Source organism: Nyctereutes procyonoides, unplaced genomic scaffold (genome assembly GCF_905146905.1).
Source record: "Nyctereutes procyonoides isolate TBG_1078 unplaced genomic scaffold, NYPRO_anot_genome, whole genome shotgun sequence".
Lineage (NCBI taxonomy): Eukaryota > Metazoa > Chordata > Mammalia > Carnivora > Canidae > Nyctereutes > Nyctereutes procyonoides.
The window spans coordinates 33877703-35031135 of record NW_026575046.1 but is presented as its reverse complement, the minus strand read 5'-3'; the positions used below and the strand labels follow the sequence as shown (position 1 = coordinate 35031135).

The window sequence follows — 1153433 nt, the reverse complement described above, 5'->3', positions numbered from 1 at the left end:
GGAGATTTCTGAAATATTTGCCTCTTCTGATAGCCAATAGTCTTCTTTCTTGTTATCAGCTTATCCCTTTAATGAGCCAAAATATTAATTAATTAATTAATTAATTCACTCACTCAACAAGAAATAGTTATCTGTTGGAAGCCTGACATGGGGCCATCTGCAGAGTATGAGTACATATGGTCCCTTGTCCTGGAAAAGTGCTCTGTTAAAAAAGATATTTGCTTGGAAGGGCTTCCCTTCCCAAATGAAAGTCAAGGATTAATGATGTGAAAGCCACCAGGACTCTCCTTTCCCCTTATCAAAGATGAATTTGATGTTTGAAAGTACATCAGCCCTCCTATGACCATGTTGTAACAAACCAACATGGGCCTGAGTCCTTGATGATATTTTTAAATCCCTGGGTTACCTATATCCAGACTTCTTGTTATGAAAGGGGGAAAAAAACCCTTAAATGTTTAGGCTTCTGTGAATTGGATTTTCTGTCACCCACAGTTGAAAGGATTCCCAAGTGATTCAACCAATGAACTATTCTGGTGACCGACTCATACACAAATTCTTATTTGTATTAGAGTTCTTAGTTCTTGCCTGCCTACCCCAGCCACTTCTGAGGGACTGTACCTCATCCATAGCTCCCATTTCTGAAATGGCAAATGGAATGATTGAGTTCTGTATAGGATCTTTCTCCCCATGGACAAGGCTGCTCCTAGGGTAGCCATCTACAGATCTGCCAATGAACTACAGCCTTGGGCCTTCCGTGGAAAATGACAACTGGAGGGATTGGAGTTCTTTTTCAGAAATCTGGAATTTAAAATAGAATGAGTCAGTGAGCTCAGAGAGCTGAGTTGAGTGAGGGTCGCAGAGAGGGTTTGGGGCTGGAATGTATGATATAGACCATGTGCAAGTTGAAATCATGAGAAATCTGGTCATGGGGAGAGGTTCAGAGAGAGGCAGAAATACTCAAGAGAAGCGCAGAGTAAGTGATACCTTGGAGATTCCTGATGGGGTACTGATTCCATAATGCCCTGTCATAAAGTCATCTCTTTTTTGGCAATATTAGTGGACCTCTGTTCTTATCCTCAATAAGCTCTAACATACTAGACAATAAGAACTATATTTTGAGTTAAATTTTAAATATCTTATAATCCCTCTTTCCTTATATGTGTAGTGCAAAAGATATATGTGTGTAAATATATATATTTACAATACATTGGGATTATATGTGAACAACACCTAGCACAGAGCTTAGCACATAGCCACAATTTTCTGAATATTAATTCCTTTCTATTTCCTAACAACTAGGGCTATACAGAAGTAGAACGGACTACTTGGAAGGAAGTATACAAGTAGAAATGTGACCACATATATTAAGCTTTGGATTGATGGGTAAATTAGTGATCCTTTACTTGCTTTTTTTCCCCCAAGATTTCTTGGTTCTCCATGCCTCTGATTGAACCAGCTTCTCCAAGTAAACCAGTCTATTTTCTTTGTCTTGTCTCAAGAGAGAATGGGTTAAAAATGAATGGTTATACCTAAGGCATATGCCCACCCTACTCTATGCCAGACTGGATCCATATAGGTTGAAAAACTATTGGTTCCACAGAGGAAGAGACGGAGAGCAGGCAGCAACAGGATATGTCCACTTCAATAGGTCATTTTGTCTTTTGTGTTTTTCTAACTCTCCCTGAACAATAACTAGTTGAATAATAACTAATATTTGTTAGGGGTTCACTATTTGCATGGCACTCTGCTAAATGCTTTCCATAGACCACCTCATTTAATGCTCACAGCAATCCAAGATGTAGGTACCCTTCCATTTTACAGAAGGGTAATTAAGCACAGAGACATTGCATAATTTGCTTATAGTCACGCAGCTGGTATGTAGTCAAGATGGAACACCAGTAGTGTGATTTCTCATCCCACAGGAAACCACAGAAAATAAAGAAGCTGATGCAGGGGTCATAGAGTTAGAAAAATCTTTCTGATTAGACTTCCATGGTTGACTATAATAAGCAAGAGAGGCTACCTTTCTACCCCCAGTAAAATAACTCAAAAAATAGCTCCTTTCTCAGGTTGAATCATTTCCTGATCTAAGAGAATACATAGTCATAACCTGCCAAAGCTGGAGGAGATTTAGAGAGCTTACAACTAATTAGTTCTAGACACATTTTGATGGAAATGCTCCCAATTGTGGAATTCTTTCTTTTATAGGTGTTACTCTCAAGCTCAGTAATCATCCACAAAAGATGGATTCCTCCTTACCCTCAGATAGTTTTCTCTTTCATGTGGCCTATCAGGCCCTTCATGATCTGCTTCTGGCCTATGTTCCAGTCTTCTCATTTGGCACTTCCATCTCTTCCCTCCTGATTTGAGGTCTGGCCATAGAGAAATCTACACACACACACACACATATACACACTAATCATAATTCTCAGATCACTACATCATATCAGTATTGGCCTATGCATAACCTTGTTTTATTCTGTTGCTTCATTTGTGCCTTTTTTTTTTTGTGGTGAGAAAATTTAGTTTCTACATTTACTTTTTAATTCTTTTTTTTAAACAGGGCGAGCAGGAGTGGGAGGGGCAAGGGACAAGAGAGGGAGAGAATCTTAAGCAGGCTTCACGCCCAGTATGGAGCCCAATGTGTGACTCAATCTCACAACCCAGAGATCATGACTTGAGCTGAAGTCAAGAGTCAGACACTCAATTGACCGAGGGGCTCAGATGCCCTAGTTCCACATCTACTTTTAAATACTGTAATAAAGACCTGTGGAGCTGAAATTCTTTGATTACTCTAAAATATGTTGTTGTTTATTATTACCACAGAGCTTTTACATTCTCTTTACTCTGCCTGAAATTCTTTCCATGACACCACAGTGCTCTCCAATGTCCTTGAGATCTATATTTAAAAAGTGTCCTTGATTCTCTTCTTCCATCTTCAAGACTGGGGTAGGACTCTTCTCTCAACACTCCCATACTGTTCTGTCCTTTCCCTATAACAATGTGCTATATTGTCTGTTAACTTGTTTATCTCCCACTAGGAGGTACTAGCCTGTGAGCTTATTGAGGAAAAGAATGGCTGGTCTAATATTCCCATCTTAGTGTTTAGCATAGTGCATGGCACATAGCATGAACTCAATATATAGTTCAAAAGTTATTGAACTTTTTCTGTTAAGACCAGATAGTAAATATCTTTGACTTTGTGGGCCATGCAGTGTCTGTTGGATTTATTCAACTCTGCCATTGTACTATGAAAGCAGCCATAGACAATATGGAAACATATGGGCACAGCTGTATTGCAATAAAACTTTATTTACAAAATGAGTGATGGGCTGGACCTGGGCCATAGGCCATAGTTTGCTGACCTCTGCTATAACTGATGAAGAAATGAATGAATAAAAATGAATGAGTGGGACTGAATTTAATCTCACTCATCAGAAAGGAAGTTTCTTTCTTTTGTTTATCACAAAGAACTCTTTATTAGAAAACCTGGATTCTATTTCCTTCATATTACTTAATAGTCTTTTATCTTCTCTGGCCTCCCACAGCCTTATCTTTAAATAATAAGCTAAATAATACCTCCTTTGCTTAAAATTTGAAAATGTCAGGACCTTAAGGGTAGGATCTATGCCTTATTTGTCTTTATCCCCAGAGGTAGGCAGAATTCCTACATGCCTAAAGTTGAATAGGTTGATGAGCCACTTGCTGAATGATTGAAAGGTCAGGGTGAAACAGGTGTTAGGTGACCTAACCAGCAGAAACTGGACCAGATAATTGAGTAAACTGTTAAGATTGAAAAAAAAAAAAAAGAAACTTTAGAGATCCAGATGAACTATCACTACATAGAAGTTCTTTTAGGTTTAAGAACATGGGATCTTTTGATTCCAAATGACTGAAGACCTCACACAAATTGGCTGAAGCTCAAAAAGAAATTTATTGACACATTGATGTGTCTTGTTTCAGGGGTTTGAACTTCATAGAGGGCCTAGGGTTCTCTATTTCTCTACTTACCTTCTGCCTGATTGGTTTTCTCATCAGGCAGGCTTCACCCATTGGTGGCATACTGAATATATTTGGATTCAAGCTCATAGCCTCACAGCTGAAAAAGCAGTGGAAAATAGGGAGTGTTACTATCTCTCAAAAGTTCCAGGAAATGTGTTAAGGTTGTATATCCCTGGCTTTATTTGGATCAATTGTTCATCCTTGATCCAAACACCATGGCCATGAATGATACCAATGCCATCTAAAATGCACTGACTGGGAATGAGGGAGGACTGGCTCTCTAGATGCACATGTGGAGGAAGGTGGCAAAGACATGAATTATCCAAAACTGCTATGGTCCTCTCTCAAGAATATGCTCCAATATGGTAATACAAATTGAGCATCCAATATTAGGATGTTTGTGAATTCCCTGAAGACTGTCCAGGGACCCTAACATAGGAAGAGAAGATAATTAAGCTTAGTCTCAGTCTCTCTTTCCAGTGTATGACCTTTTCCAGATACTAAATTATTATTAACATTTGCATTTCTAAGATGAAAGAATATGTGCATTAAGAAAATCTTTGTTTTAGAATAGCTTTAGATTTAAAGAAAAATGATGAAGATAGAACAGAGTTCCTATACACCCCACACTCAGTTCCCCCTATTGTTAACGTCTTACATTGTGGTAATGGTATATCTATAACAATTAATAAATCAATATCAATACATTGTTATTAACCAAAGTCCAAAATTTCCTTAGTTTTCACCTACTGGCCCTTTTTCCCTTCCAGAAGCCTATCTAGGATACAACATTACATTTGATTATTACATCTCCTTATGTTCCTCTGGGCTGTTAACATTTTTCAGGCTTTTCTTGTGTTTTATGACCTTGACAGTTTTGAGCAGTATTTGGCAAATATTTTGTAGGATGTGACTCAGTGTGGCTGTGTTTGATGTTTTTCTCATGATTAGAGTAGGATTATATTTCTTGGGAAGAAGACCTTACCTCAGAGGTAAAGCACCATTTACACCACATCACATCACATCAAGGGTGCAGACCATCGAGGTGACTTATTATCTCTGCTGATGCTGACCTTGATCACCTGCCTGAGGTCATGTTTGCCAGATCTCTCCTCTCTAAAGGCAGTCTTTGTTCTCACTGTCTTTATTGGATGCTTTGGAAGAAAGTCAGTATGTCTAGCCCACACTTAAGGAGTGGGAGTTATGCTCCTTCTCCACATAAATTATTTGGAATTCTTTGGGGCAGAAGATTTGTCTCTCCTCCCTCACTTATTTATTGATTTGATCACTGTATCAGTGTAAATGTTTATTTTATGCTTTAAATTATAACCCAGTACTAGTTCATTTTGTTGCTCAAGTTATTCCAGCTTTGGTTATTAGGAGCTCTTTCCATTGTCTCTTGTGTCCTTTTAATGATTGTACCATTGTGAGTTTGTTTATTCATTTATTTATTTATTTACTTAGTGAGCACTTTCGTGCTTTCTAGTACAAGATGTTCCAGATTCATTTAAGTATTTGCTGTCCCGGTCCTAGAAACACCCATTTCTCCAAGGAGCCCTGGTTTCTTCTATTGGAGAGTGGTATTTAGAAACTAATATTGGGTGCTAGGTGTGCTCAGTATGTACATTTTTAAAAGTAAAATTATTCTAAAAAGCAAATAACTAAAAAACCAGTTGATTTCTCTCATAGTCCTTCCCATTAAACGTAAAGCCTTCTAAATTGTTTCTTCTGTTTTTCCCCCTTCCATATTACTAATAATGTGTTTATACTGGTATTGTTTGATTGATCACTCTGATCACCCCCTATTGATCTCCTATAAGGGTGAATTGGGTTTGGCTTTCTTGCACCTCCACTCCCCTTCCTCTCTGCCCATCTTCTCAATGTATTCATATCACAATTTTGTGTTTATTTTTTTAAAAAAGATTTCTATTTATTTATTCATGAGAGACACACACACACAGAGAGGAAAAGACGTTAGCAGAGGGAGAAGCAGGCTCCATGCAGCACTTTTCTCCTAGCCACTAGCATATGTGTAAATGTGTGCATGGATAGTCAGGTTGCACCTATATTCTTTTGTCCATGTGTATTGAGGGGTTTCCCACCTACGTGTTAGCATCCATGCATGTGCTTCTGTATGTGAGCATGTGTGAGCTGTGCATGAGCTACAGTCCTCCTGGCTACTGTGCAGCTTATAGTAAAATGCAATTAACTCTCCTCATTGGCAGCTATTCAAACACAGGCTCCTCATTGGGCCGAAGGAAAGCTAGACTACAATTGGGCTCTGCAACCTTTACCTGATTCACTTGGTTCTCCATCACTCAGAACTTTGTTCCCTTTACCCTGATCATGGAGAAAGAAAAGCAGAACTGCAACCATCACATCAACCATCACACAGGCCAATCAACCATCACATAGGCCAAAATCATCATTAGAGTTTACTAGACAAGGAAAGAAGAACTCAATAGAAGAAGCATACTGTGGCCATGACAGGATGGGCTCAGGTAACAAGGAAACCCATGATCAGGAACCAATTCTACCACTTTGTAAGTGAGGCCACTTGATGGGGAAGAGCATAAAAGATAATTCATGAACCAGGTTACAAGGCTGGACTCTATAGATTCAATAATCTATCCAAGAACCAGTTAGAGGATGAATCAAATCAACTAGGTGCGTTTTCTAAAATAGACTTAGGGGCATCCGAGTGGCTCAGTCAATTGGGCATCCAATTCAGGTCTTAATCTCAGGGTTTTAAGTTCAAGCCTCATGTTGGACTCCATGCTGAACATGGAACCTACTTAAAAATTAATTAATTGATTAATTAAATAAAATGGACTTAGATCATCATCATTGGTTACTGAATGCTTAGCTATATACCACACACTCTGCTACATGATACAGATGTATTACTTAATTCTCACAACCCTAAGAAATAGATAATATTTTTCCCATTTAACACATTAGAAAACTGAGGGAGCTACATAAATTACACTGAAAGTTAAGAAGGTGTGAAAAAAAAAAAAAGACTCAAGCCCAAGTTTCTCTGATCCCAAAACCCATGCCCCTAATCACTACACCCTTCTTTGACCTGTGATCCTTAGGGTAATACAGCCATGAGACCACCCATACCCGTGACCAGCCAAGTGCCACCCAGCCCCATAGAGGAAATTTAAGAATGCACAAATGCTCTAGATTTAAAAAATAGTTCTCATTTGATTGTAACCAGTCAAATGAGTCTCAGACATTCAACATTGTGCAGAGTAAAAGTTTTGGTGAAAATACAAATATTGGATGAGGCTCTGGACTCAGAGAAGCTAGAAAAACAAAAGGAAGGAATGAAAATAGAGAGACTCAGAGAAAACCTTCCCATTGAACTATGGAATCCCCTTCCTTGGAAACCGGGGGATTTAATCTCTGGATAAACTGAATGACCCCAATAAAACACAAACATTGATATTTAGGTGTCCCCCAACAATATGAACAATTCACTGTCAATAACGTAACCAGCGCATGAGCCTCAGTCATGCATGCAACACTCCTGATGCCCAATTGACTGAGCCACTCGGATGCCCCTAAGTCTATTTTAGAAAACGCACCTAGTTGATTTGATTCATCCTCTAACTGGTTCTTGGATAGATTATTGAATCTATAGAGTCCAGCCTTGTAACCTGGTTCATGAATTATCTTTTATGCTCTTCCCCATCAAGTGGCCTCACTTACAAAGTGGTAGAATTGGTTCCTGATCATGGGTTTCCTTGTTACCTGAGCCCATCCTGTCATGGCCACAGTATGCTTCTTCTATTGAGTTCTTCTTTCCTTGTCTAGTAAACTCTAATGATGATTTTGGCCTATGTGATGGTTGATTGGCCTGTGTGATGGTTGATGTGATGGTTGCAGTTCTGCTTTTCTTTCTCCATGATCAGGGTAAAGGGAACAAAGTTCTGAGTGATGGAGAACCAAGTGAATCAGGTAAAGGTTGCAGAGCCCAATTGTAGTCTAGCTTTCCTTCGGCCCAATGAGGAGCCTGTGTTTGAATAGCTGCCAATGAGGAGAGTTAATTGCATTTTACTATAAGCTGCACAGTAGCCAGGAGGACTGTAGCTCATGCACAGCTCACACATGCTCACATACAGAAGCACATGCATGGATGCTAACACGTAGGTGGGAAACCCCTCAATACACATGGACAAAAGAATATAGGTGCAACCTGACTATCCATGCACACATTTACACATATGCTAGTGGCTAGGAGAAAAGTGCTCAGCACATTTTATCATACATCCCAGATTGAGGGAGACCATTCAGGAGGGGGGAAAAGGAAGATTATGAGGCAAAAAGAGAAATGAAACTAAATGATCCTGCCCCGTCAGCATTCACTGGAGTATAAGAAATGGACTTGGAACAGACAGACAGACTCCTGGGCCCTGCCAACAGTCAAAATGTCCAAAGGGCCTCTTATTCTCTGGCTGCTGATTGAGCTCGGGCGGCTTTTTCTGAGTAAGTGTTCTGAATCCTTCCATGCAGGAGTCTCTGGAGAGCTTGGCATCCCCTGATGGGTTTCCATGGCTGATTGGGCCTTGGTAGAGCAGTTGCCTGCTTCCCTCATGCTTCCCTCCAGGCTTCCTTCTTTGGAGGGTCTCTCCCCTTCCCTGTTACACAGGGTTTTATCCTGACACCAGTTTTGGAGTTTTAGGATGGGATAATCTGTGTTCAAATCAGAAATGACCATTTAAGAAGAAACACAAAATAAGGGGTCAGATGAGATGGGGAAAAGAAATTTCCTCTGCAGATGTTATTAGCACAGTCAGAGCCAGGGGAATTTGTTCTGTAGGAGCTCTTTATGATAATTCTTATTTTCCTCTTTATTTTCAGGAGTTGTAGTTTGCTTTCTGTTTGTTTTACTTTGCTGGGGATGAGGCTTCAAGGTGAAGTTTCTTTTCTGCACATTTTTTTTCCAGTTTTGAATGATGCAGAGGTCTGCACCCATTTTGGGCCACCTTAGACTTCTATGCCCTGGCAGCATAGGGCAAAATGCTCTGCATTGAGCTGCGGTTGTGTCTCAGTCACTAATCGTTAATGCTGGGAACATGTGGAAATTGCTCTGGCTCTTCTGTGTATGAAATGAGAGACTCAGATAAGACAAGTTTGAACAATCCATGACCCTAGAACTAAACAGTATCTAATGTCCCTAGCACTTTTTTTTTAGCACTTTTAAAAGTTCATAGTTATTTGCACGTGATCTTTCAAATGTGCTGCGTGAGAAAACACCAACATTCCAAGGAAAACAAATGTGTTCTTTCTATCCTTCAAACCTTTGCCATGCTGTTATTTTCTGCCTTTCTTTCCTCTGTAACTGCATGCATTCTCAGGTCTCCACCCAAGTAAGGCTTTTCCTGAGCATCCAGAGCCTCTGGAAGGTTTAGAGTTTAGGTGTTTCTGCTCTGAGTTCCTCTCTCCCATGGAGTCACCCATCAGAGATCTTGTCGCCCTGTAGTAACAAACTTGTCACCCTGTAGTAACTGATCACTTAACTGCCTCTCTCCCCCAGATACTCTGTAGGAGTTAACAGAATGAAGGCAGCCCCTGTCACTTTCTTTATTAGTGTCTTCACTGGTCTTTATCTTGTCCCGAGTAAGTTGAGGTGTGGTTTTATTATGCTAAAGTTTGTTGGAGACTATGTCCACGTTCCCTGCTACTGGTCAGACACTGATTGTGTGGGCTTCTCCAATCCTGCCTGAAGGAAGCAGCACCTTCAGAGAGAATGGTGTGTTGTTCATTTTTCATTTGTGCCTTTGCTAAAATGACCAATGTAGAAGAGACCGCTCAGAATCACCAAGGATCAATCAGGGCTGGATGTGCTCTTAAAAGATGTAGAAGGAGGGGCGCCTGGGTAGCTCAGTTGATATAAATGTCTGCCTTCACCTCAGGTCGTGATCCCAGAGTCCTGGGATCAAGCCCGATGTCAGGGTCCCTGCTCAGTGGGAATCTGCTTCTCCCTCTTCCTTTGCCACTCTTCCCCTTGCTTGTGCTCTCTCTCTCTCTCAAATAAATAATAAATAAAAATCTTAAAAAAAAAAGATGTGGAATGAAACACTTTATAAATAGTGAAACTGAGACCCAGGTTGGTAAAGGGTCTTTCTAGAGGTCACCAGCTGGAGAAGGAAAACAGCTGACACCAGAATCTTGGTTGTACCTACCATCCTGGGCAATTTCTTTTTTTTTAATTTAAGATTTTATTTATTTATTCATGAGAGACACACAGAGAGAGGCAAAGACACAGGCAGAGGGAGAAGCAGTTTCCTGCCCAATGTGGGATTTGATCCTTCCCAGGATCACGCCCTGAGCCAAAGGCAGACGCTTAACCACTGAGTCACCCTGATGCCCCTCCTGGGTAATTTCCAAAGATGGGCATTGATTTGATGCCACTGATCCCTCTGCTCCAAAATGCTTTTGTAATGGCAAGCAACAGCTTCTTGTCCTATTTCTAAATTCTGAAATGCCTGGTTACTTGTACTAATACTTTGTTAATTTCATGTGGCATTTGATACTTCATTGCATGTGAACCTCCGAACTATTTCTGAAGCAAATATTATATATCCCCTTTGTCTTTCGATGATAATGAGGTCAGGATTATTGTGGCTTTCCTCCAAGAACACAACAGCAGTATCTGGCAGAATGAGGTTTACAATGTAAGCTCAATGAGTGTTTTTCTGCCACACCAAATTGCCCACTTCCTTTTTTTAATATTATTTTTTAATCAGATCAGTAATATAGAAATACCCTTAATGAAAAATATAATAGCCATTATAAAGCTAAAATTCCTTTGACTACTACCTCCAGCCCCACTTCCTTTCCTCTGACCACAGAGGTGACTGGTACAATGAGTTGAGTGTATATCCCACCAGACACACTCTTCTTTTCTTTATTTTTTAAAGATTTTATTTATTTTATTCATGAGACACACACACACACACACACACACACACACACACAGGTAGAGGGAGAAGCAGGCTCCATGCAGGGAGCCCCATGTGGGACTCGATCCCAGGTCTCCAGGATCACACCCTGGCTGAAGGTGGGGCTAAACCGATGAGCCACTGGGGCTGCCCTCTTCTTTTCTTTAAATTCAATTTGCCACATATAGTATAACACCCAGTGCTTATCACATCATGTGTCACCAGACACTTTTCTATGCATTTACCTTCATACGTCTGTGCCCACAAAAAAATGCAAATTGTTTTATTTGTGTAATCAGATGTTTTTTATATTTTATGTGTTGTTTTGAATTTGCCCTTTTCATGCATTAAAAAGGTTTGGAGTTTTCATGTCAACCGATATAGATCTCTCTACTTCCACTAACCTTGGAGTGATTACAGGGAATGAATGATTCATTCACGATTCCTTGGGATGCGTATGCCAGTTTTGCCATTCCCCACGCATACGTTGTTCATTTCCTTCACATATATGTGAAAGCTGTAGCAAACATTTGCAAACAGGTTTCCTTGTGCAGGCGTGTTTTTCCAGGGTAGATAACAAAACACAAAATCGCTAAGGCTTACCTCGGATATGTGCATGTTTAGTATTAATGGAAACTGCCAGGCTGCCCCACAGTGTGGCTATACCAATTAACCTCCCAATTCATTCCAGTATACTCTAGTAGCCTATGTCATTTCCTAGATCCCTGTCTGGCCAACCTTGATATTATTGGCATTCTAAATTTTTGCTAGTCTTAGAGGGGAAATTCCTGGCTGCACACATTTTCTCATCTATGCCTATTCTGTCTGCTGTCAATTTTTCTAACTGGTCTTTTCTTACTGAGTAGTAGGATGCCTCCTTCCGTACAGTTATACTGGAAAAATAAACTGTCCAATTTCTAGCAGAAACAATTCCTGAATGTATTTGCTATTAATTTTCCAAATATTCATTGGAACAAGCTCATATTATGGGAGTTGTTAGTGTTGGGAGCATATGTTCTGTGTTGCTAATATAGCTGAAGGTGATGACAATGAATTTCTCATTTATTTTTTTCCTTGTTTCATGGTGGGCAAAAGGCACTTCCAGAGCATTTATGACCATTGAAACATTTCTACTTTAATGAAGTGAAGAAACTGTGGTTTCAGGGAATTCTCCAGGCTGGTCTGAGTTTGGTGACTCTTAGGGTTTGTGCTCATCTTCTTCTAGAGAGGGATATATGAGCATCCCTGACACCTGGGTCAGGGGAAGAACCTGGTAGTGCTCGCCATGTCTTATACAACTTAGCCAAATGGATCCACAAAATTAGTGAATGGAGAGTCTCACAGGAAGATTCCTCGGGGAAAACAATAAGCAGGACCTAGGTGCTTCAGAGGGAGCAGGATGGAGTCCTGATGAGCTTCAGCCTGCCTTCCATAGCATTTTTGGGGGGTGAGGGGATTAGAACAATTGCTGATGCTCAGGTAAACCAGTGGACTTAATATTTGCCACAGCAAAAATGTTTCACAGATTCTCAGACATGGAAGCCACGTTAGAAGAGCTTGTCTAGTGGTCCTCAAGCACTGGGTGAGTAGCAAGCTACATCAGAATGACTTGGAGAATTTGGTTATTTATAATTTCCATAGGTGTTGGCCTCAGATATTCTGATTCAGGATTGGGCAATAAAATTTGCATTTTTTTAGCAAGCTCCCTGGGTCATGCTGATGAGCAGCCAAAGCTGGGAAAGATAACTACTTCATTTTAGAAATAGTGATACCTTTCATCTCACACAGCTAATTTGGTAAGACTTAGCTGCCAGCATTTCTGTATGTCACAGCTGCCATTCTATCTAATTCCTGTGGTCCCTTCCAGTTTTAACATTAAAAAGTTTTCATGCTTCACCTAACTATATTCTTTTTTTTTCTTCTTTGAGGATTTATTTTTTAATAAATTAATTTTTTATTGGTGTTCAATTTACCAACATACAGAATAACACCCAGTGCTCATCCCGTCAAGTGTCCCCCTCAGTGCCCGTCACCCATTCACCCCCACCCGCCGCCCTCCTCCCCTTCCACCACCCCTAGTTCTTTTCCCAGAGTTAGGAGTCTTTATGTTCTGTCTCCCTTTCTGATATTTCCCACACATTTCTTCTCCCTTCCCTTCTATTCCCTTTCACTATTATTCATATTCCCCAAATGAATGAGAACATACACTGTTTGTCCTTCTCCGATTGACTTACTTCACTCAGCATAATACCCTCCAGTTCCATCCACGTTGAAGCAAATGGTGGGTATTTGTCGTTTCTAATGGCTGAGTAATATTCCATTGTATACATAGACCACATCTTCTTTATCCATTCATCTTTCGATGGGCACCGAGGCTCCTTCCACAGTTTGGCTATTGTGGACATGGCTGCTAGAAACATCGGGGTGCAGGTGTCCCGGCGTTTCATTGCATCTGAATCTTCGGGGTAAATCCCCAACAGTGCAATTTCTGGGTCGTAGGGCAGGTCTATTTTTAACTCTTTGAGGAACCTCCACACAGTTTTCCAGAGTGGCTGCACCAGTTCACATTCCCACCAACAGTGCAGGAGGGTTCCCTTTTCTCCGCATCCTCTCCAACATTTGTGGTTTCCTGCCTTGTTAATTTTCCCCATTCTCACAGGTGTGAGGTGGTATCTCATTGTGGTTTTGATTTGTATTTCCCTGATGGCAAGTGATGCAGAGCATTTTCTCACGTGCATGTTGGCCATGTCTATGTCTTCCTCTGTGAGATTTCTCTTCATGTCTTTTGCCCATTTCATGATTGGATTGTTTGTTTCTTTGGTGTTGAGTTTAATAAGTTCTTTATAGATTTTGGAAACTAGCCCTTTATCTGATATGTCATTTTCAAGTATCTTCTCCCATTCTGTAGGTTGCCTTTGAGTTTTGTTGACTGTATCCTTTGCTGTGCAAAAGCTTCTTATCTTGATGAAGTCCCAATAGTTCATTTTTGCTTTTGTTTCTTTTGCCTTCGTGGATGTATCTTGCAAGAAGTTACTGTGGCCGAGTTCAAAAAGGGTGTTGCCTGTGTTCTCCTCTAGGATTTTGATGGAATCTTGTCTCACATTTAGATCTTTCATCCATTTTGAGTTTATCTCTGTGTATGGTGCAAGAGAGTGGTCTAGTTTCATTCTTCTGCATGTGGATGTCCAATTTTCCCAGCACCATCTATTGAAGAGACTGTCTCTCTTCCAGTGGATAGTCTTTCCTCCTTTATCGAATATTAGTTGACCATAAAGTTCAGGGTCCACTTCTGGGTTCTCTATTCTGTTCCATTGATCTATGTGTCTGTTTTTGTGCCAGTACCGCACTGTCTTGATGACCACAGCTTTGTAGTACAACCTGAAATCTGGCATTGTGATGCCCCCAGCTATGGTTTTCTTTTTTCTTTTTTTTCTTTTTATTTTTTTATTATTTATTTATGATAGTCACAGAGAGAGAGAGAGAGAGAGAGGCAGAGACACAGGCAGAGGGAGAAGCAGGCTCCATGCACCAGGAGCCCGATATGGGATTCGATCCCGGGTCTCCAGGATCGCGCCCTGGGCCAAAGGCAGGCGCCAAACCACTGCGCCACCCAGGGATCCCCTGGTTTTCTTTTTTAAAATTCCCCTGGCTATTCGGGGTCTTTTCTGATTCCACACAAATCTTAAAATAATTTGTTCTAACTCTCTGAAGAAAGTCCATGGTATTTTGATAGGGATTGCATTAAACGTGTAAATTGCCCTGGGTAGCATAGACATTTTCACAATATTAATTCTTCCAATCCATGAGCATGGAATATTTTTCCATCTCTTTGTGTCTTCCTCAATTTCTTTCAGAAGTGTTCTATAGTTTTTAGGGTATAGATCCTTTACCTCTTTGGTTAGGTTTATTCCTAGGTATCTTATGCTTTTGGGTGCCATTGTAAATGCGACTGACTCCTTAATTTCTCTTTCTTCAGTCTCATTGTTAGTATATAGAAATGCCACTGATTTCTGGGCATTGATTTTGTATCCTGCCACGCTACCAAATTGCTGTATGAGTTCTAGCAATCTTGGGGTGGAGGCTTTTGGGTTTTCTATGTAGAATATCATGTCATCGGCGAAGAGGGAGAGTTTGACTTTTTCTTTGCCAATTTGAATGCCTTTAATGTCTTTTTGTTGTCTGATTGCTGAGGCTAGGACTTCCAATACTATGTTGAATAGCAGTGGTGAGAGTGGACATCCCTGTCTTGTTCCTGATCTTAGGGGAAAGGCTCCCAGTGCTTCCCCATTGAGAATGATATTTGCTGTGGGCTTTTCATAGATGGCTTTTAAGATGTCGAGGAAAGTTCCCTCTATCCCTACACTCTGAAGAGTTTTGATCAGCAATGGATGCTGTATTTTGTCAAATTCTTTCTCTGCATCTAATGAGAGGATCATATGGTTCTTGGTTTTTCTCTTGCTGATATGATGAATCACATTGATTGTTTTACGAGTGTTGAACCAGCCTTGTGTCCCGGGGATAAATCCTACTTGGTCATGGTGAATAATTTTCTTAATGTGTTGTTGGATCCTATTGGCTAGTATCTTGTTGAGAATTTTTGCATCCATGTTCATCAGGGATATTGGTCTGTAATTCTCCTTTTTGGTGGGGTCTTTGTCTGGTTTTGGAATTAAGGTGATGCTGGCCTCATAGAATGAGTTTGGAAGTACTCCATCTCTTTCTATCTTTCCAAACAGCTTTAGTAGAATAGGTATGGTTTCTTCTTTAAACGTTTGATAGAATTCCCCTGGGAAGCCATCTGGCCCTGGACTCTTGTGTCATGGGAGGTTTTTGATGACTGCTTCAATTTCCTCTCTGGTTATTGGCCTGTTCAAGTTTTCTATTTCTTCCTGCTCCAGTTTTGGTAGTTTGTGGCTTTCCAGGAATGCGTCCATTTCTTCTAGATTGCCTAATTTATTGGCGTGTAGCTGTTCATAATATGTTTTTAAAATCGTTTGTATTTCCTTGGTGCTGGTAGTGATCTCTCCTTTCTCATTCATGATTTTATTAATTTGAGTCTTCTCTCTCTTCTTTTTAATAAGGTTGGCTAATGGTTTATCTATCTTATTAATTCTTTCAAAGAACCAACTCCTGGTTCTGTTGATCTGTCCCACAGTTCTTCTGGTCTCGATTTCGTTGAGTTCTGCTCGAATCTTTATTAACTCTCTTCTTCTCCTGGGTGTAGGGTCCATCTGCTGTTTTTTCTCTAGCTCCTTTATGTGTAAGGTTAGCTTTTGTATTTGAGTTCTTTCCAGTTTTTGAATGGATGCTTGTATTGCGATGTATTTCTCCCTCAGGACGGCTTTTGCTGCAACCCAAAGATTTTGAACGGTTGTATCTTCATTCTCATTAGTTTCCATGAATCTTTTTAATTCTTCCTTAATTTCCTGATTGACCCTTTCATCTTTTAGCAGGATGGTCCTTAACCTCCACGTGTTTGAGGTCCTTCCAAACTTCTTGTTGTGATTTAGTTCTAATTTCAAGGCATTACGGTCTGAGAATATGCAGGGGACGATCCCAATCTTTTGGTATCGGTTCAGACCCGATTTGTGACCCAGTATGTGGTCTATTCTGGAGAAAGTTCCATGTGCACTTGAGAAGAATGTGTATTCAGTTGAGTTTGGATGTAAAGTTCTGTAGATATCTGTGAAATCCATCTGGTCCAGTGTATCATTTAAAGCTCTCATTTCTTTGGAGATGTTGTGCTTAGAAGACCTATCGAGGGTAGAAAGAGCTAGATTGAAGTCACAGAGTATAAGTGTATTATTATCTAAGTATTTCTTCACTTTGGTTATCAATTGGTTTAAATATTTGGCAGCTCCCACATTCGGGGCATATATATTGAGGATTGTTAAGTCCTCTTGCTGGATAGATCCTTTAAGTATGATATAGTGTCCCTCTTCATCTCTCACTGTAGTCTTCGGGGTAAATTTTAGTTTATCTGATATAAGGATGGCTACCCCTCCTTTCTTTTGAGAACCATTTGAGTGGTAAATGGTTCTCCAACCTTTTATTTTCAGGTTGTAGGTGTCCTTCTGTCTAAAGTGAGTCTCTTGTAGACAGCAATAGATGGGTCCTGCTTTTTTATCCAGTCGAAACCCTGCGCCTTTTGATGGGGTCATTAAGCCCGTTCACGTTCAGAGTTACTATTGACAGATATGAGTTTAGTGTCATCATGATATCTATTCAGTCCTTATTTTTGTGGATTGTTCCACTGAACTTCTTCTTAAAGGGGAATTTTAAGAGTCCCCCTTAAAATTTCTTGCAGAGCTGGTTTGGAGGTCACATATTCTTTCAGTTCCTGCCTGTCTTGGAAACTCTTTATCTCTCCTTCCATTTTGAATGAGAGCCTTGCTGGATAGAGTATTCTTGGTTGCATGTTCTTCTCATTTAGGACCCTGAATATATCCTGCCAGCCCTTTCTGGCCTGCCAGGTCTCTGTGGAGAGGTCTGCTGTTACCCTAATATTCCTCCCCATAAAAGCTAGGGATTTTTTTGTCTCTTGCTGCTTTAAGGATCTTCTCTTTATCTTTAGAATTTGCAAGCTTCACTATTAAGTGTCGAGGTGTTGAACGTTTTTTATTGATTTTAGGGGGGGATCTCTCTATTTCCTGGATCTGAATGCCTGTTTCCCTTCCCAGATTAGGAAAGTTTTCAGCTAGGATTTGTTCAAATACATATTCTGGCCCTCTGTCCCTTTCGGCGCCCTCGGGAACCCCAATTAAACGTAGGTTTTTCTTCCTCAGGCTGTCATTTATTTCCCTTAATCTGTCTTCATGGTCTTTTAGTTGTCTGTCTCTTTTTTCCTCAGTTTCTCTCTTTGCCATCAACTTGTCTTCTATGTCACTCACTCGTTCTTCCACCTCGTTAACCCTCGTCGTTAGGACTTCTAGTTTGGATTGCATCTCATTCAATTGATTTTTAATTTCTGCCTGATTGGATCTAAATTCTGCAGTCATGAAGTCTCTTGAGTCCTTTAGGCTTTTTTCTAGAGCCACCAGTAGCTGTAGAATAGTGCTTCTGAATTGGCTTTCTGACATCGAAATGTAATCCAGATTTTGTAACTCTGTGGGAGAGAGGGCTGTTTCTGATTCTTTCTTTTGAGGTGAGGTTTTCCTTCTAGTCATTTTGCTCAGTGCAGAGTGGCCAAAAACAAGTTGTATTGGGAAAAGGAGAAAAAGAGAGAGAGAGAAGGAAAGAAAAGAGAAAAAGAAAAAAGAAAAAAGGAAGAAAAAAAGGAAAAAGAAAGAAAGGTGAAAAAAAGGGGTGGGGGAAGCAATCAGAAATCAAAAAGAAAAAACAAAAAAAAAACCACGGGGAGTATCTTCTGATTCTGTAGACTTTAAGTCCCTTGACTTCCCCTGGAACTGGTCCGTCCAGCTGGTCTTCTGGGGGAGGGGCCTGCTGTGCTGATTCTCAGGTGTTAGCACTTGGGGGAGCTGCTCTGCCCCTGCCTGGTGCAGGGCTCAGCGGGGGTTGTTTACCCCGTGAGGCCCCAGGAGGAACAGCCCCAGTGGCTGTGGCAGCTCTGGAAGCCTGGATTCAGCCTCCGCAGTAACTATGGGGCTCTCCGTCCGCAGGGCCTGGAGGCTCCGGGGCGGGGCCGCTGATCTGCTCAGCTCGGGGCAGGAGCGTCCTCGCTGTCCTGGGCCCTCCCGGCCTCTGCCTGTCCCGGGGGAGGCCGGATCCTGGGCTGTGTCCCGGCGCCCTGTGCTCCGGGGCCTGCGCTGTGGGATTCGCGCTCCCACCCCGCAGCCCCCTCCGTGGAGCCGCTCCCGAGCCCCTCCGAGCTGCTCTGGTCGGTCCCCGCCGTGCGCGCTGCAGCCCTTAGGGAGCTCGGAGCACTCTCCCGGGGCGCAGGTGTCTGTTAGTGTCCCCGGGAGCCCGAGGGCATCCCCGCCCTCCTGGGTCCTGCTCCAACTCCCTGCGAGCCCCTTTCCGCCCGCCCGGGAAGGTTGGTGCAGCTCCTGCTTCTCCGGGACGGGGCTCTCCTGTCCTGGGGACACTCGCCCCGGCCTCAGCCCGGCTCCTCGCGGGGCCCCTCCCCCTCGGAGGCCTTTTGTTTCTTTATTTCTTTTTCCCCGTCTTCCTACCTTGATGGAAGCGCGAACTCTTCTCACTGTAGCATTCCAGCTGGTCTCTCTTTACATCTCAGGCCGAATTCGTAGATTTTCAGGATGATTTGAAGGTTATCTAGGTAATTTGTTGGGGACAGGTGACCTGGGGACCCTACTCTTCCGCCGTCTTGCTCCTCCTCTCCTAACTTTATATTCTTTAACAACAAATCAATAGTCCAGAGCAATTAATTTCTGTATCTAGTACCGAAAGAGGAGATGGACAGCAGAATGTAGTTCAACAGCTTACTTTACTGCCACAGCATTCTCCAGGTAGAGGGTGGAGGGAGTCCCATTTGTTCAGTAGCACATACTCACCGCTTCTTGAGATACAGTGGGTAGAATGCTGGTTTTGGATCTGCTCATATGAGTTAGTGGAATTGGATTAGCTTTTTCATTGTAGAATTTTTTGGTTTATTGAATAGTACTCAAGATCAAAATTTTTAAATCAGGAAAAAGATCTTGTTGTAGAGAGAGTTCAGAGACTCAGCAGCAGCTAAGGGCACATCTAAATTCCGATGGAATTTAGGCTAAAAAATATATACACTACGACTCTTTTCATCTTTCTGGAAGCATCTATCTATACAAACAGCATGTAGCATATTTGAAAGATTTTAGTACCACACAACCTACTTTTCTCATCTTTCCTCACAGCTCCAGCTGCATCAGAGACTGTGAGAGCATTTTTGGGTCAGTCAGTGATTTTGCCCTGTACCTACTCATCCTGGTCTCAAAAGAGCAACAGCATGTGCTGGGGCAAGGGTGAGTGTCCCAAATCCAAATGCAATGATGAGCTTCTCCACACCAATGGGAGGAAGGTGCTGTCCAGGAAGTCATCAAAATATGAACTTCGGGGCAGTATCTGGAGAGGTGATGTCTCCTTGACCATCTTCAACACCAATGAAGGTGACAGCGGTGTGTACTGTTGCCGCGTAGAGGTGCCTGGCTGGTTCAACGATGTGAAGAAGAACATTCACCTGCAGCTGAGTAGAGGTGTGTGCACAAAGTGGGTTGTGTTTGTGGGAGGACAGATCCAACAGTTAATGAGGAATGGATTCAGTGGGTGGTGCGGCTGTAGGTGCTTACATGTGAGTGGGCAGATTAAATCTAAGACACGTCACTATGGCTGGAGCAGCCACAGTATGGAGCAAATGCCCATGGCAGCTAAGAAGACCACAGAAATTAATGAGTGGAGAGTGCAGGGGAAGACAGTCAGTGAATTGCAGGGTCAATATGCAGAGGGCATCTGCTTCTTGTCTAGGAGATTGTCACTTCACCGAAATCTGTGTACATGTTCTCAGATCTCCCAGTTTTTATGTGCACAGCATAAAAATATGCATGTTGGCAAAGGTCAAAAAATAACTACCATGTAAACTAAATAAAATGGGTCCATGGGTCAACTTCAGCCCATCAGCCAATAATTTGTGACTTCCAGCAGTGGGAAAAGGGCGTGAGATTTGGAGACAGTCACAACAGTTTTCAGGTGGCCCTTCCTTCTGTTCCTATTATTTGCTTTTGATGAATTTGGAATATGTTGGAACTCTTAAAGATTGGAGCTGCATGGAAGGCAGCCTATGGTTGAATTGTGCTAACGGTAATCACCTTTCCTGCTTGCCTGCAATGGAGCCTCTCGGGGTAAGCTCTGTGTTCAACCTGCATCAAAGATAGAAGGTTCTTGTGCTCTGTTCCTAACTGGGTAGGCATCTTGGAAGGCAGAGTCATACAGTTATAGCCATATACTTAACAACATTCTCAGGTGACTCCAATGCACTCTAAATTTTGTGAACAACTTATACGGTTGCTTCTCATTAGACGACTTTCATACACATTAGTATATTTTTTTTCTAAAGGCGACTTTGTGATACAGAAGTTATTTTTCTGATTTATGAATTTTTTTTGAAGTTAAATGATGCTAATCCAAGCCTTCTCTTTTCCAGCCTGGTATAACCAGCTATTATTTTATAAAATACTTGTCGAACTCAATATCTATGGGTCATTTCTAAGGTGACTGGAATCTGTTAGAGTTAATTGAAATCTTGCATATTCAAGAGAGGGAAGCATATATAGAATAACTATGGCTGATGAACCGAAATTCAAATGTTAGGGGTGAGTGGTGTTGGCATAAACTTTTCTTTAGTATCTGAAAGAGATTACATTCTTACCCTATGCTGCATATTTTAGGCTCACTTTTTTTTAGATTTTAATTTTATTTTATTGTGGAAAGAACATCTAAGATAAGTTCTACTAACTTAACAATTTTTCTTTCTTTTTTTTTATTTTTATTTATTTATGATAGTCACACAGAGAGAGAGAGAGAGAGAGAGGCAGAGACACAGGCAGAGGAAGAAGCAGGCTCCACGCACCGGGAGCCCGACGTGGGATTCGATCCCGGGTCTCCAGGATCGCGCCCTGGGCCAAAGGCAGGCGCTAAACCGCTGCACCACCCAGGGATCCCCAACTTAACAATTTTTCAAGTGTACATTATTGTTAACTGCAAGTACGATGCTGTACAGCAGAATTCTGGTGTTTCTTTATCTTGCTTGACTGAAATTTTATGTTTGGGTTTTTAAAAAAGATTTATTTATTCATGAGACACACACACACACACACACACACACACACACACACACACACAGAGACATAGGCAGAGGGAGAAGCAGGCTCCCTACAGGGAGCCTGATGTGGGACTTGATCCCAGATCCCACCACAATCATGCCCTGAGCTGAAGGCAGACACTCAACCGCTGAGCCACCCAGCCGTCCCTTGGATTCACTTTTGATGCAATTGTTCATTTGCTCATTGATGCAATGTTTTTGGAACACCTACTATGTACCCAACCCCGTGGTTGGTATTAGATTTGTTGCAGAAAACAAAATAAACCTCAGATTTCCCCTCATGGAGCTTACAAATCCAGTGGGAGAAGCAGGTGTTAAACCACAATCATTAGATAAAATCTGCAGTTATGTAATTCAGCAAATGCTGTGAAGGTAAAGTATGAGAGCACAAAACCCAGAAACCTAGTTATGATGGCAGAAAATGGGTGACCTCCCATAGCAGTGTCCTTTTAGCTGTAACAAGAGGGTTCAGTAGGAGCCAGCCTAATGAAGGGAGAGGCTAGGAAGCCATCAGCACAAAGTCCCTCCTGTGTGAGGTCATTGTTCAGAGAGATGAAGAAGGGGGAGTGGGCTGGGGAAAAGCAAGAAGAGTAGAGCAGAGACCTGAGATTGGAAAGAAAGAGCCAGATCACGTGGAGTTTTAGGGGCCACGTTTGGGTTGGGTCCGTTATCTGAAGAGCACGAGGAACCAGTAAAAAGTTCTAAGCAAGGGATTAACATAATTATTTGTCATTTAAAAAGATTATTTTAACTAATGTGTGAAGAACAGATTAGAAAGTCAAATCTAGAGGCAAGAAACCCAACTTTCATGGGCATATGGACCATGGACCAGTGGACCAGATAAGGGCAGCAGGAATGGAGAGAAGTGGACAGATCCCACATGTATTTGTATGGTTTCCCTTTTCTTCCATCTTCTATTGGTTACAGCCCCGACAACCACACAATCAACAACACATCTCCCAAAAGCCACCTCTGCTGTGAGGACAGCCACAACTGCGCTTCCAACAACGGCTGTGAATATACCTGAGCTCACAACCAGAACACCACTCCAGACAAGAACCACCACTGCTCTCACAACAGTGGCAACTACATGCCCTCCAACAACGAGAACCCTACTTCCTGAAGCAACTACAGTTCTTCCAACAGCTGAGTTTTCCACAGAAGGGCCTATCCTCACTGCAGGTACATGGTACATTTGGCCATTGTCTCCCTTCTGCCAGTAAGATGTATCTTGGGTCCCTTAAAACAGGGTTCTTTTTACTGAATGGGGCAGTTCAGAGACTTGCTCTTGGGTCTGTGTGTGTATATGTGTGTATATTGGTTTGCTAGGGCTATCATAACAAACCACAGACTACAGGACTTGATTTATTTTATTTTCTCAGATTTATTTTCTCATAGTACTGGAGACTAGAAGTCTGAGATAACAGAGTCAGTAGGGTTGATTTCTTCTGGGGCCTCTTTCCTTGGCTTCAGATGGCAGCCTTCTCCCTGTGTTTTCACATGGTCTTCCCCTCTGTGAATGTGTGTGTCCTAAACTTATCTTCTTATAAGAACATGGCTCCTATTGAATTAGGGCCCATCCATATAACCTCATTTTACCTAAATAGCCTCTTTCTCCGGGTATAGGGGGTATAGGAAAGGTATAGGGGTTAGGAGCTCAACATATGAATTTTTTAGCTTATAGCTATGGGTGTGTATGTGTGTTTGTGTTTGTGGGTGTCAGTGAGATTGTGGTTTCACTAACCTGTTCCTTTTCTTTGCTTTATGGTTTCCTTTTTTCTCCTATTCCTCCTCCCCACCTTTTTATGAAAGTTTTATTTATTTATTTATTTATTTATTTTTTTTTCTTTTGTTTTGTTTTGTTTTGTTCTCCAGTTGACCTTCCAGGAAGCTTAGAGATACTTATTAAAGAACCAGGAAATGTCACCCAGGGGTCAGACTCCAGTTTCATTCTTCCAGGGGTTAAGTCTCCACCTGGGTGTTAGAGAATGGTTGAAGAAAGGCCTCCACATGCCTTAAAATAAACTTTATGATGAACTAGTTCTACCTTTGTCTCTTCCTTCCATTTTTCTTCCATTCCTCCCTGCCATTTTGATCCTTTTCCCCCTTCTCCCTCCCCTCAGTCCTTTTGGATTCTGCATCTTGGACCCTCATTGATTTACTAGGTCCATTACTTATAGGGCTTATCAAAGTTCCCACCATGTTTCAACCTCTAATTCCGATGTAAGAATATTGGAAAACCATTAAGAGATAGCATGAAGGTTTCTTAGGTGTCTCAGCTGCCTCAGTAAGGCCTGGATAATTTAAAAAGCTTTACAATATTGAACTGGCTAATTCTGTTATACTGTGAGTAGTCCCCTAAAGTCCATGAATCATAAACCAGTCAATTTTTGTACATATTTTTTATTCTTTCGGACTTTACAATAATCAAGTTGAAATATAACATTTGTAGTTTTCTCCCCTTGATCCTAAAAATTACTTGCAGTCCTTGAAGAAAACCTGAAATGTATCAAAAAAAAAAAAAAAACCACACAAAAACAGCTATAAAAATAGCCCTGAATCCCACCACTCAGCACAAACACTTTTTTTTGTTGTTGTTCTGTTTAATTGAACTTTTTTTCTCTTCCAGCGTCAGAAACTTTCTTTCTCTCTAGTGACTCTGAGAGAAGCACTGAAGTGCTTTCTGGAAACATTGCCTTATTTACATCCCAAGGTAGGTGAACACTTGCTTGCTTTTTCTTTTCCTTATTTTTTGCACCGAGGAGAATCAAATGTTTAATCAGATGATTAGAGATGATTTTTGGGTCCTGAATGCCATGAACCCCACCAAAGGCAAATTAGACAGCATTTGTGGTTCATTCATTCTTGTGGCTTTGAGAGAGAAAGGGGGGGGGGCGGCGAGAGAGAGAGAGAGAGAGAGAGAGAGAAAGAGAGAGAGAGAGAGAAAGAGATTGGGACAGATCTTGATTTGTTTCAGTAATTCTTCTTGGTAGCATATCTCTGAGGTATTTGCCATTCCATTCTAGGTAAGGTAGCACTTAGCTTTCTCATCCTAATTCCAAGCACCATGATCTTCGTAGATCTCCTTGAGGGATGTCCTCACTTGACTCACTGGCTTTCTGTAGTAGAGGAGGAATTCCTTCATTCCTGACCTTTCATCCATCCATCAAGGTTCTTTATGTATTTACTAGGGCCCAAAGGCAGAGAACACCTTAAAAGTAAGGCATGATTCACATCTCTGGGGCGGGGGGATAGAACTTTCCAACCTTGGCTCCCTATTCTACCACTTTTTGCCAGGAGTCTCTGGCCTTGATTTATTCCCGGGTTAGTTGGAGAGTTATGTAACTTTATGCATATAATGGCCGAAGGCAAGTGGCTGGCGTGTTAGTAAGTGCTCAAGTGGTAGGTATTACTTAATGGGGCTTATAGCCAAGTAGAAGAAAGCAGGTATCTATAGAGTAAATAAATAAATCCAGTCTTGTGTTAGTACAATATAAAGAGGTAGTATGGTAGGTAGGGTGGTTCTTGTGTGTGCTCTGGCATCAGACTACCCGGGTACTACTTCTGCTTCCCATCTGCTAGGTGACTCTGGGAAAGTTGTTTTATCTCTCTGGGCCTTGGCTTCCTTATTGGTAAAATGAGAATAATAATAATACCTATCCTGTGTCTCTTATTGAGGATTAAATGAGAAGATGCATGGAGATGACTTAGAACAGTGTTGGCATGTACTAAATTCTTAGTAAACATTAGCTCTTCTTCTTCTTCTTCTTTTTTAAGATTTTATTTATTTATTCATGAGAGACACACACACACACAGAGGCAGAGACACAGGCAGAGGGAGAAGCAAGCTCTGCGCAGGGAGCCTGACATGGGACTCAATCCTGTGTCTCCAGGATCACACCCTGGGCTGAAGGTGGCGCTAAACCACTGAGCCACCCAAGCTGCCCTCTTTTTTTTTTTTTTTTTTTTTTTTTTTTTAATAACAGAAGTTACTTTAGGGGACAGTGAGGCACTAAAAATAAAAAAGACAGGTGTTTACCTAAGTTTGTTTTCTCTTTTCCTTTTTTATTTTTTTCAGAATCTGAAGATTGGGTTCTCCAGTCAACATCCCAGGTGTCCAAGTGGGAAATGAGTGACTCAGTGACTTTTCCTCAAACAGGAGGTAAGGGGCTGTGCTCCTGAGAGTGGTTTTGTCTGGGGCCATGGGAACAATCTGATCTGTCATTTGCCTGCTTGTCTTGGGATTCGGCTATTTTGGTTCCATTGTGGTTACACCCTACATCATCCCACAAGCTAGGATGAAAGTGAAACCTGCTAACAGCATCCATGCTGGCTTCTTCCCTCCTCTGCCTCATTTCTGAAACTTCTTGTTGGGATTCCCCCTCTTTCTTGGCTGCTTCTATCCTGAAGCTAGAAATGCCAGAAAATCATCCATTTATTTAAAAAAATATTAGTAAGCAATTGATGGTAGGTTGCACAAATATTGCACTAATGTACTTTTGTTAGGGATGCATAAAAACAATAGATAAAAATTCTTGTTGACTGCCTGTCTTGAATCCTAGCCCTTCCTCTGTGATAATCACTGCTATTAGTTGAAGATGAACATTCTTCAGACCCGTTTCTATTTGCTTATGTGTATGTATAGATAGATATAGGAAAATGCGGTTTTGTTTTGTGTGTGGATTAAAAAAAATCTGACATAGTGTATGCAGCCTTCTGCATCTTGTTTTAGTCACCTAATGTTATATATTGGGCCACTTCCTTCTCCAGGCCAGGTAGATCTGCATCATTGTGTTAAATTGCTGTATAGTATTTTATACCATGGATACTTGTAGTATCTATCACCCACTAAGGGACATTGAGGTTGTTCTAATATTTCATGACCATAAATAGTTTGCAGGGATCATCCTTGTATGTGGGTGCCTTCTAAGTGTCTATGCTGGTGTTTCCCTCACTAGAGGATTGACCAAAAGGAAAAATGGTAGGCTGAAAGTGATGTGCACTTAAATATAACAGCCATTACAAAATTGCCTTCTGGAAGGGCTTTGCCAATTTATTTTCCCATCCACAGAGTGTCTGCTTTCCTACGTCCTCCCTACCTTTGATAGGACCATCTACTTAAATTTTTTCAATTTCCTGAGGGGAAAAAGTCATCTTATGCTTTTGTTGTTCTGATTAACAAAAAGAGTTTGAGTGTCTTTTTATATGTGCATTAGCCAGAAAGTGATAGTTCTTCAATTCTGTGAGGGAGGCAATGTAATATCACTCACCAAAGGCTCAGAAGACAAAATTGGAGGGGACAGGCAAGAGTGAGTGGAAGGGGGATATGTTTTGAAGGAAGGCTATAAATCAAGATGAAATGCAAGTGTGATCTAAAGTTGAAAAGCTTTGACATGCACTATCTCATCCAGCAGGAAGACAGAAAATCTGAACTAGTAGTTGTTAACTGAAGGGAAGCTAGATGCCCAAGATCCAAACTTTTTTCTGTGACATTGGGTAAGGGGGCGGGGGCTATTTTCTGGCTGAAGAGAAGGGAGCAACTAGAAAAATGATGGCAGGTGGGCAAGGAGTTTTCAAAATGTTATCATTCATTCCATTTAAATCTTGGACTATTTTACATTAAATTGAAAGGGAACAAGAGGTCATCTTGAGGTTTTACCCTCTTCTGTAATGTCTCTGGAAATTTCATTTCCCTCTTCCTTGATAAATCACTCTCTGGAGGAGAGGGAATACTTGTAGCAACTAAAGGCTGCACTGCTGAAGAGGACCTTGTTATAAGAAGGTCTCTCTCTGTGTAACCTTTATTTATTGTGGAAGAAACCAGGATTTATTGAACATGTATTATGTGCTGGTGCAGAGCCAAGCTGTTCTCATGTTGCTACTTCGTTCAATTCCTCTTTGGCAGATGTTCATATCCTTATTTTGTGCAACTTTCCTGAGGCCATGCTACTATCAGGTGCCAGAAGCAGGAAGTCTAGCCCTGAGTCCATGCTCTTAGATATTATTTTAATTTGCTTTGCCTTCCATTCTGAAATAAAAGTTTATGTTTATTTCATTTACTGTTCTCACATCCCATTGGTTTTTGAAATGAAACCTTTGTAATAATAATTGTGCTTCCCATCGGCCGAGGACTTAATTATGTGTCAGGTGCTGTATTAACAGTGTTTAATGTACATTTTCTGATTTAAGTCTCACAGTGACCTTCTGATCAGGTCAGATATTAATCCCCATTTTTCAGACAAAGAAATGGAGGGTCAGAGAGTTTAGTAGAGATGCTGACACCTATTGAAGTCTCTCTTTGTTTTTTAACACTGTGCATGTTGAGTGCATTACTTCATTTGACTTTTCACAAAATCCTAGGAGATAGATACCATTATTACCTCCATTTCAGAGTCTGTGAAGGTTGTCTAACTTATCTAATAACTGATGGCCTGGGTTTAATTGTATCTGTTCAACTGTGATGCCACTCTGACACTGTGCTGTGCTGTTTCCCTCCCCACCACGCCCCAGTCTCCTCTCTGGGACAACTTATAGAGTAAGTCAGAATTAGTCCTACTTCTCTATTCCTGTGAAAATGGTTTCAACTCATTTCAGAGGGCCCATATGCCTCTGTGGGATTTCCCCCCTACCCTGGGTAAATATCCCCAATTCCTTCCTCATTTCTTCATGTAATTTTGCATGGCAAGCCTTCAATTGATGAGAGCTGGTTTAAATCCTTCAAGAAGATCTGATCAAAAATTGTTATTCCCTAAAATTAGAGTGACAACTCTTTACCCTCACTCTGTGGCTCCCTTGACTGCAATTCAGAGATGTGGAGGGACTTGCCCAAGATCACATAGCTGAGCAGAGGGAAAGTTGGGACTAAAACCTAGACCTTAGAGATTTTAAACTTTTTCCTGGGTGGAGTTGTCTGTGGATGGGCTGGAGGGTGGTATGAATCCCCTGAAATTACATATATAATTGTGTATATATATGTGCACCCACATCTTTTGGAGGGAAAAGTCCAGAAGATTTCTTGAGATTCTCTAAGCATTCTGCAAAACTCTAAATGGTTTAGAACCATAATTCAAACACAAACAAACAACAACAATAAAAACTCTCACAGGTTTCTACCCCCAGCTAACAAGAATCCAAGGAATTGGATTCCAAGGAATACAAACTCTGATCCCTCAAAGTGATTAGATACTCAAATCATTCCGTCCAGCCCAAGGGTTAATTTCATTTCTTCCTTGGCAGCAGGAATGTATGAAATGGTCCTAAACTCTCTCCTGGGGAGGGACCCTGCAGCCCTAATCACAGGGTTTGGGATTAAGTCTTCCATTGATTATACCTCTGGTCCTTCTACAGCCTCCATAACATCTCAGATCCTTTCTTTCCAGTCTTTTCTCCTTATCGTCTCCCAAGTAGCATTGAGGGAGGGTTGAAAGAGCTCTACTGTGGGGTCTGAAGGCTCAGGCTTATATTTAAGTTCTGCCATTTTGCGTGTGTGTGTGTGTGTGTGTGTGTGCTGTTTTGGGGGTTTTTGTTTTTTTGTTTTTTTTTCCAGAACCTCGGGTGAGTTACTTGTTTTATTCTTTTCTAAATCTCAGTTTCCTCAAAATGTACAGTGAAGATAATAGTAGTATTTATTTCATAGGACTATTCAGTGAGGAAGTGCATGAGACAGATGTCTAGGCCTTAACTAGGGGCTAGTAAATGATAGTCATCATGCTAGATTCTTATTTGCTCTCGTCTTTACACCTCTGCTGCTATTCCTACTCACACATCACACATTCCTACTTTCATCTGTAGGCCAGTCCAGCAGCGTGACAAGAGGCTATGTCTACCAGCTCCCAGTTGACTTGCTGTTCCTTATAAGTATACAGACACTTTTTGGTTTTAGAATTTTTATTAACTGCTACTCACATCAGGGATACAGCCAATGAGTGACAAAATTGCAAACTTGGGAAAGTTACAAAAGCTCTTAAAATCTCACAGTAGTAATTCTCTACTTGCTATCGGAGTAAATCTGAGATTCTGAAAGTTCTTCACTAAATTCCTTTTAGATAGCTCTACAGATTTCTCAATTACTGCTTTTATTCCTACTTCTGTACACCTTTATCTTCTGCCTCTTGTTTTGTCCCCCTCACAGTGCTCAGTCTAGGGAGGCTCCACTCTATAATGTAGGCTTGGAAATCAAGTCATAGTAGAAAAAGAGCTGTGGTTGAGTGTGTCACAGGAGAGCTTCCAGATTCATGTTATTTCTTTTATAAGACAACTCCAAGTATGTATCTCCTGCTTCAGTGTTCTCTCCACTTTTAAGGCATCTGCTGCAGACATCATTTGAAGAAGCCCTACCCAGGCTGGCAAATCCTTACCTCCACTCTAAGGCTGCCTAGAAATGGAGCTCAGAGATGTGGAGTGACTTTCCCAAGAAGGAAAGCTGAGACTAACACACAGGTTTCAAGGGGTTTAAACTTGTGTTCATGAACTCCTAGGGAGGGGTCTTCTCTGAAGAAAACTGGGAAACCAAGAAGATGGGAAACTGAGACCCAGAACAGGATTGTGAGTTGAGAGCCCTTGCAGTGACTTGGGAAGCAAACTGAGAGCAGAGGCCAGGTCTCCTGATCCCATGTATAGTTGGCCTTTGTTCTAGGACTGGCAGCCACTGTCTCTCAACATGGCTTCCCTGAGGGAAGATTTCATATTTGCTCCTAAAGTATTAGGATTCACTTTTTCTCAGTTCCCAGATGGATCATTATACTCATCACCAGCATAAAGTCAAAGCTGTAGAACAATTGCAAATTTAAGTCACCTATATATGCACGGGGACTTTGCCGTCAATCCAGTAATATTAGCAAGAAATGTACATGCTTTGATAATAATATTTCCCTTTTCTTAAGATTTTTACAGTAACTTTTTCTTGGTCCCAGAGTAGGATGGTAAAAGAAAGGGGGGAGGGAACACTTTTAGAAAGATCTGCTCTATTACTGTATCTTTCTGTTTTACAAAGTCATCCCAAGCTTCATGGTCCAGAGCAAATTGACCTATCCATGGAGTCAAAGGAACAAAATGGTTGGAGATGGGATTTTCTGCCTTTATCTTGGCATTTGATTTGGATACATGGAAATAGGTAACATGATTTTTGGTAAGAGTCTTTCAAATCTGTCATTCATTAAACTTGGCTGATTGAGTTGCCTCTCTATACATGGCACAGGAATGAATAAGGTGTGACCTCCACTCTAAAAGGGGTCACAGTTTAGTGGGATGGACAGGCTGTACATAGCAAACAATCATCTGGTGGGTTTTATTTTGGGATAAGAGTAGGGATAGATATCCTCCTTGGATGAGAACATTTAATTGTGTAGGAAAGAGCATGAAATCTTTGGAGACTAATAGTATAGTTTAAGCTAATGGAGACAGGAGGCAGAGAATGGTCTAGGTTCTTAGAGGACTTGATTGATGGGCTGAAGAATTTAGATTTTATTCCAGGGTCATAGGGAGCAATTCGTGTTTTCTGGGTAGGGAATGACATTTCCAATTCAGTTTTAAGAGACCTGCTCTGGTAGGAGTGTGGAAGATGTATGAGAGAGAGCAAGCCTGGGGGCAGAGAGGCTACCTAGGAGGCTCTCACAATAATTCAGGCTGAGGATGAGCGTCTAGACTAGAATGATGGCAGCAGTAACTACAGAGAGGGGACAGAATCAGAGCCACTTTGGAGTTAAGATCTAGAGGACTTGGTAACCGGAGTAAGAATGAAGGATGACAAATTCTCTGTACTTTGGGAAATTAGATCATTGTGACAGGTTAACTAGTTGGGAACCCCAAGAGGAAGAATGAAATCTGGAAGAGCTGGAGTTCAAAGGGCCCCTGGGGAATGTCCAATAGGCAGTTGGAAATGTGAGGCTGGTTTAATTTATGGATGCCTGGATGGGAATGGGTGTTTTTGACGATTGGTACCTACCTCTGATCAAATAATAATTCCTGTGATTCACATTATAATTGCCGAACAGGGAATTGCTACTAAAACAATACTTTAATACATATTATCTCATAAGGGAGAGTTCAGGACTGTAGATACAATTGGAGGAATCACTGATAATAATCCACGCTCATCGAGGAGTCTGCCCCTCACTCTCCCCTCTGCCCCTCTTCTCCCACTCCCCTCTCAAAAAAATAAATAAATCTTAAAAAAGAAAGAACATAAGAAATTTGCCAGAGTTTGAACTCTGAGTCTCTTGGCTCTTGAAACTGAGCTCTTAAGCACTTTATTATATTGTTACATCAGCACAGAGGTAATTGAAACTCCTGTGGAATCACCTAAAGATATCATGTGGGACGAAGAGGGAGATGAAGAGGTGTGAGCCCATAAAGGAACAACTACATTGGGAGAGGAGGCAGAGAGGGAGACAATAAAAGTAGGAAAGGATCCAGGAGTTTAGGAGTGCAGAGAGGGCTGGGCTAACAAAAGTTATGGAGGGTGTAGTTAGGTGTTAGGAAATTCAGAACGCTGGTCAAGTAGGATGGGGCCCTTAGGTGTCTGTGAACTGTGACAGGAAGACTGGTGAACCGCGTTAGCTCTGTGGGTGGATGCACTGAAGTCCAAGATGAGCAATTGTTAAAAAATGAGTGGTAGGTTTCTTTTAAGAAGCTTGAGAATGGGTATTTAGAGAAGGAGATAGTGAATGGAGCAAGGTTGGTCCTGGTGTAGAAGAAGGGAACCCGTCAAAAATCAGGGAGATAGGGTTTGGTCTAGAGATGGAGGTAAGAGCAAAGGGAGTGAGGATAGTGAGGATAGATAAATGAAGGTGTGAAACAATCTGATCTCATGTTAACATCCCAGGGAGACAGGAGAACACTGAGGAACCAAGACCTTGAACTTCAAGGTCATCCAGTCTATGTATAGCAAGACCTGGCCATGGGCTGGAAACACAGGGTACTTAGTAAAAATACAGATTGCTCTAATCTACCCAAGACTTGTAGAATTAGAGTCTCTGGAAGTGCATCCAAGAAATTGTTGCTTAACAAACTTCCTCAGGAGATTCGTTTGAAGCCAGCCCATCCCTGACTCCAAGAAGGCATTTAGGATTTGCTGGTGTAGCGCACGCTCTTGTTCTACATAGAAGGAGACTGAGGCACAGAGCCTTAAAAAAAGTTCAGAGAGAAGTGGGAACGGGGCCCCAGGTAAGACCCTCTCCCGGCTCTCAAATCAGAGCTCAATCCCCCACACTGCACTAGTCTATTAAAAACAAAATTGAGGGATCTCTGGGTGGCGCAGCAGTTTAGCGCCTACCTTTGGCCCAGGGCGCGATCCTGGGGACCTGGGATCGAATCCCACGTCGGGCTCCCTGCATGGAGCCTGCTTCTCCCTCTGCCTATGTCTCTGCCTCTCTCTCTCTCTCTCTCTGTGACTATCATAAATAAATAAAAATTAAAAAAAAAATAAAAACAAAATTGAGCCATGTCAGAACTTGACACTTTTCTGGGTCCTCAGTTGATCAAGGACATAAAGCAGTTGTAGGGGGAATTATCATTTTCAGTACAAGTTCAGCAGAAGGAACAGAAGAAGGCAGGGGAATGAAGCAAAGCTCATTTTCACTCACAAATGCGGTTGTTAGGAGGAAAGAAATTGGATGCAGCTGATTTCAAAGTCAACATTTTTCGTGAGGCCTTAGCCGATTTGTTTTCTCTCTCACGGCCACGCTGTTCACGGGCTCGAATCAGTGGGTAGGCCGGCGGTCTGAGGATAAAGGCAGAGGACAGAAAATGGATTCTCATGATTCTTCTCACAATAGCACTCTATTCTACCAACCGTACAAATGATATTTTTTCATTAATAAAGTTGGGGATTGAATCTGTGTAATTCTAACATCTAACAGCTCACCTTCAGAAAGGTCAACCAAATAAGAACAAAGAGGGCTGCCAAGCTTCGAGAGAGTTCCGACCGTGGTAAAGCAAACAGTGAGAAAGAAGTAAGGTGCCAGCCACTGAAATGGAACATGGAGCCAGTCCTAAGATGCATCCTCGTTAATGGATAAGCAAGCGAGCTGGGTGACCGGGCTGCAGACCGAAATGTTCCTCTGACACTGAGCTAGGCACTGGAGAGATCTCTGGTCTCACAGAGGGTAGGATAAATGGCACGCCTCAGCAAGTTCTGTGAGAAGATGAAGCATCCTTTCTCCCACCGGGAACAAGTCATTGACTAAAGGTAGCACAACCCTTTGGAAAGAGCCCCCCTGCACTTGTAGTCTGTTGAACCCTGGGATCCTTAGCAGCACAGCAGGGGCGGGGGGCAGACATGGATCGTGGAATCAGATGTCATTGGGAAAAGTTTTCAGTCAACAATAATTATGCCTCAGACAAACCTCACTGGTTCTAATACTGCCACTGAGCAAAGCTTTACTGTTTACTAGTGATCATTACTAGCTATGCAGTCTTGGGCAAGATATGGGATCTCCGAGTTTCATTTTCCTCCTTTTTCAATAATTCTGCCCAAGTTTACTTTACCTCAGTAGGTTTATTTTGAAGTTCAAAAGTGATCATGAATGTGGAAGTGTTTTATGCACTTTCAGCTGCTTACATTGTGCTTATAGTCATCATCATCAATAATCATAGTTAAGAGTCTCCTTTCTAGAAATCGCACCCATCAGAGCAGCCAAAGGTTAGGGTTCCATTCCAAATGGATCTCTTCGTATTGTGCCATGAAATAGCGAGATCATTCACTCTCCACCACTGATTTTTCCATAGCAAGTGTATGTGAGCCCTTGCCACATTTTGCAAAGGCTGTAGAGCTCAGAGGAGAAGAGCTTGGGCTCTGCAGGTAGGTAATCCTGGCTCTGAGATTTGCTCTCTCCTCTCCTAGCTATGTGACTCGAGCAAGGCGTCTGACCATCTCTAGACCACAGGATTCTCACTGTGCAATGAGAACAATAACAGAATCTACTGCAGAGCATTTTCTGAGATCAAACATGAAAGTACTTGGCATTGTGCCTGGCATGTAGTACAGCTAAGTGCTTGGTATATATACGTAATAATATATTTATTATTATTGTTCTTGTTGTCTTTGATATTTCTGAGGTTTCTTGGTAAAATGAGGACTTTGCCACCTCTCTGAATCAATATTGATCAGCTGGGTGTAGGAAGAGCAGTGCCCTTCAGAGAAGAGTCCAGGTGGGGAAGGATTCTGGCTCTTATTTCTCCCTCACTGAGACCCTCAGATATTGATTGGCACATGAGAGCAGCAGCTTGAGGTGATAACCCTCTCAAAATGATGATGACATTTTTGTTGATGGGGCATCCTTGGAGGCAGTGAAAACTTGGGGCAAAGTTTGGAATTCAGTGAGTCTTAAATAATGGTGTTCTGTAGTCCCTGGTTTCCTTCTGCTATCTCATCTGCATGGAATGTAAAGTCATTTTATCATTCCTTCTGCTTTAGGAATGCAACCACAGTGGGTGCCAACACAATTTGTTCTCTGTTCCCTTCCAAATTAAAAAAAAAAAAATGGTCCTCACCCAATTTTGCCCCTGGTGCTAAGGAACACCTGACTCATGTATGTAATGGTTGATGTATTTAAATATATAGTACTCTTTTTGATCATTGCACATATTACAAACATTCAGTGGTCTCCAAAATTTAAAGGAAGTCTGTGAACTCAACGTGCATTTCTATTTTCAAAAGTCTTTTTGAAATTCCAGATCTGCATGAGTGCTTCCTGGCAAGTTCAGAAAACATGGGTTCTAGTTATTTTGCTTGTTACTTATTGCTGTGAAACCTTGAGTAAGTGAAACTGTCTCTAGATTTTTAGTTTTTCTCTTTCCTTTGGATTTTTTAAGACCATACCACCAGTTGTCCAAAAGGGGGCAGCATAAGCCAGATGCTGCCATGAAAGAACTGCTGTCACTTTTAAAAATTCTATGATTGTGTTAAGATTGTATCATTGAGTTGACTTACATCAGAACTAAATTTGTTTTAAAAGTAGAGACAGATGAATCCTTGTGTCTCTGAATTTAATGATGAGTCAAAATATGTAGTATCAGTTTTAAAATATACCAACTGAGAAGATAAAGTGCTTTTATTTCTAGTTGATTCCTGGCATGAAGCCCACTGGCTAGAGTGTTTATATTTTCAAATAGGATTTTAATATATTCTTTTTCTTTTCTCTCAGAGTGGTTATAGTCATGATTTTTTGAGTCATTCAGAGTTGGGTTCAAATTTCCTTTTATTATCTTTGTTATCCTGGGTGAGTGATTTAAACATTTTGAGCTTCAGTTCAATCTGTAGAATGGATTGTATAAACATTAAATCAGATCATTTATATGAAGTGCTTATCACTGTGCCAAATAATTTTGAAGTATATTTATGCCCAGTGGGATGGGAACAGGGGTGATATTCAAAATGGATTTTAAAAGATTTTCTTACCTAAAAATTCAGTGCCATTCCAGATCGGCACATAGCACATAGTTTTATTTCAGGGAGTAGGTTTGAGTCCTACTACCTTAGGCATAGCCACCTTGAAGGGGATGTCTCATCATCCTAGGACCTGAAGTTCTAAAGGTTTTAAGATTAAAATTATGCTCTGATAACTACACCAGAAGTCAGTAAACTTTTCCTGTAAAGGGCCAGATGTACCTATTTTAGGCCTTACCAGCCATGTTATTGGTCTCAACTACTCAGCTTGGCTCTTGTAGTGCAAATGCAGCCAGAGGTAACACATGAACAAATGGGTACCACCAGGTTCCAATAAAAGTTTATTGATGGATATGGAAATATGAATTGCCCATAGTTTACATGTGCTATGAGTTATTCTTTTTTTTGGTTTTTCTTCAACCATTAAAAAACATAAAAATTATTATTAGCTCTTAGGATGTACAAAAACAGGCAGCAGAGTGGATTTGACCCTCAGGCTGTAGTTTGCCAACCTTTAATCTATATCATTCAGATATAGGACACATTCTTTAGAAAGAGCAGATGTGAGTCTATTTCAACAGGGCTCTTCCAGCATAGGCACTGAATATTGCTTCCTGCTCTACTAGATTGTAAGTCCTTTAGAGGTAAAGGTAGTGTTATTATGTTATCATTTTAATATTTAAACTTTATTCTTTATGTTATAAAATAAATATGTCTTATAAAGGAAAATAGTTAAACAATATAAAGTGAAATTTCCTTGCATTCCAAATATTGTCTCTAACCCTTCACCCCAAATGATCAAGAGGAAGAAATAATTACTGCAACAGTTTGGTCTATATCCTTTCAGATCTTTTTCTTTTTAAAAAATATTTATTTATTTTTAGAGGAAGAGTGAGCGAGTGAGCAAGCGAGCAAGCAGGGGAGAGGCAGAAAAAGAGGGAGAGAGAGAATCCCAAGCATTCTCCATGCACAGTGTGGAGCCCAATGTGGTGCTCGACACCAGGACCCTGAGAGCTTAACCTGACCTGAAATCAAGAGTCCAATGCTTAACCAACGGAGCCACTCAAGCACCCCAGATTATTTTCTTTTTTTAATGATATAGTAACATCTATCATTATTTTTTTACAAACATTTAAAAAATTTTACAATCTTTTTAAACCTGCCTTAACATTTATTCAACAATTTTTTTCAACAAATCTTTATTGCAAAGCCAGTGTGTAACATGCATGCATACATTAGATTGAACCATATGAAATGCTGACACTTAAACCACTTTTTAAAAAATTTTTATTTTGAGGCAATTTTAGATTCAACACAAATGTGCAAAAACAGTGTAGAGAAATGTATATATTCCTCCAGCTTCCCTCAAACATTTCACATGATTATAGCACATGGTCAAAGTAGGAAATTGACATTGGCATAATACAATTAACAAGTCTACAAACTCTACTTGATTTTACTGGTTTTTGCATGCACTCATTATTTAAAAACAAGCAAACAAAAAGCCCATTTTTGATCTACAAAGAAGTGTATATATGTCCTGAACTTTGCTGTATGCCAGTACTCATATCTAGGGGTGTGTCTTTCACTAATAGCATCACTCAGCTCTTCTTTAGCTATGACTTCACGGGTTTCTAACAGCGATCTTCAAAGTTTCACCTAGAAGGTCACTGTGGCATTGCTTCAGAGAAATGATATACTCTCTGAGAGTTTGCTCCTGACTCAGGCGTCTTGTGGAGTTTCTGGTGATTAATATGTCATATATATTTTACAATTAAAATTTTCTCATTTGAGAAAATTTAGAAAGTATACAAAGTACTAATAAAATTTTAATTGCCTATAGTATTTCCACTCAAAGTCAGATGTATTTAGTCTTGCAGTATTTTTTAGTTTTCTTTGTGGAGCAAGAGGTATGCATGTGTTTGCGTGCTCTTAAGTATTTACATACTCATTTTCCTATACTTTGCATCCTTTTTTAAAAAAAATATGGTGAAATGATCATTTTCTCGGGTCATTCAAAGTCTTTGTAAATAGGCATCGAGAAATATAAAGGTTAAAAAGGCATTGGTGCAGTTTCAGCATTTTCAGATGAATAAACTGTGGCTCAGAGAGAGGAAATGTCATGCCCAAGGTCACGCATCCAGGAAATGTGGAATAGATTGTTACTCAATGACAGTGAAGTATGGAGGAGGCCTAGATGCACTGTTGCAGCACTCCAAGATCTGGGGTTAAATTTTGCAGGAATTCCATTTCACCAGAGTACTCAAGAACTCAAGAGTCTAAAATTAAGCCAGCAAGCCAATTCACTAATTTACAGTGATAACTCTGCCAAGAGGGTCCATATTTAGTTTTTTTTTTATTTTTATTTATTTATGATAGTCACAGAGAGAGAGAGAGAGAGAGAGAGAGAGAGAGAGAGAGGCAGAGACATAGGCAGAGGGAGAAGCAGGCTCCATGCAGGGAGCCCGACGTGGGATTCGATCCAGGGTCTCCAGGATCGCGCCCTGGGCCAAAGGCAGGCGCTAAACCGCTGCGCCACCCAGGGATCCCCATATTTAGGTATTTTTTTAATGTAAATATATTCTCACTCTGTAGGCAAATCTAGTGTTAATCAGAAGTATCGGTGAGTCCATAGACCTGGGAAAAGTGTAATTAAGTTGAAGATTCTTTTATTACTATTACATATTAATTAATTTCTCTGAGATACATAACATATATATATATATATGGTGAAGGTACAAAGTGTACAAAAAAATTTTTAAATGAAAGGCAAATCTTCCTTTCATCCCTTGCTCATCACCAGGGCTTCTGTTCTCATGGAAGATCTTAATGACCACTGTGTCTCTGTATTAATTTTCCAGGGATGCTGTAAAAGTTTACCGGAAATGTAGTGGTATGAAACAACAAATTTATTATCTTATAGTTTTGGAAGTCAAAAGTCCTGAAATTGAAGTGTCACCTGGCCATACTCTCTCTAAAGTCTCTAAGAGAAGATCTTTCCTTGCCTCTTCCAGCTTCTGATACCCCCAGGATTCCCTGGCTTGAGGCCACCTCCCTTCAATCTCTGCCCATCTTTACAGGTCTTCATGTATGTCTCTCTGTGTCTTCTCTCTCTTTATAAGGACATCCGCCATTGGATTTAGGGCCTATCTTAAATCTAGGATGGTTTCATCTTAATATCCTTAAATTAATTACATCTGCAAAGATGCCCTATTTCTAAAAGGTGACAGTCTGAGGTTCTGAATGAACATACCCTTGAAGAGGACACATTCAACCAATCACAGTTCCCCACTCACAGAATTGCTTTTCTTACAAGTTTGGGGCAGGGGGGGCACCTCCTTTCCCTCCTTTCCCTGAATGTGCTTGTTTCAGAGTTCAGGGTCTTGAGAGTGTAAGGGCCAAGACAGCACAGAAGACACAGAAATAAGTAGTCTTCACTTGTCTACCTCCTCCCCTAGCTGTTAGCATTGCTATGTTTCACAAGGAAAAAAAAATCACCATACACCTGTGTTTCTTGTCCCTATTCAGTGTTTAACAGTGTCTAACACTGTGGCTTCAAAGTGCTTCCCATTGGGGCTTTTGGCATTTTCAGAAGAAAGAAGAAGAAAGAAGAAAGAAAAAAGAAGAAAGAAGAAGAAGAAGGAGAAAGAGAAGGAGAAAGAGAGAAGGAAGAGGAAAATGAGGGGGAGGAGCAAGAGAAGGAGGAGGAAGAAGAGGAAAAGGAGGATGGAAAGGAGGAAAAGATGGAGGAAAAAGAAGAGCAGAAGGAAGAGGAAGAGACAGAGGGAAAGGAGGAGGAGGAGGAGGAAAAAGAGGAAGAGAAGGAAGAGGAGGAGGAGGAAAAGCAGGAGGAGGAGGAGGAGGAAGTAGTGCTTAGTATCACTCAGCAGTGTTTATGTTTGCAAAATGTCTCTCCCATTAGACAATTCCAGTTTAAAATACAGATTAGCTCTGACAAAACTGACCTAGGCTGACTTTGCTCTTTGATGGTTTCAATTTCGGTTTTATCTATCACAAATGATTGTAATACTATAGGATTTTGACAGATCAAGGGTAGGAGTTTTGAATTCTTACCTGCAATTTCCAGCTCTAGGGAATAACAGCAGAGAGAAAAACAACAGTAACTGCGTTGTTGGATATGAAAACATACTGAATTTTCCCCTCAGAGTCTTATGCTCGCAGGCATTCAACAAGTTACTTTCCCTGTTGAACAAATAAGCTCTCTTGTACCAAATTATGAGCCTCTGAAAACCTATGGCATTTTTTTTTTCTTATGCCTCAAGTGCAAGGAAGCTTGGGAGAAGAAACATTGATCAATTTCAGTAATTATTTGCCTTGATTTGTATTATACTCAGGCCTTGTCTATGCTTGGCTTTACGTTCTGGGTCTATCAGCAGGTTTTATTGCATATATGATTTTATGTCCTTTCCAGGCGTTTTCTCCTGCCCTGGGCTCCATGACACTGTTCTCACTTTCTGCTCTCTGCTATTTGTTTCTTCTGCTTCCTTCTCCTTTGCCTTCTCTGCCCACCTTTTAAGTGCTGGGGTTTTTTAGGATTCCTGTTCTTCTCTTTCTGGACATGTGGCCCTTGTATTTCTTATACTCTCAGAGGATCTTAAGTGCTTCATGGAGACTGATGGCTCCCACATCAGTATCTGCCACTCCAACTTTTCTCTAAGTTTGGTTTAGACTTGAATCCATCAGTTGCTCATGAGGTGAGTGGGGTTTTCGTGTCTCTCTTGGGCGCCTTACCCAAGGACTACAAATTTGAGCTTGGCACATTTCTCCTCCAGACCGATCCTTCTGCTCTGCTTCTGCGTGACCAGCCTTGGCCAACAGTTGGGCCGTGGCCCAGAGTCTCAAGAAGGAATCTACAAGTCATCTAAGATTTGTTTCTTTTTCACTACCACGTTCAATGTCCATATCCTCTTGATTTCCCTGCTAAGTATTTCTGGAATCTGCCTCTCCCTTCATTTCTGTTAGCTCTGATTTTCAGACCTGGGATCAAATGATAATTGATCATCTCATCTTGGCTATTTCCTTATCCTTTTCACAGGACTATAGCATATTTAAAATGTTTGTGGTTTCCCACTGTGGACAGAATTAAATGGAGACTTATCAGCATGAAACAAAGGCCTTCCCTGATTGGTTCCTACTCATCTCTGTGGTCATCCCCTGCCACTCCCCACCCCTCATTTTCTGCCTTCATGGCTGCCTGTCATTCCACATGGAACCACTACCCTTGGCCTTTGAGGCCAAAATGACCTTCTGATCTTCCTTCTCTAATGCCCTGTGAATTTCAGGACGGTGGGGTCATGCTGTATTCATCTTAATATTCTTGTGCTTGGAACAGTGCTTAGCCCAGTATGTCTCTCATGTTGAATTCAACTATCAATTATAAATAAATGAGTCCTTGTCTCATCCTAAACTCCATATTCTTAGGGACACTCACCCTTGATCCTCCAGAACAGGTCAGCCATCCTCATGATATGTCCCTATATCTTGTGATATTTATTCCGAGAGTCTTGAAGAATTATAACATTATTTTTTCAATTATTCACCTTATTTGTTTAAATTTGCCTTCCTGCACTAAGTTGTAAATTTTGTCAACAAGGTAGATGGTACAGTTAGCAGAGTACCTGGCCTATAATAAATGCTCATTTTGTTAACTGATAGACTGACATGTTTTCTTGCTGGATACAAATCTTGAACGCATTGCTGGCACCTCCAGAAAATTTAGATCAAATTGCCTGCTGGCCTAATGCCCCATTCTACCCATCTAGAAAATGGAGGTGTTCCTGTGGGATAATGTTGGATAGCAGATGAGCTTCAGATAAAACCATCTCAAAACAAATGTGTTGTAAATAAATTATACAAATAAGGAAAGATGGGATTAAAAGATTAAACACATCAACTAAAAATTTCAGATGAGCTTTGAAATGCCTATTTCAGGATGTGGTATTTTATTCTCCCACAGAAAATGTAAACATTTCTTCCCCTTTTTCCTTCCCAGAGATGGAGACAGAAATGCCTGTGCAAAACAAGGTTGAATCAGAACAGGTAAAATGTTGGTGAAGTATTGGAAGCATGAGTTAGATTTTAAAAGTCCACAATAGAGGTTTGCAGAAATGAACTGGGGAGGCAGATATATCTGAGCGGCAACTGTGGAGAAATAACTAAGCAATTTGTAGACTCGTGCTTTGTGCTCTTGGCAGAAATAATGTTTATATCGTTACCTCTATATGTGCAGATGCTTTGCAAAACAAAAAGAAAAAAAAAGTACAAAAGCGTGGAAAAATCATTATGTGTGCCTTCTGCATGTCTCAGGATTAGTGACGTCCTGCAGGATCAACACTTGGCACCGGCACCCTTCTTATTGTGGAGTGTACCCTTCATTAACTTTTATTATCACAAATTGATTCAAGTTGCTTTAAATAAAAACTGCAGGCAACATCGACACCTATAAGGGAAAAGCGAAGGTCCCCCATCCCTTCTTTCTTTCTTCTCTTCTCCCTCCTCAGAGGCAGGTGTGCCCTCCTTGTTGCTGTGTTGGAGACAGGGCCAGGAAGATGAGGAAGTGGAGCCTGGCCTGGGTAGCGGTGGTGGCATAGTCCCCACCAGAACTAGGTGCTGCCTGCAGAGCAGCACTCCTCCAATGATTTGGCATCAGGACCCCTTGATACTCACAAAAATCAAAACAGAAGTTAAAAACAATGTTTATTAATTCATTTAAAAGCAAGAATAACAAGCAAACCCATTTCATGTTGACATAAATAACATTTAATGAAAAACACCTGTATTTTCCTGGATGAAAAATATTAGTGAGAAAAATGGCATGAGTGGCATTGCTTTATAATGTCTGGCTACCTGGGAGACAGAAAGACATCAGCACATCATTTGTCATACAACCTCGGGGAAACCCCACTGTCCATCTCATGAGAGAATGATGGTGAAACTGGCAAATAATGTCTCGTGAAAATAATTTTGATCTCATGGGTCCCCTGGCTACACTTTGAGAACCAGTGCTACAGAACATTTGAAACTGAGTTCCATTTTCAGGCCCTGAAACCCACAGCCCAAATGCCTGGTATTGAAGACAGGAAAATGTGGGGGTCTGGGTAAATGTTCCAAGTTTTCAGAGATTTTTTAAGAATTCTGATTTGTAAGGCTGCTTTGCCTTGATCTTGAGCCAGATTGGGCAAAATGGGGTGAGAAGGAGGGAAGCTGCTGGCGAGTGGAAGGTATGATTAGGACGGGAAAGTTGTGTGGGGGTGATGTTCAGAAACGACTGGCCCAATTGCTTTTCCCTGTGTCTCATCAGGTAAAAATGGTCATCAACTCTGACCTGCTAATGATCATCGCTCCCTCCCTGGGATTTGTGCTGTTGGCGTTGCTTGTGGCATTTTTCCTTCGAGGTAAGCAGGGCGGCCAGGTGGGATGGTGGCCGTCAGAGCTGTGGAGGCTCCAGGAGGATCTGGGAATGGACTGATTCTGCTTCCTGCCCCTGTCTCCATGCCCCAGAGTCCCATTTCCATCCATCTATCATCTTCCTGATGAAGTTTATATTTTGGAAAAGAAAAACAAGAACACCATCATTTACTGGACACTATCTGTGACAGTCCTGCTGCTCTATTCTTGTGTGTCTAACTCATTTCATCCTCATTACTGCCTTAAGTGAAAAGTGCTGATTATTACCATTGTCTCGGAGTGGAGAAAACCCTGGCCCAGCCTCCTCCCCTGGCTAGGACTGCCCTAGGAAGAAAGCCATGAATGATCTTGGGCTTCTTATCCCCTTAAAGCAAGCTTTCCTTCCTGGGCCTCCCCAGATGGACCTCAGGGAAAGTGAATCCCTTGAAATTCTGTGCAAAAGTTCTTGCATATTCATATCTGCATTTCTCTGGGGCAGGGTCCATAGTTATTATTAGATTCCCCAGCTGGTCTGTGACCTTGCGCCTCCCTACCACCACCCCTCATCTTTAAAAAAAAAAAAAAATTAAAACACTGCAAAAAGGAGTCATGGAACAGAGTTTACAGTTGTCATGCAAAGTATAGGCATGTGACATCTGGTCCTACTGTAAAATGGGGGAAAATTGTTCTGTAGTTATTAACAGAAACTGTTTTGAGGTGGTAAATGAGGAAGTAAGACTGCAAACCATCCTGTTTGAGCAGCAGTAGTGAAACTTGCACATTTCAATACCTGTCCCTAGTGAACTCTGATGAAGGAAATTTGGAATTCAGCAGGAGCCTATCATTAGCCTTCATACAAAGTCCTCATAAGGGCAGAAGCCACTGGTCCTCATACAGTTTTGGAGTTTCTGAGTATGTCTCATAAGGAAGTGTTTTACAACTCAAGTGAGTGCTTCAGTTCTGGGTGGGCAAGTGACAAGAATGAAGCAGCTTAACACTATTGTCCACAACGTGGAAACAGCTGTGTAATGATGGGTACTGCCTTGGGGCCCAAAGAAGCAATCACTTGATCTGGGAAAAGGAAGCTTTCCCTGCCAAAACCAGTCCCTAAATTCTCACCTTTGGTCCAACTCTGCTTTTGGTAAAACAACTTTAGGTTTTCCCCATGTTTCACATGTTCTAGCACAGCTACTCTGCTTATACCATGGCCTTGTCTTTTCAGGGAAAGTCATGAAATCCAGTTGGTTCCCGAAACACACACGGTAATTCATCTTGCATGACTGATTGTTGTAATGATTGTACAAGCTGTTACAAATGATTAGATACTACTCAGTAGTTTAATGATTTGTGCTCGTGTTCTGATTAAATGCAGGGTTGGAGAAGTGTGGCATTAGAGGTGAAAAAGACGTAGGATTTAGCTCACAGTAAGCTCTGTATTTGTTAACAATGTGTTGTTTGTCCAAAATATAAATACAAAGGTAGGTTGCATTAATAGAAGCATGGCATGCAAAAGAAAGAAGGTGATATGTCTCTGTCGTCTTGCTCAGAATTCTTTGTTCAACTCTGGGCAATTCATTTTAAAAGAATATTGCTGGGCAGCCCGGGTGGCTCAGCAGTTTAGCGCTGCCTTCAGCCCCAGGGTGTGATCCTGAGGACCTGGGATCGAGTCCCATGTCAGGCTCCCTGCATGGAGCCTGCTTCTCCCTCTGCTTGTGTCTCTGCCTCTCTCTCTCTCTCTCTCTCTCTGTGTGTGTCTCATGAATAAATAAATAAAACCTTTTTTTTTTTTTTAAAAAAAGGACATTGTTAAAAAGAAGTTCACAGAGAAGAGAGTTGGCAGTATGGGGAATGAAAAACATGTAGAATATCATTCCTGGGATTTGGTTTCTCTGCCCAATATTAGACCATCGGAGCAGGGGTTTTTTGTTTTGTTTTGTTTCAAATTGTTTGAAGAGTCTCTGCAAAGAGATTTTGGTTATCTGTCCTGTTCTATAGCTTTTTGGGAAAGAAATGAAAAGATTTGGTAAACTGTGAGGAAGACCGTGCCTTCACTTAATTGTATCGATACCAAAATATCTATTAACAAATAAACATTAACAAGTAGGGAAACTGAGACTCAGCAAGGTAACTTTCCAAGGTCATAAACACGTTTCAATCTTGATTTTGTAATCTGCTAATATAGAAACATTTAATTCCCTTATTAGGCTAGATTGGCAAAAGCCCTTTATCTTCTTTTTTTAAAATTTTTTTTATTTATTTATGATAGTCACACATAGAGAGAGAGAGAGAGAGGCAGAGACATAGGCAGAGGGAGAAGCAGGCTCCATGCACCGGGAGCCCGACGTGGGATTTGATCCAGGGTCTCCAGGATCGCGCCCTGGGCCAAAGGCAGGCGCTAATTCGCTGCGCCACCCAGGGATCCCAGCCCTTTATCTTCTGCAGCGTCAGTTTTCTATCTGTGAATGGAAAGGCTTGGACCCGATGGAGTCTGAGCCCTTTTCACTCTAATAGCCGTTGTTAGTTGCCTTGTGATTTAGCCATATCTGGTTCTTTCTGGTCCTGGTGCTTCCCATTCTCAGCCTCTATTTTCTTGTTACAGGCTGGACAATGTTGAAGGATATAAAAACAACTTCGATGACATGCAGCATGGAAGAGAAGACGAAGATGGTCTTTTCACACTCTAATGTGCCACTTTTTCTCAGGATTGAGGATGGGGGCATGATGCGGGAATTGTCAAAATAAGTCTTAGAATGTATTGTTTTGTTTTAAAAGCCCCATCTATTATTCCATTGGTGTCATTGATCCAGTCTTGTTTTAATTTCACAAGTGAAAGGTACTTTAGAGACCTTTAGCACCTTCGCTGCCAGGCGCTTTAATCTCCTGGGTAGCATCCTGGTCAGTGATCTTCCAGAATGTGCTTGAATAATCTTGGTGATGGTGAACTCACTAGCACATCTAAAGGAGATCATTCAATCTCAGGGCAGTTCTGAGACTTCGAAATATTTAAAATGAAGTCTGTCTCCATATAGCATCTGCTTATACATCCTAGTTGAATTCATTGTGTTTACACAGAACATGTGTAATCTCTCTTCTCTCTGGCAGCGCTCCAGATACTGCAAGGAGAGCCTTGTCTGTACAAATTGCCTTGCTTCTGAGATGTGTTTTCTGGTCCCTTTTCTACCTAGTTGACTTTGCCTCGTGTGTATTTGGGTCTCTCTGTTTATGCCCAACTTTCAGAGGTTAGTGCCCCACTCCAGGTAAGGTAGGAGCAGCCCTGGGTCTGAACCTCATCAATAATGCAGGAAGCGATGTAGAGAAGTATCCTGATTTTGGCTCACATTTCCTTTTTTGAGAAAAGAATCTCCCTTAACTAGGGCTCTGTGGGGGCAGGTGTATTGGCACAGAATCAGGAGTTTCCTGCGGCAGGAGGCAAAGGTCCAGGTGGAGGTGGTTGTCAGAGATTGCATTTAAGGAGGCATTTGCCTGGACGCCCATCGCAGCTTCTAAGGTGCACACCTCGTCTGCAGTCCTTCCCTTCTCCGATCTGTTCTCCATGCTGTGGCAGAGATCCTTTTCTAAATGCAGATCAGAAGGTCCTGTCTACCCATGGTGTTGGTGTTGAAGAAGTGCTTAGGCTCTGCCTGAGGCCGGGTGGCTGTCACAGATGAGTGAGGCATGGGGAAGTGCAGGGGCTATTCAAAATGGAATGTTTGTGTCCACTTGAAGGCCTTAACATTCCAGCTTTGTTAGAATAATGCCCTGGGCAAGCAACACAGGACCATGGGCTGGAACAAGGTAATCGGTCTAAGACTCCGAAGTCCAGGAGGCATGATATGGGTTTTACCAAATGATGAGTTAATAAATATATAATTCTTAGGATGAGACTCCCTGGTCAGAGAAGATTGTTGGTCTAGTTATTCCTCTTTTTCCCTCTCTGTGCAATCAGGATGAATTGGTAGCCACCTGCAAATAACTTCCTAATATCTAGGGCCCAGGAGAGGGGATCACTTTCCTTAGAGAGCTTAAAAACCTAAATGAGACGAAACATGCATGGGAAATGCAACAGAATAGAATCAGTGTTGACTTTCCATTTGCACAAGCAAGGACTTTGATGGAGATGTGGTTCTTACAGCTGATGTTTACATGGTGGTTCCACAATCAAACTTTGAGGGTTTAGAACAACCTAATTCTTCAACCTTGACCCTGACCTTTCTAGGCTCAATCAGAGCTAATATCCAATCCTGAGAAAGCATTTGATATGGTCTAGGTACTCTACTAAGTGTTTCAAGCAAGTATATTACTGTTGCTTTTGGAGTTGAGCAAACAGAAGCAGAGGCCAAGGAACATGCCCAAGGTCACATGGACCAACCCCCTGTGACAGAGCAGGGCCTTGAACCAGGCTGGAAGGACTCCACACACTTAACCACTACCCTATACCTCAGAGCAAGGGCCTTAATTTAACATTTCATGCATACAGAACTGCACTATTGGCCTGCGTTGGTCCCAGATGGATTTTAGTTTGTTCAAATCCAGGTCGACCTGAGTGCTTTGATGGTTCTCCAATCCCAACCCCTTTATAGCTCAATCTTCCCTTGTCCCCATATTATTTACTCAGAATCTTATTTGCATTTGCAGAGGAAGCTGCAAGTGGAGAACCTGGCAGGAACCTTAATGAAGCCAGGTGGGACACATTTAAATGAGAATGTGTTGAACTAACTCATGAAGAGCTAGAGCCAGCTGTCAGCAGGCTTAATGAAAGGTTAACAGGAAGCCGGCAATGGGTGGCTGGGGAGACTCTTTGTCTCTCTAAAGAAAACAAAAAGTTGAGAAGTGAGCTCCCTGGGTGAAGGCAAGATCAGGAGGAGGAAGCCACTTATAATCAAAAGGCTGGGTCTCAAAATAGAATCATTTGGATTTGTAAACATGTTATAGTCATTACAAAAAAAAAAAAAGAGACATTGAGTTCTCAGCTCTCTGAACATCAAAAGACAGTGAAGAGAAGTGTGTTGAAGTAAGATGAATGCTGATGTTGTTATCAGGGTCTTGGGCGTGATGGAGATAGCTCATGAAATGGAAGATGGGTTTACTCTCCATCTGAGCTGGGAGAGTGCTGTTCTTTGTATATTTTATCCGCGCTGCATATGGAGTGGGGGTGGGGAGGGTGTGTGCAGGAAGGATCCTGATACAACAAGCAGTTCAACTCCCATGTTTTATCTGATGAAACTGAGGCCCAGACAGGGGGACTGAGTGATCCCAGGCTACACAGTAAACCAGTGCCAGAGCACAGGCCTAAACCATGTCTCCTGGACTTCTCTGTGGCCATGTCATAAACCTGTTCCTGGATTTTTCTAGGTCCACCTGGATCTGCTTGATTATTTACCATTTGGAGGTCACATTAAGTTCCTGATGTGAGCAACTCAGTATTTCTTTCCCTTGAACCATCTTACCCTGCACACCCTTGACCTTGTGCTGGACGGATGTTCCCAGAAAGAGGAATGAGAATGTAGAAGTGCAAAGCTAGGTTGTTCTGTTGCTTTTTGAAGAACACCACCATTACTAGGGTGACCAATTCATTCTGTTTTGAAACTCAAAGTCTCGCATTGCTGGGACCTCCTTCAGGATGACTATAATGACTATAACATATTTGCAAGTCCAGGCAAACTGGGATGATTGGCCTACCTAAGTCCATAACTAAACTAGAGATGGAAACAACTTCCTTCTGAGTTCTTGACTCTCTTGAAGTGATCATTTTTTTCATTGCAAGTACCCAAGTGGAATTTGTTTAGATCCAGTCTTTTTTTTTTTTTTTTAAAGATTTTATTCATTCATTCATGATAGTCACACAGAGAGAGACAGAGAGGCAGAGACACAGGCAGAGGGAGAAGCAGGCTCCATGTAGGGAGCCCGACGTGGGATTCGATCCCGGGTCTCCAGGATTGCGCCCCAGTCCAAAGGCAGGCGCCAAACCGCTGCACCACCCAGGGATCCCTAGATCCAGTCTTAAAATAGACCACTAGATTTAGGTTCTAGACCTTTGTTAACCAAAATGTAGGGCTCAGACCATGCGTAGTCATCACCTGGGAGCTTGTTAGCAGTGCAGAATGTCGGTCCCCACACTAGAGCACGGAATCAGAACCTGCATTTTAACAAGGGTTTCCATGTTATCCATATGCACGTTAAAGATTGAGAGGTACTGGCCTAAAGTATTGATTTTCAACGTTGACTGCATGTGGAAATCATATGGGGATTTCAATAATAAAAAATACTGATGTTCGACTTCCCTCTGAGGTCCTGACTTTAATGGGCATGGGGGAGACCTGGCTTTCAGAAGTTTTTAGGCCACCTTGGATAACGCTAATATGCAGCAATGACTGTAAGCCACTATTCTAAAGGGAGGGCAGCTCTGTGCCAGAAGGAAATGTTGCTAATTAATCAGGACAACTTTTGGCCTAAGTTATGAGTTTATGTGGGTCTAGTACCCCCACATGATTTTGCTCAAAGAAATGATCAATAAAATTGTTCAAGAAGATCTGAGGAGACACGATAATGACCTAAATGTCCCAATTACTATGGATGAGGCCCATTAAAGTAATTAAAAATCAAGATATAATATTTGGTCTGTGGAAAGTGATAATGAGAAAACAGAAAAGATAAACGGAGAAAGAATGTCTGGGGGTCAAGGTGGTGCTATTAATCTTTCAGAGACATCAGAGGGATAATGAGATGATGCTAAGATTATAAGAGAAACATGGGAGATTGGTTAAGTGGAAATCTTTGTTGCAGAATAAAGAATTTAGTAAAAAGGCAACTATTTGCCCTCTTGTCCCTAAAAATAATGGGAGACCCTCCTCAGGGCAAAGTCATACATTGTCTTAATAAGACTGTATTCAGCTGCAAGTAAGAGAATACTAAAAAGCAGTGACTTAAAGACTTTTAATTATTTCACATAACTAGAAATTTGGATTTAGACTGTTTGAGAGTTGGTTCAGCAGCTTCACTGAAATGAGATATGAGTCTCTGGCTTCTTGTGGCTTGTCCCTCATGGTTGCAAGATGGCTGCCATGGCTCTAATGTGCCTTCACACAAAAGGATCTCAAGCAGGAAGGAAGGATGTGGAAGGGAATGAGACTTTCCCCTAATATGATCCTTACCCTTGATCAAAAAGGGAAATCTGCCATAGAGGTTACCAGAAGAACTTCCCATATATTTCATTGTCCATATACTTCACTTGATCACATGCCCATCCTTTGGCAAAGGGAAATGAAATATCCAGGACTAATTTACACCAATCATTACTCAGCCCCCAGGATATACACAGGGCCATTTAACCAAAACTTACAGTCAATCAGCACAGGAGAAACTGGGAATGGGTGTTGGGTCAACAACCTTGATTCCTGACACACTCACTCATCCATTGAAAGTGTCTTGGGTGTCTTCTATGTGCCAAAAGGCTCTGTTGGGTGCTGGGGTATAGTAATGAACTGAACAGACCTACTCCCTCTTCCCAGACAGCTTATAATCTACAGAGCCACTTTCATCTGTATTATGCATTTCATGATTCCAAATATTTGGATCGTCTTTAATGTACCTGAGAGGCAAAAAGAATCAAGGGATTTCAAAAAGATAAAAGTTTAGAAATTCTGTATACATACCTTCTTGAAGCTGGGGAACTGAATCTTTCATGCAGGTGTCAGGAGTCAATAGAGGAATGAGGCAGAAACTTTCAGCCCTAGTAGGTGACAGCAAATTACAACAAAAATTCTTAGCTACAGTGAAACTTTGTAAGTATGGCAGAGAGTAGACAGCTTGGGGTAAAACTCCAATGGTAGAATAAAGGAAATAGCCTCTTCTGTATTTCTATGCTATTTCCTACTTTTGTAAGAATTTCCAAACCCATAGTACTCTGGGTCAGAGAAAGAGCATATCTTCTTTTGATAGGGGAGAAGAATGGAAGCACAGAGAGGTAAAGTCACCTCCTGTGTTCCCACCATAGTGAGCGAGACAGGACTAGAATCAAATGTTCTGATTCCTCCTCAATCCAATGGATAAATATTTTTATAAGGTGCCTACTAGGTGCACCTAGCATTGTGCTTGAACCTAATAGCAACACTAGAAGTCATCACTAATATTATTTCTGTATGTCAGGCACTATCCTAAGCACTTTGCATGCATTATTTTATATGATTGTAATAATACAGTTTTATCCCTGTTTGACAGGTGAGGAAATGGAAGTTCAGATTCATAAAGAAGGTAGTCTGCAGTTGAGCTGGTATTCAAACTCTGAAGCAGCTTCAGAGCCCATGTCCTCAACCCCTGCACTCTGGCCCTTCCAGGCATACAAAGTGCCTTAGTGATCTCTTCATGACTGTGACTCCCATGTAAAGTGGACAGGATTGCACTGGGGGGTTTTAGGTCTCTAAGTCTGTCTGATTGGACCAACCTGGAAATGGATAGGGAAGGGTGAAGGGCACAAAGCCAGAGGGTCTCACATTCTGGAAGAGACAGTTTAGCTTTACCTTCAAATGGGACTATCTATTCAGGCTCAGAGATTGAATAATAGGAATTTGGCACTTAACCTATTCTATGACTTTGGCTCCCTCTCCCTTTAAGAATATACCCTGAGAAAGGAGACAACAAAGGGCCTGGGTCCTACTCTCCTGCAGAGTCCCTGGTCCTATCTTCCTCTTCCCTGCCTCACCCTCATGCTGCCTCTTATCTCTTCTCTCTACCCTGTTTATCTCCGTTCCCTCCTCAGCTTCTTCCTTCCCTTCTGGTCCCCCAGCGATGCGTCTTATCTTCCTTCAGCAGCTCCATCAACAAAGTCCTATCAGTTTTTCTCCTGCTTCAGGATGCCTCAGCATCATTTTAATCTGTTCCTCTGAGCTTTGCTTTTCAATCTCTTCCCAAACTTAATCTCAGACCCTTCTTCACTTAGATGAAGAAAAGGCTGGAGCAAGATTACATTACCTGACAATACCTTCTGGCTCAGGGATCAAGATGATTAGAAAAGACAGCAGAGTCTTATTTCACCACTATGCCCTGGGTATGCTACGGTGAGAAAAGTTTTTTAATTAACCTAAGACTCCCCATCAATTAATGCTATGACCTCCGCCACCAGCCCCCTGCTCCCCTGCCTTTAAAAACCAGAACAAAACAAAAACTGTTGAAAAATGTTGCAGCATGCTGGTGTATGGAAAGAACACAGGTCTCGGAGTCAAACTGGCCTAGAACCTGAAGTTACTCTTACTTAGCTGGGTGACCCAGGACAAGTTGCTTGGCTTCTCTTAGTCTCAGCTTTATCGTTTGTAAATATGGAATAGTATTGGGACCCTCATAAGTAAGCACTAAATGGAGTAATGCCAGTAAAGCATCAAATAGAGCAGTACCAGTTGGCACAAGATTTGGCACAGGATCGGTCCTCTATAACTAGTAGGCACTGTCCTTAGTTTATGCCGCAGCCCTAGTGCCTTGGCACAGGGTAGGTGCTCTACAACTAGTAGGCACTGTCCTTAGTTCACTCTGCAGCCCCAGTTTTAAGTCTCTGTTAATTGGAAGTTGCTGGCAGGACTTGCAAAGTCCCTCACTGAGGATACATACAGTGTGCTTGCAGAACTGGAATGTTGAGCCTGTGGGATTTTGGTCTATCTCAGGAGCTGCACATATGTCCTCTGATCTGGAGGTCTCATACATTAGCCTAAGAATCATCTGAGGGCATGTTAAGATGCAAATACCTGGGTCCACCCCCTAGAGATACTGATTCAGTGAGTTGGAATTGGGCCCTACCACCTGAATTTTTTATGATCTCAGTGGAGTTCTGAAAGCAGAGAGCTATGGAGCCTCTGAGAGTGTGTCTCAGAGTCTCACATTCAAACAGTACTCATGGTAGCTAGACTGATTCCTAACTGCTCTGCCCTGCTACAATTTCCTGGATTCTGACCCTGATTTTCCTTCGTCTGTCTTTGGACTCTGTGCTCAGCTCTGGTATTGCTCTTTCTTCGTTCACCATGATCAACCGCAGAACATTCTTACCCTCTGCCTCTATCCTCAGCTTCCCCTACATGCCCAAGGGTTGGCTTTGGCTTAATCTTGTCTATAGGTCATCTTTCAATTTCTTGATAATGCCCTTTGGACCAAGGTTTTTAATTTTAATCAAGTCCATTTTGTATAATTTTCTTTAGTTGCTTGTTATCTTAGTGTGACATCTAAGAGTCTATTTCTAAATCCAAAGTCATGAAAATATAGTTCTGTTTTCTTCTAAGCATGTTTTGGTATGATCTTATATTTTGATCATTGGTTCACTTTGATTTGTATATAGTGTAAGGTAGGGAGTCCAATTTTATTTTTTTGAATGTGGAATCCAGTTGTGCTAGCACCATCTATTAAAGGGATGCAACTTTTCTACATTGAATGGACTTGGAACTCAAATTTAATTTTATGTCTTTGAGAATACTAAGCATGCTTGTCTGATGATTCCACTCTTTGGGGTGTGTTGGGCTCTGTTTCTGCTGTCCTTTGTCTCCTCATATTCTTATCATGGCATCTTATTTTTCTGTGTGCCTGGTCATCTTGATTGTATAAAGATTATTGCATTTGAAAATTGTTTGTAGGACTAATTTGAGTTCCAGGATACTGTGATCTTCTCCAGAAAGAACTTGCATTTGCTTCTGTCAGGCACTTTTGTGTGTCATCAGTCTTGGTCCACCATAACTCAGGTTTACTGCTTAAAGTTCCATGGATTACTTAGATGACTTGAAGCCAGATTGTAAATTCATGAGAGACCAGAGTGACTGCTGGTTCATCCTTATCCTGAGGGAATAGCCCTTTTTGACCTAGCTAATACTGAGTATGGGTTATCAAAGTCCTTAACTTTGAGGAGTTCTGCACCTTGACATTTTTCATCTAACCACAGGCAGCCAAAACTACAAGTCAATTTTGCAGATATTTCTTCCAGATTAGAAAGACTTCCAAAACAAAGGCAGCTTTGAGTTCTAGACTTTACATTCTGATTTAGCATATACATTGGTTTTAGGCCTAGTGATTTTTCATTATATTGTTAGCTCTTCGATATTTTAAAGGACATTGAAAAGTATTTTGTTCAGGCTTTTTGTGTCTTTGATGGTTACTCTAAATTACCTAATGAACATCCTCAGAACTCATTGATCTTAAAAATGTGTATTTCCCCAATAGCCTTGCCAATGCTGATCATTATCAAATTTATTAATAAAATCATTTTCTTTGAAACAAGAATGAACAGAACAAAACCATATTTAGTTCCACAATAAGATTCTAGTGTCTACTTAATAGTATGCATTGATTTATTTCCAATACCAGAAGTCTACTTCCTGGTATGTTGGTACATGTAGCCTGGAGGAGAATAGACCAAGGGAGATTTGATGTCTGTTTACAAACAGTTGAAGAACTGCCACTGGAAAGAGGAAGTAGTCTTGTTCTATGTAATCACAAAGCAAAAATATTTCAGAAGGCAAATTTAGGACTGAGAATTTTAAATTCCAAAAATCAATTTCTATCTAGCCAAAGGAATGCTTTACCAGAATAACTTCGAATACTATGTTGAGTAGGCTTTTGGTTATTTAGCATTCGTTTGTTCTTCTTTTCCATCTGGACTGATTTCTTTGAAACTTCCCTTCTGCCCTTTCATTATTTGTAGTTCCCTTGCACCTGACTTATCCTCTATCCAACCACAACACGTAAGCTGAACCTGGGGAATCAGACCACTGTATAACCCTACCCTACTCTCTGCACTAATGAGTGGGTCAGGGATGGACACAAGACTCAAGCTAGGCCAATTAGAGCCCCAAAGACCCAATTCTAAGCCTTTTGTTTCAGTTACACAGGATGTTGATCTTTTCCCACTGACTGTGAAGGAAAGAATGGGAGGCTGCCACTGTCACTGTGCCATCACAATGGGAGACCGTTTAAGAGGAAGTGGAAGTCAGATAGGGGAATAAGAAACAAACCCTGATGACATTGGTTGAGCCTAGGTCATGCCAAGACCGAAAGTACAATTTTAGGCTGTTCATGCTATAGGATATGAGGAAATAAATTGCCATTTTGCTTAAGCTAGTCTGAGTTCGGTTTTCTGCTATTTTAAATGTAAGGAGTTTTAACTAAAATGGCTGGTAAACTTATCCATTCACAGTAGTATTCACATAGAAGGGGATGACCAGCGTTCAGAGTAGTTATGGGGGGGACACCCAGGCTATGTGAAAGGTTGACTTTGAGGACTTTCAACTCTAAATTCTCAGCTTCTCCATAACTCTCCTTTACTTGGCTTTTGTTCTGCCCGGCAGACCTGGGAGCTTCAAGAGGCTCCAAGAACACTGGGTTGGCCATCCTTCTGGGCCAAGCAGTACAGAAGTTAATACTTGTCCAGGCCTGGGATGCATATATAATGGAGAAATCCATAATGTTTAATCCCAGAATGAATGATTTAGACTTGGATTATTCACTTTGCACTAAATTAAGTTGTCTTATTTAGCCAAAACAAGGCTTCTTGACAGGATTTTCGTCATCGCCTTGGCTGAGTAATGAGTTTCTTTGGCAGGATGAATTATTGATTAGACCTTTGTATCATCTGCCTGGCAGATGAAGGAAAACTTTAATTTTAAAGATGTTCGTATTCAGATGTATATTCAGAAAAGAAGCTTTGAATACTGTACTTTAACACTCTATCACTTAATCTTCCTATGATTATTTATGGAACAGGATCCAAGTTATATGGCAGTTTTGCGTTATTTTTAGGCCCAAATAAGTAATATTCTCCATCTGTGGATGTAAATGTTTTCTCTCCTTTTGTTGTTATAATTCTGTATGTTTAGATCCAGATGTTTAATTTATTTTAAGAAATGGGGAAATTTCTTTTCAAGTCAACTGAAATACCAAGTACTTAATAATGATGACTTACATTTTTATGATGTGTTTAATTTTGTCAAATGTTTTCATGTCAACTTCCTCAATGTATAATAGTTAATTAGCACTTAGAATGTATTATCCCCATCTTATAGATAAAGAAATTGAAATGTTGGCAGGGTAACAGACTCACACAGAACCAGGGTTTAAACCCAGATGTTCTGGCTCTAGAGCTCAAGGTTTTAAACCATAGCCTAAGCAATATATCCACTGCTTATTGAAAATTTAATATGACCAGGTGCATGGGATGCCACCTCTCTTAAGCACCATACTGGCAAAGGTCTCCACTACCTTGAGGATTACCTCCACCCCTTTTTCACTCTTGCATCTCTTCTTTTTTTCTTTTGCTTCAACCATTCTGCTTCAAGGGTTATCCCATCTCTCTGCTCTTCCTGCCACCCCACAAGTCTGTCAAGGAGTATAAGATCCTGGAAAACAAGAGTCAAGAATATTCTGAGAGCAACTTCTGCTCTTAATTTTGCAAAGCAAACCTCCCCAAAAGTATGGGAATACAAAGGTCCTGTGACTGGGTCAAAGTAAGGAGAACAGAACATAAACTGTATCTCAATAAATCACCCTGCACCATCATGCCTTCCTTTTACTTCCTTTCTGAAAAAGAGAGCCAGCAAAACAGCCACAGAACAGAGAAGTTCTGCTCTCTTCCATGTCCAGAATACAGAATTCAAGTCCAGGTGCTGCTCCTTAAAGACCACATGAACCTACCGAAGAGATTTGGAACAATGTCTTAGGAGGAGTTGGGATGTTTAATTAGAGAACAGTAGCTGGAAGGCTGCCCCGAGGAAGAGGAGCTGAATGGGTTTATGAGGAACAAATGCTCCAACAGTCAGAGTGACCAGAAGTCAGATCTACAACTCAGAACCTTCATTGCATTCTTTCTATTCCTTCCACCCCTTGGCACAGGGTGAAGTAGGGATGCCATGCTTCTCTGCAGGAGTATCTTTCCAAAGCATCAGTGCCATCCCAAAATTTGAGAAAATAATACATTTTGAACATTTTGCAAGTCTAGGCTGAAAAGGGAGGGCTTCCCCCCACCCCGCACCTCTGGCTGCTTTGTATTCAATGCAGCAAGTATTTCTCATGACTGCTACTTAACCTTAGTGCAACTCAAATTGTATATGAATAACCTGGGGATCTTGTTAAAATGCAGATTCTGAAGGTATGGGGTAGGGCCCATGATTCTGCATTTTTGACAAGCTCTCAGGGGCTGCTATGGCTTTTACTTGGCTTACTGGTATAGTAAGTAATCAGAGCGCCAACTCAGCTTTCAGCCACTCCTAGGACTGGCTGTACTACCTTCTACTCTCAATGACTTGCAACTGGTGGACTCACCTGAGGGCCTCACAGATTCCGCTGCCCCTGCCCACCTTCCATGAACTCAGTATAAGGGATAATGAGGCAGGGCAGGCATTTCCAGACTGATTCTCTTTCTGTGCAGGGAAAGCTGCTGAGGTCAGAGTTTGGCGACACATCCTATTTTGGTGGAAATTCGAAACAGGCTCTTCCGAAGGTAATTCAATAGCAGGCACCATTGCAATTGGTTCCTATTGCATTTAATTCTAAAATCTTCCAGACACTGTGGCTTCATGTTTGTTGAGTGGAATTAGAGTAAATTCTCAGAGGCTCTGGGCCTTTTTTACTGTTCTCCAAAATCAAATTGAGTACATCAGACCTTCACACTATTAATACTTGCCTTTCCTTTCTTTGCCCCCTTCCACCCTCCCAAGAAAACCTATTTGGAGCTTACAGAAGTTCATTCTGAGAATTTCATTACCATTGTGCCATTCGTAATTCATTATTTAACCTCCGTGAATGGCAGGAAGTGCGATTTTGAATAGTCCCGCTGGAATAAAATCACAGGGTTAATAATCTCTGCTCTTTGTGAGTAATTGGAAAAATGGTATCCTGGTAACAAGACATTAACAGAAAACTTGTTTTTACCAATTTCCATAGGATAGAAGTCAAGTAGTGACTAGAATCTTTCATTTCCTTGTAAGTTTTGTTTTCCTCCAACTCACCCACTACTGGGACAAACTTATGGGACATACCTACTGGGAATGTCCCAAACCTACTGGGATAAACCTCAGACTATGTTCTGAGATTGACTGCTTGTAACTCAAAAAGAGTGTTCTCCCAGAGTTATTTGATACAAGTACACAGAGCCCCTTTCCTGGCTCACATGGTGGTAAAGCACATTATTTGCTTTTTTCTTCATTTAACTGAGAATGGGGGGATTGTTCCATATTTGCATAAGCAGGTAAGCTTTGTTGAAATTTCAAGTGTCAATGGTGCTTGACTGCATGGAGGATCCATAATTTATTAACCAATCACAATGTTGCTGGGCACTTAGGATGGTTTCATTATTTTTAACTTGAAGTTTTACTAAGTAGAGAGTAGGACAAAGGGAGGAAAGCTCATGGTTGCCTAAACCAGATGAGTGAGTGAAATGAAATAAGCCTGAGGGTTGTAGTCTGAGTCTTTTAGAAATCTTGACTGAGAGGAAGACCTTTCTTCCAGCTTGGGGGCTGTGAAGATGGGGGAGAAGATAGGGGAGGGGCTATTATCAAGGCAGAGGAATGACTGACTAGGAGATGGGCTGAAGGGAAGCAGCGGAATACAACCTTCTCAGGGTCAGGGCAAGCTGACCCTTGGGCCCAGCTGCAGCATTTATGAGCTAACAATACCCTCACCCAGGAAAGAGGTGCTAGGTTATTGGATTAACCTAGCCACCAGCCAGACACTGCCACCGAGGAAGCCAAGTACATGGGGCAAGAGTTTTCCAAGTGAGGGAGACATACATGAAGCCATTTCCAGGCTTGGCTGACTGAGTAGGGATGCTCCTAAGATCTGTTTGGGATTTTTGGTTCTTGCAACGGGTAGCATATGTTTAATTGTATTGATGAATTTTCTGTTTCGATACTTCATATATAGTTAAAGGGGCCTGGTGCCTGGCAGGAGCTCAGTGAATCTTGGCTAGGTCTGATTCTTTGGTTCTTTATTTCCAATAACTTGTTACTCATTTTCACTGTCACACCCCATTGTTCAAACAGTTCTGGTCCAAATGCCATTCATGGAAGACAGTGTGTTCCAAACCAAGCCTATTGTCTTGCTTCTCCTTCTAGGGCTTTCTGGGATCCATCCTCTCACCTGCCTGCTGCCTTGTCTGGTTCAGGCCCTGAGTTCCTGCTATCTGCACTATCCCAGTAGCCTCCTAACTGTGTTCTCTGTCTATTATGTTTTCCCTCTGTCAATTCATCAAAGACCAGCTCTTCCAGAGAGCTTTCTAAATCCCAACCCCAATCAAGACCTTCCCTTTCTTCAAAGTCTTTGGCTTACCTTGCCCAGGAGATGGTCCATTCTGCCCCTCACCCCCCTTTCCAAGTATAGCTCCTACCATTTCCTGTGAGTGCCCTGTGTTCTGCCAAAATTGTCAGAATAGAGGCTAGAATCCAAATGCTCATCACTGCCTTTCTAGTTGATGTCACTGCTTTTTATCCTATAAGACAATTTCAAGCTCCACATCTTTAATAAACCAGAATGCATGGGGATTGGCATTTTCTGGGTTGAACTGCATTTCCTACATCATTAAAAATTTCCTTTTTCCTTGACTCATTTTCAAATCACAGATAACTCCCCTGGATTTTGTTGTTAAAACTATTTCCAAATGTTTATTTCTACTCTTAGTAGCTGCTAAGATGATGAAGAGAAAGATTTATTAGGGTAACATTCTGAACCTCACTGATGAGTGAAAAATTAGTGGAATTTTTCTAGGTTGGAAAAAAATTTGAAGCAACTAGGCTCAAAGTGACCTGACCACCTTGACAGTATCTTTTAGATCAGTTACTTGGGATAGTATTCCCCTCCCCTCCCCCAGTTTGGTTCCCTCTCTGAATAAAGAAGAGCCACTTTTAAGACTTGGAGCATAGGAACCATAGGAAACCCTGAATTTATGTAGCCATCACCCCCTTCTGTGGAAGAGACAGAGTTAGGATTTTTGAGCTAATATTTGAAAACAAAAAGAAAAGGCACACTTACATTCATGCCTCTTTTGAACATTAAAGGTCATTTGATGCAAAAAAAAAAAAAAAAAAGAACAACAACAACAAAAAAAGAAGGTGCTCACATACATGTAATCCACTGCAGAGATGCCTTTCTATAGAAGCTTTTTTAAATTGTTGCACTTCTGTTTTTGTTTTTTTTTTTTTTTTTTTTTGTCAAGACAAACCAGAGCTAAACAGTAGTGAAAGTAATAAAAACAGATTTACTCAGGAACTACGGCAATAGGGGACCAAGACCTCAGTACAGAACTGTCAATTCCAAATAGAACACAAACCAGTGGGGATTCAGAGCAAAAGAGCAGGTGTGGTGGGGGAGGGGCGTGGTGTGGTCAGTGGATGGGAAATTAACTAACAGGAAATTCCTGGCTAAGTCAATGTCACGCGAGTTTTGCTGAAGGTGGGCCAGAGTGACCAGGTATCACCTGGGGATAAGGAGGAATGAGGAATTTGATCAGATGATCAGCTCCCCTACAATGGTAAGGGGTTCTTGAACTTGAAAACAAGGCCCAAGGATGAGGCCTAATGAAAAAGGGCTTTAAGAAGTCTGACATTTGGTTAGGGAGAGAATCTTTGTTAGGTCTTGCCTTTTTCATCTGCAACATTTCTGATAACCACTCTTCCAAAACATCTTCTACTCTGCCCTTGAGATTTACTGAACAATCATCCCGCTTGTGTGTACACTTGTGTGTGTATATATTTAAGCATGTGTTGTATATTTATATTTATATAGAAAAATTTTGGTCCTCAGGCACAAGGTATGCTTTGCCTGGGCATCTCTACTCACAAACATTTGTCTCCTGGGAATACAAAAAGGGTTTAATATTGCTTGAGGAATTTTGACTATCTAGGGTCAGAGGACTTTTTCTTTATTGGCCAAAAATATTGGCACCAAAATGATCAAGTTGATTCATTTTACTTGGAAATCTTGACAAAATGTGGACAGAGTTTTCAAAAATAACATCTTCTTTATCATCTGTAGTTTGTGACAAGGCAACACCCTTCTCTCTGAATATTTTCAGATTGGGACCTCTTGAGATAAAGATGGGGTCCTGGGAGGAGAAGAAGAGTGGCAAGGAGCAATGTGCAATGTTATGTTTAAGCAGACCAAATCTATGCCAGTAGAGTATTTACCAATACCGTGTCCTGAGAGCTCCTCATCCCCGGAGGACAAATAATTGAGTTGAAGGTCAGTCTTAGTGGTTGTTGTCTGATTCTGTTATTTTGATTTGCTTCCAAGTTATTTGCCCCCACCCTCCATCACAAAGTTTTACTTTGCAGTTTTACTCCTGCTTCATAGGCAAGAGTTGAAGGTAAGTTGGGAGTGTGTGTGTGTGTGTGGGGGGGGGATAGTTAGGCATTTCTGTACTGCATAACTTTACCAACTATAATGTCAGATTTATAACTCCATCATTTCTAGCATTTTTAGGGTCTTTCCCCCCGCCTCACAAATGTGGGGTTTCTTTCTTGCTCAAAGTATTTCTGTATGCCTTTTCTTTGTTTGCAACAAATATTTGTTGAAGAATGGATTTGGCTAAATACTTTGGATAACTCTCAGTTTTACAAAGGGAGGGGAGATTAAGAGGGCATCCTTGTGTTTAGCCACCAGCATTTTTATAGGACTCAGCTAGTTTCTCTGGTTTCCCTGGAAGATAAATGTCAAAAATAAAAAAGGGACATCTGGAACTTGTATTTCAAAATTGACCCTCTTTTGGTGGTGGCAGTGGCGGGATGGGAGGAGCAAAATTTTAGTTTTAAATGGCCTATGTGATATGCAGGAACATTTGGACAGTAAAACCATAATTGGATATTGTAGAGAAATTAAATGGTAATTGACTCCTAATGAGTTTCTAATAACACTAAGAACGAAAAAGAAAACTCTCTGCCACTACTACATTTTTTTTGAGGTTTGCGTGCACATACACCCACATTTATTTTTCATTTCCCGTCAGTGGTTATTATCTATAAATTGGCATTCCTATGACATTATATTTACTGCTTTAAATGCTTTTGGGTAAAAAGTATACAAACTTGGGACCTTAGCATTGTTCTTGAGTTAAACTTTGGAGTCAATCTATTTTTTGTTTTCAAATTTCTTCTGTAGAAAAAAAAGGACTCTGGATTGTAAGAGAGATGCTATTAAAATGCAACTCCAGACCTGTTGGTCTACCGAACTCTGAAAAAGTGACCGGGCATCGCTCGATCATTGATCATATGAGCTTGTCTGAAGCACATCTTGGAGGAGGCAAATGCATTAAAAGAGGCTCATGAATTGCTCTGAAAATACCATGAGAACATAGAGTCCTGAGGCACTGTCCTTTTTCACCTTCCTATAATATTGATGGATCTGGCGTGCATGAGCGTGAGGAGGCATCTAAGACCAATGATATCAAGCAGGGTTTTCCATCCTTGTTGGCAGCAACTCTATTGTAGCAAGACAGTGCAGTGCAAACACCAGTTACTGTAAAAATGTAACATCTTTCTTACCTGTTTAACTCCTCTGGCACTTAGTAAGAGGGTGGGATTTGGGGATGTATAATGGACAGGGGAAGAGCAGATTTCACCCTAATACCTGATTACTGCTAGAAACTTAGACTCATCCCCCTCTATTTATTCTAGACCATTTATGGAATCACTCAGTAGGAGCAACTCAGGAGAAGACCTTAGCATTGACCAAATGGTGCTCCAAATGTCAGAAATACTAGAATTTCATGGACAAAGTAGCTTCTTCAGTTCCTGAATCTTTTGATCACTGCCTTCTGGGTGAATGCCCAAGAGTTCCTTTCTCTGCTCCTTGGGGGCCAGCCAATGAGCAAGAATTAGAAGGCTGCTTTTGGATTCTGATAGGCTATTTCTTGTCTACTAACAAATGCAAGTATGATGAGCTGCATATGGTAATGAAGACCCTCATGAATATGATAAAACTTGCTGAACTATAGTTTAGAATGTATCAATTGCAATCAAAGTATAATTGGAAGGTAATGATTGGTGTTGGTATTAATATTAATAGCTTGGTTGTAAGTTTTATAATAGCATCAGCTATAAATTGAAACCCACAGCTATCTGAGATGGGTTTAGATAGTATAAAGATCATTGGGATTAGATATCAAAATATGTGACTTCAGATTCTTCTTTCAGTCCTATCTCACATGTGTGATCTTGGAAAATCCTGTCACATCTTTGGTCCCCAGTTGATTTGTTTGTAAAATAAGAGCTTGATAGGAGGTAGCACCTACCCCCTTCAGGTTATTAGAAATGAATAAGAGTCTTTTCAGACTGTGTGTCACGATGATAGGGGACTGTACTACTGGCATTTAGCTGGGAGAGTAAAAGTCTTGCCATGCAGGAGACCTTGAAGCACAAAGAAAAATTTCATTTAAAATGTTAATGGTGCCCTAGTTGAGAGACACTGTGATGATCTTGACCTATATTACAGCTAGGCTAGTCCATGACTAACAGAGATCATGAGAAATGTGGTTAAGGACAAAAATAAGAAACCATTGCCAGAGATCATCTTGATCTTTTTTTTATAAGGTACCCCTAAAAAAATAAATAAGGTGCCCCTATAGGAAAAAACAAGAAAACAACATTTTCAGCCAGCATTTGAATTCATCATAGGTCATGCTGGCCTCTTAAGATATTTGTAAATCTTTTCATACTTTTTGATACATTTTTCAAGAAGCTATTAAGGTATTTCATGAGACACATGATGTAACTACAGTAAAAAAACAAAGTGTTGGGATCCCTGGGTGGCGCAGCGGTTTGGCGCCTGTCTTTGGCCCAGGGCGCGATCCTGGAGACCCAGGATCGAATCCCACATCAGGCTCCCGGTGCATGGAGCCTGCTTCTCCCTCTGCCTGTGTCTCTGCCCTCTCTCTCTCTCTCTCTCTCTCTCTCTCTCTCTGTGACTATCATAAATAAATAAAAATTTAAAAAAAATTAAAAAAAAAAAAAAAAACAAAGTGTTCCCATTTTCTTTAGCCTGTCCCTGCCTGGTGTGTGGAGGCTGCCCAATCTGGGTGGAACAAGAAGTCCAATGTAAATAGCAGACTCCTGCTTCTACATGTGGCTTGGAGATTAAATTTTGAAGAACAAAATCAAATAATGCTCCGTGAAAAGTCACCTTTGTCCCAAAGTGATGGGATAGAAACGCACATTTTCCTGGAGGAATCAGACAGACCTGAACTCAAGAGTCAGCCTGGAGATGGTTGTTTAGGAAGGCCAGTTTCTTTATTTTATAGGTGGAAAAATTTGAGGATATCAAGGACTTACCTAAGATCCCATAGCAAGTTCATAGCCAAGCCAGCGCCAGAGATAATGAAAGGTAGAGTATCCTGGTTTTGTATTAGAACTTCCCTAGATTTACTCTTAGCAAAGTCTAATTGTAGGTGAAGCCTTCACAGCCAGGATCAAAGTGTAAAAGGTCTATGTGCCCACCAACCAGCCAGCTTTTAGTGTACTAGCAATTTGCATTTCTCTGGTACCAGGAGGAGGGTTCTAGAATGGCCAAATGGCCCTGACTTGATCATCTTTTGGCAGAGTTGATGAAGGCAGAAATAGCCTTCGGTATTTCTGTCATTTATGGCAGAAACTCAATCAACTTAAACAGTAAGGATTTATTGGCTTGTGTCATTAGTAAGGATGAGAGGTGCTGTGAGATGCAGGGCTCAGGGGAAATCATCAGACTCCCATCTGCTTCGCTCACCATTACCTCTCCCCTTACTGAAGGTGGGCAAAGTGGGTGTTACCCGAATGTGCACGTTTGGCAGGGGTGTTGGCAATCCTAGGCTTAGAGACTCTCAGTACCATCACTGAAAAGAAAAGAGATGATAATTTTCACTAATTCTGGCAGATGCCCCTGGAGGAAAGGTTCTGTTAGGGTCATGTTCTATCCCTGAACCAACTGCTGTCCCCTTGAAACTAGAGTTTTCTCAATGGAGGAGAGTCTTGAGTGGTACCTCAGAGGTTAGGGGACCACGAGTGGATATTTCGTGTTTTCAAAACCATGGGAAAGATGTTTTGGTCATCTAAAACCATCAGTATATACAGCATAATCAGGGGCTAAGTATATAACATAGGAGATACTTATGGCTGCAGTTTGAAAATATGGAGTATGGTTTAAGTCAGGGAAAGCTTTATGGACAGTCTAGGACTTGAACCAAACTTGAAGCTTCAGAAAGGAATGGTGTCGGCCTATGGAAGGGTAAGTGAGGGGATGGATCTGATGAGATGAACAGTTCTCAAAGAAGACATCTGGTCTTGCACAGTATTTGTTTCCAGGGTCCTGTCTTTCCCCTCAGCACACAGGAGATGTTCAATAATTCTTGCTGGAAAAAGCTGATTGGCCATTATCATATAGTTTTGGGGCTAGTGCCACAAATTTCAAACTCAGGGGAAAACATATCATTCCTGTAAAGGGCCAGATAGTCAATATTTTGGGGTTTGTGGGCCGTAGAGCCTCTGCCTCAGCCCTTGAACTCTGCTGTTGTAGTGCAAGAGCAGCCATAGACTACACAGAAACAAACGAGTGTGTAGCGTTGCAATAAAACTTTATGTACAAAAAAGGCAGTGCCACCCACCATATTTGGCTGCAATTAGATGATCCCCATTCTCCTTCATTTTCCTGCCTCCACTCTTACCAATCTCCAAGTCAATAATTCACATTAGTAGCCAGAGAGATCTTTTTCAAGGTACATTCAGAACATGCTAGTCCTTTGTGACTAAGATGTGTAGTGGCTGCCGTATTTGTTTTGGAAAAAAGGCCAGATCCTTCCCTCGTATCCAGAACGATGCGTCTGACTATTTCTTGAACCACATCTCTGTTCCTCACCCTCCCAAAGGATGTACGCCAGCCACTGTGGTGTTCTGGCCCTGGGACTTAAACAACAAATCCTGCTTCAGGGCATGTATATATCTGGTGACCTCACTATGGATTGTTCTCTTGTTCTTTTTCCTTTGATTCATAGCTAAATAGATTCATAGCTAAATAAGTCATTCCTCATAGAGGTCATCTGTAATCACCTTGTCTAAGATGGGCAAAGCCCCCCCCATCATTGTCTAACTCAACACTATATACTTACTTGTCATAACAAGTGATACACTTCTCACAGTGTATAACTATTCACTCATTTGTTTACTTCTTGACTAGCCATCCCCTAGACTAGAAGCTCAGAGTTCAGGACTGCATCTATTCTGTTCAACCTTATGTCCTCAATGCCAAGAAAAGTCCTAAGTGTACAGTAGAGCTCTATAAATGTCTTTGGATGATTTAATTGTCAGTCTCCTGATTGTTCAGAGTTTTGTTCCTTACCTTAATCTCACTCGACTTCAGATTCAAATTATGAGCTGTTTATATCCCCAAAGCCAGGCTGTCCAGAGCTTCTAATTCTCATGCCAGCTGGTCTCCTCTCTCAGCAATTTGAGTTTATTTTCAAAAGTCTGATATATTTCAAATGCACAGAAAAAGAGCCATGTGCCTACCACCCAGATGCTAATAATTTCCATGCTTATTTCAGATTCTTCCTGTATTATCAACATTTTAAGTTAATTTAAACATTTTTAAACACTTTTAAATTAAATACAAAATTTTTAAAAAACAACTTTTTTTTCTCAGACTTTGTTTCCTGGAGTGGGGATTGTTTCTGAGAAAATCCAGGGTGAGCCAGGACCCCATCTTTTTAGCACATTTCCTGGGCCAATGTGTACTCTCTTCTATCTTAGCATAATAATTTATTACTTTCTGCCCACTTCCCCAAAAAGAATATAAAGCCAGTTCATAACCAGGCACAGTTACCTCATTTTTGATAGTTTTGGATTTTATTGTCAGGGGAAAGCTGCTTGCCAAAATTCTAAGTTAAGGAAATAGATTGAAATCAAACATAAAATTTAACTGAGTCTTCTTATAGGCAAGGGAGGAAAAAAACCGGGCTGTCTTTCAATGGTCTCATGACAACACAACAACTCTTCAGAAGACAAACTGTTACCTTCCTTAGTGTAAAAGACAACATCAATTTGTCTCCCATGTTTATCCAGCGTTCTCTTTATCCTCTGCACCCCCAGCTCTCTGTCTCCCCATTTCTCTCCTTCCTTCTCTTCTTGACCCTGACCTCCGTGGTGACTGTCTGGGGCAAGCCCTCAGATCAGCTTCTGCTCCTTCATCAGCTCTGGGCGAGAGAAAGCAAAAAAGCCTGATGTTGCAGGAGGGTTACTATAAGGTGCTCGAGGTTACTGCAAAAGGTACTTTTCAGACATTAAATTCTTAAAACTTACAAAGCCTGCCTAATCCACGAGAGGTCAATACTTAATATTCTCCTCATTGTAACAGATGGCAGAGTAAACTGCAGTGCAGCAGTGACTCCCACTCCTTCAGAGTTGCCATCAGAGATTTTGATAAACCTCAGGCTGTCAGTCTTGAGGTGGCTGCCTGTGAATAAACCCTCTTTTGCATGGCGGGGGTGGGGGGAGAAAACCCTCCCAACCCCAGAAGTCTTACAGAGGACCTCTGGATAGCACAGTAGCGATGAGCTCTGTTCGAATCCCACCACTGCCAGTTACTAGCTGTGTGACTCTGGGCAAATTACTTAACCTCTCTGTGCTTTAGCTTCCTCTCCTACATAATAGGAACATTAAGAGCATCCGCAGTGGAGTTGCTATAAGAACTAAGTAGATGGAAATGCTCAGCACATTGCCTGATGTATATAAGTCCTTGGTAAATATAAGCTGTAACTTGACACCCATGGAAGAGAAGCTGCAGGGCTAGGAGGCTTGCCTGCTATTACTCCCCACTTGTATCCCTGAGATATTGTCACAGAATGCCTAGGACTTTGCAGAGCACATTGTGAACACATTGGACTGGCCAGTTTTCCCCTGGCGTTTTTCGATTTTTTGGTCTGCTGCAGACTAACAGGCTTGTCCTTCTACAGTAAAATTTAAGATGAAATTAATGAAGCAGCTGCCCCACGGTTCTCAGGAGTTACTAGCTGTGGCTCCAGAACAAAGCCAAGTCTCCCTAGTGGCCCTTGAGTGCAGCCCTTCCTTCCTGGGTGAATGGGGAGGAACTGGCCCACAACTCTACCTTGTCTTCTGTTCAGGTCCTAGAGAGACAGCTCTTGTCTTCTAGAGCACTGCCTTGGAGTCTCCAGGGTTTGCTAGATGGTGGGGGCCCTGAGCTGGTTCGACCTGGGTTATAGACGAGGTCCCAGCAGAGAGCCTCCTTTCCTGGGAGGTGATAAGGAGGTGATAAGAGTTCTTTTTGCAAACTCATCATTGTTAGGACATCAGATTGCCCAGATCTTCTCACAGGTGTCCTTGGAGGCTATTTAAAAAACTCATCCACCACCTCACCCCCTTTGTTTCTCCTCACTCTTCATGCAGGTCCATACTCCTTGCCGCATATCCCCTGGCATGTTGACAGCACCATCTAACTTCTTGCTTCTCTCTCCTGGTTTACTGTCTGTTTTTGACATTGTGGCTTCAATCACAGGCAGCCTCAGAGGGGCCTATCCATCACGCTTGCACCACTGGCCTGGTGATTCGTGGCAGCACAGGGCTATTCAGTTTCTACCTTACCTGCCAGGTTGACCTTTTTATCAAAGTTTTTCCCCTGCCCCCTGCTGCTCTGCCCTTCATCACCTGATGCCCTGTCCCCTTGGTTTGTTGACATTCCTCCTGCATGCACCCTTTAAGGAAGCTAAGGTATCCCAAGGTTTATGAAAGTCGATTTTCATGAGCAGGCACAATGAGGATGCCAAACTATAGGTTAATAGTCCTAATAACTATGCAAAATACAGATCTCTGCTTCCAGTTCCTAGCATAGCGCTCCCTAAACTCCTGTAAGTGGGGGCACTAGGAGAATCGTATGTACTAATATTTAGTTTCTGACCCCAGTTCCTATAGTCTTGCTGAAACCCTTACAATTTCCTAAATGAGAAGAGCACTAGAGTATCATTTGTTCTAATGTTTGATCTTCGATCCTGGTTTCCATCCTAGGGCTCCTAATTCTTTGGAACTTCCTGGTTGGTAGTAGAGTCTTCTAATGAGGTGACTGTGTTCCCAAATGGGGCTGGGATGGGGGGCAGTTTACCAGAAAGATCAAGCCATAATTAGAAGCTTGGAATTTTTCAGCCTTGCTCCCCACTCTTCAGAGAGAAGAGAGGGGTTTAGAATGGAGCTGATAATTTGATCATACCTCCATGTGAAAGCCTTAATAAAAAAAAATCCCAATGGTTTTGGTTCAGGGAACTTCTAGTTTGATAAACACATTTATATGCTGGAGGGCAGCACACCCAATCCCACAGGGACTCGGACTCTTCTGGACCTTGCCCTAGGTAGTTCTTCATCTTGGAGCTCATCTTAACCTTTATCATATCCTTTACTACTTAATAAACTGGTAGATGTAGGTAAGTTTTTCCTGAGTTTTGTGATTTGTTCTAGCAAATAATGGAATCCACAGTGGGGGAGTAGTCATGGGAACCTCTGATTTGTATCCAAGTTAGACAAAAGTTGTGGGCAATCTTGAGCGTTTTACTTGGGATCGGCATCTGAAGTGGGAGGCAGCGTCTCTCAGGACTGAGCCCTTGACCTTGGAGTTTTGTGTTAACTCCAGTTGGTGTAAGAATTGAATCAAATTATTGGACACCCAGCTGGTGTCATAGAGAATTGCGGAATGTGTGAAATGCCCACCCATATGGTGTTAGAAGTATTGTGAGTATGGTAGTAGTGGGAGAGTAAGGGAGACAAACAGGAGTGTTTGCCTTACACAGACTTTCTGTATTTCTGAAATTCTTTCAGCCTGGTTTGACAGATGGAGTTATTTCTTCTGAATTTAACACATTATCTGATAGTAGAGAGTAGGTCCTAAGAATTCTGAAATTTATATCCCTTATTCTTATAGTTCATGGAGAAGAAAACCTTACTCTTGGGAGATACTTGACAACTCCTCTTGGTACATGAGTCTGTATCTCAAATTATAATTTGTCCCCAGGCTGGGTTGAAGAATAAGGCCCTCATTCAAAGGTCAGTGTATAGTTTAAGATGTACTATTTACTCAACAGGTTACTCCATGAAAATCTTGGTCTTTTTCCTTCCCTAGGCCTCATTTCATCCTTGGAAAGAGAATTACTGAAACTAATAGAGACTTGTGAGGATTGAATATGATGGTGTACTCAGCGCAGTGTCTGGTATTTAGTAGAAACTCAACAAACATTAGTTTTTCAACTGTCTGCATTTAAAGAGATGATTGAATATGATTGTTTTTAGGTAAGACATCTGAGTTTCATTTAGTGATGGATTAATTCAGCATTAGTTTTGGAGGTGAAAAAGTTTAAAGAGTAACATCAAAAACTCTTTTCTCATCAAACAGAATGAACATAATTGTTTTGATGGTTGGCATCTCAACATCCATTCTGCCTGAAATTCTACCTGTCTTATTGTCTAAGACAATAATGCTGACCTCAAAACCGTTGCCAATATTTGATTCAGGAATGAGTATATCTGACTTGGGAATTGAGTGAGTGATGCAACTGGGACCATGAAGACACGAGAGTAAATGTTTTAGGGGATTTTTAGAAAGGTTTTCTAACAGAGGAAGAAAAAAAATAACATAGGAAGACATTACTGAATCTTGCCATGATGCCTGGAGCTGTGGCAGCCATCTGTGGCTATACGGGATACTAGCCCAAGGGGTAAAGCCACCACACTGAGGATAACAGAACAGAAAGATAGAAGAAACCGGGTTTTTGTTTGTTTTCTTTTTTTTTTTTATGATGCTGTCAAACCACAAAGTTAATCAACCCTAAAAGTAACTCTGCTTTTGGATTTCCTATTAAATCACTTAAGCCATTTGAGTTAGTTTCCCCCATTATTTGCAGCCCCAAACATCTATTTGTTACAGTAATTACTGACATTTGCTCTATCTATCCCTGCACCAAACTATACATTTTGTTAATTAATATGGCTTAATTGTAAGTCCCAATACATGGTAGGGCTAGTCCTTTTATTCTTTTGGTTATACTTGGTTCATTGCTCCTTCACATAAATTTAAGATTCAGCTTGTCCATTTATATATGCACATACACACACACACACACACACACACACACAAACATTTTTAAAAATCAACAATAACAACTAGAATATTAACAACCCTGTCTGGACAATTTGGAGGAGGACTGATATCTTTATAATATAATATAACATGTTTATAGTATTTGTATAAATGAATATATGTATACATATCAAAATATATGTAATAGGAATATATGTATATTACATGTAATGTGTATATTAAATGTAGATCTTTAATGTTCTATAGCTTAAGTTTTTGTTTTAAATTCATAAATACACAATACCTGTCCTGTGAATGTTTTTGGTTATTCTTACTCAGCAGTCTTTATACTATATAGAGTATATAGAGGATACATGCCTAGAAACATATAACCTACCAAGATTAAAGTGTGAGGAAATAGAAAATCTTAGTAGACCAATAAATTAGTAAGGAGATTAAATGAGAAATCAAGGGATGCCTGGGTAGCTCAGTGGTTGAGCATCTGCCTTCGGCTCAGGTCATGATCCTGGGGTGATGGGATTGAGTCCCACATTAGGCTCCCTGTGGGGAGCCTGCTTCTCCCTCTGCCTGTCTCTGCCCCTCTCTCTGTGTCTCTCATGAATAAATAAATAAAATCTCATTTAAAAATTTTTTTATTTTTTTAATCAAAAACCTCTCAAAAACAAACAAACAAACAAAAAACCCAGGGCCACATGGTTTCATGGGTGAATTCTACCAAATGTTTAAAGAAGAATTAATGCCTGTTCTTCCAAAACTCTTCCAAAAATTTGGAGAGCTCTCAAATTCATTTTAGGAGGCCAGCATTATCCTGATTCCAAAGCAATTTAAAACATTACAAAAAAAAGTACAGTCCAATATCCCTGATGAATATAGATGCAAAAATTCTTAACAAAATACTAGCAAACAAAATTCAATAGCCCATTAAAAGAATTATACACAGTGATCAAATGGTATTTATCCTGGGATGCAAGGATGGTTCAACATATGCAAATCAATAAATGTGATATATTAATAGAATGAAAGATGAAAATCCTATGACGGTTTTGATAGATGAAGAAAAAGCATTAAACTAAATTCAACATCCTTTCATGATAAAAAAAACTCTTGACAAATTGGATATGGAAGGAATGTACCTCAACCTATTTCAGTCCACATATGAAAAACCCACAGGTAGCATCATATTCAATGGTGAAAACTTGAAAGCATTTCACCTAACATCAGAAATAAGGCAAGGATGCCCCTCACTATTCCTGTTCAACATAATACTAAAAGTCCTAGCCAGAGCAAGTAGGCAAGAAAAAAAAATTCAAAACACATCCAAACAAAAAGGAAGAAGTAACACTAGCTCTGTTTGCTGATAACATGATCTTGTAGATATAAAATTTCTAGAGACTTCACTCAAACCTGCTAGAAGTAATAAGTGAATTCAGTAAAGTTCCAGGATACAAAATAAAAATACAAAAATTAGGTGCACTTTTATATGCTAATAATGAACTATTTCAAAAACTGAAAAATTCCATTTACAGTAGTATCAAAAACAATAAACCATTTAGAAATAAATTTAACCAAGGAAGTGAAAGGTCTACAGACTAAGACATCAGTGAAAGGAATGGATGACACAGTTAAATGGAAAGATATCCCATGTTTATGGATCAGAAGAGTTAATATTAAACGTTCATGCTGTCTATGATCTGCAGAGTCAATGTAGTTCCTGTCAACATTCCAATGGCATTTGTATAGAATTAGAAAAAGACACTAAAATTCTTATGAAACAAAAAGACCCAAAAAGCCAAAGCAACCTTGTGAAAGAACAAAACTGGAGCATTAGGCTCCCTGATTTCAAATCTCACTACAAAGCTATAGTGACCAAATGATATGGTGTTGGCATAAAACAGACTGATGGGACAGAATGGCTATCCCAGAAAGAAACCCACACATATATAGTCAACTAATTTCCCACAAAGGAGGTGAGAATTTACAATGGGGAAAGGACAATCTCTTCAATAAATGGTTGTGGGGGAAACTGGATATTCACATGAAAGAGAATAAAATTGAACCCCTATGTTACATCATTAACAAAAGTTAACTTAAAACAGATTAAATACCGGGTCACCTGGGTGGCTCAGTGGTTGAGCATCTGCCTTTGGCTCAGGTTGTGATCCTAGGCTCCTGGGATCCAGTTTCGCATCAGGCTCCCCACAAGGAGCCTGCTTCTCCCTTTGCCTATATCTCTGCCTCTCATGAATGAATAAATAAAACCTTTAAAAAAAAAAAACAATGGATTAAAGACTTGAACAGAAGACCTGAAACCATAAGAATCCTAGAAGAAAATAGGAAAAGACTCCTTGACCTCATCTTGACAACACTTTTCAGATAAAATATCAAAAGCACAATTGACAAAGATGAAAATCAAACAAGATGGTCTCAACCTAAAAACTTGTACATAGCAAAAAAAAGAAAAAGGAGGAAGGAAGGATCAACAAAAGTGAAAAGGAAACCTAGGAAATGGGAGAAAATATTTGCAAACCACATATTTAATAAAGAGTTAATATTCAAAATATATAAGGAATTCATATAGCAAAAAATGAATAATCTAATTTGAAAATGGGTAAAGCACTTGAATAGACATTTTTCCAAAGAAGACCCACAGATGACCAAGTACATGAAAAGTTGCTCAACATCAGTAATCCTCATTTGCAGGAAAATGCAAATCAAAACTACAATAGACTATCACCCCACACTGTTAAAATGACTATCATCAAAAAGTTGAGGTAAATGCTGGTAGGATGTGGAGAAAAACAAATCCTCATGCACTTTTGGTGGCAATGTAAACTGGTTTCTCAAAAAATTAAAAATAGAACTATCATGTGATTCAGCAATCTCACTTCTGGATACGTATCTAAAGGAAATGAAACCGCTATCTAAAGGAGTATATGCAAAGCTCTAATAAGATATCACCTCACACCTGTCAGAATGGCTAAAATCAACAACATAAGAAACAACAGATGCTGGCAAGGATGTGGAGAAAGAGGAATTCTCCTACACTGCAGAATGCATGCACTGCACTGCATTTTGCATTGGTGGAAATGCAAAATGGTGCAGCCACTGTGGAAAACAGTTTGGAGGTTCCTCAAAAAGTTAAAATAGAGCTACCCTACAATCCAACAATGGCACTTTTTGGTACTTACCCAAAGGATACAAAAATGCTAACTCAAAGGGATACAAGTACTCTAATGTTTATAGCAACATTGTCTTCAATAGCCAAGTTATGGAAACCACTCAAGTGTCCATCAGCTGATAAAGAAGAAGTATCCTTAAAGATACCAAAGGAATATTGGTGTGTATGTATCCATATGTACACACACGATAGAATATTCAGTCATAAAAAAGAAGGAAAGCTTGCCATTTATGACAAGATGGATCTTTTTTTGTATAAATATTTTATGTATTTATTCATGAGACACACACACACACACACAGAGGCAGAGACACAGGCAGAGGGAGAAGCAGGCTCTCTGCAAGGAGCCCAATATAGGACTCGATCCTGATCCCAGCATCATGCCCTGAGCCAAAGGCAGACGCTCAACTGCTGAGCTTCCCAGGTGTCCCTGATACGATGGATCTTGAAAGTGTTGTGCTCAGTTAAATAAGCTAGACAGAAAAGGATAGCATGCTATTACTTCTATGTGGAGTCTGAAACCATTGAATTCCATAGAAGTAGATTGGTTCTTAGCCAGGGACGGGAGGGTATGTATGATGTTAGTCAAAGTGTACAAACTTACAGGTGAATTCCAGGGAATCTACTGTATAACATGACTAAGTTACCAATACAGTATCATATATTTGAAAATTGCTATGAGTTAGCCTTAAACCTTCTCACTATAACAACAAAAAAGATGCCCAACAGACACATGAAAAAAATGCTCAACATCAGTCAACATCAGGGAAATACAAATCAAAAAACCACAATGAGATACCTCCTCACCCCACTCAGAATGGCTAAAATTAACAAGTCAGGAAACAACAAATGTTGGTGAGGATACACAGAAAGGGGAACTTTCTTAAACTCCTAATGGGAATGCAAGCTTGTATAGCACTCTGGAAAACAGTATGGAGGTTTCTCAAGAAGTTAACAATAGAGCTATCCTATGTCCCAGCAATTGTACTACTAGGTATTTACTCAAAGGATATAAACATTGTGATCTGAAGGGGCACCTGCAACCCAATGTTTACACCACCAATAGCTAAACTATGGAAAGAGTCCCCATGTCCTTTGACAGATGAATGGATAAAGAAGATTTCATATATATATACATATATATATATATATATATACCTATGGAATAGGTAATATAATAATGGTAATGGAATATTACTCAGCCATCAGAAGGATGACATCTTACCATTTACATCAGTGTGGATGGAACTGGAGGATATTATGCTGAGCAAAATAAGTCAGAGGAAGACAATCATTATATGGTTTCACTGATTTGTAGAATTTAAGAAACAAAACAGAGAGGGGTGCCTGGGTGGCTCAGTTGGTTAAGCATCTGCTTTCGGCTCAGGTCATGATCGAGCCCCATGTCAGGGCTCCCTTCTCTGTGGGCAGCCCACTTCTCCCTCTCCTTCTGCTACTCCCCCTGCTCATGTTCTCTCTCTTTCATAAATAAATAAATAAATAAATAAATAAATAAATAAATAAATAAAATATTTTTAAAAATGTATGCCATTTTCTGAGAGATAAGAGAGTGTTGATTATTCATTGGACGATTCCTGAGTATAAGTTAATGAGTCGGGATCAGGGCTGGCCAGTCCACAAATAGCAATCATGTGATTAGATGGGGCTTTTGAGTCAGGTAACATCAGCCTGACTTCTGGGGAAGGGAAGGAGGCTGGAGATTGAATCTTTGGCCACATGATTGACCTCAATCAATCCTATCAATGTACTTAAGTCCCAATAAAGTCTCTGACTCAGGAGAACCTCCCTGATTGTAATTATAAATTCATACTAGCACGGTGACATGTTCTAAGGACATGGAACTTCACATTTGATGCACTCTCAGGCCTCTTCCTATGCATCTCTTCATTTGGCTGGTCCTAATTTGCATCCTTTATGATAAAATTGCAGTTATAAGTATGGAGTTTTCCTGAGTTCTGTGAGTTGTTTTGGCAAATTATCAAACCTGAAGGGATAGTGGGAATTTCTGAATTTACAGGCAGTTGTGCAGAAGTGTAGTTGGCTGGGGACCTGAGAGTTTATGGATGCTATCTGAACTGAGGGCAGTCTTGTGGAGGACTGTACTGTTAATTCTGGGTAGTTAATATCAGAATTACAGTTCAATATCTGTTACTCAGATTCATCTATTGTTAACATCTTACCCTATTTACTTTATCATTTGTGTGCTCCTGCCATTCTCCCTAAATACTTCAGTGATATTTCTGAAGAAAACATATATTATCTTACCTGATTATAATATAATTATCAACATCCATGAATTTAACATTGGTACCATACTTTAAAACTCTTATTCCAATTTTTGTCATTTAACCCAATATCTTTTAGAGCAATTTTATACTATCAGTGCATGATATGGTATAGGGTCAGGTATTATATTTAGTTGTCTATTCTCCTAAGCTTTTTGTTTTTGTTCTTTAAAAACTGAAACCTAGGGATGCCTGGGTGGCTCAGTGGTTGAGCAACTGCCTCCAGCTCAGGTTGATTGAGATCCTGGGGTAACGGGATTGAGTCCTACACCAGGAGACTCAAAAAATTTTTCGGGTTTTTAAAAAGATTTTATTTATTTATTTATTTATGAGAGAGACACACACAGAGAGAGAAAGAGAGAGAGAGAGAGAGAGAGAGAGAGAGAGAGAGAGAGAGGCAGAGACACAGGCAGAGGGGAGCCTGATGTGGGACTCGATCCCAGGTCTCCAGGATCACACCCTGGGCCTATGCAGGCGCTAAACTGCTGAGCCACCCAGGGATCCCCGAATAAATAAATAAAATCTTTTAAAAAACCCAAAATTCCCCCTAATGTTAATATCTCCCATAACTATGGTACATTTGTCAAAAATGAAAAATTAACATTGGTGTGGTATTGTTAACTACAGATTTTATTCAGATTCACCAGTTTTTCCACTCCTAGTTTTTTTTCTAAATTTCAATCCAGGATACCACATTGCATTTCGGTTCTTTTCCCCTGGTGCCCCCCCCTACTTTCTACCCACTCATACATTTTTAAGAGCATATTTCTCAGTGTGCCTTGCCTAATGTTTCCGTGTGATTGCATTTGGGTTACACACCCTTGGCCAGAACACTTCATAAGCGATGTATCTTTCTGAAGCTATGAAATCTGGCAATGTCTAATACTCATCTGCCCTTCCTTGGTGATGTTAATTTTGATGACTCAATTAAGGTGCTGATTTATCCATAATACTATTAGTTATGTTTTTCTCTTGCAACTAATAATAAAGACCATGTAAATATGCTGTTCCTCACCAGAATTCCCCTATGGATTTAACATTTATTAATACTTCTTGCCTGATCCAATCTTTATTAGGATAGTTGCAAATGCTAATTTTCTAACTCCAGCATGTCTTCCATATTCACCAGTCAGCTCCTTTATATTTTACTGTAATAATTCTAGTTTATTTATCTATGTACTTTTTATAGGAATGAACTCATGAATCCTTATATTTTTCTCTCAGTGGTTTATAATTCATTACTGCCTAAATATTTTTGATGTCTAAAGCTGGCTCCTGTGTCCTTATAACTTGCCCTCATCATTTTTTTAAAAGATTTTATGTATTTGAGAGAGAGAAAGCCCACAAGTGAAAGGAGCAGAGGGAGAGAGAGAAGAGGAATTCCTGCTGAGCAGGGAGCCAGACACAGGGCTTTACCCCAGAACCCTAAGATTGAGCCAAAGGCAAATGCTTAAAGTAACTGAGCTACCCAGGCACCACCCCCTCACCCCACCCCGTCACTTTTAGTGTGAATCATAACTATCTGGAATATTCCAGGATATCTCAAGTTCATCTTGTCACAAAACGGGCTAAACTTTGGATTCTTGAAATCTGTTACTTCTCTTAGGAACCTGGGTTATTCAATGGAGAATAGCATTTAGAGACCAATATCTGTTAGGTATGCCCATTGCTAGTGAGAGGTCTTTGCTTCATGATCCTGTCAATAGATCGAATAGACCTTTGATTTTAATTTTTGTCTTGCTTTTCCAGCTACAATTTCCAGCTTAATTTTAAAAATAGAAGCAATGATGAATTTTACACTTTAAAGCAAATGTCCCATCCTTTCTCTGCTGCATTCTGAGTGATTTCTTTATATCTATCTTCCCAACAAATTTTCTCATTAGGGATTCTTATTCTCTATTGATATTATCTCCATCAATAACAATATGTAGTAAATATATACTATTTATAAATATGTATTATAATAAATACTTTTATTTCTAGGAGTTATTTGGTTCATTTTGAAAACTACCAGTTCATTTTTGGCAGTCTTCTCATTCCACTTCTTATTTTTAAAACAATTTTGTAAGCTGATATTTTTAATTCTTAATTTGATTCTAGTATCTCTAGTCCATGGGGAAAGAAGAGTCTAAATCTGTTGATTCATTTCTGCTATCTCTTATGGTGGTTCATTTCCTTGTATGTCGGGTAATCTTTGGTTAAAAGAACATATGAGGCTAATTTTCATTTGAAGATAATCTCATCCAGAGATGACCTGCAATTATTTTGCTTCTGCTATGAAATGGAGCACTACCAGTACGGGGACCACTTTAGTTCATTTCCGACTCCTTAGCTTATTTTATGAAATTCAGATTTATCCTCCACCCCAAATTGCTATTAAGTGTAATCTTACAAATAAAACACTTCACCCTTAGCATAACCATTTTGTTCCTTTGTGCTTCCTGCTAATGCCTCTAGTTCAAGCTCAGTTTTTTTTTTTGGGGGGGGGGTTACACATGTGTGTTATCTTCTCTTTGTGAATTAATCTCTCCTCTGTGCATTCAGCGATGAAATGAAACATATGTTTTATGTAGAATCTAGTTATTTTGAGAGGATGAGCCTTTCAGAATCTATCCATAACACTACTGGAAACTGAAGATTGTAATTCTTCTTAAATCTGTTTTGCTGACTTACCAAAAAAATTCCTCTCCATCTGAGGTTATCAGTGACGAAAGAAGGAGTATCGGGATAATTTTAATTATTATTCCCATTTTGACTGGAAAAGAATGGGAGTTACACAGCTGTCACTGGTTTGGAGGAATTCCAAAGCCCCCTGGCCTCACCTGCACTTATTGTTGGATGTTCCTTGATGAGGCTTCCATTCTGTTTCTTGGTAATATTTCTCTTATAAATTATCCTTCCTGGCTTCTGGCTCTGCTCTTTGGGATAATCTCCTATTTACCTTATTCTCCTTGGCCAGCAATATTGTGGGCATAGATGGCATATACCTTATATGGGACCTGGCTCAGCTTTCTTGACAAGTGATGTTTGGGGTTTTAAGTCTTAAATAGTCATTTATTTTTAGTCCAGGATCTTGACAATACAATGCTCTTAAAACCTTAGCTACCGGATTCCACCCAGTTCCATGGCCCAGTAGCCACTCTCAACTTTTTAATGTCCTTCATAAGAACATTATTATCTAACACTTGGGTAAAGAGATTTTAGAGGTTGGGCTCTAGAGCCAGACTGATTCAGGCCAGTATCTCTTCTCTGCCACTTACTTGCTTTGTTATCCTGAAGACGTTATTTAATTTTTTGTTGTTTCAAAATGGTGATAATAATAACAATAGCTTATTTTTTTGTGGCTCATAGTGAGGAGTTAGTAGGAAAAAGGATGTAAAACAACTGGTGTGTGGTAAGCACTCAGTAATTGACAACCATCACTGTTAGTAAGCATTTCAATGATCATACCTGATGAGTTCTTTAATTCCTTAAACACATCTATAAGCCCTTGTTCATGCTCTGTACCCTGGCCTATAGATCTCTGCCCATCAAAATTCTGTTTATTTTTCAAGGCTCAGATGAGTTACCACGTCTGCTATTAAATGTTTCCTCTTCTCTTAGTCTACTGTTGGTTTTCACCTGTTTCCACAGCAATTGCTTATACTTCTATTATTATTTAGCTTAGGCTTTTATTAGGGTGGATCATGGGACCATGTGTTTTACCCACAAGAGGGCTAACCTGTACTTATTTGTCATTATTTTCTTTCCTGCCTTAATTTGTGCTAGAAGATCCTCTCCTAGTACTTGCATTGAATTGAACTCATATAGGAGATTTCACAAAAGGACAGGTGTATGTCCCTTGGGATTGTGTTTGGCTATTTGTTTCAGAAACCCACCCAAACTACTGAACTGAGGGTTTATTTTCCTCACATAAGAAGTCATGAGGTGCAGCTGGTATTGCTGTTTGAGGATGTCTTTAGGAATACAGTCTCTCTCTATTCCAGTCCTGCCATCCTCAGTGTGTGGCTCCCACCCTCAGGATGGTGGGTCTTATTGCTCAGCATCACATCTGCTTTCTAGCGGAGAAAGTGAGCACAAAGAATGAAAGATAAGTCACCAGCATGACATCACTTTTGAGGAGGTTCTCAGGAGGCTTCACCAGTGATTTCCACTGGTTTCACTGGCCAATACTGGGTCACATGACTACCTGGAGCTGCAATGAAGGATGAAAGATAGAGTATTTAAGTGGATATATTGTTATGCCAAACAAAATCAGGATTATGTTAGTAAAGGAAATGGGAAATTGATGTTGGGCAGGCAACAAGTAGAGGCACGTTGTTCCTGTTGTTTTGTTCTTGAAAACAATGGGGATTGACTCTGGGCAGCCTGCAGAAAAAGGACAGTGACCTGGCTCAAAGAATGGAAGAAATATGACTCAAGCCTGAAGAAGGATGGATGCCAGGGGAGCTCTGGGAACCTCAGTCACAGGAATCATGAACTTTTCTGGTGTGCTGCTACTCATCTGACTCAGTAATAAAGCAGGCTCTTGGGCACTTGATTCTAAACTACAGATACTTGAGACAGAAAATGTGATTGGCCAGCTGAGACTTCTGGTCTCCCTGGACTCACTGTGCTACATTGGGGTGACAGGACTGTGGAGCATAGAGATAGCCTTTGGGCTCTGGCCTAACCCTGGGTATTAGAATTTGTTACCCACCAAAAAAGCATTTCTTGAGGCTAGACAGCACTTATGATTGGTCTTGGCATAGAAAAATTAACACAAGGGCTGGAATGAAGTTTTGCCAGATTCTAGCACTGCAGATTTCAGAACTCATCTGGGAATCTTTACTTCTTCCCAATGAGTAGGCAGTGTTAGAAGGCTGTTTATGTATCTGGATGTAGATACGTAGGTTTATTTGACACTCTGTGCTGTCAAACAAACGGGATTTATTTACTTTTTTTTAAAAAAACTGGGTGGAATTTAGTTGAGGCCAGTAAAGAAAACACCAACTCTCAAGAGTCGCCAGAAGGTAAGAATTCTAGCCTAATGGGTTTTGTGCCTAAAACTCCTATAAGTGACAAAATGTTCTCAATGTTGATGAATTCTAGTGTCCTTTTCGATTATCCTGGGGAGGGGAAGACAAAGCTAAATATTCTTCTACCATACCAGCCTTTTCCCTTCAAGGACTTAAAGATGAATATGCCATTCTTTTGTAAAATTCCATTATTTCCTCTGTTTATTTTTACACCTGGTTGTTTGGGAAGTGGTAAGTAGGAAATGTTTTGCCATTTGTTTTCTTGCTACTTTTCTCCTTTAAGCATCATCAAATGGCATATAGCATCATGATGAACAGCATGAGCTTTGAAGTCTGACAGGTCTGAGTTTGAGTTCTGGCTTTGGTATTCGCTGGCCGTATAATCATGGGCTAATATAACAAAGCCAATGAACTTTGGCCACACAGGATATGATAGATATTTTCCAGGGTTAGTCTTTACTAGCACATTTTTCTTATGTGTGTGGGTATGTACATATAATAACTGTAATACCTTTGTTCCTCACCATTATATCTTGAAAGTCCTTTCTTATCAGCCCAAGTAAGTTGGCTTCAATCTTTTTAATGGGGACACAGTATTACAATATGATTGTGCTGTCCTTTGTTTAGCTCATTCCTCAGCAGAAAATGTTTAGATTTCCAAATTTTTACTTTACAAATTGTACTGCAGCCTTAGATATTCCTTTTTTACACATATATGAGAACATATTTATTAGGATAAATTTCTTGAAGTATAATTGCAAAGTCAAAGGGCATGTGTGTTTTAAATCATTACGGATGTTGGCAAGTCATCCTCCAAAGAAATTATACGAGTTTCCATTTCCACCAAATTGCATAGCAAAGGCTATTTCTTACAGCCTCCCCAACACTTTTGCTTTCAAACACTTTAGTATTTAATAGAATAAAATGTTATTTAATGGTTTTAAATTTAATTTTGATTGTGCATTTACATGTACATTTAAGAGCCATTTGCATTTTTCTTCCTGCCAAGTGCCTACCCACATTATTTGTACTTGTAGGGGAGTAGGAGATAGTTTTTAATATTGATTTGTTAAAACTTTATATGGATGGAGGAATTTACCTGTTGCATTATGTTGCATTTTCCTAGCATATCTGTCTTTTTGCCGTTTTATGATTTTCAAATTTTAATGTAGTAATACTTATGAATCTTTCCTTTTGAGGCTTTGGGTTATATATCTTGCTTTAGCTTTCTCCACTTGAATATTATTTTTTAAAATTGCAATGTTTTCTTTGACAACTCTTACAATATTATTTTTTTACCTTTTGATATACTAGAATCTATTTTGGTGTAAATAGTGATGATAAATCTGTATGCTCACCTTGCCCCCTGTCCCCCACGACCCGTTGTCTGGCCAGTTGTCTCATCATCATTAATTGAACAATCTACATTGTCCCATTGCTTATAAATACTACCTTTTATCTTGTAAGAAATTCTTTGTGTATGTGAGGAGAGAGGGGGCGTTGGTGTACCTTGGGCTTTAACTTCTTTTCCTGCAAAAGCCACAGTTTGAAAGTTACATGTACTGGCTAATAATCTTGATCCCACACTTGCACTTTAATTTTGTTGATAGTCTGAATCTAATAAAAGATATTAAGGTTGCTTATTATTTTTGTTAGCCTCTGGTTGTTTTGTATCAAATCAGTAAGTAATGGGCTTATGCGACTGATTTAATGTTTGACCTGGCAGATGACATAGAGTGGATAAAAAGGGAAAAAATAATAATTTTACTTCCAAGTAACCATTAACTGTTATATACTAATAAATTACCTTGGAGCTTTGATTTTTAAAAAATGACAGGGCATATAGACAGGGGATTTATGAAGATCAGTGGAGTGTTAAGGACTCAAAGCAGTTCTTCATCATTCACAGTGTGCCTTGCTTGCACAGATCAAGGCCTGTTTTCACTCTCTGTGTGATACCTTCTTAGAGACTGCTTTGTTGGCATTGTCATTCCTCAGGGCCTTTGCACGTATGGTTTACTGCTATCTATACTGCTCTTTTCTGAGAGAGCTGCACCCTCATGTTCTTCAGGCTTCTGCCCAGATAGCTCCTATCACAGCAGTCTTTCCTGACCAATCCAGCTAAAAGGTACTCTTACCTTGTGTTATTTTTTTTTAATTTATTTATGATAGTCACAGAGAGAGAGAGAGGCAGAGACACAGGCAGAGGGAGAAGCAGGCTCCACGCACCGGGAGCCTGATGTGGGATTCGATCCCGGGTCTCCAGGATCGCGCCCTGGGCCAAAGGCAGGCACCAAACTGCTGCGCCACCCAGGGATCCCCACCTTGCGTTATTTTTTATCAAAGAACTCATTACCCCCTGGCATATACTTATTCTGACCTCTCTAGAGCTCCACCTACTTAGGCCTAATACACAGACTCTTAAATATTTGTTGGATGAATAGACACATTCTCATCTCTTTATCTTCACTGCCTTTTTTTTTACCAATGCACAACTTAGAAGTTGCTGAAATGGAAGGGGGTTTAAAATTTCTTCATTTTAAACCAAAAACCAAATTTCATTCATTCATCATTCATTCATTCATTCATTCATTTTTCTTTCCTCTGTCTTAGGAAAGTGTGACCAGACACTAAATCCCAAGAAAGTAAACTAGGCTTTGGTGGGTGTTTATATCTGTCTAAGAGATGTTATTTCCAGAGTAGAAGGAGTGCTGGACTAAAAAGCACAGAAGGCAGGATACCTACCAGAAGCTGAAAAGCCAGCAGGTGACAGACAGCTCTCAGTTGTCATGAATGCATGCCTGAAACAATGGATACAGAAACTGGCACATTTTTCTTAATTCTTAAAGAACCTCATATCACAAGTCTCTCCTTGTCTAAACATACAACCATTTGTTATTCTTCCATCAGTATGGTATAGAAAGATGAGAAATAAAAAGCAAGTTTCTTGGATAATACTTTGAGATTGCTTTTTAAAGACCCCAAATTTCTGTAATCATGGAAACTTCTATGTAGGAAGGATTTGGGGTAAAAATTTATTTGTAAGTGAAGGTTAGGAGATTTCTTGAGGTTTTGCAAAGCAAGATTGAAAATTAATTTAGGCGTGATGGCTAATAAAAATTTTATCATCTCTAAGCCACATTTTACCTCTGGACCTCCAACTAGGAATGATGGATGAGGAGTCACAAAATAGGAGGTCTCAAGGTTTAAAGCACCATGGCTCATGGAGTCTGGTCCCCGGTGAATTCCTATTTCATATGAAGTTTTCTGAACTCTCTGAGTTCTTAGATTCTTTTTTTTTTAAATTTATTTATGATAGTCACACACAGAGAGAGAGAGAGAGAGGCAGAGACACAGACAGAGGAAGAAGCAGGCTCCATGCACCGGGAGCCCGACGTGGGACTCGATCCCGGGTCTCCAGGATCACGCCCTGGGCCAAAGGCAGGCGCTAAACCGCTGCGCCACCCAGGGATCCCTCTCTGAGTTCTTAGATGGTATCTCCTCTGGCCTCCTGATTTCACTTCGCATGTTCTTCTGTGATATGTGCCTTAGCTATAGCTTTCTTGGCTGTCCACACTGGTTTAAGAAAGAAAGAAATTTTATGAGCAGCTTCAGGGTTGTCTCATGGAACTTAGGGGGCAGTGGCCTGTGAGTGTGCTTTACAAAGTACCAAAAGTACCAAAAACAAAAATGCAAGGGTGTGAATAGAAATCAGGTAGATCTCTTTAGATCTTTGGGGGCTTCATTGACTCTCATTTTTACTTCTCTCTGCATGACCCCCATCCTTTCTCTTTTAGCAGATAAGCTTTGCTTCTCAGCTGTACATGGTGGAAAAGAGCATCTCCATAGTTCCTGGGTTTGCATGTCCTTCCAGATCCAGCACTAGCAAAAACAGATATTAATCTAATTCTAAACTTGTGGGAGAGTCTGATGAGAACATCCTGGGTACAGGTGTTCATCCTAGTCCAGTTAGTCATGGTTATTGGTTTGCAATCAAATAGAAGTACACACCTGGGATTGTACCCCTGTGTGAAGTGCCCTCAGGGAAAGAGACCTCCTGTAGTTGCCTGTTACAACCAACATTGCAAATAATACCCTAACATGTTAGGTATCTGAACATTGACTCTCTCAGAGGTATTAAAAGGAGAGAGACTGAATTTTTATCATTATTACATCCCAGAACCTAGTAAAATATTGATTTCAATTTTAAAAATTAGATATTTCTCAGTAGCATAAGAGTTGACTGCACAGAGCAACAAGATAAAGGTAGGGGCTTAATGTTTCTGTTTGAGTTGTAAAGGCCAGAGCAAACATACATGCTTGTTTTGTGTTCCAACACACATATCATTTTATACAACACTGAGTTCACTTCTGCCTTTCTTGGGTCATTACTTCCTCAGCTTGTGTCATTTTATTTTTGACGGTATTGCCATTTCTTCACTTCCAGAAAGTGAAATTCTCTAATCTCTACTACCAACATCTTTTTCTATTCTGCAGACTTACAGCAAGTTCCTTGTCTATCTGGCCAGAAATCTAACACATGTCCAATTGGATTTATCTGTGTAACTTACTTTTCTCCACATAATGATATTGCTTGCTCATCTTTCTGTGTCAACATATACATCTATCTCACTTTTCCCCACAGTTCAATATGAAAAGATTCAAGCATGTAGAAAGGTTAAAGAAATTTCACCATTAACATTTTGCTCTGCTTGCATGATCACATTCACTTCGCTATCCATTTTCTCTTTCCATCTTATATTTCTGAGGCAAAGTAAGTTGCAGATACTGGTACACATTCCCTTAAATACTTCCTATTCATATCCTTAACTAGGGTTCAGGGTTTGCTTACATTTTTTCCTCTTGGGAGATAAATTTTACATACAACGAAATTAACAAACCTTAAGTGTAACATTTGCAGACTTTTCATAAATGCATCCACCTGTGTAACTCAAATCTCTGTCAAGAAACAGAAAATTATCTTAGCCTCAGAAAGGACATACTCTTTTGCATAAGGCTTCTTTTAGTTCATATGACATTTTTCAGATTTATCCATGTTGAGGATAATATGTTCCTTTATTATTACTGATTGGTATTATATTGTATGAATATACTATAGTCTGTTTATCAATTTTTCTATTCATAGGCACCCAGGCTGTTACCAGTTTTTGGCAATTGTGAGAATCTTCCATAAACATATGTGTATAAGTCTTTTAGTGGGCCTATTTTATTTCTCTTGTGAAGATACACAAAATCGGAAGTACTGAGTCACAGGGTACGCAGCTTTTTAAAAGAGGTACCAGTTGCCTTATATAAATAAATTCTAATCATTTCCTGTTGATGGACATTTAGATTATTATTTTTTGTAATTGTATGCTTGTTATAGCAAGTCTCTTTATAGGTATATTTTTGCTTTCTTGAGAAAGTGAATCTGCAGGTAAATGACTTGTCAGAGTTGGACTTCACTTTATTTTTTTTATTTACAGATTTTTATTTATTTATTCATGGGGGACACAGAGAGAGAGGCAGAGACACAGGCAGAGGGTGAAGCAGGCTCCCTGTGGAGATCCCGATGTGAGACCCTGACCCAGACCCTGGGATCACACGCTGAGCCTAAGGCAGACACTCAACCACTGAGCCTCCCAGGAGTCCCTAGACTTCGCTTTAAATTACGGCCTGTTGGGAAGTTGCTCCAAGGCCTTGCAACTCAAAATGTGGACCTTGGATCAGCAGCAGCATTACCTGGGAGCTTATTAAAAATGCAAACTCTTAAGCCCCACTCCAGACATAATGAATCAGAATTTTTCATTTTAATAAGATTCTTATGCCCCCTTAGAGACAATAAAATTGGAGGTAGGAGAGCTTTATTTTTACTCAAAACACTTTATTAGCTTTCTAGTAACTTTTCCTGGAAGGTATAGAATTTCAAATGTTTGAGGCTGGCTCCTATATAAAGGCAAACAATTGACTTATGATCAAATTTTATGATGAACCAAGAAGCATAAAACTGTGATGCTCAGGATGGGATGAGACCTTCAGATTGATTTATTTTAGTGATTTTCTGAATTTCTCATGAAGCCTTATCCCCAGAGTGTCCTGTTGCCAGACTGAGGGCTGAGTGTGCAGGGCTCTCTACTATCATGTAGTCATTTAAAAAAATTCTATTTATATATGTTTATATTATAAATATTATATTTGTATACTTAAAAATTCTCTTTATATACATTTCTAGCAATATTCATCCTAAAAATGTAAACTTTTAGTTTGAAGAATCAAAAACTTACAGAAGAGTTGACAATCTTAATTTATACAATGACATTTTAAATTATATAATTTATATAGATTAATAAAATGAACATATACCTTTTGTGTATATTTATAAATTATTATTATGTTGCCACCTTGCTCTCTTTCCATAAACACACACACATGCGCACGCACGCACACACACGATACACTCAGCCATACGCTTGTTTATGGGTATGTTTGATTATATTTTTTTGTTGAACTACTTGAAAGTGAATGACAAATAACATTCCATTTTACCCCTAAATACTTTAGTGCAGATCTCCTAAGAACTGCCACTTTCTTATATAGCCCCAACAATATAAGAATTACCTCAAAGAAATTTCACATTAATACTACGTATTTATATTTCTCTAATTGGCCAAGCAATGTTTTTTGTATCTGTGTTTCTTCCTTTCTAGGTCCAAATAAGACTTACAATTATATTTATTCATTCATTATCTATTGCTGTGTAACATCTTACCACAAAATTTAGTGGCTTAGCCCAATATTTGTTATCTCACAGTGTCTGTGGGGCAGGAAATCTGGTCATGGCTTGGCTGGATCTTCTGGTTCAGGGTCTCATACAGGCCACAATCAAGATTTTGAGTGGGGCTCTAGTTATCTCGAGGTTCAGGTCATTTAAATGGTTGTTGGCAGGATTCAGCTCCTTGTCTAGAGGCTGCTGGTGGTAGACAGAATTCTAAGAGGAGAGCAATGAGTCACATCCTTGTACAATCACTCTCATTTAATACAGGTGGGACCTGTGACTTGCCTCTAGCCAATTAAATATGGCAAGTGTGATGGGATAGCCATGCCCTCTTTTAGGCTTTGGTACATAAGACTATCTTAGCAGATTGGATCCAGAGATTCTTCTGGCTTTGAAGAAGTAAGCTGCATTTTGGGGGAGGCAAAGAACTGCAATCGCATCTAGGAGCTAAGAGTGAGGACCTCATTCCTACAACTCTAAGAAACTGAATTTTGCCAACACCTACCTCTGCTTGGAAGAGGACCCTGAACTTCAGAAAGGAATACAGCCTGGCTGATTCCTGGGGAATCAGCTCTTTGTGAGACCCAGAGCAAAGGACCCCACTAACCATACCTGGGTTTCTGATACTTAGAACCTGTGAAATCATAAATGTGCTGTGTGCTTTCTTTTTTTTAAGTCACTAAGTTTGTGGTAGTCTTTTACCTGGTGATAGGAAACTATTATATCACTCTAAGTTACAGTGATAGATATTGCAAATGTTTTCTCCTAGCATGTTATTTGCTTTTTACTTTCATTATCATAATTTTTGCTCTTCAACAATTTTTATTTGTATGGAATTGAGTTTAACAATATTTTCTCGCTTTGCATCTGAATTTTTCCCACAGCCAGATTATAAAGGAATTCACCAGGTTTTTTCCTAATATTTGTACAGTTACATTATTTTGATCTATTTTGGTATATTTGTGAGAAGTGGACTCAAAATTTTCCCTCCCAAATAGATATCTCACATCATCTATTAAAAACACCTGTTTATCTTTTCTTCATGATTTGAGATAGTAGATGTCCATATCTGTTTGAGTCTTATCTGTTTTTCTTTTTATTCTATACCATTATCTTGCTATTTATTCAGGTTCTCAAACCATATTCTTTTAATTATAGACATTTAATAATAGTTTTCATATCTGAGAGGGCTAATCTCCTTTTTTTACCCAATTAAAAAATTTTTGCATGATTATTTTTTCCATATGAACATTAAAGCTAAAATCAGCCTATGTGGCTCCAGAAACAAACTTGCTGGTTTAAAATCGGGCTCACATTTGCATTCATAAAATTAAGTTAGATAACTGACATCAAAATTTATGAATTTGGTTAATATTATCCTATAACAGGATATGTCTTTCCATTTGTTCAAGTCTACTTTTGCATTTTTCAAAGATATATTAAAATTTTCCTCATATAAGTTTCCTGCATTTATTTTAAGGTAGTTTGTAAGTATTTTATCCACCTGATGCTATTATAAAAGGGGTTTTCTTTTTTCCCCAAAATGTTTTTTACTGTAATAAAATATGCATAAAATTTATCTTTATCTTTACCATTTTTAAATGTACAGTTTAGATATATTAAATACAATCATGCCATTATCCTTCTCCCTGGCTCTTATACACTGAAACTCCTTATGTATTTAACAATAACTTTCCATTTCTCCCTCTCCTCAACCCCTGGCAATCACTATTCTACTTTCCATCTCTATAATTTTGACTACCCTAAATAGCTCATATAAGTGGAATCATACAGTTTTTGTCCTTTTTGTGACTAGCTTCTTTCACTTAGTGTAATGTCCTTAGGGCTCATCTATGTTGTAGAATATGTGAGAATTTTCTTCTTTTTGAAGGCTAATATTCCATTGTATGCATATATCACATTTTGTTTCTCCATTAGTGGACCTTTGAGTTGCTTCCATGTTTTCACTATTGTGAACAATACGACTATGACCATGGGTGTGTAAGTATTTCTTCAAGATCCTGTTTTCAGTTCTTTTGGGTATATCAGAGGTACAGTTGCTGGATCTTATGGCAATTCCTTTTGTAATCATTTAAGGAACTACCGTTTTTCATAGAGACTCTACCATTTTATATTCCCACCAGCAGTGCACAAGGGTTCTAGCTTCTCCACATTCTCATGGACACTTTTGCTATTTTCTGTTTTCCTTTGATAGGAGCTATCTTACTGGGTATGAAGTAGAATTTCATTGTAGTTTTGATTTGCATTTCCCTATTGTTTCTGATGTTGAACATCTTTCCATAAGGTTAAGCCATTTGTATATTTTCTTTGAAGAAATGTCTCATTCAATTCCTTTGCCGATTTTTAAATTGGATTTTGTTATTGTTGAGTTTTAGGAGCTGTACATATTCTAAAGATTAATCTATTATGAAATATTTTTTTCTCCCATTCTGTGAGTTGCTTTTTCATTCTGATTTTTTTCTTGATATTGTCTTATCATGCACAAAATTCTAAAATTTCATGAAGTCCAATTTGTCTGGGTTTCTGTTGTTGCCTGTGCCTTTGGTTTCATACCTAAGAAATCATTGTTGAATATAATGTCATGAAGCATTTGCCCTGTGTTTTATTTTAAGAGCTTTATGGGTTTAGTTAATAGGTCTTGCATTTAGGTTTTGATCCATTTTGAGTTAATTTTTGTATGTTGTGTTAGATAAGGGTCTAACTTCATTCTTGTGCCAGTATGTGACACTTTTCCCAGGACCACTTATTGAAAAGATTGTCCCTGCCCCATTAAGTGGCCCTTACATCTTTGTCAAAAATTGTTTTACCATATATGAGAGGGTTTTTTTTTCTGGGCTATTTTATTTCATTGGTATATATATTTATCTTTATGCCAGTACCACACTGTTTTGATTGCTATGGCTTTGTAGCAAGTTTTGAAGGCAGAAAGTGGAAATCCTCTAGCTTTGTTCTTTTTCAAGATTGTTTTGACTATCAAATGTTCTTAGAGATTACAATTGTATTTTAGGATGAGTTTTTCTTTTTTTGAGAGAAACATTGGGATTTCCACAGGGATTGCATTAAATCTATAAATTACTTTGGGCAGTATTGGCATCTTAATAGTATTAAGTCTTCCAATCCATGAACAAGGTTCATGTTTTTGTATTTTCATTAATTTCTTTCATCAATGTTTTGTAATTTTCAGTGTACAAGCCTATTACCTCCTTAGTTGAGTTCATTCCCAAGTATTTTTTAAAATGAAATTGTAAACAGAATTGTTTTCATAATTTCCTCTATGATTGCTCGTTGTTAGTGCACAGAAATGCAACTTATTTTGTGTGTTGACTTTGTATCATGCTATTTTTCTGAAACCATTTATTAGCTATAATAGTTTTTGTGGAATGTCTAAAGTTGATATGTAAGATCATATTGTCTGTGAACAAACACAATTTTACATCTTCCTTTCCACTTTGGAGTCCTTTTGTATCTATTTCTTGCCCAATTGCTCTTGCTAGAACTTGCAGTACAGTGTAAAATAGAATGGCAAAAAGGGGCATTCTTGTCTCATTCCTAATACTAGAGGAAAAGCTTTTGGTCTTTCATCATTGAGTATAAGGTTTGCTGTGAGTTTTTCATATGTTTTTTATTATGTTGAAACAATTTCCTTCTATTTCTAGTTTTTTTAAGTGTTTTTTATCATGAAAGATTGTTGAAGTTTATCAATTTTTCTCCATCTCTTGAGATAATCATGTGGGGTTTTTTCTTTGTTAATGTGGTATATTATATTACTCAATTTTTATATATTGAAACATTCTTGCATTCCAGGAATAATTCCCATTGGCCATGGTGTATAATATTTTTAATATGCTGCTGAATTTGGTTTGCTAGTATTTTGTTGAGTTTTGCATCAGTGTTCATAAGGGATATTGGCTGTAGTTTTTTGTAGTGTCTTTGTCTGGTTGGGTATCAGGGTAATGCTGGTCTCATAGAATGTGTTAGGAAATATCCACTGCTGTTCAATAGTTTGGAGAAGTTTGAGAAGGATTGGAATTAGTTCTTCTTTAAATGTTTGGTAAAATTCACCAGTGAAGTCATCAGGTTCAGGGCTTTTCCTCATCAGGAAATTTCTGATTGATTATTCAATCTCTTTACTGGTGATAAGTCTATTTAGATTTTCTATTTCCTAATGATTTAGTCTTTATAGGTTTTATGTTTCTAGAAATAGGTTATCCAAGTTATCCAATTTGTTGGTGTATAATTGTTCAGAATACTCTTATATTCTTGGTATTATAGGATCAATAATGTCCCCACTTTTATTTATGATTTTAGTATTTTGAGTTTTACCTTTTCTTTTTCTTTAGTCCATTTAGCTATTTATCGATTTTTAAAATCTTTTCAAAAAACTTTTGGTTTTATTAATTTCTGTGTTTTTCTCTAGTTTCTAATTTGTTTATCTCTGATCTATTCTCTATTATTTCCTTTCTTTTGCCAGTTTTGGGTTTAGTTTATTCATTTTTTTTTTAGTTCCTTGAGCTGAAAGTTAGATTAATTTGAGTTCTTTGTTTTTTAATGTAAGCATTAATGGCTATAAATTTCCCCCTTAACACTGTTTTCATAGTTTCTCATAAGTTTTGATATGTATGTTTTCATTTTAATTCTTAAGTATTTTCTGATTTCCTTTATGATTCCTCTTTTGTCTCATTGGTTGTTAGAAAGTGTCCTGTTTAATTTCCACAAGTTTATGAATTTCTCCGATTTATTTGGTTGATTTTTAACTTTATCCCATTGTCTTTGGAGAAAATAATTTGTATTATATCTAACTTTTAAAATCAATTGAGACTTAATTTGTAGCCTAGCATATGGTCTGCCCTGAAACATGTCTCCTGTGTAGTTGGAAAGAATGCACATACTGTTATTCTGTAGAATCTACTGTATATGCCTGCTGGGGCTAGTTGGTTTTTGCTGTGTTAAGTCCTCTATTTTCTCATCTTCTGTTTGTTCTTACCATATTGAGAGTAGGGTATTGAAGTCTCCAATTGTGACTTCAGAACTGTCTGTTTCTCCCTTAAATTGTGTTAGTTTTTGCATCATATAGTTTGATTGCTGGTCATTAAGTATGTAAAAATTTATAATTGTTATATCTTCTTGCTGTGTTGAACTTTTTATTAATATGTAATATACTTTATCTCTTGTAACCTTGTTATTCGAGTTTATTTTGTGATATTAGGACAGTTAGCATTAGTTACTATTTGCGTGAAATGTATTTTTCCATATTTTCACTTTCAATTGAGTTGTGTCTTTAAATCTAAAGTGAGTCTCTTGTAGACAGTGTATAGTTGGATATTGTGTTTGTATTCACTCTGCAAATTTCTATCTCTTTCTCTGAAAGCTTAATCCATCTACAATTGAAGTAACTATTGATAAGGAGGATGTTACTTCTGTCATTTTGGCATTATTTTCTATAGCCTTTGCAGGTTATTTTTGTCCCTCTATTGCTGCATTAGTGCTGCCTTTTGTGGTAAATTTTCTGTAGTAAAATTTTCTCATTTTTTGGGTATATATCCTGTAGCTATTTCATTGTGATTAATGTGGAGATCATATTTATCACATTTAACATCCTCAAGTTATAACACTGTAATTTGAATTTATGCCAGTTTAACTTCAAGAACAAACAAAGACTGTACTGCTTTACATCTCCATCTCTACCCCTTTTGGTTATTGATGTCACAAAATTATTTCTTTATATATCTGTGCCCCCAAACATAAGCTAATAAATCTTTTAAATGCATTCATGTCTTAAGCTATGTAGAGAACAACATTTGGAGTTACAAACCATTGGTACAATAATATTGGCTTTTAGATTAACTGTTTCTTTAAGATGTGTTAGCCTCTTAAATCATATAGAAAACAATGTAGTTACAAGCAATTGTTATAATACCGCCTATTATTATTGCCTATGTATTTGCCTTTATTGAAATCTTTATTTCTTCATACAGCTTCATGTTATCTCTAGAGTCCTTTTATTTCACCCCATAGGACTCCTTTGAGCACATCTTGCAGGAGGGGTTAAGTGGTAACAAAGTCTCTCAGCTTTTACTTTTTTGGGAATTTCTTATTTTCTTCCTCATATTGGAAAAACAGTTCAATGAGATAGGATACTTGGCTGACAGTTTTCTTCTTTTAGTAGTTTGAATATATGGGTCTATTGTCCTCTGATCTCCAAATTTTCTAAGGGGAAATCTGGTAGTATTATTGAGACTATCTTGCATGTCATGAGTCACTTTTCTCTCCTGCTTTTAAGATCCTCTCTTTGTCTTTTGACAATTTGATTATAATGTGTCTCAGTGTGAGTCTCTTTGAGTTCACTTTAGTTGGAGTTCTTTGAGATTCTTGCATATTTGTGTTTATGCCTCAGATCAAATATGAGAATTCTTCAGCTGGTATTTCTTTAAATATTCTCTGCCCCATTCTTTCTCCAGTTTTTCTTCTGGAACTTCCACAGTGCTTATGTTGGTTCACTTAATGGTGTCCCATAGATACTTTATTTTGTTTGCTTTTCTTAAATCTTTTTTTTTTTCTTTCTGTTCCTCAGCTCCAATAATTTCAGTTGTCCTATCTTCAAGTTCATTGACTTTCTTCTGTCCATTCAAATCTGCCTTTGAATATTTCTAGTGAATTTTTCATTTCAATTATTGTACTTTTCGGCTCCAAGTTCTCTTTTTGGTTTCTTCTTAGGTTTTCTATCTTTTTGTTGATGTTTTCATTTTGTTCACACATTATTTTCATGACTTTGTCTATATCTTTCTTTAGTTCTTTGAGTGATTTCAGACAATTTTTAAAAGGTCTTTATCTAGTATATCTGTCATTAGATATCTTTTCAAGGATAGTTTCTGTTGATTATTTTTTTCCTTTAAATGGAGCATTTCCATTAATTGTATTTTTTTGTATATTCTTTTTATTGGAGTTCAATTTGGCAACATACAGCGTAACACCCAGTGCTCATCCCACAAGTGCCCCCCCTCAGTGCCTGTCACCCAGTCACCCCAACCCCCCACCTGCCTCCCTTTCCACCACCCCTTGTTCATTTCCCAGAGTTAGGTGTCTCTCATGTTCTGTCACCCTCACTGATATTTCCCACTCATTTTCTCTCCTTTCCCCTTAATTGTATGTCTAGTGATTTTTTGTTTTTGTTGTTGTTGTTGAAGCTGGGCTTTTGAATTTATTACATGGTAACTCTGAAATCAGAGTCCCCCTGTTTCCCAGGGTTTTCTGTTTTGTGTTACTGTTTTTGCTTCTTGGTGGTAGTGGTGGGAGGGGGGTTGATTGTTGTAGGCTGTTTCTGTGCCAAGGATCAGCCTGAGGTATAAACTTAAGGTCTTCTTGGGTCTTTTCTGAGTTTTCCTCTGGACATGTGCCGTGACTTTCTAGTTCTCCCCCTATATGCAGTTGTTTTTGAATGTCTTAGTCTTTAAAGTCTAGCTTCCAAAAGGAGGGAAAGAGTTAAATGAATGGGGTTGGAGGAAGGGTGCTAGCTTCTTAAATACCTTGGAAGTCCATTTCAGCTGGAGGGAGAGGGCCTTGCAACAGTGGAGGAAGTGCAAAATGAAGGGATGCCTGCCTCTTGGTCTGTACTTCCGTGGTCAGAAGCCACAATAGGTAATCAGCACAGATTGCAAATATTTTGAGGACAAAGTCCTTTTTGCCTACCTTGGCTCATGTAAGCTGCTAATAACTGAAATTGCCAGAAATTTGGCACAATTTACAATCCAAGCTTTCCTCTGGAAGTTGCAATCCTTCACTAAACTCCAGAATTCCAGAATAGCTATATCAGATTCTCCTTCTGCAATGGTCTAAGTGAAGATATTCTGACATCTTCCCTTTCCTTATTTGATCTAATTGGATGTCATTTGCAAATATGAAGCTACTGGTCTTTGATGACAATTTTATATCCTACTATGTTACTGTATTATCTTATTGCTTGTGTTAAATTTATCTTTTAGTCTTTTGGTCTTTCCATTTGTAATATCATATGATGTCATCTGTGAATTGGAGTAAATTATACTTCTTACCCATTTCTTATGCTTTTCATTACTTTCTTTTGCTTGTTGTGTTGACTCATACCCCTAAATTAATAGTATTGAAGACATTGAGCATTCCTGCCTTGTTCTTGATTTTGCTATGAATACTTCTAATATTTCCCCCATTAAGTAAGGTCATGGTTTATGACAGAGCTGTGTGTATGCATATGGCTGTATGCTCTGGTGTCTATTATGTTAAGGAAGTATATATAATTTTCTATTCTAGTTGAATGATTATTTTGAAATTCAATAGTCAGTTTATATTATTTTCCTTCTTAACTCTATTAATATGGCAAATAATTAATAGATTAACTAATATTACAATAACCTTCCACTCCTGGAAGATTTTTATTAAGAGTGTTGAAATTCTTTTTGCTAATGTTTTATTTTGTGTAAGTGAAATTGGATTGTGAGATTTGTAGTACCTTTATGATGTATTTATCAGATTTTGCTTTATTAAAAAAGAAGTGGAAGAGTTATTTTTTTTTAATTTCTGAAATGATTTGTGTGACAATGAGACTCTCTGGTTGTAGAAGTTCTGATAAAATTCCCCTGTGAAAACATCTGAGTTTGTTTTTTTCCCATCTTCTTTTCTTCTTAAAAAAAAAAAGTATATAACATCTTACTTTCAGGTATACTTTCTCAATATTTGCATACATTACAGAGTGATGAGCACAATAAGCCCACTTACAATCCATTGCCATAAAATTGACCTCCTTCACCTTTTTAGCCTCTCCCCCAATCCTTTTTCTCTCTGATGACCACTAATCTCTTTTCTGTATCTGAGTTGAGAGCACAAAAATCCCTCACAAGGAGTATCTCAGGTCGTTCCTAGCCCTCTAGGCCCCTGTATATAAGCACTGTTGATTTCCAAAGCCATACATTTTGGGGACTTGATTTTACTAGTTTGCATTCCAAGGATTGGGTGATTGATATAGGCCACAAATAAACCCCTCCCCACTTAGAAAGAGGCTTTGAACTTCTTGGATTCCTCCCTATTGTATGTTGATGCACTAGGGGTAGAGTTTTTGGCAGGACCCAGTCTCTGCCCCTCCTACCCACCTTGATGTGGCTGTTTTAACCCTTGTTCCAGAGGGAGCTGTTCAGCTAGTTTTTAGTTTATATTTTCAGTGGGAGTTATTCTACATGTAGTTGTAGATTTGGTATGTCTGTGGGAGGAGGTGAGTTCAGAGTCTTCTTACACTGCCATCTTGGGCTACACACTTCCCCTGGTTTTTGAAAGGTAGGACGTTGATAATTTTTCAATTTCCTCTATGAAAATTTGAGTATTTTTAACTTAACTGGTTCAATTTTGGCAAATCATATTTTCCTTGGAAATTATCCATTTTTATATATTCTAAGTAAGAAAACTCACTTTAAGTGGAATAATAACTTTAACATTTCACAATTAAAGTGAAATTTTGCCACTAAATACATTTGGTGAGCTTTTTGGATTTCAGAATTATGAATAAAGGATTGTGGATAGAAGTATAGTTCCTCCTTGTTTATATGCTTTCGTTTTTCTGTAAAGTTGTGTGAATAACTTTTGAAGATCTTTTTAAGATTTCTTCTATTTCAGGGCTTACTATCCTCCTTGTGATTTATTAGTTATATTTGTTTTCTTCCTCTCTTACTTTTTATTTCTTGATTGAGAAGCTAGTAGTTTGTCTATTTTGTTGATATTTTCAGTGAGCTAGCATTTTGAGATTTCAACTTCATTGATTTATACTTTATTTTTTCCTTTTTTTTTCTGATTTCTTCTGTTTCCTTTATTGTACTTGTCTTTTATATTGGGAATTAAATTCATCCGCTTTTGTTGGTCATTCTTTGTCAATTTTCACATATAGAGAATTGGCCTTTTTAATATGTAAATTCAGGTCTAGTTTAACATTTGGGAAGTTTTTAGTAACTCAGAGTTTTAAACTTAGTTCCATTTCACATTTCACACCTATTTCACATCCATAATATGGTTGTTTGGTCTTCAAGGATTCCAATAACGTTTTTATGTCTTAGCTTTTCTTCTGTGCCTATTACTTTTTCTTTGATTCATTGTACCTCTATTTTATTTTTCATTCTTTGGGTATTTCCTATGCACCAAGTCATCTCCACCACATGCCCTCCCGCTGCCCCCCCCTGCCCCCCACAGACACAAGATTTGTCTTCCAGATTTGCCACCTGTGTTCCTGAGCAACTTTAGACTTTTTCCTTTCTATTCTCCAGTGTTATGATGCACCAGATCTCCAACCTGTTTTAGGGACTTTGCCACTCAGTGTGGGGCTTTCTTTCTATAGAAGAAATTTTGTTGATGTTTCACTTGTTAGTGTCCCTCTGTGATCTCTCATTTCCCACTTAGTCTGTGTATGATTCTGCTCTGACACAAGATCTCACTTTGTACTGTTGGCTTCAGAATGTTTATTTCCCTACATAAATATAGCTTGACATTTAAAGCATTATCTCTTTCCTAGTAAAACAAACAACACAAGGATTTTGTTTCTGCTTTGTTGATTGGAATGGCTTTTGAAGGATAGGTGGAAAGATTCTGATTTCTGTAGCGTCTACCATTTCTATGGAATACTTAGAAATCAAGATTTCATTTTCAGTAATGGTTTCTGCTGCTAAGACCTACAAAGAAAGCTTGAAATTACTTATTTAACAACCCATGTTTGAGGGACCAGTAAAACACCTCAATGGCTTATATTTAACTATCTCTAGTAAATTAAGTTCATTAACTACTGCTTTAACCCATTATAAAGTTATTTTTGTTGTTGTTGGTAATACAGTTCTAACTTGTCTTTGTTTTTATTGAGTATAATTGACCTATAATATCCTCTTAGTTTCAGGTGTACATCATAGTGATTTGGTATTTTTATATTTTATATCTAATATATATTTTATATCTAGTGTATAAAATATATTTTATATATCATGAAATGATCCCCATAAGTCTAGTTACCATCTGTCACCATACAAGATTATCAGAATGTTATTTCTTATTAAGTACATTATCTTCCTATGACTTATTTATTTAATTAAAAAATGATTTATTTATTTATTCATGAGAGACACAGAGGCAGAAACAGGCAGAGGGAGAAGCAGGCCCCCTGTGGGGAGCCTGATGTGAGACTTGATCCCAGGACCCCAGGATCACAACCTGAGCCATAGGTAGACACTCAACCACTGAGCTACCCAGGTGTCCTGATTTATTTATTTTATAACTGAAAGTTTCTACCTCTTAGTTCTTTTTACCTATTTCACCCATTCACCCAAACTCCTCCCCTCTCTGGCAACCAACAATTTATTTCTGGTATCTGTGAGTCTGTTTCAGCTTTGTTGTTTTTTTTTGTTGTTGTTGTTGTTGTTTGTTTGTTTTTGTTTTTTCATTTATTTTATTTTTTAGATTCCACATACAGGTGAACTTATATGGTATTTGTCTTTCTGTGTCTGGCTTATTTCTACTTAGTGTAATGTCTTCTAAGTCCATCTATGCTGTCTCAAATAGAAATATTTTGTTCTTTTTTATGGCTGAGTAATATTCCATTGGTTTTATACTATATTTTCTTTATCCATTCATCCAAAAGTAACACTCAGATTTCCTCCATATCCTAGATTTTGTAAATAATGCTGCAATGAACATAGGGCTGCATATATCTCTTTGAACTGGTGTTTTCATTTTCTTTGGATAAAAACTCCAAAGTGGGCTTGCTTGTTATAAAGTAGTTTTATTTTTAAATTTTTGAGGAACCCCTATAATGTTTTCTGTAGTGGATATACCAATTTACATCCCTCCACAATGTACAAGGTTTCCCCTTTTCCACATCCTTGACAACACTTGTTATTTCTTGTCTTTTGATAATGGCCATTCTGACAGGTGTCATATTATATATCCAGTGGTCTGAATTTCTGGTTTTTGGAAGTTTTTAAATTACTGTTTCGATTTTATTACTTGTAATTGGTCTATTCAGGCTTTCTATTTCTTTGTGATTCAATCTTGGAAGGCTATTTAATTACTTTTTCTAGATTTACCAATTTGTTGACAAATGATTTTTCAAATAGCTTCTTGTGATCCTTTGTGTGTCTATGGTGTCAGTTGTAACATCTCTTTAATTTTATAGTTTTATTTGGGACTCCTCTCTTTTTTCTTGATGAATCTGGCTAGAGGTTTACTGACTTTATGTTTTCAACAAACCAGGTTGAGATTCATTGATCTTCTCTAATGTTTCTTTTAATCTCTATTTTATTTATTTCCACTGATCTTTATTATTTCCCTTCTACTAACTTTGGAATTTGTTCTTTTTATAGTTCCTATAGGTCTAAAGTAAGATAGTTTATTTGGGATTTATCTTGTTTCTTGAAGGAAGCTCATGTCACTATGAACTTGCCTCTTAGAACTGCTTTGGCTATATCCCTAGATTTTGGAAAGTTGTGTTTCCATTTGTATTTCTTCCCAGGTATTTTTTTATTTCCTCTTTGATTTCTTCAACCCATTGGTTGTTTAGTAGGATGTTGTTTATTTTCCCTATGTTTGTTATCCTAGTTTTCTTTTTGTGATTGATTTCCAGTTTCATATTGTTGTGGTCACAGAAGATGCTTGATAAGACTCCTATCTTGAATTTATTGAGACTTCTTTTGTGGACTAACATGTGATCTCTCCTAGAAAATGTTTCATGTACACTTGAAAAGAAAGTGTATTGCAGTTTGGGGATGAAATGTTCTGTATATGTCTCTTAAATCCATCTGGCCTAATGTCTCTTAAGGCCAATATTTCATTATTGTTTTTCTGTCTGGATAATCTCTCCATTGATGTAAGTGTAGCATTAAAGTCTCTTACTATTATATATTACTATCAATGTCTCCCTCTATGTCTGATAATATTTGCTTTATATATTTAGATGCTCCTATGTAGGGTGCATAAGTATTTATGAATGTTTTATCCTATTCTTGGATTGATCCTTTTACTATTATGTAAGCCCTTCTATGTCTTTTGTTACAGTCTTCTTTTAAAGTCTCTTTTGTCTTAAATGAGAATTTCTACTCCAGCTTTCTTTCTATTTCCATTCACATGGAATATCTTTCTCTATCCTTTTACTTTCTTTTTTTTAAAAAAAGATTTTATTTATTTATTCATGAGAGACACAGTGAGAAAGGCAGAGACATAGGCAGAGGGAGAAGCAGGCTCCATGCAGGGGACCTGATATGGGACTCGATCCTGGCACCACAGGATCATGCCCTGAGCCAAAGGCAAGTGCTCAACTGCTGAGCCACCCACCCAGGCATCCTGTCATCCTTTTAGTATGTGTGTTTAGATCTGAAGTGAATCTCTTGTAGGCAGCATATAAATAGGTCTTGTAGGCAATATAAAAATAGGTCTTGGGATCCCTGGGTGGCGCAGCGGTTTGGTGCCTGCCTTTGGCCCAGGGCGCGATCCTGGAGACCCGGGATCGAATCCCACGTCGGGCTCTTGGTGCATGGAGCCTGCTTCTCCCTCTGCCTATGTCTCTGCCTCTCTTTCTCTCTCTCACTGTGTGCCTATCATAAATAAATAAAATTAAAAAAAAAGATTTAAAAAAATAGGTCTTGTATTTTTATCCATTCAGCCACACTAAATCTTATCATTGGAAAACTTAGTCCATTTACAGGTAAAGTAATTCTTTTAAAAAAGATTTCATTTATTTATTCATGAGAGGCACACACAGAGAGAGGAAGAGACACAAGCAGAAGGAGAAGCAGGCTCTGTGCAGGGAGCCCGATGTGGGACTCCATCCTGGATACTGGGATCATGCCCTGAGCTGAAGGCAGATGATCAACCTCTGAGCCACCCAGGCGTCCCAGTAAAGTAATTATTGATAGGTATGTACTTATTGCCATTTTGTTAATTTTTTTTTCTGGCTCTTTTTATAATTTTCTTTGTCTTTTGTTTTTTGTTTTGTTTTTGTCTGTTTTTTTTTTTTTTTGTTCTTTTTATCTCTAGTGGTTTGATGGTTTTCTTTATTGTTTGGGTTCCCTTCTCTTTATTTTTCTTATATCTATTAAAGGTTTTTGGTTTTTAGTTACCATGAGGTTCATATATATTGACCTCTATATTTAGCAGTCTGTTTTAAGTTGATAGTTGATTAAGTTCAAATGCATTCTAAAAACACTTCTATCTCCACCCCCTGCCCCAATCACCATATTTTGTTTTAAGATCACATTTCATACTTTTTTATTATGTGTATCTATTAACTACTTATTGTAGTTATGGTTGATTTTACTATCTTCCAACTAGCTTTTTAAGGGCTAATCTACTACCTGTACTATTTGCCTTTACCAGTGAGACTTTTTTCCTTAATATATTTTCTGATTTCTAGTTAAGGTTTTTCCTGCTTAAAGAAGACCAACCTTTAACGTTTCTTGTAAGACCAATTTACTGGTGATGAGCTGCATTAGTTTTTGCTTTTCTGGGAAACTCTTTATTTCTCCTTCAATCCCAAATGATAACCTTTCCACATAGAGTATTCTTGATTGTAAGTTTTTCCTTTTTAATACTTTAAATATATCCTGTCACTCTCTTCTGGTCTGCAAAATTTCTTTTGAAAAATCAGCTGATAGACTTATGAGGTTTCCATTGTAAATGATTCTTTTTCTCTTGCTGCCTTTAGATTCTCTCTTTAAATTTTGCCATTTTCGTTATAGTGTGTCATGATGTGGATCTTTTTGAGTTCATATTATTTATTTCCTGGACCTGTATGTCTGTTAGGGAGATTTTCAGCCATTATTTCTTCATAGAGATTTTTTATTTCTTTCTTCTTCTGGGACCTTTGTAATAGGAATATTAGCACCCCCCTGTTGCCCAGAGATTCTTTAATCTATCTTTATTTAAAAACATCTTTGTTTTCTTCTTCTGATTGGGTGATTTCCACTCTTCTATCTGCCACATAGCTGATCTGTCCTGAATCATCTAATGTGCTATTGATTCATTCTAGTATATTTTTCATTTTTGTTACTGTGTTCTTTAGTTCTGATAGTTTTTCTCTTATATTTTCTAACTATGTTGAAATTCTCACTCTGTTCTTCCATTCTTCTCCTGAGTTTGGTGAGATTTCTATGATGATTAATTTTAACTCTTCATCAGGTAAACTACTTTTCTCCATTCATTAGTTGTCTTTTTCTCCATGGATTTTATCTTGTTCTTTTCTTTGGAATATATTTCTCTGTCTCATTTTGTTTGACTTTTTCTGTGTTTGTTTCTATAAATTAGGTGGGAGAGCTATCTCTTTTGGTCTTGGAAGAGAAGTTTTCCCGGTGTACACTGCATGTACCTGGATGCTTTGGCAGAAAGCTGGAGCTGGTACAGATAGGGGCTGGTGGGGTTCCAGGGCATTCCACATGCAGACTGCCTTGGCAAGATGGCTGAGGCTGGAGTGGTTACTGACCAGCATTTTTAGGGCATGCGTGCTAGGACCATTTTGATAGGAGAGCTGGAGTGGATGTGGGCCAGAAAGTCCAGTGGTGTCCTATACCAGGGCCACCATGGTAGAACAGTTAGAGAAGGCTTGGGCTGGGGAATCTCAGAGAATTGTACTGGGGCTGCCTTCATGGGATGGCTGGGTCAGGTGCAAGCAGGAGAGTCTTGCAACTTGCTATGTTGGAGCTTCCTTGGTGGGACATCCAGATTGGGGCAGATGAGGGGCCCAGAGCATGCCAGGGTGGCCCTGACAGGCCAGCTAGAACATCCAGACCCTACTGTTGCCTACATTATTGAGGTGGAGAGAAAATGTAAAATATTATGCTGGTTGGGGCCTCTGACCTGGAGAGTTCCAGCAGTTCTCAACCCATTTTGGCAGGCATTCTAAGGTTGGTAAATAGATCTTCTTCACTTATAGTCTAGTTGCTTTTTAAACCAATATTGTTTTCACTGTGCCCCAGGGTGGGTGAGTCTGTGCATGAGCTCAGTGATATCCTTCCCTACTTCAGGCCCCTGCATGAGGGATGGGTTTCCTATTATTACCATGTCTTTGTCCCTCTTACCCTTCTCTATGTAGCCCCTCTGGCATTTGTTGTGCAGAAGTTGTTCGATCAATGCTCAGTTGTTCTTCAGGAGGACTTGTGCTATTTCTAGGTGTAGATTTGGTATTTCTGGGGAGGAGGTGAGTTCAGGCTCTTCCTACACTTGGATCCTCACTTGTCTTTGGACAAAATATTTCTCTCTAGAGTGTTTGGTGATAATATCTAAACTCAAACCTTTGGGGTTGCATAAAGCAAGTGTAAACTTTCTAGCCACTGGGTTTTACAGCATTTGATGATTAAAAACCATGATCACAAGTGTTCCCTTTTTTTAGAGTAAATGATTTTAATTCAACCTTTTTGTTGCTGCTAGGTATAGAAATGCAGTTTAATATATGATCACATTATAGGAGTGAGTCTGTGCTTATTTTATTAGTTATATTTAACTAGACTGTTATCTCCTGAAAGAGCATTCTATATATCCTGTCTTAATTTGGAGATGCCTATTTTCTTTATCCAACAAAATTTAAACATATTTTTTATAAAACTGAAGTTTGGTTTTTAGAACTCTCATTATTTACATGTATGGTATAATTCCAAGGACTAGAAAACCCACAACCTTACAAGTTAAAATCTGAATAGTTGTGCCTCTTTATCTTTAAAAAATGTTCATTTTGAGCATTTTACTGGAAGATTCCAACTAAGAAGTTACTAGTAGATATAAAAACAGTGCAATAATAATGACTTATAATCAAAAGAAGACCAATAAACATGTTAGTTTTTTATATTTACTGTTAAGATCAATGGAGAACTAGAGCCGATACTTGTTTTAACTTCATCTGGCTTTCTTACCTCAGCTTTTTATGAGTTTCTCAATCACTTTACTTGTCTGCAGTAGGGGACTTTTATTTGCTGATAAGGATTGTTAACCAGTTTCAAAGTTGGAGGAATGAAGTTACCATTACACACAAGGAGGTGTGTCATACTGGGCTAAACTGATCCTGTCTTTAATAAAACTAGTAACAAAAGGACAAGACTAAGACAAAGCTAAGACTAACAAAAGGACAAAGCCAAGACCATCCTACAGGGCAAGTCCCACAGAGGGGTAGAATAGAGAACTAAGCAAAGGGAAATGTTTTTATAACAAATGAAAGTGTTGACTTTCTTGTATCACTTGCTTGTTTTCAGAGTAAAGCCTCAAAAACACTAATTAAAAGATAATTTGTAGGAAATGCAAACATTAAAACTTATCCCAAGCTAGTCTTTTAATTTGCTGACCCTAGAGTTACCAAGGAAGTTAATAGCTTTTATATAACATGCTACCCTACTTTGCTTCACTGCTGAAAATTAGTTCTCAGAGAGCCTGCATCTTTTTTTCTATTTACTCAGAAGTAAGTCTTGAGGGTCTGTCACACTGTCCTCCCTCAACAGCTACATTTCTGGCTGTAATGCAGGTAGCCCTCAAGGTATCATTGTTCTACTGGGTCTACTTCATCTACCAGTGACTGCTTACTGCTATCACTGCTCATGCTCAAGAGAGGGGCTACTGCTCTTCTGCTTTAACTCTGGGCTTAGACCCTCTAACCCCACCCCCCAGTGCAATCAAGGCAGATTTTTACCCAATGTTTAGCAGTAACTGACAGAATTTGGAAAACAGAGTAACAATGAATCAGTCTAGCATTAGCCAGCATGTGTCCTTGACTTGTTCTTGGCTCAAGTCCATGTGGCCAGAACAAGTTTGTTTCCCATGATTAAAAACTATGGCTTTGTGCTTCAAGAGTAAAGGCCAAATTGATATCCTATTCCTCCTTTTTTTTAATTCTCTTATACTCTAAAGAGAAAAGAATTTTCTCTTATTTTCTAAAGAGAGAAGAATTTTCTCTTAAATTTTCTTAATTTCTGCCCTATAATTAGTATTTTTACAGGATAAATGACAGAATGAACATTCATTCTCTTCCAGGTTGTAAGTACCTTACCTTTCACACATCTGGGCTATTCAGTCTTAAAGAGCACCTGTGAGCCCTAGGAGGGGCAATACCAACTCAGTCCAGGTTTTTTGCAGTCTCATCAAAGATTCAAATCTCATCTTGGTAGCTTTCTAGAATGGTGAGTACATGAAGAAGGAAATGAGAGAAGAGACTCCATCAGGCTGGAATGATAGAATTTATTGAAAGATGGTCTCCTATACAAATTGCCTCCTAAACATGTGTCTGTTATTAATAATTGCTCAATCTTTCTTTACTTTTATCCTTATTTCTAATTTATCTTTTCTTTTATTCACATTACCTATCCTTTCCTTTTTGTTTATAAATCATAATCCTTTTTCATTTTCTCCTATCAAATTATACTTTAGACATGAAGGTAATATAAGTGATCTATTTGTCTATTCTTCCCTTTGGGCAATAATAACTGTAATTTAAAAGTAAAAAAATGTCACTCTTCCCTTTAATAATTTTATTTTGCCATCACCTCAAACCGAGTTTATCTCTTCCATTTATAACTCCCTCAAGTCATGCTGTAGATATAATAATCTTCTGCCTTAAAATGTATAAATGGGAAATTATTTAATATATATCTCAATGGGCATAATTTAAAATTATTATATGAGCAGTTAATTATATTAAGGAAATTACCAAAAATTTCACTAACAAATAAAACCAAAATAAAACAAAACAAGGCATGAATTTTTCTTCTGTTTAAGTTTTTGTTGTCAAAATTTATTACAATCCTGAAGAATTTACAATGTTGAAAGTATTTGGAAATACTATTTCCATGAATATATAAAAAGTAACAATAGCTAAATCTATACACACAGTACAAGGAAAATGCAGATGTATTTTATGTATTTATGTATTTTATGGCAGACACTACTATTTTAAATAAATCTGTTTGATAATGAAAACTTTTTTTAACCTTTGGGGAACATCATAATATTTTCATAATAATATTAAAATTCTAGGGGTGCCTTGGTGGCTCAGTCAGTTAAGTGTCTGCCTTCAGCTCAGATCATGATACCAGAGTCCTGGAATGGAGCCCACCCCAGGTTACTTGCTTAGTGGGGAGTCTGCTTCTCCACACCCCCCTTACTCCTCCCTCCCACTAGTGTTATGTCTTTCTCTCTAATAAATAAATAAAATATTCAAAAAATAATACTAAGATGCTGGACATCTGGGTGGCTCAGTGGTTGAGCATCTGCCTTTGGCTCAAGGCATGATCCCAGGGTCCTGAGATAGAGTCCTGCATCAGGCTCCCCACAGGTGACCCTGCTTCTCCCTCTGCCCATGTCTCTGCCTATCTCACTGTGTCTCTCATAAATAAATAAATAAAATGTTTAAAAATAATAGTACTAAGATGATATTTTGTACAGCATTTGACTTCTGTACTGGTGGTACAAAAATAATAAAAAAACTGCTGATGCCTTAGAACAAATCAAGGCAGTGGCACAGATCCTATTAGTAATCATAATTCTAATGTAATTCTTTACAAATACACATGTACCATGCATAATATATATCACATATACACACACATATACATCTATGCATATGTATATATGGTTCATGCTTATTATTTGCCCCAATTATATTCTATTAAGTATTGTAAGTTATTATGAAGATGAGTTAGTGAATACTGTGCCATTGCTCTTAGTGGAAATATAATGTTAGGTTCCTGCAAGTCTCTCAACACAACATTTTTGCCAACCATCAATATATAACTTTGTTTTATGTGTGTGTCTGTTTAAAGACACCTTATTTAATATGTTATTCACTTATTAACATTGAACTCATGGACAACAGAATTATAACTCATACTTGAAGGAAGCTTGTCTAATACACATATTTTAGACAACACATATCAGCTTTCTTGTACCAAGGGACACTAGAGAGCCTTTTTGTCTTATGCTTGAGGCCATTTTAAACCACAAAATCATCACCAACAAAAAGCATGAAAATGCAGAAACACAGTAAATAGACTGTGAAAAGTACACTTGCTTACACTATGAGAACTGAAACAAGAAGAAAAGCTTATCTTGCCTTGTTCCAGCTTATGTAGCAATGTGTACATCAGATGGCTCAAATTTTCACCACAGTGTACATGTCTGTGAATGACCATGAATGTATCACAAGTATTGACTTTGGAGTTACAAGTAAGTTTTAGTGAGTAGACAAGTTCACAAATAAAGATCCGTGAATGAGGATTGATAATATATATTTATGTAAATACATGTGTGTATAACAATTTCACTTAAGAATGTGATGAAGCATTAAAATGTTAATTAAGTTTTAATCTCCTATAAAATATCTTTTTAATATGCTGGGTGACGAAATGGGAACTCTGCATAAAACAGTTTTGCTGGATACCAAAAACACGTGTGATTGGTCTTCAAGCTCAACTGGCCACTGATTGCATGGAACACCATAATTACTTGAGAGAATATCTTATGGCAATTGTTTTTCAGTCTTCATTATTTGGTAAATATTATCCTGAAAATGAAAAAAGTGAGCCTGTTACTAAAACAAATTGACAGTATTTGTCGCCATTGATGAAATTCAAGTTTTAGCAAGCACATTTCTGCCACTATGATTTTGATAGCCTCTCAATAGTTAGACTTCTAGCAAGAGAATGACGGTGATATTAATGAATGTGGGTTTTTTTTAAACATTATATAATGAACTAAAAAAAAACATTATATAATGAACTATTTCAACTATTTAATTGAAATGGTGTGTATATTGGTCAGCCAATACTTTCCAAATGACCAGTGCATAATGTTACAAATATTTCAAGAGTAAAAAAAATAGCTCCCTGAAATTAAATGTGACAAAGTAAAAAATGTTCATTGATACAGTTTTGGATTTTACATTGCAACTAATATTTAAGAAACTGTTTCTCTTTTGAGTTTAGGTGTGGTACCAAAGGAGGAAATCCACAATTATATGAAAAGACTATTAAAACACTCTTCCATTTTTTATCTACGTATTCTGCATGAGGCTAGATTTTCTTCATATATTTCAACCAAAACAATATATGGCAATAAGATTGAATGCAGAATCAGATGACAGAAAATCCAGCTCTACTCTATTAAGATAGACATTAAAGAGATTTGCAAAAATGTAAAATAGTGCTACTCTTCTACCAGTTTTTGCTATAATCTCGAGGAATTTACAATGTGGAAAGCATTTGGAAATACTATGTCAATGAATGTATATATATGTGTGTGTGTGTGTATATATATATATATATCTCCAATGTGTGTGTGTATATATATATATATACCCAAGCATAATATCCGTCTCTAGAGTGAGTGGAATAGTTTGTAGTAAACCATTTCTCATGCCTAGAACAACTAGAAAACTCAACAAAATACAAAAACAGTAACATGTTTGAAAGAATCAGAGAGCTACCAAGTCAACTAGGAATTGAGGTGCCAGGATTCAAGAAAGGAAACACATGGAGTGGGTTTTGACATTCTATGATGCTTTATTCCTCACAGCATCTGCTGTTTCATAGTTGGCATGGGTAGAGAGGCTGAGAAACTGAGTAGAGTTTTTAACAATCTTAGGGGCATGGCGAGACAAAATTGGATTTTGAGCCTGGTAAGTCAGCTATGAGTTGAGAGGTTAAGATCTCAGAGAAATAGGAAAAATATCATGAATCCAATATTCTGTACCAGTTTTCTCCTTGGAGCATTCTCCAACTTGCAAGGTGTAGCTGCAAAGAAACCAAAAAGCAAGCAGACTTGTCAGCATTCTCTTTATGTTGGAAAGAATAAAAATTGTAGTTCAGGACCTGCCAAGGTAAAGGTGCTTTGGTAGTAAACACTCAGGACTTTCAGTTAGGATCCCTGAAGGACTATTCCTCAGGAATAAAGATGAAGCAGAAATAGATCAGCTCCACAAAGACTGAAATCCAGCCTTGATTTTCTTAGTTCTTGATTGGGTGAAGGTGGGAAATTTCTGCTTTAATTACATGCCAGGGACTTAAAATTTTTTTCCCTGAAGAATTAAAACATTATTTAGTGCTTCAAGTAAGAAAATAGACAATAGATTGGTGATCTAAATACTGGGATTATCAGGTGCAAACTTTAAAATAATGGAAAAATTAACCATAAATTTGGAATTTATTCATTTTTGTGTTATATAGAAATACTAGGAAGTTACAATAATTGAAATTAAGAACACAACTGGTAGGTTGAATACCAGATTAGACATAGCTCATCTGGAAAATATTAAAAAACATATCCACACTCAGGTACATGAGAACCATGTGTACAAAGATTGAATAAAAGGTTAGTGAAAGATAAAATGTTTCATGTTTATGTGACATATGGGAATGTAATATTTCTATTCTATCTTTTGTAGTTGAGAGTTTTGCTTTTCCTAAATATTATTAGGGTTAAAGATTTATATCAAAGAGGTATTTCTTGATTTGACATTCCCTGAAATTTCATGTGTTATATTTGTTTACTTAGCCTTTTTTATTATGGAGGATTTCAAACAAATACAAAAATAGAAATAATGATCTTGAATTACAATTGTTAGTACAAGGCTAATTTTGTCTTAACTGTATCCTCATCTGTGGGTTATTTTGCACAGCTACTAGGTATCATGTGATCTTATATTTATCTTAGGATATATCACAAAATATAAGAACCACTTTAAAATAGTCCTAATACTATTACCATGTCTTAAAAAACAAACACCAAATTCTTCAGTAAATTATGGAGAATGGTTGCTAATGGGTACAGAGTTTCTCTGTAGATTGATAAAAATATTCTGGAATTATAGAGTGGTTGATGGTTGCACAACTTTGGCAATCTATTTAAAACCACTGAATTGTAAGCAAAAAAGGGTAAACTTTTATATGTGGATTATATCTCAATTAGAACAAAAAATAATTCCATTTTAATATCAGATATGGAATTTTAAGTTAGATGTTTCAATTATCCCTAATATTGTTGTCCTTTATGGAGTTTATTTAGAGAATGTCTAGGATCCATTGATGAGGTTACCTCTAAGAAAACCATATTTCATTAAAAAATAATTTTTTATGTAGGCTTTTGGGAAGGGTGTTATTTTTTTTTATACATAGATACAAACTCATAAAATGAATTTCAACACGAAACACCTAAACGTTGATGTAAATCTAGTTTTCAGGAATGCTAAGACCTATTAGGTCTTAATTCTTTTATTTTCCAGTTTATCAAACAATACTGGCTATGGATTTAGAATCCTCAGCCATACTACAAATGAAGTCATCCACAACTGAAATTGGTTTCCAGGAGTCTGTAACTCTGTATTTTGCAGTTTTTGCAATATAATGGCGATGACAACAGCTACTATTACTAGCTAATATTTGATAACTTATATAAGAGGTATAAAGTGCAAAATGCTCTCTACATTTTTATTTACTTAATTTTAATTACTAAAATAGAGCTGATGTGCAATATTATATTAGTTTCAGGTATATAGCAGTGATTCAGCAATTCTATACATTACACAGTGGTCACTGTGGTAAGTATAGTTACCATCTGTTACCGTGCAATGTTATTGAAATCATATTGACTATATTCCCTATGCTGTACTGTTCATCCCTATGACTTCTTTATTTTCTACTGGACTTTTATACTTCTTAATCACCTTTACCTGTTCTGTTCATCTCCCTCTTCTCTTTGGGAATCACCAGTCTGTATTTATGAGTCTGTTTCTGGTTTTTATTTTTTATATTCTACATGAAAGTGAATTCATATGATATATTTTTCTCTGTCTGACTTATTTCACTTAGTACCCTGTGCTAATGCTTTAAATTCATCATCTTATGGAGTCCTCGTGACTACTTTATAGGAGTGTAAAGATATTAAAATAATCTTATTGCCTTTTAAGGCTAGTAGTTGGCCAATTCTAGCATTCAAAAGCTGAGGTGTTCAGCTAAACCTGGCTGGTAACCACTCTAGTACATTTCTACAATTAACACAGCCTTCTGGTTTCCCAACTTTAGTGAGAAACCCTTTGGGCCTTTTGTCATGAGTTAGTCATAGAATAAGGGAATGCAATTCATGGAAGTTCTGGTTAATACCATGTGTTATATCCAGTAGAAGCATTGAGTCAATTAAGAATATTAGGAGCTTAGGTTTTGTTTATTTTTTTATTTTTTTAAAAGATTTTATTTATTTATTCATGGGAGACAGAGAGAGAGAGAGAGATAGAGGCAGAGAGGCAGAGACACAGGCAGAGGGAGAAGCAGGCTCCATGCAGGGAGCCTGACGTGGGACTCGATCTTGGGTCTCCAGGATCCCGCCCTGGGCTGAAGGCATTGCTAAACTGCTGAGCCACCAGGGCTGCCCTTAGGTTTTGTTTATAAGTATTTTAGTGTATGGCATATAAGCACCGTTTTATAAAATGCTTTCAGTTCCTTAAACAAGTCCTGACAAAAAGCCATTTCTATGCATTTTACCCTAAAAAGTATAAAATACTAGTTAGACATCCTTTATTATTCTTCTAATCCATTATTCAGTTTCTAAAGCAATTAGAGATACATAATAAAATATAACTCTACATTTGAATGATTGTATTCTGTGAGAAGTTCTGAGTTTAACTCTTAGGCTTGTCTTCCCTGACTTGCTGTGCAAATCTTGGGTTCAGTTAGGTATCTTATGTAGATGATAGCCTTGGAAGTCTATTTTATGCTTGGCGTGAGGTACGCTGGTCACCACATCAGCAATGACATGAAAATCCAGTGAAAGTCTAATTTAGCCTTATGCCCAATATAAAAAACTCTGCCACTGCCCCCAGAGAAATGCAAGCTTCTGTATAGGGCTATGTGGAATAGAACTTTACTACAGAACTTCACAATGCAAGTGGTTTATTCCTACTTGCCCTCCCACACTCAATTTCTTCCATAATTTGTTGAACAACTTGTAGTAGGGTTATATCGAGAATAAATGTATTATTGTTTGAGAGCTTACACTGTATTAGACTGTTTTAAAGATTTTATTTATTTATTTTAGAGAGTGCGCAAGTAGGGGTAGGGTTAAAAGAAGAGCCAGATTCCCAAGCAGACTCCATACTGAGTGAGGAGGCCGATCTGGGGCTGGACCTCACAACCCTGAGATCACGACCTGAACCAAAATCAAAAGTCAGCTGGCTCAACCAACTGAGCCATTCAGGTGCCTCTGTTTTGAATAGATTGCATGTACCAGCAGTCTGCAAACTTCTGTAAAGAGCCAGATAGTAATTTAGAATTAGCATTCCACATGGTATCTGCTGCAATGACTCAACTCTGCAATTGCAACTGTAAAGCAACAAACAGTACTTAAATGAATGTGGTTGTTTTTACAATAAAACTGTATTTATAAAAGCAGACATTTGACTGTGGCTGTGTTTTGCCAAACTTTAGCATGTAATTTATTTTCAAAATTGAGGGATAATTGATCTAAAATATTATATTAGTTTCAAGTGCACATGATTTGATGCTTATGTATATTGTGAAATAATCACCAAAATGAGTCTAGTTAACATCTCTCACTAAACATAGTCACAAAATGTTTTCTTGTGATGAGAACTTTTAAGATCTACTGTCTTAGCAACTTTCAGTTATGCAGTACAGTATTAACCATAGTCACCAGGTCCCCATGACTTATTTTGCAAGTGGAAGTTTGTACCTTTTGACCACTTTTACCCATTAACCTACCCTCCATTGCCTAGCTCTGGCATCCATCAATCTGCTCTCTGTACCTATGAGCTCAGTTTATGTGTTCTTATTTTTAGATTCTACATATAAGTGAGATCATATGGTATTTGTCTTTGTCTGACTTACTTCATTTGGCATCATGCCCTCAAGGTCCATCTTTCCTGTGCAAATGGCAAGATTTCATTCTTTTTATGGCTGAGTAATATTCCATTGTGTGTATGTATTATTCATCTTATTCACTCTTCCATAGACTGATACTTAGGTTGTTTCCTTGTCTTAGCCCCTGTAAAGCTGTAATGAGCAGAAGGGTGTAGGTATCTTTTCAAGTTAGTGTTTTCATTTTCTGGCATACACTCTTAATGCTCACAACAGCTTAATAAGGCAGGTACTGTTATTATCTTCATTTTACAGATATGGATACTGGAGCATAGAATAGCTAAGAAATTTGCTCAAGATCATGTGACTAGGTAGTAGATCTTGGTTCCGAACTCTGGCAGTCAACCTGCGGAATCTATATACTTAAGCAGTGTTGTATCATATTGCCTCTTCAGTATAAAAGGTAGCAAAAAAAAAGTAGTAGTTTTAAGCTTTACTATACATAATCTCACTTAATCCTTACAACCACCTTGTGAGGAAGATATTATTTTCCCTTTTCCAATAAAAAAATTGAATCAAAGCTTGAGTTTGCCTGAGGTCAGACAGTAGATAGAGGAGTCTAAATTAGAACATGGGTCAGATTCATAGGTCCACATCCCTTTCATGAATGTCAAGGGGAAGGCAGTAGAGAGTACTGATTAAGAAACTTTCTAGACTTCCATCACCTAATAGAAGCAGTGACCATAACTAGGTATACTCATGGGAGTGAATAGCTAAATCTGATGGGTGAATATACAAAATGGAGAGAAGTAGACCATGGAACTAAGGCAGTTAAGAGCTACATAATTCATTCAAATTCATATTAAAATTGCATGAGCTAAGGTGGGAATCATAATGAATAAAATGACAGTGATCCAGGAACTGAAAGCGATGGGGAATTTAGGAAAGTGATATGGGGTTTGTTTGATGACAGCATCAAGGAGAGATAATATGTGATATAATCTGATGACATGAAGTTCAAAACTCATTTTTTGTTTTATTTTGTTTTCAACAGAGGGGGGATGGAAAATTGTTTGGAAGGCACAATAAGAAGCAAAGAGAAAACCAGCCTTACCTCCATGCCCAGCAGGCAAGAAGCGTGGGAGAAAAAAAGAGCTACCATTTGAGAAGGCTACAATGGCATCTGTATTCTTAGGAAAGAGCCAGATATCATGGGTAGAGTAATAAGACAAATGGGATATTGAGGACAAAAAATGGGGTATCTGCAGAACCCCATGAAGATTAGAATATGGTAGAGGAGGGGTAATCTGGGCCAGTGATGGTCTAATGAACAGCATAGTGAGATTCAAGTTGGTGGATTCAAAGCTTAGAACATGGGCAAGGCTGTGTGTATCAGAGGGTTTGGAGCTCTCTCTTAACTCTTCCAATGCGGGTAGAGGATTTAGGGGATTTTAATCCACATGCACTGGTTTCTTAGTCCCTGCTAGGGAAAAGGCAAACGTTGAATGTGCACACTTGTCTTGACCTTACTGACTGACTTGTAATAACACCAGCTCCCCTAAAAGAGCAGAGGCCCATCATCAGCCTTAATCATGAGGATGAAGACCCAGGAGAGGTGTGATTTTTGTCCTAGTTCCAGGCTTTCTTTTCATCTGTCGGCCTGTCATTTACCCAGTCTTACTCCAGCCTATACCATTACAAATGGCTGTGCCCCTTTCTAATTTCCTATAACCTAAGTTTAATCCTAAGAATCCTAATTTCCTGTAACTCACTCTCTAACCACCATCTCCATCTTTCCACTCACTACCTGTACCTCTCAACCCTAAAAGTCCTTCAAACCCACTTGGACATTCAATTTATTAATCTTATTGCATTTCACTATACTTTATCACCAAAATGACCTCACTTTCCTTCCTAAATTCCAAGATCAGTCATTACCTTTCAGTCATTACCCTTGACCCACTTTCATTACCTCGTGCCTGCATCTGTACAGTAGAATGTGGTTTGAATAAAACACATAACTGGTCTGATTTGGTTCATTTTAAATTCATGACCATAAATTGTTAGGGTATTCTTGATGCTGTGGGCAAGCATACTATACAATCTCAGTCCATTCACTCTCCCATTTCTAAATAACCATTTTACATCTCATTTTCTTCTTTAAAATCTCCAATATCTCCCCCTCCTCCATCCTCATTTTCAATAATGATCTAGTTCCTATTTTGCTGAAAAAAAAATTGAAGAACAAAGATCTTCCATTCACTCCTCCATCATATCTACCCATTTGCCAGCATGACACCCATGTACTGTGCCTTCCCAACTATGACTAGGATAAAGTTCTCATGCCTCTTTCTAGTATTGGTTCTTTTACTTATACATGAGATCCAGTCACCTCTCATCTGCTCAAGGACATTGCTTATAATATTCTCTCTCACCCACATCATTAAATTTTATCTCTCTAATAGATCATTCCTATCAGAATGAAATAGGCTATTATTTCTCATATCTTACCAAAAGTTTTCTTGACCTCCCCCTTTTCCTGTCAGTTGATGCTCCATTTTTCTCCCTTTTACAAGAAAATTCTTTGATCCTGTTCTGATCATTCTTTCGCTTGTAACATTCTGTTCAGTCAGTGATCAATGACTGATGACTTCTCCCTGATAAATCTAATACTTGCTTTTGATTCCTTATTTTCTACCAATTTCTACCTACCTATATTAGCAGTATTTAACACAATTGATCACCACCACTTTTTAAAAACTTTTCACTCAGTATCTGAAAATCCTACCTCTCTACCACCTACAAGGGCTATTTTTCAGTCTTATTTGTTTCTTTCTTCTTAGGTCCTCAACCTCTAATTGCACATGTATCCAGTTCTTGGATCTCTCTTTTACTCTATCTATACCTATTCTCCCAGGATCTCATCTAAATCTCTAGATGTCATCCATATGTTGACTGCTCTAAGTTTACATTCCTAGTCCAGTCTTTACCCGACATGGTAGATTGATCCATATGGTTGTCAACTTGACCTCTCCCTCTGATGCCTAACAAGTATTTAAGTTAAACATTTCTAAAATTGAATTTCTCCTTCATACCCAATCTGCTTTTCCTACCTAGAATCTTTTCTTTCCCTGTTGATTTCCTTCTTACTATAAATGAGTGTTATGCAGCTATTTGTACAGATTTTTTTAATTTTTATTTATTTATTTATGATAGTCACAGAGAGAGAGAGAGAGAGGCAGAGACACAGGCAGAGGGAGAAGCAGGCTCCATGCACCGGGAGCCCGACGTGGGATTCGATCCTGGGTCTCCAGGATCACGCCCTGGGCCAAAGGCGGGCGCCAAACCGCTGCGCCACCCAGGGATCCCTATTTGTACAGATTTTGCACATAACTGGGCATCATATAAGGTATGCTGATGCTTATCTCATGGTATCTTCCCTCAGATTTTAAAATTTAATAGGAGAGTTGTGGCACAAGCCCACTTTTATCTTCCAGTAGCCATTCTCCTGTTTTCCTTTTAGCAATCCTGAGCTTTATCTGGACTCACGGATGCCTAATGGCAGATTAAGGATGGCAGGACAACGAGACAGGAGGTATATTATTCCAAGACACCATGGGACTACCACATCAGCCCTGGACTGCTTACACTGCTACATGAGAAAAAAATTAACTATCTTATTTAAATTCCTATTGTATTTTATAAGAGCTTATGTAAGTGAACCATAGAACTTTCCCAAAATATGAATGATGGCAAAGAGGTAGGGGCAATTCTGGGACTAGGCAGGAACTTAGTTGAATGAAGCAGGCTGGTATAAGACAAAAAAAGCTGAGGCGGCCAGGTGAATTGTAGACCTGCACCCTGCCTGGAGATACTAACATTTCAACCATATCTAGCCCTCAGAGAGTCTGCAGTCACCAAACCAGTGTTTCTAATTCTCACAAACTAATAGTTGCTTTAAAGTATTTTGTTGTTGTTAGCAACAACCCTCTTTCCTAACGAATCTCATGCAGAACTGGAGTATGTAGTACCCTAAAAGCAGATCTGCTCCTGGGTGAATGGAAGCTGTATTTTGTCTCCCCCTTCACCCCTGTGGGAGGACTTTGCTGTGAAACAGTTTTAAAATGACCTACCTAGTCAAATCTCTTACTTACCAGATGAGAAAAGTTAGGCTGAGAGGCATTTACTGTGAAACCAAAAGTATGTCATTTCACGAAACTGGGGTTTAAACCCTCATATTTGAAACATGATTGAACCAATGAGTCTTTGTATGCTCTTCTGGTGAGCAATGGAGGAAGCATGGACAGAAAGAAACTAACATTTATCGATCAGCTACTATGTGCTAGACTTTGTTTTGTGTTTGTATCAGATATGCCAGATACATTTGATTTCTTTATTCCAGCAATTATAAGATCAGACACAGAATGACACTGAGTTCGTAATGTACCTGAATCCACTCTTCCTAGCAATAGATATGGCAGGTAACTTTACATACACTCATTTTATTTACTTTGCTCTACTCCCCTGTGAAGTAGTCCGAGTAGACATTCCTATTCCCCTGTTACAGCTGAAGAAACTGATGGTAACTGCTTTGCCCACAGTCATAACTAGGAAATGACAGAACTAAGACTGAAATCCAGGTCTACTGTTCTTTATGACAAGTCTCCTTAAATTAGCAGACCTAATAATGTGAATGAATTCACCCTAGGCCTTATAAATATTTATGGCTCTGGTCAAAATTATTGCAAGGTGTTTTGTTTTCATTATTAATAGCAACTGGACATAGTTACTGTCTGTACCCAAAGGCAAAGGGTATTAGAAGGTGACGTGGTTGTTTCACCTGGGAGTGAGCTACTTGGCTTCTGAGACTCACTTCAGGAAGCACTAGAAAGATATTACTTTAAGCAAACAATTAAGTAAATAATTCTTATTTAAGGAGAATTTTGTAGGAGACAGTTAAATCCTATATTTTATCCAAATATTCAGACTTGTACTTGGAATATACACTCTTCTCAGTTGTCTTCATAACTCTGATATATTGGAGATGACCGGAAAAATTAATCTGTGGCCATTTCATTTGTCTCCTCTTATAAAGAAAGGCCATTGAACCTTAAACTATATTAAGCATTAAATTTTTATGGTCAAATTGAGATTCTGCAAAAATACAGTTAATTAAATTTGTAGATGATCTACTGTCTGGATTTATATGGGAGCCCTTGATTGAAAATGAGCTATAAAACACATGTTGAGTGAGCACACCCAGCCTCCACCTGCCAGGCAGTCGTTTCTGGAACAAATGGTCTCTGTGTCCTGTTTCATCGCGTAAGTGCATGTTAGTGGCTAAATGAGTTGAGCATAGAACTTGCTGGCTCCTTTCCTGTGATCTCTAATTGTTACCACCCTCCAACTGGGTTCAGCCCTCTACTTATGTCCTCTTTCTAAACTCACTCCCTATCTGATTGCTTATCTGATATCTAATGGAAAGTTCAATTAATATGTTTGAAACAAAACTTTTGATTTCCTAGCACTACAAAGTTCTTTTCCAGACTTCCCCCTCTCAGCAAGTGGGACAGCCCAGCATGATTCTCAAGCCCAAAAGCTAGGAGTCACTCCATATTTTTCACTTTCCACTTGACTCCAGTTGAATTCATCACCAAGTTCTGTTCAGGTTACCTTCTATGGTATTTTCTCCATTGAAGCTCTTCTTTCCAACCCTGGGCTATCCTGGTTCAGGGAGCTCCCCAAGCAGATAGATAAGTCAACTGCATATGTAGGGAAAAAGGTGTTCCCTTGGAATGGACAAACTGTCCAAAGAGTCTCTTTTCCAGACTGAATCAGCCCTTGCCTAACTAGACTCCAGGGTTTGTCAGTATGGGTGAGGACTAGATTTTTACTCCCATTTGTCCCTGGACTTCGACATATTTGTAGAAGGGTCTGTGTAGCAGCATATTATGGCCTACTGGTCCAAGCTCCCATTCCCTCTCAACTGATCTGTCCTCTCCTGATGCATCTCCCTGTCTCTAATCTTGTTTCTCTTCAATCCGTTTTATACACTATGGTAAAATTGACCTTTTCAAAGTACACATCAGATCATTGTACTTTGCTGCTTAAAATCTTTCTTTGCTTCACTATTTTATGTAGTAAAAAAAAAAAAAAAAAAAAACAAAACCCTGAATGTTTATAAGGCTCCACTACCTGTTCCCTGATTATCACTTTTTCCATTCTCACTCTTTCTGGACCCATTAGCCTCCTGACTAATCTTGAACATGTCAAGTTAGTCCTCCCTGGAACCTTTATACATCTTTGGATGGTCGCCCTATTCTCGGTTTAAATATTACCTCTTTATGAAGATCTTCCATGACCCAGTTCTCTAAAGTATATATACCAAATGTCCCACCACTGTCACTCTCCTTGCTATGCTATCATCCCATTTTATTTTTCTCCATAGCATTTAACACAGTCTGAAGTCAGCTTACTGTCAGCTACTCCTGGTTTAGAAACATCTTGGGGGCAAAGCAATTGTCGAGTTCTTCCTTGTTATACTCTCACTATCTTTAAGGGTGCTTGTCACACCTCACACAGTAGGCACTCAATAAATAGAACGAGAGAAGATGAAGTCAGAGTGCTAAGTTAAAGACCAGTGGGGAAGGATAATGATATGCAGCAAGCATAGTTGAGAAAGTTCTTTAAAAATACATATACTTAAAATAAACTTGAAAATAATTTAATCTCTGCTTCTCCCCATCCTCTACCACGGTCTTTCACTTTTGAGTCCAGAAAGTTGAATGGGTATTGTATGCATGTGCGCTGAGTCATTAGTTTCCAGGGAACTCTGACTGTTAAAGGGCCTTGAACACCTCCCTTAAGCAGAGAGCAAGACCTTGTTGCTGGGAGAACTTTCTGCAGAAGGACGCAGCCCAGCCTGGCGCCAGGGTTGAGCCTCTTGCTGTCATTTGCTTTCCGGGCACAGTAGAGTGAAGCAGCATTGTTTAACCTTTTGGAAGCTGTGTATGAAATTTACATTAGCAGGGTGTTGCTGTTCAGTTACAAACCGTTTATCCCATGAATATCAATGTGGCCGTTTGCTCTGAGAAATTATCTTCTTTCTGTTGAGAGGAGGTGAGGAATTCATAAAAATGTGCAGAAGATAGGAGAGAGAGTCTTGGTTCCTCTAAGCTTGCCGGGGTGAATGATTAAGGAGCAAGGTGACCTGTGCACCCAGAAAATAGCTTCCGGAAAATCCTATGAAAATCTATCTTTTCCCTCTCCCAGGGTGATTTTGAATGAACATTTTGGTTTATTTAAAAATATATGAGTACCTACCACAGAGCCTTGCATTTAATAAACATTTATCCAAATGAGTTGTTTGATATTTAAGAATTCATATTAAACAGAAAACTCATTGAGTAATAGAGAAATATAAACACGCAATTAAAATAATGACAACCTAAATCTGCAATTTATCTCTAAGGACTTCCTTCACAATTCTATTTGAGTAGACACTGGTGACCAGAAGAGGGATTTTTTAAAAAATTAATAGACCTCATTTTCCAGAGCAATTTTAGGCTTATAGAGAATTGAGCAGAAAATGCAAAGTTCCTATACACATCCCCTTTCCCCAACTCTTCTCAGTGCCCTCTGTTCGTGACATCTTGCCTCAGTCAGATATATTTTTTACGACTGAAGAACCAATATTGATACTTAATAATAAAGTCCATAGTTTATATTGGAGTTCACTCTTGCCCATCTATACTTTTGACAAATGTATAGTGACATGCATCCACCATTATCCTATCAAATAATTTCACTGACCTAAAAATCCTCTGTGCTTCACCTGTTCATTTCATACCTCTCCTAATGGACCTATGGGCGACCACTGATTTTTTTTGTCCTTTTTTTATTATGGTAAAATATATGCCACAAGCAACTTATCAGTTTAATCATCATTAAGTGTACAATTTAGTTGCACTAATTACATTCAACCACTGATCTTCTTACTGTTTTTGTACTTTTGCCTTTCTAGAATGTCATATAATTGGAATCCTACAAATATTTAGCCTTTCAGACTGGCTTCTTTCACTAAGCAATTATACATTTAAGGGAAACTGTAGTTTTGATTATTTTATCTGAAGTAGTATTGCTGCTAAAAACTTAAATCATTAGAACTTAAGTCATGGACCTGACGCCACGAGATCTGCTGTCCAAATGAGGCTGCTGCTGAGAGGGTATTCTCAAGAGACCAGGAAACTTAGATTTCAGCGGTGGTCCTTTAGCTGTATGGGGGCAGCTAAATTTAGAGTGGCAATAGATAGAGTACCTCACTAGTATTTCCATGTACAGCCTTGTGGTTGCTAGTGATTCTTTTTAAATAGCATACCATTATTTCTGTTTATTAAGTTTTAAACTTTATTTCATCTTTTGTATTTTAAAATGTATTTCTGTCTACAAGAAGGATTTCAAAGTGGAAATATAAAAAGAAAACTAAATGATTTATTACAAAATTATTTCATAGCACTTAACTTACTTAGTGAAGGACAAATATTGTTAGTTTCAGCAAATTTACAGATCAATCAAGAGATTGCTGACAGACTGAAAATAAAACCAGAAACTACCTGGGTCAGTCGGTTGTGTGTCCAACTCTTGGTTTTGGCTCAGGTGATGATCTCACGGGTTGTGGGAGGGAGCCTGTGTCAGGCTCTGCACTCAGTGAGGAGTCTGCTTGAAGATTTTCTTCCTCTGCCCTTCCCTTTACTTTCTCTCTGTCTCAAATAAATAAATATAAATCTTAAAAAAAAAAAAAACAAAAACCAGAAACTGAAAAGTTCATTTATTACACCAGTATTCGGATGTTCTGAAATTTGTAGTAGGTATAAGGAGTAGACAGTAGGATGGAAGAAAGGGGAGGCTCAATTGGAGGAGATGTTGAAGATGACATGGGTTGCAAATACCCACCTGGTAGTGATAATGAGGTAGGTATACAAACTGTGCATAAACAGGACCCATTAAATCGTCAAAATTGCTCTATGCCCAGCACTGTGGTGGATACCAGAGATGCAGTGATGAATAAAACACAGCCCCCACCTGTGAGCTGGCATTCTAACAGGGAATCCTATAATAAATAAGAAAATGAAAATAGATTTAGACTTAAGGTAGGGTGGTAGGAGAAATGCTATCAAGGAAAAGAATAAATGTTAGGTAATGGTATTGTATTTATTTTAGATAAAGTCATCAAAGCAGGCTTCTCTGGGGTGGCGATATTTGAGCAGAGATTTGTTAGCAATTAGGGAACCAACTATGTATAGATTTGGGAGGAGATCATTCTAGGTAAATGGAATGTGAGTACCAATGTCTGAAGACTGGATTTAGGTTGGCACATTCAAGGAACCAAAGAAGGTCAGCATGGTTAAGGTAAATAAGCAGAGAGGAATAAAAATGGAGTTTGAAGGAGCAGACAGGGACCAGGTTGTGAAAAAGGATGGTAGGCCAGGAAGGAAAGGAACTTGGATTTAATTCTAATGTGTTAGGAAGCCACCTGGAGAGTTGGGACAGGGGGATAATATGATCCAGCTTACATTTTTCAAAACCTTAGTCTGGCATCTGTGCTAGAAATTGACTGGGGGGAAGGAAGCACGCATTTAATAAGGAGCCAGCTGGAGGAAATTTTGTCCAGATGAAAGCTGAGTACAGCCTGCAGTAGGGTGGGACCAGGAGTCAGGGTTAAATGGTTTTCTATAGGATGTAATAGGAAAGGAGGTCTAAAAAGACTTGTCAATGGATTGGATACTGATGATAAATGGGATACACACATGCTTGGGATTTCAGAAGCAGAATCTTCTTGCTGGAGTTGAATGAAGTCTTTCTGGGAGAGATAGGGTTGAAGTGCTATTAAGAGGAGCTGGCAGGAGAGGACTTTCTAGGCAGGAACTACTATGAGCAAAGGCATGGAAGCAGAAAAGCAAATGTTCTACGTAGAGAAAGGTGAAGTTGGGGTCTGGGGTTCACATGAGAATAAAGGGTGAGATAAATATGCAAGAGGACTCTAGGGCTAGACTAGAAGGGTCTTATGGACCACATATAAATAAAAGTGGAGGAAAGAAAGCATATAAGGGTTCTGGTCACCAATTCTGATTCATGGCTAGGGAGTGGGTGGTTCCCATACCACCAAGCAGCTGGGTGTCCCACAGCTCAACCCAATTTCCACTACCTAGCGTGAGATAACATCAGACTGCACAGATTAAGAGCTCAGTCCCACATGACTCCTCAGCCTCCCATTTTGAATGCCAGTTGCAAGGACAGCTTGTCACCTGTTCTTCTGCCCAACTGGCTAGACTCGAAATTCCAACAACCTCCTCCTTGGGTTCCACTAACTTGGTAGAGTGGCTCACAGAACTCAGAAACATTTTATTTACTAGATAACTAGTTTATTAAATAAGTATATAACTCAGGAACAGCCAGATGGAAGGGATACATAGACAAGGTAGGGGAAGCAGTGCAGAGCCCCCATATTCTCTGGGCAAGCCACTCTCTGAATCTCCATGTGTTCAGCAACCCAGAATCTCTCTGAACCCTACCTTTTTTTAAAAAATAGAGGCTTCATTATAGAGGCATGATTAATTAAATCATAAGATATTGGCATCCATTCAACCTCCATCCCCTTTCCCCTCCCTGAAGGTCAGGGGAATGGGATTGAAAATTCCAACCCTCTAATACCTTGATTGGTTTTCCTGGCCACCAGCCCCCATCCTTAGGTATGGTCCTAAAGTTGTCATTAATAAAACAGAAGATTATATTAGAAACAGAAATTCCAATGGTTCCAAAAAACAGATAGATGAATACCAAATATACAGTTGTTAATATACATTGAAATATCACAGCATGAGTCAGGGATATTTTGGTAGATGGTAGGGAGTAAGTCATGGAGGGAGAGGAAGAGTTCTGTTCATAGTGAGACTAGAGAGAAAAGGGCAAAATAAAGGTGTAAAAGGTGTTGTTCGGCAACATATATTGGACTGCCCTTGATCCAATTAGGAAGTAGCTCCTGGTTTTAGAACTGTATCTCTCTGATTTCAGCCTTACCTTTTTCTTTAGATTTTCTTCAGTTGAGATTTTGTGGCAAGATTTGGCCATGGGATTTGCTTGGGTGTCTGACAGGTAGATATTTACAAAATTTTTTTTTCATCATCTAGGGTTTCTTTCATTTTATATATGTATACATGAATGTATATATTTATACTGACAATTTTCCATGTCAACAAATGTAGGTCTATATTATCTTTACCTGTTGGGTAGGATTTCTATTATATATATATATATATATATATATATATATATATATCCCATAATTTTTAAAAAATAAATTAATAATTAATGCATTGTTTTCAGTCTTGAATTGCCAAGGTAAGCCTCCTTATACATACGTCCAGTGATCTCTTGTGGATATACACTCAGATGTGGAATTACTAGGAGGGGTCATGCACATTTTTAAGGATGTTGATAGCCATTGCTAAAACATTTTCCACGATAGTTATACCAGTTCACTCTCCTGAAGAAATCCCTGTGTGCCCATTTCCTCACATCTCTGACATCAACTGCCAATCTTTTTCTTTCAAGTTTTAAGAGCTAAGAATTATTATAATCTGCACTTATTTGGTTGCCAGTAAGCCTCAGTGAATTTCCACATATCTGGTGCTATTTGTTTTAGATTTGTGTGTGAGAGTGAAACAGCAGATTTTGCCGTATACTCATGAGATCCCAAGATCTTGTATAGCATATGAGTTTTAACAAACTGGGCTGAAAATTGTAGGCTGCTGGGTAATTGCTGTTGTCTAGCCTTGAGATGAATTGGGGTATGCCCAAGGTATGATAATGGGAATAACAAAAAGACATGTATATCAGCTAGTTTAACAAGAGGTCATGAGGATTTGAATGCAGAGACAAGGGAGATGGGGAGAACATATCAGAGAAGATTAGAAGACTTCACATGTGAATTATTCAGAAAATAACTGAGCCAGAGGAGCCAGGGGAAGAGCAAATGTTTAGAGAAAGTTTGGCTATAGCTGTGGACACTTGCAGAGTAGGATACTATTTCCTGTCACATCTTTCTCCGTGTCATCCATTTCATTCATTTCAGCCAATCACAGGGTAGGCCTGTCCCCCAGGGAGGCAAGTTCTCATCTTCCTGCAGGATTTTGGCACTTAACTTTCCCAGCATAGAAAGCCTTTCCCTGCCTTGGACCTAATCACACTTTTAGGCTTAGCTTGGATGTCTCTTTCCATTAAGAAGTGTCTCATGAATACTCCTCTACTTCCTTCCTCAGATGTCTTTTCTGAGAGCTGCATCCATGGAGTGCTATGCTTACTCATATAGCACGGCTTACACTGTGAGGTGTTAGAAGAGGTTCCATTTGGAGTTCACTTCGCCTGGGTTCACGTTCGAGTTTTAATACCTGGGAGATGTTAAGTAAGCTTAATCTCTTTATATCTTGTTTTGTATTTCTTCCACTAAAACTGTATTTGCTAACTCTCGCAGTACTTGGCTATGTCCATCCATTTCCCCACACTTGCGAACAATCTGCATGATACTTATGGTATTATGCAGGTAATGATAACTAGGGCAGTTGGGAGTCCTTAATGAGGCAGCATTTGCAATTTGCTGTGTAATCTTGGATAAATTATTTAATTGCTCTGTGCCTCACCTTCTCATCATGTAAAATGAGGGTAATAATACAGATTTCTCACAGATTTATTGCATGGAAGATCATGCTAATGTAACAGCTAATAAGGTGTTCACATATCACAGTTACTATTTTTGTCAGATAATTACAAATTTGGAAGGCAGGAATCATGTCTTACTCATATGGGATTCCCTGGTATCTAGCACTGTGGCTCCCATGTAGATCTTTATGACTGTTTGTTGAATGGATGCTTTTGAGTTTCCAGCATCCCCTTGGAGCTGAGGAGAGCTATGGGGCTGGAAACAAAAGTTTGGGAGGCAATCAGATGTCATTCTCTATGTAGAGGGCAGGAGCTGTGGGAGTTCTCAGAATTGGTCAGTAGCTCCTCTCTGACTTTTCTCCTTCATTACTTCTTTTCTCTCTTGGTCAAAACCTGTATGTCAGCTTTTCAGAGAGATATCCATTGTCTCTTTCCTATTTTTGCATTATTAAAATAGTTGGGCAATTTTGCATACTTGATGAGGGATGAAAATGCTTTTATTCTTCTCATGTTGAGGAGGATTCAGGCAAGGAGAGTATATGGGGTCCACAGGGAAAAATGACCCAAATGATGCTATTGTTTTGCCAGCCTTACCTGCAGATGTTAGAATATTCCAGGTTTGGATCTGAGCTTTGTTCTTTGCATATAAGTTATTTTTCTTCTCCAAGTTTCATCTTCCTCATTGGTAAAATGTGACTCTGTTCTCTACCCCTGCTTCAATCTGAGAATTGCATTTTAATTGTTTTACTATGAGTAAAGGACTTTTACTGCTTTAAGAAATAAAAAGTCAAAAACAAAAACAACAACAACAAAAAAGAAATAAAAAGTAATTTGCATCTGTGAGATTAGATTAGGTGTAACTGAAATGCAAAATAATGGCTTAAATAAGACAGACATTTGTTTTTCTCTTTGTAAAGTTCAGATATAGACGGACCAGAGATGATGTGGTGGCTCCAGAATCATCTAGAGATCTATGTTTCTTCCAGCTTTCTGTTCCTGCCTCCTTACAAATCTCATGATGTAAAAGCCTCCAGTCATCACATTGAGACTCCAAGCAGTAGCAGGGGTTGGGAGTGGGGAGGTGGGGGGAGGAAACACACCCTTTCTCTTTAAGGTTCCTGTCCAGAAAGTGCCTCAAATGTACTTAAACTAATTGGGTTGTGGCATAGTCACATAGTCATCTTCAGTTACTAAAGAGCTGAGTATTCAAGTTCTCATTCTGTATGTACCCACTTAAAATCCAGGAATTCTCTAATAAAAGGAAGAATAAGGAAACTTATATGTGGACAATGAGGACCACCCCTCTGGTAAGAGATGCAGAACAACAGTCCTATGTGGGTGCCTAGGTGGCTCAGTTGGTTAAAGTGTCTGCCTTCAGCTTAGGTCATGATCTCTGGGTCCTGGGATGGAGCCCCGAGTCCAGCTCCCTGCTCCGTGGGGTGTCTGCTTCTCCTTCTCCCTTTGCATCTCCCTCTACTTGTGCTCTCTCTGTCATTTGCTCCTTCTCAAATAAATAAATGAGATTTTAAAAAAAAAAAGAAAAAAAAAGAGTAGCAGTCCTATGTCTAAGGTCACACAGTGTATTAAGGTTCTCCAGAGACACAGAACCAATAGAAGATATCTATATCCATACACAGAGACATAAATTGAGAGAGAGTGCACGAGAGAGATTAATTTATTACAGGAATTAGGTCCTGGGAAGCTGAGAAGTCCCATGATCTGTCCCTGCAAGCTGGAGCTCAGCAAACCCAGTGGACTAATTCAGGCTGAATAAAAACAGCTGAGAATTGAGGGGCCAAAGATATAAATCCTGATCTGAGTCCAAAAGTCTGAGAACCAGGAGTGCAGATATCTGAGAGCTCCAGAAGGCAGATGCCTCAGTTCAAGCAGAGAGAGCAAATGCATGCTTTGTCTATTTTTCTTTTACTCTATTCAGGCAAGCAACAAATCGGATGGTACTCACTTGCATTGGTGAGGGTGATCTTTACTTAGTCTACTGATTGAAATGCTAATCTGTTCCAGAGATATCCTGGTAGACATGCTCAGAAATAATATTATATCGGGTATGTGGGCATCCCCAGTGAAGCTGACACATAAAATTAACTATTGCACACAGCTAATTAACAGTTGAGCTGAAACTGGATTCCACTCCCCCAACCTTTTTTTTTCTTTCACACAAAAAAAACTACTAACTTGAATTTTACTAGAATTTAACAGGCAAAAAGAAATGAGAGTGAAATTGAAGTTAATAAGTTTTAGATAAATATTTCTTCCTCATAAAATGTATAATGAGGATAATAATGTAACTTTCTTGTAGCTCTGCTGCATGGAATCCATGACACATGTATAATGCAGCTTGACCAATGCCTATTTCATAAAAGGATATGAGCTACCTATGATGATGCCAGTGTAAAAACCTAACAAAGTGTGTAAATACTAGATTTATTATTTTTGTGACAAGAGTATCAATCTTGGAAGACAGGCAATCTTAGTCATAGTGGATTCCTGATGCCTAGTACAGTGGCTCCCATATAAATCTTTATGACCATTTGTTAAGAATGCTGAATATGAAGACAAAGGAGGTAAAACATTGAACATTTGGACTCTTTCAAACATCATATTTAAATTATAAGCAGTATTTATTCGTGTCCTCTCAAACTACTAGTGGTTACTTTTTATACATTTTATTATATAAACCAGTGGTGGTAAAACAAGAAAGGAATTTATTTCCATGAGCCATCACCAGGGAGAGAGTAGAATAGCATCTTAAAGACTGTCTCCAAAGTGCTGAAGATGTTTCCAGATTTATATAAGGAAAATGTGAGACAAAGGTGGGTGGGTACAGGCAGGTGGGCAGTAAAAGTCAGGTGATCACTGTCTTGGAAACAAACTTGGGCAGGGGCAGGGTGCTTGCTGGCTGAGGGTAGTCCTTACTGCTCCAGAGGATAGTTTCAGTTCCTATCACAGGATCTTTGCCCATGAGGTCTTTTGCCTGAGTTAAGAGGCAAGCTGAAAAGAAGAACTTAACCATTTAGAAAGCTTGAGGTCAAAATGGAGGTAGTAGGAGTTCTTTTTCACTAAGATTTACAATATTTTTATTCCATTTCTCAATCTTAGTTCCTAGTGTTATTTAAGATTTTTTATTTATTCATTTGCGAGAAGGAGGCAGAGAGACAACACTAACAGGGGGGAGAGGCAGAGACAGAGGGAGAAGGAGAAGCAGACTTCTGGCTAAACAGGGAGCCCAACAAGGGGCTGGATCCCAGGACCTTGAGATCATGACCTGAGCTGACGACAGACGCTTAACCCACTGAGCCACCCAGGTGTTCCCCACTAGTGTTGGTTTTATTAGTACTATATTTAAGTCAATTCAATGCTCACTCCAAGTTATTCTAAACTTCCATATAACTGAAGTCTCTATTTTGATTTCTGTCTCACTTGCCTAGATTTTATCATTTCATCAGAAATAATTTTTCTTCTTTCTGTCTTTGAGTTATTTTTCTGTTTTGAAGCTTGGAAAATTTTTTTATTCTTGAAAGCATAGTCATTTAACTGTGGTTGGCTTTGCGTCCATCAGCTGTTTCAGTGTGTCCTGAAACATGTTATATCCTGTCAATCTATAATTATCTTGTTTCTTAAATTTCATTAAAAATTTCCACTAATATTTTAAATGATTTGTTCTCTTGTTCTCTTTGTAGAACTTGATACTTATTTTCATTTTCTAATGCAGCTTTAACAAAGTACCACACAAACTGAGTAGCTTCAAACAACAGAAATGTATTCTCTTACAGTTCCAGAAGATACTAGTTCAAAATCAGGACTTCAGCAGTGTTGATTCTCCCTGAGAGCTGTGATGGAGAATCTGTCCTATGCCCCTCTCCTAGTTTCTGGTGAAGCCTTGCAATACTTGAAGTTCATTGATTTGTAGAAGCATCACTCAAATCTCTGCTTTGGTGTTCCCTTGGCTATCTTTCCCCATATGTTTCTGTGTCATCACATGATCTTCTCTTCTTAACATCTCTGTATTCTCTTATGAGGACACTAGTCATATGGGATTAGGGTCCACCTATTAGGTATGGCTTCATCTTAACTTCATTATATTTGCAAAGACGCAATTTACAAATAAGTTCACAATCATAGGGACTGGGAGTTAGGATGTCAATCTTTTTTGGGGAAGGGACACAGTACAACTCATAACACTACTTCAGAGATTTTCTGTTTTTAGAATACGATAACTTCCCGTTTTATATCTATTATTTGTTTCTCATTAGCTTTTTCCCCTTTCTAATCCACCGTGATTATCTTAAGTATTCTGTCCTGAATTTCATTTTCAATTATATTTATTCTCTTTCTTGCTGCTTCTAATTTATTCATTAGTTTTTAAATGGTATTATTTTAATTTGGTTCTTACTCACTTCCTTAGCTTTACCATATCTCTTTATATTTGATTTTGCAGTTTTATTGGCTAGACTTTGAGAGGTTTAATTTATTGTTTATTGCTTTTAAGTAATCTTATTAATGTATTCTATTGGATAAGGCACTTGGGAATGATCCTTGGGCCATGTTTTCTACGAAAGTAAGATATTAATCTTTTAAACTACATTTTCATGCTGCAATTTCTTGGGTATTTTCAGGTTAACACCTTGCTCCTTTTTGCATTACTCCTCCTTAAGAGCTGCTTGACTGCCAGTTGTAGAGAATTCTCCCCAGCCCTCCTGTTACCATTACCTGAGTCTTGTCTTACCCTGTAGCTACAGCTAGAAGGCCCAGGTGTTGCATTCCATCCCCTTCTCTCTAGCCTGTGGGCATGGTGGGGGAAGACAAAGCTCTGCTGGGGTTGTGTACAGTCTTTCTTAGAGGAACTGGTTTGTGTTCCTTTTTCTTAAATTTTGTTTTTGTCTTGTGCCTGGGACTGTTCCACTTCAGGAAGCATAGGATAATATCTTCTAGATGGTTCTCCCAATTCAGCCTGGAGTCCCATAGCCTATGTTTCTGCACAAGTAGGTCAATGTTACTGTTCACTTTTAATTTCTCCTCACTACCAGACTATTTCCTCAGTATTACCTTGAGCTCAAAAGAGACAAAAAGGATACCATTCTTGTATTCCTTGCTAATTTTGGGAGTATTAGGGGACATTCTCAGGACTTTTATTATCCTCTGGGAATATGGGAATAAGGTAGAAGCCAGTCTTCTTTTTTTTTTTTTTTTTTTTTTTTTTGCTTTTCAGAGATTATGACATTCGATTTCCTTGTTTGGTTGTGGCAGATTTTTTTTTTTTTCTGATGTATTTTCCCTTGATTTTGTTGTTCATGAGAAGAGGGGAAAATCTGTGAACTGGTTTACTCTATCTGTTCTTCAGTGTGCATCTTGAGTATTTCTGTTATGCCGTGACACCAGCTGGTGATTTTTCCACTAATAAAAAGACAAGATCCTCAGATATTTTTGTAACAGCATTAACTTTTCCCACACTTCCTGCCAGTGCTAATACTCTGAAGTCTAATTTAGAATATTGCATCGAGATGTCAGCTTACATTATGATTGGAAGGCCAGGTCGCTGGTCCTTTTTTTTTCCCCTCCAAAATCAAGGGCTTTAGATGTGAAATAATAATTAGTAAAATACATTTTTCACTTATTTTCTTTTGTTCAGCAGTCAAACTAAATGTCACCAAAGGTTACATTTTAGATCTTGCTGGTTTTAAAACTCTGGTAACTATTAGTCCATTGAAAGTGAAAGAAGGTCTCAAAATGTGTTTTCTCTGCCAATTCTGCCTCAGTCCTCACACTTGCAGTAACCTCATTATTATCCCAAATTGAAGTATTTGAGGTCATGCTGAGAGGTTCACAAACTAGTCAAAAAGAGTCCCTGTCCTCATCATCTCAGATATTTATCATTTACTTTTCAGGGCTCAGAAGACTAATTAATAAATCAAAGAAATCATTATAGAACAGTTCGGGGGTGTTTGGGCTTTTACCTCCTGGGAAATAAGTCTTGCATTTTCAAAAGCATATTTGTTTTCATTATGTAAGACAAATACTTTGTTGAATACAAATGCTTGTGATATAATGGATAGCCTGAAGCCAAACCAAGATTTAGCCAGATCCCCATTAGAATGGTTTAGAAAACAAGCCAGTACATGCCTTTTTTTTTTTTTTTCTCCTGTCATTGTCTTAAGATAGTCTTTAGTTTCCTATACCTCCAGCAGATGAAGAAGGTTCTAACTGAGCCTGAGTTTCCAAAACCATCCTTAGGAACTTTGGGGCATCAGATGGGAGCTGGTTAATGGACCACTGGGTGTCACTATTGTCTTTTCTTACCCTAGCAGAACCCAAATTGAGCTGTCTAGTCCTTATCAGATACTTTTTGACTTTGCTGGAATATAGGATGTTAGACTTTCTGTCCAGGCTGGGGAGGACCATCTAGTCCAACCAGCTTACTTCACAGATAGAAAGATAGAATCATGGAGAAGGGAAAGCTGGTTCTCTCACCCCAGGCTTCCCAAACTATCTCAAACATAAATGTCCATAGGGCCAAGCAGATGAAAGTGTCAAGTGGGTCCCATTTGTCTGAACAAATACTATGCTCTCTTCTTCCCCATAAAAATAAGCTCTTTTCCATTTGTCTTGACCAGTCCATTTGGTGTATCTCTTGTTTCACCAATACTGATACAGAGAAAATTTCTTCTGTTTTTAAACAACAGCAACTAGACCACAAAAGCATGATGAAAGTCCTTGGCTACATGTCAGGGAAACAATGAGAATGAATAGGGGCCAGCTGTATTACATGCCAGCAAGGTGATGGAGTTCTAGCATAGATGGATTTTTCAGATTCTTCAAGAGAAATGGGAAATCTGGGTTTTATGTGGATTCTTTCCATTTTCATAAAGTTGCTCAAACTTACAAACAAACCCTCATTTGTGAAATAGATATGGGATTTCTAACTTAATAAGCTATAAGCATGATACTAAACCTCGAAAGTTTTCTTCTCAGAGTTGTATTTTTTTTTTTTTTTTTGCCTGAATTTTCTAGTTTGGGTGAACTGATTGGCTCCAACATGATGAAGGAAGGTTCCTTAGGAGATATACAGGGCTTATGTGTATTTCTTTCACTCACATGTGGATTTTAAGAATTTGTCACTTTTTTATTCCAAGGAAAAGAAAATATTTTGTGTGGCTATTTGAGGGATGGTATAGATCAGAAAGGTTACATAGTTAGGCCTCACTTGATCTAAGAGAGGTTGGGGAAAATTGATCATTATTAAAATATCAGCACTCAGTAATTTTCTGTCATGAATGTGGTAGAGCCAGAGACTTGAGAGGGAAAGCATCTAGACATCTCTACAATCCTGGGAATTTGCTTCTTTTGTAGACAGGAGAGTTGAGAGGATGAGAGAGCAGTTCTCAGACTCATGGACAAGGTACATCAAGAAGGTGAAGCACAGATGGGACTGTGTCCTACCCAAGATCACTTGGCTGGTGGCAGAGTACTCCTGATTCCACCTCTCCTCAATCTTTTTTTTTTTTTAAGATTTTATTTATTTATTCATGAGAGACATAGAGAGAGAGAGAGACACACAGAGAGACACAGAGACACAGAGACACAGGCAGAGGGAGAAGCAGACTCCATGCAGGGATCCTGTGTGCACTCGATCCTGTGTCTCCAATATCACACCCTGGGCTGAAGGGAGCGCTAAACCACTGAGCCCCCCCACCCCCTGGGCTGCCCCACCTCTCCTCAATCTTAATCTGGGATTTCCACTGGGGGTTGATGAGAAAAAGCACATGTCCAAGCATTGGATAGTATAGTGTTACATGCAAATCATTCACAAGTATTCAGAAGGCAAAATAGAATGGTTTCTGCAAGAGAGAGCCTGTTTATATCTAGGTAGGATATTTATATCTAGAAAGGAATAGACTTGAACAAAGGCACAGGAAACTGAATTGTTCATGCTTTCCAAATTCAAACTTAAAAAAAAATTTGATTTTAGTGTTCACCACCTGTATTTCTGTGGCATCTTGTTTTTTAATAAGTTTTGCTGGAGTCAGCAAAAGAGAAAAACACTGCATTATAATCTGGAAAAATAAAGTGAATGATTAAAGAGAATGCAAGGATTATTCATGGACGTAATCTGCAGCAAGAAAGACTTAGGTTAGATGTACTGGAGAATTTGACAAGAAGAATTTTTTAAGATTAGAATGTATTCTTAGCAGAGATTATATAATCATTTAAAATCCTATTATTGTAGCTTATCAGTTCAAGTGAACGATCTCTACTATTAGAATTAGCTTTCTAAAGCATCTGTATGATCATCTTGATGATCTCTTTTAAAAACTTCTTACATTTTTATTGTCACTTCCTGAGTTTGATGCACAAGTCACTTCATAATGTGATTTAAGGTGATTTTTCTTATCTGGAGGTAATCTAATTTTTTTTTAATATTGAAAACATCAGAAAAGATGATCTTTATCAAGTAAGATTAGGAAGTGTGCAATGACATACCTTTCTTGTGAAGAATCACTAAGCACATATGAGAAATCCCAAAATTAAGAAAACTGTATAAATCACTCAATAGAACATGCTTGGAGAGACTTGAACAAGCTACTCCCCGATCACCTTACCTCCTGTCGGTTCATACAGGTTGTGTTCCAGCCCTATTGAGCTTTTCCTCAGAAAAATAACAATTGACCCTTGAACCACATGGGTTTGAATGATGCAGGTTCACTTACATGTGAATTTTTTTCTATAAATACAGTACAGTACTATATGACTTTCCTAACATTTTCTTTTTTCTAGCTCTATTATGAGAACACAGTATTTAATACAACATACAAACTATTTTTAGTTGAGTGTGAGTGGTAAGGCTTCTGGTAAAGAATAGGCTACTAGTAGTTATGTGACTATTTCCAAACAGTTGTGCATATCTTCAGGCTACACTTAAGAATGCAGTCAAGACTCTTCTACTTGCCTCTTTGACCTTCTACTAACATTGCTTTACTGGATCCATCCAAGCCATGCACTTCTGTCACCTGCATTAGTACTCTGGTGTCAACCCTTCTGTTCCTGAGCCACTCATTGTCCGCACAGTTTCCTACCATGCTCCCACTACTCTGGCCTCAGTTCTGGTCTTTGAGTGCTACACAATTTTTCCCATTGTTGCCTCTGCTGGGAGAGTGCCTTTTTCCCATTCCTTTCTGTCAGTTTTCCACTCAGATACCTCCTACTCAGAGGGGCCTGCTGTCTTAGCATGGGGTCCCTTCAGAGCACCCTGAGACAGGAAGCAAACAGCAGCAGGTCCAGGGATTACGGTTGGGAAAGTAGGGCAGTGACACAGGGAAGGGGAGGCAGCCAACGGAGGGCATCAGCTACCACATGAGCTGCCAAGCTTAACCCACAGGGAAGCTTCAGGAAAGCATGAAATGTGCCTCTCAGAGTTAGTGCCCTTGAGGAATCTGGACCCGCCCACTCCTCTCAGCCACAGTAAGGGACCACTGGGTAGGGAAAAGGCGCTTCCAGCTTGCTACTTGTTATACAGACTGAGCATGGAAATAGTGCAGTACTGGCATTTAGAAACAGTCCCGAAGAGTAGTTTTCACACTTTAGTGTGTGTGCAAACCTTGGGGATCTTGTTAGGATATGGATTGATTCAGGAGTTCTGTGAGGAGGCCCAAGATTCTGCCTGAGAAACTCTCAGGTGATGCCCCTGCTGATGTTCTGAGATGCTGTGGGCAGCAAACTCTGGAAGCGCATTGCAAGAACAAGTCAGAGGCAGAACAGGACTTGACTCAGTGGGCCACCTCTTCCTCTGTGCCCATCCTCACGGAGGTGGCCTCAGGTTCTCTCAATTTATTTCCTTTGAGTGGCAAAGCACAGGCTGAAAGAGCAGTATCCGTAGTTTGGGGGACTTGTTTGTCACTGGTGTTCCTCACTAGAATGTCAGCTCTGTGAGCACTTCATCTGTCTTAATGAGTTTCGTTTCCCCAGGGACCACAATGCTCCGTGCACAGATCAGTGCTTGGTAAATATTTATGGAACGATTCAATAATTTTTTACAGGTGATATTCTCAGAAGCCTATTCTGGGGATATATTTGTATGTAAAAAAGGGTAGGACCTCACCCCCTGAAAACATTTTCCATGATTAACACAAATGATGCAGCAAATTCCAAGTATCCTTTCTGCAGGTTTTCCTACCCCTTTGGGAAACTGTAAAATTTCATGACTGAGATGTTCATGGTGCTCTACTACCTGTGGCAAATGTGACTATTATCCCATCCGTCCCATACCTTTCTCCCAACAGTGGTCTCCCAGCCATGGGCACCCTAATCCTTCAACCTGGCCTCTTGCCCACTTAGTTGGCTTCCAGCCTTTTTTTTTTTTTTTTTTTTCCCCTGAGCTCCTGCTGCAGCAGGTGCTGTGCGACAGAAGTGGGTGGAAGAGACCTGCCTCCAGAGGCATGTAACAGAGGGAACATGCCTCCATGGAGATTTCTTCTTTCTACCTGGTCCTCACCATAAGGAACAGACTTCACTCTGCTCATATCTTATTTAGGTTGTTGCTCATGAAACTGGGATTCCCAGCATAGTATAGAACAATTATCTAGTACTTTTACTCCTTTTGTCATACCCTTACTAAATATGTATTGAGAGCCAGGTTCTCCTATATGTGCTGGATCACAAGAGTGAACAAGGCAGACTAGAGTCCATGTCCTAATGGATCTTTCTTTCTAGTGGGGAGAAACAAACAGTGATCAAGATAAGGATGTAAAATATAAACTATACCTGTTAGAGGTAAAGACTATGGAGAAAAAGCAGGAATGGGAGGCTGGTATGGCAGGAGGAGGAATTTTATCTGTGCAGAGGGCCATGGGGACTGGAGGTTGATCTGCAGGGCCTGAGGTCTCTACGGTGGACAGGGATAAAAGCTATAGCGAGAAGAGGCCTCACAGTCACCGAGTAGAGTAGAGAAAAGGCAGCAAGTATTGGGTGGAAGAAATGGTTGAGGATCCTAGAAAAAAACACCCAGAGTTTCTCTTAAGTGAGTATTTTTTTAATGGGCAAAACAATTCTATTGGGTCAACATTTAAAATATACAAAAGGATATCTAATTGTAAAATTAAAAGCCTCCCAGACTTATCCCCTAGGAATTTAGTTCCCCTTCTTAGAAGCAAACTTTTAAAAATAGTTTAATATATTCTTTCAAGGATATTTTACTCATATACATGCACATATATGTGTGTGTATCTGTATGCATATCTATACAGATATTCGTGTGTATATTATATATATATATACACATACACATAGGTGTGTATCTATGTATACATTATACATGTGTACCTGAATACTTACATCTATACATATATTGGGGAAAAAAGTTCAAGACTTTTCAGGGAGCTCTCACTTCATGAGAATTCTACTGGTCGTTAAGTATGTTTGTACACTTAGACAAATCAAATAAGGCTTTAGTAGTTTGCCTATATATTTCAATTTTAGAGATACCATGATCAATTAGGCCACACTAAAGATCTGTGCAGGGCAAACCATTCATGTAGATACTTTAGCTTGGCTTCTCATTATGGTAACTATGCTCATCTTGTGATTAAATGCAGACTGTGGAGACTGAAAAACCTAGAAGCAAATCCTAGTTGGGTATGTGTATTAGCTTCCTGCTGCTGCTGTAACAAATTACCACAAACGTAGTGACTTCAAACACAGTTTTGTTACCTTATAATTATGGAGATGAGGAATCTGAAATGGTTTTCAGTGGGCTGAAATCCAGGTGTCAGCAGGGCTGTGCTACCTCCAGAGGCTCTGAAGAAAAATCCATTTCCTTGTCTTCTCCACCTTCTAGAGATCACCTGCATTCCTTGGCTCGAGGCCACTTCCTTATCTTCAAAGCCCCCAATGCAGCATTTTCAAACCTCTTTCTCTGACCTTTTCTTCCATTATCACATCTCCTCTGTGATTCTGACCCTTCTCCATCCCTTTTATAAGGACCCTTGTTTTTTTTTTAAAGATTTACTTATTTATTATTTATTTATTTATTTATTTATTTATTTATTTATTTATGATAGACAGAGAGAGAGAGAGAGAGGCAGAGACACAGGCAGAGGGAGAAGCAGGCTCTATGCCGGGAGCCGGACGCGGGACTCGATCCCGGGACTCCAGGATCGCGCCCTGGGCCAAAGGTAGGCACTAAACCGCTGAGCCACCCAGGGATCCCCTATAAGGACCCTTGTGATTGCATTTGGTCCATTCAGATAATCCAGGATAATCACCCCATCTCAAAATCCTTAACACATCTCCAAGGTCCCTTTAGCTATGTAAGATAACATATCCACAGGTTCTGCGGATTAGGATGGAGACATCTTTGGGGGGAGGGTGTCACTATTTTGCTTATCACAGGTAGTTCTAGGAGTTAATTTCTGGGAGTATGTTCTCTTATCTAAAAAATTTTAATAAAAAAGAATATTTGGAGGAATCAAATAAAACAATATGTCTAATGCTTTGGCTCATAACCAGGACCAACAACATCTTATGTAGCTCTGGTTTATTAGCTGTGTGATCTTCGTGATGCCATTTACCTCTTGCAGCCCCAGTGTCCTCTTCTATAATGTAGGAAAAAGAATATCGACCATCAAGTTTTATTCATATGAATATCTGTTTAACCCAGTGTAGTTCATTAAAGGACCATCAATTTCTTTGAGTCACAGTGATGATATCTTTGTCATAAATCAAGTGGCCAAAACATGTGGGTCTCTTTAAGAATTCTCTTTTCTTTCTTTGATTTGTTTGTATATTCTTGTGCCAATTAAACATTGTTTTAATTACTAAAGTTGAAATAAATCTTGGTACCTTGTAGTGTAAGTTTTTCAACTTTGTTTTTTTTTTTCTTTGAGTTTAGCTTGGACTTTTGCATTTTCATATATATGTACATTATATATATGCACATTATATATATAATCTGTTCATATATAGAATAGAATCTGTTAGTCAATTTTCAAAAAAAATCGTTGGCATTTTGATAGGGATTGCATTTAATCTATAGATAAGTTTGGGGGGAAGTATCATCTTTACACATAAGCTTGCAATCTATGAACATGCTACATCCTCCTATTTACATCTTTTGAAGTTTTATAGTAATACAGTAGTATATATTACTTAGTAATATTTATAGTTTTCTCTGTAGAATATTTGCATATGTTCTTAAAGTTTCCTTCTAGAAAATGTTTTCTGATGTTTTTATAAATATACATATTTGTGTATAATTATGTATTTACATTTTTCTTGTTTTTTTTGCTTGTATGAAAAATACAATTGAATTTTGTATATGATTTTGTGTATTGACCTTGTATTCAGTGATCTTGCTAAATCCACTTCATAATTCAATTAGTGTATAGGTTCTTTGGTATTTCCCATATATACAGCTATGATGTTTGACATAATTTTAGTTCTCCACTTCTAAACCCTATGCTATTTATTCTTCTTTATGCCTTATTCCATTAGTCAGGACTCCTTTACAATATTTAGTACAAGTGGTGATAGCTAGTATCTTTGTACCTTTCTATACAGCATGGAGATTCTTTCAGAATTTTATCATTAATTAAGTTAGTAGATACAATACCAGATCAAGAAAGTTTCCTTTTACTCCTAGTTTGCTGAAGTTTTTTAAAAATTATAAATGGGTATTGAATTTTATCCAAAGCTTTGCTCAGCTACTGTGTTGGTTAGTTTTTTTTTTTTCTCTTAATGTGGCCATTATAACAATTGATTTTCAAATGTTAAACCAAAGTTACTTTCCTGGAATAAATATAACAGATATTATCTTCTATATCCTTCTATATGCCTATTGGTAAGTTTGATTTTGCTAATATTTGTTAAGATTTCTATGACTAAAAGCTTAAACATGAGATAGATTGGCCTTATGTTCTGGCATGACTTTATAAAACCACTTTAAAAATGTTTCCATTTTTCCATTTCCTGGTGCAATTTGTGTGGTATTATTTCTTCTTTAATGGTTATGAGAATTCCACCTGTGAGACTACCTGGGCTTGCAGTTTTATTTATCAGAGATATTACATGATGGATTAAATTTCTTTAATAGATATATGACTGTTCAATTTTTTAAGTGTGATTTTTAAGGGATATTTACATTTCAACTAAATTTTCAAATATATTGGCCAAAGTTTATTATAATATCCTTTTATCTCTTTTGAAATTAAATATAATTTAAAAGAAAGTAAAATGTGCAAGTCTTAAGTCTACAACTCAGCAAGTTTGATCTATGATTATATTTGTATGAGTCACTCAGATAAAGTTACAGATTACTTACTCCAGAAAGTTCCTTTATTATTTTTTTAAAGTATTTATTTTAGAGAGAGAGAGAGAGCAAGCACACAAGCAGGGGGAGAGGCGGAGGGTACGGGAGAGAATCTCTAGCAGACTTCCAGCTGAGTGTGGAGTCTGATGTGGGGCCCCATCTCACCACCCTGAGATCATGACCTGAGCCAAAATCAAGTTTTGGCTGCTTAACTGATTGAGCCACCCGGGTGCCCCTAGAAAGTTCCTTTATACTCCTTACCAATGTATACTCACATCCCCTACTCCCAAAGTAACCACTGTTCTGATATATTGCAATAGATTAGTTGCATCTATTCTTGGACTTCATATAAACAGAAACATACAGTATATATATTGTTTTTGGTTTCTTTTGCTAATTGTAACATTTTCAATAGTCGCCTGTGTTATGTTTGTCTGTGGTGTTTTATTTTTATCGCATTATGATATTCCATTATAGTAATTCACCACAATTTTTAATCCATTTTTGTGGTGATGGACAAATCATTTCTTATTTCAAGCTATGATGAGTAAAGTTACTACGATCCTGCTTATACAAGTATTTTTGTAGACATAGGCACTTATTTCTTTTTGGTATACATACAGGCATGGAATTGGTAGGCCATGGGGTAGGAAATATATGTAACATTATGAGAAACTACCAAGCAGTTTTCAAAAGTAGTTGAACCATTTTACATTCTACCAGTAGTAATACACAGTGGTTACAAGCTGCTGCACACTCCCTCCAGTGTTTGGTTTTGTCATAGCCTTTTTAATTTTAGTCTTACTAGTCAGTCTATAATGGTATCTCTTAGTTGTTTTGATTTGAATTTACCTGTTGAGTGACGCTGTTGGGACTCTTTCTTGTATTTTTTGGCTTTTGAATACCTTCTATTGAAAGGTGACTTTTTAAGTCATTTGCTCATTTCTAAAAAGCTGGGCTATTTACCTTTTCTGAGTGATTTATAAAAATTGTGGCACATTATTGATATGAATTTGTTATCATATCTATATATCTCTTTCTAATAGTTTTTTCCTAGTTTGTGGCTTTACACTTGGTTAAAGATACCTTTTGATGGGCAGAAGATTTAAGTTTTTTTCCTTTCCTTTTGTTTTCTTTATTTTTTGAAGTATAGATGGCATACAATGTTCTATTAGTTTCAGCTGTACAATATAGTGATTTGACAATCCTAGGCATCGTGCAATGCTCACCATAACAAGTGTAGTTACCATCTGTCACAACACAAAGTTATTGCAATATTATTGGCTGTATTCCCTATGCTCTACTTTTCATCCCGATGATTTACACATCTCATAACTGGAAGTTTGTACCTCTTAAATCCCCTTCATCTATATTGTTCATCCCTTCATTCTCCTCTGGCAACTGCCAGTTCATTCTCCCCATGTTTGAATATTAGTTGTTTGTTTGCTCATTTGTTTTGTTTTTTTAGATTCCACATATAAGTGAAATCATGGTATGTATCTTTCTCTCTCTGACTTATTTCTCATTGCATAATACCTCTAAGTCCAACCACTTTGTTGCAAATGGCAATATCTCATTCTTTTTTATGGCTGAGTAATATTCTATTGTATATACATATACCACATCTTCTTTATCCATTCATCTATCAGTAAACACTTAGATTGCTTCCATATATTGGCTATTATAAATACTGCTGCAGTAAACATAGGGTGCATATATTTTCAAATTAGTGGTTTTCTTTGGAAATAACCACTTGTGAAATTATTAGGTCATATGGTAATTCTATTTTTACACTTTGAGGAACCTCCATACTGTTTACCATAGTCACTACACCAATTTACATTCCTACCAACAGTGCATGAGGGTTCCTTTCTCTCCACATCCTCATCATTTATTTTTTGTCTTTTGGATACTAGCCATTGTGACAGATGCAAGATGATACCTCATTGTAGTTTCGATTTATATATCCTTGATGATTAGTGCATCTTTTCATGTGTCCATTGGCCATCCATATGTCTTCTTTGGAAAAATGTCTATTTAGGTCTTCTGCCTATTTTTCTTTCTTTCTTTCTTTTTTTAAAAATATTTTATTTATTGGAGAGAGAGAGCGGGAACAGCAGCAGAGGGAGAGGGAGAAGCAGGCTCCCCAGTGAGCAGGGAGGCCAATATCAGGCTAGATCCTAGGGTCCTGGGATCATGACCTGAGCTGAAGGCAGACATTTAATTGACTGAGTCACTCAGGTGCCCCTACTCTGCCCATTTTTAATCAGATTATTATTATTATTGTTTTTCTTTTCATGTTAAGCTGTAGGAGTTCTTTACATATTTCGGAATATTAATCCCTGTTTAGCTATGTCATTGGCAAGTGTTTTCTTGCATTTAGGAGGCTGTCTTTTCATTTTGTTGATGATTTCTTTTGCTGTCCAAAAGCTGTTTAGTTTGATATAATCTCAATATTTTTGTTTTTATTTCCCTTATCTGAGGAGACATATCCAGAAAAATGTTGCAAAGGCCAATGTCTAGGAGATTAGTGATTATGTTTCCTTATAGGAATTTTAAAGGATCTTAGTTTTAATGAAGTCACTTTTTTAAAACAAGATTATGACTTCTGTTCTTTGTGTCTTGTTTAAGAAATTTTCTTCAGTAATTAGAGACATTCAAAGGTTATTTTAGAACCTTTATAGGTGTCTTTAAATTCACAATCTACTTCAAATTAACTTTTTTGTACAGTATGGAGTAGAGATTGAGGTTCTTTTTTTTCCTCAGATGTTTTGTTTTGTTTTAAAGATTTTATTTATTTATTCATGAGAGACACACAGAGAGAGAGGAAGAAACACAGGCAGAGGGAGAAGCAAGCTCCATGCAGGGAGCCCAATGTGGGACTTGATCCCGGGTCTCCAGGATCAGGCCCTGGGCTGAAGGTGGCGCTAAACCGCTGAGCCACCCAGGTTACCCCAGATGTTTAACATCATTTATTGAATAGGCCTGCCTTTCTCAGCTGAATTGCTCTAGTAAAATAAAGCAACCGTTTGTGTATAACTCTACTTCCTGACTTTATAGTGTGTCCCATTGATCTAGTTGTCTATTCTTGTTTCCAACACCACACTGTCATACTTTCTTAATTGGTATATAGCATTATAGAAGGTGTTGAAATTTAGTAGTGTATGTTTACGTTTGTTTTTCCTTCAGGTTTTCATAGATAGGCTATGACCCAAATTTTAGTACTATCTTGTCAATTTCTACAAATAAATCGGTGGGGGCCTTTTTGGATTTTGGTAGGGATTACATTGAATTTATGGATTAACTTTGGGTACAAGGTAATTGATATTTTAATGAGTCTTCCAATTTATGAACATGGAGTATATTTTTATTCAATGGATTTTTGAAGGTTAAACTAACCTTGCATTTCTGGAATAAAGCCTGTTTGGTCATGATGTATTGTCGTTTTTCATATATTGCTCTATTTGACTTGCTGGCATGTTTTTATAAAAACTGTTGAATGTTGGTATCAAGATAACGTGGTCTCATAAAATGAATTGGGAATTGTTACTTTTGTCTCTTTTCTCTGAAAGACTTTGTGTAAGATTGATATTATTCGTGTATTTGAGTGTTCGGTAGAATTCACTACTGAAGCCATCTGGTCAATAATTTACTTTGTGGTAAGGTTTTAAATTACAGATTCTAATTATATAATATAGAAATATTTCATTTTTCTTTATTTTTTGTGTCAGTTTTGGGAGGATGTGTTTTCAAGCAATTTGTTTATTATCTCACTGGACAAATTTATTAATTTAAAATTGTTCCTAACATTCTCTTGTTATTTTTTAATATCTGAGATGATATTCCTTTTTCACTCCAGATAGTTATAGTTTATTTTTTTATTTTTTTTAGTTATAGTTTATGCATTTTTTCTTGATTAGTCTTGCTAAAAAGTTATTTGTTTTAGAAATTTCTCAACTAATTTTTTGCTTTGTTGATATTCTATTTCATTGATATCTGCTCATTTCCACTCTCCATTTTATTTTTAGTTTTTTGAAAAGGAAGCTTAAATAATTGATTTTAAACATTTTTCAATATATACACTTAAAGCTATAAAACTTTCGGTAAACTCTGCTTTAGTTCCATTTCACAAATTTTGACATATTGAAATATCACTGATTTTTCTTCAAATTATTTTCAAATTTTAAGTATTATTTCTTTAATTCATGGGGTGTTAGGAAATGTATTATGTAATTGTCAAGCATTTGGAGATTTTCTCATTGTTTTTATAATTGACATCTGGTTTAATTCAATTATGTGCAGATAACTTCTTTTTTTTAGTTTCACTGCCTTTAAAACTTTTGAGACCTAATTACCAAGTAGCTATTTTGGAGGATGTTCCATATGCACTTGAAAAGATGGTGTATTCTGCAGTGACTGTCATATTTAATATATATGAAGTAGGTCAAATTGGTTAAGGGGTTGTGTAAAATCTTCTTTGCAAATACCAAATACTACTGGATAATTTTGTTGATTACGCCGTTCTGTGATCTACTGAGAAATGTTGATGCCTCTAATTATAACTATAGATTTTTCTATAATCTATAGATTAGTTCTGTCAAATCTAACTTTAATTTTTGCTTCATGTATCCTGAAGTGATTCTGTTCATTGCATCACATTTGTAATAGTGTCCTCCATTAACTAACCATTTTATTATTATGAAATGCCCTTTTATTTCTTATAATATTTTTTGTTTCAATGTCTACTTTTCCTGATATTTATACAGCCACATAAACAACTTTATGGTTCAAGTATGTATGCCATATTTTTTCAAACTTTTTGCTTTCAATCTATTTGTGTACTTGTATGTGTGTGTCTCTTGTTAACCAAATATATTTGTGTTTATTTTTTTCTAGTCTGGAAAAATTGTGAGATTTTCTGACAAATCTGTCTTATTATGAACCACTTTATGCCAATAGATGGAGTATTTGTCTATAAAAAATCCAATGTAATCATGGATATATTTGCTTTTTTATCTAGTGGCTCATTATTTTTTATTTGTCTCATCTTTATTTTTCGTATACTTCCCTTCTTTCTGATTGATCATTTATTTTATTTTTTAAAAGATTTATTTATTTATTAGTGAGAGAGAGAGCGAGAGCGAGCGAGAGAGAGAGAGGCAGAGACACAGGCAGAGGAAGAAGCAGGCTCCATGCAGGGAGCCTGATGCGGGACTTGATCCCGAGTCTCCAGGACTACGCCCTGGACTGAAGGCAGCGCTAAACCGCTGAGCCACCCGGACTGCCTCATGTATTTTTTAATCATTCCAGGTTAAGTTATAACATCTCAGTTTGCTGTTGCTGTTTTTAGTGGTCACTTTAGTAAGCATTTAGAAACTTTGGCTTTCTCAGCCTCAGACTATTGACATTTGGGGACAGAGAAGTTTTTGTTGTGGGGGCTGCTCTATGCATCATAGGCTGCTGAGCAGCATCCCTGGTTTTTTCCCACTAGAGACAGTGGCAATCCCCACTCCCCATCCCCCTCATTCCCCACCCCTCCTCACCCCTGCAACCCTACCACCAACCTCCAGCCCCAGTTAAGGCAACCAATAAATTTTTCCCTTTGTGGGAAAAATTACCAAATGTGAGAATCATGGCTCTAGTGATTACTATATGCATCTTCAATTTATTACCCCAACTTATCAAGCTAATTGTATTAGCATTTTACTATCTCATGAGCAATGTAAAAACTTTCAAAGAACATAATTCCATTTATTCTCTCTAAAAATATCCTATATTCTATTTCTATATGTATTATGAACACTTCAATGTATTGTTCTTAGTGTGCTTTTTAATAGCTAATAATCTTCTTTAACTTTTAAAAATATTCTTTTAATTTATGCACATATTTGATGTTTTTGGTATTCATTTCTTCCTGTAGGGAAAAGCTGGTGGTATACTGTCTCAGGTTTTGTTTGTTTAAAAATGTCTTTAGATAGACTTCATTTTTTGAATTCTAAATTTTTTTAGCAATTTAAAAATATCAATTCTATTGTCTTTTATCTTCCACTGTTTTCTGATACAAAGTTAGCTATCATTTTTATCATTGTTTTCCTGACTATAATTTACTTATTTCCTTTGTCTTCATTCAAGAATTTATTTTATGTTTATATTTCTGTAAGTTGAAAGTTATTCCTTTTTTTGTTTGTTTGCTTGTTTTTGTTTTTAACCAGTTTGACATGATAACCTGGGTGAAATAATGGATAATCGGATAATTTTTTCTCTGCTGCATCCATTCTGCTCTTAGGTCCATTAAATAAATTCTTGATTTCATAGTTTGTATTTTATCAGTTTTAGAATTTCTACTTGGTACTATTTTAGAGATTTTCTTTTTCTCTTAAAATACTCATTCTTTGTATCCACTTTATCATTTCCTTCTAATGTATTTTAATAGTTATTTTAAGGTCTTTACTAATTCCAATATCTGAGCCATTTGTGAATCTGCTTTTACTGACATTTTTTTTTCTGTTAATTAGGAGTCCTCTCATACCATTTCTTCACTTGTCTCATAACTTTTTATTGCATATCAAAAATTGTGTAAAGAAAAAGTAGCCACTGGAGTAGATACTATCCTCTATAAGAGAGGGCAGGTACTTTCCTCTGTCAGTAAATTAGGGAGAGGGGTCATCTTTATATCCAATCAGGATTTGAACTGATTTGTGGCTAGGTTACAGCTTTAGTTAGGTTCACTACACCTGTGTTTTCAAATGTCTTTAGAATTAACTTGTTCTGTTCTTGTTTATACTACAAGCCACTCCCCCTAGTAGGAGTTTGGGATCTAAGCACTGGAAGACTACAGAATGTTCTCTCTGCTTTCCAATTCAGCTTCCATGCCACTTCCACACATTCAGCAACAGTTCCGTGGAGGAAATTTGGTAGGCAACACTAAACTGATATCTGCTCATCTAGAAAGACCTCATACTCCTCTTTAATTTCTGTAGACAACTGTGTGTCTGTAATTCTCTAATATCTTAAATATGATGGGAGGGGATGGGAATTCAGTTACCTTTCTAATTTATCTAATTTATATGATGAGAATAATCATACCTTAAGGACTTCTATATCTTATCTGAAAGCTAGAAGTTACTCTCTTATATATCTCTAAAATCTAGATGTCTGACATCTTTTTAAATTCTTCTATTTTTTTTTTGTAATCAGTCTTGCTAGATGTTTATTAATTTTGTTAATCTCTTCAGAAAAGCAAGTTTTTCTTTTTGTGTTTGCTATTTCATAAATGTTTCTGATTTTAATATTTGCTGTTGTTTTTCTAGCTTTTTAGGAGATAGTTATATAATTTTTCATTTCTTTCTAAAATGTTTGTTTGACTTCAAATTTCTCCGTAAGCATGACTTCAGCTGTGTTCCACGAATTCTGATATCTATGTTTTCATAATTAGTTGAGAATATTTTCTAATTTGCCTTTGTAATTTCTTTTCTGATTCATGAATTATCTAGAAAACACTTGCTTAACTAAAAAATCCTCAAATATTTATAAAGTATCTATTGGTTACTAATTTACAACCTAATTCCACTGTGGTCAGAAGTCACATTCTTGCTTTATGGCCTCGCCCCCCCTTTTAAGATAGACTTTTTTAAAAAAGATTTTATTTGAAAGAGAGAGAGAGAGAGCAAGCATGATCAAGAGGGAGGAGCAGAGGGAAAGGGAGAAGCAGGCTCCCTGCTGAGCAAGGAGCCCCACATGAACTCAATCCCAGGACCCTGCAATCATGACCTGAGCCAAAGGCAGACACTTAATTGACTGAGCCACCCAAGCACCCCTTATGGCCCATTTTGATAAAGATATAATGTATGTTTGAAAAGACTGTGTATTCTGTAGTTGTTTGTCATAGTGTTCTATATATAAGTCAATTGAGTCAAGTTAGTTTATTGGGTTGTTCAAAAATGTATGTTATTTTTTATTTTTCTGTTCTATCAATTACTTAGACATGTGAGTTGTTTTCAAGCTATAAATTTTTAAGATAGTTTTGTATATTTTGTATATTTTATATTTAGTAAATTTTTGTTTCTCCTTTTAGTTTGGTATGTTTGCGACTTATATATTTTGAACCTATATTGTTAGATGTATATATGTTTACATTCCAGTCAAATTGATCTTTTGTTATTACAATATATGCCTCTATTAATAGTACTTGTTTTCTTGAAATATTCTTAATTTTATATTAGTATACTTATACCAGTCTTATTTTGATTTTTTTTTTTTTTATTTACGATAGTCATACAGAGAGAGAGAGAGAGGCAGAGACACAGGCAGAGGGAGAAGCAGGCTCCACGCACCAGGAGCCTGACGTGGGATTCGATCCAGGGTCTCCAGGATCGCGCCCTGGGCCAAAGGCAGGCGCCAAACCGTTGCGCCACCCAGGGATCCCACCAGTCTTATTTTGATTAGTATTTGCAGTAGCCTTTTACTTTCATTCATTCTGTTTTTCATATTTCAGGTATTTCTCTTGGAAGCAATGTACGGTAGAGTTATATTCTTTATTTCCCAATTTAACCATGTTTATTTTTATTGAATATGTATGCCATTTATATTTCATGTAATTGATGATATATTTGGGTTTAAATCTATATTTTACTGTTTTTTTTTATGTGCCCCCACCTACTTTTTTTCTGCAATTGTTGCCTTCTTTTAAATTAGTAAATGTTTACATTATTCTCTTTTCCTTCTATTTTCTTACTAACTATAAATTCTTTATTTCATTTTGGATTTTATCTTAAATTTTACTTTTACCTCTTCTACAGTATATAAAAGCTTAAAAATATTAACTCCATTTACTATTCTCCTACCTTTTGTGTTATTATTGTTACATATTAAAATTAGGTATAAAAAACCTTCAAGAATACTTGTATATGTAAAATTTATTCCCACAAATTTTATTGAAAATTCAATATTCATTTAGATTTTTCCAAGTATTGCCCTTTCTTTTGCTAGTATTCTTCTACCAAGGATCATCTTCCCTCTGCCTAAAGAACTTCCTTTAGCATTTCTGTAATGGCACTGTGCAAATGACATACTCTTTCACTTTCAGAAAGGGTAATCTAGAAAAACTTTTATTTTCTTTTAAATGCTGGCTTTCTTGGCAACCCTATGTTAATTTACTTTGGTCTTCTCAACCCAGTGAGACAGAACCTCTTGATTCACATTTTCTGACTTACCTGTATTCTTTTCTTTAAAAATTGGCAAGGGTAATTTGGAGAGGGAAAAAGAAAAAACAAATATAAGGGTTTTTTCAATAGATTTTCTTTCTCAAGAATATCTTGATGAATTGAATCCTGCCTATTTTAATTGCTCTCTGATGAATATAAACAGTTGAGTTTTTTCCCTTTTTTACCTTTTATAGTTGTTTTAAATAAGAGGTTGAGTCTGAATCAAACTTCTTTGTCATAGAAGTAGAACCCGGAAGTTCTTGTTTGGTTTTTATTAAAATATACGGATTAAAAGGAAGTCTGTTCTCATGCATATGATGACATTTTAGATGTTTTCCGGCAGATCCTACAAAGCCTGCTGAGTCTCATTTCTATAGATTAAATGGCTAAAATTCTTCATCTCATAAAACTCTTTATTACATAATCTCCAGACCCCTCACCATTCTGGTTCCCCATTTTTAAATGGAAAGCTCAAAGATTTTGACTTCTGTTCTTAGAGTTAAAAAAGGTTACTTTCAAATCCTGGATCTGTTTCATTAATTGCTTGACTATGAACAAGTTAATTTGAGCCTTTGATATTTTATTTGCAAGATAGAGAATATTACCCAACTTGCAGAGTCCTTGTGAATGAAAAGAACACCTGGATTATAGTAGGCACTCAAAAAAAAAAAAAATAGCTGCTGCAATGCTTTCATACTGGTATACTTACTGTCTCCTTAAGAGAACATACATGTAGGATAAATTTCTTCATGTTTTCTTTTTTCTGAATTTGCTGAAAAGATTTGCTGAAATCTTCTGTGCACCTGTTTTTTTTTTTTTTTAACATGGGTCTGGTTTAGTTAGCCGATTCCATAAAAACTACATGATCATCTTCAAAGAAGGCATAAATATGAAGATATGTTGTGCCTCCTTCTTAGTACCTCCTTTATCTTGTCTGAACTGACACAAGTGGGGGCAAAGATGTTTCTGAAATAATTAATTTAACTGCAGGATACCATTTAAACAGTAAAATGTTCACCCCTCCTTTCCAGAATGATCCTTTATCAGGATTTCACTTGGCTTCCCTCTATTTTTCAAAGAAAATTAATAAATGCTTTGGATGCAATCTTAAGCCAAGGTCAGCAGCAGCTGCTGTGCACTTGTTTGAAATGTCTATTTTCTTCCACTCATTTCTGACCCTTCTGAATCCCGTTATCAGTGCCTGCACATTTTTGGTAACTGATTGTCATTACATTGTAAGGCTGCTGCTTGGATGATTGCTCCTCATCCAGAGATGTCAGCCAGCTGAAACATACCAAGAGAAAACAAAGGACATTCCTGACTTGGGGAAAAATGGAGCAGGACAAATTTACATGTGTTTGACATTTATATTCTTTTGAGTAGCTTTTCCTCTGAAAATTCCCTGAACTTACTACTTCAAGTAGAAGAATGGAATCTAAATGCAAGAGATTAAAGAAAGCCTACTTTGAAGATGGAGAATAGGATAAAGAATTAGAGGTCCTCAATTTCCTGGTTATGGAAAAGGATAGAATTATAAAATTAACAAGGTCACAGCAATGATAGTCTTTGATGTGCTGGGGAATAATTCTATAAAGTCACAATACATCTATAGGCTTATTATACCAGTGCTTTCTAAGAGCCTTTTTCTATGTCTTCTTTGCACCAGAATGCTAGCACAGGTGTTTTTTTGCATTATTGATCACATGTAAATGGAATGCCTTGAAGGAATGTTACTTTAAATATGGGGGTCTCTGTGTTGGAACAATAGCGGTTTATTTGTATGCTGAGCTTCTGATCTCAAATTGTAGGATTTCACATCAAGACTGTCTGATAAGACCAAGTGATTAAACTCCGGAGGCAGCACTGGTGCCCTGCCCTCAAACTTCGTTTTACTTTCTAACAAACACAAAGCTCATCAGTTGGTGCATGCCCTGGAGAGTGAGATGAGCAGAAACTAATTTTCTAATAAAGAGTTGGTCAAAGAAGATGATCATTTTATGTTAATGCATCGCACACAACTTTGAGGATCAGAGGTTATTTCTGTATATGTGAAACCACTGAGACCTTCTTCCATTACCTAAGACTCTCAATACTTAAGAATTCAATACTTGAATTGATGCTAAAGCACTTAGCTTCTAAGTTTTCAAGCAGTCAAAACCTTTTTTCATGTAAGTTTTCTTTGGGAGCCCAATACATAAAAAACAGTTTAAAAAATGAAATTCTGGTTGATGCAAGATATAACATGAAGTCTGTCCTTTGTCCTCCCCTTCACCATGATGAAGTCCCTGCTGCATTTCACCAGAAGCCCAGGTCCTGCAGGGGAAACAGTTTGCAAAAACGGTAAACAGACAAAGGAAACATTTGCATTATTAGAGGCGGATTGCATTGGCTAGACATGACCTCTAGAAGTCAATTTAAGTAACACCGTTATTAAGAGATAGGTTCTTTTCTGGTTTCTATCCTTTGACAAAATTTATTTTTTTTCCAGAAAGATTTGAACATTCTTGAATTTCTTATTATCATATCATGTAGCCCCAAAACATTTTAAGAGTGTGAAAGAGATTGCTATGGATCATGTGAACATTTTTCTATTTTCTTATCTCTCCAAATATCTTAGTGTGATTTCTCTCTTAATCTATCCACCCATATGCAGGCATCACTAAGGGGCATATTTGGCCCCTTACAAATTTCAGTGAATTTTAATCTGGGTTTCATGCAATACAAAAGATATAGCTGAGTATTATAAAATCTGTATTTACAAACTGAAGTGAAAACCTTTGTCTCTGCTAATAAAATATATGGCATATTGGTACAGGGCTGCAAGGAAGATGAGGATCCCTTGAGAACCACAAAATTATGCATGTATCTGGAATTTGAGAGAAATCTTTAGATGTGGGCCTAATGCATCCTAGTCAGGAGTTTTCAAGTTTGAAATGACTCAGACATTGGTGTAAGCGAAAGCAATGTTTTGATTCACGTAACTGAAAGGTCTGGGAGTAGGGCAGTCTTCAAGGTTCATGTAATATCATCCAGTTTCTGTCACCGTTACTTTCTGTGTGATTTTTCTCTGAGCTAGCCTCAATTTTTTCTTCTTCACATTGGGTTCCTTCAGACATCAGATACAGGGCAAGTTGTAGAGAAGCAATATTGCTGCAACGGTGTCAGGCTTAAACCAACCCCATTTAGCAACTGCAAGAAATAAGGAGACCATTTCTTTTACTAGCATCAGATTACAAAATCCCAGGGAAGATTTTCTTGGCCACTTTGGGTCACATTCCCATCTGTGGGCCCATCAGTGGTCAGAAAGCCTGACAGTATTATTTTTAGTTCTGTATCACAATCAGAATATTCTTAGCATTTACCTCAATGCCCCCAAGACTCTAGTTGGTTGAATCCATTCTGGCTGAATGGTACTTTATTATGTTACTTTTCTGAAATAATAGTTGCATTTTTGTGGAACACGCCATAGTTTTCACCCAAAGATTTTGACAATAAAGTCATCGTGGCTACTTGGGATGGATATGACTTTACCAGGTAGAATAGGAAGCAGAAATGAAGGCAAAACCAAATAAAGTCTGAATGGGATGAAACAACAAACAAAAGTCTTCTCAACTTGGACACTGCCTTTCTTGTGCTCATGACAGACATTAGTAATCAAGTGTACTCTATTTCTGGTAAGCTCAGATCTGGTCTCAGACTCCTCAAAAAAGCCCTCTAGGAACTCAATATTGAAATGCAAAATAAACTTGTTTAGCATCCACGACAGAACCTCAGTCTCCATACTTCATCGTTCTATTTTGGTTTTATTTATTTAAGTTACCTCTACACCCCATGTGGGACTTAAACTCATGACCCCAAAATCAGAGGCACATACTCTTCTGACTGAGGCAGCCAGGTGCTATCATTCTATTTTGTTCTCTAGCATTCAGAAACTTGAGGGCATATTGAAAGTTCTAAAAAGGTGAAATTAAATTTCCTACTGGGGTCTGTATGTTGGAATCAGAGGATAGTGCTCTGGTTGTTTTGTCTCATTTAAAAGAGGCAATTGATTATTGGAAGACATTTATGATGATAAGACAATAAAGAAAAACTCTGGGTGTTTTATTTCTGTTAGCCTTCATTTAACGCTTATCCCTACAGTACTGTTACTGGATGCCTGGCAGATTTTTATTGATGTTGAGAAATAAACCATCTACCCTTCTCGCTGTTTACTATCCACATTAACATGACTCTACTGTTATACTGTCTTCATCAATACAACTTTTTCAGAATATGCTTGCCCAAGAAGATACATATAGCAAATCATTTTATTTAAAAAATATTTTTATTTATTTATTTGACAAAGAGAGAGGGAGTACAAGCAGGGCGAGCGGCAGGCAGAGGAAGAGGGAGAAGCAGTCTCCCTGCTGAGCAGGGAGCCTGATGTGGGGCTCGATCCCAGACCCTGGGATCATGACCTGAGCCAAAGGCAGGCACTTAACCAGCTGAGCCACCCAGGCAACCCCACGAATAATTTTATGTTGCATTCTGAAGATCCATAACTCTCCAACAGAAAATCATATTAAACATGTTTCTACTCTAGGATCCTTTGAATATCCCTTCAAAATTCTCTCTATACTGTGTCTACCAGTCTCAAACTACTGATTACCCAATCCTAACCAAGCCCGCCACATCGAAAGATGTGCTTAAAAGTAGACTTCAAATAACATAAATGTTCCTACTTTGCTCTTCCCAATTTGTGAGGATATGAAGACTCTTTCAAGGAAGTGTTCTTTCTTCTCACAGAAGAAATTCAGTTTTGTCTGAGGTTGTTTGGGTGATATTTTGGGGAAGCCACTATACGACAGTGTCAGCAGCTACTGAACTATATAAATTTAAGTTCAGGTGAATACAACCAACACTTATTGGATGATTTGTATGTGTAATCACTTAGAACTTCAGTGGAGGGGGCTCAAAAGATGAGTAAGATTCATTTCCTGTCCTCTAAATCCTCACAAACTAATGGAGGCATATGAAGAAAATAAGTGTCATACTAAAGTAATATTTTCAGGATAGTTTTGAGAGAAAGAATTAACTAGGATATCTCAGAAAGCTTCTTGGAAGGTGGTATGTTTGAATTTTGTGACAAAACAAGGTTAGTATGTCAAAAGGGGAATGGATGTGAGGGGAACATCTACACTGAAGAAATAGCATGAGCCACGGGCAAAGACATGGAAAAGGTCCAAGAGTGTCCCCAAAACTCAAGTAGACACATGAAGCTGGTGTAAATAGTCAGAAATGAGACTGGAAAGTTGGATACAGATCAAAGCATTATGTACCTGGAATGCCAGCAAAGAGTTCCAGACTTTATTGTGTATACAACCAGTACACAGATGTTTGAGCTCACTCCACTTGCTCACCTTCCCCACCCTCTCCTTTCATGTCCATCTCTCAGGTTATCTGCCTCTGTACCTGTTCTCCCCTCTTCCTTCCCCTTCTTTCCACTGCTTACAACCCTTCCTCTATCTGACCACCTGTTTCCATTAGCTGTTCCCTTAGCTGAATCTCCTCTTATTAGCTCTCTCATCTTGCCACAGCTTGCTCTTGCGCAGCTTCTCTCATCTTACTCTTTAGGTGTGGCAAAGCTATCTGCTGTCTTACTCCCTGTTGTCCCCTGTCCCTTACTTCTTGCCTGAGACCCTTGTTGACCCCTGCCTCTCTTGCCCTCACTTATGGTTTCTCATAATCATTCCCCTTCTATATGTGTTTGTCTTTATTTTTTCCTATCTCAGGGCTAGGAAGATGGCGCCTTATTCCTGGACATATAACCCAAAGGCAAGACCTCTTTTTTTTTTCTTCTTCTTCTGCAGTTTGAAATTGAACAATCACATGGAAAGGCTCTGGTTGGCCCGTCTTGGCTTGTGTGTCTACTCATGTCTGCATCTATCATGTTGGCCAGGGGTATAGGCACTAATAGTAGCATGGCTTCCTTTCCATGTAGGAGCCTGTGGCTGGCAGCTTTTTCCCAACTCCAGAGAACTAGACACCATTGTTGGACAAAAGAGAAACAGTTGATGTTCACTTTGATTATTATAGTTCCATATTACACGTGAGGAAACTGAGACCCAAAATATTAAATAAGTTTCCTAGTCATAACCACCCTAATCTGAACTGACTTCAAACCCATTTCTTAATCTCTGTGATGCCTTCAGTTTCTTATCAATTTCAAGTGATAGGTTTGATGTACTCTCTATGCAAATATAACCAGGGACTCTGGAGAGCATTTTAATTGTGATAGTTAATCTAGTCTGCCTCCCTCCACCCCCTTCTTCCATTTACTTGCTTCCTTTCTTTTCCTATGTTCCTAGGAGGACAGCTGAAGAGAGGGAACACAACTCTTACCTAATTAGATTCTTCACTCTCTATTTTTTTTTTAAAGAATAACATTCAAACATTTATAAGTGCTAAATTTCTTAATACTGAAGTATCCACCTGCCAGGATGTCAGAGTCTAGCTGGGAAGTTTGGGGAGAGATTCTATGAAGATCAGACAAGAAAATGATTCTCTTTAATGGAATAGAGAGTGATGCCAGAGGCTGTGCATCCTAATGTCTAGGTAAATAAGCAGCATATCATATTTTTTATCAAGATTAAAACTTTAAGCAGACGCAGCATGTGTCAGAACAGAAGAGAAAATACCCAATTCATGTCTAAGACCTAGAGAAAAGCACCTTTGGTAAACTATAATTTCTTTTTATGTTAGAGAAGGGTATATTGCTATTCTTCATTTTAATATGTCTTTAATGGATTTATTTCTAAATATAAAAGGAGTAAATGCACATTTGAAAAAGTTTGGGAAAGTATAAAATGGTGAATTAGAAGGGAAAAACACTAAGCTTGAGGGATCATTCTAGGCCTTTTTTTTTTCCTATTGGTGTGTTTATATGGTTCAAAATATGCTACTGTTTTAATTTTTCATCTCTGTTTTTCAGTAAATTTTATATATAAAATTGTAAGATTTGCTACTGTATCATGTCATTCACATTCTTAGAAAACATAATTTTTATTTTTTTATGCACATCAGTTTTTATTTTTATTTTTTAATAAAATAGTTTTTTATTGGTGTTCAATTTACCAACATACAGAATAACACCCAGTGCTCATCCTGTCAAGTGTCCCCCTCAGTGCCCGTCACCTACTCAACCCCACCCCCCGCCCTCCTCCCCTTCCACCATCCCTAGTTCGTTTCCCAGAGTTAGGAGTCTTTATGTTCTGTCTCCCTTTCTGATATTTCCCACACATTTCTTCTCCCTTCCCTTATATTCCCTTTCACTATTGTTTATATTCCCCCAAATGAATGAGAATATACACTGTTTGTCCTTCTCCGATTGACTTACTTCACTCAGCATAATACCCTCCAGTTCCATCCACGTCGAAGCAAATGGTGGGTATTTGTCATTTCTAATGGCTGAGGAATATTCCATTGTATACATAGACCACATCTTCTTTATCCATTCATCTTTCGATGGGCACTGAGGCTCCTTCCACAGTTTGGCTATTGTGGCCATTGCTGCTAGAAACATCGGGGTGCAGGTGTCCCGGCGTTTCATTGCATCTGAATCTTTGGGGTAAATCCCCAGCAGTGCAATTGCTGGGTCGTAGGGCAGATCTATTTTTAACTTTTTGAGGAACCTCCACACAGTTTTCCAGAGTGGCTGCACCAGTTCACATTCCCACCGACAGTGCAGGAGGGTTCCCTTTTCTCCGCATCCTCTCCAACATTTGTTGTTTCCTGCCTTGTTAATTTTCCCCATTCTCACTGGTGTGAGGTGGTATCTCATTGTGGTTTTGATTTGTATTTCCCTGATGGCAAGTGATGCAGAGCATTTTCTCATGTGCATGTTGGCCATGTCTATGTCTTCCTCTGTGAGATTTCTCTTCATGTCTTTTGCCCATTTCATGATTGGATTGTTTGTTACTTTGGTGTTGATTTTAAGAAGTTCTTTATAGATCTTGGAAACTAGCCCTTTATCTGATATGTTATTTGCAAATATCTTCTCCCATTCTGTAGGTTGTCTTTTAGTTTTGTTGACTGTATCCTTTGCTGTGCAAAAGCTTCTTATCTTGATGAAGTCCCAATAGTTCATTTTTGCTTTTGTTTCTTTTGCCTTCGTGGATGAATCTTGCAAGAAGTTACTGTGGCCGAGTTCAAAAAGGGTGTTGCCTGTGTTCTCCTCTAGGATTTTGATGGATTCTTGTCTCACATTTAGATCTTTCATCCATTTTGAGTTTATCTTCGTGTCTGGTGCAAGAGAGTGGTCTAGTTTCATTCTTCTGCACGTGGCTGTCCAATTTTCCCAGCACCATTTATTGAAGAGACTGTCTTTCTTCCAGTGGATAGTCTTTCCTCCTTTATCGAATATTAGTTAACCATAAAGTTCAGGGTCCACTTCTGGGTTCTCTATTCTGTTCCATTGATCTATGTGTCTGTTTCTGTGCCAGTACCACACTGTCAGAAAACATAATTTTTAATTATTTTGTATTGTATTGTGGTTGTACCATGATAACTTAATTATTTCTTTGATACTGGACCTTGATGTGGTTTCTAACATTTTCCCAACATTTTAAGGACTAAATCTGGTGCATTTGCTCTTTGAGTTACTGTTCCCCAACCTCCCTGCTTCTATGATATGAATGTGCAATAGACACAAGCCTATAATGCAGCTCTATAAAGAATATATTTTTTCTGGCATTCTTTTTTTTTTAAATTTTATTTTTATTTATTTATGATAGTCACAGAGACAGAGAGACGCAGAGACACAGGCAGAGGGAGAAGCAGAGGGAGAAGCAGGCTCCATGCACCGGGAGCCTGATGTGGGATTTGATCCCGGGTCTCCAGGATCGCGCCCTGGGCCAAAGGCAGGCGCCAAACCGCTGCGCCACCCAGGGATCCCAAGAATATATTTTTAAATGTGACATCAATTTAGTTCAACTTCAGGGCCAAGTTCCTCTAAGGCTGACAGGAATGGGACAACTTGAGAATCAAGACATTCTTGACACAGGAAAATATTCATTAAAAAAAAAAAAACTTTTATGAAACATTGTGAACTTTTCTTTAAAGTTCAGGAGCTTATGTAACAAATACCCATTCAGATTTACCAAACCTTGGCATTTTCTTATATTTGCTTTAGCTTTTTGGTTTGTTTGTTTGTTTAAGAAGCCAAACCATGCAAATACAGTCTGAGGTAACTTTTTACCCCTTCACAGAAGTAACCACAATCCTAAAATTGGTAAGAATTCTTTGTATCCATCTTTTTTTTTTTTTTACTTTTTTTTGGATATGATAAATAGTGTTATTTATGCATACTTTTTATTGTCTTTTTTGCTTCAATCTGTGGCTTGTCTTTTTACTTTATACAATTATTTGTTGTATAGAAGTTTTAACTGTTAAAGTAATGAATTTTTTAAGTTTTCTCTTACTGTTAACCTTAAGAAATCCTTTTTATTCTGTTTAAAGGAAAGCATATTCCTATAATTTCTGCTAAGTATTTTAAGGTTTGCTGTTCCATTTAGATTTTTATCTATTGAAAGTATATTTCATAAGTTTTCTGAGGCATAGATTTAATTAAATTTAACACGTTAGTATAGGAAACAATGTTCCCAATATCATTTATTGACTACTAGACACCATCTTTTCCCACCACTTTGAAATGCCACTTCTGTCACACGTCAATTTTCCATGTACGTATGCATTTACTTATGCGCAAAACAAATTTCTGTGCCACTGGTCTATTTTTCTGTTTCTGCTTCCATAAAGCACTATTTTAATCACTGTAGCTTTATAGTAACTCGGTATCTGGTAGGTAGACTTCTCCTGCCTTATTATTCTTCAAAATTGTTTCAGATATTCTTGGCTCATTAATTTTCTATATATTTTAGTACCAGCTTGTCGAGTTCCATGAGAACTCCCGGATTTTTATCAAAATTGTATTAGGGAATAATAGATTACTTTGGGGGGAAATAGACATTTTTGTGATATTGAATCGGCCCATGTAAAGTCATAGAATATCTCTCCATTTATTCAAGATTCTTATGTTCTACAATAACATTTGGTGATTTTCTTTAGATAGAACTTATGTATTTTTGGTTAAGTTCATATTTAAGTGCTTCATAAATTTTGTTACCAGGTTAAATGGGATAGCTCATCCTATTATCTTCTCTAATAGTCTTTTACTAATGTACAAGGCACTATTCACAATCATCTTGTGTCCAGGAAGTTTGCTGTACTCTCTTATTAACTTTATCACAAAGGGCTATGGAGTTTTATTGATTTTTATATTTAAAGGTTTTATTTATTTATTCATGAGAGACACAGAGAGGCAGAGACATAGGCAGATGGAGAAGCAGGGTCCCTGTGGGGAGCCCAGGGCAGGACTCAATCCCAGGACCCTGGAATCATGACCTGAGAAAAAGACAGATGCTCAACCACTGAGCCACCCAGGTGTGGGCTGTGGAATTTTAAAATTATCTATAAATTACTTTTTTGAATCTATCAGATGATCAAATGTGTTTTCTTTCTTTTTCAGTTAGTGTGATGAGTTACAATGATATCTTTTTAAATGTGAAAACATTTTTGCATGCCTAGAATAAACTCTATTTGACCCTGATAAATTTGCTTTTTTATGTATCATTAGAATCAATTTGCATTTTGTTTACTGTGGTACAATTTATATAGTGTAGAATTCACCATTTTAACCATTTCAAAATTTAAAATTCAGCAGCACTTAATACACTCACAGTATTGTGCAACCATCTCCACTGTCTAGTTCCAGAACATTTTTATCACCATAAAAGGAAGCTCTATGTCCATTAAGTAAACACTTCCCATTCTCTCTTCTCTCTGGACCCTGGCAATGATTAGTCTACTTTCCATCTCTATGGATTTGTCTGTATGAACATTTCATATAAATGGAATCATAGAAAATGTGGTCCTTTGTATCTGGCTTCTTTCACTGAGCAAGATTCATTCACATTGCAGCACACGTAAGCAGTTTTTGACTGCATAATATTCCATCACATGCATATATCAAGTTCTGCTTCTCTGCACATCAATTGATAGATACTTGGGTTATTTCCATCTTTTGGCTATTGTGAATACTTTTGCTATGAATTTTTTGGGTACAAGTTCTATTTGAGCACCTGTTTAATTGTTTGGTGTATACCTAGGAGTATAATTATATGGTCATATAGTAATTATATATTTAAAGTATTGAGGGAAACACCAAATTGTTTTTCACAGTGGCTGGACCATTTTACATTCCTATGAGCAGTGTAAAAGCTTACAAATTTCTCCGTGTCTCAACACCTGTTATTTTCTATCTCTTTGGGTGGGCATAGCCATTCTAGTGGCTATGAAATGATAGCTCTTTGTGATTTTTATTTGCATATCCCTAATGACTGTGATGTTGAGCATCTTTTCATGTGCTTCTTGGCTATTTGATTATCTTCTTTGGAGAAATGTCTATTCAAGTGTTTACTCTTTTTGAAATTCAGTGGTTTGTTGTTTTTGAGCTGTGTTTTAAAAATATATATTCTAGATACTAGGCTTTTATTCGATACACAATTAAGAATTTTTTTTCTGATTTTGGGGGTTGTTATCACTTTTTTTTAAAGATTTATTTAAAATAAATAAATCTCTAAAATAGAGAGAGAGAGAGAGAGAGAGAGAGAGAGAGAGAGAGAGAGCATGAGCAGGGGGAGGGGCAGAAGGTGAGGGAGAGAAATCCTCAAGCTAACTTCCCGAAGAGTGCAAAGCCCGATGTGGGCCTTGATCCCAGGACCTCAAGATCATGACCTGAGCTGAAATCAAGAATCAGACACTTAACTGAGCCACCCAGGTGCCACATTATCACTTTCTTGATAGTGTCCTTTGTATAACTGTTTTTTATTTTGATGAGGTTGAATTTATCTATTTTTCTTTTGTTGCTTGTGCTTTTGGTGCCATAGAATTACAAATACTTTGCTAAGAGTTTTTGCATCTATCATCATGAGAGATGAAAATGTCTTGGAAATAAAGTTGTGCTGGAATCATAAAAAAGATAGCATGCTACCTTTACTATTTTCTAAAAATTTCCATGGAAGATTGGAATTATTTCTTCCTTAGACATTTAAAAGAATTCAGTGGTGAACACCTCTCGGCCTTAGGTTTTCTTGGTGGGAAGTTTTCAATAATAGATTCAATTTCTTTATGCAGCAGTGACTTATTAAGAATTTCTATTTCCTTTTGTCAACTTTGGTAAACTGCATTTTTGAAGCATTTTCTATTTCACCCAGATATTCAATTTATTGGCATAAAGTCACTCATAATTTCCTCTTGTTAATGTTTTCATCTGTGTAGATCCTGTAGTAGTGACCTCATTTGACTTTAAATATTTTTAATTTGTGTTTTCTTTTCCTCCTAATTTTGTAAATTAATTAATATGTTCATATTAATATGTTCATATTAATATTTCCATAAGAACAATTTTCATGATTTTTTGTATATATGTTTGTATTCTATTTCACTGGTTTCTGGTTTTATTTCTCATGTTTGATTTATTGTTCTAGCTTCTTGTGGTAGATGTTTAGGTGTTTAGATTTCAGGCTTTTCTTTTTCTAATATATTAACATAAAATTACAAATCTCCATATGAACACTGTCTTAGCTGCATCCAGGCACCCTCAAACTTTTAAAATAACAGCTTTATTGAGATAATTCATATACCATAGAATTCACTTTTTGAAGTGTACAATTTAGTAGTTTCGTATAGTCACAGAGTGTGCCACCATCACCACCATCTAATTCCAGAACATTTTCATTACCCCACAAAGAAACTCCCTATACATTAGCAGTCAATCTCCATTCTCCTCTTTTCCAGGCCCTGTCAATCACTAATCTACTTTCTGTTTCTATAGATTTGCCTGTTCTGGACCTTTTATAAAAATGGAATCATATGATATGTGATCTGCTGTGTCTAGCTTTTTTCATTTCACATAATTTTTTTGAGGTGCATCCATTTTGTAGCATACACACTAAAGCATTCCTTATTATTGCCAAATAATATTCCATTACAGTATATACCACATTAATTTTACCTGTTGACCAGTTGATGGACAATTGGTTTGGTTCTCCTTTTTGTCTATTAGAATAATGTTGCTGTGAACACTTGCATAACAATTTTTATGTGGTGTTTTTGTTTCTCTTGGGCATTCATTTCCCGGTACAAAGGGTAGGTCATATGATAACTGTGTTTAATATTTTGAGAAACTTCCAAAAGACTTTCCAAAGTGCAATCCCAGCAGCAATGCTATGAGGGTTCTAATTTCTCCACATCCTTACTAACATTCACTATTGTCTATCATAGCCATTCTATTGGGTACAAAATGGTATCTTGTTGTGATTTTGATTTATATTTCCCTAATGACTAATGATAGTGAACATCTTTCAAGTACTTGCTGGTTATTTTTATATCTTGTTTAGAAAAATATTTATTTGAAAACTGTAGTCATTTAGTAACTGGGTGCTCCATTCTTCCTTTTTTTCCTCCCTTTTTTTCTTGCCATCCTCCTAGGGTAACTTTTCTTTTTCTATGAGTTCATCATTTGGTAGTTTTCCCAGAAAGGTCTTCTAGAGGGTTTCCCATCTTCTTAGTCTTTGTGTATATAAAATTTTGTGTTAAAGTTTTTCCTGCCCTAATGGCAGTTTAACTTTGTAAACAATTTTATCTTGACAATTATGTTCAACAAGCACTGTGATACAAGTGATACAAGCTGATGATGTTTATCATTATTTTCTTATGCATTATAACACCTTTTTCACTTACCAGATAGTTTTATCTTTAGACATAATTCCTGCAGTTTTATTTAAATATGTCTACATATGAATTTATTTTTATTTTCCTCAGTACTCTGCATATTAAAGTGGAGAATTCTTATCTTTTATTCTAGAACATCTAGAGTGTATATCTTTTTGAATATTCCTTCTCCAGAATCCTCTTCTATTCTTCTGATGCTCCATTCAAACATTGGAATACCTCTGCCTCTAATGTCCATCTCTCGCTAGCACTTTAAGAATTGTTACTCTGTTTTCCTACTGCATTCTACCTGCATTCATTTATACTATTGTCTAATTTACTGACTGTTTTTGTCTGTGTTCATTCCAGAGTTTATCTTTTCCATTAACTGTTTACTTCATCATTATTTTTTATTTCCAAAGTTCTACCTAATAATTTCATATAGATAGATAACTTTTCTTTTTGCTTAATATGTTTTCCCATTTTAAGGATATTTTTATTTTAAAGATCTTATCATTACTTATTTTAAAGTCTCTTTCAGACTATTCTATAATATTAATTCATCAGCATTGAATTTTGTAAGTTGTTCACTTATTGCCTGCCTATTTTAAAATTCACTTCCTTCATATGTTTTAGATTCACCCCACTCCCACCCCCTTCTGATGAGATTTTTGTTTTGGTAATTTTCCCTGACTGAAATGATTTTTTTTAAATGATTTTTTTTTCTTTTTGAGTTTTCCTAAGAACTCTAAAAGTTTTTAGTCGAGAACTAGGTTTTATATTACCTGCTAAGGTTTCTCTCCTAGGGTAACATCAGGGAAATTCTGAATACTTCTATGTATTGGTAATGAGGTTGTATCTAATCTTTTTTATGCTGTAGGCAGGAAGCTTCTCATTACCTATTATGCAGACAGCAATCAACTGCAGGCTCTTCTCCTCTCCTTTATCCTTCTGTCCTTAGTTTGAAGCAGTGAGCATATTGCCCTTAGATAACCCTTGTCTGCTGGTCCTATTTCAGCAACTCCAAAGTGTTAACCTTACATGGTTTGCATTTCCACTAGTTTCTGCTTTACACTGTTTGCCTTGTTTTAGAGGCCATCTTAAAACTTTTTATATTTTTAATTTCTGTTTAATTTTGATATATGTTTAAATCAAACTGTGGGCCTTAAGATTATATTACATCACCTTGACTGGATGTCAAAGCATATGAATCTCTTCTAAGTGGGGATTCTTCTCCCTGTGGTGTGGACTCATTTGGAAATTCATGCTATGCCATATCTTGGCTTCTGAAACTTTGGCCCCTTTCGGGCATGGAGTAGTATGAAATGTGTGCTACTGCTAGTGACCTCTGACTTCTGTCCCTTTCCTATTAACCTTACAGGATCTCTATACTGTCCTTTCGTGTTAGCCTCAAAGATACTCCCTGTATCCTTTGGTTCTTTCATTATAGTCCTTGATGGTTGATTAAAAAAGCCATCTGAGCACCTAAAAAAGTGTACTCCTGGAGGACAGATTAATATTCACAACCTCCCAGCAGGTTAAAGGCAATAATTACATCCCATATGTCTAATTCACAGAAGAAAATGAAGAAGAACAAAGCAGTTGAGTGTTGAGCCTCCCTAAGTAATGAAACTAATGACATGCCACACTTTTCTAAGAACTCTGTTTCCTCTGCTGGCACACTTTTCTCTTTATGTGCCTGCCTTCTCATCGAATGTCTGCTCAGATGTCATGTCCTCAGGGAAGCAGTTAATTGAATGACTATACTTTTTAGTGTCTGGAAATTATCTTGATCCTTAAAATATTTTTGCATTGTCCCTTCCCACTAGATTGGAAGCTCCATAACAGTGAAAACATGGCTGCCTTGTTATTTCTTATAATTCCAAACACCTAAAAACATATCCAGCACTCATATGTTCATTAAATGTTTGGCCAATGAACTAGTCCATGATTCAGAACTGGTCATTTGGATGATAGTTTACAGAACACTGTGTAAAATCACCAGATGTGAGGGTTAGTGGAGATTATTCATCTGACACCTTTATTTCATAGAGGAAGGAGCTAAGGCTTAAGGTGTAACATAGTTACCTAATTAGTAGCCAGACAGGAAATGAAGTTGACTTTCTTTTATCTATGCTGTATGACAGATTTTGAAAGTAGGGTTGGAACCCCTGCTGCATGGCTGGTGCTCAAGAAAAATAGATGCCCTGAACAGATTCTAGATCTGCCTCTTGCTTTTATACCTGTAAATTTGGATAGTCACCAGTTTTCTGGGACTCAGTTTCCCTATCAGCAAGATGATATGTGTGTCTTATTTTATAGGGTTACTGTGACAGTTAAGTGGGATACTTTTAAAGGATTGTTTGGCAATCCTTGTGAAGATCCTGCTTGGCATTCACAGAAAGAAAAGCGTAAAAGGAGGTTACCACCCTTGTTCTAACTGGAGTTACTATAAAGACAAAGAAAGATTGATGTCCAAGTGCTGGAACAAGATAAACTGAGCTAAAGAAAGAGTTAGGAGGCAAGGAGAAAGTATGAAAAGAGACTGCTGTTATAAACTTATCATCATATCAGAAAGAGTCAGAGAGTGGGCCCCTTTTTCTCTGCAAAAATAATTTTGTAACTATCAGAATCATGATAGAGCTGTCAGAGGAATGACATTAGTAATGTAAAATATAAGGCCTATGTCAGAGATCTGAGATGCTATGAAATCACCGAATTTTCATCAAAATGGGGGGGGGGGACTAAGGAGTTCTGAGTTTAATTTATCTAATATTCATTGGTAACAGTTCATGTTTCCCTGAGTCATATGGATGTCATGCGGCTATCCAGGTATGTGAGTCAGGTGACGGTCTGGAAGGAAATGGGATGGGTCAGTGGATCCTGAGTAGGTCAACCACCACAGTCTTCTATAGTATGGATTTATGACTGAGTGGTGTCAAAATGGAGAAATAACTGCTGGAAAATGTTGATTTGACCACTGAGAAGTCAATGGCAGCTTTTTTAGAAAGCAGCATCATATTAAAGAAAGGGGCACAATTTAGATTGAAGGATATTTGTAAGTGTGCAAACTAAAGAAAAGAGTATAGACTGCTTTCACAAATATGAGTGGTGAATTTTCTTGAGGTGGGCAGAGTTGAGAGAACACTTTTGCGTCTTACAGGGAAGATTTGGCAAAATCTAGCAAGATCTAGTGGAAAAGAGAGGCTTAAAATTTTTTTTTTCTTCAAGGAAGAGAATCCTAAGGAAGACAGGGAAAAGCTGAGTGGGGATGGTTGAAGGTATCAGGAACTCAGTTTGTTCAGATCAGAATTTGTTGGCATTCTTTATGGGAACCTGGTTCTGGACAGTGGTCTAACTTACACACAGATCTAGGTGACACCAAAACCAATGTCCTTCCTCAATGTCTGCATCTGTCACTCTATGTTAAGTGCCTTTCCTATTAAGAAATACAATTTGGCTGTAGAATACTCATTTGGCCAGAGAGGGAAAGATGAGGAAGATAAATTAGTTGGACCAGATTATAGTGTATCTCAGAGATTTAGCTTTTAAAAAATAGAGAAAGAACTTTGTGGAAATTAGCCAAAGTACTGGAGAAGGGGTTAATTATTGGGTTCTGGAGACCTTGGTGGATTACCTTTTATAGAGTCTTTTGTAGAAAGGAGAAGGATTAGGCAGATGGTGGAGGAGAAATCATGAATTGCAGTATCATGTGAGCTAAGGGAAGTGGGTTATGATGCCTAGAAATCATGGGAGGGATGGTTTGTTGATATACCAAATCTATATGAAACTATTTGAAATTAGAGAATATAAGGTCTAACTTTACAAACAAATCTGGAATGTTGAGTTGAGGCAGGAAAGAATTATGGGAGTTTGAGGGATGAGAGTCAGTGATGGTAGTGATGATCAGAAATCTTCAAGAATGGACAGCATCAATTACTACTGTCATAAATTAACTATCCAACTCAAGTTGTAGCAAAAGTTTTCTTTGGTTTCCTTTTATGTGCCTTAAAAGGGGGAAGGGTTGGGCCCTTCCTCACCTGGTCCTTGCTTGAAATCCAGTAGGGGAGCCACATCTTTATAACCTTGGTGTCCAAATAGAGCTTAGATGTGTGGCCTGTTCTTTGATGTCAAATCTGTGGTAGAGCTTTGTAACCATCACAGAGACCTGAAGAACATTTTCAAAGATCTTGTTCTTCTGTGGAATGGAAGAAGAGGCCACCTTAAATCCCTAGCTATCCTCTGTGTTCAGAGGTCTTTTCAAATTTGACCACTGGTAGACTTGAATAAATGGACTGAAAATTGAAATTTAATTTTTTTGGCTAAGTTTAAAAATGATTTTTCTTTATCCATTTTGTAAAATTAATGGTTATAAAGTGACTTAAGAAAGTTTAGGAAAACAGATATGAATAGCCAAATTAATATTACCTGAACACCATAACTTTAAATTATCAGTGGTCCCTTGTTGCTTTTGATATAGCAGCAATTAGCTTTCATGTAACACTAGGTCTTTTTAACTCATTTGAAACATGTTACATTGTTCTATGGTTTCCAATGTTATTTTAATATGTATAATATTCCCTTGCCTGATGTGCCATGATTTATTTACCTATTATTGTCTCTATTGTTGGGGAAAAGGCAAATTCCAGATTTTTTTCTTTAAAAATAGTGCACGACAGTAAATAATTTTGAATCTATAAATTTTCCTTCTTGTAGACTGTGGGATCAAAGTATGTGATATTAATTCTATTTTATAGAAAAAGAGCAGATACTAGTCTTTTTTGAAAAAGTTTATTATACAAATATTATAAACACAAGAATGATAATACGAAAAATATACCTATAATACCATCATCCAAATAAATCATCTTCATTTTTCAGTTCTGGAAGTCTTGATTTATGTTTTACAATATTTTTATATATTTAACATTATCTTTTGCCATACCAAAACAAAATCCTATAACTTTTTTTAAAGGCAGCATGATATTTCATAAAGTTGAAATAACCATGAGCTAATTAGCCTTCCATTTCACCTGGTTAGGTAGTGTTGCAATTTTTTTCCATCTTTAAATTCAAATCTACAATGCTTATCACTGTTGCCAACAACTTTTTTTCTATTTAAATATTATTGCTTGGATAGATTTTGAAAGTGGATTACTGGGCCAAAGGTTATGAACATTTTTATAACCTTCTACTTCCTGAAAGTATACACCAATGTCTACTGCACCAGTGTGCAGATATGCATTTGTCTCAACCCCTTTTCATAATAAACGTAGGCAGCTTCATAAAATAGAAAGTATTTTAATTGAAGTTGAAACTCAGTGTCAACATTTGTTAGTAGAATTGCCATAGGTAAGTTACTTATTTCTTTGAACATTATTTCTGTAAAATGGAGATATCTACTTTATAGGGTTAAATATAGACTATAAAACACAGCCTTTTTACAGGGTCCTCAAAATGGTCACTATATATTTAATCCATCCTGTAGGTTAAAGAAAAAAATCTCATTGATTTAATTCTATTTTCTTTGCAAAGCCATGAGCATGTTTAACTACCTTTATTTGATAGATTTAACAATACTTTATTTAGTAGGATCTAAGTTGGACTTTTTAATATTTCTGAAAGATTGTATTTTGCAGTCAAGGTAAATATTTAATGTAGCAGGCATTCTTTTGTTCCCCTTGAAAAGTGGGTATTAATTCTTTGTTACCTCTTCCAGTGTTTTAGAATGAGAAGAGTGTATTTTTTGCTTGTGTGAATAGAGTGCTTATTATCTCTTTTGTTCATTTATTTAGTGATGTCTTGATGATTTTCTTATTAATTTGAACTTCTAAAAGCACAACATTTTAAAACTACTTCTTCTATTTCCTGCTATTACATTATTCTTTTTCTAAGAAAGTTCTCGTGGGTTTGGAGGTGGGCAGCAGAAGCAAGAACTACAGAACTGCATATGGTTCAATTCATTAATCCTATCTCCTCTTTGTAATTTCTTTTGTCATTCTGTTTCAGATCATGGGTAGGTTGTTACTCAATTTCCTGTTATTTTTTTCTTACATTTTTCACAGCTCTTCATACTACGCTGTAATTGGCCTTTTTAGATCTCTGTTCCCCCACCGCCCCCACACTAGACTCTGAGATATTCAAGGGCAAGGAGAGTGTGTTACTTATTTAGAAGAGAATAATATTTAATAGATGTTAGATGAACAAATATATTTAATGCTGGTCCACTGGAGGCAATTAAAGGAACTCTGAAGATCCCTCTCCGTACTCTCACACAAAAATTTACTAATCAGTTTTCCTAATAACAAATAATCGGTACATTTTTCACTGGTTTCTAATAGCATTCCAGCTACCTGCTTCCCTGGCACCATGTACACTCCATCATTGTTTATTTAATACCTGCAGCTGTTTGTTTCATTGTCAAGATTGCCCATTTGTGAGCTAAATGAGCAGATAAAGAAACAAGAAGGGTGTTTTCCTAACAAGGAAATAATACTAAATGCAATTGATCTGTGTTTCTGGTTTTGAAACATCAGTAGCTTCATTATTGCTGTTTTGTACCTTGAAATAGTCCTTCATTTTAGTGCCTTTTTGTAGAGAATATTCCTTAACTTTTTCTCCTATTTTATTTTGCCCAATAAACTTTAGATTTATTTTGTTCACTTCCCAGAAAATTTCTGTTGGGATTTTGATGAAATTTTGTTAAATGTGTAAATTAACTTGTAATGTGTAAATAAAATCTTTACCAATGTTATTCTGTTCAGCTAAGAGTTGGTCTCTTCATTTTAGATCTCTCTCTCTCAAAGTATTTTAAATTTTTTGCATAGGTTATAGTAGATCTCATGGTATTTTTCCTGTGTGGATAAATTTTCAAATATGTTTGCATATATATTACAAATATATGCAATAATTTGTTAATTAATATTAGAAAAGTTATATCTTAAAGAATTTCCTACACAAAATATTTCACTTGTGCTTAAGAAACCAGCACTAATTTCTTTTACTTTGTTAATATTGGCTATTTTTTAAAATTGTATATTTCATGGAATTATTCTATTTTTTATCATAGGGAAAAAACATGTTATAAAGTATGCTAGAACATATTTTAAATTTTACATGTGTATCTCAAACTTATTTTTATGTTTTCAATTTTTCCGATCAATTTTGTCTTAGATATTTATTTTCAATTTTTTTGAGAGGTAAGATTTAGAATTATTTGTCACCTTATATTTATTATTGATTTTCGTTCTTTTGTTGATTTTTCTGGCATCTTAGGCTGAATGCTTTGTTTATTCATTTTTTCATTTAAGTGCTTTTATCATGTCAGAAGTCTGCTTTGGCAAAATTTCATAATTTCTAGTGTTTTTAATTATTAATTCTTAAATGGGCTGGTGTCCTTTCTCAAATCACTGATTAGATTTTCAATTCATGGACGCCTGGGTGGCTCAGCAGACGAGTGTCTGCCTTTGGCTCAGGGCATGATCTTGGACCAGGGATCCAGTCTCACATTGGGCTCCCTGTGAGGAGACTGCTTCTCCCTCTGCCTGTGTCTCTGCCTCTCTCTCTCTCTATCATGAATAAATAAAATGTCTTGAAAAAGAAAAAAAGATTTTCAATTCAGAAATTCCTGAGAATTTTTGGTAATATAAATCATCTATTTCTATGTTCAGAAAACATAGCCTGAGAAGAAAGATTGCTTTAATTATTTTCACTTTGAGATTGTATTTATTTCTTTTATATGATCATAGACGGTCAAAGAGCAGTTGCTTTCTTTGGTGCCACGTGTAAGGGAATGTATATGTTCATTTATTTATGCTTTGCCAAATTGCAAGTTAGAAGATAACAAGTGGTACAAAATTCCCACTACATTTAAATTTGTTAATTTTCTTCTTATATTTTGAAGTTGTGGACTTCTGGTTTTTATTACTTGTCTGCTCATTATATAGGTTTAATCCTATATATCAGTAAGACTAATTTCATCATTACATATTGTTCATCTGAATCTCTCTTAATGTTTTATACCATAAACTCTAAAAAAAAAAGGATTTTCCTTTTGAGTTGTATGGGTTAATTTTTGCCCAACCTATTTTTAAATGCAACTCTTGACATGGTATAATAATAGATTAAAACAGACAATCTAGTATTATAGCTTCTACTTTTGATTATTTATTTCCTAAATTTTGCCACCTCAAAATTGTTACTTCCTATTAAAATATAATTTGGAAGATTCTATTCTCATGTTTTAGATATCCACTTTAAGTTCTAATGAGTTATCTTGAAATATCTCACAAGCATTCTATAATCATGTCTGATTACTTGTGCTAGGAAGTTCTGAAGGCTGATCTGCTGTCTGTCCACTGATAGGTCATGAGTCTTCCTTGGGGGCTGTAAATTAATCATCAACTATAAGTGTTTGATGTTATTGAGGGTAATTAAAATTTGTCATTCCCCAACTAAAATTAACCTGTCATCAGACTTAAGCTGATTCAAACGTTGTTCACAATGTGTTCATGTCTCTGCACTGTGATCCGTGTTCACTAGCTTTGGGTTCATTTCCTCTGACAAAGCAAGGCTGGGTTATTAAGTAGGTTATGGAATCTCACATCTTTTTTAAAGGAGTCAAGATTGGAGGAAATATAAAAGTTATCGATTGATATCTATTGTTCACTTAAAAATTGTTTCTTTCAAAGCAAAGGAATAAGGCTCTTTTTAGATTTCTGGTATTTCTTCTGCTAATTATGTGTAAACATTGATGTCAGTTAATTTGACTTAACAGTAACAGCCTATCCCTCTCATAGTGTTTCTTTATTATTTTAGGGACACTTCAACATTTTGTCCATCAATGCATCAGGTCTCTTGAATGGTGATTTCTCTGTTTCATTCTCTTTGATTTAGGTTTTTTTTCTGGTATAGTCAAGTCACACTGCCCCCTCCCCCGCCCCCAGATAAATTGCACCTTGCCTGGGAATGAAATTTTTATTATAGCTTTTTACCTTGAGGATTCTGTAATACTTCTTTAGTGTCATTTGTAATCAGAAGTTAAATTTGATGAGATGTAGCCTACCATGAAAATATGGTTGGGAATGGCCACTATTTCTATCATGTCCTGGATATGTAAAATTTATCTTAGATTTTCTAGATGATGAAATGACTTATAACATGAGGATCAATTTAGATGTCATTACTCTTTTACAAATTTTAAAAATGAACAGAAGTATTCTAGGGTCCCAGGTTGATAGGTAAATTGATAAACCATAGTACAATGTAGAATTATGGAAGAAATCAGAACAAATTAATAGGGAAATTGAGGAAGAATGATCAAGACCACTGAGACAAGGTGATAAGAGAATAGGATCCTGAAGAGGATGATATGCTGGCGTAGGGTGGTGCTAGATGGAAGGGTATTCTAGGTGGATGGAATAGTATGTGCAAAAACAGCAGTGTGGAAGGCCAGATGTGAGCTGCTCAACAAGGAGGATTGATTGTGATGGGTAGAATGGTTCTTCCATGATGCTTTCTTTCATAGATTGTTTCACTCATGACACCATGTAGGGCAGCAATGCTAGGTTATTCTTTGGATGACAATGAAAGCTGATTGGACCAAGAATGGCCCCTTGGCCCAAAGGTGGCTCATCTGTAGGCTGACCAGGAATGCTAAGGTAGCATGATTAAAAATATTTTACCTAAAATTGACCAGTCGGATAGGCATCTTCACTGATTCAGAGAGGGCTGTAGTAAAATGCAGCAAAAGGAACCTATGCAGGTCATTAGGAGAGCAGCAAAGGGTGGCTGTTTTCCTGACCTCCAAATACTGGGGACTCTTCCCAATTCTAGGCCATGTAGTACCTTAAAATAAGCTCTCTTTTATGAGGCAGCCTGTGTAAATCTCTTCCAGAGAGGCAAAAGTGGCTTAATCAATGTGCCACTGATCAAAGAAATTCAGAAGAGAAGTTAATCTGAAAATTTATTTCTGAGGTAGAGTCAGTAGGAGTGACTGACTTATTAACTGTGAAAGAGGAATTCCCTGAAGAAGTGGACAAGGGTGCTTTCCTTCTTACCAATCATTATTTTTATTAATATATTTTACAAGACTGCAATTGAAATAATATTAAATACAAATTTTTTTATACAGAAAGTGTAATAAAGTTAAAATAGTTCCTTGTAGTTCATAGCATTATTGCAATGCTTACAAAATTTTTGCATAGAGTGTGCAAGGATTGATGTTATTTAAAACAAAACAAAACTAAAAATCTCTTTCTCTTACATCACACCCAAACCCAGAGAAAAACAAAACAAACCCAAAAATAACCCAAAGGCTGAACTCAATTGCTTTATGGGAATGGGGTTCCTTTTACAAAATGTCCAAGCAAATGGGACTTCTATGACCTCATCTTTTCCGTTAAAAGCACCAGAATCTGGCTTCTCCAGAAGCATATCTAGCCAGCACAATGATGGATGTCCTCTACCTTTTCCTTTTAAAACATGCCCTCCTTAAGAGATGTGTTTCTCCTTCTTAGCGTCCTCCAAAAGGGAGAAACTTGACTGAGGATGTGGTTTTTTAAAATTTTTAAATTTTTTTATATACTTTGAGGATGTGGTTAATGCATAAAAACTCCATTCCCTTAGTAAAACACTAGATATGAATTAGGTTAATTTTGTGTCCACCCCAAATTTGGGTATGCCAGCTCTTCCCTTTATTTTGCTTACTTATCCCCTTCTTACCAGAGAACCTGATTTCTGGCTCTGGTGATATTAGTTCCATAAGGCTCATAAAGGGTACCCATTTCTGATTTGCCACTGGAACACAGACACCAGTAAACGAAAATTCCTGAATTATCCTAAAACAAGGTTTTGACATTTTTGAGCTTATCCCTTTACTGAGGTTTTATGGGGTGACTGAGTCAGAGAGCATTATAGGACCCTGGCTGGCACTGGGGCTGTATCTGTTGGGACCAGTGGGAAGCTCTGTCTATTAACTACCCAGTGGATCAGATATGTGCTGTTGCAAAAGCAAGAAAGCAGGATGAACCTCAGTCTCTTTGTGGCTGTGGTCTCTCAGCATTGGGTGGGGGTAGATGGACAGTAGGACCTTAACAGGGGCACACTGGTTTATAACCTGTTCAGTTGGTCCCTGGATGAGTTAATTCTTCAAAATGCTTTTAGGTCTTTTAACTCTTACATATCAAACCCTAGTCCCTTTGCTCAGAAGATGAAAGTGCTCCAAAGCCACCAAGTTGTAAGGAACTTCAGATGTACTCATCTTCTCCTTTAGTAGTTGGAAAGACACCAACCTCATTGCTGAATCTAGGACACCAGTTAAAATGTATAAGTTCAAGGTTAAAGGGAGCCACTGTTTGGACAAGAATTGGCAAATGGGTCCCATTTCCTACTCCAATCAATTGGTAGTAAGGGCCTGAATACTTTGGCAAGAATAATTCTGGTCATGGAGACGGGTATGGCCTATTAGTAATGATGGACAAGGTATGGGGTATGGGTCTCAAGCCATTATTAGAGCCAAAGTGGCCAGGTTGGGTACTGAATGCATAATGCTGAGTTCTTGCTATTCCTATCTTCTTAAAGGGATAATGGGGACAACAAAGATTGAGCTCCCTTCCATTTGATTCTTCCCTTACATTTTGCCACAAATAAAGTTTAGGAAATATGATAACCAAGACCTCACCTAAAATCAGTTATTTGTCCTTTAAGTGAAGAATAGGAGAAGGATGTGTATGTATGCAGAAATGCTGACTTGTTTAGCCCATGCCTATAGATCACTATTATAATTTTCTCTTAAATGTAAGGCTGACAACCTGGGAATCTTTCTATTTGTAAGGACAGGAAGTCTGACTTGATAAGAATCACACACAGAACAAGTGAATTATTTTTTTTGGGGGGGGGTCCAGATTCTATTTTTCAGACAAATCACTTATCTTTTTACCTAGGTATTTCTACTTTAGTACTAGATACTGTCATGGATGAGAGATTACAGAGGGAAGGGAGATGCAAATTTTATAGTCTTATCCACCCAAGAAAGTCTAGTCTAAAAGCCGATAGGAGTCACTTCTCAACAGCTTGAAACATAGTTTGACGTCTTGGTGACTTCATAGATAGTGGGCTGGAATTAGACCCACATTCTAGCTCTGCCATTGTCTAGTTAGTGGCTTTGGACAAGTTTCCTAATCTCTTTAAGCCTCAGTTTCCAAATCTGTAAATTGGAAACCAAAGTAGAAGTTAATTCAAAGGATTGTGTTGAGGGTGAAATAAGTGAATGCATATAAAATACTGAGCATGATGCTTAGCATATAGTGCTTAATGAATACCAGTTAATAAACATTATTAGAAAATGGAATACAGCTTTTGCCATATCTTAAAATGGGCTTCAAGTCCAAGAAAATTGCTTTGATTTTATGTAAAGTTTTGTGGGTGATTCTTTTTTGGGAGGAGGTTGAGCATTCAGATTCTCAAAAGAAGAACTCCTGAATTGGATGAATATGGGAACTAATGCACCAATGTCTTCCTTTTCAACAAATCGCATCTCCCTGCCTTAAGACACTCCTTTGCTCTACTGCTCCTATGTAACCTAACTGATCAGTTGGGAATTTTTCACATTATGGAGTCTGAGCTAACTCTGATTCCACCAACATAACCCAAGCATAGAAGTAGGCTGTGAAAACATTGGAAGCAGAGGGACAACTAGTCTCATATGTGAAGAGTAAACTTTAGGTAAAACAAATGTTTCCTTTGCCACATTTACTGTATTTATCTGACTTCAGCTAGCACTCAGTGATGAAGCCAAACCCCCTCATTCACTACTGAGGGGTCAAGATGCCCAATGAGGCATTTGGGGCTACTCTGGCTTCCCATTTATGTAGACAGGTGGATTTGGACTCTAAAAATACTTCTTGCCTACAGCAAGTTCTGTTTTATCCCAATTGTAAAACTCATGGATGTGGAACTGCTATTACCACTTGCTGGGCTGCAATGGAAGAAGAGCAGTTAGCATTGCTGTGGGACAGCTGAGACTATTTAGTGATGGATTTGATACCATCAACATTGTTAGGATATCACACCTTCTATTGCATCAAAGGGCCCCAGATTCTGCAATTGCTTTCTTTTCTCAAAAGAAGATGCTAATTTCTTACTCTGTCAGTATCTATAACAGGAAGTGTATGTGTATCTGTGTGTGTGTGTTGTGTGGGGGGGAGGAATATGGTTAAAACCAAAGCAAATAGCATATATGAGCATGGGTCACCCTAACTGGAGAATTTTTTCACATTTATGCTCTAACAATCAAAACAAGGACTTCCTGCAAATAATGATTTTTCCTTTGCCATTCAGACTTGCCTGAAGAAATTTCAAGGACTCCGTTATGAAGAAAGCTTTCAAGAACCATAGAAATCCCATTGCTTTTGAAAGGGCTAATGTGTGTGGTGTGGTGTGCTAGCTGAAGCAGCAGGCTTCAGACTGCTTTATCTCTTATCAGTGGTTTTAGCTTTGTGAATGAGAAATTCAGAGGCAACTGTATAATTTTAAATTCAGATTGCCACAAAGAAAGAGATGCATCTGACATCCCAATTCTGTAGTTTTGACTATTTTAATGGAAATACGTTAGAAGTGGGGGAACCTTCCCCTGAGGAGAAAGTGATGAAAGACCAAAAGAGAGACATTTTTATCTTTGAGATAAAAGGCCTGTTTTCTCAGATTGTTTCTTTTAACTTTTCCCCCCACCTGCTACTGGGGCACCATGCAAATGTATCATTCCAGGAACTGCTTCATTATCCTTTTTGTGCCTAAGATTTCCTGGTGCAGGGGAAAGAGAGCAAACGGTTTTGTTTACAACTTACTTAAATGAGATTCTCCTCTCACAGAGCCTTAAAAAACAAGGATCAGGTGCTTACATGGATTTTTTCACCTATTTGGTTCAAACATCATGCTACCTTTTGCCTAAAATAAACAAAAGCAAGATATTCTCATGTAGTTGCTTCTGTGGAGGGCAGTGTTGCCAATTTAATCCTCTTGGTTGAATCCAGATAAAATGCAAAAGGGCTCTTTAAGTGATGTTGATTAGGTTCTGGTAAGTGGTGGCTGTTTTTATTAAAAAAAAAAACCACAACTTTCTTTTCTGACATATGAACACTCATGCTTACAAAGACTGTCATTACTGATGCTGTTTTAATAATATTGAATAGAAGTATGGATTTAGCAGTAGGGATGTTGACTGTAAAGACAAATCTCTGGTAGGAACTTGCCATACTACACAGAGGCAGAGATACTGGAATTCAAAATAGATCTTTTTTTTTTTTTCACTCTTGCTACACCAAAGAACAAAGACCAAATTCTTGAAAACAAAATCAAACTGGCATTGATCTCATTTCCCCACTAAACACCTTCATGAAAGACGTTTATTATATTTTTTTCTTCCTACGTATTTTAAAATGCTGCTTCCAATATTTCTTTTTTCCCAGTATTTATTATTCTTCCAATATTATTTATTGGTCCCACCAACCCTTCAGGCCGGGGAGGGACATAGGAATGGCAAGTGCACTGGAGGTGTAAATAACTGAGTTGATTGATGTCAACAAGACCTGCTCGGTTAAAAATAGTCTCTGGAGGACCATGGAATGGGCATCTTTCTGGAATATGTGATGGTGAAGTAGAAAACCTGTGACATTGCAGAAACAGTCTCTTCAGGAGAAAGATTGTAAATATAAATCATAGCACTTCCATCTCTCTTCTGGTCCTATAAGATGGTGACCAGGGAACCACTTCTCTGTTAAGGGTCCTAAGGAAAAAAAAAACTCTTGGAGGATCACAGCTTTCCTTTTGCACTAAGTCTCCCCCTGATTCCATCCTCCCTTCTTGCAAGAATCCTGTGAACCTGCATTTCTCAGACAAGTGGATCACTTTTACATGTAACATAAGACTGACCTTTTCTTCTATAGGCAAGTATCTATATTCCTAAGCACACATATACATGTAGGGCTACTCCATGCTACTGTGGAGTTTACTTTCTTTCCAGCTGTGTCCAACACATAGCACAAATGACCTCTTTGTTGGGGCCAGCAAACTTTTCTGGAAAGGTCCAAATAGTATTTTATGCTTTGCAGGCCATGAGGTCTCTGGCACAGTTACCCGACCCTACTGTTAAAGAATGAAATCAGCCACAGACAACATGGAAATGAATGGATATGTCTGTGTTACAATAAAACTTTATTTACAAAGACTGGTGATGAGCCAGGTTTGGTCTAGGGACCACAGTTTGCTGACCCCTGCTCTAGAGTTAAACTTTAAGCAATCTTTGGTCTATGGTTGCTGGATATACAATGAAAATCATCCAAAGAAACTGACCTAAAGGAAGTTAAAGCCAATTCAAGTTGATAAGATCTATCCCTTGGGTAACAGAGCAATTAGAAAGCCTCATACCAAGTTTCCACCTACAGAGATGCCACCATAAGGGCTTTTGAAAACCTTAGTCATATGCTAGTAGTTTCTTAAGACTGAAATTTTATGACTTATTGAACAGATAACAAATAGTACTGAGTGCTAAACATATTTGGAGATCACTTTTTAATTTTTAAAAATCTGAAGAATATTAGCATACTAGAACTTCTATAATATTAAAGATTCACTTGAACTCTTTTTTACACCACCTGCTGCTTAATATACTGGAGTGTGATTGTCCAGAATATATTATATATAAAGATTAGAAAGAATCCCAGTTTTTAAAATTAAAGTTTATAGAATTTTAATGTAGATTTCTTTCCCGAGAATTAAAACCTTGTCTCATAACCACTGACCACAGACAAATATTCTAGTTGGAGGAAGTTGGGAGAACAAAACTTTGATTGCATTATACTGAATTCTATAGTCTGAACTGAAATATATAATTTAGACGATGCCAAGTTTCCTGCCTATTATGTGGTATATTACGTGGTCACTTAGCACAAATGAAAATCAGAAGTTTTGATCATGTCTGTCCTTCATAGATGCTTGATTTCTATTCTTGGTTTGCTATTATTATCTTATTTGTGATCTGATTACCTTTAGGATTAAATTCTGCAAGTGGGATCACCTCGCTTTTTTATGGGCATAAAATCACCAAGGTGCTGATCTCAGAATTTCATATGATGATTAGAACAAAATCAGAGGAAAGAGGTTCAGGGAACCTTGTTTTCTTATTATCCATTGATTATGTACTTGAGATGGCAAAATGCAAAGATGGTCTGTCTGCTTAAAAATACTGTGTTAAGGTATTTAGCCATGGAGAGCCTCATAGCTACTACTGTCTGAATGATATGGGGTAGGTGTTCCTTATAGCCAAGGGGGGGGGGCTCTCCTATTGGACAAAACCCTGTATGTAGAACATGCAAATTCTGGCAGTATGATCCTACAGGATATAAATAATACCAATCCAGAGCAACTTGCTATCTTCTTAGGGTTTTCCTTTTTAGACTCTAATGTTACAAACTAAGTAGTTTTGCCGTTGAACATCTCAATTATTCTACATAGGATACTGAGGAGGAGTGCCTGGAGAGAGTATGGGGTCTGGAAGCCAGCAGGGCTGCTGATCAGGCTAGGAAACCTCTTTTCTCTCCAGCGCTCACCCACTCACTCCTAAGTGACTAAGCAACACCCAGCTTGCCTTTATATCCTTTGTATGCAAACCTCAGCCTGATGCTTGAGTGTCCTCTCAAAACTACCAAATCTCTTATTCATTTCCTATGTCAAATCTTCCCCTGCTTGTGAAGTAAGAAAAATTAAAACCTTGAAGAAAAAACAAATGCCATTCAGGCCTACAAATATGACTTCATTTAGGATTGTGGGGCCAATGCTTGCCAAATGGCATCCAGGACCGTCTAAACCAGTTATCATTCCACTGGGCTCCTGAGAGTCCATGTCTGTTGGCCACTTGGTTTGTCTATGAGATTTTAAGATGCCCACTCATGACTAAACCATCCCCCTCCAATCACCCAAAATAAACTACAGGTAACAACAAGATAAATAGGATGTGCTTCTCCTTGCTGAGTGCATTGACTTAAGGCATAGGCACATTTCCCCCTCTTTGAACAGAGATGGTGTATCCCCTGTCCCAGCACAAGAGCTGGCCAGGGTGACCCTGGAGCACGATGATGAAGGTGAAGGGATGAGAGGTAGCTGATGGCGGGAACTAGGGAGCTGCTTCCACATATCAGGTAGTGGTGCTGCTGGGTCACGGGAACACAGCGAGTCTGAGAGAGATACATAACTCAGTTTATGTTACTTTCTAGTGACCATTTCTGGGGGCATGTATTTTAGATTTGTGATTCTTGGGTCACTATTCTTAGAGAAAACATAATGATTTAGGAAAATGAATATCCCAACGAAAAATATATAGAAGAAGATTGAAGCCAAAGTTTGTGCATGCCTTTAGAAATAAAAGGCATCTCTAAATTACCTGCAAATCCCAAGAAACATAAAAATTAATTAGGCTTTCCATGCTACTCTTAATTAGGTTTCCATCCCTAAATGTCTTCTCTTGGGATGGGGATTCCAGTCTTAAGGATTTTGATTGACCTGATCATTTGGGGCTACTGAATGAAGTCAAAAAAGAGGATGGAACAGATCTTGAGCCATTTTTTCCTTTAAACAGAGACCTATCACCCATTTATTCTTTGCCTGTCAGGCCAATGAGTAGCTTCCAGCCAACTGAGAAGCAGCTGTTAGCCTATTTTTGTGCTGATTTACAACTCCTATTTTGACTGTGGGATAATATGTGATTTTGAAGGAAGATAGCAGGCATTGGGTGAGCACTTCAAACTTCACTAATATTCATCCTCCACATTCATCCAACTAACAAAAGCCCCAATACATTTGGCTACGAAGAGAGAACAACCACTTTGAGTTCCTACAGCTGACTTCTATGGCACTGCCCCCATCCCTCACTTGAAGAGGGGAAAGTTGGCCAGCCTTCCTAAAGCTAAAAATGGAAATGAAATGTCTATTTCAATACGAGAGTCTCAGTGCTTGAGTGTGACTTGGAGATTCCCGCCATCACTGCCCTGTAAATGACACTAAAGTGCAAGATATGCAGCTACTCAAATATGTCGGTGAATATTCAGTAAATGTCTGACACACTGTGTGACTTTGAAGGGAATACTGGGCCTGAATCGGTGTTTTGATTTTATCATGTATGTGGTGGGGTTGACATGGAAATGACAGTGGATATCACAGGGTCACCCATGGTTCCTTTTGTACTGAAACCTCATTTTATACAGAGGATATATATATTTATTTATATATATTTATATATATTTATATCCACCCACACACATACACACACACGTGCACGCATGTGCATACACACACACACACACACACACACACACAAGGTCTTTGATAGGCTTTCTGTGTTCTAGTAAAAATAGCTGGCAACCAGTGTCTAAAGCCAAAAACGGCCTTTATGCTACCAGCAACGTCCACTATGGATGGTCTCTCAAAGGCAGACACTTGTGTTTATCTGACAAGTGGAACCAGTTCCTGCCTGGGACAGGAATAATCTCCCATTGGCGCAGACGCAGATCTCGAAGACCTTCTGCCTCGTTCCTGTAGGTGTGTAGGATCCGTGAGGCAGTCTAGGTAGTTGGATTTTCGCAGCATCTAACTTAATCTAAAGAAAGCGAATAGGAAAGAAAGACAGTTAGAACCTGCCATTTATTTTCTTGACATTCAGACAGTAGATGTGTGTTCAGCCTAAGTGAGCACCTACCATATGTTGAATATTCTGGGCACTGGGAATTCAGAGATGAACAGGACAGAGAGTCTCTACCCTGAGGCTTATAATCTACCAAGACAACATTGCACTGGTCTATATGAGCATTGTGCAAAAGTATATCATGTAAGATATGAATTGAGTCCTAGACTGAAGTGAATCTGGAAATGCTGGGTTAACCATTTCTTTACTATGGGCCTTCAGACCCCCATCTAGGTCTGAGTGCGTGGGATGACTTTAAGAATATGCAGTATTTTCCACTCTTACATGACTCTGAAGATTATAATCAATTTCTCCAGAGTCTGGATTCTGCAAGCTATAATCTGCATAGGTTATGTAGTCACTATTTCAAAATGTGTGTGATTTGTGGCTGTTTGAAGAGAGTGTTTTGATAAATGAATGCTTTATCTGACTAGCTCTTTTAAAACAAATATTGCAAATGCCAAACCAATCAAAAGGTGTGTATTTGGTGCACAGAAGCAGGTGGAGATGGATAATCTCTAAGCAGATATGAAAAGTGGAAAAGAGTTTTGCTTTTAAAAAATGACATTTTCCCCTCTATTTAAAAACTCTTAAATAGAAAAGTTCACTTATGAATGTGATGAAGACATTTTTAAAAGTTTGCAGTTTAATCTAACTTCCTTGGGGGTTTGGCTTACCTTGTCTACACAAATGCAAGCGACTATTCTATTCACTAAAGTGGGATTATGTCAGGTGGAAGAAGGAATATATGTGCAGTCCTCCATCCTCTTGTTGCCTGCTCTTAACCCTATTTAGGTTTTGTCTTGTTCTGATTTGGGATAACTGTTGGGTCCCACTCTCCATTCTCAAAGGAGAAACAAAAACATAAGCTTTAAAAATGACTACGAGTAAATTACGTTCAGCTTGCACCAGATGCATGTGACATATAGCTCAATTAAGCTGGCTACCTAAATCTTGCTTTTGGGTGATGAGAGAGAGAGAGAGAGAGAGAGAGAGAGAGAGAGAATGAATTCAGAAATAGCATTCATTTTCATAGCTGTTTGTATAATTCTGGGCTTGGAGTACATGCTATTACCTCAGCACTTTACAAATAGTGAGTCATAACTCATATATTGTGGGTTAGGCTTATAACTGTGCTGTTCAACATATTTGTTCTGGACATAAAACCTTCTGATTGGCTCCTCTTGTTAGAAATGTAGGATCAGATTCGATGCCAAGGGAGTCTGGGAAAGTTGTGGGAAAGGTTGTCTTATTGGAGCTGTAGCTCTCCGGACCTGTGTCCTTTGTACCCTTACCTCTCCATCTTTGGACTCCAGCCTCAGCTCTGTTCTGCAGGTAGCTTCCATGTTGCCAGCTTCTGCATTTATTTCTACTCCTTTTGGGGCCTCCATTACCAAAGACCGGGTTGGGGACTCCAACCTGAAATACATGTAAGATGAGGATTAAAAATCCCATTTTGCCTTTTTTCTTTTGCAAATTTGAGAGGAAGTTGCTGCTCAAAGCATTGACACAAAATGGCATTTCAGTATTCGATCAGGATTTTTTTTTAGTTTTGCTTTACAAACCTGTCAAGTTTATGAGGGAGGAAGTAACATATCTGGGCTCTATCTTCATTGCACATCGAAAAGATTGTAGGAAAGGTGTTCTAGGATCCTGGCTTCATTTTATCTTACACCTACTCAATTATTGCTTTATTGGTATAATTAACCAAATTCTTACATAAGTTTTGTTTTTTTTTAGAGTATAAGTTTTGTTTTTTTTTAGAGTAAGGCGATCCCAGGTCTCAACTGAGCTTTCTAAAATTGATAGATATCCCTTCTACTTTGTTAAAAGGAGCAGAATCAGATAGAGGTTATAAAAAGAGACCTAGGAGTTAGATAGACCTGACTCAAGCCCTGGGGCTGCCACTCTGTGACCCTGGCGAGACTCTTCTTCCCTCCTGTCTTCTTTGCTTTCCAAAATTTCCCGAATCCTCAGTTTTCTCAACTATAAAGTGTCACAAGTGGTGCTTGACACATTGAAAATCATTATATATATTAACTATTACTGGGATCCCTGGGTGGCGCAGACGGTTTGGCGCCTGCCTTTGGCCCAGGGCGTGATCCTGGAGACCCGGGATCGAGTCCCACATCAGGCTCCTGGTGCATGGAGCCTGCTTCTCCCTCTGCCTGTGTCTCTGCCTCTCTCTCTGTCTCTCTGTGACTATCATAAATAAATAAAAATTAAAAAAATTTTAAAAAACTATTACTATTACTGCTGTTACTGGTGTTATTATACCAGCAAATCATAAAGAAATCTTGGGCCCTCTTCAACCAGTTGTCAAAAGAAGAGAGAAACAGATCATTGGTTGTGGAGGGTTAGAGAGGGTAAGGGATTTGACTGTAAAGGAGCAGCATGGGAAGGGGATGTATAGGTGATAGAACTATTCTGGATCTTGATTGCAGTGGTGGTTACACAACCCTCTGTGTTTGTGAAAACTCACATAACTGTACCACCAAAGAGTAGATTTTATTGTATGTAATTAAGAAAGGGGAGAAGGTGAATCAGCTACACTCCATGTTAATTATGATGGCAAAACAGGATAATATTCCTTAGAAAGAACTTTGCTTAACTCATTTAATGTGAAAAATATTAACCACCCCCTGAATAGTCTAGATATTAACATTATCATCAAATAGCAGTGGATCAAGATCTTCTCTCTCTACAACAAGAATATCCTAACTTAGGAAGCACAGACCTCAGCATGGCTTTCAAACTGCTCTGACTCAGATGAGTTTCCTGAGCTTTATTTCTGTGTCCCCAGCTTCTAGACACTTAGAACATTAGGGACAACAGCCTCTCTGCCAACTTTTGGCTCCCTGTTCTGCTTCCACCACTTCTTGCAAACCCTTTTGGGTTTCAGTAAGTGGCAGGAACAATGAGCTGACCAGTAGGGACACCACCACCCAGAGATCCTAAGCCCCATCACAGATGCCAAGAGTCAGGTCTTTGACACTTCTTTATTGATGTCTGCATTCCCCCTAAAGTGACCCAACCAGAGTCACTACAGAGGAATGACAGGTCTATAGTCCTGGTGAGAGACAGGCTTGAGCTTCTGTTGAACTTATTCTCTCCTTTCTGACCCCATCCCTTGTGATGGCAAGAATCCCCCTCTCCTACTGGCTCCTCACAAGACCTTGACCACTTTGGTGCTGGGCTAGGGTGGTTCCACCTCTAATTATGACTTACTTAATTTGCATGTGGTTTCTCTCACTAAACAGAGCAATAGAGAGTGATGTCTATGTAGTGCAGTCTTGCCTAGAGCCTTCATCCAATCAGTTCAGCTCCTCCTGTGCTCTTGATTCTCTCACTTTTGAAATATGAGGATGCTTTTGTGCCATTTGGTTTCTCTCCTATAAAGTCTGGCTGGCTTACACAGTTATCCAGCATTTTCTAATGGCTTCGGTGTTTACTAGTGTTGATACTTTCCCCCTTACGGCATAAGTATCCCTTCTGGTAATATTTCTGCTCAACTCCAACTTTGTTCACCCCTTCTCAATGGCACTGCTGTCATCCACCCTCCTCAGGTGACAGTCTTCATGCCATCTTCTCCTTCCCCTTGTTCCTTCCGTCTTTTATTTGATCAGTTAACTCACAACTTCTCCCTTCTCAGTGTACTAATTCATCTCTAACCTGGACTATATGAGTGCCTCACAAGTTTTGTTTCTCATTCTTCCTTCTTCCCAGTGTACTTCACACATGAGTCTAGCTCCTGAAGTACATTTTGAATATATCACTTTTTTTTCTCAGTAGGTGATGGATACCACGCCAAGTGCTTTACATGTATTACTTCATTTAAACCTCATAAAAATCCTATGACTCTGGTACTCTTTAGTCTTGATTGTGCACACAAGGTCACAAAGGTGAGAGGCTTGCTCACGGTTGTACATCTAGTAAAAGGGCAGAGGCAAGATTTGAACCCAGGTTTAGCCAGTATATTGTCCAGTATATCTTATCACTTCCAGAAAAACTGGACTTCTTTCCTGTCTAACATATCTTCATGCCATTCTTTGTTGTTAAAGGCCACCTTTTCATGAAATTAGCACCTGTATTTCTGAAACCAGTATCTGTAAAAGAGGGTAGGATGATAGTACTGCATACGGCTCAGTGATGACAGTAGGCAATATTTCTCAAAACAATTGATGTCAGTGACATCAAATTCAGGATATGGTGAATGTGTTCGTATTTGTTATGTAGCATTTAAACTGAAGGATTCATACAAAAAGATAGCTGAGGTTAAAAAAAAAAAGCTTGACACACACAAAAAAAATGTCTGGACCTAGGAGAATGTTATCAGGTGAAGCACTTGCATTTCAGATGGACATTAGAATTCACTTTACTTGTATTCATTTCCTAAGGGCTCTGAGATCAGCAGGAGGGCTCCAAGGCTGGAGAAGTGGACACAGAATGACTGCCGTCTTTCCCCCCTCCTCAGCCTGGGAAGTAGTAGGGAGCCGAGAAAGGGAGCTATGCTGAAACTGTCTCCTATTGTGAAAAATGACAATTTCTTGGAAGCAGAGACAAAGGTAACTGCATTCTGTTTCCTAGTCTATCTTAACGTCTTTTGCTGTTAGGCAGACTTAGTAGTTAGTTAAGACAGATACTCTTTACTGTTAATATTAATCTTTCTATTGTGGAAAAAAAGCTCCTACAACAGCCCTGTCGGGATAAGGCAGGCAGAGCACTCCTATGGTGTCAATTTCTGACGCTAGAGAACCAGTCACAGCACAATGGCTAAAATGGCATTGATTGAGACAAAGTGGGAGGAGGCTCCCTTCAGATGTGGGGCAGCTGAGGGTCCTGCTGGCTCTTGGAAAGGACTACTGCTTCCGCTAGAAGAAAGTGCAGCCCTCCTATAGCAGTACTTAAAAGACTCAGAGTGGAAGGATGACCAGGCAGGAGGTCCAGGGCCTGGGCCAGGTCCTTAAGAACAAAAGTTCTCAAGGTGAGCTTCGGAATCCCTGGGAGGGCTTGCTAAAACACAGACTGCTGGCCTCCACCCCTAGGGTTTGGATACAGCAGGCCTAGGGTGGGACCTAAACAGTTGGCACTTATGGCAAGTTGAAGCTGCTGGTTCTGGGACCACACCTGAGAACCACTGCTCTAAAGAAAAGTCATAATCTCAAGTGCCCACGAAGACTAGATAGGTGCTGGAGGTTAGTGACCCAGAAGGAAGCTGCGAGGAAAACAACAGTCTCTGGACAACAGCACACGGCAAGTGATGGAAATGCTTTCTGCAGGGGGCAGCTTCTATTCTAATCTGGCTGATTACTGATGATCTTTGTCATGTCCTGAGCTCCTTTTTCTCTTTCCACCATTTCCTTTCCTCAAGAGTAACTACTATTATGAAATTTGTGTTGACTGTTTTCTTGCTTTTCTTTATAATATTACTGTAGGTTTGCCTCCTTATACGATATATTAGTTACCATTGCCGGTTTTTGAATTTGACGTATAGAACAATTCCACTTAAGTATTCTCCATTGACTTCCTCCCCTCAACATTCTATTCCTGAGATGCCTCCATGCTGTAGCACATAGCTGTCATTAATTCAGTCTCCCTGGTGTCCTCTATAGTGATTGGTTCATCCCTTTGTGAGACATGTGGGTTGCTTCCAGGTTTTTGTTTCTATAAACAGTGCATCTATGCACATACATGTGGTTCCTGGTGCACAAATGTAATTTTCTTTAGGACACATATATGAAGAGTGGAGTTGCTGGCTCCTGGGGTATGTGTAACTACAGCTTGATTAGATACCAGTAGGGCATAGTAGTGTACTGTATACAGTTCCCACTAGTAGGATCTAGAGTTCTGGTTATACTACTTTCTTGCTAGCATTTGATAATGTCTTAGTATGGAACAAGTGTGAAATGGGATGTTATTGTCTTTTAAATTTGCATTTCCCAGATTAGTAATGGAGTTAAGCATCTTTTCATTTGTTTGTAAAACATTTGGGATTCTCCTTCAGTGAAATGTCTTTTGTCCATTTTAATTGTTTTCTATTATTGTTATTTTATGTGTGTGAATTGTAGCAGTACTTTCTATTCTGCAAAATAATTATTTAGCAGGTCTATGTACTTAAAATTTCTTCTTTGAGTCTGTGGTTGTCTCTTTTCAGTCTGTGCTCAGTATCTTTTTAAGATCTTAACATTTCTTTTTAAGATTTTTACATTTTAATGGCAAAAAATTTATGATCTTTTCTTGAGGGTGTGAGCTTTCTGTGTCTTACCTGAGCAATCCTTTCCTACACTGATGTCATAAAGATCTCATATACTGTTTTCAAGACTTTCAAGTTTTGCTTTTTCATTAAGTTTCTAATTCATCAGGTATTACTTTTTGTGAATGGCCTGAGGTTGGGGTCGAAACATATGTTAAATTCGATAAGATCATCATACATTGAAAAGTCCTTACTTGGCTCTGTCATATGGCATTGCCATATACCTACGGGTCTCTTTGGGGGCTTTCCAGTCTGTTTCAATATTCTATTTATCTACTCCTGTGACAATAAATCATTTTAGCTTACTTGTTACACTTTAAAAAGACATTTAAAAAAATAAATAAAAAGACATTTAAAGTGTTTTATTTCATAAGGCATGTCCTCTTATCTTGGTCTTCATGAATGTCTTGGCTATTCTTGGTCTTCCACATACATTTAAGAATGGACTTAAATTTTACAAGGAAGTACTCAGCCATTAGAAACGACAAATACCCACTATTTGCTTCAATGTGGATGGAACTGGAGGGTATTATGCTGAGTGAAGTAAGTCAATCGGAGAAGGACAAACAGTGTATGTTCTCATTCATTTGGGGAATATAAATAATAGTGAAATGGAATATAAGGGAAGAGAGAAGAAATGTGTGGGAAATATCAGAAAGGGAGACAGAACATAAAGACTCCTAACTCTGGGAAACAAACTAGGGGTGGTGGAAGGGGAGGAGGGCGGGGGGTGGGGGTGAGTGGGTGACGGGCACTGAGGGGGACACTTGACAGGATGAGCACTGGGTGTTATTCTGTATGTTGGTAAATTGAACACCAATAAAAAATTAATTTATTAAAAAAAATTTTACAAGGAAGCCCTGTATAGAATTTGATTGAATTTATGTTCACTCCATTAACATTGCATCTGTCTCTAGTTACTTATGTTTTCTTCGATGTATTTCAATAAAGTTTAACAATATTCTCTATGTGGGTTTAGCATACTTTTGTGGCTATCCAATATTTTTTGTTGATCTTATAGTCAACATGTAGGTGTAGATTATATTGTTTTTCATATTTTGTGCTGCAGTTTTTCCAAGTTTTTTTCATAGGCACTAATTATTTTAATTTATGAAAGTTTTACATCTTTTGATTTCTTATACCTTTCCTTTTTCTTTTCATATTGTACTGTTTAGGACTACCCCTATACTGTTGACTAGAGTCAAAAAAGTCAAGTCGGTGTCCTGACTTTAAAGGGAAAACTTTGAACAATTTATGAATGATATTTTGTTCTGAGCTTTTTTAAAAAAAATACTTTTTATCAAGATAAGAGAGTTCCCTTTTATTCTTATTTTGCTAATCGTTTCTGTTGTTCATTAATACGCATTTTATCAAGTGATATTTCTCAATATATTAATGTGAATTATATTTTCTAATAATAATCCAGTTGTTTTTTGGCATTAACTGAACATCATTATTACAGAGCATCTTTTCTATTTCTGAAACTATTTAGTATTTTTTAGGCTTTTGTACCTGTGTTCATAAGTGAGTTCATCCTATCATTTTTCTTTTTTTCTTTTTTTGTTTGTTCATTTTTTGTTTTTAAGTAGGCTTCACACCTTGTGTGGACCCCAGTGCAGGGTTGGAACTCATGAGCCTGAGATCAACACCCAAACTGAGATCAAGAGTAAGATGCTTAACTGACTGAGCCACCCAGGAACCCGTTTTTCCTTCTTAAAATATCTTTGTCACGTTCCAATGCTTTTCTATATTCTAGAATTTCTTACAGACTAGAATGACTTGTCCCTTGTATATTTAAACTTATTGATAAACCTGAGCATAGAAAGACATATTTATTTATTTATTTATTTTAGAAAGACATCTTATTTTATTAAAAAAATTACAAGATTATCTAGGTTTTGTGTTTCTTTGCATATTGGCTTTGGCAAGTTATCTTATTGGTATTTTTCCATTTCATGTAAAGACTTAAATTGGTTGGCAAAACTTTTCATAATATCTTCAAGTGCCTTTACATTTGTAGTTATGTATCTCTCGTTCCAAATATTTTTTTCATGTCTTCTTTTCCCCTTAAACAGTACTGCCAATTATTACTCTTTTCAAAGAACTAACTTTTGGGTTTCTCTTTTTTTCTTTAATTTCTAGCTCTTGAACAAAACAAGGATAATTTTACAGTTTTCTAAATGTTTTGCCTTTCTTGATTTTTAATATATGTATATATGGTTATGCAGGGTTTTTTGGTGCAGTATCCTAGAAGAGTATTTATGATATGGGTGCAAATATTTTTTAATTTTAGTGAGTTTATCCTATCATTTTTCTTTTTTGTTGGTTTGTTTTTAAGTAGGCTTCACACCTTGTGTGGACCCTGTGGTTTATATGTTTTATAGAGGGGTTTTCCTTAATTTCTAAATATGTAAGATTTTCTTTTTTTTTTTTTTTTTTTTTATTTTTTATAAATTAATTTTTATTGGTGTTCAATTTACCAACATACAGAATAACACCCAGTGCTCATCCCGTCAAGTGTCCCCCTCCGTGCCCGTCACCCATTCACCCCCACCCCCCGCCCTCCTCCCCTTCCACCACCCCTAGTTCATTTCCCAGAGTTAGAAGTCTTTATGTTCTGTGTCCCTTTCTGATATCTCCCACACATTTCTTCTCCCTTCCCTTATATTCCCCTTCACTATTATTCATATTCCCCAAATGAGTGAGAACATACACTGTTTGTCCTTCTCCGATTGACTTACTTCACTCAGCATAATACCCTCCAGTTCCATCCACGTTGAAGCAAATGGTGGGTATTTGTTGTTTCTAATGGCTGAGTAATATTCCATTGTATACATAAACCACATCTTCTTTATCCATTCATCTTTCGATGGGCACCGAGGCTCCTTCCACAGTTTGGCTATTGTGGACATGGCTGCTAGAAACATCGGGGTGCAGGTGCCCCGGCGTTTCATTGCATCTGAATCTTCGGGGTAAATCCCTAACAGTGCAATTGCTGGGTCGTAGGGCAGGTCTATTTTTAATTCTTTGAGGAACCTCCACACAGTTTTCCAGAGTGGCTGCACCAGTTCACATTCCCACCAACAGTGTAAGAGGGTTCCCTTTTCTCCGCATCCTCTCCAACATTTGTTGTTTCCTGCCTTATTAATTTTCCCCATTCTCACTGGTGTGAGGTGGTATCTCATTGTGGTTTTGATTTGTATTTCCCTGATGGCAAGTGATGCAGAGCGTAGGGATAGAGGGAACTTTCCTCGATATCTTAAAAGCCATCTACGAAAAGCCCACAGCAAATATCATTCTCAATGGGGAAGCACTGGGAGCCTTTCCCCTAAGATCAGGAACCAGACAGGGATGTCCACTCTCACCACTGCTATTCAACATAGTATTGGAAGTCCTAGCCTCAGCAATCAGACAACAAAAAGACATTAAAGGCATTCAAATTGGCAAAGAAGAAGTCAAACTCTCCCTCTTCGCCGATGACATGATACTCTACATAGAAAACCCAAAAGCCTCCACCCCAAGATTGCTAGAACTCATACAGCAATTTGGTAGCGTGGCAGGATACAAAATCAATGCCCAGAAATCAATGGCATTCCTATACACTAACAATGAGACTGAAGAAAGAGAAATTAAGGAGTCAATCCCATTTACAATTGCACCCAAAAGCATAAGATACCTAGGAATAAACCTAACCAAAGAGGTAAAGGATCTATACCCTAAAAACTATAGAACACTTCTGAAAGAAATTGAGGAAGACACAAAGAGATGGAAAAATATTCCATGCTCATGGATTGGCAGAATTAATATTGTGAAAATGTCAATGCTACCCAGGGCAATTTACACGTTCAATGCAATCCCTATCAAAATACCATGGACTTTTTTCAGAGACTTAGAACAAATTATTTTAAGATTTGTGTGGAATCAGAAAAGACCCCGAATAGCCAGGGGAATTTTAAAAAAGAAAACCATAGCTGGGGGCATCACAATGCCAGATTTCAGGTTGTACTACAAAGCTGTGGTCATCAAGACAGTGTGGTACTGGCACAAAAACAGACACATAGACCAATGGAACAGAATAGAGAATCCAGAAATGGACCCTGAACTTTATGGTCAACTAATATTCGACAAAGGAGGAAAGACGATCCACTGGAAGAAAGACAGTCTCTTCAATAAATGGTGCTGGGAAAATTGGTCATCCACATGCAGAAGAATGAAACTAGACCACTCTCTTGCACCATACACAAAGATAAACTCAAAATGGATGAAAGATTTAAATGTAAGATTTTCTAAGATAAATTTCTGGTATATATTTTTTTCATTGGTTTTGAGCTGATAATCTTACAACAGAAAATATTTCCTTCATAAAATCAATTCTTTAAAAAATCAAGACTAGAAAAAAAAAAACAAGACTAGGTTTCTGGCCTAGTATGTGTCAATTCATATAAACATTCATGCCTGTCTGAAAAGAGTGTGTGTTATTATAGTTGTTGGTGTTATGTTTTATGTTCATGTCATGGTTATTAATTCAAGATATATATATATATTTATATTTGAGTAGAACAATTAAACACACATATACCTGTTTGATGTATTAATTACTAAAAGAGGTATATTATTAAATACATAGCAGAACTATTCTATTTTATTTTACTTATACCATGTAGTTGCCCTCATTTTGCCTATTAGTATAGTTGTTCTCACTCTGTTTCTATTAGTTTCAATCCTGTGCATATTTTTTTCATATTTTTATTTTTTTCATACTTTTAAATACCAACTATTCTTTATGGTTATGTTTTAGGTTTTCCCATATAACTGGATTATTATTTCTGATTTTTTTGAGGTAAAATTTACATATAGTGAAATGCACGGGTATTTTTATTTTATTGACAAATAAACATTACATATTTAAGGTGTACAGTGTGACTTAGAGGGCTCATGTGCTTTTTTATTAATTAAGGTATAATTAACACACTATGTTACAGTGGTTTCAGGTGTACAACACAGTGATGCCAAGCCTATGTCATGTTATACTTACAAATGTAGTTACCATCTGTCACCATACAACACTGTTAGAACACCACTGACTCTATTTCCTATTCTGTATCTTTCATCTCTGTGAACTATTCATTTCATAAGTACTGGATGCCTTTATCTCCTCCTCCCCTTGACCCATTCTATCCATCCTCCCACTCGTCTGCCCTCTGGCAGCCATCAGTTAGCTGTATTTATGGGTCTGATTTTGCTTTCTGTTTGTTCATTCGTTTTGTTTTTTAGATTCCTCATATACATGAAATCGCATATATGTCTTTCTCTGACTTAACTCACTTGGCATAATACCCTCTAAGTCCATTCATGTCAGAAATGGCAATGTCTCATCTTTTTTGGTGGCCAAGTCATATTCCACTGTGTATGTGTGTGTATGTATGTGTGCGTGTACCTGTGTATTACATCTTCTTTATCCATTTATCTATGGATAGATACTTGGGCTGCTTTTATATCTTGGTTATTGTAAATAATGCTGCAATAAACAAAGGGGTGCATTTTCAAATTGGTGTTTTCATTTTCTTTGCATAAATAACCAGTAGTGGAATTACTGGATCATACAGTATTCCTATTTTTAATTTTTTGAGGAACCTTCATACTGTTTTCCACAGGGGCTGAATTAATTTACATTCTTACCAATGGTACATGAGGGTTCCCTTTTCTCCACATCCGTGCCAACAGTTGTTATTTATTGTCATTTTGATAGGTGCAAGGCCATGTCTCATTGTGGTTTTGATTTGTATTTCCCTGATGATTAGCGATGTTGAGTATTTCTCACATGACCTTTGATCATCTGTATGTCTTTTTAAGAATAATGTTTATTCAGGTCCTTTGCTCACTTTTAAAATTGGATTTTTTTTGGCTTTTTTTGGTATCGAGTTGTGTAAAGTTATTTATATATTTTAGATATTAACCTCTTATCAGATATATCATTTGGAAATATTTCTCCCACTAAGTTGCCTTTTCATTTTGTTAATGGTTTCCTTTCCTGTACAAAAGCTTTTTAGTTTGATGTAGTCCCAACAGTTTATTTTGCTTTTGCTTCTTTTGCATTGAGGAGACATAGTTAGGAAAATGTTAGTAAAGGTGATTTCAAGAAAATTACTGCTTACGTTTTCTTCTAGGATTTTTATGGTTTCATGTCTCACATTTAGATCTTTAATCTATTTTGAGTTTATTTTTGTGTATGGTGTAAGAAAGTGGTTTAGTTCATTATTGTGCATGAAACTGTTCAGTATTCCCAGCACCATTTATTGAAGAAATTGCCTTTTATCCCATTGTATATTCTTGCCTCCTTTGTCATTGATCAACTGACCATGTAAACATGAATTTACTTTTGGGCTTTCTATTCTTTTCCATTGATCGAAATGTCTATTTTTGTGCCAGTACTATATTGTTTTGAATACTACAGCTTTGTAGTATACCTGAAATTTGGTGATGTAATACTTACAGCTTTGTTATTAAGATTGGTTTGGATATTTGGGGTCTTTTGTGGTTCCATACAAATTTTAGAATTATTTTAGTTCTGTGAAAAATGCTGTTGGTATTTTCATACAGATTGCATCAAATTTGTAGATTGCTTGGGGGCAGTATGGGCATTTTAACAATATTAATTCTTCCAACCCATAAACATAGTATGTCTTTCTCTTTGTGTCATCTTTTACTTTTTCAATTCATTCTTTTGTTTCTTCACTCAAACATATTTATTTTCTTTCTCTGATAATTCTTGTATTGAAAGCTTCCATGGATCTACATTGGCTGCCTTATTTGCCTGCTTGCTCTCCTGTACCTGGTGCCTGATTTGAGTGTTTCATATTTCTCAATTGTGGGTTTATGTTTTTCTTTATCTGAAAACATTACTTGAGACCTATATTTAGGGTGCCTTTTTATCCAGAGAAGATTTGCATTTGTTGCCATCAATCATTGGTGCTACCACCACCTTTGGCCCAATGCAAACTGATTTCTTTGCTTGAGCTTTTATAACCCCCTAGGTAATATACATTCAGGTTATAAATCAGAGTGAGGGCCAGTTTGGAGTTAACAAACTTTGGAAAAATGTTTTCTTTCTCTTCCTTTCAGTGCTGAGATTCAAAATATGTAACTTCCCTTGCAATCTTGTAAGTGGAAGGGTCAGGGTGGAGAAGATTACTTAGGTTGAATTCTATTTTGTCCTTACACTGAGGGTTTGGTACATTGGGATCCAAGTTTCATTGTGGGATCTCTAATTAGACTGCTTGCTTCAGGTGGGCCCTGACTTTGGTTTTGCTCCCATTAAACCTGTAGCTGAATTTCATCTAGTTTATCTAAATCTGTAAAGTTATGGTTGAACTTGCTGCTCAGATTACTTCTCTAAGCTCCCATGCTATTTTAGCTCTTAGACTCTGAAAAATACCAAATTTTAGCTCAAAACATTTAAAATATTTTAAAGATATTTTTACGTTGTAGTTTTAGTTGTTTTCAGTGGGTGAGCTAGTCAGGGTACTGAGACTACCATTCTATTGCATTAGAGGTCCAAGTTTCTAATTTTTCAAAAGAAGATGGGAATTGAAATTTTATAGTGAAATCACCTCAACTTTAAAACTTGGTAGCTTATTATTATTTGATACTATCAATGTGCCAACTCTTTAAGATCCAGATCTAGTCTAAGGGTTGCCAATTTGCTAGAAAACTGTCTAGAGGTTTATTGATCAATGTTCAATCAGAGAAAGAGAACCTCTATGAAATACACACACACACACACACACACACACACACACTCTCTCTCTCTCTCTCTCTCTCTATAGGACTTTTTAATGTGACTTTCTGTCTGATCCTGGGTCTGAAGTGAGCAGGACAGGCAGTCAGGAAGGGAGGATGCATGTGAGGTGCGGGGAGAGGAAGAGCTGGAACCCACAATGAAGAAGTGATAAGAGACTGTCACAGGTAGCAGTTCAAAGTCTCTGATTCAGTGGAGTAAAAGCTGCTGCTCTTCTTTATGAAGCAAACATGGACCTGGCATATGAGTTGGAGGGATTAAAGACTTGGCAGCTGCCCCACACGAAGAAGGTGAGCTGGCTGGTGATCTCCAACTGTGTCTAGTGCCCTCTACTGACCATCTAGAATAAAAGGAGTATGCATGCTATTTAGCTCCCACTCTCTAAGCCTCACGCAGCCAGGCTAATTCAGTGAAGGGAATTCCAGAAAACGTAGTTCTAACTTATCTGAATTGGTACGATACAAATCCACCCCACATCATCATGTTTTAATGGCTGGTTTGGCTTGAACATACTGTACTCAGTGAAATCAACTTCCAGTACAGAAACTGGTTGAAATAAAATAAGGACCTGTAAAAAGTGAGAAACATGGGCTTTTCTAATTATGTAGGATCTACTTTTAAGTTGAGTGAGTTACTTTGAATTCAAGTTCCTCATATCTGCGTTGGTATTTAAATTTTACCCAAGTGTTATGCTATATGTTGGCAAATTAAACTTCAATAAAATAAAAAAAATTATAAATTTTACCCATGAAGCTGCTGAATTTTTAGAGATTGCTCTGTCTTTAAATCCTAAATTGAAAGATCTAAGCAGAATATTCTAGGGTTCTGCTCTGAAGATTTAAGAAACGGATTGGATATTCTCATTTGAAGGCCATTTCTCTCAGAAAAGCAGTGATATTCTGTCCTCTAGAGCAAAACTATTTTGAAGTTTGCTTGTATAAAAGGCAAGCCAGACCATCACAAAACATTCTTTTGAATCAACCCTTCTTTTCCAGTGAAGAGCTTGTTGATATATTTAATAAACATTTATTACTCTAGGCCTAAGGGGACACAGTGAAGTGACCTGTATCCAAGACTGGTAGAGTCTGGGTTGGACTTGAAGGTCTATTAGGAATTGGCTCATTTATTTGGTTAACATTTATTGAATTCCCAGTATATGCAAAGTTCTGGGGTTACAGTTGCAAACAAGATAGCCCTAATCCTTGCCTAGTGGGTTTATGTACTATTAAAGATGAGAGACATTAAGCAACTTGTTTCTGGTGGTGAAGAGTCCTTGATGGAAAAGTTATAAGAACCTTATAACTGGGAACTGGGTCATGGAAGAGATGGAGCCTAGGAAGGCTTATGATGACATTTTGAAGGATGAGAAGGGGTTATCCTAGTGAAAGATGAGTGTGTCAAGCAGAGGGAACAGCATGCCTAAAGACTTCTAGGACAAAATAGGTTTTTTTTAGGTGAAAAGAAATTGTAAAAAGGCTGATAGAGAACAGGGTATTAATACGAAGAGGTAAATCAGGCAGAGACTTGCAGAATATTGTGAGATAATAAAGGATTTAAAATGGAGAGGTGGTGTGGGGGAGTAAAAAGATAACAGACAATATGACCAAATGTCCATGCTGCACAGATGATGGTGATGATTAATTTTACATGTCAACCTGACTGGGCTGTGGCATGCCCAGACAGTTGGACAAATATTATTCTGAATGAGCATGTAAAGGTGTTTCTGGATGAGTTCAATGTTTAAATCAGTAGACTGAATAGACTGGCCTCCCTAGTGTGGGTAGGCCTCATCCAATCAGCTGAGGACCTGAATGGAGCAAGAAGGCTAAGAGGGAACTTTTCTTGCCCTCAGACTGGAACTTACATCACTGACTCTCTTGAGTTTCCAGCTTGCTGAGTGCAGATCTTGGGACTCCTCAGCCTCCATAATCCTGTGAACCAATTCCTTATAATACATCAAATATAATATTGGATATATGTTTCCTCTTGATTCTGTTTATCTAGAGACCCTAATATATACATATATATAATTTGTATATATGGCTACAGAGTGGATGTAAGAGGGGCAAGAGGCCTGCAAAGAGAGTAGACAGGGGTTATCCAGGTGGGAGAAGATGGTGACTTGGATTTGATGATGGAGTGCCTCAAAGACATGTCAAATTGAATGAATTTGAGATGGAAATGTGGACATGCAGGGCTAGAGACAAAAAAGTTGGAGGTATGTTTGATCATCATCGTTGACAGTATATTTCTGTAGTGCTGAAATAATGGTACTGTGTATATACAACTCAAAATATATATTTGAAAACCGAGTCAGATTCTATGGACTTAACAGGTGAGACTAGGCAGGTGCACTCCAAGAAGTGGCCATCTCAGCCAAGTAATGATGGTGGCATCCTCTCACAGTGAACATTTCAGAGGGATGTTTTCTATAGCCAGAGACAAAGCAAAGTCTGGACCAGAGTTCCAAAGTGCCCAGACTCTGTTGCCCTTTGAGGTGGTTTCATAGCTCTTGTGTGGCCCAGGGAATATGACAGGGAGAAATGTGGTTGTGTCTCCCAGCTTTATAAAGCTCCAGAGAAATGTTTTCTTTATTGAACCATCATTTCCTGGCAGATTTCTGCATTCATTTGTAACCTTTCCTTCTCTACTCAAATTCCATTTGAAGTACCTGTAAAACATGGGGCCGTAACCATGTCCCTTTCTTCCTTGGTTACACTCAGAAGTGTCATGAATCAAAAAAACCCACAAAACTTTAAATGCTATCACAAGGTCTGTTTTTAAAACTCAGAGAATAATTTATTTGCTGTTGGCATTATCAGTTTGTTCTCTCCGTTTCAAGCTCATTTTTTGTTGAAATTGTTTTTGTGGAAACAGTGATTACTTATCCAGATTTCTCGTTTTCATTTCCTTCATCATAAGAATCTACATTAATCACTTCCAAACCTAGACAAGCTTTTAGATCATATTTTGTTCCCATCCTTAGAGAATGGAGACAATGGCTTTTGTTACTTTGGGGAGCGACCTTCAAAACATCATAAAAATCAAGTAATATATGTGGTAACTCAAACAGATGAGGGTTAATGCCAGCCTCTCCTAGGAAAGAACATATCCCCGCTAACATCAATACCTAGGATTACTGAGTGTGTTCTCAGTTTGAGGGGGAAAAAAGAAATAGAAACAGTTATGATTGAAAGGGACACAATTTAGAAAAAACTGGTGGGTGGGGTTTTGAAGTTGTTGGTGTTTTTGTTCATTATAGTGGCTGCTTTTGGGGAGTTCTTGAGGCCACGGCTGGGAAATTTCAATTCAGTCAGAATCACATGGGGAGTGTTCAATGCTTGAGTCACATCCCACACAAACTAAATAAAGTGCCAGGGCACCTATATATTTAAAAAAATTCTCGGGATCCCTGGGTGGCGCAGCGGTTTGGCACCTGCCTTTGGCCTAGGGCGTGATCCTGGAGACCCGGGATCCAATCCCACAACGGACTCCCGGTGCATGGAGCCTGCTTCTCTCTCTCTCTATCATAAATAAATAAAAATTTTAAAAAATTAAAAAAAAATTCTCTATGTGGTGATGGTTGAAAACTACTGGCTTAGATTGACTTAGCAGATCTCTGTGTGTGTTATAGGTATAGAAACTTTAATATGGAATACTATCATCCCACTGGTGGGAAGAGAATGATTATGGTATTGCTTCTGGTTGAAAAGTAACCCAAGCTGTGAGACAGCAGCTCAGTTAATATATTTGGTAAAATGAAGACCTGCAGTACATACTCTCAGTCTAATGTACTTCCCTGTCCAACTATATTTCTGTGTTGTGATGTGATGATACTGTGCATATAAAACTTTAGCAAATCAGTGGGATTATTTACTCAAGTATGTATATTTCTTGATCAATTTCTTCACTGATCTTAAGTTCACTGCTCTCTGAAATCTTCAAGAGCTCAAAGCCGAATACCTATTTCAAGAAAAGTTATTTAAAAATTGCTCTCATATTTTACTTGTGTATTTGATAAACACTAATAAACCAACAGCCACTCTGGTGAACTTGCCTTGTATCAGTATAGTGGGCCATTTAAAGTAATGTTGAGTGAGATTTTGATGCCAGACAACTTTTAGAGCATGGTACTGGTTACCATTATGTTTAGCACCAATGGCTCCTTCATTTTCAGCTTAAAAATGTGGGGCACCGGGGGAGGGCTCAGTTGGTTAAGAGTCTGACTTTAGCTCAAGTTGTGATCTTGGGGTCCTGGGATGGAGCCCCATGTGATCAAGCTCCTCAGTCAGCAGGAAGTCTGCTTTTCCCTTTCTTCTTGCCTCTTCCCCTTGCTTCTGCTAAGAGGAAAAAATGCATAGTGCTCCCTCAGACCTCATTCTCCTACACCCTTGTGATTCATCCTGTATTTGAGTTGAGCTTTTATTAGTGTGATTCAAAGGAACCTCAGAGATCTCAAGTGAAAGCCCCATGTCCTGTTCCAGGGACAGAGTTAGAATCACCTACCATTAGTAAATGTGTTATCATATGCTCTGCACATTGGGTGCTTTTCATTTTGTTCCACCTGGTATTCAGTACCAGCCCCACTGGTGAAAGAAAGCCATGGGGATTCAGAGAGGTTAAATGTCATGGTCTAGATCACATGCCTAAAGACTTGTATATCAAGTCCAAGCACCCTGATTCCTAGACAGTATGTTTTATAATATTCCATGGTTCTGATTGTTGAAAAGTAGTTCCCCATATTGGGTGGAAGTCTCATTCTCTAACCTGTTATGGGATCTGGAACTTTGATAGGTTATTATTCCAAATTTATAAAGGTAAGCACCCTAGTTATTTTGAGGTTTTCTTTATCTGGGCTAAAGAAAATCTTTAGCAGATGCTCCAGAGAGTGTACTGGTATAACCCTCCTGGTCATCCTGCCTGGAGCAGATGGTAGGTCCACCTGCTCCATCCTCTGATCTTTCTCTTGGTATGTCTGGTTTCATTTAAAACCACTTCTTTAGAGAGGCCTTCTCTGACCCCTTCTATCACTCAGTGACTTTCCTTCATGCCACTGAACACAGTTTGCAATAATTTGTCTGTTTACTTGATTTAATCTCTTCCTCTAGAATAAACTCTGTTAGGGCAGTAATTCCACTAGATTTATGTCTAGAATCAAGGATACTGCCTGTTGTTCAATAACTTTTTGTTGAATGGATGTCCCTCTTAGATTCTGTTACCTATCACTAAACACAGTGCTCCTGTTACATTCTGAGCAAGGTCCAGGACCAAAAGAATCAATCTCTCCCCTTACCTTCTTGGTGTGATACTGGACAAGTTAGTGCAGTATAATGGCATTACAATTTGTGGTCATGTTAGTGTTACTGCATACTGAGTTTGGAACAGAAAAAAAATGTGACTCGTTTTACTGGTAATCACCCCATTCTGTATTTGTGATTTTCAGGACATATTTTGCCCATTGTAATATGTTACTTTTTAGATTTTATATGAGGGGCACAGCCTCTCCCCCACCCCCCAAATATATTCATCTAGATCTTTTGGGAAAGAATATAGTATAGTGATTTATAGCTTAAGATCAGCATCAGGATTTAAGTCCAAGCACCGCCATCTGCTGGATGTTTGGTCCTGGAATGGGGGCAGAGGAGTTCAGTAGAGATAACAATTCATCTCTGAAAGGATTGTTACAAAACTGCAATGTGGAATATAGGTGATGCCTTAGTAAAGTATATGATACACAGAAAGTGGTGACAAGTGATAGTTTTATTACTTTAGTCATCCATATAAAAATTCTGTCGCACCTGCTCATTCCCTCTTACACTGGTTAGGATGGGTGATCACTTTCCTTCTCCATCTCTAATCACCTCTGGCGTTCTTAACGTTTTACCATTCACAAGGGGGCACCCTGGTTAACACAGTGGCAATATTACAGACTTCACAAAAAGCTTACATACCAAGGGTAATTTAAATACAAGATGTTCAGGGGCAGGTGGCCGAAGAAGTCTATTCTTTCTGCACAGTGTGTTTCTGTTACAAGATTTACTAAAATGCCAATAACTTGGAGAGAGGAAAATCTTGACAGATCCTATAGAATCCATCAATTACTTTTGCTAGGGGGAAAACTGATCACAAACACTGTGCCTTGGTAGCCTAGCAGGGGCTTCCAAACAGTGATTAGAAGCTTAGCTCTTGCAGGAAATCCCATTTCTCAGAACCTGGGGTTTCCAGTGTGACCACATATGAAACTACAGACATCATAACTGCAGGTTTCATGAGACTTCTCTCCCCAGTTCCTCCTGTGCCCATTCTTCAAACTTTCTCAAGTAAGATAGAAACTAAGTAATTGATTTGAATATCAAAGAAGTGATGTACATTTCCACACTCCCACTTCTCATTAATGACTTTCAACTCTTCCCAATGAGACCAAATGCTTTCAGAACATTTAATGACCCATGTAACTAACCTCACTCCATGTGTAACAGAATTAGGTTGTCAATTCTCTTAATATAAAAATTAAGTAATTAACAAATGTTATTTAGATTTCTCCATGAAATGGAATTTCTAGTTTTGAAGTCAGTTCAGCTCCAGAAGGATTACTGGACCAGTAAGGAGCCTAAATAGGTGAAATTTCTCACTCTAAGAGAGCTGAAAAGTGAAAATTAATGCCTCATATATGAATAATATTTCATTCAAGTTCAGTATTATAAAAGTTATTTGATAAAAATTATTGCATACTTGTACATACAAGGCACTGAGGTAATTAAAACAATTTTAGGAGGAAGTTGCAGAGTGGGTATTCTAATCACAGCTCTTACCAGAACCCATTCTTTTAAATGTTACCCTAAAACTGCTTCTATTTACCAAGAATGAGCAAATGTTAGAGTGATGAGAGTAGGTTTTAGGGCTCTAGAGGAAAAGTAAATTACAATACAACTTAAGGAGTACCTTATTTGTGCTAGAAGACACTTTGGATGACATGAATTGGAAAACGAATGTGTTCATTGAAAATGAAGGTAGATGGTATCCAAATTTCTATTTTGGGATGCCTAGGGTGTGAATCTACATAGACGCTCACAAAGTTGCAAAACTCTGACAATAAGTCTTGATTTGTTTTTACTCAGAGCCTGTAGTGCAGGGGATGGGGATTGGAAGTCTATTTCAGTAGTGACCATAGCTGGTAATGAGAATATTGCACTTTTTTTCCTCATGTGTTTGTCAGTTTTATCACAAAATAAATGAAAATGCAGACAAAAATGCTTTTATGCTTACTCCTGCTTTTACCATGAGATTTAAATAAAAGCTCACCCTAGAACTCAGAATCTTTCCTTAAAGGAGTTAGAGTGGGGAGATACTGTAGAGATGATAATTGTACTATTTATAATATTCACTGAGTGCTTCTTTATTCCAAGTATTGGCTTAAATCCTTTATGTGTTTCATCCCATTTAATGCTTGCTACAGCCCTAAGAGATTTGTCCTATCGTCATCTCCGTTTAGCCAAAGTGATGGACTTCGCAGCCCAGAATTGTTGTCTCTTAGGGCTTTGCTCCAAACATTTCTGTTTATACACGTAAGAGATTTTCATTTGAGAAATGTAGAATAAGCCAGAGTCTTGTTGCAAGGCAAATTATGAGGATAGTAAAGGCATGTGGCCATAAAGAGAAGGTCTTATTCTCAAAGGAAAGATCATAGTATAATAATGTGCTTTCCTTTACTCAGAGTCACAACAAAGTAAGTAAAAGCTTCTCAGAAAAATCCAAGAATGATATATAGTATATACCATATTTTGATGTAAAGAAAATTCTTTACATGGTGCAGATATCTCTGCTAACAAAGGTATTTATCAAGATTATTTATTACAAGGCATTAAAATAAATCTTTTTTTCAATTACTTTCTAATGAAATGTTCCAATTACCTTTTGAATGGTGACATATGGCTGTAATCTATTCCAGTGGGGATAAATCTTGCTTATACAAGGTTTCAAGGGCTCCCTCCTGAACTACATTAATTACTGATGTAAACAAAGATAGAGGATTATTATCATATTTATCGATAAATCCTGAACCTCATTGCAATATAGTTCTCTGGGTTAGATGACATTAATCATCAGGTAATTTCCAACAGTTATGGTGCAAGTCTGCTATAAAAGGGATGTTTCGGCAAGGCAGCTGATTTTGGAGCATATTTATTAATGCGGTTGAATTCTGAGGTACCCAGGGAAAGAAGTCCTACCCCCATTGTACACAGTGACATCGGCAAAATAATGCTTTTAAGCAACTGCTGGGCTATCTGTTGGTTAACAAATGAGTAACTACTACAGGAAAACGTCAACCAGTATTTCAAAGAGATTTATCTGGGGCTGATGCTGAATTAGGCTTGCTGATGAGGCCACTTTTTTCCCCATTCTGTAACACCATGTCACAATTGGCTTCAAAACCAGGATTTACCATGAAGTTGTTGAGACCACTTCCTTCCCAGTCTATAACACCATGTCACTGTTGGTTTCAAAACAGGGATTTCCCATGAAGTCATTCTTCCACATTTCTCTTCACATTTTAGTTTTTAAAAACTTCCCCAACTTTGGTTTACCCATCTGCTATGTGTGGATAATACTAGTCCTGATCTCATAGGATTTGGGGGAATTGAATGTAAGATACTTCAATGATGAAATAACTAACATCTTAGAACTATTGAAATGGGCTAGCCCTGGAGTCAAACAATTTAATATTCATGAGACAGAGAAAACTTGTACCTATACTTATTTCCTCAAACAAACTTCTATATTTTACACTGAAAGGGAACTTGTGTAGAAGATAGAAGGTGCTTTATCAATGGAAATACATTGATCACCTTGTCTGTTTACCATGGTGATGAGTAATTTATACACACACTTAGTCCATGGGTTATAATCTTAGTTTATTCCCATTTCGTGTGAAGAAATTGAGGCAGAGAAAAAAAAAGGTTATATTATGGAACACACAGAAGTAGCAGAGATGAATTTCAAACCTAAATCTAATTTCATAGTTTGTATTCCTTCCAGTGTGCTTAAGAATTTAGTTTCAATGGGATGCCTGGGTGGCTCAGCGGTTGAGCATCTGTCTTTGGCTCAGGACGTGATCCTGGAGTTCCAAGATCGAGTCCCGCATCAGGCTCCTGCATGGAGCCTGCTTCTCTTCCCTCTGCCTATGTCTCTGCCTCTCTCTCTGTGTGTCTCATGAGTAAATTAATAACATCTTTTAAAAAAAAGAATTTAGTTTTGAAGGGGGTGGCTCAGTTGGTTAAGCATCCAATTCTTGATTTCAGCTCAGGTCTCAGAGTTGTAAGATTGAGCCCGGTGTTGGGCTCTGCACAGAGTCTGTTTGAGATTCTTGCTCTCCCTCTGCCTCTCCTCATGTTTGCATGCTCTCCTTCTCTCTCTGAATAAAATCTAAAAAAATAAAAATATGCTGACATTCTTTTGTCAATCTCTGCTGAATGTTTACCAATAGTTTGAATTACTCTAAGAACTTGGGGTTCTTGAGTTCTTTGGTATTAAAGAATTGACCAGAAGGTAGTATGGGTCTATGTACATTCTATCACATTGACCTTTACCTGTATGACTCAAATGTTGAACGTTGACTGTCAGTTGTCTCTCCTCCTGGTATTTATTTAGGCCTTGCTATGCATGATGTATTATATTGAGAATATAGTAAGATACTTTTTAAGAGGTTTTATTACTCCTCTTTTGCATGAAGGAAACTGAAGCACAGAATGGTTAAGTAACTTGCCAACATCCACACAGCTAGGTAAGTAGCAAAACTTGGATTCGAACCTTGGCAATGTGGTTCTAAAGTTGGTGCTCACTATACTCGTCTCTTGAAGAAGACAAACCTGTATACTAACAATTGAAAAGCAGAAAGCATACACTGTAAGAGAAATGGAATGAAATGGGTGATATAAGCTGTGGGTAGAGGCACCTTAGAAAAATCCCCCAAGGAGACAGTCACAGGATATGGGAGGGAAGGGGACTTCTCCAGGTGGAGTGAACACAGGGACTTTATTACCCATGGAGAATAGGGTAGGGTAGGGATGGCGTAGAAGTGAAAGACCCTCAAAACCTTGTGGACCAAGAAAAGGAATGTGAAATGCATCCTCTAAAAGGGGTTAAATGGGAAGTGACATGGTAAGACTGTTTAGAGAGACTCTGATTTCAGGCCACAGAAAACACTGCAAGCGGTGACAGATAAGATGGGAAGTGGTCAGATAGGTTAGCGGTTAGTGTGGAGGGAGAGGACAGCCAGGCTTATGTCTGTCTTCATGTTGCCATAGACTAAGCATGAGAAGCAGAGATAAGAGATGGGTGGAGCTAAGGTGCTGGCCTGTGGTACTCTCAGGAAAGATGAAAAGTAAATGCTCATCTTAGTGGGCAGTTGTCTTAGGAGCTAGGTTTAGCACCCTCATACTTAACTGTGACAGGCAAGGTCTCTGAAAAAGAAATAAGGATGCAAATAGGTCTGAAATATTTCAGGGATTTTTCAGAACTTTTAAGCATAGCCATCTTCAAGATGCACTGCATGAAGATAACACTTAGAAAACAAAATCAAATGGATATAAATTTAATTGAGAAGCAGAAACTCTGGGGAGAGGACACAAATTTGAAAAGAAAATCTTCAGATCTGGTACTGGATTTTATTAGATGCCAAGTCAGTGACTGTTAGAAAACAGAGTAGACAGAAAGCCTAAGATTAATAATTAACCAAGGAGAGATATGGAAATGCAAATTAATAACCATCAAAATAATTAAGAGTTGATTATAAAGGAGAGTTTTTTTCTTCAAAGATTGGAAGATCATTAATTATACTGTGTTGCAGACATGTTAGTCCCTTGGTCAGGGCTGCCCATATCTGCTCCTACAATCTCTGCTGTGGGCCATGTGAAGACTCCCCGCAAGGAGGTATTTGGAGTGGGGGTGGGCCACTTTGTATCATCTACAGAGAAAGGGATAATTGCCTTATTTCCAGATTGAGCCCCAATTCCTATTCATGGACCCTATCAATCAAGCTAAAATGTCTTGATTCTGATACTCCTGTTTCTTTTTAATACATTTCCATAACCTGCCTAGAATAGACTTGTTTCTTTATAGCCAATTGATTCTATGCTAAGACAGCTTTAATTAGATGCCCCAGTGGTTCTAAAACCATCTATTAGTCTTAGTCCAGTCTTTCTTGGATAAATGGTTTTATAAGACCATGCTTCTAATATGCAGTACTTCTCAACCAAGCTTGACCCTTCCCTGAGATAGCCTATCATTCTTGGCAATACCATGCCAGACAATTCCTTAGAACTCCAGATTTAAGTTGTTTATCAGCACTTCCATTATTGTGCTTAATCTCAGACATCCAGACTCAACAAATCCCCAGTTTAGGCATGGTATTTCCTCCCCAAGTCTGGTTCTCTTACAGTGCTCCTTATCCCAGTGAGTGGCACCACTATTCTTAGTCACCAGCTAGGATCCATTCCTGACATTGCAGAAGTCCTGCAGAGTACCATGTGAAAGGCTTAGTAAAAATGAGCACCCTAGCATATGAATCTCAAAGAGGGTATAGTCTACTGTGATGTGCACAAAGGACACATCCTCAGGAAACCTCATGTGAGATCTCAAGCTGGAGGATGTTTAAGAAGAGAGACTTCTTAAGTTTCTCCAGATCACCCATAGAGGATAGGCTTGGGCTGGTAACTGTGGTTCTCTCTGTTCAGGGTGAGGTCCTACCTATAAGGAGGAAGAAAGCCCCAGATGGGAACTTAAATACTTATATCCTCTAAATATTATCACTCTAAAACTCCAGCACAATTAACTTGCCTATTTGAAGAGGGCTTTTAGAAAATCTTATCAACTAGATTAACATCCAGTTATCCTATTTTCCTATGCTACAGTTCCATCCTGCTCCTCATCCAGAAGTTACACAACAGTGGTAAAGCCTCCTAGATGAGTGTCACATTCAGTTCTGTACCAACGACCAGTGCCTGGGGTAAGCAGTTGGTTATCTTCCATGATAGATGACTGTTGGGGTAGGGGGGTACGTGGGCTAGGCCTGGTGAGGGATTACTGCAGCCATCTTATTCTCTCTTGACTTCTAAATTAAAATCACATGATACCCATTGGTTTTATTTTCTAAATCTCTTTAAATCTGATCTCTTGTTTCCATACCTATTGCTATTATCCTGATCAAAGTCACTAAAATCTTTCCTGTGGACCACTGTATAGTTTCCTAACTGTCTTCACGTTGGTCTCCTCCAGTCCATTCTCTACATTGCATGGAGAGTGATATCTTCTAAATAGAAACTAGATCATGTATATACATACATTCTTGGCTTGAAACACTGTCAGTGGATCCTCACTGCTTGTAGGTTAAAGATGGAAATTCTTAATATGCCCACTCATCTCTGCATTATCTGGATACTTCTTATCTCTCAAGTTTCACTTTTGACCTTGATCTTCCTTCCAGCTCTCACACTTGCCATGCTCCTTTTCCACAGACTGCTTACCAATGTGCTCCTCTGCCAGGGACCTTTCCAAAACATTTTGAGAGCCCAACTCAGCATTCTTTCCTCATGGTAGGCTTCTCTAATCATGGGACTAGCCTAGTTCCCTATTACATACTGATGTAGCTTCTTGAATCTTTTCTTCATGCTCTTTGTAACTTACTACAGTTTTATATATATTTGTGGAATTATGTTTTCACTCATTTACTAGAATATTAGGTGTAAAAGGGGATGGATTTTTGCCTGATTATTTATTCACTGCTATAATTCTTTGGGAAGATCTTGTATGCCTCAAATCAATATTTGTTGAATAGAAGTGAAGAGAGATGCTCATTGTTGAAACCCTAACACCCAGCTCATAGATTGGAATCTGAAAGGACTGGATAGATATGTGAAGGAAGAAAGACTGAGATTACTGTCTAGTGGGATGAATGTGGATGACTCCCTCCCTAATTTTTGCCTCTCAATTTCAGATAATCATGATGTGCCTTCCCTTTCATATCTTGTAGAAATCTGGGGAGATGGAACATTTAAAAACATGATTTCATCATGCTTTACTCTTTCTATTTGATTTGATTTGATAGTGCTGGCATTCAAGGAGCTTTAAATCCTAAATAAAGGCTACTTTGAACTCTATTATAGTAGGTATATTCTTTGTTTAATGTTTAATTTACTAGCAGGTAAGAACTATGCAAAAAGCTTTTACTCTGTGGATGTTATTTGTGATTCAGAAGCTGACTGGACATTTAGTGGGCAAGGTGGAAGGAACAGGATGGATTTCTGGTTCTCTGCCAAAAGGGGATAGAATGTGTTTGCTCTGTATAGCCCTGGAGGTTAGTCAGAGAATAAGGGTTAGAAGTAGAAGGAAGAGATTTAGTTTGTTGTAACATAAAACATTCCATAAATGGAATGGGCTGCCTTATGATGTGGTGAGGCCTACAGCTGAGGTTGTTTATAAAGTCCGAATGGCTAGTTGTCAGGAAAGTGACGAGAATAATTCCAGAACTGGATGTAACATTGGGTAACATGACCTCCACACTTCCTCTCTGAGATTCTATATTTGGTGTAAAGTACATGTTGCATTTTAAGCTTGGGAAGAGGTAGTAAAACAGAGTATGATAACGGGAGCTGAATAGCCACAGAATTTATTGTGGTGAATTCTGAGCTTGTAGCCCAGGTAAAAGAGTAAAACCCAAAGCCCAGAGTAGTGGCTATATAGATTTTATGACAATACTGTCATCAAGGCTTTGATTATAGTTGTGACAAGACAAAACTTATTAATGTGTGGAGTGTTCACAGCTTTCCTTCCTCCCCATGTCTTCCCAAAAATAAACTTGGCCTTACCTGCTTAGATTTTTCTCCTCCATCCTGTTCCCTTCCCTAACAGAATTCATCATAGCTAATAAAGACCAGACAGAGAGGGGTGGAGAAGGATCAACCACTGTGCAGACTGTTGGCAGAATGGGTTGGAAATAGGTGTGGATTAGTTGCCTCATGGGGTGACAACCTATGATGGTGTAGACCATGAGTGGGGTTCCCCATGTGGAATTCCTTCTCAATTACTCTTGCCTGTCCAACGTGATTCCATTCCAGGAATAAGCTATAGTGTATGTAAGGCTTATAAGGATCATACAGGCATTCTCAAAATAACAATTGTTTCTGTGATCAATCACTCCTATTTTTCAGATGCCTATTACTTTTGTGACTAGTGGCTCCTGTTCTTCAGAAATCCAGCATGGGAAATACTGGAATCAAAAGAGAGAATCTTCTTTTTCTTTGCTAATAACTTTGTTGTCTTATTTTTAGTGAAATAGGAAGCAATCAGAAGGCAACTTCTATATATTTTCACCCATTCAACTAACCTACATCTGTACTCACACTGTCTTTCCTGCTTTCACTGTGCCTGGACTCTCTATGCTCCCAGGGTTAACCTTGAACTTAATCTCTAGATCTCTCCCCTACTTAAGTAAATCATCTTGCTATTCTTTCTCTTCTATAGCATTACTTTTTCTTTCCCTCATGCATCATTTTCATTAGCATATGAACTTGCTGCTTAATCTCTCTTCCTTTGATATCAAAGCTCCTAAACTATTTGTTTATGCTTGCTCCATTTCCATCCTGAAGACAAAGTAAGTGGTCCACTACCTCTCAGCAGTGTCTGATGGTGGTCATCCCTCCCTCCTTCTCTAGTGTTCCAACACTTGGCTTCCAGGACATCTCTCTCTTTCTCAGTCTCTTAATTTTTATCTCACTGGAAGTTTCTCCTCCTCTCTCTGACCTCAAGACTCATTGCCCAGATGATTTGAACCAGTGTCTTGGCCTGGTTACCACCTGAGTGGATGACTCTCACATCAACATCTCCTGCCCAGGCCCCTACTCTGAACTTCAGACTTCTCTACCTGCCTACAGAATTTCTCCACCTGAATAGCCACAGACATCTCAAATATTAACACAACTGAAACTCTTTGTTCCTATCCCCCCTGCCCCCGCCCTGTTCCTGTGTTGTTCCCCTCTTGCTTCCCCATTTCTGTTAACTGACTGCAATCTCATTTTTCCAGTTATTCCAGCCTTAATCATTGGGGTTATTCACTAATTCCTTTCTAGGTCTTACTCTCATAAACTACTCTGTCGGGAAATGCGGCTTATCTCTGCTTTCAACATATATTCAGAATCCAAGCTCTCCTCAAAATACTTGGCGCTACCACTCTTGCCATGTCACCATCTTGTCTTCCCTGGATTTTGCAAGATCCTCTTCACCTAGTCTCCTTGCTTTCCTCCCTGTGCCCTTCACAGTCTTTTCACAGAAGCCAAAAATTTTTAAAGGTGGTGGCACATCTGGGCCAAAGCAATCCTTGGAATGCCAGCCTTATGAGCCAAAGGTACCTTTGAGTGAATTTAGAAAATAAACGAATCTTTCTTTAGGAGAATACAGCCCTCCGTTGGATTGCCTTCAATTCTTAGTAGCCCTCATTTCACTGAGTGGCTTGAAACCCCCAAGTGGTAAGCATGTGGGCCAAAGTAAAAGCTGCAGTCTTTATAACCATCCAGAATGCCTCTGAGCACCTGGCCCCTTGCTGCCTCTCTGTTAGCTACATCAGTTACCTGCTGTTTTTTAAACAAAGCATGCAAGCTTAATGGGCTTTGGACCCTGTAATGCAAGCTCAGTGGGCTTTTGGACCCTGTTTTCTGTGATTGGACCACATCTGCCCCCACCTCAATATATACTGGCTTATGTCTTTTATTTCATTCCTTCCAGTCCCTGCTCAAAATGCCAGGTGGACTAGAGGGCTCCCCCGACCACCACTCACAACAGAATTCTCCCTAGGTGCTCACCATCCTGCTTATCCTACTATTTTTTCCTACTACTTACCTGACATCTGTTTATTAGTTTCATGGTCTGTCGCTTCTACTTGGCACATAATGTTCAATAAATATTTGTCGAAGTAATGCTCAGTGGCTGTTCATTGAAAGGCTTTGAAAAAATTAATGGATACAAATGTGATATCTCAAAGTTCTGCCTCTCTTCATCCCCTCTCACAGAGAAGTTAGGCAGTGGAGCTTCTGGGATTACCAGAGTAGGGGCCAAGATATGTGGACTCAGTGTGGCTAGAGCTATAACATCTGAACCCCCTCTCTTGGAAAGTGTTTCTCTCTTAGGTAGGACTCTGGAAAAAAAGAATTCAAAGGGAACCCTGTAATTCAGAGGTAAATAAGGGATCTTGTGACCCAACTGTGATCCAATTATGCTTCTTAAAGTCTAATTTTGGGTTTGGAAACAAAAACTTACAGCTAGCAATAAAATGTTCCTTGTCCTGTGTGCCTAGGGACTATGCTAACAGGTCTCCTCACTGTATCTATCCCATCCATTCCCCACTCCCTACCTTCCTTAGAGACCTTATGGGGGAGAGCTGTAATAGTGTATGTTGTGAGAACTCTCCTCTAATTGTATGACACTTCTTTAAAATCCTGGGCCCTGGCTATCTCCTATCTATTTGTATCTTAACACTTCTAAAAGTTGTGGTTGTAATGAAGACTACCATCTAGGTAGTCTTGTGCATTTAGGTAGGGTACCTGGCAGACCCTATCTTCACTCCTACTTCAACAGGTAGTACTATTAGACTGAACCCTGCTCTCATATCTTTAGGTTAATATACTAGTAGACTCTAAGTAGATTACCCTTTATGAGTGGGCCTTATCTAATCATCAATGACCTTAATAGAAAAATACAGATCTCCCCAGAAGATGAGGGAATTTTGCCAGCAGACTGCCTTTGGACTTTAACTATAATTCCCCTGGGTCTCCTACCTTTTAGCCTACCCTGCAAATTTTGAAATTATCAAGCCTCCACAACCATGTGAACCAATAGCTAAAAATACCCCTCTCTCTATATTTGCATGCACATACATCCTGTTGGTTCTGTTTCTCTGGAGAACGTTGACTCATACACAGTCGGATAGGAAAGATATGTATTATTCAAAAGTTACAAATGTCAATGAAGAATTATGACAGCAAATACCACTAAGGAGAAGTACACGGGGAGATTTTCCCTAGTTAAGAAAGTCTGAGGTTTTCCCTAAAGGAGTGGCTTTTGAGTTGTGATGCCAAGGGTAAGGAGAGCTCACAATAACAGAAAACAACATTCTAGGCAGAAGTAAGAGTTTGTAAAAAGACTTGGGGACCTTTTCTTTTTAATCATTCTAGCACTTAAAGATAGATACTATTATTGTCCTTATTTTATAGATGAGAAAACCAAAGCATGTGGAGGTGAAATATACTGTACGAAGCCATGTAGCTAGGATGACAGGATTGGGATTGGGGGGTAGATTCTGGACACCACGCTTGTGCTGGTAGCCATCAATCTGCAGTGCCCCAATCATACAAGAGAACCCATCAGGGCAGTATGCATACTGAACTGTTTCCATACTCACCTGCTACTGATGGACTCAGATGCAAAGGCTGAGTTATTGGCAATTCAGCCACTTATTCCTTGTGTGTACTATACATAAAAATATCCTGGGCCTTTTGCTAAATGTTGGGAGTTGAGACAAATATGACATAGAATCTAGGAAAGCTCAGTCACATGAAGGAACAGACATGCTTGCCTGCATAGAAGTAACCTCATTTTCAAGGGGAAGGCATCCAAAAAAAGTGCCTTTTGAGCTGTGCTTTGAAAGATGCTGTCTTAATCAGGTATGGAGACATAGAAATGACAGTCATAAAGGAAGGGTTTGTTTTACTCACAGATCCCTAGAAACATGAGACATGCTATGCAGAGGGGCCATATGGGGAAGCATCAGGATCACCCTGGGGGCAAGAGCCTTTAGTGTGCTTTCCATGGAAAGGAATAGTCTAGGTGGGGTAGGCTTAGGTAGCTTGAATAACTAGAGCAGGCTATGGGGCATACACACTGTCCTTCGCTATCTGGTCCTGGCCCTGGAGTGATATGGCAGGGAAATAATGGTCCAGAGTGTGAAAGCCTAACAAAGGAGGTGGCAGGGAGTATGGACTCTGCATTAGTTGGTTTGCACATGACGGGTATGCCTGCAGGCAGGTGAGTTGTGTGCTGTCCTTAAGAATTAGCTATGTCGAGGTGGAAGAACGAGTGAGTGACATAGAAGACAAGTTAATGGCAAAGAGGGAAACTGAGGAAAAAAGAGATAAACAATTAAAGAACCATGAAGACAGATTAAGGCAAATAAATGACACTCTAAGGAAGAAAAACCTACGTTTAATTGGGGTTCCCGAGGGCGCCGAAAGGGACAGAGGGCCAGAATATGTATTTGAACAAATCCTAGCTGAAAACTTTCCCAATCTGGGAAGGGAAACAGGCATTCAGATCCAGGAAATAGAGAGATCCCCCCCTAAAATCAATAAAAACCGTTCAACACCTCGACATCTAATAGTGAAGCTTGCAAATTCCAAAGATAAAGAGAAGATCCTTAAAGCAGCAAGAGACAAGAAGTCCCTGACTTTCATGGGGAGGAATATTAGGGTAACAGCAGACCTCTCCACAGAGACCTGGCAGGCCAGAAAGGGCTGGCAGGATATATTCAGGGTCCTAAATGAGAAGAACATGCAACCAAGAATACTTTATCCAGCAAGGCTCTCATTCAAAATGGAAGGAGAGATAAAGAGCTTCCAAGACAGGCAGGAACTGAAAGAATATGTGACCTCCAAACCAGCTCTGCAAGAAATTTTAAGGGGGACTCTTAAAACTCCCCTTTAAGAAGAAGTTCAAGTAACTCTGAACGTGAATGGGCTTAATGACCCCATCAAAAGGCGCAGAGTTTCAGACTGGATAAAAAAACAGGACCCATCTATTTGCTGTCTACAAGAGACTCATTTTAGACAGAAGGACACCTACAACCTGAAAATAAAAGGTTGGAGAACCATTTACCATTCAAATGGTTCTCAAAATATACCCTAAAAACTACAGAACACTTCTGAAAGAAATTGAGGAAGACACAAAGAGATGGAAAAATATTCCATGCCCATGGATTGGCAGAATTAATATTGTGAAAATGTCAATGTTACCCAGGGCAATTTACACGTATAATGCAATCCCTATCAAAATACCATGGACTTTCTTCAGAGACTTAGAACAAATTATTTTAAGATTTGTGTGGAATCAGAAAAGACCCCAAACAGCCAGGGGAATTTTAAAAAAAGAAAACCATATCTGGGGGCATCACAATGCCAGATTTCAGGTTGTACTACAAAGCTGTGTTCATCAAGACAGTGTGGTACTGGCACAAAAACAGACATATAGATCAATGGAACAGAACAGAGAACCCAGAAGTGGACCCTGAACTTTATGCTCAACTAATATACGATAAAGGAGGAAAGACGATCCACTAGAAGAAAGACAGTCTCTTCAATAAATGGTGCTGGGAAAATTGGACATCCACATGCAGAAGAATGAAACTGGACCACTCTCTTGCACCATACACAAAGATAAACTCAAAATAGATGAAAGATCTAAATGTGAGACAAGATTCCATCAAAATCCCAGAGAAGAACTCAGGCAACACCCTTTTTTAACTTGGCCACAGTAACCGGAGAAGGACAAACAGTGTATGTTCTCATTCATTTGGGGAATATGAATAATAGCGAAAGCGAAAGGGAATATAAGGGAAGGGAGAAGAAGTGTGTGAGAAATATCAGAAAGGGAGACAGAACATAAAGACTCCTAACTCTGGGAAATGAACTAGGGGTGGTGGAGGGGGAGGAGGGTGGGGGGTGGGGGTGAATGGGTGACGGGCACTGAGGGGTACACTTGACGGGATGAGCACTGGGTGTTATTCTGTATGTTGGTAAATTGAACACCAATAAAAATTAATTTATAAAAAAAAAAAAAAAAGAATTAGCTATGTCTTGTGGGGCAGTCCCTCCTAGCAAGGCCTCTTGAGGTCAAAATATCAGGATACTGAAAAAGACAGGGTTAATATACACATAGCCATGTGTTTGAGGGAGAGGCATATATCAGGAAGAGATGGGATGGGACTATGTGGGAAAGGCCATACCATGGACAGAGCCACGGAGGCATAAGGGAGCCTGATGGTTTGGGGAATGACAGAGCTAGAGGACAGTCTGCATGAGGTTGGGGGGAGATGAAATTGGAGTTAAAATACCTTGAGGAGGAATTCTGATTTTACCTCTAAGCAGTGAAGCACCATCAAAGGTGGCATGATCCGAGGTACTGGTTAAGAGACAAAGGGCATGGCTTCGAGGCATCACACATACAGTGACCATTGAAAACCAGACTGGCTATTCCCAGCATTGCTTCAAGTGGGTCTGCCCTGACCCATACATTTGTTGGCAAGCTAAAGCCCAGGTAAAATGCTTTAGATGTTTTCCTTTTTAAAATATTCCATGTATTAATTTCACACATGAGGAGAAACCATATTCAATCTCACTACATAATTAGCTAAACCACAAATACATTTTCAGAAACAAAGATGACTCATGTCACTTCCTAATTAAACCTTGAAAGGTTTAATTAAAAAGCATAATTTGGAGAAAACTAGTTTAGGAGGAATTGGGGCTTGGCACCATGAATGTGTAGGCAGCAGGGCTGCCCTGTTCTCCCCACTGAGGTTGGAAGCAGCAACCACAGGAACGACAGGAACAGCCCTTCGCAGAGGGATGGGCCGTGCTCTCCTTGGGCATGTACGCTGTCTCAGAGACAACAAGGAAGCCAGTTAATGGTAAAGAGCAGCCTTTTAAGGAGACAAAATCCTACTACTTCAGCACACTAGAAGCCAAGAACACATTGGTGGATTGGCAACACAGCAAAACACGGAGAACGGCGGAAGATGCGCTGAATGCTTCATCTACATCGAGCACTGTGCTGGCCGCTTTGTAATAATACTGCAGCAGTCCCTCATGACAAGTCTGTGAAAAGGAGGCATTATTCCCATTTTTCAAACATGGAAACTGAGCCACGAAGGTGCAAGGCAGAGCTAAGACAGCTTCTCTGACTTTGGGGCCCTCTCTTCAAGTTGCCTCTGGAAGTCAATGAGAAGCCAGTGAGGCCTGGAGCCAAAACCCACGTGGCACCCCAGCTGTGGGATTTCAAGCCTCAGGTGCTCATCCATGTAAAGGGGGATAGTCTGACCTTGGAACATAGTAGTGAGGTTTGAATAGAAGAATGCATGCATGTGAGCCTGACACAGTGAGGCACGCTACAAACAGCAGCTCCATCTACTGGTACCTATGACAGTACTACCAGCATCACCATAGACAAGGTTAGTGGGTGCCAGTGGAATCTTACGATGGAGTATTTAGGAGCACTATGGAGGAGTAGCTCAGCGGCCAATCAGCACTGAAGGGGAATCACAACACTGAGGCTGTGGTGCAAATTTTTTCTGGTTAAAAAAAAGACCATGTATTGCAGAAATTATATTTAGAACATTGTTTTCTTCTAAACAATGTTGTCAGTGCCCTACTTAAAACCACGCAAAGGTTTCCTAAATGCACTTAAGAATTAAATTTAAAATCCTTACCTTGGCTACCTGTAAGGCCCTGTAAGAGTTGGCTCATCTACCTCATCTTGTAACACTCCTTCTTTGCTAAGGAGATCTTGGCATAGTGACCATCCTTCTGCTTCTTAGACAAGGACTCCATCTATGCCAGGCATTGTGCGAAGCTCCGATATGCGGATTAGCTCATTTAATCCTCAAAATAGCCTGATGAGGTGGGTAGTAGTGTTATCTCTGCTTTACAGTGGTGGAAAGTGAGGCCCTGACAGGTTAACTAACTGGCCTAAGACCATATAGTTGATGGATGGCAAAGCTATAATTCAGACCCAGCCACTCTTGCACCATGGTCCAAACACTGCAAATCTCCACTTTACCATATCCCCCAAGTTTGAACTGGCCTGGCTCTCCTATCCACTCCAAGGAAATGTTTGTTGAATGAGACCGGCTTGACGGTGATGCAGGAACATGGCTTAGTCACTGAGGATTGAGAGAAGCCAGCATGATGAACAAGCCCCATCTGGCCCACAAAGGAAACAGTTTGTGAATCCTAAATATGCCTATGTGATGTGTCTACCTTTCTCATCAGTTGTCCCCTCATATGGCCCTCAGTGATTTTGAAGTTTGACTGGAGCAATCAAATTGCTCTTTGCTAATGAGCTTCTATGAGCCTTAAAGGCTCTAATCTCTTGTCCTTTCCATTTAGTCTAGAGTCAGTCAATTTATAATAATTCTGTTGAATTTAATCTTCATTATTCATCTTATCTGTTCCTACCTTTCCCTTTCCATGATTGCTTCTTAATTAATTTTCAGTCAGTCCAAGACAAGTAACAGGCAACACGATGACTGACCAGACGTGTTAGAATGAATGTAACATGCTTTCGTGGCACTTCACTACCATGAAGGCTGAGTGGCTGTGTATCAAATGTCAACTGTCACAGCTCAGTGAGCCCTTTCCTGGGCCTGTCAACAGTGAACTCTAAGAAATACAAGCTCTTTTTCTCCAGTAAGCAGAACAGCTTAGATGTTCAGCCCCAAGTATTCATGGATGTATATATAGTTCTCACAAGCCTGACATCAATGATCTGAGATTAATTTATGACAAGCAGTAAAAAAAAAAAATGTGTTGAAAGGATGCACATTCTTCATCAAAGATTTGTGTTCTGAATGGCTTATTTTGAAAAAAAAATATGCTTCAAGTGAACCTCTTTCTATATGCCTATATATACTTATTGACTATATCATAAATGTGATATGATATATTCAATCAAACAGGTTTGAAAATCTCAAAGTCTCACTAAAACATGCAGTCTATTCTCATTATTCACAAGAGTTATGTTCTATAATGTCACTGTGAACACTGAAATAGTAAATACTGAACTGTCGCTTTTAGGGGAAATATAAGTTAGGTTCTTATGAGCCTCTGGTCCCACCATTTTTGTCAACTGATCATTTAAAGACATTTAATATGCATATTGTTGATTCGCTAACAGTGAACTCACAGAGAGCACCATAACTCATGTCTGATGAAGCTTATTAACACACATATTTTCTCCATAAAACATAGCACAGCCTTCTTTTGCTGAGGAATACCAGATAGCAGTTCAACACTATGCTTGCTTGCCATTTTAAAGGGCAAAAACCTAAAAATAAGTGTCAGTAAACAAGCCACAAGAAGGACACATGTTAATTGCATGAGTTGAAACACTAAGGCAGAGTTTCCCTGTTAAACATCAGATGGGAACATGCATACCTGAGTGCCTCAAATTTTCCATCTTTCTGCCCATGTCCATGAATGGCCAGAAAAACAACAAGTATTTATTTGTGGGTTACAAATTTCTTTGTACTCTTTGCATTTATTTTGTATTCATTTTTTTTTTTGGTATGGATCTGGAGAGACATATTTTTGAGGTACTTCTCTTTGGGAGCCTTCAGAAAGTCATTTCAGTGAGTAGGCAAGTTAACAAATACAGGATCTGTGAATAATGAAAATTGACTGTAAATGTTAATCTTGTGCTATTCGTTTGAGATTCCCATATATGTTGGAGCGAATAGGTAATTGGAACTTATTTATTTATTTATTTTTGACATGAGCTTGGACCCACACCCTCTTCCCCTGTGAATGGCATAATTATTTAGCTTCTTGAACTGAAGTTGGTTGGTACAGGGATTAGGATCAATTGGTGTGTGATCCCTGACCTCCTGCTTAATTGAGAAAATATTAGAAATTGGTTAAGGTAGCCAAGTGGTAGCTGACATTGTGGGGAGTCTCTTCTAGCCCACAATGGTCTCCTTTAACTACCTGGTCACCCTAACTGGGGCTAAGCCTATATTTATATATTAATTCAGCTGATGAAGATATAGTAGTAAACAAGCTACTCATGAAACTTATAGTCAAATTTCTGGGGTAGATCATTTTAGGTGCTATGAAAGAAACAATGAGAGGACAGAGACCAACTGGAAAACTAAGCTATTCCAGAAAAAAAAAATGTGGGGAAATACCTATCTGATGGAGCCCATGAAAGGGTGAACCCAAAGGAAGAAAATGTACAATGCAGAAAGAAGAGATAGTGCTCAGTGCCCATCACCAAGACATGGGCTCATTATGCCATGCAGACTGAGGATGTTGGTGGGGGGGAGAGTAGCGCAGATGGAGCAGAGCCCAGACCACCCTGGCCCTAGTTGTTTCCTAAGAGACTGGATGCTGGTTGGTGGATTCTATGAGGAAACCTAGGAAGTTTATAATATTTCCCCCCCATAACCTGAGTCTGTCTAGTTTGGTTTTTCCTTTTCTTTACTTTTCTCTTTAAGATTTTACTTGAGAGACAGAGCATGAGTAGGAGGAGTGGGGGAGGGGGGAGGAAGAGAGAGAGAGAGAGAGAGAGAAGCAGACTCTCCACTGAATAGGGAGCCCCATTCAGGGCTTGATCCCAGGACTCTGAGGCTATGACCTGAGCCAGTCAAATGCTTAACCAAATAATCTACCCAGGCAGCCCAAATCTGTCCAGTTTCTAAGAATTGCATCTGATGCTTCTTATCTAATAGGGAAGTTGGAATAGGTAAGTAAAAACATTACCTTGGCTGGAAAAATAAACTTTAACTTATCAAATATGAATTGATAAAATAATGACTATCTTATCTGATTTTCATAGCACACCTAATACCAGCAGCTCATCTTTAATATTTCTTAAAGATCTGCTAAGCCTGTGGTGTTACTCTCTTTTGCAACAACTGGCCAGACTATTAGGCTATCACACCTCTGCAGAGATACATATTTTTGATGTATTTGACTTTGGGGAGTTTCAGGAAGTCATTAAAATATAAAACCTGATAAAAAAAAAGTGCATGTACTGGATTAAAGCTAAAATAGTAGCTCCCAGGGATCTCTCACTAAGCAAAATCAGGTCAGGGCCTGGGGACAACCTTTCCCTGGAGTCACAGCAAGAAGTAAAGTTCAGCAATTACCACTCCTAACAGAGAGGGTCATCCTCTGGCAAAATGCAGTGGATTAAAAAGCACTTATGTTGATGCTGATGGCTGCCAGAGCTGCTTGCATCAAAATTCATTTTTTCCCCCCAGCTTCATTTTCCCTCTTATCTCTGACTTCTCTGTGAGGGAGATACTGGAAGATACATTTGCAGGAACTTAATGTTAACTTGGCAGGAAGCCATCCATACTGCCTTAGCTGTGTTTACTAAAGTAAGACATTCTATAATTCTACCTTTATGGGACAAATTCTGTAAAGCCTCTTAAAGTATTGCTCAGATTTTGGAAAGTAAAGGTATATTTTTATTTTTTTAGATTCATTTATTTATTTTAGAAAGAGAGAACACACACAGCAGGGGAAGAGGGAGGCAGAGAGAGAACCTCATGCAGACTCCACACTGAGCGCAGAGCCTGACATGGGGCTTGATCCCAGGACCCTGCTATCATTACCTGAGCCGAAACCAAGATGCTTAACCAACTGCAAAAGATGTGTCTTGTTTACATTCTGAAGCTTATTTTATCACTTTGCACTCTGGTTTGTAAGCTGAAGGGGGAGAACTAGCTTATACCAGGCTGTCTTTCACCTTTACCCATACCAGGATAAAACAAAACAAACTGGACTCTTTCAAAAAGTCCTTTTAGATCACTCAGCCAATGGTGCCAAAGTTTATTATGCACATTATACCCGCCCTCATATATACTTATTATTTTTTAATGAATACTTTTCTTACATTTTAAAAGGCTATTCCATTCTACTACTATTAATGGAAGTGAATATTCCTTGCCTCAAAGAAGATAACCAAAGAATTAATACAATAAAAAAACACAACGTTTTATCCAGAAACTAATACATACTAAAAAGTTCTGAATTTAAAGATCTCTTTGTTTAAAAAGTAGACATATACAAGGAATATTACTCAGCCATAAAAAGAATGAGCTCTTGCCATTTACAAAGATGGGTGGACCTAGAGAGTGTTATGCTAAGTGAAATAAGTCAGAGAAAGACAGATACCATATAGTTACATTTTTATGTGGAAGCTACAAAACAAAACAAAGTAGAAATAGACCCACAAATAGAGAACAAAATGTTGGTTGCCAGAAGTGAGGGAGGATGGATAAAATGGGTGAAGGGGAGTGGGAGGTATAGGTTTCCAGTTACAGAATGAATAAGGCATGGAGATAAAAGGCACAGCATAGGGAATAGAGCCAATGGTACTATAATGGCATTGTGTGGTAACAGATGTGAGCTACCTTGTGGTGAGCAGAGCAGAACATATAGACTTGTAGAATCACTATGTTGTTTATCTGAAACTAATCATATAATAACTGTAATTCAATTAAAAAAAGTAGAAGTTGGGCAGCCTAGGTGGCTCAGTGGTTTAGTGCTGCCTTTAGTCCAGGGTGTGATCCTGGAGGCCCGGGATCAAGTCCCATATCGGGTTTCCTGCATGGAGCCTGCTTCTCGCTCTGCCTGTGTCTCTGCCTCTCTCTCTCTGTGTCTCTCATGAATAAGTAAATAAAATATAAAAAAAAAAGTCTATTTCATATACCACCTACCATTATCTCCAATGACACCAGTGGTATGCTTTCTACACTTTGAGAAACACTGATAGTGCTATTCCTTCCTCTATTTTGGAAGAAAATAACAGCACAGAGAAGTTAAATGATTTGCTTATTAATGACAGAACCAAACTTAGAATCCCTTTTAGGCCCTTAATTAAGTGCTTTTTCAAGTACACAACAATTTTCATTTAGGAAAAAAAATGACAATTAAACATTATTTCTTGGTCTCCCTGTCACGATCATTTATCATATTGATTCAATCGACATCATTAATAAATAGCTTGTCCAATAATCTAGCTCAGAATTCTTCTCATGTTATGATCATCTCTAAAAGGTGAGGAACACTTGTGTATTTTCAAATACAAATATTCATAAACAAGGTACTAATTCACATTAACTTGATTGTGTTCATTTTGGTTTTGTTGTTTTGTGGTAGCTCAAGGGCCTGTTATCTAGAATAACCATGAAACTTTTATTTTTATTTTTATTTTTTTAATTTTTATTTATTTATGATAGTCACACAGAGAGAGAGAGAGAGAGAGAGAGGCAGAGACATAGGCAGAGAGAGAAGCAGGCTCCATGTACCGGGAGCCCGACGTGGGATTCGATCCCAGGTCTCCAGGATCGCACCCTGGGCCAAAGGCAGGCACCAAACCGCTGCGCCACCCAGGGATCCCTGAAACTTTTATTTTTAAAAGAAAAAAGGTAGGGCATGCTGTAAGATCTGATAATGCACTAAAATGTGTAAAATTTGATTAATTCAAATATTCTTTACTGAGAGTCATAATCACAATGAGTGAAGAGGATGTGGGTCTAAAGAAATAACTTTATTGAATAGGCATGAAACCAGACAACTGTTCCATGATGTGCTGATTGGTATAGGCTTATATTCTGAAACAGTCTGCAGATAGGAATAGATGGAAAGACAAGTGAAAACAAATACTAATTTTCATATAAAAATGTCTGGCCTTTGATCAAAAGATGCTCTACCAAGACCCTAAAATTTGTGTTTTGTTTATGACTATATCTATATCTATCTATATATATATCTGTGATATAATAATTTCTTAATATAATAATGGTAGTGCTTTTTTGGAACACATATTACTTACTGTTATTCTGTAGCTCTTCTCCCTATTCAGGTCACAGATATTGTATTCTATGCAAACTACTTCAAGTAAGAAATGATACAGCAGCATGCAGGTAATGAGACAGTCAAGTTCTTGGCTTTTGGATCTCAAAAGGGCTAGATCAGGGTATAAACAATGGGTTCTTAAAGACCAGTTAAAGAGTCAAAGCAACACATCATCAAACTTGACCAATACTCTCTCAGATGAAGAAAAGAAAGGGGTAAAAAAAAAAAAAAAAAAAAGAAAAGAAAGGGGTAAGTCACAAGAGAAGAAGAAAGTGTAGACAATGAAGAATTTCTGAGAATGGGCCCTAGTACCTATTTCATACCCCAGGAAAGTCTAAGTGCAGGAAGGGGAAGCCCACTGAAACCTCCAGTTAAGTGTGGAGACGTTGAGAGCATGTACCCTCATCCTTTCCCCATGAAATGCTAGTAAAGTGTCAAGAACCCAAGAAGAAATGGTTGGCTGATGGGTCCAAAAGACAGAGTAAGGGCATTTCAGTGTGCCTCTGAGCAGAGCACAGAAAGGAATAAAATTTTTTCCACCATGTAAGTGCAGTAGGAAAGTGACTTAGAGAATGGACAGAGTGTAGGGTCTTATTGTCAGGATTAGGGGGATGCAGTAAGATACAGCCAAAACGTAAAGATCAGGAGAAATAAAGCCTTCTTGGCAAATGTCAGTGCAACTGGAGAAGGACAAGGATTCAAGTGCCCCTACCCAGAAACCTCGTTATGACATTAGTACTCATACCAAAACTGAAACCTACAACCAGAGTGAGAAGGATGGAGGATAGTGGTATATTGAATTAAATAACAGATCTATGCTATCTAGAAAAATAGATGTTCTACTTTTAGAAAGTAGAACATTTGCATTTCTACTAAATGGAAAAAAAAGGCCCATTTGTTTTTTTATTCCAGGTTGGAGTTGCATCTGCTATGGATAGATATAATCTGAGATTTTACACCCATAAAATACATATTACATTATACTACTGGATCCTTCATAGAAATGGGAGAAAATATATCCTTCAAGTGACTTTTACTTTAGAATTTCTGACAAAATTGAATATTATCGTACCCAGCTTGATTGGAGTATTTTACTAAACATGTCTGAACTCACCCCGAATAAAATCAAGGTACAAAAAAATAGTGGTGAAGGTCAAGATCTAAGTCACATCACTATTAAAGGATTGGCCAAGACACAAAATCAAATACTAGAGTTCTTTAAAGGAAATTAATAAGGTACTATTCAATACCTGTGATCACGGAGTCATGACAAAGAAACTCATCTTCTTTGAGAGGTATGCAATGCCTAGGCAGAATCAATGCAAACTAGTCACACACAACTCAATGCCAGCACTCAAAATATTGAGTTCTTCCTAATTAGTACAGGCTATAGCTCTCTGACTTTCTGGTGGGAGGGGCTAAAAAGGCCCTTTTGATTTCTAGATCAAAATGGTAATCACGTTTAAGCTGATACAATATCCTTTTAAATCTTGCATTTGTTATCAATTGGTTTAAGTTAAGGTATGCCACAGTAACAAAGACCCACAATTTCAATGGCTTACAAAAACAATGCGCTAAGATCATGGCAGAGAGGAAGAGAGAGGGGTGCCTGGGTGGCTTAGTAGGTTGAGCATCAGACTCTTGGTCTCAGCTCAAGCCTTGATCTCTCAGGGTTGTCAGTGCGAGCCCCATGTTGGGTTCTGCACTGGGTGTGGAGCCTCCTAAAAGGAGAGAGAGAGAGATAATGGCAGAACCAATCAATGGCTCCTGAAGTTCATTCATGCTTCAGTGGTCAAAGCAAATCATGTGATTCCTGATATGGGCAGGGCACTGTAAATCTTCTCCAGGGAAAGTAAGAGATATTTTTTACAATAATATAATCTATCATAATATTCTTATTTCTATTATTACAAGTGAATTTTTAAACAACCTATTAAATTTTATTATAAGAAGAAGATGGCTTGATTTCTAAATTAGCATTTTAACTTGTGGGAAAAGAAATATCTACTTAATTAATTAATTAATTATTATTAAGGATGCCTATAACAGCATTTGATGTTATAAGTTTTTAGTAAAAGTTTGCTGAATCATTGCTATGCATGGGTTATTACAAATTAAGGATCTTTAAGGAAGGACTAAAATGTCATTTCTTTTCTTCCACTCTATCTCAAACTTTCACATCAGATTTGGTTCTTTGGGTTGATGTTAACAGAAAACACCTGTGTTGTGTTTTTGAGGGTAGCACCTCATATATATATTTTTTTAAACCTAGGTAAGCTATCACCAAATGGTGGTACCTGAAGGGCAACTACATAGACATCCTACAGGCATTGTTAGCTGCATTAAAAAAATGTGGGAAATGTACAGCCAGCTTTCACTATATTTGAATGATGTTATGCAATTTAGACCAACATTTAAAGCAAAATAAACTTGAAGACACTGTTCTTTATCATGTCAATCATTGTTTAACTGATACCTGCTTTACTAACAGACTCAAGTAACCTATTTTCCTATTATAACTACCTGGTGATTTCAAGACATGTTTAAAGTTTCTACATTTAAACATTTTTAATAAAAAAAAAAAGACCTTGAGGTAGACAATAGACATTTGTTGTTTCTGTTTGCCTCCATTCATCTAGTTACAGTGACCAGAATTTCTTTGGGTTTCTATCCCTCATGTATATTCAGGAAACATGATTTGGATGGCTATACCTTTCCTTTCAACCCAGGAAGAGTCATGTGAGCCATCTCTGGCCACTCAGTATGGTACTCTCTTGGCTACTCATTATTGGTTCAGAAATAAGTATGTGATCCAAGTCAGGCTAGTGGGGTTTATTAGAATGGTTGAGAAAAGATTCTTTTTTTCTTCTGGAGTGAATTGAAGGGTGAGATGGAAGCCTGGGAAGAATCTTGACAGAACTATAGGAGAGCCTTCCTAAGAATGGAACCCATAGAAGAGAAAATAGCTAAAAAATGGAAAGAGTAAAGTGGAGTTTTGGTTATTCATTTGGGTTCCTGGATCCAAAAATATGTCTGCAGCATATTACTCTCTCTACTTTTCAGTTCTGTGAGCCAGTCATTACTACTCTCCCCTCCTTACCATCCTTTTAAAAGTCTGTTTGAGGGATCCCTGGGTGGCGCAGCGGTTTGGCGCCTGCCTTTGGCCCAGGGCGCGATCCTGGAGACCCGGGATCGAATCCCACGTCGGGCTCCCGGTGCATGGAGCCTGCTTCTCCCTCTGCCTGTCTCTCTCTCTCTCTCATAAATAAATAAAAAAATTAAAAAAAATAAAAGTCTGTTTGAGTTAGGTGTTCTTCCACTTGCAACTATGGTTCTTAGTAATACACTTGTCCTGCTGGTAGACATGGTTCATTCCCCACTCTGTATAGGAAAATGATCCAAGAGGGGATGGTGGGTCAGAATCCCAGGGTACCTTATCATTTTATGTAAATCACAAAAGCAGTACAAAGCCATGGTTTCTGGAGACCTTGCTCCCTGTGAAATATTAATGGTGGAAGAATATAACAAAATCTATACTGGCATGGATATTGTCTCATCTTTACCACATTATATTGTATTAATTTATTCCTGTGCTTTATAGTAACAAAAATTTCCTATTTCTGTAGCCTCAAGATCTAACACTGTACCTGGCACAAATTAGGTATGTGATAAATGCTTGAGCAAAGGAATGCATGAATAGTCCTTATTAAAATTGATGCCTAGCATACCAAATACTGCTATTGAAGTTGAATTCTCTTATTTCAATAAGTTTTATAGCATGAGCCATTGACTTATTAAATGTATATTGAGTTGTAATCCTATTCACAAAACTTCCCAAATGCACCTGTTGAGTGATTTAGAAAATATGTAGAAGGCAGGAAATTCTAGGTAGAAGGGATAGCCTGAGTAAAATAAAGAAGCCTAGGCATGTCCCAGAATATAAAATTTTAAAGAGTATTTTTTCCTTTTTCAAACATTATTTAAAAGTGTCTTTCCCATATATGTCAATAACTACATGTCTGAGATTTCACCCCAATTTCAAACTAATAAGATAGCCTGCTTCAGTTTTATGGACGCTGGCAGAAGACATGAGATTCTTAGGTCAGAGACAAGGGACTCTCTTACTAATGGCACAAGCAGCATAAGCATCAACGTGCCACTGTCAGCTTTCCTTGCCCCAAATCCCATGTGTGTGGAGCAACAAAGATGGGCCCAGATGCATATCTACAAATGTAGTGGCTTACATTACAGGAGGGGTACTCTCAGCTTAGGGAGCCCAAACTTTTTTTTAATGAGCAATAATTTGCCTGTGTTTGCTTTGGAGAGAGATATGGTTATTATACTGGAGTGTAAGTATGGCTGCTCTCTGCTGTGGAGGAGATGCTATTTATTTCCTAAAGCTGTTCACCATATAAACTTCCCTGAGAAGAGAGTTTGAAATCAAAAGCTAAACACAAGACATGCAGTAACACAGGAGACCCATGAGAATTGCCTCTTGCCAATAATAAGAGAAATAACGGAAAATCTAAATTAAAATAGTAAAGTCTGACTCTATTAAACTTTGGATATTTAACTTCCCCTCAAATAGAACTCCTACCACCTCAGAAGGGGAAGCTATACAAAGCCAATTTGACTCTGAAGTGTCCAGAAGAATAAAAAGCAAACAACATATTGCTTTTTTTTTTTTTTATTGAGAATCATTTTCCAAAGAAAGTTAGATTCTTTTGGGTTTGTTTTCACTAGATTGAGTTTCAATACATTTCTTCCTGAGTTTGTTTGGGGAGGATTTTAGGGAGGGAAAATATCTACGTTTTTGCTGGGACATTAACTTGATGCCCAGGTGGAATTTATGATAAAAGGGTAAAAGAATTCATGGGGAAAAGGAGGTTGAGTTGAGAAATGAGTTAAGAGGACTAGAAATGCAGGTCTTTTCCTTTAGGAGGGGAACATTAATCTAAAGCAGAGGACCCATTGGCATGAATGATGTAAATTTTAGTTACCTAGCCCTTAAAACACAGTTTTAAACAGAGTTGAATTGTAAGTCAACATTTTACTACTAATAGTACTCTGTAACACCCAACACGAATGCTTCTAGAGCCAGAGAAGGATCAGGAGATTTTAACTGAGAGGAGCCTTACCCCAAAATGCCTTGTTCATAAGTAAGGCAAACAGAGGGCACAAGATCACTGGGGTTTTGAGACTCAAATCACAGACACAACCCTAATATAATTAAGGAAAAGGCTAAATTGCTTCTATGTATTTCAATTTATCTATGTGATTTTTTTTGTATGTTACCTTTTTGTAAAAGTACAAACAATTAGGAGAGAGTGAATCTATTTAACATCACATTATTTACAAAACAAACATAGGCAACACATACAAATACTATTGTTTTTAGCTTTCTTTGTAAACATAAATGACCACAGTAGTTACTGCATATCTTCACGTTTTCAAATTCTAGAGGGTACTAGAAATCCTGTTCTTCCAGGTCACTGTATTATCAAAACATCATTTTAAAATGAAAATCTGGGGTAAGTCACCTTTAAATCTCTTCAGAGACTTTCCATTTCACTGAAGATAAAAACCTTCCTCCTTAAAAGCATTTATGGGCCCTTCCACCAGCTGATCTTCCCTGGGTGCCCTGCCTCACCTTAATTAGATGATTTGGGGTAAATAAGGGATATGATTAGACTTTAAAATAGAGAATATACAAGATACACACTTGTAAAGCAGGAGGATGAGTTCCCAGGCTATTACAATAACCCAGGCAAGAGATGATGGCAGATGATGGGGCAGGAGAGCAGTGGTGGCAATGATGGGAGCTGGACATTATTTTTAAGAGAAGTGACAGGATTTTTCTGACAAAATCAATGTAAAGCATGAAAAAAAGAAAAGTTTTTATTTGTTTAGTTTTTTGTTGTTTTGTTTTGATTTTGGCTTGAGCAACTGGAAGAATGGAATTTCTACTTACTAAGACAAGAAAGATCATAGGAGTTCAGGCTGGTGTAAAAAATCAGGAGTTCAAAGTTAGTATCTGAGATAGCTCAACAGGGAAACAAGTAACTACTTAGGCATAAAATCTGGAATTTAGGGGAAAAGTCTGGGCTAGAGGTAAATAATTGAGAGTCATCAGCATAGAGATGGCATTTACAACCAAGAAATTGGATGAAACCATCAAGGGAATGAGTGGAGATAATGACCTGGGTTGAGTCCTGGGGAACATAAGAGGACAAAGAAATAAGGAGAAATAGCCTAAGACACTGAGGAGAGACCAGCAAAATAGGAGGGAAACCTAGGGAAGCAGCAGCTGCAGCAAGATAAACTTTAAGAATGAAGGAGCCATACCATGTCAAATGCTGCTGACAGATTAGTAAGAAAAGGACTAAAGACACTGACTATTAGATATGGCAACATAGCAGTGAGGGGGGGAATCCAGGTTTTGTGGGATCCAAAGCATATGCAATTTGGGGACTCTCATACTTACATATAGAGCCTTGTCTCTTGGGACCTAGGTATAGAGCTAGAAAGGGCTTGTGAAAATGAGGATCACTGAAGCATAAGCTTTATTAGTTTCATAGTAAAGCTGCCTGTGGTAATGGTCACTGATGCATGTAGTAAGTATGCTCTGCAGTGGTCAAGAGAACCTACTAGTGTGAAGCAAGAAAAATGGGAGGGGAAAAAATGAACACAGAGTAGAAACAATGTTTTCAAGGAGTTTTCTTACGGGGGAAACGAAAAGGTGGTAGTAGCCAGGAGTAATATGGAGGTTAAAGGAAGGTTTCTTTTTCTTTTGTTTTTCTTTGCTAGGAGATGAGAGCATAAAAGTTGAAGATTCAGGTGAGGAAGTGGTAGTCAGTTGTTGGACTAATATCCCTGAATTGGTGCAAGGGAAATGGGATCCATTGCAGGAGTGGAGAGGATGCACTAGAGAGAAGCATGTTGTCCTAGTAACTGGAGGAAGGTAAATGATAAACACACAGCTAGATGTGGTCAGAATGTGTGGAAGTTCTCTTTTTATTGTCTATTTTTATTTATCTATTTTTTTTCCAGGTAAAAGGAAACAAAGCCAGAATAGAAGGAGGCATAGAGAGGGATCTGTTAAAGGTTTAGAGAGAAAGACATATGAAGTAATTCTCTGGGGGACTATGACAGGGAATGGACTGCAGGCAGGTTGGAAAATTTCTGGACTGTACTTACAATCCACTTGAAGTTAGAGCTCATGACCTTGAAGAAAGACTGGTTACTATGACTGTATATTTATCGCTAGCTATTTTTTGCTGCCTCAGTGAAGACAGAAGGTAGGTAGATTGTTAGATTAACCAAAGATGAGGTTTAGTAAGGCACTAATGATAGGGTGGGAGAGGCAAGGGCAAGCCCACATTCAACATTCCAAACAGATTAGACTTCTTTCATTTCATCATGATATTTTCTCTAGATCTTCCTCTACTCCCCTACTAAACTCTGTCTCCCACTGTGTCTTGGCTAATTATTACTTATCTTAACACTACTTCCTTAAGTAAGTCTTTACTTTCATAGAACACTGTAGAGGGTTCTCTGCCACTCTGACTTCTTCCATAAAAGACACTCCTTATTCAATCTATGTTTTTCATAGATGACCAAGAATTTCCCAAGGCCAGAGATATGCCTGCCTCACCCACCCATCTTGTCTCCATGGCTGGCAAAGAGCATGGCTACACGTGGTCCAGTCACATGATTTGTGAATCCAACATAAACACTGTCATTGGAACCAAACTCCTAGTTCTTGGGTTCCAAGGTGCCAAGGCCCAGAATTAATAGTGGCAGCTAGGGAAGCCACTGTACCAATGACCAAGAAGTCAGTAGCTACCTTCTTTTCTATAATTTTCTGAAACAGTTTCAATCAAGTAAGATTTAAATTTAAGTTGAGCAAACATTTATTGAGCATTCACATACTATAGGACCTATGCTATGTGTTTTTATGATTATTATATCATTTAATTCCTAACTATCCTTATGTATTAGGACTATAGAGACTTAACATTAAAAAGAACCCCTCAGGTGAGCAGGAACATTATATTCAGTAACTGACTCACCTTTAGGAATTTAATAGTTACTTAAATGCTGAATAGTTTGGTTGCCTAGATCTGTGCATTTAGATAGCCTTTGTTCCTTCTTTTAACTCAGTGGATATCAAACATTTGAGTGCATTAGAATTATTGCACAGGTTTGAACATATAAAACCATGTACTACAGGTACAATTTGAGAGATTTGCAAGGGTAATTTTTTTTTTTTTTACTATAATTTGCTCTCTCAGTTCTGCTGACTTTGAAACCTCATTCCTTTATAATTTTTTATTCCTTAGGTATAATAACTCACTATGTGTTGAGTGAAAAAAAATACTTGAATTAGGTAGTTTGCTTTCTATCAGAAGTACTCAACAAATCCATTATTGGGAAATTATTAAAGGCCATGAATTTAAGGGTACAAAGGTGGAACTCATAGTCTCCTGGAAACAGGTGGACAAGCATGTTAGTTACAAGATAACAGTGCAGGCTACCTACAAAGGTACAGAACTAAGATGTTGGAGGAAGTACAGGAATGGATGGTGTTTCAGGGTAAGTAGGAGTTATCTTGATAAAGAGAATCAGGGAATGGGTAATGGGATCCAAAGGACAGGGTTAAGGAGAGATAAAACCAGTCATCACAATTGTTCTAGGAATCAGCTTTATTCATTGAAGAAAATAAACCCGGGTTTCCCTAAGGTTCTTCCATTTAAAAAGAAAAAAGAAAGAAAGAAAGAAAGAAAGAAAGAAAGAAAGAAAGAAAGAAAGAAAGAAAGAAAGAAAGAAAGAAAGAAAAGAACAGAAAAGGTTTCATCTTTTTCCTGAGCTTGAAAATGCCTCCATCTAAAACAATCAGACCCAAATGATTTTTTTTTTCAGTTGAATCCAGTGATGTAACAAAATGAAAAGTTGGTGACTAGAAAGTAATGACCTCATGGTCCTACAAAAAACATCAACCCCCTCACTCTTGGATTATTGGGAAACCCATTTCATGTCAACCTTATGTTCAGCCCACATGCACAAGACATACTTTAAATTAGATAAGTAACTCTGACTGAGATCTGGATCAGTGCCGCTGAGAGAAAGGCTGAGAAGTCCTTGGCCACTTAAGAAGTATTCTCACATATTTCTCTTTCCCCTATAGCACATAGTCACTTTGAGGAAACAGGTTTAGGTCCTAACTCATCTTTCATCAAAACCTTATTCCTTTCTTGGTTTGCTGAGTTGAGAGCTAGGCCCTAACCCTTGGCCCTTTTACTTGTAAGGATAACTCTTGACTGTAATGCAAGATAATTCAGAAAAATCATGAACAATGGTCTTTTGTTTGAGAAGAAGCAGCCAATTGCTTTTAGAAATTAGGCAGAAATTCCAATTATCACCCTGACAAGCTAGAAGTAGAAAAACAAAACAAAACAAAACAAAACAAAACCCCAAACCACAATTAAAGTCATCAAACTCTGCATGAAGGTACTGCTAATAAAGAAAGGTCTTTTCTTTCAAACAAATTGATCTGTGTGATTTTATGTCGTGTAGTGGTACTTACTATCTGGTACAGTAGGAACAGGGGCTTGGCAAGTAAGGTGACCAGGAGGCACAGATAGAACCTTTCAGAAGTTATCACCTTTTTTCTGTTACACTTTTTCTTAAGAAAAGGGTAGCCCATTCTATGTCATGATTCACATGCGTGCGTACACACACACACACACACACACTACCTACGTAACTATCAAATGAATTCCCATGTATCACTGTCTCTGCTTAGTAATTCCTCATTCCTAAATTTCCTTAATTCGGATGAGTTTAGGGTCCTTTATTTCAAATCCAGGTATAGTCATGAGATGGTATACATGTTAGAGTGAGATACTACCATGACAATCATGGTAGCTGTAGCTTATTCTGCTCTTCACCTTTATAAGCAACTATTAGTCTTAGAACCTTCTGAGAATATTTTTGTTTGTTTGATTTTTAAGCTACTACTTGCTGGATATTTCCCTATGTGCCAGGCAACACACTGAATGTTTTGTATATACTTTCTCATTTAATCATCATACTATAACAAGTTAAATATGATTGACCCCCTCCCCTTTACGTATAGTTAGAAAAATAAGGCTTATAGATATTAAGTAACTTGCCCAAGGACACCCAGCTAGTCAGGAGCAGTGCCACGACTCCAAGGCTTGTGTGTCTCCAGACTCACGTACTTTAAGGCTCTGTTCCACTGAAATGAACTTTCTATGCCATCATCCAACAGGGAAGTCAGTTGTCTCCCACAATAATGAGTAATCATTGCTAGAGATGCACAAAGAATAAAATGAATCCCACAGAACACTGTGGAAGGCACTCTCTTACATTAAGAAGCATTTTGTACTGCAGTATCTGAAATACTTTCCAACTGATATACTATGGTAAAAAGTTGGCATCTTTTTGAAGTTAGTTTTGGGATTCTGAGTTGGTCACCCTATTAGACCATTGCAGGTGTCATTAGGGAAGGAACAGATGGGAAGGAAAGAAGCAGTCACTAAGGGAACTCCTCAATTTTTCATCATGTTATCCATGCTTCTAGCCTGGTTAAAAATTGTCAGTCCTGCAAATAAGCTCTCATTCTGTTTGGTCCTGTCCTCATGAGTGATTTTATGTCTTGAAAGAAAATGTGGGGCACCCCCTTTGAGCTGCAATGACGTCTCTAAATGGTCCTAGACATCTTGCCACCTTACTTTCTGTGTGAGAATGCAGCTCCCCCACCAAGTTGAAAGATGTTCTCTAATTTATAAACAAGTAGGGAGAACAGCAGGACAGCAGAGCTAGGTCAATTATAATAGCAAATGTGGATGAGCCACTATCCCCAGAGAAAACCTTCATTACACACCACTCAAAAAATTTAAGATTCTGAAAAAACAAAATGACCGGTCTAAATACTAACATCCTCACCAATCTCTTTCTCCTCACTTAAGTGGGAAAACTATCTTCTTTGTAACTTCTGTCAGTTTTTATTCCATGAAAGTAAAATTCTAAACTGTCTATTAGTAGTTAGTTCATCCATCCCTCTCTCCATCCACCCATCTACCCACTCTGTATAATCTTGTAGGCACTGATCTGGGCCCTGAGGATATAATAGTGGGACATGATGAAAATGATTTCTATTCTTACAAAGATCACTTCTAAAGAGGAGGCAATTATAGTCAATAATGAAATAGGCTGTGGTAGGGATATGTCATGATATAAATACATGGCGGAGGCTCTTAACTCATATTTAGCTGATCAAATAAAACTTTATGGAAATAGCTAATGTCTAAATTGTTTCCCAATGAAACAATGAGCTGGAATTCTCTAGGCCAACTACATATGTATGAGATTTCAGGGCAAGGTTAGGGGGTGCCTAGCAAATTTTGTAGTATAGGAAACATGAGGAAGACAACAAAGCACAGGGTTCGGGGAACAGAACACCTCCTGGTAGTTTCTATGCATCTCTTCAGACACACAGTCAAGGGTCCCAGAGAACTAGGTCATTTCCTTCTCAAACTTTTTTTTAAACAGCTATATTGAGATATAATTCACATACCATATAATTCACTGATTTAAAGTGTACAATTCAATGACTTTTATTATATTTACAGAATTGTACAACCATCACCATAATCACTTTTAGAACATTTTGATCATTCCAAAAAGAAATCCTGTTCTCTTTAGCTGTCATTCCCTAAGGCAATCAGTTTTTAAACATGCAAGTGACCTTCAGAAGTAAAAAAAAAAAAAAAGCATAACTGTCAATTGCCATCTGTTGTCCAGAAAATAAGCAGCCAGAAACCCAACTTGTGGAATCAAGAATGGCTTTCTAAGTCTTCTGTGATGGTGAAGTCTGTGTGTGTATATGTGTGTGGTGAGTAAGGGGCAGGGGAGAGAAGAGATTTATAAGAGACCTGAGAATAATGAGTCAGATGCTCCATTTTTAGCACAAAATAGGCTCATGAAAAAAGAGGCATTTATTTTCTAGAGCTGATCCTTTGAGAAAGGGGTTTTGTCTTTTGTTTGTTGGTCTATATATTAAGCCAAAATCATGGAGTAGTTAAGAGGGAGTTTGGAAAGCCTGAATAAGGACAGTTTTCCTATTCAAAACAACAGAACAAATGGCTGTCAAAACAAGAAGTAGAAGGGAAACATATTCAAAGTTTAGAACTTGCCTATGGCTCAGGACTCCAGGATGCTGGGCCAAGGTGTGTAGGGTCAAGCTAACTAGAATTCCACATAGGTCTTGGAGAGGGTTCACCAAACAAAATTAACTATAGCTTGGTTTTACAGATGGTACTAGAGTAAGCTAAAGATATCAGTGAGAAATTCTAGGTCTTCCTGGTGTCTGAGTGGCAGTGACCAAACGGTCTAACTGTGGAAATAATTTCCCACCTTCCTGGCCACGCTACGACAGTTCCATAGAGTCTCAAGGAGAGGAGCATTCTAAAATTTCCCAAGTACCCCAAAGAGGGGATATATAGTGAATAATTGACTGATATTACTTGAGAGGTCTCTGGTTGAAGAAAATAGAAATATTTCCGGTTCTTGGGATGGGTACTGGTAACTAAAACTAATGGCTCATCTCAAGTGACTGGACACATACTGATGGCCATGGATCAGACATCTTCCTCTAAGATAGGAAGATACAGAATTCCTCCTCATAAATTATATGTCCCTGCCAACCGAATCCTATTAGTTCAGTCTTTGAAGACTGAACTTAACTACAATTTCTTTATGAAAGCTTTACCCTAATTCATGGTAATGTCTGCTTTCTACAAACTTGTAGCCCTTGACTATCCCACTTCTTTGCCACCAAGAGACTACTCTGTATTGCTCATTTTCCTTTGATACTCACAAACCAATTGTGACTCCTCAGATTGTAGTCCACTACAACAGAACGTCCTGTGTAAATACTGGATTAACATAACTCACTGGAGGTTTAGAATTCTGGCTTTGAAGTCAGGATGACCTTCTTTTCGATTCTTAGATCTACTGTATCAGCAAACAGTTCAGTTTTACTCAATTCTAGTTTTCTAGTTCTATAGAATAGGTATGGTTATTCACTTTACTTTGGGTGTTGTGAGGATTGAATGTGACAGGATAGTATTGTCAAACATTTCCCAGTGTTGGATATTTTCTTTCTCACTCCAGCCATTCCTCAAATCTAGGAACCAGGCCTGTTTTGCTCACTGCTTCAGAAAAGAGATACCATGAGAGAAAGCTGAGAAAACTAGAGTCTTCTGGTAACTTTTGAGTTTGAAAAGCTTAGTAGAGAGGGAATTGCGAATGACTCAAGAAAAGATCAGAAAAAGTGAGATTTTCTCATTTCTGAACCAGAAAAAAAGTTGATCACACTTGAAAAGGGAAGAAAGATAGGGGGTGACAAAGTAGGCATTGGCCAGTTCCTACACCCTGCTTCATGAACTGAGGCTAGAGAAGAGGGAAACAAAGATAGGGAAAAGTTTGTGATATCCATTGTATCACAATGTTGGAAAGATCCCAGGAGGGGCAAAACTCTGAGTAACATCAACTAACAAGTATATTCTGGTATGAAGACCACAAACTGTTTTAAGTTTTCTCTGCCTTCATGTAATGCAAGAATAGAACCATTATCAAGAGTGGTATGTAGACAAGGGGGAGGGGCAAGATGGCGGAAGAGCAGTGTCCTCACATCACCTGTCCCCACCAAATTACCTAGATAACCTTCAAACCATCCTGAAAATTTACGAATTCGGCCTGAGATGTAAAGAGAGACCAGCTGGAATGCTACAGTGAGAAGAGTTCGCGCTTCTATCCAGGTAGGAAGACGGGGAAAAAGAAATAAAGGAACAAAAGGCCTCCGAGGGGGAGGGGCCCCGCGAGGAGCCGGGCTGAGGCCGGGGCGAGTGTCCCCAGGACAGGAGAGCCCCGTCCCGGAGGAGCAGGAGCTGCACCAACCTTCCCGGGCGGGCGGAAAGGGGCTCGCAGGGAGTCGGAGCAGGACCCAGGAGGGCGGGGATGCCCTCGGGCTCCCGGGGACACTAACAGACACCTGCGCCCCTGGAGAGTGCGCCGAGCTCCCTAAGGGCTGCAGCGCGCACCGGAGCAGTTCGGAGGGGCTCGGGCGGCGGCTCCGCGGAGGGGGCTGCGGGGCGGGAGCGCGAATCCCACAGCGCAGGCCCCGGAGCACAGGGCGCCGGGACACAGCCCAGGATCCGGCCTCCCCCGGGACAGGCAGAGGCCGGGAGGGCCCAGGACAGCGAGGACGCTCCTGCCCGGAGCTGAGCACATCAGCGGCCCCGCCCCGGAGCCTCCAGGCCCTGCGGACAGAGAACCGAGAGCCCCGAGCCCCGTAGTTCCTGCGGAGGCTGAATCCAGGCTTCCAGAGTTGCCATAGCAACTGCGACTGTTCCTCCTGAGACCTCACGGGGTAAACAACCCCCGCTGAGCCCGGCAGCAGGCAGGGGCAGAGCAGCTCCCCCAAGTGCTGACACCTGAAAATCAGCACAGCAGGCCCCTCCCCCAGAAGACCAGCTGGACGGACCAGTGATACTCCCCCGTGTTCCAATACAACTTGTTTTTGGCCACTCTGCACTGAGCAAAATGACTAGAAGGAAAACCTCACTTCAAAAGAAAGAATCAGAAACAGCCCTCTCTCCCACAGAGTTACAAAATCTGGATTACACTTCAATGTCAGAAAGCCAATTCAGAAGCACCATTCTACAGCTACTGGTGGCTCTAGAAAAAAGCATTAAGGACTCACGAGACTTCATGACTGCAGAATTTAGATCCAATCAGGCAGAAATTAAAAATCAATTGAATGAGATGCAATCCAAACTAGAAGTCCTAACGACGAGGGTTAACGAGGTGGAAGAACGAGTGAGTGACATAGAAGACAAGTTAATGGCAAAGAGGGAAACTGAGGAAAAAAGAGACAATCAATTAAGGGACCATGAAGACAGATTAAGGCAAATAAATGACAATCTGAGGAAGAAAAACCTACGTTTAATTGGGGTTCCTGAGGGCGCCGAAAGGGACAGAGGGCCAGAATATGTATTTGAACAAATCCTAGCTGAAAACTTTCCCAATCTGGGAAGGGAAACAGGCATTCAGATCCAGGAAATAGAGAGATCCCCCCCTAAAATCAATAAAAACCGTTCAACACCTCGACATTTAATAGTGAAGCTTGCAAATTCCAAAGATAAAGAGAAGATCCTTAAAGCAGCAAGAGACAAGAAGTCCCTGACTTTCATGGGGAGGAATATTAGGGTAACAGCAGACCTCTCCACAGAGACCTGGCAGGCCAGAAAGGGCTGGCAGGATATATTCAGGGTCCTAAATGAGAAGAACATGCAACCAAGAATACTTTATCCAGCAAGGCTCTCATTCAAAATGGAAGGAGAGATAAAGAGCTTCCAAGACAGGCAGGAACTGAAAGAATATGTGACCTCCAAACCAGCTCTGCAAGAAATTTTAAGGGGGACTCTTAAAACTCCCCTGTAAGAAGAAGTTCAGTGGAACAATCCACAAAAACAAGGACTAAATAGATATCATGATGACACTAAACTCATATTTGTCAATAGTAACTCTGAACGTGAATGGGCTTAATGACCCCATCAAAAGGCGCAGAGTTTCAGACTGGATAAAAAAACAGGACCCATCTATTTGCTGTCTACAAGAGACTCATTTTAGACAGAAGGACACCTACAACCTGAAAATAAAAGGTTGGAGAACCATTTACCATTCAAATGGTTCTCAAAATATACCCTAAAAACTACAGAACACTTCTGAAAGAAATTGAGGAAGACACAAAGAGATGGAAAAATATTGCATGCTCATGGATTGGCAGAATTAATATTGTGAAAATGTCAATGTTACCCAGGGCAATTTACACGTATAATGCAATCCCTATCAAAATACCATGGACTTTCTTCAGAGACTTAGAACAAATTATTTTAAGATTTGTGTGGAATCAGAAAAGACCCCAAACAGCCAGGGGAATTTTAAAAAAAGAAAACCATATCTGGGGGCATCACAATGCCAGATTTCAGGTTATACCTCAAAGCTGTGTTCATCAAGACAGTGTAGTACTGGCACAAAAACAGACATATAGATCAATGGAACAGAACAGAGAACCCAGAAGTGGACCCTGAACTTTATGCTCAACTAATATACGATAAAGGAGGAAAGACGATCCACTGGAAGAAAGACAGTCTCTTCAATAAATGGTGCTGGGAAAATTGGACATCCACATGCAGAAGAATGAAACTGGACCACTCTCTTGCACCATACACAAAGATAAACTCAAAATAGATGAAAGATCTAAATGTGAGACAAGATTCCATCAAAATCCCAGAGGAGAACTCAGGCAACACCCTTTTTGAACTTGGCCACAGTAACCGGAGAAGGACAAACAGTGTATGTTCTCATTCATTTGGGGAATATGAATAATAGTGAAAGGGAATATAAGGGAAGGGAGAAGAAATGTGTGAGAAATATCAGAAAGGGAGACAGAACATAAAGACTTCTAACTCTGGGAAATGAACTAGGGGTGGTGGAGGGGGAGGAGGGTGGGGGGTGGGGGTGAATGGGTGACGGGCACTGAGGGGTACACTTGACGGGATGAGCACTGGGTGTTATTCTGTATGTTGGTAAATTGAACACCAATAAAAATTAATTTATAAAAAAAAAAAAAAAAAAAAAAAGAGTGGTATGTAGACAGCAGAAAGCATCTTTGGACATGAAAGAGCCTTGCAGTCCAGAACTCAGGATATCTCACTAGTGATCTGTGATGACCAGGAATCAGGAGATAATGGGCACCACAGTGGATATCAGTGAGACGAAGGTATCAAGTGCCACATGGACATATTCCCTTTGTATAGGGTAAACCCTGAGGAAATTATTCTGGCTGTCCCAGCTGGTAGTTTAAGTTCTGTCACTCTGTTCCACTCTGGTGGAATGAGAGCTAAAATTAGCTATTAAATTGTTGCACAAAAATAAGGATTCTATATCTTATATATTTGAGTTGTGGTTAAAATGTATACACATTACATGCCATAAAATGCTTGGGTATGTGATGAGTTCTCAATATTTTATTCATCAATCAATCACTGTTACAATGGTTACACAACACCTCTGGAGTGTAGACAGGAGGTCTGCAAGCTATGGCACATCAAATCTGTCTCACTCTCCATTTTTACAAACAACATTTTATTGAAACACAGTCATGCCCACTTTCTTTCACATTTTCTACAACTGCTTTTGAGCTACAACAGAGCTGAGTAGTTGTAACAGAGATCCTATGCCCCTCAAAACCGTTCGCCCCTTACAGAAAATGTTTGCCAACTCCTGGTTTAGAGTCTTAATTGCTCATACATGGGCAGCCCAGGTGGCTCAGCAGTTTAGCGCTGCCTTCAGCCCAGGACCTGATCCTGGAGATCTGGGATCGAATCCCATGTCAAGCTCCCTGTACAGAGCCTGCTTCTCCCTCTGTCTGTGTCTCTGCCTCTCTCTCTCTCTCTCTCATCTCTCATGAATGAATAAATAAATAAAAGTCTTAAAAAATTGCTCATACATGGAATATAAGAAATAGTGAAAGGGATCATAAGTGAAGGGGGAACTGAGTGGGAAAAATTAGAGAGGGAGACAAACCATGAGAGACTTCTAACTCTGGGAAACAAAGGGTTGTGGAAGGGGAGGTAGGCGGGGGGTTGGGGTGACTGGGTAACGGCACTGAGGAGAGCACTTGATGGGATGAGCACTGGGTGCTATACTATATGTTGGCAAATCGAACTTAAATAAAAACAAATGTAAAAAATTTAAAAAAATAAAAGAAAAAGGATTTTAAAAAATAGGGTCTTAATTGTTTTAGGATAGAACACACAGATATATACACACACACACAGTTTCATATACTGTATTAGTCATTAGGTTTCTTCAGAGAAAAGAACCAATAGGGTGTGTGTGTGTGTGTGTGTGAGAGAGAGAGAGAGAGAGAGAGAGAGAGACAGAGAGATTAAGGAACTGGGTCATAAGATTATGGAGGCTGGCAAGGTCAAACTCTGCAGGGTTGGCAGGAGAGGCAGTCTGTTGACAGGATTCTTTTTTTTTTTTTTTGAGGGGGGGCAGGTCATTCCTTTTCTCTTAAGGCCTTGGACTGATTAGATGAGGCCCACCCACATTATGGAAGATGAACTGCTTTATTCACAGTCTACTGATTTAAATGTTAATCTCATCTAAAATATATATCTTCATAGGAACATCTAGAATAATGTTTGACCAAATATCCAGGTACCATGGCCCAGCCGAGTTGACACTTAAAATTAACCAACATGGGTTAATGCATGCCTGTGTGCACATGAACACCCCCACCTCCAGAAGAGCCCTATGTAAACCAGAAAGAGGGCACTCCACCAACTGTATTCCTTCTGACGATCCCACTTAACTTCTTTTGGTTGGTTTGTAGTCAATCAGGAAAAGAGTACACGATCCTGCCTAGTACTCATTCCTCAGTGCTCTGACAAAGAATATATTTTTGCTACAAAAATTCAAATTTTCTTTAAGAGAATGAAATAAAGGTAAATGTTTCACATTTCACTCCCTGGTCTTTCTGTGTAGCACCAGCATGAAAGTTCTAAATCCAAACGGATTTTTATTTAAATCAGCTGGCATAAAAGATGATGCATTCCTTTTTTCTCTGTGGGAAAACCAGACGGGCCTAATTAATAAAATGTATCATATCAATCTTCAATTACATCTCAGTGGGGAAGGAGAAGAGTGCAGCCTGGAAGTCTTTAGGCCTTGGAGAATGATGTTTTAATTAAATAAATAACGTTTTTATTTTTGTATTTAGGAAACAGCTTTATAAACAATGTATCAGGGTCTGATTTTAAGGGACAAGGCCAAAATGTAAGAATCTTTTTAAAGAACATGCTATTTTCCTCTTAGGTTTGTAAAAATAGGTCCAGCCATACATGCCCTATTTCTCTCACAGGATTAGTATGAAAGGCAAACGATATCTCAGGGAAGTTTTTGAAAATGGTAAAAGCCTATACAGAGGATGATAAAGCAAGCGATCAGAACACTCCAGCTTGCTATAGTTTAGATTTGAATATTAGTACCCAAGAAGTTAAAAAAAATCTTCCATGAATGGCTGAATACCAAGGCAAAGCAAAAGCAGGGAGATGTAATTAAACAGAATGCAGAACCCTACCATGCTCACCTAACCTCTCAGATCCAGGAGTCAGCATTTCCTCTGAAAATTACAGTGACCTGGGTGAAAAGGTGAGTCCTGCAGTTTGGACACCAAAGCTCCCACTGCTGGAAAACTTTAATGAGACAACATATTGCAACCTTAGCTGATGGGGATGTTATATTTTACCAGAAAACCACAGAACCTCAGAGACCTTAGAGTTCATAAAGTCCAGGTTATAATTGCAAATGTCTCTGGGGATGAGGCAAGGAATGTGAGCAAAATATGTCAGAAGTCACGTAAGTGCAGGGATTCAGCCTCATTGTTGGGAAGACAGTAAGGAATGGTGGGGAATGGGGAGAGTAAGAAGCCACTCGTCCTCCCCCCCTCCCTCATCCTTTCTGAAGTCAGCAGCTCTATTTGGAGATTCTCAACTCTTGGCATGTTGAAATAAGGGTCCAGAAAAGATTTGGAACCTCCCCAATTTTCAAATACTGGCAGTTACTTTGAATTTTAAAAACCACAAACCTCCCCCCACATAATCCATGTTAAACCAAACATTGACAAGCTTCCAATTGCAATTTTTAAAAATAAATAAGTCACAGGGAAGTAATATACAACATAGTGACTATACTTAATAATACTGCACTGTATATTTAGAAGTTGCTAAGAGAGTAGATCTTCTTTTTTAAGATTTTATTTATTTGAGAGAGAGCATGTGTGAGACAGCATGAGCAGGGGGAGGGGCAGAGGGAGACAGAGAAGCAGACTCCCCCACTGAGGAGAGCCTGATGCCCTGGGGCGATCCCAGGACCATGTGACCATGACCTGAGCCAAAGACAAGACCCTTAACAGACTGAGCCACTGAGACGCCTCAGAAGAGTAGATCTTAAAAGTTCTTATCACAAGAAAAATAAGTTCTAGCTATGTAGGGTGACAGATGTTAACTAGACTTACTGTGGTGATTTTGTGATATATACACATACGGATCATTATGTTGTATGGTTGAAACTAATATAATGCTATATATAAATTATACCTCATTTAAAAATTGCAATTTCTGATAGTCTGTCCTTCTGATTTTCGTGACATGAAATAAGAGCAGAGACAAGTGACCAGGCAGGGGCAACCAGTCAGTCAGTGGCCAGGTGTTCCTACCTCTAAACCATTTCCTTGTCATCACTACACTGTGCTGGCAGATGCACTGATGTTCCCAACATTGTGATTATTCAATGTAGATGTATAACTGCCTCCAAACCTTCCTGAGGTTGAGAATATTTTTTCACTCTCATTTCCATCTTCCTACCCATTTCTCAAGATAGAAAGGAAACTATTGTGGAAGATCCTAAAGGTGATTTTGAGTTTAGATTCATGCACTTCTTTTTTTTTACTTTTTTGCCTTCAAAGAAAAGGTCTCACATATTTATTACGGAACCAACCTACTGATGCAGAAGCAAGGTAACAGAAAAACTACTTCCCCCAGTAAAATAAATCTATCGTTCAGGTAGTAGTAGTGTTTACAGAGTGATAGGATAGGAGTACGTGATCTTCATGCATTATAAATATGCAGGCCATCTCACGTGTGATCCCTTTTAGACCAGTTTGGTTCTTCTCCAATGCCTCCTCTTGGAGGTATATCTGATTTTATTACCAGTTTTCATCCAAATCCACTGGGGAAAGGGATGATTCTGCTTTTGTTTCTTGGCCAGGAATCGCTTGATCCTGAAAGTCTCATGAAGAGACATGGTGAGGAACAGTCAACCTCATACACCACAATGGCAGCGAAAAGGAAGAGAGATGCATACATTTCTTTGCTCAAGTCTGGGGATGTAGGATGCACCAGTCTCTTTTTCTCCAGGTTGTCAGAACATGTAACAAGATTTCCTGCCTTCCTTATTGCCATGGTCAGAAATACTAGCTCTGAACTTGCTTGTTCCCTCCGTATCTCTTTTCATGGATTTTGTCAGAAGAATCCAAATTTTATGTAGTAACTGGACTCAGGTTTCAAAAACAACTTGGGTAGAACAAGTAAAATCTCTGAAAGGGAGTATCAGAGTTATGGTGAATAAGGTAGATGAAGCTTAGGTCTACTGGAAGCCATGTTTCATTAAAACAGTAAATTATTCCTTTAATTGCTGCCCCCCACACCACCCGCCCACCTGGCTAACTGGCTATCACTACACACACTGGTGCCTCAGCCTGCCTTGTGACAACAACACCTCACCAAGATCTGGATGAAAGGAGGTGACTATGCTGAGCATGGTATCTGGCACGTGGTTAGCACTTGGTAACTGCTGGCTGAGCCTGAGGATACAGCATACTCAGAACTGCACATATTATAAATCATGTCTTTGGACATGTACATGCAAGCATGATAGGCTCAAGTTTCTTTTTAAATCAACCATTTTAACCCTTTCAAAAATATCTCCCTCTGATTTTGCCTTAACATCACACACTAAACAACACTGAGCAATTTAAAAGCATTTCTTGTATAACAGCAGAAGCAAACTAGGCAGGGTTAGAAATGGGTCCAAAGAAACTCTCAAATGCTATGATATCTGTGATTTGCTTCTAAATAACATGGGGATGGGAAAGTGAAGTAAGGATTGGCTACGAGTTGATAATTGTTGAAGTTGAGTGATAGGTACACAGAGGCTCATACCATTGTTTCTTAAAAGGCAAAAATATAGGCTCAAATATAATAGTCAAATCTTCAAATATTTAAAAATTTACTATTTTTCACCCTCTATGTCATGGTGTTCATATAAGAATGGCAAATACTTGTGCCACATATCCCCACTTGATCACCCATGGCAAACATTAACAGTCAATCATGACACTTCTCATCTTCTGACTCAGCAGCTACTATCAATTAGTGGAAGTTGGTAGAATAAAAGAAAACTCTTTACTACCAATGACTTAAAACAAGGAAGGTCATTAGTGTACTTAACTGAATTTATTTTTCTTTTTTGAGGATCTTGTTGAGTCTTGGCACAATTAGTGGTTAAGAGGGCAGATAATACTGATATTTCAGGAAATTGGGCTAAATAGGAGAATTTTCTTTTTTCCACATCAAACACCTAATTTGATTTCTATACAGCACCAGATCTAGTTAGTCACAAGCTGAAATTCCAGCATATTAATGTGAATGCCACACATCAAAATTTCCTTTTCATCATTATATATTAACAATCTCCCCTTTTATATTCTAACGCAGCTCATGCAATTTTGATGTGTGTTTTTATCTGACTTGCATTATCTACTTGGATGATGAGAAGTAGAGGAACTCAAGGCTGATGTGTACTTATTTTAATACTTTATTCTTGTCCAGCCAGTCTCACACACACAGATGCTCAGGCATGTGCTGCTTCTGTTTCTGAGACCCACAGACTAGAAGCTGGTAGACTGCAGCCCATTGGCTAAATTTGACCAGACATCTATGTTTGTATGGCACACAAGTGAAGAATGGAGTTTACATTTTTAAATGGTTAAAATGAAATTGAAAGGAGAGTAATATGTCATGACATAAAAATGAAATTCAGGTATTGCTGTCCAAAAATAAAGCTTTACTGCAACACAGTTACTCTCATTTGTTTGTGTATTTACTATACACAAGCTACAGTGGGAAAGTTGAGTAACTATGACACAGACAGCGTGGCCCACTGAGCCTAGAATATTTACTTATCTGACCCTTTACAGGAAAAAAGTTTCCTGACCCATATTTCAGTTCAAGTATTTATATTAGGACTTTGTGCAATGATGAAAATTGTATCTGTGTGGTCCAGTAGTCACATGTAGCTACTGAGCACCTGAAATGTGCTTCGTGTGCCTGAGGAGCTGAATTTTTAATTTTATTTCATTGTACTTATTTTAAAGTTAAGTAGCCACATGGACCTAGCGGACACTACAGTTCTTATCTATCCATAATGGCAATTTGGGTCTCATTTTGACCTACAAATATTATAGTATCCTGCCATCTCCTTAACCTTCTGACTTTATCACTAACCCTATTTCCCCCCCATACAACTGACCTTCAGTTACCAAATGCAGTGCACCATTCTTGATACTCCTTTTCCTTGGCATTTCTTCCACTTGAAACCAATTATTTTCTACTTCCTGTGCTTCTGAAATTTCTTCCTATCTCTACTTATTGTGGACTCTTCTTCTTCTTAAAAAGTAGGCATTCACTAACGGCTTGGCCATGTCTTCTATTTATAATTGTTTTACTGACAATAACTTCTACTCTTGAGGCACCAGCTGTAATGACTAAGCAGATGGCTTTCATATCTGAGTGGTGTTCCCACAAGTCTGCCTGCTGTGTGTCTCTATTTAAACAACTCACCAGCGCACAAGCTCAAGCTCATTTTTGGCTACCCCTTATCCATCTCCCTGAGCACACCATATTTTCTTGACTTTCCAGAAAGACTTCCAGTTGCAAGGCTTACATGCTTGGGGTCACCCTGTTGTACTCCCTCTTGCAGTTCCATCTTCCTTCAAGGAGTTGCCATACTCTATATATTCTCCTCCCATCCACTCCTCCTCTCTGCCCACTGTTGTTTGAGCATGATCTATTTCTTCTCATCACAACTTTTAAATTATCAAATGAAACAGTGTGTTAAGAGCAAGGACTCAAGCCAGGACAGCTGGGTTTGAATTTTAGCTCTACTCTTTTCTTTACTTGCTCTGTGACCTTAGGTAAGTTACTTAAACTCTCTGTTCGTTGGTTCCCTTACCTGCAGAATAGGGCTAATATGGTAGTTCCTTCATAAGGGCACACAGTATGAGGATCGAATGGCTACATATTTGCAAAACAATCTACCTATCTTGTAGGCTCTATGCCCAGCACATCGCCCAGTACAAGGGCTTGAACTCACAACCCAAGATCAAGACCTGAGCTGAGATCAAGAGTCAGATGCTTAACTGATTGAGCCAGGCAGGCGCTCTTCAAAATTCCCTATTTTTTTTACATGTAAGAATTATGTTTTGAGAATGATAACTGCTATTTGATACAATAAAAGGGGGGGTCATCTTTTGGCAATCTTTTACCAAGTTATCATAGATGACTACAAGCAATGAGCCAAATTCCACATCCAGTTTGCTTCTCTAAGCTGCCATAAATAACAGCAAATGTTTAGTGCCTCCTCCTCCAGATAGTTCTGGTTATTTGGATAAACAGACTTTCACTGATAACTATTTCTGTGCTTAAGACACAGAACTGATTTGAATTGTCTCTTGTGTTTTTTTTTTTTTTGTCTCTTGTGTTTTGAATCATTTTCCCACCCTCTTCCCTGCTTGCTGCTTCTCTATTCAGAATCTCTCCTACACATCAAGTTGGAATATGCTTTCCAGAAACAGCTCTGATGACATCATCTGACTGCCAACAGAGAGGAGGAAACTCCACATTTTCAGTCTGCATGGTCAGGTCTTCCATGTCCTATCTCATTCACTGTTTCAGTATCATTCTTTTCTTATGATCCAGAGACTAGGCTTCCTACTTCCATCTTCTTGGAGATCCAAATTCCACTCTTTTCCATAACCGACTCCAATGCCACCTTTGCCACAACTCTGTCCCCGAATTTTCTTGCCTTGTTTGAGCTTTCTAAATATATTATTGGTCCCTCCTATTCCTTTCTGGTATGGTGACTGCTTTTTCTGAACAATTTCTTTCTTTGGTACGGTGGCTGGGATTTCCATTTTGTGAATTCCACACTGCCTTGCATAGAGAAGGTGATAAATCCATAAACGTGTGTCACTTCATCCAAACAAGCCTGAGGAGAGCTATCACTCAATAAAGATTTGAATACCAAATATCTATTTGTGCCAGAACTGTGCTAACAATAGCAAACCTTTCAAAATAATTATCAACACAATTCAAGGCTGAAACATTCTGTAGTGAGGAGTTGAGTGTATGAGTGTGCGTGTGTGCATGCTGGGGGCACTGGGAACGGCTGGGAGGGGATGTCAGCAGAATTTTTCAAGCTTCCTATAGTGGCTGAATCACTCTCTTCTGGTCACTAATGTGCTGAAATGCACATCTGGGAATTAGTCTTGTAATGATGATGGCTATCACCTTTCTTCCCTCTGTTAGGCAGCAAAACGGTGATCAGGTTGGGATGGGTAGGACCCAAAGTCCCCAGCGCTAAGTGAATGACATGTTTCTCCTGTGCTGGACCAGCCTTGAGTTCGTATCAGCACAACCTGTCAGCAAATAGCGATTTATGACACACGCTGATGCAGAGGGGACGGAGGGTCACTGAATGGAAGTGTTATATATTCTCCTGGCTGGGGCTGCCTGTTTTACCAGATACATTATCTCTGTCTTCTTCAATGCGCAGCTTTGATAACAGTGACATTTTGGGTCCATTCTAAGTTGAGGGAAGAGAGAGCTATTCAGTTCAGTGAAATAATGCCAGCACAAGTTGGATTTTCTACCTCCAATAAACAGCCCACCACCCTCTCTTTGTTCTGTTTCATGATCATTGCTAAATGGTGTTTAAAGAGGAAAAGAAAACAACATGGAATGAAAAGATGGAAAGCAAGGAAAGTTTGTTCCTATGTCTTTTTAATTCTGACTTCCAGATTTCCTCAATCCAGATCTGAGGCCGTTCTGTAGTCCCTGAGACCCAATCCCACCTGCCCCACACCCTGGGGTACTCAAATATTAATTCTTCTTGCTAGGTAGGGGGATAAGGTGGGGGAACATGGCAAGGTGCCATAGCCACGTAAGGTGCTACATTGTGTGGGTTTCCTGAAATCTCATCTCTGTGTTCCTTGGCCTCTGGGCATCCCTGCCTTTCCTATTAATCTGCCTTCTCTCTTTGTCACAGGAACATGTTTCTCTAAATCCATTATTCCTCTGTGAGCCAGCTCCTAGGAAACTGTTGCATTGTCTGGGGAGGTGTGAGCACATCTGGAGCTGCTGATTGCTGGAGCAGGTATCTCTGATGGACGGTCCCTGCAAAGAGCTGCCTGGAGTGTGGGATATCTTTAAAAATGGGACTGCCCCCAGAAGGAAACAGACACGTTAATAAATCACAGCCACAGTTGTTAAATCCTGACAGAGGTTCACAATGAGAAGAAGAAATGGTCAGTTTTAAGGACTGGTCCTGGGAAGTCCTTCAGATCAAATTCCCTAAAGCATAGCTAAGCAGAGATTTAAGAAAAGCCATCCCCACTTACTCAGAGGAGTTAATTAAATTTGTTAATCTCGAAGCACCATGCTTATATCGCTCAGTGAATCTAAAGCAAATTGAGTGATCAGCTAGTGCTTTGTCCCCTGGACACTCATAAACCCGTTAGCAACTGGGTAAGCTTTGTGTCAAGAATGGTGGCTGCTGTGTGTTCAGCAGGGATGCTGTTTCAGGATGAAGACAGCTGAGGACCGCTGGTATTTAAGATACGAGCCTGAGTAGACAGACTATCAGCATTCTCCTGACAAATGAGGCAGTGTCCGTGCTAAATACACCAGCAACTCTGGCTTCTGTGAGGGCCGGCAGGCAAATGAGGACAAAGGTAGGAGTAAAGTTCCCTTGCAGATTATCATAATCCTGATTTTCTCTGGGTATATGCCTTATGGAGATGCTGAGAGAAGAGTTCATCACAGAAGGAGTAGTCAAGGGCAGCCCTCGTGGCTCAGGGGTTTAGCGCCGCCTTCAGCCCAGGGCGTGATCCTGGAGACCCGGGATCGAGTCCCACGTCGGGCTCCCTGCATGGAGCCTGCTTCTCCCTCTGCCTGTGTCTCTGCCTCTTTCTCTCTCTCCTCTCTGTGTTGCTTGAATAAATAAAATCTTAAAAAAAATTATTAAAAAAAAAGAGTAGTCAAGCCTAGTGGTCCTTGGACTCAGACAAGCCTGGGTCCAAATGGCAGCTGAGCCATTTACTTACAGCATGACCTTAAAAAGCTCCTTCAGCTCGCAGTTTTCTTATCAGTGAAATTGGGATACAAATGGTGCCTCTGAGAATTGTTTTAAAGATGCAGTGTTTTGTACGGTGCTTAGTGTAGAGTGGCCACTATTCTTAGCAATTTGTGGAAGAGTAATCTTCTTTCTAAAGTGTTTTTCAGGGGATCCCTGGGTGGCTCAGCAGTTTAGCACCCACTCCTGGCCCAGGGCGTGATCCTGGAGTCCTGGATCATCTTGCATCGGGCTCCCTGCATGGAGCCTGCTTCTCCCTCTGCCTATGTCTCTGCCTCTGTGTCTCTCTGTGTCTCTCATGAATAAATAAATAAAATCTTAAAAAAATAGTGTTTTTCATCCATGTGGAAGAAAAGATGTGCAAGTTAAGCCTCATGGCATAAAAGAACGTCAGCCCAGCTTGACTTCACTTTCGTGAGCATCCATTAAGTAGCTAATGTGGAAACTGGTTACTGCCAGACACTAAAGTCAATGACAATATCCCTGTTGTCTCCCCAGCTGTACTAGAAACTTCTTGACGAGGGACATATGCACCATGGAAACAAGAGGGTTCCGAGGCAGCACGCAAGCAGGCTGGCAGTTCAGTAGACATGGAAATACCAAAATTCCTAGGAGCTACACAACCAAGCACAAAGATATTCATAGGGAGTGCTAATGGCTTTTTTCTCTCCAACCATGCCACAGCATGCTTGGTCAAATGTTTGGGAAACCACAAATATGTTCTTTGTGACAACATACCCAACTCTGCTTCCCTGTAAGGAAGAAGCAGAAGAAACAGAGGATTCATGGACAGGAGAACACCAGTGACTTGCTAGCTCATACCTCCCACCCTTGGTGTCCTCTCTACTGTCTTCCATCTCTCCGTTTTCATTGCTGTTCACAGGTGGAGCTCTAACTTGTCTCTACTACAGTTGCCCTTGGCCGAGTAGCCCATTCCAGTTCTGATGCAGCCCTTCACCTCACTCCGGCGTGTTAGGGTGGTTGTCTCCACTGCAGCACCCACTTCCTGCAGCACATGGCCTTTGCTTTAATGGCTTTTTAAAATTCCACTTGCAGGGTTTGACCATGTCTACTCTTTTGAGAAACATTTTTTTCTTTTCTGGCTTCTGTAACTTAACTCCTCTGTCAGCTCCTTTTAAGTGTATGTATGTCTTTTTTCACCCTTTGTTCTTCTCCGGAGATGTCATCCACTGCAGCCCCGCCTTCTCTCTTCTGCCCTTCTGTTCTATTGCTTACTGAGTATTTTTATTCATCCGACCCTCTGTTCCTTCAAAGAAAACTAAAAACTGAAGTTATTCCACTTTAAGCCCCAACCATCCCCAATCTTCTTATTTCTCTTAGAACATTCTGATAATTCTTTTAGGCTTTACACCTTAGAATGATATTATTCATACGATATGATTACTAGGTCCCAGACACTGGTTGGTGTGAATGAGGCATGGACTGTCTCTGTCTCTCTCTGGCCCACTAGGAGGGAAAGGAACGTTTCAGTATGGATACACACACAGAAACATAATTGCAATGATTGTATTAAAGACTGGAACTAGTTTGAGGCTTCAGAGTAGCTGTACAGGAGGAAATGATGTCTAAATTCAGACTCAGGGGCATCTGGGTGGCTCAGTTGTTGAGCATCTACCTTTGGCTCAGGTTGTGAGTCTTAACTCAGGTGTGTATGAGCCCAAAGCTGATACTTGTGCAGGTGTTTTGGTGCTTCGTAAGTGGCTGGCTTTGTTCTTGTTAATTTTCAGGGAGTTGGCTTTTTTGGTTGAGTAAAGACATTTGGACCCACGTCAGGCATGATGAAATATGTTCTGAAGAGGTTCTATAATTTAGCAAAATATAATTCTGTCCATATGATTGCCTATCTCCTTTCTTAGGGTTAACTGCACCAGCTGGTTCTGATTAATTCTCCTTTGTTTATCTTGCATTCAACAAGTATTTAGTGAAAAACTATTATGTGTTAGGCACTGTGTTAGACACTCTTGGTAAAAAAGAAAGTAGGGCAGCCCCGGTGGCGCAGTGGTTTAGTGCCGCCTGCAGCCCGGGGTGTGATCCTGGAGACCCGGGATCGAGTCCTGCGTTGGGCTCCCTGCGTGGAGCCTGCTTCTCTCTCTGCCTCCTTCTCTCTCTGCCTGTGTCTCTGCCTCTCTTTCACTTCCTCTGAATGAATAAATAAATAAATAAATCTTAAAAAAAAAAAAAAAGAAAGTAGCCCTGCCTTTATGGTGCTTTTGGCTCACCAAAAGGGGGATACAAAGATGAGTAAAACATGCCTAAAAGTGAATGTGTAAGAGGAAATAGAAGTAAATGCTATGGAGGAGAAATGTAGGGGCTGTAAAAGTTTAAGACACAGGGTGGAGTATAAGGAGGGGATGCTTAAGCTCAGTACGGAATTTAGTTAGGCAAAAGGAAGGGAATCTTGAAGTGTTCAGTAGGAAGAACTGTGTCTGTTTCATGAGCTTACGTAGCTTATTGAGTCAATCAAACCTTACAGAATGAAGATATTCAGGTATTTCCTACAGTCCCCTGTGGTTCCTTTACTAGATGTAAACTTCTCTATATACTGGGCAGAAATGCTTTTGAGACTTGTGCTTAACTGTCATTCACTCAGATGCCCCCACTCCCTGCTATCAGGGAAACACAAATAGAATCGTGCCTTTTCTTTCTATATTTTATCACAGGCTTTGGCACTTACCTCCTGCACTGAAATGTGTCAATTGTTTTAATACCTTTTGACTTTTTGGGATTCTAAATTAAACCTATGTAAATGTGTGCTGTGAGGAGGATCCCCAGGGAAGGGAAGGACTTTAAACACCCATTAATCCACCACGTGCATGTGTACATTCTGTGTCAATGCTTTAGAGACACTTGGCATTGATAATGCACCCCAAGTCATTAAGTGTTGTCAAGAGTAAAACTAAGCTTCCCCCAGACCATGATCCCTGATAACTCAAAGCCACAGAGACCCCAGCCCGTGCTGGTCAAATGATGTCCTCTCTTTTCACAGTTGGACATGCTGGTTTCTTCCTTCATCTCCCATTAGTTTTTTGCCTAGTACTTTAACATTCCATGCCCATGTCTTGGTCACTGCGCCAAAACTCTAAAAAGTAGCTCTGGTATAGCCTGAAGATACTGCCTTTTTGGCAGAAGCTGAAAAGATTTCTGCATTTATGCAGATTGATTTTGGAGAACAGGGGTGAAACAAAAGTCAACAATTTTTTCTCGTTTACTATTCCAGCATAAGTGTTTGCTACAGAGTTCTTTGTTGCTACTGGCCCACACTTGAAGCTATTCAACATGTACACTTGTACAGATGCCTTCCAAAATTTTATTTTAGGAATTTCCATGGGCCCATTCCATGGGCCCATGGAAGCAGATAGAAGGAAGATAGAAATTCTCATAGAATTTCCTATGAGAAAACATAGCATTTTATTTCTCAATGGGAAGGGATCTACAAACTTACAACTTAAGTGTTTCGTGTCATTATAACTGTGGTGCTGCATCTGTTTCTGACACCTGTTTTTGACTGACATTTCACAATTATCTTTTCTTTTTTTTAAAATTACATATCCTTGAATAAATTGGCAACGTGTGTCATATTTGATCCTCAGTAAGTAAAGTCCTGGGAAATGTACCAGAGAGAAAATGCACCTAGCTTTTCACTCTTTTTATATATACTTTAAGCAGGTTTTCATTAAATCCAGTTGCAGGAAACATGTTATTTTAGCTACAGTGAACTCCTTCATTATGCAAGCCCTCAATTAAATAAAAGCCTGCTGAGATTATATTTTCACCCTCGTGACAGCATTTGCTTTGGCTACTTTATTTGAGGCAATCCATTTTCAGGTGGACAGCTTAGAACTAGAATATTTTTCATCAGTAATCCCAAATTGAGAAATAAATCAAGAACATGGATAACAGTCAAACATTAAAAACATCACTGCAATGATTAATATTGTAGTGCTTCCTTTATTTTATGATTCTGTTTGCTCTCCCCCATCATCTATAGGTTAAAATCCAAATTTATTACCATGGCATTCAATTCTTTGCATCATCCATTCCTAGCGTATCCCTCCAGCACAGTCTCTGATTGTTCCTTGTCCCAAATGCTCTGTTGACATTATCATCACACTTCTCTCATACCATCCAAGTACTTTCATGTCTCCAGGCTCTACCAAGTGCTGCTACCTCACCCTGTTGGATGGCTCTCACCTCTTTCTAGTGACTTCTTACTCATCTTTGAGACCCAGGACAGTCCATCTGTGTTGTTTTGGTACCTTTTAGATAGGCCTATTACAAAACTGGCTTTCACATTTAGTAGGTGATGTATTCATTGAGTTGGAGACTATTATTTATTCATCTTTGCATTCTGAATATCCACGCATATGTTGACTTGGTTGAGAGAATGAAGTACAGGACTCTAAAACACCAAAAGCCTTCTGAAACCCAAAGAGTGCATTTCAACCTGGATTTTCTTACTTAATGGTGTTAGCACACCCATTTTGCAAATGAGAAAACAGAAAGCCAGAGAGGGCAAATCCCTGGTCAAAGTGGCAGGCTCATGACTGTCTTAGTCTAATGTGAAGATTCTAATAGTTATAGCAGGCTGGCATGTGAGTAGAATATAAGGTATGGATTAAAAGTTTTAAGAGGTGGTCTAGTACCAAGAAGTATCCAGGCCTGGAAATCGGGATATTTCATTTCCAGTACTAAGCACTCCTCTTCGCTGTGGGACTTGAGGTAGGCCACTCTCTCTATCTGGGCCTGGACTTGCCTGTTCAAAACATGACAGGACTGGACCTGGTAGTTTCCATGGGCCACCTGCATCTTCAACTCATATGAATTCTCCTTCCTGAATGGTTCCTCCCTATTTATAGCCTACAGAATGTTTGTCAAGAAGAAACCGGCTTCACACTGAACAACTCCTAATTCCAGATTAAATATGTGTGGCAATACTAAAAACAAAAAATCTTAGCACTTGCTCTGTAATTTATCTTAGGGAAGGAATTTTCTTTGGGAAAATACTTTGATATGAAATCGAGGGAAAGACAAGACCTCAAGGGTGCAGGTCCATGGGAACTTGAGTTACCAAGAGTATAATTAAACTGATCAATAGGCATCAGTATTCAGAGAGTTGGGTGTGGGGAGTAGAGGGTAGAGAGAGCAGAAAGAAGGAAAGAGAGGGAGAAAGCAGATAGATAGAAGGAAGATAGAGACACCATGAGATGTGGTCTGGGGACTTTTGGGAAAAAGAATATTCACGTATTATTGAATTTTAGTGTGTTTTGCTTTCTTAAAATTTTGGTAAAATCTGTACATACCAGAGCCATGTATGAGTAGTATTTTTGGTGAAAATTAAATGAAAAATGCTGAGATCCAAATTTAAACCACACAGATTATGTGTGTTATGACACAGAAAACTTAAGCAGGATGGGGAGATGCCCTTTCAGAGTATGTGGTATGCAGGTCATGCATTGCTCAAGGGTGACAAATGTGCATGCATATGTGGAGGGGCAATTCAAATCCTAGGCATCTAAGTTTGTGCACTTAAAATTTTCCAATACATGGCAGTAAGTGTTTTGTCCTAAAAAAAAAAAAAAAATCACCATATTAGGGGCAGCCCAGGTGGCTCAGTGGTTTAGCGCCGCCTTCAGCCCAGGGTGTGATCCTGGAGGGCCAGGATCGAGTCCCACATCGGGTTCCCTGCATGGAGCCTGCTTCTCCCTCTGCTTGTGTCTCTGTCTCTGTCTCTCTCTCTGTGTCTCTCATGAATAAATAAATAAATACATCAAAAAATAACACTGTTAAAGAATCACCATATTATGACAATTTTCTGACAGATGAATGTGACATGAAGAAGGGGCACCTTTTTCTAATCTGCACAACACTGTATGGTCTATTGGTGGTACTCAGTCTTAAACCAAATATATTCATAGAACAGGAGTTCAAAATCAGAGGTGATCAGAGGTCATCAGGACACTTGGCAGGACCTTAGGATGGACATTACATTTTGCTTAGACCGTCAAAAGGAGTTTTTGCAATAATCGTTCTTAAGTAGATATTACAGCTATTACATTAATTTTAGCAAACCTCCAAGTAGCATATTGACAAAGCGGTACTAGGTACATCAACAGAAACTTTCTACACTGTTCTCTATTATACGTACATATTTGCTTCAACTTTTACATGAATAAGAGCTAGAAGAAAAATTGGTGTGTCCAACATGGCACTGGCATTCCACAGAATTATCCAGGGGTGTGATCAAGGCTGTAACATGGAAATTGTGGGTTGCCCAGGTGTGGAAGATACTTCAGTGTCTTTCTCCCATCCCCAATTAAAATGTGAATAGGGCATAACGGCTCCCTCTGTGCTTTTTCTGCATTTGGAGGACAGAGAAAGAATTCTCAATTGCTTGCATACATTTTCCTTTTACTGCTTGGTTTACAAGCAATCATATCACCCCACACAAACTATAATTTCCTCTTTGTTATCTTTGCTTCCTTCAGACAAACATGATTCACTGAAGAAATAATAATGAACCATTACCTTTGATGTAACGGCTGCCTGCACTGTCAAGATGGGAGTGTGCCAAGACTGGAGATTAATGCAGTATTAAGGAAGGCAATGTAAATTCCACTTCTGGATGATGTGAGCATCCTGCAGTCTACTGTTTACTTTTCATATACTTATCTAAAACCTTGGGCTATTCTTTGTTTTTTGGCACCGTAGTATATAGAAACCAAACTATTAGAAGGTCAGCTGTAAACTATTATCTAATAGTTAACTGTAAGAACTTCTTCAATTCCAGTAATTGTTATAATCATTAGTTTCTTTATTCATTCTCTCATTCACACCCATCCTTCCATCTCTCCACCTACTCACTTATTCAGCAAACATTTATTGATTATCCGCTAATGGGCAAGGCAATGTTTCAGTTTGTAATACTCAGAACATGCACAGCAATGAGGGCACATGATATAGGACCTGTCCTCTTGGAACTCAGTGCTCAACCTTGGCTACACTCTGGAATCATCAGGCATGTTCTAAACAAGACCAACATTTAAGTGGCACCTCTAGAGAATCTGATTTAATTTTTCTGGGATGGCAAATAGGAGTCAGGATTATTTTTTGAACTTCTCAGGTGGTTTTAATATGAAGCAAAGGCTGAAGATCACTGGTTTAGAGTTCACAACTCAGGCAGACAAAGAATAAATAAGTGAACCAAATAATAACAATTACATGAAACAAAAGGCCGTGAAGAGTGGTGCTTTATGCTTTCTGATTAGTTCTAACAAATCTCCATTCTGAGATAAAGGTCAAGGGTTGGTAGACTGTGACTGAAAAGTAAATTTTGTTGATCTGTGTCTTCTAACATTTTTTCCATGGTGGGGTTGTGTTTGTAATAGACATTTCCCTTGTGGTAGATTTTCAGTGAGGCAATGGACAGAAAGCTAAACCTTCAGCTTTTTTTTACTGTGTCAAGTTACTTTTCCTGATCAGAAAATCTGAAAGCCTTCTTAAATGAATCCAGTTGAAGACATGAGAAATAGAATATGGACATTGAAATTTCTTTTGTCCCCTGAGAGCAGATTCCTTTTAAAAAATTAATTAAGGGCAGCCCGGGTGGCCCAGCGGTTTAGCGCTGCCTTCAGCCCAGGGCCTGATCCTAGAGACGGGGGATGGAGTCCCACAATGGGCTCCCTGTGTGGAGCCTGCTTCTCCCTCTGCCTGTGTCTCTGTCTCTGTCTCTCTGTGTGTGTGTGTGTGTGTGTGTGTGTGATGAATAAATAAATAAAATCTTTACAAAAAATAAAAATAAAATAATTTGAGAGAGAGAGAGAGAGAGAGAGAGAGAGAGAGAGAGAGAGAAGGCAGAGGGTAAGAATCTTCAAGCAGACTCCCTGCTGAGTGGGGAGTCTGATGTGGGGCTCGATCTCACAACCCATAAGATCATTACCTGAGCCAAAACTGAGTCAGATGCTTAACCAACTAAGCCACCCAGGCATCCCAAGAGAGCAAATTCCTTTTGCATGGTAGTATGGTTTAGCAGGAAGAGTATAAAGTCAGGCAAAAGTGAGATTGTTTTTTCTGGCTCCCTGAACACCTTTGTATAAGACCCTTGCACTGCTGTGAGTTTCCAGTCCCTTATCCATAAACTGGGGATGATTACGGAGTTCCCTCTCAGAGGTGCTTCTGATGTGAAGACTAAATGAGATAAGACACACAAAGGAGCTAGGCTGGTTCTAGGCATAGGAATGTGCTCCAACAAAGCTGATCCCTTAGCTTGGGTATTCAAGGTTTCGCCTTATAGACAATAAGTTCTATGAGGGCAAAGATCATATCTGTCTTGGTCCTCATGATATCCCTAGCACCTATGTCCAATGCACAGCAGGCATTTGAATATTTGTAGAAGGAATAAATTCATGTGAGTTATAGTTATGTAGCCTAGTAGGTCCAGGTAGAAACCTAGATAGCGAAGTATCCAGATTCTAGTAGCAAATGTCATCTCAAAAACTCCTGAATGAGTTCAACTTGGGAAACAGCACCCTAAGCCTGCTTCCCATTGTCCTGTTTAAAGGTGGTATCCCCAGATCTTAGCAAGTTTTTCTGCTGGGACTTGGAAGTGTTGGCCAACCGAAGGATCAACATTGCTCAAGGCTAATGCCCTTCAACTCCCTGGAGTAGGGCTACTCCAGAGAACACACAGAAATAGCATTTCAACCCATGTGCTATTCACCTATTAGACCTCATTAGCAGTCTCTGGTCAGGTGATGCCAGCCCTTTGAAAAATACTGCTGAGGTTTGCTTTTCACAGCCACAGGGGTTTCTAACTATTATTACCAAAGAGAATTAATTCTACTAAAAAAAATCACAGCAACCACTCTGTCTTACAGGTTCATCAGGGCTGGAAATGGGTTGCTGGTAAGAGGCAAGTGTTCAATGACAGCAGCCTATGGTGATGAGATAAAAATCCACATAAGCCATGTGAAAAATAGGGACCCATTCTGGCTTTCAGCAAAAAGGAAACACTAGACCTTAAAAGAGCGCAATTTAATGGAAGAGCGAAACCTTTATGAATATAAAAAATAAGGGGCAAGGTCTAGTATGATACAAAAGAGTTAATGTGAAAAATTAAAAAAGAAACCTCATTAGGATTTCATGTGTCATTTCATTCTCCTGCTGGGGTTAGGAGTGAGCCATTGATTCCTAGTGGCATTCAACAACCATGATGAAAGGTAAGCAGATGAGGTTTCTTGTTTCTGGGGTTTTCTGTCTGGTGTGTCCTCCAGGGAAGCTGGTTAAACCTTTGTCTTTTTTCTAGAAATGACTGAAGAAGTTAGGAGGGGGTGTATTTTGATCAGTATAGTGTGAGAGTTAGTGGATTTTTTTTTTTTTTTTGAGAGAGAGAGAGAGTGTGAGTGTGTGAAGGGGGAGAGACAAAGGGAAGTGGACAGAATCTCAGACTCCCCACTGAGCACAGAGCCCCCTACATAGGGCAGGGGAGAGGGGGGGCCTCCATCTCAGTACCCAGATATAATGACCTGAGCCAAAACCAAGAGTCAGAAGCTTAACTGACTGAACCACCCAGGCGCCCCAAGAGTTAGTGGATTTTAAAACATGTTGATATGTAAGCACTAGTGTTTTTTGTTTTTAAAGAATGCTTCTACCCCTTTCCCTCACCATATTGCAACTAAATTCAGAAAAAGTTCAAAAGCTATTTGTGGTTTGAGTACTTAAAACATTCATCTTTTCACCCAAAACCACAACACTTACCACTTTATCAATGTCTATGTAGTGCAAAGTCTCAGTTTTCCCTTCTTTTTTTTTTAAAGACACACACACACACACACACACACAGAGAGAGAGAGAGAGAGAGAGAGAGAAACAGAGACAGAGACACAGGCAGAGACACAGGCAGAGACACAGGCAGAGACACAGGCAGAGGGAGGAGCAGGCTCCATGCAAGAAGCCTGACGTGGGACTTGATCCCAGGTCTCCAGGATCACGCCCTGGGCTGAAGGCAGGTGCTAAACCACTGAGCCATCCGGGCTGTCCACAGTTTTCCTTTCTTTAGGGTAAGGTTTGCCTCTCTCATGCCTTCATTAAATGGAAAGTGGCTTTGCTTTAAGAAAACTTCAAAAGATGGGTTAAGGTTCACTATTAATACTAGTGAAGGGATGCCTGGGTGGCTCAGTGTTTGAACATCTGCCTTTGGCTCAGGTTGTGATCCTGTGGTCCTGGGATCGAATCCTACATTCAGGGTCCCTGCTTCTCCCTTTGCCTATGTCTCTGCCTTTCTCTCTGTGCCTCTCATGAATAAATAAATAAAATCTTAAAAAAATACTGGTCAATTTGAATGCCTCACCCTTTTATTGTTTTGATTATATTGACTGGTACAGAATAAGCTATTAACCCACGGCTGACCAATATCTCTGGGAGGCAAAAGACACAGAAAAATTATCCCTTCACTGGGACAGATCTCTTGGCCATAATCAAGAATGGGTAATAATCTGTTGCTTTAACAACAAAGTCCCCCAAACTATCATCTGAGCCTTACCTTCTAGTTGTTGGTTGAAGTTGTTTATATATGTCATGCTATTTGGTTTTCACAAGTCCTTCTGAGGGTGGTGCTGTCCCTATCCCCCTGTTCGCTAATAAGGGAACTGAAATAGAGTTTTTTTTTTTTTTTATGATAGTCACAGAGAGAGAGAGAGAGAGAGAGAGAGAGAGAGGCAGAGACACAGGCAGAGGGAGAAGCAGGCTCCATGCACCGGGAGCCCGACGTGGGATTCGATCCGGGGTCTCCAGGATCGCGCCCTGGGCCAAAGGCAGGCGCCAAACTGCTGCGCCACCCAGGGATCCCCGAAATAGAGGTTTTAAACCTTTCCCAGAGGCATACCTTAGCAGGTGACAAAAGTGGGATCTAAGGTCCAACAGTCAGGCTCTAGAGTTCTGTCCCTAAACTTCACTCCATTACTGCTGCCAGTGTGAGAGATTATGCCCAGAGACTAAAACCTCAAAATCTCACTGAGCTCTAAAAAAAGGTAAGGTCTATTCATTATGCCAAACAGAGGGGTGGTGTATATTAACCCCCAGTCTCCTCATCTATACAACTCCACCTGCCCCACTTCAGGGAGTTTTAAGGGAGTATTTATGAAAATGCTTTGAAATTTACAAAGTACCACAAAGACTCTGAAGAATCTGAATTGTTCTCCAAACACCCATATTACAAGGGAAAACAAAAGGGATCCAATCAATGTTGGTCACAGACTCTGTCCTTCAAGGTTATATTCAAGGTCAGCTCACTGAGTACAGCTTTTAAACAGAATTTAATGTAATGAGAGGTCCCTGGTAAAATCACATCCATGAGCCATACTTTGAAGCCTGAGTCTTAGACTCTTGACATAAGAGCAGATCTGAAAGGGCATATAGTTAAAATCTTCCTTCTGATGGATGACACACCTCTTTAATAGGGTATGACAGTCCCCCTCACCTTGAGTCTCTCAGTGGTGAGGAGCTCATGACTATTAAGGAAGATAATTCACCACTTCAGACAATTAGAAAGAAACTTTCTTATATTGCACTATCTCACTTTGGGCTCTGCTGCCCTCACTCCTTAGGCATTCTAGGTCATCAGAATAAATTGCAAAAATCTCTTTTTGTAAGAATACCACATCTTGCACAAAGAGAGGAAGACTGTGCCTTTACTTGTTCACTTAATTTAGTCAGTGTATGACTCAAGCTATAATATTATTATGTGACAAGAGGCAAAATCTACCTTCCATGGATCCTTCTCGAAGAAATGACTTCTAGCTTGAGAATGAGCCACTGAAGTACTGAATGCACTGTAATAGCCCCTCAAGTGCCAAGAGGGGGATGTGTCCAACCCATTATTGTTGTGTCTCACAAATGGTCTTCAGTGCACAGCCCAGTCATTTGCAGGGGTGGGTAATCAGTGGCCTGATGCCCCCTGCTCTCCATTTTAATCCCACTTGTCAAGCACATTTTCTACAGACATTTGCTCTCAAAGGATGAAGGGTATTTTCCTCATTTCCCAAAGAGCCTTCCATGAGGACCACAGGGAGAACCAAAAACTAATAGACAGATGCATCTTGTTAAGAAGGGTGTCAACACTTTCCTTTAATCAGTACATAGTCAATATTCTCCATCATGAATAACTAATAAGTTTCTGAACTCCTTTCCTCAGATGTCACTGTGAAAATCTATCTGAGGAATGTCATCTGCACTTAATGAAGGGACAAGCATTATAATTAAGTTTTAAGCTATTTCTTCAGCATGAAGCTGCCACGAAGTGTGAAATGACTATAATTCACATTTTTAAGACCCTGAATTTATTAGCATCTATGTTCTATTCAAGGTTAGGGGTATGGTGCTTGGACTGTCAAAAGATGCAAATTGCTCTGTGCTGTTATTCTGGACTAAGTGTGCCTGAGCTCAGATGCCAGGCAAGGAAAATAATCATTCATGACTCAGGCTGTATTTTTGAAAAAAACTCAAAGACCTGGAAACTCATTTCCCTTTGTGAATAGGAAGTGACGATGACATGCATAACTGGGTGAAAGAAGACTTCACATTCTTCTATGAATTATAATAACCGTGGTTGAGAAAACGAATAGGAACTGCAGGCCAGGGGCTTCAAGTTAAGCACAGTTCTGCTGGCTTATGACTACAGTATAGCCTATGGGTGAAAAAGGAATCTAAAGTTTTGAAACTGCCTGTAAGAGAAAGAGGAATGAATTATTTTCTTTTGGAAATGACTTAGCCTGGCTAGAAGAAAGAAAGGCATGGGATAATAAGAGTCTTCTGAGACTTTGATGGCTCTCCTTGACAAACCAATGTGAAGGAAGCAATCACTCATGTGTTTGCTGGCTGAGCACATACTTTTGGAGAGAATAAATTTATAAGGATCCATCTAACCTAAACCTCTCTGTGGTTGTGGGCCATGGGCAAACGTGGAAGACCTCTCAGCCAGTAAATCCTAAAAGGAAGGAGCATAGGGTCTATGTGTGTTTGTAACAGTAAGCCATATGAACCAGAGGGCATACCCAAAAGAGTTTCTTTAGGAAGTGCAGTTTAAGCTGAGACTGGCAATGTGATTATGTGGAAAGAGAGTACAAAGAATGTTTCCAGACAGGGGAGCAATAAGGCTCTAAGTGAAGATTTCAAGGGACTCGGGAGGACACGAAGAAAAGGGAGAATGGAAGAAGCCTACAAATGGAGGAGACAGGACTTCTGACTGGACTCAACACACAGACTACCTATGTTTCTCCCTGAAATGCTAATGCGATGATGATGAAAGGACCTCAGAAAGGCACAGACCTGCATGAGGACAAAGAAAAAGAGAAGCCACGCAGGTAGAAGCAAGATGCTGACAAAGTTTTGGAAGTCGAAAAGCAAGCAACCAACAGTGACTTCATTAGCAGATGATAGAAAAGTGAAAGCTAAGAGCCCGTGGCTTTGGTGAAGACCAAACCAAAAGCAAACTCCAGCTGCATAATACTCACCAGGTGCAGGGACAGAAACAAGCTAGCGCTTCTGGGGCTCAGAAAGTCTGGTGTAACTGCAATCAGAAGACTGGTTGAGGTCTCCATGGGAAAGTGTGGATACTCCTAGGCTGCTTCTCCAGTGTATATACCCAGTGGCCAGGACACCCTTACTGTCATGGACTACATGTTTGTGTCCTCTTTTCTCTCCCTCCCACCCCCATTCACATGTTGAAATCCTAATCCTCAATGTGATGGTAATAGGAAGTGTGGCCTTTGGGAGGTGAGCAGGTGAAGCCCTCATGAATGACATAAATACTCTTATAAAAGAGATGCCACAGTTCCCTAGCTGCTTCTGTCATGTGAACACACAGCAAGAAGATGGCTGTCTACAAACAGGAAGCAGACCCTCAACAGGAACCTGCCGGCACCTTGATCTCGGATTTCCCAGCCTCTAGAAATGTGAAAAATAAATTTCTGTTGTTTATCAGTCATCCAGTCTATGATATTCTATTATAGCAGCACAAACAGACTAGGATGCTCACTAGGGAAGAACTGAATACTGCGCTCTGTGAGACAAAGACAGCTAAGGGTGGCAGTGTTAGCTTGAAAATAGGGAATTAAGTGAAAACCTACATATTAAAGAAGTCCTTATAGGCTCAGCCTGAACATACTGGCCTCCAGATTCATCCCTAATAAGGGATTAGGACACTAATCAGTATCCTGAGGAAACTGACTATTTCAACAGAAAGGGTATACAGATTCTCATATTTGGAGTCACCCACCTTAAAATTCCAGCCTGACCATCCTACCTTGAAGCCCGCCATTCAATAAGCCTCATTCATGCACACAAATGTGCCAAAAGATTCTAGGTACTTTACTCTTAAAAATAGACATCTCAGAATCACCAGCCATTTGAAAAAGTAGCAATCAAAAATCTAGAGACCTGAATTATAATTCAAAAACACAGAGAACAGAAGAAATTTCAATCACTAATATAATCAAAAAGTAGAGAGAAGATAACACATCTGTGAAATTAATACAGTGTGTTATAGAAGGGAACCACTATAGAATAAAGTATGTTTAAAAATTGAAATGTGAGAGCAGGGATTACAAGTTCAATGGGAGAAATGGCCAACAGAGAGGAGAAGAGCAGAGGGAGAAACAAAAATGAGAAAAGATTGGAAGGGGAGCAAGGGTGATGGGAAATGAGAAGTCGGGACATCACCCAGGACCACACCAATGATTGTAGGTTACTTGTGAGTGCTTTGGTTTGGGAATTTTATTCTCAAGCCAATGGGAGCCACCAATGTGACATTTGGCCCAAGGTCACCCATAGTCAATGGCCAGGAAATTCAGTGAGGGCCTAGCATTGTTTCTGAGATCTGATGGTCTCTATCTCATTTCTATTCTATTCTAACATACTGGAGTAAGAAAAAAATGATATACACTGGCTGATTTTTGTTTTTAAATTATGATTCACTTCTAGCTCTCAACTTATTTCAGGTAAAAACTGTTGTCATCTTGTTCCTTTCTACTCCCATTACTCTTTGTTTTGAAAAGGTTATAATTGGAATAAAACAAGGCTGGCTTCAAGCCAAAATCATGAAGGGTGTAATTAAGCAAGATTTTCTGTCTATGCATCCAGCAGGGCCATCCTACTGAGGGGGGAAAAATGAGAGATTCAAAAGCAATTGTGTGTTTTTCAAGAATAATAGAACAATCTACCCCACACACTTTACATAATAAATGGCAGCTGCTGACATTTTAATCAAGATAAAAACAATAATAAAGTCACAGTGCTCCTCCGGAGGCAGAAGGTAGTCCCAACTCAGGAATTTTGGCAAACATACCCACATGCCCATTTTGTTTTACAAGACTGAGAGGTTAGCGCATAATTTATGATATCATGCCTTCCCTGACAACATGGATAAAAACGCAATTTTATCCTCTCCCTCTCCATTATGAGTTTATATTTTGAATAATTTTTTTCACATTTGAGACCCTCTGTTAGAAATTAATTTAAAGGATATAAATTTAATTTTTAAGTAAAAGCTACTTGTCCTACATAATGTTAATGATGTGTCTGTCACCTTGCCTTTCTCCAGTTCAGATGAAAATGGGCCAGCCATGAGGGACGATCACTTAGGCACTAAGGTACCTCACTGCACATGGCTGATGGCTTTAGCTTTCAGAGATAGTCTAGCAATTATTTGGAGAGACATTTAAAATGTTTTGGTTATTAAGGAATTTCCTCCTATATTTTGTTGGTCTAAAATATTACAAATCTAGGAACACTTTTGGGATGTATGTTTAAAGCATCAGGTCTGGATTATACTTTCAATCAATGCTAGCTCAAGACGTACAGAGAAACTAAATCACTAATAGCAGTTGCCTGATGATAGATTCTGAAAGCACTTTTTTTTTTCCTTTTGATCATACTCAATGGTTCCTACAAGATGCAGAGGGCATGACTCACACAGCCTTTGAAGCCTGGCAGTCAGCTAAGATGTTGTGACTGGCATAACACCTTATGTTGCAGGCTGCACAATTTATAAATTGCATTCATCAGTGAAAGCAAATGGCATTTCCTTATTGTTCTTACCTGACTTAATTTTTCTCTCAAACTTATCCTTATGGATTGTTAGGAAAAACTAAATTTATTGTGGCATCCTCTCTGTGATCAAAAACTTTTAACTTTCTCATGAGGATAAACAATTACCTTCTCCCTCTTTATGATATCATAACAGACATGGGAGGGATGGGGGTTTTGTAACATCCTGGTGACAGGAACAAAGAAAGTTCCGATTCCAGGAAATGTTGTCTTGATTGTCATCAGGCTAGCAGCCCATACTTCTAAGTCCTCCATGGGTGAATTCTGGTTATTTCTCACTGTGCTCACTTAGCAGCCACTGAGTCCGGTCTGAATGCTGTTTGTGGCATCTGAGGTCTGGGTATGTTTCCCCCTGCACCCCCAAATTGGACCATCTGCTTTGCAGCCCTCAGCCCCACTGCAGGGAAGCTGCCCAGGAGCCTGCCAGCCTGCACCACCATCAGTTAACCATCTGCATTGCTCAACAGACACCACATGATTCTTTCCTGCATCCGCAGGAAAATCCCCCACAACCTGCCCTGCCCTGCCAGAGGCTGAGGAAGATTTGACAGTGCTGACCCAAGTCCCCTCTTCCTCTCTAGCCACATGACAGTTCACCCTGCAAGTTGGTTTCCTCCTAGAATCCCAAATGAAAATGCATGATGACTCTTTGCTTCCGACTTTCCTTGAAATCTGATTGGTTTCTCCACTCCGTGACTCAGATAATAAAGGTCATCAGGCTGTAAATTTTACCACTTGCTTTCCCTGAATTTTCTATCTTCTTCCTACAATTTACCAGAGACTAGAAGACATGGGTTTTTAACTTCCTCTCCCTATCCAAGTAGGACTTCCTCTATGTCCTGGACTCCTTGTCTCCCAGGACGTTATTCTCCATTTATCCCTCCCTGGCTTCTAATGGTAGAATTACACCATACAGAGGAGAGGCCTGTGGGACACAGAGGTTTGGTAGCTTTACAATATAATCTCTATCACATTTGTAAGATATGACCAAGGCCAAGGCAAAGCTGGAAATACCTCTAATACTGCAGTATTCCTTTTCCTTTACCCCCTTTTTTTTCCCTCCTGTATGCTAAGAGAACCACTTCTTTAAGCACTAGCCTGTGGCTTTCAGATATCTGTATTTTTTTCTGGGCTGGCAGTGCAGCGTGAGTGAAGGGTTATAGCACAGTCACTAGTGTCACTGGCAAAATGGGAAAATGGAGGAAACACAATGACCACTCAAGGCATGAAGCTTAGGCACTGTCTTCCAGTCTAAGGATAGAATATCCTGTTAGATAAAATATCATCATCTTTTTATATAAAATGTTAACGATAGATAGAGGTACACAACAGCTTTTTGGTTTTGCCCTTCACCCAAAAAAATTGTCGGTCACCAAACTTTTTATGGGCTAATGACGTTGAAAACTCTGGGAACTCCTGTCTGAGGACTGGAGCCCCATGAAAATGAGCTGCTTGTTCCTCCCATGAGCTAACATTTGTTGAGTTAATGTCCACTGAGCTTTCCCCATGTTCTAGGCACTGGGCAAGGAGAGCTTGGGCGACTTGCCCAAGTTCACAAGGCAAATAGGCTTTGGGACCAAATTCAAACCCAGTACAGGACACCTTCAAAGCATGGCTCTTGATCACTATGGGCATTGCTTCATGACTCTTTTATTTTGGAAGGCCCTTGAATATCTGTGATATTATCAGGCCACTATACATTTTCATTTTCCCTTTGAATCGCTTCAATATTCATGCTCTATGATCAAATAATTATGAGTCTCATACATGCAAAATAAACTAAAAACCTGAGTCTACGTGGCATTGGAGGTAGAAGAGAGGGGAGATAGTTATAGAACATGTCTGCAAAATACTGAAAAAGAGAAAATTTAAAGATTTCTTTCACAGTGGTATTGCCTCATATACCAAGCACCCACCCATAGCTAAGGAACACCTCTCTCCCCACTCTCTCTGTCTCTTTCAATCTCTCTGTATGTATATATACGTAAAATATGTGTGTATATATGTTTTAATATATGTGCATTATGCATGTGTACATATATGTAAAATATATTTGCATAAAATGATATAAATATACTTATATGATTAAAAAATTAACTGCCTCTTCAATATTTTTGCTATTGTGACTGTTAAGGGGGGCAAGGGAAAAGAGAAGTATTACCAAGCCTCTAACTGAACTGTGATGCTCTGACAGACTATTCTGGTAGCTTCAATTTATGAATCACTGAGAATCATGTAGTTAGTTGGCTGCAACCATTTAAAAATAAAACTAAAGAAATAAATTCATTTTTGTCAACTTGGAAGTGCTGTCTAATCCTTGTTTTCTTATGATATACACTGACTTTAAATCTCACACATTCTCAAAGGAGTTCAGATTAGTATCTATCCATTAAGAAAAAAATCCTATAGAATATTCAAGTGCATATTGGGAATACCAGCTACATCTTCAAATCTTTCTGCTTTATTATTAAAACTCTGGTAATGTTGTGGGCATAAACATCCCAAAGTATCAAAGAAATGCCTATTTATTTGAGGCTATAGAATGGGTTTGATATTAGTGACTCTTTAGGTTCTGAATTATGTACTGAACTTTGAAGCTTGTAACAATCAGTCTTGTGTGATCATATTTGAGATTCCTTTCACATAATTTATTAAAGGACACAATTGTCACAAGGAAATTACAGAACCTTATTTTTGTAAATGACATGGTAGTATTTTTGGGAGCTGTAGAAATACATTGGCCTATTTGTCTTTACATTAAGTGGACCTAGAGAATCATGCTTTTTTAATTTTAAGGCCCCCTTCTTTTAATTCTAAGAAAAAAAAAACTTACTGTTTTTTCTTTCATCTTGCAACTGAAATGTCCCTTCCTTTGGCCAGTCTTACCTAACCCTTATCATTTATTATATACCACCCTGTATTTTGGGGTGCCTATCTTCTTCTCCTTAACTATAAATTAGTTGAGTACTCATTCATTTATTTCTATATTCCAAGTATTTAGCACATGCCTCAACTCCTACCAAGTGTCAAAACAACAACAACAACAACAACAACAACAACAACCTGGCAAACAGTTTCTGAGCTGTGATTAAATGGAAATCAGGTCACAACCCTTGTCATAACTGTATGTAGAGGAAGAACATGTCTGCACATTAGCTGATGAAGAATTCTTTTATAAAGGCCATTTGGGTTCTTGCTCTTCTGTGGTTCCTTCCAAGATTTTAGTGATATCTAGAGGAACAGAGTTGGTTATCTGTGTTCAGTGGTCTATGTAACTTTCTCCCATTTTTTACATTTCCCATGGCATATGTCTGGGAAATAAGATTTCACAGTCTATTTCCTATTCTTGTAGGATCAGAATCTTACAGGGAAGCTTCACAGTTGAAAAGAATCCTTACAGCAAGGTAGGCATTCAGAAATAGCTTTTGTTCTTACAGAAAATACATATGCAAAACTAAATGGCCTATTTCCTGTCTCAGATCATGCACTGCCTCAGATCAGGGATTTTTCCATTTGTCTTTATATACAGACACCGGGAAAAAGAAATAATGAACAAGTGAACATTTAATATATTCAGATTGTGAATTTCAGATTGTGAATTTATTAAAATCCAGTTTCTATTCTAAAGTAGTTTTTCTTATTTCAAGAGATATTCATAGTGCCTGGTCGATGTTTTCAGTAGAGTCTTGAATCTAGAGCAACATGTCATTATTTCAGAATTGTCCTGCAGGGAGAGTCAACAAACTGCCCAAGTTGGATGTTGGGCTCAGACCTTGCTAAACACTCATTATTTGTCTAGAGAGAAGCAACTCTCTTTTGTGATTTTCAACTTAACCCTGGATTATTTACAAACATCTTAAGCAAACACTGTGAATACAGTAACTATAGTAACTCTGAAAAGGAAAGCAGTGAACCAAAACTCAAACTCTAGCAGAGAGGAAGCTACCACTCTTTGAGCTGAGGATTGAGATTTTCTAGGAAGATGTGTTGAAGGCCTAAAATTAGCTTCTCATTAACAAGCAAACAAAAAACTAGAGAACAAACAAAAGCCCTTTAATAGCCAAAACAGACATTGGAAGAAACAAGTTATCCCAACAGAGAAGGTCTCTGAAATAGATGTTATTTTCCATTTTCCATAGTTTGTTTTTTTGGGTAAGTGAAGGACATGGATGGATTTAAATTTTGCTCGTTCATTGCAGAAGATGGTTTATGTATAAATAACCTGTAGTCTTTTAACTCAATTTTGCTTCCTATTGAGAAGTAAGACCAAGAAAATCTGGGTATGGAACATTATTAAAAAAAAAAAAAAAACACCTCTTATTACAAACATTCCAACCTAACTGCATTGGGAGTTTTAAAGATCCATTAATTAATGTCTCAACCAACAACTTTTCTGTTAAACATCTTTTTTTTTAATACATATTTTCTAGATCTGTAAGGCATTCATGTGATTACACCCTTTTAAGCAGATCTTAGATAAAATATTTTAGGGCTATGATGTTAATTCTTTAGTTTTGACAAATATACCATGGCTATGTAAAATGTTACCATCAGAAATACCAGGTCAAGTGTATGGGGGAATAATTGGTATGATTGCAATTCTTCTTTTAATCTAAAATTATTTTAAAATAAAAGGTAAAATAATGTCAGGGGATTAGCTGTTTGGAGCCTCAAGTGACCTAGCTTTTTACTGACATCAGGGCTCCAGGATTAGCTTAAGGCCTCATGGTGTATTGGCTGTAGTCTTCTGTCTCCAAGCTCGATATTCTCCCACCTCTGTCTACTGCTAATGACGAGTGAACTACTTCTGCTTCACCTAAGCAGCTCATTCAGTGCTACCTGCTGGCACAAATCCAGGGATCTCCCTAAATTTATTCTACTTTCCTAAGACTAGAAGATACATGGGCACAAATGTGCTAGAACAGTAAAACTGATCTAACTGTAAAGCCAGAGGCTAGAAGACGTAGTCACCAGGTTCATTACCTATTTATTCAATATCCAAGGTCAATACCATTTAATTGCACAGAATAAAATGTGACACCATGAGTTGACAAATGTGAACCATCCACAGATGCACTGATCTGGGATAATGTATCAACTATGTTTGATTACCCTTCAATTGGTGGGAGATCCTCCACAAAGTGCCATTAAAATAAAAAAATCATAAGGATAAAGGGGCTAATTATCACAGTCTCAGTTCAGGCTATCAACCATCAACTTGCTAGGGGCAAAGACAAAGTCAGTTGTAGAATTATGTATTACAGTGTTTTTATGGTTCCTATAAGAAAATTTTATTTCTAGTTTCTATAGAAAATACCTACATCTTTAGAATAAACAATGGAAATGCAGCAATGACCAGTGGTCCTTATTTTGTTGCACTCAGACTTAGGAGATTCACTTGTAAATTTTGGAGATTCAGCTTTTTTAGGGCAAGGTCCTGGGGATTTCCATAGGGTCTACAGAGGAACATCATTATGGCTATAGAGTAATATGAGCAAATCATCTCTTCTTATTTTTTCATAATATGGATATCTAAAGTGGGCTGAGCGGATGCTTGGAGAGTTGTATTTTTGTTTGTTTGATGTGGGCTGGGTTTGGTTTTATACACAGATTTAGTTTTCTGTTTATTTTTTAAAAAGATTTTATTTATTTGACAGAGAGAAAAAAAGCACAAGCAGAGGGAGTGGGAGAGGGAGAAGCAGACTCCCTACTGAGCAGGGAGCCGATTTGGGACTTTATCCCAGGACCCTGGGATCATGACCTGAGCTGAAGGCAGATGCTTAACTAACTGAGCGACCTAGGGGCCTCTAGTTTTCTGTTTAAAGCAAAGTTATCCTAAATTCTTGACTCTTAAACTTTCCTGGTCTTCTAGGTAATGGAGAGCTTGCTCCATGGGGTGGGAGGTAACTGTATTATTTTTAGAGGTCAGTTTATTTCATTTTTAATTTATTGGTATTTTTTAAAATTTATTTTTAAAAATCATTTATTTTAGAGAGTGGGGAGGTGGAGGAACAGATGGAGAGGGACAAACAGACTCCTTGCTGAGTGCCCTCAATGTGGGGCTGGATTTCACCACTCCGGGATCATGACCTGAGTTCAAATCAAGCATTGGACGTTTAAACTACTGGGCCACCCAGGAGCCCCTAGGTCAGCTTCTTTTAGAGAGCATTTTTCTTTGGACTAATCAGGACTAACTACTGATTAGTTGTATTATAAAGAACCCTGCTCCCAAGGAGGTCTGTGAAAAGGAAGAGAACCAGGCCACATATTAGCTTGTCTCAAAAGGGCTCTCACATCATACATATGAGGATTCACCACAATCTCAGAGAATAAGCTTGCTCTTGGAATCCTAAAATACACGTTTCCTTTGGTGGAATTGCTGAAAAGATTCCAGCTTTAGTGCCTAATATGAAATAAAGGATCTAGCTGACAGAGTGGCAGGTAACTTCTGGCAGGTAGTAGCCCTGAGATGGAAGCAGCTGTTCTAGGGAAAAGTAAAGCTTTGCAATGTGGCATATAATGTGAAAACTATAGCCCACTGTATATGGGATTTTGATAAGAAAATGCTCTCTTTTTCCACCAATTATCATCTTCTTTTAGCCCTATTTATTTCCCTATATTTATAAAGACTTACAGGCTTAGCAAGAATGTCAGGGGCTTCGTAATGAGGTGATAATAGTCCCCACTTACTGAGCGTGTGCTTCTGTTTAGGGAAACACAAACTCCAACATAGCTGTTGCTGTTTTAGCAAGACACAGATCTCAGGGCCGCGTCTCAGAAGAGTAGATACAGCTTGTGTAATACAAACACATTTGCTAATGTTTGATGTCTGCTATTAAACATTCAATGTTATTTATGATGATTTATGATTGGTTTTAGTTAAAAGAACTACAAGAAATGAAGAAAGCCATTATTCACTGAGTTCTTCATGGCTCTGAGCGAGGTAGGGAAGCTAAAGGGACTCCATTATAGAGTGGCTCCATCTCTGCTAGGCCCCATTTCTGAATAAGTCAAAGCAGCTAACTTCTCACTTCAAGGGGGAAGCTAGAAAGTTAATCATTCTTTGAGTTTTGTCCTAGGTTCCAAACACCTAAGAACTCCTAAGAAGAGCCAGATCCCAAACATTTCCCAGGACATTAGCTTCCAACAAACCTCAGCTGACACTGGCATCAATGCTCCCTATATTGTGGAGTAACACCTGTTGTTTACCTGACACTTGCCTTTGATCAGAACCTGCTCTGGATTCCTGGAGGAACACATACCCTAGACCCCTTTCCAATATTAGCCCTCAACCCCAAGTCATGTCGAAACTCATTCTCTTTCCTTTCTGGGTCTCTCCCAGACACTCTGTTTGCTATTTTATGTTGCTCATGCTATTCAGTAAATTATGCTTTCCCTCTCCTGGCTTGCATTTGATTTCTATCCTGCATAAAGCCAAGGACCCTCTCAGCTGGTCTTGCAGGAGCCCCCACTGGGTCCCAGTCTGCCTGCATCATAAGTATATAGCAAAAAATAGTTATATTAGTGTCAACATACCATATTTTTAAATGTATCTCCTTTTTGGAACCAAGGATGGTCCTTTGGTGGCTGGAGTGGTTTTTAGGCCTGTTTGTCTGTATGTATCTATTGTTCTTTTTTGTTTTCCTTAGTTGTTGGTACTAAATATACAGCATCTCAGAGTCCTTTTCTGCTAAAGGCAGTACAATTATGGATATTTGAAGATTAACACCAGTACATGGAATATCCACAGAAAGTAGCTCTAATACCTTAATACTTCAACTGATAGAGAGCTTGTTATATACAAACAAAAATCTGTATAGTATTTAGACTTTAGTTTCTTGTTCGTACCACTTTTCTTTGGACTGATCAGTACCAATTACTAACTAGTTCTGTAACTGCTTAGGTTTTTGGTACCACAAAATACAGCAGGAAACAAACGCTGTGAATGAGTGAATCCCAAATCTCATAATTACAAGGCTGGCAATCTCCTCCTCCAGACCCCCAATCTTCTTAAGTTCTCTGAGAAAATTTTCTCTTGGATGTAGCTTATCTTCGAATTCTTTCTAATCTCTCCAAGTTTGTATATTCATGTTGTGATGCCTGTTACATTCCATACACTCAAAATGAATCATCAGTCAGTTGCTCAGACAAAGGAAATAGCCACTAATCAATGCAAACCATAGTCAGAAGTTTACCTTAGTTCCTTGAAGGGGTCTGCCCTGACATTAGGTGTCTCTATAGATTTAGGGAACACTGTGCCCTCCGCTCCTGTAAACAAAAGAAAAAAGTAAACAGAGGTTGGAGACTTTGGACATGTCACCTGGAGGCACAATCAACACAATGAAGGGAGCTAAATGTAGTGAATCCTTCATACAACCCAAAGCACGGATTTTGCCAGCGGCTTTAGCTCCATGATAGGGGAGCACTAAATCAACTCAGGCAAACAGCCTTTGAAAAAACAAGGAAATTCTTTTGAAAGTGTTCTTGATGAGATCAGAGTGAGGCCATGAGGCAAATACTATGTCGACTTCTTAAAAAAAAAAAATGAAAAAAAAAGAAAAGAAGATGCCTAAGAAATGGCACAGTTTAACTTGTGTCTCTCATCAACTATTAATAGTCATCCAACTGGAAATGTTTTTGAAAAACAGCAGCTGAAGCCTCTTATTGCAGCGCAGAGCACAAATCACAGAACACATCCAACATCTAGGTAGTGGGTGGATGGTGGAGAACACCGTCACACTGTGAGGTGTCCATCTAATGAAATTAAGCAAACAATTTTTCAGTAAATAAAATTCTACACTATTATCTTGAAAAGTTAAACAGAACACTATGAAAGATGATTTGAAGTTCACTGCTTTTACACTTTGAGTATTAACATTGATCCCCAGCCCAATCTAGACATTTAGCTCTTGACTTTGCAATAAGCTTTTATCTTTACAACTTGTCATCACCAGCTGAACCTTCCCAGCCATAAAGATGGTGATTATCTGATTTGTCTGCTCCCAGAGTGTTTTCAAATCATTTAAGCCTCAGTTTATCAAAGACAATTGCACTGGATATTAGTTTTTCAATTAAACTTAGCTAGGCAGTATCCTGTACTTTGAAGTAAAGGTGTTTATTTTTATACCTTATTTGGTGTATTTCTTTGATGCAACAAAAAGGGGCAGAGTAGTATCTTGTAATCAGGTTTAAATTTCTGGAATCCTCTTGCATTGTTAAAATGTCTAGAAATCCTCCATTAACCACTGTTATTCCAAATCCAGATTTATCCTAGCATACTGATGAGTCTAGTGAAATGAACCTGTATAGTAACTACAAAAGTATTTAATCTTTTGGGGGAAAGTATTTAATCTTTCTGATATGAGTAATAGACTACTGCAAATAAAATCAGAAAATAATGCCTCAACTTGACATTATATGTGGTCATTTAAAAGAATATCCTGGTGAATGATAACTATTCATCTAAGTTAACATTATCATTGATATCATTATGTCTACTTCATATGCACTAGCTCAATTATCCCTCGCAACAACCCTACAGACAGTTGCAGTATGCAGAGACATTTGGTGTAGGGACATTTAAGATCTTTATCTGCATGTAGGTACTTCTACCTTTCAAGACCCCAAACCACATCATTTCAAATGGATCAAAATGTATCCATAGTTTCCATTCAACACAACTTTTTGATGTAAATTTCCTAAGAATGTTGTTTCATTATACATAAATTATTTTGCCCTTGTGTTTTAAGCTTTATTGTCTTTTTATAAATGTGGTGGTTAATTTATGTGTCAGCTTCACTTGGATCATAAGGTACCCAGATATTGGGCTAAACATGATTTCTGGGTGTGTCTGTAGGGTGTTTCCAGATGAGAGAGAGGCACGTGAATCAGTGGATACAGCAGAGCAATCCATCCTCCCCAGTGCTGGTGGGCATTAGTCAATTCTGTTGAGGGCCTGAACAGAACAAAAAGGTGGAGGAAGGAATAATTAGGCCCTTTATGCCTAACTGCTTGAGCTGGGATATCAATCTTTTCCTGCCCTCAGCATACCTTTTTCTCAAGCCTGCAGACCCAGACTGGAATCTACACCATTGACTCCACTGGTTCTTAGTAAGCCTTAGGACTCACTCTGATGTCACCAGCCTTCCTGGGTCTCCACCTTACAGATAGCAGGTTATGGGACTTCTTAGCTTCTATAATGACATGAGCCAATTTCTTATAATGAATCTCTTCCTCCATGTATATCCATATTGGTTCTGTTTCTGAAGAACTCTGATACAATAACTGAATAAGATTGGGTTGGATTCTAGACTATAATGTAGCATTTGTTACCCATATATTAAATTTGGTTTGACAGAGCATGCATTCCACATCTCCAACATTTCTGTGATCCTTTGAGGAAGACCTAGATCAAAGTTACTGTGGAGGATGCCTAGTGGGTAAAACAGGCTGGTAGAAGTCACAGGATGATGAGCAACACATTGGGATGTGGTTCTAAAGTGTCTGTGACTCAAGAGCATGGACTAAGCTACCACATCTCAGTACTATCCCAAACCTGTTACTAAACAGCTCCCATTTGTCACTACTGCAGTTAACACAGGCTTCCTTTGAGATTCTTTTCCTTTCTATTTCTTAGAAATGCTTAGTTCTTACCCTTTGGAACCTGTCTTTTTTTTTTTTTTTTTTTTAATGATGAAAAGGAACACATATACCTGATTAAAGCTACAATGGTTATTTCTGTTTATTTACATTGTATACATTCTTGAGTCCCAGCTCATATCTCCCCTTCCTCTACTAAGAATTCTATGAAAACTGCAAGAGAAAGAGCATTATTACCTGTTATAAAATTAGCCTTAATTGTGTGACTTCCCCATATGACAATTAGTACTACTAATAGACAACCTTCATTATCTGAACCGGTATTAAAATGTTGTGAAGCTTTATGTTTTACTGATACCTCCTGCACCCTTCTATCATTTCATAAGGCCTCTGAAGCCAAAGAATACCTATTTCACAAATTTCGATTATGCAAAATATATACATACCTAAGGATATATGTTGCATTTATTCAGTCGAATTGTCCAAGAATGAGGAGTGGCATTTTTTTTTATGCAAAATGAACCTCAGAAGCCTGCACACCATTTTATTTATTCCATCCATACTTTTGCTGAGCCTGTTTTCCCCATTTGTCAGATACACTAACAAAACTTCACTTGCTAACATCTGGCTGCACTGAGCTCAAGAAGGAATCACCCTACTGCAGCTGGTGGTCCCTAGCCTGGCCATCCTTTTAAAGCAATTCCAAGATGGATAAAGGAAGGTTACATAAAGTCATCCAATACATTGCACTGTATGTTTGTGGAAGGACCATGGACTCTGAATAACTGAGCTTGGGTCCTCAGCTTTCTCAGATCTACAGTCCTATTTGCTGGGTGCCTTGGAGGAGTGTGTCTTGTTCTCTAACCTATCTCCATTGCCTAGCACAGTGTAGGTTCTCAATAAATATCTGTAATACAACTATAACACTAATGTAGCACTGAGCGCACACTACCTGGGATTTTTATTTACCTTACTGACATTTTCCCCATCTCTTCAATAAGACCCTAAGCTCTATGTGAGCAGAGGCAAGGTCACAGACAGAATACAAACATTGAATTTTAGGTTCTGAAGACTTCTACTAGACTCATTTCTAGTTGGTACTACCACTTCTATGGGATTGCTAATTTACTGTTATAAAATTCCTTATGTATTACATGACTAATTTAATAGATGTCCAAAATCCAACATATTTAACTGTACCTCTTAAAAGATCTATGTTAATAAAAGGATATTATTTGGGCTAAATACAAATATCTCTTTAAAGTAAAATGAGATCAAGCCTTGTAGTGTCTTCCCCAGACCAAGAAAACTAATCGACAAGACAAGTGGGGCTAAAAAAACATGTGGCTCATGGTCACATGACTGCTAGAGTTGAGATTCAGATGCAGGCACCTAACTCCAGGACCCATTTGCAGCCATCATACCCTAGTGCCTTATTTTCTGAATGCCCAGACAATGTGGCACCTGCAAAATGGCAAGCCAGCAAAACCAAGAGGACTGGGCTCTCATAGATAGAGGATGTAGGAATGGGACAGGTTCTGGATGTGTGATGAAAGTGAAGGGCAAGACACTCAGGCTCCCTTAGCTCCCACTGTCCAACCAGATGCCCTCTGGTTTTGTTTTTGATGGACTTTGCTACAGGGGCCCATATGTGCCAGCCATGCTAGAAAATAAACCCATAGATATGACTTCTCAGGGGAATGTACCACAATTTCTCATGATCTGAGTGTCCTTGGACATGAAAGCCAATCTCTAAGATGCTCAGTTTCCTTCTTAGAAAAGAAGGGGTATTAATAGTAACTTCATCTCCTTAGGGGTCTTGGGAGATTGAATGAGATCTCTGGCACATAGCAATCAGCAAATCATAGTCAATAAAAGACTTCTAGTAGTACTAAAATATTTGTGAATCCTATTCTTTACTCCTCTTACCTTTATGACTCTTAAAAAATAACATTTTTAAAGCACTTACTATGAAGTACAAACTATTGAAACTATTTTAAAGTTGATCATCAGAATACCCTTTGAGGTAGGGATGTGCATATCTGTTGTTATGGATGTGGAATCTGAGACTCAGGGAAGTCAGGAAATTTTCCTATGGTTGAGTGGTGGAGACAGGGAGTCAGAATTTGAACTCTCTGCTCTGGAACCAATGCCTGTGACCACTACTCTAGACCTCTTTCAGCAGATCAAATCACTCATTACTTGCTCATCTCTTTATGAAATATGAACAAATATCAATGTTTATACCCTCAAGTAACTTGCCAAATCTCCCATCACCTCTCTTTTAAAACCAATTCTCATGCACAATGAGAGGAGATATTAATACTTTCAAAAACACCATTTCTTTCCAAGTCCTATCAGGCTTCTGATTTTCACACCATTTTTCACTTTCTCAGAAGCTGCAGAGTGGACAAACATTCATCAGGATGAATTCTCCCATCCTATCCCCTATCCACTCTTAGATAATAAATTACTCTCAATTTTATTATTTCAAAAAGGTTTCTATTAAAGCCATACCTAGTGATTCCTTCTTTTGACACAATATAATTTACTGGCAATAAATGTTCATAAACAGTTTGAGTGAAAAATCCATAAAGCCATTTCAGCTTTATTTTAAGTTCCATTAATGTCCCTCAAAAATGATTTTGTCAATGTGTTTCCATTAGCTGGTTCTCTGCCCAATAACTTAATTCCACACAATCAATTAGGAACTTATAAAGCATGTGACAGGATCTATCTAAAGTGTTTTGAATCACCATAAAGATCAGCTCAATGGCTCTTTTTTCCTTGTAATACAGGTAGGGGGTAAACTTGTCAAAAAATTTCAAATGCACTCCATTGCCATGGTAACAAAAAGCCAGCTTCTCCTCTATGGAAAGTGTCCTCAACTTTGGTGACTTTCCCTTCAAAGTGTCCCGGGTGTCAAGACACCTAAGTTCTAGTCCTATCTCTATCATCTCATGCAAATCAGAATTCTTCTCTGACCCTTAACTTTCTCAACTGTAAAATAAGGGATAGGATGAGAAGAATCAGGGCTAACCTGTTTTCCTCTCACATCAAAAATTTCATCGGGTAACAATCTAAACAGTTGATTGTCTTTAGCCACCTCCTTTTCCTACCAGAAAAAAAGAGTAACCCTGAAATATATATTAAAATAAAGAAAAAAATCCTAAAAATTTTCTCAGTGTTTAAGGAAGAAACAAGTAAAAGCAAACACTTTTGTCCAATTCAAGCTGCATTTAATTGGAAGAACTATTCACCAGAAAATAAACCTTACAGATAAAATGGTCGACGGCAAAATTTATTATAAATGAAACTAATTGAAAAAACAAAAACCTGGTTCATAACTCTTGAAGACTTCAAAAATTGGGGAAAATCCAGTTTTATAAAAAATAAACGCTAAAGTGCCTATAGCTGTATATGTTAAATACAGCCATGAACCAAATCCTGAAAGGCAGATTCACATCTGTAAAATGTGCTACAAGAAAACTGGACTGAAAGAAGCATTAGACATAAAGGAAGAAATACTATGCTAGAAGTTATGAATAGTGGCTGGAGCCAGAAAAATTGATGATGAATAAAATCTTTGTTGTACATGGAGAACTGATTTTTCAGACGATAATTTCTAGAAAAACTTTCAAAAAGGTCAGAAATGGCTTAAGTGTGCTATTTAGAACATTGATTAAGGAATTAAGCTAGCTTAATGGAGTTTGCTCTGGAAAGTTCTCTCTTGATGTACATTCATTAACGTTAGCATAATTATGATTAATGCTTTGTATTAGTGAACACAGACTAAAACTCATCTTTGGGCTTAAATCTTGGGGCCAAAATATTCAACAAGTTCAAAATGCAGAGTTAAAATATCTAATCACCATTGTCTGAAGTCAAAACATTTTAAGTGTTCTAACTCCATGTTGCTTGGGTAGATATAACCTGAATGACAACCCTTAACAACAACCACATTTTACTTGGTAAGGATATATTTTAATACCAATATTAGATTAAAAAATAGACAAAGGATTTTAATCTAAAATGGTGATAAGACACTAAAGAATGATTTGATTTCTTTAAATATCAGAGAACTGAAAAACCAAAGACCTGATTTTTAGTGCTGATTTTCTATGAGCTTATTATGTGACCTTTGGCAATTTGCCCTCTGGTCTTATTTCTCCATTTGTTATACAAAATGGGGGTGAAGATTAAACAATCTATAAGGCTGCTGCCAGCCCTGCCATTTTACAATCCACCAGATAACCTGGTTGGATAAACCCCAGGGACTAGGACTAGGAGAAGAGCATGATAAGTTTGATAAACCCAACATTCAATTTATTTAATAAATATGTTTTGTGAAGGAGGCTCTAGAAGTGAGCTAGAGAGACATGGAGTCCATAGACTAGAAGAGTGTAGTGTACTCTAGTAGTGTATATTATTAGTTTAAATAACTAGTTATTAAATAATTTTGCAAATAAAAATACATAGTTATAGTGATAAAGACTTGAAAGGAAAATAAAAAAGGTCTTTGCAATACAACTTAGGGTCATATCCTGGCATGGCAAGTAAGTTTCCCTGAGAGAGTAAAGTTTTGTTGATATTTATTAAGCGATTAGGAATGAACTAGTTAAGAGAGGGAAGTGGCAGTAGACAAGATAATGTAAAGACATCAGGGTTGGGAAGTTAAAGTTAATAAAGATCAGTGTGGCTAGACCATATTTGCAAGGGGTGAGCAGCATAGGAGGAGGTTGGAGAGGTGAGTTAACCCAGGTAATTCAGAAACTTGTAGGTCATGGTGAAGGTTTTAAGCAGGAATGTGGCTTGATCAGAGTGGTCTTCTTTAAAGATCACTGTGGCAGCATGTTATGGTCTGCATGTTTGTATCCTCCTAAAATCATATGTTGAAAGTCTAATCATCATTGGAATGCCACCATGCTGGCACCTTGATCTCAGGCTCCCAGCCCCCAGAATAGTGAAAAATTCCTATTGATTAAGCCATCCAGTCTATGGTAGCCTGTTGTAAAAGCAGAAGCTGGCTGGAACGTTGTTATCATGGAAAAGACACTTGAGGAGGGCAAGGATAGAGGAGATGGGACAGTGAGAGGGATAGTGGTAGGCTGGACTAAAGAACTGGCAGTACAGATGAAGAAATGTGGATGGGTTTAGGAGATACTTAAGTGGAAAGCCAATGGGATCTGATGAGGTGCTGGATAAGAAGAACGATGGGTACCAGAGTGCTCATGGGAAGAGCTGAAATGGATGGTCAAAGCCAAGTGATTAATACTCAAAGTCAGTGGTACCCATGGCAACCTTATACATCTCCAGTGAAATCCAGCTTTTTTCATATTTGATATTTTAATTGCAATTGAAATTGCCTTTATTTAATAAAAACTGCTTCTCTGAATCCAACATTTTTCTTATGAGGGTATAGTGACAAAGAAACTTTAAATCTCCCCAAGTATTTATTAGCAAGAAATATTTTAAAATTTTTGAATAATGTAGTAATTTCTTGAATAATGAAGACTGTCCTCTGTGCAAGATAATTTTCTAGTGACTAAAGTTTTAGCTAAACACATATACATATATCCTTTTGTTATAAGCTTTCTAAGTACATGAGATACGGTTTTTGCCTAAGTCCAGGCTAGAGAACATAGTTACATGTTAATATTTAAATATCCTTTAATTTCTGAGGCCTATTTTCCTGAAACGCAATCTCTATAGCATGTTATCCATGGTATTATAAGAGTGTATCGTGGGAGCACTCATCACAAGAAATCCCTCAGAAACGGTGGTTTCTGTTTATTTCATAACACGAATTATTGGCTTTCTCCTAATTATAATGTACAGTGAAAAATTCTTAAGATTTTTATTTATTTATTCATGAGAGACACAGAGAAAAAGAGAGAGAGACAGAGACAGAGACAGAGACAGAGACACAGGCAGAGAGAGAAGCAGGCTCCATGCAGGGAACTCTATCCTGGGACTCCGGACCACCCCCTGTGCTGAAGGCAGGCACTCAACCATTGAGCCACCCAGCATCCCGAAAAATTCTTTTTAAGGAAGTGAGTTGGGTTGTATCTAATCTGGGATTTAAAATGAGCTGAGTAATCAGTGAGGTTGCAGAGTTTCCACAAATTTCAAGGTTACATATTTTGAAGGTAGCTATCAGCTTCTGAAAACCTTCCCAACATAAGCAACAGACATGTGAGACAGTAATTTTGAGTGGAAGGAATCACTTGAAGTAATTTAATCCCCTTGTGTTTCCCTGGCTGCTGGTGGCATTTAATAAATTCCTGATGCAAAAAATCTGTAGTCATTATAAGTCATTTCCAGGATACATAACAAATATTTTCTTTTTAGGAATTAGGGATCCTGATCTCCTGATCAAAAAAAGTACAGATAATTAATTCATTTAACCACTATTTATGGAGGGCCTACTGCATAAATGGTTTTGTGGGAAAAACAGATTCAGACTTTTTCTCTTTATGGACTCAGAAATAAAAATTTCAAAAAAATATATACAATATCTAGCCATTTTAAGTGTTGTAACATTCACTGTCTATAAACATTGAACAATTATCTACTATGTACCTGGCATGGTACTAAGGCAATACTGAGTATGAAGATCTGATCTCTGCTCTTACGTACTTTTAGTGGCTAGACAGACAGATGCTAGGGAACATATTTAAACTGATTTTTGTAATGACAATTACTGTAAATCATGTATTCTCAATGGGGGCGATGTAGCCCCCAAGTGTACAAAAATTGGTACTTAAAGGCACTAGAAATCTTTCTCTGAGTACAAAGCACAGACATACATGCAATACATATGATGATATACGGTGTATCTGTGATACTAAAGTTGCATGGCAGAAAAGGGATTAGAAAAAAACGAAGTCTGAAATGATTCCTTAAAAGAGTGATACTGAAAAAAATGGTTGAGAAACACTATTGTAAATGCTCTGAGTAGGAGAGAGAGCTGCTGGAGCTCTGAGCAGGCATCTTGCCCAAACATGGAGGACCCTGAGAACTTCTCTGGGGAAATGACAGGCAGTTGAGATTTGACAATGGAGCAGGGGTTAGTCCAGCAGTGATGGTTTGGATGGAGCCAGGTGGAGAGAGGGCGCCAGGGAGGAGGCATGTGAAAGCCCTGACACAAGAGCTGGCTTGCTGCTTTTAAAGAGGTGTGTGTAGCTGGAGTAGAAGGATCAAGACTGCATAAGATAAGGTTGGGGAGGTAGCTAGGGGAAAGGTCATGTAGGAATATACAAGCCATGGCAAAATTTGAGAATTTTATACTAATGGGAAAAAGAAATCATTGAAAGGATATAGACAGGAGAATGACTGTGCTCAGATATGTGTTTTTTAAAAATACTATGGTGGCAGATACCGTGGCTTGACTGCCCTAATTTTAAGCACAGTGCATCCTCCCTTGCATTTGCCTACCATAGAGGCTGGAAATCCAAACAGCTGAACTTCTCAGACTCCCTTTGCAGCATTAAGATACTGTGTGATACAGCCTTGGCCAGTGAAATCTAGGTACAAGTGTCTGGGGAGATATTTTCTTCACAAATAAGAAAAGCAAAGCCTAACAAGAAGGCTTTTTTTTTGTTCTTTACTATTCCTTTTCTGAAATACAGAAGCAATGCTTTGAGGCACAGCAGCCCTGTGTGACCACGAGAGCAAAAGCCATGTTGGTGAAGGTGTGCAAGGAAGAAGGTTGAAGGAATCTGATTCCTTCAGGACACTCTGCTCTATTGTGAGCCCTGGAGACCATGCCTCTGGAATTATTATCACATAATAAAAATAAACCCCTGACTTGTTTAAGACACTGTTTGTGGGTTTGTCTGTTATTTCCAACCAAATCTGATTCCCATAGTTAGAGGATTGGACTACACTCTGTAAAGTGCAGAACAGGGGATTGAGAGCAAATGCATGCAGATCAGAGGACTATCTCAGTAGCCAGGTAAGAAATTATGGTGCCCTAAACTAATTAATTTGTAATGTGAGAAATGGCAAGACTGAACATGAGAACTAGTGAGGAGGTAGAGTTGAAAGAAGTTAGTGGTAAGTATGGTATGAGGGGTGAGGGGGTAAGACATGTTCAGGTTTGGGGGCAGAGCATATATTCAATTTGGTCATGTTGGATTTAAGGTATCAATGGATTTAAGGTTCCAATGTTCATGTAGGCAACTGGATACACAAGTAAACAGTACTCAAGGCAGAATATATAGACTTTTTGGAATACAAATGATTATGGAAACCAGCAGAATGAATGATATGATCCAAGATATGGTGAAAGGGATATAGAAAGAGAGCCATAGTCAGAAAGAGAACCACAGTCCGAATTTTAAAGGATTCCAACATTTCAAGTTGGGCATGGGAACATCAACTATCAAGGAAAGGGAAACTGTAAAGAAATGGCTAGAGAGGTAGGAAGGAGACCAGGAATGGGGTAACACCAGAAGCCAAGGGAAAAAAGTCCTTCAGAAAAGTAGAAGGAGTAACCTATGTTCACTGGTGCCTAGGAGTAGGAGATGGGCTAAAATGCCCATGAAATGTAACAACACAGAGGTCACTTATACCATTCTTGGAGCCATTCTATGAAGAACTGGAGGCAGATTCTTGTGGGGAGGGGTAAGATGGAAGGGAAGAAATAGTTACATGCAAGAGCTACTACTTTTTCACAGAAGAACTACATAGTAAGACAGCTGAATATTAGATATTGGATATTAGATATCAGAGTTTAAAGATCTAGCTCTGGTTAGTAACCAAACTTTTACAGGAACATCATTCTGCTCTATGGCACAGGCTATGCAGAGGCACATGTGCTCAGTTACCTGGATGTAGGTACGCATAATGTGAATATTTGGGTTCATCTAGAGTGGGGACTTTAGTAGACATGTACACTGAATAAAGTGTACCAAGTTTAGGGTGTACAGGAAGACTGTGAAGAGGAATACGATGTTGGACAAATTATTTAGCTTTTTTCTAGCCTCAGTTTCCAGCTTTGTGGAATGGGGATAGTAACAGTACATTATTATGTATATATACCTATATAGTATGGAATGGGGATAATAGTACTACATATATACTATAATATATATGTTAATGTATATATTATATAACATAATATATATAGTGTTACGTGTGCCTCATACATCAAAATGCTCACTAAATAATAAATATTTATTACAATAGATGACATTGAGGACAACAAGAGAGGATAAGGCCAGAAAGACAGAAGAATACTATTAAATAATTTGAATGGTAACCATGGAGAAGAACAAAGTAAGGCGTGCTCCCTTTCAAATACTCTAACATTTTAACTGGCCATACCACCAAGGTGTACATTTTACATATTTTGGTAGAATGTGAAACTGCAGAGCAATTTAAACATGCACATAGGAAAATATTCTGGCAAGATATGAAGAGACAAGTAGTTTAATTAAACAAACTCTACTCTTGAAACCAATAGACCAGAACTCATGCTCGGTGTATCATTAAGCCCAAACTGTGAAAAAAAATAAAAGGAATCATCCAAGCAGCAAGCAACCTCATTTCAGTTTCTTATGACTACACTATTTTTGATAGTAAATAAAACCACACAGTAAAACAAATAACTTCAACTCATTGGGTTTGTGTCACAGAGATGGGATGTTGGAACAGGCAGCCTTTAAGTTAGGAAGGTATATGAACACTGGAGCACAAGCAACAAGCTGAGAAGGCTGCTCAGCAAGAATGAGGAGCTGGGCGTGAGAGAGATGCCGTGTTCCCAAAGATGACACACTGTGTGTGTCCCACGAATGAGATGAATGTGGCACCCCACTCACATTCCCTCCAGGTCTTTGTAGGACAGGTGGCCAGAATCAGGCCAACAGTGCAGGGAGATGGGGGATGGAGTGGATGTGAGCTGTGCAATGATGTGAATGTTAAGGACAGCACTGATTTTGCCTGGCCCTCCACCTGGGAGTGAGTATAAAATTGGAGCCCTGAATATCTTCCTTTCCTTAGGCAAGATCTCGACTTCCAAGTGTCTCTCCCAGTGTGAGAGCAATCAGGACTCTTAAGACTCCATGGACGCTGGTGAGATCTAAGAAAACAACACATACATGATTTTAAGGGCTTCCTGGTCATTGAAAAACAAGTGGAACACTCTGTTCCTGTAGCCAAGTAGATGGGGGGCGATGCTTTCCTATGGAGAAGGAAATTGAAACATTAATTGAAGACCATGGAGAAACATGGTCTAAAAAATAATTGGACAAACTTATAAAGTCATTTACAGGGGATGAAGATGATGAGGACTTGAAAAGTGACGGCCAGCATGTTGAAATCGTAATAAAAGAAGTGGATGTCTCAATGCTCTAAAACACTTGAATGCTTTAATTTCAGAATACAATCTTATTGTGAAAGCAAGCTTCAAAATAGGCATACTTTACAGGTGACTTAAAGGGTAATTTTGATTGAATGATTTTTATCTTATCCCTAGTATGGTCAGCATGTCATTTATCAACATCCGTTTTCCCCTGCCAACAAAATATCGTTACTTTCAGGGAAGCAAAGTACCCAGTTACATATTTACTTTCCCAGACTCCCTTGAAGCTAGGGGTGGCCTTTATGACATGGTTTTGTCTAATGACATGTACATAGAAGGCTACTGGGGAGGGGCATCCAGTGAGCTATCTTTGTTTTAATAGGAAGATATGGATGTCGTTGGTTCCATCCTTTTTCTAATTATCAGCATAATCTGGAGCTATGAGAGCCATCTTCCAACCATGAGACAAAGGCCAAGAGGACTTCAGATATGTTGACCCAGACACCACTAAACCACCAGCAATGGTTTATTACTGGACTTCTTCTTTTTATTTTTTAAAGATTTTATTTATTTGAGAGAGAGAGAGAGGGAATGAACAGCAGGGAGGGGCAGAGGGAGGAGGAGAAACAGGCTCCCCACTGAGCAGAGAGTCAGAAGCAAGGCTTGAATCCAGGACTCCAGGATCATGACCTGAGCTGATGACAGATGTTTAACTGATTGAGCCACCCAGGTGCCCCTCATTGGGTTATTCATTTGAGCCACCTTATGAGAATTCTGTTGCTCAGCCTTGCCTAAGGTATGATATCATTCCACCCAAGGTCTGGAAGAGATAAGTGAATTGACCCTTTACGATGGCCATAATCTTCACCTAGAACTTTTTTGCCATAAGCCAAATTTTTGAAAGTTGGAAACCACTCTTCCTGTACTTGTACCTTCCTATGATCCTGAAGTACTTTTTTTTTTTAAAGATTTTATATACTTATTTGAGAGAAAGAGAGAGAGAGAGAGAGAGCAGAGAGAGAGAGAGAGAGAGAGAAGACTCCCCACTGAGCAGGGAGCTGGATGTGGGGCTCAATCCCAGGACCCTGAGATCATGACCTGAACCAAATGCAATGCTTAACTGGCTGAGTCACCCAGGTGCCCCTGAAGAACCTTTTAATTGACTGCGAAATGGGGTTGGGTTTCCTGTTCCATCCTCTCAGCCAGAAAGTCCTTTTATTTTGCTTTTTAGTGCATCGAATTCTTTAAGGCCCAGCTCCAATGCCTCCTCCATAATGAAAATTTCCCTGGTTCTCTCTCAGTTATCGCTAATTGCTCCTTCTTTTGTGTTTCTGTAATGCACAGCTGATATGCTGGACGAGCCGTCATTCTATCTTGTGAGATGGTTCATTGAGTGTCTGTTACCTTCACCATAATGTAAGGACCATGTCATTGGAGCCTTTGTTCTTTTCTAGACAAGGAGCACAGACTTAGATGTTTTGAATTCAATTTCACTTAGGCAGGAAAAGCTGTGTAATGAAACCAAAACTTCCAGAGGGGAGAGGTTTTTAAATGGAGCTGGTCAGTATCAGCTAACACCACTGTGATAGGCTGTGATAGGCCATCTTTGTCCAGGAAAGTAAATGCTTAAGGCTCTGGCTCTGTGGTCTCAGTGGTAGAGTCTTCCTTCTTTCTAGCAGCTCTCTTGTAACCTCTCCAATTTATCCAGCCAGTGCAACTTCCCTAAACCCAAGTGTCCCAGGACTCCTGCCTGGTTTACAATCACTGATAAGTTCCTTTTTCCTACCATAAAAGCCCAACATTTTACCATGGCATGATCAGGCTTAGCCCGCCTCTTTATCTTTGTCTGTGCCTTGATAAATTTTTTAAATATTGATTTGTGTTTATTCTTCCCATATTTTTATCTCTCCTCCACTTGAAGCAGATAGCCAGGCCCTCTGCCTATCTCTGATGTTTGTTTGTTTCCATAAAGTAAAATGTACTATTTGTAGCACATAGTTCTGTAAGTTTTGATAAATAAATGCAGTCATGTATCTACCACCATAAGCAAACACAGCACAATTTTATCACTCTGGAACTTTGCTTCCCTTGTGCTGCTCTTCTGTAGTCAATCTCTCCCTCAAGTCTTTACTCTTGGCTCCCACTGTTTTCAGGCCCTACAATGGTGCTTTTTCCAGAATGTCATATAAATGGAGTCACTCAGTACAAAGTTCGGGGTTTGGCTTCTTTCACTTAGCAAAATGCATTTAAGTTGCATGATGGAAGGTTTTCAGTGGACCAAAAGCAGAGCTGCATTAAATCAACAGCTATTCCTGCCCTTGGCAAAGACCTATTCCTAGTGGAGAGTGTGCTGGCTACCCTCCCAGGGAGGGGAAAGAGAAGTGTGCTTTGGAGGGAAGCCAAAAGGAGGGGCAGATTTTGCCTCTGATTTAGAATAATTGCATGATGTAAGGTCTTTTGAGGACCAGAGTTTTCCTTAGGGAGGTGACAAACTCTCAGAGGGCACAGCTATGTCATGCCCCTGGAAGGCAGGACCCTTGGCACAGGAGTCTACAGCCTCAGCAGAGATTCCTGGGCCCTCTCCATGGCATGCAAGTTGAGAGCTGACATATTTTCAATGACCACATAGGCTGGAAAAGATAAGGATAGCAGAAATGATCTTAATGGACCAAGATCGGATAGGCTTGCTCATATTTTCTTGACATTAACTATATGTGCTTTCTGGATCTTGGGTAACCCACTCATGATGGAGACAGAATTTCCTACCAGACTATTGTGGGAGTTCCATGTCACATTGAGGGAATAAAAGTCATTTCATTAGCTGATATCTATTAAGTGCTTACTATTTGCCAGACATTTTTCTAAGTACCTCACATGGATTAACTCATTTAATTCTCGTCGAACCCATGTGAGGCATATGCTATTATTATTTCCCTGTTTTCAGACGACAAGACTGAAACACAGAAAGGTCTCAGAGAGTGATTGTGGAAACCAGGATTGGAACTTTGGCAAATCTAGCTGCAGAGTATGTCCTTAACTTCTTACTGAATGTGTCATTTCTTCTATCATGAGTTTGCGAACTGAGTCATATTCTCAAGATCTCTTCCTCCAGGAAAAAGACCACCAAGGAGTAGTGATGGTTGGATATAGCTAATTCTCTGCTGAGGGGTTGTTTAGGTGGTCCTGTTTGAACTGCCACCTGTCCACACAAGACCAAGCAGATTCTAGCTTGAAAATTGAAACCAAGCAGCCCAGAGGACAGTTGCAGCGAGTGACAGGTACTAACTGGCCACTAACAACTCACACTTAACTGACAATGATGCCATATGCTTTAACAGAGACAATCCTTCCGTTCCATCTTCGTGACAACTCTATGGTTGAGAAATATGAGGCTTAGGATGCTAAGTAATAAATTACCCACTGTTACAAAACTAATTGCTAATAGGACTGTGGAGAAACTAGACAAATTAGTCCCCTGGCTTCCATTTTTAACCTTCAAATAGAAATGTAGGGCTGGCAGCCATGTTGAAAGGTATGCAAGAAAGACCATCTCCATGTGAAAATGTGAGTGAGCAGAGCAGAGATAAAAGAAGTCACATGGCCTGTGAGGTGCAGGGGGGCAACACCTGCATTCTGGGAGCTTCCCTGACACAGATCTCAGAACACTTGACTGAATGCAGATCTGCAGCATGAAGTGAGGTCTGCCTCTTTGAAGAGAAAATACCACTCAGGAGGCAGTTCTTCATTTGTGAAAGGCGGCTCAGACATTCCAGTTCACCTACTTTGCTACATTAAATCCGAGCCACGGCATCTGTAACAATCTTACTGCCCTTTGGCTTCAATGGTTTGTAACAATGCTTGTACTCAAGCAGGGTTAGGCAATGGAGCTATGGAGAAAAGACAAGAGGAATAAAAAAAAAAAAAAAACGGAAGTTTCATTTTCATCTGTGCCCTTTGTCATTGCAGATCATTAAAACTTTAGCAAGAAATAAAGTCTAAAGGAAGAATTTCAAGAGATGTTGCACCTGCACATGAGTCTAGGGAAAAAGGTTGAACGGGGACAATGTCTTTGCCTATTTAACATTCCCTCATTCTCCTTTCAATAGTAGAATAATTATTTGTTTTGGGTCAATCTACCAGGGATGTGATCACATGTTCCTCCCTACACATCCCACAAACACACAGAAGGGAATGTGACCTAGGGTGGCCAATCAGACTATCTGATTCTCTAGAAAGAGTGCTTGCTCCAAGAATATGCTACCCAAGCAGGGATGATCACTTCTCTTCCCGCAGTGACATCCCTGGCTGGCTGGACAAGGTGTTCCCATCTCTTCCTTGCAATACTGTCTGCTAAGGAGCTGCCCGAAGAAACTCTGTGTCTGGAATGAGATATTAAAAGCACCAGAGCTGTCCCTATCTGGAATTTTCAATGATGTGAGTGAGCAAGTTCCCCTTTTCCCTTTTTTTTTCTTTAAAAAAAAAAAATACTTTCCTTAACCCTGATTAATTTTGCTTTCTGTCACATATAATTGGAAGCACCCTAAGTAATGCATTCTTTTCCTCTTGGGTGAAGAAGTCGATGTCATGACTTTCTATACCATGCCACATCACTAAAGCAAGGAGAACTGCTCTCTGGAGCCTACAAACAAGTCTGTCTTTTGCGAGAGATCATTATTCCTATATGACTTCACTTCAAACACCTGCTCAATATGAAATGGAAATCCACAGGGCAACAGAAGCCAGTCAATTTTCACTACCAGACAAGAGTTGTGAAAGCAAATGTGCTCAAGTGGCCTTCTGGGCTGAATTGGTGTAAGACAGCTTTGAGGGCATTTAGCATCTCTCTCTCTTTCTCTCTGTTTAACAATACAGGGGCAAGCACATTTTGTGAGCCTTTTGTAGTTTTTTCCTCTATTTCTGTAAACAGTGCCGTTGTCACACAGGAAAAACAACAACAATCGTGTCCGTGAGGTCTGAATTATTCAGTACCAAAGAGCATGTTCTTAAATGTTGAACTGATTATCTTTTAGAGAAAAGAAAAAAAGCAAGTGTCAAAACCAAAATCTGCAGAGCTTTATAGCTCGGTTTGGGTGTTTGCTAAGTGTATCTTGTGCTGCTTTGTCAATCCAAGTGACAGTTAATCAATACTAATCTGATGCCAGTTGATTCTTCCCTTTCCATAAACAGGATTAAGGTATACTACCTATGACTATATTTTATCCCTGGCTGTAAATCCATATGCTTTAGTGTAAATGCATTAGCATCTCTTTTTAAATGGAATGCACCGTGTATACAAGAAAATAAAGATGAATTACCAAGTTGTCCTGAAAAAATGCCTTTCTGATCCATTATGAAAATGTTTCGGCTTTCAAGGCAGTAGTAAGTAGATCAGGCATTTCCCATTATTTTATATTGTGATCTATATCCCTGTCTCTGGGGTTACCTATTAAGTTAACACTCAGAATATTTTATGGACATATTGTCCTTCCTGGGTTGGGCAAGAGGATTTTTTTTTCTTTTACTTATTTTTTTCCTCTGCTTGTTAGTTTGTTTAAGCCTTCACTCCTCCTTTACATCAATATTTATTTAGTGCCCACTGTGGGTCAGGTGATGCCCTAGGGACGAGAGATGAGATGCTCAACAATAATCTACAGACCTCCATCCCTAATTTGCCCTAATATTGTCTAATTCTTCCATGGCCAGCTGGAGCAGTACACACCTAGGGTCAAATACTCCTATGCTGGAGCACTTCAGTCTGTTTATGCACATCAGAGCTTGGTTAAGCAACGACTCAATCTTCTAATGTCACTTTACAGTTGATGGGGAGTTTCATACCTACTTTTAAATTCCAATAAACACCTATATGAAGGGAATGGAGACTCATTTAAGGGTGAGCATCTAACATCACTGGATGAGTGAGGAAAATATCTACCTCCTAGTTTGCTCTATAAGGCCTTGCTGCTCATGACTGAACACAGGTAAAACATTCTGCAAGGGCCTAGAACACAGAAAGAGTGCAATGAGTGTTAATGGTCATGATTCTATCCCTGTTTAGCAACAGACATAAACCACTGTCAATCTGTCCATCCACCTACCTCAACGTCCCTTGGAATTTTAGGAATAAAAGGTGAGGGCTTGCCTTATATGGGCCCATCAGCTTGCTTACATCTGATAAAGCCCTAAATGCAAAAAAAGTCCTTTATGATTTTGACACTACTGATTTTCCCAGGGGAAGTCTTTCTATTGCCCTCTATGGGCAGCTGGATAACCTTGTGAATATATTCTTCCAAAGCATGAACTCATTCTTCTGTGGTCCTACTACTCTCTTCCTACTTATTGTTTCCTTATGATGCCCCAAACGTTTCAGCAATCCTTAGCGTCCTTATGATCTCATGCTTGGCCCAACTTTTTCCCATTATGTGATCACTGGGAAAGGAAACACCATTCTTATGTTTCTTTGCTAGAATTCTTTTTTTTTTTTTTTTTACTAGTATTACTTCGGCTTTTATTACTCAAGTTTGTATGGGCTGATATATTGAGGAGTTAGAATTTCTTTTTTTGTAAATATTATTTTGCATGGGTATTTTAAATATTAACTGTTGGCTTACAGGAAATGTTAAAGATTCTAAGAGCAACAATAACATTACTTCAGGCACTTTGACTACATTATGCTATTTAATCACTGCAACAACAATGCAAGTTAGATACTATTATCAATCTTCATTTGCAGATGGGGAAACAGAGGTTTTGACAGGTAATTTATTTTCTAAATGATAAAAAACAGTTAATTTATTGAGATTAGTATATCTCAGGAACATGGTAAGCTGTACATGGATATTACTTAATTCTTACAGACATTATCTGGAAAAGCAGGACTGCCCACCCATTCCCATTGTGCACAAAAGGCTCACTGAGGTTGCTGACTTGCTTATGATCCTGCCTCAAGTAAGCAGGGGCACGAGGACTTGATAATGAGATCTGACTGAGATCTGGAAGGTGTGTTCTGAGAACTCCCATGGAAAGCCTATCCTGTGATAGATTCAAACATACCTATCTCCTCCCTTTTCCTCCCCACTGAATCAAATGTGGGGCCTAGATGTAGCTCCCTCATTTGAGTAAACAGACTTTAAAACATCTGGTTAGTTCCTTTTTGTGGTTTGGTGGCTGGAGTGGTAGAAGAGCTGAGAAAATGGCAGAAGGAAAAGATAAAACCTGTCATGGTGACACCTTCTGCTTAGTGAGAAGCAGATTTAAGCTCCCTGAGATGCCTGATTTCAGTTACTTTATTATTATTATTATTATTATTATTATTATTATTATTATTATATATTCCTTTAAAAATAAACCCTAGTCTAAGTTCTCATCACTAATGGAAGAATAATATTGGAACTCCTGTGTATTAAGAAATATATCCTCTACCATCCTCATCTTGGATTTCCCACCAAAGCTACTGTGTGATTCTGAACCTTTTAACTGTTCTGGGCTTATTTTCTGTATCTATAAAGTTAGAGTAACCTGTTGCCCAACTGATGGATCAAGTTTGGATCATGAAGACCAGATGAGAGATGAAGGGGTTTTTCAACCTGTAGAGCAAAGTGCAAATACTAGTGACAAATGGTCCCAGATCAGAGAATCCCCCTGGATCAGATAAAGACTCTTTTTCACTCTTTAAAAACTGCTCCTTTTGTAAGTGTGTCCTCTTAAAGTCAGATTAGTAAACTAAATATGATTAATTTAAGATTAAAAGTAAGACCTTCAACTAAGTCATTAAACTCTCTCTATACATATTCCAAAGCTCTCCAAAGGTCCCACCTCAAGGTCCCATTTAGGGACACTGGATGCTAACAAATTAATAAGCCCAGTGTCATTTTTCTGAATGTTTTTATGCAGGCAATGCAAAAACTCTTTCCAGATTTTCATGACAAATGGAAACAGCTCAAGGAGAAAGCTCACTAAATGGATGAAGCTGACATACTTCTAATCCATTAGAGCAAAGGACTTTCAGAGACCCAGGGACCCCACAGAAATCATCCTCCCACAAGGCAATTGATCATAACTTGAGGAATTGAGGAATTATTTCAGGATTGGGCCAAAGCAGCCTTAGAGGAGGAGAAGGAAAAACCACCAATTTCAACACATCTCAGAATTTTAAAAAAACATATCCAACTATGAGATAACACATGTATTAATAGGGTAGTTTACAGGGCATGCTTCTAACACATAATACACACCTTAACATTTGCCATTTGAGTGCCTCAGATGACAGATGCAGCCTGTCCTTTATCCCAATAATAGGTTTTTGTAATGGAGGAAACAACCCTGGTTCTCAATGGAAAGGAATGTAGGGGAAACATCAAAAACAAGCAATGTAATAAATGTGAAGGGCAGATAGCTAAGTACATATTAGAGCTAATACTTATTAGTGCTAGGCCCATATCAGTGCTAAGTACTTAGGTGCTTAACGATGTCAGTGATTCCATAAATGCCTTTTAAGGTCTACTTCGACTACAAGATTATATAATAAAGGAATGGATATCAATCCTATGTGACAGGCATAATTCATGCTATTATCAAGAAGAAATGGAACTTCCTATTAGGGATGCCTTCTCTAGGCTGCTACATCTCTGACTTCACAAATAAAAGTAGGCCATCCTGCTGCTCTGATTAGGAGGCAGAGATTCAGACTCTACTGGTGTCATTTCCCTTTTCCCCATGCCAAAGAGCCATCTCCTGCAAAGCTCCTATCTTGAGTTCCTTGCTTCTGCCACTACTTTGGAGCCAAGCCCTGTTAGAAGGGCAGCAGGATCACCCTTCACCATTGGCTAACATGGTACACCCTGCTGTATGTACGTATGGCCTGACTTCAGGCACTGTGGAGGGGAGAAGAATGTAATCTACAACCTGGACACACACAAGTTATTTATAGTGGTACGTCAGTGTTCTCTACACCTTCCCTCTGGTACAGGGATTCTCAAACTCTATATTTGGGGCCAGGTTATTCTTTGCTGTGGCGGGCTGTCTTGTGCATCATGGGATGTTCAGTAGCTTCCTCATCTTCTGCCCATTAGATGCCAGTAGCAATCCACCCACCCAAGTTTGTGACCATCAAAGATATCTCTAGATTACCAGTCATCTCTAGATTATGTCATGTTTCTCTGGGTTGCGGCAATGCAAAACTGCCAGAGCCATTGTCTGGTCCTAGTGTGTTGTAACATCCTCTCCCAACCAGCTCCAGGCTAACTCCATACCCAGAATTTAATGAGAGAGCTCTGCTTGAGACAAACGGTCCGTGATTCCAAACAAGAAATGATATAGGCTTATCTCAGAGTTTGGAATCATGTCTGATTCTTGTTATATTCTAGCTAAATCCCCAACTTAACATAGAGTCTGTACATAAGTGCTAAGCATTAACATTAAGACAGGGGACCTTACCTAGAGATGCCAAGGACTCACAGATAGACAGAAGTCAGTAGGTCTGTGAACCCTGAAAAGGCAGATCTAACATCATTATTTTCACTAATCTTTAACTGAAATATAGCATTTCCTTTGATTAGAAAGTAGAAAATGATCTGTAGTAATTATCATTCTGGGACTCTGTTACCAATAGAAATCACAGATTATTTCCTATCATAGTGAAGTTGTTACACACATCTGAAAACATTATTTATACTCATCACTACTTTGAAATGGTGGTAATTATTCAGCCTATAGCTAGATCTTTTTATATGTTTGTAACAAAGAAAGACCTAAATTATTACATCACAGAATTGTATTTTATATTTGATAACCGTGTGACATTGGCTTTTTTTGGTCATCTCATATAAAGGGTTAAAAATATAATTCTGAAAAGAGGTCAAATGTCTTCAAAGGGGTCTATGACAGAAAAAAGACCTCGTGCTTTAGAATGATAACTATTATAATTATCAGGCAAATGTTCAGAGATCATAATCAATCTCTTAGAACTTTTTGTACCATCCCTAGTGGTCCTTGAGCGGGGAGGGCCATACTCACAGAAGAAATATAACTACTGCCAATGAGAGGCAGGACATGTGGCTGACTTATCTCACTGTAGGGCATGACATGGGGGAGGAGAAATCCACTCTTACTGTGTAACCTCAGATAAGTTGTTTTATTTCCACAGTCTTCTATCCCTTAATTTCTAAGATGGTGATTTCTTTTATTCCTCTTTTCTCCCTCATCCTAAGTGTCTTTAAGGGTAGCTTTGGGCATCAAAGAAGAAGGCAAAACCAAACCAAACCAAACCAAACCAACCAAACTAAAAACAACCACCGAAACAAAATAAAACAAAAAACCAATCCCAAAACCCTTTGCAAGGATTCCAGTCTAACTAAATGCTACTATGCAGAAGGGGATTATACATTCAGTTCTCAAGGACTGCATTAGTTCTTGTGTGTCAGCTCACTTGTGATTTGTGGTAGCAAAGACATTCCCCCATACTGGCTTCTCACACTTGTAATTAGTCTGTCTGAGGATCGCAGAAGAGGGCAGGAGAAAGAGAGAGAGAGAAAGAGGAAAGGGCTCATTTTAACAACCAATCAATTCAACTCCCATCCTGTAAGTCATTTTTTATCCCCCAATCATTCAAGTGATAGGACTAGGTTTTTCAACTGAAGTTCAGTTGCCAGGCTGTACTGCAAGAACAAGAATGGCTTTTGACATTATCTTTTCCTCCCAACAAGACCAGCTCCCCCTGCTTCCTCTAACTTCACCCACTGAAATCCTTCAAGGGCTAAGTGAAGTCTCTAATTCTCAGGGAAGGCCCCTCCTTGGAACATGTGTGGCCCCGATGTCCTAGGCCACTTTTAGAGTGCACAGCCTTGCACATGACGGTCTCTGGTACATTTCTCACATCTGATATTCTAACATAAGTTCCCATTCCCAAAGGCAAGTAGAGACCATGCCTTATAAATCCAAGGCCCCGGCATCCTTCCTTGCTCCACCAGACATCTGTGATCAGAATCTGCTAAAGAGACATATTTTCAGTGTCCTGGGGGGGAAGAATTAGGCTGGAGGAACTTGCTTAGGCTATCATGCAAGGATGCTCTCATTAAACACAGCTGAAGCACTAGAGCCTGAACACTTCCCAATAACCAGTCAGCTAGACGGATAGGATGTTGAGAGGGAAAGTCATTTTCCTTGGCAGCTGAGATGCATTTAACAGCCAAAGAAGAAAAGCACATTACCTTCCTCCATAGCTCATAGGCACTCTGCATATTGATTTCATATCAGCTCTCTCTTTTGTTTGGTTAAATGCAATCTCTGCCACAAGCCTAGGATACAATACAAGTACTTTAAATGTGCTTTGACCTCCGATCAGCTCCCATCAAGCAAGTTAGTGGGAAGAACAATGGACCCTGTTCAGCATTCATCGGCCAAGCTTGCACTCTGTCCAACTGGGATAATTCCACCCTTCCTCATACTCTCAGCCTGTTTCCTTTGGGCTGAGAGTAAAAATGGGCAAGGTGAGCTGTCTTGTGCACTGGAGGTCTGGGAGAGCAGGCTGCATAACTTTCTTTTGGGGATGTCTTTTTGAATTAAACTGCCAAGCAGAGACCTCACAGAGGTGTCTGGTCCCATAAACAGTGGATCTGTCTGACAACCCCCCAGATCATCCTCCCCATACCATCCTATAAATCACATATCAGATCCTGTCATTCCCGTTTGAAGCCCTTCAATGCCTTCCCATTATCCTTAAGTCTAAGTACCTTAATAGGATACACTGTGTCCAAGTTAACAATACGGTTCTATAATAGATGCATACACACACACACATCTCCACAATGATCCATGTATATGTGTATTTGTTGCTACGTGTATGTGATATATGCTAAAAGACTAGGCTCTTTATACTAAAATATGGAATTCCACACCTTAAATGGGTGGATTGTATGATCTGTGAATTACATCTTAACAAAGGTACAAAAACCAAACCAAATAAACACACTAATAAAGTCTGATTATCTAGACTTATATCTCACTTCAGCTGTTGAACTTCTACATAACTTGCTTTTGCTTTGGTCAGTTTGTTCATATGTAACATGAGCGTAATAATAAAACCTATCTTAGAGGGCTATCTTGAGAACTGAGTTAACACATAAAGAGATTTGAATGGTATTGGGTAGGGAGTAAGTATTTAATAAATGTTGACTATCATAATTACGGCCTCTCTCTTTTCATGGCTGAGTGCTCTGCTCCTTGACCTCCACTCCCTGGCTTTGCTGGAGTTGTAAAATTTTTTCTGAAAGAGCATGCTTCCCCGAGACTTTGTACATGTTGCTCCACACTCAGCCTTCCAATCCCATTTCCTGGACTAACCTCCATTTATCTTTCCAGTCTCAAATGAAAAATAATTTCCTTTGAGAACACTTCCTTGCTGGCCAAATAAATAAATAAATAAATAAAAGAAAGATAAAAGAAAAAAAAGTTAATATCTCCTAATTTCATGTTTCCATGACATACTGTACTTTCTCCATGATAAGTCACATTCTTCTCATGTAAATGTTAACAATTGTCTTTCTTATTTGGCTGTGGATTCCAGAAAGGCAGTCGCCTCCTGACCCCAGGACCCCAGACCGCAACCCTAGCTCTTTGGTCAGCAAAGTAGCTGGCCACAGTAAGTGCTCAATTTGTTGAATGCAACTGAATATCTTTTTAAGTAAGAACTGCCTACACTATGGCTTAAATAATGCCAAGAACCTTCCTGTTGATGTCACTCCCTTTCTTTTTTTGGACCCATGAAATTTCTTGCATCATAAATAACTCCCAATTGTCTAAGTACACTTTTCTCTTTGGCTTGCAGAATCAAAATCATATCAAAAACTTCCATTAACAATTCAGCCACAACCTGCACAGCACATTGCCTTAAGGGGAAAATCCTGAGGAGTCTCTGGCTGAACCCTCAGATGACTCCTTAACTCAGGCTTTGAGGGAAGTAAGCGATTTTTGTTTATTTGATGCTGGTAACAACAATCTCTTCCCCCAAAATAAATCCTGATGTGTTTATTTGCTGGAAAAAAACAAGGGCAGCTCACCCCACTTCCTCTGTCACCCAGAGCCATGCTCCTGGCTCTGCTGATACTGCAGTTCAGGAGGCTGTAGGTCATTCCCCTGAATCTGCTAAGTCAATATCCCCCCTTACACTTTCCCTCAATTTCTCCTCTGAAGTTTCTCTAGGCCACTTCTGTTGGCTTGGTGTCCTACCCTTCTCTCCAGCATTTTGGGTAATCCTCTTAGTACATACTGCAGCCCAGTGCCAGCTTCTATATTCTATTTAACTTCATAAGAAATGTTTCCAGTGCTATTTAGTATTTCACAGAGAATACGCTTTGACATTCCTACTAGCCTCTAACCTATTTGAGATCAAGGGAATTTTATGCTGTGTCCTTACATCCTCGCATTGGGCTTTGGTGATAGTTGCACAAATCATGCTCAATTGGAATCTGTAGAAGGAACAATAGTAATAGTCATTGATAAGAGTGGGCATTTACGTGCTTAGCAGTGTGCCAGGAAGTTTTCATACACTATGCGGGTACTCTTACTACCCTCGTTTTACATATGGGCAACCTGAGATTTTCAGAATTTAGAGACTTACCCAAGGTTGTGCCTCTAGAACCATGAGAGGTATCCAGGCCATCTGTCTCCCAATCTCATAACCATCTAACCATTCTGCTGTCCTATATTACTGTCATAAAGGGAACTCAGACATTTGCTTCTATCCTGTGCCCTGAAGGGTTCTAAGTAATTTCTCTCTCCTAATTCCTTTTTTTCAGAGTCACCCTTGCCACCTGACCCATCATTCCTAGGGAAGGAAAGGTACAAAAGGGGTTAAGACTAGAAAAGTAGTACATAGCATAAGCATAGAACAAGGTGGGAGGGAGAGTATAAGTCGCAGAGGGAAGTATTTTTAGCACTCTTTTCTCCCACTCAAATAAGCAGAATTAAATTCAAGTCCCTCCAATAAAGGAGAATGAAGTTAATTTCCTTCCCCAGTCTGCACACTGAGAGTTTCTTATTCACATTGTCATCTCATTAAATTCCTAGTGTCACTGTGAAACACCAACATTCTCCTTGGTCTCTGCTGGGAAGAAAGAAAAAAAAAATCAACTCAGGTGACTTGTGGTTGAATAAGAATATTCTGCAACAGTGAATATAATTAATGAGAAAGGCGACAATATACCTAGCCTATATGGACAGCCTCTTGACATTGAAGATGTCCTGGGAGAACTTTATCCCCTCATTTGAAAATACTGTTCTCGGTATTAACTGCCAAGAAGAAAACTCTGATGATAAAAACAAACCAACAGATGCCTGAAAGCACATTAGCCAGTAGCTCAATGGAGAATTTCAAGTCGTGTTGGTTCCGCAGACAAAAAAAGCTGAAACATACCCCTCCCTCAGTAAGTGCTGGAATTGGTTCTCTTGAAAGCAGCCAAATAGTGTACCTCATCAACTCTTTAATCAAACTAGAAAGCTCACAAATGTCCCCAACTGTCTTTTCTCCTCCTGCCTCCCTTCTATACACTCCCCCCCACCCCCCCCCGCCTCATGTGCAAGTGCGGGAGACAATGGCTCAGCGACTGGGGAGGTCTGCTAAGGCAATGCTGCTGGGACAGCTGGCAACGTTTACACAGTACGATGAATCTATCGCGCTGATATTAAATCACATCTCCCTCTTGCCAAAGGGAAAAGTGTGCAGGGCCCAACGAATACTTTTGCATCAGGAATCAACCCCTCAAGCTTGGGGGATGAAGGTGCACCCAGAACTGTGGCAGCTTATGATGCCCGGGCACATGGGTGGATGGGTGCATGAAACAAGGTGGTGGAATCATGGAGGCTTTTGGATGGGCTTTTTTATTTTTTGGAAAATCATGACAGTTTGTACTCCAGTAGCATTTCAGATGAAACCTCATTATTATTTCTCTATTGTAGAATTGTGCTTTTTCTCATTAAGTAGCTGTGGTTTATTAAGGTTGGGGTTGTTCATCTGAGACTCTTTTATACTCGGCTTTCTCGCTACATTATTTATGGGAAATGTATCTTTATGATCGAGTACATTATTTCTGCATTCCTGTAAATAATAAACCAGGTTTGGAATGAGATGCCGGAGAAGAATTCTACAACAGGCAATTCTTTTTAAATAGTTGAATGTCCTGTAGATTATCTCTGATAATGATAATAAAGAGCAGAAAGAGGGCCCTGGCAGGTTCCAGGCTCCTCTGATTTGTTACGCAAATGTTCCTATTAGACTGGTAGGCTCTCATCTCTTAAGGATCAATGTCTGAATTACTCAGTTTTCACCACCACATAGAAGGCACCATGTTCCATTTTTACTGTAACCCTTAGGCCTCTCTCATGTTTCTTCTTACTCACTGATGAGATACTTCAGAAAGGAAGAGAAACAGAAAAAATGGAGGGCAAAGAAAAAGGCGGAGAGGTTGTTTATTCAGAACCACACACACTGCCTAAGTGATTAGAGTCGAATAGCCAACATCACATGGCTAGTAAGTATGGTAGAACCAGTTTGTCACATTCTAAAGTGCTGAGTTCCTTCTCATGGAGAAAGACAGAGGAGATAAGGAAAAGCATAAGAACATAGGATGGGGACCTTAACATCTGAGGATGCCCCCAGGAGGGCAGTCACAGCCTTGATAAAGTTGCCCTGGAGGTTTGTTCAGTGGAAGAAATGGGGAAGGGGTTGTTGGATACACTCTATTTGAAGAGAATCTGTGAGTTCTTGTTCTGGGATGCCCTCTTAGGTCATCTCTTTGGAATCCTTGTGTTCAATCTGTATGGATGACTCTTTGACTCTCTGCTAGTGGACCATCTCTTGTGGGCTTTTTTGTTGGCATTTTCCACTGGACACCTGGCCTCTCTCTCAGGTGCTCAAGCAGCAAGACCCAGGGCATCTAAAGCTGAACCATTTATCTCCAATCCCAAACCTACTATTGCTCCTCTATAGTTCTATTAATGATGCTACAAGTGTCTGTCTGACAAAGTACACAATACCAGAGCCATCCCTGACTTCCGGAATCCTCTTGACTATCCACATGCACTTAGTTGTCAAGTTCCATCAATTCTTCTTCAAAATGCTCTTTCCCGTTTGTTCTCTTTTCTCTTTCCATTCTGGTTTAGGCTCTTATGAATCCTCAATGAAAGCATAATAATATTTTCTTAACTTAGGTGCACATTCTCCCTCCCTCCCATTCTCTATACACAAACATTCCAATGTTCAAAATCTTTCAATCTATTCTTGTAACAAATACTACTGAGCACTTGCTCTGCAAGCACTATTCTAGATTCTGAAAAACAAAAGTTCCTGCTGTCATAAAGCTTACATTCTAATGAGGAGGATATAATGAAAATAAACATATTTTACATAAAATAAACACTTTATCACAACCATGCATATTGTGCTATCTGTCTGAAGAGGAATAAGGCAGAGTAGACACGAACCAGGAGTATGCAAACTTTTTCTGTAAAGTGCCAAATAATAAACATTGTAGGCTTTGTGGGCCATATGATCTGTCTCAACTACCCAACTCTGCAGTTGTAGTGTGAAAGCAATCATAGATAATACTTAAAGAAATGAGCACTGCTGTGTTCCAGTAAACATTACAAAACTAGGTGGTGCATTTAGACTCACTGGTCCACAGGAGTCAACACTTGGTACAGACAATGAAATCAGGAGTGTGCTATTTTTAGAAGACAGCCAAGGAAGACCTCTGTGATGAAGTGACATTTAAGCCATAAAGGGAGAGGTCTTTTATGCATAGATTGGAAAAGAGCATTTTATGTAGAGGGAAGAGTAACATAAATGCTGAGAGGTGAGAACGTGCTTAGTGATGAAGCAAGGAGGACCACATCTGTGGACCTGAGTGAGCAAGGGGATGAGAGGTTGTAAAGCATCTTCTGCTGATTGTCACAATTCCTGGGTACCATGGTCTCAGGCATGGCTGTCAGGATTATCCATTGTCATACCTTTGATGACAATAATGAATATTTCCTGTTTCTTGTCCAGCATCCATTCTTTCTCCTGGACACAACATCCCAATTTCCCTTTGGACAACTGTCCCCTTTAGCTCATTCTTGGTCATCTCCAACCTTAGCTCTAGCAGTGGAGATATGACCCAGGCCTTGCTCACCAGCGGACTCCATCACTGTGGTCACAACTAGTTCAGGGATGGGCATGTGGCCTGTACCAGTCTAGTCAGAGAAAAAATCCAGGCCTTTGTTGGATATATATTCAAGATATAAAGAAGATAAGCACTTTCTGCTTTTGAAAACAAAATGCATGATTGTATAACAGAGCCCATAGGTGTTCAGGAAAAGGGAGACCCTGAATTTTGGTTACATTATATGAGCCACTGAATCTAGCCTAAAGTCAACTACTGATGGACTTTTCTATCACATGAGGTGACCGGTCTCCCCACCCCCCAACCAAGTGACTCTTGACTAATAAACATGTGTTGTTCCATTCACCAAGCAAATACTCCCCCTATGGCTCTGATGCACCAACATGTACTCAAGGTCTGGTTCAAAGCTTCTCAATTAAGCAGCTATCTAAACTCTCTCTAGCATACCACCCCATCACAGTTGGCTTCTGTAATTCCAATCTCTTTGTTTCTATCCTTCTAAGCAGCTTGTTTTTTGCATGTGTGTTTCAACTCCTTGAAGGGACAAAGAACTCCCTAAGAGAGCAGGGATAGGGACTCACATCTGTGTATCTCCAGGACTCCAGCTGTGGGGACTTAGAGATTCAGGTCTATAAATGTATATATGTGTATATGTATATGTCATATATACACACACACACGTATCTATTAAATGAATGACCACCACTAAAAACACCCCACTCCTTTCATCATAATTATCAATTGCCAGGTTGCAATAGAAAGTTTCACCAAAAACTAAAACAGAAGGCTAAATGTATCATCTGATGTCTTCCTAAAAAAATTAGCATCAGACCACATTTAAATTTCTATAAATCTTCTGCTAATTTCAATTGCTTTAGAATTAATTAAAAATGTTTTGCAATCGATAATACTGTAACTCAAATAATTAGCATCAAGTAGCATCTAAAGGACATATTTAAAAAACTAATCTAGAGTATAAATAGACCTAATTAACAATCAGAATAACATTTTATAATTATGCTTTGTTTATAAGTGCTAGAATGTCCAATTCATTGTTCAATGAAATTGGTCATTAATGAAAATCAAAGTGATTTTTCCCTGATGTCTCCATAAAGATGCCTCTTCGATGCACTGACTGTTATGTTGCCTATTTTCTTGGTGATTTTTAAAGACTATTTCTGCCCAATATTTAATAACTTTGTTCTATAATTAAAGCTGAACAATATCATGCCTTATCTTGCACAGTAACTTACACCTTTTTGGTAATTAAACAGATGGGCCTGACTACAAATCTGAATTCTCTTATGTCTGACCCAAAGAGATAACTTTGAAGAATGGAAATCCCAAGGATGGCAAAGATATCAGGACCACATAAAGAGAGACAGGGCCTGGTACCTGCATGAAAGCAAAGAGACTAGAGAACCAGGGCACTAGGAGACTAAGAGAATGACAGCCCTTATCAGCAGAGTTAGGGAAGTGGGCTCTGGAGAGGCAGGGAGTTTGCTAGAGGACTCCAAAGTTCAGTTGCAGAGAAGGGAGGGAGTGATGTCTATGCAGAAAAGTACAGGCTATTTGCTGGGAATTTGGAATTAGAATTGAGAAGGCAGTTCAAAGCAAACTGTGATTTGGGGTCATTTGAAAGGAAGCAAATGTTGAAGTCATATATAAGTGTGGAATTTCCCACAGAAATGTGAAAAGAGGAAAATGAGGGCTGAGCCTGGAGGGAGTCTACACCTGATGCCAAGTGTGAGTCCATGTTACTTGTCAGATGAAAGATGGGTTAGTGAGGGCAGAAGAGGAAAAGTCAGAGACCTGGGAGGACTATGGGGCAGGAGAGTATCTAGAAACCAGAAAGGGAGGGATGGCTGGAAAGCAGTTGACCAGTTCTCTTTCCCTCTTCTTGTGGTGGTCGTGTGTTAGGAAGCTCAATCAAATCTAATGTAATAGAAGTCACGCATATAGTGTGAAGACTGCCGAGATTCAGAGCCCAACTGCATCAGTTTCTCTCTGTGCAGCTTTGGGCAATTTCACATCCCTCTGTGCCTCAGTTTGTTCCTCTGTACATCAAGATGATAAGCCAGGGCCCTCTCAACCAATGTGGTTATTCATAGTGATTAGTTGAGCATTTTACCCAGAGTAAACCCTCCACATATGTTGGCTATATTCATCTGTGTCATTTCTGGAGCAACATGGTAAAAGCTGAGCCTGAACTCACTGAAAGTTACCAGCAAAACTGAGGCAAAATTGGGAGTGTCTTAGGTCAGTGGTTCTCAAACTTTCATGTGCATTATATTCACCCAGAAGGCTTATTCAAAGACAGCTTGCTGGGCCCCACTCATGAGTTTCTGGTTCAGTAGGTTTGGGTGAGGCTTGAGGGTTTGCAAGACTAATAAGTAGACTATAGCTGAAACTCACCATTCAGGGACTCACATTTTCAGAACCAGTATCTTAGTGACTTGAAGAAGGGATCCTATAATGGGGAATTCAACCCAAGGCCTTCAACCCCTCCATCATGTAAGTCAACTTGAGAACACACAGGTAAGCAAGACTAGCCTTGTGTGCCCTTGGGTGACATGGACAGTGCAGTACTTTTTAGCAATAAAAGACTCTTTCTCTGCTGGCCCTTCCTATGTCCCAGAAATTCACTAGTCTAAACTTAACTGATACATGCATACTTCTACAAGGTCTCTGCCAATTTCTAAGTACATTCTTACATGAACATACAGGATTGCATAAAATTTTAGAATGTCATGGGTCCCCTGAAGGCCAAGTGGACCAAGAGAAACTATCACCAACATGATGGTTAGCATGTACCAAGTGCTTATTGTATGCCACCCACTGCGCTATTCACTCTACATACACTGTGCCATCCAGTCCTTCCAACTACTGTGACCACCAAGCATTATCATACATGTCACAGAGCAGAAGGGTGCCTAGAAGGTGAAGTGACATACTAAGGCCCTGGCTGATGAATGACAGAAACCAAGATTCTTAGCCAGTGTCAACTCTAAAACCTGTGCTCTCAGCTACTCATGTACGTGGCTCTTGTCTGCTCTCTTTCCCTCAGGAAAGATGTGCATAGATGATAGATCAGCAACTATGGTCTACCTACCTTGATCCCCCCCATATATCTTCCTGGATAAAAACTTCCAGATAGTTGAACTATTCTTAATGAAGTAGGGCTTCTAGACCCTTGGTCATACTATTCAGGGTCCTTTGAATGTGCACAAGGAAGTCAATGACCTGAAAACTGAATAGGTGGATGTAGTTATGCAGAGAAGAATGTAAACAACTGAATTAAGTTACTATATTCCGGAGGTATTATTCTCTTAGGCTTACTCCTTAATATTTTCTACTGCTATTCTTACTCAACTATCGACAGAAATAACTAATTTATTTACATTATGTTTCTTATTATATTTATTCATTCTCCCATTCTTCATTTTGTTCCATTCTCTTTGTTTCATATACTTGGAAACTAAAGCTTAGAGAGCAAAATAGACTTGAGTAGGGTCACTCAGATCCTAACTATTTGAGCAAGGATTCAAATCTAGCTATGTTAGAATCCACCATGAAATATGCATCCAGATTCAAACATCCCAAGAGCTTGCTCAGTCTGATGACTCAAAAAGACAAACTTCTCATTAAGCTGAAAATGAAATTGCCTAAACTTCTCGTTCCACACCATATGGCTGAATCCCAGCTGACAGGAAGCTCATTTCTGCAACACACCAGGCTCATTTCACTGAGTAGGTTGATGCGAGATATGTGGGGTGGTCATTTCCTAATCTTTTTAGTATTGATAGCAGCAGTGGTATTTATTATGGTGCTTCCTTTCTACATTTTAACATAAAAAAGCAAATGTTCCTAATGATGGAAAGAGACAAATTTTATCCTAAATCGTTCTCTAAGTAAAATAGCACAAGCATACACAATGACAACAACAACAATAACAAAAATATCTACCTCTTTTCAAGTGACCCAAAACTACAATAGTCTTCCAGTCCTTAGTCGATTGAACAGTAGGGTGGGGAAGGTTGGGGGGGGGGGTTCTTAAGTGATACCATCCTAGGGGTTTTACACAAAGATTAAGCTGAAGTATTTGGACATCTAAAATTATCCTGAATCTTTCCAAAGATTCAGATTTTAAAGAAGCAAGGTGACTCACAAAGTGCCAAAGAACTAATGGGAAGTGCCAAACCACGTTTGTACAAAATGATCTTAGCATAAGATATCATCATTTTCCCCCCTGGGAAATTATTCTACAGCTGGTATAGAAAAATACTCTTGAACAAAAGGAGAGCCTGAAGTTTTCGTGTTTGTTTCCCCCACAGCCCCCCAAAACCTAGAACAAATATGGAAAGTGCCATTTCTACAAATAATAGAGAAAAATATTAATTGTAAAGGTTGGCCAAGGTCTTAGAACATATTTATGTGCATTTAGGTGTATTGAGGTTGGGGCCCATGGGTAAGGATTTGAACCATCCTACCACTGGTGCTTGATCTTAGACAAGTTTCTTTACCTTTTCAAGCCCTAGTTTACTTATCTGAAAATGGGACAAATTTGAGGAGGTAGCAAAGTATAGTGCTCTAAAGTGAAACATGCCAAATTCAAAATACCTGGTTGATGTAACATGAGCTCATTTAACCCGAGGGACCACTTGAGATGGTAGATGTTCTTAGCTCAACTGAGAAAAGAAAACCAGCTCAGTGACATCAGTACCCTGCCCAAAGCCACACAACTAATTGGTGACAGAGAGCAGGGATAAGTGACAGAGTAGCTCCAGCACCAGGATTCCTAAATCACCATACTAGACCATATCAGTAGACAGCCACAGAACACTACTTTGTTGTATGCTCAAATCTCAGGAGTCCATTGGTGGCACCATAGATGTTCCTGCAAATGGTTTCACGGATATATTCTTGGGTCCTTTCACCAGAGCTTCTAATTCAGTGAGACATGGTTGGATCTGTGAATCTAGACTTTTCAGAAGTTCCCTAGGTGATTCTTAATTTCCAACCAGGTTTAGAAATCTCTGAATCATGTATATGTCTTGACTGCTTCTACCAAGACTGCCAGTCTGTGAGGATAGGATATGCTCCATTATACTTGTTGGCATCAACATGCATCCCCATCCAAAGCAAAGTGTTGGCAGTTATGCTACAAAAACTCATGATTTGAGATATTTTCATGGTTGGACCAGGTTCTGAGGTAGGGGGTAGGAGGAGTTCATCTACCTTAATTTAAGAGAATCTCAGTAATTGGCCTAAATCTCTTCTAAGCACCATTTCACTTTTCCTCTAAAATGTATACATTGGCATCAAATCAATTAAATGATTAAAGTTTCCTTACCTAAAACTCTTAATCTCTCAGCTCCCACCACCACCTCATTGTTATCTGCAGAGAAAAGCAATTTTCCAGAAACTGTCTTTACTTCAAACTTTTTGCCATACGCTTCTACGGCTTTTGGACCTAGAAGGAAGAGATAGAGACACACATGCACATTAGTCCCATTGCATTCAATTACAAAGAGCTTTTCATAGAACATATACATCTGACAAGATTGTATTGGACTTTAATGTACGTGGATTGGTTTTCAGAAGCCAACCATGAAAAATCAGTCTTGTGACTCTGGCCATGTCCTGTCAATTACTTTTAATCATATGCTCTCAGGCTATAATTTTAAAGACCATCATGTCCTTTCTTCAGACTAATGCTTGAATGAGGTTTCCCTTCACTAACCACTAAATTACTGTCAAATTCTTGTAGATTTTGGCTTGAATGTATCAAGGCACAGAAAGCTCACCACCTCTTGAAGTAATCAGGCTAACTCTGGCCAGCTCTAACTGTTGGAAAGGGTGTTTTTAAATTCAGTTGAAGTCTGTCTCACTCTGTACCCTTAACCCAGTAGCTGCATGTGACACCCGACAAGTCTACATCCTCAGTATATAGATCATTTCCTGGGAAAAAAGGCTATAATATATTGCAACTAATTGTTAGAAAGTTGTTGAATCTTTTATGCTAGAATTTCATGCAATAAATTTTAGAATGTTTATCATAAGACAACAGATGCTTTTCTTGAAGGGGGGCTATAGTGATGGCATCTTCTGATGGGGACAGATACAAGTTTAAACATTTATTAATGAATCAGAAAACTGCAGAGTTTTAGGTATGATGGAAAAAAATAAAACAAGTTAATGTGTTAGAATTTAAAACAAACAAACAAACAAACAACAGGAGACATTTCAGTTTATCTGAGCTAGAGCTACCTGAATACCTCAAGTTCAGATGGCTCTCAAAAGCTGCTTGGCAGAAATGCATCAGAATAACCTGGGGGTGTAATCATCCTCCCTAAACCTCATTCAGATCAAAAAGAACTTATCTTTTGGTCTGGAAGTTCATAAAGAAAAAAAATTGAGGTTAGAGTCTAGAAATCTTATATTTTTATATTTTTCCAAAACTGCTCAGGGGATTCTGATAGAGCATTTTTGTTAGTAGTTATTTTTCAAAACAGTGTCACTAAACTATAAAAAGCAGTAATGAAAGGGCCCTCAATGCCTTCCAGGCAAAGACCAACGAACACACATACAGGTGAACAAATTGGGCTTATTATTCATTGCTGTGATTGGCAACCACACAGGGCATATCAGTAAGAAAGAACTTATTACAGTATTTGGTATTATGTTATTTTGGGGCTAGGTTTAAGGAAGCAAGGCTTTGCTCTGCATTAGGTGCCGTTAGAAAGTAGGTGTAATTTTACAATTGGTGAGTTAATAAATTTTATCTGGAGGCAGAGAAGACCAGAGCAATGCTAAAACTGTAAGGGATAAAGAAACAGCAGTCACTGATATTAACCAGGACTGAGGAATGTTCAGTCATTTTGATGGTTTGGATAAATGTCTCCATTTTTGTTTATTTTCAGACATGATTAGACTTGTCTTTGTTTTTTGATTTGTCTTGATCCTTCATGATGACCAAGTAGCCTTGTCTGGTGGTGATGTTCTGCAAAATTATTTATGTTCAAACAGAACAACACAGAGGCTAGGCTTTTGGTATCAGGCCTGGACATCTAGGGCTACTTTCCTCATTAGCAAGTCTACCAGACCAAAAATCAGAAGATAAGAACTATGTGCCAACTTCCTCATTTTTTGGTAATGTGACTTTGGGAAAATCCTTTGATATTTCTGAACCTCATTTTCTGCATCTGTAAAATTGTACTATCACCATCTATCCTATTACCTTATAGGAAGGTTAAAAGGATCAAATTATATGATGTTTATAAAAAGAACTTTGTAGGTGGAAAAGTGGTGTGAAATGTTGGGGACTGCTCTCATGATTATCATCACTGTCATCATAACCCATCACCATTTTTCTAATGCAATGGTCCTAACACACTGAAAATAATTAATGACAATCACCTCTCAATGCACTCGCCTCATTCACTTAATCATGCCAATTTGGCAGCTAATACACCTGATCTCCTGCTAATACACCCACACTAGTCCTCTGACAAAACGAAGGGCATTGGAAAGGCTCCTGAATGAGTGGGAAATTGTAACAGACATAGCAGAGACTTTCCAAATGGCATGGGACTTAGCCATGACTGTCTTCATGCTGTAGGTGAGAAGAACAAGTGGGAGCAGAGCTAAGGGCTCTCTCAAGGTCACAAGGTCAGTTAATGGCAGATCTGGGTCTGGAACTAAAGAATTGTTCCATAGAAGAACAGGGATGTGTGTTTGTCTAGAGACAGAAGAGGGTTAGAGTCAACACATAAGGAGCAGCTAGGAGGGGAGCTTTTGGGGAGATTGGTGGTGGCATAATGGAAAGCTGGAGATAAGGACCAGAGAGCAATTCTCAAAGAAAGGAGATGGGAAGTGAGGGCTTTGGATTAGATGATTCTGGGAGGGGTGAGATGTGGCTGTCTTCTTGGTCATACCAAAATTTTAAATTAAATCTGTTAATACTTCGGGATTGTTACCCCTTTTCTAAGGGGGAGAGTGGAGATCAGGAGGTAAAGGAGTGTTAATAAATGAATGAATAACCTCAGGACAGGTATGGGGTTAAGTATAGTTTGCCACTCTGGATCTAGTTAATGGCATAATGGGGGTGTGACTGAGGTACAAAAATTCTTGCTTGGGCTTTGCCCCAGGGAGATGGGTAGTATCATGAGATAAGGCCCTTGAGGAATCAAGGACATCTGCCTACATAATAAAGCAAGTCTGCTCTAAATTTACTACTGGTTTGTGAGACATGCAAGAGAATGTCCTAAAGACACTGAAGCAATCATAGAGTTCAAGACACAATTAAGTTATCTTGCTTTTCAGGGCTTCTTAGAACACAAAAAGGAATATATCTACGAACAGCCAGAGCCATTTGCACATATAAAGCTCTGTAGTTGGGGATTTTAGCCAAAATCTCACAGAACTACTGGCTCAATGGTGCAGATGGCTTGTCCTTTTGTTGATTTTACCTGGGGCTGCCAAATGGCCGAGACATGGCTGAAATCTTTTTTTTTTTTTTTTTTTTTTTTTTTTTTAAAGATTCTGGAGGGAAATGCAAATGGGGCTGGAGACTACTTAGGAGTTCCCTCGGTGAACCCACCGTTCCTCTCTGGGATGGAAAAAAATCATTATTTGTAATCTGTAACTACTCTCCAGTTAATCTCCCTCAGTGCATGGTGGTATATTTTGAGTACTTCCTTAATGCATCTCCTACACAGGGAGAACTGGAATCCATCAGGAAACACCAGCAGCCCCCCCACCCATGCCCATGTCATGAAGCAGGGGTCATCCTGCCTAATTCTTCTTCCCAGCTCCCTTGAGCCTGAGACCTTTCCCCACTCTGGTGAGATGCTATGGAAGGTTTGCTTACAACCCCCTCTTTGCAGGCCAGAGGGCTTCCCATATGGTTCACTACGGAGAGGACACTAAATCAGCAGCAAGGTGGGCCAGATGAGCTTTTGTGGCCTAACCTGACAATTTGCCTATCATTGAAAGCACTGTTCCATGAGGAAAATTTCCCTGAATTACTAACACTGGAATTTCTTCTGGGATTTTGAGACATTCTTGAGGTCAGAAATCCTGATCTTCAGGATTGCCTTCCTAAACCTGGCTACTTGGATGGAGAGCGGTCATTTGCTCTCAGGTAGGTACCCCACCAACCATAGCAAGCTTTAGCAGATCCTGTCTCCTGGAACTTATCTGTGCTTTCTGTCACGTGCATAAATGCAAAAGGAGAGCCTAAAGGAAAACTTTACTGGGTGAGCATGCATGCGTATATGTACTTAGAATTATATTTTGAACCATGTATTATCCTTTCTAGAGAATCTTGAAAGGCTCCTCCCAGCTGGTGTTAGAGTAGCTTTTGGTCCATTTCATTTTAATATGAGCTATCTTGGACCTCACTGTGAGAGCTCAGGCTAAGTGTATCAGCTGCCAGGAGGGCCTAACTTGGACAGAGGAGACAGGAAGACAGAAGACAAGGAAGGAAGAAAAGAGGAGAGAATGGAAGAGAAAAAAGAGAGAGAAAGAGAGACAGAGAGAGAGAGGAGAGATGGGGGAGGGAGGAGGAGGAGGAAAGACCAGAGCAGAGAGAAGGGAGAGGGTGTGGGGAGAGGAAGGAAGGATGGAAGTAGGGTAGGGGAGATGAGAGGAAGGGGTAAGGAATTTGGGGAGAGAAGGGAGAGGAGGAGGTTGGCTTGGAGGGGGGAAGGGGAGAGATGCCAACTGAAGAGTAGTCACTTGGGGACTTCCAGCTTTATCAAAACTAAATTTGTCAAGTAAACCAAATCTCCCATGGCAAATAAATGGCAAATGATCAACAGGCTAAATAAGTTCCTTTCTGAACAGAAGAATCAGGGAACGAGAGGTTGGATTTATTTCCCTCCTGGAGGCAATTTTCACACATGCTGCTTAAATCACTGCTTACTGAAGCTGTTTATTTAATTATTTAGCATTGTGACTGCAGGCCAGATGTTCTGTAAGCAAGGCCGACAATCCAGTCACACACCGGAACAACATGTTTATGGATTATGGACTTCGCCATGCGGCAGTTCCATCCAACCCAGGTCGATGGTCCAAGTTACCCACTGGCCATGAGTCTCTAGCCATCAGATGCAGTGTTCCGGCAGGGGACAGAGACGCTTTCCCCAGCAAGGCTCTGGGCACAGGGCACCTGTTTCCTTGTAGCGTGTTTATTAGCAGGGGCTCCAGATGTTTTAGGCACAGTAATGTTACAGGGTATTTGGGCAACTGGCTTCTCACGATGTCCATCTGTCTACTTCTCTCTTAGCCCCGAAGCCAAACAAATGACATTCTCTCTTTGGAAGTGTAACAATGCCATTCAGACACATACCTCTTTTTCCCTTCCATTGTCGGGGTACATAATGGCTCTGTTCACTGCAGCTCATAACCTACACTGGGGCATTGGTCATACCACACAACACATTACCATGATCATAAGGCCCATGCTGATCATTATAATCATTATGTGAATAACCAACCCTTGTTTTTTTTTTATTTTTTTATTTTTATTTTTTTCCCTTGTTTAAATTTTAGGAAGATGCAGCTTAAAATCCAGTGAGTGCTTTCCATGACTGTTAGGAACAGATCTGCTCTACTAAAAGAAACCACACAAACATCATCAGTGGAGATATATCTGCATTTTGCAGTTGAGTCAGGTTCAAAGTCAGCACATATCACAAACATGGCATGGATTCAAATTGCCTTTAAAAATCCCCTTTACACCCCATAAAGTCTGGGTGCAGGGTTTTGTGTATATTGTGCTTTCTCTCAATTAATCCAACACAGCCAGCTTTTCCTCCAGCATTGGAGCAGAGAGCTTTTCTGTTGTTGAGCACCAGATGAAGCAGCTGGCTTATGTTTAGGGGCCATGTTACATGAAAAATAGTTTATTGCCCCTCTAAACAAGTATTGTTGGATTTGCCTAAGTTAAATGTGAGACTCTACCCTTTAGTAGAATCATAGAACACATGCTACCTTCTCCTTCCCCATACTATAAAGCATGTTAGTGCACATTTCTTTGTTTAGTTCACATGGTATTTCATTCACTCTTTAGTTCTATGTTATCTGAGTGCTTAGTGTAGACCAGGTACTGACAAGTCCTTTGTTTTCTTACCTGTTATGAGCTGAGTTAGCACTTTAGTCTGGTCGTTGAGAATGTTCACTGTAACATTTCTGGCTGATTTGAAGTACAGGGCATTACCCTGTAATGACAAAATAAGAGAAAGACATGAAAATGGCAGATTGCTAAACAACAACAACAAGAACAACAAACCCTATAACCACAACTCTCCAAGGCACTGAACTGGTCTTCGCCAAGTTCTAACTGATATGTCTTTATTTGAAAACTCCAAATGTTTAATCATCCCTATATACATGATAATTAATTGGCATTCATCCAAAATGGATCTCCGCCAAAGAGATCCACAGAGACCAACATACATTCAAAATAGATTTCCTTAACATACACACATAGTTGAATCAGAGACAACCCAGTGACAAAGAGTCTTTTAGATCTTACTCAGATGTTTGTTACCTTTGGTATACAGAACGATCAGGAATGATTGATAATCTCCTAATTTCACCCTTCCTAGCTCATAATTTCTCTCAAAGAAATTTTGAGAGTCCTTAATGAAGAGCAGAAAGCATGTATAAAATACCTGAGGTCAGCTCCTCTGGCGTATCCACTTGCTGCGAGAATCCAGGGCAACTCTCTGTGCTTTCATTCAATTCTTCCTTTGTCAAAAAGAGCACCCCAGTCCATCCATTTTCACCCTGGGCTAGATATTTCTGAGAATGACTCAGAGTAGGGGCAGGCACACTTTTTCTGCCAAGGGTCTAATAGTAAATATTTTAGCTTTTGTGGGATGTACAGTCTCTGTGGGTAACTACTCAACTGCTCATTGCTGTTTTGGTGCAAAACAGCCATAGACAGCATATAGACAAATGGGGATGGCTGTATTCCAGTAAAACTGTATTCAGGGACAGTGATAATTGAATTTCAATAATTTTAAATTTAACATAATTTTACTGGATCATAAAACATTCTTCCTTTTGTCCCCTAATCATTTAAGAAAGTAAAAACCATTCTTATGCCATTGGCCAAAAGAGAATAGGTACAGATGCTGGATTTAGCCCATAGGCCATAGTTCATCAACTCCTGGCTTTCGCTGTTCTCCCTTTCCTGGAGTAAACTAAAGCCACAAAGTAAAGGGTGAATTGCTGCCAGAATATGTCAGTATCCAGATAGTTGTTATTAGAAAAAAGGAATGTGGGGGTAGTCATTATCATCTTTCTAAACCTAAATACCACATGGCATTTATCTGCCCCCAAAATTCTTTAATACCACAATGCATCAAGGCGCAAACTCAGAAAAGCCATCATCCTAAAAGCGGTGCAGAAAGTGAAGATAAGCAAGACTCCTCTTTACTTTTAAAGTCTTAGGATCTAATAGGAGGGATAAAATGGACACACAACACCAGCAGAGAACGATGGTGTGAGGGTGGGGGGTGGATTAAGGAGCCCCAAACAAAGTGTGTGTGGGACCTTCCTGAAGCATAAGATTATTTATTGCTTGAGACTGAGGAGTGGGAAGCAAAGGAGATGTTTGTTAATGCTTAAGCTGAGCCTTAAAAAGAACATAGATAGGTTTCACCCAGATGAAAGGAAAAAGGGAGGTCATGGAGGTAGGAAGGTTGTGGGATGAGTATCTAATGTCTCTTTCCTTCCAAAGCTGGCAGGGCGTAGGAGGGGATTCGTGAGCTCAACCTAGCATCTGCACGTGGGAGGGCAGCTGGCCAGCAGTGACAGGCAGCCACCACGAAGGCATTTTTCCTGTAGACTGAAGGTCTAGAATCATGGTCTCCCTCTCCCAAGCCACTGTGCGGGACTCCAGTGAATCAGGGGTTGCCCTGATGAAACAGTCACTGTCTCTCTCCCCGACACTACAACAGCAGCTCTGGCCCAAGGTGAACTTCTAAAATGGAGAACTCATACCCTATACCTGTGACCTGCCCACGCCATGGAGAGTCAGTTCACCTTGGGCAAGACCTGCTGTCCTAGCGTCAGCTAGAGAGACAGTGACTTCTGTCTCATCAGGGTAACTGCTGATTCTCTGGAATCCCCCACAATGGCTCAGAGTTAAAATTCTTCCTGATGGTAAACTTTTTGCTTTCTTTTGTTTTTCAATTAGGTAAGAGAAGAAGAAATTCAATATTGTCATAGGCTTCTGTCTTCTGTCCATTGCATAACAAATATTAGCCTAAACTAAAACAGTTTCTTTGGCATAGCTTTTGGCAGCACTCAACAGTTCTACTTAAAGCCTAAAATCAATTCAAGTAATGTGAGGATTCAGAACCTGGAACCCGGACAGGAGGTTATATGTTTCTAGAAGTTAATGTACTAATTCTTCTTATATTCAGCGAGCTGGTGCTGCAGAGAGAAGAGCTACATGGAGTGAGAGAATGGGATATATTCTCCTGCCACTGACCAGTGTGTGATCTTGAGTGAATCACTTAACTGCTCTGTGGTTTATCTGTGAGCTCTTTACCATCAACACGGATATGAGCAGCAAACTCACAGCTGACAGAACTGTGCACTCACTATGAGCCGTGTGTGCAACAGAAGCCCTGGAGTCAGCCCGCCTAGTTTACCATCCCCGCTCTACCACCTGCTAGTTGGGTGACATTACGCAAATTAATAGTTCTAAGCCTCAGTTTCTTGATATGTATAATGGTGCAAATATTATTGAATTATTAAAATTCACATATTATTGAAATTATTAAATTTTATATGTAATTATTAAAGCACATGTGGTCCAGTGCCAGGCACACAGTAAGTCTTCCAGCAGTTATGGTAAACAGGGGTGGGGGTGGGATGGGGGAGTAATGACAGGCAGGAGGAGAGGGGGAAGGAGGAAGGAGGAGTGAGGGAAATGAAGAAGACCTCTCTTTGTATTACCAATCTTCACAACCCATCTGGGCAGTGAGTCAGCGACTTCTGTTTCCAGTAGCTTCCATCTCCATATTTCAAAGGAACTACCTATATGTGACTGGCTCACCATTATTTTTCAAATCCCAGTTTCTTCAAATGCTACTTGCTTATCCTTAGTATTATTCAAAAAATCCCACTGCAGAAAAAATCTCCCAACAGCTTTGTTCAAGATTTATAGCAAGCAATATAAGAAAGCCACCCATCCCTTTTTATTGTCACGTCAAAATATTATAATTTACTATTAACTGTGTTGATATGCTCAAATCCTGGGAAACACAGTCTTTGCTATGTCAGGGTTTAAACAAAAAGCTTCATTCTAGCCTAGAAAGTGTTGCTGTAATCCTCCCATACACCTTGATAACAAAAAAATCACCAGGTAAAATGCATGAACCACTAACAAACTCTGAAATGCCTCTCATGGCAGCTGGACAGTGTGAGTTTTATTTGGCCATCTCTGCTTACTGACACTAAACCAGGAAAATACCAGTCAAGTGAAGCATCCCTGGGGTCTCTGCAGTATTAGAACAAGGGAGGGAAATGCTCTCGTCTGTGTTCCTCCTTCACCACTGTAGCCTCTGCCCCTGGAGAGGTTAATTTCTGCCACAGAAGATTTTGCTCTGAGGCTGGTGACTTTCACAAACCGACCTCAGTGCAACCATCCAAAGGGGCTTGCAGGGAACTGCTGGCAGATCAGCTCTGCCTGCCAGAAAGGAGTCTGGTGGACCCACGACTTCTGATAAAGGTCAGTGCTCTGAACCAGTTCAAGTCAGGCTGAGGCCAGTCCAGAAGACCTCGATTCTTCTGGACACAGAGTTAGCCTGACTGGGAGATGGGGAAGGGGGGCAAGCACCATTTTTCCCACACTGGGAGGGGAAGACAGTCTCCATCAGTTCTCTCCCCTAAATAACTAAAGCACATGGCATTTTGATGGAGAAGAATCCCTGTCACATCTGTTTCCCTAAAGCAGACATGCAGAACAAAATCAAACCTTTCCTTGATCACTCAAGACCACCGAACTGAACATTATTTGTTCTACGATGCCCTCCATGGGCTACTGGATGCATGTGGCTACTTGAACAGTAAGTGGCTCCATCAGGGTGACATTTTAAAACTAGTGTGTCTTATTTTTTAAAATGTATTATTTATTCTCATATCAAAACAAATTTTAAATGTCAAATATTATAAAGCTTATAATCAAAGAGCAATAGCTCATACCTCTTACCACCGTAAGAGCTTTCAACTTGCCAGCATGATCCTCCTGGAGTATTTCTCTCTCTGTGGCCCAAAATATTCTTCCACACTTTCTCTTGATTTATCAACTTTAGACGTTATCTACTGAATGTCTGCAATGGTATGGACTCTTCCACGCAACTTTGGTAAAATCAACATTCAGAATCTACATTACTATGATAATGTGTATACCGTTCACAGCTGAGCCAAGCAGTGTTCTTCAACTACATGTCCTTCACTTTCTTACACATTTCTTTCTCGTAGAGCCAGTAAATGCTTCTTTAAAAAAATAATTTTCTAAATTTTATTTTTTTCCTCCTACTGTTTAATTCTTTTTCTTTAGCTTCTATTTTTGGGGTCATACTTTAAATCCCAATTTTTCTGTTATTTTTTTTTAAACTTACACTACCATACTCTTAATTTTCAAGAGCATTTTCTTATTCTTGGACTCTTCCTTTTTATGCCATCACTTCCTTGTTTGATTGATATGCTCTTCTCTCTTTCATGAGAATAAAAAGCTGGTTGGAAGCTCTGTGTTTCTAGATGAGTAAACCTTGCCATAGGGTACTGTAGTGGGGCTTTGGTTAATTCAATGGAGAGAGTCCAGATGTCAGTACCAGTGGGCAGTTAGTACCCGTGGGCTACTCTCATCAAAAAAGAATTCTCTAACTCCTGCCAGGAAAGTGGTGGGTGTAACTTTGATATAGGAGTTCTGAGTGTTAGAGGGGAAGGGGGCTGGGCATTTTGATGTTCAGGGTCAGACTTGTAGTTAAATCTATTTTCATGCCTCATTCCTGATCTTATCTGTGCCTAATATGCAGAACCTAGTGGTTCTCTGGTCAAACTTTCTAGAAAACAATCTTCCTATCTTCTATGAGGTTGGGAAGAGGTACTTATTACCTAACTGAGTCAGCTAGGGATGGGAGCCGGGAATAGATGGAGAGTAGAAGTGAGAGGTCTTTGTGCAGATTTTTTGACCAGCCCAGTCCCTGTTGACTTCTGTGGGCCCCAGGCACTGTACGTAAAATAACTCGTGGATAAGTGGTCCTGTTCCACTCACTCTGTAGAGTGGCTTTCAATCCTACAGGCATGTATAGCCCTCATTTATCTGCTTTTTCCATCATTCTCTCTCCACTGTTTTCTCTCCCAGAGAAGGGACCAAGGGACCATGTGTGTCTACCCCTTTCACTTCTGTTCTCTATTTGTTGTCTTTTTCAAGGGGTTTTTGAACCTTTTTTTATGAGAGAGAGAGAGAGAGAGAATGAGAGATGATCTCACACAAGCTAGGGGAGAAGGGAAGAGACAAGGGAGAAGGAGAAGGAGAAAAAGAGAATCTTGAGCAGGCTCCATGCCCATGAGCCCAACTCATGGCTGGATCTCATCACGCTGCAGATCATGACCTGAGCCAAAATTAAGAGTCAGATGCATGACTGACAGTGCCACCCGGGTGCCTCATCAGTGGGGTTTTTGAATGAAGCAGAGACCTACCATTTTTCATGGTTGCCAGTCTGTCTCCCTCTAGGGCCACCTCTTACTACTGCCTTCTCAAGAGGAAAACAGATTAAAATTGTGTGTAAATCAAGAACACACAACCCAGGTTGTAGTCTCAACCCGGGACTCAAGAACTTTCTTAAGTATTTAACACACACTATGTGAGTGCCTGGAACCTGTACACTGTCTTGGGCACCAGAGAATGGTCAAGATACAACCTCTATCTTTGAGAAGCTCCTTGACTAGGGGGAAACTGAATCGATGCAAAATAATCATGATAACAATATGATATCACTTCAGTGGCGATCTATCCTTTCCTGGTATGACAGGCAATGATGTGAATATTTGCCTTTGATGGCAGCTCTATCACCCCAGTCTGTTTGAAGGGATATGGCCTCTGCAAGTTACTTCTTTTGATAATCTTACACGGTAGTAGATTTTCCTTGCTCTCTGAGGAGCTAATAATCTGATCTGGGAATTTAGATAAATGAGAAAAACCATAACACAGCACATAAGCACCTTCCACATTCAGGGTACACTTTCAACACTCAGTGGGAAGTTCAGAGAAGGAAGGGATCAGTGTGGCTCGAGTCCTGAGAGGTCTTCCAAAGTATGCTTCACTGGCTTCTATCTTTTTAGGGTGGTTTGCAATAGCATAGATTCCATCTGGTGTTAACTTAGCTAACAAGGGAGGCTGGCCCTTGTGCAGTCAGGCTTCAGGGTGTGAGATTTAGAGTCAGATAGATTTGGGTGTGAATCACAACTCTACTTTCTTACTAACTGTGTGGGCCTGTGTAAGTCATTTATTTTCTTTGAGCCCTAGTTTCTATGCTTACAAAATTAAGCTGAAGACTGCACAATAGCATTGATATGAGGATTAAGAAAGACAGTATGTATCAAGTGCCTGGCATAGTGGCTACCAAAATACTTCATCAACTATAACAAAAACAATCCTACATAAGGAGGGTCCCTTGGAAAATGCTGATTCTAAAACTGAGGCAGGGAATATAAAAGATGAGCTGGGAACATCTTGCACTGCCAGAAAGAAAGGAAGTTCTCAAAAAACAAATAAAAAACCAAACAGAAAAAAAAACCCTCATAATTATGGGAGCATATCAAAGGGACACAGGAGAGAAATGAAAAAGTCTGTAATGGCCAAAGCTGGATTACTTTCAACAAAACAAAGAAGGTAGTATTGAATTATAACCCAAAGCATAACATAAATATCCATTAGTCAAGACTGATAATAAATGATTGAATAAATAAATGGGAGAGAATAAACACATCTCTCATGTACAAGAATTCCAAACAATTTTCATAGCTAACTCCCTACTCCTTAAAAGATGGATTGCACCTAAAGCCTTATTTTCAAAGAGTACAGCATGGAACGGGGAGTGGTAACTTCCCAGTGGGGAAGTCTGACAAACACTATCAGCCAAGTAATAGTCCAGGTCAACATCAGAAGTGACTTACTATGTTGATAACTTGACCCTCTGATATACATGAAAAAAAAAAAAACTTTAACTCTGTGGTCTTTATTTTCAAAACCCATAACACCTACCTAATAATGAGGAAAACTTCAGACAAATCTCAGTTGAAAATAATTTTGTAAAATAATTGACTAGTACTCCTCAAAATTGGTAAGGTCATCAATACCAAGTAAAGTCTGAGAAACCACCACAGCCAAAAAGAGCCTTTTCAAGAAACATGAAAACTAAATGTGATGTAGCATTCTGGATGAGATCCTTGGGCATAAAAAGGAAATTAGCTAAAACTAAGGAAATCTGAGTAAAGAATGGACTGTAGTTAGTAATAATGTATCAATCCTGGTTCATTAATTTTGACAAAAGTAGCATATTAATTTTTTTTTTCAAAAGTAGCATATTAATGATAGATACTAGTAATGAGGGAGACTATGTAGAATATAAGAATACTCTGCACAATCTTTACAACTTTTCTGCATATATACAACTATTTTAATTTTTTATTTTTATTTTTTTAAAGATTTTATTTATTCATGAGTGACACAGAGAGAGCGAGAGAGCGAGAGAGAGAGAGAGAGACAGGCAGAAGGAGAAGCAGGCTCCATGCAGAGAGCCCGACGTGGGACTTGATCCCGGGTCTCCAGGACCACGCCCTGGGCTGAAGGCAGGCGCTTAGCTGCTGAGCCACCCAGGCGTCCCTATACAACTATTTTTAAAAAGTTATAGTTTTTTGAAGGCTATATTAGGCTGCTAAATTCTAAGATCCAGAACTTTGGGGAGAGTCTTCAGGAAGCCAGCCATCTCTGAGTAGGCAGGAAGCTTACAACCATTACTGACATGTGATTTCACATTGGTGTTGATAATATTAATGAGAAATTCTCCCTTAAATCTTCTTTCATGGGATTTTGTCTTTTGGAATACTAAAATAAACAGATAATCCTTCTTCCAGGGCTCTCTATACACTATCATTCTTCCTTGGTCAGCCTACAGAAAACATTGTAATTAGAAGGTACCAGTTCTTTGTGGTAGGTATCACAATATACTGGCTCCAGTGATTGATATTCACTAAGTAATACTCTTGATATGACTAGAAAAAAATGACACCAGCTTAGGTTTGTCATTAAAATCATCTTCAAAGGTTAGTTTGTAAGTTTATCTTTAGCAAGTTTCGAATGTCTCTATTATCACTATTAATCTGAACAGGATGCTTTAGTTGTCTCTAAATTGACCCTTTCAAAAGCATGACAAGTGTTTAAAAACAATAATAGAATATGGTTATTTTTTATTTTACTTAAGGATATCTTTTCATAATGATGCTAGGGTAGATTTGTATTGTTTTGAAGTTTTCCAGTCATGAATAATGAAGCTCCACTCTGAAGCACTTACTCAAAATAAGCTGGGAACTGGTCCAGTTTTTCCATTGTAGTGTTCCTGTTCAGCCACTCTGTGCTGTGCCCAAATCTGGGTGCATTTAGGTCTCTCTCAATATTTAACTAAGTTGAGTTGCTCTGTTCAATGATTCCTTTGAGGTGTCATGTTAGCATGTCAATATTGGAAGGGGACTGCCAGATTTTCTAGTGTCTGGCACATTCCTGGCACCCACTAGGTTTTCAATAAATATTTGCTGAATAACTAAATGCTCAGATCAAATTAAGAGTCAACAGAGAGTGAGAGTTGTCAACAGAAGGAGTAATTAAATGAAGGTTGATGCCAACTGTCAAAGAGAGTTTTCAAAAGGCAAGTCAGTAAGCATGGTTATTGTGATAGTCCAAATGTAGAAAATTGAGTGTGGTGGGAGGAAGCAGTATAGATATATAATCAACAAATATCAGCGTACCACTTAATGGAGTACAAGGAACCGCAGGTGATACAAATCAGAGTTGAGTTGTTGAGTCACCAGATGACAGGAAAAAGCCAGGTAGCAGTTACCCTAAATTCTTGCTGACATAAAGGTTAAAGAATGTCAGAATCTTCCCTATGCTTGCAGCACCCATCTAGCACATGGTATGGAATATGTCCTCTTTCAATTGCCCCTCATCAACGCACCTTATTAACATTTTATTATTTTTATTTTTTTAATATTATATTTATTTATTCATGAGAGACACACAGAGAGAGAGAGAGGCAGAGAGAGAGGCAGGCTCCATGCAGGGAGCCTGATGTGGGACTTGATCCCGGGACTCCAGGATCACGCCCTTGGCCAAAGGCAGGAGCTAAATCGCTGAGCCACTGAGCCACCCAGGCATCCCTCTATTAACACTTTAAAGGTATCTTCTAGGCATAGAGCACTGTCAAGTACTGGGCAGGGGGTCTCTGCTCTCCTGGAGCTTACATACCACCTAGTAAAGGAAGATGGATACGAAATTCAGAGTTCCATAAATGACACATACTTGTAACAGCAAGGAGGGCAATGAACGCAAAGTAGAAGGTGAAAGGAGAGTGCTGTCAGGTAGGGCTTTTCTAAGGGAAAGACATCTTGGCTGAGATCACAGGGATGAAGAGCAATTAGGTGAATCGAGGAGAGAAAGAACTTTTTAGGCAGAGCAACAGGCAAGTATACCAGCCCCAAGGCAGGAAGGGGGTTGGTATATAAAAGGGACAGATAGAAAGGTCAATTTGATTGGAGACAGAAGGTCAAGGGATGGAGGGAAATGAGTCCCGTTCTGCTATCAGTGGTGTTAGCTCTGCCCACGCTATCCTCTGGTGAATGGGAGAATTTAATTTTGACATAAGAAATTTTTTTTTGTTTCTCCTTAAGGATAGTTTCTTGGGGTTTTGTAAAGAAATCCTTCCCTTCCCCCACTTCATTCTTTATACTCCCTTCTAAAAAACACTTGAGTTTTACTTTTCATACTATGTCTTTATTGTCCATGAAATCCACTTTTGTACATCATTTAAGTGGGAATCTATACAAAAACCCTTTTCCTCAATACTGTCTACCAAGAGAATGTTGTTTTCTCCACTGATATTTGGTGACAGCTTCATCTTATATCAATTCTCAAATATACATGAATCTGTCAGAGAGCCTTCAGGTCTGTTCCACTGTCTTCCTGTTCTTGCACCAACATGTACTGTTTTTTTTTTTTATTCTGTAGTTTGTGATATGCCTAAATGGCTGATAGATCCACCCACCCTCTTTGCTCTTCTACACCATTTAAATGACACTTGCTGTATTTGGAAAGACACAGTAACTAACACTCAAGAAATAGTCTAAAAGTATTATGAGATCAGAGACAGACTATGCAGGTGGCACTTGTCAATGTCCAGTGCACTCTTTTATATATTACTTTGGGTGATGATTTCACCCTCATGGTATATAAAATAATACTAGCTTAAGTAACTGCCTGAACTTTCCTTCTGATATTTCCCATGTTCTGTAGAAAACTGTTCTGTAGAATGTGAATAGCCATTCTTAAAAATAAAAATCTGCCCCAAAAAGGTTTTTTGGGGAAAAAAGCCTAGGAAATTGAACCTACTTTTCTTTTTCCTCCTTCTAGCTGTATGTTGCATAATAGGATATTATTAACTCTGAGAAGTCCTATATCAACATCATTTGGTTAGCTTTGTGTACCAACAATTCTGAGATTTACTTAGTCCTAGAATTTTTTTTCTTAAACCACATATTAATAGACAGCACTACAGGACCTATTTTGGAAAATACTACTTTATTGACTGCTTTATTTTTAAAAATATTTTATTTATTTATATTAGAGAGAGAGGGAGGGAGAGATAGAGACAGAGAGGAAAAAGAGCAGAGGGAGAGGACCTCCACTGAGCTCAGAGCCTGACTCAGGGCTCCATCTCAGGACCCTGAGATCACAACTTGAGCTGAAATCAAGATTTGGTTGCTTAACCAAATAAACCACCCAGACACCCCTTGAATACTTTTAAATACATATGCTATGACTTAGATGTCTCTGGCTTTTTCTCTTTAAAACCATGAAAGGTGCCTAGCAGAGAATCTGGCACATGATGGGCTCTCAATACCTGTCGGATTGGTTTGGCTAATGGCTACAATGTTAGTGAACAGATGTTATTGCCATTTTATAGATGAAAAGACTGAGCATAAGTGTGGGGGCCATGAGTTGCCTGAGCCTGCATATGTTGGTAAGTTATAGAGAGGACTCAGGACTTAGGATTCCAGACCTGAGTACTTCACTTGTGTTCTACTGCCCTGGAAAATATAGTCTGAGCTATAAGTGACATAAGTTGTGATGGAAGGAAGACTTTGGTGCTGGTTGGCACAGTTAGGGAAATCTTCACAGAAGGAGATGCAGGACACAGGGAGCAACTGTAGCGCAAGGAGGCAGCTCAGGCTTTTCCCTATGAGGGCAAGTTGATTGTAATATTACAGCATTGAAACTCAACAGCAACTGGAGCAAGACAGGCTTTCCTATACTATATTGTACACAGTAACATAGATAAGAACTCTTCTGCACTGTTCTTTGCTGCAGAAACTCTGTAGGCCAAACTTGTCCAGCTTGGGCCACAAATGAAACAGGGTTCCTCCACCTATGGTGAACTTGCAGTGGCCCAAGAGGACCCCCAGATCTGGGAGCACAAGTCGGGGCTTTGTGGCTGGCCCCCACACATTCCTCAGCCATCTGCCCACGTTTCCCTTCCAGCAGTGAGGGCCTTTTGTGTTGGATCTTGACCTTTCACAGAATGGCATGTAGCATTCTAGGGAGTCAAAAAGCATCTCTCAGGGAGAGTCTGAGTGAAGATGACATGAGCCTTTCAGAGAAAAACCAGTGCAAGCAGAGGCTGGAGTTGCTAACATGGAGAGAAAGACAGTCGTTGCACAGGACTGGCTTCTGTTATGGGAGCACTGCAATGTGATTTTTTTTGAGATACATGCTCAGCCTAATGTGGACTGACTTGGTGGAGCTTCACTTCTTAAAAAAAAAAAAATCAATGTGAGTGACATAGTCAAATTTCTAATTTTGGGGTGACTTGAGACTTTGGTGACAGAACCATGTGCTGTCATGGTTATGTTGGGGTTTGGAGGAACATGACCCCCCAGTGGAGACCCCATTTTTGCCATTTTTAAGATAGTAACCCTAGAGCACATAGCCTCAACCTCCCAACTGGAAAATGAGAATAATAATATGCAACATAGGGATTATAACAATACATCCCCTATAGAGCAAAAAAGATAACTACAATAGCCCATATAAGGAATTTAGCATCATATTTCTATCTTCAAACATGTATTTTTTGAAAGGGTGTTAGATCATTGATGTTGTTGATTGATAAGCTTTTTCAGCCCCAAGAAAATGGAAGAGCTATCAGGATAGGAAATGTTTCTGCTTTGTATATGGTGGTGACAAGCCTGATTTGGGGCAGGTCAGCTGGGCATAGAAGTTGGTGCTTCTCCATGCTGATAGTATAAAGCAGATAGGTAACTTAACCTGTGTCTTTGTCCCTCATGTAAAGTGCAGGGAGAAGAGTGCCCACCTCAAGTGGCTGTCAGTAGTAAGATAACAGAAGTCAAGACATAAGCATATAGTATGGTAGCATGTGGCAATGGTAACCAATAGTAAAGAACAAGAAGAGTGTCTCGCATAGCATTTTGTGCCTAGGCAGGGTAGATGGTTATCCAGTGTGACTAAGGAGGTATTGAAAGGCACCAAGACTACAAAAGATGTTTAAAGAGCCTATGTTTAAAGCTGCTTCTCACATGAAAGCCTTTCTCATGAGGTGCCATGATGAGCCAACTTAGGGAGAATGGAAATAGGATAGGTACCTGTTGACTTAAAGTGAGGACAGAAAACACTAATTCCATGTGGAATCCTAGACCAAGTTTGCCTGGGTGGGGAATTCACGAAGGGTAGGCAGATCATAAAAGGGAGAATTCAAACAAAATATTTCATACACGAAGCATAATGTCTGTACTGTGTATTCATGTAATTATCAGATTTGCATAGAGGTGAAGCAATAATAATCCCCATGTCACACAAACCTGACCTAGGACCCAGGCTCATAATTCAAATGAAGTTCTGGGACCTTTATGCCATGACCCCCAAGTCCTTGCAGCACTTTAGAAGTGGCAGATAAAATGTGATTTCAATTTTCTTGCTCAAAAAATGTGATCATGTATTATTTTCATAACCATAAAGAAATCATGAATATACAATATGCTCACAATAACGAATATCATGAATATAAAACATAAAAATAAATTAATATAAGAACATGACATTATTATATAAAAATATTGAAAACTATAGGAAATATGTGAGTTTCTAAGTTATTTTTGTGTGCTTTTAATTTCCTTCTTGGCAGGTCAGACATTTCTAATTTCTTGGGCAGGTCAAATGAAGAGAAGAGAAGTGATTTTTGCCATTGTCACTAATCCTCTGAAAAGAAAGCTCAATTCTTGTAGAAAAATCAAATGCATTTCCACTTCCTTCATTTAACTAAATAATGTCTGCATTGTACTAATTTGATTGCAAAAGGGAGATGTTAAAATTGGAAACACTGAAATAAGCTTTGATTAAATTGGTGTAAGTCTATACTAGCTTACTAATACATCTCTTTCTTCATTTTGTAGAAAAGTAAAAGTATCATGTAATCAGGTACATTGGCCACTTAACTCAGTTGGCCACTGAAAACAGGTGACTAGAATTGATATGAGGTTCTAGTCAGAATGGGGACATTGGGTCATGCTTTGATTGTGCTACATTAGGATAGAACTGTGCTGGTATAACAGCAAGAATAGTAAAAAAAAAAAAAAAAAAGAAAGGAAGAAAAAGAAACAAATGGAAAACAGGTAGGTCATAGTTGGATTAAAAAAAGATAATCCTTCAGAGTCACTAGGATGGCAAACATCATCATCATTAACACCATCACCAACATGATCACACTAAAATCAGATAACACTTCATAGTCACTACGATGACACCCACCATCATCAATACCATCACCATCATGATCATATTAAAATGACAAGTATTGACAAGGATGTGGAGAATTGGAACCTTCAGACATTGCTGGTGGGAATGTAAAATGGTGCAGCCTCTATAGAACAGTTTGTCAGTTCCTCCATTTAAGGTAAACATAGAATTACTGAATTACTCAGCACGTCCATTCCTAGGTGTGCTCCCAATAGAAATGAAAATAGGTGTTCAGACAAAAATCTGTAGACCCATATTCATAGTAGCACTATTCATAATAAATGAAGGTTGAAAACAACCCAAATGCCCATCAACAGAAGAATGAATCAACAAAAAGTGGTCTATCCATAAAATGAAATACTATTCTGACACAGCAAAGAATGAAGTGGTGATAGATGTTACAACCTGAATGAACCTTGGAAACATGATGCTAAATGAAAAACCAGACACAAAAGGCCACATATTATATGAGTCCATTGGTATAAAATGTCCAGAAGAGATAACTTTATAGAGACAAGAAAGTAGATTAGTGGTTTTCAGGGGCTGGTGGGAGAGATGACTGAGGAGTGACTTCTAAGGAATACAGGGATTCTGTTTGGGGTGATAAAGAAGTTGTGGACAGATGGTGCTGATGGTTGTATGACATCATGAATGTAATTAATGCCATTAAATTATACACTTTTTAAAAAAAGATTTTTTTTTTTATTTTTATAAATTAATTTTTATTGGTGTTCAATTTACCAACATACAGAATAACACCCAGTGCTCATCCCGTCAAGTGTACCCCCCAGTGCCCGTCACCCATTCACCCCCACCCCCCACCCTCCTCCCCCTCCACCACCCCTAGTTCATTTCCCAGAGTTAGAAGTCTTTATGTTCTGTCTCCCTTTCTGATATTTCTCACACATTTCTTCTCCCTTCCCTTATATTCCCTTTCGCTATTATTCATATTCCCCAAATGAATGAGAACATACACCGTTTGTCCTTCTCCGGTTACTGTGGCCAAGTTCAAAAAGGGTGTTGCCTGAGTTCTCCTCTGGGATTTTGATGGAATCTTGTCTCACATTTAGATCTTTCATCTATTTTGAGTTTATCTTTGTGTATGGTGCAAGAGAGTGGTCCAGTTTCATTCTTCTGCATGTGGATGTCCAATTTTCCCAGCACCATTTATTGAAGAGACTGTCTTTCTTCTAGTGGATCGTCTTTCCTCCTTTATCGCATATTAGTTGAGCATAAAGTTCAGGGTCCACTTCTGGGTTCTCTGTTCTGTTCCATTGATCTATATGTCTGTTTTTGTGCCAGTACCACACTGCCTTGATGAACACAGCTTTGTAGTACAACCTGAAATCTGGCATTGCGATGCCCCCAGATATGGTTTTCTTTTTTTAAAATTCCCCTGGCTGTTTGGGGTCTTTTCTGATTCCACACAAATCTTAAAATAATTTGTTCTAAGTCTCTGAAGAAAGTCCATGGTATTTTGATAGGGATTGCATTATACGTGTAAATTGCCCTGGGTAACATTGACATTTTCACAATATTAATTCTGCCAATCCATGAGCATGGAATATTTTTCCATCTCTTTGTGTCTTCCTCAATTTCTTTCAGAAGTGTTCTGTAGTTTTTAGGGTATATTTTGAGAACCATTTGAATGGTAAATGGTTCTCCAACCTTTTATTTTCAGGTTGTAGGTGTCCTTCTGTCTAAAATGAGTCTCTTGTAGACAGCAAATAGATGGGTCCTGTTTTTTTATCCAGTCTGAAACTCTGCGCCTTTTGATGGGGTCATTAAGCCCATTCACGTTCAGAGTTACTTGAACTTCTTCTTAAAGGGGAGTTTTAAGAGTCCCCCTTAAAATTTCTTGCAGAGCTGGTTTGGAGGTCACATATTCTTTCAGTTCCTGCCTGTCTTGGAAGCTCTTTATCTCTCCTTCCATTTTGAATGAGAGCCTTGCTGGATAAAGTATTCTTGGTTGCATGTTCTTCTCATTTAGGACCCTGAATATATCCTGCCAGCCCTTTCTGGCCTGCCAGGTCTCTGTGGAGAGGTCTGCTGTTACCCTAATATTCCTCCCCATGAAAGTCAGGGACTTCTTGTCTCTTGCTGCTTTAAGGATCAGGCCCCTCCCCCAGAAGACCAGCTAGAGGGGCCAGTGATACTCCCCCGTGTTCCAATACAACTTGTTTCTGGCCACTCTGCACTGAGCAAAATGACTAGAAGGAAAACCTCAACTCAAAAGAAAGAATCAGAAACAGCCCTCTCTCCCACAGAGTTACAAAATCTGGATTACACTTCAATGTCAGAAAGCCAATTCAGAAGCACTATTCTACAGCTACTGGTGGCTCTAGAAAAAAGCATTAAGGCCTCACGAGACTTCATGACTGCAGAATTTAGATCCAATCAGGCAGAAATTAAAAATCAATTGAATGAGATGCAATCCAAACTAGAAGTCCTAACGACGAGGGTTAACGAGGTGGAAGAACGAGTGAGTGACATAGAAGACAAGTTAATGGCAAAGAGGGAAACTGAGGAAAAAAGAGATAAACAATTGAAGGACCATGAAGACAGATTAAGGCAAATAAACGACAGCCTGAGGCAGAAAAACCTACGTTTAATTGGGGTTCCCGAGGGCGCCGAAAGGGACAGAGGGCCAGAATATGTATTTGAACAAATCCTAGCTGAAAACTTTCCCAATCTGGGAAGGGAAACAGGCATTCAGATCCAGGAAATAGAGAGATCCCCCCTAAAATCAATAAAAACCGTTCAACACCTCGACATCTAATAGTGAAGCTTGCAAATTCCAAAGATAAAAAAAGATTTTAAATTTAAGCAATGTTGACACCCAACGTGGGCTTGAGCTTACAACCCCGAAATCAAGAGTTGCATGCTCTTCTGACTGAGCCAGCCAGGTGTACCTGAGTTGTACGCTTTAAATTGATTAAAATAGTAAGTTTTATGTTGTATTATGTGTATTTTACCACAATAATGTGGATAATCATTTTCATGGACCAGAAACGGAGACACTAAATGTATAATGGGCTATAGCCACAGGCCTGCAGGCACAGAGGGCTGGGAGCAGGCCCTGGTGATTGTGTGCTTAGCTCAAGAAATTAGAAGGACTCTAAAGAGTTTTCTATGACATAAGAGAGCACAGCCAAACTCCTGCTGGGAAGTTTTGAAGTTTTTGTATTTGGGGGCGGGGAGGGGAAGAAGGACCACAGAAAAGAAGGAACATGTGCTAGGAAGATCAGGGGGTAGTAAAATGAACTGATGTCTGGATCATACTTAAGAGGGAAGATGTAATTACCTAATAAGTATATATGCTAAAAAAGAAAGTGGTCTAATAAAATGAAAGTGGCTATTGAATTAATTGCAATATAATATGTGGTCCTGAAACCAGGAGAGAGAGAAGAAATAGAAAAAAATATTAATCCACCAGAAAGATAAAAGTTAAAAAAAAATAAAAGGCAAAGAGAAAAGAGACACAAACCAAGATGGTAGGAATTAAAATAAATCCATAGTATGTATATTAAAAAAATCAAAGAAAATGCTGTTTATAAAAGAAACATTTAAGACAAAACCACATAGAAAGGTTGAAAATAAAGATATGGCCAAGATACTCAACACGAATATTTAACCAAGAGAAAGCTCATATATCAATATTAATTCGGACAAAATTGTATATTAAGTAAACAACATTAACACATAAGTAGGAACTACATATAAAATTAAAAGTCTAAAAAGAAGCTATACAAATCATGACCAGACATGTAATGATACACAGTACATGTAATTATGTAGCAAACTTGTAACTATTTAACAGGTAGCTTAAAAACATTAATTAAAAGTTGTCAGAAGCATGAGGTAAACTTGGCAAACTCTAGCTTGAGATTTTAATAAAAATCTATTAGAAAATTATAGACTCTGTCGACCAAATAATATCAAGGATATGAATTATCTGAATCACAATATTTAACTAGTTTGAACTAATGGATATGAGGGCTCCATACCCAACAAACAGAGGATCTACATTATTTTCAAATACACAAAAGCATTTGCAGAAGTTAATGTTGAGTTAATTCACAAAGGAATTAAAAAAAAAACAGTGTCATTTGGAACATATTTTGTGACTGCAGTGCAATTAAATTATAAATCAAAGACAACATAATTAAAAGCCAACCTATCTTGGACATATAAAGATAACTGATGTAGTCCATATTGATTTCCCTGCTCTCACTCTTGCTCTCTTAATGTCTATTAGCCCCAAAGCTGCCAGAGTAATCCTTTTCAAATTCAAACAGATTATGTCACTCTCATGAACTAACAACAACAACAAAAAATCCTTCAGTGGCTTTCTATCACAACTAAGGCTTGAATTAAGACTCTACGTGATTTGGTCTGCTACTGTCTCTCTAATCTTTATTCCCTACCAGGTTGTCCTCAATCCCATTGTCATTTTTACTACAGTGACACTGGGCCCTTTCTATTCTTCAAACAAATCAGGGGCAGCCTGGGGAGAGGTATTTGTACTTCCTATCCCTATAGGCTGCAATTACCTCCACTCCCCTCCTCCCAAATGCCCACCTGGCTAACAGGGCAGCCTCTTCATTCTCTGTCCTTTGGAGAAAGAACAGAGATGCATTCTCTTTCTCTGTTTAATTTAGCACAATCTAATGTGTATTGTATATCTATTTGATCATGTTTTTATAATATGTCTCCTCCTACTTCAATAAAAGATCCAGGAGGGCAGGGTCTTTGTTTTGTTCACCACTATGCTGTCTTTCAGTGCCTAAAACAGTGTCTTGTACAAGGTAGGCATGAAAAATGTTTGCAGATGAATGGATATTAAAGTCAACCTGAATTCACTGAGATAAGTAATTGCCAGAAAGGTCAATACTCTTAGATTGTAGTATCTCAAATGTGAAGAACAGGAAAATGGTCTTATTTTACCATAGTCAGAGCACATCTGGAATACTGTATTCAGACCCAGGTCCCATACTTCTAAGTGGGAGACAAAGGCCAATAACCATGATGGTAAATACGGTATGTCCCTAAAGTATGTAAACATTGATGTATATACATAAAAATGGCATAGTATTATTTTACTATACATCATGTGCTCAATAACATTATGAATGTTCAATGTGTTGTTCCTCACTAGCAAAGCAGAATTCAATGAACTGAAAAATTGCAATCAATGTGGTGTAGTAACACATTTCCTTAACCCTGCACTTGTATCTGTGATGCATTGTTTCAGGTGATTTGTCTGTTTATTCTTGAATAAACCTGAACTTAGAACATATCAGAAGAGTCCATATCGGACATACAGGTAGTCCACTGCACATGTTTACACATCTAATCCAGCTTGAGACATGATTGACAAGGCAGTCCCTTGCCACCTCCAACAGCATCCTGTTGGAACTAATCTAAGTGGCCTTCTCACCAGGCAAATATGGGTATTAATTAGTCACTTAAATATTCAAATTATTAGTCATCTGTGTTTCCAGAATTTGTGGTCACCCTGTATATTCTACAATGCTTTTCATTGGTTCAGTGAGGGAAGACTAGGGATCAGGGTCAACTAAACATGATATGGACTCTGGAATCAGATTACTTAAGTTTGTATTCTATCCTTATCTTTTAGAAGCTTCACATAAACTTGAACACATTACTTTTAACTCTCTATTGTGCAGCTTTTGCATCCATTCAATAGAAATGTGATGCTATTTTCTAGTCAATTATGAGGATTAGGTAATGTCAGAAAAGTAATGAAAATTATGCCTGATAGCACACTTTAAATTCATGTTAGCTATTTTTTTGACATGGTTAATAATAAATGTAATATCATTATTATCATCCAACATCCATCAGTGACTGACCACCATTTCTGAGCTGCTTAGTTCAAATTTTCAGAATACTGAATTTGTCACATTCAGAGGTCTACATGTTCCACAAAGTTGTATCACATACTTTGAATACATTGTTTACCTATTCTCAGCTTATTTTGTTAATCATGATGCTTAATGCATGAAGCTATACAAACGGCAGTGTGATGGTTAGTTTTATGTTAACATGGATGTTATTTTGGATGAAATTTATATTCAAAGTTTGGGACTCGGTTGTATGCAAGATGAGTTGGGGAGTCACAAAGCACAGCGATACATATATGAAAGTCACTGCCTTTCAACTCTCTTCTATCTTTCATGATGTTAAAAACAATGTCTCATTTTGGGTCCATAGTGGCGTTATTACCCCTGAAATACTTCCACATTTCCATTTTTATCAAAGAGTTGGTCTCAAGCTTACTCGCTCACTATTTATAGTTGTTCTCCATGCCTTCCTTCTAATTCATGAGACATCATGCTGGCTTTTCACATAGTGTTAAATTTCTCTTTGAAAATATCAAAGGAAGATAGAGTCTTATAAAAGGAAAATATTAAGTAAAACTAGTAAGGAAGACTCATATCATGCTAGGGGTACATAGATGAATAAAATTTGAGTAACACAGGACAGAGGGTGTTCTAGCAAAGGCTAAAAAAAAGGACCACCACATGGATTCAGCCCAGGTTGAGTGTGGGGAGCAGATAAATTTTAAGACACATTTCTTCCATCTGAGATTTGATTCCATACATGGTAGGTTCTGTAAAGTTGCTGCGATCTTAACCTAATAATAAAATAATATACTGTTATTTAAAACATCTAAAATAAGACATAAGTAACTTTCAGAAGTAAACACTAGAAACCTATTTTGGGAGATATCTATTAGTTTTTTGAAACTGAGTTTGGGTAAATTTTATTTTAAAATAAAGTCTGAATAAAACACCAAATAAAAAAGAGATGTTCAGTCCTTTGATTCATGTAATTTGGTCAACAGGCATGTATGGGACTATAATGATGGACAGGTCTATGATATGAGTTGAAAGAGAATAATCCAGGGCTGGCAGGTTTTTCTTTAATTATTGAAATTGAAATGACTTTCACTTATAATTAGTTTTATATATTCTTTGAAGAACTGTCAAATCACATTCCCCAAGGTTAATATTTGAACAAATCTATTACTTGCTGTGGAAAGTGATATTTTCACAAAACCTAAATACAACCTAAAAAAGCAAATTGTTTTGCAAACAAGATGATTAGTTTAATTTACAACAAATGAAACATAACAAATGAGATAAAAATGTATGGTGGGAAACCCTCTACATTTATGAGTCTGTGGAAGGAAAGTCAACAGAAGTTTCTGTTCTGTGAACTGTGGGACTTTCCCATTAACTTAGACAAATCAGTTGCTGAGTCTCTGAGGTTTCAGATCTCTCCTCTATAAGGTCTTGGAGCATGACAGAGACTTTCTAGTTTGAGTCCCTACTTGATTACAGAATGATGCAACCTCTATAATTCAAGCAGTTAAGTCATTGTGCTATAAAATTCTTAAAATATGTTTTGACTCATCAACAGATACTTGGGCAACTAAACTGTAGTATATACCAACAGTGAAATATTATTCAACCTTTTTAAGAAAGTTAATTCTGACACATACTGCAAAATGGATGAACCTTGAGGATATTAGGTTAATGAAATAAAATAGTTACAAAAAAGGCAAATTCTATATGATTTCACTTTTATGAAGTACCTAGAGCTGTCAAATTCAGAGAGATAGGAAGTAGAATGGTGGCTGCCAGCAGCTGAAGGAGGAGGATGGGTAGTTAATGTTTCATGGGTAGAGAGTTCCAGTTTTGCAAAATGAAGAGTCTGGAGATGGCTGGTGAAGGTGGCAACATGACAATGTGGGTACACTTAATGCCACTTATGTGTACATTTCAAAATGGCTTATGTGTATTTTACCATGATTTAAAAAAATTTTTTTAAAGATTTTATTATTTATTCATGAGAGAGACAGAGAGAGAGAGAGTGAGAGGCAGAGGCGCAGGCAGAGGGAGAAGCAGGTTCCAACAGGGAACCCGATGTGGGACTCGATCCCGGGTCTCCAGGATCACGCAGTGGGCTGAAGGCAGCGCTAAACCGCTGAGCCACCTGGGCTGCCCTGATTAAAAATTTTTTTAAGAAGCAATGTGACCCACATGATCTTGGGGTCCTGGGATGGAGCCCAAGTCAGGCCTCTCTGTTCAGTGGGGAGTCAGCTTCTCCCTCTCTCTGTGCCCCTCCCTCTCTCAAATAAATAAAATCTTAAAAAAAAAAAAAAGCAATGCGACTTTGAAAGAGTTAAAAAAAAGTGTTTGATAGAATTCTTTGTTCCTTATTTTGTCTTATTTTCCAACAAATCAATTTGCCAACCAACCAACACACCAACATCTCAAAGGACAAATTTCTTCTTGTCATTAAGCATCAATTTAACTTCCTCATTCTTTGGTAATGATTCCAGACAAAGATAGTGAGAGTGGCAAGCCTCTCTTTGATTTAGTCTGAAAAACTTGAGGCAGTGAGAAGAGTCTTTAGAGAACTTTTCACACTGCATTAGACCATACTCATAGCGGAGCTCCAGATTCAAACTGAGTTTGATTCCCAGGTCCACCACTTAGGAGATGTGAGCCCTTGGCTATATCACTTGGTCTCTCTATGCCTCAGATTCCTTATCTGTCAAAAAAGAGTTAAGAGGGTTTATGGGTGATTCATACAGTGACTATTTTAGAGTAAGTGTTAATAATTGCCTATCATCACTAACGTCATCCTGTTAATAACTCTCTAAAAGTTAATTAGGTAAATATTACTACAATCTAAGAAATAAAGTAGAAAGACAGACCTGTATGTTTTATTTTGAATCTGATCCCTCCTTACTACCCATGGCTCAGGCCACCATCATCTGTTACCTGGAATTCTGGTCAGCCACTATCTGGTCTCCCTGCTTTTATCCTTGCCTCCCTCTTCCCAGTCCTTGTATCATTCTAGTCCTAAAACAGTAACCTGAGTGACTCTTTTGAAACTGTGTCAGATAACTTGTTTTCTTTACTCATAGTCTTTCAGTGACTCCTCCCTTTTTACCCTCAGGATAAAAGCTAAACCCTTAAGAATGGACTACAAAGCCCTACATGGATCTGGTCCCATCACTTGTTTGGCCTTGTCTCCTATTGCTGTCCCCTTGGTCACTCTGCTTCAGCCACAATGGCCTCCTTATTATTCCTCAATATGACAAGCATGCTCCGGCCTCAGGGCCTTTGCACCGCTCAGTCTGCAACTCTCTTCCAGGAAATATCTTCATAGCTATCACCTCCTTCCTGTCATTGCTCAAATGTCAACTTCTCAAGAGGACCACCATGACCATCCTACTTAATTCTACAACCTCTCTTATTCAGCCTGGCCCTTCATACCCTGTATACTGTGCTACATTTTTCTTTTCTCCCCCACAGTAATTATTACTTTCTCACATAGTACACAATTTACTTATTTTTTTAAAGATTTATTTATTTATTCATGATAGACATAAACATAGATATATATATGATATATATATATATGATATATATATATATATATATATATATATATATATAGAGAGAGAGAGAGAGAGAGAGAGAGAGAGAGAGAGAGGCAGAGACACAGGCAGAGGGAGAAGCAGGCTCCATGCCAGGAGCCCGATGTGGGACTCAATCCCGGGACTCCAGGATCACGTCCTGGGCCAAAGGCAGGTGCCAAACCGCTGAGCCACCCAGGGATCCCCCACAATTTACTTATTTTATTATGTTTATTTCTGTTTCTGTCCACTAGAAGGTAAGTTTTATAGGTATAGGGTCTTGGTCTGTTTTGGTCTCTAATGTATTTCAAGTAGCTAAAACAGTGCCTGGCACATGATAAGTATCCAGTACAAGCTTCTTGAATAAAAATAATAAATGTGTATCTATCTAATTCATCTATCCATATATCCAGTGCCTGCCAAGTACAACATGTATATGTGGGGCTCTGCACGAGGTGTCTTAATCTTTATGTTGATCCTTTGACATGAGTAATATTTTCCCTATTTTTAAGTTTGAATTCAGTGAGAGAGATAAAATAACTTATTCAAGATCATGTATATGGGAGCTAGGATTTAGACCTAAGTTCTTGATTCTAAATTTAGCATTCTTTCCATACGGCCACATCTTAATATGTCAATGGGAAATGTAGGTGACGTGTAGCAAAAATCAGTCCATTTGCAGATTGCACCCCTGCTGGAAAGACTGACCCGAGGAACCTCCTCAGACACTGGAAAACCACTTAAGTTCATTCAATACCATTAGATTGATTATTTCTACCTTTAGAGAAGCATGTGTCAGTGACCCCTATCCTAACAGGGGCAATTCTGATCTATGTTTCTAACTCATCATAACTAAGTTATCCAAGCCTGAATAGTCAGAAAATTCTTCATAAGAGTTTCACTACTTTGCTTATTGGACTAACATAAGGTCGGATAAATTCCAGCCTGGCTCTTGAGATTCTGTTAGTTAATTCTTCTCAAATGAAAATCCGTTCTTCTTTTGACATATCAAGGCAAAGATGAGTGTTTCTCTTAATGTCTTCAAAAATGGCCTGGACCAATCCTGGGATAATCTACTAGAAGCCAGATCTGAAGGAGTCCTCAGAGGTTATCCATTCTGACCTTGCCATCTGCAGAGGGAAAACCTGAGGGCGAAAGTTGCCAAATTATTTCCACAAAGAACCAAATACAGAAGAATCAGATCTTGTCAAAAGAAGGACTTCATGTGCTGTACACAGGTGGGAGTTACACAATGAAACGTCTCTCCACATCTTTCTTAATTCATTCTTCTCCTTCCTTAAGCTTGGATTTACCTGTATGTTTCTGTCTTCCTTGCCCCCCCCAACTCCTGGAGTGAATACTAATTAAGGAGGTTTTACTGAATCTCCACAGCTAATAAATAGTTGTAATGGAAGTTATTGAATATATGCTATGTGTCAGAGTAAGAGCTAATAATTCTCATTAATTAGAGATATTATCCTGCATCTGCTTTCCAGATGAGAAGACAAAAGATCAAGGGGGTAAAGTGACTCATCTAAGTTCATCTGGAGAAACACGACTGGTCAGAAATCTAACTCCAAAGCCAATATTCATAATTAGTTTACTACCCTGATATGGGAAACAGAGGCAGAAGAGAATTTATTAAATTTCCTTATTACCTACAGCCCATTGACAAGTCTTTGAAACAGGCAAAGTGACTTTCCTCTAGGAACTTAGCTGTAATGTTAATACTTTGCTAAGAGCAAAAGGCAATCTTAGCCTGACCCGCAGGGTCCTGTAAATCTACTTTAACATATAAAAATTCCTCTGGAAACTTCCTTTATCTCTACCCACCCCTTCCCCAAGATACATGTTGGCAATCATCCCCCCAAACATGTGATCCACTGATACACATCTGAAGGGTCTCATGACTCAGGTTTTATTAGATAGTTTTAATAAATGACCTTTTCCCAACAATACCTAGCCCCCTTAAGGTCTTGGAAACCTTGCTTACAAAATTTCTTAGAGACTTACACTATCCCTAACCCCCTCCCAATTTGAAAGTATATAATGGGCCACTCTTCATGATCTCAGAGCAGCTCCTTCTGTCCATGGGTCCTATCCCTGTGCTTTAATAAAGCCACTTTTTTTTGCACCAAAGATATCTCAAGAATTTTGTCTTGGCTATTTGCTTCAAACCCTAATGTCTTTCCTACATCATATCCTATACTGTTTCTTATTGAAATTACATTAACTTCACTTGCCTGAAACACAGAGGATGGAAAAAAAAATAAGTATTATCCTAAACTCTAACAATTTTCCAGTATTAACTTATTAATGGCTTGTATATCCATCTCTGAATTTCTATTATAAGTCTCTTGGTTTCATAGATTCCATGAGCCACCTTCATCATGGCACAGACACAGCCCACAGTTGCATTACTGCCACCACTAGGTAGAAAGGTATGTCAGCAACTAGCAGGATTTCTGGGTTAACCCACAGTAACTTTGAGAAAAGGGAAGCTCTCTTTCCAGATTCCCCTCTTCAACTGGCTGATGCAACATTATTTAAATTTAATCACATTCCATGAAGGATCAGGGCTTTTCCACTTCCTAGGGGTTTTGTTACTGCTCTGCAGCTGGGAATTTGGGGGAGGGTGGGGTTCTGGTGAAGGGAAGAAAAATTATATTACAGCTTGTTTGCTTCTATTATGAGATGTAAGAGGAAACTGTTACATCTGGCTCCATTTCCTTGCCAAATTCTTTAATTGTTTTGTAATTTGAGAAAAAACAAAGGTGATGAAAGAAAACTGACAGAAATAACTAACCATAAATAAAACAAGCTGATAACAGAATCCTAAGTTCATCACCATGGCAATGCATATGTAAGTCTCTCTCCCTCTTTCTTTTTTTTTTTGCATATGTATATTTCTAACTTCTGACCTCTATTACCACTGGAGGCTTTTTATGGAAACTTCAGATATTGGCTTTGTTACTCACCTGTTGGTGGGAAAAATATAAAGAGACCCATAGTTTTTACTCCCTGGGCTTGATAAATATCATGAGACAGAAACATACACTGCTTTATAATAATGTGATGTTCTTAGTACCTTCAGATTCTAGAGCTAGAAATCCTCTCAGAGCATATACTGGGGAAGGCAAATTCCCTTAAAAAGGCACAGATCTCTGAGAGACTCAAAACTAGAAAGGGCACATATTTCGCATGGAGGTTCAGGAAGCCAGTATTCTGCTTAACAACCACTGTTACTGAGAACCAAGTAGAACCCTTTGATTTTCACAGCACCCCAGAGACAGAGAGGCATCTGCATTCCCACTTTACAGAGAAGACAACTGAGAAGTTAGGACTCTTGCTCTGTTATTATTGCTAGAAAATGGCAAATTTGAAACTTTTACTTTCAAGGTTGTAAGTTATTGTTCTCTTCTGCCTCTAGTGGAAATATTTGGGCCATCATAGATTTTTATGCAGAAGTAGCCTTTACTTCTGCATAAAAGTGAGACAGCACTTCTTAAAATTATTATTTATTTGAGAGAGAGAGAGAGAGAGAGAGCGTGAGAGAGAGCGAGAGTGAGAGAGAGAGCGAGCAGGAGAGGGAGAGAGAATCTGAAGTAGATTCCATGCTGAGCCCAGAGCCTGATGCTGGGTTTGATCCCACAACTACGAGATCATGACCTGAGCCAAAACCAAGAGTCAGACAGTTAATGGAAAGAGCCACTCATGTGCCCCTATTTTTAATTTTTTTGTAATGTTCCAACATGTATTAAAGCCAAGTTGAACTTTGCAAGCTTCACAGTACCAATGAGCACTGCTGTCTGGCCCGTGGAGAGCCTTCTCACATTGCACAACCTGGAAAAGCCACACACAGACTAAGCCCAGGGATGGAGAGTGTGGCAGACGGGGGAGTCCCAGCTCACTGGCTTCATGATGTAAAACCTCCTGGTCTGAGAGATTCAGGGCAGCTTTTGAAAATGAATCAGTGATCCTAAGGCTAGAAGCTCAAACCAAGACCACTGCTTATCCTTCTTCCACTGGAAAAAGGCCCACCTTAATGCACTCCTACTTTGCACAATTAACAAAATCTAGAAATGGCTTTTGTTCTCCTCATTTCAAAGCTCATGTTACTTAATTCTTACTATACACCAGGCACTATTATTAAACACTTCATGTTATCCTATTGAATCTCACAACTACCTGGAAAATTGATTAAATGATTGTTCACATTTTACAGATAGGAAACAGAGAGAGGGAAAGGTGCTGCCCAAGGTAATCTAGTTTTGAAAAGTAGAGCTGGAATTTAACTGCATCTGTCAGATTCCAGAAAAGGAGTTCTTATTTTTGTATGGCATTGGCATCCTCTGCTAAATGCCTACTGTTAGTCACATCACACAATCAAAGATCAATGAGTACCAAACTTTTAATTAAGTCCAGATATCTGAGCCATTTTGTGGTGGTTGTTGTTATGTTTTACTAGGACCATCTGTAAGTGTGTACAGAAACAGCATCTCCAGGCACAGTGAGGATTTGGAGCTTTCTCTGTTAACAACACTGGGCTCCTTGGCTGCTATCTGAAATTCTTCAGGTAGGGCACCATTTCATTTGCTTAGGGGTTTCTTCTCTCATCTTATCAGAAAAATGTACCAGGAAAGGAAATCATCCTCAGTGATTGTCACTTTCTGATGCCCCTACCCTCTTTGTGACTGAGCAATATGCATCATTTGCTGAAAAATTTAAGCATCACAATGACATCAGACCCATCTCTCTATCCTCAGTTATTGCAGACGTCAGTCTAACACAGAATAGGAGACAAAACCTTCGCTTATTTGTGTAAGGGGATCTCCATACAAAAATACACAAGTATTTCTAGGGAAGTGATAACTTGGAGGTATCTGACATGATAGAGAGCTGACTTCTGATGAAAGGAAATGGTGAGAATCATCAGTCATGGTGACCATGTGAACACTATGTATATGTCAGGCGCTGTGCTGAAACTTTACATGGATAATATAATTTGTACTCCTCAATGACATAGGAGGGACATAATATTGCCATCACCATCTTACAGGTAAGGAAATTTTAGTGTGAGAAGATAAGCAACTTAACCAAAGACTCAGAGCTCTCCACGGTGGAAACGAAGTTTTAGGTCAAGTAATTGGAATCAAGAGACCACACATTTAGCCACTGCCTTTAAAAGAGAGTCACATAATAGCTTGTTATTTTTATTAATAACTCATTCAATCCACTTCTTCACTCATTCAACAATTTTTTGAATGCATTCTTTGCTTTAGGTACTAATAGGGATATAAATTAGGTAGAGCCCTCCCCCAAGAATGATAATGTTTCCTTTTTTGCTGGACTACTATCTAAATCAGAATATAATGTGAGAATTTTCACAGGTTTAGAGAAAATAGCAGTCACAGAAATCATTTGCTTTAGATATTAAGTTATTAAGGGTAATAAGATATATGCAGTAATTGGGACCTGGCCACAGTATTAGAGGACAATAGGAAAAGGGCTTTCTGCTCAATTTGATGGAGCACACAAGGGAAATGTCAAGGGAGACTTCCTGGAGGTGGTGATATTGTGTTGTTAGTGTGCTGCAAATCTAAAATGGACATGGACTTCATATAAAGGTCATACAGATCTAGTGACAGTATAAAATTTTCTTCTAAATCATTTTCTAGTACAAGGATAGAAAAACTTTGTAAAGGGTCAGATAGGAAATATTTTAGGCTCTAATGCCATATAGTCTCTGTCATAACTATTCAGTTCTGCTATGTGCTGAAAGCAGTCATAGACAAAATAAAAACAAATGAGCATGGCTGTGTTCCAATAAAACTTTACTTATAAAACCAGGCCACAGACTGAATTTGCCTGTGGTCTGTAGTTTGTTGATGCCTGTGGCAGTATGAAAAACCAGAACTCATGATAGTTGTATTAGTTTTACCTTCCCTTAAATTTAGGAATACCCACATGGCCAGTAGTACTTATTTGGGTAAGAAATTCTGGTAAATCAGATCAGCTTCTGATCCCAGCATGCAATGTGCCTAATTATGACTAACGCCTCCCAGTTTTATCTGAGAGAAAACATTCTGTGAACAACAGATGGTGCTGCTATGGAGTCTTCAACATCCTCCTCAGCTGCAGATGTAACTTATATGGGTTGCAGGCTGAAAATGATCAACCAAGTGATGGCTTCTTGGGAAAATATTTAAAGATAGAAATATTCTGCAGATGGGAAATTCAGAACCATAGTTGATTTTCTCAAATAAAGAGTACCCACTAGTAAAAAAAAAAAAAATCAAAGGCACTCATATGATACAGCTAGAAAAACCACTAAAAGTGGAGGACGCATAAGCAATTAAAAGTAGACACACCATGACAGCATTATCATTCCCAGAGTCCTCTTAAATTAAGACCCTGTGAAATTGGTTATCTAAACTATAAAAATTATTATAGAGTAAAATCATACAATTCTGTATTTATAAACATACTGGTGTAGAACCTGTAATTGCAGTTTCAGAAAGGTGCAAATTTCCTCTAAGTTTTAAAAATCTCTCATATCAAGCCCTTGTTTTTGTTGTTGTCTATCAAAAAATGTTTACAAAAGGTCTAATAAATTTCTCAGCCAAGCCAAGAACAAAGCGTACTTCACATTAATTCTTACCTTAAACTAGCTTGGGTCCATAGAGATGACTCTGACTTTGTTCATTTCACAAATATTTTATTTAGGACACACTGGAACAAAAGAGAGGAGCTACAGGGGTGCAAACATTAACTCAGTAAAGTCATAACCATGAGAACATCCCCATTAGCTGGATGCCATTTTAAGCCATTGTTAACCATGTGTTAACCCCTGCTCTGGAGATTAGCATTAGATTCCTTTGGTACAAAGAGGCATACAGCGAAGGAGGGAAAACTCTGGAACATGGCAGTAGGAGGGTATCAAGGAAGGGCAGACCTTAGATATCAGGAGAATGGGAGTCTGAAAAATCATAGGAAAGGACAAATTCTGGTAAATGATCCTTCAAAGGAGAAGCAGTGACAAAAAAGAGAAGTTTTTTGGTGACAAATAACCATGAACAATTTAGTCTTACAGTGTTCTCTGCTCTAAGGAATAACAGTAAGACTGATTTGGCTTAGCTTATTTGGAGGGAGGTAACATGAGTTTATGGAGCTGACTCTGGGCCCATCCCTGGCATGTGCTTTGTTCTGTTTTTCCTCATTATCCATATTAAAGTGTTTTTTAATATTTTTAAAAGATTTTATTTGTTTATTTGAGAAAGAATGAGTGAGAAAGGGAGAGAGACAGAGAGCATGAGCTGAGGGAGGGGCAGAAGAAGAAGCAGACTTCCCACCGAGCAGGGAACCTAAGGTAGGGCTTGATCCCAGGATACTGGGATCATGATCTGAACCAAAGGCAGATGCCTAACTGAGCCACTCAGGCGCCCCTATAATGAGGTGTTTTAGGTAACACATGCATAAGTGTAAGTCACTGTTCAGGCAATTAAAAAAACATGCTATTGACTTAAGAGATGGGAAGTTTCAAGCAGAAAAGATGAACCTTCAAAAGGACAAATACCTAAAGCATAAAGGAATATAGAAAACCATTCCTCTGATAATAGAATAATAATAATAATAAAATAATAATAATAATAAACCACTTAGTACTAAATATAACCAAAGTAGTTTAAGACATGTACACTGAAAACTATAAAACACTGCTGAAAGAAATTAAAGATCTAAATAAATGAAAAAATCTGATTTTCATTAATTGGAAGATTGGATATTGTTGAGATGGCAGCACTCTCCAAATTGATCTATAGTTTCCACACAATCCCTATTGGAAGCCAGCTGTTTTTTTTTTTTTTTTAAATCAGAAATAGATACATAAAATTCATTACAAAAGGCAAAAGATTCCTAATTGTCCAAATAACCCTGAAAAACAACAACAAATGTGGAGGCCTCATACTTCTCTATCTCAAAACTTATTGCAAAACTACTATAACCTAGTGTGGTGTTGGTACGAGAACAGACATGTAGACTGAGGGAACAGAATTGAGAGACAAGAAATAAGCCCATACACTGTGGCTGTTTTTCAACAAGGATGTTCAAACCATTCAGTGGGGGAAGAAGTATCTTTTCCACAAAAGGTGCCAAGACAATTGAATATCCGCATGCAAAAGAATGACATTGGCTCCCCATGTCATAACATACAAAAACGGACTGAAAAGCTAATTGGAAGGGCTGAAATTATAAATAATTATAACAAACCATAAGGTGTAAATGTAAATTATAAGTTATTAGGCTTCTTAGACAGGACACTAGAAACCCAAGCAATCAAAGAAAAATCAGATACATTGGACCTCATCAAAAAGCAAAAATGTTTTTGTGCCAAAGTACACTATCAAGATAACTCACAGAATAAGAATAAATAATTCAAAGACGTGTTTCTTAAAAGGGTCCTTCCTATATCCAGAATATATACAAACTTTTATAACTGAACAATAAAATGACAAGCCAATTAAAAAAGCAAAGGATTTGAATACACATTTCTCCAAAGAAGATATACACATGTGTAACAAGCACACAAAAAAGATGCTCAATATCATTAGTCACTAGGGAAATACATAGAGAAACTGCAATGAGATACCTCTTTATACTCAGATGGCTATTATAAGAATAACCATCAGAAAACATGAGGTGGTGTTGAGGACACGGAACAACTGGAAGCTCATAAGTTACTGGCAGGAATGCCAAGCAGTACAGCCACTTTTAAAAACAGCTTGGTGGGCAGCCTGGGTGGCTCAGCGGTTTAGTGCCACCTTCAGTCCAGGGCCTGATCCTGCAGACCAGGATCGAGTCCCACATCAGGCTCCCTGCATGGAGCTTGCTTCTCCCTCTGCCTGCATCTCTGCCTCTCTCTCTCTCTCTCTCTCTCTCATGAATAAATAAATAAAATCCTTAAAAAAAGAAAACAGCTTGGCGTGTGGTTCCTTAATGAGTTAAACATAAAATTATTGTATTGCCCAGTAATTCCACTTCTAGGTATATACTCAAGAAGACTAAAAACATATGTTCACAAAAAACTTGTACATGAATATGTGTAGCAATGTTGTTGATGTTGTTGTTTTTAGTTTTTTTTTTTTTTTAGCAATGTTGTTTAGCACAACCAAGAAGTGGAAATAACTAAAAAATATCCATGAAGTGATGATCAATAAATAAAATGTGGTACATGCAAACAACAGAATATTTAGCCATAAAAAGGAATGCAGTACTGGTACATGCTATAATATGGATGAACCTTGAGAGCATTATACTAAGGGAGAGAAGCCAGACACTAAAAGCCATAGATGGTATGTTTCCATTCATACAAATATAGAGAATAGACAAATCTATTGAGACCCAAAGCAGATTAGTAGTTGCCAGGGAGTTGGGAGAGGAGTCAGGAGAGAACAGATAGTAACTGCTGATGAATACGGGGTTGCTTTTTTGGGATGATGGAAATGTACTGGAATAGGATAATGGCAATGGTTACACAATATAATACATATACTAAAAACCATTGAAGTGTATGCTTTAAAATGTAAACTTTTATGTTATGTGGCTGGTATCTTTATAAATAGGACTATGATGATATGAATGGGATGATCATGGGCTCGAATGTATAAAGTCAAAGTATGCTAACAAGTGACTTTAGGGTATCTAAAAAAATAAATACATTTGTATAGCTTGATATCCTTTAAAGTGGAATAACCTAAATATGAAGCTTGATAAGGGTTTAGATAAACAGATTGAAAAGGGATTCTGAAAAAATAAGCAAACAAACAAACAAAAAAACCCCAAAAAACTAAAATACTGGAGCCTCGGGGCAAACACAGGGGACAGTGGTGCTCTATTGTGAAATGTCCTGTGCTCTTCTCATTATCATCAGTAATATTATTGCTGCCTCAGAGAGAAGTAAGAGATGGAGATATCCTAGGTGGACAGTGGGAGGATATTCTTTTTTTTCTGATAAGCTGATCCTTATTCTTAACATAGGTTAGGAGCCTTTCCCCATTCACAGAGCCTCTAAATCCATTTGTACTTGAAGCATCTATATATGGTGGATAGGAAAAGTTCTGTTTAGAATTTTGGTTGGTGGTGTAGTGCCTATCAGCATGCATCGATGGAGAGGTTGCTAGACCAGGAGAGGTGTCTTTAGAAGAGACTAGAAGTCACTGTGACATGGCCAGCTTAATGAACATGTATTGTTTCTTCCTTTTTCTTTACTTCTTCCTTTCCTTGTATCTTTCATTTCTTTCCATTTTACACTTGTATTCATAAAATGACTACCAGATTTCACTATGTGCCAGGCACTGTTCTAGGCAGTGGAGATAAAGAACACAAAACAGTAAAGTCCCTGCCCTCTTCCCCATGTAGGGATATATCAAGGGGAGGAGCCAGGAAAGACAGACTTGACTGATGCAGCATAAGAGCAATAGAAGATCAGAGAAGATCCAGGAGCTGTGTGTGTGTGTATGTAAGTGTGTGTGTGTGTGTGTGTGTAGGAAGGAGATGAGACTTACAGAAAATATGTAAATATTAATATGCCCAGTAGTGATTAAGCACAAAGAAGACAAAGTCAACAAGGTTCAAATATTAGGAATGGCATTTTTCGCACTGGAAGGGCACTGATGTTATGAGAATTTGAGCAGAGATCTGGATGAAGGAAGGGATAAGACTGACAGATGTCACAGTTACAATCTTCCAGGCAGCAAGAAAGTGCAAAGACCCTGGGGATGGTGGTGCATTGCTTGTGCTACTGGAGGGGTTAGGGCTAAGGACTTAGGAAGTGGGTATAGGGACAAGGTCAGAAAAGATCTGGGGGAGCGGTCATGTTCAGGGATGAAGAACAAGTGTAATGGTTGAGTACAAGGAGAAAGAGTGCAAGGGCAAGATGGCCAACTCACGAAAGAACACGGATACTATCTCATGACTGTTTTCTTCGTTGAAGCAAAGAAGATGACTCACAAAGGCAGAAAAACAACATGAAAAGTCGAGTGCAATCTTTATGTGGCACGCTAATTCCTGAGTCTTCCATACTGCACTTCAAAAGTATTGTACACCAATTATTAAGTCCCTGCTTGCTAAAAAAAAGGACCTTTTTTGCTCCATGGGGCAGTTCTCAGGCAGGCCCTTGTTTGGGCTTGAGTCAAAGGCAACCATGGGCCAAAAAGACGGAATCTAATAGTGATGTGTTATTTCAAATGACTCCTCCACAACCGAAGCCACTTGTCTGCACAAGCAAACAAATAAAATTGAGTCATAAACCTCCCTTCACTGACTCTGGGAGCAGGAGTGCTTGATGATGTATCTGTGGTCTGAGGAATCTGAGGATAAATCAATGGACATAAAGTCAGCTCTCACAGAGCTGCCAGTGTGTCCCAGGCTCGCCCTCCTCAGGCATTAGTGATGGCAGTAGGGTTGGGGGTGGGTGGGGTGAGGGAAGCCATCCTATAGCTTATCACTAAAGCAACTAGAGTGTGAAACAATTACTAGCATCTCTTCTCTGTTCACAGTTAAACATCCTCACCTGGAACGCCCACTTCCCAGCTCTGTACAACTAAATCCTCCCTGTTCCTTTAAAGACTAGATCAGGGATGCCTGGCTAGCTCAGTGGTTGAGCATCTGCCTTTGGCTCAGGTGGTGATCTTGGGGTCCTGGGATCGAGTCCCACGTTAGGCTCCCCATGGGAAGCCTGCTTCTCCCTCTGCCTATGTCTCTACCTCTTTCTCTGTATCTCTCAGGAATAAATAAATAAGATCTTTAAAAAAATATAAAAGTAAAAAGACTAGATCAAATCCCGCTCCCCCCACCCCTGCCCCAGGCCTTCCCTATTAACGCAGATAAGAAATACAATTTATCTGTACTTCTTTCTTAGGATCTGTGCAGCTGTAACCTTGTAGAACAGTTATGAGATGAAGCACAGTGGTTACGAGCTATAAGAGAGACTTAGTGGTTTTAAGTCCTGGATTCATCTCTGATTTGGTGTATCATGTTTTACTTATATTTTCTGTACCTCAGTTTTCCCCATCTGTAAAACTGATCTAATAATGATAGAAGCCTTATCGGGCTTGTTGTGAAGACGGAATGAGTTAATGTATGTAGAACACTTAGAATGCTTCCTGGCTTCAATATGCTTATTGTTTTTATAATGATGATAATGGATACTTGTGTTTGGTTTCCACTGGACTATGAGACTGTAAAGTTCTTGATGGCAGTGATTACTTCTTGCCTGCCTGTGAAGTAGGGTTATTTAGCAGAAAGTCAGAATTAGACATAAGATTTTCAGTCCAATCACCTTTGAGTTTAGGCAATGGTGTAGAAAGCAAAGAACTTGAGCAGCAATTAATGAAAATTTAGCTCTTGAACAAAGTACCTAAAGATCATGCAACCAAAGAAAAACTGATGCCTCCAATAATATTAGACACAGTGAATGTGGCATACTGCAATGAGGTAGCTACAGAAATTAGGCAAAATAACACACATATTTCTATCTAGCATATCCTATTTCGAGCTCATTTTACTTGAGTAGAATACAAGCCTATCAGATGCTAACCCTTCTATGTCTCTATCCTCTACCCCACTCAGGAATGTTTTTATAGGCATCAAGCCAAGACCATGCCCTGCATGTAATAGGTGCTTGACAAATATGTGTTTGATGGAATGAATGAAAAATTGTAGCCAAGTATGTTAAATAGTAAATAGGTCTATAAAATCCAGGGCTATAAAATACCACCACATTTGCATCTAGGCTGACAATCTGAGCACATCCTGCTTTACTGATGGACAAACATACTCTACATCCTATTTTACTGAAAAAAAAAAAAAATCCCATGGAACAGATGTTTTCCTTTAGCAACAGTCTGTGATCAAAGATGATACTGTACCTTGTGCAAGGTAATACCGTATTTAAAGGCTCCTGGGATATTAAATATTCCCCAAAGCATTACACATAGTTCCTGTATTTGGGTTTATGTATTTACTTAGGACTTTAAACACCTGATTTTTGTCTTTTGACACTGGGAAGGAAATGGGGTGGTGAAAAAGGACACATGGTCTAAATAACTTCTGGTCTGAGCTGGTAATTTTCTAGGTTGAAAGCACCTCTAAATAGCTCAGGGCAGAAGTAAATTTTGGCATGCTGTGATGCTTACCCAGAGAGGGAATTTTAGAACATTATTTAAAGTTCTTCTAGATGTTCTGGAGCAGTCACCACCTCCTGCAGGATCACAGGATCTGCTCTACTGGTCAGTAGCCTCTTTCTACTCCCCAGTCAGTGACAGTCATGTCACCCACCACCACCAGCGACCATTCATTAAAGCTCTTTGATGACCATCATTTGTGAGGGCTCACCTCCTCATCTGATCCTCCCATCAGAGTTAAGAGGCAGGGCTTATTCTCCCAATCTTATATATATGGGAGACCAACAGAGAGGGACAGTGACTTGGCTAAGATAACATGCCCAGTGGGTGGCCAAGCCAGCTCCGTTTACAAGCAAGACCAAACCTCTCAAACCATAACTTAATTCCAATATTCAATTTCCTCTACAATTATTGTCTTTGGCTTTTATGCTTTTTTTTTTCTCCTTTGCTTGCTCAGCAAGCTCTTCCTTTTGGTTTTTTCATGAACCAGCTTTGATTCAATTTGGAATTTTCACTAACCAAAACACTAAATCTATCTGAATCGTGGTTAGCTCAAAATGCATGAAGTACTACCTCAAATTTACCATGTGCCACCTATCTGATGGTGTCTTTTCCCTTCAAAGACTTTGCAGGGTATGCCATGGCTAAAAACCCAATATCCACTCCACGAAGCTGATCTTATCCATAGTATCAGTGAGAGGCTCAGGGACTGGGGTATAGGGTAGGGTGCAAAAGTAACTGGGGTCAGTAATATATTAATATAGGGCTTCTTATGGTTTCTGGGGGAAAAACATTATTTGGGGAGTCCGGCTATTTGTCTGTCACTGGACACAAATAAGGAAGCAGTTAGATGCAGTTGCTCCTGGTCACCATCCTATAGCCTGGAAGGGAACCAGCACAATGCTATGGGTGAGAGACCCAAAGTCCAAAAAGAAGTAAGTCCATGATGACACAAAGAGCTACTGAATTAACCAAATATGGTTTGTGACTTGCCTCAGGACCATCTGTCAGATGAGAAAATAGGTTTCCTTCTTGGCCAAATCAGTTTAAATCTGAATATTTGATACTTCCCACCAAAAGCATCATAATCATCAAAGATTTTAGTCGTTTTTCATTTACAAAGGCCTGAGTCCTTGAAGCTAATTTTCAGTTTTCCCATTCTTTATTTATTTAAAAATCCTATCAACATTGACTCCGTCTTTTAGTACAGCAATTCCTCTTTAGAAAACATCTCTGTAAGAGTGGTTCTCAGTCAGGGTGATTTTGCTCCCCCTGGGGCAATCTGGGACATCTGCCATTGTCAAGAATTATTTTCAGTTGTCACAACTGAGGAGGGGAGGGTGCTACTGGAATCTCACAGCTAAGGAGGCTGCTAAATATCCTCTAATGCACAGACTGTCCCTACAACAATGACATCCATCCTCAAAGGTCAATAGTGCTGAGGTTGAGAAACTTGCTCTTGAAAGATGCACAAGACTGGTCATCGTAATTGCCTCTGTGGTGGTGAAATGGGTAGCTGCAGCAGTCAGTACCCAAAACTAAACAATTACCTTTAAATAAATCATTACATTAATTATATAGTGTTAATAAAGGTGGGTATTTTTTTAATTAAAAAAAGTAAGACACAAATGCAATTTTTCTTGTTGGAAATGCGATGTATTTCTTCCTGCAAGATAATTCCATACTTCAACCAGTCACTTGTCCTAGGATTATACCAAAGATCTCCTGTTGATTTTACCTCCTAGATTTCTATCCACTAAAATTCATTTTCCCTGTGCTATTTCTTTGCTTAAAGCTTATGATGGCTACTAGTGTCCACTAGGCCAGATACTTTTCCTGCCCTTCAAATCATGGCTCCATTTACGTCTGTCCCATATTATTCCTACCTGACAACATCATATTTCACAAATTTTCAAGGTCTAGACAAAATCTCACTTCTTCCAAAAAGTTTTTTCTAATCACTTCAGTCGATGATTATGATGATGATGATGATGGTGATGAATGCTTTTGCCTTCTATTGCATTTAGTGCCAGAGAACTCAATGGAATCATCTGAAAATCATTCAGCATTAGGACTTCCCTCAAGGATAATGGAATCTACAACGGAGGTTAAAGAGCCATATTCTGTATTGTTCTTCCACTACCCATAGAATCTACCAAAGTAGTATGTACACTGGCATTCAAAATACTTGCTAATAAAATACACACATGCACATACAGATGTATATATGGCTGCTGGCTCTCTAACTAAGGACATTAATGTTCTGAGAGGGAAGAAGAGGAGAAGAAAAATGACCCCCTCCCAGCACTTGTATATGTAACACAGATTCTGACAACAGATCCATCAGAATCTCCTTCTATAAGTAATGTCTCAGAGAACCACACTATCTGACCCTGAATTTCCCAATTATATTTTATGAGATGTTAACAAGGATTCCAGAGAGATGAGCACCATGGTCAACCTAATTGGGCAAATAAGTTAAATAAGATAAAATAATGTTTCTCTACTGCAGAACTTCTCAGAATATGCTAACACTAACATCTAAGAGGGGGATAGAGTATGCTGTGTTTTTAAAATGGATACCACTCAGACATTTTGAAGAATCCTTGACAGTTTTTAAAATGCTGACTTAGACTAATGCTCCCATTTTTCAAATCAAGAAACTGGCACTGATGGGACACACTGGCTAATTAGCTACAGCACCAGGAGCTGAAGCTGGGTTTCCTGCTGTGGACTCTTTCCTCACAGCCTTTATTTTGTGACCTCAACATTCAAACTCTCTACACGCCCCGTGTAGGATTCTACTGTCCACACAAGCTTCCCTTTTCAAATCTTGGATGATAAGCTGAGCGTGTGTGATCCCCATTTGCTGGATGGAAAAACTGAGGTCTCAAGAGGCTTAAGTGTCTTGGTCCCAACCATGGCTCAGGGGCAAAGCTGAGACTAGGAACCCGAGGATCTTGACTCCATGTTAATCCACTGCTCTTAGTACATTTCTCTTTCTTTTCTCTGTAGCAACAGAAGTGACTTTTTGATAAAGCCTGGGTAAAGGGAGGCATAATCTACTGTCCCTTGGTGTTAAAACACACAGGACTCTCATTATATTATTAAGTATTTCATTTCAAGGGATACATACCTAAATAAAAAATATATATATTATCTAGAACGATGGGATACTAAAGCAAGGAGGGACTTGAAGAACTATATGGCTCAACCTCCTTATTACATAAAGGAACTGATGTGCTAAAAGGAGAAACAGAAGATACAGAGTTAGTGGCAGATCCAGCACCTGACCAGGTCACCCAGTCAGAAGATTCTATGTGCCAGCTGTGTGACCCTAGGCAGGTCATTTCACCTTGCTCAGATCTTCCCTTTCCTAAAATGTGAGGCTATTCATATCCAGTTCTCAGTGTTAAGATTAAGGGAGACAAAGGAAAGGTAATTTAACACAGTGATAATAGCAGTGATCATTATTACTGGTACTATTATTAGCTTTATGCATGTACATGTTGAAATTCATAACTCAGAATATTATCAATGGTTATCATGCCATCACCTCCTGATAAAACATCCCTGAGCTCATATTTATGGGGAATATGTTGTCCTTGTCTAGCATAGTTACTTTTTCCCTTGGCCTTTTCACAAACCCACCTTTTACCCTCTTGGCCAAGTGTAAAACTAGGCTGACCTTTATTTTTGTTTTGTTACCACCAACACTGTACTTATTTCTCACTGGGTGGGAACAAAACTCACATGTCTCCATGGGCCAAACAGTGAGCAGTGATGCCTAGGGTGATGGCAGCATACACACATACCCAAAAACCTTTCAATTCAACATTCTCAAGACTGTGGGATGGCAAACACACTTCATGAGAGGCCCACATGCCCAATAATGCAGAATAAGTAATTTTTTAACGTTCACCCTTAATAAATGTCCTTTTGTTCTCTCCCAATCCTTTGCTGGATTCTTCTAGTCCCTAGGCAATGCTATAATGATAATGTCCTGTCCCCTTCTGGGGAAAGCGGAGTTGTTACAATTCAGAAAATACTACTTTCAGGAAACGAAGAAAGTGTCCTCTCTGGTCACACACAGCCCACCCTTTGCTCTGAAACCTTCAGAAGCTCTTACATTGGTTTATTTGGAAGGCTTAGACTGAGAAATGTGGGTTGTAGGGAGACTACCATCCAGGTCTGGATATTCCAGACTTGCAGGGGGAAAATGACAAAATTGAATCTCATAGTCTGGTAGCTTAAGTAATTCTCTTCCTTGAAAGTTAAACTGACATCCAGGTAGGGTGAGTAATCTGTGCAAAGTTCCCACAGGAGATTAGTTATGGGGCTGAGGATCAGAAGCCCAGTCTTTACTAGCGAGGCTTGCTTTTCACTGCACAACATTCAGATTTCTCCTCTGACTAGGGAAAGGAAAGATAATGATACAACTTGCCTGTTGCTTCTCTTTGATATTCTTGCTAATACCAACTAGACCAGGGGATATCACTTTGAGTAAGTAACCACTCCTTGTTTACTTGAAGTTGTAGTCACCCTTTTTACTTCTGTAATACACACACATCTTGTTCCCCAAAAAGAATTAATTTAGAAAATCCCACTTCACTGGAATATACGCAGCTGAGCTTTCCAAGCTGCTTCTTGAAGAGATGTTGTTAATCTCTTAAATCCTTTAATGACAAAATTGTAGTGGAAATGGAGCCAGTCCACCTTTTGGACAGACTCCACAGGGTCTTCCAGAATTTGTACAAGTTTCCCTACATTCACAGAAAATCCACTTCGTTGGCCACTTTTTGGATGCTTGTCCTGACAGTAGAGCCATAGAAGTGGGTTCAGCAACTGCCAGCTCAGAGTATCAAAGACTATCTTTGGGTCCCAGTGGATATGACAGATATCACCTACGATAAGGATCACTCGAGTAAAAAAAAAAAAAAAGGATCACTCGAGTACTTACTGTGTGTGAAGTCATGAGACTGGCACTTGGCCTAGCCTCTTACTTTTATTATCCTATTTAATCCTCACAACAAACCCATCTGTTAGGTATTATTATTATCTCTAGTTTGCAGAAAGGGATCCTGTGGCTCAGAGAATTAGTGACTTGCCCAGAATAAAGATGCCCAAACTCTAAATGGATTAGACTCCCAGCACATGGCCTCCACAATGTTGCAAGGCTGTCCCAAGTTTCCAGACAAGTACTATAATCCAGGAGTGCTGTTTTACTGAACTTTTCAATGAAAAGGACCTACAATCACATGATATTTAAAACTGGGTAGCACATAGCAAGCATCTATTGAATGAATGAATGGATTCTTTTACATTCTTTCATCTACATCATGCTTGTCGGCGGGGGCACCTGATTGTCATGACTGATGTATATGTGTGTTGCTGCGTACATGTATTGGGTAAAGGTCAGTGATCTTACACTGTGCTGGACAGCTCCTTACAGGGAAGGATTTTCTGATTCAAAACATAAATTGTGCTGAGGTTGAGAAATCCTAGTCTACATGTAACCAGTGAGGGTTCTTGCTGATATAAAAGCAGCTATTTCTATCTAAAGATGTATCTTAGAATTAGAATCTCATTTGATTTCTGTATCTGTGACCTGGGCTTGCCTTCATCTGGACTTCAGGCTTTGGTCTATATCTTGGATACCTGCTTCTATTTTCCTGAATTCACATACCTAGTCACATGGTCCACAGATTCTATTTTCTAAAGATGGAGGACTAGTACCTAGATCTCCTATTTTGGAATTCTTGCTCTGTTGTTGCCCTGATTTGCTGTGATTCCCTGGACAATTCTTTCTTTTGAGTCAGTGCTTTCAGGTAGCCAAGTAGAGGTCATGAGGTCAGTTATTATTAAGGAGATAGCATAGAGTAGAGGTTAAGGTTTGTTCTAAATTCAGACCAAGTGGGAGTGCTAGTTGTGTAGCTTATTAGCTTCAAGACAAGTTACTCCATCTCTCTGAGGCTCACCTTACAGTTTTCCTACCTGTAATAGAGGGATAATAACAGTGCCTACTTCTGCTGGGTTTCTAGAAACAATACATGAATTAATACGTGTAATGCACATTACCTGACAGTATATGAAAGAGTGTTTAACTTAATCTTTTCCAGAAAGCTGGTCAAATTTATACAAGCTGGTTCCAGAAAGTCAGGTTGCACTCATATAATGCAGATAAATCATTCTGATAAATTCTGGCATTTGGATGTAAAATTCAGAGGTTCTTATGTTTAATATATCCACTGCAAACTAAAATATCTTGAAAGGCAAGCCAGTTATTGTAAATAGGAGAAATGGTTGGGTTAGGACAAAACGAGGTGGCGGGGGGTATGTCCATCTGGGGATGGTATATCTTGCCAAAAGGCATTAAAAATGAACATCCTCTGCTTCCCAAAACACACACACACACAGACATTTACATATGCCTGTATGTATGTGCACGCACGCGCGCACGAATGCACACCCACACACACAAATCCCTCCAAAGTGAACTTGTTGTCTTATAATTTGTTAACACCTCCCCAAAGTTTTAATAACTTTTAGTCTATAAAGGTATCCTCTTTTCCATATAAGTTACATATAGTCACTTGCCCAAGGTAAAGCTGCTAAAACTAGATGGCCGAGACCCAGAGTAGTGTGACCCAGAATGTGTTATAAATAAACAGATACAAAGCGAAACAGAAGAGATCTTTCCAAACACAGAATGGAATCCTCTGACCAGCCTAGTATACAGTGAATTCTCTCCCTTTCCTTCATCTCTTGCAACATCAACTATTTGGCACTCAATCCTGGAACTTCTATTACTATGGCTTGTGTTTAAAGTTTTAAATACTCTGTGGGGATCGGGAAAAATATATATTTTACATCACCAATTTGGCTGTAGGTATGCTGGGGAGGAGAGGGAGTGCCTGCACACAGTAGGTATGCAAATCAACCTGATTTCCCCCCTAACTTTGCCATTAATATTTTCTCTACTCTTGTGATCAACCTATCTTGAAATATACTGTACTTTTTATGTTCACCAGTCTTTGAAACCTTTGGCATTTCAATAAAGGCAAATGTTTGCACTGATGATTAAAATCTATCACTTAACCAGTATATAATGAATATTCAACAGATGCCTGGCATAATGCTAGTTACTTTTCAAGGAATAAAATATGGAGCTATATAGCACTATCTCAGTCCTCAGAAACAGCATGCTATTATAGAAAGAAATGTGACTTTAGGAACAGAAAGATCTGGTTTCAATTTCTGGTTTCCTCACTTGCCAAGCCTGTGACCTTTGGTGAGTTATTTAACTGTTCTAAGGCTTCATTTTCTTGTATGTAAAGTGTGTATGTCATGATTTTTACTTTGTGTGGTTGCTATAAAGAAGATTAAATAGCATATGCAAGGTTAGCAGAATTCCTGACACACTTTAGGGATGCCATAAGTGGGAGATTTCATTTCCCCTTCCTTCTTATAGTGCCTTCCTCCACTGCCCTCTATCCATGCTAAGGATTGAATTTATGATCTCTGCAAGACCAACACACTTAAAAAAAAAAAAGTTCCAACAGAAATCCAAGAATCACAACTGATTCCTCTTATCTCTTTTCCCTATACTCTCAGTGGTTGTCTCAGCAACTCTAGTCAACTGTACCTCCAAAATACTTCCCATATCTCTCTACTCCCCATCTTCTCTGCTACCAACCCAGTTCACAGTTGCCATCATCTTTCTCTCTTGAACCACAGAGCAGGTCTCCCCAATCTCCCTGTGGTCCATTTTTTTACATATCAGTCACAAAAAAACAACATAGGTCCTTTCTCATCTTAAAATCCTCCCCTGAGGGGCACCTGGGTGGCTTAGTCAGTTAAGTGTGAGATTCTTGATTTTGGCTTGGGTCATGATCTCAGGGTCATGAGATCAAGTCCTACATCCAGTTCTACACTGGGCATGGAGCCCGCTTAAGATTCTCTTTCTCTCTTTCTGAAAACAAAAATCTTAAAAAAATTCTCCTCTGACTCCCTAGCTCATTTAGGAGAGAGCCCCAGCCTATCAACATTACCTACACAGTTTAGCTCATAGTTGTCATAATTAACAAATTGTACTTAGCTTGTACAACTCTTTCCTTTCCAACCACATTAGCCTTATTTGGGCTCCTTGAGAATATCAAGCTTATTGCCTTAGAACCTTGTATTAATATTTCTTCAGTTTGAAAGATCCTCCTCCTTATTCTTACCATGGTTAACTTCTTTGGGTCTCAGAAATATTCTCTATGACAACATCCTATCAATTAGACCCTCCTCTGTCATCTGTCACCATCTCCTTATACTCTGTCTTCTTCACAGCTCTTAAAAAATAATCGATACTTGTTTTTTGTTGTTTACCTCCCTGACTAGACTGGTAACTCAATGGAAACAAGAAAATGTTGATCTTTGGAAAAAATGTATTCCTGAGCTTATAGTCTCCCACCCAGCACCTAGGGGGTGCTCAAGACATCCTTGTGGAAAATGTGAAGTGACTGCCATCAAAACTGTGTATGGTCAGCATGCTGGTGACAAGGCAAATGGGTAAATACACACTTCTGCATGATGTTTCTATGATGGAGAATGTGGTCCATCAGGATTTGACCAGCACTTTCGTATGTGGTAAGACCAAGCAGCAAACTATTATGCAAAGTAAGGATCAACGCTTTTTAAACTGATCATGAGTTTAAAGTCCACCAAGGCACAGAAGCATTTAAGGTCTAGGATTATTAAGTAAATATTCAGGGAGAAGAAGTAGGAGTTAAAGGTCAATTTAAGTGATGTGGTTTGGGGACTCCTGGCTGGCTTAGTTGGTAGAATATGCAACTCTTAATCTCTTATCACGTGGTTGTGAGTAGGAGCCCCACTTTAGGCAGAGAGATTAAGAAAATGTAAAAAGAGTAAAATTACATAACAGGGCTTGGCTAAGGGTATTCATACAAAAGGGAAGACCTCTCTTGGAAGATATCCACAGTACTGCCACAAACATAGGTATAGAGGAAGAAACAAAGCAAAACAAAAAACATTTAGTGTAACAATTACTTACCTCAAAGAAAATTTTAGAATTCTTACCCTTAAATAATTTGCTATTAAATAGAGGGATAAATCATAAATAAAATAAATAAGAATTATACTAGTTTCCTATCACCTGAGTGCTGAGCATCTGCTAGAGACTGTGCTAACTGCTTTACAAACACACATGAGTTCTTCCTAATTTGTAGCCATACCAAGTGTGGAATAATGAAACAATATGACATCATGGTCAGGGATATGAACTTGGGAGCCGGGAGTCTAGGGTCAAAATTCTAGATTTTTATAAAGCTTTGGCCAAATTAGAAACCTCTCAGAACTTGTTAGTCATATTTTAAAAGGATGCTGTATATGTAAAATAGAAAATATATTATTCACTTAATGTTCTACATGGTGCTTATATGATTCTTGACTCCATGAGCTCATATTCACATTTTATAATTGAGGAAAATGAAGCTTTGACAGGTTCAGCAATTTATCTGAGACCTATGTGGTCCCAAAGACTCTGGTTTTTCCAATATACCTTGTTGCCCTTCAAATGGAATCAATCTTTTGAAATGTGTCAGATCAGGAACTCATAAAAAGAGACAGGACCAAGTGTGCCAAGTCTGGCAGACACATTTCTCTTTTTTCCTACAACTCTCAGAAGCACCACTCAACACAAAAAGGTCAGACACAAATATGGGTAGAGTAAGTGGTGTCTTTTTACTACAACTTTTGAAGGACGGTGTGGAAGTCTTCATTGGGGTCTCCCCAAAGGCTCTATTTAAGGGCCAAAAATTATTATTTTGATTTTTGAGTCCCCTACAGTCCTTTGTCATAATACACACACCAACTGAGTTTAATATGTGAAATTATTAGCTGTTACTTACAGCTTGATTAGAATTAAATTCCAATTAGGAATTACTTAGAAAAGAATTAAGAATGGAACAGAGAAATTGAAAAAGATAAAAGGATAGTACAGACCTTGAAAAATTGGGCTAGGGCAAGACATTACAATAGAGGGCATGTCTGTCTTCCAATTCCTTCCTTCCTTCCTCTCCTTCCTCCATTACTGCCTTCCCTTTCTCTTTTTCTCTATTCATGTATTCAATAATAATTTATGGAGCACCTGCTCTGGGCCATAAAACTTATCCAAATGTTTAACACAATGCTAAACAAACAGAAGCAGCTCAGAAACATTTTTAAAAAGTGTTACATAAGAGGTGATGCAGGGCAAGAAGAAATGAAGGTGGCTTAATTCACATGAAGTTTGCAAACTTAATTCAAATTAAGTCCGCAAACACTTGCTAAGTGCCTGTCTTATATAAGAAACTGAGAACAGGGCAATCACAGAGCTCTGAGAATAGAGATGAGAGATTGAAATGATAGGAAACTCACGGGGGATATTGCCTGTCAGTCATGAAAGGGAAGTCTCTAGGTACATGAAGTAAAAGTCATTCTGGACCCTCATCCTTGAATATTCCAAGATATTGGAGTTAGTGAAGTGAGGTATTAAAAAGAAGGCAACAAACACAAAAGAAGGGCATATTCAATGCCAAATGCTGGTCAGTTCTATTTGAAATACCAACTTTCCATTGCAATTTTTCTCATATGCTCTTCAAATACTTATTTTCTTCCCTTACTTGTTGAAAAAGATTGATTATTTATTTATTTATTGGGGGGGGGGAGAAAGAAAGAGAGCACACATTAGCACACATTTGTGTTCAAGTGTGAGCAGGGCGAGGGGCAGAGAGAGAGGGAGAAAGAGAATCCCAAACCAATTCCCCGCTGTGCAGGGAGCCTGACATGGGCCTCTATCCCACAATCCCAAACTCATGTGAACCAAAATCAAGAGCTAGACGCTTAACCAAATTAGCCACCCAGGTGCCAAACCCTTCTTTTTAAAAAAGACTTATTTATTTATTTGAGAGAGAGAGAGAGCAGGCACACAAGCTTGCTTTCTTCTTAAAAAAAAAATAATAAAGTGAATTGCTCTAAATGACATCACTCTAACATCCAGTGGAATCACCTTAAACCAATCACTTAACTTACCTTATTCAAGGACAATTATGTCAAATGTATTATTCTAAAGACCCTGGAGATCTGAAAAGCCAAGGAAAATTTATTAACCAAGATTCCTCTGGAAGCATACCAAAGCAGGCCCACAGAAACTCAATAGCAAGGAAAAACACATAAGATCTCCTTTAAGTTAGATCTCACAAGAAGAAAGGTCAGCATACTTCTCCAGGCCTAGAGCAGGGTAGTGGCAAGGAAAGGCATGAAAGCAGAAATGCCTCTCTTCTGGTCACTGACTTTATTGTTTCACTTTCTACTCATTTGGGCATCCCAAATGGGCATAAACATTTTCTTCCTTCCATCATGTTGTCAATAACCTATTTGCAGCATAAAATAGAACAAGTTAAGGCAGCACTCCTACTCATTTTACCCTGAAAGTCAAAGAAAATTTTTAGGAAGATACTAAAAATAAGGTTTTATAAAAAATGAAAAATCTGAGTAGACCAATTAGTAGTATAGAGATTGAATTTCCCAACAAACAAAAGTCCAGAACCAGATGGCTTCACATCACTGGTGAATTCTACTAAATACCCAAAGGATATTTAATACCTATCTTTCTCAAACTCTTCTAAAAAACTGAAGAGGAGAAAATTCTTCCAGAGTCATCATCTGTGGCCAGTATTACCCTGATACCAAAACCAGACAAGTATCCCATAAAAAATTATAGGCCAATATTCATGATGGACATAGTTGCAAAAATTTTCAACAAAATATCAAACCAAATTAAAAAAGACAGTTCAACAATTAAAGGGATCTTTCACAAATGTGATTTATTCCAGTGATGCAAAGGTAGTTCAACATCCACAACCAAACAACATGATACACTATGATAACATAATGAAGGATAAAAGCTACATAATTTTCTTAATAAAAGCAGAAAACAATTTGACAGAATTCAACATCCATTCTAAAAACTCCCAAAAAAGCAGATGTAAACAGTATATACCTTAACATAATAAAGGCCATATATGACAGGCCCACAGCTAATATCATACTCAGTGGCAATAGCTGAAAACTTTTAGCTCAGGAATTAGACAAGGATGCATACCCATGCCACTTTTATTCAATATAGTATTGGAAGTCCTAGCTATATCTATTAATTAGCCAGGAAAAAGACCAAAAAAAGGTATCCAAATTTAAAAGGAAGTAAAAATGCCACTATTTGAGGATGACATGCTTTGATATATGAAACCCTAAAGACTCCACTGAAAAACTATTAGAACTACTAAACAAATATGGTAAAGCTGTAGGGTAAAAATCAATATACAAAACTTTTGGTGCCTTTATACACAAACAATGAACTCTTAGAGAAATTAAGAAACCAATTTCATTTACTATTATAAGAAAAGAAATAAAATGCCAAGGGATAAATTTAACCAAGGAGATGGAAGACCCATATATCAAAAACTATATGACATTAATGATAGTAAGTAAAGGCCCAGATAAATGGAAAAAATATTCCATGATCATTAATCAAAAGAATATTATTAAAAAGATCATATTAACCCAAAGGAATCAGCAGATTCCAATCCCTATCAAAATTCCAGTGGCTTTTCTTACAAAATTAAACAAACAATCTTAAAATCTGTATGGAGCCACAAAAGGTCCTGAATAGCCAAAGCAAAGTGGAAAATGATGAACAAATCTGGAGGCATCGTGCCCCCTGATTCCAAACTATAATACAAAGCTATAGTCATAAAATCACTATGGGATTGGCCTAAAAACATATATCAATGGAACAGAAGAGAGAGCCCAAAAATAAACCCACGAATAGTCAATTAATTTATTAGGAACAAAGGAATCAAGAATATAAAATGGAAAGGACAGTGTCTTCAGTAAATGGTGTTGGGAAAACTAGACAGCTATATGTAAAAGAATGAAATTGGACTGCTATCTCATACCATACACAAAATAAACTTAAAATGGATTAAAGACTTCAATGAAAGACATGAAACCTAGAAGGAAATATAAGCAGTAAGCTCCCTGATATTGGTCTTGGTAATGATTTTTGTGGAAGGGCAACAGAGGCAAAATAAACAAGTGAGGCTACCTCAAACTAAAAAGCTTCTTCACAGAGAAGGAAACCATCAATACAATGAAAAGGCAATCTACTGAACAGGAGAAGATATTTTCAAATCATGTTTCTGATAAAGGATTCATGTTCAAAATATATGAAGAACTCATGCAACTCAGCAATTTAAAAAATCTGTTTAAAAATGGACAGATGATGTGAATGAAAATTTTTCCAAAGAAGACACACAGAGGGCCAAGAGGTCCATGAAAAGGTGCTGAACATCACTAGTCATCAAGGAAATGCAGGTCAAAACCACAATGAAATATCACCTTATACCTGCCAGAATGGCTATTATCATTAAGAAATAACAAGTGTTGGTGACAATGTAAAGAAAAGGGAGCCCTCATGCACTGTTGGTAGAAATGTAAATCAGCACAGCCACTATGGAGACGGTGCCTCAAAAAATAATAAGAAGAAATACATTATCTGATTTCACTTATATGTGGACTTTAAGAAGCAAAACAGATGAGCCTAGGGGAAAGGAGGGAAAAACAGAATACAAAATCAGAGAGGGAGACAAACCATAAGAGATTCTTAATCATAGGAAACAAAGTGAGGGTTGCTGAAGTGGAAGCGGGTGAGGGAATGGCGTAACTGGGTGATGGGCATTAGGGAGAGGGCATGTGGTATGATGAGCACTGAGTGTTATATACAACTGATGAATCACTAACCTCTACTTCGGAGACTAATGATATACTATATGTTAATTAACTAAATTTAAATAAAAATAAAAGTTAAGTAAAAAGAAAATAAATATATGATCTACTAATTTTACTTTTGAGTATTTATCAAAAAAAAGACAGAGACACTAATACAAAAAGATATATACACCCCTGTGTTCACTGCAGCATTATTAATGCTAGCCAAGATAGGGAAGTAACCTAAGTGCCCACTGATGGATGCACAGATAAAGAAGATGAGATATGTATTTATAGTGGAAAACTACTCAACCATAAAGAAGAACAAAGTCTTACATTTATCACAACATGGATGAACCTTGAAGACATTATGCTAAGTAAAATAAGTTAGACAGAGAAAGACAAATACCATGATTCACTTATATGTGGAATTTAGAAAATAAAACAAATAAACAGAAGAGAAATCATAGATACAGTGATAAATTGGTGGTTACCAGAGATGAAGATCGTTGGGGGATAAGTGAAGGGGATCAAGAGGTATAAACTTCCAGTTATAAATAAGTCATAGAGATGTAATATAGTGCATGGTGACCACAGTCACTAATATTGTATTGTATATTTGAAAGTTGCTAAGAGTATAAATCATAAAAATTCTCATCACAAGAAAATAAGTTGTGACTTTGCATGGTCACCAATGATACCCAGATTTACTGTGGTGATTACTTTGCAATGTACACAAATGTCAAATCAATATGGTGTATGCTTGAAACTAATGCTACATGTCAATTATACTTCAGTAAAAATATAAATATTCAACCAGGCATCAAGATGTAATTGACGTGAGATTCCAAAATAAGAGATCAGATCAAAATAAGCCAAATTTATGGAGGAAATATCCATGAACACACTCACTGGTTTCAAGAAGATGCAAACATCAAGGAAGTGGAAGAGAGGGCATTTGCAAATGGAAATTTTTGGAGGGGGCTGCTACTTTCTAACCTCAAGTCCATTGAAACGAGGTTTGAATGAATTGGATCTGAGATCTTGCTATGTGTCTCTCCTATGACCAGGGGAATAGGGAGAGTAGTGGAAGTAGAAGAGAGCTGCTCTTAGAATCTGTCAGGGAAAGGGTATAGATTATTTTTCAGAAATAAGACATGGTTCAAGTGGGATAGAGATTGCTGTGCTTGGTGATATCAGAAGCCCTCTCCAAAGGGACTTCTTGGAAGACAAGAGGTTTCTGTGCAGAATGGAAGGGAGTCAGTGAAGCACCCTCTCCAGGGATGGAATGCTTTGCCTCTTTCTGTTCATAGGAGTTGTGAGAGACGTACTGTGCTTCCAAAACTGAGAAGCTTAAAACAATCCAGAAGATGCCCCATGAGGAAAGAAGTCAGCTAAATCACCTACTGGTCCTAGATGGCATAAAGTCACCCAGACAAGTAACAGCTGTCCCAGCCTCTACCACCACTAACTACCCTAAGTAAGTTCTAAAACTATAGCCAACAGTGAGCAAATCAAAAGGTGAGAGTGGAGACAGCTAAAAAGAGCTGCCCTCCTCCTCCTCCTCCAAGTAGGAAGCCACCAATAAAGACTATCAAGGGGGAAAAAACCCAAACACTAAATTCTGAAAGAGGTTTAAAACGTTGATCAGTATCTTAGATGAGATATTTAAAATTTCCAAACTGAGTCTGTATTTGTCTCTTTAAATACTACCATGACGCTTATAATTTTTAAGTGGGTAGAAAATCCACTAGGAATTGCCCAAGTTTTCATGAGAGGCATAGAGGAAAAGAGCATCCTTAACTTATGTTCCAAAGAATAGTGCAGACTATTAAGTTCATTTTAATGATGAGTTGTGCTTATTTAACATATCAGTTACATATGTGTTCAACAAATATTGAACATGTTCAAATATTGAACAAATATTGAAATATGTCTACCAAGTCTGTGGTAGACAAATGAATACAATGGTGAATAAATCCTACAACAGCACTCCTGCCTGCAAGGAGCTCAAAAGGCAGTGGGATAGGATGGGCACTGCCTTGATATAATCTGTACTCTAAAGCAGATTAAAATTGAGATAGAAAACAGGCTTTGGGATAGTTCATATCTGGATTTGATTTCTGACTGCTCGACACAGTAGCTGGAAGGAATTACCTAATTATTTTGCGCTCTAGCTCTCACCTATGAAATGAAGATCAAATGTGTACCTTTAAAGACTGCCAAGAGGATTTAATGAAAATATATAGTAAAAACATATGGCTAGTAATCCCTTAGAATCAAATGGACAAAATGATGGATATTACTATGAAACAGCCCCAACCTAGAAGTTAAAATGTAAGATTTACCAGAATTAATTTTTCCTAAATAACTTGTGTCTCACTACTCATCTTTCTTATAATCTATAAAAATTCCCACTCGACTGACTGTAATATTTTTTATTTTGAACATTTATTGTATAAATCATCAGGATTTATAATCTAGAATGTAATCATCTCATTTCCTATGCTTTAATTGTCTTCTTGAACAATGTCTTATTTCCCAAATTATATTTTAAGAGCTCACTGAAGATGGGGCCAGCAACAACATTTTGAATATTTGCTAAAATATTTCAGATATTCAACAAATAGAATTTTTTTTAAATTTTTTATTTATTTATGATAATCAGAGAGAGAGAGAGAGAGAGAGAGAGAGAGGCAGAGACATAGGCAGAGGGAGAAGCAGGCTCCATGCACCGGGAGCCCGATGTGGGATTCAATCCCGGGTCTCCAGGATTGCGCCCTGGGCCAAAGGCAGGTGCCAAACCGTTGCACCACCCAGGGATCCCAACAAATAGAATTGAATAGAAAGGACCTAAGTTTTGAAATCTGTAAGCATGTGAAAACGCAGGCTCTTCTGAACATCCTAAGCACAAACACAAACCAGGCAGTGTTTGTAATCTCCTCTTAAGCTGGGAAACACTCTTACGGCCAAAGCAGAAACACTTCTTGATACTCACAAATCATCCTCTGACTGATGAGAAACTAAGGTGGATTCCATACATTACAAAGACAGGTAGGTAGAGAACAAACTTTCTCAAACAATTCTTCAAGTTGAATTTCAACATGGAATCTTAGTGTCTTAGTGAGTCTGCCGATGGCATTTTGAAAAGAATTTCATTAAATGTTGCTAACATGTCATAAGCTCCCTTAAATGGAAGGGTAATGGCTCATAACATTTGTAAGCTTTTTAATTTCATGGAATATGAGCAGCATAATCAGGACCTATTAAAGTCAATCAACTGTGCCAAGTGGGGCTACCTACCTTTGTTTTGTTTCTATTTTTCCTTGTGGGTACACCCCGTGAACCAGGAGGCAACAGCCCCAGTATCATTCTTTAAGGCTAATATTGGTGTGTAATATTCTGAACAACCTCTGATGAAACCATCACAGAAGCATTTGCATGTATTGGTTGGACAGACACCTCTTGGGAAATGGCTTTTGGCTTCTGGGGAAAGAGAGATTTCCCTTTCTATTTGCTTCAGCTCAGAGGGTGCAATTTTTGGTAGGATTCAAAACCAGTCATCTGACCAATGTAAGCAGAATTAATAAATGGAGAGGAATCAAAGGAACCTTATGTATATTTTCAATGGTGCCTACACTACCAATCCTTCAACACCTGTCTCCAGGTTTTCTTCTACCCTGAAGCTTTTAATTATAATAGTGCCTATTGAGAGGGGCTAAGTGTCAAGTACCACTCTAAGAACCCTGTCTGTATTCTCATTCAATTTTTAAGACAACTGTATAATACTCCATACAGTTACTCCATATCATGGAGAGAGAAACTGAGGTTTGGGACATCAGGTAATAAGGCCTAAGTTACAAAGTAGTGAGTAGTAGAGCTAAGCTTCAAATCCAGTTTTAGTCTGACTTTAAATCATAGGTAGTTTGCTACTATGCTATATTACCTTCACCATCACCCTGTTTCCATTTTCTGATGGGACGGAGACATCCAGAGAGAGCATTTCCACATTGGGACTAGAGGAGACCAGGGAGGATGATAATCCAGGATGGCTGAAGGCTACAGGATCAAATAAAGAGAACTCACCCCACCGCAGTCAAGGGCGGATGTGTACATCAAAGTTGGAGAAGCAGAAGCGAGCTAACGAAGCAGCTTAGGGCAAGGCTGTAAAAGAAGGATGATTTAGAAGTGAGAGAGGCCAAGAGCAGATTCAGAAATGAGTAGAGGATGGGCCAGGGTAAGCCAGTGTGAGGCTAAGAACACAGAAAAAAGTTAGATATACCAAGGCTATGATCACAGAGAAAAGTGAGAGTTCCACTTTTGTACACTGCTGGTGTTGGTGCAGGGCACACCAGATGGCTAGATGGAGGTGGGCAGGACAAGACAAGTTCATCATGTGAACTTTCACTGAAAAAAAATCCTAGAATGATGGACATGTCAATGGTGTCCAAATACAGTGTCTGTATTTCATTATAGATTATACAAATGGTCAGGAAGATATTCCGTTATTCTCTAGGCTGCCATGAATGACTACTGGATCAAGAATATGTATAAATTACAAGTGTTACACTGACTGGCAGGCACAACCACCATAATACTTAAAGGAGATGAAAGAAAAGTGCTCATCTTACAAGAAGAAGAAAATTTTGTCCCAAAGCACTTAAAGCACTTGTAGGGGTACGACTGCAAATATGTCAGTTTGGGTTGATAAGAAGACACAGCTCAAGGAATAAGAATGGTAGTGTGATCTTGTACTTATTATATTTGAAGAATCTGTAAGAGAAGTTGAATTTAGGATGAAGATGACATAATCCTTTCTCCAAAGGGGTTCCCAGAGGCAATTAAGTTCCAATGCCCTAAGACATCCATTATATATAATAAATTAACTTCTCTCCTATGAATCTAGGATGCTACCAGCTGTCTGAAGAACTGGAAGAATTGATACAATAGTCACTCATATTTTCTGTGCTCTGGAGTTTCAGATAAGGAACCAGAGTGAAGAGAGTCCAGATCTTTGGTTGGAATTTCTATAGATCTTTAGAACTTTCTTTTTGTTTCATTTTGATGGGCTCAGAATGAGAAACCAGTAACTCATAGTCTAAGGTTTTAAACAAAATCATAGCTATAGAACCTAATATATTTGGACCTTCATGGGCATTTTCCCAGAGTCAGACCTAATCTACACATGGATCCTTGCTTATTTTTAAATAGATAAAGTAATACCATTTTAACAGAAGACATGGCCAGAGAAAAGTATTGGTATAGAGGGAGACTGGTGATTTGAATGGGAGAAAAAACAATGACATCCAAAGGAAGGCCATTGTATGATGCAGACCTATAGAACATAGTGGTTTAAGGAATAGCCAGAGAAAACAATTGACAGCAAAAGGAAATAAGATGCTCTCCTTTTCACGGAACTGGCAAGGGTTCTGCATGTTTTTAAGGGTTTCAGGGAAAGCAGGTCAGGTAAAAAGCATAGGCCAACAACTAAGTACTATTTACTATCCTAAGGTAATATGCATCCAAGTTGAGAATACAGGTGTTCATGTGAGAATACAGGTGAACATGAGGGATGTGTTCTCCCTTGACCCTTGTATTTGCTCCTCTCTAAAGAGAAGATCAAAATGATAGGTTTCTTCTAAGGTTACTATAAGGAATAAATGAGAAAATGTTACGTGAGAACTGCAGCCATTAGCTTTTACAACATGAGGGCCTAATCACACATTATTTATATTCAAATTCAACACTCATTTATGAGCAATTACCATGGGCAAGGATCTCTGCTAGGTGATTTTGCACCTATTAGTTCATTTAATCTCCAGAACAGCAAATCTTTCAACATGTATTAGAGTTACATAAATTCAATATTAAAAGAATACAGCAAAACCCTGCGGACACTCAGCAATGCTTTAAAATTTTCTAATCACACCCCATCTCCTGGTAGCAATTTGTTCCTACTTCGACAGAACAGTGAAGGCAATTGTGGATTCTTTCATTCCTCCAACCAGCCTAGCCCCAGTGGTTTCCTTGTACTTTAGTTTACTGTATAAGACTGTGCACACAAAGCCATGGAGACTATACTCTGTGGTGATATAAGGACCTTTCAGGAGTGATTTAAACAGGCATATGAGCCAACTCCTATAGGTCAACAGTTGCCATATGAGCCAACTTTAAAAATCAAAACCATGTAACCTTACCAAATAATCAACATTGCTGGATCCCCCATGATCATGAGTCCTATGGGCAGTGGTGGTGGTAGGAACCCTGATAGAAACAGTTCCCCCTACGTTCACCCAAGGAGAGTGGGTAATTGTCTTGCATAGACCACAACTCTGCTGGCTCTGGCCATCTTTTTATATTAACTCTGTTGTAATGGCATCAGATTTGGTTTTCTTTTCATTAAACTTCTTCCTGTATCTCCCCAACCAGAGTGCTGCTAAGATAGGATGCAAGAAACATTTGGTGATTCAGTGAACTCTTTGTGGCAGCACTCAAAAGCACAGGGTGATTTCCACCTTTCAGGAAACTCACATGGTAAGACTAGTCAAAAATTATTGAGAATGCTAAGAAATGAAAAACTTTGGTTTGTTAACAACTAATGTGAGAAACAAACATGGAAACTCTATATCCATCCAATGGAATGAATACTCATGCATTTCTCATCTGTTAATGGGGTGCTACTTAAGGAAAATTCATCTTCCCATATCATTCCTCTCATATTTCTTAACATAACTGCTGGAGTCTTAACCAAGTGCTAAAACCAATCTACACAGTTTGAAATTGGAAAACTGCAATTATCAGACCATCTGTACTTATCTATTACTGTAGAGAGATGTCACTTTTTGTTTCCATGACTCTTGATGTTACAAAATGAAAGCTGTGGCTTACTAGGGAGAGAAATCTACCTTCACCGCACATAGCCAGGGGAAAAACAGAGTAGCCTGCTTGTCTCATTCTTTCAGCACAGTGGGTTTTATCAGTCTACCTCTTCTTCGTCTCTCTCCAAAATGCAACAAGTTCATCTGCAAAATATTTATTAGTCTTAAAAGCCTCATTTACTTCGAGGGCCTTTTGGTATTTGCCTAGAGGCAGAATCTCTGCTGATAAAAACAGAATCATTCATGGAAGTGGAAAGTCCCACACTCATAATTTAGGCAACTGCCATTTAAAACATCACTGCTGATAATTTACAGAGCACTGCATCACAGGCTACACTCAGCTGCTGATGGGGATCACAAAATCAAAGTAAGAGTAACTATTTGCTTATAATTTCATATGGCAAAGACATATATATTTTTCAGCCTCTGAAATCACATGTCCTGAAAAATTATCACTGATTTTACAAATGAAAAAGTTCTTAAAAATTAAGACTAACAGTGCAACACACCCACGGCAATATAAACTCCTGGGTATGACAAAAGTTGCCAGGAGATGAGTATGTTTTGACTGAAGCAATTTTTTTAAGGTGATATTTTTGCCAGCCCTTTTGGAGTGAAGAACAATACAACTTTTAAGAATGTATTAAAACATCCTTCTACCGTAAAGTTGCCTTCTCTCTCCATTATACTCCCCAAATCCTCAGCAGGTATCATTGGCTGTGAGATGCCACCTAACTGAAGTAGGACTCTTCCTACCATTAAAGGAACATAAACCAAAGCACAGTAGACTCTGGTGGGCACTTTTCCCTCTTAAATGTTATTTAGGAGATAAGCAAGAAGCAGTCTTGCACCAAACAGTCATTATAAGCAGCTGGAATGTTCCTGAAACCGGGAGTTAGACAATGCTGATATGCCATAGTGATGATGAAGAGGAGCTCAAGGATGTGAAGGGCTGGCAGTGCTAATTTTATTCTCTTAAACTTTCCTTTCTGTAATACAGAGCTCCACTCTTGGGAGCTTTCATCAGCCTGTAGATGGCAGGAATCAAGACTTATAGCAGGACCAAACTGCAAAGTAGGGAAAGATGGGCTTTTAGTACCTTTCATACCACTTTTATTTCTTCCACTTAGTCTGTTCCACTTCCCCATGGCCTCATGCCACATAGCTATTCATGTCCTCTTCAGCATAATAGAATTTGTGGTGGGTGGCTGGTACAGATAATCAATCTGGAAGCTCTATAAAAGAGAACTTGTCTTTGTCTCTCTACCCGAGATGAGAAGCTTTTATGGAATATTTGAGCCAGAAGTACCCTAAGAGAACATCCATTCATTTATTTAAACACACACACATACACACTCACACACAATTTGCTTTACTTCCATGTGACATGCACTACTCTAGAACAGGCATGCAGTAGTAAACAAGGCAAATAATGAATTACTGTATTGAAATTTCATATAGTGCTCTACACTCAAGGCACTATTCTATAAGCAGTAAATTTTATGTAATTATGTAAAATAAATGAACTCTTCTGATTCTGTAATAAGCTTGAGGTAGTGCTATTATTATGCCCATTTTACAAATGAGGAAGTGAGGCACAGAAAAAGTCAAGGGATTTGCTCAAGAGTCAGGATATTATTCTAGGAAGTTGGTGCTTTAGAGCCTGCTCTTAAACATCACTTAGTAACTACCTTTCTATGTCCCTGCCATCATGGAGATTATATAGTAATAGGTGAAGCAAATTGGTAAATACATAAATAAAAAATTATATAGTAGAGTACATATATTAGATAGACGAAAATAAATATACCTATGTAATTTGTATAATATAACAAAGGAAAATGAAACTGCTAGGTAAGGGATATATTTTTGATGGAGTGGTCAAGGAAGGTGTTCATGTGAAAGTGCCATCTGAGCAAAGACCTAGATACAGCAAGGTTAGGTTTTCATCTAATCTGGTAGTTCTCAGACTGTGGTGTATTGAACACCGCCAGGGCCTAGGCAACCTGTGGCTGTTGACAGGAAGACTGGGCAGGCAAGGCAACAGGCTGCAGAGCTCAGGCCTGGCTCAGGCACAGCAGCTGAGCTTCCATCTTATCTGAATTTTGGTGTCTCAGATAAATTTGACTTCAAAAGGATTCCATGATTTAAAGAAAAGTTGTAGAAAACCATTGATCATATTCCATTTTTTAGTTCAGAGATGAAGAAATTGAGGGAGAAGAGGAATGACTTGATAAGTGTTCATGGCTGATGTAGGACAATAAGAAGAAAATTCACATTCCTTAACTTTGAATCCAGTGTACTTTCTGGAACACTGAACTGCCAGCTTTAACTCTCCTGCCCATCCAGGACATTGTATAATCTCTGGAGGGTAAACATAGATCTTATGCAAAGGTTTCTCTCTTTGGAAACTTCACAATCAACTCCAGCCTTAGCAAGAGCCCGTCTCCTGTGTTTTATTACACTGTCCCTAGCTCTGCTTTTTACTGTAATTTATATTTTTCCTGATCGTAATCCATTATATCAGTTGTTAACGTATTATTATAAATAGTTCTCATAAGCTACCTCAAATCCTTGTGGAAGTATGTATGTGCACAAGAGGAGTATTTGCAGTAGGCGCTTGGTATTAATACACATTTCTGAGTCTTCGGGTAAATAAGACCTGAATCGTGGATCTGTGGGCCTCATCAAAGGCAATATAGAAGAATTTGGGGCAGCCTCCCTGACCAAAGGCCCTCAAATCATACAGCCAGACATCCGTCCCTAGCCTCATGTGGCATTTGGAACTACTACTACCAAAACTGGCTGTTACAGTTTTTTTTTTTATAATTTTTTTTTTTTTTTGGCTGTTACAGTTCTAAGTGAGATCTGACCACAGCCCTCAGTAAACTCTTATAATTTCCAGCATGACCCTTATTTAAGAAAAGTACACACAGTCAGTTTCTCCCAAATTAAAGGAAGAACAAAAACTCTATCAGCCCATTTTAATTCTACAGCAACCAAAAGCCTCTGAACAACTATCTCTGTTTCCCAGGATAAACAAACAAACCAACCATAGTATGAAGCCTTGATCTATTCAAGATTGTTTGCTTAAAAAAATGAGTAAGCAGCTGCTTCATACTCTTGTCCACAAAAAATTACAATATGCAAAAAGATAGATACATTTCGGGAATGGCAATGAGCTCCACAGTGCAGATGGGCTTATAGATGACCCTACCATTTTTTAATAATCTCCATAATTTATGTGTGAACAAAGAAATGCAAAGATGCCGTATGCACCCCTCTGACTTAGTACAAATCACTTTTATTTACTTGGGCAATACTTCATGGTCCAGTTAACTTCTTAATTAAAGACAGCAAGATGCTCATGTTCCATGCAAGCAGCATGGAACATACTGTTTTATGTGCAATATGTTCAGCTGGGAGTTGAAGCTGTTTTGCTTACTAAGGAGAAGCCACCGCAGCCTTCATTTGGTTTCTAAACTAACCAGAGACACGGCTCCTCTCATTGCCACTAAATTGTCAATGGAGCCTCTTCAGACAAAGCTCGTACTTGTCTGCCATCCCACATTACTTTTTTTTTTTTTTGTCTCATGCCGAGAATGCTGAATCCAAATTTTCAACGTTCTTTTCTCAATCTGCCTCCTCCTCAGTCATGCTCTGTAGTGGTTAGGAAGCAAGACGAAAAGAAGGCATGTTCTAGGAGACTCAGGAAGGGAGGGGCATGGCTGGAGTGGGCCAGAGCTTCAGCTTCCAGAAACTCTGACCCTGCTAACCCACACTGCAGAGCTTGCATACAATTTCAAACCCACAGGAATCATACCATTAGGAGAAATTGGGGCAAATAAGAAAGAAACAAAACACAAAGTAAGGAACAGTGAGTTGAGTGACTATGAATCCCTTTTTTAATTTCAGTGACTATGAATCTTAAGAAGCCAACCTAATTTCTAAACTCTTGCATGACAAGATACACACATTCTCAATTCGATAAACAAGGGGCTGTGCTTTGAAGGGTTTCAGGGACCCATCACATAAGTGACTTAAGCAATTTGGGTATGAGACGATAATGCCTGGTGGAGACTGTGGCCAACCAGAGAACAAATGCCCATCTAAAGGAGGTATCTTCTATTCAGATCCAGCCTTTAGAAATATCAAACCACTCTCCAGACTTTGTTTTCTTTTTTTGTTTGCATTTTAATTTTTTATGAGAATCATAAAATGTAGATTTTTTTAAAATGTGAAATCTTCAGCTATTTCAATATTTAAAAAATTCATATTAAAAGAAAAAATACTGTATTATACAAGTAGATTGTATCTATGGGATGCATTCAGTTTGCAACTTCTGTTGTAAGTTTTCATTCCAAGAGCTCAGGTAATAGTTTATAAAGTGGGTCACTGAAGTTACTACATTTAGCCCTCACAATAAATTTCTGAAGTAGACACTATCAGCTCAGTGACTAGATCAGACATAGTGAAGCTTGTTCTTGTTGTATTATCTACTGTTGTTTCTAATTTCCTTTTTTTTTTCAGTGCTTTTGAATTTTCTCTGGAACTTAACATACCTTCCAGGAAATAATTCCGTAAGAGAGGCAAATGGCTATGCACAACTCAGCTTATTGTTCCAAACAATGTCATGAGAAAAATCATTTACCATACAATGTGTTGGGATGGAAGAAGACTGCAATTCTGGATTTTCATTCTGACATTTACTTGGTAGAACTTAGGTACATCTTACCTCCTTTCTGAGCTTTGGGACTCTATCTGTTAAGCGAGGTGATTGGTCTAACTGACTTCTTAGGGGCTTTCAACTTTTGGCCTACATGTGACTTGATAATTCAGACTGGGGGAATAAAACTTGATTCACATCACACTAAAATCAAAATGGAATTTAAGAAACTCATCCTTCCCTAAAACAAGAGATTACATATCCAAATGTAAAAATGTACAGTGAGGATGTCCTGCTCTAATTTTCAAGGAGAATGCAGGAGTTTCTCAACTTTCATAACTTGGAAACTTCCAAACCCCATTTTATATGTGGCATTCAGACTTTCATATGAACCAACCCTTAGCCTTGTTTTTGTATAGCACTGGCGGCTGTGTATATTTTATTATTTAAATATTTTATTATGTTTGGTTCTTTGTAGATTGAAAATGAGTGGAAATGTCATTCCCAGATCAAAGTGTATAAACATTTTTAGTGTACTTGACATGTACTATAAAACTTTTTTTTTTTCAGAAAGATTGGAAAAAAATAAAAGGAAAGACTGTGCCAGTAATAAAACATTTTAAGTAGAGGGATGAGGAAAAAGTGAGTTGAACACTGGAAGACTGTAATTCAGTGAAAGAAATATTTAAAGCTAAAAGCTATTTATTATGAAATGGGTTTCCTTGGAGGGCACTGAGTTTGACATTACGATGACGTTCAAGAAGAAGAGAAAGACCATTTGGTTCAGAGCAAGTTCAAACATCAGGTGAGATGTGGGCCACATGATGATGCTGCTGATGGTGAAAATTTCTGTCACTGTCATGGTCATCATTACTGTCATTGTCCTTGTCAGAAGGGAATGAGAGCAGGAGTTACCATTTTAGGAATACTCACTTCATGTCAAGTTCTGTATTAAGAACTTTATAAATATTATCTTACTTATAATCACCACAATGTAGGTATTAATATCAATTTTACAGGCAAGGAAGCAAGACTTGCCAAATTAAGAAACTTCTCAAGGATCACTCATCTGTCAACTGGTAGCACTTGTTGCCATCTGAACTCAACAATACAGCACATGGGTTTAACCATGGTGGGATACTGTCTTTTGGTGCAGGCAAGTTTTAAAGTCCCATTTCAAATACTGTAATTATAACACAGGTCTTAGTAAGTGAGACCATCTTAAAATATGAGAGTTTTTTTATAGGATAGGGACATTTAAAAGACTTATAAATCTCAAGTCTTATATGATAATTTTCTACTTTACTCTTTTAAAGTAAGTTCATATCTTTATCCCCCTCCAACTTATTTTTCTATCCCTCCTTTCGTAAACTTCTAAATTCCATATAGCAATGGGCTAGAACCACTATACCCACCAGAAGTATAGTTTGAAGTGAGTATAGAAATAAACTCACCACACAATGTTCCTACTGCTACAGGCCTGGCACAGCATACCCATAGTAGCTGCCCAAGAAATGTTAGTTTCCCTTCCAATGTCACTTCACATTAAATCATATAAAAGCACCATCTACTTGCAGCATCATGGAAAGTAAGGTAAACAGTCTCTCCAAAGTAGGGATGGGCCACTTTTATTCAAAATGAGACTTTGTGGTTAAAAGTCTCCTTTCATATTCATTCATTCAACCTATCTACTAATAGCCCTTGCCAAAATTTTGTAGTTGTATTTGGGAACTAAAAAAGATACCTCGCACACAGAAATGTGGATTTAGACACAGAGTTTTTTTTGGCATTATATCTCCTAACTTTACAATATTCTGTGCTAATGCATTCAAGTAGTATTTCTAGAGACAGGCTGGTCTTTAGATGTCATGGAAGAGTAGTTAATTTAGTGCGTGTCCTTTTCAATCTATTTTCTGAGCTGCATGATACTTATAGAATCTATGCATCCATGTGAGTAAAGCTAGCACATCCTGGGACTTGCACTCAATTCCCACATGGAAGTTTTTGTAGCAATGAACATTTTCTCATTAATATATCTTCCAGAGTGAGTGCTATCATACTAATCATTTGTAGTGACTCTACAGGATTGCAACCTTCAGTAATGAAATCCGATACAGTATTGAACACTGTGTGGGTTGCTTAACCAACCCCAATTCCACTCAGATCAATGAAACACAGAAGCAGAATGAACTACTGCTTCATTAGTTATCCTCACTGAGAGGGGCTGAGTAATCTTATTCAAATGGGCACTGACATCTCTTCAATGGGATGAAGAAATAAAGGCAGCTGTGACCTAAGGGGAAATGATACTGCAGATGTTTCTTCTGAGAGGAGTCACCCAGGGGTGGTCTATGGTCAGATGCATCAGAAAAAAAACCAATAAGCTGACATTGCCAGAGGGGAGGGGGAAAATGCTACACGTGAGGGTCATGTGAGCACCGTGGGAGGTTATGAGTCAGTCAGTATGGCAAATTCTACTGGTCACCTGCTCAACCATCCTTCTCCACCTTCTGTGCTATCAGAACCCGGTTCTGTTCAGCAGGCAATTACTCTGCGCTTGAGGGTAGGGGAGCCCTAGGGACTAAGTTACCAGCTTCGTATTGCATTCTGCCTTTTTGATCCAGCATATCTGTTTTTACTTTTTGTGAAAATCCAAAGAGACAAATTCTACCCTGGCTGCCATGCCTAGAGTGCTATTTTCTAGTCCTTTCTCAGTGCTCTGATGGCATCTAAAAGGGAAATAGTCAAGATCTGAGCCACTTCTGCTATCTCTCCCCAGCCAAGCCAAGATGGCCCAATTACAGGCAAAATTCTTCGGTTGGATATTAAATAAATGGTTACGAGATCTTGATGAAGCAATTTAGACAATGTATTTTTAAAACGAGTCACATATGCAAATTATACGATTCCATTTATGTAAAGTTCTAAGAAATGCAAAGTAATGTGCAGGGCAGAAAGTACAGGACAGAAAGTTGGTTGGGAACAGGGTGGGAGTGACTAATAAGCAGCATGGGAGAAACTCTCAGGGGTGACACATATGCTCATTATTTTGATTGTGGTGAGGATTTCATGTATAAAATACATATGCAGAAATGTATCATAGTACACATTTTAAATAGGTATGATCTATTCTATGTCAATTATGCCTCACAAAAGGTCTTAAACTTTTAAATATTATTTAGATACAGAAAATTTACTGTTTACATCTTCTTTGGAGGAAAACAAGTACTGAAGAGTATGCTAAATATGGTTTTATTTATAAAAATATGCTTATGGGAAATGGCTAACTGAACTGTTAACCATGCTAACCCCTGCAAAGCAGATGTAGGTGACACTTTATTTTTAATGATTTATTTTTTAATTTCACAAGCATCTACTGAGCACATATTATGTGCTAGATACCGCAGTAGGGCTCAGGAATACAGGAAGCGAAAATCTGCACAATCTTCTGCTCTGCCAATCTATATTCTTGAGCAAACAAGAATGTCAAATGATGACAGTTACAAGGGATGGGGGGAACCAGGGTGATATTTTATATATGGTTGTTGTGTTAAATGAGGAAGGTCTTTCTAGAATGGCAACATTTAAACTGAGAACAGGATGACCACAAGGAGCCCTTGATGAAAAACATTTAGGAGAGAGTTTTACAGGTCTTTGTGAGGAGTTAGGATTTTATTTCCAGTGCAATGGGAAGTTAACAGAGAATCCTTGGTAAAGGGTAGAGAGACCTGATATTTCAAAAAGTCTACTGTGGCTTTGACTTGGATTGTGAGGCTAAGAGAGAAAGTTAGCAGAGAGGAAGGAGGCTGTCACGATGGTGCAGATGAGAGAAGGTGCTGGCTGGAGCCCACAGGTGTTGTGTGATGGAGAAGAGGGGATGGATATGGGCACTGTTTCAGAACTCATGGGACTTACAGGTGGATTTTGCTGTATACGCATATCTGTATCTCTTTTTTTTTTCCTTCAGTGAGGAGATATTTATTTTGTTGTCAGAAACATTTAAATTAAAGAGCTTTATTCACTATTTTTGGAAGGAAAATACTTTTTTAAGAACAATGAAAAACAGTGACTTCTGAAACTTTATTTTCCTTAAATGATGATGTGAAAGCATTGAATTTAACTCACTGATTTTTCAAGATTAGATTATGCTTTTTAAAAAATTTGAGAAAAAGCTAGAGAGAGAGAGGAAGTGCACACATGAGTGCGGGGAAGGGTGGAAGATGAGGGACAAGCAGACTTCCTGTTGAGCCAATGCAGGGCTCCATCCCAGGACTCTGAGATCATGACCTGAGCTGAAGACAGATGCTTAACCCACTGAGGCACCAAGGTAGCCCCAAATAAGCTTTCTGATATTATCATTACTTTTTAAGCTTTCAATCAAGGGTATTTTTGAGTTGGGGTCAGATGACCACTGATTTTCAGATACACTGGCTGAATATTTGCAAAAAGTTCAATTCCTGCATATTGGCCTAAGAGATGTAATCCTGTATCCCCTTTTCAAGTCTTCTAAACACATTTCTCAATTCCTTTGGTGCAGCGGTTTGGCGCCTGCCTTTGGCCCAGGGTGCGATCCTGGAGACCCGGGATCGAATCCCATATCGGGCTCCTGGTGCATGGAGCCTGCTTCTCCCTCTGCCTGTGTCTCTGCCTCTCTCTCTCTCTCTCTCTCTCTCTCTCTCTCTCTCTCTGTGACTATCATAAATAAATAAATTTTAAAAAAGAATATTAAAATTATTTTTCCATTTTTAAAAACTTTAACATTTTTATTTTTTTTAATTCTTTTATAGGACTCTAATTTTATGCCAAGGAAACTTATCTCAGGGCATTTTATGTAACACATCAACTATTCTACCCAAATATGCTCCCTTATACCACATGCAATTTAGCTGATCATCTACATATTTATAGAAGTATCACTAATATAGGCTAGAAGGTTTGGCAAACTATAGGCTACAGCCTATTTTTTTGGTGGCCCTCAAGATAAGAACATTTTTTATATTTTTAGAGAGTTATAAAAAATAAAAGTGTAAAATATTTGCTATTTGGCCCTTTACAAAAAAAGGGGCCAACACCAGTTAAAGGAAATTATCACTCTGAAATAATGAGTTAAATAAGTTTAATACAGAATAGGAGGATGTGGTACACACACACACACACACTCACACACAGGACTATTACATAGCCATAAAAAGAATGAGATCGTGCCATTTTCAACAGCACTGATGGACTTAAGAGAGTATCATGATGTCAGATAAGAAAGACAAATACCATATGATTTCATTCACGTGTGGAATCTGAAAAAAAAAATAAACTAACAAAAAAACAAATGAGACCTAGAAATACAGAGAACAGAGGGGAGGTGAGTCGGCAAAAATGGGTGGAGGGGAGTGTGAGATACAGGCTTCTAGTTATGGAATTAATAAGTCAGAGGAATAAAAGACACAGCATATGTAATATAGTCAATGATATTATAAGAATGTTGTGTGGTGGGAGGAGGGGCAAGACGGCGGAAGAGTAGGGTCCCCAGGTCACCTGTCCCCACCAAATTACCTACATAACCTTCAAACCATCCTGAAAATCTACGAATTCGGCCTGAGATGTAAAGAGAGACCAGCTGGAAGGCTACAGTGAGAGGAGTTCGCGCTTCTATCAAGGTAGGAAGACGGGGAAAAAGAAAGACACAAAAGGCCTCCGAGGGGGAGGGGCCCCGCGAGGAGCCGGGCTGAGGCCGGGGCGAGTGTCCCCAGGACAGGAGAGCCCCGTCCCGTCCCGGAGGAGCAGGAGCTGCACCAACCTTCCCGGGCGGGCGGAAAGGGGCTCGCAGGGAGTTGGAGCAGGACCCAGGAGAGCGGGGATGCCCTCGGGCTCCCGGGGACACTAACAGACACCTGCGCCCCGGGAGAGTGCGCGGAGCTCCCTAAGGGCTGCAGCGCGCACGGCGGGACCGACCGGAGCAGCTCGGAGGGGCTCGGGCGGCGGCTCCGCGGAGGGGGCTGCGGGGCGGGAGCGCGAATCCACCAGCAAAGGCCCCGGAGCACAGGGCGCCGGGACACAGCCCAGGATCCGGCCTCCCCCGGGACAGGCAGGGGCCGGGAGGGCCCGAGACAGCGAGGACGCTCCTGCCCCGAGCTGAGCAGATCAGCGGCCCCGCCCCGGAGCCTCCAGGCCCTGCGGACGGAGAACCGAGAGCCCCGAGCCCTGTAGTTCCTGCGGAGGCTGAATCCAGGCTTCCAGAGTTGCCATAGCAACTGCGGCTGATCCTCCTGGGGCCCCACGGGGTAAACAACCCCCGCTGAGCCCGGCAGCAGGAAGGGGCAGAGCAGCTCCCCCAAGTGCTAACACCTGAAAATCAGCACAGCAGGCCCCTCCCCCAGAAGACCAGCTGGACGGACCAGTGATACTCCCCCGTGTCCCGATACAACTTGTTTTTGGCCACTCTGCACTGAGCAAAATGACTAGAAGGAAAACCTCACCTCAAAAGAAAGAATCAGAAACAGCCCTCTCTCCCACAGAGTTACAAAATCTGGATTACACTTCAATGTCAGAAAGCCAATTCAGAAGCACTATTCTACAGTTACTGGTGGCTCTAGAAAAAAGCATTAAGGACTCACGAGACTTCATGACTGCAGAATTTAGATCCAATCAGGCAGAAATTAAAAATCAATTGAATGAGATGCAATCCAAACTAGAAGTCCTAACGACGAGGGTTAACGAGGTGGAAGAACGAGTGAGTGACATAGAAGACAAGTTGATGGCAAAGAGGGAAACTGAGGAAAAAGAGACAGACAATTAAAAGACCATGAAGACAGGGAAATAAACGACAGCCTGAGGAAGAAAAACCTACATTTAATTGGGGTTCCCGAGGGCGCCGAAAGGGACAGAGGGCCAGAATATGTATTTGAACAAATCCTAGCTGAAAACTTTCCTAATCTGGGAAGGGAAACAGCCATTCAGATCCAGGAAATAGAGAGATCCCCCCTAAAATCAATAAAAACCATTCAACACCTCGACATTTAATAGTGAAGCTTGCAAATTCTAAAGATAAAGATAAGATCCTTAAAGCAACGAGACAAAAACTCCCTGACTTTTATGGGGAGGAATATTAGGGTAACAGCAGACCTCTCCACAGAGACCTGGCAGGCCAGAAAGGGCTGGCAGGATATATTCAGCGTCCTAAATGAGAAGAACATGCAACCAAGAATACTCTATCCAGCAAGGCTCTCATTCAAAATGGAAGGAGAGATAAAGAGCTTCCAAGACAGGCAGGAACTGAAAGAATATGTGACCTCCAAACCAGCTCTGCAAGAAATTTTAAGGGGGACTCTTAAAATTCCCCTTTAAGAAGAAGTTCAGTGGAACAATCCACAAAAACAAGGACTGAATAGATATCATGATGACACTAAACTCATATCTGTCAATAGTAACTCTGAACGTGAACGGGCTTAATGACCCCATCAAAAGGCGCAGGGTTTCAGACTGGATAAAAAAGCAGGACCCATCTATTTGCTGTCTACAAGAGACTCACTTTAGACAGAAGGACACCTACAACCTGAAAATAAAAGGTTGGAGAACCATTTACCATTCAAATGGCCCTCAAAAGAAAGCAGGGTAGCCATCCTCATATCAGATAAACTAAAATTTACCCTGAAGACTAGTGAGAGATGAAGAGGGACACTATATCATACTTAAATGATCTATCCAGCAAGAGGACTTAACAATCCTCAATATATATGCCCCCAATGTGGGAGCTGCCAAATATTTAAACCAATTAATAACCAAAGTGAAGAAATACTTAGATAATAATACACTTATACTTCGCGACTTCAATCTAGCTCTTTCTACCCTCGATAGGTCTTCTAAGCACAACATCTCCAAAGAAATGAGAGCTTTAAATGATACACTGGACCGATGGATTTCACAGATATCTACAGAACTTTACATCCAAACTCAACTGAATACACATTCTTCTCAAGTGCACATGGAACTTTCTCCAGAATAGACCACATACTGGGTCACAAATCGGGTCTGAACCGATACCAAAAGATTGGGATCGTCCCCTGCATATTCTCAGACCATAATGCCTTGAAATTAGAACTAAATCACAACAAGAAGTTTGGAAGGACCTCAAACACGTGGAGGTTAAGGACCATCCTGCTAAAAGATGAAAGGGTCAATCAGGAAATTAAGGAAGAATTAAAAGATTCATGGAAACTAATGAGAATGAAGATACAACCGTTCAAAATCTTTGCGATGCAGCAAAAGCAGTCCTGAGGGGGAAATACATCGCAATACAAGCATCCATTCAAAAACTGGAAAGAACTCAAATACAAAAGCTAACCTTACACATAAAGGAGCTAGAGAAAAAACAGCAGATGGACCCTACGCCCAGCAGAAGAAGAGAGTTAATTAAAATTCGAGCAGAACTCAATGAAATCGAGACCAAAAGAACTGTGGAACAGATCAACAGAACCAGGAGTCGGTTCTTTGGAAGAATTAATAAAATAGATAAACCATTAGCCAACCTTATTAAAAAGAAGAGAGAGAAGACTCAAATTAATAAAATTATGAATGAGAAAGGAGAGATCACTACCAACACCAAGGAAATACAAACAATTTTAAAAACATATTATGAACAGCTATACACCAATATATTAGGCAATCTAGAAGAAATGGACGCATTACTGGAAAGCCACAAACTACCAAAACTGGAACAGGAAGAAATAGAAAACCTGAACAGGCCAATAACCTCGCCGATACATGATACTCTACATAGAAAACCCAAAAGCTTCCACCCCAAGATTGCTAGAACTCATACAGCAATTTGGTAGCGTGGCAGGATAAAAATCAATGCCCAGAAATCAATGGCATTTCTATACACTAACAATGAGACTGAAGAAAGAGAAATTAAGGAGTCAACCCCATTTACAATTGCACCCAAAAGCATAAGATACCTAGGAATAAACCTAACCAAAGAGGTAAAGGATCTATACCCTAAAAACTATAGAACACTTCTGAAAGAAATTGAGGAAGACACAAAAAGATGGAAAGATATTCCATGCTCATGGATTGGCTGAATTAATATTGTGAAAATGTCAATGTTACCCAGGGCAATGTACACGTTTAATGCAATCCCTATCAAAATACCATGGACTTTCTTCAGAGAGTTAGAACAAATTATTTTAAGATTTGTGTGGAATCAGCAAAGACCCCGAATAGCCAGGGGAATTTTAAAAAAGAAAACCATAGCTGGGGGCATCACAATGCCAGATTTCAGGTTGTACTACTAAGCTGTGGTCATCAAGACAGTGTGGTACTCGCACAAAAACAGACACATAGATCAATGGAACAGAATAGAGAACCCAGAAGTGGACCCTGAACTTTATGGTCAACTAATATTCGATAAAGGAGGAAAGACTATCCACTGGAAGAGAGACAGTCTCTTCAATAGATGGTGCTGGGAAAATTGGTCATCCACATGCAGAAGAATGAAACTAGACCACTCTCTTGCACCATACACAAAGATAAACTCAAAATGGATGAAAGATCTAAATGTGAGACAAGAGTCCATCAAAATCCTAGAGGAGAACACAGGCAACACCCTTTTTGAACTCGGCCACAGTAACTTCCTGCAAGATTCATCCATGAATGCAAAAGAAACAAAAGCAAAAATGAACTATCGGGACTTCATCAAGATAAGAAGCTTTTGCACAGCAAAGGATACAGTCAATAAAACTAAAAGACAACCTACAGAATGGGAGAAGATATTTGCAAATGACGTATCGTATAAAGGGCTAGTTTCCAAGATCTATAAAGAACTTATTAAGCTCAAAGAAACAAACAATCCAGTCATGAAATGGGCAAAAGACATGAACAAAAATCTCACAGAGGAAGACATAGACATGACCAACACACACATGAGAAAATTCTCTGCATCACTTGCCATCAGGGAAATACAAATCAAAACCACAATGAGATACCACCTCAAACCAGTGAGAATGGGGAAAATTAACAAGGCAGGAAACCACAAATGTTGGAGAGGATGCGGAGAAAGGGGAACCCTCTTACACTGTTGGTGGGAATGTGAACTGGTGCAGCCACTCTGGAAAACTGTGTGGAGGTTCCTCAAAGAGTTAAAAATAGATCTGCCCTATGACCCAGCAATTGCACTGCTGGGGATTTACCCCAAAGATACAGATGTAATGAAACGCCAGGACACCTGCACCCCGATGTTTATAGCAGCAATGTCCACAATAGCCAAACTGTGGAAGGAGCCTCGGTGTCCATCGAAAGATGAATGGATAAAGAAGATGTGGTCTATGTATACAATGGAATATTACTCAGCCATTAGAAACGACAAATACCCACCATTTGCTTCAATGTGGATGGAACTGGAGGGTATTATGCTGAGTGAAGTAAGTCAATCGGAGAAAGACAAACATTGTATGTTCTCATTCATTTGGGGAATATAAATAATAGTGAAAGGGAATATAAGGGAAGGGAGAAGAAATGTGTGGGAAATATCAGAAAGGGAGACAGAACATAAAGACTCCTAACTCTGGGAAACGAACTAGGGGTGATGGAAGGGGAGGAGGGCGGGGGGTGGGGGGAATGGGTGACGGGCACTGAGGGGGGCACTTGACGGTATGAGCACTGGGTGTTATTCTGTATGTTGGTAAATTGAACACCAATAAAAAATAAATTTATTAAGAAGAAAAAAGAATGTTGTATGGTGATGATTAGTATCTATACTTGTGAGCATAGCATAATGTTCCAATTTGAATTATGTTGTAAACCTGAAGCTAATACAATACTGTGTAAACAATACTCAAAAATAGTTTAATAAACACACGATTAATTTAAAGTACAACTAATAACTCAAAAGATAATTTAACTAACCCACTTACCAGGTTGGGAGAAATATAGATTGAAGCAATGCTCATAAGAGCGAATTCTTAAATGCTTGAAATTGGCAATCCATTTAACATAGAATCATCACTTGACTCTTCTTTTATTATAGTTTTATCCCATGATTCCTTCTAGGATATTTCTTCAAGGCAACGGATGCATTTACAGTACTCTTAGAACATTAGTGCCTAACCCAGTATGTGATGGCTTACAGTTAAATTTTATAATCACTGATAGGGTACCTGAACTGATTGCTCTTTTTGATAATTTTAACATCATGGCTCCCATCCTTTTATTAGGCACACAAGGAAGTAAATGTATTGGCAATTTGGTAGCTTAAGAGAATTCAGTTTAATAGAATTCAGTAGTTTAGATAGCATTCAGATAAAATTACCCACTGCCTCAAGTTGCTGAATTTTATTAATTATGCTCATCAATGCACACTGTGCAAATAATGCTTTGGGGACCTTTCACATACTTTTTGTTTGCATGTGGACATGAACCAAATCTAGGAAGAGCAAATGCCTTACTAATCTTCAACCAGCAAATTCCACCACTCCACCAACAATCAAAAAACCAAAGAAACAACCAAAACAAACAAACAAAAAAACCCACTCAGAAACAGAAATTAATTTTGACAATATCAGTTAATAAAAGCAAAATATCTAGAAATCACTTCTATCAGGACAAAAAGAAAGAATGAGAGAAAAAGGCTAGGTAGGGGACTCTGGTTAACAGAAAAGCTTTAGAACTAGATTTCCTGCATTGAAGTTCTTGCCCTCCTACATACTTTGAACATAGTAGTTCTCTAAGTCTCAATTCTTTAATCTGTAAAATTGAGGCAACCATAATTGCCAACCCTGTGGACCAACCTATGGATTAAATTAAGAAATGATAACGCACACAAAGCAGCAAAATACATGGAACAAAGCACATATGCTGGAGTGATTATTTAAATACCATTTCAGAACATAGTTGTTGACATATTGAAATGATTTTAGCAAACCTTGGCTACAATGTTCAAATTCTTTTTTTTTAAATCTTATTTTTTTTTTTTAAATTTATGATAGTCACAGAGAGAGAGAGACAGAGACACAGGCAGAGGGAGAAGCAGGCTCCATGCACCGGGAGCCCGATGTGGGATTCGATCCCGGGTCTCCAGGATCGCGCCCTGGGCCAAAGGCAGGCGCCAAACTGCTGCGCCACCCAGGGATCCCCAATGTTCAAATTCTTAATGAAAAACAAAATTCTAGTTCTTTAATTCTGTTTCCACAGAGAGCATTTAACAATTAAAAAATATAGCAATAATTTCTTGGACTTGCATAGTACTTAAGCACTTTCACATTTATTTTCTTGCCTTATATTTGCAACATAATCTAGACTAGTTCATTAACAGAGGTTATTACCCTCCATTTGGCAGGAACAGTGAAAGGCTTAGACAGGTCATCACAGTTTCATACAGTACCACACCAGTGATTATAATCAAGACTTCAGATTTGATCATATCTCACTACCTACATTACCACTCCCTCCCATGATGCTCTATACTCAGTTGATGGCTGATGATAAATTTCTCCAGATTTAGATTCCAGATAAACCACCATTCCCTTTTTTCCCCCTACAGCAGTACTTACTGGTCGGGACTGGATTTCTTTGGCGTAGAGAGGTTGCAAGAATTCGGAGTCTCCTTCTAGTTTTAGACCTTTGTCTGTGATTCTCAAATTCCCCATTCCATCCTGAAATAGATGCACGGAGATAACATAGAAAATGCGATTAGCTAATATTTCAAAAAAATCTCAGGCTTTCAAGAATTGAAACAAAGTTACTTTTTTTTTTTTTTGAGAGGTGGAATGAGAGAGGGTCCATAAAATACTGAGAGGTATTGTTCAAAGCACTTAAGCATATCATCCTCTTTGCTCACTTATTCTAAGGAAATTCTAATCCAAGCAAACTAATGCCCCCTACTCATTCACTAGCACAAATGAAGAAAGTCCTTTTGCTAGGCATTGCAGACAGAATGGAGGCAGGAGGTAAGCAGGAAAAGATAAAAGGATAATTTTCTGGTTTCCAAAACTTTATGCAAAAACTGTAAAGTGGTAGTCTGTTGGTTGACTCCAGTTCTTGGACACAATGTGTTTTGCTCACAAAATGTTCAAGAGGTCAAATTAGTTGTTGACATCTTTACTGACATTCTATTAAATATTAAAATATATACAAAAATAGAAAGGATAAATAGCAAATACCTGTGTACTATCATTCGTTTTCAACAATGATCCATGTATGGTTATTGTTATCTGCAATGCTCACCACACCCACCTCATTTGATTAAATATAACCATAGCACCATCACTACCACCACCACAAAAAAATAATAAAATCATTAGTATCATCTAATAGCCAGAGTCAGTGTTCAAATTTCATTCATTTTTATTTTCTCTTCTCAGATTTGCTTATTTGAATCAGGTTTCCTATAGTTGGTTGATACATGAAATTGTAGGTCATTTCCTAAAAATCTTCAAAGTCAGTCAGGTTCTTTCTCATAGATCTACACACATATACGTACTTTATTTAATGAAGAGAACAAACCATTTTTTATAATAGCAATGCCCAGCATTTATATTTTGCTGAACATTCCTATAATTTAATACAATGTATTCTGTCTCCTATGCTGCTTCTAAATTGGTAGTTAGAACAAGAAGATTGATGAGATTTAGGCTCAGTTTTCTAGGAAGAACACATTCCAGGAAATGGAATATATTATTATTTTATTGCTACCGTCACAAATAACCACAAACTCGATGGCTTACAACAACACAAACTTATTATGTCATAATTCTGTATAAGTCTGACACAAGACTCAAAGGGCAAAAATTAAGGTGCCAGCAGCGCTGCTGTACTTTTTTCTAGAAGTTCAAAGGCGGCGGGGGGAATGCATTTTTTGACTTTTTCTAGCCTCTTGAGCCTATCCACATTCCTGGACTTGTGGCCTCTTTCATCTCCAAGGTCCACAATGACTGGTTGAATTTGGCTCATGTTTATCACTCTGATGATGAGTCTTCCACCTCCCTCTTCCACTTTTAAAGACCCTGGTAAATTCATTAGACATACCTGGATAATCCAGGATAATCTCTCCATTTTAAAGTCACCTGATTAGCAAATACAATTCTGTCCATAGTGTTAATTCTCCTTTGTTACATGATGTTGCATATTCAGGGGTTCTGAGATTAGGACATTGACATCTTTGAAGTGGATCACATTTTTCTGTCTACTGCATATTCTTTCAGGAATATGACATCTTCTGCTGTGATGTCATCAGACATTGGTGATCTTTGCCTAGAGGATCTATGATTTCAACCAGAGATTTCAAATTGGTAAAAAAAAAAAAAATCTATCATTTCTTAATTAGCTGGGATATTCCATCAAGAGAAATTACATTTCATTCACTGTTTACCCTAAATTATAGTTTACAAAACTTGAAAGGTGATTGATTTTTCCTCCTTTATTTATTGATTCTCAAAACATTGGTTACCTAGTATCCTCCAATAGGTTTCTAAACCTATTGGTTTAAAATTTATTTTTTAAAAAATATCATTACAGACATTTTTTTATTTGTTTCATTCCAATGTGGTTTCTATTGCTATTCAAGTTTTAATTTTCTTACCCTTGCTCAGTGGGAACCTCTTCAAGTTGGCCCCTAAGTCCTTTTAATATTATTCAGTAGTCTTTGATGGCCCTTTTGCTTCTGGTATGACAACATGATCCAGGGTTATTGCATTCATGTCCTGTTCCAGGCTGGAACCAGCCATTTCTAGTAAGAATGCTTGGTTTATTTTTGTGGCAACAGTATTTAGAGACCACAAACTGATAGCTTTGGGTGCTTATGGCTACTGGATTGACCCATTTCTGAGGACGGAGCTAGAAAATAAGTTCTGTGTTTTTTAAATAGAATATACCATGAATTCCCATTAAACTTCAATTCAAATTGAAGATATGAATGTTTCCATTTAACCTCATGGATCTTAAAGTGTTAGTAACTTTCTTACATACCAAAAAACTATGTTCTCAACACCAAAATGATTACTTATCTGATTTAACCCACAATATACAGAGCTGGTACTATTCTAATATTATAATTAAGAAAAACAATTTAAAATTTGTCTTAAAAAAGCTCTAGAGTGCATCCTTCTAGGCAGGCACAAATGACTGGATTTCAAAGCTACTTGAGTTGATTACATCCTGTAATCAACTTTCTGTCCAGTCAGTTTTACTTGTTTCATTCCTCCCCACCTCTCAAATTTTCATGACTGCTTTCTTAAGGCTTAGTTTTGTGAACTATTTAGATGGCACCAAAGTCAAATCTACAAAATAAGATATATTAAAAGAAGTCTAGCTTCTATACTTGTCCCTCCACCATGTTTCCTCTTCTCCAAATAAGTGTGGTTGTGTGCCCATATCAGTCAGGGTTCTCCAGGGAAATAGAAAAGGATGTGTGTGTGTGTGTGTGTGTGTGTGTGTGCGTACATACACATTCATTTTAAGGAGCTGGTTTCAGCAATTGTGGAGGCTGATAAGTTTCAAGATCTGCAGCTAGAAAGCTAGAGACCCATCTTAATAAAACACATCATATATACATATGCACACACACATACATATAAATACACACACACATGCACACACAGTGTTTACCAATTGATTCCTACATTTTCCCGAATACATTTGAAAACGGAAAGATCTGAAAAAAAATAATCCAGGTTATCAGCTTCTTGTGAAACTGGAAGCTCTAGGAAATCTGAGCCTGGTTTCTCACGTGGTCACCACTATCTGGAATTGAATAGCTGCTACCCTATGCTACTCTATGAATCATATGCTCTACAGTTCACCAGTTCCCATCCAGCCTATTTCACTAAGCTACATTTTCTCAGACTCCTGAGGTTTCTCACCAGAGACTACCATTTCTTCTCCCTGGCACTGCCATGTACTCTGTACATCAATACGTTCAGGACAGACACCACATTGGGGGGTACTGAATGACCGAGTGGGAAATGGGCACTTTTCCCCATCCCTCCTTCATAACAGCACTTCAGCCTATGCATGAGAACAGATTTTTCAGGTCAATGTTGTCCTTTCATAGATAGTGTGCCATCTGTATATTTCTATTTTTGGTACTTGTGGGGACAACTTTGCCAAAAGGACCCCAGACTAGGCATTCAAACCCAGTGAGAGAGGCATTGGGCTGGAGGGTATTCTCGTAACACACTAGTAGCATGTAAAATCCACAACAAAAGGAAAAAAGAAAAAGCAAATATCCACCTAATCCATCTCTGCACGCAACTGCAAAGGATATGTTAATTATCTTGCTTTAGATTATTCTAAAACAAGACTTTTGTTAGTGTGGAGAAGCAGACCTTTACATAGAAACATATACTAAACCTGAATCTATAAACTCTTACATAGAAGATTATATTTGGGGTAATTAGCTAGCATATTCCAAATAAAATATATCTCCCTCCCCTCTTACAGTATATAGATCTGCTATCCTTAACATTTAAGGATGACTTACTAGATGCTCATTACTACATTACTATACTCTGTGCTTTTCATGCTGTATTTCATTTCTTGATTGTCACTGAAAACTACCATGTTACTTCTTGAATGTAATCATAACAAAATAATCCTATGAATGTGAAATTATTTGGCTATAGAGTTGTTTATCATCAAGCCAGTTATGAGGGAAAAAATTTAAACTTAAAAACTACCTAAAAAATCTCAAGTGAAAAAGATAACTGAATATGATAAAATAGAACATGATGTATCTTCTGCAGAGATATTTAATAACATAGGCAAATGTAGATAATTCACTATTAATGAAATAATAAAGAAACCTATACATACATTTTATTCCATTTTTTAAAAGATTGATTGATTATGAGTCAGGGGAAGGGCAGAGGGACCTGAAAGTGAGAATCTCAAGCAGACCACTCCTCATGGAGTGTGGAATCTGATGCAAGGCCCAATCCCACCACCCCAAGATCACCACCCAAGCCAAAATCAAGAGTTGGATACAGACTGAGCAACCCAGCACCCCTCTTTTATGCCATTTTTATGTAAATATATATAAATATTCATACACATGCATACATATAATCATATGTGCACATAAAAAAATCTGGAAGAAATTTCATAGGAGAAAAATTCCAGAAAGAAATTTACTTGATACTGAAAAATCTTTGAAGTATTTAGTAGTATCTTAGTAGTTGCCTAAGATACGAGTGCTTTTTATTTTCTTCTTTTTACTTGTCTGTACTTATCATTTTTTTGTAAATAGCATTTGCAATTTAAAAACTTGTTATAAATTAAGTTCTTTTAACCTAATTTTATATTCTAAAATAAATTAAGATTTATTTTAAAAAGCAACATTTGTCAAGAATCTATGTCATATACTAAGTGCTATACACATATTATCTCATGCCATCTTCTCAATGATCCTATGAGATAGTTTTTATTTTCCCTATTTCACAAGTGAGAAAATTTACTGGTAAGTAGCTTGCTTCACAACTGCACAACTAGTCAGTGATGGGATCAGGAATATGAACACAAGTCTTTCCAATTCAAGCTATATGCTCTTACTCATTATTTTAACCTAACCTAATGTAAGTGAAAGCAATATGCTATAAGGTATTTGCTGCACTTTGTAGGGTCACTTTGATTTTCATTTTCTTGGGAGGACACTCAGCAATGGGAGAGGGGGCCCTCTCCAACCACAAGAATAATGCCATCTGTTCTTATGGTCTAAAACTTCTACTTCACTTTTTTGGGGTCCAGAGGTTCTTTATTACAACCCCACCTGCTTCCCATGCCACAGAACATAAGCAAAATGAATCATCTGCTATTTCTGGAAGACAACTGTGTACACAATTGTGTGCTACAAGCCATGGGGAGTCAGAAAAAAAAAGGTTCCTCCTCATCCTGTCCTCTGAGACAGTTTGCAAAACAGGTGGCACACAGCCAGAGAATAGTGAAGGAGAAACCAGAAGGATCAACGTTTGAGAAACACTCCTGTAATCCAAGAGGCAATGGATTCCTTTGCAATAGTAATTTAACCTTTACTTAAGTACCTCTTTTGGTAGGAAACTCACCACAAATTTGCCAAATCTCTACCATTTCATTCAATTATAGGTTCTTTCTATTCCTGAGAACCATCACTTCATTTTTCCAGCCTCTTTCTCAGTCTCTGGGTCTGCCCAATGGTATTGGTGGGAAAGCTCAATCAGATAGTATGAATTTATGCTACTGGTCTCTATTTCCTAAATATAATACAAAGCAGATTAGAGTGGCCAACGACTTATGTTCCCATATTAGAATCTCCTTTCTGGCTCTGAAACAGTCAGACTGGATCGGATACACATCAAAACAATTTGAGAATTGCCTTATTTAAAACCATTTCACCTTTAACTGCTGACATAAGAAGCTATCAGTATTATTAATATAGGAGCTTTAGGTCAGTTTTAAAGGAAAATTTCCCTCCCAGTAAGATGCAAAAGAGACATTTAGAAGATTCACAGTCACTCCTAAAGTAATTAGGAGGCAAGAGACCTTTTTTTTTCTTTCCTTCCCTGTTCAAATGGTAAAACTTCAATGTTCTTAAAGACAACCATAAAAATTCTAGCAGCCAGAAAGCTGGGCTTAACGGAGCCAATCTTACCCAGTAAGTGTCCTAAAGTCTATAAAGTACATTTGAAACAAAAGTGGAGGTCAGGATCTCACAGTCCTCCTGGCGAGGGAAGGGCCCCAGCTGTCCTGTATACTGCAGTACACCAGGGCCTACCTGCAAGACTGGCACACAGTAGTTTTCATAAATACATGAGGAAATCTCATTATTTTCCCAGTCCAATTTAGAATGGCCTCCCTGTAAGGTCTTTTGGGGGAGAGAGGATCGAAGGAGGGAGGGGATGGTGGTATGGGAGCAGAGGTGGAGGGAATCTGAGAATCTCCCTTTGGGCTAGTCCAAGGATGATGGCATCAGCTCTCTATTTTTTATCTGGTCCACACTGTTTGGTTGGTTGTTTCAAATGCAGTTTTCTACAAAATGAGTACAGAATAAATAGGGGTTTCAAAGTGGCAGGACAATGGACTGAAATATTAATTTGTTCCTTTCTATCTCTCATGTTGGCCTCTGGCCCCTTTTCATCACCATTTCAAATAGGTTCCTAGGCTTTGTCATTATGAGGCTTAGAGATTTGGGGAGCAATAAGCAGAGATTTCTTTTGTAAAAGGTAACTCCCACTGAACGGATAAAACTACGTGAGTTAGGGAGGAAGGCAAGAAGGAGAGGATAGGTTTTCCAACTCGGGAGTGGACAAAAGATTTGTGAATCCCATGAATTCCAGAGATCACCGTCCGTCCTGACCCTGTCCCCAGGAGGGGACAACCCCTGGGGGGCTAGGGGGCCCCAGCTTCCCCAAAGTCTCCCTTCTACAGGAATGGCAGATAGGTCCCTTTCGCAGACTTAAAATGAACCACGGGCTTGGGAGCACAGTTCTCTCGGCCACTGCCCATGAAAGGCAGAGACCAGTGCCCCCAGAGCCCTTCTCACTGGTGTTGGCAAAACACTGTGCTGTCCAAAAAAATCCTGCAATGTAAAATGCTCTGCTGGCCATTGTGGGAGAAGAGCTGGGAATTAGTATTATGCTGATTTAAAGAAAGTATGATTTCTTGCTCCTCTGATTTTGCTTCCGCATTAGCATCAAACAGGTTTTTGATCTCTTCAGCCTCTTTCCAGGCTGGAAGTAATGCCAAGTCCTGTTTCAGTACACATGTTGCAAGTCTCTCTCTTGCTGGGCAGTTTTAATGGCAGGCATTACTTAATTTGGATTAAAGAGTGAACTGATGTTATCTACAGAGATTGCTTTAGAACATTAGCTTTGTGAGGGGTGGGAGTTTTGCTCACTGTTGTCTCAATTCTTAAAACACTGTTTTGCCCATAGTATGCACTCAGCAAATATTTCTTAAATGACAGAATTTCTTCATTCTAAATTCTGTGTTTTGAAGGGTACTGAGGGGAATATAAAATGTTAGAACCGAGGCTTATCCCTCGAGCAGATGACAATGTATCAGAACATGCATTCTCAACCAGGGTGATACAGTCCCCATTGGGCAAAAATTAGTGATTGAGGGAGAGGTGAGAAAAATCTCACTTTTTTATTTATAAATAAAAAAAAATGCTTAGGTATAGACTGTGTGCACAGTAGATATGTAGTACTAAAATTTCATCTGGAGGGGAACAGTTAGAAATTGCTCTAATTAATGTGTCTAAAAATGGTCTCAGGGGAGGGGAGGCAATAAAAAAAGAGGCTGAGAAACAATGCTTCAGAGTGTCAGAGATTTTTGAGACCACTCTAACTTTTTTCGCTTTAATCTATAAATGGTCACTTCTGTCATTCAGGTATTGAACCATCTTGTTTGGAGCTCCCCTACCTGTAAAATGTGACAGAACAGAGCAGCACAGGTAAAGAGTAAACTCCTTAATGTAATATTTCACACCATCCTCATCTGGCACCTACACACTTCTCCAGCCTCATCTCCTGCCAGTCTCCCTTTAGTCCACACAAAACACAGTAGCAACTTCTCCAAACTCTTTCACTTACCAAGCCCTTGCAAATGTCCTTCCCTTGGCTAGTAATGTTCTTTCTAGCCCTTCTGTCCTTCTCTCCAGTCCTTTGGTTCTGGTTAGATGTCCTTTCTGGGTCTGGGGTCCCTATCTGAGGTCTCTTATACCCCATGTCCCTTTCTATGAGAGCATTTATCATGTGCACTGCAGTGATCAATTTACATTTATGTCCTTTCTTGCTAGACTTCAAATTCTTTGAGATCAGGAATAGTGTGTCACTCATTATTCAATCCTCATGGCCCAGTACATTGTATCTCCTTCCTTCCTTCCTTCCTTCCTTCCTTCCTTCCTTCCTTCCTTCCTTCCTTCCTTCCCTCCCTCCCTCCCTCTTTCCTCCCTCCCTCTTTCTTTCTCTTCCTTCCTTTCTTTCTCTTTCTTTCTCTTTCCCTCTTTCTTTCTTCTCTTTTCTCCTTCCTTCCTTCTTTTCTTTTTCTTTCTTTCTTTTCTTTTTCTTTCTTCTTCTTTTCTTTCTCTCTTTCTTTTCTTTTCTTTTCTTTTCTTTCCTTTCCTTTCCTTTCCTTTCCTTTCCTTTTCTTTTCTTTTCCTTTCCTTTCCTTTCCTTTCCTTTCCTTTCCTTTCCTTTCCTTTTCTTTTCTTTTCTTTTCTTTTCTTTTCTTTTCTTTTCTTTTCTTTTCTTTCTTTTCTTTTTTTCTTTTCTTTTGACAGAGAGAATCTTAAAGCAGGCATGCCGAGTGAGGAGCCTGATGTGGGGCTTGATCTCACAACCTTGAGATCATGACCTGGGCCAAAACCAAGAGTTGGATGCTTAACCAACTGAGCCATGCAGATGTCCCACACATCTAAATATGTGACTGTAAGAGCGAAAAATAAATAGGCTAAACTAGAGATGGTTCAGAAAGCATGCATTCATACAAATAAAACAGTAATATCAAAGCTACTGTTTCCATATGCATTTGACAAAGAACTTCATTGACATTATGTCCATTAATCCTCACTGGCGGTAGGCACTGTTAGCCCATTTCACAGTTGAGGACTCTGTTGCTCAGACATCCTGACACACCAACTCCAAAACAGAAGTCCTTCACCACCATGCTTCATATGGCACTGCTAAGCTCTAAGTGTGTAGCCAGCCCTGTGCTGAATGTCAAGTAAGGAGGAATAAAGAGTCTTTCTTCTAGGCACTCCTAGGCTACTGGGGAAAAAAAAAACATGAGTAACACACATCATGGCAAGGATATGGGTATATAGGAACTTTCGTATACCACTAGTGGGAACACAGCATAGGGCAGAACTTTGAGGAATGGTTTGACTGTGAAAAAGTTAAACCTAGAGTTACCATATGACCCAGAAATTCCACTCTTAGCTACTTGCCAAAGATGAATAAAAACACATGTTCACCCAAAGACTTGAATGTAAATGTTCACTGGAGTAAAATTCACCTTAACCTAAGAGTGGAAACAAGTATCTATTAACTGATGAACAGATGTATAAAATATTCTGTATCTGTGCAATAGAACAACACTCAGCAATAAAAAGGATTAAATGCTGGCACATGCGACAACATGGATAAGCCTCAAAAACATTATGCCAAGAGAAAGAAGTCAGACACAAAAGACCACATACTGTATGACTTTGTTTCTATATAACACCCAGTGAAGCAAACTGATGTGGAATGTAGATGAGTGGTTGTCTGAGACTGGCAGTGAAGAGTGACCAGAAGTAGGCCTGACAAATTTATTGAGGTGACAGAAATGCTCCCAAATTGGACTGTAGTTGTGTAAGTCAGTAAATTCACTAAAAATCATTGAAATGTATATTTAAAAGGGTGAATCTTACAGTATGTAAATTTAACAAGGTTGTTTTAAAAAAAAGGAGTAACAGACATGTAATAGTGTTCATAGAAAAGATGACTCTAGTTCTGGAGACCTGGTGTTACATGCTGTGGAATTCCCAAAATCTTCAAAGAGAAGCGGTTTAGAGATGTGTGCTAGGGAAAAGAGCAGGTTAGCGACAGTACCAATATGAGCCAACCCTATTATTTGCCTCTACCCAGTATGGAGTTGCTAAAGATACAGGTTGGACTTGTATGGACTAAAGATGGGGGCAGCCCGGTGGCTCAGCGGTTTAGCACCGCCTTCGGCCCAGGGTGTGATCCTGGAGACCCAGGATCGAGTCCTAAGTCAGGCTTTCTGCATGGAGCCTATTTCGCCCTCTTCCTGTGTCTCCATCTCTGTCTCTCTCTCTGTCTCTCATGAATAAATAAATAAATAAAATCTTTAAAAAATAATAATAAATAAAGATGGTCCTGATGTAGTAAGGATACATCAAGGACCAAGCACAGGGGAGGAGGAGTGGCATAAAGGAAGATAGAGCTGAATTAAACACAGGACCTGTTTCTGTGGTCAAGGCAATTACACTGTGGGCTAGGTCATGGTGGTAGCTAGTGATCTTTTCCAGAGAGCATTAATAATGGGACCAATCAACAGTGCTGGATGATTAAAACAGCAGCAAAAGAGAAGACCAGATGACCCCTTAATGTCTAGGTCACAGCTTCTGATTCTTTGGGTCAGATGCTATATAATCTCAACTTCATCCATATTCCCTTTCTTGTAAAGGAATGATATTAATTTATCATATAGTTTTTCTCCTTATTACTGCCAAGTTACCATAAAGCTAGAAGTTCATAGATTGGTTAGAATATTATATATGTGTGTGTGTGTGTGTGTGTGTGTGAGAGAGAGAGAGAGAGAAGAGGAGAGGATGGGAGGAAGGAAAGGGAGAGAGGGGGAGGGGGAGAGGCCAGGGGGAGAAAGAAGGAGAGGGGGAGAAACAGGGAAGGAGACAGAGAGGGAGGGAGAAAGAGAGGAGGAGGGAGAAAGAAGCAGAGGAGACAGGGAGAGAGAAGGCAGGATATAAGACATACAAAGCTGTCAAATTGCCTTGGTGCCTCAAGGGTAAGAATTGTGGGTAAGAATTGTGATTTCTCACATTTTATAACACCTCATAAAGTTTCTTTTAATGATATATAGATCCAAGGCTATGGTATCTGAAGCATTCAATATTTCCCGGTTGCCAGTAGTAATACATGGATGGACATTCTTTGCTATATACTTTTCCTGGAGGTGAGTTAATCAGCTGGGGGGGGGGGGGCTCATCCCACACACATACACACAGTGAATAAGACTAATTCTCTTTATTTTCAAATTTCTTTATTCCTACTTGTCTTTTGGGACATACCTACCAGTTTCTATGGGAAACCCTCCTTGATTCTCTTCAATTCTTTAGAAATAAGCTTTCCTCAGTAACTGGAACATACAGACACTGACACACACAGAGCTTTTCAGTGTAGGGCTAAAAGTATGAGTTCTGCTATCAGAATGCATGGGTTAAATGCTAGTTCTTCCACTTAACTTGTTGGTGGCCTTTCTGCATCTCACTCTTATAGAGCCAAGATAATTAGCTCCTCTAAATTGAGGATTAAATCAGACAAATCACGTATATTGTTCAGGAGAGGTCAGGTTACATCATGGTGACAACAACAAAATTCTCAGTGGCTTCAAACAACAAAGATTCATTTCTCACCCAAGCTATAAGTCCACAGAGGCATAACAGTGAAGTCAGCCAGGGATATCAGATGATTGAGCAGCCATGATTTTAAAACTGTGCTGCTCTCTGTCTTTGGGTACATGTAGGATTATATTTCCCCACCCACTTATGATGGTTTGGGCCGTGAGATTTGTTGTAGCTCGTGAAATGTGAGCATAATTCAATTCTGAGCAGATGCTGGAACAGCCAAGGCATGCTTGACCATGTTCTATTTTTTTTTCTCTCTCTCTAGATTGAAAGCTTCTAGCAGGCAAGGGCAGTATTTTAACTGTCTTTTTATCCTAGTCACCTGTCATAATCCTTACACAGAGTAGATAGACAGTAAATTTTGACTGACTGGATGAAGAGTCTTCTGTCAGCCACAAAGAACTGTGAGCATTGTTCCCAAATGAAGTCAGGTCTGGAAGAAAAGTCAAACAGCCCTAGCTAGATACCACCTACCCAGACCAGTACGGTGCTTGCCAGCCATCCAGGAAAACAGCTAGATCACCATGGGGATTGTTGTGCGCCTCTAGATATTAATTAAAGAGTATCCTTCAAGAATGTTTGCAAGGAAATGTTAGCATATCTTATGGAATCCTAATATTGTAGTACTTGGGTTCTGGTCTTGAGCCTCTGCTAGCTCTCCAAGCAAACATGGATAAGCCTGTTTCCTCCTAGTTCATGATGGGTAGTTGGACAACATAAGCATTAAAATCTCCTCCACTTAAAAAAAAGTCCTGTATTATGATGCGCAGGAAACGGGATGCTCTCTGGCCAACAACAAATCACAGCTGTCACTGCGAACTGGTGCCCAAGACTCTGAGAAGCTGCAATTAGGGCATCTTGTATGATTTCCTTTTTGGCAAGGAAATTCTTGCAAAAACTCTTACAAATTACTCCCACCCTGTTTTGGGGAGGATTTAGGCATGAAAACTACTGCCAGCACATCATTCTGAAACAGAAACTTGTAAGCAACCTTTAAAAAAGTGATCTCGATGGAGAATTTATCGATTGTTTGAAAGGTAGAAAATGAGAGATGGATAATAAAGCACAGGTTGCTGCATCCCTGTCCCCGGTGAAATATGTGCGCTTATGAATCCTGAGCTATTGTTGATAAAGGAGGGGGCTCATTTATCTTAAGCAGACGCATAAAAGGAAATAAGTGAAATATGATTAGGCCTATGCCAAATGTTCAGATGAAATTCCTGCCACAGCAATCCCTGCTGCTCCATGAGCACTTCCCACCATCAAAGCCGGATTAAGATGCTGGCCTGAGTGATATTTAAAATGCATGCTGCGAAAATCCCTCCCAAAATAGATCCTTCCATCAGGGTATCCACCATGAGGGAGCTACCTGTCCTGCCTTCTCTCTACTGCATTAGGAAAAGTTGTCAGTTGTACACGACAGTGTCTTTTATGAGACTTCAAGTTACAGCTTCAAAGGACCCAGGACCTTTTTGATACTTGAGAAAGGTTCTGAGGATAAGTTCAGAAAAACAAAGGCAGGTATGTGCACTCCAGGCACTGGAGCTGTCTTACCTATTAATTTGGCCCTCTGTTCAAGTTTTGATGTCCAAACTGGCTTTCTGAAGGATGGTACCACATATACTCTGCTCTTTCCAGATGTCTTACCAACTTCCACATTACCTTTAGCCTTAAACTAACAAGAAAAAGCAATGGTCTAGAGGTGATGTCTGTTGCTGCCTCCCTCATGTGTACCCTTAAGGCCTTATATTCTTCCCACATTTTATGCACGTATTCTCAAAAGAGTAGAACAACTGAACACAGCACAGGGAATCACGGAACCCTTGGAAAATCCTGTCTGCTCAGAGAACAAAGGCAAGTACTTGTTTCTTTTTACTGGAGCATTACCCAGCTAGAGCCAGGAAGTACTGGGAAGAAGGAGGCAGTGCAAGAAGCTGTGTGGGGGATGTACTTTTGACAGGATGTTCAAGAAGTTGTCTCTGAGCAGAAACCCAGATGAAGTCAGGGAGCAAGTCACAGGACGATCCAAGGCAAGGGGGACCAGTGTGGCCCAATAATTTAGATATATTCCAATGAGACTTTCATGAAAGTATTAAACCCAACTTTGGTAAGTTCACTACTTCAGAATTAATTCCAAAAATAATTTTCTAATAAAGAACTTGTTGATAATAGATTCTGTGATTTTGTTCAACCTAAAAAATGTTTTCGAATGCACTCCCTTCTTCCTTTGCCTGTCTAAATTTCAGAGAGCACAATGAACATGACCATGGGTTTTGTAATCAAAAAGACCTATTTGGGGGTTCAGATCACTTACTAGTCATTGGACCTTCCCTGAGCCTTTTAATTCTGTGAAATGGAGATCAGGGTATCCCTTTTTGAGGACTGTGTGTGTGTGTGTGTGTGCGTGCATGTGAGCGCATTTGATCTGCTCAGCACAGTGCCTGGCACACTGTAAATACTCAATAATGCCCTCTACTGAACCACCCCCAGCCCATCCCCTAGCTCCCACATCCACTTCCTCCTTCCTTTTCTGACTACCTTCTCTGATTTATGGCAGTCACACTCTGCCACACACAATTTAGCACTTAGTTGATTTGATATGCTTTGAGAGGCTTGTGCAAGAAGAAGGAGAAAGAGGGTCAATGGTAGAACTGCCATTGTCGAGTGGATGGAAAATGAAGGAGGTGAGGGACAGGATGAAGAAGCAAAAATAGTTTGCCGCTGAATTTGAAGAAAGGGAAGGGATTAGCATTCACTCAGTGTTGCCCAGCTAGCAATGAGGGAGGGAAGGAAAGGAGAAGGGGTGTTCTACAGCTTGCCAGAATTGAGAGTGCTTCCCTCTCTGGAAAAGACAGTACTTGAATAATTTTAACTGCAAATAATCAAATCATCAAATAATAAGACACTGAAATTGGCTAAAAGATTCCATTTACTTCTTATTCCCTTTAAATCATCATGTAGATATTATCCATATCCCTCCATCCACATCTGAAGAAGGGAATCCTTAAAGTCTAAACAGCTTCAGAGACCTAGAACTATGATAATTCTCTGGGCAAGAATAGCAGAGAGCAGAGGAGTTTAAAAACTCATAGCAAACTGAATCACAACCATTCTTTAAACCTTATTTAGGAGAGTAGTTGTGACAGTTAATTTTATACAACAACTTGATTGGACTGTGGGGTGACCAGATAGATATTTAGTCAAATATTATTCTGGGTGTATCTGTGAGAGGGCTTCTGCATGCAATTAGCATTGGAAGTGCAACACCAGGTAAAGCAGAATGTTCTCCCTAAGGTGGATAGGCCTCTTCTAATCAGGTGAGGGCCTGAACAGAGCAAAAAGGCTCACTGCTCTCTCAAGGAAAGGGGAGTTTTTTCAAATTCAGATGGAAATACTGGCTCTTCCTGAATCTCCAGCCTGCTGGCCTTTAGACTGGCACTTGAAATATCAGCTCTCCTGGATCTCAAGCCTTAGGACTCAGATGGAAACTACATCATTGACTCTCCTGGGTCTCCAGCTTGCTAACTGCAGATCTTGGGACTGGTCAGTCTCCATTGCTGTGTGAGCCAATTCCTTATAATAAAATCTCCTTCTATATACACATACATACACGCAAATGTGCAGACAGCCTATTTGTTTCTCTGGAGAACTTGGACTAATATATAAATAGAGAAGCTTATCCCTAAATTCAGATTATTCAAGTGTCATAACAAAGCAAGTAAGCATGACTTGGAATTAAAAGTAACCTTCAAAAAGAATTCATCCATGTTATATAGTCTCTACCTGCACACTCACCTCTTAAAGATGGAGCCACTCTCTTGGAGAGGACATAAGACCTTCTTAGCCCTTGCATGCGAACAATAGCCATCACTGTCCCTTCTCCTTCCCATAAGAGGGAAACCCCATTATGTGACACTATCAGGAGTTCTCAAGCACCAAGTTAGAACTTTACCATGGATCTTTCCCAGAATTGGATGCCAGGATCAAGATGATAATGTAGTCAGGTAAGAATGAGCAATGTCACAACAGCAAAGAGCTCAGGGTAATCTTGACCTTGATGGGAATGGGATTTCCACAGGTACTAAGAAATTAACTACTTAATATAATGTAAACTTGTTGGGCATTGTTTGTCAGAGTTTATATTTATGGCAGTCATCTAGAAGTTGGAAGCAAGGTGCTTCTTGATCTGTGTGGATTCAATGTGCTTATACAAGAGTCTTGAGAGATTTGCCTTTCGTTATTAATGTCTCTCTATAGGCTTTGATTATGAGAAAGACATAGCAAGATTCACTTTTCCTGCATTCTCTGTAACACAAGTTGTGTCTGAGAGGTCAGCAAGAAAGCATCCTCCCTTGTACTCAAAACACAGGAAGAAAGAGATGCCTAAGATGAGTAGAAAGAATACAGCATCCCTCAGGTCACACCTAAAAGATACAACGGAAAGAACTAACGTCAACTGGAAAACGTTCATCTGAGGTGCACTTCTGGTTTTTAGGAACCTCAGATACAAAGCAATATGGTGAGGACTTCTTACACTTGTAAAACTCTTTATATTAAACAAAACAAAAGAACTTGTTCCCAAAGGTTATGTGGCAGATATTCCTCATTTACTTTACTAGCACTTTCAATTTTGGCTCAAATCCTATTATTCAGGAGATATGAATTGGCCAGTGGGAACATTTCCAGCAACAATATTTCAGAATTAAAATCTAATTTAACCAAGATGACCCTGGAAATTACCAAGCTCAGGTAAAAGGAAACCTTTTAACATAAACGACCATGCGTTATTCATTCCATCCAGAGGGTGCTGGGAAAACTCGCCAATCATTTTTTTTTTTATCATCTAAGCCACCTTTCTCATCAAACAATACCCTGTAATGGGCAAGCTTTAAAAAAAAATGGATATGGATATGTCACCATTACTGATGTAAGTGTAAGAATAAGACCGGGTCCAGGAAACACAAAAAAAGCCATTTCGGAGTGGCTAAGAGGGGAGTATGAATAGTTCAAAAAAATGCACAGTCTAACAAGTAATTATACAATGAAGATATTAGTTTATGGAATAACTCAATGCCTTCTTCCTTAACTTCAGATTTAAAAATGTCTTTTTCTTTTTTAACAGAGAAGCATAGTAGCAGCTGTGTGACTTTGGGTAGGTCACTTGTTCTTTTGCACCTCAGTTCCTCTTCCATAAAATATGAACATGTTGCCTAGGTGGATGGGTATAAGCACTCAACAACATATTTAAGTTGCTTGGTAAAGAAAGTGGAAAGCTGTGGGTACTTTGTAAATGTTATTTCTCTTTCAGTTAAAAGTAGAAAGAGATTTGGCCTTAACATGCTCTGTCTTTTTAGGAAGAAAAAAAAAAGCTTTCTGTTAAGGTTAGAGATTTTTAAGGCTAGGATTATTTCAGGTTTTCCCTTTCTATCATAATAACGTCATGCACTAGAGAATGAGTTCTTTAGTGGATCCAGACTAAAGCCTATGGAGTTATTTCCCTTAGGGCCAGGTCTGACATGTGGGACTCACCAGAGTTAGTTTCTGTATATTACAAAGACCTAGCTTTTGGGATGTCAATTTCAGACTGGTGGATGCATTCACAAATTTTCTTTCTGTTGCCTTAGATTTAAGCTTCAAATCCTGAAACACATAACATCTAGGTCCAGATGGCCATTCTAACTAGCATCAAGTTATCCTCTCTTCCACCTGGATTTAGCTCCAAAGTCTAAGTTATAGTGCAGTGACACTTATCTAAGCTCTGTCCCTAGGTTGATAAGAATGTTAGCAGAGATGCCCCAAAGCTCACTGTAATCTCCTGGATGATGCCAATTTCACAATTTTGAAATAGAGAAACACTATTATGAACAGCAGGGCTTTACTGAAATTCCATACCTAGGAATGTGCTTGCTCTATTACTTGTTTCAAAAAACAAAAGTACCATCAAAACTAGACATGGGAAACAAAGTGGTTGGCCTGGCAGGTAGACAAGAGTGCCTTCCAGTTCAAATGGATGAGGTGGCATGTGGATTTTATTTTGAGAGTCACAACATACTTTATTCACTAAACAGCACATACTAGGTGCCAGGCTAGGTACAAAGGCTGCTTCTCTTGAGAAAGAGGTTAAAAAAATTACTGAAGAAAAGAAAGAACCTGAATTTCCCCTGAGGTTGACTCCATATATAGATGAAACTGCGGAATTCCTGAACTTCTCTCTCCCTTTGCTTATGCATGCACAAGGACAAAAGAGACATAACATATGAACAACCTTTGTGAGCAGTAGGAGTCAGTAAGCATTTAAGACGGGCATACTGTGTCAACTGCAATTTGTATCAGTTCCTTCTCTTCAACCTCAGGGTGACTCCTTTCACAGTCAGACATTTAAGATTTGTTGTCTTCTAAAAATGTCATAGTCTGATTCCTGTTAAATATCAAGCAGGCATAAAAGAAAAGAAACTCTTCTGTCTAAGGCAAGCCCATGATCTTGGGGACTCCAAGGCAAAGTCAGAAGGACCAAAGTCTACTGCTGCCACACTGCTTATCCTCTGAATACATCAAATAGATCCAACCACAGGGTCTTTGTGCTTGCTGTTCCCTCTGCCTGGAATGCTCTTCCCCAAGTTCTCTGCACAGCTGGCTTCTTTGTTTAATTTGGGTCTCTGCTCAAACATCTTCCTCATGAGGCCTTCCCTGACCATGCTATTTAAAATAGCACCCTTGCTCTATCTATGCCAGTCCACTCCTCAGTATCTAATGTTCATTTTGCTCATGTGTGTATGGTTGGTACCCCATCTAGATCACAGCTCCATGGAGAGAAAGACATTGCTTCACTTACTACTGGAATAATACCTAACACAGAGTAGGAGGTCAATACATACTTTTTCAAAGTAAATGTGTTATCCTTGACAAAACGGTAAAGCCAAGTCATTTTTTCTCCTTTATAAACTGAAATAATATCTAACATCATAAAATTTTGCAAATTAATATACTTTGAAAAACTACCCAAGAAACCATAAAATGCACTGAAATGTTAGTAATTTCCATTATCCTCATTACCATGAACTAGCTCTTCCATCAAAGCACCAGGTAGTGATGGATTTTGAAGCTGTGGCCTGATTTATAAACTTGCCCAAGTGTGGGTGAGCTCCTTGAAAGTAGTGATAATAGGTCATTGTTTTTTCTTTAGGCCTGACTTACAGTAGACACAATAAATTCTTGTTGGATAAATGGAGGGATAGAGTAAATAAAGTGCCTTAGCAAAGGAAAGGAGATGGGGCCAAATGTCCAGTTTTGACTCATAAAACTAAGGATGAAGACAACACAGTGGCTAGGGTATTAGACTAGCACCCTGAAGAGTATTAGGACTGGACCCTGGTCCAGAGGTCCAAGCTGAATCACTGGCCCCAAATCAATAAAACTGTCACGATTAATCAAATCTTCACAAATAGGAGGTTAAACATGAGCTGTGAATCCACTCTGTTAGATGAATACAGATACAGGCCTTAGGGAGAGACAGGAATTCCTGAACCTAAGTACAGTCAGCCCAAGGCCTAAAGCCATCAGTAGGGGCATTTCACTAGGATGGAAATAAATAAGCTGCTATAACTGGGATTACCAATATGCAGTCAAATGGCAGTGGGTTCAGCCATGGGTGGGTCTAGGCATCACAGAACTGATGCAGGAAAATGCACATCTCTTTGATCACTTTTACTTCTCATGTTTTGTGAAATCCATAGGAAATTGGACAGACCCACTGAGGCAAACAACACATAGTGATTCTGTTTCATAAAGATAGATGAGATCAGAAATTAAGTCTATATATATATATATATATATATATATATATATATATATATATATATATATAGACATAAAACTAAAGCAATTCAGAACCAGAAGAAACATTGGAGGTCATAGAACCCAACCTTGCCATTTAACAGAAAAGGAAATTGGAGCACTGGGTCTACCATGACTTGTTCACAGTCACCCAAGGAGTTAGTGGCAGGACTGGAATCAAGATTTAAGTCTCCTGACTCCTCATCCAGTGCTCTTTCCACTTTTCCAGTCCGTTAGTACTGAACAATGACTCAGTCAGCCAGACCCTTTGAAAGTGACCATGGAAAAGAATGATCCAGAATGTCAAGCAATGAATTAAAATAGGGCCTTTCCCTCAGTCTAGAGTTGTGTTTGCAGAAACCCAGACATCTAAGTCATCAAGAACATCCCAGACATAAAGATCTCAACATTCCTCCAATAATTTTAAACTTACTTTAAAGCCAGGAGGCCCCTTAGCAATCATTAACTACAATTCCCTAATTTTATGGATGATGAGTTGAGCCTTAGAGACGTTAGTTTCTCAGTAGCATACATACTGTTAAAATGACCCAATGCTTTCCTAAAATGATTCTTACTCTATTCTACATAGTTGGTCTCAACTGTCTCAACCCTGGAATGGGTCCCAGGGATGCTCTGAAAAAAAGCTTTGTCATTCTCATCAAATCAAATGGACATGCTTGCAGAAAATGATACAGTGGAAGCAAGGGCACTTAGCATCTAGAAAAACACTCTCGAGGTGATGTCATTTGCTTTATAACAACTGAAAAACAATTTTATATTTTATCTGACATATGAAACACACCTAGGTCAAATGTATTTCCCCAAACCAGTATTTAATATGGGGCACAAGGCATTGGGGAGACTGGCCCAGGGCCTGACATAGAGTAGACAATAAATTCTTCTTGGATGGATGGATAAGTGGGTGAACAGAGTAAGTAAAAGGCCTATTGTAGAGATAGAAAAGAAAAGCAAATGGGCCCAAGTGTATAGCTTTGATTCATGAAGCTTGTAATTAAAACAAAACACTCAGGGAAAAACACACTAGGTTAAGGTAACAAAGACCCCAAATCAGACACCTTGCATAGTGCCCCCCACCAGGGATTCAAGCTTTATAAACCCTTAATTCAAATGAAGAACTAAGGTCTGTAATATAACAACTGATATGGTACATGGAAGAGAGGGGGAACAAAGGAAAAACCTTGCTAGGGTATCTAACCCTTACATTTAGTAAGCGAATAGGCTCTGAAAGTCACTTTGGACCAGATTTTCTGAAATCACTTTAAGTTGCCTTGGGCTGTAGAATTTTGGACAAGGAAGCAACCTGTCCCAAAGTGTTCTAATATTTGAATGTATAAATTGTACCTGGTAGCCATAAGACTAAGATTTTGAAACAAAATCCAGTTAGTGGGGTAAATTAGTGTGGACTGTTCAGAAGGCCTGGGTAGGCCAGCTAAACAATGATGACAAGCATGGATGCCTAATTGGCTGAGACGATCCTGGAAGAGCTGGTTTGCATCAAATTCTAGAGGCCACCCACAACAAATGTGGTTACAAATGTTAGTAAGACTCCAGGCAAAAACTTGTACATATTCTACAAATTTAGTTGTCACTGATGGCTTGTAAAACATTACTCAAGATACAAACACTTCTAGCCCAAGTTTTTAACAGAAATGCACTTATCCATTTGCTTAGTGGCATTACCTTTTCCCCATTCTCCTTTCTGGAAAATTCTCCTCCTCTTTCCCTGCATATATCCCTTCTACTAGCCCACCATACCCAAATCACAGTACTCTTATTGCCTTTTCACTCCCACCCTATTTTACTCCTATGAAAATCAAAGGAAAGAGAATGGCTTCTATGACAAGTTCATCCACTGACTATGGTATGGCCCTATATGAATGGTTCTCAACCAGGGGTAATTTTGCTCCCCAAATAGAAATTTGGCAGTGTCTGGAAACATTTTGGATTGTCACAATTGGGGAAGGGGTCCTTAATGTAGAATTAATGGTATCTAGTGGATACCATTAGAGGCCAGAGTTGCCATTGAATAGCTGAGATGTATAGAACAGCCCCCAACAATAAAGAATTATTTGGTTCAAAATGTCCAAAGTTCTGAGGTTGAGAAACCCTGTCCTAGATGATTCAAATATTGCTAAGTCTCAGGTTTCTACCTGACCAAAAAAGATAATACTTGTTCTTCCTAACTCACCCTCTTGCATGGAGCACAGATTGGTAATGTGCATAATGTATTTTGAAAAGTACTTTATAAATGTTACTTTTTTGTTTTTTTACCTCTTGATACTTTCTCAGATTATTCAAGGAGGCTTGTAAGGTGCTTATAATCTTACTCATTTACAATAGAATCTTTGTACTTTGACTTTAGAGAGGTCCTTTATTTTAAAGAGAACAAAGAGTAGAGCTCTTTATTTATCAAAGCCTACTGAGCAAGCATTACCATCCCTGTTTTTGTGATAAAAGAATTGGCAGAAGGAATACCTGACCCTTTCCACAGGAAAAAAGAAACAACAACAATAGGAGTCAGAGTTACTTTGTTCATTGATTCAATAATTATTTGATATTAATATATGAAAAATAGTAACAATAATATAATGAAAAATATTATTATCAATCCCTTACAATATACCAGACAATGAGATAAATGCTTTATACACACTGACTGCTTATCACAACAACCCCTGAGGTAGGTCCTATTATTATCCACATATGTAAAAGATAAAATTAAGTCTTGGAAGCAAACTATTTGCCCAATTGCAAATAACCAGTAAATGGTGAGGTTTGGATTGAAATCAAGCCCTATCTGACTTGAATAGCTGTGCTGGTAAACACTATGCCACATTGTGCTTGGCACCAAATGTGCATCCTAGGGGTTCAGAGAAAAAGAATAAAAATATCAATCAGATATGGATGCTAGCAGTTTCCTAGAGGAGATCAAAGGCAAACACAAGGGAGAGAGTAATAAGTGTCAAAGATGTACCAATGACCTTCCAAAAAGAGATTCTAAAATTTAGAACTTGAGATATATGGATTCAAAGTACTCAAATCGGTACTTTTTAGGAAGAAAATAAAGTGATGGAAAGGAGGTACCCAGGCAAGCTGGGTTCCTTAAGTGGAGATCAATGCTTTGGTATTTTTAGTACTTATAGAATGGTTCTAAACTTTGAAAGTCTATCCTATACTGATCAGAACAATCTGATGATAAGATCAGAGTCTCTGGTCACCTTCCCAGTGGTTAAATTTCTTCTGCTACAATTACAGATCATACACTCTATCAAGGATGTCAAATGTGGCTGGCCATGTGTGATGCCACCCCTCTGCTGAAATGCTGATCAAATGTCATAAATAGGCCACAGCACCTTTTCCTGTGTTGTTTGGAAAAGCCTCAGAATCCTTCTTAACCCTCTGCCCCAGTCCTTAATGTAGACAAATGGCACATGAAATAAACCTATATCACCTCTCTAGGGCTCTTCTATCTGTATGCTATACTCACTTACAAAACATATTTGTAGGTAGGGTATAAATTACATCAGATAAAGCAAGAGGTCTGTACCACATGGAGTGGCATGGAGTCCCTGAAACATGACAGTTAAAATTAGTGAAAAAAGATCCAAATGCTAAAGAAGATGTGAGATACACATACATACACACATTGGAATATTAATCATAAAAAAGAATGAAATCTTGCCATTTGCAGCAACATGGATAGATATAGAGAGTATAAAGCTAAGTGAAATAAGTCAGTCAGAGAAAGACAAATTAATATGATTTCATTCATACATGGAATTTAAGAAACAAAACAGATGAATGGGGGGAAAAATGAGAGATCAACAAAAATCCAGACTCTTAACTACAGAGAACAAATGGGTTACTGGGGAGGGAGGAAGGAGAGATGGGTTAAATAAGTGATGAGCACTGAGTAATACATGGAATTGCTGAATCACTATATAACATTATTTGTTAACTACACTGGAATTAAAATTAAAAAAAAATTAAAAAGAAAGGTAGCCTGCAAAGTATTTACAAAATAGTATCTGATGCATGCTAGTTTTTCTAATGCATAGTACAATACACTCTGACTAAAATTCAAGAAAAAAGATCCATATCTTTCTATCAGAGGATGATTTCCTGTTAAACCTAAGAGGTTACTAAAACAAAGAACTGGATTTACCTCTCAGTTTCCTGGCAGTCATGGCAAAAAGGGAAATACTGCTAGAGAATATCACTGCCATTTTCTTAAAAAGAAAAGGGTCATAATTACATTTTTTTTATTCTTAGAGGACATTGCATCACACAAGAATGCTGCTGCATGGCTCCTTATTTAAGGCTCACTGAGTAACTGTTAATATAGGGCATGCGTTTTAGAAAGTAGTATTTGAGGTGACTTGATGAACAAAAGAGATAGACTCAAGGCAGTTGCATTATGACATGTGTTTTTGGCCATGAGTTGGCCATCTTTGAGAGGGTGTATATGGCTCACTTCAAACTCATTCCTAATAGTGGAAAAAATAGCTATAGAACTTGCTTTTGGAAGGTAGGCCTATAGATCAAGGAATATTTTTAGACACTTAACACCTGATACAATGCTCTTTCTGATGGACAAGAGTGATGTTAATTTCTAAGGTCGATGCATAAAGTGAGATTAAGTCAAGAAATAAAAATTGCTTGGTCACCTGGGTGGATCAGTCAGTTAAGTCGCTGCCTTTGGCCTAAGTCACGGAGCCCCTGCTTCTTCCTCTCCTCTCTGCCTATGCTCTCTCTCTCTCTCAAATAAATAAATAAAATTAAAATCTTACAATAAATAAATAATTATTACTCTTAGAAACTTCCTTAGTTGCTGGGTGCCTGGTGGCACAGTACATTAAGCATCTGACTCTTGGTTTCAGCTCAGGTCATGATCTTGGGGTCCTGGGATGAAGCCCTACATCAAGCTCTGAACTCAATAGGGAGTCTGCTTAAGTTCTCTTTCCCTCTCCTTCTGCCCCTCTCCCTGAGCTCTCTCTCTAAAATAAATAAATATTTTTAAAAAGAAAATTTCCTTAGTAGTCCATAAAGTAAAATATGGTATGCACAATATTTGTTTATGACCTTATACAATATGTGCATATAAATATAGGATTCCGGGGTGGCTCAGTGGTTGAGTATCTGCCTTCAGCTCAGGGAGTGATCCCAGGGTCCCGGGATCAAGTCCCACATCGGGCTCCCTGCATGCAGCCTGCTTCTCCCTCTGCCTATGTCTCTGCCTGCCTCTCTCTCTGTGTCTCTCATGAATAAATAAAATTAAAAAAAAATAGGATGCCTACTACAGTGTATAATATAAATATTACATAAAATAATTAGATTGTTCTTAATTACATGAGAGTCTGAATAATTAATGTGAGTTAAAAGTACATGTGAAATAACTTCTCTGTATAGAAAGGTCTAAATCAGTGTTGTCCAAAAGAAACATACAAGCCATATATGTAATAAAAATTTTTGGAATAGCTACTTTAAAAAGTAAAAAGAAACAGGTAAAATAAAACATTTAATTTAATCCAATATAGCCAAACTTATCATTTCGTGATGTAACCAGACTAAAAAATATGAAATATTCGAGGGTTTTTTTTGTATTAAGACTACAAAATCTGGGGTATATTTTATACTTATAGCACATCTAGATGTGGAGAAGTCATACTTCAAGCACTCCAGAGCTTCACATGTGGCCACTGGATACCATATTTACCATATCAACACAGATTTAAGCCTTTTCTATCTTTGGCATTTTTCTCCTGAGATTTTAATTAATAAAAACTTCCAGCAAGAACCCAAATCACTGTGATCCGTTGGGCTATGGTGATCTGCACAGCTTCCTCCTTCACCTCATGGCACTTGGAGGCTAAGACTCAATCCCCTGGAGTTGATCTTGTCTCAAAGACTGATATTCAGTGCCAGCAGCTGTTCTGATCTCCCCAATTCAACACCTCATTAAAGCCTAGGGGGTGAAACTGCGGTGGCCAAGCTTGGAAGAAGACGGAAGCGTCTCCTTCAAGAGGCCTGGGACCAGATGGCTTGCTCTGTGGGTTGTGCTGGTTTGAGTCCCAGATGCAGTGCCTCCAGCAGGGAGCCCAAGGAGGTGGTATGTGATAAGTCAGGGTTAATAAGGCAGAAGAACGCCTAGGCTTCTTCACAGACTTCCTGGTAGAGGCCAAGGGGAGCAGAGAAAGCTGACCTTGGGGCCCCGCCCTGGGTTCTGTGCCTCTTACCTCAGGTTCTCTGTAACACGTGCCTCTTTAGCAGTGTCTGCTCTGATTTGCTTTTGGAACAGATCTGAGACTAACTGTAGAAACATTTCTACTCTTCTTCTGCCCTAAATTCCTGTGGGGGCAGCTACTATTATTATCTCCCTCTTCTGACAGATACAGATAAGAAACCCCCAGGCTTGTGTATATCAAGAGATATAAAATAGCAAAATTTCAAAGTAGGTGCGCCTGTGGGCTATTTTGGGCCAGCAGATGTAGTTTTTTTGGATGCACCTAGAGTTTTAAATTAAAAAAATAAATAAATAAAACAAAAATCAAGGCATTTGAATTGTGAGTTCCTTTTGTAAATCACAAGATTTAGCATCAGTCCCCATATTTCTACATGATTACAATTGGCCGAGCCTAAGTAGTCCCTTTCCTCTTCACACAGGAACTCCAGGTCCAGAGCATCACAAACCCCTGAGCCCCCAACAGTCTTACCCCCTGTCTATTTATTCATTGATTGCCAGTCCTGCTAGATTTTTGATTTTGAGGCCTTAGCTTCGTGCATTACACTTTAAGGGTATGCGCATTTTTTAAATGGAGGAAACTTAAGCTACAGAAATAAAGGTCCATAGTGGAATTTCAAATACCAATGCTCTAGGGGAAAGAAAAATATCTCAAACACCAATACTCTAGGGGAAAGAAAAAATATTCCTTCTCTAGACTTTGATACCATGGGCATTGTTTCCATTTTCTTCTCAACATTAGGGAGTCCATCCTAGTATGTTCTCAATGTATCAGATGACAAAACCAATGCCCAGAGAGATTGAGAACTAGGTTCAAAACCATGATCACATAAACTGTTAGTAAGTGGGTTGGATTTAGCTATCTGAGCCATCTTTCTTTGACTTTATAGTGTTCCTCTCACTCATTTCTTGGGAAATAGTGTGACCTTTTGCCTACATAGTGTTCCATAGGTATAGCCATCGAAAGTAATACAATCTGAATGTTAATCTGATGGGCCTCTTAAAACCTTAAGCAAGTTCTTTAATCTCTTGAGAATTGGAATTTTCTAAATACACCACACATTTTCAGCAGTGGAAATTGCCTGGTAAGTGAAATACTCAGCATTATTCCTGGGGAAGAGTTGAGTTTCAGAAAATGTTGATTTCCATCCCCCCAAATCTAGTTAACTAAATAAGCTATTAAAGCACTGAACACTTGTGTTCGCAGTCATGCAGGGTGAATAGATTTGACTCCTTTTCCAGTTGCAAGGGAAGACCCTGATGGACTCAAGCCCATCAAAATCATCTGATCCCCCTTGCACAGTGTTTGGCTTAGGTTAGGTATGAGGAATAAGTTGGTCCAACCAGAGTGAAGTTCCAGGATTTTTTTTTTTTTTTTTTGATATGAGGTTGGGGGGGAGAAGCTATTTTTATGCTCTGGATGTGTAGTACACAACTGAAACAGCTGCAGCCATTTTACTTCCATGAGTAAAACCATTTGAGGATAAGACAACTTCAAGTTTCTACAAAACCAAAGGAGTCCCAGAAAAAAATAGAATCAAACCTCCCATTAAAGCCTCAGTTTCTTTGGACTTTTATATTATCTACCAGCTAAGAGCATTGTGTCTCATCCACGCACAGCTGTTACATATAGTTGAAAGCACTCTTAGGATGCTTTTAATTTATTTAAGTCCAAAATGATGACTAGTAGGCAACTCTTGGAATCAAGGGAGCATGGTCACCAGAGTACTACTATTGACTAGTCAGTGTATTTGTAATGGCAACTTGTCTAGCCTGTGTTTCAGCCATCCCAGTGAGGATGATGGGGGAACATGAGGCAGGACAGCTGGAGGGCTGGCCCTTCCATTCAGAGGGGCTCCTCCTAGGCTACCACACTCATCAAGACAGCAGCTGGTGGTGTCGGCTTTGGTTTGAAATTAGAGTGACCTCATAGATTTGGGTCAAAGTGGGACTTTCTTCATGCAAAGTGTTGGGAGAACCAGGAGACCAGAATTTGGCACTTGCTGGAATAGCAGTCAGTGACCTATGAATGGTGGTTTGTGTCAAATGTGCCTTCTAGAATAACATAATTATACAATGAAAGAAAAGTAGTGAATCATGCCAAGACTTTCAGAAAAGCCCGGACTGTTTCCCGAGTGCTTTTCTATATTATCTATTCTTATGCCATTGTACTGGGGTGAAAAGGGAGCTGTAGGGGCTCTTGGAGCTGTGAGCACAGGTAAGGTACCACAATGGATATGAGCAAAAGGAACGAATCCCCCTCAGGTCTTAGTGCTTTAAAGTATAAGGCAGGGGTCCCAAACTCAAATGCTGACAGAGGCTGGCAGGTGACTTTAAGGAATGGACACCCAAGTAGAAGTCCGGAGACTGGAGATCCTGTGAGGGACATGTCTGCTCAGCCCCAGCTGAACATTGTTGAAAATAATTTTGGATTTTTTTAATACAAAATATCCTCAACTTTAAATTTTCATTCCTTTTTGTCTCTCAACACCTAGAAGATCAAATAAAACAACCTAGGTGGGTGGATTTGGCTCTTAGGCTAAAGACAATTGAGGGGGCTGGCTGGATTACCACAAAGGAATGATAGGTGGTAAACTTTTTGGTTCCAAAGACTCCAAGTGGAGAGCGACTGAACAAGGAGGGGAAAGTAGATGGAGAACTGTGCCATGTGGGTCAAACACAGATCCTCAGGGGATGGGGTTTCCAAAGGGATGGCTACACTGATTCCTGTCAGGACTGAAGCTAACCTCAGTAGTTTTGAGAACTTCCACAAAGATTCCAGTGGCTGACAGTAGCAGTAAGGGAACAGAGTGGCCAGCAGTTACCTGATCTCGAAAAGGACCTCAAGGGGGGTTGATAACACCAGTGGCCACTGTCAGAGCCTATAGCCAAGGCTGGCTCCCAGCTTGGGAAGGGAGCCCACTCAAATTCCTGATATGTACTTCTCATCAATCTCAGGGAAGTACTCTCAGAAATTGAAGGTAACAAAAATAGAGAAAGCTGATATTGCATGGAGTAGTCATAACTGCTATGTTTGGGACTGTCACTTCTATGTGAGAAAAAAGGAACAGAAGTATTCTACAATACTCAAGGTTCACACAACTGGTAAAGGACATCACTTGCACTCAAATCCTAGACTCCAGTCCCAAATCTCCCCCAATTACCCAGGCTGCTTCTCCAGTACTGAAACCTTCACTTTTTTTTTTAAATTGTCCTTTATATTTTGTATACTACCTAGATGCAGTGGCAGTTTGATCCAGAGTTTCCAAGCATATATGGCTAAAAAATTTTTTCTCTACTGTCAACTATGGAATGAGTATTCCAGACAACACACTTAGAGAAATGCTGCATTATATACCTAATGACATAGAAAATAAATGATTTCAAGGTAAATGTCCACTGACCATTTTACTTTCATCACTATTAGTTCAGTTCATTAAAACAAAATTTTTTATATAAATTTATTTTTTATTGGTGTTCAATTTGCCAACATATAGAATAACACCCAGCGCTCATCCCATCAAGTGCCCCCCTCAATGCCTGTACCCCAGTCACCCCCACCCCCCGCCCACCTCCCCTTCCACCACCCCTAGTTTGTTTCCCAGAGTTAGGAGTCTCTCATGTTCTGTCTCCCTTTCTGATATTTCCCACTCATTTTTCTCCTTTCCCTTATATTCCCTTTCACTATTTTTTATATTCCCCAAATGAATGAGACCATATGTTTGTCCTTCTCTGATTGACTTATTTCACTCAGCATAATACCCTCCAGTTCCATCCACATTGAAGCAAATGGTGGGTATTTGTCATTTCTAATGGCTGAGTAATACTCCATTGTATATACAGACCACGTCTTCTTTATCCATTCATCTTTCGATGGACACCGAGGCTCCTTCCACAGTTTGGCTACTGTGGACATTGCTGCTAGAAACCTCGGGGTGCAGGTGTCCCGGTGTTTCATTGCATCTGTATCTTTGGGGTAAATCCCCAGCAGTGCAATTGCTGGGTCGTAGGGCACGTCTATTTTTAACTCTTTGAGGAACCTCCACATAGTTTTCCAGAGTGGCTGCACCAGTTCACATTCCCACCAACAGTGCAAGAGGGTTCCCCTTTCTCCGCATCCTCTCCAACATTTGTGGTTTCCTGCCTTGTTAATTTTCCCCATTCTCACTGGTGTGAGGTGGTATCTCATTGTGGTTTTGATTTGTATTTCCCTGATGGCAAGTGATGCGGAGCATTTTCTCATGTGCTTGTTGGCCATGTCTGTGTCTTCCTCTGTGAGATTTCTGTTCATGTCTTTTGCCCATTTCATGATTGGATTGTTTCTTTGCTGTTGAGTTTAATAAGTTCTTTATAGATCTTGGATACTAGCCCTTTATCTGATATGTCATTAAAACAAAATTTAGATGAAGTGTCTATGGCTATGATATCACACTCTTTGGTTGCTCTTGAATATTTTTAAACACTGCTGTGAGAGTCCAAGTCTAGTTGCTACGTCATCAAAGCCAGTTTCTAGCAGAAGCTCTCTCAAATTGTGGAATACCATCTGCTCTGAAATTTGTACCCATGGGTATTATTTTACAGAGGTGATGGACTGATGACCTGAAGAGGCCAGAGCCATCTTCTGAGAGAAAGGGGCACACATGAAGCTACAAAGGGCCATGAGGAGAAGCACCAGGTTTGATTGGGTGGAGGGGACAGGGCTAAAGCCCTCAGTAGGTTTTCCCCAGGAAAGGAAAGGCCAAAGCACAGTCAATAGATTAGGACTGGTCAGTTTGAATGATTCTGATGATCTTTGGGCTAGAGGGGTGGTCTCCGGTTACCTGGTATCTGGCTGTTGAATGATTTAGGGCAGGGACACTGGACTAGTGTGATGAGAGTTAGCTAAGGAGGTGGCTAGGACTTGACTTGGGATTGGTAGATTTGTCTATGACAGGCGTGCTCCTAGGCAAGTTGTTACCATCTTTAGGAATTAGCTAGCTCTGGAAGGGGTGGTCTCTCCCTGGATCTGTAAAGTCCCCAAATGCCAGAACATTAAGAATAGTGGAAATAAAATATAGTTAATAGAACTGGCCTTGGTTTTTAAATGGATGCCAAGGAGACCAACACAAAATCTAAACAAACACACTGTTAGAAAGTCATAGCAATAAGGAAAATGCAGTTTTTACTATGAAGGAAACAACTAGCAAGAGATCCCCAGGAGTTCCTCCTGAAAGAAAGCCTTATTAGCAGAGGCTAAGTGCAGAGAATCAACTACACCAGCTATAACAGTCCTAGTCAAGAGCGGCTTTGTCGGTGCTTTTTCCTCTTCTCCTTTGGAGTTACTGAAATGAAATTGTTTTCATGACTCAAAATGTCCAGATGACTCTTCATTACCTGACTGTGACTAGAAAGGTCATAGGACCTGCCCTATATTTAGTCAAGGACAGGGGAAACACTGGGTGGATTGAGGGGGATCTAGCAAGTTATATTATGTTTGAGAGAATAATCTTGCTATCTGATTGCATCTTATGATCTTACTTGTTCAATGGACTGGTTCCACTATAGTATTGTACAAAAACATACACATAACTAAACAAATACCATATTTTGTTGGTTCCATTCTATTCAATGGAGCTCAACAATACCAAAGGATTCCTTAAAAGTAAAAACAGAATATAGAAAGCACTGAGTCTGAAATGTTCTTTCAAACTACTTTTCAGTTCATTTAACATTGACAATTGTATGGGTTTTCCTTTTTTTTTTTCCTTTTTCCTTTTTCCTTCTAAGTTCACTGAATTAACACTCAATGTCTAAAATGGCTGTTGCTTGCAGTTCCAGGATATTGTGAGTTCCAACAAAGCTTCCTGTAGGCCCATAAAATATCTTTCACCAAAAAAATTTAAGAAAATAAAAATAAAATCCCTGCTGAGATCACAGTGCTAAGATCTATTTTGGGACTAATTTGTTACTTAAATTGGCAATTTCAGCTGGTCTGGGTGTATATTTTTAAAACAAAAGGATTTAGTTTACCTATCAGATGGTACTCGATTAGGATTCCCAGAGTCATCGTTATAACTGAAGCAGCCAGGATGGGTTCCTCCCTCGGGTGCCAATTTTCCTCTACAACGATCCTCCTGAAGAAGTTTGGGATTTACCATTCACTGCATTCCAATTCCCCTGTGTGCGACATTTAGCTACAGAAGCATTCTACTATGCCCTATTTTCTTGAAATTATTTTTCTTTTCTCCAGTTCCAGATATGGTTCTTCTATGCCTTCCTCTCAAAATTAATTTCAAAGGCCTCTGTCCAAAAGTTTTAAACTTCAGGTCTCCTTATGGCTATGTTTGAATGTAACAATTACACCAGAATTTGGTCTCTCCAGATGCTGGGGTGAAAACTGATGATTGTGGAGTGTTTTAATGCTTCTAATCCACTCCCTGCTTCAGCTACTCTATCAAATTAATTCTACTTTGGTTGCTCCTGCCTATGCACATTCAGTCCATATCTGGAATGCCTCCCCCCACATATTTATGTATTTTTACCAATTTTTCAAAGATTAGCTCAAAACCCACTGTTTTTATTGGGTTAAGATGCAAATCAAGAAAAGATAGACAAGCCTGCAGATCCTCAGGCTATCCTCCCACACCTCAAGTTCAAGAATCAGTCACGCAGGGGACTTCTTGGAAGCTATCCAGTTCTTGCCTTGGTTTGATGATAAATTATAGGGAGACTGGGGCTAGCCCAATCTGCTCGGACATTAGCGATGAGGAAGAGGCCACGGCTGACCGTTGCCTGAAGGCAAGACAGATCACAGCTACGCAGATGGACTGCCTCTCTCTGATTTTTCACTCTGTGGCCCTGGGGATCTTACCCTTCAGGACCCAGCACATCCTACTCCAAGACACAAGCTGCTTCTCCTGCATGACTTTGTTTTCTCCTTTCTGCCTTTCCCAGTTTTGGCCATCTCCTTCCCCAAGGGCTACCTGGTTCCCTTTCCTTTGCCCCTGCCTCAATCCTCTCAGATTCTAGCAGGTCCTCATAATTTTACCATGCTGAATTGGGGGCCTGTGGGTGCCAGGGAAATAGCCACTGCTCCAGGAATTGTTTTCAGCTGTCTGAATGTCTGCAAGTGTTTGTTTTGTTGCCATGGGATAAGCTACCAGTGCTAGCTGCAGAAGGAACTAGAAGACAGGGGAGTTGTAGAGTATCTTGTCCTCTCCTATCTTTTGGATGGATTGAAGTCCCTTTGGGGAGATAAGCTAGAGGAATAAGCCGGTAGAACAAGTCAGCACAGGTTTCTAAGTAAGAGATAGGCTGCTTTGTGGTCCATAAGGAACAAAGAAAATAAAGAGCTGCAAGGAGATTCTCCTCCTTTTGCATGGATCTCAGATGCGCTCCGACTTCTTCCATCACCATGCGGCCTCAGGAGAAGCCAAAGTCTGAACCACCAATATGAGCTTTGACATCTGAAGACATGCCATGACAAGGGGTACATCTCCAAATGGGTCTGTGGGTAGAGGAGGTCAGCTTAAGTGAGACAGGACATAGTTAGGGGTAATGGTGGCTGCAGCTGAAAGACTGGGACCAATGGAGTGACTCCTTTGTAGATGATTAAAATAATGGATGAGGGTACTTTGAAGAGAGCCTATAACTTGCAGTAATTAAGGCAGGAAGACCCTGTGCCAACCTACTGTTAGTATACAAAAGAAGTGGGAGAGATGTCCTGCATCACCAGAGGCTGGTGGAGCCTGGCATATTTTGCAAGGTAATGGTTCAGGATAATAATAGCTAATAGCTATCATTTAGTTAGTGCTTACTGCATGCCGGTCACTATACTGCAAATCTTTATTTATGCATTAGCTTATTTAATCTTTGTAACAACCCTATGGCATTGGCACTATTATTCTCACCACCTTGTAGTTGGGGGGACTAAAGCTTAGAGCAGTTCAGTAAATTACCGAGGTTATATAACTAGTAAGAACTGAACCCCTGAGACCCAAGGCACATATGGCAAGTTGATATTACCCTAAGAGCACAGCAAGATAGGCCAAATGGGCTCTGGGCACACAGTGAGCATCCATCCTTCCTTATATCCTGAGTTATGAGGTTTACTTTCTACCTGTTACTCCAATTATCCTTTTAAGAATCACAAATTAGAGAGGGCACATCTCTAAACTGGTTTCAGCTTCACTCAAGACCAAAATTAAATCTGTTTCCTTTCAAATCCAGCTGGCAGTTCTTACTGTGACCAGCTGGAGCATGCCCTGCCTCACCAGAGAGGGCTGTCAGCAGGGCTGGGGTGGCCCATATTCAGGACTCCCTGGCCTGTTGCCGGCAGATGCTGTGTCAAAAGAGATGATACAAATTGCCATGGGAGTGCTAAGGAGTCAGTCTGAGCTGCCAATAGGAGAGGAATGTCTGCAGTCAGTCCTCAGGTTTAGACAAGCATGCAAAAGCATACAGTGTAGCCACCACAGTGGTTTGTGGGAAATCCTGACACATGGTGCTTACACAAGGCTGAATCATTTTGAAGACTATCTGGGACTACATACCCACAATGACTACCTTATAGTTTCTCCACCTGGCACTGATGCCATTTAGGGGGCTAACAGTACTTTGCTGTGGGGGCTTTCCTGTGCACTGGAGGGCATCTAGAAGCATCCCTGTCCTCTGTGCACTAAATGGTAGTCACCACTCCCTCTGCCTCAACTTGTGATATCCCAAAATATCCTCAGACATTGCCCAATGTCCCTTAAGGGAAAAAAATCACCACCACCACCACCACCACCCCGCCCCCGCTGAGATTTCACTTTCCCATCTTGACAAAGCAGTGGTTGGATAGGGATAACTGGATAAGGTTAGGAATTAGGAGATATGAGTTCACCTCTCACTAAATGGCCTTGAGAAACCCTCTGTTGTTCTCTGTAAAATTAAAGGGTCGGGGAAAATTATCTTTTAATTTAGGATACCTTCTCTCATTGCTATCTGAAGTGTCATACAAAACAAAATAAAACAACTAGCTACAGTTCAAAGCAGGTCTTAGAGGGAGTCATTCAAACTCATCTAGTTTATTTAACAGTTTATTTCTTGGCAAACACAACTTAAGCCTTGTGGATACCACAGAAATGATTCAAATGAGATACAGATCAGTGTTTGTCACAAGCTGGTCATTGGACAATCATCTGGAAAGCTATATAAAAACAGATTCCTTGGTCAGTGCCAAATCTAACAAACCATTCTAGCTGCAGGGTGAGCCTGGCAATCTGTATTTTAATAAACTCCCCAGGTAATTTTTGTGCATATTAAAGTTTGACAACCACCGATATAGATGACATTCCCAAGGAATCTGCTATCTCTTTGAAGAGACAGAAACCAATTTTAAAAACCTAAAAAGCCATACATCTTTAAAGGTGGTAAACGTTGGAAAGTTTCTGGAAGGAGAGGAAATGGCTGAAATACCACCTAAACCTGCAATGAAACTTTAGGTGGCATTATCAAATTTAGGCACTGGGCAAATGGAGATGGTGATGATGATAGATGGCTATGTGAATTCTCCCAGCCATCTTACCTGTTTTTCCTTTTTAACTTAGGAAGGTTTATATTTAGTAAAATGCACAGATTGCAAATTTATAATTTAAGTCATTTTGATGAACACTGATCAAACAACCATCTCAACAACTAATACCCTCACTCTTAAAAGTCCCCTCGTTTTCTTTTCGGTCAATGCCTACAGCCTACAAACATTGTTTGGTTTCTATCACAGATTTGCTTTGCCTGGTATTGAAATTTATATAAATGGATTCATATGGTATGTCCTTTTGTGTGTCTTTTACTCAACATGGTATTTTTTTATTCACCTGTGTTGTTGCATCAGTAGTTCTGCATTCTTTTATTGCTTATTGCTGAGTAGCTGAGTGTATATATATAAATTTACCCATTCTTTTGTTGAAGAATATTTCCATTTTTCAGTTATTTTTAAAAGCTGCTATAAATATCCCTTAAAAGTTTCTCCTTGTGGATATATATTTTCATTTCTCTTAATTATTTAGAAAGAGAATTGCTGGGTCATGGAAGGATATATGTTTAAGTTCATAGGAAAATACAAAATAGTTTTTCTCTGAGTGTTTTCTATGAGTGTTTACACTCACATCAACACCATAGGAGAGTTCCAATTACTCCAGACCTTTAATGTTTGATAATTCTTGTAGAATACGTGTAGAAGATGATCTCACTGGTATTTTAATTTGGACACCACTAATGACTAATGATATTGAAGACATTTTCATGTGCTTAATGGCCATTTACAAATCTTCTTATGTTTAATGTTTAGGTTTTTCTGTCCATTTTTGAGTTGTCTTTTATTACTGGTAGTAGCAATTCTTCATGTATACATAGTTGTCATATATATGTATATATATATATATATATATATATATATATATATTGCAAATATTTTGTTTCTTGCTTGTTTTTCATCTTTCTTAATGTTATGTTTTGATGAGAAGTTTTTATTTTGGTGAAGTCCAATTAATTGTACATTCTTTTATGTTTATGTGGTTTTTTATGTCCTAGCAATTCTTGCTATGACAAACTCATAAAGATAATCTTGTATGCGTTCTTCTAGAAATTTAATAGTTTTAGTCCATGATCCATTTCAAATTAATTTTGCTGTGCAGGTTGAGGCAGGGCCTGAATTTCCTCTGTTTAAAAACTAAGTTTGTTTTTTGCCAGCACCATTTATAGAAAAGACTTTCCCCTCCCCAGTGGTCTTGGAATCCTTGTCAAAAATCAATTAACTGTATAGATGTTGACTACATATGCTTGAGTCAATTTCTGGACTATATTTTCTGTCCTTCATGCAGTTTGTCAGTTCTTTTGCCAATATCATACCATGTTAATTCTGCAGCTTTCTATTAAACTTGGTATTGTGAGATCTTCAACTTTTTTCAAGACTGTTTTGGCTATTCTTTCTCTTCTGCATTTCCAAAAAAAATTAGAAATAATGTGTCAGTATCATAAAAAAATGTCTCTGGCACTAAGTCTCTGGATTGTGATTGCATTAAAAATATAAATCAATTTGAGGGGAAATGGAGAAATAGCATTAAAATACATACTAGTCAGTTTTCCGGTCCACAGATAAGGTACATCTATTTAATTTCTCTTCTAAAGAGTAGTCTCTCTCCTCTCCCAGGCAGGTCCTGCTGTGTTTATCTATCGTAATGACATTCATAGCTTAGCAAAGCGTGGGAAGTCTCCCAACTAACATCATCCAATTAATTCCTTCTTTTAGGAATTTGAGGAGGTGAATTCTTCAGATTCAATATCCAAAAAATAAGGTTTAGGGCGTTTTGACTGAGCTCTAGAGATGATCAAGCTCCTGTATTCTATAGATGTTAGCTATTAAGCTTTTTCTTGAATTTAGTGAGTTATTCAATATCTTTTCAAATATTTTCCTCAGGAAGGTAAATTGTTCCTTGTGACCAAAAACTCTAATACAACATTTGACATTATTATAGATGAACATAATTTGAATCAAATTAATCCTTATTATGGTTTCTTTTGAGATATTCTATGTTGGTTCATGATCAAATGTTTGGATAAGATACAAATTTATACCTGAGCAAAAAGACTTTTTGAAAAAATTCAGAGCAACAGAAATGACAGAAAAAAAATCTTAGAACAAAAAAAAAAATCTTAGAACATCAGCCACTTCATGAATTTTATAGTAATCATTCAGAGTTAATTGGAAGCATAGCCTGTGGAATAATTCTATTTGGGTATTCTTCTCAAATAATATCCTGGAAGTAAGCTAAGAAGATAATAGTAAACATAAAATTATTTTCATTTCTTCTAAGGTGCTCAAGAAATAAATTAATTTTACTTTAAAAAGAGCTTGATCACATCCAGAAAGAGGGTATTTCCCTATATAAGCCAACTTCTTTTCTCAAAGCCCTCAGCTCCCCAGCCTGGCTTCAAAGTAGTGCATATAACTCATAGGTAATTCCCTAGTGGCTGATTACTTCAGAAAATGTGCCTCCCTTTATGACCATCATACTTTCTGGATGTATTAAACCAGACAAACTTAGGAGACTCCACACCTAGCAGCATTAGAGACCTCCAGTTGACCTGCCATGTCTATACTTCTCTGAATAGGTTTTTCCACATCTTGGGTCCTTAGAGCCTTCTCTCTCCTTAGAGTAAGCTGAGTCAAATCATCATTACTAATAATAGCTGATGGAGTCACTTCTGTTCTTTGCAGCTGCTTTCCAATCCCCTTTAAATGGATTTCTAGTGCCACTTGATAGCAATTCACAAAAGGACTGATTTCAATCAAGAAACCAGGCACAATTGTGAATTATCCCAGGGTTGAGACAAGGACCAAATGGCATAGTACATATAAGTTACTCTTCAGAGACTACCCCGGAAAATGGTAAACATATATTAGCTATTGGATTTTATGTTTTCACCATGGTGATAATCACCCGGAATGAGCAAGGAATGAGTTATTTCACTTATATTGATTTTCCAAAGTACTGAAATTCACATCCCTAGATTAACTTCATTCTTTTACATGAAAATTGGTTCCTTAGTATCTGGAAATCTCATTAAAATATATCACTATATATTCTTGGGCATCTTCTTAAATATGGAATACCATTTAAAACTACAAGTTATAGATAACCAGGATCATCATTATAAGCACTTAAGATTCAGGCAATAGCAGAGGCCCTGAAAGCACATGAATATGAACTGTAAAGTCTTTTGGGTGTGGATCCCTTTGAGAAGTGGATGGAAACTATGAATGTTTACTTCAGAAAAATGCACACATGGACAAAAAAAATTAAAAAACAAAAAATAAGTTCTGGTATATACATGTTTTAAGAGGATTCATTTGTTCCTAAAGGGCACATGTCTCAAATGGACCCCCCAAAAAATCATGACACCCACTAAACAATGAGGAGGAAAAAAGGAGGAGGAAGGAGATAAAACTTTATAATATACCAGCATTTTGCACTATATCAGGCTTTATGTGTGTTATCATATGTAATATTCCTAACAGCCTCATGAGGAATTTCTATTTATACCCACTTATACTAATTTATCAGATGAGGAAACTCAGGTTCGGAATAATGTGCAGTATAGGGGCGCCTGGGTGGTTCAGCCTTTTAAGCATCTGACTCTTGATTTCAGCTCAAGTCATGACTCAGGGTCCTGGGATTGAGCCCTATATTGGGCTCCACACTCATGGAGTGTCTGCTTGAAGATTCTCTCCCTCTGTTTGCATGCTCGCTCTCTCTCTCAAATAAATAAATAAATGAAGAAGAAGAGGAAGGAGGAAGAGGAAGAGGAAGAGGAAGAGGAAGAGGAAGAGGAAGAAGAAGAAGAAGAAGAAGAAGAAGAAGAAGAAGGAGAAGGAGAAGGAGAAGGAGAAGGAGAAGGAGAAGGAGAAGGAGAAGAATGTGTAGTATAATACAACTAATAATTGGATAGAGGGGGAAATTCGAATTCTAGAGGCGAATGTTTTAGCACCTGTGTTTTCTAGGTAATTCCTGCCCTGGTGTCCTTTCTCCCAGCAGTGATTATTCCTACTTCTGGTAGGAGTTAAAGTGCAACCATTCATTGGACACCTATTTCAAGCCAGTCAACAGGGGGCCTTCACAGTAAAATCTCAGTTAACCCTCTCACTTGCCATGCATTATGTATAAATATGTATTCTTAATCCCAGGTGATAATTACAAAAACTGAGACTGACTCTGCCTAACACCAGAGTAAGTGGCAGATTCTGGATGCGAGTTCAAATTTCCTCCTGAAGGCTGTGTCCTTTCCCCTTCTGCTTCCTTTTAGAAGCCATCCTTATTTCATATCTACTACCAACAAATGTAGCCATTTATTTCTTAGGCCCAAACTGATGTGAACTAAGATTCTGGCATCAAGAAACTGGATAGTGGCTTTTTTTTTTTTTTTTTACTATAGTCAAGTACATATGTTTAATGCATGGGTCTTGTCCACCTCTTCAGGGGCTCACTGAGCTAAGGCTAGTCTCTGGGAAGATCTTCCTGCCCCCCTACATAATTATTAAACAGTCTCTGTCTTTAAGCAACTACCTGATCTGTCAAAAGAATCACAGGGAGAGTGGCTTCAAATTACAACGGAGAGCTGCAGAGCATAACTAGATATGTTGTCACATACCATTTCTGTTTATGGATTTGTATACACACATACATTACTTCTCCATAGAGACTGTTTGCTTGATGAGTGTTTTATTTTTCCATACAAAGTGGTCTCTGGGAACACTGAGGTGTGACCATAGATTTTGTTACCTTACGCTTGACTTCTTTCTTTTGGATAGTGAAGAAAACTGTGATGGCCTGTTTTAGTCAGAGGGATCCTGAATAAATGAGACTTTAATGAGATTCTTCTACTTGGCTGTCTTGAATACCCCAAGGAATATCACTTATTCCTTCCCCCTTTTGCTCACATTGTCCACAGACAACTGAATAAATAAAATACAAATCCATTTAAATAGTAATTAAGTCAGCAGTCAGTAAAGTAAGACCTAAAAACCAAATCCAGACTTTGCCTTTATAAACAAAGTTTTATTGGAACACAGTCATGCCCATTAGTTTATATATTATCTATGGGTGCTTCTGTACCAGCACCGCAGGACTGAGTACTTACAACAAAGACCATCTGGCCTGCAAAGCCTAACATATTTACTATCTGGCCTTATGCAGAAAACATCTGCCAACCCCCAACATGTTTCCTATGTGATGGTCACTGCGCTAAATGATTTACATACATTAAGGGCTCATTGTGACTTTTTTTTTGGGGGGGGGGGGTTCTAGGCATTTTTGCCTTCGTGGCTCCTCCTTCCATAAGAAATAATCAAAATTATATTTTGTGACTACATTGATACAAACGTAAATGCATCACATATGAAAATGTAACGTTGATATTTAAAGCTCATTTTCTTCTGATTTTAAAAGAAATTAAAATATTTTTGTGGTGCTCCAAAAATATCATGGGCACTGTGCCCCCATGCCTAGAGAAGTCAGCCCTACCTACATCATTTATGTCTCAGCAGCCCCTGTCAGAGAGATGAGGAAACCAAATGAGACAGCATCCGTGCTATGCAAGCTCACTCAGCTAGCAAGAACTCAGGCCCAGGTCTTATTCAACCCATGTGGGCAAACTCTTAAACCCTTTGTCACACATTTTTGTTGCCTTACCTTGCCCTACTGACCATAGAGAGAGTTAGGTAAATGACTCCAGAACCACCAGAAAGAGAGAAAACCTTTTCCATTAAAGTACTTGGACTAATTGAGTGCTTTGTGGTCCTCATTATTCTTAAAGCTAGTAGGCAGGTTAATTAGTGTTTGTAAAATGCTGTGAAAATAAATAGTTGTGGACAAAGGTTAAATATGTTTATTTCATGGGATGTTTTTGCTCCCTGGAGTCTTTACCAGGAGCAGAGATAAGATGACTTCCCTTGTCATCTGGTCCCTCCCCTATACTTCTCCAGTTAAGGAAACACTGAATTTTTATAGTTATATCTGTTCACTAAAATATATGACTTGGCGTTTTCACCCTCAGAATATATTGAAAAATAATTTAAGCTGCCTTCCGGTGTTATCTACAACTTGTATAGGACATTGCTGGCTGCAGAGAAAGCTCAAGAGACTACACAGAAATGAGAGATTTGAAAGATATTGTCCCAAAGGGGAAGGAATAAGTCTATTACTTTCTTTTTCTTTACAAACATGTACCAACTAAGAATTTCTGAAACAAGAAGAAAATCTGGGTTAGCATGAAAGCCTGATAGTTTAGAATAGCAAGTACGAGGGACTGTCTGCTGAGCAGAGAGAGCCATTCTTCAGTGAGCCCTGTCAGTATATACCTCAACCAACATCCAAGTGGCATCTCAGGGATTCCAGAAATTTCCTCTGCTCCCAAATCCCTCTCCATCCGATTTCTTCAAATCATTTGTTTTTCAGTCAAGGCTTTGAACTGGTTAGAATGGCACCAGCATGAACATAAGGTGTGAGAGTTTGAGGCAGGCCACAGATAACTTTTGAGATGAGTTAAGAAAGAAAAAGGGAGAAATCTTAGAAATACGGGAAAGGATGAGAGATGTTCTAAGAGCCTCTGGAAGAGAAGAGTCCAAACACTTAATAACTTGGGGAATAAGAGTTATTGAGAGAGAGAGAGAGAGAGAGAGAGAGAGAGATGCCCACGTGGGGTATGTATGTTTGTATTTCAGGAGATGTTTACATTAATTTTGCCAATATCCTAATATTCCTGTGGACATTACTACAACTAGCTATAGTAAGTTGCCCAATAATTCTTTTTCCCAAGTTGACATGCTACATCAATTCATTCCACTAGGATAGAGAAATGTCCTTCAACTATCTTGGTTCTCAAAATACAGCAAGTAGACCAGCAGTATCAGCATAACTTGGCTCCAGCCCAGACCCACTGAATTCGAATCTGCATTTCACTGGCTCCTGGTAACTGATGCATACATTACTGTTTCGGAAGGACACACTTGAAGCACTGCAGAGCAGTGGGTGAGTCATTCCCCTAGAGGGAGGAACCCTGACCCCCCTCTCTTAAACATGTACCTCCATAAATTTCCTACCGTTTGGGTAAGCATCCAGTAACATCCAAGTCACACTCATATTGCAGCTGAGAAAATGGAGACTGCTTCAAACAGAGCTCAACAAATCTAAAATGTGCAGAATGACCTTATCCTATGTAGCATTTCAGTTCAACTGCAGAAAAATACTGTAATTAATGTTAAAGCCAGGAACTGTTAGAGTTTTGACTTTAAAAAAATCAATAGCAATACAAAAGCCTTTCAAGTATTTGGGGGCCCAAACACCTCTGCTACACTCTGCCCACTCCTAAATGTCATTACATTATTTGACAAACATAACATGGAACATTCATGAACTGTAGTGGGTTATACAAGTCATATTTGCTCAGGGGAAAGATAGCTGGAGGAAGAAATAAAAGCGAATGACAAATCTGTAATCAGGTTCTATGGCAATTAGGCTTCCAGGCACCGTTTTTCTATTATTTCCAAGTTGCTCTAAAAAAGAGATCAGGTCAATCAAATAACGTTTTTTGCCACTGCTTTGGTTTCAACAAGAGTATTTGAGAGTGTTGCAAAGAAAGATTTCCCTACATTTCTGTAGATGTCTATTCCCAAATGCTTTCATATACAACATGGTGGTTATAAGCATGATTCAAATCTGGGTCTTCCACTTCCTAGCAGCATGATTTGGATGCAAACAATATCATTTTTCTTTGTCTCAACTCCTTCACCTGTAAAATGAATATCATAGTAGTAGCTACTTCACAGATTTGTTGTGAGTTTTAAAGATTTTATTTATTTGCTTATTTATTTAGAGAACGTGCACATGCATGCACAAGCAGGGGGAAGAACAGAGAGGGAGAGAGAGTCCCCAAGCAGACTCTGTGCTGAGTGTGGAGCCCGAGGCGGGCCTCCATCTCACAACTCTGAGATTATGACCTGAGCTGAAACAAAGAGTCAAACGCTTAACCAACTGAACCACTTTAGCATCCCTTCTTGTGAGTTTTAAGTGAGATAGTGCATATAAAGTGATAAGCATGATACCTGACACATAATAAATGTAGCTTAGATTTATTGTCATCACTGCCATCAGCTAAGCAACTTTTTTACCCTCACTTTAGGTAAGGAGGGTGAAACAGAGAGAACCTCAGTGACTCCTGCCAGGTCCTATGCTTTTAGGAAGGAGGGGGGGAAACAAAGATCTCACTTCTTCCCTGTTGTTCCCTCTGGTAAACACCATCTGACCTTAGTGAAAACTATATCATCTTTATGTAAATTCATCCAAAGAGATATGCAGTTAGGGTAAAAAAAAATTGTGCTTCCAAGCCTATATAGAACCCTATTACAAACTTGTTGTTTGCTTGGGGACCAAGAATTGTATGTCTGCTCCCTGAAAAGGACTTCTCTGGGAAAAGTCAACACATTTTCTTTGCCACTGTTAAAACACATTTTACTCTGATGTTTCCCAGGGCCAGTCACTCTCTTCTAACATGTCTGTACAATCTTTCTAAGTGAAGGGAAGCATTTGAAAGGAGAGAGATATGGACTTAATACTAAGGGCTTCTCAGAGCTAACTTTTCTCAAAAATGATAAACTCTCAATGAATCAGAATATAAGAATGTATATCACATAATTGTCTATTATTCACAACTCTGTATAAGCCCATGGCCTAAAAATTACATTATAGCCTTTTCTTAGGGAACATTTCTTTGAAAATAAATTATATATATTCTTTTTTTTAATTCTAAACACTTATGGTTTATTCATATGAGAATGCATTCCTTATTACTATATCTCGGCTGCCACCGCTATCCCAATGTCCCAATGTCAAAGTCCACTTGGCATTCCTTTATACCAAATTCTAACAAGCTTGGTATCTGATTTCTAAACTCAGTGGAAAGGACACTACATTGGAATTAAGGAGTCAAAAATTCTATCTACCTTCCTCAAAGGGAGAAAAACTTAAGTCATTTCCTCCATGTGAGTCTTCATTTTCCCAACAGTGAACAAGGATGGTTAAACTAAATAATCTCCTGGGTTTCCTTTGATTCTATAATTATGCAATCCTATGAATTTCAGTAGAGTTACTATCTCAAGGAGGGAATTGTATCAGAAGTGAGCAGATAAGATGAAAATAAAAAATATACACGTATGTCTGAGGTAACTCTGAAATTTCCTTAAATTTCCCCGTAAAGCCAGGAGCTGGACTTTTAGTAACATACAAGTTCAGAATTAGCTTTTTTCATTTCCATTTGTATTTTGGCAGTGGATTCCTGTTCTATAGAACCACAAAGGCCGGAGTCTCATTTGAACAGGGGGAGGAACACGGACTATTTGTTTTCTTCTCCTCACCTCCTCCCCTAACCCTGTCCCTCTCTTCCTCTCTCAGCATTACATAGTTGACTTGGCTATATAAAATTTGTGTATGATAGTACCTTCTATATACAGTTTTTAACATATTTCCTCCTTCACCTGCTGTTTTATCCTTGGTCCAAATCTACAATATTTGTAACAACCAAATGGATGGATAGCTCAAGGTCTCAAGTACAATTAGGGCCCAAACTTTCTTGATTTAATATAGAACTCTAAGGGCAATGCAAAATGGATTTATCTAAGAAGGAAGGAAACAGGAAGCACACTTGGTCAATCACAAAGGATATTTTCAGGAGAAGAAAGTCAAGTAAGTATGAGATTCACACTCTATGACTCCCTCCCTCTTAAGTAGAACTGAAGGGCCCAAAGGATATTACAATAAAGGTGACTTGAGATTTAATTATTTGAAATATGATTGTGAAAACAACTCCAGAGTAGAGGCTCTGTCTGCCCTAGAAGTTAGAAGGCAAGTGACTAAGAAAAATAGAGTGAAATACCAAGGACAAAAATGGATTTCCTAACAGTATCTTTTACACAAAAAGTAATTTGTAAGATGGAAGCTTTTTTTCCTAAGGTAATTTAATTTCATTATAGCTGTCTTTATTAAAAAATTAAAATTTATCTTAGCTGATTTTTTTGCTATACTAAAGTTTACTCTCATTTGATAGTAATAGAAAGGTTTCATTTTCTGTCTTCCAGAATTTCTGATAATGCTATGCTGTTATAGAAACTCCAATGAGAATAGGGTGTTTATTTTGACAGGTGTTAGGTTAACTAGACAAGAAAGCCCAGACACATCAAATTGCTGAATTACATATTATGGTTTTACCATTAAAAATATATATATGTTTTTGAGAATGGAATGCACATTGTATGCCACAGATTCTGACATTTTCAGAAGATTCTTAGAATTGACATAATGAAGGGGAAGAATTGTCATAAGAAATGAAAAATCTGGACTAGGAGAAACCTTACACTGAAAGGTACTTGGAGATTTAGTAACAGCCTAAGTGAAAGGAAACTTTTTTGTGAGCACTTCTCAAAGTATTCCCTGGAAACATTTCCCTATGAAATGACTTGAAAAAAATGAAATCCGTATTGTGTATTTATCTACTTATCCGTATAGGTATCTAAAAATACACAAATATATAATTTCTTTCTTTCTTGGCAAATCATCTCGGGAAATGCTCTATATTCTATCAACTTCTTAGAAAATGACAAGGCATAATAGTCTGTTCAAAGTTCTCAGAGGGCTAAAAGTGATCTGTTTAACTTTTCCCCAGTGCTTTGAAAATGTATTTGGCTACAGAACTTCTTTTCATGAACCATCTCTTTATCCTACAGAGCGTACCACAGAAAATACTATTATGAGATACCTCATAATTTAGAAATCTGAGGTTATAGTCCTAGATTGAACAACCTCTTAGCTCAACCACTTTAGGATAGCTATCATTCATTCATTCACTCACTCACTCAACAAAACTGACCCTTGCCCCTTCTCATTCTTCAATGTCCTGGTCAGATCCCATTTCTTCAGTGAATTCTAGGGCACTACCTATTATAGAATGGATCCTTCTCCTCTTTGAACTCCAAAAGCATTTAGCATATCTGTAATTATGATAATGAATTCTAAATCTTAATATTTTTAGGTCTTGATTTGATACCTACATTTTTTAAGTTCTTCAAAGGCAGGGACTATATTTCATATACTTCAGACTTATATACCTAAAATGGTACTGTTTTAATAAATTATCGTTCACTTGACATATACAGAACACTGAACTCTCTAACTTTATGAATGACATCATCCTGGACTGCCCACAGTTGAGGACAGCTGTCCCCCTCCTTGAAATGCAGCAATCAATAGTGCATTTCCTAGTCTGTATTTATAAACAGGAAATTAACTGCCTTCCATCATTGTTCTAATTGACCTTCAGCTCAGGTTTGAAAGAAAAGACCTCAGCCAAATAAGAAGTTTTATTGATGGTATCAATCCATTAGTGGTACCTTTGGTTTCATTATAATGATGCTATATGCAATAAAGAAACACATTTCAGTAGTGTGGGTTGGGGGAAGGGTGGTATCTCTAAAATAGGTTTCTATAGGAGCAGGGAACCTTTCAGGCCAAAGCTTATTTCTTACTTGAATTCAAATCTCCAGGGAACATAGAAAGGAAATCCTAGTTAACCTGTAGTAGGAAAGAGAAGTACGTAAACACATGCTATTAAATTGAACCTAGGCCTTTCCAAATCAGTGTAATCTTAAAAACGACCTCACTTCAAGAAAAATTGTCAAGATGTTAACTGGCCTGTGCTAACTTACAATACAGTCATGGTGCATTAAATGCATTTTATCTTCTCCTTTAAATCACCAAGTGGTTATCAAAGAGCTAATACTTATTTGCCAACAGTTCTTGAGAACACAGATACAGCTGGGAAAAGACAAGAGAAATAGAGAAACTTTAAAGACATACAAAAGGCTCCTAGTTTCTTCCTGTGTAATATGTGGCCACTGAGTTAGGTTCTGAGGCCCAGAGCAGACAAGTTCTCCAAGGACTCATAGATACAATGGGAAATGCCTGCTACATCTCTTGACTCTCACTTTGACCAATGTCTCTTAAGTTAAGGCACATTATTTTTTTTAATAATAAATTTATTTTTTATTGGTGTTCAATTTGCCAACATACAGAATAACACCCAGTGCTCATCCCATCAAGTGCCCACCTCAGTAAGGCACATTATTTTTAAACAAGTTTTCCAAGTGATTCTCATGCACACCAATATTTGAGATGCATTATTTTAAAGACTCTGAATGACTGAGAGGGTAAAATGGAATATAAACTCTCCACTTAGACTATAAGTCTGGACAATAGGACACTGGACACCATGTGCCAGTCACTGGGTTCAACACTTTGTGAAGATTCTCCCATGTGATAGTCATCAATGCCTTTGAGGGTAAATCATGATTGTCTGTGTTTTACATAGGATGGTGATGATGATGAAGAGTGTGTTCTTATAAGGTAGCTGTGTTTATCCTTTATATAAATCATCTCATCTAATTTGTACATCTACATATATTTTTATATATACACATATACATACAGAATATTTTACAAATAAAAATCTGAACATTAGACATGTTTATCAAGGTACCGAAAGCCACCTAACTAGGTCATACAAAAGCCTGGTGCAGATTGCGGGTCTAACTGCATTTCTTGCACACACACACACACCCCAAATGAGAAAACAAGATGATAAGGGGTCAGTGGTCTCCCAGATCCTAAGCTCCCAAATAAGATATGTACATCTCACAACCAGCCATGAAGTACCTTTTTTTTTTTTATCCTCTCTAAGAGAATCATAGGGCAAGGATTCTCTTATTTGAATTTTCTGAGGTTCTCTTTGTGTGTCCCAGGCTCAGATACCACAGGGCAAGGGACTTTGAGGCAAAGGTAGATATGACAGTAGGGTTAAAATGGAAAGAATTTTATCTTGCATCTGTGTTTTCTTCAGTAGATGCCAAAAAAAAAATGGTTTCAAGGACAGTATATCACATCCCCCTCCAGGGTTGTGATATTTGATACATTTTTGGATGAATGTGTCAAAATGTACTGTTTTATGCTTTTCATTGGAATGATTTCTATTGGAATTAACTTTTTAAGATTGTAAAACTAATTAAAATTCCCCAGAATAACTACTCTATATTTAATCAGTAAATGTCAAGTCAGCTTTTTACATATGCCAGAAATTAGAGGACTAAAAGTATAGCAATAGTGACTAAACTTGAAGAAAGTAAGCGGGTTTAAAGAAAAAAAAAGATCTTTACAGAACTATTTGTATTATTAAATAAAAACAAGGTGTCCATTCTGAAGTCTTTACTATTTAAAAAAAAATACAGCTTCTAAATGGGGTATAATTGTTAAACACAGACTGTCACACATGAGAAAGCAAATAAGAAAGTTAACAAATGTGCCTTTGGTCTATGTTCCAGTAAATTGTAGATAAATGAGCAATGCAAAAACCTAGGAACTAAAAATAACTGAAAATATTTCCTCAGGCAGAGGCTCCAATCAAGACATGTTCACTAGGACCAAATTATTTTTGGATTGATGTAGTTTTTATTACAATATATAAAATGCAATTTTGCCTATATTCTAACAAAGCAAATATAATTACTAAATGTGCTTTAATTCCAAATTTGGATTGATGAATGAAACTTGCCACGCGTATTTGTTTCCTGGAGCTGCCAGAACAAAGTAAACTACTATGCTGGGTGCCTTAAAACAACACAAATGAGTCATCTCACAGTTTGGAGAGTCTAAGTCGAAAATGAAGGTGTTAGCAGGACCATGCTCCTTCTGAAACCTCTAGGGGAGAAGCTTCCTTGTCTCTTCTGGCTTCCACTTACCCTAGAAGCTCTGTTTGCCTCATGGCTCATTCCTTGGTTTATTTCCTTTTGCATTTTAGTACAAGCAAACCATGCTGTACTTTCCCATATTTTGCTTGGAAATCTCTTCACCTACATATCCAAGCTTAATGTTTTAAGTTCTACTTTCCTTCTAGTGGCAGAACATAATTCAGCTGAGTTCCTCGTCATTTTATGGCAAGAATCATCTTCCCTGTAGTGTTCAATGGTATGTCCCTCATTTCTGAGATCTCACCAGAAGCACCTTTAACATTCATATTTCCAGCAACATTCTGTTCATGACAATATAGGCATTTTCTAAGACAGTAAAAGCTTTTTCTAGCTCTCCTTTCTTCCATCTGAGCTCTCACAGGGGTCATCTTTAACATCCCTAATTTCTACCACCATTCTCTTCGACGCGGTCTAGACTTTTTGTATCAAGTGCTTTAAACTTCTTCTAGCCCCTACCTATTACCCAATTCCAAAGCTACCCTTGAAGTTTGAGATACTTGTTACAGCAGCATCTCACTTACTGCTACCAAATCTGTATTGCTTTTCCAGGGCTGTTGTAACAAAGTAACATGAACTAGGTGGCTTAAAACAACAGAAATTTATTTCCATGGTTTTAGAAACTAGAGGTCCAAATTCAAAGTGTCAGAAAAAAATATGTCTCCTCTGAGACTCTGTGTAGATTCCTCCCATAGTTCTGGTGGTGAGCCTCCATCCACAGCATGAGTCCAATTCCTGCCTCTGTTGACACATGGTGTTCTTCCTGTATGACTGTCTTTACAGAGCATTTTTATCTCTTTATAAGGATACCAGGCATATTGGATTAGGGCCTACCCTGAAGACCTCAGCTAAACTTGATTACATTCTCAAAGATCACATTTCCAAATAAGGTCCCAATTACTGGTACTGGGAGTTAGGACATCAACATAACTTTTTGGAAGGGTACAATTCAACCCATAAGAATGAGCCTGCCAAGTATCAATTAAGTCTCTCAGCTCCACATATATTCACTCTTTGCTATGTGCTTTTTAATAATGGCCACAATTTCTTTAGGCATCCCTTCTTTATGATGAAGATATTGTTGAGTTTTTCTTCCTGAAGGGACCATGAGGGAGGAAGATATTTTGCTCTTTTAGCCTGTTTCACAGTGCATCAGCATTGTGGGTGTGAGGACTTCCAGTGGAGTTCTGACTCAGCCATATACCTAGAGTACCTAGTCCCTTGGCAATACTGTATCCTCTCCCTGGCCTGACAATAACCCATCAGTGGCTCCCTTGACAGGAACACTCTATACTCCAGGTCTCCATACCTCAAAAAGCCCTGGTTGTCTCTGTGGCCCACATTCAGCTTTCTTGAGGTCTCCACTCTTACTACTGTACCATCATCCCTTCTATACATCCATGATTAGCTCCCTAGTACCCTAGAACCTCCTCTCCGTGTATATTCACATCACCAGCTATTGAATGACTGCACCCTATCTGTACTCCAGAAGGATGCCTGTTGCTTGACCAGTGATTATAGACCAGTTGTGATTTGGACCAACAGGCAAACCTCTGCTATTCAGTGATCTGAACTATACTTTGCCCTACAAAGTCTGACCCTAGCCTTGGGGAGATGGTTCCCTTCCAAGTTTGGCCTTCCTTAGGTGCTCTCCTTCAGTCCTAGGGGGTACCATGTGGAGTTTCCTTATGTCTTTGAGTTTGTCTTTCATCAGCATTTAATAATTCTTTACATTATACTTCTCTTTAACTTCTTGCATGGTCTTCATCTCCTGATTGGACCCATACTGATATAACAAGCTTTTATACACGTTTCTTACAAGTCCACTAGATGTGCAACACAATGGATATGAACAATAAAATAATAGCATCTTAAAGTTGGGAAGCAAACGATCTTGAGTTTAGTCCCTCTCATGTAACATTTCCCTTTTTTAAAAATAATTTTATTCAAGTATGTATGGTTTGAATTTACTCAAGTTCGTCTTTTTTTAATTTTTTTAAAAGATTTTATTTATTTATTCATGAGAGACACATACAGAGAGAGAGGCAGAGAGAGAAGCAGGTTCCATGCAGGGAGCCCGATGCAGGACTCGATCCTGGGACTCCAGGATCACACCCTGAGCCAAAGGCAGACGCTCAACTGCTGAGCCAACCAGGTGTCCCAAGTTCATATTTTTTAAAGTACACAATGCAGTGAATTTAGACAATTCTATGTACCTGTGAAAACATCACCATAATCAAGATGCAGAACATTTCGATCCCAATAGATTCTTCATGACCCTTTGCCATCCATTCCCTCCCACCATCCTCAACCCCAGGCAACCACTGATGTGCTGTCACTATAAATTAGTTTTCATTTTCTAGCATTTTGCACAAATAAAATTGTGTAATATGTCTTACTCTTTTGTGTCTGGTGGCTTTTGTACAGTGTGTAATTTGGGGATTCCTCCATGTTGTTGCACATATCAGCAGTTTGTTACTTTTTATTGCTGAGCAACTCTGCTGTACGGATGCACCATCTTTTGTTCATCCTGGAGTCTTTCACCCTTGGTCCTACTGCCCTGTGGGCTGGATAATTCTTATCCTCCGTATCACAGGATGGTTAGCAGTCACCCCAGTCTCAAACCAATGGATGCTAATAGCATTCCCTTTCCCTTCTAGGATAAACAAAAATGTCTCCAATTGCCAACAACTCCCTGGAGAGCAAAACCACCCCTGGTTGGGAATATTGACTTATCCATCCAACTAAATGATGGACATTAAGATGGTCTCCAGTTTTCTTTTTTCTTAAATTTTTATTTATTTATGATAGTCACAGAGAGAGAAAGAGAGAGAGGCAGAGACATAGGCAGAGGGAGAAGCAGGCTCCATGCACCGGGAGCCCGACGTGGGATTCGATCCCGGGTCTCCAGGATCGCGCCCTGAGCCAAAGGCAGGCGCCAAACCGCTGCGCCACCCAGGGATCCCGGTCTCCAGTTTTCAGCTACAGTGAACGTTCATGTTCAAGTATAACACTTCCTTTCATAGCACTCATGATACACAAATTTCCAGTCTCTAATTGAACACTTTTGATGGTGGGATACTCACTACTTTGCAAAACAGCAAGTTCTATAACTGGACACTGAATGTGGTTCCTATGATGGGAAAATCTATTCATTTGCTCTACACTAGAGGCTTCTATGAATGATCCTCTTTCCTTTTCTATGTGACAGTGCGTCCTATGGTAGACTATGTTATTTCTCCTCTGACTTTTTTTTTTCTCTTCAGGATAAAGTTTTCGTTTCTTCAGCCTTCCCTCAAATACCATAGTGCTATTCTGTTTGCCTTCTCCAGGACACAGCTTCAACTTGGCAAGGATATTATTAGTATGCAATATTAAAAATGAAGTAAAAAACTCCAACTACTATTTAACAGTATAAATAAAAGGATGAATGTTCAGAGTCATTAAATAAAAGTATCCTACTTAATGTAGTTCAGGATTGAGATGGTTCATAATAATTTATGGTTAAATCAGTCTACCTAATTTTTTCCAAATAAAGTACTATTAATCAGGGTCTCTTTTATCTTATTTTTGTACTATTTTGGAGACAGCATAAATGCAAGATTTCACATTTCTCTAAATAACCTTTCACCTTGTTCATATGCACCCTCATTTCAACAAGTCATTGTTCACGTGAATCTTGTGTCATTCAGTGCAGTATCCTGACTTTGTGGCACTCAGACATCATTTAAAATAATTTCTAAATATTCTATAATTCAAGATAAATGTTGAAGATGAAGGGCCAAGGCCCCTGTTGGCTTCTGTTGATCTGGTGTGTTTTCTGAAAACCATGGTGGCTATAGAAAGGAAAGGCTGTTGTCAGGATCACTTAGAAACTATCACAGAACACTATAGAATTAGGAGCTGTTTTCCATGTATAAGCCAGAGAGGGAACTTTTTTTCTTCCTGTCAAAAAACTAGTAGCTTAAAAAGCCTGCTAACTGTATAGCACAATCTGAAAAAAATAGGTAGAAGGCAAGTTGCTAGTATGGTCAGAGAGGAATGCAGACTTGTAGCTTGTGTTATGCAAACAGTAAACATTGTGTGAGAAGGAAATGCCAGAAAAACTTCATGAGAGCTTGTACTTAGGGCCTGGCTTCTGAAGGACTGCAGGGACCATGAACTTTCTGCATTGAGAATGAAATACTATGATGACAAGAAGCAGACTTTGGGACCCAGATGAGCACCTGACTAGCCCCTCCAGCGATGGGAACACAGAAGAACAGTAAGGCATCATGAGGCAGTAAAGAGAAGGTAGTGTTCCTATACCTAGTGACCTATGCCTGGGTTCAAATTTGTACCAGCGAGGTGACCTCTAGCAACATAAGCAGCCTCTCTCTGCCCTAGTTCTCTCATCTATAAATCCAGAGTACCTGCCCTGCAGGGGTTTTGGGAGAACAAATGAGATGAGTCATTAAAGTCTTCAGCAGTGCCTGGTACAGATTAAAAGCTCAATAAAGGTCAAGTGTTTTATTATCCACTAAGGAACAAGGTACTGACATTCTTGTTAGCCATACCTAGCTGAGTGTGTCAATGATTTTTCTGTGCAGATAAAACTGAGTGTAAATAATCACCATGTACTATGTTGTAGTTTGATGTTCTAGTTCACAGTCAGCTTAATTATTTATTAAACTCAGTACTACATTCAGCACCAATGCAACTATAACTTTTTAGTCCTTTGTCTTATTGGTAGAATCCTTTATTCTAAAAGCTCCTCCATATTTTGTACCAAGTCAGCAAATTCCACAGCACCTGTGCCTGTAACTGTGTCCATGGCAATTCCAGCCCACCAGTCCTACACTTTTAGGACTCCATTCTTAGAAGACTACTCTATCACTGGCTACTGGACTTTTACTAAAAACTTCTGTGAAGGTTTTGGAATTCAGAGTGGACAGATGCAACACTTCTCAAAAATCCCTTCAGAAGGTATATTCTTGGGCAGTGACTAAGCATGATATCTGCTAAACATCCTTGTACAAACACTATTGGGACCTCCTTGTTGGTTGACATCCATGCATTAATCAAGACCCTCGGGGTACAACTGTTTAGCCAACTGTGAACTCACCTAATTGTTCTGCCATCTAGACCATATTTCTCCATCTTATACACAAGTAGGTAATAACAGGCTTTGTCAAATGCTTCACTAGGCCTAGACCCAAAATATCTATGGCATTAAACTGATCTACTAATCAAGCTCATCAATTCTTAGCTGAAAAATGTTGTTGGAAAATAGTATGACCCCACTTAAGAAAAAAGAAAGGAAGGAAAAAGAGGAAAAGTAGATTGCACCAATCCATCTGCCTCCTTCTGGAAGACTGGGGGAAAAAAGAGGCTAATTTCAGGAATGATGAAATTTTAAGTAAATTTATATTTATGTTTTGCTCATTTGTTCTTCAAAATTTTCTACAGTATGTCTGAATTATCTTAATATAAAAACAAAGTTTCCTCTAAATTCTAAATACATAGAATTTGCTTCTATCATTAAGTTCCAGCTACACTCCTCTTAGTTTTTGTTTAAAAACTGAAATTCCACAAAATACCTAAATTATATGATTTGAAAACCAATGTCAGTGCTTTGTGAGTGAGGAAATTCCCCTAGGCTCTCAATAATAACAGAAAACAATGAGAATACTGGTTTTTTTTTTTAATCTCTTAATCTGGAACACAATAATTCTTTCCAAAGAGGAGTCACAGTTAATTCAAGGGATCTTTTGGTGAATGTCTCAGCTTGCTGTATACTCTTTGTTATCTGACTTATCTGCATTTGCAGGGAAAATGGAGACTAAGTTTTGGATGACTTTTTAACACAGGATTAAGAACTCTATGAATCAAATATCCTGTCTTTAGCAGCTTTATTCTCATTAAGCCTTCCTATCCAGCATGCAAATTGCACCATATGAAACCCTCGTCAGTCTTAAACACCTGTCTGCATTTTCTTGCTCTGCACCTGGGTTCTCATTGATGGTGTGGACATGAAAAATGGACTGTTTTGGGCAATCAAAATAGCCAGGCTGCCAGCAAAGGAAGCAAATCCAATCTCCAGGAAAAAAAAAAAAAAAAAGAAAGAAAAAGAAAGGGCAATCCAAGTTGCAAGTCACCTAAATTTTCTGAAAGGAATAAGACAGAACAATATTGAAATATAGTAGCAAGTGTTTACAGGGCTCATCTGACCAGCTGCCAGGGTGTGAAGGGTAGTGAAAAGAGCAAGCTCGCAGTAAGTTGGCTCCCAGATGCTCTCATCCTCCCTCCCATCTGGAGAACACACCATTTCAGGCTTTCATAACCTAAAAATAAATATAACCATCCATCTTAACGAATCTAAATAATTCCATCCTTGAACACACACAATTTGGAGTAGGCCTAGCTTTGGAGAAGTTACAAAGTTGGTCAAGTTACCTTTTTATTTTCTTCATGTTTCTTTCTTCCTGGTGGATTAGTAGGCCTCCTCCTTATCCTTCCTTGTCTAACTCCCTTTTCTTCGTTCCTTTAATAAGTCATTCAGTCATTTAATTTGCAAATACATATTGAATGTGCCTGGTGTCATACAAGGTACTAGAGACTCACTGGTGAGGAAATTCAGACTTAGTTCTGCCCTTATAAAACTCATGGTCTAGTTTGAAATGAACATGACCCAAATAATCTGACAAAGGAAGAGAAATTAGAAATTGGGAAGAAGAAATCAGTTCTATTTAATTAACTTATCCCATCATACAACTCTTTTTAGAGTAAAACCTATTCAATCCTACTGACCTGATCTTTTGGATGTACTATTAGCAACTGAGAACTCAATCACTCAATCATGTACAGACTTTTTTTTTTTTTTTTTGCCTTCTTCATTTATTTTTTTATTTGCAGGAGGAGTTGAAACAAATTTTAAAGGTGTTTTCATTTTTTTCCCCTAAACATGAATCATTCAGGTAAAACCAACTTAACTATAGAAATGTAGCAAAGTAAGGGGAAAGAAGCACAACAACCCAAGAGGCAAAGGTTGGGGGGGGGGGGCAGAGGTGGGTGCAGTCCGCATATAACATATGCATAAATGCCATATGATTCACCTGCTCAGGACCGCCTCCCCAGAAGGCAAGCACAAGGACCCATTTTAAGAGGATGTTTTCCCCCCAAACATCCAAGAATGTTTCAACTTAAAGCTTGTGGTTAATAATAAAAAAAAAAAAAAAAAAAAAAAGGAGAAAAAAAACCAAACCCCCACAAACCACCTAGCCATAACCACCTTCCTTAATCGATCATAGGAGTTTCTTTTCATTTTATAAAAAGATTAATAAAAAATATTGAAAAAATTTTCTCATCTTATATTTGTAAAGATAATAGAATTCAGAAGTTTCTTAAAAAACAGACCAGAAACTGCCATCCAGTTTCCACCCCTGTTGCTGAGAGGATCAGCAGGACTATAAAGTTTGGGATACTGGAGCTGCTGGGGGAGAATGGGATGCCCAGCCCAGAAGAACTCAGAAAATATTGGGGTGGGGGGGCACGTGGGGTGTGGTTAGCAGCACACCATGGGATACATGGCTGCGCAGAAAAGGGGAACACAAGGTGGTCAGAAAGGCCTTGAACTCCTCCTCGACATACAAAACCGATTTTTACAAAGATCCAAGCAGTTTGGTCCCAAACTGAGGTGAACACTTCAATGTTTATTCACATGCTTTGTTTTCTCTTTGAAGAATCAAAGTCGCCCAAATTAAATCTTTCTATAATTACTACATATGCCTACGAAAAAAAAAAGGGGGGGGAGGGAAGAAGAAGAAGAAGGGCTTTTAAAATCTGGATAAGGGAGAAGAGATCGAAAATTATCAAATTAGTCCTCTTAGCTCCAAATGAAAATAAAAACAAAACTTGTTTCTAATAGGGAACAAACCAAAATCCAAGTATCGCTCTCCCCTCCCTACCCCAGCCCCCACCCCACACACCATGTACAGACTTTTTAAAAAAGATTTTATTTATTTATTCATTAAAGACAGGGAGAGGCAGAGACATAAGTAGAGAGAAAAGCAGGCTCCCCACAGGGAGCCTGATGTGGGACTCAATCCCAGGACCCTGGATCATGACCTGAGACAAAGGCAGACACTTAACCACTGAGCCACCCAGGTGCCCCCATGTACAGACATTTTGAATGCTTTGATAAAGCCCTTACAGAAAAGGAAAGTAAAGGACTTGAAGTCTTCTCGCATATTTGAAGCAGTCCTGTGAATGAGGTTGTTTCTGCCCATTTACATCGCCATGGCAGCTGCCTATCCTTAGAACGGGCAACTTTAAGTTTTTGTACACACTGAAATGTCCTGAAAATGTCCAGGCAATGGGAGGTTATTTTAAGCATATCTTTCCAGTTCATGTTGCTATACTCTGTAAAAAGATAATTGCTGGGGTGTCCCATGGACAGCTTGCTGTTTAGTGTTGTACCACAGACCATACTAATAAAGAAATTAAATAACTGCTTTCCATCATCATGCTCTGATTGAGAAATCAATATAATTCATCCTTAAGAGAGTGTTCTAACTAATGTGATCTCATCATACTTTGTGCAGACTCAGGTAACTGGTCAAACTGAAACTGAGGTCTATGCAACAGGTACAACACAGGGCTTAGTGCACAGAGCTGGAAAGTGAATGGGTGGCATTTGGGGGTGTGAAATTAGGACATACTTTGGAACAGTTGGAACCATTCAATGATAGTTGTGCTTCAGGAAATTTCAAGTTCCAGTCACTGGGGGACTGCAAACAGAGAAAGGATGCATTGTGTTGAGGGGCTATAGAATGAGATTTTTCAAAGTCAGAACAGAGTGGACATCAAATGTGTAGACTTATATTCAGACAGACATGGGTTTGAATTTTATCTCCTAGGTTTGAAAAGTAGTGTGACCTTGAGCAAAGGTGCTTAATCGCATGGACCCTCATATTTTCCTCTCCTGTAAAATGGAGATTAAAAGCAATACCTGAGAAAACAACCTGATTAAAAAATGGGCCGAAGACCTTAACAGGCATGAAATTAGACAGATGGCAAATAAGCATATGAAAAAATACACATCATATGTCATATGTCATCAGAGAAATGAAAATGAAAAAAAATTAGCAAGATACCACTATATACCTATTAGAACAGCCAAATTCTGAAGACTGAGGCTCAATTAATAGCAAGAATGTAGAACAACAAAAAATTTCATTCATTGCTGGAAGGAATATAAAATGTCAGAGCCACTTTGGAAGATAGTTGGGTAGGTTCTTAAAAAACAACTAAACATACTCTTATTGTATGTGGTCCAGCAATGATACTTCATAGTGTTTACCCAAAGGAGTTACAAACCTACACACACACACACACACAAATTAGCACAAGGATGTTTATAGCATCTTTATTCACAACTGTCAAATCTTGGACGCAACTAAGATGTCCTTCAGTAGATGAATGGATAAAGAAACTATGGTACATTCAGACAATAAAATATTATTCAGCCCTAAAAAGGGATAAGCTATCAAACCATGAAAGACATGGAGGAAACTTCCATCCATATTACTAAATGAAAGAAGTCGATCTGAAAAGGCTACATACTGTGATTCCAACTCTATGACATTGTATTAAAGGGCATTAAAGTGGAAAGAGTAAAAGGATCAGTGGTTGCCAGGGGTCCGGAGTGGGAAGAGGTAAGGGATGAAAAGGAAGACTATAGGGGTTTTTTTAGGGCAGTGATACCATATATACATCATTACACATTTGTTCAAACTCATGGAATGTACAACACCAAGAATGAATCTGTATCAAAAACTATGGACTTTAGGGGACTATGATGTGTGAATGTAGGTTCATTAATTGCAACAAATATAACCTCTGGTGGAGGATGTTGATAGTGGGTGGGAGGAAGCTATACGAGTATGGGGGCATAGGTATACAGGAAATTTCTACACCTTCTGCTCAGTTTTACTGTGAATCTTAGATGGTCCTAAAAAATAAAGTCATAAAAATATATCTATACCTCATGGGTCCAGTAGTGAAAATTAAATACAATTGTGTAGATAAGGTATTTGCCATGATACATGACTTATGGTAGGTACTCAATAAAGGGTAGTGATTACAATTTTCAAAAATTTTTTTACTGTTATTACTTTAAAAAAATAACATCTAGGCTGTCCATTAGGGTATTTATATTCGACAAGGCATGTCAATATTACAAGAGAAAGACAAATTTCCATTAAGGCAATATGACCATAGAAGCACTAGAAAATTTGGTTAGGGGATTCAGGAAGTATGAATTATTCCTGGTCACATTGCTGTGTTCTTAGAATACCAAATAAGCACTCATTTGTGTGTTATGTTGCATTAGATTCAATGTTACAAGAATTTCCATTTCTGTAGTTCCAAAGTGGTCAGATACTGACAATTTTCTATCTCTATGGGGACAATATGCCCAAAATCATACCTCTCCAGTCTTATGTTCTAAAGAGAGATTTGACAGTGGGTAGAAGTAAATTAACTTCATTGAAATATTTATCTGTGTAATTCCATAGGACTCCCAACAAAACACTGTAGAATTCTTTGTGGGCATTTAAAAAAGTTACTTTATCTCATCTCTGGAATCTTACCTATATTTGTTCAATACCTGTCATGTGTTCTGGATACTGTCCTGGGAACAGTTTATTAGGTCTCTGCCACTGCTTGTGGAGACCTGGGGGCTAAAGCCCTAGGTCTGCCATTATTTGATATATAACCTTGATACATATTTACCCAGGCTTCAGTTTCTTAACCTATAAAATGAAGGAGTTGGAGTGGAGGCCTTCCAGATTTTGGTCAACTCTACCATTCCTTAATTCTATAGCTTGGCTTTCATGTGAGGAGCCTGGGATTCATACATATTTTTTAATTATGCCATCCCTTTATTTTTTATTGTTATTTTCAAAGTAAGCTCTACACCCAATGCAGGGCTTGAACTCATGACCCTGAGGTCAAGAGTTAACATGCTTTACTGACTGAGCCAGTCAGGTGCCTCTGGGATTCATATTCTTTCTCACACTATCTCATCCTCGTAAAATCATTCCATCTCATGAATTTTACCAAGGGCTAATTTGCACAACAATTATTCCTACCCAGCTAGCCTTTTTCTGGATCCAGCTCTCTCTACCAAGGAAAGGAGATAGAACTCTGGCCATCTGTCCCTCTCCACTGTAGACTGTTTCTGAGTGGGTGCCTACACCAAATTTAATTAGGAAAGCAAGCCTGCTGGGGAAAATCACAAAATATGTTGCAAAACCAGAAAATAAAAGGGGATTTTGAATAATATTTGTCCTTTCCAAGGACAAAGACAGCAGACAGTAGAAGGGGGATTTAAAGCTAGCTCCATGTCTAGCTCCTTAGACCAGATTCACAATCATGCTGCTGTGTTGCCTCATTCCCCATCATGGACACCAGACTGAGGGTAGTGACAATACAATAAAGGTCTTCCCCTCCCTTCCCATCTGAAAGGTGATGTTTGGTATTTTACATTTTCTTCTCATCCTCAAATACACTTCAAAGTAAATTTCTATTTTGTAGCCATTTTGACTCTAAGGTCTACATTTTACCAGGAAGATGGGAGGTCAAGATCTAAAGATCTCTCATTTGGGCCAGATGTAGTAATTTTAATAAAAGTATAAAAGAAATGACCTACAGGAGAGATCAAAACACACCGTCAGTACGTAATATACACTGACACTTAAACGCATAACACAAAGTGAAATGTTTGCCACCTCCTTAGGAAGCCCCACAAGATCTAAAATCCTCTGGCTCACAGAAGTCAAAGATAAGGCCTAGAAACCAGGAGAGTTTCTAAAGTAACCTTTTAAGTTAGGGCCTCTCTGTGGCAAAGAAAATTCATCAGTTAGCATTCCATGGAGTCCTGTTTACAGTCTGCAGGAACATTCATTGGGCTATTATGAAGAACGCTAATGCTCTCAATTACACCTAAATTAAGATAAAGCAGTAACCTAGTTACTGTAAAAGTGGTTTTATTTATAGACAGCAATTTAATCTTTAATATGCAACTACCATCTGTAAAACTACTTAGCCCCATCTATCCCATTTATGTCTTTATTATCCTCTTGTAAAAACACATGGAGCATTCTCGGTTATACATGCGAAATGAGTTCTTTCTGCAACACTTTTTTTAAGCTTAAAAATGTTGATGTAATTACAGCAGATAGATACATTTTCGTGCTGAATGTTCTTCATCCATTACATACGATAATGAAATTAACCACAATCTCCACAGAAAGGAAAAGCGATTTATGGTAGCTAGAGAGGAAGACCATTTCCCTCCTCTAATAGAAGCATTTGTTTGGGTGGCAGGGATGTCTGAAGGAGCGGGTGGAGGTGGAGGAGGCATAGAGAGATTTCCATTCCAACTAAAATCATCTCTCAGAGGAGAGCAAGCCTGTGGCGCTGGCTGTGTTCTTTTGGCTGGCACTGGTGGAGGCCCAGCTCTGCAAGTGCAAACTGTCTCCTGTGACAGAACACATCTGGAAGACTAGCCAGCTTCTAAGCTAAGCATTTCAGCAGAGGTAGCCAGTCTATCCCAAAGGAGAGAAACATTATTTTCTGAGCAGGGTTCCCAGGCTCTTGAGAGGCTTTCCAAAGCCTGAAAGTTATAGTAACCCCTTTAGTAATGATTAGTTGACAGCTGGAAAGAAAAGCCAACTGACGCATACAACAGAAAGAAAAACTTTTGAAAACCTGGTGGGGTATTCAGAAATCAGCAAGTATCTGTTTAGTTGAGGCCAATTGTTAAAAATGCAGAAAATCTCAATGAACTGGGACTCTTATTATCCTAGAGGTAAAAAATTTCTGTAGCTAGATGAGGACTAGAAAGATGATCTAATCTAGGGTCAGCAAATGCAAGTCGGGAGTATAAATTTCACCTCTCCCCTACCTGTGGTGATATAATCAACTGTGGCAGTCTCTCTCACTGGGCCCCAATTCAGGGTTCCATACTACCGATGGCTCAAGGGACAAAAACTAGAAGCCACCGCATGTCAAACAATACCCTTTTATATATCTGAGGAGCTGAATCCCTCCTTCCTGGTTCTTGAGTCTTTACATGTCACAAGAGTATTATTGACATACAATCAGCAATGACACATAGTGTAGGAAAACTCGAGCCTGCAAATAGAACTGAAAGAGATGACCACAAGTTCAGTCTCTAGTCAGCCTGACCCTCACCATCCCAGGCAATGGCAACATAGGTTTGGTCCAATGATTCCCCAGGTGGGGCCACTGCACAACCAGGTATTGCCATGGCTGACTCATGCTGGCAAGACTATTTAAAATAGGAATTTAGTCATGCGTTCTACCAAGGGCCTGGGAAATTGTTACTATCATTTGCAATATTAGTCTTAAATTTGAGCATATATTATAAGCAAATAGTCTACAAGAAGGTGGAAAGAAGGCTACATACATCACTATGTACATCTCTATAGAGTGTGTCCACTCACTCTTTTACTTCATCACAGATGTCCATTTCCTTCAGAAATGCCACCCATTCTGAAATCGCTTTAATTGTTGTCCTGTTTACTATCTGGCTTCCCTTCTAGAACGTAAACCCCATGAGGGTAGGGACATTTTCTGTTTTCTTCTCTATCATCTTCTCAGCACCTTGTAGGGTACCTGAGTCAAGGTAAGTGCTCAGATCATATCTGTTAACTTAAATAATGAATAAAATTTAGAACATTTTTAATAAAAGACAAAGGACTTTTACATAAATGGTTAGGGAAGGAGGGCTTATAAGGCATGAATATAAATGATCATTATAAAGATGACTTGAAAACTTAGGAAAATGCTCATTACGTAGAATGGAAAGAGACAGGTACAGGCCATAAAGCTGCTCACATACTGTAGGCTGAAATATAATCTTGTACCTTTGAATTTTATCCTATGGTGCCTCTGAGTTGCCATTGGAAAATGAAATAATTGAACTACAAAGGCAATTTTTTCACTCCAATTTTCTCATTACACAGTTAAGAAAACTAACTTCCAGAGATGTGGAGACATGTGAAAATGTCTAGAAGTAAGGAATGGTAGAGATGAGGTTTAAAACAGGGTAGCCCAATTCTACTGGAACACTTTCTACTCTATTAGCTAGACTCCTTGGGTGAGGAATACTGGAACAGTCTTTCTTAACTCAGTCACACTTGCAGATCATAGATAACTGTTTGGTATGTATTTCATTAGCTCAGAAAATAAAGAAACACAATACACAATTTCTTTGCACCATTAGACTCAGTCAGTATCTGCTCCCCTTCCCCCCCCAAAAAACCCTGGTGCCATATCATGAGCTAAATCTGTTCTTTCTTCCTACCGAACACAGTTCAATTGTTTCTGATATCCAAGAGAGTGCACCATGAGTTGGGGCCAAAGTGGACTGCTGCATAGAAGCCTTCTACTCTTAAATAGCAACCTGTCCCCACCCTCCTTGGAGAAGAGTTCATTTCACAGTTAGGAAGGTGCCCTTATGACAGTGCACAGTCACAAGTCATACCGTCCATCCAAATCAGCCATTTCTAATGTGGGTGACTGTGAGCAACTCGCCCATTTGCAGCACTCAGGGAGTGCATAAAATTAACCTCAGGGCTGATGACAGCCTACTAATACACTGCAGGGAGCTGAGGTCAGAGAATAGCCTTGGCTGGATTCTACACACGTTTCTAGGTGAACTTTCCCTGTACCTATACAGGTGACCAATAGGTTTCCTATTTTAAAATCCACAAGGAAAGACACTGAGCTACATGTCAATGGCAAATTTTGATTGCAAATGTAGGAGGTTTATCTGTGCAATCATCTTTCAATTAGTCACAGTAAAAGAGAAGAACAGTTGCACAGATAATGCAGAACCACTGAATGTGGGAATGATCATTGCAGTCATTCTGGTTTTGTATAATATGTAATGATTAGTAAAGAATAAAGTAATATCTATTAATATAATAGCTAACAATAACATTTATCAAGCAGGCACTATGTACCACATGCTATTAAGCTATTTATAAAATGTCCTTATGAAGGAGAGTATTATCATCCTTCCTTTATAGAACAAGACAAACAGAAGGTTCATTAACTTGCCCAAGGACACAGAGCTGGTGAGTAAGTGCTGGATTCAAACTAAGATCTGTTTGCTTCCAAAGCTGTACCCATGACCAGTATGCTATACTTCTCAGGGATTCATTTCTACATGCTCAGAGCAGCTTTATTACGTTCAGAATAGGTGGCTAATCATGTGACAACTTGAAATACATTGTTACAAGGCCACTCTCACCAAAACTAGTAAAGACCCATCTAACTAGAGCCTTGAAGTCTCAGTTTTTCAGGTTAAGGATTGAATAGCTACAAGAAGCCTATTAAAATGCCAGCATCTTAGTTAGATGTATTACCAAAAGCACAGCAACAAAAGGAAAGGATCCATAAATTGTACTTCACCAAAATTAAAAATTATTCTTCTTCAAAGTATACCATGAAGAAAGTGAAGAGACAAATGTACAGAATGAAAGAAACTATTTGGAAATCAGACATTGGAAATCAGATAAAATCTGATAAGGATTGAGTATCAAGAATGTATAGCCAATTCTTACAGCAATAAAAAGATAAAAAATTTGAATTTTAAAAAATGAGGAAGGATTTGAAAAGACATTTCCCTAAGGAAGATATATGAAATGGCCAATAAGCACATGAAATAATTTTCAACATCATCAGTCTTTAGGGAAATGCAAACCAAAACGACAATGACGTATCACTTCAAGTTGGGAGGGCACTAATAAAAAGGTGAACATTGAGTGTTGGTAAAGATGCGGAAAAATTGGACACCTCTTACATTGCTAGTGGAAATGCAAAATAGTATGGCTACAATGCAGTTACTCAAAATGTTAAACTCAGAGTTTCCATGTGATCTATCAATTCTCCTGTATACCCAAGAGAACTGAAAACACACCCGCACAAAAATTCATCAACAGATTATTCATAGCAGCATGATTCCTAATAGCTAAATGTGGAAACAACCCATATGGCTATCAACTAATGAACGGATAAACAAAATGTGGCATTAGCCATGATAAGGAATACCATCCAACCACAAAAAGAAATAAAATACTGATATAGGTTATAACATGGAAGGAACCTGATAGGTTGAGGAAACCAGACACAAAGGCCACATACTAAATGACTGCATTCATACGACACATTTTGAAGAGGTAAATACATAGAGACGGATGCAGAATGGTAGTTGCCAGGGGCTGGAAGGGAGAGGGAATGAGAAATGATTGCTTAATGGGTACAGGGTTTTTTGTTTTTTGTTTTTTTTTTTTTTTTTGAGAAGAATGTTTTAGAATTCGACAGAAATGGCAGTTGTGCAACATTTTGAATATACTAAATGTCATTGAATTGTTCACTTTGAAATGGTTGGTTTTAGGTTATGTGAATTTGACCTCAATAAAAATAAAAGCAAATGACCTTCTGTAGGATGGGTTTCCTATGAGTTCTGTACCTCAAAAGATTGAGCGAAAGGCACTGAAGGCAAATCTAGCTCACTTCTATTTTTTTTTTTCCAGAACAATCTGATACACAGGCAAGGTATTTAGTAAGGGCACAAGCCTAAAGGATTCTTGGCTAATTAAGTGGAGCCTCCTGGACAGTGAGCTTTTAGTTGATTCAAAATTTTACCATGGATTGCCTTTCAAGAGATCATGCCAAATAGCTTAAAAATGGGGGCCTGGAAAGACTCGACCATGTGTTCTAATCGGAGGAGAGATGGTATATGACTGCTGACAGAATGAAAATTGGTTTGTGGTAGCTTACATTTATTACTCTTTGAATGCATAAAGCAGAGGTATACATATAGTACATAAACAAATATATAGTATATCTGTGGTATTGACACAGATGGGGGGTGATTATATAAAAAGACTTGGATTGGCTCCCTAGTGGAGCAATAATGAGAAAATAATTGAGAAGCCCCACCTTAGATAAAGGAAACCAGGAAAAATTCATCTCTCTTGAGAAATGGGTAAGCTTCCCCATGAAAGAATCTTCAAGTAAATGATATTTGTTTATCATCCAGGTATATATCAAGTATGTCCTAAAGACAAATGTCTTTTTAATGGTGTTTAAGAGAACAGCGCCCCAGCTGGTCCATTTACTAGCTGCATGACACTGAGCAACTCACTCACAACCTTTTTAAACCTAAGCTTACAATAATCAAACTATGGAAGAGCCCAGATATTTATCAACAGATGAATGGATAAAGAAGATGTGCATGCATACACACACACACACACACACACACACACACAATGGAATACTACTCAGGCATCAAAAGATTGGTATCTTGCCATTTACAATGACATGGATGGAACTAAGAGGATATTATGCTAAGCAAAATAAGTAAGTGAGAGAAAGATAATTATCATATGATCTCACTCATATGTGGAATTTAAGAAACAAAACAAAGGATCATGATGAAGAGAAGAAAAAATAAAATGAGATGAAATCAGAAAGGGAGACAAAGCATAAGAAACTCTTAATCATAGGAAACAAACTGAGGGTCCCTGGATGGGAGGGGGGTGGGGCAATGGGGTAATGGGTGAAGGACATTAAGGAGGGCATATGATTTTATGAGCATTGGACGTTATATAAGACTGATGAATCACTGATCTCTACCTCTGAAGCCAATAATATATGTTAATTAACTGAATTTAAATATATTAAAAAAAATAAACCTAAACTTCCTCAATGGAAAAGGGGGCTGAAAAACCTCCCCCGCCTTGATTGGGTTATTGTGTTAATTTGAATGATACCTCAAAGAGCCTTGGCACAGCACCCATAACAGTCTACCTTCCCTATAAAGATGAGTTGCTGTTCTTCATCTTCCACTATGGAAAGAGCCCAGATGTCTACTGACAGATGAATGGATAAAGAAGATGTTGTATGTACATACAATAGAATATTAGTCAGCTAACAAAAAGAATGAAATCTTGCCATCTGCCATCTTGAAATCTTGCCATGGATGGAGCTAGCGGGTATTATGCTAAATGAAATAGGTCAGTCAGAGAAAGACAAATATCATATGATTTCACTCATATGTGGAGTTTAAGAAACAAAACATATAAACATAGGGGAAGGGAAGGAAAAATAAAATAAGATAAAAACAGAAGGAGGTAAACATAAGAGATTCTTAACTCTAGGGAACAAACTAGGGTTGCTGCCGAGGAGGTTGGGGGATGAGGTAACTGGGTGATGGGCATTAAGGAGAGCACATGATGTAATGAGCATTGGGTTACATGCAACTGATAAATCACTAAATTCTACCCTTAAAACTAATAATACACTATACATTAACTAAACTGAATTTAAATAAAAAATTAAAAAGAAAGCAGGCCCAGAGGTGAGAAAGAGAGAGAGGGACAAAGAGACTGATTACCTAGGCTTAAGTATTCTCTCTGATTTCGGACCACTTACCTAACATTCCTTGTCTTCAATGCCTCTTCAATGAAGGAAATAAAAATAACTCTCAGGGTTATGGAAGATTAAATAAGGAGTCTATTCCTGGAAATGGTGAAAGGTGAAATGGTGTCTATCATCTAAAACGCATTCAATAAATGGAAGCTGTTATGACCAGTGTTACTGCCACGATTACTCTGGCAGTGTTTATGATCATTAGCCTATCTGCCCATCATAACCGAATTCAGTGCAATAAGGAATACAAAAGACTTTCAAAAATGTAGACCATTTAAAATGGGAACATTTGGTTAGGGTTCCCTGTGAGAAATGAGAAGGAGAAAAGAGAACTTAATTGAATAATATCACAGTAGAGATAAGTGGGAATCCACAACTCTATCAACAGAAGAGCACACATTGAGCTGGAGTAGCTCAGGAAAGCTTCCTGTGAGAGAAGATTGCTGAGGTGAACTCTCCTTTCTATTACTCACAAATATAAACACTTCTCTATAGTTCTGGTCCCCTTGGTGCTTCACACGAAAATTTTTTAAAAGTATCTTTCCACCTTTACTTAACTTCCAACAGGCTTCCCTCTCTTGCTGCAAATTGCCCACCTGAAAGCCACAGAGAAAACAGAGCCAAAGTCCACCTCACAGAATAATAGGTCCTTAAGCTTCAGTGACTGCTAGAAAATGCCAGCTCTCAGAGCAGGAACATATGGTGAAAATGGCCAAAAAGGCAGTGGTAATTTTTACAGCAGGTTATTACTACAAACCTCCTTTGAATGGCCAATTCACAGCTTGTCCTGAACACTACATTAACTCATTTATGGTTTTCCAAAAACACTCAATTTCCCACTATCCCTAAATCTGACAAATAAGCTCTCCTAATTCAAAACCCTCATGGAGATCCTTAAACTCCCAAGGGAATGTGGTGCCATTCCCAGGTTGCAAATCCAGCCTTCTGGATGCAGCCTCTAGGTAGCACACTTTGGCATAAACCCTCAAGCCCTCTAAACGGAATTTCCTTTCAGCTGCCAGGACTCTTCCAGGCTTCTCTGTGTCAAACCTAGAAAATGTGCAGCTGGAAACAATTTGGAGTGCTCATTCAAACTTCCCCTTGAATAGGTCCAAGCGGTGATTCTAAACCTTGAACTTGCTCATCCGTTCCAAAAGTTAAAATATATATACAAAAACAAAAATATAAATATGTATATATATAATTTGAAATCCATATATATTTTCTATTTATTCATATATACACATACATATAACAGGATATACACACACATACATGTACATACACAGTTCTTCCTTCTCCAAAAGAGTGATATAAGCTATCTCTTCTTCGTCTTTTCCTAAACTGCCTTCTCCTCTTAGTCCAGATTCAAACATCTAGCAAATTAGGATTCCCCTTTGTTGCTAGATGACTATCAATCATTTCCATCTGTTACCAAGTCTCTGTTTTCTTGAAAATAATGTAAAATTTATATGCGACTGTAACACTGTCTGCACTGTTTAATCACAGCAATGAAACAGCCTTTATATGCTATAAAATTTGCCAGACATACAAAGAAACTTTAATTTCTACCTTAGCAACCTCTGTGCCATCTGTCATTTCTTTAAAATAACCAAATAGCTCTGGGGGTGATATTAACGTAGAAGATTGTCAAATGTACCTTGCCGGAGATAATACTGAAGAGGAATTAAGGTGACTCTGGGATAGTGTCTTTATTTTCATTTAAATTAGACTATAAAAAGAGTTCTTTTGGAAGTTTATGAATGCTCCCCTTCGGGGTATAATGGGAAGATCACAGAATCCAACTAAAATAACGAGGAGGTTGTATCCCAAAGTGCAATGCACGTACAACTGATTATACATAAGATGACTTACATGGTACAAGGATGGCATTTAAAATAATAATTTTAAGTGTGCATTAAAGGTCAAAAAACCCCTAAATAATATTTTCAAGTATGCATTAAAGGAACAACAAAAAAAAAACTAGCTCATCAAACCTGAGATTCCATACATACTACCATTCAGGATGAACCCGATATTTTTTTTAAGTTCATGCAAAGAAAATTTAGTATTTGAATATAGCAAATATTGTGACAAATGAATGGGAATAAATAAAAGATGGGCACAGTGGATGAAATGATAGACTAAGCTCTAGGAGGCAAGGTTTTCTAACTGTGACAACTTGCAATCATCAGCACTCCTGACATTTTGATAAGAACCTCTCCTTGAATTAGACTCAGCTCAGTTGTTTAGTTATAAAGGAGAAATCTCTCCAGGGGCAGGTGGATGTTAGTTATCCGGGCACTATAAAAAACTGGATTTGTTCCTCATTCTTAATAAAACAAGAGAGAGTTTGGATCTTTTCTTGAGAGGTAGGGGCAGCAAGACTAGCTTTGCTCCCTACCGGGTAGACCACAGTAATGGAAGCATGGTGTAACAGGAAAGGCAATGAACTTGTTGGAAAGCACAGGTTCTGATTTGGTCTCTGCCATGAATGTGCTTGGTGACCTCAGGCAAGTCTCTTTCCATCTGCTCCTCTGAGTCACAGTAGTCAATTGGAAGATCTTCAAGAAGGCTTCTAACTTCTAAAACGTATTACCTCTAAACTTCTGCAGCAACAGGTATAAGAAATGGGATCCTAGCTTAGCAAAACTGTAAGTTGAAGTCTTTAGGAATATTCTTACTACATATTTTACTTTTTTCTCTTATGATCAGAATTCATTTATTCATGCATTCATTCATCCCCTAAGTGCAAATTGGGTACTTCGTGTGCCTGTCTGTTCTTCAGCAAGCTGAGAGGATCAGAAAGTGTTTTCAGAATTCCCAGTGTATAAGAATCACCTAAGAAACTTGCTAAAATCCAATTTATATTTCTTCCCCTCTGATTAAATCTGGGTAACAGCCAAGAGATTTGAATGTTTAACAGACAATCCAGGTGATTTTGATGTGAGTGTGCCTGGACCACATTTTGAGATACTGTAGGCTGGTGAGAAAGGCAGGTAATCAAGCAGGCCATTTAAAATCTGAAAGATAGTTGCCCTGAAAAATGTAGAGTTATGGCACTGAGACAGGTACACAGACAGGCTCCCTGTGTGGCATGGGATTCATGGAAAAAATATTCAAACAAAGATGAATATAGAATTTCACCAGGTCAAGGTGAGGATGAAAGACACTTTGGACAGGAAAGAGCTTAGGCAAACATCAGGACCCATGTGTCTCCTTTTCAACCCAGGGAGAAGTCTCCAAAGGCCTCAATTAACAGTATTTCTCACTTCGAGCTCCTCTTCAGAAGTATTTGGAGGACTAATAAATGAGTAGAGGAATGGACAAATAACTCAAGTGGTTAACAGCTCATGGATGTTAGCATATTTGGAGTCCAGTGACATATACTGGTAACAGGATACAGAACTTTATGAAGGAATGCCTGTATCTCTACATTGCCTGCCAGAGACAAGAGTACAAACAGAAAATAATGTTAGTACTTGCTGTAGCAGGAGGTGACATCTAAATAGCCCTCATTTCTTCCAGCACTTTCACATGTACCATCCCACGCCATGAAATAAAGTCTAATTGTATTTGTCCATCAGATCTTTCATTGTCCTCACAATTACAAGACTAGATCATAATCTTTTGAGATAACTGCCTCTCTGTAAAAAATGTCACAGGATGTCTTTAGCCTAGTGACACAAGGAGGTGATACATTTTGCAACATTTAATTTACCAGTTACACACCACTGACCATACAGAGAGACTTGTGTCAAAGGCACGAATTAAAGTGTGCTAAACTGTGCGGTCTTGAGCAAGTGGTAGAGCCTCTCTGTGCCTCATTTTTCTTCATGAAAATAGAGTGGCATGAATCAGATACCTCCTAAGAACGGTTTCTGTTCTGACAGTCCATGAATCAAAGTAAAAGAACACTTCTAGAGGAATTAATTAACCCTCTGGGGATAAAATGAGATAAGCATTGACTTTTATTCTACATTGCTCTGCAGATGATCTCTCCTTTACAATAATCAGATATGAAGGAAAAAAGAGCCAGGTGATACGCTCAAGTGTAACCAGACTGTTTTCTAAGAGATACAGTAAATTGAGGAATGATTTTGCGAAGCCCAGATGACTCGCTTGGCAGCTATAATTTTACCTCCTCAATGACTGAGCCAATTTTCTCCTCCAGCTCTCTTACACACCTTTAATGAATACATGTTTCTTTGATTAAATTAACATTTTTGTCTAGCTAATTAGCCTGAAAAACCTATGCTGAACTGATCTGGTAGCAACTTCATTACTGCTCATCGGTGCATGTTTGCGACCAATCACTGTCAGCTCAATCGCCTAATGATTAGGGGAACATTAAGTTTGGCTAATTTGGCTTTCTGTGGCCATCATCACGTTCCCAGTGAGGAGCCAATGCCCACCCTGAATCGACCCTGCCTGACAGTGACAGATGTTTTAATCACAGGGTTTCATTCATTAATGTCCATCAGCACTGCTAGCCAGGTTTGCAGCAAATACCTTGATTTGAAACCAAAACTAATTAAATACTATCTTCATAATTACCTTATATAGTTACCCTTCCCTAAGTGGGCCAATATGACAAGAGCTGAAAAATAAGCCCTAAATGAGGTTGGAGAGGGAGGGAGTCCCTGCATTGCTGAATCGCACTTCCTGTCTGCATGTTTAATAAGTAGTGTGAGTCTATAGGGAGCCGTCCCGCCCTCTAAATACAGCATGCAGAAATGCATTTCTCAGTTTTGCCTGTTACAGACCAGCCGGGTTGTAGAGCACATTGCTTTCTTAGATCTATGATGTTTTAATACGATTATTTTGTGCACACAGAGCACTGAGAGGATGCCACTAAATCTTCATTTCCAATGTAATCAGCCTTCCTATGTGTTGGCCACTTGGAGACCCACAGCTCCCACATCGCCTTTCCAAGTAGTTCTGATGGTGCTGGCTCCACCAGCAGCTGCAAGGGTGGCATGAAGCTGGGTCATAGCCAATAAGTATCGCACATGTCCTAGTAAAAGTGATTTATGGCCAGGCATATTATCCAATGAAGCCAATCACAGGCAATGACTCTTAATTCTGGGACTCTCAGCTTGAGTTGCCCCTGTTTTTCCTGAGACATTTAACACTCAAAGACATCAAGGTCTTGGAGTGTTATAGCCATCCTGTAAGCACAAATGGAGACACTTTTGAGAAAGGCATTTATGAGGGAAAATGGAGCCTGAAAGCTGGTCAGGAAATAACCACCTTGTCAACATAATTTCAGCCTTTTTATCCAAGCTCCCTATGGTGATAGACCTACTCTTGGAATTTTTGGTTTTATTCCCTTGATTATTTTGCCAGCAGTTGGGCCCCAGCCTAGATCCTAAAAGCCATAAATGTCAGTTGACTAGAATTAAATCAAAACTGCTTTGAAGCAAGGATCACCAATAGATAGCCATTTTAGAATCATAACATCCAGAATGGCTCTTCGTCTTGTCAACACCACTGAGGAATAACATAATTCTTACAGTGGGAAGGAGCTTTCATTTCTAAGAGGTAGTAACTATAGATTGCAGCTAATTGTCTTGGCAATCACACAGCATAGAATGTCTTTAAAAAAACCATGATGGAAATACCATATTGGACTCTCACCTCAGCAAAATCCTAAATACTATTGTGCCAGTATGTTTAGAAAAGGCAGAATAAGTTTCTTTGTAGAGATTGAAATTAGAATCTGGCCTCAGTTGAAATGGAGTTTTATCTAAATTATATAGAAATTATCAGGCAAAGAAATTCACAGCCCTGTGAAATAGTAACGTGAGTTTCTGGAACATTATAGAACATTCTTCTAATATTCTCTAAACTCCTAATGGTCAGGGCTTAGTAAAAATGGCCCAAGAACAAATTTCATTTTGTACTTCCCTCATGCTTCACATGTATATTATACGCTTCACCTCTGAAGTCGCTCTCCATGCATTTATAATATACTAAACATTTTCATATGTCAAGTCACATGGCAGGGATTTCTTGGACATTTTATATTGGACTCTATTCAAACTGTAATGATATATCCATCAGTGCTCTGGACTCAAACTGAAGTATGATATAAGTAATGCTTAGAAGACTTGAGCATTGTAAAGAAAAAAAAATGGTGAGGTTAAGGGCCAAGCTGAGTAAATATTTTGGCACCATTACTGTGGGAAGAAGTTGAGAAGACTAAAGCAAGATGTGCTAGGACCAATGGACCTTATTCAAGTGTTTGGGAGGAGAGACACTAAAGTGGGGGATAAGGAGAAAGCCATGTCACAAGAGTCCCATCTGCTGGTGTGGTGTTATGTTTGGCAGGGATAAAGAGAACTAGACCACTCTTTTAGTATACAAGTTTATTGTCAATGTTTAATGCACACTCACACATATACTCACCTTGGCAACAATCAGTTATGGAAATGGGAAAACCGTTCTGTTGTGTAACCACGGGAATGGACCTAGGTCTTAGTCCAGGAAGATGTGTTAAAACTTGTTCAGTAAAAGATCAAGAACATGGATCAAGATAGCTGTTTTTTCTTGTCTGTTTATGAAACCAGTAAATGTTACAAATGACAGCCGTCAATCCCTAACTCCCCTTGCTTCTTGAGGGCTAGCCCATTGCTGACCCATAACCATCTTGTCATTACTTCTTGTCAGCAACTAGGACAATTTTATCACAATTTTAGCACATTCTTAAACTGATCCACAAATAGCAGCCAGATGCCATTCTGAGTGGCAGTATTCCTGTTTCATAAAAACTATAAATCTGGTCCTAAAGAAGAAAGTGATGGAGGTGCATGTGTCATGGATTATATAAAGAACCCTATGATATCTCACCAACAGAACATAAGTTTCTGAACTTCAGCTGCCTTTTGTGGCTACACTCTTGGAGATGGTTGATGGCTATTGGTTGTGCAGCCAAAGGTAGGATGATAAGAATTCTCCACAGGCACATAATCTGGGACCATAACATTGCTGTCAACAAGCCCTCATTCCTTTGGTTAAGGTAAATACACCTCTTGCTGTTTAAGGGACAGGTAATTATAATTGTTACTTCTATTTAAGTCAAGTTCACAAGTGAAAAAGTGAACCTTTGTTTTTTTTTATTTTTTTTTTAATTTTTATTTATTTATGATAGTCACAGAGAGAGAGAGAGAGAGAGAGAGGCAGAGACACAGGCAGAGGGAGAAGCAGGCTCCATGCACCGGGAGCCTGACGTGGGATTCGATCCCGGGTCTCCAGGATCGCGCCCTGGGCCAAAGGCAGGCGCCAAACCGCTGCGCCACCCAGGGATCCCAACAATGAACCTTTGTGATCAAATTATCATCTTTTAGTAGCAAGATCAAGAGTGACATATGTGTCTGAATTCTGTGGGTGGCTGGAAAAAGAATCAAAAGAATGCAGTGAGATGCGCCTTTTAAACTTAGTAAGCTAACAAAGTAGGTTAATAAAGTTTACTTTTCTTCTGAAGCATCCACATTGCTATGCATTTCCAGAACTAACAATGGAAATAGAAGGCTGGAATCAACACATATAAAAGCAGAGAATTCAACATGAGATTTCATTCTGAATGGGAACATAATGGGAAAATAAATGATAATGCCAAATGTGCACTAGTTGCGCAGTACACCAGAGGCCCCTAGGGAAAGCTAAAGCATGAACTTGAGATGAACTTACCTCAGCACAAAATATTTTCAACTGTAGAAGCTCTTAGGTTAGGAACTGTAGCTGATATTAATTTTTGTTTTGTTTTCTTTTGGATATCCTACACCTAACCACTTTCTATTTTGAAGTATCCCCCGTTGATATGTGGAGACAGGGTCCATGAATCTCCTTCCTGGGACTCTAATAAGACAAAGGACAGCCTGAATTTTCTCCAAGTGATGGTGGTGGAGACTGTGCCCTGCAGTAGCAGGGATGAATGTCCTGTAAGTGATGCTGGAGGTACGTCCCACTCTATAGCTGTTGGGAATCACACCCCTAGTCACCAAACCAAGTCCTCTTCACTGATTCTGTGAGCCCCCGATATCCTTTGATTAGGATCAGAGTCAATTTATATTTTTTGCAACAACAAATATCCTGATATTGGCTTATCCCATAAAGATGGAATTCATTTCCATACAAATTTCACTTGAAATACAACCCATCCATTACCAAACTGAGCACATTGACACTTGTCAGAGACCTCTAGGATCATATCCATAATTGATTACCAGAATGACCTATGGAAAGGCTCCCCAACTCTTTGAATCTTAGTTTCTTCACCTAAATATCTGGGTGTAAGTTGTGCAGGGGTGATTTTTGAGATCTGTGAGTCATGATCTTGTCTGATCCTCATTACTGCCTTTTATGTTGACAAGTCAGTGGACAGAAGTCATCCAAACCCAGTCTTGAATTTTTCCATCTATTTCATGCTTCTCATAGTAGAGAAGATTAGGAGCACTTGTGAATACTTGTGGAACAATGATGACAAAGGGTCAGGACAAGAAAGCACATTATGAAATTGACAACTGAGCTCCAGACTAGTAGTAATTCAATTTTGGAGTGTACACTGCTAGGAACTGAACTGTGAGTCTCCCCAAATCCATAAGCTGAACCCTGCCCCAATCCCATCAGACACACGACTGTATAGAAAACTGGACATATAGGAGGTGATTATGATTAGATGAAGACATAAGCATGGAGCTCTGATCCTAGAAAACTGGTGCCCTTATAACAAAAAGAGACAGAAATATCAGAGCTCTCTGTTCCTCCTCTGTCATGTGAGGACACAGCAGGATGGCTGCCATTTGCAAGTCAGGAAGGTCTCACCAGATACCAAGTTCTGTTGGACCTGGACCTTAGACTTCCAGCCTCCAAACTGTGACAAAACAAATTTCTATTAAGTCATCCAGTCAGTGATATTTTGTTACAGCAACCCAAGCTGCCTAAGACAACATCCAATGCAATCTCTGAAAATACTAAGCAAACTTCAAATAGTTCATCTGCTTTCTCCATTTCCCCATGAGATATTCTTGTAATTATTTTTTTTTAAGATTTTATTTATTTATTCATGAGACACACACACACACACACACACACAGAGGTAGACACACAGGCAGAGGGAGAAGCAGGCTCCATGCAGGGAGCCTGACGTGGAACTCGATCCCGGGTCTCCAGGATCATGCCCTGGACTGAAGGCGGTGCTAAACCGCTGAGCCACCTGGGCTGCCCAAATTCTTGTAATTATTATCTCAAAGTATTTATATAGCATTTTGCCTTGAGAAGCACTCACAATCATTTATTAATGAGTAGAGATGTATGCTACTGCCTTGTTGCTTGATATTATCTCCAACAGAGAAACGAGGATGGAAATGAGCGTGTGGCATTTGAAACAAGGGTAAAAACAGAGAAACTGAGGGTTTTATATGGGGAATGAGATGAAGTAATTCAATTGAAACATTGGAAGCACTGCTGCATTATCAATGTGCAATGTGTTGTGGAAATAGTTTTCTCAAATAGTTTTCTCTCCTAAAATGAATTTTTTAAAAAAGCATTGTTCTCCTCTGCCCTTTCTTCTACTTCCTATCACTACAAAATAGTTTTTTTCTTTTTTTTAAGCAAAGAAAATCTAAGAACATGATATAGAATTGAAACCATATTTGACTTTGAGCCAAAATTGTGCATTCTTCAAACTTGGTAATAATGTCAGAAGGAAAAAATAAACCAGGTGCCACTTTTCACTCATTTCAATGACTAAAATTTTAAAAGGACACAAAGCCCTTGCTGGTAAACATTATGATGTCATTAGTGTACTCAAAGACTGCTGATAGCATTGCAAATTTGCTTAAAGCTTTTGCAAAGCAACTTGATAATATGTATTCCCAGGGTCTGCCTGAAGCTGAGAACTTCTTGTAAATGATTTTCTTAGAAGATCAACAGGACAAGGGAGACCAGAGACAAGAAGTGGTTTGCCCAAGATCACACGACGAGTTAGTGATTCCTGTATTCATAACACGTAGCATAGGAATTGTCACATTTTGGGCCACTTCTTAAATATTTGGGAATGAACAAATTTAGACATTAAAACACTTTATCCCACTCCTAGAAATTCCTCCAGGAGAGTTGAAAGGAGGAAAAGCTTATATGCATAGTGATGTTTAATGGAAAGTTCATTATAACTGCGGAAAGATAATGGGATGATTATAATTTCTCTAAAATAGGAAAATAATTAATTTCTTTTTAGCAACTTGATAAGCAATTAGCCATATACTGCTAAATATATATTTGCCAGCCCATGATTCTGATTTGAAAATACAAAGCAATTTCATTTGAAAGTTTTAAGGAGAATTTTCTCTAGGAATGAATTAGAAACCATAGCCTTACTTCTTTTAACTGCTTTTTAAAATCCCTAGAATGCAGACTTCATTGTTACAGAAACATTATAAGATGGGGGAGTGTTTGCCTGGGTACTCTGGCATCAAGCAGGGGGCAGGACATTCAATGACTAAAAGTTGAGTTCCTACTTCCATTTTCATTAAAGTAAGCTCTGAACCTGAACTATGCATTAATTCTCCTGTTCTCTCAACTAGACCTGGATGAGGAACTTCAAATATAAATTATGTCCATTCATTTCACCTCGAGAACAGTCAAGGATTTGCATGTTACAAAGTACTCTCGGTCTGATCAACAGTTGAATTGTGAAATCAGAAGGAGCCTTAGAATCACAAGAGACGTATGGTGTCAGTCATTTCCAACTGCTTATCCAGTCATATTCCAACTGCTCAAATCCCATCTTTAACACTGCCATCAGGCAAAAGAGAGAATCACGTAGAAAGCCTGATTAGATGATTAGAAAGCCTGCTTTCTCCTTTCAGTTGTGTGTATTAATGCCATTTGATAGAAGAAAGTACGGATACCTTCTAATCTAGCACAATATCATGCAAAAGATGCCCAATGCTTTGCTAATACAAAATTCAAGTTGCAAAGAAATAGCAGACCAGTTACATTCCTCAGGTTTTGTTATATTTTAAAATTTGCATTCCCTAAGGATTTGTATCAACGTTTATCTTTTTCTAGACTATGAGATCAGAGTATAACTAAAGCCAGAACTTTCACCTGTTATCCAATTACTCCTCAGGACTCAAAACTTGCTCTTGATTGAGGGTAATTACACTCTGTTTTAGTGTTAATTTAACTAGTTTAATTCTATACTTCTGGCTGCTGTCTCCAAAGAATAGAATATGAGCAACTGCTCTAAAGCCATAGTAAGAATATAGTTAAAGATGATTTTTTTAGACTGAACCACCCAGAATTAGTGTAAAGCCTGATGTTTTTTTTTTTCTTCAATATGGAAGTAACTTCGTGGTTTTTGATGATTATAAAGGCAATTGTTGCTTATATGAAGATATCAAATGCTGGAAAAATCACTCCATTATTCCATTTCTAAAATAGAATCAACATTAAACAATCTGGTATACATCCTTCCAAATATTTAATTATTGCTTACTAACAAATTATGTCACTCCCTCTGTAGTTTATAATAAGGGTCTGTGAAAAACAGCCTATGGGCCCACTGCCTGTTTTCATAAATAAAAGTTATATTGGAATGCTGCCACACTCATTTGTTTACATATCATCTACGGCTGCTTTCACACCAGCACAGCAGAGAAGAGGAGTGGTGACAGAGACCATATGGCTTGCAAAGCCTAAAACATTTACTATCCATTCCTTTACAGAAAAATGTATGCTGGCCCCTTCTATAGAACCTGTATTTTCTGTCAACATTATATTAGGAATATCCTTTATGACAATGTTATCTCATCTAGCTTGTTGTTTTTTTTTTTTTTAAAAAAAGATGTATTATCAACCTGTATAGAATTTTAATAGTCTAACAAATACCCAACTGATCGACATTTAAAATTATTTTCATAGATCAAGTTTTTAAATTAAAGAAACAGAATCAATGAAGCATCTAAAAGTGGTGGGTGGCAGAAATGCACAAACAACATGCTTTTAGAAAACTAGAAAACCAGAGCTGGGGGAATCGCAATGCTGGATTTCAAGTTGTAGTACAAAGCTGTGGTCATCAAGACAGTGTGGTACTGGCACAAAAACAGACACATAGATCAATGGAACTGAAGAGAGAACCTAAAAATGGACCCTCAATTCTATGGTCAACTAATCTTTGACAAAGCAGGAAAGACAATCCACTGGAAAAAGGACAGTCTCTTCAACAAATGGTGCTGGGAAAATTGGACAGCCACATGGAGAAGAATGAAACTAGACCATTCTCTTACACCATGCACAGAAATAAACTCAAAATGGATGAAAGATCTAAATGTGAGACAAGAATCCATCAAAATCCTAGAGAAGAACACAGGTAACACCCTTTTTGCACTTGGCCACAGCAACTTCTTGCAAGATACATTCATGAAGGCAAGGGAAACAAAAGCAAAAATGAATTATTGGGACTTCATCAAGATCAAAAGCTTCTGCAAAGCAAAAGGAACAGTCAACTAAAAGACAACCTACAGAATGGGTGAAGATATTTGCAAATGATATATTAGATAAAGGGCTAGTATCCAAGATCTATAAAGAACTTATTAAACTCAACAGCAAAAAAACAAACAATCCAATCATGAAATGGGCAAAAGACATGAACATAAATTTCACCAAAGAAAACATGCACCTGGACAACAAGCACATGAAAAAATGCTCTGCATCACTGGCCATCAGGGAAATACAAATCAAAACCACAATGAGATACCACCTCACATCAGTGAGAATGAGGAAAATTAACAAGACAGGAAACAACAAATTTTGGAGAGGATGTAGAGAAAGGGGAAGGTACCCTCTTGCACTGTTGGTGGGAATGAACTGGTATAGCCACTCTGGAAAACTGTGTGGAGGTTCCTCAAAGAGTTAAAATAGATCTGCCCTACAACCCAGCAATTGCACTACTGGGGATTTACCCCAAGATACAGATGCAGTGAAAAGCCTAGACACCTGCACCCCGATGTTTCTAGCAGCAATGTCCACAATAGCCAAACTGTGGAAGGAGCCTCGGTGTCCATTGAAAGCTGAATGGATAAAGATGTGGTCTATGTATACAATGGAATATTACTCAGCCATTAGAAACGACGAATACCCACCATTTGCTTCAAGGTGGATGGAACTGGAAGGTATTATGCTGAGTGAAGTAAATCAATCGGAGAAAAATAATGATCATATGGTTTCACTCATATGGGGAATATAAAAAATAGTGAAAGGGATTAAAGGGGAAATGAAAGAAAATGAATGGGAAAAATCAGACGGTGACAAAAGATGAGAGACTTCCAACTCTGGGAAACAAACAAGGGGTAGTGGTAGGGGAGGTGGGCGGGGCGATGGGGTGACTGGGTGATGGGCACTGAGAGGGGCACTTGATGGGATAAGCACTCGGTGTTATACTCTATGTTGGAAAATCGAATAAAAAATATACAGAAAAAAAGAGAAAAAGCATAGAGTTAATACATTTGATTTCCAGGTCTTTCTATTAAAAGTTTTCACAGTAAGAAAAAAAGAAAGAAAACTAGACAACTAATGAAAAATGTCTGTGGAGCCAGCGGCAAATGGGTTTTCCCTTCAGTTATCAGGAATAGTATAATACTAATATTACTTAAAGTATTTAGAATATTCTTTCAGAAATCCTGGGAGCAGAGAAAGGGACTTCCAGGACACCATATATTATACCCCCTATGAAGGAAATGTGTTGCCAGGCAAAGTTTGAAACTTAGCCTTTCTGGAAGTTACAGATTTCGCATTACTTAAGTCTAAAGGAAGAACTTTCCTCTCTCATCCAGCACCATTTTAAAGCAGCAGCCCATCTGACCCCCATCTTTGAATTCTTATACAGTGTGTTCTCCATTTCTAATTTCCAAGATCTTTGCAAAGATACTTACTTCTATTAAAAAGGCTTCCTTTCCCCAATTCTCTTGCTTCAGTCCTGGGAGGCTAACCTGTAAGGAATCCATTTTGAGTGCCCTGGCCAGCAAAGACAACATCTGCTGTACACCCTGAGAAGGCTCAAGAACGAGGTAAATGCTAGGGATGTGATTCTGCAGCTACTGCAAGAAATTCAAGGTTTCACATGTCAGGAGAGAATCCTCCACCTTCCATCCTGCTGGCAGATGCTTTGTCTGCCTTTCTGGATTTAAAGGGTGAAATGTCTTCAGAAAACAACATGATATGTTACATTTGGTCTTCTCTCCATCCGGTGTTTCTATTTAAGAGCTAGATGTGTTAGGCTACCTTCTTATCTCTTGAGTTTTAGGTTAAATGTCATCCCTTCCAAGAAGTCTTCCTTGATCATCCAATACATATAGAGGCCTCCTCTGACCCTTTTTTTCTCTATCACAGCATCTGCCAATTTTAGTTACAGCATCTATCATGGGTCCAATTCTATATTTCCTCATTCAAGTGTTTATTCAACTACCCACTAGGCAATGAACTCCAGGAGAGTAAGAACCAAGCCAGGCTAGTTCCCTCTGACAACCCCCTCCCCCCATGATTTCTCCCTCCTGACATACAGTCAATAAGTAATACATAGTGCTACAGTAAGGAATGAGTAAATAGTAGAATGTGGAATTTCTCCATATAGCCATTAAGTTCATGAACTGTGGAGACAGACTCACCACATATGAAAACTGTCACCTCTCATTATTACCCAGGACTTCAGCCAAAAGTAATTTAAGATCTCTGTGCCTCCCTGCCCTCATTCAGAAAAGGAAAAAGAAAGAACTTAGCTCATAGGATTCTTTGAGGATCAAATTAGTTAAGTCATAAAGCACAAAATATCTATGTCTGTTACCATTTTTATTATTAGGTTGTTTTCCAGTTTAGAAATGCAAGTAGAAAAAAGTCACTGTTACATTGTATATACTCAGAGTACTACAGTTTTTAGAAGTACTTTCATATATGTACACTATTTTTTTAAAAAGATTTTATTTATTTATTCATAAGAGAGAGAGAGAGAGAGAGAGAGAGAGAGAGAAGCAGGCAGAGGGGGAAGCAAGCTCCATGCAGGAAGCCTGAAGCAGGACTCGATCCCAGGACTCCAGGATCATGCCCTGGACCGAAGGCAGGCTCTAAACCACTGAGCCACCCAGGGATCCCCTGTACACTAATTTTATAAGTAAGAAATCCTTGTAAGTCTGGTAAGCTGAGGGTCATGCTAAGCGTTTTGAGTGGAAACTAAAGGCCTCCACACTGGTGTGTCTAACTCAGGTAGGATGTGGCCAAGTTCAGTGTTACTTGACTCCCATATAGTCTAATGTTTTGACATTCCATTCCCATGAGTCACTTTAAAAAGGTGAACCAAGTGGCACCTGGGTGGCTCAGTCAGGTAAGCATCTGACTCTTGGTTTCAGCTCATCATCTCAGGGTTCTGGGATTAAGCCCTGTGTTGGGTTTCCTGCTCAACAGGACTCTGCTTGACATTCTCTCTCTCCCTCTCAAATCAATAAATAAAATCGTTTGAAAAAATTAAAAAGGGGGTGCCTGGGTGGCTCAGTTAATTAACCATCTGCCTTCAGCTCAGGTCATGATCTCAGGGTCCTGGGACAGCATCGGGTTCCCTACTCAGTGGGGAGTCTTCTTCTTCTCCTGCCCTCTCCTACTCATGCTCTCTCTCTCTCAAACAGATAAATGAAATCTAAAGAAAATTAAAACTAAAATTAAAAAGTGAACAGAAAACACAAAGGCAAAACAAATATCCTGTCAACGGCCATTCTGAAGGCTCAGCTCAAAAATGTTAGTCAAATTCCAGACTGTCTTATTGAATTCTCCTCTTTAGGGAATATAAAAATTGATCAGTTCTTGGAAATTCAAAGTAAAGGGACAAAGGTAACTTTCAGACGTTTTCTACCTGCTATCAGGGAGGAAATAACAAAAACAGCCCTAACTCACAGGTGGACTTTATTACATTTTCCTCCTGTTAAGCAAGAACAAAATAATGAACTTTTAATGGGCCTGAACATAGATGAGAAGTTGTTCGTCAGGTGTTTGGCATATGAATCAATAATTTTGGCAACATTCTCTTTGGGAGGCATCCCCACACCACTGGGACTGAAGAAAATTCGTATTCAATGTCCATAATGGGCCAGGAACCATGCTAGGAGCTTTTTATACAATCTCTTGAACCCTAGAATAGTCAGTAGGGAGAGATTATTATCTCTCCACTTTCAAGACTGAGAAACAAAGATTCAGAGAGAAGGACTGACTTGTCCCAGGTCTCCAAGCACATAACAGGCAGAGCCAGGATCTGAGCCCAGTCTTGTCTGGCTCCAAACCTCCTTATTCCTTCCACCATACAGAGCTCTTCTTGCTTCATTTCTCAATGCGCCTTGGGGGATCATAATCTGAACTGAGAATTGACAAACCTGAGCCTCCTTTCTACTCCCCAGTACTCCATCTGACCCTACTTCCCACCCACCCCAGAGGGGCTGCCCACCTGCTTTCACAGTTTACAAGGAGGGTGGGAAAGGAAATGACTCATGAGCTAATTTCTGCAAAGCAGATGGAACCTCTTGGAGGGAAAGGTTCTGTGCAGGGGCCAAGAAATAAATGGTGCGACCTAAGGATCAGATGGTACATAAGCTGAAAATTCCATGAAAATCAACCTAGGAAAATCATCAATGAGAATTTATTGAGCTTTCAGTGTATAATAACAGAGGCAACAAAGAAAAAAACATAAAAAATGTGTGTTTATATATATAAACAATAATATTTTTAAATAATGTCAAATACTGTAAAACCATTTGTTAAATGTAATGCATTTATACATATTGAACATGACAGAGTTCCAATTAAACTGGCAAAGTAGGGTCTAGATCCCTTCTATCTCTTTATTTCATCAAGTTAAATTTGATAGGGTCCTGGGAGAATAAAAGGGATTGGTCAAGAGGGAAGGGGAAGGGACTGGGATTCCAGAAAGGAAGACTTGGAAAAATAGCAGGGCAGAGGATGAGCAAAAGGAGGCCCCTTACATGGGTCAAATGGCTCATTAGGAGGATTCTAGGAAATAAGACAGCAATGGTAGCTAAAAGGCCAGGTTGTGGCCAGACTGTGGATGAACCCCGTCTATCCAGCTAAGCTTTTGGAGTGCATTCTGGGTTACAGAGAGGGGATTGATATAATATCCTGCTACTATCATTTCTTGAGTGTGACCTCTGCACTGGACATTGTACTAGGGGCCTGGTAGTTTTAATGTCTCCACCACTCTGCATGGTATCTGTGACTATTTTATGTTTAAGTTGAGAAAATTGAAACTCAAAGAGTTTCAGAAGTCAGACCCAAGTTACCCAGCTAATCAGGAGCAGAATGGAAGATTTAAGCACAGGTCTGCCAACTCCAAAGTCTACACACTTGTCATAACATCTTACTTCCTGAACCTTCACAACTGCACTGGAGTAAACCTGATCTAGTATTTGTGTGAAGGATCTAGAGTAAGAGATGGGAAGTTGGAAGACACACAATAGGATTAAAAATGAGACCACTGACTCTTGTCTTGGTAAAACAAAACAAAACAAAACAAAACAAAACAAAACAAAACAAAAATCAAACAAGAAAATGTAACCCAGGGGTTGGGGTGGAGTGGACCAGATAAAAGAACTGTTTAGTACATGAAGAGATAAGACTATCTACTATTTTTTATTTAATCTTCACAGTAACTCTTGGAGGTAGAAACTATTATGATTATGATTCCTATTACAGATGAGGAAATCAAAGCTTAGATCAGTTTAGTTGCCAAAGGCCACACAAATCTTAAGAAACTGCACCCAGAGACAATCAACTAATCTGTCTGCAGAGGGGGAAGGGGGGCGCAGGGAAAATCCTGCAAGCAAGGATCTATAGGGCCTGGAGACTGGTTGGAGTGGGCAAATAAAAGCAATGAGCAACTCAAAGTTTATGCTATGCTCTGAAGCTCAGGAGACCAGTAGTGTGCTACCTTCAAAACAAAACAACAAAACAAAGCAAAACAAAACAAAACAAAGCAGGAAGCCCTTAGTTGGACAATGTCCAAAAATGTTCATAGTTGTTTTAAAACACAAGAGTTTTACCAATGCTGCATAAAATACTACAGAGACATCAAGAAGAAAAAATGAACAAAGGCTATTAGATGTGGATAGGTCACTGGTGACCCTTAAGAGAACAATTTCAGCAGATAGAGGAAGGAAGGATGCGGTTTGTAGTGGTTTAGGAGGTAAATGAATAAGTGGTAAGACAGTTGGGACTGGGAAGAAGGGCCTCTCTCACTCCATAGACAAAGTAGAGGAAAAAAGTAAGCATAGCTTCAAGACCCAGAGACAGAGTCAAGGAAAGTTTGTTTCTTTCTAAGGATAAGAGAACCTCAAGTATAGTTTTAGGTAGTTTTTATTATGGTAATGTTTGCTGTTTGTCTTCCTACTGCCAAGAGGGTATAAACTCCATTCATTGGGGAGAAATATGGAGCAGCAGAGACTAGGAGTGCCAGCAAGAGAGGAATCAGCGTCTCCTTTCTATAGATGTGGAAACTAAGACACAGCAAGGGACCTGCCTAAAACCACTGTGTGCATGCAATGCACCTGACCAGGAAGCTCTCAGTTTGCACCTGTACTTCTTCCCTAGACACAGATGTTTTGGCCCTGGAAAGGCAGGGCACAGTTTCCTCTGGAATGGAAAAGAAGGAGTGAATGCCTCAAGGTAAGGGATGCTGCGAGGATGGAAGGAGAAGGTGAGCACAGAGAAGAAGGGGAAGCAAAAATAACAAGGGGTGTTGAGCAAATAAAATCAAGTGTGGACTCCTGCCCGGGAAGCAGATTCACTAAATACAAAGCTTCCAGGGTCTGTTCCATTCTAAGTTCCATATGTGTACGTCCAGAGAGTGCAGAGGTGGCCGCTTCAGCTTACTTTTACTGGCTGCCTCTTACTCCTTGTAAAATGCTGAAATCACCGAGAAACATTCATACTTAAAACTGAAAGGATAAAAGGGTTAAGGGGGCAGTGATGAACTTTTATTAGGTTGTGTCTGACTTTATAGTCTCACATCATTTATTCAATGGTAAATATCTAGAAGCATGTATGTATTCCTTTGTACCGTTCCTCTCTCCTCACATCACCATCCCTGAGCTGGACATTTATATGCCCCCAACAAAGCATTAAATGCCATCAGCCTTTGCTTCGAGGCAAAGATCTTTCTTCCGTATATGTGTTATATATGATGCCATAAGGCAGAAAGTTTGTGAAAAATGAGCTTTGGGAGTGGAATGTCTTAAAACCATCCCTCTGAATGCCCACAATGGCAGAGAGTAGACTTCATCCAATATTTATTAAATAAGTGGAATTAAACATCGATGATCCAATAAAGCCCATATAGCTGAGAAAGAAATGAACTTACTCTGTGTCTCCTTTATTTCTCCCACTCTCTGTATCACTTTTTCTTGCAGTTTTCCTTTTCCCTTCTAGGAAAGGAAAGTGGAAGTAAAGCCCTTCTAATGAGGCTATTATTGACCTTACCATAGGAAATTTAATTATGGGATTAGAATTTCTCTTAGATGTTTCTTTCCTTTGTACTTGTTTCCTTTTGCTATTTTTTAAATTTTCATTTATGAAACTCAGGTGTGTCCCACATTTTATGAGATGCTAAGGATATGCATTAGGGTGATGGGGATGTCACCCTGACCTCATGCACAAACCAACAAGGGAGACAGTTTTAGATAAACAGCAACGGGAAAGCCTGAGAGCTCCTGCAGAGCCCAGGTAGAAGCTGTGCAGATCCAGGTGGCAACATAGCCCAGAGGTAAAACAAAGGGCCTTGACACTTTAAGCAGGGGCATTGGGCAGGTAACAACCTCCTAAAGACCTGGATTCAGCTTCTGTAAAAATAAGGATAGTGCCCACCTCACCAGGCTGTTGTGAGCGCTACCTAAGATAATGCCTATAAAGTGCTCTCCGCACAGGGAGTGTATTCAGTCAATGTGTGTGAAGGAGTCCCCTGCCGGGAGGTCCAGAAAGGATGTGTGGAGGTGCTGCTTGAACAGAGTCTTACAGAATAATTGCAGAATCACTGGCTAAATCGGAAAGGGGAGAGGCTGTAGGAAAGTTTGCTCCAGAACAGGTAAATATGTGGGCCAAGGCTGGAGGGGAGGAAGAGCCTGGGAGAAGGCTCCTAGGCAAGTGAAACTGGATCAGAAGCCTGCACAAGGACAGCGCTGAGGAGGAGGCTGTGAGGGGCTGAGAGCCCAGTGTGCATGTGATGTTGGAGGTTTTCCTGCGGTTAATGAGAAGCCATTGAAGGGTGTCTGTGCTAAGGGCCCAGGAATTATAACAGGACGCCTCAAGGAAGGACGCCACCACTGACAATCCTCTTCCCCGCTGTGTCCAAGGCCTGTGGCTTTCAGGTTATTTCTTGCCTTACACAGTACTCCTAACAAGCCAACCATGGTCTGAACACATTACAGTCATTCAATCTTTAATGCCACGGACCAGCTGCTGCTCAAATTATTTCTCTCTAAAAGAGGGATTTATGCCCAGAGGTCTTTCCTTTTTCTTTCTTTCTTTTTTTTTTCTTTAGCAAAGATGGGGCCAAATACAGCAGGTGATATCTAAACACAGGAGTGGGTAAAGAACAAAAAGGTGACTTGATTGACTCTATTTAGTAAAGAGTGTAAAATCAACCAATCCAAGAGTATGTAGGAGCACTCCCTGTGCCTCAGGGACTTGGCTAGGCTCAGTTAGGGGACAGGGGACATGGTCCTGCCTCCCGCCGGGGAGGCAAGATAAAAAGTGGGGAGCAATGAACTACACAGGATTCAAAGCCACCCTGACAACAAAATCAGAGTCATTTCTCAGGTTTCAAGAACTCACTGTAAGGGAGAAGGAGATTTCTCAGGGGCAGGACATACCTAGAAACCGTTGTGAAGACGGTAATTTGAGCTTTGGGGAAAGAAAAAATTCAATGACTGAAGGGGATATATTCTCACTCTGATTTCTAGACTTAGCGATTTCACTGTTCATAGGCAAACCATATAAGGCAGGTTATAGCTGACTCAGATGTATAAATTTCTTATTTTGCCAAAGAAAGAACATTTTGTTAAACATATGAAAACTTATCCTCTACCACCACCATAATTTCCAAAAGCCATGACTATTCTAACAAGCACAATGAAAGGAAAACCAGCCCCAAATACAAGTCACCTAGTAACTGCCTGTGGTTGTGTAATGGATGACCAAAATTTAGTGGCTTAAATCAACATGTATTTGCTATCTCACAGTTCTGGAGCTTAGAAATCCAGGCACAGAATTGGGTTCACTTTCTGGGGTCTCACAAGGCTGAAACCAAGCTGGGATGCATCCCTTTCTGTGACTCATAATTTTCAACTCAGGTGGTTGTGAAGGAAGTCAGCACTTGGTAACTATAGAACCAAAACTCCTGTTTTCTTGTGAGCTGACTGCTGGGGGACTACTCTCAGGTCCTGAAAGCTAGGAAGTCCATTCTTTGCTATGTGGAGGTGTTGCCTCATCTCACACTTCCAATCTCTGCCGGCCTCAGTCTCTGACCTCCATACTTCAAATTAAGGGCTCAGGAGATTGGGTCAGTTCCACCTAGAAAATGTACCTTTTGATGAACTCAGAGCCAAATGATTAGTAACCTGCATTACATCTGCAAAATCCCTTAGGTTATGTAAAATAATATAACATGATCATAGAGGTGATAGCTCATCACATATCATAAGTTCTTTCCTCAGTGAAACAGAGAAAATTATACAAGGCATGTAGCCAGGGTGAAGATCTTGGGGACATCTTGGATTTCTACCAGCATGCATTTCTTTCCAAAAAGGAAGTGGCACATTTATATCAAGATATTAGAAAGGCGAGCTTTAAAAATTCTTCAATACACAAAAATCATCACATTTTTGCATAAATCCATTTTTACATATGTAAAAGAAAAATATATGAAATCTACCACTGCCTTCAGAGAGAGGGTACAGATGGAAAAGTCCTTTGAGGTGGAAACCAGGATCATCAAGCTGCTGTACATGATACACGGAGTGGCAGGGAGGGGGAATTTGAGATGAAAGAGGTGAATGCAGGAGGGAGGAAATTTAGAAGAGAGATGTTGGGTGTGCCAGGGGAGAAGGGCAGAGGAGAGGGGTAGTCCCCAGTGTGATTTCAAGGGGGGTGATCTGACTTAGGAGGGAAGCCAGAGCTGATGCAAACATCAAGGTCCGGGCTACAGGAGATGCTCCTCACTCAGCATCCCTATAAAATCTTTAGTAGAATTTGAATTCCTCTCTAATGCTCTCTGCGTGACTGGAATTTCCCTGAAAAATGCAAAGAAGTGCTAAGTTCTGCATCAAGGATGGATGGTAACTGAAAAACAGAGAGCACACATGAAGACAGTGACACTGCGCATGCACACAGGCACATGCACAGGGAAGCTGAAGGGAATGGAAACAGCATTCTTAATATGATCTGGGCTCAGTTTTGAATATTTTGGGAAAAAGAAAGATGACAGACCACCTTAAGCCATTCTCCTCTAGGTGCTTCTCCATCCTCTCCCCAGAGATTGGTAAGAAAAAAGATCCTTAGATCAGAAGTTGAAGTGCAAGGACTACAGATGAAAGACTAGAGCTCAATCCCCATGAAGCAGTAAGGAATTCGGCTGGGAGCAACACACTCGAGGATCACTGCTCTAGATACGGACACAAAGACACAGGATCAAGAAAGTCAAATCTAAGTCTTTTGCAGCCAAGTGAACATCTGACAAAAGGCTTTGCAACCCCCACCGCCTTAGTCTATCATGATGCATTTCCCTACCACTAGCTCCAAAGGGAGGTTATTACCATCATTTCAGTGAGTCAGAAGATAGGGGAAATTGTGGAGGTTAAAGACCTGCCTGGGGCTGCCGCACAATATGGAGAAAGTTGAGATTAGAACTCCCCAGTGTCTATGCCCCAGGCCTTGGCTGAATCTTAACAGAGTTCGAGTTCTCTAAAATCAGCAGTTTTTCCTCTGGGGCATGGCAATAGGATTATGGAAAATTGTACCAGGATAGAGGAACTGTGATTCAGAGGGACACATTTGAGGCCACCTGACCCCAGGCTTGAAATCCTGTCTCAATTTCTTATTCTGGAGACTGAAGTGCAGGGCTGTGGCTTTTCTTCACCGAGGACAATGGACTGAAGAAGGAACAGGGGGAAATATGGCGAGGAGCTTATTTCCTCAAATAGTTAAACAGACAATTACCATATAATCCAGTAGTTCCACATCTAGGGATATACTCAAAAGAATGTATTGCAGGAGCCAGAACAGTTATTTGTATACAAATGTTCACGGTAACATCATGTACAATAGCCAACAATAGTGATGACTCAAGTGTCCACTGGTGGATGGATGAACAAAATGTGGAATGTGCACACAGTGGAATATTATTCAGCCTTAAAAAGGAAAGAAATCCAGACCCATGGTATAACATAGATGAACCTGAAGGCATTAGGCTGAATGAAATAAGCCAATCACAAAAGGGCAAATATTGCATTATCTTACTTTATATGAGGTTCCTAGAGTAGTCAAATTTATGGAGACAAGAAGCAGAATGGTGGTTGTCAGGGGCTGGGAGGGGGAGAAATAGGGAGTTATTAATGGGAATAGAGTTTCAGTTTGGAATGATGGAAAAACTCTGGAGATGGGTAGTGATGATGGTTACACAACACTAGAAATCAACTTAATGCCACTGAATTATACAGTTGCAAATAATGAACCAACCCTGGCCCACTCTTTTTTTAAAGATTTATTTTAAAAAAAGATTTTATTTATTTATTCATGAGAGACAGAGAGAGAGGCAAAGACATAGGCAGAGGGAGAAGCAGGCTCCCTGTAGTGAGCCTGATGCGGGACTCAATTCCCAAGACCCCAGAATCACGACCCGAGCTGAAGGCAGATGCTCAACCACTGAGCCACCCAGGTGTCCCAACCCTGGCCCACGCTTGTAGACTGACATCACCTGTGGCTTCCTCTGTCACAGTACCTTGCTTTACGAGAATTTAATCACTGTCCCTTAGCTCAATTTGTAGCTTGCCCTGTCTAGCCTAGGCAGCTCTCTGTAGCTGGATTAATAAGGGCTTGGCCCAGCTTCCTTGCCTTTCAGTCTAACTGGCAAATAAGAGAAAAAGATCTGATAGACTCTACAAACTAGGACATCTGAACTAAAAAGAACTTATTGCAATAGTGTACAATAGAGCACTGTAATATTCAAGAATTTCAAAGATATCCAGTGGATTCCAGTTCTATCTGGTCATCTGCATCAGCTGGAGAGCTTATTAAAATACTCTCTGGTGTCACCATTCTGATATCTGATTTAGTAGGTCTAGGATGGGCCCTGGGAATCTGAATGTTTGTTTGCTTAAACTGCTATGCAAACAGATTTGGAAACCTCTGCTCTAATTACTTCATGGGGATGTCTTGCTTCCTAAAAGAGAAGCTCCATGAGGGCAAGAAATATGTCATATATGTTTTGTGCATCACCCAGAAGGTCAAGGTGGAAGTTGCGTGCTTAATAAGATCCCTGGTAAGCATAACAGAGCACAGAGTACTGGGCTATCCTACAGCCACTGCTACCCTTCCAGTATCTTTAAACCTAAAGACCGAGATATAGCTCTTCATTATAACACAGTAAAATACATAAATACAAATATACATAAAGATAGTGCCTTTTGGAGCAATATCAGCACGACTTGATTATTCCTCTAGGTCCACATCTGTTCTTTCAAATACTTGGAACTCAGCAGACTTATGAATAACACATTTCAAATCACAGGAGAGTCCAAGAGGCAAAAAGCTGCACATTGTCAGGGCCAAGCAATGTGTGTTTAAACCAGAACAGCTGCAGATACAAAGCACCAGCATTGCTTTAAACAATAATAATGTCAATGATCTGAGTTATAAACAGGTTCTTTTCCAGGCAGTATAGAGTTGTGATCAACTCTGCCTAATAACTAGGAGGAGTAGCTGTTTTGTTTTTTTTATATACTCCACCCCAAAAGTGTGTCATTATTTTGGAATGAGGCCTAAATTCCCCCAGCAGCAACATGCTATTTGTGCTTCAGAGAGTTCTCTGCCTATATGCCCTTTTTAGAATGTGGGTGCTTGAATTTATAATTCGTTGACACTTGAGTATGAACCAGGTCAGCATATCCTAAAGTTAGCCAGAACTCCAGATTTAAGAAGACCTTCAGTTGTATAGTTTTGGGAATTAGTGAAAAAAATATCTTTTCTCCAAGAGTCAAAAATAACCCTTTACAGTGTTTCTCAAAGGGCAGTCACTGGATCAAACAAACATTGGCATCACGTGCCAATAACAAGTCTTTGTTAGCAATGCAAATTTTCAGGCCCATCCCGGGTCTACTGATTCAGAAATTCTGGAGGTAGAGTCAGTGATCTGTGTTTTAATGGTCTTTTAGGTGAGTCTGATGCTCACAGAAGTCTGAGAACCACTGTATTACCACATTAATGGTACAAGAACATCTACAGTAATGAAACCTGCTTACTGAGAGCAGCATTACTCAAACATATTTGCCTCCACACCTCCTTTTAATGTAACAGCTGTCAATTTCCAAGGATTTTGTGGTTGATGAGATACACATTAGAAATCACAAATCACTATGTAAGATTATAGAAAAGTTAAATATATTCATAGTATAATTGGCAATGTAGAATGTGAAGAGCAAATATTTATTGCATTACACTATATACCAGACCCCAGGAATACTGTGAGTGATCTGACACACATGATCCCTTCATCCCCAGGATATATGGTCTAGTGGTAAAGACAGACAAACAGTGAACATATGGAAATACTATGTATGAAGTCCACACAGGGTGGGAAGATGTAAGGGCACACTAAGAGGGACAATGGACAATTCACCCAAGGTCATTAAATTTGCTTTGTAAGCCATTCTCATCATTCTCTTGTCCACACTGCCTAGACCATGGTGACTAAAGTACCTGGTACAGCATATATAATCCGACTACTTCACTTCAGATGTATTTATAGCAAGTCCCACGTACAAGGGCTTTAGAATCATCCTGGTTATCAATAAGGCTGATACTATGGTCTGGATATGTGTATCCCTGCCCACATTCTTATGTTGAAATTCTAATCCTGAAAAAGTGATGGCTTTAGTACACGGAGCTTCTGGGAGGTGCCTATATCATGAGGGTGGAGTGTTCATGAATAAATTTGTATCCTATAAGAGTCCACAGAGATGGTTAGCTTCTTCTTCCATGTGAGGAAACAGCCCAACGTTGCCAGTCTATAACCAAAAATCTTTCACCAGACACCAAATCGGTCAGCACCATAATCCTGAACATCCCAGCCTTCAGAACTATGACAAATAAACTTCTAATGTTTATAAACCTCCCAGTCTCTGGTATTTTGTTATAGCAGCCCAAATAGACTACCATAGCTGGTCAGCAAAGCTACAGCACACAGGCTCACAGATGTGTCTTCTCTTAGGCTGCTGTTACTCACTGGATTTTCTGAACCTCCAAAATCAGGTCTCTGGTTTGGTGGGCCTGCTGCTTCAAATATAGTTGAGCTTTGGGGAACTGGTGAAAAATAATATTGTTCCTACAAAGACAACAAAAGCCTAGACAACAAAAGCATTCAGCAGTGCTCTCACTGGAGGCAAAGAATTTTGTCTGTGGTGTTCAATAACATATACCCAGACTCCAGAACAGGGAATGGCACGCAGTAGGCACCCACGAAATACTTGCCTTTTATGGTTCAGCAAATCCTCTGTGTCAACCTTGCTCTGACTTATATGTTAGTAAGAGTAGGCTAATTGTTAAAATAGTGTGAAAATTTATAAAAGCTCAAATACAATATAGAGGAGACAACCAATAGAACTTTCTACAGAAGTGGAAATGTTCTCTATGTGTTGACTGATATGACAGCCACTAGCCACATGTAGCTATCAAACACCTGAAATGTGGCTAGGGTGATTGAGGAATTGGAGTTTTAATTATAATTAATTTAGACAGTCTTACAGGGTTAGTGTAAAGACAACACACGGAAAGAGGTATATGACACAGACTTATAAGACTCTGCTATCCTCAGCATAGAATACTAGAAGTAGATAAAAACTAATTGATTATCTCATTCAGTTGTCAATCAGATATTCATGCTAGAATATTCCACGTGACAGCTCTTCTAGTTCTAAACAGGTAGGTTTCTGAAGTACCTGCAGGGAGGTCTCTCACTCCAGCCCTCTATTTCTCTTTTCCTTCAAGTTCAATATAACTGCATGTTCTCTCAGAGCCTGTTGGGATGGCAGTACTATCAGACGAACATTCACAAGTGAATGAGAATACCAGGGATCCTGTAACTTGATCCTGGAACAGGGCTGCATAATAAATCAAGGACTTTAATGCTTAAGCAGAAGGAATGACCCAAGAGGGGAACTTCATGTTGGGCCATGGGGAGATATTTATCTAACCAGGAGGACTAGCTCTTAAGTTTCCTGGAATGCTTGTAAAAAGGGGTTAAAAAGGTTTGAATGTTGGCTCAAAACTAGAAGGGCATTATGATAATAAATCCTTCCTGAGCCAGCCTCCCGATAGATTCCAAACCATTTCTCAACAGACAGGATGAAAAGAGAGCAACAGATCTCTGCGCCCAGAAACTCATCAAAGGTACTCCTGCCCTTGGTTAGGAGAGCGCAGAAATCACTTCACTCTGCTCCACTGGAACTTAGCATTTAAAGTGTCAATCACTTTCCCGGCAATAATGTATGCACTACTTTTGGGGCAGGTTCTGTATTGCTGTTGGGTCTGGGTCTTGTCTGTGTAGACTCTAAGCTGCTAGTGAAGGCAGGGACCTCATTTACCTGTGTGAATCAGCCAGCCGCCTAGTTCTATGGCTGGTAAGACATTGTACACAGAGACCTTCTATGTGGTCAGTTTGGTCAACAGGGTCCATTACACTTTTCTAGGCACTGTGAGATTCCATCCTGGATCAGTTTAGGCAAATCATTTTCCGTTTCTAAATTTGGCTTTATCTTCTAAAATAGAGTTCAGCAAACTAACTACCAGCAGTAGGCCAAATCGTGTTTCTGCTCTGTTTTTATACAGCTTATGAGCTAAGGATGATTTTTATACCTTTAAAGATTTATAAAAACGAGAAGAGAGACGCCTGGGTGGCTCAAGGTGTGATCCTGGAAATCCCAGGATCGAGTGCCACATCGGGCTCCCTACATGAAACCTGCTTCTCCCTCTGCCTATGTCTCTGCCTCTCTCTCAGTGTCTCTTATGAATAAATAAATAAAATATTAAAACAAAAAACAACCAAAAAAAAAAAAAAAAAACCAAGAAGATGCAACTGATACCACGTGTGGGCCTCAGAGTCTCAAAGTGTTGCTATCTGGCTTTTTAGAGAAAAAGTTTGCCAACTTCTGCACTAAAATGAAGACAACAAACTAGAAAAAAAATATTTTTCTTCTTTTTCAAATTTGTTTTTTAACTCCCCACCATCTAATGAAAATTATGTCTCTAAAGAATTGACAGGGAATGCAAACAGTGAGTGTATAACCCAAGGACAAGCCACTGAGGTTGGTGCAAGGGTGAGAACTTGACCAATAACTCTCCTTCCTTTAAGGAAAACCTCTGAAGCTCCTGTAGTACAGTTTGAAAGCCTCAGGCAAGGGTGATGCTTGAAATCCTGTTTTGGCCATACTATGTTTCGGGGAGTCAGTAGAGTTAGAAGTTGTGCTTATGCTTCTGATCCAGAATATTCAGGCTGAGCCCTAGATTTATCTCTTATGACCTGTGGGCACTGGTAAGTTATTTAGACGTTCCAAACCTCAATTATCTTAAGCAGGAGTCACAATAGTAACTTAACTCTATAAAGGCTGTGAAGGTTCCATGAAATGTTGCATAGACAGCGTTTAGCAAAAGGCCTGGCAACATGCTAATACAGCAATAGAAACCATCATTGTTATTGTGATAATCTACTCTTATCTCTCACACATGTCTGCCTCTTGAAACAGCCTCAGCAGTACCATCCAGAGGTCAGAAAGACCTACGTGGTAAAGTACCCTATACCATGCTCCACTCCAGGGAACACTCAATGCATATTAACCAATCAATACTGTTGGCAAAAGGCTCAGCATCCCACAGATGAGAAGCCCAACAAGGCCATGAAATATTTTCCCTGAGTGTCTCTTTATTGCCTGGCTTACCTAAGCCCAAAGCCCTCCAGGTACCCTCCATGCTGCAGTAATAACAATGCACACAAAACTACATATATAAATAAAATATTTTGCTGCTAATGAGAGGTGACCCAGCAGTTTTCTCGTCACCTCAGTGACAAGTTTATGTGCTCTAAAATTGCAGTCGAAATATTTTTGCTATTTTCATGATTTTCTTGGCTTCCCTCCCAAAGAATTAATCATTTCTACAGCACTGGTGAGAGGCTGGGAACTCGGAGACAAGACTGAATGGCATGACAGTGCATTCTCTTCGCCCACATCCGACCTCTCTCTGTACATGAAATTAAATCGTTCCGGGGAAAATGGCTTGCTGTGGTAGGGAAGGTATGGAAGCATAACTCCTCCAGGGCTATGGCTCTGTGGCAAGTGTTCAGTGGGCCAGGCAGGTTGATTTCTGTTCTTGTGAGATTCTCAAATTCTAGATGAAGCAATAGGAACACACTCAACACTCAAGGTCCTGTGACTTTGCCTAAATTAAACGTATGGCATCATGGTGTCCTTGGGATGGCTGGAAATGGCTGCTCTGGTGGGCCAACTAATTTATGACTGAAAGGAAAAACTCCTGAGATCAAGTTTTGAATAAAAAAAAATTCCACCTGAGGAGACTCCACAGATCATCCTCGTTCACCTCCTCATTTTGGGAGCAAGGAAGCTATACACCCACAGGCTTTGGAAACAGATGCCCATGTATTTGCAACTCTGCTCCTTGTTACCAAGTCACTGAACCCTTCTATGATCCAGTTCTTCTCTGCAAATGTTAATGTGGGTGAAGAGAATGCACCTTCTTCACTGGGTTAGTAATGGGATTGGAGATACAGTGTAGCACAGAACTTGGTACATATGTACCAAAGATGGAATATATGTATGTATGGCCAGACCATACATACAAACATGACTTTGACCCACATTTGCAGCAACTTGCCCAGAAGACCAACCCCTTGACTACAATAAACTCAGGAAGCCAATCTGCTCTCTTGAGTGACAATACAGGAGGCTAAACAGTAATTTCTTTGACCATTAGCCCCAAATGATCTGAACTTCATTTATGACTGACAGCTTCCCTGATTTTGTTCCTGCTTCCAACTTAGAGTGAATCAGGGAAAATCAAATATACACTTTTCTAACCAATTGCAGAGACACCCCACTTCTAGTTAGTCCAGCAACTTCCCCATGCCAACACCCTGCGATCAGCGCCCACCTGAAGATTTCCTACTCCTCTCTGCCTTTGAGTCTCCCTAACACAAGTCTCTGATCCCTTTTCTGCTGCCAGCTCTGAATAAACACGCTTTGCTTGCTCCCACTTAATTGGTCTTCCTGTACTTCTACAATGCACACACATACCTACCCCATACAATATCTGCACAACCACACATTATCATATGGTGAACAGAGAAAAGACACATTTCTTGAAAGTCCATATTGTGCTTTTCAATCTGCTGATACACCCAATTAACAAAGGAAGTAATCACCACAGTATGATTACTCAAGCTTGTTCTATCCAACAGGAATGCTAAAAAGGCTCTAAGTATGTATGACGTTTAATCTTCTAAGAGCTTACCCAACTGTTCCCCTATTTGTTCATTGACTTTATGAATGGAGCAGAGACAGAGGCAACTTCTCCATTAAGAACAGTAGGCATCAAGCCCAGGGCCCATAATACTTTTGAGGTGCACAAAAATGGTTTCATTTCTTATAAAATGAACTTTTAGGTGGAAGAAAATAACTTATACATACTATTAGTATCCTGGACTTTATACCAATAGAGGCATAAAACCTAATTTTAATGCATTTTTTGTGCAGGAAGGGACCCACCAAAGCAAAAGTGCCTAGAGACTGCAAAAGTCATAGTGTGGCCCTGGTGAGAAAAAAATATTTCCTCTTTTTGTGGATGGATAAAACAATGGTCAGCCAACACTTATTTCTTTCAGGATCACCACGCACCCCATAATCTCTCTTCTCTATTTTGATAATTCTGAGATTGGTCTTCCATTTATTTTTTGGTGACTGATCCTTTGAATTCATCCTTTCTGCAGCTGTCAAAGTTAACATGTTCAACATACAGAAGAGATCATTATGCAACTTGCAGAAAAAAAATTTAAAAATTTTGTTGGTACTCCACTTTTAGGGTAAAAATCTGATTCTAATTTATAATCCTGTTTTAACCCACTAGCACTGACCCCTAGAGGTTCCCCATCCTTGACTCAGGTATGACTCTGTCACACCTGCCAGCTGTTCCTCCACCTACCGAGAGCCAGTGCATTCTCTCACATCCTGCTTCACCTATCACATTCTAAGTGGATGCCTCTCAGGTGTCCCATATGACACTGGTCTTATTTTTCTTACCCTCAAAGCACCATTAGACCAGAAGTAATTGTAATTAGATATATGGCTGTCTTAGAATATGGCCTTGTTGAGGGCGGGAATCTGATCTTATCCATACCATTTTTGATGCCAAGAACTGACATTCCTAAATGCAAAACTCACCAGCAGCAAAGTTGGTATTAGAAGCTAAGTCACCAGGTCCCTGGGTTTGCCTCCTTTCAGTTCATCATACAGTGTCTTGACACCAACCCACCAGATTAAGAAGGGACAGATTGATGCTCTGGATGTCAGACACTTAAGTACAACAGTGCTGTACTAATAAATATTTAAAAACAGGCCTACTAAGAAAAAACACAAGACAAAAATACAAACAAAAAAACACAAAAAACCCCACAACTCCTCTGATTTATAGCGTCTGCCAATTTCCATGGTGTAAATACTCCCATCATGGCCAATTTTAAGTTATCAACTATCAACATGACTTCACTGAACACAGAGCTGGGAAGAGTTGTGCATAGGGCCATACCATTATGTAATATTTCCACTTTGTAGATGCCACAGTCTGAATAACCACAAAATCTAGTAAAAATGAGTAAGAAGCAATGATTTTTTGAGTCCCTGTTATCTTTATTTCAATTAATTTAACTGTACACTTATAGATAATTTTATTTTAATAATGGGTTAATAACTGACTCAGCTAGCAAAATTTTTGAGAATTTAACAACTGGCTTACATGAACCAGTACAGACATGCTGTCTCCTCTGCACCACAGACAACATGGAGTTTGTTTGGATGTAGCCAACAGGAGTGCTATGAAGACAAACAACCCTAACATTTGTGGGTTTAGATCAATAACAGAGTAAAAGGCACCACTTAGATTCATTTTGTTTGTTTAAATAAGTTTTCCCCGTCCCTTTGCTGTGCTTTCCTACAACATGCTGTGTGTTATCCTATGTGTTCTGTGCCTACCTGTCTCAGCAAACCACAGGCTCTGCAGAGTGGAAGACTCTATTCCTCATCGCTGTATTTCTGGTGTCAGGACCTCAATAAACGTTTGTTGAATGTGTTGATAGAGTAAATATGTGGCCATCTTATTGCCACTCGATGATTTATACTGACATGATAAGGGTAATGCTGTAAGCCCTATGTCAAGCGACATGGGGTTTGAAACAGAAACCATAAAAGGATACGTCTTTACTCACTGCGACCTAATACTGCTCACATTTGAGAAATCCCCAAGATAACACTCAGTATATGCGTGCTAAAAGTGCCAAGGCTAAAAATAGGAGTTATCTGCTACACTTTCTTGATCAGTTTATACAAAGCACTAGATATTAACTATGAATTAAAAGGCAGAAGAGCAAATAATAACAAGCAAACTAAAGCAATACTGCACACTCATTTTGTCCCCGATTTGAGAAAGAAGTGTCATTAAAGAAGAGCATGTAAGACTTTGATTTTTTTAAAGATTTTTTTTCCTTTTGAGAGAGGGAGAGTGTGTGAGCATAGAGACAGAGGGAGAAGCAGGCTCCCCACTGAAAAGAGAGCCCAATGTGGGGCTCTATCCCAGGACCCTGAGATCATGACCTGAGCCAAAGGCAGAGGCTCAAATGACTGAACCACCCAGGGGCCCCAAGACTTAGATTTTCACAAATGTTCTGCCCTGTACAATTTCAAAAAAATTGTAATGGTAACATATTGTGTGTGTGTGTGTGTGTGTGTGTGTGTGTGTGTGTGTGTGTATATATATATATATATATATATATATAACTACTGTGTGCCAGGAACTATGAATACATTTAGTCATATAACAACCCTCTAATGTATGCACTGTTATTATCATAACAAAACTGAGACACTAGGAATTTAAATAACTTGCCCAAGGTCACATAGTTAGAAAGTAATGGCAGTCTGGCTCCAGAGTTTCTGCTCTTAATCATGGTGCTATACTACAGTGGACAAAACAATGTCCAGAATGTCCAAAATGTCCTTGGAGCTCCTAACTTCTGGAGTTAGTCCCAGTTGTCATAAGCAAGAGTTTTTGTAATCTTCTTAGGAGATCTCTGGAGTAGGCATCCACTCTCTGGATGAGATGAGGAACAACCCTAGTTTGGGGACACATAAATATTTCCCCTAACCAGTAGAACAAGGATCAGGAATTCCTGCTAGCTACCCAGCTTTGGGAAAGACCTTCAGGGCATCATCTTGGATAGAGATATGCTTTACAGAAGGGAGAATTTGCTAAGCCTCTGTATCCTCTCAGATTAGATAGCCAACAGAAGGCCTATAGTAATAAGACACAGAAAAGCTTATCTTTGAAGAGCTCGGAGAGAGGAGGCTTCAGAAATTTGTGTCTCTTCAAATACGTGTTTGCCTGCATGCCTTTGTGGAAGGGTGGTGGGAGGGAATGTGCAAGTATTGTGACAGGCTCATCTAGATAAGAACCATGACTTCCTTCCTCTCTCATGCATATTGCAGAGTCAAATCAACATTTCAGGTATGCATATGTGATGAGATTTTAGTAGGTTTGCAAATAACATTATTCTTCACAAGGCTAGCATTGGGACCTTGTGGTTTCAGTATTTTATATTATAAAATAATGTATGTATTAGGTTTTTACATCCAGAAATGTTTAGGGAATTACTTACAATACAAATAGGTCTCCATCATTCCTTTTCAGCTGCTTGAAGTTATAGATTAATAAAATCATGAAAGGATACCAAGACTGGGAGTGAGAAAAACTTAAAGTTATACTTATTTTGTTAAGAAAATCCAGAGCTTTTCTGGAGGAGGAGGAGGAAGAATTGCTCTAATTAACTGATCCAAGCTCCTAGCTGTATTTTAATGTGGTCCATGTGTGGATTCTGGCAAAAGAGAGTCTTCAGGCTGCCAAATCCAAAATTAATTCGTAGAAGAAACAGCAATCAGTCATTAATTGATTTCTGATTCCATTCAGCTTTAAATTAAAGGACACCTCCATGTCCTTGCAAATAAAATAATGATCAGTGATTGGGCACATCTGATAGCAATTTGATTGCTGTACATATCAGACTGCTGGGTTTGCCAAAGGCTGCCATTTGCCTGGCACCTGGTCATTGAATGAATCTGCCTTCCATATTTAATTCACCGACTGTCTTTCTGTTAATGATCTAGGGTCCATGGCACAAACAGAAGTGTTCACAGAAACTATCATTAGGAGCCTTTTTAAGGAGCAGATAGTTCTTGAATTCACAGCTTCTATTCCTCAATAGCCACCTCACTTTTCTATCATGCAATTGTCTAATGGTAATTCAGAATTATGTTGGTGGTGCTGATAACAAAAAATGGGTTCACTCCATAATTGATATATATATGACTTCTTTGAAGACTCAGAATGTGAAATCCAACTTACATAGCTTTTCTTGCTAGAGAATCCATCAATATCCCACTCATCCTGAAAAGATAACTTAGCCCAACTTCATACCTACTGAGTCTTAGAATCTCTCTCCCTTCTTCCCCTCTGCCTTTCTAAGAGTTAGAATGGAAAGAACAGAACACAAGACTTGTAGTTAAAGGAGTCTTTGCTGTCAGAGATATCGTAATTGATGAGGTCAGTTTTAGACTGTAATGTGAATGTGAGCAATGGGTAACTAATGTCCTCCACCATTTTGTTTATTGTATTTCATGCCAAAGACAATGCTCATTTCTCCAACAGCCTGTACATTCTTCTAAAATAGGGAACTGTTCTTGGGATTGTTTGGGGGCACTTTTTTCTTGTTGAAAATGCATTTTTCTCTCCAACATTACAGAAAGTTATTTAGAGACCATACTCTATGCCAAACAGTAATTCTGCTTTTATAAAGTAATGCCATGCTTCAACATCTATTCTTCATCTGCTAAGACAGAGTTAGGAAAGAATATTTTATCTTCAGTTGGGCCCTGTTAGTCCTTCAACTCAGCTTATAGGTGCAATACATCATGCCTGGAGGCCCTGTGGTATTATATAACCTCCCATGCATAACTTGAATTAGCAAGGAAATGACATATTTATATAGCAATTAAAAATATGTTTAGCATTCCCTGAGGTGCCACCCCTCCCAATTATTTAAGCTAAAAGCACATTAATCATCCTGCAGGGTGTAGTACAATAGAGACAGCAGTTGTTTCTGTATCCAGTGTTTAATACTGCACATGAAAATGTAATCTGAATTTCCACAACCTTGACATGTCACCATACATTGATTATACTCACACTTAAACACAGCATGCTCTTTTTTAAACAACACCATTTGGAGCTGTCGCATACCCAAAAGCATGAGGCTCATGTGCTTTCATGTTAAGCCACTTTACAATAAGATCATTTATTACTGAGTATGAACAAGAGGGAAAGGAGAGTCAAGCTCATTCCCATAAGCCTTCCTGATTTGAAAGTATATGGCCGTTCCCCCACGTGGTTAGATCCCAGAATCTGTTAGATATCTGGAATGTTTATTCCTGACTGCTCACAAAAGACATTTCTTGAAAAGCACACTTTGAAGGGCTGTGTACATCCCCAAACATAACAAAAATGGAAAACAGTAGATAAAATACCCTATTTTGGTGGACCATTTTGACATACTTTTAGCGCCCTAATTTTTTTTTGAAATAATAGGATGACCCTGAGATGGTTTTGGCTGATTCCCAAGTAATGACAACCAAATACAGAGCAACCATCACTCAATTACGGGTGCACTCCACCTCTCCATGACCTGGAACACTCCCAAATTATCAATAGTGGAAGAACCCTAGGCAGCTCATCATTGGCAAGGTATCACCACTATCTGTACAGGGCTTCGTGTTTCAGAGACTATTTCTACATACTTCATTTCATTTGGGCATATATACACTCTGAGGAGCTATTATGACCTCTTATTTACAGCTGAGACACCAAATTTCTGGAATCTTATCTGGCTTTTTCAACAATGCACATTTTATAAGTCACAAACTCAGATATTTATACTTAAATCCATCAAATGTGATAATGTGATGATGATTATAATTGTTTATGTGTTGTATTTTTACTGCATGCTATGTAATAGTGTATTAAATGTTTAAATGCATTAACTCATTAATTCTTACCACTCCTTTTCTGGTTAGGAAAATCTAAACTCAAGGGGCAAGGGGGCTTGTCCTAGGTCACACAGTCAGAAGCCATAAGGTAACCCCTGACAATCTTGGCTGCAGAGCTTCTACCTCTCTCTACCTCACACACTACATGGTCCCCAGATCATACTGTTGCCTGACCACTGGACTTAGTATAAGACCTTCAAGAATATTCATGAATGTGTAAACCCAGGGAAGTCAAATTAACTTAGTATCACTAACACTCATGGGGAGGTTTTGTGACCCATTTTCTACCTAGGAGGAATAAAAAACATGTTAGTCATCATCCCCTGCTGGAAGATCTTCTGGATCTAAGCATTTGGAGTTCACATTCTAACTTTAATTAGCTTTATGTTCCTGGGAAAATCACTCACTTGCCCAAATTCTTCATTTTTCCTCATCATACAATGGAGCTAGGGATGAAAAGACCCGAAGGGCAGTTTGGGCAACTGTATGAGATCATATATGAAAACCACTTAGCACAGTGCCTGGTGACTATCAAGTGCTCAGCAGGTGGGGATGTCTGCAGCTTTTTCTTTTCTTTTTAATTTAATGATACATCTAAATCCATAATGCTGAGCATATAAAGCACTAGTTCTATGCTCAAGGTGTTCCCAAAACCCAAAAGAGGAAATCTGATTCTATTCCCACTTTAATAATCATTGGTCAAAGTCCTTTCTTTTCTTGCAGGCTAAGGTCAGCTCTTATCTCCTCCAAAGAGAATGCTCAGATGGCCCTGACCCCTCCTTTGGCTCTGATATTCCCAGACACTTTTCTGGATCACTCTTCCAGACCTTGACCCAAATATATTGTGACAACACCAATAATGTTGTCCAATTTTTAAAAGATTTTATTTGAAAGAGAAAGAGAGAGAGAGAGCTTCAGCAGGGGGAAGGGCAGAGGCAGAAGGAGAAGCAGACTCTCCTCTGAGCAAGGATTCCCAATGTTAAATCCCAGGACCCTGGGACCATGACCTAAGCTGAAGGCAGATACTTAACCAACTGAACGACCCCAGGTACCCCTTGATTGTTCAATTTAAAGCACTACCCCCCCCCCGCACTGATTTTAATTTTGAATTCTTGTGAAAAACTATGTGACTTCATAGTAGCTCCTTCCCCAACCTCACTTCCCCATTCACTTTATTCTCCCCTACTCCTGCGCTCTAGACTGCCCAAACTTGAGACTCACTTGGGCTGCAAACAGAAAGGGTTGTTTAGGGAGTTCCCTCTTCAAAAGCTCCCACTGGCCAGCAAGCAGCCGTGATGTCCCATTGTCTACTGCCCAGAGAGAAGCTGAGACTTTACATTTAGGGGGGTGAGCCAATCTGCTCATTTTGCAGGTAGAGAAAATGGAGCTCTGCAAGTGAGGTGGTTTGGCCAGGGTCACAGGACTGGTTACTAGGCAAGTTGGAATTAGACCTCCTGAATTCCTAGGTTATTGCTTTATCCACTGCAGGTCACTATCTGAGCACAGATCCATGATTATCCAGACTTTTAAGCAAGCTCTTGGTATTCTCAATAGTCTACATTCTGGCTGGATTCCTAAGTCCTCCCACTATGCACCAAAAGGCATTCTGTTTGCCCAGACTTAGTGTGCTTTCTTTCCCTGTCTCCCCTACCTGCTGTCTCCCCTTACTCTGTCCCCACCCCGACTCTTCCTACCTCACCTAAGAACTCCAGCTCCACCTCTGGTCCACTTGTTTTTGACAATTATAAGCCCTTCCACTCAAACCTGACTTGTACAGGCCAGACTATGCCCCTTCTCCCATCATCCAAGACCTAGAGCAACCATCAAAGTTTGCACATGAACATGGAACAACTTGTGTTTAAATAGTCTTATATTTAAGAACATTATCCTAGAATCTAGTATTCTTAGGATCTAGCCCATCACATCTGATGCCATTGATGGTTAACAGTGGAGGGGGGAAAAAACTGGACAGTTTGCTAAGATGCATTTTTTTAAAAATTGCATTTATTGAGGGATCCTTTTTAGTGCTCTTCCCCATAGATAAAACTGAAGATTGTGTTGTTTCTTGGCATTTAACATTTAAAAAATTTTCTTTGTGCATTTATTCAATTACTAAATGCATGTTTACCATTCTATCTTCCTGCCCAGAACAGTGTCTGGCACAGAAAAGCAGCTTAGTAAATGGAATAGATAAGGTTCTTAATCTCATGGAATTCCTCTCCTAGTGGTGAAGGGCTGAGTCACCAAACAGTTACCCTTAAGTATGAGAAAGGCTTTGAAAAGAAACACCTATGATGCTAGAGGAGCCTACAAGAGGGACATCTATCTTAGATATAAGGGGTCAAGCAAGGCTTCCTGGCAGGAGGGACTTCTATGCTAAGAGCTAGTGGAAGAATAAGAGCTAAGGAAGCAAAGAAAAAAAAATCAAGCAAACCATTGTTATCAGAAGAGAGATCACATACTCAAAGGGTTACAAGTAAGGAAGAACATGGTACATTTGGGTACTAGAAGATTCTATCCCCCCTTGGCCCCTCTTCCTTGGCTCTGAGGTCTACTGCAAGTACACATATTTAGTTGGTGTTTTGATCCAAATATCCCAACCTCAGCCACTAAATATGTGCCCACAGACATGCACATAAATGTACACCCATATAGGCTATAAACACCATGCACTCCAGAACTAGAAAGAGAGATAAGAGATTTGATACTCAGGTGATCTCAGTCCCCACATCTTTCTCACACATATTGAGCCTCTTGCCACATTTGTACAATTCTGGCATTTAAAAATATATTTTTTTAAAAAATATAAGATCCCCCAAACACAAGCCAATTTGCTACATCTTGCATCTGGTGCATATTATGAGAAACAATGATATGCTCCATTACTAGAGGAATTAATTGCTATTACTGACCACTGGAGAGGTGACATGTAAGTTTCCAATCTGAAGGGACAGTCAAAGGACCATTTGGAGCACATCTATGTTTTGCATTATGGGCATCACTTGAGACTCTGTTGAAAAGTTCTCATTTACAGACCAGAGAATCAAGACTGCTAGGAGGAACAGTGACTTGTCCAAGCAGACCAGGGGCAGTACAGCCCCAGGAATCTTGTCTTTCCAGGAAATATCTTACCCTCCAAGCATCCTATTCCTCTTCTGGATGAATTCTAGTGGCAAGCACAGAATGCCTTAGCTCAAACTTCATTATAGGATCATAGTTAACCTTTCAGACCCCATGTATTCCTTTTTACTAAAATATCATCAGCCTTTAGAATCAGGTGGCATTCACAAATGCTTATCTTCTCTGTAACAGCCCCTAATAAAATGGCTGGTGGGCTTGTTACCCACAGGAAAGAGCTCTGTGGTTGCTGTGAATGTAATCAAGTATACTAAATACAGCTCTTCACCATGAGAGCTCAGTGCCTGGAATGTCCTTATCAACTAGATGTAAATGTAATGATGTTTTCCTCCCCAAATTGTATTATAATCTTTGAAAGTCCACACAATTTCTTATGTAAATCACCAGTTCTAGCAACCTAGGATAAGAGGAGAGAAACTTTTGTTTACATGCTTCAGCGAACAGACTTTGGCAAGGTAGCAACCGAATCAGGAGCATCAATATATCCTCAACTGGATTTATAAGACATTATGTTCCTACTGATGTGATTACAAGTGAAACTGAATGTTCCTAATTTGAATTCCTTTCTCTTTTAACACCAACCCCCCTACTCCCAGCCCCTTTATAGTTCTTGGAAAGCACAATTCTTAGGTTTAGGTTTTGAGTAACCACCACTTGACATTGGAATTAAATCAGACAGAATCACTCCATAAAATTCAACCCTGATTTGCTTGAGAAGCAAGACATAAAAGAGACCTTCCCATTATTCTATTAAACCTGGTCCTCAGCACTTTCTTGGTTTTTATGTTTGTGCATTATCTTGATAGACATCTTACTTGTTTCTGACATGCAGCCACAGGAGTGAGCTCCTGCAAGTCTTTGAAGGCTGCAAAACAATGGTGGCACTTTTTAGCTAACTTCTTTTGGCAGAGGGAAGTTGACAGAAAAGGACATGAAAATGGTCCAGATAAATATCTAAAAGGCACTAATTAAACACTTGGACAGTGAACACCATGTGGTCCAAGAGCATGGGTTTTGGAATGAGACATGCCTGAGTTTGCTTCTTGAGACTACAATTATTGCTTATGTAATGTAACATTCCTGATACCTTGGTTTAGCAGCTGTAAAGATGAAGACCATGCATACTTTAACTTGTTGTGGGACCTAAAGGAGATAAAATAAAAATAGCATCTATGATAATAATAAAAAAGATACATTGAGTGGTTATTATGTACTAAGTGTTGTACACAGATTATACTGTTCAGTCCTTCCAAGAAGCCTAGGAGAAACACACTCTTATTATTCCATTTTATGGATGAGAAAACTGAGGCAAAGAAAGAGAGTAACTTAGCCAAAATCAAAGAGGCTTAAATGGAAGAGCTGGGATCTACTCCTGAGCAGACTGCCTCTAGAGTCACACTCACAACCATTAATTGTGCTCCCTTACTGTTAAGTACCAAACTCTTGATGGGTCCCCTTCAGGTCTAAAATGCTATGACCCAATGACATCTATAACAAAGTGTACCTCTTAACAAAGACCAGGACAACCTAGCTAGTTGCAGCATAGAGCAGTACAAAATGTGAAGGATACCTTTTGAACCTAAACAGATACATGCATGTTTACCCGAAGGCATAGATCTCTCTGAGCAAGCACTACACACATGTTGGAAGTTAATGCTTACAGGTGAATTGTAATGGAAATTTTTCTTCCATGTGCCATGCTCAGCCACCCAAATCTCCTAAGGTACTGAAATGGTACCCAAACTCCCGGGATGCTGCAGCGCAGGCAATGATTCCAGAAAGCTATCACTTCTACTCGGCAGAAAAAGAGATGCACCACTACAGCCCTCATCCTTGCCTTTTCCGTGCATACTTCCTCAAAATCTAAGGTTGAAATAAAAACCACAACAAGTCTATCTACAACTTTGGGCTCTGCTGCACACTTCCTTTACATTAATTCCTTTGCTTCATTCAAAAATCTTGTGAGATTGGTAGGCCCCTTCCCACTTTACAGATAAGGAAACTGAAGTCCATAGAAGTTGAAAGATGTACTTAATACCAACACGGGACTAGAGAGCAGCTGAAATGGAGCTTAATAACCCACACCCATCTTAACAGGTAAGCCATATTCTAAATGCCTGCTTCTCAAGTATTAGCACTAGTAAACACAAAAAATAAACCTTCTAGCCTTCTAAATCACTTCATAGAAGTTATTTGGTAAGATTTTCTTTGGATGAGTGAGTGCCTGAACAACATGTTCCTACAGCTTTTATAAATTTGGCCTGGTCAACCCCTTCTGCTCTAAGTTGGAAGAGGGTTGTGTTTAGGCTGTTTTTGTTTTAATGAGAAAAGGAAATATAAACAACAAACTATGCACTGATCAAGCCGTGGATCTCAAAGGTATGGTTATGTAGAGGAGAACTTTTGACACCTGAATCTGACTTTGGTAGAGTCCTCTTTATTACTGCAGCAATTCTCTTTGAAACCCAGAGGGAAGAGAGGTGAACCCACAGACTCTGCAAGGAGAGTAGAAAGCAAATGTTTGCCATATAATTTCCACTGAGAACAGAAAATTAATGGGTAGGGTTCAAGATTTAACCACCAATAACTTTAGGGAACACACAAGACCACAAATGTGGCACCTGGAATTGGCTCTAGACCTGAATGAGCCCAAATTTTGGAACTCTTTACTTTTGTCCAAACGTAGGGAAATTATTTTAAGCCAGAGATGCATTAAGCTCAAAACAAGGTCTTTCAGTGGAAAGTTGTTATTTGCACTCAGGTGTTGCTTTTTATTTTTATCTAAGATGATATTCTCAACTATTCTGAAGAAACCTTCAAAATAAAGAGACTAGTGTGTGTCATCTTGGATTGCTCTTTTTTCTTTTCCTCACAACAAACATCCTATCCAGCAGCAAATCCTGCCAACTCTACTAAAATATATCTCCCTCCCGATTTTGCCATTGCCCTGGTACACATCACTATTACTTCACACCTGAATTATTGTAATAACCTCCTACCTCATCCCTGTTTCTTCCCTGCTCCTCTGTGGTGCATTCTTATCCCAGAAACTGTAGCCATGCTGGTAAATAAAACATCTGGCCATTGTTTTGCTTAAGAAGTGGCTTAGAAGTAACTTTCCAGAATAGAAGTTCAGACCTTGTACTGATTTACAGACGCTACATGATTTGACCCCTGCGAACTCTCTGATCTTATCCCTCCTATTCAATCTGTCATCCACTGCATCATGACAGTAAAACACTCCTCTTTGCTTCTTGAGCTTGGTATTTGTACTCTATTACAGGGCCTTTGCACATGCTGGTTCCCATGATGGCATGCTCTTTGCCCAGACATCTACATGCTTAACTCCCCTACTTCATGCAGATCTTTACTCAAAATCATCTAAATAAGGCTTTTCTGGACTAGCTAAACTTTTTAAAAAATATTATTTATTTATTTATTTATTTATTCATTCATTCATTCATTCATTCATTCATTCATGAGACACACAAAAAGGGAGGCAGAGACACAGGCAGAGGGAGAAGCAGGCTCCCCATAGAGAGCCCAATGAGGAACTCAACCCTGGGACTCCAGGATCATACCCTGAACCAAGAGCAGATGCTCAACCACTGAGCCACCCAGGTATCCCTGGACTAGCTAAACTTTTAACTCCATTCCTCCAATGACATTTTCTAATCTTCTTCTAGGAGTTATTTTTCTTTCTTAGTAATTATCAATATCAAAAACATTTTTATCTTGCTTAATGTAAAATACCATATGAGAATGCAAGCTATATTCAGGGAAAGTTTTTTTTTTTCTCTTTTATCTATTTTGTATCTTGGGAACCTAGAACACTGTGTGACACATGATACTTACTCTTAATAATTAATTGGTAAAAGAATAACTGAATAAAATAAGAAATGTATAGGTTTATGGGCAAAAAAAGTGAATGAAATGGAAGTAGATATAAATATTGATACACAGTAGAAATCTCAGTGACTTAAAAGATTAAAAAAAGGGATAAATCATAACACAGTAGTATCTGGGAATGTGATATTATAGGTGATTTTATTTTATTCTTTAGGGTTATCTCTATCACACATTTATGTATGATAAAAGTCTACAATTATTTTTCAGTTATATAGAAGTTTAGTTAATAAAAATTTTCCACATACCACATCTTGTTTTGTTTTCTGGGTGGTACACCAAATAGGATTATATTGCCTTTTACATGAGAAGAACAGAGGCCAAGAGAACATAAACTGATTATCCATGAGCTCACAGCTAGTAAGTGACAAGGATGAAAAAATCAGAAGGGATTTATTCTTTTGTTTACGTAAAGTGATAGGAAAATGACAGGAAAAATATTTTCTTTTTTTTTAATATAGGTTTATATCAGAATTTCTACACACTAGGAGCTTATTACCGGTAATAAGGTTAGAGCGTCTAGACTTGAGGCTGAATTTATATAATACTGGACAGAAATTGAAAAAAATGTTATTTTAAACTGTGGTAAAATACACATAAAAAGGTTAAGATGGTAAATTTTATGTTCTGTGTACAGTTCAGTGGTATCAAGTACACTGACACTGTCATGCAATTACCACCACCAGACACCCCCAGAATGCTTTTTATCTTGCAAAAGTGAAACTCTATACCCATTAAATAGTAACTGCTCATTCCCCCTTCCCAATAACCTCTAGCAATCACAATTCTACTTTCTTTCTCTTAGGAATCTATGTACTTTATTTAAATGGAATCAGATTTGTCTTTTTGTGACCAACTTATTTCACTTAGCATATCTTCAAGGCTCATCCATGTCTCAGTGTCAGAATTGCTTTACTTCCTAAGGCTGAATGATATTCTATTGTATGCATATACAATTTTTTGTTTATCCATTTATCTGTGGATGGGCACTTCTATCCTGAGGCTACTGTAAATAAAGCTACTCTGAACACTGGTGTACAGATATCTATTTGAGGTGCCTGTTTTCAGTCCTTTTGTGTATACACCTAGAAGGGGAATTGTGTTATTGTATCATAATTAAAAGTTTATATCTAAGACATTCTTGCTAGGGAGTGGCTGCTTAAGCCTACATTTCTCTGGGCTTGAATACTAGTATACACCAGTACACACTGTTTCCATCCCAAACTGCATCACTGGCTTTATTTCAGCAAGAACAGCCATTCATGTAGTCCATTATCTCCTGAATGCCTTCCATACACTGGGCTTGGTAGTGACCAAGACAGAAGCAATCCTTGCTTTCATGAGGATTGCTATCATTTAGAAAAGTCAGGAAGATATTGTATAAATCATAACAAATCATTACTTTAGGACTGTTATACATGTTTTAGTGAGAAACACAGTATGTTGTGAGAGTACTGAATTGGTTGGCCATCGGGACTGAGAAAGCAGAGCCTTCTGCAGGAATCAGGAATAAGTTTTTTTTTTATGTAAATAGAAGTTCAGCACCCATTAAGTATTAAATTTATTTTGCGGAACAAACAACTGATGTTGAGCATCATTAGATTACTCCCTCCAAATTTCAAAACCGTATTCTGAAGATTCAGAATAGTGTTGGCAATATTCATATGCTCATCAGATGAATTAATTAGACTAATTAGCTTAAAGTTTAATTAAATAGTAGCTATTAAGTTCATTATCCCCATAACACTGATTTATTTTTTAAAGTAGTGGCTTGGGATTTTACATATAATTATTTTCCTCTATAATGTTTTATTTTCTATTTCAGTTGTTTGAAGATATGTATATGTCTTGGGAAACTGCTAGAGAGGCGAGCTCTGCCTTTTTCTCTTTCTGTCATTATTTTTCAACGATAATCAGTTTTGGTTCTCATCTGTTACAAGTCCAATATGTGACCAAAGTAAAACCTGGAGATTCAAAAGCTGCATATTTCCTACTTTTACTATCATCTGTCAACAAATGGAAATTAAAAATTAATTTTAAAAAGCTTCTATTTTTTAAAATATTATTTCAATAGAGACTACCTTGAGACGCTGGTAATTCCTTAATAAACTAGAAAAATTTTTAAAAATATTTTATTTATTTATTCATGAGAGACACACAGAGAGAGAGAGGCAGAGACACAGGCAGAGGGAGAGGCAGGCTCCACACAGGGAGCCTGATGTGGGACTCAATCCCAGGACTCTAGGATCACGCCCTGGGCCAAAGGCAGGAGCTAAACCGCTGAGTCACCCAGGGATCCCCTAGAGGAATGTTTCAATAAATTCCTTCTCCCTAAAGTACTTATTTCCCTCAAAAAGTATAATTCAGTTTAAAAAGATTTTTTTCAAAGATTTTATTTAATTGATAGAGAAAGAGAGAGAGAGCACACAAGCAGGGGACAGGCAGCAGGCAAAGGGAGAGGGAGAAGCAGACTCCCTGCCTAGCATGTGGAGGGCTCCATCCTAGAACCCTGGGATCATGACCTGAGCAGAAGGCAGATGCTTAAGCAAGTGAGCCACCCAGGCATCCCCAGGTTAAAAATATTTTTATTTTATTTTTTTAAAGATTTTATTTATTTATTCATGGGAGACACAGAGAGAGAGAGGCAGAGACACAGGCAGAGGGAGAAGCAGGCTTTATGCAGGGAGCCCGATGTGGGACTTGATCCCGGGTCTCCAGGATCACACCCCGGGCTGACAGCGGCGCTAAACCGCTAAGCCCAATATTTTTATTTTTAATTACAAAAATACTTCTTGATTAAGAACCCTCCAAAACAAATCTGACACACAGAAGCCATTTTATTCCACTTCAATGAGTCATGCTGGGACTCAGCTACTCCATTTGTAAAATCTGGGTATTTATACTTGCCCTACTAATCTCAATGGAGTCCATGCAAGAACCAAATGAGATGACATAATATTAACACAAAATGACTAAATCAAACTGCATGAATTATATAGCCACAAATGCAGGTTTTAGAGATAGCTAGTTGTTCACCAACATGTATATTCACTTTTCATATTTTGCAGTTGCTACTTGAAAGCAGGACCCTACCAGCAACAACACTCCCCAGCCTTTCCTGCCAGTCAGACCCCTGCAGCTGATCCTTGTCAGTGGAATGTGCGTGTAAATACAGTCCAGTCCCATACAAATTTCCCTCATGATTCTTTATACTCTTTTGCTTCCCTTTTGCTGGCTGGATGCAACATAGAAGGTGATTTGGGGAGCCACTGAAATAAAAAGACAAAACTGCCTTCAGCCTGGTTGTTGAGTAAATGTGAGGCTCAGAGCCCTCATCCCTGCTCTGCCACTATATTCCAGGTGAGTGGGTAACTAGCTGTTTTGTTCATCACTGATAGGGGATTTGTCTCTTACAGATACTAGATTTTGCCTCACGCAGTAAGATACTACTGTGACACATGGATCTTATATCTATTACAGCATTTATAGGAAAAAATCAAGAATATTTTAAACACAACTTTTACTTTTTTTCGTTGTATTGCAATTATTTTCCAAGTTCCAAAAAAAGGCTGACTAGCCTGCATGAAAAAAAAAATGATAATGAGGAGCACCTGGGTGGCTGAGCATCTGCCTTCGGCTTAGGTTGTAATCCCGAGGTCCTGGAATTGAGTCCCACATCAGCCTCCCCGTAGGGAGCCTGCATCTCCCTCGGCCTATGTCTCTGCCTCTCTCTCCATGTCTCTCATGAATAAATAAATAAAATCTTAAAAAAATAATGAGAAAGGAATTTTTGAACTGAAATAAATATTGTGAAAATATATGTAACAGCATTTCCCCAACTGGACTATATAGATATATATATATATAATTGAGGACATCAGATGGTCTGTGGTCACCAAGTTAGGGAAATTCTGGATTAAACAAATAAGGAGGTCTCCTCATGGCATAATATGCTAATAGTCAGAGCCTTTTATAAGCCAATGCATTCTGTAAACCTCCAAGGAATGAACAGAATGGAGGTGCATTAAGTACTGTTCAAGGTTTTCTCCAACTTTGAACTCAAAATCTTTACTTTCCAAAGCACTTCCTGGAACAAACATTTTACAGAGCATGCCTTGGAAGACAGTGACATAACATATAATCTTGAGATTATTATTATAGAAGAGTGACCCTCTTGCTTGCTCTCAAGGTTTCTGAATATCTTTATAAGGAGCCAGGCTAGGGGACAGGTAACATTACTAATGTTTTCAGAAGTGCTTGACAAAACATGAACGATTATTTCTGGGACAATGGTGTGGATTAGATAATAGAATTAAAGCAATTTTCAGTGTCCTGATGTCTGATTATTTTGCCATATTTATGTAAGGGAATGCTCCTTTTATTAGGCAATATGAAATCAAATTTTTAAGAGCAAAGAGGCATGATATCTTCAGGTTACTCTCAAGTTGTTGTTTTGAAAAAAGCATATACAGGGGGTGGAGAGAAACAGAGGGAGTGGAAAAGAGAGAGAAAGAGAAAGAAATACAAAGGTAGGGAAGAGAGGGGAAGGGAAGGGAGCACGATAACCAAATGGGGTAAAAAATAAATACTTGGTGAATTGTGGTTAAGCAACTTCAGAAATTTCTACTCTTGTTATTTTGCTATGTTTTATTTTACACATGAGCATGCGCTACTAGAGAAAGTATAGAGTAATGTCCTTTAGTGAGTGAGTTCAGAGCTCAGTTTGGTTGTCTCATTTCAAACATGCCACACATGATTATTTAAAGCTGCCCTTCTCACAGCTGAATGGCACCTGAATCTGTGAGTTTTGACTTAAAATGGCTCTTATCTTTGGATGGAGGGGTGGTATGCTGTCACTGGTTAGTGGGCAAAAAGTAAGTGTTGCTTTGCATTATTTATTCATTCAAGAGACTTCTGCTCTAAGAAACAGTTCAGACTTTTGTTTGTTTTTTAACGAAAATGAGGTTCTCTCTCTTTCTCTCTATCAATGAATAAGCCACATGCTGAAAATAAAGGTCACAGACAACTTGCTAGGTTTCTATTGCTCCTGGAGGAAAAGTATTGGAAACTCAGTAGCTGTTGATCAAGGAAACTACTGATATTTTGCCAAGTCAAGCTGACTGGCAGTAATTACCCCACAGATTACTTTTGTGTTGTGCTGTAGTTGCTCATGTGTTACTTTCCCCAAAGCTCTAAAGATGCCGAATGCCAGTTATTGATATCAAGCCAGACGTGAGTGGGTTTGCTCCTTAGATGCTGTGATGCAATTTCTGGGTAAGGCAGCTCCTTAGAATCAAACACGTATTTTCTCTCACCCTGCCACCCCCCACCAGATACTGGATTCGGCACACTTACTGCCTACCTCAAATAAACATATCAGTTCACAGCACTTCTCCTCCTCTAGTTTCTATTAAATATTTCTAGTCCCCTATTCAGAAAACTATCTTAAAAGGGAAGTACCTAACGTCCTGGCACCTTCTTTCTCAGCAATACAGCAGAATCTGATTGGTCTCTCCACCTATCTCTCCATGTTGACCACTGTGGGATGTGTTGTTCTAGACAGCAACTAACAGGACACAAACACTAACAAAACTATCTATGGAAGGATGACACCTCTTGATCTAAGTTAATAATAACCCTTATGTCTGTGCCTCATTTGACTGTTGAAATGGTTTTAAGATATTGGAAAGAGGTAACAGCCTCATTACAACTGCTTTCCATTCACTTTCAGTGCTAAAAATCTGCGAACTTTATGCATTATTATAATCAGAGCCATGGCCATTTCTGGAAATTTAAAGAAGTTTTGCTCACTGTGGCATTCTCTAAAATTAGGCCTAATTTCTTCAGGATAATAAATGCTTTCACAGAGATGGAAAGAATCCTGGTGATTTTCCAAGGAAAATGTGTAATAGGTTTTTGCTAAACTAATTCTTAAATGGAGTGATTTTTCCAAATATAGGCTAGCCTTGGGCGGTCTTAATGCATTACTTACTTTTAAGTGATTAAAGGTAACTCCTACCAAATCAATAGAAGAGATACTAAAGAGGGAGCATTAAAACCAAAATTAGCACTTACTGAGGATACATATAAAAATAATATGAGATCATGTTTTTATTTAAAAGTCCAACAAAATTATTGGAGGTTAAAGAAAAAGAAATGAGAAATTGGAGATGTGATTGGATTGGCAAGTGTCCTCTCTTACAGATATCTGTTAGAGGAAATTATACTCTTCCCCTGAAAATTATCTAAAAGGCATAAATGCTAACACCAACATAAATGAAACCTGTTCTAATGTCTAGACAGCTAAATTACAATCAACTCTTAACTGTTCATTTAAACACCAAATACATTTAATGATCAAGAATCACTATTATTTTCCTCTGGGATGGTACAAAAGAAGATGGAAATCGCTACATTTCTGTACATTTTATAAAATGTCATCTTCATTAGGGTATCTCAGGCTGGTAGAACAAGGGCTAAGGAGTGATACATAATTGGAATCCAGAAAGACCTGAAGGGAACAGAAGGGGGCATAAATGCACAAGGTCTTTTAGTTTGAAAGAGATGAACTGAGAATGAACAAAACAAATTTGAACACCTAATCCATAGTAAACTGAAGGTATCTAGTACCATGACAGAATGCTGAATGCTGCTTTCAAAGCTTCAAGATATTTAATTCACAGGAAGCTAGTTAAGTCCCAGAGTTCTGAGGTAACTAGCTAAAATATCCCTATGTTCCCCAGAGCAGACATTTTTCTGGGTAAATTGGTTGATATATACACATTGTTGGCAAGAAATACATACAAAAGAGTCAGCAAGTAAATATGAATTTGATGATATATGCTGCTATGATTTCTAAGCAGCCCAGAGGGAGGAGGTAAAAGGAAATCAAAAGGCAATTGAAGACGACTTCTTGGGGAAGGTAAATCAAATGAGCCCTGACCAATGGCTTAATGGGCTGAGGAGAGTGGGCTATTACAGGTGAGAACAATAGTAAAAGCTACCCAGCGTTGATGACTACAGACCATCTCCTCTTACTGCATCACCCATCTGTTAAAGGGTACACCAAAGTAAATTATGCTGCTCAAAGAACAGGTTAACGCAGCATAAAGACACTACAAAACATAAAGCCCATTATGCCACACCTTGTGAACAATCTTCAGTGATACATTGCCTACAGTGCACCACATTCTTTAATTTTGCTCTTTTCCATTAGAATTTCACACAATCAGCTAGCTCAAGTTCAAAGAGGACCTAAAAGAGAATACAGTTGCACCACTGTGAACACACGTCAAAATGCTCCACTTTGCCTCAACTGTCTTGAGACCTCTGCTGTTTATTTGTGAATATTGCTTTATTTCCTAATTATTTAGAGAACTGAGGAAAACCTGGGGCATTTTTGCAATGATGCGGAAATGGAAGTGGCAGTCATCCTATGATAACTTGAAACAACAAAAGCCAAAATACAACATATGCGAGGCAGATGAGTATAGTTGCTGCATGTCCTGTATCTTTTGTTAAATAAAAGTCAAAGGCTGTAAGCATCAAGCTCAAAGGCACGGAGATTAGAAGAGCACATTCATGCATGGGACAGTGATCAGGCCAGCCAAAGGGAAAAGGAGGAGCATCCCTTGTAAAGTCTGAAAAGCTCAGGAGACAGTTGGAAGGACAGCATGATTAGAGACCCCTCCAAGTTACGCAGAGGAAATTCCTCTTTATATAGCTAGGAGTTGGGAACCGATGACCATTTTGAGGGGTGGGGGGAGGGTGACACACAAAAGCAGCATTCAATCAGGATTTGTTGGGCAAGGCTGGGCCCCACAGGAGCCAGTAGGGGTTAGAGGAAAAAAGTGGGCCCAAATTACAGTGGTGGCCATGAAAATGGAGGAGGAATGCAAGAAGGAACAAGAAAATCCTTTAAAAGGAGGTAAATTTCTCCAGTGCTATGGGAGATAAAATGTTAACTCAAGAGTCAGCAGTGCACACCTTGGGTTCTTGAGCAAGTTGTGAGAGCCCAGGGAGGAAGCTTCTACTCTGTATCCAGGCTCTCACCTTCCCCCTTTACTACTGGGACCTTTCCACCCCTGTCAGACACCTGACACTGGGACTCCCTTTTCTCTCCAGCTCCCAAGAAGGAACCTTAACTGGTGTCTTAGACTTCTGCTCTTCTACTTGTGACTCTGTAAGCATCGTGAGAGGAATTAACAGTGTTCCCTACATCAATCCTAAAACTATTTGCCTCAACATAACACAATGTTAAAAATTATTTTATCCTCCAATATATATTACAAAAGATTATCCCTGAAAATAAACACTTCCAGGTTGAGTAAGAAAAAAGAAAACCTAGGTGCACCTTGGTGGCTCAGTTGGTTAAGCAGCTGCCTTCAGCTCAGGTCATGATCCTGGGGTCGAGTCCTACATTGGGCTCCCTGCTCTGCATGGAGCCTACTTCTCCCTCTCCCTCTGCCCTCCCCCACTTGTGCTCCCTCTCTCTCTAATAAATAAAAATCTTTTTTAAAAAATCTGGTTTTGCGTGATATCAACACCAGAGGACCAGCTTTGTGAACTGTTCTCAATTCTGTTTAAAATAATCCCTAGGGATGGCAATATAGGCATTGTTCTCTATATTTGGCAGAAAGGTAAGAAAATGAATCGAGCATATTTGTAGTTGCAGGTTTCCTAAATAAGGGAAAAACATGCTCAGAGACCAGGATAGAGTAAAAATAGAAAGCTAAGCCGGTAACTAAATGTCATAAAAAAAATCATTGTTTCTCTCCCCCTAGTATATGAATCATCTACTTGCTGGTTTTTAAGCGGAAAAAGTACAATAAATCCTTTATTGGCCTCCCACAGAATATTAGGAATTAGAGTCCAATTACTTTTAACTGCATACCACTTTGCTGACTACTTTAGTATTCCACTTTCTCATCACTCTTGTTCTATTGGCTCACAATATCTCCCCTACCCCCTTCCTTTTTTATGTTTCTATTAATGTCATGAGATAATCTCTTCCTAAAAATTTCAATAAATACCTAAATAAAACATTCTGCAAGCATCTGCACTGGCTCTTGGAATGTGATGTTTCAGCCTTGTAGATTTCATGCAGGTGACAAAAGGGTTCTCATGTCAACATTTACGGGAAGCTTATTTTCAGACATCCTAACATCATAATAAATGAATAAAATGCATAAATCATTCATCAGGCCCCAGTGTGCAGAGAATAGTTATATGCCCTTAGTGAAACCTGTCCAAACCCTCAAATCTCTCTTAGCCAGGCAGGTTCCCTCACCTCCCAAGTCTTAGTTTCCTTGTCTGTTACATTGTGATAACAGTGTTTACATCCTCAGCCTTTTCTTGTAAGGTTGAAATAAGGTAAGGGACATGCAACCCCTAACTGTGTTTGGCCAACAAGGAGCTCTCATCGGCAGCAACATGCATCCCTTTTTAGAGCAAGATCCTTAGTCCCACAGTCCTCACCTCTCCCAGCACTCCTGGTTTTCACCAGCCTCTCTGCTTTTCCTGGTTTCCCCAATCAAAGGTCTCCCACTAAACTGCTGTGCCTTCTGAGTCCTGTATCGAAGAAATAATTATTCTCCCAAGGTCACTGAGCAGAATCTGCAATCTTAATCTTGGATGTTGATTTCTGGAGAGTGAGTGACCTTTAAGGAAGGCGCCCTCTGAAAGCACCTGACTCCAGCCGTGAAATGTTGAATCATTAACAATTTAAAGCATAAAAGAATTTAACCAAGTTAGACAACCTGTAATAGCAGTTGTGACTGGGGCCATTAGGATCGTTTTGGTGTCATTCAGGCCAAATTAATGGCTATGAAGAAAAAGGCACCCGAAAACAAGTAGGATTCAGCTCTCCTCTTCCCATTTTCAAGCCCATTTGGAATTTCTCTGGTGTGTCTTCCTAGGTTGACATTCCCCCCCCCCCCGCATCAATCCATTCTAATTACTCAAATAGTTTCAACTTCCAAAGTCTACTAAAAACAAAGCAAAACAAAAAACCTTTGCACACTGACCATCCTGAGTCTGCAGAGCAGAAAAGCTAATGTTAGAAACAAAATCAAATCCTCCTCTCTCTTTTTTGTTTAGGTTATTACCAAATGCCTGTAAAAGCCAACAAGGCAAGCATCAATGGTTGGTGTCCACCAGCGCACAGTAACTGGGAGGGGTGAGGGCTGTGGCAGGATGCAGGGCACATGCACCTCATATAAAGGCTTTTCATGTTAATGACAACTGTCAACACCCTGGTGCCCCAGTAACACACCCTGCTTGGCAGCTGGGCCAACTAGCAGTCCATAACTCCTAATCTAATTAAAATCTTTCCATTTGCAAGCAGAAATGCAGCCCAGAAAATGCTAAGTTGACTGTCTTAGGCCGCATTAGATGCAGAGCTGCCAGTGGGATTTCATGACTCCAGATCCAAAGCCCCCAATTTCCTCTTCAACTTACTCCCATCTCCTTAGGTGATGTGAGGAAATACACCGCCATAAACCCAGGTCTCTATAGAGTATCAACTATGTTCATGACTCGGTTCTAAGCCCTAGGGTGGATAAAGAAATCATCAATTTATAGCCGTTGTCCTGAAGACAGTAATAATCTTTTACCTCTTTTGTTAAATCTAAATCCTCTCTCAGACACACAGACATCCACAAATGTAGATCTTAAAGCTTGAAAGCATCTCGCAATCATCTGGTTTACCCCCTGCCTTCAGGGAGATAAAGTATTAGCTGCCTTTTAAAAGAATGAAGTTACAAAGGCCCTTAAAAGAGAGAGAGAGAGAGAGAGAGAGAGAGAGAGAGAGAGAGAAATCTGTAACAAAGAAGTTAGTCTTGGTTTTTAGTATAGAGGTTCTCCCTGGAAGAGATATTTCAAACACTAAGATAAGAAATAATAAAGATAAACATGTGCTAAAGCATACAACATAGACTACACATGCTGAAGACATTGAAGACAAGCCCCAACTTCTGGTCAGTAGAAGCTGGAACAGTTCTTTAGCACTTCTTGGGAAGCTTCTCATTTAATAATAATAATAAAAAAAAAAGTATTTAAGCACCTGCCTTCAGCTGAGGTCATAATTCTGGGGTCCTGGGGCCCAATGGCAGACTCCAAGCTCAGTGGGGAGCCTGCTTCTCCCTTTCCCCCTGCTCATGCTATTTCTTATCTCTTTCCCTCTCAAAAAAATAAAATCTTAAAAAAAATAAAGTGTCAAAAACCTAAAAACACTGGTTTCCCCATATGGGTAAAGATTCCACAGCGTTTCTCAAGGTGAAACTTAGATAAGTCATGCTATTCATCCCTGGCACAATGCTCATGCTGTGTCACCAAGCTCACATGGCACCACCAGAAACTATTTTGTTTACAACAGTAACCATAGCAAAGTGGAAAACATTGGACTCCACTGCCAGAGTGGCTCCACCCTAGCCATGCCTACCTCTAAGTCCCTGCTTGGTTGTAGTTAGGACCAATCACCAGGGCTGGTGCATAGTACAATCCAGTGGGGACTGAGCATATTGTATGAGGGAGTGGTAGGGGGATATCTACATGTCCTTGTCAAATATCTAAGAATAAGCTATATTCTGCATGTTCACACGTGCCATGCAGTTATATGATGGTTTCCTTGTTAGAATTAACAAAATAGATGGAGTCTTTTACATTAATCTGAATACCGTTCATGCTTGTTTGTCCATTTAGTGCTGTTGCTTTTGAGTCATGATTTTCTTCTTCCCTGACCTCAGGTTTAGAAGAAATATGCTCTTAAGTTTTGTTCATCCATCTGTCCATCTGTTCTTCCTTCCAAGATTTTATATATTTATTTATGGGGGGGGATTGAGAGAGAGAGAGGGAGGGAGGGAGGAAGGGAGGGAGGGAGGGAGGGAGGGAGGGAGGGAGGGAGGGAGGGAAAATGGGTATGGGGGGGGAGGTACAGAGGGAGAGGGAGAGAGAGAATCACAAGCCGACTCCTCACTGAGCTCAGAGCCCGACAAAGGGGCTCAATCCCAGGACCCTGAGATCATGACCTGAACTGAAATCAAGAGTTGGACACTCAACAACTGAGCCACCCAGGTGCCCTAAGGTTTTCTTTTCTTCCTTTAAAAAAAAAAATTATCTTGTTCACTTTGGTTTTACTATTAAAGTAAAACCAGAAATGGTAGTTTTTTATTGCTTGTATATAATACACAGAATTGCGCACAAATTTACATCTTTATGCTCCTACCTCTGCACCCCTAATTTACATCTCTTTTGGTCTTTGTGGATGTAATCTGGTGTCTTGAATATTGGTTTTTAGATTATTTAACATACTGTATCTCTTTTTATTTGTTCATAATTACATTTTATAATTTTCAGCAAATGTTTAGAAATCTTTCATATGTAAATGGTTCCAAAGCTTACTCAGCAGCCATTGTGTTATGGCCTTCTCATTCGGGTTAATTTGTCTAAGTTTTCACTCGGCTGGAGCAAATAGAGGAGGGAAGGTATGTCTTGTGAGGCTTAGAACATGAGAGTAAGCATTTTCACTTTCTTGTCAGAAAGTAGACAATTTCTCTGACTATAACATTCATAGGATTCACTTTTCCCTTCCACTCCTTTTTTGCAGTACTCTAAAGGAGAATTCTTTGATCAACATAACTTCTGTCCTTTTATAAGATTTTTCTGTTCTTACACTGGAAACATACATTTTTCCTGGGTGCAGTTGAGTGTCATTGTCTTTTCACTTATTTTATGTGGCTCTCAATTAAATCTTTCAATAAATCCAGCTCAGAAAAATGTTCTTCAATTGTGTCTTTGAAGTGTTAGTCTCAGTTCTAGTCTTCCTCAGGAATCTCCAGAGTTTGTAGAAATTTCTATAACTCAGTCACTTCCCCCGTAGTAATCATCTTAATTTTCTTGTGCTTTATCACTTTGCTTCCTCATTCATTTCCAGGAAAGCACTTCAATTTTATTCTTCACTTCACTGATTTGCTTTTTCTTGGTATGAATTCTGCAGTGATTCCGAAGTGGGTTTTAATTCTGTTATTGCCTTTTCAGTTCCCTTACAGTGTTTCCTGTGTCATTTCCCCTGGTTTTCTGACCTTTTTGTCCACCTGACCTGTCTTCATGGATTCCCATTCTTCTGCAAAGGAGAAAACACAATGACCTTTCCCTGTTCTACCAATTCCCGCCCTTTAGTTTTCTAAATCTTTCTTCTTATGTGTAAAATAAATCATTTTTAGAAGTGTGTTTTTTTCTCAACATCTTCCGGATTATGTTTCTGTCCCTCACTTTATAGTTTTGCCCATGGGATCTGTATTGTCTCTCCTGACACCAAGAGGAAAGAGCGGTGTAGACGCACTGCCGCTCTGGGGTGCACACTGTCCTCACCACCACTGATGGGATGCCCTTCTTACACAGCCGCATAGCTGTTCCTCTGGGGATGGGGAAGGTGCCCATCTCTCACACTCTGAACAGGTGCAATCCATGAAGGACATTTCCCAGTTTACATGGCTACTCTCATTCCCTGAACCTTCTCTTGCTTGAGGAGCTCTATACCTGGAAACTGCACCTCCCAAGATGTGGATATCTTGGCTCCTATTTCTGGCTGTTGTTATTTTGGGATTGTAGCCTCACACTAGTGTGTGTGTGTGTGTGTGTGTGTGTATCATATATGGGAATAAATATGTGCACATATGCATATGTATTCGTGCATGTATGTATATATGTGCATATACTAAATAAGCATGTGTATGTATCTAAACAGACATGAAGATTTATTACCTGAGAGGGAAGATGATTGAAAAGCATCCTGACTTTTAAACAGCATCCACAAGGGACAGAGGAGGATGTAGTTGTCTTCTCAGTTACTGCCCATATTGGCCTTTGCATCCAAGGCACAGATATGAGCTCAGGGGTAAAGCATCTCCCTTCTGGTGAGGAGATGAATTCTGTTTTTTCAATGGCCTAAAAGGCAAGTACCTTTAACTGTGCCCTTTTATGCAGTTTCATAGACCTTGAAGGCTCCTGACAATTCCTCCAAGAATTTGGTAAGAGACTGATTACCATTCCTAGCTTCTGATGATGGAATAATTCCTCATTCTCTGTTTTATCTCCTACATTTTAGGAGCTTGTTTAGAGACTAAGTTAGATGCCATTTTTAATCCACAAGTCCTTGTTTTACATCCTCCCACTCCAGATGTTTACAACTTTAAAGATAAAAGCTATCTGAGATGCGATGTGGTTCTGTGTGCCTTTGAAACTCTCCATTTTATCAACATGTACCATGATGCCTGGAGGGGATGAGGAGTGTGCCCCAAGGTCCCAGAGCTTGCGACAAAGCCCAGACCATAACTCAAGTATCCTGACTTTAATAATGATGAGACTTTAAATGGTTCTGGGGAGAAAATGATAATGATAGGTATTTAAAAAAAGCTACCAAGTCTGTGTGTACCTTTGCTTTCCCAATCCTTAGGGAAAGAAGGAGTGACTCTCATTATTCTTGAAGTACTGTCCTGTCACTAACAATAGCCAGTTCCCATTTCTTATTCTCTGAAATTAGCAAAACCCCCACAAAGGTAGAGAGGCTGACTTCATACACATAGGGTAAAATGACCTTCCTATAGTCTGTGTACAAGATTAAAAAGGTACTGAACCTCTATAGATCCTCTGAAAGTCATGAACTAGATTTCTTTTTTTTTTCTTTCTTTTTTTTCCTTTTACAACTGCTTACGGCTAACTGCAGCCTAGAGACGGACCAAAGGTTTTTCAATTCATGCAATTGCCAGATACTTTTCCTTCCCACTGTAAGCCATGCACAGCCCCCAAAGCCAATTTTGCAAAGTGCCACAGTCTTTCTAAATATTCCATGGATTTCATTATGCATTTAAAAAAATGTAGCCCTGAAGCTAATAATAAGATAGGCACTGAAAACATGTTCCTTTTGAATTGGTTCTATAATACTGGTTGTTAATGAACCTTAGAAAGATCTAGCAAGGAAGAGCACTTTTCATATTCAAAATGCACATACACTGACCATCATGAAACAAAAGTCACTCTAAAGTCAAGAGGTTCCCCAGGCTTCTGCTGTTACAATTCCATTAAAATGCAGTACATTCAGCTCTGTGAGACGCACCTGTGATTGCCTTCCCAATATTTCCAACCCTTCACTTGGTATGACCCTAATTTTCTTTCTGCTCCTATACCTCTCTGCACAGCCTATACACCCTGGGTACTAGTCTCTGGACTTGTGACTCTGGCCCAAGCCAATGATCATAATCACACTCCATGGCCACAGTTACTGGTCCAGAGATGAGCAATATTCCATTCAGGCCAGTAAGGCAGGTGGTGAGTTCTGGCTGATGCTCCTGGAAAAGAACTCCCTCTAGGTCTGATGCTCTAAAAGCAGCATTCACCCCTTCTGGAAAATGAACAAGGAACAGAGAATCAAGGGAGAATTTCACCACGCTTGATTTATATGCAAGACTTATTGGGGAAATGATAAGGAACTAATAAGAAAGTTTAATTGCCAATCAAGTGAGAAGGCATGTTTTCAGAGAATAATTCCTTAGGATTAAATGGTTTTCTAAAGATTTCTGCAAAGGGTATAGCTTTTGCAGCAAGAGAATCTGGCTCAGTGTATGGTAAAGTTATCATTCTTCTCAGGAAGACAAATCCTGGAAGTATCAGGAGATTTTAAAAATAATAGCTATTCCTTTTGACAGTTAGCTGATCAATGTAATTTGAACTGTCATTCAAATAGAGTAAAAAAGCCTAGGTAACTTTATGAGAAGTAGTAGGCTTCGGAAAACATATCAAAATGGTACTTCTAATTTTTCTTTTTGGCTTTCATCAAAACAAAAGCAATGTTATTCTAGCACACTTCTTTCGTTGCATTTTCAAAACATGAAACACGGGTTGTAGAGGTAATCACTGACTTTTGTGATAAAAGTCATAAATCAAAGGGAAGAGTAATACTCTGAGAATTATGCAAGTTGATTTAATATTACCAGGGAAGGTAGAAATGTAGATAACTGGAAATCTGATGTTTAGAGGTCAGCACAGAAAAGGTTACTGTTTGAATGGAAAAGCTACTTAATGCCATTAACTGAAATTAATTATGCTTGCATAAATTTTATGAACATATCACAGATCTGGATTTTTGGCTAATTAAGCTTTAATTTAGTTGAGAAAACTAAACCCTATAAGCTTTTATGGGAAACCAGCGCTTACCCATTGAAAGGAAAGAGGTAAAACTGCAGTTTTAGGAAACATCTGGAGAAATAAACAATTTAGAAAAGCTGTAAAAACAGAAATTATAGTCAATTATCCAAGATGCAAAGCCATATTTTAAGGTTACATTGTCCTTCATTTTCTCAAGAGTTCCCCTTAATTAAATGCAAAAAATCAGAAATGGCAATTAATAGATTGCTATAATTCCCTGATTAGATAGTGGAGCCCATTACAGTACTTTAAGGTTGCCACAGACTCTGAGAAAAACCAGACAGAGTGTATATTCATATATAGTCCTCCAACATATCTATTGTTGAATGATTTCCTACAGTGGCGCCATCTCCAAGACTAGCTATGAGGTCAGCAGCTATCATGCCATCATCACAATTTCTAGGGCATTTAAACAATTGATCTTCATTTACAGACAGGGATATTGGCTCTGACTAGGTCAGTGATGGGCACAGGGCTTCCAAGAGGCTAGGACTTTTGAGCTGCCTTATGTAAGCATCATCCAATCAGGAACATGTCATTAAACGTCAACTGGCCTCTCATGAATGACACAGCACAGAGCAGGGACCTGAGTGCCAAGTGTATTGTTCCTTCTCTGTTTCCTCCCCTTCCTTGTTGTCACCATAGGGATGCTGTCAGTGCCACACTGTTCCCCATCAGGGCCTTTGCTTTTGCCTCTCCCTCAGCCTGCAATCTCCCTCAGCCATTTCCATTGCTTCCTCAAACCCATTCTTCAGGTTTCTACTAAAATCCGCCTCTCTGAAGAGACATATGCTCATCTGTGTCTCCAGCACATTGTTGCATTTCTTCATTTTGTTCAGGGGACATTTCTGGATACACAATTTCTTTGCCTATTTAGTAGTTTGCTCCTTTATAGGCTGTCTCATCCATTAGAAGGGTTATAATTTCTTGTGTTTCATACAGTTCTAAGTTGAATCAGGAATAATGTGTACATGTAAAATACTGCAATGACTGTAATTCTTACAGCAATGATTTTCAGCCACACCCAAGTTAAATATGCTTTTAAGACACCATTAGTCATTCCTTTAAAAGTCAGCTTATGACTGACTCTATGCTAAATTTTAGCAACCAAATCATCTTCTCCTCTTTGCAAGGCAATTCTCCAAGTGCTCAGACTGACATTAATAATGGCAAGCATTTACTGGTGTCTACCAAGCTCTACCTTCTGTTTACATCTTCATCATAACTCCACAAAGTAGGTGTTATGGATCTCATTACTATGAACGAGTAAATCAAGGCCCAGAGAAGTTAAGCTACTTTGCTAATATTACCTGGCTCATCAGTAGCAGACCTGATGTTTGAATCCAGGTCCATCTTCTCTACACTCATTAAACCACACTGCCTCTAACATTACATTTTTTTCCACACATCAGGATCTCTCTTAAGCATCAGTTGGCACCATGGCTTCAGATCAACTCTGGACAATGAGAGTGTGATGGAAAATGAGCAAAGCAGCTGGGCAGTCTGGAGTAAGAGGATTTGTTCCAACGTAATTAAGTCTTCTGGTTGTGAGGCCTCTTAACCTCTCTAAGCTCAATAAGTGATTTGTCCAATATGAGAGAAGAGAATCAATAAAGTCCATTAGAAAACAGAAAGAGAAGACAATTTCTCAATAAATGGTGTGGGAGGCACACCACCAGTTGAGAATAAGAAGTATTCATCCAAATGTACAGGCATTTAGAAGGTTCTAGAAATCAGCTCATTTTGGGGATATTGCAGACCTTCAGCATTCTTCATATACTGAGCTGCTGACTCTTCATGACATTATTGGAATGGCTCAGGCGTGGAGACTGGGGGCTCTGAGGAACAAAGATAGTGATCTCTCAGCATAAAGGGTATCAAGGGAGGAAGTATGGTACAGTTATTAGGAGTTCTGGGTTTATGGTGACTTCATGTTCCAGGTCTGTCACTTATTGCAACCATTGGCAAGTGACTTCTGTTTGAAGCTTCAACTTCCTCATCTGGGAAAAAGGGATCATTAGAGGTACTCAATAAGTGCCCATGTTAAGTGCTCAGTACCATGCCTGGCACAGATAAGAAAAAAATCTCAATACATGCCATCCTTCTAATGACAATAATCCATTTGGAAATCCTGCAGTCAATGAATCCTGCAGGAAATCCTGCAGCTGCCAAATACTGTTTTGTGTCAATGAAGAAAGCAAAGCTCTACTGTAAACAAGCTTCTTATTTGTAATGCAGAAGATATTTGTATCAAGTGTGGGGAATTACAATCTGTATTCACCACAAAGGTGAGGTCCCTAATTCAGCCATGATGAAGCTAAATGTTTTTTTAAAGAAAGCAAGTATCATTCTAATCTTTCTTTCATATTTATGATTTTTCTTTCTCCTGTTAGCTCATTTTACTTTTTTTGAACCCCTCAAATGCTACATAAGCTCACACTCCTTGCAAAATATTCAATAAAATAGTGTGACAAGGGAAAGGTACCTTCCATTAACCTCTCCCACCTACCTCACCACCCTACCCCCTACCACCATCCAGCACTTCTCCCAGAGGGAACTAAGGTTTTCCGATTTTCTAGGGATCCACATACAACATTAGTAGATTGTCTGATTGTCTTCATCTCTTTTTCCTTTGTCTTCCTTCGTTCAGTTTCACCTTTGGCATCTATTTAAACATCCCATCTTTAAAGTCTCCTCTTTAATTATACAAATCACCCTTTCTACATTCTTATAGCATCCACTTGTCACAGTGGCATATTTACATTTATTTGTTTGATAAGTGATCACTACTTGTCTCTTCCACTGGACAGCAAGCTCCTTGAGGAAGGAGCTGCATTTGCATTTGTTCATCCTTATACCTCCAGCACCTAGTATAGTATAGTGCTTAAACAACAGGAAGAGATCAATAAACATGTGTTGAGTACATGACTGCTATTCATTCATTAGGGTATAACCAGATAGTAACTAGATTAACAACAGATTTGAAGACCTGAGAATTTCAAATAGCGACCATTCACCCAGTTGGGACCAAGAAACTATTTGTCAAAGAAAACCATGAAATTCAGAAGTACAAAGCTCTCCACAGTGAATAAACAAGACACAAATTATCCCTGCTCTCGTGAAATCCTCCTTGCCAAACTGCAATGCAGGTTTCAATTGAGAATATCTGAAATTGCTTATGTGAAAGCAAGCATTCATTTCTAAGACAGCAACCAACTACGAACAGTATGAAACTGGTTTAACCCAGTGAGTGACTAAGTGACCAAATGATCATTTTCCTCTATTTTGGGGTTTTAGGAACACACTTCCCCTCTGATCTTGTAATTAAGAGATAAGCCAGGGAGAGAAAATATGCTTACTTAACATGGCTGAGTACAGTCTTGTTCATTAATGGCCCAAACTCCTTGATAGTGGCCAACTCAAATTTAATGGCCAGCTAAAGAACAAGATTGTGCTGCTTTTCCCATGTATTCCATAAACAATGGCTCCATGACTTGCCTAAGTCTGGAAAAGGCAACTGCTATCAAATTCTATTGCTCATTGTTCTTCTTAGATGTATTTACTCATTTCAGAGAGAGTACATTTCAGAGAGGTGGGGATGGAGGCAGAGGGAGACCCCAATGCTAGGCTATCACACTTACTAGACATGAGACCTTCAACAGATCTCTGAGCCTCAGCTGCCCCTTCAATCAAAAGGGTAAACTTAAATTATCCCTTCCATGTCTCTCCCATTTGTAAAAAATCGCATAATGCAATAGATGTGAACTGGCTTTCTAAGGTGCAAAGAACTTTTACAAGAGTAAGAATGTGTGTCATTTTGGAATACAGTAGGCACCTAAAATTACCTGATGAAATGAAATGACAATTATGTCAACATGGTAAAGATAATGATTTCATAGATCTTTTCACTGTTAGTTTTTTGAGAAGGGAATCACATATCAGAGGCTCCATCACATTGTTTGGTCATATCAAGTACTTGGTAAGTGGATATTAAATGACCCACATCCTACCATATTATTTTAAACTAAAAAAGGCTTAAACTGCTCCCAAATTCCACTAACTCATTCTTTAACAGTAAACACAGAAGGCCGCCTGTGTGGCTCAATCAGTTAAGCATTGGGCTCTTGACTTTGGCTTAGGTCATGATCTCAGGGTCCTAGAATTAAGCCCATGGTCCTGGGATCAAGCCTAGCATTGGGCTCTCCCTCTGCCTCCATCCCCACCTCTTACTGTGCACTCTCTCTAAAATGAATAAATACATCTTTTTTTTTAAAGCAATATGGGGTTCCTAGGTGGCTCAGTTGGTTAAACATCAGCCTTTGGTTCAGGTTATGATCCTGGGGACCAGGGATCAAGCCCTGCATCAGGCTCCCTGCTCAGCCAGAGCCTACTTCTCCCTCTCCTTCTGATACTCCCCCTGCTTGTGGTCTAGCATGTTCTCTCTAATGAATAAATTTAAAAATCTTTAAAAAATAAACTTTAAAAAAATTTAAAAAGCAATAAACACAGACCATCTACTATTAGAAAAGCAAATTTAAGAGATGCTAAAGAGTCTTCTATTTAATAAATTTTGTTGATAATTAAAATCTGGCCAAAATGCATAATTTTACCTACATAAGCATTCCAGCTAGAAGGCTTCTCTATGAAATAGAAGGGCTATGCTCCTACCAAGGAATTTCTTTCTAGTCGTTAACTCCTAACTTATCAATACAACAAGTGGTTAGATATTTACATGTGATTCAGGGAAGGCAAAAAAGTAACTCAAAAAGCAAACAAACCATGATTCCCAGAACATAAGAACCAGTTATGTAGTTAGTATGATTCCTTAAAATATTCATGAGGATAAAACTACTTGAGTAGTTAATGGCTGAAACAGTACTAAAGTAGTTGTGTTTTGTTTTGAGAGAGAGAGTAAGCAAGTAGGGAAAGGCAAGAAGAGGAGGAAGAGAGAGAGAATCTTAAGCAGATTCCATGCTCAGCATGGAGTCTGACATGGGGTTTGATCTCATGCCCCTGAGATCATGACCTGAGCCAAAATCAATTCTGACACTTAACAGACTAAGCCATCCAGGCTTTCCTACTGAAGTAGTTTCAAAATGCCCATTCCTCATTACTCTTACCTACACGCTATCATTGCCATTAGATATTATAAACTAAATACATTACCAGCTAATGAGATGTGTATTTTTTTTGACAGTAAACATCTATAGAGAAAGCTAAAATCCAAAACTTTTTTTTCATATTTTATTTATTTATTCACGAGAGACACGGAGAGAGGCAGAGACACAGGCAGAGGGAGAAGCAGGCTCCATGCAAGGAGCCCAACGTGGGACTCGATCCGGAACTCCAGGATCATGCCCTGGGCCCAAGGCAGGCGCTAAACTGCGGAGCCACCCAGGGATTCCTAAAATCCAAAACTTTGACTCACCATGACTTATATACTACCCTTGCTACTTACCAGCTAACAAAGTCAGGCAGGTTAAGTAGGCAGTCTGTACTTTAGTTTCCTCATTAAAGGGGTGATAACAGTACCTCCTTAAAGGGTCATGTTGAAGAAGGAAAGAGGTAACACAGATAGGTACTTCACACTGTGCTCAATATAGGGTGTCGAGTTTGCAAGGCTATTAGCAGGTGGTGTTGGTATTGTTGTGGCAGACTAGCCTCCAAAGAAGGCCACAATGCAGTCTCTGTACTGGTTTCTTGTGACTGTCACAGCAAATTACCATAAAACTGGTGGCTTAAAAAAATTCTCTCACAGTTCTCGAAGCCTGAAGTTTGAAATCAAGTTATCAGTAGGGCCGTCCTTCCTCTGAAGGCTCTAGAGGAGAATCTGTTTTTTAACTTTTTCATCTTCCATAAGCTACCAGACATCCCAGGTATGGCATCCTCTTTATCTCTGCTTCTGCGGTCATACCGCCTTCTCCCCTTCTCCATGTGTCAAGTCTTACTCTGTTTGACTCTTATAAGGATACTTATTATTGGATGTAGAGCCTAACTAGGTAAGCCAGGATGATCTCCTCATATCAAGATCCTTAATTAAAAAAAAAAAAATCCGGGCAGCCCAGGTGGCTCAGCAGTTTAGCGTCGCCATCAGTACAGGGCCTGATCCTGGAGTCCTGGGATCGAGTCCCACGTCAGGCTCCCTGCATGGAACCTGCTTCTCCCTCTGCCTGTGTCTCTGTCTCTGTCTTTGTCTCTCTCTCTCTCTCTCTCTCTGTGTTTCTCATGAATAAATAAATAAAATATATTTTTTAAAAAGATCCTTAATTTAGATAAGGGCAAATATGGTAACATGAACAGGTTCCATGGATTAAGACAAGGATATATCTTTTTGGGAGTCACCATTCAACTCACTATAATCTCCCATCTCACATGTTTTTCTAGAACCTTCAACTCCCTCATGGAGAGGTAGAGTCCAGGTGCTCTTCCCTCGAATCTAGATAAGATTTTGTGTCTGCCTTCAACAGACAAAATCAGTAGTAATGCTGGCAGACTCCTAAGTCTAGGTTATTAAAGCATTATGCACTCCCACCTTATGTAACTGAAACATACATTCTGGAATCCAGCTGCCATGCAGATAGGAAGCCCAACTTATATGGTGGGACATGTGCAAATTTTCTGGGTTTCATGGAACCCATTTCAGAGATGTGTCCACATATGTAAGTAAACATGCATATAGATGATTCTAGCCTTAGTTATTGAGCCAATCCCAGTCTTCGAGTCTTCTCAAATCAGGTGCTAGACATCAGGGAACAGAGAGAATCCACTCCCACTGAGCTTCACACAAATTAGGGATTCTTGAACAAAATTAATTACTGCTGTTACATCAAGCCATTAGGTTTGGGAGAAGTTTGATGGGCAACAATGGATAGTGAGACAAATTACTCATTAAATAATTGAACAGATTAAAGTTTTAATACTTTTAAATGGCACGTGATATATACTTCCTGGCATATAGCATCTTGGATTTTTATCTAAATATAGTGTGAGTAGACACACACACAAACACACACTTATTTCTAGAGGAAAAAATGATTGAATCTCTCTTATTCTGAGCCACAGAGTATGGGAGGATCCAGTAATTAGACACAGAAACTCTTTAAGCTCCGGAGGGAGGATCTTGTATTTCATCTGGTCCAAACTGTGAATTTTACAGGATTGAGAGAATATGGCTCAGAAATTGTGCCTGACTCTCCCCCCTCAATAGAGCGGTATGCCCAATAAAGAAGCACCTTGTTCCTCACATGCAAGGTGAAAAATTTATCACAGTCTCACTACCCTCCCAGTGAGGAATATTGAAAGAAAGAGAGGGGACTGAGAATGGGTGTATGGAAAAAGAACAAGCCATTAAAACCAGTTATTCTGGGCCATCTGTTCATGAGATTCAAAGAAACTTTTTTCTCCTTCTGATAAATTGAGTTTTGTTTGCTTTTTCTTTTTCTACCTTAATCCCATGGCTCCAGGTCCTAAAAACTATCCAGAACATAAAAAGAAAATGCAAAAATTATTGTATGGACAGAAATGAAAACTTTTTATTCAAAGTGGTCTGAGTGTACACACTAAGACCTAAGAGGTAGGTTAGTAGGGTCCAGACCTGTTTTGTAACAGAGAACTTTCTGTAGTGGTGGAAATGTCTTCTATCTGTTCTGCTCAGAAGAGTAGCTGTTGAATATTTGTAATGTGGCTAATGTGACTGAGGAACTGCATTTTTCATGTTATTTAATTTTAATTTCATATTAGACAGTGAATGTCTAGACAAAGTATTTACAAAGCCACTCCGAGCTAAGAAACCCTAACTAATGACTCTCAGGCGACTCAAATGACCTGAAACCTCCTCATCTTTGCTGTTTCTTTCTACAGTCTGAATAACCCCTGCCTGCTGTGGAAGGATTGATTTTCAAGTTCTCTGTGGTAACACACCCGTTCGGATTTGGAACATCTCTCTTACCATTGCTTCATGGCTCAATGAGAGTGAGAGAGCTGGTCACAACTTCCAATTTTGCGAGTAAGTCAAAGTTCTGAGTAACAGAACACATAACCCAGAAGATCTAAAATTCCATGTGTGAGCAGCTACATGTGATGTATGAAGAGAAAAATATTTCCAGGGAGTCGGCTGACATTCTTTGTTTTTCTCAATTCTAGAATCATAAAAAAGGAATCTTTATGGACACCTGGGTGGCTCAGTGGTTGAGCATCTGCTTTCGGCTCAGGGCATGATCCTGGGGTTCTGAGATTGAGTCCCACATCAGGCTTCTGCAGGGAGCCTGCTTCTCCCTCTGCCTGTGTCTCTGCCTCTCTTTCATGAATAAACAAAATCTTTAATAAAAAAATTTTAAAGGAATTTTTAAGTATATGAAAAAAATAATAAGTGGCAAAAATCATGGATATTGTCCAAATAATAGGTTAACATTGTGGAGTCATTTGTTTATAATTAGAGCTCAAGTTTCTCAGTCTGACTTCTCAAGCCTGCCTATGACTTACATTCTTTTTGGCTTTATTAGTGTCAGCTTCCACATTTCTCCTGTCCCACCTGATTATTTTTCTCCTGGAGCCTGGGGTCTCAATATTGGTATCCCAGTGTCTGAGGCTTCCCAACCAAGTTTAACACACTACTTCCATTCCAGGCTACAATCATGGTGCTTTCTCTGCTTTAAACATAACTCAAAAGATTTTACTCATCCTTTAAGACTCAAACCTTCCAGTGCCGTCAAGCTTTAGCCGATTTCTTCTTTGGTGCTCCCTTAAAGTATTTGTCATTTTTAGAACAGATTAATATCATGCATGCATTTTTTTACTTCCTAGTAAAATATGATCTATTAAAGTACAGGATTGTCTTTATTATGATCTTCACTGTCCAAATAAAGCACAGTGTACTGCACAAATAGTGTGCTTAAGAAATACTGATTGAATAGAAGTAAATATACCCAATAAATTGTATAAATTTGTAAGAAGCCTGGTTCACAGCACTTTGCAGCAGTTACATTGATTAAAATCATCCTTGAAGATTTTCATTCTTATAAAGGAACAAAACACAGTAGGCTTCAATGTAAATAGGACACTGCAGAGCCATATTGCAGGATGGCTCCAATCATGGAACAGAATGAACTTTTGTCTTTTGTTTACCTACATTATAATATTCATGTCTCCTTAAAAAATAACATTTTGGCAGTTTTTCAGGTTGATGAATTTTAGCTAACGAATAAAAAGTGGTCACAAGAGTTGAGGCACCCAGGGTCAGAAGCATGATGCTTCAATGTGGAAGCTAAAGTGAATGCTGCTCACACACACAACATTCATTAACAGTGTTAAATGAAAAGTCTAACTAAAGCCAATAATACCATTTTCTTTCATTTGCTGAGCAAATCTGTATATTAACTAGGATGACATCTCTTGTTTCAATTCTGTTTCACACTCCATTATTACCCTTCTTTTCTCATATAATTAAAATGTAGCAGGTAGTTGATACACAGGGGGGAGTGTCTGTATTAAAAATACCTTCTCATAATCAAATTCAAGTACTCATCTCATTTATGATCTGTCTACTTTAATAAATGAACTAATAGTTCATTTTAAAAGCTATATAAAGCTGTATTAACCCATCTTTACACATTTTAATTTAAAGTGACAGGCTATTCATGATTTTTCCCCATTCATTTATTCAATAAACATTCTAAATACTATGTGCTAAGGAAGGTACATAAACTTGTGGATTCAAATATAAACAGTTTAAGGTTCTTGGAGCTCACAGCCTAGCAAGGGAAAGGGCCAAAAAAAATGTAGTACTGAATGTGCCCCCTCTGCATGACAACAGGTGCAGCAAAACACAGAAGATGGTGTCATCAGCTTAATCTGGGAAGACTTCAGAGAATAAATGAGAAGAAAGAGAAAAGTTTTAAAAAGGCAATGTTTATAGAAGATCAAATGTAGACATTATTTTCAAGTTTATTTCTCACCTAATGGGAGGGAAGGGTGGCCAGGCTGCTCAGAGACAAGGACTCCAATACTGTGACTTTGTCCTGCCAGCCCATGGCTGATGAGGCATCTTACCCAAGTCTCTTGGCATGCAAACAAGTCACAATGTGATGTGCAGCATGTGGGCTAATGAGGTTCTCCCCTGGGATTTCACCTGGGTAACAAGGTGGGAGCTGGAGAGGAAAGGTCATCATTGTAAAGGGAAGGTCAAGGGCAGATATTTGCAAAAAGTGGAAAACAAAGAATTAACACAGACTGTTAGTTGAAGAAAAGAGCAGAAAAAACCTGGCCTGCAAACAGAAGCAAATGTCCCAGGGCATGATGCCCATGTGGTTGAGGAAAGCCAGAAGGTGCATGTCCCCCAAGCAGCCTCAGTTCCTGCCAATGCTCTGGGTCCCTCTGCTGTGAGGTGCTCCCATGTACCCATGAGATTGCTCTCCCTGTCCCCAGGCACATGTATCCTCACTCCCCTCTACTTGAGTTAGTTTGACTGGGTCGTGATTCCTTGAGCCTTCTCCAAACAGATGGTATGCCAGTGCTCTGAGTTATGGGACACACTGTCCATTCTCTCTGGCTCTGACTGTTTTACAGTGTGTCCAATTTACAAGCATTAGAATGCCTTTCTCTGACCCTCAGTGGATCTTTACCTTACTTTAGGGTAAATAAATCATGTTTTAGACATTGCACTGAACAAATTCAATTTGTCTTCATGAAAAATAGCACTTAGAAAATGGGCAGCATAGTGCACTGATTAAGAGGCTAGGCTCTAGAGCCAGACTCTCTGTGACCTGATCACAGCTTCATTGTTCATTGGCGGCATGACCTTGGGCAAGTTATCTTACTTCTCCAAGCTTCCGTTTCTCTACCTGTAAAATATGGGCAATGGTGGTGCCTTCCTTATAGGGTTTTTATGAGGATTATATGGGGAAATCATTAAGTTCTGAGTTTTTATTAAACAAATAGATGTCCATTTCTTATGTAACCACAAATGGTTGGAATTTTATAATTTTAATGAATGGAGAAACAGAAGTTAGATTATCTCTTAAACAAGGTATAGAAAACTATCACTTACTGAGGACTTTTCATGTGACCTGTACTGACCAGGTACTGGACATCCAGTATCTCATGCATGTGATCTGCACAAAGGCAACTGACAATCGACAAGCACATATTGGAAGCCTACTGCGTACTGGCACTGAGTTAGAGCTACAAAGATAAATAGAGCATAATCCCTGTTCCTAAGAAGTATCTGGCATGGTTAGGGCAATAGAGTTGGGTCAGGCAACCTCACCATTCGTTTTGATTCCATCATCTGCAAAATGAGGGGATCTGATGAGGTGACTCCTAAGCTTCTCTTTTGTCTAACAATGAATGATTTCATACTCAACTATGCTAAGAGATCACGCCATCTACTGATAATTCCCAAACCTGTAAAATTTTATCACTTAATAACCACTTGTGCTAAATGATATTGTAGATGATCAATATGGAGTATTTAGAGAGGTCTTTGAGGCCACATTATTTGGACTGTGTTGCTAGAATGTGTTGGCAGGAGCAGCCGCCTTCCACAGAGTGAGATCACACATGGGGAAGGCAAAGACCAAAAGATAATACCATAGTGTTCCAACAGGAAGATACCTTATAGTTTTAAAGACACCTAGTTCAATGCATTCATTTTTATAATGAGTCTCAAAGAAAAAAGGTGATGTAGTTCATGGCCAGTTTCTGACATGATTCATGTTAGGACTATTTTTTGTTTGTTTGTTTGTTTGTTTGTTTGTTTTTGAGTAAGCTCAACACCCATCGTGGGCCTTGAACTACTTGCAACCTGGAGATCAAGAGTTGCACACTCCACTGACTGCACCAGCTAACACCTCACTCTGCCCCAATGCTAGGACTTTCTATGCTGCTCCACAATGTATCACAGTGACTAACAGACCAGATTCTAGAGACAGACTGCTTGGATTCAAATCTGTACTCTGCCACCTAAGAGCTATGTGATCACAAATCAAGTTATTGAGCTTCTCCCTTGCCTTATAAAGTTAGTACCATAATATTACCTACTTGCATAAGGATTAAGTTAGATAATACTTAAAATTTGGTGGCACAAAATAAGCCTTCAAAAAGTTATGATGGCGATGATGACAGCAAACACAAACATAACTTGCTACATGTCAAGCTCCACTCTAGTTTATATTCATCACTTCATGTACTCTTCACAATTCAATAAATAGGTAGGTATTTCTATTACTCCCAGGTAACCACAGAAAAGAGAGGCTGAGGAACTTGACAAATTAAGTAGCAGAAGCCAGATCTGTATCTACAGCATCCATCTCCAGAGTATGAACCCTTAAACACCACACTATGGTGTTCGGTGTCTCATGATTTTCTGTTGCCAGTATCATGTCTTCTATGGGTCAGAGGCTACCATAAATGCTCAACACAAATTAACGCACTGAATCTCCATGTCAACCTATGACACAGAAGTAATTATTAAGTTTATGTTAAATGTTTACATGAATACAAAATGGAGATCAAACAGAAAGCTGAGACAGTGGAGGGAGAGGGTCATCACATAGTGCAAAGAGAAATGACACGAGGACTGAATATCCTGAACAATCAGGCAACTACTCTATGCAGAAAATCTCAATGGCTATTTCAGATGGGAGAGACATTTGTGACCAGATGAGAGCCACAAAGACAGTGGCCATTGTGGCAGCTCTACAGTTTTGTTGAAGAGCCAGATCATTATAGCAATTGGGGAGAGGATTACACTGTAGTGAAAAGGGTTGAGTTTTGAAGTCAAACACTAGTTATTTTACTTATTAGCTGACTTTTCTGAGTGCTCTTTACTAAAATGGAGATAATGTCTAATTTATAAAGTTGTTGTGAAAATTAAATAAGTTGTATTTTAAGAGCCAAGCACAGTGACTCATAAAATCAACTAACAGAATAAACACTTAGCAAATAGTAATCCCCTTGAATAGCACAATGTGTGATTAACCAAGATAATCTGAATTATAGGTGTTCATAGTTTAGGGAGACCACATATTCCCCCATGTAGGGTAAAATTGAGAATAAAAGTATAATATTGCTCTCCTGCCTTATAACAGACACCAGAATATTCTGTGAAGAACACAGGAGAGTAAAATCATTTGTCTTTTGATTTACCTCTGGGACCAAGAAAGCTTGGTTGGATGTTTGTCCAGATTGCTCTAATGGAAGGGCTCTTCCAGCATATATCCTTGGGGATGGCACAGAATACAAATCTGACCACAAAGTAAAATTCTGGATATCCAGGCTTGGATAAATTGCCAAGTCCTCCCAAATACTTTTATATGACATCATTCACTTGGTTCATTATTACTCAGAGGGCTTGATTATACTGTGAACTTTCCCAAATTGAAAATTATTGAACATTCCAGATGTACAAAAAAAAATCACTCTTGTCTGTTGATATTTTAAAATCCCTGCATAAAATGCTTAACTGTTATCCCATTGATTTCCTTGCTCTTTCACCCAACATACTCCAATATAAAATTGGTTAATACCTTATTCTTTTTCAAGATCTTCACTGTCGGTAAATTACTATTTGTGGAATAGAATTATAATTCTAAAAGAATACATTTTATACTGTGATTGATGGAAAAATATGCTTTTAACTTGCAGGGAAAGATCAATTTTCTGACACTTCAGCTCTATTTGCTCAAATGCATTATGATTATAAAGCACCAATTATGGCTAATAATGGCATTATTCTCACCTCAGTAAGTACTTGGTTTGGTAAAGCTTTAAGAACTCTTAACTTTGGCGATCAATTTAGTTAACTACAGGAAATAGCCTATTTCAAATAGATTATTACCTTACTGTCATATTGCTCCCCAAGCTCACATATAATCAAAGTGAATTGTCACTCAATATACATTTACATATACCTCTCACTATTAAGCTTGCCAGATAAAACACACTCCTAGAAGTCATATTTGTATGATTTGTATGAACTCAAGATTTGAGTTCATATTCTCTATTATATTCACCTCCAATCTTTCAGGTTCTATAAATTAAACTTCACACCAGATTAGGTAAAAAATCATAGAAATAGCCCAAATAGAGCACTCGAAGGCACATGAATTCCAGCTAAGTTCCAAGGGAGAAAGTAATAAATTCTATTTTGCTTTTTGTACCCTACTATCCAACTCTCACCAGCCAGAACCTTGGAATGTTCTAGAATCTCTTCCAATCCCTCATCTCCTACATCTTCATTGAGGTATGCCAACATCATCTTTTAAATGTCTTTTTTATCTTTATTCCCCATTCTACTGCCCTAGTTTCAGTCTTTTCTCATTTAATACTGCAAAAAGCTTTACTACTTTATAAGTTCATGAAACATTAAAAAAAAAAAAAAACATCATAGGAGCACCTGGGTGGCTCATTCAGTTAAGTGGTCAGCTCTTGACTTCAGCTCAGGTCATGTCTCAGGGTCCTAGGATCCAGCCCCATGTAGGGCTCTGTGCTCAGCAGGGAGTCTGCTTACAGATTCACTCTCTCCCTCTCCCTCGGCCACTCACACAACTTGTGCATGTATGTGCTCTCTCTCTCAAATAAATAAATCAATCTTTAAAAAATAAACACATCAGATAACATGCACCTCAACAGATGGGAATTGTGGTCACTTGGACTTGAGAGCAGATGGAGTCTGTATACCTCTCAGGGCCATAAGCTCTTAAAAGATGCATTCTTCTCCAAGTTTGTCTGTGAAAAACAGGTAAAAAATTACTCTCCAGGCTGAGGAGGACAATAAGATAAAGATAAATGGAGCTACAAGAGGATCAACGGTTTTCCCAGGCAGCTATAGGAATACCAGGCAGATCGAGAAAAGCAGCCTAAGCAGAAAACACTGCCCCAGCAAAGGCAGACAAGTACAACTACACAGAGTGTGTTAAAGATAAAAATGAACTTTATAATCCGGAAAAGACAAAAATCCGCTATCCTACTGAGGACTTTCACATGAAAACTTTACAGTTAGTTGCATTACGGTCACATTTCTTTATCAAAAGGGATTTGTCTTTATTGCCAAGCTAATTATTTACTTTTGACATCACAATAAAGGAATCTCAGGGCAGCAGATTACTACCCATCATACATTCACTGAGAGTGAAGGTGCTTATATTGCCAGAATCTCTAAGAAATCTGGGGGGTAGGGGGGGAAACCTTGGGATAATATCAGAAATCCTATTTCCAGGATTTTCTTTTCATTTAAACTTTAACAAGTAAATGTGTAGAGTGCCCCTAACTACGAAAAGCAAGAATTTCTTCAAAGAAGCATAAACACAGGTTCTGAAAAAAAAAGGAGATGTGGCCACCCTCCTCTCATTTCTATCCTGCTCAGGCAGTGGTAAAGAAAATTGGCCTCCTAAAAATCAAGGAGAATCTCAGTTGACCACAGTAATTAGTTACCAGGCATATATAGACACAGTTAAAACTCTTAGATAATCCACAAAACTTCATTCTACTCAGATACTGCTACCCTCTACCTCACAAACCCTTTCACAATCACTACCAAAATTTGGGTAAACTTGGTACTTTGATTTTGGCCCCTATGTCTTCCTGCATAATATACTCCAAGGGCTTAAAGACTATAGGATACAGAAACCTGGTTATCAAAACGGAGGGAAAGCATACAAGAGACTGGAAAAGAAGGAAATGCCTCTAAACTGGATACCCAGCTACTGAGGAGTAAAGATTAGACAGAGGAAGATCTCCACAAGGAACCGAACAGAAATATTTTTTAACCAAATGCCAGGCTGCAAGAGATTTTTAAACCGACTACCACCACTTTTCCCATTCCTTTTTGCTCCATGCTTTCCCTTCCCCCAAGAAGAGCCAAAGAAACGTGTCTTTTTACTTACAATTGTGAAGTTCATGACTTTGAGAATCCAGATGGTCATGGCCAAGTTCACCAGTATTAAGATCATCAGGAGTAGGACAAAGAAATACAGGCATCTTTTCCGCCAGCCATAAATGCCCACCTTGTATACCTGTGGCCCCTCAGAGCTGGGCATGGTGCTCCGGTGGTGTGTGTACTGTTCCTGAGGCATCTGAAATAAATGAGGTGAGAGAGAAGCACTCACATTAAACTGCTGAGAGGGGAGAAAAAAAAAAAAGAAGAAGAAAAAAAATCAACTGATGAAGAGATATGGCTGGCTGCTGTCTGTACGTTTCCACCCTCCTGACAACTCCAAAAATCTGTTTCCTCTGGACAAAAGTGGCTCCTCTGGACGCTGCATGAGTCCTCTCATTTTACACAGCTATCTCTCGTGATGCGTACTGAGACATCCACAGGCACACATACCATGGGAGGAACAGGACTCCTAGGAAGCCATTTTCCAAATAACTCTTAGAGTTCCAACATCTTTGTGAGGGAGACAAACTAAATCACCTACCCAACTACTAAGGGTAAGATTTAGATTTTGAGAAAATAAATAAACCCCAGCAGTTTAACGTGATGGTATGATAAATACTATTCAGACAATTTATTTTGGGGGGTAAAATGATCTCAAATGCAATCATTCTGTTCTGCCAAAAAATCAGAGGAGGAAGTAATAACTCTGATCTTCCCCCCTATTTCAGAATTGAAAGGGACGTTGATGGACACAGATTAAGCCTCACTGGATTTAGGAGTCTTCAAATGGTAGCTTATGCTTAAATGTCTCCCATGACAGAAACCTCATTATGTGTTGGCTTAGTCCTTAGGTATTATACAGTTCCAATTGTAGTCAATCAACTTATTTACTTACTTGTTATTTTTATTTTGTTATTTTATTTTTTAAGAATTTATTTATTCATTAGAGACACACAGAGAGAGGCAGAGACATCGGCAGAGGGAGGAGAAGCAGGCTCCATGCAGGGAGCCCTATGTGGGACTCAATCCTAGGACCCCCGGGTCATGCCCTGAGCCAAAGGGACATGCGTAACCACTGAACCACCCAGGTGTCTCTTTATTTATTATGTTTAATCAACTCATTTATTTAATAAACATAAAGGAGGCTCAAAGTCAAGGAAAATGTGAATATGCCTTCCCGGAGCTCGCAGGCTAATGGGAGGAATGAACTCATTAAACAGTGATTATAGTACAATGAGATAAGTTAGAAAAATATTTGTCAATATTAAGTAATATACTAATCCCCTTTAAAGTAAGAAAGCATTCCCTAATCCCTGTTGTTGACACAAATGATCTTTATACTAGCACTACTAATTGGATATCAACACAAATCTCAGTAAACTTATCACTTCTATAAAATTCTAAAACCAAAACAAATTTTAAAATTAAATACAAACAAAGCTACTAATGTGTATCATTCAAAATGGACAATAACGGTCTACTGCAAAGGATGAGGATTTCCTAAAACTAAGTGGCATAACGTGGTACTCAGGGCTTAGCACAGCATCTAGGGGTGAGTAGATCATCCCTACTCTGTCATGAGACACATGACAACACAGCCCCTTCTACTTTACTCTATGCAAATACGTGCAACCTTTGAGATCTTTACTTCATTTGGCCCTCTCATAAGCATACTGCATTTCCTAAGAATAAAGATTACATTTATTTATTTTCATCTTTGTCAATAACAATTAATTTGTGGGGTACCTGGGTAGCTCAGTCATGTAAGCCTCTAACTCTTGGTTTTGGCTCAGGTCCCAATCTCACTGTCCTGAGATCGAGTTCCATAGGAAGCTCTGCGCTCAGCAAGGAGTTGGCTTCAAATTCTCTCTTTCCTCTTCCTCCTTCCTGCTTGCTCTCTCTCTCAAATAAATAAAATCTTTTAAAAAATAGCAATTAAATTTGTTACATGTGGTGCCAAAGTGACCATGATGATAAACAAAATATGAGTCCTAAAATCACATCTTTGGCTATAAGGTCATCTTCCAGATGGGTTGGAATATGATTATTTTAGTTTTTAGATAATTATTAAAATGGATGCAAAAAATCTAAAAATCCCCTTGAGAACTCAAGGCCTTTGGACATAAGTGGAATTCCATTGAAAATCCCAACAAATTCTTTTTTATGGTCAGTGGGAATGCTGTGAAGTTCTACATGACATATGTTTTGTTCTGGATACTACCCTAGTACCATAATCAAGTCTTCACGTGAGTATTTATTTGAATATACATGTATGGCATGAATGAGTAAAAACCAAATACACAGATGATGAATGAATGAATGATTTTCTGTCTACTATAAAAGCTTCTTCTGTATGGGGGTGTATGGAGGTGTAAGCCAAACACCACATGAGAATTCATTTTTAGTATCCTTGCACATTTTCACTTTAGGCTCCCCAAGTACTGGGTTCCCAAGTAAGCACTGAACTTCATGCTACAAGAGGACCTCCATTTCATAACTCAGCTTCTTAGAATATTGTAGATCAGGCCTGGGCTGTAACAACATGGAAACACAACAAAGTCTTCGCTCACTGGCTTTTTTTTAATACATCAAGATCAATTGGAAGGGGGAAAAAGGGGTCTTATAAGTTGGACGGAAATTAGGCCTTTCTTTTCCATATAAAACATATTCTGTAAGTTAAAGAAATGAGTATGGAATTTTAAAATCCTATCTGTAAGGTCCCTTAATCCCAATGAACTAATTTTATGAATGAGCTGATATAAGACTAGAGTTGACCCTCTTGTGCATGGACACAGGGCCTGTGTGGTAGGGCAAGGGCAAGAATAACAGTATTGGACTCTTGCAGGGATGATGAACAATGAGAAATTCTTCACCAATGAGGGTGTAGACCCTCGAGATGTCGCCCACCCCCCCCCACAATAACATGGTGCTCTTTCTTTGACATTTGCCCCAACCAATATGGGAATTACATAATTTAGCTATAAAGAGGAAATGACATGTTCAATAAACACTTATAAAGAGACAAGGGATATGGATATCAAACTTGTCATTTTTTTTTTATAAAGATTGTTAGACCTTGACAGAATGCAATGATCGTGTCTCTATTAGGGTTTCTCAATCCCAGGTGTGCATCAAAGACAGCTGTGGAGATTTTAAAAACCTGTATGCTCAGGTTGATTCAGTAATAATCACAAAAGTAGAATCCAGGCATCAGCATTTTTGAAGGATCCCATGTAATCTTAAAGTATAGACAAGGTTGCACACCACTGGTCCAGAATAATATCTCTCAACCCTGACTATGCATCAGGCTCCAAAGTAAACTTCTGATAAATACAAATTCTAAACTTCTGATAAATACAAATTCTGAGCTCTACCATGGAATCAGAATTGCTTAAAAAAAAAAATCCCTACATATTCCAAGCATTTGGGTCTACTCCTCTTAAAAAAAGGGGGGGGGGCTTTGGTAATTTTTTTTAATAGTATGACCATTTCAATACAAAAGGCTTGAAACAAATTCTAGAATACTCAACAGCCAAAAAGTAGAGCTTCTCTGAGGGCTTGGAAGAACACTTGGACTCCTAGGAACCACAGATTTTGTTTACTGTGTTAAATGACAAATTTAAGTACTCAAAGACAGGAAGCATAAGCAAGTCTCTTTCAAGGCACACAACAAATTAAAAGCTGAGTGAAAATTAGAATTCAGATCCCTCATGCATGGTGTAGTAGCCTACTCTGTATGTCATAAGGGCTCTTGCATCACCACCACAGCACCTACCTGATTTAATGAGCCACATACAACAAAATCCTCCAGTTTACAGCTCAGAAGAGAAGGAAAAAAAGAACAGGGAAGGGAGCGAGTAATTTCATACAAATGGTTACAACAGGAAGCTATGCCAACTAAACATAAGGAAATGGATATGTCTGTTAATAATGCACAGAAAAGGAAAATTTAGACATGCTGACAACATTAATTTTTCTAGGCAAAACTGAAACATGTTGAGATAATAAAAACCTCAGAAGAAAGATAATCTCCAACCTGTGTTTCTTTTTGATCCTCCCCAGCAGAAAACCCTCTGAGCAATGAAGTTGAAGTTTTAAGTTCTCTATTTGGTCAGGCCTCTTTCATGACTCTGGGAGGCACTCTAGTAATGCATTAACAGTATCATCCATTTTTATAAAATTGGCTAAAAGACATTTTAATTACAACTAGTTAAGACCTTGTATTTTTCAAACTCCCCTTTTGTTGGGTGGCTTTGGAGGATTTACATTAATTTTGGAGGTCTAACTAACAGGAAGGTAAACTGGGGGTTTCTATGGTTTGGTTGCAGTAGTATTTATATCATATGCAGACAATTCCCTGTAGAGGTACATTATTTCTAGTCCTCCTAGTGTAGGAATCTCTTCTATCCTTTGTGTGAACTCACCAAGCAGAGTGTCATGAAGGTACAGGACCTAAGCACACAGTGTGATATAAACGTGTCGTACGATGGCCAGCACCAGAAATATATGGGTAGTGCAAAAGCCAGAATGTAGTTGGATTTTTTTCAATCATCAGATATGTAAAGTTTCAAGTAAGATTCAATTCTGACACCTAGTCAAAACATAGATTCTCTCCTGAAAAGAGTATATTCAATTCAGCATATAAAATGATAAATGCTCCACAGTTTTTTTTTTATGGGAATCATGGAAAACAGAATTGGAATTTTTATGTTTGCAGGCTATGTACACTATGTGTTTATATTCTGTGTGTGTGTGTGTGTGTAAAGTTGCATGCTTTACACATCACAACCAGCAATAATAAAAAATTCAGTTCTGTTGAAATTGCCATAAGAGACAACAATCTTTCTATTGTCTATACCAGAAAGTGATAGTGCCAAACAGCTGTCATATAAAGAGGTAATCAAAGGCTATGCAACTAAAAAGTGTAGAAAAAGTATGTCACTCAATTAATCACAATATTATTTTTCTAGATTTTATGATTGGCCTTTTAAAAATTAATAATCTAATTTCCTTTCTCATTATATTTCATGTTTTTAATTTGTATTTCTCATTGTTTAGGTCTCCCCCTCCTTAAACAGCCCAACAAATTGTTTAGGCTTCAGGCCTCACAAAACCTGGATCCTCCTCTAGTCCCTCCCATAAAGGACCTCCTGGCATATACAGCAAGACCTCAGTATAACACCATGATGAGACACCATCACTTGGCTGAGCAGAGTGGACAGCATCGTTATCTGTCTTTCACTGGGAGTAATTTTTGGACTTTTGAGCAGATAAGAACACTATGCGGAAATTGATTCAATGAACATTCCTAGGGCCCACACCAAGAAATTCTAAGTCTACAGTTCATCCCAGGAATCTGTTTTTAACAAGCACCAAAACTGATTTGGATCTCTGTGGCCCAGAGACCATGCTTTGAGTACATGAATTTAGATCTAACAGATACATTCCTGGCCCAATCTTTGCCTCTACTTGCATTGTTTCTCATGAGATCACCCATTGTCCTCCCATATGTGTGTGTGTATTATATAAGAATATGGAAACATATATATGTAATAAATACACACACAAGTACATTTTTAAAAAAATCTCTGCCATCCTTCACATTTTCACTGTGTTCCTACCCTGGAGTTTTCATTTCCACTGTCCTCCTTCAGCAGTATATTGAATATTATGCCTTTTGCAATCTTTGGTGTCTTGGTTCTTGGTTTTTAATGCAGAGATGTTTTCTGCCATGAAAAAGAAATCTCAGCTTACCTGCATCTGTTGGCATGCACTAGGCATGTGAATTTTACAAAGGAGTCCCTCTATATCCCAAAACACTCTCTTCTTGGGAATCATAAGACTAATACTTTCCACCAGTCTTTGGGAACTTCTTTACATTGTTATACAACATATTTTACAGTAAGACATGTCATTTCTCTGAATATATCCTAAACACTTTTAAGTATTTAAAAGTTCTTTAAAATACAGTAGCACTTAAACCACAGTGTATTTATGTGTATAATTACATGAAATTATATGTGTGCATAGATACACATAGATTTGATGAATGAACAAAAATAAAGCCAAGACCAAGTAACAAAACACATCCTCCAATGTCAAAAAGCTATAAGGTCACAAGGAAAGAATAAAAATTTACACAACTTGGCTCCCTTTCCGAATGCACAGGAAATTATACTGATGTAAAGTAGGCTTAAATCCAAAGCATTATTCAACTCCTTCATGGGGCTATTTTCAGTGTTTACCTGTTTATAAAACAAACAAATAGCTACTAGACAATCCTGTATTGCCCCAGTTCTTACATTTCATCAGTTGACATAAGGATGATGGAAGGTCCTGGGGCAGAAATTCACATAGCTGGCATACTGTGTGAGGCAGAGTGCATATTCCAGGCTAATACTGCTATAAGCCCTTGCTTTGTCTATATTCAGTATTTTATTTCAGCAGGTTTCTTCTTCAGGAAAAGAACATGTGTTTTCCTATTCTCCCCCCAAATAAAAGAGTTACCTAGAGAATAGTTACAAAATCTGCATTATCAATTTGTTACAGAAGAACACATTATGTTTTGAGAGATGATTAAAAAATAATCAGCAAACTTTCTAAAGACACATATAATGCCATCAAGTTTCCTGATGATTTTTCTCTTGGACCTATAAAATTTTATGGGCCATGATCTGCTCTACTAGTAAGGTAGAGTTACGAACAAGGAGGCGTTGATGTGCATTTTACTAATACTTGCTAGACTTTTCAGCCCACTAGGCTTTACAAATCTCTTGTTCCATAAGAGCATTTAAGGGAGTGCCAATGAGTGCAATTCTCTGTAAAGTTACAGAGGAGGGCACAGGTCTAGCCTTTAAGGAAATCCCCAATCGCAATCTATTTTTTTCAGTCAAGGAAAAAAATATTTTTAATGACCTATTATGGGGATCCCTGGGTGGCGCAGCGGTTTGGCGCCTGCCTTTGGCCCAGGGTGCGATCCTGGAGACCCGGGATCGAATCCCACATCGGGCTCCCGGTGCATGGAGCCTGCTTCTCCCTCTGCCTGTGTCTCTGCCTCTCTCTCTCTCTCTCTCTCTCTCTCTCTCTCTCTCTCTCTGTGTGTGTGTGTGTGTGACTATCATAAATAAATAAAAATTAAAAAAAAAGTTAAAAAAAATGACCTATTATGTGCCAAGTACCACAGCAGAGTCTAGAGATATGTCGGGCTTCAAAAGAATGAGTAGGATTGGGTTTCTGGTTTCTTCAAGCTTGTACTTTCATGGGAGAGATGGACCGTACTCAAGTAAATCAATTAAGCCATTATAACTAAGTGAGGTGCTAAGAAGGAAATGAAGAGGATTTCATGGTTGAGAATGGAGGGGACTCATTCTGGCCGTGGGAGGCCATTCCGACAAAGTGACAATTAAGGTGGGAGCCAGAGGTTGAACGGGTTTTTCGGCAGAGGGCACAGCAAACATTCTGGCCTCAAAGACCTGCTTAAATTAATCAGGGTGGTTGGCAAGGCTGGCACTGAGTGAGCTTAGAGGACAGAGTAAGGGACCAGTTTGCAGAGAGAGTTAGTGGCCTACCTGTACCGTCCATATCTTATAAGTTATAATAAGGAGTGATGAATAAAAATGGCCTGACTTATAAATCTATCATCTTCTCCCAAAATAAGACAAATAATACAAATCAAAAGAGCAAGGGATTGTGGATAATGACGCTGCATGTTAATATTTCCAGTACATTTATAAGTAAACATGAATCACATCTCTGTAGATGATTATAACCAGTTTATGTAAAATAACAGGCATCCATTCCCATACCACTGTATCACAGTATCTGGATCCCAGACTGCAGGATCACAGTCATTTCGGATTATTTTGGCACGTAAGTGGTTTTCCATTAGCTGTGTTAATTTTGAAGTCTCTGATTTAAAACTATCTGCTTTCCAGGGTTGTTTTCATTCAGCCATCCATATGACACATTAGTCTTGGTTTGTTAATATTTGGCACGATTTAAAAAAAATATTTGGCACGATTTAGACAATTGTAACAAACTCGTTACTTTTAGTTGTGATATAACAATCAACACTTCTTTTCTTGTAAAATTCATCCAGAAGAGCAAGGGCTTGTTCATGTGAAATGGTCTAAGAATGGTATCTTTTTTTTTTAAAAAAAAAAGCACATATGTGGATTACTTTAAAAGTGTGGTATTCCATATTTTAGTTTTCTAAGAATTGGAGTGAGCGTTGAACAATTTTTACTGAAAAAAATTAGACTAGTGCATGCATTTTTTTTTAAAGCCTAAGAGTATATAGTCAGGAAAAATTAAAGACTTTTTATTTGAGGGAGACTGAGTGTGTGTGCACGAGAGGGAGGAGGGACTGAAGCAGAGGAAGATACAGAATCTCAAGCAGACTCCATGTTGACAGTGGGGTCCAGTGAGGGCTCAATCTCACAACTCTGAGTTCGTGACCTGAGCCAAAACCAAGAGTCGGACACTTAACTGACTGAGCCACCCAGTTGCCCCGCAAGGTTTTTCATTTGCACTTTTAGCTTCTCTCTGCAGAATCAATTACCAGTTTTTAAAAATCTTTATAGAAATGTTCAATACTAAGGCTTAATTCAATATGTACATTCAACATATACACATTTAAATTTTTCTTTTTTACCCAAAGAAGGGCATATTTACTGCTTGTGGTTATTCTCAGTGCACTTAATATAGCTAAGCGATAGTCTCATGAAAATATACAGACATTTGTTTTATTTTTAAGTTCAAACAGTTTTAAATTATAGGGATGTATGATATTTAACTTAGCCAATTCCCTAGTTGTTAACATTGATTGAGGTTGTTTCCCATAATTTTTTGTAACCAGGGCTTATTTTAACAAATACTTATCAGATACTATCATGTATGACACAAGATACTAGCAGTGAAAAGATGCTCTGTTTCTTGGACCTTCCAGTCTAATGGGAGAAACAATAAACAGAAAAACAAACAAATATGGAATTTTAAACTCAGCCTTGGGAAGAAGTCTCAGGAAAGGAAAAAAAAGGAAAGCAGGAAAAGGGGACGAACCATGAGTGAGAGGCTCCTGTTTCTTAGATGGTCAGGGAAAACCATTTTAGTGGAGAGATTTGTGGCCAGGGGGCAGGGGCAGAGCATCAACAAGTAAGAAAGTAAATTATAAAGACATCTAGGGGAAGCACTATAGTCAGAGGAAACAATATAAGCAAGTGCAAAGGCCCTGAGGTGGGATTTCACTGTGGAAGGTTGAAGGACAAAGTGGCTAGACCAGAGCAAAGAAAGGGGAAAGTGTTTGAAAATCAGCTTAGGTGTACAGGCAGAAGGAGTGCACACTGGGTCTTACAAACCACAATCAAAACCTGAAAAAAGGATACAGATTGTAATGGTAAACTATCAGAGAACTGAAGAATCAGAGGAAGAGGATCTGATCTTCACTTCACATCATTTCAGCAGATCTGTAAGCAACAGACTGCTGGGACAAGAATGCAGGTGGAGAAATCAGCCTCCTGTGACTACTGCTATCACCTCGGGTTGGGGGACAGGAGCCCAAACCAGGGCAGTGGTGTAAGAGAAATACAGTATTTGGAAAGTAGAGCTAATGGGACTTACCCAAAGTTCCTTGGCGTGTTAAAGACAGCAAGAATTTGAACCCGGAATGTCTAGCTTAAATACCAATTCTCTTACTTCTTATGTTAAATGCTTCAACATCCATGTGTATATGTGCTCAGAACAGCATGATGACTCATTCAAAACATGTTTTGGTAACAGTGTGAGCTCGAATTTCTCAATACAAATATTAATTTTAAGACAATTTATCAATACTACAAATCCTATAGCAACTACTATATTTCAGGCAGGGTACATGTTCCCTAAGTACAGGCAGTTTTCCCAGGTAATAAGCCATCTTTGATAGGTCTATGAAACCCACAAAATTTTACAGCATCATAAAAAAAAGAGCTACAACAAATTAGGCACATCCTTTTATAGCGATTCGACAGTTGCATAAAATTAGCATTGATCCAGATCTTCCTTGACAATTGTATTTGGTAAGGATCTTTAGCTGTGCTCTCTAATATTTGCAATGAAATCTGTGGTCTGAAAGGAAATGTTCATCTCATTTATAGTCATGTAATTTTTTTTCTAAAATCAAGGTGTCCAGAAACAAAGATGCTAAAAATAATAATGAAGTTATTATGTACTTAGCTAAGTACCTTACATGCCTCCACATATGTATATAGCTATGTTTATTGAGCTATAACTTAGTTCCAGGGAAATACACAGATGTTAACTACCGAGCTCTGATTTTACAAAAATCTGTACATCTGTGTAAACGCTATTCAATCAAAATGGGAAATGTTTTCATAATCCTAGAAAGTTCCCTCTTGGCCTTCCTAATTAATCCCCATCCCCAGAGGCAGTGACTATTGTGATTTCCATCACATTTAAAATTTTAAATCCCATGTACAGTTCTATGATGTGATTACTCCAAGGAATATCTGACTCTGAAACCTGTGCTCTATGCATGCTGTCCTACTGCATTTTTGCTAATACCTACCCATCTCAACTGTGCCCTCTAAGAGAATCAGGTCATAATGCCTTACTTTCTTTCCTATTCATCTAGAATGGTACTTTATGTACCACCTTTAAAAGAACTGGGGGAAAAAAAACACAGTCTTTCAAATAATTTTCTATCTTCTGTGGTTCAGACAAGAAATCCTACAGAAAAGACTGTTATTGTAAACACCAGATTGGGGTTAGTGAATAGTGGACACAAGCCCTCTCAAAGGAACAGGAACTGTTCAGATTGTACTAACTGCCATGCCCTGGGAAACGAGACAAAGGGTGCCCTTTGTTAGCACCTTCTAGGTTATCTAGATTTGTACATAATATCTCAAAATGTCAAATGCTTTGTAATTAATTAAAAAAAGAAAAATATACGTTCCACTCTGTGACCCAAATGTGCCTTTAGGTCAGCCCTCAGACTTCTAGTTTGTGATCTGCAGTTTATATCCTCAGCCTAGGAAACACCAGGTGTAGCTTTGTCCACAACAGCAGTGATGCCACAGATCTCTGGAGTTCAGGTTCAACCTTCAGAGTTAATATCTGTCACTACAGGGTCCAAGTTAGGAGCTGACTCTGGTTTGTCCCTGGCATTTCTGACCACCAAAGGAAGCAAATGACCTGGGTCTGAACTGAACCAACAAACAGAGAAGAAACTTTCTCAATAGAAAAACTGGCAACAGGAAGATAGGATGAAATTTAAAAGAGAGAGAAGGGAGAGCGTGCTAGAAAGAGTACAGGACAAGAGAGATGATGGCAGACAACCCCAGGTATGAGCATGAAGAAAAGCAGCACAGTATGGCACTGCTCCTCAGATATTTAAGCGATCCTCTCACCAAATATGCCATGCCCAGGACCATGACCCTAACCAGAGTTAGGACAATGGGGTGGTGTTGAATGCTTGCTCAGACAAAAGAGCCAACAATTGATATTTATTTACTCAGAGCTCCAGAAAAACAGCTTCAGTGGCTAAAGACTTCAACCTCAGCAAGTGGCTAACGGCAGGGTTTCCAGGAATTCAGAAATATGTTATTTGGAAGTCAGGGTGCTCATGAATGAGTCTGATGCTATCATCTAGCAAAGGTAAGTGGTCTGAACAAGTAGGGAGTTTCTAATCCCCGGCAATATAGTTTTTATCGGGAAACTCTGCTTGTGTTAATAGGTGCCACTGCATTATCGGTCAAAAAAGAAGAATAAAGCCATAGCTTCCACATCCACCTGCACACCCAGAACTCCATTAGGACAACTACCAGCAAAGATTTCTGAGCAAACCAATCTCACAGGATTTATACACTTGGTGAACTTTAGTGACATGTTCCTCCCTGAGTCCTGCTAACCTCTCTGACAGCAGGCCAGGGGCCACAGATTACATGGTTTCCTTTATATAAGGCGATTCACACTTGGCAACAGAAATGTGAAACAATAATGAAGACGATCACCTTTCTGTGTGGCACCAAAGGTGAAAGAAAGAGGAGAGTAGAATCTTTCGAGAAATCCAGGCAATACAAAAAAAGTAACTTGGATCAATCAACATAAAACATTCTCCCCTCTGCTGATTATGCCCATACTTCTTTTCATTTGCCCCTTTCATTCTTTGCCACTTTATCTCATGCTCTCTCAGTTAATATTAAATATGTGTGTGTGTGTTCCCTTCTGCTATAAGATCTGCCCACCTTTCATTCTTCTTTCCTACTGTACTGCTTCTCCCATAAAATCACTCTCTCCCCCTTTGGTTAATAGATGTTCGGTACTCTGTTCACGGAATATGCACTTGGCAGATGAGTGGAACGGAGTCCAGGGAATCATATTTTTGTCAGGAGGAAGTTAACTGGAATGTATTCAAGAAGGATAAAGATAACAGCACAGGAAAAGATGAAGGACAGATGAAATAATTCAAGATGCCCAGCCTTGAGAAAGGGAGAGAAAAACATTCATAAGAAAATGGGAGAACTTTAGAATTACAAAAATTATACATTCTGAGAAACAGAGAACACTCTAGAGGCATCTGATCCCATTTTACAGGTGGTCAAACCGAGATCCAGTCATTAGTGAAGCCAGGACTTATCCCAGGCTTTCTGACCACCTCTATGTCTCTTCTCTTTCTTTACCACGCTTCTGTACCAAGTATCATCACCAACTTCAAATGTGGCTCCAGAGACCGTGACATTGGCCACAAATTACAAAGTATAGGAATCCAATTTGGCTCAGTTTGAGGACACCTGAGGTGGGAAACAACTCCCCAGCTGCCTCGCAGTGTAGTGAGGTTCTCCGTCACTGGAGGCACTGCCATCACCTCTGGCTGACACCTGTCTGCAACGCTATACATGGCATCCCTGCAGTGGATACTGATTTAGCCGTGGTGGGGGGAAACAAATTCAGCTCTCTGCACCAGTGTCTGGCTTCAAAATAATCACTCAGAGAGCTTTTAAAAATATAGAGGCTCTCCAACTCTAGTTTCTGAAATTCTGATTTAGGAGGTTTTGAGAAACCATGGAAGCTGATGATTTCTGAGGAATCTTCTAATACTAAGATTCCATTATAATTTTACTTTCCCTTTTTTTGGAAGCAGGTTTCCAAAGTATTCCTTAAGCTATCATTGCTGAGACAATGCATGTATCATGTAGTCTACACCAGACTTATGGTCAAGGGACAAGAAACATTACCATTGTCTCAGAGTGCCTGTGCCCCTTAGGCCATCCTTTGATCTCAGTGTTCACTTTTCTTATCTCAGTGTTCCCTCCTTTAAAGTGGAAGAAATGGATTATTAGAACAGTGTTTTTCAAATGCATTTGTTCTTTTTTTTTTTTTTTTTAAACATTTGTGGCCAAAACTGTCCATGCCTATCCTACAAACATCCTTTCTGGCCTTCACTGGTGATAGAACATGGAGAAAAAATAATAAAATAATAATTTAAAAAATTTAAAAAGAACATGGAGAGGCTCATTCTCCATCAGAAAGCTCTTGATCTGAATTTTTTTGGACTTCTACTTCATATCCAGAGGGTACTACGTGGTTGGCTTTAATCCATTATAGTAATATAATTGCATGGGGCCAGTGGGTACATGATCCAGTACTGGGGGTGTATTGTGAGATGTGAGGCAAAGTCTCATAGGAGAGGTGTTTTCCCCTTTATGCCTTGCTACCTTTGCTCTGAACAGGATACGTGGACATGAGCACGGGAAGTTCAGCTGAAGAGCTCAGGACAATGAAGCAGAAAGTTGGCTTTGGTCACTGGGGACATTGCTCAGCTGCTGAAACAGCTCTGACTGCCTCGGTATAGTCTACACCTCTCTACACCTAAAGCAATGTGAGCATTAAGACTTCTGTGAGCAGAGTTTCTATCACTTGCAACCAAACTCAAGTTTCACCTATACTGCACTAAAATTCTCTTTTCAGATGAAATCTCCTCCAAAACTCCAATATATGGAGCAAGTAAAAGTGGCAGGGCTCCATTAGAAATGCTAGAAATGCAGTTGGGGTGTTTTCATCCCCCACCCCCAGATCCCTGTAGAGGTTCTTCCAAGGAGCCAGAAACAGCCAGGATCAGCATGTTGACCCCAGGAGGGATCTTCAGATCTTCCTTGAGATCTGAGAGTTCTGCATCAAATTTGTTCTTGTGTTTTTTTCTTTTGATGTGCTTATTTGTGCAAATTTTGTCCTAGAAAATACAGATCCCATTCCTGACCAATGTCTACTAGCATAGAGCTCTGGTGTCTGTGTTTGCATTAACTTGTGTTATCATGTGGGCAGCAAGTGATTCCATTATCATTGTCAAGAAGAAAGAAAGGAGTAGAGTGTGAGAGAACATAAAATGGCACATTCCTTCAGGGAGCAAATATAAGGACATAGTGAAGGTAGATATGAAGAGAAAAAAGCCATGGAAGAATCAAGTGTCCAACCAGGATACAAGAGTGTAAGAGTGCTGAAATCAAAGTAATTTCCAAAGTCACTGTTAGTCCCACGTTCATGGCATAAACCTTATTAAATTCTAATAATACATTTTCTACATTAAAAAATGTTGATCATCTAGATGTTATTAGATGAGTTTCTTTGTATTTATTTCAAAAATCTGTTTTAGTGCTCTATCTGTTCAAGAATGATGAAGATAGAGAGGCAATATCTAGGTAGTTATTTCTGGTTTGTGTCTATTTAAATGACAGTATAATGAAATCATTAGATCAACCATGAGAAAATCAATCCCCACCCTGCTATAAAAGGGGTCTTCATATTACTCATACTCAAGAAGTTCTGAACTACAGGAGGGCCCAAATCCCTTCCAGATGGTCAAATTCATAATTCCATAAACCTCCTAACCTCATGAAACTAGTATTAAATACTTTCACCAATAATGTGGTATATGACCTTGGAGATGTTTCTTAAAAAAAAAAAAAAAGTCATTCATCAAAATGAAGCAGATGTATTCATTTTATATTATTTTGAAAAAGTGTGTCTTTCTGATAAAGTGTCCATGGGCAGGGCCTAGAACAAAGTGCTCCCTGCAATCACTCAACATCTCCACCTGGTCCTTTCACTCAACACCCCCAGGGGGAATATCTTTACATGGAAGCATATGGGTTAAAAATAAAGCCTGAAGAGCCGGCTCCCTCCTTGCTTAGGAAATTTGAACCCTCGGGTGTTGCCATTCTTACAAAATGCGCTGATTGCTTCCAGAAGGCACAGCAGGGCAGACTGACCATGGGGCCTCCCATTGTGTCAAGGGTAAAACAATTCTCTTCACTGAGGCCACGGTTTATCCACACACTTCAAGCCGAATGGATCAGTGCCTGCTGGTTTGCGCTGTTTCTAGAATATGTGCTTCATTCCCGCGCAAGATCTCCTCCCTCTGCCCTGGCTGCCCAGTGCGTGGTATGGCCACTCCTCTCTCCTGTTACCCACACCTCAGCCCCGGATTTCTCCTTGTCCACCTTCCCACCCCTTCTTTTCCCTTTCAAATGTCAAGGGAGCTTGATTGGCCCCTCCTCTACTTCTAAAAAAGGGAAACTATAAAGTTTCTTCCAAGTTTTAGGCACTGCCGTTCATAATCCTGCAACCCAGAGCTGCCATTTCATGCCTGCTCCACTCAGTGCTTGACGCGCACTAAATTTAGACGAGTATGACATTAGAGCTCACTTGAGTCTCCTTTTTCACCGGCAGTGGGCTTGGCTATGGTTCACGTCGGTTCCTAATCTGTCTTGGCATTTTGCTCACCCAGTAGGCACTTAGGAAAAACACAAATGTAGTCACTGTCTATGCCGGCATCCAACCGCACTCCCAAAAGTCCCAAGCCTGCTCCACCCAACCCAACACAAAGATGAGGCTGATGAAGAAAATATTTGTGTGCCATGTCTTGGAGTAAGAAACCCTGCTGCCAGGCATTTCCCAATCCCCTCCTCCAACTGCAGAGCTGTGGAGAAAATGAAATTGCTGGCAAAGAGGGCTGACTTTCCACCAACAGGACACAAGGTCTGCCTGCTTGTGTGTTTTACACAGAAAAAGATCTGAAGAACTCCAGCCTTTTATTCTTCATTCACCCATTAATCTTTACTATTAGCTACTCGCAGAGAGATTTTAACGCTGAAGTAAACACACACCTGAATCCATTCATTCATCTACTTCCCCAAAGGGACTCTTGGCCAAGCCCCCTTTGGAGAACACCAGGGCTGTCACTGATTGCTCTGCCAGTAATCACAGAGCTGTAGTGAGATTTAGTCTAGCCCTTTCTGAGCCAAACCACTTTCTTAAATGCAGTTATGCTGTGTATTTTCTACATGCTGAACATAGACTAAGGCAGAACTTTCCTCGGGGAAGGGGGTAAAAATCTATACTGCATTATAGCTGACATGCATGGGAAAGGATTATTTAAAATTTGTGGAGTTTCTTAAAGCACTCTTTCCGGTAGGGTGTAAAATCAAAATCAATGAACTAAAATTCACACCATAACATTTCTATCTTTTAACAATGATTTTGAATGAACTACTGTTTTCTGTTATTCTTTGATTCTATTTCCAAAATACAGACAGACTGTTTCAGGGTAAAACTGCCAGTTACTTTCCAACTCAGAAAAGTTGAAAATTATCATAGAAACAGAATTACAAAGGTTGAGCCAGCATATTTCTAGGCAAACACAGCACTGGGCTCCTTAATGACAGCCCAAATCCCCTATAATAATAAAAGTTGCCAAGAATACGGGCACACGTATCTGCTCCCACACTCTGAAAGTATAATCCAAGACAGAAACTTCGAACTCTGATTCCTTCCTCGAATGAAAGCTGTTTTGTGCTAAAAACGCCCCTCTCAAAAACTCTCACGAAGCAAAGAACACAACTTCGTCTAAAATGTTCTTTTCTGCCCATGAACTGTCCCTTCCATGCAGAGAAGTTACAGAGGCCTGGAGCGGGGTGACCATACAAGAACAAGCTTTGCCTTCTCCTGTTTGTGTTGCCGGCTAAACCCTAACTTTCCAAAGCGTCTCTGCCCTGCTGAAAATCCGATCTGGAAGAGGGCTGGGGGAGAAAAAGGATTACCACTACCGCTCAGTGATGGAATTCTAACTTGTACACACACACACGCACGCACGCACGCACGCGAAATCTCAGGGTACTTGCACACCAGACAGCAGGCTGAGAAAGTGAAGAGAAGCTTGGAAATACAGGAACTTAAGAGCAGGGCCCTACCTCTCCCGTCTGCTCCACAAAGCGGCTGAGGAAAAGCACCCGGAGCCCCAGAGCACCGGGGCGGCTCTGGAGGAGGCGGCCGCTCAGCCCGCCAGCGTGAGCAGGCCCAGCCTGCGTTCAGAAGCTGCCCCAGTCAGATTTTCCAACTGCAGAATTGCAGCCAAGTCCCTGCCCATGCCTGAAGAATTTCCTGAACAGCATTCCCGTTCTTTTTCTGCCTGCTTTGAAACCGTACTCTGTCTGGACTTCAATACGGCTTTGTCAGGCCAACCCCGAGCCACTGGGCTGGCTCCAGCTATCAATGGGAAACACATGTGTCAAGCACAGACCCGCTCCCCAGCGGCAGCGGCGCCCATGGCTTCGGCCGGGCTCATAGGCACAACCCCAAAGGGGAGAGCTTCTAGAACCAACTCCGATCGTTCAGCCATTCTCCAGGTTCTGCTCTGCGGTGCTAGGTGCCGGAGAGGAATCTCCTCCTCCTGCTCAACACTGCTCCTTTTGCACTTCTCCCACTGGCAGTCCTGGGCTAGCCCCCGTGAGCCCACTGAGTGCCTGCCAGCCCTGAACCCAGCCTACCACAGCTGACAGACAGGAATCCTAATTTAATTTCCCTACCTGCCTCGGCCCCAGTCATTGCTCACCATTTCAATTGCCGGAGCGGGAACAATATTTTTAGCATTTCTACATTGGTTCAGTACTTCGGAGTTGCCCCCCTCATCCTATTAGGTGCATCCATTGCGGCTGCAACTAAAAATAATGCCATTATTTTGGGGCGCTCTTGTTGCTCTCTGCTCTGTAACTGCACTGGTCCAGGAATGTAACATTTCCCATGCTCTTCCAGATGTGTGATGGTTAGAGAAAATAGAAAGGAGAAAACAATGTAACTATAATCAGAGTATGTCCTAATTCTGTGCACCTGTGATTGCTTCTGGATGACACTCCATCAAGGTGTCCTGAGTACGTTCTGCTGGATTGTGTGGGCTACCTTTGATATTTCCTCTTACCATGAAACAAGAGGAAATCTCTAAAGATACAAAGAGAATACCCCTCTTCTCCCACACTGAAAACCCCACCTATTAAGAGTCAAAAGCTAAGTTGTCAAGGTAACATCGTAAAACAGAGACGATTTATAGAAAGCCTCATTTGTTTTGAGGTGGGGTCTTTTTGTGCTAATATTTTACTTCCCCAAAACGCACTCTAGTAGCCACTTATTTTAAAGAATGGGTTTGCCAGATTTTTTAAAATGTGTGTTCCTCAGGGGCTGTCGTAAATGATAGGATTTGGTGGCGTCTTGAGTTTAGCATCAAAGTGCAATGGGCACTTAGAGCAGGATTAGATTTTTTGCCTTGGGAAGTAGTGTATGCGTGGTGGGGGAGGGGAGAATGTGCATCTCTAAGGTCAGGATGCAATTACAGAATCAGAGAACTTTAGAGTTGGAAGGAACCCCAGAGACCATCCAATCCAAATTGTTTCTACCCTTCATTTTACAGAGGGAAATGAAGGCCCAGACAGATGAGATGACTCACCCAGAGTTGCAAAGACAGTTAATGCTGGATCTGAGGTTAGAAAATGGGATTTTGGCTAATTTTCTATGTGCTTTCTCCCGGCATCATGTGAGAAAGGTGATGACATCTGACCTTCACAGAAGTAGGCTTGTCATCAGTTGGCCTGGGTCTAATCTTCATTCTACCTCTCCTACCGGCTGTGAATCTTGGCTAGCTTACTTAGCCCCTGTGAACCTCAGTTTCCTGAATCCATAAAATGGAGTCAATGGTGTACTCTACCTCATGGAATTGCTAAGGACTTGGTGAGATAACCCATGTAAAGTGGCCCATAAATTACATTAAATATCATACACTATATTTACTAAATGATGTGTTATTACAGAGCCTATAAATTTCAGCTTAGCTTTCTCCCAATGGAGCAAATATCAGACCCTTCCTCTTAACTAAAAAGCTAAAATTGTACTCTCACATCTAGTTTGAGTTCCTAAAATAAACCATTTGACTGACTAGTTTTCTGCCACTTTACCTTTACATAATAGGGGTCTATCACCTTAAACACAGACAAGTGTCCTTTTGCCTTAATGAAACATTAAGCCAACCATACAGCTACTTTTCGTTTATCCTGAAAACCTAACACTGAAGTCTTTTTTTTTTTTTTTTTTATGACAGTCACACACACACAGAGAGAGAGAGAGAGAGGCAGAGACACAGGCAGAGGGAGAAGCAGGCTCCATGCACCGGGAGCCCGACGTGGGATTCAATCCCGGGTCTCCAGGATCGCGCCCTGGGCCAAAGGCAGGCGCTAAACCGTGGCGCCACCCAGGGATCCCCTAACACTGAAGTCTTTCCTCAAGATTAACTCACAGGAAAGGAAAACAGTGAGACCAAGTCTGCAGTTAGTTACGTGAGGCTGAACAAAGTGCCATTTGCAGAGGACTGGACCTTCTCTCTAAACCTTAAGAGCTCAAGATTACCATGCTAAAAACAGAAGACCATCAGTAATGCCCTAAAATAACAACAATCACACACACACACACACACACACACACAATCATAAACTGACAGAGAAATCTTATTGAGGAAACAGCTGCAATAAATTCTAAAGAGTCAGATTTCTACCTGGGATTCCAGAGCCTTTGTCTTCTAGCCAACAGTAGCAAGTGGTTAATGAACTACTAGCTACTTATCATTCGTGTTTGGTGTGCCAACCCACTTTTGCAGGAACAAAATAGGAGAAGAGGTTAATTTGGAGTGGTTTACAAATGTTTTAGGAATCAAATAAACAAACATAAAGCAACTGGAAAAAACAAGCTCAGACATATAAAAAGGCAGAACAATGGTGATGGGATTCAAAAGATGCTTCCCTAATATCTCCCCCCAAATATTTGCTTCATGGCTCATTTCAGTATGGGTATTTGGAGAAAGGTCAGTTGTGACCCGGCCTCATTATTAGAGCTTAAAAATCCTGAAAAGTTGCTTAACTCATCCAATGTTAAGAATAATCATCTAAAACTTGAAAATAAGGCCAAAAGAAAATCATGTTCATTCCAAGTTTCATGTGCCAATTGTGTAACATGCTCTCTCAAGAATTACCTAAGAGACACAGGAAACAACAGATGTTGGTGAAGGTGCTGAGAAAGGGGAACCCTCCTACACTACTAGTGGGAATGTAAACTGGTGCAGTCACTCTGGAAAATAGTATGGAGATTCCTTAGAAAGATAAAAATAGAACTACTCATGACCCAGCAATTGCACCACTAAGCATACACCCAAAGGATACACAAATAACAGATTTGAAGGGGCACATGCACTCTGATATTTATAGCAGCATTATCAATACTAGCCAAACTATGGAAAGGGCCTACGTCCATCAACTGACGAATGGATACAGGAGATGTGGTGTGTACACACACACACACACTGGAATATTACTTAGTCATCAAAAATAATGAAATCTTGCCATTTGCAGCAACATGGATGGAGCTAGAGTGTGTTATACTAAGTGTAATTAGAGAAAGACAAATACCATATGATTTCACTCATGTGGAATTTAGGAAACAAAACAGATGAACGTGCAGGGAAGGGAAAAAAGGAGAGAGAAGGAGGGAAACAATAGGCTTCTTAACAAAAGAGAACAAACAGAGTTGATGGAGGAAGGTGGGTGGGGGTTGGGCTAATGGGGGAATGGGTGTTAAGGAGGGCACTTGTGATGAGCACTGAGTGTTATATGCAAGTGATGAATCACTATATTCTACTTCTGAAACCAAAAGAAAAAATAAAGGAAAAAAAAATACCGAATTAACTGTGCTTTGTTAACTTCACTATTCACTACGAAATAAAGATCCCAAAATTAGTGAAGTTGCATTACCCTGCAGGCTTTGTCTATTAAAGATACAAATTATATCTTTCCAGGAGAAAAAATAATCCCAAGTGTGACGGTTTATTGCCCTATAAAACATTAATCGGTTTTTTATCCAATCTAGTAATCTTGTACTAACGTACTTTTACTAACACACCTATAAACAAAGGACTCTCCCTCAACTGTTCATGGAACCAACCTTACCATCATATGTACATCTTCATTAATTACTGAGTCAATTTTTTTTTACATCTTTTTACTTTATATTTGTAGAAGTCACATTTTTAACTTCTAAAAAGTATAATTTGATACAGTTTCATTTTCCTCATCTGCATGATGTGTGTTATAAATCTCACATGAGATAGTGAATGATAAAGCACTTAAGGTGTATGGCGTATGGTAAATGCTCAAACCATGTAAGAGCTGCTATTAATACCATAATATTTGTTTTTCAGCTTTGTAAAAGACTCTAGAGATCACTAGACCAGATCACTCAACAGTCATCTTCCTATTACATCTTCCAGTCCTTGCTCTTAGATCCTACAGGGCCACTTCTGCTGGAATCCTTCCACAGATGTTAATCTCCTTGCTTTTCAGAGATTTCCTACTTTTAATGTTCTAAAATTCATAACTGAAATGCATCTCCCTGTAACACATACAGATTCTAAAGGTGCTAACCATAAAGGTCAGGTTAAAATTCTGACCTTAAGGATCATATGAGCAAGAAAACTTCATTCTCAACTGGAACAAAAGCTCCAGGAGGACAAGGATTCTTGTCTGCACCATCTCCTGCCATTGTTTCCAATTAATACTGGAAAGTAGTTGGACCTTATATTTACCCAATGAATGAATAAGAGCCTTTGACTTACTTGAAATCAGAGGACCAAAATCATCCTTTGTAAAGGATTATTTGATTACACTTTCGAGATATCTGCTGCCCCTGGATCATTTCTGCTCATTATGGTTCAGATTCCTTTTATCATCTTCTAGGAATGTTTTAGTGTGGCTAATTTCCTCTTGAAATTTGATCCTGAGAGGTGACAAACTTTTCAGGTGTGCTGGGTCTAATTTGGGGGCAGGGGAACAAATCTCTCATTTAAGAAGTTCATTTTCATTAAGGCAATTCACAATATTAGGTTTGGGGTGCAGAGGGGTGGTGATAACCTCAAGTCATACTAAAAAGCCAGCTTGCAGAGACTATCACAGGTGCTCCTACATCTCCTACCTGGTTTACATCTGCAATTCTCAAGCCTAGCTTTATGTTAGAATCATCCGAGGGAGCTTTTAAAATGACCAGAGCCAGGGGCCCACACTTTGGTTGTACCTGAATGGAATAGGAACCTGGTAATCCAGGTGATTCTTGTACCAGCCGATTTAACATCATGAAGTTGCAGTGATAACTTTTATAATATAAACCTAATTGTGTCATTCTGTGAACTAAACTCCTTAAATGTCTTTCTTACCATTGCCTGAAAGGTAAAGACAGCAACTGTCACCAGGACTTGAAAGGCCTGGCTTTCTCTGGTCCCTTGTCTATGTCCCCTGTCTTATCTGCTGCCACTGTCTCTTCTTCAAAGAGATCCTCTATCTTTCCCGGGGGGCGTGTGGGGGGGTGGAGGGGGGGGGGGGGGGGGGAGGGGAGGGGCAACATATGGGGGCTGTTTGGGGGTTCCAAAAGGGGTGGGGATGGTGGTGGGGTTGGTTAAGCAAGAAAAAAGAAAGGGAAAATTGATAAATAGAAGAAGGAGTTTGTAGGGGAGGGATGGGTTAGTAAGGATAGAGATGGGGGAAAGAGGGTTAGAAGTGGATTAAGATTTGGTGTGAATGGTATGGGAGGAGTGGGTTGGTAGAGTTTATAATTTAATTAAAAAAGATAATACAATTTTAATTTAGGTAATGTGTGGTATGTTGTGGGGTGGGGTATTGGATGGATTTTTGAAGGTTTTTTGGTGTTGTGAATTGTTTTTTAGAGGTTAGAGTTAGTGGAGGTGGGGGAAATAATATTAAGGAGTTGTATTTTATCATGAGATATGTTGAATTTTTAAGTTTTGTTGTGTGGTGGTATAACAATATTTTTAAAGACTTATCCATTTGCTTTTAACGGATGGGATGACGTCTTGGTTGATGTCTGACAGGTTAAGATATTGTATTGTACTTTGGATACTGAGTTCTCTTACCAATGTAAATACTTCTCAAAACTAACAAGCCCTTTGTAAGACTTTGTGAGAGATTACCAAATCAGATTCCTGGCAAAGACATTAAGGTCTGAGGTACAAGGCAGGATGGCTATGATTACAGGGGACAGTGTTTGTTGTGTCAGGGCAGGTTAAACTGAGATACTACTGCAGGGCCATCATGAGGCACAAAGTAGTCAATGGCACAAATATGAAAAGAGGCATTCACCAGGAACCTTCTGATTATAGCAGTCAGAACTCATCCAAAGTACCCTAAGGAAAAAAAGGGGGAGGGGGTTCCTAAATCATGTAACTCTAACCCCAAGAGATAAATCATAGGTGGGATGGAGTGCAGCAGTTAAAATACAATGAAGGCTCTATCTCCCTCTTCTCCTCCAGGCTTCTCTTGGTTTCATTCTCACTTTTCCTCTCTCTGTTGGGTAGTAAGATGTCCACAGGTGGTCTCAAGCTCACTTCCATTGGAAAAGTAAAAGATCTTTTCCAGAAAAGGATTCTAAGCTTAAACTGCACGCTAATCCCTGAACAAATCTTTATGACCAGGGAAATGAGGTCCTCATGTTGGCCATATTGGGCTCATATGATAGTCCTGGGGACTAAAAGGAAGCAATCAGCAAAATCTGCACCACACGAACTGAGTAGACCAACTTGGGAATTGAGAAAAAATGCAGACAGAAGTCCCACGTGCGCTGTGGATGATAGGGCACCAAGACATGTTCATAATCTCACCCAAGTTCTTGAAAAAACATTGTGATGCAATATTTAATTAAAGGATAGAAAAGTATGTACTATAGACAAGCCAAAGACAGTCAAAATTGATTTAAACTAATAGCAGGTAATTATGACAGTAACATTATGCCAGCCATTCATTTCACAAATAATACCTGATGCAAAATTACACTCACCCAGCTTTAGCTCTTTGAAACAGAACAATCCAATCATGTTTTTCACTGGCCAAAGGCAATATTATGTGGTTTATTTAGAAGAGACTTTTTCTGTGAAGGAAGTCTGGCTCAGTGACAAATCGGTGACCCACAGTTTTGAGAATATCTCCATTGGCCAGACATAGTGTCTAAGAAGAAGTCATTTTCTGCTTTGGAAATTCAAATATATGCATGGTACAAAATGAAGGATTCTCAAGCTATGTCAGTATTTTGAAAAGGAATTGACACACTTGATAATTAATATGACTACCAATAAAACACGCCGTAAATATATCTTTTTTAAAAACTTAGTTAAATACGGTAAAGCAAATACTGGTATAATTACACAGATGGCCCGATGTATTATTTCCCTTTCAGCAAAAAACACTGATCAATTCATCCAAAATCCTTTCTGGTCCATAATTTCTCATTGTATTATAGGCTTGCTGAAAGTAAAACTCTGGAAATACCGCATTTTTATTTGGAAATAAAATTTATTGATCAATAAAGATGGGCCAGACTTCATGATAGGTACCCCATACTAGGCAAAATAAATAAGGCCTGTACTTGAAAAATGTTAGCACTGCTCATCTTTATTTTTATAGTCCCATCAGTGCTCAGTGATACAAAATATAACTGCTGGATACAGGAATTCCAAGCTAATTATAAACCCTCTGAATGAGGAGTACTGCTTGAAATCAAAAGCAATCCCCAAAATCCCCAAGATTCAACACCAAATTCCAGCAACTGTGCACCAAAAAAATTAAAGGTTGCCAACAGGAAAAAATGCAACGTTATACATTTCTAATTATTTGATCTTTAGACTTCATTTACATATATGAAAATGACATAGTTGGGCAAACTCCCAGCCAGCATAGTGTCTCATATATAACTGTTGCTTTATAACTGTTTAGTATTTTATTAATAATGAACATTGCTAGTGATAAATAAGATTCTGATGCTGCTAACAAAAAGCTGAGGGAGTTCATCACCACTAAACCTGCCTTGCAAGAAATGTTAATCAGAGTTGAGGTAGAAACAAAAGGATGATAGCTAACAATGTGAAAAATGGAAGTAAAAAATAACTGATAAAAGGAAATACATAGTCAAAGTCAGAATACTATAATACTATGATGGTGGCACAAAAAATGCCTCTTAGCTCTCATTTCAAAATTAAAAGATAAAAGCATTGAAAACAGCTATAGCTACAATAATTTGTTAATGGATGAACAATATAAAAATGTCAAGTATGACACCAAAAGCTTAAAATGGGGGGAGAAGTAAAAGCATAGAGTGATTTTGTATGCAATTAAAGTTAAGTAGTTATCACCTTAAAATAGGCTATTATAACTATGTTTTTTATAAGCTATGTGGTAAAGAGAAAAAAAAACTCTACTAGATACACAAAAGATAAAAACGAATCAAAGCACACTATCACACACACATCACAAAAGGAGACAGTAAGACAGGAAGAACAAAGGAACTAAAAAAATTAAAAAGTGTCAAAAAAACAACAAATAATAAGTCTCTACCTATCAACAATCACTTTAAATGTACATGAATTAAATTCTCTAATAAGGAGACACAGAATGGGTGGATAGACAGAAAAAGACAAGATGCAGCAATACGCTGCTGGCAAGAGATTCATTTTAGCTTTAAGGATATACATATTTGGATAGTGAAGGGACTGAAAAAATATACTCCATATAAACAGCAACCAAAAGACATCAGGAGTGATTATAGTCACGTAAGAAAATAGATTTTTAGTCAAAATCTGTTACAGAAGACAAAGTCACCATATAATAATAAAGAGGTCTATTTAATTATCAGAATATAACAATTGTAAACATATATGCACCCAACATTGGGACATCTAAATATGTAAGGGTAAAACTATTAACAGAACTTCTGAGAGAAATAGACAGCAATACAATAATAGCAGACCTTCAATACTCCACTTTCAATAATGAATAAATTATCCAGACAGAAAATCAATAAGGAAACAGTGGTTTTGAATAACATTATAAGTCAAATGGACCCAACAGACATACACAGAACATTTCAGCCAGCAGCAAAATACACGTTCTTCTCATGTGTACATGGAACATTTTCCAGGATATATCATATGTTGGGTCATAAAACTAGTCTTAATAAATTTAAAAGGATTAAATTAATATCAAGTATCTTTTCTGACCACAATGGTATGAAATTCAAAATCAGTAACAGGGGTTGCCTGGGTGGATCAGTCAGTTAAGCATCCAACTCTTGATTTCAGCTCAGGTCCTGATCTCAGGGTTGTGAGACTGAGCCCCATGTTAGGCTCAGTACTTGGTGTAAAGCCTACTTAAGATTCTCTTTCTCCCCCTCTGCCCCTCCCCCCTTCTTGCACACGTGCTCTCATCTTCTCTCTCTCTCCCCCACCCAAAAAAAATCAATAACAAGATAAAAACTGAAAAACTCTCACACATATAGAAATTAAACACACTCCTGAGGAACTAATTGGTCAAAGAAGAATTCAAAAGGAAAAACAAAAAAGTATCTTGAGGCAAATAATAACAGAACCACAACATACTAAAATTTATAGGATGCAGGAAAGCAATTCTTTTTTTAATAAATATTTTATTTATTTATTTATTCACAAGAGACACAGAAAGAGAGGCAGAGACAAAGACAGTGGGAGATGCAGGCTCCCCATGGGGAGCCTGATGCAGGACTCTACTGGGGCTCCAGGATCACACCATGAGCCACCCAGGGATCCCAGGAAGGCAATTCTTAGAGAAAAGTTTATAGTGCTAAATATATATATTAGGGGTAAAAAATCTCAAACAACCTAACTTTAAACATAAAGGGACTAGAAAAAGAACAAACTAAGCCCAAAGTTAACAGAAGGAAAGAAATAATAAAGATTTTAACACATATAAATGAAAGACCAGAAAAACAATAGAAAACAGCAACGGGGATCCCTGGGTGGTGCAGCGGTTTGGCGCCTGCCTTTGGCCCAGGGCACGATCCTGGAGACCCGGGATCGAATCCCACGTCAGGCTCCCGGTGCATGGAGCCTGCTTCTCCCTCTGCCTGTGTCTCTGCCTCTCTCTCTGTGTGACTATCATAAAAAAAAAAAAAAAAAAAAAGAGAGAGAAAAGAAAACAGCAATGAAACTTTTATTTTTCAAAAAAAAAAAAAAAAAAAAAAAAAAAGAGGGATCCCTGGATGGCTCAGCGGTTTGGCGCCTGCCTTTGGCCCAGGGCACGATCCTAAAGTCCCAGGATCGAGTCCCACGTCAGGCTCCTGGCATGGAGCCTGCTTCTCTCTCTGCCTTTGCCTCAGCCTCTCTCTCTCTCTCTCTCTCTCTCTCAAATAAATAAATAAATAAATAAATCTTTTTTTTTTTTAAAAAGAAAACTGAGAAACAGCTAGACTAACACAGGACAAAAAGGGACTCAGATAAATAAAACAATAAATCAAAGAGGAGATATTACAACCAATCTTACAGAAATACAAAGGATAAGAGACCATAATGACCAAGTATGCACACAAATAAACTGGACAACTTCTAAGAAATAAATTCCTAGAAACATATGACCTACCAAGAATGAATCATAAAGAAAGAGAAAATCTGAACAGAGTAATTATTAGTAAAGAGAATGAAGTAGTAATCAAAACTTCTAACAAAGAAAAGCCTGGGACCAGATGGTTTCACGGGTGAATTTTGCCAATCCTTCTCAACCCTTTCCAAAAAATTAGGGAGGGAGCACTTCCAAACTTATTTAACAAGTCCAGCATTACCCTCAAACCAAAGCCAGATAAGGCCACTGCAAGCAAAGAAACTTACCGGCCAAAATCTCTGATTAACAGAGATGTAAAAAATCCTCAACAAAATATAAGCAAACTGAACTCAACATCATATTAAAAGGACCATATACTATGATCAAGTGGGATTCATCCCTGGGATGCAAGAATGGTTCACCACAATAAATTAATGAATTTGATATACCCACTAATAGAATAAAGGATAAAAATCATATGATGATCTCAATAAATACAGAAAAAGCATTTGATGAAAATTCAGTATGTTTTCATGATAAAAGCTCAACAAATTAAATATAAAAGCAATGTACCTCCACATAATAAAGGCTGCATATGACAAGTCTATAGTCAACATGACACTCAACAGTGAAAAACTGAAAGCTTTCCCTTAAAATTAGGAATAAGACAGGGGTGCCTAACCAGAGGGGAGGGGGTTGAAGGACGGGGAAAATGGGTGAAGGGGAATGTGAGGTACAGGTTTTCAGTTTTAAGTTATGGAATAAAGAAGTCATGGAAATAAAAGGTATAGAATAGGGAAAAGAGTTAAAGGTGTTACAATAGTGATAATTACAATAGCATGGTGACAGCTGGTAGATACACTGGTGGTGAGCAAAGCATCGTGTACTGAGTTGTTGATCACTGTGTTGTATACCTGAAACTAAAATAACATCAGGTGTCAACTATACTTGAATAAATCAGAGGCCCCCACTCTAAAAAAAAAAAAAATCAAAAACAAAAAACACAAGACAAGGGTGCCCACTTGTAATAAACAGATTAAAGTCCTAGACATAGCAATTAGGCAAGAAAAAGAAATAAAAGTCATCCAAATTGTACAGGAATAACTTAAACAGTGTTGTTTGAAGATGACATAATCTTTTTTTTTCTTTTTTTTTCTTTTTTTTTATAAATTAATTTTTATTGGTGTTCAATTTACCAACATACAGAATAACACCCAGTGCTCATCCCGTCAAGTGTCCCCCTCCGTGCCCATCACCCATTCACCCCCACCCCCCGCCCTCCTCCCCTTCCACCACCCCTAGTTCATTTCCCAGAGTTAGAAGTCTTTATGTTCTGTGTCCCTTTCTGATATCTCCCACACATTTCTTCTCCCTTCCCTTATATTCCCCTTCACTATTAAAGATGACATAATCTTATGTATATTGTTTTCTTATCCTGAAGATTGTGACAAAAAAAAATTGTTAGAATAAATTCAGTGAAGTTGCAGTATACAAAATCAATACACAGAAATCAGTTGTATTTATATACACTAACAAGTGATAGAAAATTAAGATAATAATCTGAATTACAATCACTAAAAAGAATAAAATGCTTAGAAACAAATTTAACCAAGGAAATGAAAGATGTAAATACAAAAAATACAAAACACTGATAAAAGAAACTGAAAAAGAAAAAAATAAATGGAAAGATACAGGTTTATGGTTTGGAAAAATTAATCTTGTTAAGAAATCCATACTGCCTAAGGCATTCAGCTTATCTAATTAATCCTTATCAATATTCCAATGATATTTTTTTACAGAAATAGAACAAATAATACTAAAATTTGTACAGAATCATGAAAAGCCCTGACAAACCAAAGCAGTGTGAGACAGAAGGACAAAGATGGAGGTATCACACTTCCTGATTTCAAACTATACTATAGAGTTGTAGTAATGAAAACAGTATGTAATGGAATAAAGACAGATGCACAGAACAATGGAGCAGAAAAGAGCACATAAATAAACCCACACATATACAGTCAACTAATCTTTGAAAAGGCTGTGAGGAATACACAATAAGGTAAGGATATTCTCTTCAATAAATGAGGCTGAGAAAACTGGGTATCCACATGCAGAATGAAATTGAACTTAAACTTGTGTCTAAACAAAAATTAATTCTAGATGGATTAAAGACTTAAATTTCATACCTGACAAGGTAAAACTCCTAAAGGAAAACATCGGGAAAAACCTCCTTTACTTTGGCTGCGATTTCACGGATATGGCATTAGAAGCGTAGGAAACAAAAGTAAAAATTAACAAGTGGGATTACATCAAACTAAAAAGCTTCTGTATAGCAAGTAAAATAAAATGGCAGCCTATGAAATGGATGGAAACATTTGCAAACCATTCATCTGGTCAAGAGTTATCTAAAGTGTATAAGGAGTTTATGAAACTCAGTACCAAAACACAACATGATTAAAAATTGGGCAAGACCTGAGCATACATTTTTCCAGAGACGATATACAAATAGTCACACATATGAAAAGCTACTTAATGTCACTCATCAGGGAAATGCAAATCAAAACCACACTGAGAGAGAAGTTTACCTGTCTGGATGGCTATTATCAAAAAGACAAGTGTTGGTGAGGATATGATGAAAAGGGTGCCCTTGGACAGTGTTGGTGAGAACATGAGCTGATTCAGCTATTATGGAAAACATTAAGAATTTCACCCCAAAATTGAACATATAATTGCCTTATAATCCGGCAATCATAATTCTGGTTATGTATACCAAGGGAATTATATCAAGGTCTTGAAGAGGTATCTGCACCTTCATGTTCATTGTACCCTTATTCACCACAGCAAAGACTCAGAAACAATCTAAGTGTCCAGAGGTGAATGAATGGACAAACCTGGAGGACACTGTGCTAAGTGAAATAAGCCAAAACCAGAGAGACATATATCACATGATCTCTCATATATGTTGAGTCCAGAAAAGTCAAACTTTCAGAAGCCATTAGTAGAATGCTGACAATTAATAATACTGCATTTTACACTTGAAACTTGCTAAAAGGGTAATCTTAAGTGTTCTCAACACACACGCACACACACACACATACACACACACGGTAACTACATGAGGTGATGGATGTGTTAGTTCGATTGTAGTAATTATTTTGCAATGTATAGGTATATAAAATCATCATGTTGTATAACTTAAATAGATACTATTTTTGTCAATTATACTTCACTAAAGCTGGGGGAAAAACACAAACCAAATATTCTAGTATCATTTTTGTAATAGATTGCAGAAAAAAAAATTACATAATTTTTAAAGCTCACAAATGGTGGGCCGTCACATATTCTGATCTAGAAGGAGACCAGGGATCATCGGGTCCAATTTTTTCATCACTTACATGAAAAACTAATACTTGAGTAACATGATGAAAATCATGGAGACGGGTAATATAGCAGTTGGCAAAAGATGCACATTTTCTAGGGCAGCCCAGGTGGCTCAGCAATTTAGTGTCACCTTCAGCCCAGGGCCTGATTCTGGAGACCCGGGATCGAGTCCCACGTCGGGCTTCCTGCATAGAGCCTGCTTCTCCCTCTGCCTGTGTATCTGCCCTCCTCTCTCTCTCTGTGTCTCACATGAATAAATAAATAAAATCTTAAAAAAAAAAAGATGCACATTTTCTGATACCTCTCTTGCCTCCTAGAACCAATGATGTCATTCAAAGACATGGTTCAGTCTTCCACTTCTTCACTTGGGTAATTTTTGCTGGGAGTCTGGTATTAAAATACAGTTTGTGCACCAAGTTGCATTGTCTGATTATCTACTTTTCTCTTTACCTTCGCTTATGCATTTTAAGAACTTCTAAGTATTGTGTTAATAAAACTAAATGGAAATAAGGCCATTTGAAAAATTAAAACATAAGTCCAAAGATAAAATGCTATCTTTCTAAGTTAAACGCAGGCAAAAATTGTCTTATGTACCTACCACCTTGCCCTTAACACAGCAAGGGCTCATTAATTATCTGTGGAAATGGATGGAAGTGAAACACTTCTGTAACTTCAGTGGATGGCAGGGTTCAATGACAAGGTGATTTTCCCCAAGGCTTCCATCTTGATCATCTTCAACAGACCTTTAATATCCTGAGTCTCATCTCTTGTAATTAGCAGAAACTATTAGAAGCAATAGACTGGGCCAATCTGGCTGAACTGCATTACTACCCCCCCCCCATCTTAGAGAATAGCATAGAGTATTGATGTAACAGATTTGTAGAAAGGAACCTTAGGAACATGTACTTAGTGGTTGCGGTGACATACCTTGCTCCTCATTCCCCAAACTGGGAAGCAGAAGAATCATAAACACCAAATAGATGGAAATAGAAATTCACAAGTCAGCATAAAAAGGCAAATTGGCTACCTAATCAGTGTATTCATCCCCAACTATACTACTATCTAATGAAAGAATGTGGTATTCAAAAGGTCATCTATGGATTCATAGAAGAAAAGAGAGCCTCCAAAGGAGAAAAGTAGGTGGAATTCATTCCAACACTGAATGAAGGAGTCTTAGTCAATGGGCTGTAGTCTCATTTGATGAGTGGCCATTCTATGCCAGGCTGTGGAGAGATGACAGATATAAGGTAGATGGGGTCCTTACCCTCACGGCATTTATAGTCTTTGCTGGGAGAACTCTGTCCTTTGATGCCACTGATGATGCTGCCTCTGTTGGGCTAACAGCCTGCTGCCATGAAAAAATTCTTTCTATCTCTTTTTGATTTCCAGTATATTTATTTTCTTTCTCATTATATTCCCTTTCTATGTAGACTTTCTAAAGGGAGGGAAGATGTAGCTCTCTCGATCTACACACCACTTATTTTTCATTGCAAATTTACAAATTGGTATTTGTAATGTAAACCTTAATCTCATGAGTTTGGTTACAGGGAGTCTGCAATTGAGAGATAAAACCTCTCTTGCTGAGCTGATAGAATCAGCTGCCTAAGACTGAAGTTATGAGAGACATTCTGTGAAGACTCTAAGGAAAATACTTACCCCATGAATAATCACTATAACATCTATAAATTTCCATGCCTAGGTTGTAGAATAATGAATTGGCAAAGGTTTATATTTATAGTTAGAGAAATGGGTCAATTATTTCAGCACTCCATTTAACACATTTATAAGAGATCGTGGGAACTGAGCCACTTCATTTAATCCTAAGATATTATCATACATCAATATTTTATTTTCAAGAATCATTTAAAGATTCTAGTTTCAGATGAGCTACAGCAGCACTGAGGCTCCACGTAAAAGGTGAAGTCAACCTTCTTGGGTTTGTAGTGATATAATACTGTCAATAAAATTTTCTCCATCTTTTAGGAACTTATGCCAAAATACAAACATTTCCATTCTGAATAAATGCTTTTGAGGTTCTGGACAGATTTTTTTAAAGTTCATTGCATTTCAAGACTTTCTGTGAGTACTCTGTTAAATTTGAAACTGTAGTCTTTTAGTTTTAATGCCATGAATTCCAAAGTATTTTTACACCTAGCTATATGAAATTGAATTAGGGGAAAATTTCTTTTTTTTTTTTTTTTTAATCTTTTTTTTTTTTTTTAATTTTTTTTTTTTTTTTTTTTTTTTTTTTTTTTTACGATAGTCACACAGAGAGAGAGAGAGGCAGAGACACAGGCAGAGGGAGAAGCAGGCTCCATGCACCGGGAGCCCGACGTGGGATTCGATCCCGGGTCCCCAGGATCGCGCCCTGGGCCAAAGGCAGGCGCCAAACCGCTGCGCCACCCAGGGATCCCTAGGGGAAAATTTCTACTTGCCATCACGTTTATGATTTGCAGGAGTCAGAATTTCTTTTCCCTGGGATGCAATTCGACAGAGGTGCATTATCATCCTAGTGCTGTTACTCTTAGCCAGCAGAAGATGGGAAGTTACATAGCCTCTCTTATCCTTGAGTCCTCGTGTATAAAGTAGGAAGAAGAGCAGCCAGCCCATGACACTGTACACAGGTTTAGCAAAATAATATTAGTAAAAGTGGCTTGAATATACATAGCAACAACTAACAAGCACTGCGTGCTTACTGTGGTTCTTAGTAAGTGCACAAATATTAGTAGATATTGTTAAATTCTGCATGGGGATTTTTTTTTTTTGAGCTATCCCATTATTTAGCATTTCCATTCAGAATATAGGTATGCTTTGGTAGCAAGAAACTACTTTCAAAATAAAATAGTCTACTATTACTTTTGCTAGCTTCATAGTGACTTAATACAGTATCATTTCATCATAATGTAGTGGGTCCATTTATAGGCCTAAGCTCATTGTTATAACTATATAAAGCAGAAACTATGTCATTCTAGTTTACTTATTAAGTAAGAAGATCATATTTATACCAATTCCTCAATGGATCCTCCCTTAAAACCTAGTTTATAACCAGGCCTTCAATATCACTCATCTGAGTTTGGGCCACCACTTTCCGTCTCTGTCTCGAATCAGCCTCTTAACAGTGCATTCTTTCTTTTTTTAATAATCCAATTAAAAATGGACAGAAGACAGCAACAGACATTTCTCCAAAGAAGACATCCAGATGGTCCACAGACACATGAAAAGATGCTCAACATCACTCATCATCAGGAAAATGCAAATCAAAACTACAATGAGATATCACCTCACACCTGTCAGGATGGCTAAACTTAATAACACAAGAAACAGATGTTGGTAAGAGGAACGGTCTTACACTGTTAGTGGGAATACACACTGGTGCAGCCACTACAGAAAACGATATGGCAGTTCCTCAAAAAGTTAAAAATAGGACTACCCTATGACCCAGCAATTGCAGTAATGAGTATTTACCCCAACAATTCAAAATCACTAATTCAAAGGGATACATGCACCCCTATGTTTCTTATGGGACTACTAACAATTGCCAATTTATGCAAGCAGCCCTCATTTCCATTGATTAATAAGTGGATAAAGATGTGTACACACACGCACACACATACACTGAAATACTATTCAGCCATAAAAAGAATGAAATCTTGCCATTTGCAACAACACAGATGGAGCTAAAGAGTATAATGCTAAGCGAAATACGTCAGTCAGAGAAAGACAAATACCATGCAGTTTCATCCATATGTGTAACTTAAGTAACCAGATGAACAAAGGAAAAAAAAAAGAGATAAAACAAGAAATACTCTTAACTATAGAGAACAAACTGATGGTTGCTAGAGGGGATGTGGGTTGGGGAATGGGTAAAACAGGTGATGTGGATTATGATGTACACTTATGATGAGCAGAGTCATGTACAGAATTATCCAATCACTATATTGTACACCTGAAGCTAATGTAACACTATATGTTAACAATACTGGAATTAAAGTTTTACCTAAATAAAAAAAATCATTCTTTAATCTTTAGACACTGTAAGTTTCACTCTTGGCATAAATAATTCAAAGTTTCTCATTTCCCTTAGGATACAATGTGAAGTTCCTAACATGGCTTACAAGATATTGGATGACCTGGACCTTGCACCTCCTGTGTGACATCCGAGGAAACAGTTTACAGGTCCCCTCTTGTAGGAAGCTATGTCTTTCTTCTCCTCCTTATGCACTCTGCTCTATCTTAAGTCCCCTGTTCTGGGCTCCAAAAAAAAATTGATTTCTTTATTGTCATACTACTTGCCATTCTTTATTGTTATTGCTTGGTTGTCTGACTGTTCAGCTACACTGCCAGCTCTTGAGGACATGCACATGTGTCCAGGTTACCAGTTGTCACAATAGCCAACACACTGTCTGAGCCAGAGTAGACACTATAGTAGTTGCTAGAAGAAGGAAGAAGGGAGGAGCTGAAAACTATGCTCAGAAATAGTACTGGTTGATCAGAAATCTTAATATAAAATAGTATTTATAATACGGTTAATTTTATTCATAAAGTTTAATCTGAAAATTTTGATTTACTCTGGAAAGCAGCTACACTAACCGCTGTCCCACTAATGCCAGGTAAATGTTCATTTACTCCGTCCTCTGCCTGAATACCTAAAGTGCTTACTGATCAATGAAATTTCCACCTGAACTTAATTCTCTGGCTTAGGCTTTGTAGACTAAGTTTCAAAATAAAATTTGCAAACTGCTACGTTAATTAATACCCTAAATACTGTATTTATTTTTTTAAATACTGTATTTAAATAAATACTGTATCCTTGAAGTTCAACTGAAATAAACTCTAAATACTGTATCCTTGAAGTTCAACTGAAATAAACTCTAAATACTGTATCCTTGAAGTTCAATTGAAATAAACTCCTCACCAATAGTGACCCTCCTCTAGACTGAAATTTTGATGTTTAATTAATTTGAAATTTTTGACTAAATTGGCTTTTTCCCCTAAGAACCCTTTGCTGTATGGAATTATGGGGGACCTAAGACATCTCATCACCGATTCAGTGATTATAGATTTGCCACTTCTGAAGAGTTACATGAAACATTAGCCAAGACCTCCAGGATGTATGGCAAGATGATGCTAGAACACCCCAAAGTGTTAAGAACCAACTTTATAAGCCATTGACATAACATCCTTCAGCCCTTCAGACTCGCAGAGCTTTACCACTTCAAAACTGATTTCCAGGGATCCCTGGGTGGCGCAGCGGTTTGGCGCCTGCCTTTGGCCCAGGGCGCGATCCTGGAGACCCGGGATCGAGTCCCACGTCGGGCTCCCGGTGCATGGAGCCTGCTTCTCCCTCTGCCTGTGTCTCTGCCTCTTTCTCTCTCTCTCTGTGTGACTATCATAAAAAAATAAATAAAAATTTAAAAAAAAAAAAACTGATTTCCACAGCCATCCTGAGGTACTCAGCTTTATTTCGGGAAACTTGACCTCATAGGACATTACGTATTGTAACCAGAATTGAATGGGCCTCTTTTAATTAAAATAATATTTACATATAATCCTAGCAGCCAAAATTTATTGAGTGCCCCCTGTGTGCCAGATGCTTTCATTATAGTATCTCTCTTCATCTCCTGAAAACCCTATGTGGTTAGTCCGATCTCAGAGTTTGGCAGACATTTTCTGGAAAGGGTCAGAAAGGAAATATGTTAGGCTTTGCAGGCTGCACAGTCTGTGTTGCTATATTCCTCAGCTCTGCAGTTATGGCAGGAAAGCAACTGTAGATAATGCATAAATGAGTAGGCATGTCTCCTTCCCATCAAACTTTTTTTCTTATGAGCACTGACATTTTAATTTCATACATTTTTTTGCGTGCGTCAAGAATTTTTTTTTCTTTTTTCATTTTGTTTCAATTATTTTAAAACATAAAAACCATTCTTTGTTCATGAACCTTAAAACACAGCGCGGGCTAGATTTGGCCCAGGGAAGGCCATGATTTGCCAACCTCTGCATTATCAAAATATTTGGAGCAGAGGATTGAAGCTCAGAGAGACAGTTACTAATCAGCAGAGAGATAATTCTGACTAGATGGCTCCTTCTCCTTTTGATTCATGTGCTCTGTGTTACAGTTTATACTTAATATAAAGGCTAAAATTTTCCCTAACCAAGATCTTAACATGACTGACAAATAAGTGGATTATGACCGAGCTGATAGCTTTCTTCTTCAAGTAACAATGAATCCAGCCACAGACTATTATCTTTAAGGGGAGCTTTTTGTCTCATTTGGAAAGGAAGTGGTTCCAGCAAATCAAAACTAATAAATTATGCTTATATTTATTTATTGGTTCTTAAAATGAAAACTAGTTAGTTTCCCTATCACTCTATATTTTATTTATATATTCTAGAATTGGTTAAAAACTCAAGAGACTATTTGGACCAACTTCTACAGAAAAGGAGGAATATAAAGGAAGGAAGAAAAAGTGTAGGAAATCAAGTATAAATTAGGTTCCAGGGATGCCTGGGTGGCTCAGCAGTTGAGCATCTGCCTTTGGCTCAGGGCATGATCCTGGAGTCCTGGGATCCAGTCCCACATCAGGCTTCCTGCTGGAGCCTGCTTTTCCCTCTGTCTATGTCTCTGGCCCCGCCCCTGTATCTCTCATGAATAAATAAATAATAAAATATTTAAATAAATAAATAAATAATGTTCTATTTTAATATTGTCTTTTAAATCTGTGTCTCGTAAAATTCAAAAGCAATGTCTTTCCAGCTTCCAAGACAAAGCTCTGTTTTGTTTTTTGTTTTTTTTCTAATCAGAAACTGCAAGCACCATGAATTAATCACTAGGCCTTATTTGTTAAATGGGTATGATGTCAGGCAACACAGTTCCAAGGAAGAGAATAAGAAGTAAAGTAGAGGTGAAGAAAAAGGAAAGGATGCTTTGGCCCTGAGAGGTGAAGTTAGATACACATGGATCTGGAACACATTGCTTAGAAGAGATGAGGGAGGAAACAAAGTCTGGAAATTGAAAACAATTCTAGATTGGAAGAGGGGAAATGTCAAGGGCTTCATAAACCAATTAAACTTGGGGCACTTGGGTGGCTTATGATCTCAGGGTTGTTGGCGGGGGTAGGGGGGACTTGGGGCTTTCTCTTGCTCTCAAAGAAAAAATCTTAGAAAAAAGAAATCAAGTTTGTAAATCTTTGTAAAGAAACTTCAACTATGTATGGTGATGATGTTCACTTGTAGTTGTGATCATTTCACAATGCTCAGGGATATCAAATTGTTCTGTTGTACATATGAAACAAATATAATGTTACATGTCAATTATACCTCAATTAAAAACAACATCAACAAGTTGAGCTTGAGATTAAAGAATAAAAGAGTAGTACCCTCAACAGTGTCTATGGGAAAAGAGAGCTTAGATAATTCTTTATACAGCTAGTTAAATTAGTAGATGAATAAGATAAATATAATTCCCTTTTTTTTTTTTTTAAGATCTAACTCTCCACCTGGCACTGTCTTACGTGTTTTTCACATACAACTTAATCTTTAGGACAACTCTATGAATTAGGTCCTGGAATTAGCTCCACTTTATAAATGAGGGTACTGAGGTACAAGAAGTTAAGTAACTGCCCCTAAATCACCCAGTGGGTAAAAGATAAAGAAGGGATTAACTCAGGCCTGTCTAATGACAAAGTCTGCATTCTTAATTGCTATGCTAAACTGCTTCTCATTCGTATTAATGAATATGAAATTGGAGTGGTGTCACGATTTAATATTTTATGTGAGTAATAGACTAATATAATTTTAATAGCACTCACACACACACAACTTTTCACTCAGTTCCACAATTTCCCCATGTAGTACCTTAGGATTATCTTCTTCTAAGTATATCAGTGATGAAATTTATGTTCAAAGAAGTAACCTGTTCAAGGTCACAAGGCTGGAAAATATTGGCATGGCAGAAGGGAAAGAGCTGGTTGTATCTATGGATCTGGGAACTCTGGCTCTGCTACTTCCTAAATGAATGCTTTGGGACAAACAAAGCCTTTCCAATTCCAGCACCTACAAGTGAAAAATGGAGATAGAATTTTTACTTCTCAGAGTCTTTTACTGCATAAAACTCTATAACCTACACAAGTGCCTTTGGTAAATGTAGGCATGCAACAAATGCAAACTTCCTTCAGCTGCCTGTGATACTGGGTGTCTAAAAAACAAAACAAACAAAAACTGAGTATACACATATCAAACCATCATGTTGTACATATACTTTAATTATATACATTATTTATTTGTCAATTATACTTCAATAAACCTAGAAAAAAAGTCCTTAAACAGAGTTTAAAAATCTAGGGTCCTTATTCAATTATGCCCTTAGCCATTGTGACTAAGGCTAAGCCACAGTGCCCTAAGTCACTATGACTTAGTATTGACAGACTGCATCCACTTGTATCCGTGGGTTGATTAACTAACTGGCTTGGGTGTGGGGTGGGGGTACACCCTGTGTAATGTCAACATGAACTGAGATATCAGAGATATTTCCACCAATAACCCAGAACTGGCCCCAGCAAACCACCCAGCACAACTATAAGATTAGATCAGTATCTTTTCAAACAGTTTGTGAAAGGAGAAAACACTTTTTTTCAGAGATGGTGTTGAAAAGCTTTGAGTTAAAAATAAAACAGGAAAATAGGGTCTCCCAAAGAGTTCTCACAGCAAAAAAAAAAAAAAAAAAAAGGAACCAACAGAATGGGGATCCTTAGTCAAAAATAATGTGGAGGGCTAACAAATTAAACAGAATTTTTCAGAGTTTGTATCCAATGTGTTTTATGAACCTCCAAAAATGGATTAGCACACAGATCATTTTCCAAGCCTTACATGACCAGAGACTTTTTTAATTGAGCATTTTATAGGACTAATGTTCTATAGAATGCATTTTGGAAATTTTCACTGCAGCGGAAATAAGATGAGCTAACAAGAACTCTAACTCCTCATTTTAATCAGTGCAATATAATTAAGTAATTACCAAACACCCATAATGTGCCCAATTCTGTACGAGAAGGCCACAGACACACACACACACACACACACACACACACACACACACACACAAGAACTCACTGCATGGCTTTTTCCTTAGGAGGAAATAAATAGATGTGTCATGTAAAAGAGCAATGGTATAAGATCAGAAAATGGGATCCAAGGGGCCAGACTGCTTCGATTCTGACTATGAGTATATCACTCCCTGATTAAAACACATTTTGTATAGCAGATGTTGGACATCTGAAAAATATCAGTAAAAAAGAAGTGGACTAAAAACACATTTATCTTAGAATCCATATTGAAATTTTATTCATTTCTGGGGGAAAAAAAACTAAGGGCACTTGTTTTGATCTTCAATCTCACAAAACCATAAACACCCTGAGATTACCATTCACTGTTTTTTACTATGTTGGAGATACAATGGGTCTCAGAAATAAAAAGCCTAGTTGGTTCTCCTCTGGACAAACAGTAAACATGACAGTGCTCCCCAGGGTACCACATAATGCTTACTAGAAAAATAAACCCTCAGAATAGGCAACCAAACCCAGAAGCTTCAAAATAAAGTTAATTTCAGGTAGGCAGAAAAATGTTTCTTCCATCCTGGGATCCAGCTGGGAACAGAGAGCAGCCCACATGGTCCAAATGAAAATGTGTGAAAACTGTTAGTTCTACTATGCTAGATATTATATGTGCCAAGTGATGAACTCAAAACTACTGGTTTCCTTAGGTCTTTGAAACAGACTCACAAAACACAGTGAAAGAAAATACAGTGGCAGAAAACTTCCAGGAGTTCTACCCAAATGACCATTTCCAAACTGTTTCTTATCATGACAACTTTCCTGACATATGCCTATATGACAAAATATTCTGAGGCATACAACTGAGTGTCAAGATCCACCCTGTATAGCTTTTTATGCTTCTGAGTCCTCTTTACCCTCATGTAATGTTTTGATAATTTATCCTACCTCAGTTTCATATGCCTTCAAATCAGGATCATCACCACCACCATATATGGTCCAGGTGCAGGGTCTGGAATTTAGCATGTATAATCTGTAGTCACTAAACTGCCAACAATGAAGATAAATAAACATATGTGCACACACACACACACAGAGAGAGAGACACATATACACACACACGTATCCTCTTTGTGGAGCTAAGATTTCAAGAAGCTAAGTAACATGCCTAAGGTCACCCAGGTAAGGAAAGTTAAAAATCACAGATAGGTCCCTCCCACCCCACCACCTACAGTCTTTCCAACCAGGCAGTTTGCCTGAGCTTTTCACTACCTCTCTCCCATAGAGATTTTAGTCTTCACTTTTTCTCTTTGTGTCTGTTATTTCAGGCCCCATCAGTCTTCTTTTCTAACTGTCTAGCTACATTGCTAGACCTTCTTACTACCTTCCAGCTCACTCTTTCTTAGACTCTGAAGTCCAAGTCCATTTGCTTTAGAAGTACCTTTCAGCCAATGGGCAACTCCCAGGCTCCAGTCCAGGCCATAGATAAAATAGGAATACCTTGGAGTGGAATATGGGAACCTGCATTTTGATTAAGCTCCCCAAGAGATTAGTCTAAGTAACTTCTTCATTTTATTTCTTACCTCAGAATGTACTGAGTTTATCCTGTTCTATTTTCCTTCTAGAAGGTAAACTCAACACAAGCATAGTTTTTTGTTACTTTTCTTCACTCCTACCTCTCTCTACTAGCATCTGAGTGATCAATAAATATTTGTTGAATAAATAAAGAAAAGGGGATCATTCTATATTTAAACTCCATCTGCAGCAGACTCCCACTGACTGGTCCTGTCAGCAATCTAAATGCTCTATCAATCATTTTTCATCATCCTTCTTTTATGTAATATTGTCAACTCAAAAGTATGTCACATTGTTCCTGACTTTCATCCTTACAGATGCCCTGAGAAGACATGCATGCATATCCACAAATTAATGATTGAGAAACCCAAAGCACAATTAGTAAATTAGTAATCTGTTCCCTAGATGAAAGAACTGGTTGGAACTCAGCACTGTTTTCATATTTCACTTTTTCCTCACAATGCCAAGCAGATTTGCATCATAACCAACTACTTCTTTGAGTTTGGGCAATGACAAAGTACAGTCCTCCACCATCAACATTACTTGAGTATTTGTTGCAAACCCAAATATTTAGACATGACCCCAGACATAGTAAGTCAGAAACTCTTGAGAAGGAGCCCAGTGATTTATTTTAACAAACCTTCTAAGTGACTCTGGTGCACGTTCAAGTTTAGAGCCACTGAGTTAGAAAAACAAAACAAAACAAAAAACACTGTTAAAATGGAAAAGCTTTTTCTAAGGAAGAATGCACTAAGCAATCATCACCGATAATCAACACAGAGAAAGAACTTTATAAAATTAGCAGACATCATAACAGAAGGAGATGATGTGGTAAAATATTTGGCACGGTTTCTGTCACATGGTAAATGCTAAAAAAAATGTTAGGAAGAATTGATAACAGAACAAATAAGGGTAAACAAATATTTAAAAAGAGAGTAACCACAGATATACAAAGGATTGTAAAAAAAATGCTATGAAAAACTACATGCCAACAAATTGGAGAACCTACAAGAATTGGATAAATTTCTAGAAACATACAATCTTCCAAAACTGAATCAGGAAGAAATAGAAAATCTGAATAGACCAATTACTAGAAATGAAATTGAATCACAGGTAACTGGGTGATGGGCATTGAAGAGGGCACTTTATGGGTTGAACACTGAGTATTATATGTTGGCAAATTAAATTTAATAAAAAATGTAAAAAAAATAAAAATAAAATCCTAAACCCTAGAATCTAAAACTTTTAGTCACCCTAACTCTTGGAGGATATATAGCATCCCCTAGAAATGTGTGGGGTATGAGAATAACCAAAGCTAAGACATGGAAACATGAAGGGCTCTTCTACTGCCTGCTGAATTTAAAGCTATTGTAGGCCTCTGTGACAATAAATAGTATCTGGGAGTTCCCTTCAATTCAGGAATATAATTCTATGCTTGTTGATCACTGGGGGGAAAAAATCTACCAAAAGACAAGTTGAGGACCAGAAAGATTAACAGGTGAATTCTAGCAAATATTAAATATGAATTAATTTCTATTCTCCTCAAACTATTCCCAAAAAATAGAAGGAAGAGAAGTTCCCAAATTTATTCTATGAGTCCAGCATTACCCTGATACCAAACCAAAGACACTACAAAAAAAAAAAAAAGAAAGAAAGAAAAAGAAAACTACACACCAATATCCCTGATAAACATACATGCAAAAATTCTCAATAAAAATATTAACAAATCACATTTAACAATACATTAAAAGTGTCATTCGCCATGATCAGGTGGGATTTATTCTGAGAATGCAAGGACTGCTCAAAATTCACAAATTAATTAATGGGAAAATCCACTTTAACAAACTTAAAATTCATATAATCATCCAAATAGATGCAGAAACAGCATTTGACAAAATTCAACATCTGTTCATTACAAAAACTTTCAATAAAGTAGGTTTAGAAGAAATATACATCAGCATAATAAAGGCTATATATATATATGCTATATATGCTAGCATATATATGCTATATGCTGATGTGTATGTATATATATACATAAAACACAGCTAAAATCATTCTCAATGGTGAAAAACAGAGCTTTTCCCATAAGGTCAAGAACAAGTCAAGGATTTCCACTCTCACCACTGTTATGTAACATAGAACTGGAACTCCTGGCCTCAGCAATCAGAGTAGAAATAAAAGTTATCCAAATTGGCAAAGAAGAAGTAAAACTGTCACTATTTGCAAATGGCATTCCATACAGAAAAACCCTCAAGACTCCATCAAACAAAACAAAACGTAGCAAAAACAAAACACTGGAATAAGTAAATTCAGTGAAGTGGCAGGAAATAAAATTAATGTATATAAATCTGTTGCATTTATGTACATAAACAATGAAGTAGCAGAAAAAGAAGTTAAAGCAATTTCATTTACAATTGCACCAAAAAGAATAAAATACCTAAAAATATAAACTTCACCAAGTAGGTGAAAGACCCAAATATACAATGATGAAAGAAATTGAACATGATGCAGACAAATGGAAAGATATAACACAATCATGGACTGCAAGAATTGTTAAAATGTCCGTACTACCCAAAGCAATATACAGATTCAATGCAATTGCCAACAAAATACCAACCTTATCTTTCACAGAACTAGAATAATCCTCAAATTTATATGGAACCAAAAAAGACCTTGAATAGTCCACCTTGAGAAAGAAGAACTAAGCTGGAGGTATCACAATCCCAGATTTCAATATATACTACAAAGCTATTCTAAACAAAACAAGATGGCACTATCACAAAAAGAGACACAGATCAGGAACAACATAAAGAGCCCAGAAATAAACCCTTATTTTCATGGTCAGTCTATGACAAAGAAGGCCAGAATATGCCATGAGGGAAAAGACAGTCTCCCCAACAAATGGTACTGGGAAAACTGGACAGGTACATGCAAAAGAAAGAAATTGGATCACTTTCTTATACCATACACAAAAATAAACTAAAAATGGATGAAAGACCTAAATATGAGACCTGAAACCATAATATTCCTGCAAGATAATGTAGGCAGTAATCTCTTTGACAGGCTTTTTTTTCTAGGCAAATCTCCTCAGGCAAGGGAAACAAAAGCAAAAATGAATTGTTGAGACTAGACCAAAATTAAAAAAACAAAAATAAAAACATTGGCACAGAAGAGGAAACTATCAACAAAAGGAAAAGCAACCTACTGAAGGATAGAAGATATATGCAAATAATACATGTAAGAAGCGTTTAATATCCAAAATATATTAAGAACTGATAAAACTCAGTAACAAAAAAATAATTAAAAACTGAGATTTGAATACACATTCTTCTCAAAGATGACATACAGATGACCAAGAGATGAATGAAAAGATGCTTACATCACTAATCATTAGGAAAATGGTAAAGCAAAAATCAAAATGAGTTACCACGTTATATTTGGTAGAATGTCTATTATCTAACAGACAAGAAATAGCAAGTGTTGGCAAGGATATGAAGAAAAAGGAACCCTCATGCACTGTTGGTGGAAATACAAATTGGTACAGCCATTGTGAAAAATAGTGTGGAGGTTCCTTCAAAAATTAAAAATAGAAATACCTTATGACCCAGTAAATACACTACTGAATATTTATCCAAAGAAAACAAAAACATTAATTCAAAAAGATATGTATACCCCTATGTTTATTGCAGCATTATTTATAATAGCTAACATATGGAAGTAACCTAAGTTTCCAATGTCAGATGGATGGATAAAGAAGATATAGTGTGTATGTACGTACACACACACACACACACACACACACACAGCCCTATATACACATACACAATGGAATATTAGTTATTAAAAAGAATGAGACCTTGCCATTTGTAACAATATGGACAGAACAAGAGGGCATTATGCTACATAAAATAAATCATACTGAGATAGATAAACCACATGTTTTCATGTATATCTGAAATCTACAAACAAACAAATGGACAAACAGAAAGTAGACACAGACCCATGAATACGGTAAACAAACAGGTGGTTGCCAAAGGCGAAGATGTTGGGGAATGGGCAAAATAAGTAAAGAGGAGTGGAGATATGGGCTTCCAGTTATGGAATGATTAAGTCATGGGGATAAATGGTACAGCGTAGTCAATGATATTGTAATAGTATTGTAGGGTGACAGATGGTAGCTATTCTTGTGTTGAGCACAGCATGACAAATAAATTTGTGGAATCAATATATTGTACACCTGAAACTAATGTAACATTGTGTGTTAACTATTCTTTAATAATAAAAAGAAGAAAAAGAAGAAGAGAGGCAGGAGAATGATATGTTAATAATGTCAAACCAGAGTAGAGCCCAACTGGGGGCAAAAAAATACAAATTAGTTTTTCAGTTTATAAATACCAGTTTTGAAAGAAATGAATATGCGGTTCTTCCTTGGGACCAACGCTGATCACCTTCTCTTCAATAGATTTATATGACTATAGAGAAACAGTAACTACTTCCCCTACAATCACCATGTGTGAATTTGCTGCTAATTAGTTAAATGTCCCTATTACGCACGTGTTCTCTGGAGAATAACTTAAGAAATGTGGTGGCTCTTTGGGTATAATGGAAAGTGTTCCCTCTTATCCTTCAAGCAACACTAGTGTAATCACCCCAAATATTTTTTGAAGTACATAAAATGGCTAGAAATTTCAGTGACATCATGTACAGAAATATCCAAAAACAATATATTTTCCTTACTTAAGATATTTACCAATTTAATCTATTATTATTAAAAATAAGTATTTTAATTGTAAATATTCAACTAAATGTCTCAGACACTGTAGACAGATAAAACCATAAAAATTTCCTTCTTTAAAGGATAATTTCCTTTTCCTTTCTAAAAGAAAAATTAATTAAGAATGAACTTAACACCCCCCCCCAAAAAAAAAAACCCAAACAATTCAGTCAAGAAATGGGCAGAAGACATGAAGAGACATTTCTCCAAAGACCACCTACGCATGGCCAACAAGCACCTGAAAAAATGCTCCACATCACTTGTCATCAGGAAAATACAAATCAGAACCACAATGAGGTACCACTTTATACCAATAAGAATGGCTAAAATTAACAAGACAGGAAACAATACATGTTGGTGAGGATGTGGAGAAAGGGGAACCTTCTTATACTGTTGGTGGGAATGAAAACTGGTGTAGCCACTTTGAAAAACAGTGTGGAGATTCCTCCAGAAATTAAAAACAGAGCTACCTTACAACCCATTGATTGTGCTATTGAATATTTACTCCAAAGATACAGACATCATGAAATGATGGGACACCTGCACCCCAATGTTCATGGTAGCAATGTCCACAATAGCCAACCTATAGATATATAGAGAGGTATATCTATATCTATATCTATACAATATACATACAATGGAATATTACTCAGCCATCAGAAAGGATGAATACCTACCATTTGCTTAAATATGGATGGAACTGGAGGGTATTATGCTGAGTGAAATAAGGCACTTGGAGAAAGACAATCATCATATGCTCTCACTCATATGTGGAATATAAGAAATAGTGAAAGGGACCATAAGAGAATGAGGTGAAACAGAGTGGGAAAAAATTAAGGAGGAAGGCAAACCACGAGACTCCTAACTCCAGGAAACAAACAAAGGTTTGAGGAAGGGGAGAGATAGGGTAACCTGGTGATAGGCATTAAGGAGGGCAAATGATGAGATAAGCACTGGGTATTATACTGTACATTGGCAAATTGAATTTAAATTAAAAAAAAAACTAACACATACACACAAAAGAATTAATATAAACCACACACAGAGAATCAGAGTAAAGGATTAAAAACATCCCTTGGCCCAAACCAGTAATTATGCAATTGAGTATCTAATAGTATTCAACCATATTAAAGCCAATTAAGTCACTTTTTGTTGTTCATCCGATAAGGCAGTTAAATACACACAGCTGCCTTACGATTTTCGTTGTGCTGGCTAGGAAAGAAATATTGAACCACAGCAGTCACAGTCATGTATCTAAGTCCTTCATTTATTCACTTGCTTATTTCTTTAGTAAAAATTTGAGTGCCTACCACATCTCAGGACTATTCTAACTATGGGAGATATAATGCTCCACAGAATAAATAGCCCTTCCCCCTACACATACGGTACATGCACTCTATTTTCTGTTGCTTCAGAAAGAAAAACTGTAAGTGAGTCAAAGTGTATCAGGTATCTATTGCTTTTGCATTTTAAATACTTATTTTGCCTTCCTCTTATAGAACCTTCATTTTTTTAGAAAGCAAGTCCTTCCATGTTTCAATTTACAGGTCTGACTGTGCTGATTCCACTGCTTGGTGCCAGAATTGGTCACATGACCCAGCCCGTACTCTATCAACATATTCTCTTCTCCTGTGATGGATTCGTGTAAGATATACATCCCAAATCATGGTGAAGCTCATGTGTGTCTTAAAGTTATGGGCAGCCCGGGTGGCTCAGCGGTTTAGTGCTGCCTTCAGCCCAGGGCCTGATCCTGGAGTCCGGGGATCGAGTCCCACATCGGGCTCCCTGCATGGAGCCTGCTTCTCCCTCTGCCTGTGTTTCTACCTCTCTCTCTCTCTCTCTGTGTGTGTGTGTCTCATGAATAAATAAATAAAATCCATTAAAAAATAAAGTTAGAGCTACAGGAAAACAAGAAAAATGTTTAATCTGCTGAAATTGCTAGGTATATTTACAATGTAAGCTCAGAACTCTTCAAGTTACTATAATGAAACAACTTATGATACACTGAGGAAATTAACACAAGATGGGGAAATAAATGAAGAATGACATTATTTGATCCATTTCCTGAATCAAGCCATGCCTGAAGCCATGCCTATAACCTCTAGATTTACATTAGAAAGCACACATACTCCATATTATTCTTCCTGCTTTATTATTGTTTTTAAATCTGATACTCTATATACTTTAGATATATATTTTCTGTCAAGAACCTCTCATTCCCATAGAATATAAGGTCCATGAAAACCTTATTTTTTTGGTGTGGGGGGGGTCTATTTTGTTCAATATTATATTTATGCATCTGGAATAAGGTCTAGAAAATGGCACTCAGTCATCATTTTTCAAAAAATTAACAAGAATCAATAGCCAAGACATGGAAGCAACCAGCGTATACTGATAGATGAATGGATAAGGGAAATATGATACATGCACATACAATATTCCACAGCCATTAAAAGATGAAATCTTGCCATTTGTGACAACAGAGATGGACCTAGAGAATATTATTCTAAGTGAAATAAGTCAGACTAACAAAGACAAATTGTGTATGATTTCACTTGTATGTGGAATCTAAACAAAAAGAAATCAACAAATAAAAGAGGTCTATAGATATGGAGAACAAACTGAAGATCTTCAGAAGAAAGAGAGGTGGGGGATCCCTGGGTGGTGCAGCAGTTTGGCGCCTGCTTTTGGCCCAGGGCGTGATCCTGGAGACCCGGGATCGAATCCCATGTCGGGCTCCCGGTGCATGGAGCCTGCTTCTCCCTCTGCCTGTGTCTCTCTCTGCCTCTCTCTCTCTCGCTGTGTGTGACTATCATAAATAAAAAAAAATAAAAAATAAAAAAAAGAAAGAGAGGTGGGAGAATGGGCAAAATAGCTGAAGGGGAATGAAAAATAGAGGCTTCCAGTCATGGAATGAATAACTCATAAAAATAAAGCACGGGGAGTATGGTCAGTGATATTGTCGTAGCACGGTGGACTGACAGGTGTCAGTTAACACTTGCAGTAAGCACAGCAGAACATATAAAAAGAATCACTATGTTCTACACCTGAAACTAACATCACATTTCATGTCAGCTATATTCAAAATTAAAAATAAATCATAAAGAGGAATCACTTTCTTCCCAATCTTCCTTTCCACTATTACTACTACTCCCTTCCCTACACACATGCACACAGGATACCCGTTCATTGATTCTACTATGGCATTCTAAATTTCCACTAGATACTCATTCTTTACATTCAATTTATAATTTTTCTTTTTGTCCTTGATCTTACTTACCACAAAAAATATGTAAGAAGTACGTAGCCAGAAGGGCACCCGGGTGGCAGCCGGTTAAGTATCAGATTCTTCATTTTGGCTCAGGTGATGATGTTGGGGTCATGAGATAGAGCCCTTGCTAGGCTCTGTGTTCAGTTGGGCATCTGCTTATATCCCCTCTGCCCTTCCCCCACTCATACCTGCTTGCTCTCTCTCTCTCTCCCTAAAATAAAGAAAAAAAGAAAAGAAAAGAAAGAAAAAAAAGAAAAGAAAAAGAAAAGAAAATAAAGGAAAGGAAAGGAAAGGAAAAGAGAAAAGAAGAAGAAAAGAAAAGAAAGAAAAAAGAAAAGAAAAGAAAAGAAAGAAAAGAAAAGAAAAGAAAAGAAAAGAAAAGAAAAGAAAAGAAAAGAAAAAAAAAAAAAAGAATGAAGCCCAGGAGGCTCAGTGGTTTAGTGCTGCTTTTGGCCCAGGTTGTGATCCCGGAGACCTGGGATCAAGTCTCATGTTGGGCTCCCTGCATGGAGCCTGTTTCTCCCTCTGCCTGTGTCTCTGCCTCTCCCTCTCTCTCTCTCTCTGCATCTCTCATTAATAAATAAAAAAATCTTTAAAAAAAAAAGAAAAAGAAAAGAAGTAGCCAGATTACGTTTTTGGCATAAAGCAGGAAAACCAGGCTTCTAAGAGTTAAATTAATCACCTAGTCTCTAAATGAATATGCTGGAATCAGAGCTCAACATTTGTATTTCTAACTTTCTGGAAAACACGAACATATCATCTCCTCCGCCTCTCCCCCACTTTTATGTTTCCATCCACATCACCTAGATAGTCTCTACTCTTCTGTATGTACTCATTATGTCTGTTGGATGTTGAATAGATACAAATTAATTGGTTAAAATTTTACTCTGTAACACTACATGAAGTTTTTACTAACGCCTATATCTTTAATACTTGGAACTGCCTCCTAATTAAACAACCCTGCTCCATGAGTTTGCTCTAATAATGACTTCTGATTCCAATTAATACAATGCAGTGGGAAAACTAATTCACTGTAAAAATTTCTCTGCATTAAAGGGTGGGGGGAAGGTGAAGCAGATTGGATCCAAAATGCTACTGGCAGGAACTGTATTCTTAATTCTTTTTTCCCCAACTCTGAAATGTGCCGCCTCTGTGAATTGCCTGTGCTTGTACTAACTATGTAAATATATCTATGATTGATTTTTAAAACAGCACACCAGGGTATATTCAGCCCCCGAACAAGAAAAATATCATCCAACTGTAAATATCCAGTGGAGCATTAAAACTATTTCTTCTCTGCCCTGTGTAACTGCAGAACCCAAAGAGAGAAGGAACATTTCCCCAAATCTGGCTTCCCATTACATTGAATAAACGTCAACTTGAAAACCAGGAAACAAAAATGCCATTATGAGGTCTTTCGAAATATAAAATATTCAAAAGTCTCTACAGGTCAGGAAGTATTCCTGAAACTGCCTTTCAGGCTTAAACCTACAGGTGAATGTTTGTAAAAGTCTCCACTCTAATTGCACATCGTTATGTGTGTGCTCTTATTCCCAAATCAGACACACTCTCTGGGTTTCCAGTGAAATGGTGCTGGATGCCTATTAATACAATGCTGTTGCAAACACAATCTGTTGAATGAACACTTCTCAGCATCACAAGAGACAAACTGGGAGCACCTCACTCACTGTTGCCAGTTGTTGGCCAACACGGGTTTTTTTCATTCTCATTAAAATACAAACAACTGCTGAAGTTGGTCCACACTGGTCAATGCAGCATCCCAACTTATCTGGCAGAAAGAGAGGCTAGATAATGCCTTAGAGAAAATGCCAGAGGAATGAATACACACACACACATTTTAAGTAAAAGGAAGAGGGGTGTCTGGGTGGCTTAGTCAGTTAAGCATCTGCCCTCTGCTCAGGTCATGTTCCCAGGGTCCTGGGATCGAGCCCTGCTTTAGGCTTCCTGCCCAGCATGTGATCCTGGAGACCTGGGATCGAGTCCCACATCGGGCTCCCTGCATGGAGTCTGCTTTTCCCTCTGTTCCTCTCCCCTGCTCATGCTTGCTCATTTTCTCTCTCTCCCCAAAAAATAACCTTTAAAAAAAAGGAAGGAAAAAAAATCCTTATTTTGGATGCTACTCAATAGTACTCATTAGTACATAACTTAGGCCCCAACCATTTCACAAGCAGTAGATTCCTATCTGGATTATTTCTTGGACTGTTATCATGACATGGTCCTATCTGGGACCATAATGTTCATCTAAATGTGTAGCCACACTCTCCTCTTGGAGTAGCTTCTTCGAAATTCTCATTCAGGGGAATTAATATAGGATGGGTACCCTCTTTGCTTTCATCACTTTCTATCTCTGTATTCTCCAATAACAAGATGACTTTGGATATAGCCTAATATAGTCCTTTCTCATGAAATAGTTTGACACTTGCATTTTCCTCACAGTTTTCATGACCACTGTTCCCAAAAGAAAGAAAAAATGGATTCTGTTAGATACAAAAAGCAAACATCAATCAATGCGTCCTTTCCTACTCTTTAGATATTTTTGTTGTTTTTTTTTTAATAAAAATGTAGGTGAACTTGATATCCAAAAACAGTTTGATTTTGCATCTCATGTTACTGAAGCTCTTGAATACATTTTTCATGTTTGCTGGTTTTATGCTTTTCTTTTTTGAACTGTCTATTCATACACTTTGTCCATTTCGTCATTGGGTTATGTGGGGGAAGTATTTCTTATGATGTCACGTTAACAACTAGAAAAAGAGCAGACATCTACTTTGGAAGAAATTTGAAGAAGGATCTATTGGGTATAGGCTCTAAGTGCTAGATTTGCTAACACCATTATATAAATTTGAAATACGAGTTATTAAATCTTTAAATTTTTATTAATAGAGTCTATAGCTCTACATTTGATTTTTCACATGTAATTTTTAGAATTTATATTGTAGGGACACCTGGATGGCTCAGTCAGATAAGCAGCAGAGTTGTGATTTCATCCCAGGTCATGGTTTCAGGGTCCTGGGATCAAGCCTTGCATCCAGCTCTGGAAGCTCAGTGGGGAGTCTGTGTCCCTCCCTTTCTCCTCCCTCTGCCCCACCCCCTGCTTGCACATGTGCTCTTGCTCTCTCTTTCTCAAATAAGTAAATATTTAAAAAATAGAAATAAACATTTAAAATAAAAAAATATAAAGTCTATAGAATTGATTGCACAGGATAATGTTACAGGTTTCTGGATATTTGTTTTTGAAGATTTTATTTTAGAGAGAGAGAGGTAGAAGGGGGGGGGGAGAGAGAGACAGACAGAGAGAGAGAGAGAATCCTTAAGCAGACTCCCTGCTGAGCACAGAGCCCTACTCAGGACTTGATTCCAAGACCCTGGCATCATGACCTGAGCTGAAATCAAGAGTCTGCTGATTAACCATTGGAGCCACCAGTAACCCTGAGGTTTCTTGGTATTTAAAAGAACTTAGGACCGGGATGACTGGATGGCTCAGGGGTTAAGCATCTGCCTTTGGCTCAGGTCGTGATCCTGGGGTCATGGATTGTGTCCTGCATCGGGCTCCCTGCAGGAAGCCTGCTTCTCCCTCTGCCTGTGCCTCTGCCTCTCTCAGTGTCTCTCATGAATAAATAAATAAAATCTTTAAAAAAATAATAAATAAAATAAAATAAAAGAACTTAGGATCCTTTGTGTTTCCTACCCTGCCTACAATGGAATATAATCAGTGACACAGGTTAAGCTTTGTCTAGCTATGTGCAGAATCATAAGCCAGTAAAAATCCTTTTAGTTCAAGTTTTCTTGAGCTTGGCATTACAGATATTTTAAACCGGGTAACTCTTTGTCCTGGGTTGGGGAGGGTGGGAGCTATCCTGTGTGTCCTGAGATGTTTAGCAGCATACCTGGCCTCTTCCCACTAGAAGCCTGTAGCACCTCCTCAGTTGTGAGAATCACCTCCAGACACTGCCCAGATGTCTGCTGAAAGATATATTCACCAATTGAAAAATACTGGTCTAGCCTATTCATAGAAATCTGTGATAGTTTCCAAACAAAATTGCCTCTACTTGAAAATGACTGGTTTAGTTTATACATGGAAGATAAATTTTTGATATCCTTCAAAATGAAAACTCAGTCTCTGTCATGGCAAGCCATTTTTCCAAATGCATGAGAAACACCAAAGTCAAGCAACATGACCATGGAAGGGAACACTAGAGTACAATTTTAGATGTATATTGCTCATAACTTTTAAAAAGTTAACTATAGGTGGCCATTGAACAACATGGGTTTGAACTGTGTGGGTCCACTTACATGTTAATTTTTCAATAAATATATTGGGGCATTTTATTGAGATTTGTGACAATGTAAAAAAACTCACTGATGAACTGCATAGCCTAGAAATACTGAAAAATTTAAGAAAATTTAGCTATGTTATGAATTCTTATATGTACATACTAGTCTATTTTATCATTTGAAATGTAAGCAAAGGGAAAGATGCAGTATTAAATAATAGCTCCATAAAAATAACTATAGTAAACAGATACTTACTATTGTAATAATTTTGTAACCATCTCCTGTTGCTATTGCTGTGAGCTCAAGGGTTACAAGTACCTGCATAAAATGCCATGTGACATTATCTCAAATTTTTTCCCTCCAGTAAATTGTGCATTGCAGTAAAAAGATGAACCTTCCCAGTTCTTGCATATTTTTCATCATGTTTGGTGTAGTGACATAAACCTTAAAAAAACACCACAGGACATAAAAAGTGCCGTTAGTGAAGCTAGGAGTACTCTAAGAAGCAGAGAAAAGTCATGACATGACACACAAAAAAGTTGAATTCCTTGGTATGTCCTATAGAATGAGATCTACAGTACAGTTCCTCATAAATGAATCCAGCCAATGGACCACTGTAAAAAAAGAAAAGGAAATTTGTGAAGCCATATTGTAACTACACCAGCAGACACAAAAACCTCACACTTTTTGTGATATGCCTTTTAATCTCATATTGAAAATGCAGCTTTTATGTGGGTGCAGGATTGCTATAAGAAAGAGACACTTATAGAGTCTATTATGATTCAAGAAAAAGTGCAGGCACTTTATGATAAAGTAAAAGGAAAATTAAGGATCTAAAGCTGGAGAATTTAATGTCAGCAAAGGATGGCTTGATAATTTTATTAAAAAGTTAGGCTTAAAAAAGGTCAAGATAACAGGAGAAGCAGCTTCTGCCAACCAAGAGGCAGCAGACAAGTTCCCAGAAGCCATTAAGAAAATCATCGAAGAGAAAAGTTATCTGTCAGAACAAGTTTTTAATATAGATGAAGGTGTCATATTCTGGAGGGAAAAATGCCACAAAGGACACTTAGTAAGGAAGAAAAATGAACACCAAGATTTAGGGCAAGAAGGGATAGGCTTTACTGTTTTATGCAAATGTGATAGGTCTTATCTAAGAAATGCTAACCACTGAGCCTTGAGGAAAAGACAAACATTATCTACTAGTCTTTTAGTTGTCCAATGAGAAGGTCTGGACAATGAGAGTCTTTTTTCTTGATTGGTTCCACTGATGCTTTGTCTTTGAAGTTAATAAGTATTTGCCAGTAAGGGACTATCTCAAAGTTCTTTTCATATTGGACACTGACCCTGGCCACCCAGAATCCCATGAATTCAACAATGAAAGTATGGAGGTGGTCTACCTGCCCCCAAACACAAGGTCTCTAATTCAGCCTCTAGACTAGGGGATTTTTTTTTTTTAAGTTTTTAGTTACTTATTCATGAGAGAGAGAGAGGCAGAGATATAGGTAGAAAGAGAAGTATGTTCCCTGTGGGGAGCCTGATGTGGGACTCGATCCTAGAACCCCGGGATCATGACCTCAGCCAAAGGCAGACAGTCAACCACTGAGTCATCAGGTGTCCCTAGACCAGGGGATCTTAATGACCTTTAAGGTACTCTATGAAAAGGATTGTCAGAACTATAGAAGAGAAACTTGATGGAGAGAACAGTGTGAGTGTCTAGAAGGATTACAATCACTGAAGATGCTATTGTTGTTTCAGGAAAAGCCACCAAAGTAGTCAAGCCAAATGACTCCTGTGGGGGGAAAACTGTATCCAGATGTTTGTAAGGACTTAAAATACAGCCAATCAAGGAAATCATAAAAAATCATGAAAAAGTGTGGATATGGCAAAAAAAAAGGGGGGGGGTGAAGAGTTTAAGCTATGGATCTGGGATACTTCAAGAGTTAACAGACACTACACCAGAGGAATCAATGAAAGACAACTTGATGGGGAGGGATGACTGTGTCTGAACCCGTGCCAGACGATGAGAAATGAAATGACATTAGACACTCTGGCAGAAGGATTCTGATTATTCAAGACTGCTTTGACTTCTTTTATGACATGGACCCTTCTATGGTAAGGGCACTGAAAGTAAAGTAACTGGTAGCAGAAAGATCTGTACTGTATAGAAACATTTTTAGAGAAATGAAAAAGCAAAAAAAAAAAAAAAAAGACCGAAATTACAATGTATTTCCATAAAATTACACCTAATGTGCCTGTCCTCCCCCCCCCCACCTCCTCCATCTCTTCTGCATCTGCCACCCCTGGAACAAGAATGCTGCCTTTTCCTACTCAACAGAAAGATGATGAGGATGAAGACCCTCATGATGATCTACTCCCACTTAATGAATAGTAAATAATCATCAAGCTGTATAGTTAATAAACTTAACCTGCTGTTAAAATATTTTAATTGTATGAGATATTTCTGTATTATTATTATTACCTATGTACTCACCATGTAGAGCATCTTATGTGAGACTTATATGGAAGTAGGGTGCCTAGGTGGTTCAGTTAAGCAGCTGACTTGATTTTGGCTCAGGTCATAATCTCAGGGTTGTGGGATCAAGTCCCGTGTTGGGCTCTGCACTCAGCTGGGGAGTCTACTTGAGGATTCCCTCTTTCTCTCTCTCTGCCCCTCCCTGCCCCTCAAATAAATAAATAAAACCTAAAAAAAAAAAAAAAAGACTCACATGGAAGTAAACAGCCAATCTTTATATAGGCATAAGGTGAGTGGTATTTAATATAAAATTAATGTGTTAGTTTTCTTAGTCTCATAACTGTGCTTTCAAAGAATTACATTACCTACATTACCATACAGTATATGCCTCTTTTTCTTTCATAATTGGAACAATTGCACATCAGCCTATCATCACAGGTAAATGGCTTAAAAAAATTTAACAATGCTTTAAGTGCTATATTATGAATAGAACTATAATATTGTATGCCATAAAAATTTTATAACAATTCATTCACTAGTATATAGACTAGGCTACCATGAAACAATCATATTGCTGCTTCATTATCAGTGTTTCAATTGTTAGACCTGTAAATAAATGAGTTTATTTTTCATATATTCTTTTCATTTTTGATGTCTAATGTTAGTAATACAAATAATATCTACAGTGTGTTATATCATACATTGATATCAATAGGTACAAACAGAGGACTCATCTTGTAAACAGAATACATAGACTTTTTTATTTTGAACATTTTCCTCTTTTTTAAAGATTTTATTTTTATTTATTTGAGTGAGAGCAAGAGAGTGCAAACATGAGGAACAGCAGAAGGAGAGGGAGAAGCAGGCTCCCCGCTGAGCAGGGAACCCAATGCTAGGCTCAATCCCAGGACCCTGAGATCACAACCTGAGCCAAAGGCAGGTGTTTAATCAACTGAGCTACTCAGATGCCCTCCAGAAGATGTGAACTTATGGTATTAATAAATAGAGTCATGTATTTCTTCTTCCTTATGATATTCTTAATAAAATTTTCTTTTTTAGCTTACTTTATTGTAAGAATGCAGTATATAATACATATACAAAATATGTTCTAACCAATTGTTTTTGTTATTGATAAGGGTTCTGATCAACAGGCTATTAGTAGTTCAGTTTTGAGGAACAAAGTTTATACATGGATTTTTGACTGCATAAGAGGTGCCAACCCCTAACCTCTGCATTGTTCAAGAATCAACTGTATATTACACGGCGTGTCATGTGGTTATACTGCCATGAGAAAAGTAAAAAAAAAGCAACCCACAATTTCCACAAGGACAGGTTTGAAAATTATTTGTGAAACTGCCACAAAATGACTGCATCAAGAATTACTTCATAAAATAACAGTTATTTGAGTTCCATGTCCCAGAAGGCCTCCTTCTTATTTACTTTTCACTTCTAACCCATAACCAACTCTTGATTTTGCCTGAAAAAATATATTTTGAGCTGTTTCTGTTTCCCTGTCTTTTACCATGCTACTTGGATAGAGCTCTCCTCACCATCTCTATGATAGAGAAAGCTTCCCAAGTAGTTATCTTGTATCTACCTCTGTTCCACTCCAGTCTATGCAGGCAAAAACAGCCAGAGGAACCTTAGAAAACATGTCATTCCATTATGTTAGCCCTGCATCGAAAAACTTTTCAATAATAACCCAATGTTTTAGAGTGAGGCCGTGGATCTCACCACAGGTCACCTAAGCGTGTTACTTCTTGTCACCTTTTCCCTTGCTCGCTATAGTCACAATGACCTTCTTCCAGTCTCTCCTCCATCTTAGTCCGCTGGACATATGCCCTCCCCTCTGCCAGAATGTTCTTGCTTCCACTCTTCACATGACTGGTGCCTTCTCATCTTCAAGTTTTAGCTTCAGGACCTCATTCCCTGATGTTCCAATCTAATGCTTTCTCCCATGTTTTTTCCTCTCTTACCCCCCTCCTCATCCTTTCCCTCAATGCCACACAGTCCAATGCTTTATTTATCATGTATGTAACTGTATGCATAAGATCTTCAGATCTGACTGTGGTTCCATGAGGTCAGGGACCACATGTGTCTTGTTTATGGGGACAACACAGTGCCTCACCCACAGCACAGGTGAGATGCCAATGGCTGCAAATATGAATGATCCACAGATCCTCAATCACTCTTCCATCTCCTAAGCGTAATATCAAAAGCTTGCTTGCCTATAAAGGTGAGCATCCCTCACTGCGATTAAAACCACCTAATTATCCCAAAGAAAAGAAAAGATCCAGCCTGCTGCTTCTCAAAGCAGAGGCAGGGAAATAAATGAGCTTGATTGCAAAACCACTCAGTGTTCCCCCGCCTCTTAAAGGGTGAAACTGATCTATCATTTGTGATAGATAAGTGTTCTCTTCTGCCCTCCTTCTACTCACCAGAGTTTTATTATGCTGTGGTCAACTCTGCAGCAAATCCTGCAAAGGTTAACAGGCCAGCTCACACAGCCCACAACCCACTTTGCATTTTCATGTCCTTCATTACAACAAGTGGGTTATTTTTATACCTGTTAGCTGCTAGCAATCGGCGAAACCTCAGGCTCAGAATAAAATATGACAAGGGCCCAGGGAGGTAACAATAACATTGCTTGTACTGCAGCCAGCTTGCCATCAATAATAACAGGGAGAGAAGTGAGGAAGAGACAGGGAAGGGTGTTAGAAGGGAAAGGAGGCTCCTTGGAATCCAGCAAAGACGTTGTCCTGGGGTAGATGACACATGCCCAGCACTGTGACTCATCTCTCTCTCCAACCCTTTACCTTCCGGACTAAAATCCTTTAAGCTATTAAATTGTAGAAAAATCTCAGTGTGGCAGGGCATTACATTGATAAGGCCAAACAACCATCAGGTACTCATTTCTTACAAATAACATGACCCAGCATTTTGAAACTTTTCAAAGTTCTTTCACAACATTTGTATACGGAAGGAAAGGGACATTGCAAGGATAATCACTGCTTCATGCATTATTAACAGAAGTCTGAAAACACTTCACTGTTCATAGAGAGAGGAACGTCATATAAATTTTGGCACATCCGTACCTTGGAATATTACTACATCACTATCACTGATTTCAGACATCAACAATTGTGAGCTGACATCGCATACATTTTATTATACAGACCCACTGTCCATTTTTAAGTGGACTTATTACTCATTCCATTACAGAAGTGTAAGTCCATGGGGAGAGAGCTTCCATTCCTAAAACAGCGTGAGGTGTGCAGAAAAAGTTTGTTGAATGTATGAAGAATGAATTGGTACATACTTCGTCACCATTAAAAGAAGACAATGGATCCATACAAACTTATACTGAGGATTTTAAAACTGTTCTTAGTTGTTTAAAAAAATACAGGGGAAATGTGGTACGTGACAACCTGGGAAATGCACCTTTGCAGCACTGAAGGGGCATCCCAGGATAGGAGAACTGGTGCAGAGTGCCAAGCTACCATATCCTTTGCAAGGTGAACTTACCCGCCCCGATGAAAAATTTAAAACTTTGGCTGAGGTTTTAAAATCCAAAGTTTTTTACAAAACCAAATAAATATTGCCAGTCTTCTTTTGTCATTTTGAGCTACTTCTAAGTGAGCTGTTCACTACCTAACAATGGCATCAAGGTGTCTCTTAGAATGGAATATACAATTCCAATAGGTGTTAAGCCTCTCTCTAGAACAGAAAGATTATGTTAGCTGCCAGGCACCTAGGTGTCTGTGCCTGGTGCTGAGCTGCCTGAGACAGAGAAGATGACAGAATGGAATGGTTCTGAGAACAGGTTGACATTCTGGTGGAGCTGGCTTGAAACTACTTCTGCAGCTACAGGACCCAAGGCAAGTCCTTCATTCCTTCTGAGGCTCAGTGTCCCACAGTAAAGAATGGGAAAAGGCCTCAAACTGACACTGGGTGATTTTAAGAATTGCCAGTGTACATAAGGAATTTAGAACAGCATCAGGCACATGGTTAAGTGTTGAATAAATTTCAGTCTTTTATTGGTCTTATTTGGATCTAGGACAAGGAGTTTTGCTTATTAAGTGCTGCTATCTTTTCAAGCCATTAACTGAACTAATATGGTACCTCAACAATGACGTCTATTCACAAAGAAGGGGCCAATATGAGCGGGGGGCAGGGATGGCTCATTCAAACTTATTTTCATTTCTCAAAAGGAATGGCAAGCATGCTGGCTAGGACAGAATGCTTTGTCACCCCCAGCCTCATCTCCTTTCCATTCTGGAGCTTGGTACCACTAGTGCAACGAAGTGGAACCTTTGGTAATGCCACCCAATAAAGCAGAGGAAACACTCTTTAAAGCATCATAATGTGCAGGAGGCATGCTAGCAGCAGGTGCAGGTAATGTGAAGCTCTTGTCTCATTCACTTTCGTCCCCTCAGCAATGGCTTTATGTACGCCACTCCAATTCAAGGGTCTTAAGCATGTATATCCAACATATGGGTATTTATTTTAAGTTGTACACATGTACCCTGTACTAATACCTTGTGCACTATAAACTTTTAAAATAGACATTGTAAAGGAAAAGAACATTGTTTTAGCTCATCCTCTCTAAGTTTTCTGCACCCTTAGGACAGAAAGCTGATCCATATCCCTTCCCCATCCTTGCTTCATTAGGGGAGGAAGAGCTGAGGGAAGACAAGGTGAAGACAAGATGTCAAATCTGCCCTCACATATGTTTTACTCAGCTTGAGTTATTTTTTTTTTTTTTGTTTTAGTTGTCAACATTTTACAGTCAGGACATTTCTTTACCTCAAGAATTAGCAAGTCCAGAACACCAGGCCCCTGGGTCCACTAACACTTCATTGAACCTGAGTAGCAGGCACACCCCATCCCACAACACACTCCTCCTCCAACTTACTTCTCCCATTTCCAAAACTTGCTCTAACTCAATAGGTATTTGAGCCTGTAGTGCTTTATAGAGTGTGGGGTCACAGGGCTACAGGAAAAGAAGAGGAACATGTCTATGATGAGGGAAATCTCTTGCCTGGCCAATTCTCCATGTCTGTTAAAACAAGAGCATGGTGGAGCTAAATGGCACAGAAGCCATGCTGAGTATCTTAGCCACTGTGATCTCTGTTCATGTTCCTAGGGCACTGGAATCCAGAATAAAGGATTATCTGACTGTTCTTCTTGATCTAGTGCTTGTGCTTGCCCAATTCAGAGTAGGACTGGTTTGTTCTGACAGCATCATGCAGAGTTCTGCGGCCATAGTGGAGTCTGAGGCAAAGGAAAACTGTGTGTTCCTATACATACTTATCAATACAGCCTCTCGTGTTTTGAACCAGGTATAAAAAACTAATGAGAGCTCTATAACTATAGAACATGACTGCATAAAATGTCCCACATTGCTTAGTCTCTTTACAAATATTTGACAGAGAGAGAGAGAGAAAGAGAAAGTGTTTGGGGCACGCTAAAAATTATTTTTAAAATATGGCATTAAAATAGAATTTGAAAAAAAAATTAAAAAAAAAACAAAAATAAAATAAAATAAAATAGAATTTGAGTAGCTGAGGTTTTTGGCATCTTCTGAAATTTTGTGCCTGAGCTGAGAGCTCCTTCCCTCCCCGTGGGCCTGAGCCTGACCCAGGTAACAAGTCTCCCTCTCCTGCTATGGGCCCACTGCACAAGTCAGGCTTTGAATCTCACTCACGACAGGCCTCCAGCAGCAACCCCACCCAGGCCAATGGAGTCAGCCCCCTGGAGATGCTGAGGGGGCTCCCACATGACCGGATTGGCCTACATTGTATAGAGCCTTGAAATTATATTCAATCCTTCCTGAGGACAGAATTGGGTGTCCTCATTTACTTATGCTCCCAACAAGAACATGACAACCTTACAAATGCAGCAGCAGCTATCAGACTACTAATTTTAGCTATAGGGACTTTTAAAAAATGTTTTTTATCAATTTTTCTCACTCTTCTGGGATCCTGTGATAACCCCCAAGTGACTCACCTCCATTTGCTAGCAGTGAACACTTTCCCACTTCTAAAAATTCCAAAGCCAAATTTTCAAAGTATCCTGTGTAGCAAATAACCAAGATGACGCCTCTCCCATGGTAGAAAGGGTGCTAAAAATTATTTTCTTCTAGATGATTAGACCCTTTGAAAGGTCAGAGGAGAAATAAATTTAGCTCAGGCAGTAAAATGGAAAGATCCCATCACAGAGTTACACCAGAGCCTGATTAATAAGTTATGTTGGAGGAAGACTGCTTTATTGATCCAAAGTGTGAGAAGTCACAGGCATCTGAGAGCTGACCATGTGCTGGGAGGGAGATTCCCATGTTGTCAAAAGCTCTCTCTCACCGCTCATCTTGGCAGTACTCCCTACTGACTTGCAAGAAAAATGAGTTCAGATCAGCCTGTTGTTGATTTTTTTCTTTCTTCTATATGTGAGGAAAGACTTACTATAAATATATATAACAAGCACAGCAATTATTTTACATTTGCTTCTTGCAGGTTAAGGGAAAGCTATGATAAGAAGAGGACTTTAGGACTTGTCATTCTGAACAATGTATATGGACAACTAATAAATGACCCTGTGTCCTGCTGTCTTCGCTAGCTGCCCCCACCCCGATACCCTTCTCAATGGCCCCATTTTTGCCAATCTTCCAAATGGAAAAACTGGAGAAACTCATCCTCAAAAGGTTTAAGGAAAGAAAATGTTCAAGTTCTCTAGGACAATCTTTCACTCTCTAAAGCAGGGGCCAACAAACTATTTTTCTTCAAAGGGCCCCACACTAAATTTTTTTTGGCTTTGTGGGCTCTATCATCTCTTTGCAACTATTAACATCACCATTATCATGCTCAAAAGTAGCCAGAGACAACAAATAAATGGATATAGCTGTGTTTAAAACAAAAACAAAGTTTTATTTACAAAAATAGGCTCTGGTTCGCAGTTTACTTTTCCCCAATCTAAAAGGCAACTGGCATTAAGTCCCCCTGGACTCTTGAACGTTAAAAACAAGCAAGCAAGCATCCTACTGCTAACAGAAATATACTGTCTTTAGCAGAAAGCAAGGATCGGAGGTATTCCTGAACTTTGGAACTGGTAAGTGCCTGTGCTTTTCTTATGGATGCCATTACATGGGGAGCTCATCTTTGGATTTGACTGGCAAATGCCAAGACAAGTGGAATTTTGCTTTTGCTAAAAAAAGGAAAACAAAACTTTTACCCTGGATCTCATCCTTTCTCTTTCAGTCATAAATTCAAATCAAAAGTTGCCATAAATCATATGTAGTGATGGTGTTTTGCCTGGGCATAAGCTATCTGGAAAACATTGCAGCTCATTGGCTTACCCACTGCACCTGTTACAGAATTTCCCTGAGCCACTGTTGCAAAAATCAAGCTAACTTTAGACTGTGAGGAAGGGAAGAGCAGGAATCCATCATGTTCTCTGGAACATGCCCCATGGATCATGGTCTATTTACCAAAATAGCTTCCAAGGACTGTTCTCCTTGACGTCACACACACATATATACATGTCTCTTATTTTTATGCTAAAGGACACTCCAAAATAGTATTTTTTAATACTCTGGAATCAGGGACTACTTCAAGTATTTGATAAAAGGTACCTACCATACCAGTGAAATACAAATGCACACACATATTTATATATTTAAAACACCCCTTCCTCCCTGCCCAGGCCAGCCCACAGATCCCAGGATAAGAGAGTCCTGCCTCAAACAGATTATGATTTTTGCCTGGCATCTGGTAAGACCAAAACAAAAGTCTAGGCCAACCCCCTTTTGTCTCCATAAGCTCCAAGGCTTCCCCTGACAGGATGGCAGCATGGCAATCCTTTTCCCACCGCAAAAAGGTCACAGAATCTCAGGCCTAAGCGCTGAGAGCTTTCTCTGTCAGGTCTACAACCTCCCTACCCTTGATATTCTCTAATAACATGCTGGAACTAGAAATATCTTCCTCAAAAAGCTGTTAGCCATAGACTTTTCATAAGGATGCCAGTTAGAGTAGGTGTTTACATGTATAGAGTCACTTGAAAGGAGTGGAAATGGTCTCCTTCTTTCCATAAAGTACCTCCATGAGAAATGACTTATTTTAGCTTAAGCTAGTTTATCAATGCCAATGATGGAGGCAGCATGTTTAAATCTAACTTATTTGAATATTGCCTGTGTTAGGCTGATATTAAGAAGAAGGAGCACCAGTGTTTTCTGTTTGTGCTTTTGGTTTTTGCTTTGATAAAGGCAGTGTGGAGAAAGGAGCATGGTCTTTCCCATCGTTAGGTGATTGTGGATCCAAACTAACAATAACTAACATTTATTGAGTTCCAGGGGCTTTATAAAGTGCTTTCACTCCACAAAATGACTTAGTTCTTCCAACAGCCCTACTCTAGAAGGTATTGTCACTGTCCCTATTGTACAGATGAGAACACTGAGGCTTTGGGACAGGGAGTAGTGATCTTTGCATTATACAACTACTAAGTGGAGCATTGGAGATTCAACCCAGCTCCTCTGGCTCTAGGGTACCAAGTCTTATTTTTAGCAACACATTGTATGCTTGAGAAGTCTTTATCCTATTCTGGCCTCCACAAATAATTGGGTGACCACAGAGAGATCTCTCAACTTTATAGGGGAGGTAGGGTTTCCGCTCTCAAGGTTGACACTTGACAACCTTCAAGATACCAACAGTAACAGTACTCCAGCCGGTACCAAGAGTTAACCTGCTTCAAGTGAACACGATATTTACTTGCTGACCTAAGTCCCTTGATCTGTAGCAGAAGTAGTTCACTTTCTTTGATATTTACAGACCACTGGCCTTAAAGAGGGACCAGAACTTCCCCAGGCCACAGAAGCCAGTGAGTCTATTTGAAGCCCCCTCAGCTTTCTGAATAGCCCACTAATGTTTTTTTAGCAATATGTTTTTTTTTTTTCAGGTTACACAAATGATTTAACTGGCCTCCCTTTGTAAATCTATAGACCTGGCCCTCCTGTGCAGAAAGAAGTCTTCCCGTACATCACAGGACAAGAACCAGACCCCTTTGCACACCTCTTGAGCACTGATAAAACGTTTCAGTTGGCAACACCTAGTCTGCACATGATCGAGAAATGTTGCAGGCCACTGCACTCCCTTTGCTGATTAACTGCTCTAAACCGCTTCTAAAACTTTTGGCCACACCAAAACCTGGGAGTTGACATTTGGACAAGAGTTTACCTTCTCCCCAGGTTGCCGGTCTCCTGAATAAAGCTCAAATTCCTTTCCAATCAAAAATTCTTGTGTAACGGATCTTTAAAGTGATGGCAGCCAAACTTAGGTTCGGTAACACTACCAGCTAACTTATAATGTACGATCTTTTGATGATCTTCAGTAGTACTATTGTCTTGACTTATTTTTCTTAATAAGATTGTGAATTTCAATAATTCCTAAGTAAAAATATGGAAAAGACAGGTTAAAAGATCCAACTCTAATGTGAACTTTTAAATTTGTCTTGGTCAAATTTGGCAGAATTAAATTTTATCATATGCATTAGGTTTTATCAATTTACTTGATGGAGACTATATCGGGATACCTACAACTTTATGAAGATATAGTTACATTCTTCCAGAGGTTTATGTCAAGTATGGTCTCTGGATCTGGGCTTGGTTGGGGCTAGCAAAGGCAGAGGGGACAGGAGCATCAGAGTATCCAGCATCATGGTGTAGGGTGCCTCTCTATGTGCCCACAAAGGGAAGCTAGAGCTATGCCTCTGGATGGAGATATATTAGGTACAGAGGCCAATCCTTCTGCCAAATGAGTTCTATGTTTTTGTTTGCCCTTCTGTTGGTGATAACTTATAACTATCTTCAGATATTTAGGGTAAGATTGAAGGCTTCAGAATAAAGAAACAATTTTAAAACATTTTATGGCCAAAAATAAAACAAGGCTTCTAGTTTAAGGGATCTTAAGAGAAGCCTTGGAATAGGAAGAATGGTGAGGCTTCCACAATGGCAAAACCACGAAGACTTAATATGAAACAAGATAGAGTTACATTGGGATCCCTGGGTGGCGCAGCGGTTTAGCGCCTGCCTTTGGCCCAGGGCGCGATCCTGGAGACCCGGGATCGAATCCCACGTCGGGCTCCCGGTGCATGGAGCCTGCTTCTCCCTCTGCCTGTGTCTCTGCCTCTCTCTCTCTCTCTCACTGTGTGCCTACCATAAATAAATAAAAATTAAAAAAAAAGATAGAGTTACATTTATTGAAGAAACTATCACTTAATAGGTGATTAACCAAGTGTCAAGTCACCTGTTACTAACTTAGCTCTACACAATCAAGTAAGATCTGATATTGTATTTATGAGAAAATCAAGATTAATAAAGCCTTTGACTTACTGAAGTGTGCACACATAGTAACAGAGCTAGGTGTTGAATAGGATTAGAATATTTTATTTTATTTTATTTTTTATTTTTTTGGATTAGAATATTTTAATATCTTCATACCATTTTAAAAGGTCAAGAAAACACAGTACAAAGCATTTCATGAGAACAGCATTTTGTAGCTTATATTTCATATTTTGTTCTCTATTTAAATATTACTGGCACTTCTAGATCATGGAATAAGGCAAGTAAAAGAAATTTTTAAAAAGTTTAAAAAAGTGGGGGATCCCTGGGTGGCTCAGCGGTTTAGGGCCTGCCTTCTGCCCATGGCATAATCCTGGAGTCCCGAGATCGAGTCCCGTACTCCCTCTGCCTGTGTCTCTGCCTCTCTCTCTGTGTCTCTCATGAATAAGTATATAAAATATTTTTTTAAAAAAAAAGCAGTTGAACTGTTGGTTGTTTACTGATAATATGATTATAAAACTATCCAAAAAGAATTTACAATCTACTTCAACTAATAAGCAAATTTATCATTCTTATAGCTTAGAATATCAATATTTACCAACAATGAGCATTTGGAAATCAAACTAAAATATTTACAATAACACCAAAATAATCAAAGGCCTTGGGATAAACTAGCAAAATATATACAAGAAGTTTACACTGAAATTTATAAAATACTGCTGAATAAAAGCAAAAAGACCTAAAAATGGCTATGAAAATAAATTTGCAACACTCAATATTTAAGGTGTCACTCTCCTTAAGTTGGAATATAGATTCAATGCTATCTTTATCAAAATCCCTGAAGGCTATCTGGTAAACTAAATAAAACTATTCAAAAATTACTTTACAAATGCAAATAGTATTGGATAACCAAACAGTCTTTAAAAAGGAATAAATTGAGAGGACTTAGGCTGATTTCAAAACTTCTTAAAAGGCCATAATACACAAGACCATGTGGTATTAATATAAAATAGCTGCATACAAAAATAAAGAACAGACTTAAGCAACAGAAATTGCCATCAATTCTGTAAGAAAAGTTTATCTATTGCTAGTAAACTTGGATAGCCATATTTAAAAAAAAATGCATCATTGTCCCTTACCTTGCTCCATACATAAAGAGTTAATTCAATAAATCCAGAACCAGAAAGCTTTTAGAGAAAATAAACAATACATTTGCAGTAGACAAAGAGAAACCATTAAAAAAAAATGACACGTTAGATTTAATCAAATTTAAAAATATTGCTCCTCAAAAGAGATCATTAAGAAAACGAATAAAATATAGAATAGGAAAAAAACACATTTATAGGATACATCTAAAGAAAAATTTATGTCCTGAATAGATATAAAATTGTACAAAACAATAAGATGACTAATCCAATAAAACAATAGGCAAAATTTTGAATATACAAAATATAAAAGATACAGGAATGGCTATTAGTCATGAAAAGATGCTCACCGTCATTAGCAATGAGAGAAAACCAAACCGAAACTAAATTAAGATAAGACTTCACACCACCAGAATGTTGTTTTTTTTTTTTTTTTAGAAAAATAGCAAATGTTGGAGGAACATACAAAGAACGGAAACAGAAACTGCCAGTATGAATAGAAATGGTATAATCACACTGAAGACTAGTTGCGTAGTTTCTTATAAAACGTTGGTTCTCAAAACTTTTAGTCAGGATCCCTTTACTTTCTTAGTTATTAATAAGCTCAAAGAGCCTTTGTTTATATATTACTTATAAATCAAGAGTTACCATATTAGAAATTATAACAGATAAAATTTTTAAATATCTCCTTAGTAATGCACTTAAACATGACAATATATGTGATATCTTTAATGATAAATGACAGTATTTGTCAAACAAAAAGTAAAAGTTTTACATTATTATAAATCTCTTAAAATCTGGCTTATGAGTAGAGCTGGATTCTTTTATCTTTCTCTACATTCTCTTAATATTATTTAAGTTGAAGTATATGAAGGAAATTGTGCCTTACGCAGAAAGTTGATTGGAAAAGAAAGGACCATTTTAATAACCCTTTTCAGATAATTATGGGTATTTTGTTGTTACTAAACCAACATCTAGTTGTAGATTTTTGGAAGTAGAATCAAATCACATCAATAAACTCTTTGTACTCAGTTACATTAAAATCCATCCATCCATCTGGTACTATAGAGTCATCTTTATCTCATGCATGATTTTCTAACACCAGGCAGGGACCATTTAGAAAACACCGGTCTTCCGAACTATATATATGGATCTTCCAAATGTTGACTCATTTCATTATACTATCTTTTGATATTACTTTTGTTAATATTACCCCCAATTTCATCAGAAAAGAGCATAATCCTGAGAGGTTGTTAAGCTCATTGTGACTAATACATGTTTTTTGAAATTCTAATTTTCTAATTCCAATTTTTGCTTGAAACTTCCAATTTCATCACTAACAACAAACTTAGTAATTTTCCTTAAAGTGACAGGTGTATTTAGTTCATTTACACAAAAATGTCTGCAGAGTATACAAGACTGAACAATCAGTCTGTGTGTCAATAACAAATGATGCTCCATGAAAAAAGCAGCTAGTTCATCTTGTAACTCAAACAATTGTACAACTATGTTTCCTTGAGCAAACTGGCCTACTTCAGTATGCAGAAGTGCCTTTTTGCAATACCCATTCCATCATACAAATTATTAAAAAGATGAATACACTAAAGTAGAGATTTAATAAAATTAATAATTTTTACTGATTCATCAAGGACTATCTTAATTGAAACTGCTGTACTGAATGTTTGGTAGAGAACAGTATAGTAATACCGTGACTAAGGCTTCATTCATTTTTACCCAATATTGCTTTTCTGCATCCTTATTGTAAATGTCAACTCAATAAAAAAGGTAAATACCATGTTATTATTATCACAAAAATGCTTTGATCTTGTGAAACCCCTGCAATAGTCTTATGCTTCCCAGGAATCTGTGGCCAAAATCCTGAGAATCACTGTTAAAAATTTAAGGATATATCTACCCTCTGACCCAGTCATTTCACTCCTAGATATTTAAACAAAAGAAATGAAAAGGTATGTCTACCAAAATGCTATAAAAGAAGTTTATAGCAACCTCCTTCAAAATTGCTCGGAACTAAAAACAACCTAAATATCCATCAAGAGGAGAGAAGATAAACAATGCCTCATATACCTATAAAATAGAATGATACTAGATATTTAAGAAAAAAAAAAACAAATGATAGCAGCAACAAATCCGTGTTTTTGTCCAAGACATCAGATTAAGTGAGAGAAGTAAGACATAAATGAGCATATACCGTATGGTTCCATTTGTAGAAAATTCAAATACAAGAAAAACTAATCTATGATGATAGAAACCATAGTGTCCTGAGGAGGTGAGACTGGAAAAGGGCCAAGGAAAGAGAAAACATAAATAAAAGCCATTATGGATGAAAATGATATAACAACAGAAAAACCAGAGTTGTGAAGGTAAATAGAATACCACCCATAACTGGTCAATAATTTTGAAACCCTAAATGAAATGTCTAGAAAAATAATTCATTGCAATTTAATAACCCACTTCTACTTCCTGAAAACAAACACAATCAGTGATTTCACAGATGAGTGCTATTGAAATATCAGGAACCAGATCCAAATTTCACACATATGTTTCCAATGAACAGAAAAGGAGAACCAATCAGTGTAAGACTGACACCAAACAGAAAAATATTATAAGCAACATTAGACGTCCTTTTACTAAATAATACATATTTTAAATTCTTTTGAAATAGCTTACTATAATGAACCCATCAGTACAATATAATAACCACACTAAAACTGGTTTTCTCCCGACTGTGCAGGAATGGCTCAATAAGAGAAAATTCACAAATGCTTTGTAAAACAATATCAGATTAAAAGAAAATAATTCCTATATTTATCTAAACTGATACCAAAAAATGACAGAATTTAACACATATTTAGGGGAAAGAAACAAAAAAATAATAATTTCTGTTGTTTCTAATTAGGAAAAAGTTCCTGGGACACCTGGGTGGCTCAGCAGTTAAGTATCCATCTGCCTTCGGCTCAGGGTGTGATCCTGGAGTCCCGGGATCGAGTCCTACATCAGGCTCCCTCCATGGAGCCTGCTTCTCCCTCTGCCTATGTCTCTGCCTCTCTCTCTGTATGTCTCTCATAAATAAATAAATAAAATCTTTTTTTAAAAAAAGGAAAATTCCTTAACCTGATAAACAGCATCTATTAAAAAAGTAATTAAAACAAACATTGCCATCAATAGTTAAATGTTTGACACCTTGCCTTTAAAATCAGGAATGAGGCACACACGCCAAACATCAGTGTATTACTCAATAGTGATATTGGGTTCTCAGCCATTATAATAAACTCAAGATTAAAAAAAGAATGAAAAGAATGTAAACTTATATGACTTGCAGGATAGTTTACACAGACCTCTCCCCTCTCGAATATATTTAGAAACAATTCCTTGAAAATCATAGAAGAGTTTAGTAAGATGGCTCTTATTATTTTACTTGCAGAATGACTCATTGATCTTGCTTTTTATAGTTTAACCATTTGAAGAAAGGGTAGGTTCTTTTGGAGTTAGGGAAAACATTGATAAGTCTGCTCTTGAGCAAGTTGTCCAAGTATAAATCATAATTATTGCAGAAGTGCATTCAGAACCCCATACTGAACCTCACTTTCAGCTAGAGGACAGGTGGGTTATGCCGTTTTTTTCTTTTTTAACCAAGGGTAGCTGACTAAATGTTTCTATGACCTGAGCACCTGAATCATGTAACACAGGCCAGACATGTTTTCGATGAATTTACTAGGCATTAGATACTTTAGGTGTTCAAACTAAGTAATGTGGATGGTGGGAAGTTCTACAACAATAGGAGGCAATGGAGTCAAATATAAGAGAGTGGAAATATGCTGAAAATACCTTTCTCATTTATGCAATTCTTTTGTTTTGAATTTTCACCCCCCATTCAAGGATCCCCATAACAGGGGACAGATTTGGACACAAAATGTCTTTCTTGAGTATGTAAAACTGGGATTGAAAAATGCTAGTTTAGGGGCATCTGGACAGCTCAGTCATTGAGTGTCTGCCTTTGGCTCAGGTCATGATCCTGGGGTCCTGGGATCAAGTCCTACATCAGGCTCCCCCTGCAAGGAGCCTGCTTCTTTCTATGTCTCTGGCTCTCTCTGTGTCTTTCATGAATAAATAAAATCTTTAAAAAAAGAAAAAGGAAAAAGAAAAATGCTAGTTTGTTTCTCTTGTTATTTGAATAGAGGGCACGTTACTATAGAAGGTGTGGGGAGGTCTCACATACTAGGTGATAGCCAGCAAAGTATGTGCTGTGTGCTCAGAGGAAAGACAAGGAGTCAGGCTCAGAAAGGCACAGAACCTAAGTCATGATTCTGTACCCTTTCCTGATCCAACTCTACTCTCTGACATCAATACTGTGAGATAACAAAGTCAGTCGTGTGGGTTTCTGCTACTTTCCGAGAATAAATCCTTGACAAAGGTATGTGGGAAAATAGGGATTTAATGCATTATAAGGACATTCTGTTTGAAAAGACTAGGTATTAGTGATTTTCCCAGGTACTTCTCATCTGAGCACCTTCTAAGAGAGTATGTGGTTTCTGTGCCTAACTAGGGCTCAAGGACTCCAAGGGCATGTAGCAGCATGGGAGCGGGTATTCAAAGCCACAGGATAAACATGCTGCATCTTCCAGCAGTGTCAAATTTACTAGATATTATGTAATTTAAAATACCTCTTTTTTTTTATTAAACTAAGACTTTGCATGAATATTTAAGATAAAATACCAGACTTCAAAGAAATTTCCTGCTTGTTGGCAGACTGCTTGAGGCTAAGTTTGAGCCTCATGGGGTCCCCTATTGCTTTCCTTTGCCATTAGGGGTTCTTTAGAAGAAAAGTTTGAATACTCATGCATTATAATAATAATAACTAGAACAGTCCAAAAAGTAATTTCCATTTGCCAGCATGTATAATTTAGCCTCAGATTCTCTTCACAATTAAAGTTCTCTTTACTACTTGTTTTTAAAAAGAACAAAATATTTGGAGGTCCACAGCAGCCTCTGTGCAACATTCTGCATTATTTACTCACTCCCATCCACATATTTGCATTACTGGATCCAAAATACTAATATAAAAATGAATGTAATATTAATATACATAAACATATACAAACTAGAATTCTTTTTTTTTGAAGGTTCATAGCTTTTATTACTTTTTTTTCTTTTTTTTTGGTATATTTTTAAATTGGAGTTCAATTTGCCAATATATAGCATAACACCCAGTGCTCATCCCAAGTGCCCCCCTCAGTGCCTGTCACCCAGTCACCCCATCCCCCAGCCCACTTCCCCTTCCACTACCCCTCGTTCGTTTCCCAGAGTTAGGGGTCTCTCATGTTTTGTCACCCTCACTGATATTTCCCACTCATTTCCTCTCCTTTCCCCTTTATTCCCTTTCATCATTTTTTATATTCCTCAAATGAATGAAACCATGTAATGTTTGTCCTTCTCTGATTGACTTACTTCACTCAGCATAATACCCTCCAGTTCCATTCATGTTGAAGCAAATGGTGGGTATTCGTCGTTTCTAATGGCTGATTAATATTTCATTGCATATATAGACCACATCTCCTTTATCCATTCATCTTTTGATGGACACCGAGGCTTCCTCCACAGTTTGGCTATTGTGGACATTGCTGCTATAAACATTGAGGTGCAGGTGTCCCGGAGTTTCACTGCATCTGTATCTTTGGGGTTAAATCCCCAGCAGTGCAATTGCTGGGTCATAGGGTAGCTCTATTACAAACTAGAATTCTAAGCAAAACAAGGTTACTAACTTTTTATCTAAACTTAAGGTCATTTTCAAACACAGATCTTACCAAAAAGTGAGGTTAAAACAACTACGGTTTAAGGATAGTGGGGAATAGTATAAACAGAATAAGGTAAATCTTACTGGATAAGCTTGATACACAGTATTGAGCTAAAAAAAAATCTATAGCAAAAGGTCTGAAAAGACTCACTTCCAACTGATAAATAGTTACCTCTGAGAATAAAAGAGGTCTAGGGGAAAGACCAAAACATCTATTAATATCTTCTTCACATTTCTTTGCATACAAAGACGGTCTTCCGGGATCCCTGGGTGGCACAGTGGTTTGGCGCCTGCCTTTGGCCCAGGGCGCAATCCTGGAGACCCGGGATCGAATCCCACGTCGGGCTCCCGGTGCATGGAGCCTGCTTCTCCCTCTGCCTGTGTCTCTGCCTCTCTCTCTCTCTCTCTCTGTATGTGTGTGTGACTATCATAAACAAATTAAAAAAAATTAAAAAAAAAAAAAGACGGTCTTCCCCTCTAAAAGCAATAAAGGGGCACCTCAGTGGCTCAATTGGTTAAGCTTCTGCCTTTGGCTCAGGTCAGGATCCCAGAGTTCTGGGATCCAGCCTTTCATAGGGCTCTCTGCTCAGCAGGGAGCCTGATTCTCCCTCTGCTTCTGCTCCTGTCCTCTCTCTCAAATAAACAAAATCTTCTTAAAAAAAATAAATAAAATCAATTGTTATTCAACCACAATGTTTCTAGATCTGCTTTGGGCACTGGAAGAGAGAGGGAAAAAAAAGTGTAATGTTGCTGCCTACAATACACAAATACAAACTATATAGAAGAAAGAAACAAAGAGAGAAGGAAAGAGAAAAATGTGACACGTGGTTGCTTTTTTAAGTCATTAAGAGATCCTTTAATGATTTGCTTTTCCAATTTATACTAAAAGTTTATTAATATAAAATGGGTTTATATTTTAATAACATTTTAACCTAAGTTTTCTGCGATAAGAGTAATTTGGTAGAACATAACATTAAGCTAAATTCAATAAACTAAAGCAAAAGAAATCATTAAACTCTCTCCAGAGCAATGCCTGTTTTCAAGCTCTTGGTTAAGTGTCTATAAAAAGAGCAACAAGATATTTAGTTGTGTCTTTATTACCATTACTTCCCCATTGACTTACTTGGTAATTTCAGATATGCTTTATTTTCAGTCTGGATTCATTTTCTGTTGGAAATGACTGCAAACAAAAAGAGTTTTAATTTTCCCTGATCGCTAACTCGCAACTTCCAGTTCTATGTCAGACAGTTAATAATCTGTAAACAAACATTAAAACACACTTGAGTCTTCCTTAAAGAGCCTTAAAGAGATTTCTAGGTTTTGTACAGAATCATAGATTTGGTGGATTTTACAGACAAAATGAACACTGGTTAAGCCCCTTTTATTTTTTATTTTTACTTTATCTTATTTATCTTCCTTCTCCGCCCCCCCCCCCCCCACTACCACCCAGCAAATAGAACTGGAGCAGTGAGAATTTTGTTCTGGGTCTCATAGCTCATTAGTAGGAGGACAGGATCTGGACACCCAATCTCAGTCCAGAATATTCTTTCTATGCTCCCTGACCCTAGATAAAGCAAATTATTTGGAGTTTTATGTATTGGATTTTATATTTATTATTTATATACTGGATTTTATATATTGGATTTATACATCATTAATTTTCTCTGTGGTCCTTGTGAGGTTTGCACCTTTTCCATATTTATCCTAATATCTATCACATCCTTTGTATAAACATCAAATTTCATTATATAAAGGTCCCTCACTGTCTGAGAAATATCAGTGGTGACAAAGGTAGTCTTCAGTTTCTTCATAAATTATGTCTGACTTTCAAGTAAATTCAAAAGAAAAAGAGGAAATTCAAATTGACACTGTTGATTTTCATGGTCATATAAGAATATTCAAGCAGGAGAATGAATCAAAGTTTCAACGTGCATTAGAGTTACAAAATTCCAGAAGAGCCTAGAGATAACCACATCACATAAAATGGTTCTTAATCTTATCATTTTTAAATGTGTAACATCTATAGGCATGCAATTTAAAACCTGGATGGGCACTTGGCCAGGAAATGTTTCTTACCAAGCAGACAGTTGTATATGTCACACGTATATTTTGTTACACATTTCCTTCCTAAAAATAACCTTATAATTCTGGTTTTTCTCTGATTAAAAGAGTATTAATGTGTTTTTTAGAGAATTTGGAAAAATGTGCATCTCTGTATCTTCAATTGATTATGTTCTTTGCATGAACCAAACTGAGATACCTCCTCTATTTTTGTAATAACTTTATGAAGCAGTTTTTATCCTAATTCCTACAGAACTACATTCATTATTGAGGCTAGAAGAGAGAATTACTTGTACAAGATCACACAGTTGATAAATAAAACAACAGGACTTGAATTCAAGTCTTCCACTATAAGATCCAAAGTTTTTTGCCTTGTCTGATTTGTCTGTCTTGGAACTTCTAGGCTCAGAACATAGGGAACATCAAAGGTTCTAGAAATTAGCTCAGTACCAACCAGAGAAGCAGGATTATTACTGTACTGCAACCTGGTATCCACTTCAATCAAAACTGGCATTGACTTGCTGCTACTCTAATGTATTTTTCAGTCCTCATCCTGCCTGACTTCCTCTCAAGGGCATCTGATGCTGCTACCCTTTTTCCTTAATTGAAACGCTCTCATCCCTTTTTCCATGATTTCTGGTTGGCTACTCATTTCTTTTTCTTTTTCTTTTTTTCGGCTACTCATTTCGTATTTCTCTGTCCATCCTTCCTTCTCACCATCACACATTCCCCACCCCCACCCCCAATTCAGTCATGAATGTGTAAGCTCCCAGAGGCTGAGTCTGAGCATCCTTTCTCTTGACAGTTTGTATGTTACCATTCACACCCAAAGCTGTGATTTTTACTTATCCACATGGGTGCACCCAGGAGCTCTTATCTGCACTCTGAGCATACATACCCAAAGATTTTCAAAATTTTGATTCAATGTCTCAAATGTACCTTAGAATTCACTAAGTCTTAAAAATACTGATGTCTCCCTTCTCCAGACCTGGTCTCCTTCCAGGCTTAAAGAACTGGTGAGCTGCAACTTCATACCTTTTATTTCACATGAAGACTGAATCACTTCAAACGGTGGCTTTGCCAAGCCACCAGCCCTACCTTTGTGTCATCCCAGGTCCTTTCAAAGTGGCTCCTCCCCTTCTCATCTTCTCCCACCCTTGTCTCCTCCATCTTCATCCTCTGCCCAAGGCCTTCCACTGTGTCCTCACTGATCTCCCAAACACATTCCAATTCATTTTCCACCCAGTGACCTGGGTCATCTTTTACATGTTGGGGGCTTGATGAATCCTAAATATCTATTACTGTCCTTACAAAGCTCAAAATGAGTTAATTTCTACTTCTCATGAGGTTCCTCCTGTACTTTTCTCTTACTTTCTGCATTTCACAGACCTAGGTTTTAATTTCTGGAAGTCATACTTCCTTTAGGCCAAAGGGTCTTAGCAGATTCTGGTCCCTCTCCCTGGAATATTCCAGTCCTACCCATCCTACTCACATTCTCTCTTTTTTCTGTCTCTGTCTCTCTTACATACACACACATGGATGCCCATGCACCTACACTATACTACACACTTTATTCTACTTAACTCTTACCCTTTAGAACTGAGCTCAAAAGATACTTCCTCAGGGAAGCCATTCCAACATGCCCACTTTACCCCTGCATCTGGCAGGTTTATTTATTACAGACTCCCAGAAAACCATGCTCTGTTCCTTCAGGACACGTATTTCAGCTTACAATTATGGTTTTGTTAGTGTGGCTATTTGTCTAATGTCCACTTCTTCCACGAAGGAGGGGCTGGATCCTCAGGGTCTATTGAGGCACAAAGCATTGTAGGTACTCAATAAGTATGAATGAATGAATCAATTTCTGCTTTAGAAAGGATTCCATGTGAGAACCAGGGACAAAGTACAGCACTAAAAATGTAAAGGTTAATTGCTTCCAAATTTCTATTTTAAATTACTAACCTCCCTTTGGGTATTTTTATTGCATGGGTAGTGCCATCATGTACCAAGTTGTCTATGCTAGAAGCCTAACAATCATTTTAATTCCTCCCTTTTCCTAGATCAGCTAATCCTGTTGCATTTAGTATATAGGCAGGGTCCCTCTTTTTCCCTTTTCTCTACCATCCTTGAAATCACCCAGTCTAAGGCACCATATCTCCTGCTGAAATGATTGCAATACTCTCTTAACTAGTCTTCCTAGTTTCTGCTTATTCTCCTAAAATTATTTCTCTACTCAAAGGCTAAAATGATTATTGAAAATGAGTAAAACCGACTGCTTCAATTCCCTGTTTAAAAATCCATAATAAGGGGATCCCTGGGTGGCGCAGCGGTTTGGCGCCTGCCTTTGGCCCAGGGCGCGATCCCGGAGACCCGGGATCGAATCCCACGTCGGGCTCCCGGTGCATGGAGCCTGCTTATCCCTCTGCCTGTGTCTCTGCCTCTCTCTCTCTCTCTCTCTCTCTTTCTTTCTCTCTCTCTGTGTGACTATCATAAATAAAAAAATAATAAAAATTAAAAAAAAATCCATAATAAGGGCACCTAGGTAGCTCAGTTAAGTGTCTGCCTTTTTTTTTAATAAATTTATTTTTTATTGGTGTTCAATTTACCAACATACAGAATAACACCCAGTGCTCACCCCGTCAAGTGCCCCCCTCAGTGCCCGTCACCCATTCACCCCCACCCCTCGCCCTCCTCCCCTTCCACCACCCCTAGTTCATTTCCCAGAGTTAGGAGTCTTTATGTTCTGTCTCCCTTTCTGATATTCTTCTCCCTTCCCTTATATTCCCTTTCACTATTATTTATATTCCCCAAATGAATGAGAACATATAATGTTTGTCCTTCTCCGATTGACTTACTTCACTCAGCATAATACCCTCCAGTTCCATCCACATTGAAGCAAATGGTGGGTATTTGTCATTTCTAATTGCTGAGTAATATTCCATTGTATACATAGACCACATCTTCTTTATCCATTCATCTTTCAATGGACACCGAGGCTCCTTCCACAGTTTGGCAAGTGTCTGCCTTTGGCTCAGGTCATGATCTCAGGGTCCTGGGATTGAGCCCTACATCAGGCTCCCTGCTGAGTGGGGAGTCTGCTTCTCTCCCTTGAACCACTCCTACCCCCTGGTGCTCTCTCTCTCAAATAAATAAAGTCTTTTAAAGTCGTTTTTTTTTTTTTTTAATTTTAAAAACCCTTAAAAAAAAAAAAAACTTCTTCCAAGCCTATCATTCTCTATCATGTCACCAATTTATTCCTCTTATCACAAGACACTGATTATTTTCTGTCCAGTTACAACAAGAATGTAAACCTCATGAGGACAAGTGCCTGCTGCGTGCACCTTTTATGAAGGTCACTTAGTAGGTATTAAGAGCTACTGTTAAATTATTGAATGCATGTTAACTGTAATCTATTTTGCGAAAAATTCTCTTTCAGGAAATTTTGGAAAACTTTGCTTATTGACTCAAGTCAGGGGCCCCCTTTACCCTGAGTGTTACTGTGAGTTTCAAGGACCCCAGGAAGCTCAAGTAGGAACTGAGAAATGACTTCTAATGATTAGGCCCCCACACTATGCTTATTATATCTTGAATAAATCTACTTAACAATTCATGACTTTCAGAATTCATATGAAAGAAGGATAATGTGATCCCCTAATTTCTTCTTCATTCCAGTCCTAACTTAGCATGAAGACTAGAAAGTGTGGCTAACAGGGCAACAGGGTAATCATCTTCATTATCTCTTCTTCTTTTCAAAATTGCTCATGAAGTGCTTCAAATGAAAAGGACCCACTGGTGCCCCAGGACTGTGGGTCTAAGTGGTGCTTTTTTTGTTTATGCTAATTAAGTAGGTTGCAGACTGGTTACTTAGCAATATCCTTCATTGAGATGCTCAGTACTCGAGCTTAATTATATGTTTTAGGCCTAAAGTGGTCATTACTAAGATGTGAGCAGGCGATATCCAGGGATTGGATGCTATTCTCAGCGTTTCTGGGGTCTGGGGCACACTGAAACTCCTGGAATGCTCAAAGCCATTTTTACAAAAAGATATGCTGAATTATATCGTGGCATTTTACTATCCTATCAGCTCAAATAAAGCACACAAAAAAAGACATTCTCTTTTAAACAAAACTATTTTAAATATATCTTCACATATTTAAGCGTACTGGAATATAGTGATACTATATCCTTTGCACGTGGGTTTGAAAAAGTTCTCTTAGCTTTAGCATATCCCTTGTTTGCATTCCCACACTTGCCCTGAGTTGGTGTGAATAACAACTTCCTAAATCAATCTGCTCAGCATATGTGAAAGAACAACTCCATTAAAAATCAAATTTCTCATGGGCTTTAATGGAACCCATCAATATTGTGTGTTACTGAGGAAAAAAATCCATAACCCTATTTTTTCCCAAACAGAAAACAAACTATTGATTTTTTTCCAACAGATTTTTACTCTGTTAGAGTTCTTTTCCCTCGCAAACATCAGTCTGCTGCCACTGTCTATGAGGCAGAGATGAAAATGTGCTGATTTTATGCAAGCACAGCTGACTAGGGAGTACTCTGTGGAAGCAGAGCAAACAAATGTAAACAACATGAAATATTTAGATCACAGAAACATTAAGAGCGATTTTGGTGATGGGCATGAATTATGTTTAGTGGACAGGTCATCTCTGTAACAGTGATAAGCTGATAATCCTTCAATGTTTTTTTTTTTTTTTCAGACAATAGAGACAAACCACAATTCAGAAATAAAAAGCTAGAAATTTGGCAGGTTGGAAAGGCAGCCACCATTTAAATGTATCAGATATAAACACAACCTGAATCCTGTCACTGAATGTATGAGTGATTTGCATTTTTCCCCAAGCTTCACACTGTTCAATATCCATTTTGTCCCACATTAATAAAGTCTTAAATATTTAACTTAGAGAATACGTGTAGCCACGCTTTTCTTGAAAGCTGATGGAGAACACGGATTTGGTTCACCAACATGTCCCTAGTAAGAGTGACAGTCAGGTGCTAACATCAAGGAAGGGGAAGGGTGGGAGGAGCATGGCTATATATTGGGAGGCTAGCTAATGAGATAGTAAGTCCATAAAAATAAAAAAAAAAAGACATCAAGAAATCTTTCATAGTCTTCTCTCTGGTATTTACTTTAAGCTAGTATAGTCTTCTAGTATATTTTCATCAATTGTAACAAATATTTTATAATTACATTATCTTTTAAAAATCTGATGATGATCCATAAAGGGAAAGTCAAATATTTATTCTTTGCCTGAATGACACCTTAGGGTAATCAAATAGTTGTTCAAAAAAAAGTTATTCTTTAGAGAAAAATCTCAGCTAATAAATGAATGAGAAGTGATATATTTGAAAGCCACTATTTTGCATTTCCTATTGAAATAATGGAGCCAGGTAATAATGATGGCATACACGGGGCACCTGGGTGGCCCAGCTGGTCAAGCTTCTGATTTCTGATTTCAGCTCAGGTCATGATCTCAGGGTCATGAGATGTCATGATCTCAGGGTCATGAGATCAAACCCCGAGTTGAGCTCCATGTTTAAGTAGTATGCTTGTCACTCCCTGTTTTTCCTTCTCCTCCTCCCCATGCACTATCTCTATCTCTCAAATAAATAAATAAATAAATAAATAAATAAATAAATAAATAAATACATACATACATACATACATACATAAATATTTAAAAGTAATAATGGCTTATAAAACCATAAGGGAAAAACCTTATAAGAAGTCTAAAATGGAGAGTTTGAACTGATAATATAAAAACCTGATGGCTAATTTTAGCAAAAGATACCCAGACAACCAGACATTATCTATCTTCTAACATAGAGCAATAAAATATACATGAACCACTTTCACAATAAGCACATTAAGAAACATTATGGAGGGATCCCTGGGTGGCGCAGCGGTTTGGCGCCTGCCTTTGGCCCAGGGCGCGATCCTGGAGACCCGGGATCGAATCCCATGTCAGGCTCCCGGTGCATGGAGCCTGCTTCTCCCTCTGCCTGTGTCTCTGCCTCTCTCTCTCTTTCTGTGTGACTATCATAAATAAATAAAAATTATTAAAAAAAAGAAACATTATGGAGATGAAACCATAAAAATCTAGAAGGTGAAAAATTCTAGAACACAACAAATCACCTTTCAAAAAATAAAGAGGAAATGGTTACAGATTAAATATCTAAGTAATATAGAAAGCACGTGCAGTGTGTGGACCTTGATTATTTTGAACAAGGCAACTGTAATGTTCATTTATGCAACAAATGGAGAAATTTTAACACTGACTGTGTACTTGAATATACTGAGAAATTACCAACCTTACATTTAAAGTGTGGTAGTTGTATTATGATTATACTTGGAAAATATATGAGACATTACTATATAGAGATGTACAACAGAATATTTGCTGGTGATATGATGTCTGGATTTGCTTTTAAATAATTCTCTTGGGTGAAAGAGGAGGATTAGATTGTCCATGTGGTTATAACTGTTGAAGTCAGATAATGGGTACATTGTGCTTCCTTACACTACTTCTCATACTATAATTAAAATTTTCTTCAGAGAGTTAGAACAAATTATTTTAAGATTTGCATGGAATCAGAAAAGACCCCGAATAGCCAGGGGAATTTTAAAAAAGAAAACCATAGCTGGGGGCATCAAAATGCCAGATTTCAGGTTGTACTACAAAGCTATAGTCATCAAGACAGTGTGGTACTGGCACAAAAACAGACACATAGATCAATGGAACAGAATTGAGAACCCAGAAGTAGACCCTGAACTTTATGGTCAACTAATATTCGATAAAGGAGGAAAGACTATCCATTGGAAGAAAGTCTCTTCAATAAATGGTGCTGGGAAAATTGGACATCCACATGCAGAAGAATGAAACTAGACCACTCTCTTGCACCAGACACAAAGATAAACTCAAAATGGATGAAATTTCTAAACGTGAGACAAGATTCCATCAAAATCCTAGAGGAGAACACAGGCAACACCCTTTTTGAACTCGGCCACAGTAACTTCTTGCAAGATACATCCACGAAGGCAAAAGAAACAAAAGCAAAAATGAACTATTGGGACTTCATCAAGATAAGAAGCTTCTGCACAGCAAAGGATACAGTCAACAAAACTAAAAGACAACCTACAGAATGGGAGAAGATATTTGCCAATGACGTATCAGATAAAGGGCTAGTTTCCAAGATCTATAAAGAACTTCTTAAAATCAACACCAAAGAAACAAACAATCCAATCATGAAATGGGCAAAAGACATGAAGAGAAATCTCACAGAGGAAGACACAGACATGGCCAACAAGCACATGAGAAAATGCTCTGCCTCACTTGCCATCAGGGAAATACAGATCAAAACCACAATGAGATACCACCTCACACCAGTGAGAATGGGGAAAATTAACAAGGCAGGAAACCACAAATGTTGGAGAGGATGCGGAGAAAAGGGAACCCTCCTGCACTGTTGGTGGGAATGTGAACTGGTGCAGCCACTCTGGAAAACTGTGTGGAGGTTCCTCAAAGAGTTAAAAATAGACCTGCCCTACGACCAGCAATTGCACTGTTGGGGATTTACCCCAAAGATTCAGATGCAATGAAACGCCGGAACACCTGCACCCCGATGTTTCTAGCAGCAATGTCCACAATAGCCAAACTGTGGAAGGAGCCTCGGTGTCCATCGAAAGATGAACGGATAAAGAAGATGTGGTCTATGTATACAATGGAATATTACTCAGCCATTAGGAACGACAAATACCCACCATTTGCTTCGACATGGATGGAACTGGAGGGTATTATGCTGAGTGAAATGAGTCAATCAGAGAAGGACAAACATTATATGGTCTCATTCATTTGGGGAATATAAATAATAGTGAAAGGGAATATAAGGGAAGGGAGAAGAAATGGGTAGGAAATATCAGAAAGGGAGACAGAACATAAAGACTCCTAACTCTGGGAAATGAACTAGGGGTGGTGGAAGGGGAGGAGGGCGGGGGGTGGGGGTGAATGGGTGATGGGCACTGAGGGGGGCACTTGACAAGATGAGCACTGGGTGCTATTCTGTATGTTGGCAAATTGAACACCAATAAAAAAATATATTTATTATAAAAAAAATTTCTACCAATAGTGGAATACAAACTGGTTTAGCTGTTCTGGAAAACAGAATGGAAGTTCCTCAAAAAGTTAAAAAAAAAAAAAAGAGCTATCCTACAATTCAGCAATTGCACAACTGGATATGCCCAAAGAATATACAAAATACTGATCTGAAGGAATAAATGCACCCCAATGTTTATAGCAGCATTATCAACAACAGCCAGATTATGGAAAGAGCCTAAACATCCATCAGCTGATGAATGGATAAAGAAGTGATGTGTGTATACACACACATTATATATATACACACACACACATATACATGCCATGGAATATTACTTATCCATCAAAATAATGAAATCTTGCCACTTGCAATGACATGGATAGAGCCAAAGAGTATTATGCTAAGCAAAATAAGTCAGAAAAACAAATACCATAGGATTTCACTCATATGTGGAATTTAAGAAACAAAACAGATGAACATGGGAAAAAAAGAGAAAGGTAAACCAGAAAACAGATTCTTAACTATAGAAAACAAACTGAGGGTTACTGGAGGGGAGGTGGGCAAGGGGATGGTTTAAATGGGTGATGCGTATGGAGGAGGGCACTTTTGCTGAGCACAGGGTGTTATACCTATGTGCTGAATCACTAAATCCTACACCTGAAACTAAGATTACACTGTATGTTAACCAGCTGGAATTTAAATAAAAACTTGAAAAAAGCACATGTGAAGAAAAACAAGAAATTTTCCTTAACAGTTTAAGAGAGATTATGTCACAGGTTCACAACTACAAAGCACAAAAATTTTGTTTCATGCTAATATTTATAACTCCTAATATCTAAGAATGAGCTATTAAGGGACGCCTGGGTGGCTTAGCGGTTGAGCACCTGCCTTCAGCCCAGGTTGTGATCCTGGGGTCCCAGGATCGAGTCCTGCATTGGGCTCCCTGCATGGAGCCTAGTTCTCCCTCTGCCTATTTCTCTGCCTCTCTCTGTGTGTCTCTCATGAATAAATAAATAAAATCATAAAGAGAGAGAGAGAGAGAGAGAATGAGCTACTAAGATCATCCTGAGTATTTCTGCATCTTTTACGTTTCTTACCTATGTAAGATTTAAAAATCTCAAAATTGAAGAAATATTACAAATATGGGGAAAATAACTTAAAAAAACACAACACAACCATTTGGAGGTTAAAGTTGCCAACGCAATAACCCATGACTGTGGAGTACTTCACTATATATTTGCTACACACTACTCTATTACTTCAGTAAATTAATATTGATACATTTCTATCATCCAATCCTCAGATTCTAGTTTCTCCAACTGTTCCAATTGTTCCAAAAAAGCCTTTTGTAGCATGTGTCTTTAGTATCCCTCAAACTGAAAGGGTGCCTCAATGTTTTACTTGACTTTCAGAATGTTTTGAAGACTATATTCTTCAATTTGGGTTTGTCTGACACTTTCTCTTTGTTAGATTAAGATCTGCATCTTTGGCAGTAATATCACAGAAGAGATGCTCTGTTCTTATTGTATTCTACTGGGTGGCACACAATTTTGATTCATCCCATTACTAATTTTGGTTCTTGGCTGACTTAATTAGGGTGGCTTCCGCCAGGCTTTTACACTGAAAAATGACATTTTAAAGCCAGTACATAGTTTAGGAGGAGATACTGTGAAGCAACGTAAATATTCTCTTCCTCATTATACATCAAATTTAGCAATTTACTCATTTGTATCAGTATGGGCTCACTTGTGTGTGTGCGTTTTTATTCAATGAGTTATAACCCATTATGGTCATTTATTCTGTTGATATTACTGTCCCAGATTTATTCAGTACAAGCCTCTTTGAGCTGGCCTCTGGAAGCCCCTTTGAGTTGGCCTCTGTGTGTTTTCAGCATTCTACTATCATTATTTGAGCACCTGCCTGCTTTATTGCAAAGCAAGATGCTTAAGGCTCATCTTATGCTTTCCTTGCTCTAGGCTTAGAATCAGACATCTCTACAGGCAGCCCTAGTTCTTTCTAGCAAGGAATCATATGCAGGAGCCAAGAGCTGGGTGATATGTGTGTCTAGAGCTATTGGGCTGTCTGCTTCTTGGCCATCTCAGGAGACAGAAATAGGAAATACATATTTATTTATAAATATGGCATAAATTATAGTATTACTTCCAATCCTAATCCGATACCAATGGGTACATTTTAATGTTCTCCTTTTCCTTATTTTTGAGTCCTGTCTTCAGGAGTTAAAAAATCTCGTTCTTATTATCCTTAATATATTCACTTCTTTGACAATATTCCTGATTGTAACCAATATCCCAGCACTGCCCCAGCTTTCTCCCCCATGTGGATGACCTCCTCACACTACACCTAGCTGCTGGTTGCCCAATCTCCTACCTTACTTGGCATATACCACTATATTGCATGGAAGTCTTCCTCACAAGATTTCCAATTCCAAGCCACCCTCCCACAAAGACACACTCTTTACCTCGCTAGGGCTTCACGTCCCATGCCAGGCAGTCCCTCTGCATGGACATAGTCCTCATCCGGCTCAAGTTCTGACATCTTCTCATGGACTACCCTCATACATGGTCAGTCACCTTCACCCTTCCCACATGTAAGGCCACCTGTGTGAGCCTTCCTTACCTTGCTTACCACACCCAGCCATCTCTTCATGGGAACAACTTTCTCACCTTGCTTCTACTTTACATACCCTCCTTTTGCCTCTTAGGCTCTGAATCATGTACAGAGCCATCTCTGTCCCTGGCCAATAGAGACTTCTTTCTCATCATCTCAGGCCCTGAAACCACATGTGAGGCAGTCTTTCTATTCAATGTCCTCCATGGCTTACTTGATTCTGACACCCTGCGCTGGGCAACCTTCCTATATGAATACCCTCCTCACCCTAGCTGGCTCTTCTTTTACTTCAACATCTTATTTTATGGCCATTATCAAGAAGACAGGAGGCAAAAAAAATGTTGACAAGGCTTTAGAGAAAAGGGAACTCTGGTACACTGTTGATGGGGATGTAGAATGGTGTACACATGGTAAAAACAGTAATGGGGATTCCTCAAAAATTAAAAATAGACCTACTACATGATTAAGCAATTCTACTTCTGAGAATAGATGCAAAGAAAATGAAATCACTATCTTGAAGAGATATCTGCACTCCCAATGTTCAATAGAGAGTTATTCATGAAAGCCAGGATATGAAAACAACCTAGATGTCTACTGACAGGTGAATTATTAAAGGAAATGTATTAAGTACACACAGTGGAATATTATTCAGCCATAAAAATTAAATCCTGCCATTTGTGACAACATGCATTGCCCCTGATGAAATTACACTAAGTGAAATAAACCAAAGACAACTACTGTATGATACCACTTTTATATAGGATCTTAAAAAGTCAAACTCATAAATAAAGTAGAATGGTGGTTACCAGGGCTGAGAGGTGATGGAAAATGAGAAAATATTGGTCAAAGGATACAAACATTGAGCTATAAGATGGATAAGTTCTAGAGATCTATGTACAGTAGCGTAGTTATAATTAACAACACTGTGTTATATACTGGAAAGTTGTTAGGAAAGTAAATTTTTAATGTTTCCACCATACACTATACACAAATGATAATTATGTGAGTGCTGTTAAAGTATGAAATAACCTTATTGTAGTAATCATTTCACAGTATTTATCTGTAGCAAATCACTATATTGTTTACCTCAAACTTACATACATATATATCAATACTATGTTAATAAAGCTGCAAAATGTTTTAAGATAATTACAGATTCACATATACAGCTATAAGAATTATTACAGAGATCCCACATAACCTTTACTCAATTTTCCCTGAAAGTAACAGTTCACTGAGCTATAGTATTACAAAATAGAAGACATATTAATATAACGCATCAGCCCTATTCGGATTTCTCAAATTTTATGTGCATTTGCATGTGTATTTAGCTCCATGCAACTTTGTCACATAAATTCATGCAAATACCACCACCACCATCAACACAGAACATACTCATTTTATCCTTTTGGAATCCCAGACATCTTCCACCCACTCTCTCCCCCCACCACATCTAACCCCTGACAACCACAAATCTGACCTCCTCATCTAAGGTTTTGTTACATCAAGTATGTTATATAAATGGTATCATAAAACATGTAGCCATTTGGGATTGCTTTTTTTTACTCAGTCTAATTCCTCCAAGATCCATCAGAGTTGTTTCTTTTTTATTAAGTCTATCCCAAAATATAAATGTGTCAAAGTTTATTTAACCAGTAACTTGTTGAAGAATATCTGAGTTTTTGTTGTTTTTGGCTATTATGAATAAAGCTTCTATGAACATGTGATTCCAGGCTTTTTGTGTGAAGACTCTACTTGGCTTCTGACACCCTGCCCTGGCCTGCACTCGACACAAGAACCCTCAGAGTGGGTTTGAGTCCTCACACCCACCATGGGGTCACCATGTGGAGACATAGCCCATTCCTCTTAGCCTCAAGCAGTAGGATCTTTGCTCTGCCCTACTTATTGAATTTAGGACAGAACAAAATGAAAGGGAATATGGAGGAGCTTAAGTTATTATAAACACTGTGCAAAGGCTACTTCGGAGAACATATTTCCAGAACCTACTACTATAGTGACTGGAGCCAGGTAAGCATTCAGTGAATGTCTGTGAATAAGTGAAGGCACATTTAAGAATTTGCTTCCTCAACAGACAAAATGGAAGTTTCTTTTTTTAAAGGATTTTATTTATTTATTCATGAGAGGCACAGAGAGAGAGGCAGAGACACAGGCAGAGGGAGAAGCAGGTTCCCTGTAGGGAGCCTGATGCAGGATTCCATCCCAGGACCCTGAGATCATGACCTGAGTCGAAGGCAGATGCTCAACCACTGAGCCATCCAGGTGCCCTCAAAATGGAAGTTTCTTAATTTAATAATTGATGAATGTTAAATTCTTAGGAGTAGGAACAAATGATGCCATAAAAGAATGAAAGAAAATTTTAGGAAAATGTTTAAATAAGAAAAAGTTGGAATGGCCAACAGTGCAGAACCAACCCATGGTTCAATCCTAGCTACTTCCTGCCTCTATCTATACCTCACATCTGGTGCATATGTATTCCCTGTAAGCCCACAGTGAGTTAGTCATCCTCCATGACAACATAGTAAGGAAAGAAATTTATGATCTACCTTATCTTCTTAGTAAAGCTTTCTCTAATACCAGAATAAAGTTAAACTGCTGAAAATCAACTTGCTGAATGATTACTTTTCTGATCCACTAGCTAAATAATTAAGTACCCTCCTCCTCCCCCAATTGAACTCACTATGAATTTCTAATAGCCAGTTACTATGAACTCATCAGTGTCACTGAGCTGAATGTCTGTTTTTCAAATGTTTCAAATTTCCAACTTTTGGCTGATCTCAATTTCTCAATGGTTTAATAAGTAATTGGTCACGTTTTCCCTTAAATGCCACTGACTATCTTTGTATCTGTCAGTTGATGCTGCCTCTCAGTGTGAAGCAGCTTTGGTAAACTATCATAAACCCATTATAAGGTGATTCTTCTTCGTTAGCTTTTAAATGATCAATCCAGGGATGCCTGGGTGACTTAGTGGTTAAGTGTCTACGTTTGGCTCAGGGCATGATCCCAGAGTCCCGGGATCAAGTCCCACCTCGGGCTCCCTGCATGGAACCTGCTTCTCCCTCTGCCCATGTCTCTGCCTCTCTCTGTGTGTCTCTCATGAATAAATAAATAAAATCTTTAAAAACAAACAAATAAATAATCAACCCATTTAGTGAAATAATGTAGAGTCAACAATTCACATTAAATAGAAAATTATCTGTTTTCTAACTTTTCAAATCCTGGTATCTATCACTGATTCCCAACAGATCCATGGTGAAGTATCAACAATTAGTTGTTTGCCTTTTTTTTTTAAGTCAACTTGTCCCTGATTAATAGTTTGGTAAAATATAATGAATATGAATTATAATGAAAATGAAAATTAAGAAATAAAACAAAGATCTATAAAGTATAAACCTTTTTTTTTATTAGATTCAATGGACAAAAAAAAAAAACACTCTGCCAACTTGGTCTGGAAGTTTCGAAGCACTTACTCTGAATTTCGGTTCTTATCTCATCAGGAATGAGTAACAAACAGCGCAGCCTGGCGCCAGTCTACAGACTACACTTTGAGTGGCACTAGTCTATACTGACCCTCATCTCACATCTAATTACATCTTGGCTTTTTCTCATTCTCTAAGACTTCATACATTTGCATGTATCTCTAGGGACTCTATGTGTTCTTTGAGGTCAAAGACAATGTTTCTATTTTGTTAGCATATCCCAAAGCATTCAGCCTGAGAGAGCTTAATAAATTCTTATTGATCGATAGAAAACAGTTTATTCTACTCCTTTGATTCCCCCCTCTATTTTTCTCTGTTTGAACATAATTCATTTTAAATACTTTTTGGAAGAAGGCACAAGTTGCAAACTAGTGGTCTGCGGACTAGCTATGGACAATAAATGAGCATTGTTTGTCTCACAGAAACTATGAGAACTCAGCCTTTAACTTATTAAACATGCAATGGTAACTCTGGGCCCTATACCCACAACGCAGCAACAGAATGGCACTGGGCAGAGCTACCCCGTCCAAACTGGATGAGCTTCTCCAGCTCCCCACAACCTTACTTGGTTGATCCACTTACTTAGGTTTCCCTCCTAGAACTTTTAGCTTTTTGAAATTGTAACAACCCAGATTAATTAAATCAAAGTTAATAAACCCTACAGAACACAAGGAACAAACAAAAGAGCCCCAATCCACTTTTACAGAGGCTTGTTTCCCGAACAGTGCATAGGACCAAAACATTACCCCATTCAAATATTACAAAACCACATGAGAGGACTTGATAAAATAATTGTTTCCATTCATCAGCAAGAAAGCTTAGGCTCAGAGGATAAATAATTGTGTTCAGACACCACAGTAGCAGGTGAAAAAGCCTGGACTCAAAGCCAGTGTCTCTATGCCACACTGTACTACACACTCATGAACTAGTTTCAGTGGTTTTAAATCCTAAGCATTTACTATACACACAGCAATAAAAACATTTTTGTCTTTAATGTACACAAATCTATTTCCATATGGAGCTAATCAATGTTCATAGACCTGTGATAGCAGTTTTGTTGTTGTTGTTGTTTTTTAGTTTCATACTAAGCAGATTCTTTTTAACAAAGATTCATCCACTAGTCTGTTCTATACTGTTCTCCAGTGTACTAAACAAATCTGATCCTTTATTTCCAAATCAAAGATGTTCCATTGGAATGGTTCCAGGAATGGATGATGTCCTTAAAGAGGCCTTGCATTTTCATATTTTTTTTTTGAAAAATGTTCTAGGCTGTCACACAGAATATGTTTGGCCCAAGAGAAATGTCAGTTTCCTTACAGATCAAGCCCTAGTATCTCATTCAAAAGCTCCAGGAAACCACTGATCAGAAATCCTGTAAGCCTAATATCATAGCAAAATAATCAACTCAAATTTCCATTTATCATCCTCTAGAATAGACTGTAGGATATTAACACTTTGAGATCATAACACATGGACCATCAAACCACAGTTCAGCTCCAGCCTAAATATCTTTTGGTTCTTGATGACGGCCCTGGGGGGGGGTCACTTTAGTAAGCTGAGAAACATTTTATTAGAAAAGTACGCTCTTTGATAGGGTAGTCACCATCTACATGTGGCTATTAAAATTTTAATTGATATTAGTGAAGATCAAAAATTTATTTCCTAGCCACACCTCAAACACTCAATAGTAATAAGGAGCGATATCACATGAAGTTTAGCCTTGGTCTAACCAAGGGAGAGGGCCTGAGCCACAAAGGTCAGCCTTATGTGGGTGCAGACACTCAGGCAGTTATGAGCCATGAGCTGCTGACGTGCCTGGGAGACGGCTGCTACATCCAGAGGAGAGGATCTAGTCTCTAATACTATCTACTACAGAAGGCTGTAGGTTGTCTTATTTCACCAAGTAAAACCAACAAAAATGTAAAATCACGAAATACTGGGCAGGTAAAATCATTCCTCTTATTCTCTATTAGTATTTCCTTCTGAAAGTGGGAATTTTATGAGTTCTTAACTTCCTTGCCTATAATTTCGTGGAAGGTTGGAGCTGCTCTGCTCTTTCATACATTGGCATCCCCAGTATCTGGCCCATGTCACATGCTCAGTAAGTATTTACTGAATGAATACTGAATATAACAACTATCTTTAAAAGCAGTATACTTAAGGTGAACACAGATCCAATTTTGCCTCCTTCATTCTAGTTTATGCCAGTTGTTCTAACATAACAGAATACAACCTTCCTTTCAAAGGTGTCCTAGTGTCCCATTTTATACAGTATACGGTTGCTCTGAGTTAAAGGACATCTAGTCAAGGTGCCAGGAAAACAGTAATAGACTGAGTGATGTTACTAGCTACTTTGGTTAACTTTTTTACTGGGCCTATACATCAGACATTTATCAGGGCAGATGTTCCCTTTAGAGATAAAATGCCTAGATTTTATTAAAAAATTGTTTTAAAATTTTGGCTTGGTTGTGCATTCATTGCCCTCCTGGTTATAATCTTGTTTCTTTGTTTTGGGAGGGAGACATTCAAAATAAACATATATAAAATTAGCAACATACACTTGTAATCAAGTTGTATATATAAAATGACCAGTTGGTATTAACTTCAGGTGGTACCAAAGTTAACTACTGCAGACTAAGAACTCACTAGAGCTGAAATGACTGCCCTGGTACTCAACCCGAAGCAGTAACACTACAAATTAAATGAGGTTTGCCTGGAGTGTATAATAGAACACACACTGACTTTGTCTCATTCCCTAGTACACTGTGAGGAACAAAATACTACTCATATTTTAATCAATTAGTGATCTGTACATCTCTGGGTGGGGGTGAAGAGGATGAGAAAGGACGTATTTCTAAAGATAATATCAATCAGATTTTGCTCCTTTAGTCATTTTTTTCTAAAATGATTTTTCTATTCTAAAAAGGTGGTTGGGTATATTACAGAATCAAGTATGTGTTTTTTTTCCCACAAGAGAAGAATTTCAGACTATATTTCTGTCTTATGGATTAAATTGTTTTCTTCAAGAAACACTGAATGCAAAGGTTAAATAGAATAAACTGATTTCATGAAAACCTCTCTCCTTCTTTGTAGATTTCCTAATTTCCCTAATAGAGGAAATAAAGGGGAAACTATTGAATTCTCAGATTCATCAAGAATTCAGGAAAATTAAATACCTCACACAAAATAAAACAGTCTCCAATTTATAATCATGTTATTTGAAGCACATCCAGCTTTCTAATAAACTTTTACATAATAGATCCATGTTAATCAAAGTCATTAAGACTCTGAATTATTTAATTACAATGGCTTTCACTGAAGGACAGACAGGGTTGCACTTTAACCTAGATTATCTGTAGAGGAAAGAAGAAGAAAAGAGAGCTGCTTCTTTTATTAAGAAATGAAGTTAATTCATAATCAATAGAAGACTCTTATCTCTCACAAAGTTCTGAACCACATTTGTGCTCAGCAAATACATATTTACACTCAATTTCTCTAGTCCTATTTCCTCACTTCCCTGTTGGCAAGTACCTTATAGAGGTAAGTTAAACCAAAGTATCAAAATACATTTTTAACATATGGATAACTATGTTCCCTTGCTTGCTCATTTCTTTTTCTTTTTTTTTCCTTTCCTTTTGCTCTGATATAAACTATCCAAGAGTTACATGGTACAACATGATTGATCTTCTACCTGAGAACAAAGCTGTGCACCAAAGCTAATTATAAAGCCCAGGTCAACTAGGCCACATTCACAGTTAATCCAAATTTGATTTGCAATAATGGCCATGTTATTTTTCCCAACTGGGTGTTTCAGTCACTGCCAATGATTGTTCCTCCTGCTCATTAAATGTTTTCTCTATGTAAAATCTACCAGAGAGGGCTAGGGAGGGGAGAGGCTATATGTTATTAGGGTATAGACTTTAGTTTATAAATAATTCTCGATGGTATTCTAGAATAATCTATTCAGATCCATAAATCTCCTTTATCAGAGACAGTTATACACTGGAAAAATACGCCTATCTGCTCTTGTATCAGGATTCCCTTGGGAGTGGCAGAAAAATCAAATATAAGTGTTGCCCAAGGAACCAGATGATGATAACCCGGCCGGGTACCTCTATTCCTTGGCTTCGTTCCTCTCCAAAAGGCTACCACACTATGGTGTCTAGAAGACAATAACATTTGTCCAGGGCTAAATCCAGCAGAAATGTATGAGTTCTTAAAGTTCTCTAGCAAGAGTCCAGAAATTATCACTGATTGACCATATTCCCATCTATAAGCCAATCACTGAAGCAAAGAGAATCAAATACTGTGACTGTGACAGCCATACCTGAGTACCATGCTCATATTAACCCCATTGACTGAATGCAGAGATAGGATGTTCTTGCAAACTGAAATCAGCTCTTAGCACAATAATTGATAACTGACACTGAAGACATTCTATAAATGTATCACACTTCAGATCTGAGGAAAGTTTTCTTTCTCTTGAATCACTATGTGCTTCAGTTCTCTTTTTTGATAATGCCTAATATCAGAAATTACTACTGAAAAATCCCCCACTAATGAATATATTGCTATCTTTTAGATGAAATGAAGATGCTCATTGATAGGGACACTGAAACCATGACTGTTTTTTTTAATGCATTTATATTAAATGCATTAGATAGTAAGGTCACTCAGATTCTTCAAGAGAGGTTGAGAATGTGAGGACAGAAATAATCCTAATCACTTGAAAGATACTTGAAAGTATTCTTCTGAAGCCTGGAACTCAAGATTTCTACCCAAAGGACACCCAACTCTGCACATGCCTAAGACTAAAATGTATCTAGCACTAGGGCTGCCAGAAAAAATAGTAAGTCTAGTTAAACAGGAATTTCAAACAAATAATGACTATAGGGACACCTGGGTGGCTCAGTGATTGAGCATTTGCCTTCAGCTCAGGGCGTGATCCTGGAGTCCCAGGATCGAGTCCCACATTGGTCTCTCTGCATGGAGCCTGCTTCTCCCGCTACCTGTGTGTCTCATGAATAAATAGACTCTCTCTCTCTGTGTCTCTCATGAATAAATAAATAACATATTTTAAAAAAACAAATAATGACTGTATTTTAGTGTAAATATGATCCAAATATTGCATGGGGCATGCTTATCATAAAAACTTATGTACCTTTGTATCGCCAGTGTAAATGAGAGATCTCCATTTATTCACTATATCTGGCTATACCCTATCCACTATCTATAACTACCAGCCCCTTTATGCATTAGTCTGACAGTTTAATAAAAGTTCTTCCATATGCCAAGGCTTAGCCTTGCAGAAAAGACTTCTAGCTATCAAAATGAATTCTCTTCAAATAGTTTCCTCATTAAATGCTTACAGGAGTATTGTTATTTTTCTTTCCGATCTGGGCAGCCCAATGCAAGGTTGTAATGATTCCCCCATGGAGGAGGTGGGGTGGAGCACTATTGGGTAGGGCTCATGCCTCCCATCCAGGCTTCTGCTTTAATCTAGGATATTAATTTAAGCTTCTGATTCAGAATTTACTATTTTAAAATTATTCCCAAAAATTGGGTTAAGAGAACGAAAGGATAATCCGTAGTTTAGGAGAAAATATTTGCAAAGCACCTATCTCATAAAAGACTGGAGTCTAACATACACAAAGAAAATTTAAAACTCAACATTAATAGAACAGGTCAATTATTAGAATAATACTGTATTGCATATTTGAAATTTGCTAAACAGATGTTGTAAGTTCTCATTATAAGAAATATTTTTGTAACTATGCAAGGTAGTACATGTTAACTAGACTTATTCTAATTCATGATATATACAAATATTGAATCTTTATTGTATACACATAAAGTTAATATGTCAAAAACAAATATATACAAATATATAAATGTATAATTATGTAAATATATTTATACAGGAAATATGTTTATAGTATATATATTAGGATATACACGTGTATCAATATGACATTGCATATGTACTCATATGTATGTATATATACTATAAATATACTATACTATAAATACTTATATAAACAAATAATACTATATATAAAAAGAAAATGGACAAGTTGACTAAAAACTGGGCAAAAAATATGAACATTCAGCTCATTGAAGAAGACATGCAAATTGTAAATAATCATATGAAAAGATAACATTATGTGTCATTAGGGAACTGAAAACTGAAATAGCAGTGAGATACCATTGCACATTCACTAGAATGGCTAAAATCCAAAGCACTGACAACAACAAATGCTAGCTAGGCTATGGGGCATAGGAAATCTCATCCTCTGCTGTTAAGAATACAAGATGGCACAGTCACTTTGGAAAAAAGTTCCACAATCTCTTATAAATAATTTTGGTAGAACAAACACACTTGCCTTTTGAAAACTTGAGAACCCACTTTGTTTTTGAGACTTTTAACATTTATTTGAGAGAACGCATGAGCCAGGGGGAGGAACAGAGGAAGAAGGAGAAGCAGACTCCCCGCTGAGCAGAAAGCCTGACATAGTACTTGATCTCAGGACCCTGAGATCTTAACCTGAGCAGAAAATAGATGCTTAACCGACTGAGTGTCCCAGGTACACCTTGAGCATCCACTTCAAAGCTCCTTTGAAGCAGGGCACTGTGTTCTTATCTGACTGAATCAACCCAAGGCCACATGTTCCCTTGTTGTTATACACTCAAATATTGCTTCCAATTTCCCTTCTCAATTTCTTGCATCTATCAAGGATTTGACTAGCTTTAAGTTGAATAAATACTCAGAAGTACCTTTAAACACCTTCTAAACCTTTTATTTCCTTTCATTAGTACTAAATACATTGGTTTTTTAATGCTTGCCTCTTGAATACAACCTTGTTCATCAACAGATGTAGCTGAAGTAAGTGGAAATCCGTACACAGATAAACTGACAGTCAAGTTATGGTTGGAGCACTCCATTATAATGTTTAATTACTGGAAGTTATAGGAGCTTTCAAATATAACATTCATTACTCCATTTTATTATACTTTATTGCAAAGGTATTGTGCAAATAATTGCCTTTCTCTGAATAAAATCTGGAGCAAATCTTAGAATTTTAGGCAATGGGTATAGACTATATTCATCTTTGCTATGTGGTATGATCTTGCTTGGCTACAAATTTTTCCATGTTTCCATGAGGATAGGCAAAGTAAACTGCAACTTAGCAAATTTTCTCTCGTTTCCTATTGTCAAGAAAATATACATATTATCCTCCAAAGAGGAAAACAATGCATCAAAAAATCCTTTCAGAAAAAAAAAAAATCCTTTCAGGTAATCCCACGTCAGTTCTTCAGCTCCAGCTACCGTACATCAGAGATGAGTTAAAAGGCATTTATTTTGTGTACATAAAGAAAGAATTCCTGTATCGTTGCCTTTATACTTTTCTGATGGGATAAATGGTCCTTTTAATGGGAGAGAAAACACTGGGGAGCTAGGGGAAATGTAGAGGAAGAACCCCAGACAATATGACTCAATAAATATACGTGGAGTGAATTGTGAATAAAGGCAATACAAAGTCCCAGAACTGCCTAAACTACAATGTGACATATTTCTTACAGGAGATCCTAATAGGCACACAAATATACTAAGAAGGGGCTACAATTTCATTAAGGTTTCACGGTCTGCCAAATCATTCTAGGTTTGGGCAGCCCAGGTGGCTCAGTGGTTTAGCACCACTGTCAGCCCAGGGCCTAATCCTGGAGACCTGGGATCGAGTTCCACATCAGGCTCCCTGCATTGAGCCTGCTTCTCCCTCTGCAGAGGCACACTCCCTCTGTGTCTCTGCCTCTCTCTGTCTGTCTCTCTCTCTCTCTCTCTCTCTCATAAATAAATGAATGAATGCATACATACATACATACATACATAAAAAAAGATAAAAAAAATCATTCCAGGTTTGAAATAAGTGGAGCCTTAATGATACATGTTGTATATGTCAGTCATAACACAGCTTATATAAGTTAAAGAAACAGTTTGTTGCCATTAGTTTCTCAGGGAAGCAGAGTTAATAACATTAAATCATCAGATGGGATGTGAAAGACTGGCTAGTATCATATGGGTTGTTAAATTGTGACCTCAAAAGAGGCAGAACAAGAATTCATGGTAAGTACAGAGAGATGGGTTTCTGCTTCAATTTTAGCCATCTGCCCAACAGCTGAAACTGAGGGTGAAAGTTTTTAGAAGCAGATACTTGAAGCATCCAAGCAAATATATGTAAGCAGGGATGCTGAAGGGTTTCACTCATTGCATAGGTGCTTCATCTCAGTTCTATTCTTGAGGATTTTTAAAAACCATGAATACTTAAGCTAATTGTAGCAAAACATGAAAATTTTCGATGGAAGTTTTAAAGGAAACTTTGAGATATATTCAACTACTTTAGATGTGAACTGGTGTTGGCTCTACTCTTGGTTTTCAATTTCCTTGGAAGAATCTTTTAACAAACCCTAACTACTCTATTAGCTAAGATTAGGGGACTTCCTTTTTTCTGCTCCCTAGACTAATGCTCTAATGGATACTGATATCGCCTCTGAAGGGCATTTCTAAAGCTACTAATAGTGCCTCTGAAGGTCATTACTGAAGCTATACCTCAAGCTGTCAAGAAAAGACAGTGATACCTAGAAACCCAAGATAGGAGGTTGAGGGTGATCTATGAGAACTGGAATGGGGAACAGCAAAAGATCCAGGTTCTAAAGCAATCCTTCCAATCTTCTGATTGTTATGTCTGTTTGACCTATAAGTCTTGCTCCCACCAAACAGAACTAATTAAGGTTACAAAATACTAACCCTTTTCTCAAATCCATATGAATCTATAGCTCTTGTACCCTTTCCTATGGATCTAGTTTCTAACTCTTAGTCCAAATTACCAAGATAATCTGAGAAGTTTATCCTGACCTAGTAAATCCTCTAGTCCAATAAACTTTCCCAACATTACCTTGCATTCAATTTTATTAATAGGTTCCCAGGACCCACCTTTCAACAAAGCATAGAAGGGCATTTCCATGGAAGGGACCTAAGCTATCTCAATTATTGCTAATTCTAACCATCAGTAACCATCTACCATTTTTTTCTCCATGGATATCACGATGACATCTCACATTCATTGTGCCCCAAATCAAATTCATTTATCCTGCCCTACCATCATTTTTCCTATATCTTCCCAATCGAAACAAACCCCTTTCAGGCTACTTGTTTCCTTGTCTATTCTCAATCATTTCCACTCAAAACCCCAAATTCAGCTTGACTTCTATTTTCTTCATCCCTTGCTTAAATGGGGCAAATTGTATACAGCTGATTATTTCTATGAAATGGATAGTCATAAGCTGATACTTAAGGAAATATTTGCATATCTAAATTTCTTGCATGAGTATTAGGAATATTGATGATAAGGGTGATAATTAGTAACTATGCTCAGCTTACAGAACTCATTTATTTGACCACTAAATATTTACTAAGTGCATACTATAAACCCAGTATTGTGCAAAGCACTGGAGATAAAGCAAGTGGATATTGCTGCTGATAATCTTGATTCTAGTACTTGTAAACGAAATCTTTTCAAATAAATGACCTAAACACCCAGAAGTTTTCATTTCTTTCCCTTATCAAAGTAGAAATCATTTGGGGTCCCTGAGTAGCTCAGTCAGTTGGGCATCCAACTCTTGGTTTCGGCTCAGGTCATGATGCCAGGGTTGTGAGATTGAGCCCCATGTCCAACTCTCTGTTGGGCATGGAGCTTGCTTCAGATTCTTTCTCCCTCTCCCATTGCCCCTCCCCCCCACCACTCACATGCAGGTATGCATGTTTTCTCTCTAAAACATACACATGAAGTAGAAATCACTCAATTGTGTAGATCATCATGTGGTATAGATATTGCTTTTCTGCAAAACTGTGGCAAATTCTTCTGAGTAAGAAGATGAGAGAGCCTGTACCAGCTTTCTAGTTTTCTTATATTATTTCTGCTTTGCTCCCTATATTGGGGATCTAAATCAAAAATTATCTTCTGTCAGTTATAGGAGGTATTCAGCAAATACTGATTCTGAATCCCTTTAATTCAGTAGAAATTTTAATGATACCATTGAAAAAATAAAAAATCAAGTTATAGTTTGGAATCTATAAGCAAACTTGGCATTTATTCTCTTAAATTCCTTATTTCTGACCTAGCAACAGCAGCAAGCATGTAGGATGCAGAGTAATTGGTCCTGAAGACAAATTAAGAGAGACACAAAATGTCATTTCATGGTCCTGTATATTCTTCTGCTTAAGATTCTCAAATGGCAGTGTGTATTCTTTAATATCTGAGATAAATGATAATTCTAATGATAATAAAAGTATTAGTCCCTTCAACAGATTGTGCTCATAAGAGATTTTTTATAGTCTCATGTGCTTAGCAAACACCCTATTAATATTCAAGTTTTATGTGTATTAATAAATTAATATTTCAAGGTAGCTGGATAGTTAGATTTCTTATCACCAAGGAATATTTTCAGTCAATAAGGAGGTCTCTCATTGGATACTGAAGTTCAACAAGCTCTGAACTCTGAAACACCAAGGAAAAAAAGAAAACTGTCAAACTAAGGGTTCCTTTGGCACCTGGCTAGTGCTATATTAGTTTCCAGTGGCTTTGACAGGCTTGCACTGGAGGTTCTCATTTAGCTGGGTTGTGATGAAGATATTTTCACAAAGATGATAAAATAGAGACCAAGAGGTTAAGTGACTTGCTCACTAACAACCAAAGAGCCTAACATAGAATATAATTTATCTTTATTTTCTGGTTTGAAGTATAACTCATTAAGAGATTTCTACCAGGAACTGAAGTCATGCGGACTTTTCATTCAATCTGTTTTCTTCTTGATAACAAAATCTTTCCCCCATAGCAATTTCTGTGGTCCATTTGAAATAGACTAGTTACAACAAGACCTATTGTTTCTTATAAAACTGCCATTTCACAAAATGAAAATTCTGCCAATTGAGGCTAAAATATAATTTGAAAATAAATCTTACTGGAGTGTATATATTATTAATAATGATGAGGTCATGTTGGAACACTAAAAATCTATTGATTCTTCTGATTGTTGGTATCCTTGTTTTTTGGCTGAAATATCTTCCACTTTTGTCTGGGACACTATTCTTCATGCTATGTCCACTTCAAAAGCTAATTGAAGAATAATGGTTTTGCCTCCAGGGTAGGTCATGATCAGAAAGTTAATTATGAGGTAGGCTGCAAAATTCTTAAGAGAATGGATCTGGGTCTGAGGGATGAAGTTTGAACTCTGGCCCTACCATTTAATGGCTGTGTAACATTGGACAAGTGTCTCTACCTCCCCAAACCTCAATGTTGTTATCCATACATTGGAGTCAAAAACTGTACCTATACAGACTAAATAAACCAATGCATTAAAAAAAAAAAACTACTTAGCACAGTGCTTATTTTATAGTAAGTGAGCACTCAATAAAGGAGAACAATTCCTAACTTCTCTGGGTTGAAATTTGTTACAAAAGCCCAGAATTTAAAGATACAGATCATAATTGGATTAATTAATTTATGCACCAATTTTAATTTTACCTTCATTGGATGCATATTTTACCACATATGTTGACTTATCTAGAAAGACATGCCCTGTTGTGATTACTGTTCCATTTGTGGCTGTCCTTGGACAGAAAGCAACTGTCACACAATCTACATCCCTGCTGCTTTGTTGTCACGTTAGCCACAAGCCAGTAATGTCATTTAGGTTCCCCCTCTGCATTCAATCTGTCACCACATCCTGCTATTTACTCTTTCATGGCATCACTAATGTTAGCCCCATGCTATCTGTTCTTGTAAACACAGCATTCCAGCCCCTGTCAGCACAAACTAAATCTAACTTCTTTCCCGTGAGCCTACCTCACCCGCATCAACTATTGCTTTAGAAAACCAACAGGTCCAAAATCTTGCCCAATTTCTAAAATCCTACTTTATGGACTTTCTATACTCATGTTCCCTCAAAACCTCATTTTAGAATTCTGGGTCATGTTCTTCCTTGTTAAATCATACCAATGTAACTCAGTTTGCTTACATCATAGCAGCCTTCCTTATTTAAAGAGGGGGCTTTCCACATGGTACTAATCATCTCTCATAACATCTACTTGCTACATACTTCTACTACTCTCATCATCCATACAGCATTTACCATTGATCATTTAAGAGAATGGAACTTCTTCAATCAACTATCCAACTGGCCCTGAGTTTTCACAACCCAATACTGTGAATGCTATTACTTTCAGTTCATTCAAAGAGTAAACCTTCCTTACTACCCATAAACTTTATCAACTCTTTCTCTCTCATCTGATAAACTTACACATTCAGAGTAAGGAGAAACTGCCCATTGTCAACCACTCACATCCTCTTTACATTCTTCCAAATAAATACAAAGGCTACTTCCATAGTTATCATAATTGTTGTATTATTTACACTGAGATCAGAAAATCTCAGTAATACTATATGAGAGGGTTGGGAAGTGTTGGTAGTGGTTGACCAGGGAGGCATATAAGAATCTCCAAGATGGAGGAAGCCCATTAAAAAAAAAATAATAAGTAAAACATGACTGACAAGGAAGGTGACCTAAATGATCTTTTATTTTTCATACTATGTAGAAAAAATATATTAAGTAGATGGGCCCAACAATTTCCAATGAAATCAAATGATACATATTTTTTACTACTTATGTATCTTGAAAGTCAAGTAACTCTACCTTCTTCTTGCTTATTAGTATGTATTTAAAAATGTTATTTGCTTTGAAGTTTCAATTAACATTAAAGGAGAGCAGTCCACTTTTATGTTCCCCAAGAAGATGTGCAGCTTATAAAATTTTCAGAAAAACAAATCCAGAATGAATCCCATTTCAAAAGCTCACTTCACTTGAGGGCTCTTTAAAATACCATCGGAAATAAAATACTACCTGAAATTATCTATTACCGAAAGAATCAAATGTGCCTCACCTCTCACAGCATAATCTCCAGTAAAAACTAACAGAAGATGTGGAGTGAAAGAACTTGTTAAAACTTTCCCCTCCTTTCCTCCAAAATAAAATATTGACAAATTCAATAGAGTACTATAAGGTGAAATCTCACTATGTAGGAATCTCAAGAGGTAGAAATTATTAATAGTTTTTGCTTTGTCTCCATCAATAAACACTTGCAAATCCTTAACATTTAAAATGGGGAATCTTAAAAAAGAAAGAAAGAAAGAAAGAAAGAAAGAAAGAAAGAAAGAAAGAAAGAAAAGAAAAGAAAAGAAAAGAAAAGAAAAGAAAAGAAAAGAAAAGAAAAAAGAAAAAGGAATCTTGGCAGTTGATAGAAATTTAGAAATCATCTAGAACAATATCTCTGTTCCCATGGAAATCTCTTCTATTTGACTTTTGTCTGTAGTCTATGCATAATCATTTCTAATGGGTGAGCCCATTCCTTCTGAAAGAAGCTCCCACCCACCTTTTTCTAATAGAAATATCAGAACTGAAATTTTACTGCTTGCAACATCTGCTCACAGGTCCTAGTCATGCCATACAAAGCCATGAACAATGAGCTCAATGATTTCAACATTCTGGATCCTACAACACTTCCAGGAAGTTCACACAAACTTCAAACTCTTCAGTTCTCTGGTTGCCAGTTGTTTCAGCGTTTTTTTTTTTTTCTTTTTTTGAGAAAATGAGAGGAGTTAAAATAATGCAGTTGAAAGTCAATCTGACCTAGCTCTCAGTACCAGCCCTGTCTTATAGTAGTTGCAGGTCCTTGGGCAAATTATTTAATCTCTATGAAACTTGCTTGCATCCAGGAATAACACCATTTAATCATAATTTTCTTATGAAGATTAGTAGATACTGTATGTAACTTGCTTAAAACACACATGAAAACTTAAAAAAAAAAGGTTCGATATCATCCTAATGGTTTTATTTTACCATTATCTCTAGGGATTTTATTATCTATAATCTGATAAATCTCCAAAAAGAAGTATGAGTATAATAAACATAATGCAGTTCCCATTACTGTTGTGCTTACTGTAGTTATTCTGTTATTATATATCTGTAACTGGCATATCTAGTCCACCATTCATAACATCACTTACTAATGCTTTTCTTTTAAAGAAACAATTCTATTTTCTGATTATTTTCAATAGATACTTCATGCCCATACCTGAAGCTTTTAATTTACAGTGATAAAAACACACAAAAAAACTGGTCTGGTCGATAGTCTGTGGGACACATGAGTGAACTCATAACTGGGCTTGTTAAGATTTAAGCATATGCAAACACTCACAATACCAAAATAGAATAAACTCCCATACCCAGCTAGGACCCTGAAGTATGAATCAGAAACCTAAGGTACACATTCTATAGCAATAAAACTCCAAAAATATGTACTCATAAAGGCCAAGCTTTGCAAAGCAAATAACAAAACTGGAAATGTTCCTTCCTCAAACTTTGAATCACCATGACAGCTCCAGTATGTGTGAATTCTCAAATAGTTATAAAATGATACCAGATTTTAACTGAAGGCAGCAAAGTGTGAGTATTTATTTTGTCCTATATTCTGCTTCCAGAATTCATTAAAATCTAAGAGGAATTGAACCAGCCTAGGACTTCAAAAACAGTAAGCCTACCCCTGGGAATTTAAAGACAAAGATCATGTTCTAAATTGGCATTGCTGCTACCATAGCAAAATGTGCACTAGGTGCTTTGGTATTTTGTGAATTGTACCTCTACATGTTTTGATATAAAATACTTCTCTAATATAGGGCTAAAACTTGAAAGCTACAGAATCAGACAAGATAACTATTTCCAGCATTACTAAATCTTATGGCTAGCCTTACTTGTCATTCAATCCACTAAGGCCTAAATTGCAGAAATTGTATTTGTAGCCATGTTACTAAGAGATAGCAACATAAATAAGGCCTTGTCTTCTATTTTTAGTCTGACCTCAAAAAAGTATTACAGAGTTACAGCCACTTCTCAGTGAAGGTTAGCTATTCAAATCACAAGGTCTTATTTTAACAAACATGGTGATCCTAAAGCATGTGTGAAGTATTTTTTTTCTCAGTGAAGGAATTAAGCAAAAAAAAAAAAAAAAAAAGAAGAAAGAAAGAAAGAAAAAGAAATCAGCTTCAGAATGCTTTTCTAACACAGTAAATCAATTTAACTTAGGATCTGACTACCAAAATGGAAACTCTGTCTCAACTAAACAACTTTCTATATATATATGTATGTGTTTATGTCTATGTATATAATCAATATGTTTAGCTTTTTAATTTTACAAATTTTTTTATTTCGCCTTTTTAAAAAGTATTTTCACAGCTCTTCCCTAATTGTATCCTTACTCTGCTCTTATAGGGAAAGGTAAATATGAAGGAATTAAAATAGATAAGGATCCAGTACATTTCACAAGGCCACAAAGGAAGAACCCAGGTCTCTTGAACTACAGCTTTGAAAATCTTGACTAAATAGTGTTACAAAAGAAACAGAGACAGAGAGAGAGAGAGAGAGAGAGAGAGAGAGAGAGGGAGGGAAGGGGAGAGAGAGAGAGAGAAAAAGAGGAAAGGAAGGAGAGAGAAACTACCCAGAAACATGTATTTGATTAAAATTCATTTCTTTCTTACGGCTCTAATCTCTTTTGACCTAGTATCCATTATTAGGGTAATTACAAGACAGGATAGTGAGTAAGTGCATCAATGAGTAAAGAGAGGTGAGTATGCTACATGGAAAATACTCTGCTAGGTCCTATGGAATGAGGATGGAAATGTGAGTGGTTTAAATAAAAAGAAAACATGCATCTATGACAACATGGAAGGACCTTGAGGACACTCTGCTAAATAAAATAATTCAGAGAAAGACAAACACTGTGTCATATCACTTATACATAGAATCTAACAAAGCTGAACTCAGAGAGTAGAATGGTGGTTATACAGGCAGGGAGGTGGGGGAAATAGGAGGATGTTGGTCAAAGATTACAAACTTCCAGTTATAAGAAGAATAAGATCTGGATAACTAACATATGGCATGGTGATTATAGTTAATAATACTGGGTTATATACTTGCAAGTTACTAAGAAAATAAATCTTAAATTTCTTTAAATTTGCTAAGAAAATAAATCTTAAATTATCATTTCTCAAATAAGAAATGGTAATTATTTGATGTGCCTGGGTGTTAATGTCATGATGGTTAACTTTACAAAACAGGGCAGCCCGGTGGCTCAGCGGTTTAGCGCCGCCTGCAGCCCGGGGTGTGATCCTGGAGACCTGGGATCAAGTCCCACAAGGGCTCCCTGCATGGATCCTGCTTCTCCCAATGCCTGTGTCCCTGTGTCTCTGCCTCCCTCTCTCTCTCTCTCTGTGTGTCTCTCATGAATAAATAAAAAACAAAATCTTTAAAAAAAACTTTACAAAACATATGTGTATCAAATCAACAACACCTTGAATTTACACATGTTAATCAGAGTTCAATGAAGCTGGGAGAAAAAATAGGACATGGCTCTCTTCTTTCATGAAATTTATTATCTGACAGGAATAAGCACAAAAACCATATAAATATACTAATGCACTCATTATTTTATTGGCAGAATGAATGTATACACAGAGAGAACAGAGAATAAGCCATTCTTTCACCCACTGGCAGAGAGTTTTAAAAATTACAAAATAGGGGATCCCTGGGTGGCTAAGTGTTTAAGCGCCTGTCTTCAGCCTAGGGCATGATCCTGGAGTCCCGGGATCAAGTCCCATGTCAGGCTCCCTGCATGGAGCCTGCTTATCCCTCTGCCTGTGTCTCTACCTCACTCTCTCTCTCTGTGTGTCTCTCATGAATAAATAAATAAAATCTTTAAAAAAATAAAAATTACAAAATAAAAGCTGTAGGTAGCTGTACAAATAGTGATTAAGGAATAGAATAAGTTTCAACTCATGACTCTGGCCTTTTTCACACTTAGGTAAACCTCACCAAGACTGCAGAAAAGGGTTTAGACAGCAATAGCCATTTCAGCAAAATTCCAATTTAGTAAACTGAAGTTGGCTAAACTAAGTTTTGCCAACTAGAAATTGTTGTCATAATGTTATCCCACCCCAGCCTCAGAACTTGATAAGGTTAAGTTCTATTAAACTATTGCCATTGTAGAGTCAGGTGCTAGCAAATGTATGGCAATTTTCTTTCTGGCCAGCCTTAAAGTAAATCTAACTTATCTTTTCTCTTTTTTTCCTTTTTTCTTCTTCAGACAGTAGTTGATGTAATATCTCCCATGTGGTTTAAATGACAATATCAAAACATCATTTTAGTAAATAGAATATTGTCATTAGTGTTAAAATTCTATTAATATATTCATTTCTTTATTAGGCTAATCATTACAATATTTTGGCCAGTATTTTTATGATGAATAGATAAAATATGTAGATGAAGAATTAGCAAAACAAACAAACAAATAAACAAACAAAAAACCTCTCCCCTCCCACACATATACCCATAGAGATACATACTTATTTTTCATTATTAAGGTAGCTGTTACTCTCTTTGCTGCTTGGTATGTATGGGTCAAAGTATTAACATCTCTATTTTTACATTTATTTATATTCTGCCTCACTGAAAAAAATCTGAGGGAGTTAAATTTATCAGAGTTCAAAAGGTCATGCATCTCTAGTTTAAGGCTTTCTTAGCTGTTACCTATACGAATAGAGATAAACCAGAACTGATTTTTGTGCAAAAATAATGATAAAGTTAAGGTAATTTAAAATCCCTTGTAAGTTTACTCCACATCTATTCCTTCTACTAGAAATGCAATAGGAGAAGAAAAGCCAAAAGAAAAAAAGTATGTAGTTAGCTTAGAAAACTCATGGCTAGTACTGTTTCTTGCTGATCTGTGAATTTGTGGTAACATTATACTCTTTTAAAAGATTCAAGTTTTATTTTTAGGTAACCTTTAAAACCAAAATATGTTTCACTACAGTATTAAAAATCAATTTTTTTCTTCATGATTGAATAAATTAAGCCTGACATCAAGACACTTTACAGAAGTATATTTATAATAGCATTCCACTTTGAGAGATGCCATTGTTTAAGAAAATATGCATTCTGTTTTCAATCATGTTAATATTTGTCAGAGATCCCTTAATATTAAAATATTACATTGATTATACTGCCTTCCTTTTTTTTCCCCAGAACTCACATCATCGTGGTATTCTTTTTTTTTTTTTTTTGGAATTCCTCAAAATATATTTACCTCATCCCTATGACAAAATGTGTTTAAGAGCCTGAGACTAGTACAACAGAATACGAGTCATAAAACTGCATCAAATGCATGTCTTTTTTGAAAAAGCTCATACATCATTTTGAAGGTGCTAGATACGAGGTAGAAGACTCATGGATGGTGGTATAAGAGACAAATGGGAATAAAATAGGTATTACCTTGGTTTTACAAAGATGCTTACATAAACAAACCAATCTAGCATTTCAAATTTAGGAGTCTATCTACATAAAAATAAAAGCAATAGGGCAGAAGAATATATGTACAAAAATAACTAGTGAAGAAATAACTGTAAGAGCAATAACAATGAAATGATATTTATCAGTAGAGGAATTTTTAAATATCTTAAGACACATTTAAAGCTGTTGAGTATAAAGAGTCAGAAGAAACTGTCCTTCAAGAAGTCCAGTCAACATTTTCAATGGACCAGATAGTTTCAAATCCTTTGAGTGGCTAATGGAGAAAACTACACAACCACCAGTCACTGGTAGCTCTCCATGGTGCTGAAATAGAAGCGCTTGTAATGATTCCTAGAAACTACTTAAAAATCATACTACTACAATGCAAGTGATAAACTACTGAACACTACATCTGAAGTTATGTACTATAAATAGGTTGGCTAATTGAATTTAATTAAAAAAATTAAAAGATGGCTATGTCAGTCAACTCCAAAAGTCAGAAGATGTACAGGAAATCATAGGAATTTCAGAGTCACCTAACACAAATGATCTTATTTTGATAATTTATCAGTATATAATAACTAAAAGCTACAACAGGTCTGGATTTGATTGCATTTGCTTTCTACTGGATCACTTTATAACCAAACTCTGGAGAAGAGACAAAAATGGAGCTTCAAGTAGTCCAAACTGTTCACATTTTGGAAGTGGGAAAAATTAAGATCCAGAAATATATTGTGACTAGCTTTAGATTAAAAAGTGCTAGGACCAAAAATCATGTCTCTTCCTTGCTACTTTACTGAATTTTTGTCCTGTTATAATTCCTTGCTTTTTAAAAAGTTATATTGACTGAATCAAATGTATCTTAAGCTATCAGATCTGAAGAGCAAAACGTGTCATTTTTACTCATTTGGCTGTTTTTTGCCTTTTTAAAAATGTTGGGAACTAAAATGTCCAAAAGACATCTGCAAACAGAGGTTTCTCTGAACTAAATAATTCTTAAAAAAAAGATTTTATTTATTTATTCATGAGAGACAGAGAGAGAGAGAGAGAGAGAAAGAGAAAGACAGGCAGAGGGAGAAGCAGGCTCTATGCAGGGAGCCTGACGTGGGACTCGATCCCGGGTCTCCAGGATCAGGCCCTGGGCTGAAGGTGGCGCCAAACTGCTGAGTCACCTGGGCTGCCTTAATTATTCTTTCTAACTACATTTCAAACAAAACACTTGGCAAGCTCCAAGCAGTATATTCACTAATAAAAGTATGTTTTATTAAAATCTTTTTGATACAATAAACATTTCAGTTTAGGTTTATCATTCATTTGCCCTGATAATAATGCCTATAAACATGTGATTAAGGGCTTTAAAACAAACAAACAAAAGGAAACTATCAATCTTTTCAAGAGCCTAGGGAGTCACCTTTGAATAATATGATGCATTTTCATGTAAAAACTCATTTGTTCCTTTTGGATATTAACTATATGACATACACAACACAAATACTCTAAGAAAAACTGACAAAGTCAAAGCCTGTCTTTAAATGAACAAACTTACCTATTTTCAAAGCTATAGGACACAAGATCTATTTCACTTTCAGGTTGAATGCAGAGATGTCCTCTGCGTGGCAAAAATTTAATTTCTAAAATACTACATAAAGCCATTTAACCACACTCATCTTCTGTTAATTAAAAATATTTTTAATATTTATGTTACTGAGGCCAGCAGGGAAACCAATAATCTTATATATTATCCATTGGAATTTATAATGATTCCACTTCTATGAAGAAGAATTTTGCTTATCTACCAGAACTCCTTATGCATTCATCTTCTGACCCAGAAATCTAAGAGTTTATCTAAAAATTTATTTCCACAAGAATTAAACACAGGCACAAAACCTTGTGGCATATTCATTGTGGCATTAATTGTGACAGCAGAATATTGGGAAAAACTGAAATGTCTGACCACAGAAGACTAGTTGAATACACTGAAATAACTTCACATTGTAGAGTATTAGATAGCCATTAAACAGAAACAAGAAAATCTTTATGAACAAATACGGAGTGATTTCCAAAATATACTGTTAAGTAGAAATATCAAGATGTGAATGAATATCAATCATGTTTACTTTTTGAGTAAAAAAATAAGGGTAAATCTAAGTGCGTATATACATTTAAATATATATAAATGCATGTAATCATATGTTTTACGCACATAAGTATATGCATAAATATAGGTATATGTTTCTAGCACACACTTGAATATACACTTTATCAATATATTAGAAAATAATAAAATAATGGGATGCCTGGGTGGCTCAGCGGTTGAGTGTCTGCCTTTGGCTCTGGGTGTGATCCCTGAGTCTCAGGATGGAGTCCCACATCGGGCTTCCTGCATGGAGCCTGCTTCTCCTTCTGTCTATGTCTCTGCCTATCTCTGTGTCTCTCATGAATAAATAAATAAAATCTTTAAAAAAAGAAAATAATAAAATACTTATGGGAATGTTGGAACAAGGTAGAAAAAATAAAAATGAAAAAGACTTTGCTCAGTACAACTTTTTTAGTTTTAATTCTAAACCTAGAAGTATTTTACATTTTCAAAAATTAACTTAAAAATATTTAAAAGCCATACCTAGTATAAAAGACAAAGAACAAATAAATTTTTCTGTATCAAATTGATGACATATCTATAGATATAAAGTAGCTAATCTAAGTAATTTTCTCAGTGAGAAACAATCTAAAGACAAAATCACTACAAAGAAATCTTAAACAAAATTATTTATTCATGAGAGACACAGAGAGAGAGAGGCAGAGACACAAGCAGAGGGTGAAGCAGGCTCCCTGCAAGGAGCCCACTGTGGGGGACTCGATCCCGATACTGGCATCATGCCCTGAGTGGAAGGCAGATGCTCAACCACTGAGCCACCCAGGTGTTCCACTACAAGGAAGTCTTAAACTTAGTATCAATAACAAGAGGACAAATCCATCTCATATATTTGTACTTAGAATTACACTAAAAAAAATGTACAAGATAAGGGTAACTGTATGTGGGTTATATGAGAATCCTCTATACTATCAATACAATTCTTCAGAAATCTAAAATTATTCTAAACTGAGGCAATTTATTTAAAGAAATAAGTTTTTTTAAGGAAAGATAAGTGTATTTGCAGAGCTAAGCATAATATCTGACATAGAAGAAATAACTTATTTGAAAAAAACTTACCAAGCATCTCAAAGATAGTGAACACTCACTGAGCTCTTGATATTGTCATTATTACTGTTCTGTTGTTGTATTCTGATAGATTTGAGGGGTGAGGGAATTAAATTTTGTGAGACATAGTACCTTAAACAGTTTCTGAGTCACAGGATCAAGTATCCTAAGGTCATTCAACCATACTGAGAGATCATGGAACATTTACCAAATTGCCTTATAATTACACTCTCTACAAGGTGTTTGTATTTACACATATACACACATATATAAAGAGAGAATTAGCTTCTTATAGTTTTCAAGGTAGATTCACACATTACGCTACAAAAGCCTCACTATGACTCAGCAAAATAGGACAGATCAGGTCATCTCCCTTGAACAAATAAGCAGAGGAGCAGAGGTCTAGAGATGATTAAAAACTTGTCCTTGTTCACACAGCTCTTCTGTAATGAAGCAACCAGTAGAATCCTGCTTCCTAGCCCATTGTTTTTCTTGACACATGATACATCCTCATCTATACATAGGGGATTAGGATCTATTTAAGTTAATAAGGTAGTGACATTGCAAAAATGTTACAAATTTGTTGTATTTCACTGTGGGTAAAGGTGACTATCCTATATCTTTATAGAAAGTATATTCAAGTTACAGTCTTGGAAGATAATAGTTTCCTCTACAGAATTTAGGTCATTGTGTATATTGATTAGGAAACTAACAGACACAGGGAAAAAATAAAATTTATAGACATTTATGCTCTCGATACATTTCTGACATTATAAGAGAGTACTGTTGTATAAAATCAAGCCTATGTGATTATCTTATGAAGTCCTAAAGAATCTAGCTTCATCTGACTTTTTAAACCTTCTCTTCTACTATTCTTCAACATGAATTCTGCTTATTACCCTGATCTACTCATTAGAACTTTTCAGTTTTTTGCCTTTGTACTACTCCCTTTGCCTCCTTCGTTTTTGTGGCTTCCAACAAAAGAATCCTCTCACTAATCTAACCTCAAAAAGAATTTGATGAAATATCATGGGGTAGCCCTCAGAATCTAAGGCTTTAGAAAGTAAGTAACCAAGATGGCTGGGGAAGACTGTCTATCTGAAAGTTCTGAACAGTCTATATTGAGTGTGTATTATGAGCTTTTTCTTCACCTCCTATTGTGATGGGGGAAGGGCAACTGACCAAAACAAAAATCCATGAGCAATTATAAAAGAGAGAAATGAATATAACCTCGGTAAAATCCACATGTCCTGAGAATATCTTAAGATTTAGCATTCCTATGTATTCTGGGATTTCTCCTCTGGTCTTTAAAGATCACAGTGCTAGAAATACTAATTTCTATTCCTATATCATTCATTGCCAAACAACACATCTGACACAAATTTGTACTCTCATTATAAATCTCTTCCAATGATTTTTGAGTGGTTACTTAAGCCATACTTTCTATTGCATTGAGATGTCTTTCCAATTCTAAGTTCCTTTACAGGTAAAGGAAAAGGGAATCCAAAGTTTATTGATGAATACCAAACATGTCATATATGAACATTTGTATAACTACATCTATCGTTTTCTTTAAAAGATTTTACTTATTTATTTATTTCAGAGAGAGAAAGAAAGAGAATCCACTAGCAGGGTTTGGGGAAGGGAGCAGAAGGAGATGGAGAAGCAGATTCCCCACTGAGCAAGGAGTCCAAAGTGGGGCTTGATCCCAGGACCCTGGGATCATAACCTGAGCCAAAAGCAGATGCTTAACCGACTGTGCCACCCACGTGCCGCTACATTTGTTCTTCATAGTAATTCCATGAGACAGTGATTGCTATTCCTTTTTCTCAGATAAAGAAACTGAGGCTCATGGGAGTAATATAACTTGTCAAGATGACTTTGGCTGACATGCATGTATAAGGTTTTAACAATGTAGAAAATTAAATTCAATCCACTGTCCACATCATTTTTTTTTTTACTATGTGATCATGTGGTATCAATCCAGGAGCCACTCATGTTCATGTGATATATAACATGTGGATGTTTTAGCCCATTGGTTAAAGTGTGATCTTTTTCAATAGGATACCTTGTATACATACTTATAAACCCTACCATGCTGAGCATATTGCTGAACACATCACAAGTTCTTAGGAGGTGATTCTGATTGACTAATACATAATTCACTTGAGCTATAAAGTGAGCATCATAACCATATTTTTGGAATGGAATTTCTATTCTAACTATATAACACAGATATCTTCACTGGTCATCCTTGTTAGAGGTTAAAATCCTTGCTTTTGAGTAGTTTTATCTTCTGAAGAGACAGGCTTAATCACAGTTCATTTTTTAAAATATTTTATTTATTTATTCATGAGAGATACACAGAGAGAGGCAGAGACACAGGTAGAGGTGGAAGCAGGCTCCCAGGACCCTAGGATCACAACCTGAGCCAAAGGTAGATGTTCAACCACTGAGACACCCAGGCACTCAATCACAGTTGTTTAGGTGGAAAAAAAACATTTCACTGTCCATTACCCAGTAAATTAGAATATACAATGAGATTTTAACTTCCCACAAACCACACTTTTTGCTTTTATGAGTATCTCCAGTAGTCATCAATGTAGTCATGAGATTAAGTCTATAGTTGTAAGCAATTTGAAAGCCTCTAGAAAGTAAGCTCAATGGGGACTTAGTCTTGAAAATAGCACAGGATAAATATTCTTATTTGGGATCTTTCTTGGTATTTTTTCCAACTTGGAGAAGTTTCTATTTCCAGTCATACAAACTTAATAATTACAAAAAAAAAAAAAAAACCTACAACCTACCCCTTCATGTTTATGTCACAGTACTAGGTGGGGCAATGGGCTCAAATCCAAATATATAGGTCCTATACTCTACACTTTCATTAGTTAACTATTGTATCACGCAAGTTATTTCATTATTTGACTTTTTAGTTTCATAATGGGTAAATTGAGACATTTGTACCAAAAAAACTGAAAACCTCACTTCTAACTGGAAGTCTTCCTGAATTCTATATTTAAGAAAGTTCATGAATCAGATGGAAATAGAAATTATGTTTTTTCCATCTTCATTTTTCTAGTGTAAAGCATAATGTCTGAAGCATATGTTCAATAAAGGCAGGAAAACAACATAAGTGGTTATATATTATATATATATATATAATATATATATATATATCCCTTAAAGATCTTTATAATTTCATGAATTTATGACTGTGTAGTCTCACAATCAAGTAAACATCTACAAACCTGTCCTTTTGATGCTACCCTTTATCCATGTCCAATATCAAACTACACAAGAACTACTGCTTTGTACTTCTACACTTATATGGTCAACAGAAGATGATTACAATGCAGTCCTATCTAACTTAGTGATCGAGAAAATTTTAAATTCTTAGTACCTACAATTTAAGCTTGATCTCCAAATACATATCTTTAAAAGGAGAGTATAGACATAATGCAATTAAACAAATTGTAGTGGGAATGTCAGAGAAAATATAGAAAATATACGCAGATAAAAGTATATGTGCATTTATATTCAAAATTATAGTATGGTTTCCCCAGGTAGCTTCTATAACATACTATTTCTGAAAAATTCCCATAAAAATATATCCCAATATCAATTCATTGGGAAATAATTATTTGTCACGCTTCTAGAAAGTCCTGAAGCATCTAAGTGTATCAAAGCTTTGAAAAAATTCTTACTTTGTTAAATACATCATTTACCAAACTTACTTGACCATAGAATCTACTTTCTATATAAAACATCAATTAAAACACTTGTAACCACTATTTAATAGAACACACTACTAAACACGGGACATAGAAGAATATAACAGAGCACATCCTTGCCCATGACCAAATGCATTAAAGCCAACCACTTTTAAACTGCAGTCTTTTTAATTAAAAACAAACAAAAGAACCTCTATTGCATTATTATCATCCAGGAACACATCTAGTACTCTGCTTTGTATCTTGATCCTGACACCTCTGGGTGACCCTACATGATATAGCCAGTTGATCTGTGTCTTCAAAACCCTGGAGATGTAACCTTATTATTTGGAACCACAAGCCTCTTCTCTAAATGGAATGCTTTACAAGAGACTTTGAAGGGCTCTTCCCAAATGAATGTTTCTCTATAGCCTTAGCTTGATCACTGAAGGTCAAGGAATCTCAGGGCTAAAAACAAACCATAACACTTTATCATTAGCCTTACACCTCTTTCAATTAACTCAAGAGCCATAATAAAGGTCAGAATCATTCAAAACTCAGAGGCTAGATCAGTAATAATCATAGTGATAAACTCAAACATGTAAGCCACTCTGCCTTTCATTCATTCACTGCAGAAGTATTTATTTTAAGCTTAGTGTGTGCTGGGAACTAAACTGAAAACTGTACTAAATTCTGCAGAACTAAAGAGTACTTAATATAGTATAAGGAACTGACCCAGGGTAAGTCCAACATTGGGTGGAGTCCTAATCAGAGATTGTTTTAATAGTAAGGCTTAAAAAAAACCCTTAGGGGATGTATTTCCTTTAACAAGGAGGTACCCAATTAATAATGTTTTTAAGGTAAATATAAGTGATGCTTAGAATTAGGTAATTTCAACCTGGATACTGATTGCAATACAACAACAACAATGTGAAATTCTTTTCACTGAGTGGACCCAGAGAGCTGTTTGGAAGTCAGGACCACTCCGGGAGTCACTGAGACGGCGGCTCTCCTGTGGCCTCATTAGCTGCCTCTCACAAGGTACACGCTGAAGCGGTGTCCTAGATTCCCACACACCAACTCTGACATTTATAAAGCACTTTCAGTCCTGACAAGATCAAAAACTCAGCATTCTTTCAAATCTCATAATAACTCCCAAACATGCCTGGCTCGGACTGAGAAAACTGAAAATGATAAAGCACTTATTAGATTTAAAAAAAAAAACAAACTGGGGGATGATGGGCTTGTCCACTTCCCTCCTGCAGCATGAAGCATTTATTTGATTTTAATAACACATTTTCTCCTTAGAAAACACTCACTGCATTTTACCTCCCAAACTGGACTCATTTCCAGTTACCATGGACCTATGATGTTGGCACATACACCAAGAGAATATGGTTTTCCCGTTAAACTGTGGGCTTCCAACCAAAACCTCCCATGGTCATACTCTCATGTCAGCGTGAGATATCTTGGCGTTGTGCATTGATCAGAGCTTTCCTTGTTGCTATGGTGGAGGTGAAGAACGTATGTCAATATGTTTACTAGTTTTACTAGTCATAAAACTATGTTCTGGGCTATAGCTTGCACAGAGATGATATTCTGGGATTCTCAGTTTTTCAAAAAAGCTATCATACCATTTTTAAACTTAAAAGCTGAAATATATGTGTACTTTTAATTCATGCTGCATATTTTTATCATGCTAAAAAAAGCACATTAAATTTACCTTCTTAATTTCTAGATTACAATTCAGTAAAGTATATTCACATTGTTGTGAAGTAGATCTCTAAAACTTTTTCATCTGGTAAAATTCAAACTATACCCATTATTTACTAATTACCTCTTCGTCTCCTCTAGCCCCTGGAAATCATCTTTCTACTTTTTGTTTCTATGACTTAGGGAACTTTAGATATATCGTATGAATGGAATAATACATTATTTGTCCTTTTGTGACTGACTTGTTTTACTTAGCATATTGTCCTCAAGTTTCCTTTATATTATTGCATGTAACAGAATGTTTTACTCTCCTACTTTTTAAAGGCTTATATAATATCAATGTATGTGTGTGGTATATATATCATGATCTACATACACACCTCCCACAGGAATACTATGCATACTATATATATATATATATTATATATATATATATATAATATATATATAGTATACCATATGTATCATATATATACACATAGATATTTGCATATACATACATATATAAATATTATATCTTTTCTTTATCCATTCATCTGCCAATGAATATTTGGATTGTTTCCATCTTAAGGCTATTATGAACAATGCTGCAATGAATATAGGCCTATAAATATCTCTTCAAGCCTGGGCTTTGAATTATTTGCTTAGATACCCAGAAGTAACATTGCTAGAGCATATGGTAATTCTAGTTTTAGTTTTCCAAGGAAACTCCATGCTGTTTTCCATAATGGCTGCACCATTTTCTACTCTCATCAGTAGTCCAGGATTCTAATACATATGCATCTTCACCAACATTTGGTATTTTTGTCCTCTAGATAGTGGCCATCATAAGGGTATAAAAAGATACCTCTCTGTGGTTTTGATTTCTATTTCTCTTATGATTAGTCATGTAAGGCATCTTTTCATACAGTTTTGGCCATTTATATATCTTCTTTGGAGAAGTGTTTGCTCAAGTCCATTGCCCATTTTTTAAATCTGGATATACTTTCTGTTGTTATTATCAAGTTGCAGAAGTTTCTTATAAATTCTGGATACTGATTCATGAGAAATATAATTTTCAAATATTTTCTCCCACATCATAGGTTTCCTTTTCATGCTCTTAATATTTTCTTTGATGCAAAGACATTTTAAGTTTCATGCAGTTCCATTTGTTTATTGTTTGTTTTGGTGTCATATCCAAAAAAATCACTGCTAAACCCAAAGTCCTAAAAATTTCCCCTACATTTTTTTCTAGGATTTTTATAGTTTCAGGTCTTAGTTCAGTTCTTTAACACATGTGTATCTGCCATAAGGTAAGGATCCAATTTCATTTTTCTGCATATAGATACCCAATTTTTTCAGCACCATTTGTTAAAGAAATATTCCTTCCCCATTGTATAGTCTTGGTACCTTATTGAAAATAACTTAGCCATATATGTGAAGGTTTGTTTCTGGGCTCTCTATTCTGTTCCATCTGTCTATAGATCTATCTTCATGCCACTACCAATCTTTATTATTGTTGTTGTATTTGAGGTTTGAAATCAGCAAGTCTGAGGCCTCCAACTTTGTTCTTCTCTTTCAAGATTGTTTGGATTATTTGGGGATAGCTTGAGATTGATTCCTTATGAATTTTAGGATGCTTTTCTCTATTTCTACAAAGTACATTACCGGGATTTTGGTGGGCATTGCACTGAATCTGTAGATCATTTTGATAATAAGGACATTTTAACATTAAGTCTTTTAATCCATGAGCACAGGTTGTCGTCTTCTCATTTATTTATATTTTCTGTTATCTTATTTACATCATGCCATTTTAAGAAGCCTTCAGTAGACTGATAGAACATTAAATAAACCTGCTAAATGAATGAATAAATAAATAAACAGACAAACAAACCTGCAGGCAGTATGTTTCTTAATCTGAAGCCCAATTACCCAAAGTCCAAGAAGCTTTGAAAACCTGGGTGGCTCAGTGGTTGAGCGTCTGCCTTTGGCTCAGGTCATGATCCTGGAGTCCTGGGATTGAGTTCCTCATCAGGCTTCCTGCAGGGAGCCTTTTTCTTTCTCTGCCTATGTCTCTGTCTCTCTCATGAATAAATAAATAAAATCTTAAAAAAAAAAAAAGAAAGAATCGATGAACACACGTACAGACACACACACAAAGAAAAGGGACACAAATTTTGAATTTATGTTTCCTATGGAGTAAGATAGAAAGATCAACGACATTCATTAATGAGTCACTTACTCACTCAGCACTAGAGCATCCAATATATGCATGGCACCAAGGATACTAAAGAAAAACTGAAAGAGAGCCCTGCATTCATAAAGTTTCTAGATTTTTGGTGGGGATATCATCTGTAAAAGCTTAAAATTATTGCTAATCCAATGACATTTTTTTTAAATAAACTGTTGCTTTTATTGGAAGTAAAATGTCTTTTTTTTCCTTGCAATCACCAACTATCACTGTTCTTGGCTTTAAATTATGCAAATTTAAGTTGAATTCCCTTTTCTGATGCTTCTTCCTCTTCCCTTGCTCCTCTCTCTCTTCTTCCCTGAATCCACACACATTGTAGTAGTCTTTTATTCTCTAATGCTATTATATCAAAAAGGAAGGAATCAAGCCATGGTGAGGTAATTTCCAAAAGATGAAAAAGCCGAAAGACAGCAATCAAACTTGGAACTGAGGAGTTCCCAGACTCCCAGCTCAGTGTTCTTTCTTTCTTTTACCCACGCCTCTACTAACAGGACTACTCACAATGAAGCGGAGGCAGTGACTTGCCTTATAGATGGCCATTTTCTGAAAACCAAGCATGGATGATTAATACCCCATTTAATTTATTCCTTCAAGAATCTGTGAGACAGTTTCTGTTCTTGAGTCAAAAATTGTCTTAAGGCTGCTTTTGAGTCAAGAGTCAAAGCAAATGATTCAGAATCTCCTTGGGTCTGAAGTTGATAAACTTCTTTGGAAGTGATTGTACAACACAAAGGAAAACAAACCAGCTTCTTCTCAAGCTCTTGCCACACTCAAGTGGCAAAGTGCTCTAAGACTAAGTGTTGAAAAGCCTTCAAAGATCATGTCTAGACTCATAGGCATTTTTTCACCATGGAAACTGGAAGAGGTGTGTGTGCAAGTATATGGGTATGTATGTGTCTATGTCGAGGTAGTAGAGTTACTGCCCATGTGCTACACTTGCTTCATGTCAAGGAGATATCACAGTATGCATTCACTGGAAAGTCCTGATTCTAAATACATTTGACACGTTCCATGTATCACCAGTCTCTAACTTTCTAAAAATTGAAGCATAAAAGAGGACTCTATCACATCTCAAATAAGACTGAAAATTTTCCTAGTAATGTCAATTAAAATGCCAATAATTATAATTATTTGTGCCATTTGAGTTCTCCATGAACAACTAAAAAGAAACCATTAGCCCTTTCACATCGAGGAACATGTGCCACAGAAAGCAATTTCTGGAAGGTAACTGAGTAAAAAACAAGAATCTAACACTACAGCCAAATCCCAAACTACTCATTCACTATTTCCAAGCATTCCAATCCCTATATTTCTAATCAACACAATGGGGAATGTAATAGTATCTATTCCATAGACAGTCGGGAAAATTAAGTGAACTAATAAATACAAAGTGTTAAAACAGTGTCTCACAATCCAAGGACTCCATAAACTACTACTGAGTGAAAAATAAATCACTAAGTTTATTTCTCATGTGAATACAAGAAACATCATCTATACCAAATTTCTACAATTCCACAGGGCCAAGTTTCTACTTGGATCTGCTCTAAGAAGTCCTAGACTACTTATATACTCCCTGCACCTGTTCTTATTAGTAAAGATCTCTTTATGTTTCCTTTGTTTCTTCCAATGCACATACACAGTTGTCTTAAGAATGAATGTAAGAATAAACACAGCCCTGAAGAGGGGAAAAAAACTTATTTGGGTGTCCTTAACATACGAAATAGCTAACCAAATTTTAATATTTGTGTTATATTTAAAAAGGGAATCTAAGAGGAACTGGGTGGGGCGGGGGGCGGGGAGGCAGTGAGATGAAGAGGTAAGAAGTAAAAGCCAGCATGTTTGGCATCAGAAAAAAGGATAGGTTTTCCTTCCTCCTTTCTCTCCTTCCTCCCCTTATCTTTCCTGTCTTGCTCAGCTCTGTCCCCCACAAACTCATACTTGAAATCCCAGCCCCCAAAGATGATGGTATTAGGAGATGAGATCTTTTAGAGATGTTTATATCGTAAGAGTGAAGCCCTACTAAATGGGATTAATGCTTTTATAAAAGAGACATCACAGAGCTCCCTAGACCCTTCCACCATGTAAGAGCACAGCAGGAAGGCACAGTTAGGAACCAGAAAGAGAGCTCTCACCTTGTGCCTGGTGCCTTGATCTTGGACTTCCAGCCACCAGAACTATAAGATATAATTTTCTGTTTTTTTATAAACTACCAAGTCTGTGGTATTATGTTATAGCAGCCTCATGTGACTTCCTCCCTCACTTGTTCCTTCCTTTCTGGCTGAGTCTTGGGGAGTAATCTACGTTGATAATTTAAGAATAAATGAGAAAGAAAGAGAACATGAGATAATAACCAGTATAATGAAGTAAATAGGGACCAGAAAATCATACATAATTAATATTTACAAGGAAAAGAAAAATATACACAATTTTCATAGCATTAGGCTTAAAATACATTTAACAACTTAGTGCTTCATCCCTCTGTTTGGCCTTGATATTCTACTCCCCGTTTCATATTAAGCACTTTTACTCCCTTGGCTCTCTTTCAACTCTATACAGCTATTAAAAGAAAAGAAATAAAAGGGGAAAAAAGAAACATGGAAATAAAAATGATTCAACTCTAAATAATTAATGGAGATTTTAATGACTTCAACAGATAATTTAAAAAATATAATCCAAGAGAGTGCTGTAATTCAGGTGAGAAAACTGTTTTCCAACTCTTTATACAGTGGTTTTAAATTAATTAGTGAGGGCTGGGAAATGCATATCCTTATTCATTGCTAGTGGAAATGTCACTGGGACAGTTTCTTGAGGGCAAATTAGTAGTGTACATCAAAAGGCTAAAAAAAAATCTATACACTTTGACCCCTCAATTATACTTTTAGGGCAAATCTTCTGAGGAATCCTTAAGAATTTATGCAAAGATTTACCTACAAGTGATTTAAAAGGCTTCATTTTTATATTGGAAAACTAGAAGCAATATAAATATCTGACATTGGGGGAATATTTAAATAAATGGCTATTCAGAATCATTCATTGAGAGAGGATTAATGGCATGTGTAGATGGTCATACTGGATTAAGTATACCGGTAGATTACGAAGCACTACACAGTCCACATACATTTTAATTTAAAAAATATAGAAAGCTCCTTCTTTGATAAATGCAAAATGCATGCAAGACTTAAGTGTGAGAAGCCATTTTGGCCATATTTAGGTGTGCTAAAATAGGTTTTATCTCCAAAGAATGAAAATATGTAATACATTCCTAATTATATCTAGTCTTTCAGATATAATCTTTGATAATATATTTCTAGATTTTGGGTCACATGACTAATTCTTTCTTTCCCTCATAATATAATTCTTACATTTTCCTGAGTTTCACATTCTCCTCAAATTACATGTAAACTAATGACCAACAGGTGTATGTTTCATCTCAACACTTTCACCTTTTCTTTTAATTTTTTGTCCTTTTTTTTTTAAGATTTTACTTATTTATTCATGAAAGACACAGAAAGAGAGAGAGAGGCAGAGACACAGGCAGAGGGAGAAGCAGGCTCTCTGCAGGGAGCCTGATATGGGACTTGATCCTGGGACTCCAGGTCACTCCCTGGGCCGAAGGGAGGCGCTCAACCACTGAGACACCCAAGCATCCCAGTCCTTCTCGTTTTTTTAATGAGCACTAGACACCTATAATATCAAACAGCTGCATCAGAATATGGTGTGCAGAGATTCCAATATGCGAAGGGCTGACCAGTTGGCAAGTAGGCGGCATCCTAATCCTATCATCTATATGTCAGCACTTCGGGGATGCAGCAAGTATATATTTGGCTTGTAAAGATACTTTGGGGTCTTGTGAGCAATGTTCAAGCAAAGGATGAAAACTGAATGAAACAGCTAAGAAACTTGATGCGTGAGCATATCAAGATCCATCAATTCTTTTAACGCATAGAACCTAATCTGTGAAAATTGTTCAGGAGATCTAGAGGCAGTAGAGATGGAAAGGGTGTCAGGTACGTGTCACAATGGTAGTGACCACGTTGAACAGGGGCAACCTCTAAGGCAAGAGAAACAAAGGAATGGAATTGGCTTTATCAGAAATGAGAATGCCCGAGGAAGCCCAAGGATGTGGGATCTAGAATCTTGAGAAGGGGGACTCACCTTCACTGGTGCTGGTGCTCTTAAAGCTCTGGGGAGAGGCTCCATAGAGCTACAAAACACAACCCTCAGAAAAGGTGAATGAATTTCACTCTGGGACTGTGGGAATCATACGGAAACTAACAGGAATCATCACAGTAATGAATGCTGCCACAGGTAGTAAGCCCTTGGTGAGGTACAATTGATGGAATAATGAGGAAATATAAAAAAGGGATTCCTTTACCCACCTACATCCTCCAATTTACCTCTTACTGTCCCGGTTGGCAAGAGCTATCAGGAAACCAAAGGCAAAGGAGGAGTACGGTTTGCCAAGTTTCAGCCACAGCATCACAAAACAAGGTACACAAGAACAGATTTGGAGTTCAATGACAAGAACTTATAAAAAACCTAAGTATATATACTAATAGGGAGGGAAAAAAATAGCATATTCATCAGTGTGCTGGCCGTGGTTATTACTGGATGGTAAGAGGCTATGAATGGTTTAATTCCCTTGGTGCTTTCCTTCATTTTCCAATTCTTCCACAAAAAAATAAGTCATAACAATTTTCTTATACAAAAAAGCTGACTTCTGATTAAAAGAATGTTAAATGATATCATGTAACATTTGGATGTGAAAGCCTCTGGTACGTTTGAGAGATTTTTAGAATGAAATTTCTCATTTACACTAATTTCCCTAATGGCATCAAGAATAAAATGCAAGCCCCTGTTTACCCAGCCAAACAATGATTAATGCTAAGTATATGAAAACACATGGTAAGACTAATGAATGGTTTTCTGTTTGAACATGGTAATGGTTTCGTGAAATAGGCTAGCACAGGGTTTGAATGAGGTTGCTAGGTCAAAACCAAAGATTAATCAACTGATTAATAATTTTGACAACAACCACTTGCAACAAAACTAGGATAAACGAATTACTAGAGATAACCATTCCCTAAAGAACACTAAATACAGCAATAATAGGTATTATCTTATTCTGTTTCTGTGGCATGTTTTGGTTTTCCCTGTGACTTCATAATTGTAATCATCATCACCTCTGCCAGCACCACTATCAATTTTGAGCACTTACTATGTGCCCAATATGTGTTACAGGATTACTTCATTACTTCCTATGGAATTTGTGTGATAATTTCCATTTTTGAGTTTACAAAACTGCCATAAATGATCTGTCTTGCTCAAAATCAAGGCAGAGCCAGGATTTTAAAGGAGTTGAATTTCTTCACGTTATTATATTATCAATTCAGAGTAATATTACTAATAAATGTAAGTACTATTATAATATTAATCACTTCAAGGTATATCAATTCAAATTCCAATTATTTATTTTGCATTGTGTTAGTTTATCCATGGTCCAAATACGTGAAATACCTTAAATTTCTAAAATAGAATATCTTTGTCTCTCCCCATGCAAATGTATATTATTTAAATTACAATATGGCTGATAACATCCCAACAATAATAAACATAGGAGAGCTTCATTTGTTAAACATACCTTTCACAGAGAGTATTAATGATCAAATATTTTACATCAAATGAATGCCTATTTAAACTGTAAATCTTAACATGTTCAGGGAATGGTGTATCTTTTTTATATATGATCTTACTTGAAATTGAAAGCCTCTGGTACCCGCCTTTTTTGGGTGTCCTGTTTTTCATAATAGTAGTTTCTTAAGGGCTGGGGTGTATGCAGCATAAGTGCTGCTGCTCTTCTATTCTGCACCCATTAAAATGAATCACTGAACTCATTTGCAACTTTAAAATGTAACAACACATGTAGCTTCTAGGTTGAGGTGCTAGAATAGGATGCTCTCACCTCACCCCACATATTATTTTATGATTCTCTTCTATTTGGATATTCACGAGTTTTTATCCTTTTAAATAAACTAGTAAACATACTGGCGGAAATAAAAGCCTATTAGAGAAGGGTTTGACTATAGACCAAGATGGCAATGTAAGAGGCTACTGAATTTCCCTCCTCCCAAAACACCCCAAAATTATAGCCACACATGGAAAAATTTTCTCTGAGAGAATTCCAGAGACTAACTCAGTAATTCCAACACATTAGACAAATGAGAAAATACCTACATCAAAATGGGTAAGAAAGGCTGAGGCACATTCTTGCCATAAACCCAACTTATGGTATAGCACCACACAATCATGAGGAAACATTCAACTCCCAGCTTCTCTTTGAAGAGGAAAGAGTTTGGATCACATATCTAGGACCCAAACCTTCAAGGCCCCCAACTAAGAGATGGGTCCTCAAAATACCTAACTGTGAAAAATAATATGACTTGCATTCACAAGTCCATCAGGACTATAGCAAGCAAAAAAAATACTGTTATGAGGTGTGTAAAAGCACTTGCATGACTCCCCACAGGGCTCAGTGCATAGGGAGCAGGCAAAAATGCCCATCTCTGAATCTTTCTCTAAACAATGTCTGAGTGGCTGATTTACAAGCTGCTGCCTGAGGATTCAGCTCCTAATTGGAAAACATCTAGGTGCTGCAATGAGATCCTCCTTGGAGTCTAAAAGAGCCAGGAGGCAATTCCCATAACGTTACCCTCCAACTCACTACATAAGTAAAACCACTTGCAAATATCTTCTTGTAAGGAGTTTTTCCACATATCTAGTGACCCAATTTTTAAAGCAGCCACCCCAAAAGCAAGCCCTGAAATTACTGAGCTGGAAAAGCCAACAGGGCTTGCATTCATAATTACAACAGGACTATAGCAAACAAAGAAGCAATTCTTAAGTAGACACAGGAACACCCCCCACATCTCTACACTGAGACTCAGCACAGAGACAACAGGCAAAAATGTTCATATCCAGTTTCACCCTGGGATGGATTTAACTGCATACTTTGTTATATGCTACCTGGGGATATGCCTTCTAATCAGCCTGCATCTAGTCACTGACTTCCTCACCTCTGGGTCACACCATCAACTACTGGGAGCCACTAAAAATAAAGATGGTTACTTGAACAATAACCAGGGTTTGAGTGGGAAGCAGAAGCTCAGGCCAGGCTTATTGATGAGATACATCTCCTTCATTTGACTAGTCTGTCAAGACTAGAAACGGTGGCTATTTTATCTAATATGCAGAAAACAATAGAGTCAAAGAAAATGAACAAACTTGGGAATATACTCCAAACAAAAGAACAGAATAAACCTCCAGAAACCCATCTTAATGAAACAAATGTGATTACTTTGAGTTTTCAAAATAATGGTCATAAAGGTGCTTGCCAATGCATAATAAAACAATGCATAAACAAAGGAAAAATTTCAACAAAAAGAAAATATAAAAAAAGTATCAAACAGAAATTATAAAACTGAAGAATATAATAACTAACTAAACTGAAAACTCAAAAGCTAGTGGAGAGGTTTCACAACAGTCTAGATCAAGTAAAAGAATCCATGAAATTAAAGACCGGGCGGTGGAAGTCCTCCAATCAGAAGAGCAAAGTGAAAAGAATAAAAATGTAATGATAGCTTAAGGGACTTGTAGGATACCACCCTACAGACCAATATATGCATTACAGGGGTCCCAGAAGAAGATAAGGGGGCAGAAAACATATTCAAAGAAAGATGGCTGAAAATTACTATCTGGGGAAAGATTATTAATTACTAATCTGGGGAAAGAAAAAGACATCCAGATCCAAGAAGTACAGAAAGATTCAAATAGGATGAGTCCAAAAAGATCTACCCTGAAATGTTATAGTTAAATGTCCAAAAGTTAAAGACGAGGAGAGAATCTTAAAAGCTGTAAGTGGAAAAAACACATAGGTACGTATAAAGCCCCCCCACCCTAAGATAACCAGCAGAGGTTTCTTTAGCAGAAACTTTGCAAGCCAGAAGAGAATGGCATGACACAAAGAAAAAGAATGCCAACCAAAATACTGTACAAATACTCTGTCAACAGAGTTGTCCTTCAGAAGTTAAAGAGATATAGTTATAGAGAAACAAAAGCTGAAAGACTTTATTACCACTAGACCAGCTTTACAAGAAATGTTAATAGAATTCTTCAAGCTAAAATAAAAGTTGCTAATTAGTAACAGGAAAACATGAAAGCATAAAACTTGTTAATAAAGGTAAAAATACAATTAAAATCAGAATATTCTATATCGTTGACAAGTAAACCAATTAAATAGTGACAAGCAAAGTGTAACTCTAGTATAAAGACTCTAAGAGAAAAGTATTAAAAGATAATCCTAATTACAATAATTTGTTAGTAGATACACAGTTAAAGTATAAAATTTATGAGATACAGCAATCCTAAGAGAGAAGTTTGAAGGGATAAATGCCTAATTAAGAGGGGAAAAGGTCTGAAATAAACAACCTAACTCTATACCTAAAGTACTAGAAAAACAAGAACAAAGTGACCCTAAAGTTAGTAGGAAATAAAGTTGAGGATGGAAATCATTGAAATATAGACTAGAACGATAACAGAAAAGATAAATAAAGATAAAAATTGTCTTTAACAATAAACAAAATAGACAAAACTTCAACTTGATTCAGATAAGACAGAGTGCTCAAATAAAATCAGAAATGAGGTATCTGTTTGGTTCAGTTGGTTGAGGATCTGACTCTTGGTTTCTGCGTAGGTCATGATCTCAGGGTCATGAGATCAAGCCCTGCATCAGGCTCTCCACTGGGTGTGGGGCCTGCTTAGGATTCTCTCTCTCCCTCCCTCCCTTCCTGCCTCTTTCTCCCTCTCTCTATACACCTCCTTTCCCCTTCTACTCCCACTCCCTAAAAAAATCAGAAATCAAAGAGGAGACTTTACAATTCATATTACAGAAATACAAAGGATCATAAGAGATATTATGAACAATTATAGGCCAATTGTTTGGATAACCTGGAGTCATTGGATAAATTATTAGAAATATATAACCTACCACAACTGAATATGAATAAATAGAAAATCTGACAGACTGATCATTAGTAAAAACGTGGAATAAGTACGCAAAACCTCCCAACAAACAAAAGTCAGGACCAGATGACTTCACTGATAAATTTTACCAAACATTTAAAGAATAATAAATATCAAACCTTCTCAACCTTTTTCAGAGAAGAGAAAGGAATACTTCCAAAACTATTTTATGAGTGAGCATTACACTGATATCAAAACCAGACAAGGATATAAGAAAATTAGAGGTAATAACCCTGATGAACATAGATGCAAGAATCTTCGACAAAATCAGGAAACCAAATTCAACAATACATTAAAATAATCATAGAGGGATAAAGTGGGCTTTATTCCAGGGAATCAAGGATGGTTTATCATCTACAAATTGAAGTGATGTAAGGTTAAGGTTAGTAACCTTTGTTAAGGTAGTAACCTTAACAAAGCAAGGGTTAAAATCATGTCATCATCCCAATAGATGACGAAAAAGCATTTAACGAAATTCAATATCCATTTATAATACAAATACTTAACAGAGTGGGTATAGAGGGAATGTACCTCAAAATCATAAAGTACATATATCACTGGCCTACAGCTAATATCCTTCTCAACTGGGAAAAGCTAGAAGCTTTTCTCTTAAGATTGAGAACAAGACAAGGATGTCTATTCTTACCATTTTATTCAACATTGCAATAGAGGCCATAGCCAGAGCTATACAGTAAGAAAGATTAAAGAAAGGGGGATCCCTGGGTGGCGCAGCGGTTTAGCGCCTGCCTTTGGCCCGGGGCGCGATCCTGGAGACCAGGGATCGAATCCCACGTCGGGCTCCCGGTGCATGGAGCCTGCTTCTCCCTCTGCCTGTGTCTCTGCCTCTCTCTCTCTCTGTGTGACTATCATAAATAAATAAAAATGAAAAAAAAATTAAAAAAAAGAAAAAGAAAGATTAAAGAAAGGCACCAAATTAGAACAGAAAAACTGTCACTATTTGCAAAAAACAGTATTACATATAAAAACAGCCCTAAGACTCCGTCACTGTAACTGTTACAACTAATAAACAAATTAAGTAAAGGTACAGGATACAAAATCAACATACAAAAATCAGTTCCATTTCCATACACTAAAAATGAACTACTAAAAAGAGAAATTAAGGAAATAATCTCATTTACAATTGCATCAAAAAAGAATAAAATACCTAGGAAGAAATCAAACCAAGGAGGTAAAAAGACCTACACACCAAAAGCTATACAACACTGATAAAAGAAATCCAAGACGACACAAATAAATGGAAAGATATTCTGTGTTCATGCTCTAGAAGAATACTCTTAAGATGTCTATAACTACCTAATGTAATACACAGATTCAATGCAATCTCTGCCAAAAGTCTCATGGCATTCTTCATAGAAATAGGAAGAACAATCCTAAAATTTGTATGGAACCACACCCTAAATAGCCAAAGCAATCTTGAGAAAAAAAGAACAAAGCTGGAGGCATCATGCTTCCTAAATTTTAACCTATATTGTGAAGCTATAGTAATCAAAAGAGTATGGTATTGGCATCAAAATAGATTCATATAGATCAACAGAACTGAACTGAGAGCCCAAAGTTAAACCTATGCATAATAAATTTAATTCAAAGGAGTGAAGGAAAGGATGGCAAAGGGGAAAGGATAGCTTTTTAAATAAATGGTGCTGGGAACACTGGATAACCATAAGCAAAAAAATTAAATTGGGCCCCCCCCACCTTATACCATACACAAAACTCAACTCAAATAGATTAAAGATTTAAACCCTAGACCAGAAACCAAAAAATTCCTAAAAAAAAAAAAAGAAAAACAAAAACAAAAACACATGGGGGTAAGCCCTGTGACATTGGTCTTTTTTTTTTTTTTTTCTAATATGGGTTCCATGCCCAAATGTGGGGCTTTAACCCATGACCCTGAGATCAGGAAATGAACGCTCTAATGATTTAACCAGCCAGTCTTGATGAAGACTGTTTTTTTTTTTTTTTGGACACCAAAAGCAAAGGTAACAAAAGCAAAAATTAAAAAGCAGGACTATATCAAACTAAAAACCTTCATCACAGCAAAGGAAATTGTCAAAACGACAACTTATGGAATGGGAGAAAATATTTGCAAGCTTCTTTGCCAATAAGGGACTAATTTCTAAAATATATCAGAAACTCCTACAACTCAATAGCATAAAACAATCCAATTAGAAAATGAACAAAAGATCTGAATAGATATTTTTACAAAGAAGACAGAGAAATGGCCAATAGGTACATGCAAAGATGCTCAATCAACACTAGGGAAATACAATCAAAACCACAATGAGATATTACCTCATACCTGTTAGGATAGCAAGAGATAAGAAATCACTTATCAATCGCTAGGGAAATACAAATCAAATCATACCTGTTAGGATAGCAAGAGGTAAGAAATGCTGATGAGGATGTGGAGAAAAGAGAACCATGAGGCACTGTTGGTGGGAATGTAAACTGGTACAGCACTAGGGAAAACAATATGGGAGTAGCTCAAAAAAATAAAAATAGAACTACCATAGGAGCCAGCAGTTCCATTTCTGGGTATATGTGTGTGTGTGTGTGTGTGTGTGTGTGTGTGTGTGTATGCCAAAAAGGAAAAGAAAAAGCACTATCTCAAAGAAATATCCGTATTCCCACATTCATTGTTATTCACAATAGTCAACACATGAAACCAACTAAGTGTTGACAGATGAATGGAAAGAAAACGTGGCATACACACACACATGTATTATGTAGTCTTAAAAAAGAAGAAAATCCTGCCATTTGTGAGAACATAGATGGCCCTGGAGGGAATTATGCTAAGTGAAATAAGCCAGAGAAAAACAAATACTATGGGGCATAGCTTACATATAGAACCTTAAAAAAATTACAAATTTAAGGGATCCCTGGGTGGCGCAGCGGTTTGGCACCTGCCTTTGGCCCAGGGGCGCGATCCTGGAGACCCGGGATCGAATCCCACGTCGGGCTCCCAGTGCATGGGGCCTGCTTCTCCCTCTGCCTGTGTCTCTGCCTCTCTCTCTCTCTCTCTCTCTCTCTCTCTGACTATCATAAATAAATAAATTAATAAAAAATTTAAAAAAAAAATACAAATTTAAAAGCTGAATTCATAGAAATAGAGTAAAATAATCATTGCCTAGGAATGGTAGGTGGGGAGAACAGGAGAGGCTAGTAAAAGGAAACAAACTTTCAGTTTTATGTGAATAAGGTCTGAGGTTCTAATGGAAAACCTGGTGACTACACTGTAATGTATAACCGGAGTTTGCTGACAGCGGGACTAACACGTTCTCACACAAAGGAGTAAATATATGAGGTGATGGGTATGTTAATTAACTCAATGCTGGGAATCCTTTCACCATGTATATACATATTAAATCAGTACATTGTACTCTAAATATATTACAATTTCATTTGTCAATTATAACTCAAAAAAATAATAAAATCAATATGCAACACAATGTTCCCAGGAAAGCACTCTTGATTAATCAGATTAAGTATAAAAAATTAAACTTCTTAGTTATTCAGATCAAGAATGAGGATCCTTCTCTGTGGGTGGGTGATTGGGTTTTCTCTGAAGGGAATGGACATTCTGGAATATCTGGTAAAAAGATCCTGTGACAAGAGTAGGAAACTAAGCCTTAAATTGGTGGCCAAGGGGACAAGCTTCTCTTCTCTGAGAAGCTATTATGACTAGCCTGTAAGGTGCTCAGACATACTGGGACATATAGGGTGAGCAGAAGGAATGTGTTCTTTGCCACACAGAGACAAGGCGGGGGTTGGGGGGGAGGCAGGCATCCTGCAGAGAGGACTAAACTGAAGAGCCAGGTTATCTATTTTCAAAAAATAACAAAGAAAATTGGAGAAGAGGATAAAATGTAGCTTAATCATTCAAACTGAGCAGGGAAATCGGGGAGGAGCCATGTGCTCCTGAATGGCTAGGCTACTGAGATGTCGGTGACTTGAGAACACCCTTTAAAAAAAAAAAAAAAAAGAATCATGAACCATAAAACTCTAGGTACCTTTCCGCATGAACATGCCTGAAGAATTAGACTTCCATTATACTGAGAATATATATATTGTGTTGATTAGATTGTGTGAGGCAGGAATCAGCAAATTACTACTTAAGAACTAATAATAGATTTTACATTTTTATATAGTTAAAAAAATCTTTTATGACATGTTGAAGTTATAGGAAATTAAAATTTCAGTGTTTGTAAATTACATTTTATTGGAATACAGCCCTGGTCATTAGTATAGATATAATCTATTGTTCCCTTTACAATGACAGCATAGTTGCAACATAGGTCACATGGTCATGAAGTCTAAGATATATACTATTGGGCCTATTCTAGAAAAAAAAAATTAGTCAATTCCTACTAACATAGATAACCAAAAGAGCTCTTTAGGAATGTGTACCCATTATTACAATTTTCTGATTGAGAATCCTAAAATTTCACAAATATATCACCTCTACAACATCTGTCAAGTATCCAAATGCATCACCATCAGATAATGAAATCAATCCTTTTTTGGAGAAATTGCCTCAGAGTGATCAAATATCTCCCTTAGGCTTATCTTTCTTACAGAATAGAAACACACTGAAATAGAATTAGAGGTGTTGGGTTTTTTTCTGTCTTGAATCCTTAGAAGTCATTTTCTACAATTTATATAATCTGACAACTTTCTCCATTATGATTCACTTTTAAATTTATTAAAGCATATAATTTTGTTTATTGTTACAGTTTTTGTTCGGAGAGACAGATGGAACTTAAACAGGGAATCCCAAACCCCTATGTTGGCTGCTGGTTGCCAGCCAGGGGCTCCTTCAGCTGAGCTGTGAAAGTGATTGGCTGGTTCCCACTGAGCCCCAAGACCCATTGGTTGATCCCCACTGAGCTGTGATCCTGATTGACAGCTTCACCATCTCTCTCCCTGAGCCTTGCCTGTAAGTTTCTTGTGTCTAGTGGTGCACCTGCATAGCTGCTAAGAGTGGAAATGAGAGTCATGAGCCACATCTTAAATTTTGGTGTCCTTTGTGTTCTCAAGGAAATAGGTGGAAGAGGAATGGAACTCTAAGAATAAGAAAAGGAGAGAACTAGACATGCAAAACAAATTATTGGGCATATGAAATTAATATCCTACAAACTTGGGGTTTTAGACTCAACCCAATAACATACCTAACATATTTTGAACTAACTTAAGAGTCTCAGGAAGAAAGTGTCTGGGAACCTAGACACACATATTCAGGAAATTGCAAATATGTAGTCATATTATAAATCAATAAATGGTCACCCTTATTAATCCACCTTTTGTTACTTTGATAGGGAGAAATCCATCCCTCAGTGCTTAAGCCCTCACTAGTAAGTTAAGTGATAAAAATCTAGAGCTGTTGGGGTTTTTTTTGGAGAAAAAAACTTAAAACTGGGATTATAATTTGATGTCTTCAAGATCCCTACTTTGGGATCTTGATTTCAAGGGCCTGAAGATCTTGTCTTTCCCCATCTCCACAAAGTATAGCTTTCATTATTGTAATAGGAATCAAGTGGTTCTAAATTATCACCCTGAACATCACCTACTCTATGAAACCAAGATTCCACCACTTAGTTCCCATCTCCTAATAAAAATTAGTTCATCTTTCTTAACCAAAGAAGTAAAAAATTTGTACAATAAAAACTATAAAGCACTACTAAAACAAAGAAAACCTCAATAAATCAAAACACAACATATTCATGTGTGGAATGACTTGATAGTGTTAATACTGTTGACCATCAACACTACGCAAAGCAATCTATGGAGTCAGTGTAATCCCTATCCAAATCCCAGTAACTACTATTTGCAGAAATGAAAAAAAAACTCCCAGCCCAAAATTCATGTGGGAAACCTCAAAGGACCTCGAAGAGCCAAAATAATCTTGAAACAGAACAACACAGAAAGACTTCCCCTTGCTGATTTCAAATTGTACTACGATACTATAATAAAGCAGTGTGGTGTGTTAGCAAAAAGATTAACATTTAGACCAATGGAACAGAATGGAGTCTAGAATTAAGCCCCGACATATAGAATCAAATGATTTTTGACAGGGTGCCAAGATAATTCAACAGGAGAAAGGATGGTCATTTCATAAAACGGTGCTGGAAAAACTAGAGATCAGCATACAGAAGTGTAAGGTGGATCCTCAAATGATACCATATATAAAAACTAACTCAAAATGGGCCAAAGACTCAAATGTAAGACAAGAAACTACAAAACTCTTGGAAGAAAACATAGACAAAAACTTCACACCGTTGGATTTGGCAAGAATTTCTTGGATAGGACATTGAAGGCACAGGCAAGAAAAGTCAAGAAATTGGACTTCAAGCAAATGAAAAATTTTGTGCATTAGAAGACAGTCTCAACAGAGCAAAAAGGCAACCCATGAAAAGAGAGAAAACATTTGCATACCATGTATCTGATAGGGGATTAATACCTAAAACATAGAACTCCTAAAACCCAACAAGAAAACACACAATTTTAAAATGGGTAAAGACTTCAATAAACAAATGCAAATTAAAACTACAGTGAGAGATGACCTCACACCTATTGGGAAAGGTATTACTTTTTCAAATGTGGTAGCAAGGATATGCAGAAATTGGAACATTGTGCACTGTTGGTGGGAATGTAAAAAGTATACTCACTGTGGACAACAGTTAGATGAGTTCCTCAAATAATAAAATTACCCTATGATCCAGCAATTCTACTCTTCGGTATATACCCCAAAGAATTGAAAGTAGAGCCTCAAATATTTGTATTTGCACACCTATGGTATCTGTATACCTATGTTTGTAGCCGCATTATTCACGGTAGCGAAAATATGAAAGCAACCTAAGTGCCCATGAACAGATGAATGGATTTAAAAATGTGGTAATACTACAATGATGATTCAGCCTTAAAGAGGAAATATATTACAGTATATATAGATGAACCTGAACATTACACTGAGTGAAATAATCCAGTCATAAAGGAACAAATCTTGTATAATCCCACCTATGTGAGGTACTTAGAGTAGTCAAAATGATAGAGAAAAAAGTGGAATGGTGCTTGCCAGGGATTGGAGGAGGGAAGAATGGAGTCAGGAGTTAATGAGTACAGCATTTCAGTTTTACTAGATGAAGAGAGGATGGAGATGGATGATGATGAGTGCACATCACTGTGAATGCATTTAATGCCAATGAACTGTGCACGTAATAGTTAAGATGCTAAGTTTTTTGTTACGTGTATTTTGCCATGACAAAAAGTAATGGGATAAAATTAATTTATCTTCTGATATGTCTAATTCATATGACTATTGTGAAAATCAATGATCCTTTATTTTGTGTAGGACATTCCCATGGAAAGCATAAAAATCATACATATCCAAAGTATTATTTGAAGAAACATTTTTTTCTGAAGTTAACTCTACCAGGTTTTCAATTTTTATTAGGTTTTCAATTCTAAAGAAAGCTACAGCAGTAACCACCCCTGATAGATTTGGATTCGTACAGGAGACAAATTCTTAGAACTGACCTGGGTCCTCCTGTAAAATGGAGCATCTTAAAGTGTGAATTACCATCTTGTCCTGTTCTACCTCTTTTCCCACAATACATATCACCTTCTAATATAATAGGATTTACTTAGTAATTATGTCTTTTAGTTTTTGGTTGCTTCTGTTGAGCTTCTCAAGAATTGGTATCTTTGTCTGCTGTGTTCACTGGTAAGTGCCAAGCACCTGGAATAATGCCAGGCATATTGTAGGTATTATAGCGGACATAACTGATTTAGACAGTTTTTATCTACCCCAAGATAGGGTCCTTATAAACCTATTACCTTACAAATAAGTTATTTCTAGGCTGTTTTTTGTTTGTTTGTTTGTTTTCTTTTTTTTTTTTTTTTTTGCATCTGTCTAAAATACAGAGCGGATAGGTCACCAGCTTACTGAATTACTTAACAAATATTTATTAAGCACCTACTATGTGCTAAGCACTCTTCTAGATGATTTCCCCAGCTTGCATTCTCTCTGGCCAAGCCTAATTATGGACTCTTGGGTTACTACTAATAATGAAGATTTACATTTTAAGACAAAATTCTCCAGGTCTATATAACCATTTAGACAAGATAACTCACCTAGTCAGGCCATGTAATCCTCTCTGAGGTCGATTCCACTCTAGGTAACAGAATGTTGTGAAAAGCCTAAATGTTGGTCTTTCATAAATACCAGAAAGGAAACCAACTACACCTAGACTTGCGTAGACTGCAGGTCTGGTTTTCTTTCTGTCAATATCTTCTAAAGGAAACCTCGCTGCTGTGCAACGAATAACTGTTGAATGAACGAGAAAATGCTCTAATGCCTTTTCCCCAATGCTCCCGACCATAAAATCAGCAGCCTTTAATTGTGGCTCATTTACTTAATGCAGTATTCAAAAAAAAATATTGCTGTCATGTGGAGCTTTAAGATATCCTGCACTCAATAACATGTTCTTCTGTTTGTACATTAGAAATGGCATAAAACAGAACCTAACGAATTTCAAAACTCCAGTTCTTTATATCTCTCTTTTTATTTTTTATTTTTTGGCTCATTTATTTTCCTGATTTATTCTTGTCCTTTTGTGCCCTTAGTCTCCTCCGCTTTGTCTTCAAACATCTAATTGCCATGTGTTCTGATGGATAAGGCTGGCTGTGGGCTCCTGTTTTCAGTAATAGCGGCTCTCTCCCTTTATCACTCATTTTACAAAGGAGATTTTCCTAATTAAATGATCTTTGCACTCATCATTTCCTAACTTTCATTTCATATCTGCTTTGCTAGATGATCGCCAAGGTCCCCTTCTAGTTCTAAAATTCTATGACATTTGTGTGTGACAAATACTAAGTAGATCATAGAATTCATTCTTCTCTAAATTTTTTAGTATTACAGCCTGCTTTCTCATTTCAGTGATATTTTACAGTCAATTTGCCTTTAGATTTTCCTCACAGAATCTTTTCCAACAACTGGAGGTTCTTTAGCTTCCAAAAAAGCACAACATCTGTGTCACTGGCAAGTACACCATAGGCCACCTTAATGCTAGTTATTGAAAGAGCTCAAACTTTTGGTGTATTGTATGTTAGAGGAAGCAAATAGATGGAAATGATAACCCCTTCTCCCTGACTGAACCCATGGCAGACAGTGCCAGTGGCTTCTAGAACACATTTCCAGCTGAGGAAAGAGGTTGTCTCAGAATGCTTTTCCAACGTAGGAGGCTTTAGGAAGCCATTCCTTTTCTTTTTTAAGATTTTTATTTATTCATTCATGAGAGACATAGAGAGAGGCAGAGACACAGGCAGAAGGAGAAGCAGGCTCCATGCAGGAAGCCCAAGTTGGGACTCGATCCAGGGTCTCCAGGATCCCACCCTGGGCTGAAGGCGGCACTATATCACTGAGCCAACGGGGCTACCCCATAGGAAAACATTCCTGATGAATGTGAGTAGGTACTGGAAATTGGACCTCAGAAGTGGCTTTAGCCTTCCTTTAAAATACGGTCTCTGTAAGCTTGAGTAAATAGCTTTGTCAGGCTCCATTTTTACTTTTTTCCACAGAACAAATTCTTACAAACTATATACAATTTACTTAGTTATTATGTTTTGTATTCTGTCTCTGCTGCTAAATCTCTGTCCGTTGAGGTCACTGATGCAGGCCAAAAATCTGGAATAGTGCCAGCAAGTACTCAAGAAACAGGTCTACTGAAAGAATGAATTATTTCTTCCTCCACCAGCATCAGAAATCTCAGTGTCCAGACCAGAATGAAGTGCATGAGGCATCCACGGTGCAAAACCGACTGAGGCACTCACTCTCAGGGCCACCACTGTACAAACAGGGAGGTGAGAGGACTCCTTCAATTTTCCATCGTAGGTCTCTAACTTGCCTCACTCCCATCCCAGATCTGTCAACTATCACTAAAAACTCACATTTTTTAGGGCATCTGTGTGGCTCAGTTAGTTGAACATCTGACTTGATTTTGGCTCAGGTCAAGGTCTCAGCATCCTGAGATGGAGCCCCATGTTGTGCTCCACATTCAGTGTGGAATCTGCTTGTCCCTCTCCCTTTGCTCCTCCTCCCTACTAGCACTCTCTCTAAAATAAGTAAAATCTTTTGAAAATAATAATTTTAAAAACCTCACATTTTTCACCACACACTGTACCTACTAAATCACAACCACTGTAGAGGGAAATGGTGACTTGCAATCTCATATAGAATGAACTACTTGGTCATTCCTACACACAATACTATTTGAGAATCATGAATTCAGCAGCTTGCCCAGATCAATTTGTCCCTAAGCCATCTTGAGCCAGTTTGTTAATCTCATTCAAGGCTCTTCATGAATCTTCTGTAGCTTAGCTTTCTCTTCTTTTACCTGACAAAATTCTAATGGTAGCAAATGCATAGTGTTTTCTAGGTTCCAAGCACTGCTCCAAACATTACTGTGTATAATGCACCTATTGTCACACGATGCCATGTGATAGGTTCTATCATTATTGCCACTCACATATGAGAAAAGTGTGGCACAGAAAGCTTAAGTCACCTGTGATCACACAGCAGGTAGGGACATATCTGTAGAGACTGTGTTCTAGACAGAATGCATTCAATATTCCAGCCCTATGGAAACTGCTGTCGTGCAAGTCCTAGATCCTCTTGGATTTCTTCTCTTTATTCAGATATTCTCTCTATTGAAAAAGTCTTTTCCAGTCATTCTTCTGCCAAGATCTTTTCCACTGAAATCACACCCATTTTCCATTATCAATGTAAACTTCCATTTCCTTCACCAAGTCATCTTCAAACACTGTCGTGTGAAGTACACTTCACTCTCTTGTGGTCAATTAATGTTGTTTCTTTACATAAAAGGAAGCAAATACATACATAAATACTTTACATAAAACAGTGGAGTGTTTTATGTAGTGTTTTATGTAAAGTAGGTTTGGAGAACTAACCAGATCTGATTAAATATTTTGAAACATGAATGCTTATTAAACCTTATATCCTGTACCTATTGTCTCTCATTAAAGCACTGCCCATGCCATTCTATACTTCATGCTTCTGAGGAAAAACACATCATGAAGGAAGAAAATAAACTCTCGGCTCTTGAGTTTCAAAAGTCTAACACACTCTCCTAGACAAGAAGTAAGTAAAGGCCACAGCTATATGGATGACTTCCAATTCCACTCACTTGATTAGATTAAAAATCCCCAACTGGGATGAAGAGTAAAGTAAGAGTAAAGTAAAAGTAAAAGGAAGTAAACTGGGATGAAGAGTAAAGAGTAAAGTAAGGAGTAGACAGAGATTTTTAGGGTCATACAGAATGGGGAGCCCTCCAACAAGTGCAGATGTGACAAACTTGTATTAGTTTGCAGACAGGAGAGCCGAGATGATCTATTTATCAAACACTGGCACCCAAGAAAGTAACAGAACTCTAGAGAAAACCTGCTGCCATATATGTAGGCAGACAGGGCATTGTGCACAAAGAGCACGACTTGGGGCAATAAAACAACTGATTTGCCAAAAAGCATCCTCAAACCAAACAGAACCTTAGTGCTAAAGGTGTTTTCTGAGGTTAACGTGGCATTTGAGCATGAGGATGATTTCACATGCCCCAAAGCAGTTTACGGAGATCTGAGGAAATGCTGTACTTGAACTGTAGGGATAATGGGTGATTCAAGCAGTGTCTTCAACAGCCAATAGACCACATGGCAACAAGAGTTATCATGCATGTTATCAGCACAGATAGATCACGACCACTCTTCACCACCCACTTATCACCAACTGTGATCCTGATATCTAAGAACTCAGAGAGTCGTCCCCATGTTTATGGGGTGCAAACTGCACTTTGCACAAGGTTTCCTTTGATTATGATTAGCTCCCTAGTTCAAGTCCTGCCATAGGGGGTGGTCAACATATATTTGTAATAAAATGAACTATAATCAATCTCATAAATTTGAAAATGGCCTTTTTTTTTTTTTTTTTTTTTTTTTTTTTTTTTTTTTTTTTTTTTTTTTTGCCAGGAAAACTCTCCAGTGACACTGCTAGTCATCAGAGTGGCCAGTTACAAGAATTGAGAAGCGGATGCTTCTATAATGGCTCATTATTCCCTGTCTAATCACAGCTATTTTGTGCAGATCAAAAACACCCCCAAGTCCTGAGTGAGTTCTGGAACACATAGCAGTAATGAACAGTGAAAAGAAAGAACATTAGAGAAACAGCTATTTTATTTTGGTTTGTAAAAATCAGTCTACTGAGTTCTTAAAAGACCCACAAAACAGGTGACATTTGTTGAGGTCCCATCAGAGAGGGCCTTTGTGAAATTTGTTATAAATGAAACACACTATTTCTGGCAAGTTTTCCTTGTGGAAAGTTAGATGTAACTGAACTTCAAGTTAATTTGTACATACCAGACAAATGCAGGCCTTCATTTTTGATCAAGGGCAAAAAAGAGTATCAATGTATAGATTAAAAAAAAAAAAAGAATACATAGCTGAAGACTTAGGATAGAAAAAAAAATGAAAGGAAAAAGTAACATAGTATAATAAAGCAAGTCATTTTACCATCTGACCACCACCACTGTTGGAACATTTGAACCAAAGGAACTTAGATTTCAATTTTACAAATAAAAAAAAAAAAAAAAACAAATTCAGAAAGACTGAGTTAAAAAGAACAAAAAGTATGTAAAAAGTGAGAATCCATGGGGGATAGTAATTCCTTGGATGAGTGAGTGAAGGCTTATCAGAGGACATAAGAATACTGAATATTAGACTATGCAACCCAAATGCAGTTTATTTTGTAAATTTATTGTTTACAATAAATAAGCTCATCCAAAGAAACAAAAGGCAGGACCCAATCTCAGCCTTAGGGCAATGGCAGGCAGCACTGGGTCACTTAAATGTTTTGGATGTAGTTGGCATTACCATAAGCTGGTGATCCTTAAATTGTGTTTTCATCCTGGTGGTTTTGTATTCTGCTTACATAGTGAACTCTTGGCTGTAGCACACGAGCTGGAATGGAGGGATTCAAGGGGTAGGGATGGCATGGTTTTCAGAACCAGATGTACTCTTTTATTCATTATTACTAATGAATCAAAGCTTTATTAGTAAGACTCTAGATTTGGGATGTTTTAAGAAAGCTTATTGGGATGCCTGGATGGCTCAGCGGTTGAGCGTCTATCTTTGGTTCAGGGTGTGATCCCGGAATCCTGGGATGGAGTCCCACGGTGGGCTCCCAACCGGGAGCCTGCTTCTCCCTCTGCCTATGTCTCTGCCTCTCTCTGTGTGTCTCTCATGAATGAATAATGTCTTTTAAAAATAAAATAAAATAAATAAAATAAAATAAAATAATAAAATAAAATAAAATAAAATAAAATAAAATAAAATAAAATAAAATAAAATAAAGCTCATGAATTTCAGACGGGAGGAAAAGGGGAATCAATAAACACATGAGCGTGCAATACAATAGCAAGGTATTAGGAGAGCTTAGGTAGGGATAGCTTCTGATACCAACTCTTTAAAAATATATATATCTTATCCAGGTACTATTTTTATGTCATTAAAAGATCAACTAATAAGATGACTTAAAATGAAAGACATCTGTCCCCTGGTCATCCTTCCCAAGCCTCCCAGACCCCAGAGACACTATTTTCAACCCTTTTAGTTTTTCTTTCTGGTATTTGCCTTCATATTTTCAATTCACATGATTGATCTTCCATGTTTTTCTATTACTCACTGATTTGTTACTATGAAAGATGATGATTTAACCCTCTTCTCTCATCAGCCACCTCCCCCCCCTCACCTAACTTCACTTCCGTTTTCCTCTTGATATAATTTCATCACATCTTTAATAAGATCCATATGTGACTTTTAAAACTGTTACTATGACTATGCAAATATTTTTCATTACAAAGCCAAGTTCAGTACTATTTCAATTTCATTCCACTTTAACTTTTCATTTTGCCTCGAGTTATTTGCCTCTTTTATCCCTTAAATGTTTGTCTTTCCACAAGATGTGATTAACACTTGTTTGACACTCCAGTTTTCCACCTCTAGAAGATGGCCCCAGCTGGGACAATTGGAGTACCAGAGCACTGTTGTACCTGTCTCTTCCAACAGATTAGCCTAAATGTGTACTCTTGGTGCTGGCCAAAACAGACATAGAAATGTGCAGCTGTTGTGAGGTATTGTTTTTGTTTTTTCCCCTAGCCTTTGCATAGGTTATATTTGCTAACATCTCACTGGCCAAGGCAAGTCATGCAGCTGAACTCAGATTCAAGGGGCAGAGAGACAGACTTTGAACTTTTGGTGGGAAAACTTCAGTCATGTGGCAAAGAACTATGGAAAAAGGAAGGGAGGAAAACTCAGGGCCATTACTTTAATCAGTCTTTCTAAGTCATTAATCAGGGACTGTAATGTGAACGGATCTGTTTCTGATTCCCTAGCTTTTTCTTTTCATTTGTCCTACTCATGCCAATACTCCACTGTCTTAATTAGCAGAGCTTTGTAATATGTCTTGATAATTTGTATTAAAAAACAGAAAAGAAAAACTCACAGGCCAAAAATGCTATCACTTAAACCAAGTTCCCAAATAGTTCTGAATACATCATCAGTTTCAAACTCCCTCAGAAATGGTCTTAAGAGTTAGTCAGGAATTGCTCAGCAGCACCAATGAGTCTGTCCCATGGACCCTCTCCATCCCTCAAAGGAAGAAAAGGTCATCTGCACCCAACAAGATCCCTTGGCTGGAACAACTCTTCTTTTGCTATTAACCTCCTTGCCCCCACCTTCCCTCTATAAAAACCTTCCATTTCGTTCAAGTCCTTAGACTGTCTACTTGCTAGATGGGGAGCTATTCGATTCATGAATCATTTAATAAAACCAATTATATATTTAAATTTGCTTGGCTAAATTTTGTTATTTAATACTGATAATGTTAAATTTTAGAATAACAACAGTTCTTCATAATTGCCTTGACTATATTTGGCTCTTTGCATTTCCATACACATTTCAGAATCCATTTTGCTAATTTCCACAAAAAAAATATATGTTGGGATTTTAACTGGGATTGCATTGAACTAACAGTGTGGAACTTGACCTGAACCCTGTCCTCCTGAAAAGAACAAAGGTAAGGAAATCTCCCTACCCTCTTGTGTTCCAGAAAAGAGCTTATTGCAGAAACTATCCTCTCTCATATGACTTAGAGAAGACTCAAAGATGCCCACCTTGTTTATGTAGGACAAATCCAGATACAAGCCCTCTAAATTGCCATTATCTGGCTCAGAAATGATTAGCTGGTCTCTTTGTATTCACTGACTAATCTGGAAAAAATGAATATATCCTCTTGTGTTTTTTTTTTTTATGTTTGCATGCTCAACTATAGCAGCATATGAGAAAGTTGGAAAATCAGGAACTTATTAATATCCATTCAAGTGGGAGGGGTAGAATAAATTGCACAATCTTTAGAGAGGACAACTCATGAATATCATTAAAAGCCTTACACACCCATAATTTGACCCTACAATATTTTCTTAGAAGTGATGTGTTTAGGCACCAAATCCACTAAGTATGCAATTATCTATATACAATAAGGTTTATAGAAGCATTGTTTTTAATAGAGAAAAAAAAATAATTCAAATACCTAGCAAAAGAGGAATGGATAAATAAAACTACATGTATTGCCAAATGTTATCAGTACACTAGATTTTAAAAAAATAAGTTCACACATGTGGTATAAATCATTTTTGTCAAAAAATGTATATGTATATACATGTACCTAAAGTATAAAAGTACATATTAAAATGTTAATAGTTGACATCTAATGAACTACAGAAAACGCCATTAAAATGTAAGCTAATACATGTGTTAAAAATAGCACCACAAGGAAGCCATGATAACAGCAGGAAAGATGTCAACAGCTTTTATTTCTATTTGACTTGAAGGATTGTTATTTATTAGCCTAAGACTGAGCTCTGGCCTTGATTATTCACTTCTAAAATGAGTGACTGAGCATTGGATCCTTTAGAGAAATATCAGTGTGAAATTTGAGACACTGCTAGAAGTTCAAACTATATTGACAATGATTAATAAATTCAATAAAGTGTGGGATCTGATCTCTGCTAGACCACCTCACTGTCTTTTTTTTTTAATTTTTATTTATTTATGATAGTCACAGAGAGAGAGAGAGAGAGAGAGAGAGAGAGAGAGGCAGAGACACAGGCAGAGGCAGAAGCAGGCTCCATGCACCGGGAGCCCGATGTGGGATTCGATCCCGGGTCTCCAGGATCGCGCCCTGGGCCAAAGGCAGGCACCAAACCGCTGCGCCACCCAGGGATCCCCGACCACCTAACTGTCTTAATGATGATTATCCTTTGTTAAATAAACATGTATATGGCCTGACATTTGCTAAGTATTTTGCACCCATGAGCTGTGCCCAGCATTCTGTAGAAGAGGAAAACAAAGGCTCTGGAGATTAACATTTATCATTTACCTAAATAGATAAAATCACATTAAGAAATTCACTTACACATTTGTAGTATATATACAGCAGGTCATAGAAAATTGACTTGAGATATGTATGTATAGAGGAGCCTACCTCTCGAATTTGTAAAAGGGGATTGTTGTGATTGCTTTCATATTCATCTATTTCTGTTTTGAAGTATACTCAAAGAACTAAGCTTCCTACATCCCGGTGATTATAATAGAACAAGACGAGCTATTTCATTATAAGTCTTCTCATTCCATGTTGATGTCCTTGAAGCATTATCAAATAGCAACATCTTTAGTTACTATTAAGACAAAGGACATATAATTCATGCCAAGCCCTCCCTTCCCTTAATGTCATTGCTCTTCTCTGTATCTTGTCAAACTGGTCAATGTTCTGTGTTGAACAAATATTGTGTACTTACAAGACTGCCCTGCCAAGTTAATCTACAGTGATAAGAATCCATTCACTGGTCCCCGGGGATTCAGAGAGGAGTAGGCTGCATAAGGAGGTAAGGAATCTTATGGGTATGGTGGAAATGTGCTCTATCTTGATAGTGCTAGTGGCAATTTCATGCATGTGTACATCTGACAAAACCAAAGTGAGCACTTAAAATGAAAGCAGTGCATTGCATGTAAATTATATCTTAATAAAGTTGATTAAACAAACAAATTCCCTAGATAACTGGCATACAATACCCTCAGGATAACTTAATGATCAAGTAATCAACTCTTTCTCTGTTTTCTGAAGCTTCTATTTTCTAGTTCAATAGAAGACCCACCAGCAACTTTCCAGACCATCCAGGCATATTCCATTTTAAACATCTCAATTTAGAAAAGGTCATCTGGAATTCATTCACTTTTGTTTTAAAGCCGGCATTCAAACACCTGTTCATAGTATATAACGTTGGTCAGAGATAAAGAACTAAAGGGTTCCTAGAATCTTTTTTTAGGCATCATTCTTGACAACTTGGCACCTTATAACTATCCCAAGGTGAAGGCAAATAAAGGGAGTGCATATTGAAGGAGAACTAGTATTTTTTGAAGGCATACATATTTAGAATGAAAAAAAAGGAACACGATTAACAGACTTTTTTTTTTCCCCACATATGATTACAAAACATTTGACTACAATCTTTTGCAGCCTCTAACAGGATAAAGAAAGACTTCAGACCTCTAAAGGCCTGCGAAATCAGAAAAATTATTACTTTATATTGCATATAATTCCTGAGTCTAGAAGGATAAACACAAGGAGTTCTTCACCTGTTCTCCAAAGTAAAAAAAAAAAAAAAAAAAAAAAATAGCCCACATTTCTTTAAAAAACTAATCCCAGTAATTAAAACATTAGAACTACATTGAAATTAAGATTTCAAACACAGGGATCCCTGGGTGGCGCAGCGGTTTGGCGCCTGCCTTTGGCCCAGGGCGCGATACTGGAGACCCGGGATCAAATCCTATATCGGGCTCCCGGTGCATGGAGCCTGCTTCTCCCTCTGCCTGTGTCTCTGCCTCTCTCTCTCTCTCTGTGACTATCATAAATTAAAAAAAAAAAAAAAAAGATTTCAAACACAAAACATAGCTTGCTATGGGAGAGAAAGATTTTTTTCCTTCAAGATTCTTTATCTCCTGGCATGCATGCGCGCGCGCGTGTGTGTGTGTGTGTGTGTTTCCTTGGAGATGTCTCTTACCTATTTTTATTGTCATTCTTCGTATCTATAGTATATTTCTATTTGAACAAAGCTATGAGTAAATACCTCTAAGTATTTTGTACTTTGTCCTAAGATTTGACTCTGGCATCTCTAAGTACAAAAGCTAGGCAGTTTTGTCTGGTTAGAGACGATAAAATAGAAGAATGCACAAGTGATATCCCGAATCTAATAACTCAGGCAAGTTAGCCATGCTGTCAACAAGCATTAAGCCTACTACCACCACTAAAAATAATATTTCTTAACTTAATTCCATACCCATCACACTAAGCTAAAACCAAGAGAAATCAACAAGACTAACAAGACTGCAACCAACTGTCTGAAAGTGATTAATGTGGCATGGGACAGTAGTTATACTAATCAAGTAATTTCTTTTACTTATCACCAAAATAAGAAAAATGACCAGTGAAAAATAGCCACCTGAGTGAATACTTAACTAAGAATGTGTCCATTTGAGAGGAGCACTGATAGTTACTCTTCCAATTAAGAGCAAAGTAATTTTGTATCCTTTAAATATAATCTAATTTATTATCCTCATTATTGATTAATACCAACAAAATGATATTAATTAACCTTCATAAGAAGTCTAAATAACGACGGATCTTTTGGAGCCCATGACTTCCAATTGAATTTATTTGGGGCATATTTCCATTTTCCTTTTACATCTAAGTTGTTACTGGCTCTTTATTTTTTTTTCAAAAGATAAATTAAAAACAAATTCCTTGTGCCTTTTTTTCCCATTGAGTCAGTCTTTTAGAATGATACATTTTCCTAGATTAATTACTACATCTTTGGATAATATTCTTTGCTGGAGAACAAGAAAATGATTGATTAAAACTGGCTCCATGTGCACAACAGAAATGAGCCTATATTGATGATAAAAAACCTATTGTAGTGGATGATTTGGTAGACAGTAAGACGCACAAAATATTTTTTTTCTGAATAGAATGCTCTCACAAAGTAAGAGCTAGATGCATTTGTAATTTTTTCTCTCTTCAGCTGATTTTGTTCCTACTTGTTTTACTGGTTTTTGTTTTTCTCTGTATTCAGAATGGACTGACATGCACAGCAAACCCTTCAAGGACTACCTAAATAGCAGAAAAATGCAGGGTTATATGACTGATGAATACTTAGTGATTAGACCTAAATACAAGTCACTCTAAGTATACTTGGTTATTTTTATAGTGTCTTTCCCCTACTGACCAGTCAAATCAATTCTAGACTACCTAATATGGTGGTATTATCGACATAATGGTCTATCATCAACTGATTTTATATTGTTGCTGCATTCAATACATCCCATCTTAACTAAACCATGCTCTTTTCCTAGACCTACTGATCTCTCCTGGTAGGTTCACTGTTTTTCTTCCCTCATCATGTTTTGATTTTTTCACTCCTACTCTTAAACCCCTGGCAGGAGGCAGCTCCCAAGAGTCAATTTTCAGCCATAACTCATCCTTCATCTGTGTTCCCTCCCACAAAAGCTATTCCATTCTTACAACCTCAACTGTTATCTGTGTCCCTCTGGAATTTCAGGTGAGAAACCATGAAGCCTTGCTGGACATCTTTTTTTCACCACTCACTCACATGTGAAATTCTAAGGTTTCCTTGGTGAGCTCTTCACAACATCATTGTGACCTTGTTCTTTCCATTCTCCCCACTCTAGGTATCATAACTCCATACAGTGCTGCCATCTAAAACTCAAAATACACCAGAAATTCCAAAATTTCAGAGTTTAAACTACATCTCTCAATTTGTGTCTCACACCTGAATTATCACCAATTATCACCATTTTAACATTGCATGAAAAATGCAATATACGTGGATCAAAAGGCATGTCCAACCCAGAGGCAAAGCCCATGAGTGGATAAGGTAGGCGGCAGGAAGCTACAGAGATAGGATTTTTGGCAAGACCTTGAGATGTGGAGAATACCGTCACTGGAATACCCATCCTTCGGATTTACAGAATGGATTGGATATTTATTGACAGTGAAAAAGCCAGACTACCACAGAGGAATCTACACAGAATACAATGAGGCCTGGAGATAATGTTTGATAATCATGTTCTCATTGTTGATTCATATGATTCATTGTTCTACTAAGATTAATTTCAAAGGCTGCTACCCCAGACTCCTTCTAATTGCTCTGCTGTTCCATCCCAGTAACCTACTTTTATCCACCTCCCCATTCACAAGGAATGTCCCTATTCCCTACCACACACCCCCCATTTTCTTTTGAAATGACAAGCTTGATTTTTACATCTTCTCAAAACCTGTGTCAGGTCTTAACCTCCTCCAGGATGGTTTCACAGAAGCAATAGAGCAAAGAAGTTATAAGCTAGAGCTGTGTAGCAGAATGCCTGGGTTCAAAAGTTGTCCACCCTCATGTTCTACAGTGTAGTGTTGGGCAAACTGTTGGACTTCTCTGAGTTTCTAACTTTTTATCTGTTAAAAAAAATGTGGCAAAGATAGAGGGGTACAAAAAGTACCAATTCCAAGGGTTACTACAAATATTCAATGAGATAATCCATGTGAAAAGCTGAGCACTTAGCCAGGCACAGAATATATAAGCTATTAAGCTACCTGTTAGATATCATCATTAGTATCGTTATTTTTCTCCTTATCCCTGAGTGTTTTTCTTCTTTTCTGAATTGCTGTAATACATCAAAATTTTGAAGTATTCTGGAACTTCCTAATTCAAAATCAGGTAGGCTGATAGTTCATTGTGTACACATATCTTGCTCTGCCAGTGAGTTTAAGTTTTAAGGGCAGAAACCATGTCCTCAATTCTTTGTTGTTCCTCCTAATGATTACATTATTAGTGCTGTTAGTGACAATAGTCATGAAGCAGAGTACTTATCATTTTTAACACAGTGGATGCAGGGGGTCATTTTAACATTGCCAGAAAGGGGTTACCATCTACTTTTTAGAGGTAAGGAAACAAAAGCAGAATAGGTTATTAAACAGAGAGCAATGCACAAAACAGGTGCTTTCATGCTTTCAAAATTCACTTCTATAACCTAGTCAGAGCCAACGACGTAACAGAATGATCTAAAATGCAACCCATCACTAAACATTGTTTAACAGCTTGTTTTGTGATAGCACTGCACGAGGTACTACTGCCATAAAGATAAGCAGAACCTGGTTCCTAACCTTGAAGAGCTTATGGTTTTAGGTGGCAAAGCAAGAAAAATTAAGCAAACAACAAGCATATTTGATTATTAGATCCCTGATGCTCTGAAAACACAGAAGAACAGCATTTGGGGAGGTAAATGGACATTCACAAAGCATCTGTGCAGAAGGAAGAAATAAACAGAGGTGTGGGATAGGGTGGAAAGGGCATAGTATGCCACTTAGGGAAGCGCAAAAAGAGTCCAGATAAATGTCTGGGGGAGGTGACAAATGTCAGTGGTGACAACTCATTAGTGATGAGAAAGCACACAAGGGTTTTAAGCAGTTGGGAAGGGGTGGGCCTGCATGAATGGAGAAGGCAACAGCATGATCAGATTTGAATCTAGAACCAAGTACTTCAGAAGTCATTTGGAAGACAGATTGCAAAGGGCAACTTTGGAGTCTATATTAGTATAAGAGAGAAATGATGATGACCTGAACCAAGATACTGGTAGGGGGAATCAAAATAGGGGGAAAGGTGAAAGAGAGATTTTTACATTTAAATTCCATTTAGTTAACACATATCGTCTTACTAGCTTTGGTCATAGAATTTGGTGATTCATCAGTTGCTCCTAATGTCCAGTGCTCATTACATCAAGTGCCCTTCTTACTGCCCATTACCCAGTTGCCCCATCCGCTGACCCACCTCCCCTCCAGCAACCCTCAGTTTGTTCCCTACAGTTAAGAGTTTCTTAAGGTTTGCCTCCCTCTCTGTTTTTATCTTATTTTTCCTTCCTTTCCCTTGTGTTTATCTATTTTGTTTCTTAAATTCCACATACGAGTGAAATCACATGGTATTTGTCTTTCTCTGACTTATTTTGCTTAGCATAATACCCTCAGTTCCACTCATGTCAAAATGATTTCATTCTTTTGATGGCTATGTAATATTCCATTGTACGTGTATACTACAACTTCTTTATCCATTCATAAAGAGAAATTTAAAGATATAAACAACTATGAATTATGATGGATAAATCTAGAAGGAGGCCAAATAATTATCTTGGAATATTCTGCTTTCGTCCATAGATTATATCTCTAATTTTGCGGCTATTATGAAATAAAGTACTAATAGAAAACAATTCTTGAACAAATCAAGAAAGCCAACTGCCACACATGACTATTACCTCTTAACTTTGCTTCTTAAAATAATCACAAAGCTTATCCAGGACTCCAGAACAGCCTGGTGTAGATGGCTCAGTAGGATATGTCCCGTGCCCACATTCTTGCTCCACCTTAAATTCCTCTTCCATATAATTCAGCATGCTGTAGCTGCCCTCACCTTCTCTTTGATCCTTCAATTTAGCTAGTTCCTCCTCTGGAATGCTCTTTGCATATATTCCCTTATTTCTGGCTCTTAATTCAAAGTTCACCTTCTCAGGGAAGCTTTCTGCGACCTTTTACCTAAAGTAAGCCTCTCTCTTCTGCCAACCCATTACCCTCCTCATTTAATTTCACATTTCTCCTCTCTACCTGAAAGTATGTTAGTTGTCTTCCCTAATTGTAATTTCAATCCCATGAGTACAGATAATCTTTAAAGTTATTTTACTTATTTATTCATTTATATTTATTTATTTTAAGATTTTATTTATTTATTCATGAGAGAGAGAGAGAGAAAAAGAGAGAGAGAGGCAGAGACACAGGCAGAGGGAGAAGCAGGCTCCATGCTGGGAGCCTGATGTGGGACTCCATCCTGGATCTCCAGGATCACGCCCTGGGCTGAAGGCAGCACTAAACCTCTGAGCCACCAGGGCTGCCCTATTTATTTATTTTTGCTTCTCTCACTGCTATGCCATGAATGCAGTGCTTGGCACATAGTAAGTACACAATAAATACTGAATGAACTGTTTTAACTGCCCGGATTAAAGCTCTGGGTACTTTACAATGCACTTTAAAATCCATTAAGCCCCTGACGTAAATTCACCAAGAATTTAAGCTCATTGTATGCGTTAGAAAACTGCGACTTAACAAGGTTTCCTGACTTTGTAAAGTCACAGAACTATTAATTGCAGGTGCAATACAAAGAACTTAATTTTCCATATGATTGATCATCATTTAAAAACTACAGAGTGTTTTTTTTAAATTTACTATCAAAGGGATAATGATTAAAGGTCAAGTTAACTATAAAAGAAGTTATTACTTCATTATTCTAAAGAAAAGGAAATAAATTTAGATATTTAACATAGTTTGGGGAATTTTAGGATTTCACTAGACTTATGCATCAAATTAGTTAAAAGGGCATTAGAATGTGGGAATCAGAAAGGATTCTATGCATGGAAGCAATACTGTATGAAGACATCACTTTAATCTGTATATTAAAACAAATGTAAATGCTCAGGTACTCACTCAGTTAATTCATCCTCTTTTTCCTGGATGTTACAGCATTTAGCAAAATGACGATTACTTTTCTTTTCAATTTTATCCCTTTCAGTTAAATAATTGCTTATTTGCTTCTTTCATGCATTTTTGTCAAGAAAAGAAATGACATTAATTTAGAGTTTTGTGTATTTGTGTGTGCCCCCATCCATTGAAGAACCATAACTATCCTCAAGATCTTGCAAAGAAGATCAGTAAAAAAACATTGAAAAATAATTTTATATTGCATACCAGGAAATGATGTCTTTGGCAAGTGAATATGATTCTTTTTTTTTTAATTTTATTTTGGTTTTATAGAACAAAGTAGGTCATCACCAAGTAGTATTGATATTTTAAAAATCTATTCACATTGGCTAAATTTTTTTCTAGGATTCAGATGTTTCAATTTTTAATACTAGTCCATCCTAATTTGATTAATATTGATTGGCCAATGTCAAAGATTATAAGAAGCTAAGAAGTTATTAAGATATGATACTTGAACTTAAATAAAAAGGATCAAACTCATGTTAATCTATGAATCAGAAAGTCTTTCTGATTAATTCATATAAAGTTTCATAAGGTAAGAGTGATTTTTCTGTTATGAACCAACCTATGATATGTGACTCCTTTCAGAATAGCTTATCTTTATCAATGTCTCCTCATTCCTGTCAATAATATGTTAAAGATAAAAAAATAAATATATACAAACACATGCAAAAGTCACTATTGAAATTTACGATAAATCATTTATGAAAAAAATTCTCTTACAAGCACTCACACTTCCTGGGATTGGTAGATGTTTAGTTGGAAGGAGTTGGAGGATTATTCAGAGAAAAAAAATTAATGTAGATGAGAGCTCACATGTCACATAAGCCCCCTACAGATCCAAAGGTTATTTTCCATAAATCTTGAAAGGATTTTCACTGGATAGAAAAGTTAAATGGTAACATTTCAATTAAAAAGTACTTTATATGTAGGTCAGCAAGTCAGAGGATTTTGAAGCTGGAAAAAATCCTTAAGGCTAATGAAGCCAAATCTCCTTATTTTATAATGAGGAAATAGACAACCAGAGAAGTTTAGGAATTTGTCAATATCACAGTTAATAAATAGCAGGGCCATGATTGAAACACATGCATTCAAATTTCCTGGGTGAGAGCAGGTGTGTTCATGAAGGAGGAGGGGCTACAATTCTGAGTCTACTGTCACCAACTGTGTACTTTGGAGGACTTACTTCCCTACATTACGTCCTCATCCATGCACTGCAGATCCAACCCTACTGGCCTTGCAGCATTACTTACCTCTTATGGCTTGGGCCGCATGGCTTCCAGAGTTGCCGCCTTTATTCTCCCACAGGTGTTTCTCACTGAACTGTAAGTGCCCTGGGACATGGCCTCTAGGGGTAGATTTGAAAAGCTCAAAAAAAGATCTACAAACCATATCCTTCTATATTATAGCTATTTTTATTTAACTTTCTACTTTGAAAAAAATGTAGACTTCTAGTAAAGTTAGACAATACAGTGTGCTACTATATACCTGTCACCCAGCTTCTTGTACTGTTCATATCTCACGTAACTGTTATATTCAACGAAAGTAACAAATAAGCGTTGGTACAATACTTTTCAATTGAGATGTTACCATTAACTAAAGAAATTGTTGGTATTTTTCCCCAATTTATCTACTATTGTCCTTCTGTTCCAAGACTCAATCCAGGATGTCATACTTTGTTTAGTATAACCTCAGTCTTAATTTAGACCCTATCTTGATCTAATTAAGAATGTAGCAGCTTAGATCTACTGATCAAAATCAAGGAGTTCACAGGTAAGCAGAGAACATTGTGAAAGGCACCACTTCATCATTACAGTGAGTGCCACAGGCTTGCATTAGGTTTGTTAATGCACAAACCTATGAGTGACTAAAATTGCAATGCTATCAGTTCTTCGAGAACCCGCTTTTTAAGTCATGAAGCATCATGTTTAAAAAGGCAGATATGGGCACTTCTGGTTAACATGTTTTGGTAACCGATCATCATCCATGAGGCATTACATATTTCTGTTTCTAATGCCCAAGCCATAAAGACATAACCTTTAAATAAAGAAAAAAGTCCTGCCCAAAGAAATCAGACAGATCCTAAGACAGGCCACTCACTCACAAAGGAGAAAAAAGTCCTGCCCAAAGAAATCAGACAGATCCTAAGACAGGCCACTCATTATTCCCCAGCTTGGAGATGGCTTAAGAGCCATACCTAATGGATAGTGTCTGGCAACATTTTGTAAATGCCTATAGTCTTCCAAATACTTATTCCAAGCACTGCAAAGAGAAAGCACTTCTGGAGAACTCTGGAAAAGCAGCAATTTCTTCTCCTGAAAGAGCCACATGGGGATTTATGGGGAGATGGAATGTGATTATGGCCTGGACCTGAGCCAGGGCAAGAGGATAACAGCGTGTTGGTCTCTGCCTACGTTAACGAATGGCTTTCCTGATGTGACTGATGCTCCATCGCACCTCCTCTTTATTTGTTTTACCAGTACTGCCCTGTAGCTACCGAGTAGCAAGAAGGACTACAAATGGGCTTTCTGGCACCCTTTGATTATCAGAAATTGGAGAGAGAACACCAAGGACATTTCCGAATTCTGGGAGTCCTATCACAAAAGCACTGCCTCTCTGGGGAAGTTCTGATGAGTGGCATCATCCGCTCACCATTCCATTCTTTCATTACTGTTGTATGAGCCCAAGCAATAATATTTACTATGCACTAACTGTGCTCAGACTCCCTGAAAAAACCTTTTATTACTCATCAGGGTCCAAATGTACCCACTACAAATTGGGTGGGCAAAAGAAAATTTGGCTATTTTTCATTATTAATCTCATTTTGTTTCCAATCCCTACCCCCAAGAACAGTACCAAATCTTTCTTTGTGATAGAAATTCATCTTCTGGGATGTCTGGGTGGCTCAGTGGTTGAGCATCTGCTTTTGGCTCAGGTCATGATGTGGGGTCAAGTCTCACATCAGGCTTCCTACAGGACATCTGTTTCTCCCTCTGCCTGTATCTCTGCCTCTCTATGTCTCTCACAAATAAATAAAATCTTTAAAAGAGAGAGAGAGAAATTTGTCTTCCTCTGGTTTGAAACTTAGTTTTCCTTAAGCAATTATAACTTATTTCAGAGATTTTCCTTCATCATGGACTGGATCCAGAAGAACCCTTACTTGACAACACAGAGCCTCTCTCACTCATAATGAGGCACCATATATCCTCTCACTCTGTGGGATACCAGAGCCACTGCCCCCTCTCCTGGATGCCCAGTCTTATTTGGTGGGAGATGGTGAGGACTCTAGGATGCAGTGTTCCTGGCCCAAAGGGCCCTTGCTGGCTATTGGGTTTTAGTTTGCAGTCCTGTGTGCTTCCCTCTCTTATGGCCATGTCCCTAGTTGTCAATAAAATATTTCCTAACCTCCTGGGGAAAAAAAAAAAAAACAGAGAGGGTGCTTCCTCCCAGGACCCTTAGTGTGTCCAGTGGTGTCCTATAAGGACTGTTCATTAACAGGCCCAAGCCCTGGTAGCTCCTGCTTTGTGACTCTACCTCCCTTCAGACTTTAGCTGTGCTGATTTTCTGGGCCCTGGTTATAATGCCCCTGGCAATCCACCTGTGGGGAGCATAGCAACTAATACATATATCCATCTCTAGCTCTCTGAAACCCTTAGAAGTTTTGCATTCCCATTAGACTTCTCCATTTAACATCTCAGAAACAGAATACCTATCACACACACAAAAACTGCTCTATTTTGCTTCCTACCCAACAGGAGAGTGGTACCTTATTCTTTGTTTTATTTTATTTTTGATAGAGAAAGAGAGAGAGAGAGAGAGAGAGAGAGAGAGAGAGAGAGAGAGAGAGAAAGGAGAGAATATCTCAAGCAGACTCTGCACTAAGCCCGATGCAGGGCTCAATCTCATGACCCTGAGATCATAACCTGAGCAAAAATCACGAATCAGACATTTAACAGACTGAGCCTCCCTGGTGCCTCCAGAGTGATACTTTTAAACATCAATCAGATCATGTCACACCACTGCCCAGAACCCTCCATGCCTCTCCACTTAACTTAGAATGAAACCCATAATTCTTGCCAAGGCCTGTAAGGTTCACTATGGTCTGAGCCTACCCTGTACCTCCTTTATCTCTTAACGACTAACCTACCAACTCCCCGTTGCTCATTCAGCTCCAGCTACATAAACTTCCTTCTTACTTTTCCAAAAGGCCAAACATACTCCCACCATAGGGCCTCTGCATGAACTGCTTTTTTTTTTTTTTTTAGGTCCACTTTGAACATTTCCCTCCAGAGCACCCACACTGATAGGTTGCTGTCTCAGGGTGACCTTCTGTGCAACAGCACCCTGGCCTCTTCTCTCCAGCCCTTGCTTCATTGCTTGCACAGCAGTTCACCATCGAACATCTTATATAGTCATCTGTTTGTTTATAGTTTGTCCCCCTCCAAGGAGAATATAAATCAAGGGGGGGGGGAGCGGATACTGCATTATTGATCCACTATCAACAACCCCTAGAGCTGGATTTTAAGATTGCTATTATTTCCATTGTACAGATGAAGAAATTAAGTTCAGTAAGTTAAAGTGATTTGCAGAAGCTCAAATAATGAAATTTGTTGTCTTTCTATTTCAAGGGAGAAAAAAAGTTTACAAAATGTATGGCTATATAAAGAAGGAAATGGAATAAGAAGACTGCTAACAACTTACCCAGGGTCACAGAACACCAGGGGCTCAAGAGGAGGGCTGACCAGGTACAGTAAGCAGGTGGGTACCTATTCAGCAGTAATTCTACCATTTCCTGGAAACAAACCTCCTTTGGGGAGGCCTGTTCATTTTTCAAGTGGTCAAAGCAGCAGCTGGGTTGCAGATAATCAAGGAGCCTAGGGGCAATTAGTTTTAATGTTTTGACAGTGAGGAAGTGGGAAAGCCTCAGCGATTTAGGAATTGTTGTCATGCTTGGAAAGTTCTTTATTAGGCCTGAAGATCAGATGTTCCTTGTGTCAGCCATTTTGATACCCACTTACAAGGGCCGCAGCTCTTAGCCTCATTTCCTTCAGGAACATGCTTAATGCTTCCAGGACACATGGAGGGTGGGGGTGGGGGCCGTGCAGTGGGGGAGGCTCTAAGCAACCCTGTGACTGCACACTACACGTGTATATTCCTTCCTGCTGAACCTCAACAACTTGGGAGCCCAACCAGAGCTTAGTCTTCTTTCTATCTCTCAGAGCACCTGGCACAGAGCAAGTGGTTAATAAATCTCTGTTATATTGAATTGGCAGTTCATTTAATCAGTCCAGGTCTGGTTTTCTTATCTGTCAAATGGGAAGAGTGAAGCTCCCTACAAGGATTATTGGATGAACAAATAAAATCAAATGGATTTTTTTTCTTAATAGCAAACACAAGATATATTGGTTTTCTTTAAGTTTAAAAGGTAAAACAAATTTGCTCTGAGCCTTTCGGGGGGGGGCATGATATTATCTCACTTGTCATAAAATGCAGTTTTAGAAAGGGAAGAGTTCGGTTTCTATTGGAGCTATTTATTTCATTGGGGGGCGGAGGTGACACTTAACATGAGAGAAAGGAAATTAAATTCTACATTCACCAAGAAATTAATAAATATTCTAATTTGCTCAATCTGATTACAAAAAAACATGTTGCAAATTGAATTAATAATATTGTCCTACATTAATCTAATACCTAGATTTACTTATTGTAACCAGACAGTCTGAAAAATGACTTTAGTTACCATTTTTGTTTGTTTAGAGAGTGTCTGTGCATAGGAGGGACAGCAACTGGAGGCAGGGGACCAAGGGAAAGGGCTAGCGAGAATCTCAGGCTGACTCTGCACTGAGCACTGAGCCTGATATGGGGCTTGATCTCATGACCCTGAGATCATGACCTGAGCTTAAATCAAGACTTGGACATTTAACCAACTGAGCCACTCAGGCACCCCTATCTGAGTTGCCCTTTTATAATTTACTATGTGCTAGGTACTTTTTTAAATGATTGATACAGATGATCTCCTTGTTCTTCAAAATCATCCTGTTGTGTGTTTCTTCCATTTCTCTGAGGCACAGAGAACTTAAACCACTTGCTCAAGGACATACAGTGAAGAGAGGCAGCTGTTCATAAAGCCATGTGCTGTGGTACGACAAATACAGCACACCCTGCCTCCCTGATATTAGCCATGCTGAACCATTCATCCACCCTTCCATCGAGGCACCTGTGCATCCATTCATCCACCCATGCAACAAAGATATATAAGTGCCTACCACGTACAAGGCCCAGCAGTAGCTGCAGAGAGAAAAGAGAAACAGTTCTGCCCTGAAGGAGCTCGAAATCTAGTGTAGGGTAAGAGCATTAAACAAGCAAACCAAGCAAAGGCGCACATAATGACTAATTACAGTACATGCTGAGAAGGAAGATGTCAGGGCACTCTGAGAACTCTGGGCACCACAAGGATGAGTAACCAGGGCCCAAATGTGGCTTGTCAGTCAGGGAAGGGCCATCTCAAATGTACCTGATGTGTGAGCTGAGACAGCAGGCTGCATGTTTCTGCTAGTCAGTGTCTACGGAGACGTGGACATGGAGAAAGGGCCCAGCCCCCGAATGACAGAAGCAAACAGCAGAGATCAGAGACAAGTGGTAAAAAGTCTGAATGTAGAATCAGAGTGGGGCATGCGCAGCCAGCTAGAGAAACGCCTGCAGATTGCTGGATGACGTTGGGCTGTGATTGCCTTCATGGTGCAGGTTTGGGAACTGTTTACAAGTTGGGGGAATGGGACATAATGACCAGGAGGACCACTATTCTCTGGGTGTGACTAAATTCATTTTTCACTGGAAGGGATTTGAGTAATGTATGGATAAGCATTAAAGGTAGAGAAAGTCCAGAGTTGTCTAAAATTTCTTCCCCAAAACTTCCTATAGGTTTATTTCCTCAGTCCATGGGACAAGTTGGGCATACATCTTTGTTCAGTCCAGAAGCAGAATGTGACCGAGCTCTGCTTTGGGGTGGCTAGGGATCATCTCGGCTTTATCCATACATCCTGGACACTGTGTGCACTAGTCTTTCCTAAGTGGTTGACTTTATGTCCCTATAAAGCAACAATTGGTATTTTTAAAAAGAGACATTCAAGTGATGTACTTCTCTGACATATTAAGGAAAATAAGGTACCTGTGATGTGAGAAACAAAGGCAGATGGATAGGTCAATAAAATTCAATATCCTTATCACCTGCAGCCCAATGACAAATACTCAAGGCAGGCAGAGTATAACATTCCTCCAGGAAGCTCCCAATTGTCTTACTGTTAATGCCTTGCTACCTGGAAGGACAACCTTAGCTTGACAATAGCAAGGACCCCTTATCCTATGAGTCTTTAGCACATGAAAGTCCTTTCAGAACTTCCCTTTGTCTTTCCTTAACCCTGACCCCAAAGTTTATCATCAGTTGCCAATCCAGGGCCAGCATCTCTTTCTGCCCATGGGTCCTGCCCTCATGCTTTAATACAACCACCTTTTTGCACCAAAGATGTCTCAAGAGTTCTTTTTTGGCCTTTGACTCTGGACCCCAACAGCACTACTCCAAGAAAACACATCACATGTAATTTTAAAAAAAAATTAAATTAAATTCCAGGACCCTCTGATAATCCCGAAAAGGCAATACAAGTAACAGACACTGAAAGAGAAAGAGAAGCTAGGATCTAAGAATTTGAGAAATCACCAAGAGCAGATTACTAGGGAAACATTTTCACACAGGCATTTTTCATGCTAAGTCAAAGAGGAAAAAAAAAAAATTTCCTTGCCATACTTTTAGGATCTCTCTCCAGAATGTTTTTGCTACTTCCTGAATGTTGTGCCCAAGATTGCGAATCCCAGAAACCACCAAGGAGCCGACACTGATGCAAGCGCATGAGGGTTTATTAGCAAGCTCGAGCTTCGGTCCAAGTATACCCCACACAGCGGAGCAGGGACTTGGACCTGGAAGTGGATTACAGCTGGGTTTTTTATAGGCTGGTCTAGGGGATTTTCAGAAGGGGTGGAGGAATTTCTCAAGTTCTGTTTACATTCTGATATGGGGCTTTCAAGGGAATTGAGCTCTGTTCTCATTCTAATATGGGACTTTCTACCACTGGCAGTGGCGTGGGCTCTGTTGTCTTTCTGATATGGGATTCCCTGCCAAGGACATTGAGGACATTCTGCAGTTTTTCCTGTAAAGTTCAGCTCTTATTCACAGGGGCCTAAAATGGCTGTACTTGTGCTAATGCTAAACTTTAGGTGGGATGGCCTTAATTTTTCTCGGCCTCCACACTGAACTCTTTCTGAAAACCTTGTAAGATGTATTGGTCCTAAATTCTTCAGGCGCACTGAAGTTGTTGGGTTTTTTCCCTCCTTCTGTTAAAAAATATCTATTACTACATTTTCACCATCAAGCAATACTGGAGACAAAAGACAGTAAGTAAACTAGAGAATATAATGACATGTCTTCCTCCAGTTGTCTGCCTGCAACTTTCAAGCAGTTTGAAGCATTTACTCTTAGAGACCAAAACTTGGAAGATATCTAAAACTCATATATGAAGGCCAAAGGCAACTATCGATACCATCCAGGTCTGGAGCAGTCTTACAACTTCATCCACCTATAGGCTTGCATACACAACCAGAAAGATCAACACATTTCAGGCAGTATTATGTTGTATGCACTGAAGCACTTGTGTTCCATCGTCTTGCATTTTGGGCAATGCAAATATAAAGTCCTAAGGTCAAGGAAAGAAGTGTTAAAATGGAACAGGGCTACCTTTCTTAGAGGATACAGGCTGAACAATTGCCTTGCTAAACTAAACTGGTTCTCTCTGAAAAAGATTCTATTAGTCCTTCCCCTGCTCGAGTTTTCATTTCACACTATGCTGAGAAACCAGAGGAAAAGCCAAAAGGAACTTAGAGGGATATTGTGCCCCTGCTTGGAATGTCCACTGGCAAATCTTTTCTCTGCCTCTCCTTATTGCAAATCACACTTCGTGGCCCAGCTAAATTTCTATGACCTCCATAAAACCCACAAAAGGGTCTCCATAAAGACACTTTCCTCTTGAATTCCTGAAGTATAACCATTTAACTCTTAAGCTGTTTGGTGCAGTCTCTTGGATAAAAAATGTGCACACAGACATCACAATTAAATAAACTATAAAATTTCCATTCTACCTTCATCCGAATATGTTTTACATATATATATATATATATGCACATGCACACACATATATACATACATGTATGCACACACATATATACATACACATATAAAATGTATTGAGCATTTACTATATTTTAGGTCCTAATCCAACATTCTCACATTTTTTTAATTAATTAGCATAACTCTAAGAAATAGAACATTATCTTGTCCATTTTCCAGAGGACTTAACTGAAGAAATTAACTTATCAGCCATTTTAACCTTTAGTTATTTATGAAGACAGGTGCACCTGTCCTGTCTCTTCAAACAGCACTGAGACTTTGGAGAGCCGGGACCTGTTCTGTCTGATTCTATGTCCCTCGGAAAGCCCAGCACACTGTCTTGCACACAACATGAAATTGCATATGCTGATGTGTCCTGATTTGATATTGAAAAGACCAGAGAGGTAATGCTTACTTAAAATGTACCCTCTACAAATGACTGACATTTGAGTTCAATATTGACTTGGAAATAAAATTCAATACCCATTCATATTCGGTACTAGAACCAAATACCAAATGAATATAAATGGGAGTCATTTCCATGTCTGCCATTCTTTTGGTATTTCCAGCATGGGCAGGAGGAGAGTGGAAACAGTCAGAAACAGGGGCCCCTCATTGTAAAACAATGACGCTGACACCAGGGTTCAGTGCCATTTCATGAAGGGAGCTGCAGGGGCAGGAGTGGGAAACAAAGCTGAAAATGCAAAGAGAAAAGAAAGGGAAAAAAAAAAAAAAAACAGACATTCACATCCTGTGGATTAAAAATCCAACGAAAGGAGAATAAGAAGCCAGTCCAACAATTGATAGAATTTTCAATGCAGTCAACCTAAGCTTCAATATTTATTTCAGCAGGAAAATTGAACCTAAGTCCAAAATCGACTCTCAGCTCCCATTCTCTGCCCAAATACACATACATTTACATTTATGGGTGACTATGTGGCTATATTTAAATTCTCAGCTCTAAGAGCTGCAGGACTGTAAATAGACTCATTTTAGCCATTTTATCAAATTGTATTAGCTTTCCTTCCCTGCCATTCTCCAAGGCAGGCAAAGTTCAGACGTGCAGAAAATGTAAATTATTTCTTTTGATAATAGCGCTGGTAGATTCCAAATCCAGAAATCAGCTCATGCTTATTTCTGAGAGCTTGTTGAGTGATGCCTGGTCATGACTTTCTGCTAAGGGAGTAAATTTCAGCACAAGGAGTCGATGGAATATAGTACCTGAGGTTAGAAATGGGGTTGGGGGGTTGGGAGGGGTGGGTGGAGAAGCCATTATGCTAGCACCATATGTGCCTCATACCCAACAGACTTTATATGCTGGGTGGAGAAAGCACCGCAAGAATGTGAACTGAAGGGCAGCCTTGATGGCCCAGTGGTTTGGTGTCACCTTCAGCCCGGGGTATGATCTTGGAGACTCAGGATCGAGTCCCACGTCGGGCTCCCTGCATGGAGCCTGCTTCTCCCTCTGCCTGTGTCTCTGCCTCTCTGTCTCTCTCTGTCTGTTATGAATAAATAAATAAAATGTTAAAAAAAAAAAAAGGAATGAGAACTGAAGACATCTCCCTATGGACTGAATTGTGTGTAGTTAATTAATGATGGTGTCTGTCATGGACTCTGAGACAGGAAGTCAAGTTCATTGCCAAACTAGAGATTCTTCCAGGTATAATGATGGGTTCCGATGGAAGCATGAGCCTGAACCCAGTTTCTCAATAGGAATGGGCTTCACTCCTCAATTTGCATGCACAAGTGGTGAGATTATATATATCCTAACTATTCATTATCTCCCTAAACTCCAACTATCTTGGTATTTTCTTATGATCTGTCATCAGGAAAATGGAAATCATACATTCTGCAAATGGAAGATAGTATACTATAATCTTTGAGAAGAAAAAACATTTAAAAATTTGACTGTTGAGTTTAAAAGTCTCTGAAATCTATCTTATAACAGGAAAAATTTAGAGAGAAGTTTGACTATGTTTCCACCCCAATATCCAATGGCCAAATCTAGAAAAGTGACTCTCTGAGCTGAGAAGAAAGGAAGTCTGATTAAAACAAAAACAAAAACAAACGAAACAAAACAAAAAAAACAATACCACCACCACCACCCACCACCACCAAAAAAGCAAGTAGTCGATGTGATAATAAACTCCTGTCTGGACCCTCTCTCAGGCCCCATAGGTGTGGAGATTACAGAATCCAGTTTAGTTTTCAAAATTTAAGGTAGAGGACAATTGTGGCCCATAACCTGCATGGAATTAGGCTGGCAGAATGTTTTGGTTCTGCCCTAAAACCAGTGTTGTGATGTGCACACGAGTCACCTCCCATACATCCAGAGCAACTTGGAGAAACAGTATAACCTTCCCACCCCGAGCAGGTAAGAGGCATCAGGTAAGAGAGAAACTAGTGGTCCCTATAGTTTTCCTGGTCAAAATGCAGGAGGAAAGGTAATAGGTAACATGCACTATTTCTTTAGAGACTATGGTAGGACTTGAAACGATGATTATATATCTCGACAGAACAAGCCAGAATAATAATAAAAAAAAGAGTCCAACCTAAAAATGGATCTGGTTACTTTTCTGCAAATGCCGAGGTATGTGGAAAGTCCTGGTTATCAAACCAGGTGGTCTGATATGGTCCTCGTCAGGTTACTCAGCCCTGCCTGCCTCCCCATCATTGGCTCAGCAGAGAGCTGTGTCCATAACCATCTGGCCTCACCTATCAACACCCAACCTCATCCCCCATGAAGGCCAAACTGTAACATACGCTCCATCACATTACATCCACGAAGCTCCAACATCTCTGGCTCTCAAGCCCAATGCCATCAGCTCATAGAGAGCTCTGCCTCTTCTCTTCCAGATGCACATGAAACACTGCTCATGAGACATGGGATGTAGATTCCCCAACAGTTGCCTGGTGAGGAGCTTTGACAAAACCAGAAAGGTAGACAAAGCTTTGACTAATAAGAGGAAGTCATCTGTGTTTATTTGCCAAACCGTAACCAGTTCCAAGTCTTCTAATTTGTATTTGCTTCCTTCCTTCCTTGGGCTCTATCTTTTCCCCCTCACTCCTACCACCGTGTAACTACACATGCTCTAGTCATTAATATGTAAGATTTTGTCTCACACTTCCTTTCCTAGAGAATGTGGGCCAAGTAGTAGTACTTAACATTAACTCCAGGAAGGAACAGAAGAGGGGAAAAAACATCTAAAGTTGACTTGAAATTAACAAGAAATGGCTAAATTTGACTAAATTTAACAGGCTGGACTAGATTGGAAGGCTGACAAAGGAAATTAAGGCCACAGACCAAAATAGTTACATCTTTATACGTCTAAATTTGTACTTATGAATTAAATAGCTGGTGTATTCAGAAATATTAAAAATTTCAAACTTTATGAAAACCCATTGCCTAAAGGCTTGAAACATGATCCAAAATTCAGAACCATAAAGGAAAGAGAAAAGAAAAGTGTTTACTTCTATAGTACACACATACAGTAGCTTCCCCACCTCTTCTATATCACTCATTCCTCGTTTAGAGTACAACAGGGAAGTATATGCAGTAGCTTAGCATGGAAGAACATGGATTTTTACGACAAAGACAGTCTTAGTATCATTTCTGCAATTCACCATCTTTGTGTCCTTGGGCAATTAACACTCTGTTTCCTTATCCATAAAATACAGACAAGAACACATACCTATGAGTTCTACTTTGAGTGCAAACACACACTCCCTAGTACTGGGTCTAGAAAAGAGTTAGCACTTAATGAATATGTGCTATAATTATTATTATCATCAAGATGTTTAGTTGTGCACAAGTTGAAAAATTCATCAATTAACTCAACAAAGAAAATATTCCTTTTCAGGATTAGAAGTAGAAATAAAGCTTTTCTTGCTCTCCACCCTTATGAGCTTGTCCCTCCTCTCTGCAACAAAACAGTCAATAGGGTTTCTTCAGGATAAAACACAAACCCCCCAACCTTTGGTATATTTGGCCATTGACTTCCTTAGTTTCAAAACTCTTCACAGTAGGCATAGAAAGTAAGAGGTATGCATATATAAAAAAAATACACGTGGTAAAGGAACATTATGCCAATATCTACGACAAAGCCTAAAGGTAAATACAGTGTGCTGTGTGTCTTTGCAAACAGAACTCGGACACATCACTCATTTACATTGTGTCTGTGACTCCTCTCACACAAGAGAAAGACTGAAGTCCACAAAGCCTAAAACACTTACTATTAGGCTCTTTAGAGAGAAAGTTCACTGACCTCTGATAGAAGGGGAAAACTTAAGAGGCAAAAATCCTAGAGACAAACTGAAAACAAAAGTTGAGAAAATAAGGGAGGCGCTTTCAAATGGTAAGTGACTATTTGATCCCTGAGGATGGGTACAAATGGAGAAGAGGCCAAGAAACAATTCACATAAGTCAAGCTCAATATTAGCAAAAGACTAAGGGCATAAATGCTACTTACAGCTAAATGTTGAGGCCAAGAATGTTCATGTATTTCCTCCCCAGGGTCTTAAAGCAAAAATTTTGCATCCCAGGAAATATAGTTTTAAAAATCACATATAAGTTAAGAGACAGCCTCGTATGTGAACTGAATGCAACAATAACTGGATTTCATTTGTCTGGGTTGTTGATTTATATGATTATTATCACAACATCTTTGAGACTATAAAGATACCTTGAAATGAATGTAATTCTGTAGCATTTTTACTTTATTACTTCAATAAATGAATTGAAGGAATAAAACACAGGAAGTGGAGGGTGTTTTTTTAAATAGAAAAACTCATAAGATCAATTATTTAACACTTCTAAATTAGTATATATAAGATTGATGCTGGACCAGATCTTCATCTGCACATTAATATGTCCCCATTAAAAAGATAGTTTATTTCCTTTTAGTTTCATAGTATCAGCTTTCAAAATTTAGATTAAGATGATGACACATTTTTTTCTGAGATAGTTTTATTCTTTATGTAATTATTGTATCTTATTGTGAGGCACTTACAGAAAATGAGTTAAAGATTTAATAATATGTCTAAACTGATCTAATGCAGGGAATCACACTGACTCAAACATTTACTGAAAACTAAATTTGAAGAACTCATTCATTTGTTTTAAAAAATACAATTTCCTATTGTTTCTCAAGCTCCAGTCTTCCATAAGTACTTAATAAATTCAAAATATCAACTTTTCTTGATCATCAAAGACACTTTTCAAAAATCTACACATATAGCAGCATGAGATTGGTTCAAGAAATTAAGAAATTCTCATAACAGCCATTGTAGTTATGTTGTAATATTGAAGAACATAGAAAATATGTTTACAATATTAAATGAAAATGTTACAATGAATTCCTATTTCATAAGAAAAGTGTGTGTAAATATTTAATACAGTGTGGTTCTTTCTGGACCTGGCAGATTATCAGTGACTTAATTTCCCTTATTTTCATAGTTTATGGATTTTATTTGTTCAATGTTTATTTCATCTGTAGTTAACAGGAAGAATAATTCTACTAAACATTTCATAAACAGTATTTAGATACCACAAGAAAATGATTATTACAAACTAAAAAATTAAGACCTCTCCTGAAGCAAAAGGTATGATAGGTTTCATTTTTAATGGGTAATTGGGAGAATAAGCATATAATATATACAGTGATTGGATTCTAACTTTTTGTAGCTTGACTTTTCATTTGCCTAAAACCTAATATCAAAGGATAATTAAAAATGTTATCTTTTTAAAATTTAAAGTTGAAATTATTCCAACTACTCAATAGATAATCCAGAGCATAAGAAAAAAAATCAGTGAAATTTGCATATTTTCATTAACAAAGTTTCATGGTTTTACTTATGATTCTATTCTGATGATTAAGCACTATAATATTTTTTGTATAAATAGCACATGACATTTTATAAGACTGATTATTTGATCTTCCAAATAATCTTGTGAAATAGGACAGGTATTACCATTCTTTTAATGGTGGAAATGAGGCTTAGAGTACTGGTCTGTATGGACATCAGCAATGCACCTTCTGGTCCTCAACACTTATGGTTGGGTTTGCTCAATATGGGGCATTAGCAGGAGATCAGGGAGAAAAGAAGAGTAGGGTTAACTAGTCTTTTGACCTCCTTTACCAGTTCTTCCAGGGCTACAAGCAACCCCTCTGTTACTGGGCCCAACGTATAGCACTATCCACCATTTCTCTAAATCTTCCCACATTCTCAGTTCAAGTATGCCATTTGTGTCTTGATTGTAATTTGGAAACACAAGGGAAATTCTTTCTTTAACCAATTTGACTCCATAGGAAAAAAACAAAAAAACCCACAAAACTTTCCCAAATGGGGGATGTCATACAGTACCCAGGATTGATAGGGATTCCTAGAAGGGTAGAGAAAGAAGTCGTCCTGGAGACTAGGCAATGCGCTCAACACCCTTGTTCTACAGATGTTGAAATGGTGTAACAGAGTGTAAGTCAGTTCAGAACTCCAGCCTTTGTATCCATGTGGATCACCAACTTTGTTATTATGTACTTCTTGAGGAATATTGGGTGATTTATGTGATTTCAAACTTTGAATATAAATTCAGAATATATTTGGAATATAAATATATTTTCATATATTATTTCAAAATCCTCAAATTCAAATGCTCAAAGGACTGATTGTATCATATTTCCTGGCGACAAGAAGTTATACAAAGGACCCAGTGAATGCACTTAACTATTATACTAATTATAGTTCCTTTTAATATATCCTTAATTAAAAGTTCCATTTTCAAAACCCATTGTGTTGCAGCATGAATTATAAAAGTTATGAAGAGGTTAGTGAAACAAAGCTACAGAAGAATGCTTTGCTCCCACAATGAAGACATCCAGAATGAATAAAGTGTCTTTTTTATATTCTACAGACAACAGCATTTATTTCTGATTGCCTACTTATTAGAAAAATGGTTTTCCTCTTACTGAATACTACATTCTGGTAGTTGTAGAGTCCATGGCCAAGTGAGAGTAAGGGATAGTGATGGAGGTTTTGAGCAGATAACATCGAAGGTCTTTTGAAAGGAAGTTGAGTGGACAATCACCCTCTAGATTGCGGCACAGGGCTAAGGGATCCGCTTTCAAACTCAACACTGGTTCTGCATATTGTTAACTGCGTTTCTTTGAGCAAATTTTACAATTGGAGTCTTAGTTTTCTCATATGCAAAATGGTGACCATAACACATTTCAGAGTCCATGTGAGGATTAGATCAGATGTTTCTAACAGCATTTAGTCCAGTACCAGCACCTGGTCTAGACTCTGTAAATTGTACTGCTTGTTTAATTACCTTTACTACGATCACAACAGCTAATCATTCATAGCCAGAGAAGACATTAAAAATCTCAGGGACCAAAGTTAAGCATCTTATAAAAAATTTGCTTTCCAGTAACTTTGGTATATTTTGTTATTCTTGCCTTTGAGAGAGATTCTGGAAATGTTGTTCACATAACCATTTAGAATCTCAAATGCAATAAATCTTTGAGCATGCTTTCACTAAAATTTGTCGAGCATCAGGGAACCATGAGAACCATCTTTATACAATATGTAATAATTTCTATACTCTTGAATTGATCTCTAAAGGCAAAAGTAAACTAATCTACCTTAGAACCAAGTATTACCAAGAAACATGAACATCAAGAGTTCAAAGAATGTCTACACTGGAATTCAGTTGTGATTCACCTGGCTGTGGAGTCCAGAAGAAGCCAAAGATTCTCAACTACTTGTCCATGGAAGGATTACCTGAGTGTCATCCAGGGACTGGGGAAAACACACGTTTCTAGTTCTCAGCCCTGGAATTATAAATCAGTAGGCCTGGGATGAGCTGCATACCTGGATTTTAATGCTTTTCATAGTATTCTGTTGCACCGCCAGATTTTAGAATCCCTGAAAAATTAATGAACTAGGAGTCTTGAATAATCAGTTTTAGTCTGGCTAACTTTAGAGTACCCTTTACAACTTTGTTCTCTTTTGGCCTCAATTCACAAAATGTGTTACACAAAGGGGCTGCATTACTAGCATCTTTAAGATCTTTTCTGGGATCTGCTATTTTACTGGGAAGGTTAAAAGTAAGTGGAAATAGCTAGAAAGAGGAAATATCATGGTAAATGTGAAAAAGGTCAATGCACATTTGGCCAATCAGATAGAATTTTGGCAGGTCAAGTGAATTTTTTTTTTTTTTTGTGGGGGTAGAGGCTCTTTGAATGGCTTTCCTGCCACTCAAAGCAAAAACATGACCCACAACCTTCTGTTTCCTCTTATCTCAGAAGCTTGCTGCCCCTGCATCAAAGCTTCCGCTTTCCTTCATATACTGAAGTGTTTATCGAGTTAAAATTAATGAGAAACTGAGCCATGGCAAAAGCCCACTGCCACATCAACTCTTCTTGTCACTGGCAAAAGAGCACAAGTCAGTCTCCAGAGAGGGATGAGAGCCATTTGGCTCCATAAGCTGCCTGTTGAAACTGACACAGAACAGCCAAGAAGCTGATAGATGTACCGGAAATAGCAGAAATTATGCAGGAGCAAAACCTGTGCACTTTTGGGTCTAGGCCTAGCTTAGGACATTAATAGATCTATCCTGCTTTTCAATATTTGGTTTTTGTCAGTTTCTTCCCCATTGAAAGTAAAGCTTGTAATCTATAGGCCCAGACCCAGAACTAGTTTAAAAACACAATTCGTTTGGCCTCTGCAGGGTTTTTAAACCATTTGAGTCAACTTTGGAAAACTGGAATATTCCACATAAAAATCCAATTTTCCAGATTATTCTGAAAAATCCTAAGTGTCTGGCAACAAAGGCCCACCCATAATCTTTTAGAGCTGAATTACTGGCTGTTCTCATTGAGAGGGAACCTGTATACTCCAGACTACTCCCAGACCCAACTGGGGGTACTGTCTTCCAGACATAGAACTCTATTGTCTGTGTCCATTTACTGCCTGGCTCCAGGTATCTTCTGTTTGTTTTTCAATAGGCAAATACTTTGGCTACAGTTCCAACAAAAGCAGGGGTGTGGGTGAAGGGCTGGTCTCAGAGATTGTTGGTTTTTGTTTTTATAAGATTTTATTTATTTATTTATTTATTTATTTATTTATTTATTTATTTATTTATTTATGAGAGACATACATACAGAGAGAGAGAGAGAGGGAGAGACATAGGCAGAGGGAGAAGCAGGCTCCATGCTGGAATCCTGATTTGGGACTTAATCCCAGAATTCTGGGATCACGCCCTGAGCCAAAGGCAGACATTCAACTGCTGAGCTACCCAGGCGTCCTGCTCTTAGAGATTGTTATGTTTCAGAAACCTAGGATGAGGCTACAGAACTTTTGTAAGTGCTTAAAATGCAAACCTGACCCATTTCACTCATTAGCATTCCCTACTTTGTCCCTATAGATGCTGTGAATTTATAACCCCTCCCTTAATAAGAAGGTTGAGCCAAGATAGTCAGGGACCTGGGGAACACACCCCTGTGCACTCCAAGCTGGCTGTTACCGCTTTTCTTGAAGTGTAAAACACATAACAAGGAGTAAGCTCAGGCTAGTGCAGTCTAGTCCAAGATAAGATGGCCACCAAATCTGACCTTTCACTAACTTCTTTAACTATAATGCTAAAATCATGCCTTAATCAGTTTATTAATACTGCCATTATTGATAGATAAAATGCAGATTGACATAAAGCTAGGATATGTACATTACTTGGAAATAGGTTTATTTTCCATTAATCCCAGTGGCACCTGCATGCATATGACAAATAGTAGCATGTGTATGTATGAAACGGTATTTATTCAGTACACCAACCCATACTTGGTATTTTGGCAGTTCGGTCTCCTCACTGCCTCCATGGGTGTTGAGGTCAAAGGTGAAGAGGATGAAGAGAGATAAGGTCACTACTCCAATTCATGACATCAGGCTTGAATTGTTTCTGCTCCCAAACTGGCTGCCATTCTCTCTTACAGGAGACAAAGTGGAGATGGAAAGAGAAAAGGGAGAAGAGAGAGGTATCCTCAGACAAGTCACTGAACAGGAGGGATGAGCTGATAAAGTATGGATTTCAAATTAGATCTAGGACTTTCTATCAGTGTTCCCCAGGGACCACTCGGGGACAGACCAAGGGGCAGGCCAGGTGGGTGGCTACCAGGCTCAGTGTTCTTGCATTAGAAAGCAGAACAGGCTTTTACAGGGGATTCCTACTAATATTGCATGTGTGAAAAGTGTTTTGGGGCTTCCCAAGTGTTTCAAACAATGGAGCTTGATAATCTTAAAAGCAGTGGTTCTCAATCTTGGCAGCCTGTTGGAGTCACTCCAAGGAAGCTAAGAAAATATTGATGTATGAGGTATAGCTCAGGGGTTAATTTAAATGGTCATAAAAGTGACCTGGATGTCCAGATGTGCAAATGCCTCTCCATTGATTTGGCCTTGAAAATATTTGCCAAGACAAGGCCAAGGTTATCCCCTGGTTTGCCCTCAGTTTTTTTCAATGCAAAGATACCACGAAGCATAAGGAAATAAAAAAAATCCAATCCCATAAGGAGCAGTCCAGATCCTTAAAGAATGCCAATGATGTTTACTTATTTTCCTGAAGAGTTGATTTCTAATTGCTTTCCTTTGTGGAGACAGTAAAAGAAAATGTAAATGCAGTTTTAAAAGAGTTATATAAAACCATGGTCCACATTAAACAACAACAACAACAACAAAATACATCACAAACGAGATTCCTATTCAGTCAACTAGGAACTGAAGCCCTGCTTTTGCCAGAAAGAAAAAAAATTAATTTTGATTCACTTCACTATGACAGTTCCTTTAACAGGTTATTTTAGTAGGACTTTGTGGCAAAATGAAACATTTCAGTTCATAGAGCAAATAGAAAGGTATACTCCAGCAGGTCTACAAAAACATTGTTTGAAACATTTGAACAAGATAATACAGCAACCTAGCTATGAAAAATTAACTGCCAAATATGTATTAATTTATGTTTATACCGAGTGAGGTTTGTCATCTTTGGAAAAGGGAGATTACAGCATTTTCCTTCCCCTGCTTTTGCTAATCAAAACCCACCAAGATCATTTCCTAACTGTCTCAGAGAGAAAGAGCGAGAGAGATCTCTTGACATATTTTTGGTAAATAATACAAGAGGAGTGGCAGACCTGCGAAATTTCTACTTTCGAAAAGGGTATGCGTTGCATTTTCTTCAACAAATCATAAACTCACAAGCCATTATTTAAGTCAGTGCTGTCAAACAGAAATATACCATGAGAGACATTTTAAATTTTTGAACAGCTATATTAAAATGTAAAAAGAAAAGGTAAAATTAGTTTTGATATATTTTAACTTGATGTATTAAAAAATTACCATTTTGACATGCATTCAATATGTATAATAGGTAAATTATACAGTAGGTAAATTATGTATCAATATGTTGAAATTATTACAAATATTTTACATTGTTTAAATATGAAGTCTTAGAAATCTTATGTGTATTTTTCACATATACTACTTATCAGTTTAGACTTGTCACATTCATTTCAAGTATTTGATAGCCATACATGGCCAGTGGCCACTGCACCGGATATGTGGTTTAAGTGATTCATGTGTGCAATCATAACTTATGCTAAAGAACTATCACATGCATTTAGGCTATCTCCTTTTTAACTCACTTCTCTATCCCATGATGTTGTCAGTAAACAGTACTTGAAATTGTCAGAACTTCAGGCCTTCATATTCTATGTCACTCACAGGAGCAAAGAGATTAAAACAAAAACAAAAACAAAAGCAAGAAAAAGCAAGAATTTCTTGTATCTGTCCCTGGGCTTCTCTCTGGCTCTGCTTCTGTTTACCACGTTTCCCCCATTGGCTGCCCTTGATGTGTCTCTGCTCATATTATTGTGTGTCTGAATGGTTTATGGTCTTCTCTGTTCTCAGTTTAAATGCCAAGTAATGAAATGTTTTATGTTTCTTTTTTCAAGAAATGTTTACCTACTGACAGCATCGTATTTTTCTATTCCAGTTATGTTAAGAACCCTTGAGGCACAGAAGTTTTCAACCACTAGCCTACGTGAAATTAGATGATGCATCTGAGTTTTTGAGAGTCCCTCCAGTTCTTCATTTATGTCACAAAGGAACCTAAAGATCAGTGAGAGACTTTCAGAAAAGAAAAAAAAATATTAACAACCTATCATTTGGAAAGGAAGACAAGTTCATTATCAGAAACAGCAAAATCACTGCATGGAACTGCCTCCTCTCTGAAAATCAGAGCTCTTTAACAGACTCAGAGAAATCACCAGGCTGAAGATCATCTTTCCCTTTTTATAAAATCCTACATACTCACAGTATTCCACGCTTCCCACAGGCAATGTTAATTTAATGCTGAATCAATGCCTACTTAACAAATTCTATACTGTGTACATGACATTGTACCTGGTGCTAAAGATAAAGCATGAACAAGACAAACATCATCTTGTCTGTTAAGGAAAACTATAGTGTAGGTAGGAAACTATGATTATAATTTAAGGTTTGATGTACATGATGATGGAGGACAATCAGGTCAGGTTGGCTGCATATAAAGGAAATGGAACCAGTTAATAAAGGTCCCTTAGAGCATAAGCTGAGCCTTGAAAGGTGCCAAAAAGCTCCATTAAAGAACAAGTAGGGCAGCCCAGGTGGCTCAGTGGTTTAGCACTGCCTTCGGTCCAAGGTGTGATCCTGGACTCCCAGGATTGAGTCCCATGTCGGGCTCCCTGCATGGAGCCTGCTTCTCCCTCTGCCTGTGTCTCTGCCTCTCTCTCTCTCTCTCTCTCTCTCTCTCTCTCTCTCTCTGTCTCCCATGAATAAATAAATAAAACCTTTAAAAACAAAACAAAACAACAACAAAAAAACGAACAAGTAGAGAAGGGCAGAGAAGCATCCCAAGTGGCAGGCTAGCACTGGCAAAAGCTGGACATGCTGGTGTGGTGGTTCACATGAGCCAAAAGGAGTCACTGAGAGGGGATGGAAAGAATGAGGTGACATGTGGTGACAGGGGTATAACCCTGAAGACCACAAAGAGCCCCATAAACCATGATAAAGCCTCTGGCATTTACCCCAGCTCTAAAACAAAGAAAAAAACACAATTAGGTCTGCATTTTAAAAAGATGATTCTAGCTGCAGTGTGGAGAAGAGAGAGAACTAGGATGGTTGCAAGAGGACCAATTAGAAATCTAGAAGGGTCCTTTCTTTAAAGGCCCAGGCTTGGGTGGTAAACTGGCTCCTGAGTGCATGGAACTTGTCAGTATGTCTCATTTAGTCCACAAACCATTCTGAAAATTAGATGCTTGCATATAAAAATCTGCATTTCCAGCAATTCATATCTTGGAAACTGGAGGCTCACTTAGGTATCCCCAACAACCAGCTGTTGCTGAGGAGCACTATCCTCTTTCAGGCAGGGCACTAGCCCTGTTTCCCAAGGTCCCTGCTCATCACACCACCTCACTTCTGGCTCCTAGATACAAACTACAGTTCTTGACCTCCAGGGTAGAATCTTCTAGTGATCAAACTCAAAACAGGAAGAAATTAAAGAGCATGTACTTCAAGGATAAATTGGTGAGCCGTCCATCACCAGGCTACTTAGGACTGGGAATGGGGTGCCCAGGAGTCATCACAGACTCTGGCATCCTGAGAAAAGCTGAAACACTTTATCCAAGGATCATGCAACAGATCATTTGAACGGTAACATCCAGATCATGGTGCAGTACCACGTGTACTCTTATTAGAGTACACTGCAAACTTAACTTGAAAGACCGTGGTCCAGTTGTATAGATAGGAGGCAATTTCTAAGCAGCTTCAAATAAAGATGCTGGATATGTGGTGTAGAAGTCATCTACTAGTAAGACAGACAAAAAAGTAGAAGCCAAACAGCGGCCAGGACCATGCTACTTCTCCTCAGTGGATAAACTCTTGAGGTTGGACAGAAACCCCAACATCCTTTGAAACAAGACTGTCCAACACTTGCATATATGGTCTGTGTAGGATAGAGGCCATTCTAGCAGCAGGGGAAAAAAAAAAAGGCTTATGATTATGGGTTTTCAGAATGTGCCAGTGGCAACCATTTCCTAACCCCAAGTAGGAAATAAATGGAAGGGCATTTTCTCCCTGAAATCTTCCCTTTTGTTTCATTCAGGAGTACGTTTGGCATGAAGTTGAAAAGTTTATGAAAGATCAAAGAAATAGAGGAAGCCTTAATAAGTCATTTAACCTGAGAGTACTTCTCTCTGAATTCTATTTTCTGTAACATCTAAACGTAACTGCATTAAAACACAGAGTTTCTTCCAGCTATTTATTGGACAACTTATAAACTGCCACATCAACAGATTTTGTAGATTTAAGTTTTCCCCTTCTGGCTATTTATTTACTGATCTTTCTCTTCTTCTGTTCTTATCTCTAATTTCCTGTCTCTGCATTATAAACTCAGCCAATATTTTTTTAAGTTAAATCATTAATTCAACCTGTATCTTGAGAATCTACTACGTAGAAGGCCTGTGTGCAGAAAACTTGCTTTCTAGCAGGAGAGTGAAGCAAGCAAAGTACAACTAACATTCTTTAGAGTCGTCATTAGTTGTAATAGAGGTATGCTGTGAAAACAGACAAGAGAAATAAGTCAGGTGTTAAGAGGGTTAGGGGAAGTTTCAATTGAATATTTGAGATCTTTTAGAAACAAAGGCTATCTAAAACTTTGCGATCAAGAGCATAAATGGTAAGAGTAATTTACCATTTACAAGGTAAGGTAACACACATTGTTCAACAAATTCACCCAAGGATTATTTAACCCTCCAGGAGAATTCACCAGTGTTTGACTTTGCTATTTAGTAGTTCATTAGGGCTCAGACTTTGAGAAGCTACTTGTTAACATGTAGACTTATGACCTGCAGAAAAGGTAATTCCAAGATTGCAGTTTGATTTCTGTATAGGACTAATCCTGTTGTCTCTGATAAAATTCATTCCCAAACACCTTTTTTGGCATACTACAGATACACTGCTCTTTAAAATGCTCCTCGATCTAGCTTTTCTATCTTCCTTTTATTCATATTTATTAATAAGTTGGATATAACCTTGACATATATTTATTACCTATTTGGATAAGAGTCTTGTTTATACGTTTTGGATACTACACTTTGACAAAGTGAATCTTTAAAAGATCACTAAATATCTACCCGGAAGTCAGAGTAAATTCCTTCTTTTTAATGTTTTCCCCAAAAGAACACAAGCACAGAGAAAAAAAAATCACAAATAAATGTTGAAACAACAGTTGACTTCCTCACTCTCTCAACCTGGGCTTCCCAGAAGCATATCAACTATTTTTAGCTGCCTTGGTGCTTAATTATCTTGTGGTTATCCCATGCTCCTTTTTAGGCTTATTTTCCTCTCTCATAATTTACCTTTTTATGATCTCATCTATTAACTCTGAAATATAAAAATGTAGCTTATTATCCCCACCCCCAGCTTTTCTTCTGTGGTTTTACTTGTAACTGAAGTAATACATCTAAACTTTGTTTTGTTACATTAACCAGAGAAGAAAAACAAAATCTCCTCTTCCCATTTTGTTTAAGATATTCATACTTCCACATTCCCCTTAAGCTCTCCTTCTCTTGCCTCTGTATCTACTATTACCTGTTAAACCTTGCTCTTACTTTCACTGTCAAGGTTTATAACATTTGGTTAACTTGCTTGTATGTGGGGGACCTGGGTGGCAGGGTGGTTGAGTGCCTTTGGCTCAGGTCATGATCCCAGGGTCCTGATATCGAGTCCTGCATCAGGCTCCCCACAAGGAGCCTGCACCCCTCTGCCTATGTCTCTGCTCTTCTTTCTGTGTCTCTCATGAATAAGTAAATATTTAAAAAAAAATTTTCTTTATAAAGGTTTGCTTTATAAAAGGATGACTCTAAAGTTGGAAAGACTTTATTATGATATGAATTGTCCACTGGAGAACCAGGGAGTATATTAAAATGCCATTTATTCTTCTTTGAATTAAATGCTGGTCCCCCAAACTATCATATAGTCAAATGCATACTTTCTTGATTTTATGCTTCTTTTTGGGTCATGCTTTCCACATTTAGTTTTTGCTACTGTTCTTGTTGAGTATGATTTCTAAATGTCTTTTCTTTAGAGGAGACACACATGCTTTCTTCACATCACTTGGTTCATTGTCAAAACTTTAATCTGCTCCAATTTTCTTCTTGAAGATATCCCTCCTTCTTAAAGTTCTTGATTTCCTTAATTTTGACCAAACACTTTCTAGACCTGCTGTATGCCTTACCTTCCACTTTTGGAAAGGGCTTGTTTTCTTCAGTATCACCATTTTTTGAGTATTGTTAAGAAATATTAAATTTCATTGTCAATTCACAGGAATATATCCAGAAAGGGTGTATGAGAGGCCTAGATATCTTGATGTTTTTAAATGCCTTTATCTTGTTCTCACTTATAGCTTGGCTCAGAACTGAATTCTAGACTCAAAATAGTTTTCCCTCAGAAATTGTTCAATATCTTCTTGACTCTAGTGTTACTGATGGAAAGTTTGATACCAGTTTAAAAATACTTTCTTGTTGTATGAAGTTTTCTTTCCTCTTTCCCATCCAGAAGTTTTAAGATTGTTTTATTCTTAGAATTTTGAAAATTGAGTCTTATAACATCAAGTATCTGTGCTTAATTCCCATTTAGATCACTTGGCTTTTGACGTATAAATTCAACTTATTGTCTCCCTTGAATAATATTTAAAAATTTCTTTGATAATCGAATACCTCCACCTCCCAAATTTATCTAGTATCTCTCAAGACTGTTCAATGGGATTCATCTACTATATTTGACTATTTCCATTAAATATGCTCTTTCCTATGTCCTAGATCTATACTTTATTTCACAACCCCTTCATTAATTAAAAAAACTTAATTTACAAGAGGTATTTCTTATTCTGTTTTTTTAAATTCTGTTCTGTATGCATCTTATGAATTACCTTTTACTATCTTTAAGGATACTAAAAAAAAAGGTTTTAAATACACTCCTTTGTCCCTCACATTATCTATTTTTGCAATGGCCATACATTTTAGTAATTGTCTTTCTTTCATGATTTCTCCTATGCAAGGGACTTTCTTCATTGGTATGATTATCTTTTTTTTTTTTTTTTGGTTTAGTAATGGGAAACTGAATGTTTTATTTATAGTTATGATATAGAAGAACCAAAATAAGTCACTCCTGCGAAAATTATATAAACTAGCCAGATAAACCCAATGCATACCTTTCTTTAAAGATCTTCACTGAATAGCTGTAGATTCAAAGAAATCTAAAAGAATCAAAGTCCAGAGAATGGTTTCATATTTGAGAGTAGGTGCAGAGGTCAGAGGGAGGGTGAGCAGAGCAACAAGCCTGCTTAAGAAGGATAAAATAGATGTGGTCTCTATATACAATAGAATATGACTCAGCCATTAGAAATGGCAAATACTCACCATTTGCTTCGACATGGATGGAACTGGAGAGTATTATGCTGAGTGAGGTAAGTTAATCAAAGAAGGACAAACATTATATGGTTTCACTCATACAGGGAATATAAAAAAGAGTGAAAGGGATTATAGGCAAAAGGAGAGAAAATGAGTGGGAAATATCAGAGAGGGTGACAGAATATGAGAGACTCTAACTCTGGGAAACAAACAAGGGGTGGTGGAAAGGGAGGTGGTGGGGGGTGGGGGTGACTGGGTGCTGGGCACTGAGGGGGGCACCTGACGGGATGAGCACCGGGTATCATGCTATATGTTGGCAAATTGAACTGCAATAAAAAAACATGCAAAAAAAAAATCCTTGCTGTTCTGGGCAGGTAAAGGAAAAGAAAAAATGTATAGCAAATAAAATTGTCAAACAAAAAAAAAAAAAAAGAAGAAGAGGAAGAAGAAGAAGAAGAAGAAGAAGAAGAAGAAGAAGAAGAAGAAGAAGAAGAAGAAGAAGAAGAAGAACAGCCTTTGTTTGACCAGGAGAAAGAGGCCAACTCTGGTTGGAGTAAGCTACCATGTTGGAAATGAAACTGGATATCCCCAAAATGCAAAGATTCATTCCATAGTCCTAAATGTAAGAGCTAGAGCCATAGAATTTATAGAAGAAAGCTCAGAAGAATATCTTCGTGATTTTAAGTCAGGCAAAGATTCCATAGATAGGACACAAAATCATGAACCATAAAATGAAATTTCATAAAATGAAAATGTAAATAAATGGACACTTCCTCAAAATTAAAAACTGCCCTTCAGAAGGTATCACAAAGTAAAAGAAAAGTCAAGTGACAAACTGAAAGAACCTTCTGAGAATATAAAATAAGAATGAAATACACTGGAGAACAACTGGGTGGTTTCTTAAAAAAAAAAATAAGTATACACCTATCCCATGACTCATCAATTCTACTCCTTGATATTTACTCTAAGAAATTAAATTTTATATTCACAAATGTTTATAAGAGCTTAAGTCTTTAATATTCCCAGCATGGAATTGGCCCAGATATCCACCAAAAAAAAAAAGAACAAAAACAGGATGTATTCATTCAATGATACTGGTGAGAAATAATAGTGAACCATCTACTAATACACACAAAAACATGGCATTTCCCCCAAACCACCATGCTGAATGAAAGAACAAAGAGACAATATCATGGATGGCTATTTATAGGAAGTATTCAAAGATAAAGATCACTGCTGCCTCAGAAACATGACGAGGAAAACATTAGGATTGAGGGAACTTTCAGGTGAGGGAAATGTTCCATGTCTTGACTTTGTCTGTAGTTACAGGAACGTATATGTTTGTCAAAATTCAAACTATACACTTACAATCTGTTACCTCAGGAAAATTAATTTTTAAAAAAGGAATGAGGATATTGAGTTATTTTATTATAGATGAAATTTCCTTTGCTGTTTCAGAGTGTAGTCATCTCACATAAGGATTAAAATTTACAATGACCCATATTTGAGGCAAAAATTACCTATAGTCAAAATGACCCTTGAAATTTCAGTAGAAAAGTGTCTAGTATTTCACAATAGATATATCACAAAGCTCTTCCTCTGGGGAAGAAATCAAATTGAACACAATATGAAATATTTACCTTATGTATTTTTAATATATTATTATGGTGAGCATCTTCATATAGTCAAGTTGCATTTAATACAGTGAGATGGTCACCTTATGAAAAGCATGAAAGAACTAAAATGAGCAAATATGTGTTCCATCTCACCATCAGCCTACAACATGCGCTCATGGAGTAGAAGAACAGATACTTAAACTATTTTTCTCAATATTCTTATCAATCATATATAATTGAATTGAACTAAGTTAAATGTACATACTGTACAATAGTCTTTTACATGCAGGTCTTAACACAAGGTTTCTACCCAGGAGTAAAATGGTGACCTGGATGGACATTCTGTGGGTGTGACAGAGCTGTAACACTGACTGACCTTCCCCAAAGATGGACAGGCAAGAAGCTAATCTCAGCCTTGGAATGCCTTGGAAAGGTACAAGCAAAGCCCTTTACTAGGACACCCACACAACTCAACACCTAAGCTCTTCATCTTCCCTTAGGAAGTTCACTCATTATCTTCAGAAAAGACCCTTCTGGTTTATTTTGCCTAGGGGTAAAATTATTTCTAAGCTCCATTAATGAGAAGCAATGGAGAAGAGATGGATCATCATTCACACCAAAGGCAGAATTTTTAATTAATCCTTTCTCTTTTCCTTCTTTCCTCCTTTATGCCCACACTTTGTCATATTTCTCAATTTTAGATCATTTATTGAGTGGTTTCCTCTGATGTCTTTACTGAGCTATGTTCTATGTTTCATAAAATGGCATCTCCTTTATATATCTTCCAAAGATATTTTGAAGTTTTATCTATTGTTTATACCTTCTCCCATCCTTTTTACCAGTTGGGGTTTAACCAAAAACTATATAGAGGGAAGTAGAAACATTTGCTTGAGTTCAATCCCACAGCTTCAAGTAAAATCTCATCTATCAGTGCCATGAACATCATTAAATGCCAAAGATTATTTCTGGTTGTTTTCTATGTTTATAATCTCTCCTACAGGTCACATACCTGCTTATATGGAAACTTGGCCTGTCTTCTTATTTTGTGTGTGTACTGTATCTCCTAAAAGGGAGTGAGAATAAAGCCAGAGACTAATTAAAACTATGGTGAGAATGCTTTCTATGTCATTACAGGAGGAATTCTTAACTTTTAATCCATGGATGCAGTTAAGTGGATCAAATACATCCTGAAATTGTTTATGTACCAAGGATGTTTATATGTGGTCACTGTTTTGGGAGAAGAAACTCTGTGGTTTCATTATAGACATAGATAGAAGGTAATGTGATGGAAGAAAGATGCCAGAAAATTAGTGGCCACAATAAATAGATTATATTTCTGTTTCTGGGGAAATGAGTTTTTTTAACTTTTTTTATGGTTATAAATCAATTTTTCATCAGACTTTCCTATATCCTTTGTTAGACCAACAATAATGACATCAAAACATTATTTGCAGGAAAGACGTCACCTGTCAGAAAACACAATCAAGAGGTCTATGCCACTAAATCTAGCCTTCAGGAGTCTAAAATATTTTGAAAATCCTCTGTTAAAAAAGTAGGTTTTTTCAAAAACCTAAATAATCTCCAAGGACATTAACATTGATTTATATCAAATTCAAACTGTAGACATAGCTCTTCAGACATTCCATTTGTAGTAAAATGTTGCACAAATGATTCTTGGCTTCTCCAGCTAATGGATCAAATTGATAACATGTTAAAACTTTCCCAAAATCCTAATACAAGACCCATAATCAAAAAAAAAAAAACATAATCTCTCAAGGAAGGAGTTACACTTTGGATACAGGAAAGGCAAAGGGTACCTAAATGTACTCACTATGTAAGAAACCAAGTCCTGACTTTGGAAAGAATAACTGCAGGTTCTGGAAAGGAAATCTTCCAGTCCAGAAAATGGCACATAGGCTTTGCTTTCTATGCTACAATCAGTTATATTCTGGAGTGATGTATTAGGAAGATTCTAGGGCTCCTAAGCTGGGATTGATGAATGATGTTTGCACAGGACACAGGAGTGGGGGGGGGTAGAACATGCCAGATAGGCGTCAGCTCTGTAGTCAGGGTGAGGACTTAATAAAAGCTATAAAGCACTGTGTTATTTAAGAGAGACAGATAAGAAGAGTGGATAGTGGAGCTAGAAAGAAAATAAGAATAGAAGACCTTGAAGGGTCCCTGGGTGGCTCAGACAGTTAAGTGTCTGACTCTTCATTTTGGCTCAAGTCATGATTTCAGGGTCATGAGATGGAGCCCTGTGTTGGGATCCATGCCCAGCAGGTGGATTGGCACATGCCCATCTTCATGCTCTTCATGCTTGAGATTCTCTCTCTCCCTCTGCCCCCTCAAACCCCCACATGCACACCCTAAAAAAATAAAGAAAACCTCTGAAATAGATGATAAAGATGGAAAAATCAGGAGCAGATAGAAACCAAAAACAAAAATAGAAAGCAGCCAAAAATAAAATTTAGAAATCTAAAAAAAATCCAATAAATCAGGAGAAACTGACATTATTTTTAAAATGAATCCATTCTACAGTATATTTAAGCACCCTCTGTTCCAATGTTTATGGAGTACCGACTATTTTCCAGGAAAAGTTGAGAATTAGAAGGAGAGTGATTTCTAAATACAAGTATAATGACCTCTCTTTATCCTAATAGTTACAATGAAGGTTTAGGGGAAAAAAAAAAAAAAGTCATGAAGCCAAAGGGAAGAAGTGACTCATGGCTCAGGGGAGTCCCAGAAGGCTTCCAGTGAATTGGATCTTAAAATGTGAATTTTTTCATTTTTTTTGTTTGTTTTTTTTTTGTTTTGTTTCGTTTTTTGTTTTTTGTTTTTGTTTTTTTTTTTGGTGGGGGAGTAGAGATGAGAGCACTATGGGCAAAGGGACCAGCAGGTATAAAGGAGTAATGGTTTAAAAGGACATAGTATATTTCTCAAAAAATGGAGAAGTTCACTTCAGTGGGTGCAAAGGCTGAGGGGTACAGGGTGGGAGGACAGGAGACAAAGCTGAATGAAATGGGAAGATTATATATTGGACATAAAGGTCTTTGGACAGCTCTTCAAAGGTGACTTTCTAAGTGTTTTCATAATTATTCCCATCTGTTCCTCAGAACAAAAAAATGGGATGAGTATCCATCAACTCTGCAACTCGAGCTAAAGATGAAGACTATCCTGGTGTGAACATTTAAAAAAATTGTCATGAAGAAGAAATGGCAAAGTAGGGGTGAGTTTAGCAGCAAAAGGGAAGTATAAGCAAGTTAGTCTGTGAATTTGCAGTTCATAGTGGGTTTTTTTTTTTTTTTTGCAGTTCATATTTTTTTAACCTAGGCTATATTTGAATAGTTATAAAAACAACATATCCAGTTGCAGGAAAAATTAAAATGGGCATTTTGTTATTGTCATCATCATTGTTTGTGGGAGTGGTGAGGTTGTGTATTTGTTTTAACCTGGCAAATAAGACCTCAATCTGTACAAGTTTTTGAACACAGCAACAACTCAAATTTTGTTAGTTTCAAAGGCCTTGGGTAAAATTCAGCCCAAGTAAACAAACAGACTGCAAAATATCATGCTCAAGGGGAAAAATACACATCTTTTCTTCAGAAACTGTCAAAAGGAGACTATTCCTAAAATGGTAGTTCTTTGAATTAAAAACAAAACATACAGGCAAAAAGGTACTACCACATTGGGAAGCAGAATCAAAGAACATTGAAGTAGGCTTCCTGTAGTCAGGATGCTTCAGGGCAGGATAAAACATTCGGTGAATGGAGTTGGGCTCGTTACCTGCATTTTAAGAGCCTAACCCAAAGATCAGAGAGTTTCTTCTTTGACCAGGGTGGTTTTCAGAAAGTCACTTACTAACTCTATTCCTCAATTTCCCCATGTATAAAATGGGATAGCCTCATAAGAGCCGCTATTTGAGGTAGAAAGGGGGGGAAAAAAAAAAGGATCTCTAGAATAAAAGAAAAAAATTAGACCATACCTCAAAAAAGACTTTCTGAATGGTGTTCTAACATCCCATGGTATACAATGAGTACGAAATCTCAACAAGCAGAGTACCCATTCACCATGGTGACATAAGATTCTGAACTTACCTCCTGCCATGAATACACAGTCTATAGCTACATATAGAACAATTTCTTCTTAAAATACCCAAAGGCTGGTGGTGTGATGACCACACATCAGGCTAGTGAAAAGAAACTGCATTAAAGCCAGTAAGAGAGGCTGGGATGCTGTCTCACCATAAACCCTATATCTGGCAGTGTGACCCACAATGAGGAGGGCACTCAAAACCCAGAACTTTGCCCCGAGCAGCAAAGGATTCAAACCACGTTGTGAACAGCAACCTTTAAGACATGTACTTGAGAAACAAGCCCCTCAAAATGTCTCATTTTGAAATCCAACAAGACTCACATCCAAAGACTCTTCAGCTATTAGCATCTGAGAAACATCTCTTGAGCTCAGAGTCATCTGCCCCAGGGCCCGACTCAGAGGCAACTGATAGCACCCAGACTTCAAGTGAAGGAAGTTCACCTGCTTACACTAAACCCTTGGCTTGAGGGGAAGCATCTAATCTAACACACACATCTGGGAGTCTGCTGGGACACTCTGTAGACTGGGACTGGCAGGTGTCCATCTTCATGCTCTCCCTTTGCTATACTGAGCACCTGGAAGGATACCTTTATATGCATCTGGTACCCCAATTTTGGCAGCTGCTGTTCAGGGAAGAAATCACCCAGCACTGGATGCCAGGGGAGCTTGTGTTCCTGGTCACATGAGACTATAATTGCCATTTCCCAGAAAGGAGCTTATACCTGTCTGGTACCTCAATTTTTGTGACTGCTGCCAGGGGAACCACTCTATAAGGCCTGGCTTGTGGCCAGTAGGGCTTCTGCTTTTAGGTCCCATTGGACTATAACCCAAAGAGAAAGAGCTCATGAACAGATACCAGCCCAGATTCAGCAGCCTGGTCTTTCTGGGGAGGCCCACTGTTACTCATCATGCCTACAGCCTGAGGGGCAGGCTTCTAATTAAACATACAACAAGGGGCTCACTGGAACTCTTCCCCAGACTTCAGAGGGTGAGCAGAATCTCATGCTCATCCCGTTGGGTTCTAGGACATATCTATGGAAGAGGAGATTTACGTGCATCTGGTGCCTGTTTTTTATAGCTAGCACCCAGGAGACTTCCTTTGATTACATGGTTTTCCAGTGGCCAGGGGAATTTTCCTCCCTGGGTCTCACAGGACTGTGGCAATTGGCAAGATGGTTCTTGGCAGGCTACCACTCTGAGGGCACTGCATAGACAGTAGGCTAAGGCATGACCCTTAGTCTTTCTAGAAAGAAGCCCACTTTGCTTGTTCTGGAGCCTCAGGCTGAGAGAGAGGCTTCAAGTTTGGCACAATGGAGTGGCCCACAGAGCTGGTCTTATAGGCTGTGATACCATCTTGATGCTTTCTGGTCTTGTTCCAGCTCACCAGTATCTTCCAGGAGGGAGCTTATGTACTAGGTCAGAGCCCAATTTTTGCAATTGCCACCCAATAGACATCTTGACATAGATGCTGGTGATGATTTTTCAAACCTTGCAACAAGAACAAACACAATGAAATAAAAAGCAAGTGGGATTCCTTCAAGTTTAAAAGTTTCTGCACAGCAAAAGAAATCATCCACACAATAACACAGCAACAGACTGGGAGAAAAAGTCAGTGCAGATCATCACTTAACTGATATGGGGCTAATATTCAAAATATATTTTTTAAAAACTCCAACTCAATAACAGCAGCAACACAATCTGATTTTAAAAATGGGCAGAAGACCTGAATACACATTCTTCCAAAGAAGACATCTGGATGGCCAACAGGGCCTGAATACATCCTCAACATCACTAATCATCAGGGAAATGCAAATCAAAGCCACAATGAGAAGTCACCTTACACCTGTTAGAATGTCTAGAACCAAAAAGACAAGAAATAATAGGTGTTGATGAAGATATGAACACTCATGCAATGTTGGTGGGAAAGTAAGTTGGTGCAAACTCTATGGAAAACAGTATGGAGGTTGCTGAAAAAATTCAAGATAAAACTATCATATGATCCAGCAATTCTACCTCTGAGTTTATTTAAAGAAAACAAAAATGTCAATTTGAATAGACATATCCACTCTCATGTTCTCTGCAGCATTATTTACAATAGTCAAAATCAGGAAACAGCCTAAGTGGCTGTCAATGGATGAACAGATAAAAAGGCTGAGGTATATAAGCTCAATGGAACATCACTCAGCCATATAAAAGAATGATATCTTGTCACTGCAACAACATAGATAGAGACTGAGGGCATTATACTAAGTGAAAATAATTGAGACCGAGAAAGACAAACACTGTGTAGTCTCACTTAAAAAATTTAAAAGAAAAACAAAACAAAACAAAAAAAAGCTCATGGAGAACAGAACGATTATTGTAAGAGGTGGGCAGTGGGAGGTGGGAGAAAAGGGTGAACTGTTTTTAGTGTAAATAAACTGAACAAAAAAAATTTAACAATTTATACAAAAATAAAATTCAATAAGAAGTTTTGTGCAGAATTTCTATCATTTCTTTAGCCCAATCTGTTTGGATTCTCATGTTCCATGTTTGAATTGATCCTTACAGGCAGGTGTCAAACATGCCCAGAGTATACAGCTGTAGTACCATTAATTACTAATTTATTTGGAATTATGTGAAACTTGACTATTTGTTGAAATCTAGGATAATCTCAGGCTTGTGTGATCTAAACTCCCATTTTCCATAGGAGGCAACTGAGAACCAAAAGAGTGGGTAGGAGAGTCATACAGACACCAAGAAGCAACCCCTAGGCTCATGATTGTGGTTGGCATATATTGCTTAAATGAAGAAACAAAGCCATCTGTAGAAAGCAACACTGTGGATTCCCCAGCAAGATTCTCTGCTTTTCACAAGGAAGCAGTTCTGCTGATGCTTTCACGACCAGCACTAAGATTTTTATTATCAGAGATGAAATGTTGATACATGATGAATTTCAGGGGAAATCCAGTGAGGGCTGAAGAAAACCATGAGAAGGGCCATCATATGACGGTCCCACACTGAGTGGTAAAGATCAGAAACAATGACAAAACAACTATCCTCAAAGGCAGTTTTAAATTTTTCTTTCATAATATCTTTTGGAGGCATGTAGAGATTTTCTACTTACAAAGCAGGTTGGTAATAAACTGATTAATTTGTACTTTATAGGGAAAACACTGTTTGCTTGCACTGATCTGTAATAGCTCTGGATTTTAAGTTTACCATGGAAATTGAGACTGTAAAAAGCACAGCTAAAATAAAGACAGATGCCCAAGTGTCATGAAAAATAATATGACAGTATCACAAATCAGGGAAGTACACAAAGGCATTCAGCTCCTCTGTGTTCCCAAGATAATTAACCTCGCTGATATCCATTAACCATGTTAAGTAGTTTCCCACTCCCTTTCAATCACCCTGGACAGATAAACCGTAACATGCAACTTTAATGACAGTTCTCCCTCAATAGAATTTCCTGCATATTATTTAAACTCTTTTTCCTTTTGGCAACAGGCTCAACTTTTTCCAGTGTTTCTAAATTTTCATAATGGAACAGACACAGTAGTTAGAGAATTGTAGTATTTTGCTTTTGGCTTTAGTGAACACACTGAATATGCACACGTGGATATGCACGCTGACTCAGAAAGGCCACATGAAATGGACCCAGGACAAGAATTCTTTTGCTCAGGAGTGGCATTGCTCAGGTGAACTCTAAACCAAAACCAGCAGCTTCACATTTATCCAGGAGTTAAAAGGAACCAGCACATATCAGCACCTTACAAGCAGAATTTAATTTAATCTTTCCTGTAATTCTATCAAGTGTGCATGAGAATCATCCCCGTCCTACAAGCAAAGATGTCGAGGCTGGGAGTTCAGTTGATTTGGAATGAAAAATGGAGCCAGGGACACTTTATGCTGAAGGTATAACATGATGGTTAAGATGTGTTTTGGAGACAAAAGGACCTACCCTTGAATTCAGTTTCTGGAACCTAGCAATGGGACTTAGAGCTAGTTACCATTTCTCAGTACCTACTTCCACATCTGTCAATTAGGAAAAGTCACACCCACCCTAAGATGGCTTCAAGGATTAAATGAGTTGATACATATTAAAAATAGAACTTTTTTTTTTAAGTAGCACTTTTTGACAAAGCACTCGATAAATGGGAGTTTTAAAAATTATTTTACGTATTTTTATATACATCATTTACATACAATAAGATGCTTAGTGAACTTGCCATTTAATCAGTTTTGACAAGTGTTGGTCAAGTTACAGAACATTTCTGTTACTCCAGAAATTTCCTTCTTGTGCCTTCCCCAGGTAATCATGTCACACCAGCACCAGCACTGACCTATTTCTACCATCATAGAGGAACTTTGACTACTCTATGATTTCATATAAATCATACAATAAATATTTTTCTTATCTAATTTTGATCATTCTATTTTTTTGATCATTCTATTTTTAAGATTCATTCACGTTACTATGTTTCTCTGTAGAATGTTTCTCTTTATTGTTACAAAGCAATATTTAATTTTGCCAAATATAGCAGAGTTCCTCCATTTTCCTGTTTGTCGACATCTGAGTAACTTTTAGGAAGAAGAAGGGGGGGGAGGAGGAGGAGAAGAAGGCAAAAGAGAAGGAGAAGGAGAAAAAGAAGAAGAGAAAGAAGAAAGAAAAAGGAAGAGCTCCTACAAACACATGTGGACAAAGGTTCTCCAGCCTCACGGATCAATACCTATGACCAGAATTGCTGGCTCTTAGGTAAGGCAGTTGTGTCACTCTCTAAGGAACTGCCAGATCATTCATCAAAGTGCCCAGAACATTCTACATCTCTACTAGTTTCCTGTGAGTTCCAGTTGTTTGCATCCTTAGAGATTTTGGGTGTTGGCCCTACTTTGCATTTTAGCCACGCTGATAGGCGTGTACAGGCATCTTGTGTGTTTTCAATTAGCATCCCCTGAAGGCAGGCTAAACACCATGCTTCTGTCCATCAGCCCTTCCCTGTGGTATGAAGTGCCTCTTCACCTATAGGTTGGATATAGGAGTTATAAATATTCTTTCCCCATCTGTGGGGCATCTCTTTATCTTAGTGGTGGGTTTGGTTTTGTTTTTTGTTTTTTTTTTTTTTTTTGGTGAATAATAGGTATTTTTAATTTTCATGAAGTTCAGGGTATTTTTCCCCTCTTATGGCTTGTGCTTGTGTGTCCTTTATAAAAAGCCTTTGCTTTCTAAAGTGACAAAGGTCTTCTCATTTTTCTTCTACTACCTTTGTTGCTTTAGCTTTCGTGTCTCAGTGTGCAATTTCACTCACATTGATTTGTATGTATAGGATGAGGTAGGGGTTTAGAGTCTTTCTTTTTCAAGTAAATATCCAGTTGTTCCAACACTCTTTACTGAAGTAGCGTTTTTATGCCACTGAATTGATGTGGTGCTCTTGCTTGAAAGCTAGCAGACTCTACATGTGTGTGTCTAATGCAGAGTTCCATTCTGTTTCATCGATCCATTTATTTATAAAGGCAGCTATTCTAACACTACTTTTTATTATTATTTTTGTACTTTTCATTATTTCAGAGGCCATGGTTCAAACCTCAATAACTTTGCTTTGGCATTTGAAAAAGTTTTCATTTTCCTGTTCACTGATATATGTGTGTGTGTGTGTGTGTGTGTGTGTGTGTGTGTCTGTGTGTGTATACATATATATATGTAAATACACGTGTGTGTTTATGTACACATATACACCTGAACTTAGGCATATTCATTTTTTTTAGAGTGTCCAAGATTTTAGACCTAAGGTTTCCTAAAATCTCTCTTCTTTTCCAGGTACCAGGATTAGCAGTGGCTTTTAAATTTCAGCAACACAGAGGAATTATCTTGAGAGCTTGTTTAAACAGATTCCTTGGACTTCACCTCAAGAGGTTCTGATTCAGTAAGTCTGGGGAAAGGCCTGAGAATTTGCATGCCTCATGAGCTCAGGTAATGCTGATGCTGTGGGCTTCTGGACTATACTTTGAGCAGCATCGGTTCAAAAAAAGTAAATGGCTTTTCTCATGTTCATACGGAGGCTTGATTTGCCTTTTCTAAAGTCTGCAAACATAGCCACTAATTTATACTGTCTTCACTTGAAAGGACACCTGAAAAATCTGCTGAATGCACTGGAGCATAGAAGCCAGGCAACATTAGGGTAGATTGATGTACCAACATTGCCTCATTTCCTCCTTCCTTCCTGGAAATGGAGTTTTGGTCTGTGAACAGGGGCATGCACATCACCTGTGTATACTACAGCGGAATCTATCCCTGGGATGAACGTGCCCTGCTTCTTCTCCCTATAGCCTCTGCCAACAATCAGGGAAAAAGCTTTATTGTCCCCTTAAGGTTGATTGGTCTCTAAACCAGGAACATTTTTATGACTGAGTCCTTTAAAACTTCCTCTGCTGAATTTATGTTTTAAGTAGTTAGCATCTAGGTGAATATTCCTGACAGAACATAGGCATTCTGAATTAAAGATCAACACGCTCAAAGCAAAGCACTCAGTCATCAAAATCCCAGTCGCAACCCCTAAGCTTTTCTTGATTTTTATGACAAGCACAGAACAGCTTTTTAGCTTTCTTTTTCAACAGATCAAGAACATGTGGGCAGAGGGACTGCACCACGACCATGTGTCTCTTAAGCAGAATGTTGAGATTTGTGTGACGACTCAAGAAAGGGGCACTATTTTTTTCCTGATTGTTAAATCACCTATTTAGCCTCTGAAACCATGTTAGTGGGAAATGAATTCATAAGTAATATTTAGACAAACTGCTTTAAAGCTGCCCTTTGGAAAGGAGATAAATTATTTCCCTCTTTGAGAAAAATTAAAAATTCACTGAATAGAGGGAAGAGAGGGGTTTCAAATGCCACCCTCACATGTCACCAATCCCATAGCACTCTTTTCAGAGGTACTGTGAGTAGTGTGAACATCAGAGCTCAATCATTTCTGCATGGGCCTTGGAGGATTTTACAAAAAACTAGAAAGTAGATGTGCTTCCTCCTGAAAGGAAGGGCTTTTCATAATCAACGAAAAGTATATACCACATTTCTTTCAACACTGAGAAAGTCAGAGATAAAATGAAAACGGGCCTGAGGTGACAATGTATTTCATTTCTATCAGCTCTGGACCTCTCCCTTGCACTACTGATGACACACGGGAGGCCTCTGTGCCTGAGAAGGGAGACAGCCAGTACCTTAGCTACAATTGTTCTCCCAATTTCCAGAGCTTTGGGGTGATGAGGGTCTTCTTTTTTTCTTTGAAGGAAATTAAAAGGACAGCAAATGAGCTATAGATGGAACCCATAGGAGATGTTCTAGAATTTCTCTTAAATTTGTCATGTGGTTCTATGCTGTTAAACCACATTTCCTCAGGGCTGGTAACCAGCGGTGTATGCAGGACTACTATTCTGTACAGGAAGTAAGTCTAGAGATGTCAACTCTAATATTGTTGAGACTGAGTCTGCTCCCTGACCCTTCTTTGCTACAGAGTCTCAGAAAACCTTTTTACTTATATCTCCTTTGGTTCCCAGAACAGAAATCCCTATTCCAGATGGCTGGCATTAGTAGTATTTGTAACTTTTGCCCTCAAGCTTACATCACAATGCCTGAGCCACAATAAACGTGCCATTCTATAGGATTCTCTCTGCCCTCCTTCCATCTGTCCCTCTCTCTCCACCTAGAGAGTGTGAAAGAGATTACACAACACTCAGTGAATTTTATATATACCCACATATAATACATATGCATTATACATATGCATGTATGTGTACACACACACACACACACACACACACACAGTGGATTCTCACTGAAACCAGAAAAAAACAAATGGAACCTCCTTACCCAAACTCAGTCTCCCCCAACATGGGTATATATCCAAAAGAAATATCAAGATAGACCCTTCCTAAGACCTTACGAAATAATACAAAGCTTTGGCACAGAGAAAGTGAGAATTAACCGCATATTTCATAGTGCCACTTCTTTACTCATCTCTGTACCTGAAAGTCCCATCACATAGGCACCAACTTCCATTTCACTTTTCTTTCTATCAGAAATACCTGAAAAAGCCTCCCCCCATGCCTTGTCTTACTCCCCTTAGGTCACTTCCATTATTATTGAGATAATGCGGACTTCAGTTTCTCTTACTGTACAGCTTTATTTATCCCACCACATCCCAAAAGTTGGTAGCAAAAATGTTAAGATCATTGCTTAAAAGAGGAAGGGAGAAAGGAAAGAGAAACAGGGCATGAAGAAGATAAATGGCTGTGAAAATGATTAAGCATCTTTAAATGCATTTGTCTTAAGAAAAAAAAGATTATACATATCTATATACATTACATATATATATCATCTCTCAAAATCAAATGTCCATACCTTAGCAGTCCTAATCTTCTTGAATCTTCAACACCAATTTCAGGGCAACATTGAGGTTGAGATAATCTCCTCAAGCCACCACCAAGGGGATAGTTTTCTTAACCTCCACACGGGTTCCAGCACTGCCTTCTGAGGACAGAGGTTTCTTCCACGTCTAGAAAAATCACAAGAGAAAGAAGGTATTCACAAATAAAAACTAAACCAAAACTTGGATGGGGATATGAAATTTCAGGCCATTTGGCTTGGAGGAACTAAACAGAAGACACACTACACTCTGATTGGCATAAATACAAATAATAGCTGTATGGATTCAGTCTTCATTAGACTCAGGCCATCATACAAAAGCAGAAAAAGTCACTACATCCAGGCTGGCAAATGTTTTAGGACAGGACTAGTCAAATTTGCTCATTTAACTTTCAGGGAAACTTAAGATCAGAGAGGAAAAAAGATTTTTCCATGATAATTCATGACCTGTGGCCTAATTCCACTAGTGAATAAACACAAACGACATGACTAACACTGTAGTCTATGTTAGAACGAGACAGGGGACCATGCATCACTTCCTTACCTTGAGATCATTCCCTCACTTGGCTTTCAAGATACCAAACTTGCCAATCATTACTGGCTGCTCCCTCTTGGCTACCTCTCTGAGATCCTATCTCAAAATGTTCAAAGTGAGAGTATCCTGGGACTCAGTCCTGAGCCTATTCATTCTCTCTGGGCACTCACTCATCAGGGGGCATCTCCCAGCTCCATGGCTTGAGAAACTATACACTGACAACTCTGAGATTGTATCCAGGCCCAGATACTTCACTGAACTCCAGACTCCCATATCAACTGACTATCCAACAAATCTGCTTGGAATTCTAATAGCCATGTCAGGACATGCCCGAAGTGAAGTCCTGATTCTATCACTAACAAACACCCTCTGAATAAAAAAAAGGAAGGCTCACACTCTTCCTAATTTATTCTTTTCTGATGGCAATTTTATTCACCCCTCTGGTCAGGTGCAAACCCTGCCAGTCAACCTTTACTCTTCTCTCTCATATATACCCCATGCCTTCTTCAAAATTCAGTGACTTTCTCACCAGAATGAATACAAAAGCTGACCACTTTTACCTGCTCCTTCACTAACACTCTGGTTCAAGGCATCATTATAGATCTATACGGCTACACAGCAGGCATGCTCAAACCATGGCTGTCACTCTCAACTTGTCCCCTGAGTAAGAGAGTGACACTCGACTGCTCAATACCTTCCACCTCACTCAGGATCAAAGTCAAAGTCATTACAGCGGCCAAAAAAGGCACCACATGACATAGCTGTGTTACCATTCTCTTTATCCCCTACCTTCTCTCTCATGAGCCCTGCTGGCCTCCCATCAATTCCTCTATCTCTACCTGAGCTTTGGGACTTACTATTCCCTTCACCTGGAAGGCTGTTTTCCCCCTCACTACTTTCTATCTTTCTTCCACTGTGACCTTGTCACAATTACTTGAAATAGTAAACACTGACTACATCTCCACATTCCCCCTTCTCTGTTTCCAACCAAGACTTGCTCATATACTATATGGTATACCTGTTTATCTACCTTTCCCCAGTAAAACAGAAGCTTCATGCAGGCAAGGAATTTTATCTCTGGTGTCCTGCTGTACTTCCAGCACGGTCACTCACCACCTAGCACCAATGTGGAGCTCAATATGTCTCTCTGAACCAATGGACAAACAGGAAGTTTATGTAAAAACTTCTCAAGGGCACTCAGATGATAAGTGGCTGAGCCAGGCTTAATGCAAAAGCATCTGTCTCCAGCATTCCTGACTGAAACAAAAATGGTATGAAAACCTTTTAGTGTTGGTAGAAGGAATAGGTTCTGTACAGTTTGGCATGTGACACAGAAGATGTATATTATTATTTGAAAAGCCAAAAATGATTTCTAGAAACTCCTAAAGAGAAAATATTGCATAGAGTGGGATGGATCTGCTTACATCCTTATGTTGCAAACTCCCTATTAATGCTCACCTTGTCTTTCTTAGTTTTCACTGCTCTTTGTTCGACACTTCAGACACTTCATTCTTGTCCCTCTCTCAAATCTCAGTCCCTGCCTCAACTGAGTGAACAGGAGGAAAGAGATCCAAGATTAGATAAAGAGACAGGTTTAGGGAAGAGATATGAAGCAGTAATCACAGGACCACTGATCTAATTGGGCCACCAACAGACCAGGTGCCTTCAGAGAGATCTCTTTACCTTCCTGAGAGCCTACTGCTCGCTGGGCTAAAATGCATGTCCTCCAAAGAGTTCCCAGCTAGAGAGAGAGAGAGAGAGAGAGAATGAGTGAGTGAGTGAGTGAGATTACTCAGAATGATGGAGACTTTTGCCAATTACAAGGTAAAAGTAGTCTTAAGACTGGTTAGGAAGTAGGGAACAATGTTTAAGAACTAGGCTTCAGGACAGTCCTAATATTATTCACATCCTGGTTCCATCACTATGAACTGACCAAGACACTCCACCTATCACATTTTACTGTCAGAGTGAGAAGTTAGAAACACCTGTCTCTTTCAAGGGTTTATGAAAATCAAACAAGGTAACAGAGGTAAATCACTTGTTACTGTGCATGGCCTAAGTACTCAATAGATATTTGTTCCTCTTAATTCTCATTTTTTATTGTTGCAGGCTGACACTCTGCATGAAATTTCATGATTTTATCTACCTGTCTGCAGAGTCTGAATCTTTTCTACCGTTCTGCATATATAATCGCTTTCATGGTCCTTAATGTCTTTCTCAGGAAATCATTACCTCAACTGCCCTCACATTCTAAGGGCAGATGGCAGAGCTTTGTAACATGAGAAACTCAAATTCCTTGGTTCATTTCTTGTCCTCTCACTGATGACCAGCAATTTGAGATGATCTTGGCCCCAGTATTATAGCAGGCTGACAATCAGAAACCCACAATCCACAATTATTCCTGCATTCCAAAGCCAAGAAACACAACTTTGAAAGCAAACAATACTATCATTCAGCACAATGATATATGGAGTTATTAAAGAAATTTTGCTGACTGCTTTGAGAATTCAAGTCCCAGTCTATCCAGATGCATCTTTCTTTCTTTACTCCTTAACTGATATTAAGAAACTGTCTATGTTCTGGTAGCAACAACAGAAAAATATGTCACCTACTTTTCAGGTTTAGCTACACCACACCTAATAAAAAGTTAAGATGCTTTAGGGAAAAATCACTTCTACTCCATGGTAGGCCACTGAGGGACTTGCTCAAAAATGCATTTACCATCAAATGTTTTTCGAGTACATAAAATTTACTATGCACTCTGTTAAGGGTAGGGACTACTAATGACTTTATCCCTACCCTCTCGAAGCTTTTATTCCAGTGGTTTTTCATTGTCTTTCATAATTTCCTAACTTCTGCCCTGATACAGGAAGACATAAACCCCTAGGAAGCTGTTGAGTCACTCAAATAGTGACATAGAGTGTGCTGTTATAAATAGCCTGATTTCTGCTTGGTATAGGGAGAGAACTCTGTAATCCCTGGTTTTCTCAAGAGACAATCCAATTTCCTCAGTTTGTTCCCAGGCCCCCATCCAACACATACCTTTCTCTTCATTGATCCTGGTTTATTTCCCTCCTTCAGCAAAGAAATGAAAAGTAGTCACTAAATCCACAAGTACACATCTATCCATTAACAAAATGCTATGTGGATGGGATGGTATAGAAGGCACTGGGCTCAGATAACACAGCTGCAGAAATCAGCTCTTTTGAAATCTTTGGAAACATGATGAGATTAATGCTGTTCTGTGGCAAAATAAACGAAGAAAGGATATTTGAGGAATATTGTCAAAGGGAATAATGTCAAGAAAGAACATGTGTCTTCCATCACCAGCGTCTGCATGGTTACAGTTCTAATCATAGAGGTGGGTGTAATCTTTGCCTGTTGGGCAGCCTTGAATGCTTCAGGGAATATGTCATTTTTCAAAAGGTATCAATTAACGGTTGGTTTGATGGCAGAGTGTGAACCACACCTCTCTAATGATTGGGCTGTGTTAACAATAATTCCTGTCAGTATAGAACACACACAGGCACTGATCTGCAAAGGGCACACTCCCCACAGAGGGCAGGATGAGGGAGAGTAAGAGAAGGACTTAAAGATCCTGGAAACTCTAAAATGGATCTTGATTAAGATCTCTGGATGGTGCATGCTAGGGGGAAGGGATGAACTGTGAATTGAAATCTATCAAACTAGGCTGGTTTTTACGAGAAAGTGGAGTACTGCCATAGGACTTAACTTTCCAGGAGAAGCACTGTGATGATACATAAACCATGTATGTGTCCAAGGCTGTGCCTCACAGACCTCCACACAGCATCTGTATTGTCAGCAATGCTTCACTGCATGTTCATTTCCTCCATTTGCATATGAGGAAGTCATTAAGTAATTTGTGTGAAATCACACAATGAGAAAGTGACAGGATTTAAACTCAAGGTTTTGAGCTTATTGCTGTTACCCAAATATGCTGAAAAATCACAAAGGATTCTTTCCTAGATTTTCTGATTCAACTGAGTTCTGACACCTGGAAATGCTGCAGTTTTAACTCCAAAAGAAGAATTTGGTCAGTCTCCTAAGAATGTAACTGTGAAAATGGGCCCAGCCCCACCTCTGTCAAGGAGAGTGAAAGCAGAGGGCAGGTTTCTTCCAAAGCCACAGAGGAGGTCATATTACACCTCCACTATTGGAATAGTTGCTTCCTGAGCAGCAGATTCAGGGAACCGAATCACCACTGGTAGTGGGACTCAGTTTGTAAAATATTACATTTCCTACCAGCTGATATTATGAAACAATGTTGGGTCCATAAAACATAGAATACTTTGAAGATCTGGGTGCTCATCTATAACTGCAATCACTACCTTTGGGCTAAATCTGCAAGCCTTCTATTTATTCCTAATCTGGACACCAAATAAACTACTAGGGAACAAAAGAAAATTTGTGTCACTGGATTTTAAGGATTACAGAAAACATCTAATGACTTTTAGATACCTGATCTCTTGCCAATTCATTAGCACTTTATTTCCTTACCTAGTTAGCCTTTTAAGCTGAACTGAGAAATCAAAAGGACTCTAGAAGAAATGTCACTGAACATTGTAATGAAACTTCAAAGAGTTTGCTAGCATCTGGACTAATTGTTGAATTTGCTAGTTAACAAATGATTTATCTCAAAGTTCATCAAGTGGGTCAGACACTGAGAGACTATAGGGAGAAAGAGAGCAGTGGTTCACAAGATGTGCTTTTAAAATTTAACAATCGGGATCCCTGGGTGGCACAGCTGTTTGGCGCCTGCCTTTGGCCCAGGGCGCGATCCTGGAGACCCGGGATCGAATCCCACATTGGGCTCCCGGTGCATGGAGCCTGCTTCTCCCTCTGCCTGTGTCTCTGCCTCTCTCTCTCTCTGTGACTATCATAAATAAATAAAAAATAAAATAAAATAAAATAAAACTTAACAATCATAGAAGGATGGATGCCCACTCGCACTCCTTTCCATATGCACCTACCCACCATTCCTCCCAGTCTGACATTTGCTATTTTCAACATCCTTACATACAGATACGCCTTTGCTTTAGGAAATTGATCACTGTCATCAGAGAGGCAGTCCTTGTTCCCAGCCTAATAGCAAATACATGCACAACATACACACACACACGATTCCCTAAATATATCTGCCCTTTGAATGATTTGGCTATCCGGCCAAATTCTCCAACTTCCACACATGCCCATGGGCCATCGGATCTGGTAGATAGCTACGGAATTCATAGTGGTAGCATTCTATCTCACATGGCCTCAAATCCAGTCAGTGAGCTTTCTGTGCCACCTCAAACAGACAATGTTAAGTTTACCACACCTCCCTTATATGTTAGCTGGAGATACAGCTGGAGAACATACTCCATGAACCAGTGATTAAATTATCAGGGGCATTTTAAGTGGCAGCTTGCCATATATCTCTAGACACTAACCCCACAAAGAATATATCAGAGAGGGATCCCTGGGTGGCTCAGCAGTTTAGCACCTGCCTTTGGCCCAAGGAGTGATCCTGGAGTCCTGGGATCGAGTCCCACATTGGGCTCTCTGCATGGAGCCTGTTTCTCCCTCTGCCTGTGTCTCTGTCTGTCTCTCTCTCTCTCACTCACTCTCTCATTAACAAATAAAATCTAATATATATATATATATATATATATATATATATATATATATATATAATCTCAGAGACCATCACTTCATCCCTGGGACTTGGTGTTCTTGGTGACATATTTAAGCTAGATTCACAATATCATGCCACTATGAGCATCAAAGGATGCTCAGCAAAAACACATCATTCTGGGTGTTGGTCAACATGGACACCATTTTGCCTTGATACTATCAACTGCAAAGGTCATACAGGCTGAAAGTATTAGACCCCTGCCTGAGGTTGATTCCCAGCTCAGCTGCCCACTCTCTGTGTCTTTGGGCATGATTTTCCACCTCTCAGTGCTTCATCTGCAAGACAGAAGGTATAATACATATTTCAAAGAGTTCTTTTTGAGGAGTAATTTTAATACAATGATGTTATATTTGAGTTAATATAATGTATTTACGTTAAAACTCATAGTGGTATGAATTTTCTATTAAATGAGCATAACAACACCTCAGTGGCTCTTAACAAGGAATTTAGGAGGTGAAAAATAGTAATATGTGCAATAGTATGGGTTTTGCCTACTAGACCAAGTTGCTGAGAACATCAAATCTATGTCATGTTTCTTTTTTGGAGGCACAGAGTAAGCACAGAGCATAAGCACAGAGTAAGCACAGAGTAAGCACATTGCATAATGTCTGTGTGTGGACATAAAATAATCATATATGTTTGATTTCCTTCACCGATTGATCTCCAAAGCAAGCTACACTATTCCTTTGCTAATTCTGTGGTGCAAAGAGGGAAGGGCAGTCTAGGGAAGGACTGAGGAGCTGGAAAAAAACAAATCAACTAAGGATGAGGGGGGCAGTATTACTGTCCAACTCCCAAGCCATTAATAAAAATGTAATAGATCATCAGGGTTTTTGGTAAGTAACAAAAGTCTCAATAGCTCTTAGTTATTGAGCTTGTGTGTACCAGCACTCTACTGAGCCTACATTTGCTCAAGAAATGCCCCTAATAACCTACTGGAGAAGTGCTATGAGGATTTGCATCTTACATACAGCGAGGAGAAGGCACAGAGTATTCAAGAGCCTCATATACAACACTCTCCTAGGTGGATTAGAACCCAGAAGAGGGGGTCCAGGCTCTGGACTTCTAATCACTGCTATGGTCTTTCCTGCTGAGTCATGAACTCACTCTTGTCTGTGATAAAAACTGCAAATGTTTTCCTTGTTTATTGTCTCACACTGCTTATGTGAATTTTTGAGGGGTGATGTTTTCATTTTGTAAGATAAAAGAGTTAATATTCCTAAAGACAGGAAAGAATATCCTAAAAAAGAAAAATACTAATAAATGCCTAGAAAAATACTCAGGGATATCAACAGGAAGCTTACAGAAAAAGAATTGCAAACAGCCTTTGAACTCAGCGACACTCGTGTTAAGAAATCCAAATTATACATGAGAAAATTAGAGCAGCAATGATGCTAAAACTGGAAAGAATTAAAATACCACAAGTATATTTAAATCAATGAGTTTACAATGAGACCAAGAAGAAGAAGAAAAAATTCTCACTGGTCACCTTTGGAAGGTGCTAGAGAACCAAATCATTATTTTGAAAATAGTAAATAAATGGAAACCAACCTTCTCTCCTGTTTTTCCTTAGGACCTATAATCAAATACTGAAGAAAGGAAGTTTCCATTTGTAGAAGTCTCTTACCAAAAACTGAAAACAACATAATAAATTTGGAATTCCACCAATGTTTAACTCCTAATGAAATAATGCACCTAGGTAATAATTATCCATGACTACGAACATCATCAGAGAAAGATTTGGAGGCACAATAGCTTCACCTAGGAAGCAGTCTAGCCAAACCATGCAACCTGAATGAAAGCAGCCAGCTTACAGAAAATGCAGGGATAGGAATTTGCTTACACAACACAGGATACAATCAGCAACATCCAGGCTGTGGAACTGTCTGCAGGATAAAGAACCGGATCATCTTCAACAAATAAATCACAGGGAGAATAATGAAGAGGGATGGGAACCTACAGATTAGAGAGACTTAAGAAACACACAGTCACTCCTCATGGATGAAAGGGATTTAGATGTTGATACACAAACAAGATGAAAGAAACAATTATGAGCAGTAATCTCAAAAAAGACTAGATATTTGCCAGTACAAAATAATTATTAATATATTTGGTATAATAATGACATTATTTTATTTACAAAAAGGATGTCACCTTTTAGAGATGAATACTGCAGTATTTAAAGAAGAGATGTTACGGGTAGGAATTTACTCTAGTGGGGCCTGAGTGATGCATACAACCAGACTGGTAATGAACTGGTAAGTCTTACAGCTGATTTATGCATTACCCTGTTCCCTTTACTTTAAAAATATTTTTAAAATTTTTTTAAAGATTTAATTTATTTATTCGAGATTGAGAGAGAGAGAGAGAGGCAGAGACACAGGCAGAGGGAGAAGCAGGCTCCATTCCATGCAGGGAGCCTGACATGGGACTCGATCCCAGGTCTCCAGAACCATACTCTGGGCTGAAGGCAGCACTAAACCACTGAGCTACCTGGGCTGCCCTAAATTTTCCATAATAAAGTAAACTGGTTGCCAGATTTTTTAAAAAGCACATAGAGCAAATGTTTAACAAAGAAAGAAGATGATAAAATGGTAATAGTTGTCTCTAGGTGGTAAAATTATGTAGGATTTTGACCTCTTTAGGACCCATTATTTTTTGCTCTTCATGAGCAAGTGACACTCTTACAGATAGAAATGGGAAATTTGTTTTAAAAACACTTTTTTTCCTATATTAAGCTTTAACCATTAGTGTTTTATTACTTAAACATTTGGGAAGCAAATATGTAAGATCTTAGGATTTACCAACCTGGATGGTGGACACAAAACCATTCATTTTATCATTGCCCTTAATTTAAAAAATGTATGTATAATAAAATATTATAAAAACTGAAAATAAATGGGACTGTCCTATTCTCTCTGTTAGGTCATATTGATTGCTTTCTCCAAAGTGACATCTAGAGGTAAAGAGTGTCCCAAAATTACTTTACTTTAACCATAAATCTAGGAAGGATTTTTGCAACCATTTTCGGGGAACTGCGTAAGAGATGCTAGGAATCTGCCCTCCAGGGAAGACCACAGAACAGCTCACTAGGAGACTGTTGATCTATGTATTTTTAATTATTTTTTTATTTTTAAAGGAGTTAAGATATGACCTATAATTCATGACTTTGAAGGGATTTTACTGTAATAATGTCAAAGATTTAGTACCAACTTCCAATGATTCAATTAAAAATATTTCAAAGAAAAGAACTGGACAGGGTCACAGGAGCCAGACAGTCGAACTGTACTATTTTGCAGATGAGGAAAGTGGCTTGTTCAAAGTCACGAAATGATCGGGGTCAAATGAGTGACAAGAATCCAGCTTTCTAATGCTCGATTCCCATCTTTCAGAACTATGCCACCCTAAACAGCATCTTCCCAAATACCTCTATAATCTGGCACAACTACACACCTGCATTATATATATTATCAAAAAAACAATAAGAACATATAGGACACAGATGGAGTCATGGTTTACATGGGGGTTCCTGAGAGGAGTACAAGGGGTTTATTTTTATATAGGTTATTACAGAAGTTTTGGGTTGATAGCAAACTGGAGCAGAAAGTACAGGGAGTTCTCACATGCTTCCTGTCCCTAAGCATGCACGGCCACTTCCATCATCAACATCCTGAACCACTGCTATATCTGCTACAATCAATGAACCATTACAATGATCCATCATCATCACTGAAGGTCAACAGCTTACTTTAGGGTTTCCTCTTGGTTTTACACATTCTATGGGTTTTGACCAATGTTTATTGGCAGGTCTTCACTGAAACAGTATTATACAGAATAGTTTCAGTGCCCTAAAAATCCTCTGCACTCTATCTGTTCCTGCCTCCATTCCCTCTAATCTCTGACAATTACTAATCTTTTGAAATATTTCTATAGTTTTGCCTTTTCCAGAAGGTCGTATAGTTTGAATCTCCTAGTATGTAGCCTTTTTCAGATTGCTTTCTTTCATTTAGCAATACACTTTTAAGTTTCTCCAGGTCTTTCAGTGGTTTGAAAACTCCTCTCTTTCAGCACTGCATAATATTCCACTGTCTGGATGGGCCTCAGTTTCCTTACCCATTCACCTACTGAAATACCTTGGTTGCTTCCAAGTTTTGAAAATTATGAATAAATCTCTTCTAAACATTCATGAGTAGGTTTCTGTACGGACATAAGTTTTCAACTCCTTTGGGTAAATATCAAGGAGCACAATCACTAGATCATCAAATAAGAGGATGTTTAGTTTTCTAAGAAACTGCTAAAGTGTCTTCAAAGTGGCTTCAAAGAGGGGTTGCAAGGTAAAAATCAGTAAAGTGAAAATCACATAAAACCAACATCATTCTTCAAAATATCTTAGGAAGGCAGTATGTTAACTGGCAGATTTCAGAAGACACTAAGCTCTAAATTCTGTGAGGGTGAGTAATCTTTCAGTAGTTCACCATATCTTTGGTAGCATTTCTAGTACCTAGCATGGTGCTACATAATAAATGCTCATTTCTTCGTTAAATGAACAGACCCAGAGGGGAAAATCTTTTTTTTTTTTTTCCCATTTTGTAGCACATATTTCTTTGGTTGAACAATAAACAAAAGGAAGACTTGGCTTAGGGGCCCTGTAGTTTGAAAAGTAAGTAGTATTAAGGCACACCAAATCCTTACCGTATAGGGGCATCAAACACTGAGTAAGACACCGAAGAAAGCAGAATTCAGCTTCTCTTACTCGGGAGCATGTGGTTATTGCATAGACGAAACCCTCTGTGCTATGGAAATGGTTCTCTGTTATGTGCCATGCACATACAGTTGAATTTGCATAAATTAAATGCACATAAGCTGAGACTCCACTATAATTGCAAAACCATTGCATTGGAAATAAGCTTTCACTGAAATCACATTAGAAACCAGAAAGATTAGATTTAAAAACATATTTAGCTCCATCAAGAGGTAGATTATGGAATGTTTATAAAACAACACAGATATACATTGTAGGCCAGCAAAGAGCCTGGCTAGGGAAAGGAATAGCCTTGTCACCTCAACAAGGAGAAGAACAGCTGTCATCTAACTTCAAAACAAGGACTATGGAGTCCCTCAAACCTTTGAACCAAATTCTTGTTCTGCAAAGCAATCCATCTGAAGCAATCCATCTACTCATCTGGCCTCAGTGTTCCATGCTGTGAAAGGAGAAAAGATTATAGGACAGGTCTAGTACCCTGCTTTGATTTTCAAAACACATACATAATCATAATAACAATTCCTTAAACCTAGGTATGAAGTACTGGGAAATACAGGTTTGCTGATCCTAAACCTTCCAGAATCATCTGTTTTCCCACCATAACACAAGCTAAGTTACAACTCAAGATTTATTAAGAACTCACAGAGTTGTATGAATTACATAATGGTGCCTCAGATAGCTGGCTATTATTTTTCCCTCACTTCTTACTAGGCAAATGTGAAGTTAAATTAGTCACTTATCATAAAGTTCTCTGAAAACATTAAAGTTGAAAGAAATGCCAGATAATTGTTCTTAACCATCTGGCACCAAGGGATGCTCATGGATTTACACGAACCATTTGGCTGAAGTCCAAAAACGTCTATCTTAATTTTATATCTCACTCAAAGTTCTAAGTTGAGAAATTTCTAAGAGGAGAAGAAGGTTTATTTTTGTTTAAACGGGTCAATCCTTAAACTTGTTCACAATTACACAGGAATGCATAAAAATAATTTTACCTCTAGCCTCTGGTTTTAACAAATAAACTTAAGGCAATGTCACACACTCTACCTGTCAATACACACATGTATGTACATGCACACAGACTACACATTGTAATGGTAAGCTGGGGTTGCTTTTCTAAACCATTTCACAGGAAGAGCCACACATCATCTTGCTAAGAAGCCAGCACAGCTGCCACTAAGCAGCTCTACTGTAATACCTCTCACAGTGGCCCCTCCAGCCACTCTGGGCCACTCTCTTCTCCTAGATGGAGCCCCTAAAAGCACAACTCCACTTATCTGGAATATTTCTACAACCTTTTCACTGGTCTTTAATCAACCCATCTTGGGCTGCTCTAACTCTTTTTTCAATAAGGTTTTAAAAATAAGCCATTTCTACTCCTCAGCCTAAACTTTCCAAAGGTTTCTCACTGATTCTAGAATAAGATCTCAAATCCTTGATGCAGTTTAGAAGATCTGAGATCTGGCCCATTTCACTGGTCTCACTGTGTGTTCTACACCTCCACCTCCTAACGTGCACCAGCCATACTGGCCACACTTCTGTTTGTGTGAAGCATCAACTATTCTCCTTCTGAGCTTCAGTCTTGAGTACACTGGAAATAGAAAGGCTGATCTTTCCTCCACACAATCTCAAAAAAGATATCAAAATAGACTTGGACTCTCTCCCCTCCCAGCACCATTCATGAGGAAGGTTGGTTCACCAGCCCAAGGAAGTTCCATATGTCCCATGGATCTCAAAGTAATGACCTTCCTTCAGTAGTGGAAGTATGTCCTGTTTCCTGGAACTGTATTTTCTAATAAGTTTTTCTCATTGACATATTATCTTTCTTATTCTTCCTTCCCCACACAAATCTCAGACATTTCATTACACATTTATCGTTCCTGTGTGTATCAACTGGCAACCTGCATGCTAAACTCACTTCTCAAGCACAAATGGAATCAATTGAGCTACTCTCCTGGAACAGTGAGAAGAAAATTACTTATCTTTCAATGATTTTATGACAAGCTCCAGCTTCTGAAAATTACTGGATATTACTCTAAAAATAAAACATTACATATAATTGCCCCTTAGAATGGAACAAATCATTATATTAATTTGAAAAGTTATTTTGGAGATGGGGAAAGAGTACTTATTTGAAAGATAAAATTGACAATGTACATGAAGAAGCTCAATTGGAGAGGAAATAGGAGAAATGGCTCCATGCTTTCTCAAAGGCATTGCATTAATGCTTCTCACCAACCCAATGCTGTAGTCTTCCACGGAGGGAATTAACATGAAGTATGCTGAAAGGAGAGGAGAGAAAGAACATTATGGGTGAGTGAAAAAGATATAAGTCCTATTCATAGCTATTGACTCCGTTTTTCTTCCTAACTTGATAGGGAGATTCTGTTATCATCCCCACTAAACAGGAGAGGAAAACAAGCAACTTGCCCAAAGTAGTAATGCTGGGATTTGTATTTAGATGGCTTAAATCCAGGGGCACCTGGTGGCTTAGTTGGTTAAGTGTCTGTCTTTGGCTTAGGTCATGATCCCTGGGTCCTGGATGGAGTCCCTCATCAGGCTCCCTGTTTTACTGGGGGCCTACTTCTCCTTCTCCTTCTGCCTGCTGCTCCCCCTGCTTGTGCTCTCTGTCAAATAAATAAATAATATCTTTAAAAAAAAAGATGGTTTAAATCCAGAGTCTACACTTACAACTATGGCACAACACTGCTTCTCAAGTCTTAAAGGAAGTCAGACAAAAAGGGATATGTTAAATATTACACTTTGACACTGATCTCCAAAGAACAGGTAAGTTAGCAGTTCCAAATAATGCAAGAACAGAAATGCACAATAAATGAAGAAAACTAAGTCTTAAAGATCTTCTGACTGGCCCCAAATGATGCAAGATCTCCTGATTCCTAATCTGTAAGTGCCCTCAAAACCATGGTTTCTCATTTGGCTAATATATAGGTAGTACCTTTCTTTTTTTTAAGATTTTTTTTCTATTTTTTTACTTATAAGAGACACACACACACACACACAGAGGTTGAGATATAGGCAGAGGGAGAAGCAGGAGAGCCTGATATGGGACTCAATCCCAGGACACTGAGTTCACACCCTGAGCCAAAGACAGCCGCTCATCTACTGAGCCACCCAGGTGCCCCATAGGTAGCAAACACTTGTCTCTATGTTGACAAATGCGTGAGACATAAAGGATGGTTTGAGAGAATTAAGTACCAGACTATGTGCGATCATCAAAGCATAACCTTCATCTGGATCATCACAGAGAGGGTAATGTCCATGAGCTCTGAGGCTGAAAAGTGTTCACCTGGATGAAAATCTAAAAGGAGGGGAAGGTACATGAAGACCTTTCTAGGCAAAATAAAACTCCTCCTAGGAAAGCCTGGAAGAAAGAACATTGTGCTTTCCAGGATCTTAAAGAAATCCTATAGGGATGGAGTTATGCATTTTCAGGATGGGGCATTAAAACCATTATAATGGAGAAATAAATTGGGATGAGACCATATAGAGCCATGCAGGCTACATTAAGGAGTCAAAACAGCTTACACACTCTGTAAGTTAAGGAAAGAGCAAGATTTCTACCTTGCATGGTTCCCCTACTGCCCCCATCCCACTACACCACACCCCTACCACTGAAAAATCAGACAAGAATCAAAACTGAGTGAATGAAATCTGTACAGGGTCAGACAGGAAGCCCATAAAAACAGCAAGTCTAGATGTGAAGGAAGAGAAAAGGGTGCCCAAAGGGGGAATTTTACTTCCTAAAAAGGCAAGCAACTAAAGGGTGGCTCAGAGAGATGAGATCAAAGGATCTATCATGGTATGCTGAAGTCAGCTAGTAAGAGTCATGCTCCTTATCCAGGAATTTTGTGAGCTGGTTGTTAAATCATATACCTTGAAGCCAAACATGTTGGGAATATTTACACTCTTAATCTCGGCCAACACTGTAAGACAAGGTGTTCCTTTCTGGAGAGCTGGTTTATCAGTACACCACCACCTATACTCACTGGTATTATTGCTGTTGTTGTTGGAAAATAACCAGACTACTACAAAGGAGTCATTCTCAATATTTCCCTATTTCCTTATGGACTCCTTAAGTATTAAAGGCTAATAAACCTGAAAAAAAATCAGCGATGGTGCATTTCATCACTCCTTCGTGTTGGCTGACTCACTCACAGTGAAATAAATACTAAGCTGGATGAGCCCTTATATCCTTGAATGTCTATTTGTGTAGATACACAGCTCAACAAAATGTATTAAATAAAAACAATACATTTCTTAGAAAGGCAGTAGGAAAAAAAAAAAAAAAGAAAGGCAGTAGGACTTGAGATAAATTTCATCTGTGGATCTTAACACTGCCCAAGGTATTAAATGCCCTTAAGATCCCTAAGGGAACTATAATTAAGAATTTTGAAAGTCTGTATCAAATGAATAAAATTAAGGACACAACATAAAGATATATTGCATAGAATTATAGAAAGTAAATATCCAGCCACTTTCCCTATTAATATTTATAACAGATCATATTTATTTAATGTTTGGTAAATGTACAAGGCATCCAGTCTCATAACAAACTATACCCAGTTATAACTATTATCCCCATTTTGCAGCTGAGAAAATTCAGGCCTATAAATTAGACAGTTTGCCCAAAATCATATAGCTATTAAGAGGCAAGAGCTCCCAGTTACTGATCCCATAGCAAAAGTTCTTAAAATCTATACACAGCTACCTCACAAAGTTAAAGTCATTAGCTAATACTACAGAATGCAAAAAGTAATTAACTTTTAACTTTCAAAATTAACATTAAAATTAAACAATATTTACTAAAAGGCATAAATCTTGTTTACTCCCATTTTTCTGTCAAAATAACTGGTAGACTCAGAATTAGTTACCCAATTGCAAAACAAACTCTCTAAAGTGGCCTACAATACACCAATTCATCAAATTAGACAATACTCTTCATTATTTTTATAAAATATAGCAACCAGTGCTCATGTCATGATAAACAATTGAAGCTGCTCATCTACTTTTATTCAATCTCACACGTTTCTATCCCAGCAAGCTGAGCAGTGCACATTCCGAGAGGTGACCATGTCAGTTCCCAAACCTGCTCATTTCAGTTATGCTTGTTTACAAACCACATTTCTGCAGTATTTACTAGTAATATTATATAAATAAAAATATGTGGTAAAAAAAAGAACCCAGAACTTGTTTCCATAAAGAAGTTGAAAAATCGTGGTAGAAATAAAACTGTAACATAGTTGAACTTAGGAGCTTGTATGAAAGATCCATCTATAAAATGGGATAGTTGATTGTGGGAAGGACAGAATGGTTGCCTACTTTGGTTCACTTTAGAATTCAAAGACTGAGAGCTTCATGGAACAAGTGGTGTTTGGTTTAACTTTAAAAAATTACTAGCATTTTACAAACCAGAAATCACACAAATTTAAGTTACTATGACCAATATGGACCATTAATAGAGTCTAATTTAGGACAATAAGAGTTTTAATTTAGAACATTTTACAGAGAACTATTGAATTGGAACAGAATAACAAGGGGAGAACTGCCAGTACTGGTAATTCTGATTATAGAGGTTTCAACTTGAAACCAGGGATTAGAGGATGAGCTTCAAGGGGGTTCCATTAACCTCTGAAATTAAAGCACAACATTTTGTTATTTCTATGTTCCTAAGGAGAAGGACCACAGTTTCTGATCCAAAATAAGACTTAGAATTGGTGACTTACAGACTTATTCCAAGGTAATTTTAGGGCTAGTGAGAAGTATGTTACTTGTGATTTCCAATTTTATTTGCTTTTAAATGTCAATAATAGGTATCAGAAGTAATGGGCAGTGACTCTGGAAAGAAAAAAAATGCTGTCCAGCATTTTTTGCTGTCCAAATAAAATGGAGTGACCATATACTGCATTTAGAAAAATTCTGAATTGGACCTAAGCTAACAAGGACCATGTCACATGGTAATCAAGGAGAACAAATGCATTCTGTAACCAAAAAAGAGCATAACAAATAGGATACACATTTTCCAAAAGCTACTAACCAAGAATTGAAGTCTTTCACCCTGAAGGTATTTCATGCTAAACTAATGCATCACTGGAGAGTGAACTAATTAATGATAAATATACAAATGTGTTTTAATAAACAACATCACTAAAGGGGAGATTAACCTTACAGATGTATCAGTGAGCAAAGAGAAGCAGTGGTGTTTATCTCCAAAGAGAGTAATGGGATACACATGCTCATTCTAATACACCCCAGAATTTTACTTTTAGTAGTGTGCTTCAAAGTGGTTGAGCTGTTAAATATAGATCATTAGTCAGTGCATGTTTAATTATATACCAGTATTTCTTGGAAGATTAAAAATGTCTACAGTTCAATTATCCCCACATAGCAGGTCCCTTTTTCTATTCATTCAGCTTGTAACAATGTAGTCACAAAATATATTGTCTTAGATTAAAATCTGTTTGATAGTACTCCACAGGGCTGATTTCAAAGGGGAAAAATATACCTACTTCACTTCTCAGGGAGAACACAAGCTACTGCTTTATATCTTTCTACAGTCAGTGGATTCTAGAGAACAGCAGTGACCCCCTCAGACCCTCCTCTCCATCACCAGTGCCACACAACTAACACACAGCTGGCTTTTCAAATCCAAGTCATGCAAAATGGCTAATATTTCATGTAAATGATTTCAACTCTGGTTTTGAGGTCCTCTCTCCATATAATAAGCCTTTCCTCTTTAGAGATTTGGATTACTGTAGGTAGTTAACCAGCACAGTAACATTCTGATGAAAAACTAAGTGATCTTTTACAAGAAGAGACCATTCTTCAGAATAGAAAAAAAAAAAAAGAAAAGAAAAAAGAAAGAGAAAGAAAGAAAGAAGAGAGAAAGAAAGAAGAGAGAAAGAAAGAAAGAAGAAAGAAAGAAAGAAAGAAAGAAAGAAAGAAAGAAAGAAAGAAAGAAAGAAAGAAAGAAAAGTGTTTAAGTCCTCAGTTTAAGGCAGAAGACCCAAAAAACAATTTATGGTGCTTGGAATAATTTACTTGATTACACGTACTACAAGTATTTTCCTTCGTGTTTTTGTAATGAACCTGACCATGAAAAAACAAATTTACGTCTGTCGTCTGTCTCATTATGAGCTGAGCTCATTTGGTGCAGAAAACCTACAGTTTAATTGCTTGATTTAAATTTGGCTAGTAGAATGCATACAGAAACATTACTCTTTTAATTATGTTAATTTATAACTGAAAAGCTAAATTTACAAAGGCAATAACATTAATTATTTACTTGCCCATTAAAGCTGAATATATATTACCAAGCTAATTGGTTTCATAAGTCTGCCAAAAAATTAAAAACAAGTTTGTTCACTGATTTATATGGGAAGGTACACATATTCTCAGTAGGTTATTGGATTACATGAAAATATGTGTAAAATACTTCATCTATACAATATTCCTCATATATTCTTCCTTTCTGGGTTAAAACACATTTTACAGTAGAAATAGAGGCAATGAACATTTATTCAATGTTAATTCTATCTCATACTATATATGAATTATCCAATTTAATCTCAGAACTGAATACTAACTAGCATTATTTCCTTTGTAAAGTTGAAAAAAAAAAAGTTTGGATAGTTTAAAAAGTTTGCCAAGGCAAGGACCGAGATAATCAAATTGAGGCCTTGCCCTAGAAAGAATCAACAATTTACCATTTATGCTCTATTGTTCTAATACCTGTTATTCACAGCATATGGGACACTTGCTAACTCAATATGATTCCCCAAGGAAAAAACTTGCTTTAATATCAAAATCAACTACTTCAATGAAAAAATTAATCATAACCTCATATAGATATTGGCATAAAAAACAACCATAAAGCACAGAAATTACAGATTAGTCTATACCCTTAGTGACCTTAAATCAGAAAGGCACAAGGATAAAGTCCAGCAAATACACTTGAACGTTATCTCTACAGTAGGATTCAATATTAGGCAGGTTCCTCTTAGACCACAACTCAACAAGGGGATTACAAATTAGAGAGGATAATACCCATCTTACTACCCTCTTGGGTATAGTGTGAAGATCAAATGTGAAATGGGATAAGAAAGAGCTATGAAAATTACTGAGCATTATGCAAATCCGAGTACAATTAGTGTTAGACAGTCTTGCACCTAAGGAATTCCCATGGAATTTAGTCTGAATTTATATGGAGACTAAAATTTAACTATATTCTCATGTAACTTGAAAGGCTTCTAAAATTTCTCTAATATAAAATTTAGCCAGTATCTAGTTCAGCAAAAATTTCATTAATGTATCACCTTAACAAGGTACAATTAGCAGTTTCTAATTAATATGCAATAAAATATTGTGAAATGTCTTCAAAAGGCTTTGGGTCATTGTATTAATATTGTATATTTTTGATATCCACCAAAAAAAAACAAAATAGTAAGCATGTATTTATTCATGCATACTTTAAATCATACAACTAAACTGCTAATAGTTACAGAGCAATTAGGGCCATATTCATATGTAATGAAAAGTGAATGTTAGCATTTTCTAAGAGATTTAAATTATTCTTTGAATGTCTACAAGTGTACTGGAAGGAAAACAATATTCCACCTTAGCTGACTTCCTGAAACATTTCCAAACTTGGCCCACTGATTTTAGGGAATTTCTATAGCAGTACAGGATGTATTATAGCATATTAAATTATGTCCTAATATTGCTGTGGAATACCTCATATCATTCATTTTGACGGAGTTTTGCTGAGGGCCAGAGGACTGAAATCATCTAATCAAGTTTAAATAACACCTTGAGGGGTACCTGGGTGGCTCATTAGTTGGGCATCTGCCTTTGGCTCAGGTCATGATCCAGGGGTTCTGGGATCGAGTCCCACATCAGGCTCCCTTCAGGAAGCCTGCTTCTCCCTCTGCCTGTGTCTCTGCCTCTCTCATGAATAAATAAATAAAATCTTTAAATAAATAAATGACACTTTGGTTTTTTTTTTTTTACTTTGGGTTTTTTTATTCAATATTTAAGCACTATTATGTTACATCTGTGGAAAGACACAGGGTATTTCTCAATAGAGGGAAGAAACATGTACACATCTTATATCCCTTACATTATTAAAATGGAAAAAAAATATTGTGTCAAACTATGAAATAAATACATGAATGCATGCATCCAGCATCTCTTTAGAGCCCACAAAGTGCTAAAAGAAATTTCAAATCCTGAAATTTCAAATAAAAGAAGTTCTTCAGAATGCCAAGGTAACTTACCACCACCACCCACAGCAGAATAACATTATTCAACATCAGAACTGAACAGGACATCCTATGGGCCAATATTTCACTTCTCATTTATGAAGTCTAGAGTAGACATGGGGAGCTGACAACTCTGCTAATTATTCTGACATCAATGGAATCTGGATTTGTAATAAAAATTTCTTGAGATTCAACAAGAAGCATCTAAAAACTTACCAAATCAAGAAAATCCAATCCAATTATTGAGTTTTATATACTGATTTCTTTGAAGAATTGCACAGAAAACTTGTCATGAATTAAAGTAGTAAATATGGCCTTTGAGTGAACTACTAAATCACATTTTACTTGCTAAAACATGTAGAGCATTGGTGAAGAAATAGCATTTAATTCAACATAGTTTTCCCTCCTTTGAATTATAAACATTCATCAAAGGACAACTGTTGTAGAGGAAAATAAACACACACACACACACACACACACACACACACTTAGTGGGCTCTCACTGAGTTCCTAAAGAAAATGTTGATTAAAACTCTGTGTATTTCTTTTGGGGTGTCAGGCTGGTTCATTCAGTAGAACATGTGACTCTTGATGTCAGAGTTGTAAGTTCAAGCCCCACATTGGGCGTAGACATTACTTAAAAATAATTAAAATCTTTAAAGTTTCACATATTACTCAATTAAACTATAATGGCATGCTGAAAAAGAAATAGAAAAAAATAGCCTAATAGACAAAGCACCAGCAGTGCAAAGGATCTATAGAACTGATGTAAAACTGATTTGCTAAGCAAATAAGCATCAACATTTGTTACACGTGTGACTTCTGAAAATTCTCAGAAACTGCTGAAATCTGCATGTATACATCAGCTGGCTTGAGTCACCAAACATCACAATATACAGAACTATTTCAGTTACGAATTGTCGTGTAATTTAAGCAATTAAAGTACACTTACCAAAATGCCACAATAGTAGGCTTCAGAAACTTTTGTTTTCAAATATAGAAGATAAAGACATTTGTAAGTAACTCAAAGAAGAAATAAAGATTCATCAAAGGAGAACATCTCTAGCTAAGGCAAAGGCATATTCCCATAATCTGGGCACCATTTTTGCGCTAAAACAAGATTCTTTCCAACCAAACACACAGCTTTCCCTGGCTTCTCACCTAGATATTCCTATTCTACTCCTGGCACATCAAAGAGGTAAGACCCTATATTAAACAAGAGATTTCACTGCATGAACCCAAATAGGTTTCATCCTGTGTATCCTAAGTTGATTAGATAGAAATGACACATGCTGCATCATAGGAAAATGTCTAATGGAATCTTCAACAGGCTAGTCCATCATCTGAACATTTCTGTTTAGACAGAAAGAATTTCAGTGCTTTGCATCTAAAATCAAGGTAGACTGTGGCAATCCTTGAGCAATCTACTAGCCTAAGGGCTGCTTTGAAAAGATATTCAAAAATCTTATTAAAAAAATATCAGAAAATATTCTTTAAAAAAAATCTCTCAAATACCAGCAGAGCCTATCTTTATATCCTCCCTCCTTTGTAGGATGTTCAATTAATATTTGTTGAAAAATGATCAGCCAATTCCTAATTTATCTTTTGTAAAAGCTGTGGTTTTGATCTAATAGTCATGGCTAAAGAAAAACACTATTGTACCAGGGACAAATGAAGTTGCTGAGTAATTACACCAGAATCATCATCATTTTTGGATTTCTAATAACAAAAGGGAAAGTTCTATAAGAAATTCAAATACTTCATATTTGTCCATGCTATGGTAAAAAAAAAAAAACACATCCACATACACATGCATTAGAGACATCTGCTTATATGTTGGACATATTTCTCATCTCTTTGGTAATAATTAGAATTTTTGACATTCCCAGGTGATAACCATCTGATAAAGTATAAAAAACCATATCACTTTTCATGCTTTTTCTGTTTTAAGCCAATCCTATTCTTTCCTAAGGGGATTAAGAAAGAGTGAGGGTTTTCACTGACTCTAGACTGATCAATATAGTAAGTTGTACCATTACTTAACCTAATAATGCTCTCATGTGAACAAATCTGAATAAATACAATCATTTCAGATTTTTACTCCTTACCTCTTTTCCATTATTTTGTAGTATGTCAATGCATCATTTGGAGCCTGTTCTGCTTCAATATGGTGCTATGCAGATTAGACACAAGGAGTCAAAATATACATACAATTACATATATGTGAACATCTCCTTATGAAAAATATATACTCTTGTGAAACTCTTTACCACATAAAAAGTTACAAAGTAAAAACTGACAACTTTCCACTGCTTATACTAATATAAAAAACAGAGAGGTATCTTAGTTATCAAATGCTGCCTAACAAATTATTAAAAACTTAGTGGCTTAAAACAACCACCATTCATAGTCTCACAAATTTCAGGGGTCAGGGATATGGGCACAGCTTAACTGGGTCCTCTGCTTCAGCATCTTTACAGGGCTCTAATTACAATTTTGGTCAGGTCTGGGAATCTCATTTGACACTCAACAGGGGTAGGATCCATTCCAAGCTCAGGTGTAGTTTGCATGATTCACTTTCAGGCTATTGAACTTCCCTGTCATGTGCATATGGTGGTTTGCTTCACCAAAGCCATCAAAGGACAGAGTCAACACAGAAAGTAGAAAGACAAAAGTTCCAATTTCTTGTTTTTTAACCACAGTGGTTGCATCCCATCATTTTAGACAAACTATGGGTTAGGACCAAGTCACTAGGCCAGCCCATACTGAAAGGGAAGGAATCACACACTGAATACAGGAGCATTACACATTATCTTAGCTCTGCATACCATAGTGGGTCCATAAACAAATATGGAAGTTCATTTTCTAGATGCACTGTGGCAATTCTGTTTTATTCATTTATTTTATTGTGGCTATTTTACCATCTTAGTACAGACCAATCTACTTTATTCTTTTAAATAGTCACATGCTACTTACTTTATATATTTAATTCCCAATGCTTTATCTTTTCAAATATTTCCATTTCTCCTTGGCTTTTTGTCTTCAGCCCTCAAAATTATAGATGATCTTTTATTTGGGGGTTATAGAAGACTGCTTCCATCAGAAAACTTAATGTTACTATTTCAACTTACTAAGGATCCAGAAGACCCACAGAATGGCTCCAAACATCACAGAAAGGTACAAATATTTGTCAACTTTATTTTCTTCAGAAATTTCTACAGGAATGATATGAACAGACTGAAAAAGAGACTTGGTGATCCCACAAGTCCACTTGATTTAATTCAAACATAAGTTTTGATAAAACTGTAGGAAAATAAAAAAGGGAGCAGCTCAGGGAAGGACTTCCCTTTTCTCAGGGAAGTGACTACTAATATGTTCCTTCAAAGAATTTTAGGCTTTACATACTAGAGAAGGTACATAGTCTTCTGTCTAGGGGAAGGCAATTGTTCACTTGGTAAAATTATAGACTGGTTCAGAAGGCCCCATTTGGCCATCACCAGACCTAAGTGTCTAATTACAGACCTGATATCACAAACATAAGTGTTCCTTCAACTTCATTACAAAAGTTTTTACTGAGAATATACTATAAGTCAATACTATATTAGGCACTAGCAAAAAGTTGCATGGTAAATAAGTTATAATAATTATCTGTGAGCTATGGAGAAATGTGTTTAGACATAAATCTGACAAGTAAACAAGAAAACTATAGTGCATATTTCTTCTCAGGACAAGATGGTATAAACCTATTTCTCCATGTTCCATTCATGCAAAGCACAAACTTAGAAATCCAGTGAACTGTAAACCCTGCTAGGAGAGACAACCAAAGGGAAACTCTGATAGGCAATAAAAAGACAGAAAGCAAGACCCCAGGATAAGAGGGACAGCACAGTGGTCAGATATCTAATTTCCTCACTACACTGAAGAAGGAAGACCTCGCAGACATGGCATTCACAAGAACTCCCAATCTGGGGAGAGAGACCGAGACAGAGAGACAGAGACAGCGACAGAGAAAAGTATCCAGGTAAACTCATTCTTCCCTAGAATCAAAGGAGGGTTTTTGTTGTTGTTGTTGTTTGTTTGTTTGTTGTTGTTGGTTTTTTCTGACAGTATAAAGTAAACACAAAGCAAATGGCAAGGGGATCCATTGGGAGTCCAATCATAAACAAGCAGCCAAGGGAAACATGGGCCTGAGATATCCTCTCCCCACCAAAAGATACCAAGCCAGGGCACAGAACTAGCAGGAAAAACAGCTACAGCAAACATCATGGTCCAGGAAAGCTCTCTGTCCTCTTAGGCCCTTGACCTTCTCCCCCAGTCAGAAACCACCAGGATGAGTAGTCAGAACTAGGAAAAGGGAAACAATCACAAAGAGGCTCATACTGAGAAGCTGTTTTATTCCTCTGGACCCAATGGCCCTCAATTGCCTACAGACAAAAAGGGCATACCATAAACTCCTAGCTCCTCTGAAAAAGACTAAGTCTGAGTAGTGAGGCAGCCCAACCTGGAGAAATCCCTTCTTACCCCAGTAAAAATTGGGATGAATGGGAATATCAGTGGTACCAGACAAATCAAGCAGAGCAGGGTATTACCACAAAGGCTCTGAAAATTCAACCACCTTTGAACTACAGCCCACAAAATTTAACCAAGACTTTTGTGCTAAAACAAACCAAGGTAACTGCCTACTAAATTAAACAACTAAACAGGACCTAGAGTCTCCTGACCTATTGACAAAACATCTAGGATATAATAAAAAACTACCCATCTTAGCAAGAAAATCAGAACTCGAATGAGAAGAGACCATCAAATGATGCTAACAAAAAGACAAATCAAAGGTTGGAGTTGTAGGACAAGGATTTTAAAGTGTTTGTGATTAAAATAAAATAAAATAAAATAAAAACTTCAACTATCAATTAAAAATTTTCAAAACAAATAGGAAATCTCAAGGAAATTATAGAACAGAATCAACAGAAATTATAGCACTGAAAAAAATATAGTAATAGAAACAAAAAATTCTGTGTGGATAGAATGGGAATGACAAAGGACAGAATCTATGACCTTGAGGGCAAAATAACAGAATTCACCCCATCTAAACAATAAAAAAAGAATAGGTTAAAAAAAAAAATAAAAGATGGCTCAGGGACCCAATACCTAAAGAGTAATGAGGAAAGGGCCAACATTTTTATTGCTGGAGTCCTGAAGTAGAATTGATGGAGTATATGGGGGAAAAATAAAGCTCAAATTTCTCAAATTTGGGTAAAGATGCGAAACAACCTATCTACGAAGTAAGAACACTCTATACAGAGTAAAAAGATCAAAGAAATTAAGAATAAGACACGTCATAATTAAACTTGTGTAAATTCAATATAAAATTTTAAAAACAGCCAGAGAGAAGCATTACATTGCCTAGAGGGAAATACCAGGCAGAGTAACAGATTTTTCACCTGACACCATGAAGGTCAACAGGTTTTCAAAAACAATTAACCATGAAATTTCTATCAGGCACAAAGATCCATTGAGGGGAAAAAAAAAAAGGAAATAAGAATATTATAAAATAAAGGAAAACTAAAATATTTTGTTGTTAGCAAAGATACCCTCAAAGAATGACTAAAGGAAGTTTCAAAGAGAATGGAAAGGAATAAGAAGAAATCTTCGAGTAGCAGGGAAATATCAGGAAGAAGGATTAAGAACACAAAGATGGGGATACAGTGAACTAGCCCTTTCTTAAGTTTCATCAACAAGGTGGAATAACATCTGAAATGCAAGATAATGCTATTTGAAAGTGGTAAAGTTAAAGAGACCAAAACAGAAGTGAAATTCCCACATCTCACTCTAAGTGGTAAGATGCTAACAGCAGTAGACTGTTGTAAGTCTACTTTTTTCTGCGTATTATAATGAGACTACCACAAAAACTACACAGGAAAAAAAAACTACACAGAAAGATGCACTCCAACACACTATAAACAAATCAAGATGAAAAATTTTAAAAATAGAAAAAGTTCAATTACACTATAGGAAGGCAAGAAAAAAATATGAAAAATAAGTTATAAAATGGCATACTTAAGCACTAAGTATTAACTTCTGAAAATTCCTATGCATTTAACAGCTTTATTAAGATATAGTTTACACATCAACCTCATCCTGTTAAAGCATATAATCCAATGGGTATTCGTATATTCAGAGTTGTGTATCTATTACAGTTTTAAAATATTTTAATTGCTTCAAAAAAAACCTCCAGACCACCTGGCTGTCTTTCCCCCAAATCCTCATCTTCCCCAGCCCTAGGCAACCACTAATCTGTGTCTGTAAATTTTCATATTCTGGAAATTTCATCATTGGCATTATGCAACATATCATCCTTTGTGACTAGATTCTTTCAGTTAGTGTAACAATTCCAAGGTTCATCCATGTTGTAGCATATATCAGTATGCTTAATTACTTAATTACTAATTAATGTACTGATATATACAATAATATTCAGTACCTTAATATAAAGTATTAATATATTAATAATATATTAATATATATTAAGTACCTTAATAATATTCCATTGTATCGATATACTACATTTTATTCATCTCATCATCAGTTAATAAATGTTCAGGTTGTGTCTACTTTTAGGCTATTATAAATAATGCTGCTATGAGCATTGTATAGTTTTTATAAAGACATGTTTTATGTTTTCATTCTCTTTGATATACACATACCTAAGAGTAGAGTTGTTGGATCATATGGTAACTATGTTTAACCACTTGAGAAAATGCCAAACTACTTTCCAAAGCATATGTACCATTTTAAATTCTTATGAGCAGTGTGTGAGGCTTCCAATTTCTCCATATCCTTGCCAAAACTTGTCATTTCTGGGTTTTTGCTTTGTTTTGTTACTAATTATTGCCTTTCTAGTGGGTATGAAGCATTATCTTACTTTGGTTCTCATTTAAAATTCCCTGATGATGATAAGCATTTTTCATGTGCTTATTGGCTATCTTTATATTTTTATTCAAATAGTTTGACCATTTTAAACTTGCTTTTATCGTTGAGTTGCTATACATTCTATAGTTGCTATACATTCTATATTGAGTTCTTATACATTCTAGATACAAGTTCTTTTCAGATAGGAATTTTAAAAAAAAATCTTTTTCTCCATTCTGTAGGTGGTTATCTCACTTTCTTTTGAAAGTATGTGTTTTGAAGCACAGAAGTTTCAAATTTTGACACAAAGCACAGAAGTTTCAAATTTTGACACAAAGCACAGAAGTTTCAAATTTTGACAATGTCCACTCTTACCAACCTTAACGAGCAGTGCTAGCAGTTCTAGTCACTGCAAAAAGTGAAAGATATAAACAGCAAACAGATTGGAAAATAAGAGATAAAATGAAGAAATCTCAAGGAACCTCCCCCATTCCTCCCCCCAAAATACTAGAAGTGCAAAGGCATAGATTTTAAGATCTATACACAAAAATCAACCACATTTCTATATGTTAACAAGAACATGCAGTAATTGAAGTTAAACACACATCATCATCTACAATCCACTCCAAAGAAAATAAATGATGTGGCATAGTCTTTTGTCCATTATCTATATTTTAAAAAAACTACAACATGCTGAAAAAAATTGAAGAGGTCTTAAATAAATTTTAAAAATACTGTATTCATGGACTGGAATATTAAATATAGTAAAGGTGAAAATTCTCCCCATATTCATCAGTAGGTTTAGCACAATCTCTATCAAACTCTAAGCAAGTTCTTTTTTTATAAACATAGGCAAGCTTATTTTAAAATTTAATTGAGAAGACAAAGGCTCTTGGGTATCTAAAAAAATGATGAAGTAAAAGTAGAAAGAATTACTCTACCTTACAGCAAGTCTACTACACAGTTATAGTAATCATGACAATGTAGTATTTCTGGGGGGATAGACCACTGATCATCAGCACAGAGAACTCAGAAAAAGATCCATAGAAATAACCTTAACTGATTTTTGACCAAAGCACAACTAAAAGGAGTGGGGGGATAGCCTTTTTACCAAACATTACTGAAACAATAGGATATCCATAAGAAAAAAAAAATCTTGACCTAAACCTCACAATTTTACAAAAATTAACTCAAAATGGATTACAGCCCGAAATGTAAAACAAATCTGTAAAACTTTCAGGAAAAAAAGGAAAAAATCTTTGGAGTCTATGATGAAGGATAGTTGGAAGAAAGGCAGGCAGGGACAAGAGGTCCCCTACCGTAAAAAGAAACCACCCTTAAAATGATTTTTATTATCCTGGAAGGAGCCCTCCACCCTTGCCCACATGACAGATAGATGATAAACATTTTACTGGGTGACAGGCATTTGGAGGGTTAATCAGATTAAACAGCCTGCCAATAAGCCCCCAAAATTCCGAAACTTAGAGACTCCAGTGGCAACCCTCTTGAATCCCTTCCCTCTTTGGGAGTTTTGTATCACCACTCAAACATTACTATCAATCAACTTTGCTTTGCTGCCCACCGTCTTCATTTGGCTGCCACTTCATTCATTGAAGTGGTGTGACCAAGAACTGCGAACACTGAAGGAAAGAAATCCTGTGGATTTCTGGGACAGGGAGTTCTTAAACAGATACCAAAAACACAAGCCATAGATGGAAAAATTGGTATGATGGACCCCATTAAAACTAATAGCTTTGGATACATGAAATTACATTTGAAAGAGGATTGAAAGACAAAGGATAGAGAAAATGTTTGCAAACCACCTACCCCCCAAAAAAGACACATATCTTAAATATAAGTCTCATAAATAAACAGTAAACACACATGCCAGAAAATACAACTAGAATATGGGCAAAAGACAGTTATTTCACCAAAAAAGGTGTACAGATGGCAAATAAGCATATGAAAAGATGTTCAACACCATTAGCCATTAGGAAAATACAAATAAAAGCACAATGAGGTAACACTTAGACATGTATGAGGTAGCTAAAAATAAATAAATAAATAAAAAGGTGACAATACTGAATTCTGGCAAAGATGCTGAGGAACTGAACCACTCAGACATGGCTGGTGGGATTTTAAATTGGCATGGCTACTTTGGAAAAACAGTTTTGGGTTAAAAACCATTCAACATACAACTACTGCATGACCCAGCAACTCTCCTGGGCATTTATCTCCTTTATATACCTTGCATACTCTAGAGAATTCAAAACATATGCTCATATAAACTCATACATAAATATTTACAGTGGCTTTGTTGGTAATAGCTATATAGGTAATAGCTATAAGTAGCTATAAATTAGAATCCTAAGGGACTAATGGTTCAACAAACTATGGTACATACTGTAGCATGCTACTCAGCAATGAAAAGAAACAGTAATAGAATGAATATATCCGGGATCCCTGGTGGCGCAGCGGTTTAGCGCCTGCCTTTGGCCCAGGGTGCGATCCTGGAGACCCGGGATCGAATCCCACGTCAGGCTCCCGGTGCATGGAGCCTGCTTCTCCCTCTGCCTGTGTCTCTGCCTCTCTCTCTCTCTCTCTCTCTCTCTCTCTGACTATCATAAATAAATAAAAATTAAAAAAAAGAATATATCCAACAACTTGTATGAATCTATACGGAATTATGCTGAAATAGAGCCAATCACAAATGTCTCAAACTATAGGATTCAATTTTTAATTAATTAATTAATTAATTAACTTATAGAATGACTATGTAAGTGGGAGGAGGGGCAGGAGGAGAGAATCACAAGCAGCCTCCCCACTGAGCATGGAGCCTGACACAGGTCCATCCAACAACCGACCCTGAGATCACGACCTGAGCAGAAATCAAGAGTTGGACACTCAATCCACTGAGCCACCCAGGTGTCCATATATGATTCAATTGATTTGAAATGACAAAAGTTTTAGAAATGGAGGGCAGATCAATAGCTGCCAGGGGTGAAGTACAAGGGGCCATGGAGGGAACAGGTTATGGTTATTTTTTAAAAATATTTTATTTGGGATCCCTGGGTGGCGCAGCGGTTTGGCGCCTGCCTTTGGCCCAGGGTGCGATCCTGGAGACCCGGGATCGAATCCCACGTCAGGCTCCCGGTGCATGGAGCCTGCTTCTCCCTCTGCCTGTGTCTCTGCCTCTCTCTCTCTCTGTGTGCGACTATCATAAATAAATAAAAATTTAAAAAAAAAATTATTTATTTATTCATGAGAGACACAGAGAGGGAGGCAGACACATAGGCAGAGAGAGAAGCAGGCTCCCTGCAGGGAGCCTGATGCAGGACTAGATCCCAGGACCCCAGGATCACTATCTAAGCCAAAGGCAGACACTCAACCATGGAGCCACTCAGGTGCCCCAGAGGTTATGATTATAGAAGGGCAACATGAGGGACTATGGGGAGGGTGAAACAGTTCAGCAAATGTTGTGGAGCTGGTATATGAACTCATTCATGTGATCAAACTGTACAGAACTTAGTGTATGCATGGACACACACATGCACACATTCACACATGCACACACACACACAAAAATGAGTTCCAGTTAAACTGCAGAAGTCTAGGTAAGATTGCCTATATCCTTGCTGTAAAATCATACTACAGTTTTGAAAAATAACACTGGTGAATGGAAATGGGCAAAGTGTACAGGGGATCACTGCACTGTATCTTTTTTTTAAGATTTTATTCATTTATTCATGAGAGAGAGAGAGAGAGTCAGGGACACAGGCAATGGGAGAAGCAGGCTCCATGCAAGGAGCCCAATGTGGAACTCAATCCCAGGACTCCAGGACCACGACCTGCACTGAAGGCAGGCGCCAAACCGCTGAGCCACCCAGGGATCCCCCACTGCATTGTATCTTATAACTGCATGGGCATTTAGTTATCTTCATAAAATTTTCACATATAAAAGTAAACTACAATTTCCCAACGATAATACGGTGAAGTGCTTCAAGAGACGCAAGGCCAGGAATGTTCTCTTTTGCTACCTTACCTAGAATTTGGCACTATCTAGAATAAGGTAAGAAAGGACAGTTGTTTTTGTTTTTTTCCCTTTGAGGCAGTAACTCAAAGCTGAAAAAGACACCCAGATGTTTAATGTAAGAAGGTATATTTAAAATGACAGTGAAAAGTTAATCTAACTTCTAAAGATTAGTTGTCTTTTAGATGCTTCACCCTGAAGCCACACCATGGAAACCTTACAAATCATGTCAAAACGTAAAGCTGCTTCTTTACTGCCGACACTCACAGCCAATCCTCTGTCCAAGAACAGAAAGTGACCTGACTGAGGATGCCTGGGGCACCCAGGAGTGGTAAGACACAAAGAGAGATGCCAATTCAGGGAAGAGGAGTTCTTAGAAAGCATAGAATGGCCAGAGGCATGGGAATGAGTCAGGAGGATGAATGAAGATCTGAAGAAGCTGATGAAAAGGGGAACATGAAAAGCCTCTGCTGATCTCGTATAGGAAACATGTAATGGCAGTTGTTGCTGCACTATTCTTCTATTTCAATAATAAGAATACGGGACTGGGGTTATAGACGTCAGTTACTGGGAAAGAAGGAAGAGGGCAATGGATTGTGCTCTGAAGTACCCATCTGGAGGGCTTCCCAGAGCACCAATGTCTGAGATGGGTCTTTAAGGACTGGAAGGAGTTTGCCAGGTGGTGACTTAATCTTACTACCTCGTTTCAGTATGGCAGTTGCTCAAGCCCAAATATTATTGGAGAGAAGTCACATTAAGCCACTGACGTATCTAGAATCTGCTTCATTGGCTTCTGTCACCTAAAGATCCCGAAAAGATCCAAAAGAGGGAGTGAGGGGAGAGGGAAGGTCCATTATCCAAGGGTTTCCATTGACTTTTTCTACCTTTAATCCTTTTTTCCTTTCATGCATGGTCATATTATGTAGGTATTCCACTTCCCTTCTGGAAAATAAAACATGGACACTCAGAGGTGGGAAAATGACTTGCCCAATGTCACACCGCTTAAAGTGGAATATTTAAAATGCAGGTTGGACTCCAGACTCTATGCTTTTTCCAGGACCATCACACTGGGACTGTAAGAGATGTTATTACAGGAAGGGATAGGTCATATGTTTGATGCATAGCAATTAAGAGAACAGGGGTGAATGGGAGCTGAACCAAGGCCCTGAGCACAGCAAAAGGGAAAGGATGGCTCAGAGAGAACTGAAGGTGACCTTCACCTAAGTTATATTCTTTCAAGATAGATGACACTTCAAATGCATCCCAGAAGAGCAAATCTAGGGAGTCCAATACTGCTCTTAATATAACAATGTATCATGGTGAAGTAAACAGGATTTGGAATCAGAGCACCTGGGGTGCAAAACTTGGCTGTCTTGGAACCAGCTGTACCAGGTTCTGTGAACTACTGTGAACTACCACTCAACCTCTTCAGCCATCTTTTATTCCAGCCATGGCTGGCACCCTCTCAAGCAGCCTTCAGCCAGCTTTACCGTGGTGCAAACTGGCAGCATATTACCTTGGGCCCTGGACACCAGGCTGTTCTCAATACCTGTCCCAGCACTTCTCTGATACCATGCTGGGGAACGCCAATGAAAAACTCCTTGGCCCTTGGAAATGTACTATGTGAAGTCAGTGTAGGACAATAGCTCATGAAAAAAAAAGTTTCCTTTTCATCCTCAAGGTGGATGGTCCTGAGATACCTGTCCTAGAGCCCGTCATGACATCCTTCCGGCAAGACCAGGCAACCCGCTTCTAGTACTGTCCAAATAGGTAACATTCCATATACTAATTCTCTCCCTCATTCCTTGTCATTCCACTCCTCCTCCATAGAATTTCCCAAGGAAAAGATTCACATATCAGCCTTTGTCTCTGGTGCTGTTTTCAGCAGAACCCAGGCCAAGAAACTAGCTGTGCAGCTTCAGGAGTCTTACCCATTTTTTTTCCTGCCCCAAATCCATCAGAATTCCACTGTCATATTATCATTGTCCGTATCAATAGAATTTTTTCACCTCTCTATTCAATAACTTTCAACAGGTTAATTCTAAACCCTGAATGCTGGTGATCCTGATCCCTCCTGACTTAATGGCAACAGTCCAGTCTAACTTCCATCAACTCCCTACATTCAGTCTTTTATCCATACCACAAGATCCTCTGTGTCCACTGGGCTAGGCGTTTGGGCTACCATCAGCATATGCATGGTCACTGAGTGCCATGTTATTTACATTATGGCTGCAGGAAACAGACAATAAGTAAGTAATTAGACAAACCAGACAATTTCAGAGAGGACCAAGGCCATTAAGACAATAAGCCCATTTGTTCGTGTCATCCCTCTACTCCCCCTCCTTGTTGTCTTCTTAGGCTCTGATAAGGATGTCTCTATTTACCTGAATCCTACCACTGTTTGAGACCCAGCCAAGTCCTCTTTCTTCCCTGAAATGTCTCTTAAAAAATTCCTCTTCTCCACTCCAATCCTTGGTAACTTTTCTCTCCTCTAAGGTTTTAGACTTTACAGGCCATGTTCCACAGAGTCTCTAAACAGCTCTTTCCCCTGAACATATGGGGCTTTCAAGTGAGGAGTCATATGAAGAGAACAGTTGTGGCTAAAAGCACAGGCAAAACTGTCTTCTCCTCTTTCATTTCTATATCTTGGCTGCTCATTTGGACGGTATGCTCTTCATGGGTAGAAAACAGGTCTCGTTCTCTTGTATTTATCACAGCAGTAAGCAACAACTGCTGGATCCCTAATCTTCCCACACAGTTGATCTGTCCAAGGATAGAACATAGAAACCTTGGGCAGCAGTGTGATGTGACGGAGAGGAGATCAGAGGAGATACAGGAGGTAAGCCACCTGCTCCGTCCAGAATTTTCTCCAAACTAGGCTTTTGAATTTCATTTCTGAAATGAGACAAAAGGAAAGGTGGGGGCATTATGGCCCTTTCTTATGAAATTTTACAGTTCAAGAGGCATTTCAGGCCACTAGAGGGGGAGAAGTAAAAAACGAAGGCTGTTGGTTAGACATCTGTTTCAATGGAATTTTTTGAGATACAATTGATATATCACATGAAAAGCATTCTACCAGTTAATAAAAATTAAAAATGCTGATACCCGATGATCACCAAAATCTTCCAGCTCCAAGTTTCTACAGAGAAGTTATTCTAAAACACATTTTGAGGTAGCTTGGAAGAGTACCCCAATGCATGTCCCCAAATCTGTTAAATCATCTATGTAATCATCCAGATAACCCATTAAATATTTCTTGCTTTTGCTTTTTATTTTGCCTTTACTTTAAAAATAAATTTCTCTAGTTCCTAGTTTTCTATTTTTTATCAATTATTTAACAGCAGTTATTTCTTCTACCACTACCTGGTAGAGCTCAAATTTATACGATTTCCTACATTTTAACATCACTCCCTGAAAACAGCTTTATTTTTCTACTCAGGGGTCCAATTCACTAATATGCACACAATGCGTTCATTTTTAGATTTTTTTCTGCCCATCCTTTAAGGCAGAAACTAAAACTATGGGAAATCCTGGTTCTCAGGACACTAGTTCTATTCTGTGAATTTCAACACATCCTGCAGCCTGCTCTATTGGGTTTCTCTAGTCTGTAACAGCAGTTAGGCAGTGTAAGGGTATAGGAAGACAGAGCTGTAAAGCACCTATAATCTACAGACATAACACAAATGGTGCTTGTTCCCTCAACCTCAATTAATAGATAAAAGAACTTTCCTTGCAAAGAAGGCCCCTTCTTCCTTTTACTTCTTTCATTATGAATGCTGAAAATAAAAAGTTCACATTCTAGACTTGGGTTCAGATGTGAAAAAATCATCTCTCTAGCTTTGCTACTCTGAGGAAAGCTTTAGTTCAACCTTAAAGGGTCAAGCCTGAAAAGAAATAAGTAAATCCTAAGAGAAATTGGGAAGCAAGCCTCTAGGATGCCAGCACAATACCTAACAGATTTAATTAACCTCCTGTCTCTGTCTCTTTTACTAGTTGTTTGTTTTTTCTGCCCACCCCACCCCCAGTGTTTTTTGTTTTATACTAGTTTGGGCAGTTATTTTTTTATTTTTTTTTAAACTCCAAGGTCCTCAGATAAAGGCCAAGGATTATGTTCTCTTAGCCTTAAAGAATAACAGATAAAGCAGTCTGTACAGTCTGGAATAATATGAACTCTTGAAAACTTTTATCAAGAAAACATAAAATATTTTTGCAGGGAGTACAGTTCTTATGGACATATTTTATAGGATATTTTATTTTCTACCAATAATCACACAAAAATTAAAAATGTGTCTATATAAGACTAGTGTTTTGGTTTGGGTGAGAATGAAGTCTTGAACAGATTTTAAATCAACTCTTCTGAAAGTCCATACATAGTATAGAGACACAGGGAGTGTTTGTCTTGGTGGCTGTTTCTTATAGCTTTTTGTTCCCAGAGAAACATCGTGACACCACCAATTTTCTACCACAATTAAGTGCATTTAATCAAAATTATTATAGGTCACTCATTTCTTGGTATAAAAAAATCTCTGGTTTTTATACTTATAACACCCAGATTATACGTATTAAGACTCACAGCTGTATTCAGGCTACAGTTGAATCCACTTTGAATTCATCATATTGCCCCCACTTCCAAACAGACTTCTTGATCTTACTATTTCCATTCATTAAACCAACATATATTCCAGCATTAACAAAGCTATATAATTTTCCTTGCCAGGACCTATTCTCCATATGCCCATTGCCATCAGTGTCACTCCCAAGAAGTCTCTTATAGAAAACATCTTTAAAAAAACAAAATGAAATAAAACAAACTACATATTTGAATGACCTCAGATATGACTTAAATAATCCTCTCTTCTATCATTTTACTTTGGGTCTACAAGTCCTCTGGCCTCAGAGGTAGGATACTTTACCTCTAGAGGTTTGTTCCAAACCTTCTCTATAATCAAGCCATTCAAAAACCCAATACCAAAGAAATCTCACCTTCAATTCTTATCAGATTATATTCCTGCTCAAAATTTTTCCATAGGTACCTCACTGTGTACCTATGGAAGCAGTATGAAATCCATACTACTTCACACCGTATTCAAGGCCCTGTAAGGATCTGACCCCAGATTTCCCATCTATTCTCACTTGCCACTGCTTCTATTCCTGCCCACTCTATAGTTCAGGAAGTTACTTAAGCAGGCAATTGGACTGCATAATGCTCCCGAAATCTAACTTTTAAAATTATTTAAACAATAAGCCCAAGCTAATAGTTCAGGATAATTTTTCTGTAACAAGAGTTTCAGTTTCACATAGGATTTTATTTACAAACTCGGGAGCTTCTTGGGAGAATATATGACCTGAACGGTTTTGTGACAACCATATGCGTAAAGATAACCAATGGTCTAAGAATGTCTCAGCACTCCTGGGGAGAAGAGCCAAATTTGGGGCCCATTAGCAACTAAAAAGGAGAAAGCAAGAGAAACAGATGATAAAAAGCCAGTGAAGTGGGAAATGACTCATAGATTGTTTGAAATGACAGGTGTGCAGATTTTCTTTTCTACTGACAATAACCTCAAAAACAACTTCTATTTACTGCATGGGAAAGGTTTCCAGGCTGTGTGCTCCTAAACCTGTGAAGTAGAGTTATTGCTTCTTTGTTTTGCAAATGGAGTTCAGGCTTAGAGAAGGCAAAGCCCTTAGCCAGCACCACAAAACAGCTCAACTTCAAAGCTGGGATTTGAACTCAAAGCAGGTTGCCTCCAAAGTCTGTGGGGCTTAAAAATAGGAGACTCTTTTACCTCGCTGGCCTTGCAGAGCCACGTCAACACATGCGTGAAGACAGCCGAATCCAGATGGTGCTCCCTGCCAGCAGAGTCTGATGTCTGCTCATGTTTGCATTTCTAAGACACCTCTTCTGACACAACTTTAAAATAGCTCGATTCAGATTCCCCAAGCCTTCTCCCCCAACTCTCCAGTTATTAGTCCTGAAGGGCTGCATCCTCAAAATGCCCCTCAAACTCTCTCCAGGCACAGCTTCTGCTAAGGAGAAATGAAATAAACTCGCACTCTCTTTCCTGCTCACTCTCTCTTTCTCCTTTGGAAACCGTGTTATTCAAACCAAGTTTATTTAACTTGCATATCCTCTAGCCATGTTTGGTTTAGCTTGTGACACCTAGTCATTTTCAGCTGGGCCAGCAAATAAGTGGAACCTCCCTTAATACAATGAGACAATTTTCTTGATTTTCAAGGTAACACACACACTTGTAGAAATTTGGACCACTATGGGCAGCATAAAGAAGATAATAAAGATCATCTACAACCACTCTCACATTTGCAGTGAAACTCCTAATGTATTGTTTCCACGAGTAGCAATAGATATTGTAAACAAACTTTTCTCATAGCAAATCTCAAAAACACACAAAAGTACGCAGACTGGATAAAGAAATCCAATGTGCCCCTCACCCACCACAATTAATATTAACCATGGCCAAACTCACTTTCCATCTACAATTCTACCATTACCCCCCTTCCTATGATCCCAGACATATCATTTCAAACTGTAAATGTTCCATTATGTATTTGATATAGTAAATGTGATTATGATTATGATTATCATAATCTAATACTATTAATTTACCGCAAATTTAACAATGGTTCCTTCATATCATTAAATATCCACATTTAAGGTCCATATTTCCAGTTTTTCATGCATGTTTTTAGGTTACTTGTGTGAATCAGAATAAAATTTAGGTCTACACATTGCTATGGGTCAATGCATGTCTTAAATCTTACCTCCTGAAAATGTGTTGGTGGTGGTGGTAGGGAGTAGCACAGGCATCTCCAGGGAGCTTGTCAACCTCACCCTACCCCACCCCACTCAGACCAATCAAAGCAGAATTGCATCTTAACAAGACCACAGGTGATTTACATTCACATGAACTAAAGATTGAGGCTCACTGCTTTTACGTCTCATTTAATCTATGGCTCCCCACTCTCACTTTGTCTTTTTTTTAAAAAAAAAAAGATTTTATTTATTTATTTGAGAGAGAGTGTATGTGCATGCACATGGAAAGGGAGTGGGGGAGAGGGAAAGGGAGATGGAGAGAGAGAATCCCAAACAGACTCCATGCCCAGCAGAGAGCCTAACCTGGGGCTCATCCCATGTTCCTGAAATGAGGACCTGAGCCAAAATCAAGAGTCAGATGCTCAATGGACTGACCTACCCAGGTGCCACTATTTCATAAATCTTTCTAGAAAAAAACTAGCTTGCAGATCTCAAATTTTGCATAGTGTAGCTATTACTAATATTATCCTCATGGTATTCTTTAACTAGTCCCTCTGTCTCCTGTGTTTAATACAAATGAGGAATTTATCTAAAGGCTTGATGAGAATCAGGTTCAATTTTGGAGAGAAGGAATACATAAATGGTGGGATTTTTTCTATCAAGAGGCACATAAAGTTTGGTTGCCCCTTTTTTGAACATTAGTAATCTTAATATCTTCTGTAGATCTGTTATATCATTAGGCATTGTTAAATGGTGATATTCTATCTTCCTCTTGTACAGCGTTATCATTTCCAAGAGCATCTTTTCCTTATCAGCTATTGGATTCCTCTGAGGAAGAAAGACGACTCCTTGTTTCTTTCCCTTTATTAGTTTTCAGAATGAGTTGGTTCTCAATCATATTCCAAAGGTGACCAATGAACTTTTGGGATATTTTTAGCATTCTTAGGAATGCATGGATTTAAACATATTTGATATTTTCCAATCATCCCACCTATTATCCTTATAGAAGCTAAAATCCTTCTATCTTTGGCTGGCAAGAGCCTTTTTAAGCAGAGTCCTCCTGGCTTTCTGACATATTGTCAGGAGCCTTTGAGAGTGGGCCTGCTTTCTGGTACAACAAGATAGTTGTACATTCAGTTCACACATTTTCTGCCTCAGACCTGGATCCCTCACATCTCTAAGAAGCCTGACTTAACTTAATGGCAGTCATTTTTTTCTAGCTCTTTTCAGAAGGCAGACCGATTAAATATGTTTTGTTTCCAGAGAAAGTCATCTTAAGTTCAAAATGATACTTACAAATAAATATCAGAATGATTGTGATTTTATTTAAACCCATCTGTCTTAGAGCCATTTTTCATTCCTCATACATCAAATACCCTGGATCTCAGTAACATCAACATAATTCCTCATTTGTCCCTAATGATGGACTTTGAGATTGTTTCCTGTCTTTTGTTATTACACTATTGCAATGAATAGCTTTTTGTTTGCCTCTTTATTGTTTAGCAAATTTATCTTAGGATAGGTTTGAAGAAGTGATTGCTGTATCAGATGATAGGCAATATATATACTAATGAGATGCTATTATAAGTTAGTGTATATTTTTACATAATATTACATCGTGAACATTTTTCTACATCATTAAATATTCTTCAGTTTCATTTTTTATGGCTTTGAGATAGTCCTTTAGAAAAAGAAAAAGATGGTTTTAACAACCATCCATGTAAATAAGCCATTTGCACTGTTTCAAACCTACTTGGTTATAAGCTAGTTTCCACCTTTGCTTGAAGAAATTGCTTTGAACAACCTTTTACTCTAAGCTGGTATCAGTTAGCACATCCCATGGATACAGCAACAAGAATACTTTCAAAAGTTACCTTCAAAGAAAACCCAATTGATATAATTGAATAGTGGATGAATAACAGCCCTCAACCTCAACTTTATGACTAATTCTGATGAATGAATCTAGTCCTACATTGTCATTTCTAAAAGTGAAGCATTAGATTAGGTGATTTTATAAATGTCCTTCCAGTCTTAAAATCAAATATAATTCTAAGGAATTTTGAATGCTTTAGCATTCTTTAGAAGTCAGAGCTGTTATTCTACCTATTTATTCTTTTTTTTTTTTATTTCACTAAGCATCTAATATCATGCTTTACTCATGGCAAGTTTTATTTCCTGCATGCTGAATTAACTTTTCAGACTCCCTCCTGGCTACTGAACTAGACTGTATGGCTCTGAGTCTAGAAAAGATTCATGCCTAATTTAAGTACTACAAATATTTACTGACTGCCTCTTATTTAAAAGCCATCATGCTTGTTCAAATCTAATTTTTAGATAAATTAAGCCTGTTAGAGGAATAAGTTTACTATAAAATATATAGTCAAAAAATTGTTCTCTGAAACATCCTTTCTTTATCATCTAAAAACAGTAGAGGTACCAGAAACAGGTAGTTCTTTAAAACTAGGCCACTAGGACTGGTTGAACATAGTTAACAATCTTCAAATCCATATTCATCTGCAGGAAGAAATTCATCTTTAACATAACTTCTAATTATGTCCCTGCTCTCAATGGGCTGCCTGACGCATTAACTGGAAGCAGAGACAACAATGATAATCTAGGGCCTTCAATAAGCACATTTCTAGTTTTTTCTTCGTCATTTGGAAGAGACCCAATTTAGAGGTGCCCTGCACAAATAATCAAAGACACAGTCACAATGCAATGAGGAGTATCTCCATAATCCATCTTTCAGAGGTCTGGTCTACCCTGTCTGTCTAGTGTCTATCAGACACCACTTTATTTTGTTCTTTAAGAAAATAAAGGAAGGAAAAAAAAGAAAAAAGAAAAGAAATAGCCTAGGGGCTGAATCCTTCTGTGATGGGGGTGGGAATAGATAAATGGAAGCTGGCACTGCTATAGGCAAAGCACTGGCGAAGGGTTTTTCTCACACATCACCGGAAGGCACACATCTCCCAACTCCTTTGTGCATAGAACTCTTACTTTAAAATTTAGAGTCCTTCTCACATATAACAGGAGAAAGGAAAAGTGGTCAAAATAGCTTATTTTTGAAATATACTAAGTGTTTGAGGAAAAAATAAAAATAAAAACAAGGATGGTGGCTAGCATGTTCTAGCTTAAACTATATTTGAGACAAGAGGATCTGGCCCAGATGCATATTTTTATTCTATTTTAAGATAAAAGAAAAGTCCAGTGTTGCCCTATGTGTATTTATAATTTTAACAGAGAATTCCATTTATGGAAAATCAGAATAATTTAAGGTAATATTTACTTGAGAAACACAAATACTATCTAGAAATCAGAAATTGTCTAGAATAATAAAAATGGAAAATGAATATAGATATATCAAAAAGAAAGACTATTAAAAATGCATTTTTTAAAGATTTTATTTATTGGAGAAGGAGAGAGAATATGAGAGAGAGTGAACATGAGCAGGGGGACAGCAGAGTTAGAGGGAAAAGCAGACTCCCTACTGAGCAGGGAGCCCAATATGGGGCTCAATCCTAGGACCCTGAGATCATGACCTGAGCTGAAGGCAGATGCTGAACTGACTGAGCCCCCCAGGTGCCCTGAAAATGCATTAATGTGTGGTCAAATAAATTAAAAGTTTTGCCAAAAATATTTGAGATAGTCAAATATAGTTGATCCTTGCACAACACAGTTTCAACTATGCATGTCACTTCTATGTGGATTTTTTCAATAAATATAGTACAACACTATAAATATAACTCTCTCTTCCCTATGATTTTCTTAAATACATCTTTTTTCCTCTAGCTTATTTTTATAAGAATATAGTATATAATACATACAACATACAAAATCCTTGTTAACCAACTGTTTATGTTATTTGTAAGGCTTCTGGTCAACTGTGGCCTATTAGTATTTAAGTTGTGGGGACTCAAAAGTTATATGTGGATTTTCAAGAGCACAGGAATTAGTGCCCAAACCCTGACGTTGTTCAGCTATACAGAAAATTTGTGTTTACCTAGAATCCAAACATCTAGATCTTTGGAGTTGTTGTTCTTTACTTTTGTGAAAAAAAGTTGATGAAATTATCAGACTAGGACCCTGAACATTTCAAACCTGCAAGACCTTCTATAACCTCTAGCCTATTTACAATCCCTTCCTTGATATCTTCCCCCAGATACATCAAAGGCATCTGGAATTTAGCATGAAGAACTGGTTTGCCCTTGCAAAATGGTTGGTTTTCAGTCTCCTCTTATCTCAGAACATGGCTCCAATATTTACCAAGATGCTTCAGTCAAAAACCCAGGAGTCTGGGCCAGCTTCATGGGTATGTGCCCAGCACCATCATACACAGCCCCACACTTCCAAAGGTACTGCACCTGGAGTTGAATGCTCTGTGATTACTGTCTTGAATTTCTTAATTGAATCTTCTAAATTTGTGCTTTATAAGTGGAGTGCAATGGAGCACACCAGTGGGTTAGAATTAGGTTCTCAAGTGGTCCTGCCTCCCACCACTCCCCTGCTTCCCAGGACAGGTTCCCAGCCTCCTGTTGCCTGTCTCCTAGCATCCTAAGTCTCATCTAGCTTTCCCCTTCCTGTCACTGCACAGTGGCAAGTGCTCCCCTCAACCCAGGATGGTGACCAGATCACCCTGGTGTCAGGTAGGGGCACTGCATTTTGCTGTAACCCTTCGCCCTTAAAGGGGACCCACGTTCTAGCACTAAGGCTCTAGTTCAGACCAATGTAATCAAAAAGGTTTTTATACAGAGAGAGGCAAGAAGGTCCAATGCAGAGAGATTGGAAGATGCTACCCTGCTGATTTTGAAGATGGAAGATGCTGAGGAATGAAAGTGATCTCTCAAAGCTAGAAAGGGCAAGAAAATGGATTTTCCCCTCAAGCCTCCAGAAGGAAGGCGGCCTTGCTGAGACCTTGATTTTAGGAATTCTGCCCCCCAGAACTGTTGCTATTGTTCTAAGCCACCAAATTTGTGGCACATTATTACAGAAGCCATAAAAAACTAATCTGCTTTGTGATAAGGAGAATTGTATAGTTTATGCCTTTATTCACAGTATGGAGCAGAAGCACAGGTTAAAAACAAGTCATAAAATATTATCTACCCTACTATTTCCTAAGTTTGCCTAGGGATCAGAGTCAGGAGAGGAATTTATTGGAAATGTGATACCTCATGCCCTTCCTTAGACTTTCTGATTCAAAAATTCTGGTCCAATACAGAAAATGAAGCCTAAGAAAGTGAAATGATATTCCTATGGCCACAAAAAGTCAGTAGCTGGACAGGAACAAAACTCTGATTTTCAGCTGTTAGTCCCAAGACTACAGTTCCACATTGACAATGCTTCTATACTAATCACAAGGACCTCATAAGCAATTGATAGGGATCAAAGCATAATTTCATGATTTTTAAAGGTTAAGAAGTTTCAACAAATCAGGTTCTAAATAGAAGTGGGAGGAGGCTATATTAGACTAATGAGTCTTAAGGACCTACTATGTACTCAGTGTTTGGGTCCCCCCAGAATTAGTATTGAAGCCCTAACCACAGTGCAGCTGTATTTGGAGCTGGGACTTCTAAATAATTAAAGTTAAATTATATCATATGGGTATCCTTATAAGAGACACTAGTGAGCTAGTGACTGGGCTCTCTTCCTTCCTGCACATGTAGAAAGGCCATGTGAGCACACAGAAAGAAAGTAACCATTTGCGAGCCAGGAAGAGAGCCACCATCAGAAAATGACCCTATCTAATCTCGACCTGGACTTCTAACCTCTAGAACTGTAAAAAAATAAAAGTCCTGTTGCTTAGGACATCCATTCTGTGGTATTTTGTTATGCCAGCCTGAACTAAGACAGGATTGCAATAACCAGATGCATGTATGGTCCTGAACTGGATACTGATTTAGGAAAAGGACAGTTTTGAGTCAATTGGGGAAATCAGAATGACATCTGGGTGTTAGATTAGATGAAAATTTACATGAGAAGTGAAAATTATGAGCTGAAAACGCAAGATACCAAACAATATGTATGGTATCATGCTGTCACACACACACACATATACATTTTTTATATCTATAAAATACACCTGGAAGGATATACACTAAAGTGATATAGTTTGGAGCTTTCAGTGGTAGGGATGTGTTAAATTTTTATTTTGCTTATCTGTGTTCTCAAAGTTTCTGAAAGACACATGTACTGCTTCCAAAAATATGAAATATTATTCAAAAAATTGATGCTAAGTCCTTATTTAGGAAAAAAAAACCCTCAATTTATGGAATGCTTCTAATTTTCTTCATGTGTTACACTGAACCACTTTGATTGTCCCATCTTTCTCCCAGTGAATTGGCCATAGTTATGATCCAATGGCTGTCAGTAAGGAGAACAGCTAATAGATACACCCCTTCTTAAAAAAAGAAAAGCAATAAGCACGTTTTGTCTATTGGGTCCTACACTTCCATTCATTTATAGCTGAGCCACCTCACGATTCAATTTATTCAAATAAAACTTGCTGGGTAAACTAATCCACTCTCTGGATGACCAGATTTCTTTAAATACTAAAAAGCATGTCATATCATCTTTTGATCTCACATGAAAGTATTTAGGAAACCATCAGACATGGCAGGAGAAGAGCATAGCTGAAATATAAAGCTTTAGTTTTAATCCATTCAACAGTCTTTACTGAGCTTCTAATGTGCCCAAAGCTCTAGGCTGGGACACAACACTCCTTCTTACATGAAACTTTTCTCTTCATTCCTCCTCACCAAATATCTGAATTCTACCTCTTCTCAAAGACCCAATTCTGATTTCTCCAAGATGTCTTATCTGATTTTTCCAGGCTAGAGCAAATATCCCCCTTTTTGAAAATGCAGAGTACTTAGCATCTCTTTGAGCACATAAAAACACTGAGTCCTCGGTTATTGCAATATGTTTAACTACTCTCCCCAGACAGACTGCAGAGCCCTGCGGGTTACTGTCCTCTTTAAAAATCCTCAGTGTTCTCTACCATGTTTTTCACTTGGTAGACACTGAATAAATGTTTGTTGATTAACTGACAGATCTGGGATTTGCCTTTCTCTTGCTCCAAAGCTGTAGTACAAAACTGCTAGGGTACAGTTAATATTTATCGAAATGGATGCCAATCCTTGGTCCCCAAACGTGGTAATGATCCCTTTCTAAAGAGTCTTGGATTTTACCCTTTTTTCTAACTGGCTCTAAAAAAACGGTAGGGCCAGTTTGTTAATTTGCAATACAAAGAAGGAATCTCTTCCTTCTAGTTTGTGCCAGATGGGTTGAAATACCAAATGAGAACTGAAGGTCTCCACACTCATGCTTCCGGTGACAAGAAAGGAGTTTTTTCCAAGTAGTGACACTGCTCTTTCCCTGCTAAGACACGGTCCTAAGAAGCAAGAAACAGCAGGCCTCACAGTTGTGTCTTTGCCCCCACTCTTCTAGTCCGGAGCCAGGAAAATGAGATCCCAGAGAAGTGAAATTTTGCCAAACCCATGAGAAATGAGGCATTTGCTGCTGGGGACGCAAGAAGGTTGGTGACATTTAATTGAGGAATTGCCCAATTTTCCATCTGGTTGAGGAAAAAAAAATCAAGGTGAAACAGTTGGGTCCCTATTTGTGTGACTGAGCGAGAGGCAGGTGCCATCCAATTTCATTTTCTTAAGGCGATAGATCTTTGCAACAACATGGCTCTGTTCCACAGTCTGAGGGTGCAATTAGAAACACAGGAAGCATCGTGTCTTGACTCTTTCTTGTTCTTTCAGAAAAACACTTAAGAGTATGTTAACTTTTAACCTATTCTATCGTGTAACAAAAACTGGTCACAGGTAAGACATGGGCTGTAGAGTCTTACAGATTCGGGTTAAATTCCTGGCTCTGCCCTTTATTAGCCATGTGACCCTGCAAAAGTAGTCTCTGTGCCTCAGTTTTGTCATCTGTGAAATGGACACTATAATAGTGACTTACACACATAAATACATGTAAATATAAATTTATATATATACACATATATATATTATATATACTCACCACAATGTTTGGCTAAGGTAACACTCCTTTCAGGGCATCTGATATACAATTCGTAAAAAGTAGAGTTTCTATTGTTATTCTCTACATCAAGAAAACTTTTTTTTAAAGATTTTATTTATTTATTTATTTTGGAGAGAATGCAAGCAGGGAGGGGCAGAGAAGGAGGAAGAGGAGAGGGAGAAAGAATCTGAAGCAGATACTGCAGTGAGTGTGGCCCTGGACACTGGGCTCGATCCCACAATCGCAGGACTATGACCTGAGCTAAAATCAAGAGTCAGGACACTCTAACAACTAAGCCACCCAGGCAGCCCCAAGAGAACTCTTCTAACTATAAATTCAAGATTCTGAGTTCCTCTAACTCCCAGATGTGGAGGAAATGGTCTACCTGGGATAGTTTTACAGAAGACCAGACCACATTAGTATCATTGGAACAGGTGCATCCAAGACTCTTGGAGTTGCCTACTTCATTTCAACAAGTGCACTAGACTAGTTGTTATTCCTTATTTTGATCAAGCCCTTCATATCTCTGTCTGCTCAGCTATTTATTCCCTATCCCTAGCATGCCACTGGCTGCCACAGTCAATCTAGCCAAATCCCATCACTCTTGAAGACTATGTCCAAAGGTTACTGCCTCCATGAAATGATGTAATCCATAGTCAGAAGCTACCATTTTTTTCTGGGCCTTTCCGCTCCCTGTATTTAGATATTTCCTCCATCTAATGTTTATTTCATGCTATTTTTCATTAGATGATCTCTTTTATAGAAAACTTTTTTGTATCCCCAGCAGTAAGTGCTTCATTGATCAAGAATGTAGCTTTTTATAGAAAGCATACCCTTGTCAAATGCGTATTTTTCACACCTAGAAAGTTTTAAAAGATATACAAGTCTAGAAAATTCTACATAATATGTACTCAAATAAATAGTTGAGGAATGAATAGATAAATGAGTAGCTTCAAGCCTATTCTTGAATCAAATAAAGAACTTGATCTATAGTATAGGAGCAACATCCTCCCATCACTCTTAATTTCTATTATTTTTCTGATGTTTTTATCTTTCCCCATAAAATGGCAACATCTGCTCCTTTGGAAATATCAGTAAGAAAAATTCTGTCTGTCCTACTCCCACCTCTCCTTACTCACTCATGTCCAAATGAGGAGGATGGAATAATCTCACCAGTAGGGTTAAGACAGAGAGGCCCAACTATAAGGCAGTCAACTCATTCCAGAGACTCAGCATGCTACCATATGGGTAAATCTCCCTGATTTGGAGGCACTATTGGTCTAGGCCACCAATGCTGGTTTAGCTTATCTATGAATACTTGGTGGATTTATTAATTTACTCATTATTTATAGAAGGATAATGAGAGTGCCCTGCCCCCACATACATATCTGATAATACTCTTAACAAATCCTAATAGTGGGGAATCCCTGGGTGGCTCAGAGGTTTAGTGCCTGCCTTTGGCCCAGGGCGCGATCCTGGAGTCCCAGGATCGAGTCCCACGTCAGGCTCCCAGCATGGAGCCTGCTTCTCCCTCCTCCTGTGTCTCTGCCTCTCTCTCTATGTCTATCATAAATAAATAAATCTTTTTAAAAAAAAAATCCTAATAGTGAGCTGGTGCTGGAAAGTATACCATGAAGAAACAATATTTCAAAATATGGTACTTCAAAAGGAAATACAGAACATTCTGCAATTTAGGGGCATCTGGGTGGCTCAGTTGGTTAGATGTCTGCCTTTGATTCAGGTCATGATTCCAAGGTCCTGGGATGGAGCAGGGAACCTGCTTCTCCTTCTCCCTCTGCCCCTTTGGCTGCTTATGCACATGCTGTCTTTCCCTTTCTCTCTCAATTAAATAAATTTTAAAAATCTTAAAAAAAAAGAACATTCTACAGTTTATACATCAGAGGTATCAGAGAAAAATCCCAAGAAGCTATAATACTTCTTTGAATTGAGATTCTAATTCTGCTGATGTTTTATTAATAGGCTACTATAAAACGGAAATGGGCCACCAGCCAGTGCATTCCTAAATGAGAAGCTTACACGTCATTGGAACAAGCTGCACCAGGATGGCATTAGGTTCAGCAGAGGATGTTAAAAGCCCTAAAATAATTTGATTTGAGACGTAACAGTAGATGTCCCATTACAAGAGATTAAAACTGTCATCCAAATGGAAATGAAGGCATACATCTCCCCACATTCATGGGAGGATCACAAACAGCTCAATGAGAGATCCTGAGCACAGCAACACACCATCTAGATCTCTGAATTCAGTTACCCTGATAGCAATTGCTGACAAGTGTAAAGTGGTAGCTTTTTACCATCACTGGTTTTAATTTCACAAGGATCTAATAAATGTCTACTTGGTACATAGCATGCTAGCAGACGAGGCTCCCCCAAGGCATAAAATCATGTCATCCAGTCTATTATATCCTTAATACAGACACTTTTGTTTGAGTTCCTCTTTTGAATAATTATAATCGGGCAGATCCAGATTTTCTGGACCCTAAAGCTTATATAATTTGAGGGTATGTCCTCTAAGATTACAAATACAAAATCAGGGCACCTGGGTGGCTCAGTCAGTTCAGCATCCAACTCCAGATTTTGACTCATGTTATGATCTGAGGGTGGAATTGAGCCTCAAGTTGGACTCAGAGCTCAGCAGAGAGTTGGCTTGGTATTCTTTCTCTCCCTCTTCCTCTGCTCTCTCTCTCTCTCTCTCTCTCTCAAGTAAATAAATATAAGGGGGAAAAAAGAAAAAGAATACAAAATTATAAACACAAAATCAAGCGGACATTCTTGAAAGAAACTCTGTAAGACATCTACCACTTTACTCTGAAGCTTAAGATTCATAAACTTCAGAAACCCCCCTCTGGTTATGGCACAGTGTGCTTGTCCCAGTAGAACCTTCTAGTTAATGGTCTGCTCAGAGTTTGTCAAAAGACTGTGTAAGTGATAAAACAAATGATGATGAAGATAATGGTGATGATTATGATGGTGGTGATGATGATGGTGGTGGGGATGAGGATAATGATGATGATGGTGATGATGATGAAGGAGTAGGAGGGGGAGAAGGAAGAGAAAAATTGTTGCAACACATACCTATGTATCTCTTCATGCTCTTGCCATTGGCCAGTGGAAACCCCATTGGAAACCTAGATGACAGTTCTCTCCATTGTCTTGTGGCTCTGCTCTCCACTTCTCTCTCTCTCACACAAATAACCCCTTGTCTGGAACCTGCTGGTCCTACAAATGGTCTGACATTCACTGTAACTTATCTTCACAAGGGCACCATTCAGAAGAATCTGAAAGGAGTGCACATCAATCTCTTTCATTTCTAGATTGATTTAGAGAATTTTTTTCTTTTATACAGAAGTCATGACAAGAGTCAGCTGAAGCTTTTCTGCTGTAATATGTTATTTCCTTTTCTCTTTCATGGCTGTGAAAAACTACTCTCTCTGTAGTAAAAGGAGATTCAATGGATACCAAAAAAGTGTAAGGGCCAAAAGGAGAAAACATGATTATTACAGTCTAGTTAAATTTGATTTCCAAATATTACTTTTCCTTAACTGCCCAGCTGGTTTTCAGATGATTGTTTCAACTGTCTAGTTTTTATCTCATAATTTATTTATTCAATAGATAGTTTAAATGTCTATTATGTGCCTGTACTCTGGCAGAGACCTGGAATCTAGCCATGAATTTATGATAAATGGCACATGCCTAAGTACCATCATGCAAAAAGAAAACTCTCCCATAAAACATACTACTCACTTTATCAAGGTAGGCACATTGCATGCACTTCTGACTTCAGGATGCAGAAGGGTGGAGATGAAGGCATACCAGGATTTAAAACAACGAATAGTATTTGAGACGCTGTTTTGAAATAGGGAGTAAAGGGGCACTTGGGTGGCTCAGTCAGTTGAGCACCCAACTTCTGAATTCTGCTCTAGTCCTGATCTCATGGCTTGTGAGACTGCACCCCACATCAGGCTCTGCACTCAGCAGGAACCTGCTTGGACAGTCTCTCCCTTTGCCTCTTCGCCCCACTCGTTCTTGCTCTCTCTCAAATAAATAAATAAATCTTTTTAAAAATGGGGAATAAAGATAGCTGCAAATGTATATAGACAGCAAAAAATTGAACACATAGGACAAACTGTGTTGGTTGCTTCATTAGGCACAGGATACCACAGGGGAGAAAAAAAGCAAGTCATGGACTAATTGGCTCTTAGAGGTAGAAGGTAGAGAAGACCATAATGGAAGCCTCTCTCCGGGAAGGTGTGACCTGAAGATGGAATGGGGGCAGGGACTCCACTCCGCAGGCAGATAAAAGGATCCTGAGGCAGAAAAGTACAAGACACTTTTGGGGAATGACTACAATGGCTGGATTCTAGAGAAGTAAGTCTGGGGAGATGGTCAGAGGCCAAAGATGAAACATTCAGTAGACTGTGCTAAAGATCTGGCCTTTTATCTAGTACATATTACTTTGTACATTTGTAAAAACTATAAATAGAAAAAAAGACTAAAACAGTCTCAACGCATAGTATGGTGGAAAGACCCCTTTAGGATCTTCCAAGCCTTTAGTAGTAAACCCAGAATAGATCCCCTAGGATGGGAAATATTTATATCTCTATATTCTCTAAATAACCAAGTAAGGCTTTAGGGGACCATGTTGCCTCTGTTAAGCTTCAGTCTTCTTATCTATAACATAAAAGCTTTGGCCAGATGGCTTTTATGTGTGTATGACCATCATTTCTTAACTTGGTATCTTGAAGTAACTTTTAGATTTACAGGATATCTGTAGATACAGACCAGGATTCCTGTACGTACTCTGCCCTGCTTCCCTTAATATCTACATCTTACATAACCATGGTACATGTCTGAAAACTGAGAAATCAATATTGGCATAATACCCTTCATGACACTACAAACTTTATGCAATTGTCATTAGTTTTTCCACTGACACCTCTTCTGGGCTCTGAGACCCAATACAGGTCATCTTGTTGCATTTAGTTGTCCTATCTCCTTAGTCTTCCACAAAGCAAAGATAGCTTCTCCATCTTTCCTTGTCTCTTATGACTTTGACATTTTCAAAAAGCAGTGGCCAGGTATTTTGTAGACAGAATGTTTTTCCCCTTGGGATTTTCTAACGTTTTCTCATAGTTACACTCAGGATATGACTTTGGGGAAGAACACCCTCTCATTATCCATATGATTCTAAATATGCTACCAACTCTAAACTTTATTTTTAAAAGTCATTTTTCCTAGTCTCTGTCCTCTTCATTCGTCCAGGCCCATCATAATCTGCACATCAGACCTGAAAGAAGCTTAAGGCATAATAGTCATAGAAAGTCCTGTGTCCTACCTCATTTTCTTTTTAGGAGACTCATTAATCTTTAACCCTCCCCAAACAGTGTTTGTTCAAGTCATTTCTTGCATTTCCCCCTTCCCTCTGTCCCCTGAAGACACTACAGATGCAATATGTCTCCTATGATGACAAGATAAGTATTACATTCCTTAGAAGCATTTTCTTTTAACATGATTATTTTTGGTCTCTGATACCCCCAGGACATCCCTTTCTACGTAGCATACTCTATCTACATTGGCAGGGAATTAGCACGTGCAAGACCTATGTCTGCAAATTTTCTAAATCTCACTGTTTGCTTTTTAAAAAGACAATGACTCATTCCCAATTATCTCTTCTCTTCAAGACAGAGCTGTCTCCCTGAATTTAAATCACACCAATCAACCTGCTACCTAATCTACGGATGGAATCTGCTAAAATGGAACACAATAGAAGCAAGATTTCTTTGTGCCCTAAGTTAAGTCTCTAAGTAAGTTTGTATCGGCACTTTTCATTTTACATAAATTTGACAGGCAGAAATGCCAGCTTACAGAGTTAGGAAATTAGGATCTGAGAACTGTAAAGGTGCCAACAGGGGAAATCAAAGACTTGGAGAAAAGCCTGGTGCTGAGGGAACATAGTGGAGAAAATTATTGCAAGTCTTCCGATTTTACTAGCTCCATCACATTTGCATTCGCTTCCTTAAACGTACAATGTTCTCTTCTGCCTCAGGGCCTTTGCACATGCTGCTTTTTTCTGTCTAGATAGCTCTCCTCCCCACTTCCATTCATGCCTTCCTCAGGAAAGCCTTTACTCATCTTCCAGACTCAATCAGGTTCTTCATATGTTTTCACAATGTCGTGTGCCTTTCTTTCATAGCACTTAACAAAATTCATACCTACATGTCTGTGTTGTAATCTAATAAAAATAATGTCAACTAATAACTACTGAGCACTCTCTCTATACGTCAAGCACTATACCTTTCACTCAGTTTTCAAAATAAAACTCTGAGGAGTTGGAGGTACAACTAGATTAATGCCTGGTACTCCAGGACTCTAGAAGGGACATGTGGGCAGATTCTGTATTTATTTTGCTATCCCCAGAATCATGAGTATCTTAGTTCTTAGTAGAAAGAAAACTCATCGTACATATTTATTAAACTAATGACTCCAGCATGATTTAGCAGGAAAAACATGCTTCACAATCAAACACAGTAAAGTTCAAATCTTAATTTGTGATTGGCTAGCTCTGGAAACTAGGCAATTTATTTAATTTCTCTCAGTCTTCATGTCTTCATCCACTTGAGATAAGAAAACAAACCTCATCACAAAAACCTCTAAGAGAATTAAATGAGATAATATAGCACAAAGCACATCACCATGTACTGCATAAATTATATGTTGAATAAATAAAAGCTTCCCTATTCTATTAAAAAGCCTATTCTTAGAGATCTAATACTTCTTTAAACAATTTCTCTTAACTATACTACCAGGACTCTTAGACATGATTTGGACAGCTTGCAAACCAAGATGCTGTGCTTCAAGATAAATATTTTGGGTTCCTTTGATGCTATTTCAAGAATGAAGATGGGTTTATTAATGGGCAGGGGAACATATGCCCAATGGAAATCAATAGGAAAAATCACCTCACAGCTCATTGTATTAGACTATTAGAGAAGTAAACTGCATTTCTGTTCTGTTCTTACAGAACACCCAAATTGTCACCTCATTCTACTCTTCTGGCTTAGAAACTTACCTGCTTAGCCACTTTGATAAAGCTTCAGCAGCAGGTTTACGTTGTACAGATAACTGGTAGAACTGAAACCCAAATTAAAAGATGCACAAAAGAGAATCATGACATTAGCATTTCAAAGTAGGAAAGCAAACAGAAAGCCTCACAAAGGAAAAGTATAAGAAACACCTTAAGATAGAATTCCTTTGAAGTTTCTTAATCCCCCAAATAACAGAATAGTTATCTAATGCTATCCATTATGTCCTACTAATTACCTTATAAAATTTAGATTGGAAACATGTAGAACGCAGTCATGAGACATAAAGGTTGCCAATAAAATACATGAGACTATAGAGTGCTCACAGAAAGAGCAAAACAAAACTCACTCATATTTATTAAGCATTTATGATATGCTCTCCCCTGAACTAGGCATTTTAACTAATTTAATCCCCATTGCATTTATTCAACATTTATTCAACAAATATTTATCAAGTGCTTACAATGGGTCAGGCACTGTGGTCAGAGCCAGAAAGACCTGATCCCTGCCCACACAAAGCATACAGCCCAGCAAGGGCGAAAAAGGGCAGATACAGTACAGAGTTCCTGTTTATACCCTACCCTGCTTCCTCTAATATGGACATCTTACATAACCATGGTAACGTATGAAAACTGAGAAATCAACCTTGGCAGGATACTTTTCACTCCACTACTAACTTTACACAGATGTCATTCGTTTTCCACTAACACCTCTTTTGTGTTCCAGGGCCCTGTGCAGCTCATCTCATTGCATTTAGTTGTCATATCGCAGTTTCCTACAATCAAAAATGGTTTCTCCAATCTTTCCTTATCTCTCATGACCTTGACACCGTACACATTAAACAGTTGCTTAATGTTTACTGCCTAGCTTAGGTAATTAAGTAATCAACACATCCTGATTTGCTTGGGACATTCCTGGTTTTAGCACTGAAATTTTCAAATCTCTTGAAATACTCTCTCAGATCTGGGCAAAGGGGAAGAGCTGGTCACCTAGCAAAGTGATTCAGGATGTAATAAAATATAGTAAGCGCTATTATTAAAAAGTTCAGAGTTTAAAAAAAAAAGTTCAGGGACGCCTGGGTGGCTCAGCAGTTGAGCATCTGCCTTTGGCTCAGGGCCTGATCCCAGGGTCCTGGGATGGAGTCCCATGTTGGGGTCCCCACAGGGAGCCTACTTCTCACTCTGCCTATGTCTCTACCTCTCTGTGTCTCTCATGAATAAGTAAATAAAATCTTTTAAAAAATTAAAAAATAAAAAAAGCTAATACACCCGTGTCGGCTGGTATTCTGTAAAGTAGGGATCTGAAACCCATTGGTTCTGACTCCAAATTACATGGTCTGATGTATGAGTCACTAAAATTTGTTGATACCTTAAACTTAAGAATACATATCTAGACTTACACTAATTGATGAAATGCTTTCAAAAGGTTTGGGGGAGAGAATGTTCTTCGGAACAAAGAAAGAAAGATTTCAGAGCAAATCTCTTGGGTCTGGATTCTGAACACAATTCTATCCCTGATGGAAATGTATGCAAAAAGAAACACCTGCATCTCCTCTGCCATCCCCATCTTTCAGCTGTGGGTCACTCATGGACAGACAAAAGAAAGCATTTTTCAGCTTGACTTCAGTCTTTTGTGACAAACAAATTACGTTCTCCAACTGTGAGGAGTTGGGTAAGAGAGAACGACTGTTAAAAATTGGCAGGACATACCTAAATTCCTCGAGAAAGTGGATGAAAAATGCCCCAGAAAGGGGGTGTTTCAGCACACTACACCAGCTCATTTGGGTAAGAAAGATGTAGCTTTCCCTTGGTTGAAATTCAGTAAAGAAAAGATCATGTCTAGCATTGAGCAGCTTTATTTAGCTGGCATCCTTGATATATGAAATCAAGCAATCTCAGAAACGGGCAACAATCACCAATAAAAAAGAGACTGGGTTAGCAATACCCCTTCCCGCCACCATGTCAGCTCGAATGCTGGAAGGGTCTTTGGTTTGTTGTGGTCACTGCTGTATTCCCTGTATACAAAATAGTATCTTGCACATAGTAGATGGCCATTAATATTTACTGGGTGGGTGGGAGGAAAATGGAGGGATGGATGGATAGATGGATGGATGGATGGGAGGCAGGCAAGATAATCATTCCCATTCTAGTTTGTGAATGTAGGGAAGCTACTTAACCTTCCTGGACCTTGGCTTTCTCATCTACTACATGGGAGAATTCGAATGCATGACTTTTATCCCTTCCAACAAAATTCAGAGTTCTATGTTCCAAGGTGTGTACTTCAGGTTAAGAATCCACTCATAGAATGAGTCTCAGTGTCAAGACAATATTTCTAGATGTCCATCTAGCAAAAAAACAGTTAAATAAATATGTCATAAAAAATAAATCATCAGAGGGATGCTTGGGTGGCTCAGCAGTTAGTTGAGTGTCTGCCTTTGGTTCAGGTCATGATCCTGAGGTCCTGGGATCAAGTCCCGCACCAGACTCCCCACAGGGAACCTGCTTCTCCCTCTGCTTATGTCTCTGCCTCTTTCTCCATGTTTCTCATGAATAAATAAATAAAATCTTTAGAAAAAAATAATAAAATGAAAATAAAATAAAATAATAAATCATCATTATCATTGACATTACAGGAATATATTTATTGACAAGGAAATTGCTCAGAGTGTTGCTCATTTTTAAGAGTTGCAAAACAGCATACATAGTACACTTTTATCCATACATGTATAAATATGCAGGCTCAGAGAGAGATCTGAAAAGATATACATTAGCATGTTAGCAGGGCCTATTACTGGGTAGTGAATTTATGGATGAATTATTATTTATTATTATCATCATCATCATCATCTAATTTTCCTTCTCTTCCTCCTCATCATCATCTTTTTCCTTTATCACCATCATCATCATCTAATTTTCCTCTATAATACAAGTAGATATAAAGACCCAGCATCTATTAGGCACCTCACTCTTCACTAATGAGGTGCTATAATGTAGGGGTTATTAGCACATGGACTCTGGAATCACACAGCCTAGTCCAAATCCTGGTTGAGCCCTTTGGTTACCGTATGACTTCAGATAAGTCACTCAACTTTTCTTAGCTTCAGTTTCCTCCTGTATAAAACAAATAGCAACACCCAACTACTGACTGATGGTAAAGTTTAAAATAGGTAATCTCCTCTCTCTGTATCTCTCATGAATAAATAAACAAAAACTTAAAAAAATAAAGTAAAACAAAATGTAAAATAGGTAATCTACTCAAAGTGTCTGGCATACATTATACATTTGATAAATGTTATTTATTATTATACCAAATACAAAGAGGTAGTTTTTCTGTGTGTGTGTGTGTGTGTGTGTGTGTGTGTATGTTTTATAAACCTGCCAAAATGACATAGTCATTATTCTCAGGAAGCTTTTAATTTGATGAGAATAAGACTAACACGTAAGAAACAAAAAGAGAGCATTCTGATAAATTCTCAGAGTCAAGGATTTAGAACAAGGATTGCCTTTTCTCTCCTTGAACTCTTCCTTTCAATGAGATGCCTCAGACCCACCTGCTAGAAATCTCTTGCCTTGTCTTCATGCCTGCTGACACACCTTGAGCTCATGTTTATCTTTTGTCTGCTCATTACATCAAGCTCCAAAGGGTTTTCTGGCCTTGTATCTCTCCAAATTCCCATCTCTCTACACCAGTGCTTCTCAAGGGTGGTTCCTAGACTGATAGTATCAGGATTACCTGAGAACTTGTTAGAAATGCAAAGATTTGGGCCTACCACAGAGCTAGTGGATCAGAAACTCTAAGGATAGAGCCCTGAAATCTGTGTTACAAGTCTTCCAGGGGGTCATGGTGCACATACTCAAGCTTGAGAACCTTCCCTGTCAGATCAGTCTTCCCAAAGCATGCATTCGTCTGTCACTCTCTGCTCTACAATTCTCTCTAGCTACCAAGTAAATGGTGATACATATTAATATGCTGCCACTGATGCTCTTCCTTCCATGGTCTAAGCTCAGTCTCTTTTGCCAGGTTCATCTGCCACTACTTCCACTGTTCACAGAATTCTCTAGCAAAACTAATGTACCTAATTCTCTCTGGATGCAATCCATGTTATTATTCTATTAATATGTTTCTAGGCCTTTACTCCTACTAATTCCTAAAAGTGTAATATAATTTCAACTTTCTTCCTATCTTAGATGTTCACACTCTGCTGAGTCTCATGACCCAGGGCCCATGCATGGAACTTCTCTCAATATACCATCAACCCCTGACAAAAATGGCTGCTTTCTCCTCAGAACATCCATAGCATTAAACAAGCCCATTTTCCCCTAATGTCCTTCCTTGGTATCATCATGGTGTGTATTAGTTTCCTAGGGCTGCTATAACAAAGTACCACAAACCGAGTGGCTTAAAACCACACATATCCCTCACAGTTCTGTAGATGGGATGTTTGAAGTCAGGGTGTTCTTAGGGTCATGTCTTTTCTCTTAGTATTTGGTGTTGCCAGCGATTCGTAGCATTCCTTGGCTCATAGACACATCACTCCAACCTTCGTCTCCATAGTTACATGGCATTTCCTTAATGTTTCTACATCTGATTCTCCTTTCCTAAGAACACCAGTCATATTGGATTAGAGTCTACTCTAATCCAATATGACCTCATTTCAACTTGATTACATCTGCAAAGACCCTATTTACAAATCAGGTCACATTCTTTAATACCAAAGGTTAGGATTTATTTTTTTTTAATTTTTATTTATTTATTTATTTACGATAGTCATACAGAGAGAGAGAGAGAGAGGCAGAGACACAGGCAGAGGGAGAAGCAGGCTCCATGCACCGGGAGCCTGACGTGGGATTCGATCCCGGGTCTCCAGGATCGCGCCCTGGGCCAAAGGCAGGCGCCAAACCGCTGCGCCACCCAGGGATCCCATCAAAGGTTAGGATTTAAACCTATCTTTTTGGGGAACACAGTTTAATTCATTATAATTTACATATATGACATATGGCCCCTAATCAATAGCAAGCTTTATAGACAGATACTTCTCTAGCTCATTCCTATTTTCCTTTCTCTGTGCATCTCTCTCACCCACCCACCCAATCTCCCCAGACACCTAATTGAGAAAAAGACCTCTTTTAGCATATTACAGTTTCATGAATAGAAAACTAAAAAAATGGTAGAATGTAACTAAGCACTTGTTACAATGACTAGCAATTATACACTAAATTGTGTGATATGTTCTATTCAATTGTGGGGAATTGGGAGGTTGAAAGAGAGGTCCATGAGGCTGGAAGCGCTTAGCTAAGGCTTCGTGTTGGCAAAGGGGCTTTTTAATGAATGGACAGGATTTAGGGACAGAGAAAAAATAAAGTACAACATTCCAGGTAGGGAAACAGTACAAAAAAAAGATTGTGGAAAATGTAATGTGTGTGTGTTTGTGTGTGTGTGTGTGTGTGTGTGTGTGTGTGTGTGTGTAAAATGTAATTTAAAAAAAATCTGGGTTAGTAGAGTCAGAGCCCTAGCAAGTAGATCTGGAAAGGAAGGTGGATAGCGGGCAGATCTTTTTGTTAGTTCAATGATCATTGTTTGTTCTCTTTTCTATTTTTCCCACTTGTTTACCATTCCCTAGCTGGCTTCAAAATTCATTTCTGGTGGAAGATAATTGAGTTGGCAGCTAAATGTGCCCATAGAACCCTGGACTTCATTCTCCTGACACTGATCATCTTCCTGTGCTAGAGGGCAATCTGAGAGTAGGACAGAGACTGTCTGCTTTGGTTACTCTAGTATCTCCAACACTCACCATGCAAAATAGGCTCGGTGAATACATCTTGAATGAACAAACACATGACAAAGGACATCTATTGGAATGTATGTACAACTGTATGTATGCATGCAATCATGTATGTGTATATGTGTGTATTTATCAGTAGTTATTTCATTCCATTCCATTAATTAGAGCCTCCTGATCACTGGAAAAGAACCACTCAACTGGGTTCCTAAACACTGTTAATTGCTTATTTAACTCAACTTTTTCCTGCATTGTCCCCATCTTGTTTATATTGGCTCATTAGGACTTGTGCTTATTTCTGTTTCATATTCATTGGAGCACAGTACTATGCTTAACTGACACGAAATATACCAGACAATAATAATGCAGGATCTGCTGAGGATGAAAATGGTGGCCTTAATAAAGTCATTCTTAAATTGTGGTATAAAAAATGTCAGAATTGCCTAAAGGATATGTGGAAAATATGTGATATTTTCCACATTCCACATTCCACTCCTCCAATATATACATAGTAAAGTAAACAAGCAGTATATACAGCTTGTGCCTTTGTGCTGAGTGGCGAATCTTCTGATGGGTGGCATTAACATTGACAGTCTTTCTTTGATAAGCAATAGTAGGTTTGGGACAGCATCATGCTTTATTCTCTTCCTTGTGAAGGAGGATTATTAAATTTTTATCTTGTGATTCAGATGAAATATTAAACCTCTTTCAAGGAAAAAAAAATCTCCATCACTTTCTCAGATCTTATATTATGTGGTACATACATTTTAATGACTCATCTAGTATCAATGCCTTCATTATGTACAGAAGTTTAAGAAAGTAAAAAATAATATTCTGATTGCTAGGACTCACCATAATTATCATCATAGCAAATATTTATTGAGCAATTACTACATTCTAGGCAGAGTTTTTAGCACTCATTAAGGCAAAGCATCAAGTTCTCTAATTTAAACATCATAATAATGGTATGAGCTAAAAATTGTGATTACTATCATTTCACACGTGAAAAAAAAAAAAAGCCTGAGATGTTAGAGGAAAAATAACTTGTGTAAGGTCACACACCTAGTAATTTAAAGAATCAGATTTTAATTCAGTTATGGCTGACTCTAGAACACATGTGCTATGTACTAAGTCATTTTGCCCTCATTTTTTTTTTAACAGAGAAAGGTAAACTTTAAGAAATCAGCTGATTTTGCAGAATGATAATCACAGAGAAATGTTCATGGGCCATTTCTAGGTTGAGTGCATATTCCATGCCATCTTTCGTACTGCCATCATGGCCACCAACAACAGTCACTGAACCTAGAAATTACAGCAGATTCAGAAGAAACTGAAGTAAAAATACATTGTCCTTCTAGACAGCCAAGTTGATCTGTTATCAAATATACACTTACATGTGTATATACATATACATGTGTATATATATATATGTATATTAGTCAGCAAGTACAACTATTTCTTTTCACCTGAATTTTGAATAGTTACTGATACTGACAAAAAAAAAAGTAGCACAGCCTTTGCCTTATCTGTTCATTCATTCACTTATTAATTTCTAAAATATATATTCAGCATATTGAGTACCTACCATGAGTGAGGTTTTATGGGGAATGCATAGCAATTTGAAATGTATCCTCCCCATCTAAGAAGAAGCTGAAATAACTATAATCATGGTATTTGCTATTTAACTGTCATCGTATTCTAGCAAAATAGGAATCAGTGTCAGAACCATAAAAGCTGTGGAGCAAGAGCCACATTGGCAACATTCCATTTCATCTTACCCAAGATGGGCAGGTCTTCAGAAAGTCTTTCCATTCATTCAAAACTCATTCTTAAAGCCTTTTTTCATATGAAGGTGTTAAAGCTAAACTATCTTAAAGTACCTCCCTTTCAGAAAACTTGGGTGTCCAACTTGGATTTGAATACTTAAAATAGATAATGTACCAGAAGGGGAGTTTGTAATATCATATGAAAATGAATAAGGATTATTTGTGATGGAAAGTGCCAAAATCCTTTCTGATGTTCTTAAAATTGCATTGCATTTGCTGACCTGCTTAAAATATCAAAGGGATGTCACCCAATGCCTTTCTTCATTTCAGAAAAAATATCCCACTGGTTGATAGCAGATAAAATCAGGTATATATGGATTGTGGATTACACTGGGGTCTGCAAACTATGATCCTTGACCCAAATCCAGCCTGCCATTTGATTTTATAAATAAATTTTTATTGGTAGCCACACCAATTCATTTATGCATTGTCTATCACTATTTTTGTACTACAATGGCAGAGCTGAGTCATGGCTATATGACAGGCAAAGTCTAAAATGCTTACCATCTGGCCTTAAAATTTTTTTTGCCAAACTCTGGTCTAAATCATTAGTCAGATTCTTCCCAAAGAGCTATATTCCACTATGCATGGACCCTCTTGCAGTTGCCCCTTCAGGTAGGTTACCGTGGGAACTCTAATAGAACCAGGTATTAGGGAGGACATAGCAACATTATTCCTGGAATTGGTTGTGATTTGGACTTGATACCATCAAGTGGCCCATGAGTGAACGTAACTGATTTCACTTGGGTCTTTCTAAGGGCAAAGTCCTTGAATAGCTTAGGCTCAAAAACTCTTTCATATAAAAGGATAGATTTGCATAATTTAAAATGTATAATTTCACAAAATAATAAGTTTAAATTCTGGCCTTGCCACCTCTGAGATTGCTGGCTCTTCCATATCCTTGGAGTTCAGACTTAATATTACATCCCTATGCTCCATCAGGCTTATGGGGGGATTTCAGGTATCTCTTTCACCCAGAACATTTATCTCAAGTTATTTATATACACTGTGATTGATTAATATGTGTCTCTAATAAACTGTAACCTTTATTAAAATTACCACCATGTTTATTTCCTGCTCCCTGACATTCCTAGTTTATTACAGTTTGGGATACATAGTAGATCCTCAATAAACACCTGTTGACTGGTATTTACTATCCATCTAGCAATTAGTATTCACTGCTGCTTATCACATGCAAAACTAAGTTGTATATTTTTTGTGTCCTCCTCAGAGCCCCGCAATGGAACTTCCATTTACCAGGAAATCAGCAACTTTACTTGGATGAATTGAAAGCCCAACCAAATTTGATCTAACAACAACTGACTAGGGCCGCCATCTCCACTACTTACTTTATAGATGATGATGTCACTTAGCAGTTCAAATAAACTTGGTGACAGCTATTATTTCACATGAGTGATAGTATTTTCATCTCCTATCCTTCTAAAGTAAAGGGCCAGTGGACTGTCAAAACGACATGAACAAAACTACCAGCAGACAGCGATTCTTTCCTTGTCATCTACCCAGTAATCATTTCTGCTGTATTCCAACAGTCTGTTTGATTTGCCTTTCTGAATGTTCTTTGCAGACACTGAGTTGCAGTTAAGAATTTTAGTTGCAAGTGGCATACTTATAATTTCCGTGATAATAAAGTTTACAGATAAGACCACCATAAGGGAGATGAGGAAAATTGTTATTTACAACAGCCATGACAAAGGTCATGTATAAAGTATCTATTGCAATGTTGATCAAAATATGCTCCATGGAATAGCACTGTTGCAGAGTGTTCCATGAAGGAAGAGTTCTATGTGTAAATGAATTTGGGAAAAACTGGAAAGAATGAACCAATCTTGAAGATGGGTACTTTTTTACCTATTTCAAAGCTTCAAAAAAGAAAAAACCTCCCTGAAGTTACAAAAATATGATACAATTTGACTCAGAACAGTAGAGATTGACAGTATTGTGTGCCCCCACACAGAAAATTTCTTATAGGGAAACACTTTGGGAATCACTATGCCATCTAAAATAGTTTTCCAAGGAACCATGGCTCCAGAATTTTGGGATTCTTTAAACAAACAAAATTAGTCCAATCTGCAAGAGAGTTTAAAGGGAGAATCCAGACAGCCAATTCAAAAGTAGAAGATGGATACTAAAAACCAGTCAAGGGGCTCAGTGGTTGAGCATCTGCCTTTGGCTCAGCTCATGATCCCAGGGTCCTAGGATTGAGTCCCACATCAGGCTCCCTACGGGAAGCCTCCTTTTCCCTCTGCCTATTTTTATGTCTCTCATGAATAAATAAATAAAATGTTAAAAAAATAAGAATAAAAACAAGTCAAGTAGGTTGGAAATCTCTAGTTTTCTTTGCTTCTTTCTCCTCTACTAACTCTGTCAATGTTGTAGCCCAAATGTCTCTTCCTTCAACAATTCACTTAGAAAACATTTATTAAATGTATCTTGAGGGCACTGCCCTGGCATGAGATGCAGTTTGTGATTTATACTCTACTCCCTTCCCCCTTGATGACTTTCCCTGGTGAGCCATCTTCTCTGCAAGGCATGTATTGACTATCTTAATCTCTTGACATTTAGCTCAAACTACCCTCTATTGATAGTTATCCATTCATTTCTGCAGAGAAAAGTCTGGATGCTTAGGCTTCTTACACCTCCCACAACTCAGGTTGCCAGGCTTGGAACCCAGAGCCTCTCCTTCCTTGGCCACAGCTGATTGAATCATGATTACTGGGGAAGCAAAGGTAGCAGCAGGAAACCAGAAGGGACCTGTCCTGAGAATCCTTCCTACAGGGATGTTCAACACTGGATTCTAACCCAAAAGCCAGCTAGACCTTCTCTCTTGAGAGGCGTCTAAGTCAGAAAAATAGCCAGAGAAGTGATCAACAGAAGAAGCAATTGTGATCAGAGTGGAAGCTGAGATGAAGACAGAAGACGTGAGCATGGCAAAGCCTCTTAAAAAGTCCACCTTGTTAGTTAAAGATACACTGTGCATCCTGAATCATGGTCCAAGTCTCCATGGCCCTTGCTAGGCATCTCTCAGACAGCTGCCTCAAAGTTCTCACACTTCTAGGTAACTTGAGCCCATCTCAATTTCTAAAGGAGCCTAGCCAATGCTACTCAAACTCATATTCCAAGTTGCTTGAGAATAGTGACTAGGTGCTAGTCCATTTCATTATGTCTTCCATAGTGCTAACCACAGAGCCTGGTACTTAGAAGATGCACAACTCATTGATTTCTGTGATATTTATTGAGATACCTATTCAAATCTCAGCTGTAGGCAGCATTTCACAAGGCAGAAAAAATAATAACATAATATTTTCATAATATAGCTCATATTCTAATTCTAATACTTTAATCTTTCATTGTAACTTTAATTTTAATACTGGATTTGTTGGGTGACAGGAATATTGAGCTTAATGTTTGGCAGCATAGGGGCATTATTTTTACATGAAAGGCAAGGCCTAAAACAACAAAAAACACTTTGTGTACCATGGAGTTAAAATCTTCCTTATTGAATAACTGCCCTATTGTGAGCTCCTACTGTGTGCCAGGCACACTACTGCTTGCTTACAGATGCTATGTAATTTAGTCCTTCCAAGAATCCCATGATAGAGATGTCATCATTCCTAATTCACAGGTGAGGAAGTGGAGGCTCAGAGAGTTTAAGTAGCTTGCCCAAAGCCTCACAATGTGTGGGCAGAGAGTCATAATTCAAATTCTGTTTTTCTCTGCTCTTTCTAGGCATGTGCTCTTCCCACTATGATGCACTTAGGGAAAAAGGATGAGCTTTTTAGCCAAGGAACAAAGAAGTGACAGCCGAGGTGGCAAAGTATACTGTTGTACTCTATTTTCACTGTGCAATTCATAGTAATCTGACAGCAGAAGATTATTTTCTAGAGTGAGTTTTTCATATAGCAGGGAAAGAAAAGTAATTACTATCTGATTCTTCCTCTATCTTTTTATTTTGGCATGATCAAAAAAAGGAAATAAAAAAACTGACAAGATTATAGTATTATGTTCTAAAACAACTAAAAACATTAACTGGAAGGTAACTTTATTCCACTTATTTATGCCGAACAGAATAGGTTTCAAATGATTCCCACAAAAAATTCCCTACATACTGCCCCTAAAACAAATCTCTATCTGTTACTGAGAAAATATACCAATTCTATGTAAATCCTTGCTCTTTAATTGAAGTTATAAAATGTGTCATGTTTACATGCTCTGATAATACTGCAAAAAAATGAAGCACTGAAAATCATGCTGGAGTTATTATTTCTTCAAAGGAGAAAATATGTATTATCCTATTTTGCAATAGGCATTTGCAATAATTCTATTGCATGATATTTAAATGTTTTAAGAATAACAATTAATAACTGGGATATAATTTCATGTTTCTACTGCCCTCAAGGTGAGCTTGTTTTAGGACTTGAAGTCTCTGAGGTACTTTGGAAGCTGCTGAAATCACTCCACAACAAAGATAAAACATCACGAACATTTACTCACAATAAAATTCAGGAATTATTTGGCAAAAATAAAAAGGAAAGAAGTACTGATATAAGCTGTAACATGGCTGAATCGGAAGATATGATTTTGTGTGAAAGAAGCCAGGGCAGCCCAGGTGGGTCAGCGGTTTAGTGCTGCCTTCAGCCCAGAGTGTGATCCTGGAGACCCAGGATCGAGTCCCATGTCGGGCTCCCTGCATGGAGCCTGCTTCTCCCTCTGCCTGTGTCTCTGTCTCTCTCTCTCTCTCTCTGTGTGTGTGTCTCTCATGAATAAATAAATAATCTTTTAAAAAAAAGAAGCCAGACAGAAAGGTCACGTACTACTTCTATGTATATGAAATGTCCAAAGTAGGCAAATCCAAAGAGAAAGAATGCATGTTAGTGGTGGCAAAGGGGTAAGTAGTTGGGAATGAGGAATGACAAGCAATGAGTACTGGGTTTCCTTTTGGGATAATGAAAATATTCTGGAATTGACTGAGGTGATGGTTGCACAACTCTATAAACCACTGAATTGTGCATTTTAAATGGGTAAAACTATAGGGCATGTGAATTCCATGTCAATAAAGCTACCATATTAAAAATCATTACCTGCAGTACCCAAAAGCAGCCTCCCCTTGTACCATTCTTCTCATCCTTAGTTCCAAGATCACATGCCTTCCTCTAGTTCCTGAGATGAACTCACACCCCACACCAGGCCTCTGTACATGCCATTTCTGCTGTTCCCAGTGTCCAGCCTCCCCCTTCCACCCTCCTCTGTTGCCTCTAACCCACCACACTCTTGTCAGCCAGACCCGAGTCACTCTCACCCTTTAATACCAGATTGCTACTCTCATGTGACAATCCACAATGCTTCCCCTGATGCTCCACAATAATCTCTGAAGAGCACTCATGGTCACCTGGTACATCTACACATTGATTTAAATTTTTCTTTTTGTTTCAGATGTTTCTGTTCCTGCTTGTTCCTCCAGCTGGTAGCACAACACCTGGCATGCAATGCAAGCTCAGTAAATATTTTAGAAATAAATAAATTTCTTAGTCAAGCTTGTATTTTTAATCAAAAAAGGCTTCCCTCTCTCTATCTGCTTTTCTATCATAGAAGTATAGTTAGAATTTCTCTTAAAAACTTGCAAATAAACGGTTTATACAGGGATGTACTAATGGAATCATGGGTATTAACCAAACACAAAACAGATTTTTTAAGAGATTTCTTCCAGAAGATAAATGCCCTCAAGGAAAATAACCAATAGAATTGCTAGCATAATTTGTGGCTGAAGGAAGAAATGCTTTTTCTTTATATGAACAACATGTGTTTTCTTTTCTGTGCAAGTTTGCCTTTTGCTTTGTTCCAGGCACAACCACTGAGCAAATATGTCAGAGGACCAGCTGCAAGTCTGAGTGCACAGACTGAGAGCACTGTGCTTACAAGGGAGTTCATAGGCAGCCTTCTGAACCCAGTTCAAATACAACCTCCTCTTGCAAGTAACTTCACTTCTTGAAGCTTCAGTCTTCTCATCTGTGGAATGAAAATAACAATCCCCAGCACCATCGGGTTGTTCTGAGGACTGAATGGCATACATCTATGAAGCACTCTCCACAGAGCCTGATCAATAAATGGACAATGATGGCAATGGTAATGATTCAAGCTACAGTTAAGAAGGCAACAGGTCTCCAGGAGACGGGATGGTGGTGAAAGGACGCCACTATAAATCATTACAATTCAAGATAGAAAACAATCTCACTGCTAGGAATTAATCCTGCCGAAACCCTTGCCAAGGGTTCTCCAATATAAACATTTAAGAATGTGTATAATAGATGCTATTTTTAATGGGTTTTTTGAAAAGACCACAACAAGGAACAGCTAACATATCCATTACGATTGGATGGGTTAATTAAATTATGGCATGTCCATGCTATGTGATAGAATGTGGCTGTTAAAAATACTAAGCAAGCTTTTTAAAAACTAAGGAGCAATGCAGCCGTCTTCTCAGCTCTCTTGATTTTCTCTAAGGCTTTAGTTTCATCTTTAGGGATCCCTGGGTGGCACAGCGGTTTAGCGCCTGCCTTTGGCCCAGGGCGCGATCCTGGAGACCCGGGATCGAGTCCCACATCGGGCTCCCGGTGCATGGAGCCTGCTTCTCCCTCCCTCTGCCTGTGTCTCTGCCTCTCTCTCTCTCTGTGTGTGACTATCATAAATAAATAAAAATTAAATATATATATATATATTTTAGTTTCATCTTTAATTAAGGAGAAAAAAGGAATAGCATTCCTCATTTATTCTTGAAAATCATTGAGTAAAGACATGCATATTAAAAAATGAAGAAGAGGTATATGCACCCAGTTGATATTTAAAAATTATTAAATTGAAAGAGTAAAGAATAAAGCAATATGTACAACATAAATCCTTGTGTGTATGAAAAAATGTAAAGATAAGCACATATAGTGGTCAAATCAGGTCGGAAAAATCAGGGACTATTTTGCAGAGGCTTTGGGGAATCAGAGATGGAAAATTTGAGAAGGGAATGAACTTCAGGGTAAGGAGAGAGTGAGCACATGGGCTTGGAGGTGGACAGGGAGATATTAAGAGTTTGTAGTTCCCAGAGGCAAGAGTCAGAGAAGGTACACAGGGAGCAGGATGTGAGATTCCAGGCAAGAATCAGGTTGATTGAGTAGGATTTTAAGTGAGATCTAGGCATCTGGATTTTGTCTAGTAAGTGTGGGGAAAGGGAAGTTAGAAAGATTTGGAAAGACAGGAATGAGAGGATCAGAGTTGCACACTAGGGATGGTCAGGTGGAGAGGTACGTGGTAAGGGACATGGAGGGCACAAACCATGAAGTCAGGCATTTAGGACACTACCACTAAGTTGCCCAGGTTTCTCTCTGCATTTTACAACTGCCATGTGGATACAGCTTCAATTTTACTTCCAGATCTAATGTTTTGTGGCTTTCGTAAGAAATAAGTCACATGAATGGAGCTGGTAATTCCTTTCCAAAATTCCTGACAGATGTTCCACACATTGAAAAATTACTGATCTCCATTCAATAATCAAATTTTGGGTAGATATCATTTTTCAAAGAAATGTGATTTTGTCTGTTTAATGAAAGGAAATGAGATCATTAAAAGACTTCCCTAAGTAATGCATTTTAAATGAAAGGCCTTTTTAAGTCTTTGGGAAAAAAATATCAAAAGTTAAAATGAAACATCCAGGAAAAGCTCAAATTAATATGTTAATTCTGTCAACATCCAAGGTTCCGCGTCCAAGCCTGGAAGGAACAGAGCATATGGTGATTTACTGCTCCCTAGCTAAAATTTTAACTATGCTTATTGAAATCACAAAATAAATGTCTGAAGTGAAGTTTTCATCACTCTTTCAATGTGAAATATGTAAGTATTATAACTTCTCTGTTTTGTTTTAGAGATTAGTTTATGATACTAGGAACTATCAGTGATTTTCATTAAATGTGTCAAATGGGGATGAGCTAGGGAAATGGGTGATGGATTAATATGCAGTAATTTTGTCTTTACAGTGAAAAATTTAATGCCTCTCTGTGGGTATTATGTATTTCCCTGTCTGACAGATTTTTTTCCATAAAAAAGACAATGAACCTTTGAATTATAGGTAAATGAAATTGCATGGTTACAACTCGATGAAACTCTTGGAAATATTATGAAGCATCAACTGCTAAGATTTAAGTTTTCTATTTATCTGTTACCACTAGGGAAACTGCCATCAGTGCTTTGGCGATAATAAAAAGGTAAATGTCTGCATATTAATGCTGAGGTAGAGCCATAGATAGGGAATTTGCTATGACACGCAAAATTATACATATTCCAGCTTTCTTGAGGTTAAAAGAGTTTTAAAATCATTAGATGTTAGCTTTGTGTCCAACATTTACAAGGTGAATGCAAATCAGAGCCACAATGAGATATCACCTTACACTTGTCAGAATGGTTAGTATCAAAAAGATAAGAAGTAACAAGTGTTGGCAAGGAAGCAGAGAAAAAGTAACCTTCACACACTGATTGTGGGAATGTAAACTGGTACAGCCACTAGAGAAAATAGTATGGAGGTTCTGCAAAAAATAAAAAAACAGGAATACCACATGATCCAGTAATTTCATTACTGAGTATTTACCTGAAGGAAACAGAAACATTAATTTAAAAAGGTATCTGCACCCCTATGTTCATTGCAGCATTATTTACAATAGTCAAAATAGGAAACAACCTACATGTGTACACACACATACAAGAATACTACTCAATCATATAAAAGGATGAGATCTTGCCATTTGCGACAACATTAAGGGACCTAGGATATTATGTTAAGTGAAATAAATCAGAGAAAGACAAATACCATAGGATTTCACTTACGTGTGGAATCTAAAAAAAAACAAATGAACAAACAAACAAAAGGTAGAAACAGACCCATAAACACAGAAAACTGGTTGTATACCTGAAGTAATATAACATTGTATGTCAACTATACTTCAATTAAAAAAAAAAAAAAAAACAAGGGGATCCCTGGGTGGCGCAGCGGTTTGGCGCCTGCCTTTGGCCCAGGGCGTGATCCTGGAGACCCGGGATCGAGTCCCACGTCGGGCTCCCGGTGCATGGAGCCTGCTTCTCCCTCTGCCTGTGTCTCTGCCTCTCTCTCTCTCTCTCTCTCTCTGTGACTATCATGAATAAATAAAAATTAATTAAAAAAAATTAAAATTCAAAAAAAAAAACCAAGAGATCGGTTCATTTGAGTACATAAAATAGAGTTTTCATTTGTCAGTTACATCTCAACAAAACTGGGAAAATATTTTCTCATGCAATAACAAAACCATTCTAAGTGAAGTCAAAACGCAAATGAAAAAATTAGGAGAAAGTATTTGCAATAGTACCTCATTACTATTTTTAACATTTTTTATTTTCAAACATTGAGGAAATGTTCATAACATTTATTTAAAGTATCAACGTTAATTTGGGGGAAAAACATAGAATATTTCTTTTTTACTTCTAAAATTAGATTATCTACCAAATAAACTTATAAAATAAAAAAACTGAGGAAATGAAAAAACAAAGACTATAGAAAAGGCAAAAGATATTTTACAAGATTTCAAAATAATTTTTAAACATATAAAAAGATGTTCAACTTCACTTGTAATGAGAGAAATGAAAATTCCTCACTATGTTCATATAGTGATGGTGGAAATTCAAGGGTATCACTCCAACAGAGGAGAATATACACAGATATTATAAACTCTATATGCTTTTGTTATTTGATCCAGCAATCACATATCTGAAAATACACCTGAACAAACATCTAACAATACAAAAAGCACTTATGCACAGGGTCATTCACTACAGCATTATGTGTAATTGAAAAATACTGATGATTATCTAACGTGCCTGTACAGGTGATTAGTTGAGTAAACTATGGTACATACATGAATGGAAAGCCCAGTACCCATAAGGAAGACCAAGGAAGGTCTCTAAGAACTGCATGGAGAATAATTATCAAGATGCATTTCAGTAAATAGAGCAAAGTAAAAGAGCTTATAAATAATATGCTACCTTTGTGTAAGAAACAAATGAAAATAAGAAAACATATGTGCATCTGCTTATTTAAAAAAAATAAAATAGACGAAAATTAACCATAAACCAATCAAACTGGTTACCTATCAAGGGCTGGGAGGGGCTACAGATAAGAGATAAGGGATGGAGAGACCCTTCAAGATTACTTCTTTTTTGGTACAGTTTTGAATCATGTTAATATTCTATATGTGTAAAAAATAAAATTAAATAAAATCAGCAAGAATGAAAATAAAACACTAAACCTAAACACAAATAAAAATAAATAAACCAAACTGAATTTTAAATGAATAATAACACTGAAGGAAGCAAAGAAAACAAATCCAGGTAACTTTTAAACACAGTACTTTGACATACATCTTCAACCTAGTGAAAAAAAAAAGAAAGAAGTGCTATCATATGTTGAACTCTTTTTAGAAGGTTTGGTTTTTACAGAGGTATGGTTCTGAAAATACTTTACATGGATTGTAGAACTGAGCAAATTAATGAGTATGTTAATGATGGGATCCGGGTTCACACTGTGAAAGAAGGGAGATTAAAATATGTGAAATATCAAAGTGTTATAGGGACCCTGCTTTGTTTCAAAAATCAGCTTATTGTACTAGAGGACATCAGTGATTTGTCAAAGTAAGAAATCTCTGGAACTGAGTTGGTTTTGAATAGGCTTAAAAACAATAATGCCCAGTACTAATGAGCCGGCCAGAAGCCAGATTTGTTTGTTAAATACCGTTCCCCAAACCAGGATGCTTTGAAGAAATATCTGACTCCAGAGCCAGAACATCTGGTGCCAGAATGTTAGAAAATATATGCTCTGATTTCAAAAAATTCCATGAATATAAAGAAATGCAACCTAATTGACTTTGTTATCACAAACTTATTTGGGAGAATAATAGTTAACTAAGTAGAATTATATCTCTTTCTATAGTACCAATATCATTAACCATTTATCGTGCAGTGAATAATATCCATATGTATTTTTCTTACAAGTGTAGTTACCATCTGACAACACACAATGTTATTATAATACCATTGAATGTATTCCTCAAGCTGTATTCTTTAACCCCGTAACTTACACATATCCTTAGACACTTTTAAAAAGGTACAATTTAAAAAAAAAGGTACAATTTATATTTTTTTTCCAATTTCTGGGATCAGCCTATAGTAAGAAACTTTATTATAAAGTATTTGATTGAACAGTTAATTATTATAGGATAGAAGATAGATACTTTAACAATTTTAATTTATATTTTTCCCAAAGGTTGTGACATTTGTATGGTTCAAAATAATTTTGCAAAAGAGATATTAGTATAAAAATTTCACTACCACATTTGTCTCCATCGGTTATTTGTCTGTAACCTATGGGAACCACTTTCTATATTCTTGAGGGATATCTTTAGAGAATTTCCTTGTGAAGAAATAAGCAAATAAGTATATTATGTTTCCATTTTCTTCATACTGTAGAATACTATATTTTTTGTACCTTGCTTTCTTTTGCTTAGCAATAAATCATGAAGCTTTTTCATGATCACCATATACATATCTAATTATTAAGAAAAAATATGTGTCCAAACAATGCCAGAAATGTAACAAAAGGATGCAAAAATCACCTTCAACTGGTTCCGACTGGCTGAGTCTGGGACAAATTTAGCATCAAAATGATTAAGATAACTGAGATATTTTAATCTACTGAGTAAATAAGAATTCATGGGTCCTCCTTGAAAATAAATGGGTAAACCAAAAAACAAAAGTGAGGGCTCATCCTTCTGTTCAAGTATCAGCTAATAAATATGGAGGGGAGGGGTTTAGAAAATCTCTGTTTGGCATCCAAGTGAAGGTTTTGTTCAGACCAGCATCATCAAGGATAAATATTTTGAAGTGTCCCCTTGAAGAATGCTTCCTAGTTGCAAAGTGAAAAGTACCGAACATGTAGTGGAGAAATGGATGATACCCTGCCTGACGCCACCATCAACATTATCCAGATAGGGCAGATGCTCATTAAATGCCCTTGGTGTAACATTCTGGAAGAAACACATTACTTACATAGTATTCTGATGAGAAATACATAAAATGAATCTTTCTTACAAACAACCATCTTCAAACCACAAATGCAGAACACTATAGAAAATGACCTGTGTTAATCAAAAAATGTCAATTTCATGAAAGCCAAAGAAAGACTGAAGGACTGTTCTAGACTGAAGGAGACTAAGCTGACAGAACAAATGTTAATAGTCCAGACTACATTCTCTACTGGAGGAAAAAAAAATGTGATAAAGGAGATTATTGGGACAATATTGGACAGTTTGGAACAAATCTGAAATATGGAGTCTACATAAGATAAAAACATTGTGTATGAAATTTCCTAAAGTTGATAAATTATATACTATGGTTATAAAAGAATATTCTGGTTCTTAGAAAGTAAACACTGTAATATTAAAGGGTGTAATATACACAATCTACCTTAAGTGAAAAATATAAATCATAAATCACATCATTTTCTCAAATGAAAAAATAATAACATAAGCTTATGGGTAATAAAGCAAAAGGGAAAGTGCTAAAAACAACTGAACCTGGGGAAAAGGCATACACTTATTTGTACTATTCTTGTAACTTTCTAGATATTTAAAATGATTTAAAATAAAAAAAAGAGATTCTACATTTCACTTGAAGGAATAAATAGTAAGACAAGCTAGGGAAGCTTTGAAAGAGTAGAGTAACAAGGAGAGTTATGCTCTACCAGTATTGAATCCTATTATAAAGTTCTAAAATATTAGTCTTGTACTACTCCAAGGATTGAAAAATAGATCAAAGAAAGAGACCTAACAGCCCCCCAAAAGATGCCGTAAATACATATGTTAAAGTTGGAATTTCTATCCCTTGGCAAAGGATTCATACTTCCAATACGTAAAGCCAAAACAATTTTCTAAAATTGTTCCAGCATTTAGAAAAACAATTTGAGAAAAAAAAATCAAAGTAGACTTTATTTCATAAAATAACCAAAACATCTGTCAGGTACAAATAAGCAGAAACAAATGAAAACACATCCACATGCAATGGAAGAAAAATGCTGAAGAAAAACTAACTTAAGAATGAGCAATGTCTTTATTTTTTTTAATTTTATTTATTTATGAGAGACACAGAGATGCATAGGTCAGTAGGTATGAGGCATGCCTGAGATTTGCATTTCTCATAAGCTCTCAGGTGATACAATAGGTCCCTGGACCATACTTTGAGTAGCAATGAGTTAGGATGACTGAATGCAAGTTAGGTCAAGTAGAGGTCCTCTGTCCCCTTGGTCTCTGAGGCAGAATTCCTCATTTACCAGTGAGTCTCTGTATTCTCATTTACCAGGATACAGAGAAATAGAGAAGCAGAGACACAGGCAGAGGGAGAAGCAGGCTTCACACAGGGAGCCTGATGTGGGACTCGATCCGGGGACTCCAGGATCACGCCCTGAGCCGAAGGCAGATGATTAACTGCTGAGCCACCCAGGAATCCCTGAGCAATGTCTTTTAAAGAAGAGAGACAAATGATAAAACTATTAAGGAAAATGTTCATCAGGCACAGAAATAACAGATTACTGTCTGTAAAAGAAATATCATAAATAGAAATAAAGGCAAATAAAAAACTGAAAAAAAAAAAAACCTATCAGTCATGGCTGATAAAAGCTTAACCAATAGTGATATAATGTCCCATCATTAAATTGGCAAAAATCTAAAACACAGTGTCCCCCTTTTAAACACAGTAACATAAAAGTAAGTTGACACAAAGTCTCTTGAATAAATTTTGATATATGTTAATAGCCTTAAAATTTTCTAATCTCATTTTGATTTTAAATCAAACATGAAGGAAGACAGCAACATATGAAAAACACAGAGATGTCAGCTATTGGGCAATGGAAAAGAAATGTATGGCCATATATATGAGGGATGCTACAAACCCATTAAAAATAAACTTTCATGTGTACTGAGTGATCTGGAAAATGCTCTTTCTCTATAGATAATAGATAGCATCTTTACTGTGTTATTTGATTTAACATAATTATCTGCTAAAAGAGTATATAACAGGTGGAGAACCATGGTAAAAAGGAGCAAATAGAAATCAGACACAAATGTATAAATAAAAGTAGGCAATATATATGGTCTTTATAACATATACAGTTGATGGTGTCATCTCTCTCCTCTCTCAAGTTCCTAATGTGGTATTCAATAAACAGTAAATAATTAAGCTCCACCTCCTTATAAGGTTAAATATATTTGAGAAGGATATGTTTTATATCTACATTAGAATGGAACCTTCCTAGGGATAGAGCTAGAGTTTATTATAAATGGGGACAATATTTTAAAAGTAATTAATGTGCTTTTGTCTTCTGCCTTCCTATGTATATGACCTTTGTACTCATCAGTCTAAAGCAATTGCCTGCAGAGAAATCCAGATTTACAGAAAAAAATAATGCAGAGAATGATCTAATTATTATTTAGATTTTACATGTAAAAATATAATTATGCAGATGAGTTCTCAAGTAGTGTATCAAACACTACATCTAGAGAACTCAACCTATGCATACCCTTCATGGTATGGATCAGAGTAGGCACTTTTTCTTTAAAAGTCCATGTAGTGAATATTTTGCTTTATGGGACAGTCTTTGCTGTAGCTATCTGATTCTGTACTTTGAGGTGTGGTAGTATTTCAGGTAAGTTGAGATCTGCGCAAGGTGGTGGGGACAGGGGGCTCTGGGACTCCCGCCTAATATGATACCCTTGAAAGAGGTCCCTTGTAAATGCCCTCTAAAATCCTGAAATATAGTTACATCAAATTAAACATGTGGTTCATTGTGCTCAGATGGAAGGTTTAATTTACCAAACTACTTTCAGTTCTCTAGTGGCATGGACTCTAAGTTGAGAGTCAGTGAGAGGGCAAAATGCCTGCTGTTTCAGGCAAGAGTGAGTTGATATGAGGCAGCACGGAGAGCTGGGAATCCTTAGCAAAGAAGAGCCAACAGGGGCTCATCCAGTCATAAAGCTTCATGAGCTCTTTACCAAGGCAAGAGAGACCAGGATACAAACCACACCAACCAAAGACTCTAACACCAAGCCCAGGTAAGTGACTTTAATACCAAATCCATTACAGAAACTGGTAAATGAGGAATTCTGCCTCAGAGACCAAGGGGACAGAGGATCTCTACTTGACCTAACCTGCATTCAGTCATCCTAAGTCATTGCTACTCAAAGTATTCAAAGTATGGTCCAGGGACCCATTGTATCACCTGAGAGCTTATGAGAGATGCAAATCTCAGGCATGCCTCACACCTACTGACCTATTTAATACATTTTAATAAGACCCCAGGTGATTTGTAAGCATCTTAAAATTTGAGTACTGAATGAGGCCACTCCCTCAACTCCTACCTCCTGGCACTATCTGAGAAAGAGAAATGTGGGACAAGGTGACAAGATACAGAACACTACAATCCAGGAGAGATCGGCTCCATTACTGGTTAGCTGAGGAAACTATTAACTAAATATCTAATCTAATGGAAACCCTAGGTCATGAAATAATCTAGATTAAGGGTCCTGGGATCAAGCCCCATAACTCATTGGGCTCCCTGCTCAGTGGGAAGTCTGCTTCTCCCTCTGCTTGCTGCTCCCCCTGCTTGTGCTTTCTCTCTCTCCCTCTCAAATAAGTAAATTTTCTAAAATCTTAAAAAAAAAGAACATGAGATTTGGTATCAGGAAACTCTGGGTTCAAGACCAGGCTTTGTTTTGAACCATCTCCCTGAGAGCAGCAAGCTACTTAGATTATTAAATTAACTTCACAGAGCCTCAGTCTCCTAAGCTATAAAATAGGTATTAAATTTGTACTTCCATCCCAAGTTTATGCCAAAGATTAAATGAGATGATGTAGGTACAGCACTTAGCACACTGCTTGTCAAATTCCTACATGGTAGGAATAACTTAACAATTGAATGTTAATAACTTAACAATTGAAGCAATTATTATTACAGACTAAAGCTACAGTTGGCTTGATACTAAATCACTTAGACTCATTAGACATCAACAGTCTGAAAAATTCTTTCAGTTACACATTTGATTGTGACAAGACAAAACATATTTAAAATTCATTTATAAATTAACTGGATTTTAACACTAACAAACAAGTTGCAAGAGCTGCCTAACATGTTTTGACATGCTAAAAGCTACAGGGTATATTCTCACACTAAATTATAATTCGTAAATATTTAGTTTGTCAAAAGCCACAAAATAATTACTATATGAGACTTCCAACTGTTAAATCTTAACCTGAAGATTAATATAGTATGTAATAAACAGAGAATCTAATTGCTACTTTACATAGAATTTGTACAACACCCCCAAAGTTATAGTAAATACCAGTAATTCATTTCATCTAAACTTGGGGAAAATTAAGAAACCATTGGTGCACATTTGATTTTACACATTAGCACATTCTAATTAAATCTCTCTCAGAGTCTATAATAATATATGTGGGTCTAATTAACTAAGTCATCAAGCTTCTAAGTGGACCAAAGAGTAAAATATTTGAACTTAAGCAAACCAAAATCATCAAGAGGAAAATTTGCCAAAACTTGCTTGAGTCTGTAAGGAAAACCGGCCTTTTAGACTCTGCTGATTCTTGGCTTTTTACAAATATGCATTTCTAGTTTGAGAAGCCTGAGGATGTTCATTTCAAAGCTAGTGGATTAACAATGTAGACAGTTGTTAGCCTATGAATAGACTGTGAATCCAAAGTTCAAAGAGGTGTCAGAGCCTGAACTCAGAGGACAGACTGGGCCAGTTTAGTTCAAGAGAGCGATAAAAGCCTGCCAAGGAGAAGCTGGCAATTCTTAAAGATTTGTGTCAAAGATAAGAGTCTGAAGAAGCAATCAGATTATTGGCAGCATCTGGGTCAACTCAACCATAACCTACTTTTTCCTCTATTCAAATAGTTATTGTGTCTCTAGTGTGTCTAGGACACTTTACTAGCAATGAATATACAGGAGGTCTGGGAGCAGGGAATATGAGACCAAGCCATAGGAGCCAAAGAACACAAGGATGAACATACCCAAGGATCTGAGCTAGGAGGCCAAGGACTAAATTGAGCTATAAGAAGTGCAGCCCAGCAGCAGGAAAACAGCCTGGGGCACTTGGCTAAGATCTTGCATATGTACAGCTATGTAGAATGACAGAGATCAAGCTATGTCAGCATGCCCAGCCATGGCAACTGGAGGGCTGAGAGGCTGGACAATTTGGTAAGGCATTACATTTTATGAATTTTATTGGTTTGGGACCCACAAGGTCATTTTACCTGTGGAAAAGTCCACAAACATAAATATCCCACAATAAAACTCATGTAGTAATCTAGTAATGGTATTAATGAGCCTTCCTCATGTTTACAAGGGTGCTATAGGAAAGAAGATATATGTGGTATCAGGGGACACATCGTCTACTTTCTGCTGAACAGACCTGACTGTGGGGTTGGAAACATCTCTTCCTTCTCTCCAGTCACTGGTCAAGATCCAATATCCCCAAGAGTTTCAGGCTGATCTCATATCTGCCCTTCATTCCAACATTCTTACTAACCTCCAAAGATGGTCAAGGTATAGTTTCCAAAATGTTAAACGTGATTCTCATATAAACATAGAATTAACATATACTAAAGACATCATTTAATTCATTAATGAGAGGACAAGCAGGATGGTGGCTATGGGTCCTTTCCCACAAAATGATATATTGAAGTCCAAACCCTATACCTTACTGGGAAATAGGGTCATTGCAGATATAATTAGCTGAAGTGAGACCACACTGGAGTAGGGGAGCCCTTAATCCACTGTGACTGTCCTTCTAAGGAAACACTCTGAGAGCACAGATAGAATGCCAAGTAACAATGGAAGCAAAGGATGGAGTGATAGAGCTCAAGCCAAGAAACACCAAGGACTGCTGGGCACCCACCAGAAGCCAGCAAGAGGCAAGAAAACCCTTCTTGACAGGTTTCAGAGGAAGCGTGACTCTGTTGACACCTTGATTTGAGACAATGAGAACATGATTTTGGACTTCAGAGCATAACACAATAAAGTTCTGTTGTGTTAAGCCACCCAAGTTGTAGTAATTTGTTATGGCAGTCCTAAGAAATGATCTTCTGGGTAAGTGGCCCAAAGACCATTGGAGAAATAGGGTATTTACCATTATTTTGAAAAAATTAAAACTTGGAATAACATTGTTAAAGATACAAAACTGGAGAGCACCTGGGTGGCTCAGTCAATTAAGCATCTGACTCTCAATTTTGGCTCAGGTCATGATCTCAGGGTCCTGGGATCCAGCCCAGCATAGGGCTCTGCACCCAGCAGGGATTCTGCTTGAGATTTTTTTCCTCTCCCTCTGCCCCTCCCCCTGCTTGTGCATACATGAGCATGCTTGTTCTCTCTCACACTCACTCGAATAAATTAATTTTTTAAAGAGGTGCGAAACTGGTTTATGTCCTAGAGAGCAGTTGGATCATCACCTTGGGAGATAGAAACCATCTTTCCTGAACAAATATCTATCATTTATCACATAACTTCACCACGCCTGACCTTTTAATCAAATATGAATGACAACTCAAACAAAAGTACCATTCCCTTGGATAATTCAAAAGCCCATGGGGTGGCCCATTAAATAATGTTCTAATATGACATATTGAAAGGACCTACTTCCCACTCTTACCCTTTTTGCATGATCCTCAAAGATTTGTACCAATTTCTTTTTTGGGCAAGTCCCTTACACGCCTGCCCACTCGAATTTGTGGTTTTACTAGCATGGCTTACCTATTTGCTGACTGTTTGCAGATGAAGTTTGTCATATTATGTACCACTTCTAGAACTCTATTCTTGTCCCAGTTCAGACAATAACCAAACTCCTCCAATTTTAATACACCAGTGCTTTAATGATTCTGTTCCACTACTCTGCCAGAGTAGAGGCTTAGTGAGAAGCAGATCACTTTAGTAGAAAACAAACAAGCTCCTCCGACAGAATTTCAAAGGAAGTTCAGACAACTTTAATATGAAAACTTAACTGCTTTGTTCTTTGCTGCACAAGAAAGGAGAAATGAAATATTTTACCTCTTAGGAGGGTTTAAAGACTAAGCCCACCCTGCTTCCCAACAAAGGAGACAGAAATCCTACCTTGCTAAGAATTTGGACCCAAGATTTAATAGGCCCAAAGGTCTTCATGAAAGAAGAAATAGGTGTGGGGTATAATCCACCTATGTACCACTCCATATGGCAAGAGAACATACAAAGCAGAATGGAGCTGGTGCTGCAGAGCTGAAGCAGGGTCTGGAGGTCTCCTGCCATGCCAGAGGTCAACATTTTAGTTAAGTATTGAAGGGGGGAGCAGGGGATTCTGGGAAAGAAATCAGGGCAGGCAATAGAAGGGGCACTTGAATGGGGTGGGTTCTTAGAATAGAGGCTATTGATCAACCACTGTGAGACTATTTCAATAGATCTAAAAATGTATAGCTGGATCAGCATGCACCTGCAAAGTATCAGCCCTGAAAGAGACAAAGGTTGAGCAGAAATAGGAAAAAAAATGACTTATTGAAACTAAGAAGAAAAAAGAACAGCCTTCCTGGATTCCCCCAGGACAGCCAAAAATCCAAGAGAAGGTCTTAGAGCCCTTGACTCCTTTGGGGAGGGTATCAGAACTCCCCCAATCCAAATATTCCAACAAGTTCTAGAACCCCTTAGCTGGAAGAATGTTAAATGACACCCTGGTACAGATTTCCATTTAAAGCTTAAAATTAAGTAGAATGCAACTCAAATTGAAGGGTGACTATCTAGGAATATATGTTTGTATTTTATCTCAGAGTGGCAAAAGTTAGGGAGAATGATTTCTCCTTTCTAGCATCAAGTGAACAGAACCAAATTTTTTTCTGGCTCTCAGCTATGGTAAATGATTAGATACATGGCCTGGCTCCGAAAAGTGGTGCAGTTTCATTTCCTGAAAGGAAGAGAGGTTTAAATCCAGCAGACAACTCATTTGTAACAAGCTTCCAAGTGCCCCTGAGAATGCAGTAACTATCCAACCTGCTTGAATAAGTCAGTGAATGAAAGAAAGGCTTTGACCTCCAATGGCAAAAAAAATTAAAGGGATTTGTCACTTTGATTTTGGTTCTGAATTCAAAATCAATGCCAAGATAGAAAATGCCATAATACATAGAAATGCTGCCAGTGACCTTCTTTAGAAAACGGAGTGAAATATTAGCAGTCACTGGATGAACTTGGGTCCTACACACAATCAATAGGGATCCTTCATTCCAACAATAACAACAACATAATAATAATAGCAGATCACATTGACTGAATGTTCACTCTGTGCTAGAGATGTGCTAAGGGATAAATCTGCATTCTCTCAATTGATCTTCACAACAGCCACCTGAAGTACTTATCATCCCTACCCTGGTTTACAGAGGAGGAAAGCACAGCTACAAGAGGTTATGTAACTTGCCATCAATAAATGGAAAAGTTGGAGTTCAAATCCAGGCCCACCTGACACCATAGCCCATGCCATCGTATCATTTAATAGCCCAGAAAAAAATGTGGGGAAGGACACTCAATAATGCATCCTGGACTCTGAGTCCAAGAGGCTTTGTGAACCAGAGAAGCTGCCCCTGAACATTATAAAAACAAAAAACAAATAACAAACACCCCCCCCAAAAAAAACAGCAACAAGAGAAAAATGAAGACTATTCTTGAAAGCTACCTAATTTTTATTTTAGTGTGATTTGATTTCCTTCCTTGAGAGCTTCTTTAATTGTGTTAGAATACCCTCAGTGAAATATAGACTGGGCCAAACCTGCCCTAATGCAGGCTGGAAAGCAAGATCAATCAGGAGGCCATTAGAAGAAGGATGAAGGGCAAGTGGCTGAATGCGGCCAATGCCAAGAATGTATCGGGATCCTTCTCAAGTGTTTCAGATGTCTTCAGTGTCAGTGGCTTCCTGAAATGCTGTAACTCTGGAGTCAATTTCCCATTATCTACCTGTGAATTCCCCGCTCTGCAGATTTATCTTGAGGTCTTTGAAGCTTTATGCCTAAAGTGGCTCCACTTTCTATGTAGCCGACTTCAGAGCTGCTGCTCCCACCTGTCATTTAGGCTCACTGCTGGATGGAATGCCAGCTAACTAGGCTGTGATTCCCCTAATGCTCCAGTTATCCCTCAACTTTATCTCTGTTCAGGTGTATGCCACCAGTGCTGCCAGAACCAGAAGCAGGAATGGCCATAATCTGGGAAACAGGGATTAATTCAAGTCGGCTGGAGCCAATAATATATGTATTTTAGCTTAAGGGGTAGGTTCATTCACCAGCTTTTAGAGCATTTGTATTACATAAAAACGTTTCAAAATCCTTTGAAAAGGTAGCATGACAAAAAGGATAAAGGAAGATGAAACACCAAACTTTATATAAGTGTTGTTATTTGTCTTTTCTATTAAAGATAGCATGCAGGACTTGAAGGAGCTCGAGCTTTTTACTGAAGCTGATCTGGGCATGAGTTGGGTTTCCACCACTCACTGCCTGGGTGACCTTGAGCTAATTACTACCTCTTTCTGCCACTTTCTTAGAGTGCATAAGGACTTACCTTATGGGTTGTTGTATCTATACAAACACCCATTAAGACTAGGAACACTGCAGTTGTTAAGTAAATTGCAGGGATTATCATTACCATGATCATTAATAGTAGTAATAGCACCAGGATTACTAATAGTAGAAGTGATGGTGGTGGTGGCAATGGTGGTAGTAGTAATAGCAGTAGTGGAAGTAGTATTTTTTTTAAGATTTTATTTGTTTGAAATACAGAGAGGGAGAGAGCATGCACAAGCAGGGGGAGTGCCAGGCAGAGGGAAGGGAGAAGCAGGCTCAGGGAGCCTGACATGGGGCTGGATCCCAGAGTCCTGGGATCATGACCTGAGCTGAAGCCAGATGCTTCACTGCTTAACCACCACCCAGGTGCCCCAGTAGTAGAAGTATTAACAGAGTTGCAAGTGTTATTATAGAAAGGAGCAAGTTATAACAACTATTGGATCCATTTTGAATAAGAGTTACCCAAAACACAAATATTATGTTTAAGAACTACACATATTTGTGCTTTTTTTAAAATGCTTTGCCTCTAGCTATGAATATCAAATAGCATCTTATCCTGAAATAAGGACTGGCATAACTAATTAAGATGCTTTCCATTTATTTATTCTCTGAAGATATTAATTCAAGAGAATTGCTTAATCTTCTTCTTTCTTAATCTATTTAAGCATGCAAAACATAAATGTACTTCCCTGAGACCCTAATAACATGAAATATAAGATAAGGCCGCTTGCTTTCAAATTAAAACAAAATCTATGTTTCTATCTTTGTTCCTAATATAGTGACTAATGGAGCCTTAATGCTTTGATCTTCCACTTGAAAAATATCAAAACATCTTTAATATGCAAATCGAGGCAAGAGCTTGTGGGGTCATCTGCAGCAGGTCCCCCCCCTTATAATAGTAATTGGAAAATCTATGGGGCCCTGAGGATCATTATTTTAAAAATAATTCTACGTCTAACAAAAATCCACTAGCTTATCCTTAGTCACATTTTGAAATGAAATTTAGATATTAAATAGTATTGATTTCAATTCAAAAGCTGCTTTGACCATCTCTCTATCAATCCCACTGACTTGGAATGAGAATTGGTGGAAATCATTAAGTCATTTATCTTGTCAAAAATCTCGGCAATGTGCCCAGATGTATCAAACACTGGACAAGGCTACTTTCGGTTCCCATTTCTACTGGGTAACTGACTTCCCGTAAGCCCTTTGGCTAGCCTTTGCCCAGGTCAGACAGCTCTGAGGAGGAGGGAAAGGGAATTTGAAAATACACATCATCAGAAATGATGAGAAGGACCTTTCAAGATGGACATGAGGTGGGGATGGGAATCACATTTCCTTCCAAGGGATGTGACAACCTCCAAAACCCTTGCTCAAGCTCCCTGGGGTTTTCAGCACATATTCCTTCCTGTCTCCATTCAGCAAACACTCACATAGCTTTTATCTTGTGCCAGACACACTACTAAGTGCTGGATGACAGTGATGAACCCACACAAAAGAAAGCCCTGAAAAAAAAAAAAAAGAAAGAAAGAAAGCCCTGTAGAGTTTATAGGCCATGGGGGTGGGCGTGGGGGAAGGGAGTCAAGAAGTAAAGTATCGATTGTGCAAATAAATACACAAGTGTAAGTTATGACATCTACTATGGAGGAAAACATTAAGAGTGCTGTGAGAGAGAAGAATAGGGGAAATGATTAGGTGGGAGGAAATGACATTTAAGCTAAATTATGGGGTAAGTGGAATTTGGCTGGAAAGGAAAAGCATTCTAGATGGAGGGAACATATGTGGCAAAGGATTGGAAGTCAGAAAAGGCTGCCTTCTTGATTCCACAGGGATGATATCACTTCATGATTAGGGTGTTTGGGTGTAGACTCTTCTGCAGAGCTTCCTTGGTCATGGCAAAGACTGCGGAGTTTATTCTAAGTGCAATGGAATGATTTTAAGCATAAGTGAAACAATAAAAATCTAATAAAAGTATACCAGAATGCCCCATTTGTTTCTGTTTTTGTTTTTCTAGATAATTGGATAATTTCTAGGATTAAGTTTTCCCTTTTGCTGTGTGGTTTAAGGCAGTTTTTAATCAAGAGTAATTCCCCTGGATCTGCAGAATCAGCCAAGGTGGTTGCTAAAAATGCAGAACCTCACTGCAGACCTATTGAATCAGAATCTTTGTGTAAAAGTCTAAGAATCTGCTTCTTAAAGTATCATTTTGATTCCAGTGTACTCTGCACTGGCGTGGGCCCACCAGGTACACCATGGAGTGGGCAGAGAAGAGTCAGAGGGGAAGCAGGGCATATTTAGGGCACGCTGGCATCACAGGGATGATATGACAAAAGCCAGAAGGTCATAAACAGACAAGCACTACAGGAGGGGCCTGGGGGGGGGGGGCATGCTCTCCTCAGCGAGCAAGGAAGGAACATAGAATATTTCATCCCTAAAACACAACCTCTAGGATACCCATCTGTATTAGTTTCTAGAGCTGCCATAACAAAGTGCTGCAGGACTGGGTAGCTGAACATCAGAAAATTACTTTCTCAAAGTTTTTGGAGACTGCAAGTGCAAGATCAAGGTGCTGGCAGAGTTGTTTCTCCTGAGAGCTTTCTTTGGCTTGTAGATAGATGCCACCTTCTCCCTGCATCTCCACGCGGTCTTCCCTCTGTATCTATGTCCTAGTCTCTTCTTCTAACAAAAGCACCACTCTTATTGGATCAGGACCCAACCTAATTCACCTCATTTTAAATAAAAAACCTCTCTAAAGATCCTTTCTCCAAATGCATTCACATTGTGAAGTACTGAGGTTAGGACTTCAAAAGAGGAATGTGGGGTGGGGTCAGTGGGGCATAATTTTCCCACAACACCATCTTACTTCTCTTTCCCTTTATTCCTAGCTTATTTTTTTAAGATTTTATTTATTTGTTTGTTTATTTGGAAGACACACACACACACACACACACAGAGAAAACACAAGTAGGGGGAGGGGCAAAGAGGGAGAAGCAGACTCCCAGATGAGCAGGGAGCCTGATGTGGGACTGAACCCCAGGATTCTGGCTATCATGATATGAGTCGAAGGCAGATACTTAACTGACTGAGCCACCCAGGCACCCCTATTCCAAGTTTAGACCCTGTACAGCAAGAGAATCTTCCTGTGTCTCTTTCAGTTTGGGGGCTTATGTCAGGTAAACCAGCCCTATCGTCTGATTTAACTTAGGCTCCTTAGAAATACAGAGCTGTAGAGGGCCTGACCGGCTGCCTTGGGGGTGCTTCTAACCAGTACCTTCATCCTCAATTGGCCTTCTGGGTCAGACAGGAGGATGCAGCTCTGCCTTTGTCCTGGCAGACGATATGTGTTTTTATTTTTATTCAAATAAGTTGCTTCTGCTATTTCTTTCTTTTAAAAAAAAAGATTTTATTTATCTATTCATGAGAGACACAGACAGAGAGAGAGGCAGAGACACAGGCAGAGGGAGAAGCAGGCTCCATGCAGGGAGCCTGATGTGGGACTTGATCCCGGGACTCCAGGATCGCGCCCTGGGCCAAATGCAGGCGCCAAACCACTAAGCCACCCAGGGATCCCCAATACATTGCACTTTAAAAATGTAATTGCTGGCCAAAACAATACGTTTATCTAATAGAAAAATAAGACTTAATTAAAGCAAATTAAACGTTCAGTAATAACTCTTACAGAACATAAGTATCTGGAAATTGGATTGTTAATTAACAAGAATATTGTTTAAATGGAACACATTAACAGTTCAAAATTGAGACTATGAGCTAGAGATACAAGATTCAGACCCCAAGTTGTTCTCAACAGTATGAAAGTAAAATATAATTATAACATTTTTCAATGAATTGATGGAATATAAAACATTGCTAAAAAGAAAATTTTCACGTATCATTGACAAGATTTTGAAATTCAGCCAGTTCCCCATAAAACAAATTAGTCTCCTTTCTTGACTTAAAAAGCAGTGACAAAAAAAAACATTTCTTTCTGTTCAAGTGCATTTCATCTTGAAGACTTTTTTTCCCCAGTATCAAAATAATTTATTTAAACAGCTGTTTCAGATATTTTACTCTAAACGCAGACTGTAGTGGCCTTCCTCAACAGCTACACGTAACCATTTGTACATCAGCTCCCACTGTCACTGGGGTCCAGAAACAAGATGATGAGAAAAATGTTATGTCAAATACCACCTAAGTAGCAGACCTTGCAGTTTCCCCAAGACAGCACTTTCCTATTATATTATTTCTGCATGGCATCTAAACAATAGGCACCATTTGGATGGGTCCAGTGAAAGACAAGCTCCAAAAGTTTGAGCGAGAATTAGCACTAGCTGGATTCTGAGTCATCACTGACCCAGTGGTCCTCAAAATCTGGTCTCTGGATCAGCAGCCCCATCACAGTCTACGGATTTATTAGAAATGCAAATTCTCAGGCTCGATCCCAGAGTTTCTGAAATGGAAACTCAGGGGTGGGGAGGGCAGCCATATGCATTTTCATTAGCCCTCCAGTAGATTCTGATTTCTGCTCAAGTGTCAGAACCACTGATCTAATCCAAAGACAGAGCCCTAGCGTTCCACAAAGACACATCTGGCATTGAGTATGGGAATGGGGTGGGAGTAAGAATGTAGGGAAAGACACAGAAAGGGAAGACAGAAGGCAGAATGTGGACTCAGGGAAGAGACCCAATCAGGGCTCATTTTGAGTTTCTAGTACTGATATCAACAAGTACCTTTCTCTTACCTGTTTCACATATTATAGTCTCATATATGGCTTTGTTGAAAATATCTGTTTTCTGCTGATTTTTAAACATAAAAACCACTGTTACAGGGAGACTTCCCTTAGAATAGAGAAAAAAGAGCTTCATGCTTTAGAGGTCTTCTGCTGAGACCCCTCCAAGGACATGCCTTTTCACAGGGACAAGGGAATGTGCCCATCTGGGGCCCAAGACCTTCCAGACTCTGCTCTACCTTTGGGGTCCCAGAACTGCCTGCTTAAACATGCCCAAGTCCATAGCTCAGGCTTGTGCTTATAGTTTCTTCCCCAGAACCATCTTCTGGAAGGTGGACTTTGCAATATTATGTACTCTAGGCCCAATACATCATGTGTTGGATGTCATTTAATTTTTTTAATATTCTGTATATTATGATATTTTGACATCTAGAGAGACAATCTCTCTTGAGGCTAGCCAGTTCCTAGAGATAACAAAGGGCCTAGCTGGGAGCATACCTTTGACAAGCAAACCAATCAATCCTAAGTTTATACTCCAAACACTTCCTTATCTAACTCTTATACACTATGCCCTAAATCATCCCAGGGTCAGGTGCCAGGTGACTAGAGACTATTTCTATAGCTTAGAGCCCTTGGATAGTATTCAAACTAACCAATCCCAAACTGCTTACCTGGTCCTGACTTGCCTTTCCTGAGAAAACTTCAATAAAGGCCATGGTTAGTGTAAGCTCTCCTTTTCACTTCTATATTCTGCTTCCTGGCCACTCTGGTGTTTTCCCCTGTGGCTTTGCAGAGTATGCGGTGACTCCTTCTCCAGGCTCTTGCAAACCTTGCAAGCCTCAGTTTCATATTCACCTGCAGCCCCACCAGCTCTACCTGCATTCTTAGAACAGGGCACCAAATAGCAGCTATATAGAGGGAAAGGGGGTGGCACAGGCCACCAGAACCTAGAAGCATGATGGACAAGGGTATTCACATATGGTCATACAGGGTCCCTCACAGTGTAAGATGTACCCAAGCTGGAAGAAGCAGCCTGTGGCCCCAGGCTGAAACAACATGTATCTCCATTGTCCAGGTTCCAAACAAGGAGTCTGAGAACCTAAATTTAGACCTAGCCCTTCAAGTCATTATGAAAACATATTTGTCAAAGAAGAAAAATAAAACCAATTGTAATGAACAGTTTGTTCACCTGACTTATAACTTTGAATCTTTACACACTTAGTGGGTGGACCTCCATGTGTACTTTTGCTTCAAGTACCCAAAGGTTAAGAGAGAACCTGTTCACAGGGTATGAAAAGTCAATGCACTTTGGTTGGTTGCTCATAATGCCATTTTATTTTATTTATTTTGTTTCATTTCATTTCATTTCATTTTATGTAGTAGCAGAAAGTTTTCCCACCTATCTTGAGGAAAAGTGAATAACTAGAAGAAATTAAAACATTTCTGTGTTCTTCCTGTACCATTTTACTTTTAAGGAAGAGTAAAAGTACTTTTGTGTTGTCGAAGATTTGAAGTTAAGTTCTAATGAGTTAGTCAGTTCTTCAGAGGACCCACAGAATTCCAATACTGGGGCAGAGATTCTTTTTATCACTATACCCTTAGTGTCTAGCCAGGAGCCTAGCACAGAATAAGTTCTTTATTTTGCCCCTCCTAATCCATTTATTATTATTACTATTATTATTAATATTTAAATCACTTTTGAGATATAATTGACATGTAAAAGCCTATTTGTATACAACTCAAGAGCTTGCGAATATATACCCTACACACATGAAACCATCACCACCATCAAGGTCATAAACCTGTTAATCGCCTCCAAAAGTTTCCTCCCACCTCTTTATATTATTATTATTTATGTGTACATGGTAAGAACATTTAACATAAGATCTGCCATTTTAGATTTTAAGTATACAATACAGTACTGTTCCCTGGGCACTATGTTATCTAGTGGATCTCCAGAACTTATTTATCTTGTATAAATGAAAATCTATATCCTTTGACCATCACCTTCCCATTAGACCCCTACCCCCAGGCCCTGGCAACCACCATTCTATCCTTTATTTTTATGACTTTGATTATTTTAGACTCTACGGATTAGTGAGATCATAAAGTATTTTGTTTTTCTGTGTCTGGCTTATTTCACTTAGCAGTGTTTTCAGGCCCATGCATTTGCTGCAAAGGGCAGGATTTTCTTCTCTTTAAAAGCTGAATAATATTCCAATATATGTATATATATCACAGTTTCTTTATCAATTCATCCAGTGATGGAAACCTAGGTTGTTTTTATATCTTGACTACTGTGAATAATATTGCAGGTATCTCTTTAAGATCCTGACTTCCATTCCTTGGGATATACGTCCCAAAATGGCATTGCTGAATAATAAAGTAGTTTTGAGGACCCTCCATACCATTTTTTCATGATGGCTGTATCAGTTTACATTCCTACCAGCAGTGCACAGCATTCCCTTTTCTCTACATCCTTGCCAACACTTATTATCTCATTTTCCTTTTTTCTTTTTTTTTATTTTTTTATGATAGTCATCCTAACAGGTGTGAAATGATATCTTATTGTCATTGTGATTTGCATTTACCCGATGATTAGTTATGTTCTCAATAAATGTTTGTTGAATAAATGAAAGAAAAACAAATCATTGAAGAACCAGTTTTAAAAAATCAAATTTCCCAAATTACATTAAGCCACCTGAAGAATCATTTATTTACCTCCTGCTGTATGCTGGGCAGGAGGCACCCAAATTCTTCATCCTTGAAGAATTTATAGTTTAGAAGGGTGGAATGAGCATGCAAAATGAGAATTTCCACAGGAGCTGGTGAAGGCACAGCTGTTTATCTGGTCTTTCCAAGGCAATTGCTTATCAGAGTTTTTGTATTTAAAATTTACTGGAAGGGAATTAAGTGGGCAGGACCCCAAAATGTTGGCAAACTAGTCACAGACACTAAAGTTTCCCTTTATCCAGCAGAAATATCTGTTGACTTGCTCATCTGGGGCCTGGGATGACAGTGTTAGCTGCAGGGGAAGGCATCATTGAAACAGAGACACCACATTTCTATGTGCAGGACTTATTTCACATTATTCACTTACTTCACTTCAGAGGTGTGAGCCTACAGCTATACATAAGACATGGTCATTGCTCAGATTTTACTTTCTAATGAGATCACCAAAGAAGAACTAACAAAGAATGTCTGCACTTTGTCCATTTTACAGCCATCCTCCATTGTATGCCCCATCATTAGGGGATCCCAGCATCCTTTAAGTTGTAAATAGTATGAGCTGGTGTTTTTACTAAGCTTTCTGCAAAATTCCAGGGCTTAGCAAGGCTGAGAATGTAGAAAGGCATTTTACATCCACTGACTTGTACACCACATGAAGCCCTGCACGATGCAGTTACACAAAAGGCCAGACCTACAATTTAAGGTCCATAAGACAAACCAACACTACAGAGTATGATGTACCACCAAGACATAATGAAATCAGTAGATCATATTTTGCGGTGATGCTATCAATGCAAATCCTTCACATTTTTCTGATTATAATGGAAGCCAACAGAAGAGCCCAGCAAACAGAGGGAAATTGCATTAGTCAGCAATTTTCTCAGGAAACATGCACATGGAATTTTCAATAAGCTTTGAGTTCAACTAAAAATCACCTCTTCCTAAGTTATTTCATTGCTGACAATAAAAGGTATTTTTAAAATTATTTTTGAAATCAGACTACGTGTAGGCAACATGACCAGATTTGTCACGCCAGGTGATACTCCTGTATCCTTAAACAGGCTGATGATGAAACTCTGAGAGACACTGAAGTCACTCATGCAAGTCTCCCAAATTTAACAATCAAATGCAGATATCTCTAATTCTTGGGGTAGAATGGATAAAAGCCAGTACTCTGGCTCTTGTACTATACTTAAGTTGGCACAGAACAGTGAAAATGAAACAGAGACTCTAGGCTCTTCCCCTTACTAGCTGTGTGACCTTCAACTTTCTTGCTGTGAAGTGAGATTAATAATATCAATCCAGACTCTATCCCCCAATGGCTGTGTAGTCTTCAATAAGTTATTCTGCATGCCCCAACTCTCCCATCTAAAATATGACTGTGAATAAGAATGGCACCCACAGTCAATCTCAATCCAGTGAAGAGCTCAGCACAGCTCCTGGTACCAGGTCAGTGTCAGTATAAGTTCTGGGGTCTCACCTATGCCGCTTCTGCCTTGTTGACCCTGTTGTACCAAGATTCCCATGACAGGATGTATTAGCATAATTATAAAAACAGTTATAGAACCATTTATGAATTATATCCGGATTTAAAGTTCATTCAAGGACAGAGGACAGGGAAGTGATTATTGATTATATCTTACAAATAAAGAAACCAGGTGGTTGGCTAGTTAACAGTAGGGCTAGAACTTGGTTCCAAGAATTGTGACTTGATTCCCAGTGGCACACAGTTAGAAGAGCTAGAATTTAAATTCAAGTCTTTCTGGACTCCAGAGTTCTTAACCAAGATATATTAGGTCTCACATGCTTCTAATGTGTAGTGATCCTTTCTATTCTCCCATTAATATGGCCTCCATTACTTCTCAGGAAAGATATATGGAGTGAAAACCTTGGGGTAGACTCTATTTTCTAAAGATGGATCACTATCATATCTCTCTTTCTTCCTTTTTCAATGTAATCTGATACTTTTCTCATTTAGTAATAGAACCTATGTTCCCTCCACTTGAACACTCCACCTGTGTGGACCTTGTGTCCCATTCAGCCAGAAGTGGCAACATGATCCAGAAGTGAAGCTGTGTTACTTTCTTGGCTAGATCATAAAATGTCATATACTTCTGCCTTGTTCTCAAAGAAGCTTGCTCTAGGTACTCAGCCACCATGCTGAGAGAAAATCCAAATTGGCACATGCATTACAACCATAGAGGGTCCATGGGCAAGATATTCTGATCCAGAGCCAATATCAACCTCTAGACTTGTAAGTGAAGCCACATTCAGATTGCTTTAAAACGTACGCAGGATTTGTTTTAACCAAGTATGCTAAGACACACAGACATGGAAATGACCATCATCAGGGAAGAAGCTTACACTCAGGAATCCGTAGAAACAGGAGGTGTGGTCATACCATGCTCCTCGCAGGCCATATGGGGAAGCATCAGAGTTGCTCAGGTGGCCGAGGGAGTGAGGGGGAAATGTGAGAAAGAACTTTTATGATGCTTTCTGTGGAAGGAACAGATAAGGCAGGCTAAGCAGGTTTAGGATTGGCCAGTTGGAACAATTCACTCAGAATGGTGGGTTCAGAAGTATAAAGATTGTCTCTAGTTGTCTGATACTCTATATCATGCCTGAGGTGAGAATTTGATAAACCAGGGGGTTGGACTATGGACTCTGGATTGGTTAGTTTGCATATGAAAGGGGCACTTTGGGGTGGGACAAGTGTCTGCTATCTCTAGTTTTGAGCTAAGAGGGGCAGTATCAGGAAGGGTTCAAGATGTCAAAGCATCACAAATATAGAAGTTAAAAAGGCATGATTCCACATATTATTCCAGCCCTAGCCATCAATTCAACCTTAAATTTACAACCTTCCAGGTGAGGTTCTAGATATTTTACAGCAGAGAAAATTGATCCTTATTTTGTTCTGTCTGAATTCAGAACCATGAGTATAATAAACTGGTTGTTTTAGAGTGGTTTGTTATGCAACGATAGGTGACCAACACAAAGTGTTGGCTTGTGTGATGATTCCAATCAACTCTAGTTCATTTTACCTATAGAAGGGGGAATTCCTGATTGTTCTATGTCTCTTGGCATTCCTTTTCATCAATGAGTGCTTATGAATGATATGAAAGAGTGTTTAGACTCCTTTTCCCTATCTGGAGGATTCACAGAGATTAGTGATGCTAATTTTTCAATGTTCTCATGAAATTTTCCTTTATTAGGAGACAAGTTGCATTCCTATATCTGTGCCACCTGAAGCTGACCTAGTGAAAAACATGTATCCTGCCTTTCCTCTGCAAAAAGAACAGAGTTTCCATCATTTGTATAGTAACTTGTACCCAGCCAAAAGGACCAATTCTTCTGAGTGTGCACAGAATGGTAAGAAAGAGATGAGTAAGGTTTCAAGAGTCCTATTCCTATCTGATTCAGTTTGCTTTCTATAATGACAGAACTCTGGTCTTAATTTGAAAGTAGCATCCAGCCCAGAAGAGGGGAAAAAATCATGTATTTTGTGGGAAGATGACAAAAATTAAAATTCAGAGGCATATTGCCAATTTGAAAAGAGACTCTGAGGGCTTTGAATACTGAATCACAAGGGAGGTGGAAAAGTGACATAACAATGTCCACGTTCACACAGAGAGAAATGAGGCAAGGCAGAAATGTAAGAGAGAAAGGTGGAATTCTTATCACTCAACCTTATCAACAAACATGCCTCTGGAGAGTGCAGGATACTACCCCTTATGAAAGAGCAGCTTTACATGAAAGGAAGAAAACCTTCTTCTGGAGTGTATGGTAAGTGATGGCAGGCACAGGGTATCGAGGCCCCAGCCAGAAAGCAATGACAGGTATATAACGATGTACGACATCTATTTTATTTAAACAATATTTAGTTTATGTGTAGCAATATTTTTGATTATGAAATCCCTAAGTTGTTTTGGGGTTTAGGACAAAAAAGCATGAGTCAATGATGACTGCTAACTGTGATTTTATTCACATTTGCAATAGTCGCTCAATGAATTTTTATTGAGCACCTACTATGTACACAGCATTGTGATATGATGGGCATTTCACTCCCACCCAGAGCATATTTTCTGTTCCTGAGAAATGAAGTGAGGATTGACACATCCAAGACTAATTCATCAGTTTGTTCATTCACAAACTTTAACTGTGACTTTGGTATGTGCCAAAACTGCTTACGTTCAGTGATTCTCAAATGTTGGTATGTCATATGGATCATCAGGAAATCTTACTGAAAGGGACCTTTAAACAGATATTGGTTCCCACTCAGTACAGATGAGATGAGCTATAATTTTCAGAACAATCATCTTCTACATCAAGAGGAAACCAAATTAACAATAATAACAGTAGTAGCAAGGTCTAGATTAAAAAACAGAACTTTTCAGCACAGTGATGATAGCTAGTAATACTGTATTATACACTGGAATGTCGCAAAAAGAGTAGATGTTCTCGAATGTCCTCACTACAAAAAAGGAATGGTAATCATGTGCTGAGATGGAGGTGTTAGCTACGTGATGTAATCATTTTGCTATAAATATTTTATACATATATAAAATCAACATATGGTATACCTTTAACTTGTCAATTATATCTTAATAAAGCTAAAAAATAAATAAATAAAAAATAGACCTTTTAGACCATCCCATACCTAAAAGTCCCCTGAAGACTGCTAACTACATTTTTTTTTCCTCCTCCTTAAGTCTGTATCTCACTTTACATGATGCCCAACTTGGCCCTGCTTACCTTTCAGCCTCATCCTCCTCTTCGTCTAGCAACACAGGCTTCCTTTTACTTCCTCTGAAGCACTAAACTCCTCAGGTCTTAAGGCTTTATTCCTTCTAGAATTTCTTCTCTCACCAGTGATCCAGCCAACTGTCCCCACTTTCTTTAGGACTCAGCTTGGGCCAGAATCCTTCTGATCCCAGAGTTTAGGTCATACTCTCACTCCTCTATGTTGTCATAGGGCCTTGTATTTCCTTTTTATTTTTATCCGTCTTGTATTATAATAGGAATATAATCATTATTTCAGGGAGAGGTGGGAGTGGAGCGTAGACAGAAAATCCCAAGCAGGCTCCATGTTCAGTGTAGAGCCCAACACGGACTTCATCTCATGACCCTGAGATAATGACCTGAGCCAAAATCAGGAGTCAGATGCCTAAATGACTGCACCACCCAGGTGCCCCTATTTGTGGAATTTTTTGTCTGAACTCTAAAATGGAAGATACCACAGCTTATAACCTACTTATCCCATAACTGGAAACAGCACATAGCCTCCTATTAGATGCTCAATAAATATCTCCTGATGGATGGAAAATGAACCAAAAGCCCTTCTTCTTGAGCCACACCAATTTTTGCTTACTTTCCTGACTCAGTGAAAATTCTGTCTTCTCTGGAAAGCTTTTATTAATAATCCTCTATAGAAAATCTCAGGTCCCTTAGGTTCAGACCCTGTGTACAGGAAAAGAACCTAAAATATCTATTTAAGGCCAGTGTCTGCCACAGTCCATGACATTTTGGTAACAGCTCAATAAATGTTTGATATACCTAGACAATAATTTAGATTTTTCAATTAAAGAACAACTGACATACAATATTGCATTAGTTTCAGGTATACAACTAATGATTCAGTACTTATATACCTTATGAAATGCTCATCACAATAATCTAGCAAAGGAAACCATCAACAAAATGAAAAGGCAACCTACAAAAGGGGAGAAGATATCTGCAAATGACATTTCCAATAAGGGGTTAATATCCAAATTATAGAAAAACTCATACAGCTCAACACCAAAAACCCCCCCAAATAATCCTAACTAAAAATGAGACAAGGATTCCAGTAGGCATTTTTTCAAAGAAGACATACTGATAGCCAACAGACACATGAAAAGATACTCAACATCACTCACTGGAAATCAGAACTGTAGTGAGACATCACCTCACCACTGTCAGAATGGCTAGTATTAAAAAAAAACAAACAAAAATCAATATAAATAACCAATGTTGATCTTGTATAACTGGAGGGAATGTGAAATGGTGCAGCCCCTGTGGAAAACAGTATAGAGATTCCTCAAAAAATTAAAAATAGAAATATCATATGACCCTATAATTCCACTACTGGGTATTTACCCAGGGAAAACAAAAACACTAACTCAGAAAGATATATGCACCCCTATGTTTGTAGCAGCATTATTTGCAACAGCCAGAATATGGATGTAACTTGAGTGTCAAACAGATATCAAATAAAGAAAATATGGCACGCATGTACACACACGCACACACGCACACACACACGATGGAATATATTCAGCCATAAAAAATAATGATATCTTCTCATTTGTAACAACATGGATAGACCTAGAAGGAATCATGTTAAGTGAAATAAGTCAGTCAGATAATGATCAATACCATATCATTTCACTGATATATGGAATCCAAAAAACAAAACAAACCAACAAAAAACAGAAATAGACCCTCAAATACAGAGACCTGGTGGTTGCCAGAGGGGAGGGGCTTAGAGAATGAGAGAAATAATTGAATAGGATGAAGAGGTACAAACTTCCAGTTATAAAATAAGTCATGGGGATATAATGTACAGCACAGGGAATATTGTCAATAATACCGTAATAACTTTGTATGCTGACAGATGGTAACTACACTTATCATGGTGAACACTACATAATGCACAGAATTGTGGAATCACTACGTGGTACACCTGAAACTGATAAAATACTGTATGCCAAGTATACTTCATAAATAAATAAATAAAAATTTAAAAAGTCAAAATATTTGTCTGCCTTGGCTGACACTTAACATTTTCTCTTTTTTTAAAAAAGATTTTATTTATTTATTCATGAGAGACAGAGAGAGAGAGAGAGAGAGAGAGAAAGAGAGAGACAGGCAGAGGGAGACAGACTCCATGCAGGGAGCCCAACATGGGACTCGATCCTGGGTATCCAGGATCAGGCCCTGGGCTGAAGGCTGAACTAAACTGCTGAGCCACAGGGCTGCCCTGACCCTTAACATTTTTAATGTATGCAGCAAAAATGGAAAGCAATGAAGCATATAATCATCTTTTTTTTTTTTTACCACCCCAGAGGTTATTTCCAGTGTTCTATAACTGAATATAAAGAAAAATTTCTGAAGGAAGGTAGACAATGGTTATACATGAACAGAGAGTCTAAAAGAATGCTTATCATCACACATTGGGCATCACCTGTGAAAAATAGTCTTTATTCAAAAGAGTTTCTACTCAGGCATTGCTTTTCTTCCCCTTTAGCATATCATGTAATCTTTTTTAGCATCCTCATCACACTTCCTGCTCCCTCCTGAGCTCAGGGTTCCATCTGTGAAACAGCAATCTTCTCTGGCAGCAGCCCGCTGCTGGCTGTGAACTCCCTTCACTGTGATCTCTTTGAGTCTGAATTCACACTCAGGGCCATGCATCTCACTGTACTGATTCCAACAAACAGCTTGGTTCTTAAGAGATTAACCTGCCAGTCCCAGGAAGATGCCTCATACTCCCTTGGCACAAGTAAGCCATACAAAGCAGTGAAAGCCTTTAAATGAAACTCTAAAGTATCAGACCCTTTGTGTGTGTGTGTGTGTGTGTGTGTGTGTGTGTGTGTGTATCCACATATATATATACACATAGTGCATTCTCATGAAATGGCACCTACTTGGCTTAAATAATGCTCTAAAGAACACAGTGTGCTTTCTTAACACTTTGGTAGCATACCTCCAAAGCCTTTGCACACATATTAAACAAAGACATAGAGAACAACATCATCAACCTGAGAGGTGACTTAAACTGTGGTTCTCAATATGTGGGCCTAGAAGCAAAAACATCAACCTTACCTGGGAACTTATTAGAAATGCAGACCCCTAGGTCCTCGGCCCGAACTGCTAAATCACCAACTTTGGAGGTGGGATCTACCAGTAGTCTACGTGATTCTGAGACATTCTCAAATTTGAGAACTGCTGTTTTGAGGAAGAAGCACAGAAAATTGGGTGCAGTAGTGGTAAGAACACACACACACACACACACACACAAAAATGGTCACGGAGAGCTAGGGTTGAAACCCGGCTTCTCTATTTACTTCAGCAAATTATTCACTGACACTGTCTCAGCTTTCCCATCTGAAAAATGGGAATAGTAATACTAATGATCACAAAAGGGTGTTGCAAGAATTAACTGGTAAGATGCACTGAGTACTTGGTGTCACATTCAATAAATGTCAGCAAGTGCTGATGGGGCAGGTCCATTAAACACCGAGGCTGGAACCCCAGCGAAGCCTTATGGCTAAGAGGATAGAAGATGTCTAAAACATATATGACTAAAAAAGGATAGAAGTCAACAAATAAGTAAAATGATAAGGCGTGCATGCATTGCCATAAGTCTTATTTCTTATTGATTCATGTGTAAATCCCACTCTACCCCAGAAACATCAAATTACCTATAATAATACCATATTAGATCACACGTGTACTCTCCTCTTCTAATACGAAGGAAGAATACGCAAAAATTGATATATCTTTACATCTTTATGAAAGCACTGCTATTTTTCAAATCTTTGTATGTCATATTCAGAAATTCTGCAGCTGCCTTGTTTCAGTACCACTGTTGATACTAAACACAATGTTGTAGCTGCAGGAAAAATAAAACAGGCATGTTTTTGTGCAAAACAGCTTAGAGGAAAGAAACTCTCACAGCTGCTTAGAACCCTTAGTTGAAGAAATGGTGAATCCCTCAATTGTACACCTTGCAAGCATGCTTCTTTTTGCTACATGGAAACAAGTCAAAGGCATCAAATGCTGGCTCTGACAGCTGTTGTCTCTCATTTTCAACCTGACATAATGAGTTTCAAGACTTCAAGGCTGCTGCCCAGAAGTAGTGGTAGGGTCTGAGTAATTGGTTTGGAAGAGTGAAGAAATTGAACAAAAGGAAGGAACAAACATGGTCTCATTTTTATTCTCGAGCTATCAGTCTGGCATTTATTTACTCTCAGTGGAATTCTACAAGTCAAACCACGAATCTTCATGGTGCAAAATATGCAAGGGAATTTTGGTCCTTCATTATACAGGCCCAGCCTAACAACACAAGAGATGAGGTGGACACAGAGGGGTGGCTAATCAGACAAATCGTGCTCACCACCTGTTGAGAGTGTGAGATTATTTCTTGCTTCCTCATAAACTGAGAACATTCTAATTATATTGCTATGTTTATTTAAAGCTGCATTATCATACTTACAGATGCAAAATAAATTTCATTGCTTTTTAATCCTGTGCTATCATTCCAATAATAGGAGTTAGTAATTTGTGCATTAAAATTCCATTTGGCAATATTAAAATCCACAGTATTTAATTAGGAAGTAGGTTCTGTGGGTGACAGAGGGAATGATAACTTTAACCTAGTATGATAGACAAGATTGCAATGACATTAAGTAAAACCAAGGGTTGGTGTAAAACAGCCCATAGTCCAAATTGAGCTGGACAGGCTTTTCACATGGCCCATGAGCTAAGAGTGGTTTCTACATTTTTAAATGGTTAAAAAATACAGGAATATTTCATTACTCATGAAAATTATATGAAAGTCACATTTCTTTGTCCATAAAGTTTTATCAGAATGTATACATATTGTCTATAGCCACTTCAGTGTTATAATGACGGAGACAGTAGAGCCTACAAAGCCTAGATATTTACTATTTGGCTCTTTATAGAAAAAATTCATCAACCGAGTTAAATTGCAACTGACTTCAGCAGGCTTGACTCTTACTACACATAAATGGATATTTTGCTTAGGATTAGTAAATCAACAAAATAGACAAAAGTTCAAATACCACCAGAAAAAAGAATGGAGCATCTTGGCAGACAGTCAATAAGTACTCAACATTCTTATATATTTAACAATGAGAAGAGGGAGATAGGTCTACTGGTTCTATCTTTCACAATAAACTTCTGTCAATTGGAGAAACAATGTATTCTTCAAGAACTATAAAAATTGGAATAATGTCAACAACTAAGATAATTGTTCTGAGTGAATGTGCATTATTTCTCTGAATCCTGACATTAATCTTATGATGTCATCCTTATCATTCCCATTTTACACAAGGGGAAACCAGAGCTTAAAGAATTTATATAACCTGCCTACTTAATGATTAGGGCTCATTCATAACCCCATAAACATTATCAAATCTTCAAAATACTGCTCACTCCATCTGTTATTATTTTGAGTATCTCCTTTCTTGGACAGTAGGCTATTTGGAAGTACAATACAATGGCAGCTGAAGATTGAAGTCAGCTTGGCCACTTGAGAAGAGCAGCATACATGCTATAGCCGGCACAATTAGTAGTCTATGTATTATGTAGCTCCTCTCATTTTCTGTTTACAGAACTTGACCTCATTCAAGGTGAATCTGTACCTAGTCCCAGGTAGGGTACATTTTCCAGATCTCCCTGAGAGCCAGGGTGTTTCTAGGACATGTTTCTGACCAATAAAATGTAGGTAGGGGTTTCTCAGGGGCTCTCATAAAACACTTTTTCCTAATAAAAAGTGAAGATATAGTTAAAACCACCCTTGTTTCCTCCTTCTCCATGCTTTAAAAGTGGATGTGAGGGACACCTGGGTGGCTCAGTGATTGAGTATCTGCCTTTGGCTCAGGTTGTGATCCAGGGGTCCTGGGACAGAGTCTTGCATGGGGCTCCCCGCAGGGAGCCTGGCTTCTCCCTCTGGTTATGTCTCTACCTCTCTCTCTATGTCTCTCATGAATAAATAAATAAAATCCTTTTAAAAATAAAATAAAAATGGCTGTGATGTCTGGAGTTATAGTAGTCATCTTGTGATCATGAGGCAACATGCACAGGTGTAAAACAAAGAATTGTAGAGATGCTGTTCCTGAACTGATGACAGCAATTGCTATCTCTATATCTCTTCATGTAGTAGTTGCTTTTAGCCATTCCTAACTCATAGAAATATACAACAAAGAAATATCAATTGAGTTCATCTCTGCATTTAGCCCTCCCTGTTTCCTGGATGGACTGCTTCCAGCACAAAATAATTAAATTTATATCATATTTCATAACAATAAATATATAAACTCTATACTTAACCCAACTAAACTTTTATTAAATTCTAAGTCATGTCTTTGTTCTTACATTCTCTCACTCAAAAAAATACCCTTTAAGAATCTGTTACTATGGACTATGCACTGTGACAGAAGATTGAGGAAGGGAACACATCAGAACTCAGGGAGAGAGAAAGGCATTTGCACCAGAAAGTCTAATTGCCAGAGATTATTTCTGTTATCATACGTTGTGGAAGGCCATTTGAAGCACTGCAATCATGGTGCCCAGGACAGCTGGGCACAAGGGCGATTAACAGAAGCTGCCATTATTTTTATTGTCATCAGCACACCAGGATATGAACAACATATACTTAAATCTTGATGAGGGAGAGGAGATGTGGAGGGGAAGGCAGACATGACCCAGAGAAGGCTATCTGGGAAGATGAATAGGAGTTTTCTGGAGAAGAGAGGGAGAATGGAACATTTTGAGCACAGATAACTGCCTTAGGGGGAGTGTTTGGCAGAGGTGGCAGATGGAGTAGAGACTGGGGTGAGCCGTGAGTGCTGGCAGGCAATAGAAATGAAAGGCCAGGCTGGAGCCAGATCGTGAAGGACCTCATAAAATGGTGGGCTGAGTCTGGTGCTTTATCTCAGAAGTGAGAAGTCTCTGAGGGGTTGTAAGCAAGGAAGTGACATAATCAGGTCTGTTTCAGGTGGATAATTGGCAGCAAAATGGAAGATGGGCTGGAGTTGGTAGAAAGTGTAAGTAACAAGAACCATTAGAGGTGTTTTCTATAAACCAGCTATGGGATATGGGATAATGAGGAACCAAACCAGGACAGTGATGCCAGAGCACAGGGAGGAGGGTAGTTTTTAGGGACATTTTGGAGGAAAGAAGGATCAGTGAGCTTTGGAAGGTTAGGAAAACTGAAGACTCAAAACTGACTCTTAGTTGTTTTGATTGAAGGGCTGAGGGCCTATTAAATGCCATTACAGAGACCTGAACATTCAGGAAGTGTATTAATAAATCAAAGTTCAAATTATAAGAATATGGTCTTTCTGGAAGTTAGCTGTTTCTGTCAAGTCCTTCCTAAAGTCTCACCAATTCTCCTTCAGTACCACTCAAGCCTTCTTGCTAACATCAGTGCACAGGAATAAGGACTGGTCATGTTCTGTTCTTAACAAGCCATTATAAACAGCTGTGAATGTACCTTTATGAGAAATAGGATCTCTAACCTTTTTACCAACAATCCCATTAAGACTTGGCAGTCAGGATACATGGTTCAATGTTACTATTATCCACCTCCCCAACCAACCTGCTGTCATGCCCAGTGTAGGGCCTGCAAATGTAAGTGCAAAAAAAAAAAAAAAAAGTTGTTCCTTTGATTTGATATAAAATCACATTTCTTAAGGGCCAACGTTAAAGTCTTTGATGATCACTGTGGAAGCTCCAAAGAGACCACTGTGGAAGGAGTCTCAGAAAACAAGGGCATGGAGTTCTTTGCATGAATCTAGGTTCTTGGTGATTTGGCTATTCCATCATAGAGATAAAATATGGCATTCTGTAGCCTGAGCCCCCTACTTTTTAAGGTCTCTACTCAGGGTCAGGTCTCAACCTTTGACCCAGCTTTGCTTACTCTTCACCATTTATATCCTTCCTATCCCTCAAAATGGTGCAGAAGTGTTGCAAGTTGTTTCGTGGCATGCATGGCACACATGCATCAATCCTAGCAGGTTTGATGCCCTGCTGGTCTCAGGCTTCCAGGAATTCTCCCGTACTTTCTGGCAGCCTTAACCCTACTTGTTCTGTATTCTCACCCACCATGTCCCATCTGCTCCCTAGAATCCTGGCTCCATGTGGGTTAATTAGCATCACATAGGCTAGGTAAGAGTGGTCATTGTGAAATAAGTTTGGTAAATAGTTGTTGCCTTTAATATACTAACATGCACTGAAAATAATTAGAAGCAGAAGAACCTTTAAAATATTTCCCACACTGACCTGATAATGGATATTTTAAGTGAATGCAACATCTCCAGGATGGGTAAACAAAAGAGTAAAGCAAAACGTATTTTCCAATCTTTGGTCATAAGATTCATACAGGAAATGAATGAATGAATGAAGGAATGAAATTTACAAAATCAATGGAATGAACAAATTACCCACATGTTTTCTTTGAAGTAATTACCTCCGTGTGGTGCCTTCATACTCTAGTCCTGACTGCATCAAGAAAAGAGGAAGAGCACTAGAGCTTTGAGAACACAAGAAGGAAATTCTGACGTGTCCAAAGTAAGGAGATTCCTTTTTAGAGAAAGAGGACTGCCTTGGGCAAACACCCAAGGAAGTATTCATGTGAAAGAGAGAAAGCATTTACAAGTAAGTAAGGGTTGACTCCAAAGGGACAACTGTCTATTGAGGCTTGCAGCCGTCTGCCACAAATACTTTTCTGCTTTGTCCATTTTATGAATCTGATTCAATCAGCATTCCTGCTCCACAAGGAATGAGTGCATTAATGTGAACTGCTACCACTCAAAAGTAATGGAGTGGGAACACCATTATTTTAAGTTGTTTGAAGCCATGCAGTCCCCAATTTCATTAGCTCCATTTCTATGGAACCTATCTACCAAATTCTACGGCATCTGGAGAAGTGGGGGGAAATCCATACAAATGCCTTTCTACCACAAATGCCATTCTCTTCATTATGATGAATCATACAACTTTATAGGCACTTTGGATTTATGGTAGGCAGAAAAATGGTTCCCCAAATATGTCCATGTCCTAATTTCTAGGATACATCAATATGATGAGATTATCCTAGAGTGTCCTGGTAGGTCTAGTGTAAGTCACATGAGCTCTGAGAAGCAGAGAAGGAGGAAAGAAGAGGAAGACAGAGAGATGAGGCAGGAGGGGAGGGCAAGAGATAACAAGCACAGAGAGAAATCTCATCATGGGCTGAGGAACTGCCTCCAGGAACTGAGAGTGGCCTCTGGCCAACAGCCAGCAGCCACATGGAACTGAATTCTACCAACAGCCTGAACAAGCCTAGAAGTAGATCCTCCCACAGATAATAGCACAGGCCTGCCAACACCTTGACTTTGATCTTATGAGACCCAAAGCAGAGAACCCAACTGAGTCGCCCTGTGCCCAGGCTTCGTGACCCATAGAAACAGTGGGACAGTAAATGAGTGTTGTTTTAGACCATGAAATTTATGCTAATGTTACTGCAGCATTATAAAATTAATACAAGATTTGTTCACTTAACCTCATAACATTAAAGTTCCAACACTGGTGAGCATTATTTTGATTCACCCACCCAAATATCTGTTTTTGGAGCAACTCGCCTACTCTGGTCAGATATATGGTAACCTTTATAAAAGCTAAGTTCACAGTGATGAGCAAAACTGGGCATCTCCTCCAGTGCTTTCATGATAGTTGGGGACATAAATATTAAAGAATATTATTCACATAAATACATATGTAATATTAAACTATGATCAATAAAATGGAAAGGAGGTGCTTGGTGCCAAGAGAGCCGATATCAGAGGTTCTGGTGGGTCTGTGCTAATGAAGACTTCCCTGTGGTCTTGACAATGAAACTAAGGTCTGCAGTATAGGCAGGAAGGATGAGAAGGTGCCGGGATTTGGGAGTAGAAAGAACAGTGAAGGCATTGAAGCAAGAGGGAACATAAGGAGTGTGAGACAGTGAAAATGCTGGGGTAGCTGTGTTGAGCTGAAAAGGGAGGTAATGATGGCTAGATTGTGAGTGCTTTGTGACTCATTCTAAGGATTTTCCATGAGGAAAATAAAAACATGCATAATGCTTTAAAAAAAAAAGAACATTTGTTTAATGCAATAGAATTACTTGATGATTAATGATTATAGAAACTGTTACATACATGAAATGATACTCAGACTGTCCCTGTGAACTGAAGGCTTTTAAGATTGTAATCCACCACTTAGGAAATTGAGTACAGGACATGCCTTTCAAACTTCAGATCATTGACAGGTTTAGAAAAACCCCAAACTTGGCATTATAAGGCCGAGAGACCTATAGAGAGTGATTTATTATCTCTGAGACTCAATTTACTCACCTGGGGAATGGAAATGATACTTTAATGCAAATAGGAGACACACAACAAAAACTTGCTGAATAAATAGGTAAATAAATTCTTACCCTGCTTGACTCAAGATCAAATGAAACCAAGGACATGAATGTGCCTTGTACAGTGGAGTATGTTTTACAAATGTGAATAATTACTGTTACTATTAAGCCAACAAGGTCTTCATAAAAGAAGAAATGGCTTATGTTTCTAAAGAAAAATAAGAGCTAGTACGAATAATACTCACAAATGGATTGGAACAGGTGTGTGAAGAAGGTCATGGAATGTTCACCCACTTACCTGGAATAGCAGCTAATGGCTATTGACAGATTAGGGGGATATCAGTAGAGGGATTAGAAATTAGATCAGACGAGGCATCCTGAGCCCTAGGTTTCTATGTAAACCTGCTCTAACTAGAACAATACAAGGGCCCAGTGACTCTGGCAGCTACTAATGCAACATGTGGTTATCATTAGAGTCAAATCTGCCAAAAATTGCAATCAGCACTAATTTGACATTCTTTTAAAACAGAATGTTTGTATGTTTGCCAGAACCCTTCCTTGGAAACCTGAGAAAATTTTGTTTCTGTGGGGGCTCCTTTTCTGAGATCCTAAATCTAGCTAAGAACGAGCGCCTATGTTGTTCCATATCGCAGCAATGAAAGCATGAGCTCTGGCGGTCCAAAAAACCATGTTTGAGTCACAGCCCTGACTGATAGCAGGGAAGTTACTTGCCACAAAGACTCCGTTTTCTCACCAGGAAAATAGGAATGGTAAGATGACCTAATGTGTATGGTTGGGCTTTATGCAGTGCCTAGTGCATTAAAATGTTTGGCAAAGATTTTTATCACTGTTGATCCACATTTCCTGTGAGAATCTAAAAGCTTGAATCACTTTAAGACAAAACAACAAAAACAGCATTTCAGAAACACAAGCAGTATCTCACTAATTGTTCAGCAGCCTATTTCTTTTCTCCTTACTACTAACAAAGGAAAACAAAAATGAACTGAAATCTGCCTACAGAAGATGTCTTAGCTGGCTATTTGTCTTTGCTGGGGAGCCAAAGGGGTTGTCTGTTCAAGGCAGAAATGAAACAGCAAAAATCAAGGGAGTGTTAAGTACGGAAAGCAGAACATCTTTACTTCAGCAACTAATCTCAACTGCTGGCATTTGAAATACTTTGGCGATAGGAGTCCACCTAATTTCAAAAAAAGACTCACCTCGAGAAAGCAGAGCTGACCAAGTCATTCATCTGCAGTATCATAGATGAGGCCTCAAAGCAAAGCCCAGAGTTCAGGCATGTGGTAATTAGATCTCTAAATTTACTCAAATGACTGGGAAACCTGTCAAAGAAATTCTTATCATGGGTAGTGTTAATTACACCTAAAGCGACAGAGCAGACACCCTGGGAGTCAAGCGGGAACCTGGAGTGAGACGACCAGAGGAAAGGCAGCAAGGAGCCGTGTCCACAGCTGGTCTCTGCACACCCTACCAGCCCCACAAGTGCAAACGAGTCTGCTGGAATCAGAGGAGTGTTTTCAGTGCCCAAGTAGACGTATGTTGGGTTCATTTACAGAAAGCTGAAATATACTATAAAACTGGCAACTGGGAACTTTCTAAGGTTTGATTTACTTACTCACCAAGGCAAGAAGTTCTTTATAGTCTGCTTTCATTTCACACATTCATTTAAACATTTATAGAAAAAGAGCATGCATCAGACACAAAATCTAGCATGCAGAGACCATCAGTATCCCAAGGTACCCAACATGTGGTACTGATATCTCCTAGGGAAATAATTTTATTGGTTTCGGTTTCTTTGGAGAATTATTTTTGCATCCTCTAATCAAATATAATGAAGCTTTTTTTTCAAGTCTAAGTTTTATATAGGTTAAAAGGAATTATGAAATCAGTGATCACACTTGCAGTCCATGCTCTTAAGTTCATGCCCTTGAGGCACATCTGTGCAGTTGATAAGAATCTTGAGAGGTCCAAATCAATCATGATCACCAGCAGTGCATGTCCTGGTCATAATCACTCTCATCTGAGCCAGCCCCAGTGGGTACCCCAGCACCAGCACAGAGCATGCCACGATGGGCACTACAGATCCCCTTTTAGGAAGGAAGAATTTATTCCTCTATCTGCAAGGAGACAGGCCAGAAGACAGCCCTCAGCTGTAAATCCTCTCTAAGAATTGTCCTTGTGGGGCATCTGGGTGTCTCAGTGGTTGACCATCTGCTCTTAGCTCAGGTCATGATCTTGGGGTCCTGGGATCAAGTCCCACATCGAGCTCCCCATGGGGAGCCTGCTTCTCCCTCTGCCTACGTCTCTACCTCTCTCTGTGTGTCTTTCATGAATAAATAAAATATTTTTTAAAAAAATTGTCCTTGTGAGCCAACATATATCCAATGGCTGGTCCAGGCAGGGGGGCAAAGGCTCAGTTTCCTAATCTCAACTAGGGATAAGTGTAGAAAAGCATCCTAGCTTCACAGATCCCCATGGGGTCAGCAAAGGCTTCTTGAAAACTGCACTGCATCCCAACTTCTCCTTGCAATCTTTTCAATGTCGAGCACTTTCTTTTCCCTTCCACAGGTATTGATTCCACAGCCCTGCTAATTTCCTATCTCAAAGTCTGCTTCCTAGAATACCTGAGCTGTCCTAACTAGACACTGTTGGAACAGTAATGTGGATTCGCCCGCAGCATTCATCATACACCTCAGGCATTTATTGAGCACTGTTGTGTGCCGGCCACTGTGTCCCCTTAAGAAGCTTACAGTGCCACTCTAGAACACAGAGTCTTTTTCACAGGTGTATATGCATTAGACACTTCTCTACAAAGCCTAATGCACAAGTTGTTATTTCAAAGAGTTTGATCTTTAATATCCAAGGTAGTTGCAATGATTCAATGTGGACCATCTGTTGTTGTGTCAATCTGTTCAGGCAAGAGACTTAAAATCCTGGGAGAGTCTGGAATCACAAGTTTCTGCATTCAAAAATAATGTGGCAGCATTTTCAGCCCAGCTGTGAAGCACTGCCTGACTAAGAAAATACAAGTCCCCTAGGAGACACCCTGTGCTACATGCTAATGAAATCAGGAAGAGGCCAGCTTTATGATCTAATTGGTCATCTGAGAGGCCAGGTTTTTTTTTTTTTTTCTTTTTAACCAGGTCTTTAAGTAGTGATTTTTTTTGCTGTAAATACACTGTCTTCTTAAGGCAGCTGTGTAGTTCTTTCATTTTTTACCTTAACTCTGTTTTTTTCACCTCCAATTTTTTTCCCTCATATTATCTCCAAAGAAACAGTTTTGCTCCTGAAGATTAACTTGGAAAAATGACATCAAATGCTTATGTTTATACAGGTTTGCAGATTAACAATAACTCTTGTTTTAGAGGTTAATTAAGGAGTCAGTATGCGAGGCCAGGGGTGCTCCTGATACCATGTGAGAGTTCAGACTAGACAAGGGGAGTAAAATCAGCATTAATCCTGGTCATCTATAAATTAAAAGCAGGAGCCACCATGCACGACAGGCTACATAGATGCAACAACTGACATCATCCTTCTTACTTAAAGGGAGTCCATTGACATAGTCGCCACAATGTCATTAAGATGCTCTCCATGACTTGGGTTTTCATTAGTTCAAAAGATTGTAGGGGCACCTAGATTGCTCAGTGGTTGAGAATCTGCCTTCGGCTCAGGGTGTGGTCCCGGAGTCCCAGGATTTTAGTCCTAAATCAGGCTCCCTCCAGGGAACCTGCTTCTCTCTCTGCCTATGTCTCTGCCTCTCTCTCATGAATGAATAAATGAAATCTTAAAAAAAAGAAAACGACTGTAATGGACCAGGGATTTTTAAACTGTTTGTTCTTCTCTCTACCCTCTCCCCCCTTTGCCCTCCCAACCCAACTCTCTAGTTTACTCTTACACTGCAGACCCCTGGGATCTGATCTGATCCTTCTGATTCAGAATGGTTTTCTAGAGATGCTCAAGAAACTATATTTTTAGCAAGCACAGTGCGATTATTATGCACAATAATGTTTGGGACTAACTCTTCTGACAAGTGAAATCACAACTGGAACCCCCAAATACAAATGAACTATACCACCTTTTGTTCTTGTCATAGATGTGTGCATTCTGGCCACTTTATATGCAGTGGCTCGACCCATGAAAACATCCACCTTTACCTATAGCTCTTCACTGTTTACTTCCTGGTTCCCTGGCCCACCAGGCTCCACAACTTGACTCCTAAGAGCAACCTGATGCTCCCTTTCCTGGTAGCCATTCTAGACTAGCTTTTCATCCCTCCAACCCAGGCACCATGACACCACTAAGAGACAAACTCAGGCTGTGCAAATAATAGAAGAGCTGAGTCCTGTTCCGGCCAAGTCACCACATCAATAGAGAAAAACATTCACTCACTTACTCATTAATCCTTCACTTATTCAATATACATTAATTGAATACCAATTACATGCCAGCAACTGTGCTGTGCCCTGAGGATACAGCAATAAAAAAGGGGGGGCTTGGAACTCATGTTATGGTGTTACACTTGAGCAAACTTTAAAGTGATTATGTAATGAGTTGTTTCTTTAAACCTGTGAGTGTTCTGAATGACTATGATGTCCTATGGGGGGCATACAGTAGAGGATCTACCTAGATTTGGAAGGTACAGAAAAGTCCCTGAGGAAATAACACTTGACATGAACACTAAACAGTTGGCCAGAATCAACAACTTGGCCAAAGGCATGAGATGTGGATGGTATGGGACCAGAGACATCATCAAGGTGGTTCCCTGTGTAGGGAAGCAGTGCATGTGTCAAGATCCAGAGGTGTGACAGTGCTCAGCCAAGCTCTGAGAAGAAGGTATCCTAGGACCATGCTTGATCATAAAGTTCACTAATGGTTGTCTTCTTACTCTACAAACTATAAGGAGCCCTGAGCAGGGGAATGAGGAAATCCAAAATGCATTTCAAATCCCTCTTCTTGGATATAGGAGACAAACAGAAGGGGAAGCAGAGGAGCTGACAAGAAGCAAGAGAAGGCCAACAGTAATGAGATGTGAACAGTGGAGCTGGAGGTAAAGGGGTGAACCAGGAAGATGTGGTGGTTGATGAAGATATGAGAGGAGGGGAAGGCAGTGTAGAGCATGATGCCCAGAGAATGGATGTAGTACTGTTTCCTTGGTCCTTGTGAATCCTGATTTGTGGTCTCTTCCCTGGAGAAGAAAAGGGGAAAGCAAACTAAGTGTACATATTCCAAAGGCATGTGGTCTGTATGTGTCTCTGTGTCTTCATCTATAATAAGAAGAAAATAAGAGTACAGAGCTTCCTGGGCTTAGAATGCAGTGATGTCCCAATACACCCAGCATACATAGAAAATATTGTAAGTCAAAGATGTACTTAATATACCTAACCTACTGAACATCAGAACTGAGCCTAGCCCACCTTAAACATGCATGGGACATTTAAATTAGCCCACAGTTGGGCAAAATTATCTAATGCAAAGTGTATTGTACAATACAGTGCTGAAGGTCTCATGTAATTTACTGAATTCTGTACTGATAGTGAAAAACGGGATGGTCGTACAGGTGCAGCATGATTGGAAGTGTATCAGTTGTTTGACCCTTGTGATTTCATGGCTGACCATGAGCTGCCACTGTCATTGCCCCATAGCATGAGAGAGGATCATACAGCATGTATCACCAGCCTGGTAAAAGCTCAAAATTCACAATTTGAAGTATGGTATCTGAGGAATGCATATCCATTTTGCAGCATCATACAGTTGAAAAATCTTAGGTTGAAACATCAGATGTTGGGGACAGTCTGTACTTAACAGTAGATTTCTAGGGAAATCAAGTGAGTTAATACATGAGCTACTGAGAACAGTGTCTGCGGACCATGAGCTCCTGTTCCTCTGACCTCATCCTGCATTGGCTCCTGGGGTAGAAGTACCATGGTATGGTAATTCCGAGTGTGGGCTCTAGAGGCATTTATATCTAACTGAGTCCGATCTCGTATTTAGTTACTATTTACTATTTACCCATTTATATCATTTTAGCTCTGCTTTTTGAAAAAAAATAGCTCTAGGTTTTTGTTTCTAAATATAAAGTATTTCAAATATCCAAAGATACAGAAAATAATGTTTCAGGCACCCCATGCTCACTCCCAGATTTAACAACTATTTACATTGTGCTTCAGATCTATTTTTAAAGAGTAAAATGGTGTAAGATCCTGTTGAAGAACTCTCTTCATTAATTTCTATTTCTTTCCTTCACAGAAGTGACCATTATTCTCAAATTGGCACATATCTCTCTCCTGGGGGTTTTTAATACTTTTACTACCTATGCAAATGTCCATAAAATATACATAGCATTTTTTTTGGTATGCTTAAAATTTTCATATAAATGACATCAAACTGGGTGGACTAAGTAGAATTCATCCTGAGAATGAAAGAATAGTTTTAACATTTAAAATTCTATTGCTAGAATATATCACATAAAGAGATTAATAAGGAAATAACATATGATTATTTGGATATAATACAAGGATTTGATAAATATTTACCACTCATTCACAAAAAAAGCCTCTCAACTTACTAATGTATCATATTAGGCCACAGTTTCTTAACCTGAGCATCACTGACATTTTGGGTTAGAAGATTCCTCATTGGAGAAGTTAAGTGTATATTGCAGAATGTTTAGCCTATAGCACCCTTGCATTCTTAACCATAAAAAAATGTCCCAGACATTGCTAAATGTCCCCTAGGAACATGTCCCTTGATTGAAAACCACTGAGTTAGGCAAGTTATTAATCCCTATAAGATTCCATTTTATCACTTATAAAATTGAGAAAATATTAAGAACAACACTATAGGAATCTGCAATAATATGATATAATGTATTTATTATATTTGTTGGCAATTTCACAGTAAAATGTCAATACATGTACTTGCTCAGTGGTGGTTGTGGTGATGGAGAGGATGTCAATGTTGATGAGGACAGGGGGGATATTGTTGAAATACATGCAACCGTATTTTTGTTCTCAGGATTTTCCTCTTTCTCTGGGGCCCTCTAAATTCGTCACTGAGGCCTTCCACAGTCATTTCCTCCAGGATGGAGGATATAGCAGAAATGCCTAGAGGCCATGAAGAGGAGTCAACCACCAGCCCCAGGGAATGGTTGGTGTCTCAAGGATATAGTAAATAGATTTAGGAGAAGGTATGCTAAATTAGAGAAAAAATTTCCCACTGTGGTCTAGAACTGACATCCTGGGCTAAAAAGGAGAGATGGGTGTTCCAAGGAAGATAAGAAGCCAGAGAGGTACTAAACAGGAGGATCAGACCAAAATGGTAGAAGCTACCTTCAAAGGCTTCCTATTTTCTGTGGGGCATCCCATCAGGGATCCACCATCCATTCCCCATATCCCCAGGGAAGAATGAACCTCTCACATCCTATCGACTCTGTTACCATGAACAGTGCTTATCATGTCATGGAGGCTTCTGGGAGCTGGGCTCCCAGGCTGTGTCTATCAGGGAACACCATACTTAATACTAGCACACTGTGCACTCAGCGCTGCTGGTTAGCCAGTGGGAGCTGCACAGATATGTGACCTGGACATGGTTAGATGGCCCAGGTATTGTGACCTGTGGATGCATACCTAGATGGCCCTTGAAGCCCTGTTAGAAGAGACTGTGTGGAAGACAAAGTCACCTTGTACCTGTACCTCCCCCTTAACGTGGGATACAATAGAACCAACCCAAGACTCCCATGTTGCATAATAATTTTGTAGAAGTTACTTTTTATCACTATTACTCATATTTGATGCTAGGCAAGTAATGTAACTCGCCTGAGTCTCAATTTCCTCTACTGTACGTGAGCCTGAAATCACTCAGTTCTAAAATTTTATGATTCCTCTCTCTTTACTTTGGTACAGATTAACTGTTCTTCATAAATATGTAGTAACTGCTTGAGAAATATTCAGATGTCATCAGTTTTAAGTTGCGAAAGATTGAGATGTAAAAAATAAAATAAAAATGAAAAGTTGGGCTACTTTAGCAGACAGCATGAATCGAGAGCCACAGAGAACTTGCTTATAAAATGTCAAATTAATGGCAGTTCTACTCAGTTTTTATTCACCTCTCTCACTTTCTTCTGCTATGATTTTTAAATAGTGTCTAAACTTGAGGCCAGAGCACACTTACGTTGAAACAGATCGCTCAGATTTTTACAATCAATAGTGAAAAGAACGTCAAAAATGATAAAATAAGTGCTCTTTAGGTAATGGCAGTTGCACGCATGATCCCGTTTCATGGATATGGAAACTGAGTCTTTGAGAAGCCAAGTAATTTGTCCCACATAAATATTAAGTGGAGAAGCCAGAATTCAAGGCCAGGCCTGCAGGATTTCAAAGACCACACTCATAATGAAAGAATACCCAGAGACAAAGTATCTCTGTTTTCTTCTTTGTGTCATTTATATTCATATTGTCTCGGTAACTTGCAGATTTAGTTGAATGGTCAAATACCAAATCCTTTCTTTTTTCTCTTGCCTAATCATTTTTTAAAAGATTTTATTTATTTATTTGAGAGAGAAAAAGCAAGAGAGAACACAAGCAGAGGGAGAGATAGTGGGAGAAGCAGACTCCCTGCTAAGCAGAGAGCCCGATGAGGGATTCGATCCCAGGACCCTGGGATTATGACCTGGACCAAAGGCAGGTGCTTAACTGACTGAGTTACCCAGCTGTCCCTCTCACCTAATCACGTTTATTCCCATCCCCTTCACTTAGAAAACCTATCACCATTGACAAGTTTTGGATTAAGTCTACAATTTTATTCATTAGAGAGAACATCTAGGCAAAACAAAAGCCAGAGACTTCCCAAGAAGTTCAGTTACACCTATGCTGTTGTAACTGAGCCTCTGACTCTCCCTTAAAAACCTTCTCAGGGTATAGCTGGATTCAAAGGGGACTCTACTAAAAAATAAGTCGTTCATTTCTCAGAACTAATTTTAAATGGTTAGAAAATGAGAAAGTCTGTGCAAATATGCTATGGGTTATTAAATCCTGGTTTGGACTACACTGCAAATGGGTGTGGGTAAATATCAGCCACGTAATGATAATTATTCAACTCTGACAAGGCCTCACGGTATCAAAGCTCCATGCTAAGTAGATATCCAACTCAAAATACCATATAGTCAGAGTGTTTTTGACTTTTCACTTCAATAAGGCAAGAAATTAAGAAAGTAAAAGATAACACATTTGACTACAGGAACACTTTTAAATTTGGATGGCAAAAGAGACCATAAACACAATTAAAAGACAACAGAGAAGCAAAGATTGACAACATAGGTGCCCCACGAAGGGTTAATAGCTATACTATCTAAAAAAGAGTTCATCAAAACATAAAATAACCTAGTTGAAAAGTGGGCAAAAAGTGTAAAGATGAATAAGAAATAGTGACCAACAACCATAAGAAAGATTACTGAAATCGCTATTTATCTAATTAATGCAAATCAAAACAAACACATAATTGTTTTGTCTTTCAGATTAACAAGAACAAAAAACGCATGCTACCTAGTGCTGATAACAATGTACAGAAATAGGCACTCTTGCCCACTACTGATGGAAGGTAATCATGTAATACCCACAAACTCTTAAATCTGCCTACCTTCTAATTAATCAGCACCATGTCTGGGTGTTGTTCCTATGGAAATAATAAATATCTGCTTAAAGACACATACAATGTTCAAGAATGCCTATTACGATATTAAACATTTGGAAATGTTCATTGGGGAAAAAATGAAAATGAAATTATCAGGGGGTTGGCTACAAGAATTGTAATTCATTCTTAAATAATACTACATAGCTGTTCAAAATAATTAGGTGCATGTAGATATACTGGTATGGAAAGATGACAATATATTGTTCATAATACACTGTTAGGCAATGAAAGCTATAACACACTATCATATTCCATTAACGATGATAACCAGAATAATTACAAAAATAATAACCATTACAAATAGTTATTGAAAAGCATTTGAAAGGATGCAAACTAATCTCTAACAGTAGTTATCTTTTGGAGTTATGACCAAAGAGAACTTTCACTGTGTCTTGTAAACATTTCTGTATTGTTTGTATCTTGGGCAATTAGCATATATTATTCTCTCCTCCAATTATAAAATGTCAGAAAGTATTTTTAAGACTTGATGATCTAATCATCCACTTCAAAGAGCTTTAAGAATAGGCTAGAACAAATCATTACATGTATATTGCCACAATGGTGATTCTCCACCTAACCAACGAAAGTTCAGAATTTCTATATAAGACAGAATTTGGGGCAGTCACCTGTTTGAAGTGGGTAATTGAATCTGCTTCAGTAGTGTGTTTTTGTTTATAAGAGTGAGGAACATATGATTAGGAAATATTAAGCTTGTTTTACCATTTTAAGTCATTTCGATTTTTCTCCTTTTTTTCTTTATTTTTTATTTTTTTATTTTTATTTTTTCGTTTCGATTTTTCTAAGTGTCACTTTACCCACGTGAGAATGGCAGTAAGGACTCCTGCATTACCTCCCAGGAACAAGATGCAAAGTAGATGAATCAATGCAGGAAAAACAATTTTTAAACTGAAGGACACTCATCAGGAATGAAGGATTCTGTTACTTTGGACTACTCCCAAATAACAGCATATCAGTATTTCCTCAGAAGATAAATTCAATATTTCAGTATTTTCCCTATGATCTAGGATCTAAATCGCATATGCAACATGTTTTTGGTCTCTGGATTTGCAACAAACTATGCATGATTTGTGGGCAAACTCTTATGTAACAGTAGACTGATCAGAGGAAAAGTTGGGCCAAATTCCAATGCCTGGAAATTATACTGGAAAGAACAGAGAGTGATATCGCCAATATTAGCCACACAGCACCCACTGGTGCTGCTGCTAATATTTTAGAAGGAGCTGTCACTGACATCAGTCACCTCCTCTAGGTCCTGTAAGAGACAATGACAATTCTAAAGGAATCGGACAAGAATAGATTAGAAGAGTAGAGCTTTGCTGTCGGACAAGACTTGGTTTACTAGAGGTATACCACAGGGAATATAACTCAGGGCAAAGTAAACATGAGGCCAGCGCTTACTTTCACTTTCTTCCTCACTTCAACTAGAGAATATGTGTAAGAATGAAACAGCCACTGATTTCAACTATATGGGGATCTGTCTACTATTCTTTCTTTCCCGATAAAAGGGACAGATGGAACAGGTGCCTCTGCTCCTTCCTTGCTCCTGCCTGGGATGCTGATGGAACAGGTGCCTCTGCTCCTTCCTTGCTCCTGCCTGGGATGCTGACACGCTGCCTGGGAAAGCCTCACTAAAACCACCAGAAGAAGGCTGAGAAAATCACAGAGTGATCCAGTGTGGATGTCACTGAACTGCTTAATCAGAGCCAGGAGCTGCCTCCTTCCCCAAAGTTCTTGTCATGTTAGGAAAATCACCTGCTGCTTGTTTAGGTCAGTGCTCCATGGATGCTCCATTACTTGCTTCTGAAAAACATGTAGAATGCATACTTAACCTCCCTAAGCATGTGCGTATGTGTAGATAATCTATGATATATTCACATTCAAATCATCGTTCAAGTCATAGTGTTCAGAGAGGTCCTACTTGACAACCCTCTATATCCACTGCATATTTCCTCCTATTAACTTATACTAAAAAAATTTTAGTATCAGTTATTTATTTGTTTTCTGGGACTCTCCACAAAAATGGATCTTTCATAAGGCCAGAAACTGTGTTATTTCCACAACTCCAGCACTTAGAATTGGGTTTAGCACATAAATTACATTCCATGAATAATTGTCAACTAATGAATGAACAGATTAGTGTATGTAAAATGTTTGGAATATAAATGTGCTAATAAAGGATAGTGGTTTCTTTGTTGTTGTAAAGTAGAGAATAATGGTTATTACACAAGCAACACCCACTGGGAGAGACAGAGCTGAGAGCATAGGTCATTATGTCCACCCTAGAGATCTAGCACCGCATGCATATAAACAGCAACATTTCTTTTGTAGCAACAAAAGAATGCAACTCAAGTGTTCATCAGTATGCTAAATAAACTGTGGCCCATCCATATCAAGAAATACTTGGTCATTCTGACAGAGGATGAGTGAGCTGAAGGGTGGAAAGGGATGAGGGTTTGGAGAGAGGGGGAGGCTCTTTTAACAGATCACCTTTTGTCCCTATGTAAAGAGAATCTCTCACACTCAGATTGCTCTAAATTGGGACTGTCACTCCTTGACTCTTGAGGCTCTGTCTTGAAGAGCTGAAACTTACGGTGTTGTCAACCTAATCTATATTGCGTGTGACTGTGTCCTGTTAACTAAGAGGCTTACAAAAACAATGAACAAATTCTCAGTTTTTCAAAAGGAAGAACTATTTCTTTTGCAATGGATCTTTGAGATGATCCAATTTGGCTTCCTTTTTATTATGGAATAAATTCATAATATTATTATATTTATATTTATTATTGTACAAACAGCAAACTTTGTGAGATTGAAGTAAATTGGCCAACATCATAATGACGAGGTTTACAATAATAATAATTTCTAAACAATATAATGCTGATGGCCCACCGGGTGGCAGGCCCACCTAGACATTTTATATACACTACCTCCTAACATACTCATGGCCACTCCAAGAGGTAGACTATGGTTAACCCCCTTGTAAAGAAGCTTAGAAATACCAAATGACCAGAGACCTCAAAGCCTCCATGTCTGGGTCAAGGGTTCAAATCCAGGCTATTCAACTTCACATATCATTCTTATACATCCAGCATGTGATCCTCACACTATACTTTCTCTGTATAATATATGAAAACAATTTAAACTCAATATCCCTTGAACATTCTTAAACACATACTCATTTTCACTTTAATGGAAAATGATCCAAAAGTTGATTACCATAGATTATTTAATTTACTTTTCTTTCTAAAATAAATTTTCACAGTTCTCTCACATTTGAAGTGTGCATGCTCAGCTCTGCAGGATTTCTTACAGGCAAACAAACACTTGCAAATCACCAGTATGTTTTAATTCTAATGTAACACTTTGCCCAACACAAAATTCACATGCTTTTGCAAATTTATATCAGTTAGCACAGTCTACATAAGCCATCCTTAGTCCATCATTAGGATGACCAACCAGTAGGTTCCAATAATGTAATGTTGCAATAAAAACTTCATGTCTACACTGGAGATGTATAGCACCACATGTATACATAAACAGACAAATACACAGATGTTCATAGCTACATCTTTTTTGCAAAAGGATAATAATGCAATATAAATGTCCATCAATATGGTAAATAAATTGCAGTACATCCATAACATGGAATAATAATCAGCTCTTAGACAGAATGACCTAGATCTATATGTACTGATGTGGACAGAGCTGCAAAATACAGCATTAAGTGAAAAAAAAAAAAAACTACAAAAATAATAATGAAATATGATCTCATTTACTTAAAATAATCACAAAGCAAAACTATATATTGCTCTCTGTACCAATTTATATATATATGCATTCATGCAAAACATCTGGAAGATACATATACACACACACTAACTGGTATTAATGGGGCAAAGAATAGGTTGAAGGGTGGCAATGCAAGTGTAAAATTCCTCTGTTCTTTATTATGGAAATTTTACAAAAAGAATGGCTTCATTTGCATTGGTACAGCAAAAGAAATTACTAAAACCATTAGTAATTCAAGAATAGATTCAAAAAGCATCAACATGGAGTACAACTGAAGCAAATCCCCCACCTAATTCCAAGCATCTTTTCAGGAGAAATGTCTCAAATATAACTGATCGACTATTATCATTGATGAAACTCAACCATTTATTTTTAAGTTTAGTACCACCACAAAAAAATACACATTTTGATCAGCCTCCTACGCTGCCTTGGCTTGGCTTTGAGAACGCGATGATCACTTTCAGGACTGGATCACGTAAAAATGATCACCATCACCACCACCACTTCATCCCACCAGCCTGTAACACTGAGGCAGTTAGCCATTTGTGAATTGTCCCAGGCAAACAAATTATAATTAATTTACATTCCTGCTTGAAAAGAAAACAGTAATGCTCCTTGGAAAACTACAATGTACTGAAGGAAGAAGGCGAGACACAGAAATCACTTCTGACAATGTTCAATTACAAGGAAGAAGAAAGGAGCTTTCCTCCTTAAAGCATCTGTGTGACTCCGATTTCCAGAAGCTCCACACCATCTCCATCAAATTAAGAGGAAATGGGTTGAGGGAGATGAAGGCAGTGAAAGCAAATTGTCCATTCCCTCCTGGCCGCCTCAGAAGTCATTACTGAACGTATTCCACAGGATAATAAATAAAACTGATTGGGTGTGTGGTTAAGAACATTAGAGAAACCTGGAGCGCCTTTAAAGAGCGTTGTGCTGAGAGAGGAGAATTAAAAAGTGAGGCATTTCCTCGCCTCACATTTAAATGTGGTGGCTTGGGAGAGAAACCATACTTGAAATGGATAGGAGTAATTTTCCATCATTATAGAAACCTTAAACAACCTCTGACTGCTTCTACCTTCATCTCTTAGCATCCTAGTAAATTGCAGTTATTTGTTCCAAACAAACAGAAAAGCCCATGGTAAAATGGAGCAATTTAAGGCTGGAAGAACACAACACCTGTAATTCAATTTCATGGCAGCTGGTTTCACAACATGCTCCTCTCCCTTCACGTATGACACAGGAAACTTCCCTCGAAGTGCAGCAAGTCTTCCCTGGCTGAGCCAAGGGCTCAAGACGAGCAGTTGACCTTCCATGGGCAGAGACTCTCATCACGGGCAAGGTGTAATTCAGCCTGGGTTCCTCGGGCAGTGTGACACCCATCGGGTGCTCAGGCCAACAGCGAACTCTTACTCTCCCAACTCTGTGTGTGTGAAGTGAGCAAGGATTCTAGAAGAAAGAAGTGCTCTGGGAAAAAGGGCCCACCGATTATCACAGCCAATCTCCGACACATAAGACAATAAAGTCAGAGCTGCACGAAATCTATTACAGATGTAGATCTATATATATATAGATAATTAGAACACCTAAACCTTCCCTTAGCAAAGAACTGAAAACACAAGCCTGCTAAAAGCAATGACTGGTTAAATGTACTTAATAGACTGAACCATAGGAAGCTAACTTTTGGTGACTGCTGCAGCCTGGTGCAATCTGATGCAAACTGGGGTTAGATGGATATTAATATTTATATTGGGCAGCTGTGAGCGAGCAGTTACCCTTGTGCTAACCAACTTCAGTGAATTCTCACAACTCCAAGGGTTTAGAACCATCACTGTCATTCTCAATTTAGAAATGTGAGAAGTGAGGTTCAGAGAGGTTTCATACCATGCAAAGTCACACAGCTGGCCAGAGGTTGAACAGGCAAGTCAAACAGGCAGGCAGAGTGATCAGGAGTCTGCACATTCCCACAGTCTCCTGCAACTTGCTGATATTGCTCAGAAGGCTATTCTCAAAATGCTTTCATGAAAACTTCTGGGTACTGCACTATCCCACACATTGCCTTATTAGTTTATTGTTTCAGCCCCATTAGTAAGCAAGGGGTATGATCCTCATTTTGTAGATGAGGACACTGAGACTCAAATACGTTAAGAGAGTTGCCCAGAGTTTCACAACTGGCAAAGGAAGATACAAGAGTTGAACTCAGAGCTGGATACCAAAATTTGCTTTCTCTGTAGCTCAAATTGCAATGCATGATGACACTCAGGAAGCTGAAGTCAAGGGGGATTCAGCTGACTCAGTGCGCATTTATTAAAAGGATGGTGATTCTATTTCCATTTGACAAAAATATATGGAATGCAGGACTTCCAGATGTTTCTCCTGGCATCAAGAAATTTCTTGAGGTTTGTGATTTAGGTGAGTACATGCTGTTTTAAGAAGTTTATAAGATTTGCAAGTATTCAATGATTTTAAAAGTGCTTTTATTCAAAGAGGTAAATCTGTCATCTCATGAAGAGAGCACCAAGCAGAGAAACTGCCTTTTTCTCAAGTCCTTCTATTTATATTTATTAAAATCAGCTAAGAGATGTAGAAAGAGAATTAGAGGGAGACATAAGGAAGGAAGGACTTCCCTAGTTTGATGTCTGAGGCGTGGTATCAATTGGGCAACATTAGCCACAGGCAGGATCTAAACTATGACAGATGTAGAAATGAAGACCATCCTTAAGCAGGGAAGCTCCCTCTTCAGCTGGGGATAGACCAGGGTAATGGATGGGCCAAGTGCCTCTGATACTGATGTAATGGATGGGCCAAGTGCCTCTGATACTGATGAAGTAGGATAAGGATGAGGATGCATGAAAGGAAGGAGCCATGGGCCCTATGGCTCCTAGCAGCAACATGTACCACAGAAGTAAACTTAAGACAAAGGGAAGGATTCTGAAGCAAGGTCTAACTTCAGGTTCATGGAAATCAGAAAGAATTTAGGACTACCACACTCAATTTTTCCTGTTGTACAGGAAAGATATGCACCAAATCAAGTGTCTGAGCATTGTGAGAGTGGAGAATGGGGACTATGGGCCCATTCACTGAGAGCTGCTCTCAATAATTTTCACTTGTATTCAGGCAGCCATGAACAATTCTAGAACTCATTTGGCCAGAGGGATCTGCTACAGTGCCCTAGGGCTGGGTATCTTGGGGCCTAGGAGGAATGCTAAATTTGCACTGATATTCACCTATATGAGTAGCTAGGGTATGCTCATACAGGCAGGGGTTGAATGGCCTTTCTTTAGCAGAGTTGCACCAATATCCCAGCTATCGGCTCATCAACAGAAATGGAGGCATTCTGGCCACACAGTGTAGGGGAATTGGGGCTTGGAATCATAAGTTCAGCATGCCATCCTAGCTCTGTCACAGATGCACTGTGCATTCCTAGTTCCCTTCTTGGAGGCCCAGCACTCTAATCTAGGCAATGAGGAACCATAATGGAGTGTTTACGGATTAGACTGACAAATCTCTATTGCTGAACATAAAAACCAGCCCATCACAGATACCAAGAAAAGTGTGTTTCTCTTTCTTCCTTCCCTTTCTGCCTTCACGGTGAAAAAGAAGATGAAGGCCAAAAGGAAATGTCCAACTGGTCAAGGGGAAACACCACCGTAGTCATAAAATCGCAGCAAAGCAAAACAGATCTAAAAAAACGTGCAGTTTTCTTAGACAATACTAATGAGTAACTGTAAGACAGCAGCTTTTGTAGATACCTTCACAAATAGCTCCTGTGGAAATGAGGTCAGGCACGATGAATGTTGTGGGGTATGAAATAGGAACAAACACTGATTATCTGCAGTGACACACACCAAAGCATCAACTTCTTGGTGCTTCCATTTCAGGTAATTTTTCTAGGCTCAGTTTTTAATATGAGGAAGATGAACCATTTATATAAAATAGAATAAAACAATAAACTTTTAGTTTTTTTTTTTAACATAGCACCTACTGAATACATCACTGCAATAGCCAAGAGGAAAATAAGGAAATATGGGGTTCTCCTTAAGGACCAGAGCATCTTCACCAGTCATGGAATTCTGTAAGTCCACTCCCTGAGTCTGAGTTCTTAGCTCCAGAACGAGAAGCTAAGAATGACTTTTTCATCATATGGTGATTGTAAAGATTAAATGAAAAAACACAAGACATTTAATTAGAACAACGCGGGATCCCTGGGTGGCGCAGCGGTTTAGCGCTTGCCTTCGGCCCAGGGCGCAATCCTGGAGACCCGGGATCGAGTCCCGCGTCGGGCTCCCTGCATGGAGCCTGCTTCTCCCTCTACCTGTGTCTCTGCCTCTGTGTGTGTGTGTGTGTGTGACTATCATGAATAAATAAATAAAAATCTTTTTTAAAAAAATAAATAAATAATTAGAACAACGCCTAGTATGGAGTGAGTGCTCAAACAATGTCATCAGCACCACCACAGTTATTGTTCTCAATCATCTTGGGAGCCAGTGAAGACAACCCTTGAGCTGAACAAAAAGACTCTGGGAGGCATCCGTAGTATAGGAGATTTAAAGACTCTGTCTAATTTTCAACAGGTATGGTTATAACTAGATAATTGTTTCAGGGAGATATCAAATAATGGATGTAATAAATTATAAATGTAAATTTCAAAGTTTGTGAATGAAAAGTATTTGCCTTAAGATACTAGGTTATTCCAGAGATAATACCGGCATTTAAAAAACAAAATTTTTAGTTTCTTTTATTTTTCAATTCACGCCAATAAACTTTTGCTGAATATTTTTGATAAGCTGGCTGGATGGGCTTGTCGCTACACAGAATACCAAGACAAGCTTAGGAATTGCCTTAATGGTGCATAAGGCACTCTTGTCCATACCCATGATGATGGAAAGCCTTTGTCCTTAAATGTTAGCATTGATTATTGGAAACAGTTCAAATTAGTTCATGGCCAAATCCAGGCAGGTGGGTAATAAAACCAAGGTCTGCTTTGAATGGAGGCAGATTTCCTTGCGTGCCTCCACATAATTCTGAAAGTAATTTTCAAAGGGCTTTTGCAATGGAGCTTTGGCAGCAATGCCGAAATGAGTGCATGGATCACTAAGGTGACTACTTTGAAAAAGACAGCATTATGATTTCAATATGTAATACCTGGTGGTTTTGTCAGAAATCAGTCTCTTAAAACACTCTCTGCAGCACAGCCAAGATTTTCTGTCCCTTTCTGTCTTCCTGTTTCACTTAGTACAGTTTTGCACACATGGTGCAAGCTCAATCAAGCACCTATTGTACCAACTGTGAAAGATGCCCCCAGGTGGTGACCCATGCCTTTGCCCCCCTAATTTCTCTGGATGGTTCAGGACACTTTCTCATTTCAGTCTTGCCACACTCAAGTGAAGCATAACCCATTGCCTTCTGCTAAAATTATATTTCCTGCTGTTCCTGCTACTACCTCCGAAGGCTTCCTACAATGCAAGCTTGCAAGGTTCCTTCGAGGTACAGTAGTTGTGAAGAAACCACTGGAACAGTATCTAGTGAGGGGCACTGGGAGTCCTCAGTATGATGCAGTTCAGTGGAAGGACAGCAAGAGTCATGTCAGTGCCTTTTGAAAGCCAAAGCCCAGATACACTCTAGACTAGTAATAAGGTGAGGACACTGGAGAGAATGACTCAGAACCATCTCCAAAGGTAAATATACTTTCTAGGCTCTCACAGACACCTGACAGAATGATTTACCTAAGCTCCCTAGGCACCATGGGCTTATAGCCAGTAAAAAGTGGTGATTTAAAAAGAAAACAGCTCTTAGATTTGGGTTTAAATTCTGACACTACCTTCTAATTGCTATGTGACCAGACACAGATCATTTACCTCTGGAAACCTCAGTTTTCTTATCTATAACATAGAGATTCTCAGAGTCCCTAATTCATTAGATGTTGCAATGATTATATGCAATAAAGCATCTGACGCATAGTAACCACTTAACAACAGTTATGGTTATCACCATTATCATTGATTAGAAAGTATTCAGACCAAAAAGAAAGTGTTCAGACCGTAAGTATTTGCTTACCCTCTTTATCAATCTGTGAAACTACTGCAGGAGTTTTTCTTCATAAGAAATATGTACTTACTGGGATGCCTGGGTGGCTTAGTGGTTGAGTGTCCGCCTTCGGCTCAGGGTGTGATCCCAGGATCCAGGATGGAGCCCCGAGTCCCACATCGGGCTCCCTGCAAGGAGCCTGCTTCTCCTTCTGCCTATGTCTCTGCCTCTCTCTCTCTGTGTCTCTCATGAATAAATAAATAAATCTTAAAAAAAAGAAATATGCACTTAATATGCATATTATGCATATGCATATAATATGCAAATATATGTGCATAAAGCCTCTATCATATCAAGTAATATTGTATTCATGTGTTTTAAAAAAATACTCTTTGGGATCCCTGGGTGGCGCAGCGGTTTAGCGCCTGCCTTTGGCCCAGGGCGCGATCCTGGAGACCCGGGATCGAATCCCACGTCAGGCTCCCGGTGCATGGAGCCTGCTTCTCCCTCTGCCTGTGTCTCTGCCCCCCTCTCTCTCTGTATGACTATCGTAAATAAATAAATAAAATTTTTTTTTTAAAAAAATACTCTTTTCATTGAAAACCTGCAATTTTCCAAAAAGGTTTGGATTAAAGTGAGGATTTAAAAAGTGATTCTGCAACAGACCTAAAAACATCCAAACAAAACAAAACACCCACATTTGGTTTAATAAATGCCTTACTTGCCTACTTTATGAAGTAACTGATAATTCTTGGTCTTCATTTCTGCCCAGTGGAGATTTAAGCTTGCCAGGTGATAGTGGGTGAGCAACATATAAGATGGCTAATTGGATTTTTAATCTTCACTAGTCTTGAGCAACAAACATCCAACAATGTTTATCTGTGAGTCACCACGTTAAATTGCCAGCCAATTAAATGCCAAAGGGAGCAAGTGGTTACCTGGATATTTTTAGTGAGATTAAAACTTTGTTTTCAGGGCAACATTTTAAATTATTTCCCATCTAAAGCATACAAATTAAAGCTGCTGTTGAATTAAAATAAGAAATGTAAATACTCATCAGCCATGGAAGATCATTTTTAAAGACTAATTGAGATGTAATTGCTCAAAAATTAAAATAAAATATACAGAATAATAAAATAGAAAACAAAGATAAATTTTAAAGCAGATAAAGGGGAGTATATTTATTTGTGTCCTTGGGCAAGGCCTAATTCCTCAAATAGTAGCAATTTAACAACAGACAGAGGGAGGAATCTACAGCAAGCAAAAAGAAAGTTTGGTTGCTATTTGATAATCCTGATACATGAGTATAACATCAGAAATTTCAGTTAGGGGAACTGATAGAAAAAGTTTTATAATATTGTGTTCCTGAAATTTCTAATTATTGATTTCTTACTTAGAATCATTCTTAGCCCCCATCATAATTTTGCAATTATCACAACCTCAAAATGCTTGAGTTCTCCCAAGCAGGAGATTCCAGGTTATAGTAAAGGGGGCAAGGGGGCAAGGGGCCCCCCAGACCTAGAGCGGAAGTTGAGAACCACTGCTCATTATGAATGTCACTTTCAGAATCTTGGGAAAGAAGCTGGAGCTTCCTCGGTAGATTACAACTCTGTCCTATAGGAAATCTTCTGTCTGAGTGCATTTAGGTATCAGATATAAGGAAAGTACCTACTTACTATTTCCGCATAAGACTATCAGAAGTCTTAAATGTGTGATGCAACCCAAACGCAGGTGGCCCTCACGTCAGGCTTTCAGCTTAGTGAGCTGAAATGGGTTCATCTTTATCAGCACCCCCTCCTTCTGGCTACATTTAATTTCTTCCTGACTATGAATTCTAACTAGACTGTCTTAAAAATTGTTTGGGGTAAGGTGGGTAGATGTGTATAGGTTCTTACTATTTTTATCAGAGGACTCACTCAGAGAAGATCATAAATCTGGAACCTGACAGGAGGCAGATGTAGGCCCAAACTCTCTTCACCTCATGCTGGGAAAAGTTCACAAGGCTGCGGGGGGAGTGGGGGGGGGGCTGGTCTTGGGGCCTTGGTGTCGGACCAGAGCCAAAACTATTGGTGTCCTCTTTTGTGAGGGAGAACTCAGAGGTGAGTGAATGTTGTGTCAGCACCTGTGAGGACCTCCCCTGGGCCTTAGCAGACCAGGTCAGGAAGTGGCAGGGTTCCCAGAGGGAAATGGATGTTATCACTGTCACTTGTTAGAGCAACAGAGAGGAGGTGGAAACAAAAGGGGGGAGAAAGGGAGAGAGAGAAAAAAAAAGAAGGAAGAAAAAGAAGGAAGAGGAGGAAGAGAAAAACAGAGGAGGGGAACAGAGGGGAGGGAAGAGAAAGTCAGATCTTATATTATGTCCTGGGAAACTCTGCCACAAAAATCATAGTTTCTGATCCAGAATTTCTGATTTTTTTCCTCTCTCTCTTGTCCTGGGGTTAGAGCAAGGACTTTGGAGTTGAATGTCACAGTCTGAGAGTCCAGATGAGAGCCTTCTGAAACCAACTACAGTATGACCTTGATATGATCAGTTAATCTGAGATTCAGTTTCATCAAATGAAAAAAAGAAAAGATAATAAATCCATTTTACTTGAAGCTGTTATGAGTTTAACCAAGTGAATATATATCATGCTTAGTGTATTATCTGGTGCTAATCAGGAAATAGCTCTATGATAAATATACAACTAATACTTTCAAATTTTATTTTTAAAAATATCTCCTGGGACACCTGAGTGGCTCAGTGGTTGAGCATCTGCCTTTGGCTCAGGTCGTGATCCCACGATCAAGTCCCACATCAGCCTCCCTTCAGGGAGCCTGCTTCTCCCTCTGCCTATGGCTCTGTCTCTTTGTGTCTCTCATGAATAAATAAATAAATAAAATCTTTAGAAAAAAAAATCTCCTAAAACAGTGATTGCATCCATAAAATGTTATTCATCATTTACTTAAATTCTAGTAACCAAAAGTTACTTGAAAGGCAACTCAACAAAATTTCCTCAAAAACCCAAACAAGGAAACAAAATACGTCTTTCTACACCATAAAGCTGGACCGTCTTGGGACAACACAGACTACCTGAAGAGAAAGATTCCACCAACAGAAGTCAGTCCCTGGACCCTTCTACATGAACTGGATGAAATTTGGGACATACTAAGAAAGGTCACTGTTGTGCTCTCCAGCCTGAACTCATGATTAAAGCTTGGAGAAAGCCCAGGGTGGCAGCTGAAGATGGGGATGTACAGTGTAGTGTGGTGCAGTGGTGCTGGCTCAGGGTACCCGGTGAAGAGCCTGGCTCATAAATATAAGGGAGATAAATAAATGAACGAGCGGATAGGAAGAAAAACTATAGGTGACTGAGAGAGGCTGATTGATGTGTTAAACTATATCGCATTAAACTGAGAAATGAGGCCAGAGACCCATAAATGACCTCACCGTAACTAAGTGGCACAATACGTTGTCCAGTTTGCAGCAAACGTGTATTTTGGCTGACCTCGACTTACACTCACTGAGGTTCTGTTGAAGAAAATGAAGTACAGAGAGAAGAATGAAGGATATGGTTTTGGAGAATAAGCTCCCAAACTGTGGGGGACTGGGAGACAAGCAAGGTGCCAGTGTGAGATTGTGTGAAGAGCTCTGCTTGGCATTAGGATGAGCAATCTCCTCCTCAACACAGCATTTATTTATCAAAATAGGACCTCACCCTTATACGTGTTTTCCTGGTCCCAGGCACAGGATTCCTCTGTGCCTGATTTCATTTCAACCTCACAGCAACCCTTGGAGGCAGATATGATGATCTCTACCTCACAGATGAAGACACCCAAGCTTGGACTTGCAGAACGCACAGTATTTCTAGCAAATGCTTGAACGAGGACTCCAGTGGTACCCTCAAGATTGATGGTTTTAACCATTCTTATTATTGTTGCCATGCTTATATACATCAGAGAAATTCACTCTCTGCCTATGTTAATTGCAGTAACATCACTTCCCTGTAAATGGAAGACACTGGTCTTACTCCCTAAGGCACACAAACTCTGGTTGGGAACTGGACATGAGAATCGGATGGGAGGAGTGGAATATCTCAGTTTCTGACTCAGTTTATTCCCTGCCTCTGCCTTTCCCCAGCTGTGGGGACCTTGGGCATGGTACCTCACTTATCTCATCTGTAAAATGGGCACAATAATAACAATATCTAGCTCCTTGCCTTTTGTGAAGATTAGTTTAGTTCCTACATTTAAAATACACCGAACAGAAACTAGCCCAGGACAAGCAATGGATGTTAGCTTTTATTAACACAGCACTTCAGAGTTTAAAGAGTGCTTCTATACATGTTGTTCATCGCAGGCCTCACAACGGTCCTGGGTGGCAGGGAAGAGAGATCAGAGCCTGCAGGATTGCCTAGTGATGCTATAGTCCTGGCCAACTCTTGTGTCACTTCTCTCTTCTCAAGCCCTTGATAGCTCTCAGCTCTTGACCTTCCTTGTTACTTTACTAAGAAAAGTGAAGTCATCAAAAAAGGCCTTCTCTACATTCCCAATATCAAATTGAATGACCTCTCTGCATCTGTGCCCACTCTTGCCTTCCATGTTAGCAGGGGCAAAGTGTTCACATTCCCATCTATGATAGGCAGAAGATGGGCCTCCCAAAGATGTCCTCGTATCCCCCAACCCTGTGACTGCGTTATCTTATGTGACAAAGAGGAGCTAAGGGAGCAGTGGAGTTAAGGTTATCATTCCACTGACCTTAATATAGGGACATTACTTTGGTTACCTGGGTAGAGCCAGTGTAATCACAAGGGTCCTTAAAGTGGGAAGGAGGGAGACAGAAGAGCCAGGGCAGAGTAGTCTGATGTCAGAAGGGCTAGCCCCACTCTCACTGTCCTTGAAGATGAAAGAGGAGAGCCACCTCAAAGGAAGGCAGGCAGGCAGTCATCAGAGCTGGAAAACACGAGGAATTAGATTCTCCCCTGGAGCCCCCAGAAAGGGATGCAGCCCTGCTGACACCTCAGGTTGGGCCCAGGGAATCCCATTTCAGACATCTGAACTCCAGAAACATAATCCTGCCTTGAGGCAAGGGAACCCAGCTTTACCCCCCCCCCCCCCCCCGCAATGAACTACTGCTAACATGCAGGCTGCCCCAGGGAAGGCAGCATGACCTTGGAGGAGACTGCTCTCTTCTTCTCTTCCTCTCTCCGATCAAGAGCATTTCCCAGAAGATTCAGAGAGTTCCAGAAGCTTCGGGAGGGAGTGCCTTGCTCACAAAGGGAGAATCTGCACGACACAGCACAGCACCCAGGACAGGCACCACCTGAAACGCTACCCCCCAGATACATGCAAGCCCCTCTTTTCAACTCCTCAGCGATGCCTCCCTTGACTACCTTACTCAAAACAACATCACCTCTCTACTCCAGGGGTTCTCTATCCCCTTCCTGATCTCTTTTCCCCATTGCCCTCATCTGATGCACTTTAATATTTTATTATTTTTGTGTATATAGTCTCCTTCCTTCCACTAGGTTGACATCTCTGAGAGCAAGGACTCTGGTCTCTATTATTCACTGCTTTATGCCCAACCCACAGAACAGCACCTGGCCTCTAGCAGAAACACAATAAATATTTGTTGAATGAGTGGATGAGAGATATGAGAACGCAGAGGATGAGAGACACTGAGTACTCACCCAAGGTTACAGGCAAGTGTAAAAACTAGCGAGATTCAAAAAAAAAAAACAAAAAACCAAAAAAAAAAAAAAAAAACTAGCGAGATTCTGCACAGGAATCAAAGTTTTTAGACTCTATACCCAGTGCTCTAAAATTTCACTGAGCAACTAAAGTACCCTCCCTGATCTCTCTCCGTATATTGTAACTAAAGAACAAAATCAAGTATGTGGAATTGATCAAAGTGGCTGTGCAGATCTCCAAGTGAAGAGCAAAACAGATGGGTGGGGGGAGACAATACTGGAGTATAATCAATAACGAATAGCCATATTTTGACTCAAGATACACCATGTAATCAATTTGAAAATATGACCTTCACAGAACATTATTCATCCAGTGAAAGTACTGAGTATCAATTTTATGTCAGGCACTGTATTAGGCTCTGGGGATACAGTTGATGAAACAAGGTAGACATGTCTGTCACTTCTGTGGACTTCTGACAGCCTTGTCCTAATATACATTCAGGCAATGAGATATATGTGAATCAGATGGAAAAATGCTACTCATCGGAAATCAAATTCCTCTTAAGATTTGATATCTAATGGAGGAAAGAAATACAGATTTCATAGCTCATGTTCTAGATGGTATCTCAAGTAATGAAGAGACCTAGGATTTTGGCAAAAATAGAAAGTCACTGAATGTCTTGATAAAAATGTTAATTTAAAAGAAGTGATTTGAATTATAAAGACTGGAAAATGTTTTTGCTTGTCATGTTCAATGTGGCCTTTACACAGACCTTCCCCAGCAAGAGAGGAGCAACTAACAAAAAAATTTTAAAAGATATTCTAAAAAAAAGATTTAAAAGATCCACTTAGTTAAAACCCTCTCATGTCATCCCACGTATGTTGTTTAACATCCGGGTCTCAGCAAGGTGGTGCTTGCAACAGGGCAGCTCCCCTCCACAGTCTGCATGGACCAAAAAGCAGGGAGAACAAGTGGATAGGGTTCAACTGTAGCTCCCCAAAGATTTACCCAAGTTCTGATCCTTGGTACCTGTGAATGTGACCTTATTTGGAAGAGGAGTCTTTGCAGATGTAATTAAGTGAAGGATCTCAAGAGGAGATTATCCTGGATTTACCAGATGGACCCTGACTCCAATGACAAATGTCTTTACAAAAAGGAGAGAAGACATAGAGCATCTTCTGAGGGGCAGGCCTCAGTGAGGAGAAACAGGGAGACACACAGAGAAAGCCAACTGAAGGCAGAGGCAGACATGAAGTTAGTCTGCCACCACCAAAAGATGCCTGAAGCCACCTGAGCTGAAGGAGACAAGGGAGGATTCTTTCCTGTAGCCTTAACATAGAGCACAGCCCTGCAGACACATCTTACTTCTGGACTTCTAGCACCCAGAACTATGGAAGAATAAATTTCTGTTGTTTTAACCAATCAATGTTGCAATGAATTATTAAGGCAGCCTGGGAAGACTAATATAGTAAGTATTCTGGGGAAGAGAAAAAGTAAACATCAGTGCCTTCCTTACTCTCTATGCAAGCTCAAGATATGAGCAACTGTCACTTGTCACAGAAGAGTCTCCATGTATGTAGAGTTTTGATTTATTTTCCTCAGAGTTGATTAAATGCAGTTTTGATTTTTTTTTTTTTAGTTTTGATTTTTTTTAATTCAATGTTCCATTGGTCATAGTGGTTCCTAATTTCAAAAATAACCTAGTCTTAAACAAGTCAGATGCCAAGTCAATGAACTCAACCTCTTGCAAGCTAGTAACATCTGTGATAGATTTACAAGAAACAGCAAGAAGTATCTAAATCATGAACACACACACTTCAGCCTAGAGCACACCCACCCCTGATGAACCAGAGGGAATGCCCAGGCTGCAGAGGTGTTTTGAAAAATTGAGAAAAGAATAGCAAGCAGGCAAGTTCAGTGGGATACTGAAAACAGCGTTATAAATTTTTAAAGTGGAAATGCAATTATTTCAACGTTTGCCTCTTCCAATATTACAAGTAATAGTGATTCCTGCTCTTTTGAATTATATTGGTGCTTGCCATCAGTGTTTTACATTTTATACTTAATTCCCTGTAGTTTTACACTGCCGGTTAATTGTTGCACAACTGCCTTTATAGCTAATGCAGTAAGCTGTTTTAGGCTAGGGGACTATCTCATGTTTTTTTTTTTTTTCTTACACCCCCCAGTTTCTTTTCAGGGCTGAGTAAAGAGGAGACAATTATGAGATAATTATTAATTGATTTTTGTCTTTATTTTCCTGTTCAGAAGCTTCCCTCCTAATACTATAACTACTTTGACTAATGAATGTCAAAGTGTTGCTATATCAGTGCATGAGCAGATCACAAAAATGACAGAGGCAGCATATTTATATATGTGTGTCTACACAATCCCCCCTACACACATGCTAACATGCAGCAGAAATATTTGACCCAAATCAATTCTGGTAACAACTAGAGTCATATCTGAGAGTTCTAGTAATATGTGAGGCAATTATTTTTCACAAAGGAGAACCAGAAAGATGAATATGTCTCCAAAATAAGAGACAATAGAGTGTTTGCATAGATAATATTAGAACCAAAATGCTTCCGCCAAATGTCTCAATCTGAAATATTACATGTTGCATTGTATATAATTAGCTATAAGCCAACCCTGGTTCAAGAATGCTTCAAATAATTAATAATAATAACATTAATTTAGCAGTTAATCTGGTCCAGCCACTGTTCTAAATGCTTTATGTTCACTGAACTCACTTATTAAGTCATCAAATACTTACAGAGCGCATGATGGCTAATTTCATGTCAACCTAACTGAGCCAAGGGAAGCTCAGACATTTAGTCAAACAAAATCCATGTCTTGGAAGCTTTACCATCTATCATTTAATCTTAAAAGAAAACCATAATATACCCCAGGAATAGCCTTTTATCCCTGTTTTAGAGACAATGCACTAAGAATTGCTTTAGCCCCTGACCTGGGTCACTAACCAAGTGATTCCAGTTGCTATCACTTAGACCTAGTACATCTTAGCAGGGTTCATTTTATCGATTCATGTCTCATCAGTTTAGCCACTATATGCTGTGTGTGTGTGTGTGTGTGTGTGTGTGTGTGTGTGCGTGCGCGTGTTAGGATACATCCTTCTTCAAGTTCAGTCAAATGCTGATTTATGTGGTGGGAAGCAAAAGTGGACCGATTCTTCAGGAGGCAAAGTCAAGAAGCAATAAACTACCCAAAACAGTCTAAAATTACTGATGAGACAGAGATACTATCAAACTCTTTGAAATAATACTTTCTTTCCTTTCACCCACAGAGGAGTGGGGCAGGACATCTGTAGTCCACATGATAGAGAGAAATGAGATTTAGCAGCCAGCGGTCATGGTTTTAGGTGTCCATTTGACCAGATTTATGAAACTGGCCTATGTGCTTACCCCAACAGTGCCTACACAGTGGGGATAATAAAAATATCTGCCTCCAAAGGCATTAGCTATTTGATGAGGCAACAGATGTAAAGTTCTGGGCACAATGCCTAGACCAGATTAAGCCCTCACTTGAATACAGGTAAAAATAATGAATGGAGATAATGAGGTTAAACTTAAGCATCAATTTAATATTTTAATGCATATGGGAAAAATTAATTTCAAGCCTAGCAGACAGGAAAAACATGAATTTGTGGGTGCAAATCCTGTAACAAGAAGACCTGATTGTCAAGGTGTCAGGGTGTGAGCATAGATATTCAGGAAATGAGCATTTACAAAGCACCTGGTCCATACCAGGTACTCCATGGACAACGCAGCAGCTCCATCAGCACGCCTAATTCCATAGCTGCAAATGCAGCTGATGTTTGCCTAAGTAGCTTCAGTGATTCAGGTCCCTGCTGGGTGCCAGGGAGTCAGTGATGAGCAAAATAAGGAGTTCCTGGCCTCATAGAACTTATAGTCACAAACTAGTTGGGTAACAACCAACTGAACGAAATGTTTATCTGGGCAAGCTTTTCCTGTAAGGTGCCATACAGTAAATATTTGGGCTTTGGAGGCAGTGGTCTCTGATGCAACCATTCTACTTTGCCACTGGGACACAAGGTGGCCCTGGACAATATGTAAATAAATGAGCACAGCGGGGATCCCTGGGTGGCGCAGTGGTTTGGCGCCTGCCTTTGGCCCAGGGCGCGATCCTGGAGACCCAGGATCGAATCCCACGTCGGGCTCCCGGTGCATGGAGCCTGCCTCTCCCTCTGCCTGTGTCTCTGCCTCTCTCTCTCTCTCTCTCTGTGACTATCATAAATAAATAAAAATTTAAAAAAAAATACATAAAAATAAATGAGCACAGCAGTGTTCCAATAAAACTATTTGCCAAAACAGGAGACAGGCCGGCAGTAGTCTGATGATGTCTAGATAGTGGAAGAAGCAACTAACTCACAGTCTTGGGGAATTAAGAGGAGCTTTAATCAACAGAGGGGTGGCTGAGGGAGCTGTGCTTTGAAGAAACAACAGGCTCCCTAGAAAGTCAGAAGGGAGAAGAGAAAAAGTAGCTCCGGGCAGCAGGAACAACAGGGCAAAGTCATGGAAGCTTTCAAGGACACGGCTTGTTCTGGAAGAGTGAGGTGCCATGAGAACTGGGAGAATGGGGTCAGAGAAAAATGAACAGGGATTTAGGAGAAAAAAAAAAAAGCCTTTCTGTACATAGCTCTGTGGTGGTTGGAAGCAAAGTTCATATTATCTTTCAGTATTTCTAAAGGTCGAGCTGCGTTTCCCCTCCCAAAGCTAAATGATAACATGATGCAGTTCAAAAGCTGGTCATATCAAATTGCCATCTAATCATTTAATTAAAGCCCCATGCTGGCACCAGCCATCCTCAGGGCCCATTTTTCATTTGGGCACATTTCATTACACTTTTCAAAGCAAATTTGCCTTTTCAAAGGCGAAAAATGCAAATGACTAGGTTTGAAAGGAAACGCATAACACTCTGCATAATGACAGGGATTTTCTTGGAAAGCAGTGATGCACAGACAGAGCTATCTTTAGGGGCTGAGGGTGGCTTATCAGCCCTATAGGAACTCTACATGATACTTCATTACAGCACCAGGATGCAAACGGAAGTGAAATACCAAATAGCAGAAAGCAAACATCTATCCCGTCTCTTTTTTCAGCATCACTGAAACCACATTTTGAAACAGGATGCATCCTCTGGACCAGCAAGACCAAGGCAGGCATTGATAAATGGAGGACATTTACATTGTGGCCAAGAAAATGATGAAAAGCTAGGAGGGACTGACCTGTTCAAAGACAATAGTAGGAACACCTAAAGGCCAATTAACATAAAGCATTCATAAGCAAATTACAGTAGGTTCAAAAAAAAATTATCAGGAATCAGAAAATATCCATTTTGATGCGGCATAATGTATGTTGGGGGTATTCAAAACAAGACAATGAAAGTGACCTTAATTATAAATCAGCATCTTCCTCCTCAGTTCTCAGAAACTCTCAGAAACACTGCATCCCAATTACTTGAGTCTTTCACCTTGGAAGATGAAGGCACGGCATGCATTTTATGAATCCACAGACCCCAAAATGAAAAGCAATAGTCCAAAGGGGAGAGAGTGGTACATAATGAACACCTGTTAATTTCTCATTGTTTACCATCAAGGAAAGAAGAAAAGCTTAACTTTGGAATGTCAGATAAATCATTTCACCCTATGAAAGAACCACCAACAGCACGGTGAGGTTTAGCTTTCAACAAAGTCCAAGGTTGCAGACAGGTTTGATTTGTGGACAGAGTACATGTGGATATTTCAAACAAGAGCTTCTGACCACGGAAGTTCACTAGCACTTGAACCATAACTGGTTAGCTCAGCAAAGGCATCAGTCTGGAGTAAGCCAAAGTCCTCATTCTATTCCTCATATGAGAAAGATGCCCAGGGCAGCCTGGGTGGCTCAGCCAAAGCAGGCCTTGGCGCTGCCTTCAGTCCAGGGACTGATCCTAGAGACCCGGGATCAAGTACCACGTTAGGCTCCCTGCATGGAGCTTGCTTCCTCCCTCTGCCTATGTCTCTGCCTCTCTCTCTCTCTCTCTCTCTCTCTCTCTCTCTCTGTCTCTCATGAATAAATAATAAAATTAAATTTTAAAAAAAGAAGAAGGATGCTCATTCCTAGACAGGCTGCCTACAGACCCAGGCAGATCAAACCCTATCTCAAACGTAGCATTAAGTTCAGAGTACCACCCTACCTCAGAGGCAAGGAGAAAAACCAGGACACAAGGGGATGTTTTGATATAGCTTGGCATGGGGTATTTTTTTTCCATTTTAATTTCAATGATATAAAAATAAAATACACACATGGAAAAACAACACTTATCATGATCATCTGAAACACACCTGTGCAGCAAACAATTAGGTAAATAAATAAATAGAATTACTAGCACCTAGAAGCTAACCTCATACCCTCTTTTAGGATAACTACTGCCCTGACTTCTAACAATATAAGGTAGTTTTGCATGGCTTGTATTTTTGTATAATTGGAGTCATACAGTATATACTATTATGTCTCGATTCTTTGGGCCCAAATTAAATTTGTGAGATTTACCCATATCATCAAGCCTAGTTGTAGCTTGTTCTTCCTCATTGCTGTATAGATTTCCATTATGTAAATATACCACAAGTTATTCATCTAATCTACTATCAATGGTGGCTTGTGTTATTTCCTGCTTTGGGCTATCAGAAACAGTACTACAATGCCTTTTGGTGAACATGGCAGATTTTAATTTTGCCACTTTGGTGTGGAAAAAAATGGTGGTGTGCCATTTTGACAAGATTATGTCAAATTTGTCCTGTTAAAATGTGAAATCCCCATCTTTTATTTAAGGTAATGTATGAAGGAGATATTCCTGATTCACATTCCATCTCTGACCCTTCTACCATCCTTAACTCCGTCCTTGGCCCTCACCAACCTGTCTAGTTCAAGAGGCTGAGATTAGGGAGAAATACATAGAAATGAACACGAAAGAAGCCTGACAGATCGCATGCAATATTAATCACCTATCTAAAAGAGACAACAAAAACCACATAAGGATTCCTTAAAAGAGAAATTTTAGGTAGGTGGGTTTCCTGCCTAGCACAAGAATCAATAATTATAACAGACTCTGACAATTTGAAGAGTATCATGTGCTAGCAGTTGTTGAAAGAGAGAATACATACAACTCACTATAATTCAAGCATTCAGACAGGAAAGGCAATAGAAATAGAGAGGGAAGAAAGATAAATTCTGCCTGCCAGGAGCCGGCAAAGGTAGACAGAAATGTGGAAGGCTTTGGGACAGGAAGATGCAGTGGGCATTTGGCAGGGGGGGGGGGGGCGCTTCCTAGCAATGATTCTCCCATTCTTTCTTAATCACATCCCAAATTTCTGATCTATATGAATGCAATGGTGCTCACCCAACCCCTCGCTTGAAACATGGACACTAACTGACTTAATCCAACCAGGCTATCTCATCTTTACAGCCTGGTTCAGGGATGGGTTTAACCCACTTCCAATCAGCATAATTCCTTCTCTTGGTCACAGACATTAGCCTGAGGACAGTAGGACATGTGACCTAGATGATCCAATCGATCATCATGACACCAATCTTTCTGGTGAAGGTTAAAACACAGACTTTCTTTACTAGTCCATTCTGGACTAAATGGTATGAAATAGGAGCTGTGAAGAGAAAAGCTGGCTATGACAGGAGGGGCATGAATCATGTTCTGATAATCCCATTTTTGTCTTAGATGGAATTGCATGTGATGTGAGATGAATTTCTGGATGTGTCTTACACAAGTTAATGGGCGCTTCTCTTAAAAATCCAATTTGAGTTTGGTTTTCTGCTTGCTTGTAACCTAAACTTCCACAAGCAAAATAAGTGATGCCTTATCTGAACCTGGAAAGGATAAGGGGCATTTAACAGGTAGAGTGGGCATTAAATTTTGTTCCAGGAGCAAGCACAGTAGGAATTAAGGATGTAAAGGAAGATCTGTGGGCAAATTGAAGTCAAGAAAGGTATCACAGCATGGTGGAGATGGTATTATGTATTGAGTTAAGACAGATCAGAGGTCAGCAAAATTTTTGGTGTTTGTAAGTATTTTCAGTTTTGCAAGCCAGATGATTTGTGTCACAATTTGTCGGCCCTGCCACTGTAATATGATATCAGCCATAGTCAATACATAAACAAATGAGCGTGTTCCAATAAAACTTCATTTACGAACGCTGGTTGAATTTCACATAATTGCCACATACCACAAAATACTGTCCTCATTTTGATTTTTTCACTCATTTAAAAATATAGAATCATTCTTAGCTCATAGGCCGTAATTTGCTGATCCCTAAGGTAGAGTGAACACAGAATTCCTACATTCACATTCTTCCACCATATGCTATCTACTTAGTTAACGCTGACAAATTACTTAATCTTTCTAAACCTGCAATTTCATTGATACAAAAGGGAGTTATTTTGTTCCAAGAATTAAATACTCTACTCCATACAGAAATGCTTAATAAAATGTCCAATACACCACATCCAATAAAAATGAGCCATCTTTCTTATGATTAATTATAAAAGTCCTTTGATACTAAGTTATGTACCTTAAAAATAGAAAACCATCAGTGCTCTTTGAGCAGAAAATTTACACACATAAACTTTAGAAGTTTACAAAGGCATCTGTCAGAAGGATGGATTAGAAAATGAGTACCTATTTAAAGTAACTTAGTGTGCACCATTTCTAGCTTAGGGAACTCAGATGTTTATTAGCATTTTACTTTTTATTTCAGTGCAACATTCATTTTTTTTTTTTTAAGGCAGGATTCTTTTTTAGAGGAGGGGACCATGTTTCCAGTCCCATGTAATGCATTTTTTTTTGCAATGCATTTCTTTGAAAAAAAATTATTTCACAGAGACTCAGCTGAACTAATAAAAATTTTAAAACCCATGGTCACTTCTGTTTTGAACTGCATTTGTCGGTTTTGATAATTTATTCATTGACTAATTAGTTCAGCCAAATCTTAGAGTCTATGTCTCTTTCTATAAGCCCAGATGGTACCCCATCACACAGATGATGGGGAATAAGACCCCATACTGTATTTGTCAGACACCCCACCAGGTAACAGATAACCAAAAAATGGTTCAGTAAAGATTTGCATTTAAGGTTTCTTAAGGTCCTCTGATTCTCTCTAGCACACATTAAAGAGGCTAACCCCATTTAAGATCATTAGCAAATCCCAGTCTTCATAAATATATCACAGGGGAGCTAATGAGATGACTTAGAGAGGGTTTGCAGCTCATTGTAGAAGATGGCACCAAGCCAGTTTGATTTCTCTGGTCCATGCTACAGGGAAACCAGAGTGTGCTTCTGCTTGAATGATGCGAACAAACAACAACAACAACAACAACAAACGGTATAATTCAGTTGAATAAATTTGTTAAGACAAGAGATTGGGATCAATAGCAATAACAATAAATCTGCAATAGAAGGTATTTTTCTCAACTTCTGCCCCTTAGGTGAGCAGTCACCCAGTAAGCAACATGTCTTTATTCAGTATGTAAGTCAGGCACTGCACTAGAATTTAAAACGTATCACCTTACGAAATCTTTGCAATTACCCTATGAAGCAAGTCCCATTTTCCCAGCTGTATAGGTGAAAAAGGCCAGGCTCAGAAAGATCATGCTCTCACCCCAGTTCCTAGACCTGATGAGCCTGTGCTCCTAGTCTTTCCTCTCTCCTCTCTCCAGTGTCTCTCTTTGCCCACTCTTGGGGTAGCAGCAAACTGTGCAGCACCATGTTTAAAAGCAACGCATGCCTGCAGCGTGGGAGGGTGGTAGTAGGCAGTAGTAGGCAGAGTTGAAAATGCATCCTGTTGCTCTTTTCCACCTCCATCTCTGCCATGCTATTCTTTAACTTAGTCTTGATTGCATTAATCTTCAAAAGTACCTCTTTAAGAGGTTTCTCTCCCTCTGGGAGCTGAATACTTTTTTTTTTTTTTTTTTTTTTTGATGGAGAGCGAGTCTAGGCATGGAGTTGGGGAGGGTGCCATGGAAAGGGGCAGAGGGAGAGAGAGAATCTTAAGCAGGCTCCATGCTGGGCACGGAGCACCGTGGCAGGAGGCTGGATCTCACAATCCTGAGATCATGACTTGAGTGGAAATCAAGAGTTGGTCACTTAAGGGACTGAGTCACCCAGGCATTCCTGGGAGCTGAACACTTTTATACTCATTTGACTGATGAAGAAACTAAGACTGGGGGAGGGAAAGTTACTTGCTCAAAGTCCAAAACTAGTGGATGAATGAGCCCTAATTCTTACCTAGATCTGGATTCAAAGATCACAGTGTTTCTAAGACTTTGAGGAAAGTCATAAAGGTTCCCTGTGCATTCCCATTCTTATATAGAAAGTTCTATCTCTATGTTGGCAAATTGAATTTAGGTTAAAAGAAAGAAAGCAAGAAAAAAGGAAAAAAAGAAGAAAGTTCCATCTTTTTTGTATACAACTATATAAAAACAAATACAAATTAGAAGTTGTTTCCAAGATCCTTAAAAATGCATGATTTATAAATTATATACATAATGTTTAGGTGGTTATGGTAATACTAAACAATAATTTGAGCCTCAGTTTCTTCATCTGCTACCTGGGGCTAATAGTACCAATACCACTAGACTGTCAGAAAAATTAAATAAGAAAATACAAGCAAAGCAACAATACTCTAATACCTATTAAAAAGAAGCCTATCTTTCCATCTGTGTCCATCTGTCCCGCTCATATTTACGTCTCCCTCTTGCTATCTACCCATATCATATGTTTGCTGACAGAATGAAGAGGCAATGTGCTAAGGAAAGCTGGATTTCTGGCCCAATTCTATTACTAGATCTACCACTCTAGTCATTTTCCCTGCCAGGTTGTGTGGCCCCCTTCGGTAAATGGAAAGGTTTTGCTGGACCACCTCTAAAATGCCCAATATTCTCAGAGTTCACACAAGTCCATCATCACTATAGTTCATCAACTATCCTGGTTGTAGGTGACAAGTACATCCCGTTTCCCAGTTCAATAGGCTAAAGAACAAAATCATGAAATCATGTACAGTTCTGTCCTAATGATTTGGCTGGTTTGGCTGGCCACACATTTTGTGGAAAGCTGTTACTACTCTGCACAGTGGCTGATGAATTTCACATGATGATTTTACCATGCTTATATAAACAGTCACTTTCAAGTCACTGAGGCTGTGTTGTTTTGGCATGAAAACCAGCTCTGATTAAGCTAGGAGTATCAATCTCTCACTATTTAAATCTTTAGAAAGATTGAGAAAGGAGAAATTAGGGAGGACATAACCCTATTAGTGTTAAAATAATGTTATTTTTTTAAGGTTTCAAAAAAGGATTAGAAAAAGAGCCTTCATACTTATCAACAATATAACTACTTGGCAAACATTTGATTAAACTCTCAGCAAGTAAAATAGAGTAGAAATCAGAGACTTAAAAGTTGGCTAGACCCAGCTTCAAACCCCAGCTCTGCCGTAAGCCACTGAATGACTTTGGCTTATTAATCTAATCTTTAGTACCTTGATATCCTCAATTAGAACACGAGTATAATGATATCTAACTTAAAAGATGATTATGATAATGAATTAAATAAAATATGCAAAGCATCCTAACAGTGCCTATGACTCAGAGTACCTTAAAGTCAACATACCCTAAACAGAAATCAGGATTTTTTTTTTTTCTTCTTCAAGCCTGCAGTTTGCAATTCAGTGTTTCCTGCCTCAGGGGACACCATCAGTCACTCAGATGCACCAACCAAGTCTTAGAGTTCTCCTTGTTGACCTCCTACTGCTGCAAACATCCCCTTCTCATCTGTTGTGTCACGATGCCATGCTCATCTTACCTGTTAAATTTCTCAAATGCACCCCCTTCTACCTATCCTCAGTGTCACATCTTCATGCTCCCACCCTGAACTATCCCACCTAAAGTGGCCTCTCCACATCTGCCTCCGTCTCCTCTCCAGATGACTCCCTATAACACAGCTAAAGCAATCTTGTAAAAAGCAAATCTCTGTGTGTCCCTTCTGCCATTCAGCCCTTCTGGGTTCCTTCCTACTCCTAGGATGAGACCAAATTTCTCACTTTGATCTCCAAGGCTCTTCCTGAGCTTACTGCCAGCCACCTCCTCCGCTCCATCTTAACTCACCATCCACCTCATTCTCTGGGTGTTGGCAACACTGGCGTTTCTTGTATGCCTTGAGGGCTGCCAGTGCTCTCCAGCTACACAATCTGTACTGATGCTTGAACACTCCCCTCACCAGCTCCCACATCCACCTCTATTCTTAAGAGTAGTCACTCCTGACACCTCAGGCTAGGTTTGCCCCCAACACATGCTTCCAGAACTTCCCAGGCTTTTCCTTTAGAACCTACAACCTTCAGTTAAACATTTGTGTGATTCTTTGCTTGTCTGTGACCCTTGCTAAATATAAATTCAGTGGGTAGGTGGAATCATTTCTGTTTTTACTATCATTTTTCTGATAACTAATACAGAGCTAGGCCCACAGTAGGTGTTCAATAAATATTTTTGAATGAATGAAGATTCTCTCCCTTTCTTGTCTTCCTCTTTTTGTTTCTTTCCCTTTCAACCTTCTACAAATATTTACTGATTGTTCGCTATATGCCAGTCACTCCATTTGGTACTCTTCACATTCTTTTCCAAGCTCTGAATGTCTCCAGTAACATGGACCTCATTACTCCCCAAAATCTTCATTTGTAGATAGTTCTGATAGTTCTTTTTCAAAACAAGAACTTTATAAAATTTCTCTCTATGCAACTTCTATTCATTTGTACATGTGGCTTATGTTTCACATCAGTCAAAATAAAAGCATTCGTTTTTACGAAACTCTTAGTATGTGTTTGTTACCTCAGGCTAGCACCTACATGGTGAGATTCATACTCCATTTGCATGGTTCCTGCATCTTTAATAGCATGTCCAAAGGCATATAAATGGTAATCTATTAAAAAATGTGCCTAACTTCATACATTTATGTTACATACCAGTTTACAAAGACAGAAAAAAAGGAGAACCAAATGTAATAGAAATTTAGGGACAAATTAAATGCAATCATAGATTCATCATACTCTTGTAATTTTTGGTTAGAGTATCCATCTTTGCCACTAAACCATGAGTTTCTTGAGGGTAAGTTCATGTCTTCATAGAGTATATCTGTATCCTAGTACTTACTACAGTATACCCTCAATTCATATTTGTTGAACAAATGAAACAATAATGACTACTATTACAAAAGCCTTGATTCTAAGTTGAATAAAGAAAAGTTGTGTTTTATTCTGGACTCTAACTTTTGATGCCAGGTGGGAGAATGAGGTAATCAACCGCCTGAGATAGAACAATGTCTATAATATATTATGCCTTTTAAAGTTATAAAACAGTACACATAGTGTGATTCCATCTGAGAATGGAAAAAACAAAACAAAACCATGTACGTGTACACAGATAAATGCAAGCATATGCCTAGACATTGTCTGGCATTCACAAACCTTTAACAGTTGTTTATAGGAATGTGGGGCTCACAGATACATTTACTTTTCATTTCATACAGAACTGTAGAGTTTTGGAGTTGTTTGGGTTTTGGATTGATTTTACCTTAATTTGCAGTAAGTATCTATTACTTTTGTGATTAAAGGAAACAACTTACAGAGTTATTATATAGAGCGAAGTGATCAAGCTGATAAAGGGTCTGGATTCCATAGGAAAGGAATAACCACCAAGAAAAATGGAAACATTCAGCCTGGAGAAGGCCAAAGCGCAACACAATAACTGCCTTCAAATTCTTGGAGGGCTGTTTGCACGCAAAAGGCAATAGACTGCCCTCTGCAGGGGAGAATGAGGACCACTGAATGCACAGAAAACTCAAGGATGCAAATCTCTGAAAAGTTTCTTCCCACCTTTGAGAAAAGTTCTCTTCCCAGTATAGAGTCTGCTTCAGTAAAACGGGCTGCTTTGAGGTAGCCAGTATCACATCATAGAAATAGAGATCTCTGCAACAGAGAGTCTGAATAGATTTCAAAGGTCAGCAAGCCCCTCACAACAGGTTCCAAAGCTGTGTAGGTATTTACATTTTACAGGAGCAGTTCTACAACTTGTTTCAATTTCCTATAGGATTCAGTGGTCCCCAAATAAAGGGACACTAACAGGGACAGTTAGTCCTGATGATAACTATGTATCCTTACTGACATCAAGCGGATTCATACACTCTAGAAATCTTCAACATCTCATCTATACCAAAGCTTAAAAACTAGGGGAAAAAAATGCAGTTCTAGAGTTTCTTGGTTCTCCCTCCACACAAATTGTGTAAAGTTTAAAATTACTTATTCCAGTTTATTGAGGGCAAGCACAATGTCTTTTATAGGGTTATATTTCCTCTATGTCAAGCACAGCTTTTTGTGCAATGTAGATACTTAGTAAATGTTGAATACATACAGGAAGCAATACAGGAGCAGATTTTTATGACAGAATTTTCCCTTTTGACTGTTTGATGTAGTAATTACAACAGCAAGGCAGGATTCCATATAGGAGTCAGCGCGCAATGATAATGATGATGGTGATGATAACTAAAATGTTATTAGGCACGTACTACGTGTCAAGCACTTCATTAAACATTTTATTTGTAATAGCATGAATAATTCTCACAGCAACTATTTAAGGAAAATGAGGCTTAGATGAATTAAACGACTTATCAAGGTTATATAGCTAGGAAGTGATTCAAATCAAGGCAGATCAACTATAGCATGTGAGCTCTTCACTTCAATGGAAAATTCTACTGAGTATAATAGTAATACCTGGGCTTTCGTGTCAACTTTGTCATAGCTGTGTGAAGAATTAAAGCAAGGTGCTTCTCTATCCTTTATTGTTCAAACCTGTTATGTGGAAAATAGTATACTAATTAAAATCTGGGAGGCAGCATAGCATGATGATGAAGAGCATGGACTGGGTTTGTACATTATGAGCACATTTTACTCTATACACCTGAACATAATTGTAACACTTGCTTTAACATCCTTGTCTGCCAATTCTAACATTTGGGTCACCTTGAGATTATCTCTGTTTATTGCCTTGAGTATGTCCACATTGTCCTGTTTCCTTACATGTCTGTATCTAGTAATTTTGGAGAGTATCCTGGATATTGTGCATGATAATTTGTGTTGGGTTCTATTATGTTCCTCTGAATGGGTGTGTTTGCTGTTGCTGCCATTTGCTTCTTTTAGCAGACATTCAATTTGACTCAAACTCCAAATTCTGCCTCTACTGTGGTATCAGCTGAAATCTGTTTGATTTTTTAGCTTTCACACTTGCATAGCTCAGGGGTCACCCAGTGATTTGGGCAGAGCTTATTACAAGGATTCCCCTTATGGTGCTCTCCTTTCTAGATTTTATCTTCCTCTTTCCAGCTTCTCAAGTCGCTTCAAATCCTTTCTTTCAATCCTTCATGCCAATAAGATTGCTACTCATGTAGCAGTAAAAAAAATTAAATAAAGTAAATAAAAAAGTAAATAAAATAATAAAAACAGGAAACTCACCCAGTGCCATTCCCTTCTTCCATGTACCAACTCCCTCCCAATTTCTGTCTTCTCTCTGTCTTCTTTAGGTCACTCCCCATTGTATTCACATAGTGTACACACACACACACACACACACACACACACACACACTAAATATGCACTATATATATACACACAAACACACACATATATGTATATATGTATATATAAATGCTACACACACACACACACACATACATACCCCTATCCCATCATTTGTAATGATCTAGGAGAGCCGGTCTGATGGAAGCTATTCCACCAAGAGCATGGACTTTGAAGTCTGGTAGATTTGAGTCCCTGCTCTGCCTCTCCCTTAGAACAGAGAATTCTAACCATCATGCTGATAATGGGTTAAAAGTGACTCTCAGCTTTTAAGGTCATTTATCTCCACCACAGTTTAGCTCAATATATTTTCATTTTCCAAGTATGCTACAACATGAAAAAAGATTAAAAAACAGTCTTAAAGCTATTTTACCACTTACCTCATTTATAGCCTTTTTTCCCCATCAGTCAGAGAGGGAAAAATGATACCTATGTGAAAGAGTTATTATATGATCTAAAATAAGATGGGGCACCTGGATGGCTCAGCCAGTTAAGCATCTGATTCTTGGTTTCAGCTCAGGTTGTAATTTCATGGTCATGAGATCAAGTCCAATGTCTGGCTCCCCACTCAGTATAGAGTCTGCTTCAGATTATTTCTCCCTGTCTCTCCCCTACTGCCCCTCTTTGCTTGTACACGTCCCCCCACCCCTCTCTAAAATAAATAGATAAATAAAATCTTTTTAAAAATTAAATAAGATAATGTAGGTAATGGTAGGTAATGTGTGAGATAATAAACGTAGAGGCATTCAGAAAAACCTTGGTAATACTAATATTGTCACCTTTTAAATTTTTAATAACTATTAATGCCAATGTAACTATGACTTTGGTAATTTAACCAATATCAATGATTATTAATGGTACCATATGTATGATAGGAGTGCCTCACCCCAAATTACATGAGACTATTCAAAGTTTCCTCTTCCACCAACTTGTAAGGAAAATGTGCCTGCTAATGGGTTCCTGTACTTGGCTCCTAATGAAGTGATCAAGACAAAAACAGTAAGAATGATAGCTAATTTTCCAACACTAGCTAATTTTCTATTGTTTTGCTATATCAGGTACTGTTCTAAGCACTTTACATATATAAACTTATTTATTCCTCAAATCAGTCCCATGGTGCTAGTATTATTATCTCTCCCTAACCAAAGAGGAAACGGAGATTCAGACTGGTCAAATATCTTGCCCATGATTATATAGCTAGAAATGGCTGGAGCCAAGGCTTAAATCCAAGGAGCATGTTACCAAGATCTGTTTTCTCAACAACCGTAATTAGGGAAGTCAGTAAAGAAAACTGGGAAAAGTTAAAAGGTTAAAATAATTTGCCCTCAAAGAAGCAAGGGACCCCCTGATGGACAAAACCTGGATCTGTAAAAGAGGAAGAAGGAAAAAGGAAAGTCCAGAATGGGATGAATTTTGGAGTGAGATCTCTCAGGAGTCTGGGGCACTCAAATGAGAACTCTGGGGATGAAAAAATTGGGGGAAGATAAATGGAATGTATCTCTTTAGATATGTTACTATGCAACATGCTTTGGTTTCCTTCTTAGGAGTGTTTTAAGACCCAAGATAAAGACTTAAATCGCATTTAAATTCTCTTTGGTTTGGGGACATGCGATATTCTTATCTCTGCTAAATGTGATACCACACTGACACTGACTCTCAAATAGTACAGCTCCAGCTGCGTGATGATGGTGACACTGACTATAAAACTGATAATGAGAACCATGAGGTATGACAGTAAAAGGGGGAAAATAATAGGATTTCAAGTTTAAATCCCAATTTTGATATTTATTAGTTGGATCCTTAGACAAACTATTTAAACAGGGGGACAGTTCTCTCATCTATGAAATGGGAATAATAATGTCTAGTTCACAGGTGTAATTGTAAGATTAAATGAGATAGTACATGGATATATAATACATAGAATAGTGTGCCCTGCATTATGAGGAAACAAAACTGTCCAATTTCTTTCCCCTTCCCCTTCTTTATCAAACTCAAATCAAAACATCCCCTGAAGAGAACAGCTACTGACTTACGAGAAAAATCATTACCAGAGTACCAGCACTTTGGTTAGTGGCCCAATTACGCTAATGCCTATTAAATTCATGTATATTTCAATAGACCATACATGACACCAGGACCAATAGAGGAGAGAAAAAGGCACAGTGATTAATGAAGCCCCAGCAACAGCCAGCCTGATGCCTCATAAACAACCACATGTTTGTTTACTCATCCATAATTTGTTTATTTTTCCATTTTGAGTCCCAAATTCAGAAAGGGCTGTCAGATGAGAAATTTAATCTGAAGCGATTCCCTAGGCACACTTATCCTGGGGCAGACCCCACTTTATTTCAGGCTGACAGCTGGCACCTGTGGCCTGCAGTGAAATACTCTCTGACACTGATGAAAAGAGACAGGTGGCAGGGCTGCCACCAAATGCCACGTTTGATTGATAAAGTGATCTAAGTATCACAGGAACCAAGAATGTCATTAGCAATCACCGCTTCCCCTGTAGAAAGCACCCCACAGGCCAAGGAGGCAACAGAGAATGTAGCCCTTGGGTGTCCATACATGCAAATGTGTATGTGTCTCTGTGTGAGTGGAAATAGTTCCCATCGCTGTGGCTCAAAGAAAAGAGCACTGGATCTGGAGAACAGGAGGGCTACATTCCAATCCTGACTTGGCCATTAATGAGCTATAGGGCCAAGGGTAAGTCATTAATCTTGAGAAACTTGGCTTGCATCCTTCTCATCTCCTTCCTATATTCTGAGCAGTTAAATGCCATTGCCTCAGAGAATCCTTCCCTGATCACCTCCACTCCCAGACAAGGTCCAGTCCCCTCATGATATAGTTGAATTACACCTTGCAGGGTATTTGCATTATACTTGTAATTAGGTAAGTGCTGATTACTTATTAATTCAATGTCCATCTTCCCACTAAATTGTAAACTCCATGAGAGCTGAGACTGCATCTTGCTTGTCAAAGCCAATCTGCCCTGCACATTCATCTTCTCTCAGTCTGCTCATCCCCAAATATCTCATTTCATGTGCTCTGGCCTCCCGAAAGACCTTTCTCCAAAACTCATCCTTTTCTGGGTTTTTCTTTTCTCCCTCTTCTTCTTTCACAGATTCAGGCTTTTCCATACCATGGTATCCCCCTGCCCTTTTTAGTGAAAATCAGTTTAAATCCCAATTCTTCCCTGATTCTGTTTTCTCTATTTTCCAAATCACAGATTTTGAGAAAATAAATCGTGGTAGGTGATTACCCAGATTCAAACCTAGGCCGAGCATTTCCTAGACATATGACCTTGGGCAAGGTGTTGGACATACTGGCCCTCTGTTTCACCTTTATGGTCAGCTAGTTTGCACTTGGTGTTCCTGTGCCTGCAATGCCCTTCACCTAAATCTTTTCCTGGCTGTCTCTAAGGTTCAGGTCATATGCCTTCAGAAAGCCTTTCTCTGAGCCCGCACCCATCACCTGCTATCCCACTTTTTTTTTTTTTTTAAGATTTTATTTACTTATTTGACAGAGAGAAAGACAGCACAAGTGGAGGGAATGGCAGAAGGAGAAGGAGAAGCAGACTCCCTACTAAGCAGGAAGTCTGATTCTGGGCTCGATCCCTGGACCCTGGGATCATGACCTGAGCCTTGGGCAGATGCATAACTGACTGATCCATCCAGGTGCCCCTCCCACTATCCTTTTAAGTGGCTTCCATGCCACTTACTGCTGGCTCATATGATCTCTTCTGTTTCATTCTCACATATCCCCCCGGCAATGAAGTTCCATGTGGACTGTAGCCTCCTTCACTGTAACGACCTTCACTCAGGAGCCCAGCCCTGAGGACAGTCCCTGGCAGGAACTTTCAATACATACATTCTGAATAAATGCATTAAGCAATAATGAATTCATAAGTAAATGAATGAATGAACAAAAGTCACTAGAGTGTGGTGTCAGCCAAGGTTTTCATTTGCAAACAACAGAAGCCAATTGCGGCTGATGTAAGCACAAAGGGAATTTGACTGAAGGGTATTAGTTAACTCAAAGAATTCTTGGGAGGATTCAAAATCGGCTATGCTGAACACCAAGTATTTATAGCCTAACCTAAAATCCAGTCACAGAAGGCTAGAGTAAGAATGTCACTGCTGCTACCGTCTCCAGGCACTAGACAGGGCTGCTTGCACCAGGAGCATGTCACATGGCTGGTGGCAGCAGCAGCAGCAGTGAACAGTGGGTGCCCATGCTGCTGCTCCAGATGCCCTCTCCACACAACAGGAACCCTTCCCCCATAGCAGTCCCCAGGCCCCAGCAGCATCATGTCATTTGTTCACGGTCCAGGTCTGTGACCAGCACAGCCAACTGGCAGACTGAAGGCCAGATGCCCACCATATCATAAGGGTGGGGGGAAAGCAAGTAGCCATAGATTTCAGCTTCTGTGATGGAGGAAAGGTTGTCACTCCAACCTGGAATCATAAAGTGAGTTTTTCCAAATGGGAATAAGGTTCAGACGCTGAACAGTCAAAACTAATGACAAATTTCCACTACAATGCTCAATAAATATTAACCACAAAACAATCCAATTACCAAGAGGTCCCCTTTTACAAAACAACTGACAGTCAATTTTTTGAAAAGAGAAGACACAGAAAAACCTACTGCTTAATTCTCTACAGCTGTACCAAGGTGGAAACACACATTTGACAACTTTTTCATGAGTTATTCAGTTTGTCAACTAGCTGGATATTAAATGTGCTTTAGTATTGATTTGAGGAAACTTTTGTCCTGCATAGTTCAGAGCTACACACACACACACACACACACACACACACACACACACGATCTTTAAAGAGGTTTCTTGCCGACACAGCTCTGGGGATGTGATATTGTTGCCAAATCAGCCAGGCCATCTCATAGCTTGCTGTTCACCAAGGAAAAGAAACCTTCAGCTGCTTTCCAAAAATGCAGATGTCAAAGACTTTTTACTGAGGTGGCTGCAGACTTGATGGGTCTCCGAACTGTGCAACATTCTCTAACATGAGTTGGTGATTTGGTTTGGGGATGTCCAGTCCTATGTGACACACTTGATCAATCTGAGTCACTCTCCCTGGAATTTGAATCTGGACACAGGTCCTAGAAAAACAACAACAAAATGGAGATGGTATTCCCTAAAGTTCCTGGTACCTAAATCGAGGTTCCATTCAAATTCCCATTCTTTAACTTGGTTTCTGGCTTTTCTGTAATTCTGTGAATTTTTCACATAGCATCACATCCTGTTGCTTTAAACAATAAACTATTTTGTGCATGCGTGTGCGTGTATGTGCGTTAAAACATCTAGATCTGCATTCATAGCAACTTTCAAGTCTATAATATCATTAACTGGAGTTAATGCTGTACATTAGACTCCCCAATACTTCCTTGCCTTGTAACTCTAAGTTCGTACGCTTGACCATCATCTCTCCAATCTCCCCACCCCCAGCCCTTGGCAACCACCATTCTATTTTCTGTTTCTAGGAGTTCAGTTTTTTGAATTCCACATAAAAGTGAGATTTTACAGTATTTGTCTTTCTTCATCTGACATATTTCACTTGGCATAATGCTTTCAAGTTTCATCCATGTTGTTGCAAATTGCAGAACCTCATTGCTTTTTATGGCTGAATAATATTCCATTGAGTGTGTGTGTACATGTGTGTGTCACAGGAACAGGAGTAGAGGGACGTAGATATCTGCCTGATGGAGTGACTTTATTTCCTTTGAATATATAATCAGAAGAGGGTACTGCTGGATCATATGACAGTTCTATGCTCAATTTTTGACAAACCTCAATACTGTTTGCCATAGCAGTTACGCCAATGTACATTTCTACCAACGGTACACAAAGCTGGTCTTTTCTCCACATCTTCACCAGCACTAATTATGTCTTGTCTTTTTGATGACAGCCATTTTAAGTGCGAGCTGTCTTTTCATTTTTGTTTTGATTTGCATTTTCCTGATGATTTGTGATGTGCGCATCTTTTCATGTATCTGTTGGCTACTTGTCTATCTCCTTTAGAAAAAAAGTCCATGCAGGTCCTTTACTCGTTTTTTAATCTGATTGTTTTTCTGCTGTTGAGTTATAGGAGTTCTTTAATGTATTTTGGATATTAACCCCTCATCAGATATATGGCTTACAAATATTTTCTTCCATGCTATAAGGTGACTTTTCATTTTGTTGACAGTTTCTCTGGCATGCAGAAGCTTTTTAAATTTATGTAGTGCCATTTGTTTATTTTGCAGTTGTTGCTTGTTTTTGGTGTCATATCTAAAAAATCATTGTATATTCCAATGTCAAGCTTTTCTGCTCTGTTTACTTCTAGGAGTTTTATGGTTTCCAGTCTTACATTGAAGTCTTTAATCCAATTTTAGTTATTTCTTATTAATAGTGTAAGACAGGGGCCCAATTTATTCTTTCACATATGGATGTCCAACTTTCTCAACACCATTTATTGAGAGACTGTCTTTTCTCCAGTAAATATTGATGGTTGCTTGTCAAAGATCAGTTGGCTATATATGCCTGGGTTTCTTTCTGGGCTTTTTTTTTTAAAGATTTTATTTATTTATTCATGAAAGACACATAAAGGGGGGGGGGGCAGAGACACAGGCAGAGGGAGAAGCAGGCTCCATGCAGGGAGCCTGACGTGGGACTCGATCCTGGGTCTCCAGGATCACGCCCTGGGCTGAAGGCAGTGCTAAACCGCTGAGCCACCCAGGCCGCTCTCTTTCTGGGCTCTTAATCCTGTTCCATTGGTCTTTGTGTTCTTTCATGCCCGTACCATACTGTTTTTGATTACTATAGCTTTGCAGTATAGTTTACAATCAAGAAGTGTGATGACTTTAACCTTTTCTTTTTCAGGATGGCCTTGGCTCTGAAAGTGCTTGTGTGGTTCCAGACACATTTTAGAATGTTTTTTTTTTCTATTTCTTCAAAAAGTTCCATTAGAATTTTGATAGGAATTGCACTGGATCTACAGATGGCATTGGAAATTATGGACATTTAAACAGTATTAATTATTCCAATCTATGAATACAGGATATCTTTCCATTTATTTGTGTCTTTTTCAACTTCATTCTTCAGTGTCTTGCAGTTTTGAGTGTATGAATCTTATCGAAGTTTATTCCAAGTATTTTATTGGTTTTTGTTTCTGATGCTATTTGATGTAAATGGGATTTTTTTTTCTTTTATTTCTTTTTTGAATAATTCATTGTTAGTGTGTAAAAATGCAACCAATTTGTGTATATTGATTTTCCTATCCTGCACCTTTACTGAATTTCCACCTTTGCTAGGATTTCTACTACTATGTTGAATTGGAGCACTGACAGGCACCCTTACCTTCTTCCTGACCCTAGAGGAAATGCTTTCAAACTTTCACTTTTGAGTATGATGTTAGCTGTATGTTTGTCACATATGGCTTTTACTGAGGTGCATTCCTTTACTGAGGTGCATTCCATGTCCATTTGTTGAGTTTTTATGATGAAAAGGTACTGAATATTTTCAAATACTTTTTCTGCATCTACTGGGATTTTCTGCATTTATGTTTCATTCTATTAATATGATGTATCACATTTCTTGATTTGTGTATACTGAACCATCCTTAAGGATAAGTCCCATTTTATGATGGTGTATGGTCCTTTTACTTCACTGTTTAATTCGATTTACTTGTATTTTGGCGAAAATGTTTCCATCCATATTCACCAGGGATAGTGGCTCACAGTATTCTTTTCTGGTAGTATCCTCACCTGGCTTTAGTATCAGGGTAAGGCTGGCCTCATAAAATGAACTTGGGAGTGTTCTTTCTTCTTTAGTGTTTTTGAAAGGGTTTGGGAAAGGATCAGAATTAACTGTTCTGTAATGTTTGGCAAAATTCACCTGTGATGCCATCAGGCCCTGGGTGTTGGGAGATGTTTTATTGTACATTCAATCTCTTTACTCATATTGGTCTGTCCAGATTTTCTATTTCTCCAAAATTCAGTCTTACTAGGTTGTATGATTCCAGGAATTTAACTATTTCTTTTGGTTATCCAATCTGTTGGTGTATAATTGTTCACAGTAGTCTCTTAAGATCTTCTTTATTTTTGTGGTATTGGTTGTGGTATCTCTTCATTTATTTATAATTTTATTTATCTGATCTCAGTTTTTCTTATTAATATTAAAGGTTTGTCAATTTTGTTTATGATTTCAAAAAGACAACTCTTACTTTCACTGATCTTTTCTATTGTTTTCCTACTCTCCATTTCATTTATTTCTACTGTGGTATTTGTTATCTCCTTCCTTCTGCTAATTTTGGGCTTAATTTGTTCTTTTTCTAGTTCCTTAAGGTATAAAGTTAGGTTGTTTATTTGAGAGCTCTTTTTTTTTTAAAGATTTATTTATTTATTTATTTATTTATTTATTTATTCCTGAGAGACAGAGAGAGAGAGAGAGAGAGAGAGAGAGAGGCAGAGACACAGGCAGAGGGAGAAGCAGGCTCCATGCTGGGAGCCTGATGCCTGCATCCCCAGGATCACGCCTTGGGCTGAAGGCAGTGCTAAACTGCTGAGCCACTGGGCTGCCTGAGAGCTCTTTTTTTTCTTAATGTAGGCTTCAGGATAGAAATATTTTCTGTCAGCCTTATTAGGGACTCTGAGGTTGTCTCAGAACCTTTCTATTGATACTTTTTGTTCCCTCTTAGGTGGACATTCTTAAGGTTTTTGCCATCTCTCTATCCTGCAAAGACAGATTAGGTGCTGACAGCCTCCTATTTGTTTTCCTAGGACAATGCTAAACACTCAGGGGAATGTGTTTTCACCCAATCCCACAGAGTAGGGGGATCTTTCTGTGCATATTGACCAGCCAGTCATCTGCAAAGCCTGGCGCTTGCCACCCTTGGAGGCTCATACAGGGAACTAGCCTAGGGTAGTGAGTTGTAAGCATTAGGCAGGAGAGATAGTGGCCTTCATGCCAACTGGGATGATCTACAGATGAGGTTCCCCCAGAGGCTCATGGATGGGCTTCCTGATGAAGTCTGCACACTGGTTAGTAGGTCTTTCCAGAGCCCTGGCAGCTGTTCTCCCAGGCCCTCCCCCACTCTCAGTTGTACAGCACAACTCCATATTCTGGAAGAGGCAAAAATAAAAGGAGCCCCATTGGCAGAATTTCACACAGCTGGAGAAGCCAGGCACTCACTAAGTTTTGCCCGTGGGAAAAACTGGGGTGAGAAGGTCTCTCTTGGCCATGAGCTGTGACATTCCAAGGGAGAAGTGACAGAGGTAAAATAAAACCATTCCTCGCACCTCTTTAATGCGTTCAATCTTGGATTGTTTTTGTTCCAACAGTGCACTGGAACTTCCCTACTGAACCCTTAAACTTCTCTCCAAAGGCATTCTCAACCTTGGCTGACTGTCAGAATCAGCGCACTCTGAGAAGGAAGACAATAGAAAACTCCTTTTCTGCCATTTTGCGGATGTCATCTCACCATGAGCTTTAAATTATATAGCCTCCACTGGAAATCACCTGAAGATGACTTATAGAATAATATTAGGGATTAAAATTTAGTTAAACACATATTATATCACAGCCTTTGGGACAAATGCTTCTTAAGTATCATATCATTTTAGCCTTCACAAAACCTTCAAGGTAGATACTGATCTTATATCCATTTTCCAGCTAAGAAAGTTGCTACTTAGATTGTATATCTGCCTAGCCAACGATGTACTCATGGAAGTAGCTAAGCTACAGGTTCCATCTTAAGCCAAAGCCTAGGCACTTGACACCTATGCACTAGGCTCTAAGACTGGGATTCATTCATTCACTCATTCATTCATTTCATCATTATTGACTGGACATGTACATTTTGCCAGATTCTGCTCTAGACCCGAGGGTGAAAGAAAAAAGATTCTCTGTGCTTATATTATAAAATTACATTCTAATGGTAGAGACAAACAATAATAAGTAAACAACAAATAAAACAGTATAGATTCTAATGATAAATACAAAACAGGAGACTAAAGGCTAAAGGAACAGAGTAGAACAGAAGCAGTATTAATATGTGATAAAACAATTAGGAGCCATGCAAACATCTAGCACAGAGCATTCAAGACAGACACAAATGCAAGTGCTATCATCCATGAGGCAGAGGTGAGTCTAAGGTGGGCAAAGCAGAAGAAGCCCTGCATGGCTACAGTGAAATGAGAGGGGATAAATGAGAAGCAACTGAAATCAGGTTGACGGATGTTATGGGAACTTCAGGGTTTGGCTTCCAACCTTAGAGTGCCAACTCTAATAGTGTTTTGTCCTCTGGACACTCACTAACCCTGCCTGGGTTGTTTCCTTATTTGTAAAAAGAGAATGTCAAAAGAGGAGGGGACCTGAAAGGTCTTTCCTTGTCCTGACATTCTGTAGTGAGCAAGAGAACATGATGGATGACAGGAAAAGGCAAAAACTAAATAATGAGTCCAGCCTCACCTGGTGGTCACCTTGAATGTCTCCATCTTTTTGTGTGCAAGTCAATGTGAGGGTTTGTAGATAAAGCCACTCTTTCCAAATATTGTAGGCCCATCTGATAACATGTTTGTTTCATCATTCATTAAATACAGGGAGATAAGCCAAATGCCTCTGACATTTAAATCAAGGAAATTAGAAATGTTTTGGGTATCAGTGAAATGCCCCACCACTCTGATGAAACAATTTAATCTGATGAAGGTCCAGTGTGAGGTATTTATTCGACTCTTCTACTTCACTAAATTGTTCCAGAAAAACAGCTCCAAGAACCAGCTATTTTAGAAGTGAGTAGGTCAAATCATCTTTGAATGAAAACCAGCCAAAATAGTGCATGAAAGTCAGTCACATACAGAATATAAAGCTAACCTAGACACATTTCTCATGATTATCCCAAGTGACGTAATATATGCATAGGAGAATGCCTTTGGATGACAACAATCTGATAAGTAAAGCCACAGATAACATCTGGAGTCAAGCTTGCTACCCAGTGTGTCCAAGTTCAAGAAAATCTATTTATTCCTATAAGAAACTTTTATTCTAGAGAAAACCTATAGTCAGGAAGTAATTACTCAATTGAGTATATGAGTCAAAAGTGTGGAAAATGCTACAAACAGAATAGCATCATGGAAGTCCATGATAGGGTGATGAAGCTGTCACATTTTTGAGTCAATATGGGAAGGAAGTGAACTGCATAATGACAGGCAGTAAGTGGTTGAAAGCAAATCTGAACCTCTGAACCCAGGTTTTCTGGTTTGGAGGTAGATATCATCTTGCCAAACAAAATACTAAGAATAGCTAACATATTTCCAGACTTAATATTAACCTGGAATTTACTCAGTGCCAAAATGCTAACAATACTTGTTTATGTTAATTAAGAAAATGTATTATTTAGTGAGGTACCAGAAACACCTGCTCAGCACAACTGGATAATCTTGCTTATCTCTTTAATAGCTCCTTAGCAATTAAAAAGCAAAAACTGCACAACCTTTATGCCTCATATAGAAATAATTATATAAATGACATTGAATGAAGATGACTACAAGGAATTTGGAATATTTCCGGTGCATGTATCACTGAATCTGTTTAGGTTGAAATATAGTCACAGGACAGCATTTATAATAGAATATAAGTAGAAAAAATAATCCATTTAGGTTTGAAGCAATCTTGAACAAAATGATTATTTGAACGGTCCCTACTTCTTTCTGATTTCTTATAAGCCCCCATGCAACTCAGAATATAGATGCATATAATACATTTCATCCACTAAAAATAACAACAAAAAAAAAACTTTTGATTTTAAAAGCTTCAAGAAAATTGGGGCACCTGGGTGGCTCAGTCGGTTAAGCATCTGACTCTTGGTTTCAGCTCAGGTCAAGATCTCAGTGACATGAGATATAGCCTCATGTGGAGCCCTGCTTGGGATTCTCTGTGTCTTCCTCTGCCTTTCCCCTACTCTCTCTCACTCTCTCTCTCTAAAATAAGATAAAATAATAAAATCTTTAAGAATTTCAAGAAAACTAAAAGGAATGAGAAGAGCTTTTCTGTGGTGTTTAGCAATTTTACTTTTCGTGTGACTTGTTTCAAATAACATATGATAATTCAGGTTAGTAACATATTCCAGCTGCACACACACACACAAAAATCCACGTGCAACCATCTGCAAATGTTAACTTATTCTAACCCCGTGGAACATCAGAGTACTTTGACAACATCAAATAAGAAGAAAGGAGGAACATAAAAGCAAGTAACCCTAGACTTATAACCTCAAAACAAGATTATATGCTTTTTATATGCTCAAAATAAGCTTTAGTATAAAACTTAACATAAAACCTGATGCAATGTCGGAATTATGTTGATTATGCTGGTTTTCATGCAAACATGATATTTCACCTCAAAATTATTCCTAGTAATGAGGGCAGAGTATCTTAACCCTAATGTTTTCAATAACTCTCAATAGTTATAAATGTAACTGTAAATAGTATCTGATTGCAGAACCTCTAAATTGGAAGGGACCCTTGGGTCATCTCTTCCTATGTCCTAATTAATGATATTTTGCCAGTGTTACTTTCAGACCATCAGAACACATGTAGAACAGTACTTGTTCATTATGAAAAGTCCATGAGCTAGAGTGAGATCACACTCCTTGCTGCCCTCCACCGATGCTACCACACAGGCTTCCATCTCACTCTTCGAGGATAGGGCACAATGACCCATGGAAGTGAGATTCAAAAGACCATTTACACTGACCACAGCACTCCAGCAATATCACAGAACCTAGTGTATGCTTTGCTAATATTCACTCCTGCCCTCTCTCTATCATCTGGACATAGGAAACACACTTTACCTCTACAGTATGACCAACCAATGAGAAAATTCCGTTTACCTCAGCTGCTGAACTTGTTCAACTTATTTACCTCAGATCTTCACCATCTCCTGCACATTCTCAAACCACCCACCACTGGCTCAGAACAATGTATGACCATTTTCCCATGCAGAAGTCCCTCCTCCTACAGAGGGACTTGCCAGGCATCTGGCACTTGCTACGTGGAATGAGAAATATGAAGATGAACAGAGGAATGAAAGAATCTCTTACATTCAAAAAGTCTCCACTGGCAAGAAAGGAAGGGAAAAGACAAAGGCATAGGGAAGATGTATGTATCCCATACCTTCCAAACAGAGGGATAGCATATATGTGCTATAAGCAAAATACCATCAGCACAAAGAAAGCAGAGCAAGGTCAACACGGAGAACCCTGGGAATTTTGCAAAGAGAGGACCTTTGGGCTTTAAAGGGCACATAGATTTTTCCTAATAGAAAACAGAGAGAATGACATTCTGAAGAGGGAACGAAATAAGTGAATGCAAGTATGCAGTGAATGTGAGAAATGGAGCAGAAATGACAATAATCAGGCAGCACAATAGGCACACAAATACAACTGGTAGAATGAATGATTATTAGGGCAAAGGTTTTTGAAGAGTGGGAAAGGGTGAATACACCTAGGGAAAGAAGTTAAGAGTAAGCAGACAAGAACTTTTGAGTCTGTGCTACAAAGTGAAGACTACATCTTGGAAGCAATGAGACTCATCTGAAGTCTTAGAGGGGAGAAGGATCCAGATTCATGTTTTAGAAAAATAACATAGAAAAGAATAAACCTGGGACTGTTTGGAGGATAAGAAATTAGGGAGTGAGAGTATCTCAAGAGCTGAGCTACTTTAAGAATTGAGACTAAATGTGATGAATGAGTGAAAGAGACCAGTGGTGGAAGGGGAGAAAAAAAAAAAAAAGTACTTGGAAGAGAATATGAGGCTAAATTGCAAAGTCTCTATGAAAAGATAAGGGACAAGATAAAATGTTTCTTAATCACTAGTTCACACAAAAGCATTACCTGAGAGAAAAAAAAAATCCTGCAGTTCCATTGGAGGAGTCCTCTCATTCAAGTGCTGAGCAAGTACATATGGCGCTAGGGACCAAGGATGCTGCGGTGGGGAGGAAAAGCAGTCATGATCCTGGCCTCATGAAACATACCGCCTTCTCACATCAAACTGAAGACCAATATTTCAGGTATGGAAGTAAATGTATTCATACCAATTAAAACCAGAAAAAAATCAATAAAACCTGTGACAATTTAGAATTAGATGAGAACTGGAATGACTCTAGGGATTAAAATTAGACAAAAGATTTTACCATTTACTTTATGCCCTTTAGATCATTTGAAATTACTATAATGGGGAAATGCTATTTTTAACATTTAAAAATTCAAAAGATTAAAAAGTAACTAAAGCTATAAAATTCAATAGACCCCCAAACCCAATTTCAAAAGGATTCAGAATATAAAGAGAATTCATGTATATTTTAAAAATGTCCCTGAAGATTCTTGCTTTGGGTTGTTGCATAAATAGTCTTAATTTAATTTATTTGCCTTGAATGTTACTGAAAAATTTGAAAGAGAGAAAATCCAATTTTTTCTTTGCTTGTTATTGAATGTGAGACCCTGAAGACATTCATATATTCTTTCACATGTACCGTCTGTTTTTTTCTCTCTCCTTTAAAAGAATAAAGACAAAGCACATTTTGTTTTCTATAAATCAAGATTCAATTGATTGATACATAATGCCATCTAAACTTGATATCCCCCTTTGAAGAAGCCAGTCAATTTCCGTATGTGTAATTCATTTAAAAAGCCATTACCACAAAGAACTTTTCTTACAGCTTCTATATATTACATAAAGAGAACCACCGAAGGAGTGGGCATCAAAAATAACTACATTTTGGGGCACCTGTGTGGCTCAGTTGGTTAAGTGTCTGCCTTCAGCTCAGATCCTTGGGTCCTGGGATCAAGTCCCACATCAGGCTCCCTGCTCGACAGGGACTTTGTTTCTCCCTCTACCCCCCCCCCGCCCCACCCCGCTCGTGTTCTCTCTCTCTCTCTCTCTCTTTCTCATGTTCTCTGTCTCTCAAATGAATAAATAAAATCTTTTTAAAAATTAGCTACATTTCTTTTTTTTTCCCCAAGCTCTTTAATAGCAAAGATCATGAAATATTTTTGGGAAAAGTATAAATTACTTATAATTTGTCCATTATTACTAATAATATGTCTCCTCCTCCTAAAAAAATGCCTATTTTACAGATGAGATTCCATTCTACAATGTTGTGGGCTTGGCTCCTTTTTCTGTGAGCATGCTTTTTATTCTTTTTAAATTAACATGTACTCGTTCTTATTACAAAAGTAATAGAAGTTCAAGGTAGAAAGATTCAAAATATTTAAAAGTGATAAGAAAACTAAAAGGACTAAGGAAGAAAAGAGTAACTAACCTATGATACTCAGAAGTTGGCCTGCCACTCATAGCTGACCATGTTATTCTCCTGTTGGATACAGACCACCTTACAGAGTACCAGCCTCAGACATGATTAGACTGAGACCATGACAAAATGACACAGAGCATGCACATCATAGTTTTGTGTGGGCATAGACTATTACAAGGTCACTGTGCCTCCCACAAAAAATCAAGTACTCCTCTTAGCCAAAATGGATGAGAGTTACTTTTTTTTTTTTTTTTAACCAATTACAGCCCTGTACTCACCCTAGTCTGCTCTCCCTAGAGGTAAGGTGAATTAAGAGATCCAATCACAGGGATGCCTGGGTGGCTCAGTGGTTGAGTGTCTGCCTTCAGCTCAGGGAGTGATCCTGGGGTCCCAGGATCAAATCCCGCATTGGGTTCCCTGCATGGAGCCTGCTTCTCCCTCTGTCTATTTCTCTGCTCGCTCTCTCTCTGTGTCTCTCATGAATAAATAAATAAAATCTTTAAAAAAAAAGATGCCCAATCACAGACCCACTTTCTGATAGCACCCAATCTAGCATGAACCCCTTGCTTCCTTAGACCCACCCACAAGTCACTCTGCCAAAGCCGAAACTCTATAATAATAGGTCCTTACTAACACACTCATGCCAAGACACCCCATGATTTTATTTGGCTTGTGTCCTCCCTGGCTGTAACTTGTTCAACTATCAAAATGTTCCCAAAGACCTGTGGCTGGAAGGCACTGCCAATACCTATAGTATAGTGTTATCACTGTCATATTTTGCTGTATCTCCTCTTTCTTTGCACTGTGACAGATAATAGTGAACAACTAGCACATACTGAATGATTAACTGTTTTCCAGTGGCTGTTTTTAGTGTTTTACTTATATTAGTCAACTATTGTCACCATAACCCTATGAAGTAGGGATTATTATTTCTACTTTAAAGATGACAGACAGAAATGGAAAGATGAAGCAGTTATGTTTCAAATCAAGGCTTCTCAACCATGACATTTAAGGGGCTGGATATGTTTTTGATGTGGGGAGCTGACATGTACATTAGAGGATGTTCAGCAGCATCCTTGACCTCCAACCAGTAGATGCCAGCATCATGCTCCCCACCCCCCAGCTATAATAATCAAAAATGTCTCTGGACACCACAAATGTGCCTGGAGACAAAACTGTCCCCAATTGAGAACCATTAACATTTTTTTAAAAAAGATTTTATTTATTCATGAGAGACACAGAGAAAGAGAGGCAGAGACATAGGAAGAGGGAGAAGCAGGCTCCGTATGGACAGCCTGATTCAGAACTCGATCCCAGGACCCCGGGATCATGACCTGAGCCGAAGGCAGACGCTCAACCACTGAGCCACCCAGGTGCCCCTAATGTTGTATTTCTATAGCAAAAGGAAGACAACAGCAAAAAGGCAAAGGTAGGATGGGTGGGGGAAGAGAATGGAGGCACTTATTTCTGGTCTCAGCAGAGAGCACTTTCTTAATCATCTACTTTGTACTGCTCTTTCCCTGGAGTCTGATACATCAGAAAACACCTGAGTCAAGAGCTCTACAGACTTCTGTTTAAGTTTGAATAAGGTTCTTAATTTTCCTAAGACTTAGTCTATTCATTCTTAGGCAATGTGGAACTGAGCCTATTTACTTAGCAGGGTGTTTGTCAGGATGAAATATCATAAAAATGGCCAATAAACAATAGGCGTTACATGAAAAAAATTATCATCTTACTACTGAAAATGGGTAACTCCTACTGAGAAAAACAAACAAACAAAAATCCCTAAAATAAAAGGCACAAAACAAACACTAAGCATCCCTGGTAAAGAAGTATTGCTTGCGTTAGCCAAATCCATTTGTCCAATTTCCTTGCTTCCTTTTCTTGCTTCTCTGTAACTCTAATTGAAAGTGCAATGACATTCTTCAATTGGCAGGGCCTGTCACATTAACATATCGATCAAGTGATGGTTTTTCCAAGGGCCTTGTGTGGAAATGTCCATTCACAAGAAGCCTACTATAACAACAGCACAAAATAAGTAATTATCACTGTCCATCTTTGCCATATTTTAGTTCTCTTTGCTGAAGTAAGAAATAAGGACTTAGGGTTCACGGTCTAACAACTTTTGATTTTAACCATCAAGACTGTAAAAAGATTGGGCTTCCACAAATTTCCTGTCAAAGCACAGAAAGTTATTGCAGGGACATGTCCCTAGAGTTTTTTGATAATGCAGTCATTAATAAAGTAAATTTGAGATATATTCCTAACACATGCACTTTTTGGTAAATCTACATGTTCCATTATGTTTACATATTATACATTTTAGAAAATATACAAAAAGTTAAAAGGATGAAGTAAAAATATATCAATAAAACACTTTTACGGTTTGCCTCCAGCATCTCAATGGTCTTGCTGACTTTCATCCAGTGTGAGAACCCCACCTAGAAACTATAGTTCTATCATACTGAGATAGACTGTCAGCAGTGGTGAGCATTATCTGCTTGTGCCCTGTCCTGTCACAGATAATAACTATGTTTCATGCCGTATGGCTATGTTAATAGGGCTCATCTAGAAATCGATTTATTCACCATTGTACACATTTGCTCATTACCCACTGGAGCACTTGGGGCATTGCCTGATGTCCAAATTTTTCAGTAGGCATTGATTGGGCCGGAGCCTCTGGTGATTTATTGCTCTTCCCAGATGGAATAGTCAACCTCTCATGCCCTCTTCTTCTCCAACTTACTTTTCTTTGAGGGCTGAAAACATTGCAGTTTTATTGAAAGTATTTGCAAGCTTTTGTACCAAAATATCTGCACTAGCAGGGAAGTGGGAGTGTCCTCACAGCCTGGGATTGTAACCTGAGAGTCAGTGCTGAAAAATACCCATGCACATCTACACTTTCTCTGAAGCCATTAGAAAATACTTCCCAAATGTAATTTGTAAATTGTAAAATTTCTTTGAAGTTTCATTTTTACCTGAATCATCTATTTTTTTCTTTATTAAGCCATTTTTAATTGCAATACAAAAACAATGTTTTAAAATCATGAACACCACATAAATGGATGCCTCCTGGGAGACAGTCCATGTTTACGCTTTTGCTATCCCTATTCTGCTTAGGATCATGCTCCCCCAGCTTTAGCAACTCAAAAATAAAGGATGGGGCCTCCACCTAAGGTTGAGGATTCAGCCACATGCCCACCATATTGCTCACCACCCACCTAGGAAACTTTGGCCAACCACTTAATTTATCTAAACCCCATCTAAGGGCAAACTCCTATGATAAAAAACTAGAGACAATTTATATGTGCCAGAATCCTTCCTCTAGGTTACACCCAAAAGATCTTATCTTGTAAATCCAAAGCATGAGAACTCAAAGAAGGCCTAGAAAAGGAGAGTGGAAGCCACAGACTTCCGGATACAGAATAAGTAAGTCACAGAGATGAAGGGTCCAGCCTAGGGAATATATAGTCAGTGGTAATAGGCTTGTATGGTGACAGATGGCAGCTACACTCATCATGAGCATAGTATAATGTGTATAATTCTTGAATCATGCTTGCTGTACACCTGCAACTAATACAACACTGTGTGTCAACAATACTTACATTTAAAAAAAAGATTTTAAAAAAAGGAGGCCTAGAGATCATCAAAGAACAGTTTGAAGATAAGATATTGAGGGTCAGAAAGGCTGACTTGCCAAACTCATGAAGTTAATCTTTTTCAACACCAGAAATGATTTTGACTCAAGGAGAAAAACCACCTCACGAAAGAAAGGAATTTTCCCTGAGTCCTCAGTGTATCAGGGACAGAACCTTGCCTCCCGAGTACAAGCCCTCCACCCTCTCCGCAGTATATGCTTCTAGTCTTCACATGCAGTAGGTGCATAAAGCATACTCCTTAAAATAAACTGACTTATGCTAGCTAGGGGATGACTTCCCGGAAGTCACTCCAGATGGCATTCTTAGTACTGCCACTTTAATCTTAAAACATTTTCTAAGTATTTTCCAATGGCTTCAGAGAGGTTTGTGTGTGGGGTTGGGTATTTTTCAGCACTGCCTCTGATTATGGAGATTTTAACCAAACTCCATCTGCCAATATACCCAATGTTTATCATGGAGTTCTCAAAAGAGCTGCTCACTACATGAATTCAGGTTTCTTCCCACTTTTCAACAGCTAAAATCCTCAGAGGCCTCACACTCCACTCGTGCTTTAAATCTGAACCCCATCCTCTTCAGCCTCCTCATCTCGCCTTATCTCTTTTCAGATTCTTAGCCTGCTACCCTGCTACCGCTACTCCCTATCAGCACTCTCACATGCTCAATTCTTTCCCTACTTAAAATAAAACAATGCAGAACCTTCCATCCTGTGCACTCCCTCTACTTCACTCTACCTCCTTCCTTCAAGAGCTAAACTTCTGAAGAGGGCTGCCTGTACGCACTGTGTCACACATTCTCATTTTCTCTTTTATTCTTCTCTTTCTTCTCTACCACAACCTGGCTTCTGCCTCCAGATTTCCACAGAAGCTTCTCTCCCTCAAATCACAATGAATCTCTTGTGGACATCTTGAAGCCACACTGGACCTCGGAGATGTGCCTGCCTTCCTGGCTTCTAGAACCAATCTCCCTTGAGTTTCCAACCTCTGTAGACACTTTTTCTTCATGTCTGGGGCTTCCTTTTCTTCACCTTACCCACTGAGTTTTGGTATTACCCAAGGTTCTGTTCTAGTCCTTCTTCTTTCTTCATTGTAATCACTGTTATCCATGACTTCAAGCAACTTCTACACTGTAATGAATGCCAAGTTCGCTTCTAGGCCTCTCTTCTGACCTCCACATCCATGTGTAAATTGCCTCCCTGAAAGCTTCACTTAGCAGAATGGTGGATTCTCCAGGGCTCTACCTAGATCCCATCTTCACAGCTGCCTGTCCATCCCACTCTGCCCTAGCTGCCAGGAGTACTAGCTGTTGACAGCTATGGTCCGCACTGGACCCTGTACCATCAAGGTGACATTCTCTCCCAGCAGGAAGCCCACAGTAAATGACTAGTTAGTGAGTAAAAAAGGCCAGACCCTCTAGCCACAATTTTTAGGACTCAGAAGTGCTATCCAGAGCTCTGGGTAGAGCTGACTGACATCTCGGTTACAACTGCATTTCTCACCTTGTCTCTGCTCATTCCTCCATTCATTGCTTCCTGTAGGGTCATCTCCTCTGAGAACTCCCCAGTACATCTTCAGCATTCAACTCCCCATTTCAAGGAATCACAGCCCACATCAAAAGAAAACTCATTACACTCCCCTAAAAACTTTTTTTTTTACTTATGTAAAATTCGATTCTTTAATTCTCAACCGTATAATAAATAGTCACATCAGGACTTAGAGGCAAAGGCAGAAATCCCAAAAGAGCTGGCTTTTCCTTAACGTGTCAGACTTGAGAGTTTAAACAAAGCTAGATCCATTCAAGCTCATATTGCACCCTACTTTATCCACATTCTGGTTCCAGTTGCATTGGCTGCATACTGGCTGTACATCACCCAAGGGCCTGGTTCAAGGGTAATCATGGCTTCTTCCTCCTCCTTTTCCACTCCCTCCAATATTCACCATCTTAGTAAATAGCACCATCATCTTCATATTTTCCCCCTATCTATGAGTAACTCACCAAATCATATTAATTCTTCCTCCCAAATATCTTCCAGGTTAATGTTTTTCTCCACTTTTACTATAATTTCCCCATCCCAGGAAATTTCCCCATCCCATCTCCTCTCTCCAATTATTGCAGTGAAGCCCAAACCACTGATTATCTTATCCCTGAGGTGGCTGTATAGAGCCAAGACACCCAGGTAGACTATTCATTTGCCTCTATCCAAGAATAACCTCATCCAGGGTCACCTGGGTGGCTCAGTCAGTTAAGTGGCTGATTCTTGATTTGGGCTCAGGTCATGATCTCAGGGTCTTCGGGTCAAGCCCCGTGTCAGGCTCTGTGCTTAGTGGGGAGTCTGCTTGAAGATTCTCTCCCTCTCCCCCTTCCTTTGCTCTCTCTCTCTCTCTCTCTAAAACAAATAAATATTTTAAGTATTGTTTTAAAAAGGAATATTTTTTAAATAATGAAATAATATATTTTATTTATATTTATTATGCACATATACACATTTATAAAAATAATTTTTTTAAAAAAAAGGAATAACCTCATCCAGAATTCCAAATTCCAGGGCTCCACAATGTCTCATGCAATATTATCATTGTCTGTGTATGTCATGCTGTGTAAAACACAGAAAACATGTCTATTGCCATAGGTCCTAACTGGTCACCCTGCCAAGTGCCTTTCTTTTCCTATGCTAGATAGTAAGCCCTTTGAGGACAGGGACTCTGTATTTCCTGTCTTTCTGTTTCCCAGGGTTTAGCCTAAGACTAAAATATAGTTGATACCTTATATTTGTTAACGAAATCAATAAACTCATCAATCAGTCCTCTATCAGAAGTAATGAATGAAAGGGGAAGGAAAGGAGGCAACAGTGAAAAGAAGAAAGGGGAAGAACAAGAAGTCAGTTTTTCATCCTTCCAGGAGTCTCGTCCCTGAGATTGAATTGAGGGTCATGATAAACGATCTATGTTAGAAGATAAGAGGAATATTGGTAACATTCTGAAGAACAAGGTTTTAAATTATAGCTACATTTTCTCATTTTGTTCTTTTTAGTTTGTAATCTCCAAGAGGGCTAATACCAGGTTGTGCTGTGAAGTAGTTTACCAAACAAGGAGAGACCAATAAATCCTAATTGATGATAATAATTAGGGAGGAACTAGTAGGTGGAGGACAGAACCAGAATGGCTAAATAAGCAAACCTTTCCTTGGAATGGAAGTTTTATACCACTGGTCCCACCTGTTGCTTTCTAATTATTTTTGAAAGTGGAAAAACAGAGTCGACAAGTGGGAAAATAGGTGATTGTCTCTCAGCTCAATCACATACTAGGGGTGTGACGTTGGCAGAGGCACTTAAATCCTATGAACTTGCACTTCTCTGTCTGTTGGAAGAAAGAACTGAACTCCATGATGTTCGTGTCCACTTCTAGCTCCAAAATTCTATTCCATTCTGTCCTATGTCATTTTTAACTCTTTCGATGTCTGTCAATCCAGTGTTTTCTGCAAACTGGAAAATGCATTCAAACTGGCTACTGTTTTATTAGAGTTAGCCAAAAATAAGTTTTAAAACAGGAAGCTAGTCTTTGAAAACAATGCATATCAGCAAGCTGGAAGCTTTCTGGAGGACCATTTTCAGCTTTCTTCTTCCTTACCTCTGAAAGTATATGCTTTAAATAGGAAATAGATAACGAGCAAATATACATACTTACTTAGCAAGTTGACCTATGGAGAGGAGGGCAAAGACAGAACATGGACCTGTAGGCAACTGTTCAGTTGCTAGGGATGCACAGAAACGTCTGAGAAAGAAACTGGATGAGAAAGGCAATCCAGTGACTACTGGAAGGCACTGCTTGGATCTATCCAATAATTCACCTCTCTCCCACCACCTTGCTTAAATACAAGAAGAAAAACATATATAATGAAGTGTGAAGCCTAGTTTGGTGTTCTAGTAAATATAGTGCCATAATGTCCTGGATGTATAAAATCATCCTACATACTTTTTTAAAAAGATTTTATTTATTTATTTGAGAGACAGTGCATGAGAGAGAGAGAGCATGAGCAAGGAAGGAGGAGTAGAGGGAGGGAGAAGCAGGCTCCCCACTGAGCAGGGAGCCCGACACCAGACTCAATCCCAGGACTCTGGGATCATGACCTGAGCTGAAGACAGATGCTTCACTGAGCCACCCCAGGTACCCCCTTACCCACTTTCAAACTCTATTCTGGTGATCTTCATTTATTGATTAGCTTCCAAGATACCATTCTTACTATTTTATTTTTCTCTTGTTTAAAGGAGAGGGGCATTCATATCAGAGTTTTAATCTCATGGGCTGATTCATTTTCCATTCTTTTCAGGTGGGCAGAATATGAAAGAAAATCACCTGAATAAAAAAAAAAATCAGACCATTTGTAATATTTGGCCATTTAGCAAATGCCCCAAGGTATTAGAGATCAAAAAAGCACAGTGAGTTGGAGATCAAGAGAAATGGAGCCAAACATATAACAAGCATATGCTGTTCTTAACAAAGTAAGTGAAACTGTTAATTCCTGGAACAGATCCAGTGGAATAAGCCCAAGGGCTCTTTGAAAAAATCTTATCAGTGGTCACATTAGAACAGTCCTAACCCTTTAGAAAAATAGGCCCTTCTTGGAAACAGATGTACCTCCCAGCCAGCATTTGTAGAGATACACACTCTTTGCCATCCTTCCAGCAGTGCAGGCTCTCTGCTGTAAGAGCAGATGAGTCCTTTCCTCTGAGCCTGACATCTCAGTAGTATTCTGGGAGCTGAGTTCCTGGTGACATTCTGTTTGCTCTCTAGGAAAGTTTGCTTTCCAACTGACTAGGCTACAGGTGGTATTTCCACTAAAAACTCATTCTTTAATTCTCAATTTTGCCTGGTAACACTATTCTAAGTTCCAATACTGTCTAATAAGAATGCCCAGCATTAAACTGCTTAATTACTGTGAGCCAGACTCCATGTTAGATGTTTCATGTGCAAACAAATTTCCTTCCACTCCTCACCACAGTCCTGTGAGGTCGGTAGATAGTACAGTCAACCTCATTTAACACAGGGGCCACCCAAGCAGCCCTTCATGTATGTTCCATCATTTGCCTCTAGCAAGTCAAGGTTACCCCTCTCCAGTAGTAGTATGTAAAAAAACTCTCCACTTGGCACTGATCGAATAGAGTGCAAGGTAAGAAGGGCAACAAAAGATCACTGGAAATTTAAGAGGGGTGTATGTCTAGGGGTTGGAAGATAAAGTTAGGGCCAAATGTCAAATTCAAATGCAAGTCACCTTTTATGCATTACTTTCATTATATTACCTTTGGAAATACTCGATATAAATATACTTTTTAACAGGACAAGATGGGATATAGGAGAGCAAGAAAGTCCTAGTTTAAAAAAAAAATCAAATAGAAGGAATTCAAGAGACAAGCCAGCTAAGTAATTTTAGGTAAGTTACTTCACTGCCATGGTTACTTTTTACTGGATCTAGAATTCACAAATGACACCTTGCCTTTTCCACTGCTGGGGACATTTGCAAGATGTATATAAGATAACAAAACTCAAAGAGTTTCAGGAAAGTTGGAAAGACCCATAACTGCAAGCTATTATTGTCACCATCTTTCTAATTCAGTTCAACTCCATTTACCTGAAATTCTATGATAGGAAACTCCAATAACAATCACAGGAAACTTTCTACGCTTTTCTCAAACACAATGCATCCTTTGTACCTTAGCCATAAAATTACAATCCTCCCAGAAATAACATAAAAAAAAACTCAGAAATGAGGTTGGAACAATGAATATCAATATAGACCCAATATTCCTACTTAAATCAAGTTCAATTTGGGACAATTGCCACACTCCATCTGTCAAAAACAGGATTACCTCAGGTCATGATGACCAGGGCACTCGGGCAATCCCTGGTAAAAACTCAAGATCAAAGACCTCATATCAAACTGTACTAAAAATTGGGACTTGTAATTTTTAGGAACTTTAGAATAAATACCAAAGTAGTCCACTAAAATATAAGTAGAATAAAGCCAAGAGTTTTTTCTGAAAGAAATTAGCTTATATCCAACTTTTCTTTGATCTCTTGTCAGAGATCCTAAGATTTTTCACTTCTCCCCAAAACTTTCCCTAATGAGAAACATCCTTTTAATAGCACTTGTGGGAAGTAACAGGATTCTGCTGGGAAACACACACTTACTTATTCTCTTTGCTGACATGGTAGGTCTGTGTGTACAACTTCGTATGTTTCACACTTACTAAGAACTCAGTTTGTGCAATGAACACATGGCCTTCCGAGGTTTGTAAGAAGAGCTGCTTAACTGAAGATAATTCTGTCAAGCATTTTTCTTTTACATACGTATAAAAATAACAACAAAAGCCACCTTTTTGCTTTTTATCCTCTCTCTCTCTCTCTCTCTCTCTCTCTCTCTCTCATCTTTGTACCATTGATGGCACATGGGCAGTCAGGATGTATTCAGATTTCACCATTATCAGAAAACCTTTCCGAGCCTATTTTTAGAAGGGCCACCTAAAGTTATCTCCCACATATTAAATGTACGAATATACCACCTTAAATATATTTTTTTTGCTATAAAGCTTTTGAAATGTTTCAATAATTTAGCTTCTGAGCTTCTTCGGTTATGAGTACCTCATTCTATAGGCTTGGGAATCTGATTCAGGCTCAGGGATTATTAAGAAGTGAAAAAAATCTAACCTACAAATTATTTTCAAATGTATCCCAATTTTCAAGAGCTTAAGATGGAAATGAAATCGATACAATGTTTTATACATATTTAATTAAATATTGATTAATTTTTATTTTGCAGATTTCACCTTGCATTTCGTAGCCATTGACTTACGATTTTTTCTTTTGAGGCCCTATCCTTTAGGATCTTGTATATAATTAATGTCTTTTATTCTATTATCATATATTTGAGCATGGATTATGCTAAATCATACGACCTCAATGAGGGAATAATGCTCCTATGAGGACAAAAATTGGTTCATGGGGAAAGAAAAATCTTATTCTAACTCTGGGTGTAGCACAGATACATACACACAGTCCATAAGCAGATATCCAGTATACCTGTGGTACATATTTTCAGAGGGCAGAAGGGCAATTAAGGGAAAAATAAGTCTGAAAGGCTCTTTAAAGGGGCGATAATGGCATAAAGACTGAGAAACATTGCTTAGGATTGTTTTCATATGCTTTATATGTATCTGTTTGGTTTTGCTAACGGAATTGAAGCTATTTAAGAACAAGGATTATATCTTCTACTTCTGAATGTTTACACCACCTGCTCGAAGTTCCCAACATTTTTTGTTTTTCACCCTCCTGGGAAAACACTGTGGTCTAATTTTATGCAACTCTGAATTATGCAAATTTGAAAGAATGTCATAATAAATACCCAGGGTTCAAAATGTGAAATAATGCAAATTTCTTCAAATTAGAAATTTGCCAGAATTGCCTGATTTCAAAGCTGGCAAGGCAAGTGGATTGTTAATTGTGTTTACTGCCAGGTGGTAGCATTGTAGGCACAGAAAGTCCCTTCATCCTTTGTAGGGAACAAATTATGTGAAGTCTGTAGAAACACTTCTCTCCAATAAAATGAATTTGCATACTAGAATCTGTTGAAGCATACTTATAGGGACCTGATATACAACCACTGTATGTGTATATATAATTATATACATAATACACAAATATATACATGGAGAATATATATATATATATATATATATATACATATATTCTCATATATATATATATGAGAGAGAGAGAAAGTTTGGAGTTATTTGAAAAAAATCTGTTTAACTGTTAGGGGTAGATTTTGATCATTACATTATCATATTCATATCTCTTTATTGCCTGTGATCAGTAAAATAAATATCACTGTGGCCAGTTTGTCATTTGGAATACAAATATGAACAGACTTTATGATACATCTAGCACTGGAAACCATCAGCAGAAGAGGCAAGAGACATACCTTAATGTCATCTAGAACACCAGGCTCTCAGCACGTGGCCTAGTTCATGGCACATAGAAATGAAAATGAATTATTTGTTAAATGGATATGAGATCTTGGTCATGCTGAAAAACAACCAAATACCCATTGTGATGACAATATACATCCCAATTTATTACATACAAACATTATTTATAACTTCATCAAAATTTGATGGCAAACATGTGAAGCACACCTAGTGCACCATGAAAACCACAACAGTAAAATAAGGCATAACAATGGGAAAGTAATGAGAAGGTCAGAGTTCAAGGGTTTCTCCATTCACTAATACTGACACTTTAGGGGAGTTGCTTATGTCCCTGTATCTTGATTTCCCCATTAATAAAATCAAGGCACTGGATAAGTGACACCAAAAAGCCAACATTTTAACTGTAAAGTTGTATGAGTTTCATGCTCAATAAGAGCTCACCAGCAGTTTCTTAGAGCCTGTCCTGAGTTTGAAATTGCAAGCCCATATTCCTGTGCTAGAAAAGGTTAGCATCAAGGAAACTGTCTCAACAGTCTTAATATCTCTGCTTCTGAATTTTGCATGGTGAGCGCAGGCTATGCAAGGAGCTTCCACTCATCAGGGCATGCCTGCTAAATTCAACCATATTTCCACAATATTATGGCCTTTGATCTATTTTTTAAAAAAACAAAAGAAATCCTACTTCAAATATAACTCAAAATAACAAGTCTAAGTTTTGCTTAAAGAAAAAAAAATGAGAATTTCCTAACTCTCAACGTGCTTATTATTATTGAAGAAACAAAAAGCAGGCATAAAACCATTAAATAACAAGAAGGGATAATATGTATTCAACATTTTCAGTGAATGTGCTCAGGAGCAAAGATATAATGTGCAGATAACTGGTGCAAAGCATGGTCAGAATGGGAAGAGATTAAAGTTAACAGAATTCCTGAGAGGTTCAGTGAAGGGTGGCAGTGCCTTGGAATGATAGCATCCTGGACTATAAGGGTTCTTAGAGGTAAGTTAAACCATGCTCCCTATAGCAATTCATCCCCATAGACCATCCAGCAGCATTACCATCCAGCTCCATTATCCAGATAAATATTGCTACTGATGGAGAAGTCAACAGTTCACTAGATACTCCATTTCTTTCTCACTCAATCCTTCTTATTTCACAGTTGGCCTTACATTGACCTAAAGTTGACTTTCCTTTTACTCTTCTGGTTCCTATTCCACTCTCTGGAGTCCCACAGATGAAGGCGAATTCTCCTCCAAATGAAATCTCTTAAGTCACTAATAGGCAGGGCTCACCCCAACTCTCTCTTCACCTGGGCAATCATTCCCAGTTCCATCTACCAGTTCTCTTCCATGACCTTGTCTGGTCTATGCCCATCCCACCCCCACTCCTCATCCTTGTCCCAGTTCAAAAGGCAACCCTCTTTCCAGTCTCTTTGATACGAATAACCAAAAGTTGAATAACCCAGGAGTAGGAAAACTGCCAGGAATCTCGTTAAGAAAAAAAGTTTGGAAAGATACCTATCATATCACCACTATAAAAATACCACAATACAATAATATGAAGAAATCCATGAGAATATAGATTCATATCTGAAAGGGTATTTAAGACAAAAATTCTTAGAAATTATTTTTCTAAAATTAAGTGTCAAAAACAAAGGAAGGGTGGAAGGAATAAAATTAAGAAAGCAAGGACTTTGGAAAGAAGTAGTTAGGCATTGAGGACACTAGAAATAAAAACGTTAGGAAGGGAAATGGGATGGAAGGAAGCTAGGAGAGAAGGACATGATTGGAAAGAAAGAAAGAAAGAAAGAAAGAAAGAAAGAAAGAAAGAAAGAAAGAAAGAAAGAAAGAAAGAAAGAAAGAAAGATAGTAGGGAGAGGCCAGGAGGGAGGAAGGAAAGCATGCCAGCCAAGATGAAGATGAATTGGCTATCACACAGCCTTCCAAAGAAAATTAGTGTGAACAAATAAAGACCACATAATAAGGAAAAAATACATTCAACACAACAACGTGGCTTCCAAGTTATACTTAAAATACAGCCACAAAAGCCATGTAAACTGGAACAAAATGACTTACTGTGTGGTTACTGTGCACAGAGCAGGCTGTACTGCTTCAACCTGGCACTATCTGAAGAAACTTGTTCTGAACACCATTTGGACAGAACCCAAAGGTGTTCATGCCCCAAGAAGAAGCGCAAATCATTAAAAGAAAAATGTGGAAGGCAGTTTCCATGTTGGTGTGTGATTTCCCAATGTTCTTGCCAGCACGAGAAATGCTTTGAAGGTGAACAAAAGCTAAGGGAATAGAGCAATAAACACTAGCAGAACTTGCTCCCACCTCTGCCCCTCCTCTAGCTTGCCAAGGCTCTTGAGTCCCATCTACACCTCACTGTGGAGATGGCATGTGAGCACACCTGGGGTTTCAACCAGGTGTGGCATCTTTCCAGCCCTCTACCGTAATAAGCTCAAGAGCCTTCCTATTACATACTAATTGTGAAATTCTAGAGACAAGGAAGGTACGAGCTCCATCACAGCTGAGGATGAGTAAGTGAAGTCACTGCTGACACCTTCCATCTACGTCTAATCCACTGGCAGGAAAGGCACTTGGAAAGAGGAAGTTTTTATGTACAAAATCCTTGGGCCTGAGATTGAGTGGGCAGTATGGTGAAGCCTGTCAGGCTCCCCATATTAGAGAGCAAGCTGTGGGCAGTAGCAGAGGAAGTTGTTCATTGTTTTCACACGAGACCCTGAGAGGCACTGGGCACAACAAAGCAGGTGTTTCCCAGGTGACAGAAGGGACACTGGTAGAGAGGGCCATTCTGATTTATTTTTCATGTCACATATCTCTGATGTAATCCCTTGACAAGATACTTCCAGAGTTCCAGGACACACCACTCTGAAACACTTCTTGCTCTCATGGTGGATGCTAACAGCAGTGAAGGAGAGAGGCAGCAACAAATGAATTCACCAGTAGAGGACACCAACATCAGAGCAGGAGCAAGAGAAGAAGAACACGGCACTACTGTATCATGAATGTAGCTGGCTGAGAATCCACTGAAGTACTTTCAGAACTCTCCAGAAAAGACTTTCCAGCAGACAAAAGATGCTGGCCACAAACAGATGTGAGCAGGAATCAGCGTGTCTGAAATATAAATCCCATTGTGAACTTATTTGTACCCAGAGACTATCAAAGTCAAGAAGATGTTTAGATATCATTCCACTTTTCCTCCTTATGATTTAGTAATCTGAGATAGGCCCTAGTAAAGACTGCAATTCCTCCAGGGGAACATGTGATATACAAATAAGAGTACCTTCTATAAATTAAAAAAATAAAATCTGAATGAAGCTGTCAGAAAAGATTTGGAAATTCACATGCAATAAACAATATTTGACGATGGCAGTTAAAATTCAAGAACCTGGATATTCTGATATCCTAAAAATCTTGGATTTTATGGATTGAGATGGATTGTGACCCTTCTGGAAACAGCAGCATCATGTTTCTGATCATACAGGCAATTAAAAATAATGCAGCCCCTATTCAACCAACATTCAACCTACCTACATTTGAGTTGAGAGCTAAGGAAGTCTGCTGTGTGATGGAACAAGCAGCTAAATGCCAAATTAGGCCCTGAAACCATCCTTTCAATTCCCCACAAAGAAGATGTATAGCTGTCTCTTCTGAGCAACAAAGCTATTTATGTAGCAGGCCATAACGCAATTGAAGGAACAGAAAGCAAGTGTACCAACAGGTTGGGGGTATATTCCATTTTGACAGCATTCTCCCCTAAAATTGGGAAATTTCTGTGCACACATGATTCATTTTCTCCTCTCTATTACCAAGTGACAGATTAGTTCCCATTTATTCCTCTTGTCTTTAAGGAGAAAAAATAATTCTCTCAGAGGCAGGGTAGAGACAGTCTTTCTGTCAATTCTTTTGTACATACGCACATAAATTTGTCATCCTACTGTTGTACCTCTTCAGGGTCCTTTGTGGATAATTTTTACTATCAAGATTGACATGATACACAACCACCAAGCTACTATTTTGGCTAGAAGTCCCTGTGCTGGGGGATCTAATGACTTTATTGGGACCAAAGCCCAAGACTGGCTTTCTTCCCTAATTCCACTTGTCTGTCATCTACCCTCACACTACTGGGTTTCTTACACAGCTGCTTTTACTGAAATATGTTACTAGAATCCTGCAACTCTAGTACTGAAAAAGGAAAAAGGAAGATTTAAGTTCCTCACATTTTTCTCCTAATCACTGTTTTTTAAACTTCCTGAGTAAACGTTTTGTTCTTAATGACATAGCGGACAGAAACCCAACCTATAAAATGGTAAAAAGAGAGGTTATGTTAGCCAAGAATATTGGGGAAGGGGCTGAGAAGGTGATGATAATGGGTCTGGACCAGCAGCCACAAGATATTTCTCCTCCTCACCCAACTGTCACCTTCTGTATCTTCTAGAGTATGCAATGTGAAAACCACTAACTCATAACACCATACAACTTTCTGTTTTAAAGAATATTTAAGTTGGGGGATCCCTGGGTGGCACAGCAGTTTAGCGCCTGCCTTTGGCCCAGGACGCGATCCTGGAGTCCCGGGATCGAATCCCACATCGGGCTCCCGGTGCATGGAGCCTGCTTCTCCCTCTGCCTATGTCTCTGCCTCTCTCTCTCTCTCTCTCTCTCTCTCTCTCTCTCTCTCTGTGACTATCATAAATAAATAAAATAAAAAATAAAAAAATTTAAAAAAATTAAAAGAATATTTAAGTTGAAAATTGTTGAATATATTTCATCTGAAACAAAATGAGTACACGTGACATCAACCTGCTCCAAATATGGCTACTGATTATCTCCTGTTCCTAGACTACTGAAGCATCCTATTGTGATTCAATCCTAATAATATTACAAGTGGTAAAGTGTAAGATTTTTATCTAAAATTCCCTGGGCGGGGGGAAGTCCTAAAATTTGGAAAAATGTTGCCTTCATCTGCTAAACTATTGAAGAAACTGAAGGCACTCAATACTGGTAAGAATTTTGATATTTTTGTCTAAGGTCTACTACAAAAAGATTTAAGACAGAGTTCAAGTGCCTCTCACTTTGTTAAGGGCTTGGGAAACCTGAAGGAAGTGCACAGTGATTCTTGGAAGCTGAAGAGTTTGCGAGGTCTCTAAAAAGAGAGGCGCTTTTCGATGCCCTTGGAAGCACTTGCTATTATTCATTCATCCCCATCAAAAAGACTTTATAATCTCAGCTTTAGTTCTTATAATCTTATTTTTCAAATGCATGCCATCCTAGAAGTGGCATTCTGGTGATCCTCAGACAGATTCTTAACTACCTGATAAAGCTCTTCCTCAATAACATGAGCATGTTCTCCGCATAAAGGCATTGTGCAAAGCGATGAATAAAGGAGAAAATGGTGGTTATTTATAGAGAAATTTACACCAATGTTCCATCAGGACCCCACTTATCACCAAGTAATAAAGAAGATTCCTTTTGAAAATGCACACTTTCTATCTTCTGAATATTTACTAAGCAAACCAACTGTTTTTAAGGTTTATTGGAAAAAGATAGCTACGGTATAAAAGGCACTTAATGATTCACAGGCTGAAACCAGTCTTCCTTTTAGAGACGAGAGAAGGAAGATACACTTTGTTCCTTAAGAGTTCAGCGGGGGACCTGTTTGGAGCATCTGGAGGAGAATTGCACACAATTGCAGAGAGATTATCACTCACCTTCTCAGAGCCTAATAGTCACCAGATGATTAGCCTCAAGCTAATCAATGATTTAAAAAATGAAATCATGCTTCCTGTGTCCTTCATGAATGAAGAAGCCACTAATGATTTATCAGCAGTAGGTCATGTGTTCTATTATAACACATTTGAGAAGTATGTTATCTATCCAGTCCTTTATTCATCTGACACTTCTTTACTGAAGACCTATGATGGTACAAGATCAATTGATCTACTGAAGTTTTAAGACACAGAGCTGCCACCTGACAAAGTGGACAGACACACCCACAAGGTGATTAATCTGGTGAATTTGCCACAGGCTGAGGTTGGACTCTAAGCCCAAAGAAGTTCAGAAATGATGCTGCCCAATTCCTAGATTTATTTGCACTTATTGATGCTGAGATACAGAAGCAAAGCTGATGTATAAACCAGTAAGAAAAATAATTGCAAAGTGGACCAACGATTTATAAAATGTATCTCAACCAATGTGTTATCTAGAATTATGAGAAAAGGTTCAAAATCGGTCACTTACTGTCTGACTTAGTGCAAGTTCACCATATTCTTAGATTCTCAAAGAATCAAAAATTACTCCATAAAATTGTTGCTATTAAGTGAATTAACTTTTACATAGTGCTTATCTTATTCAGTAAATATTTACTGAGCACACACTATGTACCAGATATCATACTAAACAGTGGGGATATAGCAGTGAATTAATCAAATGTCTCCATGGGCTTTTGGAGACAAGGGGAGTGAAATAAAGAGAATGCTGGAGTGCATTAGTAAGTGGGGAGCTAGCTGCATGCTTCACTGAGCCAGGTGTAGTCAGAGGGATTATATGTCAGGTAAGCAGGTTGGATCCTACCAAAGTTCCCTCTATGATTCATTTTCTAAACTTTTTTGTCATCCAGTGTCCCTTCTGATTGGCAGCTGCACTCAACGTGCATATTCAAAAAGCTAATACTAGCTAATAATTATTAAGCATGTCCCACTTCACTCTGACTGGGGATGTGGTCTTCTCCCTAACATAATCTTTCCATCTGTTTTCTTTAATCCAGTTAATACTGTGGGATATTTGTTTGTGCACCAAGTAAACTAAACAAGAATTATGCTACCTAGAATGCCCAGGCCTGCAGCACTGGCTACATGAGACATCTCCCCTGGAGAGTGGGAAGCAACAAGAAACCTCTGTGGGTCTGTCTGCTCTCATGGACACTGGCCCATCCTGCAGGTTCCAGTTTGTCCCTGCTTCCCCTACTTTTGCATCTACCTTTACTTCTTGATTCCCTGCATGGCCACCTCAGACTGCAATACGAGACATCAAAGCAACAGCTTCCTATGTAACCAACTCTTCACAATTGTGAAAGTGGGATCTCATCCTATCATTAAGGGTTTCTGCTTCTCTGAATTCTGACTGATAGAGTGTTTATTTCAAAACATTTCTCTAAGGGTAGTGCTCTCCTTTAAAAGTTTCTACAAAGATGGATGAAGGGTAAAGCACTGTGAGGAATTTCTATCTTCATTTGTTTTTACAGTTTTTTTAATTAAGACATAACTCACATACCATAAAAGTTCCCTTTTAAACTCTACAACTCTGTGGTTTTTTATATGTTCACAAAGTTGTGAAGCCATCAGCATGTCAAACTCCAGGGAATTTCCATCACCCCCCCCAAAAAAAATACCCTGTACCCACTGGCAGATACTCCTCATTTCTACCTCTCCTTAACCCATGGCTATCATCAACCTGCTTTCTGTGTCTATAAATTTGCCTGTCCTGGATATTACATATACAGGACATAATACAGTTTACAGCCTTTTGTGTCTGGCTTTCTTTGCTTCAACATAATATTTTCAAAGTTTAACCATGTTATAGCATGCATCAGTACTTCATTTCTTTTCATTATTACATAACAATCCATTGAATGGATATAGTCTATTTTATTTACTCATTCAACAGCAGATGGACATTTGGATTATATCCCATATTTGTCTGTTATGAATAATGCTGCTATGAACATTCATTGTCAAGTGCTTATGTGAGCATATGTCTTCAATTCTCTTGAGTATACATACTGAAGAGTGAATTTCTGGGTCTTAGGGTAACTCTACACTTAACATATGGAAGGATTGACAACCCAAGGGTTCTAGTATGTTCACATCTTCACCAACACTTCCTATTATCTGTTTTGTTTGTTTTGTTTTGTTTAGAGAAAGAAAAAGCACACAAACAGGGAGCAAGCTGCAGAGGAGAGAGAGAGAGAGAGAGAGAGAGAGAGAGAGAGAGAGACTCTTAAGCAGGTTCCAAACTCAACACAGAGCCCAGTGTGGGGTTCAATCGCACCATCCTAAGATCATGACCTGAGTCAAAAATCAAGTCAGACGCCTAACAGACTGAGCACTACCAAGTGCTCCAATTACCTGTCTTTTTGATGACAGCCATCCTAGTGGATGTGAAGGTCACCTAGGAATTATGTATATCCTTATACAAGGATTTTAGGTGGCCAAAGTGAAGGGAATCATCTCTATTGTCTTGGGGTGAAGTTTTTGTCATCTTTTTCTTTTCTTTTTCACGTTTAAACTTACAGAAGGAATAGTAATGATGATGATCAGTAGCATACTTTGTATCAGCACAATGTTATCTTATGAAGAAATCCCTTCATTGTAACACAGTTTTCTTCAAAACCCTTCAAGAAAGACAGCATAAATACTGCTATTTTCTCAGTATCTCCAATGTATGATGTAGAGCCGCCAGGCACACAGTCCAATGTTTTTTGAGTGGCTAAAGCTCATTTATTTTATAAAGGAGGAAATTGAGACTAGAGAAGGAAATTTTCATACTCAGAGATGTCCAAACAATAAGTGGTAGAGTTTCCTAACTTCTATGTGGGTGTTCTTTGCACAGGAAGATTAAATATGATATGATCACTAGTTAAAATGGAGGGTGGTGTTCAACACATAAGTAAAGTATATTAGGTCAAAAGATAAGAGGCTACTTTACACAATTTCTTTGAGAGCATGGTTTTATTAAAAAAAAAACTATAATTATAAAAATCACAAGTCAAAAAGCAAGGCCACAGTCAATGCCTCTCTCTCTCTCTCTCTCTCTCTCTCTCTCTCTCTTTTCTCCCCCTCTCTCTCAGCTTGGTAGATCATAAGCACAACCCTTTACATGAAAAAATTGTCTATAACATTTCTTCACCCATATCCTATAGAACAATTTAGGAGGTACTACTCTAAAAAATGTTCCATAATACATATAAAAATAAAACATATGACTAAACAAAAAAGAAAGGTAAATAAAGTATGGTTTCTATTTTTTTTAATTTATTTATTTATGATAGTCACAGAGAGAGTGAGAGGGGCAGAGACACAGGCAGAGGGAGAAGCAGGCTCCATGCACTGGGAGCCCGACGTGGGATTCGATCCCGGGTCTCCAGGATGGCGCCCTGGGCCAAAGGCAGGCGCCAAACCACTGCACCACCCAGGGATCCCCTAAAGTATGGTTTCTTTAACCATTAAAAAAAGGGTAGAATAATGATAGTTGTACAATATAGTAAATACACTAAATGTCACTGAATTATGCACTTTTATATGTGCATAATTGCAGAAACCATGCATAATTTTAAATTAACCATATAAAACAGTTAATTTTATGTTATATGAATTCTACCACAATAAGAGAAAAGAAGGTTTAAATTCTTTAAAGAAGCCTATTCACTTTTTAGTGGTGAGTTCTATCAAGATTGGGCAAGACCACAAGAAGTGACTTACAACATGGTTGCCAAGGAAACCAGCTTCTCATTGGAAGAAGATATCCAACAGCTGCAGAAATATATCATCAATGTTTCCCAAAACCCTTTCTCCTTTTAACTTAAGCCAGGGAAACAAAGAAAGACATTCTTTTCAAAGGCAATTGTATATACAGATTTTCACATGTTCTCACACACGTGCACAGTCCTACATTAGCAGTCACATGCACCAGGGTGAGAAATTCACTGGGAGTAATAAGGGCATTGCCTCTCTGATGGCTAGTGAGTCAAGGCTGGAATGAAGTCAGCTGCAAAAGTCCTTCTGACATAAAGCTAAAGCTCCAAAGCCTTGCTGAGGTCTTTGTGCTGCCGAAGCTCCCAAAGTCTTTTGATTCTAAGAGAACCTCCACAGTGAGTTGAAAGTTGTTTCCTATTCAAGCCAAGGAGAAACTATATGTTTTACTGAAGCTGAATTAGGTAAGAGAAACAAATGCATTGTGCCCAGGATTTATATCTCTACAGCTTCTTTGTAACCCTAAACCTCACCCATGATAGGTGTTTTAATAACTATTTACCAAATTTTATTCTACCATTATCAATGATTATAAATTAGCTCATAATCAATTGGGTAGTCCAAAGAAGTTTGGATTTGTTTTAATTTTCAAGTATGCAATTCATGCCCATCAGAGCCCCAACTTTACTCATTGCCCCAAGGGTGGGAAGCTGCTTCACCTAGAGTCTCCTGCTTATTAAAAAAGCACTCAGGCTTCTCCTTGAACAATGGATAGTCCCTGGTTGAACAAATGGACTTTAACCCCTTCAAGGTCAACCAAAGGACAGGTTATTTAGAGACCTAGGAGGAGCACCTGTTGGAAACACAGCAAAACAACCACACAAAGCTCTCTCCCATGAAAACAGTGGTAATTAGCTGGTCCAAAAAGATTTTCTCCTTTAAAATTTGTAGAATATATGGAAGGAACGAGCCAGTTGCTAATAAAAGGATAAAGAGAAACAGAAGAAATTACAGGAGAGAAAGAAAAAGAAAGAGACTGATTGAGAACCCAGAAAAGCTCATGGGAAGGAAGCACAGAGAAACACAGATTGCAGCATTTTTGGGAAGAGCTGGCATGACGTCCTTATAGAAATACCTTCTTTGTTTCTTGTAACATAGAACATGTGAATTCATACAATTAACAAAATCTGATTGTGAGAAAAATTCTAATCTTAATTTTTAATGTTCCAGTAATGCTTAAATGGTCCAACTACATACACGCTCATAGTCCAAAGACTTGGTTGAAAGTGCAGACAGGGCTCAGGAGAAATAAGGTTGCCTGTAAATAACTCTTTTCTACAAAATACTCTCCAATAGCTTGACACTGAATGGAACTTTCTCATGCATTGGGTATGGAGAACAAAACAAATCTGGCCACCTATCTAGAGAATTCTACTGCTGCAAATGCTTATAAATGAACAGCTGTAACATCCTTAATTTCAAGAAAATGAAGGAACAGCAGAGTAATAGTTAATGTTTACTGAGCACGATGCTAAATTATCAAATTTAATCTTGATAATAATTCCATAAGGACCATTATCATCTCCAAACTGAAAATTAGAAAACGGAGGGTGAAGAAGTGAAGTCAGCAGCCCAGGTCACAGAACAACGAAGGGGCCAAGCTGGGGATCCTGACCTGGTTTGCATGTCTTTAAGGACCATATTTTAATGGTTATACTCATCTGCCAATTATGTACTGTATGACCCTGAGAAACCAATTAACCACCCTGTGCTTCCTCAACTGTAAAATGAGAGTATTGGCATAGATAATGACCAAAATTGCTTCTGGCTTGAAAAAGCTATTGTTCAAATAAATAACTTTTGGGTTTAGAAAGGGAATATTATTACCAATACCAACTAACATTTTCATAAGCATTCACTATGAGCACAGCTTCACATGCAGTAGGTGTCCAATAAATGTCAGTTGAATTAATAAGAAAATATACTAGCCTGATTAAATACATTATCTTATTTACTCCTTACACCCCTAAGACAGTTACTGCTACCAGTCCCTTTTACAAATGCAAGAATTAATCTTTAGAAAAAGTGACTTGCCTAAAAGGCACACAATAACTGATGGGAGCAGCTTCAAGGCAAGAAGTCTCAAATCAAAACATGGGACCTGGACAGAGAAGATAAAAACTGGGAGTTGACAATTTCAAGTTGGTTAAATCTTTAGTATTGGATTGTTTATAGTAATCTATGAACAAAGAGAGAGGCAGGAAAGATTCTGGGAAATCTACAAACAGTTGTAAATGAGAAATCTGTTATTTTGGGTAAAATCCTACTAAACCATTACCATCTTCTTTCTGTTCCTGGATCCACAGAGCAGAGAAACTACCAGCTACAAGTAGGTAATAAGGTTCATAAGCAAGAAGGTTAAATGTTAAAGTAGGTATGGAAGCCATTTGAGAGTCACAGTTCAATACAAATGCAAAGGTTTCTTTTTCAATGTTCTATAAAGTTCATCCTCCTGGCTAGGTGCCAAATAAGACACTCCTAAAGCTTTCAGATGAGTGAGGTCAGGCCTGTTTTAAAAACTACATGTGAATTTATTCCCTTACCAGGTGGCTTTATTCTAAGAGCACTGAACTTAGGTAACTTTCTTACCATATTTAGAAGTGCTCCATACATGATCTAGATCTGCCACTTATGATTCAAAAAACAGGGCAAATCACTCAGTTTCCCCAGACTCCATTTTCCCAGATTGGTGCTGAGCATCTAGTCTCCTCCAGCCCAGAGTTTCAGATTCAATTTCTGAATCTCAATTTCAGAGGTCCAAGAAAACTTAGCAATTTCATTTATATTGTTACTTTTTGATTGGCATATCCATCTAACCATTTAAAACTAACTCAATTTTTATGTTTCTTTTGTATTTTATACCAACTTTTGAAACATGGGATATGGCCTCAAATTCCAGCATTTGGTCATAGGATACAGTTCTCAATGGTTCCTTAAGCCCTTTGTTGAAAAGTGAAAACATAATTTAGTTGCTATTCATATTTTCAAAGGGTTTAGGATACTCTTGTAAAACACTCTATTAAAAATCTTATTTCTACATTTTGAACTGGAATTATTACTAGAACAGGTACTAACATCTATTAAAAGGCTACTTGCAGAAAAAAAAAAAAGAAAGAAATTGTGTGTGGGGTCATTGATGGAAGAGCAACGGTTATCTTCTTGCTGCTGTTATTTTAATCACATTTCTCTGTATTGTTTTTTATGGGGCCTTTATTAGTTGATATGAAGGGGAAGCATCTACCAGGTCTCAATTGCAAGAATCTTCTAGAAAAGCTTAATTACAGGCTTTTAAAGACTAGGGAAAATTTATAGTGGTTTGATTATTCTGCATTGTGAACATCAAATGAAAATCTGCAAAATCATGGAAGACACCAAATGAACAAAGCAAATTTACTTTTAGTAGATCATGTGTGGGTAACAAGGAAAGGGGTACCATTTTTTGACCAAGTTAGGAAAAAACAACCTAAATTAGTAAAAAGTGAATCATAAATCTTACAAAGAAAATTCACAGATTCAAGGATAAACAACAGTTAAACCATGCTATACTTTTCCTTGTTAGGGTTTTTTTTTTTTAATTCTGATTTTATAATAGTTAATAATTCTTTCTATATTCCACGTGAACTGCCTGCAAAAGGGCATTTCCAAAATGTTTAAAACTTTATTCTTCTTAGTATTTACGATAGTTCTCCTACATTTTTTGTGTACCATTTAATTGGATATGAAATTATTTTTCAAAGATCTTAAAAAGTTAAGTTTCAGCCTCATTGCCCTACATAAAGCAGATCATAAATTCTAACTAGTTGTCGTCTAAAAAAAATCTAAACAGGAAATTACGTGCAGCAAAGAACATTTTTAAATGATCCTTATTTATTTTTGAGGTTTCTAATCTAAAGCATGCTTCTTTCCATTCCCAGTGCATGGAAAGAAACACATTCTTTAACGGTGGAAGTGTTAATTAATGTGCATGACATAGAGAGAACAAGGAAAAGGTTAGAGCTGATGGTTTCACTAATAGCATTTCTAAAAATAGAGGATTTTTGAAACAATGCTCTTTCATGTTAGTTAACTTTCTCAAAGCCCTAGGATTAGAGCTAAAATACATTGATTGGTTAAAATAAAATCATCTGTTACACAGATATTATTTACCTGTATTCCCATTACAACTAACTGAATCATTTACTTCTCATCAAAATTGATTTCTAGGAGTACCTGAGTGGCTCAGTGGTTGAGCCTCTGCCTTCAGCTCAGGGCGTGATCCCGGGGTCCAAGGATCGAGTCCCGCATCAGGCTCCCTGCATGGAGCCTGCTTCTCCCTCTGCCTGTGCCCCTGACTCATTCTTTCTCTGTGTCTCTCATGAATAAGTAAATAAAATCTTTTTTAAAAAATTGATTTCTAGGGGCAAGCTCTGATGTTTTTTTTTTTTCCACATAATTTCCCTAAATGGGGAGGTTATCAACAGCAGCAGATTTGACTTTGAAGTTACAACCAAAATGGCCTGTAAAGTCATTAGCACAGTACACAAGTCAATGTATTTCTCTTTTTTGTTGTGTTGTTTCATGCCATCTTCCCCATGGCAACCTCTCATAGCCACACTTGACTTTCTTCAGGTTCTCAAACACATGGAGACTTTCTATAACCCCATATCCTTGTGAGTCTCTCCATTTAGAGATAGGTTCCCTTATTTTCCTCCAGGCAAGCTCTACTAGAAAGTCCTTCAAAACAAACCAAATATCACCTTTTCTGGTAATATCTTTTCTGACTTTTCTAATTTGGCAGATCTGAGCAATTGTCTGCTCAAGAGCCATTTCCAATCTTTCTTCCTTGCTGGCTTCCCATATAAGAAACTAAAAATTAGGGGCAACTGGGTGGCTCAGATAGTTAAGCAACTGCCTTAGGCTGGGCCCCATGATCTCCAGTTCTTCCAGTTGAGCCTCACATGGGGCTCTGGGCTTATCAGGGAATCTGCTTCTCCCTCTCCCTCTGCCTTTCTCCCCCACTCATTCTCTCTCTCTCAAGTGAATAAATTAAAATCTAAGAAGGAAGGGAGGGAAGGGAAGAAAGGGGAGGGAACGGAAGGGAAAAAACATTAGCCACTCAGTTTCCCAGTTTCCCCTGCAGCTTGAGGTAGTTAAGACCCAGTTCTAGCCAATGAGACATGAGGGATATCTGCTTAGAGGCATCCAGGAGTAACTGTGCATGCTAATTAAGAAGCGTGTCCAGAGAACTTCCTCAGTTCACTACCCTGGCTGCTCTGTCTTCTAAAGCAACCTTCAAAGCTTGGTATTTCTAAGCTTCAGGAGCCATTCTGCAACTCTGAGAAGAGACTGTTGAAATGGGGAGGGTGGCAGAGGGGAAGAATGGGGGAAATGCATGTTTATAATACCATGTCGGATACCGGACCCACCTGGCTTACCTACCCAAAAAGACTGGAATTGTTTAAGCATTATTGGCAAACTGTTTTTGAGAGCATCTAACATATTCCTAGCCAGGAGAAATACTCACCTGTGGCTCCCAAAGCATTTTTACACTATCCCTCTAAAGGCATCTGTTCACATTGGAACAATCTCTGCAAATGTGTGCCTCGTTAAAAGACTGTGTAGAGAAAACAAGCACTGGCCAGGATGTGAAGATAAATGAGCCTTTGTGCACTGCTGATGAGGATGCAAATCAGTGCAGCCACTGTGGAAAACACGACGGTGGGTCCTCAAAATATTAAGAATAGGACTACCCTATGATCCAGCAATGCCACTTCTGGGTATACATCCAAAGTAAATGAAAATAGGATATTGAGGAGATACCTGCACTGCCATGTTCACTGCATTAGTCACAGTTGCCAAAATATGGAAACAACCTAAGTGTGTATCAACAGATGAATGGATGAAGACATTGTTTTACACACACACACACACACACACACACACACACACACACACAGTGGAGTATGATTCAGTCATGAGAAAGAAGGAAATCTTTCCTTTTGTGACAATATGGTTAGGTTTTGGAGACATTATGCTAAGTGGAATAAGAGGAAAACAAATACTATATGATATCATTTATACATGGAATCTTAAAAAGCTGAACTCCTAAAAATGGAGAGTAGAATGGTGCTTAACAGGAGCTGGGGATAGGGGAAATGGGGAGATACTGTTTACGGGTACAAATTTGCAACTCGTAAATAAATAGGTCCTGCAGGTCTAATGCACAGCATGATTATAGACAACAATACTGTATTATAAACTTTAAAGTTACTAAGAGACTAGATCGTAACTGTTCACATCACAAAAAAGAAATGACAGCTCTGCAATGTGATAGAGATGTTAGCTACACTACGGTGGAAATCATCCTGCAATATATAAATGTATCAGATCAATACACTGTACACCTTAAAATTATGTGCTATCATATGGCAATTATATCTCAATAGAAATAAATTTAAAAACAAAGACTATTGGGGCCCCTGGGTGGTGCAGTCAGTTAAGCATCCAACTTTTGGTTTCGGCTAAGATCATGATCTTAGGGTCCTTGAGTCAGTCTCCATGCTCAGCAGGAAGTCTGCTTCAGGATTCTCTCTCTTTCTCTGTCCCTCCCCCTGCTCATGCACACTCTTTCTTTCTCAAATAAATCAAGAAAGAAAGAAAGAAAGAAAGAAAGAAAGAAAGAAAGAAAAATTTTTAAATAACAAAAAATAAAATAAATACAAAGACTGTGAACTCCCCATTCCCAGGCATAGGATCAAGTACAGAGAAGAAAATAAAAGTTATTAAATGAGTAAATGAATGAATAAATGAACAGATAGATTAATAAACATATACAGAGACACAGGAAAAGTAGTAGGTGCTGTTGTTATCACATTTACTTCTCCATTACACTTGTTCATATCTGTTATTAAGGAAAAGTGTTCCCACGTTGTAGCTTACATTGGTTCCAAAGTATTCTGATATTCACCTAGGACATCTGGGAGAGTTCACCCACAGGCAATTGCTGCAAGGTATCCCTGTCACAATTCTTAGAAGTTACCAACTTCTAAGAGAACAGAAGGAAAAGGGGCTGATATAAAGTGTCAACGGAAGAGGCTTCAGAGTTGAATATAGGAATTCAAACGAAAAATATCAGAAGGGGTTTGTGTTTTCATGCAACTACCTACCTATTCATTCATCCATCTAGAATTTATTGAGCATCCGCTATGTATTATGTTATGGAATAGATGCCAGCAACTCAGCATGATTCACATAGACATGATCCTTGCCCCCACAGACCTTTCAGAGTAGAAGGAATAAGTCATTACAAGTATGACATCACCTCTGAGGACATGTGCCATACAATAGCATCAACACTTTGCATAAAAAAACACCACTAACAACATGTGGTTTGGCTGAAAATTGTTTTTATGAAAAAGCAAAGAACATAGTTCTTCTATGTTGAACTTAGAGGAAATTCTCATAGATTACTCAAGATTCTGATTTTCAAACTTCAAGTTTGGGGGGGAACACAAACTTAAATGGCAGCTAGGGGAGAGACCCTGCCTGTTAGGCTAGCAAACCCTACAGTGACCAATAGGCTGTCTCAGAAAAACCCTGGGACTCCAGGGAGCATAGTATGCAAATGTCTAATTTACACTCCTTAATTTGAAAAGGGAGGAAAATAAAATTCAACATATAAGATGTTCAACTTAACACCCCCAACTGGTGATAGAGCTGGAATTAGATCCTTTGTCTCTCCATTCCTCTACATTCTCTTTTATTCCATTATCAATTGACTTAGTCAATATGAAAATCAAAAAAGATCTGATGTGGTGTGGATGTTGAGACTTTAGAATTCTGGAACATATTAGTATTTCACGAGGAAAAATTGAGTGGAACATAAGAAAACCAAATCAGTTTGGGAAAATTGAGGATTTATAGTTGTTTCACCAGACAAACCAAAATGTGTGAGAGAGAATGTGTTAAAGCCAAAGGCCATACATCTCAGACAATGCTATAGGTCAGTTCTCTCATGGAAATGGGGTAGTTCAACTAAAATAATATCAACAGTTTTAATTTTCTGAGCTCTGTAAGGCTTCACTATGCCTATTACTCCCTGAGATACCACTTTATACTCCCATCTTTGCAATGTGCTCCTACTTTGTTGTATAAAAGCCAAAGGGAAAGTAATCTCTAAATGGGTCTGCATCCCACAGAGAATTTACTTAGATGACATTCAAATCTGTTTTTCAGGGGTGGGTTTTTTTTTTTTTTTGGTGCCATTACAAGAAATCATCTAGTCATTATACTTCAAATTTGACAGTTCTTTCACAGCGTGAAAGGCAGAAATTAGTCCAAATGTATTTATTTAAATGCAAGGTTTCACTGACCACCAGGACATTTGTGAGGACTGAAAGATGACAGCAGAGTGTGATGTCTGCACTATTGTTATTTCAGGAACCCCTGATGATAGAGTATCACGCTCAAATATTTTAAATTCAAACAATGAACCCATTAAAGAGAACTTCCAACTACTATCTCTCCTTCCAGTCATTCAGAGAACTGAATTTAATTCACTTAGCAATCACATTAAAGAATGGAAGAAAAACATTTGCTATGAACAGATTTTAAATGTATTTGAAGACAAAGGACCCAATCAGTCAGCACCTAATTAATTGGATCTCAAAACCTTGCCCAGAGTGTCAGCTACCTAAGAACCGAACCCAAAGTGTCAATCTGACTTGTGGAAAGTACACACTCATGTGGATGTGGCATTCTTGCACATTATTTTTAAGGGTAGGAAGACTATTTTCCCATGCAGCTTCAAAGGCCTGTAGCCCCTGTTTGCCTCCAATGGCAGTGGTCAGAAAAGAATCGATGCACTTTTTTTTTTAAGATTTTATTTATTTATTCAAGAGAGAGAGAGAGAGAGAGAGAGAGGCAGAGGAAGAAGCAGGCTCCATGCAGGGAGCCTGATGTGGGGACTTGATCTCGGGACTCCAGGATCATACCCTGGGCCGAAGGCAGGCACTAAACTGCTGAGCCACCCAGGCATCCCCCTCGGTGCACTTTTTTAAAAAAAACTGCTTGAGCCCACTTCTCTTACCAGCAAATAATTCCCTTTATTGTGAAACTCTTCAAAGCTGTCACTACTGTTTTCTCCAATCCTTCTCTTCCTATTTTCTTAAATCCAATCAGGCTTTTGATTCCTTCTCCACTGGTTAATGCCTCCCGTAATGGTAAATCCAGAAGTCCATACTCAGCCATCATATAACGTGACCTATTATCAGCATTTGACCCTAAATGACATCCTGTCTTACTGGAAGCACTGAAAGGTTTTTGTAGGAAAGCTCTGAAGTTCAGTTCAGCTTCAGACATGTAAAATTTTAGATGCATATTATTATATAGCTAAAGGAAGATGTTAAGTAAACAGTGTGGAGTTCAGGACATGGGTCCAGCTGGAGATCAACACTCGGGAGTAATCACTAGGAGATCTATAATTAAAAGCTCAAAATTGATGTGATAGCTCAGGGAGTGAACCCCTCAAAGAAGCCGCACGCAGGTCTCAGGGGAAAAAGGAATATTCAGTTCAAAGAAGGAGGGAAAAGACAGAATGTTGAGAATCTTGTAGGAATGGTGAGAACATTGGGAAGTCAATCGAGGTTCAAGTGGAAAAACATTTTAATCATCAGAGTTCCAGAGGAGTTGGGGAAACTAGCCAGATAGCCACATGAGGCCACCTTCTGTGTGGGGAAAACAAAAACAAAAACAAAAACAAAAACAAAAACAAAAACAAAACAAAACAAAAACAAAACAGAAAAGGAGGAGGGATTATACCTCCCAGGATCTGTATATCGTGGGGTGAGTCAAGGGTAAGGTACAAGGACTCAAGGAGGTAGATGAGATGGAGAATAAGAAAGATACAAAGGAATGGGGTAGTATATGTGAGTCCTGGCCTGGGACCTCTAAATATCTGTATCAAAGTTACCAAGCTACAGAATGTTAAATATGATTGGGTTTTTAAGGAAAATAGAGAAGAATCAGGTTCTGTTTCTGGGCACAATACAAGTCTAAGAGGGAGAAGGCCATGGTGACTCAGACCTGTTGGAATAAAAGCACAATAAACGGAGTTTGATGATCTCGAGTCGGGGTAAGTTGGGGTGCACTTTGAGTTAGTCCAGACTTTAGAAATGGAGTCAGGCCAAGGGCAGAAAGGTTCACATGGCATTCAAGCTGTACATATATTATCTCATTTAATATTTACTTATATGTATATAATGCTTGAACTATTGTCACATTTTACAAATTAAGAAAAAAATAATGGGGATCCCTGGGTGGCGCAGCGGTTTGGCGCCTGCCTTTGGCCCAGGGCGCGATCCTGGAGACCCGGGATCGAATCCCACGTCGGGCTCCCGGTGCATGGAGCCTGCTTCTCCCTCTGCCTGTGTCTCTACCTCTCTCTCTCTATCTGTGTGACTGTCATAAATAAATAAAAAATTAAAAAAAAAAAAAAGAAAAAAATAATGAAGTCATGTCAGTTGCCCTTGTTCATCTAGCTAATTTACGGTCTGCTGGGACTCAGATCCAGGCCTTAGTATTATAAAGGCTAATATATGTTTCTCTTTCATTATGCTTTTCTCTGATAACTGATCTCAATAATCAAATGCAAAAAAAAAAAAACCACATAGCCAACCATTCACATAATTCAACTGAATTATGCTGACCATCCAGATAGTTAGAAATAATTCAGGCTTTTCTTTTTTAATTCAAGTATTATTAACTTACAGTGTTAGGTTAGTTTCAGGTATATTACATAATGATTCAATAATTCTATACATTACTCAGTGCTCATCACGGTAAGTATACTCTTAATTTCCATGAGTTAAGTTTTAAAACCATTTATCTCAACATTTGGAAGGCTGAAGTTTTTTTCATTCTTCTACTCCACATATTAGGGGTCCCTTCAGAAATGAGTTTAAAATTCATGATATCCAGACTATGGATTGTGTTATTTAACCTACATATTCTACCGTTTTAAGTAAAATAGATGCCAACATTTAAAAATCACAAAAATTTATATAAATATCCCAAATTCTAAGTCATCTTGAAAAATCAGAAGATGGCACAATACAAAACCTTTATTTTCAAAGTGAAAGAATTGACTAGTGGTAGGGGCACCTGGGTGGTACAGTTAGTTAAGCATCTGACTCCTGGTTTCAGTTCAGGTTGTGATCTCAGGGTCATGTGATGGAGTCCTACGTCACACTCAGCACAGAGTCTCCTTGAGATTCTTTCTCCTTCCACCTCTGCTCCTCCCGCTTATGCTCCCTCTTTCTTCTTTAAAAGAAATAAATAAGTCTAAAAAAAAAAAAAAGAGAATTGACTAGTGCTGAATCTCAGGCATTCATTTACAAGGGGTATGTGTCCTCCACAGTCCTATCCACTTCCTGTAGCAACAACTAGTTTATTCTTTCATGTCCTGCCTAGCCCCTGTAAGTGTCAAAGTTTATAATTCCTGCCTCAGACACAAGACATATTCCATGACTACTTCATTCCTCCAAAGAGCTCAAAATATAGTTAAAAAAAAGTAACAACAACAAAAAAGTAACAACCTGTGTTCAAAAACTTAAGTGAGCTAAGTAATCTTTCAGTCCCCCCAAACAAGTGTACTTTCCCAAGAGAAACTCAAGAAGCAAATATAGGTCTCAAATCTGTTGCCACTAAAAGCAGAGAAAAAATATTTAAGATTCTTTTCTCATTAGCTGGAAAAATACAAATAAGCATTGCATAAGTAGATTGTACCTTGGCACTGGGGTGACTAATGGGGGTTTTAGTTCCTAAGACTTCTCCAAGATGGGAATACTATAGGCATTTATATCCAATGTGAATACCATTTATCTGCCAGACATGGAGCATGTATGCCAAAGTACTTAAGGTCAGCCTGGAGCACTGCTATATTGTTTTCATTTCTGTATTGAAGGACAAATTGAGAGTGTACCCACCTAATAGCAAATAAGCTTATCAAATGCATATTCAAAACAAAACTAGAAACCCTTAAAGTTATTTTTCTCCTGGGACGCCTGGGTGGTTCAGTGGTTGAGCGTCTGCCTTTGGCCCAGGATGTGATCATGGAGTCCTGGGATCAAGTTCCGCATCCAGCACCCTGCATGGGGCCTGCTTCTCTCTCTGCCTATGTCTTGCCTCTCTCTGTGTGTCTCTCATGAATAAATAAAATATTTTAAAAAATTATTTTCTTCTTGAATTTGGCAACACCTTTACGGCATCTATAGACATTGTGAATAGCAAGATGAAGGGAAAAAGGGGGAGATAAGTAGTATTGTTGCAGAGATTAGAGTTGAAGGGTGCTTAATAAGTCTACCTCCTCATTGTACAAATGGAAAAAACCAGGCTAGAGGTGATAGACATATACTGCCTATGGTCACTCAGCAATTTAAGATACAGTTCAAAAGTTTTATTTCACTTTTAGCCACAACAAACTGAAGAGGAACCCTTGGGCTGAATGAATGGCAACCAGAATGATACACATATCTGAAAAATAAGGAAAAGCTGAACATGAGGTCTCTAAAGTAGCAAGCCCCAGGGGTTGGTTTTATACCCAAAATCTATCTAGGTACATTAGGAGTAAGAATTTGAAGACCTCTGTTCCCTAATATTAATCTCCATGTATTGGCCTTTCTCTTTTCTCTTCCAATACGAGTTTTGATCCTCCATGGGATATTTGTTGTTTTAAGAGATATTTAGTAACCTTTTTCTTATACTTTTGGGATACTGCCTAAAATCTTTTGAGGGAAAACCTATCCTACACAGTGGGTAGAAATAATGAGGCTGATAATCAGGTTGTTCTGTCCTCTCTTGACAGTGGGATGGGCATATGACCTGAGGTTGGCCAATAAAAACTCCTGCCTGATTTAACCAGTCTATAGAATAGGTTAGGTGACTACTCTCTGCCCAGCTGGCCATGAGATGGGGAACAGGGGTGGCACAAGGGGGCAGGGGACCACAAGGTCCTCGTGGAGCCATCCCTGACTCCCTGACGTAGGATCTGTGGTATGATTTTACTCACAAGATGCTATGAGTGGCAGACAACATATCCGATGTTGCAAGATCCCTGAATAAGAAAGCAGGTTCCTAACCACCCTTCCAGTACTTTTTCCTCTGACCACTCTCCATTTACAAGGCCTCTCCAACATAATTCATCTTTTGAAAATAAGATCCAAGATATAATGAAATGTGTTTAACAATTCTCCTATCTAGGAGGTACAGGACTCTAATGAATAATTGGTATGCTGATTACTTAAACACCCGTATTCTCTTGTTAATCACTTTAATTACCACCTCCTGGATCTTCTGTGCAGCAAAAACACACACAAAAAAAAACCCTACCTCTCGGAGAATGATGATGCTTTCATGTCGAGTCCCAAACTTCTTTACAGAAACATTAGGTCTTAGATTACTAGACTAGATCCCATTTTTAAGGAAATATAGGATCAAAAGCGCCCCAAACTTACAAAGATTACAAATGAGGAAGGAAAACTTATTTTTAAAAATCACTCTATAAAAAATATATAGATCTGCCTTGGGAGTTTACTTAATCAGTCTCTACATAGGTGAGTTCATTTACTGGCTTCCTTCTGCATACAATGCTTATGAGAGCTTAGGACAGGAGAACAGGGTCTGATAGGACCAGCAAGTTTAACCCAGTGGGGAGAGTGGAGGCCAGTTAAGACAGACCCAACAGTCTGTGCAAGAGAACAGAAGTGAAGGAGAGAGCACAGATAGAAGAAGAATCGATGACAATCTGGTAAGACTGAACGAGAAGGGTGAAATTGGGAATAATGGTTGTGAAGGGCTGACATGTTTCATAAATGGAGAACCATTGATAGCTTGTAATCTACTAAATGTTATAGAAAAATAACTTTGAGAGGAAGTTGGAGGATGGTTCGAGGAAGGCAAAGCTGGGGGCAGGTGAGAGCATACAGAAAACTGTCTTAAGATCAGAAGAGAGATCTGTAGAACCTGAATGGAGAGAAGGGAACTATTTCAGAGATATTGCAGAACCAAAGTGGGCTGTGTTTGGTTAAAGAGGCTCATAGTTGTTAATAGTATGAGTTTTGGAATCAGATGGCCCCAAATATAAGCTGAAACTCAGCCACTTACTAGTTAATGCCACACAAGTTATCTCGTATCTCTGAGCTTCCCCTTCCTCATCTTTAAAATGAAGACAATGTTATCTAGAGGATTAAATAAGCTAATGCTGTAAAGTGCCCAATATAAATTAAAGCACAAACTAAATGCTCAATATTCACTGAGTACTGATATTATTACTACCATTATTATTACAAATATTGTAAAGAATCACTGATGGAGAGATGTCAGGGAAGATTAATCTGAAAGAACTGTCTAGCTTGGAAGTCTGGCATACGATGGTGCCATTAATTGAAATATGTCATTAATTGAAAAAACTAACATTTATTGAGAGTTTGCCATACGTCAGGCAGTGTCTTAGGAGGTTCACATACATGATCTCTTTTAATATTTTAAAGAAACTCGGTTATCATTATTCACAGAGGTAAAAACTGGATAAGTAGCTTGAGTGAGACAGCTAATGGAGAAGCATGGAGAAGTAGCTTGAGTGAGACAGGTAATAAGTAAAGGAACATAGAACCTGAATGCCACCACTCGCGGAAGGCCAGGAAAGTTCTGAGGTAGGGTGAAGGGACTTTGGTGAGGGGAGAGAGGAATCAGTTTAACATGCTCAGAGACATGAAAATGAAGTAAAGCGGTAGTGAAGTTGGATATGCAGTGTGTTCATAAATCATTTTTCTACTCAAAAGAAAGACCAAGGAACAGAGAACACGAGATACTAAAGCATGAAGAGCTATTGCTAGCAAAAGATTAATCAGAAATGCAGAAGTGTCTTAAAAATTACTTTGCAAGGCAGAAAGAAAATACAACCAGAATAATACAAGTTTGATTTCTGTGCAGCTTCTCAGGAAGCAATCCATGTGTGAAGGAGAGAAGTATCTTTATGATTCCATTCTCCCAACACTTGTGTCCCCAGTGTCAACTGTGATATGCGGTCAGAGCCCTAGTGCTGTTCCTTGAGCGGCAGTGTCTCAGTGGAATAAAAGAGGAACCAGGAACTTTCCTACCAGGACTGCCCCATCAGATTTCAGATGGCAGAGAAAGGAAGAATGTGGCTTTCCTGCCAAGGGCTTCACCAGAGGTTTCTGGGAAATCTGCAGCCAGCATGTTCTATCTGGTTCTGAATGACAGAGCTAACTCGGCAGCTGCTTCTGAGGAGAACATCCGGAATCAGTGAGCTTTCCTACTGAGTGATTTGGCTGGTCCTTGGGCACACTCCCTGACAAAGCACTCACAGAAGGCTGAAGGGAAGCTGGAGTCTCAGCTGCTAGTCCTGGAAGCTTGCCTAATAAATCCCTTCCCACCCTGAACTTGTCTTTATTCTTTAATGCTTACATATTTTCCTTCCATCTTTAGTGCAGGAACATCCTTCTGTAACTATGCCTGGTATCTAGAATGTTTTTCTCTGGAGGAGAGAAAAACATCTGGGTCATCTGCCTTGTCCTACTCACACTTTCTAAGTCTGTGCACACATGTGTGTACTTTCACACACACACACACACACACATACACACGCCTCCACCATCATGTTTGTGCCAAATGAACCCATCTCTCTGGTTCTCATTGAACCAGGGACAGACAAATGACTCAAGATCCATCCATCAGATATTCTAATCTGGGAATTTGGAATCTCTGGCTGGTGTGTGCTAATATGAACTGGGAGCCCCATGGAACCATTTGGGGGAGCCCCTTTCAGCTCTAGAAAGAAAGATGGCAGGAAGCAGATACACACAGGAGGTGGAGATCTCCATCCAGCCCCTTCCAAGGACTAACTGAATTTCCTGCTTTTTTTTCAAGATTTTATTTATTTATTCATGATAGACACACAAAGAGAGGCAGAGTCATAGGCAGAGGGACAAATAGGCTCCCTCTAGGGAGTTCCATCCCAGGAACCTGGGATCACAACCTGAGCCAAAGGCAGACACTCAACCACGAATCCCTGAACTTCATGCTTTTAAATTGTATGAAATACCCCTGTATTTTTCCAATAAATTACCTCTTCTGGGACTAAGTTAGTTAAAATCAGCATCTGTTATTTATAACCTAAAGAGCCTCTACTAAGACATGCAGCAAAGGAATCTTATGTCAATGCAAATACTGCTGGAAATTGCACTCTCCAGAAGCCCAAAATAAGGCAGAAATGAGGACTTTCTCTCTGTAATAAATTTGTAGGAAAAAATAATCATGATGATAAACAGTCATTTTTTTTTATTTTTCAAAGTATGCCTACAAATAGTTTATTTACTCAGGACTGTTGGTGTGGCATTTCCAACTCTGCTCATAGATGGTGAAACAAAAGCACAAGAAAACACGCTCACCTATCCCAACTTTTCTGCATTCTTGGATCTCCTAATACATCCATGCTGGAATAAGTGGGTTTTGACATTTATTGTGTTTTTGAGATGGACATATCATTGATTATGAAAAACTAATCATCACTTATATATTTCCTTTTTTGAAAGTAACACAGAAAGTTAAATTCGTCTGGACCTGCTTATAGCAAAAATGACACACATTCAAGTTTCCCACTCAGAGAGTGGTTGTTCATGTTGTCAAACATCAGAGCTGGCATTTAATACACAAAATTACTGGTTGCACACAATTCAAATTACAAAAAAAATAAGCACTTCGTTCATAACATTTGCAAGAGCAAGAATGTATGCACCCTATCATCACTATTATTTTTTATTTGATCACACCTAGACATAATGCCACATCTCCTAACTCAATAATCTGTATATTTTCAAGTGGTTTCTCTTCACCTATCAACCACCCTTCATTCCCCACTTCCTACCTCACTTCTCTGGGCTTTCATAACACCTGATTTTTTATGCTTGCTTCTATGTCAACAAATATTATCTTGCATTAACATCTACTTAGCTATACAAAGTTGGGAACTTGCTGAGAGCAAGATATTTGTCCTTTGTCTCTGCATTTTCAACACCTAATACAATGTCTAGTATATAAGCAAATATTAAGTGTTTGCTGTATGGTAAAAAGGGGGCATATTCTATCCACCCAAATAAATTCCAAGTATCCCAGGAGCATGTCACTTTGGACACTATGGATATAAATTCATGTTTATTAACAAAGTACATGCTCTTTCATCCATGATATGCATCTATGCTAAGCGCTGGAGGGGTGAGAAGGGAAAAAAAGCATAAGGCATTATTCTTACTTTGATGAAGGTTAGAGAGAAAGTACTTATATAAACCATGACTATTTTTCCAGCATTACTGAGATACAGCTGGCTAAGAAAAATTATATATATTTAAGGTATACACTATGAAGTGATTACCACAACCCATGACCTCACATAGCTACTCTTTCACTGGCTGTATGGTGAGAACGCCTGAAATCTACACTCTTCACAAATTTCAAGTATATACTATATGACTACTTAGGATAGTCACCATGTTGTACATTACGTCTCCAGAACTTACTCATCTTATAACTGAAAGTTTATATCCTTTGAAACATATCAGAACTAAACTATCATCAGTAGTAGTATCAGCCCATTAATTGATCACTTCTTATATATCGGGTATGGTGTTAAGTTCTTTACAATTATTATTTCATTTTATGATCACAAGCTTCTACCAGATAGGTGCTGTTACTATTCCTGCCCCACAGATTGAAAAGCTGAGGTCCACAATGTTTTAGGTAATTTGCTCAAGATCACACAGCTAATAAGAGGCAGAACAGAATTGTGAACTCAAGTTCTATCTCTACAGTTAGTAACTACTTGATGCCAGAGAGAACCATGTCAGCTCTAAGGGTATTAATTGTATGGAGAAGGGAAAGAGCAATGAGGCCCAATAAAGAAAACGCTTGCTATATATCTCAGAGTATTCAACCTGAGAATCTCTACTTAGACATAAAGCATATACACATAATATAAAATTGTAAGAGTTCTAAGCAATTTTTTCTTAAGGAAAAGCCCTTAAGTAACAGTACAAAACAGTTTCTATGGTAGTTGAAAGGTTGATGATGAGCTGAATTTACTGCCAAAGGTTACATTGGAAGGCTCCCAGGCATCACAGCAGAGAATGGGGCAGGCCTTGTGTAGGATTTATTGTTCCTGAGGACAGCAGCAGCCCCAGCACCGCTAATCAGATCATACATCAGCAGAGTGATTACTGTTGACTCTTCCAGACACACAGAAAGACAAACAAGTGGCTTGAAAGTAAACGAAAGCCGAGCCTCTCAAGCTCCCTCATCTCGCACAAAAGAGCTATGAATCACCTTGGTAAAGGATTCATCATCTTTAGGTGTCACCTGGGTCATAACGGAGGTTTTAGTTGTGTGCAGGATGGCTTAGATCAGAGATACAGAAAGCCAAGAAGAATAGGGCAATAACAGCGTTCAAAAGCTATTGGTGAGAGTGAATTCCCATTAGAGGCACATTTACATAAACTATGCAATTGGAGAGAGCACTGAAACAGGAGTCTAGAAATCTGGATTGAACTCCCATTTCTGTAGGATTCTGTTGAAATTCTCTGAGCCTTCATTTCTCCATTTATTAAATAAGTGGCTGGCTGAGGAACCCTTTAATCCTTAATTTTTAACTGGTATTAACTACAGGTGGAAGCATGTTAATCATGGAAATGCTGGTAAATTAAAAGTCCGGACACCTGGTTCTAGTCTGACTGCCTAACTGAAAACTATCCCTCTCCCCACCTGAGCCTCAGTCTCCCCATCTCTAAAATAAAGACATCTCATTAGATGGTCTCCAAAGCCTCTTTTAGCTACTGAGGCCTTTGACTCTATTTCTTAAACTCGGAATATGAACTTTTGGAAATACCAGGGGTGATCATTTTGCCTCTAAGAAGAATGAATCTTTTCTGCTTACCCAGGAGTCAAATAAAAGTAAAATTCTGAAATAAAAACAGCAGAAGGATAGACCAGGTTCAGACAAGACTAACAAACCTATGTCCTTATCCACAGGGGAAATGTATAGGCTGGATTTTCAGGGACAGAAACACACACACAGAAAAAAAAAAAAATTTCTTAAACTTTCCTGGTGAGAATACAAATGCAGGTTTGCTGGCTGGAGTTCAGCTGTGTAGAATCACAAGGTCAGAGCGCCTGGAAAAACTGCATGAATGTGAACTCAAGCATAATGACACCATAAACACTTACTTATCCCACCTTCCCCTGTCCTATAACATGGCATGCATATGTGCCCACCGTGTGCGTGTATGTGCCTCTTGTGTTTAAAGCATCACTGGATATCTCTGACTGACAGGTTTTGGCAGTGCTTTGTGACAGTCTCCAAGTATATGTGAGATAGGTGTTCGAGTATCAAAGTGAATTTTCAAACCTCCTATTAAGTAGCAAAATTTAAGATTTATGCACATGCCATTGTCCTCGCATCTGTGGGAAACTCCACCCATTCAATAGTTAAGTCAAAATACCAGCTACTGCTAAGAGGATTCTAATTCAAGAACAGCGTCTCTAAACATTTTTACAGCAATGGTGTTGCTGGAAACTTCAGAGGTACCTAGCTCGTAGGGAGATTTCCATAGGCCGTGCAATGTGCTAAGCACATCTAGGCATGTTCTCATTAAATCCTAACAATCATCTGGAGGGTTGGTATGAACTTATTCCCATTTTAAAGGTAAGAAAACTGAAACCCAGAGTCATTCAGTTCATTGCTCCAGGACACACATGTTCTGCAGCAGGCCTGGCTTTGAACTGAGGTGTGGCTAATTTCAGAGGTCTTAAATACCATAGTTGCTGTTCTCTTAGAGTCCCTTACAGTTCTCTTATTTGGTTGCTATACAAATCTGGATAAGTTACTGCAAAACTCCCCCAATTCAGCCTTTCGAACAAGAAAATAGGTACAAAAAATGACAATAAAACCTCTTTGTCTTTCTTACTATAAAAGACAACATAAAATAAAAATTTAAATTAAACCAAACTATGCAATACCTCTGAAAGTAGAGGTAAACCTATTTCTATTTTAACACCTGGGTTTTCTAATCTCTCAATTTGTTAAAACTTCCTTATTTTACAGAGTTGTGGTAAGGATAACATTTTTTAATGTGAAAATTCTTTGGAAAATCGAAAAGCTGTATCTAATTTGCTTTCATTATTTTCATCATCATTTGAACATAAGACAAAATGTAGTGGTTGGAAAAGGAAAAATTCTTTTACTCCTATATTTAATTTAAAAAATATCTACCTTTGGGGTGCCTGGGTAGTTCAGTTGATTAAACACCTGACTCTTGGTTTCAGCCCGGGTCATGATCTCTGAGTTATGGGAACAAGCACCACACGGGGCAGCCCGGGTGGCTCAACGGTTTAGCACTGCCTTCAGTCCAGGACGTGATCCTGGAGACCCGGGATCGAGTCCCAGGTTGGGCTCCCTTCATGGAGCCTGCTTCTCCCTCTGCCTATGTCTCTGCCTCTCTCTCTCTGTGTGTCTATCATGAATAAATAAATAAAGTCTTAAAAAAAAAAAAAAGAAGAAGAAGCCCCACACATCCCGCTCTGAGCTCTATTTGCTTGGGATTTCCTCCCTCCCCCTTCCCCCTCCTCCCCCATTGCACTAGCGCCCTCCCTCTCTTCCTCTTTTAATAAATAAATAAGGGATCCCTGGGTGGCGCAGCGGTTTGGTGCTTGCCTTTGGCCCGGGGCGCGATACTGGAGACCCGGGATCGAATCCCACGTCGGGCTCCCGGTGCATGGAGCCTGCTTCTCCCTCTGCCTCTCTCTCTCTCTCTCTCTCTCTCTCTCTCTCTCTCTCTCTCACTGTGTGACTATCATAAATAAATAAATAAAAATTAATAGATAAATAAAATCTTGAAAAAGAATTAAAAATATCATCCTTCAAAATGTACTTCACATGATAAGGAACTTTTGAAACCAGAAACAGTGTTTTTTGCAAGAAAGAACATTTGTGGGAACCCCGGGTGGCTTAGCGGTTTAGCGCCGCCTTCAGCCAGGGTGTGATCCTGGAGATCTGGGAACGAGTCCCACGTCTGGGTTCTGGCATGGGGCCTGCTTCTCCCTCTGCCTGTGTCTCTGCCTCTCTCTCTATCTCTGTCTCTCATGAATAACTAAATAAATAGTCTTAAAAAAAAGAAAGAAGAAAGAAGAAAGAAGAAAGAAAGAAAGAAAGAAAGAAAGAAAGAAAGAAAGAAAGAGAAAGAAAGAAAGAAAGAAAGAAAGAAAGAAAGAAAGAAAGAAAGAAAGAAAGAAAGAACATTTGTATCCAAAGGAAATTCTGTGATTACTTGATTGTCTCAACCCCCCACCTCTGAAGGGTAGACTTGGAGGGCATAACACCTATCAGCAGAAGCTGTCAGAAAATACTTTCCATCACATCATTTTGACACTGACAGTGATACAACCAGCAATGCCTAACTCAGAAAGCAGTGAGCATTGTACCCATTTCACAGATAGAAGCATGGAAAATCTACTGCACAGAAAGAGAAATCACTCCAGTGTAGGAAAGGAGCAGTTTATAGTTTCAGAAATAAAGCTTTCTGTTTTATTTATTTAATTAAATACATGCCACATTCTCAGGGCATGATCCCGGGGTCCTGGGATCAAGTCCCACTCTGGGCTCCCTGCAGGGAGCCCGCTTCTTCCTCTGCCTATGTCTCTGCCTCTCTCTTTGTGTCTCTCATAAATAAATAAATAAATAAAATCTTTTAAAAATTAATTAATTACATGCCACAATCATGAGTTCTGACTTTGAAGGTTACACACACTAGGACATTTGATAGTTAGAATGGCAAGTATACAGGTCTTGGCTAAAAGCCATGTAGTTTTTACAGTAGGGGAGAAAACATTAGTGAATTCAATCTGTCTAGGCTCCAGCCTCAAATACTTTTTCTAAGTTTTGCCAATGTAGTGCCTGATGATCATAGCTAGTTCCTTGTGAGTATTGAGGTTTTGGCTCTTCTGTGCTGTGAAATGCAAAACATACATATCTTCAACTTAATGACAAAAACACAAACTCAATTTTGTATCTTAATAGTCACTAATAAACTCAAACTATCAAACTTGCTGGAGGTGGTAAAAATTAAGAACATGTTCTTCGGTTTAAAGTATAAAATGAGGCTCAATATTGAACTTGCTTCTTACCTCCTCAAATATGACAGAGTCCATTTTTATATATTCTCGTATGACTATTTTAATTCTACTGGATCTGAAAATAGCACCTGAGATTTAATATGGGTTAACAAAATCAGACTCCTATGCAACATTGTAACATTAGTTAGCAAATTTAAGTCCTTTCTTCCTTTAGTCTACTATCCTCTACATGGCGACATCCTTCAGGGAGGCTGGACTACCCCCCTAGATGCAGAAAGAAATCTTGATTATTCCAAGCCAGGCAGAGCGCTTTTGTTCTCCTAGCAAAGCAACTGCTTTAAGGCATGGACTGGTGACCCAATTTTGACCAACAAAATATAAAGCAACATCTGTTTGAGGACTTCTGGAAATAACTTTTCAGTTTGAATAAAGAAAAAAATACTAGATGCTCCAGTTTTCTAATTGGCACTGGTTTTTCTTTGCGTGTTTTGAACTGCTTTGAACTTGGCAGCCAACATAGGAGGACATGCCAAGGATGTCCTAAGGATGGTAGAGAGGAAAAATGGAAAAAAACTGGGTCCATGGTAACTCACTTTACTGCTGGATTAGCCAACTTTGGAACCTATCCCTTGACTTCTTACAAAATGGGATAATAAATACTCTTTGCAGTTTGTCTTTTTGATTATTTGTTTCAGTTACTTGAATCCAAAAGAAACTGAATGCTACCAGCTTCCATTTCCACACTAAAAATTCCACTTCTTAAATAAATAAATAAATAAATAAATAAATAAATAAATAAATAAATAAATAAATATTCCGCTTCTGCCATAAGCCCACTGCTGAACATACATAGTCTCAAATTAATTCTGAGCCACCCACATTAATGGGTTACATTATATAACCCGTTATATTACAGGACTGGGGAAAATACGGGGTCATTGAAGATACTATGTTTTAGTAATTGCCCCTTGTCTGCTAAATGAAATGTGATTCTAACTTTTTTAAGGTACCAGGAAAGACAAATAGTTCTAGAGAGAGTTTTTGACCTCAACACATATATTCTACATAACAACCCCTTTGAATGGCCCTACTGCTTACTGTCATCATCAAGGTTCTGAGAAGTCTTGCAGCAATAAAGTCTAATTAACTCTACTGTGCTCAAGCAGAGGTGTGTTTCCCAACCTCATTTAATCACAGAACTCTTTTATCCCACATAAAATGTATTAATTGACTGAGCAGGATGAATGCTGCTCAAAACAGTTTGAGAAGCCTTAACTTACCCCAAGAATTTTTATATAAGTACATGGGAACAAAAGGTATTGAAAAAACTTTACCATTTAAGCCTGCCTAGTTGTAGTAAAAAAATGTTTTTAAGTTTTTAATTGTAGGGATATCCGGGTGTTTCAGCAGTTGAGCGTCTGCCTTCGGCTCAGGGCTTGATCCCGGAGTTCTGGGATCGGGTCCCGCATTGGGCTCTCTGCATGGAACCTGCTTCTCCCTCTGCCTGTGTCTCTGCTTCTCTCTCTGTGTCTCTCATGAATAAATAAGTAAAATATTTTTTTAAGTTTTTAATTATAAGAGTAACTCACAATTATTGGCACCATCAGAAACATTGGACTTGGCACCATCAGAAACATTTAACTCATCAATTGCAGATACTGTTATAAACCTGACTTCACAGATGAGAAAAGTGAGGCACAGAAAAAAAGGCCCTGTGATGCTCTAATTTACATCACTCACCCTCTTCACAGTTCCTGAAAAGAACTTTATCTTACACTTAAAACTACTAGCCAAATCCTATTGCTAGACATGCGTTCCTCTCACTGACTGAAATTGGCCATGAGTAACTTGGCAAACCCCATGATAAAGCTATGTGGGAATTCAGTGTCAGCTAGCATCTTAAAACATAGGTTGATGGCCTCAGGATGTGGGAGTGTTGATATGATCGGGAGACACTTCTAATTAAAGACACAGTTGGATTTAATTTAATCCTGGCACAAACAGCCACAGCCTCCCTCTTAACAATATTTGCATTTACAGAAATCCTTTGGGATTCTTCAGGCTTTAATTTTTTTTAAGCCCATGAGACCTTGGCAGATCATTCACAAATGAAAGATCATCGAAGTTGAGGTTTTCTGAGCATCTCAGTACAACCATAAGATTCTTGAAGACAGTGAAAGATTCCAGAACGCTGACTGTATAGTGGTCATAAAAATTAAAATTTGTCTTAGATTCCACTGTTACATGTTTTTTATCAAAATCACTCAAACTAGTATATCCTTTACCTAGTATTTTCACATAACTGTTATACAGAAATAAATCTTATTTAAGTACAGTGAAGACCATACAAAGAATATCTGTGTCCTTAAAATGTCTTTAAAAATATTTTTAAGGATTTTATTTATTTATTCATGAGAGACAGAGAGAGAGAGAGAGAGAGAGAGAGAGAGGGGCAGGGACACAGGCAGAGGGAGAAGCAGGCCCCATGCAGGGAGCCGGATGTGGGACTCGATCCCGGGTCTCCAGGATCACAGCCTGCCCCAAGAAGGCGCTAAACCACTGAGCCACCTGGGCTGCCTCTTTAAATATTTTTATTTTATTTATTTTATTTTTTTAAAGATTTATTTATTTATTTATGATAGACCTAGAGAGAGAGAGAGAGGCAGAGACACAGGAGGAGGGAGAAGAAGGCTCCGTGAAGAGAGCCCGATGTGGGACTCGATCCCAGGACTCCAGGATCGCGCCCTGGGTCAAAGGCAGGCGCTAAACGCTGAGCCACCCAGGGACCCCTCTTTAAAAATGTTTAATAGCCTCTTATCGTTTGACTAGCAATCAAGTGACAAAATGTCATTTTAATATTCTAAAGTAAAACCTACATGGCCAAACACGGAGTGGGGTATCCGCCCAAGGATTCATATTATCACAGAGGACATTAAGAAAGATGGCTAAGTTGTAGATGAAAACAAAAAAAAAACCATAACTTTTAATAAAATGTACATTTTTTTCTAAGGTCAAAAGGTTTGGCTTACGAAGTGCATTACTTTTCAAATTCTAAAAATGTCTTTCACACAAAGTGTTATTAAGGCACTTCAGAAAGAAGGTACATTTTACATAAATACAACCTCCATTCATGTGGTGCTTTTCAATGTATTCTGCGGGGTGGTATTTTTTTTTTATTTTTAAAAAGTGTGATACTGTTCCTAAAATGGGAAGGTATACAGATGTTCTTAGACTGATGTCATTCCAAATATAGAGAGGGATGAAGTGTTCTTATCCATGTCAGCCTCAAAACATCTCTAAAAGTCAAGCTGGAGGCTAGGGATGGGGTGGAGATCTTCAGACCTAGTTTGCAGACGATGTTCAATATGCTTTCAATTTTTATTCACCCATCAATCCTTGGAACATTGCAATGATGTGTATTCCTTATTAGTCACATTTCTCCAACCCTATCGGGCCACCCCAAGTGTCATCAATTTATCACAGACAGCGGTGGGTGTTAGGAGATCCTGCCCACTCCTCAGAGGCTGTGACAGATGTGTCACAGGACCGCCAGACATGCCTGCCTCTGGCCCGGGAAACTGCCATCATGGCTTTGAAGGGGAGGTAAAAAAGCCATTAATGACTTAAAAAGAAGACAAGCCATCTTGACTAAACTCTAAATTCTGGTTAAAAATAATACATTGGTGTCTGAGAATACAGAAACATCTTTAAATTGCCACAGCGTGGTGGAAGGGAGATGGAGATCTAGAGAAATACCACAAGTTTTGCAAAAGTCCTTAAGAGCAAATGTACCAGGCTGTCAAGTCTGATAGAAGTTTCTCAAGTTAAATGTTCTACGAAGTGCTCGTTTCTAGCACTCTTATTTACATTATTTGGATTTTTTAAAAGAGATCTGTTGAGTTATAATTGACATAAACTAAACCACATATATTCCAAGGGTGGAGTTTGGTGATTCTTGACACACATTCATGCCACTCCACTTCCAGAATGAGGATGATGAACATGTCCATCAAACCCAATCATTTCCTTGTATCCCTCTGTAATCTCCCTTTCCTATCAATCCCCAATCACCCACTTTCAAACCAGGTAATCATTGACACGACTTAAACATTTCTATAGGTTAACTTGTATTTTCCCCTATTATATATAAAGGGAATTCCACAGTATGTGCTCACTTATTTGTCTGACTTCTCTCAGTGACCATAAGCACTTTCATTTTCATCCACAGTGTTGTGTGTATTAATAGTTTGTTCTATTGCCAACAAGTTCTCCATCGTATGGATATATCACAATTTGTTTATCCATTCATCTCTTGCTGGGCCTTTCTGTTGTTTGCCAGTTTGGGCTACTACAAATAAAGCTCTCTGAATATTCATGTGGACATATGCTTTCTTTACTCTTGGGTAAATACCTAGCGGTACAATGGCTGGGCCATATGCTAAGTAAATGTATGTTTAACTTCTTAGGAAACTGTTAAAGTCTTTTCCAAAACAGCAGTGCCATTTTGCATTCCCAGCGGTTATGAAGACTTCCAGTTGCTCACATGTTCAAAAATACTTGGTATTTTCAGCTTTTGCCTTTTTTTTTTTTTAAACTTTAGCCTTTCTAGGGATATGTAATGATGCTCCTTGTGGCTTAAATATGCATTTCCCCCAATGGCTAATGATATTGAGCACTTTTTTACATGCTTATTTTCCATTTGTGTATGTTCTTTGGTGAACCCTGTTTATTTTTTATTTTTTTAATAAATTAATTTTTATTGGTGTTCAATTTACCAACATACAGAATAACACCCAGTGCTCATCCCGTCAAGTGCCCCCCTCAGTGCCCGTCAGGTGAACCCTGTTTAAATCTTTGTCCCATATTCATTGATTTGCTTTTCTTATTGTTATTGAATTGTAAAAGTTCTTTACCTAGTCTAGATACAAGTCCTTTGTTTGATACCTGTTGCACAAATACTTTCTCTCAGTCTGTGTCCCACCTCTTCATTTTCTTAACCATGCTTTTTCAGAAGAGCAAAAATGGTTTTCTTCTCTTCTTTTATACTCTTTTACTTTTTTGTATCATATTAAAAATTTTTTGACAAACCCAAAGTCACTAAACTGCTTCTCCTTTTTCAAGAAGTTTCTAATAAATCCAATAGGTGTTGTTGTTGCTATTACTTTTAATATATATTTGTACTCACAATTTTAACTCAAATTGTTAAAAATGTTCTTTCCTTTTTTTTCATATCATCATGAAAACGTGTTCCTACAATCCAGTTAGGCCAGAGGGTGATGTTCATTTTTAATAAGATGAGGAGTGTTCCTCTCCCCTTCTTTTGAAAACCTAAGGCAGAATAAGAAGGAAAAAATGTGCAACATTGTATAAAACATATATGGTCACAGAAATTGCTGTTGGATTCCAAGAAGCCTCCTGCTGATATGAGCAATGGGGTAAATGTTCAAAGAAGTCTATGGTATAGTGAACTGTTTCCTTGCAGTGTGTTAGGATGATATAAAAATTGATCCTGGCTGAAAAGAAGAACGATTTTAAAGATTAAAAATAGATGCCACATTAAATTTTCCGAAATGGTATTTAAAACTGAAGACTAAATAATTTAAAACTTTGGATGAGTTGCTTCCTCTCTTCCTTTTAGAAGTACTTTTTCCCCCTGGTGAGTCATAAAATTATAACTGCAAAGTGATATGCTTTTTTAACCTTTTAAAAGATGTGCTTTTACTGAAATACAAATATTATGTGTATATTCTTTTGGTAATGACTTTTCAAAGAGAAATGGTGGTAGGTGATTTAAAAAGAGAAAAGAAAATAAATAAATAAATAAATAAATAAATAAATAAATAAAAAGAGAAAAGAATAGGGCCACCTGAGTTAGGAATAGGGCTCACTCAGTTAAGGATGGGACACTTGATTTCCGCTCAGGTTATGATCTCAAGGTCATGAGATCAAGCCCCATGTCAAGCTCCATGCTGGGTGAGAAGCCTGCTTAAGATTCTCTCTCTCCCTCTCCTTTTGCCCCTCCTCTATCTCATGTGAGCACATGCACACTCAATCTCTCTCTCTCTCTAAGAAAAGAGGAAGGAATAGTATTTCAATTAAATTTAATGAAAATGTTATTGGTTTCCTGTTATAGTTATATCCAAGTGATATGCAAAACAGCAATGGTGGCCATGAGATAGAAAGCTGAATGATGAATAAACTCTGCCATTAAAAATATTAACTTCTCACAGGTATCCTGTTAGTTGAAAAGATGTATGTCCTCATGTATACCACTGCATCTAAAGCAAAGATCAGGAAATGGAGAAATTATTTGTACCTGGAAGCAATAAATATTTATATCAAGAGGTATTAGAAAGTTAGGATTAACAAAGCATAACTAAAGTTTAAGGATTTGAGGTTTAAGGATTACCTCAAAAGTAACTAGGAGGAGCTTGAACATGAAGTACTGGATAAAGGGACCAAATAAAGAGTTCTTTCATTACATGCAAGGTGTCAATGAAAACTAAGCATGACATACTCCATGAGCCATTGTGCTAGAGCCTGGATCAACAAGGATGGAGAATACAATAATAATTGTCCTTAGAAGATTAGCCAGACAGTAGTAGAAAAAAATGGCTCAGAGAAATGAAGGAATAAAGCAGAGAAATGTTTGCAGAAAGTTGAGTATGAAATGAAGAGAGACCAGGCTAGAGAGGACCAATGGAAATAGGGGGAAAAAAACCAACCAGGTAACTCAGAGGTATTTTAAGGATGCACCCTGTGATTCACTGTATGCTCTATAATTACAGGAGCCACATTTTCCTTATTCATCTTTGCATCTCCAGCAAGTAGCACTATGAAGTACCGAATAAATGAATATTACCTGTACATTAAAAACACTACTGTTCAATCCACAATTATAGCCAGAGCTCAACACTCCCCTCTCAGTAAATGATAGAATAGGTAGAAATCAGTTATACTATAGAAGACACGAACAATGCTATAAACCGACCTGACCTAATTAATATTTATAGAACATTTCATCCAACAATAGGAGAATACACTTTCTTCTTGAGGGCACACAAAACATGTACCAAGATAGACTGTATTTGGGCCATTTAAAGATCTGAATAAATTTAAAGGGATGCAAGTGGCACCAAGTATATTTTCTGACTAAGAATTCAATTAATAACAGAAAGGTAACTGAAAGTTCCCCAAATATTTGGAAACTCAATTGTATACTTCTAAATAACTCTTGATTAAAAAAAGAAATGGAAAATAAATTTTAGAAGTAGCTTTAGGGGTGCCTGGATGACTCAGTTGGTAGGCGCCTGCCTTCTGTTCAGATCATGATCCCAGAGTCCTGGGATCAAGTCCCATTCCAGTCTCTCTGTTCACTGGGGAGCCTGCTTCTCCCTCTCCCTCTGTCTGCTGCTCCTCCTGCTTGTGTTCTCCCTTTCACACTCGCTCTCAAATCAATAACATCTTTTTTTTTTTAAAAGCAGTTTTAAATGGATGAAAAGGAAAACCCGTGTGTCACAATTTGTGGGATACATCCGTAACAATACTGAGAGGGAAATCTATAGCACAAAACACCTACATTAGAAAACAAAAGGTCTCAAATCAGTGACCACAACTTCCATCATTATGAACTAAAAAAGATCAGTAAATAATACCAAAGCAAACAGAAGAAAAAAAATAGTAAGAAAATAAATTTTAAGAGGGCAAAAAATTAAAAAGCAGAGAGCCAACAATGGTGCAACTGCTTTGGAAAAAATTGTCAATCAGTTCGTTAAAAAGTTGAACACAGAGTTACCATATGAACCTGCAATTGTAATCCTAGGTATACATCCAAGAGAAATGGAAACATGTCCACACAAAAGCTCATATACAATTGTTCACAACAGTATTATTCATAATAGGCAAACATGGAAACAACCCAAATGTCAATAAGCTCGTAAATGGATAAATGAAACATGGTATATCCATATGATGGATTATAATCCAGTCATGACAAGGAATAAAGTACTGATACCTATTAAAACATATGTGAACCTTGAGAATATCATACTAAGTTAAAGAAGTCAATTGTACAAGATTACATACTGTATAAATCTGTCTATACAAAATGTCCAGGCAAATCTAGAGAGACATGAAGAAGATTGGTGGTTGCCAGGGGCTTAGAGTGGGGAGGGAAGTGGGGAGTGATGGCTAATGGGTATGGAGTGTCCTTTTGGGGTAATGAAAATAGTTGTACAACTGTGAACATACCACTCAACTCTACACTTTTTAAATGAGTGAACTGCATGTGTTATGTGAATTAAATCTTAATCTGCTATATTAAAAATAATACATAAACATGCTTAGCAGGCAGTGTTTGTTTCTTTTATTTCCCCATTGTGATCTATATTATTAGGTAGTTTTGCCTGTTTTCAGCCATCTCCCAGTGATATGTTTTACAAAAGAACCATTCCTAGGAATTGCCCAAAGAGAGAAGCTCAGAAACTCGTGAGCTCTAGCAGGAAACCACTCATCACTTACCATTCGGATTTGCCAATATGTAAAAATATGGCCACATTGTAGGAGTGAGGATAAATAAGAGTACCTCACACTTGTGTCATGCTTCCAATATAGAACATGGACCTGATAATCCAAAAGGTCTCTTTCAGCTCCAGCATCTTACAAGTTTGGAATGCCATTTAACCTCACAACAACTCCAAAGAGAAAGCAGGTTTATATTACTATATGATTGCTGTCATTTAACAATTGGTAAACCTGAAGCTCAAATACTTGAATACATATTTAGTCCATAAATCTAAGGAAATCATTGATACTGCAAGTTGATTTACAGGCAATCCTATGGTTAATGCTATTTAATTTATAGGCCAAAATGAAGGCCAAGACGTATAAATATGTTTTCAAAGATATATGGAAATAAAGATATAAGCAAAGATTGACTTCATTAATGATCTAGAATGTTTTCTTAAGCCTTGGTTTTAGAAAGTAGAAAATCACTACTGTACAGATGATTTTGTCACTAGCATTAGAAGCCAAACATGAATGCAAACTTCTCTTTGTGATGATGCCTTCATTTGCAAGCCCCCACCTCATAGGGTGAGTCCCCAAACAACAACCTCATCAGTCCACTACTCTTTCATTTCTCCCTAACAATTCCATCATGTCACAAAATAAGGTAGTCTGAACTCATCTTGTATTGTCTTGGCTTGTCTCTTTTTTTCTTTCCTTTGTTACTATAAATTCATAATACCTTAGGCTTGACCTGCCTTTATAGGTTCTCAAATGCCTCTCTCCAAAAGAATATAAAGTCCATTGTAGAGTCTGGCAGGAAGCAGTGCTTTATAAATCTCCAGTATACAGTAGAGAAAATACATCCCTTTAAAGTTTAAAGATTCCCCCCCCCACACACAAAAGATACTCAGAGAAAAAAGCTCCTTTTAAAATCCTTGCCCTGTCACTTCATTAATATTTATAGTTTCCCATATGCTGGTGGCTACTCACTGGGTATCTGAGAATGTTTCTACTGTAAGGGGCAATTTTCCCCCAGCTCTGTCATGGTCAATATTCAAATAGTAGGTCAATATTCTACTCAATGGGTTTACAGTCCTTGAAGATATCTAATTGCCTTTGGTTCTTCTTTCTAAAATATTTTGTTTTATTGTGATCTTCCTTTGGACTCCACTTGCTAAGGAATGGGTCGGGTCCATGCTCCCTCTCCAACCTTCTTACCTCCTGCCTCTTGGGATTTCAGGTTCTTCGTGCTGACAGAGTGCTGGACAGCATGAATGGGAAATGAGCTGATGCTGGCTGCTGCCCACCAGGTTCCTCTGTGCAAACAAGAATATGGTGCCCATCCCCGTGGTTGCCATGGGCCAGCAAGTGCTCAGCCTAGTGAGCAGAGTAGGAGCAAGACTCAGTATCTCTCACCCCCTCAGGCAGGTATCCCTGGGTAGAACATACACACAACTTTCACAAAGGCCTTGCAAGTGATCACCACCCACATCTGTCTTCCATTCAGCCATCCTTCCCAAAAGCCTTGTATAGCATCTGGCTCCATTCAACCCCTACCCAGAATCCAATTGCATCTACAACCTGACCCAGGCTGAAATCCCATACAGAGCAGCCCCTGGCCTATAGGTACCTCTCTCTGCAGTCCTGAGTACAAAACAGAGGTTCGGTAGGTAAGAAAGGATCACACATTTTGTCATTCAAGTCTTACTTTTGTTATCTATATGACTTAGAGCCATCTCCCCAGCCTCTCTGAACCTAGGGTCCCTTATCTGTAAAACTGAGTGAGGAACCCCTATCTCACCATGTTGCAGAGAATAAGTGAGAAGTTGTATGTAAAGAGTTTAGCACATGCCTAGAGCAGAAAAGACTCTCAAAAATGGCAGTTGCTGTAACTCTCATGCATGTTATTTTTAAGAACATTTATTGATGGATAAACTGCCAAAAATCAACAAGATATTTCCTCTACTGAACTTGTTGCCATAATAAGGCACTTTGCCTCACCAGCATGGCATTCTACAAAGCTAAAATTCTTGAAGCCCAAAGGACAACTGTGAATGAATATTTAGAAGTCTCCAGCTCAATTGATCTGTTAACTCTGAATTCAGGCTTCTTTCCAAAGAAATCTGACATTCGTAATATAGGAAGCTCGGAAATAATTTTCACCTTGATTCTCTAACATGCAAATCCTTAGGTATTTTTTTTAACTCTTTGTGAGTCAACATATGTTGAGGAACTACATGGGCCTTTAGTACGTCTAGCAGCTCATATATACAGTATCTCATGTAAAATTCTTGACACCCTTGAGTCCTAGGCATCATTATTATCCACATCGCAGAAGTGATCAAACGGGGACTCAGAAGGGTTTGCCTTGTCCAAGGTTACACAGCTAATAAGTCTCATCGGAATTCAGCTTTTATTACTCTTAAAGAATTTTTTACCATCATGCCACTACAATTTTCATCTCCATAAGATCCTGATTATACAGGCGATATCAGGTGCTAAGAGAGAAGTCCCAGGGGTAGAGCAGATAGGCACTAACATTCCTGAGTGGAGAAGCAAGACTCCTAATGGAAATCTTGGCTAAACTAAAGCATGTTGGAATGGTGGTAACTGACTTGGACATCTACCAAGTGAGGCTTAGAATTCTCCTGGGGAGGGAAGGCCCAACTGAGGATGGCTGAAATCAAAGATGTCCTAGAGGCATGTTGCCTTTGCTCAGGCAACCAAAGGAGAATCCAGTACACTGCTCCTGACTGGCGTAAGGACAAGATCTGATGGAGCTGTAACAACCTCTTGGAGATCTGCCCAGAGATTGGTTTCTGGGAAGGCAAAACTTTTACTCAGTTTTGAAAAACATGCCCAAGCTTTTTTCACAACAGATTTCATTTTATGCCCATAAAGTTTTGATTTGGATTTGTTGCTCTAATTATGAGACCATTTCAAGTAACAGCAAATGCTGGATTTCATCATTTTCCTGGACTGCATTATAAACCTAAATCTTACCCACAACAGACCAGCCATGTTTTCAATGTTAATGGCAGTCCACTAACAGGCCAGGAAAAGTATTTCATAGCGATGGCAGTTAATTCTCTTGGAACAGCATCTGGCATTACATGGTACTTAGATAAGTCCTTAATAAAAAATTTAGGACAAACCACTCAATACTTGGCAAAAGAAATGTACACGATGTACATTACCATTTTCTTACAAACACAGAGCAACCTCTAGATTTCCTCCAATATTCTGGGGAAAAAAATTCTATTCAAAGTCTTTTGTATGTTGGCTGTCTCCCTATCTTAACAGCAATGTTTTTGTACCTTAGCAATTATGTTGCACGCATTAAAAATATGATTAAATATGGGGCAGGATTTTAAAGATGTCAATAAGCTATAGTCTTCTGCATGTGTTGTGTATGGGGGGGGTGTGAATTTGAAGATAAGACAATGTGTACTCGGAGGTATCATGTCCTAGGCATCATGCTAGAGATTTCACATAAACTATCTCATTTCACTCTCACAACCATCATTCTCACACTCGTTGTAGGGATGGAAACTAACACTACAAGAACCCACTCCCCCAGGACATGGTGACTTATTAAGTTCTCCTTCTCCTTCCCCAGCCTCATCTTTCTTAAGTAGCTGCATCATCACATACATGATGTGTGGGTGCTAGAAAAGGTTCTCCCCCTTCTTCAGGGGCATTATGAGTCTGTTACATGTCCTGTAGCTTGCCTTCGTCTCCCCTAACACAACTGTCCTGCTCTCATTGTTTCTTGCCTAGGCAACTGTCATTTTCTCCTAAGGAGACTTTCTAACTGGTGCTTCCACCCTCTGCCTCATCCTCCATGCTACCCTCAGGGCTTTCAGATCATAAATCTTGAGATGTGGGTGGTTCCCACTTAGGGGCAGAATAACACCCAAAGTGTTCTCAGCTTCACCTCCAGCCCTTTGTTCCCAGCCCTCCCTCAGCACCCCATGCCCTGGCCAACTGTTCTTAAACATGTTCACCTCTGGGTGAAATTTCCATCACAGCCTAGCTTCCTACCAAACGCCCCATGTCCTACACCTTTCTCTCAGTCCCCCACTCAACAGTACCATTCCTAGCTCACAGCAAATGCTCAAAACAGCAATTCCTCTTCTTCTTACCTTCTTACTTTGTTTTCCCACAGCATTGTGTTTATGATCCGACACACCTTTAAATCACAGTTGTTCACTTACCTGGCTCCTCAGGTAGACAGAGATTCCTATCCAGGCATTTACCTTCTCATTGTCTAGCATCAGTTCAGCACATTACAGTCCCTAGTAAAGGTTTTTTTGAATAATAATGACTTTTACAGATAGGTAGTACATCTTCAAGATACAAACATGGGCCCTGAACTTCCTGGATCACATTCTGGAGGTACTTGAGTCGTGCAGTTTCAGCAATGGTCTCTGACAACAGACATCTCATTTGTATAGGAGACACTCATTCTACTAAAAGATTTTTGTACAAAAACATTATAATTCTGTAAATGAGGGCTCCAAATATCAAGGGGGATGTCACTTCGATTGGCAATGAAAAGCCTCACATACAATGTAGTAGTAGTTCAAAACAGATGCCTCCATTGGGCCGCCCCCTCTGACTCCAGACATTTTGCTACCAGTGCCTCTGCATAGGTTGCAAAGCTAAATCAACAGCACACTATACTCCATCGCCACCTTTACATCCTGCTGAGAATATTTATCTGTTTTTCTGACCCTGCAAAGATTTTCATCCCAAGTAATTTATTTTGAAAGCAACAATTGTGAAAATGGACTCTATTCATTCTGTTGATAGTGATAAGCTAAAATAATAATCGGGTGCAGCAACCTCTGGATTGAACCAGCAGAGATAGAACAAGGGTCACCTACAAAAAAGGCATCATCTTTGAGAGAATTTCAACAGGATGTTTTCACATGTCTACTCTGAAACCACTTTTGGTGCTTTTTTTTTTTGTTTTGTTTTTTACATGGGAGCAGGACACCTGCGTGGTAGGTTTCTCAGTATTAAGAATTCAGGGCAGGTGGAAAAGGAGTCTAATAAAGTGAAGTTTAGGGCAAATATTCATTTTAAGATAGCCTTTACAAAGATGGGGCAGATGACATAATCATCAGAAAATACTAAAATTCGGATGCTTCTCCTTTTCTGCCCATCATTAGACATTTTGGGGCTCCTTTTGGCAAACAAAGTCATAAAAGACAGAAAGGGACATGAAAATCACGTTTACTAAATAACATACTCTTGTAAAGTCTCTGGCAAGGCATGAGGCAAAAGCAAATAATGTAAATAAGATTTGGGGAGTTAGGGGATCCCTGGGTGGCTCAGCGGTTTAGCACCTGACATTGGCTCAGGGCATGATCCTGGAGTCCCGGAATCGAGTCCCACATCAGGCTCCCTGCATGGAGCCTGCTTCTCTCTCTGCCTGTGTCTCTTCCTATCTCTGTGTGTGTGTCTCTTATGAATAAATAAATGAAATCTTTAAAAAACAAGACTTGGGGAGTTAATTATGATTCAGCAATGATGGTCAAGGGGAAATCAGGAGACAATTCACTGAGCCTGATGATTATAATACATACCTTGTATTAACAAACACTTCAAGTACTTGCATATGCCAGGCACTATTCTGAGCATCTTGTAGATATTAACTCACTTAACCTTCATGACAACTATGAGTTAGGTGATGTTATCATAGCCCCTATTTTGCAGGTGAGAAAACTGAGACACTGAAAGTTTAAGTAACTTGCCCAAGGTCACAGAGCAGCCAGATGAAGAGCTAAGGTTCAAACCCAGGCCATCTGGCTTCACAGTCTGTGCTCAACCACTATATAAACTACCCCAGAATTCATATGTTCTGGTCAGTTTTATTTTACATAGTTTATAGGCACTATGTTATTTCATCTTTTCGATCACTGTACAAGACAGGAGAGGTAAAACACTTGACAAAGGAATGCAGCTTTTAAATGGCAGAGTTGGTGTTCAGACTGGGTCTGACTCCAAAGCCCAGGTTCTAAACAACCACACTGTGCTATAACCTTAGACGAGACAGTATCCGCGTATATCAAACTGGTATGATACCAGTGTTCCCGAGTCACAGTATCATGATACTGTGTCTGAAAAAATTAAAATTACTTCACAAATTGCAGAGCTTTACCCAAATGTAAGGAAAGGGTTGAGTAATAAAGAGAGAGGAAGCATCAGATGACTACGTTACACTACATCCATTCATTCATGCAACATCTGGTTCTGAGCCCCTACCATGTATCAGGCTGTAGTCTGGGTGCTCAGCCCCCAAGAGCGTCCAGAAATAATCAGTATGGTCTTTGCCCTTAAAAGTGGATGATGAAATAAGTAATTACCATTTAAAAATGCTGACATCCAAAGTCCCCTTCAACCCTGAGATTGACAACTCCATTTTAGCTTTATAACAAGAGATAATCTCCATCTTTCCTTAAGTCCCTGAGACCACCAGCCTTTCCAGGCTTTTTTTTTTATCCTTATTAGCCAATTGTAGTTTCTGTAGTAATTACTCTTCACTCTTCCTGCTGTTTCAGGAGAAGGGCCTGAAATTGTTCCTCAGCCTGTACCCTGTGTCCTGTTTCCTCCACCTGCCTCTCCCAGATCCAGCTCCCCTCACACCAACCTGTAAATTTTTTCACTTCCATCATCAACCACATCATTCACATCCCCATTCAACTAACCCCAGCCTCCTCTCACAGAGACCTTCAGCTACTTCAGTTAATAATCCATGCCAACTTTAAACTATTTTAGGATTTTTTCCTTTTATGCACAAATCTCTCCCACAAGCAGTCCATTTTGCTACATTTATTAAGGCACAGTCCTCACTTCCTGCCATTTGCTTCCAACATCATCTGTCTGCTGACACCTCACATAAAGTCCCATGAAGCCGGTCTTCCTCAGTCCTCGTAGCTCTGACCTCACTGGTGAATTTTACACAGACCTTTTTGAACACGGCACATGCCTGGCTTTCCCTGAGATCTCATCAGGATGGAGGAGAGGTGCTGGAGTCAGAGAGACTGGGGGTCCAAGGCTAGCTAGACCAGCTTCCTAGTGGTACAGATCTTTATAATGTTTCTCTACTCCAATTTCTCCATCTCAAAAACCTCTTCTCCAAAAATTCTTCTGAGTCATGAAAGTGTCCTGACAATCCAATAACCCCCTGCATGTCAAGCCTGGCATATAAAGATCTTGGTGTCAGCCTCTACCATTATTACCATCACTGATGTATGGTGATGGTGACAACGATGATAGCTACAGCTCCTGTGGCTGCTGCTACTACTGTGCATCTACCTTCAAGTCACAACCTCCTTCTCCTCAATTGGCTCTTCTTTGTTCCTTCCTCACACCAGACATCTTCCATCATAAAGCTGTTGGCCACCCACTCTCAAGGAATCCACCTACACACTTACTATAACCTCAACACAATGCCACACAGATGAAAAAAAAAAAAAAACACCTTTTGAGAACATCTTTAGATAGCTACACTGACATCACCATGAGTTCACCATAACCATTAGCATACTCACCACCAATTTCTGAGAAATGTCACACCTCCCCTGAAGCCTCACATTTGAAAGCTGGGAATCCCATGAGATCACTTTCCTCTGCTTTTCCCCATTACTGATTGCTACACTCTGGGTGCTTTATCTGGGCTTTTATTTTTCTGATCCTTCTTTCTCTTTGACTGTGGTTCAAGCCATTACCACCTACTGATTAACTGCAATGACCTTCAAGACTTTCTCTGACCCTGTTCTCTTTTCTTTGGTGAAACATCCACCAATGATGCTAGTTGAATGCTACTTTCATCATTGGGCTCTGTTTAAGAACTTAAAAGCTTCTCTCTCTTTTTTTTTTTTTTTTTTGAGTTAAGATTAGACTCCTCACTCTGATATTCAGGTCCTCAATCAATTCATCCATCCTCCCTTCTCACTGTCTTTAGACGTGCCCAATGAGGGGTACCTGGGTGGCTCAGCAATTGAATGTCTGCCTTTCACTCAGGTCATGATCTGGAGTCCTGGGATCAGGGTCCTGCATCAGGCTCCTCACAGTGAGCCTGCTTCTCTCTGTGCCCATGTCTCTGCCTCTCTCTCTGCATCTCTCATGAATAAATGAATAATAAAATCTTTTTTTTTTTTAAAAGAAAGAAATGGCCAATGGTGTTTCCACTTCAGTCTCCGTCTTTATCTGCCACACAAACCATGCTCATTTCGGTCCTCGTTTACACTTTTTGAATTCTTCTTATCCAGATCCTTGTGTCCTTCTGAACAATCAAGTTCATAATTCCTTTAAAGTTCTGTGTAAATTATACTCCTGTGTGTGTAACCAGAGGGAGGGGAGCAGGGGGGACCAACTTTCCGGACTAACTTTGGGTCTGACAAGGCTTGAGTTGGAGTCCTCATTCTGATTCTGCCTCTGACAACCCATGTGATCTGAGACAAGTCCCCTCACTTCTCTAGGGCTCAGTATCTTCATTTATAAAACACATACTGCACATAGCAGTTCTCAAGGTGTGGCCCCAGGCCCATGAGGCTGGGGGTTGGTGGCTGGGCACAGTATCCCCAGATCCTATCAAGGAGTCTTTAGTAACAAAACTACTGTATAATAACACAGAGATGTGTGTGCCTTTGTCATTGTGTTGACATTTGCCCTCAAAGTGCAAAAGCACAGAAAGTAAAACTGCTGGCACTTCAGCCCGAATCTAGGTAGTGACAGCAAACTATCAGAGTAATTCTGATAGAGTAATTCAGAGTATTTCAGAGTAATTCAGTTGTATTCTCCCCACTTAGGGCTGAGGGAGAGAGAGAGAGAGAAGAGGAAAGTTTTGTTTCACAAATGCTTTGAATGAAGGCAGTAAATAGGATTAATAATACTAAATATGGACCCTTAGATGCTCATTTTTTAAAATATTTTCTGTGACAAAATAGATGGTACAGGAAGCACTTCCTCTGCCCACTGAAGTACAATGGCCATCCCAAGGAGAAGCATCTGGGCAACCATCTGAGGTGCGAGGTAAACTGGCAGTCTTTTCCACAGACCCTCCTTTGCACTTGAAATAGAGTCTGGCGTGCCCTGAGACTTGGATATGTAGTAGAAATCTTCTTGCAAATGAAAGAAGCAAGCCTGTCACTTCAGGGAAAACAAATGACAACATTCATTACCAATTTTGGAAAACTTACATTTGACACCATAATGGCTTAAGAGCTTCGTAAAATACAAAGACTTTCCTGATGAGACTGGTAGTGAGACTAACACATGTGACATTTAAAAAATATATAATGAAATGTGTCAACAATTGGATATCTGCATAATTCAGTGAGTTAATATTTTCCAGGTGATAAACGCATGACGTTACAACACCATGCATGGGTAACATGCACGGTGATCAATGGATTGTAAGTTAATAGAATAAAAAGTTAGTATTATCTCAGAGTCCACATTACAACTAACTTTCTAGAAGCCTCCACATGTTGAGTTTTAGGTTAGCATCAAAGGACAATATCTACAATTATCAAAAAAGAATATGAAAGCGCTCCTTCCTTTTCTGCTATTTATTTGTATGAGGTCATTATTTTCTTCATGTACTTCAACTACAACAATACATCCCAACAGATCAAATATAGAAGCAAACATGACAATCCAGATGTCTTCTATTAAGCCAGACATTAACGAGACACACAAAAATGTGAACCAATGCTGTTCTTAGCACCTTTTAAAATTTCGTAAATAATATTTTCACAGAATATAGCTGTTTGTTAACATATGATGGGTTATTATTTTTAATTAATCATTGTTAAATGTTTTAGTTTTAATTATTAATATAATAAACATCAGTATATATAGCCCACATAAACAAGAGCTTTTTTTGCTTATGGACAATGCCCATCACCAACTCTGGCAGCTGGTAGATATTCAATACCATTAGGTTTCTCACAAACATTTAAGCATAATTTATACTAGACCATATGTTCATATGTTTTTGTAGTTTATGCAAAGAGAAGAAAGTGACTTCTTCACAGAAGATTTTCTAGAACCCTACCATTTAGCTGGGTGTTTATTGGTGCTTTATTAACACTTTTTGGATTAAATCTCTATACAGATTCCATTTTTTAAAAAGTCATTTGTCAAGATTGCAACGGTGAATTTCAAATACCCCTGTGCTTGAAACATTTTCATTTGACTTAAAGATAATAAATACTTCCAATCACCCCAATAACACAGCCCTGGAAATCACTTTTCCATCTTATTAATCCAAGCCAAACCCAATCTCTTGCCGGAATTACCTCAACCATCTCCTAAACAACCCCCTTGCTTTCACCCATGCCACCCTTCAGCATCCCCAACACAGTGATCACAGCCATCCTGTTAAAACATAACTGAGATCATGCCTCTACTCTGCATGAAATTTTCCTATGGCTTTGAAGCACAGACATTAGGGAGGAGCACCTTCTTTTAGCACACCCATCTAGCTCATGCCACAGCCAGTGTCCTTGCCATGAAGGCTACATACATCTTGCTCTCATCACCTCTCTAAACTCCTTTCCTACTGCTCTCCCTCCTGATCAGATCCCTCTGCTCTAACCACCCTGGTCTCTGAGCTATTCTCCTGCCGCACCAGACCTCTTGCACTTACTATCCTCGTCTCTGGAAAATGTTCCTCTAGCTCCTCTAGGAGCTCTAGGGAACTCTCACTTTCTTCTGGGAAACTCTCCCGGGAGACCTACCTAAAATTTCCATTAGCCAGCAGCCCTCACTCCCACACCCCCGCATACCACCTGACTGTCCCCGTTCTCTTTGGCAGTCACCTCTAGCTAACATTCACCTTTGATTATTTGTTTGGTGTCCATCACCCCCATTGAGGTACAAGTTCATTGAATGTAGGATTTTTGTCTCTTTTGTCCATTATGTACCTGGCACACAGTAGATGCTCAATCTGTATTTGTTGAATGGATCAGCTGAATGAATAAACAAATGGCAACTATTCAGACCTTACGGATTCTGATCCCTTCTCCAAAATGTAAGGGAAGAAGGTATTTTTACGAACAAGATCCCCGGGATACATTTACGGGGGATCTTGACCCTCATCTCCAAATCTCCCATGGAGAGTACATTTCAGCATCCATGGAAAATGCAATCGTTTCAAGAAGATGGGCAATTTTGTTGGAGGTAGGAATTTGTTTGTTCTGCGAATGAAGACTAAAAATGCCTCAGGGAGAGAAGGGTAATTGACTTAGGCCAACCCAGCAGGGAAAGCAAAATCACTTGAGCAAATAAAAACTGTGATTGGTCAAAACGCAGCATCTTTGAGTTAAACTTAAAGGTAAGAAAATAATACATTTTTTTCTCATCAGGTTGGATCCCTCATTTTACCCTGAGAACCTTTGCATTGCCACTGAAGATCTTGAAGAAAACCCACCAGGAAGTCATTTCAAAATCAACACACACCATGAAGGAAGCAAATTTAATTCAATTTCAAGAACACATTTAAAAAAAAATTAAAGCATAATGAGAACCTGCTGCTTCAAACTGCAGCCAGGTGGGAGCCAGGCTGCAAGGAGCCACCATGACAACAGCTCTGCATCTGGATGGAGCCTCCATGCCCTGGGGGGATAACTCAGGCTCAATATTGTTATAATTTGTCTGGCTGCTGGCTTCAGCTGGCAACTCCCACCCCCTCTCCTTCAGTCAAGCCAGAGTACACCAATTGTCCAGTCCAAAATACATTCAGATCTCTCCATGGTTCTTTCGAAACTTCCCTGTTCAGCAGAGATGGAGCTCATTGCTTCCCTGATAACATTTTCTAAAAGGGTACCAAAGGGCACCTCCCCTCTGGATTTTCTCTCTCTACTGTGTGAAAAGCAGTATTAATTAGTGTTCCAAACAAAAATCTCCAGGCTTCCTAACAAATTGCTGATGGTAAGAAAGTAGGATCACACAGACTACACCTTGGGGATCTGTGGGGTGTAAATCTTGCCTCTGCCACCTACTGGGTTTATAGACAAGTTATTTAACTTCTCTGCCATATTTCCACTGCCCCTCAAAATAGAGATCATACATGTCCCTATCTTATAGAATTGCTGGAAGAATTAACTGAAATAAGGCAATAAGTGGGGTGTGAGCAACAAGGGCTGTGTTCCAATGTTAGTTAATAAAGGGAAAATTTGCATAGGTCAAAATATCATTTGCAACCTAGAAATCACACGCACTTCTCAGCAAGATGCCCAAAGTACGCAGGTGCCAAGTCGCTTAAGTGTGTCTCTCTAGACCAGTGCTCACTGAGAAGAATCACTAGCAGCATCACCCATGTCATTGACATTTTTATTTCTTGCTGCCTCCTTTTCTTGGGAGGAGATGGGAAGAACCGCAAGTACATACAGTTAAAGGCACATACACCATGGGACCTCTCTCTAACGTGCACAACTTAGTGGCTGGTATAAGGCAAACACTAAATAGGCTAGCCATTGCTATTAATTATTGTTTCTGATTATTTAACTATTTAACATAACACTGAGGGGGGCGGCAAGGAGGAAGGACTCATGGCACCTGTAGGAATCAGGAAGCAACTCTTCTCCTAGTGGGAAAAAAAGGAGAGACATCCAGGAGTGAGGAGGAATCTATGGATTCCATCAGGGAACTTAAACTGTCTGCAAAATCTTCTAGCTCTCAGATCTTGTTCCCATGGAATTTAAAGTAAGCTAGAAAGACCCAACATAGAGAGGCAGAGTTTAGTTCTACATGACCTACAGGTCCCACAGGAACAGAAGTGAAGCCCTGAACTACCCTCCCCACTCCCCAAGGAGCTGGAAGTTAAATAAGATGAAGATATTAGGCAGGAACAATACATTTAAATACCGTTTCTTCAAGGAGGCTTTTTTGACTCCTAAGCTAAGCTATGTCCTCCTGATACAGGTTCCTGTGTTAGCAAGCACCACCCTGGTCATAATACTTATCAGACTCGTTTCAATTACTTGTTTATTGTAAGTCTTTCCCACTACAATGTAAGTTCAACAAGAGCCAGGTCTACGTTTGACACGTTAAAGGAATGTGACAAACGTTTGTTAGGTAAATGATAAATGATTGCTCTATGTGTGTGTATACGTGTATCCTGAAAAATGTATGTATATATTAGCTATCGCATATGTGCACATTCGCTGCTCTTTTCCTCAACTCAAGTTTTCAAATTAAGCCATTTCTAGACTCAGAACTCATTTTTTATTTGCCAAAGAGTAACCTGCAAGTTGGAGTTTATAAAAACTTTGAATTATACTTTAGGGCTTTAGCTGCTTTGTCTGTGACAGTCATCACACTGTTTTTGTTTCAGACTTTCCACTTCAAAAGCTATATTCCCTAGATTTCATTTTACTCCTTAAAAATATCTAGTGCAGAAATCTTGAAAATCTTAGGTGCATCTCTTGAGAGGCTCTAAGTAGGCTCTCCAATACGGGGCACTCCAAAATACCAAAATAGGTATTCCCAAATACGGGGGGTGGGGGAATCATTCCTGTGATGTATTGCATTTCATCAAGAATACTCTGCAAAGTATCTAGGAAAGTGAGATTTCCACAGCTTGCAAATAGAAATGAATTTTTCAAAGACAGACCTCAAATTTGGTATCTTAATTATCTGCAAATCCTTTGATTATTTCCATCTTTCTTGTTTCGGTATTGATCTTGTACTCCTGCTATGGTTGTCCAGTGGCTAATTATTATCACTACAAGAGAGTGCTAGGGAAAGTAAATTTAAGACTTCAGTGAACCTGAATTGATGTTTGACTAAGTTTCTCAACTGAAAATCATGATGAAACCCAGATGCAACTCTTCTAAGACGAGGAAATGTACCAATAGGATGAAAAATGTTTAAATGTCAGGATTGTCAGTTAAAACCAGGAAATAATGTTTTTTTCCTGCATCCTATTTTGTTCCTTTTCTTGGAAATTCGTATTCTGTAGCAATGATATACCACACTCTTGTTTATCTGCTCACCTGCTGAGAGACATGGAGTTGTTCCCCATTTTTGTCCATAACAAATAAGCTGCCATGAACATTTCTGTACCACTATTTCCATTGACATATGTTTTGATGTCCTCTGAGTGTACACTGAGGAGTTGCATGACTGACTCACATTGTGGATACCTGTTGAACGTCTTTTGAAACTGCCAAACTGGTTTCCAAAGTGGTTGCACCATTTTACCCTGACAGTGTATGAAAGTTCTGTTGCTACATGTCCTTGACAATAATTGGTACAGTCATTCTTTTTTATTTTTTTTTCAGTCATTCTTTTTTAAATTTTGCTCTCATATGGATGTAGAGGTATCTCACAGCTTTAATTTGCATTTCTCTAAGGACTGAACCAATAATGTTTTCATATCCTTATTTGCTTCCCTTATACATTTTTTGGTGGACTGTCTGTTCAAATCATTTGCCTATGTGTTAACTGAGTGTTTTGTTTTCTTATTATTAATATTTAAGAGATTTTTATATATTCTGCTTACAGATCCTTAATCATATATGCAATTTACAAATATTTTCTCCTACTCCAGATTGTTTTTACACTCTCTTAATGGTGTCTTTCAAACAGAAGTAGTTTTTAGTTTTAAGAAATCTAATTTTTTCTTCCTTTTTTTTCCTGAGTTTCATCCTTTTGGGTGTTTTATTTAAAGTGGTTTTCTTGGGGTGCCTGGGTGGGTCATTCAGTTAAGCATCTGCCTTCCACTCAGGTTCTGATCTCAGAATCCTGGGATAAGCCCCACATCAGGCTTTCGGCTCCACAGGAAGTCGGCATCTCCCTCTCCTTCTGTACTGATGCTCTCTCAAACAAATAACTAAAATCTTTAAAAAAGAAATAAAGTGAGGACACCTGAGTGGCTCAGCAGTTGAGCATCTACCTTTGGCTCAGGTCAGGATCTCAGGGCCCTGGGATCGAGTCCCACACCAGGCTCCCACTAGGGAGCCTCTTTCTTTTCTCATCTGCCTATGTCTCTGCCCCTCTCTCTCTCTCTCTCTATGACTCTCATGAATAAATAAATAAATAAATAAATAAATAAATAAATAAATAAATAAGTGGGTTTTCTGCAGGTAGTATGAAGTTGGATATTACTTTTTAAACCCAAACTTACAATGTCTGTCTTTGAATTGGAGTTTTTAGACAACTTAATATTTAACATGATCATTAATATGGTTGAATTTAAATATACCATCTTACTATTTGTGTCATCCATTCTTTGTTATTCTTTCCCTATTTTTCTGTTTTTTTTGATAAATGTTTTTGATGAATCTTTTTTTTTTGATGATTCTATTTTATCTCTTGTGCTGCCTTCTTAACTGTAACTTGTGATATTTTAGTTGTTTCGTTAAAATATATAGTGTGTATATATATGGGGGGGCGCTATTTCAATTTCTTTTTTAGTATATTTTCTCTGTTTCCTTTTATATAGTTTTGTTTTTATTGCTATATTTAAGTTCATTAATATTTTTTCTACCATGTTTAATCTGTCGCTAATCCCATCCATTACATTTTTCATTTCCAATATTTTAATTTCCTTATCTCCAAGTTTTGGTTATATGATATACATAATATAATGTTAAATTGTGTTTTATATTGTTAATTATAGAGTATATAACATAATTTAAATAATATACAATGTATATACTAATATAATATATAACATATTATAGATTATAAAATATTTTCCATATCTTAACATGATTAATCTTTTCCCTTGCTTCTTGAACATACGGAGTACAGTTACAACTGTTTTAATGTAATTGTCTACTCAAGATCCCTGGAGTTTTGCCCTCTTTGTGCAACTCTCTCCTATCCTGTACTCTACCCTTCAAATTTGAGCTGCCTTGGCCTCACTGGGCTCCTGGTTCTATCTCCTTACTGCTCACTCTGCCTAGTTTTTCCCTCCCTTAAGTTCAGCCCAAAAACTCACTTCAGGTATAAGCTAGGATAAATGTAGGGCTACTTGTTTCCTGTTTCTCCAAGATCATCATTGCTCACTGCCTAATGTTTAACATCTTAAAAACCCATTTCATATATTGGGAGAGTAAATCTCACTCCTGTTACTCTATCTTGGCTGGTATTGGAGTTTTCGTAAATGTCTTCATTTTTTTGCTGCACTTTAAGACACCAAAGCTGAACATCATATATGATTCATTATGGATATGGTATGTGCAAGAACAAGAAACCCCTGTGCCCTGATAAACAGATGTATCCCTGTGTATCTAAAGAATGGTAAGTATATGTACATTTATAGGCTTCAAGGTAAGTTAAAATATGTAATGCATCAGTATAGTTATATTTGATTATTTCATCAACTGTTGATGATTATGTCAGATGAAAGTTTTTAAACATTTATCAAGTATTTTGCAAAAATTATATCTAATTCACATACAGGGTCTAGTAAGTTACTAAATCAGTAGTTCACAGCTGTGGTTGCACATTAGCATCCCCAGGAGAACCTTAAAAAGATGTTTCAATGCCTGAGCCCTACCTCAAACCACTTGAATTAAAATCTGATGGCTAGCCCTAGCATTTGTGCTTTTTAACGGTCCCCAGGTGATTTGGATACACTTCTAGAGTTTAGATTTATGGACTTAGATCTTAGTAGGTGCTCAGTGAGTGAGAATTATTCATATTTATATCATTTACTCTGGAAAGTAAATTGTCATGTACAGAAATTACTTATTATTGGGCAAGAGTGTTGGTGGGTTCTAATCCACCATCTGCAATCAAGTAGTATGGTATTGACCAAGTCACTTGACATTCTTGGGTCTCAGTGTGTAAGATAAGAAAACAATCATAATAATTTTTCTGTTTACAGCTCAAGATGGTTAAGAGAAATAAGAAAGAATCTCAGAGCTGAGACTTCTAAATAAAACTCTTTTTTTATAGATGAGAAAGTTGAGGCCAGAGAAGCTAATGGACTTTCCCAAGGCAACCATGGCTAGCTAAAAACAGAGGTGGAACCACAACTCAGGTGTTAGGGGTTAAAACATGCCCCCCAAAATAAGATGTGTTCAAGTCCTAACCCTCACTACTTCAAACTGTGACCTTGTTTGGACAAAATGCTGCAGATACAATTAGTTAAGATGAAGTATATGGAGTAGAGCTAGTGTCCTTAGAAGAAGAGGGCCATGTGAAGACAAGAACACAAAGAGAATGCCATGTGACAGTAAAGGATTGGAGTGGTGCATCAATAAGCCAAGATTGCTGGCAAATCACCAGAAGCTAGGAAGAAGTCAGACAGGACTCTCCCCTAGAGCCTTCAGAGACAGCATAGCTCTGCCAATAGCATGATTTTGGACTTCTAGACTCCAAAACTATGAGGCAATAAATTATTGTGTTTTAAACAACCTAATTTGTGCTCTTTTGTTACGGCAGCCCTAGGAAACTAATATATGAGGCTGCTGCCCAGGAGTCTTTCCATTATACAGTTGGCTTCTCTAACACTATATGTATTTTATAAATTATAAAACTTGAAAATTTTATGTCATTATACATATTGTTCTTCAATTTTCTTCAAGACTACAAACTTTGTTTCCTGTATTTGGTTGTAAGCTTCTTAAGACTAAAGAGCCCACAACACCTAGTACACTCTCTGAATGAATTAGTTGAAAACACAGTATGTATACAGATACTATGGATTGAAATAGGATATAAATAGAGCTTATAAAAAGTGTAAAGGTCACCAAAGACCTTATGGAAGTTGAGAAACTGATTGTTAATGAGACCAAGTCTCCATATGGCATTTAGGCTACACATATGGATATACACTTGGGGAGATTACATTTCAATGTAATATACAAATATACCATAAGAAACACATTATGATACATTAGCTGAAAATATTTCAATGGGTGCTCTATCACTATATAAATGTAAAAGTTTTTTATTCCCATTAATGTTGAACTCTAGTATGGGTTCAAAATCAATCATCAAAGCAACTTAGTTTGGGTTTCCCCAGAAACTGACCTTGAGATAAAGGATTCCAGGGCAAGTAGTTTACTTGGGAAGTGAAGGCAGGTAATAAAGGGTATATTCACAAGCAAGTACACTATTATCATGGGCTTAATGCTTCTGGGAAACTCTGGAATCCAGGATAGCAGCTCAGGGGTACTCATCTTAGAGCTGAAGGACTGAGGGTATATATGTATACAACCAATCCCACCAGTCATTAACTGAGAGTTGCTGAAAGAGCAAGGGTGTTAATTCTCTGAAACATCTTGCTTTAAGTGTGGGTGAGGCAGGAGTAAAGCAGGAGGAGTTAAGACAGACCCTCAACCCAAGATACAGATAGTGGCAGTTAATGGGGGTCCCCAGTGTTTTACAATGGTTAGCCCGAGGAAATGCCTCAGTGAAAAGAAAGTGGTGGGCAGAACAACACAGAAATTAAGAGCAGGATCTTTAAGAATCAGAAACCCTTCATTCAAGTCCTAGTTCCAATCTTGACCAATAGTTGACCCTGGCTAAGTGACTAAACTTCTTTAACTTTCTTTATTCTCTCTACATAAAATAATGACAACAATAATACTGGCCTCAGGGTACCTACAAGCATTAAATGACTCAATGAAAGTAAAACTTTGTTACAGTACCTGGCACAATCAATGCTTGATGAATACCAGCCACTATTACAATAATTTCTATTATTATTGTATTCCAAATCGTAAATTATGCATGATGCATGATATTCACATTCAGAGATAATGGTACATCAATATGGGAAGTTCCTCATTAGAGCATCTTTATTCTGGGTTTCGATTTAAACATTACCAAATGTACTACACAGAAGTTTTCACTATATAGGAATAATTTATTGTTTTGTTCTTAATAGCTAAAACATTCTTTCTAAAAACTTGAATCTGTATAATCTACCCACAATCAAAACAGCTTAAATAAAATATAAGAGCTATACTTCTAGGTTAATTATCAGTGTAGATTAAAACTATTTTTTTTAATTTATGATAGTCACACACACAGAGAGAGAGAGAGAGAGAGGCAGAGACATAGGCAGAGGGAGAAGCAGGTTCCATGCACCAGGAGCCTGACGTGGGATTAGATCCCGGGTCTCCAGGATCGCGCCCTGGGCCAAAGGCAGGCGCCAATCCACTGCGCCACCCAGGGATCCCCTATTTTTTTTTTAACCCAAGAAAGAGAATCAATTCTTAGAGGAAAACTCTGTAAGTCTTAGCTATGTCACAGAAACACACCAAAAGTGTAACAAAAATGGAATGAAATAATAAATCTGTATAAAATTATAATTTTGAGCTGTGGTTCTCAATCTAGGGTGCTTCTTTTCCCACCTCTCCAGAGGACATTTGGCAATGTCTGGTGACATATTTTACTGTCAAAATTAGGGGTCGGGGAATATGCTACTGGCATTTAGTAATTAAAAGGCCAGAGATGCTGCCAAACATCCTACAATACAAACAGCCCCCCAAAACTGAGGGCTATGCCTAATTTGTTGTTTATATTATACGGCCATAAATCACTGGAGTCTCTAAAGAATAAACATTTCTGATATGCAGGTGTTTTTTTAAATCATAAAATATAGTATACTTTTTCAATGTTACCACAAAAGGGTTTCCTTCGACAAGAAGCACACATCTAGAAGCACTGAATGCTGAGTAGCTCTCCCTACCATAAATCTGTTGTGTTTCCACCTGCCAGATGAAAGCAATTTCAACAAGCTATCAACAAAGCCAGGTAATTAAGATGTTGGTATAGACATGACCTTGGTTAATTCGCCCCAACTTGTCATCGCTAAAATAATGACAGAAAGGAACCCAGAGATTCTAAGGTCAAAGCTAAAGCACAGGGGGCTAAAATTTTCATTTTCAAATTATTTTAAGCAAAATGATACCTTATTGCAACAACATATATTGCCTTTTGGTTTTCATTAGTAAACTGGGAACTTTAACACGAATACAAGCTAAACCTGATTACTTGGTTTATAGAACACAGAGAACATTATCAAAGAGCTAATGACAATGTCTATTCACTTAGAACTCTGAGCAACCTGCCGACTTTTAATCAAGTTTTAAAGGTACAAGAACAAAATAAAAATTGAGAATGAATGTTTTTACTCCCAACTACTGAAAGGCCTGTCGACAATTGTTCAAATAACATCAGAACCAAGATTAGAACATGTAAGCAGAGAAGCAAACACATTTTCAGCAAGGCATTTTTTTTTTCCTAACCGACAAATTCCACCAAACTCTACAAGAAACTGTGATCTAAATCCATTTTTTCTACTAAAATTGCTTTGTTACAGCACAGTTGTAGCAAGACTAAAGAGCTCAAAACACATTTTCTTCTCTAAACAAGCTAAATAAGATGAGATCCAAGCATGTAAGCACACAGAGTTTTCAATTTACTAAATATATGTTAATACGTGCTAATAATAAAATCTTAAATAATGGTACTAAAACTGTTTTCATTTCCCTGATGTTTCTATCCATTACACTATAATCAGAATTCTTCCAATCTTCAGGTTTGGACATTTCACATTCCAAAACCTAAAATGAAATCAACTTACTCAAGTCAGAGAAGAATTACTAAAAGCATCTGTCAATTCATATAAAACGTAAATAACAGTGAGAAGAAAACTCATTCTGAAATGAAGATTCCGACCCTATGAAATGGGACTTTTCCCCTATTATCCTGAGGACTCTGCCTCAAGCACTTAAAAATGCACTGAGTTGTGATTTAGCATCTGTGATATAAGACATCAGGACATCAAGGCCTATGAACAGAAATGAGAAGTATGCAGAAAGTTTATTATCCTACCACAGTAAGGGGATGAATTTAATTTTCTAAATTCCTCTCTCCTTCACTTTTTTTTTTCCCCAAAGACAACAGTCATTCATTTGACCAGAACAGTCTTTAGTGAACTGTATTTTAACTTTTCTATTTTGGGAAAAATTAACATCTGAATTTGTTCCATTCTCCTTTGTCTTTGACATTAATCCTTATAATCAGGGAAGGGAAAAGGTTTCTTTAAAATAATCTTATTTACAGTAGAAAAATCATGATAAAAGTTCTGCTAATACCTTCAAGAAGGCCCCATCACAAATGTATATGCCAAAAAACATGAATCATATGAGTTCGTAAGTCTTCGACTTGACAAAAAGAACTACCTCCACCAAACAAAAACATTAAATTAATAAGGCAATAATTGCTATGGAATCAAGTCTACTAATAATCTCCAAAGGGTTGGACTATCTGAAACAATTTGCATTCATTCAATAATCTGAATGCCCAGTTACAGCACATTTGGGCAAATAAATATTATAGGGGGAAAAGCAGTTTGAGAAATAATGGGATTATTTTTAGGTGGAAGCCAACATAGTTCTTTAAACATCAAACTATGAAAATATTTTTTCATTCAGCTTTGAAGAGTCTAGACAGAACATGAACAATGCCATATCTGCTCTGCTGCAAGTCATGTCATTATCCAGGACAGGGGCTCTTTCATTCAGTTCTCTGAGTCCTATTATGACCCAGACTCTGGGTGAGCAGCTGAGGTTGCCCAAATGAAAATGACAACTCAAAGAGCTCCCAAGATTCTCAGATAATTGAGAGCAGATACAGGCAGATTGATAAGAACAAATGAGTGTGGTCACGACAGATGCTGGGCATGTGAACAGGATGCTAAGGAGTAGTGTTGATGGAGCTAGGATACAAACCCAAGAAGTCTGCCTCTAGATGCCATCCAGTTCAACACTATGTGAAGCTATTTCCCATAGATTCGTACTGAGGAAGGAAGATGTGGCTCTCCAAAGTAAAATCAAAATGGTGGTACAAGAAGGAGGGATAGATTCTAGGCAGGCAAATCAGCAGATATCCATGAATCCAGAATGATTTCTTTATGTAGAATATGTAGGGAAGAACTTTATGGGCAAAGGGATAATACTTTATAATTTTTCTTTTGCAACAGTAGCATTCCATTTTTCATTGACATGTGAGTAGGCTGCTAGCACCAGAATCTCACAACTAGCAGAGTCACCACTGACCATTATCATTGGTCATTAACACTGTATTCCTCGACTGGTTGATGTTTCTGTCACATGAAAAACCAAAGGCACTGCTGGACCCTCTAATGATGAATGGCTCAAGGCAGCCAGGAAAACAAAAAAGAAAAAAAGAATATCAGCTCACAATTGAAACTGCCTTTGCTTTGTCCTCACAACAAACTTCTCTCTCTCTCATCCAAGAACACAATGAGTTTTCCAGGTACTCCTGTGTTCCTCCAGAAACCTGGAAGATGCAGTCTTTTCCTAAGCTCTGATCATTCAACTGATGTGGATCTTGAAAATACTACAAATTAATCCCCAAGAATACACTGTGTTTTCCCATCTTCATGTCAGATTTGTAAGTCAAAGCTTTAAGTTGAGATGTGTGACTAACATAGGCAAAGGATGGGATGGAAAATGAATTTCTCAGAAAGAAAAAGATACCAGCTGCTTGGAACTGTAATTAGTAAAGCTTCTAATTAACTGGTACTCTAAAAATAGATGAAATCAGATTTAATATATATCCTCTGACAATAATAAAAATCGCAGCTCATTTATTAATGTAACAAGGTCTCTACACCCCATTGATTTCCCGTGATTTTATCAGAATCTGCTTTCAAGCAACACAAAAAATACAAATAAACATTTCCAGTTCTACTTCCATCTCTCCCAACAGATTGAGACTTCCTTGCAGGCAGGAATTGGGTCTCATGCATCTCTGTAGCCCCCAGAATGTGGTGACATCCATGCAAAAGGAAGGAGAAAGGCAAGGGCAAAGTCAAGAAAAAAGGCAAGAAGAGCATGGGAACACTGGCCTAGTGAGTGTTATCGCTGTACCTGCCACGTACCACCTACTATGGCTTCTCCATAATCACTCAGCAAACGTTTGTGGAGCTGCTCCCCAGTGGACACGCGTCCCGTGACTGATCGGCAGTACAGTCTCCTTTGATATTTCTTAGTTGGCCTGCAATGTCACTTTTGATCATTTTATCAATTCACCATCCTTTCATCGGCCAAAGCAGAACAGGCCTACTCTCATCCTCTTATTCTGGCACAGACTGCTGCATGAGTGAATTCTGATTTTTTTTTTTCTTGAGGTCATTGTAAAAAATTTCCCTTGTTTCTTTCTCCCTGTAGGCTCTTAAGTCAAGGCAGGTTTCAGCAGTATCACCAGCCCAGTAAGGGCTCCTGGATAAAAGAGCTGTCTGCCCAAGCTCCTCAATTTATCAGAGCCTTCAGACATGAAAGAGTAAACCAATTCCTAGTCAGCAAAGTTGCACTACAGAAAAAAGCAAATAAAACCATCAAATGGATTACATACAAGCCTTGAATCCAAAATTAAAGAATATGAGCAAACAAGGTACTTAATCAATTAGAATGAGTCCAATATTCTCTTATGGCCAGAAATGAACCAATTAAACAAATAGCAAATAACAAGCATTCAATTCCTGATATTTATATTGCAAATGATATGGTCATTCATTCTAATGTCCCAGTTTAAAGTTTCTGGCTTAATTCTTCAAATGTATTGAATCAGAATCATTATTTTTTTTTTAACTCTGTCAACTCATTCAAGGTCATTTTCTTCCACTGAATCAGGCATTAGTTTTGTACTTTCACTAAGATTTGTACTTCAGCCAGTTAGGATATTTAAAAGGGAGAGGCTGCATTTGGGGTGTCTATTAACATATCAAGACTCTTCTGTGCTGACATAATGGAATGATATACACAAAATCCATGTCCATTCTAATGCAAAAACAACATATCTGTGCCTTTTTACCATGTTCTACCCTTCACGCTATGTAATCCAAATTGCTACTCAAAAATTGTACAGTTAATGCCATTATGTTCTCCTGATTAATCAACAACTTTCTCCAAACCTATGTAAGAAAGCAGTTTTAAGTGTAGCCATTACCTGTAAAGAGACCACAGGCATGTGTGAGGAAAATGTATTTTTGAAATTCTTTCTTTGGATCATATCTAAATAGGATAGATAGATTATCTCACATAAGGCACCTCATTCCATCAAGTGTCTCCTAGATTTAAACTGGGGACTTTCAGTACTAAAAACTAGCATTTTCTGGGGCACCTGGGTGGTTCAGTGGTTGAGTGTCTGTCTTTGGCTCCGGTTGTAATCTTGGGATCCTGGGATGGAGATCTGCATCAGTCTCCCCGCAGGGAGCATGCTTCTCCTTCTATCTATATCTATCTCTGTCTCTCTCTCGGTCCCTCATAAATAAATAAATCTTTAAAATAAAAATAAAAATTAGTATTTTCTGTTCAGTGATATTTTATTTAGTGGGATTAACTAGTTACAGGTTATGTCTTGATAGTACATATGAGAAAGGGTAGGTCTTTTTCATCCATTGTAAATATACTACTTGCAGAAATAAATTTGCCATTAGGAATTTAATGAGAGAGATCTTATATAAAAGTGAACTTGTTCATGATTAAAAATACTGAAAATGGTGCTATGTTAGCCATGCCAGACCTTATATAAATAAAGTTAAGGAGACATGGCCTGTTCCCTCCTTATTAAAGCAAGTTTCTTGCTTTGAACAGGCATCTATCAAGGGTTAAGCAAAGCTCTACAGTAAGTGCTACAGTGGATATGATGGTAAGACACACATTCCTTACTCTCACTGCTTTCTCAACCAGCTGGGGAAAATGCTCTATAAACAGCTTTTATATTAAAGAGGATGAGCAAGCATTAGAGAAAGGTGGTGTCAAAGCAATGATCTGTAAGGCAGTGGAGGAAGACATTCACGTATCTGAGAATGGAACACTGACTGAATCTAACCAGAAAAAAGTGAAAAGGTTTTGAGTAGCAAAGAACATTCCATGAAAAGGACTACATTTGCAAGAGCATTGGAAGTGTGAGGTTGCATGTGTTCAGGGAGCGATTCTATTGAGCAATGGCCTCACCAATGCTTTTTCCACCCAGATTTCTTTTTTGCTCTGGCACCATGCCCTTTTCAGGCCATGAGATGTGCTACTGCCAACAGACGAGGAGTGTATGGAAACAGAAAACAAAGATGCCAAACTCATGGTTTTTAGCACCAAAGCCACAGTTCAGGTGACACCTAGGTCCTGTTTGACTTTTCAGTCTCTGCAGAAGCGTCCTCTTATGCTACCTTATTTTCCTTCAAAGCACACACCCGACCTCAGGGTATTTCTTTGTTTATTGTCTGTCTCCCTGCAAACAGTCTAGAACAGAAGCTCCATGAGGCTAGTGTGCCTGTCTTTCCCATACATCCATTCCATCCATTATTTGCTCATTTAATCACTTAGAATCAATTGAGCTTCAGCTACACAAATGATACTATACTAGGAAGTATAAAGACAAATGAGACGGTATCCCTGCTTTTAAAGAGTGTGTCATTCATAAAGGTGGGATTTCATTATCTAGTCTTCTATTACAATCTACTCCAAAACTTAATGGCTTGATACAAATTATTATCATTATATTTCATGATTCTACTGATCAAGAATTAGGACAGATGATAGCAGGAATAAGCTCATTTCTGCTCCATAAAGTCTGGGATTGGAGTGAAAATGGTTTATAGGGTCAGGGTCGGGAACAGCTGCGGACTGACTGGGCAGCCTTCCCTGTTCATATCTCCTTTCCACTACTGTAGCTTGAGCCTCCTTACAGCAAGGAGGCCTCAGGTACTTGGATCTCTAACACTGGCTCAGAGCTCCTGGAGGTCAACGTGAAACCTGCCAACCCTTTTGATGGTGAGGCCAGAACTGCCCTAACATCACTCCCATCACACTTGGTCAATGAAATCACATGCAAGTCCAAGTTGGAGGAAAGGGAAGAGACCCATCCCTCAATGGGAAGAGTGTCACAGAATTCATGGCATCTTTAATCCATTATGGTGAGCCACGCCTGTTCCCAAACTACTGTGCCATAAATTAAAATACAAAATATCAACAAGACAGTGCGCTGTAATTAAAAGTATGACCTTGTTGTCTGACAAACATGATTTTGAGTACTGATTCTACTGTGGACTAGGCATGTAGCACTGTAAAAAAGGATAATAATCACACCCGGCTTCACAGATCTTTTATAAGAATTAAATGAGATTCAATTCATACACACATACACACACACATACACACACACACACACACACACACACACACACACTTGCAGACACACATATATCCACAGAGCACACACCTGGTCCAGACGTTGGGTCATGGCAAACATTCAAGGAAGGTTAGTTACTTTTCTCATTAACAATGATACAATTAAAGTAAAAATGACTATTTCATGTCTCCATAATGTTATACTTCACATTTTCAAATATGTGCTTTTGATGTAATCACATCTACAAAGGTGACTGAGAACAACAGAAATTCTTTATGAGCAAAAAATCAAACCCCGTTACCACCAACTCAAGGAGAGGTTGAAGGTTAAACAGAAAAGAAAAGAAAAAAAAATGTAAGAGGCAAGAAAATAATTACTAGTTCACATACTGGGGTCCTAGAAGAAATAAAATGGATCTAAGCAGGCAGTAGCATTATAAGCAAAATATTATTTCCCATATCTCTATAAGCAAAATATTATTTCCCATATCTCTTTACTCTGTGTTGTGCAGAGATTCTGCATCAGTTCTCTTAGAGATTTTAAAAAAATGGTAAAATTAGATGGCAGTTGTGGGTTTGTGGCCAAAGGGAGTATAAACTCTTAAAACCAGAGAGAAATCTCTTTGGTGAATCAGAAAAATGACTTTTAAAAATCACCTTCAGGTTTTGCAGGGAATCAGAACATAACAACATGGATGGAAGGCCTTCACTAACCACAGGTGATGACAATGGATGAAACAGAGAAGAAATAGCTAGAAAAGGCCCCACCCAATTTTTAAAAATGTTATTTAAATTCAATTTTCCAACATACAGTATAACACCCAGTGCTCATCCCATCAAGTGCCCTCCTTAATGCCCGTCACCCAGTTACCCCCACCCTCTCACCCACCTCCCCTTTCACAACCCTTTGTTTCCCAGAGTTAGGAGTCTCTCATGGTTTGTCTCCCTCTCTAATTTTTCCCTACTAAGTTTCTCTCCTTTCCTTTATAATCCTTTTTACTATTTCTTATATTCTATGTATGAGTGAAACCATATGGTTATTGTCCTTCTCTGATTTATATCTGTTAGCACAACAAACACATAAAGGGACTCAAAGAGTGATAAAGTGTATGCCTTTCATTTTAGAATTTTACTCACTTTTTAAGATCTATATGATCAAAAACCTAAAGGAAACCACTATAAAGTGGCTGATTTCACATTTTTAGATTGAAGGGTGTGTCTGGGCAAATAGGTGAATCGATTGATTATCTAGTATATACTCTAATTGTGGTTGAACTTACAATATAATTAACATCACCAAATTCTTAACTTAATGAAAAATACTCTGATTTCCTCAAGTCACTAAAAGTTATAATCAATAAAATTCTTGAGAAGTTGCAAAGTTCTAGTTATTACTTCCTGCTAGAGATGATGCTCAGAATGCCTGTTATATGCACAGGCATTATCTTTCATGGAAGGGCACGGAACTGATTGCTTTGCCAACCAGAAAACTTGCTCCATTCTACTCAGGTTTATATGTGAAATTAAAAAAAAATTTTAAAAAGCAGACTTATGCAGACCAAAGCACGTGAGCAAGATGTCAAGAAAAGTGAAGATTTAGAAGAAATGGATATATTCCTAGAAACATAACCTTTCAAAACTGAATCAGAAAGAAACAGAAAATCTGAACAGACCAATTACCATCAATGAAATTGAATCAGTAATCAAAAAAGTCCCAACAAACAAAAGTCTAGGACCAAATGGCTTCACAGGTAAATTCTACCAAACATTTAAAAAAGAGTTAATATCTATTTCCTCAAACTATTCCAAAGAATAGAAGGAAAAGCTTCCAGATATATTCTATGATGCCAGCATTGCCCTGATAGCAAAACCACATAAAGACACTACAAAAAAAGAGAACTATAGGCCAATATCCCTGATGAACACAGATGTAAAAATCCTCAACAAAATATTGGCAAACTGGGGTGCCAGGCTGGCTCCAATCGATTAAGCATCCGACTCTTGATTTCAACCCAGGTCATGATCTCAGGATTGTGGGATTGAGCCCAGTGTTGGGCTCCATGCTCAACACAGGATCTGCTTGAGATTCTCTCTTTCTTTCTCCATTTACGCCTCCCACCAGCTCAAACTCTCTCTCTTTCTTTCATAGATAGATAGATAGATAGATAGATAGATAGATAGATAGACAGATAAATAAATATTAGCAAACCAAATCCAACAATACATTTAAAAAATCATTTACCATAATCAAGTAGAATTTATTCCTAGGATGCAAGGGTATTCAATATTCACAAATCAATCAGCTGTGATATATCACAGCAAGAGAAAAGATTAAAAACTATATGATCATTTCAATAGATATGGAAAAAGCACTTGATAAAGTACAACATCCATTCATGATAGCCCTCAGCAAAGTAGGTTTAGAGGGAACATTCCACAACATAATAAAGCCTAGATATTAAAATCCTATAGTTAATATACTCAGTGGGGAAAAATTAAGAACTTTTTTTCTAAGGTCAGAAATAAGACAAAGATGTCCACTCTCATCAGTTTTTTTTAAAGATTCATTTATTTATTTATTCATGATAGACATATATATAGAGAGAGAGATGCAGAGACACAGGCAGAGGGAGAAGCAGGCTCCATGCCGGGAGCCTGACGCGGGACTCAATCCTGGGACCCCAGGATCGCGCCCTGGGCCAAAGGCAGGCGCCAAACTGCTGAGCCACCCAGGGATCCCTCACTCTTACCAGTTTTACTCAGTACTAGAAGTCTGATTGCCATAGCAATCAGAATACAACAACAACAACAAAAGACATCCAAGTTAGTAATAAAAGAAAATTTTCACTATTTGCAAATGATGTGATACTATATACATAAAATACTAAAGACTCCACCAAAAAACTACTAGAACTGGTCACTGAATTCACTAAGGTTGTAGGATACAACAATCATTGTACAGAAATCTGTTACATTTTTATAAACTAATAATGAAGTCACAGAAAGAGAAATTAAGAAAACAACCCTCTTTCCAACTACACCAAAAATATTACGATACCTAGGAATAAAACTAACCAAAGAGGTGAAAAACCTACACTGTGAAAACTATAAAACACTGATGAAAGAAGTTAAAGACCACACAAACAAATGGAATGATATCCATGCTCACAGGTTGGAAGAATAAATAGTGTTAAAATGTCCATTTTACCCAAAGCAATCTATAGAGTTAATGTAATTTCTATCAAAATACCAACAGCACTTTTCATAGAACTATAACAAATAATCCTAAAATTTGTATGGAACCACAAAAGATCCCAAACAGCCAAAGCAATCTTGAAAAAGAAAAATAAAACTGCAAACATCAAAATCTCAGAATTCAAGATGTACTACAAAGCTATAATAATCAAAACAATATGGTACTGACACAAAAATAGACACATAGATCAATGGAACAGAACAGAAAGCCCAGAAATAAACCTATGATTATATGGTCAATTAATCTTCAAAAAAGGAGAAAGAATATGCAATGGAAAAAAAAATCTCTTCAAGAAATGGTGTTGGGGAAACTGGACAGCTACATGCAAAAGAATGAAATTGGACCACTTTCTTACATGATATATAAAAATAAATCAAAATGGATTAAGAACATAAACGTGAGACCTGGAACCACAAAAATCCTAGAAAGGAGCATAGGCTCTAATTTCTCTGACATTGGCCATATCAACATTTTTCTAGATGTTTCCTGAGACAAGAGAAACAAAAGCAAAAATAAAATATTGGAGCTACATCAAAATAAAAAGCTTCTGCACAGAAAAAATATTGAACAAAACTCAAAGACAACCTACTGAATGCAGAAGATATTTGCAATGTCAAATCTGATAAAGGTTTAGTATCCAAAATATACGAAGAACTTATATAAGTCAACACACACAAAAAGCAAATAATCTAATTTAGAAATACGCAGAAGACTTAAATAGACACTTCTCCAAAGGAGACATAAAGATGGCCAAGAGACACATAAAAAGTTTCTCAATACCATTCATTCATCATCAGGAAATGCAAATCAAAACCACAATGAGATATCACTTCACACCTGTCAGAATGGCTAAATTCAAAAACACAGAAACAGCAAGTATTGGCAAGAATGTGGAGAAAAATAAACCCTTGTGTACTACTGGTGGGAATGCAAACTGGTGAAACCACTGTAGAAAACAGTATGAAAGTTCCACAAAACATTAAAAACAGGATTATCATATGATCTAGTAATTGCAATATTGGATATATACCCAAAGAATATGAAAACACTAATTTGAAAAGATACATGCACCCTTATGTTTAATGCAGCATTGCCTACAATAGCCAAATTATAGAAGCAGCCCAAGTAACCATTGATAGATGAATGTATAAAGAAGTGGTATATATTTTCAATGGAATATTACTCAGCCATAAAAAAGAATGAAATCTTGCTATTTACGACAACTTGGATAGAGCTAGAGTATAATGCTAAGTAAAAGAGATCAGAGAAAGATAAATACCATATGATTTCCTTCATATGTGGAATTTAATAAACAAAACAAAGAAAAAAGAAAGAAACAAAGAAACACTCTTAACTATAAAGAACAAACTGACAGTTACCAGTGGGAAGGCAGGGTGGGGGGTTGAGGTGGGGAATGGGTAAAATAGGTAAAGGGTATTAAGAATACACTTATTATGTTGAGCACTGGGTACTGTATAGAATTGTTGTATCACTATGTTGTATACCTGAAACTAATATACACTACATGTTAGTTATTCTGGAAATAAGGTATTATTTTAAAAAAGGTAAAGTGAGGACAGATTTTAGAATATTAAAGATAAGAAAGAGAGAGCAATGCCCTGAAGAGTCAACATAATTCATATAGGAGTCTTCCCAGGTCATCTCCCTTGGGTTTGCACAAAACAAAAACAAAACAAAACAATACAAAACAAAAAATGGTTTTCAGACAATTACTTGGCTTTGCCAGGGACTTTGAGCCTACACTGCTTGGGAGGCTATGTGAAACACAAAAAGCTATTTGATATCTTCCTAGAAGTCTCCCGTCTTATCACCACAATGATTACATCTGTGGAATATTTCTGAGCTGTTTTTCAGTGGAAAGTTAAGTGAGGTAGAAAGGTTACACATTTATGGAGAAAGGGGTTATAATAAAATTGTTCATTGTTATAGCCTCATTTGGGCAAAATGAAACAGAAGGGAAGGTAATGTGTAAAACCGGGTATGAGCCTTACAGCTTGACCCCTTAATTTTTCTTCAAAATCCAGTGAGAGGAAGGTACACATCCCACACTTTTCTTCTATAATCATCAAATTACTCAGCCACCAAGTCAACATGAAAGGCAGCAGGGATGTGCAATTTTTGGATTGAAATCTGGTAATAGGGATCCCTGGGTGGCACAGCGGTTTAGCGCCTGCCTTTGGCCCAGGGCACGATCCTGGAGACCCGGGATCGAATCCCACGTCAGGCTCCCGGTGCATGGAGCCTGCTTCTCCCTCTGCCTGTGTCTCTGCCTCTCTCTCTCTCTCTCTCTCTGTGACTATCATAAATAAATAAAAAAAATTAAAAAAAAAAGAAATCTGGTAATAGCTGTAAGACTGAAAAATGACCATGCCAACTGTTTCATATGTTATCTCACTGAAGCCAAGGCAAGTTAGTACTAAAGATAAGGTGATGGAAACACAGTAAGGTAAAATAACTAGTATCACCCAGCCATCAAGTAGCAGGGATTGGATGACCTAGCTTTAACCGTTCCAATAATACTTATAGGGTGCAAAAACCTACTCCTTGTGATGTGTTTTTAAGCGGGCAGGTGAGCTTAGGTGAGTCACAGCCCTTTACTTCCTTATGTTCTGTTTAACAATGTGAGGATGGCAGCACCAAACTTCCCCCAATTAAGTTTTGGTAAAAAGCAATTAAGAAGTGACTAGATGAGGGATGCTTGGATGGCTCAGTGGCTGAGCGTCCGTCTTTGGCTCAGGTCATGATCCTGGGGTCCTGGGATTGAGTCCCATATCGGGCTCCCTGCAGGGAGCCTGCTTCTCCCTCTGCCTCTGTCTCAGCCTCTCTCTGTGTGTCTCTCATGAATAAATAAATAAAATCTTAAGAAAATAAAAGTGACTAGATGACAGTGCTATAAGGTCATTGCTTTTTCTTTTATAGCTGCTGTATCATCTACTCTTTCCCTGCATCATTGTAAGAAAGGTTTTATTTTTTTTATTTTTTTAAGAAAGGTTTTATTAATAAATTATGCCTCTTTCCAGGATTCCTGAGTCACAACCTTCTTCTAGTATGTTATAAACATCCTTGTTTATAAAAATAAAACTACAGACTAAGTATCAGCAACACCTCTGGCAATTGACGAACTTGCTTAAGATTAGTTTTTATGCACCAAGTGTAGGAAGAACCTAATTAAGGAAAATGGAGAATTTACAATTAAGAGGGGAAATATAGGACAACATAATTTTGCTTAAAAAAATACAAAATTTTAGAAATCCAGAAAAGTGGGAAGCTGCCATATCCTGTTGAAGGAGCAGGGCTATGTGCAAAGAAGAAATGTAAAGTCAAGGGAAATACAAACTCAAAATCAACACACAAAGCCTTCATAAACTGACTGTTTTTTGATTCATAATATTGCTGTTGAAAGATTTTTTTTTATTCGTGAGAGACAGAGAGAGAGGGCAGAGTCATAAAAAGAGAAGGAGGTTCCTTACAGGGGGCCGAATGCAGATGTTCAACTGCTGAGCCACCCAGGCATTCCCATAATATTGCCGTTTATTCAAAATTGCAGAGGAAATTAATTTTGAGTCTCAAAATATCAGTCCTACTAGAAGGTATTTGTACCACTATAAGAACAATTTGTTGTGTTTGTTCCAGGTGTGGTTGGGACATAAGAGAAACTCACTTCAAGTCAGTGTGAGCTGAACTATGTATGTGGGAAGAGGAGATGAGGATGCAAGATTTACTAGAAGGATATACAGGTGTCCAGTGGAACTAAGTCAAGGGAAGAAACGTTTTTGTGTTTTGTGAGAGACTGGAACAGAAGACTAGGAAGGCAGTAAGAGTCAAAGGTACAGGTGAGCCTTGGGCTTTAGCCCTAGCTGTAGCACCTCCTGGTCAATGTTTACCTTCTTAATTCCCAGATCTACATCTGCAGGCAAGAGTTTCAGACTGTTTTGCCTTGAGTCAGAAGCCATCTCTTGTGTTCTATTTTGGTCTTGCTCTGGGTAGAAGGAACAAGTCACATAGTTCAACTAATTCATATCACTTGTCTTAGTTTGGACTGTCATAACAAAATAGTATAGACTGAGGGGCTTAAGCAACAGTAATATGTTCTTCACAGTGCTGGGGGGTGGAAGTCTGAGATCAGGGTGCAAACACATTGGGTTCTGATAAGAGCTTTCTTCCTGCCTTCTCTCTGTGTGCTCACATAGCCTTTCCTCAGTGTATGTATAAGGATCTCTCTCTCTTCCTCTGAAGGCCACTAATCCCATCATGAGTACCCCATCCTCATGAACTCATATAACCCTAATTACTTTCAAAAGGTCCCATCTCAGGGCACCTGGGTGGCTCAATAGTTGAGCATCTCCCTTTGGGAGATCATGATCCCGGGGTCCTGGATCGAGTCCTGTACCAGGCTCCTCTCCACCTCTCTCTGTGTGTCTCTCATGAATAAATAAATAAAATCTTTATTAAAAAAATAAGAAGGTCCCATCTATAAATATCATGGCATTGGGGGTTAGGGTTTCAACATACGACCTGGGGTTTGGGGGTACTCACAACCATTCAATCCATAAGACTTAAGAATATAAATTTGAGACTTCAAATGTACACACTTGACAGAAACATAACAATTTTAAAATTGAAGATTCTGCGTGCTGACTCAATGAGCATATGCCCCCAGTGTATGCATAATTTGGAAAATACAAGTCTGCTGTTACCTCAGTGTGAGCATCTCACTGTGTAAGTGCTACTCTAGTATTTAAAGATATGAATTTTTCCTAAAACATACCCCTTAGACCAATGCTAAGGATTTCATCTAGTCAAGGAAATAGCCACCTGGTGCAAAACTTAAGGAAAAATTGGCTATGCCCAACCCATTGAAGGGTAATTCATTATTTTCCAAATGGTAACTTTCTATTTGTTTTTCAAGGTAAATTATGAGCATATGTGTTTTTTTTTAACCTTATGTGTAGACCTTCTAACATAATCCTCACATAAGACATACTATCTTTGTACAAACATCTCTCTTTAACCAGACCTGTTCTCAAGGATAGAAGTTGAAAATTATTAGAAAATTGGAACAAGTGAGAAAGACACAGCTTTCAAGGTGACTACGAAGAATATGGACTCTGGGTAACCGGAAGCTTTTACAGGGAGTTTATAAATCTAGGATCAGTTTGGAGAAAAGATTCACATAACAACTGATGAGACATCATTACAATCAATGTGTTAGCAGAAGTAAAAGATAAATGATGTTCTGATATTCATAATTAATCATTTTTACAGAAGAACAAGCAAGTAGTTTGGAGATTTCTGTTTTGTTTTTGTTTTACTTTCATAGTTACCAAAAAGCTGAATTAATGACAAACATAATTAGACATTTCTACCCATTAATTGGAAGACTTTTTGTGATGCTGTGTTAATTTTATTAAAATTCTACATGTCATTTAGTTTCCATGATTATACAGTTGCTTATTTGAGCCAATATTACCTAACACCACTAGATAGCAACAAGCATCCTTTGAAAACAAGCAACTTTGTCTTAGTTGGTCATATTTTGGTTACTACGAAAAAAAACTCAAACTAGTTTAAGCAAAAATAAGTAATTCTCTGGCTCATGTGATAAAGTGGTCTAAATGGAGGGACAGCTCAATTCAGAGGTTCGAAAATTATCTTCAGGCATCTTTCACTCTTTCTTCACCTGCCTCTCTTCTTTTCTTTCTGCTATTTTGGCTTCATTTCAAGCTGACTCTTTCAAAGAGACAGAAGACATTTCTCCCAACAGCCCTGGCTCATGATGATAAAGTCAGGGAGGCCTTTCCAACAGCACTTCACTAATCTCAAAAGGATTCCCACTAATCTCAGTGAAACCATGCCCCACTCCACTGCCAGAAAAACTAATGCGTCTAGAAGGATGTGCTACCTGATTGGCCAGGCCAACAGAAATCACATAACCATCTCTGGGTTTTCTTTCTTACCCCTGACCTTTGGGAGAAAAAGGGTAGTCACATATTAAACCACATAGACTACACAAGACTATTATAAAATGACAAAGGGATATGTCTCTCACAGGATTTATGGAATGAAAAAAATGTGCATGTTATAAGCATCAAGATAAACTTTCAGAAGTGACACATTGTGAAAAAAATATTTGCAATATGCCTGACTGACAGATGGTTGATATCCCTAATAAATAAAAAGCTTATAAAATAAAAAAGAACAAGACCACCAACATAGAAAAATGAGCAGAGCTATAAACAGAGAATTCACAAAAATAAAATGCAAATGGACTTTAAACATTTGAATAGATGTTCAATCTTGCTCATAAGAGAGATGTGAATTACAACTACACTGAGATGCTGTTTCCCACCTATCAAATTGAAAAAAATCCCGAAGCTTGCAAAGGGTATTGGCAAAGTAGTGAGGAAAGACACTGGCATGTATACACACACACACACACAGAGACACACACACACTCATATTTATTATGTGTATGTATTTAAATATATCTACTAGGACAAAGAACAAAAAAGAATGGAGGGGACAAAAGCGGTGTTTTCTAGATTTGACTTTTGAATCACATGAATGTTGTATAGGGTTTTTTAAAATTATAAAACATAATCTTGAAACAGAACCTTTTTTATTCTAAAGTTTAATGGGAAGGCAAAAGATCCAGAATATCTATTACAAACTAAAGAAGAACAAAGTTGGAAGATTGACACCACCCAATTTCAAGACTTACTATTAAGCTATCATAATCAAGATGGCACTGTATCGACACACAAATCAATGGAACATAATAGAAAGCCCAGAAATAGACACACACAAATATAGCCAACTGATATTTGACAAAAGAGCAAAGGACAAAGACAGTTTTTTCAACAAAAGATGGTAGAACAACCGGATGTGCATATACAAAAACTGAATCTACACTTTGACCTTCCACTTTTATGAAAGTTAACTCAAAATGGATCACAGACTTAAATATAAAGTGCAATATTATGAAACTTTTGGGAGAAACAGGAGAAATTCTATATGATCTTAGATTTGGCAATGAGTTTTTAGATACAACACCAAAAGCATAATAATCCAAGCAAGAAATGACTGATAACTTAGACTCTATTACAGTTAAAATTTCTACTCTGTGGAAGACATTGTTAAAAGAAATCAAAAGACAGTCCACAAGCTTAGAGAAAATATTTGCAAACTATCTATCTATGTGGTAAACAAAAGGTGGCAAAGGTTAAATAGTTGAAATACAGTGGATTTTTACAGTTCTGAAACTATGTTGTGTGACACCGTGGTGGTGGATACATGCCATCTATTTATCAAAACCCACAGATCTTACAGCATAGAGAGTGAACCTTAATGTATATAAATGTATATAAATTTCCAAAAATCATTTAGGAAGTTGGGGGATCCCAGGAAACAATGCATTCTGTGACAAGAGAATCTAATTGTATTATAAATATCTGACACCTCCCTAAAGGGAACTGGGAGGAAAGGTGTCTCCTGCACGACTGAGGGTCAAAGAAACTGTGCATAAAGCACTGCACTCTAGTTGGTAAAGTTGTTTCCCAAAAGACTGTGGGTTATTTCTAGTACAGCTACATGTGTATACTGAATGGAACAATAAAGTAAGTGGATGGTGGGTGTTAGGAGCCAAGTTTCTCATGTTAGAGTGGGAATTTACAGATAAGCAGAGATCCACGTGAAAACAGAATTGAAGACACCAGTATAAAACTCATGTTTCGAGTAATGTAAGTGCAGATGGTTACATGAAGAAATATTTAGCTATATGTATATATACAGGCTATATATATATATATATAATTATGTATATATATATATAATATAAATATAAAATATAAATATATATATTTATATTATATATATATTTCTTATATATATATATATAATATATTTCTTGGCTCCATTAGCTGAGAGATCTAAATATATATATATTTCTTGGCTCCATTAGCTGAGAGATCTAAAAGAAACACTACCCCAGTAGCAATGAGCACACCTAGCACCCAGACTGTGGTTTTTAATACCATTCTCCAATAAAAGGAACAAGAACTCTTCAGAGAAATGGCTAATCCCAGAACAGGAGCAAGAAATATGTGAGCCTAAAGAATCACACAGTAGTAAGGAAGTGCTAAATAAATAAAACCTTTATAGAAGTGTGTCAAAGGGACATAGGAGCCAATTGAAATAAATCCCAATAGCCAAAGGTAGAAAATTGTGAGCAAAAAAATATATAAAATAGTATTGGAATGTAATCTCAAGTATAAAATAAATATTCATGAATCTATACTGATATAAACAACTGAAAAATTAATAAATGATAAAAGACAAATGTATTAAAATATTTATTTACTAATTTATTTTAAAATAACAATAATGAATCTATCACATATTAATGTAAATAGCATATTTTTATGAAAAATAGCTATTTTTCAAAAACAAAAAAAAGTTTAATGAGAAGATTGGATTTTTACATTTTTACAAGTCTCTTTAACATCTGGCTCTATATAAAAGAACTTGATTCTCATATCTGCCTCTGCACCCAATCTGTTGTAATATCACCTGTCAAACAGATTCTGGAAAACTCCACTGACTACTTGTGAGAGAATGAGAATTTAAAAGGCAACTTAAATCTTAGTATTATTATGAAACCAGTCAAGGTCCCACATATCCCCTGAAAGTGTCTAAGAGACCCCCTGCCATATGTCCCCAGACCACATTTTGAGAATTGCTGCAATTGAACTACCAATTTACAAGAATACAGAGGAACATATCAAATGACACCACAGAGTGTCCGCAAAATACAGAATATGGGCAACAACAGGACGAAACAGTTACAGATAAGATGATGCGACACTCAGGACTTGCTTCAAAATAATGCAGCGCAATAGAGGATAGAAGGTGAGGAGGAGTCAAGATTGGGTCATGTGGTCACAAATCTCACTCCACTATTTTCCCTAATTTTGTATGTTTCCATTTTTTCACAATAAAAAAAGAAAAAGAAAGAAACAAGATGATGTCTCCAGATATGTCCACTGGAACTTGGTGTTCGGAAGGGCCAGATGCCTTTTTGAAACCTCCAAGTACAATTCTAAATGAGAGCTGGGCCAGTTCAACAATCCACAAAACAGCCACTAATTCAGAAATAACAATTCAAGGAGACATAAGAGAGTTTTTGCTGATTTCTGCATAAGGAAAGCAGGCTGAATTATGTTCAGTGAAAGCTTTTATTCTGATTGTTTTTATGACAATAGGCACTCTAAGCATTTCTGTTCTGTGCTTACAGTCCAGGAGGTGGGACTTGTGTGGGGCTGTGTGACTGTGGGGTGCATGGAGAGAAGCAAGGCTGTGAATGCCATGATGAAGTCTCTCCTTGTGTAGATTCTGAGAAGCCCTGGATTATCAGAACATTTGACTATGCCCCCTGCCAAATCAAAAATTCCAGATTTAAAAATTTTATATGATGAAAACTATCACAATTTTTTAATCAAGTGACAGATAAGAAACCAGTATTAAAACATTTGTAATAAATGGTTAATATTCACCCTAGAGGAGACCATTATCATGTTCCACATTAAGTGCTATGGACTGAACTGTGTCTCCCCAAAATTCATGTATTGAAGGCCTAATGCACAATGTGATTGTTATTTGGAGACAGGGCCTATAAGGAGGTAATGAAAGTTATATGAGGTCATAAAGGTGGGGGTCCCGATCCAGGAGAAGAAGAGACCCCGGAGAGCTCCCTCTCTGTAGGCACTCAAGAAAGTCTAAGTTACTGCGCATGAGCCAGCAAAGAGGGATCTCACCAGAAATCAAGCCCTGCTGTGCCTTGATCTGGGCTTCTTGCTTCCAGAACTGTGAGAGGGTAAATTCCTGCGATTTTAACCACAGGGAATATAGGATTTTTGTTATGACCATCTGCACAGGCTAATACACTAAGAAATACTGTCCAGCAATTAAAATACATTCATTATATATCACTAAAGAAAAAAAAAAACAGCACATCACAGACAATATACTAAGTAGGATTCCATTTAGGCAAAGAGCCAACAGAAACGAAACAATAAAAACATGATATATGTGTGCCTATGTGTCTTACGTGGGTCCGGATGATTCTGTGAGCAGTCAATGAGTATGCTGCCCCCCGCAAACTCCTTTTTGTGCCATATCCCCACTTTGGGTACTCCATTGCTGCAAAGGTAAAGATGTCACTGCAGAACTGCAGATAGAAAAAGATATCCACTTCCTGACATTTCAGTTTTTAAAGGCTGAGATCCATGTATATACAATGCTTGCAAAATTATTTTTCGTTTGTTTACTATCCCAAAAGATGTGGGTGGATGGAACACCTTGCCCTGGGTAGAAGAACACAAAAGTATGACAAACTAGTCCTACCTCTGAGGGCCCTGTCTCCCCTAAGGTTACCTTCAAGGGTACAGGAGAAATAGAACCTTCTGATAAGTACACGGTTGAGAGCAGGGATGCCTATTGCCTGCTTTCCCTCAACTAGGGTGAGCACTTCTGAAGGAGGTTCTCACTCCATCAAGGAAAGAGGGATCTTGAGTAGGGATGGCTGCACGGAGAGGGGGAGTGTGAGAGGGAAACACAGCCCCACCTAGTTCCCCGTATCTTGAAGAGATATTCCTTATCAACAAAGAAGAAAGAAAACCTGAAGCCTCTTGTATAGACAACCAGATAGTGACATAAACAGCACAGCCAAGGACCAAATGGGACTGCCAGCACCTTACTGGGTGCCCAAGGAACCAGGAACCAGGGAGGATGATCCCTGCCCTAGAAAATTCTAGGGTGAACATACCCCTTTGAGTCCAGCTGTTTTTTTCACTCCAGAAACCATGACTCTCCTTCAAATCCCGGCCTTTAGACAAGCCACAGGGAACCTGAACTATCAGGACTTAAACTGGTAAAAAGAGTTTTTCTCAGATCGACTATAATCATGTTTTCTGTCATTAGATAAAATGGGAGCTCAAAATATGGAGTATAGAGAAAAAGTGTGTGTGTGTGTGTGTGTGTGTGTGTGTGTAAACATTGCTAAATGACTAGGAACAGGGATTCTCTGGGGGGGTCAGAGTAGGTTTTGGAGAAGAGGTACAAGAAAAGAATCTCACTTTTCAACCCATCTGTACTTTCATAAATTGTTTCAGCTTTTCGCATTGAGCATGTGTTCCCTTTGTGATAAAGGTTTTTTTTTGTTTGGAAGAAACAATGATGAAAGCTAAAGGTTCTCCCAAACACTTCCAGGGATGACTGGTGGGGGCATCTGCCACAGTCCATTTGCTGTATGATGCTAGGGCTTCATTGTAAACATGGTGTCAGGGAAGAGTAACAGGGAGGACTGGGTGACTTGTCATGTCACAAAGAATAAAAGGTGTAACTGTGAAAAAACATTAAAGACTTGTCAAAAGTACCTGGCAAGAGCTATATAGGGTGTAAAACATGTCACAGCACTGCCTTTTCTGCAACCATCCAAACACTAATTTTTCATGAAAACAGAAAACATACATTAGTAAGTAAAACCACAGAGTACCACTCTTAGGCAGAGTCTACAAAGACCATCTCCTAAATTGGAGTTCCACCTCTACCCCCACCACAAAATCAGTCATATTTCAGCTATCATATACTTTTTTATCCTTTTTCTATTTATCAATACATATAGACAAATGCATTTCTAAAAATTCCATAGAGCCTGTGACGATTTAATTATTCTAAATTCCATGTTCGTATGTGGTATGGTCCTCAGAAACATGCATTTCCAATCGGCAAATGTTTATTGGGCACCTGTGATATGCATTCTTGGTGCCAGACGAGTAAGACCCAGCTTCCAACATGGGGCAGTCACAGTCTTAGAGGAGAGACAGATATGTAAACAGCTGATAACTGTAGAAGGCAAAATAAAGCAAATGCCACTAATAATTGCAAGAAAGCAGCTGAGGAGTACACGGGACTGAGTAATTCTACATGGGTGTTTGGGCTGGCTGTCAGAGAACCGTGAGGATGCAGCAGGCAGAGAAGGGGCAAGGGCAGTCAAGGCCAACAGAACAGCATGAACCAAAGTGAGGAAGCGTGAAAGGAAGGCTGAGGTCCTTCCACACCTCAGTGTCGGGTCTCTATGAAAATGCATTCTCCAGACTATTCGCGGAAACTATTAATCATGTACATTCCATATTCACTTTCTTCCTGTAGCCAGAGGCCAAGTAGGCAGACCTAGCCTAAAATTATTAGAAGGAGAAAGCAAAGTAGAAATGCACTCAGCAAATGTGGGTTCCTTGAAAGGGAGAGGTACTCATACATCATGCAGGGTCAATGTGGGGGGCTCTTCCACATGGCTCTGTGAGGCACTGTGGTTTCCCTCACTTGACCTGAAAAGTGCTGCAACGTAGCACGTAACAAGACTGGAGCTTTCAGAATGAGCTGGTAGGCTTTTTCCCCCTTGGTTAAAAATTCTTCAAATTGGGCTCCAGCTGAACATAAATCATAATTTCAAGTAGCCAGCTGTGATGCATTTAGACCAATCCTTTTGATGTCTTTATCTGCTGGGGTCCATCATAGCTTGTGGAGTAGCAGCACCCTCTGTTGGAAAGGAGGTCTCTTGAATGCCCAACACTACTAGAAAAACCCCTCCAGTTTGCAAGTAAACGGGGTCGCTGCTCTATATGATTCATCTACCTTTTCCCCAGGGATAAGATTTTCTTACTCATTTGTTTTGATATTACAAATACAAAACCTGTTTTTTTCTACATAAGTTATTTCTTTATATAAACTATTAAATTTTAGTTCATTACCTTCTGACTTTCTTAAAAACTGATGCACATGTTCATTGACAATACTCCATGAGATGTACGTAAGATTCCTCAAAGTACATACAAAAGAAAACTAGGTACTATAAAGCAAAAAAAAAAAAAAAAAAAAAAAAATAGTCTTACTGAACTATTCAGCACTAATCAAAATAATGACTCTTAAAAATCTGTAGTTTTATATACACAAAAGAATCAGTTGCTGCTTTGTTTCATTCACATATTCAACAACATTTTTCATTAAGTTTGCTACATCCTTGACACATGATTTACAAAATAAAGAGGGGGCAGCCCCGGTGGCATAGTGGTTTAGCACCGCCTGCAGCCTGGGGTGTGATCCTGGAGACCGGGGATCGAGTCCCATGTCAGGCTTCCTGCATGGAGCCTGCTTCTCCCTCTGTGTCTCTGCCCCTCTGTCTGTGTGTCTCTATGAATAAATAAACAAAATTTTTAAAAATAAATCAATAAATTGATCATTGTCATTGATCTCACATAGGGGAAAAGAATAAGCCAGCCAAAACTTAGGAAACAATGTGACAGGTACTACAGTAGAGGTACACCAGTAAAAAGAGTAGAGCCTCTAAACTCGATCCTCAAGATAGGTGTTCATATACAGAAAGGTGGGAAGGCTTGGGTTGTATCCTAAAGACTAACTAGGAATCAACCACACAGAAGAGCAGAGAAAACAGTTTCCCAGAGATACCAAAGAAAGTAGAGTATTAAGGGACCATCAGGTTCATAATAGTGAGGTGCAGGGTGCTACCATACAAGGAATGCAGTGAGGTAAAGCTGAGAGTGGAGGATGACCCTGAATCTCAGCAGTTAAAAAGGTATTATAGGTCATCCAGGTTTAAATTCTGGAAAATTTTCAGTAACCTGACACTGACCACCCACATGGCTGCGCTGGCCCTCGTTTTACACCCTGTGGTCTCTCAGTATAAAACTAATCCCCTCTCTCATTTGCGAAACTAAAATCAGTTTAACTCTTTTGAGATGAAACATGAAATACTGAAGAACTGGCTAAACATTAAGTTTTCACCAATAAATATAATCAGAACTAAACTGAGGTTGAGTTAGACTATTCAGTTAAGGGGATCCCTGGGTGGCGCAGCGGTTTAGCGCCTGCCTTTGGCCCAGGGCGCGATCCTGGAGACCTGGGATCGAGTCCCACGTCGGGCTCCTGGTGCATGGAGCCTGCTTCTCCCTCTGCCTGTGTCTCTGCCTCTCTCTCTCTCACTGTGTGCCTATCATAAATAAAAAAAATTAAAAAAAGAATATTTAGTTAATATGGTCCCTTTGCAGCATCTGTGAGCCATAATAAATAACCAAGTCTCTGAATTTATCCTGACTCTAAAGAAGACACTTCCAATAGCAGGGCCCTTCATGGCTTTTGTAAATGCCATAAGACTTCTGAGTACAAGTGAAAAGGAACAGCTCTCTTTAATCCCCAAGATCATTGCCTAAAGCGCCTTTTGTACCTCCCCGGAGAACCTCCATTCTCCTCATCAGGCCGAGCACTGCTGATAGCCACTCTCCCTACAGACTCTGTGGAAGCAATTACTAAGTGCGGTCATGATTCTACTGATCAGGCGAGTTTGCAGTACAAGGAAACAAAATCAACCATGTTAATTTCAGCTGAGCAAAGTGGGGGGAGCTGTGGTACTTGCCAAAGAGAGAAATCGGAGCTCCTCAGAGAAAGCAATTCAATTTGCAAGCTCTAATTGTAAGCTGAAATTAAAAATAATGGAAGGTACAAAGCAATTGCATACAAAAGTCCAGGTAATGTCAGTGAAAAAAGAAAGCATCCTTCAAAAAGCAACTGCACTTCTCAACCTGCTTCCTCCTATAAATCTGACAATGGTTTCTATGTTTGCCACTATTTAATTGGCAAGAGGTTAAAGCAGGCAGTGCAATTAAATTTGGGAGTGAAACAGAGGCAGAACTTCCTCTTTCATATTGTATACATCCTATAAGATGAAATGGACTAGGAGGGGGAAGAAAGGGGAAAAGAAGAGCTGCAGACCTCCAGAAGAGGCCGTGAATTGGAACAAAAATCGAAGCCACAGAACAGGTGAAGGCATAAGAGTCTTTACAAGAGCACAAGAGGCAGTTCATCTCAATGGCTTAAGAGCTAAAGACCCAGGCTTTCGAATCAGACTTGAAGTCAAATACTAGCTCTACCCTTTCTACCTGACTGACCTTAGGCCAATTATTTAAGCACCAAAAGGTTCAATTTCCCCACCTGCACAACGATATAAGCTTATTAAAAGACTAAATCAGATACAATGAACGGATGGCCTTCGAAGTGTGTCTCACACATAACAAGCATCAGTGAGTTTAAGCTTGAAGAAAGAATGCCTGGCATACATCAAATAAGCAATAATTGTTTCCTAGATAAAGGCATAAACAAGCAAGAAGAAAAATTAACTTCTTTTGTGTCTGAAAAACAGAGTGGCCAGTGACACCATGGGAAGATGGTAATTACAGAGTGAAGTAACAACATGGCCCCAAAGGAGGTCACAATACTTTCCTACTTTCAAAAGAGTTACCATTAGAAAGGACCCATTTTATTTTATTTATTTTCCTTTTTTTAAGATTTTATTTATTTATTCATGATAGAGAGAGAGAGAGGCAGAGACACAGGCAGAGGGAGAAGCAGGTTCCATTCAGGGAGCCCAATGCAGGACTCGATCCTGAGTCTGCAGGATCACACCCTGGGCCAAAGGTGGAGCTAAACCACTGGGCCATTGGGACTGCCCTATTTATTTATTTTCTTTTTATTTATTTATTTTTTTATAATAAATTTATTTTTTATTGGTGTTCAATTTACCAACATACAGAATAACACCCAGTGCTCATCCCGTCAAGTGCCCCACTCAGTGCCCGTCACCCATTCACCCCTTCTTAAGAAAGCTCCATGCTCAGCATGAAGCCCATCATGGAGCTTGATCTCACAACTCTGAGATCAAGACTTGAGTCGAGATCAAGACTTGAATTGAGATCAAGAGCCAGATGCTTAACCAATTGAGCCACTCAGAAACCCTAGAGAATGGCCCCATTTTAATTTTATACCAATAATATCTGAATTTGTTGATGAATTATACAGTCTTTCTTAACTGTAATTTGTTAGAATGAGAAAAGTCTTTAAAAACTGAATAATCAGGGGATCCCTGGGTGGCGCAGCAGTTTAGCGCCTGCCCTTGGCCCAGGGCACGAGAGACCCGGGATCAAATCCCACGTCGGGCTCCCAGTGCATGGAGCCTGCTTCTCCCTCTGCCTGTTTCTCTGCCTCTATCTCTCTCTCTCTCTCTCTGTGTGTGACTATCATAAATAAATAATAATAATAATAATAAAAGAATTGTTTAAAAAAACTGAATAATCATTGCAATTTTTATAGTTTATCAATAATACCTCAATAAAGTTATTTTAAAAAGCAAGATTCTTTTTTTTTTTTTAATCCATGACAGACTTGGGGCCAGAGAAGTTATAATGATTTTGATCAAAGTCCTATTATCAGAATAGCTGAAGACACTCATTAAGTTCATTGGCTCTAGTTATGGACTGAAATGGGTTCACACTCCCCTCCAAATTCATACACTAAAGCCCTAACACCCATTGTGACTGATTTGGAAATCAGGTCATTAAGAAGGTAATGAAGATTAAATGAGATCACTAATGGAGCCCTTATGAAATAGGGCTAGTGTCCTTAGACGAAAAGAAAGACAGACCTAGAGTGTACAGGCACAGAGAAAAGGCCATGTGAGCACATAGTGAGAAGGTCACCATCTACGAATTGAGGAGAGAAGAACGGGAGAAACATACCCTACACCTTGATCCTGGTTCCTCCATAACTGAAAGGAAATAAATTTCTGTTGTTTCAGTGACTCCATCTGGGGTACTGTGTATTATGACAATCCAGGCAGACTAATATATACTACAATTCTTTGGCAGACAAAAGCAGGTCTAAATCTAGTTACAGCCACTTGCTAATAGAGTGGCTCGGGGCAATGCATGAAGCCACTTTGGGCCTCCACTCCCTCATCTATGAATAGAAATGATGTCACTGTCTTCTACACATCATTATTTTTTGGCTATGTGGAGAATTAAGTGAGAGAATGTATTTAAAGATCTTTGCACAATGTCAGGTATGTAAGAAGCCCCTGATAAGTATTCACTTTAATTATGATTTTTATGATTCAAATCACTGATACAACTTAAGATTGCATTCCAGGGCTTTTCTCACTCAGTTATCTTTTTGCATGAAATTTTACCTCTAAGATTATGGGTCACCCACATTTTTTTCTTAAACCAAGAAAGCATTTTTTTTTAAAGGAAAGTGATAGTAGACAAGGTAGAGAAATTGCTACTTTGGCTTCTAAGTTTTCCATTCAATTTCCTCCAAAGTGGACTCCTAATCAGGCTATGAGTCAGCTTACCAAGTTTTCTTTGGTCTTTGATTCACTTGTTAGCAGCCTCCTTTGAGGCCCGAGAATGTGTATATTCTCTCTGCTTTCTTCTTATTTATTATTCCCTGGAAATACATACAACCATCACTCTCTGAAATGGAGTTCAATGTGTCTAGGGGAAATCCATCATAAAGGCTTTGGAATAAGAAAAGTCTGGTGCAATTTAGAGGAATCAAACATCAGCTATTTACAAACATTATTAGGGAAAATAATGCTTTATAGCAGGTTTCAGGAAAAAAGCTCTTTCAAAACTTCACGCATTTTCAAAAACTTGACCTCCTTGAACATGGAGCAAAGGAAAGACTGTTAGGCTACAGGCTCAGAGGCACACGAATGCCAAAGGAATGCGTTGCATTACCTAAATGTTTATGGCCAGTGCTAAGGGAAGGAAATGGTTCATCCACCCCCAGTACCAGGAAATTTTCATCTCCTTTGAACAGTTCAGTGACTTCTACCACCTCTCAAGTACTTTGAAAGAGGAAAGAGTGAGAAATGACTTGATCATTCCCTTCAACTGGCATTTCGAAAATAGTGGCCAGGTCTTCCAGTTTTCCAAATTCAAAAACAACAACAAAAAATACAACCGAAAACAGTTTGTACGAATTCAAGAAGCACTTCTTGGTAGGGAGAGTTTTTTACACCAGAAGAGGCTGGGGTAGAGAAAGGAGGCATTGTGCATTAGATTCATTTGGTTGACAGATGACCTCAAAACATTCTCTATATGCATCTACCACGGACATTTTCTTTTTATTTTTTTTTAACATTTTATTTATTTATTTATTTATTTATTTATTTATTTATTTATTTATTTATTTCTGTTAGAGAGTGTGTGCACATATGAGTGAGGGGAGAAGCAGAGGAGGAGGGAGAGGAAGAGAAAGTCTCAAGCTGACTCTGCACTGAGCATGGAGCTCACATGGGGCTCCATCTCAAGACCCTGAGATCATGACTTGAGCCAACACCAAGAGTCAGACACTCAACTAACTGAACTGCCCAAGCATCCCATACCATGAACATTTTCTTGTAGAAAACACAAAAATGTCTTCTTTTTTAAAAAAATTTTTATTGGAGTTCAGTTTGCCAACATATAGCATAACACCCAGTGCTCATCCCGCCAAGTCCCCCCCTCATTGCCCATCACCCAGTCACCCCAACCCCCCTCCCACTTACCCTTCCACTACCCCTTGTTCATTTCCCAGAGTTAAGTGTCTCTCATGTTTTGTCACCCTCACTGATATTTTCACTCATTTTCTCTCCTTTCCCTTTATTCCCTTTCACTAATTTTTATATTTTCCAAATGAATGATACCACAAAAATGTCTTCTTTACAGAGATATTGCTTTGATACACTTCAGAAATGTACATGTCAAGCAGTTCAATTCACATTCAGTTTCTCATTTCATCTCTATAGCCAATGAGGTAGAACCGCAAAGGGTAAGAGAAAGAATGCAGGTTGAGTCCAACCACTCTGGGTTTAAATTCCAGATTTAGCTCCACCTGCTAACCTCACTCTTGTCATCGAAATGAGGATAGTAACACACCCCTGTATGTAAGATGGCTGACAAGCTGGTCAGCCCTTGCTATTACTGTTGTTTTCATGACCACAGTACAGACCTAGAAATAGGCACAGAGAAATGAAGCAACCTTCATGAAGTCACAACATCAATAAAGTAATGAATCCAGATATGGAGGAAGCTGCTAACTGCCTATGACTCATTAACCAGTCTCTCTCTCTCTCTCTCTCTCTCTCTCTCTCAGTAACACGTTACTAAGAATTGTTCAGAAAGGCAATCTGCCCAGCAAAAAAATCATCTCATATTATCCAGTCTCTCTTTTTGCTACAGTGAGCCAGTGAAATGCAAACACAAGATTTTAGAAAGAACACACCGGAAGTCTCCTTAAGAGGACAGATAGTTGGCACAATGCCTGTCTAGAGTATAGATGTGATGGCTGAAGGCTTCAAGAAGCCACAGTAGAAAAGGAGGTTACTCTGAAAATGAACATCATGTACTAGGGTGAAGTTCTCAAACCCAAGAAGGAATCTGGGTCACTGATGATCTTGAAGTTTCCATGCAGATCACATGTGACCTGGCATGCCCACATATGAAAGCATTTTATGTGAAAGAATAATCTCTTAATGTTTAAAATAATGTTACTTCTGGATTCTGTTATTAGCAGCTAAATATAATTCCTGATTGATACATATTAGGTCTTCCTGACTGACTCTAAGCAAGGGAAAGCATGTAGGGTAATCTAATAACCCTCCTAGAAATCAATTCCGGGCAACCTGGAATGGTTAGTTACCCAAAAAGCAAGTTTCTTCCCTGAAGAGTACTTCAAAACATATTTTTAAATTTCCTCTAACACTTTTTGCCACTGAACAGGAAAATAAATTTCTTAGTTGAATCCAAATCAACAGACACTGTCTGAGCACCTATATGCAAAATAGTCCAGAGGAAACAGACAAGGCCCAGATCCTGCCCTGAGGCTCCTGCAGTCTAGTTATGATCATTCATTCATTCATTCATTCAGGGATCCCTGTAGTCTAGCTGTATTCATTCATTCATTCAGCAGGTGAGCACAGACTCTTTTTTTTTTTTTTTTTTTTATAAATTAATTTTTATTGGTGTTCAATTTACCAACATACAGAATAACACCCAGTGCTCATCCCGTCAAGTGTACCCCCCAGTGCCCGTCACCCATTCACCCCCACCCCCCACCCTCCTCCCCCTCCACCACCCCTAGTTCATTTCCCAGAGTTAGAAGTCTTTATGTTCTGTCTCCCTTTCTGATATTTCTCACACATTTCTTCTCCCTTCCCTTATATTCCCTTTCGCTATTATTCATATTCCCCAAATGAATGAGAACATACACCGTTTGTCCTTCTCCGGTTACTGTGGCCAAGTTCAAAAAGGGTGTTGCCTGAGTTCTCCTCTGGGATTTTGATGGAATCTTGTCTCACATTTAGATCTTTCATCTATTTTGAGTTTATCTTTGTGTATGGTGCAAGAGAGTGGTCCAGTTTCATTCTTCTGCATGTGGATGTCCAATTTTCCCAGCACCATTTATTGAAGAGACTGTCTTTCTTCTAGTGGATCGTCTTTCCTCCTTTATCGCATAATTAGTTGAGCATAAAGTTCAGGGTCCACTTCTGGGTTCTCTGTTCTGTTCCATTGATCTATATGTCTGTTTTTGTGCCAGTACCACACTGCCTTGATGAACACAGCTTTGTAGTACAACCTGAAATCTGGCATTGCGATGCCCCCAGATATGGTTTTCTTTTTTTAAAATTCCCCTGGCTGTTTGGGGTCTTTTCTGATTCCACACAAATCTTAAAATAATTTGTTCTAAGTCTCTGAAGAAAGTCCATGGTATTTTGATAGGGATTGCATTAAACGTGTAAATTGCCCTGGGTAACATTGACATTTTCACAATATTAATTCTGCCAATCCATGAGCATGGAATATTTTTCCATCTCTTTGTGTCTTCCTCAATTTCTTTCAGAAGTGTTCTGTAGTTTTTAGGGTATATTTTGAGAACCATTTGAATGGTAAATGGTTCTCCAACCTTTTATTTTCAGGTTGTAGGTGTCCTTCTGTCTAAAATGAGTCTCTTGTAGACAGCAAATAGATGGGTCCTGTTTTTTTATCCAGTCTGAAACTCTGCGCCTTTTGATGGGGTCATTAAGCCCATTCACGTTCAGAGTTACTTGAACTTCTTCTTAAAGGGGAGTTTTAAGAGTCCCCCTTAAAATTTCTTGCAGAGCTGGTTTGGAGGTCACATATTCTTTCAGTTCCTGCCTGTCTTGGAAGCTCTTTATCTCTCCTTCCATTTTGAATGAGAGCCTTGCTGGATAAAGTATTCTTGGTTGCATGTTCTTCTCATTTAGGACCCTGAATATATCCTGCCAGCCCTTTCTGGCCTGCCACGTCTCTGTGGAGAGGTCTGCTGTTACCCTAATATTCCTCCCCATGAAAGTCAGGGACTTCTTGTCTCTTGCTGCTTTAAGGATCTTCTCTTTATCTTTGGAATTTGCAAGCTTCACTATTAGATGTCGAGGTGTTGAACGGTTTTTATTGATTTTAGGGGGGGATCTCTCTATTTCCTGGATCTGAATGCCTGTTTCCCTTCCCAGATTGGGAAAGTTTTCAGCTAGGATTTGTTCAAATACATATTCTGGCCCTCTGTCCCTTTCGGCGCCCTCGGGAACCCCAATTAAACGTAGGTTTTTCTGCCTCAGGCTGTCGTTTATTTGCCTTAATCTGTCTTCATGGTCCTTCAATTGTTTATCTCTTTTTTCCTCAGTTTCCCTCTTTGCCATTAACTTGTCTTCTATGTCACTCACTCGTTCTTCCACCTGGTTAACCCTCGTCGTTAGGACTTCTAGTTTGGATTGCATCTCATTCAATTGATTTTTAATTTCTGCCTGATTGGATCTAAATTCTGCAGTCATGAAGTCTCGTGAGGCCTTAATGCTTTTTTCTAGAGCCACCAGTAGCTGTAGAATAGTGCTTCTGAATTGGCTTTCTGACATTGAAGTGTAATCCAGATTTTGTAACTCTGTGGGAGAGAGGGCTGTTTCTGATTCTTTCTTTTGAGTTGAGGTTTTCCTTCTAGTCATTTTGCTCAGTGCAGAGTGGCCAGAAACAAGTTGTATTGGAACACGGGGGAGTATCACTGGCCCCTCTAGCTGGTCTTCTGGGGGAGGGGCCTGTTGCGTTGATTTTCAGGTGTTAGCACTTGGGGGAGCTGCTCTGCCCCTGCCTGCTGCAGGGCTCTGCGGGGGTTGTTTACCCCGCCAGGCCCCAGGAGGAACAGCAGCAGTTGCTATGGCAACTCTGGAAGCCTGGATTCAGCCTCCGCAGGAACTACGGGGCTCGGGGCTCTCGGCTCTCCGTCCGCAGGGCCTGGAGGCTCCGGGGCGGGGCCGCTGATCTGCTCAGCTCGGGGCAGGAGCGTCCTCGCTGTCTCGGGCCCTCCCGGCCTCTGCCTGTCCCGGGGGAGGCCGGATCCTGGGCTGTGTCCCGGCGCCCTGTGCTCCGGGGCCTGCGCTGTGGGATTCTCGCTCCCGCCCCGCAGCCCCCTCCGCGGAGCCGCCGCCCGAGCCCCTCCGAGCTGCTCCGGTCGGTCCCGCCGTGCGCGCTGCAGCCCTTAGGGAGCTCGGAGCACTCTCCTGCGCTCGCAGGTGTCTGTTAGTGTCCCAGGGAGCCTGAGGGCATCCCCGCCCTCCTGGGTCCTGCTCTAACTCCCTGCGGGCCCCTTTCCGCCCGCCCGGGAAGGTTGGTGCAGCTCCTGCTCCTCCGGGACGGGGCTCTCCCGTCCTGGGGACACTCGCCCCGGCCTCAGCCCGGCTCCTCGCGGGGCCCCTCCCCCTCGGAGGCCTTTTGTTCCTTTATTTCTTTTTCCCCGTCTTCCTACCTTGATAGAAGCGTGAACTCTTCTCACTGTAGCATTCCAGCTGGTCTCTCTTTAAATCGCAGGCCGAATTCGTAGATTTTCAGGATGATTTGAAGGTTATCTAGGTAATTTGGTGGGGACAGGTGATTTGGGGACCCTGCTCTTCCGCCATCTTGCCCCTCCCCCCCGTGAGCACAGACTCTTGAGAATGCTTTCTAAATACTGGGCATGGCAACAGCAAGACATAAACGTCATCCTTACTCTCATGGAGCCTGCATTATGGCTGAGGGAAAGAGAGATAATAAACAAGTGAATAAATGAACAATAGAACTTCACTTAGGGTTCTTCAGAAAAAAATCTTTTTTTTTTTTTCTTCAGAAAAAAATTCTTGACACTGAGCAGAAAGGCAGATCTATCTGAACGGGTGACACATAGACTGAGAGCAGCAAATGTAAAGACGTGAGCCAGGACATCTGGCCAATTTAAAGATTAGCCAAGGATTAAATGAAAGCTAAAGGACGGAGGAATCTATGGAGCAAAGTTGAGAATAGTAAGAGGGAAGTCAGAGAGAAAGAAGGGTCAGAATTCTGTCAGATGGTGTAGACCATGACAGCAGACTTAGATTTTATTGTACATGTAATAAGAAAAATAGGAAGCCACTGGAAGATTCTAATGCAGAGAAGAAGATTTATGTTAATAAAAGACCACTCCAACTCCTGGCTGGAAAATGAATGATGAAGACTGAAAAGGTAGTCCCGGGGAGTCCAGTTGGCAGCCCAATGTTATTATTCAGTGGAGAAAAAAAGATGGCAGGCATGGTGGGGCAGCACCCAACCTGGAGAGTGACAGGCAGATCTGGGGGACATTTTAGAGCTAGAGTCACATGACTGGCTAATGGATGGCATTTTACACAAGCAACAGGATTCACCTTTTCGGTGGGAGCTTCCTTTATCCTTTTTTTTTTTTCTTTTTGAAGTAAAGTTGACACATAATGCTACATTAATTTCAGGTGTAGGACATAGTGAAGCAACTTCTCTATATATTTTGCTGTCTCACCACAAGTGTAGCTACCATCTGTCACCATACAATGCTTTACAATATCCCCAACTACATTCCTTAGGCTGTACCTCTCAGCCCTATAACTTATTCATTCTATAACTGGAAGCCTGTACCCCCAATGCCCCTTTGCCCATTCTGCCCATCTCTCTGCCCCCATCCCCTCGGGCAACCACCAGTTTGTTCTCTGAATTTATAGATCTATTCACTGGAGCTTCCTTCAAAATTCACTGTTATTTAGAAAAATCAAGTATCTCAAAAATAATTTACTTGCTTTTCTAGATCCACTATAAACCCCCCCAAAAAATCAATGTACAAAATCAACTCCATTGTATGAACAGCCAGCACCTTGTACCTCTCTGACATGTTTCTAGCACCTCTAACATTCTCTTGCTCTTTCTGTCATTTCACCTTAAAATTCTAGCACCATATGTTAATAAAGAACCAGAAGTACACCATCTAATCCAAAGACCCCTTAGACAAGCAGTTGTTTCAACAGCAAATATTAATTCTGAACAAATTAGAAAATATCACCAGGATAGTGTAGTATAATGCACCATTTACCCACCAAGACATGTTCTTGCCTTTCTATTTTTTATTTTTATTTTTATTTTATTTTTATTTTTTTCTATTTGATTTTTATATCTAGACACCTAGTTTGTAGGACCAAAGAGATGAAGTCACTGTTGAGGAAACTTTCCCCTTGCTGCCTAGCCACTACTGAATTTTACAAGTTCCCTAAGACTAGAGGAAGTCAGCTTTTCTTTCTCTGCTCCTTACTTTCATTCCCCTCTTCACAGAAGTGCATTAATCATCATAAGTGGCTGGGAATGGAATCATATGGATCACAAGATGTCTTGGTTGCAATTGGAATCAAACTCTGACATAGGCTCTCATTGATGAAATATTCATTTGATAGAGAAAAAAGATTTTAGTGCTATGCCTCGTACATTTTCAATGCTAAAGAAATGAAGGCAGATATTGTCTCCTTTTTTTTTTTTTTCTCCCAGAAACTGTCTTTTACCATGTAGCGGCCATGGAGCTGGAGCTGGGCTAGCACATCTCCTATATGTGATCTGCTTAGTTTTTCATCTACACAGCAAGTCTAGAGAAGGTATGGTCCTCTAACTTTTACAGATAAGGAAACCGAGGCTTAATGAAACTAGGCAATTTGTTGACCACAATCCATAGTAAGTGGCAGCCCTACAACTTAAAGCAAGATTCTAACAACTCCAAAGCCTTCTGCACTTTTGCTCTCTCAGGCTCCCCTTTCCTTAGCATAACAGAGAGAAGAATGTGGGGTCTGAAGACATGGGTTCATGTCCTAATGGCTCACCACTTCAGAGACTGTCAATTAAATAACCCAATTTCTCAGGGCCTCAGCTTCAGTGTCCCACTGGGGCTTAGAGAGAGAGTAATGCATGTGAAGGTATTTTATTAAATGTAAATTCTGTGACAAATCATTATAAATCTTGAAAACAAAATAAAATTCAAACAAGCAAATGATGGTGCATATAGAATTAACTGAATTTATTTTCCCTACAAGAACCTTGCGTTTGAATAAGTGTTTTCTCAGGTACTTAATAATATAAAAATTTTAATAGTGGGAGATTTGATACTAATGAAATTCTACCAGTATTGGAAAGCTTCAACCTATTCTAATAATGACAATAATTATAATGTCACATTTACTGAGTGCTTGGCCTTTGCAAGATTCTGTTTCAAGATTCTATTCAAGTTCTGATTCTTGTCATTAATTCTCCAAAATCTCTGATACTATAGTCCCCATTTTACAGATAAGCAAACAGAGGTACAGAGAGGTGAAGTTAACTGGTCAAGTGAAACATTAGGGTGTGAATCCAGACAGCCTTGCTCCCCTGTCCACATTTAATTACAATGCAGGAGTATAATGCACAACAAAAATCCATTTTCAAAAAGTCCAGGGGTTCTTTTTTTGTTTTTACAAAAAAGTATCAGTTCTTGAACAGGGGACACCACCCCTGTGCCTGTGGTGAATGCTAAAACACTCCCAAACAAGTTTAGTGGAATGGAAATATCCAAGATTAATACTCCAGCGGCACATCACAGGCTTCCCTTGGCAGCTTAAACCCTTCCTAATCGGACTTTTCTCAGTCCTGATGACTCACGACAGGCTAATGATTTCCTCTGCCCGATGAATTTCTCTCTTTCAGGCCGTTCCAGCTGTCCTGGTATGGTAATCTGGGATTCAAACAGGAACGCCAACCATGAATTTGCAGCTGAAGAGTTCTGAACTCCCAGGTGGAAAGGGTCAGATACGGGCAAACTGGTAATGATGACACCCTAAGGAAGAGGAACCAGGGGATGCTTTCTCTAGTGTCCTGAGGCCAGTGTGTACAGACACTGCTTACATTTGTTAAAGCAAAAAAGTGAATGCACCGCTAGCTACCAGAAAAGATTCTGCCTCTGCACTGGGTACCTTACTTAGACTTTTGTCCAGAACCCTGTGCTAACATCCATTGTATCCCAGGGGAGCCACATCATCTGCCCTTTAGCTCATGGGTTGATTCCCTCACTTTGGAGAAAGAGGAGACAGATGGCTAAGCGCTTGGGAGTGATTGCTACTCAGAGTTATTTAGCAGGACGTCAATGAGGAGAGACAGAAAGCAGGAGGCAATCTCTTCTCTATAAGTTTTCAAAGAACAATCTGGTTTTGGATGTGATCAAGCAAGTTTGAGATTTAGATCAATTAATATTTAGTAAACATCTACTATGTGCCAGCCCCTGAGCTAGATGCTTTCCTATGTATTATTTTATGCAATGCTCATAAGAACAAGTAAAATATCAATGTGCATTCAAGTTACAGAGACTGAATATTAAAACATAATGGATAAAATCCTGCAGTTGAGCAGAAACGCTTTAGAATTCTGCATCCATCTCTCACTCAGTGCTAGGGATTATCCAGACAACTGCCTATAGATTTTTTTCTTTGTTCCATTTTTTAATCTAGTTCAGTATTTCTCAAACCTCAGTGTGCAAAATAATCATCGTCTAGGGTTATAGACACCAAATCTTATTTACTGTGCTTCATGGTCAATTTCAGGACATTTCAAGGTTATTTTCAGGGCTTCTGCCTATAAGCTTAAGCAGGTTGAAAGCAGCACGAACGTACCAGCCTGAGAGGGCAAGGCAAGGGCGGAGGGGGGGGGGGTGGCAAAACTCAACCTGTTTAACCTGTTTCCTACTGTTTAGCTGATACCTTTCTGCAATTCATGTGTCCAACGAGGGGCCATTTAGAAACTGACTTTATAAATTTAAATAGTTAGATCTAAACCCACTGCTTTTTTATTTTTATGCCTCTCCCTCCCTCACTGGAATGTGAGTTTCTCGGCCCAGGGGCCCTGTTTTATCATTTCTGTATTCCCAGCATCTTATTCAGTGCCTGGCACATAATAGATATTCGGTAAAGAATAGTTAAGCTGAGGCATTTAAATAAAATTAATTTAAGTATTATTAATTTCCTTAAATAATCACTGAAGGAAAATAATTTCAATTCAGCCAACATGCAATGATAGAACTAATATGAGTTATGTGTCGGGAATGTAGTAGTCATCATACAGTCCCCACAAAATCCCTTTAATATAGGCATTACCATTACTATTTTAACCCCATTTCTAGCTGAGGAACAAAAATGCATTTAAATATATTTATTTACATATTTAAGTAATATTAATATATTAAACAGTATTAAAATTATAGTACGATCTTGCCTTTTCTCTGAAATATTAAACAATAAATACTGCTCCTTGTCATTTACATATCCTTTTGAATCATACCTTTTTTAATATTCTACAAAATAAAATATCCTATCATATTAAAGTTGTATTCTCATGCATTAAAGCATTCGCCTATGGCTGGACATTTGGACTCTTTCTATTGTCATTGTTAAAAATAGCTTTCAAAGACTATTTTAGTATATAAGCCTTTGCCTTAATCCCTGATTATTAATTTAGAACAGAGTCCTCGATGTGGGGGAAAAAATAAACTGGGTCAAAGAGAATGAGCTTCTAAAGACTCAGGACATATCTTTGTTTTCTTAAAATTTGCCTTGTATGTTTTTTCTGCTTAAAAGTAATAGACTTAGTTTCAGGTATGCGCTGGGTAATCTACTCAATTGTTCTATTGCTTTTTCTGGCTTTTGCTTTAGAATGATATTTCTATTACTATAGCCACCACTACCGTTAAAAGCTAAGATTTATGCAGTATTCGTGGGGCTGGGCTCAACAATTTGCATGCACTATCCCATTTAAGCTTTACAAGCCTCTGGGGCCAGTGAACATATTAATCTCATTTTGTCCATGACATGCAAATGTTAAGAACAAAGTTAGGAACTGAAGTTTTGGTCTGTTCATTGTCAAAGCTGTGATCTTGGCCGCTCAACCAGCACCTTTAAACACAGGAAACTCACAAGTAATGGTCACTTGAAGTATAAATTCTAAGGCTGCTATAATTATAACCCTTTTATCTTTATGGAAGTTTATAGGACACAAAGCACAATTCATGTGTATTATTTTAACAAATCAGTTAAAGACTAGACCTTTCTTTCCATTGTTGCCTATCTGTGATAGGCTGAAGAGCCAAACTCAGAGAAGATAAAAGCAAAGTAGTATTTCTCAGGGATTCTGTGGCTTAACTATTACCTGGAGGGAACTGGCAAAAGATTAGTGCTTTGATTACAGTTTGACCTTTCAAAGAGCAGTGCTGGGAAATGCATAAAGGAGCACTGGCCCCAGAATATGACCCAGGACTGCAAAACAACTGATGTTGCTCATTCTCACAGCTGTAATGCTTGGACGTTCTGGCCTTGTTCAAAATAACAACCAAATCCATGCAATTGCAGATCTAAGTGAAATCAATGCAGGCTACTGCTGTAGAACTATGTTTCTATAATTTAAAATACAGTTCAGATAAGAGAAAGGCTTATGATGTCCTGATCAGTTGTAATTATACTTCTGATAGCAACATTTCTGAGCAAAATGTTGAAGTCACAAGAGTATCACTGGCACATTTGTATCTTCCCTTTCAAAAATCTACTCCATTTCCCATGGAGACTACAATCTTTGTGCTTTCCATGGACAGAATCCAGTTCCACAGATGTTTCTCTCCACAGACCCTCAAGAAGAAGTACCATATGGCGGATAAAAATATGGACTCTCAATCAAGATTCCTAGGTTCAAATCCTGGCTCTGCCCCTAATGAGCTGGGCGCCTTTAAGGAAGTGATTAGGTCTGTATGCCTCAATATCCTCATCTTAAAATGAGGATTATAATAGTACAGATGTTGTAGGATTATTGTGATTAAACAATTCAGTACATGGGAATGCACATGATAAGTGCCATATAAGTGTTTCATTGTTTATTATTCCCTCCTGTCAATAGTCCTTTCCCACATGACACATCCCTACTCCTCCACCTGTCATCTGAAAAAGTGGTTAATGTAATTAAATCCTTCTAAACTTATAATAGTCAAATGTTTTGGCATATTACCCTTGGGTTGTTTTCATATGGGGAAAAAACTAGTGACTATTGAAAAGCTGCAATACAATGAACTTAAACAGTCAAGATAAAATTTCAGATATATATATATATATATATATATATATATATATATGTATATATATATATACATGTTATAGGTAGACAAATAGAAAGATATTTTAAGGTTTCCCAAAGCACATTTGGGATTTTTTTTAAGATTTTATTTATTTATTCATGAGAGACACACAGAGAGAGTGAGAGAGGCAAAGACACAGGCAGAGGGAAAAGCAGGTTCCATGCAGGGAGCCTGACACGGGACTCAATTCTGGGATCCCAGGATCATGCCCCAGGTGGAAGGCAGGCACTAAACTGCTGAGCCACCCAGGGATCCCACATTTGGGATTTTAGAACATTCAAGTTACAAGGAACTTTGAAAAATATACAATCTATTCTTCCTCTTATGTGTGGAAAAGTTGGCAGTACCTGGCTGGCTCATTTGGCAGAGCATGCAACTTTGATCTCTGGATTATGAGTTCAAGCCCCACTTTGGGCATGGAGCCTACTTTAGATAGATAGATAGATAGATAGATAGATAGATAGATAGATAGATAGATAGATAGATGATATAGATAAATAGATAGATAGATGATAGATAGATAGATAGATAGATAGATAGATAGATAGATAGATAGATAGGACAATACATGTGGAAAAGCTGAAACCCAGAGAGACCGTGTCATCCACCCCCAAAGTCCCAGTATGTTGTGATTATAATCCAGCTCCATGACTCAGTCGGATTCTCTTTTCACTGCATCACATTATTCTTTCTCATGTCTCTAACAATTTACAGAGCATTCTTGAAAAACTGTGTAAACATGGAAGCTGCAAAAGGAAAATCTACTATCTCCAAGAAAGAAATTGCTAGAAGTGCTGGAAAGATAGCTCTGACTTTGGTACCCTCCTTCTCCTCTTCATTCCCAAAACAAGGAATGAAAATTAAAATTCCTAAACTACACCTCTCCCTCTGCCTTCCCATGACTATTCCTGCCTTGTTCCTTTCTGCAGAGGAATGTCCAGCCTAATATGAACTCTGTCCACCCCTTCCATCACCCCTCCTCACACCCATTGCCACAACCTGTGTCTTGCCTCTTCCTCTTCTCTTGGAACACCCTCCTCTCACCTGAATTCTGCCTCCTGAAATTTTGTTAACACTTGAAGATAACCTCTGCTTCTACTGGAATCTTATTAATACTTTGAGATAACCTCTGCTCCCCCCCCAACATACACACACCTGCTCTTGTATATGTAAATAAAATTTACTTGCTCTCTAGTCAGAGAATTTTCTCATAATCCTGTATGTTGCTGTGTATATATCTTATCTCCACTATGATATAGAAAGCTTGTTCAGAGTTTAATCATAACCTGGTTCACTTTTGTATCCTTCCCAGCAATCAACATGTTTTCTTTATAAAGTGTTCACTGAACTGAGTAAAGAAAAATATATTCTGCATGCCTGATTCTTCAGAAAATCTACAGTGAAAATTTCTTTATAGTCTCCCTATTCTAAAACATCTTTAACTTATGATCTGAATATCAGTCATAGGCTATTTTTTCAAATATGTGCATTTCCTACCATAAAATAATGTTAATGTCCATTCTTCTGAGCTGTTTCTGCAGCCAAGAGAGGGAGAAGTCCAAGGAAGTGGATCCACTATCAGCCATTTCAATCAGACATGGCACTAGCATATTTATTTATTTATTATGTATTAAGATATGTTCAGGCTTCATGTGGGAACAACAAAAATGTTTTCCAGGTCTGACCTTGAGCTAATGATTTCCTTTGGCCCTACATTAAATCTTATGCCCTTTAAATAATTCTCATATCTGTGAAAGAAAAGAGTTCATTAGCCAAAAAGCCAAATGATAGGAACACCTAATTTACATGAATGAGAATACAAATAATAAACAAATTAAGAAAATTGCCATCTTCACAAGGAAGAAAGAAACCATAATTAAATCAAACTTAAAGTATATTTTAAGCCTATCAATTAACAAACACATTCCTAATGATTAAGCCTATTTTGACACAGATAGGAGGACAAGCAGCTCCTATATACATTTGTTAGCAGCAGAGTAAAATTGTCAGATCCTTCCAAAATCAGAATGGCAAGCAGCAAGTGCTATAAAAATGTTCTAACCTTCAGATCCAATAAATCTATTTTTGTGAATATGTACTCTAAAAATAATTGAATGGAAGGAAAAATAGTATATGTACAGCAGTATTTATTGCAGCATTACTAAAAATAAAATAAAACCAGGAGGTGATCTAAATATTCAACAATAAGTCAATGATTTAGTAAATTGCAACAGATCAACATGATGAAATTTTATACTATTAAATTATTGTAACTAGAAGGAAATGTAGAAAATGTTTATGACGTACAGTTAAATGAGAAATGCAAAATACAAAGTCCTACATGCAGTATGATAGCAACAGCATAAAATATACATAGGTAATAGGATTTGAGGAGCAATATATAAAAAGGCAAGCAGGTACACAATAGTTGTGTTCAGGCATCATATGAATGAGGGACTTACTACTTACATGTATAAATCCTCAAAACTTCTTAAAAATTAATAATTGTTATTATCCAACCTACTATCACATCAATCATTTGTTCAGCCAGCCCTCATTATTTTCTCAGTGTTTTTCCACCATTACCTTATTAGTTCAGCTAATATGCTTACTGAGACCTGTATATTAATTACTCATTCCATTAAAGGTAAGTTCAAGAAGGCACAGCTCTGCTTTGTTCCTATAAGCTCTTACATAATCTATAAGCTCTTGCATTTCCAACATTTTGCTCAAAACTCATCTCTAGGTAGCTTTCCTTAGTGATTTATCACAGAATCATTTACCCACTATCTTCGTGAAAATGGTTTCCACTAGTTAATACATCATTTTCTAAGCATCCACCAAGTGTTAGATACTGTGTGTTTTTACCATTCTAAACAAATTTCCAATTCTCAAAAGAAAAGACCAGTCATCTTCCTTTTTTTTTTTTTTTTCCTCTCACTATTTCCAACCCAGGACAAAGGTTTTTTACATGGGGAATACTCAGTCAGCTTGCTCAATGAACAGAACCCTAAATCTTCCAACTTCAAAGTATCTAGTCAGTTTGCTTATAAATACAACTATCAGTAAATGTTTTCCAGTGTGTTAAGTCTGCTTATATTTGGCTTGTCTCTTTGCCTGTCAATCTTTACTTATTGCCAATTTTTATTAATGACTGACATGTCTGTGATAACCTGGAGGAATGGTTCAAATGAGTATGTTTTATAATGTATCATGTATATAGCTTCATAACATTGTCCAACTAATATTCTAGATAGATCCTTTGGATTCTAACTTTATGTTGAGAGTAGTAAAGTTCTCAACTTCATGAATCTGGATTATAGTTTTTTCTATGAGCTACTTTAACAGATATATAACAAACAGGCAACAATGGGTAAAGAACAAAAATGAGAAAGACCATTGTCAATTTAAAGAGTAAGAGAACAGAGAAGATTGAAATATATAGTCTGCTAAGACTATGATTTGAAATTACGGACAATAGTACAGATATGTTTAAAAAAATAAATGAGATAAGTTACAGCAGGTATACTATTACAAAATTAAGATTAAATGAAGCAGATAATAACACTAGTCTTTAAGAATTGTGCTAAAGTTATTAAATTGGGTAGTAAAAGGTTTACTTAATATCAGAAAGGATTATTTGTAAATTGATGAGCCATAAGAAATAATCATTGATTATGTTGTTTAGTCTCTAGGAAATGTCCATTGACTAAACATTTTTGGTTATTTTATTTTCTTATAATTAAGATTTATATGCAAAACAATTTGGTTTTACCCTTCACAGATATTTTTTTTCTAAAATAGTAGTAGATTTTACTATCTTAGTAAATAGAGTCAAAAGGGTTTAGTCTGTGGTTGATGATTTAGGATCTTGAAGAGATGCAGGGCATTATTTTGCTTGGTATGTAGATATTAGGTTTATAGTTTTGGCATCAAGGTCTTCCCTGATCCTTCCAAAACTGAGTTTGGTATACCATTCCTATGTTCTATGCATATGCAGTGACTGCCCTTCCCACCTTATATTCATTCATTCATTCAATTATCCAAACAATGCCTACAGAGTGCCATTTATGGACCTGGCAGTAGGTTCAGGTTACTGCAATGAATGACTTAAGCTTCCATCCCCTCTCACATGCAGCTTAGAGTCTAGAATAAAAAATAGAAATATAAATATAGCAACACTCATAAAAACAATCAATTATATTGCTGATAAGTTCTATGAAAGGAAAACACAGGGAGTGATAAGAATATACAGCAAGAGGTAAACATCGAGTCTTGGAGGACAAAGAAAAGACCCTAGGAAAAGTCACAGTTTAAGGCTAACACTAAAGGAGGAGCGGAGTCTGGCCAGACAAATGGGAGATGGAAGGACACTCCTGGAAACAGAATGGGCAAACTGGACAGCTCTGAAGTAGAGGGGATGTTGGCATGTATGAGGTGCTGGTGGAACCAAGAGAAGTGTGGCTGGCATATGTAACATTAAGAGGGTAGAACAAGATGTACTTGGAAACTATGTAGGGGATAGGAGCCTTGGGATCCAAGAAGCCAGATGAAAAATGTGTGATGTCACCCTAAGAACAATGGTAACTAATAGTTAGCCATGTAAATGGTGGTCCCTCCACATTTGACAGCTAATATTCTCATTTCATAATCCCATATTCCCAATATCTTGGGGAGCACCTGACATCCAGTGGGTGTTCAACGTTTGTTGGAGAGCTGAAAAATGAATGAATGAATGATCCTTTGTCTCTCATCAAAGAATTAAGAGATTCTAAGTTATTGAGGACTGATTTAATGGAAGTAGGAGAAGGAAGATTCTAGCCACTACAGTTTCACTACCTTACCCTTTTCCAGTGGCATTTAAAAATACATACATTGCAAATGATGTCCAAAGGAATGTGATAAGAGGCTACCAGACAAGTGAACTGCTCCATAATCAAAGCAAAAGTCTGGCCAGGGCAGTATCCCAAGAAAGTCTCCCTGGAAAACTATCAAATCACAAGCAAATGTTCTGAGGTCACAGAGTCAACCAACGAGCCTTCAGAAGAATCCCAAAGAGGATGCCAGCTCAACAAAACAGAAAATGTCTGTAGGAAAACTGCTGTCCTCCAACAGTAACCTGGAAGTGTGATGAGAAGTGATGAAATTGAAGGCTTTGATTAGGACCTGCTCATAGGGTGTTCTTCTGACCTGGGGATGTTTTGTTTTTATTCTCTAGCTAGCCCTTTGCTCTCAGTTGAATTCACGCATGCACAGGCCTTTTCTTTTAAGCATGCAAACAAAAATCTCTTGCAGTTTCAAACGTATTGCCCTCTCCCTTGTAGTCCACTTGATAGTTTGCCTTTCTTGCTTTGCTTTTTGAAGACAAGCTTTGATCATCTCACTCCGCTGCTCCACCTTCAGTGGCTCACCATGGCCGGAAGAATGAAATAAAAACTTCTAAGCTTGCACATAACATCCCATACCTCCTACCCGTCAAACATGCTTCTGTATCCCCTTCTCATTTCCCTTCCACATATTCACTGTGATCAAGACATTGTTTTGCTTATTAAATGCAATAACAAAGACAACCAGTTTCAAGCATCCAATGTCCTATGTCCTTCGTTTCTTCCCCTCATTTTTTTTTAATCCCACCATCAGTCACCTCTGCAACTAAAAGCAAGATACCTAAAGACACAAGGGTCATTGAAATCTAAAACAAACTTCCTGGTTCTCCCATTAAAAACATTACTTTCTCTTACAAAATACAATTGTGATGATGCCTAGTTTATTCCCAGGGTGGCTACACAACTAAAACCACAGTAATGGTTCTCCTTGGGGATGGTTGTTTAAGAAACTGAAGACATACTGGGAGAACATTTAAAATATACAGATTTCTGAATGTGTTTTCAAATATTATGTTGAAATAGTCTGGTGGATTCTGAGAATCCACCTTATAATTAATATCATACCTGCTTTTGATTTCAAAGGCCCAAAGGTGATGATACTCTGAGAAACACTTCAGTGTCTCTGTAGCATTGAAGTGGACTTCCTATGTTTCAAACAGACTGCTCTTCTAATTAATTCTTTCTCTGCTGACATGCTAAAGGCAGAATTCAGCTGAATACCTGATTTTGGTGATGGAAATTTTTTACGGAAATTAAGAACTGGCAATAACATTAGAGTATAAATATATGATGGTTTATTTGGTTTTTCCTGGTCTGACAATGCTCATCCCCAGCTTGCTGCCTTCAAGAAGAAATTATCATGGTGAGATCAAACTGACATTCGGCAGCTTTCTCACCAATAGGCCCAGGATCAGTATTTCGTTCTTGGCCCAATTTATTCTGTAAGGAACATGTCTATTCATAAGTATCCAGGTTTATTTCACAAATACCTTTCAAGTGACTATCAATTTCCAGGCATGGAACTGAATGTTAGTTTTTAAAATCCTGACATTATTTCTGGTTCTGTGCAATAGACATCCTCTTCCATAATTTCACAGATGAGCATTATATCCAGCATCGGCTAAGTGACAAACAGAAAGGGGCATTGTTGGAAAACATAGTGATTTATTTGTAGTCCCTTGGGATCTACAATCTAGCACTTAATGGAATTTATCAGTAAAAAGCAGACATTAAAGGAATATTACTCAAAGAAAATCTCTTTGCCCCCCAAAATCAAATAATTGATATTTTAAGCCAAATCTTTTTATCCATGCTTTACTGCAAAAGTTTTTATATATCTAACTTTCATGGGGCTATTGTTTTCCCATTCCCAACATTTTTTATGGATTTTATCAACATTTAATATTTACTGAATTTAGGAAGGTTAATTGTAACTGTATGAAAGTAAACTAACATAATTGATTCAACCAATCAAAGAAGATACCTATGTTATTATTAAATAGAAAGACAGACAGACAGAGGTATCTACAACCCTTTAAAATGCTCCTAAAATTGGCTTGACATTTGGAAGAAAAGGGAAAACAACACTAAAATAACATACACAATCTTCTAGAAGTAAATATCTTGCAAAGCTTTTGTTTTAGTTTTAAAGAGCAAGACAAAAGCCCAAATTATTAAAAGGTGTGTTGACTTCTGCATAGAAATTAAGGAACATAAGAAAAGAGCATCTGATAAGAAAAAAAAATAAGTGCAGGAACACATGGTGTAGTAAGTTTAAAGCAATGACATTAAAATTATAATGGCTTATTTTATTGGAGATTGTACAATCTTAAATTAATATCCCCATTATCTTTAGTGAAAATAAAAATATCAAAGTATCTGCATTCTTTGTTAATTACATCTAATGAAAGTAATAACCCTGGATAAATTAACTCATACAGCAATAAATGACCAACTTTTAAGCCAAGAGGAAGGAAACAGAGAAGAGAATATTATTAGCATGGAAAAGGGAGGTTTATTTAATTGTACCCTTTCATTTTATACAAGAGACAACCAAGGCCTAAAGACATCTATTCACTTGCCAGGATCACACATTCCAGAAAGTCTTCCATCAAATGACTCTTACAGAGTTATGTTTTCATTTAAGAACTCTTTGGGAAAGAAAGATAATGCTTTCCTGAAGTAATCATAAATATCCATTGCCACGTTTATGCATACTTGATGTTCATTCAGGACCCAAGATGTTCACACAATTCTTTTACCAATTGCGTATCCTTTTCTTCTCTTTGCCTCTATTCTACTGTCCCTTCCCACTCTTCATTCTTTCTGTCAACTGAGAATGCACAATCATACATTCAGGAATCAGGAAATAGAAGCAAGTCAGCAAGATCATTCACCCACCCAAAGAATCAGTGATACTAAGACTCTTGTTGAAAAAGGCTGGTGACACTAACCTCAAAGTTTAGCCAAGAATGTCTCTAAATAGGCTAGTTTCCTCAATAACCTACTATATTCATCACCTCCTGGTTCTTCTCAATAATTTTAAACACACAGCCAGAATAAGTTCTGTTCTTGCCCTTTGCAATTAACAGTGTGCTACAGGCCAGAATGTTCATGTCTCCCAAAATTCCTATGTTGAAACCTAATGCCCAATGTGATAGCATTAGAAGGTGAACCTTCAGAAGGTAATTTGATCATGAGGGTAGAACCCTCATGATTTAGTGCCCTTATAAATAGGACCCCAGGGAGCTCCCCTGTCCCTTTCCCCATGTGAAGAAACAGGGAGAAGACAACCATCTACAAATTAGGAAGCTGACTTTCTCCTGACACCAACTCTGCAGACACCTTGATCTTGAACTTCCCAGACTCCAGAACAGAGAAATAAAGGTCTGCTGCTTACAAGCCTGTGTGCATCTGTGATTCTTTGTTATATGGACTAAAGCACAATGAGATGGACATTCTTCTTCTACATATTCTCTCTCTTACTTCCTGATACAACCACTCTAATCAAAACGTATGACATCATCCCTGGCACCAGTCTGTGAGCTTCCTGAGATTGGCAGAGATAGACCTCAGCTCTTAGTACTGTGCCTGGCTGGCTCTCAGAAACAGTTCAGAGACTTGCAGCTAACTGGCCAATTATCAGCTCTACACTTATGAGTTCACAACAGGATAGCCAAGTTCTCTTAAAATATACTTAAAATGTATCCAGCTCATATAAGATACCAGAGTGGCAAGAGCTAATGCAATAATGTGTAATGGACCTAGTTATCAAGTAAAGACGTCTGCAAATAGAGAGTTCCAGAGTTGGTGAAGGTGACTCTATGACAGCCAAGACCCAGATCTATTTCTCAATAACTATGTGACTTTAGCACGTACATTATTTTTCAAATCCTCCCAGTTTCTTACAAGAACAATATGGCACTGGAAAGCACTCAGTAAGTTTTTCTATCATTATCATTATTGTCTCAAACATCACTATTTTATGAAAGACGTGACCTGCTCAAGAGTTCTGCTAAAGTCATAATGACAACCCATGAGCTAGATAATCTCTATGCTTCTTTCATTTTCAAGTAAATGACTCTGTGTCTTATCTACTTCTCACCAATGGATCAGATTGTCCAGCATCCTATCGCCACTGGACTTTCCTGAGTGAGGAGTTATGGGATAGAAAAGTTACCTGGTAGGTACTGTACGAAGAGAGCAAATTCTTCAGGACAGCAGAGTGTCAGCACCTCTGTCTGCCTCACATGAGCCTTCTTCACTCTCCCTACCAATGGGGGTGAGTACAAAGGGTTAATGGAAAACAAAATGCAACCAGATTGATTTACCATCCAGCAACTGTTTATGCTACACAAGAACCTTTTAAAATAGCACTTTGGTGGGTGTTGCTATTCAGTGGCCAGAAAGAAGATCTGGAAATAAATGAAAAGTTTTTAAATGCCAAAAACAAGGCAAAAAAAAAAAAAGATAAATAACCAAGTGGCAAGATACCAACTATAAATTCTCACTCTGAGTAGAAAGAAGGAAGCCCAGGGGATATGTGGCCTAACTGTAAACAAGTCTGGGAAATGAAATTATAAAAGCAAGACAGCACCCTCAGAACTCCTAGAGAGGTCTTCAAGTGCCAGTGGCAGCTTCATTCATTCATATCTTAAATTTTACTCATCCAAATTTTTATCTGACATAGCAATTTCAGTTAAATACATCCAAAGAGCCAACATATTACTAATACAAGGTGCTATTTTTGTCTCTTATAATAAATCCAGCTTTCTTTCCAAATTACCTATCTTTGGTCCATAAGAACCTACTCACCCAACCCCAGGATAAGCCTAAGAGGTAAAAAAGAAAACTATCCTCTCTCAATAAAAGGAGTCTTTTGGGAGGAGCATCTTGCCTTCTAAAAGGTCTGAAACATCTTACACCAAAAACAAACAAATAAATAGATAAGTACCTGTTTCCCATAAGAATACACCAATTGCTTCATATTATAAAACAAGGAAAACTTTCTTTTGAACAAAAATACTTGAAATGACCAAGAAATATTTTATAGGCTGCACTTAAAAAATATAATCTAAGAAAGCTCAGAGGGAATGTTTCATGGGATTTATGAACTTATTTCAAGCAACGGATCACAGTTCTACCATAAAAAACATAATTCTCTGACAGTTTGGCATTTGGCTTTGCTTTAATATCTATACACACAACGTACTGGCTGGACCAACACTAAAGTATATTAACTACAAGCTGGAGCATTAGAGGAAATAAAACACAAATGAATCCAAATTTGTTTTCTAGAAAATTCATGTAAGAACATACTGGAGATGGTCTCAGCCTTCAAGGAGCTTACTCTCTTATTGTAGAAGCACCATCACTCTAAAGGAAGTAATGATCCCAAACACACTTTCTTTTAATGGCAATCTATACAGTACGTGGTTTAACTTCACAAGGATTTAAATGAACAAGATAGAATAAATTAAGAGCTAATAAACCACTGGACTAATGGGAAAGGGATGGGAATTCAGTCAGAGAAGGCTGCACTTCATGCCATTAAGCATTTAAATCTCAGAAAAGAGAAACATCTCTAGAGACATTTCTTTTTTGCACTTAACCTAAGTAAATCAAGCAGATATTTTTGTTTGTATATATAATGTATGTATCTATATACCATGCACATGTGTTATTTATCCATTCACTTGTTGATTCACTGCTGCAGTCTCAATGCTGATACAGTATGTTCCCTAGAGATCAATCTAGCCCTGAATATTCAGAATCTCAGCTTATAAGCCCTCTGTACTAATTACTGTATGTTCTAAATTACAGTAGATGGTTTAAATGAACTAATCACATGACTTACAAGTGAAATTAACACAATAGCAAAATGTTTTCTAAGAGAAGCAGTGAACTAAAAAACCACAGAATTTCTATCCTTTCACTGCTGTCTTCTATGGTTTAAGACATTTATATCAAGTAATTACAAGCAGTACTTCCCAATACTCAAACTGTTCATCATAATAGCTAGCATTTATCATACTATACCCACATAACACAATATAAGTAAATATATATTTCATATATATTCAAATTCATCAGAATTTCTTATAAATTAAGATGAAAATCATATTCTTACCTACCCTGTCTCAATATAGCAATAAACATGAAAGTAGGAAAAATAATATCTTCTGATGCTTAATTCAACAGGTGTACACATAAAATCACTCTGAAGAAGAGTTTCATTTCTAATGAGAATATAAAATGCCGAACACAGAGTTTTTTTAAAAAAATCACATAAATGTCTTCAAAGTCTGTCATTCCAAGGATGTTTTGTCAGTTCTTATGTTAGTCAAGACATCACTGAAAGACTTGATTTATTTAAATGTTGTTGAGCAGCTATGCCAACCTCTTCCCCTTTTCAGCTATCACAACCTTTGGCCAAGCCCTCACTAGGTGGCTGGCACAAGCCATGGCATCAGCCCTAGTAAAATATGCTTCCAATTGCTCCTCAACCTAGCTTGTTTCCCACTTGGCACTATGTGCTAGAGAACTCTCCACTTCAGGTTTGCCTTCCAAAATAACAAATCCATCCTCTTGCTCTTCTACCATAAAAGTCCCCACTGGCTTTCTGTTGCTTACAACATAGCTTGTACTCCATGGATGTTGTCTGAGGCTTTTTCATATTTGATGCCACACCGAGCAATGTGCTCACTCTCAGCCCCATCCTCTCCACCCATGCTCCCACCTTAAATGACTGACACTCCCATATTTAACACCTATGGTTTTCACACAGCATTTCCTCTACATTAAGCGTTCTCAACCAGAGCTTATTCCTTCAGAGACTATTTCTCAAGAACAGGAGACATTTTGGGGCAACAGAAATGAGGGTTATGCTGCTATTGGCATCTAGTGAGTAGAGGCCTGGGCTGCTGCTAAATGTTCTACAATGCAAAGAGGACAGCCACCCCTGCAAAGAATTATCCAATCCAAAATACCTATTACTAAAATATTACCTATAGCCCAAAGTAGTACCCAGATTGAGAAACTCTGCCCTACCAGATATGCTGTCCCTCCATCAGCCAACTCTTCCATTTCTCAAGGTCAAACTCAGAATTCCCCTTGTCCTTGAAACAGCCCCTAATTTTCCAGGTTACCAGTCACTCCCTCACTTTCCCCGAACCTGTTTGCTTTATATTATGTTTCAACTTACACACATAATAGATATCTATTTAAATGTTGGTATCCTCCCCTTCTGTGGACTCCAATCAGCCAAGTCTTATTCTTCTTTCTATCCCTTGATTTGCCTATTACAGGTAGTCCATAACGTTAAATGAGCATATATCCTTTTTCATAATATTCTATTTTCCCCTCTAGACCTGCACTGTCCAAATACAGTATTTAAATTTTAAATGTAACAAAATGAAAAATTTCATTTTTCAGTTCCACTAGCCACATTGCAGTAGCTCAAGAAACCCATGTGGCTAGTGGCTAATGCACTGGATGGTGTGGAAGGCTCCACTGGGCAGCACAGCATCTGGAGTATAAACTTCATGGGAATGAGAGGCTCATCTAGGTTTGTACACATGCCTGGTACACAGTGGGTATTTCATAAATATTTATGTGAATGAATGACAGTATAGGGCTCCTGGGTGTGCTAATTTCCATTTGCTCTATTTGCATGAAGAATAAAAGCACAGCCAAAACAAAAACTTTCTGAAAATTTCAGTTTGCTAGTGGTCAGCATAGAGCACTCAGTCATGAGTGGCAAAAGATGGTCAGGGTGAGTAATGAATAAACTCCAGGGCATCAGGACAAACAACAGGGTCATATGTCAGGAAATTAACATTCCAGAAGCCAAGTGATAGTTGCCTAATTTGAGTCTCTCCTGAATAGCTTCCTGGACCAGCTGAGCCCTAACCACCAACAACCACAACGAGAGGCACACAGGTTATACAATTATAATGCATAACATAGATCCCAAGGGGAAAATTCAAAACCTGGAGAGACAAGGACAGCATAGGAACTAGAACAGGGAAGCCTCAGAGCATATTGACTGACTAAGGACTCAGATTTTAAAGTCAGGCAGATCTGGATCCCTGTTCCTCCTCCATCACTTTCTAATAGAGCAATTTGGGCAAGTCAGTTGACTCCTTTGAACTTTAGTTTCCTTATCTATAAAATGTGTGTAACAGTATTATTTATCTTCCTCACTGTTTTATTGAAGGAATTGTGAGATAATGTATAACGCATTCAACACAAAAGCTGATACATAACAGGCAATGAATAAATGTCGTTGTTTTCATAATTACCAAAAATAATCTTTAAATATAGAAGAGACTGAGAGGTCAAGCCCAACTCCAACCCCATTTTCTGTCCTCACTATCTGAGTTCTTTATACTCTTTACAATATTCCTGCCAAGGGCTATTCAGGCTTTAACTGACATCCTTTAATGACCATGCACTTACTGCTTCTTGAGCCAGCTCTTTCCATTTCAGATGACTGGAACATAAAATCACCATGTTTCTCCATGGGGCACAACTGGCATGTGGATGAGGCGATTTTTTCATGGCACTGTCCCATGCATTGTAATCCTTTAGATACCAGTATCTTGCGCGCGCGCGCACACACACACACACACACACACACACACACACAATCATTTTAGAAACAACAACAAATGACCTTATATATTTCCTATGTTCCCTATTAAGGTAGTACCATCACCTGCTAAAAACTATTTCCAAAGCTAAAATCTCCCTCCTGGAGATTCACCTTGAAAATATATAAATAGAAAGATTCAGTTATGACTGATATTTCAATCATTCCAGGAGCTACCTGGTGGACTTTGCCTGCTAGCTCTCAGATCCATTTCCTGTCCTTCCCCAGCTCTGCATCTCAAGGAACTACATCTCATGGGCTCTTTCGCCAATTGCCTTGGAGGTAGGTTCATCCAATGACAGGTACTAGAATGTGGGAAAAGGAGATAAGTTAGAGTATTTATTTCTCTTTTACTCTGCCTTGTGTAATGTCTCTTCTCTGGAAAGCATCTGTCCTTCATGGATCCAAGCGCCCTCTCTCCATAGTCCAATTTCCTGTAAGTGTATCCCTGCCCATGTTCTTGCTCCTGTGGACTCTGACATCAGGACTTTGATAATACTCCCTCCTCTGGTCTCTTCAAGCTTCCTATTAATCTCTGGATGGCCTCGTGACCCTGGTTGCTCTTTCAACTTTTCTGTCACCCATGTAATGAATTTTCTACACCATTAAATCCCTTCTGTTGAAATACATTGAGCAATTTCTGTTTTCCTGATTGGACACTGACTGACGTGAAGTTAGGGATGATGTTTCTTCCTATTTTCATCTTGGATAAATGACTTAAAAGAGAGAGGAAGGGATTATTCCTGGCTATTGTTTTTCATGGCTTGTGGAACACTAATGTAGAGACTCTTAAGGAAATAATGAATTTTGCAATGTTTTCTTTCCTAGGGATACAAGTTTCAGAGAAACTGTCAAAGTTGAAACTACTTCTTTTTCTATGGACATGCTTTCTCTTTATGGAAAAATACACTATTTCCCCAAAGGAGACAGATCCCTCAAGCAGGAAATCCAGTAGGCTGGATTTCAAAGAGACAGCATATTGGCTATTTCCACCACTTTCACTGTAACTCTGGAAATACTGGAGAAATACTGATTCCAAAATGTGACCAAAGTTCATCTCAATTATTTGCTAAAAAATGCTCCATCTTCTGACTGGAACACCTTGGAGACAAGACTAATGGCCCATTTTAAAGTGGAGATGCTGATAAAATATATACAAATAAAACATAAATGAATAAAAATACACATAAATTATTTAAATTACAGATATTTAAGCAAATATATTTGTCCAGGAGAATAGGGAGAAGTTGGGTCTTTATTATTTTGATTATTTTTAACATATTTTATTCATATTTATTTTAACATATTTTTTTCATTCATCATTTTCTATGTATACTCACTTGGCCAGTTATAAGGAGAAGTGTCTTACGAATCCTCTAATTCAGACCAGCAGAAACTCATCTAAACTAACTTAATGACACAGAAAAGTAGAAATAAATCTAATCTAGAAGCAAACTCATGAATTCCAAGAAGAGAAAATTCAGTCAAGCCTATGGGGAAGAATAAAGCCAAGAACTAGAAAACCTCCAGGAACCAAGGAAATACTCTTCCTATGTCATTCTCTCTCAATCTGGGATTTATCTGCTATCATCTCTGTGCCAGCAGACTCTGACTTCTCCTTACATGTGGCTGAGATGGCTGGCCACCCGACAGTAATATCCTTAGCATCTAATGTTAGCTTGCCCTTGGCTCAGGTGGCATGCTGGGACTAAAAGAATCTCTAAAATCCCCAATTCTGGGCAAATTACTTTCATCTAATCCAGCATGTCTACTCCTAACCCCACCAGCTGTTCCTGGGGAAAGGAGGTCCTATGGTACAAGTAGAACTGCTAGACTAGCCCTGTTGGCAAAGCAATTCCAAGAGACAAAGTTAGTGGAAGAAGAGAGTAATGGGCTTGGTATCTACCCCTTAAGTATCTCAACTTCAAAAGAGCATTACTGTAATTATTCTGATTTTTCAGAAAAGAAACAGGTACAAAGGGGTTAAATTGCCTATCTAATAACTCACAGTTGATTAATGTCAGAGCCACTACTTGAATCCAAGTCTCTAGAATTCTTTCTCCACAATTCTAAGTTAACACCTATATAATGCAATCTGTGGCAGGTAGAATATGGAAATTTGGGCAGCCCGGGTGGCTCAGCAGTTTAGCGCTGCCTTCCACCCAGGGTGTGATCCTAGAGACCCAAGATCGAGTCCCACATCAGGCTCCTTGCATGGAGCCTGCTTCTCCCTCTGCCTGTGTCTCTGCCTCTCTCTCTCTCTCTCTCTGCCTCTCATGAATAAATAAATAAAATCTTTTTTAAAAATATGGAAATTTATAGCCTACTACTAACTAGTAGTAGTTATTGTACATATTATTTTCATACTAGTTTTTTAAATTTTAATAAAATTATAAATTTATAAATTTTTATTATTATAAAGGAACTGAACAAGTGTTCTAAAAACATGACCTATACTATTTGTCCACCACCATCAGCTTAGCCTTCTGCCTCTCTAAATTCAGTAGCTACTATCAGATGTTTAGCAGGACTCAGAATCTAGTGAAATCCCAGGGCAACGAACTTGAAACAAATTTGGCACAAGTGCCAGAGAGCTTCAGAGCCCTATATAAAGCATGGTGATTCCAGATCTTTAGAGCTCAGCAGTGTAGGGTGAGGGAAGTTCAACTTTATCTGTTTTGAGAATGCTAAGTCTCCCTGACGACTCAATGTCCAGGAGGGATCTAAATGGATATAATACATCTTCCCTACTCTCATGGTTTGGAGTGCAGAGGGAGATCAGATTGTGAAGTGGTTTCCTACTACTGTAGTAAAAGGAGTTTAATAGTCCTAAGCCCTTTACTCGCAAGGCAAGAAATCGCTTTTATTTTCCCACCACACCAAATACAGATGATCTACAATTAAGAATATTCTCACAACTAAACTTGAGTCCCAATGAATCAACCAAGAAAAATACCTTGGGAAGCCAGCAACTAGAAAAGTGAACCAGGTAAACGGGCACTCCTGGAAGAGAGGAAAGCACTTCAATGCAAAATAATTAAGTTTCTAGAAAGATTCAAGTGCAAATATCAGAAAACTTCCTAGAACTTAAAAACACAATTCTGAACTACAAAATTAAATAAAAGAACTAAAAATGAGAATAAATTGATTGCTGAGATAATAATGAGCAGCCGAGAAGATGGAATATAGAAATTATTTCAAGGTTCAAAACAAAGAGAAAATAATAAAATGTGGAGATCACAAAGGAAAGTACTAAGAAACTAAGATGAAAGATGTAACATAATACAAATGGAAAATGAGGACAGATGACAGAAAGGCTATCATAGCAATTAATGCCTAGGAAACAATACTAGGAAAATCAAGACACACGCAAAACCAAAAATACTTCCCTGGACTGGGCAAAGATCTCAACCTGAAATTGAAAGCGCTTGTGGGGCTTGTGAGTTCTAAGCAGCACTATGGAAAAAAGCAAAACAAAACAAAACAAAACAAAACAAAACAAAAAACTACCACCACAACACACACACACACACACACACACAATCCCAGGCTTATTCTTATAAAATGTATGAAGTTTAAGAATTTAAAAAGTATTAGAAACTGTCAGGAAAAACAAAACAGTTCACCTAAAAAGAAAACAAAACTCAGATAGGCATCAGACTTTTCATCTGCAGTACTGGAAGCCAAAGCATCAACTATGTTTATAAAAGATCTATGACTCAAGAACTTTCTACCCACCAAGGTATAATTCAGCAATCACAGTGGAAGAAAGAACATCTAGGACTTGCAGTAACTGAGAAAGTATATCACACGCATGCCTAATCTGGAATACCTGAAAAAAAATACTCTAAGCAAACGACAAAGGCACCCAAGCTGAAGAAAAGAATAGAAAAGGGTAGATAAACTAAAGGGGATATAGCACTGAGCATTGAAACGTAATGAGAAAGCTCTCAGGGCATGTGGAATATGAATGCTAAGGAGGGACTTAGGAGACATGACAGGCACCTATAAAGGGGATTCATTTTCTTAAACTATTCCAGAAAAAAAAAATTTAAAAAGGAAGTAGGAGGTAGAAATAAGGAGGTGATATAAGCATTTGGAAAGAGTTATGTTGCAGGTATGGAAGGCAAAGAAGATAGGGAAATAAAAGTTATTGTCCTTTGTAGGAAGTAACAGGAAAGTAGAAAGGGAACAATGTTATGCTTATAATGAAGAAAAGAATGCATTTCGGTTGGGATTGTATTTTGCTGCCAGAGAATAGCAGTCATCTATATTTGAAATAGCAGAACAGGGATTAGTAATTATTATTAGAATGAAAGTAGAACCTCTATGTTAATTAGGCAATTGTTCGGATTTCAATTTTAATCCTTTTAGTATAAAATGCATATCGGATATGTGAATCATGGGCTGCTTATTAAATATATTTTTAAAAGGTACACTGACAGATGTCTGGCCAAAGAGAGAGGCCTCTGTCCCTTGAACAATGATGATGTAGAGACTACCATGATGAGCTGTTCATCAAATTAATATAAGAAGTAATTTAATTATGGTGGGTAAAGTAACAACATCTAAAAATCGCTCAGGAATTATCTAGAAAACAAAGAAAAAGACAAACTAATGTTTACATACATGCATGAATTTATTCCCTACGTTTCCTCTACAGATCATTTATTCAATAGGCATTTGGAATGAACAGAAGTATCACACGCATGTCATCAAAACGGTTTACGAATCATGGTGAAGCTGTTTTCCCCTAAAAATCCCCAAGGCAAGGTTGCAGGATGCAGAAAAAGAGCATAGCCAAAATCATCTCATTTCCTTAGCTTTAAATGTACTCTTCTGAAAGCATCCCTCATGCAGCTGTTTTTGGCACCCCCACGTCTATCGCCTCCCACAGACAGAGGCTGAGATCATTGATGGAAACGGTGCCAACATGGCATGTGTCATTAGAAAAGAAAATTTGTCTAAGGAAGGCAATTTAGTAATGCATATTCTGATTATGGAACAGATTCTAGAGTAAACTGGTAAAATGAGTTAAAATACACACCATACAACTACTACTATTTTAAAAACTGATATTAAAAAAATAATAATAAAAAGATAATAATAAAAGCTGATATTAAAACTTATGTGATTTGTTCCAGAGAAAGAGTATGATACATGGTATTTGTTGAAGGTAAATATATTGTACTGAAGTTGGAAAAAGTATTAAGTTAAATAATTGATCAAATAATTTTAGTTAGAGGTATCATTAAGGAAAATGTATAACCACATGGTTCTGGTATGTTTGGAAATACTTTGTGTCACTTAGTTCAAAATAAAATATCTTAAAAAAAAGTGAATATTAGTCAGTTATAACAGGTGGCTGTCAGCAAGGTACTTGAGGACACTGGCATAATAAAAATGAGAGACTCAATAGTTTTGACATTCTTACAAAACAACAGGAAAAGAAGAATTGTGTGTGGCAGTATGGGAGGTTTATGGACAGAGATTATGTCTGAGAATATACAGAGAAGGGTTTAAGTCAAAGTAGGTATCTAAAGGTGGTGACCTAGAGAATGTGTTGCCTTCAGGGCCTGCCTGTTTTCTCACTGGCTTAGTAACAACTAGGGAAAGAAAACCAAGAGTTTGTGAATTCACACTTCTCTCAAGGCCCACTTGTTGACCTTGCTGTATAGAGCAAATCAGTAGTATCACTCACAGGATGGCTTTCGTGGGGTGATAATAATTATGGCAACTCAGTGCCTACAAAAATCACTCTACATCTTGCCATTTTCCTCTCTCAATAAGGTAGAATGAAAAGACAGCTCGGATTTCATCAGATTTACCCAGAGTCTTTTTTTTTAAGATTTTATTTATTTATTCATGAGAGACACAGAAAGAGAGAGAGAGAGAGGCAGAGACACAGGCAGAGAGAGAAGCAGGCTCCATGCAGGGAGCCCAATGTGGGACTTGATCCTGAGACTCTGGGATCATGCCCTGAGCCGAAGGCAAGCCCCCAACTGCTGAGCAACCCGGGCGTCTCTATATGGAGTATTAATGATCTTCAAGCCCAACGTCCTCATTGGACAGATAAAGAAACACTGGCTCTAAGATACTAGCTTTTTTGTCTTAGGTCACAGGTAATTTGCACCAAAATGTTTACCCAGTTCTAAATCCCAAACCAATGTAATTTTTACTCTTAGACATTCATCATCAAAAGAACTTTAAATCATAGAACTCAATGGAAGTACAGTTCTCTGTACTTCTGACCACTTATATAAAAATTTACTAAAGTCCAATAATAGTTATATTGGCTCCTCTTTAAGATGACTGACACAAATCAGTCTTCAGTATGATTATGTATTTCAAATACATATAAGGAATTAATTTTTCATTCTTCTAACAAAAATTGTAATAAAGGTTAAAATTCCTTTTGAATTATTTTATAGTACAGTAGAATACCTAGGTTCCTAACTTTATTAAAAGTCCTTATACTCTTTGCATTAAAGAATCATGAAATCAGGATAATGTTCCTTTTTTCCTTTTATCTAGAAAATATTATAAATATCCATCAGTTTGTTTTGTTTGTTCATTACTTGCTGGTTTCTTTTTAGATTCCATATATAAGTGAAATCACATAGTGTTTTTTTCCATCTGGGTTATTGTACTTACCACAATACCATCAAGGTCCATCCATGTTGTTGCAAACAGCAAGATTTCCTCCTATTTATGGCTAATATATACATATATATGTATATATAGTCTATGCCTTTTTTCATATATATATTTGCATATATCACATCATTATCCATTCATCCATCAGTGAACATTTAGCTTTTTTTCATATGTTGGCTATTGTAAACAATGCTGCTATTAACATAGGAGTGTATATATTTCTTTGAATTAGTGTTTTCATATTCTTTGGATAAATACTCAGCAGTGGAATAGCAATTTTCTAAATTATTTGAGGACTCTCTATACTGTTTTCCACAGTGGCTACACCAATTTACATTCTCACCAACAGTGTACAATGGTTCCCTCTTCTCCACATCCTTGCCAACATTTGTTATCTATCTCTTTGAGAATAGTCATTCTAACAGATGTGAAGTGATATCTCATTGTGGTTTTGATTTGCATTTCCCTGATAATTAGTGATGTTGACCATCTTTTCCTGTGCCTGTTGAATCTATGTATTATTCGGAAAAATGTCTATTCAGATTTTCCATCTATTTAATTGGATTGTTTGTTTTCTATAGTTGTTGTTGAGTTGTAGGAGTTCTTTTTTTTTTTTTTTTTAAAGATTTCCTGTATTTATTCATGAGAGATGGGGTGGGCAGAGGGAGAAGCAGACTCCACACAGGGAGCCCGACACGGGACTCAATCCCAGAACTCAAGGATCATGCCCTGGGCTGAAGGGAGGTGCTGAACCGCTGAGCCACTCGGGAATCCCCTGTAGGAGTTCTTTATACATTTTGGATATATGATTTGCATAAATCGTCCATTCAGTAGGATTCCTTTTTCATGTTGCTGATGGTTTCCTTCACTATGCAAAGATGCAGAGGCTTTTTAGTTTGACATTGTCCCTTGTTTGTTTTTTATTTCCCTTGCCTTTGAAGTTTCAAAAAATATATAGCTAATATTTATAGCAAGAAGCTTACTGCCTATGTTTTCTTCTAGGAGTGTTATGATTTCAAGTCTTACATGTCAGTCTTTAATTCATTTTGGGTTAGTTTTGTGTATAGGATAGTGATTTAATTTTATTCTCTTACATGTAGCTGGACATGTTTTCCCAACACTATTTACTGTAGAGACTATTTCTTCCCTAGTGTATACTCCTGGCTCTTGTGTCATACATTAATTGACCATATATATCTGGGTTTATTTCTGGACTCTCTTGTCTGTTCCATTGACCTATGTGTCTATTTTTATGTCAATACCATACTGTTTTGATTACTAGATCTTTGTAGTATTCATTGAAATCAGAAAGTGTGATGCCTCCACTTTTAATAGGGATTGCATTGAATCTATAGACTATTTTGAGTAGTATGAACATTTTAACAATGTTAACTCTTCTAACCCATGAAAATGAAATATCACTCAACTTATTTGTGTCTTTTTTGTCAGTGTCTTGTAGCTTTCAATGTACAGATTTTTCACTCATTAAATTTAATCCTAGGTATTCTATTCTTTTTTATGCAATTGTAAATTGGATTGTTTTCTGAATTTCTCTAATAGTTCATTATAGTGCACAGAAATACAAGAAAGTTCTGTAAACTAATATTTATCCTGCAACTTTACTGGAAAAAAATCTTTTTGCTGCATCCCATAGATTTTTTACTTCTGTATTTCCATTTTCACAGCTTTCTTATTTCCAGTTTTTTTAAAATTCCTCTTTTGATTTCTTCATTGATCCATGGGTTGTTCAGTAGCATGTTGTTTAATCTCTACCTTCTTATTTTCCAATTTTGTTTCCATAGTTGATTTCTAGTTTCATACCATTGCAACTGGAAAATGCTAGATATGATTTTAATCCTCATAAACTTACTGAGACCTGTTTAATGCCTCGCAGATGATCTATCCAAAAGAATATTCCAAAAAAAAAAACCCCAAACAAACAAAAAGAATACTCCATGTGCACTGAAGAAGAATGTGTATGGAATTCTGCTTTTTGGATGGAATGTTCTATATATATCTATTAAGTCCATTTGGTCTAATGTGCAATTTAAGGTCAATGTTTCCATACTGGTTTTCTGTATAGATGATTTATCATTGATGTAAGTGGGGTATTAAGTTCCCCTATTACTATTGTATTGCTCTTAATTTCTTCCTTTAAGTCTGTTAATATTTGCTTTATACATTTAGATGCTCTATGTAGCATGCATAAATATATACAATTGTTCTATCCTCTTATTATTTCCTTATATTATATCCCCTTTATTATTATGTAACGTTCTTCCTTGTCTTTTATTAGAGTCTTTGCTTTAAATGTACTTTGTCCAACAGAAGTATAGCTACGCCAGCTTTCTTTTTCCTTCCATTTGCATCAAGTATCTTTTCTATCCATTAACTGTCACCCTTAGTGTGTCCTCAGTTCTGAAGTGAGTCTCTTAAAGACAGCATATAACTGAGGAGCATTTTTTAAACCACTCAGCCACTCTGTCTTTTGATTGGAGAATTTAGTCCATTTACATTTAAAGTAATAATTGGTAGACATGTACTTATTGCCATTTTCTTGATTGTTTCCTGACTGTTCTTAATAGTTCCTCTCTGTTCCTTTCTTCTTCTCGTGCTCTCTTCCTTTGTGGTTTGATGATTTTCTTTAGTGTTATGTTTTGCTTTGTGGTTATCATGAGATTCACCTATAACATCATATATGTCTATTTTAAGTTAAAAATAACTTAAGTTTGAGCACATTCTAAAAACTCTACATTTTTATTCCCCCTGAACATGCTTTGTTTTTGTCATATTTTACATCTTTTTATTAGGTGTATCTCTTAATTGTTATGTTATTGTTAACTTTACTACTTTTGTTTTAACCTTCATATTAACTTTATTAATAACTAATATATTAACTTTACTATATATTTGCATTTACAGTGAGATCTTTCACATATTTTCTTGTAACTAATTAGTGCCATTTCTTTTCAGCTTAACGAAGTCACTTTAACATTTCTTGAAGGTTGGTTTAGTGGTGATGAACTCCTTTAGTTTTTGCTTGTCTGGAAAACCTTTTATCTCTTCTTCAATTTCAAATGATAACCTTGCTGAGTATAGTACTCTTACTTGGAGGTTTTTTCCTTTCAGCGCTTTCAATATATCATACTATTCTCTTCTGGACTGCACAGTTACTGCTGAAAATCACCTCATATCCCTATACATAACAAGTTTTTTTTTCTCCTTCTGCTTTTAATATTCTTGGTTTTAAAATTTCAAGTGTACCATGCCTTGATATGGATCTCTTTGGGTTCATCTTATTTAGAACTCTCTGTGCTTCCTGGATCTGGATGTCTGTTTTCTTCTCCAGGTTAGAAAAATTTCCAGCCATTACTTTTTCAAAAGTTTCCAGCCATTACAGTTTTCTACACCTTTCTCTCTCTTCTCCTTCTCCTGGCACACTAATTATACAAACGTTATTCTGCTTGATGTTCTCCTACAGGTCCCTTAAGCTATCTTCACTTTAAGAAAAAAAAATTGGCTACTCTGATGGGGTAATTTCCACTGCCCTATCTTCCAGGCTGCTAATCCATTCTTCTGCTTCAAGTACCATTTGGTACTTTTTCATATTTTCTATCTCTGTTGAAATTCTCCTTTCACTCATCTTTTCTTCTCCCAAGTTCAGTGACCATCATTATGACCATTACTTTGAACTCTTTATCAGGTAGTTTACTTCTCTCCATATCATAAGGTTCTTTTCTGAGCTCTTGTCTATTCTTTCCTTTGGAAAATATTCCTGTCTTCTCATTTTGCTTGACTCTCTGTGTTTCTCTGTATTAGGCAAAACAGCTATTTCTCTAGTCTTGAAGGAGTAGACTTGTGTAGGAGATGAATCTTATCATTCAGCCCTGCCCTAGCCTGGTTGTTTCTCAAACCTCTGTTATTGTCTAAATGGCCTGATTTGTTCTTGATAGTGCTCAGTTGTTGAGGGTGTGCTAAAATGAGTCAGTGTTCCAAAGGGAGAGATCTCAATTACTGCCTAGTTTCAGGCTAACTATAAGCCAGATCTGTAGGCAGCAGCTTTTAAGGTATATAAATAAGTAGAGTCATGCGAGTCCACACTGCTGGCCTCACACCAGGAGGTATGAAGTTATCTCCTGAGTAATAGTTGCAAAAATCATGGCTTCAGATATAAGCTTCTTTCTTGGAAGTATCAATGAACTATGGAAAAGCCAAGGGGGGGGATGGATGCTAATGTGGTGTGTCCCTGCCCATGTTCCCTAGGGCCACTTCTGTAGCTTCTGGGATATACAGCAAAAAGGAAGCCTGTCCCCCAGGCTAAAGCTCCAGGACAAGAAAATAATGAAGAAATGAAGAATGGAGGTAAGTTTCAGTCTGTTATTTGTATACAATTGTTTCAAACCCATGGGGCCCACAAACACAATCTCCCCTGGCCACCAGAGGTAGCACTCAAGGAGCATCCCGTGGGTAGGCTGTACATACTCACCAGCTGTGGTGGGGCAGGCTGTGGCTGTGGCATGCAGGGCGGGGTGCTCCCACCAGAGCTAGCAGGCTAGAGAATGGGGTATGAAAATGGCCTTAGTGGTGCCAGCACTAACTAGGCAAAAGAAGAATGCAAAAATAGCACCCATCAGCACCTCTATTCCTGGCAAAAGTCCTAACAGGTACCTCACTGTCAGGCAAACACTTTAAGATTAACAAGTAAATCTCCTTCTCATATGGTATAGGTGCTTTTCAAACTGTTGCTTTTGTTTTGGGTCATGCAGTGAGTGGGTCTATGTGGAAGGCCTTTAATAGTGGAATTTCCATTCCCTATAGTCCTATGGTTCCCCTGGAAGTAAGCTCCATTTTTTTCATAGCCACAGGCTTTGGGGGTTCATCTCTCCAATGCAGTTCCCTAGGATTAGAATAACTATTGTGGAGTACAAACCTCAGAGTCAAGCTTCATATTATGAGATCTCTTCTAAATGTGGATGACTACATGTGGTGTAGGGTTTCTTGCAAGACCATGGGGCTGCTTTCCCTATCTGTCTCATTGTGGCTTGTGGCCCCCTTTAATCCTTTGTTGTAGGGGTGTTGTTCTCCTGGCTTTTGGGTCATTTTCAGAGAGAACTGTTTCATATGTAGCCATGTATTTGTTGTGTTCTTGGGAAGAGGTGAGTTCAGGATTTTTCTATATCACCATCTTGAAATGTCTTTCTCTGTTTTACTACTGGCACTCCAATTACTTGTATGTTAGATATTTACATTATATTCTACAATTCTTATCCTTAGTTCACCTATTACACATTCTTCTATTTCCTCACTGTGTTTTAGTTGAACAGGTTCTATTGAGCTATCTACCAGATTATTGTCCCTGTATTCTACTGTAAAATACATTTACTGAGTACTTAAGACATCATACTGTTTGGTTCTACAATTTCCATTTGATTCTTTTTATGAATGTTCCTTCTGTGGTAAAAGTATCCATGTTTTTATCCATTGCCACTCAGTATCTCTATCTTCTTGAACACATGAATCACAGCCACTTTTTTATAATAAATTTATTTTTTATTGGTGTTCAATTTGCCAACATACAGAATAACACCCAGTGCTCATCCCATCAAGTGCCCCCCTCAATGCCCGTCACCCATTCACCCCCACCCCCCGCCCTCCTCCCCTTCCACCACCCCTAGTTCGTTTCCCAGAGTTAGAAGTCTTTATGTTCTGTCTCCCTTTCTGATATTTCCCACACACTTCTTCTGCCTTCCCTTATATTCCCTTTCAGTATTATTTATATTCCCCAAATGAATGAGAACATATAATGTTTGTCCTTCTCCGATTGACTTACTTCACTCAGCATAATACCCTCCAGTTCCATCCACGTTGAAGCAAATGGTGGGTATTTGTCATTTCTAATGGCTGAGTAATATTCCATTGTATACATAAACCACATCTTCTTTTTTTTTATATACATTAATTTTTATTGGTGTTCAATTTACCAACATACAGAATAACACCCAGTGCTCATCCCGTCAAGTGTCCCCCTCCGTGCCCGTCACCCATTCACCCCCACCCCCCGCCCTCCTCCCCTTCCACCACCCCTAGTTCATTTCCCAGAGTTAGAAGTCTTTATGTTCTGTGTCCCTTTCTGATATCTCCCACACATTTCTTCTCCCTTCCCTTATATTCCCCTTCACTATTATTCATATTCCCCAAATGAATGAGAACATACACTGTTTGTCCTTCTCCGATTGACTTACTTCACTCAGCATAATACCCTCCAGTTCCATCCACGTTGAAGCAAATGGTGGGTATTTGTCGTTTCTAATGGCTGAGTAATATTCCATTGTATACATAAACCACATCTTCTTTATCCATTCATCTTTCGATAGACACCGAGGCTCCTTCCACAGTTTGGCTATTGTGGACATTGCTGCTATAAACATGGGGGTGCAGATGTCCCGGCATTTCATTGCATCTGTATCTTTGGGGTAAATCCCCAACAGTTCACAGCCACTTTTAAATCTTTGTCTTATAACACCAATTTCCAGATCGCCTGTGAATATATTCTATTGATGGATTTTTTGTCTTGATATTTTTTCTCAGTTACAGTTAAATGAATGCTAGACACTGTGTTAAAAATTGTAGAGGTTCCAGATTACGCTATCTTCCTCTGGAGAAAATTTACCCTTTTTTTCTGCTAAGCAGAAAGAGTCACAGTTGATCACCTTTATTCAACCAAAGAATAATCTGCTCTGAGACTGGCTATAGTTTTACTAAGGCTCAATCAACCTCTAGAAGTCTGCTCCCTCTAGGGTGCAGTCTTGTATGCTTCCAACTGAACAGGTAATATGATCACCAGGATCATTATCCCAATAGTTCTTGAACACTAATCTCTGATGTTTCAATGATACTTCCCAGAAGTTCCTGACTTTTTGTTTTCTTTTGTTTCTTGCCCCCCATTCCACTGATTTTCATAATTTAGCAAAGGTAATGAGCAAAAAGCAGGCTGTGTTTTGAGTCACCATTTTTTTTAATTTTTTATTTCACTCCATAAGACTACCAAAAGTTCTATAAGTTTTCTTTTACATTATTAGCATCCCTCTGTCTGGGCAGAGGCCCCATCCTCTACTTCCTACCCATGGCCAGAAATAGGGCATCTCCCCAGAGAAAAAGCAGATATCAGTCATCAGCTCAGCTTTGTATAGTGTTACCATCTCTGAAATTTTTGCCATTTTAGTTCTTATTACTTCAAAACTTCTCTGATGCATTTAAGCATAACATTTTCAACGGTTATCCATATTTTCTGGTTGTCCTCAACAAAACCATTATTCTACCACAAGTCACTCCACTCCATCCTATCCAGAACCCTAATCATATATTTGTTCATTGTAAAATAAATTCCACTAGTCCCTTCAAAAGTTGTCATGGAAGACAGACAGATGGGAAAGTATTATATTAAATAGCTTAGAAGAGCTTTGTGCAGTGTAAAGAAATTTAAAATGCTACTTAGAACACTGCAAAATCACTGTATTGCAGCCTAAGCATAATGCTGCAATGAGTATGCATGTCACCAGCTTTTATATAAAAGACATATAAGAACAAGCAATATACCTATTATTTCCATCAGCAAATCTTGATGCATAGACCTGAAGGAAGAGGTTTTTATGCCAATTCTCTAATATAACAAGGAAATGACACAGTGATGTTCCATGTTGCTCATGTTTTTAGGGAATTGAGTTGCTTTTTTTTTTTTTGATCTATATATTTGGAAAAAACAGCAATGTTTTTATTTAAACATGTAAAAATCACTTTGATAATAACTGTCATTATATTTATGAAATTCTTTAAAATATATCAATTTGAAGTATCTTATATCTTATTACTTAACTTTGCAATAGTGGATCTGATCAGTCTCCAGATTTGTATCTAACTGCAATGCCGAAAATCATTGCAATCCTCTGAAAGTTACACTTTCCCATATTCACTCATGAAAGTAACCAATGAAGAGTAAGAATATAAAGTTATCTCTTTCTTTCTGGGGTATATTCTAAACAACTATTTTCTACCTCACTAATAACTGAAAACCTATGGTAATACCTTCTAAAACTAGAAAATGCCAACTTAATCTTAAAAACACAGGAGTAAAGCTTTGTTTTTAGAATTTAGATGTTATGGGTTTGATTCAAATTACTGAGGCAGTAATAAGGGAAGACCATACCATAACATGTTGTTTTTAGAAATATAATCAAAGCTCCTTGATCCTTATTGCTTCCTGAATTTATGCAAAGTCCAAAACACATGGTACTAATGGCCATTTATACTACAGCAGAAAACAGAGGAAATTCTAAGAAAATTAATAGTATAAGCTGAGATATAAAACAATAGACTAATAATCAAAGGCCCTAGGCCCTAGGCCCAGTTCCATCAATTACTAATTTTGTGACCTACAGCAAATTATTTAACTTCCATGTCTCTGTGACTTCTTATCTATAAAATGAGGCTAAAAACTCCTAACATATTTTATGGGGATCATAATTGTTGTGAGAATCAAATGACAAGGTGTTTTTTTAAGTATTATACTCAAAAAATGAGAAAGCACCATGCAAATGCAAGAATCAGTATTTGTATAACTCTAAAAGGTATTTTTATCCTATTTCAGAAAACAAACTATCTTCAGGCACTTGAAAACCTTGTCAGCTCTCATTTGCATAAAATTATTATTCTAATTACAAATTATTTTCATGTATTCATTAAAGCAGGTTCATCAGGGCATCTATTAAGCAATTCTTTATTAGCTTAATTCAAATTATGTATATGAAAGTAATAAAGCTGCATTTCTCTTTCAATAATAATTTCAAAGAGTCTCCATTAATCCAGCTAACTGAAGTATTACTCTAAATTTTATGCTTTTTGATTGTGAGAGAGGAAAGCCTAAATTTGCAAAATAGGTTCAGTGCAAACTCTAACAGTTACTGATATGCTCTTTGGTGACAATATCTAAATATTATGGACATGCTTTACATATTATTTTGCTATTTCCATTTCACCCTTGAGAAACAGAGCCTAAATTTAAAAAAAGATAGTTAAGATCAAGAGACGGTAGTATATATAAAGGGGAAAGGAAAAGAAATAAGTGGTAAATATCAGAAAGGGAGACAGAACATGAAAGACTCCTGACTCTGGGAAATGAGCCAGGGGTGGTGGAGGGGGAGGTGGGCGGAGGGTGGGGGTGACTGGGTGACGGGCACTGAGCTGGGCATTTGACGGGATGAGCACTGGGTGTTATTCTATATGTTGGCGAATTGAACACCAATAAAAAATAAATTTATAAAAATAAAAAAAAGAGACGGTAGTATATAACATTAAGTAACATGAAGAGACTAGAACTTACAACTCCCTGGTCTCCAGCTCATTCTACAGTCTTGATAATCCCTCATTGCCTACCTGAATGATGGACACGAGCGGAATCAGAAAAGAAGATATTTCTCTCTTTGAATTTAAATATGGAAAATAAAAGCAGTATATCTTTATGGTTTGACATCTCTTGTTTCTCTCCTTCTGCATTTTCCTTTTCCCAAATACAACAGCATTCCTCGAGCACTATCAATATCTTGACTCTTCTGTGTCTTTGCTATTCTCTTGGCCTGGAGGGTCCAATCAGTGTCCATCAAAATCCTCCTTTATCTTCAGGCTGTGAAGGGTTTCATCTTTAAGTCCATCATTGAACAAGGCAATTTCTGGTACATCTCCTAAAGGAGCTTCCCTAATTCTCATTCAGCCAAATACGATTGATGATGAATATTAGTGTGGGAAAGGAGAGTCTCACCTGGGGAAAGGCCATTCATTCCTAGGAGTCAATTATGCTTCAGCAAGCCATGCTTTGCCACTATTCCATGTTCTGCTCTGCCTTAGAGTGGTGAATTGTTCACTTAACTGATTCTTTTTTTAAAATAAAGATTTTATTTATTTATTCATGAGAGACACAGAGAAAGAGAGGCAGAGACACAGGCAGAGGGAGAGAAGCAGGCTCCATGCAGGGAGCCTGACGTGGCACTCGATCCCAGGACTCGGGATCATGCTCTGAGCTGAAGGCAGACACTCAACCACTGAGCCACCCAGGTGTCCCCACTTAACTGATTCTTCAACTGAAGTATAAACTGTCAAAGGAAAAGATGATGCCATATTCATCTTTCATGTGTCCATAAGCACTCTGGTGCTTGGCATATGCTTAGAAGGCAAGGATGTGAAAGAAAAAACACAAAACAAAACAGATAAATGAATGAATGAATGAATGAATGGCTGTTATAGAAGGCATACACTTGGCAGGAGAGCAAATTCAAATCATAAAAAAATCTACTTAACTTATAAATCTATCCTGATGTAGAAATAATATTATCCAGTCTTATCTGGTACAAAAATCTTGGATATTATCACATAAAACTTGATTCAATTGTTCACATAAAACTACTCTGGATAGGAAACATTAAAAAAATTTATGTTCCATCAATAATCTGTCATTTTTCATGTCTCCAAAGTCATTTTTTATTTTCAAAAGTCTTTAGTATCTGGACCCAGGGGAAAAAAAGGACCAGTAATAAAACAGTAGTGGAATAATTAAGCAGATTATTAATAATTAAGCAAATTATTAAAGAGCCATATAATTTCAACATAACAAAAAATTAAAAAATCATGCCTTTGAAAAATCTTCCCAAGAAATGTATTAAGTGAATAAAACACAATTTATTAAGTGAATAAAAAGTATTTCTTACTTTTCTAAGAAAATAGTTTTACCTATATTTCTTCATGTACATAGGTAAACAGCTGGAAAGATACATAATAATATAATGTTAAAAGTGGTTATCTCTGGTGAGATTTTAGATGAATTTCTTTTCAATTTACTTCAAAATATTCTTTGGAATTTCTAGATGTTCTAAAAAAGAATCTTTTTTATTAAAATCAGGAAAAAATACCTATATATTGTTTCCATTTTAATAAAAGAAAACCTTCAAAGTATTAGGAAGAAGGACAGAACAGGGCATGATTATCCTTGAAGGAGGATCCAGTGTCTCCTTACCTTACTGTGTAAACCTAAGCAAGTCACTTAATGCTTGCAGGCTTAGCTTCTTTATTTTTAAAAGGTGATGCTGGGGTATATGAGGGTTAAAGTGCCATGTAGCCATAAAATCCCGGAACCCTAAGCAAAAAGTAGATAGCTTTCAACAGCCTCAGAAATCTGTTCTATCAGAAAGGATATAAACATGAACCAAGTAAATAAGGAAACCAAAGTAGCAACTACAAGAACCACAGAAATCCCCAAAAGACCCAATACTATCACATTACAATACTGTCACCCAAACTCCTTAAACTCACAGCATGGCCCACTGTCTCTTGAGTTCATCCCCTTGAAGGTTAATTAATTGTTTGCTGTCTGGGGGTATTCTCAAGATGCTAAGGAGTCATTTGAGGAGGGAACACAAAAGTTATACTAAACAATAATATGCAATTTATAGTCTGGATGTGGCACATACTGTATTGGCTTACTTTTATTTCACAGTTAATCTCCCAGCTCACAAAAGTTTTATCGGATTGGAGGCATGTGCAGTATTCCCTTTATAAAATTTTATAGTCCCTTGCTATTTTCAGGGGTTTGTTTTATAGGCACAATTTGCTGCTTTAATCTCACCCAATTGTCATGTTCTAAATCATGGTGAATAAAAATGTCTTAAAAGGAGAGCTATGCTGAGGGTAGTACTTAATTACACTTAGTGCCTGATTTAAATGTTATCTGGGCATTGCCAAGTGCTGGGCACAGAGTAACCCAGCAGTGCAAATCTGCATAAACCGACACAAGTCATTACTGGACTTTTAATAGCAAAGTTCACTTGCACTCAGATCACACCCTGGCAGTATTCTGATGAAGGTGGGTCCTCCCGTCTTCCATCAGTATCTGCGCAAATTAAGGCAGCTAATGAACTAGCTCTGATCACTAATGTTCTCAAAGTGGGAAAGCACGGGTTTCATCTTTAAGCCCATCATTGAACAAGGCAATTTCTGGTACATCTCTTAGAGGAGCTTCCCTAATTCTCATTCAGCCAAATGCGATTGATGATGAATATTAGCGTGGGAAAGGAGAGTCTCACCTGGGGAAAGGCCATTCATTCCTAGGAGTCAATTATGCTTCAGCAAAACTCAAGAACACTTAAAACACACATTGCCTATCTCTCACACAGTTTCTTTAGGGGTGTGAAGGAGAAAACTGAATAAAAGAGAACTAAAAGTGTTCTGTGGCATCTACAGTTTTAGCATGCCTCCTTGACCTAGCCCCTGACCACATCACTCCACAGTCCCTTTAATGAACTATTCCATCCTTATTCCTTCTTTAACAAAAAAAAAAAAAGAGAGATTTTTATTTATTTATTCATAAGAGATACAGAGACATAGGCAGAGGGAGAAACAGACTCCTCACAGGAAGCCCGATGCAAGATCCCAGGACCCTAGGATCACGCTCTGAGCCAAAGGTAGATGCTCAACCACTGAATCACCCAGGTGTCCCCATCCTTATTTCTTCTAATTTGTGCCTCAAACTTCCTTTGCCTGACCAGATCCCAACTAATTTCTGTACCATGGTGATTATTTCAGAAAGGGGCCTGTGACTCAAAGCAAACCGATCCAAAGCCCCCTCGAGACTTTCCTGCAGGAGAGATGGTCTCTGATCGCTTACTGGGAGGATGTGAGTCTGGGGCTGCCTGCTCAGAAGCGATGCCAGAGAGACAGATCTTACAATGAAGTGCTAAGTGTCTGGATCTGGCCATGCCTAATAAAACATCATCCAGGTTTTCAGGAGTCAAGCCGATAATCCTCATTTTGTCTTAAGCCAGGGGGACTTCAGTTTCTGACATTTGTGACAGAATGGATTCAGACTAAAATGAGACATTATTGCAAATGGAACACTGCATTTTGCTCAGAAAAGCAACACTATCTTCCCTCTTTTTTCTTTATTGAACATTTCCTAAGCAGCACATTTGTAGAAAAAGAGAAAAAATGATCACCTATTCCAAACAGGTGCTGTCATCAAAGACAAATACTGCTTTCACATCCCCCAAGGTAGCATTAGCTAACTCCCAAAGGGCCAGTCCAGCATATAAATGGAAAAGTATATGGGAAGCACTAAATATGTGGAAACTAGCAGTAATCATAGTAATATCTGGAACATTCAGGTTTTTTATACTGAGAAAGGCTTAATTTACAGCTCTATCGATCTTCTGGTAGAACTTTATCTTGCTATTTATAGATAAATATACTAAAGACTACAAGGATACTTTTAAAGAGACTGGTGCAGAAGTTGTCTCAGTTTTCTCATGCCTTTGTGTACATTTTATCACACACGTACACATGCATAAGTAATAAAAATATATTGGTTTACGAGTTCTAAAATTTCCAAAGTATCATAGTATATTTTTTTAAATTTCCCTTTTTTTTTGGCCTGAATTGATTTTTTTTAAATTTGTCCATGTACACAGAAATATATATCTATTTCATTTCAAGATTTCTTTAGCATTTTATTGTGTGAATCAATCACAACTTATTTATCAGTTTTTCTATAATGGCCTGTGAGGTGGTTTCATCAATCATTCATTACTACAAACAGTAGCATGATGAATACCCCAGCATTATACACATCTCTTATGCAAACTGTTGTGAGACTTTCTCTGAGGCACATAGCCGGAAGTGGACATGGGGCCAGGGAATATATATACAACTTCAAACTCACTATGTCACATAAATTGGTCTCCAAAGGGGACAGACCCATTTATATTCCCACCAGCAATTTAAATATCTTGACTATTGAGAAAATTAGAATCCTATATTAATAACTTTAAAAATGCATGTGAAAAATATCACAACAGTAGAAGAGCTAGGAATACCAGACTTAAAAGTACTATATGTAACCTGACCAGTTTCATCCTTCTGTCTTATTAATAGCTGATATTTGTGTCTATATAATTTTCAAACTACTTTTTTTTAAAGATTTATTTATTCATGAGACACACACACACACAGAGAAAGAATGGCACAGACACAGGCAGAAGGAAAAGCAGGCTCCATTCCATGCATGGAGCCTGACATGGGACTCGACCCCGGGTCTCCAGGATCACGCCCTTGGCTGAAGGCAGCGCTAAACTGCTGAGCCACCCGGACTGCCCTTTCAAACTACTTTTAACATATAACTTTTTTGTAGATACTGGAGATAAGGGATTAGGAAAAAGGATGAAAAACATGAATAAAAAATGGGCTCTGGCCTCTAATTTTACAACCAGAACCAACACTTGCCCCCAAAAAGCATCACACTTCCAGCCCAGATGACAACAAGCACCTTTGAACTGGTCTCTCCCAGCTGCAGTCACTGGTCCTGATACAGCTGGATCAGGAGTCTCCCCTGCTTCAAACACCTCACTGACTACCCCCTCCTTCTAAATCCTATTAACACTGCTGGTACTGTCTGCCCACCACGTTTACCTTTCGAGCATCAGCTCTAGCTTCCACCCTGAAACTCTCCATGCTCTGACATTATTCAATAGCCCTTAGTTCTGCTCTCTTTTTCTACCTCAGGACTTCAGACTTGCCTAGAAATCCCTCCCTGTCCACTTCCAATTGCAACCCCCCACCCTACTTCGACTAGCTCCAGGCTAACTTCCATCCCCTTTTGAGGTAACAGCTCAGATAGGACTCCCTCCAGGAAACCTACTGCAACTCTCAGCATCTGGGGAAGTGTCAAAAGCACATAGAGCACTCTGCTTCTGCAAGCATGGCACCTGGTCCCTGTACAGCACACTGCCTCATCTGTATTTATTTCCTCCCCACTAGACTGGAAACCTTTCCAAATTAGGAACTGAAGCTGGTTTACTCACTACAATATCTTATACTCATGACTGGCAAATATCTCTGTGATCTAAAGTAACTGAGAGCAGAGCCTGGAGCCACAGAGAAGACATCATGATGCAAAACCAAAGGATGATGCTAAGTCAATTCTCACTCTTTTGTGTTCCACTTTTCTTGTTTCTTCTATTTGTCACATATACAGCTGCAGATAATTCCTGTAGCGTTGTTATTACCACGTGCTGTATTCCAAACAATTCATGCTCTTCATTTCCACCCGGGGACAGAATGCTTTAGCTCAGCTTTTCTGGTATTTGAGGATTGGAGAGGGAGATGTTTGATGACATTGTTGCAATGTTATTTTCAGCATGAATTAATTCTAGAATGAACAAGGGTTGTTGTTATTAATCTGGGACAATTAATCTGTCTTATTCTGGGTTGCTTAGTTTCATCATGTTCTAGGAGTTCCCACTGTGACAAATACAGAATATCTTCAATGACTCTGCTTTTAGAGTCTATCAAAAAAGTCCTCTCTAGATCCTAACTTTTAAGAATATAGGAATTCTGTACGAGGTCAAATCAGTCACCAAGCAGCAAGATTGCCTGTCCTCAAGAGCAACCCCAAATGTCACTGGAATTAGGAATGTGACTCTAGTACCATTTAACAGTTCAATATTCATCTGTGAATTCCTATAAACTGCCCTTCAATGTATTTATATTGTAAGTCTATATCACTTAAAAATTTTTAAAGTCCCGGGCACCTGGATGGCTCAGTGATTGAGCATCTGCCTTCGGCTCAGGTTGTGATCTCGGGGTCTGGAGTTCTGTATCGGTCTCTCCATAGAGGGCCTGCTTCTCCTGCTGCCTATGTCTCTGCCTCTCTCTGTGTGTCTCTCATGAATAAATAAATAAAATCTTTTTAAAAAATAAATAAAAATAAAACTTTTAAAGTCTTTTAAATTAAATTATGCTGAAATTTCTGTTATTTCTCCTTCTTTGCCTCTTCAAGCTTTAATAGGATGGGGTGTGTTAGTTTGAATTTCCCACCAAGGGCATTCCCACTGATGGAGTTCCCTTCCATACATACTGGCACTTCCATACACAATTTACATACACTGTATCATTTCATCGTTAGAATGCCTCACAATAACAGATCTATGAATTTTCAGATGACAGATGTCTGACAGACAGAGGTCACAAGATCTCTCCCTTTCTAATCCCCTTCTTCCTTCCCTCCCTCCATCTATTCCTTTCTGTCTACTCCTTCTAGCTCTGGGATGAATCCTTTGATTTTGGATAATTATTTTACTTACATGGAACTAGAGTCTTTTGACCTGGTATCCTTTTCCCAAACAATGAGACTTAAGGTCTTAGTTTATCCCTTAGAACAGTCAGGGGCACGATCCTCATCCGTAGAAGAGCTCTTGCCATTTAAGAGATCCATACTCGCTAACCTGAAACACTTGCTAAAATTACTACTAATAATGAACTAGTCTCTGTTTGTTCAACTTACCTGCTCCCTAAATGAACTTTAGCAGTTTTTCAAAATTTTTGTGGCAACCAAATTCTTTATAAAACAAAATCCAAATGCACGTTAAAAAAAAAAAGAAAGAAAGAAAAAGAAAAAAAAAGAAGAAGAAGGGCGCCGGGTGGCTCAGTTGGTTGAGCAACAGATTCTTGATTTCAGCTGAGGTCATGATCTCCAGGTCCTGAAATGAGCTCTAAGTGGGGTTCTGTGCTGGGTGTGGATCCTGGCTGGGATTCTCTCTCTCTCTCTCTCTCTCCCCCTCCCTCCCACCTCCCTCCCTCCCTCCACAGCACCCCTCCCCAGAAAATCTCACCTTGCCCTGCTTTGGCATTCTCTTTCTCTCTTAAAAAAAAAAACAGTATGGATCTAACTGAAACAAATGTGAATAATGTGGAGTTATTCTCTTTGACTCCTCCTTCTCCATCCACTTAGCCCTTCCTCTCCATGGGACCACCATTTCAAGTAACCCATAAGGAATCCCTGGACTTCATGGTAAGCAGGTATAAGCCAATAACTACAACTAATACTCTTTTCTTTTTCTTTTGGGTTTGTTTTTGTTTTATTGAGAGAGAGAGAGAGAGAGAGTACACATGTGAGCAGGGGGTAGGGAGGGGAAGAGGGAGAGAGAAAAAGAATCTTAAGCAGACTCCATGCCCAGCCCCACATCGGGCTCAATCTCACAACCTTGAGATCATGACCTGAACTGAAATCAAGAGTTGGATGCTTAGCTGACTAAGCCACCCAGGTGCTCCTAACTACTAATACTCTCAGTTTTTCTTTATCTAGGAAGATACACTGGTCTAACTCTAATGATCAAGTAGTCTAATGAATATTACCATTTAGAATAATTAATTGAAAATATCTATTAGTTTATCAGTTGATTTATAAAATATCCAGAAAGAGACAAACTAAAAACCACACCAAAGAACCACTTATATCCATGTCTTTTTCATTTGAGGGTTTGTTGGTCTCTTATGATGGATGGAAATTACCAAAGAACCTGAGATAAGAAGACCCATATGACTCCATGGTCTATTTATCAGGAAGGTCTCCAGAAAAACTGGAGGAAGGAAGTATTTCTCTGTTGAGAGTTTCCTAAAACTTAAGAAGCTGATCAACAATGATTCTTCACTTTTAGGAAATGTTGTTTCTCAGAGTCTCAGATTCTTCATTTCTAACATGATCTATCTAGATGATGTAGAGGGTCATTTCTAGAACTAACAGTGCATCATTTCATTGAATTGAAAGTTAAACTTTACCCCTTACGGAAGCTAAATACAAAATAAAAGCAAAAGTTATTATATAACTTTATTCTAAATATACAGACAGATAAGCCAGAAGCATGTGAACCTTAACTCAAACTATTGCACTGGGCTAAAGAATGGCCAAGTTAATCAGGTGCTAATTCTGGGTGCTTTAGGAAGTCTGTAAGACATTTTGATCAGTGAAACAGACTATTTCATATAGTGTTATCTTGCTCAAAGTCATTTGGGGTCTTTTATTCTCTTCCAATGAGGGATCAGAATAAATATTCCAAAGTGCCCCGTGAACACAGAAAGTTTCAGAATCCCTGCTATAAATCATGTTAATGATTTACTATTAATTCATCCTGTACTGTGCTTTTATAAAAATTATGTTCTCCCCTTGCACCCAATGAAACTGCATTCCCCCCTGCCCATCACTGTGGATTGGTACCTCATCTGAAGTAGTACTGCCCTCATCAATTCAAATGACACTGCACCTCAGCTCCCAACGAGGAGCAAGACAAGTAATTTTCAACAATCATTGTAAAGGCACCAGATGGAAATTCATGGGATAAATAAGTACATTTATAGTGCAGTGGGGGATTTCAAAATATCCTTTCAAACAGAGCCAATTAAGATACAGGAATGCTGACAGAAGTTCCACTCCAGAGGAAGAAAAATAATGTACTATCCATGTCACTATTTTAATTGGCTCCACAAATAAAGCATTTTCTAACCATTTGAAATCAAATCCTGCCAGAACACACAAAATTTACTCAGTTATGCAGATAATACAATATGACTCTGAATGCCACAAAGCTTCCCAAGTGTCTTTTCCAAAAGTGACAGTGTCAAGTGGTTTAGGGGAAAGAACTTAGAGTCAGACAATGAAATAATCCTCCATGCTGTAACCTGAGAAACAATGAATCCAGAATTTGTCTATACTGTTGCTGTACAGATAGGAAAAACTTGGACATAATGACCAAATCTACTGAGAGATCATCTACATTTTATTTCTGTGTCTTAATCCCACAAGTCTAAAGGTAGCATTTTTCCTTAGTGAATTAACATATGTCCTTTAAGAATATACCCAAAAGTATGTGAAAAGAAAACCCACAAAAAATAAAACTTGAGTGTCCACTAAATACGAGAAAGTACTCAGACTTATCCTTAATCAGAAAAGTGCAAATTAAAATAATAATATGATACTCATTCTTACCCACTGTAAAGACAAATATGAAAAATAAAATCATACCAGGGGTTGGCAAGGTGTAAGAGGACAAGCATTGATTTGGAGAGTGTAAATTAGAATAGCAGTATCAAAAGTCAATCTGGTCATTTTTAGATAAATTAAGTATAAATATGCACTATGGGTCAGAAGTCTCACATCTAAGTATCTGGCCCATAGAATCTCTCACACTGGTTCCTAAGAGGCTTAAAAGGGGACATGTACAAGGATATTAAACAAAGACACCATTATCTTTGGCAAGAGTGATTTGGAGAGAAGCTTAAGGTCTATCAGTAAGAAAGTGGATAATTTAAGCTGTGGAAAACTTATTATGGAATAGAATTCAGAAATAACATAGTAGGTTTACAACAATAACTTGGACATATCTCAAAAACATTGTTGATTTTTTAAAAAAAAGAACAAGAAACAAGATACAGAATAGCATATGATTTTTATGTGAATTAAAACTCTACAGCCTCCAAACTAGTACTATGTACTTCATAAGAATACATGCAAATACAGGGACACATAGCAGGCACTTTAGAGTGAGTCTCTTCAAGAGCAGTGGAATAAGCCAGGGTTTGGAGCTAAAAAGGAAATAATATACTGAAACAAGAAAAAAGGGTTGCTGGGCCCAATAATGGAATTTTGCTATGTGCTGAAGTGCTTATAAGCTCGCATTTCTGTAACCAAGATTCAAAGGAAGGAAACAAAAGACAAAACAAAAATTCCTTTTATCTCACTGATTGCCTCACTTAAATAAAATCTTACCTACTTAAAAAATACTATATTTAGAAAAAAATACCATATTCAACAATAAAAGAAAAGATTCATAGCATCAGATTTCACTGAGTAATGTCTATGTATAGGAAACCTCTAGAAAGACACCAACAAAGCAGCCAAGTAAGTAATCATCAGTTGTGTACTCCCTTTGTACGAGATACCAGACTGGACATTGTTACATGAACAAAGGATTAAAATATGGACCCACTCTTCAAGTTTTTTTTTCACTTTGATTTAATTGGGAAGGAATAAAATCTTAGAAATATACATGGAAATTATAAAATGGTGAAAGTAAACATACATTACAGTAGAGATCAAGGAAGTTTATTCAAACTAAGCTTGCAATACAACTTCTCCCAACAAAGTTCAATTCATTTTAAGAGCTTTCCTTTAGGAAGTAACTTCAGAGTTTCTTTCACTTTATTTTGGGAATCCTCAATGGTGGCAAAGCTTATATTTGAAAGATATGGTTCATGTTTAAGTTAACTATTACCGGGTCATAAAGTAACAACTTGTATTAGTGTAATCCTTTACAGCTTATAGAGTATTCTCATAAACTCTCTTTTGGCAATGTGTTTCTTAATCAGAAAAAAAAATAATGATCAGGTAGGGATACTTGTTAGAGACTTACTAATTAAATAGTGAAAATGATTTTTAATATGCCATGAAATGGCTCTATAGGAAAGGGAAAGGGCAAAACTATTCCAAATGCATTTTAAACAATGACTGCAATAGCCCAAAAATAAATGTAAAGACTTATAAGCTCCAAGGATGACAATACTAGACACTTTGGCTCTGAAAGTCCTGTATTAATTTCATCATATTTGAAACCAAGTGTTCACACAACTGCTAGCCTTCATAACACTACTGTGTAGAGCAAAAAGTGGCAGTTAGAAGTTCTAGTTTTGTTTTTCTCTTCTCTTCCAATTACAGTCAGTTCTTCTATAATACTTGTTTTGAAAAGGCAGATTGATATATCAATCAGAAAACAATTTGAGTATAACACAAGTTTGGTATTTGCATATACACATTTTTTTCCACCAAAAACACTACACTAGGTAAACACAGAAATTCCATCCAGATGAACCAGCCATGCAAGAACACACAAAAGACACACATCTCAAATATCTAACAGTAACCAGTTCACTGTGTACTATCCTACAGTAACCAGTTCACTGTGTACTATCCTACTATCCTAGCTGTGTTTCAGTCTTCTTTCATACTCGTGAACCTGCCTATGTGAGAAAAAACTCTTTCAACATCTATTTATGCAAAGTATCTATATTCAAAAATGCAAGGAAGTACATGCAAAATGAGAGTTTTAAATCCTGAGTAAAAATTTTAAATAAGAATTTGAAAGAAGAGAATATGCTGCTCCCCTGAGCAATGGGCATAGAGAAATCAATATTGCAGACCATCAGAGACAATGTGAGAAAAAAAATGTTTAGGACTACAACAATTCAACTATTGGAAATTCAATAAGGACACAGCCTAAAGACACAGAAGAACTGAAGAGATTATTGAGCATCTAGAATGAATAATAAACAGCAAAAAAAGAAAGAAAGAAAGAAAGAAACAACCCTTTCACAATCAAAGAGAAAGCACCATCTATATAAGAAGACCTTAAGCAGAAATTGCCAACTCCTACATATAAATGTCCCGTTTTGCTAGTAATGGTAGGTTTGGCGGTTTCAAACATCTCTAAAAATTTCCAAAACCTTTTGGGTGAAGATACAAGTGAAGATAAGAGAGCTATAAAATAATTTGTAGCAGTTCTATTGAAATTAATTAAAGAAAAAGAAGCTATACATTGTATCAAATTTTCAATTTGAGGAAACAAGTATCAATTATAAATGTATGCCTCTAAGGACTATTCTCAACAGCAGAAGAACATGCTCCAGAATTTAAGGCTCCAAAGGACAGCAAATTTGTATTACCCTTCTTCTACCCCTTCACAATAACTCATAAGGAGGAGCCCATTCTTTGTCCACTTCCAAAAGCAAACTCCAGATCTTTTTCAAAGTAGAGTGCTATATTTACTGAAGTATTTATGGACACAGCTGTGCTACCATTTTTATTAGGTTTCTTTTGTTTCATGTGCCACCAAAAGGCTTTTTTGTACTGTTCCTAATCCCATTTTTTACCCATAGGTCATGTCGTTTTTATTGCTTGACTTAGCACAGTGTGGTGATTTTGAGAAACATGTAGTTCATGTTATTGCATATCTGCCTGTACTAGGTGACCCTGTAGGGTATACCAGTTAATTCACTCAACTTAATAAATTTTCCCTTCAGAAAACTCTCCCTCTCCCAATATCAAGCAGGAAACTTGATTTCTCCACAGAGGAGAAAGAGTCACATGACCCCATCCAGCCAATCAGAGTATCTTGAACCCAGTGCCATCATTGTATTTGAACATGTGGTCCAAACAGAGCCAAATTGAGTCCTCCTAAAGAACTATGTTTCCTGGAGCTACCAGAAAAGAACTATCCTCTTTACTTCTGGGTCTCTAACAGTAAGAAAAATAAAAAATCTCAGTCCCTAGTAGCCATCTTTGTAACCAGGGATAAAGAATAAATCCAACACAGAGTTTAAATAACGTCGTATAAACTTCCAGATCTAATCTATGTGCATAGATTTTTTTTTCAGCAATATGACCCAATATACATGACTGTTTTAGCTATTTTAAATAGAGTTACTATTTCTGGGAAACTAAAAGTACATTGATTAATATACCTTGCTAAGAGAAGCCTTTTGTGATGCCATAGATTTGGTCTTCTATTATCTATTCTACAAAACACTACTTCTCCTGTAGAAGAGTCATGGACAGGTAATACAGGATTCCCCAGAGAACTATACATTCCTTGAGGGTACAGACTTTTCTCTGTTTACCACTGTTTCCTAAAACCTCACTGAGCATTAGCACCTCGTGGAAGTTAAGTGAATGTCTCTTTAATGAATGAAGATTGAATGAGTGAACACACTTCACCACACTGAGCCTGTTTGCTCATCTCTAAAATAAAGAAGCCAGTGATTGCTGCCTCTTTTTTAAAATGGGTATCTAATAATCTAATGTATGTGAAAGTGCTGTGCTAGCTACAAAGCAATAATTATTCATTCAGCATATACTTTGGTGCAATATAAAGAGGAACATAATGGAGTTGAAAAAGCATAAGAGCAGGAGTCAGAGTGGGGTGGAATATTATTGCTGTATCTTAAACTGTTCGATTTGGGACGAGTAATATATCTTCTCTGAGCTTCTGTCTCAGGTTTTTGTGAGCATTAAATAGTTAACACAGGCAAAGCACCTAATTATATTTCAGGTAGGCTACATGATCCATAAGATACACTAATAAATCAAAAAAGGACTCTATCCCCAAAAAGCTTACAGTCTAGAGAAGATAAATCATGTATATAAACAACTTTAACATAAGAGAGAGTGCATGCCCTATCTCTTTTAAACAACTTTGACATAAGAGAGAGTGCATGCCCTAAAAGAGATATGAAATACTGTAAGACATCATGGAGGATCATGAGAAATTAATCACTCTAGTTCTTTTTTTTAATTTATTATTGAAGTATAGATGACATGCAATGTTACATGAGTTGTAGGTGTACCACATAGTGATTTTATACATTTCACAACACTCACCAGGATAAGTATAGTTATATCTGTTACCAGATTTTATACATTTCACAACACTCACCAGGATAAGTATAGTTATATCTGTAATAACCATGCAATGTTATTACAATATTATGGACTATGTCCATATCCTCATGACTTATTTTTTTTTTATAAATTAATTTTTATTGGTGTTCAATTTACCAACATACAGAATAACACCCAGTGCTCATCCCGTCAAGTGTACCCCTCAGTGCCCGTCACCCATTCACCCCCACCCCCCACCCTCCTCCCCCTCCACCACCCCTAGTTCATTTCCCAGAGTTAGAAGTCTTTATGTTCTGTCTCCCTTTCTGATATTTCTCACACATTTCTTCTCCCTTCCCTTATATTCCCTTTCGCTATTATTCATATTCCCCAAATGAATGAGAACATACACTGTTTGTCCTTCTCCGGTTACTGTGGCCAAGTTCAAAAAGGGTGTTGCCTGAGTTCTTCTCTGGGATTTTGATGGAATCTTGTCTCACATTTAGATCTTTCATCTATTTTGAGTTTATCTTTGTGTATGGTGCAAGAGAGTGGTCCAGTTTCATTCTTCTGCATGTGGATGTCCAATTTTCCCAGCACCATTTATTGAAGAGACTGTCTTTCTTCTAGTGGATCGTCTTTCCTCCTTTATCGTATATTAGTTGAGCATAAAGTTCAGGGTCCACTTCTGGGTTCTCTGTTCTGTTCCATTGATCTATATGTCTGTTTTTGTGCCAGTACCACACTGTCTTGATGAACACAGCTTTGTAGTACAACCTGAAATCTGGCATTGTGATGCCCCCAGATATGGTTTTCTTTTTTTAAAATTCCCCTGGCTGTTTGGGGTCTTTTCTGATTCCACACAAATCTTAAAATAATTTGTTCTAAGTCTCTGAAGAAAGTCCATGGTATTTTGATAGGGATTGCATTATACGTGTAAATTGCCCTGGGTAACATTGACATTTTCACAATATTAATTCTGCCAATCCATGAGCGTGGAATATTTTTCCATCTCTTTGTGTCTTCCTCAATTTCTTTCAGAAGTGTTCTGTAGTTTTTAGGGTATATTTTGAGAACCATTTGAATGGTAAATGGTTCTCCAACCTTTTATTTTCAGGTTGTAGGTGTCCTTCTGTCTAAAATGAGTCTCTTGTAGACAGCAAATAGATGGGTCCTGTTTTTTTATCCAGTCTGAAACTCTGCGCCTTTTGATGGGGTCATTAAGCCCATTCACATTCAGAGTTACTTGAACTTCTTCTTAAAGGGGAGTTTTAAGAGTCCCCCTTAAAATTTCTTGCAGAGCTGGTTTGGAGGTCACATATTCTTTCAGTTCCTGCCTGTCTTGGAAGCTCTTTATCTCTCCTTCCATTTTGAATGAGAGCCTTGCTGGATAAAGTATTCTTGGTTGCATGTTCTTCTCATTTAGGACCCTGAATATATCCTGCCAGCCCTTTCTGGCCTGCCACGTCTCTGTGGAGAGGTCTGCTGTTACCCTAATATTCCTCCCCATGAAAGTCAGGGACTTCTTGTCTCTTGCTGCTTTAAGGATCTTCTCTTTATCTTTGGAATTTGCAAGCTTCACTATTAGATGTCGAGGTGTTGAACGGTTTTTATTGATTTTAGGGGGGGATCTCTCTATTTCCTGGATCTGAATGCCTGTTTCCCTTCCCAGATTGGGAAAGTTTTCAGCTAGGATTTGTTCAAATACATATTCTGGCCCTCTGTCCCTTTCGGCGCCCTCGGGAACCCCAATTAAACGTAGGTTTTTCTTCCTTAGAGTGTCATTTATTTGCCTTAATCTGTCTTCGTGGTTCTTTAATTGTTTATCTCTTTTTTCCTCAGTTTCCCTCTTTGCCATTAACTTGTCTTCTATGTCACTCACTCGTTCTTCCACCTGGTTAACCCTCGTCGTTAGGACTTCTAGTTTGGATTGCATCTCATTCAATTGATTTTTAATTTCTGCCTGATTGGATCTAAATTCTGCAGTCATGAAGTCTCGTGAGGCCTTAATGCTTTTTTCTAGAGCCACCAGTAGCTGTATAATGGTGCTTCTGAATTGGCTTTCTGACATTGAAGTGTAATCCAGATTTTGTAACTCTGTGGGAGAGAGGGCTGTTTCTGATTCTTTCTTTTGAAGTGAGGTTTTCCTTCTAGTCATTTTGCTCAGTGCAGAGTGGCCAAAAACAAGTTGTATTGGAACACGGGGGAGTATCACTGGTCCGTCCAGCTGGTCTTCTGGGGGAGGGGCCTGCTGTGCTGATTTTCAGGTGTTAGCACTTGGGGGAGCTGCTCTGCCCCTGCCTGCTGCAGGGCTCAGCGGGGGTTGTTTACCCCGTGGGGCCCCAGGAGGAACAGCCGCAGTTGCTATGGCAACTCTGGAAGCCTGGATTCAGCCTCCGCAGGAACTACGGGGCTCGGGGCTCTCGGCTCTCCGTCCGCAGGGCCTGGAGGCTCCGGGGCGGGGCCGCTGATCTGCTCAGCTCCGGGCAGGAGCGTCCTTGCTGTCCTGGGCCCTCCCGGCCTCTGCCTGTCCCGGGGGAGGCCGGATCCTGGGCTGTGTCCCGGCGCCCTGTGCTCCGGGGCCTGCGCTGGTGGATTCGCGCTCCCGCCCCACAGCCCCCTCCCTGGAGCCGCTCCCGAGCCCCTCCGAGCTGCTCCGGTCGGTCCCTCCGTGCGCGCTGCAGCCCTTAGGGAGCTCGGCGCACTCTCCCGGGGCGCAGGTGTCTGTTAGTGTCCCCGGGAGCCCGAGGGCATCCCCGCCCTCCTGGGTCCTGCTCCAACTCCCTGCGAGCCCCTTGCCGCCCGCCCGGGAAGGTTGGTGCAGCTCCTGCTCCTCCGGGACGGGGCTCTCCTGTCCTGGGGACACTCGCCCCGGCCTCAGCCCGGCTCCTCGCGGGGCCCCTCCCCCTCGGAGGCCTTTTGTTCCTTTATTTCTTTTTCCCCGTCTTCCTACCTTGATAGAAGCGCGGACTCTTCTCACTGTAGCCTTCCAGCTGGTCTCTCTTTACATCTCAGGCCGAATTCGTAGATTTTCAGGATGGTTTGAAGGTTATCTAGGTAATTTGGTGGGGACAGGTGATTTGGGGACCCTGCTCTTCCGCCATCTTGCCCCTCCCCCCCCATGACTTATTTATTTTATATCTTTTAATCCCTACCACCTATTTCACTTATTTGTTCACTTTATTTATGAGTCTGATTTTCCATTGCTGTTGTTTATTTGGTTGTTTGTTTTAGATTCCACATATAAGTGAACTGATACAGTATTTATCTTTAGCTATTAGACTTACTTTATTTAGCAAAATAACCTCTGGTCCATTCATGTTGTCACAAATGGCAAGGTCTCATTCTTTTTTAGAGCTGAGTAATATTCCATTATAATTATTTATATATATATATATATATATATAATGTATACACACACATCTCTCTCTATATATATATCCTTTATCTATCTATTCTTATATCCTCTATTCCTTTATCTATTTTCTTTATTCCTCTATCATTGGAAATTTTGGTTGCTTCCATATTTTGGTTATTATAAATAATACCACAATAAACATAGGAGTACATATATTTTTTTGAATTAGTATTTTCATTTCCTTTGGGTAAGTAACCATAGTGAGTCACTTAGTACTTTCAAAGTAAACATTTCTCTCTCTCTAAAGTTACTAAAGTATCTCCATACTAACCAATATCTTAATTTTTAGGCAACTCATAAAAAACTCTTACAAACAGGGGCACCTGGGTGGTTCAGTAGATTAAGTGCCCAATTCTTGGTTTTGTCAGGTCATTATCTTAGGATCGTGAAATTGAGCCCCACATCAGGCTCTGCACTCAGCATGCAGTCTGCCTGAGATTCTTTCCCTCTCCCTCTGTCCGACTCTCCACTCATGCCCGCTCTCTCTCTAAGACAAATAAATAGAATCTATAAAAAAAAAAACCTCTTACAAGCATTGGTATTAAACTTCAGTCACTGAATTTCTTATTTGCATTGTTCTATACAATAAATCCAAAAGCACTTATGTGCAAACTAGAAAAAAAATCATACACAAACTTTCAACCACAGAAATGTGCAATGTGCATGGCTTCAATATGGTCAAGAAGGTAACAGGAGTTTTGTTTTGTTTTTTCAAAGAAAGGTAACAGGAGTTGAACTGCTACCACCAAAGGGTTCATAAACTGGTAGGGGACCTTGGCAGGCTGAGATAATAGCTTCCCAAAAAAGTCCTCTATCTAATCCTGAAACCTGTGGATATTACCCTACATGGCAACAAGGATTTTGCAATGTGACCAAGTTAAGGATTAGAAATGGGGAGATTATCATGGATCATCTGAGTGGGTCTGATATAATCATAGGGCCCTTATAAGATAAACACAGGAATCAAAAGAAAAGGCCATGTGGTAATGGGAGCAGAGATTATAGTAATGTGTTTTAAATGTAGGAAGAAAACATAAGCCAAGGAATACAGGTGCCCACTAGATTCAGAAGTAATCACAAGTAATCAAATTTTCTCTTCTGAGTATCTGGAAGAAACCAGCCCTATTGACACCTTAACTTTAGCTCAGTGAAACTGGGACTTCTGACCTCCAGAACTGTAAGAGAGTCAGTCTGTGTTGTTCAACTCCCTAAATTTGCAGTGATTCCTTAAAACAACCACAGGGACAGAGGAAAAATGGCCCCTATTCTTTGATTTCTGCTCTTATTTTTAATGAGAAAGAATGTCACAAAGCACCCAGATGACCCTACTTGAGAGTTCATTTACAGATCAGTAGCAACTTTGTAAAAATTGTGAGAAAAGCTTTTTACCACAACAATCCTCTAAAAAAGCTAAAAGGCTAACTAACATCCAAAAGCACAAAAATATCCTGGCCCAGGATTTTGAACAAAGTGAAAACCTGACATCCTGGAGTTTGAAGAAAAGTTATTCATTGTCTCCATTCTTACGTGTTAATTTTATGGCAAAATGGGGATCCCTGGGTGGCGCAGCGGTTTGGCGCCTGCCTTTGGCCCAGGGCGCGATCCTGGAGATCCGGGATAGAATCCCACATCGGGCTCCCGGTGCATGGAGCCTGCTTCTCCCTCTGCCTGTGTCTCTGCCTCTCTCTCTCTCTCTGTGACTATCATAAATAAATAAAAATTTAAAAAAAAATTTAAAAAAAATTTTTATGGCAAAATGAATTCAAAACAGAAGTTGAAAACTTAAGAGTTAGAGCATAATTTTTATTAAGCATTCTAGAGGTGCATCATCCATGTGCATGTTGGAATCTTTAAAGGTGACTCTGGAGTGAAAAGATAGATCACACTCATTCTATTTTTGTACCACCATCACCTCTTCATTCACATCCCATGCTTTAGTTGCATGATCACCTTTCCCACTGCCTGTCCTTTGCACATCCTATTTCCTGGCTTGCAGTATCCATCTCTTCTATTTACCACCCCAAGACCTAGAAAAAAGGTCTTCAAGACTTATTCTTCAAGACTCAAGACAAATGTTGTGTCCTTCAGTAGGTTCTCTTTGACTACCCCTAGACAAGCTTCCTGATTTTTTGTATCATGTGCCATAGTGGGAGAGCGTATCATTAGCAGTCATGCCACTGTTGTAATTACTTGTTTATGCATCTGTTTCCCCAACTACCTGGAGGTCTCTCCTGAGTAATGACTATGCCCTACTCACCACTGAATCCTAGATGCTTACAACTGTGCCTGGAACAAAACAGGCATTAAAAATGTTTGTGAAAGAAATCAATGCATAGATGTGGTAACTTCAGAAAACCAGTGTCAACACTTGTTACTTATCTTGAAGACTTAACTCAAAAAACATTTGTCTCTAAAAATCAAATGTACACTTCAAAAAAAGTTGCTACAGAGAAGGGTCTACAAAACAATATGTGAATACAAGCAGAGATTCCAGACTTAGACCTATGCTCCAACCCACCCCTGCCACAGCCTACCTGATCTGCTCTTCTGACATCCTTTTGACTTCATCTCCTACTACTCATTCCCTCATCAACTTGTGTCCAGCCAAATTGCTGTCCCTCCTGGAAACCTACTGGATTTTTCTGAAGATACAATGAGAAAACATACACAAAAGCATTTGGAAATATCAAAGTGTTACACAGATATTTGCTCTCATGATTGCTAGTCCAAACAGCTAGTCTTTACAATATGGAGTCTCCAACATTTAGGTCGTGTCTGTTCCCCTGGAAGCAGCATCTTCTTCTTCCCTGGCAATGAATTGCTCCCCTCTCCCTCTCTATTCATTGGTCCAAACAAAGAGGAGGTACTGCCTTTTCCAAGGCAGAAACAAGAGCCAAAGACGGCAGGCAGGTTCTGAAGCGTTGGGGACCCTACAGCACCTGAGGCCAGCTCTACCTCCCATGGCTTACCAATGCACTCCAATATATCCCTGATTTTGAATTTGGTTTCTGTTCCTAGGAACAGAGATTCCTAACTACTGCATGTCCTTAACCACAAAGTAAAGAGGAGCAAATTTCTCAAATTACTTCTTCATAAAAATCACATGAATAGATTTTTCAAGCTATTTTTTAAGGAGCATAATACAAATATTTATCAGGCACTGTGCTTATCAACATTATACTGTATCACAGATGAATCTAGAGAAAGCTGAACATTTCCATATAAGAGGAGCAACACGGGAGAGCATGGTAAGGATCCAGGAAATCTGAATGTTAAGTAACAAGATGCCTTTGGACAGGGAATTGACCCTCTGGACCCCACTTCATCTGCGAGTTGCCAGGGTCCACCAAAGTTCTAAACCAACAGCAAACGTATATTGTGTGGTTCAGAACACAGCAGCACTCTAATGATTTTCCATGTCAAAAATTTAAATATATCTTAATAAAGAAAAACTAAAGAATTTCTCTATGGAATTTAAATGAAAGTTCAAATATCCAGAATACTTGAGAGATCATTTTGCAGTTTTTTTTAAAGCAAAGCCAGAGTCATCATTCAGTATATGATTAATGAACTGAAAATAGGAGATTACCAGGAAAGTTACCTTTTTATGAACTTATCCAGCTTGCTGGATAAAAACTGATAAAGAGAACTAAATTCATCCTCTGCTGAAGTGCGACTAATTCTATAATCAATCACAGGCACATCACTCAATATGGCAACAAGTACTCAGTGAGCAGCAATTATATGCAGGACATTGTGACAGGGGCTGAGGGGAGTGCAGGATGGGATAAACTAGATTTATCATCTCACATCCCTGCCTAAAATCCTGCAGCAGCATTGCACTTGGACCAAAATCCCAATTCATCACATGATCTTTGAGGCCCAACTCTGAAGACTCCTACCTTCCCAGCATCTTCCGCCACTCTCTCACTCACCCTCCTTCCTCCGAAGTCCTATTTGAGATCCTAGTGCAGCCAAGCATTTTCTTGCTTCAGGAACTTTGAATATACTCCTACTTGATATTCCATCTGCCTGGAATGTTCTACTCCCACTCACACCATGGCTGGCTGGCTCCTTTCTGGTTTTGAGGTGGAACTTAAATGCAACTTTTCCCCAATCACTCCCTCCCTCCTCCTGCACCCCATCATCACCACAGTTATTCTCCTTCTCAGCCCCATGTCTGTTCTCTTCCCAGGGCTTCTCCCAAGTGGCACTTGTATTTGTTTGTCTCCTTTAGCTCTGCCTGGGTCTGGGAAGAGACTAGGGTGTGGGAGTCTGTTTTATATCTTCAGTCCCCATCACAATACCAAGTACACAGAAGTCATGCTATGAAGATTCACTGAATTAATGAATGAATGAATGAATGAATGAATGAAAAAAGGAGATTCGTATAACTATAATAGCTATAACACAAAGTATTCTATGTTAGGTGTTAAATGGTAGCATAAAAAGGAGAAGCAAGGGTTACAAACAAAAACATGAAAGAGAAGAGCGCAAAACATGGTCTTCTGTCAGGTATAGGGAAGGACACAAATCATGTAGGGTCTTGAAGGCTAAACAAGGGAATTTGTATTTATTCCATTAGCAATGGGGCTGAGATAAGGAGAGTAAATGGTTATCTCTGTGTTTTAGAAGAATCAGGGCAGCCCAGGTGGCTCAGCGGTTTAGCGCCACCTTCAGCCCAGGGCGTGATCCTGGAGACCCGGGATCAAGTCCCATGTCGAGCTCCCTGCATGGAGCCTGCTTCTCCCTCTGCCTGTATCTCTCTCTCTCTCTCTCTCTCTCTCTCTCTCTCTCTCTCTCTCTCTCTCTTATAAATAAATATATATATATATATATATATATATATATATATATATATATATATATAAAAGTTTTAGAAGAATCAGTCCGGGGGGACCCAGAGACCTCAGTTGGTTGAGTGTCTGACTCTTGGTTTTAGTTCAGGTCATGATCTCCTGGGTTGTGGGAGGGAACCTGGTGTCAGGCTCCTGACTAAGTGTGGAGTCTGCTTAAGAGACCTCTCCCTCTGTCCCTCCCCCTGCTCACTCTCTCTCTTTCTCTCTCTCAAAATTAAAAAGAAAAAAAGCTTATAAAAAATAAAGAAGAAGAATCAGTCGGCTATCAGCACAAATGTATAAAGGACAGGGACCAGAAGAGAGTCACCCCAATAGGCCAGGCCAGCATATCACAAAAGAATGAAAGAGTCAAAGGAAAAAATGAAAACACACAAAAGACCTTTTGTAATTGGTTGGAGAATAGAAAGCAGAGAATGAGGAGAAGGAGAGTCTTCTCAAGACTTGGAGGGCTACACCAAGGTTGAAAACTGGAGAATCTGGGTAGAGTGAAGGTTTTAGGGTAGAGGAGGGAGATGGTAGGGCTCAACACTGGCTACCATTTAAAGCCAAAGAGAAGAACCAGAGTCTGTGAGCTTGTTACCTGCAGCCATGTCCTCCTTCTGCTATGCAAGTCTCCCTTCTAAATTTCCTTTTCTTTCTGCAATTGAATATGCCTTTAGGTTTTTTTTTTTTTTTGGCTCTATAAAAATAACTAAAAATGTATGAAATACAGATGTGCTTAAAAGAGAAAGTGAAATCCCCTTCCAGGCACCTCATATACCACCTCCTCCACAACAGCCTCTATTCATAGGTTGGAACCCATCCCAGTAGATTTTTTGTGCATATATTAATTCATTTTTTTAAAATACAAACAACATAATACTACATACAGTTCTATGACCTATAACCTATTTTAACTTTATGTATTGTGAACACTCTTCCTGGTTAATATGTACAGATCCTACTCTCCTACTCATCTTTTTAAAAGGACAGTTTGGTATTTCATTGTGGTGTGGTCTTTAATGTATTTAGTCAATCTCTTATTGATGGATATTTATGACATTTTAATTTGTTATTATTATAAGCAATACCTCAGTGAACACCCTTGAAAACATGTATTTGTGCAGCTATCTGTCTTATTTCTGCAAGTACGTGGCAGAAGCAGTAAATGGGTCCACCTTTCTGGAAAGGTGGGTCAACAGAGCTAAGAAGGGCCTCAGGGATACAGCCCAGCAACTCAAGCTTTCCTTTATGAAAGGACAACATGCAAATCAAGAGGAACTTCTGGGATGATTCCACTCAAGGTCAAATAGGTCTTTCTATACAAAAGATATGTCATTCATCACCCAGCCCTTCAGGAGATAAACAATTTTCTGTAAAATAAAGGCAAAACTTGAAAGGAGAGCTTCTCACGGCTTTTCGGTTTCTTTTCTTTTCTTTTCTTTTCTTTTTTTTTTGGTTTTCTAATTTAGGCCCAACACCATGACTAACACAGTCTGACATTCCTGAACACTCCAAGTTACCTGCTCTTGGGTGCTCTCACCACGTTTGGTTCACACTTCAATTTAGTACTTTTCCCACCACAGCATGACAAGTGATTTACTTACTTGCCTCCCAGTATAGATTCTGAGCTCCCCAGAAACAGGGAACTCCCCAATCCATGGCTGTATCTCAGTGTCTAATGCAGAGTAGACTCTCCACCAGCATCTAGCGTGAACAAAGGCCTGGACAAACGTGTAAGCGAGTGAGTGCAAGAGAGGTTATTTGGTAAAACTATTTCCAGTATTATTAGAAAGTTTTTTGGGAAAGAGAGCTGCTGCTGTTGCTTTAATGCTCTGCCACTGTTAAATTCTCACTGCATCTCATAAAATTCAAGGAACTAGAGATCTATATAAAGAGGCAATTGCTCTGCCTTCCACAGGCTGCCACCTGGAGGGGCTGCCTCAGACACTCTGGTGAAAATCACAGCAGGGGATCCTGTGCAAAGTGCATCCAGCAGGCCCTAGCCTACTTCCACACAATCGCTGATGGTCAGCTACTGAAGCATCTGCTAAGTCACAATGTATGTGATCAAATACAATCTTTAGCATTCACACATGCACAGGGACCACTCATGCACAGGGACCACACATGACTTGTGGGAGAGTGAGTAGGATGGGTGAAGTACCCACACCCTAAGAAGTACCTGAAGAATCTAGTTCTGCTTGGCCTGGAGGGTGCAAAGGGAGCCAGAGTGAGCGTGGTCACTTCCTCCATACACTGCAGATGCTACTCTCAGGGAAAGAAATCAGATCTACTAAGAACACAGACTCTGAAATCAGATGGACTGGACATGAGCTGAATCCCACTTTGACATCAATTATGCTTGGACCTGGACAATCACTTAATCTCCCCTTGGCTTCAATTGTGCTCATCTGTAAAATGGTCAGAATGATGATTACCTTACAGAGTTCTTGAGAATGCAATATCTACAAAACTCTTAACATAATGCTTCAAGCTCTAACTTTTAATAAATGTGAATGCAATCAGTAGGTTGGACAAGATTCAAAGGATGAAATCATAAAAGCAAATTATTTTTGACTGCTACTGCCCCTAAACTCTGCTCTATGGTTTAGCTGAAACGCTACCTTGGATAAAAATGTAAGCAGTCCAGCGACACTTCTGACCACTCTTAGAAAGCTTTATCATCACTCTAACTCAGTACTCTCTTGACTGAGAAATTAGCAAGTGTAGTACAGCAGACAAACACACAATTTATTCTTCTCTCAAAGTTGGGCCTCTCTCCCTTCACCCAGCAGCCACAGCCTGCTGTGGATGGGCCACCTGCCTTTGAGAAGGCTGTGGCTGCCCTCGGCTTCTCTCCCCTCTTGCTTACCTACTTCCCTTCCAGTAGCTGCTGTGTGTGCCCTGTTTAAAGTTCATGTGGAGGAGTTAGGGAGTTAAGAGGGATAAGAATTCTTCCATGAATTGTACTGTCCTATGGTGGCTTCCTGTTCCTTGCATCTGGCATATTTTAAAAGTAGGCTCGCTCTCTCTCTCTCTCTCGTGGACATGGTCATGGGTCTCCCAGTTAAGTGCCTCCACTGTGACTTCCTTTGGCTGGCTGAGCATTTATTTCATAGCTTCTGTCTCTGGGGAAACATCCCAGCCTCTTCCAGTAGGGCTCCCCTCACCCTGGTGTGTTGTCTTCTTGGGCAGGAATCTTTTTAAATTACCCCTGGCCAACTGGCAAACCACAAGTTCTATATGTGGCTCCAGGAATTTGTACACCTTTGACCCACATAAGAGAGGAGTGCAGTCACACCCATGAGCAGCCTCTCCTCCACAGGCTGTTTGAGTTTTCATAGGTGTAGATCTGCCTCCAGACAACCACATTCCTTAATCTCTGCCCCAGGTGGTACCACTGATAACTTTCCTGCTGCACTTGAGGTGAGAGGGAGACATTCTCTACCACTCCCACTTGGTCATAGAAGGGAGCTAAGAATATCAGTACATTTTAAAGGAAACCCTCACAAAACCATCTTTTTATTGCTTTTAAAATTAACCCTCCTTTTGAGTAGTAATAGTCATCTGATTCTTGATTATCTACTTTGGAATCCTGTATATGGTTCCAGTTGCATCCTGGTAACTCCAAATTGTTGAATTTCATGTCCTGCTACGTTAATGATCATAAATGTTCTTCTATGTAGAAAATTAGATAGCCTATAGGGCTCTAGATTCGGTGTTTCTTAGAGCTTTTTCAACGCATACTATTCCATTCTGAATGAACATTTAATTGCATTTACTCTTATGAAAAAGTTCAAAGAAAAAAATGGCCTACGATCTGATATGTCAATTCCAGTTGACAGTTTAGATGAGAATTCTGTGCATTTATTGTCTTCTCTCCCTAGAAAGATTCCCTCACCGTGACTCTTAGATCTTAGCATGGTCTTACATATGTCTGGCTCACTGATGTTTAGTTTCCAGCTCAACTATCACAGTGGCCTTGACTAATAGCGTCAATTACTTTGCAGCAATATTCACTTCCATGCACTGTTCCCATGAGTGGAGCATAATTCTCCACACCCTGTCCCTAGGCTTTGGCAGTGAGACCTTAGCAGACAATGAAGCAAAGGAAGGCCTCCAAGGGGCTTGCACAGTTTGGCTTGGCTCTTTTGTACTCTAGTGATTAAATATGAAAACAGCCTCCCAGAGTAGCTGTTGTGCTTTCAGCCTGGGACTCACAGTGAACAAATACAGAGTGGACCTGAGCTGAACCTACAACCTACAAACCCAAATGATTGGCCTACAGCTTCCCAGACACATCTCATGTACATCTGCTGAGTCACAGTTGACTAGCAGAACTGAGTAATGGGATAAATGCTTGTGGTGAGGATCATTCAGGGTGTTCTACTTGGTTTTTTTTTTAAATTATTATTTTATGGAGCATTTAAAAGGCAATAGCTGATGGCTATGCTATCTAAAATGGTCCTTCCCCTATTAATATTTAATTTTTTTTATTCTTCTTAGCTCTTAGAATTCTCCAAATTCTTTTTTCTTTCTTATTACTCTTTGTTTCTTCAGTAGACTTAGCTTTCTGAAAGTTGGGATCTTGCCATTGTTATAGAGAGCATTATGCTGCCTGGCACAGTAACTTTTCAACCAATGTTTGTTGAATAAATGAGTGGATGATTCATTCAGCAATTTTAAAAAAAAGTAAAAAGTACTAAGTAAAAAATTAAGCTTCTCTTGTGGTCTCTCCTGCCAAAGCTAACCTTTCAAGCATAATTTTTATGTGTCCTTCCAAAAGAAGAGTGAAGTCTATGCACATGTATAACACAAGGGAGAGAGAGTTTATAATAGAGAAAGAGAGAGAGATGTTTATTTTTTTTTGTAAGGCTTAGGGCTGTTTTTATACTAACAGGATCACATTATTGTTAAAATAGCAAAAATCCAACTGAGTGATTTTTAAGGATCTAATTGGCTTGATTAATCGATTCATGAATCCAGTAGCAAGCCTGTCTAGCAAGTGAAGGAGAGCTCCAAATGGCAACAGAAAAGAAAAGGCTTTTAAAGATAGAGAGGGGGCAGAAAAAAAGAAATTATTAGCAAAGAATCCATTGTTTTAGGTAAGGTCACCCTCTTAAGGGGAACGTTAGGGTCTATGAGTAAATTTCCTAATGCTGACCAGGAAACTCCCATGTTGACTTGTTACAGGTTACATTTCTGGGGGTTGCTGAAACTGCAGTCCAGTTAGGCATTAATTGGTTTACTGATTTGATGCCTTAATGTGATGCCATCTGGGGCCTGTCATTTTCTTTTTAACACTATTCACTGTACCCTTCATATTGTTACTTTAACTCAAAATATATGTTGGAGACCTTCCAATATCTGAACCACTGTTCATTCATATCAATGGCACCATGACACCCCACTCTATGATAGCCCACAAACTAATTTCAGGCACTCTCCCTCGGATGGGTCTTTTTTTTTCTGGTCCTGTTTGGTTCTGCTATTACAAACAATGCTTCTGAAAATAATCCTGCATATTTATCCAGAATGGAGATATAGTCCATCACATCACTGACATTTTGAAACCTTGACCTGGAGAGAGAAACACATCTGGTTGAGCATACCTAACTTATGCCCTACTTGTCAAAAATATTTTACATAGCTTAACTGTCTATAGCCTGGCTAACAAAACTCTATTCGTGGTTTCTCGTTTATCAGCTATAACATTATTTTTAGAATTTGCATATGAGTCTTTTCCATCAATTGGCTGCCCTCTCATCCTCTAAGAAGTCACTCTCCCTGGTTGAGAATTATCATTCTGAAACATCAGGTTCCATGGTAATTCCTTCAGCCCCAAGATTAGAAAGTTCAGTACTATTACGTTTTCAAAGAGCAAGATGATCAGAAACTAGGGCCAGTTACAATGATCTTACTCCCAATACCAAGAAAGTTTAATTGAAGAATTAAATGACCACAAAACAAAACTAAGGAAAAAGAACAAGAATAAATTCTACTGCTCTAAAACAAATGCAAAGTAGATTTCTGCTCTCTGCACATTTTTCTTTTAGCACCAGTTATGCAAGTCCAGGGTGCCAATTCAGCTCCCCTACTAAGAGTGTCTGCAGGAAGGCGAGGCTAAGATAAACCACAAATCAACAACGTTCGCTCCACTTTGCTTTGCTTCTGACAATATGAATCTCATTCACCTACTCTGGCTGGGTCCTCCTGATGCCTAATGAAATACATGTTGCTGGTACAAAGTCAGAAATAGAAGAAAAAAAAAGAACTAAGTATTGGAAGGACAGCTGTAATACAATGAACTGGATCATGAGACACAGGTAGGTTTCAAGAAAGTGTACAGGTGAAGACAAACCTTCAGAGCCACCATGAAGATTAAATGAGTCTCTGGCACATGGTAAGTGCTAAATAGGTGATACCTGTTATTATGCTTACTACTGTTATTATTATTAAAATAAGCAAAGGTGTGTTGCAAACTGTGAAGTAACATAGCTGATGATGTTAGTATTATCAGAGAGCAATTTTAGGAAAATCAAAGATATTGCCATTGTTTTTTATAGTGGGTTAGCAGAGAGGTCAGAAAAAATCACCAAAATTTTTATGGGAAGGGACATTAAGCATCATTTCATCCAAACATCTATTTTTTTTTCAGATGGGGAACCTATAGTCCAGATGTGACTTGCACATCACCACCAACTGGTAAGTGCTTCAGCTAGATGTTATTCTTTCATAGCTGTCAGGCCTCAGATGTGTTTTGTCCCTCCTCAACGAGCCTGGGTGTGCCCAGGAAAGGGAAGGGAATGGTCAGGAGGAAGATGAAGAATATAATTATAGAGGGACACCTTGGCATAAGCTTCAGAACCAAAGCACCAATACTGTGGATTTCCAGGAAATCCTAAATAATTAATAAATATAAGCATCAGTATCTTGCATCATTATAACCTGTAACTAACGTGTTACATTCTGGAAGGAAGAAGAGATAAGTAAAATATGCACTCAAGAGGAAAAGAGGCAGGAGATGAGACACAGAGAGAGGTGATATGAATCACCTATAACACAGTAATGTCCTGTATGACACATAACTAAAACATTAATTTCAGCCTCCTGGCTATGATACTGAAAATATTTTTTCCTCCAAGGTTAATATGTAAATCATACAATGGAAATTCAGTTCGAGAAAGTTTTGGACAAATTGGAGACTTTATCATATCTTGGAAAAGTTTCTCAAGCATAGGCCCATGACCAAATACCACAGTAAACTGACCACCAACTTCCCTGAAGACAATGGAAGCATAAAATTGAAGGCTATTAGCCATCCAGAATTGGTCCTATCCATAAGGAGAGAGAAAAAAAGCCACAATCATTCCAATTGCATGAACTGAGAAACTGCACTTGCAAAACCTCTTTTTTGCATATTTCACTCAGGTAATGATAAAATTCTCCATGACTTGGATCAAGTTGAAGGCAGAGACTGTCCTTCCCCCTGGTAACAAGTGTAAGGAAATAGTAAAGTCAGGAGTAAACACATGTCTGTAGAGGTGATTAGCCATCAGGAAAGTCATTTTGTCATGGATGCTATATCCTGGCTCTACTTATAACTCAGAATGAAACTACACATTATGAGGAGCTTCAATTCAAGGTGTTCATTTAGGAGACTAAACAGCTGAATTAGGAGCAGACCTACAATACCATCCCAGAGCCAGAGGGCTCTGGAGATCCTGCAAGTCTACACAGAGAGAGTGAGAACATGGAAAGAGCTCAGGTCCTGAAGAAGACCCACCCAACATCTTGTACTTGGGGCATGTTCCTTACAGCCGTTGGTGACAGGGGATAGCCATGTTTATGTTTTGCTCTCAGAGACACTTGATTTCACCACCTGGCTCTGCCACTTAGTTACTATTTGTGACTGAATGAGTCACCTGAGTGCTCCAAGGTTTAATCTTTCCAAGTTCAATATCACCAGCCCCATTGACAGTTATAAAGATTAAATGGGGTAATATATACAAAACTTTCATGTATCTGGCACATAGGAAGATGGGTAAAATATTGTTTAATTTGCAGGGCTATTGCAAGACTTAAATAAGTTGTAATATATGAAAATCATTTAGTGCCGTGCCTACCCAAGGTAGATACTCAATAAATACTAGTTCATTGTTACTACAGACTAATAAGCCCTTGACATGCCTTCTAGCTCTAGGCTTTCCATGATTAAATTACTTTTTTCTTGTTACTTAAACTTCAACCTGGGTTTCCTGTCTCCCTGCCCAGAATGTTGGCTTAGGAACTGAATCAGAATACACAACCCCACATCAGAAGCCCAGGGAGGAGCTGAGCCCATCCACCCCACATGGCCTTCCACCTCAGCCTGCCATCCACAGCTAGCAGACAGCCCTGGCATCAGGCACACCCTGTGGAAAAGGACTGAAAGACACACATGTCCAACTCTGGCATTGACTGCAGAAACCTGAGATGGAATTGAGGTCTGAGATGCTTTGAGGTAGGGTCAGTTTGATACTAAACCTGTGTCATCTTTGCAGTGACATCTTCCTCTCACCAGTGTGCATAACCCAGGCCTAACGTGGCTAAGGTTTCAAAGTCACCATTCGAGGTAAGGTAAAGACTGCTCTTTGGACAGCTTCTCAAGGACGTGCTTAATATTAATGAGCTACATCTAAAAATGCTCTGCATTTCTCATAAACCAGTAATGTTTTTACACCAATTCTAGTCACATACAATTGCACCTGTAGACGGGACACAGTGATAAATATGATGGCAAATGCTTACTGAATGGTTAATTATGTGCTGGGAACTTTATTTTAAACATAATCCCACTCAATCCCTGCAACAACTCCAGGCCACTTGTTGAACTTTACTGGGCTTCATGTGACATTTGCGGTGTCTCTCTTTTATTGGCCAACATATTAACAATTTTGGGAGAGAGTGTAAGATACTTCCCCCCACCATGGGGGAGCCACCCAGGGAGAAATGGGAAGGGGAGAAAAGACCAACCTATTCAATAAATCACTATCATCCAGCAACAAGGCAAGGGCATTTTCTGATAAAATTAAGTCTCATTCCAAGTTCACTCGGAACTCTCCTGCCCCTTTCTGGACCTCCAAGTGATTTTCTTATGTGTCTGAAACAGTGCACTCCACTTTGCAGAAAAGCACCTCAAGCCACTTACCCTTCTGAATGCTGATCTAAGACCGGCCAGGGGTGTTTTATATAAGTGAGATCAGTGTTCTTTATTACTGCTGCCTCCATTTTAGTGATGAGAAAACAGAGGCAATGGAATTCACAAAGTCACAAAGCTGGTAGGCGCCAGGAGCACCTGAACCCAGGTGCAGTTGGCTCCAGAGCCTAAGCTCCTTTTTTTCTTTTTTTTTTTTTTTAATGTGGAGAAAATTCTTTTTTCCTTAAAGATTTTATTTATTTATTCATGAGAGACACACACACACACACACACACAGAGAGAGAGAGAGAGAGAGAGAGAGAGGCAGAGACACAGGCAGAGGGAGAAGCAGGCTCCATGTAAGGAGCCTGACGTGGGAATCGATCCCAGGTCTCCAGGATCACACCATGGAGCCACCAGGCTAAACCGCTGAGCCACCAGGGCTGTCCGAGAGCCTAAGCTCTTAATCATTATATACACATTTTGTAATCTAACAAATGGCAAAATGTGAATACCAGCCAGGTGATGAAAGTTATTCCTAAGTTTAAATCACTAAATTGTAATTCTAATTTTTTTTTCTCCAGTGTGACTATGGAAAGGAAAAATACAAAACCATTGATGTATTTAACCATCATCAGTTGCACACCAATTATCTACCCAGCACTCTGCTCCTATTATGATCATAAACATTAATGAATTGAGTGCTAGCTCCTGAGTAATTCATAGTATAGAGGTGGGGAAATGGCTATTTTTTTAATAATAAATTTATTTTTTATTGGTGTTCAATTGAAAACTAAAAGACAACCTACAGAATGGGAGAAGATATTTGCAAATGATGTATCAGATAAAGGGCTAGTTTCCAAGATCTATAAAGAACTTATTAAACTCAACAGCAAAGAAACAAACAATCCAATCATGAAATGGGCAAAAGACATGAAGAGAAATCTCACAGAGGAAGACATAGACATGGCCAACATGCACATGGGGAAATGGCTATTAAAAAAAGTGTTATGTAAAAGGGAAACTGCATTCTCAGAGATAGTGCCAAGGCTACCAGAACATAGAAGGACCTGGCCTACCACATGGGCATTCCCGTGAACACATGAAGAAAAGAAAGGCACAGTGCAATTCCTACCATAAAAGAAAGAATTCGAAGAGACAGTCCTTTTTAATTTACCAATCACTATGCATTAGAGAGAATAACATCCTCAGCTATGACAACATGCTGGATGATCCCCTGATTTACAAGGAAGGGCCAACTCTATGTTTCCCCCACAAATTAAGTGACTCCACAATAAAATGTTTTATGATGTTAGATTTGAGAGGTCTGATAGTTCTATTAGTTTCATAGAATTGGTCTCAGAACAGTACAAACAGAAATAAAATAAAATATCAAGTCCCAGGTTGTGAGAATGTTATTTTCATGGTCTATATGAATCCACCCAGGTAGGGCACAGTTAGTTACTAATCTTTTTGTTTTAATAAATGTGTTTACCAGCCAGGAGAATGCAGCCTGATTCAATGTCTCATAGAGCACTCAATTTTGGTAATTTAAAGTTAATAACGTTTCTCCATGAGCTACGAAAATGCACCAAGTTGTATGGAAGCGTGGCAAACAGGGGTCTCATGCACTCTGGCAGTCTCTCTCAAAGGTTAATGTGTGTCCCCATCATAGCTCAGAGTTATGGGCTGTGCGTTACCCATTTCTCTGGATTCTAGACAGTTTTCATGGCTGCAAAATTAGGCTGACAATAAGCCAAAAATTGTATCTAGAAAGACATTGAATTCACAAAGTCAAGGGAGAATTATAAGTAGGAGGTTAGAAATAATTGCAAGTGCATAAATCGTCAGCAGACAACTCTGCAACTACTACTAAGCATGAAATTAAGCCTTATGAAATAAAATGCATTATCGATAAACTCTCAGTTATAAATTAAGGGGAGAAAAACTACATTTCCTCTCTCTTGTCTGTTGAAAAAAATAAATGAAGCTCACTTTTGGACAAAGTTTTTTAACACTATGAAGTGGTTTAAAAATAGAATGTTTAATGGTCCACTTTATAATGGATGCCATAACATACTGCTCCAGAACAACACAATACAATGCAGTGTGATTATTTGCATAATTGTATAGTTCTCTGGGACTCCATTCAAACTAATATTACCTCCTCTCTCCTCCTCCCTCATGCTGGTGATTGGAAGCAGGGGGTCTTCTCCTTCTGTGCCTCTGTGTCAAAACTCTGTAACTCTTGCCCTTTTAATTAGTCCTCTTTTTGTGGTGGGTGCCAAAAATTATAGGGCAGGCTGTCCTTGGCTGGCTTGCTGTGTCTGAAGCCAAATTCACTCTTAATTATAGCCCCTTCTACTTGAACAACATTTTCCCATTTACTCAATGTTCTCTTGTCCATTATCTCATTTGGTTTTCACAATATCTCTGAGAGAAAGATAGAGTAGGGGTTCCTAGTCTCAGTTTAGAGATGAGGAAACAGAATCAGAGAAGTACTCAAGGCCACACTAGGTGAAGAGCAAGCTTGAAATTCTTTTTTTTTTTTTTTAAGCTTGCAATTCCAAAGGCTAGTTCAGTTCTCTTCTCCAGAATATGTTGGTTGCTCCCCAGCCCAAGAAGGTTCTACTGTGGTACTTTATACACGGTCAGCCAACTCAAAAGGGATCAGGTAATTAATATCAATGAGTGAATCACATCAGTGCAAGACACCAGGGAATGGTAGGGGCTATGGCAAAGTGGTAGGCATTTGGGGGGAATTCTGCATAAAAACATATCAACTCAAAACCATTTTAAACATGATGTGGGCCAAAAAATACACACGGAGTGATGGGTGGGAGAGGCAGTAAATCTGGACCTTGGGCAGGCAGTAGTGACTCCTGCATTATACATGTTTGTCAACATATATCTAACGAATAAAAGCACCCATACACACAGGGGCACACCTGGGAACCATATTCCTCCAGCGACTGAGAAATGAATTTACTAAAGGAAATTTGTCTTTGGTCTTGAGGACCTCACATTTTACTAAGAAATGACAGACAATTCCCATCAAAACATCACTTCCTCAGTGAGGCCTCTCATCAGCTCCAGTTCCCCATCAGAGGTAGGCAGGCTTTCTCATAAATTCTCACCGTCCTCTTCACATATAGCAAGGAAAAAGAATTTTCTGTGCAATTTTGTGTGCAATTGTGAGAAACCGTGTAGCATTTCATTCCTAAACTTACCATAGCATAAAGCCTGATCCTTCTTAGCGCTCAGTAACGTTTGACTCTGAACTACAGAAGGCTTTGATAAAACTCATGTACTCTAAAGGCACACAAACAAAATAGAAGAGAGGTAGTTGAAATGAGACAGAGTCTAACTGTAACAAGAGCAACCACACTGAGCATTTACACTTAGTCCTTCAAGAGGCAGCAAAGGCTAGAGGTTAAGAGCACAGGATCAGATGCAAGGTAGCTTGAATGCAAATTACAGCACTACTACCAGTGTGCTGCGTTGTGAAGCAAAGACTTTAAAAATGCTCTGAATCTCATTTTCCTCTTCCATAAGAAAGGAAGATGCCCACCTCACAGTGCCACCATAAGGATTCATTGTAAAAAGGGTAAGTATTCTCTGTTATCTGCAATTTAATTCATTCAACAAATATTGATAGAGGGTCTGTTATCATAAGGCATCTACTAGGTGCAGGGGATACAGACCTAGTCCTTGACCTCATGGAGTTTTCATTTTAGCAAGTAAGATGGAGATTGATTAAATAATCACAGAAGTCAATATAAAATTTTAACTGTGCCAAGTGTTTCGAAGGATAAGTTTATGGCATGAGGAGATTGAGGGTGGGGAAACCAGACCTGACTAGGGAGGCTAACGATCAGGAAAAAAAGGGAGGTAGCTGGAGAGGAGGAGAAATCTGCAAAACAAGTAGGTATTAAGCAGCTGGGAACAGGCAAAAAGGCTCTGAGCAGAAAGAATGACCTGAGTGAGGGTCCCCTGGGGAAGGAGACAGTGAGTCAGAGCAGGACACATAAAAGAAATAATAGCAAAGGATGCCTTGAGTGATGAGAACCATGGGGAGCATAGCTGATGAGGCTGAGGTGGCAGCAGGGGCCACACCATGCCGAAACTTGTAGACTGTTTCTAAGAGCAATAGAGAGCCTTTGAACTGGTCAGATGATATCTACTTTCGAAATATGTCACTCTAGCTGTAAGACATGTGGAGAATAAGGCAATGCAGGGGGAAGTTAAATGGATATTATGTTCCACCAGATTAAGACCAAATTGTCTATTAGGCCACAGATTTGGCAATGATATGAAGGAAAGTGGGAGAATAGTGCTTAGTGTTATTTAAATAACTCACATTGCTATTATTGTTACTATTATTATTATTATTATTATTATCATTACAGACATTACATGCATTGTCTCATTTAATCCTCATGAAACCTCAGTAGAGAAGGCCATTAGGCTCATTAAGTATAGAGAAAACAAGGTCTGGAGGACATCATGTGGTTTGGCCAGGGTCAAATGATTGATTGGCCATAGGCTTGACTTCAAAGTACTTTGTACTATCCCCAATTGCCTTTGGACAGTCAGGCTACAAAATAAAGGTAGCAATGCATTAAAAGGTGGCATCAACTGAGTCAAAAATGCAACACAAAAAAGGACTGAACCTTGGTTTTTGAAGAATGTTTTCATTTTTTAAAATTTTAGAGCCCGGATATCGAATCTTTACCACAAACAAATACAGTCATTTCAAAGTTACATGGCAACTTCAAGCCAGAAGCTGTCAAGGTACTCATGTACATAGATAAAAGAGTATATTTAAAAATGTGCATGCTTATCCATGCTTATCATTTGTCAAACTCAAAAATGTAGAACATATTCCTACAGGCAAGTACTTTTACTAACCACTTTCCTAAAACCATTCCACACAATGGTTTCTTATGATCATCATTGCAAATAAATATATCCATTATTTAATTTTGTGTATATATTTAACCAACACATTTTGTACTTGTATTTACATAGTTAGGTGCTAATCAGTTCTAAAATTAGCAAAGAACCACTTTTGGTCAGAAAAATAATTCAAAAATGCGGTAAATTTGAAATATGGAACCTACGGGGTTTGCAATTATTCCACAGAAGTGTTGCCACCTCATCTCAATTACATCCACAAGACCACCCTTCCTCCTTTTTACCCCAAGGGTTACAAAATGAAATTCCTACAGAGGCTCATCAGGAACAGCAAATGTATACAAATTACGAAGGAGTAAGGGCTGTTATAAATCAGGGAGCACACTCCCCACGTAAAGGGCAATCCCATTACACTGAAAAACACTGACACTCAACAGATTCTTGGACTCACATGCCACTTTGGCCAAGGGCCAGAAGTAGCCCACAGACACCTCAGAGTTTACTCTTCAATAAAAAAAGACCCCTAACTGTTCACAAATTAAGTTCAGTATCTTTTAAAATCCTGCCTTATAAAGTATGGTATGAAGCTTTTTTAAAGTTTGCATTCTTAAGAAAACTGTCATTTTAAGATGCTATTCTATAAATACAGACTAGAAATGGAATCTTTGGAGAAATATTGTTCTTAATACACTAATTAAAAGTGACAAATACAGGGTTTTTTCCCCCTCCCAGATGAAATACAGCTTTTAATGCAACTCTCCAGGGTGGTTTCCTTTTACCACCCAGCAGATATAGGAAAATTATATGGCACATGTGAGCTCTGGTCTATGTTTAAATAAACCCTCTGCCCTATGGTGGGACAAGATGCAAAGGAATGAGTAATGCATTTACTTTCTGTACAATTTTAGAACAATCCTCCCACACCAAAACTATTATTTATCTAAATCATGTAAAAATATCTTTTCTATTTGCAGTACATCTGTACATTCATTTTGATGACACTTGATTATACAAAATTGTTAACAAGTGCCCAGATTCTAATTGTAACAACTATGGTTTACTTCAGAACTTCGCAGGCTCCTAGTCCTTGTCTTCTCCCTGAAGTCAGTTTAAAAGTTGAAATCATTTTAGAATCTTTAAGTGAAAGAAATGTCACTTATCTCAAGCCAAGTAAGAATGAGTCAATATTAGAAAGCAGTGATAACTAAAGTCATTATAAGTTCAACAAAAACAATTTATGCCAAAGTCACCTGAATTTTAAATAAGCCTACTAGTCTTGCAGAGTAGAAGAATTCTGTAATTGTAGGATCTATGGGTTTTGGTAAAGAATCTGCCAAAATACTTCTTAATAAACCTATGAATGAGAAGCAAAACATGTAAAATAGATTAGGCTAAGATTAGGACGGTAAATGTATGTTAGGTCAGCCCACCATATACAAAAAAAAAAAAAAAAAACTTCAATTCATGATTGATACAAAGATGGGAACTTCCAAGAATGAACGTATCTCTCAGAGTTTGCCCCAAGGCTCTCTCTGCTTTGCTGCCTCCCACTTTTTTGTGTCCCTTTCAAAAATCTATTCATCAAAAACTAGGAAAAAGTCCTAGAAGTCTAATATCACTTGTCAAATGTGCAAGTGGCACAAGTTTGATACAATGAATAAAATTCTGGAGTTTCAGTGTGATTCAAATAGACTAGAATATAGGGCCAATATCACAAATAAATGTTTGACAAGGATAAACATGTATTTCTGCATCTGAGTTCAAAATTAAATCCATTGCCAAATCACCACACAAAGAAATAATTTGACAATAATTCAGAAGGAACAACGGGTTGTACCCCAATTCCAAGTCTATCTTCAATTGCAAGGGGAAAAGTAGCATGAAGGAGAGGGTGGGACACGTGGTGTAATGTTTAAGTCCCTAGGCTCTGATGTTTGCAAGCTGTATAGTCCCAGAACTTCACCTAAGTCTGTTTCCTTCTCTATAAAATGGCAATAATAAATACCTCTTAGGGAATTATAACAATCAAATAACATGTTGAACATACTAATGATATTGATAATAACATCTATCACTTATTTGAATCATTAACCACAGGCACTATCGTATCCATCTGTCTTCTATCATAGTGTTTGGCATATAGCAGGTTTCTAATAAACTATGGCTCTGATTATGCACAAGTTGGCCTTACAGCATTATCTAGGAGAATCACTGACAAGCATGTAATTAAAACTCCCCACAGTTCCTGACTCTAGACTCCAGAGTTTAGTATCTGCAGCAAGCCACAAAGACCCTTGCCCTTGTGAGGACCAGCTCCACCACAAGTCGTATCTAGAATTTATGAACTTTTTAAAGTAAGACCCTTCTTTAGAACTATTTGTTTTCTCTGCTCATGATGTCTCAAGTGTGGTGACTCTTTCCCAAGTGGATGATGACCCATGCCTCTTGACCTTCATCATCTTGGGTCACATGGAAGACTGAATTTAATATTGTGACATAGACCACATTTTTGGTCATATTGCTCCAAACATAACCTCATAAATATTTCAAAAATTTTTGTGTTTTTGCATGATATTGTAACGGTAAATCAAAACCTAATTTTATCTCTTGGATAAGAGATGTTATTATGGAACACTATGAATTACTCTGATTAGGAGAAATTTAACAGATTTAAGGAACACCCAGAAGAAGGTAGCTGGGATTATAAACACTCTAAATACCATGCCTTAAGACAAACAGTTGAAAGACTATTTGAATGTTTGGCTTATAAAAATTGGGGAGGTGAGCTGAGGGAAAAAAAAGGTGCTCTCTCATGGTACCTGGGTAGCTCAGTTGGTTAAGTGCCTGTCTTTGGCTGAGATCATGATCTCAGAGTACTAGAATCAAGCCCCGCATCAGGCTCTCTGCTCAGTGGAGAACCTGCTTTTCCCTCTCCTCACTTGTGCCTTCTGCCACTATTTCTATCTCTCAAATAAATAAAGTCTTTTTAAAAATTTTTTAAAAGGTGCTCTCTTGAAATGTCTGAAAGGATTCCCTTTCATGGAATCATGAATAGATGCAGAATATAAGTAGGATGAAGGAACTCAGGATAAGTAACCTAAGAAGAGTGAAATGACCAACAATGAACCCAACCACATTAAGTTATAGAAAATTATACATCATGGAGCATCTGCGTGGCCCATTCCATTCAGCATTCTACTCTTGATTTCAGCTCAGGTCATGATCACAGGGTCATGATATTGAGCTCTACATAGGGCTCCGTGCTCAGTACGGAGTCTGTATCTCTCCCTTTGGCCCTCCACCCTCTTGTGCGCTCTCTCTCTTTCTCTTTCTCTGTCTCAGTCTCTCTCTAAAATAAGTAAATAAATCTTTTTTCAAAAAAAGAAAAGAAAAGAAAATTCCACATCATTAGACATACCTAAGCAAAGGACAAACTACCAGATGCTAAGACTGTTGTAGAAGGAATACCTCCCACCTGCAATATAATTTTAGATCGCAGGTTTCAGACTAACACCCCCACAGACAAATCAGACATGTTAAATTTGGCCCTAGATAGTATTTTCCTTCTAATGTGAGTTGTATAAACATCTTCAAATTTAAAATATATAACTAAAACTCCATATTTTCAGCTTCCTTTGAAAATCAGAAGATAAGGCAATACTTATAGCTATACCATGATGAACAGCTGGAATCTGATTTTGATGGTCTGTATTAAACTCTATGACTGATATCATTTGTTTTCATGTCTCCTTGGAACTCTTAAGTTATCTCTGGAGATTTTTCAACCATCGTGATTCTCTGATCCAAAGGAGAATGACTCTGGGTTTTAAAGCAGAAGGTCCATATATGGTCCAACCTGACTGAGTTTGTGTCCTTGGACAAACTGCGTGAGTCCTCTAGTCCTCCCTTCTCTAAAAGAGGAACAAATGTGTTTCCTAACCGTCTCGCAGGGTTGTAGTTAAGAACAACATGAAATCGGGGCACCTGGGTGATTCAGTAGATTGAGCCTCTGCCTTTAGGTCACAGTCTTGGGGTTCTGGGATTGAGCCCCCTGTCGGGCTCTCTGCTGGAGAGAGAGATTCCTCCCTCAGTGGGGAGGCTGCTTCTCCCTCTCGCTCTGTGCACTGTGTCTCTCGTTCTCTTTCAAATAAATAAATAATCTTTAAAAAAAAGAAAAAGAATGATGTGAAATCATTTGTGCAAGCAACACCACAACACTTGTAAATGTACGATACTATCACCAAACACACATATGGTTTCCTTATCCATTTCAGGAATACAATGATATTGCTTCAGATATTTTCTTAAAATAAAAACAGATGTGATAAATATCTGAAATACCTACATTTTGAAAGAACATAGATGAAATCATATACTGCCTGATGAAAACAATAAAAATCCAACAGTAAATTAGGTATTTGGATATGTATGTGTTTAGCACCTTACCCCTAAGCTGAACCAACCTTATTAATGTATTTTATATCTGCTTCTATAACACTTTGCCTAGAAGAGCTTAATAATTCCACTTTGTTTAAGTGAGACAAATACATATAGAGAAAAGAAGTTAGAGCAGTGTGACAATTCCCAGAAATTTCAAACAAACTTGACACAGAGAAAATAACACCACTCCTGAATGACTCATCCTAATTGCTGCATGCATCACATGCATTGGATCATTACAAAATTCTCCATTTTCTTACATCTGATCAGAGATAGGGTTTGTCTATCTAATCAAGATAGATTAATTTGTTTCTCTAATCAAGAATCATTGGAGTGAAGATACTAGAAGAAGGAAATGATCTACAGAGTTAGAACGTGGCAGTTAGAGAGTAAGGTGTTGGAATTCAGATCATGGGAATAGTGCAGTTGTTGAAAAGAACAACCACAGTGAGGACAGGGTGGTCCTCAGGTCAGCAGCATCAGCATCACTCTGAAGCTGTTAGAAATGTCAATTCTCCAGCCCCACTCCAGATTTACTAAGTCTAAGGGTGGGGCACAGCATGCTAAATTGAAAAAGTCTCCCAGGTTATTCTGATACATGCCCAAACTTGAGAACCAGAAGACTAAGATAGGCCCAGGGTAGTAGTGAGATGAGGTAAGGTAGAGAATAAGATCACTGAAGGATGATAATTAAATAGACTGGCCAGGAAATTGGGGAAATTATCTGCAGAGAAACTGCAATTGTCAAGAATTATGACCAGAGTTGTTTTAAGTAAAGAGAGTGAACCAGGAGTTAAAATCTTCAAGAATTTAGGAAGCATGACCTAGGGGTTTGTAGACTACTATAACCAGCAATATAGTCAAGTGTTCCAATTTTAAATCAAACAGCACATAGAAAGACCCTGTGCCCAGAAAGAATAAGAGACAGAAAGAAAAAAGCACAAACAGTGAGAGGTGAGACAGGTGTGAGCTAAGATGGAAAAGAGGGAAGGATTTGAGTCTTATCCTAAGACAAAATGAAAAGAACAGAATAATTTTAAAGTAGCCAAAAGTGACAGGATGAAATCTGCCTTTCTTAAAGACAGAGGTAAATGGTCAAGTCATATGGGTGTTTAGGAATGCTAAGACTCGGGTGTTTAGGAATGCTAAGTTATTAGAGGTAGGGGGAAATACTGAGAAATGGCTGGGAGAAGCCTGGGTCTTTGGTCTCCATAACTGGAAGCAGTTTACCAAGATAGAGAAGTGAAGAGCATGGTCAGTAAGCTAGGGAATAACCTTATTACAACCTTACAACATGGAATATGATAGGTACTATAATTCAGATATAAACTATCTTATGTTATGCCAACTTGTGAAGCCATAGAGCTGAGCTTCAATTCCCAGCTTTACCACTATGTAGCTGGTAACTCTTGAGCAAGTAGTTAACTCTAACAACTTTAAAATGGAAATCATGGGCACCTGAGTGGCTCAGTTGGTTAAACACCTGCCTTAGGCTCAGGTCATGATCCCCAACGCCTGGGATTGAGCCCTGCATGAGGCTCACTGCTCAGTGGGGAGTCTGCTTCTCCCTCTGCCCCTCCCCTTCCCCCCTTTCCCCTCTCTCTGCTGGTGCACCTTACTCTCTCTACCCAACTCAATAAATAAATTAAATTAAAAATTAAATGGAAATCATAAGACTTACTTTACAAGTAAAAATAAAAGATCCCTACCCTCCTAGGAAAAGACTAATTATTCTGCATCCATCATCTCAAGGAACTGGTTTTAAACTCATACCAATGGAGCACACAAAATCTAAAAGCCAGCTATTCAAGCGAGAGTCTCTCCTTCCCAAAGTCAATCAATTCCAATAACCGCACTTCCTCAGGTAAAGGGCAGCCAAATCCCTAGACCCTCTGCTTCTGAAAATCACGCAATCTCTGGACTCCTCTTGCCATGCACCTCTCCTCTTGCATCCTCCTACTCCCTCCTCAAGAAGACCACTGTCATACACTACTTTGAACTTTGTTTCTATTTCTTCTTCTCAAATAGATATATATGTACATATATACATACACTTGACTATATTACTAGCTACCCTCCCTGGTTATATATAACATATACAGGTATAAACAATAAAAGTTGAGTGCTGCTTATTTTTTAGCAAAATGCAAAAATGTTGTTATAAATAATATTTCATAAATAATGTAATTATTGAGCCTAATATTTATCTCAAGGTTAGTGTATATAGTCATGAGTCACTCATTTTCTCTGCTATTTCATCCACTGCATAAATATCCTACAACTTATCTATTCACCCCTAATGATGGGCATTTTGGTTATTTCTATTTTCTTACTATTATAAATAATGATTTTATGAATACTCTGGTATGTGTCAACTGTAGCACATATGCAAGAGTATCTGGAAGACATATACAGAGTAGCAGAATTACTGAGTCATAGAGTATGCCAATGTCTAACTTCACAAGAAAATGCCAAATTTCTAAATGATGCCCAATTTACACTCTCAAAGCAATGTAATAAAATTCTCTCCAATGCTTCATGTTTTCAGACATCTTCATCTGCTCTAATCTAGGAAGCACAAACAATATTTCACTTACATCTCATTCTTCATTCCCCCAATTACTAATGAGGTTTTGCAACTTTTATTATTATTTTTTTAGGTTTTGCAACTTTTAATACATTTCTTGATCACATGTTCTTCCTTTTCAGAGCAACTTTTACTGAAGCACTTTGACTGTTTTTCCATTAGGTTGTCTTATCTTTGTTTTTTGTAGTAGCTTTTTATAGATTCCACTCACTACTTCATCACCTACCTGTGTGGAAAAAAAAAAAACTATCCAGTTTGTAGCTTATTTCTTCACTTTATGTACCTTTTGAAGAGCAAAATATAAAACAAAGGATCTGTAAAGTCCATAGGTTTTTGGTTTTGGTTTTGGTTTTTGCAATGTCCAATAAAATGGATAAGCCTCTAATGAGATCAATCAGAAAAAGAAAGAGGGCAAGAGGGAAGAAGGCAGAAGGCAGATTGTGATGTTGTTTGGGAGTTTAGTTTATGCTTCCGGGATTGATTAGACACACGCTTTTATTGTCTGGCATTTTATTTTCTTCAAAAAAATACACGTTAGAAAAAATATACTATGATGCAGATAATATTTAGCCTTATTTCATTTTACCTATTTATTTTACTTATCGTTCCTCCCTCTATATCAAATCTTCTTTTAGTATTACTTTTCTTTTGTTATTTCCATTGCCAAGCTCAATTTGTCTGAAAATGTGTTTATTTTGTTATTATTAAAAGGGAAACAAGTCTAGCTTGACAGTTTCTATCAGATCTCTGAAGATACTATTCCAGATCTTCTGTCCTCTACTGGTGTCTGTGAACAACTGGTAATTGTGGGTCCTTTGTAGATGATCTGTCTTTGCTCTCTAGAGGCTTCTAAGACTTTCTCTTTATATTTTGTATGTTTATGTTTTGTTATGTTTTGCAATTTCACTACAAGTATAAGTATGGATTAATTTTATTTAATGTATCTTGCTTGTACTTTGTGTGTCTGTGGATTAACATCATCTATCAGCTTTAGAAAACTCCCAGATTTTACCTCTTCAACTGTTAGGTCTCCTCCTTTTGCTCCCCTTCTGGGGCTCTAATTAAACATATTAAAAACTTAAATCTGTTGTCACAGGCTAACATTTTAAATAACTGCCTATACTTCTTTAAGGATTCATACCTCTTTATTTTATGTTCCATATGTGATAATTCCAGCAACTAAAAATCTCAAGGAGTTAAGTATGTTTTCTGTTTTGTTTTCTTTATATCTTTGACTGATAATGGCTGGTTTTCTTTTTTTTAAGATTTTATTTATTTATTCATGAGAGACACAAAGAGAGAGAGTCAGATACATAGGCAGAGAGAGAAGCAGGTTCCATGCAGGGAGTCCAATGTGGGACTCAATCCCTGGACTCCAGGATCATGCCCTGAGCTGAAGGCAGATGCTTAATCACTGAGCCACCCAGGCATCCCAATGTATTTTTATCATCTTTGATTGTAGGATCACTTTTTTATCTTTTTAATGGAATTCTTGTAGTCTCATATAGGGTATGCTTTCCTCTATAGAGAATGTGTGGTTGCTTTTTTTTTTTAAATGTTTTTAATTTTTATTTATTTATGATAGTCACACAGAGAGAGAGAGAGGCAGAGACATAGGCAGAGGGAGAAGCAGGCTCCATGCACCAGAAGCCCGACATGGGATTCGATCCCGGGTCTCCAGGATCGCGCCCTGGGCCAAAGGCAGGTGCCAAACCGCTGCGCCACCCAGGGATCCCTGTGTGGTTGCTTTTGCTAGAAGCCACAGGAGGCTACCAACCTAAGATCACTTGGTCCCATTCCAGGTCATGATTTCATGTAGGAGTCAAGTTTAGTTTCCTTGACTTCTGGTTTCCAACTGGCATGCTCAAGCCTGATTGGTCCTCAGATACAGAGCTATTTGGGTATCTGCCTCAGAACAGTTCTGGTCTTTCTCACTTGTTCTTTGCTCAGTACTTCCTACCTGAGTTTCTGCTCAAGGTTTGTTTTTGTTTTCTCTGAGCGAGATGGATAGGTACTTGGAGGGTTAGAGATGTCCTTTACCTCAAATCAGTAGTGCACTGACACCTAGGTTTAACCACAATCTAGATATTTTAAAACATTGGGATAGTCTTCCAAGTGAAAGTATAAGATAATTATTTTTAATTTCTTTTATTTTTTTTTATTTTTATTTTTTTTTAATTTCTTATTTTAAGAGTTCAGTTGATATAATTAGAGTCACATAAAACTATTCATCACCATTATATGATAGTTCTCCATTAGATGACACGTTGGAAACACCATCCAATTATATTGCTCCTACCAAATCACTTCCTTTCTGGATCCTAGTAGATTTACTATCTACAGCATCCAGTTTAAGTCTTAATTACATATAAGAGTTTTATCATTCTCATTCTGCTCTGGGTAAGTGCTGTCTCTAGATTCTCCAAAGACACAAAGCATTGTCTTTCCTTGTCTTCTATTCTCCCAGCACCCCAAGGACAAAAAGTCCTTGATGAAAAAATAATTGTTGGTGATTTCAATGTGTAAAAAAAAAGTTCATACAATTGATTTAAAAACAGAATTCTTGAAAACAAGCACAAGAGATACAATTACAAGTCCTCTCTCCCAAAATAATTCCCCCATTTATTACAAGTAAAATCAATGATGAGAAATATAAATACCCAACACCCTGCTTGAAACTACAATTTAAGCTGTTCACAGCAAAACTTCCAAGAGGAAGTGGGAGGGGAAATGCTATCATCACTGCCTTGAGGAAAATTGAAACTCTTAATTTTGCATATAATAAATTGTATTTGTTTCTGTATGAGTCTCCCTCTCTATCACATTCTTAAACAAGAGAGGGGAATCAGAAATATATTTCCTCCTTCAGGTTTCAAAACCAAAACAGACCTAATGATACAAGCACAATCCCTTAGTGAATAAAATTACAAACAGTCTAGCTACTCAGGACCAATTTGTAATCAGAGCATCAAGTCATACTATACGAAAATGTCAATTCTGGCGCAGCCTTGATGAGCTAAGATTGAATGTGTGGGCCAGTTTATCATATTATCCCAAATGCCCTCTTTTAAAGCTGGCAGGTCCAATTCGCGAACAAAAAGGATTTCAGTTTGAGGGATTTTGCATCTGAAAAAGAACCACCCAGACTGGATAGTGTTTTTCATTGCTATTTTATTTTCTTAACGGAAATAAATGCACAGAAAACATCGAACACAAGTATGTTCTCACAATCAACTGGTCCTACATATATGCTTCCACAACACTCTTCATTATGATGTATAAAAATAAAAATCTTATGCAGACGTAGGAGACACTTTTGCTGGGGTGCCTGGGCGGCTCGGCTGGTTAAGCATCTGCCTTCAGTTCAGGTCATGATCTCAGGGTCCCAGGATTGAGCCCCAGTGCTGCCTCCCCTGCTCAGCATGGAGTCTGTTTCTCCTTCTCCCTCCTCCACTGTGCTCATACCCTGTCTCTGTCTCTCTCAAATAAATAAAATATTAAAAAAAAAGAAGGGATACTTTTGCTGTTAAAAATATGTCATTCAATAAAAATATATTAATACATGTCAAGCATTTTGATACCATCTGCCTCATCTCTCCCTTTGAGCTGGTGGAAGTAATGCTGGAACATGCACATTAAAAGCTTCATTAAGGTAGGGTAAGGGGAGGGGGAGCGAAGAACTGGCTCTTATTAACTCTCAGGGCTGTTTCAGTTCATTCTGTTTCATTCAAAACACCTAATCTTAAAACTGACAAAAACTTACACTTGGAATACAAAGAAAATTTCCTCCCTCCTTAGGATGGTATGGACATTCCCAACTGACCATTTAAAACCAGCTTCTTTCACAAATTTCCTGAGTACTCTGCTCATCAGGAGGCAGCTGCCTCTATCTCTTACAACTGTTTTCAAACTAGCCAAACCAGTGAATTCACTTTCTAATTCGTTCATTTATTCAAGCGTATGGTATGTGCCTTCACTGAACAATTGTTTCCTGACTACAATTCCTTCAAACTCACTAGGATTATAGGCAAGGGAGCTTCACTGAAAAATCCTGAGCTCTATATGTTTATATAAAGGAAAATCTATTTTATTGTTATTGAGAAATAGCCATTTACCCTCTTCAAGCCTTCTACAGAACCCTGGCTGGGGCAGCTTAGATGGAACATTATATTTCTGCCACATACTCATATGCTGGCCTTAAGCTAGGAAAACATGAACTACTACGGTCTCTACTTCAAGAACCACTAGTTTCCTTGCTGGTTCTCCTTGTGAAACCCAAATCCCTCCTCAGGGCCTGTGTACTCGCTCTCCCTTCTGCATGGAATGTTCTTTTAGCAGTTATCTTCTAGACAGCATCTGGCTTAAGTCTCAATAACACACAATTGTTTATCATTCCCAACCTGTTTTGATTAAGTAAATGCTGTTTACAGATTCATCAAGGACAGGAAGCATTGTCTTTATTTATCTCCTATCCTCTCAGGATCCCAGAGATAAAAGATCCTCAACAAATAATTGTTGGTAGTTTTATTGGTATAAAAAAAGTTCACACAGTAGTAAAAATTCATTTCTTAAAAACATGCACAAATTAAACTCGATTTAGTGGGGCCTTCTCTGGCTCCACTTCTCTCTCTCTCTCTCTCTCACACAAACACACACATGCATGTGCATGCGCGCACGCACATGTGCGCGCACACACACACACACACACAAAGGTAGGTTCACCCGAGAGTTTAGTCACCAGACTTTACCACAGCTAAATAATTCCCAGTGCATCCATATGATGTCACACTATGCAGCTCAGAAAAATAACAAGGCAGCTCAATATAAACTTATGTTAACATTCCTGAAGATGTGCCATTTAAATTTAAAAGAACAAGATATGTTGCATGCTGTCATTCATATGAGAGAGGAAAAATATGTGCATCCTGTCCCCATGCATAGTAGGGAAAATGCAAAACACCCTGGAAACATGGTTGTACCAGGAAAGAGGGAACTTGGGACTTGGGATCAGAAATAGAAGAATGCTTCCTTTTCACCCATTTATACTGGTTAGCCTGTTACCATTCATACACAGTGTTAAATTAAAACTTAGCACATTTTAAAAATTTGGCCACCAATCTTAGGTCCCATCATCTTTCCAGAAAGAGTCCTTTGTACACCAAGTATGGCAAAGCCAGACTGTCATAAGATCCTCATATTAATAATGCCTTTAAACCTAGAAGTAGCTAATACCCTCTGAGTTGAGAAAGGGAGGAGTGGGCCAGAGAGAGACCGGTATTGAGAGAAAGAACATCCTAGTTGGCATCAGTGCTTCTTCCATCCTTCAGTATCTTATCCTTAATCATACAATCAATGCATCTGTAGAGGCCTACAGAGGAGCCAAAGGGCCCTCACCACCATCCCTGCTGCTCCACAGACCCATTAAACCACAAACACCACCACCAAACTCATGCATCACAAATCAACTGTCACTGAAATCTCACAAAAAAAATCTCTACTTGGAGTGAGGTAAAGTCAAGGTCAAGTCAAAAGGCAGAAATTATGAACAATCAATGACGACAATTTGCTATTAGATTGAAGGTAAGTAATGGCCCAACATCCACAATCAAAAATGCTTTTACTCATAGTGGGAGTGGATCCTGGGAGCCTGGGTCTAACACTGGTTCTGCACTAGCTTGCCATGGTACCTTGGATCAGAAAAAGTGGCTCTGCCTCTACAGGCCTCATTATCTCCACTCTAAAATCTATATTTGCCAATTAGGTAAGAGCTTTGCAGATCAAGAGTGTCACACCATCAGAGTCATGGGATCAATTTTGCGTGTCATAGTATGATTTTTTAAAAATTAACTAGAAGAGAATGGAAAACATCAGAGTATATCACCCAGAGTAAGGGTAAATATTTTTTGAAACTTTTGTTTCACTCATATTTGTATGTTGTGTCTGTACTTGGGTATGTGTACAGCTATAGACTAAAATCAGAAGTATCAGAAAAACATAGTAAAGGTGTTATTTTTTAAAACCTTTGTATCAGTTACGTATGGATGTGTATACTAGATAAGCATGTGAAATATGTTTCTTAATGTACATTACAATCATTTGAAAGCCACAGGACAAGTGAGATATTCTCTAAGCTACTTTCAAGCCAGGGATTTTCTAAGTCAACTGGAGACAGTATTACCTAGTGAAGTTTGAAAATAAGAAAAGTCTGGGTTCAAAGCACTGCTCTGCACTGTTGGTGGTGAAGATTTGATGCACATTAACCTTTCAACCCTCAGCTTCCTTAGTTTCCTAAAGATCCTACTTGGAGATTTGGGTGTCTGGGAATAGGGAAAAGGATGATCACTTTCCCTCCTGCCCATTTGCACTGCTATTCCACAATATTTTCCTTCTTAGACTACCACCTTTTTTTCTTACTGTTCTAGTTGTATCCTGCCCTGACTTTTCAGCATATTTGTCATTTCTATGGTAATATCATGATTGCCCTACCCATAACTATAATTGCTGGGCTAGTGGACATATGAAATGAGAAAAAACATGAAAGGAACTTAGGAGCATGTCAGTTTACATCGTAGGACCTCAATACATGGTGATAGTAATAGTGGAAGAAGTCATATGAACAGGTGGTGGTGGTGATAATGGTAGTATTTATCCTCAATGCCTATCAAAATGCAGTAAGGTCAAACATATAAATGAGATAATAGGTCTAAACAGCTAATGTAGCTAAACTATATCCTATTCAGAAAATAGTGAATCACAGAAAATTCCAAATTATCTGAAGCCCAAAGTAATTATTCTTTAATGAAGGGATTTTAGAAACCCAGATGAAGTAGGAAAAGGAGGAATTCATTCTGGTAGTAGAGGTACAAAGAAAGGTGCCTCTTCCTTGCACCCAGTCCTTGAAGACCAAATCATAAATAGCACCAATAATCTCAGACTGATTATGGCTGAGAGGAAAAAGAATTCTTATCTGGGCCTTCCCTCCTTAAATAATCACAATTTTGTTACTTTAGGTAGGTTTGGTAAGATTTGGGGATGCAGAGAAGGTGCTATGTTGAGATATTTCTGCTGCCTTCTCAGCACTGATTATAATGTTTCCAAAAGATCATCCACAATATATCGCATCAATGATCTGTGTCTTACTGGCTCCATAATATTGACACCATGTGATAAAGATCTGTGTGTTAACAATGTCAGAGTAGACTGCACACGTTTCTGCGCCCGAGGATGTATTTAGGCTGGTCCATTTAGTCAGACATCAAAGCACCTCAGAGGGAGAGAGAAGGGTCCCAAGGTTACCATGTCCCATCTAAAAAAAAGCATCAAGAAGAAAGGGGAACCTGATCTGAAACACTACTTGCCAACAAATCCTCAGCTAGAGGCTTGGCAATGCACTTCCATATATCCTTAAATCTCCTTGAAATACCACACTTGAACATCAAAGAAAGATCCCTGTCAAGTCACATTTCCTTGTTTGAAAAGCAGACTGGGAATCCCAGAAGCCCATAGGACCTCGACAACATAGGACACGTTGACATGATCTCACAAACTTCTCTGAAACGTGGGGTTTGCCCTAGTAGCACACCACTCCAGTCCTGCTTCCTTCCTTTTCAGCATGAGCGCTAACTTGGAATTTTGCAAAGGCCAAGCTGTGTCCATGCAGGAAGGCTTCCAAGCATGCCTTCAAAGCAAACAAGTAGCTTACCACAGATGTGTTAACCACTCTCAGCTGTGCAGGAAGACTCCAGGGCTAGCAACCTCTGGCTCTCATGATGGCTCTGGCACTTATCTGCTGGATGACCTGGGAAAAGGCCCTTTCCTTCTCTGAGCCTGTCCTCTCTTCTCTTGACAACCTGGTAGAACTAGATTATCTCTAACTTTGGTTCTAACTCCCCAAGTCTATTAATTTTTAAAACTTTTGGGCTGAGAAACAAGTATCTTTCTGAGCAACTAATTAAAAGTACAGATAAAATCACATTAACTTATAAATCAGAATGTCCCTTCTAATTACATCTTAAGCAACATCACAGTGGAATTTGCCCAAAGCTACCAAAGTAGTTAATCAACAACTACTGATACCATTACATTCCTCCTTCCATCTGAAGGACTGGTGCCTCTGGGGACACATTATACCTCCTGCTTTTCAATTCCAATGGTTGGATGCTTGTCTCTTAGAGTTTAAGGACAATGGCCACTTTTTCTGGGCCATCAAGAGTTAGTTCAAAGTTTCAATTGGTCACTCAAAGGTATTGTATTAGTTTTCTATCTGTCATGCATTGTCCTGGCCACTGTAAGTACAACTTCAATTAAGAACAGATTCCTGAACTCAAGAAGTTTATACACAGACTAAATAGCATATATAGAGAAGTAAGTAGACATGTATATTACAGTTTAAGTAGAAGAACACACTACAAAGACTTCTAACCCTTGAGGAGTCAAAGGAAGTTTCCCAAAGAAGCAATATCTATGCCAAGATCTTAAAAACAGGTAGAAATTAACCAAACAAAAGTAGTGGGGAACTGTTTTGGTTTTTTTTTTTTTAAGATTTTATTTATTTACTTGAAAGAGAGTGTGTGAGCAGGAGAGTGAGAGAAAAGGAGCTAGGGGAGGAGTAGACTACCCACTGAGCAGGGAGCCTGATGTGGGGCTCAATCCCAGTACCCTGAGATCATGACCTGAGCCAAAGGCAGATGCTTACCCAACTGAGCCACCCAGGTACCCACAGTTGAACTCTTACCAATCCATGAGACTCTTACCAGTTTCTGGAAAAGCAAAACCACATTTTTGGAGGTGATGTAACAACCTAAAAATTATCCCCCCGAATTCAAAAGATCCCCATCTAGAACTGCTCTCCTTAATGTTCTATGTAATGGGTTTAATTAAAATCCAAACCAGAATATGTTGCATATCCAACACTGTTTCTTAATGTATAAGAAGAGAACAGGGAGTTAAATCAATGCAACAGTAAGAGTCTGTGGGGGTTTAAAAGGGCAGATGTGGCTTTCAAGTCTCCCGCTGTTACTTAGGATCTGGGTGACACTGCAAGTTGCTTAACTTCTGTGTTGTCAGTGTCATCCTCAGTTAAATGAAGCCTGGCACAGGACAAATGTGTAACAAATACTACCTAATAGAGGAGTCCTTACCACATACCAATGCTGTGCTCAGCACTTTAGTCACTGACGAAGGTAAGTCCTGGCCGCATACACAGAAGGGGCACCCTGTTCGTGCCTCCGACGTCCAGGTGAAGACACGGAGGCTTGGAGGAGTTCAACAAGCAGACCCAGGCTACAACAGCTAGCAAGGTGAAGGTAGGCCTTGACCCCAGATGTCTGCATTCCAAGCCCTAGTCTTAAGCACAAACAGTGTTTCTTTCTACCTTCTACTTCTCCACTGCGAGCTCTGCCAGCAACGTAGGTTTTCACCACTGAAGTGGCAAAACATTCCCAGCGTATTAAAGATGCGGACGTTGTAAATGGAGTTATTCCTCGGTTTGTGTGCTATTCGAATGGCTGTCATTATTTAAAACACATGTTATCGGACAATCGCTTATCAAAGCTACCTGAGGCTCAATTACCATCCTTGAATAAGAGGTCAGGGTTAAAAGCATCGGATTCAGAAAATAAATCTGGATCTGAAAAGGGAAAAGATGACAAAACAGTTTGCTGGACAAGATGTCTGGCACCTTTGGCCACTTTTCAATGAAATAGAAGGGAAAAGATGTTGAGGTCACCGAGAAAACAATTTAAGTGGGCCAGAAAGAGACAGAGTGTGTGTGATGGCTCCTTTTTCCCTGCAGGAGACACTGACATAGTCTGAGGGAGTCAAAAGTGTAATAATGAAGAGGAGGCAAGGGGTTTTTCTCACACCACAGCTAGATCCACTAAATTGGGAGATGGAACTTGACACTTTTGACATAGCAGCACATTGGCCTGGCTCATGGTGTCATTTTGTGTCAAGTATTAGTACAAACACCGTCACTGATGCACTGAAGGAGCATTTGATGTTTCTTTAAATGGCTTCCAACTTGGCACAGGAAAAAACCGAGTATCATAAACATCAATGTGATTGCTATACCTCTCAAAGAGCTTTCAAAGTTGCCTCTGGGTTGACCAGCTTGTTTCTTTACCTGTGGCACATTAGCAAGAGCTACAGAACACATAGAGCATACTACTTTTTGTGTGTTTTTTTGATTGGAAGCAGGAGGGACTTGGAGTGCTCTTGAAGCTGTCTGAAAGAGACCCACAGTGTCAGAATCCAGGAGTTATGACCGGGGTGAATGGTAATGTGCGGCTGCAGACTTGGGGCATAGACAAAAATGGGCTCTTTGCCCCAAGGTTTGGATTTGGGAAGCCTTTAGCGGGGTCCAGGAACTTGTGTTCCAATTGAGATGCTCATGTGACCTTGGTGATAAGCTAGATGCAACCGCACTGGTCTGATGGGGACAAGGCCGGACTGAGATTCAAGCTATCAGGGCGCTGGCCCCAGTTCTGACACCTACTGGGTGTAGGATCTCTGGCAAGTCACTTTTTTGTTTTTTCTGCTACTTCTCCTTTTCCTCCATTGATAAAGTGAGAGAGAGACAGAGACAGAGACAGAGAGTCTCAGGAAAGCTCTCCGAGGATCTTTGGCTCCACCATTCTCTAACAGAGTGTTGGGGTTAGGAGCCACTACAGTACTTATATAAGTAGGACCTTAGACTCAAGTCCCTAAACCTAGGTTCTGACTTTAGCACTGCTACTCTCCAGTTGCTGGACAACTAATATGATTTCTCTGGGAACAAGAATATGTATTTAGATTATTATAATTAATACATTTATAACAAGTATTCTAATTATTACAATTAATAGATCTATCATTTTGAAGCTTCTGTTTCCTCAACTCTAAAAGACCAGTGATAGAAAAAAAAAAAGGGCCCATGGAATAGTTTTAATTATTAAATAGTTTTTGTGTTGGGATGCCTGTGTGGCTCAGCAGTTGAGCGTCTGCCTTGGGCTTAGGGCATGATCCCAGGTACAGGGATGGAGTCCCATATCCAGCTCCCTGTGAGGAACCTGCTTCTCCCTCTGTCTGTCTCTGCCTCTCTCTGTGTGTCTCTCATGAATAAATAAATAAAATATTTTTAAAAAATAGTTTTTGTGTTAAATAGGCAGTGTCTAAGGAGTGCCCAGGACGGTGCCCTGCTGAGTGCTCAATACCTGGTAGTTGTGGATAGCCCTGACAAGGTCAACCAGAAGTGCTTTCTGCTGTCCCCTGGAGCTACTGTGATTAATGAGGTTCATGGAAAGGTAACCCTGGCTGAACAATCCTTGGGCTTGTCCTTATAGCAAGAGAAAATCACAAGAAATGAGCACTTTTGGCAAGAGGGTGGGCTGCTGGAGAGAGGCATGAAGCTAAGTCTCTTAGGAGGAAATATGGGAACAAATGAGAGAAGGGCATTGCCCACTCTACACCACGTTTATCAAAGTGTGGGTCCAGGATGACCTGCTGGAGGAGGGCCCGGGCGGTCATTAAAGCACCTTCTTGTCTCTGCTGGCTGAGATTCCCAAGGGAGTAGGTCCTGTAATTTGTTTTTCTCAGAGGCTAGGCAGGAGATTCCTCCAAGCTGGGGTTAGAGCATCACTGGCTAAAACAGTTAAGGAAACAACCTTCTCCCCAATTCTCCAGTCCTGTGTTTGCCCAGGAAAGAAAAATAAATAAATAAAGCCAGGGAAGGCGAATGAACTCGTGCACCTGTGCATATACCAAGCATCTGAACTTCTTACATTCTTGTCATCTCCAGTACAGCTGGGTTCCAAACCAGTGTCCAATTTCTGCATAATTCACAACTCCCCAGAGAAACAAACACTGGCGAAGGGCTACCTAAGGATGTGGATTATGTCAACTTCCTTAGACCATCTGAGTGGTTTGTAAAAATTAGATACAAGAAGCGAGTGCCTCCCCTCTTCCTGGACCCACTCTGTTCTCCCACCCTTTTCTTTCTTGCCCCCTGACTTCGCCACCCTGGTTCCCATCCCTGTCCCTTTGAGGCTTTCCTTCTCATGCTCTTTTCTCCTGATTTATTTTCTCTTTCTTCCTTCTTTCCACTCCTCTCTCCTATTTTTGCTCCCTCTACCCTATAGCTTTCTTTCTCTCTTTCGTCTCTTTCTCCTTTTGCCTCCGTGTGTGTGTGTGTGTGTGTGTGTATGTGTGTGTATCTGATTCCCCTCGTGTTCAGCCTCTGTGTGTCTCTCTACTCTGTCAAACAGTGCGCCTCACTGCCAGTCCCTGCTCTTGACGCCTGCTCCTGAGTCCCCTCAAGGAGGAGCCCCTAGGGGGCACACTCCTGGCTAGGAAGCCGGAGGCCCACGCTCAATCAGCCAGCGCCCTCTACAAGAGGCTCCCTCTAGTTACAAGTTCTTGGAGACCTGCTGCCAGAGACCCCCAGCGATGAGGGTCCCTCATGGTAAGGGACATGGAATCCCACCTGGGAAGACGCAGCAGGGTTACGGAATAGAAACAGTAAGGCCACAGGGGTCTAGTCCCCAGACCTTCCCCTGGACGGGAAGCCCCGGGGCCAAGCCTGGCAGTGGAGAGTTCTTTTGCATTGTGGAATGTGTCACCTCATTTCCCTAACACAGCCATACCCCAAGAGCTGGCAGTGGAGTGGCAGCGCCAAGATGCTGGGAAAGCTTCAGCGTCTTAAAATGCCCATCAGTTTGCATCAGCCCATTAACAAAATCTAAGTAAAAACTGAGCCTCGGCTTTGCATGTAGACTCTCCCCCCAACATCCCCTCCCCCAGGATGCTCCTCCATCTACCAACCCCAGCCCATCTCTGGTTCCTAGACATACCAGAGCCTCTGCCATGAGCAGAGATAACTTTCCAGATCTACAGTTAAGCAACCGGAGGGATAGAGAAGTCACACAGCAGGCTCTGGAAGATGCTACTTTGGAGGGCCACTGCTATCAGGACCCAGAGTATTTTGCACACTCGAAAACACCAAAGGATGCAGAGTTCAGATGAAACTTTTTCAAAGCTGAACCACAGCCTCTCCCAATTCCAATCTCCGTGGGCAGGTGCAGAACTTTGTCTCTCTCTAGTTTCTTTCCGTACAGCTCTGGAGCTCGACCTGCCCGCACACTCCTCCCCGCACACCACCTATACACGCCAATCACCTGGAGCCCTCCGTCTGAGTCTTAGGGTGAAAGTGCAGGAGCCAGCCAGGTAAAGAAGAATTCACTCAGGCCGAGGCTCATCGCAATGCTCCCGCAACTCCCCCTCCCCTTAGGGGAGTATAGAGGAGCAAAGCGCTGACGTTTGGCTCCCTGCCCAGCCCGGGGAGCTGGAATACCCGCCACCAGGGACTAAAGAAGGCAGGGGCTCGCGTCCGAGGACCAGCCAAGTCCACGTCGCCCCAGCTGAATGGCCCCTCAGTTGCCTGCAAGTTGAAACCTCAGTCAGGCACACAATGAGGCCGCTGTTTTCCGACAGGAGGCATTTGGATGCCTCACACACTCAGCGCAAACCGGGCCTGAGAGCAGAGCGCGTTTCCTTACCCATGTTCAGATGCGCCCCTAGATGCGGTTCAGTTGCGGTTCCCTTCCCGCGTGCCTGGCCCCAGGAGCCCGTGCAGGCCACCTGTTGGGCTCTGTCCGGCCACCCTAGATCTTGCGCCCACAAACCCGCACTGAGGAGCGGGTCATCCAGGGTACCCAATCCATCAGCAACAGAGAAATTTCACTTGCGCCTCCTCCTCTGGCTACCTTCCCTGCTCCCAATCACACACATACACACTTGCTTCACGTCCCGGCAGTCACTACTGTTTTAGGAAGCGCGCTCAGCCTCCCCGAGGGGCCCGGGCTGCCCACGATCTCCGAGCGCGCCCAGGCGGCGGTGGATCTCCAAGCGCTCAGCCGGGTGTCTGCTTAATGCGCGGGCGGCAGAAAAGCCCCCAATGCCACCCTGGTCGGGGAGAGTCAGTGGCCTGCTCTAGGGAGCCCCCTTTCTCCTGTAGAAGCGGAAGGGGTCTCCTTCCTTGGTTCAGACGTGAAGGCAATCGGGGAAACCCCGAAGGCAGTCGGGCCGGGGCAACCAGTGTTGCGTTTCGCTGCCAAATCCCAGGATAGGTGCAAAGGGTCTCAACTTTCTCGTGTCTCCCTGCCATCCCTGCAAGCAACTAGCTGGGGGAACGGTTCGCCTCCGCGAACGGGCTACTCACCCCTGGGCGTGAACGCCGCCCCCGGAGGGGACCCCCGCAGACCGGCGCGCGTGGAATCCGTGCAACGCCTGGGTGTCTCGCTCGTCTCCCGGGCCACGCGGCTAAGGCTACGCGCTCCAAGCGGGGCAGCCGAGGGCAGTCGATCCCATGGGTGGCGAGTTGGCAGAGGGCGCGCCGCCCGGCTGGGGGCGCATCGCTCCGAGCGCCGGCGCAGGCTGCAGTGGGGCGAGGGGCTCCCGGGGAAGTTGGCGGCGCCGGGGGTGGACTTCGGACTTCGCGCTCGCTTCGGCTCGAGCGGCCCGGCGAATCCTCTGGGATAGGCAAGGGACTCGCCGGCGGAATGGGGCCGCCGCGGGCCGAGAGGCTGCGGGAAGCCTCCGCTGGCCGCCGCCTAGGAGGAGCCCAGCGGCATCGCGCTGCCTGGAACCCCCAGCCGCGGCGGGAGCGGAGAGCTGGCGAGAGAGCCGGGCTGCACCCCTCGCTCAGAGCCCGGCTCGCCCCAGCCCGCCGCGCCCCTCCTCCCGTCCGGGCCCTCCTCCCCTCGGCTGTTGCACTCGCTCGCAGGGCTCGCGGGGCTGGGCTCCGGCCAGAGGCTGAGCGGAAGGCGACCGCAGAGCCTGCAGCATGGAGGGCGATCTCGCCGGCTCGGGCTCGGGCTCGGGCTCGGGCTCGGGCTCGGGCTCGGGCTCCGGCTCGGGCTCGGGCTCCGGCTCGGGCTTGGGCTCCGGCAGCGGCAGCGGCAGCAGCGGCCGCCGCCTCCCGCGCGCCCACGTGCCGGAGCCCCGGTGTGCGCGCTCCGGCCGGCCGGGCTGGAGGGAGGGAGCTAGGGCGAGCCGCGGGTGGGGGTGGCGGGGAGAGCCCGCACGCCCGCGCAGCCGAGGAGGGGAAGCCGCCCAGAGGCTCCCCAGGGCGCAGGGCTCCTCGTCGGCAGCTCCGGGAAGACTGGCGTGCAAGGCTCCCCTAGCTCCCCCCTCCCTTTGCAGAACGGAGGGAGCCTGAGCGAAACCCGGGTCGCGGGGGGTGGGGGCGCTCCACTCCGCAGGATCAGCCGCGAGCGGCGGCCAGAGGCGGATGCGTGTCTCCACCAAAGGGACAGGTTCCAAGTACCCTGGAACCCCCTCACCTCTCCCAGGCGAAGAATGGGGCTCGGAAACACCGAGTGAGGGAATACGCGGGCTCCCAGCGAGAGCTCGTTCCGGCTTGCCCCGCCTTCCTCCCAGAGTAAGCACTTTTCCCGTTAACCAACGGACTCCAAGGGGCTCCTCCTTCCAGGGAGAAAGGAGTTGTCTTGCAAGATGGGCCTGACAACCTCCAGTCAAGTGACCGATAATTACTGAGCGCTCACTCGAGGAGCTGCCCGGCGGTGCCCGGGATCGGAGGGCCCTCCCTGGCTGCAGGCTGCGTCCTCTGCTCTGCGCGCCGTTAGGGCCCTCCTTGGGCCTCCTGGCTCCAACCGTTGAACGAGGCTCCTTCCTGATAGGAGTGAGGAAGACAAAACAAATACATATGAGCATTTTTAGATTAGCAGACACTTCAAAGGATGGGTAATAAATAATTCGTATTAACAAGAAACCTTACTTTTTATTTTAAAAAAGTTACAGAACAGAAACATCTCTAGGGACACACAAAAACTAGCAAAATGTACATATTACTGAGTATGTGTGCAGACACTTAGAGATCTCTGTCTCCAAGCTTCTCATCATTTTAAAGGAAGCATTGAGGCTCAGAAAAGACAAATGGCTTGTCCAAGGTCAACACAATTTGGTTAGGCACATCCATTTTGGTTAGCTCTGGTCTTCTACTGCCAAACATGTGCCTTCTCTGCCACACATCAGGACACAAATTATACTCAGCAGTTTTGTGATGAGCATCAGCAAAAGGAGAGGCATTTATTTCCTCTGGGGCTTCAAAAAAAAAAAAAAGACTTCATGAAAGAGACGGGATTTAAGCGAAATCCTAAGGAGTGGGCAGGATCCAGAAATCTGGAAAAGCAAGATCATGCAAGGCAAGGGAGAGAGGTCAGGATGCGAGATGAAGAAGTACATGTTACAAGAGCAGCAAACATGTTTGGCAAGAGCAGAGAGCTTGCCTAGGTGATGGGGATCCACTGAAGGGGTTTAAGCAGCAAAAGAAAAATAGTGAAAGCTGCTTTTTAGGATGATCAATACATCCCTGTACAGAATGGATTTGAAAGGGGAAGAGATGAGGAAAGGGGAAGGCCAGGGGGAGGAAAGAAAGGGAAGGAACTGCAGGCATAGCAAACCATTAGGAGGTCAAGGCAGTTATCAGGATGCAAGTGATGAAAGCCTAATGAAATGTGGTGGCAGGTAAAGCTGAAATCAATGAAGCTCTTCCCAACCCTGTTCTTTTAAGCCTGTTTTATAGGAAGTAGTCTGCTGTTAATTGCAGGGGACACTGTATGGAAAGGCACATGTGTCTGAGATATAATGGAAAATTGGGAGCCAATCCTCAGAGACTGCAGTGGAGCTTTTCACAGTAAATGGTCTGAAGTTTCCCTGGTCCCTTGGTTTCAACATTCAGCACCCAGGAGCTGGATGGCCACAGGCTTTGGGGAAGAATGGGCTCAATTAGGATTTCTATCAATCAACCGAAACCAAAAACCAGGAAGAGAAGGGGAAATCCTGTTTCCTTTCATTCCTTTGGAGGCTCTTAAAGTCTCAAATGAATGGCTTTGGGGACTTCCTTAGGTTCTTGAAATAGAGTTTGTCTTTGTAACACTCCAGCTCCTTACAAGGACCAGCACCAGCAGCACCACAGGGCATCTGAGTCCCCTGCCCTATGCGACTGAACCAGAATGTTTGTATGAAGATTCCTAGCTGATTCACATGTATAAGTTAGAGACGCATTTCTCTATCTATTCCTCTCCTAATCTAGTGTTCTTCAAACTTTTGAGTGTGAAGCACAGTGTTTTTAAGCCATATATTACACCTTACCTACACACACACACACACACACACTTTCCTTATAATTTATTTTTTTCTTTCCTTATAATTTAAATAAAAGTTTCATAAAACAACACATCTTTAATGTGTGATTCCCTTCAATATTTTCTATCCAATTTATTTCATTTAAAAAAATGCTGGTCATGACCTGCTAATTGATTCCATGACTTGCTAATGGGCTGCAATCTGTGGTTTGAGAAATATTGAGCCAAGCTATTAAATATTATATCTTGGGTTTCGTTTCCATGTGTGTGTATCTTATCACCTCTATTAGACCATGAGTTCCTTGAGGGCAAGGTTCGGATATTTTTTATCAGTGAAATATAGATCAGAGTTAATAGAGAGTTTTGTATGTAGTAGCAACTCAGTAACTCTTCAACAAGTAAATCAATCCATTAAGGCACAAGTGGATGGAAGCCCAGGGATTGGGGGCAAGCTGGAAGAAGAAGAGACTGAAGCTTGGAGTATAGGAAAAGTCTAAGCCAGGAAAATATTTACCCAAAGCTCCAGGTCCCTGAAGCAGTATCAATGGACTATGAGCAGAAAAGGACGTTTCTAAAACACTCATGCATTCCAAATGCTCCAGTGCAGGCCAGAATCTTATTTTCCAATAGAGTTCACCTTTATTGCTTCACAAAATTCCAAACTTTGGGGACTTAAGTAGGAAGGAAAGCAGCTGAACAGCTAACATAGATTCTTAGACAAGGAAAAGAAATGGAGAAATGACAAGGACATGTCTGTGCAAATCTGACAAGAAAAGAGGGAAACCTCTCATGCATGGTCTTGTTCTGGGACCAGTGCCACTGACCAAAAGGAGGAAAGAGCTGGGACTGAATACTCGGTTGGAAGCAGATTCGTCTGACTCTACAGAGATGCTTGGCAATTATATCTTTCCAAAACTCGAAATAGCTTCTTTTGGAGGTAGTAATTTCCCTGCTGCTGGAAAGAGACCACAAGGAATGAAGAAGTCCTTATTGTTTACCAACCAACAAAATGAGGGGAGAGTATTGATTTATTTAAAATAAATAAAATCACACCTAGAGTGTGAACAGTAGAGTTACAGTATCTCATATTGTAAAGTCATCTCAAATGTCCACCAGTTCAACCTTTCATTTTAAAAGAATCTGTGGAAATTATCACAGATTTCCTTATCATGAGATTTATAAGAAAGCTATAGATCAAGGATTTCATCTTAGACTTTCAAATTCAGGCATATATATTTTACATAGGAAAGCTATAAATGACACATTATAGGCATCTCTAATTCATTGTGAAGATAATCAATGAGTTCCTGGAAAAGGCTGTCTGTGGATATATTTATTGAGTATCTACTATGGATTAGGCACTGTAGCAGGTATTTTGCATGCTTTCATTTCATAAAATCCTCTTTTAAAAAATTCCATAAAGTAACCGTTTTCCAAATGAGGAAAGGCAGGATCAAAGAGAATAAATAACTTGCCGGAAGATTTTAAGGTTAGAAAGTTCCAGAACAGGATTTGAACAAAAGCCTGTGTTACTCCTAAATACATACCCTTTCTTTTTCTATGCTTTGCTTCCCAACCACGGAAGATTTAGAGCAAAAACTGATGGAAATTTGGAAGGACAGAATTCTGATTGGGGTAAAGGATTAAATCACTGACTTGATATTACCACGGTGTGCTGAGATTCTGGGATTCCATGAAGAGTTGTTCACATTGAGGTGGAAATACTATTAAGTACTTTTGAGTACCCCCTGCTGTGCAGAATCCACAAACTGACTCAGTGGTGGTCCATTACACTTGAAAGTTAATGCTGCTGTTGAAAGCTGCTTTGGCTTCAGCTCACTAGGAAGTTTTTGCATCCGGAGAATTTCACTCCCACTGTAAATTAGAATACTTTGGTTTTTTTCGGAGTAACAGAAACCAACCTAAGTTAGCTTAAGGGGTGAGGCAGGAAACTGATTTTAAAGAATCAAGGAGACTCAAGAAATACATGGAAAGTAATGAGGCAAGATGGGAAGGTAGGAATGGAATCCTGCTAGATCTCATATTCTTTCTCTCTTTTTGTATCTCTTTTTCATCTCAGTGCCTTGCTATGCTTCTACTTCTTTCCTTTCTTGCTGCAAAAGAGCTCCCTGCTTTTCTGCTTCTGTAGAAGATAATATCTGCCCCATGCATTTATTAACTTGTCTTTGGGCCTCAAGTCTGTTTATCAGGGTATCTCGTTGGTCAAATGTCCACCTGAGGCCCATCAGACAGAAGCAGGAGGATGTAGTCACAGTCCTAACAAAGCTGCTAAGAACTTAACCCTGTGCCTGAGATATGAAGTGGGGAAGGAAGGTTGGTGTAAATCCCAGACAGAGTGCAGAAATGTGGCTACTAGACTCCTTAATGTGAGCAATGGAATGCTGTAGAAGCAGTGTGGGGGATGTCAGTATGCACACACTAGATTGTATGTAGGAGATCACTAGGATGACATGAGGGTTGGTGATGTTACTGCTGATTTAAAGCCCTAAAATGCAATGGAGAGTATTTAAAGATCCCTGCCACCCATGAACCTATATAGATGAACCAGAATTGATAGGAACCAACGACTATCCCAGGCGTGTTGATCTGGATATTCATTCTGTTTCAATTCATTCTGATTTATTCTAGTTTACTGGGAAAAGCACTGAATCAGTTTGCAGAGAACCTAGATTCAAACCCTGCTCTGCCTTTACCTGTCATGCAAGTTATCTCACTTCACCAAAATTGGGGGTTAATAAGCATGCCCTGCCTACCTCAGAAAACTGTTTCAAGAAGCAAATGAGATAAAATCTGTGAAGCTAGCACTATGTAAAATCTAAAGCACCGAGCAAATGTAAGAAATTATTAGTAATACAAGAAATAACAGGAAGCCAATGAGTTGTAACACTTAGGTTACCTTTGCAAATATCTATTCCACCATGCTCTTTGGAGTAGAAAAAAAAATCATGCTGCAAGAAATGTAATGAATGTGAAGTGTGTTTATTCTATTTTTATGAGGCATGGTTGGGTGAAAATGATCAGTGCACCTCAAAAGTGAAGGATTGAAAATGTACAGTTTTTAAGAAATAACGAGAGCCTTCAGTAGCAGTAGTAGGACTAACATTACCAAGAATAACAATAGCAGCAAAACAGTAATAACAATAATAACCATATATTTGCCATGTTCTGCACCCTGTGCTACATGCTTTCTACCCATTCACTCATTGAATTCATATAACCTTTCCAGCTGAGTTCCATTTCTGTCCCTGTCTTAAAGACAAGGAAACTGAAGCAAGGCAAGTTCATAACTTACCCACAGTCTCAAAAATGACAAGTGGCAGAGTCCAAATTAAAACTCTATTTACTTAATTCCAAAATTAAAGTAAGTAACCAATATACTATTCTGCATTTTATACCCTTAGAAAAAATGAGATAAATGGAAAGTTTTGGTGATGCAAAAAGTATTATAAAAAGGGAAACTTCTAACAATCAAAATGATTCCATCATAATCCACATATAGTTGGGATGTGTGTGTTTTTCCATTGAATATGGATGGTCACTAAACCAAATTTAATTTAATGACTACACAATCTATTAAAATGGATTTTTATTTTTTATTAAAGGACAGAGAGAGAAAGAGGGAGAGAATCCCAAGTAGGATCTATGTTCAGTGCAGAGCCCGACATGGGGCTTGATCTCACAACCCTGAGATCATAATCAACAATCAGGCACCTAACTGACTGAGCCACCCAGGTGCCCCCCAAATGGATTTTTAAATGGCAAACCAATTATTGGTGAAGATGGTAGGTAACAAGAATGCCCATTCATTGCTAATGGAAACACAAAATGGTATAGCTACTTGGAAAACAGTTCCACAGGTCTTTAAAAGCTAAACATAGTGTCACCATACAATTGAGAAATTGCACTCATATATTTACCCAATTAATTTGAAGATATGTCCACACAAAAACCTGCAGGCATATGTTTATCACAGCTTCATTCATCACCAAAAACTGGAAGCAACCAAAATGTCCTTCAGAAGGGAAATAGATAGGGATCCCTGGGTGACTCAGTGGTTTAGCACCTGCCTTCACACCCAGGGCATGATCCTAGAGTCCCGGGATTGATTCCACATCAGGCTCCCTGCATGGAGCCTGCTTCTCCCTCTGCCTGTGTCTCTGCCTCTCTCTCTCTCTCTGCGTCTCTCATGAATAAATAAAGAAAATCTTTTAAAAAATAGGGAAATGGATAAACAAACTGTAGTATATCCATATAATATATACAATACAACAATATTTATCAATCAAAAGGAATGAGCTATCAATTTATGCAAAGACACAGAAGAACCTTAAATGCATACTGATAAGTGAAAGAAGATAGTTTGAAAGGGCTATACACTATACAATTCCATTTATGTAACATTCTGGAGAAGGTAAAACTACAGGATGGTAAACAGATGAATGGTTGCCAGGAGCTTTGGTGGGAGGAGGAGGATTGAAGAGTGAAGCAGAGAGGATTATTTTTAGGTTGGTGAAACTATAGTGTAGGATACAATAATGGTAGATAGATGACACTGTGCATTTGTCAAAACCCATAGAAGGGTATAGCACAAATAATAAATCTTACTACATGCGAATTTAATTTATTTAATAAATTAGGAGACCAGGTGATCCAGGAAGGAATACAGACTCTTAATTACAAACGTGTGAAACACTCTAACTGAAAGAAGTGGAGGAAGAAGATGCTGACTTAAGTAACTACAAATGAGTGGAGCATATAAGACTAACAGCTAAAGGAACTGTACATAAGCACAGTTCTATAGCTGATAAAGTTGTTTCTCATGAGGGCATGTGTTAACAATTAAGAAACCACTATAAATGTCTACTGGAACTGAACAAATATCTAAAGGAATGATTGTGGGAATCTGGTTTCTCACTTTGGAGTGGGAGTTTCAGATAAGCCATGAGAGAAGGCTAGAATGATCTATGTAATAATGGAGTTGGAGAGATCATTATGAACTCATGCAGATACAGACGGATACATATAGAAATTATTGTATGTGAACATGCATACATGTATATACATGCATATATTTCCTTGTTTTGTCATCTGAGGACTAAAACATACATATATTTCCTGTTTTGTCATCTGAGAAGGACTAAAAGCAATGACATGCAGTAACAATGAGTATGCCTAGCACCCAGATCCTAGTTTCTGATACCATTTTCCAATCAAAGGGAAAAAAGCAGAGCATCTTCAAGAAATGGCTGATTCTAGAATTAAGGCTGGAAATATACAAAATGAGGCTGGAGCATCTTGTAGTGTCAGAAAGTAAGGAAGTGCTCAAAATACACACACACACACAGTATTGGGGGTATGTCAAATGGACAAAGGAGCTAACTAAAAGAGTTCCCCACAGCCAAAGGTAGAACAACTGGAAAAACTAAATAAAGTAATATTAAGTTACAACCCAAAGTCTGAAATAAATATTAAAGTGTCCACACTGATATAAATAAATGATTAAAAAAATAAAAAAATAAAAAAATAAGTGATTGACCTAATAAATAAATAAGTAGATACAAATCTCCCATATAGAAGAATTCCAAACATTTTATGTACATACTCCCGCCTCAAGGAGATAAAGCATAACTCTTCATCCCATAAGTGTGGGCAGGGCATCTATGTCACTTCCTTCCAAGAGCACAGTATGTAAGGAAGGATAAACGAGGAACTTTTTAATGGAGAAAGCTCAAAAACCCTGCCTCAGCCAAGTGATCAAGGTTAAGATGAGCAGTGATGTCATGTTGAGAGTATGCACTCTTGATGTGATGTGATGAGAACAGCATTTTACATCTATGATCTTCCTCCCAAGGACTCATAACCACAGTCTAAACATGAGGAAAACATAGAACAAATCCCATTTGAGGGATATTCTACAAAATGCCTGAGCAGTGCACCTAAAACTGTCAAAAATGATCGAAAACAGAAAGTTTGAGAAGCTATCACAGCCAAGATGCATCTAAGGAAATCTAAAAACTAAGATGTCTGAATAAAACGGACTTTAGTTAACCATAATATATTATTGGTTCATTAACTGTGACAAACCTATCATACTAATTTAAGATGCTAATAATAGGGGGAAGTAGATATGATGTATGTGTGTATATGGGAACTCTCTTACTAGTTCAGTAATTTTTCTAGAAATATAAAACCATTCTAAAGTAAAAAGTTTGGGCAGCCCAGGTGGCTCAGCGGTTTAGCGCCACCTTCAGCCCAAGGCCTGATCCTGAAGACCTGGGCTCAAGTCCCAAGTCGGGCTCCCTGCATGGAGCCTACTCCTCCCTCTGCCTGTGTCTCTGCCTGTCTCTGTCTCTCATGAATAAATAAATAAATAAAATATTTATAAATAAATAAATAAATAAATAAATAAATAAATAAATAAATAAACAAAGTAAAAAGCTTTTCAAAAGAAGTAAATAAACAAAAGCCCCAAAAATGTGAAGCCCCGGGAGATAGGCTACAGGCATTCTTTTCTCAAATAATAAAATATTTATTTTTTAAGATTTATTTATTTATTTTAGAGAGAGTAGGGGGAAGGGGAGAGGGAGAGACATAATCCTAAGCAGACTCCCTGCTGAGCAAAGAGTCCAGCCTGGGGCGGGGGGGATGGGGGGGGGACTTGATTCCACAACCTTGAGATCATGACCTGAGCCAAAATTAAGAGTCAGATGCCCAACCGACTGAGCCACCCAAGTGCCCCTTGGATAATAAAATATTTAAGGCAGAAAAAAATCCATAACAAAACAAAAATGAAAACAAAACTAATTTAGACTCATCAGTGAGAAAAAAATAACAGTTTATTTTCCAGACAGGCCAATGTCCCATTCAGAATCATTAGAAGCCTCATGTTGTTGTCAAAAACAATCTTCTTTCTCATTCTTCTGCTTGCTAGACCTGTTCTGTTCATATTTAATGGCTATTTAGACATCCCCAAGATAATATTGATCTGTGTCTTAAAGTGGAATTGATTATTCAGCGTGCCGCTATTAAAATGTCCCTTCATTGCATGGGCATTTGCCTGAGTGCGCATTAATGTTATTTTGTCAACAGCATGTATTCAGTGGCTATTAGATTCAATCTCTACTAAGCAGATAAAATCAAACTTCATGAGGAGAGTTTGATTTAGGTTTAGAAACCAATAACAAAGTGCAAGTGTGGATGTAGAAGACCGTGTGCCAGTTTATTTATGGGACAGAAACAGAGGCAATGAGGAAATCCTTTAAAAAGATGACTGTTTTCTATCATCTTGGGGATTCCTTCATAGAGAAAAATGTGTGTATGGTAACTGTGGCCATTTGAACTGAGTAAAACAATTAGGAGGTGATTCAAGTACTCATTTCCATCCATTTTCCTCATCTATTCATTGGCTTGTTGGAGGAGAGAACAGCAAAATGAAGATTGCCAGCCAGTTCCAAATTGCTAAAAGAAAAGACGCTGCTTTCCATTATTCACTGGCTATGGTGAACCAGACAGAATTGAGCTATTCTTTTGGACTTCAAAAGCTGTATAATTTTTTCACCAATGCTTTCTCCATACAGTATTTTCTCTGGAAAGCATGTTTTATGTGAGTCCTTTTTGTTGTTGTTGTTGTTTTGAGTCACACAGATATTATCTCAATGCAAGATATTTGGTCTCTGAGAAAATGTTCCCAGGATGAAAATTTGAGACCCAGCATACCAATAGAACCAAATATTTACCACTCTGGAATTTCATGACATTAAATTATATATGTGAGAGAAATTCTGTGAGTTTAGAAAACCTAACTGTAACAAAATATTGAAGTGCAATCTCATAGAGTATGACCCAGCAATTCTATCCCTAGCCATCCCATTCCAAATACCCCAAAATTGGTATTGAACAAAAATGTGTACAGGAATGTTCACAGCAGGGCTATTGCCCCTAGCCAGAAGGTGGGATCAACTCAGATGTTCATCAGTTGAGTGGATAAACAAAATGTGGTATATCTATACAATGGAATATTGTTCAGCCATAAAAGGAATGCTATGTGCTACAGCATGGATGAACCTTGAAAACATAGCACTAAATGAAAGAAATGAGACACAAAATGTCATGTATTATATTATTTCACTTATATGAAGCATCCAGAATAGGAAAATTCATGGAGACACAAAGCAGATGGTGATTTTGAGGGGACTAGGCAAATGGGAAATGATAAATCATTTCTTCCAGTGGGAGGATAAAAATATTCTACAACTATATAGTCGTGATGGTTGCAAAACAGTGTGAATGAACTAAGTCACTAAATTATATGTTTTTAAATGGTTGAAATGGTGAATTGTATGTTATGCGAATTTTGTACCAATAAAAAGTTACGAGTGCCTGGGTAGCTCAGTTAGTTGAGCGACTGACTTGGTTTCACCTCAGATCATGATCTCAGTGTCCTGAGATAGAGCCCCGTGTTGGGTTCTTCACTGGGTGGGGAGTCTGCTTGAGATTCTTACCCCATCATTTCTCTCTTCCTCTGCTCCCCCTACTGTGTTCTCTCTCTCTCATAAATAAATAAATAAATAAATAAATAAAGCCTTTAAAAAATTTTTATATGTATGTCATGAGGACACATGCTGTGGAACGCCTGTACACTGAACCACCAGCTTGCATAATTGTAACTACAGATAATTTTTTTTTTGTGGAAAGCAGTGGGGATTAGAAAGCAAAAAGCATAGACACTGTACAGGCAAAAGAACACCAAGAAAAAGAGCTGCTTTGTTCCCAGGACAATCAGCTCTCTATTGACACTCTGCCACTCATCTGTTCTTTGCTACCACAAACATCAAAAGTAGAAATAAAAAAGCAACCTCCCATCAGGCAGAGGAGCAGATGGAATTCGGATGGTCTGTCAGGTCAAGAAGAGGCTGTGGTGAGTACATGGACCATAGATGGCATCTGAGAAGTGCATCCAGAATATCCAGTGTGGTCTGCAGAGCCAATGGCAGATCTGGCCAGATTGCAGATGGAGGTGCTTAGCAGACCCATAGATATCAGATCTTGACTGGAGGGACATTAGACAGGTGGAGAAGACGCAGAGACAGCTGATTAGTGAAGAAGCATAAACGTGAGAAGGATACATGGTGTAAACAGAAATCACGAAGGAAGTCAAGTCACAGTAGCATTTGCCAAATACATTGGGTGTCAAAGTTTCTTTTTTTGACTGTGGTAGGACCTCTCTTATTACCTCCCGAGGCACTAGCATTTCATGAGTCAGAGCAATGGATAGTTCACAGAGTTAGAAGATAAATAGTGATTATAAGAGCCACTTCCATTTGTATGGTGCTGACAATGCGCCGGACCTGAGTGAAGAACATCACAAGGATTGTCTCATTTAATGTTCACAATTACCCCTACAGGACAGATATTGTCCCCATTGGATGGGTACTTGGAGGGGTCAGGAAATTCTCTCAAGGTCTCACATGCAGCTAGTGGCCAAGCTGGGGTTTGAAAAGCCAGAAGTCTGAGTGCAGCACCTGCTCTTTTACTCACAGAGCTATCTTCTGTAGCTGCCCTCCTCACACAAAGTGCTCAGGGTAAAGCTAGTGGGCCCTGCAATAATCTGACTCAAGAAATTTGCAAAGGGATTTTGAAAGACTCATAGCTCACCAGTGACGATAGCACCAAAACCAGGATGTGAACCCATGTGAAGCAAGAAAGAGATACCAAAAATAGACCTAATATTCTTCATTGCAATCTACCAGTTACACAATCATCACCCTTACTCAACAAAGAACCCCTAGGAGGTAAGAACCCTGAGTTTTCCACCACAGTGATGAGCACAGTATCTGGTATACAGTAAGCCTTTAATAAACATTTTTTTAAGAAACATAACTGTACTGCTGGGATAGTGACTGATAGGAATAATAATAGTTGCAATAATAGTATATTAAGAATTTAACCTAGGCTTAGAAATGTGCACTCTGGGATGCCTGAGTGGCTCAGTGTTTGAGCATCTGCCTCCGGCTCAGGGAGTGGTCCTGGGTCCCAGGATTGAGTCCTGCATCAGGCTCCCCATGGGGAGTCTACTACTCCCTCTACTTATGTCTCTGCCTCTCTGTGGCTCTCATGAATAAATAAATAAAATCTTAAAAAAAAGAAATGTGCATTTTATGGAACATACATCCCATGTCCACCTCTCAGCACGTGAGAACATGCCGTTACTGCATATTACAGACAAAGAAACAGAGGTGTAAATAAGTTTGCCAAATTCAGCCATCTAGCAAAAAGTGAGCTGGGTTTCAAACCCTAATTTCTATGACTCCAAATGCAGATGTTTCCACCTCTTCTGTTTTCTATAATATATTATTACCCATTCTTTAGTGAGGAAAGAGTGGAATATTGTTGAATTATGTACATTTCGGGGAAAAAATTGAAAATTGTAATCTAACGTTAGGCTTAAAAAAAAGAATGCAAATTATACATGTGCTTTGATTACAACTGTAGGAAAATGCACACACACACACACACACACACACACACACACACACACAAATGAACCAGCAGGAAGCCTGGAGAATAAAACAGTTGTATAAGAATGATGAGACTATGGATAATTTTTTAAACATTTTGCTTAATTTTGCTATAAAATTATTTTAAGAATAACTAAGACTTGAACAAATACAAGTGTAGTAAAACAAATTATAATGTGCCCACAAACTGATTGCTTTAGGCAGAATGATTGCTTGAGCCCTGGGCTGTAGATCCAGGATAATTATATGACATCTCTGGTACCACATTTTCCTCAAGATACAGCAGAGCTCTATGAAACGGGAATTTTGAGTCTTCCTGAATTCTCCAGTTATGATTAAAATTTTGAAAATATGATCTACTATTCTCCTCAGTGGAACATTCAAAAATATCACTTGCTGTAAATGTAACTTCAAACCAGTTTCTTCTTTTATATAATCTATGAAATATTCTCTATATCCACGTATATTAAGTTTTATTTCTCCTGAAAACGTCAACTCTGCCATCAGTCGTTCATCCTGGGGCCAGTTATCTTTTTAAAAGTCAGGTCAATATATGGCACTTCCCTCCTCAAAAACCTTCCAGCACTTGCCATATAAACAGGGAATAGTCACAACTCCAAGCTATGATCTCTATTCCCTCCTACCATCCTCTATAGGCTATATGCTCTGCTCACAATTTGCCATTTACATTCATGATTTCATGCCTTTCTTGTAAAAGAGACTTGGTCTCTAATGCCTTCTCTCATTTGTCAAGTTTTTACCCAAGACTCAAGATAACTGCCTCTGTTAAACCTTTAATAATACCCTGCACTCCGCATCCTGGTATAAATGACTCACAGTGTTGCAATCCCAATGTAGAATATTTGTATCACTCATAGCTTAATATACCGTTGTTTATGATATGATAATAGTAGATAAGATTTATCAAATACATTAGTTGGACATTTTACATGTATCAGCTCATTTAAAATAATAGCTCTAGGAGCTAAGTACTATTAGCACAATTTTAGAAAAAGGAAACAGAGGCTCAGGATGATGAGGTGTGTCCCCCAAGAGCACAGTGGGTCAGCATCAGAGATGATCTTTGAACTCAGGTGTGTCTGAGACAGAAACTTATGCTTTTAACCACTACATTAAAGAAAAACCTTTTTTCTCCAAATTTCCAGTTGTCTGCCTGAGAAATTAATCGGAGGCAAGTGGTTTGGATGGCAGAAACATATGCATTTGATGTATATGTCAAGTGTTCAGCTCCAGTGCCATGCTGAGCCCAAGGCAAAAGGAAAAATCAGTAATACGTATTCTGTCTTTATTTAAAATTTGGTATTTTTTTCCATCATGGATTTGCTTGCATTTGTTTTGATTTTCAGAATATTACATAGAATATTGTTTGTCTTGAATACTGACTTTGGGGCATCCTTGTGAACTTTACACTCACAATGAGTGCCTAACTTTGATGACTCTGGTCCTGGTCCTCCTTACCACAGTGTCTGAAACACAGAGGCCACTCAAAAATTAGCTCAGTTATTTAATTTATGTGTCAGTCTTTTCCACAAGACCTCAAATTCCTAGAAGACAGTGATTGTAAGTTTTTCCTTTTAGGATTCTTGCTAGCTTCCACAACGTATCTTTTCACGGTTAGATCCTCAAAAAAAAAAAATTTTTTTTTGAATGAAACTCTACCATGGTACAGTCCTATTTCTCAATGCTCATTAGAAGGTAACCTTTTTAATGAAAAACCTGAAATATGACTATAGTTTTAATTTTCCATCAGCTGTCAGATCAAACAGTCCGTGACCAAAAATACCAAAGTAAGAATTAAAGGTCAACATTGTTTCCTATAAATCCTTCCTCAAAGTTTTTCTTCACTGAAAGTCTTGAAGAACCACTTTTCCTTTCTCTCAAGGATACCTTATAACACTATAACTAATCTTGCAAACACAACGAGGGGACTCCTGTTATTAATGAGTCATGATACTTTTATGACTGGAAATACAGGCCAAGGAGTTGTTTCCAAGATTCCAAGTTTTGAAAGATAATTAGTTAAAATTAGTTTTCTCCTATAGTTTTTGTGTTGGCAAAGCCATTGAATAACCTAAGATGCTCCATAGTATAAAGTAGTTGTTAAATCAAACATCCTTGGTTTATATTCTAGCTCCATCACAAATTGTGTGGCATTAACAAGCAATAGAATTTCCTCACACTACATCTGAATAATGGAGATCGGAGTAGTACCTCCTATCAAGGGGTTGTTATAGGTTTTAAGTGAGAAAATGCTATGTCTATCTCCCATCCAGTAATTGCTCAGTAATTATTAACAAGTTTTCCACTGAATACATACATATATTGAGAAATAATATATGTTAGTTGCTGGGTTAGGCATTAGGAATGCAGGTTAGAACAAGCACACAATCAGTGGTTGTTAAAGTAAGCTGTATTCATTGAGCATCAACTGTATGAATCACTCTCCTTGACATTGTAGAACAGAGAGGAAAAAGACAAAATCTCAGCCTTCAAAACCGGAGTCTAGAAATGGTATTCATTTAAAATTAAAGAGGAAAGGCTAGGGAGCCTGCGTGGCTCAGTGGTTAAGCATCTGCCTTTGGCTCAGGTTGTGATCCTGGGGTCCTGGGGTCCTGGGATCCAGTCCCACATCAGGCTCCTTGCAGGGAGTCTGCTTCTCCTCTGACCATCTCTGTCTCTTTCTCTGTGTCTCTCATGAATAAATAAATAAAATCTTTTTTAAAAAGGGAAAGGCTACTAGTAATTAAAGTACAGAAAATGATAAATAAACGTGAGTTTGTTAAAGATGCACCAAACTATATGACATTATTGCCAATTCAGTGTAAGAAGGCTTGGAGGGAAAATTTTGCATCTTTGCTCAATTATGTGAAACAAATAGTTTACTCCAGGAAAATATAGAAAAAAAAACTGCATTAGCCTGAGAGAAGATGCAGATTCTGGCCACAATCTGTGCTAGTAATGTTATCTTATGAAGTTATTTCACTTTTCACTTCTAAAACAGGGATGTTCAGAAAATTAGGGGGAATCATCTTTGTTAGTTTGTCACTTAGGTCCTGGGAGCAGATGCATGACAGCATGAGAAGCACAAGAAGATATTAACTGAAGGACATTCCGGTAAAGGTGCTGTGCGGTGAACTGTGTTCTTCCCAAATTCATATGTTGAAGTCCTATCCCCAGTACCCCAGACCATAACTCAATTGGGACATAGGCTCTTAAAAAAAAAAAAAAGATTTGTTTGTTTATTTGTTTGTTTGTTTATTTATTTATTTATTTAATGAGAGAGAGAGAGAGAGAGAGCAGGAGGAGAGGAAGGGGAAGGGCAGAGGGAGAGGGAGAAGAAGATTCCCTGCTGAGCAGGTAGCCAAGCAAGCAGGGCTCAATCCCAGGACCCTCTGGATCATAGGATCCTGGGATCATGACCTGAGCCAAAGTTAGATACTTAACCTCCTGAGCCACCCAGGTGCCCCTGGATATAGGCTCTTTAAAGAGATAATTAAGGTCATTAGCTTGGGCCCTAATCCAAGCTGACTGTTGTCTTTATAAGAATAGGAGATTTGCACCCAAACACATGCACAGAAGGAAGACCATATGAGAGTATAGTGACAAGGCTGCTATCTACAAGACAAAGAGAGACACTTGAGAAGAAACCAATCCTGCCAATATCTTGATTTTAGAGTTCAAGCCTCTAGAACTGTGGAAGAACAAGCTTCTGCTGTATAATCCACTCAGTCTGTTGTATTTTGTTAGGACAGCCCTGCAAACTAATACAGAAGGATAAAGCTGAAAGAGAACAAGAGTGGTCAAGGAGAGCCATTAGGCTCCAGTGTAAAAGGGAAGCCATTAGACTCCCTATAAAAGGGAAGATAGAAGAAAGGCCACTTGTGTAGCAAGAGCCTCATACTGCAGTGCAGTTCTGAAAAAGTCTCAGGCAGGCCAGTGGAGAGCTGGAGCACAGACTGCCTGTTAGAGAAGTGCCCCATTGGGCAGGAGTGGCCTGGCTATACTGCTGTGTCCAGATCCCAAAAGGTATGCAGCTGGAGTTTATTGTACTTCTCAGAGGAACTTCTCACCTGAAAGGGGATCTCAGTGGCATGCCTCTATAGCAGTCACAGTGAACGTATTTTGAAAATGCTAAACAAAGTTATTATTATGGCTTGATACTGTTGCTACTGCTACTACCACTAAATTTGTTCTTTCCCTAAATGAAGGACAAAGACTTGGAGGCCTCTGCTGGGTTAGACTCCAGTAGACTCCAGAACCTCAGTCCTTACAAGAGTACTAGAACATAGGCCCCTGCTATATAAAGATATAATGTGAGGTGACTTCTCCATATAAAACACCCATAATTGACCTACCACCTTCCCAATATTTCACCATTAGAAATGTATTAGTGTTGTTTAAGGTGTGTGTATGCAGTAATCTCTAATTAATCCAGATCCATTAGCACCAAGTCTGTGTTCTTCAACCTTGTACTGTACTGAAAAAAATTCTTCATGAGAAGAAGAGGGAAAGGATAGATGAAGAGGACCATATAAAGCTATTATTCTTATAATGTTTAATAAAGTTGATGGTCAGTAAAGGTCAGCAAAGTCTTTTTGGCTGGTAAAAAATATATAGATATAAAATGAGGAAAACCACTAGGGTCCATAAATTTTGAAAGGCTAAGAAACATTAGTGTAGTACAAACCAGATCTGAAATTTTAATTCCTCTTACAAGCTTGAAATTAGGTCCCTGGTCAGCTGCCTTCCTTTGAGGCCCTCTGGTTTCAGAGAATTTATTATTCTTTAAGCAGTGTCATGTTTCTTAACTAAAAAGGTAGTCTGGTTAGTCAAATATGTTCTTATTAATAGGAAGTTTAAATAGAATCTATATAAAGTCAAATAATTTTCAAATATCTTAAATTAAACAAAATATGCTTCTCACCAAACTTTACACAATTTCATTTTTGCCCTATGATTCAGTAGCCCCTTAGGAAGATTTTATTGCTCCCAAACTTATCACTAAGAGAGAAACTACAAAGAGAAAGTCAGAAGGAATTAGCACTCATTGGGAATCAACTTTATAGAAAGGACTGGACAGGGTACTCCCTATATATTAGCTCACTGACACCTCAGAGCAACCCAATAAAATAGGCACTCCAATTTTATATGTAATAATAAGGAATCTTGGCAATGAAAAGGATGGACTTAGAACTTCATACCTAGAGAGGCATAGAACCAAGAGATTTTAACCAGGTTGAATCTTATTTTTACTGGATAAGAAATGTGTTTGGCTGATAGTAATATAGACAGTGACTTTAAAAAAAAAAGGTGTTTTTTTTTAATTTTTAAAATTATTTTATTTTATTTTTTAGAGTAGTAGTTTACTTTCATGGAAAAAGAGTCTAGAGGTAAGCTACAAAGTGCTGGTAGAGCAGCTCCATGAAGTCATCAAGGACCTAGAATCTATCTTTCTGTTTAGCTATCCATGGCTTTATCTTCAAGGACAAAGATAACTGCAAGAGTTCCAGCCATCACCTCCAAATTCCAGGGAGGAAAAAAAGGAGAACAGCAAGGTACAAAAAGGACAAACCTCCCAGGTGAGTCAGTGCCTTTTAAGATACTTTTCTTTTAAGTTCCACATATAAACTTCCCCTTGCTTTGTCTACCTCCAGCTACAAAGGGCACTTCACTTCCAGAATCTAACAGGAGGAAGAAAGGAAGAGCGGATATTATGTAGTCTGCCCTAGATACAAAACCCATGCCATTTCCATTTTGCCTAGCTGCTAAAGGATAAAGAAGTACAATGGGCTAAAATAATGATTTTCAACTGGTGAGTATGCCCTCTCCTCAGTTAAGAACAGTATTTATTCTTAGTGAAGATTTGTTGCTTATAGGAGTAAATTGTAATCATTAGGTGCTTTGGTGGGGAGACAAAAGAAAACTGATCAGATATTTGAGCTGGAATTTGAGTGACCTTGATGTATGAAAAAGTAACCTAAAACTTAAATTCCTTTTTTTTAAAATTTTTATTTATTTATGATAGTCACAGAGAGAGAGAGAGGCAGAGACACAGGCAGAGGGAGAAGCAGGCTCCATGCAGGGAGCCCGATGTGGGATTCGATCCCGGGTCTCCAGGATCGCGCCCTGGGCCAAAGGCAGGCGCCAAACCGCTGCGCCACCCAGGGATCCCAAAACTTAAATTCCTTGAACAATCTCCAAACCTTTTAATTGACTAGGTAGCCTAGGAGGTTTTGAGAAAATGCCTAGAAAAATAACTGAGACTAGAGTTCTTTCACTTTATAAACTAAAATATTTAAATAATCTTACTTGTAACCTTACGTTTCTCCTTATGAACAGGAGGGTGAGTTTATTAGCTTGAAAATCAGATAAACCAGGTTATTTATATAAATGCACACACGTGTGTTTTTGAGTATGTACATCAATGTGATACTAAAAGGATTTAGGCAAATTTATAAAATCATATGAAAGAGTTTCATAAATATCAATTTTATGTGTCCATGTGCTCTAAATGCAGACATGTTCTTGTTAGGATCATTAAAGCAATGTATGTGAGAGCTAGAGGCTTCTTAGAGATTATCTTGATTACTTCATTTGAGCACTAGGCGTCTACTGTCTATAGCTCTCCATTTTCTGGTGTACTCTTGTCATATGTGTGACCACTCAGCACCATTTAAAGCCTTCCTTTGCATGTGGGCTTTCCTACATTACGAATCTTGCCTTCCCAGGGTAGAAACTAGAACCAAAAAAAAAGAAAAGAAAAGAAACTAGAACCATTTTTTCCAGACTTCCTAGCAACTAGGACATAGTCATTTTATCCAGGTTTCTTTAGTCAGTCATTCTCCCTTGGGACTTATGTTCAGGAAGGAGCAACGTGTAGGCATAGGCATGTAGAATCTATTTTCTGGTGACCATGAAGAATAAACAAGTGCTGAAGACATGGGTAGCACTGTACACATTATCTGTGATGTCAAATTTCATGTCTGTTTCCAGCAATTGTGGCAGCAAAAGAGTCTCTACTAGAAGACACAGAGAAATTTGGGCATTTTTCTCAGATGTATAGTCTCCAAGGCTAGGTCTCTGCCCTCTATAAAGATTCTGTCTTTTAACAAATCCTTTTCTGCCAAAATGAGTTAGCACAGGAGTTCTGTTATTCTCAAATAAATATCATGGAGGATATACATTATTTTACAGATGGAAAATTGAGACTTGTAGAGATTATGGTTTATCACATCTGATGATTTGATAGGTAACTGGGTAAAATAGGCATGAATTAAGGAATCATAATCATCATGATAGGCAACAGGCATCAGCAGGAATTGGGAAAATATATGTGATGACAGATCCTGGGGTTGCTAATAAGGGGGAATAGGACATTAAGTTGGAAAAAAGGGAGTTTCTGTCATAGAAGTCCTCTCCCACGACAGAGGATCACATATGCTGGCAAAGACTCCAGGAGACAGTGATAACACAGAATTAGGATGGCTCTTAGCAGTTTGGCCTAAACTAAGTGAAGTAGAAATGCCAGAACTATCATGGCAGATGATCAAAGAAGAGATCAAAAGGCTAAAAAAAGTGGATCCATGCCTAGAGTATACTTATTATATAAGGCTAAAAACCAACAGTGTTCTGTGTGAGGGGGTAGAGAACAGGGACGGTACCACATTTTATAATTCACTTGGGAATACTGGTGAGCCGAGAAGCTCAGTGGTGTCTGTCCTTTCATAGACCAGAATGAAAAGAAATTATTTTACAAACCAGACTCCGTAATAGCACTGAGGATGATAGGAAATATAAGGGGTGTTGCTTGACTATTAGAATCAAGTCACAATTATCATATTGCAATTACAGTCATAGTGCAGCCAAGGAAGTCTGACCTGCAGAAAGCTACAAAATCAGATAAAAGAACACAGCATCTCTAGGAACAAGATAGATGGACAGTCAACAATGGCAGTGCTTAAACCATGGGTCGGCAAACTAAGGCCTCCAGGTCAAATCCAACCTGTTTTTGTATAGTTCATGAGCCAAGATTGTTTTTCACACCTTTTAATGACTGAAAAAAATCCAAAGACTATTTCATGACATGTGAAAATTATATGACTTGAATTCAGTATCTGTAAACAAAGTTTTATTAAGCACAGCCATGCTTAGTTATTTACATATTATTGTCTGTGGCCACTTTTGTCCTACAATGGATGAACTTACTAGTTGTGATAGTCACCTTATTGCTCATAAAGCCTAAAATATTGGCTATCTAGCCCTTCACAGAATAAGTTTGCCAACTCCTGGATTATAATTATACAATCAAAAGAATATCAAAAAGACTGAGGCCCACTCTACAAATAAAACCTAAACTATTCCCTTCCTAGTTTCCTGATACAAACTAGTTTTGAGGGACACCTGGGTGGCTCAGCAGTTGAGCATCTGCCTTTGGCTCAGGGCGTGATCCTGGAGTCCTGGGATCAAGTCCCACATCAGGCTTCCCACATGGAGCCTGCTTCTCCCTCTGCCTGTGTCTCTGCCTCTCTCTCTCTCTCTCTCTCTGTGTCTCTCATGAATAAATAAATAAAATAAAATCTTTTAAAAAAAACTAGTTTTGAGAAAGGAATGAATTGTTGGATAGTGCCGGGTCCCCAGGAGGAGGGATAGAGCAACACTTCAGTAAGTGTATACACTCGTTGCCCCTCAAAGATCTATCATTATTTAATCCAGCAAACCAAGAAAAGAGTAATACTCAGATATTTCAAGAATTATTAGACACAGGATCTGAGTTGGCACTGATATCTAGGGACTTCAAGTGTCATCATGTCCCCATTTTTGAGTGGAAGCATATTGAGAGAATCAGGTAATAAATGGTGTATTGGCCAGGATCTGGTTACCAATAAATCTACTTGTTCCATGACCCAACCAGTGGACATTTCTAAAATCTGTGACCGTATGATTGGCATAGGCATACTTGGTACCTGGGAGAGACCCCCATATTAGTTTCTTGTCCTGTCACAGTTTGAGGAAAGCCAGTTGAAAACTTCTGAAACAGGGTAAGGCAATAAATAAAAAATTGTACGAAAGGAATGGGGCAGTTGGGGTCCCATAGCAAACATTAATGCCAAAATTAAACTTTTTTTTTCCAAAATTAAAATCTAAAGTATGCAAAGATAATGCACTCCTTATTATTCCCATCTAATTCATAAGTTTAAGTTTGGCCCCTATAAAAACTATGTGGATTCTGGAGAATGAAAATGGACTACCACAGATTCAAACAAGTATTATTTCCATTGTACCTGCTGTGCCAAAAGTGGAAACTGTAATAGAAGAGATCAAAACAGCCCCAGGTACAAGTTATGTAGCCAGTGGACTGGTGAGTGCATTCTTTTCCATCCCTATCAGGAAGGAAGATCAGGAGAAGTTCAAATTTGGATAAAATGACAGTATAAATTTATAGTTTTGCCTCAGAGTCACATTAACTCTTCTGCCCACTGTTGGATCTAAACTATTTGGACATTCTGCAGAGTATGACTCTGGTCCACTATATGGCTGACATCATATTAGCTTTTCCAGATAAGCTAGAAGTAAGTATGTATATTTGACGACTTGATAGGACAGGTTCTGGAGGCAGTCGATTCTAAACCTAATATATTAGTTAGGATTCAGTCAGGAAAATTTGATATAGGGAATTAGCTATTGACAGGATTTTGGCTACTAACAACTAAAGAGAACTTGCAAGAATACAGGAATCACAGAAGCAGCCACTACTTAGCTAGAACTGAGGCAAGTACCCAAGTACTTAGAAAAGAGCCACCTAAGTTGCAATTCTGATATCATTGGAGCTGTGACCCTTTGGATGGCAGAGAAATTTGCCTCTGAGATGCTGCAGTCCAAGACTAAGGAGAAACTGCCTCCTGGGCTACCAAGAAAGCTTGCTGGGAAGCTGCCAATGGGAAGCATTGCTGAATTCACTGAGAAATTGGCTGGAGCCAGTGGAATTTACCAGATGTTTCCTGTAAGCTTTAGCTGAAACTCACTGGGAGTGAGCTCTATTAGGTGTCCTACATACTGCTCTGCCACCTAGAAGCTAATAACAAGGAATGTATACCAGAACCCCAGAAAAAGAAGCCCCTTTCTCCTGCAGTGACTCTCTAGGTGCTAGAGTTTAACAACATGCTCGCTGGCAAAGAAATGTCTGCGACATGCAACCCCAGTATTAGAAACAGGGCAGTTATAAGTAGATTTGGAGCTGACAGGCAATAAGTTAGTATCAGGCACAGTCCACTCCTTTGAATGTTCAGCTTCTCTATGCATTGTTCTATATACATTTGAATTTAGGTACAATGAATCAGATGCACTCCACCTTACAAGATAGAGCAATCCTTTGCACAAATGAAGAAGTCCTCACTCTTTCCCCAAGAAAAAGAGCTATAAAATCTCAAAACCTTTGTATCTATGTCAGACTATATTAATTACTCCTCAAATTTAGAGTCTTGGTGAATATTTTGTTAACTGTACATTTACCTCAAAAAGTCATATACATTTATCTCAAGAAGTCATATAAACATTAGTAATGAACAAAAAAAGAAAAGAAGAAAGTCATAAGCATTTGCAAATATAACAAGCAAAGAGAAAATAGTCCTTGTTTCTGTAAGTGGTCACAGAGGCTGGAATTGATGTCTGTACTTCTTTCTTCCACTTTTCATTCTATATTTTCCTGGCCCTCAGTCAGGACCTAACCTGGTCAGAGTTCTCACCTGGTGGAGTAAACAAATATTTATTTCTAAGGGTTCAAATCTTAAATGAGTAAGGACTTTGAAGATATTTGTTTCTCATGTGAGTGGCCCCCAAAGGGCATCCACTACAGAGAAGACTGAATAACTCCCCCTAAGAGCATACACATGGATTTTAGGAGAGGAGACAATGCAACAGGAGTAATTCCTGCCATTACTCTTGCTATCTGAGCATGATTTACTTGTACCTTTTGCACATGTTTGAACTCTTCCTCTCATTCATTATTCCACTTGATTGATTGTATGCACACTCAACCTATGGCAAAGTGTGCCAGACACACCTGGTTGAAAACAAGAAGCTCAGGTCACATGGAGATCTGATGTACCATCATTAGGCATATAGTCTCCACTGAGGACCAGCAACAAACAAGAAGTTGTTTCTCAAAAATAGTAATAGTTATTAGAAAAAGAGAGCAGAGATTTGCTTCAAAATTATAGATATCTATGCTGTGATCTTTTGGTGCTTGTCAGAGATGCTATACAGCATTCCTAGTGGCCACAGATAATTCAAGTATAATTGAATCATAGGATCATAAGGCCCAAGTGATAGAGCAGCTTATAATGCAGTTTTGTTTTTTTGCTTTTTTTTTTTGGACAGAAAAAAGGAAAGACAAAAGTCTCTTCATTTATTTGATACGAGGCTGGGGAAGAAGAGGACTGTGGAATTACTGCAGTGGCTTTTATATTTGCTCTCTTCCCCAGTTGAGATTGGCAACTCTAAAGGTGACTTTGTAGATAGGTTGAAGTAGCACCCTCAAATGTGGCATATATTGACTCAATATATAGCCAAGTCCGAAAGGTCTACCAAGCATTGTGCCTCTTGTTTCATCATGTGTGGTACAAGATTGAGCAGCCTATATTTTCCCTTGGAGGATATATCATGACATATTCCAAGTGAGTGAATCCAAAAAAAAAAAAAAAACTTCACTGAAGCAGTGGGCCCTGAAATTTTATGTGCTTTATTTCCCACCCCTTCATTCATATATTTTTTCCAAGGCATCAAATTACTTTCTACACCCTGCTTGTTAGATAAAAATAGCATAATATAACCAATGTAGTATACCAGTGTGGTATTTCGTAGAGGTCAAGATGATCAAGATCATTGCAGACTATATTATAGCAGAGAGCAGAGTTAATGTAACCCTGAGGCAAGATGTAAAGATATACTGTTGGCTGTCCAGAGAGAAACATACTGCTCTTGGTGGCCCCTGAAAATTGGTATGGAGAAAACATCATAGCCCAGGTTAATAGCTGCATACCAGATGCAAGGGCCATGTCATTTTGCCCTAGTAAAAACACTGTATATGAGGTGAAAATTTGCAACTAGAAATCAAAACCTGATTAAATTTATGATAGTCCACAGTGCTTCAAGATCCACTTAACTTCTGCATCAGTCCACCAGATGGGTTAAATGAAGATGTGATATGTATTACACGCCCATATCTTTCAAATCTTTGGTGGTGTCATCAATCTCTGCAAATCCATCAGGGATACAGTATTGCTTCTGGTTAACTGTCTTGGTATTGGGAAGTTCCAGGGGCTTCCACTTGGCCCTTCCTACCATTATAGTTCTTACTTGATGTGTCAGAGAAATAGGTGGATATTCTCAGTATACCTCTTCAAATTATATATTATGGAACTGAAGCAAATAATCATGGAATTGGTCTGGTTGGGGGGAGGTAAACTAGTCTATGTATGATTCAGACATGAACTAAGAGTTCGTCTATAACTTGATTGCCATAAGCCTCTTACTTCGTGTCTCAGGAATGAGCCTTCATTCAAAGCCATTGTCTAGTAATCTCTGAAAGTTATGTGCATTTCCTTTTCCTCCAATGCTTAGTCTTTCTAGTATGGCTACAGATTCCTTGCAGAAGGCTTGGAGGAAGATTTATAAAAGGTACTTGTGGTGATGTTACAAGGTCTTTCCTCAAGGGGACCCAGACTTCATTTCAATCAAGGAACCTAAGAGTCTGCTAATTAGTATAGGTCTGGAAAGGTGGCTATAACTAACCACTGTGGTAATGCCAGTAAGATTTTCTGTTACCAGAGGTAGAGGTTTCTTTAGTTATATGGATCAAGCAATATGCTAGCAAGTTGTCCATAAATTTTGTTACTGAGACAACACAATCAGTTAAATACTTCTAAAGGGCTTTATAGGCCAAGGCCTTCTAATTACCGGTATGTCCCTGCTGCTCTTTATGGTTGCAAGGTGTGGCCAGCTTATATTTAGAAGTCTTGCCATTTGGCCTCTGCTCCTCCATAATACCATCATCCTTTCTGAAATCAAGGAATGTCTTGGTTGTCACACATGCTAGGTAAGAGCCAGAGGGTGAAAGAAGCAAGGAAAGCACACCAGAACTAGACAAAAAAGAAAACAAAAAAGCCAAAGAGACCTTCCAGCATCCTCTACTGGCAAAGCTTTAACTACATGTGAGCTAGCAAAAAAAAAATTATGAAATATAGCTCTAGTATCATAGTAGGGTAATAAAAGGTAAATTTGGAGCTGAAAGACAATAAAATGATAGCTGTCACACTTAAGAATGTTACCTTGAACAATTTATCAATTAAAATGGAAGGCTGCCTCCATTGAGTGGGCTCAGAGCAGTAAAAGTCTCTATTGCAGGTTCATGATATGGTGCAAACAGCCCTGACTTGTGGGCTATATATCATATCAGTCTTTAGGTTTTAAAGATATTTAAGTGGGAAGCTATTGTATAGTGTTATGATACACCTAAAAAAGAATCACATTGTCAACACTACAGGGTAGTGGAGAAAGGCCATATTATTTGAAACAGAAGACTATCCACCATTAAAAAAAGCTTTTCTTGGTATTCAACTAGATGCTGGTAAAGACAAAGAACCTAATCACAGAACATCAAATGACCGTGTGGAAAGAACTGCCCATCATGAGCTGGGTTCTTTCAGACCTACCAAATCATAAGTTTAGAAGGGTCCTAAAACAACCCACCATAAAGTATAAGTTTTTAGTCATTATTTCTTCAAATAAATTTTCTGTCCCCTTCTCTTCCTCTTCTTCTTCAGGGCATTCCCCCCACCCTGCCCACTCAAACCTCAGGAAGAAGACAGATACTAGATCTAGGAACCCCAGAGAGTTCCAAAAAAGAGATACCCCAAAATACCCACAACAAGACACATTGTAATTAAAAACTCAAAAGTTGGAGATAAGGAAAGAATCTTAAACACATCAGAAGAAAAGAAAGGTGTTATAGACAAGAGACTACCATAAAACCATCAGCAGATTTTTCAGCAGAAACTTTGCAGACCAGGGATCCCTGGGTAGTTCAGCAGTTTAGCGCCTGCCTTTGGACCAGGGCACGATTCTGGAGACCGAGGATCGAATCCCAAGTCGGGCTCCCGGTGCATGGAGCCTGCTTCTCCCTCTGCCTATGTCTCTGCCTCTCTCTCTCTCTCTCTCTCTCTCTCTCTCTCTCTGTGACTATCATAAAAAATAAAAAAATAAAAAAAAGAAACTTTGCAGACCAGATGAAAATGGTATCACATATTCAAAGTGATGAAAAGAAAACCTCCAACCTAGAATATTCTACCTAGCAAAGTTAACATTCAGGATTGAAGGGGAGATAAAGAGTTCCTAAGACAAGGAAAGGCTAAAGGAATTCATCACCACTAAACTAGCATTCCAAGAAATGTCAAAGGGATTTCTTAAGCTGAAAAGAGAGGGTACATATTAGCAACAAGAAAATATATCAAAGGATAAATCTCACTCTAAAGGTAAATATATAGTAAAAGCGGTGGAGTAATGACTTATAAAGTTAGTACAGCAGTGTTTACTACTAGTGTTTTAACTAGTAGTGAAAACAACCATGATTAGAATAATTAGGTAAGGGATACACAAGATAAAAAATATGAAATGTGACATCAAAAGCATAAAGCATGAAGGATGGAGTGAAAGAGAGCTTTAAAATATAGACATAAGTTATTATCATCTTAAACTGTTACAGGTATATTATTATAGATAAGACTCATAGTAACTAAAAAGCAAAAAATTGTTACAAATACAAAAGCTAAAGAGAAAAGTAAGCATACCACTAAGGAAAATCTTCAAAGCACAAAGAAAGAGAAATAGAAGAAGGCACAGAGAGGAACTACAACCAAAGCCAGGAAATAATTAACAAAATGGCAATAAACACATACCTATTCCTATCAATAAATATTTTATTTTTTAAAATATTTTATTTATTTATTTGAGAGAGAGACAGAACAAGCAGGAGGAGTAGGAGAGGGAGAAGCAGACTCCCCACTGAGCAGGGAGCCCAATGTAGGGCTCTAAGTAACTGAGCCACCCAGGCACCCCTCAATAATTACTTTAAATGTAAAGAAACTATATTCTTCAAACAAAAGACAGAGAGTGACTGAATGGGTAAAGCAAAACAAAACAAAATTTTAAAAAATATGCCCCATTTATGTGTTGTCTATAAGAGATTCACTTTCAATGTAAGGACACACACACACACTGAAAATGAAGAGATGAAAAAAAGATATTCCATTCAAACAGAAAACAAAAGAAAGCTTCAGTAGCTATCCCTATACCAGCTATACCTATACCAGACACAATGGACTTTAAAACAAAGACTGTAATAAAAGACAAAGAAGGGGATTACATAATGATTAAGGAGTTAAATGAATGAGAGGATATAACATTTGTAAATATATATGCATACAACATAGAAACATCTAAATATATAATGCAAATATTAACAAACTTAAAGGGAGAAATAGATAGCAATACACTAATAGTACAAGACTCTAATATACCACTTAATCAATGTATAGATCATCTAGACATAAAATCAATAAGGAAACATCAGCCTTAAATGACACATTAGACCAGATAGACTTAACAAATACATATCAAACATTCCAACCGAAAGCAACAAATTAACATTCCTCTCACGTGTATCTAGAATACTTTTCAGGATTGATCATATATTAAGCCACAAAATAATGCTTAATAAATTTATCAGGAATGAATTTGTGTTTTTAATTAATTAATTTATTTGAGAGAGAGAAAGATAGCATAAGCAAGAGAGAAAGGGAGAGAGAAAATCCCCAAGCAGATTCCCCGCTGAGCATGGACCCTGACACAGGGCTTTATTCTAGGACCCTGAGATCATTACCCAAGTTGAAATCAAGAGCTAGCCACTTAACAGACTGAGCCACCCAGGTGATCCAACAGGAATGAAATTGTATCAAGCTTCATTCCCAACTACAATTATAGGAAACTAAAAACCAATTACACAAAGAAAACTAGAAAATTCACAAATATATGGAAATTGTACAACATGCTACTAAACAATCAATGAATCAAAGAAATATTGAAAGAGAAATAAAGAATATGTGGAGACAAATGAAAATGGAACCATAACGTACTAAAATTTATGGAAAGTAGCAGAAGCAGTTCTGAGAGAGAAATTCATGGTGACAGAAGTCACCCATCCCATTCCCATCAAGAAATGGGAGAAAGCTCAAATAAACCACCTTACATTACATTTCAGGAACTCGAAAAAGAAGAACAAGTAAGTCCAAAGTTAGTAGAAGGAAGAAAACAACAAAGATTAGAGCAGAAATAAATGAAAGGGAGACTAAAAACACAATAGAAAAGATCAATGAAGCTAGGATTTTTTAAATAAAATTGAAAACCTCAGCTAGATTTACCAAGAAAAAAAAAAGGAGACGTTTCGAATAAATAAAATCAGATCTGAAAGAGATGTTACAGCTGGTACCATAGAAATGCAAAGGATCATTAAGAGATGATTGTGAACAATTATATACCAACAAACTGGACAACCTAGTGGAAATAGATAAATTCCTAAAAACATGTAACCTACCAACACTGAATCATGAAGAAATAGAAATCTGAACAGACTGATTACTAGTAAAGAGTCTGAATCAGCAGTCAACACTTTCCAACAGACAAAAGTCCAGAACCAGTTGGATTCATTGTGAATTCTAGCACACATTCAAAGAATTATTACCAATCCTCAAGCTCTTCCAAAAAACAGAAGAGGGGGTACTCTCCCCAACTCATTTTATGAGGCCAGCATCACCCTGATATCAAACCAAACAAGGATGCCACAAGAAAATAATATTAGAGGCCAATGTCTCTGATGAACATAGAAGCAAAAATTCTCAACAAAATATTAACAAACTAAATTCAACAACACATAAAAAGGATCAGACACCATGACCAAGTGGGATTTATTCTAGGGATGCAAGGATGGTTCAATAGCTGCAAATCAATCAATGTGATATACCATATTAACAAAATGAAGGGTAAAAATCATATAAGCATCTTAATACATTCAAAAAAAAGCATGACAAAATTCAACATCCATTTAATGTTTAGATAAAAAGTCTCAAAAGATTACATATAGAGGAAATATACCTCAATGTAATAAGCGCCATATATGATGATCTCACAGGTAATATCATACCCATACTTTAAGATCAGGAACAAGACAAGGATGACCACTCTCACCAATTTTGTTCAACATCAAATTGGAAGTCCTAGCCAAAGCAATTAAGTAAGAAAAAGAAATAAAAGTCATCCAAATTGAAAAGAAACAAAACTGTCACTTTTTTGCAGATGGTATTATTTATAGAAAACCCTAAACATTCTATCAAAAATTGTTAGAATTAATAAATGAATTCAATAAAGTTGCAGAACACAAAATCAATACACAAAAATCTGTTGCATTTTATATGCTAATAATGAACTATCAGAAAGAAAAAATTAAGAAAAGGTCCTTTTTATAATTACATCAAAAAGAATAAAATATCTAGAAATAAGCCTAACCAAGAAGTGAAAGACCTGCATGTTGAAAACTGTAAGACATAAAGAAAAAAAATTGAAGACAATACAAATACATGGAAAAATATTCCATGGTCATGGATTGGAAGAATTAACGTTAGAGTGTCCATACTACTCTATATATGGACTCAATGCAATCTCCAAAAAATGCCAGTGGCATTCTTCACATATACAGAACAATCAATACTAAAATTTGTATGGGACCGCAAAAAAACCTTGAATAGCCAAAGAAATCTTGAGAAAGAGAAACAAAGCTGGAGGCATCACACTACCTGATCTCAAACTCTATTACAAAGCTATAGTAACCAAAATTATATGGTATTGGCATAAAAAATACATGGACACATCGATCAATGGAATTGAGTAGAGACCCCAGAAATAAACCCATACATATACAGTCAATTAATCTACAACAAAGGAGCCAAGAATATACAATGGGGAAAGGACAGTCTCTTCAATAAATAGTGTTGGGAAAACTGGACAGGCATGTGAGTATGAAATTTGGGCACTATCTTAACACCATAAACAATAATTCAAAATGGATTGAAGACTTAAATATAAGACCTGAATCCATAAAACTCCTGAAAGAAAACAGAGGCATTAAGCCCCTTGACAGGTCTTGGTGACAATTTTTTGATGTGACTCCCAAAGTGAAGGCAAAAATAAACAAGTGAAACTACATCAAACTAAAAAGCTTATACAAAGCAAAGGAAACCATCAATAAAATGAGAAAGCAATCTACTAAATAGGAGAAAATAATTGCAAGTCATGTATCTGATAAAGGGTTAATATCTAAATTATATAAAGAACTCATACAATTCAATATCAAAAACCAAACAATCCAATTAAAAATGGGCAGAAGATCTGCATAAACATTTTTCCAAAGATGACATACAGATGACCCCCAAGAACATTAAAAGATACTCAGAATCATTAATTATCAGAGAAATGCTAATAAAAACCACAATGAGATATTATTTCACATCTATTGGAATGACTGTTACCAAAAAGACAAGAAATAACAAGTATGGGTAAGGATACAGAGGGAAGGGAACCCTTGTGCATTGTTGGTGGTCATATATATACAGTGCAACCACTATGGAAAACTATATGGCAGTTTCTTAAAAAATTAAAAATAGAACTACCATGCAATTCAGCAATTCCACTTCTGGGTATTTATCCAGAGAAAATGAAAACACTATCTTAAAAAGATATATGCAACCCCACGTTCATTATTTACCATTGCCAAGATATGGAAACAATCTAAATGTCCATTAATGAATAAATAGCTAAAGAAATTGGCATGATATATCTATCTATCTATCTATCTATCTATCTATATATCAGATATATATATCACATTTTATATATAAATATGTATGATAATTATATATACATTTATATTATATATAAAATATATTTATGGCATATATTGTATAATATTAATTATTATATCTATTAATGTCATATACTATATAAATATTATTCGGCTATGAAAAAGGAATGAAATTTTGCCATTTGCAAAAACATGGATGGACTTCAAGGGCATAAATGCTAAGTGAAATAGTCAGAGAAGGAATGATGCCATGTAATCTCTTTTATATGTGGAACCTAAAAACAAAACAAAACAAAATAAAACCAAAGTCATAAATATAGAGAACAGAGTAGTGATTGCCAGAAGCAGGGGGTAGGGAATGAGAGAAATTAGAAAGTGTTATTAAATATTAAAGAAAAAATTCAATAGAATAAAGGACAAGGAGATGAATAGAAAAAAAACACAAAAATTTTTAAAAATTTAAAAAAAAGATAAATGGCCATTTATGTTCAGGTCTACTAGAACTCAGAGTAATACAACACATACTAAAATTGAGATACACACACCTTATTGTGTTGCAATTCTTTTTTAGGTATATACTATTAGAGAGGCCCTTCCATATTTGAACAAATAGATTTATACTAAGAATCCCAGCAAAATTGTAATTGGAAAAACCCAAGTTCTCATAAAAGGGAAATGTATAAGTAAATTGTGGTATTTTTTTAGTCTGAATTTTATTTTTAATTTCTTTTAGTTATTTGTATTTATTTTTTCTTCAAATTATTATTTAAGTTCTGGTTAGTTAATACAGTGCAATATTGGTTTCAAGAGTAGAATTCAGTGATTCATCAATTACATACATGTCCAGTGCTCATCGCATCAAGTGCGCTCCTTAGTACCCATCACCCGTCTAGTCCATCCCCTACCCATCTCTCTCCATCACCCCTCAATTTGTTCTCTATCTTTAAGAGTTTCTTGTGGTTTGTTTCCCTCTCTCTTTTTCTCTTTTTCTCTTTTTCTCTCCCTTCCATATGTTCATCTATTTTGTTTCTTAAATTCCACATATGAGTGAAATCATATGTATTGGTCTTTCTGTGACTGACTTACTTTGATTTTGCTTAGCATAATACACTCTAGCTAAATTGTGATGTATTTTAAGAAAGAAGGAAAGGAAGGGAAGAAAGAAGGAAGGAGGAAAGGATGGAAGGAAGGGAAGGATGGAAGGATGGAAGGAAGGGAGGGAGGGAAAGAAAGGAAGAAGGGAAGGAGGAAGGAAACCAAGCAAGCAGTATATATGGGACCAAGCATGAACAGGGCCAGAAGGCATAAGTAAGAAGTGCAGGCTGATAACCCAGATTTCCACAACGTCCACATGTGTTATACTGACTCTTCTCCCTCTACTCACATGTATGGCCATGTTGCAGGGTGGTCCCTTATGACCAGCTAGCAGAGGAGAAATAGGCCAAACATGGTTCATGGGGCAAACAGCTCATTATGTGAATACAAGCTGAAAATGGACTGCCATATTACTGCATCACTCTGAAATGTCCTAGAAAGTCAATGGTGAGAGGCAGTCCCTTCAGTGGGCAGAGTTTTGGGTGGATGCTAATAGTCACCCACTTTCTGTGGGAAGAGAGTAGGCTAGAAAAAGAAAGATTCAAAGATCAGGAACAAAGGGGTCCAAGGGAGAAGTATGTAGATGAACTATAGGTGTGAGAACCCAGAGTAAATGTCTTTGATTCAGATATTAATAACCACCCGAGAATATCAACAATAGAAGTGGTACTGGCAAGCAAATAGACCAGATGACTTGGCAAGGGGACATCATCCAACCTCTGTTGTTGACCACTGCAGGGCTTTACAATGTGACCACAAAGGGAATAGTCATGGTGGCTGGGATGGAGGCTAGGCATTAGCCCAATAGTAAGGGCAGCCCCTCTGGAAGGCAGATCTAGCAACTATCAATGCCGAATGTACAACTTCCCAGCAAAAGACATCATACTGAGCCCCCAATCTAGATATATAATTCCAGGAGATTAGCCAACTATTTGGTGATAAGTTGATTATATTGGATTCCTTCCATCCTGGAAGGGATAGCATTTCATCCTGATGCAAATTGAAAAATTCTCTTGGTATGGATTTGCCTTTCTTTCCCATAAGGTCTCAACCAGCACTGCTATATGAGGACTCAGGGTGTTTGATCCATTAGCGGGGGATTCCATTAACACTGCCTCAGACCAATGAAGAAAGGCAATGGGCAAATGACCATGGTTTTGTCCCGTACCTTACTCTTAGAAGCTGATGGCCTGATAGAGTAATAGAATGGCCTTTCGAAGGTATGCCTGAGGGACCAGTGTGGAGATGCTACACTGATTATGGGAATTACACTCTAACTCAATGATTCTCAATGATTTTTATATGGTGCTATGCCCACAACAGCAGAAAACATGGTTCCTGGAACCAAGAAATGGAATTGGAGTGGTTCTGCTATCATTCCCAGAGACCAACCTGGGGAATTTGTGCATACCATTTTCAAGAATCTATGCTTTGCCAACCTAAGGATGCTAATTTCAAGAGTGCAATACTTCCACCAGAAAACACTGCACATACTGTTAGACTTTAAGTTATGATTGCCACTGTGTTGCTTTAGTCTTCTCATACCAACAAACCAGCATGTAAAGAAGTGTCACCATTCTGCAAATGCTCATCAGGAGGAGGTATATTTGGTACCCAGATGATCTCCAAAAGCATCTCTTGGTACTCTTGCCAGTTTTGAAGGCCAATAGACAAGTACAGCTGCACAACCTGAAAATAGTGAGCAGAGGCTCAGAATACTCAAAGAAGGTCTGAGTCACCTCACTAGGTAACCTAGGCAAAAGAGGTACTATCTGAAGGAAAAAAGAGGGGAAAATAACGGAGTTTCCATTGATTCTGAGACCAGCTACCATATCAGAGACTGCAATCCACTCAACTCACACTGCTTTTTTTTTTTTTTTCACTTCCCCAGGAAAAAGAACAAAGAATCCTGGAGGAATTGGTGCCAGATTTAATGAGTTTATTATCTGAAGCAAGCGGGTCTGCATAGTGAATACAATTAACCAGTAGATGCTGTGGTGTATTATCCATTTTCACTTTTCAATATCGAGCTAGCCATTCCAGCAGTTTCTAGAAGTGTTGCCTGCTGATGGCTCAGAGCTGTGTCCCTTCGCAAGAATTACCCTCAGCTCAAGTATATGGCCTTCTTCTTGAGAGTAGTCTGGTAGATGCAGGATTATGGGGTCAGATGTCAGATAACCCTACCCCCATTGGGACATTTCTGAAGTGTAATTCCCAGCTGTATGATCTTTTTGTAACTATGTAAGAGATTTCCTTTTTTTTTCTTTTTCAGATTTATTTTTAAAGTAAGTTACATTTAATATTACAAAGGAAATTAAATATAAAAAGTAAAACTATGAAAAAGGAAACATTAGGAAAAATAAAAGAATCCTAGAACTATATTTTGGAGATAAACTAGATATTAGGCAAAAAGTATTAATAAAGATAAAAGAGGGTCACTATTAATAAATGGTTCTACTCACCAGAAAGACATAATTCTAAACTGATATGGATGTAATTAATAGCTTCAAAATGTATACAGTCAAAATGTGCAGAATTACAAAGGATGTTATATAACTACCATAATGAAGAATATTCTCAGTAATTGGTAGATCAAGTATACTATAAAGAAAATTAGGATATAGAAAGTCTAAACAACACAATTAGCATGAAAGTCAACAAATTAAAAGGATTAGTTTGCTACCAATCCTCTGACCCACAATGCAACTAAATTAAAATTCCAAACATTTTTAAAAGCTCAGTAAAACATAAAATGTCCATATATTTGAAAATTCAAAAGCACATTAAGAACATTAATGGTCCATGTAAAATCATAATAGAAATCAGAAAAATTTTAAATTTAAAACTATATGTCAATTAAAATATTACATATAAAAATTCTGGGATATAGAAAGAGCAATATTTACTAGGAAAATATGTAACCAGCTTTAAATACACATTTTGTTTATTTTTCTTCTTGTTCCTTTTTTTTTTTTTTTTTTTTTTTAGGTGAGCTCTTCACTCAACATGGGGCTTGAACTCACAACCCTGAGATCAAGAGTTGCATGCTTTATGGACTTAACCAGTCAGGTGCCTCTAAATACACATTTTGGAAATAAAGGCTAGAAGTAAATGAATTAGGCATCCAGTTTAAGAAACCAGGACTAAGTTGTGATATCCTCTTAGGGAGGAATTCAAGGGTAACTCAACATTAAACTTCAATTAATGTAGTTGATTATATTGACCAATTAAAAGAGAAAAATCAAATGACTCATCTTAATAGATGCAGAAAAAAAAAAGATTAGATGAAAGTCGCCATACATTCTGAACCTTGAAAACATTATACTAAGTGAAAGAAGCCAGATACAAAAGATTCCATGATTGTATAACTGCATGTATCTGATGTGTACAGAAGAGGCAACCCATAAAGATAGAAAGTAGATTAGTGGTTGTCAGGGGATATAGGAAGAGGGGTAATGGCGAGTGACTGCTAACGGGTAGGAGGTGTCTTTCTGGGGTGATGAAATGTTCTGGAACAGTGGAGACAGTTGCACAACACAGTTACTATAGTAAAAACCATTGAATTGTACACTTTAAAATGGTGAATTTTATGTGAATTATATCTAAAAATTTTTTAAAGTAAATTACTTTTAAAATAAACTACTGGCACGAATAACACATGGTTGAATGCTTAAAAACCTTACACTGATGAAAAGAAGCCAGATGGGGTGCCTGGGCGGCTCAGGGGTTGAGCATCTGCCTTCTACTCAGGTCTTGATCCTGGGGTCCTAGAATTAAACCCTACATCAAGGATCCCCTCAGGGAGCCTGCTTCTCCCTCTACCTAGGTCTCTGCCTTTCTGTCTGTGTCTTTAATGAATAAATAAAATCTTAAAAAAAAAAAAAAGAAAAGAAGTCAGACGTAAGAGAGTACAACTTATACAACTCTATTCATGTTAAATGCTAGGTGCAGTGACAGGAATCAGTGCCTACCTAAGGCAATAAGAAAGAGGGAAACCTTTCAAGGTGAAAAAATTAAGATAAATAATACTCAGCATCTATTCATGTTAAACATACAGGAGTATAAAGAACTTTAGCCTGATAACGCACATATAAAAAAAACCAAACAGGCAAAAAAAAAAAAAAAAAAACCTCACAAAGTTTTAAGATAATGGTAAAATATTAAAGTATTCCACTTAAGGTCAACTTTGGCCATCACCACTTTCATTTGATCTGGTGCTAAAGATCCTATTCTATGTACTCAGGTGATAAAAAGCATAAAAGGTATACAAAAGCATGAAAACTGAAAAGGAAAAAAAACAAAATACCTGGTATTTGAAGACAACATCATTGTCTCCAGAGAAAACTCCAAATAATCCGCAGATAAATTATTTTAATTAATTAGAGAGTAATGTATTTCGCCTAAGACTTATAATGGAAGTCCATTTTTTCAGTCAACCAGCTAGAAAAGAAAGCTTGGCTGCTGAGAATTCCACTTGGATCATTTCACCAAAGATATTGACAGTGTTGATGGTTTGTAAAATCCTCCATGCCCTTCTCCATCCTGATGGGAAGTCATTGCAGGGGAGGGAGTGGTAGCCTCAGAACCCTGAAACTGTAACTTTTTTCACAATGCAGTCAAATTCCTTCTTTATCGGGCATTTTCTCTGCATAGAGGCCCAAGCAGGGCCAAGGTGCGGCCAAGAGCACCAAGGCTTTCGTAGGTGGAACCGAACCTGGTGCATCTGAACTCAGGAATTTGTCCTTTACCTTTTTGGTGCCTGGGAAGTTCTTTGCTGCACAGCCTTTGTAGAGCACAATGCAGGAGGAAACTATACCCTTGGAATAGTTATGATTTTAGGATTATAGAGGATCCTCAGAGGTCGTAGGAAGATAAAACTGTGTTAAAATGATGTCAAGGTTCTGATTTAACCCCACTAAACCCAAAGATTTCCAAGTGCTTAAACAGTTTTATGTGTAAGTAACTATCCATTTAACTTGGTGTAAATTCTCACACAGAGAGACACTGCCGTTTTTGTAGGCATCTGTGATTTATCATTATTTTGCTCCCAGGGGTAAAAACGGACTATCAGAAACATAAGAACACAAACTGAAAAAGAGGAAAAATATATATTTGAAGCTTTTTTTAAAAAAAATCCTTATATGATTGAATCAATTCTAAATCAGTCTTTTATTTAGTACTAGTACAAAATTCTAGATTTTAAAAAGTGAATGAATATGTAACTGGTCCAACTTGGAACATTCCATCCAACCTAGCCTTCTTACAGGTGAGGGCACTGATTACAAAGTGCATAATTTATTTATTTATTTATTTTTTTTATTTTATGATAGTCACACACAGAGAGAGAGAGAGAGAGAGAGAGAGGCAGAGACATAGGCAGAGGGAGAAGCAGGCTCCATGCACCGGGAGCCCGACGTGGGATTCGATCCGGGGTCTCCAGAATCGCGCCCTGGGCCAAAGGCAGGCGCCAAACTGCTGCGCCACCCAGGGATCCCCCAAAGTGCATAATTTAAATGTGAAAAATGAATGGGTGAATTCTGTGATGAACTGGAGAGCATATGTCTCACCCAAAGGAAGCAGTGGATACCCAGCTACCACTGATTGTTGCATTAAGGAATTGCAGGCCCAGTGGGGCCACATATTCTGATGTTTTCATGATAAGCCAGGAATCAAACAATTTTTAATGAAATCCCTTGATTTTTAAAGGTTGGCTCATGGGACACCTGGGTGGCTCAGTGGTTGAATGTCTGCCTTTGACTCAGGTTGTGACCCTGGGGTCCTGGGATTGAGTCCTGCATCAGGCTCCCTGCAGGGAGTTTGCTTCTCCTTCTGCCTATCTCTCTGTCTCTTTCTCTGTGTCACTCATGAATAAATAAATAAAATCTTAAAAAATATATTGGTTCATTTCCCTCCCCACAAATACTGTACATGTCATAATAGAGACATCTGTCATCTGTCAGAATTGGGATGTAAGCTGCCATTTTATGGCTTCAGGATAAAATGATTGGCCCAGTTAGCTGCAGGACTAGATAAAAAAAATCCAGTTTCTCCAAAGAAGACATAAAATAGTCAACAGGTACATGAAAAGGTTCTCAAATCATTAATTATCAGGGAAAGACAAATCAAAACCACAATGAGATATCACCTCATACCTGTCAGAATGGCTACTATGGAAAAAATAAGAAAATAAGTATTGGAGGTAGAGAAGAAGGAGCCCTTGTGTAGTGCTGGTGGGAATGTAAATTCGTACAGCCACTCTGGAAAGCAGTATGGAGGTTTCTCAAAAAATTAAATATAGAATTACCATATGATCCAGCAATTCCACGTCTGGGTATTTATCCACAGGAAAAGAAATCATTGTCTTGAAAAAACATCTTCACCTCAAGTTCGCTGCAGTATTATTTACAATAGCTAAGACATGGAAAGAGCCTAAGTGTCCATGGAAGGATGAATGAATAAAGAAAATTATGTGTGTGTATGTTTGTGGTGTGGTGGAATGTTGTTCACTCACAAAAAAAGAATAAAATCCTGCCATTAGCAACCATATGGGTGGATCTTGAGGGCGTTATGCTAAATGAAATAAGTTAGACAGAAAAAGATGTGTCCTGTATGATCTCATATATATGTGGAATCTAAAATAAATCTAAAACAAGCTAGCTCATAGACACAGAGAACAGATTGGTGGTTGCCAGAGGCAAGGGGTGGGCGAAATGTGTTAAGATGGCCAAAAAGTACAAACTTTTAGTCATAAGATAGGTAAGTCCTGGGGATGTAATGTATAGCATGGTGACCATAATTAACAGTACTGTACTGTATGTTTGAAAGTTGCTAAGAGAGTAGATCTTAAAAGCTCTAAAGACAAAACAGAAAACAACATTTCTAACTATGTGTGGTGATGAATGTTAACTTATTGTGGTGATCACTTTGCAGCATATACATAGATTGAATCATTATGTTGTACACCTAAAACTAATACAATGTTATATGTCAATTACCTGTTGTTGTTGTTGTTTTTTTGTTTTTTTAAATCCAGTCTCATGATCCCACACCAGCACTCTCTTGACCCTAGATTGCCTGTCTGGAACACTCTAGATTTTAAATTCATCATTGTTTCCCTTATTGTATATCCTAAGTGAGATATGCCTTTCTTAACCATATATATTAGAATAGAATATCTTAAGTTGGGTGGGAAACCGTATAGGAAGGGAAAGGAAAGAAAAAAAAATGTTAAGGAAAAGAAAATAATACTGCACTGAATTACAATTAGCAAAGAAGTGTCTGACTTAGTTTTCTATGTATTTAGAAATATAGAGCATATATTTCCGGAGAATGTTTTGTATTTACAGCATGTCTGTCTAGTTATACGGCTGCAATATAATTGTTTTCCTGCTGAGAATTATGGCAGTGAAGTTACTCTGGGTCCTATTACAGCTAATTATAGTCTTGCTCTGGAATTTAAGAGCTCCCCTGCAAAGCTCCCTGCTCTCCAGTTATACACAATGGACCAAGAGAGCACTCTGATTCTACACGTGATTGTCATTCTCAGGCTCCCACTAGAAATATGACATTTGGATGTTTAAGGGTATAAATTACCAGAAATGAGTCCAAGTTTATTAGAATAATTCTGACTTTCAATAGTATAAAAAAGGAACACCATTGTGTAAAGAAAAAAACATATATATGTATACATGTATTTCAGACTAGGTCCAGAGAATGACAGCTACCGATTCTCTCTGGTCTGATGTCTACAAAGATGCAAGGGTGTGAGCTGGGTACACAGCTGCTCTGGGCTATCACAGTTTGAGCAGAAGCATGTAAGTTCACCACAACAAAGGTAAAAAAACCTCTCTCTTTAATTGATAAACTTCCATGGGGCTCAGAGTTGAAAGACCAGAGTTCTTTCTAGCAATGTCACTTACTACCCTAGGGATATTTTAACAAAACATTCAACTTATTGAAATTTCATTTTTCAGGGCACCTGGGTGGCTCAGCGGCTGAGCATCTGCCTTCAGCTTAGGTCGTGATCCCAGGGTCCTGGAATCGAGTCCCGAACCAGGCTCTCCACAGGGAGTCTGCTTCTCCCTCTGCCTCTGTCTCTGCCTCTGACTCTGTGTCACTTCTGAAATAAATAAAATCTTACAAAAGAAAAAGAAAGAAAGAAGAAAGAAAGAAAGAAAGAAAGAAAGAAAGAAAGAAAGAAAGAAAGAAAGAAAGAAAGAAAGAAAAGAAAGAAAGAAAGAAAGAGCTTGGCTCAGTGTCTCCCTCATAGAAAGACGTTAATAGCCTTTCTCTTCTGCATTCATATTATACTGAATTATTGAATCTTTTTTATCGTATTACCAGAGGGCTATTTGCACACACAAAACATTGACTAAGATCATCCCTTCTATTTTTATGGTTGTGATCATTGATTTTTTTTCACCAAAAATTGAAAGATTTTTGTTTAAAAAAAATCAAACAGTGCACAAAAAGTTTCATGGATTTTAGAAACAAAGCAAAGAAGCTAAATTCAGAACTTTTGATCTTGAAAGGGTCTGTTTTACTGTCTTCCCTAGAGCACATCAGAAGAGGAATGAAGGGATAAAGAAGTTGGAAATTTTTACCTCGAAAAATCCTCTGTGGCAGGGAGGGATATTTCTCCCCCTCATTTTTCTAATCCATACCTTTATAACATTTATTTCTTAATTTTATCAAAGTAGTTTTCTGTGTGACTTAGAAGGTGAAGAAGACCACGGGGCTTAGACATGGAATAAGCTGTGCCCTACTCAGCCTTGCCGTCCCCCAATTCTATTATTATTTATGACTTACTACTACGCAAGATGATGCTCTAGCTCTCCAAAACCCTCTCTCCCTATACCAGTCCCTCCTCCCAACCTTTCAGTGAAATCATATAATACTTTTTAGGTTAATCAATAGGAGTGTTCACCTAATTTTAACTCCAATTATTTGTTCATAGTTGTGCCACACAGTGTTTCATATCCCTTTCTGATATAAAATTTGTATTTTCAGGAGTTGATAACAGCTGCTTTCATTTGTTTGCTTAGCTTTTTACAGAGTATTTCCAACTCTGCCCCAGATCTTTCATCCTCAATAGAACTGAACGTATCAGTAAATCTATCCAATTCACTGTTCGCTTGTTTTTTCTCTTGTATATACGGCTCCTGAAACCCCCCACCCTCACCCCTCCCTCTAAATTCTAATCTCAGCTGGTTCTTTTCCCAGCTTGTTATATGGCTGGTGCCCTGTTTCATTTTCCTTCTCCACCATCTGAGAATTCTTCACTCCTGTGTTGAATTCCCTGCTTCAGTTCTGTTTCTTGATTTACTCTTTCATTTGGGGGAGCATGCTTTCCAATAGCTTCCTGACAAAGAGTTCTTGGTAGATAAATTTTTTGAGAACTTGCTTCACTAAAAATATTGCTGCTTTACATGTTCACTTGTGGTCTCATTGGGTATACAATTCTAGGTTGTCAACCACTTTTTTTTGCATTGTTTTATTTTATTCAAAATCAATTAATTAACATATATTATTGGTTTCAGATGTAGAAATAAGTGATTTATCAGTCCTATATAATACCCAGTGATCATTACATCATGTGCTCTCCTTAATGTCCATCACCCAGTTACCCCATCCCCCATCCTTCTCCACTCCAGTGACCCTCTGTTTGTTTCCTGTGACTGAGTCTCTTATGATTTGTCTCCCTCTCTGATTTCATCTTGTTTTATTTTTCCTCTCTTCTCCAACCACTTTTGATGAGAATTTTAAAATTATTATTCTATTGCCATCTAACTTGCAATTATGTTGGTGAGCAGTTTTAACCCCAAATGTTCCCAATTCCTTCATGGAAGCTGAGAAAACGTCCATTTATCCTCTGTGTTCTAAAGCCTGTATGTATGTCTGGCAATTGTTATGCTTGACACTCAGGGGAACTTCGAATCTGGAATGTTAGGCATACTTGTTTTATGGACAACCTTTTTATGTTTCTTTCTTACTTCATCCCCTCAATTTATTTGTTTTCCCATTTGGAGTTTGTTGATGTCAGATGTTAGTCCTCTTACACAAATTCTCCGTTTATAAATCTTCTTTCATATTTTCTATCTCTTTTTGTCCTAGTTTATGGGAAAATCCCATAGCTGTATCTCAAAAAAACTCTTTTATTGAGATAATAATTTCTGCTATGCAATTTTAAATTTGCATTACTTTTTTCTTCTTTGAAGTTTTCTTTATTTTTTAAATGGTTGTTTCATGAGCACCATTCCTTTTCTTTTCCAAGAATTTTAGTTATGATTGGGTTTATTTAGGTTTTATTCTGCTCTCTTACCATATCTCTGTTTTCCTTTACATTCCTTTTTTTGTATTATTTTGTTTCATGTGTTTGTGTCTGGCTGACCTTGGTTTTTTAGCCATACTTAAGAGATAAGTTTTAAAAAGCTGATAGAAAACTATGTGTGACTGAGCAGAGCATTATAGGGTGAATGAGCAAGGGCCTTGAATTTCCTTGGGGGACCTCTTGATGTCAGTACCACTTTATTTTTTTCATACACAAGTTTTTCCAAGAGAAAGCCTCCAGTCTCCTGCCTGTATCACATAAGGCTGGTGCCAGCGTTCCAGAAACCTAATAGTAGGAGAGTGGTAGAAATTCTCACACTCTCACCTATACAGACATTCTTCTGTATTCAAGATGCCTGTGGTCCCAGGGGTAGAGACCCTTTCTGAATTAAAAGCTTAAATCTCTTTCCTTCCTAGCTGGGAGGAATGAAGATCTTATGACCTGTCATAAATGTTCCTTATTCAGACTTGCCATCAGCCCCCTCATTTTAGGCCCATTCTGAATGAAAAGCTTGAGGGATCCATGGTGCTGCTAATTCCAGACTTTCTGGAATTCTTCAGCTTAAATCACATGCTTCCCACTGTAGCCTACGTGGCAGAGAGGTTATAGCATTCTCCACTCTGCTAAATCATTTATTAGTCATTTGTCTACTTTCCATCTTCCAAACTATGCAAAGATCACTGAAATCCCTGCTCCTGTTGCCATTGTTTTGGGGATTTAAATCTTTTTTATACCTTGTGTCAGCTCAGGCCCTTTGAGAAGCAGGTGACAAGATAGAATCAGACTTGCAGGCAATGAGAGGAAATATCTGTACAGGGTAAGGGAGAGGGAAAAATGGAGCCAGAGTAGGTAGGGAGAGCCTTTGAACTGTGCTGGCATACTGGCACCTCTGAAAGAAGAGAGGGAGGCAGCAGGAGTGGGTAAGAAGAGCACAGACCATGCGCTGTTCTAACAGAGCCTTGGCCAGGTTGCTGGGGAACCCACAGGCGGAGAAGCCCATAGGTGAAGTCCTGCACTGGGCATAAATGGCCTGGCTCCACTTCCTTCACCACCCTCAGTCATGGCTGGGGAGCATCCCAGCAGGAATGTGATCTGAGCGTAAATGACACAGTGGATCTGCAAGTACAACATCCGGTACCTGTTGGCCAGCGACACTGTTCACACCAGGTCCTCTGAAGGGAGATCCGGTGGTGCACCTCCTTTGCCACTATATTCAGTTATATTTTTATTTCTTTGCCTTATTTAGTCATATTTGTGTGATTTTTTTTTTTTGGAAAGAACAGAGATTAAGTCCTAATGTTCAATCTATTCCACTGAAAGCCATTCAACCTTCTAAAGAGCTGTTGAAGTTGGCAAGTGACAGGTAACTCACCTGAAATCACAATATGGCTCCAACAGCAGTATAATTACCCTAGCCCAGCTAATGTCATATACTATCCAGCCAGCTCTCTAAAATTATATGCAAAGGTCCCATGAAAAAAGCTTACTGAGAAAGCTTTTCCTCTAATGAGAACACAATTTTCTTTTATCATAATACTGATATGTTATTGGTAATTTGCATTTTCTCCTAGCCATTTCAGTATGAGAAGACAAAGAAAGGAAGCTCTTTGGGGTCTAGAGTAAAACTTTGGTTTTCTGAATATGCAACCATGCTATATATTTCAGGGTCCAGTGGGCTGTGTCCTACCCCTGACCCCAAATTCAAATGCTGAACTCCTAGCCCTCAGTGTGATGGTGTTAGGAGGCAGGCCCTTGGGGTGATTAGATCATGAGGGCGGAACCCTAGTGAATGGGATAGTGTCCTTATAAAGAGACCTCAGAAATTTCTCCAGCCCTCTTTCTGCCCTGTGAGGATACAACAGGGTCAGTAGTCTGCAACCCAGAAGAAGGCCCTCACCAGAACCCAACCAAGCTAACACCTGATCTTAGACTTCCCACCTCCAGAACAAGGAGAAGTAAATTTCTGTTATTTTTCAATGGTACTTTGTTATAGCAGCCCTAACTGACTGAGATAAAGAGTTTGGATTCTTCTGTTAACCTCTGAATAATAAGTGTTCTTCACTGTAACATATGAGATGAAACCGTTTTTATTTTTAGTTCTATGAGCAAAAAAATTCAAAAAATACAGACAAAGCAGAACCTTTATCTGTTACATTTATGTTGACCCCCCCTTTCCCCGCCAACTAGCAAATATAATCTCTGAGACCATTTTTTAGTGTGTGTATGTGGGAGTGTGTCTGACTTTCTGTATGTAAATATGTATCTCTTGATAGATATATATTCATACACAAACATATATATTATTGTTTCCCTGATCTTTTTTAATATCAGTTCTATCTACTATAAGCATTTTTCTCTTTCTATATGACAATAAGCTTTGGAAATCTTGATATGTCACTGCATGGAGATTTACCTCATTCTTTTATTTCTTGCATAATATTCCTCCACTTGTGTTTATTCTAACATAGATAATTTAACTGAGAACGTTAAAGATGTTCATAGAAATTAAATAAATATTGGTGCCATGTATAAATGAATCAATGAATATCAAAAATGTTTGATACTATTCTGAAAAGATGAACTTCATTGTTTTTGTCAGCTGAACTGATATTAAAAATACTAGCAATATCACTGGATTCATAGGCCAGATCTTTTGTTTATATTTCCTGTCATGGAACCAGAGAATTACAAAATAGTAATAGTAACAGAGCAGAATGTAATTCAACAGATCTTGTAGTCAGAAATCAATGGTTCAAATCTTGGATCTTCTGGGACCTAATGACAAGAACTTAAGCATGTCACATCTTTCCTGCATGTCAATTTCCACATTCGTCATGGATAATAGACTCCAAATTCAAATGAAAGATAGTACGCAATAGCCTGTATAAACTACAGCACAGTATGAATGTTAGTTTTTATTACCTCCTAAGGTGCCATATTGATAAGTAAATAGTTGAGTTATGAAAATATTTGATTCAGCCTGGACCACAGCTGAATCAGTGCTTTCTGCCTCCACACCTCTGATCCTCTTTGCCCCCCATCTTGATATGCTCTACTCCCTAAGTGGTCACACTGCAACACAGCACTCCAGGTCTTACCAACATGAAATGTCAATGAGCTTTCCAGATTAAAATATTAAAAATGTATGAAGAACTACTGTCATGCAAAGAAGCTAATAATACGATTTTTTATAAGTGAGCTGTTCATTTCAATAGCAACATGTATTACTATAATCAGTAAAAATGATTCTAATACCTCCTATTGGTGCACACAACAGGAAACAGGCATTTTAATATCTATCTCAATTTTTACGTGCTAAAGTACAACTGTGTTTATTCTACCAACATATTGCTCTAGTTTTTAAAAAGATATGAAACATACTGCACCAGCTGTAAGCCAATTTATTATATGGAAGTTGCAGTTACATAATTTTCTTTAAATGCCAGCTAATGTTCGGCAGGAAAGGGAGGCATTTGCTCTATGAAACGTTCAGATGTTTTAACCTTCTTTTTTTTCTTCTCTCCTGCTTTGTCTCTGCCCACCCTGCCAACTTGGGAGCAATAGTCTATCATCCTGTCAGTCCCCTGCTGGAGTGAAGCACATCTGTTACAAGATGCTAACTTCAACCCGCAGCGGGCCAAACACAGTGCTGCTTTTGGCTATAGACTTAGCCCCAACAGGCAACCACCAATTCCACATTATGCAGCACTTCATACGAATGATAATCACCGACATTTTTCATAGCATTTAGACACGCATTCTTAGGGGTTCAGAGCTTGGATTCTGGAATTACAATTCTTACTCAGATAAGATATCAAACTTCTCTGTGCCTCAGTTTCTTCATAAGGTTTTGGGAGCAGTAAATAAGACAATTCCTTTCATGGCTTTTGTGCAGAGCTTGGCACACAGATAGGATTTATTCACATGAGCTAAGACTAATATAATAGTTATCTGAGCCTCAAACCAGCCCTGTGAAAAAAAGGGGGAAGCCCCCCGACATTTTACAGGAAAGAAGACAGACTTTGAATGGCTAACTGGCCTACAATAGAGCCTTCCCACCAGCAGCTGGCAGGGACTGAACAGACTCAAAGCCAGATTTGCTCTTTCTAGATTTATGCTTTTCTTACTCAAAAGGGCCAGTTCTCGAAGAAAGAGCAAAAGTGAAGAGTGAAGAATGATAAAGAAAAGAAGGAAACAAAATAGAGATCAGATTGATTTCAGGACACCACCCTGCCTAATCACCCTTTCCTCCACACAGCTAATTTTGTGAGCTTCTATATATTATCTACTACTTACCACCAGAAATATGGTGGGAGACAGGGCAAATCAATATACTCACATTCACAGGGTGCAAATGTCCTGGGGAGACAGGACAGATAACCAACCAGAATCAAACAAAGATGGCAAATTCAGATAGTGATAAGTGCTGTGGATGTGTAATAAGAACAGTGTAATGCGACCTTGAGCTCAGGACTGAACGTTAGGAAGGAGAGGCAGCATGCTATGAGTTGAGGGCATGGGTGCCAGAGCTAGACAATCTGGATCTAAATCCTGGCTTTATCCCATAGCAGCTGTGTGACCCTGGGCAAGTGACTTAAACTCTCTGTGCCTCAGGGTCCTTAGATGATTGTGAAGGCTTAAAAAAGTGAATATATATAAAGGGTTAAGACAGTGCCTGGTATACAGCATGTGTTCTATAAGTGACAGCTAAGGGAAGAAATCCAACTGGGAAGGTGTGGATGAAGAGTACTCTGGGTATAAGAAATAGCAATTGCAGGGATCCCCGGGTGGCTCAGTGGTTTGGTGCCTGCCTTCAGCCCAGGGTGTGATCCTGGAGTCCCGGGATTGAGTCCCATGTCGGGCTCTCTGCATGGAGCCTCCCTTTCCCTCTGTCTGTGTCTCTGCCTCTCTCTCCCTCTCTCTGTGTATCTCATGAATAAATAAATAGAATCTTAAAAAAAAAAAAGAAAAAAAATAGCAATTGCCAAGGCTGTAGTGAAGGCCCAGGCTTGGGGTTTTTGAGAAAGAGAAGGAAGGCCAATGTGTTGTAGAGCAGTGAGCAACAGAGAGAGTAGTGGTTGATGAGGTCTACAAAACATCCACAGGAGAATGTTAAAAGTAGTTTGCTTATCTGAAATTAAGGGTCTGGAAAAATCACTACTTAATGTCCATTTATCTTTGAGACCCTTTGAAGATAACTCTGTAGTCCACCTACCAAGAGTAAATACGTAGGCTCAGATTCACATGTCCCCAGTGAGCAAGAGTCAGCATGCACCAACCACCTTCTTCACCTTCATGGCAACCAATCTAGGAATTAGTAGATAGAGGGAGTCCTGCTTCTTGAGCACCAAGCTTCTCAGGGTGTTGGCAGTTTGACCACAGGGAAGAAAATGAGTGACCTGGGTGGCACAAGAAGCAGCCTGCCCAGGTTCTGCTGAAACCAGCTCCTCACATAGGCTAAGACTAGTAGCATCCACATAATCTGTACTGCATACAGATTATGCAGGGAGCTCATGGGTCTACTTATCCTGAGGACTAGTCAGAACAATACCTGTATGGGTCTAATCTAGTCTTGGTGAGCCAGCTGGGTGATCTCGGGCCTAACCTGTAAAAAGAAGAGAGATTACAGTACATCTCTCACAGATCATGGTGAATATTTAAAGAGATAAAGCAGAGATCCTGGCACAGAAAATTGTTCAATAAATGCTAGTGATCATTATTTGAGATGATCACTTCTTGCTTTCAGCTCAAAACAATCTGGAAATCAAGATCTGAGAGCTAATTCATATTTTTGACTGCTGAATGACAACATACCCTTCTGAGCTGGCATAAGAATGCAATTTGGGCAGTATCAGCCCCAAAAAAATGAAGTATTAAAGTCAATACCTCATGTATCAGGGGAGGCCCTCAGGAAAGATGGGCCAAGGAGGGTGGGTATTGCCATGGAAAGACCATGAGCTCCAATCTCATTCACACTTGGACTCACATCCAAATCCCTATTTTGTTATATTTTATAATTTTGTGGATCAGAAATTTGAGCACGGCTTAACTGGATGATCCTTATGTTCCATGTGGCATCAACTGGGTTACCCAGGGCTATTCAGCTGGCAGCTGGACTGATCTAGAGCTCCAAGAAGGTCCACAAAAGCTTCACTAGCATACTTGGTCTCTTGATGACTACACTGTATATAGTCACAGGATGTGTTCACTTGAACAGTCCAGCAAACTAGTGGGAGTTCTTACATGATAGCCCTGGGATCCCTGACACCAAGACAAATGCTGCTAATCCTCTGGCTTCAAGACTAGGCTCTCCTTCATGTCCCTTTCACCATACTCTAGTAGTTGAAGTGATCACAGGCCAGCCCAGGTTCAAGGGAAGGGGGAATGCTTCTTGATAGGAAGATAATCAAAGAATTTGTGGCCATCTTTAATCTGCCACAGTTCCTAACATTGAATAATAACTTTGAAGGATAGTCAATTGGACTGAAAAGCTGTTATCTCCATGGAATAGCCATTCTCCAGCCCCTTATTTCTTCCTCTCCCTATATCTATAGCACCTTCTCTATTAGGACTCACCCAGTATGCAATGACAGGTGTAAGACATCCTGCTAACTGACATGCAAAATGATATTTTGCACAGCACCCTGATTGCACCATTCATCCAAGAATACTCAAGTCTTCTGCAAACAATAATTAAGCCTCTGTACCCCCGTAATGCTCCATTATCTTCTCTTTATAGATGAAGAAGCACCGTGCCCAAGAGATGAATTTGTCAAGGTCACAGGAGTTAGTGACTGAGCTGAGAAGGAACCCACTGCATCAGCACCTTGGTCAGAGCCTACAGTCTGCACTGCCAGGGGTGCCAGAGCTAGAAATATGGGGGAAGCCCCACCCACCTGTTTCCCCAGTGGCTCAGTCTCACCTTGCCCCTCAACAGTGTTACTGTCCTTGCTTACGATGGTAGCTTTGAATCCAAGCCTCCTCAAAGCCAGATGGAGACCGTTGAGAGAGCTGGAGAATCTGCACATTCCTCACTTCACATCCAACATCTCCAATCACTCGGGAAGTCATGCACGATTACAGAGAGGCAGCGAGCGAAGCAAGGTACAGGAGTTGTGCTTTCACTCTTCACTGAGCATAGCTCATTTGCTTTGCTGTCAGATAGCAAGAAATTCCAGAGCAAGGAGACAAAAAAATATGGGTGGGGAGGAAGGGAAATGAGAGAGAGTGACTGTAAATGATATGCCACATTCAGAATGTATCATTTAGCTTTTGGCAAACGATTGACTCCTTCCTGATCTTTGTCAAATCTTATAAAGCAAGTGCTATGCCAGCTGCTAAAGCTTGCTGGAGTCATTTAACTCTTTGGATAAGTTGGAATGAGAACAGACACAACACCTTTTATGAGTGGACCTTCTTACTGCCAGTCCCATCCCCTGGCCCTCATCCTAGACTTGCAACATTATCATCATTTTTAATTTGATCTTTCTATAACCACCTCTACCCCAGCCACTCTATTTTACTAGTTCCAGTTTAATATCAGAATTGCAGACTTTTACAAAGTAGGACTTCGAAGGGATCTCAAAAGTTACCTAGTTTAATAGCTTCACGTTATAGGTAGGGAAACTGAGGCATCACTATAGTGTGATTTGAATATTGTGTGAACTTGGACCCATTATTTAACCTCTGAGTCTTAGTCTTCTCCTCTATATGATGTGGATAACAAATTGCACTCATCTGCTCTCCGGCCATGGTGAGGACTAAATAGAAATCAGGCACATAAAACATTGGTAGCTGTGAACTATTTTATAGAAGAAAACATTTGCCCAAGGTCACTAAGCAAGTCAATGATGGAGTTGGGCCTAAAACCCAAGCCTTTTAATTTCCACTTCAAGGATTCATTCAATAAATATTTACTGTGAGACTACCATGTTCCAAGCACTGTCATGAGCACAGAAAACTAAGTGATGAACGTGACAGTCTTGGTTACCGCTCTCATTGGAGTTTACAACGTAGGGGACGATGGGATTTACATTTATTACAGCTGCAATAAGAGTCATGAAGGACAAGTGGAGGGTGCCGTAGAAGTGAATGAGAGCAAGACAACCTGGCAAGGGGAGTGAGGGAAGACTTCCCTGAGGAAGAGACATTTAAGCTGTGACTGAAAGGTGAGCACACTTTGGACAGAAGAGAGAGGGCCAGGAGGCAGGTAGGAAGAGGGAGAGAGGTGGCCTCAGAACTGAAAAAGAATGGCTGCATGTAGTAGGGGAGGTGGGTAGGGGAATAGGGTAACTGGATGATGGGCACTAGGGAGGGCACATGATGAGATGAGCACTGGGTGTTATACTATATGTTGGTAAATTGAATTTAAATTTTAAAAAATAGGGACACCTGGGTGGCTCAGCACTTTAGCACCCGCCTTTGGCCCAGGGCATGATCCTGGAGTCCCGGGATCGAGTCCCACATCGGGCTCCTTTCATGCAGCCCTGCTTCTTCCTCTGCCTATGTCTCTGCCTCTCTCTCTCTCTCTCTCTCTCCCTCTCTCTCTCATAAATAAATAAAATCTTTAAAATAAAATAAATAAATTTTAAAAAATAAAATATGAAAAAAAAAAGAATGGTTGCATTTGGAACATATATATCCCACTGTCAGAGGTCTTTCCCTGTCTCCAGCATCCCCTTCGACCCTGTTTCTGCCAATAGGAAAAAAGCCCCCTTCCTGATGCCTCTTGGAAGTCTTGTGTCAGGGATGAGCAGGAGATAAAGTCACAACCCTCTGCTGCCGTCTGCAGCCCCATATTCCCAATGTAACCGAGCTCCATGGCTAAAACTCTTCACTTACTTAAAAAATAAATCAGGGGAGGGGAGGGAGTGAGGTAATGAGAATTTGTTTGCATTAATATGTTCCTCTCTCTGTCTTGTTTTACTGCTCTGATCTCTAGATGGCAAATTGGAGTCAGCTAGTTACTTGGGAGCAGAGAGAAGAGAGAGATGTATTTTCTGCCCAGAGTCCACTGAAATTATACCAGTGAACTATTCTTTAAAAAGAAGGGCAGGGCACAGGATTCCTGTAAATGAACAGCTTTTACTCTGTCTTCAGCTCATTTCTCACTTCTCTTTGCTCCTTTGTCAATCAGTGTCCCACATGGTCCTGTTTCTTATCAGGTCCTGCCTCTGCTTAACTTTCTATTTGGACTGTTTCTTTTTTTTTTCTTTTTTATCTTAACACAGAAAAGAGGAAAGCTATCCTCGGTAAACTCAGGTGCAGCCCTAGTGATGGATTTGTACTGGATCAAGAATCAGTATTTGGGAAACTGGAAGAGTTTATTCACTGACCTAAGTGAGCAGTTTATTTTCTCAAAGGGATATGCACTTACCTTATGCTCCAGTTTTAGAGACCATCATTAGGAAAGATACTGAAGTCTTACTCATACTTCACCATTACCAAGAAAGTTCTGATAAATAACTCTAATTCATATGGCCCTGGGGATACAAGGAGGGATGAGGCATAGAACTATATGCTATAATCAGTAGCTTCAAGGGTCATACGAACCAGTCAAGGAAGTTGAATAATTACAATCATAATAAATAATATTTACTATGCCTTGCACCAGGCAATATGGTAAGAAATTTATACACATTAACTCATTTAGTCCTTCCAACAGTGTATTTGTCCTGTTTTACAAATAAAGAAAAAAAGTGTATCAGAAAAGTTAAATAATATGCCTAAGATCATGTAGATAGAACTGAAAATGAAATCCATGCTGTATAATTCCAAAACCTATGCACACAATAGTGTCAGAATAGATAAAACAGTGAAAGACAATTTGCATGGTCCACACAATTCAGAGAATCAGTAGGGTGGGGTATGGGGTTTAGGAAAGTTGTACAAAGGAAGCTCTGACTTTGAAGAATGAGGAGGTGTTAGAGCAGGGTCTAGCAACCTCGATATTATTGACATGTTGGTCCAAGTAATTCTTTGTGGTGGGCAGCTGTCCTGTGCATCAGAGGATGTTTAGCAGCATCCCTGGCCTCTATGCACTAAATGCCAGTAGAAATCCCCAAGTGTAACAACCAAAAAAGTCTGGAGACATTGCCAACTATGCCTTGGGGGCAAAGCTCCTCACAGTTGAGAGCCACTACCCTAGAGAAAGTTAGGGAGCCCAGAGGTCATGGGGGACCCTGAGGGAGGGAGCCCATGCAAAGTGAGGGGATGTCAGCTGGACCTCAGTTTTCATGTCAAAGTTGAGAAAAAATCAAAGTGGAATTTGGAACCATATTGTGAAAGGCTTTAAATGCCAGGTTAAGGAATTGGGGAGCTGGAAGCAGGCACAAATTTTTGTTTTGAGGAATAAAGAAAGCTTATACCCCATACTTCCTATGCATCCACCCCCAGCTTCTGTGCTGTCCTCTGAGTATGCCAAGCACACTCTGGCCTCAGAGCTTTTGCATCTGCTATTTCCTCTTCCCAAGATTGCCTTCTCTCTGTAGAGCCTCTCTCTCTCACTGCTGTCATGTCTGTTTTCAAACATCACTTTATGTGTCTAATCTGTAAAGCGAAGATCTTGAACAAGATGAGAGATTCATAGGATGGTTTGAGTTTTCTCTGAATCCAATTAACTAGAGCGGGGAGGGGGGATCTGTTAAAGTGTTAGACACCTGTTGCCCAGTTTAGAGTCTACTAGGTGGAGTTTCTAGATGGTAGAACCCAGAAGCAGCCTCTTAACACATTCCAAAGTTCATAAGGCATGTGGCAGCTCTAATATTCTCTGAGACAACTATGTCATTACTCTTTCTGTTTAATTTCACTTCTTAGGAAGGCATGAATCAGGTACTCAGTGATTAATAAACACAGGATTATAATATAGAACATTCTGAGGTTCCACATGAGTGTCCCTCTAGCTTACAGAAATATAAATGCTCACAGTTTTGCTTATATAGAGCTTAAAGTTTCCCAGCTCTTTATCCACAACATTTCACATTCTCAATTTTTTTTTGATCCTTATAACAAACCTTCAAGAAATATAGACTGACAGGAATTTCCTCTATTTTGTCAGTTGACTAAATGAATGAAATATATTTAGTTAAGTAGGTTTATCTACATTTTCAGATTAGCCAATGAAAAGATATTGTGTTGCACTGTGGTTAAATTCTCATGCTATGGCCTAAATGTCCTATTCAACTACTTGCTCCATGCTCTTGAATAAATTACCTAATTTACCTAAGCCCCCATTTCCCTCTCAGCAAAATGGAGATGACAATAACTCCCTTAGGGTTTAAGTGTCATAATTTACATAGAATGTGCATGGCCTGACACACAGAATTCAACAAATGCCAACTAGTATAAATGGTAATTAGGGTTCGGAGTTTAATAAAAACAGGAAGAATGTCTCATTGTAATCTTGGTGCTTATGGATGGCATAACAGTAATTCAATATATACCCGCTCAACCGAATATTCAAGGAATGAATGATAGAGGTTAAATGATTTCCCAGTGGGCAGCCCACGTGGCTCAGCGGTTTAGCACCGCCTTTGGCCCGGTACGTGATCCTGGAGTCCCAGGATCGAGTCCCGCGTTGTGCTCCCTGCATGGAGCCTGCTTCTCCCTCTGCCTGTGTCTCTGCCTCTCTCTGTGTCTCTCATGAATAAATAAATAAAATCTTTAAATTAAAAAAATGATTTCCCAGGATCATATGTTTGGTAAATAACAGAGCAAGACCCAACCTCCTGTTTTCTAACAATAGGTCCAATGTTCCTTATACTACAGCGGTCCTCCAGCCTTCTTAACTGAGTGATGAGGTGAGGGCAACAATTTATCTCTGAGATAATGGTGCAAGCACGGTCTGAGAAAGGTTTCCAATCGTGAATGTGGAACTGTGAAGTTTGTCTCTGAAGAAAATGCACTGGACCCAGTAGGCCAATCTAGGCTTTGTCCTTATCATCCTATCTTCCTCCTTGATGCCTGGGTGCCAGGAGCTGTGCATGAAACAACAGCAGATGTCTCTGTCTGTATGCCCCTCTGCCCCTCTGGTTCAGAAGTGGATTTGAAACGTGAATAGCTAGCATGTTCTGATCTAAACATGAAGAGAGATTTGTGTAATAGTGATTGTACTGTCACATGAGGTTAGTAAATCCCCATCCTTCTCTCCAAACCACTACCACAGCCAACTTTTCCACCCTCACCTCTTAGTAGAGAATACATGCACTTGAACCCTAATGCATTTTCAACCACTTCTGATATGAAAAATGCATTCCCCAAACTCCTTAGTTTATGGTTGGTGTCAAATCTGCCTTGAACAGCAACCACTAATCAATGTTAATTTATTGATAGTTCAAGAGCTAATTTCTTTGTAGCCACAATGAATCATGCAACAAACTTTATAGTACTCCTAACTCAATTTAAATGTGATCATTATTTTGAAAGAAAAAACATGAAGAATGCAGAATCAATGCGTATTTCGGAGTGCAAAGAATTGGGTTTTCTTAACAACAAAAACTTGTTTGTGATCTAGACACCTGGAATATTAAAATTGAAAGAGAATTTAGAAACGATCTGATCCAACCCTCTCAATTGTGAAAATTGAGGCCAGAGGGAGAGACGAAAGACTTGCTCAGGGCCAAGCAACTTCCTTTTCTAGAGGTAGCATTGTGTCTTCCTGGCCCGCCCCTCACAGATATGTTTCTAAACAAATTCTAACATACACACCAGGAAGCTCTATTTAATACAATTGTCAAGTGGCAAGCATAGAGGGCTATTAGAGTTGATTAGAAGATAACAAGATGGCCCAGGAGTTGACCCTCTGCTGCCTCCTGGAGAGATGCTCTAGCCCAGGAGATTGCAGGTGGAGGGAAATTTGCCAAGTCAGAGTGTGAGGGGGGAACAGAACTGCAAGTCAGATGGCAAAGATTAGAAGCACATGATAAAGCTTCTCTATTAACTTAAGCGATTGGACATACTCAATCAGGAATCCCAGCTCTATCAGTTATAGATTATCAGTGATATCAGGCACTTACATATGAAGCTGTCCTGGGCACTCAATGCCAAACTCTGGAAGATAAGAATTGGAAATCCAAATGCTTAAAGCCCAGCCTTCTGTGGCTGTGAGATACTGGCAGAGAAGCTTGGAAGATCGCCATGCTCACACACACACACACACACACACACACACACACACACACACACACACGCAGTAGCAATGGTAATTCTTATTAGCTTTTGGAAAACATCCTCAGAGTAAAGATGCACAGGACCTCTCAAAAATCTTTCTCTTAATCTATTCTGTTAAACCTTCTTCCAAGGTGAAACAACAAGGGAACAGTAGGATCAGAGATTCTAGATGGAGCTAAATCAGTTACACTGGGGTATTGTAGAACAGTGGCCTCTGTTTGTTGAGGGCACTGATGAACAACTTGCGCCTTACCTAGCCCTAGGATATGATTTCAGGATAAAATATCACAGTGCTGCCTCCATGTTGTTATTTCTCAAAATGTCCTGATAGTAACATTTTTAAGGTTTAAAATACAGGACTAATTTTTTAGTTGACATTGTTCTCTTCAATAAGATAGTTGTACAGAGCAGAGAAAGAGCAACAGAAACATCAGCTGAATGTTACTGAGCTCTTACCATGCACCAAGTACTGTGCTAAGTGCCAGGCAGGTATTCTTATTGAATTTTTCCTACCATGTGACAGGTGTCATTATTCTCTCCAGTTTACAAATGAGAAAACTGAAGGTAAGCAGTCACTCCAAATTCTCCCAGGGGATGGATTGCAAAGCTAAATCAAATGCCAGATGAGTCTGGCTCCAAAGCTCTTGAGAGTCATGAAACCTGTTTTACTTTTGTAGCTTATTTAAAAATTAATTTACAGTAAATTTCCTTTTTTGCTGTAAAATTCTAGGAATTTTAACACATATATAGATTTTCATAACCACAGCAATATGAATACAGAACAGTTTCATCACCCCTAAAACTTTCAGCTATCCCTTTGTTGTCACATATTGTTCCTAATCCTAACCTGTGACAACCAGAGATCTGTTCTCCTTCATTGTAATTTTGTCTCTTCAAGAATGGCATGTAAGGAAGAAATCTAGGTTTCCATTAAAAGATGAATGGATAAGGAAGAAAGATACACACACGCACAGGAATATTACTCAGCCATAAAAAGAGTGACATCTTGACATTTGCAACAATATAGACCTAGAGGATATAATGCTAAGTGAAATAAGTCAGATGGAGAAAGACAAATTCCATATTATTTCTCTCATATGTGGAATTTGAGAAATGAAATAAATAAATAAATAAATAAATGAATAAATAAATAAGAGATTTTTAAAAACCAGACTCTTAAATATAGAGGACAAACAGTGGTTTTGCAGAGGGGAGGTGGGTGGAGGGATGGGTGAAATAGTTAAAGTTAAAGGTGAAATAGTAAAAGTACACTTATAATGGGCACTGAGTAATGCATAGAATTATTGACCCATCGTATTGTATACTTTAATGTATTACTGAATGTTATCTATACTTCAATAAAAAAATTCGAGAAGAATGTTATAGAAATGAAATCATATAACATGCAACCTTTGAGCCCAGCTTTCACCCAAGCAGGATGCCTTTGAGATCAATCCACATTGTTGTATTTATCACTAGTTTGTTAATTGCTGCACTGTATTCCACTGTACGGATATACTAGTTTGTTTACTCATTCACTCACTAAAGGGCTTTGAATTGCTTCCAATTTTGAGTGATTATGGATAAAGCTGCCATAAACATTCATGAGGAGGTTTTCGTGTGAACATAGTTTTCATTTCTCTATGGTAAATACTCAAGAGTAGGACTGATGGGTCATATGATTAACTTGTAAGAAAACTGCCAAACTGTTTTCCAAATGACTGATTATTTTTCACTACCACAAGCAATGTAGAACAGTTCTGGTTGCTCTCATTGCCATTTGATATTTTCAGTATTTTAATTTTAGTTATTCTAACATGTGTGTGATTCTCTATCACATTGGAGTTTTAATTCGTTTCCTCAATGACTAATGATTTTGAACATCTCTTCATTTGTTTATTTGCCATTTGTATGTCCCCTTTGGTAAAGTTTAAGTCCTTCACTCTTTAAAATTTGTTTTCCTTTTCTTTTTTTTTTTTTCTTAACTGTTGAGTTATGAGAGTTCTTCATATATTATGGATACAAGTCTTGGGCCAAATGTGTGTTTTGCAAACATTTCTCCCAAATCTCTAGCCTGTGTTTTCATTCTTTTAACAGTATCTCCCATAGAGTAAAAAGGTTTGAATTTTTATGAAATAAAAATTACCATTTTTTAGCGGGTCGTACTTTTGACGTCAGATCTAAGAATTCTTTGACTAACTCCAGGTCTGGAAGAATTTTTTTGTGTATTTTCTTGTAATTTTTTTTTTTTTTTTTAGTTTACATTGTATATTTAGATTGATGATGTCATTGTGATTTAACTATTGTATAAGGTGTGAGGCTTAGGTCAAGAGTCATTTTTATTTCATATGAATGTCCAATTGCTTCAACACCATTTGTTGCAGAGATTATACGTTCTCCATTCAATTGTTTTGCACCCTTGTAAAAACTTAATTGACCAAAGAGTGAAATGAAGAGCAATTGGTAACTGGCATGAGATTTCTTTCTGAATGATGAACACCTTTAAAAGTTAGTTTAGGATGATGATCAGACAACTCTGTAAACATTCCAAAAGCACTAAACTAGGAGTTTAAATGAATGGATTTTGTAGTATGCAAATTATATCTTGATAAACCTACTAATTAAAGACAATAAATTAGCCATGGTAGTGTGGGTCTACTTCCGGACTCTATGCCATTACATCAGCCTATATATCTATTCTTTCTCTAATACCACACTCTCAATTACTGATACTTTCTAGGTGGTCTTAAAACAGGTGGTATGATTCCTCCAACTTCACTTTTCTTTGTCAAAATTGTTTTAGCTTTTCTAGTTCTCTTTCTTTCCATATAACTTTTAGAATTAGCTTGCCAATACATATAAAAAGTCTTTTATGATTTTCATAGAATTATATTAAACTATAACTGAATTTGGACAAAATTGACACATTTATTATATTGAGTTCTTCAAACCATGAAAACATGTCTTCATTTATTTGGATCTTTCATTTCTTTCATCTACACTTCTTGGGGTAGTTTTCTGCAAAGAGACCCTAAACTTGTTTTCTTGTATTAATACATACATATTCCATTTTTGAGAACCATTGTAAATGCTATTTTTAAAATTTGTCTATTGTCCATGGCTAGTATATAGAAATTCAATTAATTTTTGTGCATTCACCTTATATTCTATGACCTTGTTAAATTCATTTATTTAGTTCTAAGAGTTGTTTTTATAAATTCCTTGGGATGTTTGCTATAGACAATCATGCTGTCTGCAAATAGAAACAGTCTTATTTCTTTCCCTCCCTTCTATCCTTCTATTCTGAGCCCTAAGACTTTCTTTTTGTGGATTATTTTTTTCCTCCAGGTAAACTTTCTGAAATGAATTCTTGATAAAATTTAGGAGAGAGAAAATGAGAATGTTGGGTGCAGTTTTAATTGTACTAGGCTCTATACCTTCTAGAAATATATTAAACATCTTTAATGCTATCAACTACTAGCTCAGATCAATTCACTGCATATTTATTCAGTTCCTATTGTGTGCAGATATTTTAACTATAGGGAAGCGAAATATAAGAGCCAAGTCTTTCACCACAAGCTTACAGTGTTTTAAGGGAGACAGAGAGCTATACGGATCATATCAGCGCAATGCCCTAAGTACTAATGATGTACATAGGCAAATGGGAATAAATGAGAGAAATATTTATTTGGCTTGGGCTTACGATAATGGATGGGGTGACCAGATTACCCTTGTCCAAGCCACCACCATCTGCCAGTTGGACAACAGCAACAGTCTTCTAATTTAGTTACATATCTCTAGTCTTGCTCTGTTGACAATGGTTATTAGAGAGGGCACTTGTGATGAGCATTGGGTGTTGTGTATAAGTGATGAATCTATACCTGATAAATTTATCTACACCTTTAGATAAAGTCTATGCTTGAAACTAGTATTACACTGTATGTTAACTAACTGGAATTTAAATAAAAACTTGGGGGAAAACCATCTTCATTGAGATATAATTCATACACCATAGAATTCATCCACTTTAAGTACACAATTCAATGACTTTATTATATACACATTATATGATATATACCATCATCACAAACTATTTTAGGACATTTTGATTATGTCAGAAAGAAATCCTTCTTCCCTCAACCATAATCCCCCAAACTCCTATTTCCGTCAGCTCAAGACAACCACTCATCTACCTTCTATCTCTACAGATTTGTCTATTTTGGATATTTCATATACATATAACCATAAAATACATGGTCCTTTGAAACTGGTTTCTTTTACTTAATATTTTCCAAGTTCATATGTGTTCTATCATGTGCCAGCATTACATTTATTTTTATTGCCAAATAATATTTTGTTGTATATGTATACCACATTTTATATATCCATTCATCACGTGATGAACATTTGGGTTATTTCTACTTTTGGGGGGTATCATGAGAAACATTGTATAAACGTTTGTGTGGCCGTGTTTTCAATTTTCTTGAGTACATTCTTAGAAGTGGGATTGCTGAAACAAATGGTACCTCTACATTTAACACTTGAGAAGCTGCCAGACTCTTTTTCCAAAGTGGCTGCACCATTTTACATTTTCATCAGCAATGCATGAGGATTCCAATTTTTTCACATCCTATCCAACACTTGTTATTATCTATGTTTTTTTTTTTTTATTATAACCATCCTAGTCAGTGTGAAGTGGTTGTCTCATTGAGGTTTTGATTTACCTTTCTCTTGGGGATAATGATACTGAGCATTTTTTCCTGTTCTTATTGGCCATCTGTATATCTTTGAAGGAATGTATATTCATGTCTATTGCCCATTTTTAAAATTAGTTGTTTTTATATTGCAGAGTTATAAAGTTTCCTGCACCTGCCTTTCCCTCTGCTCATGGTACTTTTCCTCTCAGCTCTATCCATGGCCATCCCACCCCAATATTCAGTTTTTAGCTCAAATGCCATTTCAGAAAGGCATCACAACTTATCTTCTTCCTTCATAGAAATGATCACTTTCTGTAAACATTTTTTATATCTTGCTTATTGGTTTACTTCTTATCTGTCTCTCTAATAGAATGCAAATCTCATAAGAGCAAGGACCTTGTTCAAGCTTTCCACCAGTCTTTTCTATGGTAGGTCTTCAGTAAATATGTATTAAATTGTATAAATACATGAATGATTGAGTGAACTAATGAATAACAGCCAAGTCATTCTGGAGTAGGTGGCAGTTGAGATAAGTCCATAAAAAACCTAAACAAGACTCACTGTCATCTCTGCGTTAACTACACCTTGAACGGGACCATTTTACAAATCCCTCAAGAACAAGATCTATAGTTGGTCAAAGACAACATCAAAAGAGAAGTTAATGTCTGTTGTATTTAATAACATGATCAAAAGCATACATTAGTAAATTGGAGATTAGTAGCTAGGCGTAGCAACTTTTATTAGTCAAAAAGTAATAAAGTTTCATTTCTCTTTTGCCTGCTTTTCAGACTGTATTCTGAGCCCACCATATCTCTGGTTGTAGTTTTTCAGCTTCATATTTGTGAATCAAATCAAATGGTTTCTGGGCTGAATTGTGGTGCCAACTTTGAGGCATTCCTTGCTACCAAGACCAGCTGTCACATGAGCAAAATGCAGCCCACTTCCAACTGGCACACAACAATGCTTAACAGCTAGACTGAGTAATACTCCTGCACAGGCAGCTGGACTGTGGTGGAATTTTGCAGTACTTTTTTCCCTCCCTGACCCAACTCTAACAGGGAAACAACATGGTATTTACCCTCTTGCCTTAATTCCTTTCAGGACTTCTATCCCAAGTGTTTATGCTGCTTGTCAACATTCACCATTAATAGAAAGACAGTTGCAGCATAGCATGGAACAGAATGGACTTTGGAGTCATATGGTCTTGGAGGCAAATCACAATTCTGCTCCTTACCAGATGTTTGACCTTGCGCAAGGAACTTACTCTCTAGTCAGATTCCTTATTCATGAAATGGAGAATATATATCATATCTGAGTTGCTGGAAGACATCATTATTCATGCTCTCATTCAACTAATACTTACATAGTGGCTGTAAATAATACTGTAGTTGCTATGTTCTAAGAGTACATCATAGGCCAAGCATCGTTCTTTTATCCTCAAGCCATTTTAAGACCTAGGCATTATCATTATCATGTCTGTTTTACAAATGAGGAAACAGAGTCCAAAAGATATGAAATAACTTCCTAAAGTACATGGTTAATCAGTGGCAAAGAGAATTTAAACCTGCATCCAGTCTTCATCCTTAAGGAACATCCCATGTTCCATGGGAGTCAGGGTTTTTGCGTATTCTATGCACTGCAAATTCCGTGGTACTGAGAATCAGCGTCTATCGGTCAAGTTGTTCCAGCACATAGTGATACTCCATAAATACATGCTGGAGGAATTCATAGACATCTCTACAACTGTACAACAGGCACTACACTAGACATCGAGAATATTGCATCACACAGTGAAGGTTTGGTCTCTGTCTCCTGTAGTTTATAGTCTAGTGGTTATTAACTAAGATCGTGTCTATAAAGCACCTCACACAGTATCTAGCATATAGTACCTAAAAAAACCCAGCCATGCTATTGCTATATTTTATAAGACACTATTTTTTCTTTACTCAACCCAAACTCAAATACCCATATTCTCATGCACAATAAGAGAATAACTTTTATAATTAATAGTATTCGAGCATTCATTTTTAGGAGCTGTCATAATTTATTCTTGTTCTTCTCAAAGGTATTTACTGAACATATTCTCTGAGCTAAAAATTACCAATTCTATAAAAATCCACAGAGATCTGTCAGAGAACTTGGTCTCATTCACTTGGCTACTTTCTTCCATGCTTCCATCAGCTCTGGCTGAAGATTAAGGAGAGGTGTACCTCAATACCCAGCAACCCAGCTGTTGTATAAAGTGCCTTTCAGGAAATCCAAGAGCAGATCAGACCTGTTTTTAATCCTTTTCTTCTCAAACTAGGAGAGGAGACAGTATCCAGGGACATGGATATGAATGAAAAGAACTGTGGGATTGGGTGGCAGTGAGCACAAATAGCCTAGAACAGAGTAGGCTGGCCCAAAGCAGGAAAAGTCTGTCTTCAGCATCTCTCTATCTTCTCTTCCAAACTGGCAAGCTTTAAGAGGCTGACCTGAGGAATCAGGTTTAGATTTGCCATGTGGGGTTCCTAGCAAAAGATGCAGAAACCTTCACAGACAAAACTTCCTAATAACCAGAAATGAACCCAGGTGAAGCAGTGAACCACCTGACCAACAGATGCAGGATGACACTTCTCTGAGATATTTTTGTTTTCTTAAGATTTTATATATTTGAGAGAGAGAAAGACAGAGAGAGAGAAAGAGAGAGAGCTTGAGTGAGAGAGAGAGAGAGCTTGAGTGAGAGAGTAGGAGCAGAAGGGCAGATGGAGTGGAAGAAGCAGGCTCCCCACTGAGCAGGGACCCTGAAATAATGACCTGAGCTGAAGGCAGACACTTAACTAACAGATATTTTTGTAGGGATGGTAGTATCCCGCCCTATCTGCATTCAGGGACTTTTTAGAAATGAGCTTCTAATATTCCATCTATCTTTGGATATGTTTCCTCAAAAAGCTATTTTTTTCTGACTTTCTTCACCTTTCCATACCTGTAAGAGTTGGCAGTTCATCAGGGCACCTCCTTCTTTCACATCCACACCAAACATTCCCCTCTGCATACCTTTCTTTCATTGACCCAATACAGAATACAAGCCATGGTTAACTGCCATGTGTACTCTCTCTTTTTAGATGATATTTGCATTTTTATAAAGTTTTTCCAGTTATGAGAAAGCACAAAATATTTTTCTCTATTGGAGATGGAAGCAGAGCATCAAGAAAAGAAAAAGAGTTTGGAGTAACAGAGGGGTGTTCCACTGCCTAATTTTGCTGCACAGAGGTAGAGAAGAAACAGGCTCATTGCCATTGACTAGAAAAAAGAGAAAATTAATGAGAAAAATATGAAACTTTTTCTTGTGGATGGTCAAATTATTTTCTGCCAAACTAGTTTTTGTGGGCTTTTATATTTTGCTTTGCATTTTCTGATACTGATACTAAAAACCACACTTCATGCCAAATTAAGTAATAAAATATCATTATATTTAAATTTGCAAATCTTTTACAACAATCCTTTGAGAAAATTACTACTACTACTGCCACTACTCTCCCATCTTAAGAGTAAATGACACTCAGAGAGGTCACGTAAGTTGCCCAAAGCCACTTGTCAATCAGAGACAGAATTTAAAACCAAGGAGTCTATCCTAAAGCTTGACCTAATAGCACATGCTTGTGGTCAGAATTCTAAGTAGGTACCCAATATTGCCAGCCCTCTGCTGCTCATACGTCATCTCACAGTTATTTAACTGAACACTTATCTAAGTATTGCTATGAAGGGACTTGGCAGTTGTAATTAAATTTCCAAATCAGTTGTCTTTGAGACAGGGAAATTATCCAGGTGGACCTGACCTAGCTACCTGAGTCCTTTAAAAGCAAAGAATTTTCTCCAGCTGGTCACAGGGGATTCGTGCACTCTAGCTCACCTGAAGGAAAGCAGAGTACCTTCAGGGCCACATGGAAAATAACCATGAGAAGCAAGAGTGGTCCCTGGTTGACAACCAGCAAGGGAACAGGGGCCTATGTCCTA

General features: G+C 38.6%; 2 protein-coding genes, 1 long non-coding RNA gene and 1 pseudogene across 5 annotated transcripts; 2 read left to right on the top strand and 2 right to left on the bottom strand.

Annotated features, from left to right (window-relative positions):
* Positions 1–8429: 8429 nt before the first annotated feature.
* On the top strand, positions 8430–46303 carry TIMD4 (T cell immunoglobulin and mucin domain containing 4). 2 transcript variants are annotated; one of them, XM_055325640.1, is made up of 9 exons: positions 8430–8496; positions 19763–20101; positions 22651–22905; positions 24353–24436; positions 25802–25885; positions 42123–42169; positions 43431–43524; positions 44739–44778; positions 46116–46303. In XM_055325640.1, the coding sequence occupies exons 1-9, from the start codon at positions 8439–8441 to the stop codon at positions 46198–46200; spliced, it is 1086 nt and encodes a 361-aa protein (XP_055181615.1). In that variant the 5' UTR covers positions 8430–8438; the 3' UTR covers positions 46201–46303. The 2 variants fall into 2 exon arrangements, with proteins under 2 accessions (XP_055181615.1, XP_055181616.1); XM_055325641.1 differs by lacking the exon at positions 24353–24436.
* Positions 34019–34101, bottom strand: LOC129510051 (U4 spliceosomal RNA; annotated as a pseudogene).
* Positions 46304–57718: 11415 nt separating the features above from the next.
* Positions 57719–71693, top strand: LOC129509795 (uncharacterized). Its single transcript, XR_008664403.1, has 3 exons — positions 57719–57974; positions 61542–61708; positions 70610–71693. It is a non-coding gene; the product is annotated as an uncharacterized LOC129509795 (long non-coding RNA).
* Positions 71694–178582: 106889 nt separating this feature from the next.
* On the bottom strand, positions 178583–1087985 carry SGCD (sarcoglycan delta). Of its 2 annotated transcripts, XM_055325395.1 has the most exons (9): positions 1087679–1087985; positions 728638–728791; positions 535520–535708; positions 392166–392267; positions 317653–317740; positions 311869–311988; positions 276653–276725; positions 184771–184894; positions 178583–183391 (listed from the first exon to the last, which is right to left on the bottom strand). In XM_055325395.1, exons 3-9 carry the CDS (start codon positions 535706–535708, stop codon positions 183218–183220), a joined length of 870 nt encoding a protein of 289 aa, XP_055181370.1. In that variant the 5' UTR covers positions 728638–728791; positions 1087679–1087985; the 3' UTR covers positions 178583–183217. The 2 variants fall into 2 exon arrangements, with proteins under 2 accessions (XP_055181370.1, XP_055181369.1); XM_055325394.1 differs by lacking the exons at positions 728638–728791; positions 1087679–1087985 and adding an exon at positions 552756–552936.
* Positions 1087986–1153433: the final 65448 nt, after the last annotated feature.

Coding starts and splice junctions, on each gene's coding strand:
- TIMD4 (XM_055325640.1), top strand. CDS start 8,439: ATGTCCAAAGGGCCTCTTATTCTCTGGCTGCTGATTGAGCTCGGGCGG. Junction 22,906..24,352: donor AGGGCCTATCCTCACTGCAG/GTACATGGTACA, acceptor TTTCTCTTCCAG/CGTCAGAAACTTTCTTTCTC. Junction 25,886..42,122: donor GACTTTTCCTCAAACAGGAG/GTAAGGGGCTGT, acceptor TTTCCTTCCCAG/AGATGGAGACAGAAATGCCT.
- SGCD (XM_055325395.1), bottom strand. CDS start 535,708: ATGCCTCAGGAACAGTACACACACCACCGGAGCACCATGCCCAGCTCT. Junction 184,895..276,652: donor GACCCCTTCAAGGAACTAAG/GTAAACTTCTGA, acceptor CATGTATTTCAG/GTTGGAGTCCCCAACCCGGT. Junction 183,392..184,770: donor TGGAGTCCAAAGATGGAGAG/GTAAGGGTACAA, acceptor CGCTTTCTTTAG/ATTAAGTTAGATGCTGCGAA.